At 40.7% G+C, this 1,153,433-nt stretch overlaps 22 protein-coding genes, 1 long non-coding RNA gene, 5 other non-coding genes and 2 pseudogenes across 44 annotated transcripts; 15 read left to right on the forward strand and 15 right to left on the reverse strand.

The window, feature by feature from the left end:
• Positions 1-27,796: 27,796 nt before the first annotated feature.
• On the forward strand, positions 27,797-111,364 carry gpd2 (glycerol-3-phosphate dehydrogenase 2 (mitochondrial)). 3 transcript variants are annotated; one of them, XM_049570314.1, is made up of 18 exons: positions 27,797-27,974; positions 36,232-36,387; positions 61,862-61,968; positions 67,394-67,565; positions 76,778-76,902; positions 76,990-77,087; positions 77,240-77,403; positions 83,582-83,746; positions 86,206-86,350; positions 86,947-87,140; positions 93,351-93,485; positions 93,561-93,736; positions 99,078-99,209; positions 99,286-99,444; positions 100,889-101,001; positions 101,397-101,475; positions 101,594-101,692; positions 108,672-111,364. In XM_049570314.1, the coding sequence occupies exons 2-18, from the start codon at positions 36,360-36,362 to the stop codon at positions 108,795-108,797; spliced, it is 2,217 nt and encodes a 738-aa protein (XP_049426271.1). In that variant the 5' UTR covers positions 27,797-27,974; positions 36,232-36,359; the 3' UTR covers positions 108,798-111,364. The 3 variants fall into 3 exon arrangements, with proteins under 3 accessions (XP_049426271.1, XP_049426272.1, XP_049426273.1); XM_049570315.1 differs by lacking the exons at positions 27,797-27,974; positions 36,232-36,387 and adding an exon at positions 50,323-50,442; XM_049570316.1 differs by lacking the exons at positions 27,797-27,974; positions 36,232-36,387 and adding an exon at positions 56,234-56,718.
• On the reverse strand, positions 40,679-47,205 carry LOC125884981 (nuclear receptor subfamily 4 group A member 2-like). The gene is made up of 8 exons (XM_049570323.1): positions 47,072-47,205; positions 46,919-46,971; positions 45,847-46,667; positions 44,357-44,486; positions 44,101-44,258; positions 43,781-43,980; positions 43,326-43,504; positions 40,679-41,341 (listed from the first exon to the last, which is right to left on the reverse strand). The coding sequence occupies exons 3-8, from the start codon at positions 46,660-46,662 to the stop codon at positions 41,091-41,093; spliced, it is 1,734 nt and encodes a 577-aa protein (XP_049426280.1). The 5' UTR covers positions 46,663-46,667; positions 46,919-46,971; positions 47,072-47,205; the 3' UTR covers positions 40,679-41,090.
• A 4,163-nt stretch (positions 111,365-115,527) lies between the features above and the next one.
• LOC125885000 (uncharacterized) lies at positions 115,528-500,973 on the forward strand. Its single transcript, XM_049570353.1, has 2 exons — positions 115,528-119,130; positions 500,897-500,973. Exon 1 carries the CDS (start codon positions 115,550-115,552, stop codon positions 116,681-116,683), a length of 1,134 nt encoding a protein of 377 aa, XP_049426310.1. The 5' UTR covers positions 115,528-115,549; the 3' UTR covers positions 116,684-119,130; positions 500,897-500,973.
• Positions 162,297-235,583, reverse strand: LOC125885018 (fibronectin type III domain-containing protein 4-like). The gene is made up of 7 exons (XM_049570381.1): positions 234,681-235,583; positions 189,162-189,277; positions 175,775-175,876; positions 173,498-173,600; positions 172,003-172,092; positions 171,482-171,648; positions 162,297-167,928 (listed from the first exon to the last, which is right to left on the reverse strand). The coding sequence occupies exons 1-7, from the start codon at positions 234,763-234,765 to the stop codon at positions 167,887-167,889; spliced, it is 705 nt and encodes a 234-aa protein (XP_049426338.1). The 5' UTR covers positions 234,766-235,583; the 3' UTR covers positions 162,297-167,886.
• On the forward strand, positions 287,454-309,560 carry LOC125885009 (poly(rC)-binding protein 3-like). Its single transcript, XM_049570369.1, has 12 exons — positions 287,454-287,566; positions 287,713-287,736; positions 287,831-287,863; positions 287,956-288,072; positions 292,261-292,392; positions 292,581-292,709; positions 294,403-294,477; positions 299,536-299,577; positions 303,879-303,957; positions 304,468-304,526; positions 307,991-308,160; positions 308,651-309,560. Exons 1-12 carry the CDS (start codon positions 287,492-287,494, stop codon positions 308,703-308,705), a joined length of 990 nt encoding a protein of 329 aa, XP_049426326.1. The 5' UTR covers positions 287,454-287,491; the 3' UTR covers positions 308,706-309,560.
• Positions 352,532-353,707, forward strand: LOC125885015 (leucine-rich repeat-containing protein 3-like). The gene has a single exon (XM_049570377.1). It carries the CDS (start codon positions 352,904-352,906, stop codon positions 353,690-353,692), a length of 789 nt encoding a protein of 262 aa, XP_049426334.1. The 5' UTR covers positions 352,532-352,903; the 3' UTR covers positions 353,693-353,707.
• Positions 382,269-433,162, reverse strand: atp7b (ATPase copper transporting beta). Of its 3 annotated transcripts, none has more exons than XM_049570288.1 (21): positions 432,702-433,161; positions 417,134-417,896; positions 412,551-412,781; positions 412,310-412,473; positions 412,043-412,204; positions 411,881-411,954; positions 408,702-408,885; positions 408,092-408,325; positions 406,778-406,869; positions 406,570-406,697; positions 404,496-404,650; positions 401,727-401,861; positions 401,425-401,619; positions 398,236-398,418; positions 397,942-398,125; positions 393,077-393,217; positions 392,842-392,984; positions 392,554-392,757; positions 392,358-392,475; positions 386,640-386,742; positions 382,269-386,320 (listed from the first exon to the last, which is right to left on the reverse strand). In XM_049570288.1, the coding sequence occupies exons 1-21, from the start codon at positions 432,861-432,863 to the stop codon at positions 386,110-386,112; spliced, it is 3,966 nt and encodes a 1,321-aa protein (XP_049426245.1). In that variant the 5' UTR covers positions 432,864-433,161; the 3' UTR covers positions 382,269-386,109. The 3 variants fall into 3 exon arrangements, with proteins under 3 accessions (XP_049426245.1, XP_049426244.1, XP_049426246.1); XM_049570287.1 differs by having other exon boundaries at positions 393,077-393,220; XM_049570289.1 differs by lacking the exons at positions 382,269-386,320; positions 386,640-386,742; positions 392,358-392,475 and having other exon boundaries at positions 392,676-392,984; positions 393,077-393,220; positions 432,702-433,162.
• Positions 409,538-409,610, forward strand: trnar-ccu (transfer RNA arginine (anticodon CCU)). The gene has a single exon. It is a non-coding gene; the product is annotated as a tRNA-Arg (tRNA).
• eed (embryonic ectoderm development) lies at positions 433,228-453,218 on the reverse strand. Of its 2 annotated transcripts, XM_049570338.1 has the most exons (13): positions 453,066-453,197; positions 451,407-451,559; positions 451,046-451,138; positions 447,212-447,277; positions 446,692-446,817; positions 444,354-444,435; positions 439,888-439,979; positions 439,594-439,727; positions 439,351-439,456; positions 438,153-438,311; positions 437,887-437,960; positions 436,644-436,682; positions 433,228-434,386 (listed from the first exon to the last, which is right to left on the reverse strand). In XM_049570338.1, the coding sequence occupies exons 1-13, from the start codon at positions 453,183-453,185 to the stop codon at positions 434,260-434,262; spliced, it is 1,371 nt and encodes a 456-aa protein (XP_049426295.1). In that variant the 5' UTR covers positions 453,186-453,197; the 3' UTR covers positions 433,228-434,259. The 2 variants fall into 2 exon arrangements, with proteins under 2 accessions (XP_049426295.1, XP_049426297.1); XM_049570340.1 differs by lacking the exon at positions 436,644-436,682 and having other exon boundaries at positions 453,066-453,218.
• pwp2h (PWP2 small subunit processome component) lies at positions 454,604-467,859 on the reverse strand. Its single transcript, XM_049570305.1, has 21 exons — positions 467,692-467,859; positions 467,059-467,171; positions 466,737-466,831; positions 466,515-466,614; positions 464,208-464,351; positions 463,992-464,127; positions 463,649-463,887; positions 462,832-462,975; positions 462,567-462,637; positions 462,342-462,478; positions 462,088-462,236; positions 461,811-461,958; positions 461,573-461,723; positions 459,492-459,672; positions 459,225-459,372; positions 458,717-458,825; positions 458,414-458,479; positions 457,043-457,261; positions 456,805-456,955; positions 456,625-456,699; positions 454,604-454,910 (listed from the first exon to the last, which is right to left on the reverse strand). The coding sequence occupies exons 1-21, from the start codon at positions 467,707-467,709 to the stop codon at positions 454,745-454,747; spliced, it is 2,760 nt and encodes a 919-aa protein (XP_049426262.1). The 5' UTR covers positions 467,710-467,859; the 3' UTR covers positions 454,604-454,744.
• pjvk (pejvakin) lies at positions 468,997-477,046 on the reverse strand. Of its 2 annotated transcripts, XM_049570357.1 has the most exons (6): positions 476,836-477,046; positions 475,429-475,624; positions 474,844-474,985; positions 473,243-473,360; positions 469,385-469,528; positions 468,997-469,298 (listed from the first exon to the last, which is right to left on the reverse strand). In XM_049570357.1, the coding sequence occupies exons 1-6, from the start codon at positions 477,044-477,046 to the stop codon at positions 468,997-468,999; spliced, it is 1,113 nt and encodes a 370-aa protein (XP_049426314.1). The 2 variants fall into 2 exon arrangements, with proteins under 2 accessions (XP_049426314.1, XP_049426315.1); XM_049570358.1 differs by lacking the exon at positions 469,385-469,528.
• trnar-ucg (transfer RNA arginine (anticodon UCG)) lies at positions 470,291-470,363 on the forward strand. Its single transcript has one exon. It is a non-coding gene; the product is annotated as a tRNA-Arg (tRNA).
• Positions 474,034-474,107, reverse strand: trnai-aau (transfer RNA isoleucine (anticodon AAU)). Its single transcript has one exon. It is a non-coding gene; the product is annotated as a tRNA-Ile (tRNA).
• On the reverse strand, positions 474,477-474,550 carry trnai-aau (transfer RNA isoleucine (anticodon AAU)). Its single transcript has one exon. It is a non-coding gene; the product is annotated as a tRNA-Ile (tRNA).
• col5a2b (collagen, type V, alpha 2b) lies at positions 482,418-526,199 on the forward strand. The gene is made up of 55 exons (XM_049570283.1): positions 482,418-482,666; positions 502,606-502,824; positions 502,897-503,121; positions 503,594-503,610; positions 503,715-503,747; positions 503,911-503,943; positions 505,188-505,241; positions 505,663-505,755; positions 505,853-505,927; positions 506,039-506,083; positions 506,215-506,268; positions 506,349-506,402; positions 506,498-506,551; positions 506,770-506,823; positions 507,436-507,489; positions 508,120-508,164; positions 508,244-508,297; positions 508,389-508,433; positions 508,563-508,616; positions 510,049-510,147; positions 510,266-510,310; positions 510,399-510,497; positions 510,620-510,673; positions 510,773-510,880; positions 510,983-511,036; positions 511,147-511,245; positions 513,109-513,162; positions 513,272-513,370; positions 513,451-513,504; positions 513,607-513,660; positions 513,751-513,804; positions 513,910-513,963; positions 514,087-514,131; positions 514,239-514,337; positions 514,454-514,561; positions 514,710-514,763; positions 514,928-514,981; positions 516,337-516,390; positions 516,540-516,593; positions 516,699-516,806; positions 516,894-516,947; positions 517,092-517,145; positions 519,042-519,203; positions 519,298-519,405; positions 519,514-519,621; positions 521,385-521,438; positions 521,555-521,662; positions 521,780-521,833; positions 521,966-522,073; positions 522,217-522,270; positions 522,363-522,470; positions 524,214-524,568; positions 524,656-524,846; positions 524,972-525,214; positions 525,299-526,199. The coding sequence occupies exons 1-55, from the start codon at positions 482,573-482,575 to the stop codon at positions 525,443-525,445; spliced, it is 4,767 nt and encodes a 1,588-aa protein (XP_049426240.1). The 5' UTR covers positions 482,418-482,572; the 3' UTR covers positions 525,446-526,199.
• Positions 526,200-534,490: 8,291 nt separating this feature from the next.
• Positions 534,491-534,563, reverse strand: trnat-ugu (transfer RNA threonine (anticodon UGU)). Its single transcript has one exon. It is a non-coding gene; the product is annotated as a tRNA-Thr (tRNA).
• A 9,490-nt stretch (positions 534,564-544,053) lies between these two features.
• On the reverse strand, positions 544,054-574,244 carry LOC125884988 (calcitonin gene-related peptide type 1 receptor-like). The gene is made up of 13 exons (XM_049570333.1): positions 573,953-574,244; positions 570,454-570,540; positions 566,859-567,009; positions 566,652-566,759; positions 564,819-564,931; positions 564,650-564,741; positions 559,213-559,339; positions 558,973-559,126; positions 558,834-558,894; positions 558,673-558,739; positions 558,283-558,501; positions 552,048-552,089; positions 544,054-548,460 (listed from the first exon to the last, which is right to left on the reverse strand). The coding sequence occupies exons 2-13, from the start codon at positions 570,520-570,522 to the stop codon at positions 548,254-548,256; spliced, it is 1,410 nt and encodes a 469-aa protein (XP_049426290.1). The 5' UTR covers positions 570,523-570,540; positions 573,953-574,244; the 3' UTR covers positions 544,054-548,253.
• A 1,561-nt stretch (positions 574,245-575,805) lies between these two features.
• zswim2 (zinc finger, SWIM-type containing 2) lies at positions 575,806-585,475 on the forward strand. 2 transcript variants are annotated; one of them, XM_049570321.1, is made up of 10 exons: positions 575,806-575,839; positions 577,460-577,616; positions 577,716-577,792; positions 580,165-580,205; positions 580,464-580,698; positions 581,052-581,303; positions 582,744-582,828; positions 583,075-583,157; positions 583,402-583,570; positions 584,493-585,475. In XM_049570321.1, the coding sequence occupies exons 2-10, from the start codon at positions 577,467-577,469 to the stop codon at positions 585,204-585,206; spliced, it is 1,806 nt and encodes a 601-aa protein (XP_049426278.1). In that variant the 5' UTR covers positions 575,806-575,839; positions 577,460-577,466; the 3' UTR covers positions 585,207-585,475. The 2 variants fall into 2 exon arrangements, with proteins under 2 accessions (XP_049426278.1, XP_049426279.1); XM_049570322.1 differs by lacking the exon at positions 575,806-575,839 and adding an exon at positions 576,070-576,077.
• Positions 585,476-587,820: 2,345 nt separating this feature from the next.
• Positions 587,821-606,673, reverse strand: LOC125884971 (protein FAM171B). The gene is made up of 8 exons (XM_049570307.1): positions 602,174-606,673; positions 600,268-600,501; positions 597,857-597,949; positions 596,004-596,162; positions 595,424-595,594; positions 595,149-595,265; positions 594,927-595,050; positions 587,821-593,463 (listed from the first exon to the last, which is right to left on the reverse strand). The coding sequence occupies exons 1-8, from the start codon at positions 602,406-602,408 to the stop codon at positions 592,164-592,166; spliced, it is 2,433 nt and encodes an 810-aa protein (XP_049426264.1). The 5' UTR covers positions 602,409-606,673; the 3' UTR covers positions 587,821-592,163.
• Positions 595,603-602,266, forward strand: LOC125885031 (uncharacterized). The gene is made up of 3 exons (XR_007448782.1): positions 595,603-595,656; positions 597,860-597,969; positions 602,184-602,266. It is a non-coding gene; the product is annotated as an uncharacterized LOC125885031 (long non-coding RNA).
• A 183-nt stretch (positions 606,674-606,856) lies between the features above and the next one.
• LOC125885022 (methyltransferase N6AMT1-like) lies at positions 606,857-612,375 on the reverse strand (annotated as a pseudogene).
• Positions 612,376-618,152: 5,777 nt separating this feature from the next.
• Positions 618,153-626,243, forward strand: LOC125884984 (high-affinity choline transporter 1-like). Its single transcript, XM_049570327.1, has 8 exons — positions 618,153-618,825; positions 618,974-619,087; positions 619,174-619,329; positions 620,130-620,278; positions 620,370-620,513; positions 620,639-620,792; positions 621,532-621,746; positions 621,834-626,243. Exons 1-8 carry the CDS (start codon positions 618,642-618,644, stop codon positions 622,362-622,364), a joined length of 1,647 nt encoding a protein of 548 aa, XP_049426284.1. The 5' UTR covers positions 618,153-618,641; the 3' UTR covers positions 622,365-626,243.
• A 9,918-nt stretch (positions 626,244-636,161) lies between these two features.
• LOC125884985 (high-affinity choline transporter 1-like) lies at positions 636,162-652,684 on the reverse strand. Of its 4 annotated transcripts, none has more exons than XM_049570331.1 (10): positions 652,532-652,684; positions 651,724-651,771; positions 651,144-651,354; positions 650,867-650,980; positions 647,094-647,249; positions 645,546-645,635; positions 645,250-645,335; positions 644,683-644,836; positions 639,686-639,900; positions 636,163-637,662 (listed from the first exon to the last, which is right to left on the reverse strand). In XM_049570331.1, the coding sequence occupies exons 3-10, from the start codon at positions 651,325-651,327 to the stop codon at positions 637,147-637,149; spliced, it is 1,515 nt and encodes a 504-aa protein (XP_049426288.1). In that variant the 5' UTR covers positions 651,328-651,354; positions 651,724-651,771; positions 652,532-652,684; the 3' UTR covers positions 636,163-637,146. The 4 variants fall into 4 exon arrangements, with proteins under 4 accessions (XP_049426287.1, XP_049426288.1, XP_049426285.1 ...); XM_049570328.1 differs by having other exon boundaries at positions 636,166-637,662; positions 645,250-645,393; positions 645,487-645,635; XM_049570330.1 differs by lacking the exon at positions 650,867-650,980 and having other exon boundaries at positions 636,162-637,662; positions 645,250-645,393; positions 645,487-645,635.
• Positions 652,685-684,261: 31,577 nt separating this feature from the next.
• LOC125884986 (high-affinity choline transporter 1-like) lies at positions 684,262-694,138 on the reverse strand (annotated as a pseudogene).
• Positions 694,139-700,283: 6,145 nt separating this feature from the next.
• Positions 700,284-726,380, reverse strand: LOC125884976 (oxysterol-binding protein-related protein 11-like). Its single transcript, XM_049570317.1, has 13 exons — positions 725,623-726,380; positions 725,196-725,264; positions 724,821-724,996; positions 724,460-724,539; positions 721,940-722,128; positions 719,734-719,932; positions 717,973-718,118; positions 717,619-717,759; positions 711,021-711,471; positions 707,787-707,973; positions 707,443-707,625; positions 701,802-701,955; positions 700,284-701,230 (listed from the first exon to the last, which is right to left on the reverse strand). The coding sequence occupies exons 1-13, from the start codon at positions 725,736-725,738 to the stop codon at positions 701,174-701,176; spliced, it is 2,148 nt and encodes a 715-aa protein (XP_049426274.1). The 5' UTR covers positions 725,739-726,380; the 3' UTR covers positions 700,284-701,173.
• Positions 726,381-727,185: 805 nt separating this feature from the next.
• On the forward strand, positions 727,186-736,633 carry LOC125885001 (glycerol-3-phosphate dehydrogenase [NAD(+)], cytoplasmic-like). Its single transcript, XM_049570354.1, has 8 exons — positions 727,186-727,549; positions 728,153-728,330; positions 729,927-730,067; positions 730,319-730,457; positions 730,640-730,752; positions 731,739-731,972; positions 732,784-732,890; positions 736,100-736,633. The coding sequence occupies exons 1-8, from the start codon at positions 727,473-727,475 to the stop codon at positions 736,194-736,196; spliced, it is 1,086 nt and encodes a 361-aa protein (XP_049426311.1). The 5' UTR covers positions 727,186-727,472; the 3' UTR covers positions 736,197-736,633.
• Positions 736,634-753,431: 16,798 nt separating this feature from the next.
• LOC125884955 (nck-associated protein 5-like) lies at positions 753,432-994,852 on the forward strand. 5 transcript variants are annotated; one of them, XM_049570270.1, is made up of 20 exons: positions 753,432-753,667; positions 778,067-778,169; positions 838,678-838,751; positions 882,981-883,044; positions 899,915-900,048; positions 922,383-922,473; positions 930,197-930,358; positions 935,261-935,329; positions 938,785-938,823; positions 939,689-939,808; positions 949,105-949,209; positions 950,158-950,346; positions 951,812-955,377; positions 956,749-956,854; positions 958,898-958,985; positions 968,212-968,523; positions 969,869-969,984; positions 971,028-971,148; positions 971,264-971,439; positions 992,091-994,852. In XM_049570270.1, exons 1-20 carry the CDS (start codon positions 753,537-753,539, stop codon positions 992,379-992,381), a joined length of 6,057 nt encoding a protein of 2,018 aa, XP_049426227.1. In that variant the 5' UTR covers positions 753,432-753,536; the 3' UTR covers positions 992,382-994,852. The 5 variants fall into 5 exon arrangements, with proteins under 5 accessions (XP_049426227.1, XP_049426231.1, XP_049426228.1 ...); XM_049570271.1 differs by lacking the exons at positions 753,432-753,667; positions 778,067-778,169 and adding an exon at positions 783,874-783,944; XM_049570272.1 differs by lacking the exons at positions 753,432-753,667; positions 778,067-778,169; positions 838,678-838,751 and adding an exon at positions 863,943-864,478.
• Positions 994,853-999,215: 4,363 nt separating this feature from the next.
• LOC125885029 (ly6/PLAUR domain-containing protein 1-like) lies at positions 999,216-1,012,193 on the forward strand. 2 transcript variants are annotated; one of them, XM_049570392.1, is made up of 4 exons: positions 999,216-999,458; positions 1,004,229-1,004,363; positions 1,008,423-1,008,690; positions 1,010,680-1,012,193. In XM_049570392.1, the coding sequence occupies exons 1-3, from the start codon at positions 999,410-999,412 to the stop codon at positions 1,008,662-1,008,664; spliced, it is 426 nt and encodes a 141-aa protein (XP_049426349.1). In that variant the 5' UTR covers positions 999,216-999,409; the 3' UTR covers positions 1,008,665-1,008,690; positions 1,010,680-1,012,193. The 2 variants fall into 2 exon arrangements, with proteins under 2 accessions (XP_049426349.1, XP_049426351.1); XM_049570394.1 differs by lacking the exon at positions 1,010,680-1,012,193 and having other exon boundaries at positions 1,008,423-1,010,662.
• Positions 1,012,194-1,023,899: 11,706 nt separating this feature from the next.
• On the forward strand, positions 1,023,900-1,032,145 carry LOC125884994 (actin-related protein 3). Its single transcript, XM_049570345.1, has 12 exons — positions 1,023,900-1,024,083; positions 1,024,504-1,024,559; positions 1,025,548-1,025,672; positions 1,025,769-1,025,879; positions 1,026,108-1,026,203; positions 1,027,352-1,027,459; positions 1,027,533-1,027,676; positions 1,028,824-1,028,997; positions 1,029,187-1,029,279; positions 1,029,375-1,029,500; positions 1,029,672-1,029,755; positions 1,031,139-1,032,145. The coding sequence occupies exons 1-12, from the start codon at positions 1,024,040-1,024,042 to the stop codon at positions 1,031,232-1,031,234; spliced, it is 1,257 nt and encodes a 418-aa protein (XP_049426302.1). The 5' UTR covers positions 1,023,900-1,024,039; the 3' UTR covers positions 1,031,235-1,032,145.
• Positions 1,032,146-1,032,329: 184 nt separating this feature from the next.
• On the forward strand, positions 1,032,330-1,047,589 carry LOC125885010 (transmembrane protein 182-like). 2 transcript variants are annotated; one of them, XM_049570371.1, is made up of 5 exons: positions 1,032,330-1,032,717; positions 1,034,219-1,034,315; positions 1,034,388-1,034,516; positions 1,034,608-1,034,745; positions 1,046,933-1,047,589. In XM_049570371.1, exons 1-5 carry the CDS (start codon positions 1,032,535-1,032,537, stop codon positions 1,047,238-1,047,240), a joined length of 855 nt encoding a protein of 284 aa, XP_049426328.1. In that variant the 5' UTR covers positions 1,032,330-1,032,534; the 3' UTR covers positions 1,047,241-1,047,589. The 2 variants fall into 2 exon arrangements, with proteins under 2 accessions (XP_049426328.1, XP_049426327.1); XM_049570370.1 differs by having other exon boundaries at positions 1,034,219-1,034,516.
• Positions 1,047,590-1,153,433: the final 105,844 nt, after the last annotated feature.

A 1,153,433-nucleotide genomic window follows, 5' to 3' on the forward strand; every position in this document is an offset into this window, starting at 1 on the left:
CGCCTGCCTTCCGCGCGCCGTCCCCCCCCCGGACCACACCACCACAAATAGATCCTTGATCTGTGGGAAACACTGTTTTTGCACATCATCCTCTAACCACCAGAGTCTGTGACACACAAGTGGTAAGAAGTGCACTTGCTTTCTGAAATAATCATCTTCTGAATATATATATATATATATATATATATATATATATATATATATATATATATATATATATATATATATATATATATATATATCTATATCTGAGGATAAACAAGCGTCTTCTACAGCACTTCGATACAAATCAAATCCTGCGTGAGTTTAACATGTCAAATTTATTTCTTCACATCCACAAATAACTAAACTTAACAAAAAATTACAGTCTGAAAACAGATTTCATGTTTGTTTGTTTTTTTCAGTAATTAGTCATTGCTTTCTTCCTTATCTAGGACAGTGTTTTAAGGGCATTTTAGGTTAAAAAGATTTTTTTTTTTTTTTTAAATACAAAGCCTTGGGAGAGGGTAGTATTCCAATTAGAAATTTCTGAGATTTAAGTCGTGAATTTACAAGAAAAAAATAAAAAAATAAAAAAATAAAAAATCTGAGATTATTAAATCATAGATTTGAAAAACTCAAAATTTCTCAGAAATTAAAGTCACAAATTTACATTTTACATTTTTTTGGATGAACCTCGTCACACCACAGATGCTTTTTTTTTTTTTTTTTTTTTTATGCCTCCACGCCAGCGATAGCCGCGGACAGAGGTATTATGTTGTCAGGTTGTCTGTCCATCAGCTTGTCCCATCGGCGTGAATGCGATTTGAGGGAATTGCTTCCAATTTGGCAAAGGTCAAGGTCACTGTGATTGTCGCAGTAATGTTGTTTATTTTTAATATTTTATGGGCGGGGGGGTTGCCTCTTTTCTTTCCACTGTACTTCAGTTGAATCAAACACTGTTAAATCTGATCGCCCCATTTTCACGACTCTGACATTAAATTCAGTAACATTTAATGTAAATATGATGCTGCAGACTAACAGGCTGGCAGATAAATATAGTGGGTCAAACACTGTAATATTTTAAATTAGAATCTAGTGCAAGAAAGTAGAACATATCCCAAAATGGATCCTCAAACTGCTGGAGAACATGCACTCTGGTATTTCCTGCATGTAAATAATGAAGAAAACAGTGAATGTGAGGCAGTGAAAAGTAAATGGGAGGATAAATTTTAAATCAATTTTCATCGGAGGTCAATTTAAATAATTGAACTTAATGATTTATTAATGTATTGAGAAAAAAAAAAAAAAAGGGGGGAAGATGGCAGTCTGACGGGGAGGATGGCAGTCTGACGTATCGCGAGACCTGCACGGAAGCGAGATTCAACATGGCGACACCTTGTCACTAGAAGCAACAGTTGTAAACGCCGTAAAGTATCCTTCTTTAAAAGACTCTCAACAAACATCGGATATAAATACACACAAAAACCAGTAACTACAATAATCACGGATTAGATACACATCAAAGTGGAAGAAATAACGGATCTAGAAGCATTCATCGACCAGTACTACAACAGACACACCATGGAAGACGACACCAGTAACGTTACCACACAACACAACAACCCAAACAAACGAAAGAAAACTGACTCATCTACTGATACAGACGACCTGGGAACAACGGACATTGAGATCAGTGTCCTCGCTAGCATCAACAAAAAGTTAGACCTTCTCATTTCACTACACGAAGAAATCAGAGACTTACGCTCCAGTTTGGATTTTGCACACAATCACATCACATCACTTCTGAAATCAAACCAGGAATTACAGACAACAGTCAAATCACTCAACGAACAAATGCAAACAGTCACTAAAGAAAACAAACAGCTAAAAGAAACTGGACATTCAGGCTCGCAGCATGCGCGACAACCTCATCTTCTCAGGCATTCCCGAAAAAACACCGGACAAACCAGATTCACTTATCAGAGACTTCATGACAACTCACCTTAAAATACTGCCGGACATTGCCAAAGACATCACTTTTCACAGAGTTCACCGTCTCGGCACACACACAGCCAAAGGACCGCGTCCCATCATAGCCAAATTCGAACACTTTCAACACAAACTACTGATCAAAAGCAAAGGCAAAGAATTGAAAGGCACAACATTTGGACTGAATGATCAATATCCGCGGGAGATTAACGAGCGACGGAAAGTACTGTACCCTATTCTAAAGGAGAACAGGAGAAACAACAAACGCGCAGTCCTTGTTGTTGACAAACTGTATATTGACGGTCAGTTATTTCGCAACCCCAAAACAACACCATGGCTCTTTTGAACGCACCACTGTGACATGACTTGGTAAAAAAAAAAGAAAGAAAAACGCTCCTCCCTAAACAGTGTACCACTAAAGTATTAGCTAATGACACTGCTAACGCTCCTTTTCCACCAACCTATGTGTTTTTTGTTAAGTGTTTATTGTTTTCACTATCACGCCCTATGTGTTCACTGTGTGTATGTGTGTCTATATCTATTCTCTACATCTTACTCTCATTCAGGCCTCTCTCGCCCTCTCTCTCTCTCTCTCTCTCGCACGCACGCACGCACGCACGCACGCACGCACGCACACACACACACACACACACACACACACACACACACACACACACACACACACCTCCCTCTCTTTCTCTTTCTTTCTCCAGCCATATTGCTCTCAAAATCAGACAGATCCTTTCTAATTAGATCAAACTAACACACAACAATACAAACTCTAAATCTGGTGACATGGAATGTGCATGGCTTTCGTAATCAGACTAAAAGAATAAAAATCATAAATCACTAATCAAATTAAAGGCCGATATATGCTTTTTACAGGAAACACATCTCTCAAATTCAGAACTACAATATTTCCAACCTAAACAATTCAACCAAATATTCTCTTCAACATACAATAGTAGACAGAGAGGTGTCTCAATTTTAATAAATAAAAACTTACCCTTAATTCATAATTCATCTATTGTTGATCCAGATGGAAGATATATCATCATTACTGCATCTATAAATAACAAAATATTCACATTTGCTAATATCTATGGACCCAATAATGACGATCCATCCTTTTTCCGTCATTTTTTTTCTCTATTGAGTGAATCAACCAATATCATAATTGCAGGAGATCTAAATACTGTCATAAACCCCATAATTGACCGCTCAAGCACTTCTGGTAACGCAAGAAATTGGCACTCCACTGAAATAATCAAACAATACATGCATGACTTCGGACTTGGCGATGGTTGGAGAATGAGAAACCCTTTAACACGAGAATATACCTACTTCTCACCCTTTCACCAGTCCTCCTCTCGAATCGACCTATTTCTGATCAGTAAATCACTCGCCTCAAACATCCATGAATCCATAATTGATCCCATTACCATAAGTGATCACGCTCCTGTCTCTCTTTCCATACATATTCAATTATATGTTAGACCCACCACAAGATGGCGTTTCAACACATCATTACTCCAAGACCCTGATTTCAATATTTTGATAGCTGAAGAGTGGGCATCCTTTCTGGAGATGAACGACTCTCCAGACATATCACCATCACTACTATGGGAAACAAGCAAATCAGTAATTAGAGGAAAAATAATATCATATTCATCATATAAGAAAAAACAACAACAAAAACTGGAAAACAGTCTAGAACAAAGAATCAAACAACTTACAAACCTTCTCTCCAGCAATCCCACAGAACAGATAAAAAAGGAACTCAGCAACCTAAAAGCCCAACTTGAAAATATCATACACCAAAAAACACAATTCCTAATCCAACAACTTAAATATAATAATTTCCAATATAGTAACAAAGCAGGAAAATATTTAGCAAATCAACTCCAACACAAGAAAGAAAAATCAATCATTCCATCAATAATGACCTCTAGCGGTAACATCACTCAGGACCCACAGGAAATAAATGAAACTTTTCAATCCTTTTATAGCAATTTATACTCCTCCAGCTATGAACCTTCTCAATCAGAAATAGAATCATTCCTAAATAACATGGATCTACCCACACTACCCAAAGACCTAGCCAATATTTTAGATTCACCAATCAACCAGGAAGAACTAACAAAAGCCCTAAATCAGATGCCAAATAACAAGTCACCCGGCCCAGATGGATTCCCAGCAGAATACTATAAACATTTCTGGCACATACAGTACAGGCCAAAAGTTTGGACACACCTTCTCATTCAATGCGTTTTCTTTATTTTCATGACTATTTACATTGTAGATTCTCACTGAAGGCATCAAAACTATGAATGAACACATGTGGAGTTATGTACTTAACAAAAAAAGGTGAAATAACTGAAAACATGTTTTATATTCTAGTTTCTTCAAAATAGCCACCCTTTGCTCTGATTACTGCTTTGCACACTCTTGGTATTCTCTCCATGAGCTTCAAGAGGTAGTCACCTGAAATGGTTTCCACTTCACAGGTGTGCCTTATCAGGGTTAATTAGTGGAATTTCTTGCTTTATCAATGGGGTTGGGACCATCAGTTGTGTTGTGCAGAAGTCAGGTTAATACACAGCCGACAGCCCTATTGGACAACTGTTAAAATTCATATTATGGCAAGAACCAATCAGCTAACTAAAGAAAAACGAGTGGCCATCATTACTTTAAGAAATGAAGGTCAGTCAGTCCGGAAAATTGCAAAAACTTTAAATGTGTCCCCAAGTGGAGTCACAAAAACCATCAAGCGCTACAACGAAACTGGCACACATGAGGACCGACCCAGGAAAGGAAGACCAAGAGTCACCTCTGCTTCTGAGGATAAGTTCATCCGAGTCACCAGCCTCAGAAATCGCAAGTTAACAGCAGCTCAGATCAGAGACCAGATGAATGCCACACAGAGTTCTAGCAGCAGACCCATCTCTAGAACAACTGTTAAGAGGAGACTGCGAATCAGGCCTTCATGGTCAAATAGCTGCTAGGAAACCACTGCTAAGGAGAGGCAACAAGCAGAAGAGATTTGTTTGGGCCAAGAAACACAAGGAATGGACATTAGACCAGTGGAAATCTGTGCTTTGGTCTGATGAGTCCAAATTTGAGATCTTTGGTTCCAACTGCCGTGTCTTTGTGAGGCAGAAAAGGTGACCGGATGGATTCCACATGCCTGGTTCCCACTGTGAAGCATGGAGGAGGAGGTGTGATGGTGTGGGGGTGTTTTGCTGGTGACACTGTTGGGGATTTATTCAAAATTGAAGGCACACTGAACCAGCATGGCTACCACAGCATCCTGCAGCGACATGCCATCCCATCCGGTTTGCGTTTAGTTGGACGATCATTTATTTTTCAACAGGACAATGACCCCAAACACACCTCCAGGCTGTGTAAGGGCTATTTGACCAAGAAGGAGAGTGATGGAGTGCTGCGGCAGATGACCTGGCCTCCACAGTCACCGGACCTGAACCCAATGGAGATGGTTTGGGGTGAGCTGGACCGCAGAGTGAAGGCAAAGGGGCCAACAAGTGCTAAACACCTCTGGGAACTCCTTCAAGACTGTTGGAAAACCATTTCAGGTGACTACCTCTTGAAGCTCATGGAGAGAATGCCAAGAGTGTCCAAAGCAGTAATCAGAGCACAGGGTGGCTATTTTGAAGAAACTAGAATATAAAACATGTTTTCAGTTATTTCACCTTTTTTTGTTAAGTACATAACTCCACATGTGTTCATTCATAGTTTTGATGCCTTCAGTGAGAATCTACAATGTAAATAGTCATGAAAATAAAGAAAACGCATTGAATGAGAAGGTGTGTCCAAACTTTTGGCCTGTACTGTATTTTCACCATTATTTCATGGAGTAACCTCAGAAATAAGAACCACATCCATAATCCCCACACACATGAATACTGCCAATATGTCACTCATACTAAAACCTAACAAAGATCCAACCCAACCCTCTAGCTACCGCCCTATCTCTTTAATTAATACGGATTTAAAAATCATCACCAAAGCATTAGCCACCCGACTTGAAACAGCCACTCCCATTTTAATCCACCCAGACCAAACAGGCTTCATCAAAAACAGACATGCTTCCGATAACACTCACAGACTATTCAATCTGATTAATCTAGCACAGCAAACAAATACCAAATCTATAATTGTATCATTAGATGCAGAAAAGGCCTTTGATAAAGTAAACTGGTCATTTTTATTCAATACACTTAAGAAATTCGGTTTTGGAGAGTCGTTCATCCAATGGATCAAAATTCTTTACACTTCACCTAGGGCCACAATAAGCACAAATGGTATCACTTCACGGGGATTCACACTTCACAGAGGAACCAGACAAGGATGCCCACTCTCACCTTCATTATTTGCCATCTTCATCGAACCCCTCGCCGCAGCAATACGACAAAATAACACCATTAAGGGAATTCAGAATAACCATTTACAACATAAAATTAGTCTTTATGCAGATGATTTATTATTGTATTTACAAGAACCCCACACTTCATTAAAAGAAACCTTCAATCTAATCAATAACTTCTCTCAGATCTCCAACTATACAATTAACTGGAACAAATCGACCATACTCCCTCTGTCCGAAAACGCATGGGATTCTGCAACTCAAGACCCACTGCTCCCCTTTCACATCGGAAACATTAAATATTTGGGTATTAATATTTCCTCCAGGCTGTCAGAGTTATTCAACCTTAACTACATTCCACTACTAAAAAAAATACAGGACGATCTCAAACGATGGACAAACCTCCCACTCTCTCTAATTGGACGAATTGCAACAGTGAAAATGAAAACCCTACCTCAAATCAACTATCTCTTCTCTATGCTCCCCACTACCCCAACAGACCAATGGTTCAAATCTCTCAACTCCTCCATCAATCAGTTCTACTGGAAAAATAAAAAACCAAAAATATCACTATCAACTTTACAGAAGAAAAAATCCCAAGGAGGCCTTGAAGCACCAAACTTTTCACTATACTTTTTAGCCAATCAATTACAATATCTAGCCAAATGGACTCATCAACCCAAACACGGTAACTCATGGATAGACTTAGAACAATCACAATGTAAAAACATCTCCATCACAGACCTACTATTTTTGCCCCAATCGATTAAAAATTTTAACCTTTTCAAAAATACTGTAATCTCTACAACTCTGACAGCCTGGTGGAAAGCCATCAAAATCTCAGGATCATCACTTTCACCCTGTAGGCACACTCCAATTTGGCACAACCCCGATTTTCTCTTAGGCAACACTCCGATTCACTTTTCCACATGGCAAAACAAAGGAATCACTCACCTACATCATCTGTTTGAAAATAATCAGTTCATAACATTCGATACATTAGTCCAGAAGTACGGGGTTGGGAGACATCAGATTTTCCAATATCAACAGCTCAAACTCATTATTAAAACTAAAATTAACATAACCAATAACCCACTCAAGCCCCCCCAACTAGGTGAAGAAATTAAGAAAATTACAGATTTAAAAAAAATAATTTCCAAGCTCTATAAACTTTTATCCAACTCAGACGAATCTCTAACAGTTCCAATATCAAAATGGGAAAATGATTTATCCATCTCTCCCAACCCCGACTTCTGGACACAAATCTGCACACATCTGCAATACCTTTTCTATGACGAAGAACACAAATTTACAACTTATACAGTATAAGACACTACATAGAACTCACATCACTCAACACAAAATGCTAAAAATGGGCTTAACAGACACAGACACCTGTTCACAGTGCACTTTAGGTAGCACAGATGATTACTTTCACGCAACCTGGACATGCCAACCAGTTCACACTTTTTGGGTATCAGTCACAAATAAACTTTCCTCTATACTGAGTTGCAGAATCCCACCATCTCCATCTCTCTGCCTGCTCGGAGATATCACACAAATCAATCTTCCAAACAAATACAAAAACCCATTGCTCATATCTCTAACCATCGCCAAGAAAACAGTTCTGTTAAATTGGAAATCAAAACAGTCATTACATATTAACCACTGGACAAACCTTCTTAAAGAATTCATTTCAATAGAGAAAATGGCAGCTTCAAACAAAAATAACATATCGGCCTTTAATGAAACCTGGAACCCATTTCTAATTTTTCTCAACCACATTATATCAGAACAGCCTACGCACATCTCCATTAACCAATAAATAATATAAAACATTGACATATATTGTTTTTTGGGTTTTGTTTTGTTTTGTTTTTTTTTTTCTTTTTTTTTGTCTCTCACTTTTTCGCTTTTTACTTATTGTTTTCTCCTCTTGTCTACCTACTTCACACACACAATTTAAATCGGCCACGGGCCAGCAACCAACTTTGGGTCTGGGGGCGGCCCGAGGCAAGATCGCCTTAAAACTGAAATAAAATAAAAACGATGTAAAATTAAATTTAAATTAATTAAAAGAAACAAACAAATAAATAAATAAAAAAAGGAGGGAGATGAGGGGGGTTCCCTTCACTGCCCGCTCCGCCTGTCTGCTGCTGGGGCCACCGGTCGCACTGCTCTGGGCCCGGTGGGGGGCCGCTCACTCGCCTCCCCGATGCCCAGGTCCAACCTCATCCCCCAGTACCATGGCCATTGCCATGGCTATCCCTATATAAATTGATATAAAGTTATAAACTATTAATTATCATTAAAGGGGTCATTATCATAATTACTATGATATAGTTGTACTGTGTTGTCACGCATTGTATGATATATATGGGGTTTTGTAATATATTACCTTATATTATGTTATACCTTTTCCTTATATTACATTATATTATATTATATTATATTATATTGTATTGTATTATCTTGTATTGTATTATACTATGATACATTATGTTACATTATATTATACTATATTATATTATTTATTTTATTTCTAATTGTTAATACTCCTTTTTTCCCCTCTCTCTCTCTCTCTCTCTCTCTACAATATCATGTTACATTATTTATGATATATTTAACTAATTATATGATATGTGATATTATTAGAGCATTATGGAATTTTTTAGTACACACACACACACACACACACACACACACACACTTATACTTCTATAATCATGTGAAAGTACTATGTTGCTGTCAGTTTGTATGTTTTTTTGTTGTTATCAGTTTGTACGTTTATCCACAGTGTGTAATGTATTTGTTCCTTTTGTTACCTTGTATCTGTCACTTATGTCACCTTGTCTGAAGTCTAATTTCACTAATAATAAAAAAAAAAATCATCTTCCGAATAATATCACGTAACGTTTAGCCATCATCTCAATTGCCTTCACTGATCAGAGTCGCTATGCTCTCTACGCTGCCGCCACAACGGGTTTCCATGGCAACGCCTGTGGACTAAAGAGATTAAATAGTCCGCTCAGCTGTGGCTTGTGAAAAACTCATGATTTTAACTGTAAAACACATTCATTCGTGCATTAATTCCTGATAATGGACACCCCTTTAGGCATTAACCCTTACATAACCACTACAACATTTGCATTTTAGCCTTATTTACCATGCTTGGGTTGTAGGATAATGTTACTCAACATGGAGGTAACATTACAGCTGAGCAAAATACACAATGATCACTTACCACGTCTGTTCGTTTTGTGATGCCGACGGATGGTATAGCAGTATCTTTCAAGAAAAGCGTTTGAACCATTCCTGAGCTTCTGCGCTCGATCCTTTCACTGTAGTCCTCCGGTAAAAAATTGGTTGGAGCTTACAAACATTTTCCGGACCATTTCCACAGGCGTGTTGGGGTCGATGTCCAGCACAAATAGCCATTGTTTCATCCTGTCCGTATTACTGGTTGGTACTACGTGAAAGTAGGGGTGTGTGATATGGACAAAAAATAATAGGCTATATCGATATTTTGGGGAATTTTGACGATAACGATAATTAGACGATATTCTTTTAGATATGTGTTTTTAACAGCCTGAGTTATAGCTCATTAATTGTTTCTCATGGGTGATATTAATGGACACAATGTTTTAAAGGAAAAATGTTCTTAACATTTCTTGCTGCTTTTTTACCTGCGCCCTCGTTTGACTCTGGTGACGGCCTTTTGTAGCGTCAATTCCGGGTCAATTTGCAACTGTTCAGAGAGGTGTTTGTCCCGCAGACTCACCATCTCATCACGTAGAGCCCCGTAACTGCAGTGCTCCGCCAGGCAGGCAGTGCAGCGCCGTAATTTAACTGTCGGCCGTCTCGCCCGTTTCTTGATGCCGCTGATTAAACTTTGCTCTCTCAATCCTGCCATTCTCTTCTGCTTGCGTCTCCAATCCAGAAGCAGTGCGGAATCTGTCGAAGCGTTTAATCCATTTAGGCCAGTCTTCAGCCTTGAAGGTGAACTTTTCCGGCGGGGAGACTTGAAACTGTGCCATGGTGCCGCTTCGTTTAGCTAACTGTGGCTAGGCTAGGTAGCTCCATATATGGTCTTCGGTACTGCGAACTTTCCCGACCTACAACTAGACACTTTTGCGTGTCGCTATATGCGAACTAAGTCACTAGTACTGTCGCTCGCGTATGACTTTACTTCTGACACCATGTTCAGTTATTTAATGGTATAACCGCAAACCACTCATGAACCACGCAGGCTTCAGGTACTTGAGCAACCCCGTTAATTGTTCCCCTGCAACACAATACAGCATGAGTTCCCACCTTACAGGCTGGGGCCTATCACTACAGTTGACTCTCGTGTTCCGAAGCTGCTGGAGCATCCGTGGGCTGTGTTGCCATGTTGTCTAGGCTCGTTGGAGATGAACTGCGCTTCGCCTGGAAAGTAGACGAGAGCAGGCGGCGCAGTGGGGCGGTGACAAAAAGCCGCGGTGAAGTCGGACAGTTTCCCGACAGTTTCCAGCAGCCTTCAGTCCGTACAGGAAGTTACAGACACACTAACATCCTGTCTGGAATGATGTCAATTCATTAAAAAAGTGATCAGACCCATATATCAGTTTGTTCTCAGTCTCCAGTTGTTTTAATTATGATAGATTAATTTATTAAAATGCTTTACACGTGATCTGTTGTTTATGTTATTGTTTTATCCTCTATTTGACATGAATTCTCCTGTAAATCAGCATCATATCAGTTTGACCTGTCCTCTCAACTACACAGGCTGAATAAACAGTGCTTGACTATAAGGTTCATATTTTCAGAGGGAAAAAAATACAAGAAGATTAAAGATCAGTCAGATACAGTCAGGGCTTCACATCTGATGTTATTTTAAGAATCCTCACATCCCACTGACCACAAGTCTCTGCGTTGCTAAATACTTCAATAATTAGCCTAAAAAAAAAGTCCAATATTAATATACAGTAGATTCTGTATAGTTTATGATTAATGTATTCAGTCTCTGACAACCAAACTTCACCATCAGTCACACAGCATGTTTTCTGTTCACAGAATAAACCTTCAAATCAGACAAATACAATCTTAATCTCTAAAATTCAACAAAAATGAAAAGTTTATCTAAAGCATCATCTTGTTGAGTCGACATCTAAACCAATCAGTTGTTAGATCAGGTGAGAGCGAGGCGGTGCAGTCGGTGGAGAGCAACTGCAGCGCCTGGCTCTAAAAACTGCGGCCGCCTCGCTCTCGTGGTTTTATCACCGTCCACTTTTGTAATACGTCAGAACAAGTCGGGATGAAGTCGGACACAAAACTAACCAGCATGCATTGTGCGGCGATCGCCAGTGATCGAATCTGCGCAGGCCTGGCTCATCTTGAACGTACCTAATGTTTGTGTAGCAGCTGGCTAACCTGCCGGGAAGGTGCCAGCGAGAGATCATGTGACCACCTAGGCGTACTGCCGCGTGCTGCTGCACGCAAGTTACCTAACTCTTGTTTGTTTAATGTGTGGGGTTTCAACCTGGTTTCAACGCGTGTTTTCAGTTGTTTTTGTGAAGTCATTTGCATACTCGATAACGTAAATTTGCACATCATTAAAACAACGATGACGATATTATCATTAACATATATACTGCCCAACCCTACGTGAAACTTCACTCTGTTCCATGTCTTCGGCTTGTTACTGCAACCTTTTACAATACATGTGTAAACCATGATTTACAGCAACACTCTGTAAACTTTTCTCAAACTTTCTGGTGCGTCCAGCTGACGATACCGCAAATGCAAGGCTGCAAGCAATAACTACGGCAATGTCTCAGGTGCGCACTGTCACTCCACCCACTGGTTTACTCAAGAAAGTAGTTCTGAGTAGCCTATTTGCTTCATGTGTCGTAATGTTATTTAATTATACATTATTATTTCATAGAGTGGGGAATGCACAAGCCATTGATGATAATTGAAACGCTGGTTGTATCTTGGTTAAAATGTTATAATAAAGGAAAGATAGAAAATATTGCAATATCTTGTGTGCTGTAAAGTGGTTTGAAAAAAATGAAATTGGAATCAGCCAAAATCTGAATCATCCATCCAAACACCCTGCAAATCGGAAATCGGTATCGGCCCAAAAAATTGTGCAAGTGCAATTGTGCAAATCGGTGCAAGTCTAATTTTAATTGATGAAACATGAATTAATTTGATGCATAGTATAACTCCCCTCCAATTGAAATGACAAGCGAAGTAATGAGTCAAAAGTAATACAAAGCATTCTCATAGAGAAAAATGATTAAAACAAATAGATATAGAAGATATAGCTTGCATATACATTCAATGAAAACATGAGCTATCACGTAGCTATCACGTGAACTTCTTTAGCATATCTAATTAACATAATTAAAACATAAAATAACTCTGCATACCTCATTGGCCACGTTAACTCAAGGGAAGTAAGAAAGGAAACTTCCAGCTTAACAAGTCTTCACGTGGTCCAAATTTTCATAAAACTCACACAGCCCCTAAAAGTCCCTAAAGAAGCATTACAGGTGCTCTCTGTCGAGCCTGACAGGTGCTCTGCTCCTCCTGGCCCCGCATGTATACAGAGTGTAAAAGCAATAAACTGCCCCTACCCAACAGCAATATATATTTTGCCAATATATCCCTCTAAATCCTACACACTGGACCTTTAAATTAATTTTCTTATATATTTTGATATATATTTTAATTTGCTTGTTTTTCTGATACTATTCAAATCTCAAGTGCAATCCTACTTTATATTTACTGACAATATATTTTATGTATAATCTTCTTTGGCTCAATAAAAATATTTGACAAGATACTTAACATTATAACCCTAACTTCTTGAAATCAACTGTGTAAAATCTGCCACTTGGATGAACTGGCAAGGAGACAAGTGGTTGCGTAAATGACAGCAGACTCACTTTAATAGTATTTAAAAAGATAGATAAAAATTGCATTTTTCCTGTTTTTTTCTGTGCCAGTCACTTTTCTATCACAATTAATGATTCAATACTTCATATATTTGTTCTCAGGAGCCCTTCTATGTCTAAATGTCACCCCCAATTGGGGGACTTTGAGAGTAACTTTGCAAACACAGTGTGAAACAATGCACTGATCACGAAGAATATAGTGATGTTGCATATCAAATTAAACAGCAGAACCTGGGCTACAAAGCAGTAAAACCCATTTTACATGCCCTAAACAACAACTAAATAAACAACAACAAATTAAACTCCATACAACACTGATATGCCGACCCACTCGGTATATTTCGGGCTCTAACTCGACGCGCAGTTTGAGTGCGAGGAGAAAAGCCAAAGCTCAAGCAGGAAATCTGTGCAAGCAACATGGTATCTGAGTGCGAGCACACAGTTTGAGCAGAAACAGAGTAACGTTAGATCCAAGTGCAAGCAGAGGCTATTTGAGTGCGAGGGCAGGGTTTTTGGTCCGTGTATATTTTGATAGTTTGATGTTTCGTTTTCAAAATAAAACGGATTTACGGAAATACGGCCGTTTTTCCGTTTTTCGTTTTCGCTCAAAACGAAAAAACGGAAAAACCAAATCGACAAAACGGCCCAATTTTGATTTCTGCAAATTATTATTTTTTTCTTTTTTCTTTCTTTTTTTTTTTTATACCGGTGACAACGACCCACGGGAAGCGGAAGTTAAGTGTAAGAACTTCGAAATAAAACTTTAGCGTGCTAACCGCTAACTTCTTATATTACAGGCTACCGCTCTCTTTCTAAACCATATGGTTCATATTTATTTTACTACTGTGAAAGTATAAGAGCTGGTTGTTTGGAAGAATGCGATAGGCATATAATTGTCATTTAAGCTTGAGTGCGTGAATGCATTTTGTGGAAAAACCTTACGTTCCCTGAGCATCTATAATGTTAAGTCACAGAGGTCCCGGTCAATAGGCTAGTGGCCTGTTAGTATTGCGATTATTATCAGCAGCAGGCATTATTGGAGGCATTATTTACAGGCTAATCATTAGAAAATGAGAACTTGTTATGGCTTTAGTGTACTTGGTGTTTAGCCACAGGGTGGCGCAGTGTTTACACAAATAGTAGACATGCTTTGAGGTTCAAAACAGCAGGCTCTGTGTCTCATCAATCATTGCATTTCAACCGAGAGGTGTGTGGAGGTCGATTCAATGGGGAGCTGCAAGGAATACAAATTGTGTTTTACTAGTCCTTTGGCGATCATTTTATCCGACTGCTAGTCATTTCTCCCGGCTTTGCACCGGGCGTCATCGGTTGCTATAACAACGGCGACAGAGACTCCTTTCCCGAGTCAAAATCCTTGAGGCCAACTGGCCGTGATGACTTCTGTATTTTAACTGCTACACTACTCAGCCGTTATAAGCAATGTAAACTGTAATGTGACCTCAATTTAACAGGCCACTAGCCTATTGACCGGGACCTCTGTGACTTAACGTTATAGATGCTCAGGGAACGTAAGGTTTTTCCACAAAATGCATTCACGCACTCAAACTTAAATGACAATTATATACCTATCGCATTCTTCCAAACAACCAGCTCTTATACTTTCACAGTAGTAAAATAAATATGAACCATATGGTTTAGAAAGAGAGCGGTAGCCTGTAATATAAGAAGTTAGCAGTTAGCACGCTAAAGTTTTATTTTGAAGTTCTTACACTTAACTTCCGCTTCCCGTGGGTCGTTGTCACCGGTAAAAAAAAAAAAAAAAAAAGAAAAAAATAATAATTTGCAGAAATCAAAATTGGGCCGTTTTGTCGATTTGGTTTTTCCGTTTTTTCGTTTTTCCGTTTCGTTTTCCGTTTAAACGGAAAAACGGCCGTATTTCCGTAAATCCGTTTTATTTTGAAAACGAAACATCAAACTATCAAAATATACACGGACCATTTTGGTTTTTTGCAGATTCATTTTTTCATTTATTGTTTTGGACAAAAAGTAGAACTGCGGTGACATCAGAGGCAGAAGTAACTTCAAAATAAAAGACAGGAAGATAAGCTTGCTTAAAACTTATAAATATCCTATAAAACTTTCCCATGTATCTTTTATTTCCACTTACACCTGATGTTTTGCGCATTTTGAAAAGCTGCCTGCCATTGCTGTGAGGAACTTTTTATTCATAAAAATAGAAATAAAATGTTATGATAGCAAATTTTATGGCTACAGTAAAACTTGTTGTTCAGCCATAATGTTGCTGTTCAGAGACTAATAAGGGAAATCGTCATGCATATTGTTCCCATGAAGGACGTATAGGGATTCCCTCAAAGGTTGTGTTTTAATATTCATTCGCCGAATTGTTTGCAATAAAGTAATCGAGGATATAATAAATTATTGTGTGTGCCGCGTTGTTACTGTTAACACGGGTTCTCTCATAACGCATCGTTGTGTCAGTCAAGTGTCAAGCTGATGTTTGTCCTTTTTACCAGCAGATGGCAGTAGGCCTATGGATTTATTTGCGGTCATTGAATGCCTGGTTTCCTCTTCAGACTAGTTTCTGTTGGATTATACAGATCTGCAATTCTTCAGGTTATTGATATGGACAATTCAAATTATATGCAGCATATATTTATTTGTATTCTTTTATATTGTTGTATCACATAGGCCTATGCATTGTTGGCAGAGATGGGCAGCATTTTAATTACATGTATTTAAAATGTTTTATCACCTACTGTGACAATAGAAATGTCACACAAAAATACACCCTGTGCCTTTTTTCAAAATCTGATTAATCGAATAAAATAATCAGTGATTACTCCATTATTTTTTTAAAATATATAAGTTAGTGGCAGCCCTAACTGTATGCAGCACATCTGATTCATATTATTTTAACCTGTTAGTGTTTCTTGCAATGTCCCTCACAAATAAACGAATAAATACATGAATACAAACACCTTAACTACTGTTGAACATTAGAATGTGATGAGGAACCTTTAATGTTCATATGAAGGCAAGTGAAGGAGCTGCTATATCACGTTCTAATAACCTTTCCTATTTTAATTTTTTGTGTCAACCTCCCAATGAGGTGCAGTTTCCTCATCGCTGCCCTTTGCATTGAGGCCCTCCAGACTGGACCGCTATGGACGGAGTGTAGGGTGGTCCTCCTTACTGCTGGACCTGACCTGTACTGGGATAACATAGTCTTGCAACAGTGAGCCTCGACAAATATCCACTTCATGAAAACTGGGATTAAACAGTACAACTATGTTATCATTTATGACCTGGATGTGATTGCAAGTCCATAAAACCAAGCAAGTGTATTGATGTCTGTGTTGTATTTGTTTAAATAGTCCTATAGAATGATGCTAGCAGCATTGTCACCCTTACACTCCTCAGTTTGTTTATACTTTGAATATAACTAATCTAATGATCCAGACTGAATAATATTGAAGTGGCACAGTAATGACAGATCCAAAATGTAGTGTGTACCAGTTAAAGTTACTGGAATTAAGGCCAGGCTTGTGTTGACCACAACATGCGTAAAGTGGGGACCACAAGCAGTTTGATAACAAATCTTTAACAAATCTTTACTTTTCAGTGATCACAAGAAAAAAAACTCCCGTTTTGTCCTGGCTGGAAATAAAAATGAAATGGTCAGGAGACTCTCGCTGTGCTCAGCGTTGCTGGGGACGTGTCCGCCGGGAGGTTTGGACCGGTGATTCTCAGGAGCAGCACACACTGCGCGGAGGCCCCATCTTCATCCTGCCTGAGCCATGATGACTAGGGATGTGAATCTTTGGGTACCTCGCGATTTCATTTTGATTCTTGGGGTCACGATTTGATTCAAAATCGATTCTTGATTCGAAATGATTCCCGGTTCAAAAATTGATTCTTGATTCAGTACATAGGGGTGTTTAATTTCTACTCCAGTCTGCTGTGCACGAAGAGAGACAGTGTGGAAAATTATGGCATGAAAGCAGAGTAAAGTATAAAGAGTAGGGTTTAAACTGTTGTTTGGATTATAGGAGGATAAGTGAAGGTATATTTACATTTTGAGTATTGCTCCAATTTATTTTTTTTATTACTATTCATCTAATTTACATAAATACACTACATGCTTAATGTATTTGTGGATACCCTCAAGTACAGATGTAGATATGGCATGTATTGTCAGTACTGTATTTTTCAGTTGTAGTGTTTCCTCCATGATGAAAACAAAAAGAAAAAAACAATAAAAAATTTGGTCACAAAAAATAAATTAAAAGTGCTGCTTAGGGTTGGGCATCGAGAATCGAATTGAACCTGTTCTCACATTTCACTTTCATCAGAATCATTAAGAAGTTTTAATTTCAATTCCCCTAAACAGTTTGTAAACAATTTTCATCCGTGCTTTGTCTTTGGTTTGCAGTCCGTTGACCGCCAGTAAAACAAGGAAGAAGCAGCCACTGAAAAACCATAAAGAAGCCGCAGAAATACAACTCACCTCATATAGACAATGCAAACATTTTGAACCCACCTCTTAAAAGAATCAGAACAGGAATCGTTAAAATTCAAACGATGCCCGATCCTAGTGCTTTTTTTGTTTAAAAAAACCCCCCTGATTCTTTGGATTAATGAATCGATTCGGAATCATCGAAGAAAAGAATCGTGATTTTCATGTGGATCGATTTTTTTTTTTTTCAAAAAAGTTTTGCATTGTCTAAATCAGGTCAGTTGTTTTTCGGCAGCGTCTTTGTTGTTTTTCGGCAGCTTCTTCGTTGTGTTTCGGTGGCTGCTTCTTCCTTGTTTTACTGGCGGTCGACGGACAAAGCGGTCCATAGGGGTCCAGTCTGGAGGGCCTCAATGCAAAGGGCAGCAATGAGGCCCTCCAGACTGGACCCCTATGGACCGCTTCGTCCATAGGGGTCTATAGGGGTCCAGTCTGGAGGGCCCCAATGCAAAGGGCAGCGATGAGGAAACTGCACCTCATTGGGAGGTTGACATAAAAACGTTTATATTAAAATAGGAAAGGTTATTAGAACGTGACATAGCAGCTCCTTCACTTGCCTTCATATGAACATTAAAGGTTCCTCATCACATTCTAATGTTCAACAGTAGCTAAGGTGTTTGTATTCATGTATTTATTCATTTATTTGTGAGGGACATTGCAAGAAACACTAACAGGTTAAAATAATATGAATCAGATGTGCTGCATACAGTTAGGGCTGCCACTAACTTATATATTTTTAAAAAATAATGGATTAATCACTGATTATTTTATTCGATTAATCAGATTTTGAAAAAAGGCACAGGGTGTATTTTTGTGTGACATTTCTATTGTCATAGTAGGTGATAAAACATTTTAAATACATGTAATTAAAATGCTGCCCATCTCTGCCAACAATGCATAGGCCTATGTGATACAACAATATAAAAGAATACAAATAAATATATGCTGCATATAATTTGAATTGTCCATATCAATAACCTGAAGAATTGCAGGTCTGTATAATCCAACAGAAACTAGTCTGAAGAGAAAACCAGGCATTCAATGACAGCAAATAAATCCATAGGCCTACTGCCATCTGCTGGTAAAAAGGACAAACATCAGCTTGACACTTGACTGACACAACGATGCGTTATGGAGAGAACCCGTGTTAACAGTAACAACGCGGCACACACAATAATTTATTATATCCTCGATTACTTTATTGCAAACAATTTGGCGAATGAATATTAAAACACAACCTTTGAGGGAATCCCTATACGTCCTTCATGGGAACAATATGCATGACGATTTCCCTTATTAGTCTCTGAACAGCAACGTTATGGTTGAACAACAAGTTTTACTGTAGCCATAAAATTTGCTATCATAACATTTTATTTCTATTTTTATGAATAAAAAGTTCCTCACAGCAATGGCGGGCAGCTTTTCAAAATGCGCAAAACATCAGGTGTAAGTGGAAATAAAAGATACATGGGAAAGTTTTATAGGATATTTATAAGTTTTAAGCAAGCTTATCTTCCTGTCTTTTATTTTGAAGTTACTTCCGCCTCTGATGTCACCGCAGTTCTACTTTTTGTCCAAAACAATAAATGAAAAAAATGAATCTGCAAAAAAACCAAAATCGGGCTGTTATTTGAATTTGGTTTTGTTGTTTTTCGTTTTTTGATTCTGACAACAAAAACGGAAAAACGGCTCCGTTTTGTCGTTTTTTCGTTTTAAACCAAAAAGGAAAAAGCGGGAAAACCATGGTATTTCCGTTTTTTCGTTTTTGGTTTAAAACAAAAAAAAGGAACTGCCTGAAGGTACCCTGACCCGTTAGCCGCAGCATGACCGGAGGGAAGCACAGCCAATTAGCCTCCACTAGCTTCCCAGCTAGCCCCAGCGCTCCGTTTGGATCCAACTGGAGCTAGTGATGTTACGTCGATACTGCAGGCCCGAGGCCTGGGACCCGTTGCACAAAAGTAGGATTCAGACATCCAGGATAAATGACTGAGATGGGTTCAATGAATCCAAAACAAGAGCGTCCAGGCTTAATTGGTTGCACAAAGACCAAGCCAGGATGAGCAGACACGGATTCATCAGGCTAGGTGAAACCAATCCTGTGTGTGTGTGTGTGTGTGTGTGTGTGTGTGTGTGTGTGTGTTGGTCATAAGAATATATATATAATGTTAATGTTCAGGTGAACATGACTTTTTGGTATTGTCGATTAATTAATGCTGTGCATTGCTTGTGATGTGCATTGATTGGTTTAATAGTCTTCATCTTATAATTTCAGATGGGCTGCAATGCTGACTATCTGATCAGCAATGTTGTGGCAAAGTGGCCTGGCTCAGTCCATGACTCCCGAGTCTTTCGGACCTCTGGAATCTATCAGCGCCTATCACAAGGTGAGCCACAAACCTCTATTAATAACCATTTTTTACATTATGGCTGTGTCAAGAATGTTTAAATTTATGAGGTTGTGATGATGAGATTTTGTATTGACAGGTGAATTCTCTGGTGTGTTGCTGGAGGACAGGGGGTATGCCTGCCAGCCTTTTCTCCTCACACCATACACAGACCCTCACAAAGCACAGCAGGCCTATAATCATGCCCATGCCAGGACAAGGGCCAGGATCGAAATGACCTTTGGCCTCCTGAAGGCACGCTTTCACGATCTTAACCACTTAAGGGTTAGCCCTTTGAGGGCATGTGACATCACTGTGGCCTGTGTTGTCCTCCACAATGTGGCCTGCCTGAGGAAGGAGAGGGTCCCCAGAGTGCCATCACACATGGACTGGGACAATCCTGCCATCTTCCCTGATGACGACAGTGGTCAGCTGGTCAGGGACCGATATGTGTTAAATTATTTTAGTTAACACGTATGCTTTAAATTGAAGTTAAATATGTCCTGTAGTGGCAGAGACGCATGTTGTGAATTTCAGTTAAATATGGCCTGCATTGGCAGAGGAATTTGTGTTTTATTTATTCAGTTTAAATTGATTTGGCCTCTTATGTTGTTTGTGCTGTATTGTGTGTGTATACAAGCTTGCAGGGAGGCTACTACATCCATTCATTTGTCTGTTCATTTGTTGTGTATGGATTTGTCCTGCATTTATTTCAGTGTGCAGACATGTGGGGTGTATCATATACAGACCTTTGAATGTGTATTTATTCTTGTGTTGTACAATGTGCTTTGATTCCGTGCTTTCTATCTTGTAGAGTCACTGTGTAACTTCAGTTTTGAAAGGAGCTGATGGTTTACTTGCTTTGATTTATCTTTATTCAAAAAATTGTAAACAAGCAACTTAAAGAGGCAACAGATAGGATTCGGGGTTTTGTTAGCTCGGCGCCACCTAGCATCAGCAGTGTTGCTCGCACTGTCGCAAAGACCAAATTGACTGTGGGGATCAGAGATAATCAATAAATTGTAGGCTGTAAAGCCACCAGTATACCTCTATGTATATGTAGAATGATAAGGTGTGTGGACACTATGCTAAATAAATGAGTAAAGAGACCGAGCAACAGTTATCAGATTTATCTTAAGAAAAAACAAATAGTAATGCAAATAATTATACCAGAATGCGCAGTACCAGTACAAACAACAGCATCAGTAAACAACAGTAGACACGTAAGGGATAATGTATGGTGAGCCGGCAGTGGCGGTTCTAGGCCAGTTTCAATGGGTGGGCCAAGCTAGGGCCAGTCCTTTTGATACAGGGGCACATACAAGTACGGTCAAATACACTTAAAATACGGCCAAGTATTAGTGGTTAAACATTTCAGTAATCAAAAGAAAAATGACTGACGTACTGATCTGCCTCTGGAGGGCTATTTTAATATTTAAAATCATGTGCAGACAAAATATTCTTTTAAAATTCTCACACTCACAAGTACAGTTCCAGATACGCAAAACAATACAAAATACACAAAACGAAAGGAAAACAAAAGGTGAGATTCAAATAAATTACACACAAACAGGCACAAATTACTGCTTTCCTCCCTCCCTCTCAATTTGCAAGTACAGCACCCTGAATCAGAGCATTTCAAAAGCCCTCTGGTAGTTGAATGCCTCTGGGACAGGCCCATTTATAGCAACCCACTGGATCCGTGGCGTGCGCGATCCGGCCGAGGCGCGGGTGCTGGAGCTAATAGCAGCCATTCAAGAAGCTGCTCCACCAGCCGCGGCCTAGAAGCGGCTCGGCGCTCCGCTCCGCTAAAATTACGCGCCGGGTCTATTTCTGACGGCACGTCAATTTGCACAGACCAAATGAGTCAAACAGGAAGTCAGGCGCAGAAAAGACGAGAGTATCCAGTCGATTTTCAAAATAAAAGACCCATGAAAACCCCGGATCGTATTTCACATCACTACATAAACATGATGTGACAGGCATGAGTCAAATGAAAAGGAAAAGGTTTTCAGAGCTTACCTCAATGGTGCTGTATGTTGCCGTGCAGGCTCAGAGTTGTCTTAAATACAGTCACACAATTCTCTACTGATGTGTTCTGGGTGTTTTCAAGAATGCTCACGAAGTGGATGTCAGTATTCCTCAATATTCCGCTTAGAAATGCGGTCTGCTCTATCAACTCAGGCTCACATTAGCGCTAGGAGAGCGATGTCTGTGGTGAGGCCGGGGAGGGGGAGGGGGAGGGGGGAACCGAAGAATTCCCAGTTGGAGCTCCAGCCGGTGCGCTACAGAGTGACGTTCATTTACCGGAGGCATTTTATATCTGGCCATTTTTTGGAGACTGTGGCAGGGCAAATTAGTCAATGTATGGGAAACACTAAACACTAGAAAACTCAGGCCCTTTTCCTTCTTGTGTGGTGTATTCTGCATGATTCACTGGGTGCGCCTCTTTAAGTGGTCCGACCGGCAACCTGTTGAGACGATTTAGTTCCGCGTTCCCCCTCCGACTCCTCGGCGAGGGGGCCACAGGGGGGGCCGGACTCGGAGTTACGGGGGCACTGGCCCCTGCTGGCCCCCGCCTAAAACCGCCATTGGAAGTGCTTTGTGACTTTAATCCTACTCGAAAGAATAAATGAAAAATATAAAGGATGAGTTGGCTGATAACTGCCAACTGAAGAAGCAGCCAAGCCACCGCTTTAGAGAACTGAACGTTGCCCACAAGCATGGTCGTGCCTTTGATACTCAAACAGAAATGTATACAAAAGTGTGTGCCAGATAATATACATACAACAAATCAACACACACTAATACTCACCTTTGACATTAACATAAAACAATGAATGCACGTTACTTATTGCCAATTATTTTAAAAAGAAAAGAAAAAAAAAAACATCACATAGAAAGACTGCATGCTCTTACTTTGACATGCGGACATGACGTCATCAGCTGGGTGATCATGTGCTATCCGAAGATGGCCGAGTGATACGAGTGCATTTTCGTTCAGACCGGCGGAAAGTTTGTTTCAAAACTCCATGTGTGTAAAAAGCAAATCCACACACCTAGAACTGAGATTCACAAACGTTTTTTCGATTCACAAATAAAAACTGAGTTCACAAATGCCTGTTCGAAAGTTAGGTTAGGAAGATATTCACAAATGCTTTTCATTTATTTGCAAATTAATTTAATGTATTCACAGATATTTTTTTTATTTGTGGAATGTGTTTGTGTATTTGCAGATCCGTTTTATACTGAGTGAGTTTACAAATCTTTTTTGTATTTGTGGAAGGGGTTTTATATTTACAGATTACACCTTTACACACAGATTGTTGATCTGTTCACACACATAGTTATGGAACAAATCTATCTCCATACAATCGGCCTGAAAGATTTGACACATTCACAGGGCTTCATCACACCATCACTAACCGGAGCACCGAGCCCTGATTTGTTATTCAGGTTAAAGTGGGAAGAAGCAGCGGGTTTATCAGGCAACTGAGTGAAGTGGAGCCTGTGGAGGAAATACTGGGGCCGTCTGGGTTTAATAGTCCATAGAAGTGCTGCGGTTCTCTTCAGCACAGATGGGAAACCCCTCGGCTGACAGGATGTTCCGCTCTCTTCTTTTTCTTCTTCTTTAGAGTTTTGTGGCTCTTGGCAAACAACGTTATGGTGCATTACCGCCACCAACTGGTATGGAATGTGGATTGGGATATCTAGTAACTACTCTTTGTCTGAACGTTAAATAAAAATAAATCAATAAATAAAGTACAAAAAAATGAATTAAAAAAAATAATATGAATAAATTAAATTTTTTTCCATCAATTTCACTCTTCTAAGGTACTGAAACAAAAATAAATAGCATTTCTCTCCAGAGCTTTGTAAGATATCATGCAAATCCAACCTTACTTTTAATTCTTCCAATTTCAGTCTCAGTTCCCTTCTCCCTCTTTCATATTTTGGACAGTACTTCATGACATGTTCTATTGTTTCTTGTTGTCCACAAAATTCACAGCTTCCTGTATTATGTTTTCCTATTTTAAATAAAGTGCTGTTTAACCCTGTGTGACCAAAACATAGCCTGGATATTTATTCTTCTCTTTGGTTTCTAACCGTATTTCTCATCACATCTACTTTCCTTTGAATTCCATAAAACCAGATTCTTGTTCTTTCTTCTTCCCACTGTTTTTGCCACATTCCTTTCAACTTCTGCTTAATTGTAGTCTTCATCTCTGTTTTACTGAAAGGTACTGTGATGTCAGTCTGATTTGTTCTTGTGGCTTCCTTTGCATATTTGTCAGCTATTTCATTTCCTTTGATTCCTGCTGTATGTGTGCTGGTTTCCAAGCAAGTGTCACAGTCAGTCCCATCCTTTGAATCCTGTGTAGTGTTTGTTGTATCTCTATTAAAACATCTGGTCTGCTGTCTGAATGGCTGTTCTTCAAGCTGGTTAATGATGAACTAGAGTCAGAACATATTACAGCTCTCAGTGGTCTTGTGTGGTCTTCCACCCACTGCATAGCTAACAAAATTGCCAGCATCTCCCCAGTGTATACTGAGAGTCCATCGCTGACTCTTTTCCAAACTGAACTCTGGAACTACTATTCTTTGAGGCATCTGTGTAAATAAGAACAAAACTGTAATATTTCTTTCCTATGTAGTTCTGTATTACTTGTGAATGTAACATGACATTTTTATCATTGTTCTTTTTGTTAAGCAACGTAAGGTCTAATTCAGCATCAGAAAGTATCCATGAATGGATTACTGAGAGTGGAACTGTAAGTTAAGTTAAGTTTTAAGTTTATTCACTTTATTAATCCCCCTGAGGGGAAATTCAGTGTTTTCACTCTTGCTTGTCAATTACACACAGGTCTGAAAGACACACACATGCACAAACAGGACCTATACATGCACAAATTGGAGAGATCTCAGAGTGAAGGGGCTGCCCTTTGGTCAGGCGCCTCGAGCGGTTGGGGGGTTCGGTGCCTTGCTCAAGGGCACCTCGGCAGTGCCCAGGAGGTGAACTGGCACCTCTCCAGCCACCAGTCCACGCTCCATATTTTGGTCCGGACGGGGACTTGAACAGACAACCCTCCGGTTCCCAACCCAAGTCCCTATGGACTAAGCTACTGCCGCCCCCCTGTAGGACTAATGTTTAATTCTGTTATTTCTAGTTCTTTTGCTTTCTGCTCAACTGTCCATTCCTATGCCCTTTTAGATTAGCCCAGTAACTTAGAGACATCTGTCCTCGTCTTAACTCGAGTGGCATTTCTCCCATTTCCACTTGTAATGCTGATGTTGGGGTTGTTCTGAAGGCACCTGAACATAGTCTTAAAGCTTGATATTGAATACTGTGTAACTTTTTGAGGGATGTATTTGCTGAAGAACCAAATGCTACACACCCATAATCTAAAACAGATCGTATTAGTCCGATGTAAATCGTTTTCAGTGCTGTCCTCTCTGCTCCCCATTCACAACCAAACATCTCATTATATTTAACACTTTCTTACATTTGTCGATTATTTTCTGAATGTATGCTGCCCATGTCATTCGTCTAACCACAATCCTTAAAACTTAAATTGTTTCACTCTCTCTAATTCTTTATTATATAATTTCAATTTTACATTGCTATCAATTTGTTTTCTCGTAAAGAACATTGTCTTTATTTATCAACAGAAAACTTAAATCCCCAGTTAAATGACCATTTTTCTATTTTAACAATAGCCTCTTGTAGTTGTAGAATCCCATTCCTTTCTCTAAACTTAAAAAAAAACATCATTTATCATAATAGAAAATAACAAAGGATTCACTATACTACCTTGAGCAGTGGCGGCTCCTGCCAAATTTCTCAGGGGGGGGCAATTGTTGTGATGATGGCTGAGGTGACCCGTTCAATGAGTAAATTTGAATTAATTTGGCTCTACAATGACTGAACAATCCACTGTGATCATCAACAGACTATTTTTCATCAGTTTGCCCACATAAATACCTTTGAATGTAAACAGAGACCTGTTTTACCATTAATCAAATAAAACTGAGTAAGGTATTCACGGAGTCACTGTCATTCTTAATCAGAAAACATTTTATTATAGCTAAGTGGAAATTCATTTTGTGTTCTGATTAAATGCAGGCATACCCTACAACTTAATACAGTGCACATCACATAGTATCACTGCTCTTTGACCTGACCTGAACAGGTTTTTTGTTGTTGTTTTTCAGTTTCAGTTATATACTGGGGGCATTTTGGGCATTGGGGCACGTGTCCCCCTCAATGTATATGGTGACTACGGCCCTGTCAGCATGCATAATTAGGCCTCAGTTGTCTGGGTGCGCAAAGTTGAAGTGGCTGGTCTTGTCATACAAAGTTTGATGGAGTGTCAACTGGACAATATGGAGATATTTGCATCCTGAAAGCCGGACTACAAATGTGGATAAACAGGGAGAAACACACGCAAGCCTAAGACGTGGTAAGATACGATATTCCTCACTATATGAAGTGACTGATAACAAGATCTGTATAATGGATTGTAAAGAAATTCGTCAGGTTTTTATCTTGTAGACACTTGATCTGGATTTATAGCATGATGGGATGACAGCACAATGATGTGTGTGATCACTGGAAAGCCCCGTCCTGCGCTCCGGTTCCGCTGTTTCACGTGATGTGTGACTTCTCGCTAATGGTCGCGGAGAATATCCATAGAGAAGAACGGGTGTGAATTTGGACGCACTATGCGCTGTTACTTTATAACCTATATGGTTAAAAACCCTCATGGATCAGCTGGAAACGTTAGCCATGTTGATCTTGGATGTGACCCCTGCGCTGTGGCGCTGCCTCACGTGATGTCGGAATAATCGGAAAAATGAGTTTCCGACCGTAAAGCAATATTTCAGTGGAAACGGTTGACGACGTGTTTTTTTTAAACATTTTGAGTGATAAAATACAACACATCTTATTTGCAATGTCCATGATGTCTCCACATTAGGACTTAAACACTCATGAACACACAATGAAGTAAGAACGACTTCCCGTCATGGGAAATCGGACCATCCGAGGAGCACAGGAATGATACTTGGTGGTTTACGTATAACGAAAACACGTTGGGGCAAGCCCTCCCGGAACCCATAGAGATTGCATTGGAGTGCCTGCATTTAGAAAAAAAAGCATTTTACATGGAAGTCTATGAGAGTGAGTCGGGGCGATTTCCAGCCAGGCTGATATCGCCCCAGACAATGACAGTTTTAGGCGGGGGCCAGCAGGGGCCAGTGCCCCCGTAGCTCCGAGTCCGGCCCCCCCTGTGCCCCCCCCCCGCCGAGGAGTCGGAGGGGGAACGCGGAACTAAATCGTCTCAACAGGTTGCCGGTCGGACCACTTAAAGAGGCGCACCCAGTGAATCATGCAGAATACACCACACAAGAAGGAAAAGGGCCTGAGTTTTCTAGTGTTTAGTGTTTCCCATACATTGACTAATTTGCCCTGCCACAATCTCCAAAAAATGGCCCGATATAAAATGCCTCCGGTAAATGAACGTCACTCTGTAGCGCACCGGCTGGAGCTCCTACTGGGAATTCTTCGGCTGCCCCCTCCCCCTCACCCTCCCCGGCCTCACCACAGACGTCGCTCTCCTAGCGCTAATGTGAGCCTGAGTTGATAGAGCAGACCGCATTTCTAAGCGGAATATTGAAGAATACTGACAGCCACTTCGTGAGCATTCTTGAAAACACCCAGAAAACATCAGTAGAGAATTGTGTGGCTGTATTTAAGACAACTCTGAGCCTGCACGGCAACACACAGCACCACTGAGGTAAGCTCTGAAAACTTTTTCCTTTTCATTTGACTCATGCCTGTCACATCATGTTTGTGTAGTGATGTGAAATACGATCCGGAGTTTTCATGGGTCTTTTATTTTGAAAATCGACTGGATACTCTCGTCTTTTCTGCGCCTGACTTCCTGTTTGACTCATTTGGTCTGTGCAAATTGACGTGCCGTCAGAAATAGACCCGGCGCGTAATTTTAGCGGAGCGGAGTGCCGAGCCGCTTCTAGGCCGCGGCTGGTGGAGCAGCTTCTTGAATGGCTGCTATTAGCTCCAGCACCCGCGCCTCGGCCGGATCTCGCACGCCACGGATCCAGTGGGTTGCTATAAATGGGCCTGTCCCAGAGGCATTCAACTACCTGAGGGCTTTTGAAATGCTCTGATTCAGGGTGCTGTACTTGCAAATCGAGAGGGAGGGAGGAAAGCAGTAATTTGTGCCTGTTTGTGTGTAATTTATTTGAATCTCACCTTTTGTTTTCCTTTCGTTTTGCGTATTTTGTATTGTTTTGCGTATCTGGACCTGTACTTGTGAGTGTGAGAATTTTAAAAGAATATTTTGTCTGCACATGATTTTAAATATTAAAATAGCCCTCCAGAGGCAGATCAGTACGTCAGTCATTTTTCTTTTGATTACTGAAATGTTTAACCACTAATACTTGGCCGTATTTTAAGTGTAACCCTTCACCATAACATAGTACAACTAGTGTTTTTATCAGTAAAAATGGAACATTTTTCACACATAAAAAGCACAAAGATGTTGAAATCTAGGCATATTCTGCCATCATAACTTTGCTCTCAGAATTCACCAGATTGATGCCTTTAAATCAAATACAAAATTTTCTCCCGGGGGAGCATGCCCCCGGACCCCCTTACACATATATATATCTTACTGTTCAGACTTAGATATTTGACCATACTTGTATGTGCCCCTGTATCAAAAGGACTGGCCCTAGCTTGGCCCCCCCATTGAAACTGGCCTAGAACCGCCACTGGCCCCAGAGGGCCGGAACGTGACTTAACACTGCATCTGACTGGATATTCAGAGGCAGGACGAGCTGTTTCAAGTGAAAATGATCAGAATAATTAATATGTTGTGTGTATATATGACAATAATCATGATGATAATCATACATTTATTATCATCATCTTTCTTTTCTTTTGTGGCTCAAGGAGGGGCGGCGCCCTATCGCCCTCTATTGGCCAGCCGCCTCTGACCTTGAGGTGTTCCATTTTCAACAACAAAATTTCCAGAGTAGTGCCTTCCTACTCTCAGTCTTCCACACAGGAAATCCTTGATCCATCGGTACAGTGGTCCTTTAATCCCCAATTTATTTAATTTAATTAATAATCATTCCCTCCACATCATATCATATGCCTTTTCTACATTGAAGAAAATGCCCTACCACACTTTCCCTATTAATCTGTGCTTTTCTTATTTCATGTTCTAAACATAAAACTGGGTCCATAGTATTTCTGCCTCTTCTGAATCCACTTTGATACTTTGATAAACAACCTTTGCTTTCTACATAATATGTTAATTTTTCATTTACCATTCTCTCCATAATTTTTCATACATTGGATGATAATAATAATAATAAACATAATAATAATAACAATAAATGTATTTGGGGCGGCACTGTGGTGTGGTGGTTAGCACTGTTGCCTCACAGCAAGAGGGTTCCTGGTTTGATCCCGGGTGTGGGAGCCCTTCTGTGTGGAGTTTGCATGTTATCCCCGTGTCAGCGTGGGTTCTCTCCGGGCACTCCGGCTTCCTCCCACAGTCCAAAGACATGCAGATTGGGGACTAGGTTAATTGATAACTCTAAATTGTCCGTAGGTGTGAATGTGAGCGTGAATGGTTGTCTGTCTCTATGTGTCAGTCTGGCGATAGTCTGGCGACCTGTCCAGGGTGTACCCTGCCTCTCGCCCGATGTCAGCTGGGATAGTCTCCAGCTCCCCGTGCAGTTAGAAGACGAATGAATGATGAACTGTCAATACCTGAATGCATAGCATTAGTTAATAAATTACCTCCAGATTAGAGTTAAACTCTGAAGTGGGATATTTCAGGTCCTCTGTGTGTATCCTGCCCTTTGTCTCAGGGCTGAAATAATCCCATCCACTGATTCAAGTGACGACTGTTACCTGTTAGGAGAGAATGCTAATTCCAGTTGTAAGTCAGAGACTCCCCGAAGGATTTATTCTCAGAAATAAGGAACTGTAATCCTTTCCAATTATTATCTGTTGTTTGGATGACAGGAAGGTTTAGAAACAGAGTTGCTAAGTGACTCTTCATCCTGACTAAATTTAATATAAAATTCTGATTGCTTTCCGAAACAAATGAAGCTCTCAGACAGTTTGAAGTAAATTCTAAACAGACATAATTGACTAGTTTAATACATTAATCTTTAATTGATCTTTAATTAATTGAGACAGCAGCAGAGACCGATGATAAATCGAGACGGCCCACTTTAGATTCATTTCCTGTATGTGTCACGTGGGTCTTGCCACTGCCTCACCTTTAGGAGACTAGCCATGGCCCTGAGACCATTCATTATATTGAAAAAAGTGAACATGAGTACAGATTTGGACCCAAACCTTCCGACACTGAAATGGCATTTTCTCAGACACACAAATCAGGAGAACATTAAATTTGTTCGAGACATGTCTCTGTTTAAGCAACATACTCCCAAGTGATCTGGCAACAACTGATGTGCTCTTACAGTGGGTTGATATCAGATAAGAATAAGAAGAATAAGAACAACATTATTCATCCCCAAGGGGAAATTCAGTTATCTGTCAGCTCATCTATTATATGTCAAAGAATTCTGAAGCCTGATGGCTGTTGGTATATAGGATCTTCTGTATCTCTCTGTCCTGCATCGAAGAGAGAGGAGCCGTCCACCACAGTTTTTTTGGTCCATCAAGGTGTTGTGGAGTGGATGATCTGAGTTGTTCATGATGGCCTCGAACATCTTCAGTGTGCATCTCTCCACCACCTCCTCCAGTGTGTCCAACCTGACTCCAATCACAGAGCCAGCTCTTTTGACTAGTTTGTCCAGCCGCCTTGCATCTTTGTGTCTGATGCTTCCTCCCCAGCAGACTGCAGCATAAAACAACACACTTGCCACCACAGACTGATAAAACATCTGCAGCATCTTAATACAGATGTCGAGAGATCTGAGCTTCCTCAAGAATAAGAGGCGGCTCTGCCCCTTTTTGTAGAGAGCATCTGTGTTTAGGGACCAGTCCAACTTATTATCCAGGTGTACACCTAGATACTTATAGCTTGGCACCACCTCGATGTCCACCCCACAGTTATTCACTCGCTGAAGAGGGGGCTTGGACCTGCAGAAATCTATGATCATTTCCTTGGTCTTTGAGGTGTTCAGAAGGAGACAGTTCTTGTGACTCCAGTCACTGAAGGCTTTTATCAGGTCCCTATATTCAGACTCCTGCCCATTCCTGATACATGCCACAATAGCAGTGTCGTCCGAATATTTCTGGACGTGGCAGGACTCAGAGCTGTATTTGAAGTCCACCGTGTACAGTGTGAACAGGAATGGAGCCAGGACAGTCCCTTGTGGAGCCCCCATACTGCTCATTAATGTCCCAGAAACACAGTTCCCCAACCTGACATACTCAATCAATCAATCAATCAATTTTATTTATAAAGCCCAATATCACAAATCACAATTTGCCTCACAGGGCTTTACAGCATACGACATCCCTCTGTCCTTAAGACCCTCACAGCGGATAAGGAAAAACTCCCCAAAAAAACCCCTTTAACGGGGAAAAAAAACGGTAGAAACCTCAGGAACTGAGGAGGGATCCCTCTTCCAGGACGGACAGACGTGCAATAGATGTCGTACTGTGGCCTTCCTGTCAGGTGGAGGAGTTTGAGTGTCCCTGTGAACTGGGAGCTGTGTTGTCTGGGGCCAATAGCCCCTGGTAGGGTCTCCCAAGGCAAAGTGGTCCCGGGGGAGGGACCAGACTAAGAGCGATTCAGAGACCTTCGATGAAGCGGACCACTCGGGAAAAGAGTACCTCGCCCGGTATGGGGAAACCGGGGCCTCCTCCTGGAGCCAGACCTGGGGGGAGAGCTCGCCAGCGAGCGTCTGGTGGCCGGGCCTTAGACCATGGGGCACGGTCAGGCTCAACCCGAATTGATAACGTGGAGCTGTCGCCCTGTGTGCCCACCAACCTCAGAATTGTATTCCTGCTTTTTGCAGATGATGTTGTTCTGTTGGCTGCATCACACCGTGACCTCCAGCATGCACTGGAGCGTTTTTCACCCGAGTGTGAAGCAGTTGGGATGAGAGTCAGTACCTCCAAGTATGAGGCCATGGTCCTCTGTCGGAAACCGGTGGTTTGCCCTATCCGGGTTGGGGGAGAGCTACTGCCTCAAGCGAGGGAGTTCAAGTATCTTGGGTGTCTTGTTCACGAGTGAGGGTAGAATGGAGTGTGAGATGGATCGGTGCGGCTTCTGCAGTGATGCGGGTGCTGCGCCAGTCCGTCCTGGTGAAGAGGGAGCTGAGCCGGAAAGCAAAGCTTTCAATTTACTGGTACAGCTATGTCCCAACCCTCACCTATGGTCATGAACTCTGGGTAGTGACCGAAAGAATGAGATCGCGGATACAAGCGGTGGAAATGAGTTTTCTTCATGGGGTGGCAGGGCTCAGCCTTAGAGATAGTGTGAGGAGCTCGGACATCCGGAGGGAGCACGGAGTAGAGCCGCTGCTCCTTCACGTCGAAAGGGGTCAGTTGAGGTGGCTCGGGCATCTGATCAGGATGCCTCCTGGGCGCCTCCCAAGTCAAGTTCGTGACATGCAATAGAGCCGAATTAGCAAGATGCAGTAACAGGACATGAGTGTTAGCAAAGGAGAGAGAGAGAGAAGGAGAGAAGGTGCTCGGTGTATTATTATATTTTAGTGTGGCAGAAGCTCAGTCCATAGGGACTTGGGTTGGGAACCGGAGGGTCGCTTGTTCAAGTCCCCGTCCTGACCAAAATATGGAGCGTGGACTGGTAGCTGGAGAGGTGCCAGTTCACCTCCTGGGCACTGCTGAGGTGCCCTTGAGCAAGGCACCGAACCCCCCCACCGCTCGGAGCGCCTGTCATGGGCAGCCCCACTCTGACATCTCTCCACTTTGTTCATGTATAGGTCCTGTTTGTGCATGTGCGTGTGTTCAGACCTGTGTGTACTTTATTAATCGGGGATTAATAAAGTATATAAAATTAATTTTAAAAAAAAAGTATTGTAGGGGGTCCTCCGGCAGACTAGGCTTAAGTCAGCCTAACTAGGGGCTGGTCCAAAACAAGCCTGAGCCAGCCCTAACTATAAGCTTTATCAAAAAGGAGAGTCTTAAGTCTAGTCTTAAATGTGGAGACAGTGTCTGCCTCCTGCACTGCAACAGGAAGATGATTCCACAGGAGAGGAGTCTGATAGCTGAAGGCTCTGGCTCCTGATCTACTTTTGGAGACTTTAGGGACCACGAGTAACCCTGCATTCTCAGAGTGCAGTGTTCTGGTGGGATAATAGGGCACTAGGAGCACTCTAAGATGTGACAGAGCCTGACCATTTAAAGATTTGTAAATTAAAAGTAGGATTTTAAATTCAATTCTGCATTTTACAGGGAGCCAGTGCAGAGAAGGTAAAACAGGAGAAATATGATCTCGTTTCTTAGTTCCTGTTAGTACACGTGCCGCTGCATTCTGAATTAGCTGTCAGCTGTTTCCTGTTTATCCAGTGCCAGTGGGTTGCATGTGTGGTGTCATCAACAGCTCCTCCCACAAGTCTTCAACAGCCCCTCCCGTTGCGGAAGGTCACCTTGGTCTTTTTAAACTAAAAGGGCTCTGCCAATATGACTACCCTACCAGGCGGAAAATTGGGCACCTCGGATCAACTCGCCAATCCGGCTCTGTGTGTCTAAATGCTCGCAGCTTGCCGGCAAAACGGCCCAACATTTGTGGAAAATCTGGCAGTGTAAAAGACACTGTGTAAAACAGCACTTCAAAGAATAATCTCTTTGCTGGAAATTCACTGTACTGTAATAAAGTGTGTTTTATTTTATTTTATTTTTTACAAACTTGACACTTTTGTGAGTCACTTGTGATCCATTAAGAATGGATCCGCGGTTGCTAATAAGTGGTTAATGACTCTTTTGGACCGTGAGCCACCAGCCGGGAACTACTCTTGTATAGTTTATTTAGCCTTAGCTAGCGGGAGTGCCATCATTGGCAGTTTGTTGGTTTTTTATCTCCGTTTATAGTTTTCATGATTTAATTAAACTATTTCATTAGAAGTGAAGTAACATGTTTTGTAGTAGCCTAATTCCTAGGGGTGGGGGAAAAATTGATGCAGGATAATATTGCAATATCTTTGTGTGGCAATATCGTATCGTCACACAGTGCCAAGTAACTTTTTTTTTATCATATACATATTAATATGAAAAATACAAATTAAACTTTAGGTAGCCCACTAGAATAATATATTCAGTTGCTTTTCAGTCCACTAGATATATTTTGCTGCTGTAAAAAAGGCTGATGTGAGATGAACTGACAGAAAACTTTATTTTATTAGATAAAGCAGATGTTGACAAATTTTCCTTCAGCGACTTAATTTACATTTTAAAAAAGGTAATAAATCGCAATATATTTTATCGCAATATTCAGCATATTGTGATAATATTGTATCATGTCTCAAGTATCATGATAATGCCATATTGTGGGTCTTCTGGTAATTCCCACCCCTACTAATTCCATAGAGTGCTTCAGGGATGACCTTATTCTATAGGCCCATGTGGAAGTTAGTGCTCCTTAGTTCCCATGGGATTTTTCCATTGGATTTTGGATTTTTTTTTTGTAAGTTCAATGGCAAACAAATGGTTATGATACCTTTACATTTTGTTTAGCAAGATCACAAATGAGCACCACTTGTATGATTTTTGAAGCCTAAATGCAATCACCAGAAGAAAAAAGTTGATGTTAGGCTATAAATTAACTACACCATGGTTGCATAAGTAGCGTCATGCCAGAGTAATGTCAAAACAAGGCTGCAAAGCCGTGTCTACTACCATGACTTTCTGTAGTGTCATTAACTGCTTATTAGCCTTTCTAAGGACACATGAAAGCTTCAAAATTCATTAATGAGGCATTTACTGAGATATTTAATGTAGAAGAAAACGTAAAAGTCTCTAAAGCTTGTGCTAACCACAGACCTTATTTCAGGCATCTAACCAAAACTGCATAAACCCAAGTTCAAGTGCCTGTATTGACCAAACATGGAATGTGGACTGGTAGCTGGACAGGTGTCAGTTCACCTCCTGGGCACAGCCGAGATGCCCGTGAGAAAGGCATCAAACCCCCAACTGCTTGGGGCTCCTCGCTATGGGCAGTCCCCTCGCTCTGACATCTCTTCATTAGTACATGTGTATAGGTGCTGTCTGTGCATGTGTCTGTATTCTGGGAGTGTGTGTAATAGGAGAAGAACAGAGAATTTTTTTTTTTAGGGAAATCAATGCTTTCTTCTTCTGTCTTATAACAATACTCCTAATTGATTGACAGTCATTTCAATATATATGTATATATATATAAAAAAATGCCTTTAATTTGCCTAAAACCACATTGTACGAGATGAGTATTGATGACTGAAAAAGTAGTCTCAAATGATGATAAAGACTGAATCAACATAGCTGCAAGTGGCTTCATTGGTTACTGAAATTTAAGCAATTTATTATCTCACATTCTTAAAGCATATTCTGAAGCATTTGATCAGTAATCTGTAATAATCTGTAATGGATTACATGTTGAAAGTAACCAGGGGTCCCTGCCTGTAAATCTGTCTTGATGCTGGCGGTCTCTGGGCTGGCGGTGATAAGGGTTTAAGCTGTATTGAAGCTGGATGGATGCAGAGATCAAAGTCGGTGGTAAGAGCCTCAGAAAAATCTCACAAATCGTGCTCTCCAGATAAAAATACTTGATGCTCCTGTATGGCCACAACCAGCCTGAGGGGCCGGGAGGCTTCAGGATCTCCCCAAAAAACAACCTGTTCCTGGGACAAGTTATTGATTCTTTGGGGACCTCATATTGGTGCTTTGATCAATAACAGTGTCCTTTTTGTACTTAATTTAATAGAGTATAGGGAGCCAACATGTACATTAATATAATAACTTGACATACACTACATGGCCAAAAAAATGTGAAGCCTTACTTCCTGCTGCTCTAACAGTTTCCACTCTTCTGCTCTCAGGTTTTCCACCTGATTTTTGAGACCTGCCTGTCAGGATTGGCTACAGTTCAGCTGCAGGATCATCAGTGAGGTCCAACACTGATGTTGGGTGATAAGGTCTGGCTCACACTTCATCCCAAAGGCACTGGATGGGGTTGAGGTTGGAGCTCTATGCAGGTCAGTCAAGTTTTTTACACCAAACTGGGATAACTATTTCTTCTTGTGGCTTTGAGACAAGTCAAAGTTGCACTACCAAAGCGTACAAATCCTTTGTTTCAAGTAAAATCCAAATATTAAGTAAAATGTCGAAAACATTAGCATCAAAATACACTTAAAGTACCAGAAGTACTCATTTTGCAGAATGGCCCATTTCAGAATCGTGTGTATTATTTACACTGTTTACACTTAATGATTGTTATCGTTAATGTATTCATGTGTTCATCACTTTAATGTTGCAGCCAGTAAAGGTGCTATCTTAAACCACTTTATATACTGTTGGGTAGCTCAACCTATAATAATACATAATTAATTATTTAATTAATTAATCATATTTTACATTATTAATCTGAATCTGGAGAGTGACTAAAATTATTGAATAAATGTATTGGAGTATAAGTTTAAAGAAGCATAAAATATAAATACTCTAGTGTAGTACAAGTATGTCAAAATTATATCCGGCACAGTGCTTGAATAAATATAGGGGAGACCGGGGATAATTGGCGTGCAGCTACTTTCTCATCCTTTGATGGTCACAGAAACAAAAATGTAACATTAGAATGTTTGCTTTCTTGACCTGCACTCATCCTCATTCATTGGTCTTATGACATGCTATGAATAAGCGCCCCACAAATGACATTACATCCTCAATGTAAAGTTATGTAAATAACGTTAAGTGGTGGAGGTTATGTTTAGCCAGGTAAAGTTACTGTGGTTAGGAGAAACTTGCTAATGATGTGCCTTTAAAGGACTCATTGGTCACATGGTACTGAACCCCAGAAAATCCTCATGTTTTATGACCCATCCACCTCCTCAACCTTAAATGGACCACTTAGGGGCACTTTCTTCTTTAGTCGTGTGAGCGCATTGGTCACGTGGTTGCAGCCTTTCAAATTGTTTGGGTTGAGCACAAATTACTGGCTCATCATTCCGTGGAATATGTACGAATTTTGGTGCATTACTTTTCGTAGGAAAACTCTATCTATCATCTACCATGGTAGAACATCTAAATGTAACTTTTTGGTAAACATTTCAATTTTATGGCATCAAAAGTAAAAAAGTGGGCTGTAAAGAGAGATACTGGAAATGCGATACTTCTTGTTAATAAACATTAGCAGTGGGAATCACCAGAGGATCCACGATATGATATTATCATAATACTTAAGTCACGATACAACACTATTGCGATTTTAAATATGATGTGATAAGCTGAGTATTGCAATAAAATATATTGTGATATATTGCCTTTTTCAACAGTAAATTATGTTGCTAAAGGAAAACGTCAACATCTGTTTAATCTAAGAAGAAAAAGTTTTCAGTCTGTTCATCTCACCTCAGCAAAATGTATAGTGGACTGAAAAAGCAACTGATTATATTATTCTAGTAGGCTACCTAAAGTTTAATTTGTTTTTTCATATTAATAATTTATATAATATAAAAAATCAATACTTGGCACTGTGTGACAATACGATATTGCCACACAAAAATATCGCAATACTATGCTGTATCAATTTTTCCCCCACCCCTAATAAACATATGAATTAGCTACATTTTGATGTGGGAGTTGAAAGTCTGTGATAAGTGATGGCAGCTGGCTGACATGATTTTATTACAAAGTTGGGTCAAATGTGAGCAGGGTTGGTTGGCACATTTGCATATCAATTGTAATAGTAACATTTGTATCTGTAGCTGTATTTTGAGAGATTAAAACTACCTTGAAAGATTAAAAACAATGTTTATATTGCTTGTTATTTATTCATTCATTTATTGGCCATCGCTGCTTATCCTGGTGGGGGTCACAGGGGGCTGGAGCCTATCCCAGCTGACACACTATGGACAATTTAGAGTCACCAATTAACATAGCCTGCATGTCTTTGGACTGTGGGAGCATTCAAACTCCATACAGAAGGGTTCCCCCACCCCTGGTCCAAACTAGGAACCCTCTTGCTGTGGGGTGACAATGCTAACCACTGCACCACCATGCCACCTAGTTATGTATTATTACTTTCAACTGACAATGTCAAAAGTATACCTACTAATGAATTAAGCACATAATTGCTTAACATGTTTGTTTGTTTTAAAATGGGCAGATATTGTATTAAATGTTCAGGTTTTCTTGTTTTTGTTTGAATTAAATGTTCAAATTGTTTCTATTGATTGTTTCAGTTTTTCGTAACTATTGAATTTTAACATTGTGTTAGCTAACCCCAAAACAAAATGCACAACATGTCTTAAATCACTTTAATCTTTAATTTTAGAAAATATTTATGTACATTAAAACATTGCTTATTTATAGCTGAGGGCTGAACCTTTCCTTTGCGGCTGGTTATAATATTCAACATAAATTATGCCAGAGAAATAAGTATGCCAACCAACCCCAGTCTTCCCTACTTAGTGACTTTTAATCAGTGGTTATTTATCTCTTCTCTATATCACATTGTAGTACTCTGTTGTGACTTTACTGCACTTTTAATAGCCATATAAAACTGTAGTTGTGCTGCGAAATATCTGATATTGTATTATACTCTCTCCACCTGTCAGTCACCATCATAACCAGAATAAATTGGATGTTTCTCTGATAGTGCCATCGATTCATTTCTATCTCAGCCCACCACGCTGCAGCATTGAACAGCCTCCACTATTGATCTGCAGGCCTGTTAAAACCTCCTTGGGAACATCATCTGATTTTTTTTATATATATATAGATATGTAAAACACCTTTTTTCAAACCATAAAATCTTTGTACCAGATAGAACATGTCACATTGTTGCAGACAAGGATGAGGCTGTGTACAAATCAGCTAGGATGATTGATAATGATTTAATTTTTCCCCAGGTGATCTGATTATAATTTAACACATATCTGACTCATGTGTTAAGGCACCTGTTTTTAGGATTTGGTTGTTTTCCCAAAGTGGGTTTTAATGTAAACCACAGGCTTTTTGACACATAAAGACTTCTTTAATGCCAGACGTAACCAAGGGGCTGCAGAAATGTCAGGCAGCCAGCGGCCATAAACCCCCCACCCCCCACCCCCGCACACACACACACACACACACACACACACACACACACACACTTACTTCCCATCCTCATGTCTTGCAATACATTGATGTATGAAACATTATTGATATGCTGATATTTTGTTTGTTTGGTGCCTGATTCTGGAGTATCTGGGGCACTCCTTGACCTTTTGATACGTTTGATACTCTTGATACTTCTGATGCGGATGCATGATTGAATATATGTTCAGAGGAACACTACCTATGGTAATATCGGACTGATCTAGTGTCTGGGGATTGTTTGTTTGTATGTTTCTTCTTTTGTGTATTATGTCTAATGTTCTATTTGTGTTTTATGTTGGGCCCCCTCCTAAAAGCTTTGGGTAGCTTACTTGGGGTGTCCCCTTCACACATCCAAATTTGTGATGCATTTATTAAATGGTATCGGTATTATTTTGATGTGTGAATAAAAATCAAATCAAATCAAATCAAATCAAATCTGTCACCTGTTCTGCCCTGTTGTAAACCCAAGATATTGAGGGTTGACCTTTGACCTTGCGACATGCGAATATGGCCCATGTTACCCTCCAAAATAAGCCTTTCTCATATCTTTTAATGGTGAAGAAAATACAAAATACACCATAATAGCCAAATACCTCACAGTACATAATCTATATTGATAAAATATCTCCTGTTTGAATTTAGAAAACATTCACTGTGTATATTAGCCTGAGTATTTAACTATAAATCTTAACATAATGATAATAAGGGGATTTATTATAAGGAGGTGTGTCCGTAAACTTCACCAGCACTGTTTCAGACCACCATTAGAGGATTTTTCAAACACATGGCTGCAGCAGATGCATCAAAGGTCATGCTTACAAACCACAACCTGCATGCAAAGCCACCAATATTTCATTTCACTGTATATAATGAAATAGGCATTTTGTGACAGGAAATAAATGTTACAGAAGTATAAAGAAATTAAGTTAAAAAAAATAATGATTGTATTGATATTTATGAGCAATAACGTAATTTTTGAGTCGTAATAGTCCCTGAATTTACTTTCTCAAAAAAAGAAAGAAAAACAAAGAAAATAAATTAGGTTAAAAAAAAAACAGTCCAGCAGCAGTATTGGTCATTTATTTATTAAAACATGAACAATGACAGTTTACTCTGATAACAACAACAGTCTACTGAATATTATTATTATATTAATCACTATATGACTAATATATGTTATGAAAAACCTAAATGTGATGGGAAACACTCGTCTTGTATCAAAACTGCCTCTTTATAAGAGTGTAAAATGGTATATTTCACTTACAGCCAATCATTTTGGCCTGACAGGCTGTTAAAATTGCATTGCAAAAATTAAACAAAAATTAAAAGGTAAATTGGGCTATGAATTAATTTCTCCTGTTTTGCAGATAGTAATTACATTGGTCCAAATTTTGCAAAGCAGGTCACTAAATCTTATAAGAACAAAATTATTTTGTGTTGGAAATTGTTCTCATTTTCACTTGTTTTTGAGGAAAATGCAATTTATCAACAAATATTAGATTTTAAAGTTCACAGATGTCAAACTATCAGAAACGACTGTTGGGATTAAATCAGAAGGAGTGTAGAGGAAAAACGTCCCCATGTGTATTCTCTAATGTCTCTAAAATGGCAACGTGTCAAGGAATAACTTATCTATTATTGCAGGCGGCGGCACCAAATCCTCCAGCTTCAAATAAAAAATCCTCTGCAGGCCTTGGATGCACAGAGTGCGAAGTTCACGCAGTTTTTCCAAAAGTCTGGACAAATGGCTGGACCAATAGTCTGAGCCTCCGTCGGCGTCCTTCAAGCACTTAACAATGTTGTTCTGCAGCTCCTCCACTTTCTTCGGCTCCTTAAGTCCGTGCCGCTCTGCTGGTCCATATATCACATTACAAACATATTAGATAACAAATAATGACACATAATGAGCACTGTAAAATCTGAAAAGTTGATCTTACTTTAAAAAAAAAAAGTAGTAAACCCGACTGTCTTGAGGAAGTGAGTAAATATAACTGCTAATATTAAGTTATGTTTGCTTTATATCTTATTAAGTTTATGTTAAATTTAGTTGTACTAACTTAATTTAATAAAGTTGTTGCAATTAAAAAAAAGACAGGCGAAATCAGCTTGTTCTTTGTAAGTGTTAGTAACTTAAATAAACCAAGTTGATCATAACAGAGGATTTTGCATATGATGGAGTTAGGATATCTATATGTTCTGTGTTATTAACATGTTTTCAGAATATAAAAATATGATTGACTAGTTTGCTAAAAATCTAGGAAACTGATTGCCTTTAGAAAGGTAAATAAATATAACTATTAATCCTAAATTATGCTTACTTCAAATTGTTAAGTTTACTTGAAATTTAGTTGTACTTATTTAATTTAGTGAAGGTTTTGCAACTTAAAAAAGACCAATGGAATTAACCTGTTCTTTGTAGTCTTAGCAACTTAACTTGACATGACAAAGGGGTTTTTTTATATGCTGTACCTGGGATATCTACATGTTCGGTTTTGTTAACATGTGTAAGAATTTACAGATTTGATTGACTAGTATGTAAAAAATCTACCCCATGATAGCACTACTCAGAGTAATACCGGACTTTATTGAAGGATGGGCACATACTTACCTTCTTCAGATTCTATTTACTGCAGCTATTACACTATTCACTGGCTACTCATGCAATCTGGTTACAAAAACTACAGGAATTGTACTGTCTGGAAAATATCATCCATTACTTACACTTGCAGGAAGTCAAGAGTGTTAAGAGTGTAATTATGCCAGATCCTACATAATTATTGAACTGTATTCCCTGTTTGTTTTTTCTGTAATTTCATTTATTATTATTATTATTATTAATATTATTCTCCTCTATTTTTTATGTTATTTTATTTTTTCAACCATGAAGTGCAAGTAGATTTATGTGAGCAGAATGTGGATGTGGGGAGTGGGAGGATGTAAGAGGTGGAGTGTTGGTATGTTGAAGATGACATTGTATATTTCTATGTTTTAATGTGTGGTCCTGAAATTCAAAATGAATATAACCATTGCTCTTGACTTACTTTTATTTCTAATTATGTTTACTTAAAATTTGTATTTAATACATTTTGTGAGGTTCTTACAACTTAACAAGGATCAATAGGTGTTCTTTGTATGTGTTAGCAACTTAAGTAAACCAAGTTAGTCACACTTAACTTTATCATAACAAGGAGGATTTTACATATGATGTAATAAGGATACCTGCAAGATTTGTTTTCTTGTGTAAGAATATACAGATATGATTGAATAGTTTGCACTCAGAATACAGATACATAGTTCAGTAAACCTGGTTTACTGAACTTGCTAACACTTAGAAAGATTATGATTTCACTTGTCATTTCTAAGTTGCAACAACTTAGCAAAATTAAGTAACTTTAGCTAAATTCTAAGAAAACTTAACAATTAGATATAAAAAAAGACAAAACTAAAGATTAATAGCTATACTTACTTACCTTTTTCAAGGCAATCTGTTTACTAGATTTTTCTAAAGAAAATTCCACTTGTCAGATTTTACATTGAACCAAAAAGCATTTAAATAATTGTATTTAATTTGGAAAGAAATTAGCCATAAATAAGCATTTATCCATACTAATTGGTTGATTTTACATTGAGCAGTTAGCCTTAGCAGCCCCCAAATGTTACATGTGGTTTACAGCCAAGAAAAGGTACTTCTAATAATTTAAAGCTGTGTCTGTTTGGATAATCTGATTTTACACATATGTGTTTGGGCTTATTTTGTTACCACGTCCATTTAATCAATTATTTTATATTTCAAAAGACTTTAAATATGCATAAGCGGGCAAACAAACGTGCTCACCTGTGACCAGGGCAAGAGTGCATATGCAGGAGAAGGTGGACACATCCAGGTTCATCCTCTGCAGATTAGCAGAGAACTCAACAATGCTGTCAATCCACTCCCCAAAGCCCCGCAAGCACTGGAGCCGGTGCCACACTGAGCCGTCGCAGAAGATCAGCTTTCCTTCCTCTGGGTTGGATCTGAAACAGTACAACAGCTTGTGCTCAAATTTTAGAACCCTATCATGACAATGACAAATCCTCCTCCCATAAATTCCCACATCCTTTTGGGGCCTCTCCAGCTGTTAACCCATCTCTTATTAGTGTCAAAAGCACTGGAAAACAAATCCATTCCCCAGTTTGGTTGTGTTTATTGGCAGAGCCATCGACAAACATATTTACATGCTGTGGACTGATTGCTAATTCAGGGGCCAAACCTGCTGAGGAAAAGGAAAAGTCATGTCAGAAGTCACTTACCTGTATGACAAACGTAAAACAAAGAGCTCCAGGAAAGCTGAGTAGAAAAGGAGTTCTTGGTCGTGTTTGGGCAGGGAAGTGAAGCCTGGGATCCTCTGCGCCCAACCTCGAATCACCTCCATCGATCTGGTCAGGAGGTCATAAAACTGCCGCACGTGCTGAGCGTCATCTCCTGATGGGCTTTCTGAATTCTCCTTGAACTAGTGAAAGATCACCAGTGAAGGAATGAAGGAGAAAATATCACTGACAACTCTAACATGCCCTTTTGTTGTGTTACACCTAATTTATTGGTAAAGCAATGAAACGCCCACACTGCTTACTTTAAAGTAGTCAAGGCGAGAAGGGGGAGAGTTCGATTCCACATGCGCCCTGATGAGGGCGCTCAGTAGGGTGCTAACAGGTGAAGACGAGTCTGGAAGGGTTTTAGGTTTGGATGGCAGGCGACCTCTTCGACCTTTCAGACCATCTGTCCTCACCACTGCAGAGCACGAGGAGAAACAGAACACTTAGATTGGAATGACCATTCTCTGACCCTGAAGGTCAGACATGATGAAACGTGTTTCTTTTTTGGTTTACCTTCTTTGACCATTCCCACTGCAAGGCACTTCTGGAAGCGACAGTATTGGCATCGGTTCCTCCTGCGTTTGTCCACAGGGCAGCTTTTGGCAGCCAAACACACATACTTGGCATTTTTTTGTACTGTGCGCTGCATTGAAAAAGAAAAAGATTAATTTAATACGTGCGCTCCGGACACTAAATACAAAATTGAGCTTCAGGCTGAGGTGATGCACAAAGATCACTTTGAGTGACATTGGTTTAAATTTAGCTCTAAACCCAAAGGTGTAGGTTTTGTGTGTGTGTGTGTGTGTGTGTGTGTGTGTATGTATATATATATATGTATATATTTGTTTTTTTTCCAAAATGACAGTCCTCTGCTACTTTCATGTTTTTAGTGGGGGTGGGACAAATGCGCACATTCAGAATAATGAGGGGGACATTTTCCCTGTGTTTCCCCTGAAATCTACACCTCTGTCTGAACTTCTTTCCCAGCCGTTCCTGTTGTCTGTTTAATACCATAAAAAACCTGTTTGGTTGCACTGTCTTCACATTTCTTTGATTCTGAAAGTGTTGTAAATGCTCTGAAATGTTTCCAAATCAGTGCCCCTTTGAGACAAATAAATGACACCAATAAAATCATAAAACTACACACAGAAACATCTGCATGTACCTTTTTTGGACATGAGCATTTAAACACCATGCTGGTATTTGTAGAATCAATATGAAGGAGCTGCTTTCGAAGGTTCTCTATATGGAAGCTAAGTGGGCTTTCCACATGCACATGAGAGATGAACTCATCTGGTAGCAGCGACACCTTTTTGGAAAGGTCTCTAGGAAATGGTTTCACATAAGGAACCATTTTTGATAGCTTAGGCTAAGACGTAAGTAAAGTACAAAGCCTGAAATGGTCCTTTGAAAATTAACAGCAGCACTCGTGCTCCTGTGGGCCATCTGAGGCGGTATAAGGCATTCAGCAGGCGGACAGGGCAGTCTGGGTAAATACAGCGTCGTGGCCTTTCATAATTTGGAGAATCGCCCCCGGGAATCTCCTTCAGAGAGGGGAAGGGGGAGGATTTTATTCATGGCACGTTGGTGGCCATTTTCATACACGACATTTGCCCCGGAAACGCGCGTGTCAAGAGATCAAAACGTGCATCTGAAGCACAATGTGCAATTTAGGATCCCGGTCAGGGGTCCCTGTGGGATGTTTATTATACTCGGAGTAGGGGTCTCATTAGGCGACAGTGTGGCCGTGTAGTGAATATATCCATTTTAAGTTTTGTATTTTTAAATTTCATGAAAGCATGAAACTGTTCCTAGCAAACTAGGAACGGGGATCGCATCCTTTCACCTGTGACATGCACTTCCTGCGCAGCCTGAAAACGATTAATTTAGATTTTTCATGATTATAAAGATGCATGCGTCTTGTAAAACCATAGGCTGCCTGCAAATATCCAAGTTGAAGTCATAGTTGTGCAGCTTTAAAATAAGTTGCACTGAGAACAAACCTTGAAGAACCCTTTGCAGCCCTCGCAGGTGCGCACTCCGTAGTGCTGGCAGGCTGCGTTGTCGCCGCACACCGCGCACAGCCCCTCCGTGCTCAGCGGTCCTCGGCTGGGAGCACAAGAAGTCTGGTAGTCCATAAAGTGGTGGCCGTGGGCGAACTGGAGCGGGTGAGGAAATCCCACCCCGGGGCTGTCCAACTGCTGGTGTGCCCCGGTTGCGTCCAGGTTCATGGACACTTGGAGAGATCCGTCAAATTTCATCTGGCAGGTGGACAAACTCTGCCCGCCGTGTTGCGCATGTTTGAGGGAAAACAATGAGAATCTGGAAAGTGTGTTTTTCCTGTGTGTCGCCGCAAAATAGTCTTGTCGAAAACTGTACAGAGAGCCGGAGTCCTCCCATATGTGTCCAGGTGGAGTTTGGAAGTTGGATGTGAGCGCCGTGTGCGGAGAGGGAGAGCGGTAATAATAAACGGAGCCCGGGGAGGAGAGCAGCTCCTCGGACTGGTTTGGGTGATGCTGATTAGGCTGATAGCGCGGACACCCGTGCGCATTCTCCACCTTGACGCAGGGAATCTCCCCCTGCGCCGGCATTTGGAAGAGACACGGGGGCTTAGCGTCGTATCCGGCGCCATAAGTGTCACCCAAAGGGCCAAAACTGTGGCTCGACGTTGCAGCTGAGATTTCACTGTTAGTAAGGTCCATGCTGAACTTGACAAACTCCGGGGTGAGGAAGTCGCAGCCGCGCTCTCCGCTGGCGCTCTGAGAGGCCGGGCTGGCTCCCTGTGGAGAGGAGCCGCACTGGGTCTGGACACATGGCATGTTCCCTGAAAACATGGGCGTAATGCTGTCAGTCCAATGTGAACAAAGTAGGCAATTACTGAGCTTGTATATGGTATTACACATTGCTTTCAAACGTTTTTGCAATTTTCCTCAGGGTCATTTTTTAACATTCAATGGAAACAAATTGCGCGCACGCTAAGCAGAATTTTCCACTGGCTGAAAGGCAGCTATCAGACTATTTAAAACCATATTTTGCATTATACAGATGGAATGCATAAAGAACAGACTTCATTACCTTAAGGCTTTAGTTGTATTTTCCAGAGGATGTTATGACCCGCTATACATTGCCTGGTATGAAACAATAAAGAGAGCATCACTTGCAAGCTTCACCCTCATGCATCATTGATACCTTCATAAAGTAGTGAAGGAAAAAGTATATGCAACATACCTCAGACCTCTATCTAGCGCAGGAGGACAGTGACAACTAATCGCATCTCTGCTGTAGTGTTGCTTGTGAATCTATTAAAGCTTTAGCTGCGACCAGAGACGCTGTCTGAAGTGCAAAAGAAAATGACTGCTCACTTCTCCCACTCTCGGCTTGCAGACTAGCTGCCAGTGTCACGACAATGTGCTTTTGTTTACGTGTGCCAAACCCTTATTACGCACGAGCCACAGAGGGGTGGGGTGGTGTGTGAGGCTCATTGATTGGTGTGGGCACAGAGAGTGGTTTCGTGTAATTCGGAAATAATGCTTGTGGCCCACTTTCTTGCAGTTTGCATCATTTTATTGCGATGTTTTTAAAGAAACTATCAAACCTGGGGCTGCTACACAAAGTAGACATGTTGTGGCATTCATGTGCCGTAAGAGTAAAAGTCTGTAGGGACTGTTCGTTATTTATGAGGAGGGTGGGGTGGTGCAAAACGGGGGAGGCATGTCAAATAATTTTTTTAAGCACTGTGGAGGGACTTGTGTTTTTTATTTTGGCTAAGGGGAGGGACATACAACTTTAAATGGTTGTTTTTAGTATTAATTTTAAATACCCTCTGCCAACACATTCTTCCTCTGACCTTGTCACATATTGACATTTGGTCATGGACTTTCCATGTCCAGAGATGACGTGCAAGGTACCCTGGGTGCATTGGTTGCTGACATTCAGGGACGCTGTATCAAACTCAGCCTCTTACATGCATTGCCTTCTTTCAAAATACATTTCTGTTTTCATGGGAAATTTGCCATTTAGCCTACATACAGTCTGTATTTTTTCCTCCAACAACAAAAGCATGTGGTTGGGTTTTGTAAGAAAAAACAGGGTTTGGCTTTATAATCTTACCTGATGCAAGCACCGCTGTCCCGGATGCAGGTCGGTGTTTGCTGGACCCGCTCACAGGGGCCTGTTAAACTACAGTATAACGGTGACCAGCTGTGTGTCATGCCAACGTTAAAGGATGGCTTTTTTCGTTGTGTCTGATGCCACAAATCACTGCCCAAGCATCAGATTTTGATGACATTGGAGTGAGACCGGGTTGCTCTCTAAACTCCAAATCCCAGGCCAGTTTGAAAGCATGGTTTATTTAAAAATCACCAAAATTACATCTTTTATCACAACCAGAAACTGTAAATTACCGTTGTATTTTCAAATTTCCGCTGGTCCATGAACACATTTTGTGTGATAAGGCTTCCCTCAAGGGGCAAGTACACAAACCATCACTTCAGGCATACATTCATCTGCATCTAATCAGGGGTTAAATGACAGATAAGCCGTATCACCTGTTGAGAAGTCATCATGTCACTTGTCCTCAACCTCAGGCAGCAACCACCTCTTCTAGCCCCTGGCCTGTGACATTACTCGGCTGGTATCAGCCTACAGCTGCTTATCTGTCCATGTTACTCTTTCATTTGGTGCCACCAGCAGACTGTTGTTATTTTTTTTTTTATCACCACTGCTAACAGTAGAAACACTTTTCAGCATCAGCCTAGAGTACTTTTTTGTTTTTGTCTCTGACTTAATCTGTTCCACCTTTTCATTTTTTGCTCCTTTATCTATCAAATTTGTATTTTTATTCCACTTAGTCTTTCTGTCTTGATTTCATTTATTTTCTGCTTGACCTCTGACACTGCATGACTTCACTTGAAGAGGTGGGGGGGGGGGGGTAACAACAACTACAGCTGCCTTATGTGGGATTGATACTTGTGTATTAGCTCCATCAAGAGCCTTTGCTGTACTCTATGCATGTGACCTATGCCGTTGTGAGCGTTTATACTTGTGCGGTGGTGGGTCTGTGTCACTCTGCAGTTACACCTATAAAACACTGGTCCACGTCGGAGTCTCTGTAAAGTGCTGGTAAGTTTAGTTGATTAAAAACACACATTAAACACACATTAAACATGGCTTAATAGAGACAATTTCAAACACAAAGTACACAAATCAGCTTCACTATAACTCGCAGCATTCACAGACAACGCACTTGTCTTTATCTGGACACATTTTCCCCACAAATACAACATGCTAATGTTTTTAGCACAAGCCTATGACATTTTATATTGTATAAATTAGCCTAGTGGCTAGTGAACCTTTCCTCTACTCATATGAAGCCAGGGACAACAGCAACATTCAATAACGTTACAAAAATTGGCTCCATTACAAGTCACAAGGTTCACGGACAAAACAACTGTCTTATACTAAACACATTTTCCAAACAAATACAGTATAACATGCTAACGTTATTGGCACAAGCCTATGGCATTTTATATTGTATGAATTAGCCTAGTGAATAGCTGAGATTTCCTCCACTCATATGAAGCCAGGTAAAAGACTTAAAATTCTATTACGTGGGGGCTTTATTGTCTCTGCAATTCTTTGTCTCATTTGTGAAATTAAAATAAATAAACACTTCGTTTCCACTGAGGGAAATAGTTTTCAGCTAACAAAAACAGACAGGAGGTCTACATCGCTGTTGTGCGTAGTTACATTTCTGGGGAGGTGCATCTCAGGCTGGCATAGGGTATGTAGGTGTAGGGTATGGTTATTCTGCTGTCAATTTTGGGACCGTGTAATCCCTAACCAGGCTGTTCCAACATCTAGTGGACAGCAGCTGGTTAGGCTTTCTTTTTTTCTCTCTACTTTTTTCCAACATTGTAGGTGGTGGCCTCACAGTCCACAAGGTGCACGACCCATCTGACATTTGCCAGAATTGCCCGATGGCCAGTCTGAGCCTGGCCGGGTGTGAATGCTGATTATAACCTTTCCCATTACAAACAAAAGTCAGATGATAATAGCTATTAGTGGGTTTTTTGTGCATTGGGAAAGGGGCACCTCATCCACCCTGCTCTTCTGATGAGTAAAGTACAGTCCCTCAAACATAGGGATCATTTTCAACAGCTGTACTGTGGTTGATTGAGGAGCATTATTTTGCAGCTTAAAACCGACGCTTAGCATCAGTGTTTTTAAATATTATCAGCTTTATTTTTTCTCCATGCCTTCCGTGCTGAAAGACAGATCAAACGACAGCTGGGCGCACTTCCCTCTGTCTTTATCATTATCCTGAAGAAGGATACGGGGGACACCAGCGTTGTGCAATCCTACCCTCACTCTACGTCACGACCGCGGCACCGCCCCACCCCCCTCTCGAACGCCATTGGACTAGCGCAGCGGAGCGCCGCGCTCCGATTGGCTCTCCGCGACGCCGCTCGCGGCTAGCGCTGCTTCCTGGTTGTAGCCGTCAAACACAAGCTGCAGTTTGGATAACAACCGATGTCCTCACTGTCGCCTCCCTGAATCGCCCTGAGCGAGTTTTAATCAGCCTCAAAACAAGAAATCCTGTAAGTGGGAATGTCTGTTGTATCACTGACTGTTTTTCGGGCATTTTAAAATATGTCTAACGGATATTTTTGGCGTAGAGCCAAAAAGCACAGCAATATCAACGAGTTCCTTTGCTAGTCGAGTGTGACCATACACCTCTTCTCCTCGGTTCTTCTAGCGAAGGGTATGCCAGATTAATGTGTGTAATTTGGTTATTTTAAATCGTAAAAAACGGCTACATTTCCTTCTCTTCCTGTAGAGGTGTACAACAGGCATTTTTATAACGTAAAATTATCATTGGTGCCTGCTGAGACGAAGCCTGTTGTTGGTTTTCCCTTTAAGACCAAACTGAGCTGACATTATAATCCACTGTAAGATCTCAAATGACACCGACTTCCTCTTGTGTGATAGATAACAGAACAATACCTAGCATCACAAATTAATTTACCACCACCTGCTGTTGAACCTGCAGGGTGGAATTTGTCAGATTTCCCAGGTATCCACAGGAAACACACAGTAAAATTGTAAATGGACCTCGCCATGTATGTCTTCACAAACCAGCCCCACATTACAGCCAGGAAGCCCTCCTTCTGCTGTGTCATTATGAATCTGCAGGCTGATGAAAGTGAATGAGGTAGTGAACATCACGAGGAGGGATAGTTAATTTTTCTGGTTATGTCACTCACTTATTAGGGCTTCAGTTTCAACAGTTTGGTGGTTCAGCTGCTTAAACTATACCCATCAGCATGTTCCTGTCAAAATGGCTCTTTGGGGCTAATTGTTGTCATATTTGGCCTTTAGCCTATAGTGTTCAGTAATGAGCAGCATGTGGGAGGGTGTAAAAGCCTGTGGCATGCCACACTGTAGGGTTTGATTATATAGGGTTTTAAGGCCAGTAGACTGAATGGAAATTGATAATACCTGGTTTTAAAAAAGATAAAGCTATATGATCTGTGCCTAAATAAATGGAGTTAGGGATGCACAATAATATCGGCCTGTCATCAGTATTGGCCGACATTTAAAATGAACTATCAGAAACCCAACATACATTTTCTTAATTTGCACAATGAGTGAATATTACATACACTGAAAAGCATTGTATTTCATGTCTCCATGTGCTGGTGGGCCATCATCATAAGAGCATGCATGTATAATAGGCTATGATAATTCCACTCCAGAAGAGACTTGATGATCACTAAAATTAGGTGGGGGAAAAAGTGGATGTATCGATCTTGGTATCGGTTATCAGCCAAATGAAGACAGAAGCGGAGACATTTGAAATATGAAATTAACAAAATATTTTGGGGGCAGTTTTGGCCCCCACGGTCTAAAAAATGGGGGCATTTTCGAAATGTTTGGGGGCCATCAAAAAATTGTAATTATGTTCTCACAATAAGCACATGAAAAGCAAAACCAACTAAGGTAGTGTCTTCACTCTTCAGTAGAAACCGCTATAAATGAAATAAATAATGGGTTACATAAAGTTATGGTTGCAAAATATCACTCAGATTTCCTATAATTCAACCAGTATAAATGTGATGATTTAACCATTAATCTACTGATAGCAGTACTAATGTTTACTTTAGTACTTTAATGTCAGATTGTAATACTGTTAAAAATATAAATACATATAGTTGTTTCAAAAACTTGGGGGCAATTTTGGCCCCCGGAAAATGGCTTTTGGGGGCATTCTTGGATAAACTGCGGGCCGAATGGCCCGTGGCCCTTGCTAATTTCTGACACTGAACTGAGCTGATTGTATAGGCCTAGATCTGTGTGCTGTGTGTGAAGCATCCATGTTTTCACAGACGTGGATGTAAACTGTAAGTAACTTGACTGGTTAGGGGAGGTATACAACTGCAAGGCAGTAATTCTAGTTTTTGACAGTGTAGAAAAGCCATTTAAACAATGTCACAACTGTCACAGGACATTAAAATTCCCTCTGTCACAATTACACCAAGTGAGAGCTATAAGTAGCCTCTATATTTAAGTCATATATTGTAGCTCACAGCTTTAGCATATAACGTATGAAGTTGTGGTTTGACAGATTGCAGTGTGCAGCTTCAGTTCTGTGGAGAAGCTTTCATATGCTGTCTTCATAACAGGTTTTAAAAGGAGCACTTTTGTAATCAGGGATGCACAGACATCCCATGATCCAGATGTACATCTCTTGAGGTCTTTGCTTATTTTGTAGTAATTCTTCCAGTAAATCATGTTGTTGTTTAACAGTTCTTGCAGTTAAAAAGTTGTATCAAATGACGAAGGCAGTGGCTGTAAAATTGTGGTGCTAATATTGACGGACACAATAGTAATAGGTCACTTGTTGCACCAAACTCATTACGGACATTTGAGCCATCTGTAGCTGTGTTTTATTAAAATGCATTAGAATCTGCTTCAGCATTTGCCACTCCCTGGAAACCTTTATTCAAAGTACGTTACAGTGGGAATGCAAATACTTTTTTGGGCTGCCCCTGGTGGGATTTGAGGCCCTCGTCCTGCTGGAGCTGGTATCATGTTCTCCTCGTTAAAATGTAGAAACAGTGTCCAAACAGTTGCTTAATACCTAATGAGTGTTACTCAATTTAAGATAATCCTGCAGAGTTTTTCTTGCTGGTCATTTTCAGTTTTTTCCCCTGATGTATATTAACCTGTCTTCAGTCATTTTATCATCATGAGTGATTTGCCTCATTTTGCCCTTTAAACATTCTTTAATATGTAAATATTTGCTTCAGATAGACTTTTACCAATTAGTAGACAAATTATACACAAAACACTCAATACGTTAAGTCATGATTTTCGGCAAATATGCCAAATATTCTCTAGTTCTACCTTCTTAAATGTGTAGACTTGCTGCTATTCATTGTCCTATATGAGAGTAAATGGAATATTTTTAGTTTTTAGAGGGTTGATTGGATAAAGCAAACATTTTCAAGATGTCACCTTGAATAATTTTCGCTATTTTCTAGCATTTTAGATGAAGAGATTGATCAAGAGAATAATTGTCAGATTAATCAGTAATTAAACAGCTTTGTTAGTGAGTTGGTCAGTTGCAGTCCTAGTTTCAAACAAGTTGATTAGACTACATGGTCGAAAGTATTCGGATGCTTAAATTAATATTGTGGAGAACTGGATGATGCACTCATATGCCATAATTCAAACAGGAAATCTGTGGAGCTGCAACTATAATTCGATTAAATGATTGAAAAAAATAGCTAACTATTTTGATAATCGATTCAGTGTTTCAGTAATTTTTTAATTAATTTGCTAGTTCCAGCTTTTAAAATGTGAGAGAATTTGCTGTTTTTCTTTGTCATTTATGGAGAGTCTATGAGTTTTGGACTTTAGGTTGGACAAAGAAGCAAAACGAAGAAGTCAATTTGGGTTCTGGGTAACAGAGACAAGCATTTTTCACTGTTTTTCCCAACATTTGAATTGACTAAATGATCAGGGTTCAACGCTAAGGTTTTTTTTCACTTGCCCGGTCGGACAAGTTGGTCAGAGATCTACTTGCCCGAAGTCAGTTTTTACTTGCCCTATAAAAATTGTTTAATTTAAGCGGCTATCAATTAACAAAGACTGCAGTTATTTTTATGTTATGTAATCTTTATTCATACTGTATTTATTAATTAAAACAACATATGTCATGTATTGTAGCTTAATTCCTACACAGAAATGACAGTGTCAGGGCTTAAAGTGAAAAATTTGTCAATCGTTCTCCGTCTATAATTTTGCGCCCTTCTTGAGCCATGCCCACCTCTATTTATTTTTCACCCCTCTCTCCAGTTCTGCTGCATTAACACTGGGTTTAATATATTTTGCTTCCATCTCTCTACCCTGCTCTACTCTACTTCAACGCTACTTAGCTCTCTCTCTACTCTACCAGTAGACTACCACATCCACCTGTTGCACAAAACACACACAGCAGTGTTTCCCCTAGGATGGAGTTGTAGCAGCGGAGGTGAAGCACACGCATGAAAAATAATTTTCACATGCGTGAAACTTTTTTGTATGCTTGCAAAGCACAGCCTGCTGGGATGTTTTTATGTATCTACTGGCACCAGAAGGGCTCTTTAGGACTAAGTACATACAGTACATGTGGGCACAGTATGAGCAGGTGAAATGTCTGTCTAGCTTACATATGAGGTGTCTCAAGATTTAGGAACATACAATTTTATTGAATATAATAAAAGTTAAAGGTCACATGACATGCTGCTGTTTTGTGCTATGACCTATTTAAGTGCTGGAAGTTGTTATTTACGTGACAACGCCTGAACGCAACACAAGCTCAGCACGAGTGCCATGCTGAGCTGCTGTGCGAGCAGCGTGTTTGTCTGTGCGTAACAGCAGTCTGTTGGTTATTTACACACTGTCTAATTCAATAACTTTGTCAGCTGACAAACTGCACCGGGCTTGGGGTCAGGTTTGGTCAGGAAAATGCGGCCCAAGCCACTCTAGCGTGCTCACCTGTGTGTGGTGGAACTCCGCCGTGCGCAATACAGAGAGCAGAGCAGAATTGTTAACGCGTGACCATGTAGAGACAGAAATGACATGATAGCATAACACCATAAATAGTATGTTGTTATGTTATTATATGAAGCGTCCATCGCGCAAAATAATATCAGTGAGGGCTGTGGGCAGGACATTGTTACACAGCTTTGCCTGTGACTTCAGGCAGAGAGACCACTGCATCAGAGCAGAAGAGCACGTTTTAAAATACATTTATTTTATCAATTAGTTATTAACTTTTACTATTTTTAGCAACTTGCCCGATTGGGCAAGTGAGTTGTTAGTTTACATGCCCGACCATGAGTTTTACTTGCCCCGGGCAATCGGGCAATCCTTATTGTTGAGCCCTGATGATGAATCAATTAATCGTGAAAATAATTGGTGGATTAGTTGACAATAAAAATACAATTACAATTATAGCTGCTGCGAAGCAGTGGTCGGGGCCGGGCAATTTTAGGCAAAATTAGGCAATTCTGAGCAACACACACACTAAAACAAAGCATATCACAACATAGAAGTTACATCATATAATTATGGCATGCCCTTCAAATTGTGGATGAGTGGCTGAAGTGATCAGACTCATAATATACTAAGGAAAGAAAAAACTCAAGAACAAGAAAGTAAGAATAACATTAACTGCTAGCAATTATGAACAAACTGGCCCAATCTAGCTTAAAGCTAAACATTATCCATGGTGACAAAGATGAAAACATTTTTTAAAATGTAAAAGTAGCTCTTGGATAGACTCTGCATATTGACTGATAGCTAAGCCAAATAAACAGGGAAAAGAGACAAGGGATAACAGGGAAAAGTGTTGATAAAGAGTATTTGTCTCTCTGCAAAACTGCCTAGATCATAAATTATTTTAACCTTCGTAGTCTCTGTTCGACATAGCATGATGCCTGAACATAGGACTTTCACATTAGAATGTCTGTTCTGCCTTAGCTGAGGCTTGAACTCTCAACTTCTGAGACTGAGGTCCGTCTTCTATCTCACTGAGCTAATAGACAAGTGACAGTTGTTGTGCCGTACAAGGATTTCTAACAAAGGCCTACACTTTATCCATAAACTTTTGGGCCTACATGTTACAATCAAAGCCTGAGACCACATGTTGGCGCCCAAAAGAACAAAGGAATCAGTCAACCCCCTTTCTCTGTGTGAATCAGCTGATTCAACCCCCAACACAGCACCCCAGCTGACCAGCAGAGGTCCCTTGAAATACACAGCTCCCATTGGGTGAAATCCGCCATGGCCAACCCCGCACCGATGACGTCACGCCGGGGTATATCATCACAAAGCTTACCTGAGGGAAACGCTTCTGGCTGTGATCCTCATAGCCAATAGAAGTACCCACAACTGTTCCTAAAGCTTAGCAACTTGTCCCACGTGGCGAACGCTTTAGAAAGAGTTATTACTGTGCACAGTTAGACGCGTTTTAGGCCTACGGATTTCCCTCGCTGGTCGAGCTGATCTCCTCTCCTCTCCCTCACTCTGTGCGCCGAGGAACACAGAGTAGCCCGGTACAAGACCACGGATTGACCCTCTCACCTGGATGCCCGCGGATGCGAAGTTTGGTAGATAACAAGGACTGCCTGCTTCAAGAAAAAGGACAAGGACCCCCTTCTTTCCCTGAGTGATTCCCCGCTACGAGCCGGAATTAACTCGCCTCGCCAGAGACTTGCCCCCTCGCTGAGGACCCGTTAGCCGCTGTGAGCCGCTAACCACTTCACCTCTGCCGCAACAAAGGACGCACAAGGAACGACTGACACATCACTCCACCTTCTGCAACAGTAAGAGGCTTTAGCTCTGGGCAGATATTAGTTAGTGTGTGTTTTCTTTTTAAGTTTTGTAAGGGCTTGTTGATACGGACCGCCGCATCCGATTTTGGCTGCATTGATATTGTAAAAATATTGCCTGTGTTGCTGCTGTCTGTTATTCTCCTGCCCGTTTGTGTCTGCTTGTAATACGTAGTGATCCGACCTCATCGGACCGCTATTGTGTCGCCCCGCACGCAGGATTGATCAGTACTTCGGCTGTGTTGGTTCAGTGTCCAGATTCACGCCGCTCACCAGCTGAGCCGAGCGCATCTCTGTGTAACACAGACGGGTTACTGCATCTCAATACCGCCTGCGTGACCACACTTCTGAGTGCTTCCCTTTCTCTCTTCCTCTCTTCCACTAACCTACACTTGGAGCCGAGCAATTTGAACTTCCCTCTCTACCGGCTCCCCTCCTTTTTTTTTGAGTCACGTGCTTTCTTGGCAAGCCGCCATTGCGTGACGTTGCTTGCAGCGTCGCAGCCGCCATCTTGCTACGCTCACACGCCTCTCTCTCTCTCACACACCCACTCGCTCAGACACACACACACACACACACACACTCACACATTCTCGCTCACTCACCCACTTTCTTCCACACCCTCTCACACACACACACACATACATACACATACACACACACACACATTCTCGCTCACTCACCCACTTTCTCCCACACCCTCATACACACCCACACACACACACACACACACCCCCTTCTTGATGCTTGCTGGTTGATTCGGTAATGTTTTATAGTTGATAGGGTTTATAGAGCAATGTTGATGTTGGTTGTAAATTAATGTCATCAGTGTGAATAAACCCTGTTATACTGCAAAGAGAGGTTGCTCTGGTTTTTCATTGTATACTGTGATGAAGCTGGTTGACAAAGTCAGTGCCTGAGCTCCACTCCTTCCTGTTCATCTTATAGTTGCTGATATCTCCCTAGAATTAGCTTCCTAAGTGAACACTCTTGAGACTGAATTTACGTCTGATCATTGGTCCGGGTTTTCCCGGTGGTGCCCCGCTGTAAGCTAATTTGATTATTATGCTTATGCAATAATTAATTAATTATTAATTAATTAATCAAATATTTAATAATCCATAATTAATATTAATAATTATGAATTATTGCCAATGATCATATTTAGCTCCTCCTCTTCCCAACACAGTTCATGTGTGGCTTCACAAATTGACTAAGCCAAGCATCAGGGTGCCAGACAGTAGCCATCCATGCCATGGAAAAGCAAATTTCAAAGTGAAAGTTCCAAAGCTGTAGCGTATATGGTTGATTTGTTATGAATTTTCAAAGTTTTGAAATTTAGAGGCTTGCTGTAGCGTCACCATCTTGTGTTTCCAGTTGAGGACATCTGGCATGGGACTGGACCTTTATGAAAAGTTTGGGTAGATTTCTCATATGGAAATGTTGCACAAGCTGAGGCTTGAACTCACAATCTTCAACACCAAGAACCATCCTCTATCTCACTGAGCTAATTGGCAAACAGAAATGTCATATGTAGCTTCACAAGTTGACTAAGCCCGTCACCTGTGTGCATGACAGCAGCTGTTAGTGTGTAAAGGCAGATTTCAAACGGCTGTCAAAAATTCAGTTATTAAGACAAAAATCCGAAAATACACAAATTGCATCTAGACAGCATGGAGATGTTGGTAATTTGTTTTTAACAATGATTTATTGGCTCCATAAGTGAAACACTGATGTTTAAAAATGACATTTTTGCATTGACTCCCCTTGGTTTCTCGTAGTGATATACAGGGCACCCTTGAGGGTCTTTTTGTGACGCACAGCTGAAACACATTGTAACACGATTTATATTGTCAAATGGTTGCCGTTTGTATTAGGCAACAAAACCACTTGGTTAGGTTCGGAAAAAGGATCATGTTTTGGGTTAAAATAAGTATATTTGGTACGTAATACCACATACATAATGCCTGCAGACTTTCTGGCTTTTTAGACAACATCAGTTGTTTTCAGCATCAACTCTTGCCACAGTTGGGTTTACATTGGAGCCTGGTGCATCTCATAAAGATGCTAATGGGTGACTTTGGTGTCAATATCACATGAAGAGGGCTGTGACAAACCTATGACAAAGTGTCAGTATTTGGGAGCGAGAACGGGTTATTTTGACAGTCAAAAAAAAGGTCACAAATTTTTCAGCAAACATGACAAAAAAAGCAGCAAATGATTACATTTAGCTGGAACAAGGGAGTGTTTGGTATTTTTTAATTGAGACATCAAATAATCATCAAAATAATTGCCAATAACAGTTAATCTGAATATGATATCACCTGAAGGTGTGACTCTTATTCAGGTTTATACAACAGTTAGTTCCGGCCCTGCAATCTGATTGGTCAAGAGACAGTAAAACCGTGACGATATTTGAGTACACCATCACGGTTATTTCACTGTGTATGTATCACTCCGCCTCACAGCTGATTGCAATCAACAATCAAATCAAAACTGACGGTTAGTGTCAGTTAGGTCAGCAGTTGCGTTGCATCCCTGGAAAAGTATTTAAACAAACTTCCACCAGATGCAAATGCCCTTTATCTGAAGCCCAGGATGACAGCAGCTCACACAGACAGTATCTGGTACACTAAAGCTCCGCTGGGAATAAACTCACTCGCACAGATGCTGCCGAAGATGTGTAAAGAGGCGGGGACAACAGCTATCTACACCAATCACAGCCTCAGGGCGACTGCCATACAGAAGCTGTCAGATGTGGGTCTTGAAGCTAGGGAGATCATGACAGTGTGTGGGCACAGGTATGATGTTGTTTTAATGCAGCCTATGTGTAAAGTTAGTCTTCTAATTAGGAGTAAAATATACCTTTTGTCTTGCCGGTCTGAGAGCTTGTTAAAAAGCTACTGGAAGCCATCCATGGAGAGCAGAAAACGATGGAGCAACATACTGTCAGATCAGAAGGCAGTTGGCTGTGCCTGTGAAGCGAAAGTCCACCATGCAGTCACCAGAAACTTATTTCACTGGCTGCACAATTAATGGAAACGTGCAGATAAATGTGTATAAAGAGTAAGTGCCTGGCGCACCATGTCTGCGTTACATAGCAACAGTGACAGCGGAGTCCTGAGGGAACTATTTTTGTTGGCGGAAGACAAATAAAATGCTTAAATTATCTATTTTGTCCTCATTTTTCAACATGTCTTAATCAGCCTTGCTTATTTAACTGTTGAACTGTTATATAAAAGCAATATCACACTCGAGCTCGTGATGTTATACTCGTATATCGTCACGGCTGTGATTGTCTCTGGCACTCGGCCTGCGGCCTCGTGTCTATGACCAATATGCAAGTATAACATCACTCCCTCTCGTGTGATATTGCTTAATTAGAAAGTAGTATTTTATGTTACTAACAATTAGCATTGTACAGCTCAGTCACTTATCAAACTGTAGAGTGAATGAAATGTGTTCCTGCTGCATAGTTGGACCAGTTGAACATAATGATTTTGCATGAGGTGACACTAACAATCATTTTCATTACTGATCCATCTCTCAATTACTTCATTATTTATTTATTCTTTTTTTTTTTTTTTAAACAAATCAATTTGTCTGATCATGTGGAGTTTTAAATATCAAAAATATTCACAAACACCCATCACAGAGTGAATGTGGTGTCCTCAAAGTGCTTACATAGCACAATTGAAGGGAACAATGGGGTTAGGACCTAAAAAAAAAAATCATTATTGATTAGTAATGAACAATTATCTTTCAAAGAACAAAAAAAAGTCATTTTTCAAAGCAAAAATGTTGAATGATTCTTAAATGAGAGAATTTCCTGCTTTTTCTCTATTTTATGTCCGCGAGTACCGCAGCACGGACTATCACATCCAGACGGTCCCGGTGTTTCTTCCACAGGCTCAACTTCACTCAGCTGCCTGATATACCTGCTGCTTCTTCCCACATTAACCTGAATAACAAACCAGGCCTCAGTGCTCCGGTTGGATCCAAACGGAGGTTAACTGGCTGTGTTAGCAGCTGAGTGAGCATGAGGAGGAAGCACCGGTTAGCCCCCACTTTCACTGCAGGCAGATTCACTCGCCACAGGGGCGAGAAAATAAAACTTAAACAGCCAACTTAGTTTAGCAGTTAGAAATGCCTTTCACTCACTCTCGGTCTCTGCTGTGTTTAGCTATTTCCCTGCTTTCCTGTTAGTGTTAGCACTACTCGTCTGCCACGCTAACGCTCCAACTCCAACTGAGCCAGGAGCCGGGCTCCCGGTCTCACGGAGAAGAGTTGGAACGTTAGCATGGCAGCCCATTAGTGCTAACGTCCTCACGCTTCTCCGCCAGGCTCAGTGAGTCGGAGCTGAGAAGTGTGGGGACGGTAGCGTTAGCACTAGTCGGCTGCCATGCTAATGTTCTGGAAGCCTGCTTCTCGGCTCCGGCGAGCTCTAGCGTGGGGACGTTAGCGTTAGCACTAGTCGGCTGCCATGCTGACGTTCCAACTCTTCTCCGTGAGCCAGAGAAGAGAGGAATGTTAGTGTTAGCTCCCAGAGTTTGCACTAGAGCAACTACGGCTACTGGAGTAGCTTGCAGCTATGGAGCGCTTCTACCAGCTCTTCTAGTCACTGAGCCTCGCCTCCATCTCAGCAAATATATTACATTTATTACAGGTACCATCATCATTGAAGTAGGCAGGGGAATAGCTAAACACAGCCGCCAGACTGCCCGCCGGGCTGCATGGGGGAATTCACATGAACGTACATGAACACGCTGCCGGACTGGCTTGTTAACAATCGGCTGGAGATCAGCACAGAGAGAGGGTGTGTGAGGTCATGCTATACTCCAGATGAAATTACGCCTCTAGTTCTTTACGTAGCAATTTTTTTAATTCCTTCAATCTAGAAATGATGAATTTCACTTATTGCTCCTTTTAATTGGTGCAACAGTGACATAAACACAGCATTCCTGTTCTACACACCTCTCTTTTATGACCATTCGACCTGACTTGCAGCTTTTTGGATCCTCCCACCCTCCATACTTTCTTACATACCTCCCTCACATGATCACCTGTCATGTCAGAGCCCTATAACCTGTGTGTCTCTGCTCTATCTCCTCACTGCACTTTACTTTTACTCCTACAGGGACCATGGCGTTCAGGAGGGCTCTGAAACGGACGGCAATCATAGGCGGAGGGGCGGTAGCCACGGTGTTTGGCCTGTCACAGCTGATTGAATACAAGAAGACGCAGGTAAGCTGATGAAAGATGTCTCAGTTTGTACTCTATCTGTTTTCTTGTCTTTCCTGTTGCATGATTACTCTTTGTTGCATGAATTCCAGTTTTGCAGGATTTGTCAGAAGGCAAATGTTGTTTATGTTGCGATGCATGCTTTTTTCATCCTGACAGGTATAAAAATTTAAACTCAGACTTAAACATTTTGTGCACGACAACAGCAGAGTTTTAAGAATAGCATTTGTTTTGGTCTGAAACAAGTCAACCAAGCAGGGAGGGACTGCCTTCAAGGGCATGTCCGAGCTCGATGTTGGAATGTGCTGTCGTCTGTAGGGCGTGTTTTCTCTTTCTGTTCTTTTTTTTGTTGGGCACCTTTCAGCTGCTGTGCAGGAGACTTCAGTTCCCTTGCAGCATGCTGGCACTGGACCCTGAACTGCTTAGAAATGATGATAAATAATCAGAGGTTCTTCACCAGCAAGTTTTTACTTTGTTGAATAACTCTTATGGAGCTTTCCCAACTCAAATTTCCTTTCTTCTACTTCCTGGTCCAATAAAATATACCTTGTTCACAGTTTGTAATTGAGGGTTTTACGGTCAACTTGTTCTCTGAGTTTTAGGGTTTAGGGGTGTGGCTGTTTTACTACCTGGCTTTTCAAAATAAAGTAATAAAATCAAACGTAAGTAAAGTAAAATTTTGTTTAAACAGAGCCAGGCTAGCTGTTTCCTTCTGTTGTCAGTCTTTGCGCTAAGCTAAGTTAGCCAGCTGTAACTTCATACTTTATTTACAGATATGAGCGTGATATCAAACCACTCATCTAACTCTCAGCAAGAAGACGAATAAGTGTTCCAGAAGAAGAAACACCTAAAATAATAATCTGAGCCTGTCAGTGGTGAAAACAAGCACTTTAAGTGGACCTAAGTTGACAGTGCGCACATGCCTAGAGTGGTTACATTTCGGCCTGTTTTGTTGCTGCCAGCTGCAGCACTTTTGCTTATTATTGGACCAATTAAAAAAAACATAGCTGTCTCCATTACTCACTTAGACACAAAAAAGATGGGAAAACAGGGTCCGGGTTGAAAAATGCCAAACTCACCCTTGAATCCATTTAACAAATTGTATGTTTTGACCCTGTTTCTTGACTAGCCAGTTTGCTGCTTGACACTGTCGAAGGACAGCAGCATAAATTCAAGGAATGAAGAAAATGCAGCTTCTCAGAGAACAGGCAAACATTCACCCTCATGACTGGTGACCCTGGGAGCATTGCTGTCCTTGGAAGACACTACTTCATGTCCTAGTGTTAAGCCTAGAAACTCAGCCACTGATTGTCTTCATGAACACATAACTGTATATAACCACAGGGCTTCATTTGAGATTGACAAGCAGCTGTGCTTCCCCTGACCCCTGACCTGGCGTAGACCTATTTTTGGCACACCACACAACTACATACCAGACTTTATATGACTGTGCAACCTAATGTGAACTTTTGTTTTGTGTCCTGGCGTGATAATGTCTTCTCTTGCCCATCGTCGTCCTCTCAACCAAGCATGGATTGGTAAGCAAGAAGTCGACCCTGATGAAATATAATTATTTTTACAATAGTTTGTAATCATGCATGCCTCTAATCCCAGTAATTGCAATGCTGATGAGATGAATGTCCATCTTGTCTCCTTTAGCAAGGGCATATGGCTTGGTGAAGTTTTCAAGACAGCGGCCGATTGGCTATTAGCGTGGGCCTTGCTCTGCCATTCACTGACTTAACTTGATTACAGGGGGCACGCTGGCACTTAATTCTGTGGAGGTGTTTGTCTGTATGCATCATCAAAAATAGACAATGATTATATCATCGTCTCGTTTGCGGTTGCAGACCTAAATTACAAACGCCTGCTACTATTTGCAAGTCAAATGCCACGTTTGCTTCAAAGCAGCTTGATGCAATCATTTAGCTTCAACTGCTAAATAGAAAAATGAATGAATATTTCATTAGAAGTGAAAACCCACATCCTTGTGTCAGAGGGGAGCTGTGTTTTTTTTCTTTATCGTTGTTGTGAATATTTCTTTCAATTAATTATTTTTGCTAATCAAACAATGGATATAAATGATGTTGAAAAGACTCTGGTTTTATTTTATGGGTTTTGCAAAGTTGAGCAGCATGTTGCAGCAGATAGTAACCCTCAGCAAACTTTCCTTCGCTACTAATCACATAAAGAATGTATATATAATGTTTTTTAGCAACACTTCACTTGAAAACTAAAGGTGAAAGTGACATCATAAGCACATTATAATATAACCTTCACAACCAAGAATAGCTTGATTAAAAGGATATTCTTGGATTTGTTAAAAAGGCATTCCAACTACACTTTTGCTACATTTGGTAGAAGTATTCAGACTGTTACTTAAGTAAAAGTAGCAATACTATGAAGTAAAAATACTCTGTTACAAATAAAAGTCCTGCATCCAAACTCTAAAAGTATTTCACTGCTTGAAAGATGGTGTTTTCATAAAGCTGGTGTTTCTATGCAGTACAAAGATGCAAATATGACCAGATAAAAAAGAAAAAGAAGTCTGTTGCACTTGCTTTTGCTCAAGAGTTAGAAAACCTACAACTACCAAAATTCACTGCGCCAAAACGGACCAATAAATGATCCTGCTGGTTGTGACATTATTGTTTTGACACAGGAAACAATAAGGCTCACTGCAGATTTTACGCTGGCAAATCTGGGCGCTTGCAAAATGTACTGTAGTATAACCCAGTTATTTTACACATTATGATACAAAGCCGGTCAACAATAGGCGAGTATACCTATATGTAACCACTACTTGAAATATATACTTAAAGGAGCAGTGTGTAGGACTTAGTTCACATTACACGATTTTCACCATGATTTTGACGTGGCAGAGGATCTTGAGAGCCACCTTGGGTTGGAGGTGAGTCGGCAGATAGTCTGCCACGACGAGCCCTCGTGTGAACAAGCCTACGAGCAAGTCGCCCCCATGTCTGTGACTGGGACTGGATATCTGGCATGCCAAAAAACTGGAGAGGTCTGACACGACTGACAACAAACATCAGCCAATGAGAGGTGGAATATGTCCCACATCAGCATGCAGGAGGACGGAAGAAATGTGAGGAGGACAAGCTGCAGGGTTGCCACTTGCCAGGTCCGCTTATTAGCCGCGACTTTGGGTTTTTTTTCTGAAGTGGAGTTGCTTATTTGGGCTTGCTTTCTAAATGTCACCTTTCTCTATATATATCCGTCTAATAAGTTATTTAAACACATGATAGTCACTTCTTTTCGGCATGTTTCCATTGCCCTGGTTGCTTGTTTCTCTCCCAAGATCTAGCAACACTGACAAGCCGGCAAGCAACAACAACAATGGCGTCGTCCACAGGATCACGGGGAGCGTGTTGTGTTTGGACCCAGGCCCCGGAGGCAGATCTGATTCAACACTGGAAAGAATATCCATGCCTTTACGATGTGTCGTTTGGTGACATCACCGTGTTAGCTGGGGCTCTGTTGGCGAAGGCTCGGTGGAGAAATCTTGTGGTGTGCACACACAGGTTGTAACGCGGTTGCCGAGACTCCCAATGACAGAAATACACTTTGCCAGGTGTGAACACTCAAAAGATTACGATAGTCTCCGCGACGCAAAATCAGGATGAAAATTGTGTGATGTGAACTAGGCTTTAGTGGCATTGAACAGTGAGGTTTGTAACCAGCTGGAATGTCTCCCTTGCACTGAGCTTGAACTCCTGGTTGTAATTCCTTCAGTGTTCATTGGTCAGTAGGTTCTTATTGGAAGCAGAATTATCCGCAAAGGTCTCTTCATCTTCAAAACAAATAAACCAGGTGATTTAAACCGATAAAACAATTAATAAAGCAGTTTCACTTTGAAAATGTGGTATTTTTCTGATGCTGTTTGGATCAACACAGAGAGGCTGCTAACTTCGACGGCCGACACAAAAACACGGATGGCCCCATCACGAGCCAGTGTTCGGTTTGTCCGTTCTGGGCTACTGTAGAAACATGGCAGTGCAACATGGCGATATCTGTAGATGAGGACTTGCTTGCTATTTATAGAAATCATTCTAAGGTAACAAAAACACAACAACTACTATTTTTAAGTTATTATACACTAAAGAAAACACATGCATTATATTTAATTTCCAATACTGCCAATATATCCTTCTAAATCCGACACACGGGACCTTAAAAGTATCATAAGTATTAATTTTGCAGAAGTGTATTATACGTTAACCGCTTCATATACTGTTGGGTAGTTTGATGTATACCAAGGCATCATATTTTCTGAACGAATCACATTTTTTTTGAAGAATCTGAATCTTAGCTGTCAGCTAAATATAGTGCAGTCAAAGCACAACATTTCTCAGCATAAAATGGAAATACTTAATTAAACTGACTCAATAGGAATAGTAACATTTTCATTAATGTTAATTACAAACTTTTTTTAAAATAAAAAAAATCCTAAAACTGGAAACTAGGGCTTGTCTTACATGTAGGTGTAACATTTATGTAATTGAAAAATGGTTACGTTTTTCTACCACTGTATATATTAATGTATAGTGTATAATTACTTATTTCTAGAGCTAGATTAATAAATTAGCTTGTAGCACATACAGTATTAAGGAATCACCAAATATTTAGGTTGTTAAGTAACAGTACCTCAACAGTATCCAATAAAGGTTAATTAAAAAAAAAATCCTCTACATTTGTGTTAAGATTTTCTTTGAAACACAAATATTTGTTTTTTGTCATCAATTAATGTAAAATAACCAATACCTTTTTTTGTCTCTTGTGTTTTTAAATCTGTATTGTTATCATCTTCAGAAACTCAGCAGCAGTTGGGCTTTATTAAACTTTTTAATGATATCAGTGCTAGGGGATTAAAAAAAAACAAAACAAGATGAATTAAAGAATTAAAATAACAAAAAAAATTGTGCAACTAACTGAGAAAGCTTTTAGCACCAGTTCACCAAATGGAAAGTTAGTCTGGAGCCCTAAATAATAATCACAGTAATAAATGCACTTCTAGGCTTCCGTACATACATTATATTCCATCCCTTACAACAAAACAATGCATATTATCAGCAGCATTTGACTGTATGTCTTACAGTAATCTCATTACACAGTCAAATCCATAATGTATGAAAATGATTGCAGGTGATTATGCATTATATCACATGTAATTTTATGAGCTGATTATAATGTATGAATACATTGTACAGGGAATGCTTGCACTGTGCTTATAGTGTTTCAAAATGCACCTCAAGGAAAGTGTTGCTATACTTTCAAATATTTAACATAGACTCTAAATGGAAATTAACATAGAAACTTGTAGTTTTGCACAATTAAGGGAATCTTTAATTCTTGAAATTTACTGTACTTGTTGTGTTTGTGTTGTTGTATCTATCTGTGTCACACCCAGGCTCGGTTAGCCCACGTGGCAGCAGAAGCAGAGCTGAAGGTTCCCTATGCGGATGAGCTTCCCTCTCGGCAGGCCCAGCTCGCGAGGCTCCAAAACACAGAGGAGTTTGATGTTCTAATTGTAGGAGGAGGTGCCACTGGTGCAGGATGTGCCTTAGACGCTGTCACACGCAGTGAGTGATCTGTCTGCTTTACATCACTTTGCTGGGACCACCATGTGGTAAATGATTATAAACACTCATCCACAATTTCCACATACTCTGTCTGCGCAGTGCACTGCGTAGCAGATGCGCTCCCATTCTAGTGGATAGCTGCAATTCAACAGTGCGTGCTGCACAGCTTCTCTGGAACATCCCAGAAGTGCCACGGCACTCCACCTTGCTTCGTTGGAGATACACGCCAGGTCTTTTTTTCAATGACTGCGCATCCATAGTATGTCAAGCCACGTAGCTCAGATCTCACCAAACCAGGAATGGAACACACGCAGCATCCAGTAAATTTCAAAATACAACACAATGCATTTACAGATTGTAAACTCTCAGTATTTTTAAAAATCATGTCACATCCTGTCACACAAGTTGTCATTCACTGCGAGGGTCCGAGGAAAGATGGATGAGGAGAAACTCATAGTTGAAGTGGAAAACCATAGTATTTTGTATTTTGACTATTGTTTTGGTCTGGCTCACACTTATCAATTGCTTTTTATCGCATGATTTCGCAGTTCCCATGTGAGCTTGCGGCTCTGCTACGCAGCGTGGTGCTCCAGAAACGCATCCAGTAGGCGAGGGTACGCGCCATTGGTCGCTCCAGATCCACAGCACAGACAGAGTATGTGGAAATTGCGGGTCATTTAGACCTATTAGTTATGCTCATGGGCAAACATAGAATTTGTGCTACCTTCACTAATTCAATTCAATTTCAATTCAATTTTATTTATAAAGCCCAATATCACAAATCACAATTTGCGCCAGAGGGCTTTACAGTATATGACATCCCTCTGTCCTTAGGACCCTCACAGCGGATCAGGAAAAACTCCCCAAAAAAACCTTTTAAAGGGGGAAAAAATTGTAGAAACCTCAGGAAGAGCAACTGAGGAGGAATCCCTCCTCCAGGATGGACAGAGGTGCAATAGATGTTGTGCAGAACAGATCAGCTTAATAAATTTACAGTATTCCATATGACAAAATGAGACATAAAGGGAGACAGAGACAGAGAGACAGAGAGAGATGCAGGACAGACAGTAATGACAGTAGCTTACAACAACATTAATTAAAGTAATAATATTGTAATGATAATTACGGCTATTGTGGTACAAAATATTGTAAGTATATGTTAATATATGATAGTATATATATGTGACAATAATAATCACATGTGTATAATAACAGTAGAAGTATGACTAATAATAGCAGCAGTAGGAGGCAACAGGCAGGACCGCGGCAGCAGCACAACCACGCCACACGATCCAGGCACAGCTGCGAGCACAAAGGCTTTGGAGAAGAAGCCGAGTTAGTGACATGCAGTACAGCGGAGTTAGCGAGATGCAGTAACAGGACATGAGTGTTAAGCAAAGGAGAGAGAGAGAGAGAGAAGGAGAGAAGGTGCCCGGTGTATTATAGGGGGTCCTCCGGCAGACTAGGCCTAAGTCAGCCTAACAAAACAACAAAAGCATGGACTAATTTTTCTGCATCTTTTTTTTGGACAGGATAGGCCTAATTTTTGCAGATGACAAAACGCGTTAAAAGTTAAAAGACAAATGTTGATCAAATATTACTCAGAGGTTTTTTACAATAGAGCTATTCAATTCAATTTCAATTCAATTTTATTTATACAGCCCAATATCACAAATCACAATTTGCCTCACAGGGCTTTACAGCATACCCCTTTAACGGGGAAAAAAAAACGGTAGAAACCTCAGGAAGAGCAACTGAGGAGGGATCCCTCTTCCAGGACGGACAGACGTGCAATAGATGTCGTACAGAACAGATCAGCATAACAAATTAACAGTAATCCACATGACACAATGAGACAGAGAGAGAGAGAGAGATGCAGGTAATGACAGTAGCTTACAACAACATTATTGAAAGTAATAATATTATAGTTATAGTTCTGGCTACTGTGGTACAATATGTTGAAAGTATGTATTAATATCTGGCAGTATACATGTGTGACAATAGTCGTGTATAATAACAGTAGAAGTATGACTAATGACTAATGATGGCAGCAGCAACAGCAGGAGGCATCTGGCAGGACCACGCCAGCAGCACAACCACACACGTCACGCTGTCCAGGCACCGCTGCGATATGAGTTAATCTGAGAGACAGTGGAGCACAGAGGCTCCGGAGAAGAAGCCGAGTTAGTGACATCCAGAATGGCCGAGTTAGCAAGATGCAGTAATAGAATACGAGAGAGAGAGAGAAGAAGAAGAGAAGGTGCCCGGTGTATTATAGGGGGGTCCTCCGGCAGACTAGGCCTAAGTCAGCCTAACTAGGGGCTGGTACGGGCAAGCCTGAGCCAGCCCTAACTATAAGCTTTATCAAAGAGGAAAGTCTTAAGTCTAGTCTTAAATGTGAAGACGGTGTCTGCCTCCCGGACCGTAACAGGAAGATGATTCCACAGGAGAGGAGCCTGATAGCTAAAGGCTCTGGCTCCTGATCTACTTTTGGAGACTTTAGGTACCACGAGTAACCCTGCGTTCTCAGAGCGCAGTGTTCTGGTGGGATAATAAGGCACTATGAGCTCTCTAAGATATGACGGAGCTTGACCATTTAGAGCTTTATAAGTTAACAGTAGGATTTTAAATTCAATTCTGGATTTTACAGGAGCCAGTGCAGAGAAGCTAAAACAGGAGAAATATGATCTCGTTTCTTAGTTCCTGTTAGTACACGTGCTGCTGCATTCTGAATTAGCTGGAGAGTTTTTAAGGACTTACTAGAGCTACCTGATAACAGAGAGTTACAGTAATCCAGCCTAGAGGTAACAAAAGCGTGGACCAATTTTTCTGCATCTTTTCGGGTCAGGATAGGCCTAATTTTCGCAATATTACGTAGATGAAAAAATGCAGTCCGTGAGGTTTGTTTTAAATGAGAATTAAAAGACAAATCTTGATCAAATATTACTCCGAGGTTTCTTACGGTAGTGCTAGAGGCCAGAGCAATGCCATCAAGAGAAACTATGTCATCAGATAAAGAGTCTCTGAGTTGTTTGGGGCCAAGAACAATAACTTCAGTTTTGTCTGAATTTAACATCAGGAAATTGGTGCTCATCCAAGTTTTTATGTCCTTAAGGCAATTATGGAGTTTAGTTAATTGATTACTTTCTTCTGGCTTCATCGATAAATACAACTGAGTATCATCCATAACAATGGAAATTTATAGAGTGATTTCTAATGATGTTACCTAAAGGAAGCATATATAGAGTAAATAGGATTGGTCCGAGCACAGAACTTCATGAACTCCAAAACAAACTTTGATGTAATGACGATTCATTATGAACGTGAACAAACTGAAAACGATCAGATAAATAAGATTTAAACCAGCTTAGTGCAGAACCTTTTAGGCCAATTAAGTGATCCAGTCTCTGCAGTAGAATTTGATGGTCAATTGTGTCAAACGCCACTAAGATCTAATAAAACAAGTACAGAGACAAGTCCTTTGTCCGAAGCAATCAGAAGGTCATTTGTAATTTTAACTAGTGCTGTCTCAGTGCTATGATGCACTCTAAATCCTGACTGAAATTCCTCAAATAAATTATTATCATGGAGAAAATCACACAGCTGGTCTGCGACTACTTTCTCAAGGATCTTTGACATAAAGGGAAGATTAGATATTGGTCTATAGTTGGCTAACACCTCTGGATCCAAGGTGGGCTTTTTTAGTAGAGGTTTAATTACAGCTACCTTAAAAGACTGTGGTACATAGCCTGTTAATAAGGATATATTGATCATATCTAATATATGAGTGTTAACTAAAGGAAAGACCTCCTTAAGTAGCCTTGTTGGGATGGGGTCTAAGAGACACGTTGATGATTTGGATGAAGAAATCACTACAGTCAATTCTTGAAGAGAAATTGGGGAGAAGCAATCTAAATATATATTAGGTTTTACAGCTGTGTTTGAGGTTAGATAGGTACTATCTGAGGACAGGAGGTCATGAATTTTGCCTCTAATAGTTAGAATTTTGTCATTAAAAAAGCTCATAAAATCATTACTGCTAAGGGCTAAAGGAATACAAGGCTCAATAGAGCTTTGACTTTCAGTCAGCCTGGCTACAGTGCTGAAAAGAAACCTGGGGTTGTTCTTATTGTCTTCTATTAATGCTGAGTAATAGTTTGCTCTGGCATTGAGGCCCTCTTATAAGTTTTGAGACTGTCTGTCCAGATTAAACGAGATTCTTCCAGTTTGGTTAATCGCCAATTCCTTTCAAACCTTCGCGATATTTGTTTTAACTTACGGGTTTGAGAGTTATACCAAGGAGCGAATTTTCTTTGTTTTTTTAACTTCTTTTTAAGAGGAGCTACAGAGTCGAGCGTTGTTCGCAGCGAGCCTACAGTGCTATCGACAAAATGATCAAAGTCGGTACGGGAAACCTCTGTTACTGAGGGACTTGGTATTGAATTTAATGACGGAGTAATCTTTTCCTTAAATTTTGCGACAGCACTATCTGATAAACATCTAGTATAGTAACTGTTGCTGAGTGGCGTGTGATCGAGTAAAAGAAATCAAAAGTAATCAGATAATGATCCGATAGCGAGGATTCTGTGGAAAGACTTTTAGGTTATCAATTTCAATTCCATACGTCAGAACTAGATCGAGGGTATGGTTAAAACAGTGAGTGGGTTCATGTACACCCTGACTGAAGCCAATGGAGTCTAATAATGAGATAAACGCTGTAGCCAGGGAGTCATTATCAACGTCGACATGAATGTTAAAATCGCCTACAATAATCACTTTATCTGATTTAAGAACTAAACTGGATAAAAACTCTGAGAATTCAGATACAAATTCAGAATACGGGCCAGGAGCACGGTACACTATAACAAATAAAAGTGACTGCGAGGTTTTCCAGGTCGGATGTAAAAGACTAAGAACGAGGCTTTCAAATGAATTATAATCTAGTTTAGGTTTAGGGCTGATTAACAGACTAGAGTTAAAAATGGCTGCAACTCCCCCTCCTCGGCCACTGCCTCGAGGAATGTGGGTATTATTATGACTGGGAGGAGTGGACTCATTTAGACCGACATATTCATCTGGACACAGCCAGGTTTCAGTGAGACTGAGTAAATCAATATGATTATCTGATATTAATTCGTTTACTAACACTGCTTTAGACGATAGAGACCTGATATTTAACAGTCAGCTAGAGGCCAGAGCAATGCTTCCAGAGAAACTACATCAGATAAAGAGTTTCTGAGTTGTTTGGGGCCAAGAACAATAACTTTTATGTCTTTAAGGCATTTTTAAAGTTTAGTTTAGTTATTGTGTATCATCCGCATAACAATGGAGATTTAGAGTGATTTCTAATGATGTTGCCTAAGGGAAGCATATTTAAAGTGAACAGATTTGCACAGAACCTTGTGGAACTCCAAAACAAACTTTAGTATGTGAAGATGATTCATCGTGAACGTGAATGAACTGAAAACGATCAGATAAATAAGAATTAAACCAGCTTAGTGCAGAACCTTTTAGGCCAATTAAATGTTCCAGTCTCTGCAGTAGAATTTGATGGTCAGTAGTGTCAAACGCCACACTTAGATCTAATAAAACAAATACAGAGACAAGTCCTGTCTGAAGCAATCAGAAGGTCATTTGTAATTTTAACTAGTGCTGTCTCAGTGCTATGATGCACTAGCCTGAGTGTCAGACTGAAGCTCCCAGAACCTTCAGTCTGACATGGCTTCCATTGAAGGCTTTACAAAGGGGGGGGGGGGGGGGGGGGATTTTATTTTTCCCTAACCAATCAGTAGAAATCAACAACTCACCCAGAATCTGACGTCATTAGTATCCATGCCTTGGGGGTGCCGAAATCAAGTGAGCATTGCCCGTTTAAAATGTCTCCGTCGACGTGCATGCCCAGCTGCATCGCCGTTAAATCCAGTTTAGCAGCTTCCTTAATTTGGTCCTCCATTAATGCAAGTAGTGGCGAAATACCTCGATAGCATCGTTATTGTGGTCTGTAAGATCTGTTGCGGTCGCCATTGTTGCTATCCTCACCAGTCACCCACCGGTGTACAGCTTGACATCAGCGTGGCGCTGATTGGCTAATCGCTAGACCCCCGGCGTTCATTGGTCCGTCCATCGTTTGGACGAGATAAATCGCAAATTCATTGCAGTATGCCAGACCAGAGATGCAAGCGTACTCAGTTGAGTGGGCAGGGTCTATGGTCTGGAACCAGGCTAATGATGCACTCTAAATCCTGACTGAAATTCCTCAAATAAATTATTATCATGGAGAAAATCACACAGCTGGTCTGCGACTACTTTTTCCAAGGATCTTTGACATAAAGGGAAGATTAGATATTGGTCTATAGTTGGCTAACACCTCTGGATCCAGGGTGGGCTTTTTTAGGAGAGAGCTACCTTAAACGACTGTGGTACATAGCCTGTTAATAGAGATATTTTGATCATGTCTAATAGTGCTGCCACGATTTAATAAAAATGTGCGATTGCGATTTGAGTGGACAATATCGCGATTTGCGATTGCAGTTACATTATAATACATAAATGGTATCATTAGTCTTCTTGCTTGATTCAGTGTTTCCCCTACATAATATTAGGGGGGCACTGACCTGACCTAACATAGTTATTGTTACGGACAGTGTCTAAAAGACCATCAACAGACTGAGCACAGTCAAACACATTGCTCACACAGCAGCGCAGCACGGCACTGTACCTACAGTGGAGCAAAGCCTGTGTTGTGTTCAGGCGTTGTCACGTAAATGACAAATTCCAGCACCTGAACAGGCCATTGCACAACACAGCAGCATATCAAGTGGGCTGAACCCGAGCAAAATTGCTCAGTTTTTAATTTGTTATTATATAGATTGTTATGGAGTCTGTGATTTCCCCTTGACACTTACACATGTATGTGTAATTGTGCTTGGATGTTGTTTTGTGAGGCTCTGGCAGCTTTTAGTTTTCCCTTTGTCTTTAACGTTACACGGCTTGGCTTACGCTCGTATGCATTCTTCCTACTATTCTCTGTGCTGTCAGTGTTGATATAGACTGGTCGTGTTCCCGTGGGACGTGGCGACTTTAACTTTTAAACTTTTACACAGCATGTCTTTCTGTTCAACGTCGCCGTACCTGAATCCAAAGTATTGCCATTTAATAGATGTTGCGTTTTTTTCGCCACCAACTCAGCCTGTTCATGGTCGTGTTCATGCTCTTCTTCAGCGTCTATGTTGGTCACTGCTGCAGGCCGGGTGGTCACCTGACCATACATGCTGTACACACCAGGATAGCTTGTGGGCGTAATGTCAACAAACTCCAGATACTACAGCAGAGCAGAGGCAGTCACGTTCACAGGCACACACGTTAACATTTATTTACATTAAATCGCAAATCACAGCCTTTTATGCGGTTATGTAATTGCATAGCCTGACATCGCGATTGCGCACTAATAATTTGTAAGTGTTAACTAAAGGTAAGACTTCCTTAGCCTAGTTGGGATGGGGTCTAAAAGACACATTGATGACTTGGATGAAGAAATCATTAAGGGTCAGTTGTTAAAGAGTAATGTGGGAGAAGCAATCTAAATATATATCAGGTCGTACAGCTGTGTTTGAGGGCAGATATGTACTGTCTGAGGACAAGAGGTCATGAATTTTGCCTCTAATAGTTAGAATTTTGTCATTAAAAAAGCTCATAAAATCATTACTGCTAAGGGCTAAAGGAATACAAGGCTCAGTAGAGCTCTGACTCTCAGTCAGCCTAGCTACAATGCTGAAAAGAAACCTGGGGTTGTTCTTATTGTCTTCTATTAAAGCTGAGTAATAGTTTGCTCTGGCATTGCGGAGGCCCCTCTTATAAGTTTTGAGACTGTCCTCCCAGACCAAACAAGATTCTTCCAGTTTGGTTAATCACCAGTTCCTTTCAAATGTTCGCGATATTTGTTTTAATTTTTGGGTTTGGGAGCGAACTTTCTTTGCTTCGTTAACTTATTTTTAAGATGTGCAACCGAGTCGAGTGTTGTTTGCAGCGAGCCTGCAGTGCTATCAACAAGAGTATTAAAGTATTAAATTTAAAGCCGATGGAATCATTGCCTTAAATTTTGCTACAGCACTATCTGACAAACACATAATATAGTAACTGTTGCTGAGTGGCATGTAATCATATAGAAAGAAAGCAATAGTTATAAAGTAGTGATCTGATAGAGAGGGAAAGACTAGTAAGTTTTCAATTTCAATTCCATACGTCAGGACTAGATCGAGGGTGTGGTTAAAACAGTGAGTGGGTTTATGTACACCCTGACTGAAGCCAGTGGAGTCTAATAATGAGATAAACGCGGTGGCCAGGGAGTCATTATCAACGTCAACATGAATATTGAAATCACAGACAATAATAACTTTATCTGATTTAAGAACTAAACTGGATAAAACTGAGACTTCAGATACAACTTTGTTTCAACAACACTGTAGTTAAAGTGTGTTTATGTTTAGTCACAAAAAAACACCTCAAAACAACCGCTTTCCGGCCAGTATTACAGCAGGGAACACAGCGATATCTCTGTAAAAAACAACTGCTTCTCGTGCCGCTATCTCAGCAAGAAACGTAGTGATGTCTCAGGAAAAACAGTTGTTTATCATCCTGGCCAGAAAGAGCAGCGATGACTCAGTAGAAACAACCACTTTTTTTTGCTACTATCCCTGCAAGAAATGCAACCATGGCTTTTGTTGCACTATTCCTGCTGGAAAAACAACGACAAGTTCCTACAAAACACCTAGATTTGGAGCCTAAAAAGCAGCTGGAAACACAGCAATGACTTGCTAAATCCAAACTGTTGTGTTGCCAGTTTCTCTTGAAACATAGTCTGCAGTTTGGCAGGCGTCTTGCTGTCCACAACCCCCTTCACCTCCAGATGATTAAGTCAGCTCATATATTAGACTACTTTAGAAACATCGATATGAAACATTCAAATGTAACATATTCATGGTTTGCTGAAACATCCACTGCTAAGATTTCCTCTGGCAACTGGGCTGACTTGTAGTCTAAAAGCATGCCATTTTTTCTATATTTCTATTTATGGTGTTTTGGGTTAAATGAAATAAAAAGAGTCACTTTTCTCTCAGTGAAACTAAATGTAATCATCAGTCTCTACTGCAGCATTTTCCCAACATATAGTACTCTACAGGTATATTTATTTATCCTTTGTCTTTTCTTCCCAGACCTCAAGACTGCTGTCGTAGAGAGAAGCGATTTCTCTTCAGGTACAAGCAGTCGGAGTACCAAGCTAATCCATGGTGGGGTGCGATACCTCCAAAAGGCCATCATGCAGTTAGACTACGAACAGGTTCTCCTTCATCCTCTTATATTTTATTTTCATGTTGATTCGTTGCCCTTTTTTGTCATTAACTTCCTCTTTCTTTTACCTTAACAGTACATGATGGTGAAAGAGGCCCTGCACGAGCGAGCCAACCTCCTGGAGATTGCACCTCATCTATCTGCGCCGCTACCCATCATGCTTCCTGTTTACAAGTGAGTGTCAGGATTCTTACATGACAAAAAATGCATAAGACATGTAGTAATTAACATCAGCATCTGAATGTTTGCTGTGGCATATGATGATGTAAAATGAACGGAAAAAATGTAGTTCCCATCTAACTTTAATCACTATGTTAATGTCCAAGATGGTGGCAGTTGCCTTACTACTGGGCAGGGATCAAGATGTACGACCTGGTGGCTGGGATCGAGAATCTGAAGAGCAGCTATGTCCTCAGTAAGACCAAGGCTTTGGAGCTTTTCCCCATGCTGAAAAAGGACAAGCTGGTAGGGGCCATCGTCTACTATGACGGTGAGTCAGAACTCCACAGTACTTCGTCTCAGGCCAGCAGAGACTTTATGTATTATATTTTCACATCGACACTGGTGTTTGTGGACAGTAACCTAAAAACATGCTCCGTTTGTTGATTCATTTCTCAGGTTTTTATTTTCTGTAAACACAAACAAAGCAGCTGAGTCAGTCTTGTTGCTTTTGCCCTTTTACACAGTTTTTCTTGTTCTTTTCCAGTGGTGATAAATTGGATCAGTTAGCTGATGAAAAATAGTATGAAATAACACCATAATTTAGGTACAGCTGGTTCTTAAACACCTGACAGTATGCAGACTTCTGTGTCGGACTCTTTGTTTGCTTTGTTTTAACCCTTAGGGCCTGTTTGACTTTTCCTCTCAGAGTCGTAAATCAGTCAATCTGAACACACAGAAATGATACACACATTTTAATTCACTGTTACTTTCCAAGAATATAATCTGTCTGATGGATTAACTCCATAAATCCACTCCTAAATGTCAGATTTTCCCCAAGAATCATCATGTTCCTAGGTTTTCTTTAGTGTCAAAGTAATCCAGTGATAATTGTCTGTACATCAGCAGTAAAATTTCAAACAGAAACTACTAATAGCTAATCCAGCACACTTTAAAAAGGTGCCCGAATATAAATGGCTAAAAAACAATGTGCCCATGTTGTATCTGTGAATCTGTGGAAACATTATACTCACTGCTGGCTTTCCTGAAATCATTTTGGGTGCTGTAGTTCCAAATCATGATTACCCTCCAAATATAAATCATAAAAAAGGTAATGATATAAGTGACAAAAACATTTATGTTGGCTTACATTTTTATGTCTCAGCATCCAGTCTGTCTGCTCACGCTCAGGAACGAGATATCTCAACAAGATCTTGAGGAAATTTCTATAAATTTGGCACAAGCGTTCACATAGACTTGGACAATGACCTGATTAGAATTTGTGGTCATAGGTCAAAGCAAAACATGTTTTTGGCCATAACTTCATACACTAATTATGACATAATTTCATACAAATGTCTCAAAGTGAGTGATGACATTTTATAACCAAAAGGTCAAAGTTTAACTTTACTGTGACATCATAATTTTCGGTAAAAACACTTTTCTGGCCATGATTCAACATTGTATCTACAAAAAGGGAGATATGTGGTCAGATATTTAATTGGGGACTCTAGTCTTGGGTGTCCACCTTGAAACTGTGCTGGGTTGAAGATGTGTGTGAAGCATCAACATTTTAGAATTTGTAGCTTCTTTGCAGCAGCATCCATATTTAAAGCATTGTTTACTGTCTTTGCTACATATAAGTCTGGACAGACATGGAAATATACTGTGACTTCACTGGTTGGCAGGGGCATACAACTGCGGGTTTAACAATTCTAAGCTCTAACCCTAACCCTAATGACAATTTTGTCATAAAAAACAAAACAAAAAAACAACAGCATTCTGAGTTGTCAAATAGGATACCGCATAGATGGTTAAGGTTTACAGCAACTCTGCCGAAGAAATGAAAACTGTGCAAAAAAAACAAACAAGGATTCAAAGATTATAGTATTGATTTATGACATATTCATAAAAATCATTTCCTGTTTTATGAAACCAGTACCCAGTTTATTAAAGCTTTTAGTATAGTCTCCCCTGACATTCAGTCTCACTTACAACTGCAGCATCAACACCAATGAGCACAATATGCAATATTTAAAAAAAGGAAAGAATTTTAACTTGTTTAAGGAAATTCTGCCTCTGAATGGATTGTAATATTAAGGAAATAGTGTAGAATTTATATGATTAAGCCAAACAGGAGATGAAAAAGGGCCTCAGATGTAAATCTTTCCCTGTGGCCTTCATCTCTACTGGTGCCGAACAAAAAGTGTTGACACGCTGGTCAGATGCCCTCACTTCCCTGTGACAGTGAAGGCATTTTGAAGAACATTTTAAGTATTGGCTTGTCATTTCTGATGACAACAGGCTGCTAATCTTTATTTTTTAAATTTCTCATGCGGTATCAACTTGGCGTAAATATGAAAAGCTACATAACTGGGACATTAAGTGGCACGCCCAAACTCCTTTATTTCATAATCCCACATTACGTAAGGGTGCTTCCTGTTTTGTATCTTACCAGTGGTCCAACTCAGGTTTACATACTTTAGGGGATGTCATGGATACTAATGGTCTCAGACCCTTTTTTCCAGATCTGAAAGATTATTATAATTTGCCTGGCTCCTCTTTCTTTTTACACTTACAACTTTGCTCAGCTATGCGGGCCTATGGCGTTCCCTGGTCTCAACCACCCAACCATACTTTATTTATTTTTGTTAAAAAGATATCTAGTTTTCCTAAAAGATATGTTTCTGTAATATATAAAGATATGTCAAATAGAACAGCATCTTCACCACCTGCCATCCAAGCTTGGAATTTCGATCCAAAAAATCCCATAGAATGAAATTATTACAACACCAAATTGTTTACTTTGCCCTTTAAATGTAACCGGTACTTTCTTACATATGATGTGGGAGTGTCCCATGGTTAAATCTTTTTGGGAGCAAGTTTCTAACTATCTTTCTACAGTATTACAAATAAATATACATTGCTCCCTGAAAATTATGCTCCTTAATGATAACGATGTATTAATGCTAAATTCATTTCAAAGACGTTTTTGGCTAACAGGAAGCACAGCAGCAAAAAAAATGTTAGCACTCAGATGGCAACCTCCTCATACTCCGTCCCTTAACCAATGGAAACAATCACTTGCAGACATTGTTTTATTAGAATTATCCACAGCAAGATTAAAAGGTGCTAGTCAGCAAACAATAGAGAGTTGGAATTCCATTTTAGATCAAGAAGAAGTTAAGACCTCTATCTCATAAAGTTAGATTCTTTGCTATGTAAACAAGACGCCCAATTTACTGTACTTTACTTCTCGTTATAGGTCCATATATTTAAGTTTTTTTTATTATTATTATTATTTTATTTATTTGTTTTCATTATTATAATTAGTATTATTATTTTTTTCCCCCTAAATTATTTATTAATTTTCCTGTGTTTTTTTTATTTTTTATTTTTTATTTATACATTGGTGGTTGGCTGTGGGAGGGAAAGGATGGGAGGTTGGGGATTTCAATGTGGTGAGTTTTTTCGGGGTGATCTTGATCTTTACCTTGACATAATCATCTTGTTGAGCTGGTTGTATATGCAATATGTATGTTGGTACTGTTTGCATATTAAGAGAGGCAGGATTGTTTTGTCTGCTCTGTCTTTGTTTCCTAATTGGATGTTATCAATTTTCTTTTCTTTTTTTTCTTTAGTTTAAGAATACCAGTGAACATTTCTTCCAGTGTGACAAATGTATAGAATGTGAATGCTCTGAGTGTAAAATATGGTATTGTTTTGTTCTTTTCTTTCATTATTGTTTATCTACCTCCCTGGGGAAAAAAAACAACTAAAAAATAATAAAAAGTAAAAAAAAAAAAAATTCCGATGCCGCTTAAAGAGGCTTTTAACGTCTCTTATTTATGGTATTCAACAGTTAGACACAAAGATACCCTTCAAAATCTGTGTCATTAATAGCAAAAAAATACGTATGCTGCTTTTTAAAGATTGTAACAAAATGAACCATGGAAATGTGGCTTTTGTTGATTTTATGAAAGAAAAAAAATCCACCAAATTCCATGTTTTGGAAGCAATTAGCAAACTTTAGAATTAATTAACATGTTATTATTTATACTTGCACACTAAATATTGAGTTTGATTTTTAAAATCAAAACAAACAGCCTTTGTACTCTCTAAATATAAAATATAAGAGGCCAGATATGACTGGATTGACTGCAGGCTGGAAAAAGTAAGAGCATTTTCTTGGTGCAAAGCAGCATATGTTTGATTTCCTCCCCCAACCCCCACCCGCCGCCATCATCTGCTCTGAGGGGGGACAGGGCCGAGATGGTGATGGTGGAGGGGTGGGGTGTCTTTTCTCCAATTATGCCGTCTGGAACAATCACGCCGGTGACATTTCGAAATCTGACCTTCTCTCCCGGCGGTGTAGAGCGCAGAGGAGCGTCGTAGACGGTCAGACCGGCTGAGCAACAGCTATTTCCTCCGCTGTCTTGGTTACTGCAGCTCCTGCTGCCACCAACTACAGCAGAAGCTTTTTTATTCTGCAGCAAATGTGTAGGCCTAATGCTCCTGTTTTCATTTGGCTGGGTGGTATATTTGTTTAAATGGCCCGAATGCTCTGGAAAATTAAACTACAGTGTGTTAATGCTGCTGTAGGTACAACAGACATGTCTCTTCTTACAGGGACCAGTACTGTGAGTGTTCACTGGTGAAAATATTGATATTGCAACCCATTTTTGTTAAAAACCAGACATAAAAGATCACATCCTCTTGAAATTTGAAACATTTTCATGCAACTGAATCTCTGTTTCTACAATAAAATGAGCTGTAGAGACAAAGAATAAAAAAGAAATTATATTTTTGTATGTATAATAACAGGATAAAATGGCTAATGAGCCTCTGTAGCAAATGTTTTGACAGTAGCAGATGTTGGTATGGTGACTTGCATTAGCTGTGGTAACCTGTGCACTGGGGAGTACACTGGAAACAGTCAGTGATGATACAAAGAGAAACAGGGGAGCCATCAAATGCAGAAACATGAGTAAAAGTATGCTAACATAATACAAAACAATAACGATCTGCTTACGCTATTTATAAAGAGTACTGAACATATGATCTTCTCATGTAATGACATATTTAAAAGACCAACAATATTTGCAAGGGTGGACATGTTGAGACATGATAATCTGGAGGTAGACCACTAAATGGGGTTGCAACAATATATTTTCACAGTACAATAACCGTCTCGTATCATGGTTTCACGGTATAACAGTGTTACACAATTATTATTATCAGTTTCAATGACTGGTAAATTTCCAGTAGGATTCCTGGAAAATGTCCTTGAAAATTTCTTAACGAGAAAAATAGATTTTTATTTTATTTTATTTTATTTTATTATTTTATCTTATATTTCCTGGAAATTTACATAAATTTCCTGGAAATTGACATGAATTTCTGGAAGATTTCTAGAAAATTTCAAAGGGCAGTTCAGATCAGGAATTTGGGATTTTATTTTATTTTTATTTTTTTGTTTGCAAAATTTCAATTTAGAAAGTATAGTGAACTTATTTTCAAACTTATTCCTGAAAAATTTCCAGTAAATTTCCCAGAATTATTCTGTAAACTTGGTTGAAAATATTCCATAAGTTTTCAGCATTTTTTCCCCCATTTTTCAAGAAATTCACAGTACATATCCTTGAAATTTCCTGAAAGATAAACTAGAAAAAATTTACCTGGAATTTCCAGAAAATTCTCAAGGAAGGTTCAACTCAGGAATTTTATTCATTTTTTTCTCTGCAAAATTTCAATTAAAAAAGCATACCTTTTAATAGTGAAGTTATTTTTAAGATTATTACTGGAAAATTTCCAGTTAATTTCCCAGATTTTTTCTGTAACCCTTGTTAACAATGTCCTGTAAATGTTTCAGCAAATTTTCTGTGACGTTTTTCTGAAAATTCCCAGTACACTTCCTTGAATTTTCCTAAAAGATATCCTAGAAGTTTAGCTTGGAAATTTAGGAGTTTTTGAGCAGTTTCAATTAAAAAAGTGTGTCTTTTAATAGTGAACTTATTTTGGGGGAACATACACATAAAAAACAAGTCAGATGTTCTTATGCTTTGGTTGTGGTATGCCCATTTAATTGAATTGCACTAAATAATCAAATGATTAAGCATCAATATCAAATGAAAATGTACAACATACAAAAATAAATGTCTTACAAGTGAGGTTTGCATTAAACTTTTTTTGTACTTTGTAGTCATCCAGAAGTGCGCAATGGTTTTATTGAAGTAATATAGTAAAATCCGGGCTGGATTATGAGTTTGATATAATTTCATCATTACTGGGACATCTTGATGTACATTTGTCTTTCTTTGTTGCAGGTACATTGCCAGCTAGTCAGCGTCCTGTAGCTTGCCTTTTGTCACTGCCAGTTTTCACACCAAAAGCCTTAAATGTCAAGTAAATACAGTACACATGAAATAGTGTGTAATTACTTCCTGTGTGAATCAGTCTGGGTAAATCTTCCTGGACCCCTCCATCTTTCTCCCTCTCTGTTATTTCAGGGCAGCACAATGACGCACGCATGAACCTGGCCATCACCCTGACTTCTGCCCGCTACGGCGCCACCGTCGCCAACTACACCGAAGTGGTCCACCTGCTGAAGACAAAGGACCCACAGACCGACAAGGAGAAGGTTTGTGGCGCCCGCTGCAGGGACATCCTCACAGGTGAGGCATGCAGGGATTGTATGGTTTTAAAGGGCTGCCAAACCAGTTAGATAATGTCGTGTGTTACGCTGAAAGCATGAACAGAATTCATTTTGAGTCTCACTGGAGCTACCTGCAAGTGTTTAGGGGCTATTCTTCTGTCTTTATAATGTTTAACAAATTATACTGCAAATAAAATGTCAGTTGATTTAAAAGTGATGGACTTATTATCCACTTAAAGTGATAAAAAGTAGACTCCGCAAACTGATTGTGCCCCTGTTTCGATCAGGACTGCAACCCTGGGACCACCAGTGATCTCATGCAAAATGACTGCCCTTCAGAGGCTGTAGCAGGCATAGTTTTGAAGCAAGTGAAGATACTGATGTCATATGAAACTATATCACCTAAGGCATCCATTGGTACCAACCATGTCATGCTAGCTTGTAGGGAAATGGGCTAAATAACGCTCCAAATGTAGGCTAAATTTAATTTTTTTTTATGGGTACCCACTAGGGTTGGGATCCAGATCCGGTTCTTTTTTGGAACCGGGTCCAAAGTTCCGGTTCTGGAACCGGTTCCATCACATTTGGCGTAACGGTTCCTGCAAATGATTCCTAGATTGTAAAAAACAAAACAAAACAAAAAAAAAGGTCACATGCATTTCCATTAGAGTGCAACACGGGTCGCATATTTCTGTCTGAACCCGACCGAGCCCGACAAAAAAACAAAAAACGTCACGTGTATTTCTGTCCGAACCCGACCGAGCCCGACATTATCTAATCACTAAAGGCTATTTAACAGGCCAGGCGTGCGCCGGGTGCTCAGTGGAGAGGGAGACCTCTGTGTTTGAGATGGGAGCGGGCGGTGGGAGGTCCGACGCTTCCAGCGCGGGGAGCGGTAGAAATATAACAAAATAAGATAAAATATGAGACACCTGTCTCCCTCTTTTATTTAATTTTCAGCGTTTAATAAAGGCGGAGACTGGCGGCGGGAGGTTCGCTTCCAGCGAAGGGAGAGATAGAAACAAACAGCCAATGTGTCTGTGTGTGTGTTATGTTCAGGTGTTGTTACATAAATAACAGTGCCCAAGCGTGAATGCATTTCAGTATTTTTTATTACATTGTTGTGGTTAATTTTAATAGTGTAGAAATCAGAGAATCACTTTTTGTTGTTATATATTCTCAGGGAGATGATACAAGCTCTAAATCTGAAATACACACCACACACAAATGTGTATTTTCATCTAATTGTACTGTGCAACAGTTAGAATAAAGTTTTTGTATTTGTATGATTGCATTTGTGTTTAGTATATACTTGTTTAAGTATAGCCAGTATAATGAACATAATGTAGGACTGTTAAGGAATCGGTATGTCTTCCTGGTCTTTGCAGTGCTTCCTGTACTGTCGACCCCTATGAGCTTTTTTGTCCCCCAATTCAGCATTTTGAATCGGCGTCAGAGAAGGCGGAGTCCACTAGTGAATGAAATCACTCTGATTGGCAGTTCAGCTCAGTCTATAAGAAGAGAAACAAAAACAAACAGCTTAAGTCAAGAGGGAGTGAGACCAAAACAATCTTGTTATATAAAGTGAGATTGTTTTTCTTTATCCATTGAGCTTTTAAGCAGAAACATTTTGTGATGGTTTATGTTATTGTTTATTGGTGCACGGTAAATTTGCTTTGTTCATTCAATGTTGGATTGGATTGTCAACTACCGTCGAGACAGTTTTCCGGTTCCCCTTTTTAAATGACGAACACAGACTATCACCGCCTGCTGGTATGGAGAGTTATTCCCTCTTACACAGGAGCAGAACGTATGGTACTCATGTGCAACTTTTTGGCCGAGACACAGTCAACATGAGGCAACACAACAGTCAGCTTTCAATGGCGCTAGTTCTCTGAGGGTTTGGTTTTGGTGTGTTTGGGCCTTTGATGTGGTATTTTATTCCTGACCAGTCATAAATTTTAAATTTAGCACAAAATCTGCGTAACAAATGGTATCAATCCTGATGAGACACAGTTAAGCATGGGAATGGCCATCATATATGTTCATCATAATGTTCTAAGCACTTATGCACTCTAAACTTTCCAGGTTTGAAGAGGCACCTAACCAAACACAGTGTTTATTACATATTTATGGCTAGAAGAATATGACACAATGCTGAGCTGCATCTTAAATTATTCATCAGGCTCTCAGCTTTCAGATGATGTATACCACTTCTGTGTGACATATACAGTTGATGTGTTATGTCCCCTATAAGATCCCCTGTCCCCAACTAAAAAACACAAAATGGCTCTAAATTATGTGATCAGAGAAAGGTGTGCACATTCTACTTTTTACAATAATACATACCTTTGTGTGAGATGCATTCAAGTTTAAGTCATGCCTGTTACTTTTACATTCTTTTCTTACATGAATAAAAAACAGAAGCTATTGACTTTTCTTTGTCTTTTGAATGCCATGGGTATTTTCTCCTCACAGGACAGGAATTTGATGTGAAGGCCAAGTGTGTGATCAACGCCACTGGACCGTTCACAGACTCACTAAGGAAGATGGACAACCAGGAAACCCAAAACATCTGCCAACCCAGCGCTGGTGTTCACATCGTCATCCCTGGTTACTACAGGTGTGACATATCACACTCTCAGTATATCCTTTAAGATGATTTTTATTTCAGTTGTGGAGATGTTTGATGTTTTTTTTGGTATTTCAGATGCTTAAACTCGTACATATTTCATTCTCAGTGTTTTCTCATTCTTATGTGTAAATACTAAACTACTATCTGACCTATACTTACATGCGTAGGACAGTCTTCTTTGGTTAAGATACAGCGGAGCAATAGAGTGGTTTTGTTGAAGTCGGGGGTTTTAAAGTTCAGCAAAGCTTATTGAGCGAAACCCAAGGGAGCGCGAGCCCTTTGAACAGCGCCAGAAATGCCAACCACCTAATTCTCCTCCTCCTGCTGCTATCTGCGCCCTCCCCTCCTCCTCTTTCTCCCCGATAACTGTGTTTTTCCATTTGTGTGCTACTCAATTTGTCCCTCTCTTCTTCTTACTCCCACATATTTGTACCTTTTCTTTTCTCTGTCTTTTCCTCTAAATACTTAAACTTTTCCACAAACTTGAGACAGTAAAGGTAACAAATTCGATGTAATACAATGCTCTTACTTCAGCTACCTCGCGTGATAATAATAATCCTTTTCCTATATTTTCTGTCCCACAGTCCTGACAACATGGGTCTGCTCGACCCGGCGACAAGTGACGGACGTGTCATCTTCTTCCTGCCCTGGGAAAAGATGACCATCGCTGGGACAACCGACTCACCCACCAGCGTGACGGCCCACCCAATCCCAGGGGAGGACGACATCAACTTCATCCTGAGGGAGGTCCGCAACTACCTCAGTCCTGATGTAGAAGGTATGGGTAGTCTGCAGGGAGTCTTTTCTTGTCAATTCTGAGGAGCATACAGTCAGATTATGTTTTTGGGTTGTCTGTCCATCCATCTGTTTGATGTTTGGTGGTCAAAGGTGACCTCACAAGAAAGTTTTTGGCCATGACTCAAGAATTCATACGCTAATTTTCACACAAATGTATAATAGGAGGTGGCACAGTGGTGCAGTGGTTAGCATTGTCACTTCACAGCAAGAGGGTTCCTGCGTGGGTTTTCTCCAGGTACTCCGGCTTCCTCCGCAGTCCAGAGACATGCAGGTTGGGCTAAATGGTGACTCTAAATTGTCCATAGGTGTGAATGTGTGTTTGAATGGTTGACTGTCTCTATGTGTCAGCCCTGTGTAGGGAATATAAATTCGGCATCACACTGAGGCACCAATTATGTAGGGATCAACATTTCTAGCCAACACACGGAGGCACCAATTATGTTGTGAACAAGGGGACACCATTAATGTTGTAAATTGGCTATCAGAAATAATTGATAATTATTAACAATAATTAATAATTATGTTAAATAATATGACTTAATTAACATTAAATCACCTCGTGGGGCACCATTCCCGGAAAGGGAAAATGATAGCTAGTTTTATCCACTGTGCGAGAGGCTCTGCATAAAGTGCAAGAAGCAATGGTGAAATTTGGCACCCCTTCCTCGATCCACATTCTAATACGATTGTATCTGAGAGGTTTCCGTTTATTTTTTATCCAGGCTGATAGCTTACTGTATAATGTACGTATGTCCTTAACAAAATGTTCATGCCTGCCAAATCTCTGGAGGACCATATATAAGAAAGGCCAGCTCACTGAATCAAAGGGCTTCTCGGCATCTAGACTGACCAAGGAGGCTTCAAGATTGCTCTGCTGAATATGGTTTGATATGTGTAATGTTCGCCTGATATTATCATGAGTTTGTCTTTATGGGGACAAAGCCAGTCTGGTCGTTATGTATAAGCTGGGGAAGGATATTTTAATCAACATTGAACCCAGAAATTGGCCTATATGATCCACATTCTAATTTGTGTTTTCCTTCTTAAGAGATCACTGCCTCACTCCATGATGGGGGCATTTTAGAATCTGTTAAGGCTGTATTGCACACTTTAAGAGGGCTTGGCATAAACTCAAAAGTATTATATGGGCTGGGTGATTTGTTCGCTTTAAGCCTAGAGATGGCACTGTTAAGCCCTTTCTCAGTTACCATAGCTGTTAATTTTTCAATTTTTTTCTTCTGTTATGACAGGTAAGTTGAGAGAATTGAGACCCTCTAAGTGTGGTTGTGTATTCAAAAGCTTGTAGTAGTTTGTAAATGTTCTTAGTATTTCATCTTGTTTATACTGTGTAGTTAGTGTTATCTGCTCTTTGTTTTTGTTGCTTTTGGGCTAGAGGTTTTATTGATTTTGAGCGTGACTTGTAGCATTTCCGCTTTGTAAACCGTTTTTTTTTTTTTTTTTTTACTGTTTCCTGTAAATATAACATATTTATTTATTTTCTGATATTTATTTTTGTCAAGAAGTCGGGTTTCTGTTCCCTTTTATGCTGCGACTCAAGATCTTTCAATTCTCTATTGAGGTCTGTTAGTCTTAATTGTTTTTCTTTCTTCTGATGGGCACAGAAAGATATAATTCTGCCCCTGATGACTGCTTTTAAGGTAGCCCATACTATAGCTGAATCAACCTCCTTCTCACAATTTTCTTCGAGAAATGTTTTTATTTCTTTTCTTATCTTAGTCTTAAATTGTGGGTTGTTTAAGATATTTGTATAAAGCCTCCACAATGTTCTTCCCAGTTGCCGTTAATATGTACAGTGCAAGAGACAGGTGCATGGTCAGATAAATCAATAGATCCAATATCACAGACCGAAATCTATGGCGCTCTCTCTTTAACACAAAGAAATAATATGTTCTTAAATATGTATCATTGGGAGGATGAATAAAAAATATAATAATGGCCAGAAGTGTAGAAGTCTCTTCAGAGCTCTGTCATTAAAACATTAATTTTCCTATGCAGTGGTGTAACAGTTTAATTTTTTTGATGAGTCTAATTTTGGATCAAGACGGATATTCCAATCTCCCCCACATATGACAGTTCCTGTGTTCCCTATCATAAAATCAAACATTTTTCTATAAAAGGCTAATCACTTCCAGGAGGAGCTGTGACAGCTGTGACAAAATTGCTATGCCTCTTCTCCGGCCTGATTTATACGATGAATAATATATTCTTGAAAACCCCATTCTCTGAAGTTTTTCGTGTTCTGATGGAGTAAGGTGTGTCTCTTGCAAGAATACAATCTGTGCATTTTCCCTTTTCATTTTTGACAGTATTTGGCTTCTCTTTGCTGTTTGAGATCTCTTTCACATTGAAAGAAGTAACTTTAAGTGCTTGCTTATTCATAAGCAGATCGTGGCCAAACCGGTTTAGAACAATTTCCAAGGCAGAGGCTCATTTCAAAAGAGCCTTTTGAGTCTTCGTAAGGTCATGGTCCTTGGAAGGGAAAAACCCACATTGCATCAGTGGTGGGGCCCTAAAATGTGGTTGCATATGGGTGTAAGTCCAAATAAAATTAAGATAAAACAAAACTGTGGATAACTTGCCAATTAACAAGTCCCGACTCATTTAACTGGATAGACATAACTGTACGAAACCTACGTACCAGTGTGTGAGAGCTCCATGTTGGTCTTTAAGACAAGAAAAATAAAGAAGAGGTGAGTCACTCAGGAATCATAACTTATCTGCATTTATAATACCACTATACACCATCAGTCTTTTATTGTGGGGATCGCCTTTTAAATTCCTGTAGTTTTTCCTTGTACTGAGAGCGATGGTTTTTCTTGGGTTGTGTGTAGTCACCCATTACGCCTGGTTCCTGATCTTCACCCCAGTTGCGCCATCTCCCGTCACCTGCCAGGTGGACAGGAGTCGGATCTCCTCTTCGTCTGGAGAAATGGAGGACCTCACCACCGTGACTGGGAATCCTCTGGAAGCCATATCCCTCATTGCCTCTGCAGCGTCTTGGAACTGTCGGGTGCCATCATTATAGGCCAAGATGACCCGCAGCCTTGCAGGATGCGGCGTTTGAAACTTTGTTTTTCTTTCAGCAATTTCTTGGCTTCGGTGTATCCACCGCTTGGTAATCATGGTCAACACAAAAGCGCACTTTATCACAGAACACCTCTTTTTTCTGCCGTGCTCTCCCGAGGACCTCTTCCTTCATCCGGTAACTCCCAAACTTGACCGTTATAGACCGGGGCTTTGCTTGCTTCTTCCTTTGTCCGGTAACTCCTGAACTTGACCATTATAGACTGGGGCTTTGCTTGCAGGCCGCTCGGCTTCGGTGCAAGTACTTGGTGTGCTCGCTCAATTCCGAGCTCCTTTTCATGAGGGAGGTCGAGCGCGGTTTGGAACAAGTTACCCAGAAATCCAACCATGTCGGTGCCCTCTTTTTCCTCAGGTATTACGTAAATCCTTAACTTTTCTCTCTGCGCTCGACCCTCCTGATCTTAGCCTGGCATCTAGATTAGTGTGGCACTGCGTTAGCCGCTTGATTAATGTTGATGCTGCTTGAAGCACGGTCTCCGTCTCATCAATTCTCCCCTCTGCCTCGTCCAGTCTTTCGTTTGCTCTCCTCAGCTCTCGTTTGATATCTGAGAGTTGTACTCTGTTATCTCCTCTAAACTCCCAAAGTTCATTGAGAATGTTCTACAGACTAGTTTCGGGGCCTTCCTCATCTTGTAGGTAGTGGTCTGGAGAGCTGCTTCAGCTAATATCTCCTTGCCTCTGTTCAGGATTGTTGTGCATCATGTTTATGGTTGTCCTACTCCTGGTAGTAACCCCTCTGTCCATTATTAAGCAGAATATACACTTTATAAGCAAACTCACCGGCCAATTTATAAGGTACACCTTGCTTGTAGCTGGTTGGACCCCCATTTCCCTTCAGAACTGCCTTAATTCATCATGTCTTTTTGTCATCTTGAACCAGTCTGGCCATTCTCCCCTGACCGCTGGCATCAACAAGGTATTTTCACCCAGAGAACTGCCGCTCACTGGGTATTTCCTCTTTTTCGGACCAGCTTCTGCAAACCCTAGAGATGGTTGTGTGTGAAAATCCCAGTAGATCAGCAGTTTCTGAAATACTCAGACCAGCCCATCTGGCACCAACAACCATACCACATTCAAAGTCACTTAAATCACCTTTCTTCCCCATTCTTATGCTCGGTTTGAACTTCAGGGGGTCGTCTTCACCGTGTCTACATGCCTAAATGCCCTGAGTTGCTGCCACATGATTGGCTGATTAGTTATTTGCCTTGACGAGCAGTTGAACAGGTGTACCTAATAAAGTGGCCGGTGAGTGTATATATCTTAATATATAATGATGAAAACTCTGTGTGTGTGTGTGTGTGTGTGTGTGTGTGTGTGTGTGTGTGTGTGTGTCTGTTCCATGTTTTTCTCCTCACTGACTTGGTCAATCCATGTGAAATTTGGCACAGTGGTAGAGGGTCATGGGAGGATACGAATGAAGCAATATTACATCAATTGGCCAAAGGAGGCGCTATAGCAACTGATTGAAATTGCAAACTTTGAATGGGCATATCTCATGCCCCATATGTCGTAGAGACATATGGGGCATGAGACATATGCACAGAGATGCCTCTTCTCATGAAGAACAAATTTGCCTCAAGAACCCATAACTTCCACTTATATAGATTTTCTGCCATTTTGAATTTTTTGAAAAACACTTCAAATGGATCTTTTCCTAGGAAGTTTGAGCGATCTGCATGAAACTGGTTGAACATAATCTAGGGACCAATATCTAAAGTTCCCTCTTGGCAAAAGTTGGAAAACTTACTAAAACTGAGCTTCTATAAGGCAATGAATATTGCAGAGGGTGTGGCTCATCACACCAAAGTGTATAACATCTCAAGGGTTTCACTGATCACCACACAACTTTGTAGGCATATGACCACACGTAATCTGAGGGGACCCCTCCATTATTGACCCTATCAAACAAAATGGGGGCGCTAGAGAGCTAATTTCTTATCTAGGCCTAACTGCCATATAAATTTTTACTAAACTTGGTTGATATGTAGAACAGGACACCTCAAGGTGACTGGAGAAATTTCAATCAATCAATCTGTTTTATTTATAAAGCCCAATATCACAAATCACAATTTGCCTAACAGAGCTTTACAGCATGCGACATCCCTCTGTCTGTCCCTCGCAGCGGATAAGGAAAAACTCCCCAGCAGAAAAATGCTTAAAAATGGCTAAAATGCGACCAATCCCTCTGGCTCCCCCTGTGGCCGAATGTGTTTTTTTTTTTTTCTTAATTTTTGGCTAAGTCATGGTATGGTATGCTGTACATAATCACGGAAACTGTCAATGTGTCATACTGTCAGTCATTCTACCAGTGCACCCCACTTTTAAGTCAATACACTTTAACTATCTGCCTTTCAACGTACTACCTCAACTACTAATATACAGTTTTAGCCCACTAACTATCCCACTATTGGCAATGGTACTATTGTACTTTCAGTAAAGCAATCATACTATCAAATTCACAAAAACTCTGTCTGAATACATTGCTATTCTTAATGGGTTCAATTTACTATTTAATCTGCAATTTCCTATGACCTGTATCCCAAACACACACCATGTCAAACTGTACGTGGGCAACTGGGCACTCAATGGGTATGGACTAGTATTGTTTTATTATGACTAATAAAACCAAAACCCTCACTACACACCAATAGGAGTGTAGGAATTGGGGGGGAGCAATTACAGTAAATGAATTAAAAGTTTTAACAATTAAAAACATATTATAAATCAATGAGTTTAGCCAGAAATATGGAGTTTCAGTAGGCTCACTGCTTATGATGTGTTCACATCGAATGTGATAGGAGTGTTTTGCGTGTCAAGATTACACATAAAGTCAAGATGTCAGATTATGCCTTGCAGTTGGTGTGAACACATCATTATGTATTCAAATTCAAGATACCAAAAAACACCATTGTTGTGGTTAAGTATAAATATATAGGTGTTAAAAGGGTCTACAGAGGTCCGTGGATATACGTAGACAGTTCAGTCCTGATCTTATTTTCTTATCTTATTAATGCCGCTCTCAGTCTCACATTTATCTGGTGTTCAAAGTTAAGTATCTTGGTTAAAACGTGACTGTATTCTGCAGTGCGCCGAGGAGATGTGCTGGCGGCATGGAGTGGCATCCGTCCCCTGGTGACTGACCCCACTTCCAAAGACACTCAGTCCATCTGCAGAAACCACATCGTCAGCATCAGTGACAGCGGACTGGTCACCATCGCTGGTCAGTTTTTGGATTATCTTGTAGAAATGCTCCACCAAAGCTTCTGCATATTAAGGTGAATATTTTGTGCGTCAGGTGGGAAGTGGACAACCTACAGGGCCATGGCTGAAGAGACTCTGGACGCAGCAGTCAAATCCCACGGCCTTTTAGCCGAGCCCTGCAAGACTGTGGGTCTGATGCTGGAGGGAGGCAAGGGCTGGACGCCTACCCTCTACATCCGCCTGGTGCAGGACTATGGACTGGAGAATGAGGTAAAACACATTTGTACATTACAAACCACTTAAGGTTGCTTTAGCACACTCACTGGGGTTTTATTATTATTATTATTATTAGTTATTTTAATTTGTACAGATATTTCTCACAGTTCCTATAAAGTCACAGTTTTCCTGGTTAAGTAACATTGAGATTATCAAAGTAGTAAAAACGGTTCAGTCAGTTTTTGGTGAGTTTCAGGCCTTTATAGCAACATGAATTTGTTTTTGTTTTTTGTGTCTGGATTTCATTAAAATCTCAATATTCACTGTTTATTTTTTCATATCAAACCTTACCAGATTTTTAAAACCCACACATATCTCGTCCCTGCTTACAATAATATCAAAGTTTTGCAGCTCCAACCTTCTATTTAGTGGGCAACAAATAAGTTCTAAGTTTACAGTATGTTTCTATTTTTAGCATCAAGTTCCTTTTTTGTTTTCAAGTTGGCCCTTTGCTAAGCCCTGCCCCTTTGTGATGGTCCGTCAAGCTGTCGGAGTAAGCATGGAGCCCACACCATAACTAACTGCACTCCCTGAAGAAATATTATCATATTTTTGGGAAAATGAAACAGTGATTCCAGAGAGAAGCAGACAGAGGAGTCTACAGTCTGTGTTTGAAGGATATATCCAGGAGGTCAAACTGACTCAGCAGCAACAACAGGTTAAAAAGACAAAGATAGTTAGAAGCAAAAGCCAAACTATAGGCTACAGATCACAGTGTAAAAGTGAACCACCACATCACTGATGATTGCGACAGAAGACAATGAATATAAAAGGAAACATCGCCGATATTGAACCAGTTGTGTGGCATTGCAGTGTGTGCAGATGAACAGTGTTTGGCTCCGTCCCCATGCTGCTGTCAGCACTGCTGGACGGGCAAGGATCTCTGGGGGAAGTCAAACAATGTTTATCTACGCACAGTGTGATGACACACAGCTGGTTGAATATCAGCAAAGTTTCTCTGCTTCCCTTCACTGGTTCGTGTACAGCAGGATCAGTGTTTTTTCACTGTTATAATCATTAAAGAGCAAAAGCAGCATGTGTATACATTCAGTAGGCTATGTCTTCAGTAGCTAGCTAGCTAACCCTACACTTTTCAGGGTTTGATTTTGGTTTTGGAACAGGGAAGAAACGTATATCTTTTTCCAACCTCAGGTAACGAGTATCATTACTACACAACATGCCCCAGGAACTGGGGCAGATCAATATTGTTAAAGTGAAAAACATCAGTTTATGATTTTGGTACGATCTCTGAGCAACTGCTGCAGAGCTGGAGAGTAACTAAGTATATTTACTGAAGTACTGTACTTTAGTATTTCCATTTGATGCTACTTTGTACTTCTGCTTTACATGTCAGAGAGGAAGTTTCATTTAAACATTTATTTCAGCGTAATAGTCACTTTTCAAATCAAGATTTTAAAAACAAAACATGATAAGTTTCTGAAATATGCCTTTCTGCAAATAAGGTGAAATTCACCAATGGCAGTGACAAATGTTTTTCTGGTGTGTCATGTCTATTTCAGTGCAGGCTAAAAAGCAGGTTCTGAGACTAGTGTCTTCCTGTCATCCCAGGGACAATAGAAAACATGTTCGGGATAAAGAGAGCTCTTCCCTTTGACACCTTCAGGACACAAGGACGCAGTAAAGTCAATATTGATGCATCAGAGGACACACCTTATTGTTTCCCTGATAATAATTCCCTGATGAGTTCAGGCCCATTTTCCACACAGGTCACCGTTGTAAAAGAGATGTCTGTAAAACTGTTGACAGGATACCTCAAACTGCAAACAAGGTCAATCATGACTATATCCATGGAGGTTTTATATCTCTAAAACGTTCCTTAAGCCAAGAAAAATTATTTTAAACTCTGTGACATCATCTCAGTAAAAAGATGTGATTCAAGTGGGAACTAGCAGTCAGGGCCAGTGGGAGAAACATTACTGTGCATATTCAGTGGGCTGCATACTGTGGAAGTAATCCTGGAAGCTAGAAACTTTTTGGCATATGCACCAGGCGATTTCAGGGTATTTTTGCAACAACAAAAATTTATTATTAATTTAAGAACATAGAATTGCAACAAAATAAGTGATTTAGTTTTACATGTCAATCTAACAGTTTGCCTTGATATATTTAGTAAAACTAAACAAAAATGATCTCTCATTTCTTTGGTTTGTGAACGACAGTAACTGATAGTGACATTTAGATCTGTGTACAATATTGATTTTCTTTTCACAACTCATATTAGAGGGAATTACGAAGTATACAATAGAAAGGCTTTTAAAGCAGTTTTTTAAAGTAGATGTTTTCTATGTGAAAGGACTGAATAAACATAAGACATTTCAGTCATTTTTGTTTCCCTACTTGTAATGGATTATTTTTGTACTGTTTTTAGTGAGGTAAATTATTTAATTTCTTCCTCCACCATTGCAAGTATACCAAACCCAGTGTGGCATTCAAGCTCACAGGTTGTAATTTTTATTTATTCATATACAGTATATTTTCTGTTAAATATATGATGTGTGAACTTTCGAGGTGCTTTTTTTTTTTTTTTTAGCTATGGGCAGAAGTGAAATGTATCTCCCAAAATGCTCTTTAACAGCAGCTCTGCCTCTAGAAACAATTTGACTTACTAAAACATTTTCAGCATGGCGAGGCGTAGAAGAAGAAAGTAGACCTTTAACTACCTGCAGATACAAACAAAGCTGTAAAAGCTCACACAGACACATTCACTGTCCTCTCCACCAGAAGCAGTGGAGCTGACATTAAAGCCGCTGCTGTAACAATGCTGACATTTCTGCTACACAAAAGACTGGACACGTGTTGAAATGCACTGTATGCTGTACGATTTATCAATGGCATTAAGTAAGGGCACATTGATTTACATCTGCTACATGCCATCTTTCCAATAATTAGGCTGTGCATTTTCATTAAACACAATAGAACGGTGTTTCATGAAGAAAAAGTACTCCTGAACTCTGCGCCTACAGTACACTTCCTCCTCATTAGAGGCATTGTGCAGCGGCCCCGGTCTTCTCTGGAATATTCCTTAAAGGTCACTGTTGATATTTGGACAGCGTTTGCCCTTTCACACGATTGGCAAGCCAACGATCTGAATAGCAAATAGCCCTCTTGTGTTCTGTAAACGTATGACACCTCATTGACAAAGTGGCGCTAACACTTATCGCTTAACTCCGAAGAGGTGAAATCAATCATGTGGATACCAGGAGCTGCCACAACCATCTGTATTGTTTAACCTGCAATTTTTATATTGTGAAAGCAGGAAAGTGAAACAATAACCCACATGGCGTGCTCAAGACCAAACACTAAAGCTCTTTCTTTCTTTATTTTTAATACATGATTAATAAAAAAAATTACACTGCTACTAATGTTACATTTGTTTATAATTTATCATTCAGGGAATGCAAGTACAGCAATCCAGTTTGAGAGTCAGTAAAAGTCCCACTAAGTTGATTAACTGATTAGTCAATTGATAGAAAATTATTTGTAAAGTAAAAATTGTAAACATTTTTTAGTTCCAGCTTCTCAAAATGTGTGGATTTGTGGAATTGAAGTTAAACAGGGTTTGGTTTTTGACTTTTGGCCAGACAAAAGATGCAATTTGAGGATGTCACAAAACTGTGAGAGACATTTTTCACTCTTTACTGACATTTTATATACCAAATGACTGATTATCGCTAGTTGCAGCTCTAGCTTACTCATGTTTGCACTGTAAATGTACATCCACATACTTGTTTTTGCCACGGTCTCAGATTATTATTCAAAGTGTCTGACAATTTAATGGAAAATCACCTACAGAGTTATACTTTTTTGTTAAAGAGTAAAATCCTTTTTGTTTAACCGGGAACAGCCCCAAAATCAGCATCACCCAACCCACCAGACTCCATTTAAATAAACAGTAATTTTAGCATGTATAGCGCCAGCATATTTTCACATCTAACTGGGTGAATTAAGGGTTAATTTCAACCAAACCAAAGTTGATGACTGTTGGAGCAGTGGAGAGATGAACCAAGACAGTTTTTGTGAGTTTTATTTTGTTTCTGTCAACCCTGAATAAAGTGTGCCTGTCAGTGACAAAAACAAATAGTTTTAGTGGACGTGTATTAACAGTGAAGCCCCTGATGTTGCAGCCTGTTTTGTGCTCTCGCTCAATTTGAACCAATTTCAAAACTTGTTCTTCCCATTGGTCACACATGAAAAAATAGTGTCCAGATCAAAAAATACCAAACTTACCCTTTAAGCACTGTCTAATCTCTTAAAACATGAAAAAATAACAACTACCTATTGAATCCTCAATCCACACACTGTGTGTGTCCAAAACAAATAACCTCCATTTCATCTTCAGTGATATGACTGGGGCTATTTTAACTTTAGCTGTCCTGCAGTTGCTGTCATGTGTGTAGGTGTGTAGCTGAATATAAAAATTATTTACAGCTATGCGTATCGGTTAAAATAGCGAGAAGTGTGTTGCCCAGTGTGAGAGTAGTAAACATATTTTATCACAGATGTTCTTGAGTAAGAGTAAAAAGTATTCTGCAGAATGACTACTCTTAGAAGTAAAATTTATTTTTAAAATACTCAAGTATATGTACAGTAATTAAGTAAATGTAGTGGGTTACTACCCATGGCTGATGGAAGACAATATGCATGGATCTTCATGCATCTTGTCTTATAATTATAGATGACACTGTAAACAGTAGTCATACTCACTAAAAATATGGGCTGTGTTATGTTAAATAGTGCCTCTACTATTTCTAAAGGTAAAAGATTTGTTTCATAAAAGTGTGTTTAATGTTATTGATATTAGCATAAAGAAGGTAGACTAGAAACCCTGTAAATACTGTGTTAAAATTTGTTGTTGTGTATTGAATAATGAAGATTCAACCTGTTTTTTACACATTGGTAGATGAGGAAAAGAGATTATATTTTAGAAAAAACTTGACAGTATAATTTAAGTTTTTCTTGTAAACCTTATTTTTCCACTATGAATTAATATTTTGTAAGATCAGAACTATTTTAGAAAAGATTATTTAGATCTTGTTTTGTGTCACTTGTATTGATGATTAATTTATATTTCTCTTGTAAGGTCATGTAACCATTTGAGCAAAGAACCTGAAACAACCTCAGATCACTTTTCAAAACAAAAGTTACACAATTTTCAAGTATTTTCCAACAGTAAATTTTGCTGTAGTACTGTCAACTACTTTACTGTACCTGACAATAAAAAAACATCCAAACAGCTGCTTGAAACTTTGCATACAGGGTTTTCTTGTCTTTCTCTTTCTTATTTTGTATATGGAATCTTTTTCTCTGCGCAAAGGTCGCTCAGCACCTGGCCTCGACGTATGGAGGAAAGGCTTACGATGTGGCCAAGATGGCCCAGGTCACTGGGCAAAGATGGCCAATAGTGGGGAAAAGATTGGTGTCTGAGTTTCCTTACATCGAGAGTGAGGTAAAGCGTGATTTCATGCTTAGTTTTGCCAGAACAGGCTCAAATACTCCAGCCTCATGCATGTCTTCTTTTTCAGGTGCTGTATGCGATCAAGGAATACGCCTGCACGGCCACTGACGTTATTGCCCGACGAACACGCCTGGGTTTCTTGAACGTGCAGGCGGCTGATGAAGCCCTCCCACGCATTGTAGAAATCATGGGGAAAGAGCTAGGCTGGAGTGAGGAGCACAAGACGGTATGATTTTACAACAAATTTTATAAAATGAGTTAAATATATGCCCTACCAAAGCAAGTATTTTGTAAAGTTTCACCTGATTGTTTCATTGGTTTGTGTAACAATGTTCCCTACCCCAGAAAGCCTGCTCTGTTTTACATAACGCTTTAAGCCCTGTTGGGCTATTTGAAGTTCTGGTTTCTTCTTCGATCTGTACACAATAGAAAAGGTCCACACCCTTCATCCCTTCAGAGGAAAAGCTCTGTGTGTCTATGAAAGAGATGAAAACTGAACTCTCAACTATTTTAAGCCCTTATTGTTACAGCACAGGGAAGCCACATGTAACGTAAACAGTGACAAACATTGTATGCAGGGGGACAGGTTAAGTAGCGGTGTTTTGTCAGGCTGTAACTCATGTGTTATATTACCTGTTTATTTTCCTTTTAAGAAGTGTGTTTACAACCATATATGTTTAAAGGAATACTTCAGCCCCCAAATGACCATTTGTATATCATTTACTAAACCTGTGTTACACTGAATTTGTAAAGAAAACTTTGTATTTCTTTCATGCCTCCATGGTGAATGAAGAATCCAAACGCTGAGAAAATTTTTGATGAGTTGAAGTCATAGGGGTCACCATTTAACAACAGCAAAAATATATCAAAACATCTGTTTACAGACTCTCACATTACATAATCCAAGTCTTATTTATCCAGTTGTATGCTCAGTACTTCCCAAACAAACAGGCTCTTTCTGAGAACAGAATGAAAAGTAAAACTTGACAAAGTTCTCCTCAGAGCCAGACTACATTGACAAAAACAGAAATTTTACATAGCTAAACAGGAAGCTGCTGGTCTGCCACTGCCTCAGTTAGTTAGTTTGTTAGTGTTATTGTTTGACTTTGGTGTTCTACAGGGTTATTTCAGATTCACCAAAGTCACACAATAACACTAACAATCAAACCAATCGAGGCAGTGGGAGACCAGCAGCTACTACGTTCAAGCAAGTTAACTGTATTTGTCAATCAAGTCTGGCTTTGAGGGGAGCATAGATAAGTTTCACTTTTAGTTCAGTTCCCCATTACAAAGCCTGTTTTTTGGGAAGTCCTAAGCATACGACTGGATAAATGAGACTTGGATTATATAGCACGAGTCATGTGAGAGTTTAGAAACGGATGTTTTGATATAGTTTTGCTATTGTTCAACGTGATTTCAATTCATCAAGAATTTTCTCTGTTTATGGGTTTCGTTCACCGTGGAGGCATGCAAGTAAAACAAAGTTTTCTTTACAAATTCGACATTACATGGGTTGAGTAATTGATATACAAATCAGGGCATGAAGTATTCCTTTAAGTATTTAAGTGCTCATTTAAGTATTCCTTTAGTGTTCTAGCAGATGAAGTGTAGCAGTATCACTACAAGCTGATTTCTGACTCCTTTTTTCTCTCTACTAATGTGAAATCCAGGCAGAGCTTGAAGCAGCCAGGAAGTTTCTGTACCATGAGATGGGCTACAGGTCACGCTCTGAACAGCTGACCAAGACATCTGAGATCAACCTGGACAACCAGGAGATAGCCAGGTCACTATTTTTTTAAATATTTTTTTTTTACTAAAACCTTTACCTAAAAGTTCTTTGAGGAGTGTCCTCTGTCTGTCCAGCCACCTTACAACAGATAAGATAACAATATCATCTGAGTCACCTTCAAGTGGTCCTGTGCACTCAGAGCAAAAGGCTTAATGCGCAGGAAGTGATGCTAAGGGTGCTGTGTGGGCATTTTTTGTGATTTTTGGGTTCAGTAATTACTGTTGTACATGAGTTAGCAACAATAAGGCACAAAATCGCATTCTTTTTTTAAAGACACAACAAAAACAAATTTAAAACCCTGTAACAAGCCAAGCATGATGGACTTTTCTAATTCTACAGAATCAAATGTAAAGAAGCGTCGAAATAAAGCTCTGAAATCTGTGTGACAGGTACAAGAAACGTTTCCACAACTTTGACAAAGAAAGCAAAGGATTCATCACCACTGTCGATGTCCAGCAAGTTTTAGAAGTGAGTCTCCTTTTATCCCTCCTTTCCCTTCCTTTTTCTTCTTGTCTGTCTCTCATTGTTACACACTTGTTTTCATTACCTGTTATCGATCCCTCGTCTTGTTTTTTTCTCTCTGCAGAGCATCAATGTCCAAATTGATGAAAATGCGCTCCATGAAATCCTTAATGAGGTGGATCTCAACAAGAATGGACAAGTGGAAATTGATGAATTCATGCAGGTACGTAACACATAGACAGTGAGGAGAGAGGGGGCATCTGATAGCCCATCATTTCCTGTATTTGTTTCAGCAGATATTTCACTATCTACTGCAATGCTGCTGTTACCATTCTTTGCTTTAACTATTAAACTGTGATGCTTGGTACAGAAGTGAAGGAAGCAGTCAGTATTTTTGAAATATCTGCAATATCTGATTTTACATTTTCTGTTAAAGCCACCTGTGAAATAAGTGTCACATTGTTACCTCAGGTTTTTGTCAATGCCACAGTGGTGAAATAGGCTTCCTGTAATCAAGGCTCATTAATGCATAAATGCATAGTAAAATAGAATTTCATATGTAAATATAAAAGAAGCAGTTTTAACATTTAATGCCCTCTAATGAAGAACCACATACAACAAAATAAAATGAGCTCAAAAGTGGAGTGATATTACACAATAAATAATACTGCCTCATTCCCAGTGTGTCTGCAGGTCTTTAAAAAGTCTTAAAATGTCTGAAATGTAATAAATATTGCATCTTAAAAGTCATTAAATTTGAATATGTGATGTCTTTATTGCCTCAATCATCTAATTTAATTTATCAATTTTTCAGTGTCTTTTTGTCAAAATGGGTTAAAGGGTAAGTTTAGTATTTTTCAGCCTGGAATCTATTTTCCCATTCTTTTGTGTCTAAGTGACTAATGGGAACAACGATTTTTGAAATTGGTCTAGTAATGAGCAAGAAGACTGCAGTCAACAGCAGCGAAACAGGCTGCAACGTAACCACTCAGGGCAATTGTGCAATGTTAATTTACATCCTCTAGTGTTTGTTTTAGACACTAACTTATGGAAAGGATCCCGACAGAGATAGAACTTTTTGTGAAAGAGTTAGAATCTTTTTTGTGTAACCAGAAACAGCCCCAAAATCGCCTTTGCCAAACCCACCAGACTCCATTTAGATAAACGGTAATTTTAACATGTATAGAGCCAACATATTGTCACATCTAAATGGGTGAATTCAAATCAATTCAATAAAACTTTATTTATCCCAAAGGAAATTCTTGTGCCAGAGAATGCCTCAAATTACAGTAACACTAAGTACAGTAACCACAATGTAATAATTCACAACCAGTACCAACCAGACAACCAGTTGGTTCCCACGGTCAGGGTCAATCACTGGGCCCAGTTGTATAATAATAGAGTATTAAATATCTGGCAAAATATACAAATATACAATGTAGAAGTGTTTTCAAAGAGCGGAAGCAAAAATTAGTGCCTAATAGAGAAACAACAGGAGTACGATAAGTACAAGAGCTACTGAGAATGAACAAAAATGGTGAAAAAAAAACAGACTGCTCCTGATAGTCAATGTTAAATTGAATTCTGTATAACAATGAGAAGTAGTATCGCCCATGACTGAGAAAAGGATATTGCACTACACTGACAAGTGATCATAATACTGAATAGAAATAATGCACATGATGTTGTGAAAAAATATTGCACAAGATATAAGTAGTAATGTGGATCATATGAAGTAATAGTGCACCTAATGTAGGTGAATATTGCTGTCAGTGTCCTTCGTTTTATTAAATTAAAGTTTATTTCAACCAAACCCGAGTTGGTAATTGTTAGAACAGTGGAAAGATGAACCAATATGGTCTTTGTGAGTTTTATTTCTGTCAGCTTTAAATGAAGTGTGTTTTGGGATGATAAAATTACTGTTTATTTAAATGGAGTCTGGTGGGTTTGACGATAGCAATTTTGAGACTGTTTCAAGCTAAACAAAAAGGATCTTACTCTTTCACAAAAAGGTCTGTCTCTGTAGGGATTCTTTCCATAATGTTTTCAGACAGAATAACATTCTGAACCTGTCAGTTTAAAAAACAAACACTTTTGGAGGACAGAAAGTGACAGTGCACAATTGCCCCTTAACTTTACATTGCTGCCTGTTTTGCTGCTGCCGGCTGCAGCTTTCTTGCTCAGTACTGGACCAGTTCCAGAAATTGCTGTTCCCATTAGTCACTTATGAACAAAAACACGAGGTTTGAAAAATACCAGACTTAATAGTCGTGATTTAAACGTATTGGCTATATTTAGCTCCTATTTAGTCTAGCTACATGTAACCCAAATCTAGCTAATTTAATTTTTAATTGATTAAATGTAATTTTCGCCATTGCAGATGGCGTGCGGTATGATATTCAGTCACGTATGGAGAGTCAACAGTAATATGTTTATCTCCATTTTTTGGACATGGTCTCTACATAGCCGTATAATTGATGACGTCTACACTTTGGCTATGGTTAGACGTCTACCAAATTTTCACTGACAGCCCAAATTCAGCTGTGATTTAGCCTAGACGTCAGGTCTTCATGTAGACGGCTATTAGATGTTTTTTAAACCAAAAAATGATTGCTGTGAACCTTTAAGCTCTCTAGCAAAACATTAATCCTTCCACTGAACCCAGTATTTAACTTCATGCACTTACCTGTTGACAAAATATGGATTTACCTTATTTACTCCAATAACTATCTTCCTACATAAAACCTACCTCTGCTCATGACTTCATATACTTTACTTACCTTTACATGTAGCTGCAAGAAAAAGAAGATTCATCCAAAAATCTTTCCTAAATTTGGTTAAAAAATTATCTTGAAAAGTTCTTAAAAAGCATTAAATTCAAGAGTCTGATACCTGCAGACACCATGTCTCCATCCTATACCACTGCATAAAATATATGTGTATAAGTGAACGTCACTTAGTTTGGAATTTAATCTCTGTTATCCTCTCTGAAAAAATCTCCTCAACAAATATTTTTTTGTCTTTAATTAAGCCCTAAAACCTTATTTTCCTCAAACAATTGGAAAATCTGCCTGTTTCAACCTGTTTGAAATATGAATAACTAAAGCAGTTTGCTGCATAGAATCAAAACGAAATTTTTATCAAAGCTTGAAATGAATGAATGTTAATTTGCACTGGAAACAAACAAATATTCTCACTGCACTGGCAAATTCTTTCACGTTTATAAGATAATTGGACTTTGGGGGTATTTATGTATCAAATGGAGATTTCTGCAGAAAGACTGAATCTAAAACCACCTGGAAATAAAGTTAAAAGTCATCTGAGTGCCTGTAAGCACTGTGGTGTGATAAACCATTAAAGCCTAACACCTCTGTCAGTTACAACAGAACAAACAGGACTGAGGAGATGGAGGCTGGATAATATAAGCCCAGGGGAACGCAATCCGTTACACACTTTTGTTTCCTTTATTTTACTGCTTTTTTACCTCTGAGATTATTATGCGTGCTGCCATATTGCTGCCTCATCATGCTTCAGAAATAGTGACAATCTTGACACATTTTGTCCTGAATTCATAACAGTGCATCACATTTTAAACAGTGGTTTATAGGTCTGTGTTTTCTTATTGTAGATACTCATTTACAATCTCAGGAAATCGTAGCAGTGAAAGCAGTTTCCTCCTGTCTGTAGTTTTCAGTGTTATCACCCAGATAAATACAGTGTATTCCTCCTCATATATGCTATAATATCACTAGTGCTGCAACACAAATTACCCCATCGTTAACAAAAGGCCATTGTCCACCTGAGATGTACGAGCGACGAACATTCGCTCCTGCAAACAGAAGGTGTGAAGTCCGACTACCTGGAGCTAATTAGAAAGGAGAATCTCTGTCAGTGACTTGTGTAATGAGGCCTGAAGTGTGTCCGGGCCTTCCGTGTCCGTCCATGGCTAAATAAATTACTTTCTCACTTGACAACGAAGTCCAGAAAAGAGTCATTATGGGGGAGCTTGATGACAGTTGAGGATTTAGTCTTCATTAGTGTGCCAGTTTCTCTTTCTGGCCGAGGAGACGAGATGATAAATCAGTAAGAGAAGCCTTTTTTTTGTTGTCCCTTCTGTGACAAGTAAACATAATGGAGTTAAGTATTTAATCATACATGTCATGTATATTTTTCATTCTGAATGTCTGTTTCTGCTTGTGTGTATGCTCGACCTGCACATGGATGACCTTAGGGGCAACATACAGGTAGTGTATATGCGCAGCACTGATGGGAAAACTGTAACCCCTGTGTCCTTCAAGGCTGACTTCAGTTCTCACATTAACAATTAAGTCACATAAAACTTTATGAAGTCTTCTGGTGGCTAAAGGGACAAAAAACACACTTAAAACATTCAAGATGTGTTAAAGCTACACTAGGAAACTTAATTTTCTCATTGTCACCAAATCCCATGAAAAGACCAAAACCAATAATGAATTTATCCTGCTAATCCTACTAGTGTTGGTCTGGTCTTAATGATATTTGTTGACAATAAAGAAAATATAGAACAATACCTTCCTTGTCCTTATAAATGTTGCAATATAAATATGCAGAAATTCTTCAATATGTTGTCTTAGGCTGCGTTCAGACTGCAGGCAAAACAAAAGATTTGTTTCTCAAATTAAAGACAGACTGTTTGTACTTTAATTTGTCAGCCCAGTCTCCAGAAGAAATGTTAGAATTGTACATTTCTGCAAACCATGAATACGTCATGTTTCATACATATCATATCAGAGTTTCTATAGTGGCATAGTGTATGAGTTAACTTTGTTTATGGGAGGTTGAGGGGATGGTGGCTAGGGCTGAGAGATATAATGACTATGTACGATATATTGACATATTTTCAAGTAAGATATAAATTTAGACAACACTGTCTAAATCAGTCTGCGAGATGAATGAAATGACCACAGCGCATGTGCAGTCCAGCACTGCCTCGCTAGTTTGTGTGTGAGGTGGATCATAGCACATCGCCGTGCTTCTTGGTAGTTGTAGTCTGTTGTGTGACACTAAGACAGCTCCTGGACGCAGGCAACAGAGCTGTGTAAAAAATGCAGCAACGACACAGATGTTTCATATAAAACACGTACATGACACAGACAGTGTCTCTCGCTCCTTCCCCCCCTTTGCCTCTCTGCTGATGCTATGTGCAGTAATACAATTAACAGCCTAATAAATAATACATATTTAAATAATTTTGCAGCACTAGATTCATTTCAAAAGCCATGGAAAACAACTTTTTAACTCCTCCCACAAAGATTTTTAATTGTTTCAAACCTACTTGACTCCATGTCTCTGCATTTTGTTTTGACCACAGTCTGTTTTTATAGAAGTGATTGTGATCTCTAATGTGGCTTTGACTTGCAGCTGTAAACATGTAACCCATGTCATAGAAAACACCGAGATATATTATGTATCGCCATTCAGCCTGAAAATACTGAGATATGAAGTTTTGTCCATATTGTCCAGCCCTAATGATGGATGGCATAACACCTAGGCGAGACACCTGCTGCACCACTGTTTGAGACCAACAGACAACAAAACCAGCTGTGTTTTAGCAAGTCAGTGCTGTGTCCATCAACTCTTTAGGCTCCAAACATGGGTGTTTTTCATCAACACAACGTTGTTTTCTAACTGAGGATAGTGCCACAAAAAGCATTTGTTTTTATTAAGCTATTTAAAGCCAAAACATGATCCTATCCTAACCATAACCAAGTAGTTTTTGTACATTAACCAAACCACACATTAACCACAACACTGCTGACACATAAAGTTTCAAAGTATCTGTTGCGTAACTTAGAGATGTTATGTATCCATGGTTTGCTGAAATTTACAATGCTAATATTGTTTCTGCCAATTAGGTTGTATTTTTAACTAATCTGATAAGATTTCTGTGTCCAGACAGAACCAACCTATCTGGGTTGGTAGCATTGTTACTGACACATATGTCAGTAAAAACAGTACCAACCCATACACTTGAGACAAAAGCCCCTCTCTTCTATGCTGCGAGATATCTCTTGATAAATGGTCTTGTCCAGGTAGGTTCCTGTCAGCTTTGCCTGTACAGATGCTTCCACCCAAAGTGCCAGCAGACAATTTGTTTCAGTATCTGTCAACAGACTGTTGTTCTTCATGTTGTTCTCCATAGTGCTCTTCTAGAGGCAGCATTGGTTCTGCTCAGCACTTCCGTCAGTCTGGTTTTAACATCATCATTGTGAGTCACATTCAACAACACTTGGAAATTTGTGTCCAGACTGAGACACATCTGTAGAAATCCAATTGGCATTTCAAATCACCTCAGATTTGCAAAAATTGAATTTCCCATTAATGTAATTTGCAAAGTCAGATTGGATGTGTGTGTCTAACTATCAGCAACCTATCTGCATTGGTTGCTGGTGTCACAACTTAGGCATCAGTAACAACGTAGATACCATGGTGACTACACTTTCAACGGAAGCATGAGAAATGGACATCTACATTTTGCCCTCCAAACAGTTGCCCTGTAGAGTCATGGTTATAAATTTGAATGTATTTTGGCATATGTCTGTGGACTGCTGTTGTCCTCTTTAGCGCCAAGCTAGCAGCAGCATGGATTCTGCTCTGCACTTCTTTCACTATGGATTTGACAGTGTCATCATGTGTTGCATTCAAAGATACGCTGAACTAATTTGAGCATACAGAGCATCAGAACTGAGAAGCATCTGTAAAAATTCAATTGGAATCGGATTTCAAATCACTTCCAATTTCCAAAATCACATTTTATGTGATGTATTTTTGATGTCCAGACTTTTCAAAGTCAATCTGGATATGTCCAAAAAAAAAAAAAAAAAAAAAAGGGATTTGGGTTGGCAGTGTGAACAAGGCCTTAGATGCTTTGTAATAAACTGGAGACAAGTATCTTGTGGTTCCAGGCTTCATTGAATCAGGCATATAAAGAATCTGTCTTTAAAAGGAAGGAAGGGATGCAGCTCTTTTAAAACTCCAGTCGCCCCTAAAACAGCTTCATTTCCCACCTGGTGCAGCTTTAATACAAAAAGAAGACAGTTGGTGTTTGGTGTCCAGGATGTGTGTAGGTGATCGGGCACACAACAGGATATTGTCGTTGTCATAGCAATAATTGTTAAAGCAGCTCTGCTTGACAAATTAACTTTTCCCGCTGTTCTCTGCAGCTGATGAGCGCGGTAAAGAAGGGACAAGTGTCGGACAGCCGCCTGGCCATACTGATGAAAACGGCAGAGGAGACTCTGAATAAAAGAGGGCCAGTGACGGTGGACCGGAGTGGGGGTGGAGTCTGAGCCCGAGGGTGCCAAGAAAAAAATCAGCTACTGGTCCTTTTTAAAGGTGGTGATGACAAAAGGGTTCTCATGCAAATGGTGTTATTTGAATGACAATAATGCAATCAAGCACACGGCAGGGTGAATTTGGCCAAATCAAGCCTCACTCCTGAGTGTGTTTTGAGGGAAATAGTATCTAATGAATGAGGCTGAGGTTTGTTTTCCATGAGGGTAGATCTGTCTGTTTTCTGAACATCTGGTGCCTCTGATATTACACAGCACATCTGTTTTATACTGTCTTTTAAACTTTGATATTTTAATCATGAACATTATCTTTGTACTTCTCCAACACTCCTTTTTAAACTCAATTTTTTTAATAGTATGGACACTGATTGTTGGTTAAGCACTGTCTTCAGTGCAATGCAGCTTTTTCATGTGGCAACTGAGCATTTGTTTATGCTTTATTTTATGGGTCTGCTATCATTTATAAATAATAATGCCCTGGAAATAATTTGTAACCTGGTGCCAATTATAGGAAAAATAGAGATGGTGTTCATAAATGTTTACAGGCATGCAACTTAATATAAATGAAGAATAAAGCTTCCATAAATTAATGATAAATAAGTATTACCATGACTGAACTTGACCCTATTTTACCTGTAATAAGTAACAAGTAACTAGTTATTTCCAGGAAACCTCCAAAAAAGTAACAGTGGACCCCTAATACAAAGTCGCACTGAGCATGTAAATGTGATCAAAGCACGTTACAAGCACTGGTCAGTTAATATTCAATGGGTTTTAAAGCACTCTGAGATGTTTCCGAAGTACTTCTACTCCTGCTGACCTGAAATAAGTGTGGGAGGAATCTTACATGTTCATGCCTACTGTGTTTTTCCATTTAGTGCACTACCAGCAAACAGCTACACTATGGAAGCCCATTTCTGCCAGTGTGATGACAAAAAAAGAGTTATTATAACAAAAAAATCTGAAAGTTTCTCAGAGTAATGAGTTAGTATAAATTAATTAATATTTCAAGCAGGTGGAGTTAGTATCTCATGTAATTGAGAAAGTTTCTACAAATCATGACTCAGAATCTTAAAATAATGAAAAACTTTTGCAAGATAGTGAGAGACTTTCTCAAATAATGAAATAATACCTTGAAATAATGAGAAACGTTATGAAAATAATGATTAGATATTTTTTATAAAACAGAAATTTCTCAAAATAAAGAGTTAGTATCTCAAAAATAAGAAACCTTCTCTGAATAATCTGAAAGTTTCTGAAAGTAGTGTATTAGTAGCTCAGAGTAATGGGTTACTGTCTGAAAATAATCACAAACTTTCTAAAAATAATGACCTAGTATCTCCAAATGAGAAACTTTTTTCAAGTTAGAATCAGAAACTTTCTGAAAATAATGACTTAGTACCTCAAAATGAGAAATGTTCTCAAGTTAGCATCACAAATTAATGAGAAACTGTCTCAAAATAATGAGAAACTTTCTGTAAATGATGACCTAGTATCTTGAAATGAAAGTTAGTCAAGTTATTATGTCACGTAAATGAGATAATGAGACAAATAATGACTTAGTATGTCAAAATAATGAGAATCTTACTTAAGAAGAATGAATATCTCAAAATGGAAATGGATTTTCCAAAATCATGACTTTATATCTCAAAATGAGCTTGTACCGCAAAATGATAAGAAACTGTCTGAAAATCATGACTTTATATTTCATAATAAGAAATTGAAATTACTTTTTTTATCTCAAAATAATGATTTATTATATTTTGAGATATTAAATGATTATTTTGAGAAAATTGAAATACTAAGCCATTACTTGAGAAATCTGTCATTATTTTTAAGAAACGTAAGATCTCAAAAATAATATGAAACAACGCTTATTTTGAAGAAGTTTCTCATAATTACTTACAGATTTTATTTATTTAATTTTATTTTTTGTCACATGCGGAAATGAGCTTCCATAACTACCAGAACTGAAGTTTACATTGCAAGGTTTTGAGCTTTAGTGTTTTTCTGAGACAGATGCTTTTTAATCTTTTCTTTCCATTCATATTTTTTATTATTTATTTCTTATGTCACTTCAGCAGTTTATAGACACTTACATTTACAGAGATTTAAATGAATTGCATGAGAAATCAGGATTTCAAATACATTTATTTTTTTGCATGCTACATGTTAACCATTTCTCTCAAATAATGTAAAGCCTAATCTTTATTTTTACAATGTATTTGAAGTTCTTTTATTTTTTTGTGCTTGTGGTCGAGAGCAGAGAGGAAGTATATATATATAATACTGCATGCGTGTTAGCTGATGTTGTAATTGTTTATGTGACAAAAATAGGACATTTTTAATCCAACAAGGACGTCATGTCGGAGCATATTGTACGTTTTTGTGATTTTGGGGAAAGGAAAAGGCAGCACACTGTGTGAATGTATATGTGCCTTGATGTGCCTAAGATATGACCCTCTTTTTCACAATGCCAGACTCCATGTTTAAGAAACACAGGAAATTATGGTAAAGAATGTAAAGATATTTAATAAGTTGTTACATAAAGAATAGTATATAAATTGTATTGTATGTTTTATTTTAGAATAGAGGTTTTGTTGGGAGGGGTGCCATGTTGGAGGGGTTAACAACCAGAATGTAACCCCGGTGATAATTTAGTAATTTGACCTGTGTAAGTCAAAAGCTACTTGTATTTTATTGGGCTGGATGTTGTTTATTTATTTTATGATGAGATAGTTCCTGTTTAAAATCCAAATGTTTTGAGTTTAATAGAATTTTATTCAGGTAAAGATCATATGCAGCTGCTTTTGTTTTGATATTTACCATTCAAACCCACGCCCTGAAAACGTATATAGAACTAAATGTTTTTGTTTTCACAGATTTAAAGTTACAGTATCTCACATAAGTGAGTACACCCCTCCCATTTTTGCAAATATTTCATTATATCTTGTCATGGGACAACACTATAGAAATGACGCTTTGATATAACTTAAAGTAGTCAGTGTACAGCTTGTATAGTAGTATAGATTTACCTTCCTCTGAACATTACTCAAAACACAGCCATCAACATCTAAACAGCTGGCAACATAAGTGAGTACATCCCACAGTGAACATGTCCAAATTGTGCCTAAAGTGTCAATAATTTGTGTGCCAACCATTATTATCTAGCACTGCCTTAACCCTTTTGGGCATGGAATTCACCAGAGCTCACAGGTTGCTTCAGGAATCCTCTCCCACTCCTCCATGATGACATCATGGAGCAGATGGATGTGAAGACATCTTGCGCTACCCCACCTTCAGCTTGAGGATGCCCCACAGGTGCACAGATGAGTTTAGGGCTGGATACATACTTGGCCAGTCCATCACCTTCACCTTCAGCTTCCTCAGCAAGGCAGTTGTCATCTACTAGGTGTGTTTTGGGTCATTATCATGTTGGAAAACTGCATTGCAGCTCAGTTTGAACCGAGCTCCCCAGAGCCGGCAGCACTCATGCAGCCCCAAACCATGATGCTGCCACCACTATACTTGACTGTAGGCAAGGCATTGGTTCATTTAGGGAAACATGAATTCCAAGCAGAGCATGATCACCCCTCTTCAGAAACTGAGCCGCAATGCAGTTTTCCAACATGATAATGACCCAAAACACACCTAGTAGATGAGGTGATGGACTGGCCAAGTATGTATCCAGCCCTAAACTCACCTGTGCACCTGTGAGCCATCCTCAAGCTGAAGGTGGGGTAGCGCAAGGTGTCTTCACATCCATCTGCTCCATGATGTCATCATGGAGGAGTGGGAGAGGATTCCTGAAGCAACCTGTGAGCTCTGGTGAATTCCATGCCCAAAAGGGTTAAGGCAGTGCTAGATAATAATGGTTGGCACACAAAATATTGACACTTTAGGCACAATTTGGACATGTTCACTGTGGGGTGTACTCACTTACGTTGCCAGCTGTTTAGATGTTGATGGCTGTGTTTTCAGTCATTTTCAGAGGAAGGTAAATCTATACTACTATACAAGATGTACACTGACTACTTTAAGTTATATCAAAGTGTCATTTCTATAGTGTTGTCCCATGACAAGATATAATGAAATATTTGCAAAAATGGGAGGGGTGTACTCACTTATGTGAGATACTGTAGGTGGGACTCATTTGGAAAAAAAGGTGATGTCATGTACTTCTCATCACTAATCAGGATTGAGGGCTTTAAAGGGTAACTTTTTCAACCTGGCTCCTTTTGTCCGACATTTTTGTGTGTAAGTGACTGATGGAGACAACAGTTGTTGACACTGGTCCAGCATTGAGTGAGAGCACTGCAGCTGGCAGCTGTGAAACAGGCTTCAGTGCACACACTTAGGGCATTTGTGCACCCTCAAAGTGCGTCCACAAAAAGTTTTTTTTTTTTTTGCCACTGACGGGTTCAGATTGTTACTTTAAGTGTCTGACAACATTACAGAAAGGATCCCTACAGAGATAGACCTTTTTTTTTTTTTTTTTTTTTTTTTTTTAAAGATTAAGATTTTTTTTTTTAAATAAACATTGATTTTAGCGTGGACAGAGGCAGCATATTTTCACATCCAAGTGGGTGAATTAAGGTTTCATTTAAACTAAACCAGAGTTGGGAAATGTTGGAACAGTGGACAAAGTGAACCAAGACAACTTTTGTGAGTTTTACTTTGTGTCTGTTGACTTCGAATGAAGTGTGTTATACGAGTATAAAATTACTGTTTATTTAAATGGAATCTGATGAGTTTGGTGATGGCAATTTGGGGCTGTTTTTGGTTAAACAAAAAGGATCTTTCTCTTTAACCAAAAGGTCTATCTCTGTAGGGATCCTTTAGATAATTTTGTCAGACACTAATAAAAGCCTGTCAGTGGCAAAAACAAACATTTTTAGTGGATGTACAGTACAGGCCAAAAGTTTGGACACACCTTCTCATTCAATGTGTTTTCTTTATTTTCATGACTATTTACATTGTAGATTCTCACTGAAGGCATCAAAACTATGAATGAACACATGTGGAGTTATGTACTTAACAAAAAAAGGTGAAATAACTGAAAACATGTTTTATATTCTAGTTTCTTCAAAATAGCCACCCTTTGCTCTGTTTACTGCTTTGCACACTCTTGGCATTCTCTCGATGAACTTCAAGAGGTAGTCACCTGAAATGGTTTTCCAACAGTCTTGAAGGAGTTCCCAGAGGTGTTTAGCACTTGTTGGCCCCTTTGCCTTCACTCTGCGGTCCAGCTCACCCCAAACCATCTCGATTGGGTTCAGGTCCGGTGACTGTGGAGGCCAGGTCATCTGCCGCAGCACTCCATCACTCTCCTTCTTGGTCAAATAGCCCTTACACAGCCTGGAGGTGTGTTTGGGGTCATTGTCCTGTTGAAAAATAAATGATCGTCCAACTAAACGCAAACCGGATGGGATGGCATGTCGCTGCAGGATGCTGTGGTAGCCATGCTGGTTCAGTGTGCCTTCAATTTTGAATAAATCCCCAACAGTGTCACCAGCAAAACACCCCCACACCATCACACCTCCTCCTCCTCCATGCTTCACAGTGGGAAAGCTCTATTCTGAGAAACGTGAAGTTAGCAACACCAGCGACCATAGTCAAATGTATCCCTGGGGCCAGAGCGGGCGACATTGAATCTAATTTAAAACTGCTGGCTAAAGCTAAACGTAGATTCAGTAAGATTGTTATTCACGTTGGCGTCAATGACACCCGGTTACGCCAATCGGAGGTCACTAAAATTAATATTGCCTCGGTGTGTGAATATGCAAAAACTATGTCGGACTCCGTAGTTTTCTCTGGACCCCTCCCAAATCTGACCAGTGATGACATGTTTAACCGCATGTCATCATTTAATCGCTGGCTGTCCAGGTGGTGTCCAGCAAACGATGTGGGTTTCGTTAATAATTGGCAAACTTTCTGGGGAAAACCTGGTCTTATTAGGAGAGACGGCATTCATCCCACTTTGGATGGAGCTGCTCTCATTTCTAGGAACCTGGCAAACTTTATTAGTAATTTAAATCCGTGACAACCCAGAGTTGAGACCAGGATTCAGAGTCGCAGTCCTATACGCCTCTCTGAGCTTCTAGTTCAGTTACCCAGCCATAGTTTTCATAGTTTTAGGCTATACAAACGGTGTCTGTCCCCCGACCACCTAAATTATTTAAATCTAAAATTAAACAAAGAGGAGTTGTGCATAACAACCTCATAAAAATTAAAACATCTTCTGTGACAGAAAGACAAAACAGGAGAATTAAATGCGGACTGTTAAATATCAGGTCTCTATTGTCTAAAGCAGTGTTAGTAAACGAATTAATATCAGATAATCATATTGATTTACTCAGTCTCACTGAAACCTGGCTGTGTCCAGATGAATATGTTGTCTAAATGAGTCCACTCCTCCCAGTCATAATAATACCCACATTCCTCGAGGCAGCGGCCGAGGAGGGGGAGTTGCAGCCATTTTTAACTCTAGTCTGTTAATCAGCCCTAAACCTAAACTAGATTATAATTCATTTGAAAGCCTCGTTCTTAGTCTTTTACATCCGACCTGGAAAACCTCGCAGCCACTTTTATTTGTTATAGTGTACCGTGCTCCTGGCCCGTATTCTGAATTTGTATCTGAATTCTCAGAGTTTTTATCCAGTTTAGTTCTTAAATCAGATAAAGTTATTATTGTAGGCGATTTTAACATTCATGTCAACGCTGATAATGACTCCCTGGCTACTGCGTTTATGTCATTATTAGACTCCATTGGCTTCAGTCAGGGTGTACATGAACCCACTCACTGTTTTAACCATACCCTCGATCTAGTTCTGACGTATGGAATTGAAATTGATAATCTAAAAGTCTTCCCACAGAATCCCTCGCTATCGGATCATTATCTGATTACTTTTGATTTCTTTTTACTGGATTACACGCCACTCAGCAACAGTTACTATACTAGATGTTTATCAGATAGTGCTGTCGCAAAATTTAAGGAAAAGATTACTCCGTCATTAAATTCAATACCAAGTCCCTCAGTAACAGAGGTTTCCTGTACCGACTTTGATCATTTTGTCGATAGCGCTGTAGGCTCGCTGCGAACAACACTTGACTCTGTAGCTCCTCTTAAAAAGAAGTTAAAAAAGCAAAGGAAGTTCGCTCCTTGGTATAACTCTCAAACCCGTAAGTTAAAACAAATATCGCAAAAATTTGAAAGGGATTGGCGATTAACCAAACTGGAAGAATCTCGTTTAATCTGGACAGACAGTCTCAAAACTTATAAGAGGGGCCTCCACAATGCCAGAGCAAACTATTACTCAGAATTAATAGAAGACAATAAGAACAACCCCAGGTTTCTTTTCAGCACTGTAGCCAGGCTGACTGAGAGTCAAAGCTCTATTGAGCCTTGTATTCCTTTAGCCCTTAGCAGTAATGATTTTATGAGCTTTTTTAATGACAAAATTCTAACTATTAGAGGCAAAATTCATGACCTCCTGTCCTCAGATAGTACCTATCTAACCTCAAACACAGCTGTAAAACCTAATATATATTTAGACTGCTTCTCCCCAATTTCTCTTCAAGAATTGACTGTAGTGATTTCTTCATCCAAATCATCAACGTGTCTCTTAGACCCCATCCCAACTAGGCTACTTAAGGAGGTCTTTCCTTTAGTTAACACTCATATATTAGATATGATCAATATATCCGTATTAACAGGCTATGTACCACAGTCTTTTAAGGTAGCTGTAATTAAACCTCTACTAAAAAAGCCCACCCTGGATCCAGAGGTGTTAGCCAACTATAGACCAATATCTAATCTTCCCTTTATGTCAAAGATCCTTGAGAAAGTAGTCGCAGACCAGCTGTGTGATTTTTTTCCATGATAATAATCTATTTGAGGAATTTCAGTCAGGATTTAGAGTGCATCATAGCACTGAGACAGCACTAGTTAAAATTACAAATGACCTTCTGATTGCTTCAGACAGGACTTGTCTCTGTACTTGTTTTATTAGATCTTAGTGCGGCGTTTGACACAATTGACCATCAAATTCTACTGCAGAGACTGGATCACTTAATTGGCCTAAAAGGTTCTGCACTGAGCTGGTTTAAATCTTATTTATCTGATCGTTTTCAGTTTGTTCACGTTCATAATGAATCGTCCTTACATACCAAAGTTTGTTTTGGAGTTCCGCAAGGTCCTGTGCTCGGACCAATCCTATTTACTCTATATATGCTTCCTTTAGGTAACATCATTAGAAATCACTCTATAAATTTCCATTGTTATGCGGATGATACACAGTTGTATTTATCGATGAAGCCAGAAGAAAGTAATCAATTAACTAAACTCCATAACTGCCTTAAAGACATAAAAACCTGGATGAGCACCAATTTCCTGATGTTAAATTCAGACAAAACTGAAGTTATTGTTCTTGGCCCCAAACAACTCAGAGACTCTTTATCTGATGACATAGTTTCTCTAGATGGCATTGCTCTGGCCTCTAGCACTACCGTAAGAAACCTCGGAGTAATATTTGATCAAGATTTGTCTTTTAATTCTCATTTAAAACAAACCTCACGGACTGCATTTTTTCATCTGCGTAATATTGCGAAAATTAGGCCTATCCTGACCCGAAAAGATGCAGAAAAATTGGTCCACGCTTTTGTTACCTCAAGGCTGGATTACTGTAACTCTCTGTTATCAGGTAGCTCTAGTAAGTCCTTAAAAACTCTCCAGCTAATTCAGAATGCAGCAGTACGTGTACTAACAGGAACTAAGAAACGAGATCATATTTCTCCTGTTTTAGCTTCTCTGCACTGGCTCCCTGTAAAATCCAGAATTAAATTTAAAATCCTACTGTTAACTTAGGTCTAAATGGTCAAGCTCCATCATATCTTAGAGAGCTCATCGTGCCTTATTATCCCACCAGAACTCTGCGCTCTGAGAACGCAGGGTTACTCGTGGTCCCTAAAGTCTCCAAAAGTAGATCAGGAGCCAGAGCCTTCAGCTATCAGGCTCCTCTCCTGTGGAATCATCTTCCTGTTACGGTCCGGGAGGCAGACACCGTCTCCACACTTAAGACTAGACTTAAGACTTTCCTCTTTGATAAAGCTTATAGTTAGGGCTGGCTCAGGCTTGCCCTGTACCAGCCCCTAGTTAGGCTGACTTAGGCCTAGTCTGCCGGAGGACCCCCCTATAATACACCGGGCACCTTCTCTCCTCTCTCTCGCTCTCGCTCTCGTATTCTATTACTGCATCTTGCTAACTCGGCCATTCTGGATGTCACTAACTCGGCTTCTTCTCCGGAGCCTTTGTGCTCCACTGTCTCTCAGATTAACTCATATCGCAGCGGTGCCTGGACAGCGTGACGTGTGTGGTTGTGCTGCTGTTGTAGTCCTGCCAGATGCCTCCTGCTGCTGCTGCTGCCGTTATTAGTCATTAGTCATACTTCTACTGTTATTATACACATATGACTATTGTCACACTTGTATACTGCCAGATATTAATACATACTTTCAACATATTGTACCGCAGTAGCCAGAACTATAACTATAATATTATTACTTTCAATAATGTTGTTGTAAACTACTGTCATTACCTGCATCTCTCTCTCTCTCTCTCTCTCTCTCTCTCTCTCTCTCTCTCTCTCTCTCTCTCTCTCTCTCTCTCTCTATTTCTCTGTCTCATTGTGTCATGAGGATTACTGTTAATTTGTTATGCTGATCTGTTCTGTACGACATCTATTGCACGTCTGTCCGTCCTGGAAGAGGGATCCCTCCTCAGTTGCTCTTCCTGAGGTTTCTACCGTTTTTTTTCCCCGTTAAAGGGTTTTTTTTGGGGAGTTTTTCCTTATCCGCTGCGAGGGTCATAAGGACAGAGGGATGTCATATGCTGTAAAGCCCTGTGAGGCAAATTGTGATTTGTGATATTGGGCTTTATAAATAAAATTGAATTGAAAAAGTGGAGTCGCAAAAACCATCAAGCGCTACAACGAAACTGGCACACATGAGGACCGACCCAGGAAAGGAAGACCAAGAGTCACCTCTGCTTCTGAGGATAAGTTCAGAGACCAGATGAATGCCACACAGAGTTCTAGCAGCAGACCCATCTCTAGAACAACTGTTAAAAGGAGACTGCGCGAATCAGGCCTTCATGGTCAAATAGCTGCTAGGAAACCACTGCTAAGGAGAGGCAACAAGCAGAAGAGATTTGTTTGGGCCAAGAAACACAAGGAATGGACATTAGACCAGTGGAAATCTGTGCTTTGGTCTGATGAGTCCAAATTTGAGATCTTTGGTTCCAACCACCGTGTCTTTGTGAGACGCAGAAAAGGTGAACGGATGGATTCCACATGCCTGGTTCCCACTGTGAAGCATGGAGGAGGAGGAGGTGTGATGGTGTGGGGGTGTTTTGCTGGTGACACTGTTGGGGATTTATTCAAAATTGAAGGCACACTGAACCAGCATGGCTACCACAGCATCCTGCAGCGACGTGCCATCCCATCCGGTTTGCGTTTAGTTGGACGATCATTTATTTTTCAACAGGACAATGACCCCAAACACACCTCCAGGCTGTGTAAGGGCTATTTGACCAAGAAGGAGAGTGATGGAGTGCTGCGGCAGATGACCTGGCCTCCACAGTCACCGGACCTGAACCCAATCGAGATGGTTTGGGGTGAGCTGGACCGCAGAGTGAAGGCAAAGGGGCCAACAAGTGCTAAACACCTCTGGGAACTCCTTCAAGACTGTTGGAAAACCATTTCAGGTGACTACCTCTTGAAGTTCATCGAGAGAATGCCAAGAGTGTGCAAAGCAGTAATCAGAGCAAAGGGTGGCTATTTTGAAGAAACTAGAATATAAAACATGTTTTCAGTTATTTCACCTTTTTTTGTTAAGTACATAACTCCACATGTGTTCATTCATAGTTTTGATGCCTTCAGTGAGAATCTACAATGTAAATAGTCATGAAAATAAAGAAAACGCATTGAATGAGAAGGTGTGTCCAAACTTTTGGCCTGTACTGTAAATTGACAGTGCACAACTGCCCTGAATTGTTACATCACAGGCTGTTTCACAGCTGCCAGCTGCAACGCTCTCGCTTAATAGTGGACCAATTTCAAAAGTCCTTGCATCCCTTATTCACTTAAACATAGAGTCAAGGACAAATTTCTCAAAGACCGTGTTCAAATGGATTCAAATTAATGATGCAAAACAATATCGGCATGTCATCAGAATCGGCCAACATGCTTTTTCTTATTTTGCACAATAAATGAATATTACATACATTGAAAACCATTATATGTCACGTCTCCATCTGCTGGTGGGCCATCACAAGAAAAGTATGCATGCATAATGTGATGTTAATTCCGCTACAGAAGAGACTTGATCATCACTAAAATTAGGTAGGGAAAAAAGTTGATATATTGTTATCAGTATCGGTTATTGGTTAAATGAGTTGTTATATATCGGCATATCGGATATTGGCAAAAAATTCAGTATCATGCATCCGTAATTTTAACCCTTTGGCAAAAACATTAAACCGTAACCTGTGCAACAATTTGACCCCTCTGTGAGTATTTCTGTTCTTTGGAGAAAGATAAAATATTTCCTGTCTTAAAGTATTGAGCAGTGTTTGAGCATTTGAGAAGCTTTTAGACTGTTAGATCTGTTGCTCAAACTGGACTTCCTGGATTGCAGTTTATTTTGCTTAGTTCAAAGGCCATCAAAAAAGTGACAAAATTGTTGTGGTAGCCATACCAGAGTTTTTGGTAATTAAAATCAGACATCACAATCAATATCAATAAATGAGGAAAACAGGTAACCTAGCCACATTCAGACCATCATTTGACTCTAAAACTAGTCCCAGCGTTGCAATTAATAAAATTATTTTACTGTTAGGATCTCCTGTGTCTTTTCAAAATGGTAAATAAAAGTGAGGTGGTTTCATTCCTCCAACATGGCAGTAAGTCCATCCTCACACCTCCTTTTTATAAACCTTCTGTTGAAGGTTTTTTTTTATTGTAAAAGAAGTGTCTGTGTGCTTCTTTATTGCTTTCATATTATGATTTATATAGATCACTAACTGAGATTTATCTATATGACCTTATTTTAATGCAGTAAACAGAATCATTCCATAATGTTTCCTCCCATGTACCATCACTGTAGCTGTTACTGAAGTGTATGTATGTATCAGTGTTTGGTCACATGGGAGGTTCAGCTACAATACCTCCACACTGAGGACCCTTCAAACTGCCAACAACCGCCCGTCAAGAATAGCTCATGGGCAGCACGACTTAAATCCACATCCCGATGTTTGATTGTCTTCTGTGGATGAAATTACAGCTTTATCCAGGCTCAAAGAGCATCATGTTCCATATACTGCAAGAATACTGTGAGCCAGTCTTCAGGTAAAAAATGCAATTATCTAATTAAATGTATCTGGTTGCTTGCAAAGCTTTGTTGGGTTTTTTGTGTTTCTTGTGTGAGCATCGTTTATAGCTGGCGTCATAACAGTGGAGAGAAGAGATGTGACAGCCTGTGAATGGGACAGAAAAGATGTGGACATGTTTTCTATAGGAAAATTTTAAGTTGTTTGAATTTGAGTTAAATGTTTTTTCTTGTCAAATTACTGAAAAATTAAGCTTTGAAATCAAGGGGAAAAAGGCGATGAGACTAAGTACAGTTTTTCTCTTAAACAACTTTACTTAAACATAAAATATGTAATCTCCTGCTGCAGAGTGTCTCTCAATCAGAACAAAAACAAAAGACGGAGCAAGTCCATCATTGCAGTCTTCCAGTTACTATTCCTTCAGTTTTCATTGTTAAGGAGGTTTTTACCGGGAGCCGTATTATCCACAAAGGGGTCTCGTCTCGTCTCGTCTCGTCTCGTCGTCCTCCTCCGCTTATCCGGGTCCGGGTCGCGGGGCCAGCAGCCTCAGCAAAGAAACCCAGACAGTCCTCTCCCCAGCCACCTCCGTCAGCTCTTCCGAGGGAACCCCGAGGCGTTCCCAGGCCAGCCGGGCGATGTAATCCCTCCAGCGTGTTCTGGGGCGGCCCCGAGGTCTCCTCCCGGTTGGACATGCCCGAAATACCTCCCAAGGGAGGTATCCTTACCAGATGTCCGAACGACTTCAACTGGCTCCTCTCGATGTGGAGGAGCAGCGGTTCTACTCTGAGTCCCTCCCGGATGTCCGAGCTCCTCACCCTATCTCTAAGGCTGAGCCCAGCCACCCTGCGGAGGAAACTCATTTCGGCCGCTTGTACTCGCGATCTCGTTCTTTCGGTCACTACCCTAAGCTTGTGATCATAGGTGAGGGTTGGAACGTAGATCGCCCGGTAAATCGAGAGCTTCGCTTTCTGGCTAAGCTCCCTTTTCACCACAACGGACCGGTTAAGCGTCCGCATCACTGCTGACGCCACCTGTCAATCTCGCGCTCCATCCTACCCTCACTCGTGAACAAGATCCCAAGATACTTAAACTCCTCCACCTGAGGCAGGACCTCCCCCCCGACCTGGAGTGGGCAATCCCTTTTCCGGCTGAGGACCATGGCCTCAGACTTGGAGGTGCTGATTCTCATCGCAGCCGCTTCACACTCGGCTGCGAACCGTCCCAGCGAGAGCTGGAGGTCACTGTTCGATGGAGCTAGGAGGACCACGTCATCCGCAAATAACAGGGACGAGATCCTCCCGTCACCGAACCTGACACCCTCCACCCCTCGGCTGCACCTAGAAATTCTGTCCATGAAAGTTATGAACAGAACTGGTGACAAAGGGCAGCCCTGGTGGAATCCAACCGTCACCGGGAACAGGTCCGACTTACTGCCAGCCACGCGAACCAGACTCGTGCTCCTTCGGTACAGGGACTGGATGGCCCTTAGCAGAGGGCCACCAACCCCATACTCCTGGAGCACCCCCCACAGGATGCCCCTGGGGACACGGTCGTAAGCCTTCTCCAAATCCACAAAACACATGTGGACTGGTTGGGCGAACTCCCATGCCCCCTCCAGCACTCTGGCGAGGGTAAAGAGCTGGTCCATGGTTCCGTGTCCGGGACGAAAACCACATTGCTCCTCCTCAATCCGAGGTTCAACTATCGACCGGACCCTCTTCTCCAGCACCCTGGCGTAGACCTTACCGGGTAGGCTGAGGAGTGTGATCCCCCTGTAGTTGTAACACACCCTCTGGTCCCCTTTCTTGAAAATGGGGACCACCACCCCGGTCTGCCACTCCAGAGGCACTGCCCCCGATGTCCACGCAATGTTGCAGAGGTGTGTCAGCCAGGACAGCCCTACAACATCCAGAGCGTTGAGATATCCAGGGCGAATCTCATCCGCCCCCGGGGCCCCGCCGCCGCATAGTTCCTTCAGTACCTCGGCAACTTCTGCCCCCGAAACTGGACAACCAGCCCCCGAGACCCCCGGCTCTGTTTCCTCACTGGAATACGTGTTGGTGGGATTGAGGAGCTCCTCAAAGTATTCCTTCCACCGCCCGACAATGTCCCCAGTTGACGTCACCAGCTCCCCGCCCCCACTGTAAACAGTGTGAGCAAGTTGCCGCCCCCCGAGGCACCGGACGGTTTGCCAGAACCTCTTTGAAGCCGATTGATAGTCTTTCTCCATGGCCTCACCGAACTCCTCCCACGCCCGAGTTTCTGCCTCTGCGACGCTCCGCTTGGCCCGCCAGTACCTGTTAGCTGCTTCTGGAGACCCACAGACCAACCATGCCCTGTAGGCCTCCTTCTTCAGCCTGATGGCTCACCTCACTTCTGGTGTCCACCAGCGGGTTTGGGGGTTACTGCCGCGACTGGCCCCCGTGGCCTTGCAGCCACAGCTTGCAACAGCCGCCTCGACAATGGCAGAGCGGAACAAGGCCCATTCGGACTCAATGTCCCCCTCCGCCCTCGGGACGCGGTCGACGCTCTCCCGGAGGTGGGAGTTGAAGATCATCTTGACAGGTTCTTCCGCCAGGCGTTCTCAGCAGACCCTCACTGCTCGTTTGGGCCTGCCAGGTCTGCGCGGCGTCCTCCCCTGCCACCTGATCCAACTCACCACCAGGCGGTGATCAGTTGACAGCTCTGCTCCTCTCTTCACCCGAGTGTCCAGAACATATGGTCGTAGGTCAAATGACATGACTACAAAGTCAATCATTGATCTGCGACCTAGGCTGTCCTGGTGCGACGTGCACCGATGGACATCCTCATGCTCGAACATGGTGTTAGTTATGGCCAAACTGCGACAGAGGGGTCTTCCTCTCTTAAACAAACGGACCAGGCAATTAAAACCGGTAAAAACACTCAATAAAGCAGTTTAACATTAAAAATAAGTGTTTCACTAATGCTGTGTAACACAGCAAGGGCTGAAGCTGGAACATTTGTTCACGTAGTCTTGAGATAAGTCTTAAGATCCAGATGTCCAATGACTAAATTTCTTCATCTGGTTAAAATATGTAGTTAAAAACAACCAAGACCGAAAAACTGCATGGTACAAAATGTGGTTTAAAGATATATTGGCAGAAACTGAATATGTTATATAAGTATGTTTTTTTTAATGTATAATCACCAGAAGATAAGATTCATTGTGTTTTCGTTATCTTAGAATCAACTGTTCATATCTACATAGGGAGCCTGTCTTCGTATTTGGAGATCTACAGTAGCCCAGAATGGACAAACCAAACACTGGTTCCAGATAGGGACATTTATGTTTTCATGTTGGCCACTGTAGTTAGCAGCCCATGCATGATGGAGTGTTGGAAAACACAGATTTTTAACATGAAACTGTTTGTACAATGTTCTTAGTGGTTTAAATAACTAAAGGCCTGTTTGTTTTGGAGAGGAGGAGACCTCTACGGATAATTCAGCTCCCAGTAAAAACCTCCTGAATGTCTGAATCTTAAGTTATCAGAGAAACAAGGTGAGTGCACATTAGCAGGTGCTGGGTTAGCAGCCCATCTCTGACAAGTGGAACAGCTTTGGAGAAACACAGAGTTTTAATGTGAAACTGCTTTAATTAGTGTTTGTACTGATTTAAATCACCTGATCCATTTGTTATACAGTATTGTTATATTTCAACCAGACGAAGAATTTTAGCCATTGGATATCTGGATGTTAAGTTATCAGAGAAACAAGCTGAGCAAATGTTTCAGCTTCAGCCCTTGCTGTGCCAAACAGCATCAGTAAAACATTGTTTGTTTCAGAGAGGAAGAGACCTCTGCGTATAATTCAGCTCCCAGTAAGCAATTGGTGGGCAAGCAGCCCCTTCACGATGGGCTGAACAGCCTCGGCCAAATGCTGGTTTTTAACATTAAACTGCTTTATTCTGTGTTTTTACCAGAGTAAATCACCTGGTCTGTTTGTTTTGGAAAGGTTTCGGCTCCCACTAAAAACCTCCTGAACAATGAATGCTGAAGGAAAGTTTCAGCTGGTTGCAATCTGCAATCATAGCCACTAGATGCCACTAAATCCCCCTAAATCTTAAACACTGCTCTAAGATCACCGTTTCAGGGGGCTTTTACCAGAAGCTGAATTATCAGCAGAGGTATCCTCCTCTCCAAAACAAACAGACCAGGTGAGTTAAACTGGCAAAAACACTGAATAAAGCAGTTTAATGTTACAAATCAGTGTTTCTCCTGTGCTGTTTGGCACAGCAGGGTCTGGAGCCAACCTGCCGACATTGTTTGCTCAGCTTATTTCTCTGATAACTTAAAATCCAGACGTCCAATGACTAAAATCGTATCTGGTTTAAACTTTATAGTTAAAAATGACCAAAATCTAAAAGGTGTATTTTAAACTGTGTAAAAAGTCCATTTATGACAGCTGTGGCAGACAATGCGAAGGGGATATGACTCCACTGACAGGCGACGGCAACCAAATGGCATGAACCAGGACCTTGATTCAAATGACATATTCTCTGGGTTTGTTGGAAACTTTTGGGATAATGTATGTACACAACGACAAAATAGAATACATTGGCTTTTTTTGGCATTCAGTGAGGAAAAGTTAGAAATTATATCTTGACGTTTAAACCTAGTGTTCTGCCCCTCTCCTGACCTCTTTTGTTTAGAGTGAAAAACAACTACTTACTTTACTTACTGTAAATTAAATTAGTGATGTAACAGTTTATTATCTGTAAAAAAGGATGCAGGTGGAGTTCAAAAGCATTTAGTGTCCTCTTAGGTGTTACCTATTGGCTCAAGTTGCACCTGGTAAAAAATATCCTCACTTACATTGGTTCTCACAAGGATAGAAGTACACACACACTCACACACTTTAGCTTTCTGCAAACTGGGTGAAAAACAGCCTTTTCTCCCGAAAGGTCACAATGAGATTTGAATGACAGCTTTAAGTCCTCCGCTCATATTACAATCTGCAGTGGAGGAGACGTCCGCAGTGCGCTGCCTTCCTGGGAAAGGCCGGGAGTACAGGGAAGCAATTAATTGTAATGAATAATGGGACAAATCTGGCTGGCATATGACCGCTAATGCTCCTTTTTTTTTTTCTCTGGAGGATTGAGGACGTTGAGGTGTCTGCCTGCACACTAATTGAAAACGGTGAGGATGATGGTACTGTCTTTCTCCAATGCTTATTTTTTCTTAATTCAAAGGGAGTTTCTGATTTTAGAATTGTGAGGCTCCAAATACCCCCAAAACATCTGTACGCCAAGAAGAAGACTTGACATTTGGTATTTATTAATTTCTACATATCATTATGATGCATTTCCTGTTATTACTTCTCCCTACATGATGCTGTCATGGTGACAAGTAAAAAAAACCAAACTTTTTTTTAGCTTATATTTAGAATATAAAGAATTTAGACTGAAAAAAATATGCGAATCAGCCTTAAAAGGTTAGTTTTAATTTCAATTTCAATTTTATTTATACAGCCCAATATCACAAATCACAATTTGCCTCACAGGGCTTTACAGCATATGACAAACCTCTGTCCTTATGACCCTCGCAGCGGATAAGGAAAAACTCCCCCCAAAAAAACCCCTTTAACGGGAAAAAAAAAAATGGTAGAAACCTCAGGAAGAGCAACTGAGGAGGGATCCCTCTTCCAGGATGGACAGACGTGCAATAGATGTCGTACAGAACAGATCAGCATAACAAATTAACAGTAATCCACATGACACAATGAGAGAGAGAGAGAGGCAGGTAATGACAGTAGCTTACAACAACATTATTGAAAGTAATAATATTATAGTTATAGTTCTGGCTACTGTGGTACAATATGTTGAAAGTATGTATTAATATCTGGCAGTATACATGTGTGACAATAGTCGTGTATAATAACAGTAGAAGTATGACTAATGACTAATGATGGCAGCAGCAGCAGCAGCAGGCATCTGGCAGGACCACGCCAGCAGCACAACCACACACGTCACGCTGTCCAGGCACCGCTGTGATATGAGTTAATCTGAGAGACAGTGGAGCACAAAGGCTCCGGAGAAGAAGCCGAGTTAGTGACATCCAGAATGGAGAGAGAGAGAGAGAGAGAGAGAAAGAAAGAAAGAAAGAAAGAAAGAAAGAAAGAAGAAGAAGGTGCCCGGTGTATTATAGGGGGGTCCTCCAGCAGACTAGGCCTAAGTCAGCCTAACTAGGGGCTGGTACAGGGCAAGCCTGAGCCAGCCCTAACTATAAGCTTTATCAAAGAGGAAAGTCTTAAGTCTAGTCTTAAATGTGAAGACGGTGTCTGCCTCCCGGACCGTAACAGGAAGATGATTCCACAGGAGAGGAGCCTGATAGCTAAAGGCTCTGGCTCCTGATCTACTTTTGGAGACTTTAGGGACCACGAGTAACCCTGCGTTCTCAGAGCGCAGTGTTCTGGTGGGATAATAAGGCACTATGAGCTCTCTAAGATATGACGGAGCTTGACCATTTAGAGCTTTATAAGTTAACAGTAGGATTTTAAATTCAATTCTGGATTTTACAGGGAGCCAGTGCAGAGAAGCTAAAACAGGAGAAATATGATCGTGTTTCTTAGTTCCTGTTAGTACACGTGCTGCTGCATTCTGAATTAGCTGGAGAGTTTTTAAGGACTTATTAGAGCTACCTGATAACAGAGAGTTACAGTAATCCAGCCTAGAGGTAACAAAAGCGTGGACCAATTTTTCTGCATCTTTTCGGGTCAGGATAGGCCTAATTTTCGCAATATTACGCAGATGAAAAAATGCAGTCCGTGAGGTTTGTTTTAAATGAGAATTAAAAGACAAATCTTGATCAAATATTACTCCGAGGTTTCTTACGGTAGTGCTAGAGGCCAGAGCAATGCCATCAAGAGAAACTATGTCATCAGATAAAGAGTCTCTGAGTTGTTTGGGGCCAAGAACAATAACTTCAGTTTTGTCTGAATTTAACATCAGGAAATTGGTGCTCATCCAAGTTTTTATGTCCTGGCAATTATGGAGTTTAGTTAATTGATTACTTTCTTCTGGCTTCATCGATAAATACAACTGAGTATCATCCGCATAACAATGGAAATTTATAGAGTGATTTCTAATGATGTTACCTAAAGGAAGTATATATAGAGTAAATAGGATTGGTCCGAGCACAGAACCTTGCGGAACTCCAAAACAAACTTTGGTACGTAATGACAATTCATTATGAACGTGAACAAACTGAAAACGATCAGATAAATAAGATTTAAACCAGCTTAGTGCAGAACCTTTTAGGCCAATTAAGAGATCCAGTCTCTGCAGTAGAATTTGATGGTCAATTGTGTCAAACGCCGCACTAAGATCTAATAAAACAAGTACAGAGACAAGTCCTTTGTCCGAAGCAATCAGAAGGTCATTTGTAATTTTAACTAGTGCTGTCTCAGTGCTATGATGCACTCTAAATCCTGACTGAAATTCCTCAAATAAATTATTATCATGGAGAAAATCACACAGCTGGTCTGTGACTACTTTCTCAAGGATCTTTGACATAAAGGGAAGATTAGATATTAGTCTATAGTTGGCTAACACCTCTGGATCCAGGGTGGGCTTTTTTAGTAGAGGTTTAATTACAGCTACCTTAAAAGACTGTGGTACATAGCCTGTTAATACGGATATATTGATCATATCTAATATATGAGTGTTAACTAAAGGAAAGACCTCCTTAAGTAGCCTAGTTGGGATGGGGTCTAAGAGACACGTTGATGATTTGGATGAAGAAATCACTACAGTTAATTCTTGAAGAGAAATTGGGGAGAAGCAATCTAAATATATATTAGGTTTTACAGCTGTGTTTGAGGTTAGATAGGTACTATCTGAGGACAGGAGGTCATGAATTTTGCCTCTAATAGTTAGAATTTTGTCATTAAAAAAGCTCATAAAATCATTACTGCTAAGGGCTAAAGGAATACAAGGCTCAATAGAGCTTTGACTCTCAGTCAGCCTGGCTACAGTGCTGAAAAGAAACCTGGGGTTGTTCTTATTGTCTTCTATTAATGCTGAGTAATAGTTTGCTCTGGCATTGCGGAGGCCCCTCTTATAAGTTTTGAGACTGTCTGTCCAGATTAAACGAGATTCTTCCAGTTTGGTTAATTGCCAATTCCTTTCAAATTTTCGCGATATTTGTTTTAACTTACGGGTTTGACAGTTATACCAAGGAGCGAACTTTCTTTGTTTTTTTAACTTCTTTTTAAGAGGAGCTACAGAGTTGAGCGTTGTTCGTAGCGAGCCTACGGCGCTATCGACAAAATGATCAAAGTCGGTACGGGAAACCTCTGTTACTGAGGGACTTGGTATTGAATTTAATGACGGAGTAATCTTTTCCTTAAATTTTGCGACAGCACTATCTGATAAACATCTAGTATAGTAACTGTTGCTGAGTGGCGTGTGATCGAGTAAAAGGAATCAAAAGTAATCAGATAATGATCCGATAGCGAGGATTCTGTGGAAAGACTTTTAGGTTATCAATTTCAATTCCATACGTCAGAACTAGATCGAGGGTATGGTTAAAACAGTGAGTGGGTTCATGTACACCCTGACTGAAGCCAATGGAGTCTAATAATGAGATAAACGCGGTAGCCAGGGAGTCATTATCAATGTCGACATGAATGTTAAAATCGCCTACAATAATCACTTTATCTGATTTAAGAACTAAACTGGATAAAAACTCTGAGAATTCAGATACAAATTCAGAATACGGGCCAGGAGCACGGTACACTATAACAAATAAAAGTGGCTGCAAGGTTTTCCAGGTCGGATGTAAAAGACTAAGAACGAGGCTTTCAAATGAATTATAATCTAGTTTAGGTTTAGGGCTGATTAACAGACTAGAGTTAAAAATGGCTGCAACTCCCCCTCCTTGGCCACTGCCTCGAGGAATGTGGGTATTATTATGACTGGGAGGAGTGGACTCATTTAGACTGACATATTCATCTGGACACAGCCAGGTTTCAGTGAGACTGAGTAAATCAATATGATTATCTGATATTAATTCGTTTACTAACACTGCTTTAGACGATAGAGACCTGATATTTAACAGTCCGCATTTAATTCTCCTGTTTTGTCTTTCTGTCACAGAAGAGGTTTTAATTTTTATGAGGTTGTTATGCACAGCTCCTCTTTGTTTAATTTTAGATTTAAATAATTTAGGTGGTCGGGGGACAGACACCGTTTGTATAAAACTATGAAAACTATGGCTGGGTAACTGAACTAGAAGCTCAGAGAGGCGTATAGGACTGCGACTCTGAGTCCTGGTCTCAACTCTGGGTTGTCAGGGATTTAAATTACTAATAAAGTTTGTCAGGTTTCTAGAAATGAGAGCAGCTCCATCCAAAGTGGGATGAATGCCGTCTCTCCTCATAAGACCAGGTTTTCCCCAGAAAGTTTGCCAATTATTAACGAAACCCACATCGTTTGCTGGACACCACCTGGACAGCCAGCGATTAAATGATGACATGCGGCTAAACATGTCATCACTGGTCAGATTTGGGAGGGGTCCAGAGAAAACTACGGAGTCCGACATAGTTTTTGCATATTCACACACCGAGGCAATATTAATTTTAGTGACCTCCGATTGGCGTAACCGGGTGTCATTGACGCCGACGTGAATAACAGTCTTACTGAATCTACATTTAGCTTTAGCCAGCAGTTTTAAATTAGATTCAATGTCGCCCGCTCTGGCCCCAGGGATACATTTGACTATGGTCGCTGGTGTTGCTAACTTCACGTTTCTCAGAATAGAGCTGTCAATAACCAGAGTTTTATCCTCAGCGGGTGTGTCGCTGAGTGGGGAAAAGCGGTTGGAAACGTGAACAGGGTGGTGAGCCGTGGGCTTCGGCTTGGAGCTGTGCTTCTGGCGAACCGTAACCCAACCTCCCGGCTGAACGGGAGTTACCGGAGGACAGTTAGCAGAGGCTAAGGCTATGCTATGTGGCTCCGCACCGGCTACAGGGGGCTGGCTAACTACCGCAGCTACTGAATGGTTTTCCATGGTGCGGAGCCGCGCTTCTAATTCACTAAGCCTCGCCTCCAACGCAGCAAATAAGCTACACTTATTACAATTACCACTGTCGCTAAAGGAGGCAGAGGCATAACTGAACATTTGGCACACCGAGCAACAGAGAGCAGAGGGAGAAGCCATCGCTAACTGTAAAGCTAATGTAGCTACCAAGGCTGGTAACGTGCAAACAACAGCTAAAAGATTAGCGAGAAAGTCGTAGAAAGGAGGAGAGCTATAAGTGCTTAAACAGAACCAGTGTGGGTTAAGACTTGAAGTAGACGTTAAAGCAACGTTAAAGCAACTGAAGTGAGAAAGCAGGCTAGTAGAATCCACTAGAGCAGTACAGAGACGCTGTCACAGAAACACCGGAAATGACACAACTCGCTTACCGCAATACGTCAGCACAGGGTAGTTCAGACTTTTTGAAGCGAGGCTGTATGAGGTACTTATCTGTAGTCAGTGTAGTAGATGATTAGTTTTGAGGCACAGAGGCTAAGCAATGTACTGCTGTGGGAGGGGTCAGCAGCAAAATGTCTTTAAGCCACCTAAAAAAAAAACAATATCAGTTTTAGTGTTTGCTACTTTGCCATCAGAGAGAGATTTCTGATGAGGCCATTACATCGCTGTTGTCAAAGCCACCAGACTCCATTGACAGAAACTGTAATTTTACCTTGCTGAACACAGGAGCTGCTGTTCCCCAGCCAACATTTGTATATGGGACCCATGTATGTAGTAAACAGGCTGGAAAATGGGCCATATTTGGGACTGTTCATGCACAACATATTGGCCCCATAGCATTAGCCCACATGGGTGGGTTTACCCAAGTGGGCCACAGATAAGACACTCATTTTTGGCTCATACCCACGTGGTACCTAGTAGCCCTAGCATTACTGTGTGGGGCCCACTTGGGTAAAGTCATTGATGAAGGCAGTCGGCATGGGGCCAATATGGAATCCATGGACAATCCCATATAGGGCCAGTTTTTCAACCCATTTACTACCCACAATAACACAATAACAGTTGCTGGCTGGTCTACTGCTGCCTCCATCAGTTAGTTAGTTTGCGTTATTGTGTAACTTTGGCATTGCACAGGGTTAGTCCGGATTCACCAAAGTTACACAATAACATGAGCTGCTATCATTTCATTTGAATACACTGACATCACTCTTTATCTGTCATACTGCACCTTTAAGCCTCCTACAGACTGTGAGATTTTAGCGATCTTATAAGTTTAGTGCAGCTACACTGTGCGACATGGATTTAATAAACGTAGGTACGCCATCGAGTTTGATTTATGCAGACTGTACAATGACAGCACCTACCAAATTGCAGGCCAAGATTTAGGATAGCTTCCCATACTGAGTGCTCAAGGATGCTGCACTGGTTATTACATCTCCAACTGTGAAGCACAACATGTTGTGGCTGGTGGTTAGCAGCTTGTCTCTGACCCATTATCTGCACACAGTGCATGTGGAAACCCTGCTTTCCTGCCCATGAGTGATCCTGTCAGTGCCCTATATCCAATGTGGTTAACCTGCTGCCATTTTGCCTTTCATTGTTTTGTCAACCAACTGGGTTGTCTGTTTGTAATTCTTTTTGAACAAGTTCTTTTCTTTCAGTGAAGCAGAGCTCCATCTTGTTGGGAGTCTACGCACCTAGGGTGAGGTCTCTGCACTGAATGCATGCGAGTGAAAGCACCAGACAAGTGTGTAAATTGCACAATTTTGAGTATTGCTGCTGCACTTGAGGGGAATAGGTGGTGGAATGCCTGGGCACCCAGCCTCTGCTCACTTCCCCTGGTTTTGTTTAGTTTAGTTTTGTGTTGGACTGGATATTTGAACTAAAGTATTTTAATCCCCTTATACTGGTATTTGTGTTGATTTGACTGTTAATGTTTTTTTCTTTTCTCCCAGCAGTTCCAGTCCCTGCTTATTTGCTCATTTTTTCTAAAGTCAATAAAATGTGGTTCATTTTGGCTTCATGTCTCTGTCCTTGTTTCAGTAATGAGCCTGTGTGCCCTATCCCTCATTTTTTAACTCAATTTAAGGTTCTTGGAAAATGTATTTCCTGGGGTGTAATTACACCAGGTGGTGTTGTCTGCCCTCTTCCTACTCTTTCTACTTATTTAAATTTAAACCATATATAAGGTGTGCAGGATTTGGTGGGGACCCAGGGTTCATTTTTGCCCTGTGAGCTTGAGTGCCATTGTCATTAATTAGAAACTTTGTAAGTGGAAATGATCAGCCAGTTCTCCTGGTTTCCACAAACAAGTTGCTGCAGAAATAATAATGTTTTGATGAGATTTAATTAGAAGTGTGAGTAAGAGCAAAGGGACCAGACACTCCCACAACAGCTCGACAAACCCTCACTTATTCAGCTAATAATTATGGTAAATAAGATGATAATTAACTGAGAAATTAATCACATCGACCTGTTGCAAGCAGAGGTTCAAATATTGATATGGGAGAGGGCAGGTAATTTAATAGATCATTATTCTGTGTCATTTGTGCATTCAAGACTAATTGCAAGTGGAAGTCATTAAATAAGGAGGTTGTTTTTGAGATGTGAAGCACTAACATGACTTCTTAAAGTGTAAAATGTATTCTCTGGGGCACTGTGTCAGACTTTGAGAGGGAAACAAGTAACAAAATGCTCAGTGAACCCTGAAAACTCTTCACTCTATGGGGTGAAATAATGGTTCACACCTCTCTGGACTTCCTCTGGTGGAACAAAAAGCCATTTTGCTAGGTGTCCTGACATTTACCTGGGTCACTCACAGCTTTTGTGTCTGTCCGAGTGGATAGGAAGCTCTTTCAGCAGCGTTTCAATGGACTCCCACCAATCAATGCAAACAAGGAGAAAATCTAAAGTCCTTCAATTAAAAAAGAGAAATATTAACTTTAATAATGCACAGATTCATCTTTTCCTGTAAAACAAGAAGCTGTTTGTCTTAAAATGTGTCAAGCTGGTGCCACGTCACCAATTTTGTTTTGTTTTGTTTGTTTTTTGTCAATGTTTCCATTGTGTATTTGACTCTTGACTTTGTAACAGTTGTTTCTTGTTTCTTTTCTTCTTCCATTATTAAGATTTCACTTTGCTGTGCATAATATAATTTAAAGATTAATTTTAAAACATAGCAAACAAACTAAGTCTACAGGAATACGTAACGCATCATAGACAAAAGTAACAAGGAAATCAGTTGGACCCTAAGCAAAACATACAAACAACTAAACTAAACATACAAAGGACATAAACCAACAGCACTCTGAACATCAAAGTAGCCACATACCACTGAGCTGATCACTCAATCACTAACCAGATGATTTAAAAACATTTAACCAAGCAAAATAGCCTGGAAATCCAGACTCAAATCTAGAAAGATTTTGAGTCTGGCCTCACCGATACACCCTTCCTACCCAAGGGGCGGCACTAACTGAAGCATTTCAAATGCCACCGCATGCATGTATGGGGTGCCATTTGTAAAGTGTCTCACCCTGAAAATAACATCAACATTTTGCCACATTTAGCTTCAAACAATATTTAAAAAAGTATTGTGAATTTTTTAACATCACCTTTTACCACATTAACCGCAATATTTGTTAACTTAGAAATATATTAAATAGTTAAATCTAAATATTAAATGTGGCACCTAAATGTTAAATGTTAAATCTAAATATTAAATCTAAATCTAAAGCTAAATGTTAAATCTAAATGTTTTGGGTGAAACTAAATATTTAGCTAATACACAAATTCACTCTGCCGGTCACTGGAAGTACCAAAATAAAAGCTCGAGATGGTCAGACTGTGTTTATAGAATCAAATAACGAATTAAAACCAACTTATCGGGGGAAATGAACACTTGAACATACATTAGCGTGATAATAACTACCTAAAACAACAAGAAACATGTTTGGAGAAATTTTATTTGACGTGTACTTTGAGTTGTTAGCGTCCCTTTGTAGGGATTAACAACCTAAGCTAAGCTAACAACCGTCAGCTCTTAGCCCCGTTAGCAGTGTCTGTAATGACTCATTAACTCTTAAACGGTCCGTGAAAAAAATATTTTTTCCAGCGGATGTCTTAGTTACAACATGATTGAGCTAGCAAAGCAGTTTTGTGTTGCGATGTGTGGTATTTATTCAGTTTTGGGAAATCGCGATGTCTAGAAAGCATCAGTGGCTGCAGCAGCAGCAAAGCTAACATCAGGACGTCATCTGTTAAAAGCCTCCCGTTTTCGGATACGACATGAAACTACTCCAGTTAGCTCAATCATGTTGTAACTAAGACATCCGCTGGAAAAATATTTTTTTTCACGGATCATTTAGAGTTAGTGAGTCATTACAGACACCGCTAACGGGGCTAACAGCGGTTAGCCCTGCTAATCTACGACAACCATGTTATTAATTTCAGAACGTGATAGTAATGTTTGTTCAATCATTGTGTTTATAGACTTTACAAACACCAGATTAGTCTAAACGGTCATATAGTGACGTGAAAAATGTGAGATATGCATATATCAATCAATCAATCAATCAATTTTATTTATAAAGCCCAATATCACAAATCACAATTTGCCTCACAGGGCTTTACAGCATACGACATCCCTCTGTCCTTAAGACCCTCACAGCGGATAAGGAAAAACTCCCCAAAAAAACCCTTTAACGGGGAAAAAAAACGGTAGAAACCTCAGGAAGAGCAACTGAGGAGGGATCCCTCTTCCAGGACGGACAGACGTGCAATAGATGTCGTACAGAACAGATCAACATGATAAATTAACAGTAATCCATATGACACAGAGAGAGAGAGAGAGAGAGAGAGATGCAGGTAATGACAGTATCTTACAACAACATTATTGAAAGTAATAATATTATAGTTATAGTTCTGGTTACTGCGGTACAATATGTTGAAAGTATGTATTAATACCTGGCAGTATACATGTGTGACAATAATCATATGTGTATAATAACAGAAGAAGTATGACTAATGACTAATGATGGCAGCAGCAGGAGGCATCTGGCGGGACCACGGCAGCAGCACAACCACACACGTCACACTGTCCAGGCACCGCTGTGATATGAGTTAATCTGAGAGACAGTGGAGCACTAAGGCTCCGGAGAAGAAGCCGAGTTAGTGACATCCAGAACGGCCGGGTTAGCTAGATGCAGTAATAGGATACGAGAGAGAGAGAGAGAGAGAGAGAGAGAGAGAGAGAGAGAGAAGGAGAGAAGGGGCCCGGTGTATTATAGAGGGGTCCTCCGGCAGACTAGGCCTAAGTCAGCCTAACTAAGGGCTGGTACAGGACAAGCCTGAGCCAGCCCTAACTATAAGCTTTATCAAAGAGGAAAGTCTTAAGTCTAGTCTTAAATGTGGAGACGGTGTCTGCCTCCCGGACCGTAACAGGAAGATGATTCCACAGGAGAGGAGCCTGATAGCTAAAGGTTCTGGCTCCTGATCTACTTTTGGAGACATATATGCAGCTAAACTCCGCTGGTTTTCTACTCGGAAGTATTTGTAAACAACAAGGTGATTCCCTCCGAAGGGACACTAACAACTCAAAGTACACGTCAAATAAAATTTCTCCAAACATGTTTCTTGTTATTTTAGGTAGTTATTATCACGCTAATGTATGTTCAAGTGTCCATTTCCCCCGATAAGTTGGTTTTAATTCGTTATTTGATTCTATAAACACAGTCTGACCATCTCGAGCTTTTATTTTGGTACTTCCGGTGACTGGCAGTGTGAATTTGCACATTAGCTAAATATTTAGTTTCACCCAGAACATTTAGATTTAACATTTAGCATTTAGATTTATATTTAGCATTTAGATTTAATATTTAGATTTAACATTTAGGGCGGCACGGTGGTGTGGTGGTTAGCACTCTCGCCTCACAGCAAGAGGGTTGCCGGTTCGATCCTGGGCGTGGGAGCCCTTCTGTGCGGAGTTTGCATGTTCTCCCCATGTCAGCGTGGGTTCTCTCCGGGCACTCCGGCTTCCTCCCACAGTCCAAAGACATGCAGATTGGGGACTAGGTTAATTGGTAACTCTAAATTGTCCATAGGTGTGAATGTGCGCGTGAATGGTTGTTTGTCTCTATGTGTCAGCCCTGCGATAGTCTGGCGACCTGTCCAGGGTGTACCCTGCCTCTCGCCCGATGTCAGCTGGGATAGGCTCCAGCCCCCCCGTGACCCTCAAGAGGATGAAGCGGTTAGAAGATGAAGAAGAAGAAGAAGATTTAACATTTATATTTATATTTATATTTAGCATTTAGATTTAACATTTAGATTTAGATTTAGCATTTAGATTTAACATTTAGATTTAGATTTAATATTTAGATTTAGATTTAACATTTAGATTTAGATTTAATATTTAGATTTAGATTTAGCATTTAGATTTAACATTTAGATTTAGATTTAATATTTAAATTTAACATTTAACATTTAGGTGCCACATTTATTATTTAGATTTAACATTTAACATTTAGGTGCCATATTCAATATTTAGATTTAACTATTTAATATATTTCTAAGTTAACAAATATTGCTGTAAATGTGGTAAAAGGTGACGTTAAAAAATTCACAATACTTTTTTAAACATTGTTTGAAGCTAAATGTGGCAAAATGTTGATGTTATTTTCAGCGTGAGACACACACTACAAACGGCACCCCATACATGCAATTGGATAGCACGATGGCCAATCAGAGCAAAAAACAAGGTGACGTATTCTTTGCGCTAAGCCCCATTTGTTTGCTGACCAGTGGGGCTAACTGATATATTATGCTTTTGCCGTATCCCGTCGGCAAAACTGCAAAAATTACTTTCTTGGAAACGAAGGCTTCTAGGGCAGTCTTCCGTTCCTCTCTCAAGGAAATAGATAAGTGCAGTTGGCTTAGTGTTTCTTCCAAAGCTAAATTGAATGGATGCGGTCCTTCGGCAGCTGCCATCTTGGCTGTTTACTTTTAGACTCTTACGGCGCAGCGCTGTCGTCATCATGTTACGACCGCCCAGAGCCCGCCTCTGTCAGATAGACTGATCTGATTGGTCCGATGGCGATTCAGCGGGCTCTGGTCGTTGGAGCCAGATTCCCATGCAGAACAAATTCGAATTTGCTAGGTGTGGTGCACCTGGATTTCCAGGTTACAAGCAAAACATAGAAACAACAAAGTAGTCAAATAAAGTACATAGACACAATTACAAAGAACATCAGAGGCAACCTGAACAGGGTCAGGATAATAAATCAATTACATAACAAAACAATTTCTCGGGTTTGGTTCGGCCCACTTGACATGCTGCTGTGTTGTGCTATGGCCTATTAAAGTGCTGGAATTTGTTATTTATGTGACAACGCCTGAATGCAACACAGGCTCCACTCCACTGAGTGTGTGTACAGTGCCGTGCTGCAGGTTCAGACCAAGCTTGGTCATAATTGTCTCGGACTCGGGTCATGTTCGGTCAGGAAAATGCCGTGAGTGATGCAGAGAGCAGAGGAGAATTGTAATCGCGCGTCCATGTAGAGACCATGTACCCACACAGATCTCCGTTTCACTGTGCCCAACTAACTATTTGCTGACAGCCTCTCAACCCCAACCAGAGCTACAGCAAGTACCCTCTCGCCTGAACATTTTAGGAACTAGATACTAATTACTGTGAAAATAAATAAATAAACAGTAGATTGATTTCACAGGAAGGTTAGGGTCCGTAGATGTTGCCGTGGTTGCCTGTGGTAAAACGCTTTCTGTGTGACTAGGGCCTAAGCACTCCCAGTTAATGTCACCACTTCTGCATGGTGGTTTGGTGGATGTGTTTGGTGGAAAGAAAAGAGTTCCTAAATGGAAATGCTTACAGCAAGGTCTGTGAATTATCTTAAGTAACCAGGGTCATGATTTCTGCTAAGGCTGTGCAATTAATGGTCTGGTGATCGCGATTACGATTTTGAGGTCAAAGGATTTCAAAATTAATGAAATCGAGGGTAAACGATTTTTGGTCACGGACACCTGGAGATGTTATTTTTGTCTTCTACGGGTTAGGGTTGAAGTCCTGTCCATATCAAAATAAGGAGACACACGCACAGCAATGTGTTGTGTGCATGCGTGATTAACATAGTAAATTTTGGTACGCGTGCGTGTGCATGTGCGTTGTTACGTGCAGGTTGTATTTCACACGTAACAAGAAGATGCGTACTGTACTTACAGCGTGTGCACGTCTGTCTGTCACTGTTGGGGAAATGTTAAGTGTCCACACACGCGCGTTCACATTTGTTTGATACTACGCAACCGAGAGTTTATCTGTATCACGCGCACCAGTCCGCGTGCATGAACGCCTCACGTAGTTTCCTTTTCCATTTCATTCTATTTCTGTCTTCCATTTTCATCCAGTAGATGGTGCCATCGAGCCAATAATACACTCTATATAGACATATATAATTATAGTTTTTTTTTTTTTTTTTTTAGTATTATTATTAGATGTAATTGGAAAAACACGGACACAAAGTTAGTAGCCTAGATACAGTTTTTTTTTTTTTAATTGTGGAAGAAAGCATTTGGATGACATTTATTGTACCATTACCACAGAGAGCAGAGTTAGCTCACTGGGTGGGGTGCTAGGATTACAGTCTAAACATTATGCAGTCTGATAGCTGGTCTCCCCACAATGCGATGATCCCCCGGGCAACTATAATTCAATGACTTTTCAATCATCTCTCCCGGTCAACTATAATTCAATGACTAAATAATAAAATGAAAAAGAAAACTACATGAGGCGTTCTTGCACATGGACTGGTGTGCGCGATGCAGATAAACTTCCGGTTGTGTAGAATCAACAAGTGTGAACGCGCGTGTGTGTGGACACTTAAAAACATTTTTCCAACGGTGACAGACGGATGTGCACCCACTGTAAGTACAGTACGCATCTTCTTGCTAGGCGTGATGTAGTTTGTGCACGTCATAGTACACGTGCATGTGCGCGCGTGACAAAAATGTTCTATTATCTTCATGTGTGCGTTTATGCACGCGTTCGCAAAAAATGCATAAATATTACGTGTAGTCACTCCGCGTCGTGTGATTGCGAGGCGTGCAGCGTTATAAGTCAATGGGGAAACTACATGACACGTCAGGCGTTGCTTTGCTGCACAGGCATCAAAGCATGCACGTGTGACACGTTCAGTCAATAGCTGCGCACGTATATTTAAATGTATGGTACTCCATAGTATGTGTGTGTGTGTGTGTGTGTGTGTGTGTGTGTGTGTGTGTGTGTGCGTGCGTGTGCGCGTATCGGGGCCGAACGCCACTGTGCGTGATACAGAGAGCAGAGGAGAATTGTAAACGTGCGACCATGTAGAGACAAAAATGACATGCCGTCGTGTAAACAATATTTCAATCAGGAGAGACTCGTTTTTATGGTAAAAGAATATTTATTAACATGTGAACGAATGAATAAGAATGTGGAAAGTCTTTGGCGATTAGACCCCGAGGGAGATGGTTTGATTTAAGGAGGGTGATGAATCCATAGTCGAATAGGGAACCCCCTCGGGGTCTCGACACTGGTGGTGGTAGAGGTGGTGAAGATGAGATGAGAGGAAGATGGAGAAGTGCAGATGTTCTGGATGAGTAGAGGAATGGGTCTTTGAGAGCTTGTCCTGGACTCTGCCTAAAATGATGGCTGACAGCAGCAGAGGAGAGAGCAGATTTAAAATCATCAATCAATCAATTTTATTTATAAAGCCCAATATCACAAATCACAATTTGCCTCACAGGGCTTTACAGCATACGACATCCCTCTGTCCTTAAGACCCTCACAGCGGATAAAATGTTGCAGTGGCATCCTGATTGGCTGAGAGATCGTGGCAAAGTGTGATTGGATAACTAGAGGAGTGAACACCCAAAGTCAGCTGATTAGAGGGAGTAGTGAGAGTGGGATGGAGAGAAATGTGAAAGGGTGAGCATGAGAAAGGTCCTCCTGATTGAACTTACGCTGAGCTTCATAAGTCATCATGTGCGCTGCAGAATCGTTTGCATAATCGCAATTATGTTTTTTTTCTCCATAATCAAGCAGCCCTAATTTCTGCAGAGACATTTTGGCATTTTGAGCACCACAAGCTGAATACTATCTAGCTATACTATATTTGAGAGAAGACAGACATCTCTATGGCCGACATCTCCAACACTCTGCAACTCATGCTGAAACAATCTAGACTGATAAATAGCACTACAGCTAAGGGGAAAAATATGTATTTTTGATTATGGGTTGAACTGTCCCTTTAAGTTTTTGTTTTTTGTGGATTTAAACCACAGCTTCATCCCCTTTTTATAGCCTCAGAGTGTTGGCCTTTGAGACAAATGGTAAATGGACCTGCATTTGTATAGCACCTTTCTAGTCATCCAACCACTCAAACTCTTTACACTACGAATCACATTCATCCATTCACACAGTCACAGTTCAAAAGGCTTAAGCTACATTAAATCATCAACATGGTCATCATGACGACGTTTTCCAAACTGAGAGGGTGTTGTCCTGAAGGGTGACATGAACACTGATATTAAATTTTATATGTCACATTACTGTGCAGTGCTTTGAGTAACAGTGTGCACCAAACTACAGTATTGCTGTACGTAACATTCAGACAAAAAGGACAGACACAATTTGCCACCCTGCTCTTTTTTAAAACCTCGTTTTCACCCATCACCACTTAATGACTTCTTTAAATGTCACCGCGGAAGGTGCTGCTGTTATATACGTCGGATTAAAATCTCATTAACTCTCAATGAGATACTCCACTGTTTCCCTACAGTCCCTTCAAAGGAAATCAGATGGTAAAGGCAGCATTAAAGAAGAGGATTTACCCACAGTCAATCGATCTGGTACCCCCAACTTGTCACAAACTCCTTCGCAGCATCAGAGACGATGACAAGCCCTGGGCATGCTGTGATATTTCAGTCTGTCAGTGTGGGTGACCTGCCCTTTCCATCACCTCCCTGTTAAGGATTCCTCCACTTCTCCATCCTGCCTTTTGTTTTTCCTGCTGAAAGAGGGAGCAGAGGAAAGGGACTGAGGCTGATGACAAAATACAGCAGGAACTTATTTTAAACTCTGAAGGTCAAGGAGCGCCTGCAGTGTTTGATCTGAGAGTCCTTCCTGTGACCTCTGAACCCTCAGGGCCCTAAAGCTGCATCTCATGTTCACTGTGGGGTGAACAGTGACATTTGCTTCTATTCAAATGAACCTGAAATTTATGCATTCATTTAAAAAATATGAATAACTCATCCACTGTTATGGAATTATTGCTCATCTGTTTTCAGGGGGAAGCTTGAGCTCTTTCATTGTGAACTATATAAAACAGTAAATCACTTAAAGATGATGGATATTATCCACAAAAGACTTATTTGGCTGAAAGTTTTATCTTTCTTTATCTTCTTCAATAGTATCCCTCAATTCGTACTTTTTTGTATTTAAAAAAATGGAATAGAAAAAATGTTTGATCAGAATTACCCTACAAAACCCTCAATGTTTAATTTGTGCAATTACTCTGGGCTGTAATTACGCAATGAGCAATAAAAGAAGAAATGACCCAAAAATTAGTTAGTAAGGAAAAAAAGAAGAAAGAAAATGTAAAACAAGAAAAAAGATGGTTAAAAAGAGGCAAAGAAATGCCCTGGAAAAAGTGCCTAAAAATTAAAATTATTGCGTATCATAATTTTAAAAATGCTTTTTTTCTTATTTATACTTGTGAAAGGCATATGAAAGCAGCACAAGAAAAGCAAAAGATATTACAGAAAAATACAAATATACATATATATACATATATATATATACATATATATATACATATATATATATATATATATACATATATATATACATATATATATATATATATACATATATATATACATATATATATATATATATATACATACATATATATATATATATATATATATATATACATACATATATATACACATATATATATGTGTGAAATAAATACGTCAACTTTATCAACAGGTAGGGCTAAAAGAATAAAAGCTCCTTAACATTGCACTGGCCCAGGAGATTATGCAATAAAAACTGTAGTATGAATAGTGCAAATAAAATACAGCAGCGCAAATTAAACTGTCGCAAATAAAAACTGAAGTGCGAGTTAAAGTAGTCAGTAGTAGTCAATAGTCACACACACACACACACACACACACACACACACACACACACACACACATATATATGCATGTATGTATATATGTATGCATATTTGATCAATAGTGAGAATAGCAGCCCTACTTGACTACTATTGACTACTTTAACTCACACTTCAGATTTATTTGCGACAGTTTAATTTGCACTACTGTATTTTATTTGCACTATTCATACTACTGTTTTTATTGCACATTTCATGATAATCTCCTGGGCCAGTGCAATGTTAAGGGGCTTTTATTCTTTTAGCCCTACCTGTTGATAAAGTTGACGTATTTATTTCATCCCGTAATCCTGATTGTACAATTATGTTATTCAAATCTGTGTCTTGCTGTACTACTTGGTTGTCTGCTGTGTGTTTTGTTTGTATATGATGGTTTATGCTATGCTGCTATGTTGCACTATGTGCCCAAAACAAATTTCCTGTTTGGGACAATGAAGTTAATTTTATCTTATCTTATCGAGATGAAAACCAAGAAAAGGAATATTCCTGACACAGAGATCAAGGTGCTTGTAGATAAGATGGAGGTTAGGAAGCACACAACAGATTGTTCAGTGGGCAGTGGGTTCACAAACTAAAGAAAAGGCAGAAAGTGGGAACATGTTGCTGCTTTTAATGCAGTGAGTTCATCAAACAAGACACTACCTGATTTTTCTCTCTTTTAAAGAAAAGGTCAGATCTAAAGGTGAATGTAAAAGAAAAATGTTGCTCATGTACACAATCCATATGTGCAGGTGGTGAAGATGTGCCAGTGAGATGCAGAATACAGTTTCCAGTTAAGCTCAATTCCTCATTTAGCTTTTCTTAATAAACCTGATTTATGGTTTGACAGTGGTGTACGCACATTTCAAGCAGTTTATCTGATACTAGCCTGCTACTCTTATTACTTATTTCTCTAATTTTACTGGGAGCCAAATTAGGGCTGTGCATTATGGACAAAAATTCATATCTCAGTTTTTTCAGGCTGACTGGCGATACACAATATATATCTCATTTTTTCTATGAAATGGGCTACATGTTCAGTTGCAAGTCAAACCACATTTGAGGTGCCACAAGCACTTTTATATAAACAGACTGTGATAAAAAGAAATGCAAAGACAAGGAATTTTCCCTGTTTGAAAATATACAGCTTCACAACATGGAAATGGAAACTGATATAAATACGTGATTGTTTTTGCACACAGCACTGGAGCTACAGAGGTTTAAAGGTTTTCAGCACAGGACACAAAACTATAACATGACTATAAAAGTATCAAGTAGGTCTAAATGCATCGGAGTTTAGAACAATTAAAAATCTTTGCAGGGGAATTAAAACGTTGTTTTCCATGGCCTTTCAAATCAATGTACTGCTGGAAAATGATTTAAATATTTTTATTTCTTTATTTCATTAGGCTATATGAACATTATTTATGCAGAGAGCATCAACACAGAGGCTGAGGGAGAGAAGGAGCCAGAGACACTTTGTCTGCATTATACATCTTGTATATGAAAGGTCTGTGTTGACGCTACATTTTTTAAAACACATCTGTCGCCTGCATCGAGGAGCTGTCTCAAAGTCACACAATAGACTACAACTACCAAGAAGAACAGCGACGCGCTGTGATCCACCTCTCACACAGACACAGACCGATGTAGCACTGTAGAATGACAGATACATTAAACAGAGGAGCAGCTCTGTCTCTCTTAGTGTTGCTGGAGATCTTGACAGTGAGTAAGTGGGTGGGACGGAGCTGTGCGTGTGAGAGAGGAGAGGTACACACTATTATGCTTTATATAACGCAACTTGATCCTATACCAATATAAATGGTCTTGTCTAAATGTATATCTTGCTTGAAAATATATAGATATATTGATTGTTATATCGGCCAGCCCTAAGCCGCGTTATTCTCGAAGATCTCTCCCTCTCCGCACCTAATGGACCAAGTGATTTAAACTGACAAAAACGCTGAATTAAACAGTTTCACATCCAAAAATGTGTTTTTTCACTGTCTTTAGAAATGTGTCATGAAAAATGTAATTAAACATTTTATGAAATGCCATGTTTATGGTTTCTCATTTAAAAATGTTATGAATTTAAAAAAAAAAAAAAGTCTAAGTGTGTGACTGGCTGACTCGTTGCCATGCAACATTACTTCCTGTTTAGAACCAAGGCTATTCAAGAGAAGGCTGGGACACGGGGTCAAACATGGGGGGATTGCACATGCGCAGTGTAACTTGAGCTACGATGCTGGAGGGTGACAGCAGGGGCGCTAGATAAAAAGCGCAGGATCCGCTCAGGCGATCAAGGAGTGGGCTTGGTGCGGTCTGCTTGGACTTTTGGACGGCGGCTGCCTGAAGTTGTCAGAATTGCATTTCTGTCATTCTCACCCACAACGCAGGCCATCAGTGACAGTGCAGTAATAAGCTGTGAAAATGACATGCATGCACATCCCCCTTATTCCACGGTCTCACGCCATCTACTGAGCCTTTGAGGAAGTGCAGACCAGATTTTACTGCGCATGTGCAATCCCCCCATGTTTGACCCTGTGTCTCAGCCTTCTCTTGAATAGCCTTGTTTAGAACCGCCCTGAATTATGGGAGTTGTAGTTTCGAGTCCTAGAAGCGCTATAATCAAGCCAGAAGGAAGTGTATTTTCCAAAATGCCAAAATATTCCCTCAAGATATGTGATATCCCTCCTAGAAGTTAACCACTTAAATCCTATTGATATTTTCATATTGTCTACAAAAGAAGAGCTGTAGCTTGACTGTACTTATAGGTGCACTTTTGTATTATTTTATTTTTAGTTTTCAAACCTGTTATTTCCTTTTACCCCTTTAGTCTCCATCAATCCAGTGTCTGACAGAGTGCAGGCGCCATCTATTGTCCAAACCACGTACTATCAAATGTCACATTAAGTTAAAAAATATCTGCATCTGTCCTTATAAATGTGTGGAAAATGATGGGGCATTCTACCGATTGTGTGCAAAGTGCTGTTCCTTAACAAAACAACAACAAAAATAATAAAACTGAGTATTCAGACATAGATATTTACAAAGATTATGTTATGACCTATTTAAACCCAGGACATTAAATGAAAAAGTGATAAGCTAAATATATACAAAATCACCATTTATAGGGTACTTTCTACTGGGAAGTAGCTGTCCCCAACCCTGACCTCTAAAATTCACTTCATGTAAATAACACTTAAAACATTTTTCATATTGTTTTCAAAAGTCTAATTTAAAACATCTTTGTGATTAAGTTTAAACAGAAGTTGAACGATTTAGATGTATTGCGGGATTAATTTTTAAATTAAGAAACTATGCTAAAAAAATAGTGTCCCTTGTTTTCATGTCACTACCGACACACGAGTTTTAATGCTCTGGTTGAGTCTGGATTTTAGCCACACCCCTGAATTTCTGAGACGGGGGGTAGTACTGCACCCCCGTCCCAGATGGCTGCATGGTAAGTCGCTGACTCCCATAATTTTTTAAATAAATGTCTTCCAAAGTCTGAAAATCAGTGTGTAACTTTTAAAACCGTCACTACCGAACACGTTCTCTTCAATTATGTATGTATTTGGGGGGTTTATGCAAAATATTATGTTTTTCTGCGTGAACAACTCTTCAAACGTGTGCTTGTTAGCCATGTGACTGCTAGCATTCTTTAGTTATCCTGAAAAATAGCTAGGAATGTCACTACCGAAACAGTCACTACCGAAACCTATGGTAAAGTTTCGGTAGTGACAAAATGGAATGGTCAGTAGTTCAACCCCATAATTTTGTGGTCCAAAGTCTTGCTCTTCTCTGCTCTACTGTGCTCTACTCTACCCTGGTCAACTCTACTCTGCTTTACTCTATACTCTGCTCTACTCTACTCTGTTCTGCTCTACTCTACTATACTCTGCTCTACTATACTCTACTTTGCTCTACTCTGCTCTATTCTGTTCTACTCTGCTCTGTTTACTCTACTATACTCTGCTCTACTATACTCTACTTTGCTCTGTTCTACTCTGCTCTATTCTAATTATACTCTGCTCTACTATTCTATTTTCTACTTTGCTCTACTCTACTATGCCCTGCTCTACTCTACTCTGCTCTGCTCTGCTCTGCTCTACTCTACTAAACTCTGCTCTACTCTGTACTCTGCCCTACTCTACTCTGGTCTACTCTATCATCTACTCTTCTGTACTCTACTCTTTATTCTACTCTACTATGCTCTGTTCTTCTCTACCCTGCTCTACTCTGCTCTGTTCTACTCTGCTCTACTATACTCTACTCTACTTTGCTCTACTCTATTCTGCTCTACTCTGTTCTATTCTGCTATACTCTGCTCTATTTTGCTCTACTCTACTATACTGTGCTCTACTATACTCTTCTCTACTCTGCTCTACTCTCCTATGCTCTGCTCTACTCTACTCTACTCCCCAGATAGCACACATACATCTGGCTGACGTCGGCCTGAGGACGCCACATTGGCTCTGAATTTATAACGTCTGACATGTGTTGGCCACATGGGCGGATATCTTTAAATTTAATACTCTTTTGTCCCAGCTCATCAAACGTCTCTGTTACGTCGGCTTTGGGTTGGCACAGTGCCGTAGAATGTCTGCCCACATACGGAAGTTGCCACAGAGGCGGAATTTCATCTCTGTGGTCTTTGTTTGGAACTGAGCTCGCAGGACACAGCATCTCATTGCAGTTGGTTTCAGGTAAGCAAACTGGAATAAATTGGCAGAAAATAGCTATGTTGTTTCTTCTGTGACCGTTAGGGTGACCATATTTTGATTTCCAAAAAAGGGGACACTCGGCCGGCCACGACATAGCCAACTTAAATGATACTCGCAGTTTACCCAAAGATGCCTTATAATTTTAATATATTTAAAATGTATATGTATGGATAGAAAATTCAGTTATATTACAAAATAATATCTCTCAAAGACAGAAATTTAGATAGGCCCCAATAGGGGACACATACACACACTAGAGTGTGGCCGGGTTTGGTCAAAAATGTAGCTATAAATTGTATTCGGGCTTGGGTCGGATTCGGTCAGCTTTCAGTGAAAATGTAGTGTAAAAATAAATAAAATCCTATTGTCTGTCCTGTTTATTGCTTGGGCATTGTTATTTACGTGACAACACCTGAACATAAGACACACAGACACATTGGCTGTTTGTTTCTACCTCTCCCCTCTCTGGAAGTCTCGGACCTCCAGCCGCCCGCCTCCATCTTGATTAAACGCTGAAAATAAAAAAAAAAAAGAGGGAGACAGGTTTTTCCTATTTTATCTTATTTTGTTTTATTTCTCCCTCTCCTCTCGCTAGAAGCTTCGGACCTCCTGCCTCCCGCTCCTGTCTCAAACATGGAGGTCTCCTTCTCCGCAGCTGAGCACCCACGGTGCACACCCGGCCTGTTAAATAGCCTGTAACCACTGTGTGACACAAACTCAGTGCTTTGGTCATTAAATAATTTCGGGCTCGGGTTCAGACAGAAATATGCTGCCCGTGCCGCACTCTAACACACACACATACAAACACACGGAAAACCGGACGTTATCATCAGTTTATAAAAACCCCCTGGACGCCCCGGACGGGACGTGAAAAGTGGACATGTACGGGCAAAAAAGGGTGTTTGGTCAGCCTAGTGACCGTTAAAAAAGGTTCCTGGTGAATGGTGAGGCACGACTGGGTGTATATAGCTATCAGCTAACGTTATCTTTCGTTAGCTGATAGCTAGTTAGCGGTTTAGGTCATGTTATGCTAACAGGCTACAACTGTGGTGTTTTCATTTTATTTTCCCTGGTTGACGTCATCTGCTCATCTGGTTATTGTGAGCACTTGTTTTGGGTTAAAGTGGAAGTGCCTGGAGCTGCCACCCGTGGTCCCATGGCCCCCTGGGCCCTGGACGTGTGCTCAAGTGTCTGGGAGAGGAGCGGAGAGGAGCGCGAAGGTAAGGCAGGGCAGGCCGACACTGTGTATCCCATAACAGGTGCTCAAGTGTTGGTGACAGGAGCGGAGTGGAGCGGAGAGGACAGAGGAGGTAAGGCGGGGCAGGCCAACACTGTGTATCCCAGAACGGGTGCTCAAGTTTGGGTGACAGGCGCAGAAAGGAGTGCGGAGGTCAAATAGTGAAGTTTAAGGATGCCTTTGGTATGTTGTTAATGTGATTTTATGGGCAATTTATCAGTCGAGGTCTCCTCCTCTGCAAAGCAAACTGACCTGGTGGCTACAGGAAATAGTGCAGTTTTGAAACCACTGTTTTTCCGAGATGAAGGACTGATTGTTGAGCTGCTGTTAACAGTTAATGGAGTTAATGCCAGATCCCGTTATTTAACAGTTTCAACACTAAATTAAGCAGAGTTATGCACCCAAAGCCTCGAATCTGGCTAAAAGACAGCTGAAATGCTAAAAAAAAATATAGTGGTTAAGTTGGGATTTGGTTGTTGAAGTTATGTGCTCATCATTTTTTCTGTGTCTGCCAGGAGAAGTGGACTGGCCATCAGATATTGTTTGTGGAAATTTGAAAATAAAGTTTCTCAAATTGACTTTTGTCTCTTCATTGTGCACACTTACACACACATTCTGCGCTCTGAGAACGCAGGGTTACTCGTGGTACCTAAAGTCTCCAAAAGTAGATCAGGAGCCAGAGCCTTTAGCTATCAGGCTCCTCTCCTGTGGAATCATCTTCCTGTTACGGTCCGGGAGGCAGACACCGTCTTCACATTTAAGACTAGACTTTCCTCTTTGATAAAGCTTATAGTTAGGGCTGGCTCAGGCTTGCCCTGTACCAGCCCCTAGTTAGGCTGACTTAGGCCTAGTCTGCCGGAGGACCCCCCTATAATACACCGGGCACCTTCTTCTTCTTCTTCTTCCTCTTCCTCTCTCTCTCTCTCTCTCTTTCTCTCTCTCTCTCTCTCTCTTCTGGATGTCACTAACACGGCTTCTTCTCCGGAGCGGTTGTGCTCCACTGTCTCTCAGATTAACTCATATCACAGCGGTGCCTGGACAGCGTGACGTGTGTGGTTGTGCTGCTGCCGTGGTCCTGCCAGATGCCTGCTGCTGCCATCATTAGTCATTAGTCATACTTCTGTTATTATACACATATGACTATTGTCACACTTGTATACTGCCAGATATTAATACATACTTTCAACATATTGTACCACAGTAGCCAGAACTATAACTATAATATTATTACTTTCAATAATGTTGTAAGCTACTGTCATTACCTGCATCTCTCTCTCTCTCTATTTCTCTGTCTCATTGTGTCATGAGGATTACTGTTAATTTGTTATGCTGATCTGTTCTGTACGACATCTATTGCATGTCTGTCCGTCCTGGAAGAGGGATCCCTCCTCAGTTGCTCTTCCTGAGGTTTCTACCATTTTTTCCCCGTTAAAGGGGTTTTTTTTGGGGAGTTTTTCCTTATCCGCTGCAAGGGTCATAAGGACAGAGGGATGTCGTATGCTGTAAAGCCCTGTGAGACAAATTGTGATTTGTGATATTGGGCTTTATAAATAAAATTGAATTGAATTGAATTACACATGAAATAGGGTAACAGTCAGCTATTTTTGAATGTTAGCATTAATTTCTCACATTGAATGGTGAAATATTTGTAGTTTGAAAGGTCCGACCTAAATGAATAAAGATCGTAGTTAACGAAGCATATAAATATTAATATAGAAGGAGCGCCTACTGAGCGCAGCTTTTTATTGATCGTTTGAATGTCGCGTGGTGGTCATTTTCGATTAAAGGCTGACGTCTCGGTGACGTCTTGACAATGAGCAAACGCTCTCCCTGCTACGTCTTAACGATCTAAACTTGATACATCGGGCCGACGTCGGCCAGATGTATGTGTGCTATCTGGGTCTACTCTGCTCTGCTCTACTGTACTCTGCTCTGCTCTACTCTAAAATCTGCTCTACTCTATTCTGCTCCGCTCTACTCAACTATACTCCGCTCTACTCAACTATGCTCTGCTCTACTCGATACTCTGGTCTACTCTGCTCTACTCTGCACTCTGGTCTACTCTGCTGTACTCTGCTCTACTCTATACTCTATTCTACTTTGCTCTTTTCTACTCTACTCTACCCTACTCTACGTTGCTCTACTCTATTCTGCTCTATTTTGCTCTACTCTACTCTATGTGGCAATGCTATGAGGGTTGGATTTATTTATTTCTGTTAATAAGTGTCCGACAACGCCACCAAGGGAATTTCACCCCCAGGAAATATATCAGAGGGGAAACGCCTCTCTAATACTGTAACCAAGGTCACACAGGTACGAGAGACACAGAGACTGACGGATTCCAAATAAAATATAAAAGAGAAAGTTTATTAACAATATTTCAAAGTTTAAAATGCTGACCAATCTCAGTGATGACGCAAGCAAGATTACAATAATAATAATAATAATAATAATAATAATAAGAGGCAAATTATTGCACAATCCTCTGGGGCCTCTTGACAGGTTGGTTAAGTTTGCCAAAAAAAATGCATGTGCTGTGTAAAGGGCTGAGGGCTCACCAGGCGGAGATGACTGAGGGGGAGGGAAGGGTCCTGATGAGGCACACCACACGTGAAGAAAAAAAGAAACCACACACCATCAACTGACACCCATGTGCACTACTGTACAGGGAGTGAGGGGACCGCCACCGCAGGGATCAGTCAGTCGCTCGCCACACCAGCCCAACAGCTCCTGTCCAACAAAAGAGGCAAGGGGCAAGAAAAAAAAACAGAACCAAGCCAGAAACTGCCCCAACACCACACTATGCTGGGCCCAGGAGGTCTCCACCAAGGTTGATTGTGCTTTTGTTGATATAACAAACAAATAATAAACGAAAAAAAATAGGAAACCAAAACCTATGCAAAAATAACTGGATAACTAAACACAAAAAAAAAAATCTACAGAAAACAACAACGGTCACAAAATCCACCAATGATCAAAATAATTATCTAATTACAATGCAAAGAAACAATAATCAACCAATACTTAATAGATTGCTGACGTGGATCAGTCCTCTTGGTGTAGCTTTAAGTCCTATGCTGCATTCATTTCCTCCACATGAGCAGCACTGCATACAGTTCAGCCAACACTTGAGTTTCATCCAGATTGACTTACTCCAGGCATGCGAAACTCGCGCACACACACAATGATGATGTCAAAAAAAAACCCAAAACAACGAAAAACAATAAACACAAATGTAAGAGAACAATAAGCTTGCTGAGGTGAACCCGAGACAGAACAGGTGGACAGAACAGGTGGACAGAACAGCAGCAGCGCAGCGGCCCACGTCAGAGGAGGAGCCACCTGCTGTGATACAGACTAAAATTAATACGTGACTTGCAATTAGATGGATTAAAACAATCACGCATACATACCCGTGAGTGAGGTCGCAGCGTCACAGGCAACAGGAGAGATAGCCACCAAACAACCACCTTTATAGCTGCTAACAGCAAACAGAGACCAGAGTCACATAATGTGCAGCCCGACAGAGCGCATGAGACACGCCAGACACAAACGAGCCAGCCTACCTGAGGGTTCCCAACGCGGTGCGCGGATTATTGCGCACGGCTCCGAGGCCACGCACTCCCAACCCCCGGCCAGAGTACAGGCCAACTCTGCCGGAGAGCAGAAAGCGCATCAGACACGGCACCAATACGAGCCAGAGACGCAATAATAGTGTCCGAGCCTACCTGGCAAAGTGAGCAGAGGAGACGCGCCGACCTGCGTCTCAAGACAGCCACGTGGATCAAACTCTGCCACGCCAAACCACACTGCCGACACACACGCTCAGGTTTCCGGATGAGGTGGGAGGACGCACATCTGAGAGGCGCAGCCCTCCCCCATATATAGGTTTGGCTGGCCTCGCCCAGTACGCTGGTGAAATTGGATAATTGCTCCCAGCCCAGTGTCACTCAATGGGCGGGGAGCAAAGGGGCGAGCCTACACAGCTATCCACCTGACCCAGCACACAACATGAGTGGAGATGGGCTGTGCCATCCTGCCACATCTACTCTACTCTACTCTGCTCTACTCTGCTCTGTTCTACTCTGCTCTATTTTGCTCTACTCTACTCTACTCTACTCTACTCTGCTCTACCCTGCTCTACTCTACTATACTCTACGTTGCTTTACTCTATTCTGCTCTACTCTGCTCTATTTTGCTCTACTCTACTCTGCTCTGCTCTGCTCCACTATACTCTTCTCAACTCTACTCTACTCTACTCTATGTTGCTCTACTCTATTCTGCTCTACTCTGCTCTGTTCTACTCTGCTCTATTTTGCTCTACTCTACTCTACTCTACTATGCTCTGCTCTATTCTGCTCTACTCTGCTCTATTCTGCTCTACTCTACTCTGCTCTACTCTGCTCTACTCTGCTCCACTATACTCTTCTCCATTCTACTCTACTCTACTCTGCTCCGCTCTACTCTACTGTACTCTGCTCTACTCTACTCTACTATTCTCTATTCTGCTCCGCTCTACTATACTCTGCTCTTCTCTGCTCTACTCTCTCAAAAATTACATTTTTTTTGCTGACCACATTTGTCTTTGTAATATTCCCACCATAAGGCATACATTTGAGGGAATGTGATGCAACCTTAAAAACAGTATAATGGTCACAGGACAGTCATTACTGAAACAGTGCAGTCACTACCGAAACACTGGGTGTTTTGTAAAAAATAAAGTATATTGAGTTATCAATTAAAGTATTATGATGCTAATCGGTTACATTTATGTTCTGTTTCATCAATTATTAACTCTGAAATCAATCTGATCAGCGTTATGCATTTTACAAAGAAAGATTGCATTTAGATTTTGAAGAATTCTATCATTTGAACTTCTAACTAACTTAATTTGTTAAAATATTAATTTTTATAGATTTAATTGTGAAAACCTTCAGTCAAAATTTGTAAAAATTTAAATCTTTAGACAAGGGAAGGAACAAGCATAACAGGTTGATTTTTTTTTTTTTTTGTATAATATAATATTATATGTTTCGGTAGTGACAAATTTTGGGAGAGGAAAAACGTTCCAAAATAGTCTGAAAATACAATATAAAAGTTTACAGTCATTTTACTAAATATGTGACCTTGACATATGGTACAATATATATAGGGACAAAGTTTTGGAAATAAAACATACAAAATTTCAAAATATTTCCAGCCTAACTTTGCACACATTTGGCACTGATTTTAAATTGGGAACATTCTTCTTTCATTTTTCCTCTGAATATATTCAAGATGGCAATGTGGAACACTTGCAAGGGTCTGCTCTCTCTATGGACCCCTTCTCCCCATGGGCCCCACTGCCTGCACTGTCTGTATTTACGTCCCTGATCACCTGTCTATACTTTTGCACTTTTTAATTTGTAAATCCCTGCTGTATTTTTTACCCTGTAAAGCAAATTAAACGTGGCATACAGCTAAAGTCGCCTTGCCTTTGTCCTCACTGAAATGTTAAAAAAGACTTCTCCTGTTGTATGTGTACGCAAATATTGACTCAAAACCAGTCAAGATTCATGCTATACACACAGATTGACTGTTTATCATCCTGCTGCACTGTTGCATGTGTGTGTGTGTGTAGTACTGCCACAGCATTTGTCATTTATTTTATATTTTTATTGAAACTGGAGAATAGAGAGTCAGAAATTATGGTCAGACATTTGATTTACAAACTAAATCCTTTTGCTTTGTTTTAGATTACAATCAAAACGGATTCAATATGACATTTAAGTATCTGACAAGTGAAAACAGAAACTGTATATTTTTTCAATATGTTGTATAATATTTTACACCAGAGAAATGAGACATTTTCTTCAGCATGAAAATTAACATAAATACACAAAATCATCTTTCAGCTGTTTCTAACCAAAGAACATCATTACAAATATCAGCTTTTTCCAATCACTTACTGTCATTAATTAGGTAGACTTTATATCTCATGTCTGTGCTGGCTTTCATTCTTGTGTGGTTTCACTGTGGTACATTCAATACAGAGCTGTCAGTAATAAATCCTGTCATCTATGTGAGCAAACTGCTCCCTCTTAAGGCCAACATTTTCTCTACATCCCATCCATTTACAGATAAAAGGGGGTGAGATGCTTCCTGTAGCAGGAGGAAGCTCGATGACCTCTGCACGACTGGAGTGAGGGGGTGGACATGACGTGTCATTCAGGAAGTATTGATTGTTGCAGTTTTAAGATTTCTTTAAAAATGTATGGTGAAAGGAGTCAGGCAGCGGAGAAGGAGAGATGCTTGTGTAGATGTCTCTTTCCAGCCAGGATTTAAAGGAAAATTCCGGGACCCAGTCGTTCAGAGACTGGATCAGAATTATGTTTTGCTTTTCAGGATAAAATAAACCATTGTACTTTTGTGCCGGTTTTTCAAAGCCGCATTGAACTGATCACCCTGATGCAGATACAAATTTTTCAAGATAACTAAATCTGGAAACCAGTGATTTAACTTAAATGTACGGACATATCACAAAAACAGCAACAGCTAGAATAGCCAGTAGTGGGTCTCTTTAAGTGATTTGAAGAGACAGAAAACAGCATTAGGAATGCATACAGTACAGGCCAAAAGTTTGGACACACCTTCTCATTCAATGCGTTTTCTTTATTTTCATGACTATTTACATTGTAGATTCTCACTGAAGGCATCAAAACTATGAATGAACACATGTGGAGTTATGTACTTAACAAAAAAAGGTGAAATAACTGAAAACATGTTTTATATTCTAGTTTCTTCAAAATAGCCACCCTTTGCTCTGATTACTGCTTTGCACACTCTTGGCATTCTTTCCATGAGCTTCAAGAGGTTGATGTGAGAATCTACAATGTAAATAGTCATGAAAATAAAGAAAACGCATTGAATGAGAAGGTGTGTCCAAACTTTGGCCTGTACTGTATGTTAGAAACTGCTTAAACTGTGTCATTGTAATTGTAATTTTGTTTGACATTGACAGCTATTTGGATGATTACTTTATGGGGACAAAATAGTTTTTTTTTTAAACTTTACTGTACTGACAGTCTGTTACGATGTGAGTCAAAATACAACTAGGCAGGTGGACCCAAAAGCAGACTTAACACAGCGGGGCAGAGTTCAAACGGTGATTTAATAACAAAATAAAAAGTAACAGGCACAGGCTTACTTCAAAGCACAAAAACAACAAGTCAAATCACAGGCACACAGCCTGGTGACAAGATAAAGCAGGCACCATAAGTCTGTTGACCCAGGGACGGGCAGAGGCCAGGTGGAAGCCTCAGGCAGACGGCCTAAGGGCAGACCAGGGGCTGAGGCAGATACCTCAGGCGGACAGCCTGAGGGTGGACCAGGGGCAGAGACGGAGACCTCAGGCGAACGGCCTGAGGGTGGACCAGGGGCAGAGGTGGAGACCTCAGGCGGACAACCAGGAGGCAGAGCAGAGGCGGAGCCGGAGACCTCGGGCGGACGGCCTGGAGGCAGAGCAGAGGCGGAGCCAGAGACCTCGGGCGGACGACCAGGAGGCCGGCGGCGCTGGCGAAGGCGGGACCCTTCTCTTGGCCGGCGGCACAGGCGAAGGAACAGGTGATGGCGGCGATGACCCCACCGGGACAGGTGATGGCGGTGGCAGCCCAGCCGGAACAGGTGATGGCGGTGGCAGCCCAGCCGGAACAGGTGATGGAAGTGGGAGCGGTGGCCCCACCGGGACAGGAAATGGCTGCGGCCCAGCCAGAACAGGAGACGATGGCGATGACCCAGCCAGAACAGGAGACGATGGCGGCGGCCCAGCTGGAACAGAAGGTAGCTGCGGCGGCCCCATCAGAACAGGGAATGGCTGCGGCCCAGCCGGAACAGATGATAGCTGCAGCCCAACCAGGACAGGAGATGGTGGCGGTGACCCAGCCGAAGAAGTGATGGCTGCGGCGACCCCACCAGGGCTGGAAATGATGGCGACGGCCCCACCGGAAGAGGAGATGGTGGCGACGGTCCCACTGGGACAGGAGAGACGAAGACTGGGTTGCTGGGCAGCAGAACCTCCGTGGCGCTGGGCAGCAGAATCTCCGTGGCGCTGGGCAGCTGAGGTTCGGGGACGCTGGGCAGCTGAGAGGCATGACGTCGGCGAGAGCCACATTTCCGTCTGGGAAGCTTCTCAGTCACTGGCGTAGGGGCAGGATCAGGCAGAGGACTGGTAGAAGCAGGCTGAGGAGAAGCAGGCTGAGCTGAGGCAGGTGGCTGGTGGGTTAGCAAGTCCTTGCTGAGCTCAGAATTGCAGGTAGAATCCAATTCAGCTTGTAATTCTCGCTTCAGGTCTGCGATCACTGTCAGGTTATGAGTTATTTGCGAAAAACACAAAATCTTGGGCCTTGATAAAAAAGTCTTTTCCATCAAGGAATAAACAAAAATCCTCCGCTTAAAATCTGTGCAACCTGTAATGGCTGAGTTAAGTTGGTCAAATTCTGAGCAGGCCTTTTTTAGCTCCTCAACAAGTGACAAGTCTGCTGGGTCCATAGTGGTCAGTTCGTACTGTTACGATGTGAGTCAAAATACAACTAGGCAGGTAGACCCAAAAGCAGACTTAACACAGCGGGGCAGAGTTCAAACGGTGATTTAATAACAAAATAAAAAGTAACAGGCACAGGCTTACTTCAAAGCACAAAAGGTCCAGAAAACAAGGTGGAAATCCAAACAGCAAACACGAAGGAGTCCAAAAACACTGGAAAGGCTCAGGAACTCACGAACTGACAAAGACACAGAGAAACACAGGGACTAAATAGACAAACTAATCAGACACAGGTGGGTCAGCAAACAGGTGAACAGAATCAGTGATCAAAAAAGAGCGGGAAAAAGACAAAGACAGGAAGTAAAGACAACAAAGACACACAAGAGGAAACAAGACTACAAAATAAAACAGGAAGTGCCCAACAGAAACTCAAACCATGACACAGTCTTTACATATAGCCTATCTACTTTTTCTGCTTTATCACTGTAACATCTAAACACACCAAATGCAAAATATAGAAAGTGTTTGTCTTATCATTACAAAACTTGCAGGATATGTTTCAAAGTTGAACATTTGTAGAATTATTTTGAAACTGCTCAATATGGGGCGCCACCACTTCCAATAAACTGCATTGGCCTTTTGCAAAATTCTGGCCATAAATCAACGCGTTTCAACGTTTGTACAAATATCACCAAACTTGGTAGATATTGTTAATGAAATTATTGAAGCATGATACCAAAATGTTCCTGCATTTGATCAGGAGGGGGCCATGGTATTGCCAAAGAAGAGCGAGGCCTGGAACAAATTTGGACTTAAATGATTGAGTGTCTGTCTGTTCATCATAACACCTGTTAGTCATCTTCATTGCAGGTATTATAAACTGTCTGAACCCTTCATCCTTCACAGTTTTCCAACACATTCTCACTTCGATCTTGTCACATATTGACGTTTGATCAGGGACTTTCCACGTCCAGATGTGACATGCAAAGTACCCTGGGTGTGTTGGTTTTAGATGTTCTGGGATACTGTGTCAACCTCAGCCTGTTACTTGCATTATCTTCTTTTAAAATACACTTCCATTTTCACAAGAAATTTACTATTTACATACTTACTTCCTGTAAGATTATAAAGCCAAAACCCTGTTCTTTTTTTCCTAAACCCAACCACATGCTTATGTTGTTGAAGAAAAAAAAAAACGTAAATTCACAGTGCTGTACCAACATATTGCGTTTATTTTGAAAGAGACTGTATGCAAACGGTACATTTCCTGTGAAAACTGAAGTGTATTTTGACAACAAACAATGCATGAAACAGACAGAAGTTGACACGGCGTCCAAGAACATTAACAACCAATGCACCCAGGGTACCTTGCACGTCATATCTTGACATGAAAAGTCCATGACTAAATGTCAATATGTGACGAGGTCAGAGTGAGACTGCTTTGCTTGTGTCTATATTTGCATTTTGTTCCTGCTTAAATCTTCTGCTGGGATCAGAATAATCCAGATTCTTTGGATGAAAAAGTTACTAAAAAGTTTTGAACAACACATGCTAAAGGCTGGATCCAGATTAAAAGTCTTTAAAAAGCCAGCAGCACTCAAGTGTCCATCAAACGTTTTCGTTTATTTTACTCACAGGCAGTTTGCAGGTAGCACAGACGCGTTTCGACACTAGGTCTTCATCAGTGTGTGAGGATGGAACAGGAAGTGACATGTATAAATACTCGACACAGGTGTATAGTAATTATTAATTAGCCTGACTGCTCACTTAACTGACAGATGATGAATATAGAATAAAACAAGCATTGTAAAAATACATAGACATTTTCACAGTGCTGGACATGAGGTTTGTACCCTCAGATTTCAGGGGATAGAAGAGATCAAACCTTTAAAACGCAGTGGCAACAGAGAAAGATTTTTATTACAACGTGAAGCATTCTGGATACACACACTTCAGACTGAGCATCCTAGAGGCATGAATGAGGAACTTTTATTGAGTTGTTTACTTTGATCTTTTGTGTACTTTTTGCATTTTTGTATATTCTGCTGCAGATGTGTTCTATATAAGATTTACTGTACCTCAGCAGCAGTAACATGGTACTTTATGTTTTTGACTGTGCCTGTTAGAGTTTTTCACACAGCCAATAGTATACTGAGCACTTTAGCACTTTATCTATTTTTACTGTGCTGACCCTCTTGTAATATTATGCGGTCTAGGTACTTTACTTATCCTTACTGTGCCTGTACGTCATTGTTGTGTCCAGTGTAATATTTATGTCTAGTACTAGACGACTAAGATTGTTGCGTGTTATAGGGGAATCAACTACTCATATGTGGCACATTCTATTCAGTGCCTCGATGGCTCCCTTTTTCGCCTATTATGCCTGTTCACAATTTCTATTTTTTCTATGTATTTTTACAATGCTTGTTTTATTCTATATTGACTATCTGTCAGTTAAGTGAGCAGTCAGGCTAATTAATAATTACTATACACCTGTGTCGAGTATTTATACATGTCACTTCCTGTTCCATCCTCACACACTGATGAAGACCTAGTGTCGAAACGCGTCTGTGCTACCTGCAAACTGCCTGTGAGTAAAATAAACGAAAACGTTTGATGGACACTTGAGTGCTGCTGGCTTTTTAAAGACTTGTATATCGTTAACTGAGCCGTGCACCTCCACAGTTCTGTATCTCTGAGAGTGCTTGTATTTTCCACTGTCTGGATCCAGATTAAAACTAAAACTGGAAAGAATGATCTAATCTGACTTCAGAATCTTTTTTATCTTTTGAAAAAAATATTATTTTTAGGGTCCGGGCAGCTAAGCTGTCAGGACACTATTGTAATCCTAGTTCTTCTTCTTTCTTCTTCTTACGAGGAATTCATACTTCCCATGGATGAAAACTCACCAAACTTTGTACAAAGGTCCAATCTCATGCCAGATATCCTCAGCTGTAAACTCAAGCCAATAGTCCTGATGGTGGTGCTACAGCAAGCGTCTAAAGTTCAAAACTTTGAAAATTCATAACAAATCAACCATACGTGCTACAACTTCACAACTTTCATCAACTGTAGCCCCAATACTGAAGAAACTTTAGTTCATTTAAACCTATTAAAAATTATGAAGTTCATCACTCTGTTTTTTTCAAAAACTGTAAAACTTCTTAAACCTATCTCCTCCCACAATTTTTGCTCAATTGACACCAAACTTGCTGCAGAGCATCTTCAGACTGCCCTACACAAACTATGTTTCTCAGATTTTTGATTTATCAAAAATTGAGCCTACAGTGCATCAAAATGTTTGACTGTAAACAGTACTGTAAACATATACATGCAAATTCTTGCTAAATAAATCTTCAATGTTCATGAAAAAATGACAAAATTCTCGAGTCATGGTAGATGATGTGTGGCAAATTTTGAGAATTTTATCTCAAAAACTGAATTTTTGACAGCATTTTGAATTTTGCTCTAATGTGAACAATTGGAGTCAATGTAAAAATGGTAATTTTAAACATCAGTTTTTCACTTCTGGAGCAAATCAATCATTGTTACAAACAAATTACCAACATCTCCATGCTGTCTAGATGCAATATATGTATTTTCAGATTTTTTTCTTAATAACTGAATTTTTTACAGTGGTTTCAAATCTGCCTTTCCATGCTGGCTGCTTTCCTACACAACAGTGACTGGCTTACTCAATTTGTGAAGCCACTGTTGAGTTGCTACTTGCCAATTAGCTCAGAGCGGTAGATGACTGTCTTAGGTTCCAGAGGTTGCGGGTTCAAGCCTTAACTGGTGCAGAATCCATACTATAATGTAATCATCTCCTTGTGCTCCAGTTTATTGCTTAAAATTGCCTGAGTGTGACTGATCACTGTGCAGCATCTTCAAGTCTTTTTTCTGCTAGAAAATCTGCCTTCTCATGCTTGAAAATAAACCACACTTTGAACAAAGATCCGGTGTCAATACTTCAGTGTGAAACCATCTGAGGCTTCTCACTTTGCACATAGCTCAACTAGTTAAACATCAGTTTTTCACTTATGAAGCAGATCAATCATTGTTAAAATAAATTACCAACATCTCCATGCTGTCTAGATGCGATATGTGTATTGTCAGATTTTTGTTTCGATAACTGAATTTTTTACAGTGGTTTGAAATCTGCTTTTCCATGCACGGACGACTGCTAAACCTGCACTTCTGGCTTAGTCAGTTTGTGAAGCTACACATGAATTGTCACTGACTAATTAGCTCAGTGAGACAGAAATTGATCCTTAGTCTCAGAGGTTGCCTCAGCTGATGCAAAAGGCAGATTGTCTTGCTGAATTCCTAAATGTCTTCCAATTCTTCTGCTTGTTGCTCAGAATTGCCTAAAAATGCCCGATTTGATCCAGTACAATGAAAGAAACATGATCAGAATAGGTCTGCACAACTGGGTCCAGTTTATTATTAGTTTTACAAACTTTATTTGTGTGGCCAGACATCCTGCAGCAACATTGCTAAAACTAAATGTGTCAGGACAAGAAACAATAAGTAGGCCTGAATATGTGGCATTTAAAATGGGTATGGGAGAAGAATGTTGCCTAGTGCAGCTTTAATTACTACAGTATGACATGGATTGTATCCGGATGTGACTCTTGTTAAAGGAATACTGTACACATGCAAAATTTGTATAGCACTTGTTCACCCTGAGTTACGTTGAATTCATCAAGTAAGCATTTTTTTTTCTCTCGCATGCCAGTGAACAAAGAATCCAAAATAAATGAACATTTTGATAACTTGAACAAAGGTTCTCCTTAAACTGCAAAACTGTTTCAAAAGATTAATTAATAAACTCTCACAGAACTTGTGCAGTGTACACTACTCCAAGTAGGAAGCCTGGGCACATGCTTGCATCTGTACTCTGCTCATACATAGGCACATGCTCAGGGCGTGCTTCTTGTAGGTGTTCATATGTTTAGGAAGTTCTGAGCATACGAATGGATAAATGAGAATTGGATTTCACTGCATGAGTTGTGTGAGAGTTTGTAAACAGATGTTTTGATATAGTTTTGCTGTTGTTAAATCTGGTCCCTGTTTACTTCAATTCATGAAGTAGGTTTGCCTTTTGTGGATTCTTCGTACACTGTGGAGGCACGTGATAAAAACAAAGCTTTCCTCACAATTTCCAGTTAACACTGGGTGAGTAATTAATATACAAATTGTCATTTTGCAGGTGAAGCATTCCTTTAAACTACATTTACACATGTATTCCATGTAATTTACAATCCAACAATACCAAAAATAAAAACATTTAATCAATAATCTCTATCACCAAAATAAGTTAAACAGGACTGATTTGCTGTTGCATTCTGGAAAGTTGTAACTTCAAAACAATGCAGGCTGGGAAGTATGCTAATGAGATGATTTGTTTCTAAACAACTTAATTTAATGAGTGAACAATCAGACTGACTTTTAGTCTTAATTTTAAGACGTGATAACAATATAGAGTGATTATCTGAACATTTAAATGATGAGATGATTTAATTAAACAGATTACGAAAGTTTACAGTGTAAATTCAGCATCCCATATATTCAAATATCTGTTTGAATTATACTTAGATTGCAACCCCATCTCATTCCCAGGTCATCAAATACTGACATTTTGTCATGCCCCTCAGCGTCTCATAGCAATGCACAGGACACACTTTATTGTCTCTATGTGACAGACAGTGATGCAACAAGTGGATAATGTTGTGAAAAGGTCACGGCTATGTTTAGGCCACAAAACTACTTCAGGGTTACTGCATCGTAAGGCAAGTGGGATTAAGACTGTAGTGACTTGTGGTCACTACAGTAGACAGTTATTTAAAAAACATTTCCTTTTATATGCATGGACACTGATGCTATAGTTGCATAAAAACTTCTACCATGGACCCCCATGCGTCTTGCCATACACTACCACCCACTGGCCAGGTGTTATAAGTGCAACACAAATCTCTGAAAACCAAGATGGCCCACTAAACTGAACGTCATGCAGCACTGGCTGTATTTCAACTACAGTTAACTTTGTATTTCATCTGCAGTGACTTTTGAGCTGTAAATAAATTAATTAATGTTATCAAAATGTAACATGCAATTTTTTTGACAAAAACAATTTTTTGACAAGATTTTGGTATTTTTTAGAAAACGTTCATTGAAAGAATATACATAGTTTTAAAAGGGAAGGTGTGTGGGGGGCTGGGGAGTCAAGAGGAAGGAGCTGAATGAGGGAAGATGGATCCAAGAGGGAGGTGAGAAAGAGAGGGGAGTGGGTGAGGAGACAGGAGCAAGGTTCAACGCTTTGAATAAAATTGGAGTATGTTAAAATATGTGAACACTCTAGTTTGACAGCATTAAAAATATATATTTTTATACTTTCACATTGTACATCAATTTGTTCCAAATTTTTGTTTTTCATGATCAAAGAAGGATATTAACACTTAGGAAAATAATCATGAATGAAGTAGTCATACTTCATGCCTGAAAGGCATGAAGACCAATTCAAGAAAAAAAAAAAAACATGAACTGACATCATTACCTGTAGGTGAGGGAGCAGTACCGGGCACAGACATTTTGCAGGGCACGGGCTCAAGTGGTAATAAAAAGGGCAAAAGGTGCAAAAAACCCAAAAAGCGCACTCTGCTGGGAGTTTTCTATCTGCCAGCACCAGAAGGTTTCTTGAGCTTGAGGCCTAAGTACACAAAGAACATTTGTGCAGAGAAACAAGCAGGGGAAATGTCTAAGTGCATTCTCCTCTCCTCTCCTCTCCTCTCCTCATTCTGTAGTCCTTTCCTTTGCTTTCTTTAGTTTGCTCTCTTCCTCCCCTCATTCTCTTCTCCTCCTTTCTTTTTGAAATAGTAATGCGCTAATTCTTATAATTATCTCCCAAATATTGTTCATGAATCCCAGAGAACAGATGCATGTTGTTTTGTGCCCCTACTATCCTCTGTGCTCTTTATGCGGCGCAGGCCCAAACTGCAGGTCATTTTTGTTTAAATTAATTAACAGAAATGTAACGTGGTTGACATAAACTTCAATTCAAATTGAGTTTTTGGTTTAAAAAGACATATTTGCAAAGCAATTTTGCGTTTGTCTCTGCTCACACCAGGCAGTCAGTGAACTGGTGAACCCGAATCTGGTGTGGTTTTACACCAGGTACCTTACTTGTTGTTATGCTTAATGGTGCGTTATTGCCGAAGTTTGACTGGTTGTATTGAGATGTTTTAATAGTTGTGTAATTTCACAACAGTGACAAACAATGTGGAGGCTTAGGACAAACACTGTTGTTACCTGGCTGTCAAGGAGACGTGTTCTGCAGGGTGCTCGTTTTTTTTTGCGGCAGAGTCTCAACTGAAATACAGTTGTTGAGCATACAACATACATTTAAAAACTAAAATAGAAAATTATTCAAAGAAATGGAGAAAAAAAACATGCCTTACAAAAAGGGTACTTAAAGCTACTCTTACCTTTCTTGCATTTTACACAGCAAAAAATTTGAACATCCACAACTCCCGCCTCCCTCTAAAGTCCCATCCCCCTCCTCCTGCAACTTCACCTCCCTCCAAAGACCTACTCCTCATTACATCTACGATAAACGTAGGCGTTGGCAAGATAACGTGAGATACACGGAAGAGGAGAGCGAGTGTAACACGCCAAGAGAAGAGTAGAAGAGAAGAGGAGTCATATATAACGTTATAGCCTATGTTACATTAGAGGCAAACTAAAAATACCTGTCCAGCAGAAAATCTGCGACCATCTCGTCCCTTTTTAGCTTAGGATGAAGCGGAGGCCTCCACGTGAGGAAGACAGGCAGGACGCTCAGCCAATCATTGCATTCGGTCCAAATGCAATGATTGGTCAGAGTTTTCTTTGAACCGTATGAGAATGGTACAATTATGAGTTTTTATCTCTGGCGGAATTCACTTACATTTTAGTGTGCCATCAGCTTATCAATAGCATTTTAACCTAAACAAAGAAAAGCATAAAATTTCCAGAAAGGTAAGTGTCGCTTTAAGTCAAAGGGCAAAGGGGCAGGTGCTTGAGCACCACCTGGGGTCTATATGTGCACGTGCCTGTGAGTAAGACTTTTGGCAAAATGTTTATTGTAATATACTCTCTTTGGTGATATTACAGGCATTGAGTAAATTATTATTATTACTTTTTTGTATGTCTTTTGAGAGATTGATTTAAGACATTTTAAAATCAAGGCTTTTTTTTTAGATAATGACTTCAATGCCTTTTAACATTTTTAAGGATGTACAGGAACCCTGTACTTGGTCAGGTTGAGTAAAAACATCATGTTGTGAGTTAAAATAAGTACATCTGTAACCTAATGTGATGTAATTTCCTCATGTGAGTGTTGTCAGTATGTGATGACCATTCTTAAATTACTTAACATTAAAACAAGATTTACTTTGGTTTGACACAGGACAAGTTCTGTGGTCTTCTGGGTGCAAGTTCATCCCCCCTGCCTTCCTCCCACCCTTTCTCGCTCTTTATAATACGTCAGTTTCTCTCAGCGTCAAGTATTGCAGCAGATGGGTTTACATTAGGGTTAGTTTAAAGACATATACCTTCAGTAATGAGCAGATTTCAAGTGTTTAACCCTTTAAAACCTGAACAAATTGGCTTGATTTCTTTTGAAAACACGGGAAGCGGACAATGCACAACAAACGAAAAATGACCTCAAAAATTTGCAAGAAATTAGTAAAATAGAAAATGAAACGCAGAAATACAAACAAGGAAATGACCTGGAAATAGTGCTTAAAAATAGTAATCATTCTGTAACATAATTTTGTGATAATAATAATAATAATAACAATAATAATAATAATAACTGTTAAGACAGTTTTCCCTAGCTTTTTTCTTTTTTCCCATTTTTGGGTTAAGAAAATATATTAAAGTCTTCCGGATTATGTGAATTGCATATATACCAATTCTCACTTGGAGATAAAAAAAAAATATATTACAGAGTGTTGTTCCTGTGGGCTCCTGCCACACTGAAACCAAGTGTTTGCCTGACAAGGACTAAATGCACAAACCTGCTATTTTAGAATATTACACGGAGAGAGACTCTCACTGCAGCCTGTTCTATTGTGTTTTTACACTCATTCTGTGGATGATGAACAAACCCGCCCACATTTAAGAGTACTGTTTGCGGTGGAAACGCTAAAGGAATCTAGGGTCTGGGTACCATGTCTGAAGGGTTACTTTTGGTTCCAAAGGTATAATAACGCAGTTGGTTGATGAAATGGGGCTGTAAGGGATGCTAAATGGTGGTATCGAAGGTGGCCATGCTGAGGGACGTGACAGAGCGTTGGTATTTCATGACCTGGGAATGAGAACATGTTGTAAATTACTCAACATTTTCAATTTGACCTATGTACATATTCTAATTACATATAATACACAGTTTCTGATGTTAGTACTGTACAACTAATTACTGATTAGGAGATGAAAAATACAGAAGAGGTAAAGTTAAATGTAGAAATGACAGAAAATAGTGAGAAACAAATGTACACACACTCTCTTTCACTCTTATTTTAAACCAAAACACTCAAACTTGACACACAGAGCTGTTCAATTAATCTGAGGCTGACATGCTGGCAAATATTCACAGTTAGTTTTTGAAATCAGAGAGAAGACGTAACAGAAATAAAACTTTTTTTTGTACAACAGGAAATGAGTTTGGCTGCAGGTCAGAATTTGTCCTCTTGCGCTGAAGTTCACCTGGAAAAGCTCCTAAAAAAGCTGCAGTGTGCATCCCAGTAATGCTGCAGTCTTCTGCCACTAGAGGGCAGTATTCCTCCATTTCCTCCCCAGTTTGATTTTCACAAAGTGTTTCTGACTTTCCCCATATTTTTCAACACATAAGACTCTAGTCAGGTCCGTAAATTCTCTATCTGTCATGATAATCCCACTGAAGTTCCTCAGGCAAATGTTGCACATGACTGAGTCCACCCGTCCTGCGCTGTACAGTAAGTCTCAGAACCAAAACTCAGACTCTAATGATGCTGATGGAGGAGGAGGCTCTGTGGAGCTGAGAGAAAGAGAGGAGTGAGAGGCAGCTGTATTCATAAACACATGAGTCATAAACAGAGATAGTCACATATATGAACATGACTCATAAATCTCAGGAAGGCTGTGTGTGGGCCACACTCACATGCACCGCCACGTGCCTTCATGCACTTTATATATGAAGTCTGTTAGAGATTTATAGCTAATCAATGACCTGTGTGAGCTTGACATTTCAGACAGTTTACTTAATTGCGCTCAGGTTTGGCTGAAAAATAAGAAATAATTCTGACTGTGGGGAGGATGAGGAGTTCCTTGTTATCGAGGCACCCAGACATAAAATGAATCACATTTGGCACATCTTGTTTTCAACTTATCTCTGCCCTGAGGCCACTTGTGCCAAGACAACAACTGTCATTGACATGCATCCTCAGCACACAGTTTAAACATTCATACCATTTCAAAGCCATTATAATTATTAATTATTAATCTAATTTAATTTTTAACCTCTTAAGTCATTATAAATTCATGCTGTGCTGCCAAATTATGTTCAGACATACAAAAGTGTATTTGGAATTCAAGTCAAGATGCCCAAGTTTAAAAAAAATACCAAATATTTCAGGTTGAATTTAGGGACAATGTGTGTAAAATCATCATGCACAAAACACTGAGAATCATCTATCTGATTTGAGTCACATAATGTAGCTGCAATGAAATGTTAGAACAAGCGTATATAGATAGCTGATGATAATTTATCCAATCTTAAAGCTGCTTCAGGAGAAACCAAGGACATTGAAGGGTTAATAATCAATGTCTTAATGACGCTGACTACATTACAGCTCAAGTGATTAGAGAAGTATTTGATTAGAGGATCGACCAGCAAAAGTTTGGATAATTGATGAATTCTGTATGTCATTTTTCCAAACAAAATCTTCAGCTCCTCAAATGTTAATATTTTCTTATTTTGGATGGATATTTTACAGCATTTTCTGACATTTCACGGACAAAAACAATGAATTGAATGACCAAGAAAACAATCCATAGATTCAGCTGACTGATAATAAAAATTAGCCTTAGTTGTTATGGCTGGCTATTAAGCTATGCTTTAAGTTTTACATTTTTCAGTGCAGGCTTTTCAAGATTGCAACCAAACACAATATAAGATGTAGACATCCACTATCAGTGCAAAAAAAAAAAAAAAAAAAAAATACATCTGCCTCATCAGCAAACATAACATCATGGAGAATAATACCTTCCTGAGGTTCTGTATGTAACTTTTAGAAAATCCTAGGAACCCACTAACGTTGCTCAGCCTTGCTTTAAATTTTTCCCAGTGGCTACTGGCAGCAATGCAGTGAAAAGATCCCATCCCATAGACCACCATAATAAAAGAGTCTTCTGTATAGTTGTTGAGAGGACTTGACTTGAACTTGAACTGCAAATAAGTTCAAGTATAGCTCTTTCTATTCTGATTGATATTTGTGAACTTTCCTCAAGTTGAGAAAAGCGATTTAAAAATCTCTGATGTCATCACAGTCCATGAGCTGAGCGAAAACTTGAGGGTGCAACACATTCTCAAATTCGACCTTGTCACATATTGACATTTGGTCATGGACTTGTCACGTCGAGATACAACCTGCAAGGTACCCTGGGTGAGTTGGTTGATGACATCCAGGGAGGCCGTGTTACTTCTGCCTTAAGCCTGTTACATGCATTGTTTTCTTTCAATTTCAATTCAATTTTCAATTTTATTTATAAAGCCCAATATCACAAATCACAATTTGCCTCACAGGGCTTTACAGCATACGACATCCCTCTGTCCTTAGGACCCTCGCAGCAGATAAAGAAAAACCCCCCAACAATACACAGTCTGTTTTCACAGGCAATGTACAGTTTACATTCAGTCTCTTTCAAAATAAATGCACTACACTGATACAACACCACATATAACCTCTGTGGACCAAGAATTCATAATAGAAAGAGTCATAACTGACCTTGTTTGCAGTTCGAGGAGTTCTGTCAACAGTTTTACAGACATCTCTTCTATAGTGGTAGTCTATGGGGAAAATGCCTTTCAGGCTGCAGCAACTTGGTGTCACTCCAAAAGTTGTCAAAATCTGGCGCTTGGGCAATAATTTCTGGCATCGGACACATCCATCCATCCTTTCTGTCATTTGCAGTGTTGTACCGACGTAGTGCAATTAAGAGTCTGTATGCAAACTTTACATTTCCTGTGAAACCAAAAGTGTATTTGAAAAAAGACAATGCATGTAACAGGCTGAAGTTGACATAGTGTCCCAGAACGTCAACAACCAATGCACTCGGGGTACCTTGCATGTTGTATCTGGGTGTAGAAAGTCCATGACTAAATGTCGATATGTGACAAGGTCGGAGTGTGAATGTGTTGGCTGCAGGGGATTTTTTTTCTTCAACACCATGAATGACCACTGGGAAAAATTTGCTACAAGGCTGAGCAGTGTCTGGGGGCCTGACTAGGAGTCCAGATCAGGCGCCCAGGCTTTTAAGTCAATTTCTGTAATGGCCAAACAGTAGAATAAAAACTCCCGAGCCAGTCACATGATGCCATACAGCCCAAAAAAACTTTCTTCCCATTGACTTACATTGGGAAAGTGATGTCTTTAAATCAGTGAATACATTTTTTTTTTTGAGTGTGACTTGACTTGTTTTACTATCAGGACTTAATCAGTTTGGTCTGATAACATTTAGAACATCTAGAAAGGCTGCAAGATTAAATCTTTGTTATCCCCATTCAAGGTACTGGAGTGCTAAACTGGAAGTAGCTGGCATGCTTGGTGAAAGTCTCTACTGCGCCTGCTCTTTGGGCCCAATGATGCTGAATCAGCACAGATCATCCAAGTAATTTCATACAGCGTAAATCAAGATTTTATGGCTATCTGTGCCACTAAGCACCTCTCATTGGAATGAACAGGGTCTGGCCTCTAATGCTGTATCCAGGTCTCTTAATACATCCACTTAACAGCTCCGGAGACAGACCCTCAGTTGGCTGTAGCAGCTTGAAATCAGCTTGCGCATGTCAAAAACTACATACAGAAATGTCCAGTGTGATTCTGGCCTTTGTTTTAAGTGTCGCATTATAGAACACATTCTGACACATCATTCATTCACCACCAATTGATCTTTCAAAATGACACCATGTCATCTTAAGAGAACTGAGTGATCACTTTGCAGTGACAGCCAGCGCTGACTGATCTGACTCGCCTCAAACTCCACTTTTTTGTCTTATATTTGGAAACAAATCCACCTCGTCAGACTGCTCACTTTTTCTGTCGCTGATTAGATCCACAGCAACAACCCAACAAGCTCTCTCTGTCTTCAGCCTGGTTGTTTTATATTTAGCCATGATGGCAGCAGCCTTGGTTGCTAGGAGATCTCTGATGCAACTACAAAGGCTCTTTAGAGAGGAAACAAAATACTCCTGGCAGCCAAGAATGATCATACATTATAGAGAGGTGCTGCAACAAAATGAAAGCGACGGAGGAGAAGTTTGAGAAGATGAAGTTTTCTTAATGAAGTTCGGGTAGCAGAAAATGAGTCACCCTGCTGCTGCGCACGGCTCCGTTGTGGTAAATGGGTGAGCTGCCGGCTGAAGCGTTGTAGTAGGAGGAAGTGGCGCGGACCAGCGGCCTCTTGGCTTTCTCTTTGCTGCCGTTGGAGTCATTGTCTTTGATGATGTCATACTGTCGGCAGAAGAGGGCGATGACAGCTGGGGAGGAAGGTGACAAAGTAAAACATCAAAAACAAGTGAAGAAGCAAACACATTCATTTTTAATAATACTGAGATTTAGACAAAACAAAGCATTGTGAAGGTGTCACTGTGGGTAACTGTGATGATATTCCAACAACTAATCAGCAGATTTATGCAGAATAATATTAATAATTAAAGCTGGGCTAGGCAGAAAAGAAAAAGAAAGACTTTCATAATGCACCCAGTAATGCCAGAATTACAGTGTCAAGCAACATTTTCAATACTTTCACTTGTACCAAAGTACTTTTACTAATGTAAAGGATGTGAATATTTCCTCCACCTCTGACAAACACCCACACACGTTGAGGCTACCTGCCCACAGCAGCAGTACAGTGGTGATAATGAGCAGCTCTCCTGTCTGTAAGTGAGGAGTCATGCCAAGACCTTCCATCGCCGGTTCGTCTGAGGACAAATAAAGACTCAGTGTTGGCAAACTTTATCAACAAGGACAAAAAAAACATCCTCAAAGAGGACAGTAGTATAGTTTCAGAGCTCCACTAGCTGCTAAATAAACTACTGTATTAACTACTAAAAAAGACATAAATACAAATGACAGTTAATAAGAGGTGCTGTAAGTAGTGCAAATAAAAACAGGCAATACATATGGGAAAATAAATAAATCATGTCAAAAATATCTGTGGATTTTGTACAGTTGGACAGGGCCAGGCTAGCTGTTTCTCCTTGTTTTTAGCTAAGCTAACTGGCTGTAGCTCCAACTTAAGCATACAGATATGAAAGTTGTATCTACAGAAGCTGAGAATGGCTGTGCTTCTGATTATTTCTTAAAAGCCGTTATCTTGAGAAATTAGTTAATTGATTTTGTTATCTGGAGAAAATGCATTCATTATCTTATTATCTCGAAACAAAAATTTTTGTTCCTTGAGATAACGAGTTAATAAATTCATTATCTCAAGAAAAACATTTGAGTTACCTGACAAAACAAGTTTATTATTTCATTAACATTTCATTTTAGATCTTAAAGATAATGAGTTAGTTATTTCACTACCTTAAGAAAAGAATTTGTGTTCCCTGAGATAACAAAATAATTATTTCATTATCTTGAGGAAAAGGGTTTTGTTTCTGAGATAATGAATTAAAAATTATTGCGTTATCTTAAGAAAAACCTTTTTATTCCCTGGGATAACTTGATAACTTGATGATTGTCTCATTATCTTGATAAAAAATGTTTTTGTAAAATAACCATTTAATTATTTTATTATCTGGAATAAAAGATTTTTATTTCCTGAGATAACAATTATTTCATAACCTTGAGAGAAAAATTTATGTTCTCTGAGATAAAAAGTCAATTATTTAATTATCTTGAGAAAAAGACTTTAATTCTTTGAGATTCTCTGACATAACTGTAATTTCATTATCTCAAGAACACAAGCTTTATTGTTTTGAGATACCAAGTTTATCATTTAATTATCTCTAGATAACGAAGCTTGTTTTCTCATGAGATAACAAAGTAATCAACTTGAGATTATGGCATAAGAAAACATAATTGGAAGCATGGCTGTTCCTGGCTTCTCACACTTTTACTTTAATAATTTGTTAACGTAATTAGCAAGGTCAAGAAGATGATTGCAGTAATATACAAAGTATTTTTTGGTTCAAATTCAGGTAGTATTGGATTGATGGAAGGAGGTTTTTGGTGGTTTAACTTGCACCCTACCCTTACCCTTGTTCTTACTCCTAAAAGTGTACATTTCTGAGTGAAAAACTGAGTCAAGGTGTTGGAAAATCTGCTTTTAAAAAAGTAATAAGTTAAATAAAATATATGTGTAATGTGCGTGTGTTTATTTACGGTGATCCAGGACTCCAGCTGGATAATGGTCACTCCTCTCCAAAGTCCTGAAGTGGATGGCACGGCTGGGCTGGCTGTCACCATGTGGCCCAACAGACTGCACCTAAACCCCCCCAGCAAAAAAAGAGATTTAAAGTTTATTTAAGTGAAACTATGAAGTACTCTTCATATGCTTAAGGAAGGTTGGACGCAGCCGTAGTTCTGCACAGCTGAATGCCCAGATGACATTAACGGAGGATGACATTATGTAACGATGACAAGAAACTGGCTGGCGAGGGTATATTTAGCGAGCAAATGGTGCTTTGGTTTTTGGCTGGGATCCTGAATGATTGTTGGAGGACGAGTGCGGTGCTATAGATGTAGAAGCAGCGTGAAAGCTTGGAAAACAAAGGAGGGAGTATAGATTTCGGCTAAAGACTCATCTGGGGACATTTTCAGCAAACAAGCAAAGAATCCAAAAATGAAGAGAGAAATAAACAAATTTGTTGTTGTGTTTCTCACTCAAATACAAGATGTTTCTCACAGCTACAGCGGATAGCAGAAAGTGTTAAGTTCAAGCATTATACAGGGAGAGAAATCCATCACCAGCACAATTAGATACAAGAGGTCTAGCTGTGCCTCCGCCTACACACTAAACCCCAAGGTTAAATGCAACGAGTTTTCTGCAGAGGTTGCTGCAAGTCATTCTAGGAAAATGACTGACTGAGGCAGAAGTGGGTACAAAACAAAAGTCAATTACAACACTTCACAAAATACTTTTACACAAAATACGTCCCTACATTAATGTGAAAGTATCCTAAAGTTTGAGCTCTGCAAATCCCTTCACCAAACTCCACAGACAAATTATCTTATTTTCCCATCCTTTGTTCTACAGGAAGGTCAGAGGTGAAAAGATCAAATCTCCACCCTCCGGGTGCTGGCGAGGCTTCAATGCATTGCTCAATGAGACTTCTGCAGGACACCCGCCTGCTGACAAGCATATTTAACCGGGTCTGCCAGCTGAAGGACAATCTATATCAGTCTATTAAGCTATAATGGATTATAAAAAGTTTAATAGAGTCATGATAATGAAGTCACATTAGACGTTCCTCCTTCAGAGGGAAGCTGGAGTTTGTGCTGGCATTTGATTTGAGACACTTTGAGCTGTAATAACATCATAAAAAAGTGTGTCCATTATATACTGAGAGGAAGCTAATAAGAATAAAAATGAATTTTCAAAATGAAGTTCATCATCAGTGAAGTTCCTCAATTAAAGCTGCACTTCATATCTTTTTCTCATCACCAAATCTCCAGAAAAAAAAATGTTGGTGTTGTATGTTAATGCAAACCACTGATACATTAAAACTTTACCTTTAAACAGAACACTGTGATTACTGTGCTTAGGTTAAGGCACAAAAACCACTTAGTTATGGTTCGGAAAAGATCATGTTTTTACTTTTTGGCTTTAAAGGGCACAATGCCCGCTGGAAACACAGTGATGTCTCTTTAAAAAAACAACTGCTTTTCGTGGTACTTTCCTTGGTGTAAAAATGTCTTGGTGTAAAAACAACCCTTTTTTGTGGCACTATCCCAACAGGAAATGCAGCAATGTCTTAACTTAAATATAAGCACTTTAGGTGGCACTACCCCGGCAGGAAATGCAGCGATGTCATGGTATAAAATAAGGATGCCGCCATCCTGGCAGGAAATGCAGTGATGTCTTGAGAAAAAAAACAATAACTTTTTGGGTCATTATCTGGCAGGAAATGCAATGATGTCTCTGTAAAACACAACCACTTTTCATGGCACTATCTTGGCAGGAAAGCAGCGATGTCTGGAGAAAGAACAACTGCTTTTCAGGTCATTTTTCCAGCAAAAAAACGCAGTGATGTCTCAGTAAAAAACAATGGCTTTTAGTGTCTAAAAAGCTGCCGGAGCAACAGCAATGACACACTAAATCACAACCAGTTTTATTGTTTGTTAGTTTCAAACAGTGGTATCAATGGTGTCCATGCCATCCAACATCCCCTCCACTTCCAGATGACAAACTCAGGTCATGTCAATTTAGAGGCGTTGCTATGATACGAATGAAATATACAAATGTAATGTAATGGTTTGCAGAGACTTACAATGCCAAAACTTTCTTCTGGAGACTGACCTGCTCACTGCAATGTTTTTACAAGTTCAACAAACAATTCTTACCTGAAGTGCCCCTGCTAGAAAGGTTTCATTGGCACCTCACAGTCATCCTCAGAGTGTGTGTGTGTGTGTGTTTGTGTGTGTGTGTGTGTGCCTCACCTGGACGCTGTAGTGTGTGTCCTCGTCCAGGTCCCACAGCACGCACCAGCGGCTGGACGTGTTCACTTCGCGGATGGAGCGCTGCATCAGGCCATCCTGCCTCTGGAGAGGAGACACATGCAAACACAGGACATATGTTATAAACCCGCTTCACCATCGTGGCTAATTTAACAATTTTATTTCACAATTTCAAGACAGACATTATGAATGCAAATAAAATCCCCCCTCTGTAATGAGCAGCTTCGCTCCACTCATATAAATTCAGCTCAAACACTGACTGTCCCACGGGGGGGAATAAGGTCTGCAGGCAAGGTAACACCAGCAATCATCCTGTGGAGGAAACAGAGCAAGAGATACTCTGCTCTGTGCAAAAAGCAGTCTTTATGACAGAATACATGACCATCACCTCCCCATAGTTCATGGATAAACTGACTTTGACCTGGTGAAAAAATGTCTTTAAACTTCTGGCAAAAGCATGAGCTTATTTTCTTATTTTGCAAACCGTACCATACACGGCAAATGGAAAAACAATGAGACAGATTCATTAAAATCCACTTACTATCACCTTTATCAGTAGAACTGGGGGAATGTCTTCTCGTAAATGCTCCAGCATGTTCACCAGCTTGTCTCTAACTGTGTCTGTCTGCTGTTTGATGCTGAGCAGGAAGTGAACAGTGGATTTTAAGAGCTTTTTCACTGATAACAGCTGCCTGCTGTGGCTGAAAAAGGGTGCTATGGGAGCAGTGAGAGTGAACCAAAACAGTAAAACCAAAGTAATGAGACAACAATGCTATAAAGCTTTGTGGAGCTGAGGATGATTTTCTCAGTGGGTTTGTCTCTAAGAGCGACACAATCACATACAAGTAGACATGTTTACATATAAAAATATTAATCATCGCTGCTTTAAGACTTATCTCTGGACAAAACAACTGAAATAATTTAGCTGTAATCTTATTTTAGAGATAATTCCAGTAGGTACTGTACAAGGGATTTACCTGAATCCCAATATTCAGAAAAGCACTAATAATGAGATGGAAACAGATATTTATTCTACCTGGAGGTTGTTGTTAATCAAGGAAAAAGTCATGAATGACATGTCTGTCTGAATCGATTCATATCAGCTGGAGTTATTATTATACATTATACATCAAAATAAATATGTACATATTCTCTTTATTAACAAAAAAATAAAATAAAATTTGACTTTGTATTTCAGTCAATTTTATCAGCCACAGGTTTCAAAGACTTTTGACTTAGCATCCACAAACACCCTACCAAGTACTCCATGGCGATAGATGGAAATCAAAAGAACTGGGACATAAATGTGGCATTAGGACAGAAAGAGTCCCCAGAAATAAATAAAAGTAGTCATTTGAAAAAAACATCCTTTAAAAAAAAAAAAACTATCTCTGTCTCTCTCTCTCTCTCTGTCTCTCTCTCTCTCTATTTTTCTATTCCATGAGCATATTTATTTATTATTTTTTAATGAACTATAATGCCATATTTATGCATTTCTATTTGTATTTATTAATGTGTTACATAGGCTTATTTAAGCATATTTATTTACTTTTTATTTATTCCATAGCCATACTTATGTATTCATATATTTATTGGACTAATGACTAATTTATATGTTCATATTAACATTTATATTTATTTCCTAAATTATTTATTTTAGGATTATTTCATAGCCATATTCATTTATCTATTTATTCCAAAGGCTTATTTATTTTATTTTATTTTTTATTTGTTACATAGGCATATTAATTGCTTTAATATTGACTCAAATGTCATTCCATAGTGGTGGAGTTTCAGACAGTTAGACAGTTAAACTAAGTTAAGTTAAAAATAAAAACTGAAAGATAAAGAGAGAGGTATGTGAATACTTCAGTAAGAGGGTGTACAAATATATTTCATTACAATTATATGCTGTTAATAAAACAATTTGATGCTTTGGAGGCACAATTTCATTGCAAATGAATATTTTCCTTGGAGATACAATATAATACAATACAATACATTTGCCTGATTTAACGTGATTTTGTGTATAAACCACACCCACTTCTGGTTGTCTGTCTGAAAACAGAGACAGATCATTTTGTTGGCTGAACAGATACAGATAATGACGTCTCTGTACTATGTACCTCTACTAGGTACTAAGGCTAAATGCTTTATTAAAACTTGCTTATTTCAAAGATTAAGATTCAATTATTCTAGACTAATTACACAATGGTATAATGATACATTCAGATAACATTTTGTTTTTTGTTTTGTTTTGTTTTGTTTTGTTTTGTTTTGTTTTGTTACTCTTGTTACCCACCAGCTTAGCATCAGAACAACTGCTGTAGGGAAGACTTTCTAAAAATCCAAATTATGGTAGGCAAAACATTTATCTGAACAACCTGTTGTGTTCCACTAGATAAAGGTCTTCGATCCAGCCAGTAGTGGGTGTTAAAGTCCAGTTCAGAATGAGACACAAGTTTCCCAGTAAGTAAAAGTGGCTGTAAAGTACTGAAAGCTGAGAAAGAGTCAATAAATAAGAAGTCTGGCAGAACGCTCGAGGCTCTCCAGATGTCTGAATCACCAGAGACTCAGCAGAGTCAGAGTGTCTCCAGCTCTTCTGGCAGATGGTTTTATTGTCCCTCAGCACTAAAAGACATTAATATATAATAAATCTTTATGGAGGCTAAAAGGATTGTTAATCAATAACTGTGACTCAGCTGCATCATTCTCTGATTTCAAACTAAAAATCCTTTAAATTAAAACTGCCAGAGCCTTAAAACTGTGTATCTGTCAGAGCTCCAACTGAAAAAAGTAAATGCTGCGTTATTGGTGTACTAAATCTACATGTATATTTTACCTTAAGTAGGCCTGATACTGGGCTTCACTGGTTTATCTTTGGCTGTTTCTAATGTATTTTTAGGAGTGTAATAACAGTAAGTATTAACATTAAATGTTTTTCAGCAGTGAGCAGTCCACAGTCTACAGGGAAGGACAACCTATATACATAAAAAGACTATTAAATCCTTGCTGCTGCTCTGTCAGCTTAATTTCTGCAGGCGCCTGGAAAAACAGAATTTTTACCTCAGTTTCATGAGTATTTTTGTTAATAAATTGCACATTTTTTGCATTTCCGCCAACCAAACTTGCTTCTTTAATGTTCCCCTTAAAGGGTAACTTTGGTATTTGTCTTAAAACATTATTGGAAGGATCCCTACAGGGATAGACCTTTTTATTAAAGAGTAAGATCATTTTTGTTTAACCAGAAACAGCCCCAATATTGCCATCACCATACCAACCAGACTCCATTTAAATATCAATAATTTTAGAGTGCAAAGAGGCAGCATATATATTTCACATCTAACTGGATGAATGAAGGGTTTATTTCAACCAAACCAGACTTAGTGATTGTTGGAACAGTGCAAAGACAATACGGTTTCTGTGAGTTTTATTTTGTTTCTGTCGACTTTGAATGAAGTGCGTTTTATAATGATAAAATTATTGTTTATTTAAATGGAGTTTGGTGGGTTTGGCAATGGCAATTTCAGGGCTGTTTCCAGTTGAACAAAAATTATGCTCAATTGCTTATAAAAGTTACATTGCAGCCTGTTTCGCCGCTGCCAGCTGTAGCACTCTCGCACAATACTGGACCTCTTTCAAAAATGGTTGTCCCCATTACTCAATTAGAACCAAAGCATGGGAATATAGGGTCAATGTTGAAAAATACCAAAGTTACCCTTTAAAATTTCCATTCCCAAACAACATCTGACCTTTATACACCAATTAGCCAAAACTTAAAACCACTGACAGTTAACGTGATCAATGATCATCTTGTTACAATGCAGTCCTGCTGGGAGACCTTGACCTTGTGGATGACACTTGGTAGCCTACACACCATCCACCTAAACACCATTTAAGACCAAGTACACCCCCTCGTGGCAACAGCTCTTCCTGATGGCAGTGCCCTCCGCAGCAGGACAATGCACCATGCCACATCGCAAAAAATGTCAAGGAATGGCCAGAGGAACATGACAAAGAGCTCAAGGCAAAGACCCGGCCTCCAAACTCCCCAGATCCCAGTCTAGCTAACATCCATCGGATGTGCTGGTACGTACTTGGATTGGACTTGGCTCTGACCCCTGGAGGAATGTACACAGGACCTCTAGGGTCGTCCCGTGGTGTCTGGAATCTGAGTGTTGGCGCCAGATCTTTTGAGTCCTGTTGGTTGTGAGGTGGGGTACTGGCACCGCTTTGTCACATTCCTCGAGCAATTCCTGAGCAGGTTTTGTGGCATGGCATGGTGCATTGTCCTGCTGGGAAGGGGGGCACTGGCATCAGGGAGTGCTGTTGCCATGAAGGGGTGGAGCATGCCAGGTGGCATCCATATGACTGCAGGACCTCAGGTTTCCCAGCAGAACATTGTATTGTAATGAGACGATCAATGTTATTCACCTGTCAGTGGTTTTAATGTTATGGCTGATTGGTGTAAGCCTTAGAAACAGTAAGACAAATACGTTATGTAATTGTCATCAAACTGAAAGTAGGGGAGGTGTGTCCTTATCATCTCTAGTGGAAACTATGCTATCTACATTTGCTGTCAGTACTAAAAAGTCTCCTAGAAAGATGAATTGTAATAAAACCAATAAAGTACTTTACTATTGTAGCTGGGTGAATTAGAGACTGTTTATAGGGTGTTTTTTAGCATGATATGATAAAAATTGAGGAATAAATAGTGTAGAAGTTGTTTGTTCCAACTAAGGTAACACTGTCCCTTTAAGAGCGGCGCAGGGCTAAATCCGCGAGAGCACGGAGTTCCGGGGAGACTTTAGACACACGAAACTGAAAGTAAACAAAACCGCCACGAAACATTGGACCACAAGGTGTGTATCTTCGTCTGTATAGAGGAAAATATCCCTGTAACCATTAATTTAACACAAAAATAGTCAATGGCACCAGCAGATGAGGTGATGATTAAGTTTTCTGAGCAAGGCTGATGAGTGATGATTCTGTATTCTTGATGATTTTTGTAGACTGTTAAAACGTGTTAAGTGTGTCATCTCTCCACCACGCTGAGGGAAAGACTGAACAGCGGAGCAGCGTAACTGGTGATTTATTACACTTACGGGTGAAAACAAAGTTTATGGTGCTTTATGCTAGTCGTTAAACTGAAATATCTGAGTTTTGTATGCTTTTGCCTAATTTTAGAGGGGAGATATGCCGTGTTGAGTTCCTGGTGTGTGCGTCCTCGTGTGCAGGCTACACACTGAAGTGAGAGTGAGTTTTTTTATTATTTTCCTGTGAACTTTAATTTTGACTTCTGTGAAAATGTTGGCAGTATTTTGTTCATAAATACACAGTACATTTCCACTAAGGTAATACACTATTGAAGTTACTGAAGTACTTGAACAATTTTGTGGCTTAAGAAAATGTATTTATTTGTACTGTGTTTTTTGTTTTGTTGCCAGGAAAGGGCCACTACTGTTGTCTATATTCTGTAGCAACCTGTTTATTGTTCTGTAGTCGGTGAACCTGGTGTATTTAGAGGGTAAACCAGAGATTACACTTTGGAGGTAAAGATGTATTAATGGGGTTTTTTTGGCATCAATGCTATCAGAGTACGAGAGTTAATAGTTAAAGTACCAGTTTTGTATACAGAAAAGCGAGGTAGCCATCCTTTACAGTTACCACTGTAATTATCTACGATCCTCACTCAACAGTATTAACGCTGTTCTTATGTTTTTGTAAGTTCAGTCGGGGAATAAAGACCCACATAAAATTTTATTCTGTGTCCGGTCCCATCATTTTATGACCAGGCCACACTATAGTGGCAAATGTTTTTCTCATTCTCTAAAAGAGAACATAAAACCAAACATGAAAGGATAAACTTGCTGGAACAAAGGTCTTTGATTCTTGTGGCTGTGCAGGTGGTGAGGACCCTGACCCTGAAATCTACAGGTGAAGACAAAGTTTGGTTACACAGCTATTTTTACGTGAATGAAGTAGCTTAACACCCTTTCACCAGTGAAAAGCCACAGATAAACAAACCTCTTCTTGTCACAGGCTGTCAGTTTCCTTCTTGTAGCAGGTTAAGAAACACGCCTACAGTCGAAAACAGACAGTATCTACAGGCGCAGCATGGATTTATTTGATCAACGTTCGCCCACACATACACATTAATCATCAATTGACCTTGTGATAGTTTGGGATTCATGAATCAGAATGAGGATTATTGTGCATCTCGCATATACAATCTGAAAGTGTGTTACTTCCTCCGAATGTTTGAAAGCGCTGTTCTGTTGCGTAATGTGTGAATCTCAGCAGCCGGGGCTTCTGGGATTTGGAACAACTTCAGATGAGTGAAACAACTCTTTGTCTGAGCAGATTCACTCGTCCTGCTTCTCCTTCACAAACAGAAGGCTCTGCTTGTTACTGAGAGATAGTGTATATGAAATAATCTACTGAAACAAGCCAGTGCACAGTATGTGGGTCCAAACGGAGCCCAAAGCTTGACATAGAATCAGTGTTGCTTGTTTTGTTTTTTACACCTTAAAAGGAGAAACGATGTCCAAGAAAAATGATTGACTGCAGCCTTTTACATAACTGCATTTCTTTCCCTTTTGTACTTGTTCACCCTCATCCAGAGCCACTTTTGATGACTAACAGCAGAAAAAAAGGAGCTCAGTAGATAAAACCTCCTGCATGGATACCCGCCACCTGCTCCCATCACCTCCCCTATTAATATTTGAGCAAGGTTTTTACATAAGAGCTTCCTGAGGTTATGGCAGGAGATGTTTTACATTCTCATCCTCTGTTTTCTTGAAAATGCCATGAGGTTGATGGATTCTAAGTCAGACATGAGGCAACTTTACAAAAAAAAACCAACAAAAAAAGAGCTATTTGGCATCACTGCTGCCGCTGCCGCTGCAGTGGATGTTCCTTCAGTGAGGCGAGTCCCAGCCAAATCATTTCCACTAATGGAGACAACTCCCACTCAGAGGTCAGCTAATGTCTGATTCTCCTATTGCCAAACTGTGGGTGGTAAAAACTGATTAGAATGAAGCACGCTGAGTTAGCAGCCCAAGCGTCAGAAGATGTGAGACGAAGAAAATGTGGTGATATATGAGGACTATAAATGTCGAGTGATTGCAAACCAGGTGTGTTTGTAACCCCAGGGGACGTCTTCTGGGGGGAGGGGAGGGCTACAAATCCCTCCTCCCCCAGCCAAAAGAGTTTAGCTGGCTCTCGGGCTGTTGAACAGGCTGGAGTGAGTCTCTCTCAATTGCATATTTAAAAATAGCGGGGTTAGTCCTTCTCAGGCAAGAGCAGAGGTTTGGTGCTGCCAGAATGCACCGGAGAAACCAATTTTTTTTCTTTAAGCAGGAATAGAAAACACTCATCGGCTGCTTTAGAAGGTACAACTCTTAAACTGCTCATTAATGTAAATAAGCTTATCAGCCAATCAAGTGGCAGCATCTCGATACATTAAGGCATGTAGACACTGTCAAGACGACCTGCTGAAGTTCAAACTGAGCATCAGAATGGGGAAGAAAGGTGATTTAAGTGACTTTGAATGTGGCATGGTTGTTGGTGCCAGACAGGCTGGTCTGAGTATTTTAGAAACTGCTGATCTACTGGGATTTTCACACAGAACCATCTCTAGGGTTTGCAGAGGATGCCTTGTTAATGCCAGAGGTCAGAGGAGAAAAATCAAGTGACAATGAGTTCACTGTACTCCAATGGCCTCCACAGTCACCAGATCTCGATCCAACAGAGCACCTTTGGGATGTGGTGGAACAGGAGATTCACATCATGGATGGGCAGCTGACAAATCTGCAGCAAGTGTGTGATGCTATCTTGTCAATATACACCAAAATCTCTGAGGAATGTTTCCAGCACCTTGTTGAATCTATGCCACCAATAATTAAGGCAGTTCTGAAGGCAAAAGGTGATCCAACCTGGTACTAGCAAGGTGTACCTAATAAAGCCCCAACCATGGCACTAAAATATCAGTAGCCAAAAGCCAGGTTTTCACCAAAAACTTTCAGCAGTACCTGTACAACCAAAAGTAACCCCTACAGATGTGCACCTGTACCTGTAATATCGAGTCTATATTTTTAAACGCTCATTACTAAGAGTATATGTCATCGAAGAGAGACAGTAAAAACTAAAGTAAATGGTCAAAGTTGTCATATTGAAATTTAAGGTGTGTTGATGTATTCACGTCATCAACTCATGTGTCAAGTAACATTACAAGTAAATGTTCCACCTTAAAAGTTGCAAGCAGTTGGCCCAGTGAATTAAATTATTTATTCTCAGACTACAGCTGCTGTGAGAGGCAGCAAAACATCTGTTCACTTTATAGTTATAGTTTACTAATAAATGTAAGCTTTGCCAAGGTATGAACAATGGTTACATGAGCTGCGTGACAGCTTTCTATTGACCAATCAGAGGATTGTGGTGTTTCTAGCGCCACCTTTAAGTACCAGATCTGTGTTCTAGGTAACTCAATAGAGGGGTGATGAAAGATGGAAACAGTAAGAAATGGTTCTATTAGTACCATCCACAACTTTTCACAATGGAAACTGAAAACGTGTAATGAACTGAACTGAACTGGGGAGCTGGTAGAAATGGGGCTTAAAGAAGTATTTCACAGTTTTTTCGGCCTCTGTTTTCACTTTGCAGGAAACAGCATGGTGCCCACTTGCTGTTCACAAAGTCTTGCTATTACAGCTAAACATGGCCCTACACTATATTTTAAAAACATTTTAGGCAAGAAATAAGTAATACAGTAACACAGTCTTGATATATATCTGTTTAAGAGTACTGTCCGTTAAAGGGGTTTTTTTGGGGGAGTTTTTCCTTATCCGCTGCAAGGGTCATAAGGACAGAGGGATGTCGTATGCTGTAAAGCCCTGTGAGGCAAATTGTGATTTGTGATATTGGGCTTTATAAATAAAATTGAAATTGAATTGAATTTAATTGAAATGCTAAACAGACCCAGGGTCTAGGTACATGTCTGTAGGGGTTACTTTTGGTTCTAAAGGTACTATACCAAAAGTTTGTGGTGGAAACGGGGCTTTAGGCTACTGATATTTCAGTGCCATGGTTGGGCCCACAGTTTCTAACTTGCACAAACTCCAGTCAGACAAATAATAAGTCAGGCAGACTAAACACCCTCTGCCCCTGTACTCTCTGTGCCACTAGGGGATAGAGAGCAGGTAGGGCAGGTTAACAAAGGAGGTGGCATCCACCCTTACCAACCCCTGAAATGAGACATGAGACATACTGGTTCTGAACAGCCTGTGGGAAGAATGAACATGTAATAGTGTGTCCATTCTTTTAAAGATATTTTTTGCCTTTAATGGACAAGACAGTTAAGTATGAAAGGGAGAGAGAGAGGGGATGACATGCAGCAAAGGGCCACAGGCTGGATTCGAACTCGGGCCACTGCGGTAACAGCCTTGTACATGGGGCGCCTGCTCTACCACTAAGCCACCAACGCCCCTAGTGTGTCCATTCTTGATTAAAAGCTCTGTCTTCATTGTCTGCTTTTCTTTCTCTTTAGAGCATGCCATGTTTCTTTCCTCTGACTCACTTATTTCTCAGACTGTTGTCTCTTGTCTTATCTCTCCCGTGTGTCTGTCACTCACCAGGTGCTTTTCATGATGCTAAGGTATGCCTCCTCACATCCTCTCTCCTACTGTGACCCAGATATCATTCCCCCTTCATGCATGTTCTTCCAGTTTCTCTAAATGCACCTTGAGGAGCAAGGAGGGAGGAGGGTTCTGGAGGAGCTTAGAGCAAGGAAACACAAGTGTATCCTACTGTACATGGAAGTCTTTTATCGAGTGGTATGAGGTATACATTTTGCACTTCCACATGCGGCACAGTAACTGATGTTACATAAAGGCCTTGGCACACCAATCTGACATGAGTGTTGACCAGGGCTGACTGTTGGGTATCTCACATTGCCTATTTCTTGGCCAAAAAGTTGCCCTTGAACACATCGCCACGGGCATCAAACTCGCACGTTCTGTGCCTATGTGAGAGAAAATAATTCTGTATCTGTCATTCAAAAAGGGAAGCTGGAAGACTGACAGGATGGACTCTAGATGCTAGTTAGCCAGTTAGCACATTAACAACACAACCCATTGTTGACAGAACAAAGGATATTTACTGTGTGCCAGTAAACAAAACCACGTTTCCGCTTAAGAGCTCAATGACTATTAAAAAATTGTACCTAATATAACAAGTTAGTTGACTTTTTTTGTCACATCCTCTGATTTACCTCTTGAATGGGCACTGCCATCTCTGACACCAATTCAAAATGCTGAATCGGCAGCTGACATTGTTTATATTGTAATTTCTACTACTCCAACCCAGTTTCACTCAGAAGCCGTCAAAATCTGGCGCTTGGTCAGTGACTTCTGGCATCAGTTACCGACAAAAAAAGCCGTCCTTTTACGTCGGCATGATAAGCAGCCAGTTGCTGTTACTCATTAATGGTGTGCAGCAGTGTCAGGGGGGACAGGTAGTGGTATAACAACAAAAGTTAAGAACTGCAGAAATCTGTACAGGGCTGGCGGGAGGGGCAGTGGATGGATCCAACAACCACCGACTTTCACCTCGGGAGGCTGGTGTTTGCCCCCTGAAAGATTGCAAAGCCAAACTGTGTTCTTTTTTTCCTAAACCCAACCACATGCATGTGTTGACTAAACATAACTACATGCAATTGTTGCTGAAGGAAAAAATGCCAATTTGTAATGTTGTGCTGACACAGTGTGTTTATTTTGAAAGAGACTGTTGGGAACAACATTTTGGATGTCATGCAGAGGCACCATTTATGTTGGGAACAACAATATTAGCCCTCACCAAGCGGCACCATTAACATAGGGAACAATGTTAAAAAGTTAATAATTATTAATAATAATTACTGATTATGTTAAATAATATGACTTAATTTACATTAAATCACCTCGTGGGACACCATTCCTGAAATGTTAAAATCATTTAAAGATACCAGTCTCATAAAATTCAGTAAAGGCTGTAGTATTTCAGAGTTCTTGACGTAGCAGAGGTTGGCTATTCATTCACCCTTGTGCAACATTAAACAGACATCAGATATGATTCCAAAAATTATATTTATTCATAAAGTGAGCAAAGCAAAACCAAAACACACAAATTCTAACTAACTAACTAACTAACTAACTAACTATATACAAGCTTGGTGAGTATATGTGTGTGTCTGTGTGTGTGTGTGTGTGTGTGTGTGTGTGCGTGTGCATGTGCGAGAGAGATAGAGAGAGAGAGAAAGACAAAGGCGGGTGTAGTAATCAAAGTGGTGTTTGGCCTACAAACCAAAATGGCAGGCAACAAAGAACTACAAGACGGCCGAATCAAAGCTGGCTTCCGATCAGGGGACATGATTGTCTGATGGTGTGGTGTGGTCAGGAAAAAGACAAAGGAAGAGAAGCTGGAACTTTGAGTTGCCTGTTTGAGTACAGCTCTGTTGAAAGCCTATTTGTAAATGAGTCTATGTGAAGGTGATATGTGTTGCAAAGGCTCTGGATTAGTACAGAGGATGTTTAGCTGCATGCAAAACGTTGTCTGTGAACAGCATTAGCAAACTTACGTCACCTAGCTTAACTAACCAATGACCTAACTGCAACCAATCACAACAATAACTCACTAACAGCGTTAAATCACAATCAACAAGTTAAAAGTCTTGTTTACCCTGTACAGCTGTGATAAAGCTATGCCCAGTTGTTACATTACCGATCCTTGAATGGATGGAAGAAAGAGTCACATGGTGGTGTGCTGCTTTTGTTAGCTGGCAGAGGAAGGCTGGAAAGAGCTGTGGTTCCAGATGCAGATCCGAGGAAGGTGGTCACTCGGGGTCTTTGCAGAGTTAGACGCTGGGGTTCTCCTTGTCGCTGGAAAGTTAGTTGCAAACCTTGTGCTTGCATACTAATTTCTCTGGTTCAGGTTTGAGAGTCCAGAAGGCTCTGTCTGGGCCGGCCAAAGGCCCTGGAGCCAGAGGTGGTGTGAGCTGGTCGACAGCTCACGAGCAAGACAAAGACTGTCTGAAGGGAGCAGACCTTCTACAGTTGGCTGGTGACATCACAGAGTCAGATGTCACTGTAAAAGTCCTGTCCAATGAAGTTTTAGACTTGTCTCTCAGAGAGGTGTGAGTTGGGGACCCCCTGTGGAGAAGGGTTTCAAATAACTGTCCTCTGTGAAGAACAAAGACCATCTCTCACCATATCAGATGGCAAGAGGAGAAACCTTCACAGGTCCAGTTAAGATGTTAACCTTTGACAAATCATCTGTGGTCCAGTGAATCCCAACAAGACTGTATGTAAACCTTACATTTCCTTTGAAAACAGAAGTGTATTTTGAAAACCAACAATGCGTGTAACAGGCAGAACTTGAAAGTCAACAACCAACACACCCAGGGTACCTTACATGTCATATCAACGTGAAAAGGTCCATGACCAAACATCAATATATGATGAGGCTGGAGTGAGAATGTGTTGTACAAATGCAGTCTTGACCAAACCAACCTAAATGAGGGTTCAAGTATGTGAAAACATTGTTTCATATAATTAAGTGTTCAATAACATCTAATGTAAAGTTGGAGCAGGGAAAAGTTGGAGACAACTGGTCTATTACCCCGTTTCTGCTTATTTTCTAAGAACTCCATATCTCATTTCCATTACCAAATATCTGTCAGCTCTTTCCTACTAATTGGATACTTAGAAAGTTCCAGATCTTCTTTTGGCTGCAAACTTTTCTAATCAGGAGATTTTTTTAAAAAAATCATTACTTTAAAAAGGACTTACGTTAACCAGCAGCCAGCCTTGACATTAACAAGCTTAATGTTTATGAGTGAATTCCCCTGACATTTCCAAACTTTTAAAGGAGACTATCTCTTGTGACTCAAAGCTTCTGGCCCCATGAATGACACAGCATTTTAAAAACCTCCTGTGAAAAGAAGCCGCTCCTCGCGAGATAAAGGCAATCAGAAAAAAAATGGATAATTCAACTTTGGGAATGCTGTTTTGTAGCCCCAAGCATGGCAGCCATCCAAGTTTTCTGGGCATTCAATCCATAATTTATATCCCTTCAATTTGTATCTCTGCAAAATTAATTGGCCACAAACCAAATGAGAGCACAGAGGGGGAAAGGGGTTAGATCAGGGTGAATTTGATGTGAGACAGATTGATTTATTATTTTCCAAGCTTTTTGAGGATTAAAGCAATTAAGAAAAATCAAAATTTGAGCTCCGTTGCCATGAACACTGGAGTAAACACACACACACACACACACACACACACACACACACACACACACACACACACACAGTGATGATAATGTGCTACTGTACCTGCTGTGAGATGGAGTATCCAATGACGGTGTCTCCCTGAGGGACGTTCCAGGTCACCATGGCCGAGTGCGCCCTCAGCTGGGTCACTGAGACATTCACCGGAGCTGCTGGCACAGCTGTAATCACAGTACAGACATTTGTATTCTTAGTTGTTAGGGATGGTCAGTAAGACACTTTGGAGTCTCGCATCTAGTTTGAGCACTCGTGTCATGGTGCAGCAAAAAATAATTAACTCAAACTCTACTACAGTTCATGGAAAATACACAATATGTGTAATTATTAAGTGCAAAAGTATGTGGACATGCCAACATTACACCCTAATAAGCATCTGCTGCTAAAACAGCTTCCACTATTCTGGTCCCAGGCTTTCCACCAGATGTTGGGACTGCTAACAGTTTTACATATATTCCTCTAATATAATGACTTTGTTTTGGATTAAAGGAAAAGTTTGACATTTTGGGGAGAGTAGCTGCCCCAACACATAACCCCCTCTGAAAACCGTAAACAATATTTTTTAACATTTCTGTTCTTGTGCAGATAAACAAACCCCTGATTCCAGTCTTTATGCTAAACTAAGCTAACCGGCTGCTAGCTCCAGCTATATATTTACCACCAGGGTTATGGAACAACGAAATACAAGAAATATCAGTACATATTTATAATACAACCTATTACTAACTTTATGTTGTTAAAGTTACAGTTTAAATTGGTGGTATTTTGAATACAGTTACTGTCTTTAAAAAATAGATTATGTGAAGGGATTACTTTTTTGTTTTTGTTTTATTTGCTCTAATGCTGTGTCCTATCTTAATTTGATGCACGTGAGCTGAACTTTTGTTGGACACCCTGTTTCTTTTCTTTTCTTTTTTTTTTGTAATATATTTTATTCAGGAACATTACTTGAGTACATACAGGTAAACTCTTCGACAAAATATAAATTAGCTATTAATGCTCCTTTTTTCATAAACAAGACAAACACAACCAACAACAACAAAGAAACACACATCAGACAAATACACAAAACAAAAAACAAATAAAAAAAGACCCAAACAAAACAAAAACATTCTTCCTGTTCCCCCAACCTGTCCCATCCATCAGGTCACCTCTCACAATATACACAACATCACTTCTGCACAGTATACATCAATTATACAATCAAAAGATAAGTTACAAAAAGACTATAAGTTTGGGTGAATTCATACTAAACATTAATACAATGGCCCTTTCAATTCATTCTATTTGAAGTTACAAAGAGAGAAAAAAGAAAATTAAACAAGAAAAGGGGAAAAAAAGAGTAAACAATTACTCACAGTTTGTCATCAGGCAGATAAATCCCCCCGTGAGAGGGTAACCAGATCATCTGGAAGGTAGCTAAATAGAGGTTTCCATAACTCATGGAAAATGTCTTGACTACCCTTGGCTCTAGCACAGAGTCTCTCCACTGGTAATACCCTAAATATTTCCCAGTACCACTGAGAAATTGTAGGAGGATAATCCATAATCCAATTAAAAAGTATACATTTTCTGGCCAAAAAACCCCCATTTTTTAAGAAGCAAATAATAAGAAGTATTAAGAGACAGATTCTTATCAGGCAGATTAAGGAGAAACAGACCAGGGGCCTCATTTATAAAAGAGTGCTTAGGATTCATACTAAAAGTTGACGTGTGCCCAAAAGCTGAAAATGGCGTGCGCCAAAAAAATAACCTGATTTATAAAACCGTGCGCATGCACACTTCTACGCAATGTTCTCTTTATAAATCACAGACCTCCTGGAGTTGTGCGCACCCAGATCTGCCTCATATTCTGCCCTCAAACACGCCCTAGTTCAACCATAAATGGTCATGCAAATCACCTCATGAATGCAATCTGCATATAAATAAGCCAGCATGCGAGTGTTCTCTTGTTGTGTGAGTCACGGCGACAGGTGTGAGAAACTAACCAAAAAACAGAATTTCTCCGAGACTGAGCTAGAGACCCTTTAACGGGATGTGGAGAACTGAAGAAAGATTTTATTTGGTGGCCACAGCAGCGGGATCACTAATAAAAGACAGCGAAAAAAAGTGGCAACACATCAACGCTGCTGATGCTGTCAGCTGTGTCTGTGGGACTGCATGGACAGTGACAGAAAAAAAAAGTGGTCTGATCTAAAGGTAGACCAAATATTTCTACTCCTTTACCAACATGTAGTTAATGTGTTGCTTTTAAATTTGAGGATGTTTGACATTGATGTGCGACATAAAGAATCACATTTATTAAAGGCGGAGGCAAAAAGGAGTATGTGCCAGTGCCATCTTGAGCAATTACGCACGAGGGTCACCGCAGTATTTATATGTATTTATAGTCTGATCAGACACCTGGCCTGAATTACAGCATGAACCAGTGGTATCCCTGTCCCAAAATACAACGTGTAATCTGAAATAAAATTCAAAGATGAAAGTGTAATAGGCGAACACGTTTCTTCATGCTGGTTTTGTCATGAACAGCACATGTCTAAGTAGGGCTGATGAAATGAGTGTAACGGTTGTGCTTAATGGCTGGATTTTGAGACATGATAAATGCACTGGAAATATTTAGCTAATTAAATAAATATATTCCACGCTGTCGCGCCATCCTCTCCCCCTCCTGTGCTCACAGAGTGGACAATGAGACATTAGAGGCAGTGCAGTGCAAATACGTATTTAGAAAGAATTTCAATTCAGGATTTGAGTTGGATTTTACAGCGTTTTTATGAAACAATTATCATTCACTCCAAGCGCAAAATAAGGCTGCTGGATTTAATTCCAATGATAACGTGGATCTAAGGTGGATATAGCATGACATTAAATTTGTGTGAGATATCAAAAAATTCTGACTCCACTTCTCCACCTCGCCGTCTGCGTCGCCACTTCCCAGTGTCTTCCAAAATGTGCTCATGCATGAATCAGAGTTTGCTTACAGGTGCGCACATTCTCCTGCCAAGTTTATTTTTATAAATCACAACCTTTGCGTGGTAAGTGGCGTACGCCACTTTCAAGCCCTGTTTTGTGCTTAAGCAAGCTTTATAAATGAGGCCCCTGGTGTTTTTTCAATCCTGGTTTCTAAAATCAAATTTAATTCTTTGGTCAGTGATGACCAGAATTCAGAAATAATGGGACATTGCCACAGACAGTGTATGTAAGTACCAGTCTCTATTTTGCATTTCTGACAAAAAGGGGAACGACTGGAATCAAATTTATTAAGAATGTAGGGTTTTCTATGTTGTCTATACAAAATTTTATATTGAGTTTCCTTAAATTTGTTGCAGCCATATGTATCATGACATGCAAGGATGCACTCAGTCCAGTCGTCTGCTTCATACTTAATCCCTAGATCTCTCTCCTAAACTGTCTGAATGTGAGTAATATTATGTTCATTCCAGGAATCAAGTGTGTGACAAAAATATGAAATGAACCCTTTAGTTTTAGTGAACTCTCTAAGACACTTATCAAGGAGACTGACCACTGGACCACCAGGAGGTAACAAAATATCTGTTTGAATAAAATGACGGATCTGTAAAAAAACAAAAAAGTGTGCATGGTATACCAAACTGAGCTTGAATCTGTGTAAAAGACATTAACGAGTTCTCAGAGTATAGGTCACCAATAACTCTAATGCCCTTACTGTGCCAAAGAGAAAAAATCTTGCTATTAATGCCTGGGGGAAAAGCTTTATTCCCAATTATAGGAGTTAGGGAAGATGAAAACCCCTTCCTACCTATATAAGCCACCATCTCTCTCCATACCCTTACAGTATTATATATAACTGGGTTATTTCTGAGGTTGGTTGTTATCTGCTTTTTTTCCACATGTTAACAAACTTTTACCATGCCAAATAAATTTACTGAGATCTTTCTGTATACTCTTGACTATATGTTTCGTGATCCATAAAGGTAGCATTTGCATTGGATGAAGTAGGAGTGGAAGAACGTTCATCTTGATTAAATTTACTCTTCCAATCACACGAAACAGGAAGATCCATCCACCTGTTAATATCACTCAATTAAGCTTGAACAGATCTTTCAGATTAGTTATTCCTAGATAAGTAAGTCCTGATGTAGACCATCTGAAAGGGAAGTTTATAATACAGGGTGGATCAGTAACACCCCCTAGTGGCATTGCAACTGACTTGTCTAAATTAACCTTATAACCTGACTCCAGCCCGAATGACTCAATTATCGACAAAATGGCAGGGATCAATCTTCCTGGATTCAAAACAAAAACTAAAACATCATCAGCATATAATGCTATTTTAAGACTATTCTGCCCCAACTTAATACCAGATATATCAGGGCTGTTTCTAATTGCCTCTGCAAACGGTTCAGTGGCTGCAAAAAATAGCAAAGGTGAGAGGGGATCCCCTTGGCGTATGGATCTACTCAACCAAAAAGATTGAGATAGGGTACCATTAACCATTACCTTAGCACTAGGGGAATAATATGTAAGTTTGATCCATTTAATAAAAACTTCACCCATACCAAGTTTTTCCAGGACTTTGTAAAGATAGGGCCATTCTATCCTGTCCGATGCCTTTTCGGCATCGAGTGAGATAACTAGTCCTTCACTCTGTGTTTCATTTGCATGCTGGATAACATTTAGTAATTTACGCATATTTGTATATGATAATCTATTTTTTATGAATCCGGTCTGATCTGTATTAATTATTTTAGGCAACAGCATCTCCAATCTTCTTGCTAGAAGTTTGGAGAGCAGTTTACTGTCCACATTTATTAAGCTGATCGGCCTGTATGAACCGCATTGATCAACGGGCCTATCTTTCTTAAGAATGAGGGTAATATTAGCTGTATATAAAGCTGGAGGGAGATATCCTCTTTCAAAAGATTCTGTATACATGCGTAGAAGTGGATCTGTTACCAGTTTAGCAAATTTCTTATAAAATTCTGGTCCATAGCCATCGGGTCCTGGAGCTTTATTATTTTGTAGGGATTGAATAGTTTCAAATAGTTCTTCTTTAGTTACTGGTCTACTTAACACATCTCTATCATCCTGTTTCAATGAAACCAAATTCACCTGTTCTAAAAAACTACCTACCTCTTCTGAAGTACTATCAAACGCTGATGTATATATTTTTTTTGTAGAATTCCAACATAATATTACATAATTTTTTGGTTTCAAATTGTTTACAGCCAGGACACCCTGTTTCTAGTTAATCCTGTCCCCTGCTTTAAAAGCTTGCAATGGACATTGGAATGGAACAGCAGAATGGCTGATTCACAAAGTTGAAATGTGGAGAGATCTATACAATGTCTCCTCATTTAATTACAAAAACGTAAAGTCAGTCAAGACCACTTCAGTCAATGAAAACTTTATTTACATTTGCAGTTTTATAAATGGCAGTATGTCCTGCGGCCTCTCTGCCTTTCCTTGGGCCTACACAGAAAGACTAAGGCGGAGAGAGCACACCTCTCTGCCCTTCCACATGCATACAAGGAATGCCCAAGGATCCGTACACATGCTATGTTTTTTGTGCCCTCAAATTCATTGTTTTCAATGTAGATGCACGGCAGGCATGCTCAAACACCAGAGTGATGCCGTCGCAGTACATATGTGTTCCCGAATGCCTACTTTTCAGGGCGTAATGGCTGCACTCAGAGATAAACTGAGTTCAACTTTTGGAACACTACAGCCCGCACTGCATATAATGTGACGAGGACCAGAAAAATCAAAGCCAATGTGTACAACCTTTGAAGCAGAGAGAGTAGCAGCAAAGACCCCACCCCAGGAAAAGAGCAGACTAAGCAAAAATGACAAACAGAAATGACATGATAAGTCAGACACAGCATGAAAAGGAGGAGCTGGGGTGGAGGTGAAAACAGAAATGACATTGATAAGTCAGACACAGCATGAAAAGGAGGAGCTGGGGTGGAGGTGAGTTGCAAAGTGACTTGAAGAGGAAGCAGCAACAGTAGGCTGGTCAAAGCATTTAAATAAGGTGCCCTGAATGAGATTCGCCAATTGGTTGCATGGAAAGGAATCATGTGATCTATCAGCTGCTCCATCAGTTGATTGGGCTGCTTAAGATCAGCTGATGTAGCTGGGATGTGAGCTGAGCTTGACTTGTGTCCTGCCTTGGTTAATGCTATGCTCAGTTAAGGTGGCAGCTGGCTGCGGGGAAATCACCAGGGAGCTGAAAGTTTCTGACTATCACTAATAACCTCCTTGCTGTTGGCTATACTGTCTGTCATTTCCACTATATATCACAATATAAAAATTGTGTTTTCTGTTTAAAAAGCACAAAAGTAGGAAGATAGAAAGTACTCGCCCATCTTTTAAGTGCTTAAGTCTCCAGTTGAGGACACAGCTCTTAGTTAGCATACAGGGTTTGTTTACATGGCATACCTGAAGTACATATTCATCAGATTCAGTATGAACAGACAGTGATGTTCACTTGCTGTTAGGACACGGTGTAAAATTCATATGAGGAATAGACAGAGTTTTCAAAAAAACATGTGCAGTGCACGAGACACACTGCCAGGACACTGGTGTTTTTGACAGAGGACCCAGACAAATGAGCTCAGCAAGCAGCAGACAATTTTAAAGTCTTCCAAAAGTAATCCTAAGTATTTACAATATGTAACTTAGATTGAGTAATCTAATAGAATACATTACAAATTACATTTCAGGGCATGCATTCAGTGATCTGTAATGTAATACATTTTAAGAATAACCTTCCCAACACTGTGTACGGTACAGACATGAGAATGGCATCCATCTTCTAATCTAACTCTATTACAAGAGAGTGAATAAATATATTTTCCCGAATGCCAACAGAAAAATCTGAAAAAGATTTAGGCTCCTGTGACCAGTGCGTTCACTCCCTGGCTAGCATAAAAGTCTTCCCCCAGTTCTTACAGTGTCCTGGTCTCGAGCTGGCCCTCATGAACACACACAGATAGCCATTCTGATCCTCCATCATGCCCACGTGCTTTTTTTTTGTCAGTGTTTCCATCAGTCCAAGTGTCCTTGAGCAAGACACTTGTGAGGATGACTTTCCTATCTCCTCTGTCACTGTGGATTAAAGTGTCCGCCCAATGGCTGAAATGTAAATGTATGATCATGTGCACACACACATACTGTACTTCCTCATATAAATGATTCTCTGGGGGCTGGTTAGAATTGATGGGGAATCTGCAGTGTTGGCTAAGAGAGTGTGAGAGATTTTTTTTATATCATTAAATCATCAGTAAAAGCTGTGACCTCCGCTGAGAGGGAGGGAGAGACGGTAAATAAGTATTAGATAGTTGTAAATTAATTCTCTTGTTTGTTTTTTTTTTGTTTTGTTTTTTCGTGAGGAAAACAGATTTTAACGATGAGCAAAGAAAAGACAAGTAAAGTGAAAAGGAGGAGGAATAAAGGGATATATATATGGAGAAAGAAATTGACTGTCTGAAAAAGATTAAAAAAAAACAGGACAGAAAAGAAAATTAGGCAAGAAAAAGGAAAAAGAAATAACAACCCGGCCTCCACATGGGGCAGGTGGGAGAAGGTCAAACAAACTCCAGACTTTCACCCATGAAAGTATTTTAATTACAGCGTAGTGTGCTAATATGTATGACATACTACACCAGTGATGTATGCGAGGTGATGTTACATTATGTTAGTAACAAATAAGCCAAAATATGTTTTCTTTTTCTGAACCTAACCCAGTGTACAATGTCAACTACCTTATAGTAGGTAGGACCATAGGTAGTTGACATTGTACAGTATAACACCAGCATACATATTACCCAGAAAAATCATTGCATAGATGTATATGACAAAAATAGAAGAAGAAAATTAGATTAGGAATTGTTCATTTAATTGAATAGTTTTTATAGCTTATTTATAGTTTTATGCAGAAGAAGCATATATTTATAACATATTTCCTACTGACTGTTTTATAGCCTTGAAAATGGAACTATTTTTTATTGAATGTGCTAGAAAAGAACCAAATTGTCATAGTTTGATGTGTAGGGTCACTAATTAAGCATCAGAATTGGACGAAGTAATAGAGTGGAGTAATCAACTCGAGGGCCAAGGAAGGAAGATGGCCGCTTGAGCTCAGAGCTCCACATTTCCTCAGTGCCTAAACTGAAGTTTTAGATCTTCACCCAGTAATTTATAGAGCTGATTTCTGTGACCCTGTGACTATAAACTATAAGGATCATGCCGGAGGAAGGAAAAAGCAGAAGAGACCTAAGGAGTGTTAAATCAAAGAACAAAGAAGAGGGTGAGCACCAAGACGGAGACAACGGGTATGACCTGGCTGATATTATGGCAGAATTAAAATCTCAGCGCCGTGATATAGTAAATCGGCTGGATGGTATTGACAGTCGTTTGGAAAATGTTACTTCTGAAGTGACAACAATGAAGAGTGCACTGTCTGAGACAAATGAGGCACTCAACAAACAATTTCAGCGTTTGGACGCAGCAGAACAAAGGATCTCAGACCTGGAGGACACTCTGCATACTACCAAACGGGACCTACACCGAGCCCAAAAGCTGATTAAAAATCTCGAAGCTAAGACGGACGACTTGGAAAACAGAGGAAGGGGGAAAAACTTGGTTTTGATGGGACTCCCTGAGCAATCTGAAGGCCAATACCTATTCAAGTACATCCAACAGAAGATACCGGAATGGCTTAATTTAATGTTGGATCAACCGCTCGAAATTGAACGAGCACATCGCTCCCTGCAACCTCGCCCAGAACCGGGTAAACCACCGAGGCCAATTCTGATCCGCTTTCTGCGGTTCAGAGACAGGGAAATGATATTCCAAGCTGCGAAAAAGAAGACTGCTCTTTGCGAGGGGGAGGCAAAACTCACCTTCCGCCAGGATCTATCTGCAGAAGTCCGCCGTAAACGCAAGGAATTCTCTGGGGTGATTGAATATTTCCTCGCGAGGGGTATGTTCAGAGGCTTCGCATACCCACATCGGCTCCGGGTACTCCATAAAGGTAATATTGAACTCTTTGATAACCCCTCCGAAGCGAAAGCTCTCATCAACAAGTTGGAAAGGCGTCTGACTGAAACAGACTCCGCGGAGTCTGATCATTAAAAGTCCATTAACTGAGCGGAGGTAAGACACGCTCTTTTCCCCACTTATGATGAGTGATGTCATACATGATCAAGAAGAGAGAGATTTTTCTTTTGACTATGTTGAGTGGTGAACCCTCTATTTTTGTTAGTTGCTAGTTTCATAAATCTCCGACGCTCATGCCGGTACCGGGTGCTTCCGGAAACAAAGTGTGATGTCACAGCGGACAGTACCACTTGCAGTAACCGGGGGGGTCTCCATGAGAGGAACTTAATAGACTGTTTTGGGAAGAATCCCCTAGGAAGTACTTGACTCCTCTTTTGTTTTCTATTAATAAGATCGATCATGACTCATTATTTAAAAGTAAAAACTCTTAAGACCTCTGGGGAATATTGTGCTCCTGCTTTTTTTGCATTAAACATAGGCCCAAATGGGTGAAAAACAGATGGATCATTCTACGAACACAAGTGTGTAGGTGTATGCGTGGGGGAACAGAAACATAAGACTATTTTTTTTCTCTTTATTCTGTCATGGCGCTCTCTCTTTTTTTAGAGCTACTAAAGGAATTTATTCCATTCCACCCTCACCTATCACCTATTACTTGCATTATATTTGAAGAAAACTTGATGAACACTTTTTTTCTCTCTCTTTTTTTTGGTCCCCTACTTACTGGAAAGCACTGAGGAAGGGTGCTCCAAGCTGCCAGAGCTATAGGGAGGACTCATGTTTATTTTTTCTTTTTTGTCTAGTCTAATTTTCATGGTTATGTTTTCATGTGATCTTTACTTTCTTAGGCCTATTAGGAAATTTTTGTTGTGGTTTTCACAACGTGGGGGGGGTTAGGGCATTTCTTATAATTGTTTTCTTTTTTTATAGTGTATCTTATGTTTGTTACTTTTGGGCAACAATCTATAATAAAAGCAGTAAAATAGTCATTGTTCAGCAGTATGCATTGACAGCTGCACTAGTGTTGATCTGTAGTTATGTATGATTTGAATATTATTTCATGGAATGTTAAAGGTTTAGGTAACCCCTCTAAAAGGAAGAAAATACTATCTGTTTTGAAGGAGGATAAAGCAGACGTCGTCTTCCTACAAGAAACTTATCTTTCTGACAATGAACACAATAAACTTAAAACAGAGTGGGTAGGTCAAGTTTATTTTTCCTCATATAAATCTCACAGTAGAGGAACATGTATTTTAATAAATAGGGAGGTACCTTTTATTTTAGGAAATTTAGCTACAGATCCAAATGGTAGGTTTGTTATGATTTCAGGCACCATTAACGGCACCTCAATTACTTTTTTAAACATTTATGCTCCTAATTCAGATGAGCTGACATTTATATCAGACATGGTACTAATGTTCAATGAAAACTGTAAAGGGCTGGGTGTCTTGGGGGGAGATTTCAACGTAACACTATGCTCAAACGATAAATCCAATCAAGCAAAGGCATCCAACCTTAAATCTGCTAAGGTTCTTTACAATTTATGTGCGGACTGTGGTCTTACTGATGTTTGGCGGGAGTTAAATCCAGGTGTTAGAGATTATACTTTTTTCTCAAACGTCCATAATTCCTACTCCCGATTAGATTACTTTTTCATTCCCTCTAATTACATGTACACAATATCTAAGTGTAGAATAAATCCAATCGTCCTTTCAGATCATTCCAGAGTCCATCTAACGATCCAAGTTGATCAGAAAAGTTTTATTTGTAAACGATGGAAATTCAACTCTTCTCTTCTTAAAGATAATGAATTTAAATCAAATATGCGTGTGTGGATAACAAACTATATTAAAGAAAATAATAATTCCTCCTTAGAGCCCAGCGTTATTTGGGAAGCAGCAAAAGCTACATTAAGAGGACTTCTTATCTCATATGCTTCTTTTAAAAATCATGAAAAATGTATCAAAAGAAAAGAACTAGAGAGAGAAGTAGCACATTGTGAAAACCTTCATAAAAATGCATCTACAGAGGACAACTGGAGACAACTAACTGCTGCCAGAGCAAAACTAAATATTATGATATCAGATGAAATCACCCAAAAAATGAATTATATTCGACAAAAGGAATACGAATTTGGAATTAAACCAGGTAAACTATTAGCTCACCAAATTAAGAAGGAGCAAGCTGAAAAGACTATTAAAGCAATTCACCTCAGGGAAAATAAGATTTCCTACCATCCAAAAGACATAAACCAAACCTTTTTCGACTTCTATAATAATCTTTATAAATCGCAAGGGGGATACTCACAGGAAGAATTGGATAATTACCTCAGTAACATCAAGTTACCTGAAGTTTCTGCTCAGGACCAACAATTTTAAATTCACCATTTACAGAAACAGAAATCTTGGCCACAATTAATTCAATGCCTTTAAATAAAAGTCCGGGACCAGACGGTTTCTCAGTTGAATTTTATAAAGAATTTTGGCCTGAGATTCAACCTATTTTCATGGTGAACAATTTTTGCAAGAAAAAACTACTTCCTCAGACAATGAACTTGGCTCATATTAGTGTTTTACATAAAAGTGGTAAAGACCCTTTGCAGTGCTCTTCATACAGGCCTATAAGTCTCTTGGATCATGACTATAAGATTATTACAAAACTGTTAGCAAGAAGGCTGGAGGCCATCCTACCTAAGCTGATCAATCCAGACCAGTCAGGTTTTATAAAGGGGAGATATGCAGCTGATAATATAAGGAGAGCCCTGAATGTAATAAATTGTATCAATAACCAGCTGAAGCCTTCTCTCTTGTTATCATTAGATGCAGAGAAAGCTTTTGACAGGGTTGAGTGGAGTTTTCTTTTTTCTGTTCTCCATAAATTTAACCTGGGTGGTAATTTTATTGATTGGATTAAAACTATATATAACAGCCCTAAAGCTGCAGTAATAACTAATGGCCATTGCTCTGAGTTTTTCTTTAACTAGAGGGACAAGGCAGGGATGCCCCTGTCACCATTACTTTTGCTATGGTGATCGAACCACTGGCAGCATGTGTAAGAGACAGCACTAACATCCAAGGCTTAAAACTTGATAACAATGAACACAAAATTTCCCTATATGCTGATGACATCCTTTATATATCACTGATCCTGAGAAATCTATATCTCACTTGCAAAATGCAATCAAACAATTTGGAAGCTATTCAGGATATAGGATAAATTTTAACAAGTCCAATGCTATCTTCTTACACATGACACCAACAGAAAAAATGCTTACATCTTGTGGTTTTAATTGTACACCAAAGGGATTTAAGTATTTGGGTATATTTATTACTCCAACTCTGGATAAATTGTTAACAGAAAATTATACCCCCCTCACATTTAAGATAAAATCAGACCTGTTAAAATGGTCTTCCCTGCCATTGTCACTTTTGGGGAGGATAAATGTAATTAAATTGAATGTTCTTCCTAGGTTTAATTTTTTTTTTCCAGATGCTTCCATGTTTTTTATCTGTGGAGTTTTTCAAATCAATAAACAGTTCCCTCTCAAGATTCATTTGGAATAATAAAAAACCTCGGATCGGTTTAAAGACTCTCATGAAGCCAGAATCTATGGGAGGTCTTGGTTTGCCTAACTTTCAATATTATTTTTGGGCAGCTCAATTAAGGAACTTGATATCATGGTCAATGGAACGATATGAGTCCCTGTGGGTTCAGATGGAAGCAAAACCATTTGAACCTCTGCCTCTCATCTCCCTACTATTTATTAACCGCTTCGAAAAGATAAAAAACATGGACAAATGCTTCTCTGTTTTTAATACCTTGCAAACTTGGAGAGACTGTAGAAAAAAAAGTGGAATCACATCATGTACCTCTATTTATTCTCCGATTTTTCAGAATCCAGACTTGAACACTCAAATTACAATGGTTAATATAGGTCAATGGATAAACTCGGGTGTAACACAATTCAAAGACTTGTTAAATTTGAACATGCAGTTGAAATCTTTCATTGATTTAAGATCAGAATATAACATTCCTAACAAGCACTTTTTTTTAAAATATTTACAAATTCGGACTATTACTCATTCACTTATTAAAGAAAAGAAATTACGGCTTGGATTATCTGAAGTTGAGGACAATCTGTTATCTTCAAACACAATTAAAGGAAAGATAAGCAATTTTTATAATATCTTATCAAGAGAAGGCCAATCCTCTTTCCTATTGTTAAAAAATATTTGGGAGAAGGAGTTGGGGAGAAATTTAGAAGACAATGCCTGGTTAAATATCTGTGAAAGAATACATTTTCCATTCACAAGTAATAAAATTAAGGAAGCTAATTTCAAATTCATCCATAAATACTACTTAACTCCAACAAAAATGCATAAAATATCAAAAGATATTTCACCAAAGTGTCACAGATGTAAAAATATGGAGGGATCATTCATGCACATGTTCTGGGAATGTGATCTTTTAAAAAGTTATTGGAACTCAATCCATTCCCTCACACAATCAGTTTTGAACATAAAATTTGAGTTAAACAGGAGTTTATATTTACTAAATGACACATATAATGACACATACAGTTAGATAACAAAAAATCCAGGATATTAATTCTGGTCACTTATTTTGCAAAGAAATGTATACTTTTATTTTGGAAGAATGATTCCCCTCCATCTTTTAAGATTTTCCTTGATCAATTGTCAGCATTCTTACCCTTAGAAAAACTAACCTTGGAAAAATACAATCGTGGTCATCTATTCCATGAATTTTGGTTCCCTCTGTTCTCTTGTTTGGAGAAATGCTGAAGGCTGCATGTTGCCCTACTGCTGTCATTTATTTATTCATTTATTTTTTTTTATGCATTTATTTGTCTTTGAGTTTTGTTGCCCCTATTTTTATTATTATTATTATTATTATTATTTTATTTTTATTTTTTTCTGTTTTGGTTTGTTTCCTGGTTTGTTCTTTTTCTTTGGGGGGGGGGGTTGCACAAAGGAAAACTGTAGGACTTACCATCAGATTGTATCTGGATTATTTTCTTTTGTGAAATAAAAAGACTTATAAAAAAAAAAAAAAGAATTGGACGAAGTAGGAGTGAGAAGATTTTGGAAATATAACAAGACAACAAAACAGAAACAGAGACAGAAACAAGAAAAAGAGACTAGAAAAAACACAAAAATTGATAGACATATTAAGAAAGAAAAAAGGAAGATTAAAAGAAAAAAATAGAATGGAACAAAAACACAAAATATAAAAAGGAAAACAGCAAGAAATAAAGGAAACATCAAAAAGAGCCAAACAATGACAAGACAAACAAAAAAGACAGAACTACACAGAAATTAGGAGACCGAAACAAAGACAAAATGAGACAGAAACACTATTTAAAATACAGAAAAAACAGAGACATGCAAAAAAGAGAAAACAGAGAGAAAAAAAAGAAAAACAATCAAGGAGTGAGAACAGAGAGGGAGGCAGAAAGAAAGACAAAAAATGAAGACAAAGTGAGACATAATACCAAGCGAAAAAGACAGAAATGAGCAGGAAAGAGATGAGCGGGCATCTGTCCATGTCTTCCCTCTTGGTGATGATATAACATCTAATGCATTCAATAACTGGATTTTTACTTCAAGTCAGGAGGTACTGATGACTTCACTTCATCCACTCCAAATTCTTCTTTTTATTTCTTTTAGTGCAGGACAAGAATAACAGCTCCATATTTCTCATCCATTTCTCTGGCTGCAGAAAGCAATTAATACATGCCCACTGGAGGAGCGTGTGTTTGTGTGTTTCCATGTCTGTGTGGTTTAACAACACACACACACACACACACACACACACACACACACCATTAGAAGGGAAAAGGCGCCGGCACAGCAGCCAATTAGGGCATCAAGGCTAAAAGAGGACATTATAATACTTAGGTTTTGCATTTTGTATTAACGTCAAACTGAAATCTGAATTCTTGTCACATTCTGCTAGAAAATAGAAACAATAATGAAACAGCAGCTGTTGTGCATGCACATTTTACAAAAGAGGACATAAGTACGGTGGCCCTGAGACCTTAATAGAATGCACATTAACAAAACATCTTCACTAATTAGACAACACAGCTGCAAACACAAGCAAGTACAGAAACAAGCCGCTCAGGGCTATAGAAACTGTTTCCAGGGGACACTAAGAAGTGATGCACATGGCTTGCACATACTTGTTGTTGCCATGGCTTTGGCTCATGAAGTTTATAACTCGGTTATCCATCAGTGGTGTTGCAAAAAAAATTATATCTTACACCCAGCACCTGGAACACAGCTGTCATGCGTTCAAATGGGGTTGTGTTTACCATGTTCACAAGCTTATGTTTGTGACTTCAAAACGTCAAATGTTTTTAATGTCATTGCTCTCATAATTGCATCTTTCATACTGGCATAGATACAGTCAATAGATGGCACCATAGAGGGCAGAGTCAAAATTTTCACACAACAAACAAGGCGACTGTGTAGGAGGTCAAAATATTGTGTGTTTAAATGGAGGCAGCACTGCAAACAGCGGTGGTCTGTGGGGCATTACATACGTACATTCTAACATGTTCACAGATTTTTTTTCAATATATTACCAATTTGATTATGTTCCAACATTTTTTAAAATTTCTTTATCATCTCCTATGGTCGTCATATCTCTCTAAAACCCCACTACACCGCCATGATCTCCAGTGGTACTGCTGTTTCATCTGTATCTGTAAGCGTTCAGAATACGAGCACAAACATGTACAAAATGAATGCAAAATACACAGAGAAGGCTCCATCTGTGTCCATATCGAACACTGTGGACCCTATAGATGCTCTTTATTCTACAAAAGACAGTGGGTAGAATATTCATACATTGGTAATGTTTGCTTTAAAGTTTTACAATACAGCAATTTTCTAAACATATAGACTCATACATAAGTAACTGCTCTCAATCATCACTTATGATCCACTCTCAGTGTGTGGCAATTTATTTTCCTGCAGACACTCTGCTCTCTGACTTTATTTACTTAAGCTGAAATCACACTGGTGCAGCAGCCGCGCAGTGCATCATGTGACACGGGTCAAGTGCTGCTCCTAGCACACACTGGACATGTCGCACTACAGCTCACCAACAGACAACAACACAAAGTTATTATTACTTTTTTATAAGCAGAGGAAATATTAATTTTATTCTGGGGGCAGCGAGGCTGGAATAGGACAGTGGTGTGAAGTGCCATGAGGCTGTGCGTCCAGAAGCACAGACACACATCAGCTGCTGGTGTGGGGTTGTACATCAAAAATAATAGGAGTATGTTTGGATGCACATTGTTCGCCGTCAGTGTGTGTCGGACATATTTGTCTTATTTTCTGTGTGTAGGACATTTAATAAAATACATAGAAATTTTTTTTTTTAAAAATCCAATGTCTTATTTTCTGTGTGTAGGACATTTAATAAAATACATAGAAATTTTTTTTTAAAAAAATCCAACACCCCTCCTTCCCTCCCTACTCAGACTTTCACCCCCTTAACTTACGTTGTTGTCCCGCTGCTTTTCCCCCGACAACACTGGGAGCCATTACACAGTAACAACTCCCATAACATGTGTCATGCTGACGTCAGAAGGATGGCTTAATTCGTCAGTGTCTGATGCCAGAAGTCACTGCCCAAGCGATGACCTCAGAGTGAGACTGGGTTGGCAGTACACTGTGCCAACAAAAAAGCAAATATACGCGAGGCGAAATGTTAAACAAGACTAAATATGGGTTTGGCTTTTAGTTTCACTTTTGCTTGTGAGCTTGTTTACAAACAATAACAATCGTGCATAGTATATCTACAGTTTTGGAGATTTGTAATTCCACTTCTGATGTCTGTCTTTGTGTTGCAAACAATAGATTACATTGCAAAGTCTGAAATTTTTTATGGTTAGCAGATTTTAGTTATGAGTAATGAGACATATTGCACCACCTCAGTACTATATTTTGACTTACAGATTTTTCTTCTCAAGCAATATCAAACAATGCTAACAAATGTTAAAAAAAAATCAAATAAGCTTCTCTGCAATCTTTCATTCAGTTTTCTGTCTTCTAATTTTGTCTTTTTATGTAATTATAACTGACAGGTTCATAGTATTGTTTTGGCTTTTGTTTTACTGACTGTCTCTGAAGTATTCCTAAATCCAGTAGCAACAGAAGCAGAAATGACAGCAACATCACCTCCCCTTTGCTGTAAAAAACAAAGAAAACTGCTCATTTCCAGGCTGCTGGAGGTGGCAGAACTGACACCAAGTCTCCAAACATTCGGTGACAGACAAGATGCTGTGATGGAGTGCATCAAGTTCCTTCAGTCTGATTTCCTACATTTCCCAGAATACCTTTTGACACTGCACATGGAAAGTTATTGAACCTGTTGCACCCAGAATGTGTAGGTGGAGTGAATGAAAGCACAGCAAGAGCAAGAAAGTGGGAGGTTTTTTCAGTTAAGAAGGAAAAGAAACAACATTGTGGTCTATTTCCTGGTTCTGTGGGCGTAGAAATTGGCCACTGTGCTGATAAATTCCTCTCTGTATAATTACTGAATGTGTGTGTTAAATGCAGGCTGCAGGAACATGCTCTTAATTTCTTCATTTATGGATCATTTCCTGAGATTTAACACTGCACTATATGGCCAAAAATATGTGGTCACTTACACACTACACTCATATGTGATTATTTATAAACACCATTTTCTAAAAGCATACATGATTTTGGAGGCTGGCTGCAGGGATTCGCTCCCATTCAGCTGTAGAAGCAATCGAGGTACATTAAGATGAAGCAAACAGTTGTTCATGGAAGATGGAAACAAAGCATGCTCAGTGTATTTGCAAACTTTCTGCTTATTCTGGGCTTCAGGGCTCAATTCCCAGCAAACACCTGTACAGTGTGTACATAGGCAAATAAACACAGACTGTGAATAGAGCTATGTTAGGACCGACTTTAGCTCTATGTTAAAAACGCAGTATTCCTACTCATTTGAATCTCAGGGTCGTCATGCAAAAACATATTAACCTTGCTCAACTTTTGCAGCAATTAAATGTGGTGTCACCTCACAAAATTTCGTAACCCTCGGTCCAGTCTGTTTACCACTTACGTCTGAACATGTACAAGGTCTTCATCTTACAGAATCCCAACCTTCAGACATCCTAGAGCCTCTTCACGTGTCTGCATGCAGACAATAAAGGACTCTGAGGCCTTTCAAATACCAAACCATGACCATGGATGAGTCATACATTCATAGTGTTATAATTTGTTATTCATGTTGACATTAACACACCTTAATATTTAATAAATGTTCCACAACACATACAAATGTAATTTCTGGGAAGCGGATATTTTTTAAACTGCTGTGCAGAGTTTTGCCTACTGATTCACAAATATGTAACTCAACAACCATCCTCTGTCCTTAAACCCTTGAGTCGTCGGATGAGGAACTAGAATTATTGCCTTGCAATTGTAAACCTCTGCCAACCAGTCAAACCGAAGTTGCAGTTTACATCCATGTCTGTCCAGACTCATATTAAATCATGATAGCTGACAATGCTTCAAATATTGCTAAAAAAGCTATGTAGTCTAAAACATGGATGCTTCACACACATAAGATTTATACAATCAACACAGTTTCAAGGTGGACACCCAAGTTTAGAGTCACCAATTCAGTATCTGACCAAATGTCTCCCCTTCTGTTCCTGAGATATGGCCAGAAAGTGTTTTTGCAGAACATTATGATGTCACAGTGAAGTTGACCTTTGAACTTTTGAGAAAAAAAAGTCATCATTTTATTTTATTTTTTTTGTGGAATTTTGACATAATTAAGTCTTGAGTTATAGTCACAGTGACCTTGACCTTTGACCACTAAAATCTAATCAGTTCATTTGTGAATATAAGTGGACATTTTTGCCAAATTCAAGGAAATTTCCTAAAGCCTTCTTGAGATATGGAGTTCGTGAGAATGAGATGAACAGAGGGTCACAGTGACCTTGACCTTTGACCACCAAAATCTAATCAGTTCACTGTTAAATCTAAGTCAATACTTGTGCCAAATTTGAAGAAATTCCCTCAAGGTGTAGGTTGTAGTGACCTTGACCCTTGACTACCAAAATCTAATCAGTCGTTTAGTCCAAGTGGATGTCTGTGCCAAATTAAAGGAAACTACCTCAAGGCCTTCTTGAAATTTTGTGTTCATGAAAATAAGAAGGATGCAGGGTCACAGTGACCTTTACCTCTGACCACCAAATCTAATTAGTTCACAGCTGAGTCCAAGTGAAAGTTTGTGCCAAGTTTGAAAGAGAATGAGATGGACACAAGGTTACAGTGACCTTGACTTATGACCACCAAACTCAGTTCATTAATAAGTTCAAATAGATGGTTGTGCCAACTTTGAGGAAATCCTGTCACCGCCTTCTTGACATATGGCATTCACCAGAATGAGTTCACAAAGACCTTGACCTTTGACCACCAAAATCTTCCCTCACTGATTTTTGAGATATCGCTTTTACAAGAACGGGATGGACTGACGGACTGAAAAATATAATGCTCTGGCCACTACTATACCTAGCGTGGAGGCATAAAACCCCTGATGGTATTCAGGTCATGTCAGGTCAGGTCAAGTTCTTCCACACCAAACTGAGAAACTATTAATCTCTGCATGAACATTAGTCAAGTTTAAAGAAGAAATGGTCTTCTCCAAACTGTTCCTACACAGCTGAAATATGCATATCCACATACTTTTGGCAATATAGTGCATCCAGTCACTGAAGGATTTTGTAGGAGGATTTCTCCTTTTTTGGAAAGAATAGAGGACATGAAAAAACAAATATTAAAACATAGAGAAAAATCCCATCCTCCACCTACACACACACTCCACAGAGACAAACACATTCAACACCATGTTCCCTTGTCTCTGCCAATGACAGCCAAGATCACCCCTCGAACTCCCATCACGCTATGGCTGCTAAATCCCAACCGCTTTCATCTGCCAGGGCTGCAATGGACTGCACACACACAGTGAATAGGCTTCTGCAATTACATTATACACACCAGGAGAGGAGATGAGAGGGGAGGCTTAGATGGAGTCAGGAAGACAGAGGGAAAAGAGATGGAGATGAGAGAGGAAAAACAGAGGAGGGAAAGACGACAGGAATATGACAGAGCAGCAGATGAATGAGTCAGAGGGAGAAGAAGGATGAAGAGAGAGCAATTATCTCGGGCAGATATCAAGAGATGGCGAGTGAATTTTCAATCTTTTGGTTTTGAGAGAAAAGACGGACGAAGGGCGAAGTGAGATGGATGGACGGAGCGGGAGGGATAAAAGATCAATGATGGAGGGAATGGTTGGAGATGGAGAGAGGGTGGAGGGAGAACAGGGAGTAGGAGGGAGGAGGAGAATGTGAGTATTGATTAAATGATGAAATATAGCAGTTCAGGTGGATGTAAGAGCACACATGCACGCACACACACCATCCTCCCATGTCCTTGTTTGTCTTTCATGTTTCTGGCTGGTTTGTCCAAATTAGTTATTTATGCCCATTCATCATTTTTTAAACATTTCAGGATGCATTTAGCCACTTTTCCACTCCGTGATTGTTCTATATTAAGATTAATTTGGGATTCTAGTGTTTCTCCTCATAGCTGAAATCCTCTTAAAGGATAACTTCGGTATTTTTCAACCTGGGCTCTATTTCCCCATGTGTATGTGTGCGTATGATTCATAGGTACAACTCGTTCTAAAATTGGTTCAGCATTGAGGGAGGCGGATGCAGCCGGCAGCCGCGAGGTAGATATGGGGGCAAATGTGCCCTGTATAAGTTTACGCATTAAGAGTGCTTTTTTTTTTGCCACTGACCGGTTCAGATCGCCAGTGCTATCTCTGTAAATAGCATAAGCGTTTCTCTGACCCTTCACCTCCTCCCGGCTGTGACGTCATCTCGCGAGAGCTTTGCTTGTTGCTAGAAGAAAACAGGGTACGATACGAGGGCCAAGTATGCAACAGTAAATGTGTGTCTCAGAGACAATTCTAGGTATCAGTATTACATGCATAAAGACATATTAGTTATAGTTACTTGATGGATAGTTGACTATTTGGTCCCTGTGGTTTTGGCCGCCTCCTCCAATTTATTTTGGGCACATGAATAAAGGTATCCAGCACTGCCCTGTTGATCAGAGGGGGGAAATCCTCCAACGTAGTTACACAGTGTTTGGTAGTTTCTGTATCATCCCAGGCCACATCGAGACCTTGAATATTGGGCAGCAGGTCCCACTCGTTGCAACACAGACATTCTTCCTCTGTGGGCATGGAGTCACAGCAACCACAGGAGCACCACCAGTCCTCAGAGATTCGCTTTCGTGCAGCCGCTGCTTCACCCTTGTCTGCTTGTTGGCCCTCTCTATCCTCTCTCTCTATCCTACAAATTGAAGAGCAGACGAGGATAGAGAGAGAGGGCCAACAAGCAGACAAGGGTGCAGCCACTGCTTCTGTGTGGACGGCATTGTCCCAGCAAGGACTGTGCGGTGTTACCCAAATAACAAGCCTTGGGTAACAAAGGACATCAAAGCCATACTCAACCTGAAGAAAAGGGCTTTCAGAGGTGGCAACAGGGAGGAGCTGAGGGACATTCAGAGGGAGCTGAGTGCAAAGATCAATGAGGCTAAGGACGGCTACAGGAGGAAGCTGGAGAGGAAACTCCAGCAGAATAACATAAGCGAGGTCTGGAGTGGTTTGAGGACCATCACTGGTTACAGACCAACTAGCAGTGGAGCTGATGGTAGTGTGGCTAGGGCCAATGAGTTAAATCTGTTCTTCAATAGGTTTGACACTGCAGCCCCGGCCCCTGTTGGCTCTCCTGCTGACTGTTTCCAGCCACCACCACTTCTGACCCCCCCTCTTCCTCCTCCTGATAGCACCTCATCCAACTTGGTGAGCCCCTCACACCCATCCCCCACTCCTCACACCTCCTCTGGCTCCCATGCTACCTGCCCTCCTCTCACTTTGGACTTCAACTCTCCCCCTCCTCAACCTGCACTCTTTACACCTCTATATGTTAGGAGACAGCTGAGCAAACTCCCCGCTGGTAAGGCTGCAGGCCCTGATGGTGTCAGCCCACGGGTTCTCAGAGCCTGCGCCGAACAACTCTGTGGAGTGCTTCATCGTGTCTTCAAAATGAGCCTGAGCCTCCAGAGGGTCCCTGTGATATGGAAGACGTCCTGCCTCGTTCCAGTGCCAAAGACGCCGCAGCCCAGCGGTCTCTCGGACTACCGACCGGTGGCACTGACGTCACATATCATGAAGACCCTGGAGAGACTCGTCCTGAGCAGCTCAGGCCTATGGTCAGGCTGCACCTGGATCCTCCAGTTCGCCTACCAGCCCCGGATTGGAGTTGAGGATGCCCTCATTTACCTGCTGAACCGCATCTACGCCCACCTGGACAAGCCGGGGAGCACTGTCAGGGTCACGTTCTTTGACTTCTCCAGTGCTTTCAATACCATCAGGCCTGCTCTACTGGGTGACAAGCTGACGGCGATGCTGGTGAATCCCCCCCTTGTGTCCTGGATTGTGGATTACCTCGCTGGCCGACCACAGTACGTGCGCTTACGGCACTGTGTGTCAGACACAGTGGTCAGCAATACTGGGGCTCCACAAGGTACTGTCCTCTCTCCTTTCCTCTTCACCCTTTACACCACGGACTTCAGCTACCAGACAGAGTCTTGCCATCTTCAGAAGTTTTCTGATGACTCTGCTATAGTTGGATGTATCAGCAAGGGTGAGGAGGCTGAATACAGGGCTGTGGTGAATAACTTTGTCTCATGGTGTGAGCTGAACCACCTGCAGCTCAACACAACAAAGACAAAAGAGCTGGTGGTGGATCTGAGGAGAACGAGGACACCAGTGACCCCAGTTTCCATCCTGGGGCATAACGTGGACATTGTAGAACACTACAAGTACCTGGGTGTGTTCATAGACAATAATCTGGACTGGACTAAGAACACTGAAGTCCTTTACAAGAAGGGACAAAGCCGCCTCTATTTTCTGAGGAGGCTCCGCTCCTTTAACATCTGCCGGACTATGCTGAGGATGTTTTATGAGTCTGTGGTGGCCAGTGCTATTCTGTTTGCTGTGGTGTGCTGGGGCAGCAGACTGAGAGTAGCCGATGCCAACAGACTCAACAAGCTGATCAGAAAGGCCAGTGACGTTGTGGGGGTGCAGCTGGACCCTTTGACAGCAGTGTCAGACAGGAGGATGCTGTCAAGGTGCGGGCGATACTTCAGCATGGCTCTCACCCTCTCCACAACGCTCTGGTCGAACTGAGGAGCACCTTCAGCCAGAGACTGATTGCTCCTAAATGCACCACTGAGCGCCACAGGAAGTCATTCTTACCTGTGGCCATTAAACTATACAACTCCTCCCTTTGATTATCGGACTCATTTGGCTATTTATAAAACAAAACACACAATATAATTACTCATTCTTATTTCATTTATAACGCTACAACCTTTTCATTGTATATTGTATATATTTCAGATTGTCTACTTTACTATTTTTATTATTTATTTCACTTTATTGTCTACTTTAATATTTTATTTTATGTTAATGTCTACTTTAATATTTTATCTTATTCTATTTTATTCTAATGTCTACTTTAATATTTTATTTTATGTTAATGTCTACTTTAATATTTATTTTATTTATTTCATTGGCTATTTTAGTATCTTATTTATATCTTCATCTTTATCTCTGGTTTCCTTTCATACTGTATTTCTATTTCTACTTTGCACGGAGCATTGGAACAAAAACAATTTCCCCCCGGGGATTAATAAAGTATTCTGAATCTGAATCTGAAATCTGAACTACTGCAACATTCTAAAAACTTGCCAGTTCACACCAGTGCAACTAGATGAGATGGTGCATCATCTCTATGCAACAACTCTCTCTACCTCTGTTCTGATTTGCAGCTTAATAGCAGCTTAATTTGTGGCTGGATATAATATGTAGCTTCTAAAAATATGAATGAGGACAGTGATAGTGAGATACTGGCTACAGCTGCATTTGTAGTAGTGATGAAACCATAAGGCATACGCACATACAGCAAGCAGCAGCAGCGTCCCACTGTCCAACACTGTGAGGATGGAAACAGAGGGCTCAGCAGGGACAGAGCACCTGCAGCAGCAAACGAACACGCCGCCTGCGGTCACTTTGACTTGACCAGCAGACTTGACTACAAGCTGATTGGCTATAGAAACAGGTCATGTGCTTTACATTCTAAAACCAGCTGCCGGCTATTTGACCAGAGGAACTGCAGGTGACACCATCAGCCGGCTTGAGTCAAGCTCAGAACGGCCAGTTCACTCTGCTGCAACTTTTCCCTGCAACGTTCTGAAACGGTTTAATCTCATCACAAATCTTTGGTCTGAACTGGGCTTTGTAGTCAATATGGTGAAGAAAATAGCAAAAATGTGGATGAATTCATCTTATAATCTGCCTTACTTTAGTGGACCATAACATAGTGGGTATGGAATTAATCTTAAAATGCTCTGGTTCAAAATTTGACCAAACTTTTCTATGGATGTCAGTTTTTGAGCTGTGACAAAGGCCAAAATGTGGCCAACAACCGATAGTAAGGCTTGTTGTTTTTTTAAGCTGAGATGACTTTCGAAAACTTGCAGCTCCTACCGGATTGTTAAGATGACTGAGGAGTCAGCATTCAGTGATGGTATATAACAGTCACTAAAACAGGTTTTCCAACAATTGCTGAACCTCAACCATGAGCAGTTCTAGATCATACAGTCATAAATGTGATCACAACATATTAGGTTGATTAGTCCAGTAGTTTGTGAGATTAGCTGTAGACAGATAGATATACAGAATCACTCATGCACACACACTGATCATCAAAAACATGAACCGGGTGAGCGGCTGAGGAAGGGGGCGGAAGAAGATGAAGATTGTCCCTTGCTGCGGGGAGAGAGGAAAGGGCTTCCCCGGAGGTTGGTCTCTTTACCCAGTCCCTCTCCTCCACACTTCGACTGGAGCTTGGCCTCTTTCCTCCTGTTCACCCTTCTCCCCATCTCTACACTTAGACTTTTTTTCACCCTGCCGACAGTGGAGCTTATATCCATTGTGCCAATGGTGGCTTGGAAAACCACCCCTAACTGTGTCACTCGGGCAGAAGGGAAGGCGGCCGGAGCTCAGCCGGTCCCCTTCTCCACACTTTGACTTATTTTATCCTACTTGGTTCCAGTGGCGATTGCTCTAAGACTGCAAGGGAAGCTCAGCTTCCCCTAAAATGTCAAAAAATAAGTGGTCAAATATGTACTGTTGTGTTTACATTTCATTGACTAAATATGTGCTAGAATGCGTTCAACTTTTGTTCAGAATCAGCTACTTATCACAGGTCACTGACGCGACTTTCTTCTCATTCATTCCCGTAGCGTCACAGTGCATTAAACAGTGGAAGCTCAGCGTCCAAAGACTTCAGTGGGGAAACATAGAGTGGGTTGTTCCACTTCAGCGAAACTAGACAGTCATTGGATAAATGTTCAGTTTTGTCCCGCTCATCGGACGTTCAGCGTCTCTGGGGGTCTATGGGGCAGTGGGCTGGCCTTGGCCGGCCTGGACGCTGGGCTTCTGCGTGATGATTGGATGATCTGTCTGAGAGGCCGTTTACACGTGGCCGGCTATTTTCATAAACGGACATTTCACCGTCTCCGTTTTCAAAAAGATCTTTGTTTACACTTACCCGTGTATATATACACAAGAGCATGCCAAACCTGTAGGTGGCAGTGTAACGAGAAGCTCAAACCTTCCATGTATCCATTGTCACCATAGCAACATAGGTCGCACTTTTGACACAGGCGCAAGTTCCGGTGCATACTGTGACGTCGGCTGCCTATAACTCCGTTTATCTCCGTTTATCTCAGTTTACATGCAAATGCACAACCGGAGTTTTCCAAAATCTCCACTCTGGCCAGAGTTTTTAGAAAGACTCGTTTTCAGAGGAGAAATCTCCGTTTACGTGTAAACGAAGGGCATAGACGAAACAAGATGTCTTCGTTTATCAAAATCACCGTGCACGTGTGAATAGCCTCTGAGGCTTAATCCCTTTTTGATTGACAGCGAAATGAGCGAATCAGCGATCTTGAAATATAAACCACCACCAGAGCGTTTTTCAAGTTTCATTCCGTTGTTCTGAGTTGATCTGGAGACTTTTCCAATCCTCTTAGTGACTTTTTCTTTGTTAAAAACGACTAGCGACAAATCTAGCATCTTTTCCTGGTGTTATTGGAGACTGTACTCGTGTTTGGAGACTCTGACTTCTGTCGCTCTGCAGTTACTGTCCCCAACGAGCAGTGGGTGCTGCTATGAGCCGCTCCACCGTCCCAAAGCACTCACAGGCGGTCACACTAGTCTCACGCAGCAGCCCCAGAGGGTAGAATTTACGTATAAATAAACGGACACATTTTATGATGTAGGCCGAAAATGAGCTTCCCCTCCTTGAAAGACCAGCAGCTGCCACTGCTTGGTTCTATTTCTCCCTCTCTGGGAGCCTGGGCTCACCGCACAGCAGCCCACCGTATCCATCCATCCATACACCCCTCCCTCCCTCCCTCACGGCCCCGCACATACACCCCCGAGGCTTGGCTCTCTCTCACCGCACAGCAGCCCTCCACATCCCTCCCTCGTGGCCCCGCACATATACCCCCGAGGCTCGGCTCTCTCTCACCGCACAGCAGCCCTCCACATCCCTCCCTCGCCGCCCCGCACACATACTCCCGAGGTTTGGCGCCTCTCCTCGACCAACTAACCTAAATACTATTAACACACTACTAACTGTAAACCTACACTAAAATACAATATGCTAACAATACAAATTGACAAATTACTAACTATTCTCTCTGTTCTACTATTCTCTCTGCTCTGATCCAACCTACTCGCTATCAGTTTGATAACTGCGGACAGAATGGTTTTATAGTAAGGGGAGGAGTAAAGGGAGGAGGGCAGGCCTTAGCGTGGACGGTTAGTGATGTCATTCGCCCCGAAAAAGAGTCATTGCCTCCAATGTAATGTAATATAAATTCAAATGTAGTAACCAGGTTTCAAGCTGTAGAGAGCACTCCATACCACATTTTTAAAATAAAATGTAGATTTTCAACAGTTTGCACTACACTGTTTTGAACAGGATCAGTCAGTAACACTACTATACAACCAGAAACAATGATTATCAGCTGAAAAAAATGGTTTTAGGGTTTAGTTACTCTTTAAGTTCAGTGACTGGCCACTTTGTTAGGTACACCTTGCTAGTACAGAGTTGGACCCCATTTTGCCTTCAGAACTGCATTAATTCTTCGTGGTATAGATTTAACAAGGTGTCAGAAACATTCCTCAGAGCTTTTGGTCCATATTGACATGATAGCATCACACAGTTGCTGCAGATCTGTCGGCTGCACATCCATGATGTAAATCTCCCGTTCCACCACATCCTAAAGGTGCTCTATTGATTGAGATCTGGTGACTATGGAGGCCATTGGAGTACAGTGAACTCCTTGTCATGTTCAAGAAACCAGTTTGAGATGATTTGAGCTTTGTGACATGGTGCGTTATCCTGTTGGAAGTAGCCATCAGAAGGTGGGTACACTGTGGTCATAAAGGGATGGACACGGTCAGCAACAATACTCAGGTAGGCTGTGGTGTTTAAACAATGCTCAGTTGGTACTAAGGGGCCCAAAGTGTGCCACCACTAGCCTGAACCGTTGATACAAGGCAGGATGGATCCATGCTTTCATGTTGTTTTCACCAGATTCTGACCCTACCATCTCAATTTTGCAGCAGAAATCCAGACTCATCAGACCAGGCAACCTTTTTCCAACCTTTATCTTCTGCATAGCTGGCAGCAAATAACAGTAAAGTGCAGTGGCATATACTGTATATATAAATTGCATATAGTGAATCAGGTGCTGGCAGCTTATAAAAATAAGAATAAGAGTGCAGGTCCATGTTAAAAAGTGCAGTTCAGGGGGGTAGGTGACATAGTCAGTGGCTTATTGCAGGTAGGGAGGATAGGGAGTTCAACAGCCTCACCACCTCGGGGAAGAAGCTGGATTTCAGGCTTGTAGTTTTTAATTCTAGGATTCTCAGCCTCCTGCCAGAGGGGAGGAGGGCAAACAATCCATTAGCAGGAATGGGTGGGGTCCGTCATAATGCTGGAGAGAGCCCTCCTGTCTGTAGCCTGAAGTTCCCGTTCTAGACTGTGATGCAGGATGTGAGGATGCTCGCCACTGCACATCTGTGTGATTGGTCCAGGTGAGGTTGTGTGAAATGTGCACTCCCAAGTATTTAAAACATGAGACCACTTCCACAGCTGCCCTTTGTTTTTGCCACATTGAGGAACAGGTCGTTTGCTCTGCACCTTTCCTCGAGCAGTACCACCTCCTGTCTGTACTCAGACTCACCATTGTGGGAGATTAGTCCCACCACGACCGTGTCGTCTGCAAACTTCACAATATGATTGCTGGCCGAGCAGTCATACATGAGGAGGGTGTACAGCAGGGGGCTCAGGACGCATCCCTGCGGGGAGCCGGTGTTGAGGATGATGGAGGCGGATGTTACATCATGGATCTTGGCGGGTCTGCGGGCTGTTGGTCAGAAAATCCAGTATCCAGTTACAGAGGGAGGGTTTGGTTCCGAGCAGCTGCAATTTGTTGATCAAGGTCTGCGGGATGATGGTATTAAATGCAGAACTGAAATCCAAAAAGAGCAGTCTGACGTAGGAACCCTTGGTCTCCAGATGTGTAAGGGCTGAGTGGAGGACAAATGAGATGGCATCAGAAGTGAACTGGTTCTCTCTGTTGGCATACTGGTGGAGGTCTGCGTTGATGTTAATACTGGCCTTTATGTGGACCATGACCAGACGCTCAAAGCACTTCATGATCACCGGAGTGAGAGCCACGGAACGATAATCATTCATGCCTGTCACTGTGGGTTTTTTTGGGACAGGTATGATGATTGCAGTCTTGAGGCATGTTGGTGCCAGGGCCTGGGAGAGGGAGGTATTAAAAATGTCTGTCAGGATGTCAGTGAGCTCATGTGCACAGTCCTTCAGAACCTGTCCCAGGATGTTGTCTGGGCCTGCCGCTTTACGAGGGTTTATTCTAAGCAGGGACTTCCTCACATCCTCTGCACCCACTCTAAGTGGCAGTTCCTCAGGTGGGAGAGTGAGCCTGAAACTGGGGGAGGTGTTGGAAGCCTCAGACCGCGCATAAAAGTTGTTCAGGGCATCAGGGAGAGATGGGTCCCGGGGGCACACTGCACCTTTCCTGCTGTACTCAGTGATGGTCTTAATGCCCTTCCACATACTGCGAGGGTCATTGTTGGAGAAGTGACCTTGAATTTTTTGAGCATAGTTGGCTTTCGCTCTTTTAATTCCAGCCCCCAGCTCCTTCCTTGCTGCTCTCAATGCAGGAGCATCTCCCAGCCTGTATGCAGAGTCCCGTGCCTTCAGAAGGGAACATACTTCACTGTTCAGCCAGGGCTTCTGATTGGGGTGGATGGTGATGGTCCTGGTGGTGGTGACATCATTGGTACACTTGCTAATGTAGACGGTGACATATGACACGTATTCCTCCAGGTCCACTGCGCCTCTGACTGTTGCTGTTTCCCTTAAAGACCTGCCAGCTGGTGCGTTCAAAACAGTCTTGTAGGATGGAGGCAGCATCAGTGGGCCACACAGTGATGGTTTTCCATGTGGGCTTGCAGTCTTTGAGCACGGGGTGGTGAGAAGGAACCAGCATGATGGAATCATGATCGGAGAAGCCGAGGTGGGGGTGGGGCGCCGCTCTGTATGAGTCCCTTCTATTGATGTACACCTGGTCAAGCATGTTGGTTTTTGGTTGATCGGGCTGGTACACAGAGTCCGGCACGTTGTCATGTAACCATGTCTCGGTTAGAATATGCACACAGCAGTTCCTCATGTCCGTGTAGGTGTTCATACGGAGTCGCAACAATCAATTTCAATTCAATTTCAATTTTATTTATACAGCCCAATATCACAAATCACAATTTGCCTCACAGGGCTTTACAGCATACGACATCCCTCTGTCCTTATGACCCTCGCAGCGGATAAGGAAAAACTCCCCAAAAAAACCCCCTTTAACGGGGAAAAAAAACCAAGTCCATCTTATTGTCCAGAGAGCGTACATTAGCCAAGAAGAGTGTGGGGAATGCAGGTCTGCTGTTAGCCCTTAGCCTAGCCTCGCTTACCCCTCTTCTGCCTCCGAGTGCACTGCTTCCTGCTTCCCCTCAGTCGGTATAATTTTCCATACAGATCGGTTGTCCTCAGAAGCCCCAATCTGCCCAGTGCAGCTTTCAGATCTTGATGGATCTCTGTCGCTGGGTCAGCAAGTTCCAGAATTTCACTTGCACTGTATTTCTCCGTGTTAGTAGATGAGAAAAGAGTAAAACACACACTTGTCACCGGGAGCTGAGAAGCCGCTGCACTGCTGCGCGCCGCTATCATAGCCATGAGCGGTCATGGAGCTTTTAATAAGAAATTAGAGCTGAAGTCCAACCAAAGTCTCCATTAAGACACCCAGTCTCCACTTCTTTTTCTGACTCTGGATACAGTCCAAGAACCCATAACTATGGTCACAGAGGCATTCATGACAAAAATGTTCAGTATGCTTATTACTTTGTATTTGTGTACCCTCCCTTTGTTATAATTGACTTAGGTTGCAGTGTGGCTCTGTCTATTTCCTGAAAAACCCCCATTTCAAATGCACGCTTGGATAAAAGTAATACTCAAAAATGCACACAAGATGCTTCTCTTAAAAAATGCTAATTATCAAATATCCCACAATGAACCTATAGACCGAGTTAACATTTACAAATTAAATAACAGACAAGATCACATGAGAATATTTTGCTATTGTTACTGGAACAGACTGACTAGTTTTGCTACAGCAGAATGAAAACATTAATCTCCTCAATCCTGGTTTTAGCACAAGAGTAAATAATTTCTTCAAAGAAGAAAGGAACAGCCGGGACATGTTTACTTTTAAGGATATCCCTCATCTCTCTGTCCTCATTTGGTCCCCAGAAGTTTAGAAAAACACATCTACAAACAACCAGTGCTGTGATCTTTCCACACAATGCTCAATTCATTTATTGTACTACGAGATGGACAAAGGCTTCCACCAAACATATATTTCCTTGTCAAATCCAACCTCTGCAGCCCCTAGCAACACAACAATGTCTGTGTCTCTACCGGCGACAAAAACAACAGCCCCATGACAGCCGTTGTTTACATCTTTGCTTCTGGAGTAGAGTAGTCTCTGACGTTTGACTTGGACTGTAAATCACAGCAAAGTAATAGTTTGCTGATAGACTCAGACAGTCTAATCTGGCTAATGGCTCCCCGCCCTCTCTGGGACAGATGGATGATAGTGTATATATTGTGTATACTGTGTGTGTGTGTGTGTGTGTGTGTGTGTGTGTGTGTGTGTGTGAGTGACTGTGAGAGCACTCCAGATACAGTACAGTTACAACCTGCGCATGCTGATTAAGATACAGTATGATCATGGGCAGATTTTGAGACTATGGGTGCCTGAGCACAGACATGGCAAAGGCCCCTGACTCCTTTGAAGACTCAACAGCTGAAAGAGACACAAAACACAAAACTTGTTTGAAAAATAATACTAATACTAATAATAAAATGATCCCTGTCTCTGTATGATCGATTTTGTTTATCTTTCGCATTTTGTGTCTGATGTAGTTGTTTTTTCTCTCTGTATGAACCTTTTTGCATTTTGTGGTTGTTTTGTGTCTCTGTATGGCTGTTTTCCATCTCTGATGTGTTGTGTTTCTTTGTGATTGTTTTCTCTGTCTTTTTTGTTATTTTGCATCCCTTTGTGCTCTTTTATTCATCTCTGTATCATTTTGTTGTCTCTTTATGGTTGATTTGTCTCTGCATAGTTATTTGCATGTCTGTTGTTTTGTGTCCCTTTGTTGTCATTTTGCATCTTTGTGTCATTGTTTTGTCATCCCTTTGTGGTTGCTTTCTTTCTTTGTGTCGTTTTGTTGTCTCTGTATTCTTTGTTGTTTTGTGTCCCTTTGTGGTTGCTTTGTCTGTGTGGTTGCTTGTTTGTTTTTTTGTCTCTCTGTATGGTCCACCTCTGATGTTTTGTGTCATTTTGTGGTTGCTTTCTCTGTCTTTGTTGTCATTTTGCATCCCTTTGTGGTTGCATTGTCTCTCTGTATGGCAGTTTTGCATCTTTGTTGTTTTGTGGTTGTTTTGTCTCTCTTGTTGTTTTTCTGTGTCGCTGTTTTGCCTCTTTGTGGTTGAGTTATGCTCTGCATAGTTGTTTTGCATGTCTGACATTTTGTCTCTCTTTGCGGTTGTTTTGTATCTTTGATACAGAAAGACAAAACAACCACAACAAGACGCAATGTGACAGACATCTAAAACTATTATACAGAGACAGATCAACCACAAAGAGAAGAAAAATGACACATTGTTTCTTTACTCCTCTAAATGTTTTGTGTTTGTGTTTTGTGTGTGATTTGGTCATTTTACATCTGTTTGTGGTGTGCTGTGTGTGTATAGTTGTTTTCCATCTCAGTTGTTTGTGTGTCTTTGTTGTTGTTTCCTCTCTCCTTGTTGTCATTTTGCATCCCTGTGTAGTTTGTGTTTCTTTGTAGTTGTTTTGTATTGCTGCATGATTGTTTTGCATCTCTTTCTGGTCATTCTATCTCAGTTTGTTGTAGTTTTGCATCTGTGTCATTGTTTTGCATCTCTTTTTGGTCTTTTTGTTTGTTTGCAGCTTATTTGTCTGTCTTCAAAGGTCACTTCGCATCTCTTAGTGATCATTGTATTGTATTGGTTTTTGTGTCTCTTTATGGTAGATTTGCATGTTTTTGTTGTGATATTGAATTTTTTTGTTGTTGTTGTTTTGTGTCTTTTGTTTGATTGACTTTCTAACAGAGATTCTGGGGTCCCCTCACCCCTTGGGTCCCTGCCTCGATAAGCCTGTTCAATATTCCCTCCATGACTATGATAATGTAAAGGTATGACATACCATGATAGGATTTCTAATTGTCGTTTACCTGTCTGTGAGTCAACTGAAAGTTGCTAATCATTTCCTGATTAATATCCACATTATGCAACAGTATTTTTGAACCGGAGCCAAGTGTCAGCATATACCTGAGAATTTTAATCAAAGTGACGCTGAAAAAGTGGAACAACCCAGGGAGAAGAAATCCCAGAAAAGGAGACACAGGGATCATTCAAATGTTCAGGTTTCCAGGGAAGATCAGAGTGAGCAAAGAGAATAAATAACGACAATCAACAATGAGAGACGCAGCGATGTGGAGCTGAGTGGAGCAGAACGAAAGCCCTCCCTGCATGAATAAAGAAGCTCTTTGCCCTTCTTCTTTCAATAAAAACCTGCCTGCGGTCGCAGCTGGTGCATTTTTATGCTCCCCTTCGTGATGCACATGTTCAGCCTTACTCTTTGAGTGCTGTTTCCAAAAACCATTGTAAAATTTTTGGTCTAAAAATGAACAGCTTTTCTTCTCAGTCCAAGGTTTTCAGCTGGGAAAAACCATGATATGATATTTACTGTTGTTTGGGTTGTCCTTATCTGAATATTTTTGACAGAAAAGAAAAGAAAAGAAAAGTAATGGTGGCATGGTGGAGCAGTGGTTAGCATTGTCACCTCACAGCAAGAAGGTTGCTGGTGGAAACTGAGGTTGGGGGGTTTGAACCCTGCTGTGCTATTGATATATATTTCATATTAGTTGATCAACAGTTCTTACTCATCTGTTCCTGCAGATGAGTAACCTTTTTTTGTGAATGAACAAAAATGTATTAGTACATCTATATAACAAGCTACACATGTTCCAAAACAAAAATGTTTGTAATGAGGACATGGCTATAAATCAATAAATTGGGCATTACTGACATTAGATCTTCTTCCTTAGTTTGCTGCTGTTGCTTTTATTTGTCATTTTTTCAAGCCTATTACACTGCACAGCCTGATAGACTGCAATAATAAAATGCATTTTCATTCCCTTTACAGCCTATACTTATACCTATACATGTCTCTGTATCATGATGTGATGATATAGCTGCTGCCTTTCTGCAGGGCTGTCTTTATCATAACAGTAACATTGCCTTTATTGCATCTCTGTCCTCTTTTCCTGTCGTGACAGTATAAAATGCCCTCTCAAATAATAATTTGTAATAATAATAATAATAATAATAATAATAATAATAATAATTGTATTTATTTAGCCTAAAAGCTGAAAGTGACAGTCCATTCCTGAGCTTGTACATGTTTGGCATCAGCACTTTAGAGATAAGTGGGCAAACTTGTGTGGTACAACCAAAAGATCCAAAATCATCTGCTAAATGGACCTCAGTGTCAATGACAGTACTGTTTTCACAGTCAAGAATTACTTCTCTATTCATTCATTCATTTTCCATAACCACTTATCTTTTTGGGATTCGTGGGGGGGCTGGAGCCTATCCCAGCTGACACTGGGTGAGACGTGGGGTACACCCTGGACAGGTTGCTAGACTATTGCAGGGCTGACGCATAGAGACAGACAACCATTCACACTCACATTCACACCTACGGACAATTCAGAGTGGGGGGGTTCACCCCAGGGTTCAAACCCCCCACCCCAGGTTCCACCAGCAATGGTCTTGCTGTGAGGTGACAATGCAAACCATTGCCCCACCATGCCACCATTACTTTTCTTTGTCAAAAATATTCAGATGAGTACAACTCAAACAACAGTAAACGTCATATCATGGATCATAATGCAGCTTGTTCATTATAGTTCCCCACATTCAGTAAATACTGTTATTATTAGGAGCTTGGAAAGGCTGAGCTTCAGTTTTGTCCTGCAATAATTTGAGTGGCAAAGCTTAGTGAGGCTGGCCAAAGTCCTTGTTGGAAAAGCAATATTTCTAGGTTAATAAAGATCTTTTAAAATCAGTCATGACTGCCTCCTGATATATTGTGTTAATAAATCTATTCATCCTGCCTTTGGAAGCATTTTTTAATCAAGAAAAAGCTTTTCCCCGCTGTTTTTCATAAATGAAAATCTACATTAAAAGAAAAAAAAAACTGTATTTCAATATTCATCCTGTGTTACTGTGAATTCAAGAAGACAAATCTGTTGACAGCCCTTTCTGACAAGGAACTGAACTAAAAGCCATTGCTAACTATGATCTCTTTAAACCCAGACAACCTTGACAAAAAAAGTAATTTTCCTCACCAAACAGAAGAGCTGCTGGTCTACTGCTACCTCCAACAGTAAGTTTGTTTGCACTATTGTGTGACTTTGGTAACTTCAAACTGATGCTTTCAAACACCAAGGTCACACAAAAACATTAACAAACTAATTGATCGAGGTAGCAGTAGACCAGCAACTCCTGTGTTCAACTAGGTAAAATTACAGTTTTTATCAATGGAGTCTGGCTTTGATGGGATCATAGTTAATGCCAGATTAACACTTCAGGATATCAGCCCGATTATAACCCGACACAGTGTCGTACAGTGTCAGCTGGGATCATGAACGACAATGAGTGTGATATGCGATTATCCATCGTTTCATCTTGTGTAATGTGTCACAGTAGACGACGAGTGACGCCATGTCTGGGACACCTCACGATGTCCCCAAAAAAGTCTGGTATATGTGATTTTCTTTTTGTCATGCACGACTTCTCTTGTCACAGCCGTCAATTTGACCAGTAGAAACACAGAGCAATCTGGTGCCGTGGACAACTGTATGACAACTTCGGTTGAGAGAATCCCTTCATTTTCTATAAAGGCTTTTATTGTGAAACATTTGCAGGAAATTGCGGAGGATTCAGTGACTTGCATAGCATGCATGTGGTGCTTCAAATGTAGCTGCAGACATCTGTTGGCACTTCTTACATCACTAATTGTAATGCAGAGCTCTCTGAAATTCCCACCAAACTCATTAACAAGCTTCAAATCATTCAAAACTCGGCTGCTGGATCAATTACAACAACCTTCTGCTCACCTTCAAAGCCCTCCACAGCTTAGCCCCTGTCTCTCTGACCTCCTGCTCCCTGCACTCTTCCTCGGCTGGTCCCCTGACCATCTCCACCTCACGCCTCAGCACCATGGGTGCCAGGGCCTTCAGCTGCAATGCCTCCAGGCTCTGGAACTCCCTACCTCCACACATTTGCCAGTCCGACAGCATAACGTCCTTCAAATCCCATCTCATAACCCACCTGTTCAAACTGACTTATGGACTTTAACACTGACTGTACCCTCTGCCAGCTGCCAATTCATGTACCTTGCTCTGTACAGTATGTTATTTTATGTACTGGGCGGTGACCTTGGGTGTTTTGAAAGGCGCCTCTTCAGATAAAATGTATTATTATCAAACATTTCAGCTGGGACATGAGCAACCACAGTGACTGAAATAATAGTAATAATAATAAGAATAGGACAAGAATAACCTGATGACAACATGCACGTTGATGAAAGATGAACTGCAATGATTGGTCATGGATCCCCATGTAGTCTTTCATGTCTGTTGGCCAAGTCTTATAGTTCAGTACCCTGTCAGAGGGAACTTTCTGTTTGGGAAGTACCAAGCATATGACTAGATACATGAGACTTGGATTATACTGCATGAGTTGTGTGAGAGGCAGCACGGTGGTGTGGTGGTTAGCACTCTCGCCTCACAGCAAGAGGGTTGCCGGTTCAATCCCGGGCGTGGGAGCCCTTCTGTGTGGAGTTTGCATGTTCTCCCCGTGTCAGCGTGGGTTCTCTCCGGGCACTCCGGCTTCCTCCCACAGTCCAAAGACATGCAGATTGGGGACTAGGTTAATTGGTGACTCTAAATTGTCCGTAGGTGTGAATGTGAGAGTGAATGGTTGTTTGTCTCTATGTGTCAGCCCTGCGATAGTCTGGCGACCTGTCCAGGGTGTACCCTGCCTCTCGCCCGATGTAGCTGGGATAGGCTCCAGCCCCCCCGCGACCCTCAAGAGGATGAAGCGGTTAGAAGATGAATGAATGAATGAATGAGTTGTGTGAGAGATTTTAAAGGGATGTTTTCATATCATTTTGCTGTTAAACGTGGACCTCCATGACTTCAATTCATCAAGAACTTTGGAGTCTTTCTTCACTGGAGGCAAGTGAGAAAAAAAATCTCTTCACAAATTCAAATAACACAGCGTGAGTTATTATTGATATTCAAATGGTTGTTTGGGGGCATAGTGTTCCTTTAAACCTGAGGCCAAGAGCAGCAGGATGATGAGCTCCTGTAAAGCTACGGTATTTATGTCATGAGCGGGAAGGTGAAGGCCATGTGGGGGAATATAAAAGGCACACTTCATTGAATAAATCAATACAGAGCCTCGTAAGCACAGATTAACCACCTCTTGGTAATCAGCCAAGGAGAAGCACGTTGATTCGGGTTCATTTGCCAAAGGTTGCTTTTCATAACACCTTGTATAAAGATAGAGAGCACAGGAATCTCGGCGGTGGTTTGGATGATTTAAGTGCATTCCTGCTACAGTTAATTAAACAGGCCAGAGAGTGAGAGGGAGATTGCTTTGAAATTCTAATCCCCTGATAGACATTCAATTAAGGTTTTGACAGTTTTACAACAGCTGTTTGTCTTGTTGAAATACACGCCGTAAATACGGTACAGCAAACCCCCTACTCATCTCAAATCACACAGATGAAGAGGAAGCAACACGTTCATGTAAAGGTGTGCATCGAGTTTGATCCCCTTTGGTTGCTTTAAGCTTGTTAAAATGATCTTATTCCACACTGTCTGACTTATTTATTCTGTATCAGTTTATTCCAACTCTTTACTGAAACTATATGGTGTTTACATTGAGTGAAATATGTTTTTACAGCTGTGTTTTTTATTGATTTCCCCCAAATTCAGACTGGAATATTTATCTCCCAGACTCTGGGATCTGCACCAGAATCTTAAATAAAGTGATTTTGGTTTGGACTGACTTTACCATCAACCGATTCAATCAATCAATCAATCAATCAATTTTATTTATAAAGCCCAATATCACAAATCACAATTTGCCTCACAGGGCTTTACAGCATACGACATCCCTCTGTCCTTAAGACCCTCACAGCGGATAAGGAAAAACTCCCCAAAAAAACCCCTTTGACGGGGAAAAAAAACGGTAGAAACCTCAGGAAGAGCAACTGAGGAGGGATCCCTCTTCCAGGACGGACAGACGTGCAATAGATGTCGTACAGAACAGATCAGCATAATAAATTAACAGTAATCCATATGACACAGAGAGAGAGAGAGAGAGAGAGAGAGAGAGAGAGAGAGAGAGAGAGAGATGCAGGTAATGACAGTAGCTTACAACAACATTAATGAAAGTAATAATATTATAGTTATGGTTCTGGTTACTGCGGTACAATATGTTGAAAGTATGTATTAATACCTGGCAGTATACATGTGTGACAATAATCATATGTGTATAATAACAGAAGAAGTATGACTAATGACTAATGATGGCAGCAGCAGCAGGAGGCATCTGGCAGGACCACGGCAGCAGCACAACCACACACGTCACGCTGTCCAGGCACCGCTGTGATATGAGTTAATCTGAGAGACAGTGGAGCACAAAGGCTCCGGAGAAGAAGCCGAGTTAGTGACATCCAGAATGGCCGAGTTAGCAAGATGCAGTAATAGAATACGAGAGAGAGAGTGAGAGAGACAGAGAGAGAGAGAGAGAGAGAGAGAGAGAGAGAGAGAGAAGGAGAGAAGGGGCCCGGTGTATTATAGGGGGGTCCTCCGGCAGACTAGGCCTAAGTCAGCCTAACTAGGGGCTGGTACAGGGCAAGCCAGAGCCAGCCCTAACTATAAGCTTTATCAAAGAGGAAAGTCTTAAGTCTAGTCTTAAATGTGGAGACGGTGTCTGCCTCCCGGACCGTAACAGGAAGATGATTCCACAGGAGTGGAGCCTGATAGCTAAAGGCTCTGGCTCCTGATCTACTTTTGGAGACTTTAGGGACCACGAGTAACCCTGCGTTCTCAGAGCGCAGTGTTCTGGTGGGATAATATGGCACTATGAGCTCTCTAAGATATGATGGAGCTTGACCATTTAGAGCTTTATAAGTTAATAGTAGGATTTTAAATTCAATTCTGGATTTTACAGGGAGCCAGTGCAGAGAAGCTAAAACAGGAGAGATATGATCGCTAATAATAGTTCCTGTTAGTACACGCGCTCATGCATTCTGAATTACCTTGAGAGTTATTAAGTAATTACTAGGGCTACCTGATAATAGAGAGTTACAGTAATCCAGCCTTGAGGTAACAAAAGCGTGGACCAATTTTTCTGCATCTTTCTGGGTCAGGATAGGCCTAATTTTCGCAATATTACGCAGATGAAAAAATGCAGTCCGTGAGGTTTGCTTTAAATGAGAATTAAAAGACAAATCTTGATCAAATATTACTCCGAGGTTTCTTACGGTAGTGGCAGGGGCCAGAGCAATGCCATCTAGAGAAACTATGTCATCAGATAAAGAGTCTCTGAGTTGTTTGGGGCCAAGAACAATAACTTCAGTTTTGTCTGAATTTAACATCAGGAAATTGGTGCTCATCCAAGTTTTTATGTCTTTAAGGCAATTATGGAGTTTAGTTAATTGATTGCTTTCTTCTGGCTTCATTGATAAATACAACTGAGTATCATCCGCATAACAATGGAAATTTATAGAGTGATTTCTAATGATGTTACCTAAAGGAAGCATATATAGAGTAAACAGGATTGGTCCGAGCACAGAACTCATGGAACTCCAAAACAAACTTTAGTACGTAAGGATGGTTCATTGCGAACGCCAACAAATTGAAAACGATCAGATAAATAAGATTTAAACCAGCTTAGTGCTGAACCTTTTAAGCCAATTAAGTGATCCAGTCTCTGCAGTAGAATTTGATGGTCAATTGTGTCAAACGCACTAAGATCTAATAAAACAAGTACAGAGACGAGTCCTTTGTCTGAAGCAATCAGAAGGTCATTTGTAATTTTAACTAGAGCTGTCTCAGTGCTATGATGCACTCTAAATCCTGACTGAAATTCCTCAAATAAATTATTATCCTGGAGAAAATCACACAGCTGGTCTGCGACTACTTTCTCAAGGATCTTTGACATAAAGGGAAGATTAGATATTGGTCTATAATTGGCTAACACCTCTGGATCCAGGGTGGGCTTTTTAGTAGAGGTTTAATTACAGCTACCTTAAAAGACTGTGGTACATAGCCTGTTAATAAGGATATATTGATCATATCTAATATATGAGTGTTAACTAAAGGAAAGACCTCCTTAAGTAGCCTAGTTGGGATGGGGTCTAAGAGACACGTTGATGATTTGGATGAAGAAATCACTGCAGTCAATTCTTGAAGAGAAATTGGAGAGAAGCAATCTAAATATATATTAGATTTTACAGCTGTGTTTGAGGTTAGATAGGTACTATCTGAGGGCAAGAGGTCATGAATTTTGCCTCTAATAGTTAGAATTTTGTCATTAAAAAAGCTCATAAAATCATTACTGCTAAGGGCTAAGGGAATACGAGGCTCAATAGAGCTTTGACTCTCAGTCAGCCTGGCTACAGTGCTGAAAAGAAACCTGGGGTTGTTCTTATTGTCTTCTATTAATGCTGAGTAATAGTTTTCTCTGGCATTGTGTAGGCCCCTCTTATAAGTTTTGAGACTGTCTGTCCAGATTAAACGAGATTCTTCCAGTTTGGTTAATCGCCAATTCCTTTCAAATTTTCGCGATATTTGTTTTAACTTACGGGTTTGACAGTTATACCAAGGAGCGAACTTTCTTTGTTTTTTTAACTTCTACAGCTACAGAGTTGAGCGTTGTTCGTAGCGAGCCTACGGTGCTATCAACAAAATGATCAATTCGGGAGAGGTTAAAGTCGGCACGGGAAACCTCTGTTACTGAAGGTATTGGTATTGAATTTAACGACGAAGTAATCTTTTCCTTAAGTTTTGCGACAGCACTATCTGATAAACATCTAGTATAGTAACTGTTGCTGAGTGGCGTGTAATCAAGTAAAAAGAAATCAAAAGTAATCAGATAATGATCCGATAGCGAGGGATTCTGTGGAAAGACTTTTAGGTTATCAATTTCAATTCCATACGTCAGAACTAGATCGAGGGTAGGGTTAAAACAGTGAGTGGGTTCATGTACACCCTGACTGAAGCCAATGGAGTCTAATAATGAGATAAACGCGTAGCCAGGAGTCATTATCAACGTCGACATGAATGTTAAAATCGCCTACAATAATAACTTTATCTGATTTAAGAACTAAACTGGATAAAAACTCTGAGAATTCAGATAAAAATTCAGAATACGGGCCAGGAGCACGGTACACTATAACAAATAATAGTGGCTGCGAGGTTTTCCAGGTCGGATGTAAAAGACTAAGAACGAGGCTTTCAAATGAATTATAATCTAGTTTAGGTTTAGGATTGATTAACAGGCTAGAGTTAAAAATGGCTGCAACTCCCCCTCCTCGGCCGCTGCCTCGAGGAATGTGGGTATTATTATGACTGGGAGGAGTGGACTCATTTAGACTGACATATTCATCTTGACACAGCCAGGTTTCAGTGAGACTGAGTAAATCAATATGATTATCTGATATTAATTTGTTTACTAACACTGCTTTAGACGATAGAGACCTGATATTCAACAGTCCGCATTTAATTCTCCTGTTTTGTCTTTCTGTCACAGAAGAGGTTTTAATTTTTATGAGGTTGTTATGCACAACTCCTCTTTGTTTAATTTTAGATTTAGATAATTTAGGCAGTCGGGGGACAGACACCGATTGTATAAAACTATTAAAACTATGGCTGGGTAACTGAACTAGAAGCTCAGAGAGGCGTTAGGACTGCAACTCTGAGTCCTGGTCTCAACTCTGGGTTGTCAGGATTTAAATTACTAATAAAGTTTGCTAGGTTCTAGAAATGAGAGCAGCTCCATCCAAAGTGGGATGAATGCCGTCTCTCCTAATAAGACCAGGTTTTCCCCAGAAAGTTTGCCAATTATTAACAAAACCCACATCGTTTGCTGGACACCACCTGGACAGCCAGCGGTTAAATGATGACATGCGGCTAAACATGTCATCACTGGTCAGATTTGGGAGGGGTCCAGAGAACACTACGGAGTCCGACATCCGTTTTTGCGTATTCACACACGAAGCAATATTAATTTTAGTGACCTCCGATTGGCGTAACCGGGTGTCATTGCGCCGGCGTGAATAACAATCTTACTGAATCTACGTTTAGCTTTAGCCAGCAGCTTTAAATTTGATTCAATGTCGCCTGCTCTGGCCCCAGGGATACATTTGACTATGGCCGCTGGTGTTGCTAACTTCACGTTTCTCAGAATAGAGCTGCCAATAACCAGAGTTTTATCCTCAGCGGGTGTGTCGCTGAGTGGGGAAAAGCGGTTGGAAACGTGAACAGGCTGGTGGTGAGCCGTGGGCTTCGGCTTGGAGCTGTGCTTCTGGCGGACCGTGACCCAACCTCCCGGCTGAACGGGAGTTACCGGAGGACAGTTAGCAGAGGCTAAGGCTATGCTATGTGGCTCCGCACCGGCTACAGGGGGCTGGCTAACTACCGCAGCTGCTGAATGGTTTTCCATGGTGCGGAGCCGCGCTACTAATTCACTAAGCCTCGCCTCCAACGCAGCAAATAAGCTACACTTGTTACAATTACCACTGTCGCTAAAGGAGGCAGAGGCATAACTGAACATTTGACACACCGAGCAAGAAAGAGCAGGAGAAGGAGAAGCCATGGCTAAGCTAATGTAGCTAACAAGGCTAAGAGCGTGCAAACAACAGCTAAGAGATTAGCGAGAAAGTCGTAGAAAGGAGGAGAGCTATAGGTGCTTAAACAGAACCAGTGTGGGTTATGACTTGAAGTAGACGTAAAAGCAGCGTTAAAGCAACTGAGGTGAGAAAGCAGGCAAGTGGAATTCACCAGAGCAGTACAGAGACGCTGTCACAGAAACACCGGAAATGACACAACTCGCTTACCGCAATACGTCAGCACGACCGAACGTCAGCACGATTGAAGGGTAAAATGAATCAGTGCAGAGAAAATGAAGCAGATAAGCAAGGGCGCAGATTTCAGGGGAACATATGAAACAGGGGAGACTGGGGGACCTCATCAGGGAATTTTGAGCATCAAACACTTAATGTCCTGTACTCTGGTGTACTTTTATGCACCATGTTGTGGCTTTCCTGCATCACTTTAAGTGGAAATGTCCTTAACTTTGCCAAAGTAAAAGTACTTTCATGTTTTTAGCGGGGGTGGGGCAAAGGTAAAATGGTAAATGGACAGCACTTGTATAGTGCTTTTATAGTCTTCTGACCACTCAAGGCGCTTTTTACACTACATGTCACATTCACCCATTCACACGCAGTCACACACTGGTGGCTGGGACTACCATACAAGGTGCCATCTGCTCCTTAGTAACCATTCACTTGCACTCACACACCAATAGAAAAGCCATCAGAAGCAGTTTGAGTTTCAGTTTCTTACTCAAGGATTCTTCGACATGCAGACTGGAGGAGCCAGGGATAAAACCACTGATTTTCTAAATTATATTTGTCTTTTCTATCAGTGAAAGTTGACAGTTGAGCTGTATCTGTTATCTGCATTTTCTGTGCTCGCCTCTTCAATTGCAAATGTTCCACCAAATCAAGTTTTCCCTCTAAGACACTAGTGTGCAAGGGCACAGCCTCCTCATCCAGAGCTCAACAAATAAACCAGAGCAGAAACCACAAGGAGTACAGCATCAGTAAGTTATACTTTCCTTGAGAAACACACAGTCAACATAAAAGTCCTCTGCTACTTTTATGTTTTTATTAGGGGTAGGGTAAATGGACTGCACTTGTATGGCACTTTTCTAGTTTTCCTACCAATCAAAGCGCTTTCTACACTACATGTCACATTCACCCATGGTAGCCGAGGCTACCATACAAGCTGCCATCTGCTACTCAGTAAGTATTTACACATACTCACACAGATGGAACAGCCATCAAGAGTAATTTGGGTCTCAGTATCTTACCCAAGGACACTTCCACATGCGGGCTGGAGGAGCCAGGGATCAAACATATGCACATGTTCTAAATTTTGACGGGGACATTTCCTCTGTGTCCCCCCAAAATCTTTACCATTGTCTGAACCTCATTCCCAGCCATTCCTGTTTGCTGAATACCATAACACACCTGTTTTTAAGGGTTCTTTGGTTACACTGTACATGAAACATTACCGACCCAAACGGATTGTGTTGTCATGTTATATTTTCACATTTCTGAAATTCTAAATTAGTTGTAAATGCTCTGTTATAAAACCTCTCTAGATATTCTCCCCTTTAAGACAAATTGAAATGACACCACAAATTACACACAAGAGCATGTGCATTTTCGGATACTTTCTTTAGTGCACTTTGACACCCGTTTCAAGGGCATCTTCAAGGAGCATTAAAGCACCCTATTTTCTATGTTGAATCGATATCATCATGTAGAACTGCACTCAAAAAGTTCACTATATGGCAGCAAAGTGGACTTTCACATGCATATGCGAGATGATCTAATCTGGTGGAGAACCTTTTTGGAACAGTCTTTTGGAAATGTTTCAACATATACAACCTTTTTGGTGGCTCCTTTTTTTGAGACTATGCCTGAAATCTATGCCTCTGCAGAAAAGACATGTTTGCACTGAGAACAGGGAAAACAATCAAAATGTTGTCCTGTTTTTGTCCAAAATATGGTGCTCATTTTGTTATTTTTCATCAAGGGCCGGATGAAAACCACAGAAAAAGTCTATGTGAAGAAGAAGACACAGCAGTTTGCACTGTGAACACTGAAAATGACATTAATGTCCTTGCTTTTTGGTCCAAAATCCAGCCTTAAGATTTGCATATTTTAATGTCCATTTTATTTACTGAAAAAATAACAACAAGCTGGACTACAGCAAGAAGAAAATGTTGAACAAAGAGCGAGCAGCTTGAAGTGGGTGACAGGGTCGCCTAAAAAACACCTGCAGGATTGATTCTACTCACACTTACTGCTTCTCCTACCAGCATAATGGCATTACAGCCTATTTATTGCTGTTAAACATAAAATGTCTGTTGAAATTATTATACAACCTTTTATGATATTTGGTCTTTGTTGAGAGAGGTGGTTGGAGAGGCAAACAAAAACAGATCTATGATGCATTTCAGTAAATTTGTAGGTCGATTTGTAGTAGTATGTTAGATAAATATTGTGTTTTTATAATGTATTATTGCACATGAACACCTTTGAAAAACACATGCATCACATCCTGCTGCAAAATTATCTGAATTCTGCCAGATGTTTGCAGCTGGCCACGCTGTTTTCCTGCACTTCACTTTGATGCAAGATCATTACATCGATATAGAAAACGAAAAACACACTGAAATGGAAAATGTCTCACTTGCTCCGACCATCCCCGGTGTTCGCCAGCAGGCCAGCAGCAGCAGCAGCAGCAGCCCGAGGTCCAGGTGGAGAGACGCGGTCATAACCTTCTCTGTCTCCGCGCACGCACCTCTGGCTCTTCTGCACGCCTTCTCCTCTTCCTCTCTCCCCTCTTTTTAACTCTCCTGCGTTTCACTAGAAGTTTCCCCACGGGGTCACCACTGTTCCCACATCACCTTCACCTCTTACAACAACAGTCCGCACTGCTTCTTCTTCCTCCCCTGCGTCGGTTTGATTCCCCCAACTTGCACAAAGTAGGTCAGTAGGTATGCAGCTGCGATTTCAAAGATGCAGAATGAATATGAAACGACACTTCTCAGTCCCGTCGCGCAGCAGAGGCACCATAATCCCCGAGCCCGGTGAAGCTAACAGGTAGTTCGACCCTTTCCGCCACTTGTCCTCGGTTCTGCATGTATCTAGCGGGCTTGGTTTTGCGTCAAATGTCAGCCAGAGACGCATCAAACCCGCCTTTTCTTCGCGGCAGGTGGAAGGTCGCGGGAGTTTCAGCACCGCGGACAGCGCTCAGGCAGATCGGCTGTCATTTTCAGCGAGGAAGAAGACATCGGTTTATTGGATTTATATAAATAACAGAGAAGAAGAAGAAGAAAATGGGGTGGTGTTTCGGCTCACAGGAGGATGATGGAGACGCAGGAGCGCAAAGGGGGTCCGTCTCATCCAGCGCTGGTTTAATCTGACAGATTATGGAAAGCCCGGAGGATGAGAAAATGTCTGTCTGCAGGAGCTTCGGTGGTAACTCCTCCAGCCAACCACACACACATCCGAAAACACACAAACACAAGAGGCATGCACGAGACTGACGTTACAAATCCTGTCACTACAGGATGGAGGAGAAGGAGGAGGAGGAATAAGAAGGAGGGAGGGAGAGAGTGGTGGTGGTGCGCATTTCATCTCTCTGAAGTACCTGCTTGTTCCTAGGTGGGAACTGTTGATTATGTAATCAGATTACATTTGACATTTCACTGTATTGGATTAAGATAATCCAGTGGTTCATTTACTCAAACACTACTTAACTTGAGGATATTTGTAATTCATGCTGCTATATACTTTCATTTTGACCACATTTCAGATGGAAATATTTCACTTTCTTTAGTTCGATAGTTACTTTATAGATTAAGGTTTTAAATTAAACATATTTATGACCAACCCAATATTGAAAATTAATGTTGGCATTGTACCTTTCTTCAAACCAAAGATATGTAACATTTGGAGGTAGCGGATATGTTGAAACTGTGTTTCTTTACCTTTCAACAGTGCTGTGGTTGTTATGTGGTTATGCTAAAACACAAAAAACACTTGGTTATGGTAAGAAAAAGTGTTGGAATGGAACACCTGGTTTCGGTGGCAAAATCAAGGCTGGAAATGCCACAGATGTCCCACTAAAAACATCTGATTTGGTCGTAATATCATGGCTCTCAATGCCGTCACTGTCTCACTACAATCACAGCTGGAAATGCTGCTGATGTCTTGCTAAAAGCACCCAGTTTGGTGGCAAAATTGTGGCTAGAAATGCCATCGATGTCTGCTAAAAACACTTAATTTTAGTGGCACAATCTTGCTGGAAATAGCAATAATGTCTTGCCAAAAAACACCCAGTTTTGGTGGCAAAAATCATCTGGAAATGCTGCCAATGTCTCAGTACAAATACCCCCCGCCCCGGACGTTTGTATATATATATATATTAGGGATGTAACGATATGGAAAATTTGATATCTCGATTATAGTGACCAAATTATTACGGTAAATGATAATGCGATATTTTTTTTAAGCGCTGTAAAATGTCCAAAAAATAAATATATTGAAATAACTTCACTAAATCTTGAAAGCTTATTTGTCTGGTGCATTTTAACAGTAAGGAAAATATGTAAACAATTTATATATTAATTATTTATTAGCACGAGAGGAAAAATAAATATAAAACCAAACAATGCAAGAGTAGAACAAAAAATCTACAACGTAGAATAGATATCACAAATGTGCAGGAGAAACCATAAAAACCCTAAGGGCAATGATCATCATTACACAGAATAATTCACACATTAGAAGTATGCATGTGAGTAAGAGGATTACCTGTATGAGAAAAGGAGTGCATGCTCTCGGTCAAAGGTTAACACGACAGCGTTTTATGTTGTTTCCTTGAGCTGATGTCGAGAAAGTATAACTGGCCGTCTATATCGATTCTAGCTCGCCATACAATAACCATAATCACAGTAATTCAATCATAGTTGATCTCAATTAGCGTTACGTTACGTCGGTTTATATTCTGTTGGCTCTGCTCAGTGTTTTCAGCTTCGTTTCGTTTTGAAACACTTAACTTTAGCAACATAGCTGCTAATACGGCTATTAGCTACTCAGCTAGTATTAGCTCCTAAGTGTCTTAAACGAAAACGGAAAACCTAGTCACTGTTTAGGAGGACAGATACGGCTCAAATATCCCGTATACGTCGAGAGTTACACATTATGACAATCTTAGTAAAACCGAAGTCCCTCACACAATAACTGATGTTTGCATAGCATAACTTGCATTGGCTGTAAAGCTGTGGATGATGGTCACGGAGATGAGCCAGCAGGTTTGTAGTGTTGCTACTGTTCGCAGCAACTTTCTTTCTGCATGTTTTGCACACAGGATACTTGTCCTCAACCAGCTGTCCCTCGGCATTCTTCAGAAACCCAAAGGACGCCCAGACCTCAGACTTTGTGCGTTTAGTTGGGGGGGAAATGTCCCGAGTGCCGCTATTACCACCTTCAGCCATGTTTTCATTCTTTACACATGGTACGCATTCACGCAGCGCCTGCATCGCGAGACTTGAATGAGGCTGTTATTACATATCCTGATAATCCACCGCGATAATGCAATTAATTTAAACATAAACGGTCATTCTTACCATGTAAAAATTAACCGAGATTTACCGTAATATCGGTAATCGTTACATCTCTAATATATATATATATATAAATATATATATTGTAGAAAAGTCCCAAACCTTACATTTATCTTGTGACCCTTTAAAAAAAAGCCCAACCTGTACTACAGCAGTGAGGTCGAGGTTGGAAACCACCATGTGGAATATTAAATTTAGTACAAGAAGATCATTGTAAACTTTTTATTGATGCCATTATTATAGCACCATAAATCCACGTAGCATTGTTGTGCTGAAGTTTTCAGAGCTTAAAACCGTTATTGGAGCAAAAGCAGCAGCAAAACGGTCTAAATTAATCCCCCATGGTAACATCACGAGGTTGGGTTATAGATTTTCATTATAAAACATATGAAAAAATCAAATTATTTTCAGTTTGTTATATTCTCATAATATTAACTTCAGCTAGAGAAACCATGCATCTACTGTATAGAATAGGAAAAAGAGCATACTGACCTTGCTTGTAAAACCAACTGTACAAACAGAGGACATGCTCCCAACCTTCTGCAAAGCCTTTTCTATGGCATTAACTGGCACTTGTCCCAGATATGGTGTCAAAAAAACAACCTGTTTAATAAAGTCCTTATTTAAAAGCTGTGGGGTGGCAGATACTCAGTGACACTCTTCACACATCATTAATCTACACGCTGGAGCTTTTTCTATTCAGCCTCTGATTTATTTCAGCTATATCACTGCAAAGTCGTAGTTTGCCATTTCTGACATTACATATTGATTCGAGATGAAGGCACGGCAAGTTATTTATTTATTTATTTTTTTTGCTCTGATTTTCTGGGATCAAAATGGCACAGAAATGTCTTAACAACCTTCAGAAGGGGGTGAATGAGAAAGTATAGTAGAAATTACACTTGTTTTATTTAGTGAAAACTGGATCTAGAATGACTTGTCCTTGTCAAATTAAAGTTGGATGTCTGTGCGGACTTTCTCAGGAAATACAGTGTTGAAATTTAGGTAGTCAATATTCTTGTCAGCTGCCAATTAGTGCTCCATCCAGAGAAAACAAGTTAAATGATTTGCAGTCCTTATAACATCTGAAAACATTTGAAAATTTGAGTATATTTCAACGTGCAAAGCTGTGTCTCTATTCCATACCACATACTTATTCAATTCAGCTTTTAAAGGGGACCTATTTTGTTCATTTTCAGGTTCATACTGGTATTTTGGGTTTCTGCTAGAGCATGTTTGCATGCTTTAATATTCCAATAACACTTTATTTTTCTCATACGGTCTGTGCTGGAAGACCTGAATTCACCCTCTGTCTGAAATGTTAGATATAGCAGCTGTTTCTTTAAGCCCCCCTCCTGAAAAAGACTGGTCTGCTCTGAATGGTCAGTATTTCCGGGTCTTTTGTATCTTCTTGTTTCTGCATTGTCATTGCAGCTGAGAAATGATTCTACATACATCTCTTTATACTTTATACTGTGGAAAAAATACCAATAAAAGCTTCTGAACCAAAATCTTCACTTCAAGACATCAGTAACCAAGATCACACGTTTCCATGATGTTACCATGTAGCTACATGTAGCAGTGTACGTAATGTAAACACAACATAGTATAGGGGCACTTTGCATTGAGGAAAAATCCCCAAAAAAGCTCCTAAACCAAAATCTTCACAACCATTACAGCAGAAATACAGGAAAGCAAAGCAGGAAAATTCAGCATCTGCAACTAATTTTACATGTTTCACTGATGTTAGCATGGACATGTAGCAGTGTACTTGCAGCTGGGGCACACACACACACACACACACACATATATATATATATATATATATATATATATATGTGTGTGTGTGTGCACACATATATATATATATATATATATATATATATATGTGTGTGTGTGTGTGTGTGTGTGTGTGTGTGTGTGTGTACACACACACATGGGTAGTATATCCAGGGTACATGGGTAGTATATCCAGGGGTAGTATATCCAGGGGTATAATAGGTTCCTTTAAGTGTATTCACGCTAGTAAAAGGACACAAATAGTCAGTAAGCACAATTTAAAAAACATTTGATTTTTGAGTGCAATGTTTGTACTGTTCTCCCACAATGGAGGACAATTGATCACAGCTGCAAAAAAGTAAAAAAAGAAAAGAGAGAGAAAGCTCCAGGCACTCAAAAAACTGCACTGCAATGCAGCTTGCATTAAACTCAAGTACTGCTTCATTTCCTGTCAGAATAAAACAACTTACTGTTCTGATTTCTTGTACACTACCTTATTAGTAGTAGTAGTACATTCATACATATAAGAGTACATGCAATTAGTACGTAGTATGGCAAACATGTAACCCTGCTGCCACCTGGGGTCACCAAAATGTGACTGTTTTAAGTGCAACTATAGTAAAACTCCATACTATCAGCGGTGGATTCCTTTACTTAAGGAGAGTAGTTACACCAGTCTGTGAAAATACTCCGTTAGAAGTAAAAGTGCTGCATTGAAAATATGACTTCATGTAATTATTAAAAAAAAGAAAACTAAACAATAACAACAACAAAGAAACAATGTATAGACTCATACAGAAGTAATCCCTCTCAGTCATCACTTGTGACCCACAAGAGGTGTGTGACGATGTATTTATCTGTGGAGACTCTGCCCTTTGCCTGGACTTTTCTGGTGTAGTGGGGGCAATACGGTATACCCACCTCTTTATCTGATCATTTACAGTATACCCACCCATCAGTCAAAAAGCCATTGGTAGGCTATATATATGAGAGCATACCCACCTCCTCTCTGGTAACCTACCCATGGACCTGGTAGTACACCCACCTCATCAGCTACCACTACACCACACGGTCCAGACTTCATAAAAAGGTAGCAACCAAGTATCAGACTGTGAGTAGCACACATACAAAAGGAAGCTATGAAAATCGTGAACACAACACCGAAACCAGAATCACCACTTTGTGGTTGTATGCCATTTAAAAGCAAGCGGTTGTTCAGCCACTTCTCAAAAAGCCCAATCTGGACCCCGATGTTCTTAGTAACTACCGGCCCATTTCCAAGTTGCCCTTTGTATCTAAGATTCTAGAAAAAGTAGTTGCAAACCAGTTAGTTACAGCGTTGAACAGTTACAATATCTTAGATAAATTTCGGTCCGGTTATCGTCAGTTACATTCCACAGAAACTGCTCTTCTCAGGGACTCCAATGACATCATGATGGCCTCCAATGCCAGTAAATCCATTATCCTGGTTCTGCTTGATCTCAGTGCAGCCTTTGACACTGTTGATCACCACATCCTTTTAGACAGGCTGAGGGACAGGGTAGGAATCTCAGGGGCCACTCTTCATTGGTTTAAATCCTATCTGTCTGATTGATCCTTTTCTGTGGCTGTTGGCCCTCATAAATCAGAGTTTGCCCCCCTTTCTTGCAGGGTGCCCCAAGGTTCAGTGCTTGGGCCTATCCTCTTTATGCTATACATGCTCCCTCTCAGATATGTCATCAGCAATTTTGAAGGTATCTCATACCATATGTATGCAGATGACCTTTAGTTATATTTTTCTTTTAACCCTGATAGGACCGATGGAATTGACTCACTGTACGATTGTATGAATGTAACTAAGGACTGGATGTCTTCTAACTCCCTTCAGTTGAACGCAGCTAAAACTGAGATTTTAATTATTGCACCTGATGCCTCAGCATCTAAAGTGGCCAGCTGCTTAGGGTCCCTCAGTGCAAATGTGCGCCCCAAGTTGAGAAACCTTGGGGTCACATTTGATCAGGCCATGCTCTTCGATGACCACATCAAAACTGTCACTCGCTCCTGCTTTTTCCACCTCAAAAACATTTCCAAACTCAGATCCATGTTAACTTATTCCGAGCTAGAAATGATCATCCATGCTTTTATTTCCTCACGTCTGGATTACTGTCATTCTCTTTTCACCTGTCTCAATAAAACTTCATTAGACCACCTCCAGCTGGTCCAGAACGCTGCTGCCAGGCTTCTGTCCAGATCTCATAAGTTCACTCACATCACTCCAGTCCTGGCATCCCTGCACTGGCTCCCTGTTAATTTCAGGATCCAGCACAAGATTTTAACCATCACTTACAGAGCCCTCCATGGTCAAGCACCTGCATAGTTGATGGATCTGGTGTCCTTTCACTGTCCTGTCAGGTCACTGCGGTCCGCTGAAGGCCACCTACTTACTGTCCCTCACACAAGATTAAAGACGAAAGGTGATAGAGCCTTTAAGGCTGTTGCACCGAAATGGTGGAATGCACTACCTCATGAGCTGAGAGCAGCCTCTTCCGTGGACATTTTTAAAAAGCAGTTAAAAACACATCTGTTTAGGCTTGCATTCCATTAATTGTCCATTGTATCATCTCTGTATTTTGCTGCACTTTACTTTTTATTTGTTTTTGTGTATTTTGCCTTGTTTCTGTTATTGTATTTTTTGTATTTTATCTTGTGAAGCACTTTGTGAGTCCTCTCTGTGAGAAGTGCTATATAAATAAAATTTACTTACTCTGTGCACCAGTGAAGTTGCAGTTACTTTTAACATCCATGTCTGTGAAAACAAGGATGCTTCATACACACAGATGATCTATACAGTCAACACAGTTTCAAGGTGGACACCAATAATTAGCATCACCAATTCAGTACCTGACCAGACGTCTCCCCCTCTGTTCCTGAGAATGAGACATTGAATAATGGCCTCGAGATATGTTTTGATCATTGACTCTTTGGATATAAAATGTCATTAGGATGTTCAGCTGGCTCCTGTGTGCAGCTTTGTGGGCCCTTAGTTGGGCCCTCACTCTGCCTGCACAAGCTAGACCCCGACGCACAGAGGATGGTCTGTTCTGAGCACTTTGACATCTGCATTGCCTCCTTGCAGAGGAGTGCCTCCTCGCGGAGGAGTGCCACTCGTGTGTTTAGCCATATATTTGGTTTCCTCCTTCCTCTGGTTGTCAGGATAACAGGCTACAGCATCACTTTTGCAAGGCTGTTGCACACAAGGTTCCCAGAACAACCACGCCATGAAGGTGATCATAGCTGTGGTGGTTGCATTTGTGCTATGTCATCACTTCATCATTTTATCCTGTTAGACAACCGTATGAAATTTTGTCATAATCATCGTGTGAATTCTTGAGTTAAGGCCAAACACGTCTTGTGAGGTCACAGTGACCTTATCCTTTGACCTTCAACCATCAAATTCTAGTCAGTTCTTTCTTCAGTCCAAGTGGATGCTTGTGCCAAATCTGAAGAAATTTCCTTAAGGCCTTTTTGAGATGTGCATTCACGAGAATGACACAGATGCAAACTCACAGTGACCTTGACCTTTGACAACCACATTTTAATCAGTTTATTCTTTAGTCCAAGTGAGCGTTTGTGGCAAGTTTAAAGAAATTCATTCAAGGTGTTTTGAGATATCACATTTACAAGAATGGAATGGACGGACGTATGGCAGACTGTTCTCACAACTTGTTTGCATGTTTTCCGACAAAAAGCAATGTACTCAAATTTGTACATATACCATATATTTTGAAAGGCTGCAATCACATGACCCATGCCCTGATGGCAGTTAACAAGGAAGCAGTCCCAAGCACTTGTAAAGAGGCAGGTTGGGGTGGTGAATGGCAACTTTCCCCATTCATTAGTAACTTTACTTGTGTAAACCTAATCTCCATAACTTTACATTAATTACATAATGTACATCAGGGATGTAACATCATTCGTGGGGCGCTAATTTGTAGGATATCATACAAACCGTTGAGAATACACTGACATACAGACAACATGAAAACATAATGACTCCAGCAACAGCAGAGGCATAAACATGCAAATATAGCAAACAAAATGTCAAGCAGACAAAGCTGGGGTTCTTTTTCACTTTCACTTTGCTGGCGAGCGTGTTTACAAACAGTAGCTGACAATTCCTGGTGGGTCACAGTCCAAAAGTGGGTCATGGGTCCATTCTTAATGGACCACAAGTGACTCACCAATGTGTCAAGTTTATAAAATAACACATTTTATTTTGAAATATAGTGAATTCCCAGCGCATAGAGCTTTCATGTTGAAGTGCTGTTTCCTGCTGTAAAGTGAGTGACCAATAGACAACTACTTGACAGAGACAGCAAACAAACTCAACAACATGGCCGAATGCAAGTATGATGCTGAATAGGTTAAACTGTGTGGACCTTGAACTAATGACTAAGGAGAAAACTGGACTCCGTGGCTGGACCAGCTGGGAACCACTGCCTTAAAGTAGTATGGCCCCTGTGGATGTTTAACCTGTTATATACTGGATTAATATCACTGACGCATTCATGCATAAGTAGCCTTTTACTGTTGTAGTTGGTCCAGGTGGAGCTGATGTTATACATTTTTGAACAGTTTCATTTATTTCAAGTGTAAAAACACATGATAAACTCATGAAACATGATTCTGACAGCTTTAGTTACTTTGCAGGCTGCAAAGTAACTAAAACTGTCAGATAAATATAGTGCAGTAAAAGTACAATATTTCCCTCTGAGATTAAGTGAAGTAGAAGTATAAAGTTGCATAAATGTGAAATACTCAAGTGCAGTACCTCATTGAGTACAGTACCTGAGTAAATGTCCATAGCTGCATTCCACTACTGCATAATAGATACTATCTGTGTGCAGTGTGCCAGATTTTATACTGCTCTTACAGTTAGTGTTTATAGTTAGTGTCCAAGAAATCAAACATACTTTACAATGGTGTACATCCAGAAAAAGTCGCAGAATGTCAAACTACAACTTTGGAGCATGATCGTCAATAAGACGTAATAAATACTGAATCTTTCTTTTGTTTGTTTTTCTGTTTTTGTTTTCCCTAATCTGCTGCTGTCTTTCTAACACCTATAATTAGTTTTGATTGTTTGCAGCTGTGAGCAGCTTCTCCTGTTCTATGTCACCATCGACAGCACACTCTAAAAATCAAGTGCTTGTTAGTGTGCGCACAGATGCAGATTGTTGAGCTGCTTTCATAATTTTGTCACTTTTACAGTGTTTTCCACACACTGTACTGTATGCTTTTAAACCTGCTCAGCTGTCTGTGCTGAGGAGTTATCATGCTTTAGTATAGTATTTAATGTGGCTTTCTGACACACCTTAAATCACCTTGACATTAAACTGATGTTAAAGAGCCTTATATATGTTACTGGTGTCAGAAAAGCCACATTAAATCTGCTTTTAATATATCAATACTAATAAGGCAGTTGAGAAACTTTTATAGCTTTGTTTGAAGGACTATGGGGTCACAGATCTGTGAGATAAATTATCCATCCTGAGTATTTTCTTTTGTTGACAGCTGACTTCAGACATCTGCTTAGGACGCCTCCCTGTGGCGGTTATTTTAAGCAACTGGGAGAAGAAACGGAAAGCAGGGAAGATCAAGAACATGCTGCAGGGTTTAAATATCCCATCTGGTCTGGGAACGCCTCGGGATCCCCCACAAAAAGCTGAATCATCCACAGGAGGAAAGGACTTTTGTGCTCCATAAAGGAAAGAAAGAGGCATCGATAGAAACAGTGAAGTTCAGAAAAGGAAGTTTAAAGTTTTCAAGCTTTCTAGCAACCTGCAAAACAGACACAAAGGTTGTAACACCTTCATTTTATGTCTTTATAGGCTGATTATTTTACCCCGAAAAATCACTGCTGCAAAACCTAAATTTATTTATGCTAGCACACAGTTTTATTTCCAACATATCACATCTGTTTTATTACTGTTTTTATCTTATATTATTGTTGGGTATTTCAATGAAGTCCTGAAATGTTTTATTCCTGCTTCAACCATGTAGAGCATTTTGTAACTTTGGTTTGGATAAATAAAGTTTATTATTATCTATACATGTTCTGTCAGCTATTTTGTCCATTTTAACCAAGCACGTTTAAGAGATTTTATGTATGTCTGTGTCGCTACAATAAAGATTTATATTTAAGTTAAAGGGTTAGAGACCCACGGGACCACTGGTGATTTCAGTTGACATTACTGTCTTTCAGAGGCTGTAGAGGGCTGAAGCTAAAGTGAAGACTGCCAAATTAAGTTAGATGATTTAAGGAATACATTTGTACTAGTCATCAACCACAACCACCATCTCATAGCTTGTCAGGAAGGAGCTAAAAGCCCTCCAGGGTTAGGCTAAATGTTGGTGAGGAAACAACTGGCCTGGCCAAAGATATCTGAATGAAAATGGGTTCTCCCCACATGTCTCCCTTTACAGATATGTCCCCTTTATGCCAATAGAGCCATGCAGTTTTTCTCATGCAGTCCAAATGTGGGATGTCTTTGTATTTGAATATTTCTTCATGCTGGGGTCCCTAAACAGACTTGGAATGGCATAAATCAGGTACGACTGGGAAGATGAGACTTGTAGATTCAATGAGCCCAGTTTTATTCATGTAAGATGGTGTTACCCCCATAGTAGCCATTTTACTGTCGTGAGATCATATTTTTAAACTTGGCTTCACTGTATAAAATAACTGAAAGTGACCTCAAGGACAGCAGTTCCCAACTGGTCTAGCCACAGGGTCCAGATTTCTCCTTCATCATTAACTCAAGGTCCACACAGTTTAATATATTTTGCATAACACTTGCATTTAGCCATGTTGTCAAGCTAGTTTGCTGTCTCTGTCAAGTAACTGTCCCTTAGTCACTCACTCTATGACGAGAAACAGCACTTCAAAATGAAAACTCTGTACTGGAAATTCACTGTACTTCAAAATAAAGTGTGTTTGTGAGTCACTTGCGGTCCATTCAGAATGAACCTGCGACCCACTTTTGGACCGCAGCCCACCAGCTGGGAACCAGTGCTCTAGGATAACCACAGCTTCATGACCACAGCCCACCAGCTGGAAACCACTGCTCTAAGATAACCACAGCTTCATGAAACTTTACAACCACAACCTGGAGACCTCAGGCACTCAGAGTGTGTTTGGCTTTTTTTTTAATTCAATTTAATTACGATTTTTAATTTCATATACTTTATTAATCCCCAAGGGGAAATTCAATCTTCTCACTCCATTGTCATATACATATACACACAGGCCCAAAATACACACACATGCAGAAACGGAGAGATGTCAGAGTGAGGGGGCTGCCCATGACAGGCGCCCCAAGCAGTTGGGGGGTTCGGTGCCTTGCTCAAGGGTACCTCACCAGTGCCCAAGAGGGGTTTCTTTTGCCACCTGTGCCTCTGAAAAATATATATTATAATAATACCCAAGATCAGGGGTCAGAAAAAATTATATGGTAATGAATGACCTTTTTCTTTTCTTTCTTTTTTTTTAACATTTTAATTTTCATTTATTGTTATAAGCCTAAAGTGATTCTTATATTCTTCAGCTGTAAAATTGTGTAGTCTATACACAGATTTTTAAAAAATGTTTTAACATTTTGTCAACAAAAATGAGAGTCATATGTCTGGCCTGGCGCCTTTTCCCCCCAAAAACATAACTAGAGATGCCCACAGTAGTCTTGGGTCTTCCTAGCTAGGCTAGCTGTGGTTTCCAAATCCAAAAAAAGGAAAATAGAGAATTTAATAATGTGTTGACAAATATGTTTTCTTTAAAGTACTAAATAATTAAAAATAGCCCACTGCAGAGTAGCCACCTTGTGCTAAAATATATTGACTGTTCTTTTAGATCTATTAGTAATGTTTATTCAACTTAAAAGGCTGTGTTACCTTGATAGTAGACGCTGCAGACGCCTGCCCTACATACTGAATGCAAAGATGGTGCCTATTCAGTTGAATGGAGGTGCTTGCTTGGCACATACACTAAAAAAAGTTTCCAGCTTCCAAGTTTACTACTGCAGTATACAGCCCACTGAGTATAGGCAGTAGTGTTTCTCCCACTGGCCCCGCCCAAAAGTTTCCACTCGGCTCATGGACTATTTGATGTCTGACATTTTTGAATAGTTTTTTCTAAAAGTCTCACAATTATACAACATCCATGAATCAAAAATTCATGATAAAAAGATTCATAGTTGACTTTGTTTGCACTTTAATGTGTTGTGTCAACAGTTTTACAGATGTCTCCTTTAAAATGGTGGACTGTGGGAAAAAGGATTGGGGGGGCCTGGGGGCCATGTAGCCCCCAACACTTCGTCCCACCCCTTTATCCTAACAGGACACCATACCCTAAGACGTGAATGTGCAAACTGGAGGGGTTTTAACGTCATCTGCTTACTACCATTTAAAAACATTGCTACCTTGACCTTGAAATGTTTACCCACGCCTATATTTCCAGTAGACTAGATTACTATTAACAAGCTGTTCAGCAAGTTCACCTTATTCAGAACTCTGCTGCCAGTTCTAAAATCCTTAACCTAGTTACCTCCCACTCAGAGAACTGATTTCAAAATCACTCTGTGGATCAGTGCCCAAAATATATCTCTGACATGCTTGTGACCTTGCCTTGCCTACTTGACCTGGGACTTGAATGCAAAGACTTGAGACTCACTTGACATGACATGCAAAGCAATAACTTGGTCCCACCTCTGGAGGTCAAACATTGTGCTCATGTTAAGTTTCTCACTCTCACCAAGATTAGAGAGCATTACTGTAGCTCTGAAACACCAGTTTATTACAGCTGTAGTTTGTTTATTGTTAAAGTTCCACTTTACTGCTTTCAGTCTCTGCGCTCCCAGGAGAGATCAACTTTTACTCCCTTGTTTATTGCAGTATGCTAATGTGTTTCTGTTGTTTAACACAGAAAAAAACCCTTAAGTCAAGATACGGACTAAGCTTAGCCTCTGCTTGAAATAAGGATAAAATATGATGGGAACTTTTTTGTTTCTGTCTGACATTTTGTCTTTGATGTTTAAGAGTTAATTTTGAGCTGATCATTTGCATGTTTTATTATCTGTAAATGTGATTAAATTCATGGTCCTGCTCAATGTCACATCTCTGTCTCCACCTCTGAATGAAGACATACACCACACACTGAACATGAATCCTGTTTTCTTCTAAATCTCTCCACCAAGGGGAGCTAGCAGCCTGCAAAACATTATTTGTCCTTTGGGCAATACCAAGATTATGAGTCAACCAACTTCAGCGCACGTCCTCCTCCAACAGAGCACACATATCCAGTACAGGCCCAATGAAACGAGGCCAAACCACATCACTGTGCAGATATACAGTATGATTGGTCTGTGAAATGTGAGCAATCAACATTCAGGGGTTGTGAAGCATCAGTGTGTTAAGGTTGAACTGATTGGACTCAAGAGCAGGACTCAACTCAGGTACAGTTCACAACAGAAGTCTTTAATGAAAAAGGCTGGTTCGGTACACAGGCAGGCAGTCAGACAAGGCAGAGGTATCCAAAAAACACTAAGGCAGAGGCAGGGTCCAAAAAACAGAACTAGATCATACACTCACAAGACTCACACTGGGAAAAAGGCTGGGACGCTTACAGGGAACTGAAAAGATGAACTGGCAGACAAAGGGAAGCACACAGACTAAATACACAAGGGAAGGTGGGATAATGAGACACAGGTGACACTAATCAGGGCGGGGCAGGTAATCACACAAGGCGGGAAACACAGGAGGACAGGAGGTGAGGATCTGGAATGACAGGAAAATACAAAAATAAAACAGGAAGTAATCAAAATGCACAAAGACAGAAAAAACATAACTATACTCAGGGACTAGATGTTACACAGTGGTGTTAACTGCATCCAGCTGGAGTCAAAATATTTAACACTGAAAGCAGAACTAGTATATATCACACAACATGATAGGAAATGAACAGCATTCATTCATAGGATAAATTTACTGCTCACAATCTCCTATCTCTCCCATGGTTTTTATGACCAGGTTTTACTATTCATTTTAATACATTATTTATTTTTAAAGGACCTATTGTCAAACAACATGGGGTTTTAAAGGCTAATACTGATGTCTATATTTTTCCTACATGCAGAGTATTTATCACATCCATGCCAACATCTAACACACCACAACATCTCACATGAATGTCTGTTTTATATGCATCAGCAGCTTCTTAACCGGAGTCCACCCCCTCAAAGCACAGGATGTATTCAATGAGAATGGAAAGTGGAGGACATTACAGACTCCACATCAAAACTCAAAAAAATACACATGATTTAAAGGTATACCGCATGCAGCATTTTCATAAAACAATATCTGGACTCATTCAAAGGTTATCTCTCTCAATCATCACTTATGGCCCACTAGAAGTGTGGCAGCTTTATTTACCTGCTGAGAGACTCTGCCCTCTGCCTGTATTCCTCATTTTTTCTTATTTTGCTGTATTTGGGACATTTATGGGCACGACTTTTACGCAGCAATGCCCGTGCAAGTGAAACCAGGACTTTAGGAAAAGGTAGCGACTAGGTGGCAGACCATAAGCCGCATGAATCCAAGGAGAGGATACAAAAATTGTAGATAGAACACTAAAAAAAAAAAAAAAAAAAAAAAAAAAAAAGCAAATATAGTGAGGTGTAACTCGAAGTGGACAAAGCTCCTTCCAGAACAAGAGTGAATCTGGAGTGGGTATTCACTTTCAATTCTGAGCACTAAACAAACAACACATTCTCAGTCACATATCGATGTCTGGTTGGTTGTTGATGTTCTGGGATGCTGTGTCAACTTCAACCTGTTACATGCATTGTCTGTTTTCAAAATACACTCCCGTTTTGACAGGAAATTTACTGTTTGCATACAGTCTCTTTCAAAATAAATGCACTATGTTGGTACAACACCACATATTAATAACGTTTTTTTTCCTTCAACAACAAATGCACGTGGTTGGGTTTAGGAAAAAAGAACAGGGTTTGGCTTTACAATCTTACGGGAAGCAAACACCTCTCTGGTGAGAGGCTGGTTGCTGGACCCATCCACCACCCCTCCTGCTCGCCCTACTTGGACTTCCTCCGCTGTAACCCTTGTTGTTGTCCTGCTGCGTTTCCCCCTTAAGCAGCCAAGAACCATTAAAAAAATGCCTGGGTATCAACATGAAAGGACAACTTTTTTCCCTTGTGTCTAATGCCGAAAGTCACTGACCAAGCACCGCTGTTTGATGACTTTGGAGTGAGACCGAGTTGGGGCAGGAGTAGAGGAAGACGGGTCCAACAAACCCCAGACTTCCACCCAAGAACCTGCTGTTCACTTCCCATTGGAGTTTTGATCCAAACCATGATGTTTTTTTCTAAACCAGGTGCTTTTGTTGCACAAGGACCAGCGACTGGCCGCATATAATGCAAATGTGAAAGGATGTTTTTTTCATCCGTGTCTGATACCTGACCAATCGTTGGTTTTTGACAACTACGGAGTGAGACAGGGTTGGGTGTACATGTAGTTGCTGACACTTAGAATGAAATACTGAAGTATTTGCTTTTCCATTACAATGAATGTAACGTTCCTTCTGTAGTAGCTTGCAGTGTATGTACAAGCAGTGAAGGGAGGAGGGGCCAAGTTTGAATGCTGTAATAATAATGTTACATATAGTAAATGACTATTCTTGTATAGTACTGTATATCCAGAGGCCATCAATAACGAGATGGCTCACTTTAAAAATCTCCTGGGTGGGTTTCACCACTGTCCCGCCATTTAGGAGACTGGAGGCCTTTAAGAAACCACCCCCCTGCACCCTTACCCTACCCAATATCACTCTGTTTCCTCTCTGCACACATAGAGGGTCCACCACATCAAGTGCTGTCCCAAATCAACTAACAAGGAGTGTCGTATTACTTTGTCATGCAAGGTGCCTTTGTGCATGGGTATGTGACGCCAAAATTATAGTAAATTACAGTATTTAACAAGTTTCAAAAAAAAAGAAAGAAAGAAAAGAAATGCAACCAAAGAAGATAAGGAGTGATTTTCATTTCTATTCATCAATTAATTTTTATTCATTTATTTAAATATTGATCATTTCATGAGGTTATATATGAAGTACATAAAATGAGTGTAAGTTTTATTTTTCTGATGGTTACGAAAATTATGACAGTTCCTTTTTTTGTCCCAAAGCTTGCCGCTGTATTTGCACCCTACACCTTAATAAAGGGTGCTTTGTTCAGCTGTGAAGCTGACTACAAACTGAGTTACCCACCGGAGTGGGAGTGGGTAGGGTCCAGTTTGGGAAAAGCCCTAGTGGAGATCCTGAGTCTTTTCATTCCAATGAGAGAAGTAAACATGTGTACAGATTATGTCTGATTCTTTTGCCACAAAGTCACTTCAGTAAATATTAGATGCATTTTTCACAAGCCACATAACTCCTGGACATTCTGCACCAAAATGGCATTTTTCAGGGAGACACATCAGGAGAAAATTAACTGTGTTAAAGACCTGTCTCTGTCTCTGTCTCTGTTGCGGAGACAGAGACAGAGACCTGTCTCTGTCTCCGCAACACACTCTCATAAGATCTGGCAACAATGGTACCCAGCAGCATCAGGGGGAAATGTGGTGGGACAAGAACAAAAGTTAAGGTGGCAAAAGTCTGAGTGGGGTGGATGACCTGGATTCACCTGGGAGGCCGGTGTTCATCTCCCATAAGATTATAAAGCCAAACCCTGTCCATGTGCGTGTGTTGTTAAAGTAAAAAAAGTCAATTCACGTTGTTGTACCAAATTAGTGCATTTGTTTCGAAAGAGACTGCATGCAAACTGTACATTTCCTGTAAAAACAGAAGTGTATTGTGAAAACAGACACTGCATGTAACAGGGTGAGGTTGACACGGTGTCCCAGAACATCAACAACCAACGCACCCAGGGTATCTTGCATGTCATATCTTGACGTGAAAAGTCCAGTCGATATGTGATGAGGTCAGAGTGAAAATGTGTTGCTGTTCTGGGTAGATTAAGTTAGCAGATAAAAAGCAAGTGACAAAATAAGGTACAAACATTACTTAACTGTACGGGGTGGGCTCCAGCCCGGCTGCTTGCACTGGGGTCGGGGGGGGTTTTACGCTAGGGGCACGCCTGCCTGTGGATGGGGCGGGCAGTTTCTGCTTTCATCCATCCACAGGACATTCACTATGCTTCAGAATAAGGTGGGGGTATGTGGGGGTGAGATGACTGTGGCCACAGAGGAGACCAGACATAAACACCATTTCATACCACTGGCATAGCTCCTGATGCATTTGGTGTAAAGCATCTTTTGTATACCTTTAAGAACAAATGTTGTGTTAAATGCTAATGATAGCATGTTCATTATGACAATGCTAACATGCTGATGTCAATCTTCACCATCTTAGGCATGCTAATTGGCACTAAACAAACCTCAAACCTTTTGGTCATGAATTTTTTTTTTTTTGGGACAAATACAGTTTTTAACCTGCAGAAAGCCTGAGAGGAACAGTTAAGGGATGGGCACAGTTATTACATGAAGTTCATGGCAATCCACTAAATAGACAAAGGTTCCACTTTCACAGGAAATGCACAGTTTGCATACAGTGTCTTTCAAAATAAATGCACTACGTCAGTACAACACCCCAAATTGACGTTTTTTTCCTTCAACAACAAAAGCACATAATTACGTTTTGCCAACACAGAAACGCGGTTAATGTTTAGGAGAAAAGACCAGGATTTGATCTTACAATCTTACAGGGAGGGAACACCAGCCTCCCGGGTGAAAATCAGTGGTTGCTGGACCCATCCACCACCCCTCCTATCCGCCCCACTTAAAATTCTACTTTTGTTGTTATCCCACTGCGTTTCCTTCTGACACCAGTTAAGGGATGGGCACAGTTATTACATGAAGTTCATGGCAATCCACTAAATAGACAAAGGTTCCTCACAATCACAAATGTCAATCTCATGGTGGCACAGAAGGAAGAGTCAAGGCATCACCAAAACCAGTAGGTTTTGTCCTCTGAGGAGCATGAATACAAAATAGCATACCAGATTTGATGGACATGCCTAAAGCCATGCTGCTTACATAAAAAAAAATCTCTCAAACACTATATTGACATGAGAGTTCTCAACTGTTCCTAAAATCCACCAAATCATCTTTATTCAACAAACTTTGTGAGTCATCTTGAAACAGTACTTTTAAAAACAAATTAATGAAAATATGTCCCTGATATAAAAAGCACTGAGCTGCAGGGTTCATTCCAATCTTCCACAGCTGACTGCTTTATGCTACCTTACAGTATCCCTCTAGAATGTGAATGCAAATTACAGCACACAATAATGATGATGGCAAGAATTATAAATCACAAACACTCCCTGCTGAGGCTGAACGGTTTAATTTATGATGTTTTAATTCAAAGACTGTCCTGACATGTCTTAAGTTTTTTGATTTGTGGGTTCCTTCTTTAATTTTTCTAGTATTTCACACATGCAGCCGTGAAAACCGCTGGATCTTTACTGGAGGGGAGGTGGGGAGGAAATGCTTGAAATTACGAGGCCTAATTAGATTTATTTTTTAAATTCTCTGCTAATGATGAAAGCCAGCCATGCATAGGCTAAGTGAGCAGCTCCACATATGGTGCTGCAGCCATGAGGAATGTCTGTGTGACCAAGTCCATTCTGCTGGACACATTAGGCTTTTACATAACGGGGTTGGTAGTTTGACACCTGACAAGAGGAAGAGACATTAATAAGAGTGTGCAGAACAGCATGTGCACAGATACAAACAAACGAGTCTTTTCATTAATGCATGGAGCAGCCCATTATAATTTCATACAGACATGAGCACTAAAAGGCTCAGCCTCATTCATAGAAACGTCTGGCTGCATCTCAGATACATCTTTATGTTTGTGATTAAGACACATTTCAGACATTTAGTGGGTGTGGTTCTTCAGCCTGTTACATGCATTATCTGTTGTGTTCAAAATACATTTCCATTTTCGCAGGAAATGCACAGTTTGCATACAGTCTCTTTCAAAATAAATGCACTACGTCAGTACAACACCCCAAATTGACGTTTTTTTCCTTCAACAGCAAAAGCACATAATTATGTTTTGTCACTCACTAAGTGGTGGTTTTCAGTGGTGGCGGTCAGAGTGAGAACAGGTTGCTCTACCAGCCTCTGTTGGTTAATTGAACTGTTTTAGTGGGAGGAGACTGTGGGAATGAGAAGCGAACCATTTAAAAAAAAAAAAAAGATTTCTCACTAAGATAAGTGGTGGTCGGTGCATCATATACACACCAAATCTAACAGACTCTTGTTCACTTGACAGCTCCACCAGTTTCTCCTCTTTTCCTACAGTACAAGAATCCCCTCCATGTTTACTTTCTACCCGGTTTGCTGCTGGACAGGGTGCAGCTATTGGTTGTTGATGTTTCGTCACTGAACTTCACTATTTGCATGAGCCGAGACTTAAAATTTACGATAATATTAAACATGTTTAATTTTGTCAGAACATCAAGATGAGAAAAAGACTGAGTTAAAACAGCTCAGACTGAGGGCTAAGGCTGCACCAGCTGAGGTAAAACTGTCAAGATTTTATTAGACACTGGAAATTTGTCTGCGACAGTGAAACCATCTGAAAAGTCAGCATAAAGTGTTGCTGCGAGAGTCTTGTGGAGAGGCACTGACAGAAGTACTGTAGTTAAAATAAATCCTTGACATCCTGAAATTTCAAAGCCATTCACATCATGATCCCACCACTCCTGGCTCTGACTCCACACACACCTCTGTACAGAGGTACAGAGGTGCAGCCATTCCACAAAAAGCCATAATTAATTAATATAATAAAAAAATTGTCTCTCTTTCACCTCAGCCTTGTCCTTGTTATCGTTTGCGAACAACTCACTGGTTTACGCTGCATATCAGCTTTTACCTGAAACTTTGATTTCAGTGGCTTGCACACACATTCTTTCATTAGTATTCCCAAATCTGTTTATATCTGTGTTTAATACCTCAATCCAAGATTTCCTCATTCTGTTTTGCTCATATAAATTTTGATTGAAAAACCCTTAAATCTGCCTGAACATGCTGTTAAAGTCCCAGCTGAACATGCGCATATGATTCCTTGTCTTACACTCATTTAACTGTACTGTAACCTGAAGCTCTGAACCCTAAATTTACCATTTATTCATGCCACTGCCTTTCTGTGCTTGTGAGCACATTTGGTCCTCACAAGTATAGACTAAGGAGATCTCACAGGCCCTTTGCATCCACTATGCAGACACTCAAACACGCAGCCACATGCAAACAGTGACACTTCCAGTATATTCAGGGCATCAAGGCTTCAGTCCTACTGACACCCAGGGGAACTTGTGTCCTTTGTCAAAGCAACTGGTTCTGCCACACTGGCAGCTTCAGCTAGGAGGCAGCCGGGGCTGTGTGTGTGTGTGTGTGTGTGTGTGAGAAAGACAGAGTATGAAAGCAAGAGAGAGAGAAATCACTGTAAATGAATGTTGTGTTTGATCATTAAGCACAGTGGGCGGCCAGGTGGCAGCAACACCGTAAAAAAACCCCATCTACATAAAATCTTAAAGTACTTACAGTCACACTCAAACGTTTGATTGACAGGTAATCGCTAGCAACAACACGGCAATGAGTGCTTAGCAACAAGGACGGAGATGAGATCTATCGGCTGTTAATCCATCATCTTGAAAAAAGGCATATTTTCCCAGCATGAGCTGCAGCCAAAAAACTACCCCTTTATGTTTGAAATATTCTCCCCTTTCCAGCTCATTAAAATTATCTTAACTATGCTTTTATTTATTTATTTTTACATTATTATCATATATTCATGAATTATATCCTTTAGATTTTAAGAGATCCTAGATAGAGATCATGGAAGGGGTACTGGAGGATGGGAATCATTCAGTGCTTAATTTGTAAAATTAGCAGTAGGGGAACACTTTGGGCCTCTGAGAGAGCAGTGTTCCCCCACTCCCAAAAGTGGGGGAACACTTTTTTAAGCGGCACCCGAGCAGCCTCACTGCGCGACCCCAAATGGAATGGTTGTGACATCTAGTGTTGTCACAGTACCAAAACTGGGACCCACGGTACGATACCAGTGAAAGTATCATGGTTCTGAGTAGTATCACGATACCACAGCAAAAATGAGGCAGATGTGCCTTTTGTCATTTATAAAAAGATAAATCACTTTTCTATAATACATCAATGATATTTCAATGGAATAAATTACTTACTGACTTATTCATACTTCAAAAACAGCATCAATAAGTGATTAACATAGGGGGGATCAAAATAAAATAAATTAATAAAATAAAAATCAACCAGCCACCCTCCTCCCCTGACAAGTAAAGAACAGTCCCTAAAGTGCGGTGAGGTTTGTGGAGCGTTACCTGCCACAAAGAGAGAAATATGAACGGCTCATTTCTCCTCTGACATGTCACATACCTGTGTGCCGCCACAGCTTGGTTGTCCAGGTACTACTCGGCAGTCATGACACGAATGAAAGAGGAAATTAGGCTACTGGACCTGGAGTCGGACTTCTCTGTCGCCAGTAAGCTGCAGGCTATTTGACCGCCGTATTCCTGTCTGTGACCCCCTGTTCAACCCACAACTGGCAGGAATCGCCTTTCGTTTCTGCTGCTGGTTGAAATCTGTACTCGCACAGCATGCTGAATGATTAATTTTGCTCGCAAAACTATTTTTAGTCGTAAATGCCGGTAAAATGCTGGCACGTAGAGCTCTGTGGAAAACAAATCACTGCCGACAAGTAAAAAGAAATAAATAATAACTTTGACTGCTCAAAGATACTCACATGTCTGGAAAACAAACCACTACAGCAGCATATTGAGTGCCAGGTGGCCAGCGCGCGCTGTTACTGACAAGCGCGCGCCGTTATTGGACGGCGCATGGACACTCACCCTCTTGTGATTGGATTTTGAGCTTATCCCACAGTAGTGGTATGTGAGGCACCGTAGTACTACGGTACTCCACCCTGCAACACTAGTGACATCAGCCAAAACTGTATGTAGGTTTTAGATGTGAAAAGTTCTAGACCCATACAAATTAGGTCCGGAACGCACCAGGGCCTTTACTGAAAAGATCCTGGTATGTGTTCCAGTACGTTCCGGCTCAAATTAAGGGGCAATTATTGTTGCTGGGATTTTTTGGTATACTTATGCAATACCTATTTTTTTCCTATAAAATGAAATTACTAAGAAGGCAGGACAAAACATTATAATATCTAAAGGTACTAAGAGAGCAGCAGGGAGGGGGAGGTACATGTGGCTGCAGAAGTCTCTATCAAAGTGTTTGAGAGAACCTGCTGATCTCTGCATGTTTAACAGATAATCATCTATTTATTGCAAACTAAGATGATTTACACTCTGCCCAGTTCATGATTATTCTTGCTGAGAGACAGACAGAAAATGGGCTGGTAGATAATGAGAATACAGTTTTATATCAGTGTTTGATAATGGACACAAAGCCAACCGAGTTCACACAAGAAACAATTTTAAAATGTATCCTGATTGTGATATCTATGGGCCTGATGCTTTACAGATAATACTGGAGACATGCTGATGACAGCAGACTGCAAACAGCTTCAACTTATGAATATGTTTGTGGACTCAAATCTCAACCATTTACTTCTGTCTGGCAGTAGTCTTGTCATCTAAACTAAATGACATTAGGCTACAGGTTAGGCTACAGTTTGGTTAAATTTAGGATCTAAAAGTACATGGTTATGGTTGGGGAAAAATCTTGGTGAAAATCAAACATTGTTGACTGATGATGAAAATGGAAATGGAAAATGACACATGAACAGCTGTTTCTCATGTCAGAACTCACACACTTTGTCTATTTTGGTTTGTTTTTTGAACACGGAAAGTAACTTTGAAGTCATTGGTAATCATTTATCTACTGTAGGACATATTGTCATTGTGCCAAACTAACTTTTGATAAACTTCATTAAAAATATACTAGGCAGGTGTATTTATCTGCAGAGACCCATCTGAAGTAAGTCACAAAGATTGTGGACACTGCACAGCATAAACGCAAATATAGAGAAGTCAAACTTCAAGCAGACAAAGCTGGTTTCAGGACAAGAGTGAAACTGGGATTTTCTTTAGCTTTCACTTTAGCTGGCAGTTCCATTTACAAACAGTAACAATCAACTTTTGCATAATATATAATTCAAGTAATTAATATTGGGGCTGAATTATTACTGGAACAGCAAAAAAACCTGCAGCAATGATGATAATTAATAAATAGTTTCAATTATTTAAGCTTCACAAATTTGAGTTGAATTCAGATAAATTGAAAATTGATAAATAAATATTTTGGGACTATTATGATTAAAAGACCAAACAATTGAGTGTGTACACAATCAGAGATGGGTAAGGGTTACTTTAAAAGTAATCAAAGTACTTTACTGCGTTACTTTTTTTTTTAAAGTAACCAGTTACTTTACTGCATTACTCCCTGAGTAAAGTAACTCAAGTACTCTTAAAGTACTTCCAACGTTACTCCCTGAGAAAAGTAACTCGCACTCGCACTTTTAAAGTACTTTTGAGTATTCTACATTTCCTACTGGGCAATGGACCACAGGGCGCAAAGCCTACATTTTTTTGTCTCCAAAATTAAAGTTATGGACCACTTGCCCTTCACTGAGATCCAATTCTCCCATCACAGCCGTCACTTTGACCAGTAGAAACACAGAACGATCTGCTGCCGTAGACAACTGTATGACAACAACACCCCAGCGTTTTTAATATTTCCTCTAGGGATGTTACCACACAGAGTAAAAGGGGGAAATGATGGTGTGAAACAGCAGAGGCACTTTGTCAAGCCGCTGAGTTAACGTTACTGTCATTAGCATCAAGCTAGCAAACAATGGTACATCCTCACGGCCGGACATAAAGTAATAACATTAACAAATAGCGGCGGGGCTTTTACTCACCACAACTGCACAGGCTCCCAGCTTCATTTGAAACAAACTACATTATAGACGGTCCGTTATTTATTAATCCCTCTGTGTGTTTATATATTTACTTTTTATCCGCTCCGTTGTCTTTGTAAAGTTAACATATCATGCCGTCATTTTAAACTCTTTTAAACTTTTAAAATACTTCCTGAATTTCTTTCAGATTAAAAGCCCTTTATAACCTCGGCTGAGAGAATCCCTCCATTTTCTAAATAGGCTTTTATTGTGAAACATTTCTAGGAACTTGGTTGTGGAGGATTCAGTAACTTGAATGTTTATGAATGGCACTTCAAATGTAGCTCCTGCCATCTGCTGACGCTTTTAGATGACTACATAATTGGTGAGTACCATCGTGTAGTATGTCATGTCTGTCGGCCAAGTCACGGCACGATTTTATGACTCCACAATCATGCTGTGACATACTGACTTTCAGAACGGGCAGAAAAGTCATGTAGTACTAGTGTGTACCAGGCATAATTCAAGTCCTGAGTCTGACCTGTCTATCAGCGAGTCCTCCTCCACCATTTTTTAGACTCCACCGTAGACAATAGCAGCATTTCTTCTGCCACAAGCTTCATGACCTCTTTCGGACTGATAGGTTTAAGGTTATCTCTGTTATTAGAACCAAAAGACAACCGTTGCTGTTTCGGAGCTGAAGGACCAGCATTCTAAAAGTAACAGAAGTAACTGATGGCTTGTTTGAAAATGTACTTAAGTATTTGATTACTCAGACAGCAAACTAACACGTTAGCTTACTCGTTACTGCAACAAGTAATCAAACTACTACCCAACTCTGTACACAATCAGCACAATGATAGATCATTAAAAAAACAAAAAAAAAAAAACAATGATTAGTTGCAGCCCAACCCCATCAGTGTGATAAATGCATGGTTAGATGTAGGCACAAAAAACACAGGAGAAGATCATTTTTTGGTTTAAAACACCCAAAAAAAGTAGGGACAGGTCACACATTTGGTGGCAAAGAAATTACTGTAAAAGCTGTTAAAAAAACTGTAAAAAACTACCCAGTTCAGTCGCTCAAATGCTGCTAAGAAATGCCACAATGTTTTGGTCAAAAATAACCAGATTCAAACGCCACTGGGAAACGCTGCGATGGGTTAGTGAGAAACACCCATGTTCTGTGGCTCAAACATCAATGGAAAATGCTGTCATGTCAGTGAAAAATACACAGCTTCTGTAGCTCAAATGCTTCTGGAAATGTTGAGATGTGTCAGTGAAAAACACCCAGGTTCAGAGGCTCAAATGCTGCTGGAAACACCTCAATGTGTCAGTCAAAAACACCCAGATTCTATGGCTCAAACATCAGTGGGAATTGCTGTGATGTGTCGCTAAAAAACACCCAGGTCTGGTGCGATAAAGACCACCAAGGGTCGACAAAAGTTATTGGTATTGGTATTGTTGTCTTGAACAGTGGTCTGCAGCGTGGCAGGTGTCTTGTCTCTGTGTCACACTAACCACCATCCCTTCACCTCCTAATGATAAAGTCAGCTTATATACTTCTAAAATTTACGAATGTCGGGAAAATCAATGCCAGCATTTTCTTGACTGGGCTTCTGGCTGGGCTTTGCAGCCCTAAAGCCTACATTTGTTAAACTGAAAAAATGTCTTATTATGCCCAACAAACTACCAATAATCCTTCATTCATTTCCTGCACTAAATTTTTCCTATTCATGTTCTGTAAAACCTGGTAAACTAACATCATTTCTTCCTTTCAGATCATCTATATGTCTAATGTATGAATTTATGTTATATCTGCAGCTTTAAACATGTAATAAACTCAGTCTGGCTGTTTCAGTCGACTCCACTTCGTACTTGAGGCCCCTGAGGTCATCTCAAGTGTTTGTGTGTTACGGGGCCCTCTAACTTTGCTAGCGTCAAACACTGTCCTTCTGAGGTTCAGCGCTGTTACTCCATGTGCGCACGAGTGTGTCTCGTCTCCAGCCTCTGGCATGGTCAGGTCTGATTTCTATCACTGCACTCTTTGGACGAGCTAAGAAAATGGTTTGCTCTGCCACTGCAATGCACCAGTCAGCCATGACTTTTTATATCCTCCCATTCTTTGGTTTACACATCCATCTGTCCTTTGATTTATCCATCATCAGACCTCTTTGTTTGAATCATCTCCATCCCAGATGTGTATTCTTGCACTGCCTGCCCTGCAGTTACCGTACCCATAATCCCCTGGCTCATATCACTGTAGTTCAGCACATGGTTGCCCTGCTCATCATCCTCATCTGATTTCACAGCTGTATGTGCCCGGCATCTTAACATGTCAGATCTCATCGGATAGTACGAGTCTAAATCCTATCGGGATTGTTCCAGGGGAGCCCACGTGTCGATGCATTGTGTTGATTAAAATAGATTTCAGTCTTACAGTATTTGTTATGACTCAATAGCAACGTTCTGTCCTGTATTACCACCAAGGTAATCCTGGGATTGAAGCAGACACTCTGAGAAAGACTGTCACTTTCAACACCTCTGAGCATCGATGTAGGGCCAAAACATACTGAAAATGTAATCCACAAAAACTTAGCTAGTGAACTGCAACATTTTTATCTACATAAATATTAAAGCAGGGCTGTGAATAAAAAGAAAAAAATCCACACCATTTTGCTTGATTTGTCAATTAGAAATGACCAATTTGAAACTATTGCCCTTTTTACGAAGAGATTCCACAATATTGCCGCAACAAAGATCCTACATTACACTGCCTTTGCTTTTGACAGTATTCCAGCAAAAGCAAAGGCAGGGTAATGAAGCAAAAGAGGCGTGACATGTAACAAAACAGTGTCTGCATAGGCATTGTCAGCACTTTATGAACAATAACAATGGCATAATATAATAATGACAATAATTTAAGGGGTGGTTGATCTTGTCCTCTGCTCGGAGGGTAAGGAGCTTCTGGACAACACATTCTCACTCCGACCTCACCACATATCAACATCTGGTCATGGACTTTCCATGTCGAGATATGACGTGCAAGGTACCCTGAGTACATAGTGACCTTGATTTCTGACCATCAAATACCTTAGTTCAGTTCATTGTTGAGTCCAATTTGACATTTGTGCCAAATATGAAGAAATCATCTTGAGGCGTTCTTGAGACATTGTGTTCACTAGGATGAGATGGACGGATGGACAGACAGACAACCCGAACACATAATACCTCTGGCCATGGCTGTCCCGGCAAGGAGGCATAAAAATAAACAAGGTAAATTGCAAGATATTCCTTTGAACTTTTTAGGTGCACTGAGGCATTTCAAGTACTGTGATTTAGAGTTGTCATATCTAATTTTAAGGGAGAATCAATAGCGATTAACAAAATCACTGCAGGAAGAGGCCAAAAAGATACATCAGCAACAACATCAGAATCAAGAAAGGACTGTTTTGAGGTACAAAAGGTGGAACTAATTACTAACTAATTCAGATATAAAAAAATATGTTTCTGTACAAGCCAGTGCTCATTTCCAAAATCTCTGCAGATAATCAAGGTTAATATTTCATTGATTCCCCCCTCAGACAACAGCTTGTTGGATTAATATGGGAATACAACATCCCTACATGACTCAGTGTTGTCTGCTCTTCAATGTTTATGTCATCCCTCGTGTGTGATGTGTTTTCTTTGGTGGCCCTGCACAAATTAAACTTCCTCACAAATAAATGTTGTATGTTGCATCTGCATGGTACAGTATCTTGTTTCTTTTGTACACCAACAAAGCAAGAACACAGTGTTTGAGCCCACAGGAGTCAGACACAGTCAAAGTTCCTCACCACACAAAAGTCTATTCATCATCGGTTTTTGCCTGGAGGCAATGTGTACCCATTACTGGCTGCATTGACCACATCAGGGGATAGGATCAGGCGATATTTTCCATTAGGAACATGGAGTTGCTTTGTGTAGAGGAGCTTTAGAGTTAAGGGCGAGGGCTTTTAGAGCACGGTGAACACTTACTGGAAGTTTATTGTTCCCACGACACAAGAGTGCTGCAGTTATGGCTATCGGGGATAAACTCTCAACATAAAAGAAGATGGTTAGACATTATCAAACGGAAAAGGGTTCAAAAGGGCTCCTATATTTCTTTTTAAATTACATTTATTGATGGTTAAGTACAGCTGCTTTTCTGTGTGTTTACTGCCTTTTACATCTATACTCCACAGTATATCTGAATTATCTTTAATGCACAGCCTTTCCACTTTCACATCTTCATAGTTTAGTTTAGCAAAGATCATGCACTTACAGACAAGTTCCTGGGTTTTTCAAAGACCTAAATAGTACCAACAAAGAGTGAAGAGTACTGAAAGGTTCACCCAAGAAATACTTATGAAATCATGGAATCACTATAAGGCATCTATAACTCTTTAAACCCATGTAGCATGTTTGTAGTACGCATGCAAGTGAGAAGTATTTCTGTCACTTTTATGACTGAGTGTAAAACTCAACCAAATCACTAATATTCACATTGTATGTTTTTGCAAACTACAGTTATAGTACATTGTCAACGTGTCCGGTCCGAAGAACAGTCTGCATGATATCTTATGAATTAGCACCCCACAAATGACATTACATCCTTAAGGTACAGTTATAGTTAACACAAAGTTACTCTGGTTAGGTTTAGGAAAAGAAACATAGTTGGGTGTCTTTAGGGTTAGACAAGTAGAGTTACCGATTAGGTTTAGGATAAGATTCATTATGATGATGAGGTACCTTGAAATTACTCAAAGTTCACACAGTTCCAAACATGCATTTCCAAGGGAAAGACCCGTGGAAAAGTCTACCTTTTAGTGACCACCCCAATCTACCTAACCAGACAGCCTGGGACTGCTTCCTTGTTTACTCCACTGAGCGCATTTGTCACGTGATCACAGCCTTTCAAAATATGTGGGATATGTACAAATTTGAGTGCCTCTCTATGATGGCCAGCTTTTCACTTTACCTTCAAGTGTGAAAGTTCATAACAGCTGTTAACACTTTTGTCTTCCAACATGGTTTGATGACCATGCCGTACACACTACTGGGTCTAAGTTAAGGTTGTTATGACCTTCTTCTTGGGATTTCCAAGTTTTCCCTTTGAGCTGCAGTATGCTGAGCCCATAGAGCTTGAGGGGGCCAATGTTGAATAGCAGCTTCCGAATGCATACCATGCTTTTCCAGATTTAAGCAGCAAGGCTACAGTAATAAATTCACCGGGGATACAAGATTAAACTTTCTGACATTTTAAACAAAAGAAACTTTAAAGCAGTCTTATCTTGTCTGTTACAGGTTTTACTTCTCTGCCTGCTCCTTCTAATCATTTATTTAATCACTTATCTGCTGAATATGGAATGACGAGTAGTGGCGGTGAGATAACAGAGGCAAGCTTGTGTGTCCAAGGCATTATGGGTTTGAATCTCAGAATTAACAATGGGGCAAAGAGACATAGACAAGATCAAAAGTCAAAATGATGGAAAACTACAACATAACTAATGTGATAAAGTCTACTGCTAAAACATGTTGATGTTCATGAAATCTTCATTGGGTAAAAGATCGAAAGGAAGTTCTAAACAAAATCTATTACTGTTGTTTTTAAGAGTAAGAAACCAATAACTCTCATCCTTTTTTTTTTTTTACGTATGTATCTACATATGCTAAGCGAAAGCATTTTTCAGTCTGAATGCCAATATCAAATGGTTAACTTTACTGTTTCTTTTCACACACAAAAAAAAATAGGTTATGATACAGCAGAGTGGGAAAAATGCTTAAATGTTTTATGTATTACAGTTCTTGGCATGGTGCTCATAAAGAGGACAGCTCTGCAAAGTAAGAATGATTGTTTTCTGTGGTCCAAGTCGAGTGTATTTAAACAGCCCTTAATCACATTTATAGCCTAAAAAGGCAAGGGAACATTAAATAATGATAGTGTAAAGAGGAACTAAAACATTAATTAAGGTCACCAATTTGATCAAAATGTTCATAAATACAGAAATGAGGGTGTGGGAATGATCACTCCCTTTATTAGAAATATATTGTTGAGTATCATCCACGCAGAAGTGATGTTTCATGCCACAACCCTGTCTCCTAGAAATTATGTTTATGTACAACCAATTTGAAACAGCAAATATGTTTTGAGGGAAACTTAATGCAGACCAAATTGTATTTTCTATTAACATAATGACGAAATGGTGCTTATTAATGTCCCTGGCAGAAATGTTGATACTGCATGTATCAGCAAAATGTTCACCAACAACATATTTCAGCTAAGATCAAAACATTTCCCCAACCTTAACCAAGTGCTTTTGTTGCTTAAACCTAGGAAAGTGTTTTATGACTTGAACAAAATGTATCTGAACACAATCCAGCTAGTGATCACATTGCTACTACAGCATAACTAAAAAGCAGTTTAGTCATTTCTAGGAGACAGGGCTGCATGCTAACAGATGGATATATAAAAGCAGCAAGCCTACAATAATGCCTTGTGGCACACCAAAGTTTAAATAAACACGACGAAAACACATTTGCAGACATCCTTAAATATTAGTCTAAACTTGTAGATGATAAAAGTTAAGCAGTTAAGTTAGGCAAGGATCCACATTTTCAAAAGCTCCAGGCTGATTTGTCAAATAGTAACCAGGATACTACTGAGCCATCTTTCATTTAAACAGAATGAAAAGGATCAGAAACCCAATAAAAGCAATTTATATTAATTGTTTTTTGGACTGATACCCACTTAGTTGGCTGGCCATTATCCAGTACTTTGACAGTCTGTGGCTGCATGTTGATGGTTACTCATGGAAAATCAATATTGATTGTAGAGGAAAGTCTGGCAGGAATAGCTCAAAACCAATACGACCCATCACCCAACACTCTCCTGTTCTCCTTCGCTGACTTTTTCCATATCAACAACTAGTTCTAATCTTACTTTTCTGTTGTTTTTTTTTTAACCCTTTGAAATCTGGATCTACATCAGTTTTCTCGTTCTGCAATCAGACGCCTTTCACAAGCATTTAAACCTTTAAAACCTAAACAAACTAGTTTTATTTCTTTGGAAAACACAGGAAAAAAGCAATGAGCATCTTAAATGAAATGTCGGGCAAATTGCAATAAATAAGTAAAAGGTGTTAAGAAAATATTGGATTACTAAGGGAGATTACTAGAATATTATCAAAAAAAGAGGGAAACTGTCAATAAAACTATGTAACTATTTAAATTACATATTTACAATAAACATACATAGCCTATTTTTTATTTTTGAGAAAGAAAAACATCATGTCATTTGCTTGTTTGAATGTTTTTTACTTTTTATTTTGGCTTATTTTCAAGTAATTTTCTTGCAATTTTTTACTAATTTCTTCTTATTTTGGGGAAATTTTCTGTTCAGTAATTTGCCTTCTTCCTTCTTCCTATGATTTCTTTAGTATAAAGAGAAAATTAATTATTTACAATAATTCTTTACCATAATATTAAATATGTAATACTGTTAATTATAAATGTAATTTTCCCCCAGCTTTTCTTTTTTTTTTTACTTTTTTCTCTACTTTAAAAAAAAACATGTTTTTTTTTTTTTTTAAATTCTATTAATTTTTGCAATCTGTGGAATATTTCTTACTAAGTTGCTCGTTGCCTTTTCTCCCATATTTTGAAAAAAATCGCACCAATTTGCTCAGAGTTCAAAGGTTTAAATACTTGTACAAAGGCGTCTGAAAGCAGTGCAAGAAAAGTGATGTTGCTCCAGGTTTCAAGGGGTTAAAGGGTAAAGACAAATGTAGGAAACAACTTCTTCCTGTAAAATGCCCCATTGGTATAATGTGTTGAAATTGCTTGACTTCCAAAAAGGTTATGAGAGTGTTGGTCAATGGAATACCAATAGTGCAAAAATCATTTTAAAAAGTGGGAATTATAAGACACTTTCACACTTCTTTCACACTACATTTGTACCAGTGGGGTCAACTCAGCCCTCTTTTGTCACCAGTCTTCTACAACCAACAATCAGTTGGACTGACTGTCACTATGATCTACCTCCCTCTCTCCTTCACGCTCTTCTGCCTCCATTAGGACCCTGGCACCCTGACAGGACACATGGATGCTTATGTGGACAAGCTCAGCACTGGTAGGGGTGGGGGGGTTCATCACCTTGCTGGAGGCCATGGGCGGGGGGTTAGTCAACTTATAGGGCCCTGGGAGCTGCCCCAGCCCTTAGTGTGCCCACAATCTGCCATCTTGGTCCTAAACTCCCAGACTGCACCTCCTTTCTCCTGATAAGGAGCTTCCCCACATCTTAACCGGTAAGCAGTTTGACCTTTGACCTAAAGAAGTGCTTCGTTTAAAAGGACTTTATGAAAATGCTTCAGACAAGATATAATTTTAGCCTTTAGCCTGAAAGATGAAGATAAAGATCTTTTGTTCTTTTCATTTTTAATTTAGATGGCTTATTATGGTGCTCTAATCCATTAATACTACTCCATCAAACAACTTTTGACAGATTATATGTAATTTCTCAAAGACTGAGGACAGAGCACATTTAGCACTAATAAGGATTAGACTTTACTCAATTATACAAGGATGTTATATAAAGTAGTCATTTTCCCAGTGCTGCCACCAGTCTTGGTTTTGGGTTTTGAAGGTGAGCCAACAGTGTCGTTCGAATATAAAGCAGATTTCCTCTGACGTGGTACTCCATTTTACTACTCTTTCTTTGCCTCTTACGATTCAATGTGGAGCAAATTTAATGCTCTATTTGTACTTTATCCCATGGGCCATTTTACAGTCGGGTGGGTAGGTAAGACATGGTTACCATTTTCTTTTGTATAGGTACAACAAATTAAGAGCACATGCATACTGGGAGCCTCATTACAGAGCTTTTGTTTGATATAGGACTAAGACTGGATCTTGCATGAAGAGCATATGTACTAAATGAAAACATTTGAGGGGTGAAATGTTCTCCATTGTCTGCATTGCCCCTAATCCAGACAGTATAACCCCACTGTTTGCTTTTCCCTGGCAGCTCCCTTAAACGTTCTGCTGCTGTCCAACCCTAATAATGTCAGATTAAGTTCTGCACACAACTGTCCATCTGACATGAGGGCTGGATTTGTGCTGGATTGAAAAATCTGGATGGGATGCCTCCAAAGCTCTGTAATTCTGCACATACACACTTGGAGATAGAAGCAGATTAAAAAGCAGAGGAACAGAGAGACTGGGTAGGATATGCATGCTACAGCGGTGTGTTTGTGCACTGTGTCTGAGCGTGTCTGCATTTGATTTGACCTCTACTTCTTTGAAGTGGTTGGGTGCATCGAAAAGTTCCTCAACTGTCCTGACCGAGACTGTAGTGATACCTCAGTGTTTCAAATGTAAGGTTATCTGAAAGTGTCGCAGGGTTATTTTTGTGTCGATTGTTATTAGCAATGACAACAAATAGCTTGGTGGATTTCAGGGGTGCTCGACCCTCCCCTGGGATAGACGAGCACCCCGGAGGCTACACTTCTGATTCAGACCCACTCATCCCCAGACGTGCCCCCTTGATGCCCACGTGCCTCACTGGGCATGCCCCGCTTTTGTTGCAGCTGAGGGAAGGGGGGTGGATGGGGGGGGGGTGGGTGATGGTCACCCAGATTACGCCTCATCATACGGCCTATTTACACTTGACACCAAACAGTATAGCAAACAGACTATCGCACCGCAGCAACCAAAACTGTGCTCATTGAGGATGCCAGTCGGTTTGGTTTCATCACATAATTTTGAGAACTGTCACGTGTTCCTGGTTGTTCATGTGACCCTGCGGTACGGACCAATAGGGTGGCAGAGTTTGTCCTGGGCAGAGCGAAAGAAAGAGGGGAAAAAAAATCATTTTCCCTTTGCGATTTTTAATCTTGCAACGCCGAAAGTGGTCGTCATCTACTGTATCCTGCACTACATAAAGGTAAACCCTCTTTTTATGGCTCTTATGAAGAATCATTTGGTAAATCTTTGGTCAAGATGTGCTTTGGCATTTTTCCTAGAATGCTACATGCATAATTAATTTTTTTAATTTTCAGAAAAGATGGTTTCTGGACTTTACAAGCATCAAACTGTTGAAAACTTGCATGAAATACAGGTCCATGCTGAGCCGGTTAAAGCTGTTCAATAATTAATTAACTTGGTAACCTACCACAGTCAGGAACAATCATTATCCTGATAATGAGCTGTGACACAGTGCGACTTATTGACTCGTTATCTGATCTAGTTATTTGAAGTAGATCGAGTTAACATTTTCTAAAGTTATCCTCAGTGTGCGATGCGGTGTGGAAATATTTTGGTTTTCCCAAGAGAATAGTGAATTATACGGCCAGTCGATTTTACTTTCAGGTGTCTGTTGATGATCATTGTTTGGATGTTCATTCTCTTGGCTTAGATTCAAGCATGAGCAATTTTATTGTCTAAGAATTAGTGCCGAATGAGGAACATGAATGATAACTGGAAGAACTGCTGTTTATCTACTGCTAACTATGAAGCTACATTGACCATTTTCATTGTAGGATTGATGGTCAGTGGAATTGGTACATCATTTCTTCTCCAAGATCATTATTCCAATTATCGTCACACTGATATTAGCACAGCTGATGGCCTTATTCTCGGCCAGTCATACACCAAAAATGTCATTCGTCATTACCTCATCGTCAGATCGAACACTGCGTTTGAATAACTCCTTTGTTTGGGTAAAAAGCAGTGAAAGTGGTGCGCTGACAAATGTTCCTGCTGGAGGTGACAATGCTAAAATAGAGCAACGGCTGAAAGGGGTTTGGTAGGAATAGCGATAAATCCAAGTAACGGGGACGTGCTTTGGACCCGTTCTGCATGACTGCTCGGCGAAAAGCTTGGCGTATGGAAGCCATGACTTTGTGACAAGCAGTGATCTCACATTACAAATTGTGCCAAATCTAAAATGGCCGACTTAACGCTCAGCTCTTAGCACCGCATTCACAGCACAACATGGTGTGCCTGCATTGTAAAGCCCTTTACACTGTGCTGCTGCCAGCGCTGACTCACTGGAACCCCCTCACCCTTGGACTGTTTCAAGCCAACACGTACTGTAGTACTCTGTGAGGTACTTTTAAAGCCACTTGACGATAGTTGATCCCCATGTCTTCTTTGCTCGTTGCGTTCTCTGATTTGACTGGCTGTAGTTAGGATGTGGTGGCCACAGTTTTGATTGTGATTTAGGTTGAGCTATCAGGATGCTGTGCTGCTGATGTGGGCTGACAGCTCTTGAGAGCACTGTCATAGTGGCGTATAGGAAGGCCGATAGGGTAGACGCCCCCCCCCCACTCCGCCGTACAACACCACACCACAAACAACAAAAGACTGCGCCAGACGAGACAAGAGCTGCTCATATACCAGTAAACTGAGGGCCAAATCCTCAGTGTAACTTGTCTGCTCGATCTGCCTACAGTTACTATATCTGACAGGAGTGAGCATCGCCACCAATTATTTATCATCCTTTTTTTTTTTTTTATCCCTGCTCCTCAGAGTCGTCATCCCTGTTGCTTTCCCTGTGACAAACTTTGTCTCCATGATGTTTTTGCTCTCTAAACGTGTTAAAAAATGCAATGAAAGTGAGAAGTTCCCTCATGCGGAACTGCTTTGAACAGATCTTGTGAAAACATATGGATCAACGAGGTCACCCTCTGTGCTCCCCCTCCGCTGCCCTACATGCACGCTAATTTTCCTTTTGTTCGCCTTTAATTGGAGCACAAACATGTGCGCTAGGACATTTCGCTGGTCGTGGGTTGAACATATTGACTACATTACAAGTAAAACTCCTCTTTTGGTCCAGTTCATTAACTGCCTGACTTGCAGCTGCATACATCTGCCTTTCATTTATGCTGTATTGCGTGCAATCTTCTGTTACACTGTTACACTTATGGTAACTCTTCTAGATATTCTAACACCATTATTTTCTTCCTGATACCAATACCAAAACTTGCGTATCGGCCAAAAGAAAGTTAGAAGCTGTTTACTACTATTCCAGTGTGGATGCAAAATGATTGCTATCATTGTTTTATGGTATGAATCAGGTTATATCCTTTACAAAACATAAACATACTTAGAGTAAATACCATACAGTAGAACATTCATCTATCCAGTGTGAAATGTTGCCAAATCGCTGAAATTCTGCTTACAGCTAATGTTCCAGTACTTAACAGAAATCAGATCTTCAGTAGTTGCCATTAGCCGCACAGTGCCTTGATGGAACAGCAAAGAAGAATTCCTTTCCATGAAAACTGCTGTTTTATCCAGGTGTGAAACTACTTAAATGTTTATCAGTAAATCATATGGTATTGGATCAGTGCATTGACTCACAAACTTGCCGATACCTGATCCAGAATTTTTAGTAATATAGGAGGCATGTCTGAAAGTGGTATTGGTATCAGAACAACCAAAAAGCTTGCATGGAAACTGACAACATGGTAGAATCTATTTATTACCATATGTAAGCTTTGAACAGCATGGATAAGATATGGTGCTTAGAGCCACCCAAATTTAACAGCATGCCATGCATACAGTATAAACAGCAAATATAACCTAACTATGTTTTCCATTGGTTAGAAAGATAGTGCCTGTATTCGCCAAGAAACTAATAAAGATTAAAAAAGTCTGGAATGACAAATATAAAGGGAAACACTCAGAAAAGTGAATTGTGAATTAGCTGATAGCTAAATTTGGTGCAATTTTGCTGATTGTGCGATGTCCCTGTCAAATAAACAATAAACTAAACTAAACTAAAAGCAGAACCACAAAGACAAGGGCATAACTTTGGTTTGAGAAGTCAAGAGGGACACAATAAAATGGGGAGTCCTCCCTGAGGAAAAAAAAAAAACAATTTGAATCCTATTTCCTGTATTTTTACTTTCATTTAGGGACTATGGATGCCAAAACAAAATCTGGGATATTATTAAATTAGTTGTCATGCTAAATTCTGCCAGAATGTAAATATGCTGAATATGCTTCTCCTCTGTGGCATTTTAGTGAGTATACCAGAGTAAAATCAGCCACTAAATTCACATTTTAAACCAGGATCTGATGGCTGGAAAAATAGGAGCGTATTTTGTGCAATTCTTTGATGAAAAAGATAATACGATTTGAAAGTGCACGGGTGACAAACAGGATTTTGAAAGTGGAAATTGCACCTCAGCATAGAGCTATCCTTGGTTTCTCTTTAAAAAGAAGTTATTTGATAGTTGCATACAGTTTACCTTTAAAATTACCTTGCCACGCTCTGCACTTAACTAAAACATGTCCTCCTAAACTTTCTGACTCACCATCCTTTACTGACAAACCACCATTTGCCCACCTGGACTTAAACTCTTAAAGAAATTACTGCTTACATAAAAATATAGATCAAATTTACAGTATGATGTTACATTAAATGATTGAGAATGCAGCTGTACATCTACAACACAAGGCAAGAATGAATCCTTAAAAAAAAAGTTGCCTGTAAAAAGGTCACAGAGCTCAGAGCTGGATGCCTTCTTTCATAGCATGTGAACAGAACACATAAACTGAGTTTGGGATTCATTAGGACTATTTTTAAGGGCAAGTCTGCTTAGCAGTGGCACGGACTGAATCTCTGTACTGGCTTTTCTCCAAATGCAAAACATCACACACAAGAACTTCGACCATAAACAGTGACAAATTGTTTCACTTAAAATACCACGTTCACAGGAAAGGAAAACTCCCTGATACTTTGCAATAAAATGCATTATGTCACAGCTTTTAATCAACGAGATAAAGAGGCATAAAACTCTTTTTTTTTGCTGTTTTTTTTTTCCTTTAAAAACAGTGTCATAGGCAGAGATTCCAGGAGGGATGATGGGGACACTAACCCCTAAGATATTTTACTTTTGTTTGCCTTCATATTGTGACAAAATTAAAAACAATTTTACCTTAAATTGACACAGAAAAAGTACTATTTGATGCATAAAAGTTCACCAGAATGCAGGACATTAAGTGTTTGATGCTCACAATTTCCTACCCCCTGTTCTGTATGTACTCACCCTCTCCTAATGTTGAAATGAAACCAACGCCCTTGCACTGCCCATATATTAATACCAAAGACAAGAGACTCTCATTTAAAATCTTTTGTTCAATATTGCTTCCAATGAAAGATTTTGCTCTTCAGCTGCAGATTCATTTTGTCAGCCCTGCAGCTTGGGCTCAGACTCTGCTATACAGTCATGGAGGGTTTTATATCAAAACATCATAATGACATATCTGTAGATATGTGGATTAGGATGGAACAGATGACAGCGGCTTTGGCCTAGATTAGACTGCCAGTCGTCCATTTAATGATTTTCCTTACAGGATTTCAGATGTCTCTCTCTTTCTCTCTGTCTGTCTGTCAGCTATTATATTGACTGTGGAACTGTGTGATGCATTTATGGGAGCGTAATGATGTGAAAACGTATTTTAAGATGATGTTGCATACTTTACTCTTCTCATATGACTAGAAAACATTTTCAAACATGCACAGGATTTTAAATTCATTACTGCCTTTTTTCACTTTAGATTTTCTATTTTTAAAGTAGTTTTTTGGGCTTTCAGTGGATAATTTTAGTGTCATATAATCGTCTAAATTTACCCTGATAAATCTGATGGAGTCACTAAATCTGAGTAAATTATAAGTAATGATCATCAGCAGAAAGTATCCCATATTTGCAGTCCAAAATCCCAAAACACTACACCTAGCTTGAGGACTAAATACCTTACAAATGTCCCAAAATGTGAACTTATAAATTAAGTGCACAGTTCATGCGCATAGTGGAGATTGGGACAGAGACTCCATCCAATTATCTATTTAAATGCAAACAACAACAACTTTTACTGAACTGATAAATCTACATTTTACCTTATAAAAGTTGTTTCCTGTCCACATAAACATCTAAAATCTGTAAAAATGGCTGAATCTCTCTATAAAATTCCCAACAAACAAAGAAGAAAATGTGTCTCAAGCTACAAGAGAGACAAGTCTTGAAAACATTTTCATATTCTTGATATTCTGGGATACATGCTGCAGTTTTAAAACACTTTCCGACAGAGTGAAGTGCATCATGTCAAAAGGGGCCAGAGCAAGTTGATAGTCACTTAGCTGTGCAGCAGCTCTCGGCCCGCAGTGCACTGCAGAGTGAGAGGGGTGTCTTGTTTTATATGTAGTGAGTGCTGTAATGAGACACCGCCATAACTGCAGAAATCCTTGCCTTCTCTCTTTGAAAGCCAGCACAACAAACAGGCAGATAATCTATATTTTAAATATCTCACATTTCTATGCCTTTAAATCACCAATAACTTTGAATAGCATCAGTGTCCTTCACCAAAGCACCTTAAAAATGCACTTCCACACACCAAATATCTCCCCTTAACTTTGCTTTGAGTGTTTTTGCATCATTTACACCCCAGTGGCTCTGCATAAGAGCAGCATCGTCTCATTGTTTGGAGTCCATAAAGAGATAAAAAAGAGACCTTGAATTCAAGTTCTTCAAGAGCCATGCACAAGTCTTTTCTGTGGCAAGCACAGAGCAGACGCAGGGAAGAGATGGGAGGCGAGGGGAGGAGGGTGGTGGTGGGGGAGGGGGAGGGGGGCATTTTGTGCACTGCGTTGTCCAGCCGAGCGTAAAGCGTGATTAATTCAATAGCCGCCATAGAGGAGGAGGCTAGCAGCGCTGCAACACCGAGCATGACCCACTTTCCCCATCAGATGTCATGAAAAATTCCCTGCCATCCCTCTCTGTGTTTCTCATTTCCCCCCTCCAACTTCCTGCCTGATTAACAAAGACACAGGGGAGTGAAATTACAAAATCAATCCATGCACAATGTGTTTGATCAGAAAAACAAGGGAGCATGAAATATGGTCAAAAACATGGGCTTTTGGGTGGACGTTTGGTAGCTTTAAAAATGCAGCAAAAATTCAGACCTTAAAATAAAAAAAAAACTGGTGAATTGCTGGAAGGTTTTAGCCCATTGGGGCAAATGATTCACAGGGCCTTGACCTAATTCTATTATGCTACAGGATGTATGAGCAAAATACAGTCTGGGAGGACAACTATTCAAACGTAGCTCTTAACGCTGACCTCGTTCATCTCCATGGTCCAACAGACTCGTTTTTGTTGACCTAAATCTACAGCAGAGTTTCAGTGTTTTAATCACAGTGAAGAAGGGTCTTTTAAGATTTTCATTGTTAAAAAGTGGGGAGAGGATGTAGGTACAGGCCTCAAGCATGTACAAATTCCAAAACCTCAATTTGTAGCTGAATACTGTGCCATCTATCATCAATGTTGAATCCTGTCGTCAATCTTGGATCCAACCCCCCCCCCCCACACACACACACACACACACACATCGCTGGCTTGGGTCTTAAACCCGGATTAAGGCTTTTTATGTAATCTGGTCTCCTCTGGGAGATTGGAGAGACAGCTGGCAACAGAATCCCTGTCCTTATCTCGCGAACCTCCCCTGGCCTCCAACCAACACATCTCTCAGCTCTCAGCTCTGCATGCAGTGTAGATTAGAGGAGGAATCATTTCAGGAGCCAGTGGCTGATGCTGCAACCATACTTGTACAAAAAAAGAATGTCATTTTAAACAACTGACAATGTGTTGTCATGACAAAGCAACTATTTGATTAACCAGGTTCATATTCCTGACTTTCATACTTGGTTCAACACCTTTTAAACTGTCCTGACCCCATAGGTATGGTGTCGGTCTGAATAATCCTTTTGCCAATTTAACAATCAGTAAAGTGACTGGAAACCCAAAATACAGCTCTAAAAATTAAAAAAATCTTAGGCTTAATTACTTAAAATATCATTGTAAAACACTACAAGGTCGTAAAATTATTATTTTTCTATTTCTGCACATATATACAGCAGAAAAATGTAACAAATTAAACTATAATACAAAGTATTCACATGTAAAGTGATTTTATGAAGGTTCTTTTAAATAATGAATAATTCAATGTTTCAGACATAAAAAAAACTGTCTGTGTGATATTGAAATGAAATTATGCTACTATAAATGGAAAATTGTTTTTTGTAACCAATAAATACATTATTTTAAGCAAAAGATGCCAAAATTTTGTGTTGTTAGCCTTGTAAATATGAATATCTGGTGTTTTATTAGTCCTATATGACATTGAACTGCATATCTTTGGGTTTTGGACTACTAGTCAGACAAAAGAAAGCATGTGAATGCCTCATCTTGGGCTTTAAGAATTTGTGATTAGTATTCTTTCCAATATTTTCTGATATTCTAAAGATGAAACAATCAATCAATTGATCATTAAATAACATTATCTCTTTTCAACTATATTTTAATTTCTTTGTGGAACCACTATTTCTTTTATCTTTTACCACCATGCGTTCATTGCCTGCTTCTATATGGTTGACAATACACATTCGTTTTCTCTAAACTTCTCAGGATATTAGAGTGCTCCTACTGTACTTACCAAAGGCCTGACAGAAAATTAATCAGCAATTATATGTGTAGGTTTCTATTGGGGAATGCAGGGGACACATCCCCCTCAATATTTAGAAAATGTGCACTTGTACCCCCTGATAAAAACAACTTGGCGCCGCCCCCCCCCCCCCCATGTTGAAACGACACCTACGCTCTTGTCAGCATTGAAACAAAACCACAACTCACCCTGTGCTTGCACCTTCTATATATAGACAAAACAACTAATCCATTACTGGAGAAAACAAATGATTAACTGGTAAGGCAGGTCATCGTTAGTTGAAGCTGCATATTTGTTAAACTAAAACTTAGTTTCCTGGTCAGCTTTCTATATTTCCTGTATGAGAAACAGACATGACTCCTTTGGTATAAAAAAGCAATATTCTTAAATTTGTTTCATATTTTGTCCTGGAGGTTAAAAGTATTGAATGACCTTCAGTGGCTCAACACGTCTGGCATCTTGTTTTATATATTACAAAAGCATTTAATGGATGTTTTTTCTGCCATGTAACAAAGAAGCATTGCTTTCAAAGTATCATCACCTGTTTTATAGTCCCCTGACAGACCAACACAGTGCTGAGCCACCAATCTATAGATGTGATAGGTGTGTGTTAAACAAGTGGCAACCTCTGGGGCTGAAAAATGAAACGTAAGTGCCCAAAACTGCAGTTCCTCTAATGGCCACTTGAGGCTGGTTCCAGAAGAAAGCCAATCCCAGCAGACCCCCATGTTAAAATGCCCAACTTTATAGCAGAAATAAACATGTTTACAGCTTGGTACAAATAATGGTATTTGGTCTCAAGGGCAAATATCCCCATATATGACAACTGTACAGGGGTTCATTTTCATATAACACACCTGTTTACATTTTATTACACATTAATTAAGGGTGGGTGAGATCCACCCTCTTGTCCAAATATGGTCACTTCTGGCTCCAAAACAACAAAAAAAATGTCAAACATAAGTCCCCAAACCAATAGGGGGATGTCACATTGGATACATCCATTATTTTTTACATAGTTTATGGTATCAATCCAATCGCCAGACAAAAATATTTATACTGTATGCTTTTGTAAACCAAAGGTAAATAACATTCATTTGTTATTATGTAGCGGACACGTTGAAACTTTACATTTCTTTATGTTTCAACAACTGTGTTAACATGAGGTTATGTTGAGGCACCAAAACCACTTGGTACGATCAGACCAAGTTTGGGCTTTAAAAACCTGCTTTTGGTGGCATAATCAAGGCTAAAAAAGCCATCAATGTCTCTGTAATAAGAAATGTTTTTGATGCAACCATACCAGCATGAAATGCAGTGATGTTTTAATAACAGATAGGGCAGTCAAAATAACACGTTTATTTTGACTTATCATTCACAGATAAAAATATCGTGTTAGGACAATTAACACTGATTAACAAAAAAACAACTCTTTTAGCTGGCTGCAAAATACATGATTTAGTGCTGCAGATGTTTTCCTTCATATGTTTTATCATTTTATTAGACTCACACTGTAGAAAACTGTAGCTGGAGTACTTAATGTGAAGGTCCCTGCCTGCATTTTTATTTTCTTGGTACGAAAAATATTCATTTTAATTTAACATTGTCTTACTCCCAACAGTTAATTTAATCTGCCTCGTATTCCATTAATTTATTAATTATTTACATTAATTTTTTATCATTAAGATGTAAAGCGCATCATCTACAATCATTATCATCGACTTAAAAGTTGAGTGCCTGCAATTTCACATTCTAAATGTGTTTCCTTTTCCAGAGAAAAGGATATCTATTCAAATTTAGTGACAAATTTCGGTATTTTTGCTATCATTTAGAGCCATTAACTAAAGCAGGGTGACCTTAAATTCTCTAAAACCTCACAATATGAATACCTGAAGACATTTTGGATTGATCTTGCAGCACAGAAGTTTCAAATGTGCACCATATGAAAACCAGCCAGCCCTGACTGCAGTGAATGATAGCTCCACTGTCAGGACTGCAGCACCCTCCTGTGGCCGCTTTGCTAACTGAAGACTTGCTTGAGTCGTTACATCACTTGTCAGCCAGAATTAGATGGGTTCCAGCTGAAATGGGCTTGATAAAAATAAATATGGCGCTTAGCGTTCGATGGCTCATCTCGTGACTAAAGAGACATATGCTGACCTATATTTCGATGGCTTTTTGTTGCAAATTGTTGTGTGCTGCAGACAGGGACATGGTAACTTGTTTGTAACCAGGATTGTTGGAGCATTTTTACACCCTACAATGAATTTTATCATCTTGGGATTTCACCGTGGAGGCAAAAATCAGACACTAGGCCTGAGTTAACCCATTTTTATCCCTCTTCCTGTGCAGTTCGTACTGTATTAAAATAAGTACCACCCAGCCTGATTAAAATGCATCATATAAGCACAAAACGTAAGTTCCTAAAACTAGATTTTAAGACCATCTTTAAGACAGGGCTTCCAAGTTCATAACACAATCTGAAGATAAAGGATAGGTTTGCTCGTATTCTGTATATGTCTTAATGCAAGACTAAACCAAAACTGAATGATCTACTAACAAGTGTCTTGTGCCTATCAGAGCCTGATATAGTTTATTCCTCTGTGTCATAAAGCTCCATTGTTGTCTGGAAAAACAGCAAGAGTCACACTGATGCACTGACATCTTCCTTCATCACCATGAACTAACACAGAATGACTCAACCCTACATCAGCTGTCCTGCTGTTAAAAACACCCATTGGACCACCAAGTATTTATCAATCCACAGCTGGAAATAGTCCCCCCAAAAAATCTGCTTTTTACTCCAATTTGAGTAGTGTTTGCTAAAAAGTAAAAAGTGACCAGCTGTTTTAGGAAATTAGAGTCTCTTTTATTAATGAAACTGAATAATTGTAGCCTATTTCTATAGTTTTACATCTACCATAGGAACCAATAGGGTTTGGGCGGAGTGCCGCAGGCAGAGAAGGGACAGCCTGTTCTTATATTCAGGTTGTCAAGTAGAGACACTTTGTGATATCAACGCCAAATGCACCCTTTAGTGTCTTTATAAGATGCACAAGGGATTCAGCTAACTCCAGTGTGGACCCATCCAAAGCAATACTTGACGCTTCGAGTCACTAACATTGTATAAAGAGCGAGACAGTCTGCAAAGGGAGGGAGGGCATGGAGATGGCTGGTTCAAACAAACCAGTATTTCACCCAGGAGATCGAAGTTCATGTCCTGTGTCAAAGCAAAAGTCATTGTTGTTTTAACGTAATGTTAACTTTATGTAATTTACATAAGGTCGCATTTAATTACTTATTTTAAACTAAAACATGATCTTTGTTCTTCACCTAACCACGTAGTGTGGTTGTCTTAACCTAACCACAACCATTTCTCAACATAAGCAATGTGTTACAATGTGTATCAGCTGTGCATCACATAGAGATGCTAAATGGCGCCCTGTGTCGCTATCAAACGCAGAGGGTAATGACAAAGCGTCTGTTTTTGATGACCTGGGAATGAGAAGGGGATGATAGGGAAGTCAGAGAGTACTGAGAGAAGGAATAACACATTGCTTTTTTGGGGATTTGTTGACAAGAAATTATAGAATATTAGCATAATTATCCTTTCTTAAATTTAAGTATATATTGTGCATTAGTTCAATTCAATTCAATTTTATTTATAAAGCCCAATATCACAAATCACAATTTGCCTCACAGGGCTTTACAGCATACGACATCCCTCTGTCCTTATGACCCTTGCAGCGGATAAGGAAAAACTCCCCAAAAAAAACCCTTTAACAGGGAAAAAAAAAGGGTAGAAACCTCAGGAAGAGCGACTGACGAGGGATCCCTCTTCCAGGACGGACAGACGTGCAATAGATGTCGTACAGAACAGATCAGCATAACAAATTAACAGTAATCCACATGACACAATGAGACAGAGAAAGAGAGAGAGAGAGAGAGAGAGAGAGAGAGAGAGAGAGATACAGGTAATGGCAGTAGCTTACAACAACATTATTGAAAGTAATAATATTATAGTTATAGTTCTGGCTATCAATCAATCAATCAATCAATCAATCAATTTTATTTATAAAGCCCAATATCACAAATCACAATTTGCCTCACAGGGCTTTACAGCATACGACATCCCTCTGTCCTTAAGACCCTCACAGCGGATAAGGAAAAACTCCCCAAAAAAACCCCTTTGACGGGAAAAAAAAACGGTAGAAACCTCAGGAAGAGCAACTGAGGAGGGATCCCTCTTCCAGGACGGACAGACGTGCAATAGATGTCGTACAGAACAGATCAGCATAATAAATTAACAGTAATCCATATGACACAGAGAGAGAGAGAGAGAGAGAGAGAGAGAGAGAGAGAGAGAGAGAGAGAGAGAGAGAGATGCAGGTAATGACAGTAGCTTACAACAACATTAATGAAAGTAATAATATTATAGTTATAGTTCTGGTTACTGCGGTACAATATGTTGAAAGTATGTATTAATACCTGGCAGTATACATGTGTGACAATAATCATATGTGTATAATAACAGAAGAAGTATGACTAATGACTAATGATGGCAGCAGCAGCAGGAGGCATCTGGCAGGACCACGGCAGCAGCACAACCACACACGTCACGCTGTCCAGGCACCGCTGTGATATGAGTTAATCTGAGAGACAGTGGAGCACAAAGGCTCCGGAGAAGAAGCCGAGTTAGTGACATCCAGAATGGCCGAGTTAGCAAGATGCAGTAATAGAATACGAGAGAGAGAGTGAGAGAGTGAGAGAGACAGAGAGAGAGAGAGAGAGAGAGAGAGAGAGAGAGAGAGAGAAGGGGCCCGGTGTATTATAGGGGGGTCCTCCGGCAGACTAGGCCTAAGTCAGCCTAACTAGGGGCTGGTACAGGGCAAGCCAGAGCCAGCCCTAACTATAAGCTTTATCAAAGAGGAAAGTCTTAAGTCTAGTCTTAAATGTGGAGACGGTGTCTGCCTCCCGGACCGTAACAGGAAGATGATTCCACAGGAGAGGAGCCTGATAGCTAAAGGCTCTGGCTCCTGATCTACTTTTGGAGACTTTAGGGACCACGAGTAACCCTGCATTCTCAGAGCGCAGTGTTCTGGTGGGATAATATGGCACTATGAACTCTCTAAGATATGACGGAGCTTGACCATTTAGAGCTTTATAAGTTAACAGTAGGATTTTAAATTCAATTCTGGATTTTACAGGGAGCCAGTGCAGAGAAGCTAAAACAGGAGAGATATGATCGCGTTTCTTAGTTCCTGTTAGTACACGTGCTGCTGCATTCTGAATTAGCTGGAGAGTTTTTAAGGACTTACTAGAGCTACCTGATAATAGAGAGTTACAGTAATCCAGCCTTGAGGTAACAAAAGCGTGGACCAATTTTTCTGCATCATTCGTGTCAGGATAGGCCTAATTTTCGCAATATTACGCAGATGAAAAATGCAGTCCGTGAGGTTTGCTTTAAATGAGAATTAAAAGACAAATCTTGATCAAATATTACTCCGAGGTTTCTTACGGTAGTGGCAGGGGCCAGAGCAATGCCATCTAGAGAAACTATGTCATCAGATAAAGAGTCTCTGAGTTGTTTGGGGCCAAGAACAATAACTTCAGTTTTGTCTGAATTTAACATCAGGAAATTGGTGCTCATCCAAGTTTTTATGTCTTTAAGGCAATTATGGAGTTTAGTTAATTGATTGCTTTCTTCTGGCTTCATTGATAAATACAACTGAGTATCATCCGCATAACAATGGAAATTTATAGAGTGATTTCTAATGATGTTACCTAAAGGAAGCATATATAGAGTAAACAGGATTGGTCCGAGCACAGAACTCGGAACTCCAAAACAAACTTTAGTACATAAGGATGGTTCATTGCGAACGTCAACAAATTGAAAACGATCAGATAAATAAGATTTAAACCAGCTTAGTGCTGAACCTTTTAAGCCAATTAAGTGATCCAGTCTCTAATAGATCTAAGATCTATTTTTTTTTTAGATCTAAGATCTAATAAAACAAGTACAGAGACGAGTCCTTTGTCTGAAGCAATCAGAAGGTCATTTGTAATTTTAACTAGAGCTGTCTCAGTGCTATGATGCACTCTAAATCCTGACTGAAATTCCTCAAATAAATTATTATCCTGGAGAAAATCACACAGCTGGTCTGCGACTACTTTCTCAAGGATCTTTGACATAAAGGGAAGATTAGATATTGGTCTATAATTGGCTAACACCTCTGGATCCAGGGTGGGCTTTTTTAGTAGAGGTTTAATTACAGCTACCTTAAAAGACTGTGGTACATAGCCTGTTAATAAGGATATATTGATCATATCTAATATATGAGTGTTAACTAAAGGAAAGACCTCCTTAAGTAGCCTAGTTGGGATGGGGTCTAAGAGACACGTTGATGATTTGGATGAAGAAATCACTGCAGTCAATTCTTGAAGAGAAATTGGAGAGAAGCAATCTAAATATATATTAGATTTTACAGCTGTGTTTGAGGTTAGATAGGTACTATCTGAGGGCAAGAGGTCATGAATTTTGCCTCTAATAGTTAGAATTTTGTCATTAAAAAAGCTCATAAAATCATTACTGCTAAGGGCTAAGGGAATACGAGGCTCAATAGAGCTTTGACTCTCAGTCAGCCTGGCTACAGTGCTGAAAAGAAACCTGGGGTTGTTCTTATTGTCTTCTATTAATGCTGAGTAATAGTTTGCTCTGGCATGGAGGCCCTCTTATAAGTTTTGAGACTGTCTGTCCAGATTAAACGAGATTCTTCCAGTTTGGTTAATCGCCAATTCCTTTCAAATTTTCGCGATATTTGTTTTAACTTACGGGTTTGACAGTTATACCAAGGAGCGAACTTTCTTTGTTTTTTTAACTTCTTTTAAGAGGAGCTACAGAGTCGAGCGTTGTTCGAGCGAGCCTACGGTGCTATCAACAAAATGATCAATTCGGGAGAGGTTAAAGTCGGCACGGGAAACCTCTGTTACTGAAGGTATTGGTATTGAATTTAACGAAAGTAATCTTTTCCTTAAGTTTTGCGACAGCACTATCTGATAAACATCTAGAATAGTAAATGTTGCTGGGTGGCTTGTAATCGAGTAAAAAGAAATCAAAAGTAATCACATAATGATCCGATAGCTAGGGATTCTGTGGAAAGACTGTAAGGATATCAATTTCAATTACATACGTCAGAACTAGATCGATGGTAAGGTTAAAACAGTGAGTGGGTTCATGTACACACTGACTGAAGCCAATGGAGTCTAATAATGAGATAAACGGTAGCCAGGAGTCATTATCAACGCCGACATGAATGTTAAAATCGCCTACAATAATAACTTTATCTGATTTAAGAACTAAACTGGATAAAAACTCTGAGAATTCAGATAAAAATTCAGAATACGGGCCAGGAGCACGGTACACTATAACAAATAATAGTGGCTGCGAGGTTTTCCAGGTCGGATGTAAAAGACTAAGAACGAGGCTTTCAAATGAATTATAATCTAGTTTAGGTTTAGGATTGATTAACAGGCTAGAGTTAAAAATGGCTGCAACTCTCCTCGGCCGCTGCCTCGAGGAATGTGGGTATTATTATGACTGGGAGGAGTGGACTCATTTAGACTGACATATTCATCTTGACACAGCCAGGTTTCAGTGAGACTGAGTAAATCAATATGATTATCTGATATTAATTCGTTTACTAACACTGCTTTAGACGATAGAGACCTGATATTCAACAGTCCGCATTTAATTCTCCTGTTTTGTCTTTCTGTCACAGAAGAGGTTTTAATTTTTATGAGGTTGTTATGCACAACTCCTCTTTGTTTAATTTTAGATTTAGATAATTTAGGCAGTCGGGGGACAGACACCGTTTGTATAAAACTATTAAAACTATGGCTGGGTAACTGAACTAGAAGCTCAGAGAGGCGTTTAGGACTGCGCCTCCGAGTCCTGGTCTCAACTCTGGGTTGTCAGGGATTTAAATTACTAATAAAGTTTGCCAGGTTCCTAGAAATGAGAGCAGCTCCATCCAAAGTGGGATGAATGCCGCTCTCCTAATAAGACCAGGTTTTCCTAGAAAGTTTGCCAATTATTAACAAAACCCACATCGCTTTGCTGGACACCACCTGGACAGCCAGCGGTTAAATGATGACATGCGGCTAAACATGTCATCACTGGTCAGATTTGGGAGGGGTCCAGAGAAAACTACGGAGTCCGACATCGCTTTTGCGTATTCACACACCAAGCAATATTAATTTTAGTGACCTCCGATTGGCGTAACGGGTGTCATTGCCGCTGACGTGAATAACAATTTTACTGAATCTACGTTTAGCTTTAGCCAGCAGCTTTAAATTTGATTCAATGTCGCCCGCTCTGGCCCCAGGGATACATTTGACTATGGCCGCTGGTGTTGCTAACTTCACGTTTCTCAGAATAGAGCTGCCAATAACCAGAGTTTTATCCTCAGCGGTGTGTCGCTGAGTGGGGAAAAGCAGTTGGAAACGTGAACAGGCTGGTGGTGAGCCGTGGGCTTCGGCTTGGAGCTGTGCTTCTGGCGGATCCGTGACCCAACCTCCCGGCTGAACGGGAGTTACCGGAGGACAGTTAGCAGAGGCTAAGGCTATGCTATGTGGCTCCGCACCGGCTACAGGGGGCTGGCTAACTACCGCAGCTGCTGAATGGTTTTCCATGGTGCGGAGCCGCGCTTCTAATTCACTAAGCCTCGCCTCCAACGCAGCAAATAAGCTACACTTGTTACAATTACCACCGTCGCTAAAGGAGGCAGAGGCATAACTGAACATTTGGCACACCGAGCAAGAAAGAGCAGGAGAAGGAGAAGCCATGGCTAAGCTAATGTAGCTAACAAGGCTAAGAGCGTGCAAACAACAGCTAAGAGATTAGCGAGAAAGTCGTAGAAAGGAGGAGAGCTATAGGTGCTTAAACAGAACCAGTGTGGGTTATGACTTGAAGTAGACGTAAAAGCAGCGTTAAAGCAACTGAGGTGAGAAAGCAGGCAAGTGGAATTCACCAGAGCAGTACAGAGACGCTGTCACAGAAACACCGGAAATGACACAACTCGCTTACCGCAATACGTCAGCACGTCAGCACGACCGATGCACGATACCACCATCACTCCTGCACATGTTGTGGTCCTGCCATGTTGCACAAAAATTCTGGCCTGCCGTGATATCCATATGGTTCCATATTGTACCGCTACTGCGGTACAATATGGAACAATATAGTTGTGAATATTTAGCCCAAACTACATAGTAAACCAGGAGCTTTCAGGACCTCAGTTTCCTGGTTGGTAATCTTCACATTGTAAAACAAGTACCTCTGCAGTCACACTGTATTCCAGTTGTCCTATGTGCTTAAAGGCATTTGGAATTTTTTGGAATGGGGTTGTATGAAGTAATTACCCTTGGGGTGGTTGGCATACTCCCAGTTTGGAGAAGCAGGCAGGAGTTCAACATAGAAGCTAAGCAATATACTGCTGGGCAGCAGCAAAATGTATTTTAGCCAACAAAAAAAAAATTCAGTTAAAGTGTATGATATATTAAGAATATTTTCACCACTTTACCTTGCTGTCAGACAGCCTTTTCCAACGGGGGGCCGAGGCTGTTATATCACTCTCTTCAAAGCCAGACTCCAATAAGAAAAAAAGTATTTCAACATCGCTGAAAACAGGAGCTGCTGGTCTACTGTTGCCTCGTTCAGTTTGTTTATTTTGTGTTTATTTTATTTGTGACTTCAGTGTTTAAAGTGGTTAGTTTGGATTCACCAAAGTCACACAATAACACAAACTAACTGACTGATTACGGCAGCGGTACACCAGCAGCTCCTGTGTTAAATTGTTGTTTTTCTCAATGGAATCTGGTGGCTTTGACAAGAGTAGAAGGGGAACTGAAGCTATTAACGGCTTCTGCATTGAAAATTGCTGTCTGATGGTAAGGTAAAGTTGTAAGAATATTCTAAATATACTGTATACTTACACTGATATAGGTTTTTTATGTGGCTTAAATGCATTTTGCTCCTGTAAACTCAAGCCTGCTTCTCCAACTGGGGGCATGGCAACCGCCATCTACTATAAGTGATACACTGACTTTGGATGAATAACAAATACAACCCCACTTCAAAAAATACCCACTATCCCCTTAAACTTCTAAACTTGCTATCCAGCAATAAGCTTTGAGTGAATTTAAGAAGTGTTAAACAGTAACAGTCGTGTTAGATTTGCATGGTTTGTATCCTGCTTTTTGTCATTTGATGGACGACAATCAACATAAAACTATCTGAATAATGTACCAGTTTATATTTTCATTTCTGATTTGCAAATTCACATTGACTTAACTAACTAGAGTACCTCGGTGTCCATACACATCCACAGCCAGGAGACACAGCAAGAAGAAAATTAAAACCAGTCTAATCTTAGCAGGTGTTTCTATATCTTTTTCAGGTGACCGGTTGGCTGACTCCACCATCACACTCGCGTTGGCCCTTGAACTCCTCTCTCACGTGACCACGCCCCTTCCTTCACATCCAATCCCAACATGGAGCCCATCAAGGTCCAGTCAGAAGGTGGACTGAATGTGACCCTCACCATCAGGCTGCTGATGCACGGCAAGGTATGAAAACAAAATAAAAACTTCTAAACTATTCTGTAACTTTTTTCTTGCACTGCCTTTATATCTAATTATCTGTCAGAAGAAAATAGATCATTTCAAGGCCCCCTGTGGCACAAATACACCTAACATTTTTTGTGTTTCTGCAGGAGGTTGGGAGCATCATAGGAAAGGTATTTATCACAGACAAAACAATCAGACCATGTAAAGCATCAGAACTCCTGGGAGAAATACATCTTAATAACGTCTCTTTTCCTTTACTTCCAGAAAGGAGAAACAGTGAAGAAAATGCGCGAAGATGTATGTAGAACTTTTCTGCAAATGATCAGTTGTTTTTAACACTCCCAGTATGAGGTTTTGTCCCATAATCGTGCATCTTTTTTACCTTATAGAGTGGTGCCCGCATCAACATCTCAGAGGGGAACTGCCCTGAAAGGATAGTCACCATCACCGGGCCAACAGATGCTATTTTCAAGGCCTTTGCCATGATAGCCTACAAGTTCGAGGAGGTATAACATCCATCATATAAACACCACAAGTCTCAGTCAATAACACTGGGTATGCTACAGTTGTGGAGGAAGTATTCATTCATTAACACCACACTGTAAAAATACAATTCCTGCACTGAAAATCTTGCTTCATACTTGTATTTGGTGTTTCTACTAGAACAGGGGATAGTTGGGTGAAGTGCAGTGGGGCGGCCCGTTCAGGAGCGCCAACACACATCTAGCAGCTGCTGGCGTGGGGCTGTACATTGAAATTAATAGGGGCGTGTTTTTTGGGGCACAGCATTTGCCGCCAGTGTTTTTGGGCCTTAAGTCTCTCTCCCAAAAAAGCCCAGTCTGCTCTGATTGGTCAGCATTTCCGTTCTTGCATATCTCGGCATCTTTTTGCCATTATTGCAGGCAGGGAATGAGTGTAACAGGGAATAGCAGCACTTTCTACCATAAAAAAGCTATAAATAAAAGCTTCTAAACAAAAGTCTTCACAATTGGACATGTTCTAGCAGGAATATGATTCAAAATTGGGGAGAAATGAGCAAGAGCAGCAACTAAGATTAGGCTACATGTTTCTCTGACACTAGCATGTAGCTACATGTAGCAGTGTACTTGCAGCTGAGGAATGACTATAATAAACTATCGCGGCACATTCAGACGTGAAAAGACATGAATAAAAGTTTCTAAATAAAAATTTTCACCACCAGACATGTTGCGGCAGGAATATGATTCAAAATCTGGCTGAAATTCAAAACATCAGCAACCAAGACTACTGTAGCAGTGTAGGCTACTAGCACTCACGGAATGACATTCTACTGTGAAAATTAGGCCTACCTGTAATAGCTTCTAAACCAAAATCTCCACAACATTTTTCCCTGATGTTAGCATGTAGCCTCAAGTAACATTGTAGCTACATAATGTAAACATCTGCAGCAGGGCATGGAGCTGGTGATTATACAGAAAAATCCCTAACGAGCTGATGTCATCTCGTCGCCAAAGTAGAAAAAAATTTGTAAACAGGGTATTCAGAAAAGTCTAAATCTATCTATCTATCTATGTATATAACAGAAAATAAGGATAAGCATTATATGTCCTCTTTAAGTGAAAGTGTGAAAGTATAATGAGGACATTGTACATAAAGAATTAAAAGTAAAAGTACTCATTGCAGAGAAATGTCCCATGTGACTGTATATTTACATGCACAGTTAAGTTGAGCTACAGTTGTGGCTCAACTAGGCCATTTAATTGGACTACTGTCCTTGTCCCAGTATACAAGCACAAGGAGAGAATCCATTTATTGACTGAAGTATGTCTGACTCTGCTACAACAGGTAGTGATATGCCCCCTTTCAGCTTGTCAGTATTGGACCTTTTTGTGGTTCACCTTCTACATCACTGACCAAACAATCGAGCATCGTCCAGCTGTTTCGCCACTTTTCTGAACAGGTCACCATTCCTCGTTTTCCTCCCATCCTTGTATTTCAAAATATTTAACTCTTTCAGCTTACAGACCATCAATCAATCAACCAATAATGTAGTTAGCTACAGAGAGCTAACGTTAGCCAGATAGCTCGCTAAGCTAATACAGCAATTCATAACGTTACGTTTCATATTACGTACCAGGTACTCCACCCAGCTCTGCGCTAATCGTGTCCCATATGTACACCTTCTTGGAAGCATCATGGTAGGCTTTTAAAGTTTGGTCATATAATTCTGGGTGCTGCTCATAGACTGTATAAAATAGGTGCTGCTGCACCAAAGGTACTAGCTTTTCGTTGTCAACTTCTGCCATGTTTTTTTTCTGTTTTGGAACTACGTCACATCCGGTTGAGTATTCCGTGGCCGGTGAACAGTAAAAGTTAAAATTTTTTTAACTTTGGACGGCATTGCCATCTACCGTTGCCGTAGACGGTATTCTCTGCCGTCTTCGACCAAGTTTTACCGTCCTTCTCTCGTCCACTAACATTACATCTGGTTTGCCATCTGCCATTTGCCTGATTCCATGTGAATGCAGCATAAGTCAGCCTAACAAGGGACTGGTACAAGGCAAGCCTGAACCAGCCCTAACTATAAGCTTTATCAAAGAGGAAAGTCTTAAGGCTAGTCGTAAATGTGGAGACAGTGTCTGCCTCCCGGACCGCAACAGGAAGATGATTCCACAGGAGAGGAGCCTGATAGCTGAAGGCTCTGGCTCCTTTGGACACTTTAGGGACCATGAACTGTGTCTCCTCGTCCGTCCAAAAATACACACCTCTGGATGTAGATTTCACTGAGTTGTTATCGGCTTCTTCGTCTGTTACGCATTTAATGCAACTCGACTTCTGGGTCAAAGCTTGGGGCAGACACTGTGGAGCTTGCACAGAGAGCCAAGGCCAGTTTGGGTCCGACTGACTATATACATGCAGGAGTAATTCAACTCCCAATCTAATTATCTGGGTGTTAGTCCAACTTTGAGAAATTTGATGTTGGACTTACAAGTTTACATGTATTTAAAATGTAGTCTGACTGATACAATAAATTGATTTTCTCTAACGTCATGTAAAGGCACTGATTGTTATAGTATTATCTATGATATTATTATACTTATGGATTCATGTAGAAGCAGGATGTTTTATAACTATTTTGTATAAGACTGCAACAAACTATTTTCCTTATTGATTAATCTCCTGATTATTTTCTCAATAAGAAAATTTCAGAAAACAGTGATGTCTTCACATTTGTTTTTTTCAACTAAAGTCCAACCTCAAAATTATTTAAAAGAATTAAAATCCTGACATATGAGGAGCTGGATCCATGAAATATTTGGCATTTATGCATTAAAGTATATTAAAGTATATAGAAAAATATAAAGTGGCATGAAAGAAAAATATATATTACAAGTACGTACAAGTACCTTAAATTTTTACTTAAGTACATCCCAACACTGTTATGCTTCAGTGTCTGTATACTGTCTGGTTTCCAAATGGAATGCAAAGCAGGCTTCACCGTGTTATGTAGGACAGAAATGTGCTGATCTAACCTTGCAGCACCCTTTGAAAGTGGGCCAGTACTGTGTTTTGATTTGGGCGCCGTATCATTACGCTTCCAGCCTGCTGGACCAAACCAAAGAGTCTCCAAAACACTACACATAAACCTCTGCTAGGAATAAAAGTGTACTTGCCAATTTGGAGAGGAGGGCAATACTAGTAATTTCCACATGCACACATTTAGATGAACCATACTTTAATCCCACTATTTATAATTTAGAAGCAGTTTATAAAGACATGATCAAGTGTATATATACTATAACACATTATATGTTTATCAAAGTCCAGTATGTGTTACTGTAAGACATTACTGTATGTTTGGATAATAAAACACTTGAATATTAAAGTCAGAATTATTATTACTCAAGTAAAAGTTATACCACAACACTGCACAAACACATATCCAAGAGAGAGTTTTCCACACTTTCTACTGCTGCAGGATAAGCGCATGAAGGTTGATTTCAATTCAATTCAATTCAATTTTTATTTATAAAGCCGAATATCACAAATCACAATTTGCCTCACAGGGCTTTACAGCATACGACATCCCTCTGTTCTTATGACCCTCGCAGCGGATAAGGAAAAATTCCCCCAAAAAAACCCTTTAACGGGGAAAAAAAAAACGGTAGAAACCTCAGGAAGAGCAACTGAGGAGGGATCCCTCTTCCAGGACGGACAGATGTGCAATAGATGTCGTACAGAACAGATCAGCATAACAAATTAACAGTAATCCACATGACACAATGAGACAGAGAAAGAGAGAGAGAGAGAGAGAGAGAGAGAGAGAGAGAGAGAGAGAGATGCAGGTAATGACAGTAGCTTACAACAACATTATTGAAAGTAATAATATTATAGTTATAGTTCTGGCTACTGCGTTACAATATGTTGAAAGTATGTATTAATATCTGGCAGTATACAAGTGTGACAATAGTCATATTTGTATAATAACAGTAGAAGTATGACTAATGACTAATGATGGCAGCAGCAGCAGGAGGCATCTGGCAGGGCCACGGCAGCAGCACAACCACACACGTCACGCTGTCCAGGCACCGCTGCGATATGAGTTAATCTGAGAGACAGTGGAGCACAAAGGCTCCGGATTTCTCCGAAGTCACCACTGCACATACAGTAACTGATGCATTTAACTGATAACACCTGGTCTTTCCTCCCCTCAGGATATCATCAACTCTATGAGCAACAGTCCAGCCACCAGTAAACCACCTGTAACCCTGAGGCTCGTTGTCCCGGCCAGCCAGTGTGGCTCTCTTATTGGCAAGGGAGGCTCTAAAATCAAAGAAATGAGAGAGGTAGAGTACAAAGAATATTTCCCTCTATATTAGTGTTCTCTACAAAGATCAGAGGATTTCATCAGCCATAAATCTCGTATTGGTTCATGTAGTTCCCATTTAAGCTTTAAATCCTGCATAATCCTCTATGTATTACGTACATTTCGTCATATAAATTCAGATTTAATAAATATTCTTCCTACCTTTAGTCCACAGGAGCTCAGGTCCAGGTTGCAGGTGACATGCTCCCCAACTCCACCGAGAGAGCAGTGACCATTTCAGGGGCCCCAGAAGCCATCATCCAGTGTGTCAAACAGATATGTGTGGTGATGCTTGAGGTACAGTATGGAGGGGAGGGGGAAAAAGAAATTTTATTTACATTTCAACAAACAGTATGTTGTTTCTAAAATGCCTGATATGAAAGATACAGTAGTTTACAGTTATAATCCTTAAGTTTACAGCCAGCTGGGCATCACTATCTGTGAATCTGAATGGTGGACTGCGCCACTAACGATGAGCATGCAACTACAAATACAAGCAAAACCTTAAAAATCTTAAAGGGTCGGTCCATCCCAAAATCAAAAATACATACTTTTCCTCTTACCTGTTGTTCTATTCATCAGGTAGATTGTTTTGGCGTGAGTTGCCGAATGTTGGAGATATAGGCTGCAGAGATGTCTGCCTTCTCTCCAATATTATCAAACTATGTGGCACTCAGTTTGTGGTGCTGCAAAAAAAAAAAAAAATCCATTTGAAAAACTCAACAGCAAAGTCTCTTTCCAGAAATCATGACCCCATTACTCAAGGTAATCCACAGATCTTGCTGAGAGCAGTTTCGTTTAAGAACTTTCTACTGAACTACACCCTGTAATGTCATGAGAGCTCATTGAGGCAGGCTGAAGTGGGGCACTTCAGTACAACAGGCAAAAATAGAAGGTTCAGAAGAAGAGGCAGCTTTAATTTCCTTTCAGCAGGTCATTGACAGTTAACTCAGGTCGTTTCTTTTCTCCAAAATCAAAGTACAGTCTTAAAGCATCCCAAAGGAGAAGGAGATCCTGTAAAACTCAACATAATTAAAATAAAGTTCATCATTAGGGTGGCAGCAGGGAGGATGGCATTAATGTTTACATCTCACAATGTCATGAGTATAAGCCTCATCCATGAATAGGTGCACATTTCCTCTACCCGTGTAGTTCAGTAGAAAGACCTGAAACTGCTCACAACAAGGTCTGTGGATTATCTTGAGTAACCAGGTTATGATTTCTGGAAAGGGACACTGCTGTTGAATTATTCAAATGATTTTTATGTTTTAATATACTGGAGAAGGCAGACATCTCTTCAGACAATATCTCAAACAGTCGAAGAGGAAAAATATTTCTCTGGGTCCAAACTTTTGAGTCCATCCACACAAATGTGATTTGACTGATTCTTCTGGCATTGTCACATGAAACAGCAGTTTCACAGTAAAAAAAAATAAAGCAGAAACTCACAGTTGCTTGTCAAAATTGGCCTAAAACCAGCTGTTTGCTGCTGACTCTTCTCTACACACAAGTCATAATGCTTTGGATCAAAGGACTACACTCTTTCTAGTTGTCTCTCTTTTTCTTGCACCATTAATTTGAACTATCTGCACAGCCAGTTCTCCATTGGGCCTTCATGATGGCACCAGCCATGGATGCTAGGAGATATGTGACATGACTGTAAGTCTTTAAAATGTGGACTTTAAACGTTATTTAAAACACAGTAATCATCATTATCCAGTTGAAAGTGTTCCAGGTAAATACAAGTTTAGTTGTGCACTGAACCATGATTTGGACATTTGATGTCAGCATGAACACACAGTGAAGAGCACTTTTGTGTGGGTGTCACAGGTTGTCTTCCCTAAGGCACTGTCCCTCTTGGTTTTCACTTTATGCAACTTCTTTTCTTTCTCTCTTTGTTTCTTTTCTCTCTGCTCTAACACTCTCTCCACCTCTCACCCCTCCTTCTTCTTCCTCCCCCAACTCTCTCCTCCTCCTTTGCTCTCCTCAGTCCCCACCGAAAGGTGCCACCATCCCCTACCGCCCCAAGCCTGCCTCCACCCCTGTCATTTTTTCAGGTGGCCAGGTAAGAGCAGACCCACTGGGGGCATCCACAGCCAACCTCAGCCTCTTACTGCAGCACCAGCCACTGCCTGTTAGTGTCGCACCAGGTTTTACTCACTTTTCCTCCCTTCCTCACTGACCCCACCCGCCCCTGACGAGCATGAAACCATCACTGCTGTTTACTGTGCCCTCACTGTCATCCATCACCTGCAGCCACTCAAACCAGAACTGGGCAAAAATGGCAACACAGGGAATATAAATAACAAGATTACCTGATAATCGATGAGAGCAGAGGTGGTGAAAACATCCTTGTGCTCCCCTTTGCTGGTACTCCATAATAATCCTGAATGGACAGAGGTAAAAACAATTTATTTTACTCACAAAATAGCAAATCTGAATGCTTCTGTCTCACTGGGACAGAAATAATTAGGCTAACAGAGTTGGGGTAAAATATCTTTAATTTTAAACTTGGATCCAAAAGTAGACTTAACATCCTGCTCATGTTGAGATAAATTGATTTATTCAGCAAGAATATGAAAACTGACCCAGGTAGGAGAGTAAAAGGTAAAGGTGTAGACAGAGGACTAAATCAGGTGATCTGCAGAGCAAGGAAAACTCAATAGGGGCTAGTGGACTGGATGTGAATGACAGGAGATGAGGGTGAACAAGACAAACTTCAAAGGTAATATTTAAGGGACATCAAGACAGGTATAAATGTAACTCTACCATTAACAGCATCTCACATCAGGCAGCAACAACTTATTGTTTTCATTATCAGTTAATATGATGATTACATTATTAATCAAGTAATCTTATTGTCCACACATAGGTGTAGATTTCAGGGGTGGGCACAGGGGACAGGATATTTAAAACACATGCATTTGTCTTTCCCAGTTAAAACATTAAAGTAACCTGTGACTTTTAATTTGGTGAAATCAATTCAATTTAATTTTATTGTCTATATTCTCTATAAACAGTGTATAGTATACAGTGAATGAAGTGTCATTACTCACAAATGTAGGTGCAGTAAAGAACATTTTTCAAGACATTCAACATGGACATGATGACATAAAGTGCACAAAAAGTAAGTGCAGAGGAATAAATATTGCATAGTAATGAACAGATAAAACAATAAAATGATTAAATCAAGACATTTACACCATAAATTGATTCAGAAAATGCCTGGATTGGTGCATAAAATTCACAAAAAATGCAGGAAAATTGATTTTTTAATGCTCCTGTTTCACCATTATTTTAAATTTCCTTGTGGAGGACCAAACTCCCCCTTTCATATGTGTTCCCCTTAGTGTTAAAACAAAACCTTTGCCCCTGTATCTCAAAAAAAGAACCAAAAGACAGTTAAGCCCATTACGGTTTTCTAATATTTGTTTGACCAACTGAACAAAACTCAACAGTTTCCTATCATATAAAAAACTAAGAAATTCAGCATAAAAAAATGACTAAGACACTGAGGGCTCTAGTTTTGCAGACCGGGCGCGGCAGAGGCACAGCGCACCTGCGCTTCACCAACTGGGTGTGGCCAGGCGGATTTTGTAAGTTTGGCACACCGTGCACCCTGGCGCAGCTACTCCTCTATCCACCTCCATCCCTCCTACCGGCGCGAGTCGGAAAGAGGGAGGAGAGAAGGCGTGGAGTGGGTTTTACACATGCGCCGCGCAAAGGTGTAATGAGAGTTTACTCAATTCGCCATGGCAGAAGAGAGCGTCAGACAGCCAAACTTCTCCCAGGAGGAAACTGATGTTTTGGTCCGGGAGGTCCAAGCTCGCAGTGTCCGAATATATGGAACTGCGATCAGACCTCCACGGACTGATGATGCAAAGGTAGCCTGGGAGGAGGTCACCACAATTGTAAATCAATGTTGCGTTACTCTCATGCGTGCGCGCTCTCTCTCTTTCTCTCTCGCAGTCTCACTCTGTTTCTTTTCTTTTGACTTTTCTAAGATGACAGATGCTGAATATATACTCCCTATCTGATGCTGTGGCTGTCTGTGGTTGGCTGAGAGGGATGTGAACTCATTAGTTTGCAGCTGTGTTAATCAAATCAGGTTGGGTTTCCATTACGCGTGCCAAACGTGCCAAACGGTGCCAATCCCCTTTGATCTGACATCAGATGTGACGAGACAGTCGATATAGAGATACATTTATGTGCTGATTGCAGATAGTTGCATTGAGTAGTGTTTTTGGGGTATTTATTGCATTGTTAATGTGCCTGACATTCTGGAAACCTGCCTGTGAGGTTATGGTGACGTGTGCGCACTGTCCGCCGGTCAGCCAAACTTCGGCTTACACTGGCTACGCTGCCCCTGCGCTGACAGTAGACGTGGTTTCAGTTGGCAAGCTTTTAGCGCACCTTTGGTAAAGCCTTTTGCCACGAAACTGTCACTGCGCCAAGCTGGATCTGTCGACACCTCCCCCTGCTGTGCTGCCACACCCATCTCAGCACACCTCGGTCTGCCAAACTACCAAACTGAGCACGCCTCGGGTTGCGCTGCTCGAAACTAGCTCTGCGTGGGGTTCACCACCCTGTGCCACCTGCGCTGCACCGGGAAACTAGAGCCCTGAATCTCTTATCACATCATATCTTATCTTGTAGGCCTAAACTCTGACATTCTTCTATTGTAAAAATACGTGCTGTACAGTAATTACAACAGGCCCCAGTGCACGTTATTATGATGGGCCATGAGGCATGCTAGTTACTTTTTATGCACCTAAACTAGCTACTGTATAATGTTATTGTCACATGATCAAATAGAGACTTGACATTCAACACCAACATACATATCAGTCAGAAATCATCATTGCATACCAAAGAAAACAAGGAATTATTCATTGAATTGAACATTTTCTTATACTTCATTTATAATCTATGTAGAGTAAGCATATATATTATAAATTGCTACTGGCTATTTGACAATAAAATAAATAAAATAAAAAAGACAACCCTGATAGAGATGGGTTTAAAGGCATATTTCTATGGTGGCAATCTAAATTACTCACAAGGGCCCGTAGTCTGCCTAACAGTTGGAGGGCCCACTCTATATGGGCCCTCTCACCCCATGGGCCCCAGAACAACTGCCCTGCCTGCACTGTCTATACTTACACCCCTAGCCTACACATAAAAAAAGTTTTAACATTTCATCAACTAAAATGTGCATCACATTTACAGCCTGGCACCTTTTCCTCTAACTTTTGCTGAACCTTTATAGGTATAGCTGGTCTTTCATCTCCCTAGCTTGGTGTGGCAGGAAAATTAAGAATTTAAAAGCGCGTTGACAGACTTGTTTGCTTTTACTGCCAACACTACAAAGTTAAAGTACCACATCATCATAATAGCGCCCTGCAGAGTAGCCACCTTGTGGTAAAACACAATAATGAATGAATACTCATTTAGACCTATTACTGATGTTGAGAAGCTTTGGGCTTAATAGGCTGTAACGTTTATGAGGAAGCTCAAATTTAATTTACAGCTCCAGACAGATGATCTTATGGACCAAAAATGGCTTTTTTGATAGGAAAGGTTTCCAATGCCTGGACCAACAGAACTTTTCAGAGTTTACTATGATATGAAACTAAGACATTGAGCTAATCTTAAGTGCTGTACCGTAGGCAGCTAGACTTACTTGAGTTTCTTGAAGACGTTTCACCTCTCATCTAAGAGGCTTCTTCAGTTCTGATCTTTCGTACTGTATTCCCGCACCATTAGAAGGGCATTCTTCCCAAACGTTAAGTAACATATTGGTGAAGATTCTTAGTCATCCAGGTCACGGTAATCTTAAGAGCTATATCGTAGGCAGCTGGGCTTGCTTTAGTTTCCTGAAGGCGTTCTATGTTTCAGTTCTTCAGAACTGAAGAAGAGGTGAAGGTGAGAGGACCTGACCCGGATGATTGAGACTCTTCACCAACACATTCAGCTAATATTTATATGTGGAAAAACTAGAACCAATTACTCTTTTTTAGCATTTTTGCTTAAAAATGACTTACACATGACATTAAAAGCCTTATCAAAATTACAGTTGATTACTGTTAATCGACAAGTCAGTTTGTATTTGTATTTATTAGGATCCCCATGATGACTGATGCAGACACATCAGCTACTCTTTCTGTGCTAATACATGTGAAAATGCAACTAATCACTTAATCTCTTGATACCAGAAATTCCTACCCCTTAATATCCAGTTTTCTTAACATTTCAGTTTTTCTCTTAAGTAGCTTTAAGATTGGGGAAAATCTTCTTTAAATAATCCAAAACTTTGAAATATTTGACAAAAGACAAAGAAAAATGGCAAACCCTCACCATTAAGAAGTTGCAGATAGCGTATTCTTGGCATTCTGGTTGATACATTACTTGATAATCAACTAATTTATCATAAAAATCATTGATTAATTACTTCAGCTCTGTATTTGACCACCATTGGCATGCTTCTTATTACCTTGTAGCGCTTGGAAGACTATATGCGCGATCATGAGCAAACTGGTATTCTCATCAATTAACAAGCAAACAGTTAGCCAATAAACATTCAACATATTTCTATTAAATTCTAGTTTCTTTAAAATTTCTACATAGGGCATTATGGAGAAGCAGCCTGGAAGAGCTGACATGATATATCTCCTGGTTACAGTCGTGCTGTGGTTGCCGTCTTGACTGATGAAATGAAATTTAGCTCAGTTCTGACCTGTGTGGCCCCTATAAACTACACATCCAATAGGCTGAGTCACATTACTCCCCTCGCGGCCGCTCCTCTGGTTTCTCCCCACACTCTTCGTTGCCACCACCCCACTGTCTGAGCTGTCCTTTATTGATTTAGTTCAACTGGATCTGATTGATGAACAGTCAGGGAACTATATTGCATGACTTTCTTGGAAGATAAGGTTAAAAATATGAGTCTGTGGAGAGAGCTTGTGTTGTTAATCATTTTTCTTCTATTACATTTTGTTCCAGTCTCCATTTGTTGTAGAGTTAACAGATTTAAACGGATTAAATACAGTATATGTATTGTTTTGGTCAGCTTGTTGTGATGATGTAATGTGATAACAATAAGCTCTTCTCCTCATGTTTGCAGGCTTATACCATTCAAGGACAGTACGCCATCCCACATCCAGATGTGAGTGCTAACTCCACCAGGCAGTCAACACTGCACTCTCCAAAATTCTGTCTCGCTGCAGTCGCAGGCTCTTTACTCTCTTTCCGCCCATATTAATATTAATTGCTAATATTAATACAGCTTTTTTTCTGATATGTAATTCCTATATCTTTCTAACTTTTCTGACTCTTGCCTCCCTGCCCTTTGTTTGGCATTAAACCTCATGGGGCTTGGCCTGGTGGCTGGTGGTTCCACTTTATGTCAGCACAAAATAACAGTCAACCTGAGACGTAAAACCTGCTTTAAGTAAGTCATCCATCAGAATGTTACAGCCTTATAGAAACGCAGTTGGGACCATATTTTTGAAAGCTTTTTTTGTTCTGATATTCAACACTTAAATGTCAGTTGACAAAAAGCATTAATTCAAAATCAGAAGCAGAAGACAAACCGGAATAAAACAATGACTGATGTAGCTGTAAAAGGCAGCGCTGGTGGCTGATTTCAGATGATGGAGATGCCCTTTAATGTAAACTTTTAAAACTCCAGGTTCCTGACTCCTTCATAATGTTACTTTCACGAAATTAAAAGACTACATGCTTAAAACAGAAACATTACTGTGATGAATTAGCTTTTAAAAGGAAGCTCAACACATTCTCACTCCAGACTCATCAAATACCGATGCTTGGTCAGTTCCCTCCAGCATCATGTTTTGGATGTTCGGGGACGGCATGTCAATTTAAGCTTATTAAATGCATTGTGTCTTTTTTGTTTTTGCAGGAAATTTACAGGTTCTTTCCTTGGGTTTAGGCAACGAAAGTACGAGGTTAGGCATAGTTTGGCTTTACAAAAAGTACTTTTGCTATACTACTGTAATGTAAAGTCATGTGATATACATCATGGTATGCTACACCGACCCAGTCTCATTCCAAAGTCATCAAATACTGGCGCTCCTCAGTGACCTCCATGTCAGACACAGATGAAAAAGCTGTACTTTCACATTGACAAAATACGTGGCCAAGCACTGTTGGTCTGTAACAGTGCCTGACAGTATCAGGTGGAAATGTGGCCGTACAACAATGTAAGTTAAGGCAGCAAAAAAATCACCAACTTTCACCCCTGAGAAAATTCAAAAGCCCACTAGTCTGAAAGAGGTCCCATTGGGTCGAAAGCCCATTGCTCCAACAGCTTGTTATGCCAAAAACAAACACCCTTTTCACCGAAGTCAGATTTTTTCCAAAACTATACACTCCCTGCAGTTGGTGTCAGCTTCCCAGTGGCTTTTGAGCCAAATATCCCAAGTGTTTTCATAACTGCATTCCTGCTTTTCCAGCAACTTTCGTGCCAACAAACGTGGATGCTTTAAGCCAAAACGTGATCTTATCCTAATCATAACCAAGTGGCTTTTGTTCCTAAACCTTACCACACATTCATCATACCATTGTTGACAAATGTAACATATCCATGGTTTACAGAAACGTACAATGCAAACATTTTTTTTTTCTGGTGACGGGGTTGTCTAACTGAAGGGAATGTGTATTTTTGGAGAAATGGCGATTCAGAGCACTGGGCATTTGTTTTTGGGATAGCGGGCTATGGAAGAAATGGGCTTCGGTCCTATGGGATATTTTTCAGACTAACAGGGCTGCAAAATTTTGGGCCTTCGAAACAACAGGCAGTCCCACATATATTCAGCTGTCAAGTGCATATTTAAGCTACTTGAACAGTGACAGTTCTGACAGCTCTTGGTGTTAACTGGGGAGGAACCAAAGGTGGACACTATGCTTCCACCACCTTTCTGATATCAGCGGTAACCTTCGTATGAGAGCAGGGCAAAGCTGTCTGCCGTAACAGACCAGAGAGAAGCTCGTATTACAACACACACAGAGGTAGCGTAACTTCATTCTTTGCTCAGGACGCCATTACTCTAGCCTAGTGAAACCATCCTAATCTTGCGAGCTCATATTCTATTTCCCTCTGCAGATCGGTCTGGCCATGCAATCATAAAGGCGCATTCTGGCATCGGTTAAAACTTACTGGGCCAATCACAACCGTTTATTACTTTGGGGCGGGAACATCATCAAAATAGGAGGGACAAGGAGCGGAGTGAATGCATCTGGTAAACAACTAACATGGCTACTGATTTTGAAACTGCGATGGTAAATGCATTGAACGAGCTAGAATGTATATTTTCTTTAAAAGCAGAACAAACGACTACACTGAAAGTTTTTACTGAAAAAAAGGATGTGTTTGCCATCCTTCTTACAGGGTTTGGTAAAAGTTTAATTTACCAACTGGCTCCGTTGATCGGGAAAAAGATGGGACTCAGTGAAAACCCAGTGGCTATTGTTGTTTCTCCGCTAGTTGCTGTCATGGAGGAGCAGGTCAGGGAAGCGACCAAGCTGGGAATCACAGCCATGCAACTCTGAGTCCACAGTGAGGAGGAAATCTGAAAAGACGGCAACACTCTTTCCCAGACATCACAGCTCATCTCTGCTGCAGCTTGCTGGTCTGTTTACAGTGATGTTGTGCTAGCCTACTTCAGACGTTTCATTTACTCTTGATTGGTTTTCCATCTTTCCAACTGCGTGAAGGGGCGCTTTGAGTGACAGCTGTTGATACCGCCCCTTGGGAATAGAGGAAACATACACTCCGTGTCCAGACCCATTTGCGTTTTGTGAATTGGGTCTGGCAATGCCAGGCTACCATTACCCCACTATATCAATGTTCTGAATTTTGCATAGAGCTCCCTCAAGCAACTCATGCAGCTAATTTTTGAAATCAAGAACCTATTGTCCAAAAATTGGATTGAAAAAATTTCGTGGTGCTAGGTAGTGCAATAGTGCAAATGGATGTACATGTAACTCCAGTATTAAGGAACTGTGTATGTGTCGATCCAGACTGGATTAAAAGACATACAGTCAGTATTTAAGAGAACAGCAACAAAACATCAACTTTTTTACACCAAGGGGAAAAAACAAAGCATTCACCACCACGTTGAAGAGTTATTCTGTGGCTTTCTGCAAATCAAATAAACTTAAAAATCCAATCCAATCCAATTCAACCTGGACCCTATATTCCTATGTTTTTGTGTCTAAGTGACTGATGGGAACAACAATTTTTTAAGCTGGACCAGTACTGAGTGAGAGTGGAGCATAAACACTCAAGGCATGTGCCATATTGACATTTGGTCATGGACTTTCCATGTCCACATATGATGGGAAAGGTACCCTGGATGTGTTGGTTGTTGATGTTCTGGGACACTGTGTCAAGTTCTGCCTGTTACATGCATTGTCTTCTTTCAAAATACACTTCCGTTTTGACAAGAAATTTACAGTTTGAATACAGTCTCTTTGAAAATAAGCGTTTTTTGCTTCAACAACAAAAGCACATGGTTGCGTTTAGGCAACAAAAACACAATTCGGTTTGGGAACAAAGAACGGTTTGGCTTTAGAATCTTACAGGACGCAAACACTGCTCTCTTGGGTGAAAGGCAGTGTTTGTTGGACACATCCACCACCCCGCCCATCCTAGTCTGACTTTTCCTGCCTTAACTTTCGTCCTTGTCCCGCCACATTTCCTCCTGACGCCACCGAGTGCAGTAAACTGTGATGGCAACCGGCCATGTATCATGCCGACTTTTTCGTTGGTTTCTGACACTGCAAGTCACTGCCCAAGCGCTGGATTTCAACAACTTCGGAGTGAGACTGGCCTCTCCAAGGTAACTTTAGTTCCATGGTCCCTGCATGATAATGTAACAGCACATTGTCAAAACATTGGTGAATGACACTGAGTAACACTGGCGCTGCTATACTGTCTTGAAACATTCAAGAAATTCACTCAAAAAACTAGTCTGTTACATCAGAGCATTAATAGCTGTAGGATACTGATATTATAGTAAGTTTAATTAATCATATATATCGCAAATGTATCCATTTCTCATATGTGAGTTTATAAACTGTGCTTTCCCAGCATTCACAGACTGACTTAGCCCTCACCATGCCCCCTAACAATGACCAGACACGGACTGTATCTATGCTTGACTGGTAAAACAACAGTAACTAAAAGGGACGGGGCTTAGCAAACATTCTATTTGTCAGCCTCACTCCATCATCCCAGTCTCAGGCCAAGTCCTCTATGAGCTTCTTTTCTTTCTCTCTTCTCTATCTCAGTCTTTGTCCTTCACCTGTCTGTGTTGTAACTTCTCCTCAGATCCTCTCTCTACTCTTGTGCGTGTGTGTGTGTGTGTATCTGTGTGCGTGTGTGTGAGTGTGTTTTTTAACGATGACCTCATAGCTCTGCTGTCCTCCTCCTCCCCCCCTCAGCAGTTGAGCAAGCTCCACCAGTTGGCTATGCAGCAAACCCCCTTTACCCCCCTCGGACAGACCACCCCTGCCTTCCCCGGTACGTACCCACCTACACGACAACCCTCTTTACCAAAGCTCCTTCTCTCGTTTTTACCTGTAGAGACAAACACATTCTCTACCTCCTTTTTTCTCTTTCTCTTCCTTTCCTGTCTCTGTCCTGACTCTCTCTTCTTCTCGTCCTTCTCCTCCTAATGGTCTCTGTGGTGCACTGCCATTGACATGGCCTGCTGGTGGTCTGCTCTTGTTGATGTTGAGGTTTTTTTTGTTCTTTGGTTTTCCCTGAATTTTATTTCTTTAATGATACAGTCGCCTCAGAGTGTTTTTCTTTCCCATTCAGAGAGAACAATCCAGCTTGTCAGGTGATAGGAGTTTTATATAGTGTATGTAGGCTCTGCTCATGGTTGAGCCAGACTTTCCAGTGACAAAGAAATGCTACTGGTGAATAGCCAGGACAACCCATCAATGCTGTTCACTCCCCCATTGTGCCAAACTCTATTTTATGTCCTCTTCCTTCCCTCCTCTCTTTCTGTCTGATTCCTGTATTCAGCAGCAGGTCTGGATGCCAGTAACCAGGCCAGTACTCATGAACTCACCATTCCCAATGATGTGAGTATATTTGTCATAACTTTGTCTTATTATGAGTGTTTTTTTGTCATTTGTTGAATTAATTGTGACATCCTAAATAAAACTGCAAATAAGACTTTTATCTAAAATGAAAGATCTGTCATCAAAATGTAAATGAGCTTACATTTTTAAATGATAACAGTCTTCATTTTGCCTCCTGCACCACATTTATTTAAAGCTGGAGTGCAGGGATTTTGTCTCCCCCTTCTGGAAGTAGGAGTAATTACACAAACACTTTGAATGCATGCTTTTAATGTCTACCAGTATGGAAGCAAATCGTGACTAATATTTAAATTAAAATGTATTTGCAGAAATGCTTTTTCATTTTAAGAATGTGGCTACATTATTTGATTCATAAATAAAATTAATCATCAATCATCCTATTTGCATTTTAATTTTCTTCTGCAATACTGCTCATTCTTTTACTTAATTAAAATGAAAAGAAAAAGACATCTGAGATTTAATTTTCAAAATATGCCCCAGCAAATAGATACCAAAATTCAATTTGAAATGTAAAATTTGAAAATTAAAATGCATTTGCTTTTTTCATTTTAAGAATGTGGCTGCATTATTTCACTCATAAATAAAGTTAATAATCAATCAACCTATTTGCATTTGCATTTTCTTCTTCAAGACTGCACATTTTATGCCATAATCAAAAAGAAAACAAAGAGGACATTGCTATTTCGTTTTCGTGGTCTGCCCTGAAAAATAGTGCCCATAATTCAAAAATGATTTGGCAATCTGAGCGGCGCAGGAGAGTGACGTCAGTAGCCGGGTGAAACACGTTGCAACATGTAATGTCAAACAGTTGCGGTTAGGTTTCGTACTTGGTCCGAAAAAATAATCACGTTTTGGGTTAAAATAAGTTTGTAACCTGTTGTTACTTAGGTAATGTTACATCTTGTTTGGTTTGACCCATCCACCGTCCCACCCTATGACAACTTTCAGGCTCTGTACACTAAGTCAGTTGCTCTCAAGGTCAAGTAGTGCCGTGGATGAGGGGGTCTGCCCATTATTCCAACAGCCCATTGGTCCGACATCCCATTGTTCCGACCATATTAAACCCATTGTTCCGAAGTCCCGTTTTTCCGAAATCATCATGATGCCCTGTGGTTAAGGTCTGGTTAGGTTTAGGCATAAAAACCACTTGGTTAGGGTCAGGAAAAGATCATGGTGTGGGTTGAAATGAAAAAGAAAGTGGCAAACACATAAGCCATGAGCCTGCTTCGCCTCAAGCCTTTCCCAGCTGACCAAGAGCCGGTCGCGGCGCACCATCAAGGCAGAAATACGCCCGCCGGGAGCCATTCAGCACCACGGAGAGCTCCCCACACAACCCGAACCCCAGAGTTAATAACAGAAGGTTATGGTGTTTCATTCTCTCCTCTCTATGACACTTGTATCTCGACCAGTAGCCTACTTTTGTTGCGTTGCTGATCCTCTATGGTACACAAATACAGTAATAATCACATATCGGAACAATGGGACGTCGGACTAATGAGAGGTCGGAACAATGAGAGGTCGGAACAATGCTACGGCACCGTGGATGGGTTTACGTTGGTGTTAGTTGTAAGCCCAGTGCATCTCATAGAGATGCCAAATGCTGCCTTTAGTATCTGCATAAGATGCTGAGGGGTGTGACAAAGTGTTAGTATTTGCATTCTGTTCAAATCAACTCTTCAAGTATTACTGTTTTGTCAGTGGTCCTAAACATCTAATATGACATGCTAAGTATCCTCCTGCATCGGTTTTGGACATGCACAAACAGCGTCTTAACTGATGCATGTTACGTGCATTGTGCATTTTCAAAATATATTTCCATTTCCACAGGAAATGTACAATTTCTGCCCTATAGGTACATAGTCTTTTTTTAAAATAAACATACTACGTATGTAAAACACTATGTTTTTACATGTATTTTCTTAAGTTTTGGCAACAAAAGCACCTGTTTTAGGTTTTGAAAAAAACATCATGGTTTGGCTTAAAATAAGTATGGCTCATAACATAATGTTATGTCACGTGTTACATGTCATGTGACATACGTTACTAGTGCAGCATGCTACACATACTAGCACATTACACTGCTATTAAAATAAAGCCACTGACATTTGGTTTCACACAGAAAACAAGCAGCCAGCTCCTGGGTGAAAGTCCAGTGTTTATTTGACTCTCCTGACTTTCTCGCTCTTTATACCACAGTAGTTTCTCGCAGTGACAAAAATTGCCGCCTCCTGGTGTATATCATACTGTCCTCAAGAGCATCTCAGTGCGTAGGTGACTGATGGCAACATCCACTGACAAAGCAGCGGTATTTGGCGAGTTTGATTGTAGCCGGTCCAGTGCATATCGTAACCCCATGACAGGTGCGTCTGTACATAGGTACCTGACGCTGAAATCACTGACAAAGCAGTGGTATTTGATGAGTTGGGAGTGTGAACAGGCTGGTATTTGACAACCTGGGAATGAGAATGGGCTGGCCATTCTTCTCGCTGCTGCTCTGTTGCCATGGTCCCTTCCCTTTTCCTTTCCCCTTTAGCTCTGGCTGGTTGACATTAATCGCATATTTCCAAAGCACCAGTGTGGGAAAGTTGCTACAGACACCACTACCCTGGTATACTGACAAATACAGAGAGCTTTCCCTGGTGGCCATAGTCTTAATCAGCATTGTGTTAACTTGTTTAGTGAAGGCTTGAATATAATTGCTGTTCATTTATATGTAAAATGCATGCTCTCCACCTTTAAAGACAACATTGTCCACACTATTGCATAAAACTGTAACACTTATTCAGCAGTTTTGATCATTTGTGGCCACTTTGTGCCAGTTTGTCTCCACTACTGCCAATATGCTGAACCTTAAAGTAGAACATCTTTATTTAAATATCATGGCAGCAAACTTTTCAGAAAATCCATAAAGGTCAATGTGACACTGTGATCATATCCACTGACTCCTTCCTGAATATTTAAGATTTTACAGAGAGATTAGGATGATGAATTCTTAATTGTTTGGCTGAATTATAAATTAATTTCCCAAAATAGCTGCATGAAAGAGAAACACTGGTCAGGGGCTAACTGCTATCCAAGCAAAAATTCACAAATGTTGTTGGACCACAACGTCAAAAATGCTGGTTTATTATTTTTAAACCTGGCTTCCTCTTGAAGCCTCCACTGACATAATCTGACAGCAGATCAGCTACAACTATTGAGAGCTCCTTCTCCACAGCAGAGATATAGTACAGCCAAAGGCAGTCATCTTTGTAAAGTGAATGTCCTTAATGGAAAAGACTTGTTGGACCAAAAGAAGAAAAGTTACGGTTGAAAGGCGGACAATGCCTGGCCCATACACTTGTGCATCATATCGAGTCTATCCGAATATTTCATAAGATAAAAATGTGTGAATCTTCCATGTGTTCTAGCCATCCTAAGACCAGTCCACATTTTCTTCCCAGCTAATAGGCTGCATAATCGGACGCCAGGGAACCAAAATCAACGAGATTCGTCAGATGTCTGGGGCACAGATCAAAATTGCTAATGCCATGGAAGGGTCATCGGAGCGCCAGATCACCATCACAGGGACCCCCGCCAACATCAGCCTGGCCCAGTACCTCATCAATGCAAGGTCAGAGTCAATAGCTCTCATACAAACCATGGACAATGTCCAGAGAATCAGTTCAGGACATTGTCAGTGGAGTGGTTGGATTCAGAGGTCCCATCTTCTTTACCCTCGGATGTTTGTTTTCTACTGTTTTTGTGCAAGCTGCATGATAGAAACTTCATCAACAAGCCCACCCACTTGCTGTGAATTCTTCAGACAATTACCTACTCAATCATACATTGACTCAATTGAACAATACACAAACTTTTCACGAGGGAGCCAGTAAGGTAAAGTCTATGAAATGTCCGATCCAACTAATTTGTTTATGCTCTCACATACAGCTCCTCTGGGTAATGTCTATAATTCAAGGTTTGTGGTGCATGTGTGAAATGGGCTAGTTGCTGCTAAAGTGGTCTGATGTGAAGTGATCACATGGAATCATCAATGGTAGTAGTCTTCTTGTACAGGTGTAGGAAAATTACTAATTTCTTACTTTCCAATTACCCTCCCTCAGGTTTAGAGACGTGGCGGCCATGTGGAATGACCCATCTTCCATGACCACATCCTGAGATCCCTGACTGACTCCTCCGTTTGGCCCTTTCCAATGACTGACTACCGCAGACAATCCTGATGAAGCCCTTCGGACTCTGGCTCTGGCTCTCCGAAAACCCTGACCGCCTTCCCGCTCTGATTCAAAGTTGTTTATACATCAGGGAGGGTTGGGTGCTCATTTTGATTTCAGAGAGCCAAATTAAATTAACAAAAAAGAAAAAAAGAAATACAAAAAAGAAATTCTCTGTTGATTAGGTTTTTTAGAGAACTGTTGAAGCATGTTGAATGTTTACTAGGAACAACTTGTGTTAATCTTTCTCTTCTTTTTCTCTCTATCTATTGCTTTCTCTTTCTCTCTGTCAGTGCTGCGTCATAGAACATCATTTAAAAGTATACACTTGTAAAAGATTGAGAATTTTTGTAGAACATAGTTATCTGCATATTACAGCTGCGCAGTGATGCTATCGGCAGAGTGTGTGGTGGGATGTAGCCAAATTATCAAATTTTGATAATATATTTCAAAAACAAAAAAAAATTGGACTGTTCTGCTTTTGTCCTAATTTGCATCTTTGTCTACTTACAAATCCAATCTCTACCCATGACTCTTTGCTGCATCACATGACCCTTTTAAGCCAATGGTATCACTCCTAGAGCCTCCCTTCTCATGTTAATTTCCTATATTTACATTATTGCTTATATTGCATGTGTTCAATGTCGTATCGTTGTGTATTTGAGTAAACCTGTTCAGTGTAGGTGTTCCTCAAATGTTATAATTATATCTTTGTGCTTCCTTTCTTTTCCGCAAACTTTTTCAGCATTTTTGGCCATTCACGTCTAGTCCTACTCCCTGCCCAAATGAAAAACTTTCCAACAGAGCCTCCTTCTATCAACACCAATTATTAGTATATAGATGCATGAATGGGAATTAGTGAAAAATCAGTGGCTAAAACACTAACTGAAAATTTAAATGATTGTTTACTTATTATTATACTGTATTTGTTTTGTACAAGGACTATTGTGATTTAGCACATTAGTTGACTATGCGGCGCTCATGCAATAGACTATTCAACACTTTACTCTGGACTGCCTCTGATGTGGGAGGAATTAGTTGGACTTAAAAGCCAAGTGTTGCGTCCAAACCTTTCGGCTTCCTTCCCTTGTCTCAGATGAATTACGGGTCCCTGTGAAAGCTTTTAAAAGAGAGCGAAAAACAAGGGAAAGAAACCGACTCTTCGCGGCAAAGAGGCCTAAACGTTTGGACGAAGCCGAATGGTATTTTTTGGGCCAAGGAATGTTCAGGGGTTCATTGGGGGGAACCCACGGGGCCTGGGCGGACGTGACCACTCAGTCTCTTTTTCAAGATTGTTCATCTTGTCTTTTTGTTGTCATACAGTTGATTTGACAATTTAGGTTTGAATGTCTTTTTACTGTCAGCAACTTAATTGTTTTTATTTGAAAAAGGACAGGTTGGATGACAATTAGTACTGCTTCACTGGTTTTCAGTAAAACCAGCATGTATTTATTTATGATGTGGTGATGCACATATGACTTTTTGTTTGTCGATCATGAAACTTAAGCTAAGTTAGTTTTGTTGTATTGTATTTAATTTGAGAGGGAGGTGTGGATGATATTTGGTATGGTTCAGTATTTCAACCATCCCTCACGTGTTCGACTCATGAAGATGCTCTAAATACTATTTGGGACAGCTTGAGTCATCCCATTTCCGAACAGCTGAGCTCAATTCAGTTTTGACATAATACAAACAGCTGTTGAATGTTATTGTTGAATCACATGATCTACTGTCCAACACAGCAGCATTCTGCATTTTCAGTGTCTCAATTTCTTCATACATACCACTACTCGTTTATTTTACAATAGCTTATGCTCAGCTTTAAGGAAAAGTTTGACATTTTGTGAAATATGCTTGTTCGCGTTCTTATCAAGAGTTAGATGAGAAGATTGATATCCCTATGTCTGTATGCTAAATATGATCTGCTTAGCTTAGTTTAGCTTAGCTTAGCTTAGCATAAAGGCTGGAAACAGAAGGGAGCATCTACCTGGCTCTGCAAAGCTAAATAAATGACTTTACCAGCAGCTAAAGCTTACTAAGTAGCATGTTAAATCTAGTGTGTTTAATCACAAGAGTCAGAGTAACAGTTTCCCCTTGTTGTAGGCTTCGTGTCAAGCTAAGTTAAGCTAACCGTTCCCTGGATGTATTATCCAGGGAACGGTTGGCCACCAACGGTTAGCAGGGAGCTAACTCTCTGCAAGAAAGCAAATTCAACTCTCAGAGTGCTTGAAATATTATGAAATAAATTAAAGTCATGATGTCAAAGACCTATTAACCTCAACCTATTAACCGCCCCAGGGGAGCACGTCAGGCTTTAATGCTAGTTTTCGTGGTGGCAAAATAGTGTAATAACAACTGCGAAGTCTGTCATATGATGCTCTGCAGTCAAAAAAGACTGTTTTCCATTGACTTGCATGGCAAAAGACACATTTGTAAATTAGTGGATACATTTTTTTGAGCGTCACAACCCCTACAAAGTGTCTCAGATCAGCCGTTTGGTCCATTAATATTGCAAAATCTAAAAGGGCTGCAAGATTAAACAATTTTATCCCCACTGAAGCTACCAGAGCTTTAAACTTAAAGTTAGCCATTTGGCCGGTGGCAGTTAGCTGCTTGGCAGCACTAGACTAGACTAGACTAGTTGCTGCTGTAAGTCTCCACTGTGCTTGCTGTATGAGCCAGACTGCGGAAGTAGTATCGATCATCCCTAGATCGTCTGGGTAATTTTATAAGTGGCAGCTCAACCATTTTGGCTTCATTCGCAACTTTCATAAGAATGAATGAGGCCCTGCATTCAACGCTGTATCCAGTTCTCTTCATACATCCATGGTATTAGGCTATTTCTATATCCGGACCAGTTGCCCAGCAACCATCAGAGACTCCAGTAAGATAATAGTCCTGACCATGAAACAGTCTGGTACATAACTGCCCATAAACAACACGATTGTTAATAACTGAGTTTTAGAAGTTCTGATAGGTGTATTTTGTTACCTTTCGATAGAGCTTGGCCAGCTGTTTACCTCTGTTTCCAGTCTTAATGCTAAGCTAAGCTAACCAGCTGCTAGCAGTAATTTCATATTAGGCATACAGACATGACAGTGGTATTGTATTTATCTAACTCTTGGCAGGAAAGTAAATGAGCATATTTGCTTAAGTGTTGAACTTTTTCTGTAACTTTGGGTCTTAAGCGCTTTGATGACATAAATGTGATTATGTAAATGGACAAATGCTGTATCACTATACTGAACCATGCATAGTCAATGATTATTCTGCAATAATTCTTACATTTTGATGTGAACTCAAGTAGTAGTGCTAGCATTGAAATTATGAATTTGTGTTTCTTTTTATTTTGAGTTGTCATAGCTTGTACTTTAATGGGAATGTTTGTCAAATGAACTAAATGAAATTATGTTTTTGATGGGCAAACGCTTTTTAGAACAGTTGGCTAATACCTAAGAGGGCATTCTTTCCCAACAGTATTGTACAAGTAAAGAACATCCTCAAGGGTATTATGGCTTTTATACAACTGTTATCAATGCATGTGTACCATTGAAATGTTTGCTTCAAATTAGTACACATATGTAAGAATTAAAAACAGAAAAACGAGGATTGCTAATGCTTATTAGCACGGTTGGCATGTGCATTTGACAAAGATCTTGTTGTGTTATTTGAATTTGATCGCTATGGCAGTGTGATTTCAATAACATCAATATTCATGTGTTACTCAGTGTTTGGAAACTGTATTTACATTTGTGTATATGCCTGAGTATACTACGACTTTCAAACAAACTGCAACTAATGCAATAATAGGGTGCAATGTGCAATTATTTATTCAGTTATTATTAGCTTAGATACAGGAGAGCTGTGTAGCTTGTTTAAAAATGCTTTTTTTATTTTAACCACATTTCATGTGGCAGCAACAACAGGAAAAGAAGAATGACTAGACATGTTTTTTTCAGCTTTTGTTTTGTGTATTGCAGTTGGAGGAAAAAAAAGTGATAGAACTTTGTAACTATTTTTGATTGATTTATTTGCTATGTGCAGATCTATATTAGTTGTGAGTAATTACATAGGTTTTAATTTCAAAGTGTTGGTAAGTATAAAAACAAATAAAGTTTCATTTTTTCTTTCTGTGACTTGTTTTACTCTGGCTTCTCTTTGCTGCCTCTTCAGGAAAATGAATGACTTTAGATCATTTCGACACGATCCCTGTGCACACATTAAGGCCTGATGACCCATGAGCTGACACTGGCTTATGCCGAACAAAAGTCTCCCTGGGGAGATTTTGATAGTTATTGAATACGGCTAATTATTGTATGGCAATGTGATTATGGTAATGAGATGATGAGGTTTAAATGGGAATCTCATCTATCCTTTAAAAAAAAAGAAAAAAGATAGCCACGCAATTTTACAGAAACAAACATTAAAATCAGGTAAAAAGGGCAATGAAATATTACCAGTGATACAATTTAGAGATACTTATCGTTTAAAGAATGGGTTGTCAAAGTAGGGTTCCTTGTGGTCTTTAAATTAGGAATAACTATAATTTCTTATAATTATAATCATTATCTCTAATTTAATTTTAATTTGTGCTAATTAGAGAATGACTAAGGATGACTATTCCAATCATAGATTGCTCTCTCACCACTTTATTTCATTCGCTACAGTACAGACAATTGGATGATTCAATAATAAATCAATGACAAAATAAATCCTCTCATATGAAGATCCCTTGGGATGAAATATTATCAAACAGGAGGCTATTTGCAATTAAAAAATGATCATTTATGCTGGGTTGCTTGACTTTGCCCCACCTTGCGCATGCAGCCACTGATTCATTGATTTCCACCTGTCTGAATCGACATGAGAGCAAAAAGAAAAGAGAGAGGAGTTTAGCATTTTGTCCACTTGCCTTCATTTAGGTTTGAGAGCTGGCTTTCACAGGTCCCTCTCGAGGATAGCTAAATGCTGTTTCTTCTTTTTGACAATAACGAGTGAAACATTTGAGAGGGGTGCCATATCTGTGTATTGCAGCTGTCTGTTTACGCACAGTGGAGGCATAGCAGCTTGCTCGAGTCTGACTTAGTCAGGGGGCAGCATGCTGCGTCCCTCTAGGAGGTAGTTGCTGGCTGAAACCCAAGCAGGTATGGGAGCAGCTTGCGACGTTCCTCGGGGGTTTGATTGCCTGCTCGAAACCCAACAGAGTCGGGGGGCAAACGTCCACCAGCTCCTTCTCAGAGCCTGCAGCCAGCTAAGCATTCTAAGTTGGCGGGTCCGGTAGTGTGGGATGGGGGCCCATCAGGGTGCTCCCCCACCTCCATTATTACTGTTTCAGTTGGGGGTGAGTGGACTGTGTCACATAGGAGCTTCCCTGCTCCTGGGCCATCGGCTGGGTTAGATAAGAACCCCAAGGAGATTCATTCTTGGCCATGGGCCCTAAGAGAATGATGAGTTCACCTCAGAGGAGCAGCAGGTTCTTTCTAAAAGCGCATGACTAGCAGTCACCTCTCCTTCCAGGAAATTATTGGCCGGGCTGCTTTGGCTCTGGGTCTTGACCTGCCAGCTGGTCAGGGCCCCGCCCCTTCCTGTTTCAATGATGAAACAGGGGGACGACCCACACTGTTTCATGTGCCTCTCCTTTCTGATTTCGAGGAGGTGGTCAGGAGTCGGTTTACAACATTGACGGCAGCGTATGGCTGCGGTTAACAATCGAGGGAGGATAGGCTATGGGCCATTGCCCCCCACGAGTCAGGCTTTGGTTGCCTTGGTGGCTCTGTCAAAGTCCCTCCTGGGCAAGGCAAACTGCCTAAGTAGAAACTGCAAGGTAATAGATGGCTTGTTGGGAAAAATGCATGGAGCCATGACAGTCCAGACACAGCTGGCAAACACGGGTGCCATACTGTCCCTGTACCAGCACCATCTGGTTGGCCAGCTAGAGGAGGAGTGTAGTACGGATCTAATAGCTGAACTACAATGTGTCTTGTCACTTCTCCCAAAGTTAACGAGAGAGCAGAGTGAAACAGCTGACAGTGCTATGGCAAGTTTTTGGGAGGCAAGGCGCCATCTCTGGCTGTCACAGTCCATGCTGCAGCCAGAGGATAGGGCATGTCTGCTCAAACTGCCTGTTGAGCCATCGGCCTTGTTTGGGCCTGATGCATCCATGATGATTCAGCAGGGCCAGGAAGCCTGTTGCTGTGCTGAGGAGGTGTCAGGCACCTTGAAGCAAGGTCAGGGCTAGCAGAGGCCTCAGCAGCCCAAGCCCGCTTGGGGGCAGGAAGATCTCCAGGGCCTGCTGGACACAGCATGATGAGGCAAGTTTAAATGGGGCAGAGGACATGGCAGTGGCCAAGGGCCACCCAAGCCCCTGCCTCAGTCCTGACGTGACATCACCCCCAGCCTTCCCTTGCCCTCAGACGCCATGGGAGGCTCTGGGGACAGACCCCTGGGTTGTTTCAACAATGATCCAGGGGTATCGTTTACAGTTCTGAAGTGCTCCATCTCTTATGAGGGTGGCTGCTTTTTCCATTATTGCAGACCACCAGCACAGGGAGGTCCTGTGCTTGGAAATCTTCACTGTCATCAGGCCCCTGAAATGCAAAATGTCCGGCGAAGGGGTTGCAACCCTCAACCTCAAGGACGCCTATTTTCAAATCCCAATCTGGGAGGGGCACAGGAGGTTTCTCAGGTTTTTCAGCTTCAAGGGAAAAACCTTTGAATTTTGTGTCCTCCCCTTCGGCGTCTCACTGGCACCCTACACCTTCACCAGGTGCATGGATGCAGTCCTGGGGCCTCTGCAGCAGCAGGGTCTCAGGATACTGAACTATTTAGACAACAGGCTAATATATGTACCGACAGAGGAGCTGCGCCACCATCATGTGTCTTTGCTATTGGATCACATTCAGGGTCTGGGGCTGCGCATCAATGAGAAGTTTCTAGGCATGTGGCTGGATGCCAGAGCTGGATTGGTGATGCTGCACAGAGAGGCAGGTTTCCATCAGGGCCTGCCTCTCTCATTTTCAGCTGGGTGCCAGTACCACAGTGCGGCTGTGGTTCCGCCTCTTGGGTCTTATGGCAGCCTCGGTACAAGTGGTGCCATTGACTCTTCTACACATGCGTCAAGTCCAGAGGCATCTCTTCAGCCTGGGGCTCTGTCCACAGAGACAGCTGCAGGCAGCAGTGCTCATCACCGTGCAGCTTTGTGCGGACCTCAGGTGGTGGCAGGACCCAGCCAACATCTTGAGGGGGCTATGCGTGGTTCAGTACTGCGTTGTCTGGTGCTCTCTACGGATGCATCCCTGGAGGGGTGGGACGCACTCCACGACGACAGGGGCACCAGTGGGGTCTGGAGCGCCCACTGGAAGGGCCAGCATATCAGTGCTCTAGAGCTCAGAGCCATTCACCTGGCCCTCCAGCATTTTCTCCCGAGTCTGCAAGGCTATCACGTACCAGTAAGAATCAACAGCACAGTGGCAGCAGCATATGTCAACAAGCAAGGGGGCCTGGGCTCCCCAAAACTCTGCAGAATAGCACACAGGCTGTGGACCTGGGCATGGACACGGTTCCTGTCCCTCAGGGCCATGCACATGCCCGGATTGGTGAACCAGGGGAAGCCCAAGTCTAGAAGATTGGAGGCTGCACCCGGAGATGGTCAGGGAGATCTGGCAATGCTTCGGCAGAGCAGCGGCTGACCTGCTCCATCCCTTTCCACAGGGGTCAAACTTTGGGCCTGGCCCCTGAGAGGGCCAGTCTGCTAGGCTTAGGACTTGCACAGTCAGTGGTTCAGACCATGCAGAGTGCTCAGGCACCATCTACGAGGGCTGCATACTCTTACCACTGGGAGCTCTTTGCATCATGGTGCACAACTAACCGGATTGATGCACCGACATGTGCAGCCCCAGAGGTGCTCCTGTACCTGCAGGGGCTGCTTGGGGCGGGAAAATCACCTTCAACCCTTAGAGGCATGGTGGCAGCTATCAAGGCTGCTCGTACAGGGGATTATTGGCTTGCAGATGGCGACTGCAGCCTTATCTCTCAGTTCCTGAAGGATGCGCAGAGGCTTGAGCAGAATTAAGTGACTGTCTCTTAAAACGGTTTTTCTCTTGGCAGTGACGTCAGCCAAAAGAGTGGGAGAACTGCATGCTCTGTAAGCATGTAATAAGAGCTGTTGTTGTTTCCTGCCTGATGATGCTGGTGTCATGTTGCATCCAAACTCTGCATTCCTGCCAAAGGTACTCAAAGACGTTAATTTATATCAGTTGGTGGAGTTACGAACCTACAACCCCTCCAAGGAGGGTAGTGAGGATCAAAAAGACTCAAATTTCTGTCCTGTTAAGAATGGATCACATGAAGGTCTATGTCCAGCACACTGCAGCGTTTAGAAAGACAGACCAACTCTTTGTCTGCTTTAAGGCCCAGTGCCAGGGCCAGCCAGTGTTAAAGGCTAGGCTGTCACACTGGGTCGTGGAGACAATTCAGCAGGCTTACAGAGGGGCTGGCATACCAGTACCGGTGGGTGCATGGGCTTACACTTAACATGAGGTGTACCTACCTCGCGGGCCTGGTGGCGAGGTGCCACCCTCTCGGGGGTCCATTCGGTTACATTGTAACCTCAGCTCTCTGAGTGAGGACATTATCTCCCCAGGCTCAAGGATGCTCGATACCCGCTCCAATCAGTGTTAATCTAGGCTAGGTTTAAGTAGCTAAAGTTACATAGGCTAGGTTTAGGTAGCTAAAGTTTCATGGGCTAGGTTTAGGTAAGTAAGGTTATGTACATTTGTAGTTCAGGTTTAAGTAAGTAAAGTAAGGTAGTTTGGGTTTAGGTAAGTAAATGAATGTAGGTAAGGTTTAAGAAAGTAAACTTAAGTAGGTTAGCCTAAGGCAGGGGTGTCAAACTCATTTCAGCTGGGGGGCCGCACACAGCCCAATTTGATGTCAAGAGGGCCAGACCAGTAAAACTACCACATATTTACCACCGTACTTCAGAGGGGTACAGCAGGCCATGGATAATGTGTTTATCAGTAAGAAGGCTGTCAAACTGACGATGGTTCAAAACTCTGGCTCGGATGAAATTAACAGTTCAGACAACCACTTCCATGATGTGATCCATTCTTAACAACTTGTAACACAATGCTTCCTGGTGCAAAATACAGTGAAAAGTCCAAAAGCTGTGCCCTCCATTTGCAGCCTGTACTTTTTCTCTGAATTTTGTCACAACACCTGTCTTTTTACCGATCATTGATGGCGCACCGTCTGTAGCCAGGCTGACAGCGCGGGCCAAGTTATTAGTAATTTAAATCCCTGACAACCCAGAGTTGAGACCAGGACTCAGAGTCACAGTCCTAAACGCCTCTCTGAGCTTCTAGTTCAGTTACCCAGCCATAGTTTTAATAGTTTTATACAAACGGTGTCTGTCCCCCGACCGCCTAAATTATCTAAATCTAAAATTAAACAAAGAGGAGTTGTGCATAACAACCTCATAAAAATTAAAACCTCTTCTGTGACAGAAAGACAAAACAGGAGAATTAAATGCGGACTGTTAAATATCAGGTCTCTATCGTCTAAAGCAGTGTTAGTAAACGAATTAATATCAGATAATCATATTGATTTACTCAGTCTCACTGAAACCTGGCTGTGTCAAGATGAATATGTCAGTCTAAATGAGTCCACTCCTCCCAGTCATAATAATACCCACATTCCTCGAGGCAGCGGCCGAGGAGGGGGAGTTGCAGCCATTTTTAACTCTAGTCTGTTAATCAGCCCTAAACCTAAACTAGATTATAATTCATTTGAAAGCCTCGTTCTTAGTCTTTTACATCCGACCTGGAAAACCTCGCAGCCACTTTTATTTGTTATAGTGTACCGTGCTCCTGGCCCGTATTCTGAATTTTTATCTGAATTCTCAGAGTTTTTATCCAGTCTAGTTCTTAAATCAGATAAAGTTATTATTGTAGGCGATTTTAACATTCATGTCGACGTTGATAATGACTCCTGGCTACAGCGTTTATCTCATTATTAGACTCCATTGGCTTCAGTCAGGGTGTACATGAACCTACTCATTGTTTTAACCATACCCTTGATCTAGTTCTGACGTATGGAATTGAAATTGATAACCTAAAAGTCTTTCCACAGAATCCCTCGCTATTGGATCATTATCTGATTACTTTTGATTTCTTTTACTCGATTACACGCCACTCAGCAACAGTTACTATACTAGATGTTTATCAGATAGTGCTGTCGCAAAACTTAAGGAAAAGATTACTTCGTCGTTAAATTCAATACCAATACCTTCAGTAACAGAGGTTTCCCGTGCCGACTTTAACCTCTCCCGAATTGATCATTTTGTTGATAGCACCGTAGGCTCGCTACGAACAACGCTCGACTCTGTAGCTCCTCTTAAAAAGAAGTTAAAAAGCAAAGAAAGTTCGCTCTTTGGTATAACTGTCAAACCCGTAAGTTAAAACAAATATCGCGAAAATTTGAAAGGAATTGGCGATTAACCAAACTGGAAGAATCTCGTTTAATCTGGACAGACAGTCTCAAAACTTATAAGAGGGGCCTCCGCAATGCCAGAGCAAACTATTACTCGGCATTAATAGAAGACAATAAGAACAACCCCAGGTTTCTTTTCAGCACTGTAGCCGGGCTGACTGAGAGTCAAAGCTCTATTGAGCCTTGTATTCCTTTAGCCCTTAGCAGTAATGATTTTATGAGATTTTTTAATGACAAAATTCTAACTATTAGAGGCAAAATTCATGACCTCCTGCCCTCAGATAGTACCTATCTAACCTCAAACACAGCTGTAAAATCTAATATATATTTAGATTGCTTCTCCCCAATTTCTCTTCAAGAATTGACTGCAGTGATTTCTTCATCCAAATCATCAACGTGTCTCTTAGACCCCATCCCAACTAGGCTACTTAAGGAGGTCTTTCCTTTAGTTAACACTCATATATTAGATATGATCAATATATCCTTATTAACAGGCTATGTACCACAGTCTTTTAAGGTAGCTGTAATTAAACCTCTACTAAAAAGCCCACCCTGGATCCAGAGGTGTTAGCCAACTATAGACCAATATCTAATCTTCCCTTTATGTCAAAGATCCTTGAGAAAGTAGTCGCAGACCAGCTGTGTGATTTTCTCCAGGATAATAATTTATTTGAGGAATTTCAGTCAGGATTTAGAGTGCATCATAGCACTGAGACAGCTCTAGTTAAAATTACAAATGACCTTCTGATTGCTTCAGACAAAGGACTCGTCTCTGTACTTGTTTTATTAGATCTTAGATCTAAAAAAAAATAGATCTTAGATCTATTAGAGACTGGATCACTTAATTGGCTTAAAAGGTTCAGCACTAAGCTGGTTTAAATCTTATTTATCTGATCGTTTTCAATTTGTTGACGTTTGCAATGAACCATCCTTACGTACTAAAGTTTGCTTTGGAGTTCCATGAGTTCTGTGTTCGGACCAATTCTGTTTACTCTATATATGCTTCCGTTAGGTAACATCATTAGAAATCACTCTATAAATTTCCATTGTTATGCGGATGATACTCAGTTGTATTTATCAATGAAGCCAGAAGAAAGCAATCAATTAACTAAACTCCATAATTGCCTTAAAGACATAAAAACTTGGATGAGCACCAATTTCCTGATGTTAAATTCAGACAAAACTGAAGTTATTGTTCTTGGCCCCAAACAACTCAGAGACTCTTTATCTGATGACATAGTTTCTCTAGATGGCATTGCTCTGGCCCCTGCCACTACCGTAAGAAACCTCGGAGTAACATTTGATCAAGATTTGTCTTTTAATTCTCATTTAAAGCAAACCTCACGGACTGCATTTTTCATCTGCGTAATATTGCGAAAATTAGGCCTATCCTGACCCAAAAGATGCAGAAAAATTGGTCCACGCTTTTGTTACCTCAAGGCTGGATTATTGTAACTCTCTATTATCAGGTAGCTCTAGTAAGTCCTTAAAACTCTCCAGCTAATTCAGAATGCAGCAGCACGTGTACTAACAGGAACTAAGAAATGCGATCATATCTCTCCTGTTTTAGCTTCTCTGCACTGGCTCCCTGTAAAATCCAGAATTGAATTTAAAATCCTACTGTTAACTTATAAAGCTCTAAATGGTCAAGCTCCATCATATCTTAGAGAGCTCATAGTGCCATATTATCCCACCAGAACACTGCGCTCTGAGAACGCAGGGTTACTCGTGGTCCCTAAAGTCTCCAAAAGTAGATCAGGAGCCAGAGCCTTTAGCTATCAGGCTCCTCTCCTGTGGAATCATCTTCCTGTTACGGTCCGGGAGGCAGACACCGTCTCCACATTTAAGACTAGACTTAAGACTTTCCTCTTTGATAAAGCTTATAGTTAGGGCTGGCTCAGGCTTGTCCTGTACCAGCCGTTAGTTAGGCTGACTTAGGCCTAGTCTGCCGGAGGACCCCTCTATAATACACCGGGCCCCTTCTCTCCTTCTCTCTCTCTCTCTCTCTCTCTCTCTCGTATCCTATTACTGCATCTAGCTAACCCGGCCATTCTGGATGTCACTAACTCGGCTTCTTCTCCGGAGCCTTTGTGCTCCACTGTCTCTCAGATTAACTCATATCACAGCGGTGCCTGGACAGCGTGACATGTGTGGTTGTGCTGCTGCCATGGTCCTGCCAGATGCCTCCTGCTGCTGCTGCCATCATTAGTCATTAGTCATACTTCTTCTGTTATTATACACATATGATTATTGTCACACATGTATACTGCCAGGTATTAATACATACTTTCAACATATTGTACCGCAGTAACCAGAACTATAACTATAATATTATTACTTCCATTAATGTTGTTGTAAGATACTGTCATTACCTGCATATCTCTCTCTCTCTCTCTCTCTCTCTCTCTCTCTCTCTCTCTCTCTCTCTCTCTCTCTCTCTCTCTCTCCCTGTGTCATATGGATTACTGTTAATTTATCATGTTGATCTGTTCTGTACGACATCTATTGCACGTCTGTCCGTCCTGGAAGAGGGATCCCTCCTCAGTTGCTCTTCCTGAGGTTTCTACTGTTTTTTTTCCTCCGTTAAAGGGGGTTTTTTTGGGGAGTTTTTCCTTATCCGCTGTGAGGGTCTTAAGGACAGAGGGATGTCGTATGCTGTAAAGCCCTGTGAGGCAAATTGTGATTTGTGATATTGGGCTTTATAAATAAAATTGATTGATTGATTGATTGAAGTTGATCTCGACCCTGTCCAGCTCTCCAACGAGAGAGTTAAAAATGTCATTCCCCGCTGTGGTGTCTGTCATTGGCACCAACTCAAGGAACTCCTCGGTGACAGTCAAACTCTCATCAACACCACAAACACCTCTGTGTACAAGCAGGAGGTAAACAACTTTGTACAGTGGTGTGAGGACCACCACCTCACTGTTAACACAAAAAAACAGAAGAAATGGTCTTTGACCCTGGTCATGTGGGGGACCATACTCCATTACTCATTCATAATGTCAATATTGCTCAGGTTGATTCATACAAATATTTGGGTGTGCATATTGACAGCAGTTTGTCCTGGAATGTCCATGTGAACAGTGTGTGTACTAGGATCCAGCAGCGACTTCACTTTCTACGTAGGCTTAGGGTGCTTGGTGTCCAACAGAAGGTGATGTTGCTTTTCTATTGTGTTGTGATTGAGAGTATATTTCGCTATGCAATTTCTGTTTGGTTTGGAAATTTAACTGTGAAATTAAAGTCCCGAATCAACAGACTAGCTCTCAGTGCACTGAAAGTGATGGGGGTGAGGGAGCACCCCACAATCCAAGCAATATTTGAAGACACTGTACTCAGACAAGCCAGGAAAATAATTGAGGACCCCTCTCATGTGTTAAATTCAGAATACGAACTGTTACCCTCTGGCAGACGTTACAGAATCCCAGTAAAAAATAAAAAAAGGTTTTTGAACAGGTATAAATTTTCATTCATTCCACTATCCATTACCCTGTTGAACACAGGCCGGTAATGTATGTATGTATGTATGTATGCATGCACTTAGGTATGCACTTTACGACCGCACTTTATGTCCTTATGTCTGCACTGTCAGCACTTGTGTTTCTTGTTTATGTTATGTGTTATGTCCTAGGTAGCAGCCTGTGTATGTCCAACACAAATTTCCTTCGGGACTAAATAAATGAACCTTGATCTTGAAATGAATATGGCCAGTTGAGCAAGATCAGTAACGTTTGGGCTCTTGTCAATTGCAACTGAGAATGCAACAAATTACTTAACTTTGTCTGTAATTTGACCATCCAAATCTCCAGCAAGATCCAAAATCCTTTCTGCCACTTAGATTCTTGTCAGACTGATGTTGACAAAAGCCTGGCGCTTGTCGGGACACACGATTTCTGCCACTTTGATGCCGATGCTATTTTGTTAGCAATAAGCAGTGTTTAATTTGAGCCGGAACGTACTGGAACGCATACCAGGATCTTTTCAGAAAAGGCCCTGGTGCGTTCCGGACCTAATTTGCATGGGTCTAGAACATTTCACATCTAAAAACTACATACACTATTGTCTAATGTCACTAATGTTGCAGGGTGGAGTACCGTAGTACTACGGTGCCTCACGTACCACTAATGTGGGATAAGTTCAAAGTCCAAGAGGGTGAGAGTCCATGCGCCGTCCAATAACGGCGTGCGATGGTCAATAACGGCACGCGCTGGCCACCTGGCACTCAATATGCTGCTGTAGTGGTTTGTTTTCCAGGCATGTGAGTATCTTTGAGCAGTCAAAGTTATTATTTATTTCTTTTTACTTGTCGGCAGTGATTTGTTTTCCACAGAGCTCTACGTGTGAGCAAAATAAATCATTCAGCACGATGTGCGAGTACAGATTTCGAACAGCAGCAGAAACGAAAGGCGAATCCTGCCGGTTGTGGGTTGACACAGAGCTCTACGTGTGAGCAAAATAAATCATTCAGCACGATGTGCGAGTACAGATTTCGAACAGCAGCAGAAACGAAAGGCGAATCCTGCCGGTTGTGGGTTGAACGGGGGTCACAGACAGGATAACTGCTTACCGGCAACAGAGAAGTCCGACTCCAGGTCCAGTAGCCTAATTTCCTCTTTCGTTGGCGTCATGACTGCCCAGTAGTACCTGGACAACTGAGCCGTGGTGGCACACAGGTATGTGACGTGTCAGAGGAGAAACAAGCCGTTCACATTTCTCTCTGTGGCAGGTAATGGTCCACAAACCTCACTGCACTTTAGGGACTGTTCTTTACTTATGAAGGGACTGTTCTTTACTTGTCAGGGGAGGAGGGTGGCTGGTTGATTTTTATTTTATTAATTTATTTTATTTTGATCCCCCCTATGTTAATCACTTATTGATGCTGTTTTTGAAGTATGAATAAGTCAATAAGTAATTTATTCTATTGAAATATCAATCAATCAATCAATCAATTTTATTTATAAAGCCCAATATCACAAATCACAATTTGCCTCACAGGGCTTTACAGCATACGACATCCCTCTGTCCTTATGACCCTCGCAGCGGATAAGGAAAAACTCCCCCAAAAAAACCCTTTAACGGGGAAAAAAAACGGTAGAAACCTCAGGAAGAGCAACTGAGGGATCCCTCTTCCAGGACGGACAGACGTGCAATAGATGTTGTACAGAACAGATCAGCATAACAAATTAACAGTAATCCACATGACACAATGAGACACAGAGAGAGAGAGAGAGAGAGAGAGAGAGATATGAGTTAATCTGAGAGACACCGGAGCACAAAGGCTCCGGAGAAGAAGCCGAGTTAGTGACATCCAGAATGGCCGAGTTAGCAAGATGCAGTAATAGAATACGAGAGAGAGAAGGAGAGAAGGTGTCCGGTGTATTATAGGGGGGTCCTCCGGCAGACTAGGCCTAAGTCAGCCTAACTAGGGGCTGGTACAGGGCAAGCCTGAGCCAGCCCTAACTACTAACTACTTTTGGTGACTTTAGGGACCACGAGTAACCCTGCGTTCTCAGAGCGCAGTGTTCTGGTGGGATAATATGACACTATGAGCTCTCTAAGATATGACGGAGCTTGACCATTTAGAGCTTTATAAGTTAACAGTAGGATTTTAAATTCAATTCTGGATTTTACAGGGAGCCAGTGCAGAGAAGCTAAAACAGGAGAAATATGATCACTTTTCTTAGTTCCTGTTAGTACACGTGCTGCTGCATTCTGAATTAGCTGGAGAGTTTTTAAGGACTTACTAGAGCTACCTGATAATAGAGAGTTACAGTAATCCAGCCTAGAGGTAACAAAAGTGTGGACCAATTTTTCTGTATCTTTTTGGGTCAGGATAGGCCTAATTTTCGCAATATTACGCAGATGAAAAAATGCAGTCCGTGAGGTTTGTTTTGAATGAGAATTAAAAGACAAATCTTGATCAAATATCACTCCGAGGTTTCTTATGGTAGTGCTAGAGGCCAGAGCAATGCCATCTAGAGAAACTATGTCATCAGATAAAGAGTCTCTGAGTTGTTTGGGGCCAAGAACAATAACTTCAGTTTTGTCTGAATTTAACATCAGGAAATTGGTGCTCATCCAAGTTTTTATGTCTTTAAGGCAGTTATGGAGTTTAGTTAATTGATTAAATTCTTCTGGCTTCATCGATAAATACAACTGAGTATCATCCGCATAACAATGGAAATTTATAGAGTGATTTCTAATTATGTTACCTCAAGGAAGCATATATAGAATAAATAGGATGGGTCCGAGCACAGAACCTTGCGGAACTCCAAAGCAAACTTTGGTACTTGAGGATGATTTATTATGAACGTCAACAAACTGAAAATGATCAGATAAATAAGATTTAAACCAGCTCAGTGCAGAACCTTTTAGGCCAATTAAGTGTTCCAGTCTCTGCAGTAGAATTTGATGGTCAATAGTGTCAAACGCTGCACTAAGATCTAATAAAACAAGTACAGAGACAAGTCCTTTGTCTGAAGCAATGAGAAGGTCATTTGTAATTTTGACTAGTGCTGTCCTAATCCTGACTGAAATTCCTCAAATAGATTATTATTATGGAGAAAATCACACAGCTGGTCTGCGACTACTTTCTCAAGGATCTTTGACATAAAGGGAAGATTAGATATTGGTCTATAGTTGGCTAACACCTCTGGATCCAGGGTGGGCTTTTTTAGGAGAGGTTTAATTACAGCTCACTTAAAAGACTGTGGTATGTAGCCTGTTAATAAGGATATATTGATCATATCTAATATATGAGTGTTAACTAAAGGAAAGACCTCCTTAAGTAGCCTAGTTGAGATGGGGTCTAAGAGACACGTTGATGATTTAGATGAAGAAATCACTGCAGTCAATTCTTGAAGAGAAATTGGGGAGAAGCAATCTAAATATATATTAGGTTTTACAGCTGTGTTTGAGGTTAGATAGGTACTATCTGAGGACAGGAGGTCATGAATTTTGCCTCTAATAGTTAGAATTTTGTCATTAAAAAGCTCATAAAATCATTACTGCTAAGGGCTAAGGAATACAAGGCTCAATAGAGCTTTGACTCTCAGTCAGCCTGGCTACAGTGCTGAAAAGAAACCTGGGGTTGTTCTTATTGTCTTCTATTAATGCTGAGTAATAGTTTGCTCTGGCATTGCGGAGGCCCCTCTTATAAGTTTTGAGACTGTCTGTCCAGATTAAATGAGATTCTTCCAGTTTGGTTAATTGCCACTTCCTTTCAAATTTTCGCGATATTTGTTTTAACTTACGGGTTTGAGAGTTATACCAAGGAGTGAACCTTCTTTGCTTTTTTAAATTCTTTTTAAGAGGAGCTACAGAGTCAAGTGTTGTTCGCAGCGAGCCTACGGCGCTATCGACAAAATGATCAAAGTCGGTACGGGAAGCCTCTGTTACTGAGGGACTTGGTACTGAATTTAACGACGGAGTAATCTTTTCCTTAAATTTTGCGACAGCACTATCTGATAAACATCTAGTATAGTAACTGTTGCTGAGTGGCGTGTAATCGAGTAAAAAGAAATCAAAAGTAATCACATAATGATCCGATAGCGAGGGATTCTGTGAAAAGACTTTTAGGTTATCAATTTCAATTCCATACGTGAGAACTAGATCGAGGGTATGGTTAAAACAATGAGTGGGTTCATGTACACCCTGACTGAAGCCAATGGAGTCTAATGATGAGATAAACGCGGTAGCCAGGGAGTCATTATCAACGTCGACATGAATGTTAAAATCGCCTACAATAATAACTTTATCTGATTTAAGAACTAAACTGGATAAAAACTCTGAGAATTCAGATACAAATTCAGAATACGGGCCAGGAGCACGGTACACTATAACAAATAAAAGTGGCTGTGAGGTTTTCCAGGTCGGATGTAAAAGACTAAGAACGAGGCTTTCAAATGAATTAAAATCTAGTTTAGGTTTAGGGCTGATTAACAGACTAGAGTTAAAAATGGCTGCAACTCCCCCTCCTCGGCCGCTGCCTCGAGGAATGTGGTATTACAATGACTGGGAGGAGTGGATTCATTTAGACTAACATATTCATCTGGACACAGCCAGGTTTCAGTGAGACTGAGTAAATCAATATGATTATCTGATATTAATTCGTTTACTAACACTGCTTTAGACGATAGAGACCTGATATTTAACAGTCCGCATTTAATTCTCCTGTTTTGTCTTTCTGTCACAGAAGAAGTTTTAATTTTTATGAGGTTGTTATGCACAACTCCTCTTTGTTTAATTTTAGATTTAAATAATTTAGGTGGTCGGGGGTCAGTTTTGTATAAAACTATGAAAACTATGGCTGGGTAACTGAACTAGAAGCTCAGAGAGGCGTATAGGACTGCGACTCTGAGTCCTGGGCTGCGTTCCAAAAACAGTTTGAGTCGCCCTCGCTCACTTGCCCTCAGCCCTTGCTATGACGTCACACGGAGGCCACTTGGAGGGCGGAGGGAAAGTGGGCGGAGGGGGAGTGAAAGAGGTAAATGGAACACACCTGCCCTCGTTCACTCACAGGCCAGACAATCATGGATCAACCACATGTTGTTGGAGTAGCGCTATACTGCCTATTCCAAATCACACAAAATATACGGAGACTCATGTCATTAAGACGGAGACGTATTCTGCGCTTGATGGCAATACGTCGGTACCTGGTAATTATCAGAATTATTAGTTTTGTATCAAATGTTATTTGGGCAATTCATTATTTATTTATTTATTTGTCTTTACCTTATAATTTGTAGACAGTTTTGTTGTTTAAATACATTTAACCTACTTTAAGTTTAGTTGACATTAGTTTTAGTTTTAGATTGTTTTTTCCTGATTATTAGGTCTGTTACCACCACCATCCTCCTCCTCCTCCGTGTCCGGAGCCCGGTCGGGACCAGAGCAGAGACCGAAGACGGGCCGACAGCGCAGCAAGAACGTGAGGAAGAGGAAGATGAGCTACTGAATGAGGAGGGATTTAGAAATAAAAGCCTCCCTTCCCTCTTGTGGTCATAACGTAGGCTATATTTTTGATATATAGTCGCTTTTGAATATAGGTCGCATGGTCAGCCAAACTAGGAAAAAACCGCGACTTATGGTCCGGAAAATACGGTACATTAAAACCTTTAAAATTAGCACACAACAAAGAAGCAAGTAACAGAAATACATTCATATGCAATGCCACAGTAAGTTGCAAACAAACTCACTCCCAGGCCAGCTTTGAGGCATTTCTTTTGCCAGTAAAGAGAGCTTCATTTCTCATTCTGAGCTTTATGAGGAGCTCCGTCTCCTCATCAGACCCTGTAACAATATGGAAACAATCCCTTAATCACACAGAATGCACAACAAGCACGTGACATCAGAAAAATAAAATGCTATTTAGATACAAGTATTTTGCTTTCTTTTTCTTTTGTCTGTGACAAATAGCTTATATACTTACACTTGTAAACGGTGGGTTCTGCCATAACTGCCACGGACAGTCTAATTGCACAATTAAATACCGACCCGTGCTGGCTCCTTAATTCATTTTCTTCTTCTTTGGTGGTAAATAGACAGCAGCCAACGGTGTTTGAGGTTCGTTATCGCCACCGCATGGACATATTTTTCGTGCACCACTGCAATGCATTGTGGGTGATATACAACTCTGGAGTGACCATCGTTGTTGACTCGATCACTCAGCCCTCAAGGGTCGATCTCACCAAGTTCACTTCAGCTGTTTAGAGAAATGGAACAGCCCTTATGATGGCGGCGGGGATTCCCCCGAGGGCAAGTGCTGAGGGCAAGTGAGCGAGGGCGACTCAGACTGTTTTTGGAACGCAGCCCAGGTCTCAACTCTGGGTTGTCAGGGATTTAAATTACTAATAAAGTTTGCCAGGTTCCTAGAAATGAGAGCAGCTCCATCCAAAGTGGGATGAATGCCATCTCTCCTAATAAGACCAGGTTTTCCCCAGAAAGTTTGCCAATTATTAACGAAACCCACATCGTTTGCTGGACACCACCTGGACAGCCAGCGATTAAATGATGACATGCGGCTAAACATGTCATCACTGGTCAGATTTGGGAGGGGTCCAGAGAAAACTACGGAGTCCGACATCGTTTTGGCATATTCACACCCCGAGGCAATATTAATTTTAGTGACCTCCGATTGGCGTAACCGGGTGTCATTGACGCCGACATGAATAACAATCTTACTGAATCTACGTTTAGCTTTAGCCAGCAGTTTTAAATTAGATTCAATGTCGCCCACTCTGGCCCCAGGGATACATTTGACTATGGCCGCTGGTGTTTTATCCTCAGCGGGTGTGTTGCTGAGTGGGGAAAAGCGGTTGGAAACGTGAACAGGCTGGTGGTGAGCCACAGGCTTCGGCTTGGAGCTGTGCTTCTGGCGAACCGTAACCCAACCTCCCGGCTGAACGGGAGTTACCGGAGGACAGTTAGCAAAGGCTAAGGCTATGCTATGTGGCTTCTAATTCACTAAGCCTTGCCTCCAACGCAGCAAATAAGCTACACTTATTACAATTACCACTGTCGCTAAAGGAGGCAGAGGCATAACTGAACATTTGGCACACCGAGCAAGAAAGAGCAGAGGGAGAAGCCATCGCTAGCTGTAAAGCTAATGTAGCTACCAAGGCTAGTCATGTGCAAACAACAGCTAAGAGCTTAGCGAGAAAGTCGTAGAAAGGAGGAGAGCTATAAGTGCTTAAACAGAACCAGTGTGGGTTAAGACTGGAAGTAGACGTTAAAGCAACTGAAGTGAGAAAACAGGCTACTAGAATTCACCAGAGCAGTACAGAGACGCTGTCACAGAAACACCGGAAATGACACAACTCGCTTATCATTGATGTATTATAGAAAAGTGATTTATCTTTTTATAAATGACAAAAGGCACATCTGCCTCATTTTTGCTGTGGTATTGTGATACTACTCAGAACAGTGATATTTTCACTGGTATCGTACCGTGGGTCCCAATTTTGGTACCGTGATAACACTAGATGTCACAACCATTTCATTTGGAGTCGCGCAGTGAGGCGGCTCGGGTGCCGCTTAAAAAAGTGTTCCCCCACTTTTGGGAGTGGGGGAACACTGATTTCTCGGCTATGACTAAAAACCAGAGCTGGGTAGTAACTACTTACATTTAGTCAGTTACATGTACTTGAGTAACTTTTTGGATAAATTGTACTTTTCAGAGTAGTTTTAATGCATGTTATATTGTTTTAAAGCAACAATACTCTTACTTGAGTACAATATTTGGCTACTCTACCCACCTCACACACACACCTTCTCATTCAATGCGTTTTCTTTATTTTCATGACTATTTACATTGTAGATTCTCACTGAAGGCATCAAAACTATGAATGAACACATGTGGAGTTATGTACTTAACAAAAAAAGGTGAAATAACTGAAAACATGTTTTATATTCTAGTTTCTCCTTTGCTCTGATTACTGCTTTGCACACTCTTGGCATTCTCTCGATGAGCTTCAAGAGGTAGTCACCTGAAATGGTTTTCCAACAGTCTTGAAGGAGTTCCCAGAGGTGTTTAGCACTTGTTGGCCCCTTTGCCTTCACTCTGTGGTCCAGCTCACCCCAAACCATCTCGATTGGGTTCAGGTCCGGTGACTGTGGAGGCCAGGTCATCTGCCGCAGCACTCCATCACTCTCCTTCTTGGTCAAATAGCCCTTACACAGCCTGGAGGTGTGTTTGGGGTCATTGTCCTGTTGAAAAATAAATGATCGTCCAACTAAACGCAAACCGGATGGGATGGCATGTTGCTGCAGGATGCTGTGGTAGCCATGCTGGTTCAGTGTGCCTTCAATTTTGAATAAATCCCCAACAGTGTCACCAGCAAAACACCCCCACACCATCACACCTCCTCCTCCATGCTTCACAGTGGGAACCAGGCATGTGGAATCCATCGTTCACCTTTTCAAGGCCTCACAAAGACACGGCGGTTGGAACTAAAGATCTCAAATTTGGACTCATCAGACCAAAGCACAGATTTCCACTGGTCTAATGTCCATTCCTTGTGTTTCTTGGCCCAAACAAATCTCTTCTGCTTGTTGCCTCTCCTTAGCAGTGGTTTCCTAGCAGCTATTTTACCATGAAGGCATGATTCGTGCAGTCTCCTCTTAACAGTTGTTCTCGAGATGGGTCTGCTGCTGGGAACTCTGTGTGGCATTCATCTGGTCTCTGATCTGAGCTGCTGTTAACTTGCGATTTCTGAGGCTGGTGACTCGGATGAACTTATCCTCAGAAGCAGAGGTGACTCTTGGTCTTCCTTTCCTGGAGTCGGTCCTCATGTGTGCCAGTTTCGTTGTAGCGCTTGATGGTTTTGCGACTCCACTTGGGGACACATTTAAAGTTTTTGCAATTTTCCGGACTGACTGACCTTCATTTCTTAAAGTAATGATGGCCACTCGTTTTTCTTTAGTTAGCTGATTGGTTCTTGCCATAATATGAATTTTAACAGTTGTCCAATAGGGCTGTCGGCTGTGTATTAACCTGACTTCTGCACAACACAACTGATGGTCCCAACCCCATTGATAAAGCAAGAAATTCCACTAATTAACCTGATAAGGCACACCTGTGAAGTGGAAACCATTTCAGGTGACTACCTCTTGAAGCTCATGGAGAGAATGCCAAGAGTGTGCAAAGCAGTAATCAGAGCAAAGGGTGGCTATTTTGAAGAAACTAGAATATAAAACATGTTTTCAGTTATTTCACCTTTTTTTGTTAAGTACATAACTCCACATGTGTTCATTCATAGTTTTGATGTCTTCAGTGAGAATCTACAATGTAAATAGTCATGAAAATAAAGAAAACGCATTGAATGAGAAGGTGTGTCCAAACTTTTGGCCTGTACTGTATTCACACATTATATATATATATATATATATATATATATATATATATATTTATATGAGAATATATTTGTGTTTCTTGTGCCTTGAGTTATGTTATGTTTGTAAAGTAAATTGTAAAAATTTATTTATGTTTTAGTTAAAGGGGTATCGTTTAAAATACGTGAATTTGCAGATTATTATTTTTGATTGATTGATTACGTTCATGTTCTTATTTTACAAATAAATCAGATGTTACTCAACATGTTACTCAGTACTTGAGTAGTTTTTTCACCAAATACTCTTTTACTCTTACTTTTACTTGAGCAATATTGTTCTAAAGTATCAGTACTCTTACATGAGTACAATATTTGGCTACTCTACCCACCTCTGCTAAAGACTGACTGACAGACTGCTGTTTCCTCACAACTGTCAGCAGTTCATTTATCTTCTGTGTTCTCAGTTGTCCTTGCAAGTTCTTGTATTTTTTCCTATGATTAGTCTGATAGTGTCGTCGAATATTATATTCCTTTAGCACTGAAAGGTGCAGCAAACACACCAAGCACACTGGCTTCCCATTTACCTATGTGAATAAATACGAACAGGTCCATTTTTCTTGGAAGATCTCACACTCCATGTCAACTTTTCTCCTTTTTGATAGACATTTTCCACTGGAGGCTCCTGCATGTAACGTTAGTCAGCGTTGACTGTGTTGTCACGTGACTCACAGATCCACAACAGATCCAGCTTGAGACTTACTACTTTTATTTGGACAGTGCGACGCCTAGTGGACAATTAAATAAATAAATAAAGGAATAGCAGTGCATTTTATTGAAAAAAAAAGGAATTTATGCAATTTTCACACTTTTCATCTCAGTCGTCCTGAGGACCGGATTGGACCTTTTGGCAGGCCGGTTCTGGCCCGCGGGCCATATGTTTGACACCCCATGGGCTAAGGTAAGTAAACTAAGGTAGATCAGGTTTTGGTAAGTAGAGTTACGTAATATAGTTTTAAGGAGGTAAAGTGAGGTAGGTTAGGTTAAGGTAAGTAAAGATACACAGGTTAGGGTTAGGGTTAAGGTAAATTAAACTAAGTCGGTTAGGTTTATGAAAGTAAAGTTATGAAGGTTACATTAAAAGAAACAGTTTAAATAGTTGGATGTCGTCACATTACCTTTTTAAAGTAAAGGTACGTTCTTAAAGTAATGTGACAAAGTAATGACATACCTTAAAATAACTCAAAGTTCACGTGGTTTCACACAGGACACAAATACTGGTCTGCTGGGGAAAAGTTCTGTTTGTTTGACCAATCCACCACCACAACCTGTCTCCTTATGTGGACTTTCATCATTTATACTACTGCCTTCTTGATGCCCATCAATGCCTTGATCATGTGATTGCAGTCTGCTCAGTTCTGTGCTGCATTACTTTGCATAAGTATACATACAAACAGTGCATGAGAGTCTGTGATTTTGCTCTTCTAAAACATTATCCAGATTTCCATCCAAATGTAGCTTAAATCTTTGTTGTAAATTTCCAGAAATGTGGTAAAAGAAAATGCAAATTAATGTGCATTTTCAAAACCAAAGAAAAACAAACAAACAAAAAAAAAAACTTAACCTTTAACTCGGATGACCTGAGCTCATTTCGCATTTCTTGCAAATATTTTTACTGATGATGCTCAGTTGAAGTTCATCCAGGAAGGCCACCTGGCTAGGGCACTCATAAAAAGCTTTGTATAATTTATCCATAACCTTTTGTCCAAAAAGTTTACTTCCCCCAATGCATTTACTTCTCTTTTTTAAGCTCGCTTCCAAAACCTTCAAGCAAACAGTGCAATACGCTCTCACCCATACTATGGTCACTCCTAAATTTGTTCCTTTCATCCCTTCTTCTAAGAAAAACAATCATATTTCTGACACTTTAAACCAGCTTACTGGTAACTTCCTTGTCAATTTCCACAGTTACACACAACTGTATAGACTTCACTTGTCACTCTAAAATTAGTGAGCAACAGACAGATCCAAAGGTTTCTCTCCTCTGCAGTGAAAGACTTGATATGAGCTGGCTCACCTTTGAACCTTTAAATTGCTTTCCTAGAGTAGATGTTGAACTTCCAGACCTCAGGCAGCTCCAGGGCAGCTCTCCAAGAGCATGTGATACACCGTCTTCTGCACTGTCAAATTATGCATCTATAGAACTTTGCTTGGATTAGGCAGAAGTACAACAGATAAATCCAAGGGGCAACTTTCCCTTTCTTTAGCTCTGCTAATACCGTTGTGAACCTGACAGTGTTTGCATTAAAGGAAAAAAAAACAACACAGGATTTTGAGAGGATTTCTTCATCTGAACCTCAGGACACATCCAGAAGGATATTTTGTTCTGTGTCTGGATTTGTTCGGAGGCTGAGAAGATCCTCAAGGGCAGAACGCTGGTCTTATTATACAATGTATGGTGGAGCAGAGAAATCATGCATGATGGCCAGAATACCACTGAGTTTATAACAGAACAGTGATGGCTTAAAAGAGGGAGGTTAGAGAGAAGTTTCATGCTTCTAAGAAGGGGATGCCCACAGTTTTAGAGTTTTAGCTAAACGAATTATGGTTCCTGGGTTCGGGGCTGGATTCAAGGGTAGATTAAGAACATTTTGAGCCAGGAAGCTGTCTGAGAGGTTGATAGGTAGGCAGGGAATACCACTGGCAGAGATCCAGCGCAGAGCTTGCAGAGAGTTTAATGGGCTGCCTCTGCAGCTGACCAAGAGCCTGACTGAGGAATCAGGTCCTGCCACACAGAAGTTATGACAAATTGTTTCACATTGTGCCACTGAATAATAGAAAGTCACAGGGTATTAACTTATATTAATATATACATATATATATATATATATATATATATATATATATATATACACGTCAGCACTACAGGATAGAATTTAAAGCTGGGGAAGGCAGAAATCTGGAAAGGAAAACAGAGCAGCAGAAATGGAAAATCCTCTTTCCTCCTGCACCTCTCTTCTCTCTGTCCTAAGCCCCTCCCACCAGATATATATGCACGCACTTTATAGGCAAATCCAGTGTTCCATTGATTGATTGACATTGGTTTATTTAATCTTATTCAGTTATAGTGTAGCTATAATATAGCATAGTGGCAGGCAGTGCTTTCACTCAACACCTCCTTGCCACGCTCTCTCTGTTTATCAAACCATTGTCACTACTAACCCCTTTACCGACCTGTGTGTGTATGGTAGGAAGCAACAATGATGATGACTCACCTTCTGGTGGTATACTTTTTGGTCCTTTTGACACTTTTTTGGCCCTTTTTGGGTGGACTCTGAGTACCAAGCACGTCTGCAGTATGGTCGGGAATTCCTCCTCCTCCTGCGGGACTCCGGTGTGGGCTCCATGGAACCCTCCACAGTTCTCCCCGGGAATAGGGACCTCCACGGCAAATGTCCAGTCACTCCGCAGCAAAATTGACGAGCTTCAGGCTAATGTCAGGTATCTGGCGGAGTATAAAAGTGTTTGTGTCCTTGCACTGACAGAAACCTGGTTGAAGGATTATAACCTGCAGTCTGACTTGGAGACTGAGGACTTTGAAGAGCCCATTCATTTGGAGAGAGTCTCCACGGGGACAGGCAAATCACTCAGTGGAGGCTTATATCTTTATGTGAATAAAAACTGGTGTAACTCTTTGGGCCGGATCTACTAAGATCCCAATTTGCATGTACTAACTTGCCTGCACAATCTAGAATTTTGCGTGTGGGGCTGAACCGCAGTTTACGGGTGATTTACTAAGAGTGATTGCGTAAATGACAAGAGGTGCAAACGTGCTGGAGACACCCTATTTAAATGAGGGTTTTGCGTGTTGTATGGTTTGCAGCATGGCGAGTTTGGAGAGAAAGCGCAAAGTGAAATTCGACCCTATGGAATTAGAGGTGTTGCTAGATGAGGCCAATAAACACTTAAATGAGCTAGAGCAAAGAAACCTGACTGTCTCACAAAGGAACGCTATATGGGAAGAAATCTGTGACCAACAGCCAGGGACCAGAGAGGGAGGAGAGGTGCGCACGGCGGGCAAGTTCCACCTGTGTAAAAGGAAACACAAATAATACACTCAACTGTTACGTTTAAGTTTTCTTATATTGGCTGTGAATATTCATTTTGTGTAAAATAGGCTATACAATAAAGAACTGTTTAGTTTAGTTTTTTGCCACAATAAATGTTAGAGCTATAGCCTAATATATTTTGTGACTGAAACAATGTGTCTTTGAAATGATGTTGCATGGCTTAACATAATTAGACGTTAATGAGACTGAGTATTTCGTTTGATAATAATGTTTGGAATCTAAAAAGTGATTTCAATCATATTTTTTCAATAAATGTTGATTTGCTTCTTTGCAATGCTCTGCAGTTTATTGGGTCACACTAGCACTTGTATTCTAATCTACAGCATACAGTCGGCATTCTCCTCCGGCATGGCATTATGCTCCAGCCCGTGTTGCTTGGGGATGTTATGTAGCATGCAGCAGGTCACTACAATCTGGGCCACTTTTTCTGGCCTGTATAGCAGTGCTCCCCCAGTGCAATCGAAATAACGGAACCTGCTCTTCAGGATTCCAAAGGTGCGCTCCACAGTATTCCGTGTCACCTTATCTCTCCGGCAGTGGACAGGTTGAGAACAGGTGTCAGGAGGAAGGGGTGTAGGGGGTATGCACTATCACCTTAAGAAACATATGAATCAATATGAAACACGCTCTTGTTTTTAATGTAATTATTTTACAGAGGATTTTACAAATTGACTCACCTTTGTAGAAGCGAAAATCGGTGCCTGGAAGTGGGCCAGATGGCACCCGACCTCGTCTCCTACTTCTCCTGCAGATCGTCCTCTGATGTTGATTTAGTACCTTAGGTTCAGTTGGCAAACACTTAGAGAAACACTGGAGTCAAGTGGAATCAGGTGCAATCGAGTTTAACGTGTTCTCAAGCAACAACACATACAACTCATTGAGTCAGGCTCCGGAGCACGACTGAAGTTTCGCTCTCTGCGTTCTCTCTTTTATGCTGGTGAAGATTCGAGAGAATCTCCACCCTTTTCCTTTAATCCTTCCCACCTAAACCCAAACCTATTGGTGGCAGATCCTTTTCTTTTTAGCCTTTTCCCATCTGTTCCAAATCTATTGGTAGTAGGCCCCTTGGGCCCTTGCCCAAACATGACCTAGGCCTGGAAATCCCCAAATTCTCCCACCATTAGATTTGAGCCCGGTTTCACTTTATTTTTTAAAAATATATAAAACTTGGGGACTTTCTCTATACAGTCCCCTGTGGGTTCATGCAATGTGAGCTTAGAATGTGTGTCATGCAATACAAACATTAAAGAGTGTGTGTGTGTTATTATTAAACAATACATGGTGTGGTGTATGTGTGCTCTTCAATGTGAATGCAAAACCCCATGTTATGAACACATAAACTTGTATAACCTTATTTTATCACACATAGATGCATAACAAACAATTTTATAGGAACTGGTAACATAAAACATGGTTATATGAACTTCACTCTTAATCAACTTATGCAGTTTAACACCTTTATCTGATTAAAGATTAAATCTTACACTACACCTTCAAGCCAGCCATCTCCAAACTCGCCATCTCACAACCTGGAAAACAGAAAACTGTTTCTCAGAATAAAAGAATCGTGTACTGACCCGGGACAGTTCCAAAATGGCAATGCTGGATAGGCGATATGTTTTAATGATTGTTTCCTCATTCATTCCAAAACACGAGGGTGAAAAATGCGCACTCTGCGTCTTCTTTCATCGTTTCGATGTCTCTTCTGTGCGCAATTATGCATACAAACCGTTTGCACTTCCGTTTGACACGTGTTAAATAAAGACACAGTTTCTGTTTGCAAAATTGCTTTCAGGTTTGACAAATCACTTTGCGTGTGCTAAATTAATATATTTACATTTTCTCCTCCCAGCATACGCACAATTGCGTGTAAACACCCCATATTGCATATTCATTGCAGCAAACGTACTAACTGGATGCAGACGCGCTATTTTGCACCTTTGAAAGACGCAACCCTTAGTGCGCACTGTTAGTAAATCAGTTTGTACATTTTTTTGCGTGTGCAATGAGTTTGCACACGTTTTTATACACGCAAACATTTAGTAGATCTGGCCCTTTGTGTACTCCCGACATTGAACCCCTGTCCGTGTCTCTGTGCCCTTTCTATCTGCCGAGGGAATTTCTGCAGCTTTTTATTACACTTGTTTAGATCCATCCCATTTATAAAGCCCAATATCACAAATCACAATTTGCCTCACAGGGCTTTACAGCATACAACATCCCTCTGTCCTTAGGACCCTCACAGCTGATCAGGAAAAACTCCCCAAAAAACCCTTTAACGGGGAAAAAAAATGGTATAAACCTCAGGAAGAGTAACTGAGGAGGGATCCCTCTTCCAGGACGGACAGACGTGCAATAGATGTCGTACAGAACAGATCAGCATAATAAATTAACAGTAATCCGTATGACACAATGAGACAGAAAAAGAGACAGAGACAGCGACAGAGAGAGAGAGATGCAGGACAGACGGTAATGACAGTAGCTTACAACAACATTAATGAAAACAATAATGTTATAGTTATAGTTCTGGCTACTGTGGTACAATATGTTGAAAGTATATATTAATATCTGATAGTATACATATGTGACAATAATCATATGTGTATAATAACAGTAGAAGTATGACTAATGATGACAGCAGCAGCAGGAGGCATCTGGCAGGACCACGGCAGCAGCACAACCACACACGTCACACTGTCCTGGCACCTCTGCAATACGAGTTAACCTGAGAGACAGTGGAGCACAAAGGATTGTGCAGCAGCTCCAGGGAATCTCTCCGGACGCTCCAAACTTGGTTATGGGGGATTTTAACCACTGCACATTCTGAAAGTCCCTCTGTAATTTCTACCAATATGTGACGCATTCCACAAGCCGGAGCAACACTTACACCAGACTTCCACTGGATGCGTGTCCATTGCGGAACGGCAGCGCCAGTTATCCACTGTGTGCTCCGCCGTCCGTCAATACCCACCGGCTGCGTTTGCTGTGCGGTGCGGTGCAGCTCCGCCAGAAGACATCTCGGTGCACTGCCATGATTAATATCTCCTCGTCCACGGTGTCAACGGAGTGAAATGATGTCTGAAAACCTCTGACCTGTTGACTTCAGGCCTGCCTCTGCCCATTATGTAGTTTTTAAGGTGTAGTGCAGGGAAACATGATCCGCTGTAAACACTGTGTATTTTGTTTTGAAAATTAACCGGATGTTTTATTTTGTTTCTGTGCATGACTTCCTGCCCCGCACGATCTGTTCTGTGCGGAATTGCTGCGTTGTGCTCCGGCGTCCGGCAAAAATAGAAGTCCTGCGTATCTGTTGCGGAGGGCTCCGGAGTGCCGGAGCTGAGACAGAGCCAGAACGCAGCACAGCCGCAGCCGGTGGAAACACACACATTGACTTGAATTGAATCCTATCGGCTCCGCTACCGCGCCGGAGCGGAGACGCAACCAACACGCATCTGGTGGAAATAGGCCGTTAGTTCCAGTTTGGCTGGAGGAATCTGTCCACCGCCTTCAGGACTGCTTCAGCTGCACTGACTGGGATATGTTTAAAAGTGCATGCACTGGCCTGGATGAACTCACAGACACTGTTTCTTCACATGTCACCTTTTGTGAGGAATCAGTGGTTCCCAGTGAATCTATCACTATATTTCCTTACAGTAAACCCTGGATTTCCAAATAAAGGAGATATGACTTGTTACCACGCACTTAAGAAACAAGTGAAGAAAGAACTGAAAATAGCCAGAGTAAATTATAAGGATAGGGTTGAGAACATGTTCAGGTCCAATAACTCTCAGCAGGCTTGAGTGGGGGTTATGTCCATGATGGGGATGCCGACCAAAAGGACTCTGTTGTCTAATGGTTTCAACCTTTTTTACAGTCGTTTTAACATTTATGATTTTACTGAGGAGCTTTCAGGTTATGAAAATGTGTCTTCAAATGTCACAGCGCACATTGATGGTGTAACTGTTTTTAATCTCTTTCGTAAGACCAAAGAGAGGAAAGGTTCAGGTTCTGATGGCATAAGAGACTGCATTCTGAAGAACTGTGCCCTGCAGCTGGCAGACATCTTTTGTTTTCTTTTTAAGTCTCTCCAGACTCAGTCATTGAATGACTTCAGGCCTGTTGGCCTTACCTCATTAGCAATGAAGACATTTGAAAAGATTGTCAAGGAGGTCCTTATATCCAAAGTTAAAGATCATTTGGACCCACTTCAGTTTGGCTATAGGTCAGGCAGGGAGTTGAGGATTGCAACAGGAACTCTTTTAAATATGATTTTAAGACAGGGTCCAAAAACTTTTGCAAAATTACTTTTTATTGATTTCTCATCTGCTTTTAACTGTATTCAACCCCATATTTTAGCTTAGAAATACAATGTTTGTTACAGTGTTTTTTTGGTATTGACTCTGGCCTCATATGTTGGCTGATGGACCTTTTAACAGGGTCAATGGGGTACTCACTGATGTCCTTTTCTCCTCCACTGGTTCTCCTCAGGGCTGTGTTCTTTCATCCATTTTATTTATTTTATACACCAAAGATTGTCACAGCCAGCATCCACAGCATCACATTTTGAAGTTTGCTGACAACTCAGTCTTCCTGTCCCTTCTCAGCAGTGACAACCCTGATCACGGGCCTGTAGTCAGGGATTTCACTGTCCTCCTTCTTACAGATAAATGTATCAAAGACGAAGGAGATGGCTACTGATTTTAGAAAGAACAGTACAATTACCTTAACTGTGGTCATTTCTGGTGTAAATGTTGAAATTGTAAACCAGTATAAATACCTGGGAACCAGTGGTGTGCATGGTGGGGGGGCCTCTTGGGAGCCAAAACGTGTGCTAAAGTGCCCTCCTGTGAGCCAAAACGCATGCTAAAGTGCCCTCTTGGCAGCCAAAGTGCCCTCTTGGGAGCCAAAACGCATGCTAAAGTGCCCTCCTGGGAGCCAAAACGTGCGCTAAAGTGCCCTCTTGGCAGCCAAAGTGCCCTCCTGGGAGCCACAACGTGCGCTAAAGTGCCCTCTTTGGAGCCAAAAAACACACTAAACTGCCCTCTTGGCTGGTTAAAACATGATAAACTGCCCTCTTGGGTTGTAAAAACATTACTGTTGCAATGACTTTTATATTGGGCCCTTTTTTGATCTATATTGAGCCAGAACTATATCTCACAGAACCAGTTTGGATTATCTGGTGCTAATATGGTGTTAAAATGCACTAGAATACAGGAAATGGCATCTACTTAACTGAAAATGAATGCGCTGTATGTAAAGCGTGTGTAAAAATGTGTAAAGTCTGTGCACGCCACTGCTGGGAACTGTTTTTGATGACAAGCTGACTTTTGAAGCCCATGTGGACTCACTTTGTAAGAAGGCTCATCAGCAGATGTATTTTTATTGGAAGCTCCATGGTTTTAATGTGATTGTACTTTTATGAGATTCTTGAGATTTATGAGATTTATTCTTGCTTTATCGAGTCTTTAATAACTTCTAACTAACTAACATGTAAGAACAGGAACAAACTGTTGGGAATTGTCAGGGTGTACAGTAAAATTGCTGGCACAGCCCTAAGCAACCTCATTGATCTGCACAAGGTGAGGTTGGTGAAAAAGGCCAGACTGATTCTGGCAGATCCGGACCACCCACTTCATGAAGAGTTTGGGTTGCCCTCGTCCAGACGCAGATATCTGCTGCCGAGATGCAGGACAAATAGACTGAGGGATTCATTTGTCCCCACAGCGATTAGACTTTTAAATGACTTGTCTTGACTCAATGTGTGTTGTCTCAACATATGTATTTGTTTCTATGTTGTTTTTGTTAACTGCTAGCTGTGGAACTAATTGCCCCTGGGGGATAATAAAGATTCTTGAACCTTGAACTTGAACCTGAGAGCTGGGGCTTGCGGTGGCTGGATTCGGGTTGCTGCGGCTACTGACTGGGGGTCCCTCTGCGGATGTGCTGCCTGCTCTTCTACCTGTGAGGTGGTTTGTAGCAGTGGGGAGTGAGGTGGGACACACCTTCCACTCTTGCTCTAGCTCTTGATCTGGCTAATGTTAGCTACAAAATGTGAACTTGAAGCCGCAGCCGCGAGCCTCTATTTTTGTGGGCTGGCAGTGTAGGCAGTTGTTGCCAATGTTGGAATAACAACTTTCTCTGTAGGATCTTCCGCCATTGTATCAGGCTTTCACCAAAGGGATGTGCATCTGCATTTGTACAACAGTCAGTCTGAGTACACCTGACTACAAGGTCCAGTCGGTTTAGTGTAAACATTGGGTATTAAACTCTGGCATGGTACGCTGACACACAACAAAATCAGGGTTGAAAACCAACTGTACCACAACACAGAAGTTGACTGCTATTTAACATCTCTCCATATCACAACACACAAGTTGACATCCAATTCATCAACATCTGGAGAGGCTCACAGTTCATCTGACAACACACGTAACCCAGCACTGAATGTTAGCCAATGATCAGATAATCTTAGCATTTAAGAAAAACCTTCATCCATCCTTTGTTGTGGCCATACATTTGAGCAAAGGAGTCATAATCTGTCACAAAGCCAGATGCTCAATTAAAAAATCATGTTTGTTACTGTTCTAAATATCAAAGCACTCTGAAGCTTGAGCTATAACAATAAAAGGACATCAGCAAATCAAGTGGCCAAAACACTGTGGAGTAGGCCGTGCTCCCCTCAGTTAATTTACCTCCAGTAACGGTTCAATAAGGGTTTATCCAACTGGGCCTTTCCAAAATGTAAAGGCATTCTCTGCCACTGTGCTGGCTAGGCCTTGCAGTTGGAATGGGTCCATGCTATCACTCAGCACTGCTGTAAGCTGCTTACAGACAACCTTCTCTATAATGCAAAGGACTGATGTCAAAGCAACGAGGTAGGTTGATGTGCAAATCTAAAAGTCTCTGCAGTGTGAGGGTATCCCCAGCTTTTTCCTTATGCACAGAGTTTGGAGGGTTGCTGCGTCCTCCCATTGTGAGTGAAATCAACTGCAAGCAGAGTGAAATCCAATGTCAGACAGTCTCTGCAGCAGGATAGCATTATCAAAAGTACTCAGTGTGGCTTTGGAGAGGTCAATATATACTGTAGGGCAGCTCAGTGTTGCTTTCAGAGAGTGACTTCACAATGTCATCACTAACAAAGCAGACAAGAAGTGCAGATGGGACAGAGTGATGTTTAAACTCTAGCTTTGTTCAGTCTGTAGATAATAAATATGTCTCAAGAACTGCATTATGACAGTCTATAATGCTTATCCGACAAAGATTCCCAAAGTTGGCCCTGCTCCATATCATTGTGATCCCGGGGAGGAGTGGGAATTTATTTAAGATGGGTTACCAGGCAGGAAGTGTGCCAGGAGCCCAACAAGATGAATAAGAGTGTTAAACAAATGGCCTGGCAGCTTTCAAGTATCTTAAACATCAGAGAATGTGGAGTGAATCTTTTACCAAGGAGCAAGAGGAGTACATTTACAAGCATGCTTTGTGATACTTAGATACTGTCTCAATAAAGCATGCATGCTAAGTAGTCAATATAATCAATGATTCTGCCTATCAGCAAAATTGACAGGGCTGAACTCTGCACATTTAATCGTGCAGATGCTTTGCAAAGCGCTAGCTGCATGCAGGTGGCTTTGCTGCACAGTGATACAGCTGGGAGTAACTTCAGAAGGTTTGTTGTCACCATGGGTGTGAAGGGCTCCGTATTGAAGTCCTCAATCGAAGCAGGACAATTGTAATCAGTGCTTATGAAGAATGACAGAGCGTGACACGAGGGGCAAACAATCAGTCACAGGCAGCGGGCAGTGGCGGTTCTAGGCCAATTTCAATGGGGGGGCCAAGCTAGGGCCAGTCCTTTTGATACAGGGGCACAAACAAGTACGGTCAAATATCTAAGTCTGAACAATAAGATATATATATGTGTAAGGGGGTCCGGGGGCATGCTCCCCCGGGAGAAAATTTTGTATTTGATTTAAAGGCATCAATCTGGTGAATTCTGAGAGCAAAGTTATGATGGCAGAATATGCCTAGATTTCAACATCTTTGTGCTTTTTATGTGTGAAAAATGTTCCATTTTTACTGATAAAAACACTAGTTGTATGTTATGGTGAAGGGTTACACTTAAAATACGGCTAAGTATTAGTGGTTAAACATTTCAGTAATCAAAAGAAAAATAACTGACGTACTGATCTGCCTCTGGAGGGCTATTTTAATATTTAAAATCATGTGCAGACAAAATATTCTTTTAAAATTCTTACACTCACAAGTACAGTTCCAGATACGCAAAACAATACAAAATACGCAAAACGAAAGGAAAACAAAAGGTGAGATTCAAATAAATTACACACAAACAGGCACAAATTACTGCTTTCCTCCCTCCCTCTCGATTTGCAAGTACAGCATCCTGAATCAGAGCATTTCAAAAGCCCTCTGGTAATTGAATGCCTCTGGGACAGGCCCATTTATAGCAACCCACTGGATCCGTGGCGTGCGCGATCCCGCCGAGGCGCGGGTGCTGGAGCTAATAGCAGCCATTTAAGAAGCTGCTCCACCAGCCGCGGCCTAGAAGCGGCTCGGCGCTCCGCTCCGCTCCGCTAAAATTACGCGCCGGGTCTATTTCTGACGGCACGTCAATTTGCACAGACCAAATGAGTCAAACAGGAAGTCAGGCGCAGAAAAGACGAGAGTAGCCAGTCGATTTTCAAAATAAATGACCCATGAAAACTCCGGATCGTATTTCACATCACTACATAAACATGATGTGACAGGCATGAGTCAAATGAAAAGGAAAAAGTTTTCAGAGCTTACCTCAATGGTGCTGTATGTTGCCGTGCAGGCTCAGAGTTGTCTTAAATACAGCCACACAATTCTCTACTGATGTGTTCTGGGTGTTTTCAATAATGCTCACGAAGTGGATGTCAGTATTCCTCAATATTCCGCTTAGAAATGCGGTCTGCTCTATCAACTCAGGCTCACATTAGCGCTAGGAGAGCGACGTCTGTGGTGAGGCCGGGGAGGGTGAGGGTGAGGGAGGGGGGAGCCGAAGAATTCCCAGTCGGAGCTCCAGCCGGTGCGCTACAGAGTGACGTTCATTTACCGGAGGCATTTTATATCTGGCCAATTTTTGGAGACTATGGCAGGGCAAATTAGTCAATGTATGGGAAACACTAAACACTAGAAAACTCGGGCCCTTTTCCTTCTTGTGTGGTGTATTCTGCATGATTCACTGAGTGCGCCTCTTTAAGTGGTCCGACCGGCAACCTGTTGAGACGATTTAGTTCCGTGTTCCCCCTCCGACTCCTCGGCGGGAGGGCCACAGCGGGGGCCGGACTCGGAGTTACGGGGGCAGTGGCCCCTGCTGGCCCCCGCCTAATACCGCCATTGCAGCGGGTGAGGAGGCAGTGCTAAGTTGCCAAAATGGGGTTCAGGGCCCTCAAATGGGTCCTTAGACGAGCTCCAGTGGGATTTGCACGCATGAATATAAAAAGGTACCTTACAATTTAGCACATCTATGCTTAAAAGGGTTATTTGCAACTTTGCTTTCCCCTTTAAAGCTGCACTAAGTGCTTATTAGTGTCATTTTTGCACCACACATTATAGTTAACTTTCTTTTAACTTTTGCATGAAAACAAGTACAGACAGGGATGAAATATAAATTATATGAAATGTGCAAAGCAAAGCAGGCAGAGGAGACTCCCAGACATAAAGAAGACATTCAGCTGTCATTCAAAGGTGCAAGTGAGCTTGAAATTCAAATTTGCTACATCAGTAGGTGCAGTGAAATGGGTAGATTCTATAGGTGATAGAGATCACTGTACAATAGGGCAGTGACAAAAAGTCATTTTCAATCCAATCAGATATTTTTGTCCAGAAATCATTTCATCTAGTAAATACCAGAAACCATGCTAAGTGTCCATCACAAGTTACTGAAACTTTTCTCACTTATCCTGTGCAGCAAAAATGTAATTTTGTAATGATATAAATGGCAAAAAAAAAAAATATATCTAATGTCAGCATTTTCAGACACTGTAACCAGAAATATTTTGTACTTTTACTTGACAACTTACCAAAAATATACATTGATTATAGTGGTGGACAGAGTAAAATCTTTTACTTGTGTTTATTCACTTTCTGGGGGAAATTTGATGAGTTAGCTTAGTTCAAAGACTGAAAACAGCGGGAACAGCTAGCCTGGCTCTGTCCAAAGGTAACAACATTAATCTACCAGCACCCCTACAGCTCACTAATTAACATCTTGTTTGTAAAAAAAACAAAACAAAAAACAATATTCCCTCTGAAATGTAGTGGAGTAAAAGTAGGAAGTAACTCAAATACACTTAAAGCTGAAGTAGGCAGTTTAATTTGGTGTCAGTGGGCAAAAATCCCACAATAAATTTTGAGCATATTGTGATTCAAGGCAACATGCATGTCCTTTTGGTGAAAGCCTCATTCAATGTTGGAGAATCCTGCAGAGAAAGTTACTATCTCAGCATTGGCAACAACTGCCTACACTGCAGAGCAACGCTAAAAAAGGAAGATGGACTCATCAAAAAGAGAGTCTGACAATAGTTGAAGCAAAACACATGTTAATATCAGCAAAGTGTTACAGAGATGGAGAGAAAATGTTGCTAATAGATCAGCTTTCTAAGGCTTAAAGTTCGTAGTAGCTAATGTTAGCTAGAGCTTTGATCAGTGTATCCTTGGCCTCACTGTCCACTACTACAGACCACCTCACCAAGCAGAGAGTGATCAGCAGCTCCCCCAGTCAGCAGCTGCAGCAATCCGAACCCAACCACCACCAAATCAGCAAACCTTCTGTTGCTGCTGTTACACAGGTTAGATCCATCACTGCTGCTGACCACTAGCCCACTGTGAGAGACTCCAGAGATGCTGTCTGCTCTCCTCCTACAACCCAGTCTTGTTTCGAAGTCGTTGAAAACTGGTGGTTGGGCAGTGACTTACGCATCAGACACTGACAAAAAAAGTCATCCCTTCAGATCAGCATGATACATGGTCAGACACCATCAGTGTGTAATGGTGCTTGACAACGACATAAGTTAAGGGGGCTAAAAGTACTAGTAGCGTGATTGGGTCCAGTAATCACTGACTTTCACCTGGGAGGCTGGTGTTCACTTACCATATGAAGGAAAAGCCAAACCCTGTTGTTTTTTTTTTCTAAACCTAACCACGTACTTTTGTTGTCTAAATACAAAACATCAATTCACGGTGTTGTACCAGTGTAGTACGTTTTATGAAAACACACAGTGTAGTATGTTTTATGAAAACACACAATGCGTGTAACAGGCTGAAGTTGGCATGCTGTCATCAACGGACGTACCCAGGCTACCTTGCACGTCAAATGTCAACATGGAAAGTCCCCAACTAAGAGGCAATATGTGACAAGGTCAGAGGGGGAATGTATTGCTCAGCAGTCCACAGCAGTGTGGAGTAAGGTGAAGGGATTGTAGGGTGGCTAGCCAGCTAATTCTTGTCTCATTTGCGGTCTAATAAACAAAGAGAGAGAGAGCTCTACAATGAAACAAGATTAAATCAGCCAATGTATGTAAATCAATATATGGAAAACACTGGGTTACCGTATGAAGTGCGTGCATACACTCGTGGTCGTCTAGTGGGAGGGGCTTAGGACGGAGAGGCGAGAGTTGCAGGAGGAGGGTGTTCTTCCAGCAGTTAATAATCAAAATTACATTAAAAAAAAATACTATTGCTGAACAGTATAATTATAATATAATGGAGAAAACAGTGGTGGAAAGTATCTACATACACTGACACAAATACTGTACTTGAGTACAGTTTGGAGGTACTTGTACTTTCCTAAGTATTTACATTTTCTGCTGCATTATACTTCTACTCTACTATATTTAGTAGAGTAGAAGTAGTAACCATAGTAGGCTACTTGTGCAATGACAATTAAGGTCTGTCTCTCCAAGTTACTTTGCAGTTTTGATTATTAATGCAAAATATAACTTAACTAATAAATGATGATGTATGATTATAAATTATAGGGATGCATGATCATATCGGTACATCATTGGTATTAGCCAATATCCACTTTGAAATGAACTATCAGAATCAGCCAACACAACACATTCTTACTCCGACCTCGTCACATATCGAGGTTTGGTCATGGCCTTTCCAGGTCCAGATTTGAAATGAAAGGTACCCTGAGTATGTTGGTTGTTGATGTTCTGGGACACTGTGTCAAGTTCTGCCTGTTACATGCATAGTCTTACAAAATACACAGGAAATTTATCGTTTACATACAGTCTCTTTCAAAATAAACACACTACGTCAGTACAACAACACAAATTAACTTTTTTTTTCTTCCAACAACTAATGCATATGTTTTGGTTTAGGCAACAAAAGCACGTGGTTAGGTTTAGGACAACGGAACAGGGTTTGGCTTAATAATCTTATGGGACACAAACACGGTTCAAACATGTGAAAGTTGGTGTTTGTTGGACCCATCCACCACCTCTCCCACCTGCCCCACTTAGACTTTCACCACCTCAACTTTAGTTCTTGTCCCGCCATGTTTCCCCCTGATGCACCAAGCACTGTTAAAATATAATGGCGACAGGCCATGTATCATACCAACGTTAAATGATGTCTGACACCACAAGTCACTGCCCAAGTGTCAGATTTTAAGGACTTCAGAGTGAGACTGGGTTAGCCACCATGCTTTTTCCTTATTTTGCACAATTAATGAAAATTACTTACAGTGAAATGTATTGTTTTTCATGTCTCCATCTGCATCATGATAATAGAATACATGCACAATATGATGTCACTACAGAAGAGACTTGATGGTCACTAAAATTAGGTAGGGAAAGAAGTGGCTATATATTATATCAGTATTGGTTATTGGCCAAATTAGTTGTTATATATCGGCAAATCGGGTATCGGCAAAAATCTAATGTTGTACATCCCTGATAGATAAAACTACTGACTGTATGAGGTAATTAAAATTAGCTCCAACTTTAACACCTACAACATTAAAGTGATAAATACGTTAATGCATCAATACAATCTAGTAATGTAATACATATGATTCTGAAATGGGCCATTCTGCAAAAATGAGTCAGTTTTTCTTTATATCTAAAGTATATTTTGATGCTAATAATTTATGTCAGGAACATTTTGAATGCAGGACTTTCACATGTAGGCTATCAGAGTATTTTTACACTGTGCTATTGCTTATTTTACTCAACTAGAGGATCAGACTACTTCTTCCACCACTGGGGGAAAAGATATTGCCATCATATTGATGGGTTCTGACAGAGTTGATGATAATCTGTGGATAGTGTCGTGTTGTCAGAAAGTTTGAGTGTGTGTAGGGGGGTGGGGTTAGTAACAGTAGTGCTCCCGGTGAGTCGCAGGTTCAGCACTGAATCAGCAGGGATCCCGTTTAACGGAGTAAGAGGATCACAGGGACCACAGTGGTACAACTGCTGCGCCGCTGCGCATACACACACACACACACACACACACCGACAGACACACAGCTGCTGCAAAGCTGCACTGACAGGAGGTTTGAAACTGCGATCAAACAGTTGGATACGGACTCTTTGACTGACTCTGTGATTCTCAGCGATAATCACCGCAAGCGTGCGTTTATTTGCAAAGATGGTTTCCTGCGGGTATCTATTTATTTCTGGATGTCTCATCATCAAAAGAGAGAAGCTCTCCCGGTGACTGCACGGTGATGTGAACCGGACAGAGTGGAGTTATCAGGTCAGGTAGGTGTCGACTCTAATTAAACTCACCTCTAAGTAACACTCATTTATTGCCGCGGTGCAGTTTTGGCAGTGATTGAATTATTATGCAAGTAGTAAAAACAGGTTTCTAGCAATGGTTGTTCATTTTAAGATCAGTTTATCAGCAATAGACGTCGTAATTTACATAATTATTGATCTGCCACTGTGAAAAATTCTCAGTAAGATATATTTTATAATAGACCTAGGCTATTCTTAAGTGAACTTTAGGAGGCTTTGTTTAGAGTGATTTTAGGGCTGCAACTATTTATTTTCATCATCGATTACTCTGCTGATTGTTTTCTAGATTGATGAATCAATTATTAATCCATTCCATTACATCCAAAGCACAACCACATTTATTTTCGCAGAAAGGCAGCACATATTCATATTTAGAAGCCGAATATAGCTGGAACTAGTTCATTTATGCTAAAATAAATAAATAAGTAAATAAATATCATAGAAAATTAGCTGATATTCATATTTTGAACCCGAGAGAAAGCTGGAACCAGTTATTATTTTGCTTAAATAGGCCTGAGTAAAGAAATATAATAGAAAATTAGCAAATATTCATATTTTGAACCCAAAGGAGAGCTGGACCCAGATATTTTTTGCTAAAATAAATAAATAAGAAAATAAATATCAAATTACATGAGCAAATATTCATATTTTGAGTCCAAAAGAAGGCTGGAACCAGATTTTTTTAAATTATTGTTATTATCTTTTTTCTTTTCTTTTTTTTTTTTTTTTGCCAAAATAGGTAAATAAGTAAATAAATACTATAGACACTTAGCAAATATTCATATTTTGAACCCAAAGGACAGCTGGAACCATTTTTTTTTTTGCTAAAATAAAGAATAAGTAAAAAAAAAAGAAAAAAAATCATAGCAAATTAGTAGCCTAAATATTCATATTTTGAACCCGAAAGAAAGCCGGAACCAGATATTTTTTGCTAAAATAAATAGATAAATGTAAAAAATATCATAGAGGACCAGCAAATATTCATATTTTGAACGCAAAGGAAGCTAGAAATGGGATATTCTTTCTAAAATAAATAAATAAATTTAATAGAGGTAAATAATAAATATGTTATTAAATATCATAGAAAATTAGCAAATATTCATATTTTGAACCTGAAAGAAAGCTGGAACCAGATATCTTTTCTCTATCTGTTTATCTATTTGTTGAACAACTTATCTATGCCGGAGCATTACGCAGCAATTCAGCACAGAGCAGATCGTGCGGGGCAGGAAGTCGTGCACAGAAACACGATAAAACATCCGGTTAATTTTCAAAACAAAATACACAGTGTTCACGGCGGATCATATTTCCCTGCACTACACCTTGAAAACTACATAATGGGCAGAGGCAGGACTGAAGTCAACATGTCAGAGGTTTGCAGACGTCATTTCACCCCGCTGACACCATTTGACGGACGGCGGAGCACGCAGCGGATAACCAGCGCTGCCGTTCCGCAACGGACACGCATCCAGTGGAAATCCAATTGTCTCACCATAATGGTTTCATCTCCCTTATTGAATAAGGAGGTTAATAACTGCAATATCATACTTTCATTGTATTTTACTCCTAGATTAGAGTACATCCTATATTATGCTGTCTGGTTATTGATTATCCTAATCTGTCTTTTGCACCTCCAATAACATTTCTATAAAACTCCTACAGTGATATAGTTTTACTGAGACTTTTTAGCTCATCAATATTTATATTACTCTACAACCCCTTGAGAAATCTGAAAATATTTCTAAACAACTTGTGTGACATTCATCATCTTGATCCAGGAGCTGTCTTGCTTATCTGTTGCTCTTTGCATTGTTATCTCCCATTGTGTCCTACAGTTGCTTTCATTTGCATTCTCACCTTCACTGCTCTCACATGCATCCCTGTTAATCTGATAGAGTACAGGTTTTTCTTTTTCTTTTTTTTAAATTTAATCACATATCACTGTTTCAAAGTTCATCTTTTGCATACTGATGAGCTCACACCTTGTTTAATGGCATTTCCTCAACGGGACCAATCCCAAACCCATTCTATAGAAACATGCTATTATTATGATAATGCTGAACTTTACTGGCTTCCCCTCGGAGGAGGAAGGTGTTTGAAAAGGGGAGATGGTGTGGAAAGTTCTCTGGATATGTGGTGGGAGATCACGGGACCAGAAAATTAACACAAAAGCATGTAAGAGTTGTCTTTAAATTCACATCATGGCAGGTTTTAACAGCTTTTTTAGCCGTAGCAGGCAAATAAAGACATAACTGAAGATGAGCTTTCATGAGATTTGACATTTCCTCTCTCGCACCTTTCATCGCTCCATCTTTTTCTCTTTTTCTCTCTTTTTCTAGCTTCCAATCAGCCAAGAAGACATGCCCCCTTCCACCCTGGATTCACAGCCATGACCTTCCCTTTCTCCTCGGCTGCACTGCACTCTGCCATCTTATTTAGATAGAATGCAAACCTTTGCCCATGTTCTCCTTTTTTGTTGGATCAGGGCTGGGAATTCCATAACTGTTGAGGTATATGATGAACAATAATGTCTGAGTGAATGCTGGAAAGTGCCCTGAGGATGAAACTTTAGCCATTAATACCCAGACGAAAGGTCGAGTTCAGATGGATTTAAGCTCTGCGTTAAGAAAAAAAAGTTTGAATGAGGCCAATGATGCAATGCCAACGCAGAAGGCTCCAGCAAAAATCTGCAGGGTTGTCTGGCAGGAAAGCTGAACTTGGCTCAACTTTTGTTTCTGCAAGACTGAGTTTTAAAACACTGCCTTTTGGCATCCGATAAGCCATTGAATTCATGGATTTATTACTCAAACCGGACTTCCTGGATTGTATTTCATATCTTACCAGTACCTAAAGAAACCCCCACAAACGCAAACCCCTTGAGTTGTTTTAACCAGGGCTGATTTCAGTCCGCTAATGGGGGCCTCTTACAGTTGTAGGTCATCTATAAAACCTCCTTCCTGTGGTTCTCTTTTTCTTGTGGGAACTTTGCTTCTGTCTCTGATTATGACTGCGTATGCTTGCCCTAATATCTGTCACTGCACGGACAGGAACGGCGTGGTGGTGCAGTGCACCTCACGCAACTTAGAGAACATTCCACCAAACTTGCCCAAGGACACTGTTGTTCTTTTGCTTTCATCTAACCGAATCAGACACATCCCAAAGGAGACCTTCACAGACCTCCACCGCCTCAGGGAACTAGACTTATCCCACAATGCCATTGAGAGCATGGAGGTCGGTGCCTTCCAAGGAATTTCCGACAGCCTGCGGACGTTGGATCTTTCAAACAACCACCTCAGCAGCCTCCCCAAGGACACCTTCGCTAAGCTCCATGCCCGTGTGCGATTATCCCACAACCCCTGGCACTGCGAGTGCTCTCTGCAGGAGGTGCTGAGGGAGCTGAGGCTCGACCCCGACACGGTGAACGATGTCAGCTGCTACACATCTGTGCAGGAGGAGTACGTGGGACAGCCGGTAATCCAAGTCCTGGACTCGGGCATCAACTTTTGCAACTTCCACCACAAGACAACAGATGTGGCCATGTTCGTGGCCATGTTCTGCTGGTTCTCCATGGTGACGGCTTATATCATTTACTACATCAGACACAACCAGGAGGATGCCAGGAGGCACATGGAGTACCTCAAGTCCCTGCCTAGCACTTCCCACATTAGCAAGGACTACGACACAGCCAGTAGTGTGTTTTAGCGTGCCTGAGAAAAGATGGACCAATGAATATAGATGAAAGCGCACCGGTGAATACAGATGCAAGTGTACCAATGAATATGTTTACAGCATATAAGGGAAGGAACATTGATAAGTGACAGCTTTGCTGTGATAAAACTCTCCTCAAGATACAAAGACATTACAAAAAAGGTCTAAAATCATCATTGTCCAGCTTAAAGTAGAATCTTTAAAGCTACAAAATAAAACTATGAGCAGGAAAAACAGTCTGGATGTGTTTTCCTTCCATGGTAACAAGAGGCGGCAGTTCATTATTTTTCACTCAAGTGTTATGTGTAATGCATAAAAGCATCTCCAAGGTAAACTTCACCCAAACCTCCAAACAGTTTTGCATATTATTACGTGGTTTTAGAGTTCACAGTGAATTCATCCACACAGTGAGGTGAATTTGAGAGTGTCAATCACAGTTCAGTGGAATTAGGTACCTGAAAAATAATCCCCACAGCTTCAGAGGGGGATACTTGCAGAGAAATATCACTTTTAAGTTGTTTTTGTGAAAGTGTTATGAAGACTTTGGGGGGAGTAGCAAAGAGGGAAAAAGTGAAAGAAGTATTATGTATTAAATTCCCTATGAGGCCCAGTGTAATGTACATTACATTTAAGGTGGAACCGCAACCAGGAATTAAATTTCACGCCTGAGCAATCTTCACCTCATTTAGTGTTTTTCTTCAAAATATAGCCTAATAACTTTGTCACTCTGGAGAGTGAAAATAATCGATTGCTGTCACAAAAAGCTCTGAGTAGATGTCTAACCTTTCAAACAAATACTGTTGAGATTTTGTCCCTGGAAATGATCACAAAGGTTTTTGTAAATTGCACTTACATGTAACATTTCTGAAGTTCAAGATAGAAGGAAGTAATTTGTGAAATTCCTGAATGCATTTTTAGGATATGAATACAACATAACAGCCAAAACTTTGGCACACTGGGAGATCTAAGTAAAAGTACTGATTGAATCATGCAGTCTATTTTCAGAATGTCAGTGTGCACTCTCATTGGATTTGGGTGGCTGGTTCAAGTGGAAATATATTGCAGCAGTTTTGGTTCATTTGGGCAAGTGAAGCCATTCAACAAGTCACGTTTTCATTTAAGAAACTGTACACATTTTTTACAGATTTCTCATAATTTGACAAAATAAAATATGAATGAATGTTCACCTCCAGCCACTACTGCAATATGGACAATAGAAGTTGGTGCTTTGAGATAAATGATGCACAATGGTGCAAATTCTCTAGTCCAGTGTTATTGAGCCATTGCAGAATAAGAGCAGCAAAACATCCAACAGCAAAAAACATAATGGAAATATGTTCTATATATTTATAATGTACTGGTATGAGGAACGACACAGCCTCCTCATCACTCCTTACTGATATGATGTTTTTGTCTGCCACCATCTTTCATGTCTTCATTGGAGAGCAAGCTTGTGAGTGTCTCAGGTTCAACATGATTTATCACTTTCCACTTTGTAGCATTTTGGTTCAGCCCAGTGGCCAGAAGAAAATGTTGGAAGGGTACATCTCTACAAACCACAAACATGTAACATTTGCAGGTTTCATTCTTATCATATCAAAGTTTTGAAAATGACTTTGTCATTATGAGGTGGAGGGGATGTTGGATGGTGTGACACCCAGCTGAGACATCTACCAAGCTGCAGAACACCTCTATAGACCAACAGCCAACAAAACTGGTTATTCATTGTATTTTTAGTCAAAACATATTAATCTTTTCTGAACCATAACTCAGTGGCTTTTTTGCCAAAGCCTAACTACACATTAACTACAGCACTCTTGGCAAAACATAACCACGTGCGCTGGTTGTTGAAGGAAAAAAAAAAGTGTGTTTATTTTGAAAGAGACTGTATGCAAACTGTATATGTCCTGTGAATACTGAAGTGTATTTTAAAGACAGACATTGCATGCAACAGGCAGAAGGAGCACAGCTTCCTAGAATGCCAAAAACCAACACACCCAGGGTACTTTGTACGTCATATCTGGATGTGGAAAGTCTGTGACCAAACGTCGATACTTGATGAGGTTGGAGGGAGAATATGTTGCCATGGTTTGCAGAAATGCTAATCTTTTTCATTTTTTTCTCTCAAGTTGTGTTTTTTTAATTCATACACCAACTTTTCAAACTTAGCTGAGCATTATTTGACGTTATTATTTGGTATTTCCACTTTTTGAGGAGGTGGCATGCTTTTATGCATCAATTGAAAATATGCATACATAATTAAAGAAGTCTTCCAAACTAACATAGAAAATACATTATTCATATCTTCTGTCAAGAAAGACACATTTTCTATTTATCTGGGGGATATCATTTGTCAGTGCCTTTCAAAAAAGTATTTACTGTTGCAAAACTAAAAACTTTTTCTGTACACCACAATCGTTGGGAGAAAAATGCCTTGGTCCATTCTTAGAAATATCATATTTAATACAAGGTTTAACAAGGTGAATTGCCCAATTAACTTGGGCAAGTAAAATGCCACATCGGACTAGTAAATGTAGAGACTTAATTGCTTGATGGAGAGCTGATGATGGACGTAGCTAAGGAATGAGCCATCTTGCTTTCTTCTCATCTTCATCATCTTCTCATCTCTGTTAAGAGTTGCACATGCAGTATCAATCAGGCACCTACAAGAAAATGGTGGCAGGAAAAAACAAAGTGAATGAGCTGAAGAACAACTGATCATTTCAATTATCCTGGAAACAGGAGTTTACTTTGGTGGTGTTGGAGGATGTGGGGCAAACTTTATGTATTGCGCAGTTTGTTGTAAGTTTAAGAGCAAGGCAAAAGAAAAGCGGTCATTTTTCTGAAAGGCTTGTCAAAATTCTGAAAAACAAATCTGAGGAGTTTACAGCATCTCACATGCATGGTAGTTTTAGTCTTTGTTGTTATTTGATAACCGCTATGTCCTCCTGAGACCCAGTCTTTTCTTTAGTATACATTTTTACTTTCTCCTAGGTATTTGGGATCAGTAGTATCTGGTAAGTATAAAAAAAACGAACATTGCCAATGACAATAGAGCCCAGCAGCAATTATGTCCCAGTGTCCTTAGAAAAAACAACAAGAAAATTCTAATGTCCTCAAACAAGACGATAATAAAGTCCCAATGTCCTTCAACGAGCTGATGAAAAATTCCCTATGTCTGCAGGATCGGCTACAGACTGACTTGGCAGAGATGGCTGCCATCTTGTTTTTACATGGATTAGTGTATTGGGCTCTTACTACCACTAGATGGCACAAAAAAAAGTGTCCATGAATTAGAACAACAGCTCTAAGTCAAGCAGAATGAAGTATAAGGTCAAGTAAACCCAAAATGTAATGTCTTCATATGAGCACACAGGGTCTCAGGGGGTTAAAACCATTTGTTTAGGGGCCAGTAAAAATTTACTTTGGGCAAGTAGATTTCTGAACCACTTAAAAAAAGCAACCACTTGGACTAGCTGAGGGAAAACAGAAAGGGAAACGCAAGCTCTTGTATCAAAGTGCATCATTTTCTTAGCCCGTCCATTCTTCACAACCTTTTTCCTTTGTGGATGTTATGGCTCGACAACAATGTCACACTGTTTCGTCCTCTGCTCCTTACAATCAAAAGTCATATCTCATAAAGTCACATAAACACGCACATTTGCTACTGAAGCTGTTGTTTTTCTTCAGTTACAGCCCAACTTTTTGATTTAGAATAATAAAACTGATGTATAATTAATGTCATGACTAGTGCAGCTTTATGTTAATTCAAGTTAATTTTCTAGAGGTCATATTTACTGAGGTGAGCCCCAGCCCTTTCATAGGTCTGTGAGTGTCCCAATAAGCTCATAGCTCAATAAGAAATAGAGCTGTGCCGCTACTTCTTATCGCAACACACTGTTGCATTTATTTCCTTTCTTCTTTGGACGATAAAATAAATCAAAACTTAACATTTATCAGAATCCTGCTCCTTCAGTGATATGATGAATATGTGTTTGTTTGATGGAGACAGAGATTTGAACACAGCAGTAAATCCTGTGATTTTTATGGTCGTTGTTGTCACAGCATAGAGCCAATAAATGTGCCACAAGTTCACATAACTTCTAAAACTCTCACACAATCTTCTATCAACTCATCCACAGCTGTAACACTCCTCACACTGAGATCCTGTTATTTATTCCTCCAGATTACTGTGAAAAATACCCACAGCTCCAAATATGGAAGTCATATATCTTCATCTGCATAGATCTGGATGAGGCAGAATATTAATACGTGTCTTGCAACCCAGAAATAGTTTCATCCCACTAACAGTTCAAATCCATAAATCTAATGAGCCTTTGAGGAAGGCACTTAGGATGTCACAGGATCCATTTATATCAGAGATGTCCAGTCTTTATTTAAAGGGGGCCAAAGTCGATAATGTGACCTGCACAATCTGTCATGCTTTTGCAAATGCATTGCACTATAACGATTTAATTTTCAGGAGAGTAACAGTTGTTTGTTTGTTCAAATCACTCTCAGGTGTGTACAGTTCAATCCTAAATGGCACTTTCCAGCAGCTTTTGAGCCACCAATCCTGAGTGTTTTTATTGACCCTTCATAGTGGTTCTCAGCAGTATTTGAGCAACTGATCTTTGAGTGTTTCCAACTACCCTTTGTGGCTTTTTTCAGTAGCATCTAAGCCACCGATCTTAGGTCTTTTTACCAACTCTTTTTGGTGTTTCTCACTCGCGTCTGAGCCACTGATCCTCCTATTTTTACTGACCCTATGTGGCATTTGAGCTACCAATCCTTGGTGATTTAAGCAACCCTTAGCATTTCTCAACAGCATTTGATCTATCAATTACCATTTTTTTACCGACCCTTGGCGGGATTTTTTAGCATTATTGGAGCTATCGATCCCGGGTGATTTTAGAGATCCTTAGCAGCATTTCTCAGCTGTATTTGAGCCACCCATCTTCAAGTGTTTTCACCCACCCTTCGTGGCTTTTTTCAGTAGCATTTGAGCAACCGATTCCAGGTGTTTTTAACAACCCCTTGTGGTGTTCTCAGTGGCATTTGAGCCACTGATCCTGGGTATTTTCATTGATCCTTCATGCTGTTTTTAGCATCGTTGGAGCTACCAATCCCAGGCGATTTTAGCAGGGGCAATCAATTAGAGTTTGAGCTAGCTATGCTGGATGTTTTCACTAACCTTTATCAGTGTTTCTCAGCTTCATTTGAGCCACCGATCCTAGGGTTTTTTATCAACCCTTAGAGGTGTTTGAGCCACTGATATCCGACTGTCCCTTAGCAGCATTTCTCAGCTTCATTTGAACCACTGATCCCAGGTATTTTTACGTACCATTCATGGCATTTTTCAGCAGCGTTGGTGCTATTGATCCCAGGTGATTTTAGAGACCCTTAGCAACAGTTCTCAGCAGCGTTTGAGCTACTGATCTCAGGTGTTTTTACTGACTGCCTGTGGTGTTTGTCAGCATAGTTTCAGCTACCAATCCTGCGTATTGTTACCAATCCTTCACGGTATTTCTCAGCTGCATTTTCTAGCAGCATTTGAGCCACCAAACTCAGATGTTTTTACTCACCCTTTGTTTTGTTTCTCAGCTGTGTTTGAACTACCAATCCTGGGTGTTTTTACTGACTCTTAGCGTTTCTCAGCAGCATTTGAGCCATCAAACCCTGGTGTTTTTCACTGAGCTGTCCCTGCTTTTGCCAAATTTTTTTATGCCAAAGCCAAAACATAATCTTTTCCAAACCACACCCTTTTTGTGTGCCTAAACCTAACCACACATTCACTACAGCGCCACAGAGTAGCCAGCTATACACTTGCTCAGGTCTTTGACAAACTATCATTTATCTTTTGTGTCACATCTGCAGGAAAATCCCAAAAACATAAGCCAAAGTGCACAGACTCTTAAGTATTATGAATCACAGATGTTACCATTGCATCATTATAACAATCAAAGGAGTTTTCCTTACTTGACCTGTTCTAAACATCTTCAGGTAATAAGATAAGTAAAATGTCACGTAGGTGAGGATCAGTTAGTTTCAACCTTAACCTCTTGTTCACAACAGAGAGTGTCTGTTCACACAAAAAATGCAAAGTCAAACAAGCTCAGCATTTTCTTTGCAAATGTTAGCATTTCTGTGAAAACTGCCTTTATCCTGCTGCTGGTAAAAGTTCACAGGAGAGAGCTGCTGATGTCGGCTGCAAAGCTCGCACTGCAGCTCAATGAGCTCCAGCTGTGGCTGATGCTGGACATCCTCAGGGTCAGGGAGAGGATGAGAGAAACATGTTCTTTTTGACAGCAGCACAATCTTACCTCAAGTAACTTAGGGAAACATGAGGTGCTTTATTGGGGCTTAAGAGAGAGAATGGAGTTTAACAGTGTTGCCTCCCTGTTTGCTGACATATCAAATATATTAAATTTATTATGTTGATCTGTTCTGTACGACATCTATTGCACGTCTGTCCGTCCTGGAAGAGGGATCCCTACTCAGTTGCTCTTCTTGAGGTTTCTACCGTTTACCTCCCTGTTAAAGGTTTTTTTGGGAAGTTTTTCCTTATCCGCTGTGAGGGTCCATAGGACAGAGGGATGTCGTATGCTGTAAAGCCCTCTGAGGCAAATTGTGATTTGTGACATTAGGCTTTATAAATAAGATTGATTGATTGATTTCAGTGTGGATGATCCACTTTGTTCACCAGCCATGGCAGTTTCATGTAATCAACAGCTGAGCAGACAGCTTGCCACTTCAAGCTTGTTTTGGTGCTGTTTTCATTTGACTCTCGGGCCTGTGTGATGAGCTACTGCTGGGAGGCAGAGACAGCTGCGAGCTGCTTCACTTTTTCTGGGCGGTCACTCCCTGACAACTTGTCATATGCATTAGCATGCTTTGTTTGATAGCGTCCCTTTACACTGAATTTATTTCTCTTGGCAAATAGGCAAACACCATCGTTTCAGCTTTCTGTGAAGAAATATTGTATTTTCCATCCTTGTGGAGGGAACCCTTCAACCCTTTTCTTTTCAGCTGCAGTAGCCATGACAAAAACCTAATCTACCAGCGCTGGAAGGGATCAATGCCAGGGATGCGCATGTTAAGCAGTATTGTGCAGTAACATGTTACAGTAATACTATTACTTTTCCCAGTCACAAGTAGTGTAACAAATTACTAATATAGTTTCAGTCGTAATCACATACCCAGATTCATTTTCGCAATCTTTGCACAAGCTTGTCACAAAGCAGCAAGTTAGCTTTGAGCCTTGATCCCCCAAGGTTCAATTTTAAGCCAACACTTTCTAATCTTTACATGCTGCCACTTGGGAACGTCATCAGGAGACACAGCATTAGTTTCCATAGTTATGCTGATGATGCACAGCTGTACATCGCTGTGTCTCCTGATAACTCAGGGCCAATTGATGCCCCTTTTAACTACATTTTAGATATCAAGTCCTGGATGGCAGAAAATTTTTTTCAACTCAACCAGGACAAAACCGAGATCTTAGTTATTGGTCCTGAAGCTCAGAGAGAAACTCAACAGAAAACTCCAAGAAATGGCACTGAAACCCTGTCAACAAGTGAAAAATCTTGGAGTTCTCTTTGATTCAAATCTTACTTTTGAAACATATATTAGAAGTATAGCCAAAACTGGATTTTATCATCTTAAGAACATTGTCAGAGTGCAACCGTTTCTCTCTCAAGCAAATACAGAGACACTAATGCATGCTTTCATCACCTGCAGAATTGACTACTGTAATGCTCTACTTTCTGGTCCTCCCAAGAAAAACATTGCTCAGTTACAGTTATTACAAAACTCAGCTGCCCGTGTGCTGACGAGGACCAGAAAGAGAGCACACATTACACCAATTTTAAAGTCTCTGCACTGGCTTCTTGTGAGCTTCAGAATTGATTTTAAAATCCTTTTATTGGTTTAAAAAAATTGGTTTAAGGCTTTGAATGGTCTTGGTTCTACCTATTTATTGGATACTCTGTTACAATAAAAAAATATATATATAAAATTTGCTCCACCCTAGTGTTCCCCTCCACACCCTTGTTTGTTAGCTAATCTCCATTTCACTCCTTTTGCCCATGTCTTCCTAATCCAGCTGTGTCTCCTGTCACAGCTGTCAATCATGTCAATCAGCTCATGAGCTGCGGTCATGCTATCAAACTAGGAAGCCCTGATCAAATGTGAAATAAGATCCTGGTCCTGTATTGCCTATTTCTCACCATAAATATTATCAGAAACATATTTTGGTGTACTGTTTACCTGTAAAATGAGAAAGTTTGCTCTGGTTGTTGGGCGCTGCTTGATTCTGATTCGACTGTTTCCAACATGGTGGCCAGGTCAAAATAAATGCTTCTTAAAACACTTGAGGCTGAAAATGGGCAATAATTCAACCTGATTTGTTGTTTTTGTTCAAGGCAGTTCAAAGCACTACAATGCAGCAAAGTGTTATGTCCCCGGTCTAGGGGAACCAAGACATAGTATGATGTGTGACTCCCCACTCTTCCCACTCCCAAGAAAGGCCAGTGGTGAGCAATGCCTAAAACAACAAACATAAATATACGAATGGTCCCTAAACTTACCTAACAATAAAGAAAGTGAAACAAAAGACAATTTCCTTACCTTAGCTTCTACCTTTCAAAAACAGGAGAAAAGAACATAGCAATGCCAAACAAAAACGGGCTTCTCACTCCACTCAAACTGCTTTAAGTGATCTATTTACAGTGCTCTAAAACAAAAGAGAAAAACCTACAAATAATACTAAACATTACACTGCTAAACAAACTCTATTCACCTACTTCACATCAACCAAATACCTTTTCTACTCAACCAAGTTATACACACTAACTTGCTATCAAAAGTTTTTGCCTGCAGGTACTCACAAGCAAAAGCACTAGCTTTGTCAGCAGTGGAAAGGTGAAAGGAGGGGAGAGCTGCAGTCTGTTGAAGGTTTAAAAACCCTTTGACTTCAAGTGGGCCAATCCGGTGTCAGCAATCTTCTTGTGCCAGTCCAATCACCACTCACCACCTGCCTTTCAGTAACCAGTCATGCTCCAACACATGCACACAGTGAGCACGTTTACATGTGCACAATAATCAGATAACTGGGAATAATCAGGTAATGGTAATAATCTGATTTGACGCGTGTACATGCACTTCAATAATCTGATAATCAGAAAAACCTGGTTTACAAGATTCAGTCCTTCAGTTGGATTTCTCCTCAAGAACATGACATAAAACTCAGACTTCCTGTTGCAGTAGGTACTCATATCCTTGAAAAACCTTGAAAAGTACGCAAGTCATATATTTGCAAAATAAAGCACTCATCATGCTGACAGCTTATATTCTTACAGTACTGTTTGTGTTTATCATTAACAAATACATGTGAGAGCATTCTAATGTGTAGTTTATCAATGTGGAACCAATTTTACATACTTTGGGTAGATTCGGAGTAAAAGTACTGCAAAGTGCAATATACAAGGCTGTTGTATATAAACTTGTCACACAAAGTGCATAACATGTAAGTAAGATAAAATAAAAGTGACAATTTAAACACTGAGAATATAAAAATATATTATTTTATGTAAAATCTTTATCTGAAAGGAAACAAAAGCTGTCAGATTAATGTAGTGGAGTAGAAAGTACAATATTTCCCTCTAAAATGTAGTGGAGTGGGAGTATAAAATAGCAAAACCTGAAAGAAACCAGATTAAAGGGTATACATGCACCGAGTAATCTGACTATTGGGAAAAAAGCTAGATGTGTTTATCTGATTTCTCATAATCAGATAATGGCTTTTATCTGATAAAGCCTATCGGATTATGCTGTTTACATGACCACTTGAATAATCAGGTAACTCCAGAAATCAGATAATGATCGGTTTATTAGTGTGCATATAAAAGCGCTCACTGACAGGAGGAGAGAGAACGCCTTAAAGATCACACAGATCAACACAAGGAAAATACTCAAAAATTAATAACCTGGGTCATAACAAAAGGAATATGATTTTTTTCACAGATTATCTGTCTCATTTCATGCTGTGTGACAAAAAGTTATGTTTTTATAAAAGTTACCAACTACAACTACTTTGTTTAATATCTAATGCTGACCTTATAGTCCCTAAAGCTCTCCTGTCAAACGGTCAAAACATTAATTAATTACAGTCCACATTACTTTGTCTTATAAGTCCCGAGGGCTGTGACATGCATCCTAATGAGTGGAATATTATTAATCAGCAGGGTACCGTTAAGGTCAGTGTGTCTCTCTAAGTTTAAGTTTGGAGAAAAGAGAGGCACTTCATTAGCATTACACAAGCTGTATAGCCGCCTTCATCAACACTTGCCCAAGTCCCAGTCCTGGTATTATGAGTGCGATAAGGAAAAATGTAGAGATCAGAGTTTTTTCATTCTAACATAAACCCTAAATCAACTTTCCCAAATCCAAGAGAGCAGCACAGATCTGCTAAAGGTAGCCTACACTCTCTCTCAACTCTAGTGTTTGAGTATTTCTCTTACTACCTGCAGTAAGATAGATGTTTTTAAGTTAAGTCCCAGCTTGCCCAATCAATCACTTCATCATCTTTCACTGATGTACTGACAATAAGTCAGTGCTCCAGTGCTCGCCATCCAATCACTGAATGATATGATTCTTCCAAGTATTTGATACCAAATCACAGCACAGATTTTTCGATGGTGTTCCTCATGGTCTTGGTGTCTTAATGTGGCATTTTGGAGGAATTTCTGATGATTTTTATTCATTCTACAGTGGTCAGAAATGTGTAAATTTTGCATGAAATTTGTGTAACAAATGGTACTACCTCCAAAATTGCTGCAGCAACATAGAGAGACAACTGAGCATTGGAAATGGCGAACATATACTTCCATCATAATGTTGTAAGTCCCTATATATTCTACACTTTCAGTTTGAATAGCACAAAGTTTGTTAGATATTTATGATTAGAAAAACGTGACATAGTAACAAGCTGCACTATGTGAAATATTTCTTCAGATTCCCAGCTTTCAGGTGATGTAGACAGTACCATTTCCATGTGGCATATACTGTTGACTGGCTATCTCCTCTGAAAGATCCCCTGTCCCTTCTAAAAAAAAAAAAGACAAATATGGGTCTATGGTGGGTCTCAAAACAAAATCCTCTCTGTGTTGTCTCTATGCTCCTAGTTTTTTACCAGCACTCATGAATGATCTTCAAAATCAAGGCGGAGAGGGAGTGCACTCATTGAAATCAATTTGCTCCCAAAATTGACCATAAATTATATTCCTCCCTGGCTGATAATATTACTGAACAAGCAAAACTGAAATCATTTACAAATACAAAAGTACACTAATGATTGTCAGAGTTGCCACATCATTTTTTTTTCTGGTTTGCTGTGAAGCCACAATAGCAAGAAATACTCCCTTATACTGTACTATGCCTCCTAATGTTGTTGTTTTTTAATGTTGTATTTTTCAGTGTTCTTATCAGCTCCATTGCAGTGTCATTGATTTATGATATAAATAACAGGGATCCTTTGTGGAGATTTACCACAATGTTTGCAGATTAGCTGAAGCGCAGAATGTCCTTCAGTAAAACAGAAAACATCAAGAGGCAAATGTGTTTGTAAAGAAGTTTTAGTTCCTCTCTTATCACTTTCTAAAGCCAGTCAGGATTAGGGAGCTTTTCAAGGTTGATTAATTATATGTGTTTCATATGGCTCTCTCCCACTTAACGGCTAAGCCACAAGCCTATGAAAACCAAGATCGGTGAAACCATGGGGCCTAATCGACAAGGCATCTGACTGCGGATCACAGGATTAAGAGTTCCCTTTGTGGTCGAAATCTCCAGGCTGGTGGAACCATATTTGCTGTTGAATTGAGAACAGTGCCAACCTATATGTCCACTAAAGATGTTTGTTTCTACTCTTTAATATGACCAGGAGGAGTGTGGGTCAAAATGGGTTTTTTTAAAGCCAAAAGCATCTATTAAAGAAGTTAAGGGTACCTTTGATATTGATATCACATGTAGAGGGGCATGACATAGCAGCAATATTCAACACCCTTGGGATTAGAACGGGTTGAGTTGAACAAACTGCTTACTGCTGTAACTTTCAATGGTAAGTTTTGGGCATTGATACAAAATTTGAGATAACGAGTATTATGCTCTGCAGAAACAAATAATATTATGTAGAATTTGTTTTTGTTCTTTCAGAGAACAAACTGAGAAAAGATCAGGTTTCACATGCCTAATGGACAAGGTGTCTGATTTTGGATCAGAAGATTGAGGATTCAAATTGAGCACCTTGTTTTGGGCCTGTTTCCATAGCCATGGTTGCTTGTTTCTCTCCCAATATCTGGCAACACTGCCAGGAAGAGTGAGTTTATGAGACAACAAATAGGCTAGTAACAGGGATGCTTGTGGATATAAACTTTTCTCTGTAACAATGGCAGACAAATGCGGACCACCGCTTCCACTTCCAGCTGCTCCAACAGGGAAATCAGTTAGCAAAAGAAAGAATATTGCAGAAAAAGCTAACACTAAGAGAGAACTCGATGCTGCAAGAGCCAAAACTCGGGTTAACATCAGCTCTGCTTTCGAACGATGGCAAAGACTGATGCAGCTTCATCCTGAGGCTATAATAGGCTATAACGTTATATATGACTCTTCTTCTCTTCGACTCTTCTCTTGGCATGTTACACTTGCTCTCCTCTTCTGTATATCTAACGTTACCTTGCCATAGACGTAATGAGGGTGTAATGGAGGAGGGGAGTAGGCCTTTGGATGGAGGTGGAGTTGCAGGAGGAGGGGGATGGGACTTCGGAGGGAGGCGGGAGTTGTGGATGTTCAAATTTTTTCTAAGTGCTGTGTGAAATGTAAGAAAGGTAAGAGTAGCTTTAACTGGGACTAGGCTTTTAATTAAACTTGTACAGTAAATTAATCAATCATCCCCATGTTTTATGATAGCGTGCTACTGAGCTATTGAGCTGTTCAGCAAGCAAAGACAAGACTTTAAATAAACATGTTGTCCCCCCAATGATCTGATGCAATATGACGCCATGACTTCTCTTTTTAACCTCATTGACATGGAGGTTGTTCACACCTGACCAGTCATCCAAAATTGATCCATTTTTTTAGTTCTGTCCCTGATCAATTCTGAGGGAGGGAGAGCAATACAGAAGAGATAAGTTAGTGAGGAGGCAAGGGTGTGGCTGCCTAGAAGGTGCTTGTGATTGGAAAATGCAAGTAGATTTAGGGGGAAAGCTTGTTGTTCCCCAGGAAATAGTTTGTACCAAGCAGAGGCCTGACATAGTGTTGTGGTCAGTGAGTCAAGGGATAGTTTATTTCCTTGAGCTGACAGTTCCTTGGGAAGACTCAGTGGAAGAAGCCTATGAAAGAAAAAAGCTTAGATATGCAGACTTAGGAGCAGAAGCTGAGCAGCGAGGATGAAAAACTAGGATTTGTCTAGTGGAAGTGGGGTGTGGGGGATTCATAGCAAGATCAGCTGTCTCGCTCCTGGGGGAACTCGGAGTGCAGGGACAGAGTATAAGGAAGACAGTGAAGGAATGTCAGATGAAGCAGTTAGATGTAGCCAATGGATCTGGAAGCTAAGAACTAATGTCAGTTGGGGGCCAGTGGGGGGAACTACTTAACAGGGTACATAACTCCTTGAGATCAGGTGGAGAGATCCACTTCCTCTCAGGAGGAAATCCAGGAAGAGGAAGGTTATTTAAATGTGGGAGTGGCCTATTTGAATCCCTTTTGTTTGAGACCATGCTGCAAGGTGAGTGTGTTTGCTGATCCTGTAAGTTTATTTATTTCCTTTAACTTTAGCTTATATTGTAGTTATGTAGCATGTGAAATAGAGTATGGTGAATGTGCTAGGAAAGGTAGTATCAGCCCTGCTTCTACCTGGAGCTCGCATGTACAGAGTCTGGGTTTGGTTGAAGGTGGCAGTGCTGTTTGGGCTGAGAAAGCCATGTGTAAGTAAGGTAAAGGAGGTTGTTGGGTTGGTGTGGGGAGCAGTGAGACCTGGCATTAGGGGAGTGTCTCTGGGATGCCAGAGATCACTGTCTAGCCTGCTGGAGGTGTCATGGGACCAACTAGATGAAACACTGGTGAAAGGAGGTTCCCACCTGATGACCCCAAAGACATGTTAGTTATCACTGCTCACTGGTCTGTATAGTTAAGCCTTGCCATAATAGCTTATCATAGGGCTTAGGAGGTTATTCACTGAGTGCTGATCCTTTCTCTAGAGCACAAACTTCTTGTGTTTATTTGAATTCTGGTACAAATTGTTTTATAAAAATCATAAAATGTGCAAATCCTTCTGTAGCTGGTAAATGTGGAGCAGAAGCAGTATTGTCTTTGCACAAGTAACTATGATAATGCAATTTCAATCTGTTTTTTTTTTGTTTTTGGTTTTTTTTTTTTTTACAAAATGCAAAACTAGTATTGCACATGCAGAGTCATATCTTTGAAAGAATTGTGCTGTAATCATGCTTTCTGCCTAATACCTCACAAAGAACACCTGCTACGCCGAGAGTGAGATGTGAAATTGCAAATAACTGTCTCTCACGTTTGAATGACTGTGTGATAACATCCAAAGCAGCTGTCACATCATTTAAACTTCATTTAGGAGCACATAGTGTAGCATATAATCAGTCAGCTGATTAAAATGCATTATTTTTACACCCTGAACATCTGTTCAGAAGCGACTGGACAGATGTCTAAAATATTATTTTTTATTTTGGACAATAAACATGAGGCAGACAGAGTCATGTTCAAACTAAAAATTATAAGTGAAAGCAGAAAGAAAATCTTTTTTCATCTCTATTTGTTTGCTCCCAGCTCTCAGTTTATAAAAACGCAAATGTGTCTCTGTCACACTGACTTCCTACAATCCTCATTCACACACGTACACACACACACGCCTCACCTTTATCGGTCAGAGCTGATGCGTGACGCAGCACCTTCACGGATCACTGTTCAGGTTTCAAACATCTGCAGAAGGGATGGACAACGATAAAGATATTTATACTGAGGCGCCCTTACAGCGTGACCTGTCTGTCTCTTTCACAATCTCTAAAACTTATTTGTATTACTTTCAAAACATTATTTAAAGCTGTTGAAAGTTGACACTAAAATAGCCGAATATATAGAATAAGAAGAGTTTTATAACTCTGAGACGACAGCGTGCTGACAGCACAGGCAGAATCTGTTTCCTCTCCAAGGAAGAATTTAATTTTCTCCTCTCTCTGCAGGGGGAATAAGGTAAATGTTTCCATGTATATTAATGTACTTGTGCTGATCTTTCATTTATTTTTTCAGTATGTACAGTATATGAAAAAAGCACCTCACCACCTACACATATAGGAGGATGGTCCTGGTTTGTGCCTTTTGTGTACATTTAAGTCACAAAGCTCAGCATTTGTTCTCTTCTCTTCTCCCCATGGTAGATACAAAGGTGTTCTTTGAGGGGGGTCTGTTTACTGTTTTGAACAACACTGGTGGCCAGAAATGACACCTACTCCCTCATTTTTAAAAAGGACTGAACTAAAATGATCATATTATATTCATTTATATTAATACACATGAACATGTTAGTTTCTCTTTTGTTGTAAAATATGGCAAAGGTTTGTCATTTCCAGGCAAAGTTTTTGGGAAGTCCAACAACAACAAGTATTTGGGAAATCAGTGTTGACAGATGGACAATAAGTAGGTAGGTACTTTAAGCCTCTCATACAATATACTGCTGCTTTGCCAGTGATTTTAGCCTCAGACACCAATGCACAAAGACACCTTTCACGGCAGTATGACGTGCCACTGGGTGGTGTCTGTTTGAAATTCCGCTGGTAGTGTAATATAAGGAGCTGCAAAGGCACTTTTAGGCAGATTCAACAAACACCAGACTTTCACCCAAAAAAACAATCTTGTTTTTCTGTTTTAAAACCAGAACAGAAAAATGGGAAAACAGAGCAACAGAAATCACACATTTTGTAGTTGTTTTTTTTTGTTTTAAAATTAAAACAGAAGAACTTGAAAATTAAGGTTTTAATTTCTTTGTTTTGTTATATTTGGATAAATTCGGGGAATGCTGGGAGATATGCGGAGGAATTTTTTAACTCCATAGAGGAGCGCTCCATTCTCAACTACTTGTAGCCTAGTTATGGCCGCACTCCAGCCTTATGCAGACCTGATCTGTGAACTTTTTGAGAGTAGCAAGACGCACGCAGAAATCAGCGACATTTTGCAGCGTGAAGGGGCCACGCAGTGTCCCAACAACAAATCATATGGTTTGTCTCTGGCTGTGGTGCTGTGTTATTTAGCTTAGTTAGCTGATGCTATGCTAGTTTTATGTGCATTGCGGGATACACGGGGATGCAGCTGGGCGTTGAAATGTGAAATGGGACTCCAACACTGATCAAAAGAATACATGACACATATGATGACATTGTTAAATAACTTCTTTTTTTTTTTTCTGCATTTGTGCTGAATACCAATATTGAACACGTTGGGAGCTTGATGTCTGTCCCTCACAACTTTTTTTCTCTCAAACATTTTACACTCTCATCGCACACACACACACACACACACACACACACACACACACACACACACAGACATTAATTTTAGCTTGAATTGTGAAGAGGGACAACAATGGGCCCAACACATGATGACGCATGATGACACACGGGTGGAGGAACAAAACCATGCAATGAATACAAACTCCTGTTGTTCTGATGTCCTCGAAGCACATTATGCCTGATGGTGACCATCTGTTCTCCTAAACTGCATGCTAATGAGACTTAGGATGCGTCCTCAGAGACCAAAATGTTGTCTGTCATCACATTTTTTCTCCTATCCATATATCTTTCTAGTCAGGATGCATTCTTGCAGCACATTTCAGTGTTTTTACCACATGAATCTGGCAATTAGGGAGCAAAAAGAGACACAAACAAAGAAAAGCAGTCACAACACATTGCAGCTGAAAAGGGTGAGGGATTCCTGGTGAGAGGGTCTTTCAGTTTGAGATGCTGTGTTGAAGGAAGATGCAGTGTTTGGGTTTAGGGAGGAGGAGAGAAGTGTTCACTAACATTGTGCTGCACAGGAGTTGGTGGATGAACATGCTGAGAGAGGGCTGCTCAGTTCAAGATGGATTCTCAAAGATATGAAAGTATTTGAAGTGTGTTTGTGAGTGAGAGGCAGAGTCCAATAAAAAAAAGAATGAATTCTGCAGTGTTGTGTATTTTTATTCAAACTGCATCCTCTGAGATGCAGTTTTAAAATGTGACAAGAGGGAGAAAAAAAAAGAGATACACTATGGCCAAAAGTATGTGGACAACCATATGTGATTTACAAACATCTTACTCCAGACCATTTAGCATTACTCTTACTATTATATGTGGTTTTGGGGGCATCTGCTGGAAAAGCAGTGATGTCTCTATAAACCAACCATTTGTCGTGCCACTATCTCAGCGGGAATCAGCAAAGCCACAGGTTCCTAAAAGCAAAAAACACATTTGGTGCTTAAAAGCCACTGGAAACACAGCAATCACTCAGTAATTGCTCTCCAACAGTGGTCTGCAACTTGGCAGTCATCTTGCCTTGGTGTCACTCTATTTACAATCCTCTCCACCTCCCAACACAAAGTCAGCTAATATCCTGCTATGTCACTTAATAAATGATACATATGAAACACGAAAACGTAACATATTCGTTAGTTGCAGAAACATACAATGCCACCATTTTCTCCTGGCGACAGGGGTGGGTTTTTTTTATCAATCTGAATTTGAAAGTATAGTGTGGTCTCAGTGGCCTAATGGAAAAGGCACTAGCCTCCTAAGCCAGGGATGTGGGTTGGAGTCCCATCTGGGTTGATAACCAGCTGAGAGGAATGGTGAGTTGACCATAGTCATTCTTTGCAAGTTATTCTCTGCAAAGGTCATAACTTTAATATCTTGGGGGACATGTCATCTTAGCGAGACTCCTGCCAAGCTGCAGACCACTTTGAGACCAACTAACAACAAAACTGAATGTGATTTTGCAAGTCATTGCTGTGTCTCCAACAGCTTTTTAATTGCCAAACCTGGGTATTTTTTAGTGACCTGTCGCTGTTTTTCCAGCAGGGATAGTGCTACGTAAAGCAGTTATTTTTAGCAACCTGTCACTGTTTTTCCAGCAGGGATAGTGCCCCTAAAAGCAATTATTTTTAGCAAGCCATCACTGCTTTTCCAGTTGAGATAGTGTCACAAAAAGCAGTTGTTTTTAGCGACTTGTTGCTGTTTTACCATTGGGGATGTGGCACTAAAAGCAATTATTTTTTAGCAAACCATCACTGCTTTTGCAGTGGGGATAGTGGCAAAAATTTAGGTTATTTTTGAGCAACCTGTCACTCTTTTTCCAACAAATAGTGCCACAGAAAATGAGAGGCTGCTCACTGCTGAGCCAATGGGCGGGGCTGGACCTGGACTAGATAAACAACCTAACCATAACCAAGTGGTTTTTGTACATTAACCTAACCACACGTTAACCACAGCATTGAAAGTTTCAGTGTATCCACTACATAACATGCAGATGTAACATATCTGTTCACAGAAATATATAATTCCAACATTTTTCTAGTGATTGGGTTGAAATATGAGATGATTTTGATCAAAAGTATGTGGACACCCAAACCTGACACCCATGTGTGATTTATCAACATTTCATTCCCAGATCATTTGACATGAATCTGTTGTAATAATAGTGGATTTATTATCTGAAGTGGGAGTCATTAAATATCCCTAGTGACCTAATGGATAAGGCACTGGCCTCCTAAGCAAGGGATTGTGGGTTCAAGTCCCATCTGAGGTGGTTATCTGTAAGCTAGTGGGTTATAAATCATATCATACTCTGCAAAAGTACCTTTTTTGAAATATTTGTATTAATATAATACTGGTTATGCATTATGGCCATCTAAAAAACATTAATCCTGAACAACTAAGTATTGTGGTTTTGAATTGTTTCAGAGGTTTGAAGCCTTCAGAGTTGAAAGTAAACAGTGTATTATAAAAGAAAAGAAAAAAGCTGAAGAAAAATCTAAAAAAAACTACAGAATTTTGAAGAACAGAAATATGTCTCTCATCTTATGATTTTATTTGGGGAAGTGTCCACTAGGTTTGGAACCACTGACATAATTAAAATTGTTTCACTGAGTCATTATTTGAGTTCATTCATTATTATGTAAAGCTATTAAATTTGAAACACTGGTCCCATCCAAGCATTAAACTCAAACTTAAATGACGGATTACCTCAGATTTATAACCAGCTGTTCATATGAAACACACATTCTCTAGTAAAACTGCAAAACCAATAAACTAACTCTGTTTGCTTCACAGAATTTGTTTCTCTTTAAGGTTACTGTTTTGGTTTGTGCAGCAAGGTTCGATTAACATTCAGCACAAATAAGATACAGCTGCAGAGACTTGAACCAGTCAGTGCCCTCAGCAACCCATTCTAACCAGTGGCTGGGGAGGTCATTTATCAGATGCTGCTGCAGCCCTTGAACTGGGGAGCAAACAACAAAGAGCTCGTTTATATCTGTAAAAGAAAAAAAAAACAACAACATCACAGCTAAGTGTACCTTTACAGAGGAAAAGTGTGAAATCTCTCGGGGGTTCTGTATGTACACTTAATCACTTCCTCCTCTACTGCTGTTGGGTCAGAGGCTTGTCTTTGCAAAACAGCCGAAAAATTTTCACTCAAGGGTTTCCGAGCGCCTGGCAGTGTGTCATGTGTGCAAATGTTTAAACGAACTGACATTACTGTGCCACTGCTGGGGTCTCGATGGCTTATAAAAAAACTTTTTCCACTGTATAAATCAGGGAAAAGAACTGCCCTTCTGTGGATAGTACCATGATGAGAATAAAAGTAAAATACAAATCTAAGAAAATGCACTCCTCTCTACGGAACTGTGATTGGACATTCTAACATCTGACATGGAAGCCAGACTTGATCTTTTTTGACTTGCCTGGTTGTCATAGGATTTGCATTCTCATGCCGACAAAGTCAAGGGCACGGACCACCAGATTTTTGACAATTGCATGTCTTTTCCCTTCTCTAAAATATGCTCCAAACTAAATAAATAAACAAGTGAAGCTAACACCTTCTTATTGTCTGTCAGAGGGCATTTTCAAATGTCTCTGACCATCGGACTGTGTCTGGGGGTATTTTTGCCAGCCCTTCAGATGCGCTCAGCTGCAGGCGGGATGAATGGATCAGCCTTAAACTTGGCACAATTACAGATGCATAGCTGAGCAAGCAAAGGACTCCCCAGGGTGCTGTGGGCACCCATATATAACAGTGCTGTTAAATGGATTTTGACACCTGATTAAGCTTGAGTTGAAATGTGTTTGCAGAGATGCACACAACATGCAAACGATTGTGATTTAACCGATAATTTGTGCAGATGAGATTAAATGTAAATGCATCAGTGGAATTTCTCCCTTTGGAATAAAACAAAGATTTGTTTGGCAAATCCAGAAAGATCATGCCTGCAATTTCTTTGCGATTTCGTTTTCTTTTGTTTTTTAATTGTACACCAAACTCTGTACATTTATACACATTATCTGTAAATTAACAACCCACTTGATATTTTAAGTTGGGGTTTTTTTGTACAGATAAAATACTACATTATTTATATCGGATTTTCTGCTTTCTTAAATTACAGGCAAATTTATGTAAAATTACAAACACTTTCTGTAATTAAATATGTAGCTCATTATATAAAACTTAATGTCCATACCAATAATTTAATATTTTCTTTGTAATTTTAAAGTTAAATCTTACTAGTTTTATATTCATGTGTACTTTTACTTTTAAAATATGTAACCAAATTTTATGGAAAATAACTGCATTTGAAAAAAAAAAAATGCATTCAAATCTCTGTAAAATCACAGACATTATTTATTAATTGACTGTTGTTTTAAGTATGATAGTGTATTATTTACACAGTATTGTTTCTGCTTGCTTAAATTACAGACAAATATATGTAAAAATACAGTAATTTTCTGTAATTAAATATGTATCTTATCTGTGAGGGTCTTAAGGACAGAGGGATGTCGTATGCTGTAAAGCCCTGTGAGGCAAATTGTGATTTGTGATATTGGGCTTTATAAATAAAATTGATTGATTGATTGATCGATTGATCTTATGATATAAATATTTATGTCCATACTAACTATTGAACATTTTCTTTGTAATTAAGGTAAATCTTATTATATTATATTATATTATTCATTCATTCATCTTCTAACCGCTTCAACCTCTTGAGGGTCGCGGGGGGGCTGGAGCCTATCCCAGCTGACATCGGGCGAGAGACAGGGTACACCCTGGACAGGTCGCCAGACTATCGCAGGGCTCACATATAGAGACAAACAACCATTCACGCTCACATTCACACCTACGGACAATTTAGAGTTATCAATTAACCTAGTCCCCAAGCTGCATGTTTTTGTGTGGGAGGAAGCCGGAGTGCCCGGAGAGAACCCACGCTGACACAGGGAGAACATGCAAACTCCGCACAGAAGGGCTCCCATGCCCGGGATTGAACCGGCAACCCTCTTGCTGTGAGGTGAGAGTGCTAACCACCACACCACCGTGCCGCCCATATTATATTATATTATATTATATTATATTATATTATATTATATTATATTATATTATATTATAGTATAGTATAGTATGATCCAACTGTTATTTAAGTATTATGCCAAAAATGACAAAGACAATGATTTTTGTACGGAAAGAAAATACTATATTATCTGTACAGTACTTTTTAAGATTTTCTTTAAAACACAGGCAGATTTGTGTAAAATTACAATTATCTGTAACTAAATATGAAGCACATTATATAAGTCTCTGACCATACTAATGGTTTAATGTTTTTATTGTAATTTTAAGGTAAATCATATCTGTTATATATATTAATGTGTACATTTACTTTCAAAAACTGTAACTAAATTTTTTTTTGTTTTATATTTATGTGTTGTTGGGTTTTTTGGGTTTTTTTTTTTGTAAATTAACAACCCGACTTTTATTTCAAATATCAGGCCAATGATAACAAATTACATTCTTCATTTCTGTACAAAATAAACAAAAAAACAAAAAACATATTATTTACACAGTATTGTTCCTGCCTTTTTCCATTCAAAATTTGTTACCAAATGTTATGGAAAATAACTTGTTTTTTTAAATGTATCTAAAACTCTGTCAAATTCATAGACTGTGTAAAAAGGTAAAATTACAGACATTATTAACCGTTATTTTAAGCAACCTTTTTTTAAGACATTAAGTACAATGAATGCATAGTCTTTTTTTAAAGAGCATGAAGCTAACTTGCCCTGGAGATAAAAACAATCAGGCATGTTGCGTCTCTTGCCACACTCACTCCTGATCTAACAGTAAATAAAAGCATGTACAAGCGCATAGATCTGACAGAACATAAATGAGTGATGGCAAAGTCAAACAACTCATTGCAATAGTCGAGACAGTAGGTAGTAGAAGCAAGAGTGATAAACTTTAAAAGTTTAAAAGTGCTACATCAAAGACAAGACTGGATTTGCTGTACCATCTTCACCCAAAAAGTAATATCTACCCTTTAAACCCCCATCGTTCATTATAGTACAAACAGGAAAGCTTTAAAACTTTGCCAAAAAAAAGTAACAAGATCCAGTAAGAACACCACAACAACAACAGAAGAAAAGAACAGACATTCAATACGTGACTCTGCATCCCTATGTTGTTTTAAAACCTAGCAAGAGACACTGAAACAGAATCTGAGAAGCGTAATATATGCAGTCCAGTGGATACAGGAGGAATGCAAAGACCTGAACAATGCAGAGACAAAGCAACTGCTGAACAAGTGCATGGCTGAACACAAAGGGGCTGCAGGGGTCAGTACACTTAAAACAAAGTGCTTTTCAGACATCTGAAACCCCCCCATATGACTTTCTGAGACAGAGGTGTGAATGTAGGAATGATTTCTTATCCCTCAACCCCGTTTTTAATTCTACACAATCACTTCCATCACCTTTTGTATGTGCAAAGGAGTACACACAATGAAAGCCTTTGAGGTGTGAGCATCATTACCCCCATTTGAGTGATTATCACATTTTGCATTGATGTCAGGCCTGAATACCCTGGCCTTTATCGACCACTTAATGCGCAGTACCAGAGCCCAGTCATAACTTTAATGTCTTAGGTGACATATCATCCTAGTGAGACTCCTGATAAGCTGCAGACCATTTTTCAGGACCAACAAACAACACAACTAAATGTGATTCGGTTAATTGCTGTGTCTCCAGCAGTTTTTTAATTGCCAAACCGTATTTTTTAGTAACTCGTCATTGCTTTTCTTACTTGTTGCTGTTTTTCCAGCAGGGGTAGTGCCACTAAAAGCAATTATTTTTTAGCAACCTATGACTGTCTTTCCAGCAGGGATAGTGCCACTTAAGCAATGGTGGAGGTGTGGGGTGGCAGGGGGTGGCCGTGGCCACTTCACGCTGAATCCTAGCCACCCTATTGGCCACCCTGGCCTGACCCCAACCACCATATCACAGCCGTCGCTAGTTTCCGGCGTGTGGAACCTTTCCTGCACTGCGACGGCACTACTGGACACTTTAGATGTGCGCACATCCTGTGTTTTGGATATTTGGTGCGAAGGTGCGACCAGACAAAGATGGTACCACCGTTAAACAAAAAGAAGAGAAGACAAAGACGGTGGATAACGTAATAATCCAGTTTCGGTGGACCAGAGCACACCCATAGGCCAGTCACCACTAAGTGCCAGTGGGGCTGTCCAAATGCGACCGAACAACAGATAATAACAGGTAAGCTATAATATCAGTGGGAAGATTTGCGTTTCGACGCTAGCAACTAACAGGAAAAGGCAGCAAAAAGTAAGCACTGGCTAACTTCTTTATGCATTGGTGAAGTCATCCTTAAACTGTTAAGTAAGATACAGGAGGCAAAAATCTCAATTTGTTCCTTGTTAGATCCTTATGTTGGCCCATTTTGCTGGCCATTATTCATATGTTTATGTGTGTGTATAAAGCTTGATTAGGCTATAATAAAAACAACTGTTTTTCAAATTATGTCTGTGTATTCCTGATGATACACCGAGAGAATGAGCTCATAGTGATCACTACAAGCTGAGCTGAACATCTCCAAGTCCTCTCAGCACAGTACGTACATTTGTATAGTGTAAGCATCTTTGATACTCTTTTTCTTGCAGGAATAATCTTTACTTGCAGGAATAAGAAAAAAAGTTAGATACACTGAATATTATTTGATCTTTTCCACCATTACCTGCATTCCAAATATTGTGGAGGTGTGTGGTTTAGGTGCCCTAAATACCCCTATATTTTCTAGTGAGACATTGCCACCCCAAAATGATCACATAACCATCCTGGCCACCCCACAGAAAATTTTCTGGCTCTGCCACTGCACTTAAGGCAATTAGTTTTTAGCAACCCATCATGGCTTTTCCAGTGGGGATAGTGCCACAAGAAGCGACGGTTTTCTAGCAACATTTTGCTGTGATAGTGCCATTAAAAGCAAATACTTTTTAGCGACTCATCGCTGCTTTTCCAGTGGGGCTATTGTCATGAAAGAATTATTTTTTAGCAACCTATAACTGTTTTTCCAGTGGGGATAGTGCCACTGCAAGCAATAATATTTTAGCAATCCATAACAGTTTTTCCAGCAGGGATCGTGTCACTAAAAGCAATCATGTTTTAGTGACATATAATTTTTTTTTCCTCCAGGGATAGTGCCACAAAAAGTGATTGTTTTCTAGCAAGTGTTGCTGTTTTTCCAGCAGGGATAGTGTCATGAAAAATGGTTATTTTTAAGCAACCTGTCACTGTTTTTCCAGCAGGGATGGTGCAACAAGCGATTATTTTTTCAGCAACCCTTAGCTACTTTTCCAGTGGGGATAGTGTCACGAAAGCAGCCCCAGGTGCCAGAGAAAAAGTTATATGTTTCTGCAAACTACAGATATGTTACATTTGCACAATATTAAGCAGCGGATAAGTTGGAGCTTTACGTTTCAACAACGCTGTGGTTAACATGTGGTTAGGTTTAGGCACAAAAGCCACTTGGTTATGGTTGGGAAAAGATAATGTTTTGGCTTAAAATACATAGTTTTGGGGGCACTCTCTCATCTGGAAAAGCAGCAATGTCTCAGTAATAAACATACCCTTTCATGCCACTATTCTATTAAGAAACACAGTGAGGGGTAGTTACAAAACACCTACATTTGGTGCCTATAAAGCTGCTGGAGAAACAGTGCAGATTTAAATCTTATGTGTGATGAGAATGAGACGCCAAAAGAATGTGGACACCAAAACTTGGCACCCATATGTAAATTATAAACATCTCATTTCACAATCACTTTGCATTAATCTGCTGTTATTACAGTTATAGCCACAGTGGCCTAATGGATAAGACACTGGTTTTCTAAACCAAGGATGGTGGGTTTGTTAATAACCAGTAAAGTGGTTGATTGATGATCCTCTACAAGGGGAAATACTTTTCACAATCTGTTTATACCTGGTATTAATATGCAGCTTGGGTGTTCCCATGACAAGTGGACAGTACCTTGTTAGTCATGAACACTGGTCTGCAGCTTGACAGGCCTTTTGTTCCTGGGTGACAGGCCATCCATCATTCCATCCACCTCATGATGACAAATTCAAATTCTACTTTACCTTAGAAATATTGATATGATTCATATGAAACATACAAATCTAAGTTATCCATGGTTTGCGGAAACATACAATGGCCACATTTTTCTTCTGGTGACTGGTCTGACATCACTTCTCAGGCAGTTTGACACAGATTCAAACCTGAACTCTAACTCTCACATAACAACCAGGTGGGCTGACGATCCACGAGACCTTAACGACTTTCAGTGTGTGAGCGTTTAACGCCCTGGATTTCCCACCAGTCAGTCTGAACTGAAGCTTTCAAAATGTCCACTGGAAGTCCAGTTGCCTTTAGCAAAATAACAAAAAACAGTACATTAAATATTAAAGATTATAGCAATTTATGTGCCTCTGTGATTTCTCAGAGTGCACTGATAAGCAGCAGTGTAACACAGAACAGAAGAGGTGAAATGATCCTGTAACACTCACCTGAATGTGTGTGAGAAGCAGTGTCTGATGTCTCCAGCCAATATTACAGGGGAAGAATGAGACCTTTTCGCCTGGCTTAGCAGGAAGAGCTCAGGTGTAATAATAACATTAACGATGGCCGTTCACATTGTTAGTTATTAATTGCGCCTGTGCCTTCTCTGCTCTCACGTCAAAATGTCTGCCGTGACAAAGGTCTATTATATGGGCTGAGAGCAAGACAATAGTTATATTTATAACCCTGAAGCCTGTTGTGAAATGGGTTCTTCTGGTTAACTATAGAGTCCATGAATCATTTGATTAATCCACTCCATTAATTAAGCTTGGCACAGCTCAAAATACATTTGAAAGAGAAGTCCAAAAAGTCTGCCCTCCACTTCTTCTTCTTCTTCTTCTTCTTTTCTGTCATGTCTCTATATAACAGCAGTCAACCCAATCCGCAGAATAAATGTTGGCATGGCACGTTTCTCGCAACCACAGATATGTGACATTTGTATGTTGTTATGTAGAGGACAACTTAACCATTCTTTACATTTCAAAAACGCTGTGTTTAATGTTTGGTTAGGTTTAGGCACAACTCCACTTGGTTATGGTAAGAAAAGATCATGTTTTGGCTGAAAATACCCAGTGGCAATGTGCTCTCCATCTGAGCTTCTCTGCCGGCACACTCCCTCCAACAGTCTTAGGTCTGTTGATGCAAACCACCTGTTATTATTATTATTATTATTATTATTATTATTAAAATCACCACTGGAATAGTCACAAATATCTCCCTAAAAACGACTGATTTTGGTGGCACAGTAATTCCTAGAGATGCTACCGATGTCTCGCTAAAGAACAACCAATTTTGGTGGAACAATAGCTGCTGGAAAACCACCAATGTCTCACTAAGAAAATACCTGGTTTGGTAGTACAGTCACAAAAAAATACAGTTGATGTCTCTAGAAAAAAAAACAAAAAAAAAAAAACAAAAACGCTTTTAGTGACAAAATTACAGATGGTAATGCTGCTTGCTTAAAAATACCCGTTTTGCTTAGAGGCGCTGTATGTAAGAATGTGGCCAAAACGGTTACTGCACTCAAATTCAAAATACTGCCGCCAGTCGTGTACGCCCCTCCTCCCCTACAGATTCGAGGTTGCTGGACAGCGGCACGCTGGAGACTGATTTGTTTGCCCACGGGCGGCTGCCGTGGCAGGGCTGCGTCGCCACGTCCTTGATCTTCGATTTTCCAGTGGACCGTTCGAGCAAGTCCGGCTTCTCTGCTGCTAATGCTGCTGCCAGGATACAGCTGAGGAGAAGCCGGCTGCTAATGCTATGTACCAGGACACTGCTAATGCTGCTGTCGGGATACAGCTAAGGAGAAGCCGGCTGCTCGTGCTCTTATACAGTCTATGCTCATGCTATGTATTGGGACACTGCTACTGCAGCTTGCCGTGCTGCTGTAACTCAGTCGTAACTGTAACTGATGCTGAGACTCTACTGACTGCGTGACTGGTAGATGGCGGTGGGTGGCGCAACAGGCCAAAACACAAATTCAAAACATAAACATGATTTGCGGACCGTAAAATCTTTTTTTAAATGCGAATATTCTGGCTGTACTATTGTTGTCGGTGAGATCAGTATGTTATAAGAATATTATTCCTTAGTCTCTGTGACATGTTAGGATGATTTTACGACTATTTGCTTTAGATTTCTTACATATAGCTCCTTTAAAGAACAACAAAGCTTTGGTGGCACAATAGCTGCTGGAATACAGCCAAATTGTCTTTATAGGAAAGTGCTGGTTGGATGGCAAAATCGCCACTGAAAATGCTATTGATATTTTGCTAAAAAACACTCATTATTGGTGGCATAGTCACAGCTGGAAATGCTGGCAAAGTCTAACTAAAAAATACCCACTTTTGGGTAAAATCATGGCTGAAAATGCCACCAATGTGTCTCTAAAAAACACGGCTTTGGTGGCAAAATCACAGCTGGAAATTACACAAATGTCACCCTAAAAAACAACCAGTTTTGGTGGAACAATAGCTGCTAGAATACCACCAATTTCTTGCTAAGAAAATACATGGTTTGGTGGCACAGTCGTCGCAGTAAAAATGCTGTTGTTGTTTTGCTAAAAAAACACTCTCTTTTGGTGGCATAATCATCACTAGAAATGCCACAAATATCTCACTAAAAAATATCCACTTTTGGTGGCAAATCATGGCTGCAAATGCTGCCAGTGTCTCACTTAGAAATACCAATGTTGCATTTAGAAAAGATCTGGTTCGGTGACACAATTGCTGCGGGAAATGGCCTTGTACAGTGGCCTGCAGCGTGGCAACCATCTTCCCTTGGTGTCACACCATCTACCATTCCCTCTACCTGCCAATACCAGAGTCAGCTTGTATACATGTAATCAGAAATATGCCACTTTTAGAAACGTGGATATGAAACCCACAATGGCAACATTTTCCTCTAGTGCCCGGACTGCAGCATCACTTTACACGTCAACCTTTGTCTCGGAATAATAATCTAAAACACAGCAACATGGAAACATATTTACATACTATAACATATTATTTCTCTTAGGTTCAGTGACAGTTTTCCAATCAAAGTACAGAATCAGAGCTGTTGGATGAAACAGGTACAAATATAAACACACATTCTCGAACTGTTGGTTTTTCTCTATGAACTTGTGCATTATTTATAACCTGACACTGTCACACTGAAAGTCTTATCCTAACAGTATAGCTTTACTTTGAGTTATGTACAGTGGTGGAAAAAAGTTTTCGGACACCCTTAAAATTTTACACAATCTCAAATATTGTCATGAATTATTTGTGGAAAAATCTTTTTTGTGTTTCAAAAGGTGTGGCTGCATTAGACAGACACAGACAAATACAAATTATATTGTTTTGTTTATTGTTTACAAGAAAAACTAACAAAACTAAATTCTTGACAGTTTCAATATGTAAATTCTCAACTTTGTCGGTATCAAAGTCAACAAATAACAGAGAATGTGTTCAAAACTGAACAAAAAATAAATAAACCATCACATCATCAAATTAATATTTAGTAGTCCTGCCACTGGCATGTAGTAGAGCTCTAATCCTGGCTGGCATGTTCCCCACGAGCCTTTCACACTGTTGAGGGGTAATCTTGTCCCATTCTTCTTGAATTACTGCTTTTAATTCTTCTAAATTCTTTGGTTTATGCTTTGAAACAGACCTTTTGATAATCCACCACAGATTTTCAATGGGGCTCATGTCCGGGGATTGAGCTGGCCACTCTAAGACCTGGATACTATGCTCCTGCAGCCAAGTTCTACTGGCCTTGGATGTGTGGCAAGGGGCATTATCTTGTTGAAACATCCAGTTTTTACCTCGACGGAAGAGTGCACGCGCAGAAGGGAGCATGTGGGTTTCGAGAATGGTACAATACTTGGTAGAGTTCAATGTGCCATCACAGACAGTGAGATGACCAACACCAGCAGCGCTCATGCATCCCCAAACCATGATACTGCCTCCACCATGCTTGACAGTAGGTACTGTACATGCTGGAGATAATGCTTTGCCTGGCCTTCTGCGTACCCTCACATTAGTAGGAGGAAGATAAAGCTGGAAACTGGACTCATTTGACTACAAAATCTTCTTCCAATTCCTGGCTGTCCAGTTCTTGTGTGCCTGGGCCCAACGACGCCGGGCTAACCTCTGTCTCTCATTGATAAGGGGCTTCTTGATAGCCTTGTAGCACCTTAAGCCATGATCTAAAAGACGGCCATGTACAGTGCAGGTGGAACACTGGACACCAGTTTGGTTTGACCACTGCTGCTGAAGCTCCTGTGATGTCATTCGGCGGTTTTGCCTGCACATGGGGATCAGGATGCGGTCATTTCTTGCTGAAGAAACCCTTGGACGCCCAGATCTTGGTTTGTCTTCCAAGCTGTTGGTTCATCTGTATTTCTGCAGAGTGTATCCAACTGCTGAAGGACTGCATCTGCACTTCCTGGCTATCTGGTGGCAGCTGTACCCTTCCTGGCTGAGAATCTTTATCTTCAGGCGTGTTTCCTGCGTTAGGTTCCTTGTTTTAGCCATTTTTGTGTCTGAAGAACTTTCAAATGTGCTGGCTTTATGTAGACACGAAGCTTGGCAACAAAAATTGTGTCTTTTGTGTCTGATGACATAGTTTCTCTTGATGGCATTGCTCTGGCCTCTAGCACTACCGTAAGAAACCTCGGAGTAATATTTGATCAAGATTTGTCTTTTAATTCTCATTTAAAACAAACCTCACGGACAGCATTTTTTCATCTGCGTAATATTGCAAAAATTAGGCCTATCCTCACCCGAAAAGATGCAGAAAAATTGGTCCACGCTTTTGTTACCTCTAGGCTGGATTACTGTAACTCTCTGTTATCAGGTAGCTCTAGTAAGTCCTTAAAAACTCTCCAGCTAATTCAGAATGCAGCAGCACATGTATTAACAGGAACTAAGAAACGAGATCATATTTCTCCTGTTTTAGCTTCTCTGCACTGGCTCCCTGTAAAATCCAGAATTGAATTTAAAATCCTACTGTTAACTTATAAAGCTCTAAATGGTCAAGCTCCGTCATATCTTAGAGAGCTCATAGTGCCTTATTATCCCACCAGAACACTGCGCTCTGAGAACGCAGGGTTACTCGTGGTCCCTAAAGTCTCCAAAAGTAGATCAGGAGCCAGAGCCTTTAGCTATCAGGCTCCTCTCCTGTGGAATCATCTTCCTGTTACGGTCCGGGAGGCAGACACCGTCTCCACACTTAAGACTAGACTTAAGACTTTCCTCTTTGATAAAGCTTATAGTTAGGGCTGGCTCAGGCTTGCCCTGTACCAGCCCCTAGTTAGGCTGACTTAGGCCTAGTCTGCTGGAGGACCCCCCTATAATACACCGGGCCCCTTCTCTCCTTCTCTCTCTCTCTCTCTGGTATTCTATTACTGCATCTTGCTAACTCGGCCATTCTGGATGTCACTAACTCGGCTTCTTCTCTGGAGCCTTTGTGCTCCACTGTCTCTCAGATTAACTCATATCGCAGCGGTGCCTGGACAGCGTGATGTGTGTGGTTGTGCTGCTGCCGTGGTCCTGCCAGATGCCTCCTGCTGCTGCTGCCATCATTAGTCATTAGTCATACTTCTACTGTTATTATACACGACTACTGTCACACATGTATACTGCCAGATATTAATACATACTTTCAATATATTGTACCACAGTAGCCAGAACTATAACTATAACATTATTACTTTCAATAATGATGTTGTGAGCAACTGTCATTACCTGCATCTCTCTCTCTCTCTCTCTCTCTCTCTCTCTCTGTCTCATTGTGTCATACGGATTACTGTTAATTTATTATGCTGATCTGTTCTGTACGACATCTATTGCACGTCTGTCCGTCCTGGAAGAGGGATCCCTCCTCAGTTGCTCTTCCTGAGGTTTCTACTGTTTTTTTTCCCCGTTAAAGGGTTTTTTTTGGGGAGTTTTTCCTTATCCGCTGCGAGGGTCATAAGGACAGAGGGATGTCGTATGCTGTAAAGCCCTGTGAGGCAAATTGTGATTTGTGATATTGGGCTGTATAAATAAAATTGAGTGAAAAATTGATTGATTGAAAAAGAACGACCTTCATCACTGGTACCAAAATGACCCAATACTCAAAATTTCTTATGTATTTTTATGTAACCAATCAATTTTAAGTTTTTAATGGCTTTTTTAGGATTTATTTAGTATTTTGGCTGTGACTGTACTAAAAGAAATTGCACTTGAAGACCTAAGAGTGATTCTTAATGCAATATTTCACAAATGCATGGGGTGTCCGAAACTTTTTTCCACCACTGTATATTATAGAGGTGCATTTGTACAGCAGTTACACACAAGCAACACTATTTCATGTTGCAAGCTTGATTTATGCGGCTCCTGTCACCTGCAGTGAAAATAGGCATAAAATGCATAAAATGACACAGTGCTTCAGTAATAGCTTCATTTTTAGCAACTTGATTTTTCAACATTTTTCTTACTAAAGTTACAGATTGATGTTGGCTTGGTGTCCACAGAGCCACCAATAACAACTTTATGAGATAAAGGTGAATGTGCCACGCCAAAATAAGAGCACTTTTTGAGTTTATGTGCACAATTAGCCTTGTCTATTTACATAAATACATAAAAATATCACACAATTCGTAAACATGAGGAGCAGAAACTGTATGATGTCTCAGTCCTTCCCCCCTTTTCCCTTTACAACACATGAAGGTCCTTTACAGAGTTAATGGACGGTCCCTGGCTTGGTAGGACGATGCCACTTTGGTTCAGCTGCTCCCGAGTGGGTGGAGCGGGGCTGCGCCGCTGGCTGTCCAGACCCAAATGTGTGCTGATCTGCGACAACTGAAGGCTCCTCGTTTGGCCCAGTGCTCGCACCTCATACAGCTCCACTGAGGTTTTCTTGTACCTGCAGAGAACATATGGTTATTCTATTCACCTCTGAATTCAAGACAAAATATGATGAAATATGATGAAACATTTTAAGAGGAGACCACAGCAAACAAAAGTCATAGGATACACCAGAAAAAATGGAAGAAAAACACTCTAAAGGAGGAAAATATGTCTAATAATTCACATATAATGAAATATTTACCAACAGTTCTTGCTTGTAGATGTTCTTTAGAGGCAGAAATTGTGGGGATTTCATTTATATATCGAGTAATATTAGCAAATAAGCAACATGTAATATTTGCTGAGTAGGATACTATTAACAGATAGCAACTCACATTCTCAGCAGGAGAGAAGACAGAACCACTGAAACAGACGAAGCAGCCATTGCAGCAGAGCCCATCCAGGGTTGGAGCACCAGGCCAACAGGCATGAACACACCTACAACCAGCAGAGGGGAGGGATGCACGGGCAACACTGATTTCAAACTGTATATACTAAACAAATGGGCAATTAAAGTTTAAAAAGTCTAAGCTTTATTTCATTTGTTTGTCTGCAAGTCATGTTATTTGCAATCTGATTTTGCCTTTAACAGTCTTGCTTGGCTTTGCTGCTGCCCACAAGGTGCCAGTATAAATAAATTGTGGTATTTCCTGTCAGTTTCTTTTGTTTTCATTATAAGCATCCTCCATATGACTGTCTTCTTTTGCATTTTGCGCAACCAATTTGATTTACAGAGTAGTTATCAGACCATGCATACCAATGAAAACAGTAATGTCATTTCTTCACTTTTCTGGGAATGTGGGATTTTTAACCAAAGCTGTATTAAAGCTGATTCCTTTTAATGAGTCATCTTTAAATGTGACTTTTAGGCAAATTAAGAGAAAAATATATTCCTACTGTAGAATTAGAGGTGCAGTCAGAGATTTTAATCCAATATCTCCTTACAGTCCACAAAAAGGGGTGTTCATACAAAGCCCTGGCTTTGTGAATGAGAAACAAACAAAGTTGCTTGCACCGAGCTGAACAACACTGTTCTACATTCTCTGAACTCTCATGCAGAGGACAGGAGAAAGGCTAAGGCTGGGTCTCAGTACTCAATACCTTTTAGGTACCTTTTAATCCTTTTTGTACCCATACCTTGAATTTTTTTTTTGATTTAATGTAACATGTGATTTGCCCACTACTGCAGAAGCTACATCCCATACTGTTCACAAACGTTCAAAAGTATGGCGGCATTGTACGCAACTGGATGATTCTATTCACATGATGAGTATTAAATGAAGTAGAAAACAAGAATTACTGCTTTGTTGTTGCATACTTCCACAAACTACTCAAGTTGTAGGTACAGTTTATTGTCATGTCTGTGAAAACATGGATGCTTCACTCACATCTTCCCCCTGGCAGCACAGAAGATCTATAAAATCAGCGCATTTTATAGGTGGACACCAAAGATTAGTGTCGACAATTTAGTATCTGACCAAAGGTTTCCCCAGGGCCACCCCTCCCTAAACGCAGAACACACGCTGTGTGTAGGGCCTCATCTTCCATGGGGGGCCACATTTTGCGCGAGGGGACGCATTTGCGCATATGCGCAATGGATGCGCACATGCGCTACCGTGAGGCGCGCATAGAATCAGCTCGAGGAAGGAGAGAAGAGACCTGACCGCCCATGCCATGCGAAAATTAGGCCTATCCTGACCCGAAAAGATGCAGAAAAATTGGTCCACGCTTTTGTTACCTCAAGGCTGGATTACTGTAACTCTCTATTATCAGGTAGCTCTAGTAAGTCCTTAAAAACTCTCCAGCTAATTCAGAATGCAGCAGCACGTGTACTAACAGGAACTAAGAAACGCGATCATATCTCTCCTGTTTTAGCTTCTCTGCACTGGCTCCCTGTAAAATCCAGAATTGAATTTAAAATCCTACTGTTAACTTATAAAGCTCTAAATGGTCAAGCTCCGTCATATCTTAGAGAGCTCATAGTGCCATATTATCCCACCAGAACACTGCGCTCTGAGAACGCAGGGTTACTCGTGGTCCCTAAAGTCTCCAAAAGTAGATCAGGAGCCAGAGCCTTTAGCTATCAGGCTCCTCTCCTGTGGAATCATCTTCCTGTTACGGTCCGGGAGGCAGACACCGTCTCCACATTTAAGACTAGACTTAAGACTTTCCTCTTTGATAAAGCTTATAGTTAGGGCTGGCTCAGGCTTGCCCTGTACCAGCCCCTAGTTAGGCTGACTTAGGCCTAGTCGACCGGAGGACCCCTCTATAATACACCGGGCCCCTTCTCTCTCTCTCTCTCTCTCTCTCTCTCGTATCCTATTACTGCATCTAGCTAACCCGGCCATTCTGGATGTCACTAACTCGGCTTCTTCTCCGGAGCCTTTGTGCTCCACTGTCTCTCAGATTAACTCATATCGCAGCGGTGCCTGGACAGCGTGACGTGTGTGGTTGTGCTGCTGCCATGGTCCCGCCAGATGCCTCCTGCTGCTGCTGCCATCATTCGTCATTAGTCATACTTCTTCTGTTATTATACACATATGATTATTGTCACACATGTATACTGCCAGGTATTAATACATACTTTCAACATATTGTACCGCAGTAGCCAGAACTATAACTATAATATTATTACTTTCAATAATGTTGTTGTAAGCTACTGTCATTACCTGCATCTCTCTCTCTCTCTCTCTCTCTCTCTCTGTCTCATTGTGTCATATGGATTACTGTTAATTTATTATGCTGATCTGTTCTGTACGACATCTATTGCACGTCTGTCCGTCCTGGAAGAGGGATCCCTCCTTAGTTGCTCTTCCTGAGGTTTCTACCGTTTTTTTTCCCCGTTAAAGGGGTTTTTTTGGGGAGTTTTTCCTTATCCGCTGTGAGGGTCTTAAGGACAGAGGGATGTCGTATGCTGTAAAGCCCTGTGAGGCAAATTGTGATTTGTGATATTGGGCTTTATAAATAAAATTGATTGATTGATTGATGCCTCGCTGCAATGATTGACAGCACTGGACATCTGAACAATAAGAGGGGTGCACTGGCAGGCACTTGCAGAGCTGCAGCAGGTGAAGAGTTGTCGACATGTCGTCCAAAAGAGCCTCAGGAGTATGTGCACGCAAGGGACGGCGGGCGGGCTCCACGGAGGGGGAGATCCGAGCCTCTGGGGTATGTGCGGGGCCGGGAGGTCGGATGCTCCCAGAGAGGGGAGAGGGAGAAATATAGCTAAATAAGATGAAAATAGAAAAGAATGTGTATTTTATTTCTGTTTTCAGTGTTTAATTAAGGTAGGAGAGGCGGAGGGCTGAGGGAGATCGTACGCCTCCAGAGAGGGCAGAGGGAGAAATATAACAAAATAAGATTAAATAGGAAAGACCTGTCTCCTCTTTTATTTTATTTTCAGTGTTTAATCAAGGGTGGGGGATTGAGGTGGTGGAAGTTACTTTCTTTTGATGAGTAATTGATGGCTATTTGTGACTCAGATTTGTTTATTTACAGTGGTGGAAAAAAGTTTTTGGACACCCTTAAAATTTTACACAATCTCAAATATTATCATGAAATATTTGTGGAAAAATCTTTTTTGTGTTTCAAAAGGTGTGGCTGCATTAGACAGATACAAACAAATACAAATTATATTTTTTTGTTTATTGTTTACAAGAAAAACTAACAAAACTAAATTCTTGACAGTTTCAATATGTCAGTTCTCAACATTGTCAGTATCAAAGTCAACAAATAACAGAGAATGTGTTCAAAACTGAACAAAAAATAAATAAACCATCACATCATCAAATTAATATTTAGTAGTCCTGCCACTGGCATGTAGTAGAGCTCTAATCCTGGCTGGCATGTTCCCCACGAGCCTTTCACACTGTTGAGGGGTAATCTTGTCCCATTCTTCTTGAATTACTGCTTTTAATTCTTCTAAATTCTTTGGTTTATGCTTTGAAACAGACCTTTTGATAATCCACCACAGATTTTCAATGGGGCTCATGTCCGGGGATTGAGCTGGCCACTCTAAGACCTGGATACTATGCTCCTGCAGCCAAGTTCTACTGGCCTTGGATGTGTGGCAAGGGGCATTATCTTGTTGAAACATCCAGTTTTTACCTCGACGAACAGTGCACGCGCAGAAGGGAGCATGTGGGTTCGAGAATGGTACAATACTTGGTAGAGTTCAATGTGCCATCACAGACAGTGAGATGACCAACACCAGCAGCGCTCATGCATCCCCAAACCATGATACTGCCTCCACCATGCTTGACAGTAGGTACTGTACATGCTGGAGATAATGCTTCGCCTGGCCTTCTGCGTACCCTTACATTAGTAGGAGGAAGATAAAGCTGGAAACTGGACTCATTTGACTACAAAATCTTCTTCCAATTCCTGGCTGTCCAGTTCTTGTCTGCCTGGGCCCAACGACGCCAGGCTAACCTCTTGATAGCCTTGTAGGACCTTAAGCCATGATCTAAAAGTCGGCCACGTATAGTGCAGGTGGAACACTGGACACCAGTTTGGTTTGACCACTGCTGCTGAAGCTCCTGTGATGTCATTCGGCGGTTTTGCCTGCAGATGCGGATCAGGATGCGGTCATTTCTTGCTGAAGAAACCCTTGGACGCCCAGATCTTGGTTTGTCTTCCAAGCTGTTGGTTCGTCTGTATTTCTGCAGAGTGTATCCAATTGCTGAAGGACTGCATCTGCACTTCCTGGCTATCTGGTGGCAGCTGTACCCTTCCTGGCTGAGAATCTTTATCTTCAGGCGTGTTTCCTGCGTTAGGTTCCTTGTTTTAGCCATTTTTGTGTCTGAAGAACTTTCAAATGTGCTGGCTTTATGTAGACACGAAGCTTGGCAACAAAAATCGTGTCTTTTAATAAAAAGAACGACCTTCATCACTGGTACCAAAATGACCCAATACTCAAAATTTCTTATGTATTTTTATGGAACCATTCAATTTTAAGTTTTTAATGGCTTTTTTAGGATTTATTTAGTATTTTGGCTGTGACTGTATTAAAAGAAATTGCACTTGAAGACGAAAGAGTGATTCTTAATGCAACATTTCACAAATGCATGGGGTGTCTGAAAACTTTTTTCCACCACTGTATTTATTTCAGTTTGAAGTTATTTTTATTTAATATTTATTTATTTATTTCAGGTTGAATTTCTTATTTTATTTGACTCATACTGCCAAACTACTGTATCTACAGTACATTTGTTATTGCCAGTAAAGGTTGTCAAGTTAAATGGCAAGTTGTTGTACGGTCATTTTGTACCTATGATACATTTGGGATGGGGGCCTCCAAATAAAATTTTGCTTAGGGCCCCAATTTGGTCAGGGGCAGCCCTGGGTTTCCCTTTCTGTTCCTAGGATATGACGTTCCAAAAAGTGTTCAATGCAGAACATTATGATGTCACAGTGAAGCTGAAGTTGAACTTTGACATTTTGGATATATAATGTCATCACTTAGACAGTTTTGTCATAATTAGCATATGAATTCTTGAGTAATGGCCAAAAACATGTATTGTGAGGTCACAGTGACCTTGACCTTTAACTTTCAACCACCAAATTCTAATCAATTCATTCTTGAGTCTCAATGAATGTTTGCACAAAATTTTGAGGAGACTCCCTCAAGTTGTTCTTGAGATATCACATTCACAAGAATGAGACAGACAAGGACATAGTGACCTTGATCTTTGACCTTTAACCACCAAAATATATTCACTTCATTGTTGATTTCAAGTGGCAAATTTGAAGAAATTCCGCCAAGGTTTTCTTGAGATATCACTTTCACGAGAAAGTTACGGACAGACCAACAACCCAAAAACATAATGCCTCTGGCCATGGCTTTCGCTGGCATGGAGGTATAAAAAGGTATCAAATGAAATACTGTACTGATATCAATTTAATGGCATTGGTATTGTAATCTTTTTTAAATGATACCCAGCCCTAGCAAAGGTCACAGATGTATTAATAGAAAGGCAGTATAAAAATAATTTTTAAAAAAGTCTCGCTGTCATAATTTGACAGAAGACTGCTGGTGTAATATCATTTCTCACCTGCAGCAATGGGTATTCCTAGAAGGTTATAGATGAGGGCAAAAACAAAGTTGGTCCGTATCCTCCGCACCGTCTTCTTTGACAGCTCAATACTGGCCACCACATCCAGCAGGTTGTTCTGCAGAGAGTAAAAACCTTCACTTTAAAGACGTCATGCTAACTTCACACAGACTGTCAGTCACAGGGTGTCACCTACTCGAATGAGGACAATGTCAGCCGCCTCAATAGCCACGTCGGTGCCCGTGCCGATGGCAATGCCAACGTCGGCCCGAGCCAGGGCGGGCGAGTCATTGACACCGTCCCCCACCATTGCCACTCGCTTGCCTTGTTCCTGAAGCTCTTGCACTTTTGCCACCTTATGTGAAGGCAACACCTCTGCAAACAACTTTCTGATCCCCACCTGAGCTCATACAAAAATTAATTTCATTTTATCTCATATAACTCTGCAGCCTTTTTAAAGACTCCTTTATAAATGTTTATTTACCTGTGCAGCTATGGCTTTAGCTGTGCACCTGTTATCTCCCGTTATCATAACCACGTCAATGCCCATGCTGTTGAGCGTATGCACTGCTAATGCTGCCTCTGCTTTCACCGTGTCTGCAATGGCTAACATGGCACACAGCACACCTACAGAGAACATACATACAACATGAGGTGAATGATAAAAGATAAAAGTAAATGTCAGTGTTGTTGTTTTTTTTTTAAGGTTTTATCCTCACCATCTATGGCCACCAGGATAGCAGTCTGCCCTTTCGTCTCGTGGCTGGACATGGCGGCATCAACGTCTGCTCCGATGTGATGACCATTCCTCCTCATCCACTCTCTGTTCCCAATCAGGACAGAGTACGATAAAGGTTCACCTGCTGACAGCAAAGAAATACTGGAAAAATCAAACTGAATGTCTATGAGTGAGGACAAGGTAATGGCAGATAGAGCTGTTTTGTGTGTTCTTCGGGTGTAAATTAAAGGGTTAAGTTAAATATTTCCCAACCTGGACCCTATTTTTCCATGTTTTTACGCCTAAGTGACTAATACCCAAACCCACCAGACTCCATTTTTTAAAAAAAGCATTATTTAAGCATGTATAGAGTAAGCATGTTTTCACATCTAATTGAGTAAAGTAAAAGTTTATTTCAACCAAACTAGAGTTGGTGATTGTTGGAACAGCAGTAAGACAAACCAACAACACTTTTGTGAGTTTTATTTTATTTTTATTGAGTTTGGATGAATTTTGTTTTACGATGATAAAATTTCTATTTATTTAAAGAATAACTTTGGTATTTTTCAACCTGGGCCCTATTTCCCCATGTGCATGTGTACGTATGATTCATAGGTACAACTCGTTCTAAAATTGGTTCAGTATTGAGAGAGGCGGATGCAGCTGGCAGCCGCGAAACGAGCTAAAACGGTAACGGGGGCAAATGCATCCCGTTTATGTTTGCGCATTAAAAGTGCTTTTTATCGCCACTGACTGGTTCAGATCGCCAGTGCTATCTCTGTAAATAGCATACTAAGCGTTTCCCTTACCCTTCACTTCCTCTGGGCTGTGACGTCATCTCGCGAGAGCTTTGCTTGTCGCCGGAAGAAAACAGAGGAGCCGTGCTGAGCGCCGCTCAGAGTGGTGCTGGTTGTCCCAGAGTACAGTTGAGAGTTTTACTGCATCGATTGAAAACAATGGTTCGTGTTTGTGCTTAGCTTAGCTTTCATAGGCTGCCTTTGTCAGATGGCGAGATGCTGAAGTTGTGGCTAGTTGTGCTACAAATGGATGCTAGCACTCCTCCCCAGAAACTGCACCTTGCAGACCACCAGGTCTGCAGTGCTCACTTCTCCCAAGATGACTACTGCCAGCTGAAGAAGAGAAGACATCCAATCCCGAAACACCTCTTCCTCAAGAATACGGCTGTCCCACGAGTAAAGAGAGCTACAGACACAGTGGAGGTAATGTTATATAAACAATGTTCGAAACCCTTAGTATGCTATTTACAGAGATAGCACTGGTGATCTGAACTGGTCAGTGGCGAAAAAAAGCACTTTTAATGCGCAAACTTATATGGGACGCATTTGCTCCCGTTACCGTTTTAGCTCGTTTTGCGGCTGCCAGCTGCATCCGCCTCCCTCCATACTGAACCAATTTTAGAACGAGTGGTACCTATGAATCATACGCACACATACACATGGGGAAATAGAACCCCGGTTGAAAAATACCGAAGTTATCCTTTAAATTGAGTCTGGTGGAATAGGCCAGGGGTCACCAACTACCAGAAGAGCCATTTTTGGTCCACAAAAAAGAAAGAAAATTAAATCTGCCTGGAGCCGAAAATATATTTGAGCCTTATGTTAAAGGTGACACAGCCTTAGTAAGTCTAAATCAGCTCATCAACATTACTAACAGGTCAAATCATTAATATGTTTTACTATAAGGTGGCTACTTTGTAAAAAGGTATTATGAATATTTGGTACTTTGTAGCGCTGGCGGTGAAAGTGAACAAATCTGTCTATGCACTATTGAGTTTATTATTTTCCTCCAGGACTTTTCCTTTCTGGATTTGGAATCCATAGCTAGCTTCGCTAAAACCCAGTTCAGAGCAAAGACTGGCGACAAGAAGAGTTCAAACAGGCAGCTATTTGCAATGCACCGATCGGCAACGTTCTAAAACGTTTTAAAACGTTCTGTTGAAACAGGGGACGTGCTTTATGTTCTAAAACCGGCCGCTGGTGATTTGACCAGCTGAGTTGCAGGTGACACCATCAGCCGGCTTGAGTCAAGTTCAGACAGCCAGTTCACACCACTGCAACTTTTCTGTGTAACCTTCTGAAACGGTTTTGTCTCATCTGGAATCTGAGGTCTGAACTGGGCTAAAAGATACTCAAGATGAGCCATTGCTCTTGTTGTTCGGCAAAGTTTAGAGAAAAGGCGCCTGGGGGATCCGATGGGTTAGTTTTGGTTCCAAAGGTACCATGATGAAAGTGGCTATAGGGGCTATAGTTCCTGAATGGGAATCTTGGCCAGTAAATGTTAAATACTGGCCAGTATTGGGATTGAACCCATGGCCTTAGCATTTTTAACACCACGCTCTAACCTTCTTAGCTAACCAGCCTACTTACTGTGGTGGTTTAGTTTAGGCTTATAAAAAGGGGAACTGTGCCCACACCTGGGATAGGTGATGGCAATTTTAGGGCTGTTTCCATGGACCGCGGAACGCTTCTGAACAAGGGGGGGCCATAATTTCAAGTCACGCGGAGGGGGTGGGGGGGGCATATGCATTGAAACAGATGATATTACTGACGTTGCGGAGCACTTTTTTTTATTCCGACGCCACACAGTCACATCTACAGTACACGCATGAACACGAACACATGCTTGCTCAGATTAACCCCTCTGATCCCACTCTAACATTCACATACAACAGGCCAAGCCTATTTATACATAAACGCACAGATGAGGTCACAGTGGAAGCTGGAGTAATTTGATCATTTTGTTTTTTCTGTTTACTTGAAGAAAATCAGATATCGACTTCTGTCTCTTCATTTTCCCAGATGCAGCCAGCGCAAGTGCCCGCCGTTAGTTCGCGACGCTCATGCATGACGTACTGATAAACAATGCACTTGATAGGCACACTAATATCAAATCAATATGCAGCAGTCAGTGGGAGTTTTTTTTTATCGGCAGCAGCTGGTGAGAGTGAGTGAAGGTGTGTGGTGACTTGGCTCGTAAAAACACAGATAGGCTACAATTTAGGATTTTATTCATATAAAATAGTTTGTCAGAGTAGAGCCCTGCGCGGGACTGTTTTCTTCATCACGCTCCTGCCCGCTCCGCTGAATTTCTGACCATTACCGCCCGCTCCCGCAACGTGTGTGTTACACTCCCACCCGCACCCGCAATGTGTATGTCCACTCCCGCCCGCTCCCGCAAATCTCTGAGAATTTATGCCCGCACAATAATAGAGATGCATTGATTTTGTGTCTTCTCCTGTCCCGCAGGAGAAAACACGTCATATTATAGACTATTAATAAAGAGATTCATGGGGTTGTTTGTTTCATTTCCCTGGCCTGCATGTCTTTTGACGCACTGGTCAGGAACAGAGCTCCTATTTCGTTGTTTTCATTTAGTTTTTAATGAAATAAAGGCTGTTTCATATTCTATTCTCCTCCTCTGTATTTTATTCATTTTTCTACCTTTATATAATCACGCAGTGATTGAGGTTAAGGCAAGCCCAGCGCCAGGATGAAGTTACTGACGGAGCGGTTAAAAATTACGAGGGGGCAAATCTTCATTAGCCTATGCAACATAGGTTCACACAGTGAGTTGTAAAGAGCGCGCAGACGTGCGTAATAGTCGCTCATAATGAGAGCTCGTCGCCGGTGAAACACAATAAACTGCACGTCTTCTTTCATGTTTGTCTCATGACAGATGGAGCTGACAGACAGGTGGAGGAAGCGGCAAATTGGTATTAAAGCTGGTTCAGAGCATATTCGTCCATTTATGAATAAATATGGAGTGGAAACGCCCATGCATGTGCACCAAGTTCCTGTGTTGACATCCCGTCGCTAGGCTAGATCTTCTTCTTCTTCTTATTTTTCTTCTTCTTCTTCTACTGTTTAATGGCAGTTGGCAAACAGCGAATTGGCCCATTACCGCCACCAACTGGTGGAGTGTGGATCAAAATGACTATTACTATTTGCGTTGGGTCCCGCCGGGTCCCAATGCAGCCCTTTATGTCAGAGTACAAAAGTTACCCGGACCATGGCCCCCCTGGCCCCCCCGGTTCCGCGGTCTATGGCTGTTTCTGATTAAAGAAAAAGGATATTACTCTTTAACTAAAAGGTCTATCTCTGTAGGGATCCTTTCCATAATGCTGTCAGACACAAAAACAAACTTTCAGTGGGCGTAAATTGACAATGCACAATTGCCCCAGGTGGTTACATTGCATTTCATTCACGCTGCCAGCTGCAACACTCTCACACAGAACTGGAACAATTTCAAAAAATGTTGTTCCCATTATCAATTACACAAAAAAAAGGAAAACAGGGTCAAGGCTGAAATACATCTAACCTACCCTTTAAGGATAATAAAGGTATATTTATTTTATAACATGATGTGGTTAACAAGAACTTGGTTTATCTTATTGTTTCCTTTCATTAAGAGCTTTATTACCAATACATCTTGGCTATGGTCACATTACAGGGACTGATTTGTGAGCCAGCACACATTGCTCCTGAATGGAAACAATGCCCAGTATGGAAATTCTAAATACTGACCAGTATGGGATTTGAACCCATGACCTTGGTATTATTAGCACCATGCTCTAAACATCTGAGCTTACAGACCTGGTTGTTCTGTTGGTTTAGGCTGATAAAAAGAGGGATGTTGACTACAACAACAACAAATGAATACCTTACATAATGTAGTTGTTTAAAGGCAGATGATTGTCTAGAGCCAGACAGCTCAGGCGACATTCAAATAAAGGGGAAAGCAGATAAATTAATGCCATGAATCTGAGCTGGAATACAATGAAAGCAGTCCTTTAAACATCAGGAGGCAGATGTATAATTCTGCGTGTAATCCCAGAAAAGCCATCACCTGCAGGCGTGGCCTCGGCAGCAGACAGCAGGCTGCTTTCGTCAGTGGTGGCTCCTGGCAGCAGGAAATGCTCGTCATTCTGCTGCTGCAGCAGATGTTCCACGTTGGAAACCCGGCAGCTGATCCCACACCCGGGCACTGCCTGGAAGTCCTGGCAGTAACCCAGCAAGTCACAGCCCAGCTCCTGTTAACATGCAAACACACAGTTGCTTCACTGAGCATAAAAACACAAACTTGTGGTTTTTAGGGAGACTTTGAAACACACATGCACACACACAGAAGCATCCCTCTTACCTCTTTGCAGTGTTTGGCAACTGCTGTGCCCAGGGGGTGCTCGCTGCTGGCCTCCGCTGTACCAACAACTGCCAGGATCTTCCTCAGAGGCATGCGGGCCATTTCCCACAATACCAACACACGGGTGACCTGCGGTACTCCATTTGTGATTGTACCCGTCTTATCAAACATCACCACGCTGATCTGAGGAAGCAGAAACACCAATCATGATTCCATCATCTATTTAATGTTTTCTTTTTGATCATCTTTGTGTAGTAAGTAGATTTTCGATGGTGTGATGGCAGCACTTTACAATGAATGTTACTTATTCACCTGTTATCCATCAGAAATGTTCACCACCATGTGTATTTTTGTGAAGTCATTGATGTGTGCAGTCTGCTCAGAATGATAAAAGATTTGTTTGAAGCAAAGCTAAAGTAAAAATCCAGTGTTTCCACGGCCTGTGCCGTTCTCACGGAAGTATGTTGGATTTAAACGTTGTTTTTGCCCCCAGGCAGTCATTTTATCATTCTGTGCAGATCATGAAAATACCTTTGAAGACCCGCGACCTGCAGCTGGATTACAGGTAAAATAAATAAATAATCCTCTGACTTTTTTCCCCCCCGAAGGAAGTAATTTTGGGAGTGCTGAGGTCAGGAACGAGGGGAAAAGTCACCAAAACCTAAAGGCGTCTTCCTCTTTGGGTCTTTGGGAAAATGTGCACAGGAAATGTCATGTAAAGACTACGAGGTGTTGAAGTAACAAAATTAACTGATAAAAAAAGAGGTGATGAAAATGCATGTGAGTTAAGAAATAGAGGATGGATGGATGTTAAAGGAAAATAAGTGATAAATCATCAAGTGATTTGATTAATTTAAAGCTGATTTCATCATCAACAGTTATGATTTCTTAGAGTCTCATTCCCAACCTGAAATTGCCATTTATTTTTTAATAAAGTGGCCTTAAGGGTGGAAGTGACAAAAAATATTGAAAATTAGACATTAGCCTCCACAAAGCAGTCAAGTTGCACTTACAGTTTACATCTATGTCTGTGAAAACATGGACACCCAAGATAAGTGTCACCAATTCAGTATCTGACCAAAGTGTCTCCCCTTCTTTTCCTGATAAATGATGTCAAGTGATAGCCTATAAAGTGTTTTTGCAGACCATTATGATGTCACAGTGAAGTTGACCTTTGATCTTTTGGATATAAAATGTCATCACTTCATCATATACTTTGACCTTCGACCACCAAATTTTAATCAGTTTATTCTGAACTCCGAGTGGACACTCAGTGGTCAAATTTGAGCTCAAGGTGTTCTTGAGGCATCACTTTCACGAGGATAAGTGGGTGCAAGGTCACAGTGGCCTTGACCTTTGACCACCATAATCCATTAGTTTATCATCGAGTGCAAGTGGATTTTTGTGCCAAATCTGAAGAAATTCCCTCTTTGCGTTCTTGAGATATTGCGTTCACAAGAATGGGATGGATGGACAAACCAGGAAACATAATGCCTCCAGTCACAGCTTTTGCTGGTACGGAGGCATAAAAATAAAAGTGATGAAAATGCTTAAGAATTAATAGTGTAAGTAATAAAAAGAATGTGACTTGAAAAATAGAGCTATAAATTATCAAGTAATTTCATTAATTTGTCTACCATTTATCATTCACAACACCCAACTGACATAATTTACATTGACACTTTTTGTTACCTCTGCCCAAAAGCATTTATCACTCTATTTTTCATTTCACGTGTATTTTTCATCACCTCCACATTTATGTTAATTTTTGTTACACCCACCCCTCATAAAAATATATCCACAACAGATGGAGGTGTTACAGTGTCAAAAAAAGAAAAAAAAAAGCCTGTAGTGCTTTTTATCAATCTTTATTTTTTTGGTGAGTTACCATTGCATGCTTCCTTCCGTGCAGTGATACAGTTGGGGGTTGTAGTTTGGTAGAAAGAAACACATGAAACTGTTGACAACAAGGTCTGTGGATTATCTTGAGTAACCAGGTCATGAATTCTGGAATGAGAAATTGCTGTCGAGTTTTTCAAGGGTATTTTTGGCCAAGTATTAGTGCGATTACTGGTGTATCTCATCGCTATTTCCCAGTGCCCAAGTGGGTAACCGAAATGCCAAATTGGCCAGTATAGGGAACGAACCTATGACCTTGGTATTATTAGCACCACACTCTAAGCAGCTGAGCTAAGTGGCCTACTTGTTTTGCTCCTCTATATGGTTAGCAGCTGTAGTTCGGTAGACAGACAATAGCTCCTATACGATACTGCTCAGAACGAGGTCTGTGGATTATCTTGCGTAACTGGGTCATGATTTCTGGAAAGAGACATTGATGTTGAGTTCATTCATTCATTCATCTTCTAACCGCTTCATCCTCTTGAGGGTCGCGGGGGGGCTGGAGCCTATCCCAGCTGACATCGGGCGAGAGGCAGGGTTCACCTTGGACAGGTTGCCAGACTATCGCAGGGCTGACACATAGAGACAAACAACCATTCACGCTCACATTCACACCTACGGACAATTTAGAGTTATCAATTAACCTAGTCCCCAATCTGCATGTCTTTGGACTGTGGGAGGAAGCCGGAGTGCCTGGAGAGAACCCATGCTGACACGGGGAGAACATGCAAACTCCGCACAGAAGGGCTCCCATGTCCGGGATCGAGCCGGCAACCCTCTTGCTGTGAGGCGAGAGTGCTAACCACCACACCACCGTGCTGCCCCGACTTTGGGGTTTTTAAAGAGTTAATCTGGATTCACCAAAGTCACACAATAACACAAACAAAGCAACTGATAAAGGTAGCGGTGGATCAGCAGCTCCTGTGTTCAGTGACGTAAAATTACAGTTTTTGTCAGTGGGGTCTGGCTTTGAGGGGAGGCAGACATCTCCACTGGAGAGAAGGCCGATATCTCCAAGACTTGGCAACTCACATCAAAACAATCTAAATTGATAAATAGCACTACAGGTAAGAGGTAACTACGTGCAAGGACTTCAATGTTATGCTTATTATATGAAGAGCTACAAATAATTGTCCTCCCTACTTTTCTATGATTGTGATGTGGATTAGATGAAGGCTGGGAACATTTTTGTACTCTTTGTTGTATTAAAGTAATAATAAAAACTAACAATAAATCTAATAACATACAAGTATCAAAATGCTAATAACAGCAGAAGCAGGATGTAAAGACCTTGTGTGCCATCTCCAGTGGCTCGCCTCCTTTAATGAGGATCCCGTTCTGAGCTCCGACTCCTGTGCCCACCATTACAGCTGTCGGGGTTGCCAGCCCCAGAGAGCAGGGGCAGGCAATGGACAGAACTGTGATGGATGCCTGAAAGGCAAAGCGGACGATGACCTCCGCCTTGGAGATGTTTTGGTTGTAACCCTGAGAGGAAGAGAAAGAGTTATTGCAGTGACATCATGAATACTTCCTTTTAAATCTCTCTGAAAGCAGCTTTTGTTTGCATATCAAAACATTTGTGACACACCTACCGGGAAATTCTCCTTCACAATGTCAAAGTTGACAAACCCAACTGCCAGCCAGGCCACCAGCGTCAGCACAGAGACAATGACTATGAAGGGCACAAAGTAACCACTGAGCCTGTCTGCAAACTGCTGGATGGGCGCCTGAACAAACACAAGAGAGAAGAGAGGAAATATTTCTATTGCATCTTTGCTCTTCATGCTCATTTATGTTTCTGACTTTGTGTGTTATTTTATACCTGTCTTACTCTATTATAGCTTGTTTTGCTTTCTATTCTCTTGGCTCTTTAAATACTGTTTTTGGGTCTATTTAAATGTTCTTTTATAATGTGTTTTCTTGCACTTTATCTCAATGTTTTTGATGTTTTATGTACAGCACTTTAAACTGCCTTAGTGCTGAAATGTCCTATACAAGTCCTATATAAATAAACTTGTCTTTTAGTGTTTCTGTTAATAATGAAAATATAAACAAAGGTGCATCTCTGTACATGTATTTGGATAACGCTAAATCCATCTTCACTAATTATGTACCCAGCTGGCACACGACCAACCTTCAAAGTTTAAAAGTGGTTGAAATTATGTCAGTTGCTGTTTCAACATTAAAACAACATTTAATTCTGATGGTCATAAAAAAGTTAACAAAATTCTCATTAATCAACATTGAAATCTGAGAAAGATCTGTTTCAACATTAAAACAATTTTGAAACAACATTTACAGCTTATAAAACAAAATTGCGAAATCAATGTTAATTCATGTCTCAAAATCAAAACATAATTCAACAGTGATTCAACCATGGTGTATGACGCTGATTTAACAGTGAATAAGAGAGAAGTAAAACCCAAATATAATTTAAAAAAAAAAGTATTAGGATGAGAAAACGTCAGCTTGCACCACAGCAAAGATAGATTCTTTCTTAAATCTTTTTTTATTATTAAAAATGAATTAGGGGCGTCGGTGGCTTAGTGGTAGAGCAGGCGCCCCATGTACAAGGCTGTTGCCGCAGTGGCCTGGGTTCGAATCCAGCCTGTGGCCCATTGCTGCATGTCATTCCCCCTTCTCTCTCCCCCTTTCACACTTACCTGTCCTGTCCATTTTCCTCTTTCCAGGACACTCATTTTTTAGAAAATCTGAAACGGCATGTTGAATTTTAAAGGGATAGATCAGATCTTTTGAAGTGGGGTTGTATGAGGTGCTTTTCCATAGTCAGTATAATACCTACAGTAGATAGCGATCAGAGCACTCAGAGTTTGGAGAAGCAGGCAGGAGTACCTGAAGCTGAGCAATGCACTGATGTAGTCAGGGGCAGCAGAAAAATGTATTAAGCCAAGTGAACAAATCAATATCAGCTTAGGTGTATGCTGTGTTTAGAATATTTTCACCACTTTACTTTGCAGTCAGACAGACTTTTCCAATGGGGAACTGAAGCTGTTATATTGATCTCTTCAACCCCAGACTCCATTAACAAAAATTGCAATTTTAGCTTGCTGCACACAGGAGCTACAGGTCTTCCACTGCCTCAATCAGTAAGTTTGTCTGTGTTAGTGTGTGACTTTTAGTGAATCTGTTTGTCACACAATGACAACTGATCGAAGCAGCAGTAGAAGATGGTTTTGAAGAGATCAATATAACAGCTTCAGTTCCCCCATTAAAAATCACCCTCTGACAACAAGGTGAAAATATTCTACATATAGCATACATTTAAACTGATATTGATTTTTTTAAATGGCAAAACAATTTTTTGCTGCTGCCCAAACTGGGGGCATGTCCACTGACACCTACTGTGGGTAATACACTGACTATGGATAGGTACCTTATACCAGAGTCCTGCACCGGGCTTGGTACCCGATGGGTAACCCACAAAAAGCTGTGTAACAGGTAAAAAATAAATAAAAATACATACATATATAAAAAATGTAAAATGTACATTGCAAAAATGTACTACATGCAGGTGTTTTTTATTTCTCAAAATAAAACAAAGTAAAAAGATGTGCAGTATATGTGTAATATTTTCACATCTAAATCACCATTATCAAGCCACAGTTCCTTTTATTTTGAAAGTCAGTGACACAAGTTGAAACTTTGGCACTGTTGTTACATTTGTCACCAATGTATGGGACTCAACTGATGAAACTTTGCAGCCTGAGGATGAGGTGGCAGCCTACATCGAGTTCAAGACACTCAAGGAGGATCCTTTTGAGGATTTATGGTGGTGGAGGAAGCATGCTAAAATGTTTCCTAACCTGGCAGTGATTTAATGTTTTCACCATCTCAGCATCGAGCACAGTCAGTGAAAGACACTGTTCCTCCACTGGATTTGTAATTAAAAAACAGAGAACCCAGGTTAATGCAAGTGACTGTAGCCTGTGTGTGTTTATTCACGGGTGTGGGCGGGTGCGGCTTTGACTTAGACATAATGATAGGTAACAGGTCGGTTCTGGGACTGAACTTTACAGGCGGGTGCAGGTTTTCAAAAACAAACCTGTGCAGGACTCTGCCTTATACATCCCTACTTAATTTTTTTTAAGTATTCCTTTAAGAACTGGCAGATTTTTTTCTTGTTTAACAACAACAACAACAACAACAGGTTTGAATGGTAATACATTTGATATTAAAGGACAAACGTGACCTTTTTTTTTCTTTTTGCAGTTCAAGCAGCATATTGTGTTTTCATTTGTGAAAACATCAACTCAGAAAGAAAAGAAGGAACCCCGCACACTGACCATCACTTTTTTTTATAAAGCTATAAATGAGAGGATCAAGCTCAAACTGCCTCTTACCTTCGAGGTCTGGGCCTCTTCCACCAGTTTAACTATTTGAGACAGAGTTGTGTCTGCACCAACGTGAGTGGCCTCCACCAGGAGGGCACCGTGAGCGTTGATAGAACCGGCGATCACCAAACTGCCCACCTTCTTACTGACAGGCATCGGCTCACCTGATGGAAGCAGAAAGGCAGACCAAAAAAGATGTTACCAAAGAAACTTCACCAATTATACAAATGGTTAATTCAGAAAGTCCTTCTGCAAACAGAATGAACAAAGCTCTTGAAATAATTTTTCTGTGATTGTTTTATCAAAACTTAATTTTAAGGCTGTAAAATTGGGTTTTATGTCCTTAATGGTTTGGAGGTAAATGGTGCCAGCTAATGAATCCATTAAAACACTACCAAATGGTAAGTATAACTATTCTAAATTGAAATCAAGCAGGATTGTTGCAAACTTACAAACATAAAAACAGCCAAAAACAAACTTGACTTAATTTAACTGCCTTGTTTCAGTCAGAGCTCACATTTATGGGCACATTTGTGAATCTGCTGCAGTGTTTGCTGCTTGTGTTGAACAACAGCCACCAGGAAGCTGATGTTAACACTTTTCTCAAAGGCTAATGGTTTGCAGAAATGCTTTGCTTTTATGATAATTAACTTGTTAGCTTCTCTACAAGAAACTCTTGAATTAATTCCCAAAAACTACAGTGCATCAAAGATGTGGCTGAATTTTGATTTCAAATGTGTGGGGGGTGGGTACAGGTAGTACAGCTACAGAGCCTCAAAAGGGATTTCGTTTTCCAGATACTCCTACCCAAGGTAGAACAGAACACAACATATTTTAGAGCAAAACACATCACACTAGACTTTTCTCTTACAGTTTACATCCATGTCTGTGAAAACATGGATGCTTCCCCCAGCAGCAGAGATGATCTATACAATTAGCACAGTTTCAAGGTGGACACCCAAGATTAGTGTTACACAATTCAGTATCTGACCAAATGTCTTTCCCCCTATTCCTGAGATATGATATTGAATAATGGCCAGAAAAGAACATTATGGTGTCACAGTGAAGCTGTTCTTTGATCTTTTGGATGTAAAATGTTATCACTTCATTATTTTATCCTATGAGACATTTGTGTGAAGTTTTGTCATAATTGGTGTATGAATTCTTGAGTTATGGCCAAAAACATATTTTGTGAGGTTACATTGACCTTGACCTTTGACCACAAAAATTCAAATCAGTTTATTCTTCAGTCCAAGTGGATGTGTGTGTCTCAGTTAGAGAAATTCCCTTAGAGCAGGATTTACCCTTCTGTGTCGAATCAACGGCGTACCTACAGCGTAGGCTCTGCGTCGACATAGAGGCTACGCTGTAACCTACACCGTAGCCTACGCCGTAGTCTACGCCATAGCCTGACGCCTAACGTGCACGTCCCAGAAACGTAACTACACATTGCGATGACAAATGAAGCTTTATTTACTTTTATTTTACAGATAGAAACAATAAATTGTGAAGACAGTAAAGCCTCCACAGAATTAGCATTTAAGTCTTATGTAGGATTTATCCTGGCTTCATATGAGAAGAGGAAATCTCTGCTAGTTGCTAGGCTAATTTAAACAATGGCAAATTTCATAGGCTTGTGCTAATAACATTAGCATTTTATATCTGTTTGGAAAATGTGTTTAGTATAAGACAATTGTTTTGTCAGTGAACCTTGTGACTTGTAATGGAGCCGTCTCTTTTATACTTTTATACTATAAACTAAAAATGTAACTCCATTAAACCCCATGGAGCTTCAGATTTTAAAATATATCTCCTCTAATAATGTTTAAACTAGACACTTTAAGACCCACCAAGATCTACTATAATACTGTCAACCACTTTTAAACACCAGTAAAATAGAAATAAAAAATTAATGAAAAATACAAAACTAATAAATCTGGGTCCAATAGTGTGGGGGACATGTCCCCTGTGTCCCCCCATAAATTATGTCCCAGCTTCAAACAGCCAGCAATCTGGAAGCATTAATTCATGTCGTCCATAACCAGCTGTCAGCAGGATATACATTCACCACACTTCCTCCTACCTGTGATCAAGGACTCGTCTGCCATGGAGCTTCCCTCAATCACCTTCCCATCAACGGGGAACTTTCCTCCTGGAACAACTTTCACGATGTCACCTCGCTGCACTAGCTCCACTACCACCTGCTCCTCACTGAAGTACACAAATGTACATACAGTTAAAAATCCAGCATATTAATCTGTAAACTGCTCAGAGTATTGTGTGCGTCTCACCTGATGATGGAGTGGTCAGGTCCCAAAGTGACCACAGTGGCATCAGTGGCTTGAAGTGACATCAATTTGGCCAAAGCCTCTGAGGTCTTACTCTAAAAATGCAGAAACAACAAACAAATTTTAAACAAGGTCTGGGCTCATGTTTATGGATTATTTTAAAGGTGCAGTGTGTCGTATGTAGGCCTTTAATAATAGATTACTAAAATGTAACATAAGTTTAATCACTGGAAACAAAGAACAGTGTCATCTATATTTAGTGACCCACTTCATAACAAACAACATGAAGAGGGAGCCGTTCTTCTCAAGCCTGTGTAAGATGGCAGAGAAAGGGCTTGTGGGAAATGTGGTTCAATAATACCACTGGCAAGACATAGAAGATCAACAGCTATGTTGTCCATGATCTCATTTGTTTCTGGTGATTAGTCCAAGGTGTTATAATAAATGAATGAAGTTTCAAAATGAAACACATTGCACCTTTAATTTAGCAACACACTCCAATGTAGCAGTCTTACCACTAACAAATTTATGAATGTGAAAAAGACAACTTTTAAAGTTTCAAGCAGCAACAAAATGACACTTCATTGACATTGCAAACCATGAATACATTTGTATGTTTTATGTTTTGTTTTTACAGCGGCAATTTAGGCTCCAAACTTGGGTGTTTTGTAACAACCTGTCTTTTTCTGATGGCATTTTAAGCTCCAAACGTGGGTGTTTTGAAGCAACCCATCAGTGTTTTTCCAGTGGATTTTTAGGCTGAAAACATGGAGATTTTGTAGCAATCTGTCTGTGTTTTTCTGGTGGCATTTTAGGGTCCCAATCTGGGAGTTTCACAGCGACATGTCTATGATTTTTCCAGTGGATTTTTAGGCTCCAAACATGAGTGTTTTGTGGCGACTTTTCTGTGTTTTTCCAGCTGCATTTTTAGGCTCCAAACATGGGGTAGCAGTCTGTGTTTTTTCAGCAGCTTTTTAGGTTTGAAACGGGTGTTTTGCAGCAACCTGTTTGTGTTTTTTTGGTGGCATTTTGGGCTCCAAACATGGGTGTTTTATTTAGCAACTCTTCTGTGTTTTTTTTGGGCATCTTTATAGGCTCCGAACAGGTGATTTGCTGATTTTGCCCCCAAAACGGGGTATTCTAAGTCAAAACATGATCTTTTACAACTTTTACTTAAACCTAACCATATGTTTCCATATGTATCCACCATACAATAACGTGCAACATATCCATGGTTTGCAGAAATGTATAATGTCAGCTTTGTTTTTGGCAACTGGGGTGAGAACTCCAAAACAAGTCTCATGTCTTTTTTTTTACTTTTGCAACATGCTCCAGCCATCGACCCAGCGCAATGAACACAAACAGCATAGGTGGAGTGTCAAAAAAGGTGACAGGGCTCTGGCTGGCTCGCTCCGCCATGGCTACAATGAGGACCACGCAGGAGTAGATGTAGGCAATAGAGGTGGCCAATACAATCAGCACGTCCATGTTGGCTGTGCAGTGTTTTAATGAGCGGTATGCCTGGATGTAGAAGTATCGGCCTCCAAAGATCTAAGGGAAAGAAAAACAGACAATGTTTGAATTAAAACCACAATCTCAGGACAAAATCTCTCTGATGAATGTCCCTGCTGCTAAAGGCCAAGCAAAGAAAGAATGGGTGGTATTTTCATTCATAAGAGTCCTTGCCAGTTATGAACCCCAGGTTGGTGAGGCAGTCTGCTGCCAAGAGCTCTAAGGCATGTGTTGAAATATAAATTTACTAAGTTGTAGGATCACAAGACACAAGACCCTTCAGAGGTAAGAAAGAAGAAAGCTCTAAATGAACTCTCTGCATTTATCCTACACTTGCATTCCCATGTACAGCTCACCTAAATATTAAGAAGATACTATGAAGGCCCCAGTACCAGATAATATTGTGCACCCTTACCTGCACAGGTGTACAGAGCAGGAAGAAGGCCAAGTTGAGGAGGGAGAGGCCAGGCAGTATGTTCTGCTCCTCAGGCATGGAGCCTCCGTGTTCCTGGTGCTGACTGTCCATCACCATCATGTAAATCATGAGACCCATGACAGGCAAGCCGAAAACAAGGCTGAGTAGAAAGGAGTTCTTCCACCTGCAAAGAAGTTATTTCATTCTCAATAATTAATATTTATTTTTTTAAAACATATTAGTTATCTCATATATATATATATATATATATATATATATATATATATATATATATATATATATATATATGTAGGCCAGGTCATCTGCCGCATACATTTCTCTTTAAGAAATGAAGGTCAGTCAGTCTGGAAAATTGCAAAAACTTTAAATGTGCAGATGACCTGGCCTCCACACCCCAAACACACCTCCAGGCTGTGTAAGGGCTATTTGACCAAGAAGGAGAGTGATGGAGTGCTGCGGCAGATGACCTGGCCTCCACAGTCACCGGACCTGAACCCAATCGAGATGGTTTGGGGTAAGCTGGACCGCAGAGTGAAGGCAAAGGGGCCAACAAGTGCTAAACACCTCTGGGAACTCCTTCAAGAAGTACGTAAGTCCACATGTGTTCATTTCATTCATAGTTTTGATGCCTTCAGTGAGAATCTACAATGTGAATAGTCATGAAAATAAAGAAAACGCATTGAATGAGAAGGTGTGTCCAAACTTTTGGCCTGTACTGTATATATATATATATATATATATATGTTTTTTAAAAACATATTAGTTATATTTGGTGAGATATATATATCTATATAGCTCCAACAAAGTCAAGTGTAGCCCCAGTGACCTAATGGATAAGGCACTGGCCTCCTAAGCCAGGGATTGTGGGTTCAAGTCCCATCTGGGGTGAGTTTCAGTTTAGTAGCCCAAGAGGAAGCGTGCTGGGCCAATAACTCAGATTAACATGGCTAAACCTGGTTCTTAGTATAAAAGAAGCACCTGAAAAACCTCAAAAAAAGGGGAAACAATGGATGTGTAATAATAGGCTCATTAGGGACGAACTGCGCCTCGCCTGGAAAGTAGACAAGACCAGGCGGCTGCAGCAGGAGGCAGTAACAAAAAGCTGCGGCCAAATCGGACAGTTTCCAGCAGCCTTCAGTCTGTACAGGAAAACACAGAAACACTCACATCCTGTCTGGAATGATGTCAATTTATAAAAATATTGTAAGACTTATATATGTATAAATTTGTTCTCAGTCTTTAATTGTTTTAATTATGATAGACTGATTTATTAAAATGCTTTACAGGTGATCTGTAATTTATGTTAATGGTTCACCCTCTATTTTATATGAATTCTCATGTAAATCAGCATTACGTTAGTTTGCTGCTGCAGAGCAGACCTGACGCCTCAACTACACAGGCTAAATAAATTGTGTTTGACTATATGTTAATATTTTCAGAGGAAAAAAATACAAGACAACAGCTTTCATTACAGATCAGTCAGATATAATCAGGGCTTCACATCTGTACAGATGTTATTATAAGAATCCTCACATCCCACTGACCACAAGTCTCTGTGCTGCTAAACAGGCTTGATTAATAATTAAAACAGTCTATGTTAATATACAGTAGACTCTGTAGAGCTTATGATGAATATATTTAGTCTCTGATGACTAAACTTCACCATCAGTCGCACAACATGTTTTCTGTTCACAGAATAAACCTTCAAATCAGACAAATAAAATTTAAATCTCTGAAATTCACCAAAAATTGAAAGTTCATCTAAAACGTCACACTGTTGAGTCAACATCTAAACCAATCAGCTGTTAGATCAGCTGAGTGCCAGTCAGCGCAATCGGTGGAAAGCAATCAACTGCAGTGCCTGGCTCTAAAAACTACGGCCGCCTCGCTCTTGCAATTTTATCATCCTCCACTTTTGTAATAACTCAGAGCAAGCCGGGATGAAGTTGGACACAAAACTAAGTGGCATGCATTGTGCGCCAATCGCTGGTGATCGAATCTGCGCAGGCCTGGCTCATCTTGAACGAGCCTAATGCTAACAGCCCTGTGTGCATATGTAAGCATCCTAAAAGCAACAGCACAAAGAGCTTCCACTTGCAGTGACTGTACATAATCACTTTATTCACATTATTCGCTGTATCTGTTTCTATTGCACTTAGTCGCATTAACTCTTTATTGATAGTCCAGCCTTTCCACCTTCTCCAAGGGTTAAAAATTTTGTAATATTTTAAGATTTTGTTTTTAATTTTTGGTGTTTCCTCTTAGGTTTTCTTTAAGCACATGGTGATATTGCGCATAAAAAGAAGTGGATTGAAACACACTTAGTGTCATTGCTGCTGTTGAATTTTACAACAAAATATAGAAATGAATTTAAGTTATTAATTTATTTATTCATATATGTCCTATTTGATTATCAAGATTTTTATTTATTCACTTATTCTTTTATGTATGCATGTATCTGTATATTTATTTCAGAATTTATTTTCTTTATTTACATCTTCATTTATTCCTGTATTTATTTATACATTCATTTATATTTTTAAAGTATATTACATGTATTTATTTGTGCATTTATTTATTCCATCATATTTCTTTTTATATATTGATTTGTTTATTCCTGTATTTATTCATATATTTATTGATTAATTCATCTATTCCTGTATTTACTTATCCATTTATTTATTTATTTCTCTATTTGTTTTTACTTTTATTCATTGATACTTAAGTCATGTTTTGTCCTCCACAGATCAGAAAGGTCTAGCAAAGTAACATTACACCACCAAGATAACATGATAATAGTGATTTCTATGATACGATGAGGACACGTTCATGTTTGTAAAGCCCCATATGTAATGGATAAGGCAGGGGCCTCCTAAGACAGGGATTGTGGGTTTGAATCCCATCTGGGGTGATACACAATCATTTAGTGCATCAAATCTAAAGTAATAGCAGTACAGTAATGGTAGTTACAGGTTGTTGCTGCCATGTGCTGGGCAGTTTTTTTTAATCTAATCTGCCCTTATCATCAAAGGTAACTGTGTTTGTGTTATGATGAAAATTAATAGGTATTTGTGATGCATGAAGGCCAGTGTTTCTTAAAAATGAAACAACAAGAGTGCACTCATTCTGATTAGAACAATTTTAAACCAGATACTTGCTGTCGAATTTCTTCCATGTGATCGAGGTTGTTTTTGAAGCGTTCCTTCACCAGACTGGCCTCGAAACCAAGGCTCTGGAATGAGAAATAGAAACTAAGATGCAGTGTAATGTCAGCAGGAGAGGAGGTTTAAAATACAATCTGAAGTATAGGAGATTATAACCTGAATGATCTTGATAATATCTCGAGGTCCGAGCACTTCTGGGTCAAACTGGATTTGGGCTTTTTTGGTTGCCAGGGCGACAGAGGCCCCTTGGATCCCTTTGGTTGAGGTGAGCTTGGATTCAATGTTGTGGACACATGATGCGCATGTCATGCCTGTTATCTACCAGGGAGAAATGGTGGAAAGACATGACTTTTTTGTGGTGTTTTGGGATGAAAATGTGTATCATCTATTGTAAATCTATTATATTCCTCACAGTTGACTCACAGTGAGGTCCAGTTTCCCATGTGTTACCGCATTTTCCTCTATCAGCTTGGCACCAAATCCTAAGTCTTCTATCAGCTGAGTTACAGCAGCAGCATTTATGACCTCTGAATCATATTTCACCTCTGCCTTCCCAGCCATCAGTGACACCAACACGGTGATGATTCCTATAAGTCACAGTAAAATACTGTCATTACATTTCTAAACTAAAACAAATATTATACAACACCTGAGCTTGATTCACCCTTGTGTTTGAGCAGGTTCCTCTCAATGTTGGCCACACAGGAGGCACAGGTCATTCCCATTACGCAAATGAAGCATTTCTGTACTTTAATCTCACTGGCCGAGGTTGCCTGTGATCCAGTGCCATTGCTGACTCCCGACTTATTGGGAAATTGCAAGTCAGAAAGGTCAGAAAGTCCAGAGTTAACAGGCCTGGACTTAACATGACCCTGGAGGGTCTTTGATGCAGGTTCTGTAGAGGAGGAGGAACAAAGTCAGTGGCAGTACGATACTTAGATGTACAGCTTAGTGCATCAGTATCCTTAAATATAATAACAAACTGCAGGATATATGCTGCAGTTGCTAACCTGTTTCAGTGGTGAAAAGTAACAATAACACAAGTACTGTATTTAAAGGAATACTTTACCCACCAAAATGATTATTTGTATATAAATTACTCACCCTGTGCTATACTGAAATCATGAAGAAAATATTGTTTTTCTGGCATGCCTCAATGGTGAATGACGAATCCAAAAATTGACAAAATTCTTGATGAATTGTCATCACAGGGCAAAATTATATTAAAACATCTGTTTACAAACTCTCACACAACTCCAACACAATCCACATCTCATTTATCCAGGTGTACGCTCACTACTCAATACATTCTCACTCCCAACTTATCAAACACTGACGCTTGGTAAGTGGCCCTACATGTCCAACTATGACACTCTAGGTACCCCTCCAGTAGGGCTGCTCTAATAGTCCTCTAATAGTGGACCAAATGTTAGTCAACCAACCAGAAAGTTCATTAGTTGGCAAGATTTCATTGGTCGCTTAGTCGCAGAAAAGAGAAAACAAAATCGTGAAACTCTATTAGGAGCTGCACCTTGTCAAAATAAATCAAAACCTATATGACTGGACCATGTGGGAATTTAATTTGAAAGTAGTCAGACAGGAGTCACATTACAAACCAATCTCAGCCGACAGATATCTTTCCCTTCCTCTGTAAAAGTTCAGTCTGATAAACACGAAAAAAGTTGATCATGTTAGTGCAGGACTACATGGTAGTGCAAGGCTACAGCTTTACATCTGCCCCACAGACAATGGGCCTACACACTTATAAACAGCGCCTGGAAGAAGATCAGCTCTGCACTCAGGGTTTCAGGTAGATAGGCTTTATGATGCTTGTTAAGGTTGCTTAGCAGCCTCAGATGCAACCTGCCGCCGCACTCTTGAAAGTTGGCACAGAAGAGGCACAAGAGTAGTGCACAGCGCCCGACCTCACATTTTCCAGGCGGTTAAAAACATGGCATGTCTATGGCCCCTAATTTACAGGGCTGGTACCTGTGGTTATTACACACGATAGTTGATAACATGTCGGGCAGGAAATCCAAAGTGTGGGATCATTTTGAGAAGGTGAAGGATGAACCCAAGGTGATATGTGAACTCTCATTTGTCGACTACAAACATGACGTATCATCTGAAACGTGGAAGTAGCTACATGCCCATTAGCCACTTAGCACAATCATTACTGCTTTGCCAACAGTGTCATTAACAGGCGGCTCATCCACCTCTGCACCTGCCTGGCTGATGTGGATTGTCTCACTCTTTATACTATAATAGTTCCACCGAATGTCAAAAAATGCCCCTGCCTGGTGCGTCTCATACTGCCTCTAAGGGGTGACTCATTTGCTCTAATGGCCATTGACTACAGGCATCGTCATTTGACAAGTTGGGAGTGAGACCAGGTTTCAGTACTTCCCAAACAGACAGCCCTTTCTGATGTGAAAAGTTAAACATATCAGTGCTGCCCTCAAAGCCAGACCCCACTGACAAAAACTGTAATTTTACGTCACTGAACACAGGAGCTGCTGATCCACCGCTACCTTTATCAGTTGCTTTGTTTGTGTTATTGTGTGACTTTGGTGAATCCAGATTAACTCTTTAAAAACCCCAAAGTCGGGGCAGCACGGTGGTGTGGTGGTTAGCACTCTCGCCTCACAGCAAGAGGGTTGCCGGTTCGATCCCGGACATGGGAGCCCTTCTGTGCGGAGTTTGCATGTTCTCCCCGTGTCAGCATGGGTTCTCTCCGGGCACTCCGGCTTCCTCCCACAGTCCAAAGACATGCAGACTGGGGACTATGTTAATTGATAACTCTAAATTGTCCGTAGGTGTGAATGTGAGCGTGAATGGTTGTTTGTCTCTATGTGTCAGCCCTGCGATAGTCTGGTGACCTGTCCAGGGTGTACCCTGCCTCTCGCCCGATGTCAGCTGGGATAGGCTCCAGCCCCCCCGCGACCCTCAAGAGGATGAAGCGGTTAGAAGATGAATGAATGAATGAATGAAAACCCCAAAGTCACACAATAACACAAACAAACTAACTGATCGAGGCAGTAGTAGACCAGCAGCTTCTGAGTTCAGTGGGGTAAAACTGGTGTTTTTGTCAATCTGGCTTTGAAGAGAGCATAGATAAGTGTCTGTCTGTTTGGGAAGTACTGAGCATATGACTGGAAAAATGAGACTTTGATTATACCGCACGGGTTGTGTGAGAGTCAGTAAACAGATGTTTTGATACAGTTTTGCTGTTGTCAAAAAAACATGGACCCCTATTACTCCAATTCATCAAGAATTTTCTATGTTTTTGGATTCTTCATTCATAGTGGAAGCATGTGAGAAAAAAATGTTTACTTCAAGATTTCAACATAACACAAGGTGAGTACACAAACGTTCATATTGGGTGTGAAGTTTTCCTTTAAGTAATGGGAGGATACTGTGCGTTATACTCCACTACAATTATTCAAAAGTTGTAGTCACCTTCCAGAGTCAAATGTTACATTAAAAAATATATAAACAATTTATAAAGTACAATGTATTGTCAAGATCAAACCCAACCCTGTTTGCCTGTGACCTCTTAGATTAGTCAGTGTGCAGTTTGGGCCCTTATCAAGTTTCACATGTCTATGAGTGTTTAGCAGTTTCACCAAAGAGAATGCAGACTGAGTACTTTTACTTCTACCTCAAAGCACTATGCAAAAAGCAAAGTACAGCCTGACAGAGCTGCGAGCATGGTTGTAGACTTGTTGACCTTAATTGAGTGCACATTCTTTTGCCCTGCTTCATTCCTTTTATTTATTCAACTAAATTTTTAAGTACAAAGTAGTACAAGCCAGCAGTGGCACAAAAAGCTGCTTTAAAGTCAAAAACAACCCAGCTACCAAAAATAAAGCCTGACCTTGACAGCTACAAATGAAAGAATCTGCTCATAATCAGCCCAAGTTAATTCCACGTCTTGGCAAGCTGTTTTCATCATTAAGTCCAACAAGAAAGGTCCAGCCGGCGTAAGAGCCCTCAACACTGAACTGGAGAGCAACTTGTCTGGTTTCCATGGTAACTGGTGGCAACTGAGTTGAGGTGAACGTGAGGTGTACTGAAAAGAATTTAATCAGAGTCTGTTTGCTCCTAACGTACAGGTGCTCCCACTGGTTGTCTTTGTACAGATACTAGGTAGGTTAGGTTAGGTTAAGTTCTTTGAGATTATATATGACAAGGTTCTCCTGAATGCATCTCACTGTATTATGCAAAAGACTTCATGGGTGGAATGAAATATGTAGCTTGAATGACAACAACACAAGTCATTCGAGGGCATCTAACAATAGATGCTTTTCTTCTTTAAGCAAAAAAGAACACTTCAGTGCTCCTTTTAGGAAAGATAAATGAGCTGGGGAGCTAAGGTATAACTTGGGGATATGGGTTTTATTATGACTGGATGATAAAAGGGTCACAAATTCACAAACTATTTGTGTTTACTTGTATTTTCCTTACACTTGATGTCCTCTTTATTACATACTGCAATCTTCTTACCTTACTAACAAATGTGTCTGCACTCCTCTTTCCATTTATTGCAATACCGTTCCATCCTGAAACTAAGATAACTCTCATGGCTGTGGCTTCATTTTCAAAGGGAAACTTCAGTATTTTTCCAACCTGTTCCTTATTTACTCATGTGTTTTTGTCCAAGTGACTGATGGGAACAACAATTTTTGAAATTGATCCATTACTGAGCAAGACCAGTGCAGCTGGCAGCTGTAAAACAGGTTGCAATTTAACCACCTTGAGCATGTTTGCACTGTCAATTTACATCCACTAAAAGTGTTTGTTTTTACCGCTGACAGGCTCAGAATGTTATTACTAAGTGTCTGACAACATTATGTAAAGGATCCCTACAGAAATCGGTCTTTTTTTTTAAAGAGTAAGATCCTTTTTATTAAACCAGAAACAGACGTGAAATCGCAATCGCCAAACCCGCAAGACTCCATTTTATTAATATGAAACACTATTTATTCAAAAGTCACAAAATCATCAATCACAAAGTCATCTTGGTTCATCTTTCCAATGTTACAACAATCACCAGCTTCCGTTTGTTTTCACCCTTAATTCACCTAGTTAGATGTGGAAATATGCTAAAATTACTGTATATAAATACTTACATTACTGGTCCAATATGTAAAAAATTATGTGTTTGTCCCTGTCTTAAATTATTCAGTTTTCACAGACTTTAAATTAATCAAAAATACTTTATAATAAGCAAAAATCTCTGCCTACCTTCAAGTGATGCGTCAAAGCCCATGTCCTCGATAGCTGCCCTGACCTGCTCCTGCTCCGTCAGACTGGGGTCAAAGGTTATTATTCCCTTTTCCTCCTTCAGTGACACTACTATGGACTGCACTCCAGTCATCTGAGAGATCCTCCCTTCTATGGACTGCGCACAAGAGTTGCAAGTCATCCCTACAATCCAAACGGTCACAGTGAAGCTCAATATGTCCCTCTGCCAGTAGCTTATATCACATTCAGATGGATCACCGGTTAATAAAGTAGCACCAAAACCCATGTCCTCTATGCTGTCTCTCAGCTCCTGTTGTGTTACTACAAGAGGTTTATATATAATAAGTGCTACAGCATCTTGAAGGGACACCTGAATATGTGAAACCCCAGGTAGAGGACCAATGTGCCCCTCAATGGACTGCACACAGGACTGGCAGTGCATACCATCCACCCTGATCTGCACCGCCGACTCTACATTGAATCCCACTCTCTGGAGCTCCAGGGCAATCTCTTTGGCTGTGATAACTGAGGTATGATAGTCCACTTTGGCCATGCTGCTGGGAAAAGACAAGTTGACAGCAAGAACTCCATTCAGACTGCAGATTCTGCTCTCGATGGCTTTGGCCTGGTGCTCGGAGGTGAGTCCCAGGAGTTTAAAAGTTGTTCTTGAGGCAGTTTTGGGGGGAGGGTAGAGCTCACTCTGACTCCCATACTCGTAAGCCAAGTTGTCAAAGCCTTGTTTCTCGATGTCAGGGCCATTCTCCTGGGAAGATGACAGAAAATTCAACATTTTTACTCTTATAATCTTCAGGACTGTATAAAAAAATTGTGACTCATATGTGCCCTGTTGTATCTCAAAATAGTATAATGGTAGTGACTTCCTGCTAGCTCCACAAGAAATTTATTGTGCAGCTAGCAGGGCGCCAGCATGTTTTCTATTGGCTGCATTTGCTCAGGACCACAGACCTCAAACACTTTTCATTTCCTGTTTCATCAAAGTAAGCATGCCAACCATGCTTTCTTTTTCTCCTTTTATCCTCAGGTAAAGACATACAGGTGGAAATGATTTAAGCCAACCATCATTTGACTACTCGACAAGCCCCTCTTGGTATCACATATATGTCTGCTGATACACCTGCTGTTTCCCCATCTATACTTGCACTGTTTTGCAATGTCCACTTACAAATGAGATGTCTAGAAATGATCAAATAGTATAACCAAAACACAACTGTTAAGTCATTTTTCAAAACCAAAACCAGATTATAAGACAAATTAAGAACACCGCTATGAGCCTGTTTACACCTGGCATTAACATGCGTCTCCACATGTCTCTAGTGACCACCTGTGATCACTTCCCTGCTGTATATGCAAATAAACAAGTGAATAATTTCTGTTTGCAAAGGCAAAATGTGTTGTTGTTTTAAGTGGCATGAGGTGTGTGTCATGTTATACACACATTTACAGTCATTAGTATTCAAAATGAGTAAATCTTAATTTTATTGTAGAGCTGGGTGCAGTGCATCAATTTGCTTAGCCCCTCCTTGTCCCGGCCTCTCTCTCCCAGTTTATTATGAGACAAGCACATACCGCCAGCCCTGCTCCTCCTCTGTCCTAGGAGACGACTGCTGCAGGAACGTTCAGTTATGCCCAGCATGGATGATCCCACAATGATAGGAAAGCATTTGGATCTTTGATACTCTGTACGGTTTCTCCTCACAGCAAACCAATATTCTCCCAAACTGTAGGGGGGCAGTGTATCGAAAACTCAGGTCTACAGCATGGTTTTCCACCTGTCTGTGTCCGTGTCCATGTCTGATAGTGTGATGTCACTTTGGCTGTGGGGACTCTCATGACCACAGAGTGTATAAAAAAGATGGGGCAACATGACAGCTCCCCAAAAGTGAAGTCAAAAAGACAAAAAGCCCCCTGGTGGCTGGCTGCAGATTAGGTCATAAACCCTGCCCCCTCCATGTTAGCAGAAGGGACATGGACCAATATAAAAACTCAAAGTACACATGATAGAAATTTTTCCCAAAGATGGTTTGTCATGTTTTAGGTAGTTCTTATCACACTGATGTGTGTTCAGGTGTTAATTTTTTTCTGATAAGTTTGGTTTTAATTAGTTATTTGATGCTATCAGAAGGAGGTTTGACGTCATGACTGATAGCTGTGTGGACCAGTAAGAATTCTGGTGATCAGTGGTGCTGCTCGCCATTGGTTGGACGGGTGAATGTGCGAGAACTTGATACCACACAGACTGCTCCTGTGCATACTCTGGCTCCAAATGAAGTCATTTGATGGCAACAGGTGTATCCAAAACATTTTGGCTTTATTTCTGTACTGTGAGAGGAAGTGGCAACGTGTCGTCTATGCTCATGACCATTGCAAATGCATCAAGCATATACCAGGCAGGAGTATGAGCTTCGTGCCAGGGACAGCTGGTTAGAGTCCCCTCATACACACACAGTGACTGGGCTAAGTGTTTGCATCACATGGCTAATGTTATGGTTATGAACAAGTTGAGCTGTTTTGGTGTCTGTGAGATTTTTGGGACCATTTCACAGCTGCTGCTGTGTTAGCCTACGCTAACAAGGCAGGTGTTGAACTGACTGCTCATCAGGAAGAGAGCAGCTCTGGGGACAGTCCTTCAGAGCTGTGTCTAACCTGTGTATTGGCAGCAACAGAAAGTTTGACTAGCATAAGCAAGATGTCAGCTGAGTAGCATAGACACTGCTGAAAGAATGTGGCCATATGGGGTACAAATCACCTCTGAATCTCGATATAGTGAGGACGCATTCACTTATGCACTGAGAGCTGTCCACTTATGATCCACCCCATGTTGAAATTTGGTGTAAACAGAGCCTATGAGCTTCAGATGTTATCATATAAATGGATAAAACAAAAGTTTGGTATACCAAGAGTTTATTCTCCCTGTGAATCAACATAGCAAAGTCACTTTTCATCCATACTGGCTAAACTGGTTTAAGTATCTAAGTATGTTACATACTGAAGATCACCACAGTTTTAACTGAGGAAGGAGGGGGCTGGATTAAGTGGTAATTTCAGTGTAAATAGTTTAAATACCACTTGACACATTCACTCCCATAATAGGTTATCATCTAATATAGGGCTATCCCTTTGACCTCAGCAGAAAAAAGTCCAGGATATTGGCAGTTTGGGGCCAAAAAACCACATGACTGGCCCTTCACATAAGCCTCCCAACGTGACTCTGCTTAAAGTCAGTCGCCACTGGCACCTCACAGAACTGAAACAAGAAGTCAATCCCATGTGAAGTGCTGCACTCCAAACAGTGAAGCATGTCGTTTGTAATATAGTAAAACCCTCTATGCATGTTATAATAGCATCTTTCAACAAATTGATTTGCTGAGCAGAGAATGGTTTCAATCCACACAGGACGCAAACCTGTAATCCCTGGTTTAGAAAGCCAGTGTGTTATCCTTTAGGCCAGTGGGACTACTACTATAGCCTGTCTCTGCCGTTTGCATGCCCACACCAAAAGTGAACTCTTTCAGTGTTTCTCCCCTATAGCTGTGAATGCTGCCAGGCCTCCTCTCCTGTGTGCTTTAATGGAGGAAAAAGTGCTGGGGCCCACTCTCCTTTAAAAAGCCAAATCAATATGTCCTCTGTGCAGCCTGCTGCCCTCTATGCATTACATCACCAATAAGCTTTCACAAGGGGCAGAAACCATCCTATCCTTTCACACATATAATTGGTATGAAGAGGATGGCTTTCATATTTGGTTTCAGCCCTCACCTCCACATTGCAGCCTCCATTACCATTTCTCTCGCCGCCATGGGCTGACAGGGAAATCTCAACCCAATTGCCAGAAAAAATGTTGGCATTGTACATTACTAGACATGCAACATTTACATGTAATAATATAGCAAATACTTAGAAACTTTACATTTCAGCAACTTTGTGGTAAACATGGTTATGTTTAGGGACAAAAACCACTTGATTATGTTCAGGATAAGATCATGTTTTGCCTTAAAACACACAGTTGTGGGAGCACAATCTCAGTTGGAAAAGCAGCAATGTCTTGGTAGAAAACAAACACTTTTCATGCCCCTATGCCTGCTGGAAAAACAACTCTAAAGACCTAATAACCCACATTTTAAAGATACGTAAAAAAATGCATGTGTTTGGGAAGTACTGAGCATACGACTGGATATGTGAGACTTGGATTATACCGCATGAGTTGTGTGAGGGTTTGTAAACTGATGTTTAGATAGTTTTGCTATTAAACATGGACCCCTATGACTTCAATTGATCAAGAATATTCTCAGTTTTTGGATTCTTCATTCACCTTGGAGGCTTGAGAAAAAAAACAAAGTTTACGACACAAATTCAACATAACACAGGGTGAGTAACTGACATACAGATGGTCTTTTGGGGGTGACATTTTCCTTTTAGTTAATGCTTCACTACACAGGGAGTTGGGATTTCAAAAAAATACAATAAAATCTAGAAGAGGTTGGTAGCAATTTACTTCCACTACATATACAGTTATACAGTTCTAAGAGACTGGCATCAATCCATGAACCTCTGCAAAGTGTTGTACACCTCCTCTGCAACCCAGATGAGACTGAAACCCACATTCCCAAGTTAGAAAGGCCGGTGCGTTATCCATTAGGCTACAAAAACTGAAACTAGTAATGACAAATCATCATAATATTCAATCTCAAAACATGAGACACACCATAGGCTAGTGACTACAGCTCTGTCCCCATGTGCTCCCCTTTGCATTACAGTGACTAAGGCAAACACTGATAGGTTGACGTTTGTATTGATGAGTGCTGTTCAACAGTTTAAAGTTCAATTAATCCAACACAGAAAGTGGATCAAAACAAACATTTCCCAGAAACACCAAACTCCACTATACATCTTTAGTGTCTCTGCAGCAATGGACAGTGATATCTTAATGACATCACAGTGTACTTATCACTTCCCACTGTAAACTGTGTCCCAGTGACCCCACTGGATTAAATGGTTTGTTTATCTTGTGTGGTTGGGACTCAAATGAACTCCTATAGAGCTCCAGGCCTCTGAGGCCTAACCCTGTGTTCAGAGTCGGCCAGGGGCACTAAAGGGGGACACAGGAGGTCCCAAAGACAATTAGGGACAGACAGGTCCACGCTCTATAGTGCAACAACCGATTCCAAAAAAGGTGGGACTCTGCATAAAATTAAAAATGATTTGATTTGATAAATATTCAAGATGTCAATTTTTGTCATTGCACATATTTCCATTGCAGCTATTCACATGAAATTGCGACCAGACATTAGTTTTAACTCACTAAAACTACACAGACAAATAAATCTTAACATTTCAAGCCATAAGAATTATGTGCAATGAAGTGGAAAAAAACAGGAAAAAAGTGTTGAACACACTAACTGAAATTTAGTGGTCACAACAGTGGACAGCTAATAAAAAGCCATTTTCTAGCAAATGCATGGGTTTTGTTGATATAGTTGCGCATTAGCTACCACAGTGGACGCTACTGTGTCATCTGATACACTGCCACAGTGCCACCCATTGGCCAGTCCTTCTAAGTGTATTTGTAACAAAATTCTCTCAAATCCAAGATGGCCGACAGAGAGTCAGGAATGTCAAGCAGCTCAGGAATATCTTGCTGATCCTTCTATAGTGGGAGACTCTTACAGGTAGAAAAATGTTTGACATTAAGTAATGTACTAATGAGTAATATGGATGTAAAAATGTCCAAATATTGATTATTTGTTGGGAGTAAATTACGATTTATCATTTGTCTAAATTATACATGCATCATCAACACATTCTCACTCCGAACTTTCCACATCCACATACGACGTGCAAGGTAACCTGCAACAATATTTTTGCATTATTAGCAACATTATGTATGTGACAATTAGTGCTCAAGTGCAGTGCGTGATAGATAGGCAGGATGGTGGTGCAACTAGCATCTGACTCAAGCGAAGATGATGCTAGTAGAAGTGATGATGAATGGCTGCCAGAAGAAGAGGTGTTAGCAAATGCTAGCAGTAATAACAGTGGAGCTGAGGATGCTCTGCTTGCTGAGGATGTGGAGAGAGCTGAGGATGTGCCACAAAGACATAGGAAAAGCAAAAATGCATGGAAAACCAAAGACAACCAGTTTGAGGCCTTTACAAAAGAATAAATGAAGGCATGGTGTAGTACAAGTCAGTGAAACTAAAATATGCTGAGAGTGTTTTTAGAGTCACTGACAATATTTTCTGTTATTTCTATAGAAAATATACATTGACAAAATATACAGTTCAACAGGGGTGGATTTTGTTTAATTTTCATTTGAGGATAGAAGCACCCTGTAATTTTGGGGGGTTGTGTTTATGGGGCTGAAGAGTGAAGAGCTGCCGGAAAAAGGATTAGCAAATGCTCACTGTAGTCAAGTCAACAGTCAAGAGCAAGGTATTAAACTGTATTTGAATATGTTACAATATATGAAATCATTAGTTTAACTGCATCACAAATATGTGTTTTACATTATTTTATTTCATCATTTTATTCATTTGTTTGTGAAATTCATATATCTTCAGTTAATAATGCAAACGCATGCTGTCTGCCTGAGTGGACATGTGAAGAACTGCTTGAAAAATTTGTGTCAGTGTGTGTCAGTTGTTCATGCCTAAAGTGAAATAAAAACACTTGAGAAAAAAATCCTGACTGGAGTTGTCATAATTTAGGTATGAAAAGACCATTCCTGTATGAAGAAACTGATCTCTCACATTGTTCAGATGGGATTTTGGCCCATTGTTCTACACAGACAGTCCTGCTTATGAATCTTGAGAAAGAATTTCACTTATAAAACTTCAGCAAAAAGCTTTTTATGTAAGGTTTGTATCCAGCCAATCACAACATTAGAAAAAGAAAGACATTTTATTTAGAAATGGGCCTGTTATTGGCTGAAAGAGTTATTGCTCTCTCATCAAAGAAAGTCGGTAAGCCGAGTATGGGTAAATGGATTTCTGAACTTCTTGGGTAATCAATCACTCTTTCACAACATCTGGGGTCCCTTCATGTGTTAACTAGAAAGGACAGCCTTAATACATACAGTACAGGCCAAAAGTTTGGACACACCTTCTCATTCAATGTGTTTTCTTTATTTTCATGACTATTTACATTGTAGATTCTCACTGAAGGCATCAAAACTATGAATGAACACATGTGGAGTTATGTACTTAACAAAAAAAGGTGAAATAACTGAAAACATGTTTTATATTCTAGTTTCTTAATAATAGCCACCCTTTGCTCTGATTACTGCTTTGCACACTCTTGGCATTCTCTCGAAGAGCTTCAAGAGGTAGTCACCTGAAATGGTTTTCCAACAGTCTTGAAGGAGTTCCCAGAGGTGTTTAGCACTTGTTGGCCCCTTTGCCTTCACTCTGCGGTCCAGCTCACCCCAAACCATCTCGTTTGGGTTCAGGTCCGGTGACTGTGGAGGCCAGGTCATCTGCCGCAGCACTCCATCACTCTCCTTCTTGGTCAAATAGCCCTTACACAGCCTGGAGGTGTGTTTGGGGTCATTGTCCTGTTGAAAAATAAATGATCGTCCAACTAAACGCAAACCGGATGGGATGGCATGTCGCTGCAGGATGCTGTGGTAGCCATGCTGGTTCAGTGTGCCTTCAATTTTGAATAAATCCCCAACAGTGTCACCAGCAAAACACCCCCACACCATCACACCTCCTCCTCCATGCTTCACAGTGGGAACCAGGCATGTGGAATCCATCCGTTCACCTTTTCTGCGTCTCACAAAGGCACGGCGGTTGGAACCAAAGATCTCAAATTTGGACTCATCAGACCAAAGCACAGATTTCCACTGGTCTAATGTCCATTCCTTGTGTTTCTTGGCCCAAACAAATCTCTTCTGTTTGCCTCTCCTTAGTGGCATTCATCTGGTCTCTGATCTGAGCTGCTGTTAACTTGCGATTTCTGAGGCTGGTGACTCGGATGAACTTATCTTCAGAAGCAGAGGTGACTCTCGGTCTTCCTTTCCTGGGTCGGTCCTCATGTGTGCCAGTTTCGTTGTAGTGCTTGATGGTTTTTGCGACTCCACTTGGGGACACATTTAAAGTTTTTGCAATTTTCCGGACTGACTGACCTTCATTTCTTAAAGTAATGATGGCCACTTGTTTTTCTTTAGTTAGCTGATTGGTTCTTGCCATAATATGAATTTTAACAGTTGTCCAATAGGGCTGTCGGCTGTGTATTAACCTGACTTCTGCACAACACAACTGATGGTCCCAACCCCATTGATAAAGCAAGAAATTCCACGAATTAACCCTGATAAGGCACACCTGTGAAGTGGAAACCATTTCAGGTGACTACCTCTTGAAGCTCATCGAGAGAATGCCAAGAGTGTGCAAAGCAGTAATCAGAGCAAAGGGTGGCTATTTTGAAGAAACTAGAATATAAAACATGTTTTCAGTTATTTCACTTTTTTTTGTTAAGTACATAACTCCACATGTGTTCATTCATAGTTTTGATGCCTTCAGTGAGAATCTACAATGTAAATAGTCATGAAAATAAAGAAAACGCATTGAATGAGAAGGTGTGTCCAAACTTTTGGCCTGTACTGTATGTTGGAAGTACCTGGGGATATGCTATGAGTGAGCCTTTGCAATGTCCATATCTGTCAATTTTTTTTTTCTTGTTAATTGTTGTCAAAATTTGTACATTAATATACCATGTACTTAAACTGAAGTGTGTTGTACTGCACTAGCATGATCCTCAATCTGTAATTTATGATTTTCTTTTCCCTCTTATGTTTATTTATTTATTTTCTGTCTCAACTTTTTCGATTTTTATCTTATTTTATTTATCTTTAAATTCATACTTTGCGAGTGGGGGTGGGGTTGGATTACACGTGATTTAAATACTCGGTTACACAGAGATTTTGTTTTGGTGTTCCTCTCTTTTGTGTGTTTGTGGATACATATATATATATATATATATATATATACATACATATAACGGCCGTGTGTATGTCCATGTTTATTGTTATCAAAATCAATAAAAATGTTGTTGAAATAAAAAATAAAAAAACCTTCAAACACTTATGAGTGCTGTTGAAGGAAAAGGTGCTGTAACACAGCAGTTAACAAGACCCTGTCTCAACTTTTTTTGGAACTGGTTGCAGCCATCAGATTCAGAAAACTTTTTCAAAACATCAAAACTTTTTTGGAATCAGGGTTGTAGTTTGGACATATGCAGTAATAGCATTTAAAATAATAGTAGGAACATCAGACATCGAGGTCATTTTTATAGAAAGACATAACATGCTCCCAAACTTCATATTTAAGTTAGAAAAGATTACATCACTTCAGTATGTTTTTTAAAATACTTTTTATCATTAGTGTAACTTAATGTGCAGTTAATAATGATGGTATTGTGCCTACCTTCATCATGAGAACCTGCTGTCACACCCCGCTGCCTGAACTTTTCTTTTGTCAGCTGCATATAAAAATGTTCTTGGGTGTGTGATGTTATCATTGATAAAACGGGTAGGCTATTGATGATTGGATAGCTGTTGCACCAATCAAATCCATTCACTGGAACAATCTACTTGTTGTCACTGAGCTCATCAGTGATGATAAGCCATTTAAACCATTTATTACAAATCTACAATCTGTGGTATTTACTCAGTGGAAGAAAATGTCAGGAAACACAGTAATTTTCAGTTTTATTGCAGGAACTTGAATGCAGCATTAGGAAAAGTGACTTTAATCTGAGGTTTTCCATTAATTCTAATAGAAAGGTTTCACTGTAAGCATGTCCGTCAGTTATTCAGTCCGTCATTTCAGTTTTTCAGAAAACTCACAATTTTCAGAACATTAACAACTGTTTTGCTTCGATTATGACACCAAAAAGTCAAAATTTGGACCCCAAAAAAATAGGCATTTTATGTGTTTTCACAATATTTTAGTGTCCTTAGTGTTATTATGGGTAAAAGTGGTTTTGAAAAGCTCCTTTTAATTATTAATAAATCTGCCACCAAACAGCTGGGGTGGTCCAATTTAAGTTTTAGTCATGTCTTTATTTCCGTTTATTGTCAATTTCCTTGTCTTATTTGGTAGATGACACAAGTCTTAATGTAAATAAACATTACAGGCTTATTAGATAACATTCATTCATTCATTCATTCATTCATTCATTCATCTTCTAACCGCTTCATCCTCTTGAGGGTCGCGGGGGGGGCTGGAGCCTATTATTAGATAACATAACTTTTAAAACTAAAGCTATAAAGAACATCTGAATAACTGAAACAAAGGTGTTAATGTAACTGCAGTGACAATCAGTGTGTGTTTGATTACACTTTTATTGTGTCATTCTGAACCCGTCTAGATTCAATGACTTGCATGACTACATTACATTTATGTGGCTTTTGTCCAAAGATCATACAATGAGTGCTTTCAGTCTGCAGAGCAACATGAGCTGGATGTTATAGATGATACATGAGCATAATCACTGTCTGCATTCACTTCCTGACAATAAGACGTTTGTCTGATGCAGAATGGCTGCAACAGAAATCAAATGATCTGACACGTATAATATGCGGCCTTGTAACTCCTTTAGATTTACGCAGCATCTAAGTGTTTGTGCACCTATGTCAGTATCTAACTTATTTATTACTGGTTATGTTTTTCTTTAAATGCCATCTGTTGTATTTTTGTGTCTCTCTGAGGTTGTTTTATGTCTCTTCATAGTAGTTTTGTGTCTCTTTGCTGTTGTTTTATGCCTCTGTTGTAGTTTTGTGTCTCTTTGCAGTAGTTTTGTTTCTCTTTATGGTTATTGTATGTCTCTCTGCAATAGTTTTGTGTCTCTTTGTGGTTGTTTTATGTCTCTTTGTAGTAGTTTTATGCCTGTTGTAGTGTTGTGTCTCTTTGTGGTTGTTTGTCTCTTAAAAGCAGTTTTGCGTCCCCATGTACAAGTCTGGTGCCTCTCTGTGGTTGTTTTAGGTCTCTTTGTAGTGGTCCTGTGTCTCTTTGTGGTTGTTTTATGTCTCTTTAAAGTAGTTTTGTGTCTCCTTGCTGTTGTTTTGTGTCTATGTTGTAGTGTTGTGTCTCTTTGTGGTTGTTTGTGTCTCTTTGGAGTAGTTTGTGTCTCTTTATGGCTGTTTCCTGTCTCTCTCCAATAGTTTTGTGTCTCTTTGTGGTTGTTTTATGTCTCTGTATAAAGTTGTGTGTCTCTTTGCTGTTTTATGTCTCCATTTTTGTTTTGTTTCTCTGCAATTGTTTTATGTCTCTGTGCTTTTTAATGTCTCTTTGTAGTAGTTTTAGTTTCTTTGTGGTTGTTTTGTGTCTCTTTGTAGTAATTTTGTGTCTCTTCGTGGTTGTTTTATGTCTTTGTAGTAGTTTTGCATCTCTTTGTGGTTGTTTTATGAGTCTCTTTGTGGTAGTTTTGTGTCTTTTTGTTGTAGTTTTTATCTTATTGCAGTGTTTTTTTTTGTCTCTTTGTGGTTGTTTTACAGTGGTGGAAAAAAGTTTTCGGACACCCCATGCATTTGTGAAATATTGCATTAAGAATCACTCTTAGGTCTTCAAGTGCAATTTCTTTTAGTACAGTCACAGCCAAAATACTAAATAAATCCTAAAAAAAGCCATTAAAAACTTAAAATTGATTGGTTCCATAAAAATACATAAGAAATTTTGAGTATTGGGTCATTTTGGTACCAGTGATGAAGGTCGTTCTTTTTATTAAAAGACACAATTTTTGTTGTCAAGCTTCGTGTCTACATAAAGCCAGCACATTTGAAAGTTCTTCAGACACAAAAATGGCTAAAACAAGGAACCTAACGCAGGAAACACGGCTGAAGATAAAGATTCTCAGCCAGGAAGGGTACAGCTGCCGCCAGATAGCCAGGAAGTGCAGATGCAGTCCTTCAGCAGTTGGATACACTCTGCAGAAATACAGACGAACCAACAGCTTGGAAGACAAACCAAGATCTGGGCGTCCAAGGGTTTCTTCAGCAAGAAATGAGGAGCTTCAGCAGCAGTGGTCAAACCAAACTGGTGTCCAGTGTTCCACCCGCACTGTACGTGGCCGACTTTTAGATCATGGCTTAAGGTCCTACAAGGCTATCAAGAAGCCCCTGATCAATGAGAGACAGAGGTTAGCCCGGCGTCGTTGGGCCCAGGCACACAAGAACTGGACAGCCAGGAATTGGAAGAAGATTTTGTGGTCAGATGAGTCCAGTTTCCAGCTTTATCTTCCTCCTACTAATGTGAGGGTACGCAGAAGGCCAGGCGAAGCATTATCTCCAGCATGTACAGTACCTACTGTCAAGCATGGTGGAGGCAGTATCATGGTTTGGGGATGCATGAGTGCTGCTGGTGTTGGTCATCTCACTGTCTGTGATGGCACATTGAACTCTACCAAGTATTGTACCATTCTCAAACCCACATGCTCCCTTCTGCGTGCACTCTTCCGTCGAGGTAAGAACTGGATGTTTCAACAAGATAATGCCCCTTGCCACACATCCAAGGCCAGTAGAACTTGGCTGCAGGAGCACAGTATCCAGGTCTTAGAGTGGCCAGCTCAATCCCCGGACATGAGCCCCATTGAAAATCTGTGGTGGATTATCAAAAGGTCTGTTTCAAAGCATAAACCAAAGAATTTAGAAGAATTAAAAGTAGTAATTCAAGAAGAATGGGACAAGATTACCCCTCAACAGTGTGAAAGGCTCGTGGGGAACATGCCAGCCAGGATTAGAGCTCTACTATGTGCCAGTGGCAGGACTACTAAATATTAATTTGATGATGTGATGGTTTATTTATTTTTTTGTTCGGTTTTGAACACATTCTCTGTTATTTGTTGACTTTGATACCGACAATGTTGAGAACTGACATATTGAAACTGTCAAGAATTTAGTTTTGTCAGTTTTTCTTGTAAACAATAAACAAAAAAATATAATTTGTATTTGTTTGTATCTGTCTAATGCAGCCACACCTTTTGAAACACAAAAAGATTTTCCACAAATATTTCATGATAATATTTGAGATTGTGTAAAATTTTAAGGGTGTCCGAAAACTTTTTTCCACCACTGTATATGTATATTTGTAGTAGTTTTGTAACTCCTGTACTTGTTTTGTCTCTTTGTAGCAGTTTTGTGTCTCTTGGCTATCGTTTTTTTATCTCTTTGTAGTAGTTTTGTATCTCCTGTGCTTGTTTGTCTCCTAATAGCAGTTTTGTGTCGCCTTGTAGAAGTTTTGTGTCTCTTTGTGGTTGTTTTATGTCTTTTTGCAGTGGCTCTGTGTCTCTTTGTGGTAGTTTTATGTCTCTTTGTAGTAATTTTGTGTCTCTTTGCTGTTGTTTTAGGTCTCTGTTGTAGTATTGTGTCTCTTTGTAGTAGTTGAGTGTCTCATTGCTGTTGTTCTATGTCTGTTGTAGTTTTGTGTCTCTGCAATAGTTTTGTGTCTCTTTGGGGTTGTTTTATGTCTCTGTTGTAGTTCTGTGTCTCTTTGGGGTTGTTTATGTCTCTGTTGTACTTGTATGTATTTTTGTAGTTAATGTGTCTGTCTGTTGTATTTTTGTGTCTATTTATCTTAGTTTTTGTCTCATTGCAGTTGTTTAATATCTCTGTTGTGTTTTTTTTGTCTCTTTGTGTTTGTTTTATATCTCTTTGTAGAAGTTTTTTATCTCCTGCACTTGTTTTGTCTCTTTGTAGCAGTTTTGTGTCTCTTGGTTGTTTTATATCTATTTGTAGTAGTTTTATATCTCCTGTGCTTGTTTGTCTCCCTGTAGAAGTTTTGTGTCTCTTTTGGGTTTTTTATGTCTCTTTGTAGTTCTTCTGCCCATTTTGTAGTTATTTTGTATTTCTGTGCAGTTCCTTGGACTCACTTTGAGGTCATTTTGAGTATCTTCCCGGTCGCAATGTGTTAATTTGACATTTGACATTTTGCAGGGGAGGGTCAGGGGTCAGGGACATTTTGGGCCCTTGTGCTTGTAGCTTTTGGGCCTGCTCAGTAATCCATTTGTGAGTATGTTCTATTATTATTACCGATGCATTCTTGCAGCACTTTTTTCCTAGTAATCCACTAGGGTTGAACTGAATATTTGGATAAAGATGAGTACTTTTTACGAGTACAACTGTTGTACAAGTAAAATGTGTCATAATCTGTACTTGTGATTAACTGTGATCAAATACAATCCTAAACTTAATTCTGAGGTTGTTCTGTGAATAGCTTTCTAAAAAATAATAACTGCAGCAACCTCTGATCAAAGCATATCAATATCAGGCTTAAAATAACAACTTGTGGTCAGGCCCCATTTACTTTTGATTTAGCCTCCACCCACTTCCAACTTAAAGCTTGCCCATTCTATATAAAGATGCAGATACAGATAATTTGGTTGGTTGAACAGATACAGATAATGATGTATAATCTACAAAAGTGCATCACATTTTATAAACTTAAATGTTGAATCCAGCCATGGAATGTAAGTAAGTACATTTACCCATGTCCCTGTAGTTTATGGTTATTGCTTCTCAAATATGATGAATTGTTGTTTTTCTTGTACATACTTGTACATATGTACATATATGTGAAAGTGAATATAAATGGAGATGATGACCTGTAGCATCTATATTTGCCTTCATGTCTCTGTATGCACTCTTCGATGTGTATTAGCACAACGAAGGATAATTAATAAATACATTTTCCTGGATTAAGTACTTTTATTTTTAATACTTTTATATATGTTTTCCGATTATACTGACATACTTTTACTTGACTAACATTTTCAGTGCAGGACATTTACTCATCAAGTCATTTTTATTTATATAGCACATTTCATATGACAAGCACAGTTTATTTAATGTCTGCTTTGAATCAGTGTCTAAAATCACACCCAAGTTTTTGACAGAAAGGGGATTTAACAAGGATCCCTCAAAGCCTCAGGTCATACTAACAGAACTAGTAGTAACATAGTATTTTACAGTGTGGTATGCTTACTTAAGTATAGGGTCTGAATACTTCCTCCACCACTTGTAAAATCTAAGTTTTCAAAATAATTTTGAGTTAAAGCCATGTCTCTGCTCCTTCTCTCTATATACATACTGTAGGTACTTATGGGTATTCTCTGGGTGAAATTCCCAGAGTGACATTGTTGGACCTCTGTATTCAGAGGCCATGTTGTGCCCTGCTTACATTAGTAATGTACTGTAGTATTTCAGTGTGGTACACTTACTTAAGTAAGGGTCTGAATACTTCTTCCACCACTTGTAAAATCTTAGTTTTCAATATAACTTGAGTTGAAAGCTGTCAGATGAATGACACTGAGTAAAAAGTATAATATTTTCCTATTAATTGTTGGAGAATACAGGTGAAAATACTTAACTATGACTTTGTGCTCACATACACCACTGTAATGAACTAATGGTTGCAGCTCTGAGCTTTTGTATGAGACTCATCAGTGAGTAAAGTCTTTGAATCAAACCTCAGTTATCTGGCCTGATATAACTTTTAGAGTCAGACTTTAACATCCAGTTGACCATCAGCTGCAGATGGACCGCAGCTCTGCATAGGCCTACCTTCACCTCGGGCGCGCAGTCTCTCCTGTCGCAGCTGCAGGCGGAGTGGACGACACAGGTGCAGTCCGGTTTACACTCAACCATACATATCTGCTCCTCCGCGCCGGGCAGCGACTTGAAGACAAACTTTGAGGCATTTTTTGGCGACTTAGGTGAAAACATGTTGGAGCTGCTCTTACACCGTTCCGCTTATCTTTGCCTACCAAAGTCGGAGGGCAAAAGTCCGCAGTGGGTACGCGCTCCGTGCTGTTCCTGGAGATAAGGGGAGCGCAGCGCAGCGCCGGTGAACGTCATTTTAGTGCTCAGCTTTGGGAGTTGGAGGGTTTTGATTTGAGGGGGTCCATGAGGAAAGGGCGGGCAAGGCCTCCAATCACATGACTTCTGAAAGTGTAGACTTAATACAAAACAACAGTACAGTACCATATTCACACACAGAGGCCTTAAAGATGATCTCCATTTAACTGGAGTTTGTGAAGACATCAGTATGTATTAAAGGGGAAAGTTGGTACAGAAATAATCCATGATATCTGTAGAAAAATAAGTTTATTAAAGTCCAAATACATTTAAGTACAAGCACCGCATAAAGGCAAAAGAAACCCCTTCCTCTCCCTTCAGCAAACTTTAATATTGGGGAATTAGGTCGTACTTTTCAAAATAAAAGCCATTTCCTCATCATTTTTGAGAGCAACAGAAATAAAAAAAAATCTGATTTTTATCCAAATAAGAGTGTCCATGTTAAATACTCAATAACCGCACAATCTGACTTTACGTATTTATTTACAAAATACATTGAGTGTACTCAAAGCCTCCAAAGTCAAACAGTATCACTGTAAATGATGCAACAACAGTCAGTGTGTGTGTGTGTGTGTGTGTGTGTGTGTGTGTGTGTGTGTGTGTGTGTGAAGGTGGGAGGAGGCAGGGTGCGTCAAAGCAAACAAAGAGGATTTAAAATAGCATTTAAAATAAAAAAGATTCAAAGTAATGCAAACAAAAAATCTTCATTTCTCTTGTTTCACTAATGAATATAAACGTGGCACACTGCAAGGTAAATCCATATTTGGTCATTTTATCTGTTGTGTCTTATTGTTCCTAAAACAGGTGACAGGGCTGATCGAGATGATTCCACTTGTCTTGGTGTTATTATCGACTATCAATGAATGAGACTGCATAGACATCTAGAAGGCACACACATTTAAAATATGATTAGGAACAGAGTCCATCTGCATTTCTTTACTGTCCTGGCTTAAAAATGTTCACTTAAAGGAATAATCCCCACATCACTGGTGTTATGTTGGATATAAAATGTTCCTTGATCTGACATCAAGCGTGTCTTTAAACATCCAGCCAACACACAAACAGGAAATCAAAACAAAAGGAATCATCTTATCTTCACTTGGCACAATTTCTTGCTTTTCTTTTTTAAAGGAAACGCTGTATTTTTAGACCACGTGTGAGATTAAATGTTCAAAAGGAAATTGCTTGCAGTGTAGATCTGTACAACAGGTTGGGAGGATGAGAAGCAACAGGAACCGAAAATTCTTCCTCAGGCGGAAACTGTTCAGCGCTGTCGATCCCAGCGCCAGATTGAGGCGTCGTCACACACAGCTATCAAAATGCTGCTGTCGCGGCTGAAGCTGGTTTGCCGGATGGCTGATGTGCATTTGGGGAGAGTCAGTGTGGTGCACCTGGAAACCAGAGAGGATAAGGTTTCAGGTTTGGTTGTTTTATAAAAAGACTTTTTTTTTTTTTTTTTTTTTTTTTAACAAATGCAGCCTGGAAACATCAATACGTGCTGATTGCAATCGATTAAACAGAGCAGGCATTTCACACTGAGCCTCAAACACAGATGTTTTACATTCGGTCTTCAGTACAGTTACAGGCTTACCTCGGTATTTTTCAACCTGGACCCTGTTTTCCCATGTTTTTCTGTCTCGGTGACAAATGGGAACAACATCTTATTTAAACTGGTCCAGGATTGAGAGAGAGGGCAGCCAGCAGCAGCAATGTATCGTTAATGAGCAATTAAGTACCATCAATTTACACACACTAAATGTAGGGCTGCCCCTTTAAAGTCAGAGGTTCAATCAGTCGGAGACCCTTCAGTTGAGGGGTACTGAGATCGCCTCAAGTCGAGCAGTCTTTCTTTGCTTGTCAGTAGGCTGTGCAGTGTACTTCTGGGGATGATTTAGTCCCCAGGTTTTGCTGCGGAGTGAGCGCTCTAGACCACTGTTTCTCAAATGGTGTGCCCTGATGCCAATCCAGGTGTGCCCTGCTGTGGGATTTTGTGATAACCACACATTATTATTGCAGTGTTCAGCTGGGCCTATAGAAAAGGTTATGAATTAATTTTTTATTGACTGTATCAGTATTTTGTGCAAACCTATTTCCTAATTGAGAGGCAAACTCTTACTAAAAATTACAATTAATTTAATTTTATAAACCTTAACAGGGAACCTATTTGACAGCATTTGTATGTGGGAATTATAGGTGTGTGACACATCAGAAGATTGGCAGCCAATGTGAGGGATTATAACATTTAAAAGGAGAAAGCCATGAGCGGGACAACGGATCACTTTATTGTACAGAGCAAATTACAACAAAGCACCAGTGAAGATGACCTACCACCACAAGAAAAGTAGACAGCATCACAAAAGCTACCTGTCTTTTTTTTTTTAATTGTCTTGTGTTGTGATAAGAGCAATAGCACACATTAAAGAAGCTATTGTGCACAGATATACACACAGGTGTGCCTTGAGATTTTGGCTTGCCCTTTGGTGTTCCACAAAAAGTTGGAAAACCACTGCTCTAGACTACCACACTTCTCATGGTAGGACAGAGAGGCAGCTGCCGTGATCAGTTTATTTCCTTATACTGTAGAACTGAAAGCTTCATGAGATCCTTTGTCCCCACAGCCATTAGACTCTATAACACCTCAGTCAGTGGTAGTGGCTCATGGCTCTTTGGCTTTTGTTTGAGATCTAGTGGTGGCAGAAAGTGTGGTTGCACATTTCCAATTTGTTGTTAGCTCGGTTAGCTTGGCTATTGTATAACATGAATGCCTCTGTCACACTCAACATCCCTCTGAGCCTCTTTCAGACTTTAAAAATTCTTACAGGTGCGATGCCACCCCCGACTGCTTTGGAAGACATTCTGACCAACATCATCAGGCAGCTGACTGACACGGGGGGGTCATTGCCTTGATGAAGCTCACCTGGCCTTGCAGGCTATAAAAGCTGCCTCATGTTTTCACCTGCTCTCTCCCTTCCTACAGCAGACATTCACCCTGCATCATTGCTTTATGGTTTAATCCTTCACGACCTCCACAGCACACCTGACACACATCCACGCATAGCTTTCATTACTGACTTTGCTGACCTACACACTCCATTGTTTATTGTTGAAGTTAATCTTAGTTTGAAAAAATATGCTTGTTTTAGCTAAATCTTTTGTGTGGAGTCCCTACTCATCACAATGGGAAAAAAGGTGAATATTTGTATTAAACCGCTGAATGTGATTCAACTGACATACTTCTGAGTCGGGTACAGCCCTTTTGCCACTTACGATTGCTATTGTAAGTTTCAGATAACATTAAGGAAAGGATCGCTACAGACAAATAAAATGTTATTCTGTTCTTTTCTTTTGTTAGTGTCTATTTTGTAACTACTCTCACTAAAGGAGAAAAGGTATCTTGTTGAAAGAACACATCAGTTGAAATGTGAGTGAGAGCTAAAGAGAGGATTTTACAGTAATAGTTTGTTGTGTTGAGAGTACAGACAGCAAATGTCACTTAGCTGTGCTACAATAAATTGGACCCTCCTCACACTGCCCATACACTGTGCCTTACAGAACATCAGGTCTGCAGAGACAATTTGGACCAGGCTGACTACTGCCAGCCAAAGAGGAGAAAAAAAAAAAATCAAATCAAATCACCAAAGTACTTACATCGAAAGAAAAATGCTGTTCCAAGAGTGGTGAGACCTGCTGCAGACACAGTGGAGGTAATGTTATTAGCTTAAGTCATTGTGTTTACCTGGCATGAGTACACACAAAAGCATGGCAGGGGACCCGCAAAAACACCTTTAATGGGCTTAAATTGACGGTGCTCAGAATGAGACTCCTCCTTGGACACAAACAGACCGAAACAAGCAAAAGATTCGACAAAACCTTTCATTCCTCTGTAGGATCCTTTCTGTTACGTTGCTAGACACTTAAAATAACAATCTAAGCCTGTCGGTGGCAAAAACAAGCACTTTTAGTGGAACACATGCCCCAAATGCGTTACGCTGCAGCCCATTTTGCCGATGCTGGCTGCGACGCTCTCTGTAAATACTGGACCACTTTCAAAATTGCTTCATTAAGTCACATAGACGGAAAATTATGGGAAGATAGGATGCAGGTTGAAAAACAGTGGAGTTTCTCTTTTTAACGGGATGATTCTCCACCCTGAGAGACACCTTACAGACCTGTATACCTGCAGTAAAAAATACATTTGTGAAGCTCTAAAAGATTTGCAATGTTGATTTACTGTGATTATTTTCATAGATTTCAAAGATTAATCTGTATTAACCTTAATTTTTTGTTTAGTCCATAAAGTGTGAGAGAAGAGTAAACCTCCCAGAGTCTAAGGCGACAGTCAAATAAAAGGAGGACTGTTAGTGTTTTTTTTTCCCCATTCAACATTTCTGAAATATTAACAGATGTGTTTGAGCCTCTATTTTCTTTCTTTTAAGTGTCTTTTGCTCTGCACTGTTGGGCTTCTCATTTCACCAGTGCGTCCGTCGCAAGCTGTGCAAAATGATGCAATGTGACATGGACATAAGGAAAACAACAAACCTCATAAATTACCATCTGACAGTCTATACAAACATATGAGCTTCAGTGAGATGACATTTCTGTGTTTGTTATTTTGTCCACACCCTGTATATTGACATAGAGTTGAAGTGACACCAAACTGTCACTCCACTGTTTACTTTACTGAGATTATGACACTGACAGGGTCACCACAGTGTTGTGTAACAATTATAGCTGTCTGACATCACACCTGTCTGGTATGAAACATGAACAACACTACATTCAGATTTTGTGTATTTAGCTGACAATCATTATCAGTGACAGGAGGAGTGTCCTTGCTGTAAAACAGGAATAAAACTGTCACTTATCTGTTTGGATAAAAACTGGCACTTACTTTGCTTTGTGTGGGTCTTCCACTTCAAGGTCCCACACATAAAGCTTCCCCACCTGGTTTCCCAGTGCGAGCATCTGGAAATCAGCATCACAGGAGACAAAACATCAGCAACAGACTAAAAAGCACTCTTAAGATCTCAGAAGCACTTTCAGTGCCATAATTATAGCTAAAAAACTTTATAAATGCAACAAAATATTAGTCATAAGAGGTATAAAATACAAAATGAGACAGATATGCAGCTACAAATGATAAATAAATGACCTCACCTTCTGCCAGAAGTCCATGGAGAAGCGCATGTACCAAATGTCACACTGGCTGTAATCAAAACGTCCCAGAATCGTCACGTTGGACTCATTTGGTTTAATGTGATCGATGTCGTCCTCCATCTTTCCTGGTTTCCAGCAGACGATGGCATTTTCACAGGACTGCAACCAGACAGGAAACATTAATAAAGAGCATGTTTAGACTTAAGTAAAGAAATAAAGGGCATGTAGCATTCACTACCATGCTGAAGAGTTGCTTTGTGATTTTCTGCATGTCAAACTTAATCCAGAGATAGGCAGGGTTTTTTTTTTTTCACCTCGACCCTGTTTTCCCATGTTTTTGTGGCCAAGTGACAAATGGGAACTTTTTATTTTTTATTGTTCCAGTATTGAGTGGGAGCAGCAGCCAGACTGCAATGTGATTACTCAGATTATGTTTGCACCATCAATGCATATCTACTAAAAGTGTTTGTTCTTGCCACAGACAGGATCAGATTATCATTCAAGTGTCTGACAGCATTATGGAAAGGACCCCTACAGAGAGACACCTTTTTGTTAAACAGTAGGAACCTTTTTGTTTAACCAGCCTGAAACCACCATTGCAAAACCAAACTTGCAACTTTTAAAACATAGCATTCTGTATTTGTAGTGAGCCATAATCAAATTAACAGTTTAATTCACTTGCATACCATCTGGTTGTGGCCCCTTTTCGGGATATAGAGATGTTGACACAGGGTCCAGTGTTTGCATACTGTAGTACTTCACAGGAAACAGTATGGAATTTACGTACTGTTGAATAAATTATGGTCTGCAGTCTTTTTATTCCAAAACGTTAACTGTATTAATGAATGAAATAATTACTTTGAAAGCACCTTATTGTGCCAGCAGCAGAGCTGCTTTCCATTGGTTTCAGGGAAAGCCAAGCAGGCTGGGTGTGGTGTTTTTAAGGTGAAACAGACTGAGCAGAGTTATTTTCTTCACCATAATGGTGTTTTCAGTTGGTTGCAGTGTGTGTTGGTCAGACAGTTTACGTGCTAATTCCTGCTCCGCTTGTTGAAGTTGGACTCTGGATGTCATGGAAACTTCGAAATAAAGGCGTATCTTAAGGTTGACAATATGCATTGATGTTTTCACTTTGCATTGATGATACTGGATCACTTAATCGATGTATCATTACACCGTATCTACTATAATAACTTGCCTTGGAAAGAATAAGATCCCCCAGCCACCTCACACAGTCCACGTAGTTTCTATGGATGTCTCGTGTTGAGAAGTCAGGGAAGTGAATTTTCTGTGAGACGAACGGCCTGAAGAAAACACATATTGATGAAAAAAAAAAAAAAAAAAAAAAAAGAAGCAAAATCATAACAGATTTTAAAAACTTAAGATTTGATAGCCAACAGGTCTACACAAATAAAAACTGACATGGTTTTTTTTTCTTTACCTGTTGGTCTTTGAGGGGTTGTACTCGTAAGACCCACGGATGGCTTTTTGCATTCTCTCTGAATTGATCCGCCAAAGTTTTAAGGAGTGGTCCATCCCACATGACATAATCTTTTCACCCAGAAGATCAAAATCCTGTAACAGGATTTTATATATATTTATATATATATATATATGTATATATATATATATATATATATATATATATATATATATATCTATATATATATATATAAAAAAAAGTTATCGTTTCAGTTTTTTTATTCACAGAGGAGCCTATTGACTAAATACTCACAGCACTCAGGACTTCATCACGATGACCCTCCACACCACCAAATATTGCCACCAATGTGTCCGTCTGTATGTTCCATAGACGAAGGGCATGATCTGAGGAAACAATAAAGACAAATTAAAAAAATCATACATGCTATTAACATTGAGTCTCGGTCATGAATGTTAGTAATTCTGTGAGTAGTTTTGCACATAAAAAACCATGGTACTACACGGAATTCATAAATGCTGCAGGCAGCAAGAAAACTGGGATTTGATCGTAGGCACGTGTGTATGTTCATGAATGCCAATCAATTGTAAACTGACAGCGCACAACCGCGAGTCAGCAATTAGTGTGCATCCCCGCCCTTGGACAGCCAGTGACCGCCATATAAAGAGGTGATAATTACTATGGATAGGTGCATCCTGTTGACCTGTGAACATGAAGACAACAAAGAAAAAAAACAAACAAACAAAAAAAAAAAAAAACAACTTTTCCAATGCAGAGACTGAAGTTATTTTAGGTGAAGTAGGGTTGAGAAAACCATTTTATATTCTTCAGTTAGTCGTGGTGTGAATATTTCTCTTTAATAATTTCTTATTTTAGTTTTAAAATTTGGCCCATGGCATCAATTCTCAATTAAAAGCGTGTTGTTTGCCCGATAACTGCATATGAGTCGAGCCCGTGCTCCTCCCTGTTCAGCTTTCCTTGTGGAAGCCGCATGCAAATCAATTATTTTATTCATTCAGAGAACGACATTTTCCAATTTTGTATTAAGTTGATTTAAATAACGTATTAATTTTAAGAACACTAACCTGAAGCTAAATAGCAACTAATTTAACTAAATGTGTTACATTTCTGATGTTTAACTGTATTGTGAACATAACAGAGCACAAAACAAATTAAAATTGTTATTTCTTATGACAAGCAACATTTATGTGCAATATCTTATTTACACAAACACTACGAGCAGTCAGAAGCAGGAGTAGATAGTAATTTCCCTCTATGAACAGTTTACACACAAATTCGTTCTGCTCACATTTCATGTATAAGACCCATTGTTTTTCTCCCAGGAGGTGGCAGAGATCAAAACAGAGCTAAAAGAGTGAATGATGATGATGATGATGATGATGATGATGATAATAATATTTCATTGTTGTGTTCAATCACAAGTGGCTAAAAACCCCAGTCATTGCAGGTTTAACAGGCTTATTCATGTCGCAGTCAAACGATTCACCAATCCTCAAATACCTAATAAATCTGGATGATGTAAGCTAAAATTGAACTACTGTTGCTGTTCCTCTTTACAGTCTTATTAATTCATCACTTGCAGTTGTTAGTGGTGATAGTGAGGCAGCGATAGCTGCTGAATCAAATGAGTGACACCTCCTTTACGCTAATGCAACAGTGAATATCATGCAGCCTGCTAAGCTTGATGAGTCGAGGAGGATGTTTGGGGTACCTAAGTGGTGTGAATGTAACAACTTCAACGCAGGCTGAAGGTGGAAAAACACTCACATGTACCCAGTCAACATTCACCTGATTAAATAAAAGATTAAACTCCACATGACCCTTGTCAAGTGAGCCCTGCTGTTACCTGGGCTGTGAGAGGCTCAGATTAAGGAACCACCTGACAATCACATGGTAATAAAAAACTACAGCTATCTTGCATCAACATAAACCTTTACACCGCGTTCCAAATTATTATGCAAATGATATTTTTCTCTGATTTTCCTAAATAGTCGATGCAAATGACAGTCAGCATAATTTTCAAGTCATCAACTGTTAAAGTTTAATTCAAATGTTATTGAACAAACCTCCCAATGAAAACAGTATTTTTTTCAAAAATAAAAAACTTAAAATGCACTGTTCCAAATTATTATGCACAACAGAGTTTCAAGACATTTTCTAGGTTGTAAAGAACTGAAAATAGTCATTTGTTGAATTTGCAGTATTAGGAGGTCATATTTACGGAAATCAAAAGCTATTTCCATCAAAAACATCTTAACAGGTCAAGTTACATTTTAACATAGGACCCCTTATTTGATAGCAGCCTCACAATTCTTGCATCCATTGAACTTGTGAGTTTTTGGAGAGTTTCTGCTTGAATTTCTTTGCAGGATGTCAGAATAGCCTCCCAGAGCTGCTGTTTGGATGTGAACTGCCTCCCACCCTCATAGATCTTTTGCTTGAGGATGCTCCAAAGGTTCTCAATAGGGTTGAGGTCAGGGGAGGATGGGGGCCACACCATGAGTTTCTCTCCTTTTATGCCCATAGCAGCCAATGATGCAGAGGTATTCCTTGCAGCATGAGATGGTGCATTGTCGTGCATGAAGATGATTTTGTTTCGGAAAGCACAGTTCTTCTTTTTGTACCATGGAAGAAGTGGTCAGTCAGAAACTCCACATACTTTGCAGAGGTCATTTTCACACCTTCAGGGACCCTAAAGGGGCCAACCAGCTCTCTCCCCATGATTCCGGCCCAAAACATGACTCTGCCACCTCCTTGCTGACGTCGCAGCCTTGTTGGGACATGGTGGCCATCCACCAACCATCCACTACTGCATCCATCTGGACCATCCAGGGTTGCATGGCACTCATCAGTGAACAAGACTGTTTGAAAATTAGTCTTCATGTATTTCTGGGCCCACTGCAGCCGTTTCTGCTTGTGAGCATTGGTTAGGGGTGGCCAAATAGAAGGTTTATGCATAACTGCAAGCCTCTGGAGGATCCTACACCTTGATGTTCGCGGGACTCCAGAGGCACCAGCAGCTTCATATACCTGTTTGCTGCTTTGTTATGGCATTTTAGCAGCTGCTCTCTTAAGCCGATGATTTGTCTGGCAGAAACCTTCCTCATTGTGCCTTTATCTGCACGAACCCATGTGTGCTCTGAATCAGCCACAAATCTCTTAATAGTACGATGATCACGCTTAAGTTTTCGTGAAATATCTAAGGTTTTCATACCTTGTCCAAGGCATTCAACTATTTCACGCTTTTCAGCAGCAGAGAGATCCTTTTTCTTTCCCATATTGCTTGAAAATGGTGGTCTGCTTAATAATGTGGAACATCCTTCTTCAGTAGTTTTTCCTTTAATTGGGCCCACCTGGCTAACTAATTATCACAGGTGTCTGAGATTGATTTCAGTGATCCAAAGTGCTCGGAGACACAATACCATCCATGAGTTTAATTGAAAAACAAAAAATTGAATCTTTATGACACTTAAATACAATTTGCATAATAATTTGGAACGCGGTGTACAGACCTGCTGGTGCCACAGAGAAGGTAGAAACAAAGAGTTTATAGTGTCAAGATGAGGTTTATAAAGCCATCAAAATGAATGTCATTACATCCAAAAATATGGCCTTCTCACATGTCACTGATGTTGTATTTACCTCACAAAGAAATTCGTGACAAACTGTCCTCTAACTGGCTTATCTGTAGGGATGCACCAAATATTCGGTAACCAAATATATTCGGCCGAATATTGCAAAAAAAACACACATTCGGTATTTGGTGGAATAAGTTAAAAGCAAGGCCGAATAATAGCAGCATGTTTTGATAACACAATCAAACAGCGTGCCGTGACGGGCGGAGTAAAATGTCGGCAGTGTGGCGATCCGCCCGTCACGGCACTCGCATTTGTGACTAAAAATAGTTTTGAGCGAGCAAAATAGGCTTAAATCATTTAGCACGCTGTGCGAGTAGCCTACAAGCCTACAGATTTCAACCAGCAGCAGAAACGAAAGGCGAATCCCACGGATTGTGGGTTGAACGGGGGTCACAGACACAGACAGTAATGTATTCCTGTCAAATACGGAGGCCGTCAGCTTACCGGGCGGCGGAGAAGTCGGCTCCAATAATATCCTCTTCTTGGCATCATGACTGCCCAGAAGTACCTGAACGGCCGAGCCAGCCGAACACAGGTATGTGATGTGTCTGAGGAGAAACAAGCCTTTCACGGCCCACAAACCTCACCGCACTTTAGGGACTGTTCTTTACTTATGAAGGGACTTGTCAGGGGAGGAGGGTGGCTGGTTCATTCTTTATTTTTTTTTTATTTTGATCCCCCCTATGTTCATCACTTATTGATGCTGTTTTTGAAGTATGAATAAGTCAATAAGTAATTTATTCCATAGAAATATCATTGATGTATTATAGAAAAGTGATTTATCTTTTTATAAATGACAAAAGGCACATCTGCCTCATTTTCGCTGTGGTATCGTGATACTACTCAGAACCATGATATTTTCACTGGTATCGTACAGTGGGTCCCAATTTTGGTACCGTGACAACACTAATCTGGAGGTGGTTCATCTGCAAAAACTAATGAAAAACTAAACAACAATATTCGGTATTCGGTACTCGGTATTCGGCCATGCGTTTAATATTATTCGGCTTCGGCCACAAATTTTCATTTCGGTGCATCCCTACTTATCTGAGTTATAATATAACTGTATCATTATTGTTGTTGTTTTTTTTTTTTTTTTACCTTTGCTTACAGACAAGAGGAGATTCGGATCCCTTGGATGAAACTTGAGCTCATTGATGGCGTTTCCATGACCTACATAATGCTAGAAATGAACAAAATTGTAATTGTAGACATCATCTAGTCATACTGAGCTATGAGAAGGGAATCTATCAGATTTGGCAGTGCATACAGTGCCTTGCAAAAGTATTCACCCCCCTTGGCGATTTTTTTTCTTTTTTGTTGCATGAGAACTTGTAATTTAAATCGATTTCATTTTATTTTCTATAATGAATCAACACAAAATAGTCAACTTTCTGTAACATTACCAAGTAACTGGCACCACAAAGACCAACGGGCTCTCCAGACAGGTCGGGGACAAAGTTCTGGTTAAGTACAGATCAGGGTTGGGTTTTAAAAAAAATAATAATACTTGAAACTCTGAACATCCTAGCATTGTGGAGCACTATTAAATCCATTATTATAAATGGGGGGAAAAAAACAGCACCACAATAAAACTGCCAAGAAAGGGCCTCCCACCAAACTCAAGGACAGACAATTAGAGGGGCAACAAAGAGATCAAAGAGATCCCTGAAAGAGCTGGAAAGCTCCACAGCGGAGACTGGAGTATCTGTCATAAGACCACTTTAAGGCCCCATTTATATGACAACGACTTCAACTGAAAACGGTAAACTTTAATTGCGTTTTGGCCGATCGTTTACACGACAGCTGCATTTTGGGCGCCTGAAAACACAACGTTTTGAAAACGGGTCCTAGAGTGCAACTTTTTGGAAATGCAGTTCCTTTGAAAGCGGACTTTTCGCACATATGCATTATGGTTCCAGTCACTAGGCATGCCAACCATCACAACAACAATGCGGAGCTCTGTTTGTGATGCTCACCCTGTTGATTTGAAGTGAAGTGTAGATCTGTTACTGTAGCAACTCCACCTCGTCATCCATCCAGACGAAGTTATCTGTGCATGCTTTCACCATTGTGTCTTCTTTGTTTTGGTTTGTAATCACCGCGTTGTAGAGGAAGGCGCTTCAGCGCAGGCGCATGGCATCATGCCATGGTGTTGCTTTGCAAATTTACACTGCCACCCATTGGCCTGGCGTGCATACTACAGCGTTTCCAGTCGATTTTGTGGCTCTGTGTGAACGGGGATCGTTTCAATAACGTTGTCATATAAACTTAAAGTTTTTTAAAACGCAAAGGACAGACCTTTACGTTTTTAGAGAAACCGTTGTCATCTAAACAGGACCTAAGATGTACACTCTACAAAGCTGGGTTTTATGGATTTCTCCAGAACTTTGTCCCTGAGCTGTTTGGACAGCTCCTTGGTCTCAGTGGTCCTGTTTGCTTAGTGGTGTTGCAAACTCTGGGGCCTTTCAGATCAGGTGTATCACGTGACACTTAGACTGTACACAGGTGGACTTCATTAAACTTATTATGTGACTTCTGAAGGTAACTGGTGGCACCAGGCCTTATTTTGGGGCTTCATAGCAAAGGGGGTGAATACTCACAAGTATTATTCATTCACAGTATAAAGTAATCACCACCCAACCTACCACATGTGAACATGACTTTAAAATTATTTTATTATTAATTACTATTATTATTATTATTATTATTTAGAATGGGGAAAATCTTATTTTACTGCCAAGCTGCAGTGAAGCTCAAGCTCACCATTTGCAGACGTTTAACTGACAGAGGAACAGAGTGTGTCACACACACATTCATTCATTTGTGGTGGCCGGCATGTTAGCAACATTTGCCACCACAAATATACAAATTATATATATATATATATATATATATATAACATATGGACTCTAAAAGACCTTTTCCCACAGCACACATTTTGTCTAGTCAAGGTAGGAAAAGCACAGGTGCAACTGACAGTTGCAATTAGTGTCCCAGTATGCTATTCCAGTGAGCCAGCATGCACAGTGTCAAAGCCTCCCATAAGTGGAATGCAGCCGTCACTTATGTTATTAAATATACCTGTGCTTTTCGTACTATGACAAGTCAAAATGTCTGCTGAGAAAATGGTCTGTTCTGTTGATGGTTTAATAGGGTAATTGAAGCCTGGTTGTTTAATACATGAATTTCAAAGTGCTTTCTGTTCTTGGCCTTTTTTTTTTTTTTTGGCAAGTACTCGAGTTCTCCATAATAATTTAATTTAAATAGTCGAATATGTTTGTTTTTTTCATTTCACTTCAGTAATTTTGACTTTTTTTGACTTTCAATTAAAAGTTGATTTAAATTACAGGTTATAATGCAATAAAATAGGAAAAATGCCGGGGGGGGGGATAATACTTTTGCGAGGCACTTCATGTGTTGAGAGAAGACATATTACCTTGATACACTGCATTGTGATGTGGTTGATCACCCGAATGATGCCACGGGACCCGGCGACAGCCAACAGAGGATGGCTTGTATTGGTGTCATAGGTCCAGGCGCATGTGTAGAAGTTCTCGTCTGCCTTGGCACATATTTAGTCAAGGAAATTAAAATGAAAAGCTCTCCCAGTGACCTTAAACTAAACGAGTACTTTCCTCTATGGTTGGGATTTATGCACTGGTATTGAAACTGTGACAGAATCTCACTGTAGCCTGATGGGATGATACAAAAGTGGCTGTGCTTCTCTATAAACAGTACACAAAACAAAACAGCATTTCAAGTATGACCTTATCTTAATCAAGACACTGTTTTGGGTTTAGCTCAGCTGACAAGTAATGAAATATGTCTGTCAGTTTTCTATCACCTGGGTCGTAAAATAGCCGTTTAAAACAACAGCAACTGGCTTCAAACTGTGTCTGCGTGACACAATGACAATGACAATGTTTATAAAGCATCTCAAACAAGTGAAAGGATACGTCTGCATCAACATAAGACTGCAACAGTCTTATTTCTCCCTGAGAGTGACATTCATACAGAGTTACCTGGTGAAGAAAGCACTAGTTAAGTATGGATCAAAATGACAAATGAAAATCAAAAGAACATAATATTAAAATATGTTTAGCTGACTAACTACAGTCATTTATTTAAGTCATTATACGCTAGCTGGGGGGGGGGGTAAGCATTGGAACATTTCTTCTTCACCATCTTCACCACCCTAAACACAGATATTTTTGTCTGCTTTTCAGGTGGTTGACACGACATATTTTCTGACGCACGCTCTCTGTCTGCTGGTGGGGCGTGTATGTTTTTGCGTGTGTGTGCGCGTACATGTCTGTGTGTGCACGCTAGGGCTGGGTATCACCACTGATTTCCTGAATCGATTCCATTTCGATTCTCAGAGAACTAATAGTGTAACATTTACAAGGAATTGCTTTTTTAAAAGAATAAATTCACAACAGGATAAGTAATAAGTAATACATAAACTTATTATTTTAAAAATACAGAGCAGCAACAGTAACATTAAAACAGCAGAGTCACAATATAAACTCAATATCTGACTGGAGATAAATTAAAATGTCTAATAACATAAATCATATTCCTGACATCACAATATTATTGAGTGAAGCTTAGAAAGAATAAAGAACTCAGACATCAGTCACTATCAGTCCTCCTGTCCTCTCTGTTCCTCCCTCTGCTGCTGAGGAGAATCACTGCCTGCAGGTCATATGACCACTTGTAAGTTTTAAGATACAAGACACACTGAGCTAAACCCTGAGACATAAACATAAACTGTTGTTTTAGCTTAACAATTTGCCATTAGATGGAAAGCCCTCTATGCTTGTTTATAACATAATACTGATGGTGGTGGATGAGAGACTGCAGACAGAGCAGATTGAAGTATCACTTCTCTACATGTTACATGTAGCTGATCAGGTGTATTGATAAAGTATTGGCCTTTTCCATGAAGAGGTTTTATTGCACTTACAGTTACAAGCGTAGCTGTCATCAGCTCACTTAATCTTCACCTCTCTGTCTCCACCTCAGCAGCTTTACTAGCTTCTCACCACTACGGTCGTTCGTAACTCATAAAGCTTCACACATCCGTGGGAAAAAGTGTATGTTTTAGTGCTGCACGATTAATCTAATCGCAATCGCAATTGCGATGTCAGGCTGTGCGATTACATAACCGCATAAAAGGCTGCGATTTGCGATTTAATGTGAATAAATGTTAACATGTGTGCCTTTGAACTTGACTACCTCTGCTGTAGTGTATGGAGTTTGTTGACATCACTACCGCAAGCTATCCTGGTGTGTGCAGCACGTATGGTCAGGTGACCAAGATAGACGCTGAAGAAGAGCATGAGCACGACCGAGAACAGGCTGAGTTGGTGGCGAAAAAACGTAACATCTATTAAATGGCAATACTTTGGATTCAGGTACGGCGACGTTGAACAGAAAGACGTGCTGTGTAAAAGTTTAAAAGTTAAAGTTGCCATGTCCCACAGAAACAACGAGCCGTGTAACGTTAAAGACAAAGGGACAACTGAAAGCCGCCAGAGCCTCATAAAACAACATCCAAGCACAGTTACGCAAACATTTGTAAGTGTCACAGGCTAATCATGGACTCCATAACAAACTATAATAACAAATCAAAAATTGAGCAAAATTTGGGTTCAGCCCACTTAACATGCTGCTGATGCTGTGCTGGAAATTGTCATTTACGTGACAACGCCTGAACGCAACACAGGCTTTGCTCCGCTGTGTGTCCAGTGTCATGCTGCGCTGCTGTGCGAGAGCTGTGTTTGACTGTGCTCACTCTGTTGATGGTCATTTACACACTGTCAATAACAATAACTTTGTCAGGTCAGGTCGCGAGGGAGGGATGGGGAGGGCTGCTGCACGGTGAGAGAGAGCCGAGGCTCCCAGAGAGGGAGAAATAGAACCAAGGCTAAATCCCAAGCTTTGTATAGACAAATAACCTTTTCTCTGGAAATCTTGGTACCAAAAGTGCATAGCAGTTCTCGGGGACTTATACCAGGAGGACACACTAAAATCCTTTGAAACACTTCAAAAAGAATTCAACCTACCACAGAATCAAAACTGGCATTATCTACAGTTAAGACACCTGCTAGGGAAAGTCTTTGGCTCCCCCTCATCAGCACCACCTACTGTCGAAACTCTAGAGAGGATTTTGAACATCTCTGGTCTGGGTCATGAAGCCTCCTCTTATTATGCAATGATTCTCAAGGCCTCTGATTCTAAAATATTTGCATTAAAATTATCTTGGGAAACTGATTTAAAGTTATCTTTTACGGAGGAGGAATGGTTGAAAATTCTCAGCAACTGGAAGAAATTATCAAGGGAATTACGAACAAGATTGATTCAATTCAAAATTTTAAATAGAACTTATTGGACACCAGCCAAGGTCCACAGAGCAGGTTTGGCTGATAGTCCTAAGTGTTGGAGGTGTCTTGACATGGATGGCGGGTTAGTACACATGCTCTGGAACTGTTCAAAAGTTCAGGAATATTGGTATGTAATTCACTACATTGGAAAACATCACTGGCGTCGATATTCCATTTTCTCCCAAGTTATGTATATTGGGAGATCCTTCCGTACTAAAAGATCTGAATCCTCCCTTAGCGGAGTGGATCCAAACTGCCTTTATGTTAGGGAGGAAACTGCTGGTTAAAGACTGGAAAGCATCTGCTGCACCTGCGCCATCCTTGTGGTATACATCTCTTGGGCAGTTGGCTTCTTTTGAGCGTCTATCATACAGATTTTTGGAGAAGGTGGGGAAATATGATTTGAAATGGGGAAAGTACCACACCTATACGTTGGGGTCTAAAGTGTGTCCAGCTCATAAATAATAAATTGTATATTGTATGGTGTAAACTTTTAAAATGTATACATGTATGATATTGCTGCGCACTAATTCACTATGTACTCTGCACAACTCAGCACTAACCTGTTTTTTTTTATATTTATTTATTTATTTATTTATTTAGTTTTGTTCTTATTGGTTGTAGTACATTTTTGTCACCTGTTCTCTTTTTTTTGTTTTTTTTTTAATTTAATTTCTCGGTTTTTGTATTATTTCAGTGGGTAGCAACATAACTGAAATTTATGCATTATTGCATTAAATGTAAAATGTATACCCTATATAAAGAAAACACAATAAAAATTTAAATCAGAAAAAAATAAATAAATAGAACCAAGTAGGATAAAATACTCGCGTGCTTGTCTGGTAGGAGGGGCTCAGGGTAGAGACAAAAGAAACATAACTCAGATGAGACTCAAACATCAACTGTTTTCAGGCTTTCTACCTACTGCAGCTTTAAGGAAGTGGAGGCGCCCCGAGCAGACAGCTAACGCAACAAAGTGAGCCGCATTAGCACAAGGAAAGAGGAGGAGGTCAGATGTCTTTATAAAGACCCATACTGAAAAAACTCAAATTTCGACACTTTTAAATCATTTTCGGAGAAGACAAGAGAACCCGTCAGCAAACAAATCAATGTCAAGTATCAAGACACACAGCACTCTTAGCTGACGACAGGACATAGGTATGTCATGTATAGTTCTTTGGTGCGCTCACTTAGTTGCAATGTGAAACCAACTAACTGGACTAAATGTATGCATTGGAGCAAAAACGCGAGCCTTGGTTCAGACTGTCAGGTGTGAAAAAGACCCTTAAAGACATACAAGCCCTACCAAACTCCTAAATGTTGTAGCCCAACAGAAGACAAATCAATATCAAGAAATGGTGCCACTTAAAAATACTGCATGAAACCCTTTTCACCATCACTTACCCTGTTACTCCCGACTGTGGCAAACACCAGCGGGTCTCCCTCCTTGCTGTGCCAGTTGAACTGGACGCCAAACAGCGGCTGGGCGTGGTCCTCCTGCGGAAATCATTTTACCATTATTAACTAAGTTAATAGGAAGAAATGAATACAAGTCACCTGACATATGCTGGCTGTTAGGCATGTGATATGACTGTATTGCTATACAACTCTACTTGGATGGTCCAATAGTTATGGAGCTGTATGTACTTAAAATACTCCTGTGGTAGCTGTGCTATGATAGAAAACCCAAGAGCTGATAAATAAGTTTTGTTGGAAAAATAAAACCTGGATTCAACATACTGTTCATGGTGGCGTCTGTACTCACCCTCAGGCTGTTGACACATTTAAAAGAATATCTGCACTTCTTGGACTTCCACTTGCCCTTGCCCCAGCTCTTTCTGCCCGGGGCATTGGCAGTGTTAGTGGGTGTGTCTGGGCGCTCTGCATTGGTCCCACTCTCAACACTGACAGCATCATCCTGCAGATGCAAAAGATACAGGTGATGTGTGTGCATGTTTCAGATTTATCTTGCAGAAATATCAGGTTTTGTTGATTACCACCTACACCGATCAGCCTTTGGTCATGCCGATCAGCCTTTGGTCGTGCCATTCACATGGATGCCAATTAACATGTACCACTCACCCACACATCATTAAAGACCAAGTACACCCCCTCATGGCAACAGCACTCGCCCCTCCAGCAAGACAATGCCCCATACCACAACGCAAAAACTGCTCAAGAATGGCCCCAGCAACATGACAAAGAGCTCAAGGCATCAACTTGACTTCCAAATTCCCCAGATCCCCATCTGATCAAACATTCATAGGATGTGGCGGTACCCCACAGGTCCTGTATCCATGTTGTCAGAGGCCCCACCTTAGAGCAGACTTGCCTCTTATCTATGGAGGCATGGACACATGAACTCTGGGTGTGTCCTGTGGTGTCTTGCACCAAGGTGTTGGTGGCGGATTCCTTGACTCCTGTGGGTTGCTAAGTGGGGTACCAGCATGTCCCACGATTGCTCAATCAGATTGGGATCTGGGAAATGTAGAGGCCAGGTTGACACCTTGAGCTCTTTGTCACTTTCCTCTGGCCATTCCTGAACAGTTTTTATGATGCAGCATGGCATGTTGTCCGGCTGGGGGGCAACTGCCATCACGGAGGCTACTTAGTTTGCATTGCACTGTAATGACATGACCAATGTTGTTTTCTTAACCTGTCAGTGGTTTTAATGTTTTGGCTGACCGGTGTAAGGATTTAAAGTAGAAATAGCCAACCCCAACATGTACCAACCAGCTAATCAATCATTTGTAATCAGTATCTGCAACTGTTTTCACACTCTCACAGACACGTTACAAAGTGACGAACAACAGTGCACGTTATTTTGTAAAATAAGGTGTAACGTCATATGGTTTACTTGAAGCCTAGGGTAACTTTCTTTGAAGCACTTTATTCTTGCACAACAGGTTCACTATAATATACATGTTGTGTACCTTTTATCTGTTGGCAAAGTAAATAGTGTTTACTGATATTATTTGTCCTCCATGTTGGTAGTAACAACATCCCCCATTGACGCAAGTTACTTTTTATCATCTCCCACACCTCAATACAAAAGCTATCTTAAGTTAATTCCGCCACATTGCACATTTCATTCACTTCTCTGCTTGATTAACTTATATTAGCTGCTAACGCTAATGCTAACCTTTGCTTGCACGTGAATGACTGAACTCTGGACACAAAGACACCGTATTTACACAAAATGACAAAATCAGTGAGCGTATAAATAACTCTGTGCACTGTACTTTGAACCAACTAACGAGGTTAACAGCCAATATCATCATACTTAAATTACATTTAGCCGGTATGGATGAACAAAGCTGCTAGCTAACCACTTTAGCCGGTCGGCTACTTTAGCACGATGCTAACTGTCTCGAAGCACCTTACGGGTCATTTTCGCTTAAGAAACAACGGTTTGATTGCTTACATTCTCGTCTCCTGATAAATCGGGGTTACTGTTCTCGTCACTGCTTAGTTTTTGTTTTTTCGCCGGTATTTCTTTTCCCGCTTGAGAAGGGGACTCGGACATGTTCTTATTTTCCCTCATTTTGGCTCGAACTCCGCCTCTTCCGCTCCGCCGCCGCAAGTGCTGCTGGGTATGGTAGTTCGATTCAGTCTGAGGTTACAGTTGATTTCATTCAAATTTAGAAGGAAAATAATGACCATTGGTGCTTTTCTCTGTTAGGTATGATTGTAACGTTGAGCCTTGGCACATTTATCAGCAATTTAAATTATTTGTTAACATTTTGTACAATAAAATGATGTTAAAACTACAATTACAACTTTACCATTGTATGCCTCTGCGAATCAGTCAAGTTGCACTTACAGTTTGCATCCATGTCTCAAAACATGGATTCTTCTCACACACACAGCAACATACACAGTCTATACAATCAGCACCTTTTTTCAAGGTAGACACTGGAGATTTGTGTCACCAAATGTCTCCCCTTCTGTTCCTGAGTTAATAAAGGCCCATGTTTTCGCAGAACATTACGACGTCGCAGTGAAGCTGACCTTCGACTTTTTGGATATAAAATGACATTACTTGATCATTATAATTTTTTTTTGAGATGTTTGTGTGAAATTTTGTTGAGTATATGAATTCTAGAGTTATACCCTAAAATATGTTTTGTGAGTTCACAATGACCTTGACATTCGACCACCAAATTTTCAGGTCATACTTGTGTCAAGTGGACGTTTGTGCCAAATATTTTAAGAAATTCCCTAATGGCGATCTTTAGATATTGCTTTCATGAGAATGGGATGGACGGACAACCCAAAAACATAATGCCTCTGGCCACAGCTGTTGCCGGCTCAGAGGCATTAAAACTACATACTGATTAATCTTTGTTGCTGCCCATTAAGTTATCATTTACGTCCACCTGGATATACAGTACAGGCCAAAAGTTTGGACACACCTTCTCATTCAATGCGTTTTCTTTATTTTCATGACTATTTACATTGCAGATTCTCACTGAAGGCATCAAAACTATGAATGAACACGTGGAGTTATGTACTTAACAAAAAAAGGTGAAATAACTGAAAACATGTTTTATATTCTAGTTTCTTCAAAATAGCCACCCTTTGCTCTGATTACTGCGTACATAACTCCACGTGTTCATTCATAGTTTTGATGCCTTTATTGAGAATCTACAATGTAAATAGTCATGAAAATAAAGAAAACGCATTGAATGAGGTGTGTCCAAACTTTTGGCCTGTACTGTACATAGTCGAGTGACACTTTGGCACCGAACACTGCAATCACCATTAAGTTCAGAGCTATTAACAAAGGCATTACAAGCACAGCCAGAACAGTTTCAGCCACTCTGTGTTAGGATGCACTGCTCCTCTGCAGGTGGTTCAGACACTAAGGATCCTGGGTCTGGTTGCCTACTAAGCATCTTCAACAACATCAAAAGTTTTTTTTTCTTTGAGACCATGCAGGCCAAAGAAAACATGCAGTCGTACACATTTACATGTCTTTAATAAAAAAAAGTTTACAAAATAACTTTTTCTGAAGTACACAAAAATCTGTTTGCTTTTATAGTCAAACATTCTCCATGTGCATCTGACATGTTGTTGGAATGAGGTGGATTGGCTTCTTGTCTACAGCATCAATTCTGCATCCTCCAAGGAGGCCACGCTCATCTCCTCAGACAACTCTTCATCATCATTTTCCTCCGCCCCCTTGTCCTCCTCAGCTGGTCTCTTTACGCCCCTCTGCTTCGACAAGGCCACCGCATAGCGAATGTTGTACATGTTAAAGTCACATCTGTGCAAAAGAAAAACAAAGATTTAGGTTTCAGGATTAACTGGAGCCATTTGTACAATAATATGTAATATAATATGACATTTAAGGCACAAAACAGGGAAATGGATGAAAAAATAACTTGTCTAACTTTTAAAAACTGCACTTAAGGACATTCTTGATATATATTATATATGATATATTTAATTGCATGATTTCAGTGCAGCATTAAATTAAAGGTAACCAGTATTTTTCAACCTGAACTATACTTTCCCTACTTTGTTTTTGTGCCCAAATGACTAGTGAGAACCGTTTTTGAAACTAGGCCAATGTTGACCACGAGGGCATCAATGTAACGTTCATGTGCATTTGTGCACCACCAATTTACAGCCACTAAAAGTGCTCTTTTTTGCCACTGACAGGCTCAGATTATTGTGTATTATCGTAGTGTCTGGCAACATTATGGAAAATATCCCTACAGATAGACCTTTTTGATTAAGATTAAAACCCTTTTTGTTTCACTCGAAACAGCCTTGAAATTGCCAACGCCAAATCCACCAGACTCATTTAAATTAACAGTAATTTTATCACAGTACAACACACTTCATTCCATGTCAATAGAAACTAATGGTGCTCTCACACCTGCCCTGTTTGGTTCCGTTCAATCGAACTCAAATTCAATCAAACTCAAACCTTAAGTGCGGTCATTTGGGCAGGTGTGAACACAGCAATCACACTGGACCGAGACCTTCATTAAGAGGTGGTCTCTGAGGTGTGGCGAGAACGTGTTCCAACCTCGATCCAAACCAACTGCAGTTGCATAACGTATTGTTTGGGTTAAACATGAGCATGTTACAGTCCCAGAGGATTATTAATGTGCGCCTCCTCCTATACTGCCTCACATCCAGTGCATCAAAACATTCTTTTCTAGTTGGAGCTGCACCTCATTTTCAAACTGTATGGTTTGCCTAAAATGAACAATGCAAGCAATATAGTCCACGATGACCAGCACCAAAATCAACCTGCGTAGTTGTCCCTCCATTGTGACATTAGAAAGGGGCGCATCTATCTAGCACGTGCACTCTTCTTCAACATTTTGTTTACTTTCTGGATTTTTTCCGCATGGAAATTCTGACCAATCAAGAGCAGCTTTCTCCCTGCAAGGCCTTTGATCTGGTCCACTTGTAAATGCTGCCATTGGCGATTTCAGGGCTGTTTCTGATTAAACAAAAAGGATCTTACTCTTTAACAAAAGGGTCTATCATAGTTTGGATCCTTTTAATATGCTCTCAGACACTTGTAATAAGAATCTGAACCTGTAAGTGGCTAAAAACAAACACTTTTATTGGGCATAAGTTGGTGCAAAATGCCCCAAATGCTCACATTACAGTCTTTTTTGCCAGTGCCCATGCACTCAACCCTGGATCAATTTCAGAAATTACTGTTCCCATTAGTCACTTGGACACAAAAACTCAGACAATCTCAGCCTGTCAGTGGCAAAATCAAGCACTTTTAGTGGAGGTAATCTTATGGTGCACAAACGCCTCCAGTTGGTTACATTCTCTTGTTTCGCTGCTGCCGTCTGCAGCCCTCTCGCTTAATACTGGACCAATTTTAAAAAATGTTGATCCCATTAGTAAAAACCTGGGAAAATAAGTTCCAGGTTGAAAATTTCTTAAGTTAACCTGCTCATTGTAAGACTTTGCAGGTTAATGTTGCCAAAGAGGTTGAGACTTACAATTTGGACAGGTTGTCAAAGTGTCTCTGGATGCTCTTCTGCAGCGCCTGGAGCGTGGGCAGTATGGTTCCTGACCTGCACACCAGATAAAAATCATTAGTTCCAGTCATTCACAATTATATCGAGACAGTCGTGGCAAAACAGGTAAATAACAACAGCACTAAATGACTGGAAGCAGACCTGTTCTTGAGTTTCTGTCCGTGCAGCATGAGCAGGCTCTGGGCCCATGTCATGTAGAACTGCAGGTGACCTGACTTCTCCAAACTCGCTGCCACGAAGCCCAGCAGCTTCTCAACGTAAATGTCAGGAAGAGAGCCACAAACTACTGGGACTGGAACAAAAACAATCCAAATCATTTATTAGTGTCAGAGGATGTAAATTCATAAGTAATAATTTAAAGCAGGATGGTTTCACTCACTTTGCTCATGTGGCACTGATTCCAGCACTTCCTGTTTGAGAGCTTTTTCATTGAGTCTGAACGCCAGGATGATGGCCGACACCCACTCCTTGAGCCGCAGCTGCTTACGTATGCTGGCCGGCGTCACATCCAGGTCAAGGTCATAGGGGTCAAAGACCAGAGAGCCATCAAGGGAGTAGACCAGAAGACCCTCTGTGGTGGTGGCTGCCCAGCTACGACCTGAGAAACAATGGAACCACTTCATAAACTACCTAACACCAGTTTCCCCCTCAACTGTCTTCTAAATTTGTAAATAAATTAAATTTAGGAGATGTAATGTGACCAATATGGGTTTACTCTCCTCCTACAGTTTTTCATTCATCATTTGAAGACCTTCCTCCATTTTTTTGCAAACTTTAAACGGTCATTTCCAAAACTGGATTTTTATAAGCAAACATTTTATCTCTTACATCAGACGTAGGGCTGGGCGATATGGAAAAAAAAAATTCATATCTCAGTATTTACAGGCTGACTGGTGATACACAATATATATCTAGGTATTTTCTAAAAAATGGGCTACATGTTCAGTTGCTAGTCAAATCACATTTGAGATGCCACAAGCACTTTTATAAAAAAAAACAAAGAAAGGGATTTTTTCTCTGTTTGAAAATATACAGCTGCACAACATGGAAATGGAAACTGATATAAAATAAAAAGCATTGTTTGATTGTTTTTGCACACAGCACTGGAGCTACAGAGGTTTAAAGGTTTTCAGCACAGGACACAAAACTATAACATGACTATAAAAGTATCAAGTAGGTCTAAATGCATTGGAGTTTAGAACAATTAAAAATCTTTGTTGGGGAGTTAAAAAGTTGTTTTCCATGGCCTTTCAAATGAATGTACTGCTGGAAAATGATCTCGTCTGTGTCGTCGCTACATTTTTTAATCACATCTGTTGCCTGCGTCCAGGAGCTGTCTCAGTGCCACACAATAGACTACAACTACTATGATCCATATCACTAGCGGCACAGTGTTGGACTGCACGTGTGCCAATGTGGTCATTTCATGCATCACAGACTGATTTAGCGTCGCAACCAATGTCACACTGGAGACTAATGAACAGACAGATTAAACAGAGGAGCATCACTCTGTCTCTCTTAGTGTTGCTGGAGAACTTGTGAGTGAGTGAGTGGGGTGGAGAGTGTCAGAGAGGTGAGAGATGCATGCTGATATGTTTATGTAATGCAACCTGACCCTATATTCGTATAAAAAGTGTTGTCTAAATTCATATCTTGCTTGAAAATATATTGATATATCCTACATAGTCATTATATCGCCCAGCCCTTGTCAGACATGTTACCAACTCACAATCTTGATAATGCTACCTACCAGTAGGGGAGAACCGCAGCGAGCTCACTTTGATCTCTGGCTTGAAGTGTCGAGAACTCATATCACCTGAAAAGACATACAGAAAAAATATATATACAAGATATACAGAGAATAAACAACAGTGAGAACATTAAGCCAAGTCGAGCAAAGACTTGAGGGAGGAAGGGAACAAGACATTAAGTCATCTTGAGTGACTATATTTGTCTCTATGTCTTCACGAAAAATTGCTTTACCTCTGTTTAGAGAAACAGGGACCTCTTAGACATTATAACAGTTGGTCAAGTGTTGAAGTGAGAGTCGTACCTCTCCTAACTCCAGGGAGGCTGATGTTGACCCCGTCTCCGTCTCCAGCTCCCTCGTCCACCAGAGCCAGGCTGCCAAACTCAGTCATCTTCCGTCGGTCCAGGAACTCCTGAAGGCAACACAGGACAACATTTGGTGAAGACCAAGAATAAAGTAAGCATGTTTATAAAGTCCGAATCACTGGTCTGAATCCTGCTGGTTTCCCATGAAACATCAAACAAGTACAAACTAGTGATTGACTGCTAGTAGGTTTTTAAAGGTCAATATCATCAGAATAGCTTGGAGCAGGAAAAAGCTGTTAGCTGATGAACTGGAGAAGATTTGTCAATAATTATAGTTTGTAAAATGTCCTATTGGAGCCGAATAATCCGTTCGACGTCTAGTACAAACTGTATTTCAGTCTGTATCCACAGTTTAAAGCTGTTGCACTTCCTTCCTACTGAAACAGTTTCTGATGTCATTATGCGTTGGTCTAAAAGCTGTGCCTGGGCTGAAGGTGAGACTGTACCTCCATGGCATCAAAGGACAGGTTGCAGGAGATCTCAAACTTCTTCATGAGCATCTGCTCCTTCACGTTGTAGATGCAGACAAACTTGGACTGACCTCCTGCCAAAATCGACTCCCCATCCGCAGAGTAGCACAGCGACGTGAAGGACCTGGACACACAAAAACCAGGACACACAACCTGAATCATAAAGTACACAAGAAGTTATCAAACTGAACTCTTCCTCTGGGCTTTGGATCAAAGGAAATAATTTAAAGTTCTCTCACTCACTTTCCCTTCGCAGACTGCTTGGCTGTGATTTTATCTGTCTCTTTACGGCCCATCTCCAGGTCATGGCATCCGGCCACGGAGCCGGTTTGTGTGGCTGTTTGAGGGTTCCAGAAAGAGATCTCACAGTTCAGAGTGGCCACAGCCAACTCCTGACCATCAGGGCGATACGTCACTGCCAAACCTGAGAGTAAAAACGCACAGTGAGTGTGGTCACATAAAGCAGAGGTACTCATCATCATCCATCATTCATCCATCAAAAAAGATGGCACATCTCAAAGACTTCTGCCAGCTGACTGGTTGAACTTTAAATGTGCCTTTTGGCAGCTGAATGATTTGGCTTTTCTGTAACTACATAACATTTAAAGTCTTGAAGTTCCACAAATAATTATATATAGTTTTTGAAGTTCTGTAGGTATGTACAAGAATGATCCTGAGAAATTAAACATTAAAACAGACTTTGAATATCCTGGTGGCATAATCTTAAATCAATTATAATATGTGAACCCAGGAACTCTGCCATTATTATTCCTTTATGACCAAAAGTTCCAGTAACTAATCTCAGCCATTAAAAGTCCCTTTTGTGTATTCCTGTTTGCATTTCCACCACATCTGAGGAACTGTGAAGATGAGGCTAATAAGACTCATGATTAACAACAAACAACAGCTGCATTTGAAACATGTGAGAAAAGACGTTTTTTTTTGTAACAAGCTGGGAAGCTGACAGTAAAGCCCAACTTTGTTTTTAACATAAGACAAGAAATGTCAAAACCTCATCCTACAATCGATACAAGAGAACATCTTTCTTCTGTTTTGGTTTTCACTTTTGTTTTTATCGAGTTTTAAGCCCAGTTCAGACAAAAGATTTGTGACGAGACAAGCTGAAACTTGCAACTACTTGGAACTACCTGAAAACCTGCCAGTTTAGACCAATGCCATTCCACAGTGTATCTTCTGCATAGCATCAACTCTCTGTACCTTCCGATTTGCAGCTTTTCAGGCTTAATTTGGAGCTGAATCTAATTTGTAGCTTCTTAAAATATGCTTCAGATGGACTGTATTCATAATAAATACAGCACTATAATTTCAATAACCAGCGCTGATTAATCAATGAGTAATAAGTCAATGAGTATATATGTGTGTGTGTGTGTGTGTGTGTGTGTGTGTGTGTCATAAGCAATCTGACACACTGTGAGGTCAGAGCCTGATATACAGTACGTGTCCACAGCTGCAGGGACAGTCTCGCAGGGTTGTTGTCAGAGAATGCCATAGCTAGTGACCACTCTGTCTGCTGATAATTAACCTGACCAGCAGATTTAACGATGATTTATCCATACAAAGCTACAAGAATAAAGTCAACTTTTTTTAGGGCTGCCCCGACTACGAATTTGCCTAGTCGACCAATAGTCGTCATTCAGGGCCACTGGTCGACTAGTCGCTGTTCTAGTCAAGAACTGAGTCTGGGTGAAATATTATTGAAATATATCACACTTACATGATCAATCTCGAGGCCAATTATTGATTTTATCTCTGCAACTACTCCCAGCAAGTAGAGCTGAATTACAGCACAGACCCAAAAGATATAAAAGTGATCAGTGATAAGTTCTCACACTTCCTCCAGTACTGACCACATCTCAGTCTGCCACTCTGAATTTATGTTCTCTTTGGGGTGATTGGATCCTGAATCCTGATAATATTTTTCCATATAAATCCCCTCCATTGACCTGAAATTGAATAAGTTATTGGAGTTTTACAAACATGAAGCCATTCCTCCTGTGTGAGAGTTATTCTGGAGTACTTCCTTGTTTTGTGAGTGAGGCAGTACACAAGTTGAGACATCTGTGGCAACTGTCAGCCCATCAAACTCCTGAACCATCAGAAAGTAAAACTGTTTATAGCACCTGGAACTATCATAAAATTAAATTTAGGCCCCAGATCCTCCAGTTAAAACATAGGTTTAGTTTCTTAGTTCCTTTGGGCAAAGCTCCTGCAGTGGAAACACCTTGTTTGAGAGCAGAATTCAAATCTTTCTAACTCTGGCGCCCCCTAGTAGCACCATCAAAAGACACCGTGACAATATTTACCATCAGACGTGAGGGCAAGTGTTTCTTTGACCTGCCAGCTGTCCAACATGTCCCACAGCCGGACGGTGCGATCCCATGAGGCGCTGGCCAGGATGGACTGCACTGGACTGAAACACAGACAGCTGACTGGGCCCTCGTGGCCCCCGAGGACCTGGTGAATCGCAGGGAAGATGCAGGTGGGGTGAATAAGAGCATATTTAAACATATAAACATTTAAAATATGTCATTATGCACCCACCTCCAGGAGTCTGCCCGTCTGCATGGACCACAGAAAGATCTCAAAGGAATCCTGAGCTCCTGCGCTCACCAGCTCTCCGCTGACATCTACAGCGAGGGAGGAGAACTGCGCAGGACGAGGTGATGTGAATGTCCTGAAGTTTCTGTACCTGTAATAAACAAATGTCACACAGTAAAAAAGTTTTAAAAGTCGTTTCTCGTTGGACACAAAGACATTTCTGTTTTTAGTCCTTGTCTCCATTAAATACTGGAAGTGAACCAGCTTCAGTGGAAGTCACCTGTGCAGGTCGAATGCTCTGACTGTCCCATCCAGAGAAGCGCTGACGATGACGAAGCCGCTAGAGGTGAAAGTGACGTTGGTGATGCTGCTGGTGTGCTCTGTGAAGGTGACGAAGCAAAGGCCGCTGTTGGTGTTCCACACTTTGACCTGTGGAGATGAAAACAGAGTCTCAACCTCTGAGACAGCCCCGTCTTCTCCCTCACTACATACAAATGGTGAAAAGCACCACAGTAGAAGGCGTGGAGCACTCACCTTGCCATCGTCCCCTCCTGTTGCGATATATTGTCCATCTGGTGAGTAAGCCAGCGAGGCCATGTTGTTAAAGTGTCCCTGCTGCTTGAAGACGTACGACTCGCTCTGCCACTCCCACACCAGCAGCTGACCCATCCCTGACACAACAACATGTAAATGTGTAAGAAGAATCAGATACTTATTGATACAAAAAAGAAAGATAAGAAAAGAGGAAAGACTTCTTACCTGAGCAGCCAAAGCCGATCCAGTCTCCAGAGCTGTTTATAGCCACTGAGGCAATTCTCTGGTCAGAAATACTGGAAGAAGACGCAACAATAGTGCTTTTTAAAATCAACCCTTTTAGTCAGTCCTGTCTCTTTTCCTTGTGTACACTCTACTAAAAACTTAAAGCATGCGTATTCTAGTCCCATCTTTACTTTTGCTTCCTAAATCCCCACTCCAGCACACTGATAAGTTCCCTTTATATACAAAAACTAAACTTTTCTCTCACCTTAGCGAGTGAATGAGGTTAAACTCTGGAAGTTCGTGCAGGTGAAAGATTCCAGAGGCAAAACCTGTGACCAAGATGTGAGTCGGCTTGTGGTAGGCAGCGGCTGTCAAGTTGTTAAAATCCCCCTCCTTGTTGAAGAAGTGTCTGCAAAAGTTGAGGTAACAGGAGAGAAAGAAGGTTACTTTTCATCCTCTGAGTACTTTGACATTTTGAGTCATCATCTGGTGCTGGTCTTCATCTTTTTAGGGTAGAATATTTTGCACTTTCTGAAGCTTTAAGCCCAGCTCAGACCTAAGATTCGCGACGAGACAAGTTGAAACAGACAACTACTTGAACGTGCCATTCTGCAGCTTTCTAAAAACCTGCCAGTTCACACCAATGCAACTAGATGAGATGGTATCATCTCAGTGCAATAACTGTGTGTACTTCTGTTTTGATTTCCAGCTTTTCAGGTATATTTTGTGGCTGAATATAATTTGTAGCTTCTTAAAATATGAATGAAGTGAAAGAATGTAGTGTTGAGATAGTGAGATACTGGCTACAGCTGCATTTGTAGTGATTAAATGGTGGAAAACATAAAACCAGCATCAGATTGACTGTATTCATAATAAATATGACACAATAATATCAATAACCAGTGCCAATTAATCAGTCAGTGAGAATGTGTGTGTGGATAACTGCCACTCAAAGTGTAAACGTATCAACATTACAGTGCTTTTTTGGAAGGATGTCTGCACTGAAGAACTGCTACGACTGAAATACTGGAATTAACTGCTGCGTTATTTTTTGACATAAAGAAAACTGAGATGTGTCTTACTTGCTGCTCTGCTTGAATCGAACATTTTTGGTCTTCTTCTCTTTAGGAGCTTCAGCTTTCCCTCTGATCACCTCTCCCTCTTCACCCTCTGTCCTGATCTCCTGCACATCCTCCTCCTCATCTTCGTCCCCCTGCCTCGGGGGCTTTGGTTTGTCCTGACTTTTTGTCAGGACGAGGCCATCCAGCTCGGTGTCGCTCTCCCAGACACACAGCGTCCCGTCTTGGCTCACTGTGTACAGCTGACAACGCAGGAACATCACACTCATCAAAATCTCAATACTGACATTTTATTTCTAATCTTTAGGCAAACCAACACTTGTTCTTTCAGCTTCAATAAACTCACATCTAAGCTGTCCTTTTCAAAGAAACAGCCCACGATGATGTCCTTGTGCCCACCCAGGGAGTAGTAGATGAGGTTGGCCCAGCGTTCTGCACCAAAAACCCACGTTGACATGTCTTTGCTGCCCACCACAAAACACCTGAAGGAAAATGTCACAACCATGATTCATCTTCTCTCAGGCTTCTCGTATGCTTTGATGTCTAACAAACTGTTACTCACTTGGAGTCGTCCGTCCAGTCGATGCAGGTGGTCTCATCGTAAGGACCGTAGTAGCTTTTATCCAACACAAAGGCATTAAACTCTCGCTGCTTTCCAGGAGCGTGGTACATCAGAGCTACGTTTTCCTTCGTGACGACAAACTTCCTGAAAGAGAACAAATGCATCAAAGCTCAGCATCATTTCTGTCTGACTTGCTGCACAAAATATTGGTTGCTTATAATGTATGAAACAGATGCATAGACTGGCAGATGAGGTACTGACAAAGAGGAACTTCCTGTTACATTTACTGAATGCGTTTCAAAAATCACAGACCTTAAGTCAAATGTAACAAACTGCAGTGTAGGTGAGTGAATGTGTGCTTTCATGATGCTCATATCTTGTATGTTTTGACAATTTTCTATTTCTACACATATCTAATGGTGTGTTGAAGTGCAGCAATTACTCCTGATTATTAATTACCAATAGTTTCAGTCGTTTTTAAAACAAAAACAGCAGACTATCACAGGTTCCAGCTCCGCAAATGTGAGGATTTGCAGCATTTTGTTGTCATATCAGATGATTTTTAATAGGGCTGGGTTAAAATAATCGATTCATCTGATTCAATCGATCTTCATTTGAATGACCCGATATCGATTCGGAAAATCCGCAACTGATCTTTTAATACACACTCTTTCCCCACAGATGTGTGAAGCTTTAATCCTGTCAATCTTGCCGGTAGTAAAAGTTATTAACGACCGAGAAGCTCTGATGTTACCAGCTCTTTTATCTGTAACTGTTAGGGTACTGTTTTATGTTTAGTAATTTACTGTCATGCTGCAGCAGCCTCTCCTCTTTCTCTCTGTGCGTCGGGGCTGTTGCATCACTTTTACGCACACACACACACAGACAAAAAAACACACAGAGTAAAGATGCTGCAGTGGAGACAGAGAAGTGAAGATAATTACGCTTGTTATTTTAAGTGCAATAAAACCTCCATGAGGAAAACATCAATACTTTATCTAATACAGCTGTTTAGCAACATGTAAACGTGGAAGAAAAGTGCTACTTTTCTAAGACCTTTTCAAGATGATTTTTAACCAAATTTAAGACTGACTTTTGGACAAATCATCTCTTTCTTGATTAAGCATTGCAGGTAACTATGTAGTTCTGTGCAGAGGCACGTTTTATGTAGGAATGTGTTTATTAGAGTGAGTTAGGTTGACCTACATTTTGCAATCAGGTAAGTTGAAGTATAAAATAAAGAGACAGTATTAGGCTTTCTCGCAGAAGCGTTTGACTCACTTTAACAAAAAGAAAAAACTGATAAATGAAATTAGATCAACTGTTTCAGGCAATTAAGACCTCATAAATTTAAGATTATTTAAGACTTCACATTTTGATGCTAAAACATACTTGCACGAAAATTTGAATGTTCGGATTTAAATACATGAGGGACACTAATGGGAAGCTACAGAATGATATAAAACCTAAAAAAAATAAATAGATAAATAATGAACCCATCCTTCAAACACTTGCCATTTTAAAAGATGACAGATACAAATATATTGTAGCAATTTATGCATACACATAAGGAACTAGAGATATTCTGATGCCATTGCTGCCTTCCCTGCCGATACCTGAGCTTGCATATTGGCTGATACAAAGTACTGATCTTATAGCGTTGCTTTAAAAATAATAATAATAATAATAATAATGATAATTTCAACAGCCCTGTGATAGTCTGACAACTTGTCCAGGGTGCACCCCGCCTCTCGTATTTATGCATGCAGCTCCTTATATGTGCAATCTTCTGCAGAAGGACTTGTTGAGTTGAACTCATTGGTTCCTCTTGGCCGTTTCAAAGCACTGTTGCAGGATATTTGTAAACAATCATCTGTATGACAATGTCAGGGTGTATTTTAGCTGGTCTTTGTAATCACGTAGGTGCCCATTTTGCGTTTTTATGGTTCACTTATAGCATATATTTATGTCCTTTTTTGCTTTTCTTTGTACTATTCTTACTTTGTTTTAAAGCTTTACATTTTTATTCAGTATTTTTGTTCTATGTTGTCTGTCTGATACGTTGCTGCCTGTTTTGGCCAGGACACTCTTGAAAAAGAGATTTTTAATCTCAAGTTTTTTCCTGGTCAAATTAAGGTTAAATAAAAAATTTAAAGTAAAATCATGACATGAGTCTGCTGAAAACTGAATGCGAACAGATGCGTATTACACCCCTCCTTTCAACATTTTGATACAGGTGATGATGCAGCATGAATATTTCCCTTGGCATCTTGGAAACTGTGAATTCAGCTCATCAGACATTCTTACCTGCCATCAGGTGAGAAGCGGATGCTGCTGACAGGCTTGTGAAAGTGGAAATGATGGAGGATGGCTCGGGTGATGAGACTGACCAACAACGCTGAGCCATCTGTGTGACACAAACACAGAAATACAGTTGGATTTTTGTTTTTGTTTGTATTTTTACAACAGGACACAAACTTCTGCTTATGTTTTTTTTATTTCACATACAAACAAGCAAGTTTATCTTACCTTCATCCACTATGATTGCTAAGTTCCCATCAGGAGAGAGACCAACACATGTTATGTTTTTAGTAGTGGAGATAGGTAACGTCTCAGATGTGTTGCTACAGGACAGAAATGAGAGAAGTCAATGTTGCTTTGGCTTTTAATGATGGTTAACTTTTATTTACTATAATGTCACGCCAGTTACTTCATGCATGCTTTACATTTCTGTTGCACTACAGTTGCAGGCAGGGCTTCTGCACAGCATCCATGTGTCATTTAAAGCAAAACAAGTCCCTACACATGACAGCAGTAGCATATTTTCATGTATTTAATAATCATGACTTACTTTTTCAGGTCAAACACAGAGACTCTGTTTCCAACCGGACTGATCACAGCGTTGCCATCTTTGGAGAAACTCAAATTTCCCTGACGATAGACTGCTCCGAGCAAATTGGAAAACTACAATGTAAAACACAGCGATTTTATTTTTCAAATCACGAATAAGCTCCTGTTAGCATTTAGGCAGAAAACCTGACTCAGAACTCCATTCAGATATTTGGGAATTTAACAATCTCTTGCTTGCATGCAACTGCAGATAAGTAAAATTACTTCAATATATTAACAAAACAGAAACATGTTCCGGTAAATTTAGGACTTCATTGCAGTGGTCCTTTAATTGTATAACGTTAACGTTAACATATAAGTTATTTTAGTGAAAGGCGGTAAAGAGTAACACAATATACTATCAAATAAATGCTGTTTGGTATCATAAACGTCAGCCGAACGTAAGTGTGAATGCTAACACTTAACAGTAAAACGTCTTAACTGTACTACAACATTTACATCTTTACCTATATGAAATTATAAACTAAATTCAACATTTTCCGAATGGAGTTTGGCGTGACAGTCTCTCCCAGTCACTAGCTGCAGATAGATGCTACCAAGGGGAGCGACAGTTAGCTAGCAGTGACGTACTTACCCTATAGGCAAACTTCATTTTACTCAGTATCCGTTAAAATTAACGCATTTATCTACTTTAGAATTCGTTGTATTAATTCATGGAAGTGTAAATGTATGGCTAATATTACATATGCTTCCTCCTCCACCGCTACACACGTGTTTGCATTTTGTTGACACTTGACACATCCGGTTTGAGGTGGGTTACATTTAAGATACTGCGCCCGCTGGCGGCAGGGAGGGTAAACTACTGAAAATAAAATATTTATATTTTATAATATTTCTATCTGTTAGAAAAGCTATTTGATTTATTAAACATACAGAATTTGTTTTTGAGACCCTTCCCAAATTCCCAACAAAATATTATAATTCTGGCATTATGGTTTAGATTGGCTAAAGTATCAAAGACAAAGACACAAATGCAAATTTACTGTGGTTTCCTTGTATTGAAGGACTAACTCTACTGTATTTTTCACGAGATTAAATTCGTAAGTAGCCTAGAAAATACTAGAATATTAAAGGGCTAATGCAGGGTCTGCAACTTCTGCTATCGAAGGAGCCATTTTTTGGCCAAAAAATAAAAATAAAATCTGTCTGGAACCACCAAACATATTTAAGCCTCATAATAAAAGTAACACAGCCTTTAAAGTCGAATATCGCCTATGAGCATTTTGAATAGATCCAAATGAGCATTCATTGATATGTTTTAGCACAAGGTGTTTACTCTGCAGCGGGCTATTTTTGATTATTTGGTACTTTAACTTTGCAGCATTGCCGATCAGAGCAAACAATTTGTCCACACACTATTAAATTTTGTATTTTCTCCTGAGACTTTTCCCTTTCTGGATTTGGAAACTCACAAGTTTAAATCAAAATGAATGAAGTGGGAAGAGCCAATAGTTCTGAAATACCGTATACACAAAGACACGAGACACAGTGAGAGCAAAAAGGTCCTGCTCGAAATAAATGACACACTTGGAACAGAACAAAACCAGGCCGACGCTGGCCTTCACACAATCCCTGCTGTCCATTTACACCCAATACCCCCACTGAATTATTTAGCATCTGGCAGCTACAGTACACACACAGCACACGTGTAGAAATGGGTCGGTGCCAAAGGTGCACTGAAAGTGATACTGTACATTTTATACTGCAAAGTGACAGAGTTTATATTCACATACTGAAATGAGGCATTGTGTTTCAGAACAAAGTCCATTCAAAGTCCAATTTTCATGGCTTTTATTTGAAATATTACAGGAACAAACATCTCAAAAACAGCATTGTAAACACTTCTCTTCCACCACCAAAAAAAACAACCTTTTCTTTTTTACCTCAGAGTTTTGTGCCACAGGTCGAAACAGGGCACCACATGCAGCCGGACATATTTCTGGCCCCCACTCGTGCACTCCAGACAGCCGTAAACAGTTTCCCGCCTCTGGTTGCCCATGCCGCAGAGTGCACAGGGCCCTTTGGGGATGTTGTGTTTGAGGAGGTTGACCCGTGTGTGGGAGCTCTCTCTCAGGTAGGCAGTGGACACGTCCGTCATGCTGGCGGCTTTCTCGTAGTAGTCTGTAACCATGTCGTCCATGTAGGTGTCAGAGTGGGTGAGCTCCTCGAATGTTTGATTATCTGCATGGTGGTTGGATTAAACAAAAAGGCAAATGTAATAGTGAAAGTAATGGTGTTTTTTTGTGTAGCAGAGGTCGTTTCTGTACCTGCTCTGAAGGGGTTTCCATAGATGATTCCTGACAGGAAGCGGCGCAGTCGACCCATGGAGAAGTGACCAATGAAACCACCAAGCTGCTCCCTGATCTGCTCCCGCTCAAATCCACCTTGAGACTCCGGGGCTACACAAATATCTGACACAGAGGAAGAAAAAGCCAGTTCAGAGATCAGGTTGACTTTAAGGCAACTACTAGAAGTTGAGCAATGAACATTTCAGCAGCTATGCAGGTGTCATTTCATTTAAGTATTTTCTCAATTGGTCTATAAGGTGTCAGCACAAGTGTCCAAGGGGATGTCTTAAAGCACCCAGTAATGCTAATATTTGGTCAGTATGTGGGTTGAACCCATGACCTTGGTGTTATCAGCACATGCTCTAACCAGCTGAGCTAACTAGCCTGTTGTTGAAATTGTTCTTACAGTATTTGTTCCAAGATGAATCAGGGACAGAAGAAAAAACAACAGCGCCCTATTTGACGTTTAGTCAGGGGCTGAGGACAACGCACATAATAACATGCTTTCATCATGTTTCCTTTTCCCTCAATCTTCTGATCCAAAGTCAGTGACTTATTAAATGGATGTGCCTGCAGCTACTCATGTGCAAAGATTATTTTTTTTCTTTCTATAAAGTGTGGAAAACTGTATCGGTTAGCCCAGCTGGTTAGAGCATGGTGCTTATAATGCCAAGGTCATGGGTTCAACCCCCTGCTGGCCATTAATTCACCCCGGTATCTGTAGTGACCCATATGCAAAGGGACACATTTACACTCTAGGCTGTTTACCTCCAACAAAAACTGGAAGGTGGTCACACCTGAATCAGAGGCCAAAACTAAACATTTATTCGATACCAGATAATTTCTGGCACAGTTTTTATTTTGCGTAACACCGCATATCTTTATGACCACGTGGCCTAATGGATAAGGCGTCTGACTTCGGATCAGAAGATTGAGGGTTCGAGTCCCTTCGTGGTTATTGAAGCATAATTAAGAAATTATGATGACTTATTCTCCATGCAGAAAGTGCTATGAAAAGTATGCTTTGGGAAGTTTGTAAATGTCCCAAATAGCAATAGGTAGAACAAGTTTTCTAAAGAAACTGTGTAAAACAGGCTGGTTAGCTCAGCTGGTTAGAGCGTGGTGCTGATTGTGCCGAGGTCATTACCTGACCCAAAATCCAGAACAAATATGAATCCTGTTTCCTGTCCCAGATTCATTCTGGAGCAAATTTTGTTTTGCATTAAGTCATGCTTTCTTCGGCCACATGGTCTAATGGACAACTTTGGATCAGGAGATTGAGGCTTCAAGTCTCTTTGTAGTTGAGAGCTGTGTCCTGTTTTGAGAAATCACAGTGAACCTTGAAGCATTATTGATGCTGAATTGATATCCATGCACACAATGCTTTGACACAGTTTTTAACATTCAAAATAGAAACATTGTTTTTGATTCTGGAACAAATTTGGGACAAAGTGTCTGACTTTGGACCGGAAAGCTGTCACACCTGACTAAATATCCAAATTCATCCATATTTTTTCTCTGTCTCTGGAACAAATTTTCTAAAAGAAACTGTGAAAAGCAGGTCAGTTAGCTCAACTTGTCACCTGAAACAAAGCTGAGTTAACAGGACTGGTTGTCTACATCTTTGACCAAAAAAAAAAAAAGTTCCAGAATCATATCGTATCGTATGAGAACAGAATAATGAAAATTAGACCTTGGTCTCACAATAAAACTGAACAAATTTTGGTCATTGAATCAGGTGGATCATCCCACTTTGCTGTCAATGGAGGACTACAATACATATATAAAAATCCCCTCTCAGGGTGGTATCTGCGTCATCCTTAAGCTCGAGTCCTCCACCAGGGGCCTGGGAGTTTAAGGGTTTGGCCAGCTAATGATCCCAGCTGGATATCTGATGACTCGCAGTGCATACATGTTGATGGTTTGGACCTTGTTCTGACCATTCAGGTGACTTCTCAGGAATTGCCTTACTGTCTGGAGGTATTTTGTTGTGGTCGACTTCCTTGCGGCCTCCTCATGATTTCCATTAGCCTGTGGGAGCCCAAGGTACTTGTAGCTGTCTAGGATATCTCCAATGTTGGTGTATCTCTTCAGCCGGGTGGCCAGAGCTGTTAGTCTTTGTTTGGCAGTTTCAAGTGCCTCAGGAATGGAGAGCTTGTTGTAATTCCTTGGTACCCCCTTATTTACCATGTTACCTCTGTGAAGGTCTTCTAGTTGACTTTATCTTTGCCTCTAACCGCCTCTTTCATGGAGGGTACTGGTTCTTACGCACCATGTCCATCTTGTATCCAAGCATCTCCAGGATTATTGTTGCTGTACTGTGAATCAGCTTGTTGGTCTCGGTGATGGTCTTTGTCGGGATGATACTTAGGGCAAAGCAGGACAGATTAAAGAATTTTACACCAGCTTTGGACAGCAAGTCAATTGCAGAAAGCTCCCTCTTTGCCATCTGTGGAGGAAAATGTGTATGACTTGCTCTGCGAGCCATACACGTTTACAAACAACCATTCACGCTCACAGGCACACCTACGGACAATTTAGAGTTATCAATTAACCTAGTCCCCAATCTGCATGTGTTTGGACTGTGGGAGGAAGCCAGAGTGCCCGGAGAGAACCCACGCTGAACATGCAAACTCCGCACAGAAGCGCTCCCACACCCAGGATCGAACAGGCAACCCTCTTGCTGTGAGGCAACAGTGCTTACCACCACACCACCGTGCTGCCCCTGAAGACTCATTGATTTGTTCAATTATATGCAGTGGCCAGTATGGATGGTGTGACACCCTTCAACTCCAAAGTTAGCTGCTTTCTCCATTAGGCCACGTGTTGTCACAAAACGTATCTTTTTACAAACAAAATTTGTACCAGAATGAAACCGGTTAAGACTAAATACATCAATTTTCAGTTGGATCAACATTCCAGTTTGGCAAAAGTGGAGGATGTGCAACATTATTGAGGTGTTGGCTCATTGCAGGCCAGTATGGGGGTTTGGCATCATTAGCACCGCGCTCTAACCAGCTGAGCTAACTGACCTGCTGTACATAAGTGTTATTTTAAAAACAATTATTTCAGAATTAATCAGGGTCAGAACGAAAAACACTGGATCCATTTTGGATGTTTTGTCAGGTGTGACCACCTTCCTGGTTAGCGTCTGTGGAGGGGAATAACTTTAAAAGGTAGATCTCTTGCTTTGCATGTGAAAGTTAGTGGAATTAATGTCCACATTTCAGTACTACTGGTATCTACAAAGCAATGTACTTTCTCTGATTTAAACCAATGAATACTGCTTGCATGGTAGCCTTATATTTTGTCATATCAGCCTCAAATAAAAACCTGTCTCTTATGATTCAGTATCTGCAATAATAAGTTGTGTATACATTGTCATTTCAGGTGCCACAGTTCTTTGGTCATGAGACATAATGACACCATAACTCCAGAGGAAGAACAGATCCTCTTCATGTTTAAAGGTGGAGAAATAGTTATAGTGAGATAAGAATGTATGGCATGAAGAGTGCTGAGGAGCTTCAGGTGTTAACCACAAATGATGCACCCACATGTGGGACACATACAGCTTTCAACCATCAAGGATTCAAGCCTTTAATTTTTTTCCCCAAACCACACACCTATCCTTTAAGTGCTCTACTGACTTTCATCTCAGCTCTGTTGATGAAAGAGAAAGAGTCAGCAAAACAGTGAAAAGCAGAACGAATGCATTCAGAGGTGTACTTTCTAATTTAAGCACTGTAGGCTCCTTTTGTAATGTTTGTGCTTGCGACAGAAGAGTCATTTAAATACAGACATGCCTCATAGGTGTGTGTGTATGTTAGTTGTTCTTACCAAGTCGCCCGTCCAGGCGAACAAAGAGCTCACAGATGCTGAAGGCAATGGTGGTGTGAGCTGGGATGACGATGGCCTTGTCTCGACCTTTGGGGTTCCTGCCGTCATCGATCTGAAACTGCAGCACACAACAGGAAGCTCAGTGTTGCACCTGTTTGTCAGACATATGATTGATGGCAAGATAATAGATGGGAAATAATCTGCAATTTGGGGCAAACTTTGGCGAGACACTCCATCTTAAAACCTTGTGGATATTTTTTGTCCAAGGATTTGCACAATTACTGGCCTGTAAACTGTCAACACAATGTCCCAGTGCCCAAGCAGATGTCTGAAGCATCCCATTCTGCCTCCTGATCTAAAGTCAGAATCGCTAAACACTGACCAGTATGGGGATCAACTCCATGACCTTGGCATTATTAGCATCACGCTCTAACCAACTGGGGCTGACCAGCCTATTTGCTCTGTGTGTCCACTGAAACTGCTCACAACAAGGTCTGGAGATTATCTTGAGTAACCGGTCCATCATTTCTGCAAAGAGACATTGCTGTTGAGTTTTTCAAATGGATTTCTTGGGGCTCTGACATCTGAAACAGACAGACAGAGAGCTCAGTGCAGAGATTACATCAACTCTAGGTGCTCTGAACATTTTTGCTGCAACATTGGTGTTTTTTTATCCAAATATTTGTGCGATTACTGGTCTATAAACTATCAGCACAATGTCCCAGTGCCAAAGTGGACGTCTGTAAATGTTCCACTCTGCCTTCTGAGCCAGAGTCAGAAATGCTAAATGCTGGCCAGTATGGGGGTTGAACCCATGACCTTGGCATTATTAGCACCATGGTCTAACCAACTGAGCTAACCGGCCCTCCACTTTTGGGCTTCCTAGACAATAATACATATAGGAAACTTCACACAACAAGGTCTGCAGATTATCTTGAGTAACTGGTCCATCATTTCTGCAAAGAGACATTGCTGTTAAGTTTTTCAAATGGATTTCTTGGGGCTCTGACATCAACATCTGCCAAACAGACAGAGAGGTCAGTGCAGAGATTACATCAACTCTAGGACCAATACTAGGTGCTCTGAACATTTTTGCTGCAACGTTGGTGTTTTTTATCCAAGTATTTGTGCGATTACTGGTCTATAAACTATCAGCACAATGTCTCAGTGCCCAAGTGGACATTTGAAAATGTTCCACTCTACCTTCTGAGCCAGAGTCAGAAATGCTAAATGCTGGCCAGTATGGGGGTTGAACCCATGACCTTGGTGTTATTAGCACCATGCTCTAACCAACTGAGCTAACCAGCCCTTTAGCTTTGGGTTTCCTAGACAATAGTTCATATAGGAAACTGCTCACAACAAGGTCTGTAGATTATCTTGAGTAACTGGGTCACGATTTCTGCAAGACACGTTGCTGTCGAGTTTTTCACCTAAATGTTTTTGGCACTTTGAGCACAAGCCGAGTACCAACTAGTTCCATTATAGTGGAGAGAAGGCAGACATCTCTACAGCTGGAATCTACAACACTCGGCAACTCACATCTAGACTGATAAACAGCACTACAGGTAACTGTCCCTTTAACACTGTTTCTGTGTGTTTACCCTCATGGTGGTCCCTCTCATCCCAGCGTGGACGGTCAGAGAGCACTGACGTGTGGTGCGGATGCTCTCCGCGACCACACAGAGAATGCTCCGACCACTCTCCTTGGACTGACGAACCAGGCAGTGATCCAGATCCACTTTCCTGAAAGAGCAGAAAAAAAACAGTACTTTCTTTGCTAAAAATCTTGTTTGACACCTGTTGATGTCAAACAAGAGTACTTCCTGTCCTGTATTGTCCTGATGTATGTAACCCCTGCCCTGTCCTGTATGTGTGCTAGTGTAGAATAACATGATCATTTATTCAACCTTACAGGAAAACCCTCCTCTCACATTCCTTCTCTCACAAGGAGGTCAGACATCAACTCATAGCTTTTGTTAAGGAAAAAGTAGATATCTAAACATCAGATCTGCATGACAGCTGAATCTGTATCTGAAGATACTTCTACCAACATCTCTCTTTTCAAAAAGATAAATAATTAATGAAAAAAAATAGATAATTTAACTTGGGCATGAATAAAACATCAGAGATGACACTTAATCTAATCAGTCTTAAGTGATACTATGATGATGACGTTGTCGTGTTACCTTGAGTTGAGCTCTCGCAGTAATGTGGGCACCTCAAGCTCATGTTTGGTCACAATGCCAAAGGAGGCTTTGACGGCCACAGAGTCTGACCCACTGATGTTGAACCCCACATCGTTGATGAGGTGGTTTCCTAATCGACCGTTGAGGGCGACGTCAGATTTGTCCTCGTAGTTGAGGAGCTGATATGATGACACTCCTGTTTCATAGAACAAAGAGGTTTTGGTTATGTTATGATAAGAAATATTGCAAGTATATTCATTTCCTGATTCGCTGTCCTTCAATTTAGGGTAAAATATTTTGCTTTATACTCCACTTTATTTGACAGCTAAATACAAACATAAAATGATGAAATACAATGTTTTTTAAACTCACACCAGTAAAATGCTCACATTCAACTTGGTTCAATGATATAATATTAACAGTACAACACTCAAAGGGTACATTTCTCTGCATTGAGTACTTTTACTTGTAGTACATTTTGCTAGTAACACTTGCATACTTTTACTTAAGTAAAATTTTCAGTGCAGGACTTTTACCTAATTACCTACAGCTTGTCTCATGGGCACTGCTGAGGTGCCCATGAGACAAACTGGCTCCTCTACAGCTACGAGTCCATGCTCCATATTTGTTCCGGATAAGGATTGACCCAGCTAACCTCAAAGGTCCCGATGGACTGAGCTTCTGTGACCCTACATAAGTCTATGGCCAGTATGGGGGTCTAACTCATAACACTGGCATTATTAGCACCACACTCTGACCAGCTGACCTAAACGGCCTGATAATTTCAGTTTGTCAAGAATTTTGTCCATCTTTGTATTCTTGGTTCACAGGAGAGGCATGTGAGAAAAATGTTTTCTTAATGAATTTAGTGTAACACTGGGGGGAGTAATTGATATACAAATGGTCATTTGGGGGTTGAAGTCGTCCTTAACTCTCCTCAGGAAAGCTAATTAGCTAACATGCTAATTAGGGACCTAATGACTGACTGACTGACTGACTTAAACATAAATGACAAAATTAGCCTAAGTTATTGTCAGGACTGAGTATATTTTCTAACCACATAGCTAAATGGGTTGGGGTTTAAAATCTTAACTAAACAAGGAAAATTTGGGAAATTGAGTTTATTGGCAACTCTTAAACCTCACTGACCCACTAGTCAATCATTGCAATCCCATGATATCCAGCTAAACATTAATATCAAGAGAATGATTCATAGATCTGGAATATACCAATACAGATAAAATAATGTGGAAGAACATGTTTTTTTTCCAACCTTGGAGTTACATGAAGGGAAAAAAATTGGAAAAATCATGTTTTAAAAAAAGTCAAATTCAATGCCTCTCACAACAGATACTCAAAAACACAAAGTTAAGCCTCATAATTCTAACGTCTGTGTCATCACTGTACCTGCTGTGATCTCTTTCTCCCCCACCAGGATATCTTTCAGTGAGAACGGGGTCGAGGCGTACTTGTTCTTCTTCCAGAAATGTCTCTTTCGCTTCCTGGTGACCAAGCTGAGCGGCTGATACCGATCAGCCTCGCTCAGGCTGGGGACGGGTATCAACCTCCCCGTGTCCCCAACCTGCTTCACAAAGTTCTTAGTGGCTGCTGCAAACATGTCAAGTGATGCATGAGTATCAAACCAGGTAAATAAAATCCTCTAAGACTGCAGTGTCACACACACTACTGGGTCCAAATGTTTGCTGAGCTCAGGTGTTCTTTTGGGCTTGTGAAATGTTAAATAATGCAGGTAGTGTGTAAGGGAATATGGGACAAGGTGTGTGTTAACTTGATAGGTCACTGTAGGCCTGCAGCTTCCTGTCACGTGACAAATGAGGCAGGAAAACAAATTATAGGAGCTTTTTTCCACTTTTTAGCAGCACATTATCTCTAACTGCTGACTAAAGCTTGAAATTAAAGTCCCGTCTTAAACAACATGTTCCCTTTGACTCTGCGATACATGAAACATCTGCTCTGGCCACAAGCCTTTCTCTAAAAGCTTCTTTTTTCTGAGGGATGTCTCTGTGGTTTTTCTAAGATCTAATGTTTTTTCATTGCAGCTTTTTTTTTAGCTTGGATAATGTCCACCTTTTCATGCCTTGACTCTCATGTGTGTGTGTGTGTTTGTGTGTCCTACATGCATGATCATGGGTTGATTTCTCTCCTGTGGTTCTGCTGCTGTCTAGTCTATACATCCAGAAATAGCCCGTACGTTTTTAGGCTCTAAATGCCACATGTAAAAAGCTTTCTTCTACCACAAGAGCTGAGGTCAGTATTAGTCTTCTATACATTACATTACCCTGTAATTCTTTCTGGCCAAGAGACATCGTGTAGCTTCTTGGAAGCTATAAAAGAAATCATCACACTGCAATTTACACTTCGGCGTGCAGCCAGGAATTTCAGGATTGAATGTGAATTTATCCAAACCTCATAAGGTTTCACAAAGTGGAGGATCAGTCAGTGCCCACAGCCTTCACCTTGAATCACCTGGTCAGACTGTTTCATGGAAAAAAGCAGAGAGAGCAGGTGATAGTATTTTTACTGGTGTAAAATAATAGCCCGGTTGCAGAAATAAATTCTGGCATTGTACGTTGCTGCAAACCATGGATATGTTATACTAGTCCATACCCATTGAGTGCACAGTTGCCCATGTACAGTTTCACATGGTGTGTGTTTAGGATACAGGTCATAGGAAACTGCAGATTAAATAGTCAACTGAACTCGTTAAGAAGAGCAATGTATTCAGACAGAATTTTTGTGGTCCACAGGGGGAGCCACAGCGATCGGTTGCATTTTAGCCATTTTGAAGCATTTTTCTGTTGTTATAGCGCCACCCAGTTGCCAATTAGAGTTACATTTCTCCAGTCACCTTGAGGTGTCCTGTTCTACATATCTACCAAGTTTAGTAAAAATCCATATGGCGGTTAGGCCTAAATAAGAAATTAGCTCTCTAGCGCCCCCATTTTGTTTGATGGGGTCAATAATGGAGGGGTCCCCTCAGATTATGTGTGGTCATATGCCTACAAAGTTGCGTGGTGATGGGTGAAACCCTTGAGATGTTATACACCTTTATGTGATGAGCCACGCCCTCCGCAATATTCATTGCCTTATAGAAGCTCAGTTTTAGTAAGTTTTCCAACTTCTGCCAAGAGGGAACTTTAGATATTGGTCCCTAGATTATGTTCACTGAGTTTCATGCAAATCGGTCAAATTTCCTAGGAAGAAATCGATTTTAAGTGTTTTTCAAAAAATTCAAAATGGCGGAAAATCTATCTAGCTGGAAGTTATAGGTTCTTGAGACAAATTTGTTCCTCATGAAGAGAGGCATCTCTGTGCAAAGTTTCATGTCTCTACGACATACGGGGCATGAGATATGCACATTCAAAGTTTGTAATTTCAATCGGTTGCTATAGCACCCCCCTTTGGCCAATTGATAGTGCTTCATTCGCATCCTCCCATGACCCTCTACCTCTGTGTCAAATTTCACATGGATTGACCAAGTCAGTGAGGAGAAGAAAGATGCAAGCCAAGCTGCAGACCACTGTTTGAGACCAACAAACAACAAAACTGGCTGTTTTTTTAGGGAGTCATGACTGTGTTTTCAACTTGAGGTTGACCCCATTGGCGTCAGATAGCCTACCAACACACTGAGGCAGGCAGGGAGGTAGATGGGTCAAACTGACTTTGACCTAATGGACTTTCACCCACGACACTGACATTCGTGTCTTGTGTGAAACCAAAATCTAGTTATTTTAATAACAGCATAGTGTGCTGGTATGTGTAGCATACACAGCAAGTGACGTCGCGTGACATTACTTAAGTAGCTGACACATTTACTTTAAGTCATACCATGATGTTTTTCTCTAAACCTAACAATGTGCTTTTGTTGCCTACACTGAAGGAAGTGAACCTAAAAACAAAGGTTTTACCTACATTGTAAGGTTATTTTGAGAAGAGACTGTATGTATTTGAGCAGAAACTGTACATTTCCTGTGAAAATGGAAGTTTATTATGAAAAGACACAATGCATGTTACAAGTATAAATTGTTACACCACCCCCGAGAGTCCAAACCTGACGCTGGAGGGGTACCCATAGTGTCATAGTTTGACATATAGGGCCACTGACCAAATGTCATTAATTGACAAGTTGGACGTGTTGTTTCAGTGGCCAATTAGCGACAAAACATGGCTGCCGAGATAGAGCCATGAAAAGTGCTTGCTTTTTACAGGCATTGCTGCATTTTCAGCTGGGATTGTGGCTAAACATAACCACACATTTACCACAGCACTGCAGAAATGTAAAGAAGTGTAAAATTTCACCATATCTGCTACATAATAACATGCAAATATAATAAAAAAAACTAAATGACAATAAATAATATAAAAAGTTAAAGTGCAAAGTCTGGGGCGCCCGGTGGATCAGTGGGCAGAGCAGACACCCCATGCAAAAGCAGGGCTGATATTGCAATTGCAATATGATTCTTTTTTTATGCTGATATCGGGGGTGTGATACTTTTTGCATCATTATTCTAATTTTTTCAAAAAAAATCAAGGATCATACCGAACAAAGATTTTTTTTAAGGGCGTAGAATATGATTTGCAGGGCCGGGACATTCTTGTAGCACAACACTTAATTGGTATAGGTATTTTTACACACATTTTACCTTTTACAAATACAATATTCCATATTGCAACATTGATGAAATTCTGATCGATCGTTCAGCCCTAATCAGAAGGCTATGTTTCCTAACCACCACTTTATCACACTGTACAGAACTGTAGCTCTCATCTGAGGGAGGGACTGTCTTCCCATCTGCTTTGGTTTCTGTCTCCAGTGGCTTTCTGGCTCTTTAATGGGAAACCAGTCTGTTCTTTAAGCACCTTAAACATTTCCTGACACAAGCTGTTGCAGCAGAGGAACCAAGTGTAATCCACCAGATCCACTGACAGAAATGCAACTTCAGGTGATACCTTGATTCGAGAGAAAATCGCTCTTTAAAAACACAGTATTGTGTGTACAAGATGACTACAAAGTCATGATATTTGTTTTTTTCACTACCTCTGGGACAACACCTCAGGGACCGCCAGTCTGCTTGACGCTCCGACTTGGCAGAGCTTTGCCCTGGAAAACACATCAGATGAACATAACATGCACATTGTAAACTACTCAAGCTGGAGTGCACAGATTTAGGTCAGCAGGAATTTCAGGTAGATGGCAAAACAAACTAAAAAAAAGTTATTTTTGTTTTGTCTGAACGTTGCCTTATTTTAACACATTGTGTCAGGTACAATTGATACAGTAAAAATACCAAAAATGCATTTATATTGGAGTTCATTCAGCTTTGGTTCTGCGCCAAAATGTGTAACTAAACATCACCATCATACTTCACATTCTAACTTTTTTTTCTCTGAGACATGGTTAAATGACAAATCTTAATCAAAAACCTTATTCAGGAGGTTATGGGTTCTGTATACAATACAGCGAGCTTTAATATGGCAGCAAACGACTATTTGCTATATAAAGACATAGTGGAATAGTGGCGCCCTGAGCAGAGAATGAAGTCACACGACCTCTGTGATATCCTACAAATTTGCCCCTCCAATGATGTTACACACTGAACGTAAAGTAACTTCTAACTAAGTAAGTAGTGAACTAACTTAAGTTCACAGAGGTTTGAACACTGGCCTCCTGGAGTGAAGTCCTGAGTGGTCCCAAATACATGGGTTATAGCTACGTGAATTACTGACTCATGATTACATAGGATAGACAAATTTCGGCGCAGTATTGTTTAAAGGAAAACATACTAACAGTGCATGAGAACAGCCTTAGCTCTGTCAGCACTGTTGCTGTTTCTTTTAGCTCTGTCTATTGAGTTAGCACTGTTAGCTACTAGCCGCTGGCTCAGCTACCTCCATGAGAACCATAACAACTTAGGTTATACCCTCTAAATTTCACAGAGAGCCCCTTTAAGATTGCATTAGTTTTATTTTTTGGCTACTTATGGGCAGTGCAGCAAGTTTATTACCATATACAGTTGTTTGTGAACATGTTAGCAAACAATTAGCATCAATTTAGGGTCATATGTATGTTTATTGTCATCTTTTTATTGCCTTTATTATATGTAGCCTATTTTCTATCTATTTAGAATTAATTGTGTTTTGCTTTAGTTTGGTCTGCAGTGTTTGGCTTCTCTTGCAGTTCTCTGAGTATCTTAGTTTTTGCTTTGTTTGTCAAAGCACTTCACAGCTTACACTCTGCTTTTAAAGGAACTATAAAGTTATTATTATGACCTGAAAAATGTCATTCCAATATTCATTTTTCTTTCAGCTGTGTTTTTGGTCTGCACCAACTCTTGAGTGAAATATCTGGCAACATGTGGCAGCTACCAGATGTGTGTTGTTGGTAAGTTGGTGCTGTGCTGTGGGTTTATTAGAGATTTGTCACCAAAACAACTCCTGGGAGGAGGATGAAATTGTCTTTTCCAGCAGCAGCAATAGAGGACTGGAATTAAAGATAATAATCTCTTTTAAATCTTGACAATTTCTCAATCCTTTTATATCCATAAATTGCTGATATTAAAACTTGAATCATCAGAACTTGAAACATTTGGTGGTTTAAGTCAGGCAGAGATTATTCTTGAACCACAAAGCAGGTGAAAGGTGAAAGGTCATGCAGTAAACTGCAGCCTACATTTGAAATTTGTTGCTTTTTTAAACTCTGAAAATGCCCTGGAAAAAAAAAAGACAAGCTCAACTTGAGCTTCCAAAAGCAATTTTTTTCCAACATCATCATCATCCAGCCCATCTTCTTTCATCATGTACAAATTTCATACAGCCTTTAATTAGCTGCATCTTTCACGGCAACTTGAGAGCCAAAGGAGGAGGCTGGCCTCGAAATAAAGCAAGAAAAACTGATGAGAGAGGAGGAGGAGGAGGAGAGTGAGAGAAGGGAGGGGGGTAAAGAGGGAGCTTGTTTCAGTTTGCAGTAATCGCTCATCCAGGAGCCTGTTCCACTCAGGGATATTTGGATTTTTCAGTCTGGATGCTGTAGCTCGGGGCTGGACTCTCTCTTTCTCTCTCCCTGACTTCCTCGTGCATCTAGCAGCGGCTGTGTGTGAGGACGCTGCATGTCTAGCACGCAGACATGGGCCCCTTGTTATGTTCTAGGATTACTGTGTGCCTGGTTGTCACCTTGGCTCAGGTGATCGCTGTGACCTGCCAAGAAGATACCAAGAAAGGTGAGTGACAGATGTGACCGCTCCTTCTGGCTTGTGATTGGTTTTCTGTGTTCAGGCCTGGTATGTGTCAGTTTCTGACAGGTTTATGGAGAAAATGGAACTCAAAAAGATCATTTTGCTGGAATAAATGTGCAAATATATAAACTTCAAGTTCATAAAATCACTCCAGAAAAGTCACTTCTGGTCTAACGCACCTATTTTTAATGCTACAAATGCTGAATATGAATATTTTTTCATGTTTCCTCCTGATTTCCTGTGTCCCAATGATTCATGACTGTGCAACCAAGCCCTGTGAAAACATTTACCTCTGTATTTCCTAAGTGACAGTTGTGTTTGTCTTTCTCATTATGCCCTTGGTTTATGATTTTATCTTTTCTTCAAAGTTTAGGAAGTTGTTTGTTTCCTGCAGATTTTTGTGTTTAACTTTCTGCCTTCCAGCGGACCATACTGGCCTTGCAGTTAGGAAACTAAAGGTTAAAATCACACCTACAACCTGCACCAGAAAGTCTTATTATACCTTAATGAGACACCATTTTCCTGTTTGAGAAGCCACTAAGTGATGATTAAGAGAGAGTTTCACGACACGAAATAGCTGGTGAAAGCTGCAAACCTTTCAGGAATTAATAAGAGATGGGGAAAGTGATAGTTTTCTTGGAAGAAAAATGACCTGATATTGAGGCTATATTGGCCTCACATTGCTGAGACAAAAATCTCCAAATCCAGATCTTAAAGATAGAGATGTGGCAAAAAAAAATAAATCTAAAATAAAATGTCCCAGTGGATGTGATCCTGGGTCAAAAATATCTCCCCCCTCTATAGGCTGCAGTGCTGGGCTATTTCAGTGCGAGGTCGACGCTGAATGATGGGGTTTCGAGTGCCACGGCTATAATGATGTGGCCTTGCAGATGGGATGGACAAAAGCAGGCCACTAATTTTGGTCAGACCTCGGGCCAGAGGCAGACAAGGCACACCCAGAGTGAGAGGATGCTGGATGTGAAATATGCCTCACTTGCTTCCATCCTCCACTGGAGCTGAAGAAAGATAAATAAAGACTTTAACTTAGCCTATATATACAGATATATATAGATGTCCACCTACAGCTGAGTTTATTCCTTAAGGTCATGACATGTGCAGTAGATATATCTGAGCCTGAATCTGTGGCCTGGCTGATTGTTTCCCCCTATTGCTAGTCTTAATGCTAAGCTAAGCTAACCAGCTGGTGGATTCACATTTCCCATATAGACATGACAGCAGTATCATTCTTTATATCTAGCTCTCAAAAGAGAATAAAGTTGTCTCTTAAAATTATTCCTTTAATATCAGTTCATTAGCTGTATAGTATTAGTCAAAAATGGGCCTTTTTGGCATGTTACCCCTCAAAATGGAGCGATCAGTACATGTCACTAGTTTATCGAAGCCAATTTCTGCCAGTGTGATGAAAAACAAAAAGATCCTCTAAGTCATTACAACAAAAACCCTTTCTCAAAATAATGATTTGATATCTCAAAAAATGAGATACATTCTTAAAATAATAAAAAACTTTTCAAAATATCCCAAATCAATAACTAAGCATCTTTAAATAATTACTTAATATCCCAAAATAATGACCTATCTCAAAATAATGACTAAGCATCTTTGAGTAATGACTTAGTATCTTGAAATAATGACTTAATATCTCAAAATAATGACCTAGCATCATTAAGTAATTACTTTATATCTCAAAATAATGAGCATTTCTTGAAAAATGACTTGGTACCTTAAGATAATGAGTTTAAAAAAAAAGCATTTTTAAGTAAAGACTTAATATAACCTAATATGACAAAATAATGACTTAGTATCTCAAAATTATAAGTCTCTTAAGAAATGACTTAGTATCTTAAAACAATTACTAAGCATCTTTAAGTAATGAGTTAGTATCACAAAATTATTGTGATACTACATTATTTTCAAACATCTTAAAAATATTGTCTTCTCTTGAAATAATGACTTAGTTTTAAAATGATGACATAATATCTTAATAACTGACTTAGTATCTCAAAATAATGACTCAGTATCTCAAAATAATGACTCAGTATCATCAAAATGATGACTAAATATCTCAACATAATGACTAAGCATCTAGAAAATAATGACTTGCTTAAAGTAATGAGTTGATATCTCAAAATAATGACTAAGCATCTTTAAAATAATGACTTAGTATATCAAAACAGTGACATAGTACAAGATACTAAGTCATTATTTTGATGTAAATAGACTAATGTTTGAGAAAATTTCTTGTTATTTTGAGAAACTTTCTTAATATAATGACTTACAGGACCTTGTTTCCTTTTGTAATCATACTGCTGAAAATGGTCCTCCATATGTGTATATTTGTCCTGAGGAAGTAAAAGTATCCATCAATCCACAAGAAAAAAATTAGATTAGAGGAAAGCCTGAGAAATAAGCATCACTTTTTGTAGAAAAAATACATTTTTTTGCTTTTCTGTCCTAAGAATCATCTCATAACCACTTGTGGGGATTCCAAGACCCAAGACGTAACATGGTTGGCACAAATGCATTAACTACAGTCAAGCCTTAACTGTTTGCCCTACCATAACCCTGCTGCTATTAGAGCATTGTTACTGTTTCACCTTCAAGAGCTCAGAAATTAAGAGTACTACAAATGTCGTTTTATGCTGAATTCAGATGTTGTGCTTGTGTCAGATCCAGGTACTGTATGTCAGCTGTTGCTGTTGTTGTGAGGAAACAGTTGAACAGTTTGAGATTTATGATGCTGGCAGTAGGCTTGTTAAGACATCGCCTGGCCATTTAACATTTTACTGTGTTGTTCTTGGCTCAGAGCATGTGAATGTGTGTGTTTGTTTGAGTGGGAAAAACGTAGAGAGGCTCGACTTTAAATGGGAGGAACCAACATCAACATCCTTTAGTTCATTTGTATCTCCCTCCATGAATCTCTTCTCACATTTTAACACCCAGTATTGAATTAAATGGGCTATTAATTAGAGAATAACTGCAGTAATTCCACCAAGGGGTAGTCAGGTGGCGCCTCAGCCACTCGAACATAATTGCTACCCCACAACCCCAACCCCACCCCTCGCATTAACTTAAGTAGTTTAATTTGAAAGATTAAGACAAGCGGAGGTGAAAGGATCAAGTATTTTACAAGAAAATAAAACATACCTCTAATTTTAGCTCACCACCCCCAGCTTGGGAACCACACGCCTAAGGTGCACTTTATGTGGGCTGAACATTGTTTAATAATAAACCTAAGCTGAGGAGGTGAAGGCGTCTGCAAACCACAAGGTCAGAGAGCTGCACAGACAGTTTCCACTTTAAAGAAGCCCACAGTTAGTCATGATAATTGCTCTCATGCTGTAATGCGAACAATTATCCCATTCAAATGGCATAGAAAGTACGTTTTTTGATCATAGGAGTGTCCAGGTTTGAACATTTCTGAGCATTCTGCAAAGCTCTAGTACAAAAACACAATTCTATCTGCAAAAGTCAATGAAATGAAGACCGTTTTCCTCCAAATATCCAAAGCAAGCTCTCTAAAACTTTCTCCTTGCAGTCTCATAAATGCTGCAGCCTGCGTCCTGCTCCTCAGGGTGCAGCAGGTTCTCGTAGAAGGAGGGTTCTCCGGGTGTGGCACTTCTGTGCTCTCCCAAATAAAGGCAAGCCACAAGTTCTACCCTAGCTGAACGTATAATACAGCCACTGTGGTTTCCCCTGAAATAACTGCAGCTTTTGAAAACCAGCCTCTCTCGCGGGGAGAGGCTCCACCACATAATTAGTACTTAGGACATCACTAAACTGGCTGGATTCAAATATGCACACGGAGCTTGTAGCAGGTGGCCGTATTTTTTTTCCCTCTTCTTCTTTACTTTTGTACTGTTCTTTCTTTATTTTAGGACAATAGAGGGTTCAGGATTGTGATTTTTGACCAGCAGGGTACATAGTGCAACAAAAGCCATTCCTACTGACACTGATTTTTTTTTTTTTGAATTTAGCTTTACTTGCCATTAAAACTTATGTCTCTCTGTCATGTTAACACAAGTTGAGAAAATGTCACTTTTTATAATAAAGTTCTTTTTTTTATTGTTTTATTTCCCTTTTTTATAGAAAAGTCTTAAAATAATTCACTTATCAGTTCAAAAAATCAGTTGAAACTGTTGGTATTTACTGAGCATCAAAGTCTTATTTTTCTTGAAAAACGCCCACGTTTTTCTTTTTTTCATTATATAATTGCATTCATATGAATAAACAAAACAAATGATAGGATTCCACAGACACATTTTACTTCTTACCTCTTCATTAAATGTCATGTAGATGGATGCTGTGATGTGCGTACATGAAACTATAGGTCTCGTCTTGTTTAATGTTCACAGTCAGAGACATTGCTGGTGGGAAGATGATTACATACTTGCATACAGACACATTTATAGGCACATATCCAGCCAGGAGCTGTCAGCTTCAACCACAGTCTAGTCACTGACTGCCTTGCTCAAGTGCAGCTCACTGGCAATTTGCCTGAATGTCTCAGAGGGATATAGCAAGGGTGTAGAAAGGGTTGTATAAAAAGATAAGGCCCCTCTTACCCCTTAAAGGTGCAAAATGGTTTAGTTCGCTCCAGCCAGAGTTGAGCAAGTGACTGCTTATGCTGTTGGAGCACAAATGCACACTGTCATGTCTTTCCCTAACAACTTTAAGGAAACCAGGGCTCCAAAAACTAAAAGAAATAAAGAAACCAGGTGAGAGTGGACTCAAATAGACAACTCTGGAGACAGTTCTGGTAAAACAACACAGTCTTTGCTGGTCTAAAGGTAGGTTTGGTACGCAGAAGTACTATCAGAGGCTGTTTACACATACATGGTGATTTTGATAAACGGAGACATCTTCCTTCATTTGTGCCCTTCGTTTACACGCAAACGGAGATTTCTCCTCTGAAAACGAGTCTTTCTAAAAACTCTGGCCAGAGTGGAGATTTTGGAAAACTCCGGTTGCGCATTTGCATGTAAACTGAGATAAATGGAGAGAAATGGAGTTATAGGCAGCTGACGTCACAGTATGTGCTGGAACTTGGGTAAGTGTAAATGAAGATCTTTTTGAAAATGGAGACGGTGAAATGTCCGTTTATGAAAATAGCCGGCCACGTGTAAACGGCCTCTTAATACTCCGGTGAGGGGAAGGATAACGAGACACAGGTGAGGCTAATTAGGGCGGGACAGACAATCAGACACAGGTGAAGTCATCAAAAGGGAGGGAAAACACACTGGGACAGGAAGTGAAGATGATCTGAAATGAGAGGAGATGTGAGTATCAAGATAAGACAGGAAACAACATGAAAAAAATATAACTAAATAATAAATAAATAAATAAATAATAAAAACATAACCTAAGAAACTTGGTGACAATGTATAGGGCCTAGAATTTAGGGCTACATTATTGTACAGGCTACATGTGTCTCAGTTTGGACAGCAGGTCTCACTTGAATACCAGTACTTGGTCAGTGACTTCCGGCGTCAGACACTGATGAAAAAAGCCATTCTTTCACATCAGCATGATTCGCAGCTGGCCGCTATTATTGTTTAATTGTGCCCAGCGGCATCAGCGGGAAATGTGGCGGGACAACAATGTAAGTTAAGGCAGCAACAGTCAGAGTAGGGCAGGTGGGAGGGGTGCTCGATGGGTCCAATCACCACCAACTTTCACCCAGGAGGCTGGTGTTTACTTCTTGTAATATCATAAAGCCAAACCCTGTTCTTTTTAAGTAAACCCAATCACATGTGTTTGTTGTTGAAGAAAAAAAAACCTGTCAGTTCACGCTGCATTTATTTTGAAAGAGACTGTATGCGAATAGTACATTTCTTGTGAAAATGGAAATGAATTTTGAAAATAGACAATGCATTGACAAGCAGAAACTGACATGGCGTCCCAGAACGCCACCAACCAACACACCCAGGGTGCCTTGCACATTGTATCTCAACGTGGAAGGTCCACGACCAAATGTTGATATGTGACAAGGTCGGAGTGAGAATACGTTGCGAGCACCAACTCCGGGTTCCAAAAAAAAAAAAAAGACAGAAAGAAAGGAAAGGAAAAGATAGCAACCTGACTTTGTAGAAATAAAAATCCAAAGGTGTGTTTGAGAGACAAAGATCAAGAGAGAACGCTTATGCACTGGGCCCAGGTGGTGTTACATTGCTGCATGGGCCACATGTCTCAGTTTGGAGCCACAGCCATACAAATGAAAAGGAACTATATGAAAATCTCATGTCCTGGTGTTAAAAATGGCAATGCACAATATTATCCCAAATCATCAACATCTGCTTAAACCTCTTAAAATGTCACTAAAAGTTGTTGGAATCACTTTAAATTACATTTTCTACAGAAACAGATATTCTGATAGCGTCACAGACACATCCTACTTTATGTGAAAATCTTTAGTGAAAAACAAACAATCCTTAAAAGCCCCAGGCCCTCTGCACAAAGCACCTCAAGTTAAGTTAGGATCTTCCTTTAAGTCTGAGTACAGGTTTCCTTTCGATAAAATCAGTTGGACAAAACATCCTCAAGTCTTCTTATGGTTTCCTTAAAATGTTTACTTAATGATTTAAGCCTTGGTCTTGTACTTAAGGAATTGCTTAAAGTTAGTTAAACTGTTAACCTTAGTAACCAAAATTAGGACAAAAGCATAAAGTACCTCTGACTCCACCTTAACTGCAACATGGCTGCGTTTATGGAGATAAATGAGAAAAAAAATCATCCTGCATCCTGAGTGTGTTCTGCAACCAGGAGAACCCAATGGACATGCTTAATAAGGAGCAAATTATTTTGTACTTTCAATTTGACCAGAAGTCAATTTATAATTGTGACCATCTGGTTTTGGGTCCCTCAGCTTTCCATAGCTGCTCTCTTCCATTCTTTTTACAATTAGTGATTGCTCTGCCATTTTATGCAATGCAATCTTTCCAGTCAGTTATTGGCAAAGTATTTCATTTAAGCCTTAATTAAGGCTTAAAGTGGTTTGCGCAACCAGCCCCTGGCTTTTCAACTACTTTAATGGCATCATATCTTTAGACAAGAAATATATTTTGTGGGTTTTTTGAGGTTGGTGCAGATGCAGCCTGTTTTTTTTGTCTCTTTTATTGTTGGTTGTCCAGCATTTTCTTTGGGTGCTGCTGGACACGTTATCTAGGAGTTTCCCTGATAATAGAAGTTCATCACAATCAACTTTATTATGCGTTTTTTTTTATTTTTTTTATCATAATCCACAATGAAACTGTATATTGTCCTACCCCTAAAGACCAATAAGCTGTAAATCCTTCCCTCATGCCAGGTTTTTATCAGACATTCACTTCACAGCTAGAATGTTTCAAATATGTAAAACAAAACCTCTTTATAAAGTTTTTGGTGCACATAAGAAATTGAAATGTGTTTTTCAGACTGCTGCACATGGCTGTAACCTTAAATTATATTATTTCTTGGAAAACCTGAAAGAAATTCAATGTTACATCCATTTCTATAAAGTTGAGTGACTTGCAAGAGACTGATAAAAAAAGAAGTGCTTGAGATACCATGACTGTTTCAGCCCCTAGTATGGGTCAGGCTCCAAAAAGAAATGGATACTACAGCTCCCATAATGTACATACCCACATCTTTTAAGCACCATATCCCCAGTTTAACACTGGTTTTCCATTGAATATATGTTGTCTGAGCCCTATAGATGATATGACCCTGATGACTTTGCTCAGATTATTTTTATCCTGCAGAGTCACATTATAAAACAGTTTTATTCACAGGCTGAGTACACCATGACTATAATCTGACTCTGCTGGGTATAATCTGTGGAATTTCCCTTATGGATCATAATTATTAGGCTTTATGTTGTACAGTAATAGAGTTTATAGGCCTCCGGTGTTCTTTCTTTTCTCTGCCTGCAGCATAAAGGATTCAATTCATACAAAGGTAGACAGTACAGTTACATTGTTGTATTTAGGTAGATTTTTCTGTTTAATTTTATTATATTAAATCAAGCAACACTGTAAAAATATATCCTTCTGCTGTGGTGTTTTATTTTCACTTATGTCCTCCACACAGAGAAAATGTTTCATGGACTACTTTAAAGAGGTGTAAATACACCTCCAGATGCTCACTGTTGCTCTGCTTGACTCAGACAGCTGCACAGAAAATGGAAAGGTCTACTCCAACAATCACATCTGGAGCCCAGAGTCATGTCGAGTCTGTCTATGTGACAAGGGGACTATAGTGTGTGAGGACGAGGTGTGTGAGGAGCTCAGTAACTGCCACACAGCTGTGACTCCAGAGGGCGAGTGTTGCCCCGTGTGCTCGACTGCAGCACCGACTCATGGTACAGACACTAAAGCAGGTAAATGGAAATGACTGCTTCACACAGGGCACACTGGTCATACTTAACACCTTCAGCTCCTTTTCTGTTGGTGGCAGATCATTATGGGGGTTTTACAATCATAATTCAACAACTCTGACAGTGAGAGTTTCAGATGTAAACTACATGGATGTATGTAGTTGCCAAAATACAGATGAGGATAAAAGTAGTTAAAGGGTAACCTTGGCATTTTTCAACCTGGACCCTGTTTTCTCATATTATTGTGTCTAAGTAACTAATGGGAACAACAGTATTTGAAATTGATCCTGTATTGAAAAGGAAGGCTGAAGCCAGCAGTGGAGAAACAGACTGCAATGTTATCCTTAGGGGCAACTGAGCAATGTACATCTGCTAAAAGTGTTTGTTTTTGCCACTGACAGGCTCAGATTATTATTCAAGTGTTATTTAAGTGTCTGACACTTGATGACGCTCTGAGACGCCGTGTCAAGTCCTGCCTGTTACATAGGTACATTGTCTTCTTTCAAAATACACTTCGGTACAACACTGCAAGTTGCCGTTTTTTTTCCCTTCAACAACAAAAGCACGTGGTTGTATTTAGGGTAAAATAACAGGGTTTGGCTTTTCAATGATACGGGAAGCAAACACCAGCCTCTCAGCTGAAAGTCGCTGATTCTTCGACCCATGTTGTTGTCCTGCCACATTTACCCCTGACGCCACTGGGGGCCGTTTAACAATAACAGCGACGAGCATGTATCATGCCGATGTGAAAGGATGGCATTTTTTGTCAGTGTCTAATGCCGGAAGTCACTGATCAAGCGTCGTATTTCAACAACTTTGGTGTCAGACCACATTGCTTAAAATAATAATCTGAGTGCTCTTTCTCCATCAGTTTCAAAAACTGTTGTTCCCATTAGCCACTCAGACATAAACATTTGAAAATAGGGGCTAGGTTGAAAAATACCAAACTTACCCTTTCATACCTGAAGGGACATATCATATCTCAGTGTGTGGATTAATTTTTTAATAAAAGAAATCAAAGGGTGAAATATTTTATTTCTAGTGACTGTCCAGTTGCTTCATGTTACTCTGAGCTGCAGTGATGGAATAAAAGTGGAAACGCATCAACACTGTAAGGAATCCTCTTGGGAATTAACTTAAGTTAAAATGCAATTATGCTCAAATGCAGCTAAAATCTCCATTATGCATTAAATATCATAAATTATCCCCCTTGATGTTAGATGCTCTTTTTTAAAACAAAATTGGGCACACCCAAAGCCTAGAAAACCCCAATCTATCACTGCTCTTTATTACACTGAACAAAAATGTAATTGCAACACCTTATTTATGCCTCCATTTTTCACGTTTAGATTAAAGATTATGCAAGAAAGAACAACACTTATTTCTCTCAAATTTTGGTCAGAAATTTGTTTTATATCCATGTTAGTGAGCACTTCTCCTTGTCCAAGATAATCCAGCCACCTGACAGGTGTGTGATATCAAGATGCTGATTAAACAGCATCGTTAGTACACAGGTGCCTGTGGATATTCCCATTCATCCAGGTCATAGTTATCTCAAGGCAATTGAATCGAACGCAACTGGACTTGGTTTTGTACACAGTACACAGGTGTGTTTTTGGCAGGTCACAGTAAAAGGCCACTCTAAAATGTGCAGTTCGACACACAACATGATACCACAGATCTTTAACTTAAACCTGTAAAAAATAGGAGCAAAAAAAAAAGTGCTGCATTAAAATTTGTGTTCAGTGTATTTGTCACTTTATTGTAAACTATTTTGTCCCTGTCAGGATCCTGTAGGAATGAAGTCTCAGTTTTCCAGTGCTCAGTGTTCAGGCTGTTGGTGCAGTGTTGATGCTGCAGTCATTTCATCTTTTCTGTGTTGAAGCATTGGCAGAGACATTAAGTCAAGCCGTGTTAAATATGTTTATACATATTTATACTAATTGTTTATACATGGTTGAAATTAAGTAGGAACAAAGACCAACTGCTGTAAGGGTATTGGGACGCACCCTATAACTTAGGTGAGGTTTACATAGGGCTGGCGGTATAGTCTAAAATCAATATCACGGTATTATTTTGGGGGGATGCGGTGACGGTATGATATCGCGCTATCGTCTTCTCTCTTTCATTTTTTTTTACACCTTAAATAAAACAATTTAAAAAGCCATAAAAGTCTAGGATGGAAACTATTTATCATCAGAAGTAAAATGGTTGCTAATCCATCTTTTATTGTGTATAAAACATTATATAACCCAGGCCACCTTCTCCCGCGGGCCTGGGTTTGGTGCGGTCCACCACCTCCATCACATAGTGAGGGAGATGCATGAGGCAGGCCGGCCGCCGCCCGCCCGCCACCTGGACACCCTTCTCCCGCGGGCCTGGGTTTGGGGCGGTCGGCCAGGCCACCTCCATCACGTAGCGAGGGGGGTGCATGAGGCAGGCATGCCGACCGGCCAACCACCGGGCCCAGTTCTGCCACCGTAGCCAGAGTACTGCGGTATGAAGGTAACCACAAAAGCAGTACCGTGGCTCATGTTTACTGGTAAGTTACTGTCACCGCAAATACCGCCCTAGGTTTACACCTAATTTCAACCTAATTAGCCACAATAAGTGAAAACCCCAGAGAGTTCACATGCACAACGAGACATCTAGATGTTGATGAGAGTTTCAACATAGAGTAAGTGTTCCTCTGGAGGGTAAAATAATGTAGTTTAAAGAAACAGGTCACCCCCAAATCAAAAACCCATATTTTCCCTCTTACCTGTGGTGCTATTCATTAGTCTAGATTGTTTTGGTGTGAGTTGCTGAGTGATAACGGCTGTAGAGAGGTCTGCCTTCTCAACCCGGTCTCACTTCAGTCATTAAATTCCAATGCTTGGTCAGTGACTTCTGGCGTCATATACTGACAAAAAGAAGCCATGCTTTCACATTGACATTGTGGTTGGTTGCTGTTATTTTTTTAACGGTGGCATCAGGAGGAAATGTGGCGGCACAACAATGAAAGTTAGGGTGGGTGGAAGGGGTGCTGCCTAAGGTAACGGTAAGGTAAACGGTAACGCAGGTGTCCTAAGGAGGCTGGTGCTCACTGCCCATATGATTTTAAAGCCAAACTCAGTTCTTTTTCCTAAACTCAACTGCATGCTTTTATTATCTAAACCCACCTACGTGCTTGTGTTGGCAAAAAACAATCACGGGTGTTGTTGAAGGAAAAAAACATAAATTTGCGGTGTTGTACCCACGTAGTGCATTTATTGTGTGCAAGACTGTGTGCAAATGGTAAATTTCCTGTGAAAACAGAAGTGTATTTTGAAAACAGACCTTGCATGTAGCAGGCAGAACATGGCACGACGTCCCAGAACATCAACAACCAACACACCCAGGGTACCTTGCATGTTGTATTTTGACGTAGAAAGTCCATGACCAAACGTTGATATGTGACGAGGTTGGAGCAAGAACGTGTTGTTCTTCTCTCAAACATAATGAAACTAGATAGCACTCGGCTTTTGGTCCTCAAAGTGCCAAAGGGGACAAAAACATAGCACTGCAGGTAGGAGGAAAAATATGTAATTTAGATTTTTGGGGTGGACTGTCCCTACAAATGAAAAACGTGACTCTTAAGCTTTGTCGATTGAGGTTTACTTGTCCTAGAAAGATCTTTCCTACTTTCAGAGATTTCTGCCTTCGGGTTTGTTAAACCTAACATTGTGTCTTTTAACAGGAAGCACAGCTGTAGCTGGAAACAGTGGGTGTTGAGGCCAAGGTGACACTGGTCTTCTGTGGTATAAGTGTTAGTGTTGCAGCTCGCCTTCACTGCAGGCTCCACAATTCAAACTGAGGAAACCAAGTTTTACCCTTATAGTGTTTACAGGGATTTTTGAGCAATTATAGGCCCACAAGGGTCATGATTGTTTTCTCTGGGTTTAAACTTCTGGTGGAGTGTGAATTAGCTTCACTGGAGCAGGAGTTTACACCAAGCTTAAATAGACCGGCTATTATTGTGACTAGACACTCTGTGTTATATTGAGAGAAGAGGAAAGGATAGTAGATCTGTGTGTGTTTTTGCAAAACTTTTAAACATTGTAGGGACTGGCCAGAGATTCAAAAACAGGGAAACTTTGGAAATTTTCTACCATGACTGTATTTCCCCATGTTTTGAATTGGTCCAGTATGTCCCAAGTACTGCAGCTAGCCATGGCAAACAGGCTTCAGTGTGCAGGGCAGTTACGCACCGTCAATTAACGTCCACTAAACTGCCTGTTTTTTAAGGGACAGGCTCAGATTGTGAGTTTTAAGTCTTAATACGAGTAGGTCTGGAGGAGAAGCAGGAAGGAGGAAGAGCAGGAAGGAGGGGATTGAGTTCAGGTGTGAGCCCTTTAGTGTGCTACTTCCAGCAGAACCCTGGGCTCTACTGGCATCAATATTTTGTCTGAGTGACAGTGTGAGCTCCTTTGGTCTTAATACTTTTAGGTTTGAAGTATGTTGATGCTTGAGTTAATGAACGTTAAGTCACAATGATTTTACATCTTACTATGACAAAAACTGTATGTGTATGTGTGTGTGTGTGTGTGTGTGTGTGTGTGTCTGTTCCACGTTTTTCTAATCACTGACTTGGTCAATCCATGTAAAATTTGGCACAGTGGTAGAGGGTCATGGGAGGATGCGAATGAAGCAATATTACATCATCATCATCAACTCTCTGTGTTCTTCTCCCATACGAGTGTAAAAGCACTCGTTTGTTACGTTTAATGCTTTTAAACTTTTAATCTATGTAAAGGAACTTTACATGTGTAATAATAGACTTACTTTCTGTCCAGAGTGACGTTCAGCAGTTACGAGCCATCATGTGTTTTTAGAATCCATCGAGGAGAGAAGTAATCCATCAGGGAAATACTTCAGAAACATTATAAAGTGATAGTTGTATGTTTTATCCACTTATTTCTCAAATACCTAAATAATTATTTACTGTTTTGGAAGCGGCGCTTGTTAGACAGTGGCAGCCATGTTGATTCTGTCGTCCAATCACAAATTGTGTTATTAGATGGTGAAATGCGTGTAAACAGCTGAACCAATGACCGTTGCGAAAGCCGATCCCCAGAGAGTAAATAATGACCAAGATAGTTATCTGTAGATTACCGAACTAATGACTGATGTGTTTATCTAAAACCTGCGATCCGACCCGCATGTTATTTTTTCCACCCAGATCCGAACCCGGGAAAAAATGCTTTTTTAAAAACCACCCGCAAATCAGCTGTTTTTGCGGGTACCCATCGGGTACCCATGGGTACCCAACCCAGTGCAGGACTCTGGTATGCTGTACATAATCACAGAAACTGTCAGTGTGTCATTCTGTCAGTCAGTCATTCTGTCTGTCCCACGTTTTTCTACTCACTGACGTGGTCAGTCTATGTGAAACTGCACATAGGCATTAAGGATTGGCATAGGTAGAAGGTGACAAAGCTACCAGTGGGTATGGACTAGTTGTTTTAATTCTTGATAGTTCCTAGGTAGCCATTTTTTGCTTCCTTTGTATTAGATTACATGTATGATGATAATAATGGTACACATTTTCTGCCTCGATACATCCAGCACTGATTAGTGCCAGACTCCCCTGCAATATCACCTGTCTACTGGTGCAGTAAATCATAACTGAAGTCTCATGTTTAACCAGAAAACAGCCCGACATAGCCATCACCAAACAAGCCAGACTCCATTTCAATAAACAGTCATTTTAGCATGTATAGAACCAGCAGGTTTTCACATCTAACTTGGTGAATTAAGAGTTAATTTCAACCAAAGCGGCATTGGTGATTGTTGGAATGGTAGGAGGACAAACCAAGACATTTTTTGTGAGTTTTATTTTGTTTCTGTCAACTTTGAATGAAGTGTGTTTTATGATGACAAAATTGGTGTTTATTTAAATGGAGTTTGGTGGATTTGGTGATGGTGATTCTGGGACCATCTGTGGTTAAACAAAAAGGATCTTACTCTTTAACAAAAAGGTATATCTCTGTAGGGATCCTTTCCATAATGACGTCAGAAAATTAAAATAACAATCTAACCCAGTCAGTGGTAAAAACACATGCGTTTAGTGGATGTAAATTGACAGTGCTCAATTGTCCCCAAGGATTACATTGCAGTCTGTTTCGTGGCTAACAGCTGTAGTGGTCTTGTTCAACACTGGACCAATTTCAAAAACTGTTGTTCTCAGTAGTTACACAAAAACATGGGAAAATGTGGTCCAGGTTGGAAAATACCATACTTACCCTTTAAAGTAACTGTAACAATATTCCATGACAGGTAGTTAGCTGGGTCAGAACATCACATTTTTTATGTTCTAGAAGGTTAGATACAATAAGTAGCACAATATAGCTGAGGAAAATTGCACACATACATTTTGCTGTCAGTCTCATGATTGAAAACCCCATAGTGATGCACAGACATCATCTTTACTGCCAACTGAAAGGGAATCAATCATGCTACTGATTACTGTTCTGTCTCATGAAGATACCTGCACAGAAAATGGAAAGATGTACTCCCACAATCAGATATGGAGCCCAGAGCCGTGTCGGATCTGTATTTGCGACACGGGGACTGTGGTGTGTGAGGAAGTGGTGTGCGAAGAGCTAAATCATTGCCAAACAACTGAGGCCCCAGGGGGCGAGTGTTGCCCTGTGTGCATGGACAATGAAACTGGTAATAAATATTTAAGAACCATTACAAACCTGAGCAGATTTAAATGTGGGTCTGTATATTCCATAAATATCCACATTGTATTTATATTGTATTTTGTGGATTTTTATGTGGTTGAAAAATAGAGACATTTATATTTTCTGGAATGATTACTGTAGAAGAGGTGATCATTTTTACTGTGAAATAAAGATGATGAATTCCAGGTACATCTCTTTTGGTATGAATGTTTTCACCTCTTTTGAATCCCTCTCTATCATTTGTCATAGTTTTTCTTGTTTGTCAAAAACCAACAGTGCCCAAAAGTCCATCCATTTCTTCATCATTTTTGTGTTTTTTTAATTTTTATGCGTTTATTTTCTTTTTGACTCTTACATTCCTTTGAATCTCTACTGTGGTGCTGGTTTAATAAGACTGACATGAGTATTTCCAATATTTTGCCGATATATTAAGCTGTTCTCACTGAAATCAAGTAATGAATACCCACTGTTAATAGACAAATTATTTAGCTGTAGGGCATTCTCACTCCCAGATCGTCTAATACCAGGCTTCAGATATAGACAAACCAAAGCGCCCTTTAGCGTCTATATGAGACGCACCAGGCTATGTTATTATTAGATGCCCTACATGGCCCTACGCATCAAACTACAATGCTTAATGGTACCTAAAGCATCATAGTTTGATGTGTAGGACCACTGACCAAGGGTCTGTATTTGACGAAATGGGAGTGTGTTGATGTTTGTTACTATTGCTTTCAGTGTTGGGAACTCTTGAAATGTAATCATTTACAGATCACTGGTTACCCTGTTAAAAATGTAATAAGCAATGGAACTATTTTAATGTATTCATCAAAGTAATGCAACTTTTTACATATGATTATTTTTCTAAGAAATGATTCATCATTTTTCTTTTACATATAAGCTTACTCAAAAGAATATATTTGGATGTAACCCCTTTGTAATCACCAACATTTTGATTAGTAACTGTAATTTAATTATATATTTTTTCTCAGTAACTGATTTGTTACATTAATTTTGTAATTCTATTACATGTAACATGTAAATTAGAGCTTATGACTTGACAGTTTAGTCATTAGTATGCTCAATTATCACCATTTGTTATTTACAGATGCTAATAAAAATAATATCTACGATAAAAAGCATAGCATAAAGATCATGCTAAAATCACCTCAGTGGTTTTGAGAAGCTAAACTAGCTTAGTGATGCATATAAGGTCAAGAAGTTTAGGTGTGCATTGCATGTAAGCTTATAAACTCTCAATGTATCATTCACTAAAGCTGGGTTAAGTCATGCTTCAACTTAGCATTGGGTTTTTCCAGAACAGGAACAGTTGAGAAAACCGAGACTGAAAACCTATAACTAGCATGCATGATGATGTACACCAACTAGCTGACAAACATCAACCCCGGGTACTGATGTCAGTTGCTGTTTTTATTTCACAAAGATTCCTGCACAGAGGACGACAGAGTCTACTTCAGCAATCAGATATGGAACCCCGAGCCATGTCAAATCTGTATATGTGATATGGGGATGGTGTTTTGTGAAGACGTGGTGTGTGAGGATGTAGGTGACTGCGAGACCAAAGAGACCCCAGAGGGCGAGTGCTGCCCTGTGTGTTTGGCTGCGGCAACACGGCCTGACACAGACACTGGTAAACTGGAATGTCACCTGCACATCTGTCTGTTCTGCAGATGAATCCTGGTTATGTTCCTGCAGTTTGTGTTGACTTCACGCAACTTCAGCAGTTGGATAATGTTCCCATCTGTGTCAGGACTGCTGCTGCTCTTTGTCTCCAAGCCTGAAGCCCTCCTCTTCAGGCTCCAGCCTGTGCACACAACCTCGAAATGTTCTTTTTAATTCTACATTATTGTGTTTGGAGTTTCCCTTTGATTGTACTGTCACTTTGCAAAAGGAATACATTGACTTTTTGCCAGATAAGATCACTTCTCAACCTACCTTTGTGCGGCAAAATGCTGGTGACAATCTACTGCTACACAAGAGGAAGTTGTGCAAGTAGCTTATTTACCAAATAAGGTGTATTCCTCTGGGAAATTACTGCCTCCCTTGCCATGATCCATGCCATGTTGTTGATTGCGCTTTGTATGCACTTTTGATGATGATAGTTGCCGCATTTATTAGTCTTTTTGCTTATTGTGAGTTGCTTTCTATCTAAGCACCAATTAAAGTGTAAAGTACAGTACAGGCCAAAAGTTTGGACACACCTTCTCATTCAATGTGTTTTCTTTATTTTCATGACTATTTACATTGTAGATTCTCACTGAAGGCATCAAAACTATGAATGAACACATGTGGAGTTATGTACTTAACAAAAAAAGGTGAAATAACTGAAAACATGTTTTATATTCTAGTTTCTTCAAAATAGCCACCCTTTGCTCTGATTACTGCTTTGCACACTCTTGGCATTCTCTCCATGAGCTTCAAGAGGTAGTCACCTGAAATGGTTTCCACTTCACAGGTGTGCCTTATCAGGGTTAATTAGTGGAATTTCTTGCTTTATCAATGGGGTTGGGACCATCAGTTGTGTTGTGCAGAAGTCAGGTTAATACACAGCCGACAGCCCTATTGGACAACTGTTAAAATTCATATTATGGCAAGAACCAATCAGCTAACTAAAGAAAAACAAGTGGCCATCATTACTTTAAGAAATGAAGGTCAGTCAGTCTGGAAAATTGCAAAAACTTTAAATGTGTCCCCAAGTGGAGTCGCAAAAACCATCAAGCGCTACAACGAAACTGGCACACATGAGGACCGACCCAGGAAAGGAAGACCAAGAGTCACCTCTGCTTCTGAGGATAAGTTCATCCGAGTCACCAGCCTCAGAAATCGCAAGTTAACAGCAACTCAGATCAGAGACCAGATGAATGCCACACAGAGTTCTAGCAGCAGACCCATCTCTAGAACAACTGTTAAGAGGAGACTGCGCGAATCAGGCCTTCATGGTCAAATAGCTGCCAGGAAACCACTGCTAAGGAGAGGCAACAAGCAGAAGAGATTTGTTTGGGCCAAGAAACACAAGGAATGGACATTAGACCAGTGGAAATCTGTGCTTTGGTCTGATGAGTCCAAATTTGAGATCTTTGGTTCCAACCGCCGTGCCTTTGTGAGACGCAGAAAAGGTGAACGGATGGATTCCACATGCCTGGTTCCCACTGTGAAGCATGGAGGAGGAGGTGTGATGGTGTGGGGGTGTTTTGCTGGTGACACTGTTGGGGATTTATTCAAAATTGAAGGCACACTGAACCAGCATGGCTACCACAGCATCCTGCAGTGACATGCCATCCCATCCGGTTTGCGTTTAGTTGGACGATCATTTATTTTTCAACAGGACAATGACCCCAAACACACCTCCAGGCTGTGTAAGGGCTATTTGACCAAGAAGGAGAGTGATGGAGTGCTGAGGCAGATGACCTGGCCTCCACAGTCACCGGACCTGAACCCAGTCGAGATGGTTTGGGGTGAGCTGGACCGCAGAGTGAAGGCAAAGGGGCCAACAAGTGCTAAACACCTCTGGGAACTCCTTCAAGACTGTTGGAAAACCATTTCAGGTGACTACCTCTTGAAGCTCATGGAGAGAATGCCAAGAGTGTGCAAAGCAGTAATCAGAGCAAAGGGTGGCTATTTTGAAGAAACTAGAATATAAAACATGTTTTCAGTTATTTCACCTTTTTTTGTTAAGTACATAACTCCACATGTGTTCATTCATAGTTTTGATGCCTTCAGTGAGAATCTACAATGTAAATAGTCATGAAAATAAAGAAAACGCATTGAATGAGAAGGTGTGTCCAAACTTTTGGCCTGTACTATATTTAAATGATTTTTTTTTTTTAAAGATGCAGTTTTTAAAGCCCCTATGAGTAGAATTTTACAATTTGTGACTTTGCAGACTCCTTGACACCCCTAGGGACAATAAGATGAGTAGGCTGTGCCAGGATTGTCTCAGTTTTCTTTAAGCAAAAACTTGTGCAGAATAATTTGGAGGATGCTTAAATAACAAATAAATCTACACATAGGGGCTTTGACAACAGGATTTTAGGGTAATTGTTAATGTGAAAATCAAGCATGTTAGAGTCAGAATTTAAGATTTGGTCTATGAAGAAAAAGTTTGACAGTTTGGCATATATGCTTACACACTTTTTTCCCAAGAATTAGATGAGAAAATAAATGCCACTCCAATGTCGTTATGCTAAATGTAGTGGGTCGCTTAGTTTAGCTTAGCTCAGCTTAGCTTAGTTTAGTTTAGTATTAAGATTGGAAGCAGGTGGAGACAGCTAGCCTGGCTCTAGCCAAAGATAACAAAATCTGCCTACCAGCACCTCTAAAGCTCAAGCTAACTGGCCTCCCTGGTAAGGCATGGCAATTTTTTTTATATAGCACATTTCGGCAACAAGGAAATTCAAACTGCTTTGCAAAAAACGCTTAAAGCTTTGAGACAACAGACATAGGCTATTACAAAAGGACATTAAGATAAAATTGAATACATCAATAATGAGCAATTTTATGACAATAGAAAATGAAAACGAGCTAAAATGTACTAAGACAGGTATAAAATACAAGAATAAAGCTTACAGCAAACAGAAAAGTCTTCAGCCTTAATTTATAAGATCTGAGAGTTGTAGCAGACCTGCTGTCAAAAACCAAACCCTGCTTCTTCATGTTTAGTCTTGACCCTGGTAACTTCATATCTAACATATAGACATAAGTGTGGCATCATTTTTCTCATAACTCTTGGCAAAGAAGTGAAAAAGCAAAAAATGTTGAGCTATCAGGTTGGACTTCAGGTTACATGGTCATTAATTTAACTCTTTTATGTTTCTGTTTCATGAAGATACCTGCACAGAAAATGGAATAGTCTACGCTCACAAAGACATGTGGAACCCTGAGCCGTGTCGGATCTGTGTGTGCGATAAGGGGACTGCTGTGTGTGAAAACATGGTTTGTGAGGACCTCGGCAACTGCAAGGACACTGTGACCCCAGAGGGCGAATGTTGCCCTGTATGCTTGAGTGCAGACTCAACATCACTTCCAAGTGCAGACCCCACAACCGGTAAATAATATTTCTTGTTACATTATTGAGAGGTTAGTATGCCGCTACTTTTAAAAAATATGTCTTTTGCAGCTGCAGATGAGAAGAAAGGAGACAGCTGCACGGTCGATGGGGAGGTTTACAAGCACAATGACATCTGGAAACCAGAGCCTTGTCGCGTGTGTGTTTGTGACAACGGTGTCTCCATCTGCGATGAGGTGCAGTGTGAGCTGCTGCCAAACTGCGAGAAGGTCGTCACACCTGAGGGGGAGTGCTGTCCTGTGTGCGACACCTTTGCCAGTGCCAGCAGGATGATAGGTGAGAAGAGTTAGCCTGTTATTACAGTAATTTACTGTAAAGCAGTGATGCCACTGTGTGCTGACGCCGCTTGGGGTACACTTTTACATCACTGCCGCAGGTTAGACCCATTGAAAGTCTGCAAGATTTTCAAGGGGCGTTACATTACCCTTAATCAAGAGTGCATTGGAAGATTGGTGTGGAATAACTTTGAAAACCTTTTAAGGATCCAAAAAGACAAATTCTATCAAATTTGGAATAAATGGATCAAGCTTTTAACAGTATGTGATGGGCATATGTAACATAGCTAAACACAAAGCTATGTAATTTGCATACATGTGGGGATGTGGGTAAATAAAGATGTATGTGTATAGATGTTAAGGATACACATAAATACATACATAAATCATTCAGGTTTAGGAAGGTATACCATGATGCAGATAAGTTGAAGTATATATGTCTTTAACTTTCATTTTTGTTTGTTTTCCTTCAGAAATTATGGGATTCAAGGTAAGTCATGATTCATTCTAACAAACAAGTATTAATATCTAAAACAAATATAGAAACATTAGTTCTTCAAATGAAAACAAATTGTTGATATGTTTCCTTTATAGGGACAGAAAGGTGAACCAGGTGATATCCCTTATGTAAGTAATTTCGCAACATAAACAATGTATTTGCAGTTTTATTTTTTTTAATTATATTTCAACTTCAGATGAATAAAAAAGTACTAAATTTTTTGTGTGTTTTGCCAACAAAGTCACTACAAAGACTGTTTTTTTTTTTTGTTTGTTTGTTTGTTTTTTCCAGGTGGTGGGGCTCCCTGGACCTTCAGGACCCCAGGTGAGTTTTTACTGCATTATCTATTACTGTATGTCAAAGTGTACAGTATATCTTGAGAATTTATATGTATGTGTGGAATATAGGGTAAAAGAAATTTGAGCAGTGATACACAGGGCCAAATCTGGCTGGCAATAGGGTGCCAGATGGCCTGCTGACCATTTCTAAATTCACAATATAAATTAAAAGATTCACACTGGGACATATTGTTTTGTACTTTGAATGTTAATAAGGTGCCAGAGTTCATAAAAAAGCATCAAGTACCGGGGAAGGATCCCCTCAGACCCCCTGACAGAGGTCCAGGTTAATTATTTATATTAATTATTTGTTTGTTTATTAACTGGACCCTGGCCTCCTGTCATTTTATCAAAGTGGCCCCCAGGCAACACAAGTGAGTATCCCTGAAATAGAGGTTTTTCAAAATGATCTCCCATATAATAATCTCCATGCACTAATTTTGACACTAGAGGGCACTAGAATGTCATAATAGTATTCATGACTGAAGAACAACCTGTGGAAAGCTGAGGGGTGTTGATAAAGTGCAATAAAATACAATATTATTAGTGAACATTCTTTTTATTATAATAATTAAATGTATTTATAGGAGCCTTTCAAAACACTCAAGGACACTTTACATGATGGTTAACAAAACAGAAAGCAATGTATCCAAAGATCATTAAAATCAAACAATTCAGTAACATGCATTAATAAGTTAATAAAATAGACACAATCATACTGTAGTTAAAAAAACTAGGCATAAAATCATCACAGAGTCAACAGTCATCATCATTTATAGTTGATAATGTTTGCCCAAGGAAAAACTGCACAACTCTTGCATTTTAATTCAGATACATAATACAATTTTATTGTATTGTATTGTATTTTTCAAACTTTTATAATAACTTCATAAACTTTATGCCTCTTGATTTTTGCTATATACATTTTTTCAATTATTTAATTTTCTCTGACTGTGTTAATGTTATGCACCAATTCATTAAAGCCAATTCCTTGTATATGAAAACTTACTTGGAAATAAACCTGATTCTGATTCTGACAACGGCAGGATGGTTTGCCAACCTGTTTTCTAGGAAGGACAAAGACAGAAACTGTGTATACAAAATTCTGACAATTGATATTTTTGAATGCTATTATCATGACTGTAATATAATGTTGTACACTTCTAAGAGACGTTTATAGTTGTATACAGCAATTCTCATTGATTAAAATCTCTTGTGTTTATGATTCAGGGTCCTCCAGGAGCTCAGGGACACACCGGACCAAGAGGCTTTAAAGGCAGACGGGTAAATCTGAATGAATATTTTAGATGCTGTAAATCCACAGGCTAATCTGCTCATGGCAACAGCCAACAATTTGCCTTTGCATGGCTCAAACTGTGGGTTTTATCTTTGTTGTGGTCTGTAAATTTCTGCTTATTGCATGCAACTTAAGATTGCTGTCAACACACAGAAAACCCTCTGTAAGTGTAGGAAGATGGTCTGTCAGTGCGGTTAACGTGTTTTATTTTATCGTAATAATAATAATAATAATACATTGAACTTCTATAGTGCTTTTCTAGGCACTCATTCTGTTTTTGTTTTGTTTTTTTGCTTTTCCACGGTGCATGTCCTGCACTTACTATATTCATGATGCTTAATACATACACTTCACTCCAATGGTTCATCTCTCCCTCTCATTAATCATATTTCACCACACACCCTGCAGGGATTCCCAGGGCCTCCAGGATTTGATGGGGAGCCCGGTGTGCCAGGAAATCCAGGAGAGCCTGGAGCCCCAGGACAACCCTCACACCCTGGGGTGAGTTTTTTCCCAGAATCTGCACATTGAACAGATAATGAAATGACTCCTCTGCAGCGGTTTGAACATTTCTTTTGAATAATTTACTTCTCAAAAGGGCAACCTGGTGTCACAGATGTCTGCAGGTTTTGGTGAGAAGTCTAGTATGGCTGGGATGGTATCAGGATCAAGGGTGAGTCCTGCACAGGGGAAAAAAACCCAGTAAATTAAAGTTTCATATATACAAAGTTAGTACGTTTGCCATAATGTTTAAATCACAGTGTATGAAATGTTGCTTTTTCAGGGTGAGGCAGGACCACGAGGACCTCCAGGACAGCCTGGGCCACAGGTGAGTTTTGGCCTCCTATCAAAGATTTAAAGACTTAATTTTGATTATATGTTGTCACAAGACTTGAGGTAGGAACATAGTAATGTTGTATCCTGGCATCAGAAGTGACTGTCATTACCTCCTCTCCTCAGGGCCCAAGTGGTGGTCAGGGAATTCCAGGAGAGGCTGGAGAAACAGGACAAATGGTAGGAACATTTCTGCTTTTTGATTTTTGATTTTTGTGAAATGTGTGTCAGTAATGACGGTTTCTTGTGTTTCTTTGCAGGGTGAGCCAGGCCACCGCGGACCAGACGGGCCACCAGGAAAAGCTGGACCTGATGTGAGTCAAACCTACACAACAGTTTATGATATATTGTTAATTATTTAAAAGCAATGATCATTTTTAAATACTGTTATTTTACTTTTACTGCACAGGGAGAACCTGGACCTGCAGGCGCTCCAGGAGAGCCAGGATTTCCAGGATCTGTGGTAACCTGCTCCCCTCAGCGTTCACACTAAAATTGCATGAATTACAATACCGTTTATCATGACCAAGTAGCACAATCAAGCCCAGAAGAATGTTAGGAGACGCACTTGATTCAGTATACACTTCATTTAAAATACAACCTATAAACGGTGATCACAATCTGTAGACATACACTTCTTCCTCTGCTTAGTGTGTTTGTTGATTCTTTCTTTAAATGCAGGGTGCAAGAGGATTCCCAGGACTTCCAGGTCATCCAGGAATGAAAGGTCACAAGGTAAGTCACACAAACATTGCCATTAGGGATGCAACGATTTAGTGGTGATGTCGGATATCAGGCCAATACTGACTCTAATAGCTGGATACAGTATTGGTGACAACGAGGCTGATCTATTCAGTTCATTTCTAAGTTTATGTCTGATTACACAAGTGCGTACTACGTCATGCTAACAACAAAAATGTTGGATGTTTGGAGGTATTTCGCACTTGCAATATGTGGTTGCTGGTGCATGGTTTGCTTTTTTAATAATAATAATAAAACTTCAGTAAATCTAAATCTATGTATTTGTTAGAATTTCTTTCTGCAAAGTTAGGACAGAAATGTTTTAAGTCTAGCTTTACACATAAAAGAATTTGCACTTTCACACTGTGAGGTACAGCTTATTAATTCAAAACAAGCACGGGATCTATACTCTGTATCGGCCGATACCCAAAGCTCAGGTATCAATATGGGGACTGAAAAAGTCACATGGGTGCATCCCTGCACTGCACAATCAAAAGTCATTCCATGCTATCATCACTCCTCACTTTTCGTGATTATTTTTCAGGCTTTTATGAAAGAAACATCAAGAACTTACCTCCTGTTTGTGACTTTAAATCTCTCCAACAGGGAATGCCCGGTCTTGTTGGGCCAAGAGGTGAGACTGGAGCGGTTGGAACCAAGGTGTGAATTTGCTTTGTCTCATCTTGTGGTTCTTATAGTGTACAACTGTATCATATTATTGACATATTTAGATCATTACAACTAACAATGCCAAGGTCACGGGTCTGACCCCCATACTCGCCACAGACATATTTAGGGTGGCAGTAGCTCAGTCCATAGGGTCTTTTGGGAACCAGAGGGTCACTGATAGCTAGAGAGGTGCCAGTTCACCTTCTGTTTCTGCATGTGTGTGTATTACGGGCCTATGTGTATATGACAACAGAGAGAAAATTTTGAATTTTCCTTTGGGGATTGATAAAGTATATCTTCTTCTTCATCCTCTTCTTTGAACCCTTTAAATACATTCTGTAACCCCTTTTCTGTAATGTTTTATGAAATGTCCCAAAATAAGTAATAAATAAATAATTTAACCAACATATGACCCTATATAGAACCACTAACTTTTTGTTCTTAAATACAGGCACATAATACACAACACATATGCGGCCACAGGCTCAATTTCAGCCTGCAGCCCTTTGCTGCATGTCATACTCACTCTGTCTCCCCCCTTCATGCTTCAACATCAAATATAACATCACACAGACACACATAATGCAGTTTTAACATGGGTTATGTCTTTGTACTCTGTAGGGTAAATCTGGTACTCCGGGTGGAATGGGTGCTCCAGGCCCACAGGTAGGAAACTCATCATCACAACATTTCACACAGAGTCAGGTGTTGGTGATAAAGATGCTGAGCAGGTGTTTTGTTTCAGGGACCAGCGGGCATGCAGGGAGAAAGAGGCAGAGCCGGACCAACTGGTCCTGTGGTAAGAGAAGCAAAATGTCTTTATCCAGTTGGAAAAAGTGTTAAAATATAAAATGGTGATGCATGATTGAGGTGTTTTCTTTCTGTTGTAGGGAAAACGGGGTGCAGCTGGCCATGTTGGCAAACCAGGTCCTCTGGTAAGGACCACATTTATCAACTTAAATGAGTCAGATCAAATGCAAATTGTGAACTTGAACCCTATAATAAACCCAAAATCCCTGTAAGCTTTGTTTTGAATATTTGACAATTTTTTTATTTAATCACAGGGTCCAATGGGAATCCTTGGAGTGGCAGGTTTTCCCGGTAACCCAGGAATGAAGGTGAGACTGAACAGTTTTATGTCATAATATTATAAATAAAGATTTGGGAAGTTTTCTACAACATTAATCCATTTTTATCTCCATTATCTTGCTGTGAAATTATTTATTGTCTTGTAGCAAATTGTCCATATTGGCAGACTGTTAGGTAACAAAAACACACATTGACCATAACCTCAGTTCATTTTATCTCACAATATAACACTGCTGGATGAAAGCTAAAACAGATAACTGTGTTGATAAAGGAACACACAGCTTTCCTGACTTGACAGGATAATTAGAGAAAATGACAGTGGTAGAATCTAAGTACATTTACTCAAGTACTGTACTAATGTACAGTTTTATACAACTTTCTACTTCTACACATTTCAGAGGCCAATATTGCACTTTTTATTCCACTACATTTACTGGATAGCTTTAGTAACTTGTTACTTTTAGCAGGTTTAGATTATTAATACAAAATGATAATAATAAGAATAGATCAACTAATAAGATATGATGTAATATTTTAGGATAACATACCCTGTGGTATATAAAGTAAGCTGAATTAGCTCCACCTTTAGCAGCTGCAATATTCGAGGGATGAACACAGAGTGCTGCAGGGATGACCTTTTTTCTGCAGGCTGATCCAGATGTTAATGTCATACTGATTTCTTCAGTGTAAATCACAAAAAGTGAAAGTCTCTTAAGTATGTGTTAACCACAGACCTTATTCCAGGCATCTAACCAAAAATCCACTCAAAAAAACTGATTGACTTTGAGACAAGGGAACCAAGAGTGCTAAAATGCTAACTCATTTCCAGCTTTTATTTTATTCTGAGATAGGCCATTCTACATAATGAGTACTTGTACTGGTGGTACTTCAGGTATATTTTGATGCTTATACGTTTGTATTTTCACTTAAGGGAAATTTTGAATGCGGGACTTTCACTTGTCACAAGGGTTGTAAGAAAATATCGATACACCTGAGTATTTCAATATTGAATTCGGTAATACTGTATCAATTCTCAGAAGCACTGTATTGATTTTTTTTATTTTCATAGTTTGTTTGCCTTAAGAATCCTGCAAGCGTTCTTATTCTATTTTTACTAATATTGGCAAAAGTTAACTTTTTATGCAGATGTTTATGTTCTTTACACTATGACAGATTTCCTAAAATAAGATTAAAAATTGGAATATGTCACCTTGCCTACAGTATCACAATATATTGTGATATATTGAATTGTAACCCCTGTATCGTGACGCATATCATATTGCTAACTTGGCAATACACAGCCCTACTTGTAATAGAGTAGTTTTACGCTGCAGTATTGATACTTGTACTTCAGTAAAAGATCTTAGCACTTCAACCACTGCCAAAATCTGACCCCAAAATTTTAATAAAAGAATTTTTAAAAAGTCCTCAAATTTGACCTAAGTCTGTCCTCTGGTGCAGGGTGAAGCAGGACCGACAGGCGTCAGAGGAAGTCCAGGACAACAGGGACCCAGAGGGGACGCCGGTCACGTAGGACCAGCTGGACCAACAGGAAAGCAGGTTTGTTACAGCTTCATCAATCTGATTTAGTTTTGGGTATTCCTGGGAAAGTGAACACATCCTGTTGGACTTTATTCACCTTTGGATTAACATAACAAGTAAAAAATGTTTTTAACAGGGTGCTGAAGGACCTGATGGATCTCCAGGTGCTCGTGGCCAAGCTGTAAGTATCTACAAACTGCAAACTCTGTGAACCATTTTTAGCACTTGTCCGTGAATCTTTTGTGATATCTGCTTCTTCTCCTCCTCAGGGTATTGCAGGTGTCCAGGGTCCATCAGGGCTGTTGGGTCCATCTGGTCCCCCTGGCCCTCAGGGAACTACAGGAGCACCAGGACCAAAGGGCCAACTGGTAACCTCCCTCGCCCTTTAGCATGACTCCATTTCCACCTCTGTAACTTTGTAGCTTATAAAACTGAATGCACTGGGAGCTTTAATGTCTTGATCTCCAGTTGATCTGATGGTGTTTTACAGGGTGAAGTTGGAGTGCCTGGATTCAAAGGAGAAGCTGGAGCCAAGGGAGAAAGAGTAAGCTAAAAGACCCTTTATCATCCAAAAAATAAAAGTTAAAAACGATGAAAGTTAATTGGAGGGGACTGTTTGACTGATTATTGATTGCTGGGTTAGGGAGACCATGGTATTCCAGGTCCACTGGGCCCAATGGGAGAGGATGGAAAGCGTGGACCCAGAGGTGATGGTGGCTCTATCGGGTCTCCAGGACCTCCAGGAGAGACAGTGAGTCAACTTTTACTTCATCTTTTAAAAACAAAACTTCTACAGAGAGTCCTTTTCATGACTTCAGGGCCTGAAATGTAATGGATACTCAATTTGTTTTAGGGAGCCCCTGGAAACAGAGGTTTCCCAGGTGCAGATGGTTTGCCAGGCCCTAAGGTGAGTTGACTTCACATCAAAATACACATAATGCCGGAGCATAACTGTCATTAATTGTGATTATTCTCAACCATGACATGTTTTTTTTTGTGTATCTTTGAACCAAACAGGGAGCCCAGGGTGAACGAGGACTGCCAGGGTCACCTGGTGCCAAAGGTTTAGATGGAGATATAGGACGTAATGGAGAGTCAGGTTTAACAGGAGCTCGGGTAAAGCACACACGGCACACATTATTACAGCATTTATTCATCACTTTACTCTTATATAGTAAAAAACTACCCACAAAAGGCAGTTAGAGCAACTTCACACGGGCAGAAAATCTTGTATTTGTTGACCTCAAGTGGTTTAACTTTTCACCCTGCTCCAGTGATGTAGAGGTGTACACCAGGATGTGTCAGTACGTTGTGATATCACTGTCAGGTGTGGTTACAGGTTCAAAGATTGCAAGCAGAAAGGGCGGTGAAATACTGCTTTTCAACTTGGTGTTAAGTTACTCTTTAGAGGGGACCTTGTGTTCACTGTCAGGACAAACTTGTAATTTTGGTTTTCTACTAGAACATGTTAACATGCTTTAATGTGAAAAGAAACACTTCATTTTCCTCTTACTGTCTTTGCTGAAACACCTGTATTCACCCTCTGCCTGAAAAACAAACAAAACAGCCCAGTCTGCTCTGATTGGTCAGCAGTTCTGGATCTTCCACAACTCTGTGTCTCTGCCCTGTCATTGCAACCGCAGCAATGACTTTAATAGACAATAGCAGCAGTGCGCTTCCCTAATGTTAGCATATGCCTACATGTACCAGGGCAGCTGGGAAGTGACTGTGTAAAGCGTCACTATCTCCCGTTAAAAATCACCAATAAAAACATATCAATACAATCGGACATGTTCCAGCAGGAATATTATCCAAAATCTGAGAGAAATTAACATCAACAACTAAAGATTACATGTCTCCATCACATTAGCATGTAGCTACATGTAGCAATACACTTTCTCCCAGTGAAAATCAGGGGGAGAAATTAACATTAGCAACCACGTTTTCACGTTTCTCTGATGTACGCATGTAGCATGTAGATTAGAAGCACTATCAGCTGTGTACCTAGAACAGATGACCACAAAGAAATCTCCCAAGAGTTGTGATCATTTTGTCTTGAAAGTAGAAAAAACACTTGGATACAGAATATTCAGAATGGTCTGAAGCATGAGGTTTTTGGTAACAAGGATTACTTTTACATACATTTACCTCACTATTTGAAACTTTGGCTACACTTTATTTTACATTTTTACATTTTTAACATGTGAAATCTGAAACGGTATTTTATATGATAGAAAATAAGGAGAAGCCTTTTAGGTTTTCCTGTGAAGACTGTCAACAGTTGAAAATGGCTATTCTTTCAATTAAAATGAGTTAACACCTATGACAAATTATAATGCACTACTTTGCACTTAAAGAAATTTTGTGTCACTCATAACTGGGTAAATTTTGGTAAGTAGGGACATACAATATTTTGTTTATTTCAAGATTCCCCAAAACTTTAAAGTAACCTGTCCAAACAGGCCCCAAACCACATAATACCAACTTGAAATTAAATGGTAAATGTCAGAAGTACCACTGTCTATATAGAGCAGGGGTATCAAACATACAGCCTGTGGGCCAGAACCGACACACCAAAGGGTCTAGCCAGCCAATCCTGTCAGTCAGCAGCTTCAGTTCAAAAGAAAATGTATCAGGAAATGCATGGATAGATGCACATGTAATGACAGTGAGAAGTAGACTGACTGAATGTGGAAAAACTTACTGTTGAAACTGCACTTACTTTTCTTAAGACATCTCAGGTTGTTTATCTATTTTGTAAAAGGATGAACGTCTACAGAATACAATTCTTTACTCAAAAAAAGGGTAGAAGATATTGGAGCTGGCCCATGGAATGAAATGAGTTTGACACCCCCGATCTAGAGATAGAGCATCTGTTAGTGTTCCTGTAAGATATTTAGAGAATATTTATTTTGAGAAGATGCAGCTCTAGAGACAGGTATTGAAGGTTGTTCTGTAACTGTGCATCTTATTTCACAGGGTCTGACAGGACTTATTGGTGCCCAGGGATCAGAGGGAAAGCAAGGACCACAAGTACACAAAACTTTTTTATTTTCATGACTCATTTTAATTTCCCTAAAACAACCATTAAGGAATCATTCTTGGTAGATTGCACGTAGTAATGTTCTTGCGGTCTTTCCAGGGCTCAGCAGGAGATGATGGTAAACCAGGCCCATCTGGTTCTACTGGAAACAGAGGTGCAGGTGGACCGATGGGTCTGCCAGGACCAAAAGGCTTTGCTGTCAGTATTTATGTATTTGAATCATTTTAATTATATATTCTGTGCAGCAACAGATGACTAATGTGGTTCCTGATTTTTAGGGTGATGCTGGAAAGATTGGAGAGGCTGGCAGCCCCGGGCCGCCAGGTCAAAGGGCAAGTCATTTTCTCTATTGATATCATTTATACATCATAAATGCACACATCCATACAAATATACCTGCAGCTATACTGATAGATACTGTGTCTGTCTTCTAGGGTGTCCATGGAAAAGACGGAGAGGAGGGCGCTGCTGGTCCAGCCGGCCCCGCTGTAAGCATCTAACTGTTGACACAATCTCATCATCAGTGATTTGATGACACAATGTTTAGATGAATTTATATTCTGTTTGCTTTTCTCCAGGGTCCTGCAGGAAAGAGAGGAGAGCAGGGACCACAGGGACTACATGGTTTCCAGGTACACTGCACCCCATAGTTATAAGAATGTATGTTTATTTCAGTGTATTGATGTCATTCTTGTTCATTATTGTTATTTGCATTAAATATAAATTGAATTCTTTAGGGTTTGCCCGGAACTCCAGGACCACCTGGAGAGCCAGGAAAACCAGGTGATGAGGTATGACAAATTTAATTATTTTTAATTCAGCCATAAGTTATATATTGTACAATAATAAGTCATCAACATACTAAGATGTTTTTCTTATCATACCACAACAAGCAGAATATGTTTTTTTTCCAGGGTCTTGCTGGAGAGGCTGGGGCTGGTGGAGCTACAGGTCCAAGGGTAAGTCCATTACTGTTCATATTTAAATCAGTCAGCCACAAGTCAATACATTTAATTATTTTTTGCAATTAAGAGGTGTTGCGTTTATCCTTTGTTTGTCCTTGCAGGGAGAAAGAGGGCCTCCAGGAGAGAGAGGTGAAATTGGGCCCAATGGGCTGCAGGGACCTAAAGGTAGTCCAGGTGGACCAGGACCAGATGGGCCAAAGGTACTGTAACCATGAAATCACTCATGCAGAGACACTAAGTACCAAAACCTCACATAATATTTTAATTTATTGCATGTAAATCTTGTTTACACTGAGCCTTACTGTGTCCCTTTTAGGGTAGCATTGGTCCAACGGGTTCTCTTGGAGAGCCAGGAGGTCCAGGACTTCAGGGAATGCCAGGAGAGAGAGGTACACCAGGACCTTCAGGCCCGAAGGGAGATGCAGTAAGTAAAAGATAGGATCATCTGCAAAGAGGCAGAGATACTAATTTCTCCTCTAACATTACCGTCAGTCAAACAAAATATCCGCTACTGATGTCAGCAGGTTGTTGAAGGAAATTAAGCCACTGATAAAGGTGATTTTTTCTAACAGGGTGCAGCTGGAGAAGCTGGACTCGAGGGCAAAGCTGGGGCTGACGGTGCACGGGTGAGTCGTGAACTATATGACGTTTGTGGCAAAATATTTTACCTGATGGCACAGAGACTAAACATATTCACTTTTCGGTCACCAGTTGCTGATAGTCATGTACAACTGAGTTTTATTTTGTCTAATATGATATTCTAATATTTTTTTGAAAATTCTATTAAAAGGGGCTTCCTGGTCCTGTTGGACCTACTGGTTCCAGTGGACCTAATGGAGAGAAGGTGAGCCCAAAACCACAATTTTAGCATGAATTTTTAAGCCTGGAAATGTTTATATAATTAGCCAAATTATTATGTTTCAGAAAAGAAAAAAAATGATCAACAATTACGCAAAAATGACAATGTTTGACTGAAGTTGAGTCATAGATACAGAATTAAGAAAGTTCTAAATAAGGGTAAAAGTAAACAATAATGAGAATCTTGGTGCAGAACAACAGGATGGAGGGAGTAACTGTTTTCAATTTTCAGTTCAAAATGACTGCTGTTTAAATAAGTCCACTTTTGAATTCAATTTAAAGGTACAGTAGGTCAGGTCAACTTTATTGACTTGACCTTGACTTGAATTGGACGGTGTGAAGAATTCCAGAGTTTCGGGGCAGCGATAGAGAAAGCCCTGTCCCCATAACACTTAGTCCTGGATCTCGGGACAGATTAGTCAAACAATCTCAGCTCTCTTACAGAGTGATATGAGGAGAGGAGCTCTATGATATAAGAGGGGTGAGGCCGTTTAACACTTTGTAGACAAACATCAGAATTTTAAAATGTATCCTGTAGTCAACAGGCAGCCAGTGTAGGAAGGTAAGAATGGGGGTAATGTGCTCCTTCTGTGTTGACCTTGTTAAACTCTTGCAACTGCATTTTGGACTAGTCTGTTGATGTTGTTTGGCTCTAAGGGGATGTAGGCCTGCATGTCATCTGCATAATTAAAGTAAATAAATGGAGAAGAGGATTGGATCAAGTATGAAACCTTGGGGTTCCCCATAGTAGATGGGAACTAAGGAAGAAAATGAGTTACTCATAGAGACAAAGAACGATCTGTTGGATAAATATGAAGAGAACCAGTTTAAAGACTCCCACCCATTCCATTAATCTGTGACTGAGAATGGCGTGATCTACAGCGTCAAAGGCTGCAGTTAGAGGAGGAACAAGAGGACGGAGCAGTTACTGAGTCAGCGGCTAGGAGGAGGCCATTTGTTATTCTTAATAGGGCTGATTCAGTATTGTGAAGGTAACTTTTATATATATATATATATATATATATATAAAACAACAACAAAAAAACATATTTTTTACTGAAATTGCCCCTATATCCTGACAGTAAACCATGATTTGTTTGTACGAACATGTCTCATGTACTATTGTCAGCATATAGTGACAGTTTCAGCAGACATGCCTTTTTTTTCTTTTACAATAGAAGATACCAACTGTAGACTTTAATGAGCACTGGATATGTGGCCTGCACATAAACCAGACGCTAACTTTGAAAACTTAAACCTGTAAAGTTCTGCATCATTCCAGGTTTAGATGAAATGAAAACCTAAAGGAATTCATTTGACTTGACCTTCCCTTTATTTCAGGGTGAACCCGGCCCACCAGGGCCTACAGGACGCAGAGGCACTAGAGGAACTCCTGTCAGTACAACATTTTATTTTACAACAGAAGTTAAATTAAAGTGACATTGCCCTTGAATGGCTATATGTCTACTCCTTCCTGATAAAGTGTGTGTGTGTGTGTGTGTGTGTGTGTGTGTGTGTGCATGTGTATGTGGTGATATTAACAGGGTTCAACAGGTGAGCATGGTCCAACTGGTGCTGTCGGCTTCCCTGGACCTGCTGTAAGTGGCTGCTAAAGTTAAAGTTAACGCAGGGCGGATATGTTCAATATATACCAACAATTAACTCATTAATGCTTAACGAAAAACATCCTGTTTGTTTCCCAGGGTCCCGATGGTCAGCCTGGAGTCAAAGGTGAAGTGGGTGAGACAGGTCTGAAGGGAGAGGGAGGAGCACCTGGACCACAGGGGATGGCTGGGAAACCAGGAGGACAGGTACACTCAGTTAACTACAGTGGGAAAAAATGTCAAACAAGTCACCTAACTACAATTAATCACTCCACTTACACTGTGTGTTTTTAGGGACCTGTTGGTGTGACTGGACTGAAAGGTGGCAGAGGAACACAGGGCGCAACGGTGAATTAGGCTCCGTATTTTTACATGTTCAAAGCCTTTGGTGTTTTGACAGTGTTGTTGTGCTTTCTACCATGCAATAAATACTCAAGTGTTATCATTTTTGTAATTAAAGTGCATCTTTCTTCCTCTGTTGTCTTCCCACAGGGTGCTCCTGGTTTCCCTGGGTTGCCAGGAGGAGTTGGAACAGCTGGAGCTCTTGTGAGTTTTTTGGTTACTAGAATTGTAACGATATATCAAAATTTTCAACCTCATGATAACAATGCCTCCATCATCATGGGACTGTGACAAAATATGCCATGAGATTGTGTGATTATTTTGCTTGTATAACTGCCTTCTAATATCTAAATTGTCAGGGCTCAACATTTAACGTTTGCCTGGGGTACGTTAACTCTGGGCTTGTGCCTTTGTGCAGTTGTCAGATCTGGCAAGTGTGAAATAAATGTGATGTATTTACTCCTGGGTCAACGATGTCATATATGACATAAAGTTACCAATGTTAAAGGGCCAGTGTGTAATATTTTGCATGGTTTATTGTCAAATCTGAATCTGAATATTCTACCCATTAACATGTTTATATAAGTGTGTAATCGCTATAAAATAAAATTCATTTGGTTTTCGTAGCCTTATAATTATGCTTTTATATATATATATATATATATATATATATATATAGCAAGGGCCTTGCTTTAGAGAGGTCGCCATCTTGCACCGCCATGTATGTAAGGCAGCCCGAGCGGATAATCCAGCCAGCCAGAGAACGCGTTTCGCGTGTATAAATAAACCAATGAAGACAGTGGAAGGAAGGAAGGAGGAGGAGGAAACAGCAGAGAGTGTTAGTAGTTCGTTGACAGAGAGTAGTGAAAAGTTTTTTAGTTATAAAGTTTGCGAATGGACCACACTTACCATGCAACAGGAGAGAATGAACCCGAACCGTCATCTGCAAGGAAAAGAAGACGCAACTTCACTCCTTGTGATGCACTCTCTGCGGCGCTTTTCCTCCTGATGATATATCTCCCCAACGATGGTAGCAGTAGAACCGAATCCCATTCTGTGCATTTAGCCTCCCTTCTCGCCCGCTCAGCATCAAACACATGGAGTTCCTCATCTGTATGCTCCGGCTCAAACAGGTATGGCTCTGGGTCTGTGTCCGCCACAAGAAACTCTTCAAAATTGCGTTCAAAGTTGTCCATTGCAGCTACTATAGTCCGGAGATATTGCTAGGCTAAATAAACAGCTGAGCTCTGTTTACAGGCTACGCTGTCAGTCAGTCTGCGGGCTCGAGATTGGTGGAGCAGAGGGGGGAGGGGGTCTCCGCTTGGTATTGTAAACAAGTATGTGTGTATGAAGTGTGTGTGTTATGCTAGAAGAGTCAGAGTTTGGGACGGAGTCTTTTACACCCTGGAGTGTTACCAGAGTTTCTGGAGTGCTCAAATAAACGGGCCTTTTTCCCGAATGCTCCTCTGGTCTCCTGCTCGTGAGGGATTCATTACAATATCGTAACATGGCTTGGATTTCTAAATAGACCTACTCCTGAAAAACTCATGCGCAAGGCTTTTTGTCCCTACGAGGCCACCGTCATTTACCCGACAGGAGGGGTGAGCGAGTGAGCCCTGCAATCTAGGATTTGACCACTGATGTCACTGTTTTCAACAGTTTTCAACCCATTTTACACAGTGGCCCTTTAAATATCTCTGGAGTCCTGCATGCAGAAGACTTACCTTTTTTTTGCTCAGAAGCTAACACTAACCGTCATGCTGCTCCAGCAAGGCCCCGGTAAATGGACTGCACTTGTATAACTCTTTCTAGTCTTGTGACCACTCAAAGTGCTTTTACATAATATGTCACATTCACCCATTCACACACAGTTACACACTGGTGGCCGAGACTACCATACATGGTGCCACCTGCTACTCAATAACCATTTACATTAGCGGTGTGTATTGGCAAGAATTTATGGATACGATACATATCACGATACAGAGGTGATGATTCGATATATTAGATTTGGTTAAGTGTTTCAATTTCATACTTGCTGTTAAGTCACATTTGTATTTCCAAAATCTGTACTGAGGGAAGACTACGTGTGTGTTTCAGGGTGCTGTTGGAGCAGACGGGCCAATAGGTCTTCCAGGAAAGCCAGGAACTCCTGGTATTGTTGGAGAGAATGGAGCTCCAGGACATCAAGGAGAGAGAGGACATGCAGGTGCACCAGGTACCCCTGGAGAGAAGGGAGACTCTGGAGAGGATGGTCCTCCGGTAAGGTGCAGGTTGGAGTTCACTGTAGCATTCATTTTAGGCTGCGCTGAACACAAATAAATCCCGAGGTGTTTGTCTTGTGTTTCTCCGTCAGGGACCTGATGGGCCTCCAGGACCTGCTGGCACAGCAGGACAGCGAGGAATCGTGGGTACACCTGGATCGAGAGGAGAGGCCGGCATGCTAGGACTGCCAGGTCCTGCTGTAAGTATTCCTTCTGACAATGTTTTTAGCATCACAAAGTGATATATCTTGCTCTAAGAATGTGGTGATGAAAAGTTTGATTATTTGAACTTCGTATTTATTCCTCAGGGTCCACCTGGAAAAGCTGGAGCTCCTGGAGTTCAGGGCGGCAAAGGGCCTGCTGGAGGAGTTGGATTACCAGGAGCCACTGGGCCAAGAGGTGACGCCGGCCCTGAGGTTTGTCAAGTCTATCTTAGTCACCAACAGCTTTCATTTGTCAGTCTTTAGCTGGTGGTTATATCTGGAGTTACTTTAGATCAGTGCTGCTTATTTCTTGAAAACACGAATATATGACTTTTGGAAATTAGTTTCAGATTTTAGCACCAAAAACAGACTCTCTTACTATTTGGTATTCACTCATTTATCTAAAGTTATTAGGAATATGACAGCAAAAATACCTCAAAAACTGCAATTATGTATTAGATTGTCATTAATAATATATGCAGTTTGGATAATTTTTTGTCTCTGCCCCCCTTGGCACACCCACGTCCAAACAAACCATTGCAAAAGTGCCTTCTTGCAGTGGAGAAAACTGATTTAGGTGTGGATGTTTTCAGTTGCCTCTTTGTCAGCTCCACTAAATAAGTGCTTAACTTATGCTCCTATGTCTATTTTGCAAGTGTTGGTGGTGCTTGTTGTGGTTGGCACTGAACGGTGGTGGCATTTGGCTGCAAGTCACACAAATGAAGGAATCAACTCACCAGTTTGTAAACTCTGCTCATGCGTCTCTGCTAGCTGGTTAGGATGAAGTTTTTTAATGTTAACTTCGGTAAACATCAAGGAAAAGATGGAGATGATAGGCATCAGCTACAATCCTGACCACACAAACAACTGAAACCACCTCTGCATCCATATCTACATGTGAGGCACCAAGGCAGCCGAGAAGGAATCTAACACTGGCTGCGATCCTGATGGCGTGGATCTTTCTGCCTAACTTGCATCCTGCTGGGATAATAAACTGTATGACATTGGTGCCTGCATCAGTTTCCAATGTGATATCAGAAACTATCAGAGGATTCTGTTGAGAAAAAGGGACAAGGCATGTGTTTTACAATGAATACGGACTGGCGTGACAGTGGAAATATGAGGTGCTGTCCCATTCCTGCCCTCCTCGTGCCACAGGGGACATAAACACTCTGGATCATCGCTGTACACCATTCAGAGGAGGCTGCAGAGCAAAGTCATTGCCTTTGTTTGAGGCGGGGACGACCATGCAGCCATCATGTCGAGATCAAAACATGCAAGCAAACTATGACACATGCACCCAGTGACATGAGAGACGGAGCCAATTAGAGTCTGGAGCCCATTCCAGGACACTGTTGATGTCACCAATAACTGTTGAGTCTGTGGTGGATTTAATTTGTGAAACAGAGGCAACTGTACCCAAAACTACAGTTAAATCACCCCACAGCCAGAAACCATGGATTACCAGAACCATCCAGAAACATAGTATAGAGTATAAAGCAGCAGCCATCAATGTAAGAATTACACAGCACAAGTTAAAGGAGCTGAAAGGATTGCATTTCACTGAGATGTGCCTTGTATGACTTCATGTGCCAAATAAATTACTGATAAAGTGTCTCCCAAGGTGGTCTTAAAATTAAGAAAACATGATGCGATGCCATAAAGGCTTCTCTGTATGCTTTCTACAAGCTGGTACCCTTGTTATTTTCTTCTCTGCCCCTCAGATAGCCTAAGTCCACCACTGGCTGTCCAAGTATTTAAAGTTTGGTATTGCTGTCATCAAATAATACTATGTATGAATCAGAGTCCAAAATATCTTTACGAGTTTCGTAGACTTTATACGGCAGCAACCTTTAAATGAGGTGAAAGTTTTCTTCAAAGCAAGCAAATATTTGTGAAAAGACAGGTAGGTCTAACTACGAACAAAAATGATTTTAATATTTTTTATTTTTATGCCATAATTTGTGTCTCCTCAGGGTATTGCTGGAGCAGAGGGACCTCCTGGGACAGATGGTCTTGTCGGAGAAAGGGTAAGATCCCATACATTGTGTTTTTGCTTTTATTTAAGCAGTGGACTGGATTTACTAATGGTACCATGCGAATGGCTATGTGTGCTAATCACTGGTGTGTGTTCATGTGTTTCCAGGGAGACAAGGGTAATACTGGTCCTGAGGGTCTGGCTGGAACTCCAGGGTCTCCAGGAACTGAGGGTCCTGTGGGACTGACGGGTGGTCCTGGACCAACAGGCGAAAACGTGAGCTTCACAAACAGAGATAGTGCTAATATATCATGTCAATTACATACTGATAGCACTCTCAATGCTAACTGCAAAGTCAGTTCTGTCATTTCTTCTTTCTTGTTTTGTGATTAGGGTGCCAGAGGCGCCCCTGGACCTCAGGGAGCACCTGGAGTACGGGGAAAAGTGGTCAGCATAAAACTGCTATTTTTCACCTCACTGATACACAAAACAAAAATTTAGTAATTAGAAAAGGTGCTTGTTTTTAGTGTGTTTTCCAATGACATGTTGAACTGTTACTGTGTGTTTAACTAACTTCAGGGCCCTCAAGGACCACAAGGAGATAAAGGAGCACCTGGAGAACAAGGAGAAAGGGGTCAGAAGGGACACAGAGGTTTCACCGGGCTCCACGGTCTGCCAGGAATAACTGTAAGCAATTGTTTTTAATTTTAACAACTTCAAATACTCATTTATATACTTCAGCCACTGTTCATAGTTACATCAGAGAAACATTAAAAACACAATAACATTGAAGGTATCAAATGTTGAAATGTCATTCTTTTCTATTTCAGGGTGCTACAGGTGAGCCAGGAGCGACAGGTATTGTTGGACCAGCTGGGCCAAGGGTAAGTTTATCATATCCAGTTAAACTATGATCAGCGTAAGTGCTGTTCTGCCTTATTTAATAGTGTATATTTCTCACTCTTTTACTGCACAGGGTCCTCCAGGAGTGGTGGGTCCCCCAGGAAAGGAAGGAAACATTGGTCAGCCCGGACCAATGGGTGCTCCTGGAAGCAGAGGTGCCATGGGTGACATTGGGGCCCAGGTGACACAAGATTCTTTTTATCTTCTTTATATTTCAAATAATCAACTTATTGGTATTATCCATACACTACATAAAACAATAATTGTAGCCACTGTGACGTCACCATTGGTTTGTGGACTAGTCTTGAGTTAGACTTTTTGACTGTTGCCGTCTTGGATTTTTGGAGCCAGAAGTGGCCATATTTTGGACAAGAGGATGGAGCTAACAGTAATGCTAGCTTGGTTAGCATGGTGCATTTACAACTTTGGTTAACTGTGATAATGCTAATGCTAATTTTGCAAAGAAGAAACAGGCTTAAAACTGTTAAAATAAAATTAACTTACCTGAAGAACATGTTACTCCTTAGAGCAGGCCTATTCAGTTAGCAGCCCGTGGGCCACATCCCTCGCAGAGGCAACCTCCAAGTGGCCCAGCTAGGAATGGGTACTGAGACCCAGTATTAAACGGGGCAAAATTAATCAAGACTGTAGTATTATAAGCTCTGCCGTTATCAGCTCTTGTCATTACTTTTTTAAAGTTTTGGTTTCATGTATCATCACGCTGCAGTCTCTCTCCTGCTGTCTGCATGTTGAGGCTGACCTCTTCCACACAAACACAGACACACTCAAACATGACAGAGTGAAGTCAGATGACAGCAGAGAGGCAGCAGAGCAGATGAAGGGAATATAACTACAAGATTACTCTAGTTGACAGCAAGTACGCTTGTTCCTATAAGTTAGTGCAATTAAACCTTCGCCTGTAGAAAGTCAGGACTTTATCAGTTTTTGTGTTCAGCATGTATAAAGCGATATTTCAGTCTGCTCTGTCCACAGTCTCTCATTCAGCACCATTGTGGTTTATAATTGCAGTTTACACAAGCACATCATGCTAGCGCGACCAATAACAAATTGTCAAAAAACAAACTAAAATGAAAACTGTCTGTATGTCACTTAGTTTGCTACCTATCTTAAATGTACCTGAGACAGCCGACCTGCAGATTGTGAGTGTCCTCAGTAGAGGGGGGACTGAGAGCAGGAGGAATGGCTGGTACTGATGTGCTTATATAATGTAACTCAATATTGTGATGTCAGGAGGAATATTTATTTTATTGACATGTTAGGTTGTTTCCAGTGAGATATTACTGAGTTTATATAGTGACTTTGTTGTTGTAAACGTGACTGTTGCTGTCATAGACTGTATAAAACTATATCCTGTGTATCTTCCTAAACATTTGACCCTAAAGGAGAACATCAGAAAATGAGGGAGAAGGGAGAGGGAATGAGAGAGATGCCGGTAGAGAGATAAAGTTTGTTATTAGTTACTGTTTATGTGACTTGTTATCCTTCTGTGCGTTGATAGCTAGCTAGTGTCTGCATTGCATACAACTTTGTGATGTTCCTTGGTCAGATGAGAGGCTAAAATTTTTTTTTTTACCAATTGCCAAATTATCGAATTACGATTACCAAAAGCTTGAAAAAGTTTTCAGTGGATTGCCTGCTGCTGAAAATGTCTGGCCCATCAACATTTTCTGGTTTTAAAGTATGTTGAAAATTCAATTTGTAATTGAATAGCCCTGTCTTAGAGGGTCTTTTATTACAACCAAATGCTGAACAGGACATTTTTTAGACAACCAAAATGTAAAGGTTATCTTTATTGAAGTGAAACACACTGAAAAAGTGACAGCTACTGCTACCCTTATACTCTGTAAACCACTTGCAAGACAAAAATCAAATAGAGAAAAAAAATGTATCTTGTCTTTCTCAGGGTCCACCTGGTGACGATGGCCCACCCGGCCCTCCAGGCCCCCCTGGACCTCCCACCGCAGCTGTGGAAGACCTCTTTGCCGCCCCTTATGATTACGATAAGGGCTTTGTGCCAGAAGCTGTGGAATTTGTTGAGGACGATGTAGCTGCTGATCCTCCACCACTTCCCGAGATCAACAAAGATGAAGCCCTTCCCAACAAAAACTCAGCTGGCCTCCGTGCAGACACCGGCGTCCATGCCACACTGAAGACCCTCAGCGGACATCTGCAAAACCTCCGCAGTCCTGATGGTAGCCAGATGAACCCTGCCAAATCCTGCCAGAACATCAAGGAGTGCTACCCTCACAAAAAGAGTGGTAAGGGGTCTGTTTGTCGTCTTTTCTGCTAATTATGTTTTTAGACCATTATGAAACCTATTGATGTCCCCTTGCACTTTTAAACAGGTGAGTACTGGATTGATCCAAATCAAGGAAGCACAAAGGATGCCATCAAGGTCTTCTGTAATATGGAAACTGGTGACACTTGCATCAATGCCAATCCAGCCACCATTCCTCGCAAAGCCTGGTGGACAAAATCCAGTCCCAGTGCTGACAAACTCATCTGGTTTGGAGCAGACATGAGCAGTGGAACTAAAGTAAGAAATTGAGAGACGTTTATTTAGTTTTTTCAATTTGTTTCATTCAAAATGTTATAAAAATGAGTGTCTAGAAGTCTGATATCGAGCATTCCCTGTGTGTAATCATGTCAATCTAATTTCAGTTCCGCTACGGAAATGCAGATGAGCAGCCCAACGCGGTGGCGGTTCAGCTGAAGCTGCTGCAGCTTTTGTCCAAAGAGGCACACCAGAACATCACCTACCACTGCAAGAACAGCGTGGCTTATAAAAATGAGAAGAGCACCAACCTGAAGAAAGCGCTGGTCCTCAAAGGCTTTAACGGCCAGGAGCTGAGAGCACTAGGCGTTAACCGCCTCCGATACACTGTCATCGATGATGGCTGCTCGGTAAGTCATTACCAGACACCTACATTTGACAAAAATCTGTTAGAAGGCACTTCTACTAAGGTATTTGTCTTTTTATCTCCTTAGAAATCAAACGGAGAGTGGGGCAAGACAGTGCTTGAGTACAGGACTCAAACTTCTGCCAGGCTGCCCGTCGTGGACGTGGCCCCCATGGACATTGGAAAGCCTGATCAGGAGTTCGGCCTGGACATCGGCCCTGTGTGCTTTTCATAAAACAACACAAGATGGACAGAAATCGCCCTTTTTTTAAGAGGAGTAACGTCATCACCAGAAATTATAGTAATAAATGGACTCCTCTTTCTCTGAGCATTGATGAATTCTTCTACACATGGCTGCATTTCCTGTAACCTGTTGAAGTACAGTGTACTTGCTGTGTGACCAGTAGGACGCTGACGTAATTTTTCACCTTGTCAATAAATATACAATCTGGAGCACCAGTACTCTACAGGGAAATGCATGTGAGTGGAAAATAAAGTCTGAGGTGCTAACATGAAATGTATGTATAAAAACAAAGAGTTTAGATGGATTGTAAACTTGCATAAACTGGAAAAACAGCCAATAATATTAAAGTTTAAAGAGAACTGAGAGCAGATTGCATAAGAACTAAAGCAAATAAAAGCATTTTCATTTGGCTTTTTTCCAGTAAATGCACATCCAGAGGCCAAAATAGGGCAAGAGTTAATATAGCAATGACTGTAGTTCTTAATTTTAATAAAATAAACAGTGAAAATCATGCTTGAACCTAAATTATTAAGTTCTGTGCAGGAACTCATTTACTCATTCAACAGAAAAACCGTTGTATCTCCTTTAAAACTTAAACTGTAAATGCAACATATGGCTGTAAATTGCAAATTGTTTGTTTGTTTGTTGACTATTGATGTGGAATAAATGTCTTTCTTTGGAATGGCTGTGCTCCTCCCACAAACCAAAGGCAGAAGAGTTGAATAAACACATGAAAATGACTTTAAAGGGGACCTATAATGCCTTTTCATATTTTGTGTCTTTATAGTGTTACAATGAATTATGTTCATATTAGAAGTACATATACATGTAGAAGTAATCCCTGTGAGCAGAAAGTGAGGGGTTCAGACTGTTCTGAAAACTTGTTGAATGAAATCCCTCTGATTGGCAATTCACCTCAGCACACAAGAAGACGACTGGAGTCAAGAGTGGGTGAGACCAAAAAAAAAAAAAAAAAAAATTGTTCCATAAGGTACAAGTGTTATTTAGCAGAAATATTTCATGATAATTTGTGTTATCGTTCACTGGTGCACAGTAAATTCGCTCTGTTCTTTCAACATTGGATTGTGTTGTTAATGTGCTAACTGGCAAACTAGCAGCAAGACGGTATACCGGTTTCCCTTTTTGAATGACAAATACAGACTACCACTGTCTACTGGTATAAAGAGTTATTTCCTTTAACGCAGGAGCAGAACGTACATTCTAGTTGGCCGTCAGCTGTTGTTTTTGTGTTGTGTTCATGTGCAACTGCTTGGCTGAGACATATTCAACATGAGATAACAGCAGGCTGTTGTTGCCTCTAGTTCTCTGAAGTCCATTTGGTGTTTCTGGGACTTTAGAGAGACAGGTGGTAAAATAACAGGTCAATTAAGATGTTCCAGCACAGACAATGGAGGGAAATAAAGTGGGTTTACATTAAAGCATGTAAACGTGTTGTAGTAGAGACCTTACATACAGGTGCTGGTCATATAATTAGAATATCGTGAAAAAGTTGATTTATTTCAGTAATTCCATTCAAAAAGTGAAACTTGTATAATGTATACATTCATTCCACACAGACTGATATATTTCAAGTGTTTATTTCTTTTAATTTTGATGATTATAACTGACAACTAATGAAAACCCCAAATTCAGTATCTCAGAAAATTAGAATATTACTGAAGACCAATACAAAAAAAGGATTTTTAGAAATGTTGGCCAACTGAAAAGTATGAACATGAAAAGTATGAGCATGTACAGCACTCAATACTTAGTTGGGGCTCCTTTTGCCTGAATTACTGCAGCAATGCGGCGTGGCATGGAGTCGATCAGTCTGTGGCACTGCTCAGGTGGTATGAGAGCCCAGGTTGCTCTGATAGTGGCCTTCAGCTCTTCTGCATTGTTGGGTCTGGCGTGTCGCATCTTCCTCTTCACAATACCCCATAGATTTTCTATGGGGTTAAGGTCAGGCGAGTTTGCTGGCCAATCAAGAACAGGGGTACCATGGTCCTTAAACCAGGTACTGGTAGCTTTGGCACTGTGTGCAGGTGCCAAGTCCTGTTGGAAAATGAAATCTGCATCTCCATAAAGTTGGTCAGCAGCAGGAAGCATGAAGTGCTCTAAAACTTCCTGGTAGACGGCTGCATTGACCTTGGACCTCAGAAAACACAGTGGACCAACACCAGCAGATGACATGGCACCCCAAACCATCACTGACTGTGGAAATTTTACACTTGACCTCAAGCAACGTGGATTCTGTGCCTCTCCTCTCTTCCTCCAGACTCTGGGACCTTGATTTCCAAAGGAAATGCAAAATTTACTTTCATCAGAGAACATAACTTTGGACCACTCAGCAGCAGTCCAGTCCTTTTTGTCTTTAGCCCAGACAAGACGCTTCTGACGCTGTCTCTTGTTCAAGAGTGGCTTGACACAAGGAACGCGACAGCTGAAACCCATGTCTTGTATACGTCGGTGCATGGTGGTTCTTGAAGCACTGACTCCAGTTGCAGTCCATTCTTTGTGAATGTCCCCCACCTTTTTGAATGGGTTTTGTTTCACAATCCTCTCCAGGGTGCGGTTATCCCCATTGCTTGTACACTTTTTTCTACCACATCTTTTCCTTCCCTTCGCCTCTCTATTAATGTGCTTGGACACAGAGCTCTGTGAACAGCCAGCTTCTTTAGCAATGACCTTTTGTGTCTTGCCCTCCTTGTGCAAGGTGTCAATGGTCGTCTTTTGGACAACTGTCAAGTCAGCAGTCTTCCCCATGATTGTGTAGCCTACAGAACTAGACTGAGAGACCATTTAAAGGCCTTTGCAGGTGTTTTGAGTTACTTAGCTGATTAGAGTGTGGCACCAGGTGTCTTCAATATTGCACCTTTTCACAATATTCTAATTTTCTGAGATACTGAATTTGGGGTTTTCATTAGTTGTCAGTTATAATCATCAAAATTAAAAGAAATAAACACTTGAAATATATCAGTCTGTGTGGAATGAATGTATACATTATACAAGTTTCACTTTTTGAATGGAATTACTGAAATAAATCAACTTTTTCATGATATTCTAATTATATGACCAGCACCTGTACATGTATGAGCCTGAAAATGAACATAATAGCTCCCCTTTAAATGAGCTCAGAAATACATGACAGTATCTCACCACTAGAGGGAGACAAAGCTCTTTCCTTAGAGCCATCAAATCACAGTTAACTGCTTTCACCTGGTGAAATAGTCTCAGCTGGACTGTGGGACTCTGGGTGTTGAAAACTAGTAAACCTGTGTCTTATGATAAATCAGTACAAATACGTAGCTTACAATTCAGACATGGGTTTATCCAGTTTACTGATTTAAAAAGCAACACGAAAGCCTAATTTCAGTTTGAAAAGGCATCCTGGCTGCATGCACATGGGTGTGTGATCAAATGAGATGAAAAAAAAAGGCAGAGAGAGGGAGAAGGAAGGCATCCTTACAGGAAGAAAAAGAGCCAAAGTTCAGGCAGCACATGTTTCTGGGTCGACCTCTCCTCTCTGCGCTCGGTGAAAGACGTGACACTCTCACTGTTTCCTGCAGCCCGAGCTCGCTCCACATCTGTCGAGGTGGTCATTTTTAGCCAGGGCTGCTATTTTCATTTTGAGCATGGAAAATCTGAACAGAGCAGAGCAGGTAGAAGTCTGGATGAAGGAATTTCAACTGTAGCCTACTTCTCTGAGAGCTCAGCAGTACAGTACTGACATCTAAAACTGTGTTTGAAATGCAAATCCAAAAATTTCCTGGTTCAGCTTTGCCACATTTTTTTCCTGACAGAAAGAAAAAAAAAGAAAAACCACAGAATCCCAGATGCTTACGGATCACATCACCAGGCACGACAAACATTAGAAAAGGTTAATCTAATCATTCACTCATCATATTAATTTTATGGCCCTGGCTACTTACCTCATATATTATTAAATTCAAATGAGGTTTGTGTTGTATAATAGAATTTGCTTCTTTTTTTTTTTTTTTTTTTAATAAAACACTTTATAGCCTGTTTTTTAACAAGACATGGGTCTATAGTGATGCAATCTTTAGCATGATAGCATGCTAACATTTGCTAAAAGACAAAGGGTGCATCGTATACTTTTTACTTTTAATATGTACTGCAGCTGCCCTTTAAAATTAAATAATGTTGCTTGCAGTATGCACACAATTGGGACATACTACTGTCTCATAACATTACACTCTGAACTTTGACCCTCTCCCCACATATTCTTTGGTTTGAAAACAAAACAAAATGCTGTTTACCGAGCTCACCAGAGATGGAGGTCAACCTGCAGAGCTCTGCTGTTGTTACTTTGCAATGTGTGTAGTTCAACTTGGAAGTTATAACTGCATATGAGGTAGATTCTAACATATTCATCAAAGTAAAATTACATATGCATTTATCATTTTTTTTTAAATTGTTTTGTTCATTTAAACAATTAATATTCCTTTTATTACTAACACTAATCACACACTTGAATTCGCTGTCAGTCGTCATTGCAGCTTCTGACAGCTGTCAACAAGCTGTCATCTGTTTGTAGCTCAGTTGATGTGACATATCGTCTGCTGTGCAGAGAATTGTGGATCAGAATAGCCAGAAAAGCATGCTGGCTTGCATACTGCAAAATTGGACCGGATGTAGTAGAACATCCTGGTATTTTTGGCATACTGTGTGACATACTAAATCTTTTTCAGGCATACTATATAGTATGGTAGTATGGGTATTGGAATGCACAGAAACTATAGGTATAGATGTTTTAGTCGCCTCTCCATAAGCTCTGCTGAATTTGGTGCTCTTCTGTCTATGATGCAAGGGCTGGTGGTGCTTTTTGTGGTTGGCATTGGACAGTGGTGGCGTGGGGCTGCAAGTCACTCAACGAGATGAAGAAATCAGCTCACCAGTCTGTAAACTCTCCTCCTGCAACTCTGCTAGCTGGCCAGGTCAAGGTTTTAAAATGTAAACATTGAGGAAACAATGGAGAAGCGGGGCACAAGCTGGACTAGCACCTTGGTTGCCCATGTACTACAGGCGTTAGATATTATTATATATCATTATCATTAATTAGACAATATCCGTGCCACATAAGTTTCCAATGTGATATCAGGAACTGCTTTGTTTCAATAAAGCCTGGAGGATGGCATTCAACCAGGTGACTCTTTTTCTGTGTGGATGTGACAGAGCAGAAGACTCCGACAAGAGAAGGAGAGGAGGCTTGTACTTTATACTGCATAAGGACTGGTGTGACGGTGGGAATGTGCTGTGCTGCATTCAGAGCCAGCTGCAAAGTGTGTTCAGGGGCAGAGACCATGCAGCCATTTTGTTGAGGTTGAGATATGTAATCAAACTATGACACATGCCCTCAGTGGCATGACATATGGAACCAGTCAGAGTCTGGAGCATCTTCCAGGACACCACCATCAATGTCACAATAAAATCAATGAATTCACAACAACAGCAGCAGCTGTACCCAAAACTACAGTTAAACCATTCCACAACCAGAAATCATGGATTACCAGAGCCATCCAGTAACATGGGCAATCATAAAGCAGTAGCCTACAATGTAAGAAGACACACACAAAAAAAGAGACTATTTTACAATGCACAAATTGAGTGACCTGATGGAATTACATTTCACTGGAGTTGTACTTTGCACTATTGACAAATACACTGACCGGGAACTTTATTAGGTACACCTGTTCAACTGCTTGTTAACGCAAATGGCTGATCAGCCAATCACTTGGCAGCAACTCAGTGCATTAAGGCATGTAGACATGGTTTTTGCACATTTAATATTCACTTGCACTAAATATGTTCACTTTAATCCATTGCTCACTTTTTATCCACTGCTCATCATTATTATTATTAGTTTTTTTAAAGTTTTTTTAAATATTGAAATCTTTAATTTGACTCTTTACCCTTGACTGCTGTAACACTGGAATTTCTCAATTGTGGGATCAATAAAAGTGTATCTTATCTTATCTTATCTTATCTTATGGTCAAAACGACCTGCTGAAGTGACATGGCATGGTTGTCTGTCTCTATGTGTCAGCCCTGTGATAGTCTGGCAATCTGTCCGAGGTGTACCCCACCTCTCGTCCAATGTCAGCTGGGATAGGCTCCAGCCCCCCCACGACCACAAACAGGGATAAGCGGTTACAGGAAATGAATGAATGAATGAATGGTTGTTGGTGCCAGACAGGCTGGTCTGAGTATTTCAGAAACTGCTGATCTACTGGGATTTTCACACACAACCATTTCTAGGGGGGCGGCACGGTGGTGTGGTGGTTAGCACTGTCGCCTCACAGCAAAAGGGTTGCCGATTCGATCCCGGGTGTGGGAGCCCCTCTGTGTGGAGTTTGCATGTTCTCCCCATGTCAGCGTGGGTTCTCTCCGGGCACTCCGGCTTCCTCCCACAGTCCAAAGACATGCAGATTGGGGATTAGGTTAATTGATAACTCTAAATTGTCCATAGGTGTGAATGTGAGCGTGAATGGTTGTTTGTCTTTATGTGTCAGCCCTGCGATAGTCTGGCAACCTGTCCAGGGTGTACCCTGCCTCTCGCCCGATGTCAGCTGGGATAGGCTCCAGACCCCCCCGCGACCCTCAAGAGGATGAAGTGGTTAGAAGATGAATGAATGAATGAACCATCTCTAGGGTTTACAGAGGATAGCCCGAAAAAGAGAAAATATTCAGTGAGCAGCAGTTTTCTGGATGAAAATGCCTTGTTGATGCCAGAGGTCAGAGGACAATGGCCAGACTGGTTCAAGATGATAGAAAGGCAACAGTAACTCAAATAACCACTCGTTACAACCAAGGTATGCAAAAGACCATCTCTGGCCCAACAACATGTCAGACCTTGAAGCAGATGGGCTACAGCAGCAGAAGACCACACCAGGTGCCACTCCTGTCAGCTAAGGACAGGAAACTGAGGCTACAATTCACATGGACTCACCAAAACTGGACAACAGAAGATCGGAAAAACGTTGCCTGGTCTGATGAGTCTTGATGTGTACTGCAACATTCAGATGGTAGGGTCAGAATTTGGTGTAAACAACATGAAAGCATGGATCCATCCTGCCTTGTATCAGCGATTCAGGCTGGTGGTGGTGGTGTAATGGTGTGGGAGATATTTTCTTGGCACCCTTTGGGCCCCTTAGTACCAACTGAGCATCGTTTAAACACTACAGCCTACCTGAGTATTGTTGCTGACCGTGTCCATCCCTTTATGACTACAGTGTACCCATCCTCTGATGGCTACTTCCAACAGGATAATGCACCATGTCACAAAGCTCAAATCATCTCAAACTGGTTTCTTGAACATGACAATGAGTTCACTGTACTCCAATGGCCTCCACAGTCACCAGATCTCAATCCAGTAGAGCACCTTTTGGATGTGGTGGAACAGGAGATTCACACCATGGATGTGCAGCTGACAAATCTGCTATCATGCTAATAAGGACCAAAATCTCATGGCTATGTGATGATATATGAATGTTGTTATTGTTATTATTACAAAAGGACATGTGGGGGTGCTGGTTTACAGAAAAAGGCTGCTCAGCTTTATTTAGCCTCCTGCTCATTTCAGAGAGGAAGAAGTCATTTCTCATTTCCTGAGGAAATATATGAGCCCAGAGGCTAATTTCTCCTCTTTCTCTTCTTTTCACCTCCTCCTGCTTGCTTTTACACTTTAAAGTTTTACTCTAACCCTGATGTAGTTTGTGTAAATGTCTGTAAAAGTTAGAATGTGTTCCACATGATGTGTTTGTGCCCCCTTCACCCAAATGTGAAGAGCTGGAGTCTGCGACCCTGAGATGACTTGGCAGCAACGCCCAGATCCTGACTGGGGTGTCTCTTGTTCAGCCGAGGAGCCTCGATGAGATTTCCCAGCTACTCCTTTTCCTTCCTGTGCACCCTCCAACCCCACCTCACTGACGCCCCTCCAAAACACTTAAAGAACACTGGGAAAGGATCATGGGAAAGGACCAAACTATTGGCCTAAATTATTCTCTGTGGCATGAAAACACTGGGCTGAAAACAAATCACACAATTAAGGGAAAGTATTAAGTTTACTCTGTCATCATAAGATAAAGTTTGCTGGTTACAGTGGAAGTAGAGCTCATATTATTACCATTAATCACAGTCTTTGCATGTAAAATTAAGCAGTGATTAGTTTATTGTGCATTTCTGAAATATTTTGCACATTTTCTCAATTTGCACATAAAATTAACATTTTTACTCCCCATTTTCCATGAACATCCTGTTCAGCAGTCACTTGAGCATTACCTGTCTGCACACCTGACCCTCATTCCCCCTAATCATGCAGCCCTCACAAGTTTGTTGTGAGTCAGTCACAACAGCTCCCTGAGTTTCTTTCTGTTCTCTCTGACCTGGGCAGTTTGTTCTTAGGATTAAAAACCAAATTAATTCAATAAAGAGTTATTAAAGGGGGATAAAAGCTTTCAGAGGTAGCTTGTTAGCTTGGTACAATAAATTTACACAGTTTATTTTTATTTTTATTTTCCATACAGTTTTGTGTCCACATTTCTAAATCGTATTCAGAGTACAACCAAAGTGTGTTTTTTTTATGGGTAGATAAAAACACCATCACATAAATGGCAGAAAAGTTCATTTTAAGCTTTTTTTTTTTTTTTTTTTCTTCGCTGTCCAATTGTAGTACAGTAGGATGACACTAGGACCCAGGCAAAATTTGGCCAGTCAAGGTGAGAGCACCTGAGCTGTTAAGAGGCTTATGGAGCATCCTTCATCTGTGATCACTCCTGTCAACATGCCGAACATACCTATTGTTAAGGTACCAAACGCACCCTGAGTTATTGGTTGTTGTTTTTTTTTTTAAATTTTATGTACTTTATTAGCCCATCTGCTTTTTGTCATTAACACACAGGTCTGAAAGACACACACATGCACAAACAGGACACATACATGCACAAAGTGGAGAGATGAGCAAGTGAGCAACTCCCTAAGGATCGAGCTATTGAGCTATGGCATTAAATGTTCACTAGGCCCCTGCGAGATTTGAACTCGCGACCCCTGGTTTACAAGACCAGTGCTCTAACCCCTGAGCTAAGGAGCCTGTGATAATGTCATTGTAAAGGTAGTGTAGGGGTGCAAACACACACAATATTGTTTGTGTAAGTGTTAATATTGACGTTTTTGTATTTTTAATTGCAAAAAATGCCAATTACAAAATATGGGTCTGCTAACAACTTGTTTCTTTTTGTAAAGGGTCCTTACAGTCCAGGGGAAGTGGCAGAGGAAAGGCATGAGTGTTTTTTAATATTAAACAATGTTTGCCTGTGGTTGGACGAAGATTAACATGAGTTGTGTTCAATTCACAGTACTGACTGCTGTTTATTTTACATTGTATTTTATGTTATTCATTTTAAATTGTTTTATCTGTATTTTAGTAAATTGAACTCCAGTCTCGGGGCGGCTGGTGCAGTGGGAGTTTAACTGGTGAGTTGTGGTGATAGAATTTAAGGTTCGGTGTGTCACTGCTAAAAGTCTGAGTGTTTTTCTGTTGAAAAAGGGGTTTATTTTGTGTGTAATTTTTGTTATCCACAGAAAGTATATTTCCAGAGCGCTGGTCTGTAGATTGATGCACCACACCCCCTGCAGCAAGACGCTCTAACTTTTACAGTAAGTGCTTTTATTATAGTGTTGTTAGAGATCCAGAATTTAATATAAGCCTGTTATATGCATTTTGACCCACACTGACTGTCGGCTTTGTTATTGAAGTTTGCCTGTGGTTATATGAAAGTGAACTTGGATATTACAACATGGATGTTAATGTATAGTGACAGTAAGTGAGGACGTTGTTAAAGTGTGTATCCAGTTATGTGTTACATAGCAAGCAGGCTGCCAGTGTTAGCTTGCAAAACATGCTCCAAAATCTGCCACAAAAGTTAATTTTTTTGACAGAGCCTACTTGAGGCAAACTAAAAAAAGAAAAGAAAAAAAAAACAGAAAAAAACAACTCAAGGTGGAGTTTTGCAAACACATTAAAGATCCTGGAGGTTCTCACAGGAATGAACAGACTTCTGCTTTGAGTACATATACAGAGCTATGTAGAAGTGAGGCACACTACTGCTTGTCCGAGTGCTTCTTTAAAATCTGGACAGCAGAGGCAAATAAGTAAGCAAATAAGAATTGAAATTTTAATGGCAATCGGTGGATGATCCACACCAACAAAACTCTGAAAGACTTGAAAGCTGCACCTCACATGGGTGCTGCCACACATGCACTCTTACACAAACACCCCTCCTCCACCGGCTGAGGTCGAAGCTGATCGAAAAGGAAATGGGCCGCTTTAACATCCCACCTTTTCCCAGATCCTGGGAGGAGCGTGTGGTCGGTGGCAGGGGAGAGAACAATGGCAGGAAACTGGGAGAGGAGCGAGGGAGTTCCTGTTGGCAAGACGATGGCTGAAGACGAGAGTTGCGGCGCGCCTCGTACAAGTGGATACTGGCCTGCCGCCCTGGGCTGTAGGAACTGGGCTCTTTAAAACTGTAATAAGCTTATTGTTTGAGATGTTTTGAGAAGTTTAATTTCCAAACGTCTGACGGTAGAAGGGTGGGATGTCTTAGATGGTCTGCTGCTAGAAAAATGAATATCAGAAGAAAATTGCTTACTAAGCAGATTACCGTCATCATTGTTACCTGTGGCTGATGGATGTTGAAAGAAGTTTGCCTTGAGGTCTTTCTGACAGAAAGGAAATTTCATGGTTTTGGTTTGGGAAAAAAAATTATGATTTGGATTGACTTGAATAGAAAAGGCTTTCTGGAAGAAACTTCTGTCATGTGCTGGTTGATGCAAGCAGTAGGACACTATCTTACCTGTAGTTCATATTGTTGGTTGTCTGGTCCAATCTGTGCTGGCTTTTACAAATCAGCACTCTAACTAATAATTATTTTCATTTTTGATTAATCTGCAGATTATGATTATGATTTATCAATTAATTATTTAGTTTTAAAAAAAAAAAAGTACACGTCACAATTTCCAAGAGCTTCAAGTGACATCTTTTAATTGCTTCTTTTGTCCAAAAACCAAAGACTTTTGTACATTTATTATATAATACATCTTTTACTATCATAAATGACAAAGAAAAACACCAGATTTTCATATTTAAGAAGATGGAATTGGCAAATGTTTGAAGTCTTTGCTTAAAAAATGACTGAAACAAATTATCAATTATCACAATAGCTGGCAATTCATCTTCATTTGACTGACTTTCAATTATTGACCAATCATTGCAGCTTTATAGAAGAGGAACCATCTTTTCAGGTGCTTCCAGTTTGTTTGTCCTCACCAGAGCAACACCAAACAGGTTCAATGTATTCTCATAGAACGGTTCATATTATAACAGACTGGTTGACGTGATGTTAACTGTATGCATTCTGTCACTGGTAAGAATGTGTTCAGCTAGTTCAACTACAGTAAAAAGGTCTGTTATGGCAGTTACTGAGTTTTCCATAATGTCAGTGTACATGAGGACGCTGCCAAGCCTGTCAGTCAATACTAGCACCCATGACAGTGATCTGTGTGAGGTACCACCTGTGACTGGCAGAGGTAGTTTGTTATTCCTGCTGGTTCGTATGTGTGAGCCTTGGAGTGGGAGTTGTTGAAGTAGCCGCCAATGCAGAGAACACCTTGTAAAGCAAATAGGTTTGTTGTTTTGACGTTGACTGTGGCCCACAATAGCCTGTGTTAAAGTTAAGGAATAAAAAGCCAGTAAAACCAGTTCATGCTTTGTAGTCTCATTGTTGAGGGATGCTACAGTAGCCTATGATATTTTGTGCAAAATGAATACACAACAGTTCGTATGATTTCCTACGAATTAGCGCCCCACAAATGATGTTACATCCTTAACATAAAACACGAAAAGTTATGAAAGGTTAGGTTTAAGCAGTAAAAGTTACTAGGGTTAGGTTTAGGAAAAAAACTTAGCAAGGACATACCTTAAAATGACTTAAAGTTCACACTGTTCCAAACACGTAACTCAAACGTCAGTTTTCTTGTGACCCATCCACCACCTCAACCTGTGTCCTTATAAGGTCTGATCCTTGTTGACTGCTGTCAGCACATTGGTTACGTGATCGTAGCCTTTTAAAATACATGGAATATAAATTTGGGTGCATTAGTTTTTATTGGAAAACATACAAAAATTTTGTGACAACAGCCTGACAGTTTAGGCATTAAAGCACTCTGGGAATATGTACCAAGTCTTGGATTTAACTAGTTAGAAGAAAACTTCGCCCCACCAAATGATTACTCAGCCCATATTACGTCCAGCCATTTAGCATCTGTGTGAGATGCACGAGATTTCCACCAACTCCACCTATTATGCTTTCAGCAATAGAATTAGTTTAAAGAGCAGGAAAGTCTGGTCAGGGTAGGCGGGAGAAGAGATGGATGGGTCCAACAACCAGCGGACTTTGACACCAACAAGTAACAACACTGGTTGCAGCATTCATGCTGCTCAAAGCCAGGTGTTTATTAACAAGATCCACAATCTTCTCCTAATCATAACCAAGTAGTTTTGTTGCCTAAACCAACCCAGTCTCACTCTGAAGTCATTGAAATCCAATGCTTGAGTGGTGAGTTCCAGTGTCAGACACAAACAAAAAAAAGCCATCCTTTCACATCAGCATGTAGTTTAGCAATGCCCAACGGCGTCATGGGAAAATGTGGCAAAAGCCCGAGTGGGGTGGGCATGAAGGGTGGTGGATGAGTCAAACAACCATAGAGTAAATAATCGTTGTTTCTAAAATCAACCAACCTAAACCTAACCACACGTGTGTGTTGGCAAAATGTAACCACATGCAGTGAAGGAACAAAAACGTCAGTTTGTGGTGGTATACCAACGTAGTGCATTTATTTTAAAAGAGACTGTATGCAAACACTACATTACCTGTAAAACGGCGTTCCAGACCGTCAGCAAGACTTGGATTATACTGCGTGAGTTGTTAAGAGTGTGTAAATAGATGTTTTGATATAGTTTTACTGATGATAAATGTGGACCCCAATGACTTTAATTAAAGGTGAATTTTCTTTGTTCACTGTGGAAACATGCAAGAAATACAAAATTTTCTTCTCAAATTCAGCATATTCAACACAAAGTAAGTTAAATACAAATGGTCATGGGGGGGGGGGAGCATTCTTTTAATTACTGAGATCTGGAAACAGTCAGGGTTCTAACAAAATGTTGTAAGTTTTAAATAAGTTTTAAATTTCTGATGTAATATAAATGAGACAGCTTTTGATTCTGTTGCAGCTGGGGTGAAAGGTGATAAAATTTGTGGAGGCCCACAGCTGCAAAGGACAAAAAAAAAAAAGCACTCATATTACGCCCCTGGCTAGGACTCTGGAAATGAACTCTCCACATGATGTATTCACACTTTTGATCATGACGTCCCTCCAGAAACACCAAAGCCGTTAGGCTACCACACAACCAAGTGTTGACATCACTCCGTGATGAGCTGAGTAGATAATTCATGACCCTGCAGCAGCGGTCTGAAAGGGCCGTACAGCAAGCGGCAGACTTCCTGTGGTCCCACCCAGGCCCGGGTCACATCCATACAGCCGGGCCACATTGCTCACCCTAACCCCTTTACTATACGCCCTCCACACCCTCAAGCACAGCCAAGAACTCATTCCATTGTTCTCAAGAGTGAGACATCCCCATGCACAAGTGGTCAGATCGCGCTACAAGCCAGATGTGTGTATGGTATGCATGTGTGTGTGTGTGTGTGTGTGTGTGTGACAGTGTATGGCAGAGTGGTTAAACCAGATAATTCTGTAGACAGCATGAGTTTGTAATGAAGTGTAATTACTGGAAACGGCTACAGCTTATTGTTTCAAGTTTGAGTCATTCTTCCTTCTAGAGAACATGCTTAACAGTATCTTCAGCTATGTTTCCAATCAATGACGTGTTTGGTGCTTTAATGCAAAAGATGCTATGTTTATGATAAGTGTGATGATTCTTCACTTAGCAGTAAATCAGACCATGTCACAAGTTATAATGTGTTCTTGCTTTAATTTTCTGTATCTAATGGTGGTGTTTGGCCCCACTTTTTTTTAACCTTTGCATTCCTAACATTCCACTTTCGCCGTTGCTGGGATGATATCATATCTTGAATATGAAAGGGTTTTTCCAAGGATGCACTCACTAATGGCAAATGGAAATTTTCCTTCACAAAGGAAGGACCAACCAAACTTTCACAAGCTCCAGTGGCTCCAGCATAATTTGTGGTGTTACACAAATATGTACGAATTGAGCTATAGGTATGAATAAATGATAACAGCCCATTCTCTACTGTAGAAGAAGAAAATGGTGACATTGTATGTTTCTGCAAACCACAGATAGATCAATATTTCTACAATGACATGGTTCAAGCTCCATTTGCATGAGATGACTTTGTCATCTGGAGCTGGAGGAGATAGTGGATGGCATGAATCCTAGGTGAGATGGCTGACATGTTGCAGACCACTTTTGGAGACCAATAAACAACAAATCTGGGTGTTTTTAAGCAAGACATCTGGGCATTCACAGCCAGACTTGTGGCACTGAAAGCATTTTTCTTTTAGTTTGACATTGCCTTGATTGTGGCACCAAAATAGAGTGCTTTTTTAAGGCAGACTTCACTGCATTTTTAGCTGCGATTGTGCCACAAAAAACTGTTTTTATTTAGCAAAACATTGTGGCATTGATTGTGGCACCCAAAATTTGTTTTGGTGAAGACATCACTGTATTTCTAGTCCCGATTGTGGCACCAGTACTGTGTGTTTTTAAGTGAGACGGTGGCCATTTTTAGTCAGGACTGTGGCACCAAAACTGTTTTTTAGTGAGACAGTGGCCATTTCTAGCTGCGATTGTGGCCCCAAAACTGTTTTTTTGTGAGACATCGGGCATTTCTAGTTGTGACTGTGACACCAAAACTAGATGATATGAGAGTATGATATGAGAGTATTTCTCACCACATATTTGCCACTACAACTGTGTTTTTTTAGATGGACATCAGGGCATTTCTCACACCCATTGTGGCACCCAAAAAGTGTGTTTTTTAGTGAGACATTGCAGCATTTTAGTTGTGATTGTGGCACCAAAACTGTGTGTTTTTAATAAGACATCAGACATTTCTAGCTGTGATTGTGGCACCAAAGCTAAGTGTTTTTGAGCAAGATATTAGGGCAATTCTTGCCTCATTTATGGCATCACAACTCTGTTTTTTAGATGGACATCGGTGCATTTCTAGGCATGACACTGGGCATTACTAGTGGCAATTGTGGCACCAAAACTGTGTGGGGTTTTTTTGCAAGATGTTGTGGGATTTCTAGCGGCAATGGTGGTACCAGAACTGGGTGTCTCCTAGCAAGATATTGGGGTATTTCTAGCTGTGTTTGTGGCACCACAACTGTGTGGGATTTTTTTAGGTGAACACTGGGCCATTTCTAGCTGTGATAAAACTGGATGTGTTTTAGTAAGACAATGGGTTCCAAAGGTGGTTGTGCAAAAAAAAAAAAAAACTATCTAAGCCAAAACATGATCTTTTTCTAACCATAATTAAGTGTTTTTTTGCCTAAACATAACTCCAAGTTAAAGGCGCTGTATGTAAGAATGTGGCCAAAATCGTTACTGCACTCAAATTCAAAATACTGCCACGAGTCGTGTCTGCCCCCCCCACCCTACAGATTTGAGGTTGTTGCTCTGTGCTGAAATGCTGCGTAGTGCTCCGGCGTCCGGCAAAAATAGAACTCCTGCGTATGCGGAGGGCTCCGGAGTGCTGCAGCTGAGATGGAGCCGGAACGCAGCACAGCCGCAGCTGGTGGAAACACACACATTGACTACAATTGAATCCTATTGGCTCCGCTGCCGTGCCGGAGCGCAGACGCAACTAACACGCATCTGGTGGAAACTGGGGATGATTTGTTTGCCCATGGGCGGCTGCCATGGCAGTCTTGGCATTTTTGGGAATCATAACAAGGTCGTTTGGGTTTAGTTGCACCGTCAGCCATTGTAGCTCAGTCGTAACTGTAACTGATGCTGAGACTCTACTGACTGTGTGACTGGTAGATGGTGGTGGGTGGCGCAACAGGCCAAAACACAAATTCAAAACATAAACATGATTTGCAGACTGTAAAAAAATGTTTTAAATGCGAATATTCTGGCTGTACTATTGTTGTCGGTGAGATCAGTATGTTATATGAACATTATTCCTTAGTCTCTGTGACATATTAGGATGATTTTACGACTATTTGCTTTAGATTTCTTACATATTGCTCCTTTAACCACAGCATTGTTGAAACATAAAAAAAAACAAAAACATACATCATAGGTTATATGTTACAATACTTTCTAGTCACAATTGTGGCATCAATATTTTGCGTGTTTTTTTCGCAAGACATTGGACATTTGTGTGTTTTTTAGTTAGACTTCATGGCTCTTCTATTGTGGCACCCAAAATGTGTGTTTTTCAGCAAGACATTGGGAATACCTCCAGCTGTCGTTGTGTCACCAAAACCAGAGTTTTTTATTCGGGCATTGGTAGTCGTGAGTGTGGCACAAAAGGTGTTTCAGCAAGACATTGAGGCATTTCTATAGCACAGACTGTAGCATCTAAAATGTGTTTTTTTTAGCGGGACATTGGCAGCACCTCCAGCTCTGATTGTGGCCCCAAAATCAGAAGTTAGCAAGACATCGCGGCATGACTGTGGCAACAAAACTAGATGTTTTTTAGCAAGACACTGGGTATTTCTACTCGCAATGGTAATACCTAAACTGTGTGTTTTCTAGAAAGATACGGATGTATTTTTAGCCACGTGTCTGGCACCACCACAACTGTGTTTTTTTAGATGCACATTAGGGCAATGTTAGCTGTGATTGTGGCACCAAAACTGGGTGTTATTTTAGTGAGACAACAGGGCATTTCCAGTGATGGCTGTGCAACAAATCCAAGTATTTTAAGCCAAACATGATCTTTTCCTAACCCTAGTCTAGAGGTTGTGTTGCCTAAACATAACCAAAAGTTAATGACAGCATTGTTTGAACATATCCTCAACGTATGTAACATAATGTTACACATCAGTGGGTGGAGAAATGCACTATGAGAACTTATTCTCATAGTGCATTATTTGTTAGTCTGGCAATTGGATTGATGATAAAGCAAGCTAGTAGCATATTTGGGCTTTTCTGTAGTTTTTAGTTATATGCAGAAGGTGAAGAGGAAGTTGTTTTAGGTAAGATTATAAAAAAAACACAATATTCCCTTTGCCTCCTCTGTCAGTATTATTTTGTTCCTTCATTATTGCCATTGGTATTTTGAGACCTTGGCATACTGCCTCTTAAAAATCTGTCTTTAATCTGTCCCCCAGCAGAAATTCCCTTTACAAATGCAAATGTTTAACACTGGCCCTGAAGTGTATTTGCTCCTGCTTTTAGGAGAATCTGAGGTCCTCATAATTGTCCGTTTCTCACTGAGGGAATATTACACCAGTCAAATTAAAGCTTAACGTGGTCACGACAATATGAAGCAGATTTACATGATTGTTGTCTGCAACATCTAAAACATGCAGCTACATGTGTATGGTTGTCACCGTGCAAGTGAGTCACATTATGTCTCCATTCAGTCATGTCCTGTGGAAACGTCCCTGACAAATACCCAGAACTGCTACCAACTAGAAATACACACAAAACATCAGCTAAATGCTTTAAGTTTCAGTGGAAGCGTACGGAAGTAAAGGCAGTAAACAAGTGTTAGTCATGAGACTGAGGAAGTGTTTGCTACCAGCACACAAGAGCCGACAGATCAAGAGTTCAATGGCAATGTATTCTTAGAAACAGGAAGCCTGCAATACATCCACTGGTCTGATTTCCACTGAGGTAAATAAAGGGAGGTAGGTCTGGTGTTGTGATCGGTAAACAACAAAAACATCTTCACCCTCACATGTGCATGCTTCAAGTTCCCTTTTTTTGTTTAATTTCTGTTTTAAAGGAAATGTGTGCCATCAGAAACCACACAGGATACTATCTCTCTTGATGTGGCAGGATGCAGTCGTGCTGTACAAACGCCAGATGTTTAGTGTTGTACACAAAATAAAATGGGAGAGGACGGCCTCATGATGCCCCATGCACTGTCCAAAAACCACAGTCCTTTGTGCATTGAGGTCATGACTACACAAGGCGTGCAAGTAGCTCGTAAATATTACTCGCAATGATAAACGGCCACACATGCTTCTCATCACCATGTGTTTGCAGACGGATTTAAAGAAAAGTTAAGTGCTTTTGCAGCATCTGTGTTCTGAGTTTGATGAATGATGCACTGCATGGATATAGCACTTTTCCTCTGGGATTTCCTAATTGCACCTGGTCGCATATACATTTCTGGACGAGGAACAGACAACAACACGCCCTGCTTTGTCTGGAAACTATTCATTTCAGCGGGAAACGTTTTCTAAGGACAGACGAGGAAATCCCACCCTTAATTAAATATGTGGGAGAGAAAATACACTATACAGATATTTACAGTAGAAGAGACACTGAGGAAAGAAGGACTCTTTTTTGAGTCTCAGTTTAAAACAGCTTGTTTTTATTTACAGCATTTCTTCAGTATAAACAAGCATTTATTGACAAAACTATGTTACAAAAATTAAAATGAGAAAATCTTTTGTAACACCTCCAACATGGGAAAACACACATCTGTGTTTATAGTATACAAGTTTCTTTTAACATTAAGGCTCATTCTGGACATTGGGAAAACATATCTGTAGTAAAAATTTTCTAAACTCAAGGTCCCCTTACTAGCTTTTACGAGGGCTTTCAATCATATCCCATAACCACAGAATATGGTTGAAAGCTCCAGAGAAAGCTGAACCTTGAGTTTAGAATATTAAAATACACTGATCATTTTTTTCCTTCTCTATTATAGCTCAATGTATTAGCAATACTATTATTACTGATACAATGTGTATTGCAAAAATGCACAGATGTCTGCAAAGCAAAGCTAGACTCATCTTTGTGAAGAGGTTTTGTTTTAAAAGCGCTGTATAGTGTACAATATTATAACATTAATATAGCAGCAAACATCTATTTGTTATGTACAGATATAGTGGAGTAAAGCAACACATTCTCACTGCAACCTCGTGACTATAGACATTTGGTCATAGACCTTCACGTCCAGATAAGACATGGAAGGTACCCTAGGTGCACTGGCCATTGATGTTCTGGGAAGCCATTTCACAAGAAATGTGAAGCACATAGGAACATGGTTAGGTTAGGTTTAGGCAAAAAGAACAGAGTTTGGCTTTACAATCATATGAGAAGTGAACACCACTCTCCCGGGTGAAAGTTGGTGTTTGTTGGACCCATCCAGCACCCCTCCCACCCACTCGGACTTTCAGTGCCTTAACTTTCGTTCTTCTCCCACCACATTTCCCCCGATGCTGCCAAGTGTATATTTGTAGTAGATGGTCCCTGTGTGTATAGACTAGCTAACTGCTGTTGCCCTGCACTGGAGAGGGTACCACTGATAACACTGTCCTGATCTACAGCGTAGTCAGGAATGTATGGTACCCACCCACAAGTTCCCCCTTACGTTAACTCTGTTAGCTCTAACTGCTAGTTCTGTCAGCACTGTTACTGTTAGCATTGGTATCTTTGAGTGAACTCAGCCACCTCCATGTTGAGAACCATGTGTAGACAACCTGAATAAGACTCTGAATCAAGCACCCAAGAACAGCAGCAGGCTTTGGAGCCAGTTTTACATGGTGACCAAGAGTGGAACAACAACAACCATGTGATGCCAATCGGCCCAGAAATTTTTTTTCCTACAGACCTACGTTGTAAAAGAGATGTAAATTAGTGGATGGGCCTACATTTTTTAATTGTCACAAGCCCCCGTGAAATGACTTACTATCGGGATCTAATCAGTTCTGTCCAATGACAATTCAACAATCTAGACGAGTGACTACCTCATATTTTTATCCCCATTCAAGTTTGCCTAGTCGAGCACTAAATGGGAAGTTAGCTGCTTGCCCAGCAGAAGTAAGCCACTCGACCAGTGGAAGTCTCTTGTACCCTTACTATATGGGCCCCTTAATGTGCGCGATGTGTGTAATTTTACAGCACAGAAATCAAGGTTTTTTTGGCTTCATGGACCACTGACCAACTTTTTCTATATACATCCATGCTCTGAATGTTGTATACTGCTCCTTTAAAAAAATAGTTTGACATTTCAGATATTAGATGAGAAGACTAATACCACTCTCAGACATGAGAGTGACATAAGTTTGTTTTTCAAAACTGTCTCAAGAAATGAATGCCACTTATCAGACAATAACGCCTCAACAATGTAGCCTAACACATATATGTCCAGTGTAATATCTAATAAATATCTGTGTCCACTATCGAGCACATTCAGATATATTTAGGTTTCTTTAATAGCTCAATACCTGTGGCAGAGAGATAGTCTTTTCTTCTAAAAATCAGTTCAGAAATCACAGTAGAAATCATGTCTTGTAAATTGTTATAGTACACATTCAGTATAATGAAAAACAGAAATAGTATGCCTATGTATTTGGATTAGATTTACATTTAGATTGGATTTAGAAGAATGGTTCAACATTTGGGGAAATAATTCTTGCAGAAAGTTATCCAGCAAGCTTTATAGAAGCTAAGCTTTATAGCTTCAATCTACCCATCATACTCTCAGCAAGAAAATGAATAAGTGTACTTCCTGTTTTGGAAGGCTGAAACCTGCAGCTCTTCATGCATCAGGAAAGATATTTTTTATCTCTAACTGGAGGTGACAAACTTTATCTTATCAGTGAACATACGTCAGTTCCTGCTGAATCTGTTTCCTGAACACTGAAACATTGACCTTTTCGTTATCTAAAAACATCTTACTCTTATCAATATACTACTATGAATTAAAGTGTAACATGAGTAATGTACAATAATGTGTTAGCTGACTGGAAAAATATACAGAGTACACAAAAGGCTATGTATTTTGTGCCTTGATATATGTCATATTCAAATATATGTACAAACATGCATTTTTCAGTCGTATTTGTCTCTGTGATAATCTCACAGTCAAATCTCCAGCATTTTGGAATAATCAGACATGAAGCAAGAAAATGAAAACAGTAAGTCTAACGGAGCATTAACTTAAAAGATACTGTAAGACAATGTAAGCTTATGTTTCTAACAACAAGTCCTCCAACCCATACAAACACAAAGGCTGTTTGTTCCTATCCTCTAATACAACCCACAGGAGCATATCCTAAATTAGCATCCATACTGGTAGCAGGCGATCAACACATGTCCTCATACCAAAACAAAAAAAAAGTTTGTTTATGATGCATATGCCATGTATACATTCATGAAAGTTCAATTTTGTTCAATTTGTGACATTGTAAACTTGAAATAAAAGAGGTCTTTGTAATTTCTGTTAGTTGTTCATTTATCACCAAAGCATTTATCAGTAAAACAGTTAAAATGGCCAAAAGTTTGACTAATTGCGTCACAGGACATTTTAAGTGTGCCCCTAAATTTTCTGCTTGTGCTCCTAAAATTTTCATTTAGGGGCTACAGTGCTCCAACTAAAAGAAAGTCAGTGGAGCCCTAGTTATGTGGGTTATGTTAGATTGTTAAGTACGTTAGGTAAGTTAACTTATGTACCTAATTACAATAAGTCAACACAGGGCATGAACAGCAGTCTCCTGGGTCAAAGTCCTGTGTTAGTTTGACCAATCTATCCACCCCGACATCCTTCCTATGTGAATTTTGTTGCTCTTGATATCACATCAACTTCTGCCTTTGCTCCTGTCATAATTACAACAGCCACTAGAGGTCTAACAATAAACGTAAATATGGGTTGCAGTAAGCTGCTTGTACAAATGACGTGGGGTGTGACAACATTTTTAGTTTTTTGTCTTTTTTTTTTTTTTTTTACTCAACTAAAGAAAGTAATACATACACAGAAAACTCTGAGTTGCATGCCTTGAATTCATAAGTGGTAAAGCAGGAATGATGTGTGTGTGTGTTTGTACTTTTTTATATTTTAAATGTGTAGTTCTGTGTGGTACTATCAACAGAAATAATAATACTTTGTTCTGTTATGTTCTTAAACACATAAAGTCTGCCATCTTTGCTCTTCATGCTTGCCAGTAGGTTAACTCCTAGAAACTATAGCTCCGGCTGTGCCCACTGATCTTTGCATTAACCAAAGAGATTATTGTATGTGCTTATAACTAAAACCTGAAATGATTTTTCAGATTTTGCAAGTCTTTCAAGAGGGTTCTCATGCACTTCCTTCCCACACTCACTGTTTAAATTTTAAATTCAGCAATACCCTTAAAAAATGCCCAAAAAACACAACTCTCTGCAAGATTCTAAGAGTCAGCTCAACAGCATGGCTTCTTCTCACCGATGCCTCTTCAAGTTAATTCCACATGATGCAAAAAAGCATTAATTCCTCATGTTAATGCTTGAGGGTCTTCCTTTTGTCCAGTAACAGCCCCTTTGAATATTCACTGGAAGTAACTAATGAAGAAGAACCAGAATCTTAGGTGTCAAGCTCCTTCTGTTTTAGTAATATTCATGAGAAAAAGTTTTTTAAAAAGTGAAATATCTGAGTTTTAGTGGCTGGAAGTCGGGAAAAAAATCAAATCAAAAAAGAGAAAAGTTTGCACTCAGGTGCCATGAACAGTAGTAAAACTCCAACAAAAAAAAGTAACATCTTGGGAAAAGTCAAAGAAACAATGATCCCTCACACGAAAGGACTGTCCGATCTGAATATGTCAGAGTAGCTCTTGCCGTTCATGTGCTCAGTGTGGCTTTCGATGCTATAGCAGCGGTGGACCTCTGTGAGCGACGACGCCACGGAAGACGCCGAGCGGAAGAAGTCGGCATTGGCGAAGGTGCCAGCGAACTGCATCCGCTGCTGGTTCCAGTGTCTCCGCAGAACACTCTGCACCTGCAAAATGAGACATAAAGATTAGGGCTGTAGTCAACCAAAGAAAATCTTGGTCAACTAAAGTCACACATAATCTTCAACTAATCGATAAGTCGCGGGGAAAAAAATCTTCATGTTATTTTTACTTCAGCAGTGGTGTGTCTGTGTCACTCTGCAGTTACATCTCCACAACACTAGTTGGCGGTGGAGGACTGTGTTAAGTGCCGTAAAGTTTAGTTCAAATCAATCTTTATTTATACAACCTTGGTTGATTCAAAACACACATTAAATATGGCTTAATAGAGACAATTTCAAACACAAGTATGCAAATTGGCTTCACTATAAATCGCAGAACTGACAGACAAACACTTGTCTTCATCTGGACACTTTTCCCCACCAATACAGCATGCTAATGTTATTAGCACAAGTCTATGGCATTTTACATTGTATAAATTAGCCTAGCGTCTAGCGATCTTTTCCTCTTCTCATATTAAACCAGGGACAACAGAGACATTTAACAAAGGTAACGGCACACAGTTTGGCTCCATTACAACTCACAACATTCACTGACAAAACAACTGTCTTATACTAAACACGTTTTCCAAGCAAATACAACATGCTAATGTTATTAGCGCCAGCCTATGGCATTTTATATTGTATAAATTAGCCTAGCAACGAGCAGAGATTTCCTCTGTTCATATAAAGCCAGGATAAATCCCTAAGAATAAATCCCTGAAGGATAAATCACACACAAGACTTAAAATGCTATTTTAGAGGAGACTTTACTGTCTTCACAATTTATTACTTGTATTTATATATATACACAAGTAAATACAAGCTTCATTTCCACTGAGTGAAGGAGGTCTGCGTCACCGCGACGCCACTGTTGCCAACTCCTCAGTAAGAAAAGTAGCTATTGGCTGTCCTAAAAGTCGCTAGAAGTCGCTAAATGACATAATCGCCTAATTTGCATAATTGTCCATATGCATGTAATTGTAATGGCTGCTGTAGGAGAGAGGAATAACGTCGTGGGAGAGACAAAAACTGAGTTAAAAAACACCCTGAATATGTTTAGAACTACAAATGAACCTTCTTTCAGTGATTTATATTAGACAAAGAAAATTTTACATTTACATTTACATTTGGGAGGACTGGGCCGTCTGTGAGTGCTTTGGGGCGAGGGAAGGGCCCACGGCAGCATCCGCTGCTCGTTGAGAAGAATAAGAATGATGCGTGCTCTCACAACAGAGTCTCCAGAAGTCTTCAATAACATCAGAAAAAGTTGCTAGATTTGTCGCTAGTCGCTTTTTTGAAAAAGAGTCGCTAGAGGGGTCTGAAAAGTCGCTAAATATAGCGGCAAAGTCGCTAAGTTGGCAACACTGTGCGACGTTGAGCGTGAGAGTGGGCGAGTTCAACTTTCTGTCAACAACGGAGGTGTTTTGAAAACACCCCCATTTTCACAGGTTACTTAGCCTGTCCCTCCCGCCCAGGAAATAATGGATTAATCCTGGAAAGCTGTTGATGTAGCACTTTTCTCCTTATGAAAGTAACACAGCGATTATTCAGCTAATGAGAATTTGGTCGGATGAGAGCATAAGGACCAAAAATCAACTAGTCGACCAGGAGACTACAGCCCTAATAAAGATTATGTAAGAAGGATGGCAGAGATTGCACCATTCACATTCACCCTCTTCTAAAGTTATTAGCTCATGGAATGGCTATTGTCACCTGTTGGTGAAGATTCATAGTCATCCAGGTCATGGTAATCCTAAGTGCTATATGGTAGGCAAGGTTAGAACTGAAGAAGCCTCTTGAATGAGAGGTGAAACGTCAAGAAAGTCCAGATGCCTACAATATAGCACTGACGACCATTATCACTTGTTGTTACGACCATTATAATGATTCAGAGGGGGCAAACTGCACAGTTAGGCCAGAAGGTGCATATCCAATGTTGTGAAATGGCTGCAGTTTTGTTAGTTCAGGTGCAAAAACTACATGGTTGAGGTGGGTTATGGATTGAGTTATGCAGGATTTACACCTCCGCGTCAAATCGATGCCGTACCTATGGTGTAGAATAATGTGCACCTCCCCAGAAATGTAACTACATGACGCAGTGACGCAGACCTACTGTCTGTTTTAGTAAGCTGAAACCATTTCCCTCAGTGGAAACAAAGCTGTTATTTATTTTTATTTCACAGATAAGAAACAATAAATTGTGAAAACAATAAAGGCTCCACAAAATATCATTTTAAGTCTTGTGTGTGATTTATCCTTGAGGGATTTTTTACATCAGGATTTATTCTGGCTTCATATGAGCAGAGTAAATCTCGACTCGTCCCTAGGCTAATTTATAGCCTACAATGTTAAATGTCATAGACTTGTGCTAATAACATTAGCATGATGTATTTGTCTGGAAAATGTGTTTAGAATAAGACAATTGTTTTGTTGGTGAACCTTGTGAGTTGTAATGGAGCCGAATTTTGTAACGTGACCTTTGTTAAATGTTGCTGTTGTCCCTGGCTTCATGTGAGTAGAGGAAAAGTCTGCTAGCCGCTAGGCTAATTTATACAATGTAAAATGCCATAGGTTGGTGCTAAAACATTAGCATGTTCTAATTTCTTTGTCCGTGAATGCTGTAAACTATAATGAAGCTGATATGTGTACTTGAGTTTGAAATTGTCGCTATTAAGCCATGTTTAATGCGTGTTTTGGGTGTTTTTTGAATCAACTTAACTTTACAGCACTTCACAGAAATCCCACCGCCAACTAGTGTTTTGGAGGTGTAACTACAGAGTGACACAGACACACTTCTTCACAAGTATAAATGCTTACAGTGGCATAGGCCACGTGTGTCGGCTACGTAGGCTACAGCTTAGGGTCTGCATAGAGCTGACACACAAATAGTTCCACTTTAGGGTTAGGGTTACATTTAAAGCAGGTGTCACATTTCATCTTATTTTTTGGAAGACTGAAATCAAAAAAGATTTTAAATGCATTTATATCCATATTTAAAGCTCTCCATCAAGATCTGTAGCTGCCACTGTGGTAAATTAGGTCATATAATATTTTTTCTGAATGTGAATGCTTTGAAATTGAAAATTGAAATGACTTATAGTGGATTTTTGGGTTATAGAGTTATAGGACCACCTCTGAAACGAGATGCTACAGGTATATCTCAAATGGCTACCCTTTCAATAATTTCAAATTCAATAATTTAAATGTATTCCTACCAGCATGGAATGGGACTTTTGAACAACAGTCAAGATGATACATTAGCTGAATAAAAAATATATGAAAAATCCAGCAAATGGGGAAAGTCATAACTTAAGTATCTCTAATGTCCTGGCCCCATGTCAATCTGTGATTCATGCTGCATTTTAGTGCCAAGCGTGAACACGTCAATGTTACTATTAAAAGCCATGTCTCAAAGCATCAAAAATGTGACTGAGAATTCAAGAATGATGTTTTCATAAACTACTCCTAAATTGATCCAGAGCTTAATAACCCCTTAAAGTGAGAATTAAGTGGGTAGCAAATTCAAAATGTAACCTTGAAATGTGAGATGCTGTGTTGCAGTCATAATATGCTAAACCAAGCTTATTACTCACCTCCCCATTGAAGAAGCAGAATATTGTAGAGACCAAGAGACCCTGCATGAGAAAAAAAGTTTCTTGAGAAAATACACAACTTAGGAATTCCCTTAAGCTCAGACAGCTGCTCACAGTGTCACATGTTCATGCTCTTATTCTACAAATATTTGTAATTTTAAACCACAAAATTATTGAGGATTTTGCCATTGGGTAGTTCTGCAACAAGTCTGCACCCACAGTAGAGCTCTTAATATCATGTATTAGTGATTTTTATTGGGTAAAAGCAAAGTTGTATTTGTTGGATAATGCAACTTAAAATCATGGGTGGATAATGAAAGAGTGGGCCATTGGCGACAGGCCCCAGCACTTGTTCTACCTAGGAGAAAGGTACACAGACTTTGTGACAGTTTTGTGTCTCTTTAATCATTTTTGTCTCTTTGAGATCATTTGTGTGTCTTTTTTGTCATTTTGTGTCTCTTTGAGATGATTTTGTGTTCTTTGTAGTCATTCTACGTCTCTTCAAAGTCATTTTTTTTGTCAGTTTTTTTTAATGTCTCTTTGTAGTGATTTTCATTTTGTACGTCTTTGTAGTCATTTTGTGTCTCTTTCGGTCCTTTGTTATCTCTTTGTAGTCATTTTACATCTCTTTAAAGTGTTTTATGTATTTTTGAGATCATTTTGTGTTATTTTTGGTCAGTTTGTGTCTTCTTTGGTTATTTTTGTGTGTCTTTGTAGTAATGGTGCTTCTCTTTGAGTTCATTTTGTGTGTCTTTGTAGTGTTTTTGTTTGTCTTTGTAGTCATTTTGCATCTCTTTGGAGCCATTTTGCATCTCTGTAGTCATTTTCACAGTCATTTTGTGTTTCTTTGTGGTGATTTTGTGTTTGTTTAAAGTCATTTTGAGATTTTTGTGTCTTTTTGTAGCCATTTTGTGTCTTCTTTGGTTATTTTTATGTCTCTTTGTAGTGTTTTTGTATCTCTTTGTAGTCATTCTGCATCTCTTTTAAGTCATTTTGTGTCTTTTTGAGATCATTTTGTGTCATTTTTGGTCATTTTTGTCGTGTTCTTAAAGCAATATTTAAGAAAAGTAATAAGTTCGTCTGGCCACTGTGCAGTACACAACCTGTTTATTCTTTTCTTGCTCGGCAGTCACCCCGACAATACAATACAGTCTGACGCCACAGCGCCCCCCACATGGTAACATGACTCAAGAACTCCCATAGCAATAAACCATACTATGAATCAACATACAATAACACATCTCCCCTTTCTAGAGAACAAAGGGTAGACTACCTTTGTCTCGTCAGACCTTAGAGGATTATTCTGCCTCCTTTGAAGAAAGGTCTGTTCCTATCTAAATCCTGAACAGAAGAACACTGTAAACATAGACTCTTTAGTGGTTATTCAGTCTAATGTAATCAAACAATTACCATTTCTTAAATTCTCAAGTATTTAACTTAAAAGTGCTCAAAACTACCCCAAATAGCAATAACATAAAATGTCCATACATAAAATAAAATAGGGGTTTCTATTCTTTTTCTCAATATTTCCTTATTTCAGGTTTCATATTGTCCTCTTTGGTGCATGTCAGTTTATAAGTTAAGCCTAACAGGTTTAACGATGGCTCTCCCAGACCTGGTTCTGGGAGCTGGAGTCTCTGCAGGTGAGACAGTACCACAGCAGGTGACCAGGATGCCTGTGTTGGAGATGGCTCTGGCGTCTGCTGCGGTGGTGGCGAACATCTGTTTTGTGCAGGTGTGTGTAGAGGTATTAGATGCTGACGGTTTCGTCTCACCACCCCCTGAGGTAAACCCACCAAGTATGACCTCGGAGTGGTGTGGTGCTGGATTACAGTTCCAAATACCTTCGCGTTGGTTTCCCATACCTGCTGTCCTGGTGACAAGTCACTGAGAGCTTGGGCACAGTGACGCCTGTTGTAGTTCCCAGCATCTGCCAACTCCTTCTCCTTTTCTTTCCTGGTGAACGTGACACTGTCAGGCAGTGCAGGGTCCAGCTGAGAGGGAAGAGTCGGCACCGTAGTGCGAAGACGTCGGCCCATGAGGAGCTTAGCCGGACTGTATCCACTCTGGAGAGGTGTGGCCCTATAGGAGAGTAGAGCCAGGTAGGGGTCTGCTGCCTTTTTCAGGAGGTTTTTTACAGTCTGGACTGCCCGTTCTGCTTCACCATTACTCCGGAAATCCCGGGCTGCTTGTGATGTGCCTGAACCCATATGTAGCTGCAAAGGAAGTGAAGACTTGTCCAGAAAACTGTGGCCCATTATCCGACATCAGGACCTCCGGGATGCCATGGCGAGCGAAGATTGACTTCAAATGAACAATGATGTCCGTGGACCTGGTGTGAGATAAGTGTGCAATCTCAACATACCTGGAGAAGTAATCGACAACAAGCAAGTATGTTTTACTCCCCAGGACAAACAGGTCTGTCCCCAACTTTTGCCATGGTCTTTCAGGGCGCTCTGATGGCATAAGTGGCTCTTTGGGATTGTGTCGCTCCTGTATGCATGTCCTGCAATTGAGCACCATTTCGTTCACTTGCTGGCTGAGTCCCGGCCACCACACAGACTGACGTGCACGTGCTTTACACTTCACTACACCAAGGTGTCCTTCGTGGTTTAGTGAGAACGCCATTCCGCATTGCTGAAGGTATTACGAGCCGTGTGTCTTTCAGCAGTAAGCCGTCTTCACTGTGAGTGTAGCTCGCTCTGGCCAGTAGTTTTTCAGCACTGGTTCCTGTTTTGCATACGCGGCCATCCTTCTGTGCACAGTGTCATGATGCGTGAGCAGACACTGTCGGCTTTCAGCTGCTCTTTCAGATTTTCCATGTATGATGAGCTGACAGGTAGACTTTCAATGACACAGTCCACGTAAATGTTGGTGCTCTCCATCAGCTCCTGCTCATCAGTGGACATGCATGATTTCACAGGTGAGCGTGACAGTGTGTCCGCTGTCCACAGTGACTTTCCTGGTACATGCTCGATGGAGTATGAGTAGCGCATCAGCCTCATCCTGAAGCGCTGTATTCTTGGTGGCAAAAGATCCAATGCTTGAGCTCCAAGCAGGCTGAGAAGGGGTTTATGGTCGGTCTCCAGGCAAAAATGCTTTCCTATGAGAAAATCCCGGAACCGTTCGCAGGCCCATGTGAGGCCCAGGGCCTCTCTACCTGTGCGTATCGTTGTTCGGTTGGGGTGAGCGACCGGGAAGCATAAGCCACAGGCTTCCATTCTTCCTCCCACCTCTGGAGAAGAACGCCCCCCAAGCCATATGATGATGCATCAGCAGATACTTTGGTGTCTCTGCCTGGGTCGTACATGGCGAGCACAGGAGGAGAGGATAGAGCTTTCTTTAGCGCTGCAAACGCTGCTGCCTGGTCCACATCCCAGACCCAGCAGTTTTTCTTCGAGAGAAGGTCACGGAGCGGTTTATCTTTTTCCGCTAGCTGGGGAATAAACTTTCCCAGCTGGTTGACCATACCGAGAAAACTCCTTAACTCACTCACATTTGTGGGCTCTGTCATGTCTGTGATAGCCTCTGTCTTTCTTGGGTCAGGGCGGACGCCTGCAGTTGTGATGATATGGCCCAGGAAGGCTACCTCACTCCTGGAGAGTTCACACTTGTCCACATTCAGTGTGATGCCTGCTTTCTCCAGTCTTTGAAGCACAGCATGAAGTCGAGCGTCATGCTCTTCCTGGTCCCGCCCCCACACCAACAGATCATCGATGTGGCAGACCACACCTTCGAGCCCCTCTGTGATCTCCGCCATCCTGCACTGAAAATGTTCGGGCGCAGAGGCGATGCCAAACGGAAGACGGTTAAAGTGGAACCGCCCGAAGGGTGTTATGAATGTAGTGTACTTGGCTGATTCCTCTGTTAGTGGAATCTGCCAGAACCCCATGTTGGCATCCAACTTGCTGAACACTTTTGCTCCAGTAAGCGTTCCCAGGCTCTGATCCACTGACGGCAGGATGTATTTTTCACGGCACACATACTCGTTCAAGCCGGTCAGATCCACACACAGCCGCACCTTTTTCCTGTCCTTTTTAGGCACGACCACCATGCCTGCACACCAGTCTGTCGGCTCCTCCACCCGGCTGATAACGCCCAGAGCTTCCATGCGCTGGAGCTCTTTTTTTACTTCGCCCACCAGAGGTAGTGGAATCCTCCTGGGGGTTTTGACAGAATATGGCACAGCACCAGGCTTGAGCTTGATGGTGTAAGGTTGCTGTAGCATGCCTAGCCCGCTGCACAGCTTAGGGTAACTTGTCTTGAGGGTCTCCATGTCTATGCTATCGACACGGATGAGCAAGCCGAGAGCTTTAATGGCTGGCAACCCAAGCAAAGGCATACGCAGGTTTTTGACCACATAGACTTTCTCCATGGTCTGCTTGGCCCCTTTCCTTAGCACCAGTCTGATGAACCCCGACACCTCCAGAGGAATCCGTCCTGGGCCAAACAATGGTTTTTCTGGCCTTCGGAGAACCGGCTGCTGTGTGTTGAAAAAGATGTTGTTAAACTCTGTCTGTGACACAGCGGTGACATCTGCCCCAGTGTCGAGTTTGAAGGTGATATTTTTGTCCATTATGTCTATATCAGCAGTCCACGTACTGACATCTGATGTCACAGAGCCCAGAAAGAAACTTTCCTCCTCTTCCTCTATACCATGCACAGCTTTTCCAGCACGGCACACACGCTGGTAGTGACCCTTTTTCCCACAGGAATGGCACTTGGCATCATTAGCAGGGCACTCATGTTTTGGGTGAGGTGTGCCACCACATTTGTAGCACTGGGAGCCTTTTTGGTTTTTGCTCTGACTGCTGCGTGGCTTTGCTCCGTTACTTTTGAACTTGTTGAATTTTGGCTTTTCCTTTTGCTGTTTGCCTTTAAATACTCTATCCACAGAGCATACATCCATCTGTTTTACACCACTGGCTTCCTCAGTGTGTTTTGCTGCTTTTTGATTTCCTCCGATTGCCTTGCAATATTAATGGCTTTTTCCAAGTCTAAGTCTTTTTCCATCTGCATGCGTTCTGAGAGTCGTGTGTCAGCCAGTCCAACAACTATCCTGTCCCTGATTAGCTCATCATGCAATATCCCATAATTGCAGTGCTCTGCTAATGTATACAGAGCAGTGACGAATGCATCGACAGTCTCATTTGGCTCCTGTTTGCGCATATTAAAGCGTGCACGTTCATACACAATGTTCTTTTTCACTATGAAGAATGACTGGAAGCCATCTCTTACTTTAGTGTACTGGCACTGGTCTGCATCACTGAGCTTCAAACCTCTCAAAACATCATCCGCTTCGTCTCCCATGCAGTAAATCAAGGTATTCACCTGGTTTTCTTCAGAGCTTGCTGATAAGTTGCTTGCTTGACGAAATCTTTCAAATCTTCTTATCCATTTTGTCCACTCGTGCGGCTTGGAAAAGTCGAAGGGCTCCGGTGGCTGAATGCTAAACGTAGCACTGGGTGTGTTAGCCATCCTGCTAGCTCCTTCCCCACTGTGCTCGTCTTCTCTGTCACTCATTTGTCTTGCTCACCAAAACTCCTCTTTTTCCTCCCAGATGGACCTTTTCCCGTTCGGGTTACAGTTTCACAGCACTTCTGACACCATGTCGTGTTCTTAAAGCAATATTTAAGAAAAGTAATAAGTTCGTCTGGCCACTGTGCAGTACACAACCTGTTTATTCTTTTCTTGCTCGGCAGTCACCCCGACAATACAATACAGTCTGACGCCACAGCACCCCCCACATGGTAACATGACTCAAGAACTCCCATAGCAATAAACCATACTATGAATCAACATACAATAACACCACAATTTTGTGTCTTCTTTGGTTATTTTTATGTCTCTTTGTAGATGTTTCGTATATCTTTGTAGTGATTTGTGTCTCTTTGTAGTCATTTTTGTTCTTTTTAAGTTCATTTTGTGTCATTTTGGTCGTTTGGTGTCTGTAGTCATTTTATGTCTCTTTCAAGTAATTTTGTGTCTTTTTGGTCGTTAGGTGTCTCTTTGATGCCTTTTGTTTTTGTCTCTTTAAAGTAATTTTGTGTCTTTTTTAGTCAATTGGTGTCTCTTTGCACTTGTTTTGTGTCTCTTTGTAGTCATTTGCCTCTCTTTAAAGTCATTTTGTGTCTCTTTGAAGTAATTTTTTTTTTTTTTTTGAAAGCCAGGGGCCCCCTGACACTTTAGGCCCCTGGGCCTGTGCCTCATAGGTTTCTCAAACCTTTACACTGACCTGGTAGTGCATAAGAATCTCCATGACATACAGGTAGATCTCAGAGACCCAGTCATCCTGAGGCTTGTAGGGGAGCAAGACAAACTGGATGCCAAGCAGAGGGATGAGGATGAGGGTTGCTCTCACGGCCCTCATGTAGAGGCTGGACTCGGCCTGGTGCGTCACTCTCAGCTTGGTGATGAGAACCCGAACGATGTTGAGCAGGAAGAAAAGATTCACCTGGAATCAAAGAGCCAAAAAAAAGGTGTAAGACTATAATTTGACACAGTGGCAGCCATTTTCATCACTTTTATGATGACAAAACAAGCAAGAAGTGAAGATGGCTACATAACAGGCCTGCAGAGCATCGCCAGAGTCATTAAGTAATTCCCATGTGGGCTCAGTGCTTACCACCAATGCTGCACAGATGGGGCCGTGGATAATGTACAACAATGACGTATCTGAGCTGACCCAACATCTGTGGATGCATGAGTCAGATCACCACATCATGTACTACAGAAACGTGTGACTTAGATGCTGTGATATCTCACATGTCAAGACTAAAGACTCACTTGTCGTTGTAGTAGCAGTGGCGTGCTATTGAATGTATCACCGCTGGCACAAGTGGAAAACCTGAAAAATCAAATTAGAATTTTGATGACGTTTGAGGATATTATTGTGTGAAAATGGTGAGATATTATCTTTACTTACCCCAGCCCAGTAGATGATACCACATGAGATACTGTTTTTCTGCAAACACTGCCACAACAATCAGAGTGTGCAGGTAGATGCCCTCGCAGAGCATCCAGAAGTAGTTACAGCTCAATAGATACAGGTGGATGAACATGAGCAGCTTACAGCTCGCCTGGAAGGATAAAAGCAACATGAGCTCTACTGTTTTTACTGGAATAGAATACCAAGCAATGTCTGCACAGAAAGTCGATCACTCACTGAATCATTGTAGGTGTGTCCCTGTTTCTTTACCACTGTTGTAAGCCAGACAACGGTGATGATGGAGTTTAGCACGAATGAGAGGAAGAGGTTTTTGTGAAGCGTTATCCTCTGGCAGCTCAGACTCCTGAGGGCAGCAGAAAAGGAGACAAACCTTTGACACATTTTCATTAGCTTGATCCAGGTCTTAATTTTTGTCCTTTTACACCGAACCGCAGCATTTGATACAACTGACCATGACATCTCAATCAATAATCTTGAAAAGTTGGTTTGTCTTTCTCACTGTGTGTTAAACTGGTTCAAAACATTCATTGAAGGGTTGGAGATCATGTGTCTGAGAAACATGACCTCTGTTTTGGAGTTACACAAGGGAGCTGCTTTGGTCCATTATTATTCTCACTGTACTGCACTGCTGCCACTTGGTAACATCATTAGAGAGCATGTTTCCATAGTTACATGAATGACACGCAACTGTACATCTCTGCTGAACCAAACAATGCTGCAGCCATAATCTCCATTACTACCTGTCTTTTGGCAGTAAATAAATGGATGAGCAATAATTTCTTAAAGTTAAATTAAGACAAAACTGAAATCCTGCTTGTCGGCCCCTTAACAAAACGAGAAATGCTGCTTAATAATTTGGGGAATTTAACTCCCTTGATTAAATCAGAGGTTACAAGTTTGGGTGGAATTGATTTTAAGCTCTACCTGGGCTGGAACTGAGCCACATCGCCAACTCCCTTGTTAACTATTTGCCATGGACGTTGTTAGACCTGGCCATTCCAGGCTATAGCCCTAGATCTTTTGGGCTCAGCCTCAGTTTTTTGTTTTTTTGGGGTTTTTTTACTAATAAAGCACATCATTTCCAGCAACGCAGACAGCACAGCAGCACACTACACACTCCCTGTCACACCAGCTTACATGGCATATGACTATATGTTTGATTTTTTGTTTCTGTAAATCCCTAATGATTTTTCGTATATACACATACAACTGTCCGTTTCCTTTTTTTCATGTATTTCCCACTCCAAACTGACTACATGCACACACACATCTAAATTTAGAACATGGCACTCTTAAATAGTTGATTCTGATTGGTCAATCAACAAAATTCTGCGGTGTTTATTTCGCCACTGCTCTGTTGCTCCGTTGCTAGTGACGCCATAGCAACAGCCTTAGACTGAGGAGCATCAAAATCAGTTAACGTTAGTCCGCACAGGCCAAACAGGATCGGAGTGGAAACGGAAACTTACCAACTGAATGTATACACATGCTGCTTTTGTTTTTTAATGATTATAACAGTGAAACAAAGACTGACTGTGCTGTACAGGAACCAGTGAAGGGAAGCAGGGAAACTTTGCTCATATTCAACCAGCTGTGTGTCAACGCATTGTGTGCATTGTGTGAAGTGGAGGTGGAGGTGTGTGGAGGTGAAGCTAAACACTGTTCATCTGCACACACTGTGTTACCTTGATTTCATTGCTGTGTCAGTCTCATATCCTGAATATATCCTTCAAATGCATATTGTAGAAATTTGAGAGTAATTTTCCAGGGATTGCAGTTAGCAACAGTGGGTGCGCCATGCCAGTCTAGCTCCGAAACCGAAAGTTTGTCGGACTTAGCAACAGTAGACTAACTAAGGGGGGCGGACCTTAGCAAAGGGTGAATTCAATATTAATTAGTATCATTAGGCTGCCGTTGGCATGGATACAGAGTATAGACACATTTCTATTTGCGAATTTTGAATCAATAAAATGTGCTTTAATCATTATTTTGTGTCACATCACTGAATGTTTTAGTAGTAAGCCATGTTCTAAGCGGGATAATGTATAGTGGTATAGTGGTACCGAATGGAACCCCGCCTCTGGGTTTATTTTTCAACTGTCACTGGTTCACTATACATTATTCCGCTTAGAACATGGCTTACTACTTATTTCTTCTAGTTGTTTGTGCTGGTTTGCTCCTGACAGCCCTGCGATTTTTTTTTTTTTTTGCTTGGGACATGTCATTTCTTAGCCAAACATCAAGCGGTTTGTCCTCTACAAAAATGTTAAAAATGATGTCCTGAAAACACTCCGATCCTATTTGGCCTGTGTGGACTAACATTAACTGATTTTGATGCTCCTCAGTCTAAGGCCGTTGCTATGGCGTCCCTAGCAACGGAGCAGCAGAGTAGTGGCGACACCTCAAGAAATAAACACCGCAAAATTTTGTTGATTGACCAATCAGAATCAAGTATTTAAGAGTGCCATGTTCTAACAGGTTTTAAACAACAATCTGGGCAACCCAATAATAGAAGACGAGTGCTCGTTCTTTGTCAAAATACGTTAAAATCACATGGAATTATTCAAAATTTTCCTGGGGGAGAAACCCCCGAACCCTTGGGTAAAGAATTGTTCCCACTTCAGGGCTAAAGCCCCAGATGTTTTCAACTCCTAGCAACGCCCCTGGCCTCCATGAACACTGCGATCATCTGCTGCTGGTTTATGCAACAGCCGGAAGAAGATCTGGAATGCAGCCTTTGTCAATAATGCCCCAAAGCTATGGAACACACTACCTATCAGGGAAGCTAGCTCGCTAAATATTTTTAAATGAAAGCTATGTATCTGTTTACTCTTTTCAAATCTTACTTGATTTTATGATTTATAGTTTTACAGATCTATGATTTTATGACTCAGTTCTGTTTGATTGTGTTCTGTTCATTCGGGTCCATGTCATTGGTTCGACATCCCATTAGTCTGACTGTCCGCGGTGCTGAACGGCTCGCGGCGGGTGTATGGTGCGACGCCGCGACCAGCTTGAGGCGAAGCAGGCTCACGGCTTATGTGTTTGCCACTTTCTTTTTCATTTTAACCCACACCATGATCTTTTCCTGACCCTAACCAAGTGGTTTTTGTGCCTAAACCTAACCAGACCTTAACCACAGGGCATCATGATGATTTCGGAACAACGGGACTTCGGAACAATGAGTTTAATGTGGTCGGAACAATGGGATGTCGAACCAATGGGCTGTCGAACCAATGGGCAGTTCCCGTTCATTCTGTCTGTTCTCATAAAAAGCACCAAGTGCTTATACTGCCCTTGTTGTAAAGCACTGTGTGCGGCATGTCTTGTCTAAAATGTGCTATGTAAATAAATTGTCTTATTGTTGTTGTTGTTGTTATTATTATTATTACTATTATTATTATTCAATTTGTCATGAAAATCAACAATTAACATTAAAATTCATTTTTAATCTTGACAACTGTCCTCATAAATCAAGTGCAGCTATGCAAGAAATAAAGAAAATTGTAAATAAAATAACAAAAAAAAAAAGAAATGATTTCATAAAAACTCATAACATAACATACAGTAAGTACAAGCTTTATTGGGCACAAGACACACAGTCATGAATGGAAATAAATTATTCACCAAAAGTCATATAGATTTCTTATTCTCATTATGTATTGAGTGATAAATGTCAGTTTTTGATTTTCAGTATCGGATAAGCAGGGGCATTTAAAGTTGACTTTAAAGCTAATACACATTTGATGTTTCCTGCTTTTAATCAAAAAGTTTTGTCCCAGTACGCATTTTGTATTTGCCAACTAGGATGTGGGATGGGCAGTGCCGGAACTCTCTTAGAGCTGGAACTCTCTTAGAGCTCATTTATGCTCCCTTTACGTACGAAAACGATGTTACCGTCACTGCCCACATACTTCCACGCGCCCTTTACGTTGGCATGGATGTTAACTAATATATCCACCAGGAAGCAGCCCAGAGTCAAAACTTTATGACAACAACAAACGACTGTGGAGGAGATATTGATAATGTACCTCTTGCATCAAAGACAAAAACAGAGGCAGCGTTGTAGGAGGCAGTGGTCAGTGACGCCGTTAAATACATCGCGAATGGAGGATGGAGAATTCTTTTCTCTAGTACTGCCGATGACAGAAATTGAATTGTCATTTCTTCTTCGTGTCTCACTAGAGCTACGTATCGGGTAGTGACAGCAACACTGCCCCCATGCTTCCTGGTGGTACTGCTCTGTTTGGCCCGTATCCGTAAGCTTTATGGAAACGTGCAGAAATACGGACGAAATGAACGCGGAGCACGAACAGAAGGCTCCGTCCGTATCCGGATCTATATTTAACGTTGAGCACAAATGAGCCCTTACGGCCGGGCTCCACCGGCTGCAAACATAAGTGTCATGTCAGCGTAGCGTCACGGCTCATTCATTTGGGCTCCACTGACTGCGTACGGAAGCGACACGTAGAGAAGCCAGCAGGGTTGTTTACCGTTTGCTGAACCGAGAGGCTGCATGTAGGCTGCATGAAATGTTAAAGCATTTTCCACCTAAGTTATTACATATATTTGAGTAATCTACAAGTTAACTGTGCTGTTTGTCATCTACTCGCTTTCAAATGTCCGCCACGGACATTTACACAATGTCACGGATAAACATGGGTAAATGCATGAAAAAAAATCATCATATATCACCTCTGATAATGGTTTATTCATTTAAAAACACATTGTGCTCGTTTAGCACACTATTTCATATAGTTTTTATCTGCTGGAGGGTCGCGTAGGGGAGCGTAGCACGACAAAAATAGAAGAGCCACCTAAAATAGAGAGTTGTCACGCGGCAGACAGGGGTTGTCGCACCGCTCCCGTTGCCGGTCGAGCTGCTGTAATTGATTAACAGGGGGGCGAGCTGCTACGGGACTCGCGCTGCAGACATGTCGCGCCGCTGACGTGCCTGGTGGACCCCGGCCGTAGGAGCAGCACCCAGTCCAGCTCTCCAATCTGCAATCCAGGGGACCGGAAATATAAGTTCTTGGCTAGTTTGCCAGTCAGGGAAGCTGGGAGTTCGAGTGAACAGCTCACCACTGTGTTGCTTGTTATTGTGTTCAGCCTAATGCATGAGTCACTAACCCATCAACTGTGATCAACATATTGATCAACATTAAGGCTCTTGACTACCCCAGCCGGCCACAGTCTTGTTACATGATTGATTTTGTGATGTGACATCCGCTGACCAAAATTCAGTAGACAATGTCTAATCTACATCAATTGATGCTGGCCTTGACGTAGAACACCAACATTTAATCATAAGGTATGGAGTGCAAAACCTAACATCTCCAAAACTCCATAATGTTAACATCCAAAATGAATTGTGGTTAGACATTTAAAATATCGTCAGCCCGATTTTCATTCCAACTAAACTTTACCATCTGTCTGACATATGAGTCCAACATTTTTCTGAAGTCATTTTGATGTCCAGCAGGGATGTGGAAATTGGCTTTGAGTTTGGCTCACACACTAACTGGCATGAGCAAATTTTTGTGGAGTGAACAACTGACCAACCAACCAACCAACCAAATGACTGACAGAGTGGACAGGAGTGGATAATAACAGAGTGGATAAAAGGAGATAAAGAAACTCATGCCCCACTTACTTAAAATGGAAGAATATTCCTAATGATATGAGCAGTGACACCAGCGACAGGCCGTGACCAATCATGACCAAGTAGAAGTGAGTCATTGCTGCCTGCAAGAAAGCAAAATGAGTACAACTTCACAGTCAAAGCTGCTTCATATTTTTATATTGTCTTTATTCCTACTTACTGTCCCATGATGTGTCGTGTTGGCATGGCAGTTTGTGAAGTTTGTCCATGTCCTCTTGCTCTCGGGGTGGCGCCCCCACTCTCCCGTCTCTGTGCACACTTTGGATGCCATTGCTGGAAACAAATTTGCAACCACAGTTTTACATTTCTGTTTGTACATTTACATAATTTTATATTTTCTTTTTTTTTCTTGTATAATTGAAAATGAGATACAGCAGGTAATATAGCATGCTAATTGCTAATACAGCAAAGCTAATTAGAGGAGACGTAAACTTTGGAAACAGACAGGCCAGTTGTTTCTCCCTGCCTCTAGTTTTTATGCTGGTCTCTATGCTAAGCTAACATAAGCCCACAGACATCCCCCTTTTGGGAAGAAAGTTCACACTTTCTTCTAGAACATGTTTACATGCTCTAATGGTTAAAAAACACTTTATTTTCCTCATACTATCTGTGCTGGAACACCTGTATTCACCCTCTGTCTGAAATGCTTTGGTTTAGGTCCTGTCTCTTAAAGACCTCCTCCCGAAAAGCCCAGTTTGTTCTGATTGTTCACCATCTTCAGGTCTTCCATGTCTCCGTGTCTCTGCACCACCATTGCAGCATGACTCCAAGGGAGAATAGCGGCACTTTTTACTGTGAAAAATCACCGCTGAAAGCTTTTTAACATGACCAGAAATGTTCCAGCAGGAATCTGATCTTAAATCTATGAGAAATTAACATCAGCAATCAAGTTTACATCTTTCCCTGATGGTATCATGTAGCTACATGTAGCGATGTAAAAAAAACAAAACATGGATAAGAACTTAAAAACACAGCCAGACACATTCCAGCAGGAGTATGATCCAAAATCGGGGCAATATTAATAACATTGTCAGCCAAGATTCATCTACAGGTTTCCCTGACATTAGCATGTAGCTACATGTAGCAGTGTACTTGCAGCCAGAGAATAACTGTTTATAGCTGCAATTTCTCTCATTAGAAATCACCAATAAAAGCTACAAAACACAACCAGACATTTTCTAGCAGTGAAAGTGGAAGCAGGAAGAAATGAACAACATGAGCAACCAAGATTATATGTTTTACTGATGTTAGCATGAAGCTACGTGCAACAGTGCACTTGTAGCCGGGGAAAGAATGTGTATACTATATTACGTGAAAAAACACCAACAAAGCTTCTTAGTACAACCAGACATGTTCCAGCAGGAACATGATCCAAAAGATATTAACAACGTTGGCAACCAACCAAGATTAGCCTACATGTTTCCCTGACTTTAGCATGTAGCTACATGTAGTATTGTACTTGCAGACATAAAATATTTGTGTATAGCGGCAATAAAAGCTTTAAAACACAACCAGACATTTTCTAACAGGGATATGATCTGAAATCATGAAGAAATTAACAACATCAGCAGCCAAGATTATACATTTCCCCGACTTTAGCATGTAGCTACGTGTAGCAGTGTACACTAAGTAATGTAAACACTTGCAGTAGCGTGCCTGGAGCAGATGACCATATAAAGAAATCTGTAAAGATCTGAAGTCAGCTTTTAGCCAATGTGTAAAGAACAATCAGAAACAGAGTATTCAAAATGGACGGAGGTTATTACTCACAGAGATTACTTTTACATACATTTACCTCGTTAATGAAAACTTCAGCCACGTTTAATTGGAACATCCTACACTGTAATATTGTATATGACAGAAAATAAGGGAAAAGGTTAATAGGTCCCCTTTAAATATCATCTAAAGACTGGGAATTTAGCTTTAAACACAGGGAAACGGCACTCAAGTTGCTTTAAGTTGGTAAATTTGACATTGAATTTTAGAAATTTACCTTGAGGATCAAAATCATGATAGTAGTCTGGACAGCTCTGCTCTGTTTGTCCAGGTTCAGTTTCATCCCAGCACAGCCACCCATCCCACGTTGCGTTGCAAACTGGCCCTGCAGACAACAAAGGACACACAGTGATATGCTGAAGTGATTTCATATGGTTAGTAGTGACATCAAGTCACCAAAGGCTTTTTGAGATCAGCTCCTCACCTATTGTTTTTGTTTTGTGGTGTGATTCTTTTATAATCCTTTGGAAACATTCGTACTGGGCTGTGGCGATTTGGTTCCCTGTCGACTGATGTTCACTCCGATGGTTTAGATGCTCCTGGTAACCCTCCTCAGAGTTTGCCACCACCAGCAGCTTTAAAGAGATTATTGGGATTTAGCATGCAAACCCACACAGGTGTACAGAAAAATAGTGTTAAGCAAAAGCTTACAAATGAAACATTAAGATAAAATATATGATATAGATCAATTGTAATGCAATAAAAAAAAGTCACAAGCTGTACTGGTTTGTCTTCTGTGGCTCTGTGGGGGCTAAAATCACTCTCAGGTTGCATTATGGGAAGTATAAGATCAAGATCGACCCATATCTGCACCTAGTTAGTATATCTCAGCGTCTGCTGCTTCAATTTTGGCCATTCTTTTTTAATCTGTCTCTCACAACACCCACAACTTTATGGAAGTGCAATACTAAATCACTTCTGTAGTGCCCCTTTAAGGAGCGCCCCAAGAGCATGGGCGGATTATGAGACAATGGGCCTGTGGGTACATATGCAAAGGGTCCCACCACTCAGCAAAACACACAGGTGGTTTTGGTTGTTTTGTGTTTCTTTGTAGTCATTTTGCATCTTTTTGTGGTTTTGTGTATCTTTACAGTCATTCTGTGGTGTCCATGTAGTTGTTTATGTCATTTTATGGTCATTTGGGTCTCTCTGTGGTAATTTAGTGTGTCTTTAAGGTAATTTTATGTCGTTTTTGGTCATTTTGTGTCTCTTTGTAGGTGTTTTGTGTCTCTTTGCGGTTGGTTTGCCTGTTTTTTGTAGTTCTATTGTACACTGGCTCCCCCCTCTACTGGAATTTTTGGGTAATTAATACTCCTCTAATCACAAGTACGTATTCACAGCTGAGAAAAACGTAAACATAGCTGGCCAATCAGGACATGCCTAACTGAATATGTGTGGATCCCACAGTATATAAGGAGGCAGATTCCTGCCATCAGAAATCCTTTTTCTCTTTAATGAATTGCACACTAACCTCCAGCCAGTCAGGATCAATGTGGCTGTGTCAATGTTATGTTGCAACAGAGTGTTCATGCATCAGACTCCACCCACTGTATCTATAGAGTCCAGTAGAGGGCAGAGCCTGTGTAAGATAGAACGAAGGCACAATATTGTAACCCTAGTCCTATTAGCACATGCAGTGACCACTATCTTGGGTCCCTGTTACTCCTATGTTGCTTGCTGTAGAGGGTTTAGGATGTCTGATGGCAGCCTCCTTATATGCTGTGGGGTCTGCACATGTTCAGATAGGCACGTCATGATTGTCTGGCCATGTGTATGCTTTTCTCAGTGTGAATGTGTGCTCATGATTGAAGGAAAATTACCCTGAGTCCAGTAGATGGCTCTGCCTGTGCTAACAGAATTAGGGTTACAATATCGTAACCTTTGTTATCATGTGTCTCTTTTTAGTTTTGCATCTCTTTGTGGACTTTTTTATGTCTCTTTGTCTCTTCCTGTTTATTGTGTGTCAGTTTTGGTGACATTTTGCAGATAAAGGTCGGGGGGGGGCCCTGGCACTATGGGCCCCTGAGCCTGTGTCCAGTAGCGTGTTGAGTCATCCATCTATGATTAGGAGGATTAAAGTACTCAGTCAATCACAGAGTTTTAAATGACAGGAAGTGACTGGGTGCTGCTTTTTAGAAACAAAGAACTTCAGTTATGCTGAAAAATATTCTAAAAACTGGAGATTACACAGAGCTTTAGTTCTGGGGTTATATTTTATCAAATGTGCATGGCCAAAAAAAACCCCAGAACCAAATAGAATTATAGCTGCTGCGCAGCGACGGGTCGGGTCCGGACATTTTTAGGCAATTCTGAGCAACAAGCAGAAGAATTGGAAGACATTGAGTAACACAATCTGCCTTTTGCATCAGCTGAGGCTTGAACTCATAACCTCTGAGACTAAGGATCAATTTCTATCTCACTGAGCTAATTAGTCAGAGACAACTCATGTGTAGCTTCACAAATTGACTAAGCCAGACGTGCAGGTTTCGCAGTCGTCCATGCATGGAAAAGCAGATTTCAAACCACTGTAAAAAATTCAGTTATCGAAACAAAAATCTGAAAATGCACATATTGCATCTAGACAGCATGGAGATGTTGGTAATTTATTTTAACAATGATTGATTTGCTTCATAAGTGAAAAACTGATGTTTAACTAGTTGAGCTATGTGCAAAGTGAGAAGCCTCAGATGGTTTCACACTGAAGTATTGACACTGGATCTTTGTGCAAAGTTTGGTTTATTTTCAAGCATGAGAAGGCAGATTTTCTAGCAGGATTAAGACTTGTAGATGCTGAACATCGATGAGTCAGGCTCAGGCAATTTTAAGCAATAAGCTGGAGCACAGGAAGATGGTTACATTACAATGTGGATTCTGCACTAGGCTCGAATCCATAACCTCTGGAACCTAAGACAGTCATCTACCACTCTGAGCTAATTGGCAAGTAGCAACTCAACAGTGGCTTCACAAACTGAGTAAGCCATTCACTGTTGTGTAGGAAAGCAGCCATCCGTGCATGGAAAGGCAGATTTGAAACCACTGTAAAAAAATTCAGTTATTAAGACAAAAATCTGAAAATACACATATTGCATCTAGACAGCATGGAGATGTTGGTAATTTGTTTGTAACAATGATTGATTTGCTCCAGAAGTGAAAAACTGATGTTTAAAATCACCATTTTTACACTGACTCCAATTGTTCACATTAGAGCAAAATTCAAAATGCTGTCAAAAATTCAGTTTTTGAGATAAAATTCTGAAATTTGCCACACATCAATTACCATGACTGTAGAATTTTGTCTTTTTTTCATGAACATTGAAGATTTATTTAGCAAGAATTTGCATGTATATGTTTACAGTACTGTTTACAGTCAAACATTTTGATGCGTTGTAGGCTCAATTTTTGATAAATCAAAAATCTGAGAAACGTAGTTTGTGTAGGACAGTCTGAAGATGCTCTGTAGCAAGTTTGGTGTCAATTGAGCAAAAATTGCAGAAGGAGATAGGTTTAAGAAGTTTTACAGTTTTTGAAAAAAAACAGAGTGATGAACTTCATAATTTTTAATAGGTTTAAATGAACTAAAGTTTCTTCAGTATTGGAGCTACAGTTTGATGAAAGTTGTGAAGTTGTAGCATGTATGGTTGATTTGTTATGAATTTTCAAAGTTTTGAACTTTAGACACTTGCTGTAGCGCCACCATCAGGACTATTGGCTTGAGTTTACAGCTGAGGATATCTGGCATGAGACTGGACCTTTGTGCAAAGTTTGGTGAGTTTTCACCCATGGGAAGTATGATTTCCTCGGAAGAAGAAGAAGAAGAATACCTAGGATTACAATAGTGTCCTGGCGGCTTAGCTGCCCGGACCCTAATAACTCTAACAACTTGCTTCAAATTTGAATGGATGATCTAAAATGCAATGGTTAAGTTATAAAAACAGACAAGACAAACACGAGAGGGTGACAAATTTGCCAAAATAGTATATTTCAGGCTAAAGTCCACACAGGTCAGATAAAACATCTACCTTATTGAAGGCACACAGGACCAGGAGATACACTAAGCCGTTTCCATCCATCTGTGCTCTGATCACCATGGACTTTGCAATCAGTTTCTGCACAAGAAAACAATATAAGTGTTGCAATTATTTTAAACAATGTGACATTTTCAGTTATCCAAAGCCATGTAAACAAGCAAAACTATATCTCCAAACTCATGTTTTTAATTTGGAAAGGCAGGTCTCCTCAATTTGGACATTAAGGTGACAGATGTGACCCTCTGCTTCCTCTGTTCCCCACAGCTTCCTTCCTGCATGCTTATTATGCATGTTGAGCAAGTTTAACTAAGGTTTTGCCAAAAGACATTAATGTGGCAAATGAAGTACGAGCATGTGGCATTTACTGCACATACAGTATACTAAATGCTGGATTTGCTGTATGTGGGTACGATACTTGTAGAGGATACAGATACAGCTGGAAGAGGAGAATCTCATTTTATCATATCATCTAAGCCAGAACAGATGAGCAGAACATGTCTGAGTGTATCTTTTTCAGACTATATATATAGGTAATGACTAAATTCTCATGTTTAATATTCCTTCAGCTGCAGCAGATAGATTGTGCTTCAGTAGAAGAGATGTGACTATCACTGTGACAGCACTGGATATGATGACTGAAATAATGGAGGTAAAAATAGTTAAAGCAGTGACAGTTAGTAGTGATAGAGGTTTTGTTTTCACCAATATTTTCAGTGATGTTGTTTGAATTGAACTGTATTTGAGTACTTTCTAACCAGAGACAAAAATGCCCTGTGACTCTTTCTCTCATGTAGTTGCTGCACAGAATATAGAGTCACAATTAATGTTTTATTTTGGGAAAAAGACTGATTCATAATAAGCTCAACCCTTGTCAGTAACTGTTATTAATAAGTGCAGTCACCTGTGATGATCTATAATTCCAAAAACAATGAGCCTTACTGGAAAGTTTCATGATACAGATCAGACTGGCGAGCTACTTATCCTCTTTTAACACACATAATACATTTTTAAAATTGAGTTTGTGGTCTGAAATCATCTCTATCTCTAAAAAGAATCCACTGGCTCAACTTTTTCTAACCTTTCTAACAACACCAACAATAATAATAATAATAATAATAATAATAATAATAATAATAATAATAATAATAATAATAATAATAATGACTTTATAAAGGACACAGAGGAAGGTCCATGGCATACCACATAAAAACAATCATCTATGTACAAAAAAATATATAATAAATACAATACACACACACACACACACACACACACACATATATATATACACATATATATATATATATATATATATATATATATATATATATATGAAATCAAGAAATACCGAACACTACACTATGCAAGTTCATATAAAAAAGACAAAATTCTATAAACTACACCCACACTGGAGAGCCAGTGGCCCCACAGTCTAGATGAAAACCTGACTGAGCTCAGCTCGGGGATGGCCAAGGCATGGAAGATACCATTTTCTGAGATAGAGAGCCAGCACATTAATCAACATATAAGATTTTATATTAGAGCAGAAGCAGTCTCATGCCATCGTTATAGGCCAGATTAACTCTTTGTGTGCTGCTCTTCTGAAAGGAGCGCCACATGTGGGCAGTATACAGTGGTGTACAAAATTCTCTATAAAGAGTGATTGTCACATTAACTGAACACATGCTAAAGCAAGCTTGTGACACTGACTGTGGATATCTTTATCATCAAATATATTGACATTGACAATATATTAAGAGCAATACCAGAAAAGAAGAATTCAGGAATTACTAATTTGCTGTCTTCTTTACTTCTAACAATCATAATCTTCAACAGCTGTTGTAGGCTGGCACTATATGAGCAGAAGATTAACTCAATCAGTTTAATACACCAACATGATTTGACCTTGTAAGTTAAACCAACTTAATATTTATCCAAAAGCTGTGGTGACACTTAATGGTCAAAATATTTCATTTACAACTTTTTTACAAAATTCCAACTTATTTATTTTAATGCCATCCTACTCAAAAATTTTTTTTTTGATTTTACCAGCTTCTTAAAATAATAACAGACTAAAACATGCTAATATAACAAACATATTTCTAATGCTGAAAAACATCTTTATTTTAAGCGTTCCACAAAGTGTAGGCACTCTCACAACTTTTATTTTATTATTTTTTATTTTATTTCATTTTGTTTTATTTTGCTTATTTGACTCATTCTCATGTGTAGCTCCTTTTGGCCCAATATTGTATACCTTTTAAACTGTTTTTAAATTGTTTTGATCCTTTTTACTATTGTAAAGCACTTATAATGTTGTTTTTTAAATGTGCTATATAAATAAAGTTTGTTATTATTATTATTTGTATTATTAAAACAGTCAGTATAGAAAATAGCATCTATCATGATACTGTTAAAGTGAGTAAATATGTTAGATAGTTAACTGGATGTTTTAAATGTTTTGAAAGGTTAAATGTTATTATAATTTAATATTTAATGAAAGTTTTCTATAGATGCAGGTAAATATCATGGACCTCTGTCCGCAGTCTTTATAGCCTAAGCTAGTTTGCAACATCCGCCCCTTTAGGCCTTTATACAAATACACACTAGCTCCAAAAGAGGTTCTGACGAAGTGGTAGGCATTTATGGACACATTTAATATTTGCAAATTGGTTTAACATATTTAACCTACTTAGTTCCACAATAATATGGCAGTGCCTTATCTGCTTCACAGTCTCTGATAAGAGTATGATGAGCATTTCATTCCTGGTACATCATCATCATATTTCAAATCTACAATTTCCTGTCAATCACAACATCTTTCCATCTTTGTCCTCTCAGTCCTGCTACAAAATGAGAGCAACCAATCTCTAAAATCCTGGGCTACACATCTGGAGTAACAAAGAGCTTATGATATATTGACATAGACAGACTTTATTAATTTCCAACTCCCATGACTGCTAATTCAGGGAATATTTGACACTTTATAAGATTAATATATTCTTGAACACACCCAAAAGACTCTCTAATGGCCTAATAACCATTAGACACCTAATAACTCAAAGTGAAGTTACTCCCTTGTTGCGTGGGATGTCTATGCCAGAACACTGATCCATGTGAAGTAGTCTTTATTAGCTCCATTTCACCACTTTATATAACCTTGATATAATGTGTTTAAATAATCCAGCTACACACTGGGTCAGCTCCTATCATCTCTGTTTATGTGTTTTGTGGTAAACATGGATTTGCTCTCTGTTTAATACTAATTTAGGGCAATAAACTGATTTTTGTTTTGTCTTTCTACGACTTAAACCTTCACCACAATCCCCGCTTTCCATACATGCAGCATATAGCCTCAAGTATAACATTTCTAGTTCAATTTGACATTTAATAAATTAACTTTTGACCTGTTCCCAGCAGTGTAACCACAGTGCCTGAACAGTGATAACAATCAACATGCAGAAAAACTGTAACTATTAAAGAAACTTACCTTTTCAGGTGCAGAAAAAAATTAAAAACACAGTGTTTGCTACTTCTTGAAGAGGAATCCTTCAGTTTTAGAGTTTACCTTTGCAGAGAAAGAAAATTTCTACAAGAGTAGTCCTTCAGCGTGTGTGTTTCGCAGCAGAGTCAGAAGCAACACTGAGCTGTCCTGATAAGAACTGACTGGGGCTGTGGATGACATCACATGCTTGCCTTTTGTGGAGGCAGCTAGAGGGACATCCCTAGTAAAACATGAATAGGCCTAGTAATGAAAAAAAGCCCTGGATCTACTAATGTGTCTTTTAATTCATGTATTAAAACCCTGGTGGAGGTGGAGCTTATTGTAAACACTTTATAAACTACTTGGTGGTTAAATCTATAATTATACAGCATCATTGTTTAGTTAGTTATATTTTGTATTAATAATCTAAGTCTTCAAAATCAGTTAGGTCAGACTGGCATACTGTGCATATACAGGCACATGCATTGGATGCGCAAAGATGCAGAATCACAGTAGCAATATACTGGTATTGTATGCTGCACAGTGTAATTTGTAAAACTGAGACAGATGCTAAAATTTATCCAGTCACAGTCAACAGTCTTTTGCCAGCTTTATGTTCTGTAATGGAATAAAATGGACACCTGATTGTTACACATTTCTGTCAAATTTGTCCATGCATTTGCTGCCACCCACTGGTGGAAATAAGAAAATGCACAGGGGATGCTGATGCTGTTGTACTTTCTTTCTTTTTTTTTTTTTAAACTCAAAGTGCTTTACATAATAAAATGAGAAAACACAGATAAAAGATGGTATAAATGGAGTAGGATTCAAATATGCAATCACTCTCACACACACACACACACACACACACACACACACACACACACACACACACACACACACACAAATACGAATTAAGTTTGATACCAATTAAGTACAAAAAAAATACACAAATGTAAGCCAAAAAAGAAGGATTATTTTTTTAAAAAGAAGGTTTTAAGATTTAGTTTGAAGCTATCTACTGAATCAGAGTCTAAGTTTAAATTAAAAGCAACATTTTAAAATGAATTCTAAAATGAACAGTCAGCCAATGAAGAGCCTTTAAAACCGAAGTCATGTGTTCTCAATGTTTAGTCTTGGTGAGTAGACGTGCTGCTACATTTTGGATCATCTGAAGTTTATCTAAAGATTTCTTTGAGAGGCCTGAGAGCAAGTATTCAAGTCTACTTGAGATAAAAGCACGAACAAGCTTTTTGGTGACTTTTTTAGATCAAATTAAAAGGTTGCACATAGCAATATTTCTAAGATGGAAAATTGCTTTTGTGGTGATGTTTCTTACTTGGGGATGAAAAAACAGGTTACATAGGTCAATGCTGATAAGCCAGCAAAAAGTAATTTTCAGTTGTTATACTTTTAGGATATTCAGATACACCTAATAAAGGTACTGAAAATAATTTGGTAAACAGACTATCTAAAATTAGATTACATTAGAAAATCACATGTTTTACAGTCCAGGATCAAATAATCCATTTTACTTTTGTGCTGGTTTTACAAAGTAACATCAATAATGATTTAAATAACAATACGTTGTTGTTGTTTTTTTTTGTTTTGTTTTGTTTTTTTTTTACAATAATATTAATATAATACACGATATAATAAATAGAATATTTAGTGTAGCTGCTGAAGAATCCACACTAAATAATTTATCACTATGTCACTGCTGTCAATCTGAAAGTACATAACTGACCAATCACGAAGAGCTTCTATCGTTTAGCAATGGCGCCCTCTGCCGGTCAAAAGCCCCTTAGCAACAGCCAGGTTACCATGGACACCGCAGCGTCCTTGGTACCCTGCTGTTATATCCGGTCTTCGGGAGTTTATCGACAAAGACAGGTACTTTTTATACCCTTTTAAGATGTGTACACCTCCTTAGACGAGTTTATTAGTTAAACTTGAAGTGTTGACGTTTGTTTTAACGTATCCCAATATATATCGAGTTCTCAATCCGCTGTATCAACCGGAAGTACTGAAAAATGTTTAGCCAGCAAGGCAATGTTCAATCACCCGTCGTTTAACATAGCTGTCTTACACTGGGATAACTGAGGAGATGGTGAAACAGTTTAAATACATAGTGAGTTTTGAGCTACTTCCAGGTGCAGTAATATTCTGTAACGTTATGGCATTAGTCATAGCCTATTTGTCGTGAAAACTAATTAGCTACATGTTCAAAATAATTTATTTTCTGCTTTTTATTTGTTAGCTAGCGTACAAAGCGAAATGCAAAGTGTTTTCTGGCTACAGTTTATGAACCTGGAAGTATTTGTTTACAAGTGTATTTTTGCATGTAAACAGCTGACAAAAGGTAAAAACTGTAATTAGCATTTTTTCTGTGAATGTTTTGTTAATAACTGTCAGGCTGGGATAAAGATAACAAGAGAAAACAATTCGTGGAACATATGATATCACACTGATTTGCTTTGCAATCTCCTGGCAGTTTTCTATTTACTCTGTAGGCCAAGGCAATTTTATTTATATTGAACATTTTATGAACAAGACAATTCAAAGTGCTTTACATAAACTCTTAAAAATAAAAATAAGGAAGTGCAGAGGAATAAATATTATATAGTAGTGACCTAATAAAACAGCAACATGATGATCTGAATGACAATTAAAATCCAAAGTATATTAAAATGATATGTACAGGATAATAAATAGTGAAAAGCAGTGGACAGGTTTTTCAGTCTCAGTTCAGTGCAGCGTCAGTGAGCGGTTGTAATGTAAAAGCTGTATGTGGATGGCAGAGGAGTGTTTAGAAGTCTAACAGCTGGGGGGAAAAAGCTGTAGCAGAACCTTGTGGAATGGGTTCTGATGCTGCAAAACCTTTTGCCTGATGGCAAGGTGGGAGAACTGACTGTGTGAGGGGTGGGAGGGGTCTTTAGAAAAAATGCAGAGGCTCTGCGTGTGAACCGCTTTCAAATATGTCTTGGATGGTGGGAAGATGATTCTCAAAAACAAATATACTAAGACAGGTATAAAATACAAGACTTAAAGTTACAGTGCAGTGTAAGAAATCAGTAAATATTTGATTTAATAAAGGTAGCATGAGGTCTCCAACAGACCTGCAGTTTTCTGGGAGTATGTTCCAGATATGTGGTGCATAAAATCTTAAAACTGCTTCCCCACTTTTAGTCTCAAAGCAGACCTGCCCCAGAAGACCTGAGAGGTCTTGATGGTTCATAGTGTAACACATTGTCAGAAATATATTTGGACCCTAAACCATTTAGTGCTTTAAAAACCAACAGTAGTATTTTGAAATTGATTATCTGTTAGAAAGGAAGCCAGTTTTTTTAGGGAAGACCTGTAAAGTTGTTACAGTAGATGAGTCTACTGAAAATAAATACACAGACACATTTTTCCAAATCCTACTGAGACATAAGCCCCTTCATCCTTGATGTGTACCCTCATTTTTATTACCAGAGGGTCAGATGATTGATACATCTCTCTATTCTGCAGTAACAGAATGTTCAGGAAAACCACCTGGAGGAACATAGTCAGCAGTGCAGTGAGTTTCCACCAGGACCAAGCCCTCACCACAACTATATTCTTCCTGAGGTCTTTCGGCCCGACAGGATTCCTGCTCAGAGAGGAGGGAGAGGCCAGGAACTTTAAGGTAAATCTTAAATTCTTTGATTCAGGATGGATTTCTCAGACTCCACAAACCATGTTTTGTATTCTTACTCAAGCATGTTCTCTTGTTCATGTTGTTCAGGTGTTCTTGGGTGACCCACATACGTGCACTTGTCCTGTGTTCACCAGGGAGCAGGAGCTGTGCAAACACATCTGCTGGTATCAGTAATACACACACAAAAGATTCACACACCCGAAGGTTTTTCAGGGTGTCTGCAGGCCTTAAAACGTCATAAAATGTCTTAAACTAGGCCTTAAAAGTAATTAAATGGTCTTAAATGTGAATTTCCAAGGTCTTCATTGCCACAAACATTTGATGTAATCTCATCGTTATTTTAATTTATTTTTGTCAAAATGAGTTCACATTTCTGATGTTACAAATCTTTAAACCTAGTGCTGTCTATTTACTTTATACTTACACTTACCTGGCCAGTTGTAGATGAACCTAAGTCACTCCAGTAATCATATTCCTACATAAAATCTACAACTACACAGGACATATACTTCTTACCTTTATGCTGACCTGCAATGGTTAAAACATTATTGAACATTAAAATCAGTTTTTAATTTGGTTAAAAATTATTTTTGAAAAGGTCTTAAAAGGCATCAAATTTTGTGTCTGACACCTGTAGACTCCCTGTTTCTGCAAATAATATTCCATATGGTCCCTTTTTTAATTGTATATGTACTACATGTGCAACATTGTGAGGTGAACACAGGCATTGTATTTATCCATAAGACTGGATAGTTTGTAGTATAGTTCAGGTGGGAAACTTTTCAGTGAAGTTTGTTGCAGTTGATCTGAAAAACAAGTACACAATGTGACATAATGTGGTAGACCCCTAGAGCAGTGGCTCTCAACCTGTGGAGTGGCCCCCCTGTGGGAACATAGAGCCACTGCAGGTGGGGCATGGATGACCAGGGGAAAAATATGGAGTGAAACAAAGATAAATGAATATGATTTATGGAGCCAAAATAAATAAACAAGAGTTGGTGGCTGATATTGGCATGCTGAGAGAGAATAAGTACTCCATACGACACAAGGTAAATGAAAATGTTTTGATTCTACTCAGATCTTCGTCAGGTCAAAATGTTTGGACAGTTGAAATCACACCTATAGTTACACATACTGCACACCAATAGGCTAATGACAAGATCTATGGTGGCAGGTGAGGGTAACCATCTAAACCACAATTGACAATCAACAGTTCAATAAATCACATAATAGTAATGCAAATGCCATTCTACAAAATATCATGATTCTGTTTTACTGATCTTTATTTCACTAAAATTGGTTGCTTTCCCAGTTATTGTTAATGATTGATAGAAAATTGTGGGGTGAGAGGCATGAACTTTTGTTGACTTTTGAACTGGGGCATGACAGAAAACGTTTGAGAGTCACTGCCCTAAGGGTACTTTGGGGTACTGCAAGGGTTGCATGAGGTCTTTTAACATTAATCTAAAAAAAATTAGTCTTGCATAACTAGTAAAATAATTACACAATAATAAGTTAAATAAAAAAATATATAAATGTAAGTTTCTGACCAAATGTAAGTTTGATAAAATTTTATATTCAGTATTCCTAATTTCTTTGTTTTTATTAATTGTTTTTTTTTTCAACAGCAGCTTATGTAACAAAACATAAATCCTGATAAACAGAATAATTTTACCTGCTGTTAAGATTTCTTCAAAATTTAAGAAATTTATAAGTAATATATAAGTGCCATGAAATATATGTCAGAGGAGACTTAAGAAAAAAAAACAGGATAGCAGTCAATGAGGTTTGCTAAAAAAAAAAAAAAAAAAACATCACTGGGTCTTCTTTAAGACACCTCACCAAAATCAGGTCGTAAGGATCTTGCGTATTTCACCCAGCTGGCCCAGGGTTTAATAAACATGTTTTTCTGGAGATGAAGAGAAAAAGTAGTCTTTTCCATAAGATGAATATCATTGAAAATATATGCTTTATGAAATTCTGTCCAGAAAGTCCTAATAACTGGACTCTCCCAGAAAGTATTCCCATGTTCAATGAGATTGTTAACTAAACTGTAGTAGTAAACTGTGGCAATAAAGCAATTATATTCACATTGTTCACTGTTTGTTTCTACCAAAAATGTTTTGCATTGGTGAAGGTGCACTAAGCACCGAACAAATTGGGTCCGTAGTAGAAAGTATGACTTGTAAATAAGTTGGATTTACAGTGTTGTTTACTTTTTTGATCAGCTCTTACCTAATTTAAATTGAATTTTGTTACTTTTTTTTTTAGTGTATTTCATTGAGGTAAAATTCTGACATGGCTGTTTTGCTATGACAACTTTGAATACTAATTCATTTTGACGTGTGGCAAAACTAAAACTAAAAACTTTACTCGTACTTGAACAAAGTAAACCAAACTCAACTAAAATATATTTTAAAAACTCAGCTGATATCAAGGCCTACTAATGACAGATTTGTGTGTATGTATCATTAGTATTCACTTTTATATGAGCAATACTAACTCCAGAATAAACTTTTAATCTTTATCTTTATAGGGTTTTACTGCGGAAGTTCAGACTACCCAGAGAACATGAATGTAAGCTGCTTTGAAATGTTTGTGTGTGTGTGTGTGTGTGTGTGTGTGTGTGTGTGTGTGTGTGTCTGTGAGGTTTCTAAGCCTGTCTTACATGGACATCACAATGCTGATTTAATAGACTAGATTAAAAGACTTCACAAATTTCAGATTCTACACTGGCTGACACTTTGTAAAGTTTGTAGGCATTTTGAAAGTCCTGACCCACCCTTGTGCATGTGCTGCTGCTGACATACAATGTTAAAAATAACTCTGCTCCAGATTCATTTCAGCATGGACTCGTGGAGAGACAGATCTTGGAGGTGCTCCATGGTTTACACCAAACCAAAGACAACCGGACGGAAAATGATCCCTCAGCTGCTTCTGAGACCCCGAGCCAAGCTGTCACTGACCCCGAGACTGGAAGTGTCTGCCGGAAAGCGATCCAAGTCCAGGATGTGTGTCCCATCTGTCAAGAGGAGCTGCTGGAGAAAAAACAGCCCGTGTCTTACTGCAGGTGTGTGGGCAGCTGAGTTTGGTCTGGGGTCGTGGTATCATGCTGTCATTGTTCCAGTACAGTTATGTTTCAGTATGATGTAAGATGTTCTAGTCAACTTTTGTTGAACTACTGGCCAGAACATGACCCCGTAAAGGATTATCCACCCCAGTGCAGCACATCCAGCTGTTGACATACAGAATGTTTAGCGGAAACCACCAGCACAGATTTTCGGATGTTGTAAAATTAGGTTCAGATCTCCTGATATTCACAGAGGAGGACATTTCATTCAAACAGAAAGATATGTGGTTTATTTGCAGCATTGTGCAGATAGATTTCCTGCTCTCTCATGTGCTGTCCTTGTCTGTTTCCAGGTTTGGTTGTGGCAATAATGTCCACATCTCTTGCATGAAGGTGTGGGCGGATCACCAGAGACTGTCAGACAGGGAAGAAACAGTTAAGTGCCCTCTGTGCAGAGAGGACTTCAGCTCTTTGAAGTTTATTCAGGAACAGATGAAAAACGCAGCAAAGCTCTTCACTGCTGCCGAGAGAAAGAAGCCAGACAGACACCTGGGAGTTTCCTGTCATAGCTGCAGGGTCTGCCCTGTCATCGGCAAATGTTTCAAGTAAGCAAGAGGCAGTCTAATGCATATACCATAAGTAATCTGAGTACTGAACATTGAGCATTGTGCAGTTTCAATCACAGTATTCACATTGTAGTGTATTTTAAAGGAATAGTTCACATCCCAAATGATCATTTGTATATCAGTTACTCCCGTGTTGCTTTGAATTCATAAAGAAAACTTCTCACATGCCTCCACGGTAAGCCGAAAAGCCCAAAAACAGGGAAATTTCTTCATGAATTGAAGTCATAGGAGTCCATGTTTAACAACAGCAAAACTATATCAAAACATCTTTTTACACGCTCTCTCTTGTGCAGTATAATCCAAGTCTCATTTATCCAGTCTTATGCTCAGTACTTCCAAACAGACAAGTTGAGTTCCCCTTTACAAAGGGGAACTCAACTAAAAGTGAAGCTTACCTTTGCTCTCTTCAAAGCCAGATTCCATTGACAAAAACAGTAATTTTAGCTCTCTGAACATGGGGCTGCTACCGCTGCCTCCATCCGTTAGTGTTCTTGTGTTATTGTGTGACATTGGTGTTTTAAAGGGTTAGATGGATTCACCAAAGTCACACAATCACACAAACAAACTTAGTGTTTGAGGCAGTGGTAGACCTACTGTGCTACTGTGTTCAGGTAGGTAAAATTATTGTTTTTGTCAATGGAGTCTGGCTTTGAAGAGAGCATAGATAAGTTTCGCCGTTAGCTCAGTTTCCTGTCCGAAACGGGCTGTCTGTTTGGGAAGTATTGAGTATTCAACTAGATAAATGAGACTTGCATCATACTGCACGAGTTGTGTGAGAGTTTGTCAACAGATATTGTCAACAATTATTTTCATTATCGATTAAACTGCTGATTATTTTCACCATTAATTGATTAATCATATAGTCATTAAAATGTCTAAAAATTGTGAAAAGTACTCATTACAAATTTTCCAGAATGCCTCTTTTGTCCAACCAACAGTTGAAAACCTAAAGACTCTTCATTTACTATCATAAATGATACAGATAAGCAGCAAATTCTTATATTTAAGAAGCTGGGAACAACAAATGTTTGACATTTTTGCTTTAAAAATGTATGAAATGATTAGTCTATTATCAAAATAGTTGGCAATTGATTTTCTTTCAATCAAGTTATTAGTTAATTGACTAATTGTTGCACCTCTAGTATCAGTATAGTTTTGCATCTGTTTAACATTTTCTCAGTTTACTTTAGAGGCACGTGAGAAAAACAGTTTTCCGTACAAATTCAGTGTAACGAGAGGTGAGTTACTGATATACAAATGCCATTTGGAGGGTCAAATATTCCTGTAAGTACATGTGTATATTATTTGTAATTTAAACTGAAATTTAGACTTAATGATGGTGAATAATCCAGTATACTGTAATTTCCTTGTCATGCTATGGTCCAATGTCATCTTATATCCCTGTTATTGTCTTTTCAGATGCACAGTCTGCAGATATTTCTATCTATGTGAGGACTGCTCAAAGAAGGGCCAGCACCCACAGCATCCGTTTGCTTCACGGACAGTAAGCTATTCAGATCAGCTTTAAAATAATGCTTCTACTGCATCAGCTAAACTCCCACTTCAGGCAATAATGCCACATATTGTTTTAATATACTGTAAATACTTAATGAAACTGGCCATTGTCAAGTGAAGTATCATAATTCTGTTGGTTGTAGTGATCAAGCTTTTCTGACAATATAACTGTAGATATAAGGGGTTAAATAAACCCACCTGATGAAAACAAAAACTCTGACTACACTTCAAACAGAAAAGGAGAGAAAAGTGGCACCTCGTGGCTGAGGAGCTGAGTGATGAACAAAGAGGTGTGACCTCACAGCCAGGAAATGGCAGGTGAGTTATTAAAGATATCCAGAAAACAAATTTATCTTTAGTATAAGATGGATGAATTCACTCTGAACACTGATGCTTTTCTGATGTAAAATACCTGAGACCTATCTAAGAATAATACTTCTTAGAATAATACTGCTGACACCGAAAATGGGACTCACACAGGCAGTACAAAATGTCTCTTGGTTTTAAGGAGAACTACTGCTTTTTATTGGTAATATGCTCATTTTCATGTCTTGCTTCTCAGCATCATCCCTGTAGCTGCAGACCCTCTACCTGAAAGTGTGTTGGAGTGTCTACCTACGGTCAGGGTGAGATCAGGGTCTCGGCTTCTGGATGAGGGACAGCAGTGTCGGATCTGTCTGCAGAACTTCAGCCTGGGCCAGCACGTCCGAACTCTGCCCTGCCTTCACAAGGTAAAACATTTCAAGTGTGCGTGCTCTCATTATTGTAACGTTTCTATAATGCAAAATATTAAAAATCACATAATTAACAGCTCAGATCACACCACATAATTACAGGTTGTGTTTTAGTATGCCACAATATTAAAGGGACAGTTCACTCCAAAATGCATATTTTTCTTCCACTCCTCTGTTGTGAGCAGTTTCATGTAGTAACTTTTTTCTCTCTTTCAGAAGTACACCCATAACTGTGTCACTGCACAGAAAGAAGCGTGCATCTACTGATAGCTAGCTAACGTGAGTGATGTCATTAATGTTTACATCTCACACTGTCACAAGCATGAGCCTCTCATCCATAAGTAGATGCACTCTTTCTTCTGCGCTGTGATACGGTTGGTGGGTATGGTTCAATAGAGGGAAAGTAGTTCCTACATGGAACTGCTCCCAGCAAGGTCTGTGGATTATTAGCAAAAAGGGTCATGATTTCTGGAAAGAGACATTGCTGTTGAGTTTTTCAAATGTATTTTTGGTGTTTGAGCTCCACAAGCCAAGTACCATCTAGTTCCATGGAGACATCTCTCCAGCTGATATCTACAACACTCGATAACTCAAAAATTCTAGATTAAAAAATGTTATCACAGGTAAGAGGAAACATATGTATGTTTGATTTTGGGGTGAACTGTTCCTTTAAAATGTAAAAACAGTGGACAGAGCATGCAAGGAAATTGAAATTCACTTTATCTTAACCCCAGTAGTAAAAAAGTATTGCATCTACTTACATTTAATCCAAATCCAACAGTCTATTTTTATTCTGAATCTGTGAAGTGCATCAGAAACCAAACTGCAAAAAAAAAATCATAATGGTTTTACCAGATGTAATACAAGAAAACCCCTCCTCTCACTCCCTTCTCCCCTCACATTTTCACACACACTTCAGTTTCACACTGACTGTGTGGACAGGATCCTACGGAAGTCCAATTCCTGCCCCTTGGATGGATATGTCATTTATGACTCCTTGACTTGGAGCTCCACAGAAAGGAAGACCTCCCCTCAGTCGGCCTCCTGCCTTTCCAGTGACTGTGCCAAACAACCAGAAAAAACCTTAAAGGACTTGTTTATTCCAGGAGTGGCACTGCAGGACAGGAACACTAAAGTTACTTCTTCACACACTTTTCTTAACTTAGAGGTGCTAACAGACTCTTCAGTAACTTTTAACACACCACAAAAGTTAATAACTGACAGCTTTCAAGGCCTGTGCATAGCTACAGACTCTATGGTGAAGGAAGGAAGAAGAGAGTTGCAGAGAACTCTTATTCCTGAAAGCAGCTCTGCTTGTGATCAGCTCAGTAAATCTGACTCAAGTGCACATTCCTCAAAAAAGACAACAGTGAAACACAGCCCTGCTTCACCTAACAGGTGTGCTATGGCGGTAAAAATCAGGGAGCAACCACAGCTGGACCTTTTTGTCGGTTTACGGAGACCTGAGTCCAACCACAAAGCGACTGTGGCCTTTCCTGCCAGGCGAACTAGAGTGCAACTCAAAAGGACAGGCACAGTAACCATGACGGATACAAACAACACACTCATTTCAGAGCTAAAAATGACTGGAGTCCTGATAAACACACAGCAACAGAGGAAGAAAAAGACTTAAATGCTCCTGTTAAAGGGTTACAGGTTTTATTCAACCTGGACCCTATTTCACATGTTTTCTGTCAAGAGCCCCATTCCCACTGAGCAGTCCAGTATGGTACATTTCAGATTGGTTCACTTTTTTCCATTTCCACTGTGAAAAGTTGTGAATGGTACCGATGGAACCGATCTGTACAGATCTGGTACTAAAAGGTGGAGCTGTGAACACTGCAGTCTGTTGATTGGTCAATAGCGGATGGTCATTGTGCTCATGGCTGAGTTGTGGCTGGTTTTGAGGTTTATGTAACCACTGTTAATACTGTGGAGAGTTTTGCATATGTTAGTAAACTGTAACTATAAAATAAAAGGATGTTTTGCTGCCTCTTGCATTGGCTTGGGTCGGAGAAAAAATAATTTTTTGTTGTGTTTATGTCAATTAATTTCAACCAGATCATGTGAACTGCATATATTCCAGTCCTCACTTCTAGAAAAAAATCCATTGGGGAGCATCGTTCCTGTGGGCTACAGCAACACCAAACACCTGCTCTTGCCTTAGAAGGACTAAATGCACAAACCCACTATTTTTAAACATCCCATAGAGAGAGACTGTCACTGTAGCCCGTTTTTTTTTTTTTTCTGAAAAGTTCGGCCTGCATCCTCATTCTGTGGACGATAATTGAGGTGGAGACTTTCCTCTGTGTCACCTCTGATGAGAAAATATAGCAGGTGCGGACGGAGCAGTGAGTGACAATGACCCTGCCCACATTTAAGGGTAGTGTTTACAGTGAAAACGCTGAGGTCTAGGTACCATGTCTGAAGGGTGACTTTTGGTTCCAAAGGTACAATACTGAAAGTGTTTGTATTGAGAGAAGGGGCTGCAAAAAAAAAAAAAACAGGCTGCAATGTAATCCTTGGGGGCAACTGAGCATTGTCAATATACATCCACTAAAACTGTTTTTGTCACTGACAGGCTCAGATTGTTATTCTAAGTGTCTGACAACATGATGTAAAAGATCCCTACACAGATAGACCTTTTATTAAAGAGTATGATCATTGTTGTTTAACCAGAAACAGCCCTGAGATTGCCATCGCCAAATCCACCAGACTTCATTTAAATAAACAGTAATTTTATCAGCGTAAAACACATTTTATTCAAAGTCGACAGAAACAAAATCAAACTCACGAAAGTCAGTTTGGTTCATCTTTCCACTGTTCCAACAATCAGCAACTCTGGTTTGAGTCAAATAAACCCTTAATTCACCCAGTTAGATGTGAAAATATGCTGGCTCTTTACACACTAAAATTAGTCTTTTTTTAAATGGAGTCTGGTGGATTTGGTGATGGCGACTTTAGATCTATCTCTGGTTAAACTAAAGGGTTCTTACTCTTTAACAAAAAGGTCTAAATCTGAAGGGATCATTTTCATAATGTTATCAGACACTTAAGCCCAGTTCTAACTAAAGATTTGCGACGAGAGGAAACTGTTCTAGAACATTGAAGAGAAAAGTTGCAGTTGTGAACTGGCTGGTCTGATCTTAACTCAAGCCAGCTGATGGTGTCACCTGCAATTCAGCTGGTCAAATCTCCAGCAGCTTGTCTTAGAACGTAAAGCTCATCACCTGTTTCAACAACCAATGGGCTTGTGGTGAAGTCCGCTGGTCAAGTCAAAATGACCACAAAATTGGAAAATCTACAAAATAAAATATTTTAAAAAGTCAAAATGACCGCAGGTGGCATGTTCACTTGCTGCAGTAGGTGCTCCATCCCCACAGAACCCTGTTTCTGTCCTCACGGTGTGCCAGTGTTGGATGGTGGGTAGCTGCTGCTGCTCACTGTGTGTGCTTATGCCTCCCTCCCTCACATACACACACACATTCTCAGTAACTGATTAATTGGTGCTGGTTATTTATATTATTATGGCGTATTTTTTATGAATACAGTCAATCTGATGCTTGTTTCATTTCTGTTTTTTGGTGTTCCATCACTACTACAAATGCAACTGTAGCGTGTATGTCACTATCACTATCCTCATTCATATTTTCAGCAGCTACAAATTATATTCAGCCACAAAATAAACCTGAAAAGCTGCAAATCAGAACAGAAGTAGAGAGAGTTGTTGCATGGAGATGATACACAGTCTCATCTAATTGCACTGGTGTGAACTGGCAGAATATTTTAGAGTGTTGCAGAATGGCGCATTGCTAGTTGCCTGTGTCAACTCATCTCATCACAAACAGGTCTTTAGAAAAACAACCTGAGCCTGTCAGTGGCAACAACACTTTTAGTGGACTTACTTTGACGTTGACGTTACAATTCAGCCAGTTTCATGGCTGCCAGCAGCTGCCAGAAAAAAAAAAAAAAAGGTTGTCTCCATTATTTACTACTACTATTTACTATTTACTCAAAAACATAAGAAAGTGGGGTCCAGTTTGGAAAATGCTTAAGTTACCCTTTAATACAGCAGAAGAAATCAATAAAGCATGTATGTGTCACACTTTATTCAAAAAGATGTCAATCTGAAATATTATTTTTTGTCATTTTATCAACATTAAATATCTACATAATCAAATATTTAAAAAAAAAAAAAAGTTGAAAAAGAAAAGAAAAAAAGCTTCTGAACAATAATTGGTATCAAGTTAAGTTTATTAATTTAGTGCACAAAAAGGCAAGACTAGTATTACTACCATCATTACAGAGGTAAACACAAACGGTGGAACAAACAAGAAACAAAAGCCCATGAGGTTCAATGACTAGACACAAAAGGAGCACACTATCAAACACATTAAAATCAATACAGATACATTCAGCAAAATCACTCTGAAACGGGAGTGGTATTGGGCTTGATTTGCTTGTCAGGAATTATCAGCACAAAGTGTTCACAAACTACTTCTCAAGTTGCTGTCTAAGCTGGGGTGTACTGTGTCTTCAAGCTGATGACGAGCGGGAGAAAGTAGTTTCATTTGTAAGCATACCGAAAGGTTAAGTGCTGAACTTGTTGCTACATTTAAAATTACAAAGCTCGGGCTTGTTGTGCACTCCCTTTAAAAGACACAGGCTAACCTAAAAAAAAATATTAATATATCTCGTATGACTCTGGTTCAAAAACCGTGTCATTCGACCATTACACTGACACACCTCTCAGACTTTTAGATGAAAGAAAAACAGCACAAAATAAGTTAAATCACAGCCACACGATACATAAAATGTTGCTTTGCTATATACAGACAAAGAAGATATGAATGGAGCTGCAGAATGGAGCTTTCTACATACAAAGTGACCTCATCAGGGAAAAAATTTACAGTATGACGGAAGACTAAATATGGCAAAACTGTTGCTGCAAAGCTTCCATTTCAATTTATGGTAAATACTGCTAGTAAAACTGTGTTGTGGTATTCTTGGTGAAGGTTTTGCCAGACTTTATCTTGGATGGGCAATGATGTCAGTATTGGTATTGTTGCCATTGCTGTTGTGGTATTTACACTCTCAAGATTTGGTAGGTTTGTGGGAATGCTGTGTAACAATTGGGGACATATAAAGTTATGTTTTATTTGACTTAAGACAAAAGCTGATGTCAATAAGTAGAGGACAGATGTGAAAGGTTAGATATATACTACTTAAAACCAAAGTTAAACCAAAGTGTAGAAAATTTTGACCTGATGATGGAAATATTGAGGGATCATGATGAAAATTGTTGTTGAAACATTTGACAAAAACCACAAATGTTGACGTCATGGTGGCATTTGTGGAAAAAGGATCACCATAATTGGAACAATTTATTTTCTGGGCACCCTGAATGTCTACAAAATTTAATTTTAAAACTTTCAGTTGAAAAATTAGTAGAACACCATCCTTCTTTCTTAAATAATAGCAAAACAACAACATATAGAAAGTAATTTTTATGGTGAGGAAGCAAATATATTTTAAGGCTATTTCAAATCTGTTTTTTGACATTCAGAGTTTGTACTGAGGTTTTCCAGAAGCTTTGAATGTCTGTTGTCATATTTTATAATGTCATCACCCTAAGAAAAATCCTTTTACAAAATCCTTCATTTGTACAAAGTGATTCATCTCATTTGATGGGTAAGTTTTTTTTTTAAATTTATGGTACAGTTAGCTTGTTGCTAGACCACCCTGTTAATACAGGTGCGTGCCTCCAGCAGCGGAAGCCAGTAAAAATGTTGTTTTTGAAAGGCTAAATGCTAGCAAATATGGACTGAAGTAGAATATTTTGTCAGATAAAAACATATTTGGAATTTTCAAAATGATCACATCTTCCTTTTGTAAAAAAAAAAAAAAAAAAAAAAAAGCCATTTGGACTTAACGCAGGGTGGCCGCGGATCCTTTACAGTCTTATTTACTTTACTAACTTTACCTTAACCTCTATTAAATTAAATTCAGATTGACTGGGTCTTAATTTTTTTTTGTCACATCACTGATATAATTTTTGGTGTTGCTGCTATAGGAAACATAATTTTAACAAGAGGGAAATACTATTAGATGGGGCACCAGACTTACACAACACCTGTATGTGTGCAACACCCCTACTTTTGCCCCCTCAATGCACTTATGTAATGAGTCTGCATCATTAAACTACGACCTTTCAAGCAATGGGAAAATGCAAGTAAAAGGGCAAAAAGCTCAAAAGAATACTCATGATTAAATCCAGTGCCCTGAAATGTTTACAAGGTAAACTATACCGTATGTCAAAGGTGTTTCAAATGTAAAATGGGAATCAGGGTGGTGGAAATTGCACATGCAGAGCTGTAAGCACAGAAAGTATCATCAGGTCTGATTCTGAACTGCTATCAATGTGTTTACATGGACAGTATATTTTTGCTTTTAGTGTGTATTTACATCGCAAGTTTAGTCTTAAATTTCATTTTAAGTGGCATTAAAAAGGTCTTAAAAGTCTTAAATTTAACTTGTTTATACCTGTAGACACCCTGTAACAAGTTTAAAATGACTCGGAAACAATCGTACGCAGCCACCACTGGAATTTAATTTGACAAATAGTACAACACTAATAGTACAACACTAATAGTACAAGTGTAGCCTAATCTTTATCAGCAACTGTGCTGAAATACTGGGTGTAAACAAAATGATTGGACATACAAACAGAAAGAAGCTGCACAGTATTCAAATGTAGATGTGGAATTGTAACGTCAATGTTATGAATGAACAGCCTTATATGTTTTTGTCAAGGTACTAAGAGGCTTGGTAATACAGGTTGTGAAAGGCACCAAATTAATGTTGTAAAGAAAATAATTACAAGGTAATTCACTGTATGTGATTAAAAGAAAATAATGCATTTTGGGGCTAAAGACAAGGTTTTGGCCTCCTTAATATTGCAAATATATATCAAATAGTTCGCTCACACCTGTACACTTACAATATTTTAAACAGCATTCCTCCAACCAATCAGCATTTACTCCTTTTTAATGCTGTGTTCACATGAAATCAGACAGACGGTAGACAGCAGGTGGACAACATGTTCTAGGCGGCACAGGAAAAACAAGGAGTCTCACAGAATGGCAGGATGGTAAAACCAAACATGTTAACTTGTAGGTTGGGATGGTAAAACTGTATTGTTTACAGAGAACGGAATAAAATATATTGATAATATTTTTTATGTAATTATTCTAATATTTTGTTTGTGTTTTCTCCTTGTGTGAAGGAGCTACGTAACATCCTGTAAATGCCCTTGCTGAGGACATCAAAAAGTTGAAATATTTAAACTTTGAACAGCAATGACGGCTACCATTACCAGCATTCTTTGTTGGCCTCATCTAATTTTACTGTCCTTATCTCCCTCACTAAAATGAGTTTGCTGTCTATGTGATCCATATGAATGTCGCATCAGGCTGTTGTATCTGATTGCTTCAGACAGGCAGTCTGAATCATCCCACACTTTATGGGATGTGGTTTAAAATTGGATTTACTGGGCTTCTGCATATTTGGAGGATGGTTCTTACAATGTAATACCCACACTGTAGGAGTCTTCGTCTATTATTGTTGTAAAAGTTCCTTCCCGTAGTTACAGTCGGCAGCACAACACTGAGTTTCCCTCCAAGACTAGACAATGAAACAAACCATTCAGTAAGTAATCAAACAGCTACGATAATGTAATGTTAGCTCTACAGTAAAATCATTTTCATACACACAAGGAGACATTCATTTTCATGCATTCTAAAATAATTGTAGGCTTCAAATCTTGAACATCAGGTGTCATAGCTTCAAAATGGCAGCTTAGTTTTACAATGTACATCACTCCAAAATTCACTGGAGTCAGATTAGTTGTCAACAAATCCAATATAATTATGTCATGAGTTAAAAACGTGAATTTTTCTGACAGAGCTGATTCTAATAATGACATAACTGAGTCGTTCATGAACCCCAGAGTCTGTTTAAGTAAAATGAGGCTGGATGATCAAATCAAGATGTCAGCACTGCAAACCGGGAAAGCTTCAATATCTTATTTAATTTACAGCAGGCATTTACGGTGAGGATAAGTGCACTACACATAGACCTGTATCTGTGTCCATCCTGCAAACTCACCGGCTCTGACTCAATATAGACAAATACTGTGATCATATTTAATGATTACAGGCAGTAAGAAGGCACCCTCTATAATGCCAGTACTGGGGATTATGGGATATCGTGTTCACACGGACGTTTTGCTGTGAAGAATCTCGCTGGTGATCTTCAGAGAATGAGGGGACATGGTGCACAGATTTGTCTAACAGCAGCTACATGATGCTTCAACGTGACACAGATCCTGCTTTGTTTCTCGAGCATAGCATTCTTTGGCAAAGTTGTACAATCACAAAACTCAACAACAACAATGCCAGCGTGAGCACAAATGGTAAAAACTAATTTGGATCACTCAGCACTAATGACACCATAGCATAATGTGTCTTAAACGGTTGATGGGACATTTAAATTAAGCACTGATGAAAAAATGCTTGCAATGAGCCGTGCTCTAACTCCGCTTGGTCAGAGGTCGCCCTTCGCGGACATGCTTGGCACTCCTCTTTTCTGTCTTCCCCTTCTCCCTCACCTTCCTCAGGCGCCGTGGAGGCGGCGTACCTCTTGACTCGCTGTCCTCCTGAGCGCTGGATGTATCCATTCCGTCTCGCTCTTCGGGAATATTGGGGATAGCCCCGCTGCTCCCGTCTAAAATGTTCCTCAGGGAAGGGTCCTCTGGCGTACAGGTGGCTGTTGTGCCACTCTCGCTGCTGCTCAGGTCCTGCTCTTCGCCGTAACGCCCCCCTCGGCTGTGATGCGGCAGGGAGGAGGCCCTGATCGAGGGCCTGTCGCGCTCTGTCTCGCGAATATTCTGCTGGGGCTCGTTCATGTCCACCCCTGAGTCCAGGCTAGTGTCGTTGCTGCTCGGTGGGCGGTGGCGAGTCTGGAGCTCAATTATGGAGTGGCGAACCTGGGCAGCGGGCTTCCCGTCTAAGGAGACAAACCAGGCTCTGGGGTGAGACTTGCCCCGGGTCAGCTCCAGCAAGGTGCGCTCTGAAATCCCCTGCAGCTCGCTGGGTACACCATGCCCGCCGCTGAAGGCCTCCATACCAGCTGCCTCATTAAGAGTCCCAGGCACGGAGACGGAAGATTCCAGGAGGTTACTGTAGCGTCCCCACACGACAGCGTTAGGGCCTTGGCCTGGAGGAGGAGTCTCCAGAGGCTGGGGCTCATCTTGGTTGCTCTGCCGTGGGCTGCCTCCACCTTGGGAGTGATGGTGAGGAGCTTTGGGTAGTGTCTGGGTGTAGCTGTCTTTACTTGGAGGCTCTGAGTGAGCATCATACTCCACCCCGTTGCGGGGGAAAGTGGCAGACTTATGCTGCTCTTGAGCACCGAAAAGCTCCGGTGCCTGAATAATGGCCACCGGCTGGTTGTAGATATGAACCAGCTTATCTTGAAAGAAATTGTCAGAGTTCATGTTGGCTTGCTCTGACTTCTCCCGAAGCCGAGCCACTTCCTCACTGTTGATGTAGTGAGACGGCGGCTGGGAACCTTTGATCCGATCCAGAGCGATGTTCTCATAAAGAGGAGCTGCGGGGCGACTCCCTGGATCCTCCACATAGATGTTGTAGTTGGCTTTGTGCCTTGGCGTGGACGAGGGTTCACACTGGACGCTGCAGGAAGCGAGGCTGTTCTCGCCAGAACGGAACAGCAAACCCTCTTCCATGTGGGTGGAGGTGGTTTGGTCTTTTTTCACCACCGTGAGTTTGGAAAAGCGTGCTCTCCTCCGCCTGGGCTCTCGATGAGAACCTCTCCTATATGAAAGAAACAGAATATGATCAGGGTGGACCACACAGTGTTGCTTTACAAACAAGTCAGCCAAGTTAGGAGAAGTTAAAGGAGCACTTTTAATTTTTATGACACACATGGGGCTTTTAGCCAAATCCAGTGTAAACCCATTCCCGTCATTAATAGACCTTCAGAGCAATGGATGTAGTATAAAGAACGAGAAAGTCTGCTGAGAGAAGGTGGGTGGGGAGGTGGATCCCAACAAGCACAGGACTTTAACCCAGGAGACCAGTGTTGACGTCATGTGAAACTTTTGCTTTCTTCACATTACGAGCAAATGTGGCCCCAATCTGATTTTTTTAGCTGTTATGTGACACAGATCTTCTTTTTTTTCACAGCACTTTGGACACAAAAATGTGTTTTTCCAATCAGATCTGGGCCACTTTTGTGTGCTTTTAAATCTGATACATATCTTTGTTGTATCAGAAATTACATGTTTTTTTCCATACAGCTGTGATTTTTCCATGTCATGCTTCACTGTGCAGGCACAGATCACTCACCATACATTGTCAAAATGGTCTGTTGAAACAGAGGGCTATCGTAGCCGTACTGCAAACTGATAGACACGTTCTGACAGGACAGTTTGCCTACATGCCATGACAGCGTTGTCTTATGGCACCAGCAACGTTAGAATGTAGCCCTGCATACTAATCACACCACTACTAACTCCTCTCCTGACTGTACCAACACCTCTGTTTCATCAGAACTACAAGCAATACCTGCTAACAGAGCTAGTGGACTGAAAGCCCAAATGCCATTGCTCCAAAATGCACAACTCACTCTCCCAAACAGTAGCATGTGGCTAATTATTTAGCAGAATGATTTCACTGGACCCTCTCCGGTATGTTTGCAAATTCCAACGGGCATGTGTTTGACGTTATTGGTTGCACGTGAGACGTTTCAGGGCAGAGATGTGTTCACACTGATGTCAGATATGGGTGACTTCATAAATGTGAACAGTCTCTGCAGAAAGATCAGGTGTGGGTAAAACATTTGTCACATCAGTTGTTAGTCACGTCTTCCACAGTCTTTCCTAACCCTAACCAAGTACTTTTGTTACCGAAACCTAACTGCCTACCTAATGAGTAGGGATGAGATCATGTTAACTATTCAGTCTCTTCTTTAAGAGAAATCTCAAATGTCAAAGATTTTGCTATACGTTTAAATATTTCGTAACAATCAGTGTACCTTAAATAAATATTAAACCTTGGTATTTTTTTTTTTTTAGAGTTAAAAAAGAAGTTAATCTGCTTCACCTGGATTGTGTCTGTGTTCACGTCTCAATCATTTCAAGGGAAATTAATTCAAATGACTCAATAAATTCTTACTACACAGAAAAGAAACAATTTAGGAAGCAGAAAAAAATGTCTATACTGTACAAACTGTAAATTGAACCTTAACAAATAACATTTGTGAGCAGCTTTCTTACCCGCAGTGACACAGCAGCAAGGAAAGAAATCCAATCACTATTGCCAGCGTTGCTCCCAGTATTCCCATCAACAGGTAGGTGTGGTATGATATGAAATCAATGGAGTTTCCATGTGCCAGGTAATCTAGGTGGTTACATTTATAGGTAGTCTTTAAACGCTTACCAATACACATTTCACAAGCAGCATTTACATGAGTTAATGTAGGTGGATGAGTTAAGTACCATTTGATGAGGGAAGGGGGGCAGCGATCCAGTAGCCCAGATGGGAAGCGGTGTATGTCCAAACCAGCTCGTTGCCAACTCTTTTCACTATTCCCAGTCCCTGATTCTCCCAGGCACCTGTTGTCATTGTACATCACAATATCAAATCACATTTCTGAGCTGACAGCAGTGACAGAAACTAAGTTGTTCTTCCAAATGCTATATCTCTGCAATGATGTATTAACCTTACTTTGCATGTGTTTTTTTGCCTCACAGATGTCTGTCTTTATCCTTACCAGTCTTCAGGTTAAAGGCCCAGGCTGGCACGGTGTCAGAGGCCCTGAGGTGCGTGCTGTGTCCCAGGGGCAGGCTGATTTGAATAGGCCCACGAACCTGGAGCTCCTCACCACCAGAGTACAGCAGGACACTGACAGCTGCCACCGCCTTCAGCTCGATACTTCTGAGCACTGCAGACATTAGGAAGAGAAATCCAGTAAGAGGAGCCAATCCCAGACATTTAAATGGTAAAGTAAGTAAGTATATTCTTAAGTTTTAAAATGAGTACTTTAAACCATGCCATTCATATATTTTCTAAATAATTATCAATCAATCAATTTTATTTATAAAGCCCAATATCACAAATCACAATTTGCCTCACAGGGCTTTACAGCATACAACATCCCTCTGTCCTTTGGACCCTCACAGCGGATAAGGAAAAACTCCATCATTAAACAATAAATAATAAAAGCTACTGACCCTTGTCCAACAAATTCTTAACACTCAAAGACTAGTATTAATGACCAAACCATAACAATAAACACTCGAAACCAAAAAAAGCCTGCTGTAAACATTAATGAGGATTTAGTAAACGCTTACATGATTTTTTACTGATGATGCCTGGAGTGCAGTTGGCACAGTCCTTCGCTAGGTGGTGCTGTGGCACAGTCAAGTATGCTGTCACCGAGGAGATGTTGCTCTTATCAGACATTGTGAGGAGGTTCTTGGGGAACTTCACCTTGGGTTGGGATGAGCTGTCTGTAAAAACAAGATGGCATGTGATTAGTGGAAATATGGACACACAGTGCAGTATGTTTTAAGGCATACTTCACCCCCAAATTATTATTTTATTATCAATATTTCACCCTGTGTTATGTTGAATTAATGAAGAAAACTCTTAGAAAATTCTTGAGTTGAAGTCATATGGGTCCACGTTAAACAACAGCAAAACTATATCAAAGCCTCTATTTACAAACTCTCACACAACTCGTGCAGTATAATCCAAGCCTTATTTATCCAATCATATGCTCAGTACTTCCCAAACAGACAGCTCTTTCTGACGGCGATTTGAACTAAAAATGAAAAATGAAAATGCTCTCTTCAAAGCCAGACTCTATTGACAAAAACAATAATTTTATCTCACTGAACACAGGAGCTGCTGGTCTACTGCTGCGTTGATAAGTTGGTTTGTTTGTGTTATTGTGTGACTTTTCTGTTTTAAAGGTTTAGTTTGGATTCAACAAAGTCACACAATAACACAGACAAACTTACTGATTGAGACAATGGTTGACCAGCAGCTCTTGTGTTCATTTTAGCTTGCTTTATATGAGAGCTGCTGGTGTACTGCTGCCTCAATCAGTACTTTGTATAATTGTGTGAATCTGAACTAAACCTCTAAAACACCAATGTTTTGATATAGTTTTGCTGTTGTTAAATGTGGACCCCCATGTCTTCAATTCATCAAAAAATTTTCTGTGTTTTTTGAATTCTTCGTTTACCGGTGGCATGTGAGAAAAACAAAGTTTTCTTCACAAATTCGACAAAACACAGGGTGAGTAATTAATATACAAATGATCATATATTTCATGCAGCTTCAAGTGATGAGACAGAAAAGATGAAAGAAGAGTTGTAAAAAGGCTCTCTTAATAAAAACAGACAGATTTTGTTTTAAGCAGTGGGTTCACAATGACACTGTGTTGGAGGCAAACTGATCTGAAAACAGCAAAACTAGTATCATAATTTACCTCTACACTTATATCTGTGATGACTTAAGTCCTGTTCACATTTTAATATTGCAAATACAGTCTACAGTCCAACTTAAAAACTACCAATTTAAACTAGTCAAAGGCATCATGTTTAGCTCTGCTAATTCATGGAAAATGTTAATAAATGTAAAAGAATGTTTTCAAAACAAGGCCTGAAATGCAAAATGCATCAAAACTATAAAACTATAACTATAATATTATTACTTTCAATAATGTTGTTGTAAGCTACTGTCATTACCTGCATCTCTCTCTCTCTCTCTCTCTCTCTCTCTCTCTCTGTCTCATTGTGTCATACGGATTACTGTTAATTTATTATGCTGATCTGTTCTGTACGACATCTATTGCACGTCTGTCCGTCCTGGAAGAGGGATCTCTCCTCAGTTGCTCTTCCTGAGGTTTCTACCGTTTTTTTTCCCCGTTAAAGGGTTTTTTTGGGGGAGTTTTTCCTTATCCGCTGCGAGGGTCATAAGGACAGAGGGATGTCGTATGCTGTAAAGCCCTGTGAGGCAAATTGTGATTTGTGATATTGGGCTGTATAAATAAAATTGATTGATTGATTGATTGATTGATTGATCAAAAGAAGAAAGCACTGTGAGTGAAAGGTGTGTTTATCTATGAATTAAAGTTCTTATTTGCTCTCTGAGGTGATGATAAATTGTTTGCCTCTAAAAAAGTGTGTAAACTCACCAGGTAACTTCCTGGTGATGAGCACTGAGTCTTCAAACAGCCAGATGTTCCCCTGACTGTGAGGGAGCAGCAGCAATGTGACAGCAGAGAAAACTGCAAGAAAGGTACAAAAGGTAAAAAATAAAACACAATCTCCAATTTTTTCCAAGTGAAAAAAGCCACAATTATAGAACTGACATTTATCTTTAAATTTATCTTTAAATAATCCTTTGAGAAAAGGAAAAAATACTACTTATATTTAGTTTAAAATATTATATACACTTTTACAGGGATTTAAGTAGTGAGAGGAGAAGTCAAAGCTGTTTATGGTGACTTGTAGGACTATAATGCTACCAGCAGGTGGCAATACTACCTCAATCCCCGTTTTAGGGTTCAGCTGTCTGGCTCAGCTGCACAAAAGGGAGGCGCCTCTGATAATGCAGAGCAAAGCAGGTCTCGACAGATGACACTCTTTCATCATCCCTCTGATTTTATCCATCACAACACCTGCTTCATCTTTGCTGTAAAACACATCCTTTTGTCCAATTCAGACCAGTAACAGAAGTGGGAGCACAAACAAAAGAGTCAGACCCAGGCTCGGTTGTGGCTAAAGAGCCCCCACCCCCTCTGCATGTGATTGGGCGCGGGACAAAGACAGTGTGCTGAGGCAGGCATATGTTACCCCCACGCTTGAGTCAGACTCCTCGACTCTACATGCTGCTGTAGAGACAATCAATAAAATGACAGCGATCAGTTACACTTGACTGTGCACTAGGAATACAAATTGCCTCACCATGAACAAACCTCGGTGACAAGTTGTATGTTGTCGCAGACACTTCATTAATCTGTAATGACCATGAATAATGCAGCTGTGTGAATACAAGGGCTGGCATTACAGAAAATATGTGCTCACAAATGGCTGTACAAGGCTGATTTTTCAACCTTTTAACAGACTCCCACACCATAAAATTTACACAGCAAAATAGTGTACATTAGAGAAGTGCATTCTTGACTAAAGAACTACCTTTTCAATTCAAAAAGTTGCCTTGATTGTGTTTTTTCTTTATGATCCGATTGATCCTTGTTGGAAAATCCTCTTTTCTTGCCTCCCTTCAAAGGGACCCTGGAGCTAGTTGGGATGCAGTGTTCAGCATTTCAGCAGGTCATGTTAACAGTCTTTGGCTGTGCCCTTATCTCAGAAAAGCCAGGCTTTTGACTCATAGGTAGACGGAAGAGATTTGGGCCACATGAGTGAATGCTTCTCTCAGAAACTACCTAGACCTGCCACACAGTTTGTGCCCCTGAGTAAACAATTATTGTGTGAATGTGTGGACATAAAAAGATGACAATTAGTCAGTAGGGATGCACAGATTGTGATATTCTCAGCTAATACAATACTGATGGTTGAAATAACATTTTGGCCACTTGCCAATGCCGGCACTGATGTTTTTGTTGTTGATATTATCGTGCATCCCTAAAAACTGAACTGTTTTAAAGTCATTCAGTCCTTCATTGCACTGCCTTTGAATGAGCACAAATTTAATCAAACACATTTATGAAATAACTTTTAAAATAAACTTCTTTCACAGAAAATGATCGAAAATATATATCATATATCCTAATTCCCTCTCTAAAATGTATTGCTGTGAAGACATCAAGCTGTATTTATTTTAGTTTCTTGCCAAAAACGAAATCTTTCAAGATTACATTTTGGCATTTCATGAGAATATTATAATTTACCTTCGCTCAACAGTCATTTTTACTGAATAGAGCTTGAACGCCTCATAATGTAACTCAATGCAATCCCTGTTAGCTGTTGTATCTGACTACCTGCTATTAACAGCTAACAGCAAACATTAATTAGATCTCCTCCTGCTGATGGCAACACAAATTTGTTGTTCACAAAGTAGCATCAACAGGGAAAGAATAAGGTGTGTCCCTGACGCGTTGATATTGAATTTACTGCATTCTTTTGTCCTGATGACAAAGATCTCTGTTCATCCTACACGTTTTTGTTTTTTTTTAATTGTTCCTGGGATGACAGGACACCATTAGTCTTAACACTGATGAACACATCCTGATATATTATAATTTACCCTCACCCAATATTCATTTTTACTGAAAACAGCTTGAACGGCTCATAATGTAGGCTAACTCAGTGTCCCTTGACATGTCGATTGTGAGCGTACTGCACCCCCCTATAACACAGACATCTTGGGGAAGACCTCTGTTCATCCCTAACACATTGTCTATTGTCCCTGGGACGATGGGACACCACGAGTCTCAGGACCCTGCATTTGAGCTTGGACAACATTTGGACATTGAACTTGGACACCCATGTTCAGCTGATAATCATTCATAATCGTTCACCCCTAGAGTCAGCCTGTCTTGACTAGTTAAATGTTTAAAAAGTTGTAATGGGTGTTACTCACTCGGTCTCTTGGCAGTGGTCCAGGGCAGGGGGCTGGGGACGTAGCCCTCCTTGGTGCCCAGCAGAGTCAGACTGAGGCCTGGGCTGTATGCGACCCAGAGCAGAACCTCACCTCTCTCCCCTGCCCTGTCAGAGCTCCTCAGAGTGTGGTTCACATAGACGTCCACCACAGCACCCAGCAGAGGCTGACGGGTCACGAGATCCCTCACCAGGACCTTCAGGGCAAACTGGGGCTCTAGAAAGAAAATGCCAAAAATTATTTTGATTTACACTTTGAAAATGTCCCTTTGTCTAAGACGAGATATCGTCTTTCATAACATGATACTGATATTTTGCCCAGCCCTAGTGTGTCTGTGCATGTGCCATATCTGTATGCAGACCAGCCTCCACCACTTCCTCTCAGCAGTACTCAGTAACCTTTCTCTCATGAAAAAGTGATGAGGCAGGCACAGCAGAGTCGGTGGGAGAATGAAAAATACATCAAAACCAAGTGCCATGTTCGACGTTTGTTCCCTTCCAACACTGTCGCATGCATATGAACTCAGGAGCATGTATTTGATATGTAGCAGGTTCCTAATTTTTTAATATTACGCTGTTAAATGAAAAGATGAAAACAAGATTAAAACTGTCATGAGAATGGTTTCTCCTTAAGTCCTCACTCAGGTTGTTTTCATCATCTTTTTGTTGTAATCTTCAGCAGTATAGTTCATTGATGTATTGAGCTTAATCACCACTCATATACAGAATGTTTTGGTCTGTAAATCTGACGCTAACATGGCAGCTGGAGTTCCAAGAAAGCCCTGAAATGTGCTTTGGTTTTACAGTATGTAAACCCACCATCCCTGCCCAGACTGGTTGTAAACATAGGCCATGAGTGAACCCAGGCTCAGGTACTGTATCAGCAGAGCAGTACAGGATTACCATGCTCCCCATTAATACATCACCTGCTCAGGCCAAAGAGATAAAACCCTAATCCCCCAAACCTCCATATTACACATCTTAATCCTATTAGCCTGTTGGCCAGGATGCCTGTGAATTATGACCAATAGCTTATCAATAGAAATGTCTTTTCATCCATGTTTACTTACCTGTAGCCTTTACTTAAATAACATGTAACAAGAGCACCATATGTTCCTCTAATAGAGCTGTGGGTTGCTACTTATCTTACTGCTAAAATCAGGTCTAATTCAGAATACAGTATGTTTGCATGCACAGATTATTGAATGGGCCTACTGGACACGGGCCTATATGCCCAAATTGGGGCCCACCTGGTGTTCACCTGAAAAATGTCACCCAACTGAACATGTACCGACCACAAAGAGACTCAAATTGACCACAAAGAGATGCAAAGGAACTGCAAAGTGACGAAAGGACCAAAAAAGACACAAAATTACCCCAGTAAGACACTAAATTAACTCAGTCTGTATGGGACCTGGTGCTCCTTTTAATGTAACTGCTATTGTGTATTGTGTTATGTAAATATATTTTCACGTGTCCTGTCTGGATGTACCTGTCTCTGATGTGTTGATAACATATCTTTCTGCCTTTTGAATGCATAAGTAGACAATAACGTGTTTTCTATTTTATTCTTTTGCCACTCAAGTAAATGCAAAGCTTCATTCTGTGCATATTAAAATGTATTTGTAGACACACTTACAGCATTTAACAGTAATCACAGGTAACTGCATAAAACGTAATTTTAAAGTATATGTCCTAAATAATGTATCAATGCTCTAATTTAATTCAAAGTTATTAATGTTATTAGGCCACTTATTGGCTTCAATTTCACATTAACACCATGTGATGCCCAGCACTGCTAACTGATCCAGTTATGAGTCACACTATCTCATTTCCATTTTCTCTAACAATGCCTGGCTAATGGAGAGCGCCTTTTTGTTGTTGTTTACCTTCTATCAGAGCGGAGGGGCCCAGGGATGGCCCCGGGGCTGTCGGTTCGGTGGCAGACGAGTCTCCGACCGCGGTGCTGAGGCCATTGTCCCCGGGAGAGGAAGAGGAGGGCAGGACGCCGCCCTCCTCCGCTGCTCCCACCGCCTCATCCAGGCACGAAATCAAAAGCAACGACGGCAGAAGGAGCAGCAGCAGCTGCGGCGGCGGTGGCAGGGAGCGATCAGCGGCGGGCATGGCGAGAGGGGAAGCAGGCTCAAAGACATAACGGACCGCGACAAACGAGCTCCGGAGAAGAAGAACGAGGTCCGGTGGTGTTTGTCCTACTCATGAAGGCCTCATCCCTCTCATGCTTCGTGGTAATGTTAGTCCAGGCAGAGGGGGGAGAACCCCGTGGAGTGGGGATGCGCTGGTGCTGAGGCTGGGCGTGTGGCCAAAGATCGTTTACAACAGTAAGATGTGTCACTCAGTTACAGAAAGACAGCCCAGATTCATCGCCACGACTTTAGCCTTCAATGGTACTTATCTTGTATGTGATTTGACCCATGCACTGCAAATTAATTCCAGAAAGTTACAATATGTAACTGTAATATTTCACAATAAATTACATTATTTTCAATTCAATTCAATAGAACTCTATTTATCCGAAAGAAAATTCTTATGCCAGAGATTGCTTCAAATTACAGTAATATTAAGTATAGTACAACAATTTAACTTTCACAACCAGTACCAACCAGACAACCAGTGGGTTCCCAGGGTCAGGGTCACTCGCTCACTCAGTTTTATCACAACAGAGTATATGTGCAGTCAATTACAATGCTAAAAAAATAAGGGAACACTTAAATCACACGTAAGATCTTGATGAACGAGAGTAAGGTCTGACAATCACTCTGAGGATTTCAACTCGGTACCTACCAGCTGTAAGGGTACCATTGGCTATAATATGGAAGTCTGTGCAACCCTCCAAGGATATGGTATCTCCTCCATGCTCTTGAGACTGTGCTGGGGGACACAGCAACCCTTCTTGCGACCGCACATATGGATGTGCCATCCTGGAGGAGCTGGACTACCTGTGCAACCTAATTGGACTTCAGGTACCACCTCATGCTACCAGTAGTGACAAGGACACTAGCAGAACACAAAACTAGAGAAGAATCAGTCAGGAAGGATGAGGAGAGAGCAACTGTCTGTGGCCACCGCGTGCACCAAAGCAAATGAAACTGATTCACAATCACTTGTGCTTCCTAAATGGAAAGATTGATATCCCTGAAGATTAACTGACTTGGTGTTACACTGTGACCATTAAGTGTTCCCTTAATATTTTTGAGTAGTGTATTTTACAGTGTGCTGAAACAATTGTGTCGTTTAAAGACTGGTACAAGAGAAAATTAATTTTGATGATCAGTGACAATGTCAAACTGACTATCTCTATTTTTGTAACATTTTACATTTAACTGTAATCTGCCTGAGACTGTGAGGACCATTGCTGTAACAAGAAAAAGCTACAGGGTGAGACGTCTTCCTTTCTCAACCATCTGTGGTAAGACGGGAGATGCTGTTACATCATTGGGGTGTGCTTGGCCCTCTGTCGGTAACCTGACTTCCCTGGTTTCCTATTTTTATCTCCACTACCCTCTTACAAAAATGCGAAAATCCACCATTCAAGTCACATAAACAGCTCAGAATTTAGGCCAGACAGTGTGAAGAAGAGGCAAAAAAGCTGTGATTCGTTTTTAAACCTGCTGATAAATATACAGTAAAAATAAATGGTTGGCCCTCAAACAAAAATATTAGGCCCCCTGGTGAAAGCTAAGCTTTTTCATTTCGTTGTTCACATCAAACATTTACATGACTTTAATATATTTACAATGCAAATACAAGGCTTGTGCAAATGCCAGTAATATTGATCTTGCAACATCCAATACTGCCCCCATGTGAGGAGAGGCAGGCAAACACCCCCTGTTTATTAGAATAGATAAGCCCTCTTTAATCCTTTAATTATTAAGAGCACGTCTTGATAACTGGTTGAAAAATTAATTGTACTCATCTAAAAAGAACACCTCTTTTACGCACATATAGCCACCCGCCACTTTATTAGGTCCACCTCTTCAACTGCTCGTTAAGGGAAAATAGCGAATCATGTGGCAGCAACTCAATGCATTTAGGCATGTAGAAATGGTCAAGATGACCTGCTGAAGTTCAAACCAAGCATCAGAATGGGGAAGAAAGGTGATTGAAGTGACTTTGAACATGACACGCGTCACTGCTTGTGAACTGTAGTCAAACTGTCAACCCAGGCGACAGTGTTGGGGAGGACTGATGATAATACTATGACTTTTTTCAACATACTGTACCAAGACATTTTATGAGGGTTTTTTTGGACCACCCACCACATCTGCAGTTCTTCAGGGATTAAATTTTAACATACTGTACCGAGTTATTTACTTTTTTTTTTTTTTACATATACTATGAATTTTTCTTTGAGATAAGTTATTGAAGGAGGCTGAGTGTCTCCAGCTCATTAGCTCGGGGAGATAGAGGACTGGTTTGAAGGTTAGAGCTCTACTGCATGTCACTAACTCGACTTCTTCTCCAGAGCCTTTGTGCTCCACTGTCTCTCAGGTTAACTCATATTGCAGCGGTGCCTGGATGATGTGACGTGTGTGGTTGTGCCGCTGCCGTGGTCCTGCCAGATGCCCCCCACCGCTGCTGTTATCATTAGTCATACTTCTACTGTCATATACACGATTATTGTCACATACATATACTGTCATTTATTAATATATAAATATATACCTACAACATATTGTACCACAGTAACCAGAACTATAATTATAATATTATTACTTAAATTAATGTTGTTGTAAGCTACTGTCATTACTGTCTGTCCTGCATCTCTTTCGGTCTCTCTCTGTCTCTCCTTCTGTCTCACTGTGTCATACGGATTACTGTTAATTTATCACGTTGATCTGTTCTGTACAACATTTATTGCACGTCTGTCAGTCCTGGAAGAGGGATCCCTCCTCAGTTGCTCTTCCTGAGGTTTCTACCATTTTTTTCCCCGTTAAAGGGTTTTTTGGGGGGAGTTTTTCCTTATCCTCTGTGGTCCTAAGGACAGAGGAATGTCTAATGCTGTAAAGCCCTTTGAGGCAAATTGTAATTTGTGAGGACTTTATAAATAAAACTGATTGATTGATTGGAAGTCCCAAGGTTCTAACTTTAATCCTTGTCAAGGTTCAGTGAATTTAAAGGCTGCTGTCCAGGGGAGAGAGCGAAAGGCTTCATGAAAAACAGTGGAAGTGTGAGGTCAAACCAGATTACAGCTAAAGATGCACTGTACTCTGGATGAGATTTATGTTCCAGTATGTGTAGCAGTAAGGTAGCTCAGTGTGATAGACAGACCCTTGTAATACCTGAAGTTCCATGTTCAGGTCTGAATCCTAAACTGAAAAGTCATCATTTTGTACCTGTTTATAAGGAACGTATTCTTGTTGAGGGAGTTGTTGTCAGGCAGGTTGGGGCTTCAATCCTTAACAAGGCTCAGTGAATTTTAAAGGCCAATGTCCAGAGGAGAGAGTGAAAGGCTTTGTGAAACACAGTGGAGGTGTGAACTCCAATAGCTCACAATGCTACATGCCTGTTTGGATGTCCTGAGATACTTGGTTTGATCCTTATCCAAGTCAAATGAATTTTAAAGTCCAATTCCGAAATGAAAAGGTTAAATGTGCCTAGAGAAAGGATACCAGTGCAAAGGGTTCTCAGTGGCATGGTGGGATTGACCGTGGCAATAAGGTGTGGGTCTTTTCTCAACTTTTTCAGGTCAGGTTCTGCAACAAAGAACCACAGCCAGCTGATATTTAATTGAAAGGCATAAAGAATGCAGAAACTTGCAACTAAGGGCACAAGAGTGAAAAACCTTCGGTACAGTATGGAAAGTAGAATTAAACTGAAAGGATGCAATAACTAAAGAGACTGGAGATGAATTGAGAGTAGGCTAAAGTGGTTCAACTTTCTTCAGTAAAAGTGTATTTGCTTCAGCTCTTTTGTTTTTGCACCCTTTTAGTTATTTTCTACCTTTCGTCCATGTTGTTTGTGGGCCCTCTGACTTAGTTGCAAGTCTCCAGATTCTTCTTGTTTAGGGATTTACTCTCACTTTTAGATTATTCAGTTAAATCAGCTGGTTCTGACTTTTTTGTTGCATAACCCCTTGTTTGTGCCTCTGAGAAATGGAGACACTCTCCCCTCCTGGCCCCAGTACTCCGGGACTGTTTGGACCGCTCCAGGTACTGACAACGGGGAGGATTGAAAAAAGTCATGGTATGATATGTAAATAAAACTCAAAAAGGCATAGTAAAGAATGTTGAAAAAACCGTAGTATGTCATGTACCGAGTTTTAGTAAAAAGTTAAAAAAAAAAAAAACATTCATAGTAAGTATGTTTCAAAAACAGAAAAGTCATACCATCGTATATTTAAAAAAAAGTCATAGTATATTATGTCAACAATAGCAGGTTGAAAAAAGTCAGTAAAGTATGTCAAAAAAGTACTGTATATTTTTTGTAAAATAGAATATGGAATATTATGCCAAAAAATGCTCATAGTATAGTATGTTGAAAAGATGTTGAAAAAATAAATGTTATAGTTGAAGTTCATTGAAAAAAGTCTGTATATTTAAAAAAAAAAAAAACAGTATCTATGTTTGAAAAACTGTGAAGAAAAATCATAGTATTGTATATTTAAAAAAAGTCAGCATAGCATGTAGAAAAAAGTCATAGTTTAGTATGTTAAAAAGAGGTCATATTATGGTATTTTTTTAAAAAAAAAAACAACAGCTCAAAGTCGCCTTGAAAGTATGGGGTGAAAAAGTCATAGTGTAGCAGGTACAAAAAAAATCATGGTGTAGTATGTCAAAAAATGTTTTTAAAAAGTCATACTATAGTATGGTGAACAAAAGTTACATTATAGCATGTATCTTCTTAAATGGATATTGATGTGCATATTCAACATGTAGTGTCAATATAATAATAATGCATCCATTTAAGAAGAAGAAAGTTTAACAACTTTATTCTGGCAGGTGGTCACAACAGCACTTACTGACCTGCCCAAAGCTTAGCCAAGTAGTGTCATCTCAAAATTCTTTTGAAATTTTGAGCGTGTTTTGGTATTTTGTTGCATAACCCCTCATTTGTACCTCTGCACAAACACTGCCCCCTCCCGCCCCCACTACTGCAGGACTATCTGGTTTGCTCCAGGTACTGACAACAGACAGGATTCGAACCCAAATCTTTGGGCAGCTGGCAGACTGATTGTTCACCTGAGAATTGAACCCTGATCCTCCAACCTTCAAACCGGTCCGCTATCTCCCTGAGCTAATGAGCTGGAGACACTTGAAGGCACCTCTTTGAAGGTTTTCTCTTGCTCCTTTAGACAGCACATTAAAAAAATAAATAAATGAAGTCCTTGTATAACTAATTTAAAAAATCGTAGTATATGTCGAAAAAACCTAAATAACTTGGTACGGTATGTTAAAACCAAAGTCAGGTGACGTGGTATAAATAACCATCAAGTCCCTGAAAAACTGCAGATGTGGTGGATGGTCAGTGCTTGGAACTTTCACACTGTATGTTTGACAGTTAATGTTAATTGCAGTATAATCCAAGTCTCAATTATCCAGTCCCAAACCCACAGCCTTCATCAAACCAGACTCCACTGACAAAAACACTTACTTTACCTCGCTGTACATGGGAGCTGTTGGTCTCCCACTGCCTTGATGGGTTACTTTGTTTGTGTTATTGTTGGACTTCAGAAAATCCGAACCAACCCTTTAACCTCCCATTTTTAGCTTGATAAAATTACTATTTTTGTCGATGGAGTCCAGCCTTGAGGAGAGCAGTTTAAAATATTTAGGTTTGTTTAGGAAATACTGAGCATACGTCTGGATAAACGAGACCACACGAGTTGTGTGAGTGTTTGTAAAGAGATGTTTTGATGTAGTTTCGCTGTTGTTCAATACGGACACCTTTAACTTCAGTTCATCAAGAATTTTCTCAGTTTTTGGATTCTTCGTTCACTGTTGAGTCATGTAAGAAAAACAAAGTGTTCTTCACTAATTCAGCATAACATGGGGTAAATCATTGATATACAAGTGGTCATTTGAGGTCATGTACTTTTACCAGGACATCAGAGGCACTTTAGTTCTGTCACGCAAAACAAAATAGTTTATTACTCAAGCTGTGTTTTTTTGTGCATCACTATAATCAGAAAATGTTCTTTACACCAACTATCTGGTGATTCTCTTGCAGTTTTCTTTCTTGTAGGAAATACTGTCCTGTTTCCCAGTCAGTTCAAAGGTCCTGTAATCCTGTCAGGAGCGGTCCATGTTTGTCACGTCCTTTGGAAGCACAGGACGGACAGCCTCTCATTTCCAGCTCTCGTCGACAAGCATGACTCTCCCCTCAAGCCACATTTAGCCAGTAAACAGATGATCTCCTCTGCTGATTAAAGGAAAATGACAAGACTGTTTCCTGCACTGAAAATATTTTAAGAGACATAGGTAAACTCACCTGGATCATTCTCAGCGATGGTAATGAGGTAGAATAATCCTTTACTAGAGAGTAATTGCGCCACCACAGGCAGCAATCTGTCAGTCACCTCTCGTCCTCGCTTCCCGCCGGCCCTATACCTGTGCTGCCAACCTAGAAGAAAAGCGCACATTGATCAAATGCTCCTCATCTGTGAAGTGAAGAATAGCTGCAGTACAGAGCTGAACCACCTCTTCTGAAGGTGTGACCACATAGGGAGGGTTGAAGAGAAGAACATCCACTTTCCCACTTAAGCGAGGCAGAAGACTCTCCACCTAAAAGGAAAGCAGCATTTAGGAATCTAACCCTTACATTAAAAGCATGCAAATACCTAAAATGTGAATTCACAAGTCTCACCAGGGATGTGATGATGGGCTGCAGTGAAACATTGTTACAGGAAGCTGTCTTCGCTGTGCACTGTGCTGCTGCAGGATTCACATCAGTGCAACTGAAACACAAACATATATTCAAGATTGTATTTTATATATTTTCTCACAGCATTTGCAACAAGTAAGCCCATTTTTATTGGCTGGATATGGAGGAAAAAAATATTTATTTAACTCACACATACAGAGCTGAAGGTCCAACCACTGATGCCAGAAAAGCTGACACCACTCCTGAGCCACTGCCCACCTCCAAACACACACACGGGCTAGAACAAGCAGAAAAATTCATAGTCATGGTCATCCAGTGTTGATTTTCAGTCTTGGCCCTTGGGTGCAGATATTGCTCAAGATTATCTGAATCTTTTACTGATGTTACAGACTGTAGATGGTAAAATCTTTTTTTTTTTAAAATTCCTTGCAACTGTGCATTGACAAAAGTTGTTGTTAAACTGCTGGACTGCTTGCCCACACAGTTTTTCACACAGTGGTGAACCTCTAGATCAAAATGATTTGCAAATCACTGCATTCTGTTTTTATTTCCATTTTACACAGCGTCTAAATTTGGGGGGGGGGGGGGGGTTGTGATTGTATGTGATGCGTTCAGGAGCACCAGGTGAGTGAGCTGTGTCTAACCTCATCAGCTGCAGCCTGTCTGCGTCTTTCTCCAGGGCGTCTATCAGGAGAAAAGAGTCCTCCGCCGGCTCGTAAACGTCTCTGAAGTCTCCTCGTCCAGCATGAGAGAAAACAGGTGTGGGATAACCTGTAGACATGTTCACAACCCGCCTGCACGTGCTCCTTTAGTAAGTATTGATTTTACACAGTGTTGTTGTCTAACGCTTCAGTCAGGGAAACTCAAAGTGTTGCTAATGTTCTTCATACAAGCTGCAAATTAAAGCTATGTGGCTGCTTGAATGTGTTAGCGACATGTTACGCTCACAACCCACTTCCTTGTGTACAATGTACGTCACGATGACGTCTATTAGCCCCTTCTTTGGGGTCAACTTCTGTGTGTTTAATGGCGGATCGCGAATCAACTTTACAGGTGCATACTGCCACCCACTGTGTGGGAGTGTGTAGGATCATGGCAATGCTTTACAGGTGATCTGTAGTTTATGTTCATGGTTCAACCTCCATTTTACATTAATTTTCATGGGAATCAGCATCATATCAGTTTGCTGCTGCAGAGCAGACACAGGCTAAATAAATCGTGTTTGACAATAAGGCTCATATTTTCAGAGGGGAAAAAAACAAGACAATAGCTTTCATTACAGATCAGTTAGATATAGTCAGGGCTTCACATCTGTACATAGGTTATTTTAAGAATCCTGTGTTTGTGATGTTAAATAGTTAAATAGTTACTACTTAAATAACTAAAACAGTCCAATGTTAATATACAATAGACTCTGTATAGTTTATGATGAATGTATTTAGTCTCTTACAACTAAACTTCACCATCAGTCACACAACATGTTTTCTGTTCACAGAATAAACATTCAAATCAGACAAATAAAATTGAAATATCTGTAATTCAACAAAAATTGAGAGTTTATCTAAAATGTCATATTGTTGAGTCAATAATGACTCAACAATAGTTGCCGATTTCCTTGAAAAATCAAAGTGGTGACAAGACTGACAAGGGCAAGTTCTTCCTCGGAGAAGGTGGGGTCCCATTGTCCAACCCTGCATCGGATTTGCAACGTTTGAAGTCCAGGTGAGTGATCAGCATAACTACATCCGGTCTGGGCTTTGGCCAAAACTTGTCTCCAATATAGCTACCAATCCACTCCAAATGGCCTGAAACATGCTCCTAACCACTTTCTAGAAGACATTTTTTGGATGTGACACTTTGTCACATTTCCACTACTCCCATGGACTTATATGGCAATTCTCATTTTGGCCATAACTCGGGAACTGTAACTCGGAGACACTTGGGAGTGGATGGCGTCACACCTAATTCCAGGGCGCTGAACACGCCAGTCTTGGTCCCGTGTCGCTATGACTTACTGTTCCAGAGATACGGCAAAAATAAAGTTTTTGGGGGCATGGCTCCGGAACCCCAAGTCATACGATGATGAGGGTGGGACCGTTGGAAAGCCCGTGCTCAACTTGGGGGGGGGGGGGGGGGTACATCTTGGCTAAGAGGGTGCATGATCACCGAGTGCTGCTGCATGGGCTGAAACTTTGCAGAGGGCATCGGAACATCCACAGGTAAGATGCTGCTCCATCAGCTCTTCAAAAACTCAACATTTTTAGCATATTTTGTGTGTCTTGATGCATTTTTATGTGAAATTAGACTGATTCTATTGCATTTCTGCCTTGAGGTTGGTTAAGATTGATTGAGATACTGGTTACGACTATGTTTTAGATTGCGTGAGAGAGTCAGTTATCCCTTGTCTCTTTTCCCTGTTTATTTGACTTAGCTATCAGTCAATATGCAGAGTCTATCCAATAGGTACTTTTACATTTTAAAAAATGTTTTCATCTTTGTCACCATGGATAATGTTTAGCTTCGAGCCAGATCAGGCCAGTTTGTTCATAATTGCAAGCAGTTAATGTTATCCTTACCTTCTTGTTCTTGATTTTTCTCTTTCCTTTGTATATTACGAGTCTCTGATCACTTCAGCCACAATTCGAAGGGCATGCCGTAATTATATGACGTAACTTCCATGTTGCGATATGCTTTGTATTACTGTGTGTGCATACACACAGACAGAACAACAATGTAACGTAACGTACGTGCCCTTTATCCTCTGTCATAGGTCAGCATGGAGAGAAACTGTGTGTACTGCCCACTGTGCAAGAAGCCCCAAAAGACCATTTCCTACACATCTGAAGAGGGTGTGCATGAAAACCAACACTCAAGAGGAAAGGGACCAAGAAGCATCCAGGGCAATTGCCTCCCAGAATGTGTTTGCCAGAGAGGGCAGGGTTTGGGACTTCTCAGAGCTGGAGGAATTTTGCAAGGATGCAGCATCCTGTGTCGCCCTGTGCCTCCGCCTTCAGAGTCGGGGATTCATAGTGACCAACACTCCTCGAATCTGCCCGACAATTCCACCAACTCAGAGGTACGATTATGTTATTACCACCACACTGTGAGTTGCACTGATGTAGTGACTAATACACCTTTTCTACACTGTCTTACCTCGGTGACTTTTGCAACAGGTCTCAAAAGAAGGATGTCCTCACCGTTGCAAAGACGGACATAGATTACATCCAGCAAAGACTACTCAGCAGCAAAAATAAAGTTTTTGGGGGCGTGGCTCCGGAACCCCAAGTCGTATGATGATGAGGGTGGGACCGTTGGAAAGCCCGTGCTCGACTTGGGGGGGGGGGGGGGTACATCTTGGTTTCAAGTCTCTAGCACCTTCCTGTCAAAGGTTATTCACAAATGAAATCTTGACCCGTGTCATTGGTGGCAAACTGCCCTTAACCTAACCCCATTGGGTTAATTGGTTGGCCACTCTGATTGGCTACAGTACAGGCCAAAAGTTTGGACACACCTTCTCATTCAATACGTTTTCTTTATTTTCATGACTATTTACATTGTAGATTCTCACTGAAGGCATCAAAACTATGAATGAACACATGTGGAGTTATGTACTTAACAAAAAAGGTGAAATAACTGAAAACATGTTTTATATTCTAGTTTCTTCAAAATAGCCACCCTTTGCTCTGATTACTGCTTTGCACACTCTTGGCATTCTCTCCATGAGCTTCAAGAGGTAGTCACCTGAAATGGTTTCCACTTCACAGGTGTGCCTTATCAGGGTTAATTAGTGGAATTTCTTGCTTTATCAATGGGGTTGGGACCATCAGTTGTGTTGTGCAGAAGTCAGGTTAATACACAGCCCACAGCCCTATTGGACAACTGTTAAAATTCATATTATGGCAAGAACCAATCAGCTAACTAAAGAAAAACGAGTGGCCATCATTTCTTAAAGTAAGGAGTGCTCCTTACTTTAAGAAATGAAGGTCAGTCAGTCCGGAAAATTGCAAAAACTTTAAATGTGTCCCCAAGTGGAGTCGCAAAAACCATCAAGCGCTACAACGAAACTGGCACACATGAGGACCGACCCAGGAAAGGAAGACCAGAGTCACCTCTGCTTCTGAGGATAAGTTCATCCGAGTCACCAGCCTCAGAAATCGCAAGTTAACAGCAGCTCAGATCAGAGACCAGATGAATGGCACACAGAGTTCTAGCAGCAGACCCATCTCTAGAACAACTGTTAAGAGGAGACTGCGAATCAGGCCTTCATGGTCAAATAGCTGCTAGGAAACCACTGCTAAGGAGGCAACAAGCAGAAGAGATTTGTTTGGGCCAAGAAACACAAGGAATGGACATTAGACCAGTGGAAATCTGTGCTTTGGTCTGATGAGTCCAAATTTGAGATCTTTGGTTCCAACCGCCGTGTCTTTGTGAGGCGCAGAAAAGGTGAGCGGATGGATTCCACATGCCTGGTTCCCACTGTGAAGCATGGAGGAGGAGGTGTGATGGTGTGGGGGTGTTTTGCTGGTGACACTGTTGGGGATTTATTCAAAATTGAAGGCACACTGAACCAGCATGGCTATCACAGCATCCTGCAGCGACATGCCATCCCATCCGGTTTGCGTTTAGTTGGACCATCATTTATTTTTCAACAGGACAATGACCCCCAAACACACCTCCAGGCTGTGTAAGGGCTATTTGACCAAGAAGGAGAGTGATGGAGTGCTGCGGCAGATGACCTGGCCTCCACAGTCACCGGACCTGAACCCAATCGAGATGGTTTGGGGTGAGCTGGACCGCAGAGTGAAGGCAAAGGGGCCAACAAGTGCTAAACACCTCTGGGAACTCCTTCAAGACTGTTGGAAAACCATTTCAGGTGACTACCTCTTGAAGCTCATCGAGAGAATGCCAAGAGTGTGCAAAGCAGTAATCAGAGCAAAGGGTGGCTATTTTGAAGAAACTAGAATATAAAACATGTTTTCAGTTATTTCACCTTTTTTTGTTAAGTACATAACTCCACATGTGTTCATTCATAGTTTTGATGCCTTCAGTGAGAATCTACAATGTAAATAGTCATGAAAATAAAGAAAACGCATTGAATGAGAAGGTGTGTCCAAACTTTTGGCCTGTACTGTATATATAGCGGCACGGTGGTGTGGTGGTTAGCACTCACAGCAAGAGGGTTGCCGGTTCGATCCCGGGCGTGGGAGCCCTTCTGTGTGGAGTTTGCATGTTCTCCCCGTGTCAGCGTGGGTTCTCTCCGGGCACTCCGGCTTCCTCCCACAGTCCAAAGACATGCAGATTGGGGACTAGGTTAATTGGTAACTCTAAATTGTCCGTAGGTGTGAATGTGAGCGTGAATGGTTGTTTGTCTCTATGTGTCAGCCCTGCGATAGTCTGGCGACCTGTCCAGGGTGTACCCTGCCTCTCGCCCGATGTCAGCTGGGATAGGCTCCAGCCCCCCCGCGACCCTCAAGAGGATGAAGCGGTTAGAAGATGAATGAATGAATGAACATATATATATATATATATATATATGTATACATATACACACACGTATCACACGTCCATAACACGACCCGTTGTTGCTTCGAGTTGACACTTTTGACCCCTGCGATCACATGACGTGTCTACGCATGCACGTCTAATAACCACACATCTAGGCGTGTGCAAGCATTGCACGCCCATTGCATGTGTAACAAGTACACAGTGAATGCACGCGCAGTGGACACGAAGCAAGTACACGGTGATGGTTGCACATGTAATGTACACGTATCAAGTACGCAGTGAATGCAGTGTGTGCGTGTTCTCTGATACGTTTCACCCCTCATAGTGTGTGTGTGTGTGTGTGTGTGTGTGTGTGTGTGTGTGTGTGTGCGCGTGCGCGCGCGTGCGTGTGTCTTTATGTAGGACTGTGGATGTGTGGGTGACATTGGGATGATGAATATTTTTAGGCAGTGAGTGAGTTTGGATGTTTTGTTTTTGTTGTTTTTTGTTGTTTTTTAAAAATACGTATACATTAACCACATGTCTGTCTTGTATATCTACCTATAGGATCTCAGAGGAAAAAGTAAATAAGTAAATAACAAAAAAATTAAATTAAGGGGATTTTATTATTTTTTAAGTCATTTATTTATTAATTTATTTTCTATTTATTAATCAAATCCGTTGCGCAGCACCGCCCCTGCAACAATGCCACTCCCATGCTTGGCAAGGCCCCGGGCCAGCACTACTAACACAACAACAGTTTTCGGGGCAAGACCAGAGAGCAAATAAATTAAAACATTTAACAAATGAATATAATAGTAACAAAAGGGGTAGGTTTCTATGTATTTGTTGGGTGTATGTTTGCAATGTCTGTGTGTGGTGTGTCTGAATGATGGTTCACATGTGTATTGTGGGTGGTGCACAGGCAATAAAGCTGGTAAGTGGGAAGGTGGCATTGGGGTGGGAGTATTATGGATTGAGGATATTGATGAATGGGTTCCAGGTTATGTCAAAATCTGAAGCTTGTTTTTTGATAGAAGCAGATCATTTTTCCATTGATATGTATTCGTTTAGTAGATTTTACCAGTGTGTGATGGAGATTTTGTTCCTTGTTTTCCAGTTCATGAGGGTAGTTTTCTTGGTGATGGTCAGGGCAATGGAGAGTATTCTGCTGGATGTATTGTTGAGGTTTATAGTGGATATGTTGCCAAGTAAGCAGAGAGAGGGAGAGAGTGGGATGTGGCAGCCCAGAAAAAGAGAGGGGTTGTCAGTGATGTCCTGCCAGAATTGTTTGATAGGTGTGCAGTTCCATGTGGCATGCATGGTCTGTGGTGTTTTGTGAGCAGTGTGGGCAGATATCTGTGTCTACAAAACCCATTTTAAACATTCTTTCTCCTGTGTAGTGTACTCTATGAATAATTTTGAATTGAATGAGTTGTGTGTTTGTATTAGTGGACATGGAAAATATGTTTTTGCATATTTGGGTTCAGAAGTTGGCACCGGGGGTGATCTGCAGGTCATATTCCCATTTTTCTGAGGGGATGGCTATTGAATGATTGGGTGTGGATATTATGTTATAAATTTTGGACAGTAGTTTTTTTCTGGTAGAGATGTTGATCAGGTCCAATGTTAGTTGGGGGAGATCTAAGGATGAGGTAATGTTGATTTTTTTCTTTAACTGAGGATTTAATCTGGAGAAATTCTAGAAAGTGATTCTCCCTGATGCCGTACTTCTGAACCAAATGAGGAAATGAGACCAAAGTGTTGTTATGGAAAATACTTAAAACACTTGCTGCTGCAAGTGATTCGATAAATATTGCGAACAAAGATGGAGAGAGTGGGCGTCCTTGCTTAGTGCCCCTGTGCAAAGTGAAGCGTTGTGATATTATTCCGTTAGTGGTGATAGAGGCTATTGGTGATGTATACTAGGGCATTAACGACTTTGATTTTTTTCAGGTCGACTTATCTGTCAATAATGTCGAAGTCGAGTCGACAAGTCATTTGATGACGTCATCATATTGACACGGCGGAGGAAAGTGAAGTATCTCCACAAATGTGATGTGTATCTGTCAAGTCCCGAACATAATCGGGCGGAACGTACGCGGAACGGACTCTGCAGAGGTCTGTGTGGACTCAAAGCGGACGTCCGCAAGCCCTGTGCGCGCAAAGCTCAGATTTTACGACCGCGCAGACTCCGCTCCGCACACCAGTGACTGCTCGGCATGTATTTTTCACATCGCGGGGATTTTTCACGGACATTTTTACAGGAAACTACAACGCGGAAGTGCGCTCGACTATGAAAGCCCGAATGACTGCAGACATTCCTCGCGGAGTCTGCTCCGCTTAAGTATCAGTGTAAGCCAATCAGAGGCAGCGATTGCATTCCGTACACAAGCACACAGAGAGAGAGAGAGAGGGAAAAAACACACGACTTGTCGACTCCTCCTGGGGGGTGTCGACTTGTGCCACTGACGTCGACACGTCAACAAATCGACTTTCCTCTTAATGCCCTAATGTATACTGAACAATATCCTTACCCAGAGGATAAATGATTCAACCAAACCAAATTGTTTTAGTGTAGAAAATAAAAATTCCCAGTTTACCTTATCAAATGCCTTTTCTGCGTCAAGTGATAATATGGCTGTTAATGGGTTTGTGTGTGATGAGTAATGGATAAGGTTAATGAGTCTGTGTAGGTTATTTGATGAGTCTCTTCCTTTCATAAACCCAGTTTGGTCTGAGTAGATGATAGATGGAGTGACTGTTTCAATTCGTAATGCTAGGGCTTTGCTGATGATTTTGATATCGGTGCTGAGGAGAGACAGGGGGCGATAGCTTGAGGGGGAGGTGGGGTCTTTGTCTGGTTTTAGTAAGAAAGTGATTGTAGCACTATTCATGTCTGTGGTAAGTTTGGATTGTTGTTTAATTTCAGTTGTTAATCTATTACATATATGGGCTAAAATATTCCAAAAGTGTTTATAGAACTCAGCAGGGAAGCTTTCAGGTCCTGGTGATTTATTGTTGGGCATGAGTTTGAGTGCTTGGTGGAGTTCTGTAATTGTAAATGGTTGATCCAGAGTATTAGCTTGGTCTTCTGTGAGCTGAGGCAGATGAATATTGCGTAGGAAGGTGTCTATGTCTTTTTGGTTTGGTTTGTGTGTTGATGAGTATAAACTGGTGTAAATACTTCTTATTTATTTCTTCAGGTGTATGTACAAGCGTCCGTGCTGAGTTCATAATCGTTGTAATTGTTGTTTTTTCTTTGTTTCGTTTGATTTGGTTGGCCAGGCATTTTCCAGATTTATTACTGTATGCAAAGTTTTCGTGTCTGAGTCTTTCTTGGAGGGATTTTTGTTTTTTTGTTCAAGTGTTTATTCAGTTGTAGTCTGTATTTCCATAGATTTTGTACTTATACTGTGGAATTTATTGCGTTGATGTTCTAGTTCATTAATCTTTTGTTCTAAGTATGTTTCCTGTTGGCTGTCTCTTTTTCTTGTGTGTGGAGTATGATATGATTTTACCTCTTAACACTGCTTTCCCTGTTTCCCAAAATAGTGATGGTGCTATTTCAAGTCAATCATTTATTTTTTAGGAAGGATGTCCACTCTCTTTTGTTAAAATTGTAAAATTCAGGGTCCTCAAGTAAGTTGCCTGCCTTGACGTTGTACCTGAAGTTTTTGTTTGAAGTGTTCCAATTTTGCCACAATGGGAAGGGGGTGTTTGTTTGCGGGGTTTTTGTTCAATGTTCCATTTATGCCTTTTGGTTGGACATTTCACCTAAAATAACCTTCCTGTTCTTACCTTATCAAGGTCATAAAAAAGCATTCAACTTCACTGGAGTAATACAAATGCAAAATTTTGATTTCCATATGTTCTGGTGTGTCCCCTTGCATCCATTTCCATATTCTCATTATTTCCATAACTGTTAATTTGCCCACAAGCCAAACTATCTGCATTTGATGCAAAAAGCTAAAAGGCTGGGGCTCACTCAGGCTGAGTAATTAGTTAACCTGAGAGTGTTCATGATCCACAATGGCTCTCAATATACCAGGGATGATAATGATGGTAGCTTTCTATGTGCTGGTGTTGGGAACCGGCATCTGGGCATCCATGAAATCTAAAATGATCGAGAAAAGCACACTCAGTAGTCGTGTAGAAGTTTCCTTTTTGGCTAACCGCAGGGTCAGCTTGCTACTGGGAGTATTTACAATGACAGGTGAGTTGAGGTAAACTACACTGATTGTACTATGTACTACTTTCTTCACAACAGTCCATGATACTTTGATATTTTAGGTCTGTTTCCTTTAAAGAGCATTTACAGCATTAGTTATTGCTTCTTTGTGTATGTTTATCTCCTGCCACAGCTACTTGGGTTGGAGGTGCCTTTATCATCGGTGTTGCAGAGTCTGTGTATGATCCTACCAAAGGTCTAATCTGGGCTCTTGTTCCTCTGCAGGTCTCTCTTTCCTTTATTATTGGTAAGACTCTCAGTATTTTTTTACAAGAAAAATTTAATATCCAAACTTTTTCCTCAAGTTGTCTTTTTTTTTTAATTTTATTAAAGGTGGATTGTTCTTTGCAAAGCCAATGAGGGAGAACAATTACATAAGTATGATGGATCCCTTTCAGAGGAAGTATGGAAAACCACTGACTGCGGTTCTCGCCATTGTTCCAGTCATAGCTGAAATCATCTGGGTTCCTGGATTACTGATTTCTCTGGGTAAAATTATGCTAACACACTGAAATACACAATTTCAGTGTTGTTCTCAGTGTTCTTTTCAAGGATATATTAGTGTAGCCCTACTACACAAAAACCACATTCACAGAAATTAGAAAGACATAAATGTAAACTATAAATTTGTAACATATTTAGTAACAAGCCAAAGGATCAATACCAAATAAATAAAAACAAAACAGTGAAATAGAGTAAGAATTCTTACATTTTGCGACAAACCTTGACATTAGTGGCAGAAACTGAAAAATATAAGATATGTATGACAAGGACACAAAACAATGTGTGTGAATGGACAACAAACTCATAATGTGTATAAAATTGATTTTTTTATGAAGTGTATCACTCGTGATAACTTATTGACAATAGGGCATAAAGATAAACCTAAACATTATATTATAACAAGTTTGTTTCCATTTTTATTTATTTGGCATTGAACCATTTTTTCTTTTTCTTTTTAAATATGTTAATTATTTAATTCTTAATGAATGTTTAATTTTTTATTTATTTTTTATTTTAATTTTATTTTATTTCATTATTTATTTTGTGCACATGCAATTCAGTGATAACCCTGTAGTTGTGATGTTGACTGGTCTTGAAATAAAGAGTCCTCTTTGTCTGAGACCAAGACAAGACTAAGTAAAAATGGAGCTGAGTCCAAGATGAGACCAAAACCTTAAAAAAGTGGTCTCAATACCAAGACTGATCTCAAGTACTACAACACTGATTTCACTGCCTGAGTTATACATCCAATGTATCCTTCATATTTGTTCATATGTTTGTTACAGCGGCGACCATGACTGTCATCTTGGATCTGCCCTTTAGTGTTTGCGTCTGGATCTCTGCTGCAGTGGCGATCATCTACACCGTTCTTGGAGGTCTCTACTCAGTTGCATACACTGATGTCATCCAGCTGTTACTTGTGCTTTTTAGCTTGGTGAGTTCTACACAATGAAAACAGATTTCTCATGCAATGAATGGGCTGTTTGGAAATTTTCTAAAATAAGAACAAGCTCATCTTCTCACAGTGGCTGTGTGTCCCCTTCGCTATGACAAGTGACGTTTATACTGACATCACTAAAACAGCGTTGAACCACACATATCAGGCCGCCTGGCTTGGCCACCTTGAGTCTCATGACGTCGGTAGATGGATTGATGATTTCCTATTGATGGTAAGATGAATAACAGTATATTGGATTGTGCCTTCTCAACCATATTAGTTTGTGGGGAAAAAAGTGCATCATCCTCTTATTTTAAAGAACATTTTTTGATTTGTTTATAATCTTCGTTTGTCCAGACTGTGGGCAATATGGCCGTTCAGGATTTCCATCAAAGGATTCTCTCCTCCAGCTCCACGTCCACAGCCAGAATCATCTGTTTCATAGCAGCAGGTGGAGTCATCATTGCAGGACTTCCATCAGTGTTGATCGCTGCTGTCGCAGCTTCAACTGGTAAATTTATGAGTTCATGGTATCTTTAACTTTCCATATTGGTAAATGCAGCCTGTTGCTGAGAGAACTTAACACGTCCAATTCCTGTATTACCTTTAAAACAGAATTATAAATTAACAAGCTTCTCTCTGCGTGTTCGTTTGATGAAGAATTACAGGAGAGTAGATGACTTCAACTTAACTCTTCTTTATTTTTCAGCTCACGATGTACAGAGCTCTGGGTCTATTTCTTCTTGCCCTAACCAACAATACCAGCGAGTCAGGGCACGAAGTCTGACAACCTATCTCTCCCTGACCCAGTCTTTTTAAGCGTATACAGTTATTTGTGACGCAAGCATTGCCAGTGGTGTTGCTAGGGAGACCTCGTTCCTTTCTGCTGACTCCAGCAGTTCTTATCTGCTGCTCCAGCTCCTCTTCTCTCTGAAACACATATCAGAACAGGAAACACAGCTGCCCACAAGGCCGCTGTGAGTGAGTCGCTTCTGCTACACACATTTCATGAGACGCTCTCCTCTCACCTGCACATTGTCTAAAGGTCATGTCTAGTTCATCTACTGATATTTTCCACTCAAGCAGTCACGTTCCTCTGCACTTGTCTTCTTATTATGCAAACTAGTAATTTATGCAACTGATAGTAGGAACGGGTGTGCATTCAATAAATGTACTATTTACATTTTCCTTAACCTTATCAAATGTCCAGTATCCAACAAGCCATAACTCTTGTTTGTTTTTGTTTCAAGACTGGAACTCCACCACATATGGTTCTCCCTCTCCATATGAGCGAGGAGAGGCAGCCATGGTGTTGCCCATCATCCTTCAGCATTTGATCCCAAGCTACATATCTGCTTTTGGCGTTGGAGCTGTTGCGGCTGCAGTGATGTCATCCGCTGACTCTTTTCTCTTATCTGCAACCACCATCTTCACCACCAGCATCTACCAGACCATCAGGAGTCAGGTAGCAGGAACAGGAGGGTGGAAATACCAATTTTTAATGTAACATTTGAGTTGTAAATATCTGCTTATGTATTATTTTTCTCTGCAGGCATCAGATAAAGAGCTGCAGTGGGTGATTTGTCTCTCCATAGTGGTTGCAGGACTTGTTGGAACATCCCTCACATACCTGGACGGCGGCATCTTAGTGTTCTGGATCCTGGGCTCAGACTTGACCTACACGATTATATTCCCCCAACTGATCTGCGTCCTCTTCACGGAGGTATCCAACGGTTACGGGGCGATCGCAGGCTACCTTATTGCAGTGGTAATGAGACTGTTGTGTGGAGAGCCGTTGTTAGGCCTTCCGGTGTTCCTGCAGTTCCCGGGTTGCGCTTTAGAGGATGGTGTTTACATTCAGCGCTCTCCTGTCAAGACCATTTGCATGCTGTGTGCTCTGGTTTCCATTCTCTTGTTTTCATATGTGGCCTCACTCCTGTTTAACAAGGGGATTCTTCCTGGGAGGTGGGATGTGTTCAAAGTGAAGTCCCAGGGAGCACCAGCAGGTGGTGCCAAAGAGGTTGACTTTGAAAATGAAGAGGACACAGTGGCCTCTGCACCGATGCTTGATACAGGATGCTAGATATTGCATGCCTTTGTAAAAGAAAAAGTTTTTGTGTGTTTCTGATAAGATTGCTAATTTAGGGTGATGGCAAAGGATTTATTGCAATGACTGTTTTACTGATTGAAAAATTTATGTAAATCTCATAATTAAAAAGCTCCCCTCTTCCAAAGTTCCTCAAATCTGTCATTTAAATCTAACAATTACAAAATGATGCTCTTAACACTGGAAACTGAAGACTGGCTGCAGGTATTATGCACATTTTCACTTTCGAAAAAACTCCCATTGCAAGTGTCTTATTTCATATGGAGAATTTAATGTTCTATCTTATTACTCTTAAATGTCTCCATTAATTTTTGACAATGCTTTGATAACGGTTGCATAACTGTCACTGTATGCTGGTTGTTTTCTTTGTTCTCAAGTCTCTCTCAAAAGACAGAGTACTAGGGCCACATTAAGCACAGAAAAATCTGAGATTTCAAGAATGAATTCACAATGTTAAAAAAAAAAAAAAAGGTCATACTAATATTATGTAAATTAAGTTGTAATTAAGAGAATCAAGTTAAACTCTTTCAAGAGAAAAAGTTGTAATATTGTGTACATAAAGTCATAATTTAAAGAGAGTAAAGTAATACTTTTTCAAGAGTAAAAGTCATATTTTTATGAGAAAAAAGTTGTAATATCCCAAGAATGAACTGGCATAAAAAATAATTAACGCACTATTTCAACCATTTCTCGTAAAATGACTTTATTTGTGTAATAATAAAACTTTTACCTCTCAATAGTATGACTTTATTGCCATGAAATTATGACTTTTTTGATTTTTTTTTCTTAAAATCAAAACTTAGTACTTGTAATATTATTATTCTTGATCAATATCTTTATGTGTTAAATAAATGATTGTCACGAACCAGCTCTTTGGAAGAAAGGGAAGCAAAGTAAAACCAGATGAAACTGGTAAAAAAAAATAAAGTTTTTTTTGTTCTTTTCCTTTTTTTTCCCTTTGTACTTTCTTCAAGAAGTTTTCAGTCACTTATACAAAAACAACCAAAGTGGTGAATTACAAATGAAAAGGGCCTGTGGGTGCTGTTCAGATTAATCCTTGAGTAACAAAGAAGAAATGAAGAAAATTAAAAACAAGAAATTTTGTTTAAAAAAATAAAATCACATCAATGACATGATCATCATGTGTTAGCACAGTGCTGCAGGCTCCGCCACTTATCTTTTTAAAATAACCATTTTGCAATGATGAACAAGGTCTGGGTTACAAACTAAGAAACCATAAAGCCTTCTTGGTTAAGCTGAGTAAAAGTAAGGAGGTAAAACTTGACTTGACTTGAATGGTGATTACTTTACAAACATTTCAACCACGTGGATGGCGACCAGCTGACAGAGACTACACAGAAATGGCATCTGACCAGATAACCCTCGCACAACTGTGGGGTGCGATCAAAGAAAGTAATGCGGACATCTCCCGACACATCGACTCAAAAATAGGCGAGGTACAAAGCCAACTAACAAACGTCCAAGTCTCCTTCTGAACGCTGGGTGACCAACTTGAGGAGATCCAACACAGGGTCGGTGCAAACGAAGACAACATTCAAAGTGTCACAGTCAACGTTGCAGCATTAGACAAAGAAGTTACTGTAGCCTACTTAAACGTAAAAACCAAGAAAGAGAGGATGAAATGAGAAGGGCAAACTTAAGGTTGGTGGGGCTTCCTCAGGGAGCGGAGAAGCGGGACCTGGCTACACCTTTACCTATCGAGAGGGCTTACAGGACTGAGGTCAAACCAGCCCTCACTTTGAAACATTTGGTCAAGCCAGCCTTCACTTTGGGGTGCGCGCATATACTACACATTACGGCAAGAGCGAGAAAGGACTGATTTCAAAGTAAAAGCAAGCTTCCAAAACGACCTCAGGCCAAAGAGCATGGATACCAAGAGGCGAAGCTCAATAGAACCAGAGACGCCCCATAGCAACAGACTCGCCCATGGTTTCGTCCTACCGCCGCCATTTTGGACTGTCAGCAGACCGCAGCAGACCCGCTTGCATACAAAAACACACAGACAAACTGAAGTATATCGCTATTAATTGTGCTTACAATGCTACTCACCTCGTGATGGCTTGGTCACAGCTGCTTTTTCACATTTTTGTAAAGCAAAATAGGCTACAGACTTTATAAAACACACAACAAAAAAAACGGCCTAGATGGCATCTCTACATAGGCCTATTACATCCACTTATGAGAAGATTAACTTAAGTACTCCAAACAAAATCGCCCCATAAGCCAATCTACCAAAAAAACACAGGACAGGCGAGCGGCTGAGGAAGGGGTCGCAGTTAAGATTGTCCGTCGCTGCGGGGAGAGAGGTCCCTCGGTGGTAATTTTGGGCTGGGCCTTTTTTTTTTTTTTTTAGTCATGTCATGATATGAGGGCCGATGCCCCCTCCCACTTGGGCCTCGGCTGCCAGTCAATCAATCATACAGGGAGAGAGGAGATTGACAAAATTGAGAAGAAACTCAAAGGAGGTGCGGAAAAAATAAGAGAGAAAAAGAGACAAGCCCTTTACGAAGATGCTGCCAAATGTGTTAAAATAACACAGATGTTTGCTGGCTATGGCGGAGCTTCTTCAGCGGCAGCATCAGTGACCGCACCCGCACTGGCATCCAAAGCAGCCGCAGCAGGTAAGGATGGCGGTGGTGGCCGTCAGCAGGTGGATGAGACGAAGGGGAGGCAGGAGGAGGAGACCCGCGGCCGCCGCATTATATGACGACGGCACAGTCGGTGAGACTGGAGGGGAATTTGAACTTCAGGTAAGAAGTGATGAACTGCAGTCTACCTGGGTCAGATATGAATCAAGTTTGGTTGATAGTTTATTTTCGTTGTGCTTGCTAACTAACACAGCATAGTTATGAGTAGGCCATTTAACAATTTAGCTGGCTGTTGAGCAGCATGATGGGGTTTCTCTACTGCTGGGCTGTTTCTGTGATGTTATACTAGTGATGGTGATCTTTGTGCTTCAGTAACTTTATTTTATTCATTTAGTTAGTTAAGTATAGTCTTTATTAGTTAGGTAGTAAAATATTTCAATGTCTATTAATTGATATAGGTGCACTATGCAGTAATTCTTTACTCTGAAACAGCTAAAGCTCAACAGAGCAATTTTGTTCATGTAAAACCAAATGATTAGGCTAGTATTCATCATAAACCCACTTGCAAATATAATTTAGACTGAATCAAATTAGGATTTGCCAGGAGATGTGATGCTGCTCATTAACATAAAAGTGGCTTGGAGTTAAAAGTAACTACTTAAATGTATTTGTCTTTTATACATAAATATCCTCTTTATTCTAGATATGTTGTTCTTTTATCTTATTGTTTTTTTTACTGACATGTAACAGCAAACTCTTGTGGACAATAATTACCTGTATTTTGTTTTTATTGCGGGCATGTTTCCATTCAATTTAAAATATCCCTTCACTTTTTAAAGGTTGCCATGTTTGAGGAAGTATTATGTGTTGCTGTGCTGTTTATTGATGTGGTGAGTACATGAAAATATTACTAAATCTATCATTTATTCATTTTAATATTCATCAATAATCATGTCTCACCTCTGTTCCTCACTGTCCAATTTTCAGGATCCCATCATACGTTCATTTTTCAGGAGGTTGACTAGACCAAGCAGCCTTTTGGGTTCCTCTAAGTAAATACTGTATAGAATAATGGGACTGGAAGGATGGTGTAGGTTTAAATTTATTAGACAAGTACATATACACCAACAAGACAGTGTACAAGCGGTGTCACAAGAAAGTTTGTTTTCATTCATAGGCTTCATTGTCTTTCCATCAATACCTGGTGGGCCAGACTAGGCTCAAAATGCCCGGGCCGATTTTTTGTCCCAGTCCCGCCCTGCCATCCATCCACCCCTCCCTCCCTCATGGCCCGGCCGCACATACACCCCCGACGCTCGGCTCTCTTCTTCTTCTTCTTCTTCTTCTTCAGATTTTACGGCGGTTGGCATCCATCACTTTGGTGCATTACCACCCCCTATCATTACGGATTTTTGGCTCTGCTCAACCCATATACAAGCATACACACCTGCACAACAAACCTACTTCACTGACTCTCACTCCTTCTTTTGTGCTGTTATTTCCACCCATTTTAATGCCATCAACACCGCCACCATCTCTGCTGTGTACACGCCTAGTCCATCACCTGTCCTTCTATAAATACCTACTCCTTTTCCTAGTACCGCCACCCCAAATCCTGTTACTCCTGTGTCTGGATTTTTCGCCCCATCCATGTACACCTGCACAAAGTCTTGATATTCTTGATTTATCAAGTGGCTAAATGCACTCAGTAAATCAACTGTTTTCTTCCCTGTCCAGCAGAGACATGTCAACTCTCAGACACACTAGTCTCCATGGAGCCTCTACTGGAAAGACCACTGGTGGGCTTATCTGTAGTCCTTCAATAGACAGTTCTTTCGCTATTTTATTACCAACTTTTGCAAAATGCTCCCTAGTGCTCTTCTCATTCTCCCAGCTGTCCTGTAGTACCCCTCTTGTTGGGTGATTAGCTCTATGCCCTTTCAAATTCACCCAGTAATTGGCCATCAGCTGTTTTCTCCTTAACTCCAGAGGTACTTCACCCATCTCGACTTGTATGGCAGGAATTGGTGATGTCTTAAAAGCTCCGCAACAGATGCGTAAAGCTTGTGCCTGTATGACATCTAGCTTTTTCAAATGGCTCTTAGCTGCTGACCCATATGCCACACAACCATAATCCAGCACGGATCGTATTAATGCAACATACAGCCTGTGGAGTGCTCTGCAACTTGCTCCCCATTCTCTTCCAGCCACACAACGCATCACATTTATGACTTTTTTACACTTTTCCTCTATCCTGGTGACATGGCCTGACCATGTCAGGCGTTCATCAAACACTACACCAAGGAATTTAAATTGTGGCACCCTTTCCAACTCTTCCCCATACATTTTTAACCTGACATCCTCTCTGATTCTCTTCCTGGTAAAGAACACAGTTTGTTTTTTTTCAGTTGAAACTTTGCATCCCCAGTCATATCCCCAATCAGTCACTTGATTGATTGCTCCTTGAAGTTTTCCAATGACATGCTCAATATTTCTGCCTCTTTTCCAAAGAGCTCCATCATCGGCAAACAGAGACCTGCCTATGTCTACAGGAAGTTTTGAGAACACATCATTAATGCTTAAACTGAACAGTAATGGACTGATCACACTCCCCTGAGGCGTTCCATTCCCCACCACATACTGTGTTGACATGACTCTCCCGATTCTCACTTGAATTTTCCTTCCAAACAGGAAATCTTTAATCCAGTTAAAGGCTCTCCCTCCAACTCCAATCTTAGATAGTTTTATCAGCAGGCCTTCCTTCCACATCATATCATATGCCTTTTCAATATCGAAAAACACTGCAATAACTGATTCTTTGTTTGCTTGGGCCTTTCTTATTTCTGTTTCTAGTCTTATCACTGGATCCATAGTATTCCTCCCTCTTCTAAAGCCACTTTGATAGTTGGCTATCTTACCTGCCTTCTCCAGCTGGTAAGTTAACCTTTCTGTAATCATTCTCTCCATTACTTTGCATATATTTGAAGTCAGAGCTATTGGCCTGTAGCTAGATGGTTTTATTGGGCCTTTCCCTGGTTTCCTTATTGGGATTACCACTGCTTCCTTCCACACTGCTGGTAGCCGGCCCTTTTTCCACACTTTGTTATAGAGCTTTAACAGTTCCTTGAGCATTTTCTTTCCTAAGTGCTTCAGCATACTATAGCTTACTTGGTCTTTCCCTGGAGAAGTTGGTTTAGATTTGTTTATTGCCCTCAGCATCTCTTCCAGTGTAAATGGTTCATCCAAACTGCTATTGGCTTCTTCCCTCCTGTCCAATATTTCTGGATGTTGGCTTAATGTCTTTCTTCTTCTTCTGTTACCTTCTTCTGACAAGTTTTCTGAGCTGTGTACTTTTGCAAATGCCTTAACCATTATTTCTGCTTTTTCTTTATCTGTCACTGCTGTTTTTCCATCATCTATCATGACTGGATACTCCCACTCTCTCCTGTCCCCTCCCATTCTCCTTATCATTCCCCACACCTCACCTACTGGTGTTGTTCTTCCAGTTGAGCTGCAAAAGTTCCTCCAGCTTTCTCTCTTAGCTTGCCTCACCGTTCTCCTCACCACTGCCTGCGCCTTTTTATACTGAATTAGGTCTTGCATGTTATGGGTTCTTTTGAACAATCTTAATGCCCTGTTCCTTTGCCTTACAGCCTGACGGCATTCCTCTGTCCACCATGGTACCAGCTTCCTCTCACTCCTTCCTTTACTTTTGGGTATGGCTTTTTCTGCTGCAGCAATAATTATAGATGTTATCTGATTATTAAGCTCATCCACATCATCTGACCTGCCAGTTATCAGTATTTTCTCCTCACTCAGTCTTTGAAACTCACTCCAGTTAGCCTTTTCAAATCTCCATTTTTTAACTCCACTAGCTTGTCTTCCTTCCACTTTCTCTCCCACATAACAGGCCACTGGATAATGATCACTGCCCAGTGTTGTTTTCAAAACTTTCCAGGAGCTGACTCCAGCTAAAGAGTTAGATACAAGTGTGATATCTAATGCTGACACTGCACCTGTTGCTGTGTTGATCCTAGTGCCTTTTCCGTCATTCATACAAACTAGATCGTTATTATCCATCAGTTCTTCAATTATTCTGCCATTTAAGTCTGTCTGTAACGCTCCCCAAGTGGTGCTATGGGCATTAAAATCTGCACACCAGACATTTCTAGCTTTGTTCTGACTTTGTATTTCCAGCAACTTATCCAAGTTTAACTTTTTACATGGGTTGTAGTAATTGATTACCACTAGTGCTTCTCCTTTATTCCAAATTTCCATGGCTATATACTCCAACTCATCTCCTTTCTCTAGCACTCGACAAGGTATTCCATGTTTTACAAGCGTTACACTTCCTCCTCCTCCCCCAAGGCTTCAATCTTGTCGATGTGTTACATAGCCATGCACAACAAAATCCAAACTAGGTTTTAACCATGATTCCTGGATGCACACAATGTCAGGTTTTTCTTTCAATTCTTGCATGAAATGCTTAAACTCTTGGCCATTAGCCAGCAGGCTCCGTGCATTCCACTGCAGAAGAAAGACCATAAGCACTATTAACCAATACATGGTGTTTCCTGGCTCGACTGATTAGTGAGGTTTTCCCTCACCTCTTCCCATGTCAGTCCTACAAGACCCAAATGATTCACCGCTGCTTTGACTATCAGCTGAATTTTTACATTTTTTGACTGAACTTCAGCAGTGTTGTTTATCACTCCTGCTATGAAAGTTACAAGTGCTTTTTTGTCAACATACAGCTCATGGTTGGCTTTCTTTTGTGGCACTCTGCTCCCTGCTCCTTCTTCTCTCTTTTCACTCGTTACTCATGCTGCCCCAGCATAAGAGAGCTTCCTCTCCACCCTTACTTTCTGAATTTCATTTTCTCTTTTCATGAATTGACATCCTCCATAAGCCACACTATGAGCCCCACCACAGTTACAGCACCTTGGATGCACTCCATCTCCACACTTCCCATACTCATGGTCTCCCCCACAGCGAGCACATCTCCTCTGCTCTTTACAAACCTTAGCTGTGTGTCCAAATCGTTGACATTTAAAGCACCTTAGTGGCTTCAGCACATACACCCTTACTGGATAACTCATGAAGCCCGGGAACACTTTATTTGGCACAAGATTACCTTCAAACTCAATCAGTACTGTTTCACTATCCTTCTTTGTACCATCCCTTGTTGTTTTCATTCTCAACACACTTTTCACTTTAGCTCCCTTGATATTTTCCCCCATATTTACTGCCAACGGCACACCTGTTATTACCCCTTTGCACCCTCCTTCTCTTTGTGCTCCAACCCTCCTTGTGCTCTCTACCTTAGCTTTTCCTATCTCCTTTAAACTAAGAGCTTTCTCAAGCTGCTCTTCATCCACACATCTTACCAGAAGATTTCCATCATTAAGGACTTTGGCGTACAATATCTCTCCAATCTTGTTAGCCAGGGTTGTAGTTAGCATGAATGGATTGATTTTCTTCATCATTTCCTGTCTCTTTTCATTGAATCTTATAATGACACATTTATCTGACTTATTCTTCTGCCGTTCATAGCCCTCTTCCTCACTGTCAGATCGGTCACTGTTGGCTTTTCTGATCCTTTTTGTCCCCTTTCCTTGGTGTTCAACAACCCAGCTCTGCACTCCGCTCTCACATGCTTCTCCTTTTCCCTCTTCTAAGTCCATGTCTAGCAAACTTTGTACATCTGATCCCAAAGAATCCTCATAACCCACCTCCTCTCCTAACTCTGGCAATTCTGCTCGGGTAGACCTTCCTGGTTTCCCCTGTTTTAATTGCCCTGATGATGTTTCCGCCATCTTCTCTCCACCTCCCAACAGCTGTTTGGCTAGCTATAAGGCGCAGCGCACAAATCTCGTTTTACCGGGGCTATACAGGCCGTCGGCCGAAACCTATGCAAACCACTCCTTACAACCTACCTTTTACCAAAACCAAAGTCCGTAATCCTAGATCAGAGCCAAATAAACCGTAAATTGTTCCTACCAGATGTGCCGATACCAATTCAAATTTTTCCGCCAATGACAAACTCCACTTCCTTCCACCAACCCTGTACTTCCGTCCTAGTGGAATGGTAGTGCCCGCTTGACTCTCTCTGCGGACAGAATGGTTTTATAGTAAGGGGAGAAGTAAAGGGAGGAGGGCAGGCTTAGCGTGGACGGTTAGTGACGTCATTCACCTCGAAAAAAAAAAAAATCATTCGCCTCCAATGTGATGTAATGTAAATTCAAATGTAGTAACCAGGTTTCAAGCTGTAGAGAGCACTCCATACCACATTTTTAAAATAAAATGTAGATTTTCAACAGTTTGCACTACACTGTCAAGATTTTGAGCAGGATCAGTTAGTAACACTACTATACAACCAGAAACAATGATTATCAGCTGGAGAAAAAAAAAATGATTTTAGGGTTTAGTTACTCTTTAATGGCGACGTCACATAATCAGGAATAAAGATGTATTTACAGTTTGTACAATAAGGGGACAGTAATAAAATAATAATATATAGGCTATTTTAATCCAAGAGGCCATATATATATATATACAGTACAGGCCAAAAGTTTGGACACACCTTCTCATTCAATGCGTTTTCTTTATTTTCATGACTATTTACATTGTAGATTCTCACTGAAGGCATCAAAACTATGAATGAACACATGTGGAGTTATGTACTTAACAAAAAAAGGTGAAATAACTGAAAACATGTTTTATATTCTAGTTTCTTCAAAATAGCCACCCTTTGCTCTGATTACTGCTTTGCACACTCTTGGCATTCTCTCCATGAGCTTCAAGAGGTAGTCACCTGAAATGGTTTCCACTTCACAGGTGTGCCTTATCAGGGTTAATTAGTGGAATTTCTTGCTTTATCAATGGGGTTGGGACCATCAGTTGTGTTGTGCAGAAGTCAGGTTAATACACAGCCGACAGCCCTATTGGACAACTGTTAAAATTCATATTATGGCAAGAACCAATCAGCTAACTAAAGAAAAACGAGTGGCCATCATTACTTTAAGAAATGAAGGTCAGTCAGTCCGGAAAATTGCACAAACTTAAAATGTGTCCCCAAGTGGAGTCGCAAAAACCATCAAGCGCTACAACGAAACTGGCACACATGAGGACCGACCAAGGAAAGGAAGACCAAGAGTCACCTCTGCTTCTGAGGATAAGTTCATCCGAGTCACCAGCCTCAGAAATCGCAAGTTAACAGCAGCTCAGATCAGAGACCAGATGAATGCCACACAGAGTTCTAGCAGCAGACCCATCTCTAGAACAACTGTTAAGAGGAGACTGCGCGAATCAGGCCTTCATGGTCAAATAGCTGCTAGGAAACCACTGCTAAGGAGAGGCAACAAGCAGAAGAGATTTGTTTGGGCCAAGAAACACAAGGAATGGACATTAGACCAGTGGAAATCTGTGCTTTGGTCTGATGAGTCCAAATTTGAGATCTTTGGTTCCAACCGCCGTGTCTTTGTGAGACGCAAAAAGGTGAACGGATGGATTCCACATGCCTGGTTCCCACTGTGAAGCATGGAGGAGGAGGTGTGATGGTGTGGGGGTGTTTTGCTGGTGACACTGTTGGGGATTTATTCAAAATTGAAGGCACACTGAACCAGCATGGCTACCACAGCATCCTGCAGCGACATGCCATCCCATCCGGTTTGCGTTTAGTTGGACGATCATTTATTTTTCAACAGGACAATGACCCCAAACACACCTCCAGGCTGTGTAAGGGCTATTTGACCAAGAAGGAGAGTGATGAAGTGCTGCGGCAGATGACCTGGCCTCCACAGTCACCGGACCTGAACCCAATCGAGATGGTTTGGGGTGAGCTGGACCGCAGAGTGAAGGCAAAGGGGCCAACAAGTGCTAAACACCTCTGGGAACTCCTTCAAGACTGTTGGAAAACCATTTCAGGTGACTACCTCCTGAAGCTCATGGAGAGAATGCCAAGAGTGTGCAAAGCAGTAATCAGAGCAAAGGGTGGCTATTTTGAAGAAACTAGAATATAAAACATGTTTTCAGTTATTTCACCTTTTTTTGTTAAGTACATAACTCCACATGTGTTCATTCATAGTTTTGATGCCTTCAGTGAGAATCTACAATGTAAATAGTCATGAAAATAAAGAAAACGCATTGAATGAGAAGGTGTGTCCAAACTTTTGGCCTGTACTGTATATTTATTTATATATATATATATATATATATATATATATATATATATATATATATATATGTTGAAAGCAAAGGTACAAAAGGGATTAATATCAAGATTGTATAATACTATAAACAATGGAATGAACCATAATTCAGCACGGCATAAATACAAGTGGGAAAAAGATGTGGGACACGAATACGTGCTGAAGGAATGGGAAGATCTATTGGAGAAGTCACAAAAAAGTTTGATTAACACCAAACATAGACTTATGCAGTTTAACATATCTCATGATGTGTATTATACTTCCCACAGGCTACAGCAGTTTAGCCCTAATACACCATCTAAATGCCAAGATGTAATGCAGATAATGGTGATATGATACACATGTTTTGGAGGTGCACACACTTGGAAGGATTTTGGAATAAAGTTTATAAATATACATCTGAAATATAACAGAAAAGAATTATCCTGGACCCCAGAATATCAATTTTGGGTGATGTAGAAATGTGTAAAGAAGTTAATAAAATGCAATTTTAAAAAAAAAAGTAAAATCAAACAAAAAAGGAGATGACCTGGAAAAAGTGCTTAAAAGTTAAAAGTCTGTAACATCATTTTAAAATGTAATAATAAGTATTATTATATAGCTATTCCCTAGCTGTTTTCTTTTTTCCCTAGTTATTTTCTAAAGCTATTGATTTTTTGCAATTATTATTTCCCCCATATTTCTGAAAGAAACTGCACCAATTTGCTTCAGTTCAAGGTTAAAATACTTTCAAAAGGTGTCTGAAAGCAGCACATGAAAAATGATGTTGCTCCAGGTTTCAAAGGGTTAAATAAAAAAAAGAGGACTCTCAAAAATAAGAACTGGTAGGCCTAGTGCTTTACCTTAAAGCAAAAAAAAAAAAAAGAATCTATGGAACAAAGTGGCAACGAAAGTGGTTATTATTTTTTAACAAGACATCACAGCTCTTTTTTTGGGAAGATAGTGGCACAGTATTTCAAGCCAAAATATTATCTTTTCCTATCCATAACCATAGTTTTTTTTAAAGCCTTAAAGTAATACTCAGACGATTTGGGAGTCATGCCCTTTCTCTATCATTTTCATATTGAGACAACATGATCGATATCTTTTTTGTGTCTGTACGTCCAGTGGATGGGACTCAGCGGTTAGCATTGCGGCTTAGTTTAGCGAATACAATTGAAGTCTATAGGGGGTCAGTAGCCTACTCATAAAAGTGAACAAATAAACGTTACAGAAACCCTGAAGCTGGCATTTCTGCATGTGCATTTAAAATAAACATGTTTAAACATTAGTTCGAAAAACAAAAGTCCTTTTTAGTCATTTTAGAAGAAGTTTGATACACGGAACTATAGTGTGTTTACGTCCTGGGATACACCGGTGAGCAACAGCTGCAGCTGGCTCTGGGACAGGTACGCTAGGTCACTCGGTAAAAGCAAACAAAGAGACGACACGGACGATATTACTCACTCACTCGACTGAAAGCTGTCCATCAGCTCCTGCAGGCCTGGGGCGTTTTTTCCAGTTTATCTTAGGAACATGAAAAAATGTTTCAATCACGCCAGGATTAGTAATTGCTGCAAAGTTTTCACTCCTTGTGATGCACTCTCTGCAGCAGTTTTCCTCCTGATGATATATCTCCCCAACGATGGTAGCACCGAATCCCATTCTGTGCAGCAAAATGATTCCACCTCCATAGGCACAGGTTGGCAAGCCCCGCAGCTACACCACCAATCCTCCCCTGACCTCCGTCTCCCCTCAGTACCTTGCTGTTCCGCTGCCTTGGAGGATTCAGCCTCTCTTCTCGACCGCTCAGCATTCATCACCTGGAGTTCCTCATCTGTGTACTCCGGCTCAAACAGGTATGGCTCTGGATCTGTGTCCGCTACAAGAAACTCTTCAAAATCGCGTTCAAAATCGTCCATTGCAGCTACTATAGTCCGGAGACATCGCTAGGCTAAATAAACAATTGAGTTTTGTTTACAGGCTACGTCTGTGCCTGTGCCTGCTCACCGGTGTATCCCTCCGCGGATCACAGCGTAGGGCGTAAATACACTGTAGTTCCGTGTATCAAACTTCTTCTAAAACGACTAAAAAGGACTCTCGTTTTTCGAATTAATGTTTAAACATGTTTATTTTAAATGCACATGCAGAAATGCCAGGTTCATGGTTTCTGTAACGTTTATTTGTTCACTTTTACTGAGTAGGGTACTGAGCCCCTATAGACTTCAATTGTATTTGCTAAGCTAAGCCGCAATGCTAACCGCTGAGACCCAGCCACTGGACATACAGACACAATAAAGATATCGATCATGTTGTCTCACTATGATAGAGAAAGAGCATAACTCCCAAATCGTCGGAGTATTCTTTTAACTTTACCTCAAAGTTTCAACCTATAAACTTCATAATAGTGTGCAAACGTTCAGGTTCCATAAACGTACAATGCCACTGTTAATCCTGGACACCGGGTTGACACACAACAGTCATTAATTATAATAAAATCATAGTATCATTGTAAATTGTTAATGTTTTTTGCTGTTTTGTATGCATTTTGTTGTTTAGTTGTAGAGTTTAAAGATCCAATTGTAGAGGCGGGCATTGCCTTACCTTTGTGTGTGCTTATAAAATAAACAAAATATAAAAGATAGTTTGGCATAGCCAATTATTATTAGTATTATTCTGAATCTCTTGTTATTATAGAAAGTTGTATCACAACACAAATATAAAGTGGTTAAATATGAAAGACAATTCAGCTTTTTTAATGACGTCATTTTCTCAGAGCTGATATACATCTGTCACATTTCACTAATAGGGAACTCTATCTCCCAAAGGATTCTTTGGTTTGTGGGATATGTGACATATGGTGCACAGGCTGTTGTCAATTATTTTAGAACACACCCACAGCTGATTAATTCCCCCACACCTGTGCACACCTGTGAAATGGGTGGGGCAGTTTCTATTTAAACTCAGTGTTGGAAATAATGGTGTTGAACACTCTTGACAAAGGTCCAGGATGACCGAAACTTTAGTGTTACTCATGAGTTGTGAAGCTAAGCAAGAGCAGTGTGCAGGATTTTCTGTTCAAAGATTCAGGTGATATTTTTCAATGCACCTGCATCTCAGATGGTTAAATGTGCGAATACCTTTCTTCAAGCCACACGGGGAATAAAAATAGGACATTATTTGTGAAATTATATTCATAAAGGACAAAATAAAACAAGGAAACATTTGGATTGCTCTTCATCTTTTTATGCAGTATTTTGCAAACATGGGTGTTCTATTTCATGATTAAGGCACATTTTGTGACACTGCAATGTTTCTTAAAAACAAGTGAAGAAATCTGACATTTTTGTATTTCATTGAAAACATACAATAAAAATAATTTGCAAATCAAATGCACTGGCATTACTGATGTGTATCAGAATCATTATGCTTATATTATGTGTGTCATTGTTAATCGTGTGTGGAAGCAGAGGTGCTGAAGGGATAGAAATAGAGTAAAAGACACCAGTCTTTGAAGAGTAACTTGTTTCTATAAGTTCTTCAGATTCTTTGGCAACCCGGTCAACATTTGTATGTGGACCCCATACTTAAAAAATGGGCCCTATGTGGGATTGTCCATGGGTTCCATAATGGCCCAATACCAGTTGCCCACAGGGGTGGGTTTAACATGGGTTATGCTACAGGTAGTGAGCACCAAGTGGGTATGGGCCCAAAATGGGCATCTTATCTTTGGCCCACTTGAGTAAACCCACCCATCTAGGCAATTGGCATGGTTCCATTATGGAACCCTTGGACAATCCCATTTAGGGCCCATTTTTCAGCTCGTTTACTACCCCCATGGGCCCTGCATACAAAGGTTGGATGAGTAGCAATGTGTCCCCACAGAAGCCCTGGAACATCATTGGCACCAACAACCATGTTACAAAAATGAAATCAAACATAAATTCAACAGAAGCTGAATTAGCAAGCTGTTTCAAGCATTGGTTCATCAACCTTTTCACCTTCACCTTCTCTGGCACCATCTGCTGGTGCTCCCTGGGATTTCACCTCAAACATGTCCCACCTCTTGGGAAGGATCCCCTTGTTAAACAGGAGTGAGGCCACATATGAAACCATGAGAATGGAAACCAGAGCAGACAGCATGCAAATGGTCTTGATGGGAGAGCGCTGAATGTAAACACCATCCTCTAAAGTGCAACCTGGGAATTGCAGGATCACAGGAAGATTGAACATGGGCTCTCCACACAAAACTCTCATCACAAAAGCAACAACATAGCCTGCAACAGCCCCATAGCCATTGGACACCCTGACGAAGAGGACACAGATCAGTTGTGGGAGCATTATGGTGTAAGTCAAGTCTGAGCTCAGGATCCAGAATGCTAAGATGCTGCTGTCCAGGTAGGTCAGAGATGTTCCCACAATCCCTACAACTACTATGGAGAAGCGAATCACCCACTGAAGCTCTTTATCTGATGCCTGGAGAAAACGGCAAAAATGGTTTCAGTTAAAATATCAAAGTCAGCATACTTTCCTTCCCATCTTTCTGTCTTGACACAATTGACCATGGACTATAAATGAGCAAACTGAAAAGATATGAGATTAGAGGAGCAGCTCACAAATGGCTGAGTAACTACCTTGAAAATAGACATCAATATGCACAAATGAACAATAATAAGTGTGACTTGTTGAGGGTTATATGTCGGGTTCCACAAGGGTCAGTGCTAGGTCCAACATTGTTTATATTGTACATAAATGATATTTGTAATGTGTCCAAGTTTTTAAGTTTTATTATGTTTGCTGATGATATAAATTTGTTTTGTTCTGGTAAAAACCTTGAGCAGCTTCTGGATACCGTGGAAACAAAATTAGATATTTTAAAACAATGATTCAACATTAACAAGTTATCACTTAATGTAATTAAAACTAAATATCCTCCTGAGACTCCAACTTTTGTTTGGCATGCATTTTTAATTTCTCTGAGCTATTTGGAATTAGTAAGACTTGATAAGTATAAAAACCTAATAATTGTCTTTGAACAGAAAGTGTTTTTTGTCCTCCTTTTTGTCCTCATATGAGGACAGCGGGTTTATTTTTAATGATCAAAAGTGTGTAATGAAGTATAAAACAGTTTGTTTCAATGCCGTTATGTTTTCTGCAATAACAAAACTTAAAAACAATGCTACATCTTGTAACGCTATGGCTGAGGGGTCACTGTGCAAGTCTAAAACTGTTCAAAACAGTTTATATCAATACCTGAATATGGCCATGCAAAACAAAATTGCAAAAATTTCTATTCATATATATTCTTACAGACATTTCTAAAAGTCTTGTGATTGTCATTTCGTAGCTTTGTGTGAATTTTCCTTGCTCTACACCAAGCATGGAATGTCCTTTTTTAATGAAGGTAGTTTTTAATTAACAGTGTCTTAGCTTATTACGGTTGCTTAAATTGGTCAAATGCGTGTGCAGTTTTAAACTACAGATGTTATTAAGCACAACCCTGTCCACATTTGTGTCGGGATTGGCTGTAGACCAAGTTAAGCAGAATTAAGTATGAGGTACAGCAAACCAAAAATGTCATGTCCCCATATGAGGATGCAGGATCTCAGGAGGAAAGATAATATTTGAATATCAGAAAAACAATAACCAAGTACAATTATGATAATACTGAAATAAAAGATTATATGAGAACAAATATTTGGGAGTTGTCACAGATCACAAATTATACAGTTTGCATGTTAATCATATTAAAAACAAAATATCAAAGTCCATTACAATATTAGATAAAACAAAAAACATTCTTAACTCAATTTCATTACATATACTATATCGTTCTTTCATATTTCCATTCATTACTTACTGGGTGGAGGTTTGGGGAAAAATGATCACAAATCCGATTTATTTGCTTTAGAAGAGAGCCATCAGAATCATAAACAGAGCGGATTATCATGAACCGACAAATACATTATTCATAAATTCACAGGCACTCAAATGTGGCAAACTTGTAGATTTTAAAATAGCATCACTGACATACAAAGCATACAAAAGTATGTTACCAAACTGTATCCAGAGGCTGTTTCAAATAAGGGAATATCAGTATGAACTGAGAGGAAACTGTGTTCAAAGATGTGTTTCAGTTTGTGGAGTGAATTTATGGAATAGGTTAGAAACAAACATGAAATGTGTGTGGGATATTTGGACGGACAATAGGCCGATGTGTATACTTAGTTGCTGTCAATTTCTTATTGCTCTGTATAATTTGAAGGGTGTTAACAAACATAATGATTGTTAAATGGGGAGGTGTAATAAGCTAAGACTTCAGCATACACCATTTTGGTCCTGTTTTTTCCTGTTTATTTATTTTTAATTAATTAATTATTTTTCATATATGTATTTTTTAATGCTAAAAAAGCACAAACTTAATGATTATTTATTGTCTATCTACCAGTGTATTTGAACGTTTATAAGTTGGAAAATAACTGAAATAAACTAAACTTACTTGATGTCGAATGATCTTGTAAATGTTGGTGGTGAAGATGGAGGTTGCTGCCAGGAGGCAAGAGTCAGTAGATGACATTGCAGCACCAGCAATAGCTCCCATGCCAACAATAAAAATGGCAGTAGGAGTAAGATGCAGAAGGATGATGGGCAATACCATAGCTGCTTCCCCTCGCTCATATGGAGAAGGAGAACCATATGAGGTCAAATTCCAGTCTGAAACATGAAAGGATGCTGTTGGATGCTATTCAGCTAACATGCACCTGAGATAGTTCAGTTTCGGTCAGTTTCATCATGATTTAGTGTTTAAATAAAGTGATTAAAACATCAGTATAGTTAGAAATTTGTGAAATACCTGTCTGGAAAAAGCTTACAAAAAAAAAAGAAGAATAATTTAGCAAATTACATGTTAAGGAAAAGATTTCAACTGTGTTACTGTTGATCATTTCTAACTAATGTAAAATGTCTTGGAGTATTATGAAATGCGCCCTATAAATAAAATGTATTATCATTATTGTTACTTCAAAATTACTTCATAAAACAGACTAGAATTTTGAAATTAAAGACATGGCATGAATGCTAACTCTGGAACGAGGTCCTTAACATGCCAAGGCTATATATTGGTTTTTCTACATGCCTCCAGTAAATGAAGTATCCAAAAAAAGAAAAACAAATCCCAAATTAAAGGGGAACAGTGAAACTACAACCCCGATTCTAAAAAAGTTGGGGCTCTGTGTAAAACATAAATAAAAGCAGAGTGTAATAATCTTAGAATCTTGTTTGACCTATTAGATATATAGACATTCCAAAAGAGTCTTAAGGGGGGATCCAAAAGACTAGAGAAGTTTATTATTAACAGGTGATAGGTTCATTATTGGATATTATGGGGCATCCTTGAAAGACTCAGCTGTTCACAAGCGAGGATGGAGTAAGGTTCACCACTTTGTGTAAAACTGCAAAGGTGAATACTCCAACTGTTTATGAATGTTTCTTAATGTACAGTTATAAGAAATTTGAGATTTCACCATCTACAATCCTTGTAGAAAAGAATAACTTGCAAAAATAATGATTTAATGCTGCAACGTTTCAGTAAGGAGATCTTCATCAGGCAAACATTTTTGAAAAACACTCTTAAGTAGAAGTGGCTGCGAGTTTGCAGTGTGACAGTCTACAATATCATATACAGAGATGGAGAAATACATAATCAAAAATGAAAAACTGCAAAGTGACAATCATAATCATACCCCCGAATGTTTACATTAAATAGGTAAGTTCTAAAAAATAAATGTTTAATTCCTTATTCTTAAATTGCATTCTCCAAAAATATGCATTTCCAAATCTTGCAGGTTACATTAATGAACCTGTAGGGATATGTTTTACATGGGAAGCATCAATAAACAAATAGGAAACTTCTTAGTAAATACAGAAAGGCCTCCAAAATGCTACAGGGTAAAAATGACATCAAAATATATAAGACAAAAATCAAAATTACCCTCTGCCCTATCAATATAATAATAATAATAATAATAATGATAATGATGATGATGATGATGATAACAATCATAATGAATATATATATATATATATATATATACACACACAGTACAGGCCAAAAGTTTGGACACACCTTCTCATTCAATGCGTTTTCTTTATTTTCATGACTATTTACATTGTAGATTCTCACTGAAGGCATCAAAACTATGAATGAACACATGTGGAGTTATGTACTTAACAAAAAAGGTGAAATAACTGAAAACATGTTTTATATTCTAGTTTCTTCAAAATAGCCACCCTTTGCTCTGATTACTGCTTTGCACACTCTTGGCATTCTCTCCATGAGCTTCAAGAGGTAGTCACCTGAAATGGTTTCCACTTCACAGGTGTGCCTTATCAGGGTTAATTAGTGGAATTTCTTGCTTTATCAATGGGGTTGGGACCATCAGTTGTGTTGTGCAGAAGTCAGGTTAATACACAGCCGACAGCCCTATTGGACAACTGTTAAAATTCATATTATGGCAAGAACCAATCAGCTAACTAAAGGAAAACGAGTGGCCATCATTACTTTAAGAAATGAAGGTCAGTCAGTCCGGAAAATTGCAAAAACTTTAAATGTGTCCCCAAGTGGAGTCGCAAAAACCATCAAGCGCTACAACGAAACTGGCACACATGAGGACCGACCCAGGAAAGGAAGACCAAGAGTCACCTCTGCTTCTGAGGATAAGTTCATCCAAGTCACCAGCCTCAGAAATAGCAAGTTAACAGCAGCTCAGATCAGAGACCAGATGAATGCCACACAGAGTTCTAGCAGCAGACCCATCTCTAGAACAACTGTTAAGAGGAGACTGCGCGAATCAGGCCTTCATGGTCAAATAGCTGCTAGGAAACCACTGCTAAGGAGAGGCAACAAGCAGAAGAGATTTGTTTGGGCCAAGAAACACAAGGAATGGACATTAGACCAGTGGAAATCTGTGCTTTGGTCTGATGAGTCCAAATTTGAGATCTTTGGTTCCAACTGCCGTGTCTTTGTGAGACGCAGAAAAGGTGAACGGATGGATTCCACATGCCTGGTTCCCACTGTGAAGCATGGAGGAGGAGGTGTGATGGTGTGGGGTGTTTTGCTGGTGACACTGTTGGGGATTTATTCAAAATTGAAGGCACACTGAACCAGCATGGCTACCACAGCATCCTGCAGCGACATGCCATCCCATCCGGTTTGCGTTTAGTTGGACGATCATTTATTTTTCAACAGGACAATGACCCCAAACACACCTCCAGGCTGTGTAAGGGCTATTTGACCAAGAAGGAGAGTGATGGAGTGCTGCGGCAGATAACCTGGCCTCCACAGTCACCGGACCTGAACCCAATCGAGATGGTTTGGGGTGAGCTGGACCGCAGAGTGAAGGCAAAGGGGCCAACAAGTGCTAAACACCTCTGGGAACTCCTTCAAGACCTTTCCTTGTTGGAAAACCATTTCAGGTGACTACCTCTTGAAGCTCATGGAGAGAATGCCAAGAGTGTGCAAAGCAGTAATCAGAGCAAAGGGTGGCTATTTTGAAGAAACTAGAATATAAAACATGTTTTCAGTTACTTCACCTTTTTTTGTTAAGTACATAACTCCACATGTGTTCATTCATAGTTTTGATGCCTTCAGTGAGAATCTACAATGTAAATAGTCATGAAAATAAAGAAAACGCATTGAATGAGAAGGTGTGTCCAAACTTTTGGCCTGTACTGAACATATATATATATATATGTGTGTATGTATATATATATATATACACATATATATACAGTACAGGCCAAAAGTTCGCTGCAGGATGCTGTGGTAGCCATGCTGGTTCAGTGTGCCTTCAATTTTGAATAAATCCCCAACAGTGTCACCAGCAAAACACCCCCACACCATCACACCTCCTCCTCCATGCTTCACAGTGGGAACCAGGCATGTGGAATCCATCCGTTCACCTTTTCTGCGTCTCACAAAGACACAGCAGTTGGAACCAAAGATCTCAAATTTGGACTCATCAGACCAAAGCACAGATTTCCACTGGTCTAATGTCCATTCCTTGTGTTTCTTGGCCCAAACAAATCTCTTCTGCTTGTTGCCTCTCCTTAGCAGTGGTTTCCTAGCAGCTATTTGACTATGAAGGCCTGATTCGCGCAGTCTCCTCTTAACAGTTGTTCTAGAGATGGGTCTGCTGCTAGAACTCTGTGTGGCATTCATCTGGTCTCTGATCTGAGCTGCTGTTAACTTGCGATTTCTGAGGCTGGTGACTCAGATGAACTTATCCTCAGAAGCAGAGGTGACTCTTGGTCTTCCTTTCCTGGGTCGGTCCTCATGTGTGCCAGTTTCGTTGTAGCGCTTGATGGTTTTTGCGACTCCACTTGGGGACACATTTAAAGTTTTTGCAATTTTCCGGACTGACTGACCTTCATTTCTTAAAGTAATGATGGCCACTCGTTTTTCTTTAGTTAGCTGATTGGTTCTTGCCATAATATGAATTTTAACAGTTGTCCAATAGGGCTGTCGGCTGTGTATTAACCTGACTTCTGCACAACACAACTGATGGTCCCAACCCCATTGATAAAGCAAGAAATTCCACTAATTAACCCTGATAAGGCACACCTGTGAAGTGGAAACCATTTCAGGTGACTACCTCTTGAAGCTCATCGAGAGAATGCCAAGAGTGTGCAAAGCAGTAATCAGAGCAAAGGGTGGCTATTTTGAAGAAACTAGAATATAAAACATGTTTTCAGTTATTTCACCTTTTTTTGTTAAGTACATAACTCCACATGTGTTCATTCATAGTTTTGATGCCTTCAGTGAGAACCTACAATGTAAATAGTCATGAAAATAAAGAAAACGCATTGAATGAGAAGGTGTGTCCAAACTTTTGGCCTGTACTGTACATTTATACATATATGTATATATATATATATATATACATATATGTACACACATATATTCAACATGTCTCTCTGGGGGTGTACTAGGAACCCCATGGAGTAAATCTTTGTTTTAAAAAAAGAAGAGTGTCCAAGAAACAATTTACAGAAATAAAAATCAGAAATGTTCTACATCTACCATAAGAAATATCAACAGATTCAAGCAATCTGGAGAAATCTCTGCCTGTAACGGACAAGGCTGAAAACCAACACTGAATGCCCAACTTTTTTGGATTATGCTGCACAAGTTGTGTGAGAGGTTGTAACCAAAAGTTAAGATATAAAATTACTATTCAATTCATTAAGAACTCTCAGTTTTTTGATTCTTTGTTCACCATAAATGCATGTGAGAAAAACAATATTTTCTTGATGAATTAAACATAACTCGGGATTAGTATTTAATATACATATGGGAATTTGATGGGTTGAAGTATTCCTTTAAGGGACCATCACTTATGGAGGCCATTGTCTGCCAGGTAAAGAAAAAATAACAAAATCTAAGTCATGACAAAACACACTGTACAGCCCTGCTGCGGCCCAGTCTGTCAAATATACCTGTTGAGGCGGCGACAGCACCAATCAGCACTGGTGGAATTCCAAGAACAAGGACGAGCCCTGCAGCTATAAAGCAGATCATTCTGGCTGTAGATGTGGAGTTGGAAGACAGAGTTCTTTGATGGAAGTCTTGAAATGCCAAGTTGCCAACACTCTGTGAAAACACAATAAACCATATGTCCAATTTTTTGTTTCACATTTGAAAGAGTGCTCGACAAATTTAGTATTGCACTTAATAAAGGGCCAAAAACAATGTGATCAATGTGTTATGTTTTGTTCGGGAAAGGGTTTGGTCAAAATTCTGAGGTTTAGTTTTTTAACTCAAAGTGACATCACTGCAGCATCTGTGAATTTATCAGACTTTACATGGCTCCCTCTGGAGCCACAAAAAGTTTTATACAACTTTTCACACAAGTTTTGAAATAACAAATAAAACGTATAGTTTAGCTTCAGCTGAGTAGATATAAGTGAGATCATAAAGATCCCTGCCGGCTTAATGTTTTAGGACATTAAAAAGTGCTCTTCTTTGAATATTAATTTCAAAAGTTTTACACAACGTCAGCTTACCAATGCTAGGAAATTATCAATCCATCTCCACACTTCATCAGACTCAAGATGGCCAAGCCAGGGGGCCTGATATGTACGGTTGAATGCTGTTTGAGTGATGTCAGTATAAACGTCACTGACCAACACAAAGGGAGCACAGAGCCACTATAAACAGAGGAATTCTTACATTAAAGTCTGTAAGAAAAAAACAGAACTAAATATATGTTGGAAAAACTGCCTTATTAGTGTTAAACTTACCAAGCTACAAAACACCAATGATAGCTGGATGACATCAGTGAAAGCAACGGAATAGATACCTCCAAGAACAGTGTAGGTGATCGCAACAGCAGCAGAGATCCAGACGCAAAGACTTAAGGGCAGATCGGCAAAGACACTAACAGTGACCCCTGTTGGAAGTAAAACACACCACGTTTATCATTATAAACAAATTATATCAAATCAAGTTTATCTATATAGCACATTTAAAAACAACCGCAGCTGAACAAAGTGCTGTGCAAGATAAAAGAATGACACACAAATATATAGCAATATAAAAATGTACACAAATATAGAACAGAATAAAACAAGTAAGAACAGTTACAAACATAAAAAGATAAGATGAAATGCTAAAATATTAAAATCACCTCAGACAACCAAAGGCCATTGAAAACATGTACATTTTAAGATTTAAGGTAATATGCCAAGGATCTAAGAGGTCAGGAGTTGGAGTAGGGGTAGAGGAGCTCAGTGATATACTGGGGTACCAGTCTATGTATGTCTTTAAAAACAAATACAAGAGCCTTAAAATCAATCCTGAATTTGATGGGGAGCCAGTGCAGGGATGCTAGCACTGGTGTAATGTTGTCTCTTTTCCTGGTACCAGTGAGAAGTCTTGCTGCAGCGATCTGCACCAGCTACAAACGAGACAAAGATAACTGGCAGACACCCTTAGTATAGGGAGTTACAGTAGTCCAGCCTTGAGGAGATGAATGCAGTGGTTAGGTCATTGTGTGAGATTATCGGCTTGAGTTTTGCGTTGTTTCGTAGTTGGAAATAACAGCCCTTCACCACAGTGTTGATTTGTTTGTCAAATTTAAAGGCAGAGTCACACACACACATATACATATATATATATATATATATATATATATATATATATATATATACATGTATGTATAAAACCTCTTTTTTGTTTTTGTTTAATTGAAGACAGTTTGTTGCCATCCAGGATTTCACATCAAACCATACCATTTGAGGGCAGTTCCCCGGATGCCGACCAATTCTTGAAGACGGTTCAATAATATAGAATGATCAACAGTGCCAAAGGCTGCACTGAGGTGTAATATTATTAAAATGGCACATTTAGCTCTATCTAAAGACAGCAGTAAGTCATTTGACACTTTAAGAAGGGCAGATTCTGTGCTGTGTCAAACACTAAAACCTGACTGAAAAGTCTCCATGATGTTGTTGTTAGCTAGATGAGACACAAGCTGTGAAAAGACAGTTTTCTCCAGTACTTTGGACAGGAATGGGAGCTTGGAGATTGGACGAAAAATGTTTAATATAGAGGTGTAAATAGTCAAGCCAAGTGTAAATACTAAGTCCAGGGTATGGCCATGGTTATGAGTTGGACCGGAAACATGCTGAATAAAGTTAAAGGAGTCTATTGTTCCAAGAAATGCTGGCATTGGTTTGAGTGTCCACATGAAAATTGAAGTTTAAAACTGATGAAAAAAACTCAGGGAACTCATTCAGGAAGATGGCATTGTGTTTGGGTGGGCGATACACAGTTACACATAATACGGGATCTGAGAAACAGTACCTCTGGAGACAGATGTGACAAAGTGTTTGTGTTTTTATATTACCCAGAGAAATCAGTGTGACAGGAACCCACATCAGTTCACCGATGAATGGAACAATGGCAAGAAGCCCCGTCAGTGTCTTCCCATACTTTCTCTGAAATGGATCCATCATCGTGATGTAGTTTTGGTCCCGCATTGGCTTTGCAAAGAACAGTCCGCCTTTAAAAAGAGACAGCAAGCATAGCAGTGTGTAACTTTACAATTCAGCTGTACAGTTGTACAGCTCTGTTGTGTCGTCCTCTCACTGTTCTTGTTTTCTTTGTGTTGCCTTTTTGGAGGCAGGCCAACATTATGTCATGTAACATTTCTTGGATTAACCGTAGACAGAGAAAGCAGGCAGGCAAGAACAGGCCCAGGTGAGCATAACGTAGTACCCCCCAGGTATGTAGTGCACCCAGCTATTATCAGTCGCCCAGAGAACCTATCCCATTCTTATTTCTAGGGTCTCAAGTACCTACACTTTGTCCAACCCCGTCTCACTCCAAAGTCATTGAAATCTGGAGCTTGGGCAGTGACTTGTGGTGTCAGACACTGACGAAAATGCTGCCCTTAAACATCAGCATGATACAGGGGCGGACTGGCCATCTGGAGGTTCTGGAGAATCACAGAACGGCCGGGACTCCAGGACGGCCGGCGGCCGCCACGCAGTCAACACCTTTATTTTATTTTTTTTCCTATTTCTCCCTGATAATCTACTGTTCCACGTCCAGTCCGTTAGGTGGCAGCCTTTAACCCTATGGGCCCGAACGACGCATAGTGCGTCCAAATTCACACCTGTTCTTCTCTATTGATTTTCCCCGCAACCATGCATCATAGCGAGAAGCCACGCATATCACGTGAAATAGCGCAATTGTGGCTTTCCGACAAGACCAAGCACTTGTCGGTAGTCCAATGTTTTCACAGCGAAAAAGAATGATAAATTTACACTAAAACTATGTATAACAGAGCTTTCATACAGCTTTGCACACACATTACTCTTGGATGGATCACTCGCGAATGCAGGCTCACACAGAAATGCCACGCGTATCACATGAAAGGAGCAGAGCTTTCCAATGATACCACACACATCATTTTGCTGTCATCCCATCATGCTATAAATCCAGATTAATTGTCTACAAAATAAAAACCTGACGAATTTCTTTACAATCCATTATACAGATCTTGTTATCAGTCACTTCATATAGTGAGGAATATCATATCTTTCCGCATCTTAGGCTTGCATGTGTTTCTCCCTGTCTTTCCACATTTGTAGTCCGGCTTTCAAGATGCAAATATCTCCATATTGTCCAGTTGACACTCCATCAGATTTTGTATGACAAGACCAGCCACTTCACCTTTGCGCACCCAGACAACTGCAGCCTAATTATGCATGCTGACAGGGCCGTAGTCACCATATACATTGAGGGGGACATGTGTCCCCCCCAATGCCCAAAATGCCCCCCCAATATATAACTGAAACTGAAAAACAACAACAAACTTTGTTTACTGCAAACAAAGTGGCAAATATTATCTTGGAGGACATCATTGCACTTGGTTGACTATTTTTCTATGCTTAGATGTAAATATTGCATATTTCTTTCAGATAAAACACACTTTTGCCCACGTTGTCCTGAAAAAACAAGATATAGCATGTGTATGTAGCCTTTATAATGACTGTGCTATGAGCTTAAAAGTAAAGGCAGTAAAAATACCCCAAAAACGCCTAGGGCCCATAGGGTTAAATTGGATGCCAGCCGGCCCATAGATGTTGGGCCTGTTTCAGGCAGTCACCTGCATCGTATTGTTCAGCAGAGAGACATCTGGACTGTGTCATTTATTTCTCAGTGAGTATTCTACACTATGCTCTTAACACAACATCTAGTCAACGTCGGTGCTATTGCTATAATTTGGAAGGTATAGTATCATGTGTTATGATTTAAGTATTTTGACACCCGTGTCTGGGGCTGATGAGTTTCCGCACACCAGTTGTTGTGGGCTGGGCCGAGTCAAAGTCCAGGGCTGTTTTTTAGTCCCAGTCCGCCCCTGGCATGATATGTTGTTTGTGGCAATACTTGATGCTAAGAGCAACTGATGTAGTGTAAAGAATGAGGAAGTCTACGTACGGTGGAAGGAAGGTGAGGTGGATGGGACAAACAAAACTGGAACACAGTTTGTGTCCGGTGCTGTTTTAACGTAACGTTACATAATTTATGTACAGTTGTCGAACCTTGATGTCACTTACTTAGATGACACAACAAATGTACTTCTTTCAACCCCAGACATGATCGTATTTTTCTAAGCCCGATCAAGTAGCTGTGTTGCCCAAACCAACACATTCTTACTCCAACCTCGTCCCATAAACGTTTGGTCATGGACTTGTCATGTCCAGATACAATGTGAAAGGTCCCCTGGGTGCGCTGGTTGTTGACGTTCTGGGACGCCATGTCAAATATCTTCTTTCAAAGTACACTTCTGTTTTCACAGGAAATTTAACATTACCATACAGTATTTTTCAAGATAAACACACTACATTGGTACAACACAACGAACTGACATTTTGTTTTGTTTTGTTTTCTTCAACAAACACAGATGGTTGGGTTTAGGCAACAAAAACGCATGGTTGGGTTTAGGAAAGAAGAACATGGTTTGACTTTATAATCTTACAGGACGTGAACACTACTCTCCCTGGTAAAAGTCGGTGATGTCGGACCTATTTACCACCCTTCCCACTACTCCACTTGGACTTTCAGCACCCTAACTTCTGTTATTGTCCTGCCGCATTTAAAATGTTGCATGTTAAATTATAACAACGACCGGCCATGTATCATGCTAACTTTGTCATTAGTCATACTTCTACTGTTATTATACACATATGACTATTGTCACACTTGTATACTGCCAGATATTAATACATACTTTCAACATATTGTACCGCAGTAGCCAGAACTATAACTATAATATTATTACTTTCAATAATGTTGTTGTAAGCTACTGTCATTACCTGCATCTCTCTCTCTCTCTCTCTCTCTCTCTCTCTCTCTCTCTCTCTCTCTCTCTTTCTCTGTCTCATTGTGTCATGTGGATTACTGTTAATTTGTTATGCTGATCTGTTCTGTACGACATCTATTGCACGTCTGTCCGTCATGGAAGAGGGATCCCTCCTCAGTTGCTCTTCCTGAGGTTTCTACCGTTTTTTTTCCCCATTAAAGGTTTTTTTGGGGGGGAGTTTTTCCTTATCCGCTGCGAGGGTCATAAGGACAGAGGGATGTCGTATGCTGTAAAGCCCTGTGAGGCAAATTGTGATTTGTGATATTGGGCTTTATAAATAAAATTGAATTGAATTGAATTGAATTGAACTTACAGGATGGCTTTTTTCATCGGTGTCTGATGCTGCAAGTCACCCAAGTCTGCCCAAGCACCGGATTTCAATGACAGAGTCAAAGTGAGACCGGGTTGCCTAAATGCAACTGAACTTGTTTCACAACATTGGATGTGTTATAATGTGTTACTTGTCACATAGATATGCTAAAGGTTGCCTTATGTGTTGTTGTGACACACTGAATGGTGTGAAAATTTGTTGGTATTTGAAGATCTAGGAATGAGGACAGGTTGGAGAACCTGATATGGAAAGGGCAGAAAAGAGAACCAGCAGCTTGTGAGAAATGCTGATGTACAAGAAAAATTCAAGGTACACTTAAAAATAAAATGTAGACATACTGGTGCTATGTACTAGCCCACTTCAAGCACTGCTTCATATGATTTTTTTGGATGTGATTACCTTCTTAAGAGGATCTTACCAATAATAAATGAAATTGACATTTGCAGAGGAATAAGAGCCCAGATTAGTCCCTTTGTGGGGTCATAAACTGTCTCTGCCAATCCAATGATAAAAGCACCTCCGACCCAGGTGGCTACAGCAGGAAATAAATGTACAAAGAAAACACAGTCATATCTTTCAGGTCAAGAATCACTATTAATAATACAATGAGTAATGTTTATGATTATAGTTGTAAACACTAAATAACTCTTTATCCAAAGCCAGTTCAATGTTGTTTCTGCTTGACTAAAACTCACCCGTCATTGTGAAGACTCCCACTACCAAATTGACCCTGCGGTTAGCCAAAAAAGACACTTCAATCCATCCATTGAGTGTGTTTTTCTCCATCTTCTTCGATTTTACAGATGCCCAGATGCCAGTTCCCAACACAAGCAGGTAGAAGATGACCATCATTATCAGACCCGGTATATGGATAGCCATTGTGGAGTATGTTCTAGTGGTGATAAGCTTGGAAAAAGCACATGCAAGTTACCAAGACACACAGAGCTAACAACAAGGAATGGGTGGGTAAATGCAGAGTCAATGAAACATAGAAATGCAATGTGATATGAAGCATCCAAAATGTAACAGGCAGCTGCAGTCAAGGTCATGGTTGCTGTTTGGATGCAGTGAAGCCAGATTTAAAAAAAGACTGGGACCAGAAAAACAAACATAACTTAAAAACTACAGACGCTAACAATCTGGACTTTTGGAAATCTGTTTTTCTCTCAATATTCAGACAAATGAGTCACAGGTGTTACACTGACAAGTCTGGGCATTACTTACTGGCATATCACACAAACAAAAGTGTCCTTGACATATTCCTGTTGTCGTTACCTTGTCTTCATTTATATCAGGATAGAGGTACTGCTAAAATGTCCTTCCCTGAGAAAGCACACACACACACACACACACACACACACACACATATATATATATATATATATATATATATATATATATTTCATTTTTCATGGAGAGAAAATCTGCTTTTTCTCTCTGAACTAACAAGATCATTTTTTCAAAAATCTGAGAAATGTTTTAATTGTTAATTCAGAAAAACAGAAATGAATGTATATTTTCTCTCTCTCTCTCTCTCTCTCTCTCTCTCTCCACACACACACACACACACACACACACACACACACATATATATATATATATATATATATAAATTATATATATAAAATGTCCTTCCCTGAGAAAGCACACTATGCTTTGATCCAAACATTATTTTTTTAACAAAAGCCATATATATATATATATATATATATATATATATATATATATATGTACCTGTATACCTGTTCTTATCTATGGATTTTTTCTGCAACCGTTCGTCATAGCGAGAAGCGAGAACCGCAGCTTTCCGACAAGACCAAGCACTTGTGGTAATACAATGTTTTTACAAGGAAAAAAATTGTAAAGTTACTCTAAAATTGTGTGCGAATACAGGGTCGCACAGAAATGCCACGCATATCACATGAAAGGGCAGATGATACAAACACACCATTGTACTGTCATCCCATCACCTATAAATACAGATCAATTGTCTACAAAATAAAAACCTGACGAATTTCTTTACAATCCATTATACAGATCTTGTTATCAGTCACTTCATATAGTGAGGAATATCATATCTTACCACGTCGTAGGCTTGCGTGTGTTTCTCCCTGGCTATCCACGTTTGTAGTCCGGCTTTCAAGATTCAAACTTTGTATGACAAAGTAGTCCTGCAATGTGCCTTTTGTTCCAGTGATTGAAGCATTCGTAAGAAGACCAGCGCATTTCACTTCACCTTTGCCAGCCCAGACAACTGTAGCCTAATTATGCATGCGTGACGTAACCTGAGGTCACGTTCGGAGCAGGTCAGTTCAGGTCAGGTCAAAGAGCAGCACAGAGAATGGAGAAGTACGTCAAGATCATGTCGAAAAGAAAACGTCCAGAATTTTTTTTTTTCCACTGCAAACGAAGTGGTAAATATTATGTTGGATGACATCATTGCACTTGGTTGACTATTTTTCTATGATCTTACATGTAAATATTGCATGTTTCTTTCAGGTAAAACACATTTTTGACCTGTGAATGAGTCAATGGAATTTCTTGCAATAATGAAAAAGCACAAACGCGATGCAAATACAGAAACGCACTGCATATAAGAAAACAAATGCTGTTGGAGCCATAATGTAGGCTACTTTTTGTTTATTTTTTATGTTTATATCACAGGTGACCATTTGCATTGTTGTATGTAGTTTTCTGTTTGAACACTGGGTGGAGCATTAGCTCAGAAAAGGCATATAGGTAAGCCGCAGGTGATGAGCAGCAGGTGTGAAAGGGGGAAGCATACAATTTTTGACCGTGTCAGTATCAGGGTGGCGGCGTCTCAACAAATTAACTGATGAATGAAACTTACCTGTGTTTAAAGTTAATTTAATGACGGAAAACTTACCTGTAGATTTACCTGTGCTAAGGTGAGCATAAAAAGAGGGCAAATAAATGGGTCACCGCACTCAAAGACAACTCAGTATTGGACATTGGTTTATTATTTTTGCCCAGAACACGCGTCCAAAAAAGTTCTCCCCATTCGCCCCTCAGTGACTCATAAATGTAGGCCTATTCGTTTTTATTGGAAAGACTCTACAAATGCAAAGGGAAAATGCTGCAAATACAGAAACGTGCTTGTAGCAGCCAAAATAATATATATTTTCTTTTGCTTACTTATAATGGACTTTAAGTTTAAGTTATGGATAAGTTTAAATTATAGAAATTATGCCTATGTTGCGTCATCATCTTGGGGCTTATGGGTGTGGCTTTTTGGTTTATTAGTGGGTTGTGTGGTGGCGGGAGTAGGACAAAGAAAAGCGTTCCTATAGTAGGCTGATACCTTTTTTGTTGACCGTCACCGTTTCCCTTTTGTATTAGCCACACAAGTACTTATTGTTTGTTATTTTATTTTTGCATTATAATAATTGATTGCTGTTTTTTTTTATCCTTTTGTTGCAATAAACCTGGATCACTTTCAAGACAAATTCAACGTCATTTTCTTTTTTCTTTTCCTTGGAGTGACGTATCAGCAAGCGGCCTCAGCGGCCTTTTTTTTTGGTCCTACAGTGCTGCATATACAGAAATGCACTGCAAATAGAGAAACGCACTGCATATAAGAAAACAAATGCAATGGGGAAACGCTGCATATACAGAAACTTGCTGCATATGCTGAAACGCACTGCAAATAAGAAAACAAATGCAAAGGGAAAATGCTGCAAATACAGAAACGTGCTGCATATACAGAAAAGCACTGCAAATAGAGAAACGCACTGCATATGAGAAAACAAATGCAATGGGGAAACGGTGCCGTAGCATTGTTTCGACCTCTCATTAGTCCGACGTCCCGTTGTTCCGATATGTGATTAGCCTATTACTGTATTTGTGTACCATAGAGGATCAGCAACGCAACAAAAGTAGGCTACTGGTCGAGATACAAGTGTCATAGAGAGGAGAGAGTGAAACACCATAACCTCCTGTTATTAACTCTGGGGTCCGGGTTGTGTGGGGCGCTCTCCGCAGTGCTGAATGGCTCCCGGCGGGCGTATTTCTGCCTTGATGGTGCACCGCGACCGGCTCTGGGTCAGCTGGGAAAGGCTTGAGGCGAAGCAGGCTCACGGCTTATGTGTTTGCCACTTTCTTTTTCATTTTAACCCACACCATGATCTTTTCCTAACCCTAACCAAGTGGTTTTTGTGCCTAAACCTAACCAGACCTTAACCTCAGGGCATCATGATGATTTCGACATTTTTTAATGTAGCCTATAATACAGAGGTTATGATTATATTGCAGACTTATTCGTAGAGTTAGACTTTTAACAGCTCATATCATAAATAATTTTATACTAGTTTTTGGGTTATAAAATTGAATATTATCTATTAGTGTTTAGCGCTGAAGCGCTGTGAAACAATCATGAAATAATGTTTTCTCTGATTTGCCTGCTGTCTATCAGCACTGAGCGCCGCCTCCTCCCATTCAGTCTGTACCGCAGACACAACGCTGCACTGCCCGAGCCCGAGGAGGACAGAAAAAACACTTTTGCTACTCATAATAAAAACACCATGGGCTGCAATAATCCCAAGATCAGAGGCTCAACGCAATTATAGGAAATATGCACGAGTGGGATAAAAAAAAATGAAGGTGAAAGTGATTACACCCAGCAAGGACTTTAACCCAACGATGATTATGATGATAATGATAAATAATCTAACACAATACATTAATAAAAATGAAACAAAAGAGCCTAACATATGAAACAGATTATCATGACATTTATATTAAAATTCTAAAAACAAGGAAAATCAAATCAAATAAATCCACATAAAAAAACTTCTATTAAAGTTTTTTTAATGAACGTGGTTTTGATATGCTTTACATTTAGTTAAAAGGCAAGTTTCAATATTTTGTAAAACAGCCAGGCTGTCATAATTTGTGCATACACATGGTCTGAGGAAGTTCTGAATTTGTATGCGGAATGAGGCCCAATGTGTGCAGGTCCACAAGAGACAGCAGATTGCAGCTGAAGGTCTTCTCTGCAGACTGGATAATGTGCTGCAGCCTGTTCTTGCTGAAAAATGCTGTCTCTTTATCTTTTTCTCCCTTTGTTTGTCAGGGTCAGCATCGGACAGGCCCACAGAAGAGGATCTGATTCGGAAGAAAGAGAAGAAAGAGAAGAAAATGGAAATCAATAAAATGTAACACATCTATATAATCTGTCATTTGACTTTATATGAATCTACATGGTCACTGGTGTGTGAGCATACCTTCACTATTTTCTGTTCCTTCTTAGATTTAAGACATGTCTTTGAAAAGAATGTCTTTCTCTCCCTCTCTTTTACTTCCCTAAATTTAAGAAAGGACTCTACACCAGACCTTGCTGCTACAATGAAAATAAGAAGACAGGAATGAGACATTAATTACTCTTTTATTTATTCATTACTCCTTTATTACCTCTTTTTAAAGGGGACTTACCATGCATTGCATTGCATGCATTTTTCCTCATCACATATATATATAATATACATGTGTGTATATAATGTTAAAATATCAGCGGCTCGTATTATACATGGCCAAAGTTTCAAATAATGGGGTAAAATACGTAGAAGTAATCCCTGTGAGTAGAAAGCACAAGCCTCAGACTGCTCTGAATGCCAGCTGATGTCATCTCGCGAGTCGACATATTCCATATTTCATATGCTCACAAGCACGTGGTTTCTATAGTTTGTTTCCGTTACTCCAGAAGCAAAGGAGCAGGACAGAGTGGGCTCAGGGGGATCTAAATAGCTTTTGTGGCTTAAACAGTCTCAGAAAAAGGCTGAACTGAGGGGCTGCATAAAGGTACAGTACAAGACAAAAAAGTTTTTTTAAGACTAAGTTTCATGCAAAGCTCTCGTGGAGTCTGAGGATAAAACTGGAAAATGAGCAGATCCCCTTTAAGCTCACTAAAGGTCTCATCACTGATCTTTGCAAGTCATTTTGAAACACATTTAACATGCTTGTAACTGAATTAGGCAGCAAGATAGTACCGAGATCCATTTGAGTACAAGAACACAATTTGAATTCTTAAACAGTCTTCTAACTGCTTATTTTTTCTGCACTACAACTACAGATCTATGTACCTGCACAAGTGCTTGGCTGTGCATTAGGATGTGCACTGGTGGGCATCTTCTCTGGTGGGTTGTTTGCCACATCTTTTAGAAATTTAATGTTTTTGCCGCACACACAACAAAAGTCTAGGGAAGCTGTCACAGCAGAGCCACAGAACGGACAGTAACATCTGTGGGGAAAAAAGAGGAGAGTTTGCAAGGTCAGCGAGGTTATGTCAGAGACAGTGGATAGTCGGTTTTCCTAAATATTTAAACAATATTATTATCTGATTACCATCATCTCCGTGTGCTCTCACCATTATTTACCTGCAATCGAGTTGTCATCTCTTCACAGCTTAACTTCTTTTTGCCCTCTGCACCTCTGCCTGGTACATTTCTTTTTACACACCTCTGCTCTCTCTTTGGGGTCATCCCTATGTTTCCTGGGTTCTATGTTTCCCGGGTTCTGTGTTCCCCGCTGACCACCCAAAAAGGTTCTATGTTTCCCAGGTTCTATGTTCCCCGCTCAACCAAAAAGGGTTCTATGTTTCCCGCTTGGTTGAGCAAGGAACATAGAACCCAGGAAACATAGAACCTTTTTTGTGTAAGCGGGGAACATAGAACCTTTTTTGCAGGGTTAAGTGGGGAACATAGAACCTGGGAAACATAGATACACTCCCCTCCCTTTCACCTCTCTCCACCTTCCTCTTATTCAAAAGCCCATCACTGATCAATAAAGTATCCAATCATATGTGGAGACGAGGTCGAAAATAAACTAACGTTAAATGCAATCAAATCCCTGGGATGTCCCGGAAAGTAACTTTAGTTACAGTAACGTTAGCTAACATTACTACTACGGATACACTAATCGTGTAGAACTCGAAGTCTCTAGCACGCTAACGTCAGCTGTGTAAATCAGCTTCACTTTCTTTATACAGTAGGCTAAAAAAAGAGGGCCACATGTGAAAAATAAGAAAGAAAGAAAAATAAAAAAGAATACATGCCTTTCTGTGTTGCCTGTCCCGGCTCCAACTTTCCTCCAAACATGACTTTCTTCTTCTCGCTCACTCCTCTGCTGTCTGTCTCTCAGTTGGAAGCTCAGCACTGCCCCTACAGGTCTGGAGCACGTTTCTGTATCTGCAGCACGTTTCTGTATATGCAGCGTTTCCCAAAGGACGAGACAAAGGACTCGTCTCTGTACTTGTTTTATTAGATCTTAGTGCGGCGTTTGACACTATTGACCATCAAATTCTGCTACAGAGACTGGAACACTTAATTGGCCTAAAAGGTTCTGCACTAAGCTGGTTTAAATCTTATTTATCTGATTGTTTTCAGTTTGTTCAAGTTCATAATGAATCATCCTTACATACTAAAGTTTGTTTTGGAGTTCCGCAAGGTTCTGTGCTCGGACCAATCCTATTTACTCTATATTTGCTTACCTTAGGTAACATCATTAGATATCACTCTGTAAATTTCCATTGTTATGTGGATGATATACAGTTGTATTTATCTATGAAGCCAGAAGAAAGTAATCAATTAACTAAACTCCATAACTGCCTGAAAGACATAAAAACCTGGATGAGCACCAATTTCCTGATGTTAAATTCAGACAAAACTGAAGTTATTGTTCTTGGCCCCAAACAACTCAGAGACTCTTTATCTGATGACATAGTTTCTCTAGATGGCATTGCTCTGGCCTCTAGCACTACCGTAAGAAACCTTGGAGTGACATTTGATCAAGATTTGTCTTTTAATTCTCATTTAAAACAAACCTCACAGACTGCATTTTTTCATCTGCGTAATATTGCGAAAATTAGGCCTATCCTGACCCGAAAAGATGTAGAAAAATTGGTCCACACTTTTGTTACCTCAAGGCTTGATTACTGTAACTCTCTATTATCAGGTAGCTCTTGTAAGTCCTTAAAAACTCTCCAGCTAATTCAGAATGCAGCAGCACGTGTACTAACAGGAACTAAGAAACGCGATCATATTTCTCCTGTTTTAGCTTCTCTGCACTGGCTCCCTGTAAAATCCAGAATTGAATTTAAAATCCTACTGTTAACTTATAAAGCTCTAAATGGTCAAGCTCCGTCATATCTTAGAGAACTCATACTGCCATATTATCCCACCAGAACACTGCGCTCTGAGAATGCAGGGTTACTCGTGGTCCCTAAAGTCTCCAAAAGTAGATCAGGAGCCAGCACCTTCAGCTATCAGGCTCCTCTCCTGTGGAATCATCTTCCTGTTTCGGTCCGGGAGGCAGACACCATCTCCACATTTGACACTAGACTTAAGACTTTCCTCTTTGATAAAGCTTATAGTTAGGGCTGGCTCAGGCTTGCCTTGTACCAGCCCCTGGTTAGGCTGACTTAGGCCTAGTCTGCCAGAGGACCCCCATAATACACCAGGCACCTTCTCTCCTTCTCTCTCTTTCTCTCGTGTCCTATTACTGCATCTTGTTAACCATTCTGGATGCATTCTGGATGTCACTAACTCGGCTTCTTCTCCGGAGCCTTCGTGCTCCACTGTCTTGCAGGTTAACTCATATTGCAGTGGTGCCTGGATAGTGTGACACGTGTGGTTGTGCTGCTGCCGTAATCCTGCCAGATGCCTCCTGCTGCTGCTGTTATCATTAGTCATACTTCTACTGTTATTATACACATATGATTATTGTCACATATGTATACTATCAGATATTAGTATATACTTTCAACATATTGTACCACAACAACTAGAATTATAATTGTAATATTATTATTTTCATTAATGTTGTTGTAAGCTACTGTGATTACCATCTGTCCTGCATCTCTCTCTGTCTCTGTCTCTGTCTCTGTCTCTCTCTCTCTCTCTCTCTCTCTCTTTCTGTCTCATTGTGTCATACGGATTACTGTTAATTTATTATGCTGATCTGTTCTGTACAACATCTATTGCACGTCTGTCCTTCTGGAAGAGGGATCCCTCCTCAGTTGCTCTTCCTGAGGTTTCTACCATTTTTTTACCCCGTTAAAGGTTTTTTTGGGGGGAGTTTTTCCTTATCCGCTGTGAGGGTCCTAAGGACAGATGGATGTTGTATGCTGTAAAGGCAAATTGTGATTTGTGATATTGGGCTTTATAAATAAAATTGATTGATTGAAATTGATTGAAAACTTACATACAAACACACAAACACATACTTATGAGGCAATAATCTTGTTAATTCAGAAAAGAGTTTTGTTTATTTCCATGAAAATTTAATAAATCTCATTAACTGAAAATTTAAGAATATCATAAGTGTTCCTCAACCTGTTCAGTTGAGCCTGTGTGAAGGCAACAGTTGATATTCTGAAACTAAAGTGTGAGAGGGATCAGATGTAATATTACTTGTCAAAGACAATATTCTTTTAGCAAACGCAGATTGAAAACTTGACCCAGGTGTGTGACCCTCAGTCACTGGGGAGATATGAAAGGAGTCTGTACTTCATTAGGTTCACTGTGTGTACAATTGCCAAAGAAACATAAGTTCATCAGGTTCAGTCATGCTTGTTGTTTGTTTGGTGTCATGCACCTGGAACACTTGGAGGTCAAAGTTTCACAGATAACAGGCACTCCCGCTCTTGTCAAGCCGATAACAAGTGAGCTACAAAAACCTTAATCTCGCCTTGATTCCATCAGAAAATTGTAACTTGTCCTTGAATCCAAACACTGATGCCTTGACTTATCTGTGTCATGAGAGGACCAATTACCAGTTAGCACACCTGAGGTTTTATAGTTCAAAACACATTCACACACACTTCTCAAGAATGACATGAAATATGCTCATTTTAAAATGTTTTTTTACATATATATTTTGCATAAAACAGTTGAAATGACTAGGTAGCAACCACCACCCAAGCAACAGTGAGAGTTATACTGAACAAAATTTCAAATGCAACACTTGTTTTTGCTCCCATTTTTTACAGGCTGATGTTAAAGATCTAAGATTTTTCATACACTCAATAGATATACAGTGGCATGTAAAAAGCTGAGGCACCCCTGGTCAAAATTTTGTTTACTGCAAGTAGTTAAAAAAGTAGAAGATGAACTCATCACCAAAAGGCATGAATGTAAAGCTGAAACATTTCTTCAATATTTTAAGTAGGATTTCTTTTTAATTTCAATCTTGCTATGCTGGCCTGGTCTTAAATTATAACCTTGGCCACTGCAGTGGAGAAATAGGGGCCTCAGCCAACCCCGGTGGTGAGCAACCAAACTGGATGGATCTTTGGCGTAACCTTGTAAGGGGTCAAGGTACAAGCAATAAATGCAAACCACATTTCCTAGAAACATGCTGGTGTATCATGCCCAGACGGGAGTCAGATGCAACACATCCAACATGCACCCAACCCTTTTCACCAGTCCCGTGGCTTTCCAGCAAGCACAGAACCCGAAAAGGAGCACACCATGTCCAAGAGATCTGACCATACAGATGGGCAAGGTGTAGACCAGGACACAACTGAACAAGACTGCCAACAGTGCCGCACCATTTGTAAAGTTTGCATGGCCCACAGTGGGAGGGTCCCTGCCCATCCACCTGTCGCCTTCCAGGATGCATCTTGCAAAACATCTCTTGGAAAAAGCCTAACTGTCCACACCATCACCAAAGTACAAAAACATCTCATCAGTGCATCTGTGGTGAATTTAATAGCTACGGCTCACTGTCATTGCAGTGGAACATCACGTCAAAGTGTCTGAAGTGATCCCATTGCAGCTGGTATCTAACCTTAGGCAGTTCTTGGCAGGCTTTGCAAGGAGGTGACTGCTGGCGCTTGAAGCAATAGTGATAAAGGTTTGCACTGGCATTGAGGCCAGGACATGAAGGGCATTGATGAGATTGTAGAAGTGGTAACACCATCTGTGGAGAAAGCTGGTCAGTGGTCAAATCACTGATCACTGACGAATGGAAGATGCTGAGAATATCATTTATGTCACATACTGTGGGCTCCACACATATTTGGGTAGGCACATCCTAATTAGCTGGCTATGTTTATGCAAATTTCAGTGGGTGAGTGTGTGCTTGTCATTGGAGTAGAGTATTGTTCATAGAATCCACTGAAGGGTGAAACATGTTTGAGGTAGAACCCTGTATACCATTCTGATGTAGTCAGTGTTAATGGTACAGCCAGGGCATTTCTTTTAATGTGGGTAAATTCTCATTCTTATCAGCTCATCTGGGATGCCTCAAGAATCTATGTTGGGTCCTGTATTTTCTTACCCCATGCAATCTTTATCTTGGTCAAATTTTTTAGGCTTTCTTTCACTGCTTTGCTGACAACACTTTACAATTTATGTACCAAAAAAAAAAGTCCTATTCCCATAGAATTACTTTTAAGCTCTCATTGTTTGATCGTAATGTTACACATCATTTATAACGCGTTCCCAAGCATGTTTACAGTATTATTTTTTTTAATGTGCTTTAAAAAATAACAGGACTTGATTTGACTTATTTAGTCCAAATGATGTGAACAACATTTTGAGTAAATTTCCTCTTAATTTTGAAAAGTTTTGGTTTTTTTTATACAAATGAAATGTTTATGGTCTGATTTTATTGGATTTGAGTCATTTTTGTTGACTCACTTAACAGTTTTGTACAGGACTTGTATTACAGAGATGGCAGCCTCTGGGGCTGAAAAATGAAGCCAACATGCAGGTACCACACACTGCAGTTCCTCAAATGGCCACTTAATGCTGGCTCCTTGAGCAAGTCAGTCCCCCTTAAAACACTCAACTTTACAGCAGAAATAAACATGTTAGCAGCCTGGTACTCAAAATGGTTTTGGTTTCTAGGCTTGGGTGCTATTGTGGTATTACCTTATACAAGGTTATTTAGAAATCCCAACAGTATAATTTTCAATACTGTCAAAAATACATACGTCCATCTAACTATTTCACTTGTACTGAGAAGCTTAAATGATCAATTATTTTACCTGGCAGATACCGCAGGGAAAACAACACATTTGCAAAATGTAGTAAATTCACATTGTGGTGTTGGGGGGTTGGGGAGTAGTGCCGCACACTAGTACCATCATACCATCAAAGTTATTAGGGTTTCAAAAAATAGATACTGCCCAAGCCTATTTGTCTCTTAAGCTAATTTTGGCATTATACAGGGGGTGAATTTAATAGGGCTCACATTTTTCAATGTAAATAAGGCTGAAAGTCATGCATAGCTAAGAGCGTGACTAATTTAATTGACAGCTCAGTGCTGTTCATTGACAAGTCACTATCACAGCGACATCGCCGGTTGGGAAACCATCCCAGCCAACTTTTGTATGTGGGGCCCATGTGGGTAGAAAATGAGCTGAAAATGGGCCCTATATGGAACTGTCCACTGGTTACATATTGGCCCCATGACATTTAACCACATGGGTAGGTGTTTACCCAAGTGGGCCCCAGATAAGATGCTCATTTCAGACCCATACCCACTTTGTAGTCAGGTAGCCCCAACATGACCCATGTGGACAATTGGCCAATACCAATACGAAACACATGGACATTCCCAACTATGGCCCATTTTTCAGCCCATGTACTACCCACATAGGCCCTATATATAAATGTTGGCTGGGTGTAGCATCACCCTGCATTCGCAGAGTATAGCCTTAAAGGCCCAAATATACTCGGGTGGAATGTACGCGGAGCGGACTCCGCGGAGGTCCGCCTGGACTAAAAACGGACGTCCACAAGCCCTGTGCACGCAAAACTCAGATTTTACGACTGCGCGGACTCCGCTCCACGCACCACTGTCATACAAAAGACTGCTTGGCATGTATTTTTCACATTGCAGGGATTTTTCACATTCACATTTTACAGGAAACTACAACGCGGAAGTGCGCTCGACTATGGAAGCCCGAATGACTGCGGACATTCCTCGCGGAGTCCGCTCTGCTTATAGTACTCAGGCGTCATCTGTTGATCCAAATTAGCTAACGAAATGAACAATATTTCTCTGAATAATCAGTTACTGGGGAGTGATCTTAACAGAAATAATAACTGTTAAGTGCAAATTTGTAATATGCACTCTATTGAGGTAAATTGTAATTTTCATTGCTTTTAGCTCCATGTAAGAGTCTTCAGATAACTGACATTTGTTTAAATAGGCGCTGGGTTATAAAATATGGAAGCATATTGCTGCCATGTTAGATAAACTCTGATCAGTATCAGGTATCAATCAATCAATCAATCAATCAATTTTATTTATAAAGCCCAATATCACAAATCACAATTTGCCTCACAGGGCTTTACACACAACATCCCTCTGTCCTTAGGACCCTCGCAGTTGATAAGGAAAAACTCCCCCCAAAAAAACCCTTTAACGGGGGAAAAAATGGTAGAAACCTCAGGAAGAGCAACTGAGGAGGGATCCCTCTTCCAGGACGGACAGACGTGCAATAGATGTCGCACAGAACAGATCAGCATAATAAATTAACAGTAATCCATATGATGCAATGAGACAGAAAGAAAGACAGAGACAGAGAGAGATGCAGGACAGACGATAATGATAATAGCTTACAACAACATTCATTAAAGTAATAATATTACAATAATAATTACGGCTATTGTGGTACAATATGATGAAAGTATATATTAATATCTGATAGTATACATAGGTGACAATGATCATATGTGTTTAATAACATAAGTATGACTAATGATAACAGCAGCAGCAGGAGGCATCTGGCAGGACCACGGCAGCAGCACAACCACTCACATCACACTATCCAGGCACCGCTGCGATATAAGTTAACCTGCAAGACAGTGTAGCACAAAGGCTCCGGAGAAGAAGCCGAGTTAGTGACATGCAGTCAGGGCTGTCCCTCCCTAAATGCAGAACACGCGCTGTGCGTAGGGCCTCATCTTCAATGGGGGGCCACATTTTGCGCGAGGGGACGCATTTGCGCATATGCGCAATGAATGCACACAAGCGCTACCGTGAGGCTTGTGTAGAATCAGCTCGAGGAAGGAGAGATGAGACCTGACCGCCCATGCGTTGCTGCAATGATTGACAGCACTCGACATCTGAACAATAAGAGGGGTACGCTGGCAGGCACTTGTAGAGCTGCAGCAGGTGAAGAGTTGTCAACATGTCGTCCAAAAGAGCCTCAGGAGTATGTGCGGGGACGGGAGGGCGTGGGGGCTCCACGGAGGGGGAGACCCGAGCCTCGGGGGTATGTGCGGGGCCGGGAGGTTGGATGCTCCCAGAGAGGGGAGAGGGAGAAATATAGCTAAATAAGATGAAAATAGAAAAGAATGTCTCTGTATTTTATTTCTGTTTTCAGTGTTTAATTAAGGTGGGAGAGGCGGAGGGCTGAGGGAGATCGGACGCCTCCAGAGAGGGGAGAGGGAGAAATATAACAAAATAAGATTAAAAAGGAAAAACCTGTCTCCCTCTTTTATTATATTATCAGTGTTTAATCAAAGGTGGGGGATTGAGGTGGTGGAAGTTACTTTCTTTTGACGAGTAATTGATGGCTATTTGTGACTCAGATTTGTTGATTTATTTATTTCAGTTTGAAGTTATTTTTATTTAATATTTATTTATTTATTTCAGGTTGAATTTTTTATTTTATTTGACTCATACAGCCAAACTACTGTATCTACAGTACATTTGTTATTGCCAGTAAAGGTTGTCAAGTTAAATGGCAAGTTGTTGTACAGTCATTTTGTACCTATGATACATTTGGGATGGGGGCCTCCAAATAAAACTTCGCTTAGGGTCCCAATTTGGTCAGGGGCAGCCCTGCATGCAGTACAGCTGAGTTAGCGAGATGCAGTAACAGGACATGAGTGTTAGCAAAGGAGAGAGAGAGAGAGAGAGAGAGAGAGAGAGAAGGAGAGAAGGTGCCTGGTGTATTATAGGGGGTCCTCCGGCAGACTAGGCCTAAGTCAGCCTAACTAGAGGCTGGTACAAGGCAAGCCTGAGCCAGCCCTAACTATAAGCTTTATCAAAGAGGAAAGTCTTAAGTCTAGTCTTAAATGTGGAGACGGTGTCTGCCTCCCAGACCGCAACAGGAAGATGATTCCACAGGAGAGGAGCCTGATAGCTGAAGGCTCTGGCTCCTGATCTACTTTCGAAGACTTTAGGGCCCAAGTAACCCTGCATTCTCAGAGCACAGTGTTCTGGTGAGATAATATGGCACTATGAGCTCTCAATTCTGGATTTTACAAGGAGCCAGTGCAGGGAAGCTAAAACAGGAGAAATATGATCTCATTTCTTAGTTCCTGTTAGTATACATGCTGCTGCATTCTGAATTAGCTGGAGAGTTTTTAAAGACTTATTAGAGCTACCTGATGATAGGGAGTTACAGTAATCAAGCCTTACGGGAACAAAAGCGTGGACCAATTTTTCTGCATCTTTTCGGGTCAAGATAGGCCTAATTTTAGCAATATTATGTCAGATGAAAAAACGCAGTATATGAGGTTTGTTTTAAATGAGAATTAAAAGACAAATCTTGGTCAAATATTACTCCAAGGTTTCTTACGGTAGTGCTAGAGGCCAGAGCAATGCAATCCAGGGAAACTGTATTATCAGATAAAGAGTCTCTGAGTTGTTTGGGGTCAAGAACAATAACTTTAGTTTTGTCTAAATTTAACATCAGGAAATTGGTGCTCATCAATCAATCAATCAATCAATCAATCAATCAATTTTATTTATAAAGCCCAATATTACAAATCACAATTTGCCTCACAGGGCTTTACAGCATACAACATCCCTCTGTCCTTATGACCCTCACAGCGGATAAGGAAAAACTCCCCAAAAAAACCCCTTTAACGGGGGAAAAAAACGGTAGAAACCTCAGGAAGAGCAACTGAGGAGGGATCCCTCTTCCAGGACGGACAGACGTGCAATAGATGTCGTACAGAACAGATCAGCATAATAAATTAACAGTAATCCATAAACAGTCATCCAGGTTTTTATGTCTTTAAGGCATTTTTGAAGTTTAGTTAATTGATCAGTTTCTTCTGGCTTTATCGATAAATACAACTGTGTATCATCCGCATAACAATGGAAATTTACAGAGTGATTTCTAATGATGTTACCTAAGGGAAGCATCTATAGAATGAATAGGATTGGTCCGAGCACAGAACCTTGTGGAGCTCCAAAACAAACTTAGTACGTAGAGATGAGTCATCATTAACATGAACGAACTGAAAACAGTCAGATAATTAAGATTTAAACCAGCTTAGTGCAGAAGCTTTCAGGCCAATTAAATGTTCCAGACTCTGTAGCAGAACTTGATGGTAATAACATAAAAGGTTTTGTGTTGTATGTTGTTTACATTATTACAGTAAAACTTCAATTATACTCCCAGTCCCTTTTACTAGCCCTGTGTGGCTACACATTTTGACAAATAAAGGCCTGTCTCAATTAGACACCTGGTCTGGTTGCCAAGCAGTTCATTCGCATGTATAAAACTGGATTGTTGGCTACCTCAAATTATGTGTCCATTCCTCTATTACCCTGTAAGTTATTCATATTCCTTCAGTCCATAAGGTTCCTCAGATCAGAAGAGTTGAAAGGGTTTTAATGAAAATTAAACCAAGTTGTGAATTTTGTTCTGAGAGGATAAAGTGGTGCTCTGTTGGTATGCCGGGTGCTGTAATGCTCGAGTGTCATAACTCACTCTCTCTCTGATACGCTGTCTGTTGGAGCTAGATCAGATGAATAATTCATAATTGATATGTTATTCTATACCTATTTTTTATAGAAGTAATATTCATACTGGTTTAAGTAAACAATTTGATTGTATTTCCCATCTTTGCTAAGCAACAGTTTTGTGTGGAAGGAATTAAAGGCCTGTCCCAAATTGAGGCCTGTTGATTTCAGTGATTTAAGCAAATAATAGCCGGGACTAATAACTGATGTTTTATGGTATGTCATACAAATTTATCATATTACAGTAAAACTTCAATTAATAGCCCGGGCTATTTTCTGCTTAAATCACTGAATTCAATGCACTTATATTTAGGACAGACCTTTAATTCCTTTTACACAAAACTATTGCACAGCAAAGATGAGATAAAAATTAGGCTTCAAATTACATCAGTTATGTATTATGTTATGACACTTGTTTCACGGCACTTGCGGATTATGGCACCGAGCATACTGACACAACACCACCTTATCCTGTTAAAACAATATTAGTTACTTGGATTCATTTATTAGAAAAACATTTTTGATTATTTTGATTATCGGATCCTTATGGACTACAGGAATATGGATAATGTACAGGTTAATCAAAAAATGGACACATATTCTGACTTTATTACAGAATATGACAGAGAACTACTTGTTTTTCATTGTGCTTGTAAATCTGAATGAATTTCAGTGTTCTCTGGTGCTCATGGTGTCAGTAAAATGAAATGAGCTAACATTTAAACAGTTATATTTGTACATGCGATCGAAGCAGCTAACTAACGTTAACTCAAGTGGGTAGCAAACAACCCCGTTTTATACATCAAAAGAACTATTATAAAAATGAAAAAGCTTGGTAACCAGACCAGGCGCGAGACAGGCCTTCATATAGTTTTATTATGAGAAGAAACTTTTCTTGTTATAAGAATGTACCATTTTTCTTGTGATGTGAAATGTTTAACATTTCACATCACATTTTCACATTTCATGTTCTAACGTGATCATTTATCACGTTAGAACATGAAATGTGTCATGTTACAACGTGATAACTTGACGTATTATTATAATATAAAACTTTAAATGAGGAAACTGTGTTGGAGAACAGCTGTTTGTAGATCAAATATCCAACAGCCAGTTACAACAGCTGACCATTAATTAATTATTATCAGACCAACACGTGGTTGGCACAGTGACAAATTGTGCCAGCTCATCCATTACAGAGCAAATTACAGGCTGTCTTTAAAGTTATCCAAATTCAGCTTTCACAACTAAAGCTAGTTTAAAATGCTGATAAAACAAAGTTAATGCATTTCTCAAATGCTAGGAAGAAGCCTGTGAACCCTCCTGATGTTATTACCGCTCAGGGGAAGAAGCTAGAGGTTGTCACTTGTTACAAATATCTCGGTATTTGACTGGATGACTCTCTGTCTTTTAAACCTCAGATTGATAATTTTCTTAAAAAGCTGAGGCTAAAGTTTGGGTTTTATTTCAGAAACAGGTCATGTTTCTCCTTTGAGGCCTTCACTTATTACTGTGCACTTTATTCCAGAGCTGGTTGGCCATCTTTGACCTTTTGAAGGCTCAGTCACTGGCATTTGTTTATTTATAAAGCCATACTGGGTAAAGTCCATTCGTACATTTGTACTTTGATTAAACAGGCATACCACAGACTGTGGTTATAGTCTGAGATCTCAAGACTTAAGTTTGTTGTCGGTTTCTAGTGCTCAGACTGAGCTGGGAAAGAAAGCTTTTATTTGCTCTCACCTGGAACAACCTAACTCTGCGTGTTACTGTGTATCTTTTATGCTTTTATTGTGTGGTTGTTTGGCTGTAACTTTTTGTGTGCTGCTGTGTTGGCCAGATCTCCCTTGTGAAAGAGATTGCTGGATCTCATCGGGACTTGCATGGTTAAATATGGGTTAAGTATAAAAAAGATAAAAAGGAAGCTAGGCTGTCTCTTATCCTTACTCCTCCACAGATTAAAATCTATTTATAAAGCTCAATATCACAACTCACAATATGTGTCAGAAGGCTTTACAACATAGCTTGCGACATCCCTCTGTCCTTGGACCTTCACAGTAGAAAAGGAATATGCCTCAGAGTAGATTTATTTAATCAGAATTATGGTTTGACCCTGATTAATGGTCAGCAGTTGGAACTGGCTGTTGGAAATTTGATCTCTGAGTCTTTTTAACTGGTTGGAGTTATGGAGCATTTAATGCAAAGGTATGAATGCGATGACAGTGAGGCTTAAGAACAAGACTTTTTCTTCATGGATGAAAAATACATGGTTGTTTTTTGTTTTGAAGGCAATCTGAGGTGAGGTGAAGCAGAGAGGTGTCATCAGGCGTAGGCTAGTTTCCAAGCATCAGTTCCGACAGTTATGGCTACTCCCAAACAGCTGCAAACAGCTTTTTCTACACACCTATCCCAACTGATTTTGACAGAGAATCACTTAAATCCTTTTTAGTTTAGGCCAACAATACACATCTTTATCACAATATCATCCACTGCGTTAAATAACAGCAAAATCTTGCCATGTCTCAAGCATGAAGCAGAACTTAATCAAGTTTCGCCCATTTACTACCCACATGGGCCGCAAATGCAAATGTTGGCTGGGTAATAAGAAGATAAATAGTTTATTGTTAGAACAAGAAAAGCTTTTTGTTTTGTTTTGTTTTTTTGTTTTTGTTTTTTACAAGACGAGCTATTGTTATAACATGAAAATGTCTTAAAATTTGTAAAAACTTGAAAAAAGATCTTGTTGTACCAACAAACTTATCTTGACATCAATACACGTCCATAATAAAAAACAACAACAGTAAAAGTAATAATAATAATAACCTCCTGAGACCCAAACTTTTGTTTGGTATGCAATTTTAAATTCTCCTAGTTATTCGGGATTATTAAGACCCAATAAGTATAAAAACCTTAACACTGTCAATGATTATAATAATAATGATGAAGTCCCAATGTCCTCAAAGGAGACAATAATAAAAGTCCCAGCGTCTTCAAACTAGTACTTCCTAATTAACAGTGTCTTAGCTTGTTACTGTTGCTAAAATTGGTCAGATGTGTTGCCATATCAACCATCAATCATCTACAAACATGATTAATCATAAATACACAAGTTTCAACCATAACATTAAGTTTTGGACCTTGTTGGACCTTTTGTGTTGGGATTGGCTGCAGACTGACTTGGCAGAGATGGCTACCATCTTGTTTTTACATAGATTAGTGTATTGTGCTCTTACTACCACTAGATGGCACAAAAAAGTGTCCATGAATGAGGACAACAGATCTAAGTCAAGTAGAATGAAGTAGGTCTATAAGGTCAAGTAAACCCAAAATATGATGTCCTCATATGAGGACACAGGATCTCAGAAAGATGATAAAGCCTATTGTATTACATGGAAGTCCTTATAACAACAATTTTATATGGCATATGAAAACAGAAAAGCTGTATTTTACACCTATATAATGTTCTTTGATTCATCTTACCAACACCAGAAAATCATCAATCCATCTCCCGATTTGATCAGACTCAAGGTGGCCAAGCCAGGACACCTGATACGTGTGGTTCCACGCTGTTTTAGTGATGTCAGTATAAACGTCACTTGCCAGAACGAAGGGGACACACAGCCACTGTGAAAAGAGGAACTCCCTCAGCAAAATCTAATTGAAAGTTGCAGTGTTTCGGATTTAGTGGCATCTAGTGGTGAAGTTGCAGAACTTGGACTTCTCACATGTTTTAAGTGTAGAGAAGAACTCTGGCACCCAAATCAGGAAAGGAAACAGTCCTATCTAGAGCCAGTGGTTGATTTGTCCTTTCTCGGCTACTGTAGAAAGAACAATTTTTATTTTCAGGTGATGAAAACAAAGTTGGACCACTTTCTGCCAATAGATACCTCTAAAACCTTCACACTGGACATTAAAGAAGCAGACATTGAAACACATTATCTCTAACCTTCATAGTGTAAAACTCACCAAGCCGAGAAGCACCAGTGATATTTGGATTATATCAGTGGAAGCAACTGAGTAGAGACCTCCAAGACTAGTGTAGATGATCGCCACTGCAGCAGAGATCCAGACACAAACACTGAAGGGCAGAAAAATTAGACTGAATGGGACGGAAAGTGAATGTGTCAGTTTGCATGTACTTGTATGTGTGTACCCACATACAAGATACTTGTCCAGGGCCCCTTCTCTCCTTCTCTCTCTCTCTCTCTCTCTCTCTCTCTCTCGTATCCTATTACTGCATCTAGCTAACCCAGCCATTCTGGATGTCACTAACTCGGCTTCTTCTCCGGAGCCTTTGTGCTCCACTGTCTCTCAGATTAACTCATACCGCAGCGGTGCCTGGACAGCGTGACGTGTGTGGTTGTGCTGCTGCCGTGGTCCCGCCAGATGCCTCCTGCTGCTGCTGCCATCATTAGTCATTAGTCATACTTCTTCTGTTATTATACACATATGATTATTGTCACACATGTATACTGCCAGGTATTAATACATACTTTCAACATATTGTACCGCAGTACACTCTCTCTCTCTCTCTCTCTCTCTGTCTCATTGTGTCATATGGATTACTGTTAATTTATTATGCTGATCTGTTCTGTACGACATCTATTGCACGTCTGTCCGTCCTGGAAGAGGGATCCCTCCTCAGTTGCTCTTCCTGAGGTTTCTACCGTTTTTTTTTTTCCCGTTAAAGGGGTTTTTTTGGGGAGTTTTTCCTTATCCGCTGTGAGGGTCTTAAGGACAGAGGGATGTCGTATGCTGTAAAGCCCTGTGAGGCAAATTGTGATTTGTAATATTGGGCTTTATAAATAAAATTGATTGATTGATTGATTGATTGATTGAAACTTCAGCAATGACTGGTATAATGGCAAGAGCCACAGTCAATGCTTTTCCATACTTTCCATACCACCTTTAAATGGATGAAAAAGAGAGAGAATAACACTGTTAGAATGGTCGGCCTCTCAGGATTAATTTGAGGTATTTTTTTATGTGCACAGTGTGGAATACAAGCTATATGGGATGTTTTGTGTTATCATAGGAAGGCGGGGTAAACAAAAAAAATATCTTAGATTTTGAGAATAAAGTCATAGATCTACAAGAATAAAGTCAGAGACCTACGAGAATAAAGTCAGAGATCTACAAGAAAAAAAATCACATATCTATGCAAATAAAGTTGGAAATCTAGGAGAATTAAGTGAAATATTCCAAGATTAAACTCGTAATTTTAGCAGAAAAAAAGTCACAGATTAGGAACATAAAGTCAGGCAACATGGTATAAAAAGCGACAAAGCATGTACAAACAGTGTTGGGGGTGACACTCATATATATGTTTTAGTAGTACCCTAGTAATATAATGTGTTACCAACAAGATTTCAGGTAATATTATTATATTTACAATGTCACATAATAATCTAATAATAATAAGTAATTTCGTAATATTTTGACTTTATTCTCGTAGGCATATGACTTTATTCTCTAAAACTAAGATTTTTTTTTCTTTAACATGGCCCTAATCCTTCTTTGTACGACTGAGTACAATTTTGGAGAATACTTGTTGGATGCCCGCTTACGAAGTTTGGAACAGCTGCAGTTTGGTCAAGGTGGAAGCCAGTTGAGCTTCTCTGGGTTAAGTCGTTATACAGCATGACCACATCCTCATGTGTTGCCCTGTGATGCGTATTCAAACGAGGGAGCTCCCATGAGCGGGTGATCACAGGAAGAACAGTTTTTTTAAAAAAAATCTGGGTGGGTAAATTTTCATTTTTATCAGCTTTTTTGAGAAGGCTCCAGAATCCATAGTGAATCCTGTGATTTACCCCATACTCTCTGTTTGCAGTGTAATATCTGTTTACAGAACTTCATGTCTGTTTACTTCTTGTCAACTTTAATGTTACCTCTGCCTTGTTGAAGAAAAAAATTATTTCTGCACATTGGAGACAAAATATCACAACAAGAGAATTCTATTGGAAGATCCATTCAGATCAAAGGCTAGCCAGTAATTAGAGTGCAGCTCTGTTAAACAGGGTTTTCTTATTTATTGAACACTACTGAAATGATGTAAAGGTTCACTAATGTGCCGTCTTGACACATATGTGTCTGGAGACACGCCTCATGAAAAGATAAAATTCCAAAGCATTACATCGAGACTCTGACTTATTGAAGAGACTTACCGATGACAAAGGAAACAAATACTTACAGAGGCAGAAGAGCCCAGATTAGACCCCTGGTGGGGTCATAAACTGACTCTGCAATTCCAATGATAAAGGCACCTCCGACCCAGGTGGCTGCAAGAGAAAAAATATATGCCCACAGGGCTGTACGTTAACTTTTTTAGCCCATAGCACTGGTGCTACAGAGGGTGATAATTTTGTAGCACAGGCCAGAAAGTTTGTAGCACCTGTCACGATAACAAATTTTGCTGAGTGATTAATTGAGTCAGAAATTATTGTGCTTTTAAGACCATTTTTATTATTGCTGTAATTTTGCTGTTTTTAGACCATTTTTTTAAAATTATGTAATGATAATAAAGGCATGAGGACGCAAGTACACCATTTTAAAGAGAAATAAACATTTATTTAACAAGAATATTTACGAATGCAAAAAAGAAAATTTAAATATTCGAAATAAATAAAGAAAGACCTTATAAATACAAAACAATAGACTGTCAGTCTCTCACTCTCATGTGTGCAGTTAAGTTGGTCATATTTGCTCTTTTTGTTGAAATGGTTGTAGAACAAACCTGGCACACCGGTCGTCCAAATTACTGGGCTCCCCTCTGTCATTGGTTTAAATCCAAAACACTCCCACACAGGGGACATGGTATTTGGTTTAGGAACAAGTTGCATGTGTTTCTCTTACACTCAACTCTCTGTTTTCTTCTCCGCCTCATCTCCCCCTCACGAAGATCGCACTGTGTGTGTGTGTGTGTGTGTGCGTGTGTGTGTGTCGCCCATAGCCCCGCCTCCCCCACAGATAAAGACACTCAATGACAAGAACTTTCCCTCCGTTCATTACGATAATAAACCAACTCACCTGGCTGCCAGACGATGCACGGCAGTGAACACTCTCGTCGTCTTGTGAAAGAACGAGAAAAAAACAGACCATACACACACAAGTGGCTCGCAAGCAGTCTGTTGCACGCGTGCTACTAGGCAAATAAATTCATTGCACGAACTTTTTTTTTTCATCGCACATGCGACATATATGTCGCACTGTACAGCCTGGCACATAAATGCAAGTAAAAACAGCCAGCGGACCGGCAGACCCTGCGCAGACATGCCCCAATAAAACTTCCATCCAGATTCTATCAGCCTCAATGACTACCCACTACCCAAACCCACTCCTGACCCCCCACCCACCCTTGCCTTGCTGAACATTTCCTGGAAGTTGTGGAATTCAGGGGGCATTTTTTTTACCTTCTTTTTATTTTGCTGTTCCTAAAACAGAGCACTCCAACAGATGTTTAGTATCAGTTTCATCTCATCTCATATGATAATCTGAATATGCAGACAAACTAGAGTCACAAGTGTTATGCGACATTTGGCTTTTAAATGTTAAAAACAATTTCATCTAACCTATCTTTCTCTGTGCATCACCAATCCGCTCCCTCCGCCAAGGACAAGAGACAAGAAGAACCAAAATGAACGGGAGATAAAACTCAACATGAAGGACAGCCAGCACAGCCCCCAGTTGAAGTGAGCTTGAATGAAGAGAGACGTCAGAGCGAACAGGAAGAGGATACTATATCCCCAACACCAAAAAGTGCCTGCGAGGATCCACTTTCTTCAACCAAACCCCCCGCCCCCACCCAGGTCTCCATCCACCGTGGGTATGTTGTCCCCCTCCTCCCTTCTCTTAGATTTCACTGACCAGATCAACAAGCTTGTCACCGCTGGGACTCAACTTACCCCCGCCCTACCCTATTTTTCTCTCCCCTCATTTCCCCGCGACCCCCATGGCCATCTCTAAAATCAAAACGACCACCACCCCCACCCCTTCCACATCATCATCAGACTCATTTTCAGCCTCCTCAAGCTGATAAAAGCTCAGCACACTCAATTGTTTCTGTCCCCAACTGATGTGTTCTGGGTCCAGGCTCCAAAGATGTCACTCCTGACTGTTCCCAGGAAAAGTCAGGGCCCAATGTACTGGAAGCCTCTTCAGTTCATGTCATGATGAGTAATAGAAAAAGAATGTCTAAATTACCAAGAAACAGGGTCATGTCAAATTTAACATTCATTCCATGTCAGCTGCAGTCAGTTCACAGTTGTAAAGATAATGCTTTTAACACATCAAATCTAGCATTGTTAAATGTCAAATCATTAGCAGGGAAACAGTTTTTAATCAATGATTTTATTATCAAGCATAACCATGATTTTATGTATTTAACTGAAACTTGGTTAGGCCAAGATAACAGTGCAACAGTTCTTATTGAATCAACACCTCCCAACTTTAGTTTCATGAGTGAAGCTAGAGTGGATAAGAAAGGAGGTGGAGTCGCCATTTTGTTTAATGAAACGTTCCAATGCAAGAAAACATTGTATGGAAATTTTGACTCTTTTGAATATGTTCCTGCTCAGTTTAGATCCTCCTGCTGAGCAATAATATTAACTATCTACAGGCCTCCAAAATATAACACACAGTTTTTTGATGAGTTTTCCAAACTACTCTGTATTATCTGCATTGATTTTGACTGGTTTGTTTTAGTGAGTGATTTTAATATTCACATTGATAATGTGAAAGGTGAATGTGCAAAAGAACTCTATTCTTGATAACTCTGGACTCTCTCAACATGTAACAGATTCAACACATACTGTAACAAGGGGCATATATTAGATCTAATTATTTCCAAAGGTCTAAACATTACTGATGTTGTGGTGAGTGATGTTGCTCTCTCTGATCACTACTGTGTTCTGTTTAAAATGACTATCCCTGCTAGCATTAGCAAAGGTGAGACAGACGTGATCTGTCTGCTGAAAACATTGTTTACTACAGCTTTCCTGTGAAGCTTCTTTTAATCACTATAACTTTTAGCTCTTCCATCTGCTTATTTCATTGTTTTTTAAATTGCACTTTAACTGTTTATTAATATGATGCTTTTCTATTTAATTCCAATGTTTTTAATGTAATGTTTAAATTTCAGTGTTTGTTTTGTAATGTATTTCTCTGCTTCTGTAAAGCACTCTGAATTGCCTTGTGTACAAATGGTGCTATTCAAATAAATTTGCCTTGCCTTGCATATTAAATTAAAAATAAAGAAAGGTTCTTCTGTAAGCTGCTAAAAGCATGACAGAAACCCTTTATAATGTATTTAAACCATCTATGCTGCACTGATTTATGTAGATTTTGATTAGTGGTGAGACTACACTTTGATTCCATCGCTGCAGCTCAGAATAACATGAGAACCTGTGCGATGGTAACTGGATATACAAACGAGGTTTGTCTTTTAATGTATGTAATAAAATAATTAATTCAATTTAAATGCTTTGTAAATTGATTTTTTGGGATAAAGGGGCAGATTAAATAAGATTATTCTTCTTTCTGCTCCCTTTCATTCAGATTAGGGAATGTTGTGTTTATATTGTATTGTTTTTTTTTTCTTTTTTTCAATTAATGAAATAATAATAATAATAATAATAATAAAATAATCAACACACTGTTAATTGGCTCCTGTGATGAGACATGCAACATTTCAGTCAGATAGACCTCATTAATCATTTAACTACTTATTTCACTCTACCTCAGTAGCAGAAACAGTCTGACATCACTTTTAAGTTTTGTTTTGCAAAATATTCAGAGTAGTTCCTTCATTTTCCAACTATATTTAAGCAATATCACACAAGAGGGAGTGATGTTATACTCGTATATTGTCATGGCTGTGATTTGGTCATAGGCACTAGGCTGCAGGCGGCCGCAGGCCGTTAAAGACGTGGCAAGTGTACAGTCCATAAATGTGCCAGAGGTTGCATCTGATTGCTAAGCAACCATAACAAGTACTCTAAATTGCAGTTACAATTTACATCCATGTGTGTGAAAACACGGATGCAGCACAGAAGATCTACACAGTCAGCACAGTTTTAAGATTAGTAATACCAATTCAGTATCTGACCAAATGTCTCCCCTTCTGTTCCCGAGTTATGAAGTTGAATAATGGCCAGAAATGTATACAGAACATTATGTCGAAGTGAAGCTGAAACCTTTGACCCTTTGACCATTTGAGTTATGGCAAAAAACATGTTTTATGAGATTACCATGACCTTGACTTTTGACTGTCAATGTTTAATTAGTTCACCTTTGAGTTCAAATGGATTTTTGTGCCAAATGTGAGGAAAATCCCTCAAGGCATTGTTGAGATATCATAATTACGAGCATGACACAGATGACAAGGTCACAGTGACCTCTGACTTTTGAATACCAAAATCTAATCTGTTCAGCATTGAGTCCAAGGGAACTTTTGTCCCACATTTGAAGAAACTCCCTCAAGGCATTCTTAAGATATAGCTTTCATGAGAATGACTTTTCACTTTTGACCAGGATCACAGGATCAAAGATTGCTCTATCACAGTTGGTATGATGCCACTGCAAGATAGTCTCGGGTTGGTGGTGTCATCTCCAGTCACTCCACGACTTTATTGGTTTAAAGGCTTTTTTGTTTTAAATTCACTCAACAGTTTCCTGTCTAACAGGGTGTGTATGAGAGTGTGAACAGAATGTTATTTTGAGATAAAGCCAACTTTGCACTATGAATCTCAACAACCATCACCACAAGCTGCTTACATGGTCAGAAAAGTGCACCTCAGGCACACAGGTTTTCTTATTCATTTAAACAGCATAAAGGCTCAATAATGTCCCTGACCTGATGCATATGCATCTGACATTGTAAATTTTAAAGAGAATGTGACATTTTACAGACACATCTCTTGAAAAACAAGATTAAAGTTCAAAGCATTATAATGAGATTCTGATTTATATTGAAGAGAGACTTACTGATGACAAAGCAAACAGATAGTTGCAGAGGCAGATGAGTCTAGATCAGACCCCTGGTGGGGTCACAAACTGACAACCCAAGTAGCTGCATTAGGGTTTTGTGATGAATGTGGGGTGTTGAGGAAAATGTACAGTACATGCACTTAAAAGGTTATGATTTTAAAAATGCCCCAACAATTTGGAAAAGTAAGATTATTTTTGACATGAATATGGATACATCAACTTGTTTCTGAACAGTTAACCAAAACCTCTTTACTATAATATATAAATATGTTTACATCAACTGTATTGCAAAAAAAGAGGAGAGATTATATAGCAGGGGTGTCAAACTCATTTTCACCAAGGGCCACATCAGCATAATGGCTGCCCTCAAAGGGCCAGATGTAACTTATAAATGTAACTAAATGTAACCAAATGTAATGTAAAATAAATGTAACTACTCCTTAATGTTAAATAACTCTGAATTTATTACTTATTCAAGTTACAAATATTACAGTTGCATAGAAAAAAATATGTTTGCTTGTTGCTCTGTTATAACATAAATCCTTTTAATTTGTCAGCTTATGAAACCCACATAACTCCATCAATCAAGGATCAAACTATCCAAGTGAATAAACTTTATTCACTTGGATAGTTTGATCCTTGATTGAACACAAAAGACATACCGGCCATTCTCCTTGAAGCTCAAACATGTATTCGCCTTCCCATCTTTCTTGAAACAGCCTTCCATCTGCATCAACTTTTCTCTTCCTGGACATTTTGGGATCATTATTTGTATTTCTCAATTCCACTTGTTGGATAAATCGCATTGATGTGGAAACACTGCCGTCTAGTGGCGGGAAGCCGGCACTTCGCGGGTAATATAATCGACATGCATTGTGGGAAATGTAGTTTTTGGTCAAACCACGCTTTTGACCTATTTATTTTTAGACAATCAGACCTTTTAAGCTCTCGCGGGCCACATAAAATGACGTGGCGGGCCACATTTGGCCCGCGGGCCTTGAGTTTGACACATATGTTTTAACAGGATAAAGTGGTGTTGTGTTGGTGCCATAAAATAACGTAACTCACTCACTCTGAGGTGGTCTGTCAGAGCTAGATCAAATGAATGATTCATTATTGTTATTCAAACCTAATTTTTAAACAAGTAATATTCACACTGGTTTAAATAAAAAAATAAAAAAAAAAGATTTCCCATCTTCGTTGAGAAACAGTTTTGTGTGAAAGGAATTAAAAGCCTGTCCCAAATACAGGCCTGTTGAGTTCAGTGGTTTAAGCTTATAACAGCCTGAACTATTTAATAATAAGTTTTACAGTAACTAAAGCTGTCAGATAAATGTAGTGTTGAGTAGAATTAGACAGTGTCATGTGAAGAAAAGACTCCGATCTGTATTTACAGTGACATTACACCACTGCTAATGCTAATGCTAATGCTATATAACATATGTGTCAAATTCAAGGCCCACGGGCCAAATGTGGCCCGCCACGTCATTTTATGTGGCCTGCGAGAGCTTAAAAGGTCTGATTGTCTAAAAATAAATAGGTCAAAAGCGTGGTTTGACCAAAAACTACATTTCCCACAATGCATGTCGATTATATTACCCGCGAAGTGCCGGCTTCCCGCCACTAGACGGCAGTGTTTCCACATCAATGCGATTTATCCAACAAGTGGAATTGAGAAATACAAATAATGATCCCAAAATGTCCAGGAAGAGAAAAGTTGATGCAGATGGAAGGCTGTTTCAAGAAAGATGGGAAGGCGAATACATGTTTGAGCTTCAAGGAGAATGGCCGGTATGTCTTTTGTGTTCAATCAAGGATCAAACTATCCAAGTGAATAAAGTTTATTCACTTGGATAGTTTGATCCTTGATTGATGGAGTTATGTGGGTTTCATAAGCTGACAAATTAAAAGGATTTATGTTATAACAGAGCAACAAGCAAACATATTTTTTTCTATGCAACTGTAATATTTGTAACTTGAATAAGTAATAAATTCAGAGTTATTTAACATTAAGGAGTAGTTACATTTATAAGTTACATCTGGCCCTTTGAGGGCAGCCATTATGCTGATGTGGCCCTTGGTGAAAATGAGTTTGACACCCCTGTGTTAAAACAACACTCACAACTTGGATTGAATATTATGAAAACCTCTTCTGATACTTTATGGCCACTTCAGCTGTTGGGAATCACCACTTTTTTTCCCATCTGTCTTCTTTACCAAGTCGGTAAATCTCAATGAATTACTGTCTTCTTCGGTGCGCATATTGTAGTTTCAGTGAAATGAACTGAACGATTAAATTGTGGAGAATCTAACCAAGCTAACAATGTGAAGCATCTCTATACTGACGAAAGTTTAAACACTTATATCTATGTGCCGTCAAAGCAGCTGACTAACCTTAGTTAAAGTGGGTAGCAAAAAACCTGTTTTATACATCCAAACAACTTCTATAAAAATCAACTGCTTGGCAACCAGACCAGGCTTCTAATTGAGACAGGGGTTTATTTGTCAAAATGTGTAGCCACACCAGGCTAGTAAGAGGTACTGGGCGTTTTATTGGGTTGGTTAAGTTTTACAGTACTTAACAATTTAAGATTTTTACACACTAAACATGTACAGTATAGCTGTGGACGAAACAAACGATGTAAATGTGTTTCTTTGGACTCTGATGACACCATTTTTCACTCTTTTCAATATTTTTACAAACCTAATTATCAATTGAGGAAATATTGAGCACATTAAATACATAATGAAGATAGTCATTAGTTAATAGTTAAAAATGAGCTCCATCTTCAAACGACAACACTCAAATATTATATTTTCCACAACATCATGTGCAATATTATTCTTCAATATCATGTTCACTTGTTAATGTAGAGCAATATTATTTTCTCAGTCATAGGCAATACTACTACTACTCGTTGTTATGTCATATTCAATATAGCATTCAGGGCCAGCTCTAGCTCATTGGCTGCCCTAGGCGATACTGAGAAAGACCTATATTTGGGACCCAACCCAAACCCGATTCTGATTAAAACTTAAATATCAAAGATGACAGGGAATGCATACCTCTATACTTGGCTTTCTTCTCCCCTACTCCTCTTTCCTCCGTTTTCGCCCCTGTACACCTGATGGTTTGGACCTTTTCATTTTCAGAATTGACCTGTGACCTGGATAGCTGCTTGATCGCAAACAGCCTCCCAAGTTGCAACATCGCAACATCAACGTGAGTCAACATATCAACATGTGGCTGCAGCCTGGAGCCTCTTATACCATGACCTCTCCTATTGTATTTTAGGAATACTGGTAGAAAAGTTGTTTTAAACATAGTATTGAATCCTCTTTGATGTACTGTTGCTTTGTGTTGTCTTTACATGTTGTCCTTTCTTAAAATCATTTTATTTTCTTTTTTATGTAAAGCTCATTTTGTCTGAAATATGCTATACAAATAAACTTGCCTTGCCTTGCCTCAGTGTTATTGTGTGTCTCAGCTTGCAGGCTCTGTGGATATCTGCCTGGCACTGCTGCTTGTCTTCTGTATATGTGTTAGTTGACACACATGTATGCACACGTACATGCATGCACAGTCACACTACAGGATAAGCAATTGTAACAATTTCCCCGTGATGAGTGACCCTGACTGTGGGAAACCACTGGTTGTTCTGTTGTTACTGGTTGTGAATTGTTAAATTGTTGTTACTGTACTTAGTGTTACCGTAATTTGAAGCATTCTCTGGCACAATAATTTCCTTTGGGATAAACAAAGTTATATTGAATTGAATTGAAACCCAGCTTTTACATTAATGTGTGAGTAATAATAATCTAATGATGCAGTGGTACAGTGAAAGTGGACATTTTTCCAGTGCAGTACTTTTACTTTTAATACTTTAAGTGCATTTACATACTTTTAATTGAGGAAAATCTTCATTGCAGGACTTTAACTTGTAACAGAGCATTCTTACAGTGTAGTATTCTTACTTTTACTGGAGTAGGGATATAAATTTTCTCCTGCTCCAAGCCCTGTCTGAACTGTGACGCTGAAACACTCACCTGACATACTTGTTGTGGGAGAGCAGTCAGCGATGATTAAAGTATGTAAAAGCCAAAAAACACAAGCACAGTAGAGAAGGTAGGTGCTTCTCAAAGTCAAGGAAGGATCCTTAAATAGCTGAATTTCAAGGAGGCTATGTCATCAAATCCTGCCGAAGGACTGTTCCAATATCAAGGATCCTTCAAATTCTACTGAGGACAGAGTCCTTCTTTCAAAGATGCATGTGGGTTACTCAAATTTAAAACATGAATTTTCCTTACATTGGACAAACAATTTGTGGACTGTGAAAATTAGATGTTTTTCTCCTATCTTGGTAAGAGTTGGACAACTCGTAATTTTTCTGTAAAAGAAGAGCAACAACTGGAATACACTGGTGAATCCCAGTGACAACAACAGAGTTGCAGGACTTTAACTTGTAACAGAGCATTCTTACAGTGTAGTATTCTTACTTTTACTGGAGTAGGGATATAAATTTTCTCCTGCTCCAAGCCCTGTCTGAACTGTGACGCTGAAACACTCACCTGACATACTTGTTGTGGGAGAGCAGTCAGCGATGATTAAAGTATGTAAAAGCCAAAAAACACAAGCACAGTAGAGACCAAGGGGGTAAAACCACCCAACGAGTCAGTGTAAGTGGTATGAGATGAATATATCATGGCGCGTCGGTGTACACAGCATTACACAAACAGTGAACTTATTTTAGGAGAGCAGGCCGGGACCTTGTAAAATCTTGTGCAAATATTAAATCAGAAGAGAGTTTGCAGCGCATGCATCAGCTCTCTGGAGTGATGAAGGTAGGTGCTTCTCAAAGTCAAGGAAGGATCCTTAAATAGCTGAATTTCAAGGAGGCTATGTCATCAAATCCTGCCGAAGGACTGTTCCAATATCAAGGATCCTTCAAATTCTACTGAGGACAGAGTCCTTCTTTCAAAGATGCATGTGGGTTACTCAAATTTAAAACATGAATTTTCCTTACATTGGACAAACAATTTGTGGACTGTGAAAATTAGATGTTTTTCTCCTATCTTGGTAAGAGTTGGACAACTCGTAATTTTTCTGTAAAAGAAGAGCAACAACTGGAATACACTGGTGAATCCCAGTGACAACAACAGAGTTACACAGAGGCAAGGACTCAAAAATGCAGGCTCTCATCAGAGCAGATCAGTAAAAACAAGTCTTTATTACAGTCCGGATCGGTAACATTACAAGTAAACGTTCCACCATAAAAGTTGCTGGCATTTGGCCCAGTGAATTAAGTTATTTTTTCTCAGTCTGCAGCTGCTGCAAGAGGCAGCAAAACATCCTTTCATTTTATAGTTACAGTTTACTAATATATGTAAAACTCTCCATGGTATAAACAGTGGTTACACAAGCCTCAAAACCAGCCACAGCTCAGCCCTGAGCAGAGTGACCGTCCACTATTGACCAATCAATAGACTGCAGTGTTCACAGCTCCACCTTTTAGTACTAGATCTGTGTGCTAGGTACCCCAACAGGGGGGTGATCAAAACTGGGGACAATACGGAACGGTTCCATTGGTACCATCCACAACTTTTCACAGTGCAGAAAAAAAGCATACCGAACTGGACTGTACCACATTATACTGTTCGGTGGAAACGGAAATCCCATTGTTGAGACCAGTGGTGTAGTGGAAGGTATACCCATCTCTTTTTCTGGCTGTTTACAGTAAATCCACCTCTCAGTCAAAAAGCTATTTGAATACATGGGAGACTATACCCACCACCTCCTCGGCAACCATCCACCTATTAGTACACCCACCACCTTATAAACTACCACTACACCACTGGTAGAGACACTAACTTTTCAGTTGGATACATAGCTATTTTTTGCATAACCAAAATCATTAAGCAGTGTAAATACAGTATAGCAGTTATTTTTACATAATTATTTGCTTCCCTAATAAGTGTGAGATAAGCAATGATGACAACTCTGTCACTGATGTGTGAATATGGACTGTATGAATATGGAAAAAAATAATAGTGTTTTGTATCCAAAGACAAATTTATTATGTTCAAGTGCAAAATCTAGCATCCTGTATCGAGCATCGGTGCAGAGGCCACTGTGTCCTCTTCATTTTTAAAGTCAACCTCTTTGGCACCATCTGCTGGTGCTCCCTGGGACTTTACTTTGAACACATCCCACCTCCCAGGAAGAATCCCCTTGTTAAACAGGAGTAAGGCCACATATGAAAACATGAGAATGGAGACCAGCGCACACAGCATGCTTGACAGGAGAGCGCTGAATGTAAACACCATCCTCTGAAGTGCAACCTGGGAATTTAAGGATCACAGGAAGACCGAACATTGGCTCTCCACACAACAGTCTCATTACCACTGCAACAAGGTAGCCTGCAATCCCCCCGTAACCGTTGGATACCTCCGTGAAGAGGACGCAGATCAGTTGGGGAAATATAATGGTGTAAACCAGGTCTGTGCTCAGGATCCAAAACACCATCATGCTGTTGCCGAGGGAGGTGAGGGATGTTCCCACAATCCCTGCAACCACTATGGAGAGACGAATCACCCACTCTTTATCCGATGCCTAAAACAGAGCATATAAAACCTGAGTATATAATCCTCAATGAAATATCTGTAATGCTATCTACAGAAGAAAAAGTTGCAAAGTAGTTTCTATGTAAATCCCAGCATAAAATTATTATTATTTTTTTTTAAGATATTTTTGGGGAGCATTTTTGCCTTTAATTGATAGTAACACACTCTGGCCACATGAGGTCGCACATTGTCCTGCACCAGGAGGAACCCAGGGCCCAGTACACCAGTGTAAGGTCTAACAATTGCTCTGAGGATTTCATCCTGGTACCTGACAGCAGTCAGGGTGCGATTGGCTTTGATTTGGAAGTCTGTGTGACCCTCCAAGGATATGCCTCACCACACCACCACACCACACCACCACACCAGTTTGATGGTGAGTCAGTGATGGTGTAGTGAGGCATATCCTTGGAAGTCTGTGTGACCCTCCAAGGATATGCCTCACCACACCATCACTGACTCACCATCAAACTGGTCATGCTGGATGATGTTACAGGCAGCATACCACTGCACCATGGTATCTCCAAACACCTTCACGCCTGTCACATGTGCTCAGTGTGAACCTGTTCTCATCTGTGAAGAAAACAGGGTGTGGGCAGACCTGCCAATTCTGGTGTTCTGTGGCGAGTGCCAATCGAGCTGCACAGTGCTAGGTTGTGAGCACAGGTCCCACTAGAGGCCCTCATGCCACCCTCATGGAGTCTGTTTCTGACAGTTTGGTCAGAAACATGTACACCATTGGCCTGCTGGAGGTCATTTTGTAGGGCTCTGGCAGTTGTCTTGCTTTTGCCTCTCCATTGCATCTATTGTCACTTTCATTTGCACCCAAGCAGGTGAAACTAAAACTGATTCATTTGTGCTTTCAAAATGAACAGATTGATATTACTCCTGAAGATTAACTGGTGTTAAACCGTGACCATTAAGTGTTCCCTTAATTTGAGGCTGTGTAATAAAACTCCTCCTTGCTGCTGGTCATTGTACTGAACCTGACTCCTGATGGTCTGGTAGATGTTGGTGGTGAAGAGAGAGGGACCCAACTGCAGTCAAGATGGCCGACTAGGGCGCCGCCATATATCTAGTCTATACCGGAAAGTTGGAAAGTCCCAAGCGGAAGTTTCTTCTTCGTGTAATTTTTTGCTTATTCGGCGGCCATACTGATTAGCGGGTTGTGTTCAGAGAACGAGAGAAAGGTAAGAAAAATAGTCTTTTAATTATCATCCAACGAGTGTGGTATGATTTCTAAGATGTAATTCATGCTATTTACAAATGCGATGCATCGAAGAATTAGAGTGTCATGTCTCGTGAAGGCTGTTTCTCCACTTGACTCGATGGTCTGGGCTAACGTTAGCTTAGCCAAAGAAAGTACGCTAATGGATTTGGCAAAGTTGTATGTCAATTTTTTCAGCGTTTTTGGTGTGTGTATTACCCTATACACACACACACGCGCATATTTATTTCTTACATATATATGTATGTGTGTGTGTGTGTGTATAAATAGATATATATATATATATATATATATATATATATATATATATATATATATAACGGTAAGATATATAACGGTATATATATATATATATATATATATATATAGTTCGTGTGATCCTGGTCACATTATTATTACCATCAAGGAACATATCTGTTGCCCGGACATAGAACTGTTGGCTGTTGGACTCAGGCCGTGTTATTTGCCAAAGGAGTTTTCACATGCCATTATTATGACTGTGTACATCTCTCCTCATCCTCATCCATCCTTCAATCATGTCACCATGGAAACGACACTTTGGGGGTTTTTTTTTACACTAGTATGTGTGCCACTGCTGTATATATTGTTGCATATATTCTATTGTATTGTATATATTGTTGTACATTTTATAGCTTTAGCTTGCTTGGGAAATGGAAGGACATTATTGGATGGTCAATTTTATTCCTTTGGAAAGCATAAAAACAAGAGTGCAGCCTTTACAGCATCACAAGCTATGATTGGATCATGTAACTATTTTTCAGATATTGATCAAAATCCTTCAAGAAGAAGGCATGACGAGGCTGAAGGCAGAGATCACGATGGCCAGTGGCAGCCTCTTTTAAGCCCCTCCACCACCACCCGCTACCACCCACCCCCAAGAGATCACGATGGCCAGTGGGAGCCTCTTTTAAACCCCTCCACCACCACCTGCTACCACCAACCCCAAGAGATCACGATGGCCAGTGGAAGCCTGGGGACCCCCATTCATTGTTTTTTCATTGTTGTATGTTCATGTATTTGTTTGCCTGTTCTGTTTTATGCTTTTCCCTTGTTTTTGATTTGTGATTGAACTCAGTAAAGACGTTGTTTACAAAAAAGAGAACTCCAAGTGATGTTATTATTGCCAGTTTGATAGTGTAATATTGTGTTTTATTGGATTCCAGAAATAAAATAGAATTAAAAGAAGACTGACAATAGGAAAATATAATTATTGCATTCATTTAATAGCTAAACTGGATAATGAACACATCTCTCGACCCAGGAAATGCCTGTTCTGTTGCAGTAACAAATGTCTGGTGCCATTGTGTTGCCCATGATGTCCCCACTCATCCCTGAAGATCCCTGGTGGATGAAAATACAACCAGCAGGATTGAAGTCATTTCTCTAAGCTGCTCTTCTGTGCCTTTGAACAAACGGGGTGTGGGGAGCTGTGTCTGCACAGTGTTTGAATGATATTTGTAGCAGAGGCAGATTAATACACCATGAATCTACAACAATTTTCCTTCCTCCCAGCAGACTGCAGCATAACACAACACACTTGCCACCACAGACTGATAAAACATCTGCAGCATCTTACTACAGATGTCAAGAGATCTGAGCTTCCTTAAGAAAAAGAGGCGGCTCTGCCCCTTTTTGTAGAGAGCGTCTATGTGTAGGGACCAGTCCAAATTATTATCCAGGTGTACACCTAGATACTTATGACTTGGCACCACCTTGATGTCCATCCCACAGGTATTCACTGGCTGAAGAGGGGGCTTGGACCCACAGAAATCTATAATCATTTCCTTGGTCTTTGAGGTGTTCAGTAGGAGACAGTTCTTGTGACTCCAGTCACTGAAGGCTTTTATCAGTTCCCTGTATTCAGATTCCTGCCCATTCCTGCCCATGCCACAATAACAGTGTCGTCCGAGTATTTCTGGATGTGGCAGGACTCAGAGTTGTATTTGAAGTCTGCTGTGTACAGTGTGAACAGGAATGGAGCCAGGACAGTCTCCTGTGGAGCCCCCGTGCTGCTCATTAATGTCCCAGAAGCACAGTTCTCCAACCTGACATACTGTGCGCTTCCTCTCAGGTAATCTGTGATCCAGGAGATAAAGGAAGGATCATATGATTAATGCGTAATGTCTGGGCAGTAGAACCCTTAAACTGTACCACCAATGATTTACAGTGCCTTCTTTTTTACTGTTAACATAAATTAATATTAACCATATGCTAATGTGAAAGTAAGTATGACATTTGTTGTGACCATGTGTGCGTGTTGTAACTGCAGCCTACTCTGAAAGTGCTGTTTATTTGGTTGTGTAAATTCTCATTTTTTATTAATTCTCAGTTTATTTAATCTGAGAATTCAGTTTATTTAACTTTAGTTATTCTTCAGTCCTATTGTGAATGTGTGTGTGTGTATGTGTGTGTGTGTGTGTGGCCACCACCACACAAACATAATATTTACATTTGTATTCATAACGTTGATATTAAAGTTAAATCCATGAAACGTTAGCATTATAACTTAGTGATATTATTGTAGGCTTTTAACTAACTTCTGAGTTTTACAGTAGCCTATAAAGTCGTGGCGAGACAATTAACTAGTCACTTATACCGTTACGATAAACATGTAACTGCACAAAATGCATAAAATTATGTTATGTGTAAATGTACGTGTTTTTTAAGCTTTTATTTTTGTTTTAGCTCGGTCATATTTCCGGGATCGAGTGGCGATTAACCAACTTCCGGTTGTGACTTCCGGCATGGATTGGATGTATGGCGGCGCCTTGTCGGCCATCTTGACTGCAGCAAGGTACTCTTGGGTGAAGATGGTGGTTGCAGACAAAATGTTAGAGTCAGCAGATGACATCACTGCGGCAACAATAACTCCGATGCCAAAAGCAGAAATGTAGCTTGGGGTTAAATTCTGAAGGATGATGGGCAACACCATGGCCGCCTCTCCTCGCTCATATGGAGATGGAGAACCATATGAGGTGGAGTTCCAGTCTGAAATATAGGAGCCAGAACAGACAACAATAAATGCTGATTTCCCAATGTGGAATGTTGGAGACAGGCTCCCAACAATAACTTTTAACAACATGGCCGCCACAACTACCCTGATATGACAGATTCCTAACAGTCACAATCACCTGTTGAAGCTGCAACAGCTCCGATCAGCACAGATGGGATTCCAGCAATGATCACGGCTACTGCCGCCATAAAACAAATGATTCTGGCTGTGGATGTGGAGCTGGAGGAGAGAGTCCTTTGATGGAAATCCTGAATGGCCATATTGCCCATAATATTGCCGATCATTTGTTCCAGAACCGCGGTCGGACGGTCGGATGAATTTCTGACATGTCAGAAATTTTGGTCGGCCGGTGTGCCGGATTAACTGGTGTTGAATCAACTGGTGAAACAGATGTGTGGTAGGCGTGGCCTTTGTGAACCCGTTGTCAGCTAACCAGGAAATAAACATTGCGATCACTTCGCATCTGTATTTCATTTCATTCATTTCATTTCATGATACAGTATACTGGTCTGGACATTATTCACATTAATGAATCTCCATTTCCACTGATATCCTCCAAAGATGCGTTGAGCCACAGAGATGTCAAGCCAAGACGAGAGCCAGGAGAGCATGATTCCCTGTGACATTCAGCAAACACTTCACAATAACGTAATAAAAACCTGAATGCATCAAAAATGTGAGCGGGTTGATATGTTAAAGTCACACGATTTAAGGCTACAATACTAACGTTAGTCCGTGCCTCTGATGATTAGCGTTTCCTACATCTGTGCACACCTGTGCATCCAAATCGCTTTTCTTTTTGGACGTTTCAGCACACAGTATAGCGCAAATCATCAAAGCAAACCACTTTTCCTGCTTCGGCGACATCGGCACTTCCGGAACAAATCGGAGCTTTCAAATGTATCTTTATTGACAGCTGTCAACAGGCAGGACAGTCAGCAGGGGGCCGACGAGCCGTTTTCACCCATACAGTGTGAGCTCTCTGATCGTGCTTGACGATCGGAACGTACAGTGTGAGCACATAAATCGTGAGCTTTGGCCGCACATCGCAGGCGATTCACTCGTACAGTGTGAGCTGGTATTAATAACAAGATTTTAAAAATCGTACAGTGTATGCTGGCCTTAGAAAAAGTAATAACTTCCATCCTTAAAACGTCACATGTCATGTCACTCCAATCAACCACTGTTGGTACTGAGGGCTTTAGCCACCTTCTGCTTTCCTGCCAGCAGCACTTATAATCCAAAACAGGTATCTCTCATAAGAAGTAACATTGTCCAATGGCAAGGTGCCCAAATATAGCTTCTCTAGTTTAAATGGAATGTCCACCTGGAGTACTTTTTGCAAAACTGTGTGAACCTCCCTCCAGCAAGGAATTAACAATCCACAAGACCAGAATACGTGATAGTGGCTGGCATCGGAGCACCCATAATGTCTCCAGCAGTTTGAACATTTGATATAGTGACTCTGTTGGAGTAATGAAGAATCTAATGAGGTTTCTCCAACAAAAGTCTGCATGATGCTGTTTTCAATTGTAGTTCACATAGCTCCTCTCATTCCTCTTCTGTTATACCTAGGTTTCCTTCCTTAGTCTTAAGTCTTAAGATGTTTTTTTTTTTAATTTGAGTTCAAAACGTAAGCCTCTGTGAAGACTTTTAGTATCTTATTGTCCACATACTTTTGAACTTGAAGAAATCTATAAAAAATTACTATCATTCAAGCCATGCTGCATCTTCAGATTTTGTATAATCATTTTTTTTGCTGCCTACTGCAAGACATTGATTTCTGTAACAGCAACAATTTTATATGGCATATAAAGTACAAAAGCATAAGTACCTGCAGTCAAAAGCTACATTTTACACATATATAATGTACTCTTATTCATCTTACCAGCACTAAAAAAATCATCAATCCATCTCCCGATTTCATCAGACTCAAGGTGGCCAAGCCAGGGGGCCTGATATGTGTGGTTCCATGCTGTTGTAGTGATGTCAGTATAAACGCCACTTGTCAGAACAAAGGGGACCCACAGCCAATGTGAAAAGATAAAATCATTCAGCAAAATCTGATTTAAAAGTCCAGAGTGTAGGATCTAGTGGTGTCCAGCAGTGAAGTCGTGGAACTCAAACTTTTCATGTGTGTTAAGTGTATAGAAGAACTACAGCAGGCAACTTGAAAACGGGAATGGCCCTATCTCAAGCCTGTGTTTGATTTGTCCCTGCGACTGTAGAAACAACATGGCGGACCCTTCTCCTGGAAGAGGACCTGCTCTCTATATAGATATATACAGCTCACTCTAAGTTAATGAAACTAATTTTGATTTTCACGTTATTATAGATTAATGAAAACAAAGTTGGACAACTTTTTGCCAATAAATGACCCTAATTCCTACACAATTCACCTTTAAGAAGAAAGAAGACATTTGAAACCCATCATCTTTAAGTTTCATTGAATAAAACTCACCAAGCTGAGAAGCACCAGTGATATCTGGATAACATCAGTGTAAGCAACTGAGTAGAGACCTCCAAGACTAGTGTAGATGATCGCCACTGCAGCAGAGATCCAGACACAAACACTGAAGGGCAGATCTAAAACCACACTCATGGTTGCTCCTGTGGCAGAAAAACAGTACAAAGAATGAAGAAGTAGTTTGATTGAGAAAATAGGTCAGGGGTAAGAAAGTGAATGTGTCAGTTTGATACTCGTATGTGTGTACCCAAGGACAAAAGAGTTGTAGTAATGCAGACAACTTCAATTATGACTGGAACGACAGCAAGAGCTGCAGTCAGTGCTTTTCCATACCTCCTCTGAAATGGATCCATCATACTGATGTAATTGTTCTCCCTCACTGGCTTTGCAAAAAACAGTCCACCTTTAAATGGATGAAAAAGAGAAAAAGACAATTCTTTTCATATTGATGAATCTTGTATACCATGTTTGATGGGTGCCGTAGCATTGTTCCGACCTCTCATTAGTCCGACGTCCCGTTATCCGATATGTGATTATACTAGGCTATACTGTATTTGTGTACCATAGAGTATCAGCAACACAACAAAAGTAGGCTACTGGTCGAGATACAAGTGTCATAGAGAGGAGAGAATGAAACACCATAACCTCCTGTTATTAACTCTGGGGTCCGGGTTGTGTGGGGAGCTTTCCGCGGTGCTGAATGGCTCCCGGTGGGCGTATTTCTGCCTTGATGGTGCACCGCAACCGGCTCTGGGTCAGCTGGGAAAGGCTTGAGGCGAAGCAGACTCACAGCTTATGTGTTTGTCACTTTCTTTTTCATTTTAACCCACACCATGATCTTTTCCTAACCCTAACCAAGTGTTTTTTGTGCCTAAACCTAACCAGACCTTAACCACAGGACATCATGATGATTTCGGAACAATGTGATTTACCCTGGCTTCATATGAATAGAGGAAAAGTCCGTTAGCTGCTAGGCTAATTTATACAATGTAAAATGCCACAGGCTTGTGCTAAAAATATTAGGATGTTGTATTTGTGGGGAAGATGTATCCAGCAAAAGACAAGTGCTTTTTCTGTGAATGCTGCCAGTTATAGTGAAGCTGATTTTGTGTACTTGTGTTTGAAATTGTCGCTATTAAGCCATGTTTAATGTGTGTTTAATGTGTGTTTTTAATCAACTAAATCAACAACTAAAGCCAACTAGTGATTTGGAGATGTAACTGCAGAGTGATACAGACATACTACTGCACAAGTATAAATGCTCACAAAGGCGTAGGCCACTTGTGTAGGCATTGGCGTAGGCTCTGCATAGAGCTGACGCACAAGTATAAATCCTGCTTTAGAGTTAAGTGTAATTAAGGGCGTGGCTGCTTTGATTAACAGGTGGTGCTGCTGACTGACAAATTGCTACCACAGTGTCAACACTGAGCACATGGGGCACAGGCTAAGTTGTGGCGATCACTATTTCAGTGTGTTTTCATTGCATGAAAGCTAATTGTAATGTTTTGTTCACCTAAAAAAGTCTTGTTCAGTGTTTGGTTGTACTAGAAGACCCTCTAAGGAGTCAGATGTTTTTTTGTTTTTGTTTTTTGCATTAATTGGGTTACATTTTGTTTCATTAGTTTCAAGCTTGTTTTTCTCCAGTGAAAAATTAGCATTAGCATTATCACAGTTAACTTAAGCTGTGAATAAACTGTGAGAACCAAACAAGCAGCTAGTGTTAGGTTTGGCTCCATCTCTCGGCCAAATAGGATCACATCTGGCTTCAAAAATCAAAGGTGGCGATGGCCAAAATGCCAAACTCAAGGCTTCAAAACAGGAGTCCAAAAAACAATGTGTGAGGTCTCAGTAGCTACATCCATAATTTTATACAGTCCATGGTATCAAAGCTCTAACAGAATGTTGTTTTCATATGAAGCCAACTTTACACTATATGCACCTGAACAAATATCACAACTAGTTGCTTACATACTAATTAGAGGGCACCTCCGTTATGATGTGTTGACACATGTATCTGGAGACACACCTCATGTAAAGATAAAATTCCAAAGCATTGCAGTGTGACTCAGATTTATATTGAAGAGAGACTTGCCGATGACAAAGGAAACAGATAGTTGCAGAGGCAGAAGAGCCCAGACTAGACCCCTGGTGGGGTCATAAACTGACTCTGCAGTTCCAATGATAAAGCCACCTCCGACCCAAGTAGCTGCAAGAGAAAAAGTACATACGCATTAATGCATGGTTGTATCATTAATTTGGGGGTGTGGTGGAAAAAGAAATGTGCAGTGTATTCATTGAAAGGGTTGTGATGACAGATAGAATATGCCCCAACAATTTTTCAGAAAATACACAAATTTGTATCTGACTAGAAACCTCTTTACCATATCATCACAAATGTTTACATCAACCGTACTGCATGAAGAAAGACTGGAGATTCACCTGTCATTGTAAAGACTCCCATAACCAAGCTGACACTCCGGTTAGCCAAAAAAGAAATCTCTACCTGTCCACCTTGTGTGTTTTGCTCCAACCTCTTAGATTTTACAGATGCCCAGATGCCGATTCCCAACACAAGCAGGTAGAACGCCACCATCATTACCAGACCTGGTACACTGAGAGCCATTGCTGCTTAAAGCAAAGGTGAACCCACACTCTACTTCTCCAGGTGAGTTTTGAGTTTTGTGATGCCTTTCTTCCAGACACACCCTGTGCGTGAACTAGATAAACCGGGTTTCAAATCCATGCAGAGTGTGACACTGAGGGAGACAGTAACTGTAGCTGAGTTCAGTGTTGAGACTCATTCATATCAACAACAGGCTCTGCAAGCAAGGCCACTATTGCTCTTGCACTGCACCCAAAACTGAATGCCATCCAACTCATTTGTCACTGATAACCCTTTGAAATATATATATTTTTTTTTTCATGGAAAAGTAGGTGAAAATGTGTGTTTTATGGTTGGTCACAATTGTGCCTGGTGGGATAATGTGTTGAATCTACCATTTATTGCCCAAATGAACATAATCTCCTATGCAGTCATCAAAATACTGATATATCTCAGCTCAGTTATTAAAAAATGTAAAACTCTGTCACTGGCAGTCCTCCTCAACGTTCCAGGATGCGCTATCAACACCAGAACATCAACAAAAGCACATGGTTGGGTTTGGGAAGGAAACATTCGGCTCCTGGGTGAAAGTCCAAGGTTTGTTGAACCCATCCACCAGACCTCCTACCCACCCTATACAGACTTTCTTGATCCTTAGAATTACGTTGTTACCAGCAGTGTTTGAACCTGACGCCATCCAGCAGCATTTCATACCGCCCTAATAGATGCTGTACGTCTGGCCATATTAGTGACGCTGCCCAGCCGTATTACATACTTTTTTTTTTTTTTTTTTTACTTATTCATTCATTCATTCATTCAAACCTTTATTTACTCGGGAAATCAACTGAGGGAAACCCTCATTTTCAGTAATGCAGAGCTTGAACAAAGACATTAAAAACAATCGCTAAGCAAACAAGAACCATCATGCATATCAATTAAAACAGAAATGACATCATGTAAAACAACAAAAACAATGACAATAAATGAGCTCTAAAAGTAGAAATACAGAGTGACAGACATGCTAAGGTGCAGATGAATAGTTAAAAGCATGTACACTCAATTAAAACAAGATCAGAAATAAGGCATTTAAACAGCCATAAGGGTGGCAGAGTGTCCAAGTTTGAGGTCTTTTGCAGATTATTTCATGTATAAGGTATGTATACATGGAATAAGGTATGGAGTAAGGTATGCATTGTCGGGCCATGACCTAGATGAACCTAAAAAAAGAAGAGTAGAAGCTTTGGTAGAAAGAGAACTTTGTGTATGCAGAGGTACATTTATATACACTGTGTTATCCCACCGGTCACTATTGTTGCTGTGGACATGTTCACTAATTCTGTGACCCCACTGAACAAAGCTGAGTAATTTCAAATCCACATATCAATACTAGACACCTTGAAGATAATGTGTGCCACAAATCTCTGTCCTATCTTTATGGTAACAAAGTTTACTAACCTTTATTTGGGAGCTTAGATGTAGCCCACCTTGCATCATGGTGCAACCAGGAAGTAAACAGCTCTGGTCATGTGACAATTTTACACTAAACATGCTACACTGCACATTTTACATTGAAACACTTTGTTATTTCAATATTTGCTGGAGATGCATTGATACATCATTCAATACCATTTTTAGAGCCTTATAACTGAAAACTTAGAACTTATTGAAAACATGTCCAGAATATGTTGAAATATATGCCAAGGATTTTGGACATGGTAAGAAGACAGGGAAATCTGAGTTAGTGCATGGACACTGGGGGTGGAACAGTTCACAAAATTCGTGGTTTGGTTTGATATACACTCCCGACACTGTTAAATTTGTTTTCGATAGCACTCAACAGAGGATGGCCCAAAGGGACGCTGCTGTCAAGTTAAATCATGATTCCATATGGTACTTCCAGTTCTGTCCTTCACTTAGATTAACAAAAGGAATGACTCATTAGCAAAACAATATGTATAACCCTTGCATGAGACTATTTACCATGGGAGTGGGGGACACCTTCAAGTTCTTCATGTTGTCTTAACCCTTCCATGTACCAGAGCCTCCTCACAGAAAGCATGCAAAGTGTAAAGCACTCTGTGACCTCAAAATAACTGAAGTCAGTGTAAAAAACAGTATTAACGCTGATAAAGTCCCATTGTCCTCAAACGTGGTGATAATAAAGTCCCAGTGTCTTCAAAAGAGTATTTCTTAATTAACAGCATCTTAGCTTCTTGCTGTTGCTAAAATTGGTCAAATTTGTTGCCTTATATGATGTCAATGCGTAGAGGAACCAGTAAGCAAGTGGGTTAAGAACAAAACTTGTAACACAGTATACAATTGATACGCAATTTATTTGATTATTTTCCACACATGACCATTTTTCTACAACATCAGGTTTCCTTCAACGTCAGTGCATTTCATAGGTCAGCAAGACAACCAGTAGAATCCAAAAACAAGAAAATGTCAAAACCTAGAATAAAAGTGCTTTGTCGACTTCTATGAACATCAAGCACTGAATCTTAAAAAGAACAACACACACAAACGCAGAAATAATACATATGCCATTGCTTCAATCAGGTAAATAACTGACGAGAATGCTGTGCTCCTTGGCTGGAAGACACACACAGAAAGAGTTTGCATAAGGCACCAAGACGTGGAGGGAGTAGCTTATCAATGGCAGGGTGGATTTCCTCTTTCTGTAGAGAATAGGAGCATCCTACTTGATATTGGGCTGCTTTGAGAATGTGAGGCTAGGTGGGTGGGTGGGGGTGGGAGGGACACAGTAAGGTTTATCACGTGCATCACAGTATAGATTGGAATTACTTCCAAAGGAAAAAAAGACGACAAAAACACTGATGGAACAAGAAATTTTAACATCTCTATACAAAAAGTGGCTCTAAAAATAAGAGCAATTAAAGCGCAAAGATGGTGGATAAATACGCATTCGAAGAAAATAATATTTATTTGCATTACAAAACAAGCAAATTTGGTTAAAAGCTTTTACAACAGACATTTATAAATCAAAGTAATGCAGACACGGGAGTAATATACTTACTGCAATCAATGTGAACAGAGAGACTTTGCCTTCATGCATGTAGGAGTTCTTTCATCCACTGCAAAACCAATTAAAAAGGAGAAAGACACAAATAGTGGGGGTAGATGCATTCACAAGTGACTCAATCATCATTTAAAATTTAGTTGTTTGTCAGCTAATCTACGACATTCCATTCCAGCAGTGTCTTTGTCAATACACCAATATCAATACTGCATCAAATATTTTCATAAATGAGAATTCAGAGATAAACTGCTGTTAATGTGTATCTAAATGGATACAATTTACCTGATATCAACCAAATTAAAGCAATACCATCACTTCTGACTTTGAGAGAAAGGGTCATTCCACCAATTTTACAAGCGGAGATCAGTTTACTCATCACAGGAAGTACCTAAAGCCCCATTTCCACCAAGCAGTACGGTACTGTTCAGTTCAATCAGTGCGCTTTTGTTTTCCATTATCTCCGTGAAAAGTTGTGGATGGTACCAATGGGACATTTCCATACCGTCCCTATATTTGGTCACCCCTCTGTTGGGGTACCAAGCACACAGATCTGGTACTAAAAGGTGGAGCTGTGAACACTGCAGTCTGTTGATTGGTCAATAGTGGATGGTCACTCTGCTCAGGGCTGAGTTGTGGCTGGTTTTGAAGCTCATGTAACCACTGTTCATACCGAGTTTTATTAATAGACTAACTATAAAATGAAAGGATGATTTGCAGCCTCTCACAGCAGCTGGAGTCAGAGAAAAAAATAATTCACTGGGCTGACTGCCGGCGACTCTTAAGGTGGAACATAACTAGTAATGTTACTCAATGTATGAGCTGCAAATTTAAATCCATCAACACCTTAAATTTCATTGTGACAACTTTGACCATCACTTTAGTTTTTATATGACAAGTGTTTTATATATATATATATATATATATATATATATATATATATATATATATATATCTATATATATATATATATATACATACATATATATGAATTTCAACCAGATTATGTGAACTGCATATACTGCATATATTATAATCCTCACTCGGAGTAAAAAAAAAAAAAAAAAAGCATTTTGGAGCATTGTTCCTGTGGGCTCCAGCAGCACTATACCCCTGAGTTTGCCTGAGAGGAACTAAATGCCCACACCTGACTCTGAAAGACTCTCACTGCAGCCTGTTCTATTTTGCTCTGAAAAATGTCACCATGCAACCTCGTTCTGTGTACAATAAACGTGGAGACTTCCCTCTGTGTCACCAGTAATGAGGACATACAGTGAGCGACAACAACCTCGCAAACATTTAAGAGTATTGTTTGTGGTGGAAACATTAGGGTCTGGGTACCATGTCTGAAGGGTTACTTTTGGTTCAAAACGTACTATACTGAAAGTGTTTGGTGGAGCCGGGGCTTTAGTCTGTGAAAAAAGTTGTGCAATGTTTTCTGTGGCTCTGGAGGAGCTTTGTTAAGTCTGAAACATAACCCTGACGATGTCATCAGGGTGCTCTCCTAAGCCTACGTTACGTTTGAAAAAGGTAAGTCCACCAAGGTTATGATTGGGGATGTCAGTTTTAGTGAATTTAGCTTTTGATGATAGTGATATAAATGTTTGTCTTTGATTTTATGTTCTGTTGGCTTTGCTGACATACAGTCAGCTAGCTGCATTAGCATTTAACGTGGAAACACAGCACCCACTGCCCCCCCTTTGGTCTCCACCAGTTTCAGTCTATTAGGGTAGTTTTCAGACTATTATTCTGCCAAACTGTTTTGCTTACTTTACATTTTTATGTTTCAGTTTTTCTCCTTTCTTTGTGCTCCCCTCACAGGGTTTGAAGTGGGCGTGACTCATTTACAGAAAAGGTGAAGTCGCATCCTTCTATGCACCAGTCAAGATTAAAGGGTTAAGGGTAACCAATGTTTTTGTGTCTAAGTGACTAATGGGAATAAGTTTTAAAACTGGTCCTGCATTGAGCAAGAGTGCTGCAGCCAACAGCGGCTAAACAGGCTGTAGTGTAACCACTCAGGGCATGTTCACACTGCCAATTTGAATCTATTAAAAGTGCTTGTTTTTGCCGCTGATTAGTTCAGATAGTTACTATAAGTGGAAATTATGGAAAGGATCCTTACAGATTTAGACCTTATGATCCTTTTTGTTTGACCAGAAACAGACCAAAAATCACTCTTATAAAATCCACCAGACTCCATTTAAATAAACAGTAATTTCATCATCGTAAAATACAATTCATTCAAAGTCGACAGAAACAAAATAAAACCCAAAAATGCTGTCTTGGTTTGACTTTCCACTGTTCTAACAATCAACAGCTCTGGTTTGGTTGAAATAAAACCTCAATTCACTCAGTTAGATGTGAAAATATGCTGAGTTTATGCACACTAAAATGACTGTTTATTTAAATGTAGTCTAGTGGGTTTGCTGATAGCAATTTCAGGACTGCTCCTGGTCAATTTACATCCATTAAAAGTGCTCATTTTTGCCTCTGACTGGCTCAGATTGTTATCTGACGACATTATGGAAAGGATCCCTACAGAGACAGGCCTTTTTGTTAAAGAGTAAGATCCATTTTGTTTTACCTGAAACAGCCCCGAAATCCCTATCGCCAAACCCACCAGACTCTATTTAAATAAACAATAATATTATCATTGTAAAACACACTTTAATCACTGTTGACTGAAACAAAATAAAAACCCACAAAAGCCTTCTTGGCTCGACTTTTCACTCTTTCAATAATCACCAACTCTGGTTTGGTTGAAATAAAACCTCAATTCACCCAGTTAGATGTGAAAATATGCTGACTATACACACTCAAATTACTGTTTATTTAAATTGAGTCTGGTGGGTTTGGTGACGGTGATTTCAAGGCTGTTTCAGCTCAAACAAATGGTCTCTGGAGGGATCCTTTCCATAATGATGTCAGGAGAGTTGCAACAGTATGAGATTTTCACGGTGCGATAACCGTCTCAGAAAATAGTTTCATGGTATCACGGTGTTAAATTAAATTATATTATTATCAGTCAGAATGGCTCTTAAAGAAAGAAAACGGATGGGCTATTGTTGGTTTAACAAACATTAATAAGTGTAATTGAAACCTGAAACCATTTTGTTAATGGAAGTGTGTAAAAAAAAAAAGTCTCCCCTTGGCAAATAACTAAGATATAGGGGAGATGGGCAAATCTACATGGTATGATAACCATCAAAAAAAAATTTTTCACAGTATACCTTGAAACAACAAGCAACAATATGAACTTGTCAGTGGCAAAAACAAGCACTTTTAGTGGACGTACACTGTTCAAATTATAAAAAGTCCCACTTATCACTTAATCACAAAAACATGGGAAAATAGGTTCTCAGAAGCTAGTTCCTAGATTTTTGTTAAACTTTGATTGCTTATCTTGATGTTTAATGTGGGAATTACTTTGATTTGAAGCAAAGCTTTCAGGCACTCCAAGACAGATGAAGATCATATACAGCAACTTTGCATTTAAGTACATTACATCCAATTAACAACATTTTCACAGCATTATATTTATCAGGCAGTATTCCAATTTTTTGTTATGTTGGATATCTTACTTTCAGAATGTACTCCTCAAAAGTTATTGACCTTAGTGTGAAGAAGAAGAAATGAACCGTATCCAGGTTGATCAGCGTATCCCCAAACGTTGATCAGACTATCTTAAGGCTGTGTAAATATAGTACCATTACCTGCACAAGAATATGTTTTCAATGACATTGGATTATTAAAAAAAAAAAAAAAAAAAAAAAAAAAAAAAAAGATCAGCAGTACAAAAGCTTGTACTTGGAGGCTTTGTGAAAATCATGAGAATCATTTGAGAACACCTTCAGTCATGCTGTCTCTCTGTCCTTCTCCCCTATGTTGCATTCATCTGTACGTCAGTGCGGGTCATGCTCTCATTTCATAACCGTGTGTGTGTGCTCACACAGACACACACTCTCACACACACATTCCTGAATCTACAATATCAACATCCAAGATACAGACGGTGGGAACTAGGATTTGAATGCAGAGTTTTTCCAAAGTGGTTTGTGATAGACCCAGCCTTCACCCTGGAGGAGAAGAAGAGACCACTGTCAAAATATCATTTATGATTTACTGTTTTTTGCAGCCAGTTAGCATGATTGTTTAATCTGTTTAGAGTTGGAAATGATCTGATGTTAAAACAAGAAAACGCTGAGCATCTTTTGGCAATTAGGACACAATTTAGAGATTTAAAAACTAAAATACGTAGATGACAGACAAGGAAAAAAAATGCTGGTAGACAAATATATGAATAATCATAGTAATCCTGTACCAAGTGTTGTTTATTTAAGTGACCCAGATTCTTGGGGAATTTAAAATAGCGGAGTGCAAGGTGAGAACACTCTGAAATAGAGAAGCTCCAGCAGGAGACAGAAATCATGCTCAAGGTGATTTAAAATTTATTTAGAGTCAGCACAGGTGGCTTTTCATAGGCTGTGCTCTGCTTGTCCTTGTTAGTGTCTTCTGCTGCAGCATCCTGTTAGGATTGTACCTCGACCGCAATTTTTTTTGCAGTAATAAATAAATAAATGCTATGTCATTAAACCATCATGATTGTAAAATAAATAAAGGAGCATTTTTTGTGGTCGTCTTTCTCACCTCTCTGTCAAAATATCTGGTCCTCCAAGCAGTTTCAGTCTCAGCCCGGTGCCTCTCCTCTGTCCTCTGCCTTTCCTCCAGAATCCTCTTGTGCTCCGTGGCTTTTTCGATGTCCTTCTGCCGTAAGGACTCCGTCACATGCTGCCACAGGCGCCTGAAATTCGGAGAAATAATTGAGCAAGTAAGCAGTTGAGTAAAGCATCAATAGAGGCATGCAACTGATTGGCTTCTTGTTCTATGAGAACACAAACTTCAGGGCTGGATTTGGATTTGTATTCCTTCCTGCTTATATATTTCACTTATATTACTAAAAGTTTGTATAATATACAACCATTTTTAGGATAGCAGGGCTTGAAATAACGTGCATATGCACAATAGTGCACCTAATTCTCAGCTCTACATGCACCGGTGCAAGTAACATGGTACAGCTGCCAGCTCAGTCAAAAAAAAAAAAAAAAGCTGCTTACAAAGTCACGCTAATTCTATGTGATAAACACATTTAATTTCCTTTAAGTTCTTCACAATAAAAGTCCCCTTTTTGTTTCTGATTTCAGATGTCTTTGTCGCAGAAAGAAAAAAAAAAAGAAAAACATGAAACATCATTGGCAGCTATGCCTTGTCAAATAAATCAAAATCTACAGTATATGACTGGACCATTTGGGAATTTAATTTGGAAGGACAGACACAGGAGGAGGCCACACTGAGCAGTTAGAAGAATATCAGCTTTGCATTAAGGATTTTTGGTGAACAGGCCATACAGTACTTGTTAAGGTTGATTAGCAACCTCAGACGCAACCTGCCACTGCGCTCTTGAAAGCTGGCACAAAAAAGGCACAAGAGTAGCGCCCAGCACCGGACCTCGTGTTTTCCAGGTGGTTAAAGATGCAGCGTGTGTAAGGTCTCTAGTTTACAGGGCTTACAGTTATTACACAGGCTAGTTAATAACATATCGGGCAGGTGAAGGACGAACCCAAGGTGATATGTAAACTCATCTTCATTTGTCAACCACAAACATGACATATTATCTGAAACATGCAAGTAGCTACATGCCCATTAGCCACTTAGCACAGTCATTACTGCTTTGCCAACAGCGTCTGCATAACAGGCGGCTCACTCAGTGTGTGACGTGCACTTGTAGATAAAATATAGGCCTATATTAATTATAATAGTACGGTTTTGTATTTCTCTGTGTTGTTCTCTGTGATGTTGCTGATACTATTCTTTCTCAGACCTTGAACTCAAACCATTGTGTTGCCCCACCCAAAATATATAATCTAATAATTACATAAATATTGTAAACGTGGGCGACTAATCGACTAATGGCCCTGAATGACGACTATTGGTTGGCTAGGAAAATTCTTAGTTGAAAGAAGAAATGACCCAAAAAATTTGCAAGAAATTAGGAAATTTGTTAAAAAAGAAAAAAAAAGGAAAAACAACAAGTTAAAAACATCCAAACAAGGAAATGACCTGGACAGAGTGCTTAAAATTATAATAGTTCTATAACATGATTTTAAATATAGTTTTTCCCTAGCATTTTTTCCCTAGTATTTTTTTTTAAATATTTTTTTAAAGTCTATATTTTTTTGTAATTTGTTGGACATTTCTTATGAAGCTGCTCAATGCCCTTTTTCCCCCCATGTTTTTGAAAGAAATCACACCAACCTGCTCAAGGTTCAAAGGTTAAAATTAGGGCTGTCAAGCCATTAAAAATTACTTTAAATCTAAAAATGTACTTAATTAATTACATGCTCTGTGATAAATTCATCAAAATCAATCGCATACATCAATTGTTGCTTCAGACCTCTGGGTTTGCTGCTAAATGCTTTGTGTTGAGGTGATATTTCAGGCTTGAAGTACTCCGATACATAAATTGGATGGTGCTCCTATCAACAGTTCAAGCTGGGCATTTTTTAAATGTAAATGTTCCATTCACAAGGCCAAGCAGCATCATCTCATCTGCCTCCATCATGTGACAAAGCTGCTGTGGACTTAAATGATGCACTGGGTCAAAGGGCACCACAGACTGCGATTCATCTACGTTCATAGAAGGTACGTGCGTCAGTCCCGTGTCAAAAAAAAAATCATCTAAGTCATCTAAATCAACTATGTTGTCATGGCTACCCATCAGTTTGGATTTAAAGTGATGTTTGATTTAGGTGGATATGCTGGTCTCTAGTAATTGGTTTGGGAAAAATCAAACCCCACTAGGGTTGGGCGATGTGTTAAATATTTCCAACCGGCCACCGTCAACCCATCAACTGGTGGTTGCCGATAAGAGGGGGGATGTTGCATTCATGTGATGTCGGAAAAAAAATCAAAAAATGACTTTCAGAATGGGATAATTCACATGAACGCCACCTTATATAAGAAAAACAACTCGGCAACTCGGATCTTCCGACACCACGTGAATGCAGCAAAAAAATGCAGCGTGCTTTGCGAGCCCACTCACGTCCAACATGGCACTGAAATATCTGTGCATACCGGCAACAAGCACACCGTCAGAGAGGGTGTTTAGCACAGCTGGTAACATTGTTAACCATATACACACTTTGCTTAAGCCAGATAAGGTTAACATGCTCATTTTCCTCTCCAAAAACATGTAAAACATTGTGTTTTTGAGTTAAAGACAACGCAAAGGGACTTTATTATTTTATGTGATTTTTGCACTTTATTTTTCCACTGTTCTTCGTTTAGCCTATATTTATTATTTTTATTTATCTATTCAAGCAATAAGCCTACAAGAGGCCTTTAGAACAGCTATAACAGCTTAAGTTTTTTTTTTGCCACGTCAGCAACGGCATTATTATAGACAGCGCAAAGGAGTGGACACTATTATTTTTATGTGATTGTGTGATTTTTGCACTTTATTTTTCCAATATCCTTTGTTTATATTTACTTATTTGTTATTATAGGCTACTGTTAATGTGTAACTTTTGTGGACTGACCAACTGTTTATTCTGTTTGAATAAATTTACCTGCGCCTTATAGTCTTTAATGTCAAAATTAATGAATTGAAATTTTACTGAAACAGACAGCCTATAGGCTATACTCTTATTCTAATCACCTTGAGATCTTTGCTGAGTAATAAGCTGTAAAGACGGGCCGAAGACAACTGTCCGAAACCATTTTAAAAAGAGTCTGACGGCTGCAGAAGGATGCATTTGCTCACAGCCTCTAAATGAGCAAACAGGTGGGAGATAGGGATAACATACCTCTCCTACTATAAGATCGGGGTGCACAACTGCACATCTTTTTTGATGTAGTTCTCAAATATGGTTTATGAATTAACGTTACTTTCAGCTCCGCCATCACTGACGTGTTTTGTGAAAGACTCGTCGGAAATCAGTGTGAAGCTGCCAGTTCCAATACGCGCACACTTTGAATTGTGCTCTACATAGTAATTATGAACTATATGTACTGAGTTGAATTCTGTGGAGACAGACCATTAATTTAGCAAAATAAAATGACAAAAATCGCCCAAAAAAATCACCAAAAATGAAACCAACCGTGATGGACTCAGCCGATGGGCGATTGGCGATATATTCGTCCAATCGCCCAAGCCTAAACCCCACCTCCACAGACATCTGTAAGAGTGGGTGCAATTTCAGACAGAACATGACAATGGCATGTAACAAGTTGACAATTCTGTCTGATATCACACAACCATAGACAGTGAATGATAAAAGATGTTCTAGATCATTGGTTCTTAAGTGGTCCAGCAATGGGGTCCAGATTTCTCCAAAGTCTATAGGCCCGTTTCCACCGCAGGAACTTCGGGGTAAATTTACGGGGCCGGGGCCGTTGGTGCGTGTCTCCACTGCAGGAACCAACCCCGAAGGACAGAGTTCTGGAAATTTTACAGGGGCTAAACAAGTCCCTGCCTCGGAGTAGGTACTCAGAATGACCCCGAAAAACTCCTGGCTGGGGCTTGGGGGTTACTTGGTGCTGATTGGATATACTCAAGTCGGAATGTGACGTCAACAGAAAGCAACAAAATAGCCGGCATTTTTAAAACTCAGCACATGAGGGTTAGCTTGTTCATAGCTTCTACCGCCCTGTAAACAAACTCAATAACCGGTCCGTGAAAAACATTTTTTCCGGCGGATATCTTAGTTACAACATGATTGAGCTAACAAAGCAGTTTAAACATTTAAACAAGCAAGATAAACATTCTGTGGGTCCAAAAAATCTGTCTCCCATCCATTGTCTATGGAGCATCTCCAAACTTATACCCTATGACATCACATGTTTGAGACATTACTGGTTTCTGGCATTGACAGAAAGTAGCACATGTTCACAAATAGTGATTAAACTTTGATTGGCCATGGAAATAACATATTGGAATTCTTAATTTGGGTGGTGTTCCCCTTTAAGAAGAGCTGTTTCAGTACTATGGTGTTTTTTAAAACAAGATTGAAATTTCTCATAGATTTTGTTTGCATTAATAAAATCCCGCTGTTGATCCGAGACAATCTTTTTTCTAAAACCTTAGGTAAAAACAAGAGCTTAGAAATAGAAATAGGACTAAAATTGTTAAGATCAGAGGAATCGAAAGATGGCCTTTTTAAAAGTGGTGGAACAAGAGCAGTTTTACATTAGTCAGCACACTTATTTTTGTAAATATTTTAATAAAAAAATAAAAGCCTTTTTTAAAACAAACCCTGCAATGTTATGTGTCCAAGTGACTCAAAGTTATTATTAAAATGCATCACTACACAGGACACAACTCTTTATATGGGATTTTGGTGCTTTTTCTATTTTTTAATGAAAAATCATTATTTTTTAAATAACATGTCACATTTGGTGTCACTGATTTTCACAAAAAGCACTGAAAGCTGCTTTTATCATGAGAACTTGGTAATGACGTCCATATTCCATCAACCACATATATTTATCGATTATGTAATATGAAAAAAAAATCATATTTAATAGAGGAAAAGAAGTAACCAAAGAAGTCCTAATAAGATTTAAAAGAAAAACTTAAAAAAACCCAAAAGTAGTAGTTTCAATGTACATTACTGTAATTTTGAGTGTAATTTCATGAGTTAAATGCAAAAAAAGTAGGGTGGTCAAAGTTAACGCGTTAATATACCAAGTTTACGCAAATTCCTTTTAATGCCACAATTTTTTTTTTGACACGGGACTGACGCACATACCTTCTATAATTATGACCCTTGACCAATCCCTTTGAGAAATCTGGAAGCAACGCAGCAGTAATGTTACAGATAGAAAGTAGAAACAAATCACCGTGAGCAGAAATGGATAAAGAAAAGGGTCTTCTGAATGGCAAGTTCAGCTTCAGCCCTGCCATGTGGCTCTCTCGACAACACCAAATTATTTGCTGTCAATGTGAATTGGGTTACCGACAGAGGAAGTGGAGCTGCTTAAAAAAAAGGGGGCCGTTTAGTTAACCTTTACAAGTGTAAAGTTGGACACTACATTGTGTTAAAGCACATTTGTCCACTCCCACCTTTAAGATACATTCAGAACAGATAAAAAATGTGCAATTAATTTGTGATTAATTGCAATTACCTATTCTAATCGATTGACAGCCTTAATAAAAGTATTTTGAGCCCTAGAGGGACTAAAACAATGACAAAATAAAAATGCAACAATTATACCCCACCACTATTCTGACCTGGATTCAGTCGGTCCCTGCTTCTCAATCGGCCGAACGCACTTCCTTGTAACAGGCAGCTTGGTGACGTCGACCACCCTTGTCTCTCCGCTGGTGTAGCTGAACTCCAGGACACCGTTCCACTCGCCCTGCACACGACACACCACTGCGTTGGTGGTGTTGTGCTTCACCTCCGCTGTTACCCTACGTATCAACAGAGCAATAAAATAAATACAAGGACACCATTTCATACTGTTCAAAAGTATGAAAAAATATGTCTGTTTCTCATATGTCGCTGTTACTTTAGAGATATTCACAACATGACGATGCTGTTAATATTGACTTGTACCCTGGGAGGAACTCACTTGTGTAATTTGCCACCATAAAATGGTTTCGTCTGGAAGGTGATGACCGCCGAGTAGCCCGACTTGGCGCAGTTGATAGTGACTTTGCCGCCCAGTTCCACCCAGGGAACAGTGAGGATGGAGCGTGCGTATGCACAAGGCAGCGTGAAAGTGTACTCTTCATCATGCTCCAGCAAATATAAACAACCTAGAGAGATAAACAGATGAAGACAGAAACAAGTTCAAGTTTAAAATGTCTCATTTATTTCTTCTTTACCAGACCGTTCTGTCAGATTGTCTGCCCTAATTAAGGCATTCATTAGTGCTGAGCCTGAGTCCTGTCTGGAAGGAGATACTTTGTCCTTGGTAGTGATTCAGGCTATTAAGATCATTAATTACTCTGAGTAGGACATTCATTTAAAATTCTAAAAATATAACGCTCTTCTTGGTTGCAAGAAGTAAGAATGAGATTAATGCTCTTTCTCCCCCCCAAAGGTTTTTTCGGGGAGGGGGGGGGGTGGGGGGGGGGGGGTCTCTCTCCTTATATGCTGTGAGGGTCCTAAGGACAGAGGGATGTCGTATGCTGTAAAGCCCTGTGAGGCAAATTGTGATTTGTGATATTGGGCTTTATAAATAAAATTGACTGATTGATGATTGATTAATGTCATAATCTCTCATCACTTTCCCATCCTTCTTTCAAAGGAAGTCTCTCAAAACCCCTCAACCACTTCTATCCAGATAAATCCCTCCGAAAAAGAGGTTATGTTTCTGGTTTGATTTGTTTGTCTGTCAACAGGATTACAGAAAAACTACAGGTCTGATTTTAAAACTTGGGGGACGGGTGTAGCATCGATCAAGGAAGAACCTATTAAATTTTGCAGTGGATCCAATCACAGAGCGGATACACAAGATATTTTCCAATTTCGTTAATATTGCTAGGGATTTGGTCTTGGAGTTCTCCGCTCTCTGAATGCCCTTTTAGTTTTACGAGTGAGAAGGAATCAAAAAAGCACATGAGTAAGATTCCAGCTGTTGATGTCAATGCACAAAAAATAAAGAGAGTAAACTAGTGCTCAATACCTTTAAGGTACCAAAGGAAATAACAAACTACCAAGTAATATTTATTTCAGAGCAGGTTGGCAGATCCGCATGCTGAGATACCACCAAAACATTTAGATATATGGCTATGCTTTCACTGTGTTTTATTTTATTTTATGTTCTTTGTATTTTCTTCTTAAGGTGCTTTCAGACCCAGAGTTTACTTGCTTTGACATCTGACGTCCACTTGCACTTGATGAGTTCAAAGGCCTTGTGTGAGAAAGCTGCTCTTGATTGGTCAGAATTTCAATGTGGGAAAAATTCAGGAAGTAAACAAAATGTTGTTACCGTAACTTTCTAAATAATACCTCACCCTAATGTGAACGATGTGCGACTTAAAATCTTTGATAAACATTTTACAGACACGGATATTCCTTAAACTTGTAAGCTAAGCTGCCTTTAAATGGGGGTCGTGTTTGCTGTGCTCATAAGAGGAGACCATGTGAACACCCCCTTCGTATGTATTGTATTCACAACCTTGAAATTTTCTGAAAGCTTTGACTTCATGAGTTGTGACATGTTTACTGATGCTTTCACAAATGGCCAAGGCCATGGAAGATCATTTTTCAGGGATGGTTGGTTAATATGTTGTTATTCTACTCAATTTTCTTCCTAATTTTACATCTGAGGAAAATGTTGATATCCCTAACAGCCTCATTGCTTTATTCTGTCTTTCTGCCTTTGAATTTCCTGTGTTACATTGCCTGTTTGGTTGATGGCTAAAATGCAGTAGTGGAATATAACTAATTACATTTACTCAAGTACTGTACATTAAGTACAAATTTGAGGTACTTTTACTTTACTTAAATCTGTTCTTTTCATGACACTTTATACTTCTATTCTACTACATTTTAGAGAGTAATATTGTCCTTTACACTTCACTACATTAAGCTACTTTATAAAGATTTTTGCATTAAAAACATAAGAATAAAATATATATATTTTTCAATAAATTAAACTACCCAACAGTTTATACAATTATAGCTGAAATGATTAGTCGACTGACAGAAAACTAACTGGCAACTATTTTGATAAATATATGTAATTTTCTGGGTGGCACGGTGGTGTGGTGGTTAGCACTCTTGCCTCACAGCAAGAGGGTTGCCGGTTCGATCCCGGGCATGGGAGCCCTTCTGTGCGGAATTTGCATGTTCTCCCCGTGTCAGCGTGGGTTCTCTCCGGGTACTCCGGCTTCCTCCCACAGTCCAAAGACATGCAGATTGGGGACTAGGTTAATTGATAACTCTAAATTGTCCGTAGGTGTGAATGTGAGCGTGAATGGTTGTTTGTCTCTATGTGTCAGCCCTGCGATAGTCTGGCGACCTGTCCAGGGTGTACCCTGCCTCTCGCCCGATGTCAGCTGGGATAGGCTCCAGCCCCCCCTGCGACCCTCAAGAGGATGAAGCGGTTAGAAGATGAATGAATGAATGTAATTTTCTTTTTGATTTCTGATATTTATTTCTAATAATTCTAATATATTCATTTCTAATATCTTCCGAGTTCCTTCTAATGAGTTTTTTTTCCTGCATTGGATACTTTTAAAATCAGAATGCCTTTTATTGTCATTGTATCATTAAAAACACAATGCATGGAAGTGCTACTCCTGCAAGGTGCTGATAATTAAAACCACATCCTCCATCTATTCAACCATCCAATCCTCACACTAAAAAATAATAGACAATAAATAAGTGTACTAGGTAAAAAACTACACATAGTACGCCTATTTGGATTTAGTTCTAATATTTTAAGTACATTTTTCCTGATTATTCTTATGATCTTTTACTAAAGTAACACTTTCAATGCAGGACTTTTACTTGGAACAGAGTATTTTCACAATGTGGCATTAGTACTTTCCTCTGAGTATCTGAATATTTCCTCCACCACTACTAAAATGTTAGCCTCCGTGGCTTCTGGACCCAGACACCAACAGAAGCGTCCATGTTGCCGTTTCCTAGCGGCAGTGTTCTCACATGTAACCACTTGAACACCAAGCACACTGTGTATACAACTTCTCAAGGATGCACATGATGCACCTTTAACTGGGACGGAGCTGAGAGGAGTGGAGGACACCTTACACTTTTGTTTTTGATGTATCAAATGAACTTCTTGAGATTCATGATTACACAACACACCAGTACAAAACCCATGCTAGCTTACCTTCCCCTATCATGGATACACCAATGGACATTCCCATGAACTTGCTCTTGGTCCACACATGTGTGTTCACACACATCCGCCTTTCCTGGCATTCAGCATAGAAGCCAGACACGGGAGGGTGGTGGGACACCTGCTCTGCCACAAAGCGCACTTGGTAGGGGTCCTGGGAGGCGGCCGGCTCGGGGCTTCCCTGTGAGGGCTCCTCTGCTTTCCTGGGTACCTTCCAGGAGCAGTGGAAGGTCTCACCGATGATGGGGTTATAGGGCTTCTTGGCGAAGGCGCCCTTGCGGCCCTCATGGAAGGAGGTGAGGTAGTACTCCACAAACCGGACCATGCGGTCCTCTGGGCTGCTGCCGTCGGTGATGGTCACAAAGAGGTCCGGGTGTGACATGAAGTCGGCATACATCTCCAGCAGAGAACGTTTCTCGAGGATAAAGGTGGGGAGAACAACCTGGAAAGAAAATCCAAGGACATATGGTCACAATTGATCTATTTTTTAATCGGAATGACACAGGATGACTTTCTAAAACATCATCACATTATTAAGCATCAGTAAATGGAGCAAGTGACAGTGTGATGAACACTGGACGTGACCCTGGAGTCACAGCGTCTACTAGATCTCCATCTGAGGTAAGCCAATGGATCCACCTGATAACCGCGATAAATCAGAAACCCAAGAGGAGGCTATCCAAATGCTAGAACAAACTGGACACTGGAAGATAGAATGTCCATCCAGGATTCAACTCTCTGTGTTATTAAAAGTGTGTGTGTCCAGGAGTAGTAATTACAAGGCAAGAAGTGCTTACTTCAGCCTGTAAGGTCATTGCAAATCAGACTTTTGAAAAACAAAACTAACAACCTGGTTCACTTATTCAGTGTCACTATAAACTTGTTCCAAGACTTAAGACTGACTTTGGTTGAAAGTAGGGATGCACCGAATATTATAATATATTCAGCCGAATATTGCAAAAAACACACATTCGGTATTCAGTGGAATAAGTTAAAAGCAAGGCCGAATAATAGCGGCATTTTGATAAGGCAATCAAACAGCGTGCCGTGACGGGCAGAATAAAATAACGGTAGTGTGGCGATCCGTCCGGCACTCGCATTTGCGACTAAAAATAGTTTTGAGCGAGCAAAATAGGCTTAAATCATTCAGCACGCTGTGCGAGCAGCCTACAGATTTCAACCTGCAGCAGAAAAGAAAGGCGAATCCCACCGATTGTGGGTTGAACGGGGGTCACAGACACAGACAGTAACGTTAATGTATTCCTGTCAAATACGGCGGCCATCGGCTTACCGGCGACGGGGAAGTCGGCTCCAATAATATCCTCTTCTTGGCGTCATGACTGCCCAGAAGTAGCCTACCTGAACAGCCGAGCCAGACGAACACAGGTACGTGATGTGTCAGAGGAGAAACGAGCCTTTCACATTTCTCTCTTTCCGGCAGTAACGGCCCACAAACCTCACCGCACTTTAGGGACTGTTCATTACTTATGAAGGGACTGTCAGGGGAGGAGGGTGGCTGGTTGATTTTTATTTTATTTATTTATTTTATTTTGATCCCCCCTATGTTAATCACTTATTGATGCTGTTTTTGAAGTATGAATAAGTCAATAAGTAATTTATTCCACTGAAATATCATTGATGTATTAGCATAGCAAAGTGATTTATCTTTTCATAAATGACAAAAGGCACATCTGCCTCATTTTCGCTGTGGTATCGTGATACTACTCAGAACCATGATATTTTCATTGGTATCGCACAGTGGGTCCCAATTTTGATACCGTGACAACACTAATCTGGAGGGGGTTCATCTGCAAAAACTAATGAACAACTAAACAATGATATTCGGTATTCGGTACTCGGTATTCGGCCAAGCGTTTAATAATATTCGGCTTTGGCTTCGGCCACAAATTTTCATTTCGGTGCATCCCTACACTAAACAATATCAGCCCGATTATAGCCCGATGCAGTAGCCTGGTTCCAGACCATAGACCCCGCCCACTCAACTGAGTAGGCTTGTATTACTGGTCTGGCATACTTCAATGAATTTGCGATTTATCTCGTCCAAACGCTGGACGGACCAATGAATGCCGGGGGTCTAGCGATTAGCCAATCAGCGCCACGCTGAAGTCAAGCTGTGCGCCGGTGGGTAACTGGTGAGGATAGCAACAATGGCGACCGCTACAGATCCTACAGACCACATTAACGATGCTATCGAGGTATTTCGCCACTACTCGCGTTAATGGAGGACCAAATTAAGGAAGCTGCTAAACTGGATTTAACGGCAATGCAGCTGGGCGTGCACGACGACGGAGACATTTTAAACGGGCAATGCTCGCTTGTTTTCGGCACCCCCGATGCATGGATACTAATGACGTCAGATTCTGGGTGAGTCGTTGATCTCTACTGATTGGTTAGTGAAAAATCAAATTCCCTCCCCCTTGTAAATCGCCTTCAATGGAAGCCATGTCAGACTGAAGGTTCTGGGAGCTTCAGTCTGACACTCAGGCTACCAATGCAGCGTCTTACGGTGTCGGCTTGGATCGTGAACGAGTGTCCTATGCGAAAAGCTATTGTTTTATCCTGCGCAGTGTGTCACATTAGACGACAACTGACGCCATGTCTGGGAAGACTCACGACGTCCCGACAGAGAGTCTAGCATGTTTGATTTTCTTTTTGTCGTTCATGACTTCTCCCACAGCCATCACTTTGACCAATGGAAACATAGAGTGATCTGCTGCCGTAGACAACTGTACGTCAACAACACCCCAGCCTTTTTGATATTTCCTCTTCGGATGTTACCACACAGAGTAAAAAGGGAAAAATGATGGTGTGAAACAGCTGGGCACTTTAGCAACCCACCCAATGCTGCCATTAGCATCAAGCTCACTTCAAACTCAACACTTCCTGTATTCAATTAAAATTAAAAGCCCCGTATAATTACGTTTGAGAGAATCTCTTAATTTTCAGAACAGGCTTTTATTGTGAAACATTTGCATAAACTTGTTGTGGAGGATTCAGTGACTTGCATAATTTGCATGCTGTACTTCAAATGTAGCTCATGTCATCTGGTGGCGCTTTTTACGTTACTACAACAACATTTCAGCTGGAACATGAACAGACAGTGACTGAAATATTATTTAAAATAATTAAAATAGGACAATAATAACCCGATGACATCACACATGTTGTGAAAGATAACCAGGGATGATTGGTCGTAGACCATCGTGTAGTCTGTCATGTCCGTCGGCCAAGTCACAGCACGATTTTATGACTCCACTATCACCTAATCTGACATAGTGACTGTTGGAACAGATAAAAATGTTGTGTAGTGTGAACTCGGATTTTCAGTGTCGTGGATGATTATTTAGCTGATTTCAATGATGTGGATGAGGCTTTTGAATTTGACTGTCACCCATATTTATGTGAGCGGAGTATACGGATGAAGAGCAGACGAGGAGAAAGACAGGGAAAACAGGCAGCGGAGGGTGAGCCATGAAGCTGTGAGACTGCTGGTGGAAAAATACCTTTGTTATAAAGAGTGGTTTGTGTTTGCACATTTCCAAACTGTGCCGAAAAAATGAGGAGCTACATTTCGAGTAGCTGTCATAGATATCATTTTCAGCTATGGATGCATATCAGTTTTGGCTAGTTGTGCTACAAATGGATCCTAAGACTGCTGTCCTACACTGTGCATGTGATTTTGACCACGATCGCTATTATGTGTCAAAGAAGAGAAGAAATCTAGAGCTTATTTTCCTAACAAAAGAGTTCCAAGAGTGGATTTACCTGCTGCAGACGAGTGGAGGTAGGCAAATGCTATTAGCTAAAGTTATTATGTTGACACTGCATAGCAATACCCATAAAAGCATGCAGGATAACAGCAAAAACAATCAATCAATAAACGATTAGGAGGTGAAAAATATCATGTGATTAAGCACTGATTATAAAAAAAATCTATATGGATTCATCACCCATTTTCATCAGCTGACATTCATCAGCCACATAGTCAACATCAGGTGAATAATCATCCATGGTGTTAAAAATCTTTTAGACAACATTAAATTACATTTTCTAGAAACTACTCCAGTTATTATACTCTCTCCAAATCTTAGTCATGTTTCTACTGTTGTCTGACAACTGACATCTTCTGATATTTCAGAGAGAGACTTCTGCTTAATGAAGCAATAGCAAACAGACCAAATCAAGTGAAACACTTCAGCCACTTCTAATAATGTGAGCCTATCTGTGGTGAAATAACCACTTTTAATGGACATACAATGGCAGTATTTAATTGCCCCATGTGCTTCCATTGCTGTCCATTACAGACCATCCCGCTGGCAACAATTTAAAAAATTGTTGTTCACATAAGTCTCTCTGACCAATTTACACTGGGAAATAGGGTCCAGGTTGGAAAGTCCCTTAGTTATCCTTTAAAGAGAAGTCTTCAACATGGTAAGTAACAGTATGGGAAATGGAGCTGGCTCTACAGACACAGATATGCATTCATTTTTAGACCCTTTTCAAAAAACAGGGCACACTTTTACATGTGTGACATCACTGCTCATTCATTGCTTGCACTTTTCCATCTTTGCACTTGTTTTAGGTCTGTGTTTTGGTGTTTTGCTGAAAAATGTTGTGATAATTCCACCCAACATCTTCAGGGTGTCTGCAGATATCTGACACTTATATCTAATGCTTTTAACCAAATTTAAGATTTTTGGACAAATCTTCATCTTTTTCTTATTCAAGCATTGCAGGTTGGTATAACGGTAAGTAGCATACATGTAGCCCCATGACGAAGCAAGTTTTATGTTGGAATATGTCTCTAGCTATTAACTATTAACTATGGATGCACCAATTGTGAAATTCTGGGCTGAAAACTATGTTTAAAATAACAATTTAGCCAATAGCCAATACTCATACTGCCAGAGAAACAAAGAAATCTTCACTAAAAAAATATCTATTTCAAAGTCATTCAGCTTTGAATGAGCACAATCATGCAAATATAAAAACTAACCTCCATCAGCTGTTAGCTCAGGCCACCGTCTGCTATCAGCTAAAGCTAACTTCAACACAGATTTGCTGTTCACAAAGTAGCAATATCAGGTAAACAACAGGATGCATCCCCTAAAAACGACATGTTTTCATTTATGCTTATATTGCTTTAGCTTAGAGTTGTTGTTTTTTTGTCCTCATCATGTAGAGGTTTTTTCCCTTATCAGGTAGTGTAGTTAGACGAACAAGTCTTTTACCCTCTCCTTCACCATATAGTGAGGGGGATGTTTGGCTTGCCTGTGTTTGTGGCCTGTGACTTCTGCCATGTTCATCTCCCATGCTGGAGGCTGGTGATATTGGTGTTTGGCTGGTACAGATGGAACTCGTAGGAAATAAGGTAGTAAGATAATTTTCCATGCTTATGGTTTAGCATGACAATGCTAAAAAGAGTGGAATGTGATGGAAAATTCTGGTATTTGGTATTGCTATTATGTATGATGTGTGGTGCTCATTTCACTCCTACTGTGACAGCAGTGAGAGACACCAAGGTCACGAGCCAGGGAGGCTCAGACACCAAGATTATGAGCCAGGGAGGACACATCTCTTGTTAGTCTCAAGAGATGATGTGTTTTAGGAATGTCAAGGCGCCACATATTTTGACTGTTGATGTGCATGTGTTATGGGAACTATAAAGATAGCAGGGCGAGAGGACTTGCTAGGCATTCACTGACTGACTGTTCATGTGGTTGTATGTTTGAGTGTCTCCATTCATGAATGCTTATTAAAACTCAAGAAAGACAGCTGACGTGTGAAGACTTTTTCTTTAAACTGTTACTTGTACCACAATAGTGAGTTTACTGCGTCATTTTGTCCAAACAGCATCCCAGGGAAGATTGCTGTTCATACCAAACACATTTTCTGTTCTAACAAGAACGACGGGACACCGTAAGCATTGAGCCCTGCTTTTTAGCCTGTGCAAAATTGATGTGACACAACAGAAAAACTTCAGCCACCGCCATCTGTGAATATTATCGTATTTGCTGATAGACAGTCAACGAGGTGAATATCAGCCAATACCAATGTTTGGCTCACCAATTGGTGCATCCCTAATCTGAAGTTATCATTACAGACAAAACCGTTAAGTGAAATGTCTCCAGGGAGATGCATCTGCAACATAACACAACTCGCCATGTGAGCAACATGAAAGGCAATGTAAAGTGACTTTTTTCTGTTATTAATACACCATTTCTGTCGAGCGCCCTGCTATAAATCAGGATTTAGTGTTTCACAGAGTGCTTGAAATGACACAAGTCCTGTGAGCAGTGAATGTGGATAACAATTTTATGCCTCAGGGTTACAGATCATAGCATTTAGTGCAGTACTTTATGCTCTAAATAGCTAATCTAAGCACCAACATCTGGAAATACCTCTTGCTGTGGGACTTTTGAGCGGATGTTACCAACGTGATCCTCTCATAATGTTCTGGTAATAACACTGAAAACTGAATCAAACACATAGAAACACAGAGTGTGGGGAGAGCTGGTGGCGGAGGTGGGTTGTTTTGTTGCTTGGTGGTACATGGAACTCGACCTACCCGTGTGAGGTCCATGCCCAGCTTTAGTTGGGACAGCAGGTGTAGGATGACGCTGCGCTCCTCCTCAACAGCACCCAGGTCCTCCTCCTTGTCGGTAAAGGAGTCCTCTGCCTCATCCTCTGCATCAATGTCTTCTTGTTCCTAGGAGGGAGAGAAGGGAGGGGAGTGTGATTTATTTAACAGCCTGCTTAAGTGACTCTGCAGAGGTTGACAGTAAGTTTTTTTGTTGTGTTTATGTTGTGGGAGATGGCATAGCTGCTCAACTTTACAACAAAAATTAAGTCAAATCAACTTCCTGAACTTTCCACTTAGCTACTTCCTGGGGGAGAGTTGGAATCATGTCCTTGGTCTTACCCCAGAGAAGCTGCAGGACTCGGGGCTGCTGAGCTCCAGACGGCTCCCCTCCAGCGGGCCCTCCCCTGTTGTGAAGCTGCCCAGGGAGCTGCTGCCGTTCTTCAGGATGTCGGGCAGCTTGGGCTCCAGCCACTCGATGGTGGGTCCTGCCGTGGATGGGGAATGCACAGCGGCAGGTTCAGAGGTACTCATGGTACAATCCCCCCCTCCCTCCCGAGTCCTCCTGACGCTCACAGCTGCACACACACAAGGCGTAGCTCTACACTCAACCTAGCATTCACCACACAACCGCCTGGCTGATAACTGGACAGATGGCGATTCCTTAGACGGCTGCTTTAGACCAAGAGAGTGTAACCCAACCCCCGACGAGCCAGGTATCAGGATACTTTGGCCCCGCCGACAGGAAACATCCTCATCCCTTGATTGGCTGAACCCTCCTGTGATGGTGTGGGCATTTTTTATGCATGTTTAGAGGTGGGCAGATCTCATTCAAATTCACCTTGTGCGTCGTGGGACAACTTAATCTGATTGGCTGCTCTGGCCTAATGAAATATACATTGAGTAATGAGATCTGCTGTGAAAAAGTGGGGCATTAGCTGCTCGTTTTCTCCTTTTCAAACAGTCCTGAATAGAAAGTGTCGACATATCAGCAAGTTAGACACTTCACTTTGGATTCTCTCTAAATCTAGGACATGTGTTTTTTAATATGAAGCCATTTCAGAAGTGAATTCTGTCCTCAAAGCATTGGCGATGGATATTTAACCATCTGAGATCTCATTACCTTCGAGACAGGTGGTAAGAATAGGTACGGTTCCCTATCAATAATGCAAAATAATTCCACTGTCCAACCAAAGCAAACTGTTAGATTGGGTGCAGGCCTGCATGCACAAGACTACGATTTGTCTAAGTGCTGCATAAAGGACACTGCTGAGCCTGATAGCAGAAACAGTCACTTCTGAAAAGCAAAGCATAGCATACACTTAACTTTTTCTCCCTGTTAAATGAACTCACAAGTACAAATTGACCTTGACCACCAAAATCTAATCAATTCCGATTTGAGACCAGACTGATGTTTGTGCCAAATTTGAAGAAATTCCCTCAAGGTATTCTTGAGATATTGGGTTCATGTGAAAGAGATGGATGCAAGGTCACAGCGATCTTGACCTTTGACTACCAAATCTCATCAGTTCATTCTTAAGTCCAAAGGAACATTTGTGCCAAACTTGAAGATATTTCCTCAAGGTGTTCTTAAGATATAGCATTCACAAGAGTAAGACAAAAAAGGTTATAGTGATCTTGACCCTGCAGAACCAAAATCTAATCAGTTCATTGTTAAGACCAAGGGAACGTTTGTGCCAAATTTGAAGAAATTTCCTCTAGGTATTCTGGAGATATCAGCTTCATGAGAAAGAGATGGATGCAAGGTCACAGTGAACTTGACCTTTGACTACCAAATCTAATCAGTTCATTCTTGAGTCGAAAGGAACGTTTGTGCCAAAGAGACCTTGACCTTTGAGCACCAAATTCTAATCAGTTAATTGTTGAGTCCAAGGGGACGTTTGTGCCAAATCTCCAGAAATTACCCGAGGTGTTCTTAAGATACTGTGTTCATGTGAATGCCACGAACGGATGACAAACAGACAGGCAGATAAACAACCATAAAACCTAATTCCTCCTGCCACAACTATCGCCATCGCAGAGGCATAACAAACCTAGAGAAGGCAGGAAACAACCATCACCATATTCAGAGACAATACTGACCTCCCAGGGAACCTCTCTGCCTGGCCACCTGCTGCAGGTGCAGGATGTGCAGGCACTCGTTGAGGCAGTTCATGGTGGCCATGGACGTGGCCTTAAGCATCAGCAGATCCTGGTCCAGAGGGGAGAGGCCGGGGGCTGCAGGCAGGCCCTCGATGCTCTGGATCAGGTCTCTGTGTTGGCCCTGGGCCTGGGTCATCATCTGGAGGGGGATCATGAGGATTGTTGGGTTATTTGGGGCGAAAATTATGTCCGTTATGAACATTATCCGTGCAGGTACTGTTGTTTATTTTGTTTAAATTAATTGATTTTTTTTTTTTTTTTTTTTATTAAGGCTTTCTTTTTTTTCTATGCACAACATCCATTTTTTAGACAATAACAACAATAAAAATATGCCTTACAATACTGCTCTACTTTATCCATCGTATAAAAACAAAACAAAAAATGTGATCAATTAATTGTCAACTACTAAATTAATAGCCAACCAATTTGATAATTAATAGGATTAAGTAATTGTTTAAGAAAAAAAGTCAAAAGACTCTCATTTCATCTTCTTAAATGTGAATATTTTCTGGTTTCTTTACTCCTCTGTGACAGAAAACTGAATGTCTTTGTGTTGTGGGAAAAGCAAGACATTTGAGGACAACATCTTGAGCTTTGAGAAACACTGACAGACATTTTTTTTTACCATTTTTTTCAAACAACTAATCTATGAATCAAGAAAATAATCGACAGATTAATAAACAATGAAAATAACTGTTAGCTGCAGGCCTATACAACCCTTTACATTAGCTTTTCAACCAGCCCAACCCAAATTTTGAGAAAGATCAAAAGTTGAAAATCATATCTCTTTCACTAACTGCATGTTCTGATTAGTACATGAGACATAAACATTGTTTTAAGGGAGCAGAGAAGACCAAAAATCCAAAGACAACAAAATGCATGGTTGATCCAAACTGTGCTGCTGCTGTAGTCTAGTGATCTTAAGGGAAAGACAACAGCACCATCTTGTGATCAATCTGAATCACACCAATGGGTCAAAGTGAAGATGAGACTTCACGGTTCAAATCTTACTGTTAGGTGAGTCTTACAGTGGGAGCGCAGGGCTTTTACATATAAATGAACTTCTGTTACATTCAAGGTTCATATGGACATTTCAACCGTTTCATCCAGTTGCATTGGTGTGAACTGGCATGTTTTTAAAACGTCACAGAATGGTGCATTGCAAGTAGTTGTATATTTCAACTTGTCTCATCGTGAATCTTTGCTCTGAACTGCACACGGTACAAGAGTAGGGCAAAGGACCCCACCATGCTTGCCTGATAACGAACAGAACTGTCAACTCGTTAGAAAAAGGAGTACATGTTATGAAGAAAGCAAATATTATCTTTAACACAGAACCATCTCAAAGCAGTGCAAGGAAAACGATGCCAGCTGAAACTTTCGTTTCACTTCAAGTTTTCAGCGGAATGATTATTATATTGCTCCATATTTGAAGAGAAAAGAAAATGAATCAGTGTGAAAAGCCGGCTCATAAAATGAAGTCATATTAAGTTTTGCAATGCCAACACAGGGCCTACTAGTTTTGTCACGGCTTTTAAGAGTGGAACATCATCGGCTGAGGAAATGGGGGAGGGATAGTGTACCGTGGAGTGGAGCAAGACAATGATGCCTCAAAATTAATAAAAAAAAAAAAAAGAAAAAAAGTTGAATGATTTCTGATCCTGTGCATTTGAACTGTCATAGTATGATGAACAAAACTTTGGTCAAAATAGAAGACAGGTTCATTTCAAATAGGCACTTCGTTAAAGGAGGACTGATTTTCAAGGTTTTCCTCTCAGAATTCAAGCACCTCAGGCACCCTGTACAAACCCTGCATTCAAGCCCTCGTCAAACAAATTCATACAAGCCTGATTAAGCCTATCGCCACCGGGGAAAGTTGTCTGTGTTTCACAGCGTACCAGAGTTGTCATGTCTGGTGCCTGTGGTGACTTTCCCAACCAAGTGTGCAGAAAGTAATGCATTAATGTCAACTAGCCAGAGCTAAAGGGGCCAGAAAGCTTCCCAAATCTAACAGCATTTTGATTGGATCAGATGCATGTTTTTATCAATTTTACTTGTAACCCACATTTCTAGGCATAATGGCCTTTTATGTGACTTCTACTTGTGTCTATTACAGGAGGTGTGATGCCGTGTTGTCTTGCTGTACCTCTCTGGCGTCCATCAGGTGGTCTGGCAGCAGGGACCTCTTACTGGAGTAGAGTGACGAGCCCTTGTTGACCTGCGACCAGCCGAATAAGGAGGCAGGGTTTTGGCTGGGCCGGTGCAGGGACATGGGTGAGCTGCCGCTGCCTTGAGACGCCATGGAGTAGCTCCGGGACTTGGGTGGGGGGTTACTCTGTGCAATGCAAAATGTTCATCTCGTCAATTCTAAATAAAATTCCAAACTTTCATATAGAGCTCCTGACTATTTCCAAGCACTGCTAAAAAGAGAGCCTCGGGGCGCCGGTGGCTTAGCGGTAGAGCAGGCGCCCCATGTACAAGGCTGTTGCCGCAGCGGCCTGGGTTCGACTCCGGCCTGTGGCCCTTTGCTGCATGTCACTCCCTCTCTCCCCCCTTCATGCTTGTCTGTACATTAAAGGCTAAAAAGCCCCCCAAAAAATCTTCAGGGCCTCAGGGAATTCTGTGTTTTTTGTTTTGGTGTATCTCAAGACTAAAATAGAATGTGAGCAACATAGTATTCTGTGGATCAATATCCAGATCAATACCAGTGATTACTGTGCTTAGACACAGGGTGAAACCTAATACAGGTTACATGTTTATATAAACATTAATATTTTACAGCTTTCCAGATTTTTCCACTGCTACATGCTTTGCTCCACTGCCTCTTTGGCATATGAGGAAGAAAAAAAGGAAACTAGAGACAGTCTGGCTCAAATACACAGATTCACATTTTATGTTTGATTAAAACGTAAGCTCTATGGTGCAGCAGACCTTTAAGGGATATTACACACTGATGACTGAAATGTTTGCATTGACTGACATTCATGATATGTTTACACAGGGCCGTTTTTGGACGCAAGGGCTCCTGCTGCTTCGTTCATTTTATGCTTTACAGTAGAATGTCTGTCCGACTCAGTAACTCCACACTGCAGAAATTTCGGTCATTTTTTATCAAACCCTCAGTCTAAACAAATATGTAAATTCAGTTGTTCACTCCAGCTTCCACCATCTCAGAAATATCTCCAGGATCAGATCATTCCTTTCCAACAAACATCTGGAAACTGTTATTCATGCATTTATAACTAGTCATTTAGATTATTGCAATTCTTTGCTCCCTGGCATCAGTAAAAAATCCCTGCCGCGCCTCCAGCTCATCTAACTCTGCTACCAGAATCTTAACTCAGACTAGAAAACAAGACCACATCAAGCAAATACTGGCTTCCCTACACTAGTTACCTGTTGCTTTTAGAATTGATTTTCAGAGGTTATTGATTACTTACAAAGCCCTGAGAGGTCTTGCTCCAAGTTATATAACAGATGTTTTATTGCCCTATGTTCCCTCTCGCACCCTGAGTTCCTCAGATGTATCTTTGCTTGTTGTTCCGAGGTCTAGATTAATTCACAAAGGTGACAGAGCCTTTGCAGTCAGAGCTCCATTACTATAGAATGACCTGCATGACGAGATCAGGGCTGCAAACTTTTAAATCGCTGTGATTTACTCTATGATGTGCATTCTGTTTTTATTGCTTTTATCTTGTTTTATTTGCTTTGTCTTTTATTCTGTTTTGTAAAGCACTTTGTAAATGTGTTTTGAAGGGTGCTATATAAATAAAGTATGTTGTTATTATTATTATTACAGTAAAAAACAACGCTAAATAAAATACTGTTAAAATAAAGTAAAGAAAATACAGTTATATAAAGTTAATAAAGTACTGTTATAATAAAGTTAAACAAAGTGCTGTTATAGCAAAGTTAAATTAAGTACTGCTACAATGAAATAAATCAAAGCCACTGGTGCTTTTATTTTGAAGCACACAGGTCCTCTTGAAGTGTTGGTGTTTTTGTGAACTTGAAGATTCCGTTCAATGTAAGCTGTTAGCAGAAAGTTAAACCATTACAGCGGCACCATTAATCATGAGGATTTATCCACTGTGAGCAGGAAACAAACAGACAGCTCTTCAGTTCATATATTAATAATATTTGCAAGTCATATGGTTACTCCATGGTTGCAGTATACGTCTAAATGGTCGTGGTCTGGAGCCTTGCAGACACAAAAACACACCCCTTGCCTGTTCCCACATACTGTCGCCCACGAGAGTGTGGTCTGGGTTGGAGGGGAGTGTGTTTTTGTGAGTTCGTGAGAGGGAGAGAGACAAAATGCCAAAGCAAGTCTCATGCCAGTGGATAAAAAAAGAAAAGAAAAAAAAAAAAGATGGTTTGTACTCAACGTTCGCGATAGTCATTTTATACATCCCACTCTGAACCAACCATGATACATCGAGTATAATCATTATATCGCTACCCCCTACTTGACAGGCACTCTACTAGTCACATGGGGTGTCTGCTTCTGGACTTCAAAGTGGACCAACATGGCGACATGTGCCATGTGGACATGTACCAATCGTCTAAATACCGTACATAATTGATTTTCCCCAAATATGTATATGTAATCATGGCATATTTGTATGCAGGCTCTATACGTCTGATATCAAGCACACCATCTTACCTTCCCCATGGCCTCTGTGTGGTGCTGTGTGCAGATCTGCAGTCGGCTCACCCAGTGCTGCCTCTCTTTGGCATCGGTGGCTGAGAGGCACACAGAAGAAAAACAAGAGCAGTTACTCTACGATGATCTTACTCAGCATCGATTCCTGTGTGCTTCTGCTTCACCAGCAGCACATAATAGAAAACATCCAGATCAATATTGTATGAACCTGATGGATGGTGATGACTGTATGCCTGGAGGTATAAATGGAGCTGATAACGACAAGGTGAACAGCACAGAGAGGAACGCACAACTGAACTGTAAAGGGCTGACACACAAGCTAGACATGTCAAGAAGTAAGTGTGTGCGTTTCGGTACCCACCCCTAAGCTTGTACTGCTCCCCGCTGATGGCATTGACAGTGAAGGTATGCGAGTCCTCATCGCTGGGGGAGATGACAGCCCCTGCCAGGGGAAGCATGCCACGGGGCTTCTGGGGCCGCGACTGCTCATTGACAAAGTACTCCAACAAGCCCGCCTCATTGTTTAAGACAAAGAACCTGAAAACAACAGCCACCATGACAATGTCAGCCTCCTGTACAAACCAGCATGGCATTACTCAGATTGGATTAGACTGGATTACAATAATGAACTTGGCTCAAAGTGGCTGGTGATTTCTCATAAGACAGTTCGTTGTTCTTAACCTCGATTGGGACAGCATACATTAAAGGTTATAATAATCACAGGTATGACACTCACCTGTACTGCCACCCTGTTACAAGGTTGGTGTATTTCATCAAGTAGCCATCAATATTCTCCATGTGGTCACTGGAATGAGAGTTGATCAAGCAAACAGAGGCAAAGAACAATTGATAACAGACTTTAACTGAGTACACACCCATGAACACCCAAAGGTGAACGCACAGATTAATCATAGAGCATTGCCTAATAACAGATTTGCCCAAAGGGAAATATGATGTCGCTTTTACCTGTCTGAGTAGACAACAGACTTGATCATACACGTAAGAGAAAATTGGTTAATTATTGGGCAGCCCAAACACATGATAAAATCCTATTTAGCAGAGTTATGCCACAAATATGCTCATTAGCTGTGGAAACAAACTACGCCTTAAATTAGTAAATTATCTTAAATGTATGAGCGTTAGCCGAGTAAACAGCCACCCACCTGTACTGCCAGCTTTTGGCACTTGCTCTCCCCGAGCTTGGGGTCCTGTTCTGGGGCAATACATCCAGCTTGCCTTCGTTTTCCGTGATCCGTATCGCCGTGGTTTCCCCTTGCATAGTCACTGACAACGAAGCCTCCTTCAGACGCTAACTCAGCCTGCTAGCGTTAGGCTAACCTATGAAGCTAGCTGAGCTAAGTCACCACAGATTTGATTTAGTGGACGAGCCTCCTTTATAACACTGTATAAAACTGTCGGTTCATCGCTTATCGATACGCAGCAAACACCCAACCCACGCTGGACTGTCAACCGGCTAAGTTAAATAACGACTGGTAAAACATTGTCTATTCTGCTGATACAGGGAGTAGCCTATTAGCCTGTAGCTGCTAGCTCGCCTGATATTTACTGCTCTGGCAGGAAACCAGTCATGTGACGAGCTCACAGGCGCAGGCTTCCGTGTATCCATTCATAGTACAAATTACAATAGAAAACAAAATATTTCCCCCCTAATTCCGACGCACAAAAAGAAAGTGTATAGACATAAAATTACAGAGAAAAAAGGGGAATTATTTAGGAGAAGGCTTAATACAACTGAACCGGAAGTTGAGTAATTTTTTAAATGAAATTTTCATTGTAACAGTATGAGTTACTAGTGTTTTAGTTGATAAATAAACACGACACACCTAAATGTAATTCTATTTATGTGTAATCCTGTCTTCCTGACAATAATAATTAAAACTGAAAACATAGAATAAAAGTTAAATGTTTGTTTTTCTTTTTTATTATTATACTTACAATATAAGCCAAGGAAAAAAAACTTTTTTAAAAAAAATTTGGAGTTTTCGCATGTTTTGGACATAAGTATTTATAAATATTATAGTCTTGACTATAACTTTCATGGAGCAAACACAAGTAATAGTACTTAAAGGTTTTTTTTATCATTAATCTGACAATATTTACGATAAATAAAAAACATAGATAAATAATAAAAGCACGCTTTTAAAAAATATGTATACTTACAATATTTATAATGATATTTTTGGGGCTTTTTAGCCTTTAATGACAGACAAGCGTGGGGCCACAGGCTGGAGTCGAGCGTAATAAATCCCCCCCCCCCCCCCCCCCCAATAAATAGGAGTTGACATATCACCCTGACTAAATTAAAAATACAAAAAATAAAAATAAAATAAAGTCTTGGCTCTTAACTGTCAATGACCAAGCACAATCTTTTTTGTTTAAATATATATATATATATATATATATATATATATACATATATTGCATATTTACTATTTAAAATGATCATAAAACATGATAAATAAAATAGAAAAATAAATAAGCAAATTTATTAACAATTGTATAACTTATGTACCGGTATATATTTTGCGTTATTTATTAATTTCTATGAGTATATTTGTTTAGGCAGTATGTAGTGGGCAAGAGCGGATACAGTTTACTCCATACCGGAAGTGTCATGTTGTCTGAGTTGGCGTCGGTTGGCTAGGAAGAGCCAGGCTGGGCGGGTTCCTTTATTTCCACTCAGTACTTAATAATATATAACCGTTAAAACGTTAATGGAGTGTATGTCATGTTTCCCTTTCTTCCTCTTGACTGCATCCATTCAGCTTTACAAAATAAATCCAGCTGTTAAGTATAAAACCGTATTAACACGTGTGAAAATGGAAAAAGCCAGTGTTAAGATGGCTGTGGTACTTGTTGCACCGCGTTATCATGTTATTTCCACTTTAGAGAAAGGAGTGGCGACAGAGGGGAGGGGTGAAGCAGTGGGAGAAATTCATAGGGCGTATGAGGAAGTTATAATAGACGTGGGAAAAAAGAACAACAGGATTTTATGTTCAGCCGGATAGCGAGCTTTACCACTTTGAAAATGCCTGCAAAGAAAGTCTGCATCGTCGGATCTGGAAACTGGTAACTTTGCATCCGTCTTTTACATGCATCACAAACAGTACCGCTGTTTTTAGACTATAGTTGCAGTGCACTCGCTTAACTGAATGCGGAATGTGTAATTCAGCAGATTTATATCTGTAAAGCTAAGAGAGCAATAGATTTACGCCTTTATATTCCACATAAATAATGGAAGTAAACTGTTCAACGGCTGAGGATCGAGCCCGCCTCCTCCCTTCTGTATCCTACACCATCCTGAAGGCGATAAGCTGCAACGTGAACATCCTGTAGCTTAGAGAAAAAGGCAAATAGAAGTCTGATTGTTCCTTTGAGTAAAAGCGCCCTTTGGATACTCAACGGAAGTTTTGCCTCCCAATGCACCAACATTACATCGTCATGAGTCTTTTTGCAGCGTGCATATGTCTCCATAGGGAGGTCGTTTTGTTCCCCTGCAAATCAAACCTTTATTTCACCTGATTATAAAGTAAAATTCAAACCAGTGCAAGCTCTTGAGATCTATTTTAGCTTACCATGATCCACTCTGACTCATTAGAGTCTGCATCTGAAATGTTCTGTTGAATTTTAACACAATGCTGACTGTCTTCTCATGTCCTTTCTTCCCTCCAGGGGCTCCTCCATTGCCAAAATCATAGGGCACAATGTCAGAGCGTCCAACCGATTCGACCCAATGGTGAATATGTGGGTTTATGAAGAAATGATCAATGGGAGGAAGCTCACAGAGATCATTAATACCGAGCACCAAAATATCAAATATCTGCCAGGCCACAAGCTCCCCAAGAATGTGGTAAGTGCTCTAATGTAGGGTTTTTTTAGACACACTAAGCCCATCCTGTCTCAACATGTTATGCAATTCACTGTTATCTTGAAACATACTTTCCTTGTACAGTAAGACATTACACTGATAAGATAACTTAACCTTGACCCATACATGTCATCAAGTTCATCTACCTTTGATATGTAATTCTGGGAGTCTCATTGAGGCTCACATAAATTGTATTCATGCAAGAGTCTGCTCACCTCAACAACATAACGCTTAAGTGCAAAACAAAAGAAGCATTCAGTGGCAGCAAATACATACTGTCAGAGCGGACACGTTGTCTCAGAAAAGAAAGTGTCTTTCATAATAGCTACTGGTTAATTTATAGTGATTTATTTACGTTATTTCTCCTCTTTTTTCATATTGAGATATTTTTCATGGGACTATAATTAGGTTTTAGTTTGTTGTGTAATTTCCCACCTGTGACTTTAAGGGATAACTTTGGTATTTTTCAACCTGGACCCTATTTTTCATGTTTTTGTGTCTAAGAGACTGATTGGAAAACAGTTTTTGAAACTGGTCCAGTATTGAGCGAGACTGCTGCAGCAGGCAGCTGCAAAAAAGGCTGCAATGTAACCACTTTGGGCAATCTTTCATTGTCAATTTATGTCCACTAAGAGTGTTTGTTTTTGGCTCTGACAGGCTCAGGTTGATATCATAAGTGTCTGAAGACATTATGGAAAGGATCCCTACAAAGATAATCCTTGAGATCCTTTTTGCTTAACCAGAAACAGCCTTGAAATCACTATTACAAAACCCACCAGACTCCATTTTTAAAAAGAGCAATTTTATCGTATATATATATATATATCGTTTATAGTAAAACACACTTCATTCAAAGTCAACAGAAACAAAATAGAACTCACAAAAGCCGTTTTGGTTTGTCTTTTGCTGTTCCAACAATCACCAATTCTGGTTTGGTTGAAAAAAACTCTTCATTCACCCAGTTAGATGTGAAAATATGCTGTCTCTATAGACGCTAAAATTACTATTAATTTAAATGGAGTCTGGTGGGTTTGATGATGATGATTTCAGGGCTGTCTCGGGTTAAACAAAAATGATCTTACACTTCAACAAAAAGGTTTATCTCTGTGGGGATCCAATGTTGTCAGACACTTAAACTAATAATCTGAGCCTATCAGTAGCAAAAACAAACACTTTTAGTGGACATAAATTGACTCTGCACAAGTGCTCCGAGTGGTGACACTGCAGCCTGACTAGTTTAGTTTTTTGCTTTATTTTACTTTTCTTTTAATTGTATTGACTGACATAATATTTCTTTGTGCAATTAGTTTTTTGTTATTGTTATGGAGGTTTATTACCTGTTTGTGCTCTGTCTTTGCTCCTGTCATGCTTTAATGAATATTGATTATTATTATTAGTAATAGTAGTAGTAGTATTTTTGTTATTATTAAAAAGTAAAAATCATATGGGAGCTGAGATGGTTTAATCTGAAACATAATAAATGTAAAGACAAAAAGCAGCCCTGTTTGTAGACATGTCCTGTGCCACGTTGGTACTCTGTGATGCAACACTCTTAAAGGACTAACTTTGCCACACCAGGTCGCCATTCCCGACATCACAGAAGCTGTCAAAGGAGCAAAGATCCTTGTCTTTGTAATCCCACATCAGTTCATCAGCAACATCTGTGATCAGATGAAACCTCACATCACGGAGGGCACCATCGGGATATCGCTCATCAAAGTAAGATCCTGTCATTGCTCTCCATGTCACATTTCATCACAGCCAAAAGGGGAAGCAGGGGATTATTGTCACCTGACTTTGCTTCATATTGTCCGGTGGCCACGACATCACGGGACGTTGGAGTTGAGCAACACAGACAGTTATCACAGTGAAACCTAAAGTGTCTGTTATTATTACCTCATGGCCATCACACTCTCCAGGCAAGAGGTTATGGGTACAGAATCTGTGTCTTATTGGTTATCATTGTTCAGGGTATCGATGAGGGACCAGATGGACTGAAGCTCATCTCAGATATAATCAGGGAGAAACTAGAGATTGAGGTCAGCGTTCTGATGGGGGCCAACATCGCCAGTGAGGTGGCAGATGAGAAGTTCTGTGAAACCACCATCGGTTAGTCACTGTTTTTCGTTCTTCATTCAGCTGCATCAAATTTTACTAATGTGGCTCACATGCACATGATTTAACATTGAGAAACCGATACTGTGTGGTGGTCAGAGAGTGACAAAAACACAGTGGTACTTTCCTGTTTTACGAATATTAAGTGTCTTCTTCATAAACTGGTTTAAATACAGGGGCAAAAAATGAGGCAAATGGCCAAATCCTCAAAGAACTGCTTCAGACTCCCAACTTCCGCATCACTGTCGTAGAGGAGAGTGACACAGTGGAGCTGTGTGGAGCTCTAAAGGTAAAAACAACCACACGTAGTGAATATCAAGTGTTATTCCTCATTAATGGAATACTTCACCCCCCAGATGACTGTTTGTATATCAATTACTCACCTGTTACGTTGAATTCTTAAAGAAAATTTTGTTTTTCTCACATGCCTTCCCAGTCAACAAAGAATCCAGAAATGGAGAAAATTATTAATGAATTGAGGTCACAGGGGTCCAAGTTTAACAACATCTAAACTTTCTGAAAACATCCATTTACACTCTCACACAGCTCGTGCAGTGTAATCCAAGTCTCATTTACACCCCAAACAGATGGTAAACCAAACTAAAGTGAAACATAGCTATGCTCTCTTCAAAGACTCCATTAAAAAAAAGAGTAATTTTACTTTGCTGAACACAGGAGCTGCTGGTGTACTGCTGCCTCAATTAGTTAGTTTGTTTGTTTGTTTGTGTTATTGTGTGACTTTAGTGGATCCAAACTTACCCTTGAAAGCACCAAAGTCGCACAATAACTCAAACAAAGTAACTGTTTGAGGCAGTGGTAGACCTGCAGCTCCTGTGTTCAGTGAGGTAGAATTACTCTTTTTGTCAATGGAGTCTGGCTTTGAAGAGAGCATGGGTAAGTTTTATTTTCTTTTTGGTTTTAAATAGTTAAGTGAGTAATAATAAGGTTTTAGCAAAAATGCATGAGCATATGACTGGATAAATGAGACTTTATGAGGCATATCATTTTAGTTGTGTGAGTTTGTAAACAGATGTTTTGATATAGTTTTGCTGTTGTTAAACGTGGACCCTTATGACTTTATTAACAAAGATTTTCTCCATTTTTGGAGTCCTTGTTCATCGGAGAAAAACCTTTTCTACACGAATTCAGTGTAATTTGGGGTTAGTAATTGATATACAAATCGTAATTTGGGGGGTGAAATATTGCTTTAATAGAAGTTCCAAATTTAAACTCTTCCCTCAATGTGTTAATCAAGAGTAAAATGTTGCCTGTCAGAATATCGTGGCAGTAGGTGCTGGCTTCTGCGACGGCCTCGGTTTTGGTGACAACACTAAGGCGGCGGTGATCAGGCTGGGTCTGATGGAAATGGTTGCCTTCGCCAAGTTGTTCTGCAAAGGCCCAGTGAGCTCCGACACCTTCCTGGAAAGCTGTGGCGTTGCTGATCTCATCACCACTTGCTACGGGGGACGAAACCGCAAAGTCGCCGAGGCCTTTGTCAGAACGTCTAAGGTAGGTCCCATTACATCATGAGTCTGAGTAACTTGGACATCATTGGTGGCCTCAGGGTTAACTCTACCCACCTCTACTTAACTAATTCAGATTAACTTTTATAGTTATGATAACTTGTCAGTTACAGCAATTTGTCACATGATTTGAATTTAGAAGACTTAAAGGGATAGTTACCTATAGGGCTATTTATTAATCTAGATTGTTTTGGTGTGAGTTGCTGAGATATCAGCCGTAGAGATGTCTGTCTTCTCTTTCTCTCTCCACACCTTCTCGTGTTATATTGCTTAGAGAAAGCTCTACAGGCAAGAGGAATAATGTGTTATGATTTTGGGGTGAACTGTCCCTTTAATCTTAAAATACAATGTCACCTCTTTTAAGGAGTGCATGGCATTACTTTGATCTTTGGATCACTAGTCAGTTGCTAAACCAGTACTTGTTAAACCAGTGCGTCACTGCATATTTAAAACAGCATATGTCATTGCCAATAATCACTATGTGTTTCATGTTCTTTAAAAGCTAACCAAGAAACATGAACAATGTGTGATGCATTTTTGATTTTGGGGTGAACTGTCCCTTTAAAATAGTTGCAAAACTATATAAGTTATTTTGAATATATAATGTAGAGGCCATGCATTTCAAGATGATATGATGATAGTATTATGGTAGTTGTCTACTTTTTACTGTACAGACATGTTCAAGGGCTAAATCTGAGCTCTGGAGAAAGATGTATCGCTCAAAAACCACCTTAGAAGATATCTAGAATATGTCAACAAAACAACATTAAAACTGTTTCTGTATTTCTTTTCTGCAGTCTGTTGCTGAGCTGGAGGTAGAAATGCTCAACGGGCAGAAGCTGCAGGGTCCACAGACCTCAGCTGAGGTCTACAAGCTCCTACAAAAGAGGGACATGGTCAGCATGTGAGTCCACATGCTTCTGTAAACTGTTACTGGGTCTTTTTGGGTATCAAATGTTACATAAAGGCCCATTACCTTAAAAAAAACACGAGTCAAACTGGACTACAGCTGCAAAGATTAAAGGCGGATTCAGGGATTACCGAGAATTCATTTTTTAACTGAACACACACCAAAACACCGCTCCCGTCAGTGCTCCTTCAGAAGTTCCAGTAATATATGGTTTGTTCCCATTTACAGAGTTAGAGTTATACATGAACTAGACTTTAAATTTTTTTAATGCACATACTTAATGGACAACTAGCGGACTGTAAGGAGATATTCTCTGAATCTGACAAAAGTTGTATTGGATTAGTTTCGTTGATTGCACCATAAATCAATTAGTCGATCAACAGAAAACAAATTGGCAACTATTGAGCGCTGAATTATCATTGTAGTCATTTTTTCTAAGTCAAAAAGCCAAATATTTGCTGGTTTCCTGCAACTTGAGTGTGAGAATTTGATTTTTTTTTCACTGTCATACATGATAATAATCTGAATATTTTTGGAGTTTTGGATTGTTGGTCAGATAACATTCAGTTTGAAGACGATACCTTGGGCTCTAGGAAATCGCACAGGGTATTTTTTAATAGCTTCTAGAGTTGTTCTGATATAGATACCAGTACCAGACATGCCTCTAACACTGCCTAAAATACTGGAGCAGGTATTGGCAAGTACTCAGTTTTCCCATTTGTCAACTCTTCTTCGTTGCTTGTAAACAGTAGCCTACACAGCAGGTTGTGCTACTACTGTTTTTTAAAGTTATGAAAAATACTTGATTTTTCCCAGTTTTGACTCCAACCAACGACTCTTTGCTTCATGTCATACCCCCTCTCCCCCCCACATTTCTTTTGTTTTTATTTTATTTGATAGGGACGATACAACACAACAAAGTTCCAATAGAGAGTATGAGACTGATGTGTTGCACAGAGTCTATAGCTATTGCTAATTTTCAACTCTTGTCCTTAGTTGGGGTTTTACATATAGACATTCAGTGTTGGTAAAAGCACAATAAAATACATATCCCACAATCAGCATACTACAGTACACACACACACCTAAGTACATACACAGATCAGCCAAAACATTAAAACTACTGACAGGTGACCTGAACAACATTGATCATCTTGTTACAATGCAATGTTCTGTTTGGAAACAGTGGGTTCTGACATTCATGTGGTTTCCACCTAACATGCTCCACCCACCTAAACACCAGTGCACACTGTGGCCCAATCCCAAACCACTCCCTACCCACTACCACTTCACTACCGAGTGTCCCTCCAAATCAAGTTAAACTCGCAACTGCGGAGGGCACTCCTGATTAAGGGGAAGTGTATGAAAGAGAAGCCAAACCATGGGGCAGCCTCGCTACTCTACCGGAAGAAGGAAGCAGATGTAACCATGGATACCGACAGACGCATTGTGAAAGCAAAATAGAGCAACAGGCTATAAAAAAAACATTTAAATATTAATTAAAATTAGTTATATTAAAAATAAACTTGGATAAGTTAGATAAGAGATACAGTGCAGTGTAATCAAAGTCATTAACTTGTTCATATTTTCTAGACACAGTTTACACATTTACAGATTAATTCATCTGGGCAATTTTACCTCCATCTCTGCTTTGCAGCATTCCTCTTTTTTAGTGAAGAGACACTCATTTTTAATCCGTAGATCGATTAACTGCTTTGTTTTTTCTTCTGTCCCTGTGAACACGGAATTATATATATATTTTTTAAATCGTGAGAATGGGATGAGGAATTTTTAGACAGTTTTAAATAGTTTATTTAAGCATATGGACGTGTAGGTTTTCATCTTTTGACACCAAACATTCTGTGAGTTTGTTTGAGACTGTAGTGTCTAATTATGGGTGACACACACATAAAATATGGATCCCATACTGTTTTATTATAAAATAAATAAATAATTATAAATTTAATAATAAATAAATTTTATGATTTAATGATTAACTTTTTCAGCTGCTATCTTTACTTACTTTTACTTACTCTTAAGTATGATCCAGAAATATATTCTCCCTAAAAGTCACATGATTCTGACAATACTGATTCATTTGTTTATAACTGTACAACAACATTAGAGAGTGCCAAAATGATCACAGTAGTACCCTGAAACCCCCTCAGTCTGCTGAAGGTTACTGATGATCACGTGGGGACACTCGTTAGTCTGTTCCAATGTGCGTTCACTGAATGCCAGGGAGGACTCTTGCCTTGCCTCTGCAGGATCCTTGGATCTTTGACTTTGATCTTTGACTTTTAGAAACACCCATCCACTGACAGTTCACACAGGTGTTTTCAGTTCTGTGCCAGATTCTTCTCAGGACTGAGAGGCCGTTTACACGTTGCGGGCTATTTTCATAAACGGACATTTCACCGTCTCCGTTTTCAAAAAGATCTTCGTTTACACTTACCCGTGTATATATACACAACAGCATGCCAAACCTGTAGGTGGCAGTGTAACGAGAAGCTCAAACCTTCCATGTATCCATTGTCACCATAGCAACATAGGTCGCACTTTTGACACAGGCGCAAGTTACGGCGCATACTGTGACGTCGGCTGCCTGTAACTCCGTTTATCTCCATTTATCTCAGTTTACATGCAAACGCGCAACCGGAGTTTTCCAAAATCTCCACTCTGACCGGAGTTTTTAGAAAGACTCGTTTTCAGAGGAGAAATCTCCGTTTGCGTGTAAACGAAGGGCACAAACGAAGGAAGATGTCTCCGTTTATCAAAATCACCGTGTACGTGTAAACGGCCTCTGCGTGGAGATGACTGCTTGACAAACATTTCCATCACTCACTCCCTTGTGGGGTTTGTTGCATCTGTGTCTTACATGGGTTTTTATAATTAGGGCTGAACTACAGCCCAATAAAGCCCAGGACAAGGAGACAGTAAAGCTTGTTAGAATCAGAATCCGTAAGGGTGAAAAAAACTTGTTCTTACAGCTATGTAGAGTTTGATGTCATTATGTGATTGCGCACTGCTTTAACCATCTTCACCTTGAGCAGAGATCTAATCAGCCACATGTGAAACACCTGGGACATCGTTTAGTCAGTCTCATTTGATAAGCTGGCATGTAAAAACCTTTGTGTCCTCTATCTGTGTCCTCTACCAAACATCCTTTAAAATTAACCCTGAGTGTCTGCTTCCTTCTCCAGGTTTCCATTGTTTTCTTCCGTCTACCAGATCTGCTTCGAGGGCAAAGAGGTGAAAGAGTTCATCACCTGTCTGCAGAACCACCCAGAGCACATGTAATGTCCACTGCTGCACCTTCAGTAGCAACTTACTGCCACTAGAGGGCGGAAGAGATTCATCAGACAGAAACGCACAATTCAACAAAGCAGATACAACCAAGCGCACTTTTACTTACTGTTTTTATTGGTGATAGTTCATAATGGAGTTCTCTTGACTTTAAAAGGATTTATTATTGATTTTGCTCTCATTTTGTTTAATATTCTTTTAGCTGGTAGCTGCAGGTGTTACAATACAGAGCTCCTATTAAAGCAGATCACTCCGCTTCTGTTATTGTCAAATATATGAATTTTGTATGGGAGTACAGAAACACAACCATGTTTGTCTGATTTACTTTTTACTACATGACAGTGAGATTACAGTCTCAAAATTTTTAAAGGATCGTGTTTATTTGTCAAAATGTGGGGTCTTTTTCTCAATAAAAATAATCTCAGAGGAAATTGAACACTGTCTTTTAATTTCTAAGGAGCCAAAATATGTCCAGTAAGTTGTGGCACTTGAAAAGGGTCCTTAAATGGGAACTTGAAGCTGATATTGACCCCTGTGTTTGCAGCTCTGATAGAGTTTTGTGTTAGATCTCACAGTCGGGCTGTAATGGGCTGAGGCTGCTTCCCACGGGAGCCGCAGTAACTTGGTATGAGAAGGCAGATTAAAGAACAAACAGAGTCCTTGTCCCTCCATCTCAACCATGTTAGAGATCAGACTGGTGAGGCCTTTGATAGTCTACCACTGTCTGCCTCTGTCTGTCTCCCATCACTGTTTCTACGAAGTATGTCTATTTCTGTGTCTATTTATGTCTGACTCCTTCTTATATATGTGTGTGTGTGTGTGTGTGTACACACAAGAGGACTTCATCTCAGCATGTCATTCATTTCTGTGAAAGAAACAAAATGAAACTGTTATTTTTAGTTCCAATAATTATTCAAGATATAATCTTGATCTCAAATGATAAGGGCACAATGAAAACCTGGACACAAGCATTGCTTTCAGTCTCTGCTAAAGAGGCTCATACTGCGTTAGGGGCCATGCACATGACGCATTTTTTGCGCTCTCAAATAAATTGTTTTCAATGTTGACGCGTGGCAGGCACACTCAAATGCCAGAACGACGCCGTCGTGACGGCTATGACAGTTTGTGGTAACGAAGAATGTATGAAGAAGATCATTATAGTGTAGAGCTGACTGAACTTTCCATCTGTCCCACGGACAATAGGCCTACACACTTATAAACAGTGTCTGGATGTCTAGCTCTGCACTCAGGATTTCAGGTAAATATAAGGTACTTGTTGCAAAAGTCGATATCCATGTTTGTGTATAATGTACTTTGATTTGAAATTAAAGGAAGATCTCATCCCCCAAATGAACATTTGTATATCAGTTACTTGTCCCTTGTTGGGCTTGATATGTGAAGATGACTTTTTTTGCTTGCATGCTTCCATGGTGAACGAAGAATCCAAAAATGTAGAGAATTCTTGTTGAATTGAAGTCATAGGGGTCCACATTTAACAACAGCAGAACTATATCAAAACATCCTTTTACAAACTCTCACAACTCCTGCAGTATAAGTCTCATTTATCCTGTCATATGCTCAGTACTTCCCAAGCACGAATCCTGGGGGGACAGGGCGTTCTCCATCGCTTCTCCTACCCTCTGGAACTCACTCCACAAACCCATCCGAGACTCCTCCTCACTCTCCATATTCAAAAAATCACTCAAGACTCAGCTGTTCAACACTGCTTTCAATCACTGACAGTTTCTTCTCCTCATCCCGTATTTGTTCTCTTGCTTGTCTGTTTTTTTGTTTTGTCCCTAAAAGTAAAACATCTAAGCTCTCTTCAAAGTTGACAAAACAGTGATTTTACCTTGCTGAACGCACGAGCTGCTGGTCTACCACTAAATCCAAACTAACCCTTCACAACAGTGGTTCCCAACCTTTTTCCTTAAGGGACCCCTTTTCTTTCATTGAGTAAACTGACAACCTCTGACCAAGTGACAGTTTATGGATAAGAAATACCTACAATGCATAACAATAACAGTGCACAACAACTGTTAAACTGTACAATTAACCTAAATTGTGAACCCAACAACTGCAGGACATTTATGTAAAACAAGCGATATGGATGAATCTTGAGTAGATTATTTTCTGTGAATTTTACATCAGAGATTTCCTGATATTATCATCAACATTTAATATGATTCTCTGTCTGTATTATGTATTTTATTTTATTATTGATAGGAATCTTTTTTGACAAATTCAGTGTTTCCTTCTCTCTGACACTCGGCCATTGTTCTGAATCAGAATCAGAATCAGAAATACTTTATTGATCCCCGAGGGGAAATTATTTATGTTACAGGTGCTCCTTGCAAGAGAGGAAAGATACGTGAAAATATAAGAAATTTAAACAATAGTATTAACAAATATATAGTTAAATAAACAGGAATTATTAACAAACATAAATGGAAATAAATATATATATGTACATATATATATTGTAAACTGAACAACTAGCTCTTTAGAATTTTTTTACTGCGTACTTTTCTGAGGGACCGTATACATGCCGTGTCTTTAACCACCTGGAAAACGTGAAGTCAGGTGCTGGGTGCTGCTCTCATGTCTTTTTTGTGCCAGCTTGCAAGAATGTGGGGGCAGGTTGGGTTTTTTTAAGTTTTGTAGGACCTCTTAGAAGAAGGCTTCATGACCTCCTACGAAGCTTTGGTGACTCCTAGTGGGGGTCAGGACCCCAGGCTGAGGGTTTTAAAATACGATTAAACATCGATTAAGGCAGTGGTAGACCAACAGCACCGGCGTTCATCAAAATAAAATTACAGTTTTGTTAAGCGGAGTCTGGTTTTAAAGAAAGTGTAAAGTTTCACTTTTATTTCAGTTCCCCTTCTGACAGGGCTATCTGTTTGCGAAGTACTGAGCATATGACTGGATAAGACTTGGATAATACTGCATGAGCTGTGTGAGAGTTTGTAAACAGATGTTTTGATATAGTTTTGCTATTTTTAAACATGGACCCCTATGACTTCAATTCATCAAGAATTTTCTCAGTTTTTGCATTCTTTGTTCACCTTGCAAACGTGAGAAAAACAAAGTTTTGTTCACAAGTAAAGCCTAACAAGGGTTGAGTAACGGATAAACAAATGGTCATTTGGGGGGTGAAGTATTTCTTTAATTTCAAATTAAAAGTACATTATACACAGACATGGACATCAAGTCTGTTTTTGCCCATTGGTTGGTAACTTTCCAAGCTATCTCCCCCCGCAGGCTGACAGGCCTCTATGTCCACGGCTGCCCAGATCTCAGGACATCAAAGGGCTCACTGGAAAGCTCGGGGTGGGTGATGGAAGAGGCACCAGTTTCAGGGGGGGCCCACAAGGAGCTTCCACAGGTTCCCATGGGAGAGCTGGGTCCTGCAGGTCGATGTCCTCTGCAGTGGGGATGGCTCTTCTCATCTCCTAACAGCAGCTGTCATCGGTGGGTTTTTGAGCGAGTGCTGAGACTCTTGTGGTGGTTTGACACAAACCCAGGTCCTCTGTTTCAAAGTGAAGGCCCACCTTCAGATGAGACCCAACTTTGAAAGAGGAGCTTAATCACCACGGTAACTAGTATGTTGGTACCTCTGACCTCACGCACACACACACATATGCACTGTCCTCCAGTGAGAGGCCCTTTGGACGGCGGAGGATAATAGCATAGCAGCCCGGATTGAGGTCAGTGTTGTTTTTGATTCACATGTACCTACCTGCTTCATTACCTTTAAAGCTGCACTGAGAGGAATCTATAGCTCCATTCATACTTAAAGGAACATTGTAAGAAATGCATGTTTCCTTTCTTTCCAAGAGTGAGATGAGAGGATGGATTTAAAGACTGAGAGCGAGCCTGGCTCTGTCTAAAGCGAAAAAAAATTACACCTTTCAACACCTCCGAAGCTCACTGATTAACACGTTGTATCTCTTTTGTTTAACTTGTATGGAAAGAGAGATGTGAAAACAACAATTTGTGGGTTTAGGGAGAGTTATGTGTTGGAGTTAAATTACAAAGCAACTGCTTTCTACAGAAGAAACAGTCACTATAAAAGCTGTTGACAGGAAAGTCTTCCAAACTGAAATGCTCCTCTCTGGAAAGCCACAGTATGTTGAAATGTTATATGAAATTTTAAAATTTTGTGAGCACCATAAACAGTATCCTATTCCTCTCCACTCTAATCCATATTTTATATTAATATTGGACCAAATGAGTGTGTGTATATAAAAGGGGACACTTGTCATGACAAACCTGCACAGAATATCACATGAACCTGCAGTTATACTTGGTTTTATGTAGGTTTTGTAGCACCTTTGTTTTGTTTTGCATCTCACAATTTAAAGGAACACTGTGTAAGATTTAGGGGGATTTAGTGGCATCTAGCAGTGAAGATTGTATATTGCTGAAACAACAGGTAAACCAGGTGAGAGTGGACTCAAACACACGACTCTGGAAACAGTTAAGATAAAATAACAGTCTTTACTGGTCAAAAGGTAGGTTTGGTAACCAGGAGGACAATCAGTGGAGGCAAACAAATCCAATAGGGATGAGGCAGAGTCAATCAATGGGCTAATTCCAAAAAAAAAACAAGAAAAGGACACAGGGAAACAAAAGACTGAAACGCTAGACACACAAGGAGCTAAGATGAACTGGCACTGAGAGAAAACAAGACACACACTTAATACTCTGGTGAGGGGAGGGATAATGAGAGACACAGGTGAGGCTAATCAGGGCAGGACAGACAATCAGGCAGGTGAAGTGATCAAAAGGGAGGGAAAACAAAGGGGCAGGAAGTCAAGTGATGTGAAAGAGGAGATGTGAGTTTCAAAGTAAAGCAGGAAACAACATGAATGAATGAAATAGGTCAAGGTCAAGGTCAAATTTATTTATATAGCACATTTAAAACAACCAAGGTTTGCCAAAGTGCTGTATAATCTAGAAAGCACTAAAGTATTAAAATACAACTATCAAAATAGAAAAATACAGTATTAGAGCACACGGTACATAGAAATACTAAGAGTAACAATAGAAAACAAAATAAAGTGCACAATAGGCACAAAATTCAATAACTGTCCATACATCGGCAATGTTCGGCTCAACATGCGTCAAATGCTAACGAGAAGAGATGGGTCTTCAGCAACGACTTAAATATCTCGAGTCTGGGCAGATCTAATATACAATGGTAAGCTGTTCCACAATTTTGGGACAGCCACCGCGAATCATAACCTGAGAAACTTGAGTTGTGACATCTGCAATCAGCTGAAACTTCTCCTGGTTAGAATAGCTTCAGTGTTACTTGTCTGGGAGGTTTCTACCCGGAGCCGAATTATCTGTTGAGGTCTCTTCCTCTCCAAAACAAACAGACTGAGTGATTTAAACCAGTGAAAACATCAAATAAAGCAGTTTCACGTTACAAATCAGTGTTTGTCTAATGCTGTTTGGCAAGTTGGAGACAGGCTGCTAGCTCAGCCCCTACTAATGTGCACTCACCTTTTCTCTGATAACTTTAGATGTAGACTTTCTGGAGGTTCTCACCTGGAGCTCAGTTATTCACAGAGGTGTCCTCCTTTCCAAAGCAAACATACCCAGTGATCTAAACCGCTAAAAACACAGAATAAAGCAGCTTCACCTTAAAAAAAAAAATCTGTTTTTCTGATGCTGCTCATCAAGAAGGGGCTGCCAACTAGAGTGGCTGACGTGAAAACATGAATGGCCCTATCTAGAGTCAGTGTTTGGTTTGTCTGTTCTGGGCTACTGTAGAAACATGGCCGTGCAACATGGTGATCTCTGTAAATGAGGACCTGTCCTTATGTAGATATAAACGGCTCATTCTAAGGTGCAAAAACAGTGTTCTCTCTATACATCGATGTGAGGAGAAGAGTTGAGAGAGCTGCTACGGGAGCTGGTATGTACAAGCAAAGAGAGAGTGGGGGAAAATGCATATAAATCCAGGGGCAGTGAGGCTCGAAATAGGACAGTAGTGTGAAGTGCCACTAGGTGGCGCATCCAGGAGCTCTGACACATGTCAAGCCGCTGCCGGTGTGGGGTTGTGCACTGAAAATAATAGGGGTGTATTTTTTGATGTGTAGCATTTGCCACCGGTGTGTTATAGCCCCTACATTGACTAAAACCAAATTAGCTGCCTAGCTTGATACCTTTGACCCTTCTACCCCGAAGTTAAATTTGACTGTTACAATTGGATAAAATAATACATTTGATGCCATTGTTAAGACTATGTTAAAGGAACACTTCACCCCCCAAATTACCATTTTTCTATTAAATACTCACCCCATGTTAAATTGAATTCATGAATAAAACTTTGTTTTTTCTCGTTTAGTTAATTTGTTTGTGTTATTGTGTCACTTTGATTAATCTGAACTCACCCTTTAAAACACCAAAATCACTATAACACTAATTATCTAACTAACTGAGGCAACAGTAGACCAGAAGCTCCTGTATTCAACGAGGTAAATTTACTGTTTTTGTCAGTACAGTCTGGCTGGGAAGAGAGCATTGATAAGTTTCACTTTCCATTAAGTTCTCTGTTGGAAAGAGCTGTCTGTTTGGGATTTGTAATGATTCCTGCTGTGTGCCATCACGTATGAAGTTTAAGAAGACAACAACCCGCCTGTTCTGCTAACAAGAACATACCTAAATTGTGTTAATGTGGATTTAATTTTCACTACAGCCCTGATTTTTCTGGATGATATCAACCCGAAAAATATATTAAGACACTCTTCTGCACATTCCACATTCAGCATGGACATGATTTATGAGGTGTGATGAGACCGAGCCATTATTCACAGTCGGTTTATCACACCTGTGTCTCCCGTGGATGAATGTCTCAGTTGTGCATCCAAACTTCTCCCCCGAGTACACCAGGGTTTTATTTTTATTTTTTTTTTCTGTTTTAAATATGTGGGACACCCCTGGGCCAGACCACATGGTTCACGCCTTTAGATTTATAGCACCCAGAGAGGCTGTGCGTCAGTGTGAAACCTCACACATAGGCTAATAGATAACTCATAATATTACCTACAGGCAAACAAGTCTTGGCAGTTTGTGCATCTACTACATATTTTTGTCTTTTATATCTTTATATGTGGATGCATTTATGGATGTGTGTGTGTTTGACACGGAGGGGTGGGAGTCTATCCTACATCCTCAGCTAATTACAGGCCACTGATCTCGTCAGCTGTCACCGCCACACTCTTTTTACATGTCAATGCAGCCAAATGGGACCTCATATCCTTCCTCCAGCTCATACAATGCTCTCATTGAAAGCATAAGAGACGGGGAGAAAACCAAAAGAGAGAAAGATGCCACTCCTCGTCCCAGCTGGCGTTGACTCAGTGGCAGAGGGCATGGAGTCTTGTCCGTGAAATAACAACCACTCCTACCCCTCTCCTCAAATCCTCCCCTTCATCCTTCACCTCTGCCCAGCCGTCTTCATCATCGCCTCAGCCTAATCTGAGCACGTTCACGGGGGACACGCACTCTGCCTCTCTGCCTTCCTTTTGTGTTTGCCAGCGCTCTGATGACAGAGAAAGGGAAACAGGAGGGTGCAAGAAGGGGGAGGTGGAGGTGAAGGCAGTGGTGGCGGTGGTTGCTCGGGTTTGTCTTTTGCTTTTGCAGTTTGGGAGGACGAGGAGGAGAACTTGGCAGGAAGCCTGGCCGTGGCACTGCATACAAACACAGGGTGAAAACACAGGGCCTATTTGTTTGACTCTCCCATCTTCTTACCTCAGGGAGAGTGGAAAGAATTGCATGAGACAGCCATAAGATACGGTCTGGTCCTCGCCTCCTCCGGACAGCCATCGATTCTGCAAAACAGCCAGGGGAATGGACAGAGACGAGACGAATGGAAAGTAGTCCACGCCAGGGAATTATTGACCATAATTCAATGAAATTAAGTCAATTTGTGCAGCAAAGACTTGGCAGGATTCCCAGCCTTGTTTGCTGCTTAAAAACAACACTTTGATTAAACATAAAATACCATCAGACATTACGTGAATCTACAAAACAGCATCAGGGGAGTAACCGCAGTTTATCACCACAATATATCACTGTCTAGACAAAGGGCTGACAAAGTTAAAGCTGGATAACGTCTCCGCCGTTTTTGCTCTTCTACATTACATCTCGGTTCTTAGCTTGATCTCCTGTGAACTCAAAGTGGCTGACGTCGGCGCAAACTCCACATTTCTTTCTGATTTGTGGAAGATGAAATCTTTACCGTATGTACTGTGCTCAACTCTCTCGAGTCCACGCTTAGATGCACATAAAGATGTTTTCTGGGGCCGCTGATGTGAAAGGGGACATTGGCGGGTTCCCAGTGCAGCTGCAAATAACATTGATGTGGCATTCCAACATGTCAGTGTGGCGTGGGCCATGCACAAAGCCACTTCCTGCTCTCGGAGCAGATATTCGCGAGGGAGACTCGTACCTGTGCACCAAAAAAATTATTTTACAAGTCTGATCAGATTCAATATGTTTTCCAGCATTTGGGTATGTAAATTAGCCCTGGGCCTTATTATTATTAGTTCAAGCTACTTCATGCACAAAACTGTATCAGCAGACTCTAAAGGGGACCTATAGTGCTCATTTCCAAGTTGATACTTGTATTTTTGGTTCTATTAGAACACGTTTACATACTTAAATCATCCAAGGCAGAAAAAAGGTGCATGAACTGTGCAGCTCCATCTGAGTCCGCTGTCTGATGGTGTTTAAGTTTCGAGACAAGCCACAGCTACTCCACTCTGTGCTGAGAACTGTCTGCAACAGCGATGGTTAAGTTCTGAGTTGTATGAATCTACCTAGTGTCCATACTGAGCCCGCTGTTTGACAGTGCGCTGTCTGCAGCCAGGCCATATCCTGTGTGCATGCCTGAAATGAGTGAGACAGAATGGCAGATCTGCCTTGGAGCCCACTGCTTTCTGGGCTTATACTGTCTGTGTTGGAACACCTGTATTCACCCTCTTTCTGAAACGTTTTAGCGTCTGCCTCTTTAACCCCCCCTCCCAAAAACGCCCAGTCTGCTCTGATTGGTCAGTGTTTCCGGATCTTCCATATCCGAGGAATAACTGTAACTGTGATGGGGCCGTACACATGATGTGTTTTTTGTGTCCTCAAATTTACTGTTTTCAATGCAGATGCATGGCAGGCGCGCTTAACTGCCAGAGCAACGCAGATGCATTCCTGAACGCCTGTTTTTCAGGGGGAGACAGCTATGTCCTAAGATAAACAGAGTTCAAGTTTTGGAACGCAGCAGCGAACACCACATGTCATGTAACAAGAACCAACTAGTCACAGCTGGCAGATATCTTTCTCTTCTTCCATAAATATCAGTCTGTGATAAATATGAAGAAGAAGTTGATCATTTTAGTGCAGGGCTGCCAGAGCTTTACATCTGTCCCACAGACACTATTTTTGGCTGAATATACACTTACAAAACAACACCTGGAAGAAGATCAGCTGGTAAGTAGGTTATGATACGGTGCTATGGTCGCATAACAACCGGCGACACAATCTGCCTTTGCACCCTTGAAAGTTGGCACAGAGTAGGTACAAGAGTAGCACCCTGCGTCCAACCTTGTGTTTTCCAGGCGGTAAAGGCGTAGCATGTACACAGCCCCTATAGCGGCAAACGACCAGTTGAAGCTTCTAAACACAACTGGACATGTTCCAGCAGGGATATGATCCAAAATCAGGAGAACTTAATGACACCGGCAACAAAGATTACGTGTCCTTGATGTTAGCACGTCGTTACATGTAGCGGTGTACTTGCAGCGTGGGAATAATAAAGTATAGCAACAATCAACAAAATCAACAAAAAAAGCTTCTAAACACAACTGGACATGTTCTAGCAGGGATAGGATACGAAATAAGGGAACATAAGGGCACTGGCAACCAAGACTATGTGTCCTCGATGTTAGCATGTAGCTACATGTAGCAATGTACTTGCAGCCAGCTAATGACTGTTATGTAGTATAGCGACACCTTCTACCATGTAAAATTACCAATTAGACCTTCTAAACACAACCGGACATGTTCCAGCTGGGATAGGCTATGATCTGCAATCAGGGATGAAATTAACAACATAGGCAACCAAGATGTTTCCCTGATGCTAACATGTAGCTACATGTAGCAGTGTACTTGCAGCTGGGAAATGACAGTGTATAGCGGTGCTTTCTCCCATTAAAAATCACCAATTCAGGGGCGTCTGTGGTTCAATGGATAGAACAGGCGCCCCATGTAAAGTAAAGGTTTAATCAGCAATTTATATCATGGCATCACGTCACTGAACAAGGACACCACAGACTATGTGAAATGACGATGGGAAAAAGTGCTGGACACCTAAGTAACTGGGGACATGTGGCTGAATACCTGGGGAACACAGTCAACTTCCACTAACTCCAGGACCTGAAGAGACTATTGCTTGAGAAACCTGATCCACAACTGGCATCCAGCTGTGCTGTTGGAGGGAATGTGGAGAAATCATGGTCGACCATGCCCATGTTTTTTGGTCTTGTCCTTCTGTTCAGATTTTTTGGAAGGAAGAAGCAACAATCATTTCAAAAACTTTGGGTTTTAGTATAAGTACAATGTTCACATCTCTTTATCTTGGACTAATCCCTGACGGACTAAGTAAAGATGATACCTGTCTACTAAAGATCTTGCTGGCAGCAATTAAAATGACCATTACAAAATACTGGCTCCAGAAAAACTGCCCCACTGCTGGCCTTTTTGTTAATACTGGTACACACTTATATCTTTTGGAACAGATGACCTATTCCATACAGTATGATTCCAAAAACAACTGGGACAAAAACAGTGGAGAATTGTGTGTTTATTTAGCCAGTGAGATGGATCCCACACGATTATTGTGTTTACCATATATGACACCCTACTTTAAATTATTTCTAAACATCCCATGACCTCATATTTGTCTTTTTTCCTGTGTACTGCTTTCCTTGATTTTTTTTTGCTCCTGTACCTACTGGATGTAAAAAAAAATGTTCATAAATAAAAACTCTAAAAAAAAAAAAAAAAAAGATAAATCACCAAGTAAAGCTTCTAAACACAACTGGACATGTTCCAGCCAGAATCTGATCCTAAATCTGTGAGAAATTTACATAATCAGTGACCAAGTTTACATGTTTCCTTGACACTAGCATGTAGCTACATGTAGCATTGTAGGCTACATTAGGTAAAAACCTGCAGTATTGTGCCTGGAGCAAATGACCATATAAAGACATCTGTCATGAGTTGACATCATATGGTAGACAAAACAGAAAAAAAAATGATGTTGATAGAGTATTTAGAATGGGTTAAGCCTGAAGTTTTGGTCACAGGGATAAGCTCACCGTACGTTTAACTAATTATTTGAAATGTCCATGCTTAATATGAATATCTGTCATTGTAATATATGACAGAAATGACACTGGCAACCATGATTATGTGTCCTCAATATTAGCACTACATTGCTACTACATGTAGCAGTGTACTTGCAGCCAGGTAATGACACCGCATAGTAACACTTTCTCCTGTTAAAAATCACTAATAAAAGCTTTTAAACACAACCGGACATGTTCCAGCAGGAATCTGATTTTAAATCTGTGAGAAATTTACATTATCAATGTAATATAACAATATAAGTTTACATGTTTCCCTGACATTAGCATGTAGCAGTGGAGGCAACATAATGTAAACACTTGCAGTAGCATTCCTGGAGCAAATGACTATAAATCTGTCATGAGCTGGCATCATCTGGTAGATAAAGTAGAAATAAAATGAGTATTTAGAACAGTTTAAGCCTGAGGGATTAGTTCTACATATGTTTACCTGATTATTTACAATTTTGGCCACATGCAATATGAATATCCAACATTGTTATATATGATAGAAAACAAGAAAAAGCAGAGTTTCATGTCAAAAGTGAGGCACAGATTTGTTTTCCTCATGAGTTTCTGTCTATGTTCTCTCTGTCTTGACAGCATTGCTGCACATGTAGACCTTTGGGATCGTCTGGTGTTTCGATTACACATGTTTGTAGTAGTCTCGTTCAAAATGTCCCATTGATAGTAGACAATGCTTTCCATAAAACAGGTACACCGAAGGAGCTGTAAGTATTGCAGCAAGCCGCAGAGCAGACTGCTTTATGACCACTCTGGTCTTAACCACAATTGCAGCAAGCAATCCTAAAGGGAGGCAGTGTGTTGGAATGATAAAGCAGCCTAACACGTCTGGGAGAAGATGGGGTGATACTGGAGCGGGTGTTTATCTGTTTATGCATCTGTTTGCATTTAAGTGATTCCTCGTGTGTTGTCTCCAAAGTCTTGCCATATTTGACCCATTCACCTCCATGTCTATAAGATAGTCCCAAGCTGCAGCATGTCTGAGCTTGTTAAAATAAATGTTTTACCTGCACAACGTCAGCAGTATGAAGATTTGTCCTTGAGGGAGTGACAGTTTCCTCCACTGGTCGCAATGTAAAGAACTGCAACTCCTCGTTTGTTGCATACATACTTAATGCTTTGACCCTTGCATCCTCTCCGAAGTGCTGCAGAATATATATGACTTTCCTCTCCAGCAATCGTTTCCTCAGTGCTCCTGCAGGGCTCTGACCTGTGCCATCAAAGAGTTGCACTTCATTGCTGGAATGGATCCGGATGTGCCGCAGGTCAAGACGTAAGTTCAAGAATCATTAGCTGCTGCACTCTGAGGACACAAACATATGTGCACATCAATGTATGTGCAAGGTTTGGGCCAAAACTGCAGCTGTCATATGGGTAAGAGTTTGTGCAAACTCATATAACATTAATACTTACACCCTAAAACTTTTCCAATGATCCCAAAATGATGAGTGAAGTTTCCTCACAATAATAATTAAAAAAAAAACAGTGAAGGAGAGGAGAAGTGTTTTTCTTTCCTCACTTTGAGATAAGAGCATATCAGAGTGAGTGGGGGAGGAAGATATGGAAGGCAGGCATGTGATTTAGGAAGCATTGAGATTTAAGCCATCATAAAAATTAGATGAGCGCACAAAACACACACATACAGTGCTTCAGATTGCAAACCCACAGGACACTTCCCTCTCAATATTTGGAACATATGCATTTGTCCCACCCAATAAAAGTATAAAAGTAGCAGAGAATTTTAGTTTTGACTAAAATAAAGACATTTACACCACAAACTGATGCAGATAAAGCTCAAATTTGTGCATTAATCTTCTTTAGAATGCAGGATATTAAATGTTTGATGCTCAAAATCTTTTGGTGGAGGACCCCCAAAACTCCCATTTCATATCCCCCAATGTTGAAACAAAACCTACATCCTTCAGTGCACCTCAGGGTGACCTCAGGGTCAGGCCTTCAGGTTTATGACAAACTTGTAAAAATGTTACACTAAGAGCGCTGACAGTGAAGACATTTACGGTGTCAGTGGCAGAGGTTTGAATGAGTCACATATGTACAAGTCATAAGCAAGTCTCAGGTCATAACCTTCAAGTCACAAGCAAGTCCCAAGTCACTGTGGTGAAGATCAAGCAAGTCGAGTCAAGTCATACCCACAAACTCATAAAGATAACATAACATAAACTGCACCCAGTGGTGGAATGTAACTAAATACATTTACTCAGGTAATTTAAGGACAAGTCTGAGTCTCATGCCAGTGTCAACCTTCACTCCACTATATTTACTGGATAGCTTTAGTTACTTGTTAACAAATTGCACACGAAAAAAATATGAAAATGTTCAAGTACAGCTGGAGTGCTGCCCGTAGCTGGGCCATATCCTGTGTGTATGCCCGAAATGAGTGAGACAGTATGGTGGATTTGCCAATGCCCTGGAGTCTACTGCTTTCTGGGCTTATACTGTCTGTGGTGGAACACCTGTATTCACCCCTTTCTCAAACGCTTCATTTTAGTGCCTGTCTCTTTAAGCCCCCCTCCCAAAAACGCCCAGTTGAACCACATGGACTGAATGATGAGCTTAACCTCTCTTGCTTCCTGTAATGCAATGCAAATATTGTATATATTGTACATATTGGATGAGATTGTTTTTACTGCACTGGTGGTGTATTCTGGTATTGACTAGCTGTGTGAGTGCTGTCACAGTACTATTGGTTAATTGTTTGGTTACCTCCCACTCTCTGTAAACCAATGAGAAGAGTCTCTATGTGACTTGGAGGATATTTAACCTTCTTACCTGGTACCTGTACTGTTTGACTCTGATGAAGACGCAGTTGGCGTCAAAACGTTAGTCATTAATAAATTCATCACAAGTGATGTGAGTGCTCCAGTGCTTTTCTTGTGGATTCCGCCACTGGGTTATTTTGATGTCTAAAGTGCCCTCGAAAACACGCGGAACTTAGTGCCCTCTTCAGTGGCGAGAACGCGCTGTATGTGCCCTTTTTTTTCTTTTCACCCCTGCCCTTCAAAAAGTATGTGCACGCCACTGCACAGCGGCACTTTCTACTGTGAAAAAAATGACCAATTAAAGCTTCTAAACATAACTGGACATGTTCCAGCAGGGATATGATCCGAAATACCCTATAGGGACTTTCCAGCTCTTTATATTACGTTGTTCCTGGCCAGTGCATTTTATAATGCCGTGAAAGGTGCCTTTGTGCATCAGTATCTTACGTGAATGTCCACTGACATAATGCAAGTATTTGACAACTTTGGTTGGTGGCCATTGTGTCAACAACTGCCGCCACCCAGCTTCTGCTAATTTCAACCGCTGCATGATAAATTGTGGGTTTTTATGTACATTTTAATCTGGCGTGCCATTGATTCATGACATTTCCTTTTTTTTATTACATGGACTGAGTCACAATGTTTATTTATAATAAATTTAAGGTAGAAAATCCTCCTGTCATGTACAAAAGAAAAATCAAACTGCGCTGACCAAACACTGCCTCGGATAGTTTTTAACCACTTAAGGCCCAACAAAAAAAGTCAATATCAGTTTAAGTGTATGCCCTATTTAAAATATTTTCACCACTTTACCTCGCCACCAGACAGCCTTTTTTGACAGTTAATTGAAGCTGTATACACACACACTCTTTATTTTTTAAAATTATAGTCTCATACAGCTGTTGGATTACTTCTCATAGACACAAAAGAAAACAGAAAGCGTCAGACATTACAACAGTTACTGTTATTACTACTCTTTTTCCCTTATTTACTTTTGTCCCTTCCCTCTTCCTTCTCCCTTCTTTTCCCCTGCCTTATTACTTTCAAATAATACCCATTTTCTGAATTATTTTCCAACTTGCATCAAATAATTTAGCTAGATCCCTAATGCTGTGGTTTATCATCTCCATTTTATAGATCTCATTAATTGTATCCTTCCATTTGCTTAGTTGTGGTGTCTCCACTTCCAACCTGTTTTTTATGTTTGAGTGCAGCTACTCCTAAAGGTCTAAAAAGATACTCATCATTTTGTTGAGAGAGTAGCTGTGGTTATTACTTACTTACTTATTTACTTACTTACTTACTTACTTACTTACTTACTTACTTACTGATATTGTTTTTTAGGTGGCTACAATACGTTTTGCTGCAGCCCCAACCAGTAGCTGTGGCTTGGCTTTCATGCAAGTATAATGGGTTTATCAAAGATGATAGCAAAGCAACACAGTACATAAAGTAAACACAGCAGAGACATCAGATGGGTTGGACTACAGTGTTTAACTCCACACCTTTAAACCTCAGTTATTTCTGCAAATGACAGTAGAAATCAACAAGTTTGTTGTCAGTTGTCTAACCTGATAGTGAGATTTGTTGTTGGTTGCTTGGTCTATTAGATTTAAAGAATATATCACAAGCTTCAAATCAAGAAATCTAAGATTTCCATTATCAGATACTAACTGCTCATTTACCTCATATGATTTCCCTTTTCCTTCATAACATTCAATGCCAATCACTATAATACAATGCTGCTTTTTATCTGATTAGCTCCTGACATTTTGGTTTAATTGAATGCCCACTGTTTGCTTGGTTTGGCTGCTTGCCTCCCTTCAAAACAAAAATAAAATGTTTTCTCAACTCGATTTATGCCTTCTTTTATCTTTCAGCCCTTTACCACCCAAAGTCTTGCAATGTCGTCAGCCCACTCAGCCTCACTCCGTCTCTGTGAGCGAAAAATGTTGCAATGTAGTGAGCTTAGAGGGGAAGAATGCGACAACAGAATGGAATTTCGGGAGAAATTATTGCATTTGAGACCACAAGGAATGCACCAGAGATGGGCTGAAACGGAGCATTTGTTCACAGCGGGTTAGGGATGACAAACAGTGGGCAGCTGATGCTATAGCTGAAGGGCTCTGACACCCATGCAGCCGGGTATAAACAAGTTTATTTTAAGTAAACAAGCTATAAAAAGAAAATGCAAAACAAACTAAATGACATCTGGGATGAGGTTGTTTCGACATCTTGTGGGACACAAGGATTGGTGGCAGCTAGAAATGCAGTGCGCTACGGAGTGCCCTGCAGAGAAGCCAATGGAAAGCAGAGTGCTGGTGGCTCCCGGCCGGCATAAAGAAGTCTACTTGGCAGTAAAGCTGGGAGTCATGTGCCTCCATTTAAATGAGAAGGCAAGAAAGGAAAGAGAGACAGAGAAGGGGAGGGAGAGAAATACAGGCTGAGCTAAGAGGCTGGGGACTCTGCCAAGCCAAGACACTTGAGGAATGCATCAGCAGCGGCAGCTCTCGCTTTGCAGTAATACCATTACTGCTATCTGAGTCAGGAAAACAGCTCTTCTAGTCTAGTCAGCAAGTCTTGAAGCCAGTGTAAACAGATGACAGGTTATACCATCGGACCAAACTGGGAGAAACTAAATCCTGAGAAAGAAACTTGAGATATCAAGCACAGAAATAGTTTTATTTTTGTGTGTTTACCAAGAAAAAAACATGCATCCACGTGTCTCTGCTGCATGTCTCTCATCCAAGTGTTTCAGGCGCACTCTGTCTTGTCTTGTCAATGTTTGTAGAGGTGTGTGTGTGAGGCATGTGGTGTGTGACTCCTCCAGTCACAGTCCTGGCAGTTAGTTAATAAACACAGGCCTGTCAGCAGCTGCTGGTGATGTAATGTGGAACTTCTTCTCACTCTCCTTATCCTCCCGCCCCACCCCGCCTCCCTCCCTCCACCACCACCACCCTCCCTTCTATTTACAAGTCTTACTGGGTGTTGCTGCAGACTTCCAGCACCGGCAGCACAGATAGTGTGTTTAAAGTGTGTGTGTGTGTGTGTGTGTGTATGTGTGTGTGTTTGTGCGTGGCTCCCCCCCTCTCTGCAACACTTCCAGGGGAATTTACAGCATGTTTTCAGCTGCCATCAAAGGAAATTCCACATCATCAGGTTGTCTTCCTACCCAAAACACCTCTGTGAGTCTGGGAACTACAGAGCTGGCTACAGACCTGTTGAGTGGAGAGGATCCGACCGGCGCAGAGTAAGTTTGGATTCTTGCTTGTTTGTCTTCTTTCATTATGGGAGACTGAACTGCGTCACCTTCATTCAAAGCCCGTGAGAAGTGTTCAAAAAGAGCATGAAGGGATAGGTGGCAGTTAATGTTAATTGCCTGCAATGTGCGAAGTAAAGCTCACGTGCAAAATGTGTGACAGTTTAATTTGTTTGAGTATTTTGAGTTTATAGTGACAAAGGACATTTTTATCAGGTAAAGCAACATGTCTGGGCACCGCTGGTCAAAATTTCGGTAGAGGATGAACTGATCTCCAAGAGGCAGTAAAAGACATGCTTTTCAACATTTCAAGCAAGATTGCTGTACTAGTTTTTTTTTGGTACAATTTTAGAATGAAAAAGGAAAAGGAACACCATGCAAAAGTTTGGGCACCCTAAGACAATTGAGCTTGTTCACAGTCATCCTTTGAAAAGGCCAGGTAATGCAAATATAGTATTCTGACTCCTGAAACCTTGCCCCAACAATCAGCAGCTCCTCTAAACAGCTGCCTAGCACTCTGAAAACTAAAATAACTGATGCTCACAGAGCAGGAGAAGACTATAAGAAAATAGCAAAGTGTTTTCAGGTCGCTGTTTCCTCAGTGTGTAATGTCATTAAGAAATGGCAATTAACAGGAACTGTGGAGGTCAAGTCGAGGTCTGGAAGACCAAGAAAACCTTCTGACACAGCTGCTCGTGGGATTGTTGAAAGGCAAATCAAAACCCCTGTGTGAATGCAAAAGACCTGCAGAAAGATTTAGCAGACTCTGGAGTATATACATATACACACTCACCAGCTACTTTATTAGGTACACCTTGGTAGGACCCCCTTTTGACTTCAGAACTGCCTTAACTCTTCGTGGCATAGATTCAACAAGGTGCTGGAAACATTTCTCTGAGATTTTGGTCCATATTGACATGATAGCATCACGCAGTTGCTGCAGATTTGTCATCTGCACATCCATGATGTGAATCTCCTGTTCCACCACATCCCAAAGGTGCTCTATTGGATTGAGATCTGGTGACTGTGGAGGCCATTGGAATACAGTGAACTCATTGTCATGTTCAAGAAACCAGTTTGAGATGATCTGAGCTTTGTGACATGGTGCGTTATCCTGTTGGAATATGCCATCAGAAGGTGGGTACACTGTGGTCATAAAGGGATGGACACAGTCTGCAACAATACTCAGGTAGGCTGTAGTGTTTAAACAATGCTCAGTTGGTACTAAGGGGCCCAAAGTGTGCCAAGAAAATATTCCCCACACCATTACACCACCACCACCAGCCTGAATCGCTGATACAAGGCAGGATGGATCCATGCTTTTGTTTGCACCAGATTCTGACCCTACCATCTGAATGCTGCAGCTGAAATCAAGACTCATCAGACCAGGCAAGGTTTTTCCAATCTTCTATTGTCCAGTTTTGGTAAGTCCATGTGAATTGTAGCCTCAGTTTCCTGTTGTTAGCTGACAGGAGTGGCACATGATGTGGTCGTCTGCTGCTGTAGCCCATCTGCTTCAAGGTTCAACGTGTTGTTGGTTCAGAGATGGTCTTCTGCATACCTTGGTTGTAACGAGTGGTTATTTGAGTTACTGTTGCCTTTCTATCATCTTGAACCAGTCTGGCCATTGTCCTCTGACCTCTGGCATCAACAAGGCATTTTCATCCAGAAAACTGCTGCTTACTGAATATTTTCTCTTTTTCGGACTGTGGCGTGAGGGAGAAGGAATCTACAAGGTTGCGACTATGCCACATGGGGGAATTTCACCCCCAGGAAATCCTAAACTAACTTCTGATGATGAAGGTCACACAGGTTTTTTAAAAAAAATACAAAATAAATAAATAAATAAATACCATGGGGCAAAAGGCTGTTTTCAATTTAAAAAGGAGGAAAACTTTACATTATCAAAAAGAAGAAAAATCAAATGTCACACACCATTACTAGATCAAATTAGCACCAGGCAGGGAAGGGGTATGAAGACAGGGCTGGGGCTTACCAGGTGGCAGGGGCAAACCAAGGAGGGTCCTTAAATTAAACACCCGTGACACAGCACTCACACACACACAACCAAAGAAAATTAGGAACTGAACTGTTACCGCAGACCCACAGCACCTGACCAAAGACAAGAACAAAAACATGCCAAAAGTGCTATACTGGAGAGGACAAACACAGGTAATTAAGTTAAATAAACAGAAATGCAAAGAACTATGTCCTTTATCTACGGGCCCAGGCAGCTATAAGCCGCTTCAAATGAGGACATTCTGGAGAGCTACATCGGCGAGACAATCCAGCAAATTAAGACTGCATATTACTCAAAAACACCAAAACGCTGGAAGTCAAATGAAAGGGAGCCAAAACAGCAGTGTGGATTCCGGGAGAGGTGGCTAAATACTGGCCATACATTTCACCCAGTTCTCTTCAAGAGAATGCACACACTACAATTTAGTAGATTAATTATAATAATTAAAACTAACATTTTAGGAAAATAAACTTAAATTAACACTCTGCAAAGCCAGGAGAGCCAGAGGATGAAAGGGTCAGCGCCGCAGGTCAATCACCCAGCTGCACCAAAAACGCACAGAGAAATAATCAGCTGGGAAGTGGGTGACAGAGCCGCTGGATGGCAGACAATCGTGGACTTACCGAAAAGGACAGGCAAGCGCACCCAGAGAAGGCTTCTGGTGGAGTGATGCGTCCCCAGACAGCCCCAGCAGCCGGCTGTGCTACAATGATCGGAGATCACATCACCAAAACGCCCGTTTTACACACACATGAACAAAGGAAGACTGGCAGAGCGCATTACCTGAATGGAGAGGATTGTGTGCCGCGACGGCCACACCAGACAGGCCACATCCACCAGGACGGAAGTGGAGGAAAAGAGAGAGACAGATGTAGCCACTCCTCTATATATAAAGGCCCACTGTGCCGCCCCACAATCTGAATGCACAGCAAGTTGCTGCAGCACCATATAGTGGCAGGGAGGGAGACGACCTGTCACAGGACCATCCTCTGTAAACCCTAGAGATAGTTGTGTGGGATATACTGAAATACTGAAATACTCAGACCAGCCCGCCTGGCACCAACAACCATGCCACGTTCAAAGTGTACTTCAGTAGGTCTTCTTGACCATGTCTACATGCCTAAATACACTAAGTTGCTGCCACATAATAAGCTGATTCCCTATTTGCGCAGTTGAACAGGTGGCCGGTGAGCACAAAAGCATGATTTCAAGATTCAAGTGGTTGTAGTTATGTTTTGTTTAAGCATAATAAGGTTTTAACATACATTATAAGATTATTTAACTGGTGAAAATACCTTTAAATATTTATTTTTAGTGGTGACAAGTAATAATTTCTTCCTGGTATTAAAATGCCATTAATGCTGAACAGTGGCAGCTGATGTTTGCAGAACTTTTCTGTGAGAAAAAGCATGCAGAAAAACCCACAGAGATATAAACACACACAAACACACTGTTGTTTCTCAAGCTGTCAGCAGCCTGCTGATGAAATGTGTGTGTTCACTTATTTAGCAAGCTGCCCATTGCATGATGCTCACATACCAAAGTGAGGGGGGGGGCACAGTTGTGTATTTTGATAATGGTTGGAAAATTCCTCTGCCCTCTCTTGGGTTGCTGCATCACCCCTAGGCCTTTGGAGTATATTTTTTCTGGCTTTTTTTCTACCTGTGGCGCTATCATGAGAGAGTTCAGCAGAGAGTCACGCTGTCGGACGGAGCACGCTGAGTTGCAGCGGAGGGTCCCTCGACAGGAAACTCAGTTGATTTTTTTTCCCAGGATGTATATTAAAGCATCCTACGCATCTGGTGGGATATGCACAGGGAATTGCAGGGACTCCCCTCATGAACAGGATGATGACGTTGTATTCATTGTTTCTCTTTTTTTCCACCAGACCTTCAACCCCTCCTGCCTTTTTAAACCCCCACATTTAATTGCCTGCTAAGTATTGCTGACTAAACAAGATTTAAAGCCGCTCAGACAAGTCCCGACAAGAATCTTTAGCATTAAAGGTGTTTGAGAAACACATTTTCTTGTAAGCAGATTGTTTCCTTTTATCTTGTTTGACGTGATCTTGGTTCGGAAGTAATTCAAGTGTTTGCATAACATTGGAGAACCAGTCTTTTCAGTCCTCTCTGAGTGCTGATTGGATGGAGCATCAGTCATGCCTGACAAGCTTTATCAAACAAGTTGGCTAAGTCAAATATTGATAATACATTTTGTCAACTGTATCACCTACCAAAAAATATTTAAATCTCAATGTGGAGAGGACAGGACTAGAGCATCTGGTGTGAATAAAAGCACAGCTTAAAATATGCAGAACTAGGTGTCACATATTTGTGTGCTTATTGCGAACACGCAACAGATAATTTACAAATGCCTCACAGTCCTCCTGCATGTCTCACGGATTTGTGACTGTCATAACATAGAACATAATGAGGAGCTCCATTTGTTCCTGATTAAATATACAGGATCAAACTTCACTCCGTCAGACGTGTTGTCCCTGGCTTTTAGTGTTTAGCAGAGGTATGGTGGTCTTGTTGCCACAGTGAGTAATGGTAAATTGAATACCTTTGGATTCTGGACAGTGGGTTGGACAAAACAAGCAATCTAAAGACTTTGAGACTTGAGTACTTGAAAAAATGAAATAATAATTTTCCATATACATAATGACAGTATCCCTGTTTGTCTACACACATTTCTAAGCCGCCCTCAACAGCTGTACTTATTCTCATTGTGTTCAAAGACATAGGTTGTTTAGTCAGCAATCTAAAGGCTGTCCTTTGGAAAGTAAAGACATGAGCAAATAACCATGTGTGTGGACAACCAGTTCTGCAGACAAAGCTTCTATTCTTACCTGTGAACTTTATCAGTTGTGGAGGAAATATTCAGATCCTTTACTTAAGTGAAAGTTGTGATACTACCATGTAAAAATGCTTTGTTACAAGGACAAGTCCTGCATTGAAAATAGTACTTAAGGCTGGGATAAGCAGAAATCTGGAAAGATTAAAAAAAAAAAAAAAAAAAAACAGCAGAATTTGAAGCTACCCCCTCTTTGTCCTAAGCCCCTCTACCAGATGACCACGGGAATAAGCACACACTTCATAGAGAAACCCAGTGTTTCCCATATATATTTATTCAGCCTATTTTATAGGCCTCTGCTCGAAAATTGCATACCCATAATGAAACCACAAGGTCTATTTGAATACTTTTGGTGTCATAGTAAAGGGAACACTTTACTTCTGTGAATCCCTAATGATGTTTAGGATACACATACAACTGTCCATTTCGTATTTTTTCAAGCATTTCCCACTCCAAACTGACCAATACACACCTACTACATTTGAAACTGATTTTCTCTTCTGTGCTTTGGAGACTCATATCTCCGCGACGGATTGGTCGATTTGAGTGATTGACACCAAGTTTGATTCGTTAGAGCCAATAGAATGACGCTATACCCACCAAAACAAGATTGACAGTACTGTAAGCCAATCAGAGTCAGCAGAACGCATTGTGGGGGAGATGTCGGCGGTGACGAAAAGCCGCGGTGAAGTCAGACAGTTTCCCAACAGTTTCCAGCAGCCTTCAGTCCGTACAGGAAGTCACAGACACACTAACATCCTGTCTGGAATGATGTCAATTCATTAAAAAAGTGATCAGACCCATATATCAGTTTGTTTTCAGTCTCCAGTTGTTTTAATTATGATAGATTAATTTATTAAAATGCTTTACAGGTGATCTGTAGTTTATGTTCATGGTTTATCCTCTATTTGATATGAATTCTCCTGTAAATTCAGTGGGGTCTGCCCATTGGTCCGACATCCCATTGTTCCGACCATATTAAACCCATTGTTCCGAAGTCCCGTTGTTCCGAAATCATCATGATGCCCTGTGGTTAAAGGACAACTTCGGTATTTTTCAACCTGGGCTCTATTTCCCCATGTGTATGTGTGCGTATGATTCATGGGTACCACTCGTTCTAAAATTGGTTTAGTATTGAGGCGCGAAACGAGCTAAAACGGTAACGGGGGCAAATGCGTCTCGTATAAAAGTGCTTTTTTTCGCCACTTTGGAACAGAGTCTTTTACGTGTTACCCCCTGGAGTGTTACCGGAGTTTTTGGAGTGCTCAGATAAACGGGCCTTTTTCCCGAACGCAAGAACTGGATGTCGCGCAACACCCAGTACAGCTTTCATAGGCTGCCTTTGTCGGACGGCGAGATGCTGAAGTTGTGGCTAGTTGTGCTAGAAATGGATGCTAGCACTCCTCTCCAGACACTGCACCTTGCAGACCATCGGGTCTGGAGTGCTCACTTCTCCCAAGATGACTACTGCCAGCCGAAGAAGAGAAGACATCCAATCCCGAAACACCTCTTCCTCAAGAAAACGGCTGTCCCACAAGTAGAGAGAGCTACAGACACAGTGGAGCAAAGCTCATGACATCACACAGCCCAGAGGTAAGGGAAAGGCTAATATGCTATTTACAGAGATAGCACTGGCAATCTGAACCGGTCAGTGGCGAAAAAACACACACTTCATAGACATACATACTCACTTACAGTACCTAGCGGGGCAGCCCTCCCCCTCTCTGCTCCAACACTGACTGACAGCTGACTCCACTCATAGTACTCATAGCACTGGCGATCTGAACCGGTCAGTGGCGAAAAATAGCAATTTTTATGGGCAAACTTATACGGGGCGCATTTGCCCTCGTTACCGTTTTAGCTCGCTTCGCGGATCCGGTTGCATCCGCCTCCCTCAATACTGAGCCAATTTTAGAACGAGTTGTACCCATGAATCATACGCACACATACACATGGGGAAATAGGGCCCAGGTTGAAAAATACTGAAGTTGTCCTTTAAGGTCCGGTTAGGTTTAGGCACAAAAACCACTTGGTTAGGGTTAGGAAAAGATCATGGTGTGGGTTAAAATGAAAAATAAAGTGGCAAACACATAAGCCGTGAGCCTGCTTCGCCTCAAACCTTTCCCAGCTGACCCAGAGCCGGTCGCGGCGCACCATCAAGGCAGAAATACGCCCGCCGGGAGCCATTCAGCACCGCGGAAAGCTCCCCACACAACCCGGACCCCAGAGTTAATAACAGGAGGTTATGGTGTTTCATTCTCTCCTCTCTATGACACTTGTATCTCGACCAGTAGCCTACTTTTGTTGTGTTGCTGATACTCTATGGTACACAAATACAGTATAGCCTAGTATAATCACATATCGGAACAACGGGACGTCGGACTCATGAGAAGTCGGAACAATGAGAGGTCGGAACAATGCTACGGCAAATCAGCATCATATCAGTTTGACCTGTCCCCTCAACTACACAGGCTAAATAAACAGTACTTGACCATAAGGTTAATACTTTAAGAGGAAAAAAAAATGCAAAACAACAGCTTTCATTAAGGCTCAGTCAGATACAGTCAGGGCTTCACATCTGATGTTATTTTAAGAATCCTCACATCCCACTGACCACAAGTCTCTGTGTTGCTAAATACTTCAATAATTAAAAAATCCAGTGTTAATATACAGTAGACTCTATATCTAAAACGTCATCTCGTTGAGTTAACATCTAAACCAATCAGCTGTTAGATCAGGTGAGAGCCAGGCGGTGCAGTCGGTGGAGAGCAACTGCAGCGCCTGGCTCTAAAAACTGCAGCCGCCTCGCTCTCGTGGTTTTATCGCCATCCACTTTTGTAATACGTCAGAGCAAGTCGGGATGAAGTCGGACACAAAACTAACCGGCATGCACTGTGCGCCGATCGCTGGTGATCGAATCTGCGCAGGCCTGGCTCATCTCGAACGAACCTATTGTTATGCTTATCCCCGGAACCTGAAGCCCGTCATGTTCGCCCGGATTCATTTGAATGCAGGACAACATGTTGGTCTACCGGAATGTAGCGTGATTTAACGGCAGAATGAGCTTTTCACGGCAAAAACAAGGTAAGAGAAATATTACAACTTTCGCTCGGCGAAACAATTTCTGTTGTTGTTCTTTGGCCTCTATCTCTCTGGTGCTTTGGTTTAGCATGCTTTGGTGCATATGTGTGGAAACAGCAGAGTCTCTGCTTTCATTTGAGATGAATGGCTTGTGTTTTGCATAACGTGGCGTCGAGTTAGAGCCCGAAATATACCGAGTGGGTCGGGATATGGGTGCTGTAAGGAGTTGGATTTGTTGTGGTTTATTTAGTTGTTGTTTAAGCTGTGTTTGAGCCATGTAAAACGGGTTTTACAGCCTTGTAGCCCAGGTTCTGCTGTTTAATTTGATTTGCAACATCACTATTCTTCATGATCAGTGCATTGTTTCACACTGTGCTTGCAAAGTCGCTCTCAAAGTCCGCCCATTGGGGGACTTTCAGTTTTAACAGGAATGTGATTTAGTGTCAGAAGCAGAGCCAGGAGCCAGTAGTGAGGAGGGGATAGCTGCTATCAGTATGGAAGGAACAGGTGAGCTGTTGTAACAGAGTGTGTGAGCATTAGTGAGCAAGCATTAGTTCCAATATAACCACTTTCTATGCCCAAATGATAGTAGTGACCCAATATACGTTTTTATCATTAAAAGTAAGATAGTAGCCTAAATATACAAAGCCCACAACTGAAAGGGAATGGGATGAAAGTAATATGAAATAAGCCTGCATATTTTGCCCTTGAAAAAATCTTAATTGCACTCATGTCGAAATAAATCTACGCTGTGAAGCAACCCTTACTTGCATTGTATTGGAAATACTTTAGAAAAATACACTTAAGTACAAGGCTTTAGAGAACAGTGTGTAGACTTAACATGTAAGGTTATAATAGGTTGTGACCTAAAGTGGGCCGGTCTGTGGCATGAAACTCCAGGACTGCAAATGAGTTCCATTCCGGCCCTGCTTGACGGGACTTGTAAAATATCTAAAATAAGTGTCTCTCCGTTAGTTTGATGCTACAGTATTTACAATGAATCATTCAGCATAACGTTTGCCAACCTTTGTTATCTATGCGATTACAGATAAATTAATGAAGCTAAGCTCCAGAAGAAACTAGAACAACATAGGCTAATGAACTCCCAGCAAACAAGGTGACATGATGAACAACGCAGCTAGGAGCTAACGTTAGGCTAAGTTTAGCTAACGTTAGTTAGAGATGTTAAAGATAACTTCATATTTCTTTCTAGCGAAGTGACAATATGTTGCCACAAACACGATATTGACTTACCTTAGAACAGATGTAGACATCATTGTTAATCTTATTCACGTTGAGTTGATGTTGTGGTCTAACATTACCACACAACTTTATCCAAAGGAGACACTTTTCTCGGCTGAGATGTATTTAGGAAAGGGTAAAAAATACACCCCGTCACCCAGCCTCTCAGGATAACTTGTGTTGGAGTTGCATGTACCCCATGCACACCGTTTGACCATTTTTAAACTTCAAATCTCAGAAAAAGCTCATAAAACTGAACTAAATAAACTAATGCATTTCAATGAAAGTCCACGCAGAGAATGTCCAAGTGTATGGGAATGGCTATACACACTAGGGTTAGGGGGGAAAAAAAAAAAAATCGATTTTTAGATGCATCGAGATTCTGTCTTGAACAATGCGAGCATCGATGTGGAAAACTCATAATTACTTTTATATTTATTTTTTTATTTTTATTTTTTTATATATATATTACCGTAACTCCTCGACCATTCACGCTATCAACGTAATTCCAGAGCTTTCCAGTGATATATAATACATAACGGTATGGTACATCACGTAATGACGTCACGGTACATGACGTCATTACCTGTGAAGGAGGGGAGGGAAGTGAGCACAGCAGGAGGAGTGTGACAGCTGACGAGGAGAGTGCAAGTTGGAGTGATGTAGCGGCGTTTTAGCGGAGTTTGGGTGGCGTTTTCTTTGTAAATAATATTTAGTGTTGTAAATAAAAGTATTTGTGGTTTTTTGAGAGCTTTTGAGTTTTTTTATGCCGTGTTTTTTTGAGTGTTTTTTGCCGTGTTTTCGTCCTGTTTTCACCATAGTTAGTTTTGCCATCGCACGTCTTTTTTGCTATAGTTCGTGTTTTTATAGTTCATAGATAGTTATAGTCGGTTATAGTTTTGTAAATACTGGAGGAGAAATGTCAAGGAGGTCGACGAGGGACAGGAGAGTCCCGTTGAGATTTGTGGATGAGGAGGATGGACCGGAGGAGACTGGTGGAGTGTAGTCATCTCAACCACAGTGAGTAATACAGTTTATATGCACTGGATATGTATTCCCAGTTTTATTACAATAATGTCTTTCAAGATCTAGTGTAACTTTTCTTATTGGCTTATTTTAGAACCAAGAATCGTTTTATAATCGAAATCGTTGCCCTCAGAATCGGAACTGAATCGAATCATGAGGTGCCTAGAGAGTCCCACCCCTAATACACACTGTGATTGGCTCATCGCGTTTGAGGGTGGGGCTTAGCCACAGGGCAATTGCTGCCTCCTTGCCTCTCAGAGAGGTGGTCATAGTGGCGAAGAATGAGGCACAGGACACACCGTGATAGCTACATAAACATGAACTTGAAGCTGCGGCAGTGAGTCTGTAGCTCCAGTTAACAGAAGGCTAAACTGCTATAAACATTTTCTCTTCATCTGTTGAATGCTTTGCCAATGCTGACACGTTTTATTCCGTTCATGGTCAGACTCTCTTTTGGATGAGTTCATCTCTGTTCTTGGGTTGCACTGCAGTGTAGACAGTTGTTGCTACTGTGAAAATAGCAATTTTCTCTGGAGGATTCTACACCATTTAATCAGGCTCTCACCTAAGAGACATACACCTATCAGCCAAAACATTAAAACCGCTAACAGGTGAAGTTAAAGCCACTACAAGGAACTTTTAACTGGATATGCAAAAGTCTCTCGTTTCTGCTGATGTCTGTGCGTGACCTATAACAGCAAATGAGACCATCGGTGTGAAGATAAGCTATTTCCTTTAGGAAACTGTCTCGGGCTCCGCCCCAGGTCGCTTCCAGGATGAAACGATTTACGGCACTCAGATGGCACACGTTATCTTACCTAGCTGCTTACATTTATAGTGACTCTTCTAAATAGTCGCTATTCCTCCTCCTCGACCCGACAGTTAAAATAGCAGCAATCATCGGGTAAAAGTTCTGTGAAAGCACTGGACTCACCAACAGTCAGCCATGTCTCAGTCACACAGAGAAAATCCAATCCTCGGGAAGTCATGAAATCCTTCAGGATAAACGTTTTGTTTGCTAGTGATCTAGCATTTACCAGCCCAATCCTGGCAGGAGCCAGCAGGTCCACGGCATTAGCTGTCTGGGGAGCCACACACAGAGGCCACAGGTTGCACAGATTCACTCCGTGCCAGCAGGGACGAGGAACGCAGGGGCCGCGGGGCTGGAACACCTCATCCGGGCCGACAGCAGGTACCAGCCAGGCGTCGACAGGGTCCAGCAAGTGCCGAGAAATAAAGAGGTGAGGCACCGCTCCATACTCAGTCCAAGAAGCTGTGGAAGTGCTCGCAAAACAGGCCTTCAGCCTTACCAGCCGACCGCTGTGTTTACCCCGGCGGCGGTGGCGATTACGCCGGAGAGGTGGAGCTGGGGCACAGCAGAGGTGAGCTGGGATCCCCGATAGGAGCGGGGCCAAAGTTTTCCCGTCTTGTTGTTTCATTCACCCCCAAAACAAACACATGCACGAGCCAGGTAAGTGTCTTTACGACAATAAGCGCTAGAGCTCATGGAAAATGTAGGCTTCATTCTGGCGAAACACTACCGCTTTTGTCCACAGGGTTGCCAAAATCAACTCAAAATGAAAGTTCCTTGTAGAGGCTTTAATAATTCATTTATTTTGTGCCAACAGTCTGCAATGGTGTTTGAGTGGGTGGAACATGTCAGGTGGTATCCACATGAATGCCAAAATCAAAGGTTTCCCAGCAAAACAATGCATTGGAACAAAGTTATTCACTTCACCTGTCAGGGGTTTTATGTTTTAGCTGAATGGTGAACGTCTGCATTTGTAGAACAACCAATAGTAATGCTCTCTCTCTGAAATGACCTGTGATTGGCCCAAGTCTCCTGTCACAGACTAGATTTTCTAAAGCTTGAAAACAGAACAAAGAAGAGGTTCAGAAGTTATCTCTCAGTCCACATAAATTGCAGTTGCTCAAAGTTTATTGTGGGATTTTTGCCCAATGCCAGCAGGAGGCAGACCTGAGAGTATGGGAGGGGATGCGCTGGTGGAAGAACTCAGACAGGTTGGGGGGAGCCAGGTTGTGGAGGGCTTTATAGATGATGATGAAGAGTTTGAAGTGGATACACTGGAGGATGGGGAGCCAGTTGAGGTCATGAAGGACGGGGATGAGGAGAGTGTGTGAGAAGACGAGTTGTTGAATTCTGGATATATTGTAGTTTCTTGAGAGTTTTAGTATCTGTCCCTTTATGATCCGCCTGCGCGAAACCAGCGGTATTTTCTGAGAAGCTTACCATATTACAAGAAGAAATAGTTAATTCAATTTAATAAATCAAAAATAATAAAAAAAACAATTAAAAGGAAAGGCAGTAAACAGGGCTTGACGCTAACTTTTTTCCCAAGGAGCACCTGTGCTCCTAAGTTGAAAAAGTAAGGAGCGCACAAAGAACTTTAGGGGCACAATGTAAATTGATCAAATATTGTGTTTTCCGTAATAAACGTGATGCAAATAGACATTTACAAGCAAAATTATGTAATGAATTTGTATACAAAATGTACAGAAAGGTAAAATCATCAAGTTTTGAAAAAGTATTGCAATTTAATTTTGTCTTTAATGTTATTATCTTATATATATTATCTTTGCAATATGATTATCTTATATAATTATTAATTATAGTTATTACTATCCTAAAACATTCTCCAGGTCCTCTGAAACTCTGCAGGACTTAAGCCTCATTCACACACAGCTTTCGCGGCGCACACTGCGGGGTAGGGCGCAGAGGACAGGATTTGGGGGAGTACAGGCTCGTTCAGGAGCTACAGCTCCACGGTGACCGCTTCCGGGTCTACTTCAGGCTCTTCTCTGCTATTGGACATGCGGCACCGAGGTATCGTCATAGCGCGTTGCGGTGAAATTAAAAATAATTTCACTTCGAGCGCAGGCTGGCGGTGCGCAGACGCCTCGACATGCGCCCCCCTCGCTCCGCTCAGCTCAGCGGCAGAGCGGTGTGCTCTTGTGCCGCGGTAGCATGTACACAATGAATGGGTTCGTCGGCAGAGGTCTGCACTTTGCGCGCTCTGTGTGAAAAAGGCTTTATTTCTACCCTGCCCAGCAGCAGTACCATGGCGAACGGTCCCTAAAGGCCTCTACACATGATCAGCTGTAAAACCGCTTTGCGCTGGCTGTCCCATTGTTTGTCTATGGAGAGGGCAGCAATGCCTGACAAAGCGGCACCGCTACCCTTGGCATCGAGCACCGCTCTGATTTTCCGCTCGAGCGCTTCGCTCAGAGTTGAAATTATTTGAACTACGGGGAGAGCGGAGCAGGCTTCCCCGGAGATCCACCTGGTCCATGTCCTCCACACTTTGACTTAGGCTATTTCCATGCTGCTGACAGTGGGACTTATATTCATTGTGCCGACAGTGGCTTGGAAAACCGCCCATAACCGTGTCACACGGGGAAGAGAGGGAAGAGTGAAGGCGGCTGGAGTTCCTCCAACATTTGCGGTTAGATTATCATATTTTTTTATTGACAAAAATATAGGCTGCTTCGGCTGATTTTTTCATGCGCACATGTGCCCCTAAATATTTTTTACAGTTCGCACACACCTATTTTTAGCTGCAAATGCGAGTGAAACACTCGCCCTGTCGAGCCCTGGTAAATCATGATATTTGATATTTGATATTTAAATGTTTTTGCCTGTAAAATCACTTATCGGTATACTTGCCAAATAATTATGTAATTGTTTTATAATTATAATTATAATTATAATCTTATTTTGTAAAGTTACAAAAGTTATCAAATAACTTTAGCAGAGCAAAATCTTAAAATTTTAAGTGTAGTGGAGTGCAAGTAGAAAACAGCCTAAGTTACTTAACTAAAGTAAAAGTACCTCAAATTTGGGCCTCAATACAGTACTTGAGTTAATACACTTAGTTGCATTCCAGCACTGGACAATAATGTGGCTATTACAAGTCCACACATCCCCTAACAATCTGGTTTTAAAGGCCTGAAAGACACAGAAAGATAAGTTGCACATGGTCTTGATTAATGTGACAAAAATAAAAAACACACTCCCTTATTACGTCATCAACATTAATTTTAAAAGGAGTATTAAATTGACCTATAAGCCTTGACAATAAGCCTCTTATTTTCACACCCATGTGATAAATACATGAAAGTTGTTATGAATACCAGCACAGTTTGAACACTGAGACACTCAGCCACGAGTGAGCACACACTGAAAAAATTCCGAAAAAGACATTCAGCTTAATGGTTGGTTTGCTGACAGTAGAAAAACAACAACAGACCAGTGTAAAATATGGCTTATTGTTCGAGGCTCCCAGACACTGTAATTCCACATTAGGCCGTGCCAGGCTACAGTTGGTCATGCCAACTGTACCGGGACACATGCAGAGGCAGGATCAGACAGGCTGGCCAGCAGAGGGACTCAAAACATCCGATCAGCGTGGACCATCTGTGCTGCTAGAATACAGATGGACCTCTCTCTCCGTGCATTAAACCCCACATCAGACACTTGCATGCTTTAATTTTCTCCTCAATGAATGGAAAGTAATGGCACCCCCCAACATCCCCTCCCACTTCCCCCTGCTCATAGCGGGCGAATTAAAAAGCGAGACTCAAACGTATAATCTTCCCAGTCATTCATTCTTCTCCCTGGACATGGCAATCTGGATGAATCATTCAGAAGAAAAATAAAGAGAGAGCTGGGCTCCGTACTGTGGGGGGATGCCTCTGTGCTGACCCCGTTTCAGTCCCCCCCCTCATTCAAAGCAGGCACAGGGCATGGAGACAAAATGAATTGGTTCCTGGGGCAAAAGGGGGTGCACCAATCAATGTCCAATCCCATCCATTTTCAGGCCCTGGCGCTTCCTGGCATTGCTTTTTTTTGGGGGGGCGTATTGATCATAGAGTTTGGCCAAGAGGCTTTTCTTTCTGAGACCTTTGTGTTTTCAGCAGGTTTATAATAGATCAAAGCGCTAATTGAAAACTCCTGCATGCCTGGAATCCCCTTCTCCTCTCTCTTTTCCTCCAGATGGCCATTTAAATATTTACTTAAATTTATTTGCTTCACCATTAATGGTATAGTTTAATGTATAACCCGTGACTAAATCATGTCACAGCAAAAAAAGCAAATGTAGGACATTGTTTTATTGCAAATGCCACTGCAATGGGAGGTTCTGCATCATGAGAAAAGGGTACAAAGTTCGAGCCACACACTTCACCCACTTGATATCTGTGTTTGAACGCACCATGACAAAGATTTCTCACTTGTGGTGACTCTTTGCACAGTGTGAAATGAGAATATGCGTGGGTGAATGCTCGACTGTGTTAGGTACAAAGGGCAGTATTGTCACTTGTGGCAGAGTGTGGCCTCTGTAACACTACGAAGCCAAAAGCCAAAGGGTGGAGCAACAGTGTTTCTTCAGCAGATCTTTTCACTGTATGTGTAGGATTAGTTAAGACGAGAGTGCCGGTAAAAGGTTGGTGATTGCAGTAAGTGCACAGCTGTCTAATTCTTCCCAGCTTACAAAGGAACAGTTTCAAATGTGAGCCATGACGATCCATATTCATGGACAATCTGGGCTTATTATAGGCGTTTATCCACAAGGCTCACAGTCTGTTTTCTGTACAGCGATCTCTCAATGGGTTTAAGTGTTATCATTAAGCTGTTATCCCCTCACATTATCCCTGTTGTAGTTTGGAGCTGTCTGGGGCTGTGTGACCTCAGCTGGGTCCTCCCTTGTTCCTGGAGCAGATGTTAAAAAAGGGACTCCTCCTCCCCACCCCTAATACCTCAAACAACCTCCCCATTCTGGTTGCACACACACACACACACACACACACACACACACACACACACACACACACACACAAACACTGTCCCACCGCACCTCCTCCCTTCACCCTGGCATCTAATTAGGCCTACAGCACAAAGACTCCCAGATGTCAGCGTCCTCCTGGCCTCCTTTGATTATATCCTTTCCACCCCACTGGCTGGCTTGCCGACTGGCTGGATGGCCGGCTGGGGGCCATGTGGACTATAGGCGTTGACGCGTGTCACTCCACGTAGGTCAACACCAAACCGGTTTAACATATTTGTAATTGCTTTTGGTGTAAATCACATGGAATCTGGAGGAAGGGAGGACAGTCCTGAGTGGGCTGCAGTTGCAGTGACGCCCTTAGATTGTCAAAGGCAAAGGAGCATTTAAATCTGTCAGCACTTTCGAATGTGGTCTAGCTTAAAGGGACAGTTCACCCCAAAATCAAAAGTACATATTTTTCCTTTTACCTGTAGTGCTATTTATCAGTCTAGACTGTTTTGCTGTGGGTGGCAGGGTGTTGGAGATATTGACCGTAGAGATGTCTGTCTTCAATCCAATACTAGATGACACTTGGCTTGTGGTGCTCAAAGTGCCAAAAAACTACGTTTGGAAATTCCACAAAAAATGTCTCTTTACAACAGTCAAGACCTGGTTACTCCTGCCAACTGCATCACCTTGCAGAAGGAAGAGTGCATCTACTGCTAGCTCATCTAGCACCACTAAGCTAGCTAACATTACCATGGAAGTCATAAAGAGAACTGGATATAGTGTTGAAGGTGGGGCACCAGTCATTCCCATAAAAGTTACTCAGTGGCGCATGAAGCTTTAAAGGTTTGATTTCCTTGTTGTGGGCAGTTTCCTTCAGGAACTATTTTCTTTATACTGAACTACAACAGCCAAGTGTATCACTGCTCAGATGGAAGTGTGCACCTACTCATATGCAAGAGGCTCGCACTTGTGACAGCATGAGATATAAATGGTGACCTCCTCAGCTGAGCTGTAATATTCAGGCCCCCAGGAAATGTGCCGGGCTTTGAAGCCAATTTTCATAGTGGCTGAACAGTGGAAGCGTGCATCAACTCATGGACGTGAGCCTCGCATGACAGCGCGAGATGTAAAGATTAATGACATCCTTGCCTGAGCGTGCATCTACTCCTAGCTCACCTAGCACCACTGAGCTAGCTACCATTACCATGGATGTACAAAGAGAACTGGATATAGTGTTGGAGACGGGGCCCCAGTCATTCCCATAATAGTTGCTCAGTGGCGTATGAAGCCAAATAAGTTTGACATCCTGGGTATAAAATTACCTGTATCATCTGCTTCATCTGGCCCATACAGCAGTGGGAAAGAGGGGTAAAATACGGTAGTTTCCCGGCCAAAACGGGAAACTTGACAGCTATGATCTGTGCATATGGCTGCCAAAGAGCATCAGAAACACTGATTTGCAACGTGAAACTGCTTTATTTAGGATTTTACCAGTTTTAATCAGTGGGTCTGTTTGTTTTGGAGAGGAAGAGATTCCTGCCGATAATTAAGCTCCTGGTAAAAATCTCCTGAACAGTGAACACTGAAGGAATTTTTACTGGGGGAAGTCTCAGTGGGTTGCAATATGCAGTCCTCACATCTAATTGAAACTACACACTGCTCCTTTAAACTTACAGAAAATACTCCAGCACCAGTGAGCAGTGCAGTCCAAACAAACCAAAGCTATGACACCACCAGCCGTGACAGTTTTACCCATTTGTGTAATGCTCTTTAAATGTCTCAGCTGAATGCATCGACTAACAAGACACAGATTGTCTCTGGCTGTGACTGGCTGGGTGTTTTATGGTTTCAGCACAGAGTAACTGGTAACAACTTCCCTTTTTAATGAAATCAGTGTCTTAACTGCCAACTATTGCAGCTTTATTCATTTTGTGATCTCACATGCTTAAGCTTTTTGGAGCTTAAGGGCAACTGACAGCAAAAAGACTAAGCATCATTGGTTTCATTTAACTATCAGAAGCGGGAGTTTGCTTGGCTTTTATCTGAATATCCCTGATATCTGGCTTATAATGTGTTTGCTTAATCTTTATCACATTCGATCCATCCACTACCTCATGCCTCACACTTTCAATACCCTAAGGAAAAGGGTGTCTGTGTTTTCTACATCGGGTCTGGGCAATCAGGCACACAGCTATAATCCATTCTAATCATTTACTCTCAATTTCCTATAACCCCCCCTCTATCTCTGCATCCAAGGGAGGCCACAGGCTCTACTTCCTCTTCTAATCTCCAGCGGAAAGGGACCAAACTGAAATGCAATCTAAACATAGACCAGAGAATTTCATCTGATGCAATACACTTGCACAATTAGTCATTACAAAGGCAGACTGGGAGACAGGCAGGAGTCTGATGTTTCTGTGTCATTAAAGACGGAGCATTTCACATCCTCTTCGCTGATTAGGCCACTTCCTTACACACTGCATAACCCAGGGGGATTCAGAAGTGGGGCGTAAGGAGACAGTGTCATGTTAAGGAATCTAACATCAGTTCTGGATGAAAACGTAGTGGCTGAACCGACGTTTGCGCTGGCCTCGTGTCGATACGTTTTGACTCCCCAGATTGGCAGTGGATGGAGCACGTCATGTTGATGTGTGGGGATGTTTGACAAGTGCAGTCACGCTGCTGAAGCTTCAGACAGGGTGTAACAGATATAGCCTGCAGCAGATGCAAAAAGCACTTTGGGACACTGTTTGAGAGTGTGGTTGCATAAGTAGGTTTGTGAGGCAAGTAAACACAACTGACCTGAAAAAAATGGGATGGAATACAATTCAGCCTCATTCTGAACCTAGTGGCCAACAGTGACACTGAGCAGGCATGTGGTTATCGCACCAGTGGATCTTATACTGAGGATGATTTTTGGGTGGTATTTGTTTATAACCACAGTGTTTACTGTGGAAAATACCTGAAAATACCTCATCTTAAAATAATAACTGTCCTTTCAAGGTTCACTGTCCTTTGCCAACCAGTGTTGAGGTAGTTACTTAGACAAAGGAATAAATTAAACTGTTAAAAACTGGAATCTAATTACTTAAATAAACATCCATCCATCCATCCATCCATTCATCTTCTAACCGCTTCATCCTCTTGAGGGTCGCGGGGGGGCTGGAGCCTATCCCAGCTGACATTGGGCGAGAGGCAGGGTACACCCTGGACAGGTGGCCAGACTATTGCAGGGCTGACATGTAGAGCCAGACAACCATTTATACTCACATTCACACCTACGGACAATTTAGAGTCACCAATTAACCTAGACCCCAACCTGCATGTCTTTGGACTGTGGGAGGAAGCCGGAGTACCCGGAGAAAACCCACGCTGACACGGGGAGAACATGCAGACTTACTTATATAAACATATAAATGGCAAGAGCTAACAGCAATATATGTTAAAGTTAATGAAGGAGTACAACACTGTCAAGTATTTGGATTAACTTCCTGGACTTTGCTTGATTCATATCATGTACTTTTTAGGTGAAATGTATAGTATAATGCCTGGCAGCATGCTCCAAAGAAATAGGGGTCACATTTCAGCGATTGACTACTAGGTCCAGTGTTAAAGCCGACTACTATCCAGGGGTGTCTCTAGGATTTGAGGACACTTGGGGGTCTGAGGGGAATTTTCTTTTTATGAACAAGCTCCATTTTTATTTATTATTTATTTTTAAACTTTCAAGATAAATTAAGAATTGTTATGTTAAAAATATTAGTAGTTGTTAATATTTACTATTGAGTAGAAACAGAAAACTTTACAACTGCTATCATTAAAAAAATATTGACTAGAGTTGGAAAAACAGTTAAATGTATATATTTATGTTAACAGTGGTGGAATATAATTAAGTACATTATTCAAGAAAGCCCAGTTCAGTCCAAAGATCTCCAATGAGATGAAATAGTTTTAGAACATTGCAGAGAAAGGTTGGACCGGTGTGAACTGGCCGGTCTGAGCTCGACTCAAGCTTGCTGATGGTGTCACCTGCAATTAGCTGGTCAGATCTGCAGGAGCTGGTTTTAGAACATAAAGCACATCACCTGTTTCTATAGCCAAAGGGCTTCTAGTGAAATCCCTTGGTCAAGTCAAAATGAGCCCAGACAGTGTGTTCTCTTACTGAGGCAGGTGCTCTATACCCACTGAGCTCTCTGTTTCCATCCTCATGGTGTGCTGGTGTCAAAAGGTGGGTCGCTGTACGTGCTCACGCCCAACCCACACACACATTCTCATTGGCTGATTAGTTGGCGCTGGTTATTTATATTGTGGTGTATTTATTATGAATACAGTCCGTCTGATGCTCATTTTGTGTTTTTCACTGTTTCATCACTACTACAAATGCAGCTGTAGCCAGTATCTCACTATCACTGTCCTTATTCATTATTTAAGAAGCTACACATTATATTCAGCCACAAAATAATCTTGAAAAGCTGCAAATCAGAAAGGAAGTACAGAGAGTTGTTGCATAGAGATGATACACTGTCTCATCTTGTTACATTGGTGTGAACCCACAGGTTTTTAGAACATTGCAGAATGGCGCATTGCAAGAACTTGCCTGTTTCAGCTCAGCTCATCATGAATCTTTGGTCTGAACTGGGCGTAAAAGCTGACTGACAGATTAGATCAGGGCGTTTTTTTCTATTATCAGGCCTATTCTTATTTTTGAAAACATTAATATAGCTTATATATTTAGATCTCGGGCAATTTATTTCATATTTGTGGCTGAAGCCTCGACCAGGCCTAGCAATGCCACTGCGGCCGACAAACAGCAGGGCAAGAACAAGCAAAATTCAAAATGATACTGCTATTTTATAATCTTGACCTGTGGTGTCCACCTAAAGTGTAAGTTCAGCTTGATTATAGTGATTACAGTTTTAGCAAGACCATAGTAGCAAGAAAACAGCCACATCAAAATTATATCGATGCCATTTAGAATGTTTTTCGGTACGATTTGTGTTGTCATATTGTCAATAACCAACATTAGATGTTATTTTAACCGTCTAAAGAAGTTCAGCATTAAGCCTCATCTCTAATTGCAAGGAGCTGTCTAGAGCGGTTGAAAGCCACGCCAGTGTTTACTCTTGCTTCTTTTTATATCACTTCCTTTTTTATTGCTGCTGAACATGTTTTTTTTTACCAGGAGCTGTTGGTTGGGATGGTGATAAAGGTCACCAGCAAAGAGCCTCAGCTCTCTTTTCTATGATAAAAAGTTATGTGTTTTAAAGCTTATTAGTGCGGGCCTTTGTGTTGACTGTGCCACTAACTGGGGCTCGTGGCTCTACTTTTTCGTCCTCTCATGTTGGACTGAGGGCATACTGGACCCTACAGTGACTCACTATAGCCTCTTGAGGCACAAGTGGTATTAGAAGACAGGACAAGACAGCCCCGGACAGCAGTGCAGAATTTTTTACCATTTATAAAACTGTCCCTAGTTTGTATCACCCCCCCCTTGAAGATCCGCATATTTATTTGAACCCAACAGCGACAAAAAAGCCTTTCTCTATATGGCTATTTAGCGTAGCCTTGGTCAGGCTGGACACAGTGGAAGTCAGCAAACCAGAATACGGCACCGGGAGGCGGAAGTAAGCCTGCACGCCTGCAGCGGCCCGCAGCCATTAAACCACAGAAGAAGAAGGAGTCGTGTTTACGAGTAGGATTTATGAAACAGGCTAAATGACATGTAGTAGGGAGTAGTGATGACAAATTGCACACTCTTGTACAGTAGGTGGTGGTATGCACCTGGAAGTTGTTTGCGATCCGCCAATAAATTGAGAGAAGAAGAAGAGCCGTGTTTACAAAGAGTGTGTTCGAGTAAGCGGTACGCAATGAGCATTGCTGAACACATAACAGTTTTACCAGATGTATCTATAAGGACTTGGTTGTACTTTCGATGTCATGGCAGATAAAGAAGAAGCACCACCTTAAAGAAAAAGAACAGAAGAACAGAAGAAGGCTAAACGGGACAGTGATAGGGCTCGAGCCCAAACGAGTGTAAACGTCGGTCGGACATTCACCAAGTGGAGAGAGCTGAGAGATTTGAAAGGGTTTAAAACTGATCCCGAGTTGGCCCTTTTCCTATTTGACAGGTATGTAATTTTTGTTTTTATTTAGAGAATATACCGCAACTTGTTAGACGTCGTTTAACTTCAGTATATGACGACATGGAAGTTATAAGCAAGCTAAATGTAACGTTAGCTGATGTGAACCGCTTTTGTCTAGTAACGTGATCTGTGACTGTGACCATGAGCAAAAATATACAGCAGGCAGTTGTCCTCAGTTTATAAGAAATTCAGAGCTACACCAGAACATTTATGATTTTCCTCTCGCTCTCCAAAACAAATGCATGCAGTAATTGCCATTGCAGTTGAGATTTTACGAATGAAGCCGAAGGCTGCAGTCAGAATTTTACGACACCAGGCTGTGGGTGTCATACCGCTTCGACCAAAAGGGGGGCTATAATCAACGAAAACGAAAAGTTCCACACAGCTGCTTTAAGTGGCATTTCTACTTTTGTGTTGAAACAACGCCATGGCTCTGCATACGCCGTAACCTATGCCTTAGCTTGACATGTACCTCTCCAGAAATGTAACTACACATTGCGCACATTTTTTTAAGATGAATTTTTTTCCCCTCTTTATACGGATGAGAAACAAGAAATTGTAGACACAAAAAAGCCTCCACAAAATCACATTTGAAGTCTTGTGTGTGATTTATCCTGGCTTCATTTGAATAGGGGAGCTCTGCGCTAGTTGCTAGGCTAATTTATACAATGTGAAATGCCATAGGCTTGTGCTAATAACGTTAGCATGTTGGAAAACGTATTTAGTATAACACAGTTGTTTTGTTGGTGAACCTTGTGAGCTGTAATGGAGCCGAATTTTGTAACGTTACCTTTTGTTAAATGTTGCTGTTGTCCCTGGCTTCATAGTAGAGGAAAATTATACAATGTAAAATGCCACAGGCTTGTGCTAAAAACATTAGCATGTTGTATTTGTGGGGAAAATGTGTCCAGATAAAGACAAGTGCTTTGTCTGAATTCTGCGACGTGAAGCTGATTTGTGTACTTGTGTTTGAAATTGTCTCTATTAAGCCATGTTTAATTTGTGTGTAATGTGTGTTTTGAATCAACTAAACTTTACAGCACTTCACAGAAACCCCACCGCCAACCAGTGAATCTAACTGCAGAGTGACACAGACACACCATCCCACATGTATAAATGCTCACAATGGCGTAGGCCACATGTGTAGGCTACAGCATAGGCTCTGCATCAAGCTGATGCATGAGTATAAATCCTCCTTTACTCTTCACTTAGATAAAAATAAATCTTGCCCCTGGCAAATGCTCCACATATTGTAACAAAAAAAATCTAAAACTAAAATTAAAACTAATAAATATTAATATAAAATGAGCAAACCCACTGTGGAAACTAACTGAAACTAAACTGGACTAGAAAAAAAACCCCTTAAAATATACCTAAATAAAAGTGACACTAGCATTAGCTCGTTAGCATGCTCATTTCAGTAGATATCTCTGCAATGCAATACATGCATCTTTGACATAATGTAATTAAAATATTTGACAATGTTAGTTAATTTTTTCAATGTTCTAAATTAGAACTCTGGCCTTATCTTACACATTGTACCTTTAACATATAGGTGGAATCTTTATCTTATTTATGTAGGACACATCTTGGATTTATCCACGCATAACTGCACTCAGTACTACAGGTTGTGCTTTACAGACAGGGTCTGTGACCCTAAAGCATCCATCAGCTGACCTTTGACCCCATCCTCACCACTGAGGAAATGGTGTGCTTACTCTGTGCACCACCGCAGTGACTCTAAAGCCCAGGCTCTTTGTAAAGGAGTAGTATGCGTGAAGTGAAGTGTTTATCTTCTGCTGCGGCCTCAGTCAGACCAGGTCGGACTGGTTCCCAGCACTGTTTGGAGAGGCCTAGAAAAACAAAAGGGCTGAAGCTTGGGGTTTGGGGTTGGGTTGGAGGGCGGGATGCATGGTTGACGCCGAGAGCAAGCAGTAAGATCCAGCTGGAGCCTTGTGATCCCAGAGTCCTGTCAGGCCCAAGGAGAGGTTTGCACTTCTGCTGCTGTAAGGCTTGAATTTATAGAGATGGCAATAGCAGTTAGTTCAAAGAGAAAGACTGTAACTGTGTCTGAAAGTGCTGCCTCTGCTGCTTTTCACTTGGACTCTGATCTTCCTTGAAAGGTGAAAGCCCCTCTCTAACAGCTGAAACGTGACCCACCGGACGTGAGGTGTTCCTTGTTGACTTTCTCCCTCTGTCCTCTCACTCCTCCCCTTTTCCCTCCCTCCAGGGCTTCCCAGGTGTGTGGATCGCTGCGGGGCCGAGGGAACATGAACAGACACCTGGAGAGGAGAGAGCAGTTAAAGAGATTGTCTCTTGACAGCGGCCTGCCGGTGAGTCAATCCTCACACACACCTAACACACGCTCTGTCAGAATGGTCACTTAGTCAGGAAGCAGACATTGTGGAATGACCTCATTTTGTCTTGATGATCTGTTGCTGCACTTAGGACGTCATCCCCAGAAGGAAATTCTTGCTTATACTTAACTTATACTTAGCTTGGCAGAGAATTTCAGGTAAACACACATTTCTTTAGATTTAACCAGTGGCCACAACTGTAGAACCTGTCACTATTTTTGTTTATGATGTTGTCTTTGGGACCATGCTGTCATTGCTGTTGATTGTTTGGACTGCACTTCCCACTAAGCATTTGTTTGGTGCTCTTTATTCTCTTTATACAGTGGGAAGATGCTTTACTTTCTTTTTTCTGGCAAATGAGATCCACTTAAATCAAGTGTTTAGAATTGAGAGACAATAATGAGTCAGAGATGATCAGAATGTAGTAGATTTCTTTTGTATTCTATCAGTCAGACAAGAAAATTAACATTTATGAAAACCAGCACAGTGTCCAGAATAGACAGAGTGCTTGGCCTCAGGGATAGCTGCTTGCAACTTTTCTCAAGAACTGCCCATCCAAACAATTTCACACTTGAAACTTTGCTACCTTGGGACTGGGAACAAAGCGTTTATTATTAAAGTTACAATGTAATATATCCGGTCTCTCTTTCTTCATCTATTCCTGAAAGCAACAGAGAGCAACAGAGAGTGAGAGATCCCCTCTCAATACACCTCACAGTGTGTATTTCTCGTGGTGGTAATGTACTGCTAATTAGGGAAGTCATGTGAACTAATATGTTGGTACCAGGTTGATGCCAAAGTTTTGAAAGCATGACAGTATTTGTTTTTGTTTTCTCCAGTATGGTATTCTTCTGTACTTGACAGGACAGCATATGTGCATACAAGTGTTCTGGTCTGCCATTAAGTTTTTTTCCAGAAGCCTGTGTAGTTTATGAATTCTTTGTAATGGGAGTGCTGCGTATTTACGCTATGCTTCGAATGCCAGCAGCATGGTGAGGTGCTGAGTGTCCCCAGTGATGGCAGAGTCCGCAGCCAAAATTGGGCCAGCTGATTTGGCCCGAATCATTTATGCCGTGTCGCAGCTGAATCGGGCAACCAGACACATTGGTTTCATGTACACATGGCCTATATCACAGATTTGTTATGTTCCACCATTTTTAAAATGTCTTTGTTGTCTGCAACAGTCATCTTAAACTAAGCTACAATATCTACAGTGGTACTACTTTGTTTTGTGCACAAATATGGACAAAAGTACTCAGAGCCTCCGCCCATGTCCATATACAAATCTATGTTGAGCATAAATTAGCCATTACATGTACAAGTGCCGAACAATAACAGCAGTGGAGCAAAAATATGCTTCCTCGCCTCCCCAAAAATCTCATGAACCCACCCATTTTGTGTTGGAGGGGGATCATCAGGGATTAATAATACAATTTATATTACATTTAAGAGTGTATGTTTAAGTACATGAGATGTATTGTTTTTGGTTTTTTTTTTCTTACCATGGTATCAACTTTGGTATCAAGATTCATGAAATGTATCTGGTATTGTTATCAACTACCAAATTTATGGTTTTGTGATATGCTTACTACAAGTGAATATGTGCCTTTGATATTGAGATCTTGCACTTGGCACTGCACTTCCCTGGGTCCTCAGCAATACACTCGGCAAGCGTGAAGTTGATAGGATGAACGGATGTCAAGAAAATTTAAGGACAGACAGACAGACAGACAGAGACTCCTTCCATTTTAGTTTAGAGATCAATCAATCAATCAGTCAATCAATTTTATTTATACAGCCCAATATCACAAATCACAATTTGCCTCACAGGGCTTTACAGCATACGACATCCCTCTGTCATTATGACCCTCGCAGCGGATAAGGAAAAACTCCCCAAAAAAACCCCTTTAACGGGGAAAAAAACGGTAGAAACCTCAGGAAGAGCAACTGAGGAGGGATCCCTCTTCCAGGACGGACAGACGTGCAATAGATGTCGTACAGAACAGATCAGCATAACAAATTAACAGTAATCCACATGACACAATGAGACAGAGAGAGAGAGAGAGAGAGAGATGCAGGTAATGACAGTAGCTTACAACAACATTATTGAAAGTAATAATATTATAGTTATAGTTCTGGCTACTGTGGTACAATATGTTGAAAGTATGTATTAATATCTGGCAGTATACATGTGTGACAATAGTCGTGTATAATAACAGTAGAAGTATGACTAATGACTAATAATGGCAGCAGCAGCAGCAGGAGGCATCTGGCAGGACCACGGCAGCAGCACAACCACACACGTCACGCTGTCCAGGCACCGCTGCGATATGAGTTAATCTGAGAGACAGTGGAGCACAAAGGCTCCAGAGAAGAAGCCGAGTTAGTGACATCCAGAATGGCCGAGTTAGCAAGATGCAGTAATAGAATAAGAGAGAGAGAGAGAGAGAGAGAGGGGAAGAAGAAGAGAAGGTGCCTGGTGTATTATAGGGGGGTCCTCCGGCAGACTAGGCCTAAGTCAGCCTAACTAGGGGCTGGTAAGCTTTATCAAAGCATTAACAAGCATTAACACTAAAACAAAAGTGCACACAAACACACACACTCCCCCACACGTCCACGTGTCAAGCAGCAGCAGAGAGAAAAAACAACCTCCCATGACTGTTTGTGAAACACGCTGTGGCCACTGGTGACTGACAAGCTTATCTCTCTACGCCGCGCCGCTCTCACGAATCACAGGAGTGGAAACTTGTTTTGGTTCAGGGTTAACTGAAGGTGAATCTGCTCACAAGTAGCCTCTTTGGAATGTCAAGTGCGGACATACAGTGGCTGCTGTGATGTGTCTGCATGATGGTGCAGGAGCTTAATTCCCCCTCAGTGCATACAGTGTGCAGTCACTGCACAGGAAATAATACATCAAGAGTCTTAAAATAGAATTCTGGTATTGGAAATGCTGAAGCCATTTAGGACACATTTGTTGCAGATGAAATAGCTAACACACTTCGAGTGCAGTCTCTCAGTGTAACTAATCAGAAAAAACGACTGTACACTGTTTACACTATAAACCATGAGGTAAAAAACAGTTATATGCTGCATTTTGTTGTTTATGGTACAATTTATTGTGAATGTTACTGACTGTGGGGCTTTAATGAAGCTGAAAGATGTCAACAGACTTTATTGACTTGACCTGACTTTATGACCTGTTAACCCACTGCTGACAGGCAACTGACCCTCAGTGATTAAAGGAAACCCTGCACTGCCCTAATGAACAGATTTCATATAGATCCTTTTAGATATCTGTTTATCTCTCAAAATGCATTCTAGGAAATGTAGGAAAACCTTGACTAGATTGATGTAACATAGGCTATGTTCATATTACAAGCAAATGTGGCTCAACTCTGACTTTTTTGCTCTCATGTGACATAGATCTGATTTTTTCAGAGTAGTGTCAACACAGAATTTTCTTTATTCTATGCAATAGTGGCCAAATTGATGTTTGGTCCTAAATCTAAAACAAATCTGATCACGGTAACCTGGTCTCACTCCAAAGACTTCGAAATCCAGCACTTGGTCAGTGATTTCTGACACCAGACACTGTCTTAAAAAGCCGTCCTTTCACGTCAGCATGATACGCAGCCAGTCAGCATTATTGTTTAACGGTGCCTGGTGGCATCAGGGGGAAACGTGGCAGGACAACTACTAAAGTTAAGTCCATGACCAAACGTCGATATGTGACGAGGTCGGAGTGAGAATTTGTTGATCACTGGCCATGCAACCGCTGTAAGAACAGTCATATTGTAACTCATGAGTGTTCTTCCCGTACATCCATGGTATTTACCAGAATTCCCATGGTCGTGGAAAGCCTGGAAAAGCCAAAAGCCAGGCCTTGAAAGATCATGGAATTAGTAAAATCATTGAAAGTTTTGAAAAAGTCATGGAATTTTGTTTTGTGTAATGAAATTATTATAGTAATCTGCCATTGGAAACCTTCCACATAATGTAACCTAACAGCACATTTATTTTCTGTAGCTGTAGATCTTAAGGAGCATTTAATCATATGTTTTAGCAGACGGCTATTCTGCAGAGGGCTATTTTTGATTATTTGGTACTTTAACTTTGCAGCATTGCCAATAAAAGCAAACATATTTGTCCATGCACTATTAAATTCTCTATTGTCCCCTGAGACTTTTCCCTTTTTGGATTTGCAATCCACAACTAACTAGCTAGGAAGACTCTGGTTGATGAAATGAAATGAAACATTATGTTATGTGTGTAGGCTATGCATTTTTACAGTTGGAGACTGTAAGAATCACTTCAGGCCTACAACAAGAAATGAACATTAAAATGTAAAAAAAAAAAAAAAGGTTATTCATTTCTATATAATTTTCTGTCGAAGAGAGCCGCGTGTGACTCTGGAGCCACAGGTTGCCAACCCTTGCCGTGGACTTACATTGCGACTGAGACGTCTGTAAATTAGTGTCACAACCCCCCTCGAAATGACTCTACACTCTCAGGATTTGATCCATTCAGTCTGGAAGAGATACACAACTAAATCATTTTAACCTCATTCAAGTTAGCAGATGGCTAAACCGGAGGTTAGCTGGATGGCTGCACTCGGACACCACAGCAAAGGTCTCTATACATCCATGGACTTCAGCGGCACATTATTTGGTAGAGGGGAGCTTGCATTGCTATGTCTTTAATTTTTTCCCCCAAACGCTTGCTCACAAATGTGATGTTTTTTTGTTGTTGTTCCAACACACATTTGTGTGATGTTATTGGTTGCATTTGAGGCATTTCACAGCAGAGACACTGATGTCGGATGTTGGTCATTTCAGACATGATTGTGAACAGTCTAGGCAGAAAGATCGGATCTGGAAAAAGAAATCCGATTTGAGCATTGAGCCCAGTAATGTGAACGTAGCCATAGATACACCAAGAAACTACATTTTTAATATCAAAAAACACAAAATAACTTCTGTGATCCAGAGAACATCAAAAATTGATTTTCTTGATGTTGACAAACCTCTGACTGTCAATCATTTCCTAAAAACTGTGAGAGTGAATCTAGAAAAAACACCAGTGCAGTTGAGGCGAGACACTGCCTAATTTATAATTTATCCACAGTGGTTTGTGAATGTGTAATTTCCTGTTACACAGTGGACCATTGCTTTTGTGCAGTTTCTTATCCAACAACTGTGTGATTCATAAAGACTTTACCGAACGCTATCACTGTCATTACTGGTTGTTAGTTGATATGGGATTTACTGTGGCTTTAATTGCCTTAATTGGATACACGGCGACCTGATTTACTGTGAGGGAAATGAAAGTAGGTCATATTTGTGATATGGGTTTATGATTCAACATGCTCACATTTGTCCACTCGACTATCCATGCATGCATTTTTTCCCTTTTTTCCCTTCTTTTCGCCTTCCTCCTCTCTTGTGCACTCATTTGACTTTCTCATGTTTGTCCTCCTTTAACTCTCACTCTCTCTCCTCTTGCGACCTTACTCAAGTCTGTCTCTTTGTCTTACTTTATCGTTTTCTTCTTTTTGTCTCCACTCTTTCCTCCCTCAATGACTTATTCTCACTCGGGGCAGCGGGAGCATAAGGGTGCCGGGTTGTTTTAATAGTGGGACATGAGGAAGCCTGGAGCATTTTGGTAAAGGTCCAGCATAGATCTGGTGGCAGTTTGCAGATTTGATTCCATGGCATGAGCAACCATGAAGAGTCCATGCTGCTTTTGTGATTGGTAAGAGCAAATTTAAAGTTGAAGAAGAAGTTTGTTACCAGTGTTTTTCAACCTAGACCCTATTTTCTGATGTTTTTGTGTCTTCGTGACAAATGGGAACAACAATTTTGTGAAGCTAGCTTAAGTGAGATGGCTGCAGTCCGCAGCCGCAAAACAGGCCGCAATGTAGACACTTGGCGGATGTACATCCACTAAAGGTGCTTGTTTTTGCCACCGAAAGGCTCTGATTGTGTCTGACAACATTATGTAAAGGATCCCTACAGAGATAGACCTTTTTGTTAAAGAGTAAGATCCTTTTTGTTTAACCAAAAACAGCCCTGAAATTGCCACCTTCAAACCCACCAGAATTTAAATAAAAAAATATTTTTGACATTGTTAAACAGACTTAATTCGAAGTCAACAGAAACAAAATAAAACTTGCAAAAGCCATCTTGGTTCGTTTTTCCACTGTTCCAACAATCACTCTGGTTTGCTTGAAATAAACCCTTAATTCACCCAATTAGATGTGAAAATATCCTGGCTCAATACACGCTAAAATTATTGTTTATTTAAATGGAGTCTGGTGGGTTTGGTGATGACAATTTTGGGGCTGTTTCTTGTTAAACAAAAAGGAACTAATTCTTTATAGAAAAGTGTCTCTGTAGGGATCCTTTCTCTGAAATCACCATCACCAGTGCACCCCCCTTTCCATGCATATCCAAAGCCAGGTCACATGGCCAGCAGGCTGAGCTCCAGACGTCTCTGTCCCTAGTGATGCTTTCCAGCTTTCCAGGGTCTGCCCTCAGGCCCCTTACCATTGGGATGTGCCCAGAACACCTCTAACAGTAGACACCTAGGAGGCATCCTGATCAGATGCCCGAACCACCTCAACTGATCCTTTTTGATGCAAAGGAGCTACTCCGAGCTCCCTCCGGATGTCCGAACTCCTTACCCTATCTCTAAGGCTGAGCCCAGCCACCCTTCAGAATAAACTCATTTTGGCCGTATGTATTCACGACCTCATTCTTCGGTCACTACCCAAAGCTCATGACCATAGGTGAGGGTTGGAACGTAGATGGACCATTAAGTCGAAAGCTTTGCCTTCTAGCTCAGCTCCCTCCTTACCACGACAATCCATCTCACACTCCATTCTACCCTCACTCGTGAACAAGTCCCCGAGATACTTGATTTCCCTTGCTTGAGGCAGTAACTCTCTTTCATTGGTAAACCCACCAGACTCCATTTAAATAAACAGTAGTTTTATTATAGTAAAACACACTTTACTCAAAGGATGTTTATTCAATTAAAATTCACAAAAAACATCTTGGTTCATCATTTCACTGTTCCAACAATCACCAACTCTGGTTTGGTTCAAATAAACCCTTAATTTATCCAGTTAGATGTGAAAATATGCTGGCTCTATACATGCTGGTGGGTTTGGCGATGGCGATTTTGAGGCTGTTTTTGATTGAACAAAAAGGAACTTACTCTTTAACAAAAAGGTCTGTCTCTGTAGGGATCCGTTACATAATGTTGTCAGACACTTATAATTACAATCAGAGCCTTTCAGTGGCAAAAACAAGCACTTTTAATCGATGTAAAGTGACAGTGCAAACATGCCCTGAGTGGTTACATTGCAGCCTGTATAGCTGTTTCACTGTTATTCCCATTAGCCCCTTAAACACAAAAATATGGAGAAATGGGGTCCAGGTTGAAAAATATCAAACTTGCCCTATATACATATATGTAAAGACATATGTCTTTCTTGGTGTTAGTAAAGGCATGAAATATCACTTCTAATGGTAATGGTAGATTCTCTACACATCATAAAAGAGAGATTTCCTGTCATAACATTTTAATTGAAACCATTTTGTTTGATTTAAAGAAGCATTTATTCGTGCTGAATCAATGACACAGAAATTATCATCTCACTCAGTGTGGATGTGATTTATTTACTGTGGATGCTTTGAAGTTACTTATATCTAAAGACATGAAAACTGTGTATTTACTGGTTATTGTCAGCACTATATGAGCCTTTGTTCAGCGAGTAGTTTGGGACCATGGAGTTTGTCTCTAAACTCAAACCTGGGTATTTATTCTTCCAGTGCTGATAGGGGACTTGATGTCTCTGGCCCTCGTGGTCCTGCTGGCCCTGTTAGCCCTGGCACAGATAAACCTACTAAGTCCTGTAAACACTCCTTTTCCTGGGAGGATATGAGCCGCTGATACATTTATTTTTTCAGGCATCTGAGAAAACACAAGAGACTGTCTCTGACATTCCGTCAGACTCCAGGCATGTTCAGCCCCCCATCCCCCCTCACCCCTGTGTCACCTGTGAACCAGTTTTGGCCAGTCCCCCAAAATTAACATAACGCAGAGGCTCATCTGCTAACACTGCACTTTACATAACTGGAGTGTACGACCTAGGCAGATGACCCAATGTTTTGACAGAGTGCCGCTCACTCTGTTTTGTCACAAGCTTGTGGTAGATTACACTCATGTTTCACACAGAAAATGTTTGGCTTTGCTGCTTTCACAAGGCATTCCACATGTTTCATGGGCTGTTAGGATGATGAACAAGAGAAATTGTCCACCGGGGACGCCCCTGACAGATTTTCACTTCACACTAGCACACAAAGCTCAAGACAAAATACCATATGTCAGCCGAGGAGCAGGTAAAATATTTATGTCTGCTCTTCTTTGGATGGGTTTCATAGACTGGCTTCATGCAAAGCTTCTATCAATCGTCTATGGGTAATTTGGTGAACATAGGGCTTGAATGTCAGTCAGGACCGCTACCTCACACATGCATAATGCATTGAGTCAGCATATGTTTCCTAAATGTATGCAGGCGAGGTTTGGGGGAATTTTCCTGAGTGCATTTGCGCCAAAGCTGCTCAAAGCTCCAGGCTTCATTCAAATAAGTAATTGAATTGGTGTCTGTGTATAGGTTTGTGTGTTCGATGTGTGGCCTTACACATTTGTAAATGAATTGGACCCTTAGTCAGCGTTCTCAGCATCTTATTGATGTGTTTTATTACCATACTCAGCTCCCATCTAATCTGTATCAGGTTATATAGCTCAGGGATGGCCCAGAATTGCAGCACATACAGCAGCACTTGGGAGTAACTGGGGCAGCATTTGCATTACATAACAGCCGTGTTGCTGGGTTGATTCTGTGCCTCTATTTATTTTTATCATTTGATGTCCGCCTGCGGATGAGACTCTCTTCGTCATGCAGGGACGCGCACGGTGAGCCCGATGGCCGTGGATGGTTTGTGAGCTGTTGCTAGCTGCTGCCAGCCAGCTTTAACTAGGTCACGGCAGAAGCTCTGTCAGAGGTCTATACTATACAGTAGAGGCTATTACAGAGGTTTGATGCAACATTTCTACTGAGGTAAACATTTAAATCATCAGGACTGAGGAGGGTAATCTGCCAAAGCAGGGACAGAGGCTCATAGTTTTTGCCTTTTTGGCTACCAAACTTCTAAATTTGGTGTTGAAAGTACATTTTAGTTGGCTGAGTTGCCAAAAGATAGGCACAAACTTATGTAAAATCAATACTGAAAAGGCAACCTGACACAGCCTCCCTTAACTGCGACACTTTAATAAATGAAAGGACATAAACAGAATGAAAACTAATAACTATTTTATTTGAATTTAAAAGTTTTTCACCCCTTTTCATGTCTCTCCCTTCCCTGCCTCTGCCTCACTTCTCTTCCTATCCTTCCCAGCCTTGTGCCTGAGTCAGTCATGTCTGCAATAAAAAAATTACAAGAAGCAGTAGAAAACCTATAATACACACTTCCAAATTTTTCAGTCTCATTCCCAACTTTTTAAAAACCACTGCTTTGTCAGTGATTTCAGCGTCAGACAGACACAGATGCAAAAAGCCACCTTCTAGTGTGGTACGTAACAACAATGTGGGAGATCGACGTGACAGAAGGGGTGGTGGTTGGGTCCAACAATCCCTGGACTTTTGCTCAGGAGCCCACTCTTATCTTCTCGTGTGAATGTAAATATGCCCACAGCCCTCATTTATAAATTCAAACTGATGTGAGAAAATGAAAAAAAAAAAATGTAAACGTGAAATTGATTTTATACTTGAAAATTACAGTCTTTGACAAAAATGTTTTTCTGAGCTTTATGTCCCCACCATCCTGACCCTGATGCCATATCCAACATGTTGACAGTTGAGTGCCTGGGGCATTTTAAACTCGATATAATCAAATTCTCACAAGTGACTTAAGAAAACTTAGTAGCCATATGGGGCCCCTGACAGAGAATATTTGGTGGCCACTTGCCTGGTCAGGCAAGTGAGTTGCTAGATTTAGCTTGACCTGATTTAACTTGCCCTAAAAGAATCTGATGGTTTCACTTATTCAACTGAAAAATACTTTTAGCCTACATGTAGCCAACATCTTTTAGCAAGTGCTTTGATTAGTAGGAATGCAGAGAAAAGAACATGCTTGAAGCTCTGCCCATTTTTACACCTATATGCAGCTGGCCTGACTGACAGATTGCTGTTATTGAAAAGTTTGGCGCAACACAGATGTCCTTAATCCAACCTGAGATGAAAGGCTTTTCTAAACTGGCTAATCAGCATGTCTGAAGTAGTGCGTAATCACCTTTGAGGGAGAGTTTGAATCTTTTGAGGTGGGGTTGTACAGTATGAAGCATCCATAGTCAGTGTATTCCCTACAGTAGATGGTGGTTGGTGCGACCCCAGTTTGAAGAAGCAGACAGGAGTACCAACATAGAAGCTAAATAAAGAACTGCTGTGGACAGGGACATCAACAACTGAAAAAATTCAACAAAAAAATCAATATCAATTAAAGTTTGTGTTACATTTGGAATATTTTTTAATGCTTTACCTTGCCGCAGACAGCCCTTTCTTCTTCTGGTGGCATCCTGCCAAAGCCACCAAACTCCACTGGGAATAACAGTAATTTAAGCTTGCTGAACACAGGAGCTGCAGGTCTACCGTTGCCTTGAACAGTTAGGTTGTTAATGATATTGTGTGACTGTGGTGAATCCAAACTGACCCCTTAAAACATCAAATTCACACAATAACACTAACAAACTAAGTGAGTGAGGCAACGGTAGACCAGCGGCTCCTGTGTTCAGCGACGTTAAATCGCTGTTTTTCTTGATAGAGTCTGGCTCAGAGGAGAGTGATACAACAGCATCATTTGAGGTGGTTCACTCATCGGAAATCGCTGCCTCCATCCACAGCAGTACATTGCTTAGCTTTCATGGCCGTACTACTGTCTGCTTCTCCAAACTGGGGGTGTGCTGACTGCCATCTACTGTAGGTAATACACTGACTGTGGATAAATACCTCATAAAACCCCACTTTAAAAACTGAAACTATTCCTTTAATGCACTTAAACATTCAGGCTTGCTTGTTGGAATGGATATGATGTCCCGTCATGTACTCAGATCATACTGGATGCTCATCGTTGCCAGAAATGCACCTCTCCTTACCCTCTTGTCTTCTTAGTTTTGTCTTGGTCTGTCTGTAGCTAATGTCTCTTTTCCATTTACTAAAGTGCTTCCATCCAAGATGTGGTGTTTCAAGCATTTCCTCAAGCCGTGAAGTAATACTCATCAACCCAAGGATGCCTAAATTGCTGAATGCATGTCCTTGTTTTCCCTTCCACACCCTTATCCCCGCCGACATTTATAATGTGTGCAGCCGTGCAATCATGCTCAGAGATAATTGATAACAAAAGGCCAAATTGAAAACACTCTGCAGGGGAGGGTTAATAATCAAGTGCTCCACATTACTGATTAAACGCTTGCTGCATAGTTGTGAGCTGTATTGAATAAACAGCATGTGGTAGTGCTTTCCTGTTTATCTCCGAAGCATTTGGGTTTAGCAAAATCCCCCTGGCTTTTGTCAAGCCTCCTCCTCGTATAAAGTCTTTTACATGCTGATTTGCTGCCATGCTGTTGTATCAGGCTGCAACTTGTTTCCCGGGCCCATTCGCCACTGGCGAAAGTAAGACAATAAAATTGTCCCAGAAACAAGCTCCACAACAGACAAATTAGTTTGGTTTATGCAAAATTTAAGTGCAAATGAATTAGATGGTAAGCCAGCATGGAGTCCGCTTGGCAAGGCTGGATTTCCTCCTTCTTCTCCCCCCACAGCCCATTACAGCTGGTTGTTACAATACAGAATGGAGACATAAAACTTAGCAGGGGAGCAGGCTCTGTAGCTGGATGGGAAGAAATGCTCAGTCTAATCTGATTGGCTGCCACATCGTCAGGCAGACAAACGGCGAGGTTTGATATTATTACTGAGCAGCTCAAACTAATTGAGTGTAATTATACAGTAGAAATCCACTGACAATGTCGTCCTCGGCGTGGGCCCCGTTCTCACGCCATGTGTGTTACAGGATGCCAAGCTCAGGGGACGAGTGCTCACTCTGTGTCTTCTCAGTGTGTCAGCCTGATTCCTGAGGAGCTGGTGTAAAGTGTTGTTCTGAAACCAAAGCTCATTGGACAATTTGGATGGGAGCTGGTTACATAAAAAAGCTTTAGACTCTTCTTGGAGCAGCCAGAGTGCTCTTTCTCTCACACTTCATCTAGAGTGTTTAAATCAAGTTTCTCAGCAGGGGTGTACCAGCCTCCGGCCGGGTCTCTGACAGCTCCCTCAGTGTGCAGGTGACATACCACGCATACCTGGGCTCACCGCGTGTGTAGCCACGGGGCCCGCAGGGTGTGGGAACCCAGCAAACTCTGGGGCACTTGCTGAGGTTTTTCCTCCTCTTGTCTCATGGGAACTCTCTCATGAGCCCAACAAGGAGCGATTACAGCGTTGGCTTTTCCCTAGACTCCAATATGAAACCAAACGGCTTCCCCCATATTCAACCACACACTGTGGATGAGACTAAGCGGCCTCCATCTGCTTGTAAAATTGGTTTAATAATTGTTGAGGCTGTTTTGATATGAGCCACTCGTCTGTTTTTCCAGCCTCCACGTAATGAGATTTGGTAGTCCCCTGTTAATACCTAGCCCGTGTTTTTATGAGGGCAGTTAAATAATATTTTATGGATCTCGGCATCACGTGGAGTGAAGTTAAATGCCTCTTTCATTTTCTTGATTGAAACATTTTGGCCAAAAGAAGGTGAAGACTTAAAGTCATTTGAACATGTCAGAAATATACTTTACTGGCATTTGCAGGGATTTGATTGGAGGTTTGAAATTTATTTCAGGTGCATGCATGGATGGATTACTAAATGGTCCAAGTGTCAGGGGGCCCTCTAGCCTTCACCTGCAGAATGTTAATCAAATTAACATGAACCGACAAGGAGGAGACTAAAAATGACCTGAAATGATGAAAAGGAATGACAAAGAGACAAAAAAACTACAAAAAGGCTCAAAACAACCAAAAAGCGACACAAAATAACCCCAGAAAAACACAAAACAACTAAAAAAGACACAAAATTACCCCAACAAGATGCAAAATGACCAAAGAAGACACAAACATACCTTAGAGAGACACAAAATTACCTCAAAGACACATAAACAACAACAAAAAATTAGGAAAAAACATCACAAAGTCTAAGTCTTGCTTCTGTGTAGGAGAGGTGCTGGGGCCTTTTGCATATCTTTGCCCAGGGGCCCACTGTCTCATAAAACGCCCATGGGTGAGGAAAGTAAATGATCACCACATTTTGCTTTGGGTGATATTGAAGCTAAATATTGACCTGCTTATTCTCAGCTTAGCATGAACCATCTTCTCTTCCTGCCAATGACATACTTACTTGTGCTAATGTGCGCTGAAGGCTCTCACCTTGGTCACAAGTTGCGTGTGCGTTACATGCCTCAGGGATGATAATGCATAAATTGCATTCTCGCCTGCTGAGCACAGGTTGATGTTGTTATCTTTGAGGGTTTATCGCTCGCCACTCAAAGACACCTAAATAGTCAGTGGGATAATAAAAGAGGAAGCTTTTGGGTCTGTTCCAAACAGGGAGGAGGCATTTTACTTTGTAGTGAGTTTCTGCTTTCTGTGTGTCCCCTCTTGCTGAGGGCATTGTGCCAGCTCTTTATAATTGGACGTGCATTTTCCCTCGTCCAGTGAGACCGTCCTTTGTGCCCTTTGAGTTGAGGGGCCAATTGCAAACTCTCTCCTCGCAATCATGATGGAGATCAAAGTTGAATCTGTTACTGTGTGCGGTGGGAGTCACATGCGTTGCTTCCCAAACATTAGCGTTTATATTCACCCTGTAGTGTCCCTCAAAAGAGCTCTGTGCCAGGAACACAGAGGCCTTCTGAGAGGCCTGAAGTCTGCAGGGACAAAGAGAAGACAGTCCTCTCTGTCTGCTGGTGGTATCTCCAGACAGGATCAAACACCATGGTGTGTGAGAGTGAGAGTTTATCAAGATAAACGAGTCACACAGTTGAAGAGTAAATCTGTTGTTGTTCAGCTCAATTAGAAGATTAAAAAAACATGAGGTGTTTATATTTCACTGGGAATAAGGCTTTGATTATGCCAGTTCTGATCACTTCACACTAAGAAGCGTGATCAGATCAGATGTCCTGACTTGTCCTGATGAAGTAATACATTCACTTTTCTTGTGACTGTAAGTCATAATTGTTACCCCACTCTACGTTAATTAAAAGAAGCAACTGTATGCTTTTGTAGGTATCAATAAGGTTAGGTTTTAAATCTGGAAATCAAAGTTTTTTCAGGTCAATTCTTTGATGCAATAATGCAAACCCAAGGAACCGAAAGAACTTAGGTTTGAAAAACTGGGGGACTAAAAAAATGATGGGTCTGGTGGTCCTACCCTGAAAAAAAATGTGATTTGAATCTAATTTCCTGCATTTCTTCAAACATTTTGGGACTTTGGTAACCAAAACAAAAGCTGGGATATACTTGAGCTTGTCATCATGCTAAAATCTGCAAGAATATCACTGAATATGCTAAATATGCTGCTCCTGTGTGGCATTTTTTGGAGTATACCAGAGTAGTCAACATCTCAGTTCACATTCTCAGCCAGGATCAGACATGTGGCCAAACAGTAGTGTATTAACAATTATTTGGTTAAAAACAAGACTTTGAAAGTAGAGGGGATGCAAAAGGGACTTTTAAAATTGAGACATGTCATGAAGGCTTCAACTTCACCACAGTTTTTAACAAAGTTGAACTCCATGTGATGCACCAGTGTGAATTTGCTTTGCCACTAGAAGTAAATGTTTTATTTAGAAGAAGAAGAAAATATACTGTATTAATCCCCAAGGTTGTCTGTTGTCATATACATATAGTCCTTAAATACACACGCATGCACAAACAGGACCTATGCATGTAATATATGGAGAGATGTCAGAGCGAGGGGGCTGCCCATGGACAAGTGCTCCAAGTGGGTAGGGATTCAGTGTCTTGCTCAGGGGCACCTCAACGGTGCCCAGGAGGTGAACTGGCACCTCTCCCTCTACCAGTCCACGCTCCATATTTGGTATAGGACTTGAGCTGGCGACCCTCCAGTTCCCAACCCAACTCCCTATGGACCGCCCCTATAAGTTTGTGAGAGTTTGAGACAGTACGGCTACATCGCCTCCTCAGTGACGACTCTTTTTTTTTTTTTCCATTTGATGTCCATTTCCCTTTCATGTTAGTATCGCACATGTGTGACGATGGCCTTCGACGTGATCTCATCCCTACTCATCAGAGGCCCAAAGTGTTACTAAAATGATGGCAGGGGCAGCCTTTTGCATTGTATCTTGACGCAAGAGGGATTGGTGGTAAGAAGGGGTCGGTGATTAGGCTTAGCCTCTTGAGACCGGAGCTTTTGTTTGGTACATACTAGTAGGATCTGATAAGTATTAGGCAGTGTCTTTTAACAGTAAGACGTTTTTTTTTTCTTTAATGATATCCTCATATGGGAACAATCAACGCGGTCTCACTCTGAAGTTGTTGAAAACTGGCTCTTAGGCAGTGACTTCCGGTGTCAGACACTGAGGGAAAAAGCTGCCTTTCATGTCGGCATGATAGGTGGTTAGTCACCATTATTGTTAAACAGTGCCTGGGGCATCAGGGGGAAACGTGGTGAGACAAAAACTAAAGTTAAGGTGGCAAAAGTCTGACCGCATCTTAACCACTTGATGGCAGAGTTTATGGTGATAAATTAGGAAAATAAAGGCATCCTGAGATGAGTTCTCCGTGACCAGGAAAACCCGACAGACATCCTTAATGATAAGCAACTGATTTTGCACTATAACTTTGACCAGTTATCAATTTATAATTTGTGCCAACGCTTAAGTTGGGTCACTTTAGAATGTGGCTTTGAGTGTTACAATGCAGCCAGAAAGGCAGTTGCGTGTCGATTATAAAACACCCAGCTTTGAGCGCCAGAAATGCTGCAACCGTTGCTGTTGTTGTTTGTTGGTCTTGAACGCTTGTTGGACCCATCCATCTCCCCTCCTGCCCACCTGCAGTGGACTTTCTTGCTCTGTAAACCATATGTGTTGCTCTGAGAATTGAGCACTGCAACACAAAAAAAAAAAAAAAAAAAAAAAATTACCAAGCATTCAATTCATCCATCCAGTCAACAAATCACTGCATCTTTATTCAGATCATCCTCCACTGTCAAGTTTCCATCTGAATTTAGAGCAAATTTTCACCAAAAACTGATGAGCCATTAAGCTTGTTGTGTTACTATGACAACGAGCAAACCTCCAACATAAAATGTGGTTACTTAATGTCGTCTTGGTTTTATTAATGTGGTGATAAATGATTAAAACTGTGGAACAAAAATATGGAAATGAACAAGCCTTTGACCAAAACAATTTGTTTTTAAATTTAATTGACAGAGGTAACAACACATTTCTCCCACAGTGTTATGTTTTGGGTTCACTGTGTTGAAATAGAGGCTCGTCTCAGCAGAGAAACCTGAAACACAACCAAAACACAGCAGTCAGTAGAGCCTATGTCAGGGTGTTAACCCTGTCCACCTGGCATGGAAGCTCAGTGTCAGGAGATGTTTGTTTATCACATACAGATGAGGCACCATCTTTGGATCCAATGTTGGCACGGCAGGTTTGGGTTTGAAGCAGGAGAAACTGGCAGAGGGCAGCTAACAGGATTGGACGTGCAGATTAAGACCCCAGGGTGGAGGAGAGGCAGATAGAGGAGTCAGAGGAGGGGCTGCATCTGTCAGCAGCACAGGGAAGCCCACCTCCTCACCTCGCAGCTGGGGCGGGACAGGCTCCCTATATGGCCTCCTGGCAGATCGGGCGTGGGTGTAAGAGGCAGAAGGTGGTGAGATGGCGCGTCCTGTCTATTCTTCTGCACAGTGGCCGCCCTGTGATCACATCCTCCTCATCAGGCGCAGAGCCAAACCCTCAGCTGAGATCTGAGAGGGCTCTTTCATGCTCAGTTTTCTGAGTCCACGGCTAAAAATGTGGAGGAACCAGGCTTGTAGATGTTTTTTTAAAAAAAAAAAAAAAAGCGGTGACACACATTCTGTTGAGCTGTGGGGCAAAACAATGGATTACATGACTACTTGCATGTGAAAGGGGTCGCTTACACAAACCACAGAGAATTATCACTGGATTTTGCAGTTGGATGTTGCGTTTCATTCTCTTCCCGGGACTCTGTGTTGGTTGGTGGTCTGGGAAGTGCCACACTGACCCTCCCTACCCAGTCCGGGGAAATATTTACATGTCTCCGCATTAGCTTTGACCGCTGAGTAAATACATACAGAAACCACTTTAAAACTAACATATGATATATGGCTCCACATAAGTGCTCAAAGCCTCAGTTGTTTGTTTTGATACGAGTTGATTGATGACGACTGAGCGTGTGTTTGTGTGCCAACATGCGCTTGAATATGTTTACGAGCAATGCAATTTATGCCTACCATACACGAGAAGACTTTGAAAAGACTTTTCAAAGGCAAGAGTGTGACACCCTCTGACATCTGAAGACAATGTGAGTTTTTAGTCACACACTTTAAGGTTTTGCAAAGACTGGGGATCTTACAGGGTCACTATTTGGACTACAACTAGATTTTTTTTGAGATTATTTCCCATCCTGCTTCTGGTATAAAATATGGCGGACACCATTTAAGAAATACAACATATTAACAATTCTTTATGTGTGCAAAAACACATAACTCGGCATTTCGGCAATTCTTGTTAATTCGGCACCAGTATTATCTGTAAAGATAAACTATATTTGTGTACAAATGTTACATTTTAGATTTTGTCTTGCTGCCAGCCTCGGTTGGTTAGCTGCATTATTTTAGTTGGAGGAGATGTTGAGAGGAGAGCTGTTTCAGAAAATATGATTTCTCACTAAAAAAAGTGCTGATTGGTGGATCAGAGACATGCCAAATGTAACTCTGACTCTTGTTCACTCCACAACTCCACCACTTTCTCCTCTTCTCCACAGAATTTGCAGGAATGTAGCGCAAGGTTAAAGTGGAAGCAATGCTCTGTTGGTTTCATTTTAGATTTTATTTATATTTTGCTTCCAGGAGATGCACTGTGAATGAGGACTAGTCTAATTTTGATGCAAAAATGAGTACATTAGGAGGAATTTAGCACTACACAGAAGTGATAGCAGGACTCTGTTTATTTAAATGTGCAATAAAAAATATTTTGTTTTCATAAACAATGAATTATCATAATAAATAAAAGTAACCCCTGTATTGATCAAAATAATAATATTCCTTGGTCATAAAATAGTGTAGCTAACCAACGGAGGTTTACGTTTATAAATTATAGTGATACCAAATTAACAAGAATACTGTCAACAGATGACACATTTTATCTTGTGTTTTTAGAGTGAGGTGTTTTTGCAGACACATAAGAAATTGTAAATATTTTATATTTCTTAAAGGGAGTTTGGTGTAATATTTTCCACCAGAAGCAGGATGGTAAATAATCTCAAAAGGAACTGAGTCTAAATAGTTACCCTGCAAGATCCCCAGTCTTTGCAAAATCTTAAAGTGCGTTACTAACATTGGAAATTTGTCTGCAAAAAGTCATTATGTGCATTTATGTGAGTCATAAATGGTGTTATTTCCACACGTGTTCATGCCTGAGGACACTAAGAGTCTTTGTAAAGGCAAAATAGATGCCTTCCAGGGTAATTGTCTCACCCGGAGGAGGCTATACTGGTTGGGCTTGTATGGTGAGTTCCTACCAGGTGTTCACACAGAGGAGTGGTGCTTCCTCACACCTGGTGACCTCTTTGTTTTTAAAGGGTTAGAGGTTAAAACTAAAAGGGTTAGGGGGTCGGAACTTGGTTTTATTTTTGCTCAGCACATTCTTACCTCCATTGACGCCATTGCTTTGGAATTTCAGCACCTTGTAATTTGCAAATAGTTTCTAACTTGACAAATGATAGAAATTATTTAGTCATTTCTACCTCAGTCTTATGGCCGTTCCAAACCAGAATAATTGCCCTTAATTTGTTATATTATATTTATATTATTTCACCATTAATCTAATTGAGGTTTTGACAAATGGACCTTCTCATTTGCTAAAGATGGATTACCGAAATAGTCAGTCATTCCAACCCAGATTCAATTTTCTGGCCATCGCAGTCTGAAATCATTATATGGATATTAGCGTCATGATGCCTTCTCACTGATAAATGAAGCATCCATAAATCACCAAAGGACGCATTATTAAAACCCCAGTCTTTGTTATATAGACATAGTTGCTAATTTAGAATGTTCATTACGTCTTTTACATAGACTGGTTGACTGCTGTTATATAATGGTTTACACTGGTTTCATGCACAGATGACTGGTGGCGTTAGCTTCAATCAAACCATTCACCTTCAAACCAATGGTGAAAGCACAAAGGAAATTTTCTATTGAATCCCATGACGAGGCGGAACCTGCTTTGATGGAAAACAATTAGTCACTTACAGGAATGTTTTTCAGGGCAGGGTGCTGATTTTTACACCTGTATTACCTCAGCTTGCTTCTCGCAACCTGGCTGCTGTTAAGTGTCATAAATTCCTCTGTGTGGCTTGCCCAGGCGCCTGCTGACTGACGAGTTAGTAATCTGTGTTTGCGCAGTAGCACCACCTGTCACTCAACTGCCATCGATCACAGTGATAGCCACAGGTCACAGGCTCAATTCTCAGCGGGAGAAAACACAGCTTATGTAGGTCAGCGGGAGCAGAATATTCATAGTCAAGGTCTGGAAGATGTAGATGGGTGATTTGGTGATTTATCAACATGTAATTTGGGAAATGGCACTGTAACACCTCTTAATAACACGCAGCAAGTGGGTGAACTCTAGCAAATGGAGTGAGAAAAATTGTCCGGATATACTGTACTACGAGCAACAATGACATTCAGGGTGCCTATCGAGCCCTGAGCGAGCCCAAGCAATAAGTTGGAGGTGCGTGACACTTCACCAAAAGAGAGCCAGGGTGAGCAGTTTTTTAAGCAGTTGCCACAATCTGATGTTCTTTCACACTCTTGTTTGCATTGGGTCCAGTAAGGAGGAAGTGTAAGGACCCAGACACACTAGGCTGACTGACGGCCGTCGGTCAATCAGTACATTTACACACACAGTTAAGTCGAGCTTGACTAGGCAGTTTAATTGGACTACTGTCCCTGTCCAAGTATAAAAGCAAGGGAGGGGAATCGATTTATTGGCTGAAGTACGTATGTCCACCTCCACTATGACAGGTGGCGATATGTGCCCTTTCAGTTTGTTAGTCTTGGACCTTTTTTCTGGTTGACCTTTTACGTCACAGACCAAACAATCAATAATCAAGTTAGCTACGTTAGCTAGCGGCAAACTGGTACCATGGTTCGACATCTTTAGATCTCTGAACATTGCGTCCCTTCAAAAAATGCACGGCTCTGGATGCAGCTTTCACCATGTTGTTACTGCCTTCTTCTGTTGCGCATTTAATGCTTTCCACTTCTGGGTCAAAGCCCAGGGCGGACACTGTGGAGCATGCCCAGAGTGCCACGGCCAGTTTGGGTTGATTAACTGTATAGATGCAGGAGTAATTCTGCATTATCTGGGTGTGTTAATCCGACTTTGAGAAATTCGTTTTAGTATGATTTCAGTCAGACGAAGATGTTAACATGTATTTGAAAGTCTAGTTTTGTCAGGCTGTCGGTGAGTGTCTGTCGCCCTAGTTTTTGAGGTTTGTCCCACACTGTTGGTGCTAGTCTGCCCTTTTTACGGCATCGCTCTGATTTGCAGTTAAGCTTATGCACACTAGAAGCAAATCTGAAGTGAGGAGAGTAAAGCAACTAATGAAACTTGTTATATTAGGATTATTTTTTGCCATTGAGCTCTTTAGCAGAAATAGTTCATATTGGTTTGTGTTATTGTTCACTGGCATTGGTCAATTAAGCAATATCACACGAGACGGAGTGATGTTGTACTGTGATATCGGCATAGTACAGGCCTGCGGCCTTGTGCCTACGACTGAATCACAGCTGTGACGATATCACAGTACAACATCACAAGCTCGAGTGTGATATTGCTTTTATACAACAGTTCATCAGTTAAATAAGCAAGGCTGATTAAGAAATGTTGAAAAATGAGGACAAAATAGATAATTTAAGCATTTTATTTGTCTTCCGCCAACAAAAATAGTTCCCTCAGGACTCCGCTGTCATTGTTGCTATGTAACGCAGACATGGTGCGCCAGGCACTTACTCTTTATACACATTTATCTGCACGTTTCCATTAATTGTGCAGCCGGAGAAATAAGTTTCTGGTGACTGCATGGTGGACTGTCGCTTCACAGGCACAGCCGACTCTGCCTTCTGATCTGACAGTATGTTGCTTTTCTCCAAGTCATTGAGCTCCGCTGATGAAACACTGACAAACCTGGATGTGTGCTCAGATGGATTCAGCTTCTCCTCTCCCTCATCTTCCTCTGATGACCATTCATAGTTCAATTCAAAACTTATTTTAGGAAATAAATCCATATTTTTGGCTGTTTGACAGTGGATGAATTAATTAGCCTACAACGCAACTGCTGACCTAATTGACACTAACCGTCAGTTTTGATTTGATTGTTGATTGCAATCAGCTGTGAGGCGGAGTGATACATACACAGTGAAATAACCGTGATGTTGTACTCCAATATCATCACGGTTTTACTGTCTCTCAACCAATCAGATTGCAGGGCCGGAACTAACTGTTGTATAATATCCGTAAATCTCTGCAGATTGACTTGTATTGTACATGTGTTAACTAGCGTCTTGAATCCGTCCTGTCAGTTATCTGGTTTCCCTTTGTGAATGACGAATGCAAAGTACTTTCACATCAATGGTATGGAGAGTCATTTCCATTTTAGAGCCCCCAAAAAATCAGGCATGACCCCAGGCCATGAACCCTCACAGTTTCTGTCTAAGCCTGAACCGAGCCCAGTGGCAATCACAGACTCTAGGGGGGCCCCGGGCAAAGAAGCCTATCAAGACCCCCCAACACCCCCGTTGTTGTTTTTTGTCCTCTTATTGTGTTTTTCTTTTGTTTCTGGTGCTTATTTTATTTTACTGGCAATTACATCTAATTATGTAACAGTTACAGGTAGCTTGTTGACCATCCTACCGAAAGGCATTCAATTGTCATATGGGACCTAGAAGGGGCCCCAGTTAAGGTTTTTTGGCGCAGTGGCAGTGCACTGTATAGTGCCTTTATGGGATGTTTGAGGTTATAGTTGTTGCAAAATTTGCCAATTTCAGGTGCTATTGGGCTATCCATATTTGAGTGCACATGGTGGTCCATGGTGATATGGTGTGCAGATGATGATCACTGCTCTCTGCTGCATGTTAAACATATCTCTCCCACTGCTGGGGAGGCAGAAGCAAACACTACCAACCAGGTTTCCTTTAGCCCCCCCTTTTTTTCTCTTGTTGACCATCCCTCTCGTGTGCACTCTTTATCTTTTTCCCCTGGTTCTCCACTATTGCTCCGTTGCTCCTGCCATTTACACACGAGAACTGCCAGTTTCATTAAAAAAATAAATAAATAAATAAAAATAAAAAATGATGGGCAAAAACTCAACCTGATTCAAGCCCAGAGGGAATATTAGGAAAATATAGCCTGGTCCAGGCCAGAACCTGGCGGGACGGGTTGGCCCCAGTTGGACTGGAGCAGAAAATCAAAGCTCTGTCCTCTCACACAGATGCAGAATGTATATGGTCATTGGCTGTTGGCTGTAGTCTTTGTGGTGTGTTCAAGGACGACTTATTGGCCAAGACGTGAGGCAATTCGTTGCTACTTTGATGTCGGTTTGGTGTGTCTGGGCCTTAAATCTCTCCCAGTAGCTCATTGGACTGCAGATAAAGAGGCTCAGACTGCTTTGTGTGCTGAGTGTCATCATGTAAGTCTGTACTTGCTTCTTTATTGTAAGTTCCTGGATAAAACCACTAAGACAAGGACTGCTCTCCCACTGTTATCTCCCACTGACCTACAAGTCTTCCAGTGAAAAGTGTATTGACCACTACAAAGTAGTTGGATCAAGCTCGTCTCCTTTCCTGCCAGAGCTCACAACTCATACAGCATATTTGATGCTGCGCTCACAGTGAGACAGGGGAAAATACTCCTGAGGCAAATGTCAAGGAGCCCTTTCATTGGCTGTTTGATACTCCTGTCGCTCTGCCAGTCAGCTGCATGAACACACACACACATTTTCTCTCACTTTTTTGCTGCCAAGTCAGTCTTTGCGATGCCTCAGATCTCCCCGAGTGGCAGCAGCAGTGGTGTTGGAGAAGCAGCCAGTGTTCAGAAGCCACATCATGCCTGAGTGTGAGTTTTGGACCAAAGCTGGAGTCGCAGAAAGAGGAGACACAGCCAACCCTGAGTTTGAATAAGACCCCTCTCTTGACATGTGTCAATGTTTTATGTCTTTACATGCGTGCACAAATACCGGTTCACACTCAAACACATGAAAATACACACACTCCTGGGCAGCAGACCACGGTTGGTCTCGCCCAGGTGATTTAATACAACCCGACTTGCTGGTTAAATATTGACAAGAGCTGATGTGGCCTTGCTGAGGAGAATCCAGACGAGGCTTTTCCCTGCCAAGGCTGCACGACTGTGTGCTGCATCATCATTCCAACACACATACACACACACCGTCGAATGCAAACACACGCATACACACAGTGGCAGGCAGCAGCTGAGACTCAGCAAGGCAGTTAGGGCAGAAGAGGGGAACGAAGCGGAAGACAGAAGAGGAAGGAGTGCAGAACGCGGAGGCAGGATGAGCCAGTTTGCGGACCACGGCATCATGTCGGTGTGCGGGAGGATCCGAAACGTCCCCCTGCTGGAGCTGCTGGCGGTGAGTTCTTGGTCCATACGGTTCCCATCCGGTCCCTCCATCCCTTCAAGCGCTCCATCCGTCTAGGAGGTATCTGGGGCAGGAGGCAGGCTGTCTGGAAGTGGAAGTAGGTCTGACTGGGGTGATAATCAGGCTAACATCCTGCCCTCCAGTCTGCCCAAATCTGCAACCACCTACATCAGTTTAGTGCCCCAGACAGGAGACAGGAATTGCCCAGGGTGAGAGGTGCAGGGCATGGGGGAGGGAAAGTTAAAATTCATCAGGAGGAAGTTTGTATTTGGTGCGTGCATGCAGGATTTAAGGGTTAGGGTTTTTCATGTATTTGTTATGCTAAAATGAATGGCTGACAATTTTGAATGATTTATTGTACAAGTCAAAGCAAAAAAAAAAAAAAAGACAAACATTTGCTGCGTCCAGCTTCTGAAACGTGAGTATTTGCTGCTGTGCTTTGGTTTTTGACTATTGGTTGGATAAAACTGCTGCATTTCACAGACTAAATGGTGATCAAAAAAATAAATCTATACATGTATTTATAGGAAAAATTACAATTATTTGGAGCCTTTTTGCATTTTGCTCTGACACCAAATTCCTCCTTGCTTGTAAAGTGCACAGGAATGTAGGAATCCTTGACTGTGTGCGGTGCATCTCACCATGTTCCACATGTAGGTCACTAGCCGACAAGCTGCGACTACCACTAATTACATGCAAGAATCGAGCTTGTTTCACATTTTCCGATGCATCCCCAGAATCAGGGGACCCGTCTGCCATCTGCACATATGGCTGAGATCATGACATTTGACAGTAGGGTTGTGCCAATGGGCGATCGGATCGCCCATCGGCGATAGAAGGGTTGTTTCATGATGTCTTTTTTAAATGACGGTGCAATCGCGAGATGTGGGGGGGAGACAGCGCGTGTGTGGAGCATGCTGACGAGATCGAGGCTGAACGAGGCTGAGTGAGAGGAGACAGAGGGAGGCTGCTTAGTGAGAGAGCGGGGTGGGGGGGGGGGTGGGGGGGATCAATGCCTCTGCCCACTCGACACAAGCATACTCAGGCATACTATAAGCGGAGCGGACTCTGCGAGGAATGTCCGCAGTCATTCGGGCTTTCATAGTCGAGCACACTTCCGCGTTGTAGTTTCCTGTAAAAATGTCCGTGAAAAATCCCCGCGATGTGAAAAATACATGCAGAGCAGTCACTGGTGCGCGGAGTGGAGTCCACGTGGTCGTAAAATCTGAGCTTTGTGCACAGGGCTTGCGGACGTCCGCTTTCAGTCCGCGCGGACCTCCACGGAATCCGTTCTGCGTATGTTCCGCCCGAGTATGTTCGGGCCTTAATGCGCATGTCACGAAGCGGTGAACAAACCAAACAACACAATGTCAGGAGAAATTGAAAAGATATGCCGTCTATGTAAAGTCAACTTGCTAATTAAGGAGCCATTACATGTTCAAGAGGTTTATAAAGCTGCTCAAACGCCAAAGAGAGGCTATAAGTGAATGTTTCCTAATGAACCCCCCCCGGCGATGACATCGTTCATCGGGGATTTTACTAGATGGCGATAGGACGATAGGATATGGACAAGATTGCCCAACTCTGCCTAATGAGTGTATGAGTGAATGTGTGTATGAGTTACGTGTGGACTCGAGGGGAGCCAGATCTAAAAATATCACCTAGGTCTGAGGGTGTTGTTTTTAGGACTTTGATTTTTGACTTTCTTTCAGTTTTTATGCCTCCGTGCCAACAAAAACTGAGGCCAGAGGCATTATGTTTTCGGGTTGTCCATCTGTCCGTCTGTCTCATTCTTGTTGATGTGATATCTCAAGAATGCTGAGAGGCAGTTTCCTCAAATTTGCCACAAATGGCCACTTGGACGAAACGCTGAACTGATTAGAATGGGTTGGTCGAAGGTCAGAGGATCACTGTGACCTTGTGTCCATCTCGTCCTCATGAATTTAACATCTCAAGAATGCCCTGAGGCAGTTTCCCCAAATTTGCCACAAATCTCTACTTGGACTCAACAATTAAGTAATTAGAATGAGGTAATCGAATTATAGAATAATAGAATTTGGTTGTCAAATGACAAATGTCACCGTGGTCTTCTGTCCATCTTATTCTCGTGAACTTTACATCTCAGGAATGTCTTGAGGAAATTTACTCAAATCTGGCTCAAACGTCTACTTGGGCTAAACAATTAAGTAATTAGAATGAGGTAGTCGAAGGTCAAAGGTCACTGTGAGTTTGCGTCCATCTCATTCTTTTAGACTTGACATCTCAAAACAGCCACTTAGACTCAGCAATGAAGTGATTAGAATTTGGTTGTCAAAGGTCACTGGGATCTTGTGTCCATCTCATTCATATAAACGTGATATCTAAAGAACACCTTGAGGGAGTTTCCTCAAATTTGGCACAAACAGTCACTTGGACTCAGTGATGAACTGATTAGAATTAGGTGGTCAAAGGTCACTGTGACCTTGTGTCTGTCTCATATATGTGAATACGATATCTCAAGAACACTTAAAGGGAGTTTCCTCAAATTTGGCACAAGTGTCCATTTGGGCTCAAGTATAAACTGACTACAGTTTGGTAGTAGCAGGTCAAAGGTCAAGGTCACTGTGACCTCACAAACATGTATTTGGCCATAACTCAAGAATTCATATACTAATTTTGACAAAATTTCACATAAATGTCTAATAGCATAAGATGATAAAGTGACAACATTTTATAGTAAAGGGGTCAAAGGTCAACTTCACTGTGACATCATAATGTTTCTGCAAAAACATATTTCTGGTCAATACATCATTTATATTAGGAACATAGGGGAGACATTTGGTCACATACTGAAATGATGACTCTAATATTGGGTGCCCACCTTAAAACTGAGCTGATTGTGTAGATCCTCTGTGCTGTTGGGGGTAAGATGTGAGTGAAGCATCCATGTTGTCATAGACATGGATGTAAACTGTAAGTGCAACATGACAGGGTTATGGAGGCATACGACCATGAGGCGGTAATTCTAGTTTGGTTTGATTTTTTGGAGTGGGATAGTAACTGTTTCTACAAACTGATATGTGTTCTTCTGGAAACAGGGCAAGATAAAAAAAAAAGACAGAAAATGAATTATTTTAGGGGATCTTGCTCCTCTCTATCTTTTATTTTCCCTCCGTCCTTCTTTCCCTCCACTTCTGAGTTATTGAGCCAGAGGTGTTTTGTGGAAATCCAGGGGTTCTTAGCCTCTGCCACCGCATGGACGCAATTATGCAGACAAATGTCTCCGCCGAGCTCCGAGGCTCCATATATCCTTTATCTAATTACATTAACAGGAGCTGGATAGTGACTAATGGCTCGTGGAGGAGAGGGGGAGGAGGAAGAGGGTGCACGACGAGGAGCTGGAGAGGCCCGGGATGCATGATTGCATTTTTCCATCTTATTTCACTCTCTCGCTTCTCCTCGTGCCCAGATCGCTCCCTATGCTCCGTTTAGAAATCCCCCCCAACAACCCCAAACCTACACTCGCACACACACACACACACACACACATTGACCCACTGAGCCTTTTTCCAGCCTGAAAGACTTCCATGTAGCAAGACTTCAAGAATGATTTCTTTCTTTTTGTCTTTCTTTTTGGCTGTATAGCTTTGTGGCATGAATGTTGGCATTATGGCTGATGTTCTGCACTGTCCGTCATATTTCTGTGTCGCATGAGACGACACTCAAAGCCTCAAACAAAATAAAGCTTTGTCAGGGCCACAAGAAACCCTCTCCTGTTTAGATTGCTTTTACTGGGAATTGAATGAAAGTGCACCGAGGCCGCGAGTGACTTTTTTTTTTTAGGTCTGTGTGGCTTGCAACCACCTTAAAAGTCCAGGAGTGCTATTTCTTTGGCCTTTGTTGCCGAAAAAAAGGCCTTATCAACCTGCCTGTGGCAAAAAGAGGATGGAACGCACCACTCCTCATGACTTAGTCATCTGTTTTAGTCATCGCAATCTCTTTTTAGGAGGAGCATACGGGTGTTTTGCATGCTCTAACCCATTAGCTAATAAGTACATAATCCAAAGCATACCATTCGATTTTAGACTGATTAAATTCCCTCAGGGCAGCAATTGTTTTGCATGTATTCTAATATTAACTTGCTAAAACTTGTTCAAGACAACTCGTGTTTCACATTTGGTGAAAGTGATTTTATCTCATTGTGGTAACAGAGTGGCAAACAGCTACTGTTTTCAAAATGTGTAAATCAGCAGCACAAAAAGAGCTGTATCCTTAATCCAGATCATAATCCTGACGAGGGATATTCTGAGTATGTAGTGTGTTCATACTGTCACAGAGCAACATGCACTTTGAAATAGTTTATTGTTTGCTGTGATCATTCCTCCTGAAGAGATCCCTTCTTGCAATGGAAACCCAAAACCTTTCAACTTTTTTTGCGGAGGTAGGGCCAAGCCATTGATTCGCAAGTTGCAAGTAAATCTCAAGTCTTTGCACTTTGAGTTTTGACTTCCAAACAAGTCATAATGCACTTTTCATTAAATGTAGAGCATAGTCTCACTCCAAAGTCGTCAAAATCCGGTCAGTGAATAGGAAGCCATGTTTAAATGGACCACCTTGTGTGGGACTGGGCTGTGATTGTTGGGTGTCAGCTGACTACAGCTGGGGCGTATGACTTTCATGTCCTGCATGAACATGTGCAAAATTTAATAGTTTTTTATCCTTGGGCTTGGGGAAAGGTATCAAAAAGCTCATGTCCAAGTGAAGTCACAAGTCTTTGATGTTAGAGTCCAGGTTGAATTGCATCTTTTTTACCACATCAGTTGCTCTCAGCTTCAAGTATTGCCAAGGACGGGTTTAAATGGGTGTGGATCAAAGTTACACTCTTTATAGTACTAAATTCCTTCTCTTTATCACTGTCTCTCCATCCTTGCCTCCACCGTGGGAACAAAAGAGGCACAAGACATCGAAATCGTGTGAAGGGATATCTTGATGGCCAAAACAGACAGGTGGAATGATTACTAATGAGCCCACGTGTGTTACATTAGATAGACGGGACTGCTATGCGACAGTACACCTGGCACTGATGACGGAAAATAGTGTTGACTCATAAGTGACTGAAATGTCAGCAGGCTAAGTGTCTGTTAAAGGGAACAATTAATGAGTGACACACTCTTGTTTTGTTGTTTGTGCTATCGTGCCACATTGCGATGCACAAAAACAAAAAGATGAGCAGCTGACAGCTGCAATACATTAACACTAATTACCGATGGTGGCGAGACGGCTGGGAGGAAGATTTTGGAAAACAAAATTATTAAATCTTTGGAAAAACATTTTGCTGTTTTCTTTGTGAAGTGTAATTGGCAGTGGCATCCGAAGTCACAGTTAGATTGATGTGTGTCTGCGTCTGCAGTCATCATTTCATGTTTGTACAAAACAAATCCGTATGTGAAGCTTCCTTACTAACTGTCTCAGCAGTTGTGTAAATTATATATAAATTATATTATATACTGTATATATATTTGATCAGTGGATTTTCACATCTACATATGATTTGCGAGGTATCCTGGGTGTGTTTGTTGTTGACGCTCTGGGACGCTATGTTAATTTACGCCTGTTATATGCACTGTGTCTTTTCAAAATACACCCATGTTTCCAGAGGAGATGTACAGTTTCTGCTAGTTAGATGCATAGTCTCTTTAAGAATACACTTATCTCCATAAAAAAATGGGTTGATTTTCCTCGTGCAACAGAAGTGTGCAGTTAGGTTTAGAAAAAGAAAAAAAAAAGATCATGGTTTGACTCAACATTCATACAAGGAGCAAACAGCAGGCCCGTGGGTAAAAGTCCAGTGTTTGTTGGACCCATTCCACTCCTGCCTGCCCTATAAAGGACTTTCCAGCTCCGTAAATTACGTTGTTGTCCGCCAGCTTTTCAAAGTGACAATACTGATTTATCATACAGCCGTGAAAGGATACCTCTTTCCTCAGTGTCTGACGCCGAAATCACTGACTGAGTGATGGTATTTGACGACTTTGGGGCAGCACGGTGGTGCGTGCAGTGGTGAGCATTGTCACCTCATAGCAAGAGTTCCTATGGGTGAGCCTCCAAGTTTGCACGTTCTCCCCGTGTTAGCGTGGGTTTTCTCCAGGTACTTTGGCTTCCTCCCACAGTCCAAAGACGTGCAGGCTAGGTTAAGGCTAGGTTGTCCATAGGTGTGAATGTGAGCATAAATGGTTGTCTGTCTCTATGTGTCAGCCTTGTGATAGTCTGGCGACCTGTCCAAGGTGTACCTTGCCTCTTGCCCAGTGTTAGCTGGGATAGGCTCCTAAAATTCTGCTGTTTTTATTTTTTGCCTTTCCAGATTTCTGCCTACCTCAGCTTTAAAACGTTGTTAAAAGGATAGTTTTTGTTATTGTTTTTAATCAGTGTGACATCAGCAACTAATGTAGCAGTCAATGAATAAAGCAGGTGTCAGTAGTTTCCTGTTTTTTCCTAAGAGGTTTGCACCAGGGCCTACAGAAGCTCAGCAGTCTGCTGGCTCACATTACTTTATGCTAATATCCCCCAGCTGCAACCTGCACCACCCTCCTGCTTCCCTGCTTAGCTTTCTCTGTCTCTCTCTCTCTCACACACACACACACACACACACACACACACACACACACACACGTACGCACACAAAAAACACAGTCACATAAGCCCCCGGGACAGTCATGGGAGGGCCGTGAAAAGGAAGCCGAGATGATTAATTAACTCTGCCCTCATTTTGATACCGCCTTATTGGCTTTCAACAGCCGAAATTCAGATTCAGAGCTTTGCATGGATTATCTTCCCACCACCACCACCACCACCACCACCACCACCGCCGCCACTGCCACAGCTACCACCCAAAACACACGCACACAAACACACTTCCGAAATATTGAGGTCATGCTGTTACTCATGCTACGGTGAATTTGCAACATTGGTTTCTGAGCAGGTTGTGTTGCTCAGCAGAGAGCGAGGTGTCAGCTGTGTTGAATGCTGGTTTTCCACTAATGAGAAAGAAGCCGCACTTACGGGAAACTGACAACAGACACTGACAGATTTACTGAGCAAAGAGCGGTTGTAATTATAATTGTTAAGGTTTATTTTAATGATGTGCAGGTGAATGAGCTTGCTCAAGACTCATCACTTTCCGACAACTATGAATCAATCACACCTGTTTATATGACGGGCTGATAATGTGCTCTTCCATAGAAATGAGATTTCGCAAAAACACTGTTGCACAATTCCTCTAACAGAGCAGTGCGGGTGGGGTCAGTCTGTAAAATCGTAAGTGATACCTAGTCATTCTGTTTGGAGATGATGTCAACTGACTACAGTGACTACAAAACTACAGGCAAATAGATTATGGTAATTTTTTTTTGCAGTTTTACTCAGAAGTTGAGAGTTTAAGTTGTGCTCAAAACTCAAATTATGTGAAGTAAGTTGCTTTGAAGTTTGGGTTTTCTCATTTAAAGCTGTAACTTTCATACTTTCTCCAGGCTGGGTGAGTGTGTGCTTCCATGTGGTCACCTCACATGTAGTTGTGTTCGTGCGTGTATTGTGTTTCTCTGTGTGTGGACGTGTAGACCAGGTGCTCCAGCTGGTCGTGTCCCCGCAGTGGCCCGGCCCTGACTGACCGTCCTCTGGTCCCCTGTGCTTTTTTCTATTGATGACAGCCTCTGAGTACAGACAGCTCCACGGCTTTAAAGGGCCTGTCAGCTCCCTGCAGCAGAGCTAGACACAACACAATAGTGCTCCTGTATATTGTCTATACACTGGGGACAAGCCTGCAGCACAGCTGTCTTTCATTTTTTTGTTTTAAACTCTGTTTGCTATCCCTTCTGCTTTTCTCTGTCCTGTCTCTGTCTCACATTGTGCACACACTGGGAGTCATCATGTCTCTCCTCAACAAAGGATCACCTGCCCGGCTGTGTGATGTGTCACAGGGTGGGAGCCCTGAGGGAAAGCCTGCAGCCTCATATGGAAGTTTGTTAATACTGTGTCATAATGGGCTCCTATTATCTTCCACAATGCACTACAGGCACTTGCTGTGTTGGAAGTGTTTGAACTAGCGTGTCACACTTTTTTGTGTTATGTTGCTGGGTTTGTGTAGCCTTAGTACTTTCTGGTTTGTGCTGCTTGTCGTGAGGAAAAAAAAAATTAATTCTGTGTGACATGTTTTAAAGAAAACGGCCAGTGGTTATTTTCATAGCATGAGCCATTCCCTGCAATGTTCCTCCACAATATCCTGCACTGGAACTTGCTCGTATGCAAACAGAGGACGCAACAAAAGCTAAGAGATCTGCCTTGCTTCAAACCGCTGCAGTGTGTTGCATTATAATAAGGTGTTGTCTGCAGGGAACCTGATTTTGTCTGACGTGGCTAATGCGCTCTGTCAGAAGCGTTTGCGGCTGATGCTAGCCTTGTCTCCACTCTGTGAAAAGTCAGCGAGAGGGAGTCCAGCTCACTGCATCCGCCTGCCGGCTACACTCACACCACAGCCTCCGCAGTCAGGAGGCAGTGACCTTCATGCCACTTCCACTGTTTGAGGAGTCGGGTGCTGTCAGGGCCGATAGGTAGACTCTGTTGATCTTTTGCCTGCCTGCTAATGCATTAGAGTTTCCTAATCATGCTGTAGGTTAGACATCAAGCCAGCAATTTGCATGTCCACATGATATTCATTTGTATTATCTCAGGGCTTTAAAGCGCTCTTCATAACACAGCCACCGTTGACACATTATCTCAAATGCCAAGTATCAATATGAGGTGCAGAGCAGAGCCATTATTATGATTAGAAGGAAATTCATGCAGAAGCTGTTTGATGGTGCACCATTATGAAGAGTCAGCAGCCGGAAGATTGGCCATTTCTGTAGATCCAATTATACACTGCAAAAAGTCCTTTGGTTTCGTCCTCAAGAGGATTCAAGAGAAAATTTGCTATAATTTAAAATGAGTGAAATGTGTGAAATTATAGTTGCTTATAAGTTTCAAAACTCCAGTTAACATGACTTAATGTGCATTTGTTTCCCATAATGATATTTGGTCAGTAGGGAGGAACAGGGGTGAAAGTATCAGGTGAATGGCTGCAACACAGGCCTTTTCTCGTGTAATGCAAAAGTCAGGAACTTGGCACTAAGTCCACAGAAGGCACATCTAATTATCAGATCCACAGCTGATCAGTTGTGCCAGAGTTACAGTAGAAAAACTGATTTCTCACTCATTAAGGAAAAAAATAGATAACCAAAATGTTGTCTATTTTTAAGGTAATGCTTATTTGTTAAAGACTGATCACTATATCATCTATAAGAGTCACTGCAGGTTTAATTTATCATGCTAGCCTATCTTTGGTGCTAGCCAGGGTAAAGTTGACAGAGACAAGAGAGACAAAAGCAACACAATGTTGCTGATTGGTTTTCTGTTCTTGCTGTTAATAAAAAAAAGACAGGAACATGCATGATTTGCAGATTTGAGTGCAAGGATTTACAGCGGTTTAATCATTTTATTCCAGTCCAGTGTTAATCTGTAAGAGAAAATAGTGATTATACACTAAAATGAGTTTGACACATTGGACTTATTTCATACAACTGCGACATTAAATTGAGCATAGCGTTAGTTCAGGCAGGACACAATGTCAAGCTCAGCTCACATCCCAGCTACATCAGCTGATCTCAAGCAGCCCAATCAACTGATAGAGCAGCTGATTTATGGAAGAGAGTCAGCTGATAGATCACTTGATTCCTTTCTATGCAACCAATTGGTGAATCTCATTCAGGGCGCCCTATTTAAACTGCTCTGGCCTGCCTTCTGTTGCTGCTTCCTCTACAAGTGAAAAGGGGCTCCCACATCTCCCTCTTTGTTATGCACCTAATTCTTTTCACTTTGACTAAATTAAGGACTTCCTTCATCCACATAGTGTGTGAAGGAGGTATTGGAGACTTCCACTCGAGCTTGCTGTCTATTTCCAGCCTTTACTCTCATTCATTGATTCTTTAGATGAAGTGCTTTGGATGCTCAGCTCTTTGTCATTAAAAGGCAGCCTATATGTACACAAAGATCCATGAGAACAATCAATATCATGTGCATGGAGCAACATTTGGCCTTGTGAGTCATCCGGCTAGCTGGAGCCATTCACATTATAGAGTCTCAGTCACTTTCTAAAGAGATAATATGATCTGCATGCCTTTCATGAGTCCATAACTCAACTTTATGGTGATGTGCTTGTGGCGCTCAATGATTTTCCGGGATCCTCTCTTGGCGGCCAGACATCAGAGGAGTGATTGGGGTTTTATGAGGTGTGTTGAGCCTCAGGTGAGCAGAATTGAATGAGGGATGCTCTGCACAGGACCATTTGACCCTCGGGCCTGATTGTCTGCGGTGTCAGTGGTCAAAGATTGCCTTTGTGTGTGGTCACGGCGGTCACTGAGGGGCTCTTGTGGGAGGCCATAGCAGCCAGGGGGCCATCGAGCTGTAGCCCTACATCCATCTGGCACAGCAGCTGGAGGAGCTGGAAAAATCCACACAGGAAATTATGCAAAGCAAACAAGATTCCTATGATTATTTAATTACATTCATTTCTTTGGGGATTATCATCATTTTGCAGGAAATGGGTCAGAAGTGCTAACAGCTTGACAAAGTGCTCTGTATTTACTCTTTGTTAAATATTGCAGCACAACCCTGCCCCCCAATTCATTCACATACAAACAAGCTTTATTTTGGAGGCATGTCCTGGTTGGATTTTCTGTCTTCCCCGCCCATCCTCTGTCTTGTTTCTGCCTTGAGGAGGGGGGTTATGAGTCTCAAACCAGCTGAATTAGTGCATTATTAAGCCTTTCTCCCCTGACTGCTCGCATGGCCTGACTCCAGCATGGGGTCTGTGTACACTGGGAACATGGAGAGCATTTGAATGGTCTCAGGATACGTTTCACTGTAAATGGACCTCTTATGTGCAGCGGAGAGGATGCTGGAATAAGGCAATGCTGAAAGCTCTTCATTTTCTCATCAGGCTTCCATTCAGACTTACTCAGTCCCTTTCAGACCTTGTTGCACTAACAATGCGATCAGGTATCAACTTCTTATATGCAACACAACAATACAGAAAATAGCAATTTCTCATGAGAACATGGTGAAAGATCCATGCCACTTATTTACAGTTGAATACTCCTATAATTGAATCTCACAGGAGTTGTATGTGACAGCATTAATATGGCAGCAAGCAGCTGTTTGCTATGTAAAGATATAGTGGCGTAATGGAATCCTGAGCAGAGAGTGAAGTCCCGCTACCTCTGTGTGTATCATTATCAGAGCTTCTCTGTCTGTTGTTGTGGCAGGTGTGTGCATGTTAGTGTATGTGAGTTCCCAGGCTGTTCTCATGCAGTGTTTGTATGTATACCTACGAAAAGTAATGCACCAGAATTTGTGTATAACCTACATAATTGGGAATGCTGTGATCATGTGACCAATGCTCTGATGGGAGTAAAGGAGGACATGTATAAAGAGTGAAAGTCCACATATAGAGGCAAGTTGGGGTGGTGGATGGTTTAAACAAACACATGACTTTCTCCCAGGAGACTAGTGCTTGTGTCCCATGCAAACCAAGTGAACTTTGAGTTATTTAAAATTACATCATGTTTCTTTTTTTAAACCATATCTATATAACTTTACATTAAATATGTAACTTTATGTTAAGTACATAGCATGACGATGCCATTTGTTGGAAGCTAATGTGATAGATTTCGCATGAACTGCTGTATCAGGATATGATGGAGTCCCTGTGTGTGTGTATCCCACTGGCTAGCTCAGGGGTAGGCAACTAGACTCACAAGTCAGTCTTTAGACGCTTTGCTTAACTAAAGACTGATGACTTTCTCCCTGATTTTGTGTTTAGATGGGTGGATACAATTTCAGAGTTTAAAAAAACTCCCTACGTTGCAGAACCAATGGTAATGATTGGTTCTGATGATTTTTCACATCACTGTATCACCGTTTAGACTAATCCGATTTTTGTAAAGTCTATAAACACAATGATTGAACAAACATTACTATTTCTTAGCCGTTAGCGGTGTCTGTAATAGGTAATAACTCATTAAACGGTCCGTGAAAAAAGTATTTTTTCCAGCGGACATCTTAGTTACAACATGATTGAGCTAGCAAAGCAGTTTTGTGTTGCTATGTGTGGTATTTATTCAGTTTTGGGAAATCACAATGTCTAGAAAGCATCGGTGACTGCAGCTGACAGGGACAGCTAGCAGCAGCAGCAAAGCTAACATCTGGACGTCATCTGTTAAAAGCCTCCCGTTGTCGGATATGACATGAAACTACTCCAGTTAGCTCAATCATGTTGTAACTAAGACATCTGCTGGAAAAAATATTTTCTTCAAGGATGAACACACGTTTGATAAAACGGAGTTTAATCTCTCGGCATCCATTTTCAAGCTCTCTGTGTGTTTGTTTCCTTGCGGACGAGAAAAGGGGGAGCGCACATTTCCGAGAAGGCGTGTCCTTTTCAAAAATGCAAGAGGCATTGCTTTGTTGCCGGCTGTTTTCACTGGTGTGTTAAACACACTTAGAAAGGAGTGTCCCCAGACTATCAGAAGGTGGAGATCTCTGATCGTCTTTTGGCGAGACTAGTAGGCAATATGCTGCTCTTTAGCCCCTCTCCAGTGGCTCCCTCTGGCTTTGACAGAAAATTATATGGAAATGAATAGCCGTGATTTTTTTAAAACATTTTCTATTATTGCTGTAGGCCTGAATTGATTCTTACATTCTTCAACTGTAAATATGTGCAGCCTATACACTGATTAAAATGAGTTTTTTTTTAACATTTCATCAGTTAAAATATGTGTCATATGTCTGGCCTGGTGGCTTTTCCTTGAAAAAGATCACTAGCGATATCTACAGTAGTCTTGAGTCCTCCTAGGTAGGCTAGCTGTGGATTCCAAATCCAAAAAGGGAAAAGTCTCAGGGGAAAATAGAAAAGTTAATCACGTCTGGACACATTTTTTTTGCTTTTATTGGCAATGCTGCAGTTGCAAGTTAAAGTACCAAATAGCCCACTGCAGAATAGCCACCTTATGCTTAAACATATTAATGAATGCTCATTTAGATCTAATAGTAATTTTTATAGGCCAGATTCGACTTTAAAGACTATGTTACGTTTACTATGAGGCTCAAATATGTTTTGCGGCTCTAGACAGATTTTTGTTTTCTTTTTTGGCCAAAAATGGATCTTTTGTTGGTAATGGCTCTTCTGATGTAATGGTTACACTGTGCTCATATGGTGGCTACTGCTCATATCACCTTCCTGACCCACAGTGGGGGACAAAAGCATAACGGCAACCGTGGATCCGACACCTTTCCACATTAACACAGTTAGCTCTGTCAGCACTGTTGTTAGCACTAGTCAAGCTGTTAACTGCTAGCTGCCATCTTAGCCACCTCCGTGTTGAGAGCTGTGTGCAGACAATCCCGGCTCGGACTCTGAATCATATGCTGAGTTCCATTTACCTCGGCAGTCGCAGGTCAGCGCTGGAATTGACATCACACTCAAACTGACCATGTTTCAGGACAACAAGCTGAACAACGAAGATGTTAGCAATACCAGTTCTAGCCAGTGTTGCTAATGTTAGCAACACCAATTGATAACAGCGCACTACACGGCATTTTGCGGATACAGTCACCATAGCAATGTTGTATATGACTTATTTAATGAGACACAAGTTAGACAGATGTACTAATAAACAGTATATTGCTACAGCTGTTACAACTGTTGATGCATGGAGCAGCCATCTTGGTTTTTGAGGTCAGCGTTAGCAAGGTCTCTCCAACTTTCTGAGTTGTAAATTCCAGTTGTAAGCTCCAGTTAAAAGTACCAACTGGGAACTTGGAAATTAAGATTTCCCAGTGCAGTTGGAGTGCACTAAAGATTATGCGCTCAGTGTTGCATACAGCTCCTTTAATTTTCAGTATTAAGTTAGCTTAGGATGCAGCTAACTTTTATTTTTAATAATGGGCTGATTTTTTTTTCTATTAAGTAGATTATTTAGTCAATGATAAAGTGAAAAATGCCCCTAAGGTTCCCAGAGCACAAGGTTGCATCTTTAAATTGTTGCTTTTATTTTACCAAGAGTCCAAACCCCAAAAATATTAGATTAACACTGACATATTCTCTCATTTGAAAACCTGTAACCAGTAAATGTTTTTTTATTTGTCATTGATAAATGACAGATAATCACTGATTAAATGTTTCTTAAATCTGATCAGGTAGAAATCTGGAAAAATGACCCCTTACAAAATGAAAAAAATCCTAACTGTGTGGACTGAAATTCAGTGTTGTCTCCACATATCATTTATTCCTATAAGATATGTAACAGTCGTATATTTTTTTGCCTACCATGCCTCCATAAATAATACAACCAATGTGGTCAGTCCAACTTCTGACCTACAAGGGGTACAAAGCAGAACGCTCTGGAACAATGCCGTAGTTTTATACAGGACATGTATAATGCCATGACTCATGGTGAAGGTAACGCTTTCAGGGGCAGGGGGCATCTGATGGGTGAGCCATTGTAACCCCTCAGAATGAAGCCGCTCCTCACTTCAATCAGCCTATTGGAGGGAGAGATGGCTTCCAGAGGGTTCAGAGAATGTGAGAGCGTTGGCTAAAAGGGGGGCTGCCCCAGATAAAGAGGGTTAGCTGTGTAAACAAATAATAATGATAGAACAGTGTTGTTATTGTAAGAGCAAATAGCTGGCCTAAGCAGAGGAAATTCAGGCCCTTGCACTGCGACATTTTCCCACAGTAGCCGAATTATCACATTCTGATCCTAAAATATCTCAAAGAGTCTCAGGATATGAAATCTGCAAAGTTTCAATACAAACAAATACTGGAATTGAGGTTCCTGTTAGGACTGTCAGTTATGATAATAATGGGAATTTAATTTATGTATCAGATAGACCTTTGACACTCTGTTTTATATTTCTCAAAAGTTCTCTATGCAGAGAAATCCAATATGTTTCAGTTCCGTGACAAGAGAGTATTCAAGTCCACTGATGTCACCCCGTCTGAGAGGGTTAAACAGAAACTGATGTCAAATTCTTCCCCGGCTCCCATCTGGAAGAAATAAAACAAATATGGCTGCTAAAAATAAGACTCCACTTGAGATGATAACAAGGATTTAGTGCCATTAACTGTGTAAATACAGTGTGCGGTTGGCCCTGGATTCATATTAAAATTCCTTCCCAACCTGGATGAGCCCTGACTGTAAAAAGCCCCCTGAAATAGGCTGCCATAATGCCTTTGAAAAGTCAGTGATGGTCGATTTAAATATTTTATGCTGCTGAATTACTGGACTCTCAGTCCTCTCTCAGATCACTTGACGGAGTGTACCGCACTAAGAGGTCTTTGTTCACATTAACCCATGAAATGGACGCAGCCAAAGTAGGGTGGAGATGATCTCTTCAACTGAAATGCAAGAACAGAAAACTTCATGTAGGCTTAGTGGTCTGCCTGATGTACAGGAGCCTGTTTTACATGCAAATAGTGGCAGCATCACGTTTCACAAATGATTGATGTCGCTCGCAAAATGTACATACAAACCCTGCAGGGCTGTTGTTTTGATAAGTTAAATTTGGAAAAAATTAACACAAGTCAAAGAATATATCGTCTTCACTACAGGTAGATAGGAGAAGGGTAAGTAGGACAAAATTTGAAGACAAACTCCCCCACCTCCATATTAGTATTATTTTTTTTAATTTGTCATCTGATATATATCATAAAGCACGGAAACTTTGCACACTGAGTCCAGGGGCCCAAGGTCAGTTCATTTACATGCACAGTTAAGTGCAGCTATAGTAACAGCTATGGTAATAGCTCCACTAGGCCAATTCAATTGGACTACTGTCCTTGTCCCAGTATATAAGCATGGGAGGGGAGTCAATTTATTTACCAAAGTATGTCTGACTCTGCTACGATAGGTGGCAATATCCCCCCTTTCAGCTTGTTAGTATTGGACCTTTTTCCATTTGCCCTATTTCGTCACAGACCAAAAGATCGACAAACAAGTTAGCTACGGTTAGATCGCAGCAAACTGGTACCATGGTTGACAACTTTACAGCTCTGTACATTTCATCCTACCAAAAATGCACAGCTCTGTATGCCATGTTGTTACTGGCTTCTTCTTCTGTTAACGTATTTAATACTTTTGACTTCTGGGTCAAAGCCTGGGGCAAACACTGTGGAGCACGCATCGAGTGCTTCGGCCAGTTTGGGTCAGATTGACAGTATACATGCAGGAGTAATTCGGCTCCCAAACACATTATCTGGGTGTGTTGGTCTGATTTGTTTTAGTACTATATCAGTCAGACTAACATGTTTACATGTATCTTAAAAGACCTGTTTTAGTCGGACCAACACAATAAAGTGATTTTCTCAAATGTCGTGTAAACGTAAAAAGAGTGTCAGGGGCCCTCTTGGCCTTCGCCTTCACTGAAATGAACACATAGTGACCAGGAAGAGACTCAAAAACACCACAAAGACATGCAAAGGAAATGCATAAAGAGACAAAATAACTACAAAAGTGGCAACATGACTTTAAAGTGACATAAACATTAAATGACTTCAGTGACCTCATTTGGCACTGCAGCTCCCTGATTGGATTGAACTTTCCTCCATCTCTGTCTCCACACTGTCACTTGATCTCTGTCTGTGTACAGTCCTCATCCTCTACTACAAATTCCTCCTTGTTATAATCATCCACCTGGATATTATAATCTTCACCTCATGAAAATAGGCTATCTAAGTGAAATGATCAATTTTTTGCGGATGTAGGTGTCCTGCTGGCTACGTCACACATTTTCTTTACTGATTTTGGTCAAACAACTCTCAAGATGTCAAGTTACCTACAGTTAGCTAGCGGCAAACTGGTACCATGGTGGACAACTTTACAGCTCTGCACACACCATCCAAAAATGCATGGCTCTGGATGTAGATTTCTCCATGTTGTTACCAGCTTCTTCTTCTGTTACACATACTTAATGCCTGGTACACACTACATGACATTTCTGTCCATTCTGACATTCTCTATGTCACATTATGCGATCATGGAGCCATAAGATCGAGCCATGACTTGGCCGACAGACACGACACACTACACAATGGTCCACACCAATCATCCCTGGTTGTCTTTCAGGATGTGTGAGATGTCATCGGGTTATTCTTGTCCTATTTTTATTACTTTTACTATTACTTCAGTCACTGTGTCTGTTCATGTTCCAGCCGACATGTTTTTGTAGTAATGTAAAAAAGTGCCAGCAGATGGCAGGAGCTACATTTTGAGTACCATACGCAACATACAAGTCACTGAATCCTCTGCAACAAGTTCCTGCAAATGTTTCACAATAAAAGCCTATTTAGAAAATGAAGGGATTCTCCCAACTGAAGTTATAAGGGGCTTTTAATTTGAAACAGATACAGGAAGTGTTGAGTTTGCGCTTTGTTACTCCAAAAAATGATGATGATGACGGCTGAAATTCAAACTCAAGGCTTCAAAACTGTAGCAAACAAACCAGTGAGTCATGTCGTGGAAGCTTTGTCAGGCTATGGAGAAAACCCTTTCTGAAAACTTGAATGACAGAGGAAAGTTGGTCAACGTGAACGACACAATATGACAGAATTTATTTTTAAGCATCTGCCAATTTCTGGAAAAAAAAAATCAGATTTGGGGTGCAAAGGCCTTAAATGGACAGTTCACCTCTAAATCAAAAATACACAATTATTTGGCGTGAGTCGCTGAGTGTTGGAGATATCAGCTGTAGAGATGTATGCCTTCTTTCCAATATAATGGAACAAGGTGGCACTTGGCTTGTGGTGCCAAAAACGTACCAGAAATCCTGACCTGGTTACTCAAGATAATCCACAAACCTTGTTGCGAGTAGTTTAATGTAGTAACATCTGTCTCAGTGTGCAGAAGGAAGCATGCATCTACTCATGAGAAAGAGAGACAAGATGTGACATCAGCTAGCTCAGTGTCGTGGTGATCTAGTTGGTGGGTGTAGTTCGGTAGAAAGAGAACATGAAAATGCTCACAACGAGACTGTACCTAGAAGCATGGCTACAGCTAAAAAATATTTGTTTTCCGAATTTGGTCAGTCAGACCTTTTAAAAATAAAGTACAGTCCCTGTGATCCTCAGATGTTCACTTTGTTGTCTCTATCTAAAGCACAGCAATTTTAAGTTGAAGCTTGGCTGAACATGCACAAAAGATAGCATTGTCTAACATGTATTATTTAACAGTGCCAGTTCACTGAGGACACTCTTGTTTACTGCACAGCCTTAGGGTGGGGGTTACCTAGATTTACACCACCTACTACTGCAGTGCTGTGTGTAATGTAGGCTACTGGGTAACTCCATTAGGTTTACTGTGTTGCACAAATCTGTTTAGGGAAGTGTGTGCATTACTCATTCACTTCCCCCCACGCAAATTTGGTAGTTTGCCCTCAGATTCAAACAGGCAACCTCTTGGCCACAATCTGTTTTGTTAACCCCGAGGCTACTGCCACCCCCACAGCCTGTCTGGGAAGATGTGCTGAGCAAAAATATGGCGATCACCGCCTCTGCAGAAATAATTCATGACCAGGGGAATAATCATTGAACTGACTCCTGCAGTAGAGGTCAAAAGTCACCACAACCTATCTCTTTCCACCTTTCTCATTATCATTCTTCTACCTCCCTCATTTTGAAAAAGAAATCACCTCCCTGTATCTTGATCCGCTTTCCGTCACTGTCAGGTCAGATAGGAAATGTGGATCTGATAAGCATGAGTGGCACAGGTGGGTTCAGGGATGACAGGAGCGCAAACAAACAGCGTCTCCTTGTCACATTACCATTTCCTCGGTTATGGTTCCTTGCATGCCTGCAGGCGCTATCTCAACTCCCCATCCTGAGCAGAGGAGAAAATCAGAAGCTGACATTAATGCTGTCTCTAGCAGGAATGCAACGCCTTTGCCTCCACGCTTGCCTCGACATCTGTCCGGCACCTGGGTCGGCAGACTCTGTGCACAGACAGGCCCCGTCAATAAATCAGCCTCTGGATTAAACAGAGGAGAAGCTGTGATAAAGCTGAAGCCTGGAGCTAATGCACGTGAAATGTCAGGGAATCTGACAAAGTGTCCCGGGCAAGAAATATCTCAGTAAAAACACACGCTCTGAGGTCACGAGATTGTTGCTGTATAGAGTCTGTTGTGTTTGTGGTTTTATCCTCTAGTGTCCTCACAGATGAACTTTAGTAAGAAGAGTGCTGTTGATTTTTTGATCAGTTAAGGCCAAAACACACTGGAGTGTGCAATAGAAATCCAGTTGATGCCCCGCAGCGCGATGCTTTTTGTGTGTGTTGGGGGCGCACTTGACTCGCGTCAATGACGCTGCCGTGCCGCCGGTGTGTTTTGGCCTTTAGGGTTACAGGGTTCTCTTTGTGGTAATTTACAATCTTTTTGGGTTGTTTTGTGTTTCTTTGAGGTAATTTTGGGTCTCATTGAGGTCAATTTATGCATCTCTTCAAGGTGATTTTGTGTCTCTGAGGTTATTTTGTGTCATTTTTTGGTCTCTTTGAGGTCCTTTTGAGTCTTTGTGAGATAATTTTGTATTTTTTGGTTGTTTTGTGTCTTTTTGGTCATTTGGCATCTCTTTGGGGTAATTTTTTGTCTTTTTCAGTCATTTTTGTGGTAATTGTGCGTTTCTTTGAGGAACTTTTGTCTCTGTCAGGTCAATTTGTGTTTCTTAGGTTGTTTTATGTCTCTTTAAGATAATGTTGTGTTACTTTGATTTAATTTTGTGTTTTTTTTAAGGTAGTTTTGTCTCTGATGGAGGTCATTTTAGTTCTGTTTTTGCTTGTTTGTGTTTCTTTGAGGTGATTTTGTGTGTTGTTGAGGTGATATTGAGGGTTTTGTTAGGTAATTTAGTGTCTGTTAGATGTTAGGCCTACATTTTGGTTATTTATTTATTTATCTGGTTGTTTTTGTGTCTTTGAGGTCATTGTGTGTCTCTTGATGGTTGTTTTGTTGGTCTCTTTGCCAATCCTTTGCATATCTATGTAGTCATCTGAGTCCCTTCCTAGTTGCTGCGGGATAATTTAAGAGACAATTTGCAGGTGAAGGCCAGAAGGGCCCCTTACACTTTCGGCCCCTGGACCTGTGCCTGGTAGGCCCATTCAAGTAATCTATTTAGCTCTTTGATACTGGCTTCTCACCATTTGTTTAGTTGAGAACTTAAATTTATACAGTATCAGAGTATAATTCTGGACCAGTAGAAAGCACCATTGACAAACCATTGAGCTGGAACAAAACTACTAATGCGTAATGTGAAGTAAGCACCAGCCAACATGATGACACAAAGCATACCATCAACTGTAATGAGAAGAGGTGAGAAATGCTGGAGAGGCGAGCTGGAGAGTGCAGATAATGCTGAATGGATCCTCTTGAGGGCTTTTTCCTCAATCTATAATGTGCCTAATTTCCCGTGAAGGAACACTGCTACTTGATCAGCCCTCTCTCTGCTGCTCAGTGCTACAGTGTTGCTCGGTTAGGTGGGGCGCCTGTCCGTCAAGGCCTGCATAAACAGAAGCCCAACTTCCCCCTGTGAACCAACCAACATCTGTTTAGTATCAGCCCTCTGCTCTGATCTGCCCCTTCCCATGTCATTTTCCAAACTCTCATTCTCCCATGACTTTTTTCAAAGTGTTTCCTTTGATCCAGGGGTCACTAATGTTTGGATTAAATCGCTGACATCATTGACAAAGTGTCACAGATATTGTTGATGTGTGAGACATATGTGATTGTGTCATCATGTTTGAACATGGTTCTGCTTCTGGTCTACTTTGCTGATCAGTTAAAGGGGGGTGGGTTCTCGGAGCAGGATTGGAAAACAATGATTTGAGAACAGTTATTCTAGTGCTGCAATTTCAACATGAAACTGGCTATGATGATTTTGTCAAGAGGTCATTGGCCTGTGTTTGCTGACACCCTACTTTGGCTGTCCTCTTTCTTTTTGACCAGTCACCCCTGACAGTCTATGGGTTATTTTTAATTAATTAATTTATTTTTTTGATACTCTTAAGTTTAGTAGTGGTACTAGCACTATGCTGTACCACAGTAAGAATAAAGCTAATAAAGTCATGCTACCCTAGTAAGCTGGCTTTGGCCACTGCACTGCGCACCAACTGGGCAGTGGCCGGGTAGGAGCTAGCAAGCCTATTCATTCAATTGCTGCTGGTAACGCCGTGCCGACCCATCGTGGTAAGACAGTGCTACTGCTGATTGTGCCCACCCTCCAGTCCCCCCTCTGATAACCCAGTACCAAGTAGTATTGAAACTTCTTCAGTCAAACAATTCCTGTATTTAATCCCTTTTGTATCGGGGCTCCAATCCTGGACCGTCTCAGCTCCCTGCCAGATCAGCAAACATTCTGTTGCTGCCGTTGCTAATGGTCAGTTCAACGTCTGCCTGGTTAGCATGAGCTAACACAGCAGCAGTGGCTAACATCCAACACCAGTCAACTGTCACTTGGTAACGTTAGCTCTGCAACGCTCTCACTAATAATCCCTGGCACAAAGCTCACACTCACAAGCTCACCACAACCACTACAGTCTGTGGTGTGTTGAAGTTGTGCATGTATTTGACGCAGTTGACAGTTCAGCATGTAGAGATGCCACCACATTTTTGAAATTATGGCTATACACTACACGGCAGTCCATCAACATTATGGGCATCGAATGTTGGAGTCTATTGGTATATGTATCACCTAAAAGGTGCTGGTATTGGTACTGGTATCTTAATTTTTTAAAATGATACCCTATCTTCTGCCCTTCCCTCTTTGTTGCTCTCTCTCTAACCTCTCTGATCCTCTCTGTCTCTTCTACAGCAGCCTCTCTATGTCCCCTGTGCTCCTGTGGGTTGCCAGGTCCATGTTTCCTTTTCATTTCTGTCATCGCCGCTCTCCCTCCCTTTTCCTAGTACACCTGGCTGAATATTGGCCCCCAGATGATAATAAAACCCACAAACCCCCAGGCTTGTAAAAATCTGGGCAGGGGCGCACCGCAGTCTCCTACCCCCTGTATGCTCCCTGTTTCCTCGATTCCCATCCTGTCTGGAAACATCAGTACCAGCGTGGACACACTGTGTGTTTGTTTTTGTTCCTAAAAGCTGCATTCTTCGAGTGCTACACCCTGATGGGTGTTTTTGCAGATTTAGGCTGAGAGTGAAAGAGGAGGGAGGAGATAAAAGAGACAAAGGGAACAGAGAGAGGGATGGATGTCTAAAATGTAAAAAGAAGTATTTGTGTCCATGAAACATATTAAAACAAAGTTTAATCGAATTGCATACATTGCGTTCGCATTTTGGAATATGTTATCAGGACCAATCAAAAGTTAGACAAAATGAAACAACAACGTGTCCATATTCTCTTCTGTTGATTGTGTAATTTGTTGGGGCTTTTATTTTGAAACATAAGCAACTGCCAACCAAATTGGGCTGCTCGGGATAAAAATGAACATGACTTGTCTTGATATAAAGACTCAAAACTACACATTCATGCACTCCCGTAGGTCTGCGACTTCTTCTACACAGGTAGCTCTGTGGAATAGTGATGCCAGCTCCGATGTTTTTCATTCCTCAGCTACTTTTTCAGCTCTCCCCTGTGAGATTTGCAAGGCAAACAGCTTTGCCACTGTTCCCAGCAGGCATGAATGGTCCACTCTGTCAAAACCCAAAGAGCAGAGGAGGAGCCCAAACAGATGGGGGGTTATTTGAGCATTGGACGTATCTTAATGTTTGGAAAGATAATCTGTGGGGATTTGGATTCCTTACGGTGGCGAGGTGTTGATGTTTGGGCTGGGCCGGGCTGTAGGTGCTGCTGGAGGAAGAACATCAGATAACCCAAACTGCTGAAACTCTCCCTAGATGATGAACAGGCTCTCTTTTGTACCTGAAGTAATCCATATTCCCCGACACTCCTCCATTTGGGGCAGGTAGGCAGATGAAGAATATCCTGCTCACTGGAGGCATTTGTTAGGCGAATGTCCTCGACTCAATAAGGCTACTGTGTGAGCCATTGCTGTACAGGCATTGAGGTTTTGGGAACAATTAAGCAGTATAGTGCTCGGCTCAGTTTCAGCATCATTCATTGAATGATGGTTCATTGATTGTGATTTATATTTAATCTTTAAGATAGATTGATAGATTAAGAGATGATAGGTGATGCAGATGATGATTATGTCCCATGCCAAATTTATAAAAATTCATCCTTCCCATAATATCTGCAGTAAAAAAGTGGTTATGACAAGTAGACTACAGTTGAAGGAATGATTAGGGTTTGTCAATTTAAAGACCTTGCTGAAGTTATACACCTTAAGATTTTCAGACATCAGACCCATTTTTGATACTGTCTATGGCCATCATATGTAATTTAGTCAGGACCGCTTTAGTCAAAGAAAATTTGCATTAACAGTGTTATATTTGGCAGTACGGGTCTGCTCTGGGGCCTCTCTGCCTTTCCTAGGCCTGCACAGAAAGTCTAAGGCAGTGAGAGTGCACGTATCTGCCCTTCCACGTGCCTACGTGGAAAGCCTTAATGGAGAGAGAGCACACCTTTCTGCCCCTCCATGCGCAAACGAGGAAAGCCTTAAGGCAGAGAGAGCAAATCTCCCTGCCCTTCCACGCGCCTAAGGCCTAAGGCAGGAAGAGCAGCAGCAAAGACCCCTGGGAACAGAACAGAGCCAGCATCACTGACAAACAGAAATTACATTGATAAGTCAGACACAGCATGAAAAGGACAGGCCAGAGCCGTTTAAATAGGTCGCCATGAATGAGATTTGCCAATTGGTTGCATAGAAAGGAATCATGTGATCTATCAGCTGACTCCCTTCCATCAATCAGCTGCTCCATCAGTTGATTGAGCTGTTTGAGATCAGCTGATGTAGCTGGGATGTGAGCTGAGCTGGACATTGTGTCCTTCCCGAACTAACACTATGCTCAATTAGTTTTTATTGTTTATGGCACAGTCTGCCATTCCCGTACTATATTTAAATTGCACCCATGCACAAGTGATTTACAGGAAATGATGCATATATGTCACAATAACCACAGTATTGCAGTACTGCTCTATTGACAAGCCAGCTATGGGGGGTGGCAAGCAACTGCTTCACCTGCTATGTTCATGTATTTTCTTTCTTATAGGGGAGCACCGTGCATTTACACTATGCTACAAGTGCAAGCGGCTTGACTAGGCGCTGAGCATCTATTCTGCTCTGAGTGCATCATGTTTGCCGTTTTACTCTGATCGCAGGATTGAAGGAGGGGTGGTACAAATACCACAGAGACTAACCATACATCACTGAACAACAACAACAACAATGGAATAGAAATTAATACTGAACCCACATAAACTGGCAGGTCTGTCTTCCCTTCCAATGTGCTCCAGCGCTCCCTTTTTCCAGAGCAAGCACTCTACCTTGTGCCGACATTTTTACATCCGTGGATATTCTGTATCATAGCAACCAGACACAACCAAAAGCAACAAGAAACCTAATAATAGCCAAAAGATAAAGCTTATTTATAAAGCACTACAATCAGGGTAAATTATTTAATTTGCAAAAACAGACACAAATGGCAGTAATACCACATATCATGCTGTTGAGAGGGGAAATTCCTTCGCCCCGACAGCCGTACAGAAAGATTGTGGTTATTGCAAATAGACTACGGTGAAGGAATGTTTGGGGTTAGGCAACTATAATTCTTGAGATTTTTGTGAAATCTCACCCCGTCTATGGATGGCATCGTTGTGCAATTACCTCTTAAGTTTTTATTGTTTGTGTTAGAGTCGGACATTCTCCTTGCTGGATTTTTTTTGCCTTCATCAGCATGACTGTGTGGAATTTTATCTCATCAACATCAGCTTCATTGTTTACTTCGATGACTTTATGCTGTGGACCTCCTACTGCAGCTGCTTCACACTAAAAGCATTCGGCTGGTGAAACAAAAGATGGCTTTTATTGTCAGGCAGCTGCAGAGGAGGCAATGTATTTATCATTGCAATTACAAAACAAGTATCTACAAAACAAGACATGGTCAGCTGATCAGTTTTAATGAGTGGCTCTGTGGTATTGCCAGATTAACTAGAACTGAAAACGTAAGGACTGTAGCTTTAAAGGTGTATTATGCAGGAGCTCCTGGTTACTGTTTGCTCACAGTTTCAGCAGTGAAAGTAAAAGCAAAAGCCAACACTAGGATTGACTCCACTTGGCGTGTCGCCTTGCTACATTTTTATTTTTCTGCACTATGTCCTTGATTTTCATAGCTCTGCATGCTGCTTGTGGTCTGGCACCTGGTCCCGACCTCACCTGAGCGGTTTGCCCAGAAACGTCCTTAACACAGCATCATGAGAAGAAAATAAGAAAATACAGGCAGAGGGGAGTTTTTGCAGATGAATACACCGCCACACAGAGTCATAAGTGAAGACTGAGAGGGATTTCTTCTGTATAAGTCTATACATTGGGTCTCATTCATGAAACATGAGCAGAAGGAATTTGTGTGTAAACTGTTCGCAGAAGGAAATTCAAATCAATATCTTAGTAGCTCCGATCTTTTTTGTGGGTACTAACAAAATCTACACCTGCCTCTGACTGCTCGTAGTGATTTGTAAATAAGATATTGCACAGAAATATTGCTTGTCTCTTGTCACAATACACAAATGCCTATGAAACATGTAAGTTAAACATGACATGAGATTAGCAATGTAACACATTTAGTGATTTAGATGATTTAGATTTAAACTTCAGATTAGGGTTCTTCGAAACATGAATTAGTTATTTAATTCAACTTAATACAAAATTTTCTTTGTTCTCTCCATGTTCACAATGGGATGCACCTATCCATAGTAATTTTCACCTCTATATATATGGTGGTCGCTGACTGTTCAAGGACAGAGATGTACGCTAATGCCTGACTGGCGGGAGTGCACTATCAATTTACGATTGATTGGCATTCATGAACATACACCTGTGCGTACAAATACAAGTTTTCTGCAGTGTTCATGAATCTGGCGTAGGTTTTTAGTCACAAGATTTTTATGTGCAAATCTACTTACAGATTTACTACCATGTAATGAATGAGACCCATTGTTTGTTTTAATTAAAATCCTGCATAGTATTAAATAGCAAGTGAGGCAGCTATTGTGATTACTGTTAGGTAAACTTGAATCAAATTTCCTTCAATTCATCAAATTATTGCAATACAGGAAACAGTTGTTCTCCTTTGTGTGTCTGCAGCATGATAAAAACATCCAGGATTACCTCCATCCCTGACACAAAGCTGACAGCGCACAGATCTCAGTATCTTTTCCCCAATTGAAAAATCACACGTATTAACCCGAGTGGCTGCCCCCTCCGCTGATAAAAAGCAGGGCTATCGGCTGAGTTATCAGGCTCGGAGGATATGAGAGCTCGATGGCTGGCCTGATACTATGACACCAGGTCTTTGGGATGTAAGTAACGACCCCACGAGTGAAGGATCATCAGCACAGAGCCTCAAAACATGCTGATAAGACTAATGAATTTAACTGGTTGATATGCAGGGACCTGCTACAAGCAGAGACAGGTCTGACCATTACTCATACTGATTAGTTCATTACCGCACTGCGATAGGGTCATTTTTAATTATATTGGCATACGGGAATACATTTTCATTGATGCTGATTAAATTTGCTAACAACATACACATAAACTTTGGAGTAGTGGATGGCAGGAGCGTTTGGCTACAAACCCAGTTGTATCTTTGGCAGGAAGCCAAGACTAACAGCCGCATCAGATGTGATATCGCCTTGAAAAGTCACTGTCATAATTTATTCTCAAGTGTGCCATAAAAATACACCCAGAAAGAAATCTTACATTCTACTGGCATAACCTTTGACTCTCAGGAGCCCACGTGGGAGCTCCACTTTCTATCAAATCTGCAGCTCAGTTGGTTTTATAGTCTCTGTGGCCACACTAGCATGTCATCAGAGTGTTTGTGGTGAGCAGAGGTAGGTTGGAGATAGTCTGGGTAGAGGCTGTGACCTTGTCTTTGGCAGGGTCTTATCCCCTGAGCTCACTGCAGGCTTCTGCAAGGTGTCTTATCTGCAATGCTGGCCTCTGATCTATAGACACATCAAGGTGGTGGAGGGAACCCATCATGGCGAGGACTTCAAGGAACGCACTCTGACCTCAGCTGCAACTAGGTCAGAGTTTTATCTAGCTTAAGGTTTATTTGTTTTTCTCCAGTTGACTCCAAAGAGGCCTATATGAGAACCAGACGCTTTTTTAGGATGTGAATCCATCCCTGTTAATCTTCAAGAATGTGTGAAAGTGTGCAAGCGAGCCTCAAATGGATGAATAATGCATCTGATGTTTTATTACTGAAAAATCTGGACCATTAAGCTTAACCAGATTGCGTTTGGTTTGTGTGTCAGTCTGTCTGTTTGTGAGGCTTTTAACAGAAGTGTGTGTGTGTTTTTTTTCCCTCCCTTGCGCCTCAGTGCCAAAGCAGTGGGGGACGGCGCTCATATTTTAAAATTTCATAAAGGCACATGAGCAGTTGGAGGGGTCTGGATGTGGGACTCAAGCCACACAGGAGGGAGGGAAGGAGGAAAGAAGGGAAGGAGGGAGGGAGGCCTCTTCCCTCAGCAGCTACCGAGTGCCTCCTTATCAAATGCTCTCACACAGATGAGTAAACATGGACGGATAAACATCAGGGAGAAGCTGCGGTCACAGCGCAGGAACATCAGCAAACACATTACCTGCCAGGTTAACCCTAGCTTAGCCCCTGCTCACATCATAACAGCAGAAATCTATATGGTATCAGATGCTGGTATTTATTGAATTACTGCGTTTCATCTTCAACCAAATAGCCACCATGGGTAACCTTTCCTTAAACCTAACATAAAAAAAGTCTTTATGCTGTTTCAGAGGCAAAATGTAAATTTACTCCACGAAACTGAGAATTTTTTTAGGGAGCTGGTCAAGTGCAGGACAAATAAAATAAAGATAAAAAAATTTAGAGTAATTGAAAATCTGAAACCCTGAAAAAATGGCTCACAGCTACATCAGCTCACATCCCAGCTGCATCAGCTGATCTCAAACAGCCCAAACAACTGATGGAGTAGCTGAATGATGGAAGAGAGTCAGCTGATAGATAACAAGATTCCTTTCTACGCAACCAATTGGCGAATCTCATTCAGGACGCCTATTTAAACTGTTCTGGCCTGCCTACTGTTGCTGCTTCCTCTGCAAACCGCTTTGCGACCTGCCTCCACCCCAGCTCCTCCTTTTCATGTTGTGTCTGAATTCAATGTCATTTCTGTTTGTCATTGATGCTGGCTCAGGGAGGTTTGTTCTCTTTGCCTCAAGCTGCAAAACAGACTGCTGTAATTTTAACGTGTATAGAGCCAGCATATTGTCACATCTGATTGTGAGTTTATTTAAGAGTTTATTTCAACTAATTTCAACTAAACCAGAGTTGGTAATTGTTGAGACAGTGAAAAGAAAAAACAAGACTTTTTTTGTGAATTTTATTTTGTTTCTGTTGACTTTGAATGAAGTGTGTTTTACAATGATAGAACAGTTTATTAAATTGGAGTCTGGTGGGCTTGGCAATGGCAATTTGGGGCTGTTTCTGGTTTAACAAAGAGTATCTTACTCTTTAACAAAAAGGTCTATCTCTGTAGGGATCCTTTCCATAATGTTGTCAGACAGTTGCAATATTAATCTGAACCTGTCAGTGGCAAAAACAAGCACTTTTGGTTTTGCAGCAGCTGGCTGTCTTGCTTAATACTGGACCAATGTCAAAAATTGTTGTCCCCATTAGAGACTTAGACACAAAAACATGAGACAACAGGGCCCAGGTTATCTGGAGATAGAAAAAAGAGAAAAAAGATACTCTTTTATATAGAGATTACATGTCGATTAGAAACCCACCTAATTCAGCTTCATTCACCTCAGAGTATCCTGAAGGTCCTTTTGTTGCAATCTAGTAAAGTGTATAGGATTTTTAAAAACCTCGTTATGATTTAGTTTGCTTTGGAGGTGATTATGCACTCCTTATGAGCTTACAGCTCTCAGGACGTTTTAACTACTGTAAGGAATTGTTTGGCTGTAGTGCACCAATCCTGAGAAATATGCCCCCGATACAGTCTCCAGTCAATAAATTCAGTATTTTTTTCAGTCTACACGTGAGCACCTGGGCCTCGTGGGAACACTGCAGCTTTCACTCGCGCTGTAAAACCGTCAAAAATAATGCTTGGCTGAAGATATAACATGCGGCATTACATACGTGAGTCATGCTTTAAATCTCTGCTTTAAATACCCTGCCATTTCACATGACAACAAGCATGCCGCGTTCCCTGCATTCCTCATGTGCACCGAGGATTATTTCAGTGCCCTGTCATTAGGAGAGGTCTGTGCGATGACAACACAGACTTAGGCAGCTTTACTTCACGTTTGATGTGGCCTGTAAATATTTCCCCTGACATGGGGCTTTCACGAAGAAGGTTCCCCTTTGTGAGGCAGCTGTAATCATTATGGGATTGTGTTGCTAATGGTCCTTCGGAGACAGACATTTTACCCCAGACAGTCTGAGAGAAAAAAGTCACACATTTTTCTTGATGAGACGGCAGAGTGAGAATGAAGGTTGTGACTGTGTTCTGTAATTAATAATGCATGAGGCCTTGCTGTTAGTGCTGAACACAAGTCTCTGATATTTGGAAGACATTCTGCACAACACATTTCAGAGCCACAACCACCACTGTTCGTTCCATCCACCCACTAAGTTAGGACAAATTCAAAAGAGCAACATGAGTGTGATCATTTGTCGTGGTTTTAACGCCTCCGCGGCGGCAACAGTTATGGGAGGAGGCATGATGTTTTCAGATTGTCCATCCGTCTGTGTGTACGTCCATTCCAAACTTGTGAAAGCTTTATCTTAAGAACACCTTCAAATTTGGCACAAACGTCCACTTGGACTCAACAATGAATTATTTAGAATTTGGTGGTCCAAGGATAATGTCATTGTAACCTTGCGTCCATCTCATTCTCATGAACATGATATCCTAAGATTGCAGAATGCATTAAGGAAATTTTTTCAGATCTGGCATAAATGCCAAACTTAGATGCAACAATGAACTGATTACAATTTAGTGGTCAAAGGTCAAGGTCATTGTGACCTCTGAATTAATACAATTTCTTAAAAAAGACATTGAGAAAATTTCTTTTAATTAAGCACAAATGTCCATTTGGACTGAAGGATGAACTGATTCAAATTTGACAGTCAAAGGTGAAAGTTGCTCTAACCTTGCGTCCGTCTAATTCTTATGAGTGTGATATCCCAAAATAAAACTTTGAGGAAATTTCCTCAAATTTGGCACAAATCCACTTGGACTTCATAATGAACTAGTTAAAATTTGGTGGTCAAAGGTCAAGGTCATATTGTGACCTTGCGTCTGTCTCATTCTCATTAACATGATATCTTAAGAATGCCCTAAGGAAATTTCTCAAATTTGGCACAAGCATCCACTTGGACTCAAGGATTAGCTGATTATATTTTCATGGTCGAAGGTCATGGTCACTGTGACCTCAAGTCCATCTGATTCTTGTGAATCCAGTATCTCAAAAAACCTTGAAGGCTTTTTTTCAAATTTGGCACAAACATCTACTTGGACTCAACAATAAAGTGATTACAATTTGGTTGTCAAAGGTCAAGGTCATTGTAACCTTGTGTCTTTCTGCTTCTCATGGACATGATATCTTAAACGGGCACTGTGTAGGAATTTCTCCCATCTAGTGCTGAGATTGTATATTGCATTCAAACGGATAGCGCACTCTAGCGCCTCACTGTTTCAGATGCGTATTGCAGCAACGGTAGCTGCTGTGTACCAAAAAGTTATGATAACATTGATAAAACCATGTCATCTGATACTTAATGGAGTATTCATTTAGGCTCATACACAGACGCACGCAACGTGAGTTGACAAACCCCCTCCTTACCGTGCTGGCTGTGTTTACAGTGGGACTGTTGGGCATCCATGTTTTAGAATTTTTAACTTCTTTGCAGCAACATTTGAAGGATTGTCAACTATCATGGCTACATGTGAGTCAGGACAGACATGGATGTAAACTGTAACTGAGGCATACGACTGCAAAGTGGTAATTCTAGTTCACTATTGATTAGCTGCTCTTGGAGCCAACAGCAAATTTAACTTTGGGAACTTAGCTGAGCACTAATGGCCTTCCAGCTTGGTGTGAGCGGCATTCTGGCTGCGTGCTGTGGCACTGTGAGACTAGCAGATGGCTCTGGGGCACTGTTGTTCAACACTGCATTTGGTTGCTTTCCAAACACAAAAGATTTGTCACACTGGTTAAGTCAAATTTAATGATGATGGAAGAGATGATGAAAAGATTATTTTGTTGTCATTTTCTTTTAATAATGGAAAGTTTGACAGGAATTGGAAAATGTGGCATCACGCTGTGAAGCATTGATCTGTTGTTGTGCTTTGGCGTTGGCCCCTATTTGCCTAATGGTCACCCAGAGTGCCCTTGACTGGCGACTCGGCAGGATGCCTGGGCCTTTGCCATGTTCTGCTGGCATCAAGGGGCAAGCTGGTGGTGATGGGTGTCTTTGAGTCGAGTGGCTGTCTCAGATGTGAGATTAAGTGTGATAATTGCTCAAGAAGCAGCAACAGGGGAGCGGCACCCCAAGAAGAGGGGGAAGACAAAACAACTGCACTTACTGTATTAAGACAAGCAGCTCATGCTTCTGAACATCTGGCCTAATGTAAGTTTACTCTCAAGGCCACAGGTTAAAAAAAGCCCATGCAGTGATAGCAAGGGTACTTAAAGTCTGGTCTGGCTCCAAAGACGGGTCATAGGGAGGTCAGAATCAATTCTAAGGCAAATATTAAAAGTTCTTGGGCTGTGTTAAAGGCTTGAAGATACACCCTTACTTGACCACATGACAGTACAGGTGTAAATGCACCTAAAATGCATTGAGGATAGATTGTGATCAGATCGGCCAAAGCACCCTTAGAGATTGGTCAGGGATGCATCGTGACCACATCTAACACAAGTGCAAATGTGTTTCCAATTCACAAACAACTACATGGGTGAAAATACCTAATTGGGTGCAAGGGTGTAGGCATTTTTTCAACATTTGTGGGGACACATAGTAAGCAGAAGGTTTGGGGTACCCCTCAAAAAATTCTGAGCTTGAAACACTTCATTTCCTGCACTCTGGTGAATTTTTTATAAACTAGTTTATGACTTTTCTGCAACAATTTATGGTGGAAATATGGTACTTCCTGCTTCAACGGTCCATAACCGCGTCTCTTCTTCTTTCCGTTGTGTGGCAAATTATTGCAAAGCAACTGTTGCTTTTGAGGCTACATGTTGCCAACACCAGCTTTCACTAAAGGCATTGTTGCGTCTGTGAGTCACATTCTAGAAGTCCATTGAAATAAAAGGACAAATGCACATATTCTATTGAGTAGGACGTGTCCTATACATCCCTGTCCTAGCCCCCATATACATCTACATCATTACCCAGTTAGAGAACTAAGCTCCTAGCCGAAAAGCAGCAAGAAAGCTTATTTAGGTTTGACACCCAGTCTCCATCTGTAAAGGTCACCATCACTATCCTCTCCCACCAGTTTTGATTGTGTTCCTACATCCAGACTGTCCTCTGGACAGTGGTAGCACCCACCACAGTTGAAATGAAAGCAGCTGCATAATAAAACAGCATTCTACTCGGACTTCCTCTTCAAAATTTCAGTTGTTGAAGATGGCTTGTTTACTGCTTTAAAAGCAAGCAAAAGTTCATGCAATGGTGAAGCTTCACTTTTTTTCTTCTTCTTCTTTTGGACACACATGAATGAGAATAGTAACGTTCCATTGTTTGAGGTGGACAGAGTGATTGGATCTCAGTCAGATCAGTCAGTGCTTCCAGTGTCCTGACTGACACTGGAAGCACATTAATACCAGGTTTAAATGTAATCAGGGTAATTTTAGGTGGCAACCTTTGGGGCTGTAAACGAAGCCAGTGCTGTGGTGCCAAAAACTGCAGTTCCTCTAATGGCCACTTGAGGCTGGCTCCAAGAAGTAGTCAGTTTCTACAGACCAACTTTTGCTATCTCAGTGTTTTTTTTTTTTTTTTTTTTTTTTTTTTTTTCAGTTCATGAAAGTGAGTTGTTAAATTTTAGTTGCCAAAAAAGTCTTCTTCAGTGTTTGGTTGTACTCCACTAAAGCTCCGATCACACAAGTGTTTTAGCAGCTGGAGGCAGCTTTTGTAATTTTTGTGTTGTGTTGTGGCCCACCTTGCATTTCTTTGCTCTAGACGCCTGGTGTTTATACACTCTAACTCTGAACTCCTCGAGTTGAAAAAACTGAAACGCAGTGCACCGTATGTCATCTCTTTTTCATCATCTTTTTTCCCATTGTCATGGTCTTCTGTGGTGGTCACGACAACAAGTTTACAGTTGGTAAACAAATGAGGAGAAACTGGTGGTAGCAGTGGCTGGATACCAAGAGCTATACAGCCTTACAATAGCCAGCAGGTTGTCAAACTGCCCGAGCTCCTGGACCAACTGGTGGTACTCCCTGTGATCCATTCTCTTTTTTAGGGTCTCATGTACCCACACAAATCTCTTTCCCTGTGCCCAACAAACTATTTGCGCACTGCCTCAACCAGCGCTACAGCATGTACTATCTGCTTGTCCATTTTGATAACTAGATAATAATTACTGTGGAAAAAAAACAAAGACAAAAAAACGGGAGTGACTGACGTGATGGATTAGTTGCCTGGCAACAATAAAAGGTAAGTATTTTGTTTTCATGGTTTTAAGTCTACTTACTCTGCCTCTCATCCAAATATGGTCACTTCTGCCTCCAAAAAACATAAGGTTCCAAAGTTGAGACTTCAAAACGGGAGTCCACAAACCAGTGGGTGACATCACAGTAAAACTGGCTATGTCCTTTATTTTACACAGTCAGTGGTTAAATTATACTAAGATACAATCCGGATCTGAGATGCATTTTAATGTGAGGTGTAAAGGGGGTTATAAACATATTTCAGGCGATCTCTGAGGCTGTTGTTTGTTGTGTTGTTGTTTGTGGCTGCATTTTAAATTCACACTGCAGTTCCCCGGAAATGTGCATTGTTTTGACATGTCTGTTTTGATGTTGTTGTTCCAAAAGTCACATTTCCATATAGACCTAACTGCTTTTTGTGCACATGCTTCATTCTCATGGTGTAACAACGGGGGGTCCTCTGAAAAAGTTGTTGCAGGCACAGTGTTTGTTTTTCGATTTCCTGTGGTTTCAAATGTTATTTTTCAAAAGAATGTGTTTGTGTTTCACAGATGGGCTTTATTTTTGCCAGCGACTAATTAGAGAAGTGAGATTACAGCAGCAGCAAAGAAAAATAGATGCTCAGGGGCAGGCAACAGAATATGTGAGCTAAACAGAGGGCACATAAATAAATGGCTCACAGATACTACTTTTTCCTCTTAGAGTGAAATTCCTGGCCTAGTGACCTCTTCATGGGAATCCCCGTTCTTCAATTACACCCTGCCAGCACATGACCAGAGTGTCTAGAAATCAATGGAGAGCATCTGTCCCACTGAGATAACGGTGTACCCAGGAGATGTGTCATGAGCTGTCAAGCTAACATCTAATTAATTAGTCTGAAACTTCAGTCTGACCGCACTGATCTGACAACGTCAAGTCACAACCGGCCGTGTTATGTACTGTAGGTAGACCTCAAATATTTGAAAACCCAGATGGTTGAAGTATGATGCCTATGTGGCCTATTTCATACAGTCGCACTTCCCCCTTCCCCCTGCTTTATGTAGTCAGAGCACTAAGAGGCAAATCATTAGGCCATAGCCAAGAAATCCTGACATCTGTTTTTTCCATTCTGCTCTCAGCCTTAGCTCATTTCGTCCGTGCTGTAACTCAGTAGCACACGTTTTGTGAGTGTGGGCTATTCCCAGCTGACATTGCACAGCTGGGCTCGCTTCTGGGCCAGCCGTTAGAAGTTACCCAGAGGTGCTTCTGGAGTTACACGCAGAGGGAAGAGAGAGAGAAAGAGAGACTAAACTGATTAATCACACCTTTTTTTCAAAAGTTCTTCTGTTCTGTGTTGCTTGTTCTTCACACTCGTGTGGAAACATAGTGGTAGAAATGCACAGTCCGTTCATGATTTTGCAGCATCTCATGCATCAGGCTCTGTTGATAATGTTTAGGATTGGTAGGATCTGCTCATGTTTCCACTTAAAGAAGTATTTCACTGCAGGAAAGATGGTCTTTTCATCAACCTGGTCTATCTATGAAGTACAAAGATGCAAATACTTTTAAAGCTGGTGCTACATGACCAGAGAAAACAGAAAAAGGGATATGGCATTTGCTTTTGCTCAAGAGGCAGAAAACTATGAGAAGGCACTGTGCTGAACCTGACCTCTCTTGATCTGTTTCTGTAATCTTTGTGTCCCTGGTGGTGGGCACATGAAAATGCAGACAATGTATAGTTTTAGCAAAAGCCCTAAAGCCAGCTTAAGTTCGCAGGGTTATGTGAAAGTACGAAGTAGGAAGTACAATCTATAGCTTTAGCAACAGCCATAAAGCCACCTCAGATCCGCTGGATCATGTTAAACACGTCATCTGGGGCATCTCTCTCTCTCTTCTTTACTCTTTGTGTCCGTGGTGCAGACAATCTATAGTTTTAGCAACAGCCATAAAATCAGCTGTGTGATGTGAAATGCATCATCCACAGCAGCTCTCTCTTGATTCACTTCTGTACTCTTTGTGTCCATGGTGGCAGGCATATGAGAGTATGATCTGTAGTTTGAGCAACAGCCCAAAAGCCAGTTCAAATCCACCAGATGACGTGAAATGCGCTATCTGGCGGATTTGAGCTGGGAGTTGAGCAGGGACATCTGAGTGCTGACAAGATGGTGGAAAATTTATCACGGTTCATTTACCCACATTGTTATGATACAAAGCTGGTTGAGAATCAGCAAAGTATCCTTTTTAAGTGAACTGAAATATGTTTAAAACATTTGGCCAAGAAATAGGCAATGAAGTAGCAGAATCTTAGTTTAAATTTGATCAGCATTGCTTAGTTTTACAGTGTGATCTGAGTTTTGTCTGCCTTTGAGGGAAACTGCGCAAGAGACAGAGAAAGGCGTCTCTCTCAATCCGCTTCTGTACTCTATGTTGGTGGTGGCAAGCATACAAAAATGCTTTAATCTGTGCTTAGTTTTTAGTTTAAACAACAGCACAAGAGCCAAACACATCATCTGGTGGCCTGTACTCTGTATGATCATTTGCACAATGACGCCATTATTTACTTTTGGCTTTTCTCATCTCTTCCTGACAGGAATACATGGATGCCAACAAATGCATCGATGAACTTCTCAAACAGCTTGAGGAGGAGCGCCGAAATGTCCGAAGGTAAGAGCTTCTTAAGATTTCTCGGCAGATGTTTAGTTGCCGAGAGGACATCAGCAGCTGCCTGCAATCCATTCCCGACCACAGGCAGCAGAACAATGTTGGTTGGTTTTGAGCTCGAGACAAGCTTTGTACGCTGTTCTTGAGAAATGCTTTTTGTGTTGGAAGCACACTAAAAAAGTGGCAGACAAAGGGTAGACTCTGGTCTTAGTGTGGGGTTGACTGGGGGCATTTCTCATGGAGGTCCTTTGGAGCAGATTTTGCCCAGACAATGGGAATGAAGAGCTTATGGAGATGCCAATCTAATGACCTTGTCCCCTCCATGCTGCTATCGTCCTAGCCCTTCCAGCGATGCACTGCCCCCATAGAAAAAAAGAGACAATTTTTTAAACTTCAGCCTCTTTTGTACAGCCCTCTCTCCATCTCAATGGAGCTGTATTCCCCTGGCTCAAAGTAATTTTCCCCCTGAGTGAGCAGAGAGGGGCAGGGGCTTGGACACAAGGGTTTAGGGGTCTCAGGGTGGGTGGCTGGGGGGATGGATGACCACTGACCAACCCCTTTACTAGGCCAGGGCAGCCCCTTAATAAAGGAAGTGATGTGTAAAGGAATGACCCTCTCGTCTATGTCATCTCCACCCCTCTTTATAAGACAGGGGAGTCATCTTTGGTGAGTGACCTAATGGCCACTCAATGTCTGTGTTGGGACTGATCTGTGTTTGGGCCAGAGGAGCAAGTGGTTTCAAAGCCATGACCTTGTAGTGACTCCATTTGATTAGAGTGACTGTCGTACCCACAATCACCAATACTTACCTTTACTTTTCTGTTAATATTACAGACATTAATTCAACAGTTTGATGTGCAGTTTTAGGTGTGAGTTTATGGGCCTCTGCTTTGTAAATCTGAGAGTATTTTACTGTCACAATAAAGCTGGATTTACTGCCACCCAGGCAGATGCTGTTTGGTTTAAACTTAGCTCAAACTTGAAGTAGGATCTGACATATGAAGTGCATCTTTTTAATCTGCCAAACTGCAGACCACTGTTGGAGACCAACAAACAGCAAAACCAGTTGTGTTTTAGTGAGTCATTGCTATGTTTCAAGCACCTTTTTAGTCACCAAACGTGGGTGTTTTATAGCGATCCATCGCTGTTTTTACACTATGATGCTTTTGGAGCCAGTATCATAGTGTTTTTACACTATGATACTGGCTCCAAAAGCATTTGTTTTTTTACTGAGAAGTCACTGCATTTCCTGTGGCTGCTTTTTACTGATACATTGCTGCATTTTCTGCTGGAAAAGTGGCACGAAAAACAGTTGTTTTTTACAGAGACATCCCTGTGTTTCCTGTCATGGTAGTGGTATGAAAACTGGCTGTTTTTTACTGAGACATTCCTGCATTTCCTGTGGTGATAGTGCAGTGAAAAGCAGCTGTTTCTTACTAGGACAAAAAGTGGCACAAAAAAACAGTCATTTTTTACAGAGACATCGCTGAATTTCAAAGAAGTTGTTTCTTATGAGACGTTGCTGCATTTTCTGCTGGAAAAGTGGCACAAAAAACAGCTGTTTTTTTACAGACAACACTGTGTTTCCTGCTGGGATAGTGCCATTAAAAGCAGTTGTTTCTTACTGAGATGTTGCTGCATTTTCTGCTGGAAAAGTGGCACAAAAAGCAGCTATTTTTTACAGACATCGCTGCCTTTCCAGTCGGGATAGTGGCATGAAAAGCGATTGTTTTTTTATGGACATCACAGCGATCCCTTCTCGAAAAGTGGTGCAAAAAGCCGTTGGTTTTTACAGAGACATCGCTGCATTTCCTGCCAGGATAGTGCCACAAAAAAGCAGTTGTTTACTATTTACTGTAGGTGTTGTTGCATTTTCTGCTGGAAAAGTGGCAGAATCATTTGTTTTTTATCAAGACGTTGCTGTGTTTCTAGGATTTTGCCCCCAGAACTGGGTATTTTAAGCCAAAACATGATCTTTTCCTAACCATAACCAAGTGTTTTTGTGTGCCGAAGAAGCATTGTTTAAACATTAATTATCAATGTATCAGCCACATATTTGCCAAGGTGCAAATGTAATGTATGGGTCTTTGGTTTGCAACATACAACGCCAACATGTTTTCTGGCAATTGTGTTGGCTGAGGGCAGGTGCTGAATATGGAGACAATGGCAGCTTCCATTAAGCACCAATGCTTCCTTCTGTCCTCCACAGGATACAGTGACAAGTGTGACTTCTGCACAGTTAAGATGCAATAGCCATTATAAAGACACCCTCGCAATTTCAGCTAGTGCTTTGAAAAGCCCTTTAAAGCACACATTTTTTAGAAACAACGTACCACCAGGCAGGATTTGTACTCGTTTCTTTTCCAGTGTTGGTCAATTCAGAGTGGCGACAGTGATAAACGACTTCACAAAGGCTTTTGTTCAGCTAAAACATAGACTACAATTCAAAAAACCCGCCTCTTCTCCCTTATTAAGCAGCATCTCACGATGCTACGGATGTCTCCCTCCACCCCCTGGAATATGGGGCCTATCAATCTGTCAGTAGGAGAAAGAGAGGCCCTCACATTCCTCTAGTTCTCTGCATCCTTACTTCATGACCCACTGACCCACTACATTTATGTCTCTCATTGTATCATATTATGGGGTAGTTTCACACTAGTGAAGTACGCAGGTTTGACAATCATGACTTCTTTTTAAACTGGGCTACTTTTTTGAGTTTTAGGGATGTAAGTATATCAAATACCCTTGTAGTTGTGTCAAAGGAACAGGCGGGGCTGTCTTCTTTATTTTCCTTTTTGTTGTGGTTTATATATATGTGTGTATATATATATATATATATATATTTATATACATACATGCATGTATATATATAAATATATACCCCCCCCCCCCCCCCGAGGAACATTTAATCTTGGCCACCAATTCCATAACTCTCAGATTTTGGATTGTATTCCTGCTGAAACATGTGGGTTTTAAGATTTTGGTTTATTGGTGATCTTTTGTTTTTTTTATAGTAGCAAGTACCGCTATACTCTGTTACAGTAAAATCCACGGCTGCAATAATGGTGTTTTTTTTTTTTTTTTGTTCCCAAGCATGCTCCACCTAGCTAGTGCTAGGCCTAGTGCGAACCCTCCATGTAAAAAGTATTCGCCAATCGCAGTACAGTAGGGCAGGACCAGGGGAAACACACTTGGCAAAAAAATGTGCGAAGCGCTAATCAATCAGAGCAGACTGGGCTTTTTCGGAGAGGGCGGCTTAAAGACTCAGCCGCTTTAACAGAGCACTTCAGACAGAGGGAGAATACAGGTGTTCCAGCACAGATAGTATGAGGAAGATAAAGTGGTTTTTGACCATTAAAGCATGAAAAAATGTTCTAGAAGAAACCCAGAATACAAACATGAATGAGCATGATAAGTCCCATTAAAAAGCAATATTCTGAGCCTTATACCTTCCCTTCCATCAATTCTTCTATCTCAAGCCCACAGGTGGTGAGCATATAAAAATGGAAAGGTATCGATTTTAATGAATACACAAATTAAAGCATGTTTTTCACTGTATGCCAAAAACATCTGCTTCATCCTCAACATCCTGAAGCCCCGTGCACACACAAACACTCTCACACAGTCCCTTGCGCTCAGTCGCAGCATCATTGCTTGATGAAGCACAAAACCTCAGTGGGATGCTGGCCGGGCTTTCCTGCTCCCTCTATTCAATGTGACCACGTCCTTGACAGACGGAAACAAAAGCACTGCGGCACAGTGTCAACATCAGATGGAGCAGATCCAAATTTGGCAACAGTAGAAGCACCGTACAGTAGGACACTGACCCAGGGTTTCCAGTTATTCAGCGTTTGTTTGCAGTCATTAAATATGATCAAATGTCTTTTTAAAGCTTCATTAGTGGTGGCAGTGAAATGCTGGTGACACAAAGTTGTAAGTTAGACGGGAAATGGAGATTATTAAAGACATCTGCTGATTGACAGACACGTGGGAGGGACATATGGATGTTCTGCAGTGTTAAAAAGCGTGACGGGTGGGGAATGAGTTTGCATGACCTCTTTCTGACAAGCTGCTGCGTCAAGGCACCGTGACTGTGTAATCTTCCTTGTGGATTAAAACAATGTAGATTAGATTTTTTTTCAGCTTTCGCCCATTTTCCCACTCTTGATGAGCTGGTGTTTACTTTTCCCCTTTCTCTGACCTTGTTTTTAGTGGGTTGAGCGTGGCCAGTATCAGGTCACATGGCCCTGAAGCTGGCCTCACCTGCCATTTTCAGCCTGCCGGAGCAGATGGCGTTTGTGTGTGACCCCTTCCACACCTTGGAGGACAGGGAGGGGAGAAGGAGGGATGAGGAGGGTGGCCAGCAGGCAGGGGGCCCTGCTTAGAGGGACTGGGAGGTGTGGAAGGGGAGGCAGGGGACTCAGCTGGAGATCCACTGGGTTTAGGACAGGTTGTGTGGAGCAGGCGGCTGCAGCTGCAGCCCAACCGAAAGGACATTAGCGACAACATCTGCTGATCAATAAGCTATTTGTCATGTTCATAGAGCAACGGCGCTTTCGAAGATGGTAGAAAGTGGAGGTCAGATAAAATGAGCGCTTCGCTGAGGGATTAAAGTTAATATGGCTTGCTTGCTTCGCAGCCACTTTTATTTGTCATAGTGTACCGTGCTCCTGGCCCGTATTCTGAATTTGTATCTGAATTCTCAGAGTTTTTATCCAGTTTAGTTCTTAAATCAGATAAAGTTATTATTGTAGGCGATTTTAACATTCATGTCGACGTTGATAATGAATCCCTGGCTACCGCGTTTATCTCATTATTAGACTCCATTGGCTTCAGTCAGGGTGTACATGAACCCACTCACTGTTTTAACCATACCCTCGATCTAGTTCTGACGTATGGAATTGAAATTGATAACCTAAAAGTCTTTCCACAGAATCCCTCGCTATCGGATCATTATCTGATTACTTTTGATTTCTTTTTACTCGATCACACGCCACTCAGCAACAGTTACTATACTAGATGTTTATCAGATAGTGCTGTCGCAAAATTTAAGGAAAAGATTACTCCGTCATTAAATTCAATACCAAGTCCCTCAATAACAGAGGTTTCCCGTACCGACTTTGATCATTTTGTCGATAGCGCCGTAGGCTCACTGCGAACAACACTTGACTCTGTAGCTCCTCTTAAAAAGAAGTTAAAAAAGCAAAGAAAATTCGCTCCTTAGTATAACTGTCAAACCCGTAAGTTAAAACAAATATCGCGAAAGTTTGAAAGGAATTGGCGATTAACCAAACTGGAAGAATCTCGTTTAATCTGGACAGACAGTCTCAAAACTTATAAGAGGGGCCTCCACAATGCCAGAGCAAACTATTACTCAGCATTAATAGAAGAGAATAAGAACAACCCAAGGTTTCTTTTCAGCACTGTAGCCAGGCTGACTGAGAGTCAAAGCTCTATTGAGCCTTGTATTCCTTTAGCCCTTAGCAGTAATGATTTTATGAGCTTTTTTAATGACAAAATTCTAACTATTAGAGGCAAAATTCATGACCTCCTGTCCTCAGATAGTACCTATCTAACCTCAAACACAGCTGTAAAACCTAATATATATTTAGATTGCTTCTCCCCAATTTCTCTTCAAGAATTGACCACATTGATTTCTTCATCCAAATCATCAACGTGTCTCTTAGACCCCATCCCAACTAGGCTACTTAAGGAGGTCTTTCCTTTAGTTAACACTCAGATATGATCAATATATCCTTATTAACAGGCTATGTACCACAGTCTTTTAAGTTAGCTGTAATTAAACCTCTACTAAAAAAGCCCACCCTGGATCCAGAGGTGTTAGCCAACTATAGACCAATATCTAATCTTCCCTTTATGTCAAAGATCCTTGAGAAAGTAGTCGCAGACCAGCTGTGTGATTTTCTCCATGATAGTAATTTATTTGAGGAATTTCAGTCAGGATTTAGAGTGCATCATAGCACTGAGACAGCACTAGTTAAAATTACAAATGACCTTCTGATTGCTTCGGACAAAGGACTTGTCTCTGTACTTGTTTTATTAGATCTTAGTGCGGCGTTTGACACAATTGACCATCAAATTCTACTGCAGAGACTGGATCACTTAATTGGCCTAAAAGGTTCTGCACTAAGCTGGTTTAAATCTTATGTATCTGATCGTTTTCAGTTTGTTCACGTTCATAATGAATCGTCCTTACGTACCAAAGTTTGTTTTGGAGTTCCGCAAGGTTCTGTGCTCAGACCAATCCTATTTACTCTATATATGCTTCCTTTAGGTAACATCATTAGAAATCACTCTATAAATTTCCATTGTTATGCGGATGATACTCAGTTGTATTTATCGATGAAGCCAGAAGAAAGTAATCAATTAACTAAACTCCATAACTGCCTTAAGGACATAAAAACTTGGATGAGCACCAATTTCCTGATGTTAAATTCAGACAAAACTGAAGTTATTGTTCTTGGCCCCAAACAACTCAGAGACTCTTTATCTGATGACATAGTTTCTCTTGATGGCATTGCTCTGGCCTCTAGCACTACCGTAAGAAACGTCGGAGTGATATTTGATCAAGATTTGTCTTTTAATTCTCATTTAAAACATACCTCACGGACTGCATTTTTTCATCTGCATAATATTGCGAAAATTAGGCCTATCCTGACCCAAAAAGATGCAGAAAAATTGGTCCACGATTTTGTTACCTCTAGGCTGGATTACTGTAACTCTCTGTTATCAGGTAGCTCTAGTAAGTCCTTAAAAACTCTCCAGCTAATTCAGAATGCAGCAGCACGTGTACTAACAGGAACTAAGAAACAAGATCATATTTCTCCTGTTTTAGCTTCTCTGCACTGGCTCCCTGTAAAATCCAGAATTGAATTTAAAATCCTACTGTTAACTTACAAAGCTCTAAATGGTCAAGCTCCGTCATATCTTAGAGAGCTCATAGTGCCTTATTATCCCACCAGAACACTGCGCTCTGAGAACGCAGGGTTACTCGTGGTCCCTAAAGTCTCCAAAAGTAGATCAGGAGCCAGAGCCTTCAGCTATCAGGCTCCTCTCCTGTGGAATCATCTTCCTGTTACGGTCCGGGAGGCAGACACCGTCTCCACATTTAAGACTAGACTTAAGACTTTCCTCTTTGATAAAGCTTATAGTTAGGGCTGGCTCAGGCTTGCCCTGTACCAGCCCTTAGTTAGGCTGACTTAGGCCTAGTCTGCCGGAGGACCCCCCTATAATACACCGGGCACCTTCTCTTCTTCTTCTTCTCCTCTCTCTCTCTCTCTCTCTCTCTCTCTCTCTCTCTCTCTCTCTCTGGTATTCTATTACTGCATCTTGCTAACTTGGCCATTCTGGATGTCACTAACTCGGCTTCTTCTCCGGAGCCTTTGTGCTCCACTGTCTCTCAGATTAACTCATATCACAGTGGTGCCTGGACAGCGTGACGTGTGTGGTTGTGCTGCTGCCATGGTCCTGCCAGATGCCTCCTGCTGCTGCTGCCGTTATTAGTCATTAGTCATACTTCTACTGTTATTATACACGACTATTGTCACACATGTATACTGCCAGATATTAATACATACTTTCAACATATTGTACCACAGTAGCCAGAACTATAACTATAATATTATTACTTTCAATAATGTTGTTGTAAGCTACTGTCATTACCTGCATCTCTCTCTCTCTCTCTCTCTCTCTCTCTCTCTCTCTCTCTCTCTGTCTCATTGTGTCATATGGATTACTGTTAATTTATTATGCTGATCTGTTCTGTACGACATCTATTGCACGTCTGTCCGTCCTGGAAGAGGGATCCCTCCTCAGTTGCTCTTCCTGAGGTTTCTACCGTTTTTTTTTCCCGTTAAAGGGTTTTTTTGGGGGAGTTTTTCCTTATCCGCTGCGAGGGTCATAAGGACAGAGGGATGTCGTATGCTGTAAAGCCCTGTGAGGCAAATTGTGATTTGTGATATTGGGCTGTATAAATAAAATTGATTGATTGATGAAGTGAATTTGCTTATGGGATGAATTGAAAATTGACCAGTTTTGATTGTCACTGCTCAGCATTTCTGCCCATTTGCCCTTGCCTTCTTGAACAACCTCTGATGGGATTTTGGATTGTAGAATTTTCAAGCTACTATCTAAAGCCCTATTTCCACCAAACACTTTTGGTATAGTACCTTTGGAACCAAAAGTAACCCTTCAGACATGGTATCTAGACCCTAATGTTTCCACCGCAAACAGTAATGTGAGTGCAGTTGTTGTCACTCACTGCTTCATCCAGCATTCACTGTACTTCCACATTAGCAGTGACACAGACGAAAGTCTGCACCTTGTTTATCATCCACAGAACAGGGTTGCACCCCAATATTTTGCGGCTGCAGTAAGAGTCTCTCAATGGGATATTTAAAAATAGCAGGTTTGTGCATTTAGTCCTTCTCAGGCAAGGTCAGGGGGTTTCGTGTTGCCAGATCCCACAGGAACGATGATCAGCGACACTTTTCTATTCTCCAAGTGAGGATTAGAATGTATGCAGTTCACATATCCCAGCTGGAATTAATACATATAAACACTTGAAGATCCACTCATTATTAAAAGTGTATGTCATATAAAAACTAAAGTAATGGTCAAAGTTGTCACAGTGAAATTTGAGGTGTGCTGATGGATTCACGTTGTCGACTCATGTATTGAGTAACATTACAAGTTAACATTCCATCTTCAAAGTCGCCGGCAGTTAGCACAGTGAATTATTTTTTCTAAGACTCCAGTTGCTGTGAGAGGCTGCAAAATATTGTTTCATTTTATAGTTACAGTCTATTAATAAAACTCTCGATGGTATGAACAGTGGTTACATTAAAAATTAGCCACAACTCAGCCCTGAGCAGAATGACTGTCCTCTACTGACCAATTAATGGACTGCAGTGTTCACAGCTCCACCTTTTAGTACCAGATCTGTGTGCTAGGTACCCCAACAGAGATGTGACCAAAAATGGGGACGGAACGGTTCCACTGGTACCATCTACAATTTTTCACAGCAGAAACAGAAAAAAAAGCATACCAAACTGAACTGATCCGTGTTGTACCCCAGCAATCATTTTTTGGTTTAAAAAACGTCTAATAGCCGTCTACATGAAGACCTGACGTCTAGGCTAAATCACGGCTGAATTTGGGCTGTCAGTGAAAATTTGGTAGACGTCTAACCATAGCCAAAGTGTAGATGTCATTAATTATACGGCTATGTAGAGACCATGTCCAAAAAATGGAGATAAACATATTTTAATTATTGTTGACTCTCCATACGTGACTGAAAGTCATACCGCACGCCATCTGCAATGGCAAAAATTACATTTAATCAATTTCAAAATTAAATCGGCTAGATTTGGGTTACATGTAGCTAGACTAAATCGGAGCTAAATATAGCCAATACGTTTAAATCACAACTATTGCTTGCTGGGGCTGCTCAGTGGAAATGGGGCTAAACAAATTAGCGCTCCTCTCGGTTAAGTAAGATTAAGTAAAGGAATGATGGTCGAGCATCTGTACATTACATACTTAATGCAAAGTTACATAGGTTAGGTTCAGGAAAAGAAACATGACTGAGCGTTGTTTTGTAACGTACTTAATGTGAAGTTATGTAGGTTAGATTTAGCAAAAGAATTACGGTTTGGCATCTTCAAATTACATACTTAACTTAAAGTTCCGTAGGTTAGGTTTTGGAAAAAAATCATTGTTGGGCATTGTCATGCTACATACTTAAGAAAGAGTAAATTAGGTAAGGTTTGGGAAAATTAAATGATATAGGTTGCCAAGTTATGTCCTTAACATAACATATCTTGAAACACTAACTTTATCCTACTTCCTTCTTTTTTCTTGTCAGCACATTTGTCATGTGATTGCAGCCTTAAGGTAAGGTAAGGTAAAAATTTTAATGTCCCTGAGAAGCAATTTGGGATAAAGACAATAATCATTTGTACAACAAAACAGACAGTACAATATATAACACACAGATGGACATGGACATTAGTGGTCACTGCTGGTTACGATAAGCGATAGCAGAAGGGACAAAGGATGATCTGCAACGCTCAGTGCTACATTTAGGGAGGCAAAACCTCTGCCCTGATGGAAGCATCTGAAACTCAACATGGAGGGGATGTTGAGAGCCTGAGACAATAGACCGAGCTTTAGAGGTGACCCTCTCTTCATACAGATACTGGAGGTGATGCAAAGTAACAAAAGTGATCCTACAGCACAACTTGACCCCTTTTTCCAACTTGTTCTTGTTTTTAAGGTGAGGATTACCAAACCAACAGACAATGTTAAAAGAAAGAACGGACTTAATCATGATTGTCCTATTTACATCAAAACTCATCGGCTTCCTTGAAAAGAACAGGCGTTGGTTTGCCTCCTTACAGATGCTGTCAGTACTGCTGCACTGTTGCCACCAGCTCTGTCTTGATCACACAAGAAACAGGAAGGCAGGGCCTCTTCTGAAAATCAATAAACATCTCATTGGTCTTAGACACATTACTGTGCAGGAAAGACAGGTCACACCAGTCAACAAAGTCATCCAGTACTGGGCCATGATGATATTCTGATCCACAAAGACTTGCAATAACAGTCGTCTGCATACTTAAAGACAAATCTTGATGCGTGATTACTCCGACATTCATTTGTGCATAAACAAAATACAGGAAAAAGAACACATCCCTGAGGGGATCCAGTCAAAGAAACACGGGTGCTGGACAGTGTCCTGTTAACCTGGACCCTCTGAGACCTGTTTGTTAAAACTACAATGTGCCAACACACAATGCTAAAGTCCAAATTGAAATTAGATAGATGTCTGTCCGCTAAAACATGGGGCTGAATACAATTAAATATAATTATATTTTATATCTAACTATGATTACTCATATATGATTTCTGGTGCATTACTTTTTGTAGGTATAGATATAAACAGTGCAGTAGAACAGGCTGTGTAGTTTTATTTTGAAATGTCTGTCCTTCATCAGTATAACTGTTTTTGTATGATTTGGATTAGCTTATTTCAAATGTTCCTAATTGTTTAAGATGTTAAAATTACAGAGCCACTTGCAACTTTAGTCCACACAAATAAACTGAAGTTTAAGACTTCAAAAATGTCTCTGAAAGCCCTTTAAGTGACTTTGAGTGTTCCCTAAATTGGTCAATTAGGGGACACTGATGGAAGAAAATGTCCTTGCACTGCTCTGAGGACGGCAAGGTTAAGTGAGAGAGAGAGAGAAAAAAAATGTGTGAGTGTACACACATGAGAAAAAAAGACCGCAGGAGCTTGGAGCTGGGAAACAGCTTTACAAATCTGGACCTTGCTGATGTTACTACAAGGCATATCTGGCCTCAAAGACGCTTGTGTGCTGCCGGCGGTCTGAGCAAGATGAAAGGCTGTAATCCTCAGCTGAAGTATGTGGCGAGGCCTGTTCTGTCGATGAGGAGGTGGATAGGGTTCAGCCTCCCGCAAACCCTCCAACGCCCCAAGGATCTGCCGTCTCGCTTGGGCAAGAGCCATGCATTTTACAACTTTAATTGGATAAGTTGACCTGTCTAATGCAATAATTTGATCATGCTAAGCTCCAAAGAGATCCAATACACTCCAAAGTATGTTTGTGTGCCCTCTGAAGTGAATGACTTAGCCTAATCCCTCCATTAGAGGTCACTTTACGGCCCGGGAGTCTAGACTCTAAAATATCTCAAAGGAGTCGTCAGTGGGTGAATAAATCAATCTGTGAAACCTTTATTACAAACCTTCAGGGACTGGTGGAATTTGGTAAACAAAGCTTTTGAAAATATCAGTGGGTGTTTTTCTTTGAGATTGCCCCCAATGAGAAATAAGAAAATAAGAAATTAATTGAAATCAAGCGACCTCTGGAGCTGAAAAATGAAGCCAACTGCAGTTCATCAAATGGTCACTTGAGGCTGGCTCTGAAAGCAAGTCAATTCTCATAGACCCTCATGCTGTTTTGAGTTACAGGTGGATGCTGTTCGTTGAGAAGTTACTACCACGGCCAGAACAAGACATTCTCATACCAATCTATGCTTTAGTCATGGACTTTCTACGTTTAGATACAACATGCAAAGTACCCTGGGTGCGTTGGTTGTTGACGTTCTTGGATGTCCTGTCAAGATCTGCCTGTTACATATATTGTCTGTTTTCACTGGAAATGTACAATTTGCGTAATGTCTCTTTCTAAATAAAGGACCTACGTTGGTACAACATCGCATATTGTTTGTTTTTTTCTCCTTCAACACATACAGGTGGTTGAGTTTACGAAAAAAGAGCAGGCTTTACAAGCTTACGGGAAGCAAACACTGGCCTCCTGAGTGAAAGTCAGTGGTTGATGTACCCATCCACTACCCCTCCTGACGCCTTAACTTTTGTTGCTTTCCTGCAGCATTTCCCCCTGACGCCACCGGGTGCTGCTAAACAGGAATGCCGACCGTCTACGTATAATGCTGACGTGTGACATGAAAAGACGCCTTTTTCATCAGTGTCTGACACTAGTCTGACAGTGCCGGATTTCGACCATGAGAGATTGGCAAAAATGTTGGTGAGGAAACATAACCACAGATAGTCTGTATTCATGGGAACACCGAGAAAATATCACATCCTTTTAAGCCAAGAGAGAAAACAAAGTGGCTGCTACCATGCTAAAGAGTTGCTGTGTGGCTTTCTGCATGTCAAACATACAAAAGGGTAAAGGGTACTTATAACCTGGACTGTTCTGTATCTAAGTGACCAATGGTAGCACTATTTTTTTTAAATTAGCATATTGAACGAGAGCAGTAACCAGGCTGCAGTGCTGCAAGGATCCTTACAAAGACAGACCTTTTTGTTAAAGAGTTGGATCTTTTTTGTTTAACTAGAAACAGCCCCACATTACCTGTCGCCAAACCCACCAGGTTCCATTAAAATAAACAATAATTGTATCCTTTTTAAAGTCATTTCATTCAAAGCTGACAGAAACTAAAAAAACTCACTGAAACCATCCTAGTTGGTCTTTTCACTCTGCCAACAATCAACAACTCTGATTTGGTTGAAATAAACGCTTAATTCACCCACTTAGATTTGAAAATATGGTGGCTCTATACACATTAAAATTACTGTTTATTTAAATAAAGTCTGGTGGGTTTGGCAATGGCAATTTTGAGGCTGGCTGTTGCTTGTTTTTCTGGAAAGTACATTTTGTTTCAGTTGTTTTAAGCCTTTACTTTGCTGGTGAAAATTAGCATCAGTGTTATAACCTAAATCAAGTCCCTGGGAACAGTGCCAGGCTTTAAAGCCAATTTGACATAGTGATCAAACTGTTGAATCACAACTCTCAGGTCCATCACCTGTTGCCACTGGGCCCCAAAAACACCTTTTCTCCATAGATGTTTCACATAAATGAGAGGATTTTTTTTTTTTCTTTAGCGTCACAACCCAGCAGAATTATTTGTTTAACGATCTGGATTTGATTCATTTGGTCCAATAACATTTGGAAAGTCTAGAGGAGCTTCACAATTGAATCGTTTTATTCCCATTTAAGTTAGCAGAAGGCTAAATCATTAGTTAGCTGCTTGGCTGACAAAAGTCTCTAGTGCGCCTGCTCTATGGGCCCAGTGATGCAGAAGATAATTATGTAGCTGGATGTGGAACTTTTTTGGCTTCATGCACCACTGAGCAGCTTTGATCAGAATAAATGCAGCCCCATGTCTGATACTGTGTCCAGTTTTCTTTATACATTCAGGACCTACATGCATGCTAGCACTAGCATTAGGGTTAACTCCTCTTTCTCGTCCAAATATGGTCACTTCTGGCTCCAAAATTCCAAGATGGCAACGGTCAAAATGCCAAACATTTGGCTTCAAACCAGTTGGTGGTGTCACACTAGCTACATTCATTATTTTTGTACAGTGATTAAAATTGAACCTAGCTTCATTGTTAGCATTGATTGGCATACCTGTCCATCACTGAGAATGTAATATGATGATGAACTCCCTGAGGCAATTCGTTAAGGAGGTGACACTGCTACTGCCCTGTGACACAAGTCAACAGTTTATCTCAGGAAAGATTCACCACGTCTGTCTGGCTTTGGACAAACCTGTCTCCCGAGTCCTGTTAACGCCAGACATTCCAGCCCCTGATTCATGTGCAGAGTCCAGGCCTGGCTAAAATACATGCATCAGTTTTATGGAGCTTATGAGAGGAAGAGGTTAATCGAATGGGTTAATGAAGCTTTTTACTGATGCTCCCTCAAGGTCGTTTTTAGCTGCATTCCTATGCACGCTGAACATGAGTGCTTAAGCAGTGATATGCAATGCCTGTCCCCCCCTGCACTGCCTCCGTCTCCACATATCATTCGCCATAAGCCCTCATGTTTTTTTTTTCTGGTGCATTCAAGGTTAAAGCTAAGCAGCTGTCTACTGCACTTATTCTGAAAAAAAGATCTATACTTAGCATAATGGACCTTTCCCTGCAGATATAGTGTCGTAATAAACAGTTTTTGTTAGTGGTTTCACAACATGGATATGCAGTGTTTTATAGGACTTGTGACACGTATTCTTGGCATTTGGATTGAACAAGGTATTATCTGCATTCCTAGAAGCAATTAGCTGCGTTTAAGAGCTGAGTCTTACATAATGGCTAATTAGCACTGTTGTTTGTCTAAGTGAGTTCTCAGACACTAATTTGAATGCATTGTGCTGTAAGGAAAAGCACTTCTATTATGCATTGTTTCAGAATATTACATTTTTTATCTGATTTTCAGTCACTCTGCCATTGGCAGCTGCAGTGAAACACTCAGGTGTATTAACTTCCGTTGAGATCCTCTTTCCTTTGTGCAGTGAATTTCTGTTATCAAGATCAGCTTTGGGAGAATGTGCTATGACTCCTTTTGTGCTCCTGAGAGCGTGCAGTTATTTTGACTAATGTGTGCACTGCAAAGAGTCTTTGGAAAACACAGTCACATCAAGATAAGACGAGCAATAGATCCTGTGCAGTTTTTATTGTTGATAGATCATGTGTGTTTTTTTTTTTGTTTTTTTGTTTTTTTATTGTTGATAGATCCTGTGTGGTTTTGGCTGGTGGAAGTCACAGTGGTTGCATCCACGCTATTTACCTCCAGCTCGGGGCTCTGGAAACATCTTCTCATCTCTCTGAGGAAACAGGAAGGAGTGGAAATGTGTGAAATTCATAACATTTCAGTCATAAGAGAGTTTTTCCTATGAGTCTGTGGATGAGGTGATGATTTATAAAATCTGATGTTTCTTTAAAACCACTGGAGTAAGATAACTTCATGGAGTGCCAGAATCACTGGATTGCATTAGGAATCCCACTGGGTGGTAGATTGCAGTTGTTTGATAAGATTTAGGACTGTATTGTTAGAAGTAGTGTGGTTAAACATATAAAAACTATCACCACAGTGAGTCTGAGACATTACTGGTATATAGGCACGTGTTTTGGTATAATTGCGGGGGGGTGGGGGTCAGCTTGGTTGCTTTATGGCACAAAACAAGGTTTCAGTAGCTGTCTTGATATTGCATTTAAAACTTTAATAAACTACTTACGCATTGAGTTTTAACACAACTCAGGCTGTTCTCATGCACCAGTTAAGGGGGCAAAAAGTCCCAGTAGGGTGGGGGGAAGGGTGGTGGATGGATCCAACAATCCCAGACTTTCATCCAGGAGAATGGTGTTTGATTATAAAGCCAAACCCAATTCTTAAACCCAATCACGTATTTTTGTTGCCTAAACCCAACCACATGCATGTGTTGGCTAAACATAACCATGTGCATTTGTTGTTGAAGGAAAAAAAAACTCAATTATTTTGAAAGAGACTATATGCAAATGGTACATTTCCTGCGAAAACGGAAGTGTATTTTTAAAACACACAATGCGTGTAAGAGGCTGAACTTAACATGACGTCCCTGAACATCAACAACCAATGCATCTAGGGTACCTTGCACGTCATATCTCAATGTGGAAAGTCTATGACCAAATGTTGATATGTGACGAGGTTAGAGTGAGAATGTGACGGGGTGGCGGATTGGTCAAACAACACAGGACTGTACCCCAACAGATCAGTATTCATGTCCCGTGTGAAACAAGATAACAGTTATTTTGAGGTACATCATCAAGTTGTCAATTTGTCAGTAGTTGTCAGTATTTAAGTATGTAACTTCACATTAAGTATGTGCATGTTGATTAGTCAAACAAACACAGGACTCTCGGAGACAAGTGTTTGTGTCCTGTGTGAAACCAAGTGAACTTTTAGTTATTTTTAGGTATGTAGTCGCCATGTTTCTTTTCCCTATTCTAAGCTACGTAACTTTACTTTCTTGAACCTAACACAAGTAATTCTACTTTTCTAAACCTAACCTGCATAAGTTTACATAAAGTACGTAATGTGACAATGCCCACTTTTCCTAAACCTAACCTATGTAACTTTACGTCAAGCACATACTGATAATGGCATTTGTAGGGCCCTAATTCATCAGATATCATACAAGCTGTTATATAAAGATATGTTGCATAACTTTTATAAACCAATATCAGTCTCTGTTGGTCAGTCCACAAGGGGTAGGAATCTGTAGGCACCTCGCGATTCAAATTCAAAGGGCTATGATGCAATTATAAACTGATTGTCGATGCATCTTGATGGATCAAATATTTCGATTTTTATACAGTTATTTTTCTCTCACTGTGTGACTACTTGCTACATTCTTATTCAATTTTTTTTCTGTTTGGCAGCAACTACAACCAGCTGTTTTTCTTCCAACTCTGGGTGGAAATATGGTTTCTCATGTTTGTAATGTTCCCAAAATATTTTAGTTTAATCACACAACTTGCATACAGTGTGACTCTCGTCCAGGTCCCTTTTCCCTTTAACTTTGTAGAAGCCAAAATGCTTCCATAGATTTTAAGCCAGAAGGTGCAAATTGTATCTATTTGTGGATGCTCTTACTCAGCCATCCTTGCCAAATCTCTAGGTAGCTTTGCTTAGAAAGTAAACACAATGCACGTATTTATCTGTTATATTCATCTGTTTTAGCCCTTCGAATTGAGGTAGCTAGGAATGTACAGCTGGGTCTGTCACAAAATTTACATCATTGACTTATTGTACGATACATGGACAGGACTTTGATCATTTTTCTGACCTTGATATTGCCAATTGTGTCCACATGCGTGTTTGTTTGCATAAAAATATCAACAACATTTCAGCCAGGCAACTTGATACCATCGTAAAAAGCAGGGTTTTCCGGACCATTATAAGACTTATATTATATTGCACAGCAATCCCCCTTCTTTTTTTCCTCTGCAAACCTACTTGCATGAGACTGAAGAAAAATAAAACAGCACTTCAAAGATGACATAGTGTAGCTTTTGGCATGGATGAGGCACAATCCTGATGGTTGTTAGCTTGCCAACCCCTGGCAACAACCAGGAGCTCTGTTGTTTGTAGTTTGACTCTCCAACAACTTTATTCTCCACTCTACAAATCCACCAGCAAACATCTCGGCTCCCAGGCCATCCATCCCTGAGAGCCGCTGGATTATGGAGGTGTCTGCGGTGTTCTCAGAGCTTTACTAAGCTTGTCTATTTTTCTGATCATTGACTTTCCTGCAACGGAGACATAATGTTTCAAGAGAGAATCACAATGCATCTAAGAATCAATATTTTCCTGTGCCACAACTGCACTGTGCTTTACATTTTGTACTACCAATTCTGCTTGGTTGCTTTACGGCACTAAATACGAGGATGGAACTATTTCTTCTGTTAACATTTAGATAAGTAAATTCTATTGGGGAAAAAAGCAAGTACCTCCTTGTGACAGGAAACAACAGGCTTTTGTGTCTGTAAAAATGTGGTGTTAATTTGACTACAAATAACACTACCACTGGTGTGAGATAGAGGATGCCACTGAAATTAGTCATGGTATAATGGCCCCATTTGTTTACCATAATCACACAAGGAATGCTGAAGTATTTTATAAGATTTACTGAAGATTAATTAAAGATTAACTCCAGCAGCGTTAATCCTGCTCATTCCAGTCTCCATGCCTGTAAGCTGTTCCTGAGTTCCACAAGGAGGAAAATCTTGCCTGCTGATGGTGTCTCGCTGGACCACCATCCAGACTATCGTTCCGCCCCCATCCCCCTGCTTAATGAAACATGACGGAGGTGCATTATCTCGTTCATTGTATTACACTCCTCATCTTGCCACACAGAAGTTAAATGACTAAAACATACACATAGTCTCTTGAGGGGCTCTTGCAGCATGACCCATCATGTGATTTGCATCTGTCTGGGCGTTGTGAGCTGTGTAGATCCTGAGCGGGCCTGTGTTGGGTAAACAAACACGCTGCCTGTCTACAGCTTGGCATTTCCTTTGCTCGTCTTGATGCAGAAAACACCCCACCCCTGACACCACTTCCCCAAAAGAGTCTATCCATGTTGACAGCTAAATATCTCCTGGATGGATTGTGAAGTACCTCTGATGTGTTTCCAAATGACTGTACACCCTTTACTTTTCCTCAATTGTATCAGACATTAAATAGCTGTTACCAGAAGCATGTCTCAGCTTAAACACAGCATACATGCTAATAGTCGTCAGGGTGCTGGAGAGACGGGAAGTTTTTCTCCCTCTCGTCCTGTGTGATTATGTCTGTCTCGGAACACACACTTAGACTGGTCGAGTAATGAGCTCAAGTGACACATCCTGGCCTCCCCTGGCCGCTTCTGGTCGCTCATATGTAACTGCAGGGGATTAATGTCATGGAGGGAAAGTGTGGCTGTTGGCTGGAGCCCTGGACAGGATGTTTGTACATTCATATAGACCCATTTAAACTTGTCAACATAAACATTCTAAATGGTTCCCTTTGTATTTCCTGTTGGGATAAAAACCCTACTTACATACATACAATTTAATGGGGCTGACCAAAATGGCTGAGATATCAAGATAAAATGGTTATGTCTTACAGTATGTTTGAGGGTGCTGGGTAACAATAAAGAGTGGAGAAGGGTTTAGATTTTTCTTATTCATCTGTTGGACCGCAAATTAAAGATAACAGCTTCATTTACCCCAAACTAGCAGCTGGTCTGTTCTGTGTCCATGATGTGTGGCTAAAATACCACCCATTTAGGTGGCACTAGCAATGCCACAATGTGTGGCTAAAAAAGCTCTTGTTTAGGAGGTACAAATGTCACTGAAAATACCATGACGAGTGGCTAAAAATCACCCTGTTCCGGTGTCACAAACATTACAGGAAATGCTGCGACGTGTGGCTAAAGAACACCCCGTTTTGGTGGCACAAATGTCACTGTGAACACTGCAGTGTGTGGCTAAAGAACACTCTGTTTTGGTGGCACAAAAGTCACTGGAGCCGCGATGATGTGTGGCTAAAAATACCCAGTTTTATTGACAGAAACATCACTGGACACGCAGCAATGAGTGGATAAAAAATACTCTGTTTTAGTGGTACATATATTTTAGCCCATTTTGAAGGCACAAACATCACTTGAACCGCCATGATGTGTGGATATAAAAATACCCTGTTATGGTGGTACAAACATCACTGAAATCAGAGCTGTATGGCCAAAAAAAATCAGACCCCATTAAAGTGGCACAAATGTCACTGGAAAGGCCAAGATGTGTGACTAAAGACGTCTTTAGAAGGCACAAATGTCACTGAAAACCACCAAGAAGTGTGGCTAAAAAAGCACCCTGTTTTGATGGTACAAACATCACTGGAGATGCTGCGATATGTGGATAATAACACAATTTCATGGCACAAGTGTTACTGGAAACACTAATGTGTAGCCAAAAAGTACAGCAGAAATGTCCAATATCTCAGACCACTGGTGTCTGACTATCTTTCAACACCACAATTGCGGCTGAAAATGACAACAGAGCTAAATAAGTTTGCTGATTCCACATATGACTGCAATACAAAACAATATGCAGTTGGACATTACATTCACAATAATTGCTACAATACACAATGCATTCCACCTGAAATGTGCACTAGCCCAGATTTGATTGGCAAACTTTTTTACCCAGTCAGTCTTTTAATTTGTCTTTTTTAAAGACATAAAAAAAGATAAATAAATAAATGTGTTCAAACCTGCCACATAAGCTCCCAAAACTACAATGTATATAAAGTATCAGGATCCATACTTGTAATTGTTGAATTGCTATTTGCACTTTAGTAAAGGATCTAAATACTTCTCCCACCACTGAACACATACTACCACAACCACTAGCATCCCTTTAACCCAGGCCACTCCACACCGCAGTTCAAAGGTGCTTACACTCACACATCTCCTAGTGTGCGCATGAAAATACACAAACACACAACCACAACCACGAGCATCCCCCTTCCCTCAGACCACCCTGCACCCCCATTACAAATCCATATCAACCCGCTGTCCCTCCAGCCACTGTCCCAGCACTGTCCAGACTCCCCCTCCTCCCTGAGGAATGCTAACATAGCCTGAGTGTGTGTGTGTGTGTGTGTGTGTGTGTGTGTGTGTGTGTGTGTGTGTGTGTGTGTGTGTGTGCGTGTGTGTGTGTGTGTGTGTGACAGTGGTGGAGCCAGGCTGGCTGTGTGGGCGGCCGAGTGTTTCCAAACAGTGGAATCTGTCACTGACACCCCTGGCAGAGCAATAAGCAGCGCCTTAATGAGCTCAGCAGATCACTCAGCAAACTCAGCCGACACACACACTCACACACACACTCGTGCACACGCTTATAGGCGCATGAATATTACAAATAAAGACACTATACAATGTAATAAATGGATATAATTATGGTTGTTAGAACCTATATACACCCTTTGAACACACACAAATACACACTAATGCACACACATTTATTGTTGCATGCATGCATAAACCCATACTTTATGTATGCTTGTAAACCCACGCATACACACACTGTGGATACACAATTAGACACACACTTACAGCACTCTACAAACACCCCAAGACTCTCATTATGCAGTTAAAATGGGAGAAAGTGAAGCTAAACAAACAAACATGGGCCGATCAAGGCAAAGAAGGGGGTGCGACTTTACTGACACAAACACCACTGCTACCCAACTTTGTTGTCTGTATGACTACATTCAGACTGCAAGCAGAGCCATTTCCTAAATCAGATCTTGAAGACAGACTGTTAGTTGCAAATAATCAGATTGGATTTGTATGTCCAGACATCACCAACCTATCTGCAGGGGTTGCTGTTGTAACGATGTGAGCGCTAGTAACTATGTAGCTGGTAGTCTCACGAAGCCAGACCTATCTCTACAACACTGTGTCAGTGCTTGAGAGAGGTCTGGAATCACCATATTACCATTCTGCTTTGGTTTGTTTTTATTTCTCTAAACCAATCACAATCATCTTGGGAGTCCAGTTGTCAAGCATGACTTATTGCACGATCCAAATCTTCAGTGTGTAAGTTGTTAGCTATGAGGTTGTTGTTTCCCATAGTGAAGGGGATTTTGAAAACGTAACATTCAGAAAGCTGAAGGAAGATGGAGAATGCTAGCCTACATAACTGGCCAATAGCAGGCTTATAGCCACAGTGTACATCTGGTGAGTCAGGCTATGTAGCTGGTGACATGGGTACATGTGAACAGAAGGTCTATCATTTCGCCCTCCAAACTTTTTTTTTTTGGTGTTCACAGACTGTTTTTCCTCCCCCTAGCGCACTGCTGGTAGCAGCATGAATCTGCTCAGCACTTCCATCACTCTGGATTTGACGTCATCATTGTGTTCAAAGACACTTTGAAATCCAATTTTAGTGGCCAGAGCATCCAGACAGAGACACATCTATAGAAATAAAATGGGAAACCACATTTGGAGTTTGCATTTAAAACCAGCTCCAAATTTAGTTTGTATCAGATTTGCAAAAAACATATTTGTTGTTTAATTTTTTGCTATTCAAACTTCCTAAAATCAGTCTGGATATGCCTGATTTGTGCTGGCAATCTGAACAAGGCCTCAGTGGCCCTGCAGATGGAAGCCATCGCTCAATAATCACTGATCAAATTAGAATGGAACACTGCCTTCAATATTTCTCGATTACGCCGTATATGTATGGGTTACCGCTGACTCAGCCGCACATTTGTCTTTTTTACCCAAACGGCACAATAGTGTCTAATTGGCGACCACCTGCTCTAAGAATCAAATCACACTCGCTCTGTATTCAGATTTTTCCGTGAGACAGCTGCACTTATGATAAACACAATTACCTCCTCTGCATGACATTTCAGTCACATAGTCAATAATCAGGCATCATGAATCTTTCCCGAGTTTTATGATGACAAATGGGGAATGTGGCAGCCAGCTTTATGAGACGTCTGATGACGAGAACGTGACAGGACGTGTCAATTTTTTATGATCTCTGCTGGGTGATGCCAGATTTCCCAGCGTGAAATAACCCAACTCCAAACTCGACAGACAACTCATCCCTGCATGTTTACGCCTTCCTCAACTGCAGCCCCCCTCCTTTCACTCTCCTGCAAACTAATTTTCTCACATGGTTAGCGTCATTGTTCATTTAGGACATTAGTGACAGTGAATGTGGGGCAAAGTGGCAGTGATGGCCCCGGCTCTAAGTCAGCCCCGTCCTTTCTTTCCCCTCTTTAACTGAGCACTCCTGTCACTGGGACCCTTTTAATTCCCCCTTTCACCCCTCCGGTGCCCGCCCCCTCTCGCACTGGTCCTATTGGGGAGCAGACAATAGAGAGTGCTCCCCCCCTCCTATTCTGCCTCTTCATCCCCCCTCTTCTCATCTCCCTTGGCCCTTGCAGGCGTCCTGCCTGGTTGAGGCTGTGGGCTCCAGGCTGCTGTTTGTCACAGCCATTCAGCTGAGACTGATTGTGATTGCGGCAGATGGGCTGGAGCCTGTGCCGTCACTCGGCTCAGGCAGACCCAAGCACTTCACTCTCAGCTTTTTTTTTTTTCTCTTAGCTGGCTTTCAGATTCTGTCCTTCGCTCTCTTGATCTCTTCCTTGGTTGTCTCTATCTGTCTTTTGTCAGCGTCTTCTCTTTCTTTCTCTGCGTTGTTTTGCAAAAGCTCTGTGCCCCTTGACCAGACTAAAATGTGTGGCCAGTGTTTTCAGGTTCAGATTGTTATTTGGGTTTCAAAACATTGGCTTTGTGAGGATGAAGGGCCAAAGGTCCATTTCTAAATTAGAGCCACCATATTCTTCTAGCAAAGTGCACAAAACAGGAGAACACTTCACACTACTATTTCAAAAACAGGAGCACAAAAGAGAAACGAATGGGACACAATTTGCAGGAAAGACTCCTGCACACTGTCTAACTTGCAAAATAAATAAATCCATTGCAACGTTAAAGTACTAGACCCTTGGGGTGCTGAGTCTGAACATCTGCACCGTTCTGAAATCACTTTACGCGGTGATTGGACAGGTGGTGCAAGATCTCAACTTTTGTTCAAATAATGACTTCTATCAATTTATGTGTGGACAACCTCAAGGACATACTGTACAAACAATGTTATGCCAACTTCACTCCGAAGTCCTCAAAATGAGGCACTTCGTCAGTGACATCTGGTGTCAGACACTGACAAAAAAAGTCGTCCTTTCTCAATGGCATGATGTGTGGCCAGTAGACATTATTGTTTAACAGTGCCCAGCAGTGTTAGGAGGAAGCGTGGTGGGACATCAACTAAAGTTAAGATGGTGAAAGTCTGAGTCAGGCGGGGAGGCAGTGGTGGTGGTGGATGGGTCCAACATCCACTGAGTTTCTCCCATGAGGCTAGTGTTCACTTCCTGTAAGACTATCAACCCAAACCCTGTTCTTTTTTCCTAAACCCAACCACGTGCATTTGTTGAAAAGAAAAGAAAAGAAAAGAAAACAAAAAAACCAATGCAGCCAGGGTACCTTGCACATCATATCACGACGTGAAAAGTCCATGACCAAACGTCCATATGTGATGAAGTCGGAATGAAAAAGTGTTGGTTTTGCGTCACTGGAAAGCTGCAGACTTGTAACAGTCACATAATTGTGTGCACTGTTTCACTGCACAATTTAGTGTTCAAATGCACATTTCCCAATCCACACCCTATTCCACTGCATCATTGTTTGCCAACTGCCATAAAAATCAAGATGATATAAGGCAGCCATAGTCCCAAAAGGTGATATTTTTTATTTTGTCAGAACAAGTTGTCATCTTGTGGGAAGAAAAAAGAAATCACCTTTTGGGGCTTTAGGGGCTCTGTAAGAAGAATCAAGTGTATTAGGAAAGAAAATGGTGACCTCACGACAGCTAGAAGAGCTTCTGTGTTTGTTTTTGGCTGACCATCAAGGAAACCGCAAAAGAGAAAATAAAATGTATGACCGCTTGATGAGAATATGCCCAGGGACAAGGAATATGGTACATGAGATGTACAGATGACGGGTGGATGACATTTACGTCACGTGGACCCTTGTGGACCCTCTTAGACAAGTGGACATGGAAGGTGTGACTTGATGTTCAACCACAAAGGCTTTTGCGCCTCTATGACGGCAGAATTTGAGGATTGCTTTTTGAAGCAGGTATAAGCACTTTTACCTTCAAGCGTGGCCCATCCGGCTCCAGTTAAAAAGATTTTAATGCTGTGTAACATTTTGAGCCAGCTGGGTTGAAACATTGAACAGCATTAAACTCCTTCTAACAGGAGCTACTTGGTGTGCAGATTTGTTTCTGCTCTGCCAAGCATTTCTTTGATCCAGCACCCATTCAATTGAACATTAGGAGATGTGTGTCTTATTTTACTGTTGTTTTATGGACAACACACCATACCTTGTTTGTTTTAAACCGACTTAGACCTTCATTTTGGATGTCAGTCTTTCTTTTTGTTTTTTGGATCCTCTGATCTTCTGTCCGATTTGTCACCTTTTCTGCCTCTGTACTAAAACAGCCCATTTAGTGGGACATCATAAACCGGCTGCCTCCTCACGTCCCCTTGTTGGAGTTAAACCCCCCTCATCACTGTTGTCACCCCAAAAAAACTCCTCCTCCTCCTCCTCCTCTCTACAAACCCCCACCCCAACCTCGCCTCCCCTGAGGAAAGAGCCACCTTCAGAGAGGCAGCAGAACAGCCGTCTCCCCGAACACATGTTAAACGTCCCGCAAACCCCGAGGAGGAGGGACGCAGTCAGAAACACAGTGACAGACAGAGAGAAAGAGATAGAAGCAGAGGCAGACTGAGGAGGAGAGAGAGATATTCGGAGGAGAGATAAAGGCAGGAGGCGGGTTGGGCTGGGGGGGAGGCACACACAGCGCTGTGAGTGTGAAGAGGAGCCTCAGAGCCTGTGCGTGTGTTAGTTAGAGAAAGCATAGTGCAGAGGGAGAACGTATGCAGCGTGAAGGAGGAGAAGAGCAGCGCCGGGAGAGTCAACGCATGTTGCCAGATTGAGAGAGACAGAAGCAACGAGGACTAGGAGGAGGAGAGGGAAGCAAGGATTTCAAGTGCTTGAGGGAACGTAGAAAAGAGGAGAGAGAAGGGGAGGAGAGGCAGTTTGGTCTCAGTCAAGTAGAGAGGCAGACAGGGAGCAGTGTAGAGCCAGCAGTACTGCATTGTGGATGTAAACTTTATCATCTGCGGGATCAGTGGGTAGCAGCTGCAGAGCAGGAGGAGAGCGTGCCGGTGGATTACCATGTGTGTCCTCTGAATGCACCAGGATGCTGCATCTCCACCAGGGTAAGAAGCGGACAGTCGTCAGCATACATGACATGATAAGGTTGCATTATTTCTTCTGCAGCTGCAAACATTTTCTTGTCTTGTTAGGTGATTGTCCTTGTTTATCTATTCATATGTGGCAGAATACATGCACACTCAGCTTTTACTTATACGAGAAGGCTTTATGATTTCTCTCCCTGTGGCTGCACCTCCTGTAGATGCCTTACTTTGACCCAAGCTGCAATTTTCTTGATAATCCCCAGAGGAGGGACCATATTTCATATAGCAGCATTGTACACATGTGCAGGGGATGATCTCTGATTTGCACTGAGCCCGATTAGCCCGTTGCAGGGGTGTGTGTGGGGGGGTGATTGCGTGTCCTGTTGCTAGTGGCAACAGCATGGGGCCGGGGCACTGCGTAAAGCACTTTGATACTGATTGATAACAGAAGGAAACAGATATCCGTCGTTTAAGCAGAGGTAAAACAATCAGACGTTGCAAGGGATTTGTATGTGCAGGAATGCATGTTTTTCTTCCCACTGCTCCTTTTCTTTCCTCTCTCAGGCAGATTAAGATTTTCTCCCCACTAATCCCACACTGGAATGACTGGTGTTGAACTGGATACAGCAAAGTGGTGGGGAATATAGATTACAGGGCCTCTCTGTTATGATCAGCTTCTCCACAGCTCTTTATTAATGTGGCGTGAAGTGCTGCAGCGCTAGTGTCCATATGTCAAAGTCACAGCAGGTCAGAGGTCTTTCCTCATTGTCAGCCATATTTACAGGACAAGGCTAGGATGCTGGCAACCAACGCACCAAGGATGCCAAATGCAGGATTCAGGACACTGGCTTTGTATTTTTAGCTGGGTTTGTTATCTCTAAAAACAGAACTGCAAGGGAACATGAAAATGAGAGCATGGGAGAGCAAGGGAGGGTATCATCATTCTCTGGCTGGTGTTGTCAAAGTGCCAGAGAGAAATGCCATTCCCTGTCTCTTTTTTTTTTTTTTTGAGTTTTTCTTTTTGCCCTGGGAACTGGTGCTTCCCAACTCAAGAGCAAAAAATAGCATCTGCAATGCTTGGATGCTTTGTGACAGGAATGGATTTTGGCAGGAGTATAACTTCTTTAATTACTTTACAACAGCCCAGTCGCCAGCAGAAAATGTTGGCTTTGTACTTTTCTGAATATGTTACATTTGCATATCAACATCTTTAAAGTGATGTAAAATATGAGCTGATTGAGTAATCTAGAGGTGGAGGGGATGGTGGATGGTGTGTCACCTTGGCCAGACAGCTGCCAAAATGCAGAACACTATTCGAGGCCAACAAACAAACACTGCAGTTGTTTTTGGCGCTGAACCTTGTTTTGTTTTTTTTGAGGAGGAGGGTGGGGGATGGGTTTCGGCACATCGCGATGTTTCCCAGCAGTGTTTGTCGCACTGGCACTGGGTGTTTTTCACTGACACGTTGAGGTGTTTCTCTACCTGTACCTGGGTGTTTTTGTCTTTTAGCAAACCTAGGTGTTTTAAGCGGTACACTGCAGAGTTTCCCAATGGCGGTTGTGCCACAAAACCTGGGTGTTTTTCTGGGTGTTTTTCACTGACTTCTACCTGCTTTTATCATTCCTTTTATAGTACCAAACACGATCACGAACATGATGGTGTTGTTTCTTTCTTTGACGAACCTAGGTGTTGTTCACAGAAACACTGCAGCGTTTCACAGCAGCATTTGAGCCCCGAAACTTGGTTGTTTTTCGCTGACTTGTCCCTGCTTTTCCAGTGGCTTTCATCGAACCGAACTTGGGTGTTTTTTTTTAACCAAACCTGGGTGTTTTTGGCGGCACATCGCCTTGTAAGAGCCACGAAACCTGGTTGTTTTCCACTAACACATTGGGGCATTCCCAGCGGTGTTTGAGCCACGAAACCTGGTTGTTTTTCACAAACACATCGGGGTGTTTGAGCCACCAAACCTGGGTGTTTTTCCCCTACACATCACAGGGTTTGCCAGCACCATTTGAGCTAGCAAACCTGGGTGTTTTTCATTAAGGTAATGTACAAATGTAACATATCCGTAGTTTACAGAAACATACAATGCCAACATTGATTCTGGCAAGAGAGTTGTTTGCAAATCTGACATTGCTTAATAGCGAAAGCTAATATTAGACTGACCTTTAACTAGAAATGCTTTACAGTGGTACTATTGAAAGTCAAATTCACAATATTGCCATTGTAAGGGCCTTAAACTCTGGCCTGACGTTACACACAAAGTGCCACCAACAATAAGCATGTGACCTATCATCCTTTAAGTGTTTTGGTCAGTGATCGGAGGGAAATTCCTCACTTCCATGACTGCACGACATGCACCACATGATTCACTATTTGTGTGCAATTTTGAATCTGTATGAACTGTAATGCCTTCAATAGCACCATTACTGTACTTCCCAAAGGCTACAGCTTAAGCATTTCATCCAGTTTCTGTTGGTCTGTTCAAAGCCTTTATTGGGAGCAGAGCAGCAGCCACTGATATCATCTCGTCGGCAGGGCAGATGTGTCGCTGTGCTGGGCAGTTTGAGCCCCCTGCCCTCTGAAAGCTACCTGGGGATTACTGCGTAAGAGGATTGCCAAGTGGAGGGATTTGATTTTATAGAATTAAAACTGTAATTCTCTCCATCCCGACCACGCTGCAGTGCAACCATTTCTTCACATTATTATTTTCCCCCTGCTGCCATGTTCGACGGACACGTTCCATTACTGCATCATTTGTCCTACATTTAAGCACTTTTAATTTAACCGTCACAAGACAGGCACATTTGCAGTAATTCATTCAGAAAAGATGGATGTTAAAAGTTCATCAGCAGAGAGCGGGTACTGGGGCATTTTGGATGCCAGTTGCTGTGCCAGTTGGCTTCCTAAAGTGATAATAATTGCTCTAAACACCAAATTAGGACCACTCCACTTGAACCTACTGATACGTATGCTATTGTATTGCCTTCCATCCCTCCAACTCTTATCCGTCACTTTACCTCTCACTCCTCTACATCCAATTTCCCTTTTCGTCTTCTGCCCATATGTAGTCCTCTGTATTCGGTGACCCTCAGCCAGCGTATTGGGTCCAGGTCAAACTGAATTACTGAGGAATGTTCCCTGGTTCAATGGCTGGCCCAGTGGGCCTCAGCATGGGAGCACTTCCCCTTCATTGACAGGGGACTTTCATTTTCAAGAAGGGGGGGGTCCTTCCAGACAACTTTCCCATATAATTCCCACTGTCTCCGCAGCCTTCATTGGTACCGTGGAGCCGTGAGCCAAAGCAGCCGGTTTAATGATGTGTACGTGTGAGGCACATCTCGGGATCTCGCCAGCCTGAGCCTTGTTGAGACGCTCTGCCTCTGTGACTGCAGGCCATCCAGCTCAATTAAGGGTGCTGTGAATGCATTCCTCCCCTCAGCCTGCTCTACATTTATCTTCCCCCACGAACAGCACGTGGGAACTCTAAAAAAGAGTCCTGCAGAGCTCTCTGAGGCTGGTATGAACCTGTTTTTGCAAATACAACATCTGGAAAAAACAAAATAGTTCAATAAAGGATTTTGACATTTTGCCAGGCTGCGCATTTTTGATGCAAAGAGCCAGAACATTCAAGCTGAAGCCTCATGCTTTCACTGAACGCTAACAAGTTCTGAAAAGAATGGGATTATCAGATGTCTTTTCTCTGTGTCTCCTGTTGGCTAAACTTGGAGTAATGTCACTCAGGAATAACATAAAGTTTAATGGTCCAACACAATTTATAACCAATAAAAGGCTTTTATTTGTGAGCTATCAATGGCTTATTGCATGCACTGACTGTTTTGCCTGGAGACAAAGCTCTGCCCAGACACCCTTGCTGACTGCTAAGTGATGTCATTAGAGACGGAGCATTTTTGTGGTTTCTAAATGGGTGAACTTGCTCCATGTGAGTTCACCAAGGTGCGAAGTCTCGTGGGCTGTTTTTGCAGTTACTGCTTTTAAACTGCCTGTTTTCCATTTGGAACTGGCTCAGCCCTTTAAAAGCAGACGTCCTATGGACGGCCACAGGAGATGGTTGGTTGTATGATGTTGTTTAAATCAATCTAAAATCAGAACCATAATGGCTAGAGCATTAATTCTCATTGCAGCAGAAAGCAATGGCCTCTGTCTTCCCTTATCATGTCGTGACTTATACTTTTTGTGTAGGGCAAATGTAGCATTTTGCTGTAGTTAAACTGGTATTTCCGCATAATGCAGAAGATTGTTGTTTATGTTATTAGATCCAACAAAAACAAAAACCATATGAGCTCGAGCAGTTATTCTTCTTGCAGTGGAAAGCAAAGGCTTCTGTCTTCCCCGTCATCACGTTTTTACCTTACCTTACCTTACCTTACCTTACCTTATTTACCATAATTCCTTTCATTCATCCATTTTCCAACCACCTGTCCAAAGCCTGGTCGCAGGGGCACCATGCTGAGCAAAGTATTCCAGACATACCTCTCCCCAGCAACACTTTCCAGCCCGACCCCAAGGCATTCCCAGGCCAGGCAAGATCTGCAATCCCTCCAGCGTGTTCTGGGTCTGCCCCCTGCCTGGGAGATCGTTGTTTGCATAATGATGTGTGTATCGATCTAAAATATGATGAAAAAGCATGATTCTTATGACACAATTTAAAATATTTTTATCAATTATTATGGTTTATTAACTTACGTAACCTTGCAACTTAGGTTGTACAGAATTTAGGGATGTGAAGCTTTTGATGATACTCCAAAAAATGACATCACAATAAGCAAAAATACCAGTGTAGACACTAGCGGACCATTTCAAAGGGTTAAAATATTATTTCTCTTTGTTTAGCAGCAGACATAAACTTTCCCTTCATAAAAGCTTCTGTTTATATCTCTCATATTTGTGCATTAAAAACCCACAAGTATTTCAGTTCTTGGAAAAAAAGAAAAAAAAAGAAATGGGGTTTGTTTTTTAGGTCATCATCCTGCATGCCAACAGTTTACAAGATAATATGGTGTTGTCCTTGTTTACTATACACAGCCTTCCTGCTGACACACTTTCACAGTTGCATGCATCTCGCAACTTTTTAGATCAAAGCAGCCTTCACGAGCATTCCCTCTTGTTTCATATTTCTCTCCCTTTCACAGCGATGCTTTCAGCGGAGCGGGCCGTTTATGAGGTCGTGAAGGGGGTCAGTGTCGTATTTGAGGTTGCGCAGGGCGGGGAATGTCAACAAACTTCAGCTCCCTGCTATCTTGGCTGTAAATCATGGGATAATAGCTGGAGAAACATGTCGTCCAGTGGTGGGAGGTGTTGGCGGAAAGGAAATGGATGGAGGCTGCTGGAGAAGCTCACCTGCAGTAAAACTCTTTTCCAAACACCCCTCGTGTTGTATTTAAGCTTCTCTGGTGCAACTCTTTGCTCTGAGTGAATTACAATGAGCACTGTAGCTGTTAATGGCTTTATTACCAGCATGCCAGAGATCCAGGGTGGGAATGCTATGGCAATATTCCTGTGACAGACATGCAGGATATTTTCCTTTTATCTCTACCTGTATATCTCGCAATTTGCACCCATCAGTGAGTAGAATAGTGGGACTGGAAGTTATGAGCTGAATCTAAATCTAGTGATGCAACAAATTAAATTCAATGCTTGACTTCTGAGAGAGAACTCTGCCGATAAATTTCTGACTTCTGCAACAGCTGCCACAAACACACACATGCACCGAGGGGTGTGTAGCAGCAGAGACGGTAGCCCCGTGGTTTCGAGTGCTCCTATTTACTGTACCTTTGTTTCCATTGTGTGTGAAGCGGCCATTTGTCTGCCTCTGTAAAGGACTACTGTTTGCCCGCCTCTCTGAAAACGATGTGTTGACAGCCGGTGTAAAACACCCTATAGCCTGTGTGCAGTCTCCATGAGTCAGCAGAACCTTCTAGTGTTACGGTACAGTAGTAAATGTTGAGTCCCTGTTCCCCAATTACTTTAACCCAGGCCAGCCAGGGTGTAAAATACAGAACAATGGATGAAATGTGTGACTGATGTGAAGTATGTGTGTGCGTTTTTAGCACTGAACATGCCAATGCCACTGAACACCTTACATGAAGCTTCGTAATACAGTAAAAGTACATTTTTGGCATCTTTGGGTTTAATTGTGAAGTGGAAATAAACAACTGTTTTGCTTTAAATTATCATTATGAAGTAAAAGTTGATTACACAGTGTAATATAGAATAATGATATCATCAGCATTTAGATTGGTACCTTATAAACCTTGCTTTCACAATGAAATTCTGTCTGCAACCAGGTACAATTTCCTGGGAAAATGAGGGCTTGAATTACGGTGCAAAACAACAGCAAAACAAAGTGGCAATGTCTGTGCACCAAACATTGTTTAAATTCATGCAAAGTCGTGCCGGCCAGCATTAATGTCAGGTGTGCATGGTGCAGCCTGCTAGTTCCACGGCAGCATCGGAAAAAATTGTGGTTCACCCACATTTTGGTCAAAAGCAGAATGGAACTGTTCTTTGCTGTGTTCAAACTAAAAGCAACCTGCTACAAGTCATTTTCAGTGGAAGCCTGTGACATGAAGCTCCAAACGTCCAAGAGTTGTTGCTGTGGACAGCAGTGACCCGCTACAATTCAAATTTGAGCTGGCCTCAACTTTTTCAGTGCTCTGATGACGCGTCCAAGCCTCAACCAATCAAATGTATTGTTTCTAGCTTTGGTGTTAGTTATTTAGCTAAGTTAGCTGATGCTATGCTACCTTTATGTGCATTGTGGTTCACACAGGTGTTACCGGCTCACCCTTTTTCTCCTTTAAAGGTGGTGCCCTTGTGGGTAACCTGTGAGGGTGTGACATGTACTTCATTGTTTGTGTGGAGGGAAGCAGCTCTCTTAGGGTGTCATGGTGAAGGCGGCAGGCAGCAAAGAGTGGTGGTAGTCAGCAGGATTAAGTGTCTAGATAAGCTCAGGGCTACTGTTAAGCCTCATGAGAAGGTCATGTGTATTGTTTTGTGATGAAGACTGTAATAAAACCATTGTCAGTGAACGCCACCCAAACGCCTCGCCATCCTTGCTTCTGCAGAGTGGTCCAGACTGCTAGATGGTAGTTACCAGCTAATAATGAGTCAGGCTAGAGTAATGTTAATAAGCCAGCGTGTTTCCAACTGTGGTTCGGAGCAGGTAAGCTGTCAGAGAGAGAGGTAACATGGGGATACAATCAGTTAAATGGGGCTCGGGGTAAAAAGTTTGTCGGTTTGCCCTTTAAGCGGTGCCCTTGACACACCAAGCTGACAGTTGTTGGTCAGTATTGGGCCGTCAGCAGCACTAGTCGGCCCTTGTCAGCTTATTTGTACATAATATAGTTGACCACTGGCTCTCGTCTTTGCAGTGTGTTCAGTGCAACTTCCTGACCAAGATACAGGTAATTTGAGGTGAAGCAACAATCAGCCTTTGTCACTACTACTTCTTTGATTTTAGTTTGGTGTGTCTGGGCTTTAACATGCTCAGTTCAGTTCAGTTCAACTGTCTGTTTGCAGCTCTTCTCCTGGCAGGAAGTTGGAACTAATCAACTTGTTGGACACACATCATATAGTTGAGATTTGAAAGGTGTATGCCTCACTCTGCAATATGCAAGCGCCTGTAAGGAGCATCAGTATGCTTCATTCAAAGTTTCCAATATCAGAATTGAGGAGGCTGTGTCAGACAGTTCCCAAAATGGAGAACCCAACAGTCTTGATGCCACGTCTGCAGGTGAAAGAGAATATGACCTTCCTTCTCAGACAACATGTTGTACAAACAACTTAATTTCAAGCATCCTTCAGTGCATTGATCTGCTGAGACATTTAAGTGTATCTTGGCAGTTGTGTTTCGTGTCTGAATACACCTAACAAAATGCAGGTAAACTCATAACTCATGAGGTAATTGTAGTCCGGTGTGAAGGGAGCTTTACTTAAACTCAATTATGTGTCAGGGTGTGTGATTCAAACGAGACAGCCATCAGTGGAAAAACTTAAACACAGGCATAGGATTATTACCTGTTGGAATGTGAGCATGTAGCTGGGAATGTCTTTTGATAAATTCCATTTCAAAACAAGCTATGTCTGAAGGTTTGTGCTCTGTGTCAACATATCTGACTTTATCATACCTGTGGTTGTTCTGGTCAAGCAGCAGTGCATCCTCTCAGTTTAGTCTCTCTTTTATGATCTGGACATAAGAGATTAACAATCGTGTGAGTGTGTATGCACATCTCTGCGTATCTTTGCCAGTGTATTTGCACGTGTGTTCATGCATGTGTTCAGGAGTGCTCCTCGTGTGTTCGCGTCTAGCTCATTCTTGCTGAGCAAACCCTCCCGGCAGACAGACGGGTGCTGCGGACATTTTTAAAGCACATCTGCTTGTCCGCAATGTTTCATTTTGTTTGGACAGGAATGCGTCTGTGGCTCGGGAAACAATTGAGGTCAGGCCGCAGCTCACAGGATGAGAAAACATTTAGGGAGACAGACAGTCAGAGCAGGGGTAATCCACACATTCCTCAGAGTTGCAGCAGCAGGAGTCTCGGAGGATTCCTCATGTCTGATTTCTGCTGCTTCAGAAGTTTGGAGCGTGCATTTGATCTGATTTCAGCCTACAAAACGATATATTTAAATCATTGCCCTCGCTCTGGTTTTGCTGATAAGTCGTTTAAGAATAATTTTCTCACACATTCATCAATCATGCAGTCTGAGATCATCTAAGTCCCTCCTGTTGAAAAACTACAATAATGTTGCAGCAGTGTAATTAACATTTCCAGGACTGAGACTCCCCTGAAGCACTGATGTTATCACAGAAGGAAAGCATAAACAACTCAGAGCATTCAACATGTTGTTGACTTTGGATAAATCTTGCTAATCATCTCAACTCGTTCGACTGCATTACTCAGAGTGGTGCACACGTGTCCAAACAAAGTCTAACTCCATACATTAGAAGGAAGTATGAATCAGGGTAAAGTTATGTCAGGGTGCTTAGATGACCCACATTGTCACGAGGCATTCTGGTGCAAAACAGCTTTTTATGTGTCATAGGAGTGTTTTAGTCTTTGCATCACAGATGTGTGAGCCCCACCGCTCAGATGCTTGAAGCAGTGTTTACAATTAGAGCTGATTTGATGCCATCTTTGTTTTCTGTGTTTGACTGCAGAAAGGCTCATTAAGTCTTAAAGAAGCAATAATTTGATGGTGTTTAGGGTTGGATACCTTTCACATTTGAACTGATACCTCAAATTCTGTAACGATACCCAACGGTACCTCTTTACAGATCTTTATTTTCTTTGTAGGTTAATAACAAAAACAAACAAGATTTTGAACAAGCTGCAACAGCCACAACTTTCACCTGGGAGGCCGGTGTTTGCTTTCTGTGTGATTGTAAAGCCAAACCCTGTTATTTGTTTCCTAAACCCAAGCACGTGTGTTGGCAAAATGTAACCATGTGCGTTTGTTGTTGAAGGAAAAAAAAAAAAGTCAGTTAGCGGTGTTGTACCGATGTAGTGTGTTCATTTTGAAAGACACTGTATGTAAACTGTACATTTCCTGTGAAAACGTACGTGTATTTTGAAAACAGAATGCATTTAACAGGGTGAAGTTGACACGGTGTCCCAGAACATCAACAGACAAATATGTGGAGTACACAGTCTTGAACAGCAACGATAGTTTTTGCTTGTTGGACAGCTGACTGAGCTCAGTGGCTGGCTTCCCAGCTTCAGGGCACTTCACAGGACCTCCACCTCTTTTCTGAAGCTGGCGGCTTTACCGAGCTCCATTGTTTCTGGCGCCAACTGCCCCTAAGATGAGAAGCCAGCAACGGAGTTCCATACAAGGCTTTCCAGGTGAACACTGTGTTTTCATCCAGGTGCACCCTTAGGCACTGGCGTTGATTGATTTAATATGAATTGGTACTCAGTAGTCCTGACTTAACACAGTCTGTAAACTCAACCCTTTAAAAACCTGGACCGACATTACTTTTCTCATACTGCGTTTAGATGCCTTTGACAATTCACCCATTCACACGCACATTACACACTGGTGGCTGAGGCAATAATACACGGTGCCACCTGCTATTCGGTGAACATTCACATGCACTCATACGCTGATGGGACATCCACTGGGAGCAATTTGGGGCTCAGTATCTTGTCCAAGGATACCTTGACATGGGGGCTGGAGGAGCTGGGGAGTGAGCCGCCAGTCTTTTGACTGGCCTACCTATGAGCTTTTTAGCCACCCAAAATTAGGAATTCCAATATGTTATTTCCATGTCTTAAGAAAGTTCAACCTCCTTCAGACCTCCTCTCCCTCAAAGCCAAAAACCAGAGAAGTAAGTCTCAAACTTGTGATGTCATTAAGTATGAAGTCTGGAGCTGCTCATGTTGTTCATGTTTAATTATATTTTTGGCCTGTCTGAGACCAAATGAATAACATGTATGAATTTAGGGCTGAATCCATGTGGGAATGGCCGCAGAACTTTTGGGGAATTGGAGTCAAATGCTCAGCTTTGATCTAAAAATATAAACTCGGACATTTTTAGAGCCTCAAGCTGACAATGCAATTTCTCATCCCATCTCGACTTCACCCTCCTGGCTGTTGTAATTCTGTTTTCCTGTCAGGCTGGGTTGGATGTTATAACTTATCAAACGCCTCGGTAAGCTCATTGTCCTGCACCGGGGACTGGAGTGAAATTTTGGATCGGTGCTGAAGGTTACATAACACAGCCGTAGGAGGATTAAGGATGGGAATGACCGGTCCGGAGTCAGAGCCAAAATGTAGTCCCTCTGAACAGGATGCCCTACAGTATGTGGGCCACGGGGATTGCGTGCACATCAGGGCTCTTAACCCAGCAGGAGTGCAGACGCTAATACATAAATGCATGGCAGCTCTGCTCTCATCCAAACATTTATGCATCCCTTTCGACCACTCTGTGTACGTTTGTGGTTTGGAACGATTGAAATGTTTAGCTCCCTGTAAGCCTCCATGACAATACTGGAAAGATATTTATGCATCTTTTATACATCCTGATGCATGCTTTTATGTCAGTATGAGTAACTGCTGCGGGGAAAAGGCTGAAGCATTATGGGGTGTTTTACATCTTTCTATACAGAGAAGAGATTAACCACACTTGATATTAAGATGGTGTACAGTACTGGAGGGAAATAGGAAACCAACAGACAGCGCTTTTCCCCTCTTTCATTATGTGCTTAACAGCAAACAATGTACAATGGATTAAACCACCTGTATGCTGATAACAGTGATGAAAACAGCTAAACGTCTGCCTCCCACAATGCAGTTCAAAGCACACGGGTCCAACGTGTCAGCTCAGGTTGGCAAATACTCTCGTTGCGATTGATCCTCCCTCAGCCCCGACAGATCGTGTCTTTGCATGCCGCCATGAAACAAACAGTCGGCGCGTTGTCTCAACGTGAGCATGAGAGGGGTTTGCACAGCATCTGAGTGGGGAGAATGTGCGGAGGAAACAGGGTTGATTTGCCGCGAATGCAACAAGGCTGGTGTCATGATCACTCTGTGCTGTGCTGTCTGCCTTATCTCAAAGGAAGGGATGTAGAGCTTTTGATGCTGCTGGATTTGCATTTGAAAAGAAGGGAAATTATTTTTGAGGCGCGTGTGGGTGGACAGCAGATGGTGTCAACTAAAAATATGAGAAGAAAACTTGTATTTGTGTGCAAGCAGGGGTAAAAACTTACTGTGTGTTCATGGATAACTGCTGAACATCTGCCAAACCTTAGCTTGAATCCCCAAAGTGTCAATATTTAAAGAAGTAAGGAAATCACCCTTGTCTACGGTCCAATTAGTAATTTGATATATTTATTTACCATTTAAATGGCCAGAATAAATGTTATACCACCAATACCACCAAAGTCTCGCTAAAAATCACCAGCTCTTGGTGGCACATCGCTGCTGGAAGTGCCACTGATGTCTCACATAAAAACACCCCTTTGGTCCTTACAACCACTGCCAGAAATGCTGCCGATATCTTGCTAAGAAATACCTGTTTTTAGTGGCACAATTACTGCTGAAAATACAGTTGATGTCTAGCTAAAAATCACCAGCTTTTGGTGTATAATCGCTGCTGGAAATGCCACTGATGTCTTGCATAAAAACATCCCTTGGGCTCTCAAAGACTTTGCAAGAAATGCTGCAATTGACTTGCTAAAAAACACCATTTTTTGGTGGCACAGTCACCGCTGGAAATGTTGCCAATGTTTCATCATCCTTATGACCAAGGTCTTTGTGCTTCTTACCACATTAACTTCTGATGCATAGAAACAGTAACACCAGAGAAAATGTGTGTGTGGAAGGGGGGGTGTTGCATTCGAGGTAGTCAGCTGATTTGGCCTGCTCCACTGACGCTCTGCAGGGGTAAGGCCTCTGGTGCTATCAGGTGATTCCAGGTCACTGAGAACTGTTGGAGGTCCACGTCGACACTGCTCATGATTGGCTGCTGGAACTTACTCAGCCAAGCTTTTACATTGGAGGCTCATAGAGGAAGAAAAACAGCAGAAGAGAAGGAGGAGGAGGAGGAGGAGGAGGAGGAGGAGGAATGTATACACGGTCAACTGTCAGCTTGTGCTTTCATCACATGCTCGGATGTACAGCATAAAGGCATGGACTGTGGCCTGAAATAATTCCCATTTGGTCACAGTCAAGTGTAAAATATACACAGTGTGCAGAGTACAAATAGATACACTGCTAGAGCTTCCAGTTTTCCTTCACAGTGAGGGATTATTACAGACATCACGGGTGTGCTTACCTCTGATTTTACCTCGAAAATATAGTTTATATAATATGGAAAAACTGTTGGATAAGATTTCTAACTGCTCATGTTTCTTGGGGGGGGGTGTAGGGTAGTCTGTTCGACCATCCTGATGACGTGAGCTCCACATTCTGTTTAGCGCTCTGTATCAGTCTGGACTTGTTGCTGCCACAAACTGTTTCAGTGCATGTGAGTTCTCACCTTAACAGACAAACCCCTTTGGCCAATTAGTGTAGCAAAACACTGGGGAACATCTTCATCACAAAATGAAGCCAGTTGATAAATCACGCTTTTGCCAAATCCCGGTGTTCTTGAATTGCTGTGACTGACTCTATTTCTGCAATTACTTCACTTATTGTTGTGTTTACTCCACTAACGTTAGAGTTGGCACTTCTTACTTCAGGAGCCGTCATTAATACACTTCTGGGGCCAGGATTCTTCATCATCAACTACAACGCAGTCCCTAATTGGCTGCTTATGTTGTCAACTACAGTGCAGATCCCTGATTGGCCCTGATTGGAATTAAATTTCTGGATACAAAGCTTTGTGACACAGAGTCAAGTCTGATACAGAGAGTGAAACAAGATGTTGATCTCACATCATCAGGATGGTCTTACCAGGCTAGGAGTGGGGGGATCCAAGTCTGGATCAGGGGCATTATACCTCCCCTGTTCTGTCCCATAACTTGAACTATGTTAATTAGCTTACCTTTTTTCAACTGCAGATTATGTCCCCAAAGAAAAACTTTGTCAACATCTGTCTTTATTGCAGTAAAATGTATCTAGTAGACTGAAAAAGCAACTGATTTAATTTTTGCAGTGGGCTACCAAAAGCTTAATTTATCAGTTATTTGTATTTGCAGTATAAATAATCAATACCTGGCGTTCATGTATTGATACAGTATTGCCACAGAAAGTATCACGTTCCTACCATGGGTCTTTTCATGTTCAACACCGGCCTTCTGCGTACAAGAGATGGCTTGAGATCTTGACACAAGAGCCTTTGAGTTGGACTCTGACTATTTGGATTGGCCAGTTGATACAGCTGTTAAAAGTTTACGAGTGATTGGTGAAACATCTCGATGCAAATCACAAACTCAGAGCAGAAATGTCCAACATCCAACACAGAATCTAACGGATCACAGATGACTTTTATGTGTGCTCGACTGCAGTTCAAATATCACATAATTCCACGTCAGCACCGTTGGGATGCAAATGTCACCGGTGAGCATTCTGCATGATGTTACTGTTTTGACTACCGCTTGTGCCAGTTCCTATAATTATGTTTAACACAGAATGTCAAATTGCTCTATATTTGGCGATGATTTTTCTCCAGGCACAGTTGGCTCATGCTCCGCTGCTCCTGGAACATGCCTGTGCATAAGTGGCTTGAAACTTAACCCCTTACAGGGCTGACGCTCAGCCATAACACAGACTGGAGGAATGCCAGGGCCAGGCCTGTTTAACAAAACAATAACTGCAGTGAGAAGTTCCAGAGACCTTTTTTTCCCTCAACATAGTGTAATGGTTTGGAACACAGAGTATGTTGTAATAGGAAGAGACACATTGTGTAACTAGAACATGAGTGTGTTAGTCAGTCTCAGGTGTGCAGCATGCCATCACACACTCTCACATAACTTTATGAGTGGTCACACACGTAAACAACACCTTCACTTTATGGAAGCATGTTCCCACACCCAAATTTATGAATGCACAAACTTTCCAAACACCAATACACACACTAATACACACCCAAACCACACACCCCTTGCCTCGCAGCCTTGCTTGCCTTCCTCCTGGATTTGTCACCAGTTCTTTCACAATCAGTGTGCCAGGCAGGCTCGGCTTTGCCTAATTCAGCCTGGTCCCATTAGAGCGGCAGTAGGAATGACTTCCACCAGCACTTAGCTTATAGCTCAGTGCACACACTCTTGTTTCAGTCCAGACAGGCGATTCATCCATCAACTATACATCCCCAGCTGCCTCTTAATCACACAGGGTTTTTTCTCCCGACAGGTAAGCCACTCAGAAACAATGATGTCTTGTCAAAGGCGACGAGACGATGTTAGTCATGAGTTATTTTGGGGGTTTTGGGGGAGGTTGGCGAGAAGTTTGTGTGTCTGCTTGGCTGAAGAAATGTGAAAAATGTGCAGGTGACTGTGATTATGCTGCTGTATACACTCCTTTATTAGGTCCTGTGGTCCCATATTAGGTGGCTTTGAGAGTGTATGATGTATTCTTGTGAGCACAGAGTCTATAACAATACTTTGACAAAAACTTTCCTCTTCTACACAGTAGATATCCGAATGTTATTCTGGATGCTTTAACCCTTGTTTTTAGTCTCTTTTTTTTCCACTGTGTTTTATGGTTGATTTTTGTACTCGTAATATTTGTAGCTTATATTCTTATTTTTTGGAAACAGTACAGCCCAGTCTTATTGAAATGGACAGAAAGTCTTAACAACCCATTACTAACATACAGTGAGCAGCGAATTCTGGCAGATGGAGTACAAATAGTGACCAGATATACAACCGACAACATTATTTAGGGAGCTTAGCAAGACTAGAGCCAGAATGAGCGGTTTTTCAAACAAGCGACATATCACTTTGCCAATTTTCCGATGCACAGAGCAAGTTAGGAAATCTTTGTTGGAGATTACTGAAGCAATCTGATATTGGCTTGCTGGCTTGTAAAAATCCCGTACAGTTGCGAAGATGCTTCACGTGGTAGTGGGCATGGAATTTGTTAAAATTGCTTGCTGGCAACATGAAAACAATGTCAATGCAAATATTTTACAAACACTTGCCGTTTCATTGTGAAATGATTACGTCTGGTTTGGTTAGGAGACCAAAAAATACTTGGTTATGTTTAGGAAAAGAATAGAATGCCAAAACAAAGTCAAAGAGGATCTTTTGTTGTGGTGGCCATGTATAACGAATGACGTGGGTGGATGGGTCAAACAAATTTGGACTTTAACTATGACACTGCTGTTTCTGTTTGTGAAACCAAAAGTCAGCGTAGTTACGTGATTTAATAGACTTTACACAAGTACGCAAAGTTCTTAACATATATCAGGATACAATAGAAAACATTGTTCAATTGTCTGGGACAAGAATTCTATCTCTGTTGAGAGTTGCGTTATATTGATCAGGCACTCCCGAAAAAATGGCAGCAGATAAAGCAAAGTTTCTGAGCTGAAGTGAGTATTTAAATAATCCTGGAAACAGCTGGGGGGCGGCACGGTGGTGTGGTGGTTAGCACTCTCGCCTCACAGCAAGAGGGTTGCCGATTCGATCCTGGGCGTGGGAGCCCTTCTGTGTGGAGTTTGCATGTTCTCCCCGTGTCAGCGTGGGTTCTCTCCAGGCACTCCAGCTTCCTCCCACAGTCCAAAAACATGCAGATTGGGGACTAGGTTAATTGGCAACTCTAAATTTTCCGTAGGTGTGAATGTGAGCGAGAATGGTTGTTTGTCTCTATGTGTCAGCCCTGCGATAGTCTGGCGACCTGTCCAGGGTGAACCCTGCCTCTCGCCCGATGTAGCTGGGATAGGCTCCAGCCCCCCCACGACCCTCAAGAGGATGAAGCGGTTAGAAGATGAATGAAGATGGAAACAGCTGGGTGGCGTTAGAGGTTGTGGGAGAAAGAAAGCTTAAACATGACAAGCAAATTATTTGATGACAGCTAATAAAGCAATATGTATTGGGGCAAGTAAAAACTGGCTTATGGCAAGAAGATTTCTGACTCACTTGTCTGATGTATGTAACTATGCCAAGTAAATATAAGTCACGTACTGTACATGTTACTTTAATTACAACAACAATATTTTCCTAAACTTCATCAAGAACTTTTTTGTTCTCAAGTGTTTCCTTTTCCTAAACTTAACCCATCTCTAACTTTTTAACAATGAAATTGTGACCGTTCGTAATAGACTTTGCATTGGCATTGTTTTTGTGTTGCCAGCATGTAATTTTAACACATTTCATGCATTGTTAAAGGGATACTTTGCCAATTTTTAACCAGCTTTGTGCCCAAACAGTGTGGTTAGTACATAGAAATGGACTGAGGAAAACTTTATTCCATCTCAACAGCACCAAAATCTCCCTGCTCACTTCCTAGCATAAAAAAAACATCCGTCATCTGGCAGATTTTCTCTGGCTCACAGGCTGTTGCTTGAAGTATAGGTTGTACTTTTGCATTTTTGTATTCCTGCCACCATGGAAACAAAGAGTATAGAAGCAGATGATGAAAGAGTGAGACAGCTTTCTGTCTTCTTCTCAAACTCACACTAAACTCCAATCAAAACTAAGCAGTGCTGGTCAAGTACAAACCGTTACTCCATTGCCTATTTGTCATTTTATATGTTTTCAGAAACATATTTTAGCTCACCATTTAACTGTATTGTAATTTGTGATTGTTTGTTACCAGCTGGTTGCTATATTGTTTTCAGACAAGCAACTTGTATTACATTACCCACCAGCGGGAGCATTTATTGGTTTAGTGTGGTGCAGGGCATTCTGGAGTTGTAGGCTTTCTACCTCCAGAGCCAAAGCACATGCCTGTTCTATGTTTTCTCTGCTCATGTAGCACTAATTTCAAAAGTATTTACTGCATAGACAGCCTAGATCTATGAAAAGACCATCTTTCCAGGCAGTAAAATGCTTCTTTCAGAGGTTGTGTCCATTCCACGTGTATCTTTGAGACTGTGTACGTCAGCAACACCTGATTCCAAGACAAAGTTCGTTTGGGAGAGCAAACTGTGTCTCATCCTATCTTAAATATTTGCCAATTCATGCATTCATTATCTTAATTAGTGACTTGATTAGCATACCTAATGCCATGTATGTTAGGGTGATAATTGGTGGACATCAGGCAGCTCATGTGCCTCTTGTGTCAACACACTGTGTTGACATTTAGAGCACCGCATTTCCATCTTTATGAATGCAGCATTTGACATTACAATTAATGATTCTTGGCCTGAACCAGCAGATTGTGAAGCTTCAAACACATGTTATACTGCCAGAGGAGGTGTTTTCTTCCCCGACACATTCGTTGTACTTCCAGACACTTGAAAACACTCGCAGAATGACGAGCTTTCAACAAACTGTCAGATGCAGGCGGGGTTGTCCCAGAGCAGTGTTTCAGTTGTTGTGATACCTCGGGAGAGGCCATAAAACAGGCTTCTTTATTATCCCAGCTAGTGTGCCAAGATTTATCCCATTAAAGTCTGGAATGCCCTCACGTGGGAAACGGATTGGACGCGCACAGTCAATTTCTTTGTTTAGCCTGGTTCACGTGTGTGTGTTTGTGTGTATGTAAAGGAGAGTGAGTGTGTTATGAGTGTGTGTCTGTGTGTAAGGTCTGGCGGGAGGATGCCCTGCTTTTTGTTTCCTCTGAGCTATTTTCGTCTGGACAGAACTGCAAGCTTTCTGTTTTGTGTGGTTAGTGGACGACCCTGTCTCCTTGCTGTGTGTGTGTGTGTGTGTGTGTGTGTGTGTGTGTGTGTGTGTGTGCGCGTGCTGATTTGCTGGCAGGCCTGTGAGGCAAAAACAGACAAAGATGAGTCTTTTTCTCAACAATAAAAACATTGATTTGGTGCAAAAATAGAAAATCCAAAAATACTGTTGTCAGTTTCGGGGCTCTTACTTGACCGCCCATGTCACCCACTAAACAGCAATCCCATGTTGACTCACTCTTATTTTCTCTCTTCCTTCCTCCCCTTTAGGGAAAAGCTGGCCGTGGCTCGCCTGCAGAGGGAGGTCGCACGGAGCAAGAGCGAAGGAACAATGGTAAAGTACAGTCCAACAGCCCGTCCCCTATAATCTACACAAAGCCAAAAGAGCCACCGTGTGCTCACTTCACAGACATGCACACACCCACACACACAAGCTGTGCCAAGCCGTCCCATCAGCCAAAGTCAATTTTTATTGTCTCAACACTTCATCAGTTGATCTTGAAGAAGATAATTCTGGGGAAATGTGTGCATCAGCAGGTATTTTTCAGCAACTACGCACAATAATAAACAATACCAACCGTATGGGCGACAGTCTCAAATGATTCAATTAACACTTGAAATTAGGAAATACTCGATCAAAAAGCATGTAAAACAAGAATCCAAGCATTTGTCTGTATTTGTCAGTTTTTAAAAATCAGTGTTACAAGAAATATTTGGACCTTAAAAAATCCCATGTCTTATTTTTATCCCTACATTTTTGAGTGCCACTTTGCCCCTCATAACAGAGTAACAAGGGGTAGTGGTTGAACTTAACTGCTGGACTTAAGTTAAATTTCAGGCATCATATGCCATCAAACGAGGCAAAGACTTGATGTTGCCAAATTTTATCAACCTGCAAAGGTATCCTGTTACAGAAAGATTAGCAAGATATTCCTGAGCTACATGTCTTGCTTTCTGTCCACCATCTTGCTTTTTTGTTGCAATTACAACACCTGGCCAGTGGGTGGCAGTGTATGCCCTGATGCAGTAGGGTCCACTGTAGTGTCTTATATGCAACTACAGCATCAAAACTCAAGCACATACAAAAAATGGCTTTTAAATAGCTTTCCACTGTGGTGACCACCATGCGTGAAATTGCTTATTGCAATTTTGTTATAAAGAAAAGAAACACAGGCTAATACATTACATCACAACACAATAAGCTAGTTAGCCACCAAGACATCAGCATACCAGCAATTTCCTTTATTATGCTTATTATAAAGGACAATAATGCATTGAAGCAACATTAAACTGAGATAGTACAACTTTTAAATCTGTTTTTTAATTAATTTATTTATTTTTTTTTTTTTAAATTTGTGGGTTTCTTTTGTTGCTCACTCAGCCATCTTGTAGATGGTTTCTCATAACACTCAGTTTGAAGTGTGACTCCGAAAAACCTCCGTTTAGAGGGACGTGTAGCCCTTACACTTTGCCCTACCCCTACCCAAAGGTTCAATCCCAATACACCCCTTGCTTCTATGGCTTAGCCTTTAGCTCTCCATTTTGAGCATTTACATCTAGGGGAAGGGTATCCCAATTCTTTTTGAGATAGAGGTGAGGTGTAAGGGCTACAACAGAGGATTTTCAGAGGCATACATCAAACCATGTGCTCAACCAAGAGGGCAAACGCTCTGTCTCCTCCCACACAGTCAACGGCAGCACATTAAAGCTTCATTCCTCCCTTTCTTGCCTTTTACAGTTAATACCAGAGACATATACTACACAAATGTGTTCTAGTCTCTTAAAAATAGCTATACCAGTTTAAAGGGATAGTGCACCCAGAAATGAAAATTCAGCCATTATCTACTCACCCATATGCCAGTGGAGGCCCTGGTGAAGTTTTTGAGTGCTCACATCACTTGCGGAGATTGGCGGGGGGAGTGGCTAGCACACCTAATGGCAGATGGCACCCCAGACTAACGTCCAAGAACACAAAACTGAATCCACAAAGTATCTCCAACATGCTCATCCGTAGTGATCCAAGTGTGCTGCAGCCCCGACATAAAAAGTTGTTTCGAAAAACATCACGTGTGCGCACTTGCGCGAGACCAGCAAAAGCATGAGCTTTGCTCACCCGTGTTTACATCACGCGATACATGCACCGCAGGGGGAAACAACAGTAACCACAGTAGCTAAAAGATAATTTGCACTACGGTCTTTTAGCAAAGGACAGCCCAACATGTCTGAAGGCTTTGAAACTGAGGAGGAACAGCATTTCTTTGTTGAGCCGTATTTGTTTGAGCCCGAGTACACGGACACGCAGAGCACAGAGAATCAGTCAGAGCCACAGGCTACAGTGAGGCTAAAAACAGAGTTCAAATGACGTTTTTTGAAACAACTTTTTATGTCGGTGCTGCAACACACTTGGATCACTATGGATGAGCAGTATGGAGATATTTTGTGGTTTCAATTTTGTGTTCTTGGACGTTAGTCTGGGGCGCCGTCTGCCATTAGGTGTGCTAGCTGCTCCCCCCGCCGATCTCTTCACCAGGGCCTCCCTCGACATATGGGTGAGTAGATGGCTGAATTTTCATTTTTGGGTGCACTATCCCTTTAAATGTGAGCTATGTTCAGAGTATTTTCACAGCTTTACCATCCCATTCAGACAGCCCATTCATTATTTTAAGTTTTTTTTTTTCCCCCCCATTTGCCCTCAAGCATCAACAAGTATGAGCAACAAACACTCAACTGTTTTCTTCTTTGTTACTAAAGATTTAAAAAATTACAATGACAATCATATTATCTTAGTTTAATGTTGCTTCAGGGCGTCGGTGGCTTAGTGGTAGAGCAGGCGAATCCAGTCTGTGGCCCTTTGCTGCATGTCATCCCCTCCCTCTCTCTCCCCCCTTCACACCTACCTGTCCTGTCCATTAAAGGCAAAATAGCCCAAAAAATATCTTTAAAAAAAAAAAAGTTTAATGTTGCTTCAATGTGTCATTTTCGTGCCTGAAGCCCAAGCAAGAAAAATCATTACTCCAGAGGACAACATATTTGTAAGGTCCAGCAAAACTTGTAGTGTCTGTTTACATAAAGGCCAGCATTGATAGCTACTGATGACCTATCAGGGTCTTGGTTGATTTCAACCTTAACCCCTTGTAACTCTGTCCTAAGGGGCAAGGTGGCACTCAAAAACAAGGGGTGGGACTAAATATACGACCTGATTGGGCCTTGATGTGCTGTGTTCACAGTAGGTTGGACATATTCCATCCACTCTGCAGGAACAACAGGTACTCAGATGCGTGGTCAGGTTGTGTAACATTATACAGCTACAGCTGGGGCTTAACCTGTCACTGAATCGTGCTAAGCTTTACGGGAAATTGCTGATTTTGTGTTTTCACTTCTTTTCCAAGAGGCCTTGTGTTAGCTGGGGAGAGAATTCAGGAGGTGGAGATCTACAGATATATGTGTAAACATGAGTGCATATCTGCATTTCTCTTTGTCTCTGAGCGAGTGCATACTGTACAGTATGTGTTTCTGAGGGAGGTCAGAAAGTTGAACCACGTGACGCGGCGGAGCTCAGCTGATTGCAGCCTCCGAGCAGAGGCTCTAACCACAGGCCCAGCTGTTCCACTGCACCCCAGTGACGCCTCTGATTCTCTTTATGGCAGCGGGCCTAAAGCAACAGCACACAAGGGCTGATGCACTACAAGATTTTCATACTATTTTGTGTGTGTCTCTATTGATCCCTGAAGGAAAAATGCTTTTTTTTCTCGTCTCGCCTTTTCCCCACAGTCGAGCAGGTCAGATCATGGGGTCAGATACAGATCAGCACCCGCTGGAGTTAAGCAAGGGTTTGTGTATTGCTAGAGACCACTTCGAGACAGAAGACTTTTACTGTCATGGTGGCTTGAATTTATTTTAGACACAGTGCCAGATGATTGTGTAAAGTGAGAGGGGAATCTACCATGTGAGTGGTTCTTCTTTCAGTCCAGTCGTCAGAAGAAAATGTTGGCATTGTATTGTGTGTTTCTGCAAACTACAAATATGTTATATTTGCACATTTCATATATATATCAATGTTTCAAAGTATGAATGAGTAAATTTGAGCTGACTCTGTCATCAGGAGGTGGAGGGGCCTGTGGATGGAGTGTAACCTCAGCGAGATACCTGCGAAGCATCAGACCCCTATTTAAGACTGACAAACTACTAAACTGGTTGTGATTTAATGAGTCATCCCTGTGTGGGTGTTTTGCAGTGCACTGTTGCTGCTTTTTCCAGCAGCTTTTTAGGTACTTACACAGGTGTTGTGTAGCAACCAATCGCTGTTTTTCCAACTGCTTATGAGGCACCAGACTGCAGCACTTTGTAGTAATCCATCGCTGTACTTCCAGCATTTGTTTAGGCACCAAACATGGGTGTTTTGTAGCGATCCATAATCGTTTTTCCAGCTGCTTTTGAGGCACCAAACATGGGTGTTTTGAGGCAACTCATCATTAGTGTTGTGACGTTCACGAACGAACTGATTCTATTGAACGGCTCGTTAAGATGAACGATGGGAACCGAGTCGCAGCTGGGAACCATTCTTTTTTTTTTTTTTTTTAATATCACTGTGTGCTCCTCCTTTGCTCCTCCCCTGAGCAAAATTCATTGTAGCCTGCTTTGTTTTTAATGTTTATTTGTAAGTGTTAAGGTCATGGTGTTGCATGAATAACAAGTCATGGTAGCTTTACACACATACAAACAATTTGTATAAAGGGTCAATCCAAAATAGTGATGTTACTGTCAAAGCAGAGTGATATGGTGCAACCTTGTGGAATATTTACAATGAATCCAGATCAGACCTTAAAATCTAGTCCACACATGTCAAATGAGGTTATAATCAATATTTCAGAATAATTCAAACTCAGATATTGGTGGGATATCTAATTTTGTATTATTTTGTTCCAAATCTCACCCCATCATACCTCCCAGTGATTATTTCCAAGATAAAATGAGTTACCACCAGGCTGGCTTCTTAAAACTTAATAAATATAAAAATCAGTCAAATGAGCCAGTTTTTTGAATGGCTCTTTGAAAGGAACGGCTCGCCAAGATCCGGCTCCCCTCAAAGAGCCATAAATCCCATCTCTACTCGTCATTGTATTTCCAGCCACTTTTGAGGCACTAAATGTGAGTGTTTTGTAGCAACTGGTCGCAATTTTGCATTTATTTTCGTGTTGCATCAGTTCGTAAATGTAAGAAGTGAGAAGGAGAAAAGTGCAGACAACAAACTCCTTTTCACCCACTTTCACCAGCTCTCTGCCTCCCTGACCTCTCTGTGACTCCTTCACCACTGTCATAGTTATGCTTGTGTATGTGAAACAGGAAGGTTTAGTATTGATTTCCTTGGTAGGCAGACATACTGTCAATGAGTGGAATGCGTGCGTCCACCATGTGACCATCAGAGTCATGTGTGTGTGTGTGTGTGTGTGTGTGTGTGTGTGTGTGTGTGTGTGATTGTAGGAATAAACAGAAACTGTTGAACTGATCAGTTAAGGTCACTTTCATACCTTTTAAGTTCACTTGATCCAGACCCAACAAACAAAAATAGTTGTTGTCTATTTCATGTTGACAGTGACTTATAATAAATGAAGAGGTGTAAATGTAAAGTTAAATGGGCTGACAGAGAAGACATCCTTTAGACAATTTTGGTGCATCCTGCATCATCAGCGCCACATGGCCCCACACAGAGAAATAAAATCAGTTTATCCTGGTGACTGACAGCAAGTTTATGGCTTTATTTGTCTTTTCTGCTGTTCGCAAAAGAGGCCACAAAGACAAGCGCTGCCTGCAGCTAGACCTCGTCTCATAAATGATGGCGGACAGCTAGAAAGGGAATAGTAACTGTCAAACAGAAATTTTGACAAATTAAAAGAAGCAGTACTGAAGCCCAAAACATGTGGCCTATTTTTCAACCTCTTTTCACCATCAACTTGCATTTGTGTTTCCATGGTTGCCACTTCCTTGACATTTCCTACAATTAGCTGATTGGTGGAAGGTGATTTAATAGTAGCTTAGTTTCCCCTTTTCTTCTCTTTGGTACCTACAGTACTGAGTGGCAAATTAAAGGAAAAGGAAAATTGTTGAACACTTTTTGGCACACGCAAGTTAGCTTTTGTCCGCATGTACATTTTTAGTCTGGATCCTATGGATTGTTTTATAAATAAGACCCCTGATCTCAACCTAATGTGACACCTTTGAAAGATTTTGGACCAATATGTTTGACAGGGGCATCTACCACCATCACTGAAACACCAAATAAGGGAATATCCTCTGGAAGAAAGGTGTTCATCCCTCCAGTCAAGTTCAGAGACTTGTGGAATCAATGCCAAGGAGCATTGTAGCTGTTGTGGCAGCATGTGGTGGCCCAACACCACTCTATGACACTTGATGTTTTCCTTTAATTTGTCCCCAGTTTGTATGTGGGTATGTGTGTGTCAGTACCACCTACTGTAACACTAACCTTGCATCGCCTGACCTCAACATAGCCCAAGAAAAATATTTAATTCGCCACGCTTTAAGGCTCCACTACAGGCCCGGCTCTCCAACTCACGCGAGTGGATGACATGCTAATTATTACTTTAGAGGGGTGTGTGAATTGCTGTCTGCGCATGCACGGGGCTAAGGGAGAAAGAGAGGGATGAGTTATCTGTGCCAGACAGGAGGAGGGTGAGGTGGTGTTGGGGGGAGTATGGAGGAAGAAAGGGAGGAGGGGGGATATCACTAAGCTCCATTTGAAATTGGGATTATCCCTGTCAGAGTCCCCTTGCACTCTCTCTCTCTCTCTCTCTCTGGCATTCCTGGGAGGCTTCGGAGCTCAGGCACGGTTCTTCAATAGAAATGAAAAAGAGACTGCTGCATCAAGGAGATAATTGTCAAAGTGCTGGCGGTGTGCAGTGGGAACTGCTCACCAGCCACAGCCTGTGCCCCACAGACCCCCAAACCCTGACGCCCACTCGTATGCCCACTCCCCCCCAACCCCCATCTTCGCCTGCCAAGGGACTAACCCAGAGAGACAGATTAAAACAGCCACAGACTTTTGAAGTGGCTCTCCCCCTCCTCTGTATCTGATGCCTCTCTTTAACAGCCACTGTTCCCTGCCTTGGTCTTTTCCTCTCTACATCCATTAGTGTCTTCTGTGTAACGCGATCAGAGACACAGAAAGCGGCAGTGCCACCCATTGCAGCCTTGCTGAGTAGCTCTGCAGGGACGTGTAACACCGCACCATTACTACTACTTTGTGTTGCAAAAGAATGCAGGAGGCATCTTTATGATTGTGCAAGGCGCTTGCACACACTGCTACAATTGTAAGCCTCAGGTCTCACTCGCACATTTATACAGCGGTGAGTGTAAATGAAACAGCATTAACAACAGTTTACTGAGGAGCGTGTGTTTTTAATTGGGTCTCCTGTTGTGAAACACACAGCTACTGGCAGTGCAGAAGTACAACACTCTTTTGTTATGGATCATTTGGGGGAATCGCATGCAACTTTTTGAGTAATTTGCAGGCTGAAATATGGCCACACAAGATGCATTTGTTATTAGTTTGGAGTGATATGGTCTAACAAGCACCAGATCTGTGTCTCTTAGACCACCGTTTGTTTCTTAAACTTTATATTAGACATGGTGCTTTTGGCGTGCGGTCTTTGAAACTCTCACAAGAAAAACAGTGGATTTCCCGTGAGGTGTTTGATGGAACACAGGTCACGATTTACTCTGTGAGGTTTCTTTCCAACAAGCCTGCCCTGTCTGTGTTGAGTGAAACCGCTCATTCACAGCCGCATCGCTGCTGTAGGTTTTCTCTGGAATTCTTCACACCCCAGCCCAGAGGCGTGGTGCAGGGCAGGGCTGCTGTCTGTCTCCCACTTTCTTTTTGATGCCACTCTGAAGTGCAATCTAAGTCCGTCAGGAGCAGGATGCCGGGTTTCCTGTTGAGGAAGAAAACAGAAGTGCTCATGGAGGCTCGTAAAGGCAACAGTGCCTGCACTGCTAAGGGGGGCTAGGCTCTCCATTTAAAAGGCATTTAAATCTGTTAGGTAGGATTATGAGCACTGGAAACGGCTGTGTAAACAACGTGAAAATAAACTATCTCGCTTTGAGGGATTTTTCTTTGGGTTTTTGCGGACACTCTCTGATATCTGAGCTTAAACAGATATGAGTCTCATACACACAGCAGTTTGACACAGTTATTTCCTGCGATGTTAACAATAAAGGGAAATGTTTCAGCTTGAACTTAATTGTGTGACTTGCTTATTTAAAAAGATTTCAGATTTCTCATGTGTTTCATGTAGAAGTTAAGATAAGAATGGAGCTGCTGCATCTGTGAATATAAAGTGGGAGCGGGCGGCACAGTATGGTGGAATAGGCCCTGGAGCCAAGATAGGAATCAGCTGAAAACAGCTTTCTCATGTGCTGCAGTCTGCAAGATTCATGCGACATAGTTTGTAACACTGCAACAAGGAAAATGTACTTATTGAAAGATTGGATGCCCCTCTTAAAGGAACACTGTACCCCCCAAATTATCCTTTTTGTATCAGTTACTCACCCAATGTTATGTTGAATTTGTGAGGAAAACTTTGTTTTTCTCACAAGCCTCCATGGTGAATGAAGAATCCAAAAAATGAGAAAATTCTTATTGCACTGAAGTCCATCGGGGTCCAGGTTTAACAACAGCAAAACTATATCAAAACATCCATTTACAAACTTTGTTGTTTTTTGACTTTGATGTTTTAATAAGGGTTAGTTTAGATTCACCAAAGTCTCACCAGAACACAAACAAACTAACTGAGCGAGGCAGCGATAGACCAGCAACTCCTGTGTTCTGGCTTTGAAGAGATCATAGATAAATTTCACTTTCAGTTCAGTTCCCCATCAGAAAGGGCTGTCTGTTTGGAGAGTAATGAGCATTTACAAACTCTCACACAACTCATGCAGTATAATCCAAGTCTCATTTACAGTATCCTTATCTCTATAAACAGATATCTGCATGTATTTGCAGATAACTATAGGCAACGGGACAAGATTTTCGTATCTGAAGTGTTCTAGTTTCAGTTTTTAGTCCCTGTAGTCCAAGTAGTATTGACCAATCTTGTTTGAGTGGCGTGCAGAAGAGGAAGTCTTGGCCCAAATATCTGCCTAGATCATCAGATAACCCCAAAATATTGGCCCTGGCCCCAAGATGATTATCGCCCTTAGCCTGATAGCTGATTGGTCCCAAGATTGTATTTGTCTAGTTGTATGCTTAGCACTTCCCAAACAGACAGCCCTCTCTGACAGGGAACTGAATTGAAAGCAAAACGTATCTATGCTCTCTCCAGCACCTGACTAAATTGACAAAAATAGTAATTGTTACTTTGCTGAACACAGGAGCTTCTGGTCAGTCAGTTAGTTTGTGTTATTGTGTGACTTTGGCTTTTTAAAAGGTTAGGTTGGCTTCACCAAATAACACAATAACACAAACAAACTGCCAGTCAAGGCAGCGGTAGACCAGCAGCTCCTGTGTTCAGTGAGGTAAAATTAATTTTTTGTCAGTGGAGTCATTGATAAGTTTCACTTTCAGTTCAGTTTTAAATATGCTTTTAGCAAATAGCATGTGTTTGGGCAGTACTGAGACTTGTGTGAGAGTAAATGTAAATGGATGTTTTGATATAGTTTTGCTGTTGTTAAACATGGACTTATATGACTTCACTTTATGACTTTCACATTAAGAATTTTCTCAGTTTTTGGATTCTTCGTTCACCATGGAGGCATGCGAGAATAACAACATTTTCTTCATTAATTCAACATAACATCGGGTGAGTAAATGATACACAATTGGTCATTTGGGTGCTGAAGTGTTGCTTTAAAAAAACAACAACTGAGAACTGGCATCCTCTGCATTGCATATTTTCCCTAACTGGGTCACATTCTTATAAAAAAAAAATCTCCTGAATTGATGTACAGCATATCACACAAACACAACAGATGTTCTTGTTGTGCAAACTGAAGCAAAGCTTTCCAAGTTGGACGGCAGTTGATTGGCAGTGATCATTTTGAGCACAGGCCCCATGGTATTGTTTGAGTTTGGGTTTCCACTTGGCATACCGGTAAGCACGGTTTAATTAGTTTGTGGTAATTAGACCTTATCTTGGTTTATTTGACAATGATTTATTAAAACTACCATAAAAAGCACCTTCAGGATGGAAATCTTTTGTAGTGTGCCTTCAGCAGATAAAGAAAGGTTTTCGAGGGGCTCCCAGCTTTAAAAGACTCCGCTCCTCCCGGAGATCCAGCGCTGAGGGACCTTCATAGAATGTTTCTGACAGCTGTTTGGAGACTGTTTGACAGCGTGGAGGTTTGGGGACTCAGGTGCTGTCTCCGCAGATTGGCCTTATCAGCCACGGACAGCGGCGAGGGCCCGAGATGGGGTTCCCCCCAGTGCTCGGCACATTCACCGGGTGACGAGCTCTGACAGCCAGGCCCAAATCGCATCTCCACACCATCCCTTTCACCCACTCTGTGACTGAATGACTCGGGAGTGCGTGGGCTGGTGTTGGGGGGCGGGGGGGGTGGGGGCTCCCTTGGCAATGATAAATGGGCCACTCGTATGATTTAGCATATTCCTGGGGTGTGTGTATTATTTGCTATAGTGCCTGCGGCGGTCGAAGTGAGAAGTGGTACACTCTGATGTAGTGGCTCTCCATGATAATTGAATTGATGGAGCCCTGGGGGACACTGATTTTCAGTGAATAAAACTGTTTTATTCCTATAACAAGTCACCTCTGACAACACATGCTCCAGTAGACCATAACTGATAAAATACCCTGGTATTTAAACACACTTTTTTAAACATAAATACCTTGTTTGTCTGTATCCGACCCGGTGTTTCACATGTGCACCATGCAGCCAAATCCTCCTCATGTTACACTTTCATTTGAATTGCTGACGAGTACACACAAACAGCCAAGTGGCATGTTTTATTTATGAATGAAGAACCTGCGCAGTGTATTGTGTCCCTGATGTTTGCTTTAGCAGCGAGCCAGAGATCCGCTCCCGGCCCTTTGATTAGGCAAAGAGCTCCAACCGACGGGGGGGAGTTTGTGTGTAATGAAGAGATTATTGAGCCCCCTGAACTGTACCCCAAACCCTGCATGAACACAGTTGCACATGGGCAACGTATAGAATCAGATCCACAGTATGCATGCACTTAACCTGATAACATTGCAGCTCTTCTTTTATAGGAGACAGCATTGCAGGCACAACAAGGAGAGGCAGAGGTCTCTAATTAATTTAGAGTCCTCTGTGGATGTTGGAGGGTATCAGGGGGGTTTGAGTCTGCTAGTAATTCAGCTCGGATGAATACCATTACCATCTAATGCTGTCCAATTACAGAGGCATGGTTCATTCTGGGTTCCGCTGCAACTAATACAATTTTAGTCGATATAGAAGTAGAGGAGGGGAGTGTATGTAGGATATAACACATATCTCTTTTATCCTGTTTTTTTATCTAGCGTCTTGAAATCAGTGGCAGCCCATTCAATCTCAGCTTTACATGCTGGTGATAAATTCTGCCATATCTAGATGGATACATTTTTTTATCAAGCAGGAAATGAAAGCAGCCCAGCCTGCGACTGAGGTCAAATTTGTTTCAGATATATGGATCAGTAGATCAGTATAAAATCCTGCCTGGGCCATTTTATAGATTACTCTGCCTATTCCATTTGATAAATATATATATATATATATATATTTTTTTTTTTTTTTTTTTTTTAAACTCCAACCTGTATTGTTTGTTAGAGCTTTGGTCAAGGTGGAGTTTTATTCCAGGAAAATGTTGCCCTCCACAGGACAAACAAGGTAGTGCATCTAATTCAATGGGGGTCAGTTAAGAGAGGGGATTATCTCCTCACTCATTGGATTAACTGGAGTAAATGTTCTCACTGAAAGTTGCCAAGCATGTTTTCATCACATCCCATCTCAGCGCTGACTTTGAGATATCTTCCCAGGGCACTGCGTAAGCTTATTAAAGAATATGCTTTCAATTACCACAAAAAGAAGTTGACAATAAACATTTCAACCCAGAAGAAGTGTAATGTATTGCTGGGGATTTCTGGCCACATAAAGATATGGTAATGTTTGATTTAATGGCCTCAGGCCTTGTTAAATCACCGAAATTATATATTCAACAAAAGCAATGGAGGGCTTTTTTACTACAATGTGAGTCATAAATCCTGAGTTGTTATTGAGGTTGTTGGCAAGACTGTGTCAGCAGACACACAGTGGTCGGTGGTTTATGCCGGGGGGCATTAGTAAGGCCAGGGCAACAAAAAAATCAGGACTAAAGCTACTGTGCTTTTGTGAGAATCCAGGCCAACTTGAACAATACTGTACACATTAATACATGTGGTGCTGCACAGAAAAGCCCTTTGTGCTTGTTTGCATTGAGGTGAAAATCAGCTAAACTGGTGGATGCCGGAGGGTGCTCTTGTAATTAGCAGCTTTTTGTTGCCTCTATGTTTGTATTATTGAGAACACATTTCCACCCGTAAGGAAAACATCTTTGCCATCTAAGTAAATATTGTTAGTATGCATTCAGAGTGCTGTAGGAATGAAATCCTTTATGTTTCTTCATCTCTTTGCCCATTTTTTCCTCAAAGGTACAGTTCATCACAGAATCAAAAGTACATATTTTTCCTCTTAGCTGTGATACTATTTATCAGTCTAGATTGTTTTGGTGTGAGTATCAGTGTGTTGGAGATATCAACTGTAGAGATATCTGTCATCTCTCCAATGTAATGGAACTATATGGCACTCAGCTTGTGGTGCTCAAAGTGCAAAATAAATACGTTAAAAAAAACTCAACAGCAATGTATCTTTCTAGAAATTATGACGCAGTTACTCAAATCTTTTGTATTCATTTTGTGTCTTCTTATGGTTGTTTTGAGTCTCTTTGTGGTTGTTTTGCTCATCCTATTTTGTACTTATTTTGTGTATTCTTATGGTTATTTTGAGTGTTTTTGTGGTTGTTTTGCCCGTTTTTGTAGTCATTTCATGTCTTCTTATGGTTGTTTGAGTCTCTTTGTAGTGATTTTGTGTCTTCTTGTAGTTGTTCTGAGTTTCTTTGTGATTGTTTTGCCCATTTTTGTAGTGATTTTGTCTCTTCTTATGGTTGTTTGAGTCTCTTTGTAGTGATTTTGTGTCTTCTTGTAGTTGTTTTGAGTTTCTTTGTGGTTGTTTTGCCCATTTTTGTAGTCATTTTGTCCCTTCTTGTGGTTGTTTGAGTCTGTTTGCAGTTATTTTGTGTCTTTTTGCAGTTCCTTTTCATCTCTTAGTGGTCTCTTTGTGTCTCTTTGTGGTCATTTTGAGTTTATAACATGTTAATTTTGGATGAGATTTTGCAGATGAAGGCAAGGGGCCCCAAAGGCTTTTTGGGTTTAGGGGGGGTCTGGTGTTAATTTTAGACCCTGGTTTATGAGTGTAGAATAGCTCCTAGAATGAAACTGCTCACAACAAGGTCTGTGGATTATCTTAAGTAGCAAGGTCATGATTTCTGGAAAGAGACACTGCTGTTAAATGTTTCTGGTGTATATTGGGGAAAAGGCAGACATCTCTATCCCTCTTCAACTCACATTAAAACATCTAGATAGATAAATAGCACTTCAGGTAAGGGAAAAATACTTGATTTTGGGGTGGACTGTCCCTTTAAATAGAAATGATGAAGAGCCAGAAAATCATTGGTTTTGCTCCAGATATATAGGCTCAGCTCTTGGCAGGGGGATGCACTACTTTATGCCTCTGTACGGCTGGATTTACAGCCGCTATTACTCTTGACAGGGATAGCCTCCCTGTTGTGTAAAGAGCCGCTCAGCATAGTAGCCATGAATTTATGGCCACAGTGAGGGGCAGAACTGGTTTTAATGGTGACTCGGGTTTAATATTCTCTCTCCCTGACCGATCTCACCCAGTTGCAATCTGCTTTTGTGACAGAATCCCTGCCAAGGAGCAGTTAACTGTAATGGAATATGATTGTTCCTTGGTTGCATTCGAGACAGTTTGGTTACAGTATAAATGGCAGTGTTCTTCCTACTTGTTTTGACATTTTTCTTAGAAGTTTGATTTTATTTTCTAGCTTTAAATCATAGTTCACATGTTGATAAGCAAAAAAAGACATCTTGAGGATTTTTCAGTCAGTATTCCTTCCCTCCACTAGATGTCCTCATAATGCTTGTGTGTGGGAAGCACTTCTCTGTAGGCTAACGCTGAATATTGACACCATGATTGGTGCATTACATGGAGAGGAGGACTTAAAGACAAGCCCTTGAGTCAGAAGAATCATATGGATTCTGTATTGTCTGCTGAAGAGGCATCACAGAGTTTTTCACAGTCTGGAGAGACATATTCATTTTCTGTGAGTCACAGATCTCACCTTTCAAGGCAGATGATGATACATAATCTTTTACCAAGGGCTGACAGGATAATCCTCAGCTAAATTTATAGCCAGAGAATGACATTACAATGACTTAGATGAAAATATCTACTCTTTGTGAAGCCAAACAAATGAGATGAAGTGCAAATTCAAATGTCTTACTCAGCAATAACTGCATCATGGTTTGCAAAAGAGGCACACCAGTTGCTCTCTTTTACCTTCAACCAGTTATTTTACATCTTCAGCTGACATCCCTGACAAGACAGTGACAGATGGATGATCACTTAAACCTTCAGCCAAGGAAAATGGAGCCAATTGCTTTGTCATAAATTGTCAGCAGCAGAGGATGCCAGGCTTTGTGTAGAGACTGTGAGACTAAGAGAATGTCAGCTGAAAATCCTCAGCCCTCGCTGCTAGCGGTTGCTCAAAGCTCCTCCGCACTCAAAAACCTCACTCGCGGTGCCAAATTTTTCCTCTCCTCGAGAAGGGAGTGTGCCAGCACAGGGCCACAGTCTTTGAAGTTGGGTTTGAGGCGAGGACGATTCTCTCTTTTGGGAGCAGGTGGCTGAGGCCATCAGACTGAGAAGAATCCAATTAAAAAGTGGGGGAAAAAAGAGCTTTCATTTTGGAATTGTCTCTGGTGAGGAAGGGGACAGATAAAAATGGTTATGTGATCTGTGGAGACCTTGCACATCACACACTTTGAAAGTTTGTCATGAGGATGATAGGGCTGATTCACACTTAACCAAGAGTCAGAGAAAATGTCCACAAAATTTAAAGGTTCTGTATTTTAACGTTTTACCAATATTAATCTTTTTTATTGCCAATGGGTGAACAGGTTGTGATGTAACTTAAAAACTGAAACTTTCCCCAACCTACCCGGTTGCCTCTAGCACCCTGTGGACTGAATTCTATGTCTCGGGCTAAATTTTCAACACATTCTCACCCCGACCTCGTCACATATTGACATTTGGACATTGACTTTCAACATTCACATACGCCGTATCAAGTTCTGCCTGTTACATGCATTGTGTTCTTTTAAAATACACTTTGCTTTTCACAGGGAATCTCTTTCAAAAAAGAGACTTCATTCAAACTTTCACCACTGTAACACTTGTTCTCGTCCTGCCGCGTTTTCCCCTGATGCCGCCAGCTGTCATTAAACTATAATAGCAACCAGCGATCAGCACCGTCTGACGTCACTGCCCAAGCGCCAGATTTTGATGACTTCAGAGTGAGACCGGGTTGAAATATTTCCTGGAAAATCCAAAGGATGTAGTATTGCCCTTTTTACCTCTGCTACAGCACTAACAGCAGTGTTGCGGAGTATACCCAGACGTGCATGGTATACCCATCTCTTTTTTGGTCGTTTATAGTTACCCACCTATCAGCCAAAAAGAGATGGGTATACCCTGCATGTCTGGGTATGACACGGTGTCCCAGAACATCAACAACCAAGGCACCCAGGGTACCTTTAACGTTGCAACTAGACATGGAAGGTCCATGGCCAAATGTCAATATGTGACGAAGTCGGAGTGAAAATGTGTTGGCTTGCTTTAAAGGGACTTTCCTGCTCCTTATATTTTGTTGTTACTGGCGGTATTTCAAAATGACGCAGTCTGGCAACGTTATGACCTTAGGCTGCTCCAGTGGTGTATAATATTGCCACGAAAGGTACCTTTGTGCTTTGGTGTCTGACGCCAAAATCACTGACCAAGCAGCGATATTTGACGAGTGGGAATGAGATGGGACTGGATTGAAATCTATTTTCCAGCATCCTCAGTCTATCATGGTCAGTCTTGTGTTTGTCACTGTATTGGCCTATTCGTACGAGCCTAAGCAACAGGATGCTGACTGCACTTAATTTAACAGCCTCAAAGAGAGGCGTCACTTATCACAAGGATTTTCACAAAGTTCCACACAGAACCTTTAAAAAACAGCACTTAAATGAGGTGAAAAAGTATGTAAGAAGAAATGAAAAGCAAGACGGTATTTTATGTTATTGAACTTTAATTTTGCACCTTTGTTGAACCTCTTCAGTTCTGTCTGCCTCTCACTGATGAGCTCAAGCTTCTGAATTCAAAATACATCAAATCTTAAGTCAAGTGAGGTCATATTTACTCATAAAAAAACAACTTTTTTTGCAAAGTTACCAAGCAACAACATTGTAAAAAAAGAAATTAAACATGCAAAAGCAAAGGAAGTTTGTGTGTGGGGGAAGATAAGAGGGACAGCTGCTGTTGTGGTAAGCTATTCATAGTCATTGTACCGTTGGTGCGCATCTTGTGAGTAGGGAAAGTGTGAAGGCACGGGACCTTGATGCCGTTTAATTTGGCAGCACTGAAATGAAATGAGAAGTAAGAGAAAGATTGAGGTGTGCGAAAGCAGGCTGTTGCTTGACATTTAGTGTGAACTTTCTGTCACAGCAAGAGAAGGAAGGGGAGGTTCATTAAGAACATTTCAAAGTAACAACAAACTGTGGAAGTAATGCTGCTTAAATGTCATCATGCCCTTATTATCCTATTTTCTTTGTTGGATATTAGACAAAAGGATGTTTGTTGACTTTCTATCATCATGATGTTGAAACATTCTGCTTTCACTTTTTTTTCTCCAAGGACAGTCAGGAGCAAAAATGGCATCCCTTGAGCTGTTTAGGATTCAGGGACTTACACTCAAGGACCATAAATATAGCACATATGACTTTAGGATGATGAGGGATGATCTTTTGAGCCTTTAGACCACACACCATTGGGAGATAACAGTTCTTATTTTGTGTCCACAGCGAGAAAAGCTGATCCACGAGCTAGAGGAAGAGCGACGCCTGCGACTGGAGAGTGAGAAGCGTCTCCGGGAAGTGACGGAGGAGTCAGAGCTGGGACGGGCACAGATGGTTTCACTGCAGCAGCAATTCACCAGGTAAAAGAGCCTGAAAATAGAATGTGTTTGACATTACTGAAGGCCAGCAGCAAGCCTTAAATCTTGTTTTCCACTTGTAGGAGACTCGTTGCTTAGTTGTTTTTCATATGACATTGCGAATCATCTTATCCAGTATATGCAGGGATCAGGGTGTCATGGAAAACCTGATGAAGTCACAGAGTTTCACAATCATATTGTCCAGGCCTAAAAAAGTTATGGTATTAGTAAAATAAATCATTGAAAGTTTTGGAACAGTAATGGAATTTTGTTGTATGTGATGAAATTGTTACAGTAACCTTCCTTGGATAACCTTCCCTGTAATATAACATGATGGCAAATTTATTTTCTGTTGCTGTAGCTAAAATATCCATCAGTGTGTGGAAACGTTTTGTTTAGCTTCACGTACATGTATTCATTTTCTCCCCATGTTCCTTCTCTCCCTTCATGTATGCCTGCCCGCTGAAATAATGTTTGAATGGAGTTCGAATCTGATATTATGATACCATACAATATGATATACTTTATTATCCCTGAGGAGAAATTTGTCTTGGACTCAGGAGCTGCACAAGTGTTGCTGCCTTACAGTAATAGTGCAGAAGAAATGAAGACGAAGCACACACCACAAAAAAAAATACACATACTACACGTAACAGTATTGCACATCAGCCATTCATGTTCTGCACATAACACCAGCACACAACAGAGCACCATAAGCAAAACACAACACAACCCCTACGCATCAAGCAACATTATTTAAAATCTTAATTGAGGTTGACGATGTGGCATTATGCTTGCTCCTGATGCCTTGTCTCTCTTTAGCGCAGCTACAGTACTAACACTGTGCAATACTAGCTAACGTTAGCTTAAAAATGGATTCCCCTAACATGAACAAAAGACCGGACACCTTAGTGCTGGGGTTTGAGCTGGCTGAATTCAGACTGACGCTGACTGAAAATCCACTAATTTATCTAGACTCTCAGGGTTGGTTTGCAAATTACTTTATCAGTAATTGTTATAAAGCAACCAATGCCAGATCAATGCAGTGTAACAAAGTTACAGCTAGCTGGCTGGCTAACATGCTAAGGCCCCAATCACACACCGCACTGCCCTTTTCTTTTTTTTTTAACCCTTCTCCTCATTTTAACCTAATCAATCTACTTTTTTTTTCTTTTTTTAAAATTTCACAGTAATTAGTGGCTAGGTATGAACAAGAAGAGGGTACTTGCAAATAGTCTGGTGGGCACAGGGACATGAGACCCTTAAAACAGAGGGTGGATTATGGGGAGTATCACCAGTTGGTCCAGGAGCTTCGCCTCGATGATATCCCTTTCCAGGCATGTTTTACAACCTGCTGTCAATTATAAGGCCTAGCATAATAAAAATGTTGTTTACCACCAGTAAACTTGTTGTCGTGACCACCACAGAAGGCCCGCCTCTCAAATCATCAATCATCGATAATGGGCAAAAAGCTGAAATGACGTAGGGTGCTTTTCACTCTGAGTTTTTTCAACTAGAGGAGTTCAGAGAGCTCTGGCAAAAATGCCAGGCACCTAGAGCACAGAAACGCAAGGCACATAGCAACACAAAAACAGCGAGCAAAAAGCTTAATTCTCATTCTCACAATTACAAAAAGCTGCCTCCAGCTGCTAAAACACTTCCTGTGATCGGGGCCTAACTGTAACCTTAGCTATGGTTAGTCAGCTAGTGTAAAGCTAGGCAGCATGCAAACTGTTTCTGCCAAAGCCCATGTGCTTGCTTGCACCAAGGAGTGGACACCTAAGAAGTGCAAGCGCAAGCAAGAGGATGCTAACTGCAGTTAATGACCTCCGAGAGAGGTGTTACAAAAACAAGAATTTTCTGAAAGTTACATACAGAACATTTAAAAGAATTTTCCAGAAAATAAGAATCACTCACACTCACTTTGGGCCATGGTATGAGTGATAAAAATGGACATTACAAGCTAGAAGGTAGATAAAAGCTACGTTTCATTATTCCCCATTGCTCTCTCCTCACATTCATTGTTATCTTTCTACTTTCAGCTAACCAATAAAGGAATAAAAATGTCCTAAATGGCAGAAAACAGATCTAATAAACAATATTAAAAGGTGGAGCAGACAAATCAAAAACAAAAGTTTCTTGGATTCAACTTCCATCTCTTCTCAATAAAAGTTATTGACTTTTGGCAGTGATTTCCTGCAATCAGCACTTTCTCTTTATAACCTTAAGAATCAATATGGTGTTCTGGCACTCGCCATTTTTTTTATTTCTTTGTTCTTGCCATTTTGTCTGAGTACTTCAGTGGTATTTCTCCCAGTCACTTGACCTTGTCATCAGCAAAAGATGGGTTGATGCATTGCTTTCGCTTGGAAACGGAGAACTTCTAAAGCGTGAAGTGCTCAAACAATGCTCTTGTCATAACTTCAGTATAACCTCTAATTCATGAGCTGTTCCTCCGTCTCACAGCCGCCGAGGTGTGACAGAGTGGGATGGCAAATCAGGAGTTGGAGCTGAGTTGATGCCTTAATTAGGCGATAGGCACTCAGTGCTTTACTTATGCAAAAACAGAAAAAAAAAGAAAGAGTCCAGAGGATTTCACATTAACTGCTTATCTTCTCATTAAGTTGGTGGAGAAAATCCTGTACATTTTAATGGTCCCAGTGCTATAGAGCAGACGAGGGCAGAGTCACCGCCAGGGGTGGAATAAAATATTTAAGAGCCATTCCAAAGATTTTAAATGTTCCATTGATGCCTCTGAATTTAACTCTCAGCTTCATTTTAGAAAAGCAGCTCTTTCTGCATCCCATTCATGCAATACAGCTACAACAACAGGCTTTAGAGCTTTTAGCACAGGGGTTTATTTTGGGCATTTTTACTCTTCAATTAGGCTGGAAAAATATAGTTAAAAAGATCAAACTCTTGACAATTAAACCTTGTAATGGGCTAACCTCCCACTGATTTAAATATTACCTAACATACATGATCGATAAGGTAAGATTTGATGGAGTTGACGTCTTATGGAGTTGACAACCCAGTCAACATTTGTATTTGGGGCCATAGTAGGTAGAAAATGGGCTGAAAAATTGGCCCTATATGGGACTGTTCATAGGCCCCATGCCGATTATCCACATGGGTTTGATACAAGATTACTCTGGATGTTAGGTATGTCCCAACCAAGCAAAATATGCAATATCCATCATGGTCCCAGCTTCAAATTCTATGTCAGGACTACACTGGCTGAAATATGGGCTGCAGGTAGGTTTGTCCAATGGTTCCATGTTGGCCCCATGCCACTAGCCTACATAGGTTTCATGCCGGGTTACATTGCTTATTAGGTGGGCCCCAACTAGGCAACATACTTCTAGCTTTGAATTCTATGTGAGTGCTACATGGGGACCACATGGGCTGACACTTGGGCTGTAGGTGGGAAAAGTTATAAATGTATTAATCTCACAGCAGTTGTAGGAAGAAGCTATTTTGTTTTTCAATGTTGTTAAATTCTCTTAATTCTAATCTAGTATTCATTTTAGTTTTAATTTAGAAGGGCTACAGAGCTCTCCTGCAGCAGCCCGGTCTCATTCCGAACTCGTCAAATGCTGCTGCTGATTTTGGCATCAGACACTGACACAAAAATGTACCTTTTGCAGCAGTAAGATACACCACCGGGCGCCTACAGTTTTTAACGTTGCCACATGAAAGGTGTGTCAGATTAAAACGCTGCAGGTAATAACATTATATAGGGAGCTGGAAAGTCCTCATAGGGCAGGAAGGGAGGGAGGTGGGTTTGTCCAACAAACCCCGGACCTTCACCCAAGAGTTAGCGGTTCACTTCCTTTGTAAATGTTAAGTCACACTATGATGTTTTTCTTCTAAACCTAACCACATGCTTTTTATTGCACAATGAAATAAATGTAAATATGCTCTGTTTTATCAACGCTGTAAGCTTATTTTGAAACAGACTGTATGCAACCAGTGTGAAGAAACTGTACATTTCCTGTGAAAACAGAAGTATATTTTGAAAAGACTCAATGCATAATACATAAATGAATATGTATATTTTAAAACAAAGATGAGTATATCAGTACATTTTTGCCTGGATGTTATCAGTACTCAAGGCTATTTTCTGACATAGGGCAAATTTAAAGTTAAAAAAAATGAAAGCAGATCAAAATGTTTTATAAATCATATTTCTTTTATATCTATAAATCCTTTAAAAATAATGTTGCACTCCAAAAAAATTAGTATGGCGAAGGGTGGGGGGAATGGGTGACTTATATGAATCCTAAAGAATAAATCTGTCAGCACCAATTGTGTATCTCCAAAATAGCTGCACCTGTCGATGTCTCCAGGGATTTTTACTGTTATACATGTATCTCCCTGTCTGACCTGTGTTGACTCCTTGCCAGGAAAAAACAATGATAATATTTTCAGAGTGCATGTCCCTCCTTGGGTTAGACTCTTAAAAGGGGGCGGATGTACTGTAGTGGTGAATTAGTAGATAGTGGAGCAGCAATATGAGAGTCCATGTCTTGCAGCGAGAGGATGCACTGCAGTTCTATTAGAAATATATAAAGCTTATCCCTGATTGGGTCCTGCACAAGTCCCTACAGAGACAGCTGAATTTGTCGCCATGGCAGGGGTCACCCAGATGGATGATTCTCATTGGATGCCTTGCGAGACTCTGACTCTGCAATATAGACAAAGATTCCATTATGTCCTCAAAAAAGCGCTTATCGAAGCAGAGGACATTCACCCAACCTCGCCACCTCACTCAGCCGTTGTCATTCCGGTGAAGTTGCTTATGGTCATCATGCTAGATTGTTGTAATTTTGCCGTGTTGTGAATGGTTTTTTTTTGACTCCTGGGGGGACCTGAGGTTCAGCTGCTTCCCTTCTGCAACTTACAAAGATATCTCCCCTCCACCTCAACACAAACACGCTAACAAGATTTCAGTCTCACTGTCAAAGTCTTAATCTTTGTTTAAGCATTGCTGAGCGCTTATCTGAATGTGAATGAGGGAAGCGAGCATCTGCGCATGCCGCCGACGTGTGTGAGTGTGGAGTGTGTTTACCTGGCCCTTCAGTAGTGGATTAACATGCTTACATGGCAGCCAATAATAGGTGGCTCTGTGCTGTGGTAGCAGATGGGACACCAGTGAGGTCACTTTAATTAGCGACTTACAAGCCAGAGAAAAAAAAGAAAAAAGAAAAAGATAACTCGGTCACCAGGCTACTAACAAGTGTGAACCTTTGCTCCTCTTGCATCTGCTGTTTTAGCGACAGGCTTCTGGATATACACCCCACACACATGCACTGCTTCACATGCATACACACTCACCGTCAACAGTGACAGCAGCTCAGCGAGACCTTCATCCATATCTCCTGATTGATTTCACATTGTATTTGTGGCGCATTAGGGGAATAGAAACCTCAGTTCATCAATGTGTCTTTTGAGATAACACCCACAAATCATGTTAAGTGGACATCCAATCTTTTAAATAGACTGCAATCTGTTTGACCCCAGGCAACAATTGATTTGCTTATTGCTAATTAATTGAGGTTGTGCTTTGAATCATGAGGATGGAAGTCAAATCCGGCTCGTACCAATTTGAATGATGAAAGCCAGCCAAAGCAAAGATATCAAACGTGATGCAAATGAGTGCATTCAATGGATTTTTCAAACCTTGCCAAAAATAGTCAGATTCAACTAAATAGTGTTTTTTTTTAGCTTGCACTGGGAGACAGAGGTGTTCTGTGATGATATGAGACAAAAGGTAACGAGCTGCTTGTTAGAGCTGCACTTTACGGTATCACACACATGAACAAACGGGCATACACAACAAAAAGGAAGAGATCAGACAGATGAACTCTGGGGAATCTCGGCTTCTTACAGCCTTTGTTTGTGCGTATTTGCCTCTGTAACATTTATTTTTTGGCAGGGGTTGAATGTAAGGCAAGAATTGCCAAAACAGGAACACCAGCTTTTCTTTTAAAAAAAACAAAAAAAAAAAAACAACTTTTTTCACCCACTAAAAAAAAAGCTCAGTTTGCATTTTCACAGCAGTCTGCATTCCTCAAGTGACTAGTGGCCATTTAGCTCCAGACATAGGTGTACACACCCTCCCCCAACCAGTTGAGCCTGGTGTGGGTCACATGCCCAGCCCCTCCTGACTTGGGTCAACCCCCCCAGGGCTTCACCACCACTAGCATGGCCTGCCGTCATTAAACTCCCAGCGGATTAGAGGGAGACTCAAGCCCACAACCCCATAGCAGCCTCCTTAGCCCACCCTGGATGTCCCACAGCTCCATCTGGGCGTTTAAAGAGCCAGGGCAAGACAGAGGAGGTGAGAAAAGATGGGGACATGACCGGGAGCAGCACTTAAAATTCTTGTCCTTCAACAAACGAGAAAGTGAAATTAATTGCAGAGACAGAAATATAATCCATCGAGTGCATTTGGACGCCTATCCAGCAAGGACACTCTGAAGCCTTGTCCCCTTCCTGTCAGACAGGACAGGATGACCGGTGAGCAGACAGGAACATGGGGGCCACTGGGAGCCCTACATGGCCTGAAGATGAGGGAGGCAGTTGTAAGGTAATGAACAGAACAACAAATTCAGGACCATGGGTGCACCCAGAAAGTTTTCAGAGGGGTGGGTAGAAAATCTTGGTGTGGCACAGCAAAACGCAGAATTTGGTGATAGAGTTGGGTCGCCCTTAAGCTGGCAGCAGAGGTTGTACCAGCACTGAATCAACATCTGTGTAAAGGGATGGCCAACAGGATGGGACGGTATGACATTTTGATGATTAGTTATGTGTTTGACCCAACACTGAGAGATTTAAAATGCAGCCAGAAACAGTTAGAAACATTTTCCACTGAGCAGCACAGTACAGTTCAGTTCAGCTCGGCACGCATTTTTTCCGTTTCCACTGTGAAAAGTTGTGGATGGTATCAATGGAACAGTTCCATTTTGGTCACCCCTCTGTTGGGGTACCTACCACACAGATCTGGTACTAAAAGGTGGAGATGTGAACACTGCAGTCCATTGATTGGTCAAAAGTGGACAGTCACTCTGCCTGGTTTTGAAGCTTATGTGACCACTGTTCATTTTGTGGAGAGTTTTATTAGTAAACTGTAACTATAAAATGAAAGGATGTTTTTCTGCCTCTTGCAGCAGCTGTAGTTGATAACTCAATTCATTGGGCCGACTGCCGATGACCATGTGTGAAGGATTACTTTTGGTTTCAAAGGTACTATACCAAGAGTGTTCGGTGGAAATGGGGGTTAGAAGGACAGCCAGCAGGATGGGATGGTGTGACATTGTGATGATGTGTTTGTAGTTAGTAGCTAACTCAAAGAGAATGAACAGCAGCTGACAATGTCTGCAAACTGGGGAGAGACTGGTGTTCAGGAGCTCCTTACCTTCAGAATAGGGACAAAATTAGCCGCCATATAACAGAGACGGTAAATTATTGTTATTACCATGTGATGCCATTGTTAGTGTTTCGAAATCGCTGCCGACTCATATGTTGTATGTCACAATAGACACTGTTGTGTCATACGCCGCCACGCCTCTTTTGCTTCCGGAACGCCAGCATACTCCCTAAAATCACACACTGTAGTGGCATTATGCTGACGTTGTTTGATTCTGTGAAAAAATGTAAAGGTTGCTTACAGAGGAAACTTTGTAGCAGCCTCATAGCACCAATTCTGTGTAAAAGGGGCTGTTCAGGTGTCTTGAGTTGAGAGTTCAAGTGATACGCTAGTTTTTCCCTCGCAAAATTAAGCCTGATTTTGTAGCGTTACTTAGCCCCCCTCACGACAAGCTATTATTGGTACCAATGGATGCCATAGGATGTCTAGTTTCACAAGATACTAGCTTAAAGACAGCAATATCAGCCCAGAAATATTTGAGGGGCCAGCAATTGTATCAGGGTGGTCATTGCCCCGCTGGTGGCCCCCCTGTGGGTCGCCACTGCTTGAGACAACTTTTTTAAGTAAGTTGTTTGGTTTCACTCCGCTGCATTTTCTTTTGCTTACACACTCATCCTGTTAAAGACTTTATTGTAGTCATTCCTCTGCCTGTTATGGAGATTAGACACTTCCAGAAAAGAAAAAGGAGAGACCTTTTGTTGGCTGCTGCTCATAAGTCTGCTCACACACCATACACAGAAGCTCAGGTTCGATATCTTGACGTTTGCACCGCTCGCTTATTCTTGGATTTATCTGTCTTGTTTTTTTTGTTGCTTTTGTTCTCTGTAAGGCATTCGAGGTAAAGGTAGTTTGGAAATAAATTCCTCTTGACTTCATTGTGATGGCAGTCATTGTCACCCAGCACACACGTGCACTCATCAGCAAAACTGGGGCGTTTACAGCCGACCCGGTCCACTTGACTTTGAATCATTGCTGTCTTGAAGTGCCCTCTTCGTAGCAGGATATGGGAGACTTACAGCTAGACTAACAACAACAGCAGATGATGACTGGTGCCTGTAGATTTATGGCTCGGGAGCGTATTCTTTCTGCACATTACTCAGTGCGTGAGAACGTGTGTGTATGTGCGTTGAGGGCCGATGATGCAAACAGGGAGGAATGGCAGCGTTTTTCAAGTCTAGATGTGTTGTTTGGACAGTCACGCTCAGGTTGAGATCCTTCCACGGTCCACAGAGTAAAGTTGCAGCGCTGTATGCATTCATGTGCTACTCTCATTACGGCTCTGGACTGCACAGCTGGAGCACTCAGAGAGAGAGCTGAGTGATTGCACTCTGTTTGCAGATCAATGCCCTCTCTTCTAATCATCCAAGCATCCAGCCACGCCTGGACCAAGTGTTTTAATTTGGCGCATTCGAAATGGCCCCCCTACATGCCTTTGGCTGCTGCAGGATTTAGCCGGATGAATCAGGGCCCTGTTCAAGACGACACATCTGGGGTCATTAATGGGAAGGAGGGGGGTCAGTCTTTTTGAAGTCACTTCCTTACTCCTGCCCAATGGGGACGAGGGCTGTTAAATAGATAATAGGTGTCTGGACTATTTTGGGAGCACCTCATATTTAGCGGATTTATTGGTCCATTTCTGCCCCTCTCTTTAACTTCCAAATTTGAACAGGGAATTATGTCTGATTGAACTTAATTTGGGTTGTTCTACTCTATCACTTGCACTAAATTACCAGCCCACAAGAGAGCTTTGGTATCAATCTTCCTTTTGGAAAAAAAAAAAGAGAGAGAGAGAGAGAGAACAAAGTCTGTTCATTCACTGACTAAGCACCATGCTGGGTTTGTGGGTCAAAGTGCGACCTCGTAACTATGTCAGACAATCACAAACACTTGTATACACACACACACTCCACCCCTGCGAGCTTCCGCCTTGGATTAAACATGCTGGTTATGATGTTTATAGACATGCTGAAAGAGGTCAGATTACAAGCTTTTGGGGAAGTAGGGCATCCATGCTCACATCATGATAGTTCGCCTGTTCTCTCTCCCGGCTTGTGAAGCTGGTGCTCGCAGATTCTAGCCTAAAGCCAAACAGCATGTAATTCAAACTGACCTCATGGTTGCGGTATAGATTTGGTTGTCTGGCAGCTGCTCTGGTTGACACATATATACAGCAGCTGCTTTTATGCTTCATGTATTGTAGGTAATTCTTTATCTGTGTGTCAAGCAAGCAACAAAAAGGACATTTAAAGAGAATATGCTTATCTTAAAATTCTTAAAAGGTTCAGTTTACTCGCCTGCCTCTGTGATTTCTTGACACATTTGCTTTAAAATCATTTGATGAAAATAGTTGATCAATACTTAAAGGAATACTTTACCCCCCAAAAAAAACATTAGTATATCTGCTACGCACCTTGTGTTACGCTGAATTTGTGAAGAAAACTGTTTTCTCGCATGCCTCCATGGTAAACGAAAAAACAGGGTTTGGCTTTATAATCCCGTTGGGACGCAAACACCGCTCTCCCGGGTGAAGGTCAGTGTTTGTTGGACACATCCACCACCAGTCCTGCCCTCCCCACTCGGACTTTCGCTGCCCTATTTTCATTCTTGTCCTGCCGTGTTTCCCCAAAGTCACACAATAATACAAAAAAAGTAACTGATGGAGGCAGTAGCAGACCAGCAGTAAATTTACTGTTTTTATCAATGGATTCCCGCATTTGAGGAGAGCATGGATACATTTCAGTTTCCTGTCGGAGAGGGCTGTGTGTTTAAGAAGAACTGAGCATATGACTGGATAAATGAGATGTGGATTATGATGCACAAGATGTGTGAGAGTCTGTAAACACATATATATATGGATATAGTTTTGCTGTCGTTAAATGCAGACCCCTTTTACTTGAAATCATCAAGAATTTTCTCAGTTTTGGATTCTTCATTCCCCTTGGACACATGCAAAAGTTTTCTACAGGAATTCAACCTAACACAGGGAGACAAATTAACTTCAAAATGGTCATTTGGCAGATGAATTATTCCTTCAGCTCTACATACAACTTGACTTAGGTTTCATCTATATATCATCCACTCCTACTCTCTATCTTCACCCTCCTCCTACTCCATCTTCCCAGCTCCCGGTGTAAGTAATGGACTCCATGCTGTCATCATGACTAAGGCTTCCCACAGGGATGTCTTCCTCAGCCTCTGCATCACATGTGGAACACATATGCCTGTAATCCATTGGGGAGACACAAGCAAAGGCTCCAGCGAGAGGCTCTTGAGGACCAATGGCTTCCTCATTGCTAACTGCTTCCTTTGGCCAGAGGTGAACATGTGGAACGATCATCATGAATTTGCACTCTAAATCCTTCCAAATGTACTGGGACTGCTGGAGGGATGAATGAGGAAGAGCTTAAATCTGTTTCTCTCCATATGTTTATGGATAATTTACACTCTTTACACGTAGTCCTCAATTGCACCCAGTTGGAACATTACATTTTAAGATGTTGCAGTGGGAAACTAAATGGTATTTAACCCATTTAATCCCAATTTTTTCCCATAAACACAAAAGTATCCAAATCATCTGTCACTGACCCAACTTTCATGATAAAGAAGGTTAAAAAAAAGTGTTTTATGGTTGGTCACAATTGTGACCAGTGGGATAACATGTTGTATCTACCGTTTATTGACAAAATTAACATAATGTCCTTTGTAGTCATCATTATACTTTGCCACTAGAATGCTCTATCATATTCTAGAGTGACTACTTTACATATCAAAATCCCTTATACAGTACATACATATATCACCACTTTGTCAGTGGTCTTTTACATTTACATAGGTTGTGCTAGGTATCCTTCTGCATCTGCTGTTGGCGTTCCAGATGCACGACCAATACCATGACATCAACAAAAGCATAGGCTTGGGTTTAGAAAAAAACATCTCAGTTTGCATTTGGGAAGGGAGCACTCAGCTCCTGGGTGAAAGTCTAGGGTTTGTTGGACCCATCCTCCAATCCTCTTACCCACCCTATACAGACTTTCCTGCTGGTCTGCCAGCACCCCAAGCCCAACCTTTGCCTGTCTGGCTGCGTTACATACTGGTGCAAAAAGTAGGTTTTGGCATCAGGTGTCTGACACCGAAATCACTGTCAAAGTGGCAATATTCAATGACTTTGGAATGAAAATGGGCTCGAGGTCATAATCACTGATAAAGTTGTTCCTGTCATGATCTATTTCAGTCTGGCTGGCAAAAGGCCTGTCTCCCACTCACAGTCTATATCTGACCCATTGCTATCACAATCACTGAAGACAACATCTTTTTGATTTTGAGGGACCACTGTAAGGTTGTATGCATTGTCTGGGCCATCACCTTGATCCCACATATCCAAAACGTCACTCAGAGTGAACCTAAAAAAAGAAGAGTAGAAGGTTAGGTAGAAAGAGAACTATGTGTGTGCAGAGGTACATTTAGATACACTGTGTTATCCCACCAGTCACTATTGTTGCCGTCAGCATGTTCACTCATTCCGTGACCCCACTGAACAAAGCTGAGTAATTTCAAATCCACATATCAATACTAGACACCTTGAAGATAATGTGTACCAAAAATCTCTGTCCTATCTTTATGGTAACAAAGTTTACTAACCTTTTGCTTGGGAGCTTAGATGCAGCCCACCTCGCATCATGGTGCAACCAGGAAGTAAACAGCTCTGGTCATGTGACAATTTTGCACTAAACATGTGACACTACACGTATTTAATTGAGACACTTTATTATTCCAGTATTTGCTGGAGATGCATTGATACATCATTCGGTAACAATGTTACAGCCTTATAACTGAAAACTTACTTTGCGGTCACTGTTGTTACCCTTGGGATTAAATGGGTTCAGATAAAAGAGGTCAACAAACTAATATTTATGCGCATCATTTAATTGTGAGGGTGTTCTGATAAAGCTGTAAAAGAAAACCCAAAAAAGCTCTTCAAAATGAAATATGACTGTCAGGGAATACTAAATACTTTGGACTCTTGATCTCTTTTTTCTGCGGCATGTGTGTCTTGTTGTGAAGGTTAAAGGTCATGAGGGGCGAGGACCTTTGTAATGCTACCCCGCCGTAACACGCATGACTGATGTGCTTGACTTTTACAGCTCTGAACTGTCCTCAAGGCTCAGACCAAGCCCTCTACCCAAAAACATGTAGTTCAATTGGCTCTGTCTTCATTTAGGTCACGTCTAACAAAGGGTCTCCTTTGCATGTTTTCTGCAAAACAGCTCTAAGAGGATAAGAGTGGCTTAATGTTGGGTTTAAGCTAGGCAATCACCCGGTGGGTGTACATAAGTGGTTTGCTGGAAAGGAGTACGAGAAGAAGAATGGAATATTCTTGTGCCAAAACGGACAGTTTGCAGGGCCTCAGCGCGGTCAGATAAGGCGATTGTAGCCACCGATGCAGCAGTCACGCAAGGGCCCCCAATGGCCTCGATTCAGCCGCACAACCAGGTGATTGTTCTCCCTATCATTTCAGAAGCTTAAGGATTTTACAATTGTTCACCGGTCAAATCTGATTAGAGGGTCTCGGCCGACCTGAGCCGCTGACAGTGCTGATAAAGTGAGAGTCAGACACAGCAAAGCTGTTGCATCTCCACTTATCTCTGGTACTTTCCATCATTTGAAGCTCTTGTTAAGGTGAAATGTTAAGAGGTATGCGTCTGTTAATTCCGTGACTGAAGCTTAAAAAAGTTACCATGTTATTTTTATCAAATATTGAGTCTTATTTCCAAGTTTTCTGTGATAAATGCCAGGCTCTTATTATATTATTATATTTAATTCAGAATATAGACATGCTGTAGCTGATGTGCTGCTGCCAAGGAATGCTGGCAGCCCAAATATCCAACCATAGCAGGGGGCAGATCAGCAGCTCCTGCCTGGTCCGAGCTGTGAAACATGCAAAGATGCAAGTAGTCATTGGCAGGGAAACGACGGTTAAAATAAACAAGCGAGCATCTAAAAACTGTGTTAATGAAAAGAGAGAAGATCGTCTCCAGAAATCTGAGATCTCATGCAGAGATCTCTGGCATGCAGCCTCTGTGTTAGCTTCTTCTTGTACGAAATGTGTTGATTTTAGTGAAGCCAAAGCCTCTTAATCACCAGTGAAGACCCACACGAGTGCGTGCACACACTTGTACACACACTGGCTGACAAAACAGGGGGATCCCTGTCCTTAGCTGTGCTTCATCCCTGCAAGCCCGTGCTTGATTCCTGTCTGATCCAAGACTACCGGCCTGCTTGCCTCCCAGCAGGGGCCCTTCTCCTTCAGAGAGAGGGCTTAACGTGGGACATATGGGAAAGTCTTTGCCTGCCAGATCACTGTCTTTGCACAGAGCCAGTGTCGGATAATGACACACTGGAGACACGGCAAGTAGAAAATGAGAACAGGAGATCTGCTGTCAGGCTGACTCGGTGACCCGGCCACGGGACAAACCATGCTGTCTGTCGATTGAGCGAAAAGCACTCAGGCTTATATGATGACTGCATGGCCTATTTTAGCCTAGAGACCCACATTTCAGCAACAGCGTCTGGGTCACTTTATAGCAGCGTGAGAGCAGAGTGCTGGGTGTGCATACGGATGCCTCTTCGTATGGAGCTCAGGGACGTCTGCACTGTGTTTCTGGCTTTTTTCCGTAAAAGCAACGGCATTAAAAATGGAGAGAAACTCAAGATGGGGTAAGTTTTGAGCTAAGATTGTCAGCTTTTCATAGAGGTTTGGAGCGCTTTGATCATATTCAAGTCTGTGAAGGAATTTGTCATTGAAGGCTGGAGCTGTGAAAAGCCACTGCAGTTTCAATGAATAGAAACACTTTTGAATAAAGCGCTTCTTCGTTTGAAGTCATTGTGACTTTGGACAGCTAAACGGTGAGGAAGAAGAGAGGAAGTTTTTCATATGTTAACCGCAGCAGGTTTGTGCGCTCCAGATGACACACAGTGTTTCACCTCTAATTGTCCCGCTGTGTTCTGATGATGCATCACTCCGTCACATCAAAGTTGTAGCCTGTACGAGGTGGAGAGGGGGTGTGTTGGCCTGAAGCTCGTCAGACCTCAGGCTGAAAATTGATTGGACCCTTAATTGTATTTCCTGGACTGCTGACGAACGTTTGAAATTCAGTTTGTGCAGAGAGGGTCAGGGGAGTCAGAATTTGCTTTCGCCTCCACATGTGTCCCTTCAAAACACACACATTCGTCCGTCCTTTCTTCTCTCCTTCCCTGAATGATGCTTTCAATAGGTCATTGGCGAGCACTTTGAGATTAATCACACCCAGCAAGACTGTGTTTTTTATGTATAGTAATGCTCTGTCATCTGGGAGTTATAGTCCATCCATCATAAGCATTTAACAGACTCTCTCTCACATATAAATAGGTTTTTACAGTAATGACAAATTACAGCGTTTATTTTATGGGATGTTTTGCTGGACAGGTGTCTCATTCTGTTGTTGTCAGGATTTACTGCTTGAATTTTATTATTTTATTGTACTTTTTTATGGCTTTGGAATTGCCTCTTAATTACCTCTCTCGTATGTACTGATGAATTATTAGTGCTTTGTTGGTGCTGATAAATAGCAGTTTGTTGGTATTTGTAATCAGTGCAACATCGATAATGATTACTGGGAGGTAATTGTGCAAAGCATTCTTATTTGTGTTGCTGCACTGCATGAGTTGCTGAGGAGAATGTAAGGCAGGATCCTCACTTCGCTTCACTGCAGAGCTAGAAACATTAAGTTGAGAGTAGATGGATAACTACAGGTATGAAAATATTGATGTCAAAGCAGCAGAGACTTTTATAGGAGTTAGTGCTCAAAGGTAAAAAAGTGAACAATATTTTGAAAGGACAACATAATTTACAGCGTAACCTGTTGAATTATAGGAACCCATTAAAGGAACCCAAAACATGTAACATGGAACCTTACAGCAAACCCCAAATTTGATAAAACCATATGTATGACAGATAAATATAAGGAAATAATCAATGTTAAAATGTCATTTTTAAAAGACTTTCCCTTTAAATGTATCACCTTTTAGTAACATCTCGTAAAATTTGACATCGTGAGCAGGAATCCTTTTAAAATATCATATAATGATTTTTTTAATGTAATTTTTTAAGATGAGGAAGTTATAAATGTGTAGTAGCAACATAATTTGAGGTGACTTTACTTTTATATTTACCAAAAGCTGTAACCATATGAACTTTTGTGTGGTCACAGTCAGGGTTGTCCTTTTAGCAAAACCATGAAGGAAAGGTTGTTGTGATTTTACGACAGGTCAAAGATGATATTTTATGTTGTGACGTCATGTGACTAAAATTCAATGTCAGGACGACGTCTGATGCCAACATCAGTTTTTTTGCTGATTTAAGTTTTATTTAGTTTCTTTGCAAGGTATTTATAATAAATCTTATCCATATGTGTCCATATGTTTTACCAATTCCGCAGCTGAAACGGACAGAAAAATTGACCTATTGTCTAACCCTTCCCTCCGCTCCGCACCCCGGCTATCTTAGAATGACCTTGTGATGGTGACAAGAGAAGGAAAATTAATAGATAAATAAATGAATGTGGGGATAAGAAAGAAAAGAAAAAAATGAAAAACTACAAAAAACTAAAAAAAAAATATCAATTTAATGTATAATTCTAATGTTGTTGGACATTTAAAATTGTGTCCACCCAATTTTCATTTCAATGAAAGTTTAGTATGTGTCCAATGTCAATGCCCAACGTCTTTTTGACATCAAACTGACACCCAGTGTGAGCTGTGACAGTATGTAAAGTGTGAGAAATTATTGCTGATAAGGATCTGTCTTTGCTTTTTGGCCGCTCCAAGCACCCATACAGTGACAGACAAGCATCAAAATCCAAATGACAGCGCACTTGGTCACAGTAAGGACCAGCTGTCAGGACCACTGTTTAACTTATGTTGCATAACTGATGCATGATTTGAAGGTGATGCTGTGTAATGCTCATACTGTAAATTTACTGTGATAATCAATTGCACAAACTTGCCATCTAAACGTTGCCAATGAATGTCTGTCTGTGGCATCCTGTGTCTCAACAGAGGGCAAGTGAGAGGTCATAATGTGATGGAAACTGACTGATGGCAGCAGCCTCATTTTATTTATAGCTTGAATTAATATTAAGTTGTAAACACTCCTTGATAGAGGCTACTCATGCCTTGCCTTCTTAAAAAAAAACAAAAGGGCAGTTTGGACATCAAGAGGCAAAGGGCCAGGTGCTCGAACACCCTCACCCTCCCCATCTGCACATGGGAGAGTACAGTGAAGTTTTATTTAATTTTTTTTCTCATTTTTGGCTCAGAATAGAATAAATCTTCCTTTCAACCAAGTCTTTCTGTCTCCAGTCCCTCAGTGCCTTCGCTCAACTTCAAAGTCTTTCAGTAGTCTTTCGCTGCTGTCAAAGTCTGTCCAGTGAGATGCAACACATCTGTGCTCTGTGTGACTTTGAAATAGTAAGCGCTATGGTAAGCGAGGCAGCTCCAGAGCTTCTGTTTAGAAACACAAAGAGTCTCTTTCAGGTGTGCCAGAATGCCACAGACTTCTCAAAATTGCCTCCGTTGAAGCACTACACCCCCTCTTCCAACCATAACATGAAGCAGACATGCCAATGCATCAAAGTATTTCTTACCCTCCTGCCACTCTGTTATGTGAAGGTCGCTGAGGTCACAGTTACACAGGTAAGTGTATGAGTGTGAGTGTGAGTGTATGACCACATCACACAGAGTGTCACACAGAGTGTGAGTGTATGACCACATCAGCTCCAAAAGCAAACCATGGTATCCATTTGATTTTACATTTATTGCGTCCACGGCTCATTTGGCACATGTTTTCATTCATTAGAATAATCCTGACTCCATCTGTCGCCTTGTTTAATGATATTTCCACCATTTCTCACTTCAGGTTTCATTTTTAAAGTCCCACATTTACATATTTGTCTGGCATGTATCTCACATTTCTTCTGCTGCCATCTTGTTAGTAGTTTTTAGTGGACCAGTTCAACATAACAGTTAACAAGAGGGCAATAAAATATATAATATACAGTGTGTCCTGTACAATAATAGCTATATCTGTAGTAGCAGGTTGGTACGTCACATGTATCTTGAGACTTTTGGCTGTGTTTTAAAAATTGGGACTTGGGGGATTTTTATTATTGTGCTGCAGAAAGTGGAAATACTTTCTGAGTACTCGAGGTCTCTGGAAACACCTTCAAACCAGAGTGAAGGACTTTTAAAGAACCTTCCAGGTTTCTGCAAGATCACCAGGGATTTATCTCTCAGAAAAACAGATGCTCACCTCTGTGACCTGAACGTCACCATAATACACAAGAGGCTCAAACTGTGGCTATATCTGTAGGTGGTCACCTGCCCAAATCCCCCTCAGTCCGAGAACCACCCCTACTTGCCATGCTGATCATGCATGTCGGCTAGTCCTTGACCCGCTGTCAGCATCTCCGGACTCTAAAGCCGTCCGCGTCACATCCTCTTTGCTCCATAGGTTGTGCTGATTAAGGGCGGCGTTTAAAGCAGGAACTGGAGCAATCTGCCACCAGCTCTGCCTGCCCTGCCCGCCCGCCTGCCTGCTTGCCTCTTCGACTGTTCAGTCAGCAACCAGCGGCCTGATTATAGCCGCCGGCTTTATGGCTCAGCCTGGACAGATGGTGTGGCTAGCACCGTCCACCCCTACCCCTGCCTGTCTGTGCTCATTCTCACCCGCTGTCGCACAACTGGACCGTTCAGTGCAGGACTACCAGGGAATTATCATACAAAACACATGCATACCACAGTCAGTGTGAATATACTGAAAAATATGTTGTGAATCAGCACGCTCAGTGTTTTCTTAAAGGGATAGTTCATAGTTTTAAGCGAGTTGTATGGAGCACTTATCAGTGTAGTGCCTACAGTAGATGGTGGTCGGTACGCCTCCAGTTTGGAGAAGCAGGCAGGTCTACGGACATGGAAGCTAAGCGAGTGGACGGTGCTACAGCAAAACATATTTTAGTCACATAGAAAAATTATTATGTGTTTAAGTGTACACTATTTATAGTTATTTTTAAAATTCAGATTAAAGAAAAGAAGATATTACATTTTAATTAGTGAGCTTTGGTGCTTGTAGGCAGATTTTGTTACCCTTGGACAGAGCCAGGCTAGCTGTGTCCCCCTATTTCCAGTCTTTATGCTAAGCTAAGCTAAGCAGCTGCTGGCCACATTTCCATATTTCACAGATGGACACAAGAGTGGTTTCAGTTATCTCATCTAGCTATAATAAATGAAATTTCCCAAATGTTTAACTATTCCTTTAATGATTCATCTTAGATTAATACAAATGACTTTTTGTGTACAGATGCAAGTAGCGCTGCCCCTGACAACGTGTATTCCTAGATGATTGTGTCATCATTTAGAGCCATTAGTCGACAAGTCACCCGCATGTTTATGATATAAATTTAATTATTAAATTCTATATTTCGGGCGGGGCAACACAACAGTTTGAGTTCAAGGTTTGAGAAAGAATAGTATCAGTAACATTGTTAACACTGTGCTTCGTTACAGAGAAATACGAAACTGTACTAATGAACCTTCATTAATATAGGCCTATATTTTATCTACAAGTGCATGTCACACACTGAGCGAGCCGCCTGTTAATGACGCTGTCGGCAAAGCAGTAATGATTGTGCTAATGGGCATGTAGCTACTTACATGTTTCAGATGATATGTCATGTTTGTAGTCGATGAATGAAGATGAGTTTACATATCACCTTGGGTTTGTTCTTCACCTTCTCAAAATGATCCCACATTTTGGATTTCCTGCCCGACATGTTATTAACTAGCCTGTGGAATAACCGCAGGTACCAGCCCTGGAAATTAGGGGCCATACACATGCCACGTCAAATGCCTACTCTTGTGCCTTCTTTGTGCCAGCTTCCAAGAGCGCAGCAACAGGTTGCTTCATTCATTCACTCATTCATCTTCTAACCGCTTCATCCTCTTGAGGGTCGCGGGGGGGCTGGAGCCTATCCCAGCTACATCGGGCGAGAGGCAGGGTACACCCTGGACAGGTCGCAGGACTGACACATAGAGACAAACAACCATTCACGCTCATATTCACACCTACGGACAATTTAGAGTTACCAATTAACCTAGTCCCCAGTCTGCATGTCTTTGGACTGTGGGAGGAAGCCAGAGTGCCCGGAGAGAACCCACGCTGACACGGGGAGAACATGCAAGCTCCGCACAGAAGGGCTCCCACGCCCGGGATCGAACCGGCAACCCTCTTGCTGTGAGGGTGCTAACCACCACACCACCGTGCCGCCCCAGGTTGCTTCTGAGGTTGCTAAATAACCTTAACAAGCGTGTGTAGGCCTGTCGTCCGTGGGACAGATGTAAAGCTGTGGGTAGCCCTGCACTAACATGATCAACTTTTCTGTGTTTATCAGACTGAATATTTACAGAAGGGAAAGATATCTGTCGGCTGTGATTGGTTTGTAGCATGTAGCATGAGTGTGGCCTCTTCCTGTGTCTGTCCTTTCACATTAAATTCCCACATGGTCCAGTCATATAGGTTTTGATTTATTTTGACAAGGTGCAGCTCCTGATAGAGCTTCACTTTTTTTTCCTACAATTAAGTGGCCAATGAAATCTTGCCGACGAATGAACTTTCTAGTCGACCAACGTTTGATCGACGATTAGGGGGCTCTCTTTCTGTGTGATTTTATGCACTTGTCATACACTTCTGGTTTGGTAAGTAGCATGAGGCCCATGACAGTCATGGGGTTTGAGACTGCAGAGAAGACGAAGTGATTGTCCTTGCTAATGCAATGATATGTGACAGACTGGGTGAATCCCTCTCTAAAATTAGCATATTTTGAACCATGATTTCAAGTGAAGCCTTTCCTTTGTCTTCTTTAACTTCACTGTGAATCAGCCCAGCAAAAGAAAACCGTGTCATGAAATTCAGATGATTCCCACCTGACTCAGTCAAAGCCCTTTTTTTGTCAAGATGTTGCCTTCCAACAATGCCTGGCTGTCACTCCTCATCCTCCGCTGCTCCTGAATGTCACTTTTATCTGATCATTTACGTTTACATGATCCCAGCTGGGTCCAAGATCATTTTAGGTACCTGGTGCTGCTGTAGCTTCTTTTCACAGAATCAGAAAGTGAGTGCACGCAGGGTTAAAGTTCACCCTGCAGCTGCGGGGATAAAGAAGGCATGTGGCACTTATTCAGATGCAAATAGGCCGACGCATTTTTCACATGCACTGTTAACCACCTGTTTTGCATGCATCTTGCAGTGTTAGCAGCACAAAATAGAAGCTCAGATTGGTTTGAGCAGACCCAGGACTTCAAGGTCAAGGTCACTCGCTCAGTGTTGGCTGCTGTGATTGCACTTAATTCAAGTCATCAGCACACACACACACACACACACACACACACACACACACACACAAAAACATATGGCTACAAAATCACACACAATAAGTCTGTAAGTGTTGTTTTTTTGCACATTTTGTACTCAATCTAGTCATTGGGACAAAGTGTTCCCAGAATTGTGATCTTAGCAGAAGTTGGGACTCATTCCAGAAAAAAATCATCCATCTTGTGTCTCTGGCACCGATTCAGTCCCTTTTTATTATCACTTTGTGTGTGTGTGTGTGTGTGTGTGTGTGTGTGCTTATGGAAAGTGTAGAGAAAAAAAAAGACAATCACAATTGAAGGATGCAATGATCCATTTCAAACAACAAACCATCCAATAAAAGTGTAAAACAGCTTGAAAATAGATCCCATTTTAGATGTTTATAGGTTCATTTTGAAGCAGCTGGTGGCTCGTGCATCACATCATTGCAGACATTTTAACCCAGTATAACCCTGTGGTCCTTGGGCAGGTTTGCACCGGCAGCTCTGCAGTTGACATTAAAAACAAGACACGTTTGGACCTTTGGTATCACTGTTACACCTTGGAGCAGCTTGCCTGAGGAGCTCTGGCTGCCTAAAAATTGCCGCTGGCTAAACAGCAGAATCTTACAAAAGACAATGTCCTGGTGATCTGGGACATTACTTTTTGTTTTATTATGTGAAGTCTTGTGTGAAACCAACAAATCCTCCAAATTAAAGGAACACCTCACCCCTCAAATGACCATTTGTTTATCATGACTCACCCTGTGTTACATTGAAATTGCTACTGGTCTACCACTGCCTCCATCAGTTAGTTTTTTTGTGTTATTGTCTAACTTATTTATCCTTTCATATGCTCAGTAATTCCCAAACACACCCCTTTCCAACAGTGAACTGAACTGAAAGTGAAACTTATCGAGGCTCTCTTCAAAGCCAGAGTCCATTGACAAAAACAGTAATTATACCTCACTGAACACAGGAGCTGCTGGTCTACCACTGCCTCGATCAGTTAGTTAGTTTCTGTTATTGTGCGACTTTGGTGTTTTAAAGGGTTAGTTAGGATTTGCAGTAGTCACGCAACAACACAAACAAACTTAACAATCGAGGCAGTGGTAGACCAGCAGCTCCTGTGTTGAGTGAGGTAAAATTACTGTGTTTGTCAATGAAGTCTCAAAGCGAGCTTAAAACACCAAAGTCACACAATAACACACACAAACTAACTGATGGAGGTAGTGGTAGACAGCAGCTCCTGTGTTCATAGAGGTAAAATTACTGTTTTTGTCAATGGTGTCTGGCTTTGAAGAGAGCATAGATAGGTTGGATTATACTGACTGAGATGTGTGGGAGTTTATTAAAGAATGTTTTTATATTGTTTTGATATACAAATATTCATTTTGGGGGTGCAGTCTTCCTTTAAATGATGAAATGCATTGTTTGTCCATAACAATGGTATGTGTTTTGTGTGCAGGATGGAAGAGACGGTGCGGTCGCTGCTGCAGAATCAGGGCGTTGTGGAGCACACTGCTGTGGACACAGTGGACATCATGAAGGCCTACAAGGTACACTTCAACCTCCTGTGGTCATTCAGTGAGACTAAATTGACCGTGTAGAGAGAGTCTAAATAAGGAGGCATTGAGGTCACTGATGATACGTACTCATTTTCTGTATTTACTCTCCAATGTGGCAGTAGTCATTTTGTAGGTATCTTCAGTTGTATCTCCCTCCTCGTATTCTTCATCTCAGACAGTGTTGAAAAAAGCTAGACTGAGCCAAGGTAAGAGCGTTCATCGCTGACCCTGTTACATAAGAGAAATAGCTGCTGGGATTGAGCAGAGAGGCAGAAAGAATACCACATATTTCTGAAGCACGGGGTCACCTCTGGGGTCGCGCTTCACAATTTGGAGCTTGACGTGTTTACACGGCATTGCAGCGCTGAAATGCTGTTGCCTCAGTCTGTTTATCATCACTGTTGTTATTCACTTGTGTTTCTGAGAGCCTAAGTTTGCTTCAAATTCTGTGTGATGCATTCATTTGTAGACTTAAAAATACCTCTTTAAGTATTTATCCAGAATCAGCACCACACAAATATTTCTTTTATGCCACATTCGAAGCATATGACGACTTTAGTGTCCATAAAGCAGCAACCAAATTAGTGGGTTTTTTTAACATCCAGCAGCAAAATGCCTCCAAGGAATAGAAGAAGGGCATCACTAGTTCAGCAAGCATGCAATAAAAAGAGTGTTTTTATAAATGACTACATGTGTTCATCACTGTGAATAAAAGATGGAAATATACGCAGAAAATCTTTGAATGATGAGCGGAAATAAAAGTGTGCAGAATAAAAAATGAGCACTATAAGATTAAATGTCAGTTGCTTTACGACAGGAATGTGAAATGCGGGATTAGCAGCAGTGATAATAGATTGATGCGCTGTAAGTTGTCCTGAGGTGCAAAAGCTTTATAATGAAAATATGACTCTAAAGTGCAGTCTGAAATTTATGTGACAAGAATACAATGTGTAAATATGCAAATAATGCTGTCTGTGCACACAGAGTAATCCTTTGCATGGTTCCCCACCACAAAGGGATTATGTGAGAAAGAGAGTGACAAAGGTGATAGGAAGTGGAGTTTGAAGTGGTGTGGAGGCACAGAATAAATATTTTCAACCCAAAATCCTCACTGCAACTGTTTTCTTGGTTTATAAATTAATTATAAAGTCTATAAAATGCCAAGTACATTTAATTTACAGTGATATGAAACAGAGAAAAGCAGCACATTTTCACATTTGAGAAGCTGGAACCAAAGAATGTTTGGCCGTCTTTGTAGTTAAAGGATTTAGATGTCTTCATTTTTCTTCATTAATTTGCCATTGATTGAATCTTTGATTGATTAATTGACAAATCATTTTAGCACTACAGCTTTTGTTGATACTGTTCAAGAGAGTTGTTTCAGATGAAATAATGTAATGATTGGAGTAGAAATTGAAACAGATTAAATTCTAATTCCAAATGTATGACCCAGTCTCCAGAAATAATTTTGGCATTGTACATTTCTGGAAATGTTTTGTAAAGCAGTGTCTAATTGGGCAATAATCAGGGAGGCTGATATCAGTTAGATAAACCTGCAGTGGATTAAATGCCTGAATCCCTCATGTTTAGGTAGGCAATCTGAATCCAGCATGGTAATGGCAGACTCTGCCACCACCGATAAAATATACTAAAAATAGACAGGTAATTACTAAATGTAAATACACAAAATTAAATTGATTAAATTAATTAAATGCATTTCAACATTGGACTTTTCTGCAAACCACAGATATGTAACATTTGTAAGTTATTATTTGGCAGATATGTTGAAACTGTATGATTCTGATTTGGACACAAAAAAACACTTAAATATGGTCAGGAAAACATCATGTCATTGGCTTAAAATACCCATTTTTGTCCCCACAAATATGTTTTGGTCCCCTGATGAAAAACATGCAGTTTTGGTGCCACAATTGGGCCTATGAATTCCCAGATGTCTCATTCAAAAACACCCAGTTTTGGTGCTACATTTGCAGCTGGAAGTGCCCTGATGTTTTGCCAAAAAATACCTTTTATTATGCCTCAATCATGGCTGGAGATGCCCAGATGTTTTGCCAAAAAATACCTTTTATTATGCCTCAATCATGGCTGGAGATGCCCAGATGTTTTGCTAAAAAATACTTGATTTTGGTGCCACAAACAGCCAGATATAACCAGATGTCTTGCTAAAAAACCACCTGGTTTTGGTACCACAATTGCAGCTGGAAATGCCAAGATGTATTGCTAAAAAATATTTGGTTTTGGTGCCACAATCATGGCTGGAAATGCCCCAGTGTCTTGCTAAAGAACACTTTGTTTTGGTGCCACAAACACGGCTTGAAATTCCCAAATGTCTGGCTTAAAAAAACATCTGCTTTTGGTGCCACAGTCATAGCTGGAAATGCCCCAGTGTCTTGCTAAAAACACCTGGTTTTGGTGCCACAGTCACAGCAGGACATGTCCCAGTGTCTCGCTAAGAAAAACTCTGTTTTGTTTTTCTGTCACAGCTGGGAATGTCTCAATATCTCACAAGAAATACCCAGTTTTGGTGCCACAATTGCAGCTGGAAAGGCCCCAATGTCTCACTAAAGAAACACCTGGTTTTTGGTGCCACAATTGCAGCTGAATATTCCCAGATTTCCTGCTAAAAAATACCCAGTTTTGGTGCCACAATGACAGCTGGAAATTCCCAAATGTCTTGCTTAAAAATACCTGGTCTTATTGCCACGGTTGTTGGAATGCCCAGATGTCTTACTAAAAAAATAACTTGTTTTTTGGTGGTCTCAAACAATGGTCTGCTGTTTGGTAGCTGTCCCGCTGAGACATCCCCTCCAGCTCTTAATCACATAGTCATCTCGTATACAGAACAGAACTAAATTACTGTAGAAATGTTGATTTGCTACTTATGAAATGTACAAATATTACATCTCAGTAGTTTGCAAAAATGTAAAATGCCAGCGTTTTCTCTGATAAACGGGCTGGATTGTCAGTTGCTGTCACCTTAACTTTAACTCCAATCTTTCTAAAGTGCTCTTCAATCAATTAACCTTCACTCTGATATCAACTGTAAGCTATTTTTTTTTTAGCCATGCCAGCAGCTTGACTCCACAGAGACGGCAATGCCGGTCTCTTCTTTATGACCATATTCCTACAAAGTAATGACATTAACATCAGCCTCAGCTGCACTTTATGTTAAGAGCTAATTGCCATTGTATCAGATTGTAAACAATATTGTGAACATGCTGATGTTAGCATTTAGCTCAAAACAGGTTTTTGCCACTAGTATCCTCTTTCATTCTGACACATGCAGAAATACGGTGTTGATTTAGTGATGTAACTCTTTATGAAAAAACATATCAGTCAAATCTAAGTCCTCAAAATTGTGTTCCAGAAGATTCTCAGCTATTGGACTTAAATATTTAAAGAGATTATTTTCCACTCTGATATACAGTATTTACTGTACTGCATGTAGACATACTTTGCTCTTCTGTTCAGCAGTCAAAGAGGATAAACTTGGAGGGTTATTATAGTATTCCCAGTAGCTGTATAACAGAACACCACATCTATTCCTCCGCAGCAACGTGCTCCTGCTGCAGCTGTATTCTGTGTGTTCAGCAGACAAACTCAATAACTTGAAAGGGCAGCGTGAGGGACAAGGTTTCCTCCCCTCTCCCACTCCAGACTCTCTCTACGGAGATTATTACCGAGCCCTTTAACGCCGTCTGATGAGCAGTCTCTCAAAGCAAACCGCAGACTCCACAGGCAAGCCCCGGCAAACAAAAGCAAACTTATAAAGCGTGACTTTAAAGAATTGCCTCGAACTCAATTGTCTGATGGAATCAAGCAAGATTGAAAACCTAATATATGTTTAGAGGAGATTGGATCAAGCTGAAAACAAAGTGCTCTGAAGGACATTATTTCCAATTCCTATTAGAAAGAAGTATCTTGTTCTGTGCTGCATTTGGATATATAAAAGACGAGCTGCAGCCATCCATTAGAGCTGCTAACCTCAGCTGTGTCCGGCACATTAACCATAGGTATCTTCAGGTTTGACAATTATCTGTCAAAGCTCAGCTCAGGGATGAAAAATGTAGTGGGTGTGCACAGTGATATATCACTCTCTAAGAACTGAATAACTCATTTGCAGAAAAGATAGCACTACTTCATTCACAGCACATGTCAAAGCTGTTTTGTTACTTAGGTTTAGATCCTCTCTTTCTGACTTTTATGTCATCTTTCTTTGTACTTTTCAGGCCTCAAAGAGGTATTCTAATGAAACAATCTGAGAGGTTTAGAAGAAGAAAATAAATCTCTTTTTGGTATAATTCATAGCCAGCCAAACTGAATTATAAAATGCCTTACAGGGACGTTCATCCCAAAATCAGAAATACATACTTTTCATCTTACCTGTAGTGTTGTTTATAAGATAAGATTGTTTTGGTGTGAGCTGCTGAGTGTTGGAGGTATCGGCCCAAGAGATGTCTGCTTTCTCACTAAGATAATGGAACTAGATGGCACTCAGTTTGTGGTGCTCAAAGCGCCCAAAACTTAAATTTGAGAAACTCAACAGCAATTTCGCTTTCCAGAAATCATGACCTGGTTACTCAAAATAATCCAAAGACCTTGTTGTGAACAGTTTCATGTAGGAAAGTATTTTCTTTCAACTGAACCACACCCAGGAAGCACAGTGGTGGGTTTTCTCTGGGTACTCCGGCTTGCTCCCACAGTCCAATAATATGCAGGTTAGGTTAATGGGTGTGTCTTAATTGGCTGTAGGTGTGAATGTGAGTGTGAATGGATGTCTGTCTCTATGTGTCAGCCCTGTGATAGTCTGGTAACCTATCCAGGGTGTTCCCCGCCTCTCTGAGAGGCCCCAACCCTGTTTACTGACCCAGTGTCAGCTGGAATAGGCTGATTGAAGTTTTACCTCTTCAGACCTCTAAACAGTTATTCAAATGAAACAATCTGTGAGTTAAAGCGCAGAAAATCACTCTCATATATACACATGAGGCATACTCAACCCATGATGAGTGGTCATGGCCACTAGTTTAGGGTATAAAATGCAGAAAATAGTGTAGAATGCCCTGTATGGTTTCTCAAGAGCCTGAGGTCATGGTTTGAAATTGCTTGTTTTCTCCTTCCAACAGCCCATAAACCAAAGATATGCAATTTACAGTGATGTAAACAGGGTTGGGGAAGATACTTGTGTTAGATAAGAGAAAAAATACCAATAATAATAATAATAATAATAATAATAATAATAATAACCAATAATATCATTTCTAATACCACAGAGATAAATTGACATTAAGGGCATAGTATTTAATTTTTTTTATTAAAAGATAAATATAGTAAGGCCATAAAATGAAAACAATGCCATATCTGGTTAGGAGCAGAGAACAGCAGAATGACTGCCGTGAACACTGATAAAAAAGAAATGGTGAGAAAGTGTAGCTGGTATTGATACTGTGGAAAATGCAAATTGAAAGTCTTTCTACTATATTAGAATCAATTTGGATTGATAAACTGATGTTTTTGACAACTTTACAAGCTACTTGAAACCTATGCAAGCTACCAATTGCTTCACACTGAAAGAAGCTCAACTGCAGTAAAGCTATCCTTAGAAATCTGATTAACTAAAACTACTTTGTAAAAAATGATCAAATTGACAATGTACATGTGGTACAAAATTTTAACAAAATAAATTAAATTAAATGAATAAAGGAGTCACATGCAAGCAAAATAAAGAAATAGATAAATTAATAAATAAAAATAATGAAAATAAAAAAATAAATGAATGAATAAATCAATAAATACATGAGTAAATAAATAAATAAAATATGAATGAAAGACAACTTTTGTTAACAACAAGCATTTATCAATACTTCTGACTAATTGTGGTCGAAGGGAATTCGATTATACGAGAGAAAAAATACAAATTAAAAAAATCAATAATTTCCTTCAAAGGCCCAGAATTGTTTGGAATTTCTGCCGTCAAGGGTGAAAGATTCATTTCAGCATTTGTGGGGATATCTCTTATTTTACTGACTTGATTTCTTGGATTCTGGCAAATGTTTCTGCACCAGTTTGTTCCTTTTCTATTTCATTTATGCTAGAAAAAATAATGTAAATGAATGTAGTTGAACTACCAGCAAGCTACTGTGAATAGTTGTAAAACTACTAGCTCACTTGACCCTTTGCTAAGCCCCGCCCCTTTGTGATGGCCCATCAAGTTGTGGGAGCTAGCACGGAGCCCACATTGTCACTAACTGCACTCCCTGGAGAAATATTATCAAATTTCTCAAAAGATGAAAAGGTGATTTGAGAGAAAAGCAGACAGAGGAGTCTATAATATGTGTCTGAAGAATATATCAGAATGCCAAACTCACATAGCAGCAAAAACAAGATAAAAGTGAAAATGTTGTTGATATTCAACCAGATGTATGTCATGGCAGTGTGTGCAGATGAACGGTATTTCGTTTTCCCCTGCTGCACTGCCAGACACCAGAACTCCGCTGGCGGATGGGCAGAGATCTCCAGGGGAAGCCAGTGTCTGCACACACAGTTGGTTGAATATTGCAAAAGTTCACCAGTGAAAAAAGTGGGCCTTTATTCAGTGTTATGATCATTAAAAAATGAACAGCATGTGCGTATATTAAGTAGGCTATACCTTCAGTAACCTACTTAGTTACCAAACCCTACCTCAGGCAAGATACTGAACTCCAAATTGCTCCTGATAGCTGTTCCATTGCTGTGTGAGAGCATACCATTTACAATTACATCCATTTACCATTACACTTATCAGGGTTTGATTTTGGTTTCGGAACAGAGAACAAATGGCTATTTCCCTTTGTCAGAGCTGGCTGATGCCACACGATTTGGCCAGTCTGCATTTGAGGGGCAGGACTTAGTGAAGGGTCATTTAAAAGGAGTTAAAAAATTACCCAACATTGGTTATAAAATTGAGAAAAATGGCAAATCCTCACATTTTAGAAGCTGGAACAAGTAAATATCTGCTTTATACTTAAAATGAATTACTAAAAAACATAAATTATCATTGTTACAGCTCAGAGGAATTAGTTTTGTCCACCACATATTGTTCTGGTGAATAGATGTTCAGTGAACAAGTACATACTTTCAGGCTCCAAGGCGTCCTTGAAAAAAAAGAAAGATGAATAATCTCTCAAGTGTGACAGAGAGCTCATTGTGTTTTCTTTTTGCAGTTTGGTGCTAGCCAGACATTGCCTAATTAGTAGCTAATTATTACCAGTAGTTAATTATCTCAGATGCCAGGAAGCCAAAAAAAAAAAAAAGAAAGAAAGAAAAGAAAAGAGACAGAGCTGGCAAAGCGACGGATAGAAGAGAGAGGGATCCCCGTAACACAGACGAGACGAAAGCCCTCAAGGTCACTGCCACTCTTTGGAAAACAAGTGAAACATGATTAGGGATTAGGGGATGTTTTGGAGCTCTGTTGTCGAAGCTGCCTCCCTGTTGTCCCGTCTGCCCATCTGATCCTCTCCTCTTTCTTCTCTGGCTTTCTCCTTCTCTCTGATATCTGTCTTTCACGGCTCGTTTTTGCATCCTGCCCTGAAACATTTGCCATACCTCACTTCTGAACGCTTTCTTCCCATCTGCTCAAGGTTTTGACTTGCCAAATTTCCCTCCTTTTCTTCTCCTTTCTCTCCCTCTAACCCTCGTCTCGTTTTCTGTGCGTCAGGATAAACTCTCAGAGGAAGTGCAGAAACAGCATGATGGCCCCGAAGAGAATGGCTCCCTGCCGCAAACGGAGCCAGACCCAGGGCTTGATCCTGATGCCAGCCAAGCAGAAGAGGACAAAGACAAAACCAAACTCCTTCTGGATCGCCTCAAGGCCCTGGAGGTAACTACCTCGCCACCTTTACCACTTTCTCTTTTTTTCCTTTGTCTCTACATACCGTCTTTGTTCTTCTGCCGCTTCCTTCCTCTTCATCCACACTTCCAGCCACCCCTGGCTATCCTTTGTGGCCAGTCTGTCTGCCAGTTGTCAGAGTCCCTGCTCAGTTGTGTCTGAAAGCATGACAGCTCATCACATTCTCCAGTCTTCTTCGTTCGGAGAGCAAAGTCATCCTGTGAGAGTCGCCGCAGGGGCCTTGGGCTGTGCTCCAGCTTTGGTTTGTTTTCGTCCGTGCTCAGGGGATTTGAGCTGCACTCCGACACGAGCCCCCGAGCAACAGCCGAGGCAGGAGCGCAGCCACAGTGACCCACGCTGATTCTTTTTTCTTTTCTGAAGCCACCGGACACATCCTCTCAGATCTCTTCAATTAAAGGACTCAGACTTAATTAAATTAGGCCACAAGCCTTACCTTCTCATTTCTAAGTGGCTCCACATGGCCTGTGGATGTTGGTATGTGACATAACGTCTTTACATCATCTCAAATCATGTATTTTTAGAAGGACAGTAAAGTATTCAAGAAGCTGACACCCCCTTCTAACAAGCTGCTTAAGTATTCTTTCAGTGCACACACATCAAGAAAGAAAAAAAGTCTAACATCTTTTTTCCTCAACACTACACTAATGCCTCCCTGATAGAAAATAGACCCTAATTAGAGCAAAGTGGCAGGTAATTGTCTCTTGCTCCTCAGCTGTAAGTTATCTTCCAAAACTGGCAGGAAGTATGGTCAGCCTGTCCCACCGATCCACCTGATGAAGCGCATTACCTAAACATTACATTTTAAACGGCTTTATCAAAAGTTATCTGCCATTTTTATTCCATTGTGCCGTGCCGGTGATGGATGCACCGCCGGCTAAAGCAGCAGGAGCAAAGCAGAGGCAATACATCACTGCCCTGCGTTGTGCATAAACTCCACTGACGCTAAGTAAGCACTGCCCAGCTCTTATTTCTCCTGCTCAACTGATAGTGTTCATTAACTTGGCAGGCATGCACTGTGGTCTATAACTGGGGCTTAAATGAAAACACTCAGACTTTGGGAGAAATGCCTGCTGGTCATCTTACTTGTTAAATGATGAGAACATAAGTGCTAAAATTACCCATGTGGCCCCAGAGGACTACTTACAAAGTGCTTCATGGTAAATCTTTGGCTTAGAATACATTGCATCATATAGAGACTTATACTGTAGTTTTATAGTACAATTTGTGTTTGTATTTCCTTATCAATACCAAGAAAGGCCTTTTTAATGTTTATGTCAATTGCTAAAGATCATATTTTCACAAGTTTTTGTGTCTTAGTGACTAATGGGAACAACAATTTTTGAAATTGGTCCGCAACAGGAGGGACTGTTGAAGACTTGGGGGAGGAGCGAGCCACTTCCGGTGGATAAACAGGAAACAGCCGATAGCAGGAATTAGCGAGCAGCTAGTAGCAAGAGGGAAACACAAACCTGACAGACACTGTAAAGATGAGCAACTGGGGAGACAAGGAATAGCGCGCCCTCCTTGCACTCGGAAACAAAGAGGCCATTAACTGTCAGATGACGTGGACGGTGAAGAACGGGCCGTTTTACGAGAGAATCGCCATCTGACTACTGCCGCCTGACTAGCCGTGGCTTCCCTCCCACGTCACTGTTGACGTCACACACTGAGCTACATGTTTTGTTACTTGCTCATGCCCCCCATTGCCCCGAAAAAGGCGCATTCTGTATAAACAAAAGTAGGTAGGCGGTATTTTGCCGCACTCCCTGATTTTGTTTTTATACTGCCAATGCTGAAAAAAGACTGATTGGGCTTTTCTGCAAATTTGCACAACTGTCTAAAAAGGGCTATAGAGACAACCACTGACGCTCACATTCACACCTAGGTCCTCAAATCTTACAACAAAGGAAGCTACAGTCTAATTTAACTTCTGGGCACAGCTAAAAAACAACAACCTTAAACTGGGTTTGGGGTTCTATCCCCATAGATAGAATATAAGTATAAACAGATTTTTTTTTACCTGATCTCTTTTGTCTTCCTCCAAAACACTGATCTCTGTAGGGATCCTTTCTATACTGTCAGACACTTAGAGTAACAATCTGAGCCTCTCAGTGGCAAAAAGCACTTTCAGTCTTCATAAATTAGCGATGCCCTGAGTGGTTACATTGCATTGTTGTTCCCATTTTTCACTTACATGTAGACATGCAAACATGGAAAAATAGGATCCAGGTTGAAAAATACCTTCTTACCTGTTAACAATTTAACCAAGTGTTTGAGACATCAAGGATTCCCTTGCTTTCACCTTCAAATCACTGTCATTCATTCATGCACGTTATGTTAACAAGTTCCACAAGCCTGAGAGCTGCCATGAAAACATAATCCATCACAGTAAACATGGTTATTGCTCTGCATTTATCTCTTTGTTCTTGAAGTGACTGCTCACATGTCAGTGTGTGCATTGTGCTGTGCTTGTAGACAATCTCCTGAAGCAGCAGCAGAAAGAAATGGAAATAATCCCTAAAAACTGTGTCACCTCTCAAATGTTATTGTCACATACATGTCTGTCTGTACAGTATGTGTAAGCCAAGAGAGGTTTTCCATTGAATCAACTATAGGATTCTATCAAGGAAACAATGATAAAGGAAAATGTTACAATACTCTCTTTGATAAATCTAAATGACATTGAGATTCTCATTTCAACCTTTTAAAGGCTTTTGTATCATTGACCAATAAAGCTGCAATAACTTTCATGTCAGGTATCAGGTAACATAATACCACTTAAGTTGCATTTTGTTACTTTGGCCCAGAGAGTCAGATAACACTTCAAATAACAGCTACTTCAGCTGCAAAAAGAGTTCTCGTGTAGGTGTAGTACTGACCGAATGGGTGGATTATGAGAAAATGGGCACAGATATGCAGAAACAACCTCTCCTACAAAGGAGGAAGAAAACACTTTTTGTAGAGGTTTTGCTCTTGTTTTTTTTTGTTTTTTTTTGTTTTTTTTTGTTGTGTGTTTCTTATGGTATTTTTGTGTGTGGTCATTTTGTGGGTTCTTGTGGTGATTTTGTGTATTCAGTAAATTTATGTCACTTTGCAGTAACTTTTCATCTCTTTGTAGTCATTTTGTTTCTTTTATAGTCATTTTGTGTTTTCTTGTGGACAATTTGTATAGTCTGTGATTGTTTTGTGTCTTTGCAGTCATTTTGTGTCCTTTTGTGGTTGTTTTGTGTCTCTTGGTACTCATTTTGTGTGTCTTTGTCATCATTTTGTGGTTGTTTTGCTCCATAAATTGGTGTCTCTTTGCAGTTACTTTTCATACCTTTGTGCCATTTTGTGTTTTCTTGTGGTCATTTTGTGGTCATTTTGTATCTTTTTAGCAGTCACATAATAATAATAATAACAACACATTTTATTTATAGAGCGCTTTTCAAGGTACTCAAAGACACTTTACATTGGTTAAAAATGTCTCTTTGTAGTGATTTTGTGTCACTTAGAGGGCAGTTTGTGTCACTTTTTGTTATTATGTGTGTCTTTGTAGTCATTTCGTGTCTCTTTGTGGTTGTTTTGTGTCTTTGTGTGGTCGCGTTGTCCCTTTTTGTTGTAAATGTGTGTCTCTTTGCAGTTACTTTTCATCTCTTTGTTGTCATTTTGCGTCCCTTTGTAGCCATTTTGTGTCTTCTGGTCCTCATTTTGTGTCTCTTTTTAGTCATGTTGTATTTCTTTGTGGTCATTTTGTGTCTGTCGGTATTAATTTCGCGTCTCTGTGTAGTCATTTTGTGTGTTTTTGCGGTCATTTTTTGTCTTCTTGTGGTTGTTTTGTGTCTCTTTGCAGTTACTTTCCATCTTTTTGTAGTAATTTTGTGTTTCATGTAGTTGTTCTTTGTTTCCTGGTACTTGTTTTGTGTCAATTTGCGTCCTCTTGTGGTTGTTTTGCGTCTCTTTAAGGTCCTTTTTTGTAACTTTGTAGCACATTTGCGTCTCTATGGAGTTATTTTTCATCTCCTTGTGGTGATTTTGAGTCTTGTTCTGGTTAGTACTGTACATGTTCGTTTGAGTGTCATTTTGCAGGTGAAGGCCAGGGGGGGCCCTGAAACTTTGGGCCTCTGGGTTTATGCCCAGCAGGCCCATTCATTCATGCCGTTGAGTTGACAAAAAAAAAAAAAAAGGGATTTTATCATGATTTTTTTTAATAGTTTATGACAGGAATATGCCTCATGCGTAAGTTTTTAATTATAGATTAATTAATAAACTGAGATAAATGAAAAATATCTCTAGTTGAAGATATCCCCTAAAAATAGAAATTCCATTCACAAAGACACACAAGATTTCTCTAATTATCATTCATTTCATTTGTATTGCCCATCACCAGGCTTCAAGGCTTTAATTAGTCAGTGTTTCTCCCCAGCATAATTAGAATGTTTTGGGTTGTAATTATGTTTCCCATGTTTTCATCATGGGAATTGGTAGTTTCTACTAAAGGGCAGAGGGCGAGAGAAGCATGGCTGGCTGACAGCTCCTAATATGCTGCCTGCCACTGACAAATTGGAAACTCCTAGAGATCAATAGGGCGCCGCCTCATCGCTTGGCAAGTGGAGGAGATATTCTTATTAGGTCCAAACTCCAAATGGCTCGCTGCTGCCCCAAAGTTCAGCATCATAACTTCCATCCCCTTGACCTTTCTCTCTGCGGTGCTTTGTAAATTTTTTATTGGCCATCCTGATTCAGCCCTGACATATGACCTTTGTAAAGTAACTCTCCCCTTAGCTGCAGCTCTGCTTGATTGCTACATTGCTGTTGTTTTGTTGCATCACATGTAGTCACTGTGAGGTCCGTGCTGCATTGACCCTGAATGTATCTGTGTGTTCTTTGCAGGAAAAGAATTCTGCTTTGGCCTTGGAAAATGAGAGCCAGAGGGAACAGTATGAACGCTGTCTAGATGAGGTGAGTGTTGTTTATCTCGTCTCACTCTGAGACACATTCAAGGACACCATCTGACTCGCCAGATGTTTTACTTGCCTTCGAAAGTTCACAATTGTTTGCTGAATTAGTTAAGACTTCATGTGAACGGAAAGAGCAGTATTATTGAGGTTTTAATGAGGTCCTGCAAAGCACACTGGGTCTCCCACAGGTTGGCAATTTACTCCAACCACAGCTTGAGGGAGGCAGAGGTTAATTTTTGTTATTAAAAATTAATTTAGAAAACACTATCAATTTTTGGGCACTAAAATATCTCATTTTCATGAAAAGGCTAGCATGTTTTAGCTGCACTAAGCTAAACCAAGCTTCAGCATGAGCTGCCTGAAGTCTGATTTATGTTAAAGGTCCAGTGAGTTGGATTTAGGGGGATGTATTGGTAGAAATTGAATATAATATAATAAGTATGTTTTATTTAGTTTATAAAGAAAATAATTATCATCACCTTAGAATGGGGTGGGTATATCTACATAAGTGGATCCTCATCCACGGAGTTTGCCATATTGCATCGCCATGTTTCTACAGTAGCCTAGAGTGGACAAACCAAACTCTGTCTCTAGATAGGGCGATTCATTTTTTCGTATCAACCACCATAGTTAGCCTGTTAGCGACGAGCAGCATCAGAAAAACACTGATTTGTAACAAGACTGCTTTATGGTTTTAAATCACCTGGTCCATTTTTTTTTGGAGAGGAAGAGACCTCTGCCAATAATTCGACTACCAGTACAATCCTCCTGAACAATGAGCACTGAAGGAATTCTATCAGGGAGAAGTTTCAGCTGGTTGTAATTTGCAATTCTCGCCACTAGACACCACTAAATCCCACCAAATCTTTCATACTGTTCCTTTAAAGAGCAGTGAATAAGACTTTAGAGGTAAAAGGTAATAAATCGCAGTATATTGCAACATATTTAAAATTCTCACCCCTATCAATTATGATTCTTTTATTATGAATTTTTAATCCATGGTGGTTTTAGTAAACAGGGAGCTGAGCTGGTAGGTGAAGCGTTCAATATACTGGTCCATCTACGTCCCAACTCTCACCTATGGTCATGAGCTCTGGGTAGTGACCAAAAGAATGAGATCGCAGATACAAGCGGCCAAAATGAGTTTTCTTCATGGGATGGCTGGGCTCAACTTAGAGACAAGGTAAGGAGCTCAGACATTCGGAGGGAGCTCGGAGTAGAGCCACTGCTCCTTCCCATCAATAGGGGTCAGTTGAGGTGACTCGTGCATCTGATCAGGATGCTTCCTGCTGCCTCCTGGTGGAGGTGTTTTGTGTACATCCCACTGGTAGGAGGCCCTGGGGCAGACCCAGAACATGCTGCAGGGATTACACATCTCATCTAGCCTGGGAACACCTGGAAAGCGTTGCTGGGCAGAGGGATGTCTGAGGTGCTTTGCTTGGCCTGATGCCCCTTCTGTGACCCAGCCCCAGATAAGCAGATGAAAATGGGAAAAAAAATGAATGGATGGATGGTGGCTTTATATGTGCACCACTTTCCTCAAGAAAAGCAATTTAAAAATCTGTGACGTCATCACATTGTTAAGTCTATGAGCCAAGCAGGAACTAGGACAAACATTACTGCACATATCCAGTAGGCGTGGAAGAGCGTGGAAGTAAACCTGGAAACTAGAAACTTTTTGGGTGTATGCACCAGGCTAGTAACTGCAGTGGACTGAATAGGCACCATCTTGGCATTTGGTATCTAGTTATCATTATGTATCTGTGGTGAAGACCCACTCCCTATGTAGATATAAACAGCTCATTCTGAGGTAATGTAAACACAATGATTCTTGTTTTCAGGTGATTATACACTAAAGAAAACATAGTTATTATATTACATGCCATTTTCCTCAATATAACCCCCTAAATCCTGCACACTGGACCTTTAAAAACCTTAAAGGCAACCAGAATACTTGTTATTTTTCATGTTTTTTAAAGCACAATTTAATTTTTAATGTCAAAAGGCCTTTTTTGATGCTCATATAACAGCAGAAATGCCAGAGAGGATCTTTTTGCTGGTTAAATCCTCTGCATGTAGCTGTATAGTATACAAATGCATCACCATCATACCTATATTCAATGGTCACAACAGGTTATTGTTGTTATTATTCGTAGTGTGTATTAAAGTCTAAAATTGGGCTGTTAAATAACCTTAACCCAATGTGAACTGGTATTAAAGCAACGGTTTACGTAACAATGGCACTCGTGTGCCCTCTGGTTATTTGTGAGAGCTTGATAAGTGCTGTTTAGGGAGCCACAAGAGGGAAATAAACCAGCCCGGCTCTCGGCGGTGCCTGCTTGCTGAATCACTCCAGGAGGGAGGGAGGGGAGCACCACTAAAGGGAAGTATGTCCAGCAGAGACAAGTTGCCCAATTTGTCCTGGAACCAACGGGCTCAGCAGACTGAGCAGAGCTGCTGGAGGGTGGGAAAGACGGGTGAGAGACAAGGGGGGAATGGAGGACGAACAGAAGATGGGGGGGGGGGGTTCGTGATGCAGCTGTGTTTCCTCCATGGATTGTATATGGGCTGAATTCAGTCCTCGTCTCCTTTCTGCTTCCCTGCCCTCATTAGGATGGCTCAACTCAGCTTTGCTGTGTTTACTTGTCAACTGTTTTCCTATGTGGTTGACTTTTGTGGAAGGAGGGCTTGGTAATGATCCTGTTCTGATGATGGAGGCTGTGTGTTTCTCTCTTAACGACTGCACAGAACAACAGTGGAAAACATTTGCTTTGTAACAGAAGGGACAATTGTTTTTTTATGTCACACCAGCTGCTTGTCTAAATTTTAGCACGTGTACAAGCTCATTTGTAGTTTAATTACTTGTGTCAAAGTCATACAACATTCAAATCCTCTGTCCGACACCATTGTGTGGGGGTTTATTTGATCACTCTGCTATTTTAGACGATGTGTATCTTGCGGTCCCAGCAGCAGGGCTCATTTCACCATATTTACTCTCATTTCTCCTCATTCAATAAACGAGAGCGAGGGCACTCAGAGGAGCCGATGTGGCTTCACACGGTATTAATGAGCAATCAATGGGCAGTAATCGGAGCTGCTTCTGCATCGGCACTGTGGTCTGAAAGTGCGGGCGGGTGTTAGCCGCTGTGAGACCCAGACGCCTCTGCTTCTACATCAGCCTGTCGATACCACCATTAGGAAGTGAGAGTTAAACATTGTAAAAGACGTGTGTGTGTAAAAGAGACACACACCAGATCAGGGCCTGTAATACAATGTGCCATCCCTTAAGCTTATGATAATTCATCTTATGTGTAAATTGGCCGAGGACGTCCTGAGGAAGTGCAGCGTTTAGCAGTGCAAAGTCAGCCTACAGAGGCCTGTAAGGGTCATACAAGGTCATGAACAACTTGTATAATGTTCAATAATGCTTTGTCTTTCTTTCTTTGTGTGTTTTAGGTTGCCAATCAAGTTGTGCAGGCACTTCTCACCCAGAAGGTGTGTGTCTTATTTCCATTTTGCTCCTCATATCAGATCCTTTAAAGGCCCTGTCTATACAAACACAGGTATTTTTCAAACAGATATTTTACCACTGTCCACATAACCTTTGTTTTACAAAATATCTCCATATACACTAGAACTTGCCTGATATCAGACAGATTTGTCAGCTCGTTACACTTCATCTCCATCTTCAGTCTGACAGTGAGTTCTGTGGGGAAGGGCGATTGGATTTTCACTTACTTTTTACGAGAAACCAACTTAGCCATATGAAGCTAACATCATTTTAAGGCCACACTGGTGTGTAACCATGCCAACATACCTGTTTTGTAAGGGTTTGTAAGAGTGGAGTGACGCAAACTAAAACAAACTTATTATTGTGAAGACATGTCTACTTACAACAGCCTCGATAGCAGCGTCTCTCCTGTCTATAGTGCTTGCCATTGTTGTTACATTGTAAGTCACTGGTTCCAGTGCACCACTTGACAATGCTTGACAGTGGCGTTAGTCCCACCTGGGCTCTGAATGGCCAATTCTTTGTCAAAATTAAAGTCATCTGCTACTTTGATGTTTTAATTGTGGGGTACAAATGTACATGTTCTAAATATGAAGGGGGTTGTGTCCTCTGTGTCCCTCCAGAGATCTACGCCTGTGGACAAGAAGCCAAAACCTAAAGGGATATATCAGTTGTCAGAAATATCTGTATTTGTGTAGACAGGGTCTAAATAACCCATTAAGATCTCACATTATAAGAGTAATGACGTATGTGATTAGCAGTGTTTTTATACCTCATACAAATACAAAGACTGAACATAACATGCTCAGAACAAACATTTTCACTGATGCCCTCTGTGTTCTCACTCAGGATCTGAGAGAGGAATGCATGAAGCTGCGAACTCGAGTTTTTGACCTCGAGCAGCAGAATCGGGCGCTGGGTATTCTGTTCCAGCAACGGATCAAGCCTGCCTCGGACCTGCTTCTCCAGGTATGTTGCCCACACAGAGCCCAGCGCTTTGCAACCATTATCGCTCCAGTTAGCATATAGCATATACTCTCTCTCTCCCGGCCTCTGAGTGAAGGTGCAGCTCCTCCAGTAAACAAACCCGAGCGCTCATTCCCATGCATTTGAAGTTGTTTTTCATTTGGGTTGTTATTAGACAGCTCTGGGGTCTCAGCTGGAGACAGAGGCTGCAAAGACGACTGTAAATACTTTGATTTGGAATACAAAAAAACCTCTCTTTTACATCAATCTTTATCAATCTCTCACTTCATCAGAAGCTGTTATTCTGTTTTGAGGCAAAGATAAAGGCCTTAAAGCAGAGATCCGTTGTGTGGGTTTGTTTATCATGCATCACAGTTCAGTCTGGGGTTGCGTGTGTACAGTTTTTTATTTTTATGGTTTCACCAAAGACTCGCTAGTGTACCAAGATGTACATTAAACTTCTGCTAAGTATTCAGAACAGCTTCTAAAAAGGCAAACTTAAATTTCCTCCCTGGTGCCCCCTTAATAACTTCAGTAATAGCACCCTGAAAATCAGAATAAAATATGCAGCTTTATACCGATTCTGACTCTGAGTAATGTTTTTGCTACATGGAGAGATGATTTGTCTCCTTTTCATCTGACAAAAAAAAAAAACAAAGATATGAACCAGCAACCATCTAGTCCCTCTTCTGAAACCATTGCACACCAACCACTGTATTTATATTCTCCACAAACCCCACATTCTCCTATTTGGAGTGGCTGAAAATTGCCTCAGTTCATCTTTTCGGTCCCTTGGAAAACACCAATTTACTGAAAAAATGCCTGTGTGTGCATTCCAGCGAGATTTTAAAGGTGTAATTGTGAGACAGACAGACCTGCCACTTTCTGCTACCCATCTATTGTAAACAGTGATATAGCATTGCGAGGTCAGTTTGGATAGTAGGGTTTCACATAATTGTGTAAATTGTGTCTCCATGCTGTCGATATGAAAATGTAGAAAAGAAAATAGAGTAGAAGCTGTCAATCCGGCCAGACTAGAGGAGAAAAGGATGAAAAGAGAGGAGGCAAGCAAGGGTAGATAAGAAGGGAAGGACGGGAGGGTGAAAATGGAGAGAGATGAGATAGCAGAGAAGCATGGGCGCCTGAGACGACAAGGAGGTAGAAGTGAAAAACTAAGGGCAAAATAAGAAGGGGCAGAAATGGTAGATAAATTGAGTAAAAAAAAAAAAAAGGAAAGAGGAAAGAGAATAATACGGTTTGGGGTGTGTCGGAAAGCTCTCTGACAGTTCCTGCTACTTTCAAGACCATTATTGGACAGACAGGAACATTGTCAAGCCAAACTGCAATATAAAAAGCTTGAGGAGGGATATTGATGATATCACTGTGGGGACCAAGAGGCGCAATCGAGCTGGAGACGAGAATTAAGGCCCAACCTCTGTGTAATGTGTTTTCCCCTTTTTTCCTTCCATATGATTCAGCTGAGATGACACGCCGCTGTGATGATTTGGTGTTGACGTTTGTGTGTCCACGTTGACACATCTTTAAACATGTAGGTTTTCCCACCAGAGAGTCATTTGCCTGGCTGCTCATTACTTGATAAAGACATTGTCACCATCAGCTAACTGGTGATTCAGTGTGAGAATTAATCATAATGTGATCACGCTGCTCCGGATGTGCTGTACGTCCATTATGAGCTCTGCAGTCATGTGTGGGAGAGCTGTTAATACATCTATATTTATCACAGGGGACTGGAACTTCCAACAGTATGTAAATCAGAATTGTTCGTCATGTTATCTGTCATCTCTAAACCAGTAGCACACATTATAAAACCACCAAATATATGTATAAAAAAAGAAAGATGGCATATTTTAAAAGTAGTAGTAAAATAAAAATTATTTCCACTCTCGTGTCTGTATGCTGAATAGAAAGCTCTGTGGAGGGCATGCAGTGTTACCAACTCTTTTTCCAATGAAAGTAGCTCGCACTCCAAATGTTGCTTAGAGTTGCCGGATAAAGTCATATGCTCATTTGCATATTGGTGACATCAGCACACATTAGGAGCAGCCAGGAAACAAAACGTGCATTAGATGGACTGTATTCATAATAAATATACCACAATAATATAAATCACAAGCACCAATTAATCAGTCGGTGAGAATGAGCACATACTTTGAGCAGCAACAGTGACCCACCATCCGACGCCGGCACACCATGAGGATGGAAACAGAGGGTTCGGCTGGGTAGGAGCACCTGTTGCAGCAATCAAACACACCTTCTGTGGTCATTTTGACTTGACCAGCAGACTTCACTACAAGCCAACTGGCTGTACACGTGATGTGCTTTACGTTCTAAAACTAGCTGCCAGTGATTTGATAAGCTAAGTTGCAGGTAGCACCATGAGCGGCTTGAGTCGAGCTTAGACTGGCCAGTTCACACTGCTGCAACTTTTCTCTGCAATGTTCTAAAATGGTTTTGTCTTGTTGCGAATGTTTGGTCTGAACTGGGGTTTATATATTAGAGACAGGAGATATCAGCATGTGGGTGCTGCTACATGTGACAGGACGTAGGGAACAGTGGTGAGGCAAAATGGCAAAATGTTGGGTGACTTTCAGAACCGACCATACTGTGCTAGTTCCCTTGTCTGCTTTTCCAAACTTAAAGTGTAACATTGAAAACACACAATCCTGATTGTAGGCTCAGTCAGGATGCTCAGCGGCTGATGTTAGCTGCATGTTTTCAACTGTAGTCCACAATGCTGATTTCAGCTGAGATGCTAATTGAGATGAATTGGGGGAGGGCTGTGATGAGTAGGAGGGGCACCAGATATCGGCCTTAATCACACAGAAGGCGTTGCAAAAACGCCAGTGGTTAAGTGGTGCTGTTCCTTTTTATTGTTGCCAGGCAACCACCCCATCACCTCCTTACCTAACCTTCCTGTGTAATCAGTCTACCATTTAGTTTTTATTTACTTATTTATCTTTTTTATTTATTTTCACAATAATTAGTATGTAGTTCCGAAAATGTTCAGGCAGAGGGTACTTGCTGTGCCTCTGGTTGAGGGTGAGAGACTGTCAGTAAATAGTTTGTTGGGCACAGAGAAACGGAGATCTGTGTGGGTACATGAGACCCTAAAAAGGTGGATCACGGGGCAGTACCACTAGTTGGTCCATGATGGCCGTTTCAAGTACTGCACTTATATGCTTCCACGTCTGCTGTTTTCTATTGAGATCATGGTAACTGCAGTTTGTAAAGTCGTATAGCTCTGGGTATCCAGCAGCCGCTACCACCATTGTTTACCAACTGTAAACTTGTTGTCGTGACCACCACAGAAGACCCGCCTCTAAAATGATCCAATTGGACAATGGAGAAAAAGGGTGAGATGGCATAGGCGCTTTTCCGCTCTGAGTGGGAGTTTTGTCAACTTGAGGAGTTCAGAGAGCTACGGCAAAAATGCCAGGTGCCTAGAGTGCAGAAACAAGAGGCTCAAAGCAAAACAAAAATAGTGACAAAAATTACAAAAAGCCACTTCCAGCTGCTAAAATGCTTTCAGTGTGATAGGGGCCATAGCCTACTCAAGAGCCTGCTAACTTAGCTTAGCACAAAACTGGAAACAGCAGGAAACTTGGCTCTTTCCAATGCTGACAAATTCTGCCTACCACATTTAAAATACTTTTCCCCCCTGAATAACAAATAAGATATAATGTGTTTATTAGTGGGTTTTAGAGGTGCCCAGATTTTTCGACAGTTTCCAGTCTTTGGGCTAAGTTACGCTAACTTGCTTCTGGCAAGTGGCCAAATTATTCTTTTATGCTCTCTTTGTGATAAGACGAAGAAAAATTTGTGAAATCAACCTTAATGGCAGAGGTTGAAGAGGATTTTTATGGTTATTCTGAAACCAAACCGACACCCTTGTGTAATTACAAACAGTTTTCACATCTCACTCACTAAACTATCTAGACTTTCCAATAAAATATGAAAATAACTTTTTAATTTCTTCTTTCTCCTGGAGCCTCAAGCGGAGGGAGACTTAATCACCCCTATGAGTGTACTGTTTCCATCTAGCTCTGGACCTTTTGCTTATCAGTAATTAAACGTTCTCTAGTTTCCCCGTGGGCATCTTGAATTTCTCTGATAAAGAACCATAGCGCTTTAATGAAAGCTTTACCAGTTATGCACCTTCGCCACGTTCAGCTAAATTGTTTTGAGTCCAAAAATGCCACGTATTCATTTCAGAAAAATCTGACATTTGCCATTTCAAAATAACAATAACGGTTGTTTTCTCAAGCCATGCACTATTTGCAAGCCAAGGGAAAATAACTGGTGTGCAGTCCCATCCACTTATGCTGCTTATCAAATGTGACAGGCAAGTGGCAACTGAGTCGCCCATTACTGGGACAAATACTCAGTGTTTCTACCTCAGGGCCCCAAGGACACAGCATGAACTCCATGACCTCATTACTGTTTATGCAATTTTGTACAGCCAAACGTGTGTTGCTGCCACAGCTGTCAGCTGAAAGTTTCTGCCCTCCCCCCAGAAAAGTTTGAAATTTAAACAAATGATGCCACTTTTCAGTAATAGCGGTGAATTTATTTAAATTGTCATGAAGCTTTAGAGATATTGAATGACTTTTTTTCAATAGAACTCCATATATCTCACCTTCGTCTTGTCATATTACAGCTGAGCCTTTGTCTCATATCTTGGTGTAGTTTAATGGGCTGTGTGTAGCTGGAGCTTTAGGAAAATCCTTTGTGATGAGTCAGACATATAGATCGGGTCATGCAGGTGAGCATCGTGTGTGTATGAATTTATGTGTGCGTGGGCGTCTGTCTTTTCTCTCTGACTGCTCGTCGACCCGCTGTTGTGTGTATGTGTGGGTGTGTTGCGGTGGTTTTCGACAGCGGGTGCCAATACTGATGTATTTGTTTGGAAGCTGCCTATTGCTGCTATTCTGGGCTGTTATTCATTATCTTGAAATATGATCACTGTCAAGCCAAAAATGACAAAGAACAAAAACAGGAAGACTCTTACTTTTTCTTAAATGTGATACACGAAACTTCTCCATTGGCTTTGAGACTATAATGGATGTTAATTAATAGTTGAAGAGGACCTATTATGTTTTTCCTTATTTTCAGAAATACATATGATACTACAATGATAGATGTTTATTTAAAATGTGTCCAAAGTTTTAAATAATGAGGTAAATGTATGCAAAAGCAATCCCTGTGAGGGGTAAAATCAGGCTTCAAACCATTCTGAATACCCTGTTTCCTTTGGCTACAAGCTGACATCAGATCGTGATAGACTTCTTCATATGGTCATCTGCTATCAGCATGCTACTCCAAGTGTTTAAGCAGGATTTATACTTCTGCTTCGAATTGATGCTGTACCTACAGTGTATGCTCTGCTTAGAAGCATACCCTACGCTGTAGCCTGACATGCACCTCTCCAGTAACCTAAAAGTAGGCAAACCATTTCCCTCAGTGGAAACAAACCTTTTATTTACTTTTATTTCACAGATCAAAAAGAAACAATAAAGTGTGAAGACAATAAATCCCCCACAAAATGGCATTTTATTTTCTGTGTGTAATTTAAATGAGCAAAGAAAAACTCAGCTAGCCCCTAGCTTAATTTAACAATGTAAAATGCCATAAGCTTGTGCTAATAACGTTAGCATTTTGTATTTGTGAGGAAAATCTGTCCAGCAAAAGACAAGTTTTCTGTCTGTGAATCTTGGATGTTATACTAGGGCTGTTTTGGACACTTGTGTTTGAAATTTTTGCAATTAACCCATGTTTATGTGTGTTTTAGTTGTATATTGACTCAATCAAACTTTACAGCACTATAAAAAAAACAAAACACCGCCCACTAGCGTTTTGGAGGTGTAACTGTTGAGTGACACAAGCACGCCACCGCACAAGGAAAAAAAAAAAAGGTGTAGGCCAGCTATAAATCCGCCTTTATATTACGTACACTACACTGCTACATGTAGCAACGTGGTTATGTCAGGAAATGTAATCTTGGTTGTTTATGTTCTCCCCATTTACAGACCATATTAGTGCTAACGTACTGTAAAGCTTTAATTGGTGTTTTTTTACGATAGTTACAGTCATTCCCCGGCTGCAATTACAGTCCAGAGAGGCTGAGATACCAAAGACCTGAAAACACTGACCAATCAGAGCAGTGAGGGTTTTTTAGAAGGGGTGCTTAAAGAGACAGGCGCTAAAGGTGAATACAGGTGTTCCAGCACAAACAGAATAAGGAAAATGAAGTGTTTTTTGAACATTAAATTGTGTAAACATGTACTAGTAGAAACCCAAAATACAAGCATAATAGCTCCTCTTTAATGAAGAGCCAAGTTTGCAGAATATATTACAATCTTTAATATATTAATTTATGACTTTGATCTTGGCCTTGAACCTCAAAAAGTTCAAGAACTGTGCACGCTGCCTTGTCATCTATCATTTCCTTCGACAATCCCCCCCCCCCCCCCCCGCGACCCTGTGACACTATTGACTGAATGCTTGATGAGGATGCTGAGGAGGTGAAATCCTGCACCCTACGATAAGATCAGAGCCTCCCGTGACACCTCAGCCACTCCCATCTCTCTGTGGACAGCAGGGAGGCCTGTCGATGCGGCATCAGAGCTGCACAAATTTCATTTCATGATCTGGGATGAGAACAATGTGGCACTTTGAGTCCAAACTAGTAAGACAAAAATGACTGATACCGATTAATATAATGATAATTTTTAAAAGAGCAATGCCCATTAATCTTTACAGTTAAAAACAGCCCAAGTGTGACCTGGAAAAGGCAACAACTGAGAAATCCTGCACGGTCTAAATGCCTTTGAACTCAACTGAACCATATTGTAAAGATCATGCAGAGCTTGACGTTTTATGAATCCCAAAAATAGCATGAATACTTATCACTGTGCTGAAAAAGCACTGAAAGTGGGCATCGATCTGTTTCCATGGCACCATTACCACCTAGTCACTGAAGGTGAAAAGTCTTATTTACATGCACGCTCTAATACAAAAGAAGCTTTTGGTTTGGATGTTCTGTGAAAGTTTAAGAGAAAAACGTGGGATGGTTGTGTTTTGGCCACAGGCGAAGTGATGCAGGTTGTTTGGTCTTAAGAGACAGAAGAAGCAGTTAAGTTTTGGTATCATTAGGAACTGTTTTCTTTCTTTTTTTCCCCCCGCACCAAAATGTTCAGAGGACGTCTTTCACAACAGAGAAAAAGTCAATACAAACTGTCAGCAAAGAGTTTTATAGAACACAATAAAATAGAAGATGAATCCACCGGCTTTTATTTTAAAATGTTTATGGCATTGATACAAAATTTGAGCTGTTGGTTTTCAAAGCTCAGTCTCCATTTGCTGAAGGTGACTTTCACTTTTATAACATGCAGTTTTCTTGATAAATATTTTTTTTCAGCTGCAGGTGCACAGCATGAGACGTGCATTTCATTTTAATGTTAGAAAGTGGGACTGAAATATATCACAGTGCAGAAATACACGTGTGTGTATACACATACTCCCTGAGTGAGCATTAGTTTTACCCTTGGCAGGAAACACAGCGTAAGATCAAGTGTTATGTTCCGGCATATTTCCAGTTTAAGTTAATTTGAGCACAGGGAACCCAGTGTAATTAAGTTCTGAGATTAATACACGGAAATGTATTTGGTTTTGTATTCTTCCCTCTTAAGCACAGGAGTTAAATAACAGACAAGACTGCAGACTAGCATATGAATTTAAAAAAAAATCAAAGGAATCCCTTACTCCCTGATGCAATTATTTCCGATTCACATTATTTTTTTTCCGGCCGATGACATTAATGACTTTGAGCGAGGGGTATGAATCAGGGCTCTGTGTGGCGCCAGTGGAGAGAATCTGATGGGCTGGCAAAATAATGCTCTGCCTCAACATCCTGTATGGCTTTTAGAGAGGTTGGAAAACAAATTCTGATTTTGTTTGATTTCATTTTGTTGACACTTTTATAACTTGGGAGATTTACTGTAAGGGATCACAAAGTGGTAAAAAATATATATTGCATGTTTTAAAGTTGATGAAATTATTGGACTTGGGAGGAAAAAGAATTCTCCCTACTTTTTTGCTGTTAGTCTCAATCATATACTGAGGCTCATTTTAAAGGGTAACTCCACCTGGACCTTATTTTTCCATGTTTTTCTGTCGCAGTGAAGAATGGGAACAACAATTTGTTTTGAATTGGACCAGTATTAAGTGAGAGTGCTGCAGCCAGCAGCCTCAAACAGGCTGCAAAATAACTACTCAGGGCATTTGTCACGTTAAGTTTACGTCCACTGAAAGTGTTTGTTTTTGCCACTGACAGGTTCAGATTGTTATTTTAAGTGTCTAACAACATTATGGAAAGGATCCCTACAGAGATAGACCTTTTTGTTAAAGAGTAAGATCCTTTTTGTTTAATCAGAAACACACCCAAAACCCGCAAGACTCTATTTAAATAAACAGTAATTTTATCATAGGGAAACACACTTCAGTTAAAGTCCACAGAAATAAACTGAAACTCGCAAAAAGCATTGTTTGTTTTTCTTTCCACTGTTCCAACAACACCAACTCAGGTGTGGTTGAAATTAACCCTTAATTAACACATTTAGATGTATGCTGGCTCTCTTAATGCTAAAATTACTGTTTATTTAAATGGAGTCTGGTGGGTTTGATGATGATGATTTCAGGGCTGTTTCTGATTAAACAAAAAAGGATCTTATTCTTTAACAAAAAGGTCTATCTCTGTGGGGATTCCTTCTCTGAAATCGCCATCACCTGACCTGCCAGACTCCATTTAGATTAATTTTAGCTAACTGGGTGACTGTTCCCATTGACTTTGAATGAAGACCATTTTCCTATGTTAATATTACTTAATTAAAAAAAAAAATTAAATGGAGTTTGGTGATTGCAACTTTGAGGCTGTTTCTGGTTAAACAAAAGGATCTTACTCTTTAACAAAAGGTCTGTATTTGTAGGGATCCTTTCCATAATGTCCAACATTTATAATGACAATCTGAGCCTGTTAGTGGCAAAAACACTTTTAGTGTACCTACATTGAAGGTGCAAACATGCCCCTAGTGGTTACATTGCACTCTGTTTTGATTTCCTCAACACTGGACCAATGTCGAAAATTGTTGTCCCCATTAGTCACTTAGATACCAAAACATGGAGAATTGGGGTATAGGTTGAAAAATACTGAACTTACCCATGAATATCTTGAAATCCCCCAAAGTCAAAATTCACTCTGGTGTGTCCTTTTTGCCTTTCAGAAACTCCACTCTCGGATCATGGATCTATCTGCGGCAGATTTACTTCTGGAGCCAGAGAGAAGCAAGGCCTTCTTGCTTTCCAGGAATACAGACTCTCCCTCCAGTGTAAGCTTAATGGAAAACAAGGATTTTTTTTTCCAGCCATATAATTCGTCCAGGTAGCATAACCGCATCCCCACACCCCTCAAGAAATCATTACAAGATATTAAAATACAGACCTAACTATCTAAAGCCGTGACCCCTCCTCTGCTCTCAGCAGGAAGAGCTGGCAGTATCACTTGGCACAAAGAGGAATAAATCCTTGTCATATTACCAGAAAACCATCGATTGAGACTTGCAGTCAGTAAATATGACTCCATAGGACACAGTGGTACATTAGTCATCTTATGTATTATGCATTAAGCCCTGAAAATGAGTTTGCTCCCCTCTTTTACCCTTTTACCCCTCTGAGAACGCCACCTGATAAACTCTAATGTGTGCTTTGAGAGCGGCAGAGGAGGAGGAGAATGAAATAATAATGGCCGAGATGTGAATTAACAATCATCTGGTTATCTAAATGTGTAAAAGTATCACATGTCCTTAAGTGAGCTGTTATTTGATACACACACTTAAATGAGATTGGTGAAATATTTCATATCTTATCTTGCATAAAATAACTTAGTAGTAGTCAAATTCAGATGGAGAAACATCTGCTGTGTTGCAATGACTGCATAGGGAAATTTGATTGATATTTTTAAATTAAGTTTGAAAAGTGCATTGCCTTGACATTTTGGGAAACTTTCCCAGAATGTTTGATTGGTCTGTCAAGTCTGTTAAATATCTCTCATCACAAAATTAACAGCAAGATAACCATTAGATACGCAACACTACCTGCCGACATACATCAAATACTCTTAAAGCAGGAAAAGCTTGATGACTTAGTTGTAACTTGGATGAGCGATCTTCATTATATGACAGTTACTTAACAATTTTAGGCCATGACTGTCTCATTTCCATATGATTTTCACACCTTATATCCAAACATAATGTCATGTCTCTTTCTTTATCTCATAGGAGGTTCAGTTGAACGGAAAGGCAGGTCTCCCTGTGGCCAAGTGTCTGAGCCAGCTGAGTCTGACAGTGCCGGCGCCTGTGTACCCACGCAGCAGCTGTAGCAGTAGTGAGTTGTCCCTGTCAAGTGCGTGTAGTGAATTCTCCAGCGGCTCCTACACCTGGAATGATGGACGCTCCTGTGGGAAAATGGTAAACCCTCTCACTCTATAAGAGAGACGGTAGCTATGGCAGTACAGTAGCACATCAAGATCACTGGTAGAGATACTTTTTGCTGGCTTTTTCAAAGAACCTAATTAATCCCTCATCTTACTGCCAGTGTGGTAAATATGACACCAAATGGAGGTAAAGATCAGCCCAGTCGCCAGAGGAACTTTTGGCATTGTACGTTTCTGCAAACCACAAATGTATGTTACATCTGCACATTTCATATCATGACATATAAATGTTTCTAAAGTGACAGTACATGAGCTGACTTTGTCATCAGGAGGTGGAAGGGATGTTTGATGGCTTGTCTCTTAGGCAAGACAGCTGCCATGTTACAGACCACTGTTCAAGACCAACTAACAAACAGATTGTTTTGAAGCAAGTCATTGTGGTGTTTCCATCTGCTTTTTAGGCCCCAAACATACATGTTTTGTAGTGACACATTGGTGTTTTCCAGCGGCTTCTTTGGTTACAAATGTGGGTGATTTGTTGTGACTTGTCTGTGTGTTTACAGTGTTTTTGTTTTTTTTAAGGTCTCAAATGTGGGTGTTTTGTAGTGATCCATTGATGTTTTTCCAACAGCTTTTTAGGCTTCAAATGTGGGCATTTTATAGCGACCAGTTGGTGTTTTTGTGGCTGCTTTCTTGGCTTTAAATGTGGGTGTTTTGTAGTGTATGGTCTGTGTTTTTCCAGTGGATTTTTAGACTTCCAATGTGGGTGTTATGTAGCGAATTGTCTGAAGCCGCTGGAAAAACACCAGTCACTGGTGTTTTTCCAGCAGCTTCTTAGGCTGTGTGTTTCCATAGTTATTTTTAGGCCCCAAACATGGGTGTGTGTAGGGACCAGTTGGTGTTTTTCCAGCAGCTTTTAGGCTTTAGATGTGGGCATTTTATAGCGACTCATTGGTGTTTTTCCAGCAGCTTGTTAGGCTTTAAACGTGAGCATTCTATAGTGACCTGTTGGTGTTTTTCCAGTGGTTTTTTGGCTTCAAATGCGGGTTTTTTGTAGCAAGTCATCTGTGTGTTTCCATCATTTTTTTAGGCTCCAAGAATGGGTGTTTTGTAGTGACCTTTGTTTCTCAAGCTGCCATTTAGGCTTCAAAGCTGGTAGTTCTGTCTTTCCAGCAGCGATAGTGGCTGAAAAGTGGTTGTTTTTTCTGGAGATGTTGTTTTTCCTGCCGGGATTTTGTCTCTAAAACTGGGTATTTAGATATTTTTCTAACCATAACTAAGTGGTTTTTGTGCCTAAACTTAATTCACATATTATCCACAGCAATGTTGAAATGAAGATTTGTAATGTATCTGCTGAATGATAATGTGCAAATTTCACATATTCATGGTTTGCAGAAATGTACCATGCCAACATTTATTGTGATGATCTGGTTGGTAATGATTTAGAAAAAAAAAAAGTTTTCATCCATGTTGACCCACTCTGTCTCTTTGCCTTGTAGTCATCTCTGACTTGGGAGAAGAGGCTGAGTTTGGGTTCATCAGCCCCAAGTAATATCTGTGCCGCCCTTGAGGAGCAGCTGCCCACAAGGCGCAAGGAGAGCAATATACTCGAGGGACTGAGAAAGCTCCAGAGGAGGAAACACAGGAGCTCCTCTGCTTCATCCAAGGTCTCAAAGTCAGACTGTATGAACTCCAACGAGGGCATCTATTCTCTGGGTATCAAGAGTGGCAGTAAAGGGGTGTCCAAGCCTACCCATGTGGGTAGAACTTCAGCTGCTGGGGGCAAAAAGTTCTCTTATGATTCTGATGATGCTGATGATGAATTGGCACTTTCCAGTCGAGGAGATAACATCCCCACTAAGGACAGCTGGTTTTACTGTAAGAGGCTCTCCCGCAGCATCTCAGACAGTTTGTGCAGCTGGGAAGGGATACAGGACAGTGGAGGTGGAGGTGATGGTAGCTCAGGTAACATGGCTACGAAACACCCTTCTGGGTGTGACTCAAAAGAGCGTCCTGACAAACTCATGAGTTTCATAGACAGTTTTCTCCCTGAGGGCGGGCGGATATCAGCTTTTACTAAACCATCCTTGCTGCACTTCAACCCCGCTGACCCAGAGGGTCCTAATCACCTCTCTGACGTGGATGATCCAGAGGACCTCAACTCTGAGTCTAATGACATCCGAATGTCCTTTAGCCAGCCACTGGAGCAAGCGGAGAGGGACTCCAAGAGAGTGTCAAGAGATGCTGCCAAGCTGCTCACACAACAGTGCTTGCGAAGAGAGCAGGGACGCACCCAGTCTGCAGATGGGAGGCCCAGGCCTTTCAGCTTAATTAAGGAGCCCAAAGGGGCCAAGTGTACTCAGTCTGAGGAGAGCATACTGGCAATATTTGATGCAGAAGGAGAGCCTATTGAACTTTCTGCTCATAAGCTCACAACAGGTGCTGGGCTTCGAAATGACATTCAAAATAGCAAGGTAGTTGCTGATTACACAGAGCTAGCACCCCAAGAGAGGCCAACAAGGCAAAAATCAGCAAATACAAGAAACTACACTGTTCTTGAGTCTCCAGAGAAACCATCTGAATGTCAAATTAGGTCTAGTAAAACAAGCAATAGCAGGGAGGGCAGTGCAGAGAGGGTGTCAATGCAGCTGACTCCACAAAGGAAACTTATCAAACCACCAAGCAGCCGACCTAATAAAGGCCATTCCATCCCTCCCATGAGCGATTCTACTGCTCCCAAGTCCAGTGGTTCAAAGATACCCGGTCGTAACAAACCTTCAGGGTCCCCACTGAGAGTGTCAAAGGGCTCTTCCACTGAACCAAGTAATAGTGGAAACTCAGGACTCTCTAGTCAGGAGAAATCCCCCTCCTCTCCTGCAGTTAAAATGTCCAGGTTCATAAAGACTTCAGGAACCTGTTCACAGAGCCCAAAGGCGGTGAACTCCAAGCTCCCCGGCAGGGCCGAGTGTAGTAAGGGTTCCTCCTCCAGTTCCCCACACCTCTCAAGGAGGCACCTGGAGTATGCTGACAATGGTGAACAGCCCACCAGAGACAAACACTGTGAAACCAGCAAAAATAAACTCAGGTCCCCGTCTCCTCCCCCTCCCCCGGGCCGCACCACCTCCTTACTAATCAGACCAAATTACGAAGGGTCGCCTCAAGCACATAAAACATGGGTGGCTCAAACATCCACATCAACCACTGTGAGGGGCCCTCCCCCAAGTTACCACAACTCACTTGTACCAAATATGCAAACAACGCTACCCATCAAGGATAAAGACTGTTTAGACTTGGATGCAGGCTACGGGACTGCACTTGCACCTCAGAAACTGGTCGAGAAAACCAGTCAGCACCTTCAAAAGTCCCCTGCCATGACTCAGACACCTACAAAAGGCACTTCCAAGAGGATGACTACAAAAGACTACCTCCCTTCTGCAAACTCAGGGTGTGCTCCAGAAACTGAACATGCACCTAAAAGCTCAAAGAATGTCCCTCCTCCCTACAGTGCCCTCAGAGGGTCCTCGCTTCAGAACTCATTTGCAAGTAAAAGAGGATCAACCCATGAAAATGTCTATCAGACAGTGCAGAAGACATCTATTAGTTTACCTTTATCGCTTCAGGATGCCCCTCAAGGTAAAGCAGAGCCACAAAAAGCTGTTGTCAGCCCACCAAGCTCGGTTATTACTTCCCCAAACACTGCAGATAAAGCCTCAAAGACTCGCATCCCAATGGGGTTTAAAGCTTTTTTAAAATCTCCCCCAAGCCATAAAAATAGTCCCTCTATACCAGGCAAGCAAGAGAAAGATCATATCAACTCAGTCTCCAAGGAAACTGTGACCTCAAATGCTTCTACCCAGTGTGACAGCTTGCAGCCAGCATTCAGTATTGATTCGCCATCCAAGATGTCAGAGGGGAAAGGTGACGTCCAGTGTAGGTTACTGGAAGAAGAAGAAGTACAAGCTACAGAGGAAGGGGAGGTTTGCGATAAAGGGAAAAGGAGTAGTCAGCTTTTCTCTAGATCCATATCTGTTTCCACCAAACCTCATCTAAAGCCGGCTCTGGGGATGAATGGGGCTAAAGCTCGTAGCCAGAGTTTCAGCACCAACTACATTGAAAAACCCAACATCAGTGCACTAGATGGGCTGGGAAAAGTCCGAACACAGATCATCACCAACTCAGGTGAAAGGGGGAACTCTTTGTCAAGACAGAGTTCGTTGGAGGTACCAAGTGTTGGGTTAACAGACAGCCCTCTCCATTCCCCCAGGACTCGGCTTAGCCACTATGGAGGCATGACAGGATCAAATAGTCACAACATCCTCCCTGAGAGAACTTCCAAATCAGGCTCCAAAGGTGAAGGGTCACAGGGCACAGCGAAAGGAGAGGCAATCACTTCGCCTTCTCAAAAAGAGGCACGTAGCTTACCCATAAGCGATCGAATTGGTGTGAACAACATCCGTAAGCCAGCAAAAGTTGCCTCTCATCCTCAGTTTCAACCTCCCTCCTCTTGTGTGTTTAGCTCAGAAAACCCGGTGCAAGAGACCCCTAATGAGCCAGACTTTAGGAGGGAAGTCAAAACCCAGACAGACTCTCCAGATACAGAGGATAAAAAAAACAGCCCAACAGTCTGCACCATTGAGGAGAAAGTCATGATGGGAATCGAAGAGAATCTGCAGAAATATCAAGAACAGGAGAAGGTCGCTGCCAGCGAGGCCAAACAGAAGACAGGCCCCTCTCTGGCAAACTGGTTCGGCCTCCGTAAGAGCAAGCTCCCATCTCTTAGTGGTAAGAAAGCAGACTCCCCCAAGGGGAAAGAGGAGAAGAAAGAGATGAAGATTGGATCAGTGCTTGGAGGCAAACAGATGAAGTCTGACAAGAAGAAGGATAAGAAGAAAAATGATAACCAGCAGAGAGACAGTCAGGAGGTGCAGAATCTGTCTGAGATGAACAACAAGCTGAGCTCCATCATGGACCACTGCAACAACCAGATGGGCCAGATTGCCAGCCAGATCCAGTGTACAACTGCCTTCATCGGCAAAGACCAGTTTGTGAAAGAGCTTCTTGGCAGGTGGGTGACCAAGCATGTGATTAGATTTTGTATAGAAGATAATGATAGTATTAAAACTTATCCGATGGCCTCATTGGCAGATACATTGACTACATCTACATGGTCAGCAAATTTGATTGATGGAAGTTGTAAGAACACTATACAACCCTTTATCTGATTTAGAATATAACTAAGTGACATCTGATAGAACACAGAGTGTATGCAGTTTGGAGAAGTGTGTGTGTAATTGCACATGACCCTTGGAGGGTCAACGAAGCAGCACCCCAAGTCACTAAGCTTTACAGTCTATGCTATAGCCACACAGTCCATAAATATCTGTAAGTTTTATTGACGAAAAGCAGACATGCAAGTTATATCTAGGCAGTTAAAAAATTTAACTCATGCTCCAAATGAGCTGCTGGACGCATTGGTGCTTTGGCGTTCCTTCCAGACCAGAATTAGCATGCATGATGTGAAAACTACGCTAACTGATTAAAAACAATGTAGATTTTAGCTCCACAATATACAAAAAACCCCACAACATTTTATTTGAAAAAAAAAAAACCCTGAATCTTAACTCTGATGTAGTTTGTGCTAAAGTGATTTTCCAACTGCCATCTGCTACAGAGTGGGTAAATCCGGTTGATATTTCTCAGGGATCTTCTACTGCACTACCGACATGATGACATAATGGTGACTTCTACATAGCAAGGGGAATTGTGTGTGTTACAGCTGTAATGCGTTAATTCAAGGCGACTCTCCCCTACTTGTTACTGCTGTGTCTGATCTGATAGTTTGTGTTATTGTGTGATATTCACGTGGCATTCACAGTGGTATGCTACACTGCTTAGCTTCAGTGCTGTAACCTACATCTCTGATGACAGCTAATTGGGAGTTTCAATTATAAAAACATGGAAAAGAACGCAGATAAGCCCGTCCTTTAAATTAAACATGAGACATTGCTGCGTTAAACTTGTGTGTTCAGAGAAAATGATAAATAAACGGCACCAACAGCAGCTGTCCGTTTGAGTTATGACTCCACTCCGGGGAGTATAAGCAGTTCTCGGACCAACATCCAGACACATAGTCAGCACACTCGAGAAAAGGCATCTCTAAGCCAGGAAAGCTGCACATCTCATACTCCTCACTTCATTGATTTGCCACTTCAAATCACAACTGACAGATTTTTATCCAGAGTAGCTGCAATCACTAGGAAGGGAACACTTCATAGAGGTTGTTAAACGTTTGACGGCATTTCTGTGCTTATATGTTTGTATCCAAAAGAGCAGGTCAATGCAATTTACCAGCAGGCTCACTTTCCACCTGGCAAGTTGATAAAGGAGGGGCTCGGCACGCAGACATAAAAACAGATCAAATCTTATTTCCTCGCAGGACTGCTGTGAAGGGCAACTGTGTGGCTGCGTCGCCGCCTGGGATCTCCACGCCCAAGAAACACAGTGAAATGAAGGGAGATATGGAGATCTGTCCAGATACTGCTGTAAGTGAGCAAACACCATAACAGAACCGAGCATGTGTCTGTGTCTTGTTTGTCTCTGACTGTGTTTTGACAGGTTGCTGGCACGTACACATACATGCAAATTCCTGCAGGTTTTTCACACTTGTACTGTACATGTACATGTTCACAAACACATCCACAGCAGCACCACCTCTTCAGCGCTATATCCCCTGAAGGCTCGCTATTGATTCACATTGTGCTTTGACTCAGCCTACAATTCATCGCCTACTTTTTCATTATCCTCCCAGGCCCGTGTTGTTGTTGTTCCCACAAAGCTGAAAGTTTTTTAAACCACATCTCACATCAGGCCATGCATTTAATACAAACTTAAATTAGGCCTCTCTCAGCAGCTTGATTCTTTAAATCACATCAGCGCACTTTGTAAGCAAAAGGCCAAAATTATGACCTTGCGGTTCTTCATTATCTGTCAGTCAAAAAATGATGGAGAGGCTGAGTGCTTGAGAGAGCGTGAAAAAAAGCAATAAAAAAAGAAGGTATGAGGAGCAAGCTGAATGGAGGAAGAGAGTGACACAAAGAGAGTCTCACTGCATAATGTAGGAAATTTAATCCAGATGATGTGGAATTTTGATAACATGGAGGAGCCTCTTATCGCAGGCACTCAATTTGACAAAGGGGCCATTTAATACCATCCTCCGAGCGTTCTCTCTATCTTCTCCCGCAGAAATACAACAAAAGAGGGACACTTTATGACCTACAAGCTCCTTCTCTTGCACCACCCCAAAATCACTTCTTTTTTGAATAACCCAATTAAAGTAAGGCAGGAAAGTATGACAACTGCCTTCTTTTTGAACAAAACTTTAAACATAAGGGAGATCGGTTATGGTTATAACGATGGGATGGTTGTAACAGCACCACTTTTGCCAAGAAAGGATGACTTGTGGGTCATGTAATACACGTATTGTATAACCATGTCTTTCTTGACCTTGCATGTGAAATTCAATAGCTGTGTAAGGAAGTATACTGATTTTCAGGTATCAAAGTCATTTTTTGGACCAAGTCTATATTTTGATTAGTCCTGCCGTAGTTAGAATTATGTAACTTGTATTAGATAAGACAGTAGTCTCTTGGGTACAATTAAAGGCATTTCATCTTTGCTCATTTCCAACCACCGTGCTGCTACAGTAGGGTGATCATTTTCATTGTAGATTAATTTGTTGATTATTTTCTTGATTGAATGTTTAGTTGTTTGGCCTATAAGATGTCAGAAAATTGTGAAAATTGTCAATCAGTTACCCAAAGCCCAAGATGACATCTTCAAATTCAAATTGTTTCAGATATTCTTCATTTTCAGCCTGGTTTAGTGAATTTCAAGCTAATCATGGTTAGTCGTTGTGTCCTCAATGTGCACCAAAAGGATCTCTTGACTGGTAACATACTTGAGGCAGCAGACTTGTATTTCTGACTCACTCCATGTGATGTACAAAACATCCAACAGGTTAAGGCCTTTGCACACTGAGTCAGTTTTTTTGGATGTGTTTTTTAAAATTCAGTAGGCACAGAAACCTTGCACACTGATTCTGATGCATTTTATTGCTCTGTGTGTTGTGGAAATTTGCAACAGAGAATCAAACCTGTTCTGAAATTTTTAATTTAATGTATTTAGCGATGTAGTTGGAAATATTGCTATTTGTAGTAGACAAATTGGGGTACTTTGTGTCAAAATTTGAGACCTCTAACACATAAGATTCAGCGAGTTAAAGGTGCTGAGACAAAAGGTTTTACAACTACACCCAGTCCCCCTTATTTTACTATGCCAGAGACTCATAGTCATAACATACATGAATCTGTAGGTACTATGACTAATCCTTTCCCACGTTTCTTCGCAATTTCCTCCAGATGAAGCATTATAAATGGATATGTTATATAATGCAATTTTCTAGACAAACCAAGGTACATTTGGAATCTGTCATACTGCATATTTTGGTGAATTTAATATATTATTGTATATTTTAGCTGCTTTTTGAAGTTTGCATCACCAACATGAAGTGTTTGTTATTATTCCAGACCCTTATAATGACTCAGAAGATCAACCTGAGGGCTGAAAATGAGGAGGGACGCATTCCAGACACAGTTTGTCAAGACCACATGATAGGTAAGCTCATGCATTACTGTTGGTGCTCAATGGACATTGCATTAAGAACTGCTAAAGTTAGTGATTATGTGCCAAAAACAAAACAAAAAAACCCACATAGCTCTTTGAATTGTACCACAAGCAAACCAAAGTAGAGGTCAAATCCAATCCTGTGTGATATATTCCGATTCATCGCCTTTGCTCTTGTTACTTCTGAAAGTTGTCATGACGTTGTCTGTTTTAAGCCACTGAGTTTCACATTTGCAAGTGTTTACCTCACTCAGTGCAGTTTTTTTCAAAGTAACTTACAAAAAGCTGTCACTAGCCATCAAGAATCAACCAGTGCAACGGAGCATTAACACATTTTACAGTTGTGATTTCCTGATGTGATTGACAATTCAATTCCTTCGCCAACTAATTCCCCTCGCTGCCAGACTTGCCATCACTGTGGGGGAAAAAGTAGCAGCTGCAAAAAAAAACATGTTGACAATTTAGTCAGGTGATTGATGTGCAACCGGGTGATTTTTTACAATGCCTAAGCAGCTAAGGAAGTGAAAAAATAGATGCATCAAACAATTTGTGAGACGGGGTGATGATTGTTATTACTGCATTGGGACAGAGGGTGGAGCCGCTGTTTTCTGGATGTAGGGTGCAGCTTGTTTGTCACTCAGTTTTCATTCAGTTGGATATTTAGAGATTGTCGCAGTGATCATCTCAAAGGTCGTAATGACTCTCTTGTAATATAGCACCATAGACTGTGGGAATAGAGATTAGCAGAAACAGATCCCCCTTTTTTTAGGAACTTGGCGCCAAATTCTGTGGAAAACAAAAAAGGTCTATCTTTTCATAGTTTTAGTCTTTTCAATTGGATATCCTGAAGCATAGTTTTAAAAATTGTACTTCATCCAATCCTTGTTACTCGTGAACTTTCTCTGAGGCCATTATGTGGAGCATCCCAGTCAACATCCTGTGGCTCGCATTTGTACACAGTTGGCACGTAGCCCCTGGGCTTTAGTCAAAACAGTAATGTGACATACACAAAACTGGATATCAACCAGCATCATGTTGATAGAATGCTGAAAAAAAATAGGTTACAATCATATTTAGAATAACTTTACTGTCTAAAATGTTTATGTATTTCATTTGACTCCATGCTACTAACTAGCTTGCCATTTTCAAATTACTTAATCATCGTCTAACATCATGAAGCAACCCATGACTAGCAACCTAGCTTGCTAATCTCAGTTTAGGAAACAGTTAACTCTTGGCTGCTGCATGGATTTGTTGCTTCGTAACATTAGCTTCTAAAGTAATTTGGGAGTCCGGTGCCTCCTTTGTTTTGTTTTTTTAGAAACCTAACCCTGAGCTTTTGTTGCACAAGGAAAAAAACAAGTGAAAGACAAGGTGCTTTTCTGACATTGGAAATTTATTTAAAAAATACTGTATGCATCTAACAAGCAGAAACTGTCCAGTTCCTGTGAAAATGGAAGTGTATTTTGAAAAGACAATGCATGTAACATGCATAAAATGGCAGGGTATCCTGGAACTCCAATAACAGACACACCCAGGATACCTAGCGTGTCATTTGTGGACATGAAAGTCCACTGACCAAACAGTATATGACAAGTTGCATACTGACGTTTGGTCATGGACTTTCCACGTTGAGGTATGATGTACCCTGGGTGCATTGGTTGTTAACATTCTGGGACGCCGTGTCAAGTTCAGCCTGTTACATGCATTGTTTGTTTTTAAAGTACACTTTTTTACAGGAAATGTACAGTTTGCCAGAGGTCACTGTCCAAGCGCCGTTTTTTTTGACGACTTCAAAGTGAGACCAGGTTGATGTTGAGCTGATTTTATCTACCCAATAAAGTATTTTGCTACATTAGCTAGCCAGTAATCCATCTGTGTCAGCAAGCAAGCTAGAATTGTTAACATTAGCCCACTCAGCATCAGGATTTTTTTTTTTTTTTTTGCATTAGGCCACAGAATGTCATAAATTTACTGCTTATCGCACCTTAGGTCTGTTGCTGTAGCAGCTCAAATTCAGCTAGCACAAACCCCAGCACTAAGCGAAGGTCCGACTCCACTGCTACTACAAAATGTATTACAGAAACGAGGCATGTGTGGATTCTGTTTTGGTGGCTGCCAGTGATTTGTTGGAATTAGCGGACTCCATTTCTAAGCTACAGTTAGGAATGTTGCCCACTGTTGGTACTCAGGAATGTGCATAATGCAAAGTCAAAGTCAAAGTGAACTTTCTTGTCAATCAAACCATACAATAAGCAATTGCACAGAATAACAAAATTACATTTCTGCACACTCCAATGTGCTGGTTTGTAACAAACAACATTTAACATAAAAAGAAGTGCACACAGACGGCAACAAGTTCACCTAAATACAACATAGATGGACAGTAGGGATTACTGCATACCCACAGACATGTAGATAGACACTGACAAGACAAAGTATTGCACAGGATTTTTCAAGTATTTGCAAGTTTTAAAAAGTGCAAAGTGCTGAACAGCAGCATAGCACTATGTTGTGAGTATAAAGTGCATAGTAGTGACATGAGTTTAAATGGTTTATAACCAGTCCAGTCAGTCGTTGTGGGGGTGTGTGGCACAGGAGTGACATGTCATGATATTTTCTTGAGTGAGTTGAGTAGCCTATTGGTTTTTACCTGGAAATTCATCAAGAGTCCTTTACATAGAAATCTATTTTTAGGTTACATTACAATCCGTCTAGCCACTGGAATTAAAAAACAATAAATACATGTAAAAGTACATACATACACACCCTTGAAGAACATGACTTTTATTCTCAAATTGGATGGATGTAAAACTATTGTCATTTATTCAAAGCTGCTGTAATCAATATTTTTTTTTATAATTTGTATTCCTAACTGGCTGTAAAATATAGGTATTGTATTTTGGGTCTGCTTTGCCATGGTTGGCACTGTTTATATCCAGAATATACAAACAGTAATGATTGTGTAAACATTTAATGGACTCCATCTTCACAATAGCCAGTTCTTATGTACAATTAAACTAGATATATTTTGGTAGGGCTGAGTGTTGGTCGAAATAATCTCTATGGAACCAGAAACCAATTCTCAGCTTCTCTTGTTTTTTTTATGTTTGAAGCTTTAGCTGAGAAGTAACTTATTAAAATATGTCAAGACATAGTTTTGGCTCAAGCAACTTTCCACAGAGTGTGAAAATCAGCTCATGATGGGGAACAGCCACCACAGCGCCAAAATGAAATGCTTAATTGTGTCTGTATTCTGATTAACATGCTGCCTTTTTTTATATTCCGCCAGCTATGCACTTCCAGACGGAATGAACTAAATATTTCATAAAGGTTTCGGCTGTGGGTGCTTAATGCTCCTCAGCGCTGCTTTAATGTCACGTATCTCCAAAGTGCAGCATGCACAGGCCCAACGCCAGACAAACACATCCATCACATAAATAGTTTACATCCAGCCAGTTTATGATGCAGGCAGCTTGAGCAAAATCCATGTTATGAATGTGGACTTTGAAGTTCACCCTACACTGGTCAGCTGCTGTATATTAGCAGAACTTCCCGTGAGGCAGCTTTTATTTTTTTCTTATACAAAGACAATAAATAACATTTTGACTGGCCCACAGCACAGGCTGACCCTAATATATCTGCAGGGGTTTGACAGCATTGTTGATCAATACCAATGATTCAGCAATTATTTCACTGGGTACTGGTGTTTCTGGCTTTCAGACTTTCTAGCCTGTAGTCTAAAGCATCATTCTTAAGCCAAATGATTGCAATATTCTGCAGCAGATCTTGCTGCTGGAGCTTTATGATTCAGGCACATGGATTTATAGAGACAGCTGGATACAGCATCTGAAGTGGAGCCCTGTTCATCCCTTTGAAAGTTGCCCAGTGGTGCATGAAACCAAAAAGTCTGACTTCAGTCTGTAAAAAAAATTTGGATCTTCCACTCTGCTTCTGCATTGTTGGACTTCCGCCATCCAAGCAGCTAACCTTTGTTTTAGCACTTAGCTAACTTAAATGGGGATAGAATGATTTTAACATGCGTAGAGCTGCAATAGTCAGTCAACTGATCGATTAGTCAGTTGACATAAACATAATTGACAACTTATATCAATTCTGGTTCAACTATGTTTTTATGCCAAAATGGCAGAAAATTCTATTTTCTGCTTTGTTTTTCCCTGTTTTACAACATTGGGCGACAGGCGGGGTACACCCTGGACAGGTCACCAGACTATCACAGGACTGACACATGGAGACAGACAACCATTCACTCTCGCATTCATCACCTACGGCCAATTTAGAGTGACCAATTAATTTGCATGTCTTTAGATTGTGGGAGGAAATCGGAGTACCCAGAGAAAACCCATACTGACATGGGGAGGACATGCAGACTCTAAAATTGGCCCTCCCACTTGGGGTTTGAACCAGGAACCCTGTTGCTGTGATGCGACAATGCTAAACACTGCATCCTCATGCTGTGTTTTACAACATATTAAACTGATTATCGCTGGGTTTTAGACTAACAAAGCAAGACATTTAAAGACATCACCTTGGACTTTTTGAGACGGGGATGGACTTTTTTCGCTACTTTCTGACATTTTATAGATCAAACGATTACTCAAGAAAGTAATCAGCAGATTCATCAATGACAATAGTAGTTACTTGCAACTCTAATTGTGCAGCACTTCTAGACTTTCAAAATGTCAATGGACCAAATGGATCAAATCCTGATAGTGACTCTAGTCCCCTGATTTACAGATGTCTCTTTTTTGCAATTTATGTCAAAGGGAAAAAGACTCCAATGGGATCATTGACTCATCATTGACTCCAGTGGGATCATGTGTTGGACCTGAAAGTTGAAATTTCATGATTTGATCACTATGTCAAATTAGATTCAAAATCCAGTGCTGTTCTTTAGGGCTTGCCCAGGTAGCGTTGTGCATAAAAATGCTAAATGAGCACATTCATTGAACGTATCCATTTGCAAATGAGCATTGTTCACCCTCACCACAGCGAACAGCACTCAAGCACAGGGATTTACGGCAGCCGTTTTTTCTGTCAGTACGTGTTTCCTCCTACCTGAATCTGAACCAAACCTTTTCCTTTACCTCAGCATGGAGGAGGGTCCTATGCATTTTAACAAGAGGGAGACACTATTCAATGGGGGAACAGGCTTCAACAAAAATCTGCATGGCTAGTAAAACCAGCAATTCCGACATTGCAGCTACTGGTACTGCTGAAGCCAGTTCATATGGTTTTATGAACAAATCAGGACAGATTCCAATGGAAATATATTATATTTTATGCAAATTAGACCTACGGAGTCTGAAAAAATGTCAGCCACATCTGCAACAAATTTAAAACGACACAAGTTGAAGCATCCGGTTAGTGTTGGGAAATATCTGTCAGTCAGTGATGGTATCGATTTTATTTAATTCAAAAGTGCTGTATATAACTCTGGAGAAAGATTGTTGATTGTTGAGTCTCATTCCTAGGTTGTCAAAGACCTATGCTTTGGTTTAAAAAACTGAAGAAATAGACACAAACTAGTTCATTTTATGAGACTGTGAAACCCATATTGCAAACTATGAATGTGAGCTAGTTAATTTTAATCCATGTAATGAACTTTAAGATGGCTCTTGTAAAGTCTGAGCGCACACAACAGTGGACCTATGGTTACTAATTTCTCCTGCCAAAATTTGACTTTACAATTAGTGTCAAATATCATTGCATTTTCATGTAATTGTTGACACGGAAATATCTCCTAGATAAGGTTATGGTTGTTAGCGATGACTCTTTCTCTTCCCTTTGACACCTCATTGCATGAAACCTATTTCACGCTGTGGAGGTATCAAAAAACCTGCTTTCTCTCCTCAAACCCGGGAGGTTGTATACAGAAGTGATAGGGAGCTCCTGAAAAAACACATTACGTCCAGTTGTTGTTGCCTCTGGGTAGAATTGCTGTGAACCTTGTTATAGTTTGGTTTTAGGGGGCATTTTGAACTGCCAGGCTTGGCATTCAATTATACAGCTGTGTAATCTACGGCTCTCCCCTTCTCTCTCTTTCTCACACATACAATACACACGTGTCTCTGCTTATATGTCAACTGCATCATGTATTCTTGAAAACTTGGGATCAGGATTTTTATTCTTTCGCAGCGACGGTCCTCAAGTGATGCACAGCAGATGTGTGTACAAGTAACAGGCCATCTGCCCAGTGAACACGGTGTATGTGTACATCCAGACACTGAGGACTCATTTTCACAGGTTCTCCATGTGCAGTATGGTGCTGACTGTCAGAGGCAAGTCAGATAAGAGTAGAAGTACACATCAACAACAACACTGACAACTCAAGTTTGTTTTTTTTACCAAGAACTCCTCACAACTATATAAATTCGCTCATCTGTGAATTTACTGATCATGCTTTGGCATCCAAAGAAGAATGCAGTTGTTACTTTAGTGCATCACCAATGACGCCCAGACATATATAAGAGAAATGGATCAGTAGTTTAAGCTCTAGATCCAAATGTAAATCCGATCCCTCCTTGCAAACTCTTGAAACTCAACTGTAATACCCAACAGTATTGAGAGAGAACTTTTATTCATAGAAGAAAATGCTCATGAGTGGACTGTGTTTGTGCTCCAGCATCCCATTGAGACAAAGCTATACAGTTGAGAAGCAGAGCCTGTCAGTATCGATCTACTAAAAAAATAAAAAAACATGCTGGTCTGCTCTCAGAGTTTTCACTCAACAGTATTTTGAGAGACAGAACAGATGGTTGCGGAGGATTCCTCATCCCCGAGGCAAACAGTGGAAGATATGATGCAAGCAACAAAGAGAAACTTGTTTAATTTGAACTAAGATAAAAACATTATGGGCCTTTTTCACTTTTACAAAATCTCAGCAAAAAGTCGCAAATAATTAGCCGATGTAACTGTTGGCCGTTAGCATTCACAGTTACAAGGACCTGGGCTGAGCTGAATGGCCGTCCATCTGTTCCAGCCTGAGTCAAGGCTCTGCAAACTGTGGCTTCCAAACGACGTCCATCTGTTGCCACTTGCTGTCATTTCTCCTGATTACAACCAAGCGTGTACTCTGATGGATCCGAGGAATGTGGCCTCGGGCTGTAGCTCAGTTGTGTGTTTTGTTCAGAATTGTTGGCAGCGGTTGCTTTATTGTGTCATATCTTGTTAGAATGTGCATCTGTTGTGATAGCTACAAATGCTTCTAACAAGTGCCTAATAGGAACATTATAATAAGGTGCATTAGGGTGGAGCTACCACCAGCAATTACTGCAATTAGGGATGTCAGCTTTGGTTAATTTTGCTCTCAATAGCCAGACACCCATTAACAGGTAACTAATCGGTTCATTTTCAAGAAAAAAAAAATGCAGTGAATCAGGGCTCTACAATAACTCTGAGCTGGGTTAGTGTAAAGTCTCACTGAGTTGTCAGCAAGCAAGTAAAAAATAAATGTGATGTGTACTGTACAGTTTTCTGGGTACAAAAATAAAACAAAAAACTTGCATCCTTTATCACTACAGCGGACTTTTCCTGATGAGTTGTTTGTATACTGGGGATGAACAGGGTTGTTGAGAAGAATCGGTCATAATGGATACATAAATGTTGGCACTGTACACTTCTGCAGACCACAGATATGTTACATTTGTACATTATTTTATAGTAGATACATCGAAACTTTACATTTCTCAGCAAAGGCACCAAAACCACTTGTTTAATGCTAGGAAGAAATCATGTTTTGGCTTAAAATAGATTGACTGATAGATTTTTATTTGTGTCTTGCACACTTACATGTGCCCAACCCTCATTGGTTTACAAGACACCATTACAAGTCAGTAAAATACACCCAAAAAAAAAAAACCACCCAGGTTCGGTGCACCAAACTCCGGTGGAAGCACTGTGAAGAACTTGGCATGCATTTCGCCTTTGTCGTACATTTACTGTTTCAGAACTGAGATTATTACAATAGAATAAAGCTCATTTGGGTATAAAAAAAAAAAGAAAACAAACTGTGGGTCCACAAAATCAGTCTCCCATTTATTGTCCATGGAGCCGATCAAGTTTAAGACTTTCTGGTTTCTGGATTTGAGAGAGTGTAGCTCATTTTACAAATATTGATTGAACTTTCCTAGGCCATGGAAATAACATAACAATATTCATAATTTAGGTGGTGCTCACTCAAAGTTTACATGGTTCAAAATACCAGTTTCCTAAGGGAGGGTCCTGGGGGAAGGTCTTGGGTTTTTTTTTTTGACCTAGCCACTGCCCCAACCTACCTCCTTACTGGACTGCTCGGGATTGCTTTTTTCTTTACTCCCATCAGCACATTATTCATGTGATTGCAGCCTTCCAAAATACATGGGCTATGCACACATTACTTCATATTATTCATATATCTTATTTCAGAGGAAAATGTATGAACAGTGCACAAGAACAGCTTCAGTCATGTCATATACTATGTCACTTTCTGGGTCAATGATGTCATATACGACATAATGTTACTATTGTGAAATATCCCTGGAACTTTGCTTGTGAAAGAATTACTTTTTCTTTGCCCTGAAGGGAACATTTGCATCCCCTTCAGCAGCTTTGTAATGCAGCCTTAAACTGCGGTGTCTGTATGGAGACACTGAATGTCTACTGTGAATATTTCTCCATCTTTCTGTGTTGGTATTATTGTTGTTAGCTGTCCACTCGCTGTCCACAGTTTCTTAGGTTGAGTCTGTCGACCGATCAGAGGATGTTTCTGACTGTGTGGCAGCTGTGATCTTAAACACACTTATTCATATTGTTTTTTATTCATTGTTTAATAGTGCTACATTTTCCATTTTGGACAAAAAAGTTTGGCTTTTGGGCAAGTCAACTCTCAGAAGTTGCATCATGGCATTGCCAGCAGCAGCAGGTCTCTCTCAAGCCATTAGCGGAGTGTGTAGGTAAATTAGGCTAAAGACCGACCAGTCAGAAAAAGCTTTGATACTCCTAACTGCAATCCCATTATTTCTTTTATTTACTATATCAAATTAAACTACTCTCTTTTCTCCTTTCTCCTACTGACCACGTGTTACTGAACCTGCTACAGACGCCCTCTTTACTCACAACCCTTTCCGTTGCATGTGAATCCAAGCCCTCCTTTCTTCTCCTTCGTTGTTGTCTCCTGCTTCTCCCAGAGGTCACACTCCTGTCCCTGTCACTCTAGGCTCCGGCTGTCAGATGAGAACCCTGGACAGCGGGATCGGCACCTTCCCTCTCCCCGATTCCGTCACACGGGCCAGCGGTCGCCACATCCCCAAATCTGAATCCAGCCCAGGTGGGGTGACCGCCAGCTCCTCTGACCTCAGTCGGGAGCCTCCCTCTTCTCACCCAGACCCCTCTCAACCTGATGTGAAAGTGCCTTCCCTCCTAAAATCCTGCCCGCATGCCCCGACTGGCATGGGACACTCCCTGTCCGACCCCAGTGTGTCCAGCAACAATGACACCCAGAGCCGCCTGCCCAAATTAGCAACCTCAGGTGAGTCAAGAGCTTCTTTATATTCAGGGTTTTTCCAGGTGTAGTGCAATTTTACTACAGAACAAAGAACAATGCCTTTGTTTTTTATTTGATTTCCTCAATCAAGGCCAAAGAGCAAAATAAATTGAAATGCATGTCTGTAAAAGCAACTATTATTGAGTGCAAAGCCTTGAAAGCCTCAGACAGCTTGTTTTACGTTTCAGAAGGTTAGTGAAATATTGAATGTCACTGTACTTTATGTTAACACATTTCCCTCCAGAGCGCTCAAGGCCACCAGACACGAGGAAGTACTTTGCTCTATTAGACCCTGATTAAAAGAAGAATCTTGTTTGTTCAGCTAATTTTGAAGCTCATGCATCAACACTGACGTCTGATACTCAGCTGGGATGACAAAAGCACTCCGTGTCCTTATAGAAACCCACACACTTCCCTGCCCTGAGGAAAACTAACAGATGCAATCAGATAAGCATGTCAACACAGCCATAGATCATAAAGCGCCTTCTGCCTCTGTGTTTGGCGTGACGTGTGGCAGAAAGGTGGTGGGTAGGAAGCAATCAGATGGCTGATTAAAGCTACAATAACACACAGGGATGAGCGATCACACACAGGGTTTTATGCTTACATTGCATCTATTTCACCTCGGCGCTGCGGTGGCACTGCAGAGGCAGCAATTTGAGTCACAACTGTCTGCGGCTCCTGTTGAGTCCTCTCTGTGGCACAAGTTGATTAAAAGAGTCTTAAATATAGTCAGTGTGTCTTTATCATATGTTTCCGTCATCATTAGTATTACAAGGCTTAAGGGTGGCAGAAAAGGAGCGGCGCCTGTCACATTGTTTGCCTCTTAATAGGCACAGGGAAGAAGGTGAACAGACTTTTATGATCCTAATGCAGAGTTTTCAGATGGCGACAGAGCACTGGCCAAAAGCGGGCTGTTATTGTAATGCGGCTGAATGTTAAAAGAGACAATTAAATTGGCGTCTGTCCGAGACAGCAGTAGGCAGCAGAGTGATAATAAGGCAGCGCTCCGTCATTCAGGGGCCGACAGCTGAAAGCTGTTATATCTGGGCTGCCAGGAGTCATGGCGGGGAACAATCGCAGTGTGGACACCGTTAATGTTTGATGGCTTGGATATTGTGCAGCTCCATTCACATGTGCAGAAAAATGGATGTGTAGGCAGTTGGATGGTTGAATGGATGTTCTCATTTTGTGTCTGCTGAAGGAAAGATTGTCACTTTAGAAGAAGAATGTTTTCACTCTTTCCGCTGTCTATATGGGTACCAAACAGTTCCTGTTATTTACTGCGTGCCTCATGACTCATTTCTCTTTTGTCTCCTTTTACTTATAGATGCAATCAGGACAAAGAGGTTGAGTCTTTGTGCTCCACAAAGCAACATCTCCACAGAGGATAAAGACAAGGAAACAGAGAGGAGGATGAAATCCCAGGAGCATGATATGCCCGGTGTAAGTCATTTACATTACAATGTGAACAAATCTGAGTGAAGGTATTACAAAATTACATAATTACATACCTTAGGGTGCTTTCAGACCCAGAGTTCACTTGCTTTGGTCCAAATCAGGGACTAATTTTGTTACAAAGTTGCACAATTGCCTAGAGTTGGTTCGTGTTCTCATGGCAGACAAGATCAAATGTCTTGCACGAGAAAGCTGCTCTTGATTGGTCAGAATTTCTATGCGGGAAAATCAAGAAAATAAAACGCTGAAAATAAGATGCGGCTCCAACTAGAAAACAATGTTTTGATGCAGTGGATGCACCAAATGTGTATATTAAGGCAACAGGAGGAGGCGCATATAATAATCCTCCAGGACTGTAACATGCTCGTGGTTAATCCAAACAATGCGTAATGCAACTGTAGTTGGTTTGGATCAAGGTCGGAACATGTTCTCACCACAAACAGTAACAGACAGCCCTTTCTGATGAGAAACTGAAGCTATTATTTTGCCCTTTTTAGAGTCACCAGAGTCCATTGACAGAAACAGTAATTTTACCTCACAGGACATAGGAGTGGCTGATCTGCCTCCAACTTGATCTTTTGGTTTATTTGTTATTGTGTGACTTTTGGAACCAAACTAATCCATCCACAGCCAAACCTGGGTTTAATGCAGAAACCTACGACAGGTCACATGGGAAAATGTTTTTGGAAGGGCTTGGGGAAACAGCTCTTTAAAGTTAAAACATACAAAATTAGACCAAATTTTGAATGCATAAGGAACACTACTGGAGAGCTACAAAATGATATAAAAACCTCAGCAAACAGAAAAATAATCAAGTTGCCCTTTAAAAAGTTTTTAAAAAATCACAATAAACACTTTGTATAACACTGTGATTTGCAATGGGTTGGCTGGGGAAAGATTTTTGTTGTTAGATTTGTTGTTGTTCACACCATTCTTCCGTGTTTATTCTCTTTACCACTGACAACATAATGTGTTGTTTTGAAAATGCTCCATTTCTGTATATCAAATTTCTATTTTTTAACTATGAACAGGAGAGAGCCCTGCAAGTGTGTACGTACCCGGGGAGCAGCAGTGACACCGAGACTGAACCAGAGGGAACCAGAAGCTCACCACAAAGGACCCTGATCAACAGATCTAAGAAGAGTGACTCAGGTCTGGTTTATGAAGTTCTTACAGTCATTTTCAGTCAACTATAAAGACAACAGCTGCACATTTTATTGAGCTTATTTACTTTGTTTTCTGTCATAACAAATTCCTTTGTCCACAGTCGACCAGAACGAGGAGACCCTGAAGAGAAGCAGTGTGGAGAAATCCTTGTCAATCATGGACTACTACCAGCACGACATGTACTCGCATCTGGAGAAGGACAGCAGGAGGATTTCTCAGTACAACTTGTTGCATAAGGAGTCATCCCTGGATGGCAAAGCAGGAGACAGGCTCAGCGTGAGTGTTAAAACAGCTCATTGTTCACAGCTAATTGGTTTTACTCATAATAGATGCTTTACAGGCATGCTGCTGATTCCTATCAAGCATGTTATTGGTCATTATAGCCTCTTATGATATCCAGGAAGCTGTGCAGGCAGTGATATTTGAAGACACTCATTCAGACATTTTAAGGTATATTATGCAGGAATTGTGGCTGCTGTTTGTTTGTGTCCTTTCAGTGTTGTGTCTACAGTTTTCGTAGCTTTCTCTTGGATGCATGCTGTTTACAGTTTGGCACCTGGTTGATCCCTTGTTATAAGTGTAGACAATTCAAGCAGATGCACCACATGGTTCCAGTAGCATCTCAAAAAATACATGATACATGATAAAAACTCCTGGAGATTACTAATCCCATCGAGCTCTGCTGGCGCAGGTTTCATTGAAGAGGCCCCGTCTTCACTTCCAACTAATTGTGTGCAAAGAGTTGTGGGTACTTCATACCTGCTGAGGATACACACCTGCATCCTTAAAAAGTCTCTGAAGGAAAGACTCTGTCCTTGGTAGAATTTGAAGGGTCCTTGACATTAGTACAGTCCTTGGGCAGGAGTTGAGGATGAAGCCTCTTTGGAATTCAGCCATTTAAGGATCCTTCCTTGACTTTGAGAAAGACCCTACATAACTGGCTGGTTAAGAGGAGTAAGAAGTCAGCAATCTATAATGATTTAAAATGGTCAATAAAACAGGTTTTTAAAAAAAAAAAAAAAAAAAAAAAAAAAGTAAATCACCACAACCACAATAGGTCCCAGAGTATACAGTTCTACATGTGTCACACAAAATATTAGGCTGAAAGGTTCAGTAGATGAGATGCGGATAGACATCTTATGCCTGTCATAGACAATAAGAAAATACAGGCAGAGGGTGTCAAAGATAAATACACTTCTAGTGACTGAGAGGGATTACCTCATTATTTTGAGGGAAAATCCTGCACAGTATATCTTTAACATGTGCTGCTAAAGTTCTTGTTTGCTGTAATAGGAACATTCAGGTTGTTGTTATTTTACTGACTCTTATTGATTGTTTTGCCTCAGTATACCACATGAAGGAGATAATGTGCTGAGCCCTGTGTTGATTAATCTGGAATAAATCAATTTCCTCATTTCACGGAGCCCGCTGGAGGCGGTTAAAGTGATAGAAAAAAAAAAAGGCAGCTTCCAGGGGTAGATGTATGCAACTTTATACAGTATGAGGAGAATGTGCGAGGTGTTGAGAGAGTCAGAAAAATAGCACCTGCCCTCAATGAAGTCTTCCCAGGATACAGGGACACACACTGTCACAGGGTTTGCATAATTTTTCTTTCCTCGCGGCAGAGGCATGAATAAATTGAATTTTTCTTTTTTTTGTTAACCATTCCTGTTTGTCACAGACTTCGGCAAGAAGACTTTTCAGATGGTCAGAGCCAGTCTTGTTGAGTTGCAATGTCAACTTTACCTTTGAAATAATTCCCGAGGCACGAACAAAGTCGCTAAACTCCGAGGTTTTCTTTGCTACCATTGGAACTGTTTGCAGATTTTTAGAGAAAAAGCTGCCTAATTGCTTTCGATCACCTCGCCCTCTTGTGTCAGCGGGTATTTGCCTATTAGTATTTAACACAGCGGAATGACAAATGAGGATCAGAGACCATGAAATGGCCTTCAGCCTGCATGGCCCGGCTCTATGGGGCAGCCAGGCTCTCCTCTCTCTTCCACTGCTGCCGCCCCAACACCCACCCTGACACAAAAATCCATATTCTGAGAAAAAGGATCTGACTCAATACAAGTTCAAAACACGATTGTGTATGAGAAGGCAGAGAAAAAAAATTGGAATTTATTCAGTGTGTTTTTTATTCTTGACCTTTGGTGTCACTCTGGAGCTAAACCAGGATCGGATATATGGCTGTAAAGCATTTACACCCATAAATTACAATAATTATTCAGAATTTGTAGGTGGAATATGCTTACTGCTTCAGCTTTCATTAGCACCATTATATATTAAAATGTTGTTTTATAGGTCTGTAGCAAGGTCAGTGTCCCTCTGAGCCACACTGCATGTGCAAAATGTTAGCATTTCACCATTAGTTTTCATTATCTGCAAGAAAATAACAAATTTGGGTGGATGTTTGGCAGCAGGGCAGTGTAATGAGTAGAAAGAGCAGTGAGTAACACTGCTAAAGTGTCCTTGACTCTCCCGTCTGACCTCCTCTTGCAAAGAGAGAATTTCAAACAGGTATTATATTATTGTCTGAGGCAGAGTCTCACTTTAACAAAGCAAAGTTGACCACTCACACTTGACTCGCGCCATACAGAGATTTTTGATTCTGATCTGAGTCCCAGCAGAGAGGCAGCAATATCGAACAGGACGTTCGGCGCAGTGCTGTGTGACCAAGCTGCAAGCACAACTGCATTAGCTGACATGCAAGAGACAACACACATCCTCAAACCTGTCTGTCTGTTAATTGGATGCGGTACAGTACGTTTCTGAGAGTGGTGAGGTAGCATATATAGTGCTCACAGGGACCAAGCTAAATATCAAGGTCAAGGGTTCAGCTCCCAAAACAACTCAGCATCAGGGCCCTGTTCTGTGAAAACATGAGCTCAGGCAAGCAGTGGTGGACAGTAATTATATATTTACTCAAGCACTTTACTAAAGAGCAGTTTTTGGGTATTTATACTTTGTTTTCATGATACATAAAGGGGTTGAAAGTAGCTCCAATTTGAACAGCAACACTAAAAATGTGCTTATATGGTCATGCATCAGTAACAAACTTTCCAATTATTTTCATGCCTTTACACTACACAGTGGCATGCAAAAGTTTGGGTACCCATGGTCAAAATTGTGTTTACTGTGAGTAGTTAAGTAAGAAGAAGATGAACTGAGGCATAATGATGACATTTATTTCAAGCAAGATTACTTTAGGATTTCAGTCTTTTACAGTTTCAAAATGACATAAAAGTAAACAAGCCTGAAGCAAAAGTTTGGTATCACAGCCTTTAAACGCTTTTTGTAACCAGCTAAGAGTCTTTCATTTCTTATTTGGAGGATTTTCACCCATTCTTCCTGCAAAAAGCTTCTAGCTCTGTGAGATTCTTGGACCATCTTGAATGCACTGCTCTTCCCTCTACCTGTAAAATGTTCCCGTGCCACTGGCTGCAACACAAGCCCAAAGCATGGTCGATCCACCTCTGCGTTTAACAGTTGGACAGGTGTTATTTTCTTTTCTCCAAACATACCTTTGCTCATTGCATCCAAAAAGTTCTATTTTAACATCACTCCACATGACTTGTTTCCAAAAAGCATCAGGCTTGTATAGACATTCCTTTGCAAATTTCAGACGCTGAATTTTGTGGTGTTGACCCCGGAAAGGTTTTCTTCTGATGACTCTTGCATGAAGACCGTATTTGTACAGGTGTAGCTGCACAGTAGAACAGTGCACCACCACTCCAGGGTCTTGATAAGTCTTTCTGCAGGTCTTTTGCAGTCAAACAATGGCTTGACTTGTCTTTCTAGCAATCGTAAGAGCAGCTCTCTTGAAAAGTTTTCTTGGTCTTCCAGACCTCATCTTGACCTTCACAGTTCCTGTTAACTGCCATTTCTTAATTACATTACCAACTGAGAAAACAGCTACCTTAAATGACTTTGCCATCTTCTTACAGTCTTCTCCTGCTTTGTGGGCATCAGTTATTTCAGTTTTTTAGAGTGCTAGGCAGCTGTTTAGAGGAGCCAATGGCTGCTGATTGTTGGGACAAGGTTTCAGGTTTCAGAGTATTTATAAAGCTTTGAAATTTGCAGCACCTGGCCTTTCCTAACTATGATTGTGACTAAGCCAGAGTCCCAACAAGCTAATTATGGTCTGGGACCCTGGTAAAAGTAGTCTAAGAGCTCAAACTTTTACATGGTGCTCCTTTCCTTTTTTCACTCTATAATTGCACAAAACAAACAACATCTCCTACTCACTAAACTATTCACAGTAAATGAAATTTTGATGAGCAGTGCCCAAACTTTTGCATGCCACTGTAAGAACAAAAATATGTCGGCGCTCGACCCAATTGCCACTTTCTTGCCAACATTCTGGCAGGAAAAGCAGCGTTGCATTGGTAAAAACCAACAGGTTTTGTTGTTTGTTGGTCTGCAGTGGTCTGCAGCTTGTCACCTTGGTCTCACTCAATGTCAAAGAAAGCTCGTGTACTACCTTACTTTAGAAATGTTGCTATGATACGTGTGAAACGTGAGAGTGTAGCACAACCATGGTTTGCAGAGACATACAGTGCCATTGAATATAGATAAATAGATGTCCCCACTCTCTGTGGAGACATTGTTTTGCAGTAATCACAAAGACATTTTATCACAACATCACCAATTCAGCATAGACATACAAATTGCAATTTCGAAAGTCACCAATACACATACAAAAAAATCATCCATATGCATATGGAGATATAACAGACGTATCCGTTCATATGCCCATGTGATGTATGCGTACATTAATCACTGCTACTTTGTCAAGCCCTCTCTGACTAAAACGGAGTCCTCCTTTTCTTAAAAGAAGTGAAGAAATCTGCCAGTGCAGTGAGAATATTTCAATCCATTTCCAAAGAAAATTGCTTCAAGAGTGTTCTTGAGATGAGTGTCTGTATCTTAAAACAAGTAAGAAGAGAGGCTATCAATCAATCAGTCAATCAATCAATTTTATTTATACAGCCCAATATCACAAATCACAATTTGCCTCACAGGGCTTTACAGCATACGACATCCCTCTGTCCTTATGACCCTCGCAGCGGATAAGGAAAAACTCCCCCCAAAAAAAACCTTTAACGGGGAAAAAAAACAGTAGAAACCTCAGGAAGAGCAACTGAGGAGGGATCCCTCTTCCAGGACGGACAGACGTGCAATAGATGTCGTACAGAACAGATCAGCATAATAAATTAACAGTAATCCGTATGACACAATGAGACAGAGAGAGAGAGAGAGAGAGAGAGAGATGCAGGTAATGACAGTAGCTTACAACAACATTATTGAAAGTAATAATATTATAGTTATAGTTCTGGCTACTGTGGTACAATATGTTGAAAGTATGTATTAATATCTGGCAGTATACATGTGTGACAATAGTCGTGTATAATAACAGTAGAAGTATGACTAATGACTAATGATGGCAGCAGCAGCAGCAGGAGGCATCTGGCAGGACCACGGCAGCAGCACAACCACACGTCACGCTGTCCAGGCACCGCTGCGATATGAGTTAATCTGAGAGACAGTGGAGCACAAAGGCTCCGGAGAAGAAGCCGAGTTAGTGACATCCAGAATGGCCGAGTTAGCAAGATGCAGTAATAGAATACCAGAGAGAGAGAGAGAGAGAGAGAGAGAAGAAGAAGAAAAGGTGCCTGGTGTATTATAGGGGGGTCCTCCGGCAGACTAGGCCTAAGTCAGCCTAACTAGGGGCTGGTACAGGGCAAGCCTGAGCCAGCCCTAACTATAAGCTTTATCAAAGAGGAAAGTCTTAAGTCTAGTCTTAAATGTGGAGACGGTGTCTGCCTCCCGGACCGTAACAGGAAGATGATTCCACAGGAGAGGAGCCTGATAGCTAAAGGCTCTGGCTCCTGATCTACTTTTAGAGACTTTAGGGACCACGAGTAACCCTGCATTCTCAGAGCGCAGTGTTCTGGTGGGATAATAAGGCACTATGAGCTCTCTAAGATATGACGGAGCTTGACCATTTAGAGCTTTATAAGTTAACAGTAGGATTTTAAATTCATTTCTGGATTTTACAGGGAGCCAGTGCAGAGAAGCTAAAACAGGAGAAATATGATCTCGTTTCTTAGTTCCTGTTAGTACACGTGCTGCTGCATTCTGAATTAGCTGGAGAGTTTTTAAGGACTTACTAGAGCTACCTGATAACAGAGAGTTACAGTAATCCAGCCTAGAGGTAACAAAAGCGTGGACCAATTTTTCTGCATCTTTTCGGGTCAGGATAGGCCTAATTTTCGCAATATTACGCAGATGAAAAAATGCAGTCCGTGAGGTTTGTTTTAAATGAGAATTAAAAGACAAATCTTGATTAAATATTATTCCGAGGTTTCTTACGGTAGTGCTAGAGGCCAGAGCAATGCCATCAAGAGAAACTATGTCATCAGATAAAGAGTCTCTGAGTTGTTTGGGGCCGAGAACAATAACTTCAGTTTTGTCTGAATTTAACATCAGGAAATTGGTGCTCATCCAAGTTTTTATGTCCTTAAGGCAATTATGGAGTTTAGTTAATTGATTACTTTCTTCTGGCTTCATCGATAAATACAACTGAGTATCATCCGCATAACAATGGAAATTTATAGAGTGATTTCTAATGATGTTACCTAAAGGAAGCATATATAGAGTAAATAGGATTGCACAGAACCTTGCGGAACTCCAAAACAAACTTTGGTACGTAAGGACGATTCATTATGAACGTGAACAAACTGAAAACGATCAGATAAATAAGATTTAAACCAGCTTAGTGCAGAACCTTTTAGGCCAATTAAGTGATCCAGTCTCTGCAGTAGAATTTGATGGTCAATTGTGTCAAACGCCGCACTAAGATCTAATAAAACAAGTACAGAGACAAGTCCTTTGTCCGAAGCAATCAGAAGGTCATTTGTAATTTTAACTAGTGCTGTCTCAGTGCTATGATGCACTCTAAATCGTGACTGAAATTCCTCAAATAAATTACTATCATGGAGAAAATCACACAGCTGGTCTGCGACTACTTTCTCAAGGATCTTTGACATAAAGGGAAGATTAGATATTGGTCTATAGTTGGCTAACACCTCTGGATCCAGGGTGGGCCTTTTTAGTAGAGGTTTAATTACAGCTACCTTAAAAGACTGTGGTACATAGCCTGTTAATAAGGATATATTGATCATATCTAATATATGAGTGTTAACTAAAGGAAAGACCTCCTTAAGTAGCCTAGTTGGGATGGGGTCTAAGAGACACGTTGATGATTTGGATGAAGAAATCAATGTGGTCAATTCTTGAAGAGAAATTGGGGAGAAGCAATCTAAATATATATTAGGTTTTACAGCTGTGTTTGAGGTTAGATAGGTACTATCTGAGGACAGGAGGTCATGAATTTTGCCTCTAATAGTTAGAATTTTGTCATTAAAAAAGCTCATAAAATCATTACTGCTAAGGGCTAAAGGAATACAAGGCTCAATAGAGCTTTGACTCTCAGTCAGCCTGGCTACAGTGCTGAAAAGAAACCTGGGGTCGTTCTTATTGTCTTCTATTAATGCTGAGTAATAGTTTGCTCTGGCATTGCGGAGGCCCCTCTTATAAGTTTTGAGACTGTCTGTCCAGATTAAATGAGATTCTTCCAGTTTGGTTAATCGCCAATTCCTTTCAAACTTTCGCAATATTTGTTTTAACTTACGGGCTTGAGAGTTATACCAAGGAGCGAATTTTCTTTGCTTTTTTAACTTCTTTTTAAGAGGAGCTACAGAGTCAAGTGTTGTTTGCAGCAAGCCTACGGCGCTATCGACAAAATGATCAAAGTCGGTACGGGAAACCTCTGTTTCTGAGGGACTTGGTACTGAATTTAATGACGGAGTAATCTTTTCCTTAAATTTTGCGACAGCACTATCTGATAAACATCTAGTATAGTAACTGTTGCTGAGTGGCGTGTGATCGAGTAAAAAGAAATCAAAAGTAATCAGATAATGATCCGATAGCGAGGGATTCTGTGGAAAGACTTTTAGGTTATCAATTTCAATTCCAAACGTCAGAACTAGATCGAGGGTATGGTTAAAACAATGAGTGGGTTCATGTACACCCTGACGGAAGCCAATAGAGTCTAATAATGAGATAAATGCGGTAGCCAGGGAGTCATTATCAACGTCGACATGAATGTTAAAATCGCCTACAATAATAACTTTATCTGATTTAAGAACTAAACTGGATAAAAACTCTGAGAATTCAGATACAAATTCAGAATACGGGCCAGGAGCACGGTACACTATAACAAATAAAAGTGGCTGCGAGGTTTACCAGGTCGGATGTAAAAGACTAAGAACAAGGCTTTCAAATGAATTATAATCTAGTTTAGGTTTAGGATTGATTAACAGGCTAGAGTTAAAAATGGCTGCAACTCCCCCTCCTCGGCCGCTGCCTCAAGGAATGTGGGTATTACTATGACTGGGAGGAGTGGATTCATTTAGACTGACATATTCATCTTGACACAGCCGGGTTTCAGTGAGACTGAGTAAATCAATATGATTATCTGATATTAATTCGTTTACTAACACTGCTTTAGACGATAGAGACCTGATATTTAACAGTCCGCATTTAATTCTCCTGTTTTGTCTTTCTGTCACAGAAGAGGTTTTAATTTTTATGAGGTTGTTATGCACAACTCCTCTTTGTTTAATTTTAGATTTAAATAATTTAGGTGGTCGGGGGACAGACACCGTTTGTATAAAACTATGAAAACTATGGCTGGGTAACTGAACTAGAAGCTCAGAGAAGCGTATAGGACTGCGTCTCCGAGTCCTGGTCTCAACTCTGGGTTGTCAGGGATTTAAATTACTAATAAAGTTTGCCAGGTTTCTAGAAATGAGAGCAGCTCCATCCAAAGTGGGATGAATGCCGTCTCTCCTCATAAGACCAGGTTTTCCCCAGAAAGTTTGCCAATTATTAACGAAACCCACATCATTTGCTGGACACCACCTGGACAGCCAGCGATTAAATGATGACATGCGGCTAAACATGTCATCACTGGTCAGATTTGGGAGGGGTCCAGAGAAAACTACGGAGTCCGACATCGTTTTTGCATATTCACACACCGAGGCAATATTAATTTTAGTGACCTCCGATTGGCGTAACCGGGTGTCATTGCCGTGACGTGAATAACAATCTTACTGAATCTACGTTTAGCTTTAGCCAGCAGTTTTAAATTTGATTCAATGTTGCCTGCTCTGGCCCCAGGGATACATTTGACTATGGTCGCTGGTGTTGCTAACTTCACGTTTCTCAGAATAGAGCTGCCAATAACCAGAGTTTTATCCTCAGCGGGTGTGTCGCTGAGTGGGGAAAAGCGGTTGGAAACGTGAACAGGCTGGTGGTGAGCCGTGGGCTTGGAGTTGTGCTTCTGGCGAACTGTAACCCAACCTCCCGGCTGAACGGGAGTTACCGGAGGACAGTTAGCAGAGGCTAAGGCTATGCTATGTGGCTCCGCACCGGCTACAGGGGGCTGGCTAACTACCGCAGCTACTGAATGGTTTTCCATGGTGCGGAGCCGCGCTTCTAATTCACTAAGCCTCACCTCCAATGCAGCAAATAAGCTACACTTATTACAATTACCACTGTCGCTAAAGGAGGCAGAGGCATAGCTGAACATTTGGCACACCGAGCAAGAGAGAGCAAAGGGAGAAGCCATCGCTAACTGTAAAGCTAATGTAGCTACCAAGGCTGGTAACGTGCAAACAACAGCTAAGAGATTAGCGAGAAAGTCGTAGAAAGGAGGAGAGCTATAACGTTAAGTGCTTAAACAGAACCAGTGTGGGTTAAGACTTGAAGTCAACGTTAAAGCAACGTTAAAGCAACTGAAGTGAGAAAGCAGGCTAGTAGAATCCACCAGAGCAGTACAGAGACGCTGTCACAGAAACACCGGAAATGACACAACTCGCTTACCGCAATACGTCAGCACGTCAACCAATCCTTCATTCTACTGCTGCAGAATCAAGAAAAATTGCTTTCGTGTTGGAAGGTCTATCCTCACTGTGCTGAAAAGCACATATTATACCCATGCTACAGGGGGAAAATGCTCTGGGTTGTTTATATTTTTTTAAACCAATCACAGCCCAGGATGCAGCAATGCAAAATAGTGTTGGAGGGAACTTGATGTACCCCAACTTAGGGTTGTCACGATACTAAAATTTCAAACTCGATATCGATACCCAGGAAAATATTCAATACCCAATACCATTTTCGATACAGCAGCAAAAAATTAAGAGGCATGTCATTTTTTAAATAAAGATCAGAACAGTAACATCAATGATAACAACAAAAAATCCCCCCAAAATAAATAACAACCAGAAACAAGATCTGTCCATACAAACGTATTTATCTACAGCCCTTTTTATTTTCTGTGCTTCTGGTGAATTGGCACCATATTTTCGTTGCTGATCAAATAGAGTTGGTAGTCTAGGCTCAGGATGCTCCTGTTTCTACCTCACTATGTGATCAGAAAACCAGGGGTTATGGGAGAAACCAAACGTTTTTTCAGCTTCAATCTGTGACTTTACAGTTAACATAACTTTTCAAACACACATAATTGTGTTGTCCTGTTAAACTAACATTGTCTTTTAATGTTACAGACGGGCATGACTGATAAAGTTTTCTGCTTAGCTCCCACATTAACGTTAGAAGTTATATTTTAGTTTGATGCTGGCGACACCAGCTGCTAGTGAGGGGAGCGGCTGTACCTGCCGTCTGCAGCGTGCTGTGTTCACTTCACTAAATATTTCCAAAGAGCGCTTTTAGCTTTATCATTTTTGACCAAAACTGGCTTCTCTGATACTCCTGTAGCCGCGCTGGCCATATTACAGCAACAGAAATATGTGCATGCATACATAGCGACGACAACAAGCCGGATTGCAGCGAGGGCTCTGTGCCTGCCAGACGCTGCCTGCACAGCGCGTGTCCGTCGGATCCATCGCGCGCACCCGACAGGCGCTGAGGTGGCATGCACTGTTAGTATCGATACTTTTGTAAATTAGTATTGTATCCGGATACAGCGTTTGGGTATCGATACTTTTCAGAGTATCGATACTTTTGACAACCCTAGCCCAACTATACTTAAGTTCTGGAGGAGCTCACTAGACCCATTACAACCACAGATGATTTGCTGGCTGTATGTGGCTCCTGCAGAACATTATAATGACAATATCACAGAAGCTTGTGGCACTGCCAGGGTTAAAAGATGTGACAAATCAACTTTGACCGACTGTGCCAGAAAATGGATCAATATTAAGTCCTGCAAGACAGAGTCTGGGCTCTGGTTGTTTTATTCGTTGTAGATCTGTACAACAATTCACCGAAGACCAAAACAGGCATGCCTTAGGCTATTGCAGGATCCAAAACTTTGTCAAAACTTTTCATTGCCAGCATGTAGTCTGTTAGCACAGAGGTTGTTGTTAATATTTTTGGTGGCAAAGGGGATTTTGGAAATGCTAACATGCAGATAGCAGGAGGGCTGGAGAATGCTGGGTATATGGCAGGTTTCTAGCCAAAGTCTACATCCTGTAAGTCAGACTAAGAAAAGATTAACATGACATGAGAAGTATACTTTACCTTTTCACCATTTCTAAGAGAAGAAGACTTTGAAGACTCAATATTCTTTCATTCTAAGACAGAGTTGACAGTCAATAACAATAACCTTATTCCTAAGCTGTGAAGCAGCCATAATGATGGATGACTGCTGTTGAACCCATTTACCCTACATTATTCCTTTGAAAAAGACAATTCATCTGCGTGTCATCACCTCCTCACCCCTCTCAGCACACATCCATACCTGCATGCCCACTTTCCTTTTGTCGTGGCTCTGGAGCTTTTGACTCGGGAGACGTTGTCATTCGCAGCATTTTGGGGAAGTTTGGTGGCTGGTAGCGGGCCCGTGTCAGAGCCCGGTGATTTAAGCGCCTTTAATAACCTTTCACAAACACTCAGGAGAGTGATGTAAAGCTCAGCGGCTCCCATCAGAGCCCTCACAGCCCGCGCTGGCCTCCCATTCATCATCCTGACAGCACCTGACAGCCCTGCTAACAGCGGCCCCCGCCCCCTTCTCCTTCTATCCTCTCCTTCCTCGGAGTCTCTCTTTCTCCCGCGTGTCTCTCCTCGTCTCCCTTTCAGTTTTGCCTCTCTCTATTTCTGTCTCTCCCATACAGCTCTCTCTCCGTCTGTTCTTCTCAGTTGACCTTTCTCGCTTTTGTTCTAAGCATTTTTTTTTAATTCCTTGATTTCACTCCCCGAACTAACTTTTCTCATTTTTTGTTTCCTGCTTACTCGCTCCATCCTTTGTCTGCATGAAGGAGAAAGAAATTGCTGCAGGAAAATAACATTAGAACTTGTGCCAAGGCGTAGCATCGGTGAAGTTAGGGAGATTCCTGGGGTTTATGTGACCCGGGTCCAAAACCAGCATACAAGAAATCAGCATGCACAGCATCTCCCCGAGCATGGAACAGCTTGTTACCTTGAGCAATGATTACATGGCAAGGGAGAGGGAACATTTCAGTTGACATATAATTTGAAACAGGGCCACTGGATAACCAAAACTATATCAGCGTACTAATAAATATCAGCAGCAGGAATATGCGTTCCCCATGAGTTGCTGTCAGATTGATAGCATTGCTAGCCAGCAGGAGTCAGGAATCAGAAATAGAATGCCTGCGATCAAATTATCATGGGGGCAAATTATGATGGGGGTAACGATGACGCATATTCTGAGACAATAAGCATCTTTAATTTGTTTTTTTAACCATTGTCCCCATTGTAAAGTAAATTCATAATCTGTCTTACACAATATCATGGATACAATGTTCAGATTCAGACTGTGTAACTTTATGTCAAATCTTTGCGAGCAGCAATAGTTTTACTGTTACGTTCCTTCCTCCTAACTTGATAGTGATCCAACCTCCAAGAGACAGAAGACATCTTGGTATCATCACAATGGGATGTGTTCCTTACTATCTTGCAATGAAATGTAACCGCTGCTGAAAAAATGCCAAAAATGACCAAGTCTTGTTTCAATGTATTCTCATACAACAGTATGTATGATTTCACAAAAATACACATACAATGGATTGTACGATATCTATCAAATTAGAGCCCTTCAAATGATGTTGTGTATTTAAAGTCACCTACTTAATGTAAAGTTACTTAGGTCGGTTTTGGCAAGTAAAGGTACGTAGGGTAGGTTTAGCAAAGTAAATTTAGGGTAGGTTTCGGCAAGCTGCACAGGTTAGGTTTAGGACAGGGGTCAGCGAACTTTACTATCAAAGGACCCAATTTTGCTGAATAATAATAATAATAAATCAAAGCTGCAAGGAGCGATGACCGGGCCCCACACCTCGCAGGTCAGGGATACACTGAGGACGCTGGCTGACATGGCTGTGGAAGTCAGACACAGCACACAGGAGTGAGATGGTATATCCTTTAAAGAGTGTGGGTTTTTGGAATGATCTATTTCACTTTACTTTTTCACCACTTCCTGTTTCCACTTTGTGGCACTGGAGAACACATTGATTATATATCATGTTGTTGTAAATGTATTGTAGACCACACCATGCAAATTTCAGGTAAATCAAAAGATAATTGTCTGACCAGTCATCCTTCCTGGTGCCATTAGGTGGCACAATCACCAAGACACGTACTGTGTATTTAATTGGCTTCAAGCCTGGAGCCTTATAAAACAGTTGAAGTTTGGGGCAGATTGGACCATGTATTCTGAAGTAACAAACTACTTCCTGTTTGGTGGCGAAAAACAGGAAGGTTTGACACCTCGCCAAAGTCACACTGTTTGACAAAAACTCAAGCTTTGAGCAGCTTTTGATGTCAAAGGTCTTGAGATGATACAGACAAAATTTGAAGTCAATTGGATAAAATCTGTAGGAGGAGTTCGTTAAAGTATGACCCCTGGAAATGGCCAACAGTAACAAGCTAAGACACTGTTAATTAGAAAGTACTCGTATAAAGACATTGGGAATTTATCATTAGCTTGTTGAAGGACATTGAGACTTTATTAGTGCCTCTTTTGAGGACATTGGGAATTTATTATTGTTGACAGTGTTTAGTTTTTTACTTATCAGGTCCTACTAATCCTGAATAGCTAGGAGAAATTAAAAATGCATACCAAACAAAAGTTTGGGTCTCAGGAGGATGTGTAATCTGTACTATGTCACTTGAGAAACGTATAATTTTCCTCTGGTGACTGGGCTGAAATGCAATATATGCAATAAAAAATCTAGACCATGAATAGTATCAAAGATGGAATTTGATTTCATATAAAATCGTAAGGATTTTCACTTTAAAGCACATTTTCCCATGTGTACATCAAGGTAGTGGGAGAAGAATACATAACAGCAGAGGAAAAGAAAAAAAATATGTCTTGCTCAAGTCACAATAAAAGACCCTTTCAATAAGCTTTTGTAGCAAGCAGGTCTGCTGAATTTGAGTTTAGACATCCCATTACAGACATGTGATGCAGAACCAATTGCTGATATGGCCTCTCGTGTTTTCAAGTGGGAAGCTCTCGCTGAGACGTCTGCCTGCAGCCTCAGTTATGTGTGGCAGCCATCATTTTGGCTGAACCCGCAGGTGGTACAGAGACCTGCACCAGGAAGGTTCGATCCGCTGGTAATTGTGTTCCTCCAAAATCCAATCCAATCAGCGATAAGACAGCCATTCCCTTTCTTTGTTCTTCTTTCCGACCAAATCGAGATACAGAGGGGAGACCTGAGGACTGTTCTTCACTGTCACACAGCTCTGCTAATCACTGATCCCCATCATGTCACGCACTCCTTCGTTTCCCAAGGCCATAAAACGACAATTTTCAAGGCTGACAGTGATGGGACATAAAAATAGTGTTGTGAACTGCAGTGTGTGGGTGTTGAAGTCAAATGCAACAAGTCCAATCTGCATTCAACATGTGTGCTTAATTTAAGCTCATTCGCTGCACCTGCAAAAACCTAATGAACATTTTATATCGGATGTCACCCACGGGCACATTTTCCTTTAACTGTTCTTTTGATTATGCCGTCTTTACAAATTTATTGTGATCGTGCCTGCTGAGAAAGGTCGCATCAGTGCACATTAGTGGGATTTTAGGGTGAAAAGTTGAATCATCAAAATAGGCCATCACAGTACGAGATGATTAGGTGCTTTTTTTCACAGTAAGCTTTTGAGTTTTACTTCAAATCTTTCTGCAAACCACCAGTGTGTTACATTTGCATGTTTCATACATATCATATCAATGATTTTAAAGTGACGTAGTATATGAGCTGACTTTGTCACTGGGAGGAGGAGGGGATGGTGCATGGCATGACACCTAGGAGAGACATCTGCTAATCTGCAGACCACCACTCAAGACCAACAAACAACAAAACTGGTTGGTTCAGCATGTCATTACTTTGTTTGCAGCTGCTTAGCTCCATGTAAAGCGGGTGATTTTTACCAAGACATTGCTGCATTTCCCGCCGAGATAGTTCCACGAAAGGTTTTTTTTTTTTTTTACCGAGACATCACTGCATTTCCCATCAGGATAATGCCCCAAAAAGTGGTTTACTTTTAAGACCTGGCTGCATTTCCTGCCAGGATAGTGTTATGAAAAGCTGTTGTTTTACCACTGCCGAGACAGTGCCACAAAAAAATTGTTTTTTACCAAGACATCAATACATTTTGTGCTGGGATACAGCCAGGAAATGTAGTTTTTTTAAGACATAGCTGCATTTTCTTCCAGGTAAGTGGCACAAAAGGTGATTGTTTTTTACCCAGACATCACTGCATTTCCTGTCCGGATAGTGGCACAAAAGCAGTTGGTCTTGACTGCAACATTGCTGCATATCCCACTGGGACAATGACACAAAAAGTGGTTTGCTTTTTAAGTAGATGTTGACACATTTTGTGCCAGGATAGGGCCCGGAAAAGTGATTGTTACTTACCGAAACATGGCTGCATTTCCTGCTGGGACAGTGGCACAAAAGACAGTTGTCGCTGCATGCCCATTCAAACATTTGAAAAGTTAATTGTAAGATGTGGCTGCATTTCCTACCAGGATAATGGCATAAATAGTGGTTGTTTTTAACCAAGACATCAATACATTTTGTGCTGGGATGGTGTCAGGAAAAGTGGTTATTTTATTAAGACATAGCTGCATTTTCTGATGGGATAGTGGCAAGAAAAGCAATGTTTTTAGGGTCTGGACAGCTGAGCTGCCAGGACACTATTGTAATCCTAGGTATTCTTCTTCTTTCTTCTTTCTTCTTGCAAGGAAATCATACTTCCCATGGATGTAAACTCACCAAACTTTGCACAAAGGTCCAGTCTCATGCCAGATATTCTCAGCTGTAAACTCAAGCCAATAGTCCTGATGGTGGCGCTACAGCAAGCGTCTAAAGTTCAAAACTTTGAAAATTCATAACATATCAACCATACGTGCTACAACTTTTGTACATTTAAACCTATTAAAAATTTCAGTTCATCAGTTTTTTTTCAAAAACTGTAAAACTTCTTAAACCTATCTCCTCCCACAATTTTTGCTCAATTGACACCAAACTTGCTACAGAGCATCTTCAGACTGTCCTACACAAACTATGTTTCTCAGATTTTTGATTTATCAAAAATTGAGCCTACAGTGCATCAAAATGTTTGACTGTAAATGGTACTGTAAACATATACATGCAAATTCTTGCTAAAATCTTCAATGTTCATGAAAAAAATGACAAAATTCTAGAGTCATGGTAGATGATGTATGGCAAATTTCAGAATTTTATCTCAAAAACTGAATTTTTGACAGCATTTTGAATTTTGCTCTAATGTGAACAATTGGAGTCAATGTAAAAATGCCAATTTTAAACATCAGTTTTTCACTTATGGAGCAAATCAATCATTGTTACAAACAAATTACCAACATCTCCATGCTGTCTAGATGCAATATGTGTATTTTCAGATTTTTGTCTTAATAACTGAATTTTTTACAGTGGTTTCAAATCTGCAGTTCCATGCACAGATGGCTGCTTTCCTACACAACAGTGAATGGCTTACTCAATTTGTGAAGCCACTTTTGAATTGCTACTTGCCAATCAGCTCAGAGCGGTAGATGACCATCTTAGGTTCCAGAGGTTGCGAGTTCAAGCCTCAACTGGTGCAGAATCCACACTGTAATGTAATCATCTTCTTGTGCTCCAGCTTATTGCTTAAAATTGCCTGAGCGTGACTGATCACTGTGCAGCATCTTCAAGTCTTTTTTCTGCTAGAAAATCTGCCTTCATAAAAATAAACCAAAGTTATGGAGCAAATCATTGTTAACATATTACCAACATCTTCAGGGTGTCTAGATGCAATATGTGTATTTTCAGATTTTTGTCTTGGTAAGTGAATTTTTTACAATGACTGGCTTAGTCGATTTGTGAAACCGCTGTTGCGTTGCTACTTGCCAATTAGCTCAGAGCAATAGAGGCTGCTCTTTGGTTCTAGAGGTTGCGAGTTCGAGCCTCAACTGGTGCAGAATCCACACTGTAATGTAATCATCTTCTTGTGCTCCAGCTTATTGCTTAAAATTGCCTGAGCGTGACTGATCACTGTGCAGCATCTTCAAGTCTTTTTTCTGCTAGAAAATCTGCCTTCATAAAAATAAACCAAAGTTATGGAGCAAATCATTGTTAACATATTACCAACATCTCCATGCTGTCTAGATGAAATATGTGTATTTTCAGATTTTTGTTTTGATAACTGAATTTTTTACAGTGGTTTGAAATCTGCTTTTCCATGCATGGATGGCTGCTAAACCTACACGTCTGGCTTAGTCAATTTGTGAAGCTACACATGACATGTCGCTGACTAATTAGCTCAGTCAGATAGAAATTGATCCTTAGTCTCAGAGGTTGTGTGTTCAAGCCTCAGCTGATGCAAAAGGCAGATTGTGTTGCTAAATTCCTTAAATGTATTCCAGTTCTTTTGCTTGTTGCTCAGAATTGCCTAAAAATGTCCGGACCCGACCCATCGCTGCGCAGCAGCTATAATTATTTGCTTTTGTTATTTATTTTTTACTGCCTTTTAAGCTAAAACATATGCTGTGTATTGACCCATGGGCTGGAATTGTGCCAAAAACAGTGGTTATTTTTTACTGAGACATTGGTGGGACTGTGACTCCCAACCCAGGTTTTTTAAGTCAAAACATGATCTTTTCCTGACCATAACCAAATAGTTTTTGTGCTTAAACCTAACCAAACTTTAACCACAGTGTTAATGAAACATAAAGTCTCAACATAACCGCTACATAATAATGTTCAAATGTAACCTATTCATGCTTTGCATACATAAATCACTCCTCATTTCAACAGGACTTTGCTTAAACCACAACAATTCCCACATTTTTTTTTAAAGTATAATTATTTTCTTTTCCTCTGACAGAATCCTCAACAAAGTCGAATTCTACTCACTTATTAGACATTTTGAGAAGGACACAATTTCCTTCCTCCTGCTCTTATTGTACAGTACCAATAGTTCTCGTCCTTGGCCCTCTGGGCTCAGAGTCCTGCTGGTTTCATTCCAGCTCCCCACTCACAGAATAGTTTGCACCTGAGTTGGCAGGTGAATGCAATTAACTAGCTGGTAGCAGGAGAAAGCAACAAGGCTTCAGGCCCATGAGGAACAGGACTGAGAACAACAATCAGTATTGTTTTTACTCTCTCCACCTATACAGGCCACCTAACGTACAGCTGAATGCAAAAATCTTCATGCTGCCTTTGTGGAACTTGTCAGATGGCATTATGGAAAATGGAGGAAAGTGGCTGGTTAGGGAAAAATAGATTACACTGCAATTTCTAGAAACAACCAAGCCAAAGTGAGAAAACTGAATCCCAAGGTTGGATTTTTTTAAATCATTTTTACAAACCTTACTATTGTGTAACCACAAGGAAATGGCTGCAGCTTTTCTGTGGTGCCCACTGACACTGTCAGCATGCCCTGGAAGAAGACGTGAAAAGCTGTTTCACACCAAACATGGATTTTTGTCTCAGAAATTTGCACAGAAATTTATATGGAGTAGAAGGAAAAAATAGGAAGTGCTGCACTGGATCAAGGAATTAGGTGTTGGCGATGATTAAAAATCAGGTGCTTTTTAAGGATAGAGCGAGTAATTGAATGAGAGAAAAAAAAGCAATGACTTATTTAATGTAGAAGTCCATGGTTTAGGTTGGAAGTCAAGAAAGCATTTTTTTGGCACTCTGATTTTAATTAAAAATCCTTTATACATTGAAGACCAATAGTCAGGTCAAGTTAAGTCTAAATACATTGGTCACCCATGTATTAAACCTACAGGAGACCTTATGCCACCTAACTGTAACTTCAAACAGAGACAACGGAGACTATTTATTTTTGTGATTTAGGAAGCCCAGGTGTGCCGCATTGCTTAACAAGGTGCAGCACACCTCTCATGGAAGAGGTGCTTAAGAGCTCCTGTGCCAGCAGCAGAAAAGAGAGGCCTCCAGTGTGGGCACTGCTGGCCTTGCTACCTCTCAGCCTGGGATTTGTGTTGTCTTGTCACCCTACTTGGACTTTCACAGCCGTAACTTTCATTCTTATCCCGCCACGTCGACGACTTTGGAGTGAGAGCGGGTTGGACCAAGTGTTGTAATTGACGAGTTGGAAGTGAGAAAGTTTTGTTTTCTGGGGATCCCCTGAAACTTCCTCAAGAACCCCTGAGGGTCCCCGGACCCCTGGTTGAGAGCAACTGTTCTATATTACATATGTTTATGTGTTCACGCTTCTTGTGTGGAGTCGTTCTGGGTTTAGGTCTGATGGGAGACGCTCCTCGCAGCTAAACTCTTAACGGTCCAGGTTTGCAGTGTCCTCAGTGGTTTCCTGAAGCCTTCAGCTATTCCTCTGCATACTTACCCCTGCAAAAATACCTATGTAGATAACTGCTCTCCAAGGCGGAAACTGCAAAATGCAGCTACCAGGAGAATTTTGTTTACAGGCTCTGAGGAGGGATTGTGATGCTGATTGCTACAGTAACAAGTCCCTGAAGTGCCTTTTGAGACATACATTAGAGATCATGTGGAATAGTCAAACAGTTGGCACGTCATAAACAACAACTATTTTTAGCTTTGTGTTTTCCTTTCGTTTTTATCTGTAGATGGGGTCATTAGCAGCGATGTGGCGTGGAGTCATATGACACAGAAGCATAAAGTACCAAAGAAGCAGATGGTTGCACTTTTTGTTGTTGAGTCTAATCGCTGCTGAGTTGCCTGAAGGCGTGTGCCCTTGAAAGGCCAACAAGACAGGATCCGGTCTGGTGATAGGACCTGCAATAATAACATTCTTCACTTCTATTACCTTCTTAGCTGTCACGACTGCAAGCACATGTAGTCACTCTAATCATTAGGATGAAACTGCTCCCACTAATTGAAGCAGTGTTAACAGATAGCAGCTTTATACGCAACATTTCCCCTGAGTAACATATTCCAGACTACACTAATCTGTAGAGCAGACTGCCACAGGCTGTACAAAAGAAATAATACATCACACAACGCAGTTAATATAACAGGGAGAGTGGGTGAGCCCAGATGCCCAGAGATGCTTGCCTGCCAACACCCAAGACATACATTTGGTCCTTGAGCGTGATAAAAATCTCAATATAGATTGCTGTCATGCTCTCAAGCGGCGTCAGTCTTATTGCTTTGCAGCACAACACTGCAAACGAGATGAGTTACATGGTGTAATGTTAGACTCTGTGCACTGTGTGTCTGTCAAAGCAACAGACAGGATCCGTGTGGACTTAGACAGGCAATTTGAGATATGCAACAATTTACAGTGCAGCATACATTTAACAATTATTTAAATTAATATGTTGAGCTCTTTATTGATCTATGGTTCTTTTTTCTCTGCAGAAAGAGATTCCCATGGAGAAGACACCCGTCAGCGCAAACCCGCCTCTCGACTTCTCTCTGGAGTCCCTGAACAAGCTGAATCACAGCAGCTCCAGCAGCACCAGCCTCGGCAGCCGCAGAGGTGACTGCAACGCCGACGCGGGGAAAAGCGGGGAGGACTGCTGCAAGGTGGACGAACCCTCCTCCTCCAGCTTCTCAAGCAAGCCCGGGGCGGATCCTGTGGGCTCCCTCAGCGACTCACTGTACGACAGCTTCTCCTCCTGCACCAGTCAGGGCTCCAACGAGGTGTAGGGGGCAACGAGTAAGAAGGCAGGGCTGTAGAGTCTCCTCTGACATCTTGGACATGTCAAGTTTATGTCCACTTTTTCTCTCCTTGTCCAATTTTTAAGCATGAATTTTGCAAGTAATAACATACTTCCATCACCAGAAAAAAAAAATGTTGGCATTGTACGTTTTTGCAAACCATGGATATAATACATTTGCACAGTGTTATGTAGTGGATATGTTTCAGCAACACTGATTATCATGTGGTTAGGTTTAGACATAAAAACCACTTGGTTGTGGTTAAAAAAAGGATGATATTTTGGCTTAAAATACTTGGTTTGGGAGTCACAATCACAGCAGGACAAGCAGCAATGTCTCAGTAAAAAACAACCACTATTTTTGGTACAATCCCTGCCTAGTTTGGTGCCTAAAAAGCAGCTTAAAAAACAGACTGGTTGCTACAAAATGCCTGCATTAGGTGCCTAAAATGCAGCTGGAAAAACACTGACTGGTTGCACCTGAACACCTGCGTTTGGTCCCTAAAAAGCCACTAGAAACACACCGACAGGTTGCTACAAAACACCCAGAGCTGGAGCCTAAAGCTGCTGGAAACACGGCAGTGACTCGTTAAATCCCACCAGTTCTGTTGTTTGTTAGTCTCGATTAGTGGTCTGCATCTTGCCTAGGTGACCGGTCACCAACCCCTCCATCTCCAGATGACAAATTCAGCACATATATGTCACATTAGAAACACTGATAAAATATCTCTAAAATGTTCAAATATAACATATTCATGGTTTGCGGAAAAATACAAGTTGGGGCGAGCTGGTGTGTTCTGGTGTTGCTCCCAAGCCTCTTTGGATCTGGTTTTGATCATGCTTTTCTTTCCCCTGAGTTTGGCATTGACGTGGTCTTGACTTTAGGTCTGCCACAACACACGGAGCCCTGCCCTCTCTACATACGACACAAAGCACTTAGTGGAGCTGGAGACACGAGGACAAGACCTCAACCCAAACACCAAACCAGGACTTTTAATAGTTTGACTCTGGGTGCGGTGGACTGGACAGCAATACCCAACGTTGTCTCATTGCAAATGTTTTTCTCCCCATGCCGGGGATCTTCTTATCATTGCACTGTAACAAATACTGTACAAAGTTTGTAAGGAGTGTAAAGTGAACGATTATTCAAGCAGCGATAAGCAGGGCGTCTTTTTGGGGCAACACTGGTTGGCGTACAACAAAATCGTTTGCATTCCTGTTTGCTAGGAAAGTAGATTTAAACCTAAGGTGTCATTTTATGTTTTGCTGCTAAGTACGTTGCCCGTTGAAGTTGCCCAAATATTGTGGAATCACAACCTGTAATAATCAACCTGCTTTATCTTCTCCTTTGAAGCAATACTTTTAAAACTAATAGGATTTAGCTTTTATTTCATTTCTGTTCATTTTAAATTGTGTTGTTTTGAGCAGTTATGCTGCCAATAACGCCAAGAAAACAGAAATTTGTGCAAAAATGATCACGATTCAGCTAACAATGCTTATTTTTAGCAGCAGTGATGTCAACTATTGTGTTTCCATGTGGTACATTAACCAATACAAATATTTTTCAGTGTCTGACCAGTACATATTTACAACAAACGATCAGCTTTTTTGGCTTGAACGCACCATTGCGTGTCATTGTGTCATTGTTGGTAGCTCAGGGAACATACTGGACTAATGTAGATTGTAAAATGTTGACAAATACAAACAGCAATCTTATGCTTTTTTTTGTTGTTGTTTTTCAGTTCCTGATGCAAACTCCAGAATCCAAACAGCTTAGTTTATCTCATGTAGCATAGTGTATACCTGAACTCTCCAAACCTCACTTTTCCTTTCATAGTTGTATATTATGTTGTATATAAAAATAAGTTAATATCAGAATGGGCATTGCTGATTGATATATGCAAATAAGTAAAAAAAAGATGTAAATTGTTTGCCAATCATTCAACCAAGGTTTTAAGTTTTGAAAATCTTTTTTTCTTATGGAATTCTTTAGGGGTTCTTCTTTAAAGCGAAATCTTTATTTTGATCGATAAGACTAAAATATTTTATCACTTTATTTTAAAGACATATTTGAGCTTTTAGGTGAGCCAAATTTCTCTCTGGACTTTGACCAGCTGGTGCTAATCAACAGAGCCGACTGTGTGTTTCAATTTTTCTATGAAACTGTTAATACTGTATGAAGAGAGTCTGAAGTGTGTATTTTTCTAGGTGTCCAGTATTTATACCCACATTTTGTACTGTCAGACTGTAGTGTGATTGTCATGCTTCACCTCTCTCCTTAAATGTTCCTTTGTAAAGAGAAATGGTTACCAGCAGTGTTACTTTGGTAATTATTATTAATGTTATTGTTATTATTATTATTATTACTGTGTGCAATTTTGTCTGTTACACCAGACTTTAATGCTATATTTTATGTAACTATTTCCTAAATAAATATGAGAAACTATTTCCTATTTCAAACTGAGCTGCAAGGCATGTTGAGTGTTTGTATTTCTATTTGTGCGTCACCAGGTGATTCATTCATTCTTTCAACTTGGAAATAAAAGGTTTGGAGGAAACCCGAAATCTTTCACCCCAGGGGCATCGCGTGTAATCACCGCTTCCCACTCACAATCTGTCAGCAGGAGCTGGAGCTGCAGAGCCGGCGACAGTTTGCTCCGAGACTGCGCTCCGCTTCGTGCGGAGGGATTTATAACCATTAGTCCCTTGATGGGTAATTACGTGCATATAAATAAATGCAATTAGTTTATGCACGCGCTGATGATTTCTCTTTCTGGCTGCCTCTCCACGCAGTAATAGGCTCAATGTGTACTGATCACTTTCAAACAGCAACAGAATCAAATTAGTGAATAAATATTGTGATTTGGTGTGTATATTCGATGTTCGAGGATGATGTAAGCAGAAAATAAAATTTCCTACAGGTAAAATAGTCCACAATGATAGCACAGTTTAGATGTGCACTAATCTATTATGTAAGGAAACACCCAATGGAGCTGGCTGCAGAGGAGTTGATATAATGTCATAAAAAGGACACTAAAGCAGGGGCCTAGATACAGACAGTGTGGAGTTTGGGGTTCCCACCTCAGAATTAAGCTCATGTTTAAACCTTTACTGCAATAACTGTGTTGTCATCTGCTATATATGTCCTTGAAAAGACTTACCTATCTCCCTCATCAACACACTCCCACTCCAACCTTGTCACATATCGACATTTGGTCATGGACCTTCCACATCCAAATACGGCAAGAAAGGTACCCTGGGTGAGTTGGTTGTTGATGTGCCTGTTACATGCATTTTCCTCTTTCAAAATAAACTTCCTTTTTTACAGGAAATCTTCCATTTACATACAGTCTCTTTCAAAATAAACACACTATGTCGGTACAACAACACGATTTCACGGTTTTTTTTCCTCCAACAACAAACTCACATGTTTGGGTTTAGGCAACAAAAACAAGAGGTTAGTTTAGGAAAAATTTGGCTTTATTCACACGAACACCACTCTCACGGGTGAAAGTCAGCCGCCTTAACTTTCAGTCTTGTTCTGCCACATTTTATATATAAATATCTATCTATATATATATAGATAGATAGATAGATAGATATAGATATCTATCTATCTATATATATATATAGATAGATAGATAGATAGACAGATATATATATATATATATACATATATAGATATATCACATGAAGTCATACTACTGAGCTCACTTTGCCACTGCTGCTGTCTTCTAGGTATCTTATCTCATGTCACTCTGTGTTTTTTCATTATAGTCTCTTTGCTTCTCCTGCCATGCCATTATATGGGTCATGTGATGGCCTCTGATTGGTTCCTGCCACTATATAGGTGGGGCATTACCTTTGTTGTATGTTTTGAAAGACCTGCAGTGTTCGAAACATGCTGGCTCTTTTCATGATTTGGCCACTAGAATAAAGTTTTTTTTATTATTATTTCCTTCCTTGTTTTTCCACAGGTTTTCTATATTTTTCCGAGTGCTTGGATTGCCCTCCTATCAATCACTTGCCACTTCTGTATAAACTGATTTTTTAGCCTCTTTTCTGTTTTCACTCTTGCCATTCACGCTTGTTAATTTAGTCCGTTCCCATTCCGAAGTCATCAGATACTGACACCAAAAGCCATCTGTCGCAGCGGTATGATATGCCACAGGATGCCGTCACTTTGAAACAATGTAATATAAGGACATGGAAAGGGGTAAGAGTGGTGGTGGATGCAGAGACTGTTTATACATAGTGCCCAGCGTTACGCACCTGGCCAGTTTACCCTAACATGTCACTTGGGTAAAGTTGGGGTTTTTTATGTGTTTGAAGGACCAAAGTTTTTAAAATATTTTACTTGACAACATGAAAATACAGCAGATACACATACGTATGTTACAGCTGTATGTGTTCTGTGCTGCCGTTTCTTTCCCCTCCATTGTAGGTCTGCCCAGGTGTGCCGCATTATTTAACAAGGTGCATTGCACCGGGCATGGAGGAGGCGCTTAAGAGCTCCTGTGCCAGCAGCAGAGAAGAGAGGCCTGTGGTGTTGGGACTGCTGGCCCTGCTGCCTCTCACCAAGGGATTTTTGTTGTCTTGTTTGTTTATTTTACTTGTGGTTTTGAGTGTTTTAAAGGTGTCTCATGTGATTATTTTGGGTGAGTGTTGGAGTTTTGCTCATCCCAAAGGTGGGGCGTAACAAAACAAGTTCTAAAAGTAATACTTAAGGTAGTCTTCAGAATTGTAGGTGTCTTTTGGAGGGATAATATATCAAAAAGTGTCTCAAATCACCTGACTTCACACTTTGGAAACACCCAAAGGAGTAGATGTTAAAATGTCATAAATAGGACACTAAAGTCAGTCCAGTGACCATCACTGCAGTATTACAGAAACGTATACATGTAGGAGTCATGAAATTGAAAATACATGGACACAGCACCAAAAATGAGACGTCAATGGTTAGAAATACCAAAAAGCCAAGTCATTCATAGGCTGCAAGTCCCAAAATATTACTAAAATGCTCTTTTGTCACCACATGATGACTTAAAGTATTATCATTTGTAAGACCCAAAGTACCCAACACTCTAGAAAAAATAGAAAATAAAAAGGTAATAATTTGCATGCATTTTTATAAGTAGTTCCAACGTTGGACTTTCTTAGTAAAGGCCTCTGCACACTGAGTCCGTTTTTTTGTTTGTTTGTTTGTTTGTTTGTTTGTTTTTAAATCCAATGAGTTCATCCAACAAACAATTCATTACGCACAGAAACCTTACACACTGATTCCAACGCGTTTTATGTCTTGAGCATTGCGAAAATTTGTAATACCTGACAAAATGAAAAGAAATAATTCCTCATTTGCCTATCTACCTATCTGGCTGTCACCACACCCTCCCTGTCTTGCATTTGATGCTGCAACTGCATGACAGGGCGGTGCTGTTCTCCTTCTCTTGTCTCCACATTCTGTGTGCAGTCCACATCCTCCTCCTCTTCATCATCATCCACCTGAATATAACTATCTGACCTGTTGAAAGTGAGCTGTCTGATTCATGGAATGATTCTATGCACCCTGTTCCTCTGTTTCGTTGTGTCTGTGTCCCACCACCACATTGTCTTCACTGATTCTTGGTCAAACGTCTCTAAAGGCTTCTCTTCCAAACATAATTGACACAACATGAGGTATTTATTTTTAGATGTGCAAAAATTTCAAACGAAAAAAAGAGAGTCAGTGTGCAAAGGCCTTAAATGCTATGAGTCTTTTACAGTCTGACAAACCCAATTAGTTCAGTACAACCAACATGATTTGCTTTGACCTTGAAAAGCTTAATTAAGTTGAACCAACTTAATATTTATCTTAAAGTTGTGGTGGAGTGTAGTGATCATGTCAATTAATTTAAGATATTCAGACTTATTTATTTAATTTCATCCTACTCAAAAAATGTCAAAGATGTTTTGGATTTTGACCAACTTCTTAAAAAACGTGTTAACTGATTAAAACACTTAAATGCAGGGGTATCAAACTCATTTTAGTTCATGGGCCACTTACAGCCCTATTTGATCTCAGATGGGCCAGACTAATAAAACCAGAGGAGCAATTTCAACAGTATGTCTCAGTTTGTCCACAATCAGTCAGTCTGCTTCTCACTTCCATGTGCATTTATCCATACATTTCCTCATTCTTTTGAGCTGAGGGTGCTGATTGATAATATTCATATTAATATTTTATTTATTTACTTTGGGTTAGGGTTAGGGTGTAGGTATAGTGTCAACATTGTGAGGGACACACACGAAATGGCGATTTGGGGGTCCCATTCCACCACAAAATTTTGAACCTCAGACACTTAATTTCCTGCATTCCAGTGAATTTTTATGTACCAATCTGTGCCTTTTCTGCGCCAATTTATGATGCAAATGTTTTTAATTTTGTAAAACTAAATGTCCTCTGCAAATGCACATGTTCTATTGAGGGGGACATGTCCCCTGCGTCCCCACTGAAATCTACACCTCTGGTAAACCATTGTGGAATTATGGATCATTTTTAAGGTTGTTGTTTTGCATATATATGGTATTAGAATAGAGGTCTCCTGTTAATATTTATATAAAATCATTCAACTTCTCCAGCAGCTGCATCGCAGAAATATCATCTAAATGTCAAAAAAACTACAAAATGCCAAATATCTAAACTCACTGCCCATTTAAGTCCTATCACCGCCATCTCTCTGTCATCAACACATGAAGACAAACTGCCCGAGATATGAAAATACCAACCGCGAACCCGCGTCACGTGGTGCGCTTTATGATTTCTGCGCTCCGGGTTTGTCTCCAGTTGCGCTGGAGAAGAGACGCTTCACACTTTGCGGAGCTTCTTTTTTTTCTGCCTCTGCCTATTTTCAGCCGAGCCGAGCCGAGAGGATGAGCGTATCTGGGCTTCTTCCTCAGCAGCACTTGGTCCTCCATGCCTCCGTCTGAACAAGTTCGTTTCGGTCTGATGTTTCCCCTCCGACCGTCATTTGGGAGAGAATGCGTCTTCTCGTTTTTGCGACTTTATTTGGAGTCCTTCTCGACGCAGGTAGGTACGAGTTGGAGAGACTGCGGGGACGTTTCTGTCAGTGTGTGAGGGGACAGTGTGAACGGAGTTCAGCTTGTATGCATCAAAAACAAGTGCTTATATTGTGACATGCTAATATATACCTTACAATAAAGGGTAAATACGAATATCATATATTTTAAACCATTTAATCCAGCGATATGCTCTTCCAAAATGACTTAATTGTAATGCTATTCAATTTAGAAAACAGAATTACCTTTTGGTAATTTCATCAACATGCGTAAAATCTGTGCGTAAAATCGGACTTCCCCATCTGCATTTACTGGCTGGTTTTATACTTTTGGGAAAACTTACAGAACATGGATGGATAAGGGCTGTGATCAACAATCATGTTGCGTTTTTTGGCGCTGGTTTTACGCGCTCAGGGAGCAGCGCTTTGCTGGACTCCTCTGCGCTTTTTTGACAGAGGGAAAAGCTAGAGGCAGATTTGAACCTGTGATCATCCGTCACCCATGAGCTGCTTGTTTCTGTTCCTCTGGTGGAGAGCTGAGTGCTGTGAATGAGGGTTTTTCTTCTTGCCAAAGCAAGTATTGGCAAATAATGTGAGGATGCTGCCTTTTTGTGCCATTTTGCTCTTTTTGGAGTGCAGTTTCCAGAGCTGTTCCTCCACTGGTGTCTGATTTTTGTTATATTATGTTGTTGTTTTCTTGAGCCTAAAGTAATAATGAGATTTAGATTAGAGGATATTGGCTTTGCACCCTCTAAATACAAGTGCAAATCTTCTATATCCTCTGTTTTCTGTTTTTGGAGAAAACAAATTTAGAGCAATTTTCCTGAAACTGATAAGCTGTGTTTGGGTGCTAAATCCATGCCATAGATATTCCGCCCAAAAAATAGGTTTCACAGTTTCCTTCCAGGTGATGGATGGAGCTTTCAGGCATTTGCTTGGTTTAGAGTAATTAAGCTGAGGCTGTGATGTTATATGTGGACCTTTATCTGATGCGTTTGATGGCGCTGTCGGAGCTGAGATTAATGTTTGCTGCCGTTTTAATAATTACATTGCTAATATGTCAGCGAGGGACGGATAGCCTGTGTGGGATATTTAGGAAAGAAAGGCAGGCATCAAAGTTTTTGATTGAGTGCCTCAGGTATCTTTAAGAAATGCTAATTGAACCTGGCAGGTATAAAGAACAACCCAGTGTGCCAATTATCAGTGACGGATGTAATTAGATGCCAAAAGTACTTTTTATTCTCTGTGAAAAAATGAAATGGATAGACTTCAACATTACCTCTGATGCAATGAGCTGCCAGTGAAAGTATGCTGTGCATTTTGCAGAGGGGTGCTGCAAAAAATGATCTTAACACTACAGACGGGTCACACTTTCCCCAGTTTAGGTCCAGTGGTTTGATTTCTGCATGCCTTTTCTCCAGGATGAAGATGGATGATGAAGTTTTCAGCTATAAGAAAAGCCCATCCAGGCAGCTTTAAAAGCATCAGATGAAATTTGCAAAAGCTGCAAGAAATGGCTGTATATTATCTTTACGAGAAGACAGTCAGACACTCACACTTTTACTACCTCCGGGGATGGCAATCTCTACTCCGGCAGAGTGCATCAAGTCTCTCTTACTGCTGGTTTGTATTGTAAATGGAGCTTTATCACCTATAAAAATCCAGGGGTTTAAAAAGAGAATTTAAAAGGACCACTCTGTGCTCTCCTGATGTGTTTTTTCTTCTTCCTTTACAGCTTTTTCTCACTTCAATGTGCGAACGTATAACCTTGCTGTTGACACTCATGAGACAGCCGATAAAAACACAGAGGATTCGAATAGGCGAAGGATTGCTTATGTGCTTTGTAAAGTCACAGCACCTTGGCGCTGCCCTTCTGAGAGCAGGCGTAATGTCACAGCACTGTGCGAAAGATAGAGAAGATGACATTGCACTCTCACTGGGGGCCATTAGTCTTGTTTGGAGTTGTGACACAGTCAAAGGGGCTCGCACAAAGCAAAATCCAAAAAAAGACTCCGCTGCTTGACTCCAAAGAAGTAAAAAAAAATAAAGCACAGGTTGGATTCACTAATGGTGTGGGATGAGGATATTGTGGATGGGTGTCAATGATACATTCTGCTCGCAAGGAAGCACAAAAATAAAATAGGAAACAGGAAATTAGTGCAGAAGTGAGCAAATATGTAGATAGAAGCTGGAGTAATGGATGATGATGTATATTCAGTTCAACCCCCACGTTCTCCACTGCAAATATATTATGTTTAAACATGCTTCTCAATGAGGAAATAGATGCATTTTTTTTTTTGTTTTAACTTACCATTACAACGTTAATGTTGATTGTACAATATGATGGCTTTAAAATATTGTTTCATTTAAAATATTGTTTCATATGTATTATAAGTGACGCAATATGTGAGCTGACTTTGTAATTGGAAAGTGGAGGGGATGTTGGCTGGCGTGACACCACGGCAAAACACCTGCCAGGCTTCAGACCACTGCCTGAGACCAACAAACAACAAAACTGGTTGTTTTTTATGGGATTTTTTGCTATTTTTCTACCGCAGATAGTGCCAGAAAAAGCAATTGTTTTTTACCAAGACATTGCTGCATTCCCTGCTGGAGTTGTGTCACCAAACTCGAACATGATCTCAAACCCACAGTCTTTTCCTAACCATGACCAAGTGTTTTTTGAGCATAAACCTAACCACACGCTGTTGAAATGTAAAGAAACGTAAAGTTTCAATGTATCTGCTACATAATAACATACTCATGTAGCATAAGAGGTTTGCAGAAATGTATAATGCCAACATTTTTTCTGCCGATTAGTCTAGTTTTAACATTGTAATTGTGTCTGCCACTAGGTACAATCTCCTAGGAAAATTAAGGCTCAATTTACAGCACAACGGAAGTGAGTCAACCACTGCACAATCAAAACAGGAAGGGGCAATGTGTTTACGTCTCAACTCATCAACTACAGTTGCTATGTCAGTAAACCTGCACGTCAAAATATGATGACCTAGGTAGCCTCCTGCATCGGTTTTGGACGCTCAGAGATGTCAATTGACACTTGTAACATACATTGTGTCTTTTCAAAATATACTTCCGTTTTTACACACTGCAAATTATTGCCAGGACTGTAACTATAACTGTAATATTTCACAATAAGTTAGATTTTTATCACTTTGACTGTGATATTTAACCAATTTCAGAATTTTATTGTGAAATTCATGCGGGTAAATACAGTTTAAATGTGAGATTACAGTGAAATACAGTAATTCCGTGGAAGCATTTGCTAAATCACATTAATCAAATGTCCATAAATTTAGTAATTTACAGAAACATACTGTTATAAAGTAATGTTATAGGCTTTAACTGTGAGATTACAGTTAATTGTAGTAATTTTACAGGAGCATACTGCTAAATCACAATAATATGCAGGCCTATAACGACTGTGAGATCACAGTATACAGCTGTCATTTCACAACAATTTACTGTAAAAACGACAGTAATTTACTGTAAGTGTACAGTCAAATACTACAGTGTAGGAAATTTACAGTTTCGGCTTGTTACATGCATCTCTTTCAAAGTAAAATTATAGTGTGCATAAAATACTTATATTTTAGGTTTATTTCTTTAAGTTTAAGCTAAAAAAAAACAAAAAAAACAAAACAAAACGTGGTTAGGTTCAGGAAAATCATCATGGCTTTGCTTAAAGAAATACAGTTGTTACTAGCGTCATGTAATGTCACATGACATACCTCACCGTAGCATGCTACACATACTAGCATTCCTATTAAAAAATAACTCAACTTGACTTTTGGTCTTACACGAGAAACAAACAGCAGCCTCCCAGGTGAAAGTCCAAAGTTTCTTTGCAGTTACTATCCCCAAAGGCAGGAATGGCGGACAATGGAACAACCGACTTGGCTATGGATAACAAAATGAAGTGTGTCTGGTGTTGTTGGTAGTATTAGTTTATGCACACATTATGCAAAAAATACATATAAATGCTAAAGCGGGACCTATTGGCAGCAACATTTATCTTTAAATAGGATTAAGTAAACACGGTATTTGCAGAGTACCCCCGAACCCTCTTAAGCTGACCTCATTGTTGATTCTTTTGTTGTTCATTAATTTTGTTTAACTTGTCATCTAATACAACTGCAAAATGTTATTTGTTTTCTGACCACAGAATCCTGTGTTTTTTTTGGGAGGGGGGCAGTAAATGAATGTTTCATGATTGATATATTATCCGAAGCCTAACTTTTTAACAAGTAATATTCATAGTGGTTTAAATAGACAGTTCGATCATGTTTCCTCATCTTTGCTGAGCAACAGTTTTGTGTGAAAGAAATTAAAGGCCTGTCCCAAATATAGGCCTGTTGATCTCAATTATTTCAGCAAATTACAGCCCGGGCTATTAATTCAAGTTTTACAGTATTTTGCCTGCCTAAATGGTTCATTTCACCTGTCTCTGAACATCGTTTTGTCACTATTTATTGGCAAAAATGGCAAGAAATGTTTTAGGATTTTATTTAGGAACTTCAATTTTTATTTCATTATTGTGTCTTGTTTCTTATAGAAAAAAAAGGTCTTTTCTAGGGGGCCCCCAGAGTCAAGGGGGCCCTAGGCAACTGCTGATGGGTAGGTCTGGCTCTGGACAAGAAAGCAAATAAGAGTATAGTTTAAACTATTCATTTAACCAAAATGTTACTGTGCCTTTGTTTGAGAACTCTAGCACCAATGCTTGAATACTTTCGCACTCTTGTTCGTGCTGCATGCTGCAGGAGATGCCCTTCAGATCCAGTGCTACCAGTGTGAGGAGATGAAGCACAATGACTGCTCCACGCCGGAGTACATTGTCAACTGCACCGTCAACGTCCAGGACATGTGCCAGAAAGAGGTGCTGGTCAAACCTGATGGTAAGGGACAGTTGCTGTAAATCTGTGTGCTCAAAGCTGGATATTTTCTATTATAAAATAATTTGGAAGCATAATGAATTCTTGGGGGAGGAAGGCTCTCTTCATTTCCCTTTATGTGATCCAGGCAGAGTCGGTTAAGATTGATGGGTGAGGATGTAAAAGCGCAGGCTGGGTCAGCCAAATGTATCCAAGTAGAAAGTAAAAGTTCCTATTTATCTGCAGAAGAAAGGTGACCGTCTGGAAACCGGAGACGGAGCTGCGCACAGCACTCAGAAGCTGTGTGACCTCTGAAGTTTTATTTCTTTGCCATTCAGATGAGGGTGTAGGAAACATTATTAGCTGCTAAGCACTTGCAATTTTGTTGATGTACAATAGAGCAGGCAATTAAGATAAATTCTGATGTCTCAGCCTGTATGAGATGAGACGCAGTCATAAACAAGGTTGTCTGGAAATCAGCAGGTCGGAAAAATATCACTTATAAGAAAGATTTTTTTCGTTGTACCATGACATTTATTTCAAGCCATGCAAGTGCAGCCTACACAAACAGCAAATTAAATCAGCTGTGATGTCTGCACTTGTTGGCATTTAGAAATACTCCTCATCAAGGATACCCAACTACCCCTTTTTCCTCCCTCTAAACAACTTTAAATCCCCATGTGTGTGACTTACTGACCCAGCAGAAGAGGCTGAGCGGGTCACAACAAATCTCCTGTGGTTTTCAGTGTAATAGACATTGTTATCTGTTATTTTGTTCCTTTGCTCAGCCCCAAAGATGGAGACAGAAGCATTGACTGATCTGTGGATAAACTCGTTGTGTTACAGAATGCACACAGCAGACAAAGCAGTGTGACACATCAGTTTTTTTTTCTCTGTGACGCATTATAAACCAACACAACCACATGTAAGGCCCTTCATTGTTTTTTATTTCCATTCTCACTTTTATATGAGGCATCTCGGTGATGTTGTGTCGCTCCAAACCCTGGCAAACACCATCTCACTGGGCCACTTTATTCGGCTCATTCGTCAAAGAGGAGAGACTTTCCTTCAGCTGCCTCTGACATGACATTAGATTAGTTTTGCTCTGCGTTACAGAAAATAAAATGGTTCAGCCTGTAGGGTGTGAACTGAATTGTTTTGGGAATTTGGAGGGTGTCCTTTTTTTAGCCTCTTCTAAACCAGAAACACAAAAGCAAGTGAATTTATGGAACTGTGTCTTTCTCTGTTGTGTCTAAATGGTAACCCCGGAACGAGATTTTGTGTTTCAAGTGATCATTTTAATCCAAACTATTATCTTTCCCAAACCGTAACCAAGAAGTTTTTGTGCCTAAACATATCCAGACCTTCACCACAGTGCTGTCACACCATAAAACAGCAAGACAAGAATATCTTGAAGTGGCACGCAAGACTTTTCTAGTTCTAGTGTTACCATCTACATAGCCACGACTATCTGACATAAGCTTTAGTTATTAGCATGTTTGGCTAACAAGCTTACTAACTACAGTTGTAATCGAGTTGGTGCTATGTCCATCCAAGAGCCCAAAACCCCCATTAGTTCCACATTGGACTGAAAGCAAAAACAAACCTATTGCTCCAAAGTCCAGTTTCTCCAAAGTGTTTTTACTGACCTTTCCTGGCATTTCTCAGTGGCGCTTCTCAGACGTAGAAGCCTCCGAACCCGAGTGTTTTTCACCGACCTGTCCCTGCTCAGTGACTTTTGTGCCACCAAACGTGGGTGTATTGGTCCAAAACATTATCTTTTCATAACCATAAGCAAAGTTTTTTGAGCCTAACTGAACCACACATTCACCACAGTGTTGCTAACAAATATAACATATCCGGGCCTTAGAGAAACGTACAGTGCTTCCTTTTTTTTTGTTCAGGCAATTGGTTTGTCAAACTGCAGGTAGTGTGTATTTTTGGAGAAACCAACCCAGTCTCACTCTGAATTCGTTGAAATATGGCACTTGGTCAGTGACTTTCGGCATCACACACTGACAAAAAAAGCCATCCTTTCACGTCGGTATGATAGCGGCATCAAGAGGAAATGTGGTGGGACACCAAGTGGAAGTCCAAATAGGGGTGGTAGGAAGGATGGTGGATGGGTCCAAAAACCACAGACTTTCACCCGGGAGGCCCGTGTTCACCTCCTGTGAGATTGCAAAGCCAAACCCTATTCTTTTGTTCCCTTAACTCAACCACCTGTGTGTGTTGGCAAAATGTAACCACATGTGTTTGTTGCTGAAGGAAAAATAAAACAAGTCAGTTCGCAGTGTATGGTTGTACTGGCATAGTCTGTTTATTTTGAGAGAAGCTGTATGCAAACTGTAATTTCCTGTGAAAACTGAAGTGTATTGTGAAAATATACAATGCACGTAATAGGCAGATCTTGACACGGCGTCCCAGAATGTCAACAATCAATGCACCCAGGGTAACCTGCACATCATATCTGGACGTGGAAAGTCCATGACCAAGCGTCGATATGTGATAAGGTCGGAGTGAGAATGTATTAGAGAAACAGGACTTCAGAGCAAATGCTGCTGAGAAACTGCTGCAAAGGATTGGTAAAAATGCTCGCAACCAGCCGTTGGAGATATTGGCTTTTGGTCCAATGGGACACTTTGTTTTCCAGTGTAAATGTATGGGAAAAAGTCTTCTTTGGCCCAGTAGTGTCACAGACTCTGCTGTTTGGCCAACACTTTCTTACTGCAACCTCGTCACATATCGACGTCTGGTCATGGATTTTCCACGTTGAGATATGATGTACTAGATACCCTGGGTGCGTTGGTTGTGGACGTTCTGGGACGCCATGTCAACTTCAGCCTGTTACATGCATTGTCTGTTTTCAAAATACACTTTAGTTTTCAAGGGAAATATACAGTTTAAATACAGTCTCTTTAGAAATAATTTGCCAAACACATTGTTTAGGTCTCATTGTCTTGTAAAGCGACACATTTTGTGGAAATAAGAACATATGAAGCTTTTTTAACATATTTATGGAACTAACGTTAGCTTAATTAGCAAAATCACTTGTTTCCGGATAGAAAATAGAAGCCTCGTTATTGCAGGCAGAGGTTGTTTCATTATAACTGGCCACAGATTACATGTTTTTTAAAGCATCTAAAACTTCCAGCAAGGCCACGTAAATGTACATTAAAGCAATTAAAGCATTCTGAAGGAAGAATACGGCTTAAAGTCAAGTAGGCAGGGTGACTACTTTATGTGTTGTGGAAGATACCAGACTTCATAGTTGTTGTAATTGAAGTTTGCAGGTTCAATTGCTGCAACAGTAGCTTTGTATGATGCCCTTAATCATTGAACTTGCAACACTTCAGATGTTAATTTAATGTTTTGCCTTGTCAAATACAGTAGCTGAGTGCTTAAGCTTTTTGTAGAAACATTTGTACACCAAACACAAAGAGTGGCATAGAGGATGCATGCTCAGTTATACATCTTTCTCCTCCTTCATCAATAAAAAAGCACTCCCAGATAATGGAACACTCTGCCTAGAGATTAAATGTATCTGAATTTGATTTAATCAAATATGTTTCTTGTCCTGTACAGTGAAATTTAATTTGCAGAAAATACAAGATAAACAACACAATAAGAACGCCACATAAATGATAAAATGTGGACTATAACATGCCATAGAATCACATAACAAATAACACCAATATATACCAGATGGAGAAACGTCACTTGATAAGGGAGCCGGTGGCTCTGGAGTGCAATAAAAAAGTTACAGCACTACAGAATATGAGTTTTTCTTCTTCATACAAGCATACAAATTGTTGTAACATATACCACACTGACAAACATCAGTTAATAAGAGCAGACAGGAAGTCAATAGCTCCATAGCCCTGTAGTGCAATAAAATGCTGCAGCATTGCAAGACTCTTATACATTATATCTTCAATCTAAGCAATCTAATTACAGCAGGGGGAAATGAATCACTGTTCCTTTCTGTCTGTTGTTATATTTTGCAACATGAATGACTGGCCCATAACTGTACTTTCTCAGTCTGGACACTCAAAATGTCTCTGTTTGATTGTGTTTTTGCAGGAATACATTATCGGAAGTCCTGTGCCTCCTCCGGGGCTTGCCTCATCGCCTCCTCCGGCTACCAACAGTTCTGCACTGGCAGGCTGAACTCAGTCTGCATCTCCTGCTGCAACACCCCGCTCTGCAATGGGCCCAGGAGGAAGCGTCCCGTCCCTTCTGCGGCAGTGACGTCCGGCAACCAGCTGCTTCTCCTCTTCCTAAACTCTTTTCTGCTGCTGCTGACGCTCCTCCCTGTGACGTAGACTGAGGATCCCATCTCGTCTCCACTGTACAGTTTGTTTTCCCAACTCGAAACCCACAGAAAAGAAAAGACACCTCGCCTTGTTGCTACTGTGTTCTTTTTCATTTAGGTTCACACTTCCCAGTTAGAATTAAATTAAGACTTGTAAACACAAGGCAGAATCTTGGCATGTGGTCCTGCAAGGTTATAGAGTTTGGCAGCAGGAGGGAGAGAGTCAGATCTAATCAGGTTGTCCTTGCAACTTCAGCTAAACAGGATTAACTTGTTCGCACTTTTTTGTTGTTCCGTTGTGACCTATACAGAAATAAATAGCTGTGAATAAACATCAGTTCAGACCACAGTTAAAGAAAAGTTTGACACATTGGGAAACACACTTAAAGGGACAGTTCCAAGTGGCCGATAACGGCCATAGAGATTTCTGCCTTCTCTTCAGTGTAATGGAACTAGATGGCACTCGGTCGTGGCTTGTGGTGCTCAAAGTGCCAAAAAAAAAAAAAAAATACATTTGAAAAACTCAACAGCAAAGTCTATTTCTAGAAATCATGACCCGGTTACCAAAGATAATCCACAGACCTTGTTGTGATCAGTTTCATGTAGGAAATACTTTCTGTCTACCCAATTACAAAGGCTTGTGCTCGTGACAGTATGAGGTATGAGATGTAAACATTAGCTTTCTTTACAAAGCCTGTTCAAGGCATGAATGTCACACCATTATTCCACCTCCCCATTCCTTATAAAGGTACATTTGCGGAATGGGTAGTTGCCTTTAAGCTGGCAGAGGAGGTAGTAACAGCACTGAATCAACCTCTGTGTGAAAGGGACTGTGGGGTGGGAATGTGATGTGCATGCGACCCACCCTTGGGAGATTTAAAAAGTGTCACGACTGAACAAAGGACCTGAACCCAAATGCACAACTCGGGACTCCAAGTTACCAGGCAACGGAGACACGTCTCCAGTTCCTGGTTGAGGCGCTCAGTCTGTCGAGGCAGACAATCAGACCAGCGGGAAAACACACAGGGGAAGGAGCAAGTTGCCTGAAACGAGAGGAGAGTTAGCTTCCAAAATAAAACAGGAAATCACGAGACAACATAGACACAAGACAAAACTGATTAAATTTACAGTGTTTGTGGAAGTCCAAGCCAGGTGATTCTTTATCTTTTCCTAATCATAAACAAGTAGTTTTGTTGCATAAACATATCTGCCGACCCCCTCTGCATCAAGATGCAATGCAAAAGGCTGCCCCTGGTATCTCTTTAGAAATGCCAGGGGCTGCTCAAGCTGCAAAATATTTCAAGAGGGGATGAATTCACATTGCAAGCTGAGTGCCATCTAGTTCCATAATATTGGATAGAGGGCAGGCATCTCTACGACCAATAGATCCAGCACTCGGCAGCTCACACCAATACAATCTAGACTGATTAATAGCACTACAGGTAATTTCCCTACAGGGAAAATTCTTTTTTGATTTGGGGGTGAGCTGTCTCTTAAATTGCTTTCTGGTGGAGAATTAGATGAGAAAAATCAACATCACTATTATGTATTTCTGTTGTATGTAAGGCTATGGTCTGTAACTGCTTAGCTTAGCTTAGCACAAAGACTGGAAACAGCTAGTCTAACTTCTTCTGAAGGCAACAGAATCCCAACTTAACATGTTATATCATTATACAAATGAAAAATAATGCAACAATATTGCATGTTTACAGGCAGTTTAGTGTCAGGCTATTTCTTGGCTGGCTACAGGCACCTAGTGAGACCTCCAGGAAGTGAATGGTCCTCGCCAAAAATATATTTGTAACCCCTATAAGTGGTGAACTTTTTATATAGATAACTAAATTAGGTAAAATATGTTCATTTATGAGCCAGGAGGTGGATTTTTATCCTCAGACAGAGCCAGACTGGTAGCTTCTAGCTTTATGCTAATAAGCTAACTGGCTGCTGTCAAATTATTTCTTTAAGGGAAATCTACAGCATGCAATGATAATTCGTGCACATTTTTATGCATACTTTTTGTCACAGGTTCACCTTGGAGCCTGTACCTGCAATCACTGTGGTGATACACTGAAGGAGCAGATTTGGACACCACACTGGCTTTGTATCCTCTCAGCGTTGAGTCAAACTGTTAATCTGATCAATATAAAACCGTAACCACTGAGAATGACACTGGAAAAGTGGAGAAGTGGAAGTATATCAAGCTTTCTGAATCATTTATCGCTTCTTGTTGCCGGTGGAGGACCATCCAGTCTGCAATCGAGGCAACTCTCAGTTTCTTTGCTTTTTGTGAAGTGTGGAGTGTTTTGTGAGGAAAGTTATTTTCTGGTTATTACATGCTGTAAGAGGTGCTGGTAGAAGTTATTGTCAGAAAATGATATCTTTGAGCTTTTATTTTGTGAGCTTTTGTTGATTTTTGGTTTCAAACAGCACTGTTTGTTTCTTTCATTGTTGATGCTGTTGCTGTTGTCGCTCAGAATACAGATTTTCACATTTTGAATTGATTATAACAGAACTAACATCATGAACCCAATATATAGTCTTCATATGTGACGATGAAGAAGGCACTTTGATTCAGGCAAACATGAATTTGAAGGGTTCTAACGGTATCTTGCATCACATTAATTATCATATATATGCATATTTTCCACTGCCAAATAATATTAATTGACATTTTACAACTTAAAAAATGAAGGATGCTGCAATGGTTTTTGGAGAGACTATTTATGTTATTGCTTATCCATCCTCGCTCATAAGATTTAAAGCAAAAATGTCACAAAAGAAGGCGGTTAAATGTATTAATTAAGCATTAATATCCCATATATTCCTTTGAAATGAAATACTAGAATTGTCTTGGAGCTGTACTTGGAGACACCTGGTACAATGGGTTATACATTACATAGACATAGTGCAGTATAAGATCAAGCTAAAAGCACAAATACATTCTCACTAGAGAAATGCTTCAGGGTGATATCACACTAATTTCCCTTTAAGTTAATATCCCTCAAAAAATCAAATCATAGCTCATATTGCATGTAGCCAATGCTGTAGACCAAATACTGTGTGAATACCAATGAGAATTAATTTGGCTTACATACTGTATGGATCTTATTTCCATGTCCAGATGGGCATTTTGTCAAAACTGATATATATTTCCCTCCAAATTATTTATTTGTTTTTATTTTACTGCTGTCATTTTATTGCCTTTTTTCTGCAGTGTACAGTATATTATATTTATATGTAGTGAATGTGCTGTTGTCAACAACAATGCAGACATTCTCCAATTGTATTTTAATGCCACACATGATGACAGTGTTAATGGTCTAAAGCAAAAGCCAAGAAAGAATGTTGTATATTATATTATAAGATGTATTTCAGAGCATTGCTTGACTGTTCTGGAGACAAGATACGTAGATTTCAGACAGTGATGGATCATCTGATTAATGTTCATGGCAGTTTTTTGACTGGTCTTCTGTGAAGAGTAACACTGTATTCTGCTGATATGTGATGTAAATAAATGTTGCAGAAAAATGGACTGTCAAGTCACAAAAGCTCGTACGTCAAGAGATTACACTGTAGTTTTGGAGGTGTAGAGGTTTTCAGCAAATAGCAATATCATTTAGTCCTGTTTAAAGGCAGTTGTTGATGTTCTGAGAAGTATACATTCATTAATTATTATTCAATTGTTATTGGAAACTTTATTCTTATGCTTTCCTGTAGGGAATTATCACATTTTTGTTCTTGTTCTTGTGCACAGCCCATACACCAGAAGAAAATGTTGGCATTTTACATGTCAGCAAACCACAAATGTGGTTTATTTGCACCTTTTATATGTATTATATCAACATTTCTGAATTGATGTAGAATAATCCATAAAACTGGTTGTTTTTTAGCAGGTCATTGCTCTGTTTCCAGCATCTTTTTAGTCCCCAAATAGGGACCTGTTCTGTTTTTTTGAGCGGAAATAATGGCACAAAAAGCTATGGTATTCTCCTGAGACATTGCTGCTTTTCCCGCTGGCAGGAAAAGTACTTTTTATGACTTATTGGCTTCCAAATGAGGGTGTTTTTTAGTGACCTGTGGCATTTAGCACCAGAATTAGATTCTTTTTAGTGCCCCATCGCTGTGTTTCCAACAGCTTTCTAGGCATCAAACATGAGTGTTTCTTAGGGACCTGTAATTTTTTTTTTGTTGTGTCTTGGCCCCCAAAATATTATTGTTTTTTAGCAACCTGTGGCTGTTTGAACTGCAGCTTCAAGCTCCCGAATGTCAGTTTTTTTAGTGGCCCATCCCTGTGTGTGGGTATCTCCTCTGCCATCCTTTCTTGGTTGTCCATTGTACCGATGCACCCAAGATAGACTTTTTGGTTGCCCTAAATATATGCAGTCTCACAGCAGCCCTAAGACTTATTACGTACCTGACATAGTTTTTTTCTGAGCTTTTTGGCCCCTAAATGTGGGTGCTTTTTAGCAGCTTGTGGCTGATTTTTTTTCTGTGGCCCAGATGTGAAGTTTTTAGCCTCCAAAGATGAGTGTTTCATAGGGAGCCACATGGCTATTTTTTTTTTTTTTTTTTTTACCGAAACATTGCTGCTTTTACTCCTGCAATTGAGTCCCCATAACTAGGTATTTTAAGCCAAAACATGAACTTTTCCTAGGCTTTTAGCCCCTGAATGTCAGATTTGTTTAGTGCCCCATAGCTGTTTTTCCAGCGGCTTTTTAGCCTCTAAACATGAGTGTTTTTTCAGGGAACTGCAGCCTTTTGGTCCCCAAATATGGATTTTTTTTTTGTTTTGCAAGTGGAGTTGGTGCCACCAAAAGCTATTGCTTTTTACCGAGATATTGCTGCTTTTCCTGCTGGGATAATGGCAGGAAAAGAGGTTGCTTTTTCCAAGACATCACCAGTTTCCTGCTGGGATAGTGGCACAAAAAGCTATTGTTTTTTACCGATACATTGCTGTTTTTCCTCCCGAGATTGTGTCCCCAAAACATGATCTTTTTCTAACCACAACCACGTGGTTTTTGTGCCTAAACCTGACCACACATTAACCACAGTGCTGCTGCAATGTGAAGGTTTAACATATCCTTTATATAATAACGTGCAACTATAATGTATCCATGGTTTGCATAAATGTACAATGCCAACCTTTGCTGGCGATTGGGTTACTGTGAGCTAACCAAAGGACTCCCTAAATTTGCCAGTAATTAATTGGAAGTAATTGATTTGAAGTATCCCCATGGACACTGTCTCCATTTTCCTCATATGGTAATTAATACCAAACTAGGTCCTTTCAAGGTAATCCTTCCTTTATAGGAAATTAAAGGTAAATATTGGAGCTGTAAAGTCTACAAAGAAGTCCAAATAATGGGCTCCCCTGTTGGTTAAGTGACAAAATATGGGATATTGCAATGTTAACACCTTTTCCTTCATGATAAAACCAAGAAAAAGCCGCATTTCCATCAGGTTGAACAATTTTTAAATTATAAACATGGTTTGAACTGGCAAAATGAGGAAGTTTCACTGCAACAGCCTCCTCATGCACTCTTTACAACACTACAGCTTAACATTAGAATTCACCTCAGATATAATGCATAAACTTTGGGGGGTTCGGAGGGAGGGGATGACTTTATTTGACTCTCTGGGAAATGAAATCCACCACTGCTGGTGGTCCCCAAGAGGTTATTTGGACCTTACTGTTCTCTCCGTGTCTTTAACCTTCACACAGCCAGGCTGAGGACATTGTGGAACCAGTGTTTTATTAAATTCGCTACATTTCAGCATGCTACCGTCACTCAATTACTCATCTATTGATTATTTTGTGTATTGTGCAGCCTCTGTGGTGTGTGGTATGCACCCACATTTTTACTGTTTTTTTGCAGACTTTCTTGTGCTTTGCTTTATGCATTATTGAGAAGAGAGTCTTTCGCCATTTTCTCCCTGTGCAAGCTTGAGTCTACCTGTGTGCATTTTGCAATTAGTAGAATAATATCATAGCCAGCCTGCACCGAAACTGATAAAAGCCTTACATGAAACAGAAGATTACAGTTTTTGTTAGACTGAGCAGTAAATACAGATAATCCACTCTGTATCACACTCATCTTACAATGGTTGTTTTTGTCTTGATTCCAGTAAAATCCAGGTAATTCAGCAGAGATGAGATATGAGAAATGTGCTTCAGTAATGTACTGTCATATTGAGCTAGTTTGGAAGAACACCCAGCATGTACAATACCAGTATTGAAAACTGGATTTTTTCAGCCCAGGCAGCAGAAAATGTTGGCATTATGTTTCTGCCACGCATATGTTACATTTGCACATATCATATGTATCATATCAACGCTTCTAATGTGACATCATATATGAGCTGACTTTGTCAGCGGGCAGTGGAGGGGATGGTGGATGATGTGTTACGGTGGCGAGACACCTGCCAAGCCGCAGACCACTGTTCAAGACCAACAAGCATCAAAACCGGTCATGTTTTGCTGTATTGCGCTGTTGTGCTGTGTTTCTAATGTCATTTTAGGCTCTAATTATGGGTGTTTTGTAGCAACTCATCAACGTTTTTCCAGCAGCTTTTTTATGCTTCAAATGTGGGGATTTTGTAGTGACCTGTTTTTTGGGTTTTTTTTTTAAGCATCTTTAAGCTCCAAACATGGGGGTTTTGTTGCAACCTGTTGGTGTTTTTCCAGCGGCTTTTGAAGCTCCAATCATGGATGTTTTGTGGGAACTCATCAATGTTTTTTCAGTAGCCTTTTAGGCCCAGATGTGGGTGTTTGGTGGTGACTCATCAGTTGTTTTTTTTTTCTGCAACTTTAAGCTCCAAACATGGGTGTTTTGTAGTGACCTGTTGGTGTTTTTCAGCAGCTTTTTAGGTTCAAAACATGATTGATTTGTAGTGACCTGTCAGTGCTTTTCCAATGGCTTTTTTGAAGCTCCAATCATGGGTGTTTTGTAGTGACACCAGTGGCTTTTTAGGCTCCAATATAGGGTGTTTTGTACCAACCTGTCAGTGTTTTTCCAGCAGCTTTTTAGGTTCAAAGCATGGGTGATTTGTAGTGACATGTCAGTTTTTTTCCAGCAGCTTTTGAAGCTCCAATCATGACTGTTTTGTAGCAACATTCGTGACTTTTTAGGCTCCAAACTAGAGTGTTTTGTAGCAACATGTCTGTGTTTTTCCAGCAGATTTTAGGCTCCAGTTGTGGGTGTTTGTAGCAACTCGTCAGTGTTTCTTCAACAGCTTTAAGACCCAAACATGTGTATTTTGTAGCAACCTGTTGGTGTTTTTCAGCAGCTTTTTAGGTTCCAAACACAGGTGTTTTGTGGTGACTCGTCATGCTTTGTCAGCGGATTTTGAAGCTCCAATCATGGGTGTTTTGTAGCACCTCATTAATGTTTATCCAGCAGCATTTTGGGTTACAAACATGGGTGTTATGGAGCAACCTGTCAGTGTTTTTCCAGCAGCCTCTAAAGCTACAAATGTAAATGTTTTGTGTGACCCTTTTGTGTTTCCCCAGTGGCTTTTTGGGCTTTGAACGTGGATGTTTTGTAACAACCTGTCTGTTTTTCCAGGAGCTTTTTTGTCTCCAGAAGGTGGGTATTAAGTAGTAACCCAACTGTGTGTTTCCAGCGGATTTTTAGGCTCAGAACGTGGGTGTTTTGTAGCAACCTGTCAGTGTGTTTCCAACAGCTTTTTAGCCACCAAACATTTGTGTTTTGTAACAGCCTGTGGGTGTGTTTCCTGCCAGGATAGTGGCAGTAAAGGTCATTGTGTGTCTGCTGCTTTTTCAGCAAGGATTGTGCCCCAAAACCAGGTATTTGAGGCCAAAACATGATATTTTCCTAATAATAACCAAGTGGGTTTTGTTCCTAAATACAAGTTAATCACAGCATTGTTGGAGCGTAAAGTTTCAACATATCTGCAACATATTCATGTGCAAATGTAACAATTGGTCCGTGGTTTGCAGAAACATTCAGTGCCAACATTTTTTCTTCCAATTGGGTTGAGTTATTCCGGTAAATTTAAAAAGGGAGACAGAAGTTGACAGTCCACTGTGGCTGTGATGAGCGTCAGTGATGCTCAACTTGTAAGTGCATAACAGTGTTTCCAAGTAACCATTTTTCAGTTATTTGCAGTTATTTGCCGAACAATGCAGCTGCACATTGTTAGAAACACAATAGAGTGGCTCCCACTAGATAAATCCTGCAGCCAGATTCACGATAACTTTGCAGGCGTATGAGAAATACATTTCAAACGCAGCAGATCAAATGAACTCTGCAGTGAAACCAGATGACTTTAGTGTATTTAAACGATGGAGCTGAACTTTGCAGCTTAAACTTTAAGGTCTATTAGCAAGCAGCAGCGTCCTGCAGTGTGAGGGCGCGGCAGTATGACAGAGCATCATTAAGCCTGAACGCAGAGGAGGAAGACGAGGAGGTGGACTGACGATCACAGAGGGGAAGTGCCGACTGCAGATCTCCCAGGATTAAGAAGCAGCAAAAACAGGAGATTATTAAAAATAATAAGGCCCACCTCTGCCTTGCACTAATGACGTGCGTGCAAACCACAGTCACATTAGGGCTCTGGCAGTGAAAATACTTCAGTTGATGAGGGACCTCAACTCATCTACTTTGTTTACTGTGTAGGCCAAGTGTATTGGAAATGAGGGGGGAAATGATCTATTCTGGTGTGGGCAGGCATTTTTTTTCACGTGCAGATTGTAGAACTAACAGGGGAAAACAAGATCAAAAACCTCCAGAGAGTCAATTACCCTTAGTCCACTGTACATTGTAAAATAAGGCATAGCCAGCGCACTAAAACACATCTGATCTTATTTATTTCCATTAGATGTTGTCCATGAATCAAATGTATCAAGCATCAACAGGCCCTTTTTGCCATTGATTAAATGGCTCAATTAAAATTATATCAAATTCCATCGAACATATTACATTGGATAAAGTAAGCTTGAGGAAAGCCTGTACGTATAGGCTTTAACAATTATCCTAAATCTGATGACTTAGCAACCTGATACAAGCCACTTCACCAGACTTTATTTTCACTCCAATCCACTTCAGTGCAGTAACACAAATCTTCATTCCAGTAAGTAGGGCCAATAAAGAAAAGTAAACACAATTAAACCCCCCTCCCAAAGTTACAGCGGTGCAAAGGGGAAATTAATCTGCAGCCGTGGGAAAGTTAACAAGCATCAGACTAGTGTTAAATACATTGCACCTCTGCAAGAAGCAGAGAAATAAAAGAGAACTGGCTGGAAGAATGGCTGTAAAAAATCCCCTGTTACTCTGATTATTCCACTCCAAGAGGGATGGTTTAATAGATGGAGTGGTCTGAGCAAGCAGAGGTGGGGTTGCGCTGAAACAAATGTTTTGTATACAATGATGGTTTCTTAAAAAATGAGAGCACTGGTGCCCTCTAGTATTCAAAACAGTGACACACAGGGATGTAAAGTGCTTGCAGAAACTGGAAGCAGATTATGTAATGGCAGAGAAAGAAGCTGTAAACGCAGTTTCATAGTCTCTTTTATATTATAGTTCTTTAACTTTACACAGCCTAAGATTTCTTTATCTTTGTCTCCCAATGTCATATTTTACTAGTTTTTATTCCTCCTAGCAAAGCACTTTGTAAACTAACAAAGATACTTGTAATATATATAAAGTTCATTGTTATTGTGACCAATTTTAGTGTTCTACCCATACAGACATGTCATATATGATGTATTTGCCCCTTTATCAAGAGTGATGTTGCCATCTATGTTATCTATGAGGTGAGATATTATTATCACATGCATAAAAAGTTACTTAGATAGTTTGCTAAATCAAAGTTTGTAATATAGATGAAATACCAATAGTAACATTTTTATATGTACATGTATTAAAAATATATTTAAGATGAATTTTTACACAGTATTATATGTTGTTAACAATATTTAATTAATATTAATTGATATATGCAAGTTTGTGGAAATGACATTTATACAAAAATTCTATGTACTTATATGCGTTCTCTTAGTAATTTCAATCACATGTCATTGTTTTATATTGACATATATAATATCAACATATATTAACAGGCTTTGAGATGGATGACATATTTCTACAATATAAGCACATATTTTATATGTAGATATACAGTATTATAAATATCTATATGACTAAATTTTACATGGTATTATGTTTGCTACCATATATATTAAGGATAAATATATTTACAAATATTCTGTATGCTTATATGTGTTTTCCTATTCATTTCTAACATGTCTTTTTTTATATTATATAAGTATATATAATATCAACATGTATTGATGGGCTTTGGGATGATATATATGTACATAACATGTATATCTACAATATAAGCATATTTTGTATGTACACACACAAGACAATATCTATATCACATTTTTATACAGTATTCTGGCCTCATATGGTGAATGTATATGCACACTTATGAAAACAACATATATACAAAAATTCTTATTAATTTTTAACAGGTATGTTTATCTTTTATCTTTAACTGTATAATATCAATTTATATTCTACATCAATTTATATGTAAGAGCATAGGCTTTGCTGTTTTTATATGGTATTGTGCTTGCTACCACATATATTTCGGATAAATATATTTAATCTGTATTTGTAAGAGTGTGTAAATGACATATACAAAAATTCTGTGTGGTTATATATGTACATGCATGTCTCTCTTTATAACTACATAATACGTAAAATATGAACATAGATTGATGGGCGCTGGGATATATAGATATGTAGCCTACATAACATATATATCTACAATATAAGGATATATATTTTACATACACACATTAAAAATGTATAAATGATTAATTTTTATACAGTAAAATATGTTCTGACCACATATGGTAACAATATATGTTTGTTTATATGTACATTTACGAAAACGTATATGTAAAAATTCTCTGTGTATCTTTCATATGTACATGTTAAACATCAATATATATTATGCGTCAATTAATATGTAAGAACAAGGCTTTGCCGCTGGGGACTGGGGTTCAAATCCTGTTTGCAATATGTCTTCAGTAAGAGTAAGTGCAGGGTGCATGCACACCATGTTTCTTATAAATGAAATGTATTTATGTGCAAATAAATATATGTTGTATTTATGAATAATTTTATCCGTGACATATATGGGAATAAATGTATTTTACATACATAAAAATACATATTCATATGGGTTAAACACATATGTCACCATATAAAATTGTTCCAATATCTAATCACTCATATACACGCATGTTTTTACCGCGTGGACATGTAGTGTATGTATATATATTTCATTTCTGTATGGGTCCTGTCATTATGAAATGATGTTTTCACTCAGTTCCACTGGAAAGAGAGGACAAAAGATTGGCTTCCACTTGTATTTTATACGATTCTTCTCAGTGGTGTAAAAGGAAAGTCGCTCTTTGATAGCATCCTCCTGGCCAATCTTTCGCCCCAGCACTGACGACGCCGAGACAAATTGTTTCACCCACAGTTCTTGATCGAGAGTTTCCATCAAGTGGCCTGGGTCCACAGCGAGGACTGTTTCTATCAGGAGCAGCAGAGCCGAGGGCTTTTCTCAGAGTGTCAGCACGGTGGAGAGACTCTTGTGTGAGTGATGAGTCTGCCTGAGGACAAAGGGCCAATGTTCTCAGGCCCTGGGATTGCTCTTAATGTGGTAAGGCGCTCTGAAGCCAGAATCAAACCCTGAAGCACCTTCTTGCTCATATATCGTCTTTATCAGTGGCCCTCCATGCAGTCACGGAGGGTGAGGACCATTTTGTCTGGCTTTTGATGGCACCTAAATCACTGATATCATCTGGTAGAGTCAGCAGGGCCAGATGATGTCGTTACTATTTTTAATTCAATGGAAAACTACTTTCTTTTTCTACTGTAAAAACAAACTATAATTACAGATCTGCTTGCAATGTCGTTCTGACTTTGTAAACTTAAAAATATATATTTTGTTTGTATTTTATGTGTACACAATAATAATAAAAATATAATGCTATATCAAAATAAGTTTAAAAGACTTGTTACAATCCCTAAGAGTAATCATTGGTGGCCTGGTGTCTTAAGTGGGAGAGGGGTAATCACCTCATTGGGGTCATCAGGTGAGCACCCTCTTTCATTGGTGTTTCATTGATAAGCCCATGACATCTCCAGAGGGCTCATTGGTGACACCAGGCATCCCAGGTGTGCCCCCCTCTGTTTTTACCCCTCATATTGGACATCATGCAGACCAGTTGGGGTCCTTCCTCTTCATCCAAAGCCAATTTCTGCTTCGCTCAGCAGCCTCTGATGGTGACTTGATGGTTTGTTGGAAGGCCTGTCCTTGAACCCCGATACCCTTCAGAAGCCTGGTCGATGATGTGGCTACAAATGCTCTACACCCGGCCTCTACAGGGAGCACCTTGGTATGTCAGCCATGTTGCTCTGCCTCAGCTGCTAGGTCTGTTCATAAGTTCATAAGCTTCCCAGACTGCAGCCTCCCATGGAACTGTTAGTTCCACAATGTACAAGGACTTCTGTGAGGTTGACCACAAGATCAGGTCCGGCCTGAGATAAGTTGTGTCTGGCTTCCTCCCACAGTCATTCCACACTCTAAATTGGCTGTAGGTGTGAATGTGAGTGTGAATGGTTGTCTGTCTGTATATGTCAGCCCTGCAATAGTCTGGCAACCTGTCCATGGTGTGCCCTGCCCTTGACCCAGTGTCAGCTGGGATAGGCTCCAGCCACCACGTGACCCCCAACAGGATAAGCGGTCGCAGAAAGTGAATGAATTAATTAAAAAAAAAAAATGAGTCCACCTTCCACCTAAACTCTAAATATAAATTATATGCAGTTTTTTGACTGAGCCTGATTTATAGAATGTGTAAAATGTGGTTAGTCTGTGGTGGTGTAAGTGGAGATAGTGATAAAACACAAACAATACAGTTCCAACAGAAACGTATGAAGAACTTTAAATCAGTTTTTGCTTAATCTCTTTGGAACAGTTGTTCCCAACTGGTCCAGCCACAAGGTCCAGATTTGTCCTGAGTTATTAGTGCCAGGTCCACACAGTTTAATATATTCAGTGTCATACTTGTGTTTGGCCATATTTTTGAGCGAGTTGGCTGTCTCTGTTAAGTAGCTGTCCAATATTCCCTCACCCTACAGCAGTGGTTCTCAAATGATGTGCTGTGATGCCAATCCAGGTGTGCCATGAGATTTTGTGATAACCACACATTATTATTGCAATATTCAACTGGGCCTATAGAAAAGGTTATGAATGAATTTGACTCTATCAGTATGTTGTGCACACCCATTTCTAATAGGGGAGGTATCTCCGTAAGCCATTTTTGGCTTCTAACCTCTCCTGCACAATGTTTTAACTTTTAATGTCTTTTTTCCTGTATTTTCTATACATGCATGTGCAAATAAACTAAACTATAGAGAATACGGTGTTTTCTGGGGTCATAGATTTGCTACTGTTCAAGCAATTCAGGGCTGGGTACCAAGCGTTACCTCTCGCAGTGACAGCTTACCAGCTCCGAACCGTAGTTGGGAACATGCTGGCTTATTAATATCAATTTAGTTTGGCTCGTTATTAGCTGGTAACTAGTTGGACTACTCTGCAGAAGGAAGGATGGTGAGGTGTTCGGTAGTCATCCATCAACAGTGGCTTTATTGCAGTCTTCACCACAAACAATAAATGTGGCCTTGTCATGAGGTCTAACAGTAGCCCTAAGCTTATCTAGACACTTAATTCTACTGCTATCATCACTATTTGCTGCATATGTCTTCACCATGACACCCTAAGAGAGCTGCTTCCCTCCATACACACAATGAAGTACACAGGTTACCCACAAGGGCAAATGGGTGAGCCAGTAACACAAGAGCAGTGCAACAGAAATGTGAAATGATTGTGGAACTGTCTAATCAAAATAGTAGAGGGCAGAATAAATAAGGTGTTAATGTGGAGTACATCACACACTTCTCCATGGGCAAAAGAGCTTTGCTCATTCTTTGAGGAGGTGGATATGGCGTATATTTAGCTCATCTAAACCTTGAGCAAAAGCTGGAATGGCTGTTTAATTTTGATGTGATTAAGTTTGCCAATTTTGTCACAAAAGCCTTGAAAAGATGGCAGGAAATTTTGTTTACTAAATACTTATTTTGATGTTTTTTCAGTGCTATGTGGTCTTTTATCACTCACCTTCAAGTATAAAATGGATCTCTTAACACCTTATGAGCCTGAACGTGCTCTGAGATCATCTAGTCAGCTACTTCTTTCTGTTTGCAGGACAAATTTTGTAACTAGAGGTCAGATCAGGCTTTTGCTGTCAAGGCTCCCAAACTCTGGAATACACATCCTGTTGAGATGCAATCCTCTACATCTCTATCCACTTAAAAAAAAAAAAACATTTAAAAACACATTTTTCTAGGATGGCATTTCTATAAAGTCCCAATGTTAAGTGTCCATATATGGATGTGTTTTTGTGCATATATGTGCTAAAGCTTGTGCACAGACTGTTTGTGTATGGGTATATTTATGTATGTCCCTATTTGTGTGCATGTACATACTTAAACACATTTATGTGTATTTATTGTTTTTGATGCCTTGTTTTACCACTTTACTATTTACAGATACCTTATTGTTTATAGTCTTGTTTGTTGTCTTGTGAAGCACTTTGTAACATCTGTTTTGAAAAATTACAATCTGAATATTATTATTGTTGTTATTATTATTATTACTATTAATGTATTATTTAATTATCTGTTTATTTGTTTATTATTACACCATGATGATTTGATTTTATTGGATGTTTTTGTCGCTTTGCTCCATTTTGGATTTTCTTTCTGAAAATATGTATTCTGGATTCTGATCCTGGTTGATATGGCTTGTTGTGACCTTATGGTGTCCTGCAAGCCCATGTGAGCTGGGCCAAACTGTTTGCATGACACAATAATTAAAATGAATAAATAATAATAATAATAATAATAATAATAATAATACAATGAAATAAGATAAAATAGATAATTCATTAATTCGCACATAATATGTATTTTAAGGCATTTTTATACTAACATTACATTTACCTTTTATTTAATTGATTTTTAACATTACATGTATAAAAATCATTTTAAATTAATTTTTGGTTGCAGTAACAGTCGCCGTCCACTGGGAGGCAGTATTGCCCCTCTGAAGCTGCTGACTCTGCACTAGAAGAAATTCCACCAAACCCGGAAGCGTTCCAGTATCGGCCGTGACTGCTGTTCATTCAGGCTGCTGCGGTCTAAACCCCTTACCGATAAGATATCCGTTCATACCGGGCGCCTAATATATTAACTTGTAGATAGATTAAAGGAGAGCAAGCATGGCTGGTCGGCTACCGGCTTGTGTTGTTGACTGTGGCACGGGGTAAGTGACAAAAACAGAATGCTAGTTAGCGTTAGCCACATAAGCGGCTGTCAAACTTCCAGCTAACGCCCCGTTTATGTTTAGCTGAATGTGCTAATGATACTCAACCACGCCTGTTTACTCGTTTATTCTTATGTTGTCTTTAAAGGTAAGGTTAATGCTGCAAATTAGCAGCCAAAGCACCCGGCTCCTTTATTTGAAATGCTTTTATTAATATTACTGCTTTATCATTGCAATTAGCAGCTGCTAGGTACCGAAGCTAATGTTACTTCCTGGACAATCTTCATAGCAGAACGCCCATTATCTCAGATTAATTTGGGTGTTACTAAATACATCTACCTGTTTATAGTTTCCAACACACACTTTAAACAAAATGAAACAACAATAACTCAATGTTTATCTTTGTTTTGTTCATTTTAGGTACACAAAGCTTGGTTATGCAGGAAATACAGAACCACAGTTCATCATACCTTCATGTAAGTAAATCAAAAAATGCCCCATACACAAAACATATGTTTTATATGTCGAGTATATAAATGTATGAAATAAATAATGTAATATCTATATAGATGTGTAATGCAATTATTCGGAGGTTATGAAACTTTTAAACATTGAAATTAGGTATTAAGGTTTTAAGGTTTTAGTTTTTGATGTTTTAAGCTATATTTTTATTTCTAAGTTTACAAAACAAAATCCAAAATTTAAGGAGGAAAATTCTTTTATGATTTGCCACAAGATGACAGTTTGAGGTCAACTTCCTTTTAACACAGCGTAGTGGGATAGACACCAGCTTAGCAAATCGCCATGAGATTTTCCTTACTGAAGAGTAAGGTTGGTGACTTATTATAAACGTATTGACTCATTGAAAACAACTACAGTGAAGCAAAAAGTAATCAAAAGTCAAAGATTTCTGTATGTACAGTTACATGCAGGTTTAATAGCATTAGCAAAAGAAAAGGAAGGCAAGGTTTAACGGTTTCCCTGAAGAGGAAGAAGCTTTGTTTTGTAATGGAAACTGTGTGACACTGAGCATGAATTCAACATATTTCACCTTTTGCAACTTTGTGAAGTGGAGTTTTCTCACTCAACTACATGAAAAGCCTGAAAAGTCACGACTGCAGCCTGAGGCTGATACGGCCTTCTGTCTGACAACCTGCATCTGCCCGCTATAATATGCAACACATTTTTATTCTGTATACATATCAGGAGGCCCCTGCTCCGTCTCTCTTTCAGTGAAGGGATGCTTGGTAGGGATGGGTGATATAACCCTAAAATAATATCACAATTTTTTTGGATACCGGAAGTGACACTAACCAAAACAACATGTGCAGCCTAAACAAATAAGAATAAACAACACAGGCTAAATACACATTCTGACTCATACACCAAGAAAAATCTAGAAGAAGGTCATCCTTATTCTTTAGGTTAATGGTATGTAATGCATGATGCCATATTTACCTCCAGGTATCGCAATCAAAGAATCAGCCAAGGTCGGAGACCAAGCTCAGCGCAGGATGATGAAGGGTGTAGATGACCTGGACTTCTTCATTGGGGATGAAGCCATTGACAAACCATCATATGCAACAAAGGTAGACAGGAGAACTGATCCAGATGGATCTTTGTGTTGTAAAGCACTATGATTTAGGCTTCAAGAAGAGACTGACATTTTCTCCCCCTCATACCAGTGGCCCATCCGTCACGGGATAGTGGAGGACTGGGACCTGATGGAGAGATTTATGGAGCAGATCATCTTCAAGTATCTGCGGGCAGAACCTGAAGATCATTACTTTCTTTTGGTAAGATCAGAGCCGTATGCGTTATCAAGAGTTACAGATCAGATGCATGTGTGATCCTCCATGTGTTTTTTGTGACTGTCTGTAAAAAAAAAAACAAAAAAAAAAAAAAAACAGGAAAAGCAGTTTTTTTTGTAGCATAATGGAAATTTCTTTTAGCTGCATTTCTTGACCTTTTTTTAGAAAAACAAACTTGAGAATAGTGGCTTAAAATCATTATATATTCTCCAGACAGAGCCTCCCCTCAACACACCAGAAAACAGAGAGTATACGGCAGAGATCATGTTTGAGTCGTTCAACGTCCCAGGTCTCTACATTGCTGTTCAGGTACGTTTCCAAAACATTCCAGCACCCAAAATTAACACTTGAATTAAACAAAAATGTTTTTTTTTTTTTGTTTTTTTTTATGTCTTAGCTTTAAGTCCCACATTAACAAGGTGAGAAAAACATTATTTGACCACCTCAGAAACATAGCTAAACTACTACCATTTCTAAATGAAAAAGATAACGAGAAATTGATTGATTCACTTCTGTAACATGCTTTTTACTGGCCTACCGAAAAACACCACTGAGAGACTTCAGCTGATTCAAAACTCTGCAGCTCGGGTATTAACCAGAATCGAGAGGAGAAAGCACATCAGGCCAGTCTTAGCTGCTCTGCACTGACTTCCTGTTACATTTAGAATTGGTTTTAAGCTCTTCCTCCCTGTATATAAAGCCCTACATGGTGTAGGACCGAGCTACATCGCCAACTCCCTTGTTAACTATGTGCCTCCAAGAACACTGCGATCACCTGCTGCTGGTTTACTGGAGGTTGCTGGCAACAGCCTGAAGAAGATCAGGGATGCAGTGTTTGGCAACACGCCCAAAAGCTATGGCACATATCTTGTCTGAAACGCTTTCTTTTTACCCTTCATGCTGCTGCAACTCGATTTATAGTTTTACAACTCTTTGATTTTATGAGTCAGTTCTGTTTCATATCCATTATGTCTATTTTCACATGAAGCACTTTGTGCTGCATTTCTTGTATGAAAGGTGCTATAGAAATGAAGTTTTTTATTATTATTATTACTATTATTATTATTTTAAAGTCTATCAGCCATACAGGCAAGTAGAGAAACCTTTTTGGGCAGGTTTGAAACCAGACTTGTGGGCTGATAAAAGATAAAATTAGACTCCTTCACTCAAAGCGTAATGTGATTCAGAGGTTCAGTGGGGAAATGCCAATTTTCACTTCTTCTTTTTAAGTATCACAGTTGCAGTTTTTAAATTTTCCACTTGGTTTAGATCCTGCACAATGTCGTCATTCAGTATTTATAAAATCTAGAGCATGAATAATGTGTAATTGTTGCCATGCTGATAACCGAGGCCTTAAATTATACTCATTAAATTTTAAGTGTCCTCACGAGCTTGCTCTTCAGGACAGTGTTATTGTTAAGTATTTCTTTGTATTAAAATTTGATTTTGTGCATCAGGCTGTCCTGGCGCTGGCTGCCTCCTGGACATCCCGACAGGTGGGAGAGCGGACGCTGACAGGAACTGTGATCGACAGCGGAGATGGTGTCACACACGTCATCCCAGTGGTGAGTGGCGCTTATTTGGGATTTTGCTCCTTCCTTGTTCTCAACCTGGAGCTCATGATCGTGTGTGTTCCAGGCTGAAGGCTACGTCATCGGTAGCTGCATTAAGCACATCCCCATTGCTGGTCGAGACATCACGTACTTCACCCAACAGCTGCTTAGGGAACGAGAGGTGGGGATTCCTCCGGAGCAGTCGCTGGAGACAGCTAAAGCTGTAAAGGTTAGTGCTCTTCTCTGCGTTTGAACGTCTTTCGAAAGCTCCTTAATTGCTAATATTTATCAACCCTGCAGGTATGTGATGTTTTCCAGGAGAGTGATAAAACAGGAGGAACTTGTTACTTTGCCAGGTGTTGCTCATTGTTTGTTTTAAACTCTTAAAGTGATACTCCTCCCAAAATTTTCTTAGGATCAGATACAGTGGAAAAAGGTGTCACATTAAACCCTCATTTGGTGCAGCTTTATGTAAAGGATCAAATATCAAACAGAGGTTGTGCTGTGGTCAGTTTAAGGACATTCTGTTCGGTCATTTTCAGTAATGCTCTGTTTCTCCACTGAAACCTGCAAAAAAACAAAAAACAAACTCATAACAGGAAGTGATACTCCCAACAGATGATAGTGGTTGTGTTAGTGCAGTGTTGTCCCTGCTGTGCATTTCTGAGCATGGCCACTAGAGGTCAGTGCAGCTACAAAAGCATAAACCCTAGTTCATTAATTACATTAAGACAGTAATTATTTGTATAATATGTTTCCTGACATTTGATGTTTAAATATTTAAATGAGGTACCATCTCATTAAATATGCACTAAGTTTCATACATTTCCAGAACAAAACACTGAACATTGGACAAAGCCAGGTTCAAAATGCTTGTTTCATTATTTTTAGCTTTGTAGCTTCTTGATGAGAGGTGGAACGTCTTCAAGAAACGCAAGCAAGACCAGTTGCCTACAATATAGCTCTTAGGGGATTACCATGGCCTGGATGACTGAGAATTCTCACTGACACAATGTGCTAGAATGTGTTAAGAAGCTGGAATCTAAGAATTTTGACTTTTGTTTTATTAAAAAAAACAAACTCAAACCAATTAATCAATTTTCAGATTACTTAGTGAATTTAATAGTTGACAACTAACTGATCAGTCGTGTTAACTGTTATAGGAGCAAAATAGACCAGTGCATGAAGAAACTGTTCTAACCCGCAGTGTCTCCCCTCAAATAGACAGATGTTCTTCTCAAGGTGAAAGAGTCACAACATATTAATCCAAAAGTGTTATATTAAATCTTGTTTGGTTGGTTTTTTTTTGGCCTTGCTCCATTCCTACAACAGTGTGAGCACTTTCCTCTAAAAGTTGTACTGTTGTGTGTTTTTAGGAGCGGTTTAGCTACGTCTGCCCTGACCTTGTTAAGGAGTTCAATAAGTACGACACAGACGGCTCCAAGTGGATCAAACAGTACACGGGCATCAACTCCGTCACCAAGAAGGAGTTCACCATTGATGTTGGCTACGAACGCTTCCTAGGGCCTGAGATCTTCTTCCACCCTGAGGTATAATCCATAGTTTTTAGAGACACATTGCTTCTGCTGCTGATGAGAGATGATGTCGCCTAAAATGTCAGCTTGTCAGAGTGAAAAATGGGATTTTTACCATGCAGAATTTCCAGCTATGCAAATCTATTTTCTAGACTATCTCTTAAATTGAGCCCTTTTAATGTTTGTTGCTTTCCATATTTCCAGTTTGCCAACCCAGACTTTACCCAGCCAATCTCAGAGGTGGTGGACGAGGTTATCCAAAACTGCCCCATTGATGTCAGACGTCCTCTGTACAAGGTACTGAGCATGTCTCTACAGCTGCTACAGTGAGTGTAACTGTCAGTCTGTGTGCCTGTTTTTTTATTGGCGTCTTCCTCCTCTTTGTGTGGCAGAACATTGTGCTCTCCGGAGGCTCCACCATGTTCAGGGACTTTGGCAGACGCCTGCAGAGGGACCTCAAGAGAACTGTGGACGCACGACTGAAAATGAGTGAGGAGCTGAGTGGCGGCAAGTTGAAGGTGAGGAGACAGGAAAGAAAGATTTTTAAAAACTTGGGGAAACGCATTAAAAGTAAAAAAACAGAAGAGGCATTTCAACGATACAAAAGTTTTCCCTTTTCCTCAGAAAGGTTTACAGGGAGTGGTTTTGTGTTTTTAATATCGACTAAGTTATCCCCTGTTTTTTTCCAGCCTAAGCCCATCGATGTGCAAGTCATCACTCATCACATGCAGAGGTACGCTGTCTGGTTTGGCGGATCAATGCTGGCGTCTACTGTGAGTATCAAAACAATATTTTCAGCTTCTCTAACAACACATAATCATTCCTCCTGCTGCTTTGTGTGTATATGTTTCTGATGTCAGACAAATAATTGAAAATAGAAACTTGTGAATGTTCCTTTGTTGAGAGTTTTCACTTGAACAAAACGGATCAGAAATGAACAGCAAAAAGCATTAGTTTCTCCACATGCACCAGACTTTGGTAAACTTTTGTCAGGTTTTGTTTTTAACTTTATATAAAGACAAGGTGTCACCATGCCACACTGCAAAAACTGCTCAGGAATGACCTGAGGAATGTGACAAAGAGTTCAATGCGTCAGACTGGCTTCTAAATCCCCCTATCCCAGTCTGATTGATGATCTTTTGGATGTGCTGGTGCCCCAGCTCGCATCCCACAGGACTGAAAGGACCTGCCGCCACTGCCCTGGTGCCAGACACCACAGGACACCCCTCAGAGGTCCTGTGTCTATGCCTTGACAGGTCAGACCTGATGGGCCTAACTTTTGGCCACACTGAGTCAAGCCATGCCGCTTGTTCTCAAGCGGGTAGCACTGATGTCTCACTTCTTCCCCTCAAACAAGCTGTGTGTTTTGCGAGAACCTACTCACCTCTGTCTACAGTAGACCGGAGAGAAAGGCGTCTTTAAAAAACTCTGTGTTCAGCTCTCAGTACTTTTGTAGCAACTTAATCTCTGTGGTTTGGAGTTTAGTTTCTCTTCTGCGTCCTATTTTTACTTTAGATATCTGCTTTATTTTACTGTTTCATGTTCGCTATCAGCTGTATTAGAAGTTGTGTGAAGTTGCTGCTTGAAAACTCATTTTTTTATTTTTTTAATTTGCTGCTTCACAATAAAAGTTTTTACATAACAAATAACAAGGGACTTTTAGTGGGAAAAATTGATAGAAAATGAAATGTGTTATTACTCAATTACTGTAACTTTGTTAGCTTTTACTTAAACAAAAGCAAGTCTAGTAATACAGCAGGGAGGAAGAGTGAAAGCAGAAACAGCCACAGTGAGATGTTGATCAAGAGCTGCAGACAACAGGCTCTTACTGCACCTCTGCAAACAGTTCACCTCCAACAGGTAAACTTCTTTTACCTGCCCTGCTGTGGAAAAACACATGCAGCAAAAATGACAGGTAGCCCTGTTGTACCAAATTAATAAAGGTAGCCTGATGAATGTATCCAAATATAAGAGTAGAGTAGTAGTAAGTAATTATTTTTTTCTAAAAATGTCCTCAAGTAAGAGCAAAAAGACGCTGCATTAAAAAAAGTACAGGTGCAACGTACTCAGAAAGTTCCATAAGTCCATGTAACAGAGTAAATGTAACCACCCTCCTCTTAAAATGACACTAACCACAACCATTTCTGTTTTGGCAGCCTGAGTTTTACCAAGTTTGCCACACCAAGAAAGACTACGAGGAGATCGGGCCGAGCATCTGCCGCCACAACCCTGTATTCGGGGTCATGTCTTAGGTGTCAGAGGAGCGCATTCCAGCGGAGGCCGAGGGAAACAGAGGAAGCGCCGCAGAAGACCTCACATGCTGTGGAAGTCCAACAAGCCTTTGCACGAATGCTCCAACGGGCCTGTTCATTCGGATCGAGCGACAGTGGACCAAACAAAACTGCCAAAACGGCGGCAATCTCCTCACAAATTAAGAGGAAAGAGGTGACTCAGCCCAAAGGATCCTCAAATAAAATGTTTACTGCAAGTAGGTTAATAATAGGTGATAAATCTTTAATTTCTGCGTGCCTCGTATATGTACTTATAATATCCTCACAGGGTTGTAATATGTAATTAATCAACATGAGTCCTGTATAAATGCACTTCTCTGTGTATATGGGTTGGGTTCTTGCTATATGTTATATACTCTAAAAAAAGAGGGTTTCAGGACATGCTTAGCTAGATAATTTTCCACCGTCATCATCGATTAAAACACCTTTTTGTCATCAAATGGGTGCAAACATAAAAAAATACCAAACAATCACCAGACTTTCTGACCATTCCTAGTTTTCTTTCCTGTGTCTCTTCTTTTGAAAATGTCCCTCAGTACCTGGAAGATATTTATTTGAATTTGGATTAAAACAATTCAGGCATTTAAAACACATCATTAATCTGTTCAAATAATTTTCTCCAGGTTTTACTGAAGTCTTCTTTTCTCCTGCAGCTTTTTTTTTTATTCGTATTAATCATCTCTTGATCAACCTGTCTTGACAAAAAAAAAAGGAAAAAAAAAGTCTTATTAATATATGAACATGCAGTTTGAATGACTGTTGTTGGACCGTCACTGTTGCCTAGATCTCAGTTATACTGGATAGCCTTGTACTGTACCAAATCTGGATTTCAATGCTGGCATTCCAATAAATGCCAAGGAGATATTTCTACATGTGTGATTTCTGTTTTTTTTAAGAATTGCATGATTGACACCATTGCCTTTTCTTTGTGTCTATTTTCAACATAACGCCGCTATATTTGTGTGAGTGTAAACCCCCTGTAACTGTATCCCTTCACACTGACCAACCCATGATGCAAGAGTTTATTTTCATTGAACCACTTGATGCACACCAGTGGTCAGTGTGGCGAGGGACGCTCTACCCAGAGGCTTGTTTTGTTTCTTGCAGCATTAGACACATGGATATAGCAGCCACTTAGTAACTAAGACGTCATTATTTTAACATGAAATGCTGTAGACAGCAAAGACAGGGTGAAACGTGGCCAAAAAAAGGGGAATGCTAATAGAGGAAAGTCTGGATCGAAGGACCAACAGACTGAGACATGTCTCCTGCTGAGAGGCTTAAGGTGCTCCTCTTCTTAGCGTTGTTCTTTGGAGCTATAGGATTTCTGTTCACGCTGCTCTCCTGTGGGACGGAGTACTGGCTGCTGGCCACTGAGTCCTGCAGCCAGCCAGAGGTCGGCTATGGAGGAAGAGGTCTGAGAGAGGGGAAGAGCAGCACCAAGGTATTAAAATGAACAGTGACAGAAATACAGGTCTATTTGTATAGATCCTTTAAGACGCGGAGGGTATTTAAATTAACGCATATGAACAATTAGGGATTCAACAGTCCAGTCGCCAGAAGACGATGTTGGCATTATATGTTTCTGCAAACCACAGATACGTTTCATATCGTTTCAAAAGTGCCATAATGTATGAGCCAACACCAAGGCAAAATGCCTGCCAAACAAACTCAGTCCTCTTTAAAGTGCACCAAAAAGTGGACCAACAGAAAAGCAATTCAGTTCTTTTTGTGTTCACATTGTCAGTTCATTTGAAAGAGGGGACAGTTCTCTGGTCAGCTTCATCTCTGATGGGGCCTCAGTCCTCTTTCTGTTGACACTGTAGCCTATATATAATTGATATTGACATAATTGGAAGAAAACCTTAGCGTTTCTGTTTGCTGTAGACTATTGCCATTTGATGTATTCTACATTCCACATCTGGAGACTGTATCCGCCATGGACCAAACTACTCCTCGGAAACTTGAGTCTGATGAGTCTGGGTTTCTGCTGCAACATTCAGATGGTAGGGTCAGAATTCCGAACAGTAACCAACATCCCTGTGCAGTACACCTTTAACCGAAAAAAAGTTTTCAGCGTATCTGCTACATAATAGCATAACAAATACTTATTTTTTACCCGGACTTAAGGTAAAACACCAGAGTACTTCTTCACTGCATCTGCCTTGCTTTTTATATGTGCATATTTTGGCATTTCCTAGAAGTCCACGAGTTACATACAGTTACTGTGACTATAAAAGACTTTCACCTTTTTCACAAGAGGTGTAAAGCTCAGGGGTCTCATTTATAAAACAGTGCGTAGGATCCATACCAAAAATGTACGTTGGGACAAAACCTGAAAACGGCATGTGCCAAACAATATTAGACAATTTCTACAATCAGGCTTCCACCTCACCATCTGCGTCGCCAATTTCCCTATCTCTAAAATGTTCGGAAGCATGGGTCAAAGTTTCTCCCATCAAATCTGTTTTTATAGATCACAACCTTTGCGTGGGAAGTGGTGTACGCCTCTTTCAGGCCTCGCTTTTTGTGTACACAATGTTTATAAATGAGACAGTTTCATGTGGGGACTATTCTCTTTCTACTGAACCACACTCGCCAACTGTATCACCACGCAGAATAAAATGTGCATTTAAATGTATGAAAGTCGAGTAAATTCTCGAATATCCAGCTGGCTGCAGTTCTCCGTCTTCACTTTACGCCATCAATCAAACACTGTGTATTTACAGAAAGCTGACAGCCACACATTCTCTGCAATCTGCTGTTGTAGTTGTGCAGCAGACTGTGGACGCTCCGACACCTGTTGAGTCTGGCTTTAATGTGCTGGGATATTTACATGCTTGTGTTTAGCATTATTTAGCAACTCCAGACTGTCTGCAGTCACATCATCATTATATTTATCACAAAAAAATATTACTAACACATTTGTTTTTCTGATTCTTCAGGCCATAGGCGGTGTGAGGATCTTCCATGAGGGTCTGTTTTGGCGGTGCTCTTTCACAGCTGTTTCAGATGAACACACTATATGGGACCTTTGGATCTGTAAGAACCCTCACTCTGCAGTTGTGTCCGACAAATTTGGCAGCAGCATCTTAACTTCCTTTTTCCCTTCAGCAAATCAGCCACCATCAAAAGTCTGCCATACTGCTTTCCTCTTCCCGTTTCCTGTTTATGAGCCGATGCAATCAAGGGGGGAGCCACATGGTTTTCCCGCAAATCCATATGAACATCACTCTGCCATTGGTTAGCATTATTTTCTCCTATAAAAATATGTTTACATGACTGCATTGTAATCTTTTATTATTTATGAGGCCTTATTTTTGTTGTCTCTCAGTTTTTAGGACCTTCTGGAGCATCTTCCTCGTCACAGGTTTGGCTGCTGTCATCATCGGTGGATTTGTTGTCATCTGTGCTGGCCCACTGACCAATCACAGGCTCTTTAAAGTGGGCGGGGCCCTTCTGTTTTGTGGCGGTAAGAATAAACCAGCCCAGTCGTTTCATATGTATCATAACGTTTCTGAAGCAACGTAGCATCTGAGCTGACTGACACTGGGAGGTGGAGGGGATGAGGGATGGCGTGTTACCTGGGCGATGCACCTGTCAAGCTGCAGACCACCTTTCAAGACCAACAAACAAAAACAATAAAAGTGCTTGTATTTCAGCAAGTCATTGCTGTGTTTCTTGCAGCTTTTTAGGCTCCAAATGTGGCTGTTTTGTAGCAACATGTCACTGTTTCTCCTGCCACGGTAGTGCCACAAAAAGCAGTTATTTTTTACAAATCAATCAATCAATCAATCAATTTTATTTATAAAGCCCAATATCACAAATCACAATTTGCCTCACAGGGCTTTAGAGCATACGACATCCCTCTGTCCTTAAGACCCTCACAGCGGATAAGGAAAAACTCCCCAAAAAAAACCCTTTAACGGGGAAAAAAAATGGTAGAAACCTCAGGAAGAGCAACTGAGGAGGGATCCCTCTTCCAGGACGGACAGACGTGCAATAGATGTCGTACAGAACAGATCAGAGAGAGAGAGAGAGAGAGAGAGATGCAGGTAATGACAGTAGCTTACAACAACATTAATGAAAGTAATAATATTATAGTTATAGTTCTGGTTACTGCGGTACAATATGTTGAAAGTATGTATTAATATCTGGCAGTATACATGTGTGACAATAATCATATGTGTATAATAACAGAAGAAGTATGACTAATGACTAATGATGGCAGCAGCAGCAGGAGGCATCTGGCAGGACCACGGCAGCAGCACAACCACACACGTCACGCTGTCCAGGCACCGCTGCGGTATGAGTTAATCTGAGAGACAGTGGAGCACAAAGGCTCCGGAGAAGAAGCCGAGTTAGTGACATCCAGACAAAGACATCACTATGTTTCCTGTCTGGATAGTGGCACAGAAATCAAGTCTTTTTTAGACACATATAACCATGTTTCCTGCTGGGATAGTGCCATGAAAAGCAGTTGTGTTTTTACTGAGTCATCGCTGCGTCTCCAACTTGAATAGTGCAACAAAAGTGGTTGTTTCGTTCTTGATGTGCCAGACCTGACATTGACATCATACCGGACAGGATGTGAGTGTGTCTGTGACTTCCTGTACAGACTGAAGGCTGCTGGAAACTGTCAGGAAACTGTCCAATTTGACAGCAGCTTTTTGTCACCGCCTCCTGCTGCAGCTGCCCGATCTCGTCCACTTTCCAAGCGAGACGCAGTTCATCTTGAACGAGGTTAATGCTATGTTTCCTACCAGGCTAGTGCAACCAACAGCCGTTGTTATTTACTGAGACATCACTGCGTTTCCTGCCAGGATAGTGCCATGAAAAGCAGTTGTTTTTTTACAGAGACAAGTGCTGCGTTTCCTTCTGCCCCCCAAACCAGGTATTTTAATCCAAAACAGGCTCTTTTCCTAACCATAACCAAGTGTTTTTTTGTGCCTGAATATAACCACAGTGCTGTTGAAATGTGAAGTGTCAACATTCTCGCTACATAATAAGGTGCAAGTGTATCATATCCATGGCTGACAGAAATGTACAATGCCATTATTGTTTTCTGGGAACTCAGTTACAACAAAACAGCAAAAGAATACCTTGAGCAGCTTCAGCTACAGTGGAAGCAGAACTAGATATTTTAAAACAATGGGTTAGCACTAATAAGCTATCATTGAATGTAGATAAAACTAAATAGATAATATTTGGACATCAGAAAACTATAACCAAGTACAAATTATGATCAGTAATACTGAAATAGAAAGAGTTATATGTGAACAAATATTTGGGATTACTTACTGGGTGGAGGTTTGGGGAAAAATGATCACATATCTGATTTACTTGCTTCAGACGAGAGCCATCAGAATCATAAACAGAGCTGATTATTGCTAACCTACAAATAAACTATTCATAAATTCACAGGCGCTCAAATTTAGTGAACTAGATCTTATAATAGCATCACTGATGTACAAATCATACAATAGTATGTTACCAGACTGTATCCAGAGGTTGTTTCTAATAAGGGAATGGTCTAGAAACAGAAATGAAAGTGTGAAATAAACATAACAGATTTAAAATAAAAAAAAAATTCAAACACATGATGATTAACAAATATGAAACTAAAGTACAAACACCAGAGTGTATGTGAAACGTGTTTGGGATATTTGGAGAGACAATAGGCCTGTATCTTACTATATAATGACGAAAACTCTGTCTGTGGGTGTGTGTGTGTGTGTGTCTGTTCCACGTTTTTCTCCTCACTGACTTTGTCAATCCATGTGAAATTTGGCACAGTGGTAGAGGGTCATGGGAGGATGCGAATGAAGCAATATTACATCAATTGGCCAAAGAGGGGCGCTGTAGCAACTTATTGAATTTGCAAACTTTGAATAGGCATATCTCATGCCCCGTATGTCTTAAAGACCTGAAACTTTGCACAGAGATGCCTCTCCTCATGAGGAACACATTTGCCTCAAGAACCCATAACTTCCGGTTACATAGATTTTCCGCTATTTTGATTTTTTTTTTTTTGAAAAACTCTTAAAATCGATCTCTTCCTAGGAAGTTTGAGCGATCTGCATGGAACTCGGTGAACATAATCTAGGGACCAATATCTAAAGTTCCCTCTTGGCAAAAGTTGGAAAACTTACTAAAACTGAGCTTCTATAAGGCAATGAATATTGCGGAGGGCGTGGCTCATCACATAAAGGTGTATAACATCTCAAGGGTTTCACCCATCACGCAACTTTGTAGGCATATGACCACACATAATCTGAGGGGACCCCTCCATTATTGACCCCATCAAACAAAATGGGGGTGCTAGAGAGCTAATTTCTTATCTAGGCCCAACCGCCATATGGATTTTTACTAAACTTGGTAGATATGTAGAACAGGACACCTCAAGGTGACTGTAGAAATGTAACTCTAATTGGCAACTGGGTGGCGCTATAACAACAGAAAAATGCTTAAAAATGGCTAAAATGCAACCAATTACTGTGGCTCCCCCTGTGGCCGAATGTTTTGTTGTTGTTTTTCTAATATTTGGTATGACATGGTATGGTATGCTGTACTCAATGGGTATGGTCTAGTACTGTATATATGCTTTGTTTCTCTCAGTTTCTTATTGCTCTATACATTTTAAAGGAAGCTGACAAAAATAATTAATGTTAAAAGTGTAAGTGAAGTTTTTATTTTCAAAGTCTGCAGTCTGGCAGAGTCCTCTCGTCAGGTGTCATTGCTCACAGCTGAGCCTAATAGTTTGCTCAAGCTCAGATGTGTCTGAAAGGAGACACATCAATCTTCCCCTCTGTATCAAGTTTTCTGAATAGGAAATATAAATTACTTGTGTGGGAAGATTTGAGCGCTTTTGAGATGCAGCTGATGAACAGAAATGAAAGTAGAAAATGACATGTTACATGTGGTAGATCTTTTTAGTGTGATTATGTGCATGGCTAAGTCTGGTGAATAGCATATGGAACTTGTTATTTTTAAGTACATTTTTGGGATAAGTTTGAGCGCATTTACATGCACACTAATAAACCGATCATTATCTGATTTCTGGAGTTACCTGATTATTCAAGTGGTCATGTAAACAGCATAATCCGATAGGCTTTATCAGATAAAAGCCATTATCTGATAATGAGAAATCAGATAAACACATCTAGCTTTTTCCCTTTTTGTGTATTTTGAGCTACTAAGGCTACTGTAGTAGTGTGAGCCTCAAGTTATTCTGGGTAATGCAGATTTGTCTTTTAATTCTCATTTAAAGCAAACCTCACGGACTGCATTTTTTCATCTGCGTAATATTGCGAAAATTAGGCCTATCCTGACCCGAAAAGATGCAGAAAAATTGGTCCACGCTTTTGTTACCTCAAGGCTGGATTACTGTAACTCTCTATTATCAGGTAGCTCTAGTAAGTCCTTAAAAACTCTCCAGCTAATTCAGAATGCAGCAGCACGTGTACTCACAGGAACTAAGAAACGCGATCATATCTCTCCTGTTTTAGCTTCTCTGCACTGGCTCCCTGAAAAATCCAGAATTGAATTTAAAATCCTACTGTTAACTTATAAAGCTCTAAATGGTCAAGCTCCATCATATCTTAGAGAGCTCATAGTGCCATATTATCCCACCAGAACACTGCGCTCTGAGAACGCAGGGTTACTCGTGGTCCCTAAAGTCTCCAAAAGTAGATCAGGAGCCAGAGCCTTTAGCTATCAGGCTCCTCTCCTGTGGAATCATCTTCCTGTTACGGTCCGGGAGGCAGACACCGTCTCCACATTTAAGACTAGACTTAAGACTTTCCTCTTTGATAAAGCTTATAGTTAGGGCTGGCTCAGGCTTGTCCTGTACCAGCCCTTAGTTAGGCTGACTTAGGCCTAGTCTGCCGGAGGACCCCTCTATAATACACCGGGCCCCTTCTCTCCGTCTCTCTCTCTCTCTCTCTCTCTCTCTCTCGTATCCTATTACTGCATCTAGCTAACCCGGCCATTCTGGATGTCACTAACTCGGCTTCTTCTCCGGAGCCTTTGTGCTCCACTGTCTCTCAGATTAACTCATATCACAGCGGTGCCTGGACAGCGTGACGTGTGTGGTTGTGCTGCTGCCGTGGTCCCGCCAGATGCCTCCTGCTGCTGCTGCCATCATTAGTCATTAGTCATACTTCTTCTGTTATTATACACATATGATTATTGTCACACATGTATACTGCCAGATATTAATACATACTTTCAACATATTGTACCGCAGTAACCAGAACTATAACTATAATATTATTACTTTCATTAATGTTGTTGTAAGCTACTGTCATTACCTGCATCTCTCTCTCTCTCTCTCTCTCTCTCTCTCTCTCTGTCATATGGATTACTGTTAATTTATTATGCTGATCTGTTCTGTACGACATCTATTGCACGTCTGTCCGTCCTGGAAGAGGGATCCCTCCTCAGTTGCTCTTCCTGAGGTTTCTACCATTTTTTTTCCCCGTTAAAGGGTTTTTTTTGGGGAGTTTTTCCTTATCCGCTGTGAGGGTCTTAAGGACAGAGGGATGTCGTATGCTGTAAAGCCCCGTGAGGCAAATTGTGATTTGTGATATTGGGCTCTATAAATAAAATTGATTGATTGATAATGTAGTAACCGTTGTTGTGCTACTGGAAACAATGAGAAGCAGCTGTGTACGTTCGGTGTAAGGAGGAATAAACAGTTAACAAGTCATCTGCTGAGTCCACATTATTATGTGAAAAGAATACTCCGACGATTTGGGAGTTATGCCCTTTCTCTATCATTTTCATATTGAGACAGCGGTTAGCATGGCACTTGTAGGGGGTCAGTGCATCTTGCGCGGAGGGATACACCGGTGAGCAACAGCTGCTCTGGGACAGGTACGCTAGGTCACTCGGTAAAAGCAAACATATCATCCTCCTGATGATATATCTCCCCAACGATGGTAGCACCGAGGGAGTGGAGGATTCAGCCTCTCTTCTCGCCTGCTCAGCATGCAACACATGGAGTTCCTCATCTGTATGCTCTGGCTCAAACAGGTATGGCTCTGGATCTGTGTCTGCTACAAGAAACTCTTCAAAATCGCATTTAAAGTCGTCCATTGCAGCTACTAAAATCCGGAGATATCGCTAGGCTAAATAAACAGCTGAGTTTTGTTTACAAGCTACGTCTGTGCCTGCTCACTGGTGTATCCCTCCGTGGATCACAGCGCAGGACGTACTGACCCCCTATAAGCGCAATGCTAAACGCTGAGACCCAGCCACTGGACGTACAGACACAAAAAAGATATCGATCATGTTGTCTCAACATGAAAATGATAGAGAAAGAGCATAACTCCCAAATCGTCGGAGTATTCTTTTATGTAAAGATACACAGTGAAGACATAACATAATCCTAACACAGCAAAGCTGTTACCTGCAGCCTTCGCTTGCAAAGCTAACGCTACTAACATTAGGTCAGTCCAAGTAATTAGTGGAAACATGCTAACATGCTAACGTTACACACAAATTAGTAGTAAAGTAAGACCTGTTCATAAATGTTCTGGTGCAGCTCTGAATTTCTTATAAACTGAGGACAACTGCCTGCTGTATATTTGTGTTCATGGTCACAGTCACAGATAATTTTACATGATGCTCCTTCGTTATCCACCATGACATCAAAAGTACAACCAAGTCTTCATAGATACATCTCTGGTAAAACTGTTAGGTGTTATGTGTTCAGCGATGCCCGTTGCGTACTGCTTACTCGAAGAAAACTGTAAACACGGCTCCTTCTTCTGTGGTTTAATCGCTGCGGCTGCTGCGGGCGAGCAGAATCGCTTCTGCCTCGGGTGCCTATTCTGGTTTGCTGACTTCCGCTGTGTGTCCGACCCGAGCGAGGCTATGCTAAATAGCCATATAGAGAAAGGCTTTTTTGTCGCTGTTGGGTTCAAATAAATATGTGGATCTTCAAGGGGGGTGATACGAACTAGGGACAGTTTTATTAATGGTAAAAAGTTCTGCACAGCTGCTTTAAATTTTTAAACTTTTATTTTATCTTACTTACACGTTATGCACTTTGTGTGACAAGTTTATATACAACACACTTGTATATTGCACTTTGCAGTACTTTTACTCTGAATCTACCCAAAGTATGTAAAATTGGCTCCACATTGATAAACTACACATTAGAATGCTTTCACATGTATTTGTTAATGATAAAAACAAACAGTACTGTAAGAATATAAGCTGTCAGCATGATGACTTTATTTTGCAAATATATGACTTGCGTACTTTTCGAGGTTTTTCAAGGATATGAGTACCTACTGTAACAGGAAGTTTGAGTTTTATGTCATGTACTTGGGGAGAAATCCAGTTGAAGGACTGAATCTTGTAAACCAGGTTTTTTTGATTATCAGATTATTGAAGTGCACGTAAACGCATCGAATCGGCTTATTACCATTACCTGATTATTCCCAGTTATCTGATTATTGTGCGCATGTAAATGTGCTCAATGAGCAGGCAGAGACCTACTGTACAAAATATGGGTTAAAAACACTTTTAGTGTAAGAGCTGCATCCATAAATGTCTCATAAAGGTCAACAAAGGCTGTTGTCACCGGTGATGAATCGATTTGAACACAAAAGTCATCACAGCAAACATTCTGTGGCACAGCTGCTGGTCAATTCACTGTATCTACTTGCTCTTAATGTGTCATGGACTGAAGAAATCAATAGGTTAGAAGAAGAAATACGACCTAAAGTGTTGCAAGCATTTGTGGTCACATGATCCACGGCCAAAAAATCTTACAATAACACATGGCATGCAGAGATAATGGAAATGAGGAGTCCTCAGGAGACTCTGCAGCAGCTTTCAGCCAAGAGTTCAGATTCTCATCAGACTTTCTTAACCCAAAATATTTTATTATTCAAATGAAAAAAGCTAAATTACTACCCACTTTTCCATGTATAAATCCTCTCAAATAGTTTTTATCTCATTTTGACAGTGTAACAGTATCATACTTTGCAATAGCTTGTTTGCAACTCTTCACCGAGGCTAAATTCTTGTCCTTCTTCTTTTAAAGGCTGCACAATTTAGACTCAGTCTTGTGCATCATTTTTTACTCATTTCCCCAAAATTAACCTCACATTTTTGGGGATCTCAACAAGAATTTAAATTTATATTTTAAAATAAAGTTATGTTTGATGTTGAAGAGCGTTTTCTGCATGTCAGCAGATTTAAAGCACAATATTTGTATTTTTTTTTTTTTTCAGAGAAGAGTGAGGCAAATCCAAAGTGACCAAATATGGTTCTTAATTGTGTGTGGAAATGCAGTTATGACAGCCATGATGGCTTTATGATGATGATTTTATACCTAATATTTATAATTCTGATTTTTATCTAGTCATTTTTTTAACTTTTATTTAACTTTTTTATTTTATAACTGTATCTATCTATCTATCTATCTATCTATCTATATATATATATATAACTTTTGAGCTATTTTTTATGTTTTCCCTTCAAATAATTTAACACATATTTACTTTTGCACATCCAGATTAATATTTTTGTAAAACTGGCACAAAACTGGCCTGCATTCAGCCCATTAAAAAAAAAAAAAAAAGTAAAGTAGCAAAGCATTAATTTAAACAGAAAAGGTGGTGCATTGAAAACCCTTTGGTGCACAGGCGCACTGCCTTTTAATACGGCAGAGTTTAATTCACTTCAGTTCAAAGAGGCTTTATTGTCATGGAAAATGCATGTTTAAAGCAAATGTGAAATTAAAACAAAAATTGTATGTACAGTTACTAAAGATCTGACACACCCACCAAATGACAGAAAATGTACCTCAAAGCCAGCTGTGCACTGTTTCAAACCATTTCTCACAATTTCAAGGAAACATGTCGTTCAACCTGGAAAATGTAGCAAAATTGTGCTGCCATTTTCAGACTGAACATGCCTCTGTGGAGCTTTCTTATTCTGGAACACATATATTGTAGATATTTGTTATGTTATAGTACCTTTTAAAAGTGCCTTTGTCATATTTTTATTGTAATTTCTCCTTGCTGTATTTATATTCTTAAGTGCTGCAGTACTTTGCCTTATTTTTATTTCCTCTTAATATTTTCAGAAAACCACTGGTAGCTGCTACGTTTTTACGAGATTTATTACAAATTGTAAAGTCCTCACTCACCACTGTATGCTTTACTCCAGGGCTGGTTGGCCATCTTTGATCTTTTATATTATGTAAAAAAATATAAACAGAAAATATATATATTTATATTCATAAAGCCATACTGGGTAAACATCCATCGTACATTTGTGCTTTGATTGAACAGAGATCTGATTGTACCTACAGTATGAGATCTCAAGACTTAGTTTTGCTGTTTATAGTTTATAGTTTAGGACAGAAAGATAAAGAATACATAAAATAATACAGGTGATAACAAAGTATGTTTGATTGCAACAACAAAAAAACAGCAATAATAGTATCCATTTAAAAGCAGAAAATGTGAGTATGTGATGTGTAAGTCGATGTTAGTGTCATAAGGCATGCGTGTGTGTGTGTGTGCATGTGCATGAGAGGGCTAATAGTTATACTGTGTTGACCCTTGAGCAGTTGTAAAAATGCATTACAATGAGTAAAACAAATGAAAACATGGACAATAATACAAGAGGAGGAAAATTACAAAACAGCAGTTAATTTTTTTTTTTCGGGCATCTTATGTAACACTTTATTGAGATACAGGTTTTTACCAGGTGGAAAAATATCATTCCATATTTTAGTTCCCCTAAATCTAATTGAAAAGTGACCTTTACAAGTCAGAAATTTAGGAAGATGAAGATCTGATGAGTTAAGTAAGTCCAGTTGTTTTAGTTTAGCTGTAAAATAAGTTGTGAACTGCTCAGGAATATTCCCTTCACTGAAAAGTATTTTGTAAATAAGAACACATACTCAAAAAATAAAAATGTCATAAAAAGTGAGAATCTGAAGTCTCTGAAATAAAGCAGCAGATGACATGTGTAACTCTGATCAGGTTGCAATCCTGACAAAACATTTCTGGAGGACCAACATTTTATGTAGAGTAGTTGGAAAAGTATTTTGCTTAAACTATATTACAATTGTACAATTGTCTCTTCGTAGTGCTCAGACTGAGCTGGGAAAAAAAAACTTTTATGTTCTCTGCTCCTCTCACTTGGAATAACCTTTGAAAAGATTTGAAATTGAGTTGAAAAGTGAATTGGTCTCTGACTGATTTTAAAGCTCTCATAAGGATGAATGAATGGGTTGGTTCTTGTCATTGTGCGTAGGTGTTCCAATATTTCTACATGAAACTGCATATAATTTATGTTTTTTTTATTGTGTGGTTGTTTGGCTGTAACTTTTTGGATGCTGCTGTCTGGGTAAATATGGGTAAAGTGAAGTGAAGTGAAGTGAAGAGAAGTGACGTGACGTGATGTGACGTGATTTAAAGTAAAGTGAAGTAGGCTAAAGTGAAGTGAAGTGAAGTGAAGTAAGTGGAGTGGAGTGGAGTGAAAAAAATTAAAAAACCTATTGGTAACAAATCGTATTCTGATTCTTTTTCTTAAAACAGGAAAAGTTACACTTAAATGCTAAAAAGAAGTCATAAATTTTGATTGTGCTTGATTTGCTTGATGATTGTGCTCATTAGGTCACATCACCTACTCAAAGCTGGGCAACATTTTAAAAACCTTCAGTTCGACTGTGCACTTTTGTTGGTTCTGTGTGTGTGGACAATCAGGGCTCTAGTTTCCCGGCGCAGCGCAGGTGGTGCAGGGTGGCGAACCCCGTGCAGAGCTAGTTTCGAGCAGCGCAACCCCAGGCGCGCTCAGTTTGGTAGTTTGGCAGACCGAGGTGCGCTGAGATGGATGTGGAGCAGGGGGAGCGCAGCCGGTGTAAGCTGAAGTTTGGCTGACCGGCAGACAGTGCGCACACATCACCAAAACCTCACAGGCAGGTTTCCAGAATATCAGGCACATTAACAATGCAATAAAAAGCCACAAAAACCACGATTCAATGCAACTATCTGCAATCAGCACATAAATGTATCTCTATATTGACTGTCCCGTCACATCTGATGTCAGATCAAAGGGGATTGGCACCGTTTGGCACGTTTGGCACGCGTAATGGAAACCCAACCTGATTTGATTAACACAGCTGCAAACTAATGAGTTCACATCCCTCTCAGCCAACCACAAACAGCCACAGCATCAGATAGGGAGTATATATTCAGCATCTGTCATCTTAGAAAAGTCAAAAGAAAAGAAACAGAGTGAGACTGCGAGAGAGAAAGAGAAAGCACGCGCACGCACAAGAGAAACGCAACATTGATTTACAATTGTGGTGACCTCCTCCCAGGCTACCTTTGCATCATCAGCCCGTGGAGGTCTGCTCGCAGCTCCGTATATTCAGACACTGTGAGCTTGGACCTTAACATAATTTCCTCCTGGGAGGAGTTTGGCTGTCTGACGCTGCTGCTCTCCTCTGCAATGGCGAATTGAGTAAACTCTCATTACGCCTTTGCGCGGCGCATTTAAGGGCGAGGAGAGGGGCTCATTTGATTGGTGTGATGTGTGTAAAACCCACTCCACGCCTTATCTCCTCCCTCTTTCCGACTTGCGCCGGTAGGAGGGACGGAGGTGGGAAGGAGGAGTAGCTGCACCAGGCGCAGGGTGTGCCAAACTTACAAAATCTGCCTGGCCACACCCAGCTGGCGAAGCGCAGGTGCACTGCGCCCCCGCCGCGCCTGGTCTGCAAAACTAGAGCCCTCAGTCTCTTCCTGTTTGTGTGCGTGAGGTGGTTCTGAGTGTGTTTTCGCTCCTATTTTTCTACATCAGGTTTAAAAGTCTCTTTGGTTTCATTAATGTGTTGCACAGGGAGGTGGTTGCTTTCAGTGCCCCTGTTGAAACTCTTGGCTGAGCCTTTTCCTCTGAGCTTTCCTTTCACTCAGGATCTCAGTTTGGAGATTGGGGAAGGGTGGGTAGATTTCCCAGAGTTTATACACCACAAGAGTGAAATTTTTCAACAAGGAGACCAAAGTTGACAGTAATCATTTTGGAACACATCACCATCAACCACATCCATAATCGATATCCTTGGTCTCAGCAGATCCAGACAGCTGCTGTGTCCCGGCTGCCAAACCATTAGAATGTGATCGCTGTCTCCCATCATAAATCACATGTATTGCTTAATACCCACACAGAGAAAACATTATTTGTGAGCCAACATTTGCCTCAAATTATACTCTGTGTAAGGGATGTTGCAAAATAAGCCCAGACGGATTAAGTCAAGGTCCAGGTGTGGGTTGTTAGGGCATTTACAGCTTCTGCAAAGATGGAGGTGAAGACTGACGTCCAACCACAGAGAAGTTTTGAGCACTGGAAATAAATTAGAGTCAGCCTGAACAGCACCAGCATTTTCATCTTGTGTACATCTTTCATAGTAGTACGGTGAATTTCTACATTTTTATCAAGTAAATAAACAGCAAAAGAAAGAAGTCCACTTCTGCAATAAGATGACAACAAAAAGATTGAAAAAGACTGGTTTGACAGGTGGATAAAAGCTTAAAATGTGCAGAATATTTAACAAAAAACAGCAAAATGACTTGCAGTAAGCTTGAATTTTAGCAATTACAGTGAGAACCTTTCTCTCTGTCTGTCAGGTCTGTGTCTGCTGGCAGTGGTGGTGATGTATGTGATGTGGATCCAGGTCTTGGACACTCTGGAGCAGTTTGCTCTTCATCAGAGAGTCTCCACTTGCCCCTCGTTTCACCTCAGTGTCCAGCACGGTCCATCTTTCCTTCTGGCTACGGTCGCTGTCTTCTTCTGTCTGCTGGCTGGCGTGCTCTTCATCCTGATTGGTCGGAGCATTCAGGGGATACAGATGGATAAAAGAGGCAAAATTCCTGATCTTCCAACATCTGATGTTTTACCTGTGACTCCCTCCGTAAATACAGAGGATTCAGTTTAAACAAGTGCCATGATGGGAATTATATGAGGCCACTAAAAAATGTACTGTAATGTAAATGTACTGATAAAAATGTACATGTTGTCCTAACTTGAGGTTTAGTCGGGCAGCATAAGTAGAAAAAACAGTGTTTTATATATTATGCGTGTGTAGAGTATGTAAAAGGAGTTTAGAGGAACTTGTTCTTTATTTGAATATTTCATTTTATGCAACTACTTTTCTACAGAACTGCATTTCATTTCATTGCATGTCAACCAGCTACAACATTGAAAGTTCATCAATAACAGTATTCCAATAGATGACATTCATAATGTGAACTTTATTACTTTTAATAAATTTAATCTTCCTTGTATTCTTCCTTTTGCTCATCTTTCTCTTCTTCTTACCATGGAATCTGCCTTTCCATGCATGAAAATAAACCAAACTTTGCACACAGGTCCAGTCCTATGCCAGAGTTCCTCGACTAAATTTTGGGGCTGATAGTCTTGGTTGTGGCGCTACAGCAACTGTCAGAAGATTAAAAGTGAGTGCAACTTTCACCATCAGTGTAGCTCCAATTGAGCCAGAAGATACTCTAACCTGCAGGAATTATTAAGTCCATCACACTGTTTTTCTCAAAAAATGCAAAACTATTTAAACCTAACTGCTCCCACATTTTTTTCTCAATTGACACCAAACTTGTGCATCAAAAACTTTTAGTGTGAACGGCTACTGCGAATTAAATAAATCTACAATGTGCATGAAAAAAGACATGACATGACATTCTCATGCTATGGTAGTGTGGTACATTTGAGAATTGACCTATGGCTAAGCCCCACCCTCAAACGTGATTAGCCAGTCACAGTGCGTATAGCCATTCCCACACACTCAGACATTCTCTGCATGGATGTCCATTGAAATGCATTACAGAAAGTCAGTTTTGTTTGGTTTTATGAGCTTTTTCTGAGATTTGAAGTTTAAAAATGGTCAAACGGTGTGTATGGGGTACATGCAACTCCGACACAAGGTATCCTGAGAGGCTGGGTGACGGGGTGTATTTTTTACACTTTAAACCACATCTCCACCGAGAAAAGTGTCTCCTTTGGATAAAGTTGTGCGGTAGACCACAACATCAACTCAACGTGAATAAGATTAACAATCTGTTTTAAGGTAAGTCAACATTGTGTTTGGGGCAAAATATTGTCACTTTGCTGGAAAGAAATATAATGTTATCTTTAACATCTCTAGCTAACGTTAGCTAAAGTTAGACAAACGTTAGCTCCTAGCTGCGTTGTTCATCATGTCACCTTGTTTGCTGGGAGTTTATTTAGCCTATTTTGTTCTAGTTTTGTACTTTGGTGATCGTTAGGGTTGGGATCCAGATCCGGTTCTTTTTTGGAAGTGGGTCCAAAGTTCTGGTTCCGCAAACGGTTCCACCACATTTGGAGTAATGGTTCCTGCAAACGGTTCCTAGATTGTCAAAAAAAAACCAAACATCACATGCATTTCCATTAGAGTGCGGCACGGGCCACATATTTCTGTCTGAACCTGACCGAGCCCAACATTATTTAATTATTAAAGCACTGAGTTTTTGTCACACAGTTGTTATGGTTACAGGCTATTTAACAGGCCAGGCGTGCGCTGTGGGTGCTCGGCGGAGAGGGAGACCTCCGTGTTTGAGATGGGTGCGGGCGGCGGGATGTCCGAGGCTTCCAGCAAGGGGAGCAGTAGAAACAAACAGCCAATGTGTGTGCCCAAGCATGAATGCATTTAAGTATTTTTTATGACATTGCTGTGGTTAATTTGAAGTAATAGTGTTACTGTAGAAATCAGAGAATCACTTTTTGTTACATATCCTCAGGGAGATGATACAAGCTCTAAATCTGAAATACACACCACACACATGTATTTTCATCTAATTGTACTGTGCAAGTTAGAATAAAGTTTTTGTATTTGTATGATTGCATTTGTGTTTATTATATACTTGTTTTTAGTATAGCAAGTATAATGAATATAATGTAGGAATCGGTAAGAGGAATCGGTAAGCAATCAGACCGTTAAGAAGGAATCGGTAAGGAATCAGAATCGTTAAAATCCTAAAGAGTCCCAACCCTAGTGATCGTACATCATTGTTAGCTGTTGTCCATAGGGCTCTAGTTAAGCTAACGTTAACTTCTGGAGCTTAGCTTCATTAACTTACCTGTAATCGCAGAGATAACAGAGGTTGGCAAACGTTATGCTGATTGATGCAGTGTAAATACTGTAGCACCAAACTAACGGAGAGACACTCTTGGTAAAGATGGTAAAAAGGCCGTTATCCTTTTCTCATATTCTGAGCCAAAAACCTTAACTTCATGGCGCTTTGATGCACCAAAATTTGATTGTTATGTCTCCAAAAATCATCAATTGCCTCCTGCGAAATGCCGTGTAATGTGACACCTGCCATAGCGCCGGTCACTGAATGTTGATATTTTGTCCGAGTGAATGGAGGGGGGTGGGGCTTAGCCATAGGTCAATTGTATCTCATAAACTGAATTTTTGACAATATTTTGAATTCTCTCCTCATGAACGTTATTGCAATCAGTGGAAATGGGGGCATCTTGAAACATGAAACATCACTTAGAGAGCAATCAATGTTTGTCAAAATAAAGTGCAGACATCTTCATGATGTCTAAATAAATTCTCAGAATTAATAATTAATTCCTTTTTTTTTTTGGTTTAGTTTAACAACACTTTGAAATCTGCCTTTACATGCAACTCAGGTGATTGTCTAATGCTGCGTTCCAGGCAAGTTTCTGAGCCCCTAAGTTACCACTTCAAGTCACAACTCACGACTTGATAGCATTCCAGGCAAGTCACGCCAAACTGTCAAACCAACATGGCAGACTGCGCAGGGTATATGTTTATTTATGATCACTTCTATCGCCAAAGGTGCCGGTTCCTTGCCCATTTGAGCGAAACGGAGGAGGAAAAACGCACATAAAGGTCACAAATGCTATTATACTTTTTATTTTACGTTATCTGTGTGTTTGGAAACATATTTTGTATTGACTTATTCTCACACTGGAAACTAGCTGTTAGAGCGGCTGCCAATAATGCGTTAACATTAGGGTTATTTTTTGTCAATTTCTCACCGAGTATCACCTGCATCAACACTGCATCCATGGGGCTGCCATTGTTGTTTAGAGGAGTAAGGTAATTGGTTTAGAGTGCTGTGTGACGTCAGAAAGCGTAAATGGGAGTACATCAATCTGGTATGAGTTCACGGGGGGTAAGTTATGGGTTTGACTACTGTTCCAGTGCACTTTCACGGGTAGAAGGTTGTAAAAACACAAGTTACAGGCAGAGTCCTGCACGGGTCCAGTTTTCAAGATCCGCCCCGACCCCACCCAGGGACGTACAAACCCGCACCCGAACCGTAAACCTGCTCATCAGGCCAATTAGTACCGCGACCCGGTTCGACCCATTGAAACACGACCCGCAGCCTGACCCGTAACCTGGATTTAAAGTAATCATTTTGGGTCATATTGGCTGAATATTGAACAGCATATCGCCACAGTTAAGGCGCCAGTAAGTAAACAACCACCTGAATGAAACAGCTCTCACAATAAAAACCTGACTTCAGCTCCATCATCAACCCTCTGTGTTCTTCTCCCATACGACTGTAAAAGCACTTGTTTGTTACGTTTAATGCTTTTAAACTTTTAATCTATGTAAAGGAACTTTACATGTGTAATAATAGACTTACTTTCTGTCTAGAGCGACGTTCAGCAGTTACGAGCCGTCACGTGTTTTTAGAATCCATCGAGGAGAGAAATAATCCATCAGGGAAACAATTCAGAAACATTATAAAGTGATAGTTGTACGTTTTATCCACTTATTTCTCAAATACCTAAATAATTATTTACTGTTTTGGAAGCGGCGCTTGTTAGACGGTGGCAGCCATGCTGATTCTGTCATCCAATCACAAATTGTGTTATTAGATGGTGAAACGCGTGTAAACAACTGAACCAATGACCGTTGCGAAATAGCGGAGGCGATCCTCAGAGAGTAGATAATGACTAAGATAGTTATCTGTAGTTTACTGAACTAATGACTGATGTGTTTATCTAAAACCTGTGATCCGACCCGCATGTTATTTTTTCCACCCAGGTCCGAACCCGGGAAATTTAAAAAAAAAAAAAAAAAAAAAAACACCCGCAAATCAGCTGTTTTTGCGGGTACCCGACCCAGTGCAGGACTCTGGTTACAGGTTGCCTGGAACGCAGCATAATAACACAGTGTGAAGCCAGTCTGTGGTTTCTTTCTTTCTTTTTTTTTTTTTTTTAATGCAAAGCACTTAACCTTTACTTGAAAGAAGGTACCGTATTTTCCTCAAATAATAGCCAGGGCTACTATTTGAAGGAGGCTTTTAATAAAAATAAAAAAAATAATAAAAATCACAGCCAAATTTGAAAATACAAATACTGTATTTTTTTATTTAAACAGCAGAAATATTGATGTAAACTTTTCTTTACAGTAAAAATCTATATTTTTAATATAGTATTATAAATAAAGTACTGTATTATTTACAGTAACAAACTTTAACAGTAAAAATATGTTTTTGTGTTTTTGTAAGTCACCACTATTTACTAGTAGTTTTTTGTGGTTCATATTCAACAGAATTCAACAGAATAATTGCCATAAAAATTGACATGAGCCATTAACAGAAGAAAAAACACCAGCTATTGTATAAACCACTGAGTGCCTTGACATCAGTGAACCATTCAGCAATCACAAGGCATCCTGATGCTTCATGCCTCAATTTAACATTCTCCTCACCACACCTTCTCCTCCTCTGTCACTACTCTGTCTGTTTCGTCAATGGCGATTATATCACACTCTTTAAGCTTCTTCTCTGCTATCTCGCGAGAAGAAAAGGTGACGAAGTTTACCAGCTTGTTGATGAAGTGCTCCGCATCCTTTTGTGCAAGTGAGGTCTGCTTTCTGATCGTCAAGTTGTTTCTTTGCATGAACCGCTCCAACCATCCCTGACTTGCATGAAAGTCGTCACCACGGCGGTCATTTGTTTCAGGAAAAACCGCCATCGCTTTCGCCTGGATCATCTTGCGAGTCACCCTTAAATGTTTGGCTCGTCGATCCAGTACCCAGCCCCGTAATGTAGCCTCCATGTCCTCACTAATGCGTCGCCTTCCTCCGCCTTGCAGTCTGGCCAGACGTCAACCTCCGCTTCGAGTTCTACCTTCTGCTTTTTCCAAGCTCTCGCTTGCCTGGCATCAATCTTAAAATGCCTTGCGGCATAATTCAACTGCAATACATACATTATAAATAAATGTAAGGGGAAGAGGAAAAAAAAATTCAAAAAAAGTTTAAATAGTACTACAAGCAATATTCCACAATTCCAGCATAGCTGAAATAATAAGTGGCCCTAAAGCCAAACCCTATAATTTGGAGTGTGACCACAGCTTTTACAAACCTCTAAGATACTGTAGATTCTTCAAGCTGGTGTGTCTGAAAGCCTGACTCATGCTTAACACTTCCGGATAAATCAAGTTAAAATTGCCCTTAAGATTTGTTCTGTGAGAGGATAAGTTGCCTATTGTCTTGACCTGTGAGGTGAGAAACAGTTTTTGAGAGGAGTAAGTGTAGCCGGGGTGATCTGCAGATCCCAGCTATGCTGCGTTGTGTTCTGGTGCTCAACGAGAGTCTGGACACACTAGCAAGTCTGGTGAACTCAGGTTTATTCCTGTTTTGAGTAAAGAGAGCAAAACGCTATCAACATGGGCTCTTTCTCCACCACAACACGGCTCTTGCAGTCAAGCTTAGTGCAGACTGACATACCGGTATATTTAAGTGTAACTTAAAATAGTTTGTGTTTAATAAAGGAAAATACAATAAAAATAAAAATGAATTACAAACATTGCCTTGTATCTGAAAGTGAATCTCATCTGTTCACAATGAATATATAAATTAGGCTTAGCCTACAGTGACACCCCTAAGGATACATAAATCATCACAGTGTGTGTGTGTGTCAACCAATCAATTAACACAAAAGAAAATACATATCTAAAAAAACAGTCCTGAAGCGGCTGTGGCTCTATGAAAGAAGTCATATTACGCCATCTTACAATACAATAAGTCTGAAATGAAAAACACATTTACAGAACACGGTAATGGGAATACAGTTCATATAAACATACCAGTTTTGAGTGTAAAGAGAGCAAAACGCTGTCAACATGGGCTCTTTCTCCACCACAACACGCCTAACATGAGTTAAAGACAAGCTTAACCGTGTATCTGGCAGGAAGATTACATGGCGAACGACAGCCCACACACAACAGACACGTGTTTTAGCTAGCTCTCTCAAACTCTCTGAAATCACTTCACAGGCAAAATATGTAAGAAAAAATACAGCATGGCTTATCTCTCTAACTGACATGAAAAATAACCGGAGTTCCATGCACCTAAATCAACATTAACCTTCACAGTTTCACTTTATGCATGAGCCGCATTAAATACATACCTCTCGCAGTCAAGCTCAGCGCAGACTGACGAGAGATCGCAATTGCTGCAATGCGTCCACTCGCAACCAGCAGAGGGCGCAATAACACAACTAATGCTGTATTCCTAATTCCAAAAACTAAGAAACATTAAGGCAATGAAGGGATTTTGGTGAAATTAGCTCATACACATAAAAAAACACAAATCAGAACCAAAAGTGTAAAGGGTACATTCTGTAAATTTTTCTGTTATATAAGAACTCAGCATGAGAAAAACACAAGACTGTATAGTTAATATATTGGTTTTTTTTCTAACTCCAAGCCATTAATGAAAAGAAAGCTTTTTTAGCTAAGCTAGGGGAGGTCAGTGGTAGCCTATTAATCACAGAACTCATCATTTGTGTTCTCTAGCTCACATGTGACATCTTGAGCCAAAATACTCCTTTCTGGCCTCCTCCCTATAACCATCACCCCACTTAGTTTCTCGTGTTGGTGGACGCTCCAGCTGTAGGCTACACGCTATGAACAGTTCTCTTTTCAATAAAAAGGAAAAGACACTACAGTAGCTGACAACTCAAAAATTATTATTGTGATGATGCGGTTTGGTAACAGTCTGTGGTTTCTGACTTGCCAGGTGGCTATTTTTACTTAAAGAGGCAACAGATAGGATTCAGGGTTTTTTTTAGCTTGACGCCACCTAGCGTCAGTGTTGTTGCGTCGCACTGTCGCAACAACCAAATTGACCGTAGGGATTGGAGATAATCAATAATATGACCCTATTAGACTCTCTAAATTAAATAAAATGTAGGCTGTAAAGCCACTGGTATACCTCTATGTATATGTAGAATGAGAAGGTGTGTGGACACTATACTAAATAAATGAGTAAAGAGACCGAGCAACAATTATCAGATTTATCTGAAGAAAAAACAAATAGTAATGCAAATAATTATACCAGAATGCACCAGTACAAACAACTCACAGTAAGTTATACCAATATGCACAGTATCAGTACAAACAACAGTAGACGCAATGGAATTATACCAATATGTAAGGGATAATGCATAGTGAGTCTGTGACTGTTGAAAAAAAGGCGTTCGCAGAGACAAACTACGGCTGTTTTCTGGAGCGGAGGAGAGGATTTTACTCCACTTCTCCTGGTCGGAGATGCTGGGTGCCCAGTAGCTGCAAAGGCTGCCCTCACATTTATGGCCAGTGACCGACATGATCTCCCTGCTCTCCAGGTCAGCTTGGGAGAGCTGTGTGGACTAATGTTAACTGATTTTGATGCTCCTCAGTCTAAGGCCGTCCCTAGCAATGGAGCAGCAGAGCAGCGTGATACCTCAAGAAATAAACACCGCAGAATTTTGTTGATTGACCAATCAAAATCAAGTATTTAAGAGTGCCATGTTCTAAGTACATGTAAACAGTCCCGAGTCTAGAATAAAGGGAACTGTATGGAAACGATGCGGCTGGTCAGAGCTCAAATTGAATGGGAAACAAAATTCAGTGTTCACTTAGCTGGGCGTAACTTAGCTGGGCGATGTACGTCGATAGCTGCCTCCGTGAGAAGAGAACAGATGGAAGGGAGAGGGGTATCACTGTCTGAGGGCTGCCATAGAATGGCAACGAGGATGTCAGTCGACCAACACTTGCTACCCGGTCCCTGGTTGTGGTGATTTGCGATGCTGGGCTAGGAATGAACTAGCAGCCAGTACAGTACAGTCCTCTTGTCTAGTTAACATTTAGCCATGTTACTTACTGATCCATTAGAAAGAAAGCTAGCTGGACACCAGTGTTGAAGCCTCTTTGTTCACGGAGCTCCCTCCATCTCTTGAACACCTGACTGAGGTTTACTCTTGTTTTTCCTCTTCTTTTATCACTCTCCTTTTTGCTCTTCTTTGCCTCCTCAGACAGAGGAGCTCCAAACTTTGTCCATCTGCCATTGTGCTTGTGACTCTACTATCTCATGCCCAACTCCTTATAAGGACCAGCTCCAGTCCCTGATTGGCTGACCGACCAATTTTGCAATACATGATGCGTTTCCTGCCGTAAAGCAGATTTTTCCGCGAAATTTTGGCACCGGTGGCAGAAGCTTATTGCAAAGATTGCAAAGCCACTAAGTCACCTATGTAAACGCTGGTAGTATGATTTTACTGTGGCTACTACCCTGTGCAACCCACATTATTTTCATAATGATATACTTAGGAATAGATGCTATCTGTTGTCTCTTTAAGTTAAAGGTGCTGCATGTAAGAATGTGGCCAAAATGGTTACTGCACTCAAATTCAAAATACTGCCGCGAGTCGTGTCCGCCCCTACAGATTCAAGGTTGCTGGACAGCGGCATGCTGGAGACTGATTTGTTTGCCCACGGGCGGCTGCCGTGGCAGGGCTGCATCGCCGCGTCCTTGATCTTCGGTTTTCCAGCGGACCGTTTGAGCAAGTCCGGCTTCTCTGCTGCTAACGCTGCTGCCAGGATACAGCTGAGGAGGAGCTGGCTGCTAATGCTATGTACCGGGACACTGCTAATGCTGCTGCCAGGATACAGCTGAGGAGGAGCCGGCTGCTAATGCTATGTACCGGGACACTGCTAATGCTGCTGCCAGGATACAGCTGAGGAGAAGCCAGCTGCTAATGCTATGTACTGGGACACTGCTAATGCTGCTTGCCATGCTGCTGTAGCTCAGTCGTAACTGTAACTGATGCTGAGACTCTACTGACTGTGTGACTGGTAGACGGCAGTGGGTGGCGCAACAGGCCAAAACACAAATTCAAAACATAAACATGATTTGCAGACTGTAAAAATGTTTTTTAAATGCGAATATTCTGGCTGTACTATTGTTGTCAGTGAGATCAGTATGTTATATTAACATTATTCCTTAGTCTCTGTGACATATTAAGATTATTTTACGACTATTTGCTTTAGATTTCTGACATATAGCTCCTTTAATGATTGGATACTTCCACCCATGGGTTAATTACTGAGTGGGCCTACAAGGACCGGAAGCTTCAGGGGGACCCCTGGCCTTCAGGGAACTGCAATGAGACAGAAAATAACAACAAAGAGACAAAACAACCAAAAAGAGACACAATTACCTCAAAGAGGCACAAAATAACTGCAAAAAGACACAAAGTCATCTTCTTCTTCTTCTTCCTAAAAGTGCCCACCCCTGCAAAGTAGCTACAATTACACCGTAGATTTACTACTTTTACTTTTTTTTTTTTTTAGTGACTGGATACTGACTCTACTGACGGGCCTATAGGGGCAGAAAGTCTTGGCGGGGGCCTGGCCTTCACCTGCAAAATGTCAAGCAAAATAACATGCACCGACCAGGAGATTCAAAATGACCAAAAATGACACAAAATAACCCCAAAAAGACAAACTTATCTCAAAGAGACACAAAACAGCTTCAGAGATTTACAAAATAACTCCAAAAAGATGCAAAACTACAGCAAGGAGACACAAAATAACCACACAGAAAATAATTACAAAGACACACAAAATTACCAAAAAAGACAGCAGTATGTCAAAGAGACCCAAAAAGGCACAAAATGAATGATCTCACAGAGACATAAAATAACTACAAAGAGACACGAAACAACCAAAAAAGTCCCAAAAATATCTCAGAGACATAAAGCAACCAAAACAAGACACAAAATTACCTCAAATAGACACAAAATAACTACAAAATAAACACCAAATGACCAGAATGGACAAAAAATGATCTCAAAGAGACACGAAACAACCAACAGAGACAAAACAACAACGAAGAGACACAAAATAACCAAAAAATACACAAAATGACTTCAAAGAGACACAAAATGATGAAAGAAGACACAAAATTACCCCAAAAAGACAAACTTATCTCAAAGAGACACAAAACAACTTCAGAGATCTAAAAAATAACTCCAAAAAGATGCAAAACTACAGCAAGGAGACACAAAATAACCACACACAAAAATTTCACAGAGACACACAAAACGTGATGCAAAAAAACAAACAAACTGTAAAGTCTGTGTGTCTTGCTCCATGTAAGAGAGGTGGGTTTTTTGCATATCTGTGCCCAGGGGCCCATCATCTCATAATCCAGGCCCTGGCTAGATGTACTCTGCATCTCATGTCTGTGTCAAATTGCTGCTGTCTTGCTGACATCATATAAAAAGTTTTAAAGATTTTTACATCAGTGTCAGTATGCTCTTTGTATAAAGTTACGTTATGTATTGGAAATTTACATCATAAGTAAAAACGCAAAGATCTGGGTAGTTGGCACCAACAGAAGTAGTAGGACAAAAAGAGTAGGACAAAAGTAGTAGTAGTAGGACAAAAAGACGGTGGTGGTCACACAGTATGACTGACAGGTGGTTGCTTGAACTGCACGGTGATAACCAAATACCAAAAGCACAAATGTGGATCTTTCCATCAGTGAGCATAATTGGAATCCTGAATTTGAAGTTGGTCATTATAAATGATTTTCTAATCTATTAAACAGATCCCAATGTGATTAATACTCCACTACTCTCTACTCTCTGCTTTTATTATAATTGATAAATCAATTTTGACAAAAGTGGAGAGAAGAAGGCTGCCCAGTGTGGACGCTGCAGGATGGAGGAGATTGAGTGTGACCGTGGCTGCCTGTCATCAGGACATCAGGTTGAAGCTCTGAGATATTGGGTCAGAGGGATGGAGATAATAATAAATTAGACTGTCATAATCCATTTTCTGACAGGAGAGCCACTTCAGGGACTCCTTGCAGGGTGTGTAAAACACATGACAGCCACTAGAGGACAGTGTTGACTCAGGATGGAGTGTTTCTAACCTCATTAAATCACTCAAGGCCTCACAATGATGTCCAACAGCATTACAGCAGAATGCGAAGTTGCAGCGTTTGCATCAGATTAGGCCTGCAGAGGATAGAACCAGGAGAGAAATTTGTAAGTGATAATTAATTCCTGTAATTTTCCCGACAAACAAAAGAAAATGATTTTTTTCTTTTCTCTTCAAGTTCAGTATAGTTAACATTATATTAGGAGGAGAAGGGGGGTTGTGGGAGCCCGCAGTCACACCTTGATAATTGGAAAAGGCAAACAGAAGTGAGACCTTGAGATGTAACAGTGACAAAAGGGAGAGAAAGGAAAGGGGAGGACAGGGAGGAAGAGAGTTGACACCACTCATCAGCGACTCTTTCAATATTCTTTCATGTCTGACGCTCCTGTGCCTCTCCATCCCTTCTCTTCTTAATCTCCGCTGTGAACTAGGTGAGTGTAATTACACCGGAGCATGTCACATTCACTTCCCCTGGCCATCACCGTGTTTAAACATCTGTCACCTCCTCCACCGACGGCCAACGCAGCCATGGGTTTCTAAAAAGGGTGATCTACGTTCTAATGAACGTGAGGAGATCCAGTCATATCGCTTGGTTTCAGTCAGAGCCGGATTGTGGCAGATTCATTACTTGTGGTTCAGGAGTGGATGTGTGTGGACTCACACACACCTTTTATGTATATATATATATATATATATATATATACACACTCATCTAGTCATCCTATACATCACATCATCACTGGGTCTTTGTCCTCAGTAGATAGAACTGTCCACAGCAATTACTCCAGGAGCAACAAAAACATCCGAAGAAGCAACTTAAGACAGCTCATCTCTTTGTTAGACATTTTGCTATAAAGTAAGGCGTTTCAAGCTAATCCAAAGGCAAAAGTGTTTTTCTGCTCTAAACTGCAACTAGCATGTTGTCTATTTATCTCCATGTCCTCCATATGGAGCTTTATCAATGCTGATTTTTGTGTAGGACACGTAGCTGTAGCCTTACCCATGACATCCTACAATCCAGTCGCTAGAAAAAATGTTGGCATTGATACAGGCATAACAACCACTTGGTTATGGTTAGTAAAAGATCCTGTTTTGGCTTAAAATACCTCATTTGGGAGGCACTGCCCCATCAGGAAAACCAGCTATGTCCTGGTGAATAACAAGCACTTTTTGGGCCGACGTGTCTTTTAATAACAACCACATCTGAGCCTAAAAAGCTGCTGGAGACACACCCACAGGTTGCTACAAAGCATCCACGATTATCACCTAAACATGTTTTGCTGTTAGTTGATTTCTATTTTTGGGATATGTAGCTTTTGCCTCAGTCCTTACCATGACATCCCACAACCCAATCACCACAAAAATGTCGGCATTGACTGTTTCTGCCATTAACACTGCAGCGTGGCTATGTTTAGGCACAAAAACCACTTGGTTATGGTTCGTATAACATCCTTATATACCTTTTTTGGGGGGCACTATCCCAGCAGGAAATGCAGCAATGTCTTGGTAAAAAACAAGCACTATGCCAGCCAAAGTGTCGTTCTGTAACACCCACATTTGAAGTCTAAAAAGCTGCTGGAAACACACCTACAGGTTGTTACAAAGCACCCATGATTGTAGCCTAAACTTGTTCTTCATACCTAACGACTGAATAGCATTATTCTAAGTCCAGATGATGTTGGCGTAAGATATTTGGAAGATGCTGGATTTTGGTCCACATCATCTGTCAGTATTCTATGTCAAATTGAAATTGGCATTAGATGTTGCCCTGACATTAAACTTTGGTCACCCAATGTCAAAACCTAAATTCAACCACATATCAGCGTTGAACGACATTGGTGGCCAGCTGGGTTGTGTTGGTTTTATGGTGCACAACTTTACTGTTCAGGCTCACTCTCACATGCTCTTATCATAGCCATTATTTTAGCGCTGACTGAATTATTGCAGCTTTAAGTCATCATATGTACAAAACGGGAAAAAATGGCTAATTTTTCACCTGCACTTAAATCACAGAGCTCATTATTTCTTTCTTAACATTTTAAAATCCGTCTATAATTAGAAAAAGTATATCTGAAGACTGATTTGGAAATCTGAACATGTCTCGGTTGCACCTTCTGTGCTCTCAGTAATGCTGCACACTATATGCTATTGATGTTGCTTGCATGTAACTATAATGAGCATATAGGCAGGTTAATGTATGCATATAATGTCACTGAATCAAGCACATGGTGTGGTGCAAAGCACAAATAATGATGCATATGGATGCTTCTGCATTCATAATATAAAAACAAATATAATGAGCATTCACTGAAAGCTGGACACAACATTTTCGTTGATCCCACCGCCTTCCCTGAATCTCCCCCGCTCTCTGCTCGTTGGTACACTCTGCTCTACCTCCACATTACCCAGAGGCCAACCCAGGGGGCGCAATTATTCAGGCCTTTGCTCAGCCAAGTAGAAGAAATTAGCCTCTTCTCCCGAACCAAGACCTTCTAACCTGCACCAGGACCTCGGGCTGCCTCTCTGACTAGCGTGACCCCCTGTGACTTCCCTCTCCAGACCTTGTTTTCCATACATATGAGCCCGAGCTGGCCGGAGCCACGCTTGGCTGCCATATGGGCTCTCCTTGCCCCGGCTGGCAGAGATGGGCTGGGGAGCTGCGGGCTATAAAATCCAACACCCCCACACCTCGGTGCACCCCTTCTGGAAGGATGCTGGTGTCCTCGGGCTGATGATGCGCTCTTACAACAATTCAACAAAAAAAAAAAAAAAAAGTCTAAGATGGTGAGCAGCTGGGCTGAGATGTGTCATTCTCTGTGGCCTTAAAAGCTGCAATTACAAAAGAAATTTAATTTAGGAATAAGACTATAAGTTGTGTAACCTATAGGCTATAGGTTTTCATATCTAAATGAGCAATTATGGAAATGAAAAAAGTTGAAAACTGATGAATTCTATTATCCAAGGGCACAGAATCAGAGCTCCTTTTATACTTCACTTGATCTTTTCTGTAATTTGCCCTCTTCTTTTTCTTCATTAAAATCATTTTGAGTCACAGGTGATTCCATTTCCCATGTCTGTGCTGACAGATCCTCCTCTCTTACCTCACCCTCTTCTCCCCCTGTCTGTCTTTGCCTACCCCCCCCCCCACACCTTCCATTTCATCTTTTCAGCCCAGTCAGTGGTGGATAATGAGGTCTGCGGCCTGGCGCTGTGCTCCCCGAGTACAGTAAGAGTTTGAAAATTGTCGAGGTTTTGCGGTTGCATCACAGTATCTTTCTGCAACCTTGGCTGCCGTTATAGGGTGTAAGCACACAAGGCGATGAAATGTTAGTGGGGGTTTTTTGTATTTGGTATTTTTATCGTATACAAATTTGTGCTGATGATTGCTGGGTAATATGTATGTTGATATTGTCCAATGTGAAGTCGTAGCTAGTTCAGATGCAACATCTGGGGCCACTGTGCAGGATATAGGAGTTTGCATTCCATCACAGACCTGTGATTATGTAATTAAATGAAAATGTTCCTGTATGCCATATCTGTTTGAAATTTGGGACTTCTGTCTCCCCCTTCTAGCAGTAAGAGTAATTACACAAACACTGTTTGGCCTGCTTATTGCATGTGCCTGCAGGTGAGCTCCCTGCCATCGATTGCTTTTTTGAAATGTATTTTAAGCCTTCCTCAGAACTGCAACTTTCTGTTTTTTTTCTGGAGCATCCTCTCTCTTTTTGGATTTTCCGCCACACTCCAAGATGCCGCTACATCCTTATGGTCTCTCCCCCATTCCTGCCCCCTTTTGCCACAGACAGAACAGCTCCAGCACTGTGAAATACATAGAGCTTTTCCTGGTGGTGATAGGCTGAGTCAGTCAAACAGGATGCATTTTAGCAGCATGAGTGACTCTTTGTAATTGTTTTCAATGAAAGTGAAGCATTTTATTTGCTGCTTTTCCATTGCTAAGCACCTTGCATTTATGTGCTCTATGTGCATCTCGTTTTTGCAGGAGCACCCTGAATGCCTCGAGTTTATAAAAAAACATAACTCAGAGCAGAAAAAGCGCCCAACTTGATTGGTGTTTTATACCATTGTCCAATCAGATGAATTGAAAGGTGGCCTTTGGTTTGGTGATGAGAACAAGTGGTTGTGTACATGGTTTGTGTTAACGTTAGCTGCAAGACATCTCTTTTCAACTTAACTACTTTCTAACGTTTTACCAACCAAGTTTGGCCGGAGTATTGACAGCAGATTGTCAGAATGTCCACACTCATCCTAAAATAAGCCTTGAACTGATGATCATCCAGGCGAAGCTCCTGGATCAGCTGGTGGTACTCCCTGTGATTTCTCCTCTTTCTGAAGGTCTCAAGTACCTAAAGAGGCTCAAAACACAGGATTGGACATTTAAGGATTTTCATTTGAGAGAAACTAAAGAATTAGTACATCATGACAATTTATAGTGTAACAAGCAGTATCAGCTGATACACCTACAAGCTTTCCAATACACATTAAAAGGTGTTTCGTGTCAGTTAAGCTGTTGTTTCCCGTTATTCCGATAACCAGTTCTGGGAACAATTGCTTCTCCTCACCTACCCAAATTTGGAGTCATGTCAGGTCATCTGCTTAAAGTCATGCCAGATCATCTAAACAATAAGAGTTTATGTGAGGTCATCAACACTATACCACACAGATCTCAGTTTATATGTCCAGTCCACAAGTGCCCTCTGCCTGTTTTGCAACCTACAAAATATTTTCTGTCTGACTGGGGCCTTAATCAGCATTGTGTGAACTTGTTGGGCAAGGGCTTGAAGCATAGACTGTAAAAATGAGGAATGTAGCTACCATGACATCACTCATTGGTCTGTGGACTCCTGTTTTGAAGCCTTTGACAATTTGGCCATTGCCATCTTGGCGTTTTAGAGCCAGAAGATATTAAGGTGAGAAGCTGGTGCTATGGAGGAGCATGGGGTGGAATTTACTAAGACACCAAGGACACTACAGACAGACACCCTGTCACACAATGTGGCCTGCCTTTGACTATGTGTAACTTTAAGCCTTAATGAAATTTAAATGGGTGAGTTATATAAATAATTGCTGCCCATACAGTTGTCATGCGTGTTGAAATTAGCTCTAGAGACCAAAACAGTTTTTTACCAGGCTGTAAACATGTCGATTTCTGCTGTGAAGTTGGACATTTTAACATGGGGGTCTTTGAGGATTGACTCACTCTTGGAGACAGCCTCAAGTGGCCATTAAAGGAACTGCAGTTTTTGGCACTTTCATATTGGCTTCATTTTTCAGCCACGGGGACTGCCCGTTTGCTTAAATGTAAGATAATGGATTTTCATTTATATGTAAAACTCCTGCACTCCAGCTTTAACAAAAACAAGGAAAAAACATTTTGATTCTTTAAATCTCATTTATTTCCTAAAAATGTATCATTAAGCAAAATGTGGAGACTGTTGCCAAATCTTTAGCTTCTCCAACAGAGCTTGGAGTCAAGTCCGCAAACTGTGTTGACTTATCAGTTCCTATGGTCAACAGATCATTATTCCAGCAGCTGTTCATAATTAATTCCAATATATTTGTGCAAATGTCTTTATTTCAGCCCTGATTACTGATTTAATTGGATAAACTGGGTGCATTTTTACACTAAAACATCGCCAACTGCAGTTATAATACATATGCATTACAAGGTTTCCCCGAGAAAAGTTGTGCAGCCCGGTGGCAAATGTCTTTTGTAGAGTGACATCAGGTGGATTCAATTTGAGCTCTTAATTCTGTCTTATTTCACATGATGAGTGAGTATCCCTCTTACAGCCCTGCATTCACTCCTCCTCTGTCCTCTCACAGTCCATTCTGTAGTCGCTCTATCTCTCCTTTATGACAGGCCTCTTACCTTGTGACTACAGATACCTGAGAGCTGAAGGCCTTATCGTGGCGGGGCCAAATGAGGCACAGGAGGAAACGATGGCTTTTCTTTATCTTTGGCCTCTTTCCTCTCCAGGCCACTATTTCATCAGGTCACCGTGTGTACATTCGGGAAGGGTAAACTGATTCTATTGAACCAGTCCACCACCTTGCCTCACCTGGGCCTTGTGGATCCAAATGGGCTTTACTTTACCCCCTGTTTCCATTTTCTCCCCCCTCATTCCCATCTCCCTCTGCCTCTTCCTCATTCCTCGCCCCCCTTTTTTTCTTTTCCCAAAGAAAACGATCAACACCGTGTACTGGAAGAGAGAGCGAAAGACGGCAAGAGAGATTAAATCCAAGTTTCTTTCATCCATGAACGCTTTCATCTCTCTCTCTTTTTTTTCAAACAGAAGGAATTATCAGCAGCCGCAACCGACACAGGGCTTTTGACGAGGGCGATGGCACAGGAGGGGAGGAGGGGGAGGAGCAGAAGATGAAGAGGAGGCGAGGGGCGGGGTGGGAAGTTAGGTGGTTGGAGAGGGGAATCCACTTCCCGTGCGTCCTCAGTTTGTTGGGTTTATCTACTGAAGGCCAGGGGTGCTCGTCTTTGTCTCACCTCACCATTTCCTCTACCTTGAAAGCATTTGATATTGAATTATTACAGTTAAAATACCATCAGGAAAGTCTGCACACTCCTCAATATCTCAATCCGACTCATGGATTGAGTGTAAAAGAGTCAAAACAAGCGAGTAACGTAGACAGTCAAAAAACACTGACTTACTATGCTGCTAATCCACCCTTCCAAAAATGTAACCAAAACTAAATAGATGATTTTTTTTTTCTCTCCTCCCTTCTGTGACACTTGGCATGACGTCTAATCTCCACTGTTCTGAGTGTTTTTTCATTAAATTTGTGTCAGGACTAATTTCGAGGGGAATGAATACAGATGTCAGGATGCCATCGAATCCCATCGCGGGGCCTTTAATGAGATAACAGGCTTTAGTCAAAGAATTAGCGCTATTGGGAAAAAAAATGAATGAGATTAGTTCAATGGGATGTGGATACAGAGTGGAACGGGGACTTTGGCTGTTCAGAGAGGGAGAGGGGAGACCAGAGTCATATCAGACCTGCCCTGCCAAATCACAAATCTATTTCCGACACTGGTATTAATTATCAAACTAAAGCTGCTGTTGCATATTGATTCATCGGGGTGCGCACTTGTATTATCTCCTATTAAGCAGGGAAAAAAAAGGAGAGATTATATGAAGCCTTCGGGGGCGTTTTATGGATCCTGTGAGACTGTTAAACCATGTCACAGACTCCAGAGCAACAAGCTCCCTGTGTTTGTGTGTGTGTGTGCCCTGCTTCTTATGTGGGCTCCAATGCATTCTTAAGCTTTAAATTTGATTATTTTGGTGAACATTTTTCAATTAGCCCTACAATCATGGCCTGGAATACATTTCTGTGCACGGAAATATGTCTGCGTGCAAACATGAGACACGAGTGCAGACAGTATTGTTTGAAGCTCAGTAAGGCAGCTGCTGCTTTTATGTTGACGGCTCCAAATGAGTGATAAGTTGCAACTTTAATATGACAACACATTCTCATCCCAACTCATCAAATACCGCCACTTTGTCAATGGACAAACACGTCAAAATATGACGTGCTAGCTAACAGCCTTTGTCTGTTTTGGATATTTGTGGACAGCGTGTGAATTCATGCTTGTTAAATCCATTGTGTCTTTTCATAATACACTTTCATTTTTAAAGGAAATGTTTAGTTTCTGCTTGTAACATTTTTTCAGAATGAACTTACAATGTAGGTAATACACCTTGAATTCCTGAAAATTCCCACAATTACTAAACAGCAGGCTCCTTGGTGAAAGTCCAGAGTTTGTTTGACCTTCCTATCTTCCATCCCACATGCTGTATACAGGCTTTTTTGCTCTTATTACAGTTGTTGCCAACAGTGTTACAAACCGCCATTGACCAAGGCATATCATACTGGTGTGAAGGGTGCCTCTCTGTGTCGGTGTTTGACGTCAACGTCCACTAACCAAGCGGCTGTGTTTAATGACCTGGGTTGTTGCCTGCAGCCTCTAAAACTGATGTACCCACTGTGTGTCATACCACTGCGACAGGTGCCTCTCTGCACCTATCTATAACACTGAAGTCGCTGAAAAAGCGGAGGTTTCACAAATTAGGAGTGAGAACATGCTGAATATGGAGTCGTTCATTTGATAAATGTGAACACTGTATCGTACTCAGGCAAGGTGTGCCGATCAATGCCTGAGTCCACTTGAAAATGTTGTCTCAATCATGGTTCATGTGTACTCTGGTACAGTACGCACCAGGTGTGATCATTACCTGTACCCAAACACACAACACACGCACATGGTTGGTTTAGGCAACAAAAACATGTGGTTGGATTGAGGAAAAAAGAACAGGGTTTGGCCTTACAGTCACACAGGAAGTAAAAACCAGCCTCTCAAGTAAAAGTTAGTGCTTGTTGGACCCATCCGCCACCCTTTCTGCCCACCCTACTTGGACTTTCGCCTCCTCAACTTTTGTTGTTGTCCGGCCATGTTTCCCCCTGCCGACACTGCCGGGTGCCATGACACGACCGAACGGCCAGGTATCATGCTGATATGAAAGGATGGCTCTTTTTGTAGGTGTCTGATGCGGGAAGTCACTGCCCAAGCGCTGGTATTCAACGACTTCGGAGTGAGACCGGGTTATTAAATGACATCCCTAATGCAAGAGAGCAGTACTGTATCCGGGATATTTTGGCTTCAATTTTGTACAGTGGGACAGAGTGGAGATACATCACCCATCTTTCTATACAATATATGGTCTGAATACACTGTAATGCTGGTATGTCCAGATCACATAAGTTGCTATTGTGCTTAAACGTCGCCTAAAAAATTTGTATTTACCACAACTCAAATTAAACACACCAACCCACACCAACCCACACCAAGATGTGTAGGGCTCTTTGGCTCTACTGTTACTTAAAACTTTAGCAAAGAAATGTCCATGCTTTACACCAACATTTCATTTGAACAAACTGGCAAAATTTACTACATTTTTATATGAAAAATCTTTGACTATGCAGTCTTAAATGGAAGTGGTCAAGCCTCAAGCAAGCCCGGTGTTGATCTTCCAGTGTCTCCTTGAAAATGGCAATGGTTGAGTCACAGAGTTTGAGAGCTTGGGAGTCTGCGTCCTTTGAGTCAGGCTACGACTCAAAGTGTGACTGCAGTGGGCAGCGAGGCAAGCTCTGTGTTATAACACCACAGCAATTGTCATTTATTTCTCACCAAAAGACGACCGAAGAGCATGAAAGGTGTGAAAAACAACCCCAATGAGCTCATCTACTGCTGTCCAGTGTAATGATAACTCCATCTACATTGACCAATGCGTTCCCCGAGGAAGGAAGGATTTGTTTCGCACCTCATGTCGAGCAAGGATTGTTGGAAATACAATTCCATGTACAGTACGCCCAGCGTGCAAAAGCCTTAGATTACCAGCAGAGGAGGTATATTACATAGTCACTGTGACCGGTGTGGGTGGTACAGCCAAAGTGATGAGACACACACACTTCACAAATAATGAGACCTCCAACGGTGTGACACCCATTTCACACATGGATGGCATCTGTGATTGGGAAACATATGTTTGTATTGATGTATAATTATGAGCATTGAGTTCCTCTACTTCCTCTAAGTTGGTGGAAATGACTCTGTGGTGTGTATGATTGAGTGTGTGTGATGGAGAGAAAGACAAAGAGAGCAAGTGTGATGCAGAAAGAGCATCAACACCCTGCTGACTGCACTCAATCACTTTCTTTAATTATACAGCGAGAACACAAGTCGCTGTCTGTCCGGAACCAAAGTCACAAATTCGTCGCGAGGTATCATCTTCTACATCACATCGTCACTTCCCACCGTCTACTGTTCAGGTGTTACACAGGTAGTGAAGCTAGAAATTATACAAGAGGCGAGAAGATAGACATTCGCCCTGCCGTTGTGATTGGGTGCGACTGTGGGTGTCCATCTTTTGCCAGGAGAAGAAGGTGCGAGAGAAACAGAAAAAAAAAAGGAGGAGCAGTGGAGGAAACCTGAAAGATTTACAAATTTGGGGGCGAAGTGGGATGGAAATGGGAAGAGAGACAGAGAGATTGGAAAGGGGGAAGGGTGGCGGTGGTTAGAAAAGGGGGAGGGGGGTGAGGGGAGGGGTTGCAAAGGGGGGGAGGTGTCGAGGAGGACGAAATGAGACCAAATTTTCTTTGGCAATCTCCGTGTTCCTGCTGCAGGTGCTGGGGCCATTTCACTAAAGCAGGGCCAGACGCGAATGTCATTAGTTCCTGAGCCCCAGGTGAATTTGCCACAGTTCCACATGATTAACCCAGATAATTGTGTGTTGATAGCGAGCATGGTCGATGGAATACAATTTTCGGGCCCAGATTCCTAAACAAACAGCTCAGCAGCAGCAGCCGCCGCGGTGAGCCAGGGAGACGGGATAACGGTGGCGGTGGTGGCAGCGGCAACACTTGTGATGCTTGCCGCGTTCACGTACAGAGGTTTACAAAGAGAGGGGAAAAGAAAGGGGGGCACAGAGGGAAGACGCTTCATGAAGAGGTGGGAGAAAAGTCAGGTCAGCCATGGGTGACACTGAAAGACAGTGGCTATCATTTCATTCGCAGTTTTAATTCATCACTGTTATTTCAGACTTTAAATGTATCATGACTCTGCAAAAATAAAGCAGGTCTGCAGGCTAGATTTTTGTGTCTATTACAGGCAGGGCCATAGAAATTAAATTGACTAATGATAAATCAGATGGGAAAATACTAAAAGTTTCCCTCCAGACATATTTTAAAGAGGACCTATTATGCTTTTCTGCATTTTGTTTCTTATATATAGTGTTACCATGTCGAATATTCATAATAAGTGTGTGGGCAGAGTTTCAAATAATCAGGTAAATGCATGTAAAAGTAATCCCTGTGAGCAAAAACCTCACGCCTCAGTCCGTTCTGAATACTCTGTTTCAAACAGATATTTCTACTCTGGCTACAGTATGATGTCATAGTGTGATTGATTCCTTTATATCGAGGGTGTCAAGCATACGGCCCATGGGTCAGAACAGGCTTGCCAAAAAGTCCAATCCGGCCCACTAGATGACTAGACTGAAGGTGCTTTCACACCTGCCCTGTTTGGTTTGGTCCAATCAAACTGAAGTTTGTATGCCCCCTAAGTGTGGTTCATTAGGGCAGGTGTGAACACAGCAATCCCACCAAAACAACCAGACGTAGACCTTCTTGAAGAGGTGGTCTCCATCCGGTCACAAACGAACTCTGGTGCAATTTGTTTCTGGTGAGAACGTGTTCCGACCTCGATTCGAACCAACTGCAGTCGCTGTTTACCTGTGTTATAAAGGGATGGATGTCTACAATATGTATTCTTGACACAAAAAAGGGAAGATATTGGAGCTGATGTTACTCACTATTCAATGGTTTTATTGGCCCAGCCCACTTGAGATCAAATTAGGCTGTATGTGGCCCATGAAATAAAACAAGTTTGACACCCCTGCTTTATATCGTCATCTGCTCCAGGCACGCTACTGCAAGTATTTACATTTCGTAGCCCACACTGCCACAGAAGCTACATGCTAACATCAGGGAAACATGTAAACTTGATTGGCAATGTTGTAAATTTCTCCCCTTTTGAAACTGTGATGTATTGAGTTGGTTGAGGTACGTTTAAATCTCAGATTTGAGGGAAGTGCATAGAAATCAGATTTTAGAAAACTTGATGAGGGAGTAAGACAGAATATACTTGATTTCTTCAAGATATGGACAAGAAACCAGCCATTTTGTAAAGCAAGGAGGGGAGGCAGATTTCTATTCTTGCAAATTAACCCTTTTTGCTATGACTACACCAAACATCAGAGCTTGTTGTAATGCAGGGTGAAGAATATTTAGAACCGTCCAGTTTCACAGTGAGGCAATCAGGGACTAACTGTCTACTATTTATGTTACTATACAATTAAGAAATATCTGCCCAGAAATTCCCGAGTTTGGAGCGAGAACAGAAACGATGACCTAAGGTCCCCATGCCTGACTTACACTTGTCACATGTAGCAGAGACATATTCTTTTCAATTTGGCCTTGGAGAAATGCAAACTATGGATGACTTTAAACTGGGTAGGTTGAAGTCTAGCATTAATGGAACATGTTTTTGGTTGAGGGGATCTTTAATTTTAGTCAAATTTACCTGCAACAACTGATTTATTTTGGCCACTCAGGGGCTGTAGTTTACCTGTTCTGTAGATACAGAGCAACATTAGCTTTTGGTAGCTGTAGCCTTGATTACAGTCGAAGTAATTACATAAAATGGAGAAAATAGATTAATAAAAAAAATGACATTCCCATAGGATTTGCGTGGATTGTCAAATGTCTGTTTTACTTTGCTGTCTGCATTCACCCTTGCAATTTGCTTTCAGACTTGCTGAGCAAGCATGAAAATTGTGACACCCACTGTATATTCTCGGGCTTATACGATTTATAGCTTGATGTACTGCACTATGGAATTCATCAGCGGGGTGTGAGAATTAGCTGGAGGTGAGATACTGAGCTGAGTAAACACACAGAGGATACAAACACATACATCTGAAAGGATATAGAAAGTTGGTGGTGTGAACATACAATATTGTCTATAGCCTATGCAGGAGGAGACTGACTTCCATGAAGCTTATATGCACTCATACATGCATCGATCGAGAAGTCTACATATGGCTGATGTTGGATGGATGGTGCTTTTCTGGTTTGGGGTTGATGGGACATGCAGTGCAATGTTTAGTTTGGTCGGTGACAATCAGTGTTCCTCTACTTTCTCCATAAGAGTGAGTGTGTTGCCTTCTGTACATACACACTACTGTCTGACCTCACTTCAGTAGAGGTATTTTTTTTCTTCTTTATGAAGTACATGTGCAAAGGAAACATGTTTTGCAATAGTGTTGCAGGTAAAATATTTTTTAACATTAAAAAAATGATAAAACTATTACTTGGAATTAAACAGCAGTCGCTAGAAAAAATGTTAGCATTGTACGTGTCTGCAAAACACGGCTATGTTACATTTAAGTATCATACGTATGATGTAGCTCATATTAGTAGTCCCAGTTTCTCAACAGGAGGAGAAGAGGATGGTGGATGGTGTGATGCCTAGGCAAGATGGCTACCAAGCAGCAGACAGCAACAGACCACTGTTTAAGACAAAAATTATTGATACTTTTACTGAGTTTGGGACATTTCCAGATGTATTTGTCGCAACAAAAGTGGGTATTTTGTTACAAAAGCAGGTATTTTGTAACAAGAGGTCGGGATATTTCCAGCTGTGTTTGTAGCGACAAAAGGGGGTATTTTCTGATGAGGGGTTAAGACATTTCCAGCTGTGTTTGCACTGAAAAAGCGATTCGTTTTTGAGGAGAGGTTGGGACATTTCCATCTGTATTTGCCCAAAAGTGGGTATTTGTAATGAAAAGTTAGAACATTTCCAGCTGTGTTTGTAGTGAAAAGCAATTATTTTTTAATGAGACTTTCAGCTGTATTTGTCATAACAAAAGCGGGTATTTTGTAACAAAAGCAGGTGTTTTGTAACGAGAGGTCGGGACAGTCCCATCCATGTTAGTAGTCACATTACCAGGTATTTTAGGCCAAAACATGATGTTTTCCTAACTAAATCTTTTAGTGTCCTAAACTTAACCACATGTTAACCACGGCATTTTTGACAACATAAAATTGAGAACTGAAATGTAAAGAAACATTTTTAAACATATCATCTACATACATGTATGAAATGTACAAACGTATCATTTCTGTAGTTTGCAGAAATGTACACTGCCAACATTTATTCTGGGTTGTGAAGGAAGTCAGACTAGTGCAGCTGATGCATCTTTAAAGGAATAAATGCCTCTGTGAACAAAACCCCCGCTCAGTCTCATTGCTGCTAAACACCAGTATCCACTGTCTTGTGAGGCATAAGATGAGGATTGAATCAGGTAAGAAAAAAGAGAATTCAACCTGTTAGATGCTGACAACACCTGTTTTACGAGAGGTATGCACCTTAATCTTGTTTTTAGGCACACGCGTGCAGTCTTGAGTCCCAGGAAGACGGTTGCTGTAGCCTGCCAAGTGAATTTGTAAAACATCATCAAAGAAGAGGATGAGGAGTAAGAATCACTGGGGTTTGTGTTCCCACCAGCAGAGAGATAAAACAAGTCAGGGAGACAGGTACGGAGGGGAGGGGAGAGTGAAGGAGCAAGAGAGACTGGCAACAAGGAGAGAGGAGAAAGAAAGAAAGAAAAGAAGCAGAGACAGCCAATCTCCCTGGTGCATTCTGGGAGTTGAACCTGGCAGGAGAAATTAGCGCCGTGTGCACTAAGTGAAAGGGATAATCCCTCTCTGACGGAGAGGAGAGGTGGGGAGTGCAGTGCAGTGCAGCAATGATCCCTCCTGTGTTCCTGTGATTTTTAGGTTCCAGGTTTATTTATTAAGAGGATAAGTCCTTCCTCTGTATGCAAACCTCATAGGCGAGAGGGGTTGCCGTCACTCTGGTGCCAAGACGGTGTTGATTTGAGGGTCTGTTACTTGCCATGATGCTGGCTACAGGCCCAGCCAAGGCAATCACTGGAGCTGAATGGGATCTAACTCCACCTGTAGGCACAAACAACATAAAACTTCATGAAAACTAAGGACAGACCTGAACAAAGACAATGGTCTCTTGGACACTTGATGATTGCTGTGGTGATGTATTGATACTTTAATAATCTCTGTGCTGGTATGCATGGCAGTGGGACAAGATTTTGGTATTAGAAGTGTTCTGGTTTCTGTTTGTAGTCCATTTGTATTCGAGGATTTGTCACATTTGAGCAGCTGAAATGCGACTGTAGAACCCATCGGCTATTATCCAACAATGATTTAGCTTTATATTAGATTTCTATAAAATTATCTGCACTCATATGCATACATTTGTTCATAAAGACTAGCCTGGATATCCGCTGGCTACCCTAGATTTCCCCTAGATATTGTCCGTTGCTCCCAGAGGTTTGTCATCATCAGACCAATAGCTGATAGGTTCTGAGATTGATACTTACGTGTCTTGTGTATAGGATTTAGTGGCTTGTAGTGGTGGGGTTGCAACCAACTGAATCTTCTCCCATGTGCCAAGCATGGAGGAGAGCTAAAGTGGCTGACATGAAAACACCAATGGTCCTGTCTATAGCCAGTGACTGCTCCATACATAGATGAAGCAGTCTGTTTCAGTTCAGTTCAGGTTGGCACTCATTTTCCCATTTCCATCGTAAAAACTTGTGGATGGTACCAATGGAACTGTTCCTTACTGTCCCCATTGTTGGTCACCCCTCTGTTGGGGTACCTAGCACACAGATCTGGTACTAAAAGGTGGAGCTGTGAACACTGCAGTCCATTCAATGGAGAACCGTCACTCTTGCCCTGGGTTGAGGTGTGGCTTGTTTTGAAGGTTGTGAAACCACTGTTCATACTGTCTTGCATACATTAATAAACTATAACTATAAAATGAAAGGATGTTTTGCTGCCTCTCACAGCAGCTATAAACTGAGAAAAATTAATTTCAGCGGATGCCACTGATTCACCTGCTCTCGGCTTCGGCATGTCATATTAAGCGCTTGGGAATAAACCTGTCTTCGAAGGCTCAAAGTCACAACATCATACCCATGACAGTAATGTTACTCAATGCATGAGTGGACGATATGAGTCCATCAACACACCCCAAATTTCAATATGACAACTTTGACCATTACTTTAGATTTTATTGTCTGTCTTGGATGACACACACTTTTAGTAATTAGTGGATTCTTCCCAGTTCAAGTAAAATTTAAGATACAAATATCCACCTTTAAAAATTATGTACAATAAAAATATAAAAACAAAATAAGACTCCTGGATGTGTCCGTTATTTTTTTTTTATCTTTTTTTTTTTTTTTTAAAGTATATATATATATGTGTGTGTGTGTACATAAATTTCGACCGTGTTATGTGAACTGCATATCTAATTCTCACTTGGTGAAAAAAGTTTGTTCTGGTTGGCTACAGAAACACTAAACCCCTACATTTGCCTAAGTAGGACTCAATGCAAAAACCTGCTGTTTTTAAATACCCCACTGCAAGAGACTCTCACTGCAGCCTGTTAAATAAAATGTAGATGTTACTCAATGTCAATAGTGATGAGAAATACAGTGAGTGCTGGACGGAGCAGTGAGTGAAAACAACCTTGCCCACATTTATTAGTACCGTCTGCGGTGGAAATTGAACAGATCTTGGGTCTGGGTACATGTCCGCAGGAATTACTTTAGGTTCTAAAGGTACTATACCAAAAGTTTCGGGTGGTTATACACCAATGAAAGCATAGTCATAAAAATTATTTTCGATTTCTGCCAATAGATCCCCCTAAATCCTACACACTGGACCTTTAAAAAGGACTATAAAATGAAACTTTGTTCTGAATTTTAAAGCTGCTACAGGAAAGATTAGTGCCCAAACCGAAGTACAGGTCCATAAAGAAATGGCTTTCCCAGCTTGGTGTGAAAGAACTTGACTGGCATGCATTGAGCCAAGAACTCAACCCCATCCAACACCTCTGGAAGGCTGATCCCAAGCCAGGCCTTATTGCCCAACACCAAAACTTTTGTGGAAAGTCTTCACAAAAGAGTGAAGGCTGTTAAAGCTGCATATTAAAGCTCATGGGTTTGGCATGAGATGTTTAGCAATTACAAATGGATGCAATGTTTGGGTGTCCACATACTTTTTATGCCTACAGGAAGTGAGGATATTGTGGCTTTTCATATTCATGTGGATGTGCCAGGTAGAGGATCTACGTATGGAGTAATCACTTGCTTTTGTCTTATAAATTAAAACGATGCCTCTCTTACTTTGGGTTGTTTTTCTTTTATATACAACAAGGTCAGTATTCACCAAATTAGGGTAGGAGTGCTAATCTTAAACTCCCACTCCAATATAATCTTGTTTTTGATATGTGAGGCCTGAAGTTGCCATATAGACACAAACAATATTCAAAAGGATTCTTACACACGGCCACCAGCTGTTGTGTACACCCAGAAATGTCAGATTTGGACAGACTTAAAAGATAGGGAACAAAAGAAAGCCCTTCTTTACATGTGCATCCCACTTACTCAGCGCTGATTGAATGATATCAAAGGCTAACACAAGATCAACCCTCCTACACACACCTCATAAATAGATCTCACTCTCCAAAAGTGTTTCTGTACAGTACACAAGATATGGCAAGCCACTGTATAAATTATGACAAGAGAGAAATGAAAAATGAATGCATTGCAAACACAATCTATTGAAACTGAAAGAGCGTATCAATTGCATAAATATGTTTACTTGCATTGTTTTTCATTCTGTGAGGAAAGTAATGACATCAGAGGCAGTGTAGTTTGTGTCTCAGGGTGTGTTACCACACTCGTGTCCATCTGTCCATGTCTGCTCTTGATCACTGCAGGAACACAGATCACTTCTGTACTTGCAGAAAGTTTGTTGATGTTATTATCTACCCAAATGGAAACATTATTCAGTGGAAATTGTGTTGAAATAACAAATGATCATATAAACACTTCCTTTTCCTCAACTTGAAATACATATTCATGCTCTGACAGCCTCTCGCGTCGTGCCCCCCCTCGTTGATGAAGCGATATTTAGTTTGTACGAGAGCCTGCAAGCCAGATCCACTCATGTGAAATGGCGAGTGAGTGAAAAAACATTATTTTAATGAAATGTGACAAAACTGCTTCATCACTAACCATCTTTTTTCACATTTTTCAGCAGGAAATTAGGACTGAAATCAGCCCAGTCGCCGGCAAACCATGGATATGTTGCATTGGTATGTTTCATAAGTATCATATAAATGTTTCTAAAGTGACATACGTAGTATTTAAGATGACTTTGCTTTGGGAGTTGGAGGAGACAGTGGATGGCATGTCACTGAGGCGGGATGCCTGTGAAACACTGACCACTGTTAGAGAAACAACAAAACCAGTTGTTTTGTGATGACCTGTTGCTGTTTCTCCAGAGGCTTTCTAATTTTTTCAATTTAATTTATTTACTTTATTAATCCCCCTGAGGGGAAATTCAATTTTTTCACTCTTTTGTCATTAACACATAAGTGCAAATGACACACACATGCACAAACAGGACCTATACATGCACAAAGTGGAGCAGTTAAAGGGTGCCTTGCTTAAGGGCAGTGCCCAGGAGGTGAGCTGGCAACTCTCTAGCCACCAGTCCACGCTCCATATTTGGTCCGGACGGGGACTTAAACAGACGACCCTCCGGTTCCCAACCCAAGTCCCTATGGACTGAGCTACTGCCACCCTAGTCACCAGACATGGTTGTTGCTGTGATTCCACCAAGGATAGTACCACAAAAAGCGATTGTTTTTTTTTACCAAGACATCACTGCATTTCCAGGTTGGATGGTGCCATGAAAAGTGGTTGTTGCGACTGTTTTTTACCAAGGGATGGCTGAGTTTCCAGCTGGGAGAGTGCCACTAAAAGCAATTAATGAGGATTGTTTTTCACCAAGACATTGCTGAGTTTCCAGCTGGGAGAGTGCCACAAAAAGCAATTAATGGGGATTGTTTTTCACCAAGACATTGCTGAGTTTCCAGCTGGAATAGTGCCATGACAAGCAGTTGTCGCAGCTGTTTTTTTATCAAGACATCACCAAGTTTCCAGCTGGGATAGTGCCACGAAAAGCAGTTGTTGTGTCTGTTTTTTTACCAAGCCTTTGCTGAGTTTCCAGCTGAGATAGGGCCATGAAAAAGTGGTTGTTGCGGCTGGTTTTTAAAAAGACATTGCTGAGTTTCCAGCTGAAATAGTGGCTCAAAAATCGGTTACCAAGACTTTGCTGAGTTTCCAGCTGCAATGGAGCCACATAAAGTGGTTGTTGTGGTGGTTTTCTACCAAGACATTACTGAGTTTCCACCTTGGATAGTGCCACAAAAAATGGTTTTTGCAGTTGTTTTTTGCTCAGGTGTAACTGCATTTCTAGCCAAGACAGTGTCACAAACAAGTGTTTTTATACTGAGATACAGCTGCATTTCCTGCCAGATAGGAGCACTAAAAGCAGTTGTTTTTTACTGAGACTTCACTGCTTTATCTTCCGGGATAGCGCCATAAAAAGCGGTTGTTTTTCACCAAGACATTGTTGCAATTCCAGTCGGGATAGTACAACAAAAGTGTTTTTTACTCAGACGTCACTGCATTTCCAGCTTAGCTGGTGCCATGAAAAGTGGTTGTTGTGGTTGTCTTTTACCAAGACAGTGCTGAGATTGCAGCTGTAATAGTGCCACAAAAAAGCATTTTTTTCCCAGACATCACTACATTTACAGCCAGGACAGATGAGAAGTGTTTGCTTTTTTAACTGAGACATCACTGCTTTACCTACTGGGATAGCATCATGAAAAGCGGTTGTTTGTTACCAAAACATTGCTGTGTTTCCAACTGGGTTAGTACAACAAAAAGCTACTTTTTAATGAGACATCACTGCATTTTCACCTTGGATGGTGCCATGAAAAGTGGTTGTTGTGGTTGTTTTCTACCAAAACATTGCTGAGTTTCAGCTGGGATAGTGCCATTAAAGTGGTTGTTGCAGTTGTTTTTTTTACCAAGACATCACTGCATTTCCAGCCGGGACAGTGTCATGAAAATTTTTTTTGTTGTTGTTTTTTTTACTGTTTGGGTAGTGGCACTAAAGGGGGTTGTTTTTTACTCATTGCTTTACCTGCTTGGAAAGCGTTTAGAAGAGTGACATTGCTGTGTTTCCAGTTGAGAAAGTCATTAAAAGTGGTTTTTTTTGTTTGTTTTTTCTACTAAGATAATACTGTGTCTCTAGGTACCATGAAAAAGTGGTTGCTGCAGCTGTTTTCTACCAAGACATTGCCCAATTTCCAGTCAGGATAGTGCCACAAAAAGCAGCTGTTGCTGTTGTTTTTTTACCCAGGCATCACTGCATTTTCAGCTGGGACAATGTCATGAAAAGTTTTTTTTTTTTCCCCCTGAGATATTGCTGCATTTCCTGCCAGGATAGTGCCATGAAGTGCAGTAGTTTATTAAGACATCTCTATGTTTCCAGCCAGGATAGTGCCATCAAAAGTGTTTGTTTTTTTTCCTGAAAGGACATCATTGTGTTTTCATTTCCTGCTTTTTAGCCACTAAATCTGGGTATTTTAAGCCAGAATATGATCTTTAACCAAGTGTTTTTTGTGCCTAAACCTAACCACACATCAACCACAGCGTTGTTGGAATGTGACGTTTATCTGCAACATGATAATATACACATTTAACATATCCGTGGCGTGCAGAAATGTACAATGTCAATATTTACTCTGGCAACTGGGTTGCTTAAAGAAAAACATCACAAAAAAACTAGGCTACTTCCATATTAGCATAACATGCTAAACTGATGGTGAACATGGAAACATTATACCTGATAATAAGCATTATAGGGTCCTCTGGAGACATTGTCCATGCTGGGCTACTGAATGCATTCAACTGCACAGTGCACCCCTGTTTGCCCCATCCACACACGCTTTTTTTTCTTCTTTCTTTTCAGTTCTAGGCCAATCTTTTCTCCGAGCAAGCGCTTGCCGATGAACATCCTTGGGCTAACGAGCACCTCATCGATTCGTTCAGGACAAGGAGAGATAAGAGAACAAACAGGTTGAGAGGCGAGGGAGGGGGATGGTGGGGTAAAGAGACAGGGAGAAGGAAAGAAGAAGAGCAGCAAGAACCAGGAATTCAGACAGCCATGTTTTAGAGCTAAAAGGTCTTGGGTTCGTTCGTCCTGTAAATTGCCTCTGAAGCAGATCAGGATGAAACACCTTATTATATGTTAAATGTCAGGGCCGTGTCATTAACAGGCTGCTCACTTGTATGACTGAACAATGATTCACCGGGCTGGAACTGTTCCTGGTGACACCTAAGTGTGGTGTTGGTGTCACATTACCACTGTACCTGTGAGGAGCATTCACGCTGCTGATAAGTTCTTAATGATGTCATCTCTCTTTTCATCTGCAGGGAAGCCTCTTGCTAACAGTGAGCTGACAGAGTCTGTCTTACTAAGTGACAAAATTTTTATTTCAACTTCAAGCAAGTTAAACTCTGGACTTGAATGGCAATGCAACTGTACAGTTATAATTTCAAAGGCATAACATGGGCCTGAAAGTGAAAGTAGTTAGATCAGGAGTCAAGAATTGGTCATCACTTGTAAACATTATTTTAGCACTCATGTCACAAAATCAGTGCAAATATTCACTTCTTCTTCGAAGCTTCGCTCAGTGTGGGGCAGTTTACTCAGACTGAAGGCCGATGTGACACTATGACAAATCTGACCTTTTGCTCTTACACATAAGTACAGTTATATATTTAAGGAAACTGATTCTTCTTACGCTCTGATAGTTAGTATATATGAGTTGTATGCATGAAGTAGTGTTGAAGCGCTGGACCACACCTAGGAATTGAGCACATGCATGCACAAGTATGGTTGTATGAATTTACATGTTATTCTGATTGTTTTTATCCGATGTTTCAGTCATGTGATATTCGGGGTGATACTTTACGCACTACCGGCGTTTGTACTACTACCTTTTTGTAAATGTATTGTATTCCTGTGGTGTCATTTTGTACTGGTTATGAAGTATGTTGTACTTAGTTTCTGTAAAATGTTTAAAATGAACCCTTGAATAATTTTGCTAATAAATATTTCATGAGTAATAGTTGGTTGCAACTGATATTAGTAAATAAAAACAAACTTTTATGTCGTGATAAGAGTGACAACACTTTACGAGGCTACTGTGCACAGCTATAAATAAAGGTGTGCCTTAGCCACAAAAAGTTTGAAAAACACTAGGCTAGACTATGAAAATGTTGCAATGTTTCATTTCCTGTAGACATTGTGGATGAGGCACAAGCTGGCCGAGATTAACAGGCTGGCTTTGTCTGTGTCTCAAATGCATCACAAATAAAAAAAAACAGTGAGGAGAGTGATACATATTTAGTATACAGTTGGCTGCAAAGGCTACTAGCAGCTTTTAAGGTTAAATATTTTCTTGCATATTACTCAATGCATGAGTTGACGTAGTGAAATAGTCAACATACCTCAAATGAAATATGACAACTTAGATGATTGGATTTGTTTTTATCGGCTCTCTTTCTTGACATATGCTTCAGTGATGATTGGATCATCAAGTGCTTAAAAAAAAGGTGCATAAATAGAGTGATGCAGGAATGAGTCGTAAAAACCCAGAAATGAGTTAGCATTTTACAACTCACGGTTCCTTCGTTTTGAAGTCAGTGGGTTTTTTGAATGGGTTTTTGGTTAGATGACTGAAATAAAGTCTGTGGTTAACACAAGCTTAAAGCCACAGTGTGTAGGAATTTCTCCCATCTAACGCTGAAATCATATTTTGCATTCAAACGGATAGCACACTCTAGCACCTCACTGTTTCAAACGTATTGCAACAAAAGTAGCCGCTGTGTACCAAAAAGCTATGGTAACATTGATGAAAGCATGTCATCTGATACTTAATGGAGTATTCATTCAGGCTCCTACACACACAACGCGAGAAATACCCTCCTCACCATGCTGGCTGTGTTTACAACGTAGGACTGTTGGGGCGGGTGTAAATCAAAACAAACCAATCACGTCTTGTCTTATGACAACTGACAAGTGGCTCAACCTCACACACCTCATCCCTCTTCTTGCATCAGCCACCAACATCAGCTAACAGCTGTTAGCAGTGTTGTCCGCTAACAGCTGTTAGCCGCTGTTAGCGGCCAGCGCCGTTGAAACAGCTAACGACTAACAGCTGTTAGCGGCCAGCGCCACTAACACTGGCTTACAGCGGTGCTGGCCTGTGATTGCATTACCTTTCTCCTTCAGCAGCTCTCTCCACCTGGGAAAGGCTACCCCGATGTTCGCTGGTCACGTTGCCTTTTTGATCCCTTTTACGCTTTCATGGTGACAGGGATTCCGTCTCCCGTGATGCTTCATATGCATGATCCTGCATTATGCTCAAAGAGTGGGACTTTGTTATGCTGCAGTAGTGCCGGGGTAGTAGCGAAGCGCCTCTGCTCCTCTCCCTCGGCTTCTCAGTCACGCAGCGCTGGCCTGGCTCTCAACGAAAACGCCGAAGGTGGGGCTGTATGTCTGGGAGCTACCCATTGGTTCGACAGCCCATTGGTTCGACATCCCATTGTTCCGACCATATTAAACTCATTGTTCCGAAAATTGTTCGGAACAATGTTTCGGAACAAACATTGCAATGAAAAATTGTTTCCGTTCCGAAATCATCATGACGCCCTGTGGTTAAGGTCTGGTTAGGTTTAGGCACAAAAACCACTTGGTTAGGGTCAGGAAAAGATCATGGTGTGGGTTAAAATGAAAAAGAAAGTGGCAAACACAATAAGCCGTGAGCCTGCTCCGCCTCGAGCCGGTCGCGGCGCACCATACGCCCGCTGTGAGCCGTTCAGCGCCGCGGACAGTCGGACTAATGGGATGTCGAACCAATGGGCTGTCGAACCAATGACATGGATCCGTATGTCCTTTGCTGGTGGATGTATTCTCAAGATGGCAAAACGTTATGGAACCCCCCAGACAACTTTCCCACACGATGTATAAACAAATCCGAAATTCTCCTTTTACGAGAATAAATCAGATTATTGGTGGAGGTGTTAGTACACCAATGATGACATATTTATGAATGCAGACATCGATTTTTGCCAATAAACAACTGAAAATGTTACACTATGTCCATTTAAGAGGCATAAGATATCTCAGTAAATGTCCCACTCATGAGTTTTGAAATTCTGTGTCTTAAAAAGGGCAGTTGCCAACATGTGTCTAAATGAGACTACAGAACAGCATCATGTCATCACAGCTTTACAGTCATGCGTCCGTAGTGTAGTTTGTTTATAGCCTGATGTTTGTTAGGGTTTTGGCTTTACCTCTCCCTTGTGTTTCCTGTGTCCCCCTCCAAGGGTGTTTTCACACTTGGTCCTTTTCAGCCCTCTTAGTGCACTCAGAGTGGTGAATCAACATTTTCTGGGCATATGTGAACACTCCAAGAGAACTCAGACCCCTCTGAAGGGCTCCATAACAACACTGCAGTGCCACATCAAAGTAAAAACAAAACAATGTCAATATATATTATATACAGGCTTTAGTGTGAACAGAAAGAGGACTGAGTCCCAATCAGAGCTGAAGTTGACCAGAGAGAGAACTGAGTCCTTTTTCTGTTGCTCCACTTTTTGGTGCACTTTAAGAGGACTGAGTTGGTTTGTTTAAAAAGGACTATATGTGAAAACACCCCTAGTGTCTCATGTCTGTTTTAAGTCTGTGGGGCTGTCCCATTTTTCCACACTTAGCTGAGTGCGCTTGGTTACGACAGACTTTGGTGACGTTTTGCCACGCGGAACGTACATTTGCCTATAGTATTCAAGCATGTATTAAGTGGCCAAGTATGCAGGGATATTTAAACAAAATTGGGACAGACTTGACAACGCCCCTTACATTGCGCATTGTTATTCTCCCGGAACAAAAACATTATCCAAACATGATCCAGTTTAGAAGAGGGTTTAAAGAAATAATTTTCATGTAGGGATGAAAAAAGGTGTGGATAATCAGCAGGGATCTGCAGCTGTGATTTATGTTGAGCTGATGTATGTATGTAGCCTATATGGATATATGAATATATTTTCATGTTGGTCCATGAACAATTCATGATATTTCTATGACATGCATTTAAGGAAGTCAGTTAATATGCTGGCATATAGCCTATAACACTACGTTGGATATCTAAAGTAACGTTAAAGATTATTAATTCGTGAATAAAAGGGGTAGGATTAAATAAGTTAACTACTGTTTTGTAATATTTGTCATGTTCGAAATAAAGACATCTATCAAAAGAAATGATGGAGCAAACTACTCACCTGTATCCATCAGCTACAGTATTTTTAGCCCCGGTAAACAGATAATCGTTTTCCGAACTGGAACGTTTGTTCCATGGTCCCTATTTCAGATCAATTCTGTCATTAGTAAATAATTCCAGGGCAAAGCTTGATGTGAATTTCCTCACCACAGACACATTAACAAAGCATGTACCATAAAGGTATGATATGAACGGGACTATGATATAAAGTTGAATTTATAAAACATTTTTCTTACATTGAAATTTCTTCGGCGGCATCTCAGTCGAGATCCCGATGATGGCAGACTAACTGAACTATAGTGGGCAGACTTTACCAGCTTCTCCTTCTTTAGTTTATTGGTGGAACTCATTGTGGAATGCATTGTGGGATTTATACTCGGCCAAATACCGCTCAGGTGCGGTCTTACCGTAAGTGTGGTTAAAGTACAAATCAAGCGTACTGCACTTTTGGTCGTCGTACAAATGGGATACTTTTATGCACTTACACTAAGCACATGGACGCGCACGTCAAGTGTCCAAGTGCATAAGTGTAATGGGACAGGCCCTGTCTCTGAGTGTTCGCTGGGCGTGGCCTCCTGGTTCCCTCCTCCTGCCAATCCTCCTGAGTGCCAGCAGCTGCTGAACCTGCACATATGAACCTTATCTATTATCAAGCCACTGCAGTAAAAAAAAAAAAAAAAACCATCTCAGACATCCAGTCTCTTCCAGAGCATTCAGTCTCCTCTGTGGTGCAAACATCTCTAAGGCCAACTTCTAGTTTTTGACACTTTGTATTTTTGTTCTTTTTGGACACTTAACACTTAGTAGTGTGTCTCAAATTCACTAATCCAGCCTAAACCATTCCCTGCCCACCTCAGCCATCATTTCATTCAAGCCTTCAGCTCCACTCCTTCAAACTACAATAAACTGCCTCAAACCATTCAGTTTCCAGGTTGTGTTTGCATTTGGGTCCTAAGTTGAACTTCCACAACAGTCAGCTTTTTACTTCTGGCAATAGCATTAAGGCTTCGATATTCATGAAACTGGTGTTCATTTGTTGAAGATGATCTTGCTAAACAAAGTGTCATAAACGTTTGTTTGCCACAGAGCTCATTTTCGGCAATAATCCAAAATCCAATGGAAAAATCCCGTTGGCTTTTTGATGAGGGAACCAGTGCGATGCTAATGTCAGAAAAGAAAGTGGTGGACTGTTGTTCCAGTGCACTCTGGCAGTGCTACATTTATGTGCATGACCTAATATAAATAATATTAATAATGCTTTTAAATTATTAAAACTTTCATTTTGTGTTGTCATTTTTAAGTACTGTACCGTATACAGTGTAATGTTGCATGTCGCATGCATTGAATCTAAGTCTTAATGTAAAAGATAAATAAGATGAGGTGTCGGTAGCATAGTGGATAATGCCGGCGCCCCAAGTACAGAGGCACTGCCTTGCTCGGTTGCCCAGCCTGCGGCCCTTTGCAGCATGTCAGTCCCCACTCACTCTCTGTCTCCCCATTTCTCTCATTGTCCTGTTAATTAAAAGGAAAAAACCCACAAAAATTATCTTTAAAAAAAAGATAAATAAGGTGTGACGATTGGTTTCTACTGGTTAAAGTAAAGAGTCACTGGCAGATAATTTTCGCAGTTCTTGATTAACTCATTGGGGAACTTAACAAAAATATTAAAGACATTTTTACACCAGACATTAATGGTACAGATTGCACACAGACAGCATATGGGCAGATAAAGAATATATACATAACAAATTTAAAAAATGAAAAGCATTGCCCTTTTATTAATTTCCAAATCTAACAATTAAACACAACCAACAAAATGAAAAATCAAAATTCTCCAATGGAATTGTTTCGTCCTTTTCTCATTCAGGTGGATGTAAATTAATTAGTACTACACCTTGTTGGAACATGTCGAACCTGATCCTTCTATTATGCCGCACACATCCACAAAAGGGAATAAAATCCTTTGTAAATATCAAACTAAGACCTCCCAGTCACAACAAGGACTTTCCTTGATAGCTGTCTCACAAGCATAAGCTATCAAATGAGGCGGGTTGCTTGTTTGGGGGTGGTGGAAGGAGGGACTAGGATGAGGGCCAATTCTTCTTAGTGTCAGCGATAAAAATCCATCTGATTGAAATTGCAGGCCATTATGATATGAGGAGTAGAGTGCTAGAGAGATGGGTAGAGACGGGGGAGAAAGAGAAGAGTGGCTGCACAATTGCTGAGGTGCTCCTTTCTTTTCATTTTCAGATGAAAGCTAATTACGCGGTGTGGCGAGAAGACGGGGCGGCGTGCACGATGCAGGAAACGGGGAGCCGAGGTGGTTAATTGGGGTATGTGATTACACAGGGCTGTAGTTAGAGGGAATTAGGCAACAACACACTCTGTAGCACAGCTCATCATGGGGAGAGTGAAAGGAGCAGGCGATAACGCTGATATCCTCTGCACTCAGCCGACCTTGCCTGCAGTAGACACTCAAAGAGGCCTAAAGACTGACTGACTTTTAAATTCAAAGTAAAACTACAAGGTCATAACGTTTAGTCTCCTTTTTTGGTTACCTCTTAGAGGTCACATGGCATTGAAAATCTGAGCCAACGCTTGAAGTGTTTTCTTTTTTCATCACCAGAACACAAGCATCCCTATAAGACATTTGCCAAAATAAAAATGACACTTTACACACTTTTGTTCTAGTACAGCTGAATCCTAAATGTCACAGATGCTGCTGTCTGAAGAAGAAGAAATGAAAGACGAAATAATAAATGCTAGTAAATACAAGGGCAAGCACAAACCTCTGACAATGCCAAATGCCGCCTCTTGCAATGTTAACAAAAGTGAAACATAATATGTGTATCCGGATCAAGATATGTGGATCTGTTCCAGAATTTAATGGGTTCTTCCTTGGCCCATGTTACACCTGTTTCATCAAAATCAGGCCAGTAGTTTTTCTGGAATCTTGCTAACAAACAAACACACAATTGAACCAAAAACAAACCAACAAACTAGAAGAGAACTCAAAGAGCACAGACCCACATGCCCTTTCTCACAATGTCAAAGATATACTATACAGGATGTTCCTAAAAAAAAAAACAAAACCATGTGTAGACTCATAGAGAAGTAATCCCTCTTCATCACCACTTATGTGTATTTTTCTGCAGAGAATCTGCCATCTGCCTTTATTTTCTTATTTTCTTCTTATTTTCTGTGTTCAGGACATTTGTGGGCGTGCGGTGCTCAGGTGAAGTATATAAAAAGGTAGCACCAGCTGCCAGACCGTAAGCAGCAGGCATCCAAGAGACCCAGCACCAAAAAGAGTAAATATAGCAAGGTGAAATGCCAAACAAGAGTCGATCTGAGGTTGACTTTTAGTTTCAGTTTCACTGGTGAGAGTGTTTTTTACAAACAGAATCAACAATCCTGCATAACATACCTTTAACAGAAGAAGTTTCATGGGATTTTCTTCAGCCCATGCTACACCCCTTCACCAAGTTTAATGAAAACTGGACCAGTAGTTTTCCTGTAATCCCGCTGGCAAATAGACAAAATAATAAGAAACCCTTAAACTAAGATTTATCAAAACTAACAAAGTAGGTGGTAGTTATCTATAATCCTACTACAAACCAACAAACAAACCAAATCAAAATGCCACGGCCAAATGCCCTTTCTTGAAATGTTAATGAAGTGAAAAATAATTTGTGTTACCCCCGGATCCACTCCCAAATTTGATGGCTTGTCTTTAGCCCATGCGACACCCTTCAAAGTTCATGAAAACTGGGCAAGAAAAACACACCAACAAACAACCAAACAAACTAGGGGGCACTCTAACAGTGCATGCCCTATCTTGCAATGTAAAAGGAAATGGGGAAAAAGAGAACTCCTGTGTGTGCCCCATGATTCAGACCGGTCCAAAATTTATTTAGTTTCATTCACCAAGTTTCATGAAAATTGAGCCAGTAGTTTTACCATTATCCTGCTGACAAACCGAGCCAAAAACATCCTTAGCAGAGGTCAAAAAATTACACATGCAACTTCAATTAACTTCCTTAATACTCAACATCATCCAGATTACTGTGAACTACTTTGACATTAACTTATCATAAGAGATTTGGTTGCGCATCTTCAGAGTTGCAACCTGGGTTAAGCACCTTCCTCAGGGTTCTAGTTTTTATATTTCCCACCAAATGTCTTCAAACCATCAACCTTCCATTTACAAGACAATTTGCTCATCTTGAAGTTCCTCCCGAGCTTTGAATGCCATCAAAGAGAACATTTGTATCACAGGCCTGACATAACTGCACCTTCACTCTTATGTGGTCAAATCAGCCGTGGTGTAGGATGACCCACAGCGTGAACCCTTTCTCACTATGAGCACTATCGATGACACTCCAACGACCCACACTCTAAATTACCCAACATAACCTCCATGCTTGATGGTCTTTATTGATCAGCATGTTATTCAAAGTGTCTCCCTGCCTCTCCATGTAGAGCCTTCCCCTTTTATGTTGAAGAACAAAAGGGCTGGCCATGAAAAGACGTTGGAAGGGTGAGTTAAGGGCTGTTACCCTTCTGCTACACAACTAAAGGGAGTGTTCGAGTGGGTGTCACTGGTTATAAGTTCTGCCAAAGACGTATTTATGAGGCGGAGGAGAAGGAATTGTAGCACTAGGAGCATCTATCTTCCTGCGTCCTTATCTCTCACCCTCAATAGGTTGCTGGCATCACTCAACTCAGGTCAATACAGATCACCTGTGAATGCCGGAGGAAATGGCTCCATACACACAACAGTGCCTTGAGTTTGGAGTGAAAGGCTACTGTGGAGCAAGGAATTCCTTCTTGTTTGATGCAAAACTTTAGGAAAAGTTATTATTGGAGGAAGGGGGGTGGTTGGTGACACGACACTGAAGCAAGACAGCTGCCAAGCTGCAGACCACTGTTGGAGACCAGCAATCACCAAACTGTTTTTAGTGAGATACTGTCAGCATTTGTAGTGTCAATTGTGCCACCAAATGTGTTTTTGTTTTAGCAAGATATTGGTGGCATTTCCAGTTGTAACTGTGACACTCAAAGCAAGGGATTTTAGTGAGACATTGGCGGCATTTCCAGCAGCTATTTGCCACCAAAAGTGGGTGTTTTTTAAGGCAGACATCGGGAGCATTTCCAGACGAAACTGTGCAACTATAACAGATATTTATTAGCAAGACATCAGTTGTATTTCTAGCGGCAACTGTGCCAGGAAGAGCAGGCACATTGGCGGCATTTCCAGCTTTAACTGGGCCACCAAAAGTGAGTGTTTTTTAGGTAGACATTGGCAGCATTTCCAGCCAAAATTGTGCCACCATAAACCAGTGTTTGTTAGCAAGACATCAGTTGCATTTCCAACAGTGATTGTGCCACTAAAAGGAGTATTTTTTAGCAAGACAATGGCAGCATTTCCAACCATGATGGTGCCAGCCAAAGCAGGGGATTTTTAGTGAGACATTGGTGGCATTTCCAGCAGAAATTGTGCCACCGTAACCAGTGTTTATTAGCAAGACATTAGTTGCATTTCTAGCAGCAACTGTGCCAGCAAGGGTAGGTTTTATTTTTTAGCAAGACATTAGCAGCATTTCCAGCCCAAATTGTGCCTCCATAGCCATTGTTTGTTAGCAAGACATCAGTTGCATTTCCAACAGCGATTGTGCTACTAAAAGCAGTATTTTTTAGCAAGACAATGGCAGCATTTCCAGCCATGGTGGTGCCACCCAAAGCAGGGGATTTTTAGTGAGACATTGGTGGCATTTCCAGCTGAAATTATGCCACCATAACCAGTGTTTATTAGCAAGACATCAGTTGCATTTCTAGCAGCAACTGAGCCACTATAAGCAAGTATTTTTCATCAAGACATCAGTGGCATTTACAGCTGTGGTAGTGGTACCATAACCAGCTTTGCATTTCCAGTGGCAGTTGTGTCACCAAAAGCAGGTATTTATGGCAAGACATCAGCAGCATTTCCTGCTGTGGTAGTTCCACCAAAAGCAGTTGTTTTTTAGCATCAAGTTGGCAGCATTTCCAGTTGTGATGTTGTCACCATAAGCGGGTGTTTTTTAGCGAGATATCACCTGTATTTCCAGCTGTGATCATGGCAGCAAAATGAGGTATTTTAAGCCCAAGCATATTTTTTTTAACCCCAACCAGGTGGTTTTTGTGTTAACCAGTGTTGTGGAAACATAAAGTATTATAAAGTTCCAACATATCTGCTGCATGTTGTTGTTCAACTTTGTAGCCTGTCTTGGAGAGTTGCATATTGTCTTCAGTCCTCCAACATGGCGACAAGAAAACGAGGCTGATTCACCTGAAAGTGCTCTACTGAGACAAGCTACTGTCACAGCTACATGTTGTGTGATCTCTGCATGAATATGAGTCTCTGCCACTTCAGCACTTTAGTGTCCGGTTCTTGCTTGTCTTACCGTTGTGACCCAGCCACTCCTTTCTCCAGAGGCCTGTTGTGTCCGGTGAGCCCTCTTGACCAGGAACGCTGACCTCTTGTATCAAAGCAGAAGGAGTAGGACACATCAAAGGCTAAAACAACACCGTGTGTTGTCCTTGGACAGCCCTTCGCCTTTGAAACCCCCCCTCGCCCAGATCTGTGTTACAAAGCTTCAATTAGCCACAAAATAGGACGCGGCATTTTCTCCTCCTTCCGTCTCTTGTTCTTGATTCACAGACGCTTTGTTTTTGGTGAATTATTCCTGCCTAGTCAGCTGCTGTTATTGTTAATCAATCTTAACCACCCACACAATGATGAAGGTAACTCACACATGAGAGCAAACATAGGCAGATTAGACTGAATGCATTAGAGGCGTTGGTGGACGTATTAAAGGGCGGTTAGCATGATGCTTATGTGCATGAGTTAAGGGTTGTTTTTAGAGATTTTAAAGGGTATTTTGTAGTATTCAAGGGGGACAGGAACTAATGGTAAGAAACAGATGCGTGATAAGTTCAAAATCTTGAAGTTGTGCTTTGCTGCATGAGAAAACTCTGCAGTTGTTTGAAGGAGCAAACAACAGGAAATGAATGAGTATGATAGTAGGAAATTGTTGCAGGTTACATCTTAAATTGTATTATTGTAGAATTGCTTAGGGAACTCATTGCTTTGTGTATTTTCCTCAAGAAACACACATTATGAAGCAGAAAATGGCAGAAAACTGGGACTTAGCTGAGAAAAGTAATTTAGAACACATTTTAAATGGGACTCTGGTGCACTATGTACTACATCTAGGATTGTGGTGTCATGAGACATACAGCCACTAGATGTCACTCTAAGATGTGATAAAAATCTAAAGCTCAGCCTGCTGTGAAAGTGTCGCCTGCATACATTGATTCTCTCATGAAATATCAGCAAGTTGTGGGTGCAAAATAATAATGAGAACTTATTAAGGATTTAACACTTTTGTTTGAAAATATCTTATACTTCTGATTCAAAAAGTACATCATAGTAAAAATGGTAAAAGGGGAAGAAAAATACATGAATTAAGCAAAAATGTTTTTCTTTTCCATGTTTTAATTAAATGTGGCTGTTATTAACACTTGAGATTGTGATTGATGTCACTTTTTTGGGTAAAATGTGACAAATCTTAAGCTTTCAAAATATGTTAAGAGCTGATATTCAAAATAAATGTTTGTTGTTATTATTTAACATCTAACATATTGAAAGGGAAGTAAACTGTAGCATTCCCAGATGCTTAATTACAGGTTTATTTAGCTGCTGGTCAAAAAAATAGAAATTAAAAAAAATAAAATAAAATAAAGTCAGTTTCTAAACAGTGGATATCTCATTTTGGAGCAGAACAGTCATTTTGTGTTGGCCACCCTAATAAATGGCTCTAAAACCAGATGCCTTTATTATCCATTTTTTACTCGCAACCACCTAGTACTCACAGTGAGCCACCTCTTCTCAACAGATTGCCATTCAACCTAATTTATGCAGGGTAACCTTTTGTAAAATGTCCATATGCTTGATATGCCTCCCTTCACACAGGCGTGTGCTAAGCAGCTCCACTGTTAACACAGATGGACCGAACTGCTGCAGAAATTGGGGTGAACATCTGTATGGAAGAGATCTAATGTACCCTATTGCTGTTATATTACTGTCCCATATGGAAACAATCCTCAGTGTGTGTGTATGAAATACAAGGCAGGCGGTGTGAGCTAATGCAAATGCATGGGACGGGAAAATGTGCATGCTGTCAGAAACTACATTCTTAAAAAAAAAAAGGGAAGAATTGTTTTATTTAATCTGATAATGAATGACATTTATGGTGTTTTTAATATCTAAACGGAGCATTTTAACAATGTTCTCACATTGAATGAGGTGTGTGTCTGCACAGACAGCCAGTGATGATTGAGTTCAAACATCTTCCCTTCAGAAAGCTGACTCAAGGCGCACAAAGGCCACTGATGAGGGAAACGAGTTTCCCTCTCCTCTACAATCTCCTTGTTTTGCTGCCATTCTGAAAAAAAGACATTTGAGGGGCTTTTCCCCTCTTCATTCACTACTGCATTCACACCTTTTTTACCTCGCTGAATCAGGATTCTTGTATTATAATTTGGCCTGAAAATTATTAGGCAATAGATTGCCGGCTATCAGGAGACACTGGGCTACTATGAATGGCAGAAATGGCATTATCTCAGCCCTTTCAAGGAGCTGCAGGTTTCAAACTGCCAGCTAATGAGTGAATTAATTTAACAAAAGCAAATGATGTTTCTCTCGGTCTCAATGGCAGCCTCGCTGGGAAAAAATTCAAAGAGCAATTCTTCAGGTGCCATGTCATCTTGGGGGAGAGAATGGTGGGTAAATAAAACAGAAAGGAAGCGTTTACAATTTAAATAGGCATTAGTAAGTCATAACCCTCGGAGCACGTCTCTCATCCGAGCTCCCGCAATCCATGTTTAGGATTCACCAAATTTAATATAATAAATGCACTGTTTATAAATTTAGATAAACCCATGTGACATTTAAGTGTAATTCTCATTTAAATGGGACACTTTGCCTCCAAGTAAGCAAACGTGTTAGAATAACATGAAATCTGCATTCTATTACACACACCGAGTGCCATTGAGAGCGTGTTTTACATAATTTCGCTGACTGTCTGAGAAAATGAATAAACAAAGAATTATGTAAAATGTTGTGATGTGAATTACTGAAATAATGCACATGATTAAGATGCGTGTAAGGGGGTGGTGTGCTGGCGCTGTGCAGAGTGTTGGTGGAAGTAGAAAAGCAGGGCAGATTCAACATCTACTGTACCAGTGGAGACTCATATTTATAGAGAAGAAATGAAAAGACCCATATTTCATTACTATTTTACACTAACTTCCAGCAGTCACCCGCAATTTATTACACTGTAAATTATACATTAAGGTGATAAAGACTCATGTCAGTTGTACAAAGTGCGCAGCCTTGTAAAATGTGTTGGGTTTAGTTAGTTCAACTCTTTACTGACATCTCAGTTATTTTTAACAAATTCTGCAACATAACACTTTAACCATATTTTAAAGTATAGGTGAAGATTTTGGGGAGAAGCATGGGACGTGTCCCCCTCAATATTTCAAACATGTGAATCTGAAAATAGCGTGTGACTTTTTAACAAAACTGAAGACATTTACACCATAACTTGATGCAAGTTGGTGCATGAAAATTCACCAGAATGCAGGAAATGAACACTTTGAGAACGTATGTCCCGTAGACATACAGGCCATTGTTGTTGGCATGATCCTGTTAATATCAACCTACAATAAGAACCATAATAGCTCGAGGATTCATTCTTCTGGCAGCAGAAAGTCTTCCTCGTCATGATGTCATTACCTTACCTTACCTTACCTTATGTGCATTGAAAACATTGTGTTTCTCCGTAATGGCCGCAGGAGATCGTTGTTTGCGTAATCCTAACTGTATTGATGTCAAATAAACTAGAACTATTTATTCTTTTTGCAGCACAAAGTGAAGGCTCTTCCTTGGCATCACATTGTACACTTGTGATGATGTCATTAGGTTGTGATGTTAACACCAGAGGAATGAACACTGAATCAATCACAATGCCTTTGCACTGTTAGAAATTAGCAATGTAGGCCCTGACAGACCATTTTTTATTTTCAGATCAAAGACCCCCTACTACTAACATTGTATAAAACTGAGTTACACTTGAAATAATTCTCCGAATATTTCCGCGCCTTTTCTTGTTTGCACTTGCCTGTGGTTTCTAAGTCAGCAGCAGTATCATGGCCAGGTGTGTTAGCTTCTGCACTTTCACAAGTGGTGCCTTGATGAGTCTCTTTCCCAAAAAGTTATTAAACAATCCACTATGACTCACAAGAATGTCCATACACTTGCAATAATAATACAGCTAACTGTTTCAATAGTACTTGCATGTTAGCTGTTAACTACTGTACGTCACTGTTATGGATAAGTGCCCCACAGTAATTCAGCATTAGCAAGCTCAGTTAGCCTACCATTAAGGAGCGGTGCACAAACGAGCCCTAAAACTTGGAAATGAGATAGCATGGTAGCACTCCTAGCTCTCGAAGTCAAAGAGTTTTTTGGATCAGTTTTTGATGGGATGCCTGAAATTAGCCAAAGAGACTTTCACATTTTCTTCTACAATGTGAAATACATCAGTAAATACCCATTTCATGAATTTTAAAGCTTTTATGTGATTTAAAAAGGGAGGTTGCTAACAATCAGCTAAATGAAATTACACAATGTCATCACGCCAAACGCGTCTTTACAGCCTCGTGGTGGCGACGTTTAAGTCATGTCAACGTGTTGAAGTTTGTTCATAGCATTAGCATTGGCAACATTAGCTTTTACTTCTGACAATTGCAGTTAGGCTTCAAAATCATGAAAGTGCTGAACAAAACATGCAAGTATCATGAATTTTAATTTGCTACAGAGTTTATTTTCTGCAATAATCCAAACTCCTAATAGATTTTTATCGATGGAACCAGGGTGACGCTAACTTCTGTGTCTACAAAAAATGGTCATCCCTGCAGCACTGTATGTTGTGTACTGTAAATCAATTAAATTATTTTTTTAAGGGCAATTTTTTTGCCAATATTATGTTGGAATCATTTTAATGTGTATTTTCAGATATATTTTAACTTTTAAAAAAAATTAAAAAATAATAAAAACAATGTTAAGACTTAAATTATGACACAATAATTTGGGCAAACCCCTTCAAAAACTTTAACTTCAATTTTAAAGGAACCCCTTGCAGTCATGGACCACTTTTGAAGACCCAGGATTTGAGGAATTATTCAAAAAAAAAAAAAAAAATTTTTTTTTACCTGAACATGTCATCAGAGAGATGTAGGGGTTTCTAAGTTTCTAAAATGTTTTAATTGCCAACATATTTTCTTTACAGAAATACAGAAAATATACGTAAGTTTTAAAAGGAATAGTTAAGGATTAAGGATAGGTGGTCAGAATTTTAGGTTTTCTCCTGCCAAAAAGTGCCCCAAATTACCGACTTCTCCCTACTTTCTGATTTCTCTGAGCAGTTTCTGATCCGAACGAACGTATGCAGATTGCTGCATCAGCTGTTTTTCTTTTGAAATTACCTGTGTTAAGTCTCTCTCCATGGCAGCTGGAGTCGAGCTGAACTTGTTGTACTACATCAAGGCGATATCCAAAACAAGATGATTGAACTTTGCCACTGGCCCCGCTGTTGTTTTAATGGCGATGCATGGATTTTCTTTAACGTGCTGCCAAGAGACTCACATTAGCATGCCATTTAGAACCTGCATCCTTGCCTGAAATAACACTTATTGCATAATATCCCGATGAACAAGCTCCGGTAATACACCACAATTAAGCCCGGAAAGCGTTTTGCATCTGCCAACCCTCCACTAGCCACAATTATTTGGCAGTAGGTACACAAAGGGTTATGGGCAGTCGTTTGATGGACACACAGGCCTTTTGATTTTTAATTGTAATTGTAATCCTCTCCACTTGAGGACTTGGAAATGCATCGTTTGAACCCCCCTCCCTCTCCACACACCCTCATCCCTCCGTCCCTCTACCCCCCAGCTCCTCCTCCTCCTGTGGTGGAGATGTGGAGTATTCAATGGCTGCCCACTTCTCGCCTGCATGTAGCATTAAAAGGTGTAATCCCACTGAAATGTAAATCACAGTTCTTGAAAACAAATTACGCGCAAAGATAACAGGGGCCGGCGCTCTATCAATAAGGCATCAGAAAGGGCCCTGAACTGTTTCTGTTTTTTTTTCTGCTTTAATATATATATTTTCTTTGGGGTCCAAATTGCAGCAGACCTGTTATCAGGGGTAATGGTGAGCTGTCAACCAAGCCAGGTTGATTACAAGGTTATAGTAAACAATCCCGTCTAACTGCTGTGGACAGACTGAAAAAGGGGGGGGACAGAGGAGGGGTGCACATCACATTCATCAAGCAGATTTAAACGAACGCTCAGGGGTTCGATGGGTGCCATCACCAGCTCCCTCGGTCTCTCTAACTCATGATAATTGCCCCTATTTCTGCGCCTCCTCTGGTGATTTTTCTCTGCAGACCTTCACTTAGTTATCCCATCTCTCCATCAAAGCTGGTTGGAATATTACGAGGGATGAAATTTGCGACTGTCAATTTGTCAGCTGCTTGGCCTCAAAAAGGATGAATATTGGAAAAGGCTCCATCGGAAAATGATGGTAAAACCTGATGAGACAGAAACGTGTAAACACATGATAGCTGGTAAAGTATGACATCTATTTGGAGACTGATTCATTTGACATCTCATTCCGCTCAGCATTTATTTCCCAGCAGTCATAGATGCTTATGATATACCTGTCTAAAACAACATTCATTTCCTTCTTTCATACATGTCTTCTCTTCAAATCCGTCTTCCACTAAGATGTGTGCTGTAATACAGAGAGAGTGTGTATTTAAAGGGAGAAGCAGCCCTGGCCTTCAGCGCTGCCATTATTGAGCTCAATCAGCTCCTTGTTAGCGCCAAAGTCATTCAATTAAAGGGAGCTGGAGAAACAAATTTGCGACAAATCGAGCTCGTTGATGTCGCAGAGGGAAAGGTGGCGAGGTGGAGGGTTCGGGGAGCAAGGATTCATTTCGTCAAGGTTGCCCCCTGTCCTGAGTCGGAGTCCTGATAGTGAAGATACGTGGGCTGCCAGGGGTAAGAGGCCAGGCTTTCTTGGGCCTTCTCCATTAAGGATTGGGTGGAACAATCGGCCCTGTTGTTCGGGTCGGGAAAGTGATGAGGTTGCAAATGGAATCCCGCAGAGGGAAACAAAAGATGAGGAGATCGTTTAGTGCAACCGGACTCTCAGGTAGGCGCCCCTCTTGGATACGTTAATTGATCTCATTTGTTACCTATACCTGCCCGATCAAGCTGCTATCATTGCCGGGTAGAAGGCGGGGGGGCTGCTGCACGGACTTGCAGTGTCACGGATACAGAGATGATAATGAAGACAAACTAAAAGAAAGGTAGAATGTGGAGAAAGTAAAGCAAATAAGCAAGAAAAGAGGTGAGGAGTAAAAGTGAGACACAAAGCGAGAGCAGGGGCGAGCGGGAGGGCAGTCTCTCCTGCCAGTCAGATGCTCTAGTCTTACAGGCTTCATTTCACCTCGGCTCCGATGGGCCCCGAAACCAGACACTCCCAAATATCCCAATTACACCTGCACTTCTTGTCCTTTTGTAATGGGAATTCTGCTTTTTTTCCCCCCTTCCCTCCCCGAATCTCTGCGAACACAAAGTGGACAATTGTCCAATGTGGAGCTGAGACGACCTGCTCAAACATCCATGTCTGTTTTATTGGAGGCAGGCGGATCGGATGTGCTTTTAATGGCCCTTATTGGACACTGTATTAGTCTGCTGTAATGTAAGTAATAAGTATTTAATTCACATTTTATACGAATTGAGAGGAAATTCCTGCCGGCTTTTGTGCTGTAGGTTTTTTTCATTAGACAGCAGAGAAATGTTCATGTCTCCTGTAAAAAGCTACAACAATCAGAGAGCTCGTAAGTCATATAAAGCTATAAACAATTAAATCCCCAACCAATCTGCGAGACCTTGCAATTATGTCCCCCAACTTTTTTGCAAATCATCATAGTTTCACCGATCATAGCAATCCACAGGATAATGTCACCAAAATCCTTGTTTCTGGTTGTGACGTGTGACGCTAACGTTTCACATTTACAGATGAAAATTACTGCTAAAGACCGAGCAAGGCATGCCCCTGATGTTCTGCATGAAGGCAGGGGTAAATTGTTTTGCGCCATGTGCAACATGGTGGAAGATTTACTGCACCTGCTGAAAGAATCATGGTGACCTGAGGCTCATTTACATTCCCCGTACATACAAAAAAGATACGTCCGTTTCAAATGTGATGGTATACATACAGCCAATAGATTGGACTAAAGGGCAGAGTCAAAAGTTGCACACAACAGCAAAGGTGACAGCGGAGGAGGCTATAGTATTGTACCTTTAAACAGGGGCAGCATTGCAGATGGTGAGGTCTGAGGCCATTATATACATCCCAACATGTGGTAGGAGAATTCTTTTCATTATTTTCACTATATATTTTCTTATATTATTATATATTATGGATCCATCCGTTCCACCATTATTTAAATTTTTTCATTGTCTCCTACAGTTGTATCTCACTTGAACTACGTTACACTGGCTCCACAATCTCTGGTGGCACAGCTCTGTTTTCGTATCCATATGCTTTCAAAAAACGTGCACAAATACAGATGCAATAAACCCAGAGTACAGACAGAGGCTTCCATCTGTCTCTGTCTCCTTATCTTACTTTGAGCATAAAAGAGCCTTTAGTAGTAACCATGGGCAGGTTATGAAGCAGTGGGTCCTTGGACGCAGATATGGAAAAGGCCCCACCATCTCTACTACAAAGGAACAAAACATGCAGCGCTTGTGATGGTTTTGCCCCTTTTTTGTTGTTTGTGTCTCTTTGTTGTCATTTTCTGTGTCTTTGAGGTCATTTTGTGTCTTTTTGAGGTCATTTTGTGTCACTTTGAGGTACTTTTGTGTCTCTTTGAGGTCATTTTGTTCTGCTTCAGGTCACTTTGTGATAAGCAAAAGGCCCTACCATCTCTCCTACAAAGGAGCAAAACACGCAGCATTTGTGATGGTTTTGCCCCTTTTTTGTTGTTGCGTCTCTTTGTTGTCATTTTCTGTCTCTTTGAGGTCATTTTGTGTCTTTTTCAGGTCATTTTGTTTCACTTGAGGTCATTTTGCCTTTTTGAGGACATTTTGTGTCTTTCTGAGGTCATTTTGTGTCTATTTGAGGTCATTTGGTATCTTTGTTGGTCGTTTTTGTCTCCTTGAGGTCATTTTGTGTCTCTTTCAGGTAATTTTATTTCTGCTTCAGGTCACTTTGTGATAAGCAAAAGGCCCCACCATCTCTCCTACAAAGGAGGAAAAACATGCAGCGTTTGTAATGTTTTGCCCCTTTTTTGTTGTTTGTGTCTCTTTGCTGTCATTTTCTGTCTCTTTGAGGTCATTTTGTGTCATTTTGAGGTCATTTAGTATCTTTGTTGGTTGTTTCGTGTCACTATGAGGTCATTTTGTGTCTCTTTGAAGTAATTGTGTGTCTTTTTTTAATCAATTTGTGTCTTTTTTTGGTTGTTATATGTCTCTTTGAGGTAATTCTGTGTTTGTTTGTTTTTATCATTTTGTGCCTCAGACGTGATTTTGTGTCTTTTTTTATTATTATTTTGTGTCTATTTGTGGCTTTTTTGCTGCTTTTTATAGTCTTCTGTGACTCTTTGTAGTTTCTTAACATCTCTTTGTGGTGATATGGAGTCTTTTCTTGATCAGAAGGGGCCCCTGACACCTTGGGTCCCTCTATGCATGGTGGTAATGTTAGTATAGTATAAATCACAAACTCAGAACACTGCAGTTTTATTCTCACTGGAACAAGGTGCCAATTATTTTTAACAAATTATCCACAAAAAAATTCACAAAAAAGCCCTTTAGAAAAGCTGCTGTGCAGTCAGGCATTTCAGGCCACGACAATCCAATAAAAAGTCCACAAAATCCTGGAGGGACTGAATGAAGCTCTAAAGGTCCAAAATAGTGAGGAATAATATCAGAATCTTATGTTAAAATGGAACTTTTTGCACACCAAGAGGTGTTACTGGCATTGTGAGGGTCATTGGTATTCTTTTCACATTCCTATTCATCTACATTGCTATTTGTGTGCAGTCCAACCTTTTTATTACCCATTGAAAGTGATGTACTGACTATGCGCAGGCCAAGGAGGCAGAGGAAGTCTCAGAGGACTTTACCCCCAGTGTTTTCCTGAGCTGATTTGCTACCTTCTGGTTGAGCAATGATGTGCATATCCTCTTGCCCTCAGCGAGACAAAGTGCAAGTTTGTTTGTTCAAGGTCCCCCGAAAAAGTGAGCGTGCGATCTCTGGCTGTGCTCTTTTATCTTGGCATGTCTTTTGCAACTTCGCCCCCCCTCCTGCCGGCATGTCTTCTGAGCTGGCATGGCAGGGTGAGAGCTCTCCAAGCTGCCCGCAGCTTCTCATGCATCCTGTGTGGCTGTCACAAGACGAGATGGGCAGCATTCAACCCAATTAGTGGAATCCACTCTGATGTTGTGAAGGAAAAAAAAAAAAAAGAGAAAGGAATCAAATTTTTATTTCGCCCCCTGTCCGTCATCTGCCAATTTCACTGGAAGTAAGAGAGTGGCACCAATTAATGACCGTGGGCCGGAGGCGGCACCAGCACTGGCACAAGAACAGCATGTTTCAAGCGTCGGGTGGCATCATGCAAGGCCTGCTTCTCTTCCGACGCTAAAGCAAATGAAATGAGACTAATAGGGAGCTCATTTCCAGCCGCTGATTAAAAGGCCTGGGAGCTCCTGAGGCATCGCCCATGTCCAGGTCTAGGCCCGGCATCTCGGGGCCTTCACATTGCTCCTGTAATGTCATTTTGGACATCAGCACGTCTGTCTCCCTGAGGTCATCCTTCTTCAGACTCTCTCATTTTGTTTGTTCTGCAGCAAAAGGCGGGCTCGGAAATCTACACTTTCCTTTGGGGTGTTAATTAAGGGGAGCATCCAAAATTAATCAGCAAATTCACTAGGGCGAAGGGCGATGTGTCTGAAGGCCTGGAAACAAAGTCCGTGAAGCGCCCGCGGAGAAAGGAGCCCTCGGCTATGGCCAGGCAGAAAAACAAGTGCACAGACGGCGATCTGACACAAAAATTCATGTAAGTATAAAATTTTACACTCATTTTCCCTGTCAGCTTGTCACAATGAATTATAAAGGTTGATTCGCTTATCTGGCTAAGGGAGATCACACACGCCCGGTCATCTGAACACCATCATATGGTCAATGTCTGCTGGTGAAGACCTGTGCTAACCACCAAGCTAAAGCTACATTGGTGGGACCACAGGAGGTCGGCCACTTGTATCGACGATTCTCAACCAAGACTGAGCATAAAATAATGAAGAACTCAACATGCTCCTTTTGTTGCAGGTTTGTACCGTCAGTGTTGGTTTTTCCTTTTGGAAGGTTCAGCCACTTCCTTTCTCCTTTCATTCACCTTATCCCCACTTTCATTACACCAGCATACTTAGATAACTCTCCATTTTTGTCTTTCAATTTATCTTTGGAGTTTTTTTTGCCACATTCTCTAATTAGCACAGTGCCTGCAGGCTATTTGTGACCTTTCCATATGTAAATAGATGGATGCTTCCCTCCCTCTCCCCTCTTTCTCTCCCCTCTTTCTCTCCCTGCCTCTGACTTGCAGTGACAGGATGAGTGCAGTCAGAGTGAGCCAGTGCTCATGTGTGGATGGATGACACCACTCAAGGCATGTTTGGCAGCGGCTCCGGCGATATCAGGGAGCGAGGTGTTTCGGGAGCGTGGTGATTGACAGCTGCCAGGTGTGACACTGCCAGCCTGACACAGTGCGTAGCAACTGTCTCCTGTCACTTCCCCTCTCCTCATCGCCCCTCTCGCGCCGAGGCGCCGCGTCACTCACGCCGTCCTCTAAGCCCTCTCGCCCAGGGTGCTTCAGCTACTGTGCAGCTGGAGTGCACTAACTGCCGAGTGCACTTCGGAGAGGCCTCGTCGCTCAACAGTTATAGTTTCTTGATCTAGGACAGGAGTTTGTTTAATACGCCAGAGTAGTTATTTTTGTCAAGTTGATATTGACTAGTGGTGGGGAGAGGCCACAGCTTGTGTTCTGTTTTAACTTTCTGTAAAGAAATAAGAGTCTCTTCTGGCTTCTAGAAAGAGCCAAAGTCCTCATAGTTTCTGTGACGTGTGCTAAAGACGTAGAGAACCTTTTTAAGCATCTGACACATCTCCCTTTTCCACCAAATTAGCTCTCCTTCATGAACCAGTTCTGGTCAGGATTCTTGGAACCGTGGTGCTATCTCACAAACCAGCCTGCATTTCCACTAGTTTTGAGTGAATCATTGTCATCAAGGATGTACAATGCACAACAGAAGTAAACAGCAGTGGCAAAAAGGTGGATTGCATTGATTACCTGCAAGCTTTTCTTCTGTCATTACAGATTTTTTATCCAATCAATAAGATTTCTCTTTTTTCCCTATGATTTACCACTTGATCTGTCCATGGTTGCCATCTCTGTCCTCTTTCTCCAACCTATAGAATGTGAAACACTCACTGATGTTATCATGGTTTGCACTTTTGGTTAATAAAAACCTGTTTTTTTTAATGACCCTGTTGACAACCAACTTTTGGGTTCCAAACTCATTTATTTTTTTGCAAAAATGCTCAGAATGGTTCAAAGTTAAGTGCAGGAACTGAAATGAAACCCACTCCATGTTGGTGTAAAAGTTAAGTCTCAAAGAAAACCGGCCAGGAAAGGTGCAGAAAAAAACCTGCAATAGTCAGCCACAGATGTCCAACAATGCCCCAAAGGTGGCCCAACGGCAGCCCTATTGTTTTAGGCCCCCTCCAGGAATGGTTGCGGCCTGAAGTGCTTGATTTCACAGCAGCGTTCCTAGAAAACTGCAATGTAGGGATGCACAATGACATCAGTCCAGCATCGGTATCAGAATCGGCCAACATGCTTTTTCTTATTCTAAACAATGAATGAATATTACATACACTGGAAAGTATTGTATTTCATGTGTCCATCTGCTGGTGGGCCATCACGATAAGAGTACGCATGTATCATATGATAATTCCACTACAGAGGAGACTTGATGATCACTAAAATTAGCAAGGCAAAAAAATGGATATATCAATATCTGTATCAGTTATCTGTCAAATGAGTTGTTACATATCGGCATATTGGATATCGGCAAAACAATCCAATATGGTACATCCCTACTGCATATCAAATTACAGGAAATGAAAATTTAAAAAAATGTAAAAGTGTTTTTTGTGCATACCTAATTAAATCATAAATCAAAGGCAGCTTGTTCCAGTGACAACACTCTGATCTAAATTTGTGATTCATGCTACCCTGGCATTATTAATCTCACATATTTAATCTAACTAACCTTGATTCTTTCAGTATGTGCAACAGATCTGGATGCACTCTGTCATAGTTGTTTGTCTGCCATTCATGTGTTTTAGCCATTCCCTTGGTGTGTGTGGTAAAAAAGTGTCACTCGACATCCTTTCTCAGTTTATCCCTGCTTTCATGCAGAACATCTGCAAACTGCCTTCCATGGTCTTCAGCAGTAATTCTTGTGTTGGTAAATGTCAGATGTTCGTGTTGCAACTTCACAACCATAAACAAGGAAGTGAGTTTGGTGATGTTATGTGGGGAAGTCCTGTGATAGAACTTTTTCACAACAGACATTTTACCAGGACTCTGATTTAGTTAAATGGAATTCAGCCATTATAATTTGATTATTTACTCCTGTTCTTTTCCTTGTGTGACATGGAAAAATGCAGATTGACAAACTCACGGCAAACTATGACAAGTTGGTGGTGACTGGACAAAATTTCAAGGTTGCACAGTATTCACAGGGATTGGTTGAATTTGACATTAGAACTTTCTGGAGGGGCTAAACCAACCCCCTGGTCTAACTCCAAAGTCGTTAAATACTGGGGCTTGGTCAGTTAGTTTAGGCAACAGGGGAAACACAGCAGGACAACAGCTAAAGTTAAGGGAACTGAAGTCTGACTAGGGTGGGTGGGAGGAGTCCAGCAACCACCAAGCCCTGTTATTTTTTCCTAAACCCAACCACATGCTTTCGTTGCTTAAACTCAACCACGTGTGTGTTGGCAACTGTGTTACCATATGCTGTATAAAGATGGATGATACATCTCTACTTCCTCCCACTATGGGAAAAGGAAGCCAAAATACTCCGGATACGGCTGCCGTCTTGCGCAGGTGATGTTATTTGGCAACCCAGTCTCACTCCGAAGTTGTCAAATACCGCCTCTTGGGCCGGGACATCAGACACTGACACTGGAAAAAGCCGTTCATTCACACTGGCATGATACGCAATCAGCTGCCTTTATTGTGGTATCCGGGATTGGCAGGGGAAAATGCGGCCTGACAACACATGGTGAAAGTCCGAGTAGGATTTGTCCAACAACCACAGCCTTTAACCCAAGAGGCCGCTGTTCATTCTTCTTACTAAACCCAACCACATGCATGTGTTGGCTAACTGTAACCACATCCATTTGAGAAGGAAAAATTGTCAATTGTGTTGTACCAACGTAGTGTGTTTATTTTGAAAGAAATTGTATGCAAACTGTACATTTCCTGTGGAAACGGAAGTATATTTTTACACAGGCAACGCATGTAACAGCCAGAAGTTGACACGGTGTCCCAGAACATCAACAACCAACATAACCATTGTACCTTGCATGTCATATGTCAACGTGGAAAGTCCTTGACCAAACATCGGAGCAAGAACGTGTTAGCTGAACCTCAGAAAAGTATGCTGAAGCAAAAAAGTACATTACTTTTAAATATGTTTAATGTCAAAAAGCAGCTTTAATGTTTCCCAGCAGTCTATTCATATGCACCTGTATGATTTTTTTCATCTTTTTTCTTTCTCTAACAGCTGATATCTTTATCATGCAACTGGTGCAGCTGGGTGAATGAATAAAGTTACATAGAAAAACATATTAAAGGACCCTGTGAGTAGCCAATGTCGGCAAAAGCCCCGCTGAGTTTGGGCTGAACATTAACAATTCCTCCTCACATCTGAAGTTGAGTTACATACCAGTTAATGCAATTCAGCCTATAAAACTGGTGTCAGGACCCCGGTTTGAATAATGGGCTCTCTGGCTACTCACCAGGCTCTCCGCTCGCAAAGACAACTTTGGGGAAACAATATGAAAAGAATACATATGAAGTTGGTGAGACACCCTGGCTGCTGAAGAACTTTTCTCAGCGCCAAAAAATGGAATACGCTGCTGGTATGAATCCCAATATGGATTCTTATTCCTCAGAGACAATCCAAAGTGTTTTTACTCACATTTGCATATATTACAGAAGAGGCGGCTAGACTGCCAAACCGGATCACTTTAAAAGACAAATGCATATAGCGGATATGAAAGTGAACCCAGTTATTATGGCATATTAATTGATGATAATCTTTTGTGCCAGTTCACCACTTAGAAATGGGTGATCTCTGACCTGTGCTGGTGATAAATATAGATACAGAGCAGGAGAGGCAGCTGATAAACACAAATGAGCGCACACACACGCAACAAATAACTTAGGAGAGTTGTCATCCTCTGTGCACACACTCCGCTCGGCAGACGAGACAAGACACAGCAAGTAAATAAAGCTGAAATATATGCGGCATAATTGTTTTACCCAGGCATTACATTTAATGCATGAATAATGTCTACAAATGGCAGGTCTCTTCCTTTCATTTTCCGGAGAGAAGTGTATTTACGGACTGCTGGTGGTCCCTGGAGGCCCCCTGTCCCCCCCTCAGCAGTATTTAATACCTCTAAAGTGCATAATTGCTGATCAGAGAGTCTGCGATGCTCTGTTTGGTGTGTAAAGGACTTCTTTCAACAAGGAGAGGAGAAGGGAAGGGGGAAGGAATGCTACACCTCTGGTATCATGTGCCATATTTGTTCACTGTGGCTGGTAGTAGTAGGGAGAAACACAACAGCAGAGTGGCTGTCTCAATAGCACGCTGGTATCTCTTTACCAGGGTCTTTTTGTGCGAGGGAACAGGCTTGGTTGTCGTGTAGCGCTGGCTAACCATCGGGTGCACAGAAAGCCACTTAATAAGTAAAGGCTCACAGTGTGATTCTGATCTGGCATGGTGACCTCTAGAGAGGCACACCCACAGGCTTTCTGTGTCCCTTGGTGTACATGTCCCCCCCAACCACAATGGACGGTGGGGACGTGACATCAACATTATTTCCTCCCTTAACCGAGCACCTGCTCAGCCGCCAACCACCACAACCCCTCCTCCTCCCTTCCAACCCCCAGAGTGGTGTCCCTGGCCATGGCCAGGGCCACGGCGCATTCCAGCCCGACACTGATGCGAGGTGACCGGACTGGCCGGTTCACACGGCCCCTCCAGTGGCACTGGGGCTGCAGCCAGAGTCGCACGCAGACAGCTGGAGGAGACAGAGAGGAGGAGGAGGATGCAGGGCACAAACAGCCATAAGAGAGAGAACAAGTAGAGTTAAAGTTGACAGGTTCAACAGAGCAGCTGAATGTCAGTAACAGCAGCCAAAGCAGCGCTTAAGACTGAACAAGCAATACTTGTTTAAGTGGCAATCCATGAAGGTTATGTATTTATTTTGGTGCTATCTTTGGTTGTAAGTTTGCAGTGTCTTTTCTTAGAGCTTTTATTGATAGCGTGTGTACTAAACAGGGGAGACCGGGGGCAATTGAAACAGTTTTTGGTTTTGATGTCATTACTCCAAAACCTCTTGAGATATTTGGAAACATTCTTTAAGCTGGTAAGTGTGCAATTTTAATGGTGTCGGGGTCAATTGTACCCCAGTGTACCACCCATTACACAAGCTATCCTACTGGCTAAACACAACAAAGCTAACATTTGACAAATATATCAAATGTTAGCTGACAGACTGGTCATCAAACTAGACAGATATAAAATCATAGACAAAAAGGTTAAGACAAATTGAGGAATTTTCATTTCAATTTTCATATCTCAAAAATGAGAGTTGGCCAAAAGCACTGACAAGTATGAGACATTAGTTTGTCCTGTGGCTGGCAGAGACGGATCATCACAGACCATGTGCACAATACATTTCATGGTTCTGATTTGTTTTTTAATGCAATCTGAGATGTCACGATTGCCCCCAGTCTCCCCTCAGCTCTGTTTAGACTTGACCATAAATGAGAGCTTAAAACATCGAATTTGTAAAAACATGAATATGAATATGCCATGAAGTGGATACATGTTGTTGTACATGTATGTACAATTAAGATTTACCAATATCTGAGTTTTAAAGCTGAAGTTAGCTTGTTTTTTTAAAGCTAAAAACCTGGTTGATGTAGGTCTAATCTTTATTTTGAGCTGGAATGTCCAACTTTCAGCTCTTTCTTTGTCATTGTTCTGTTTCCACACCGGAAAAAACAAGACTTAAAAAATATGGGCGATTCTCTTAACTCCAAGCTAATGTTTGTTTCTCTGTCTTACTGTTGAGTAGGGTCAGTTTTAAAGCTTAGTCCTATGTCAAGTTAAAACGTTCAACTTTCAGCACTTTTTTCTTGTTCTGTTTCCATTCCATATGAAACAGAACTTTTTTTTTTTTGTAATTTATTTATTTATTTTTCATTTCAAGAAAATGTTTGTTTTGCTTCTTTGTTGTTTAGTAAAGTCAGTTTCAAAGCTAAAAACTTAGCACAGCGTCAAGCTAAAATGTCAGACTCTCAGCTCCATCTTGGTCATTTTTCTGTTTCCACCTCAGAAAAAAACAAGACATGAGAAAACATCATAGATGAGCTTGTTTTTTTTTTTTTTTTTTACTTCAAACTAATATTTGTTTCTTTGCTTTACTGTTGAGCACCTAAAAACTTAGTATGCCAGAATGCTAAAATGTCCAACTTTGGGCTCTTTCTTTATCCTTCTTCAGTGTCCATTCCAGAAAATACAAGACTTAAAAACATACATACATACTCTTGAATTAAAGCAAAAATATTTGTTTTTCTGCTTTGCTGTTGTGTAAAGTCAGTTTTAAAGCTAAAAACTTAGCACAATGCCAGGCTAAATTGACTATAAAAACTATCATCACGGCCTTAAATTGGATACAGGACACTGTTTTAATGCATCAGTCGACAGTAGGAACACCAAAATGACCGTTTATAATCACTATAATTTCAAAGCTAAAGACGTAGCTTATCTGCTCAAGCTAAGATGGCAGACTTTAAACTCTCCTTGTGTCCTTGTTGTTTACACCTTGTTTGTTTCTCTGCTTTACCGTTGAGTAAAGTCAGCTTTAAAGCTAAAAACTTAGCACAGTGCCTAGCTAAAATGTCAAACTTTAGGCCCTTTCTTTGTCCTTTTTCTGTTATCACTCCACAGAATAAAATACTTAAGAAATACAGAAGATTCTCTTGGTTTTTTTTTCTTAAAATAAAGCAAATATTTGTTTTTCTGCTTTATTGTTGTGTAAACTTAGTTTTGAAGCCAAAAACATAGCATCATGCTAAAATGTCAAACTTTTAGCTCTTTCTTTCAACTCTTGACTGTAAAAACTATCATGAAGGCCATACACTGGCTACAGGACACTGTTTTAAATGTACCAGTCAACAGTAGAAATACCAAAATGACCATTTATAATTAATAATTTCAAAGTTAAAGACGTAGCTTATCTGCTCAAGCTAAGATGTCAAACTTTAAACTCTGCTTGTGTCCTTGTTCTTTGTCCACTCCAGAAAAAAAGCAGTTTTTATTGCAAGTAATTCACTTGAATCTTGAAAATATCATGCCCGTATTGTGAGTCTCTCCGCTTTCCTGTTGAGAGTTAAAGAGTTGTTGACTGGAGAGGATAATCTTGGGAAGAGGATAAAACATTGAGAAGGTGGCGCGCTAAAGTAGCGCTTTGCACAGACTCAATGGCACACTCAAATATTTTCAATCAGGGGGTCTATTAATTATTTATAGAAAACTCCTATGTGCACTCTTTGTCATTGTTGTAAGTTTCACAATAAAAGACTTAAAAATGGTAGCGAAATGTAGCAGAAATGTTGCTCGAATGCCAAAATGACCAATTTATTGTAATATTTGAATAATAAACAACTAATTAAAAATAACGGTGATACAAAAGAAATGCAGGCTCTGAGTCTTAATTAAATATAACTGCTCTCAGGCATATTCTGTCACCCTGACAAATATTTCACTCCTTCTCAAATGCGAAGATGGGTAGCTTGTGCTATCAGGAAAGTGTTAATTAATGAAATACAAACCTTCTTCAGCTTGGTGCACATATGCAGGCATAACCCCAGCTCTCGCCTTGTACTCAGGCAGCCACTTATACACTCTCACACACACACACAGACGCAACCTTATTAGCCGCCGTCCTTATGTGGGACCACTGTTTGTCGGTGAGCCGTTGCTCCACTTTTTTTTTTTTTTGGAGGAGAGAATGAAAGAGAGAGGCCTGAAATAATTTGTTTAATTTGGAGCAGCTCCCAACTCAGCAGGTGAGAGGGAAGGGGAGAAAGAGAGTGTGTGTTTTCTTTTTGTGTGCGGGGTCTTCTCATCATACGAGGAGGGAGGGGGGGAGTTCAGTGGCAGATCAGGGTCTCACTTCACTTGCCCCAGCTGCAGACCCTCGGTTTGTTGGTTTGGGTCATGATGACATGTAGAAAGCAACTCCCTCCACCCCTCCACCCACAGCCCGACCCTCCAGCTTCCCCCCTTCCTCCTCCCCGACCCCGACCCCGCCACCACAAACCCAACTCCTAATTATCTCTGAATAGCAATTTTATTGAACCCTAATTTGTAGTAATGAATTGTGATAGGTGGCGAGGCAGAGAGAAAGAAAAGAAAAACTTCACCCACCTCCCCCTCCACCCGACACATGCACACACACCTCCCTTTGTTAATTGTTAGGGCACTCGCTGTCACCCGGAGCTGTTGCAGATAATCAGTGTTATTCTCTGTGTTTGACCCTTGCTGACCAGATAAGATGTTCATACAATGTTCAATTCAGGTTTAGTTACATAAGAACAAATGTAAGGCATTAGATGCTTGAACAAAGAGGGTGTTAATGCAACATGAGCATTGAGAATACCCTTTGGTGGCTGGAATTTGCACCACAACCCCTGCACTTTTGATGACAACCTGCGCACAACAAATACCAAACAGCAAACACTGCTTCTGTTGCTCTTTCATCTGAGGGCACTCTGGACCCTGGATCTCTCTATCGGCACAGCTCGGCCTCTTGAAAAGCAGCGAGTGAAGAGGTTGGAGGGCACTCGAGCCGCGGCTGCAGCCCAGGACGAGGCGATGATTCAGCCGGCAGGGACCCACCGCAACAAGGCTCTCCGTCGTCAACAGAAACAAGAGTTCTCATCAGATGGGCCGGGGTCATGAGGTCAAACCAGACGCGGCCTCGGCACAGATGAGCCTCTCTGTCTATGTTTTCAGTCTTTCTCTCTGGGGGAGCAACGGAGAAGGGCGTATGAATATCCAAGAGAGAATGTGTTGATGTAGAGTCATTTTTAAGGCCCTGTTTTTAACATCTGAGCTCAGCCATGTCATGAATGTTTGAGGGTTTAAAGAAAGGACCTATAAAGCAGAGCTGAAATATTCTTACATGTGTATGATCTTTTAATTAAGACAGATTTTGTTTGAAAGATATGATTAAAAGTTGCTGAGTTGATGCGCGCTTGGTTTTTATTTGCTCACCTCACTGATATTCTTAAAATCCGTTGAATCATGTAAATTTACACTGACTGTGAATCACGCAAATTGATTTCTTGAACTGATTTCGAATTGTGCAAATTTGCAACTGATTGTAAAACGAGCAAATTTGCAAATTACAAACAAAGATTTGGATCTTTCTGTGAATTGTGCAAATTTTGCAGAATTGGAACTGATTTTGAATTGTGCAAATTTGAAAATCTGGAACCGATTGTGAATCATGAAAATCTGCATATTTGAAACTTTTTTGTTAACTCTGCAAACTTGCAGATTTGGAACGCTTTGTAAATTGTGCAAATTTTACATATTTGGAACTGACTGTGGGTCATGCAAATTTGCAAATTTGGAACTTATCGTGAAGTGTGCAAATTTGGACATTTGGAATTGATTGTGAATTGTGCAGATTTTCAGACTTGAAATTGATTGTGAATCATGCACATTTTTGGATTTGGAACTGATTAGGAGTTCAAGTCCAGGTTAGGACTGTCTGACATCCAAGATTTTTAGGATTTTTACCAAGTTGGCTGTACAAATAAATGATTTTTTTCTGCACATATGTTCATTTATCAATTTGTTTTGTAAAAACAAAGCAGATAACAAGATGAGCAAATGCTGAACAAGATCCAACCAAAAGCCCCCAAAGTGATTGCTTCTCTGCATGTCAACTGGTAATAATACTTGCAAATTTGTTAAGAAATAAAGTGCCGTATCACCTAAGGTCAATTTTTCCTCATTGTTTGGCCCTGTCTTATAAAGGGGCCCTGTGTCCAAGTTTAGTTTTAACACCCTTTTTATATGACTTTACATTTTGCTCACATGGTGCATGTTCTTTAAGTTGTGCTTATTGAAAGCCATTTGAAATGCCTACATTATGACTTCATTTTCAGTTAAATTTAACAGAAATATCCCTTCAGCTAAACTGCATTTATTTGCAAACCATATCCAAGAGTATTATCCCGAGCTTTGTAATATGTAAAAACTAAATAATAAAAACTGAGGCTTTACGAGGGCTAAAAATCCCGATAATTTAAACACTAGCTTTGTTTCCTTTTCTTTTCCTTACCTACCCAGAGTGAGCAAAGCCCCACCGTCGCCAACTTTCTCCTCATGATTGGAAGGGATCTCCAGCCTATATCTGGTCATACAAACACTGTTTGCTCTGGGCTTCCTGTCTGTGGACTTACATTACAATGTGTAGATTTAGAGATTGGGAAACTAAAGTCGCCAGGCTTTTCAGTTGGATAACGGCTTCCTCTCTGTCTCTCTCAGACCCCCCCTCTTCCCTCCTTCTCCAGCCCTCTGTCTGTCACACTGTCGTCCAATACCAGATGGTAGGCGTTCAACACGGAGACCAGCGCCGCTAAGCTAAAATACCTGATTACAATTCACCAATACAATTCAAATATCATGGGCAGGCTTAAGGATAATACCTCTGTAACAATATCATTTATTTTTCCCCCTGTTCCCTTTATCCTTGTTTTACTGGGAGAGGAGACTGCAAAGCCCTTTCTCAAACAGATAAAAGAAAAGATAACCCTTTTTTTCCTTTTCTGTCCTCTTCCTGTGTTCCTGAGGGGATTATTTATTTCTTTTCCCCCCTCTGTGCTGTGATGTTTTCTTTTTCATAAAGCGCCAATAAAAATAAAACTGATAAGAAAATATTTTAACTTTGACTCAATATTTTAAGGAAGGCAAATAATTGAGGTGAAAATATTTATAGGATGTAAATTGCGCCCTGGCTGACATTTTGGAGGCATGACAATAATGAATTAAAATGTTATGCCGAATTCATATTTATACTGTTTATTCATATTTGATGAATATATTCAAGTGCAGCAGCAGCACAGCAGTCATACATATACATTGTGTTGTTGTAAATGCATGAAGTACACTGGTAATTAAGCTTCACATTAGTGGTGACATATTAAATAAACCTAAGGGCAGTTTGACTTTATGTAAAAAAATAATAATAAATACAGCTGTAATATGATTTAACATTTTAATCATCATTTAGTATAATCTGACCTGGAATTAGACACAACTCAACCTGATGGAAATCAATATTATATATGTGTTTTATTTTATTTTTGCATGCCGTTGTAGACCTTTCCCTTAAAATTAATACATTTTTTTTTCTATTTTTATATTATTATGAATAGGGTGTTTTCTCTCTCTATTTGTTTCATGATCTTCTTTACTCAGGTAAGATTATTATTATTTTTTTGTTTTTTTTGTATCACATCCTCTTAAGAGGGTTGGATGGCTTTTAATTAACAACAAAATGATTACAATTCACACACTCAATACTGCTGTTTCTCCCTTGTGACGTATTCACTAACAAATATATACAATTTAATTTAAAAGGCAGTAAAATTTAGCAGATTTAATGCATCATTTGTAATGGCAGCATTATAATAAGCATGCCAAACAATCATATTCTGCAATGCAATTGTATTATAATACACGTTTTTACTTGCCATACTTGCACAGTCATCCACTAACTGTATCTGCTGTCTATATAACACATTGTCTGCAATAAACAAAGAAAAGTCATGCTAAAGATGGTGAAAAAGTTAATCATAATAGTGATACTTTCTTCCTTGAGGTCACCATTTATTGCCAGGCACAGGCACACACACACACACACACACACACACACACACACACACACACACACACACATATATATATATATATATATATATATATATATATATATATATATATACTTATAGCAGCAAATTAAAAGAGAAAAACAAAAAATATTTGCTTTTCAAGGTGCAGCATATCTGGATATGCGCCTTAAACTATGATTACTCTGCTATTGCTTTACATCGTAAGTTATTCTTACAGTAAGGACAGTGTTTTTTTTGTCTAAACTGCACAGATGGAATTAATAATTTTACATAAACCTGTATAGCTGTGAGCATAACCTCGCAGCAGACCTTATGCCCAAGCCTCAATTTAAATAGAACATTTTAAAAGTACACAAACTGAGATCCCAATCGATGTGACCCTCAACTTTTTGGCTACTTTTTGCTTCAAGGAAACTCAATCTCAACTGTGCGTGTGAAGTAGCTGCCTAATATGCATACACACTGTACTGCATGTGTCGCTGCTGTGCTGTGGAAACCTCGTATCTCCAAGGAGGAAAGACTCTTTTGACCCTGGCGTGCAGGTTTTTAAGTTTATCCAGCTGCTTTTGGAGAATGTTATAGGCGTTGTAATTTCCCATCACCCAGAGGAGCATGTAAGCCTTCAACCGAACCCCCCCACCACTACCACCACCCTTCAAACTGGAGTTGGGAGGTTTTTCAACTGACAGCAGCCAGAGAGAAAGCAGCGGTTGCTTGGTGTTTGGAGGCGAGCATGTTATTCTTCCATGGCCAGAGAGTGTTTTTCTCTGAGTGTGATCTCTGGTGTGGGCAGAGGTGCGTCTAGCCGCCCACACCACTGGCACTCCTGCCCATGTAGCACCCATAACACCGAACCATTAGTGGCATGACAGTCTACCCACATCTCAACCACCTTCATTAGTCATTCAGCTCCTTATTTTTGTTTGGTTTCCCCTCTGGCTCCTAATTAATGCTTAATCGAAACTGCTGAACTGAGCTGGTAGAAAATTCATGAATATTAAAATCGACCCTGACGTTTTTTCTCACTTTCTCCTCTTTTTTTCCTTTTTTTTCTTTTGGCTTGTCTGCAGTAGTAGCCAGGCGCCATTTATTTTTGTTGCTGTCAGAGATTTAAGGCGTCATGTTTCTTTCCCACTTCTCATTGTAACAGTAATGAAGGATAGTAAGCAAGAGCAGTATTTTGCCAATTTGAAGTGAACCGAGAGAGTTTTTGTGTCCTTTGATGCTTTTTTCAACACAGGGGGCCCTAAATGTAGCTCTACTTTGATAGAGGACTGAATAAGACATAGAAACCCAGTGGCAGATCGTCCTGTAGGCAACACAGGCAGCCATCCAGGGCACCACCCAGAAGGGGGGCACCACTGCCATTTTTATTCATTTATTTTTTGTTTTAGAAAAAGAAAAACATAAAAAGTGAAATGGTCTAAAGATCTAATAGTGACAGTCAGTGACTAGTAGGGGTACAGCCTCTCATCCTGGCAATGCAGTTCACCTTAGTGTGTTCATCTGTGAGCCAGGCCATAGTTAGAATATATACTAGGGCAGGACACATCCTGCCTCACCCAATAAATTAATAACAAATATATATATATATGTATATATATATATGAGAATATATATATATATATATATATATATATATATATATATATGAGAATAAAACAAAGTGCTATAACACAACATGCATCAATGCACCACCATCCCAAAAAAATATTTAGCAAATTAAGCAAATTATAAAATTAGCAATTGTTATCTTAAAAAGTAATAAATAAAAAGTAATAGTATAATATGACATATAAAAAGTCACAGTATAGTACTGTCATTAAAAATGTCACAGAATGTCATAAAATGTCATAAAAATACCATTAAAAGTCATAAAAAATGTCATACAAGTCATAAAAATGTCATAATATGTCCTAAAATGTCAAACAAATCTAATAAAAGGACATAAAATGTCATAAAAAATCATAAAGATGCCATAAAAATGTCATAAAAAGTCATAAAAATGTCACAAAGACGTCCTAAAAGTCATAAAGATGTCAAATAAGTCAGTAGTAGTCATAAAAAGTCATGCAAATTTAATAAAAAGTGATAAAAGGTCATTACAATCAACAGAGTAATCAAAAAATCCTTCAAATGTCATAAAAATGCCATAGCATATCCCAAAATGTCATAAAAATCTAATAAAAAGTCATAAAGATGTCATAAAAAGTCAAAAATTAATGCAGATGTTGTAAAAATGTCATGAAAAGTCTTACATTTGTAATAAAAAGTCGTGTTATAAAATTGTTATAGTATGTCATAAAAAGTCATTTAGAAAGTCAAAGTATAATATGTCATAGAAAAATGTCATGAATTGCTATTTTAGAAAATAATGCTAATCCCATGGAGGGTTGGGTTGCAGAAGGTGGAGGTTTAAGATGCCCCCACACCGTGAGTAATTGTTACGGACAGAACACGCTCGAGCATTGATGGGTACGGTGGAGTGGAGTGTATATGGAAAGTGTTGGGCTAGGAGATAATGAAAAGATAAAAGCCATCCAAGCAAAAAAGACAACAGGGGATGAAAAAGAAGACATCATTTGCAAATTTGCACATACCGTATTCTTTATAATATATGTATTATTGTTTGTTACCTACATTGTTTATTTATCTTAATTTCTCATTAGGTCTTGTTGTTGGTCGTAATAAATACGATAAATATATAAGATAAAAATTCAGTCGTGTTTTATGAGGAGGGGTGTCCAGGGGAAGCTCGCCCAGGGCCCCAATGTGCTCGATGTGGCACTGTAGAAACCACCTGGGTTGCTATGAACGTAACCAGATCAACACATAACGTAATAAAGTGAAATCCCTCGATGCCTTTTGGATGTTTCTTTAATTCACAGAGGAAACTTGTTACGGAAGTTTTGTTCCAAATCGCATCCCGTAAAACAGATTCCTATTGACCCGTGCTGACAGGGCTGTTTGCAGGCTGGGAGCTTTCACAACCTCCCACAGCCTTATATTTGTTTTTATAAGTTCTAAAGTGCAGGCTCAGCATTAGTTCTAATACGACCAAGGTTACCCTCCTTTTAAATCCCCTCTGATATTAGTTTCTGGATTGATCAAGTTGTGAGGACCACTCACAGACCATTTTTGTCTTGAAGATTAAAGGATTAAAGGCTTGAAACGACATTCAAAGAATTAATATTTCATATCATCATTCAAAAAGTTACAATGCAGTTTGTTCGGGAAACACTCAGAGTCCCTTGATTATTTTAAAGTTCAAAGTTCTGATTTTATTTATCAAGTCTTGATTTGCAGAGATGCATGCAAGGAGTCCTGGTTTTAAAGAAAACTTCCAAATTAGATCCATTAACAAATCTACAATTATCCAGTTATTCATGCAGCTTCCAGAAGATCACTGCTGAATGTGTTTTCTTGTTACCTCTAATGGAACATGATTATTAATGTCTCCTCGGAGGACGCCCTGTCAACTCTCTTCGTGGAGAGTTTGTGAGCAGAAAATAATTTAAAAATATACACTAACCACTGCTGTTTAACATATTTTATTAAAAAGTCTGAAATGAATTCATTCAACTGCTCCAACAACTTTTTGTTCTCTCAAACCCCCCTGCACAAGACGTACTTATATAATACTGTATGATTGTTAAAAATGCTTCCCACAACAACACAATCATGTTGCTCTTTGTAAAGAAACATGTCTATATTTGTTCTGACTAAATTGATGGTGGCATCGCAGGCGAGCCAAATTGAAATCTTGTGACAATTTCTCTGAAGTTACTCAAACACAATTTGACTTCTGACAAGGGGATGCAATTTATAAAACAGAGCATGCCATCAGTGGAGCCCAGCATTTGCATAATGAGGATACTTCCATTTCCGCCAGCAATGTTTTTGACAGCCTCTAACTAAAAGCTGCGGTGGAGAGGAGTGAGAAATGTCGATACAAATAATTCAGAAGAGGCAGAAAGAGGGGCGATCAGGGCAGCCACCGGATCCATCAAAGAGCTGGCGAACAAAACAAATGTAGTTTGGCGATAAAAAAAAACAAGCGCGCTGAAGCTGCAGTGATGCTAGGTGACCCTGGCAGAAAAGGGACGGAGGGGCCTTCTGCCCTGAGCTACAGCCTTGACTTTGAACGCACCGGAGAGGAGTTGGACCGCAGGAAAAACTACTCCAGAGGTTGCTCTGATAGGTTGACAAATATGGCTGAACTGACGCTAATGCCATGTAGCTCTTTTGCTCTAATTGTTGATTCAATTTGCTAATGACTAATTTGATTTAAGTGGCAGGCACATCTCCATGTGTGCAGGACATGGAGAGGAGGAACAAAAAAAAAAAAAAATGGACTGGAGGTGGCGTGATGGCTTGTCACGCAAAGGCTGCTCGCCTATGAATATTCCATGAGAGTTCACACTTAATTGTTTCTGATTTGTTTATTTTTTTCAATACAGTGCTTTAGCGCACACTCCATCAGTCCCTGTGTTGACACCCCGTGCACCCCCTCCCACCCATCCCGTCTCCCCCCTCCCGCTCATGCCACCCTCTCCTCACCATCCCCCACACTTTCACAAGTGGTGCTCAGATGTCCATCAAACACAGCAATGAAGGATCACTATAAGTTGTTGGAGCCTGTCAACAAAAGCACTCTACCACTTTGTCCCCCCTGTTCTCTCCTTGTTGAGCCCACTGGAGATCTCTGATGTGAAGGAGCAGATGAATTTCTAACCAGACATTTTCGGGGGGCCCCCATTGAGCGCCGCTACCTGTTGCCAATGCAAATGCACTCCGAAAAGATCCAAAAAGGAAGCGTATTGTTTCCACCGCTGAGTGTGTTGTTTGCCTCTTGGTGTTGCTTCGGCTAGATCAAGAATAAAGGTCGACCCCGTGGTTGCACTGTAGCGAGCAGGCGGCAGCACATGGCAGTTCAAAGTGGCTGTCTTTCCACTTTCCAACGGTGCAGACACAAATTACCAAAGCCGGTGTAGAGGTTTCAATGGTGAAAACTGTTTGTGCAAACGTTGATATAAATGTGTTCCATTATGGAAACTGTAACATAAGCACAGAGCAAAGACAAGAGTACTTACCCAGATGAAAGCCACGAGGGACCTGAGCTTACTGGAAGTGCTGGCGTCCATCCGTTTGTTTGTAACCGCTCCAAGCCTGTTGAGTGTTCTCCTAGGTTGCTCTCCTAATTTTTTTTTTTTTTTTTTTTTTTTTTTTTTGAAATCCCTCTCTGCCCCGGCTATACCTTTGTACTCGCCTTGTTCTGGCTGGACTTCCAAAGAGGCGAATCTCTTTCCTTTTTGCCTTTTATCCTCTCCCTTGATGGGTCTTCGGAGCTGCATGACTTGCAAATCACGCCGTGATATTGAATGGGATTGACATTTTCAGATGTAAATACATAGAATATTTCATATTTAGTAATAGGCAATGGAAAGTGGATGGAAGTCTAATTATTGTATAATGATATTTCTCCCTCTCAGATCTGCCGGGGCCGGCGAATGTGTTGCTATGGAGATTATGAATAAATGTATTTATGTATTAATTCATCTGCGTGTGTATATTTATTTGCTCATGTATTCATTTATTAATTTATACATTTGGGTCTGGACAAACGAGGCCGCTGCGATATGAAGAGCTTCCCTCTGATTTTGTGTTTGAATCACCGGAAGTTGAAGAGAAGCGGCCAATCAGATGAGACACGTGTTTTAGGACTTCCCAGAAAAAAAAACACTGACAGAAGGAAAGAAACTTCACTAATTTCTGTAAGTTTCTTCGTCTTCTTCCAACAGTCTGATGTGACTTACTGATGCAAAGCCTGGAGAAATCTGAGGCAGGTCACAGGAGAGCGACAGTTTAGGGCAGTTTATATTAGTATCGATAAATAAACATTATTTAAAACATCTGTCAGGCCCGGTTAAATATCCTCCGTGTGGTTCAGTAGCTTCACCAACCCAGGGCATCGAATATTTAATTATTGTACTAACTGAATAATGAAAAAGTCAATTTCCAGACTGACGCCCCGTATGCAGGAGACAATTGCATTTCTAATATCTGCATGTGAAATCTTCTTCACACACCCTCCCCTCCCCGGTGTCCCGTCTTGATGCCTCACAGGGCTGCGGAGTCTCCTGCATTACCATAGCTCTCTTCCTGACTAAGTCTGTTCCTCATATTCACTTGTCGTGGCTAATTACGTGTTTAACCCTGTGCTGGTGAGCTTGTTTTACATTCAAATTTATGGGGACCTCGCTGATCTGAAGAAGCAGGAATGAGCGGGGACACGACGGTGGAGATCAGTCTTCTGGTAATTGATTATCCTCTTAGAAAAAGGGACAGCTTCCAGGGGGCTGCCGGCTTGGAGTTGTTGACCTTTGACCTCTGACTGGGTTGGAAATATAAAATACAAAGGTCACAAACTGGATGGTGTGAAGGTGGAGGAGTGCACATTCATATTCTCAAAATTTACTGTATTTATTTTTTGAAATTTTGACTTTTTTCTGATATTGTATGCTTTATTATTTTTATTATCATTATTATTATTATTTGTTCTGTAATGTGATTTGCATTTTTATTACCAGCAAATGCAAATATTTCTGTTTTCATATTAACATGATGCTGTAGCAATAATTTTCTGATCTTGTTGCTCGTGGAATAAATAATTATGCATATGTTGTCAATATTTACATTTCCACTGTTTAATTTAATTCTAATGGAAGTCCCTGGGCGATACGAGCAGCAGCTAATAGAAGAGAAATGATTAAAGCTTTCTCCATAATAACCCTGCTGAAACACAACTTGCTGTACCGTAATCTAATGTTGCATTCCAGTGTTTATAGACTACGGCAACTTTGATCACTTCTATTGTTGATTTAATTTCCCGATGTAATTTTGCAAACCCTCTTTAAAGGACATCTTCTCTCATAGGTTTTATTAGTTTGGGAGCAAAATAAAAACAATTGTTTGTGTGTGTTCCTGCATTGTAAATACACTCCTTGGGTGTGTGTGTTAAAGCTTGGCTTTATCATTACCATGCACCCTCTACTCTGTACAGTGGTTCCATTGTGCTGTAAGCACTGTGTATTGAGTGTGTTTGTGTTGTGTGTGTGTGTGTGTGTGTGTGTGTGTTTGGCATGCAGTACCAGGCCGGGTCAAAGCAGCTTAGTTCCGATCTGTTGGGTGACCTGCCCGAGCCTTGCCGGCCTCAGTGACCCGCATGATTTCATTATAGAGAGGTGAGGCACATGGCCTCTGCACACACATGCACACACTCCACAATCACATATACACACACAGACAGACACACGCACACACACACACACACACACACACACACACACACACATGCATGAGGTATAGCTGAACATGTGCATAAATACAGTTAAGGCATATATACGTACACTCGGCCGAACATTCACAATACAGGCATCTAACATATGCAAAAAAACATTTTGAACAAAAATCACTGACATTCTCCTCACAACAATCCTTCCACTGTTGCTGTTGGAAGAAGTCGATTTCTGGTTATTTTCGAGGACAACATTTCAAATTAATCAAATGATCCATTCATATCTTCACTGACAAAAACACAAACACACAAAAGAATAATAGGCTTTAACGGAATGAAACATTCAAAAGTGAAGTGACAAAATTTTTTGTCAATTCCAGACAGTAAGGACATGATGCAAGACAAAAAACAAGCTACAGTATCTGATACAGTCAAAACTGCATTGACAAAAAGCCAAAAATAAGCTTGTACTTAAAACTTTTTATAGATACAGGACATGATAAAAGACCTAAAACAAGTTACATTAATAGATGCATTCAAAACTGCATTGACAAAAAGCCAAACATTTCTGAGATTATACAGTGCAAGATAGTGACATAATGATACAAAAACAAGCTACAGTATCTGGTCTGTTCAAACCTGCATTGACAAAAAGCCAAAACTAAGCTTGTCTTGAAGTTAGGAAATGATACAGTAGCAAATACAAACTGCAGTGTCTGGTCCGTTCAAAATGTCATAGAGAAAATGCTAAAAGAAGTTATTTCAAGCAAAATGATTATAAGTAATTATAAATCCTTTGCAGATACGAGACAGTGACATAATACTAAAACATCAAAAACAAGCTAAAATATGTGGTTGATTAAAATTGCATTGATAAAATTCCAAAACCAAGGTTGTATTTCTTAAATCTTGAGAATTTTGCAGATACAGTACAAGACAACAAGCTACAGTTTCTGGTCTGTTTGAAATCACACTGATAAAAAGCCAAAAATGCCCCTCTTTCTGAAATCTTAAATATTTTACAGACACAAGACAGTAAGGACATGATGCAAAAACCAATAACAAGCTACAGTAGCCGGTATGTGAAACCCTAAATCATTTAGAGATACAGTACAGACAGTGATGACATGATACAACAGCATGCTGCAGTATCTGATCTGTGCAAAATTGCATTGATAAAACAACTAAAGAAAGAGTGAATTTCTGAAATTTCAAACAACAAAAAGCCCAAATATGCTTGTATTTCTAAAATCTTGAGCATTAAATAGATATTAGACAACAAAGGTGCAATACATGTCCAAAAACAAGCCACAGTATTTGAGACATTCAAAATTGTATTGATAAAAGCCAAAAATAAGACTTTTTTAAAAAAATGTTTTAAATATTTTGCAGATACAGGAAAGCAAGGACACGTTACATGATACATGATACATGATACATGCCATGGTATCTGGTAGATGCAAAAATTGATCATCTGAAATCTTAACATTTTGCATATACAAGACAGTAAGGACATGATACAAGACCAAAAACATGCTGGTACATTCAAAAGTGCATCAACAAAAAGCCATAATAAGCTTGTATTTCTGAAATCTTAAACATTGTATAGATACAAGACAATAGGGGCACAATTCACAACCAAAAACAAGCTGCAGTATTTGGGACTTTCAAAATTGCACGTTTACTAAAGATTTTATTTCTGACATCTTAACATTTGCATAAACGAGACTGCAAGGCTATGATGCAAGACCAAAGACAAGCTACAGTTTCTGGTACAGTCAAAATTACACTGACAAAAAAACAAAAATAAGACTGTATTTCTTATTCTTAAACATTTTACAGACACAAGCAGTAAGGGCATGATACAAGACCCAAAATGGGCTACAATGGCTGGGACATTCAGAATTGCATTGACAAAAAGCCAAATATAAGCTTGTATTTCAGAATCTTCGGCACTGAACAGATACAAGACAGCAAGGACATGATACATGATACATGCCACAGTATCTGCTCGATGCAAAATTGCATTGATAACAAGGCAAAAATATTGTTTTATTTTGGAAATCTTAACATTTGGCATATACAAGACAGCGAGGACACTGAAAACAAGATGCTGCCCATAGTACATTCAAATTTGCATTGACAAAAAGCCAAAAATAAGACTGTGTTTCTGAAATCGGAAACACTTTGCATATACAAGACAGAAAGGACATTATGCAAGACCAAAAACGAGCTGCAGTATCTGGTACAGTCAAAACTACATTGACAAAAGGCCCAAAATAAGCTTGTATTTCTGAAACCTTAAACTTCTTACAGATACAGGCAGACCTAAAGACCTAAAACAAGCTACAATATGAAATAAATTCAACATTTCAGTGACAAAAATGCCAAAAATAAGGTTATAAAATCTTAAACAACAACACAGAAAGCAGTACTGACATGACAACATCAACATTTTACTGATACAAGCAATAAGAGCATGATTCAAGACCAAAAACAAGCCTAAGTATCAAGTACAGTCAAAATTGCATTGACAAAATGCCCAAAATAAGACTGTATCTCTGAATATTCAACATTTTACAGATATCAGACAACAAGGACATGATGCAAGACTAAAAACAAGATGCAGTACGTACGTAGTACATGCAAATTTGCATTGACAAAGAGCCAAAACTAAGACCGTGTTTCTGAAATCTCAAACTCTTTCCATATACAAGACAGTAAGGACATGGTACAGGACCAAAAACAAAGTATAGTATCTGGTACAGTCAAAACTGCTTTGACAAAAAGCCTTCCAAGTCTTAAATATTTTTCAGATAAAGGCAGTAAGAGTATGATAGATGATGTAAATTAAGTTCCAGTGTCTGAGACATTCAAAATTGCACTGATAAAAAGCTCAAAATAAACTTGTATTTTTGAATCTTCAACATTTTAAGGATGCAAGACAACAAGGACATGATGCAAGACTACAAACAAGATACAGTACAATTTGCATTGACAAAAAGCCAAAAATAAGACTGTGTCTAAACACTTTGCAGACACAAGGAAGAGACAACAATGATAAATAAGCTACAGTATCTGGTACATTCAAAACTGCATTGACAAAAAATGCCAGAATATGCTTGTATTTATAAAATCTGCTGGAGACAAAAAGCTGTAATGACATGACAACATCAGGAAGCACAAACATCACACTGTCACATGCAAGTTGCAACTAATGCATCCATTGTTCATTTCCTGAAAAACCATTTCTGGAAATTAGTAATTTAACTGTCACCAGAAGCAATAAGAACCTATCGATCCTCAGTCCAGTGAGGACAACAGCGAGTCACCTTTCCTGATGAGATGACCACATAAATACACCTTTTGGGAAACTGATTTTATTTGTTCCTGATTATACACAAAGAAACACTCTGCAATTAAGCAACCCACACCTTACCATAAAATATCTTAAGTCGTGCATAGACATCCTGCTGATAGAAACATTTCTATAATCTGCTTCAACACACATGAAAGTGTGTGTTGAGGTTGATGTTAGTGTCAGAGGAGTCGTGCTGAACATGATCACTAGATGGCGATCCAGGTTAAAGCAGTGTGCCGCTGTCAGGCCTTGAATGGCAGCGAACACAAGGCTTGTCAGCAGTCTACTGTTCTGTGGCAAGTGATCCTCCTTATTGAAGAGTACACACTCATAGCATGTAGAGCTGTGGAATATGGAATAGGATTTGGTTTCACTTTTTGCTGGGATTGAAGATTTTCTAACATGCTTTGCGAGGGGTCGGGGTGGTGGGTTGGGGGGAGTTGCATGTTCTGAGCCCAAGAGCGCAAAAAAAACAACACCGCTCTGAGATTCAGAACAAATTTATCACCCGGGTGAGATCACACCACAGCTAGTATCTGATTCTTAATTAGGTAAGATTGTTTTTTTGACCCCAGCCAGCCCAATTAGGCTTAAGCAAGATCAGGGTGACGATTTCATGTCGACGTTTTAGATCAATTTGTTGATTTGTGGTAAAAAAACATAAAGAGAAGCAGTGATTTTAACATGATGAAACACATGAAATAAAAATGATATTGTGTTGGAAAGATGGGGAATGATAATAAATCTCAAGATATAAGGGTGAAAAAGTCCTGGTAATCCCAAAGATATCAAGTGTTTTTGCAGACATGACATGTTGTTCCCACTGCCATTCTTTGATGGTCAAACTGTGGCTCTTTTTCTTTAATTGAATTTTTAAGTTGGAAATCAATACATGGGACTTAAAGACAGAAGTGTCACTGTTTAGACATAAAACAGCAAGAGGTTTATCCAAGTTCTGTAGTTGAGAGGGAAACATAGTTTCAGGCCAAATCTACTGCCAACACACAGAAGAAATACAAACTTCCTGTGGGTGGAGATCTCATTGGTCAAGCCAGACCTCATGATGTGGCTACAGGTGTTGCTAATGGAGGTGAAGAGCCCAATTCAAATGCTCTGCAGCAATGTTTTTGTCCACTGAATTCATTTGTTGCTTGGATGCGAATCTCAACAAAGACAGCAAGTATGGGATGACAAAATACAGCTTGAAGATCTCCTCAGTGTTTCAGTATGAGAGTGTGTTTTCAATACAGTTAGGTGCATTTATACTTTACCAACAGTGGCTCAGAGGAAAACAAAAATATAAGCCTCAACGAAGTGCATCACTATGGATGAGAAAGATCTCAAAGACATCAGCATTTGAAGGTAAGCAGGATACCTTACTAATCTACCTACATAGGGTGTGCTCTGAATTGCATACTTTTTTTACTTTTAGTAGGTACTGCAGCTGCCCTTAAAAAGTTCATTCTGTTGCATGCAATAGCCACATAATCAGGACATACTACTTTCTCATAACATTACACCCTGAACTTTGACCCTCCTGCTTTTATACCTGTTACCTTGGAGATAAAACAAACACCACTTATCGAGTTCGCCAGAGGCGGAGATCAACCTTGAGAGCTCTGCTTTTGTTACTTTGCAATGTGTGTAGCTTAACTTTAAAGTTATAACTGCACAGATTGTAGATTGTAATATATTTGCGACAGTTTATTTACATCTGCAGTTCTTTGTCATTGTTATATAGTTATGTCCTTTTGTTATTTGTAATATTTGTGATTATTTTATTCATTCAATCAATCAATATTCCTATTATTACTATTTGGTCATCAGTTACTTCAATGCGCTGTCATCCATCATTGCAACTTCAATCAGTCGTCAAGCTGTCATATGTTTGCAGCTCAGTTGATGTGACGTATTGTCCACTGCACAGAGGATTGTGGGTCAGAATAGCCAGAAAAGCATGCTGGCTTGCATACTGCAAAATCGGACTGGATGTAGTAGAACATCCTGACATACTGCCTTTGACATACTATGTACTGGGACATACTAAGTCTTTTTCTGGCATACTATATATTATGGTAGTATCCCAGGTAGCCAAAATGACCTGGCCTGGAATGGGCTTGAACTCGGCATGCCGGACCCCAGTTGCCCGACTCAGCTGAGACTCTGTATGAATGACGCCCCAGAATCCGCCCTGATTGTGGCTGCTGACACTGCCATGATCATCATCAGATAACGGTGTATGTGGCTATGAGGGTTGAGTCGAATACTCGGATGAAACAAGTATCTGGTACAGATAATGTGTTTTTTATGAGTACGAGTGTCATACCAGTAAAATGTGTTATCTGTACTTGTGATAAAGGAAAATCCTCATTTTGGTAGCTATGTTTAATCTGTTACTCTTGTGATGAAAAAATAATCTGAAACTCAATTCTGAGGCCTTTGTGTAAAAATACTTTTCTCACAGGTAATAAATATTGCAACTTCTGATCAGTTCATATAAATTTCAGACTTAAAATAACAACTTCTGTTTAGGCCCAACCCACTTTTGATTTAAAATCCGCCCACTTCTGACATAAACCCCGCCTGTTCAGAGTTCAGATACAGATAATTTAGTTGGTCCAACAGATAGAGATAATGGTGTACTCGTTCATTCTTAGTATAGTGACTACTTTGAAGATTAAGCTAACTAGCTGATGTGGACAACCTGTCCACCTCCTGTCTTTCCTCTTTGTGTTTTCAAATATTTATTTTTTCTTGATTTATTTATTACATTACATTTCTGTCCGTTCTGACAGTCACTATGCCACATTCCACAATTGTCATAAAATCGTGCTGTGACTTGGCCGACAGACATGACACACTGCTCCATGGTTCACACCAATCATCCCCAGTCATTTTTCATGATGTGTGTGATGTCATCGGGTCATTCTTGTCCTATTTTAATTACTTTCACTATTATTTCAGTCACTGCCCAGATAGCACACATACATCTGTCCAACGTCGGCCCGATGTATCAGGTTTAGATTGTAAAGATGTAGCAGGGAGAGCGTTTGCTCATTCGAAAATGACCATCATACAGTACGACGTTCAAACGGATCTGTGCTCAGTAGGCGCTCCTTCTATATTAATATTCATATGCTTTGTTAAATACGACCTTTATTCATTTAGATCGGACTTTTCAAACTACAAATATTTCACCAGCCAATGTGAGAAATCAATGCTAACATTCAAAAATAGCTAACTGTTACCCTATTTCGTGTGTAAGTGTGCACAATTAAGAGACAAAAGTCAGTTTCAGAACCTTTATTTTCAAATTTCCAAAAACAATATCTGATGGCCAATCCGATGTCTCCTGGCAGCCTGCAAGAGACAGAAAGACGATAAGCACATAACTTCAACAAACAAATCCCAACTTCACCACTGTATTTATTTATTTATTTATTTATTTATTTTTAGCATTTTAGCTGTCTTTTAGCCAGATTGAAGGGTTTGGGTCCGTCACTTTGTTAAATTTAGTTTTGAAATGGTTTAATAACGGGATCCATTTGTTTTGGAGAGGAGGAAATGTGCGGATTATCCAACTGTATACAAAAACTATGAATATTGGTCTCAAAGATCAGAAACAAACTGAGCTGACATTAACTGTTAACAGCAGCTCAACAATCAGTCCTTCATCTCGGAAAAGCAGTGGTTTCAAAACTGCGCTATTACCTGTAGCCACCGAGTCAGTTTGCTTTGCAGAGGAGACATCGACTGATAAATTGCCCATAAAATCACATTAACAACATACCAAAGGCATCCTTAAACTTCACTAGGAGTGGATCCCAAGTCTCGAGCCCTGCCCAGGACCATGGGTGGGAGCTCCAGGCACTTCCACTTTTAACCAAAACGAGTGTTCATGATAACCAGATAAGCAGATAACGTCAACTAGGGAAAATAAAATCAAAACACCACAGTTGTAGTGTGTTAGCCAACATGAGCTAAACTAGCTAACAGTTAACGAAAGATAACATTAGCTGGTGGGGACCTGTGCTATATACACCCAGTCGTGCCTCATCACTCACCAGGAACCTCTTTTAACGGTCACAGAATAAACAACATAGTTATTTTTTGCCAATTTATTCCAATTAGCCTGCCTGAAACCAACTGCGATGAGATGCTGTGACCTGCAAGCTCAGTTCCAAACAAAGACAGCGGAGATGAAATTCCGCCTTCCGTGGCGACTTCCATATGTGGGCAGGTATGGGCCTGTTCTGAACTTGACCGGAAGCCAGAGTAGAAATGCCAGGACGGGTGTAATGCTTTCTCTCTTTTTTGTGCCAGTTATTAGTCTGGCAGCGGCATTCTGCACCAGCTGCATATGGGACAGAGAAGACTGGTTGATGCTGAAATAAAGTGAGTTGCAATAATTGAGACGAGAAGAAATTAGGGCGTCACTGATGGTTTTCAGATTGCTAAGTGAGAGGAATGGTTTGACTTTGGTAATATTTCTGAGATGGAAAAACCAACCTTTGACCACGGCGTTGATTTGTTTTTTTAAATTTGAGTGATGAATCAAATATGACACCAACAATTCTGGCATGGGAATGAAGGTTGGGCGCCAGGGACCCTAGATGGTGAGCAATGTCCCGGGTGGTGTTTGAGGGACCGAATAGGACCACTTCGGTTTTACTGTTGTTTAACTGGAGACAGTTTGTCGACAGCCAGAGTTTCACCTCCTGGAGACAGTCAAGTAGGGACTGACCTGAGCTATAGTTGTTGTCACCAGATTCAAGTGAGATATATAACTGGGTGTCATCAGCGTAGCAGTGGTATGAAATGTTGTGCTTTTGAAAGATTGGGCCTATCATGTATAAAGCAAAGAGTATTGGACCTAGAATGGAACCTTGGGGCGCTCCACATATAATGGGAACAGAGGAGGAAACCCGGTTCCCAGTGCTGACAGAGAAGGATCTATCTGTTATATGTGAGTCAAACCACTGGAGGGCGCTACCTTGGATGTCGACTTGATGCTTGAGACGGTGTAGGAGAATGGAGTGATCAACTGTGTCGAATGCGGAGCTGAGGTCAAGTAGGATTAGTATTGCTGATTTACCAGAGTCGAGAGCCAGGAGGAGATCGTTAGTGACTTTGAGTAATGCTGATTCAGTACTGTGACGTGCTCTGAAACCTGCCTGAAATTTGTCCATAATATTGTTGTTTTCTAGGAATGGCAGGAGCTGGGCGTAGACTATTTTTTCCATTACTTTAGATAGGACTGGTAACTTGGAGATGGGCCGGAATTATTGAGGATGGTTGCATCAAGGTTTGTCTTTTTAATAATGGGATGTACTATGGCATGTTTAAGGCAGGAGGGAACAGAGCCGTTAGCCAGGCTACTGTTCAGGATGAGTGACACTGTAGGACCTACAGTGTTGAACACTTCCTTCAGCAGGCGTGTAGGAACAGTGTCCAGGGGAAAAGAACTAGGCTTTGTGTGTGAGACTACGTCTTTGATGTGAGCAAGAGACACAGGCTTGAATTTATCTAGGACAGCAGAGCATTGTGAGGGAGTGGACAGGGCCAAGGACAGGAGGTGAAATGGCAGATCTGATGTTGTCAGTTTTGCTTGTGCAGAAAGTCTTCACAAGTGGCTGTGGTTTGTACATGGCAGGCAGTGGCAACTGGGTTAAGGGCTGAGTTTATTGTGTCAAATAGTATTTTTGGAGAGTGAGAATTTCTGGAAATGATATCGGCAAAGTATTTTGCTCTCGCTGCTTTGACAGACTGCTGGTAGTTGGCAAGAGAGGTTCTCATGAGATCAAAGGACACTTGGAGCCTGTCTTTTCTCCACCTCTGCTCTGCTCTCCTACATAATTGCCTAAACGAACGGGTATCATCATTGAGCCAGGGTTGAGTTTTAGTTTTCAGTTTTCTTATGTTGAGTGGAGCAACTGAGTCCAAGATGTCTGCACAGGTTGAGTTGAACAGGGTGATCAGCTCATCCATGCTCAGGTGGGAGGAACGGGCCTCAAGCTCACAGGATATAGAAGAGGCAATGTAGGCATCAGAGAATTTGGTGGCTGTGGAGGGGTTTATGGAGCGAGAGTGGGAAAGAAGTAGCTGAGGTTTGGGTACAGTCTGCAACAAGGAGGAGAACCTGACACACAGGTGATCTGATATCCTCACCTCTTCCAGGGCCAGAGAATGGACATTCAGGCCGAGTCCGAAGACCAAGTCTAGTGTGTGGCCACGGTTGTGGGTTGGGCCAGAAACATGCTGTGTAATGTTAAAAGAGTCCATGATGCCAAAAAATTCTGTGGCTTTGGTGTTAGCTGATAGGTCGACATGGAAGTTGAAATCACCAGAAATAAGGATTTTGTCATGATTCACAACAGCAGTGGATAAAAACTCTGAAAATTCATTGAGGAAGGTGGCATCCATTCTAGGCAGGTGGTACACAGCTGCGCAGAGGACTGGACTTGAACCACCGGTTTTAAGCATCAGGACTTCAAAGCTAGAAAATACAGTGGTACATTGTGTGCATTTATGAGAATTTTTGAAAATGACAACCAGGCCTCCCCAATGGCCACTGGGTTGAGGGGAGCTATAGAATTCATAATCTGGTGGACAAGCTTCAAAGAGCTGGCTGTGTTCGCCAGGTTTCAGCCAGGTATCTGTCAAAAATAGAAAATCTATATGGGCAGAAGAGATAAAATCATTTAGAATAAATGATTTTTTTGAGAGAGACCTCACATTTAGGAGGGCCAAATTACACAAGGTGGCAGGTGATAAGGAAACATGGATATTGTGTTTTAGGTACGAGAGGTTATTTATGTTTACAGCTTTGAATCTGCCCTGAGTGGGGAAACCTGGCTCTAACAATGGTCTAAATAGGGAGACCTGTCGGGGGTGTTAATGACAGATGGGGCCAGCAGGGGGAGCTCTCACTGGGGACAGCAGTCAGAGACGGCACCATAGAGGAAGAGGGAGGTGCCGGTGAGCTGGGGGTAAACAGTCAATCATGTGGATGTGGGCGTGAACGGTGTGTGCACTTTAGCCACTAGCATTATCCCAACCGAAGTTATAAGGGGCTTTTAATTTGAAACAGATACCGGAAGTGTTGACTTTGAAATGACGGCGCAATGTATTAACTTTATCATGGCAAACAGGAGCAGATGAAAAGTAAATATATAAACACACAGAGGGAATAATAAAATAACGGCCTGTTAATAATATAGTCTGTTTCAAATGAAGCTGGTAGCCTCTGCAGTTGTGGTGAGTCAAAGCCCCGCCACTGTTTTTAATTTTATTACTTTATGTCCCTCTAGATTATAAAGAAGTAACATTGTTTGCTAGCTTGATGCTAATGACAATACTCACCAGGCTGATAAAGTGCCTCAGCTGTTTCACACCATCATTTTTCCCTTTTTACTCAGTGACAAAAAGAAAATCAAACATGCTAGGCTTTCTGTCGGGATGTCAAACTTTCTTTTCTTTTCTTTTCTTTTCTTTTCTTTTCAAGCCTCTCTCACTTCTGAGCTACTCAGGGGACCTGGAAGGTCTTGTCCCCTCCTTTCAGCCACCTGCTGTTTACACTGGTGAGTTTTATCTTTCCATAATGATTGGGTCATTTTTTATATCCTTAAAATAGAATAATTTGTTATATATCTGCTGAAAGCTAATTTTCCTCTTTCTATTCTCTGTTCTGTCCCAGGGGAACTAATAAGTATAGATTACCAGTAGGACCTAAACAACAACTGGTAAGAACTTTGGTGGCTAAGCATGAAGGAGTGTTATTTTCTTGCTTGTAATAATATGATATTGATACTAATTTTATTATATTTAACAGACTGTGTATGAATACCCTGCCATGCTGACTGGCCTATCAGCTGTCACCACCAGCTCAGCCTCGCCTTCCTTACCACACCACGATTCCAGCCACTGCTGGTCCCTCTTGGTGGCATGCAGCTATCAGCCGCTCCACACAGGTGGAGGTGCCGCTTCCTCATTAATTTGACCAGTAGGGTTTTGAGTTTTTATAACCATTGACAGCCAGTTCACAGACTCAATGTTCACGTTTCATCATTTAGTCAGGCTGTCATCAATTTGTCAGGTAGGCTGAAGTTAGCCTCTCTGTTTAATAGTTTAATGAGGTGTACATTTGTTAATTAACTGTTAAATAAACTCTTCGTTCAGGTTTTTCATAGGCTACAGTTTAAAATGAGATAAACCTGTTTTCTATTTTTGCATTTTTCTTTCTTTTCTTGTTTTTTTTTATTATTACTGAATAGGCCTGTTTATTTGCATATTATTTATTTTTTTTATTTTATTTTGTTCTATGTAATTCTTGGAGCTACTATGCAACAGGTGGTGACACAGAAGCACTGATCAGTTTCCTTATTCTATTGTGAATGTTTACTTGATGTAAAATACACTATACTGTTAAAATTACTCAGGGAACTGTTCTCACAACCTGAGTAAGATTTATCAGTCTCTCACCATGATGAGTGGTGGAAGAAGTACTCAGATCTTCTTGAAATAGGCTACTCTCTTGAAAGTCGTGCATTAAAAAAACGACTTATGTAAAAGTATAAAATTATTAGCATCAAAGTAAAGTAAAACTACCCATCATGCAAATTTTGGAATAGCGTACCTGTATTTTATTGTTGGATTATAATTAATTAACCGATTTGTCTGACATAAGTTTGAATGAGAAATCTCGCCACAAACATCAGTCTTTACTGCTTGTCTGTAGCACTACCCTTCTACCTACCATGCTAGCTGGTTCTAGCTCTGGTGCAACCAATTTAGATGTTCGGGTAGCAAACGACTTGTCATTCATGTGAACACATCATATTCACTCAAAATAACCCAAATTGTGATCGTATTCATTCATATGCTGTCCATTAAACTGTCCAGAGTACTTTTAGAGAGAAAAGCATGTTGGATCTGTAGGCTTTCTTTTACATTTAGCTAGGTCTATCTAGCGACAAGAGACACCCTCCACAGTCGTGAAAAAATTCATCCTATGTAGGCTTTGAAACTGTGACTCAGTAAACTATTGCATAATGAAAGCCTATGCTCAATCCATTGAGCTATAGGTGACTTAAAATAGTAGGGGACAGGGTAAGTCTTGATCAACTAAAGCAGTATGTTGTGTATCAGGGAACTGCCCATTGGTCCGACATCCCATTGTTCTGACCATATTAAACCCTGGTTAGGTTTAGGCACAAAAACCACTTGGTTAGGGTTAGGAAAAGATCATGGTGTGGGTTAAAATGAAAAAGAAAGTGACAAACACATAAGTTGTGAGCCTGCCTCAAGCCTTTCCCAGCTGACCCAGAGCCGGTCGCGGCGCACAATCAGGTAGAAATACGCCTGCCAGGAACCGTTCAGCACCGCGGACCGTCGGACTAATGGGATGTCGGATCAATGGGCTGTCGGACCAATGACATGGACCCGTTTTATAATATTTGTTTGTTTATTTTTGTTTATTTATTCCCAGAAAAGCATTGTTTTTGCTAACGTGACAAACAGGTTAAAAGAAACAATGTAAAAGCAGTCTGATGTTACTGCTTGACTTAAGCTTCCACTTTTAAGCTAATGAGCAAACACAGAAACAGTGACAAAAGCAGATACATTGGTCATTGTAATATGAACAATAATAATAATATGTCATAATATATCGAACCAAAATTTAAAAAACAACATAATAAAAAACAAACAAGACAAACATAGCAGTGTCTGAAAAGGAGTAGGTAGAAGTAAAACTTACATGTCCCTACCCCTTTCTTACATGTATTCCTTTTGACTCATGTATTATTTCAGCAAATTCACAAAATTTAATTACAACTAATATACAACTACCTCCAGTCTATTTACCACCCAATGATATAACTCATAAATCCTGTTTGTTTACAGTCCGAGTACCACCCAGTGTTACAAAATAAATACGCACTCTCCTAACACAACCTTTCCTCTTCCATATTTCTGCCAAAATATATTTTTCCCCCCTCCCTTTCACAAAACATTTTTTGAATGTTGTCCAGAAGTAGATTATTTCTCACTTTAAACATGATTTTTGCAGTTTTTGTTGCCCCAAACTTCCACAAAGAGAGTCGAATATGGTAGTACAAGTGATGAATACAGAATGTGCAATGATTTACGGTCCAGTATGTGTTTTGTCTTCGTCTTTGCTATAATTGTCCTACATAATTGATCTGAGGTTTTCATCTTCATAGACTCCTTCCACATTAACATTATCAATCGTCATCTGTACTTGTGTGTCTGTGCTGCGGTTTCCAAACAACATATATTTAGTTTGCTCAAATTTAAAGACAATTTACATATGCTAAACCATTGTTTTCAATTTACTAATTTCTGTCAAGATGTCCTCCAAAGAACAAAGAGCACTGGTGTCATCTACAAATACAGCAAAGATAAGAAAAATATCACATACTAGACATGTTTACTTGTACTTGAAGCTGTCAGATTCCTCATCAAACCTCAAATAAAACCCAGTTAATGGGGTTTTCTCAGAAAGTTTTGCAACATTTGAAAGCTCCACGGATGCAGACCATCGTATTTTATTATGAACAAGTTTAGCTGAAACACTTGCCTGCATGTTTCATGAAAATAAAACTGAAGGAACAAAACCAGGAGGGAGAGTTACAGGAAAGAAAAGAATAAGAAGGAGACTATGTGTAAGGCCGGAGAATCAAAGCACTTTTATTTGCATAACCTGCATGCAAGCATTTACAATACACACACGAATACATCCCATCACTGTAGTATCTCATCACTTCTATCTCCGCCTCTTTCCAATCTTCCTCGCCTTCTTTACATCAACTCTTTTTTTCATCCTTTTCTTGTATTTCCTCCTGCTCTCTACCTATGCAAGTTGTCATTCTCTCACCATAATAGCGCTTCTGTGCCTTCATGTTGCTGGTTGTTTGCTTGAAACGTAATCTGCAGATGTAACAGAGGAAGAAATTGAGTCTAACAAATGGCTTGAAAGGCTCACTCGGCATATCAAGCCCAAACCAACAAAGGCAGACAAAACGCCCGTCTTTTTTCCTCCCCTCAACATCTGAAGTTGATATTTTCAACAGAATAGCGCGCGGCTGACGTTCCCTGAATAAAGAACGCCGCGTTCGCTGCTGTTGTGTTGTGTTACGCTGTCATTCTGACTTGAATGGGAAAGTTGAGGCCCGTTTGTTTGGTTTAGCTGTTGAGGAGAAATGGGTTTGTTTGATTAACATTTTGCTCGCGCATGTCAGTTTCAGCGGCATCATTTCTATGGGGAAATGAAAAGAGCTGAGACTGAGGCTCAGTAAAGTGTACACTTAGATCTATCTATCTATCTATCTATCTGGCTTTTTGGTTGCAATGTGCACATATAATCTAGCTGAAATTAGCCTAACATCAACTGTGATTATGGCTATTACTGCACACCATGACCCACACATTACTAGACATTACCTTAATCTGTGTGTGCGAGTGCCGAGACCATGGCTCTATTGCAGCAGGAGTAATCTCCTGCTTTCACTAATGTGCAGTGATAACATTGTTTTTACCTCCCCAGTTCACAAAAATCCCATTACACATCCACGGAGTAGTGGAGAGCCGTATACTGCTGGCTTACAGCTGAGGCAGGCGCTACCTGGAATCTCTTGTCATAGACGTTAATGTTTTGTGGCAAAAATTATCCCACAGAAAACCAAATTACAGCATCTCCTTCCCTCTGCCTTACAGCTTGCTTCTCACTGTCTGCTGTACATTAAATGCCACCTGCCAAGTGAGTCTAACTCTTTCCTGTTTCTCAACACTTGTTAACTGTCGTCATCTATACATACACCCATCCCCTCGTCTGTCACGTCTCTGATGTTGAATCTACACTGGCACCTCTTCCCTTCTCCCTTAACTGATTAATTAGCTGCATTGTTGATAGCAAGCGGCGTTACATGTTTGCACATGTTGCGAGGCAATCCGCCATTGTTGTCGAGGTTTTGGAATTCTTTTGTTAATGAACTGATTCTAGCTTGTTTACCATCTTATCTCTGATTGCCTTTCTCTTGTCTTTTTCTTTTGGGGGTGTGAGGTTTTAGAAGCCCTTTGGGATCTCCTCCTCTCACCTGTTTGCCTGTTTGTGACTACAATGATTAAAACTGAAAATAAGTCATCTGGAAAAGTAGAAAAATTGGAGTGATTGTCTTTATTAGCACTGGAGAGAAAAGGTTGGATCTTGGGCTGTATTCTAGTTATTAATCCATCAAATAATTAATTGATTATTGTCACATATGTATACTATCAGATATTAATATATACTTTCAACATATTGTACCACAATAGCCGTAATTATTATTATAATATTATAACTTTAATTAATATTGTTGTAAGCTATTATCTTTACCGTCTGTCCTGCATCTCTCTCTGTCTCTGTCTCTCTCTCTTTCTGTCTCATTGCATCATATGGATTACTGTTAATTTATCATGTTGATCTGTTCTGTATGACATCTATTGCACATCTGTCCGTCCTGGAAGAGGGACCCCTCCTCAGTTGCTCTTCCTGAGGTTTCTACCATTTTTTTTCCCTGTGAAAGGGGAAAATCCACTTTGAGGGTCCTAAGGACAGAGGGATATCGTATGCTGTAAAGCCCTCTGAGACAAATTGTTATTTGTGATATTGGGCTTTATAAATAAAATTGATTGATTGATACAAACTGACTTCAGTATTTTATTTTCTGTGCTTATGTCCTAACTAAGCAAATGTTTTCTCAAGCAAATAAAAGAAAGAAAAATGCTGTCAATTTGTGAAAGTCTAACCAGCTACCATATTTATTTACATTCTTATTCACTAACATGAACAAAGACCACATCATTAGAGTTATAGATTGCAATTAGTTAATTATGTTTGATGGATGACAGGGATGAGGGTCGTAGGGAAAAAGATCGAGGGATGTGGGATGAAGGAAGTGGATGAGATAGTGGCGTGGTCTTTGTTCCCGAACTTACTTACAATACTTCATCAAGGGAAACTGTCAATTTCAAAGAGCTTTGTGTCACCAGAGTGTGGGCAGCTTGTGTAGAGTGTTGGGCTTCCCTCTGTGCTGCCTGGAGCTCCCTGCTCATCTGCCGGCAGGGGTCCCCGAGTTTTGGGTTGTTAGCAAGGCTAACGTTAAAGCTAACATTAATGCTACCTCCTGTCGTGTCCACTTCTTGGATGTTTTATGTTGAGATGCTGAGGAACTGATGTACACTGTACAGAGTTGTGTTTCAGGTTGAAATGATCCCAAACTTTGAACTCTTTCTGTCATTGTCCCTGGCCTGTCTTCTCCTTGCCCCTGGCTATATTCTCTCTCTTCCTTCATTTGGCGATCCATGCCATCAAATCATGTCTTCTAATTTGAGTATGGGTGTCTGATTTTGAGGTGTCGTACCACAGTACTAATCATTCCTGCAAAACACAGTGGGTATTTATAGTTGTATGGATTAAACAACATTTGCAGACAATTTATATACTGCAATATAAGTGTTAAAGTATTAGAATATTACTTTGTTGTGGCAGCTGGCAAAGGTGGGGCTTATATTGACTACTTGTTGCAGTGCTCGACTACATTTTAACTTGCTGTGCGTTCCAATCCCCATACTACCAAACTATATATATGTAGTAAGCCAGAAAAAAGATTTATTATGTCCCAATACATAGTATGTCCAATGCAGCGTGCCAAAAATACCGGGAACTGCCCATTGGTCCGACAGCCCATTGGTCCAACATCCCATTGTTCCGACCATATTAAACCCATTGTTCCGAAGTCGGTTCCGAAATCATTATGATGCCTTGTGGTTAAGGTCTGGTTAGGTTTAGGCACAAAAACCACTTGGTTAGGGTCAGGAAAAGATCATGGTGTGGGTTAAAATGAAAAAGAAAGTGACAAACACATAAGCCGTGAGCCTGCTTCGCCTCAAGCCTTTCCCAGCTGACCCAGAGCCGGTCGCGGCACACCGTCAAGGTAGAAATACGCCCGCTGGGAGCCCATTCGGGTTGGACTAATGGGATGTCGGACCAATGGGCTGTCGGACCAATGACATGGACCCAGAATACCAGGATGTTCTACTACATCCATTCCAATTTTGCAGCAAGCCAGCATGCTTTTCTGCCTGTTCTGACGTACAGTCCTCTGCGCAGCAGACAATAAGTCACATCGACTGAGCCACAAACAGGTAACAGTTTGACATAATGTTATGAGAAAGTACTTTGTCCCGATTGTGTGCAGCTGCAATACCTTCTAAAAGTAAAAAGAAAAAGTATGTGATTCAGATGACAAAACAATGGGTGCGTACCCATTGTCTTGTCTCGGTCTCACACAATGAGTATTGCAGATTTTATTTCATGCCGAGTCACGACCACAACTGTGGGGATATCTCTAAATTGCCTGTGCTAAAAATGACTGTTGAATAAAGGGGGACTGACTTGATTTCAGCTCCTTCGTGTTTGCTTATAGAAAACAAAGGAACATTTGCACGCATTAATTACTGCAATCCCTCCTTATTAGTTTATCAAGATGTTTCTTATGGTTTATACATACACGCACATACTGTATGTCTGGCAGTAAAAAAGCTAATTTCTTTTCTGAGGGTGTTTTTATGGGAATTTGGATCTTTTAGAGCAGTGTGCCTATTGTTTGCATGTTCCGTATTTCATTGTCATGCAGTTTTGGACTTGCAGTGGTCTGGTCGTGGTCATGACTTGGCCTCAAATTCTTGGTCTTGTCTTGGTCTCTACACTCTGGCCTCGGTCATGACTTGTTCTCGGTTTTGGTGGTCTTGACTACAACATTGTTTTGAATACTACTGGCAGATTAATAATGCATGATAATTTATTTGTTGACTTATGTTTTGAAGTACAATATTTGCCTCTGAAATGTAATGGAGCAGCAGTAGAAACTGTCATAAAATACTCAAATAATGTACAAGCACCTTGAATACTTTCCAGTACCTACAGCTATGAGTGCAGGATGAAGGATGATAAGAGAAGGGCAATTAAAACATCTTAAAAATAGCACTTTATGTTTATTTGTTCTTCAGTGAACCAAAAATAATCCCACAAATTACTGATTACTGATTACCTGATTTTATATCAAGAGCACGTATCGGCTTGAAAAGTGCATGTATTGTGATTTTTTATTGTTTCATAGCCCCCACATACTGTACAGCATGTTAGCCATCATTTAAACAAAGAAATGAAAAAAAAAAACTAGTTTCTGGTCCATTTCGTAGCCATCCATTTTTTCCATTGGATAACATTTTGGTGAGCTGCTCCTTTGACCCATGAATTTCAATAGCCAGTGGGATGGAGGATGCAGAATGCAGCCTTTAATGACTGACTGACTGTGCAACAAGCCAAGTCTTAAAGGGTTCACTTAAAGGTACAGTGCAGCTAGAACCGTGGGCTGGCTGTCTCACTGCAAGGGAGCATTATCCTTTGGAAAATGACTAAAAATACAGTGGTAGGATTGCGGGAGGTTTTGTGTGATGCTTGGCTTCACTCTGGAGCCCATTTTTTTGAGATGCAAAGTGATTGCTGCAGCTTTTAAAGAAGCAAACCTGCTAATATTTGCTCTTTAAAGGTCTCTGCTATCCTGTATGATTCAGTCACGCTTGGAAACTTGTTGTAAGACAACATAAATAATTTCTCCTCTTGCATTTATTTTAGATTTTCCTAATATTTCATTCTAACTTTAAAATGTGTTAGCATCACAGTGGAGTTCTGACTTAAATCAAGGTAATAAAAATACTTTATCAATCCTGTACCACCGCTCTTCCTTCAGGGATCAATAAAGTCTTCCAGTCTGATTTAGATGAAGTGCACCCCCTCCCTTCCCACACAGGAGCATGTTTAGCCCCAACACTGTACCTTGTTTCCTTATCAAATACGCAATAATGTGTAAAACGGCTACGAGGTGACCCTCCCCTCACGCCCCCAGGGCCCCTTGACCACCTCCCCCGCCCATGACACAGCATGCACGGTGGGGATCCGCTGCGGCCCTCCTCTCCTCATTAACCTCGTCTAATTAGATGGCAGGGAAGTCCATTGTTCGCCCTAATGAAGCCTCAATGGAAAGACAGGGCCTCGGCTGGCTCTTCTGACACTGCTGTGAAATTACAATCCCCTTTCCTCGCCGCCAACCCCCCCCCACCCAAAACCAGCTCGATTTCTGCTTCTCCCTTATTTCTCGTTTCTGTCGGGGTTCTTGGAGAGCCACTGCATGTCTATCAGAAAGATCCAGAGACGGGCAGAAACAGAGGAGCGAGCAGGGCAGATAATCCGTGTGATAGCTCCACACATTCCCATACAGCTAATTTTGCTCCAGCAGCAGAGCCCAGGGTAGCATTAGCTCTGCTTAGTGCCCCCAGTATGGATCCCATCCACTAATTACTTGAGCTGCCGTGGTTCGTTGAGATTTAAGTACCACCTCAATTCCATTATCTTCCATCCCTACAGCTAGCCCCTGTCGCCCGGGCCTTTGTAGTGGAGAAGCGGGGGCTGCAGGGTTATTGATACAGGCCTCCCTTGCAGATAAGATCCACGGCAGTCTGAAGGAGGAGTGCTACTGTACCATATGGATGTTAAGGGAGGTGAATGGACTTGGATCAGTGCCGGAAGGGAAAACAAAGAACGCTGAAGGGCTGAGGGAGTGCGTGCATGCACCTATGTGAGAAAATCAAAGGTGCGACAGGAGCACAAGGTGGTGATTGGGGGTTAAAATTGGATGTATTATTTGCCCTCTGGCGTTTTTTTTTTCTCCTCCTTTTTTTGGGTTCTTTCTCTTTTTATTTTTTGGGAGTTGGGGGTTTTGCTCTCTGCTCACCCCAGAGCGACTAATTACAATTCACATGTCACACACTCCACACATAATAAGAGTTAGGAAACAGAATTAGAATATTCCAAAGGCCTGCAGGGGGTGTCATCTCGGGAGAAAGAGGGGAAAGTGTGTCTCTTTTTGCGAGGTGGGGAGAGACTGTGCATGTGTTTATGTGCCAGTGCATGTGGCATGTGGTGGTGTTTGTAAGGGAGAGGTGGGTGAGTGGGTGGCTTGGGAGCAGAGGGGGAGGCGACGGAGGGAGTGCGAAAAATCGACAACGCTCTCACGCTGTGCATTCCTGCCTGATGCCTACCCCCCCTCCCTTCTTCCTCGTCCCGTCGATATGCCCGCCACCCTTCTCTTCACACGTCGGGTGTCACCCGCTTGGCACGCCAGCGCGGCTGCCTGTTAGGGTGGCGGCGGGGTGGTTGTGGTGGTTTTCAGGGGAGGTGGAGGGCATTTGAGTGACATCTGCTCTGCCGAGACGAGGGGCAGGCGGGCTCTTGGCATTGGCTGCTGCGGTGTCGGAGGCGTTGGCACGAGGCTGGCTGGGTACAGCAGGGGTGGCGACGCCGGCAGCAGGCGGTGGATGGCCTTAACGGAGAACCGTTTGCTCAAACAGCATGACATCTCCTGGAATGAAAGCACACACACATAAATACACACTTTTGGCAACACACGCCCGTCTATGGTTCCATGCACACAAACTGGCACTCCACCCTCCTCCTCTTGCTCTGTCACTTCCCTCTACTTGACTATTTCTCACCTCACACTTCAGGTTTTCTCAAAGCCGCCATGTCCGGCACAGAATTGCCGTTCAAAGGCGTTTTCATCTGCAGTCTACGAATGTGGACAGTGTCAGGGCGACACCAGGGTTCATTTATGTTGCCAATTACTTTCCCCCGCCACCTAGTCCCTTCCATCTCTACCTGTCTTTTCCTCTTTTATCCTCTTTCTCTTTTGGTTTCTCTAAACCAAACACCGTTAATGAACCATGAAGCTGACATCTGCAAGAAAGCAACAACTACATTAATGTGAGCGGCGGCAACATCCCAAATCTCTGCCTTGTCACCTGCCACCTCCCAAAGAGAATACATAAGTAAACGGGACAAGAAGAGGGAAGGGAAAGTGAAAGCACGTTGAAGGAATGAGGTTTAGTAACTTTCAGTGGGATGAGGATAAACATGTTGATAACTAGCTCGCGCTGTACTTGGGTTGCTATTAAAGCTTCAAAATATATATAAAAGTTATTAGCAAATTTCCAGTGGAGGACAATGGATTCAGGTAACCTGGGGGTGACGGGAGAGAAAAAAAAAACAAGATGAGTGACGTTTATTAGATTGTATCTAAACGAATCTACCACTCTCCTCTGTCTTTCTCTCAGAAGTTGTTTCCCTCCTCTTTCATATCACCGCTGTTGTCGAGGCACTGTGACGCTGATGCGGTGTAAATTGATTTCCCGGAAGATGTGATGGATGAATAGAGAATGAACATCTTCATCGCTGACCCCAGCGCCGATTGCTTCTCCCCCTGCCCGAGCAGATGATTGACAAGGCTGCTAACGAGTGCCGTCGCCGGTCGTGTTATAATTTCACTGTGTTGAAAACAGCCGAGACTCGGTCCCAAGGTAATGAGCTTCTGGAAGAGAGGGAAGAGAGGGAGGAGAGAGGAGAGGAGAGGCTCACCCCGGGAGAGGTGAAATAAAAGAGTGGGAGTAAATAAAAAAGGGAGACAAAGCACATGAAAGTAGATTAGAAAGAAGTTGAGGTTATCATCGACTTGAGAGGGGCCGTTTCATTGTTTATCTGCTGTCTTGATGGATGTCTTTCAAGCTGGGGTTTCTTAGCTGGAATGTATTCATTTCTCAATCGCTGAGAGGCAAGAAATTTCAAAAGCCACCATAAAACGTGGTATTTGCATTAAAAGTATTTGATGTAAAAGTGCTGCGTGCTGCAGATTGCGTATCTGAGCGTGTAGATATTCGAGCTTCAGCGTGTGTTTTTAAGCAAATTCTGTGTGTATGTGTGGGCAGGTATGCATTTATGTGAGTGTCATTGTTTGCATATGCATGTAGGCATGTGTAAGATTCATGTGTTGATGTAATTTATTCCTCCACGTTGGGGCTGAGGGCAGGTCTCTGTTTATTTGGATGATTAGGAGGTGACAATATGTTGCTGATGATCAGGTTTATAATCAGCTACCATCACAGATTATTCTAACCTTGATTAAAGACCTGCAGTCTCCCTATCATCTCCCAGCTCAGCCTAACAAGATAGGACGACGCTCTGATTAATGCCAGAGAGCGACTAGTCATGACACAAAGGACAGGCCTGCATCACCGCAGGAGGACTCGTGGAAACTGTCACGCATCATACTTTGTTGTCTTTCTGATTTGTCTGCTTGATACAGGACCTTTGTCTTAATTATTTTTCTTTTACAAATTAATCCGTGTGAGACTGATTCAGTTTTCATTACCGCAATAATAAGGACGCCGTTGTTGACGTCTGCCGTGATTAGATATCAGAAGGAACGTTGCGCCAGAATGCTACTGCTGTGCATCCATCTGCTAATACAACCAACGTCTCACCCCTTTCAGAATAAGTCATAAACTCGTCAGCAAACTTTCTTTTGTCTTCGCTGGCAATCATTAGTGTGACGTGCGCACATGTGTGTGTGTTTATGCGGGGGTTTGTGTTTTCCTGGCAGAGTGTTTGATTCATTATGCTGTGAGGTGTTGTTGAGGTCCCGGAGGTGTGTAGGAGAGGACTGAATGAATGAGTCGCTCTCACAGGTTGTCAGATGATGAAGGCACTGATCCAGGGTCTCTGGCAATCAACCGGCTGGAGGCAGACGCAGCAGCCTCTGGCCTTTGATTCAGTTTAGCACTGAGCAGTGTGGCCCGGCCTCTCTCTTTCTTTCCAGCCCTCCTCCGCCAGAGTGGGATCATCATGTACTGTTGGCGAAAACAAACCTCCAGTTTAGCAGCAGTGTCATGCTGAGGAGGAGGTTCAGTGATCCACTATTATTACTAAGCAAAAGTTGCTTACTGTTTTCTTCCCTGAATTACAATAAAGGTCAGATTTTTCTTCTCACTGTTTGACTTTGGGAAGGAGAAATGAATATTTTTGTTGACTGGGTAAATCATAAGTTGTACTTTCAAACTTTCTCAAGATTAATTCCAGTTCATGCTTCAAAACTGGATTTAACTGATGACTTCAGCTTTTCTGCATTATTTTCATTAAAGTACCTGCTGCCATCAGTCATTCAGGTAGCATGGTTAACCTTAATGCTCAGGAAAAATCCACACATACACAGGTATTTTTGAAAACCTTTTTTTTCCCCAGGGACTGCAAATTGTTCCAACCCAAATTTCTGAAGCCCTGTTAATCTGATACATGTCCCAATGGACTGAAAGCCCATTTCTCTAAAAACAAGCAAACATTGCACTCAAGTCTTGTTTCTCTGAAAATACATGCTCCCTGCAGTTACACAACCAAACCACCAGCAAAAATGTTTGCACTGTACGTATCTATAAACCAGGATATGTAATGTTTCACTAACACTGAAGTGAGTGTGTTTAGGCACAATTAGGCACAAAAACAACTTGATTGTGGTCAAGAAAGGCCAAGTTTTGGCTTATAACACCCATGTCTGCTCGCACAGAAGTTGCTGGAAAAGCAGGGATAGGTGGGTGGAAAAACACCTGGGTTCGGCTGCTCAAATGATACTGGGAAACACAGCAAAGGGTTGGAAAATGCTTGGGTTAGGAGGCTCAAATTTCTGCACCCCATATAACTGGTAATTGCATATCTTCCCAAAATTCAGATTTGTGTCTATGGGCTCTAGTTTCCCGGTGCAGCGCAGGGTGGTGCAGGGTGGCGAACCCCGCGCAGAGCTAGTTTCGAGCAGTGCAACCCGAGGCGTGCTCAGTTTGGTAGTTTGGCAGACCGAGGTGCACTGAGATGGGTGTGGCGGCGCACCAGGGGGAGGTGTTGACAGATGCAGTGACAGTTTCGTGCCAAAAGGCTTCGCAGGAGGTGCACTACAAGCTCGCCAGCTGAAACCAGGTCTACTGTCAGCGCAGGCGGAGCGCAGCCGGTGTAAGCCAAAGTATGGCTGATTGGCGGACAGTGCGCAGTGATCCAATAAATATCCAAAAAAACAACTATCTGCAGTCAGCACATAAATGTATCTCTATATCGACTGTCCCGTCACATCTGATGTCAGACCAAAGGGGATTGGCACCGTTTGGCACGTTTGGCACATTTGGCACACTTAATGGAAACCCAACCTGATTTGATTAACAAAACTAATGAGTTCACATCCCTCTCAGCCAACCACAAACAGCCACAGCATCAGATAGGGAGTATATATTCAGCATCTGTCATCTTAGAAAAGCCAAAAGAAAAGAAACACAGTGAGACTGTGAGAGAGAAAGAGAGAGCGCGCCGCACGAGTGAAATGCAACAGTGATTTACAATTGTGGTGACCTCCTCCCAGGCTACCTTTGCATCATCAGCCCGTGGAGGTCTGCTCGCAGTTCCGTATATTCGGACACTGCGAGCTTGGACCTCCCGGACCAAAACATCAGTTTCCTCCTGGGAGAAGTTTGGCCGTCTGACGCTGCTGCTCTGCCATGGTGAATTGAGTAAACTCTCATTACGCCTTCGCGCGGCACATTTAAGGGCGAGGAGAGGGGCTCATTTGATTGGTGTGATGTGTGAAAAACCCACTCCACGCCTTCTCTCCTCCCTATTTCCGACTTGCGCAGGTAGGAGGGACGGAGGTGGGAAAGAGGAGTAGCTGCGCCAGGTGCTCGGTGTGCCAAACTTACAAAATCTGCCTGGCCACACCCACTTGGCGAAGTGCAGGTGCGCTGCGCCCCCACCTCGCCCGGTCTGCAAAACTAGAGCCCACAGTGTAAATATCAGGGTAATCGCCAGTAACTGTAGCTACGGCTAGATAATGTGTGCAAATTCTTTTTTGCTTGGGAATCTTCAGTTGCCTGTGACCAGTATTTTCCCAAAGATCTGCCTGAAAGACAAAGAGTAACTTGTGGCACAACATTTCATACATGTATCCAGCCACAAGCTTCATCACTTCTTTGTAGCCTACTGTCCACAATTAAATTTAAAATTTTGGCTGTTTAGCCAGTGAAGGGCTACAGCTGACCTCCACAGCCAAGAAGGTTGTATTTTGGTTGTTAGTTGATCATAGTAGATGGGATGTTTTAGACAGGAGGTTTTAGGATGTGTTTTTCGTAGTGGAAAGAGTTTTTATACAAATACCTGCATAACAGTGTTCTTGTTAACTTTCCTCACAACAAAATCAAGTAATGGGAATATTTCTTGCCCCTAAGGTAAGCGTTTTCATTTTCAAAACTAACTTGCTGATTTGTGACGTGCCTGCGCAGATATGGAAGTCTGCTGATGTGATTGTTGTTATTTCAAGTCAGTAGAGATGTGATAACAAAAATAACATTGTACCAACTTATTTGGTTTTGGGGTAACTGTAATATTATCACTAAATTTTATTAGTAGTTAGTTAGTAATTAATTAGTAATGCATCACTGCCCAATGCTGGTTTTTGGGATAATGGGCTGACAAAAAAATGGGCTTTTGGTGTGATGGGACAAATTTTGGAATAATGGAGCTTTGGAATTATGAGCCACTGGAACAGTGGCATGGCACCTTTTTCCCTTCATTTAAAAAAAGAAACAAAACAAAACACAAGCACTGTTGTTGTAAAAAAATTCCAAAATAGATAAAAATGCAAAAGCACAATTGAAGTAGTATCAAGAGCATATTCAATCACCAGGCAATGACAGAACTGTAATCCTAAAGCCACACAAAGAAAAAGAATAAGTTTGCCAATCAGAAGCCTGAAAAAATGCTTTTATTGTAGGGATACCCGAAGCGGTGATCTCAGACACCTCTGTTCGATACATTTATTCATGCCTCAGAGACTCCAGACATAAAACAGTTACGGTAGTTTTTACAGTCGTCTACTTTATTTGTCCGAAGTGTTCTTGTGTCCAGGTGCTCTTTGGACAAGGTGCCTTATGTGGCGCCACACTGAGCAGTGGGACAGTCTAAATGGAGGAGGTCCAGCCACTGATTGTCTCCTTCCTCTTTGATATTAAAAGCATTCTAGTGAGAATAATTTGTGTTTAGTGCCCTGCTGCGGGTAGAGCTGTCCTGTTTGACCACCGAGGCTGACCTAATTCATCCTCTCCAAGTGTGCATAGTGTGTGTGTACTTGTATTTGTGCTAAATGCAGAATAGCTGTTGTGACTAGCTGGCCGCATACAGAGCCTTGTTGTTGTTGCTGAGAGAGCCTGTGTGTGCGTTTGAGGGCCACTGAGTATGTGACCTCTCCTCCAGCATCCCCAAAGCAGTGGCTCAGCGGGCGGGTAATTCATGCCAAAGCCCGGCCGCCCCGCTGCTCGGAGCACGTGCCCTCCCCAGGCGCCCCTCCCCCTTCATGCCCCCTGACCCGTGTATCCGTGGCGATGGGGTGTCCCGTCACAGGGAGCACCTGGCACCTGGCCACCCCCCCTCTTCTCTCCTTTCTCTCTTCATCTCCCCCTTGCAGGCCTCATTGGGGGGTCCATAATGAAGTTTCACATCTTCATTCAGGGAGCAACAGGAAGTGGTCCAAACCTGGAGCGCGGTCAAGCTGCAGCAGTGATGCAGTTTGAAGGATATTTCAGTTCTGGGATTCGACCCTGGGAGGCAAATACTGTACTTGTTCCTGCACGACAGCTCTTATTTTTATGTCTCCTCCTTGTTCAGGCTTTTAGGTCCTACATATGCCAAAGCTTTAGTTTTAGTTTAGTAGTGTTTTTCTACATCTAAATGTAAAATTTTATAAAAGCAATAGCTTGACATTGTGCTGTCTTGCTGAGAGTTGGATGAGAAGATGGACACAAGGGCTGCACAATTAAATGAATATTAATCTCGATCAGGATTTTGGCCTCCCACAATTCAATGAACTTGATCAATTGCAAGACTCACGTTTAAAATACATGCTCCACTCATCGAAAACTCCTAATTTAACAGCCAGCCTCAATTTTCGGGGAGCTGACACGCTGCTGAGGCACTGCAGTCCAGAGTACAAGAGTCATATATATACAAAAAGAGCTAGTTAGGAGTTTTCGATGAGTGGTTCGCAGTTCCTACATGTCCACAGTACAGACACCACCCCGCGAGCGAAAGCCAGGAGACTCACAAGCTCAGAGGCAGTATCCGCCTGTGTTCCACACAACCCACAGGGCTCCAGATTGGGCAGACGAACCACATACGACGCATCGCCAGAACTACCTGGGTCCCCCATTTCGCGCACAAGGCTGGCGGGAGACATCTGGAACGACACCTTGCTTCCACTGATCTTGGGCACGACAGCTGGCTTCCACTGATCTTGGGATTTATCTCATCAAGTCCCATAGGCCAGTGTTCCTGCATGGCGAGCTCACCGTCCGATGGCTGAGCTGTATGCGTATAAGAACCTAGAACAGGCCCCTGGCTTGGGGACGCATGAGTCTCCTTGGCCAACAAGTGGCTAGGGTAAGGACAATTGGGTGTGTCGAGTGGTTACGCTAGGGCCGGGAGAGGGAGCCACTGCACTCTCCCGGTCCTTACTCTCCTCCCAAGGAGGGGAAGGTGAGCGTTTGCCTTGGGCATGGACCCAGTCTCTCAGGCAACAGCCGCCGCCACCATGCAGGGGTTACTGGCTCTAACATTCGAGGAAGGCGAGGGGGTGCTTAAGGGGGAGTCCCCTGGTCCCCTGTCCCCTGGTACGGCCACTGGAGAGCCGCCTTTGGACAGGGGAAAACGAATTAAGGAGCCAGGCCAGGGAGGGTGATAGGCCTTCCTGTCCGGAGGAGGGGTGGCGCGACGCACCAAGTAAAGGTGACAGCCGACACGGCATCGGAATGGCCGGGGGGTCAGCCCAGGGTCCCAGTAGCCAGCCGATGCCACCAAAGTTCGATGAGAGTCAGGTGTTAGGGGGGAACGCCCCGCGAAGTGCCCCCTACGGCTCCGCAGCTGGTACCGCCTGTGACCGGCAGACAACCATTTAAGGCACCAGGCCAGAGAGGGTGGAAGCCCCTTATGACCAACACCCCTTGCACTCCTTGGCCCCAGATCAGCACCACGACCAACCACGACTCTCAGTCCAAAGCTTCATCCCGATTCTCAGGGAGGGTACCAAGTCTTGCACTCTGTCCTACCAAAGTTTCTCCAGTACCACAGATAGTAATTAAACAGTCGGATTCCCCTGGTCCACACCAGTTCTAAGTCAACTGCTAGGGACCCCCGTGCAAACGGGCAGGAAATAATGGATTAATCCTGGAAAGCTATTGATGTAGCACTTTTCTCCTTATGAAAGTAACACAGCGATTATTCGACCAATGAGAATTTGGTCGGACGACAGCATATCGACCAAATAATCAACCAGTTGACCAGGAGACTACAGCCCTAATAGAAATGGATTACCATGTTTGGAAATATTTGGGATTTTGTGCAAGTGATATTAAGCAAGAACAAACTATATGCAAAGAGTGCATGAGACTTGTGTCTGTACTGCAAAGCAACACAGTCAACTTGTTCAACCACCTGAAAAAAAAACCCACCACAAACTACATTATGATGCATAAAGGCCAAGACGAACAACATTGCTAAAATGACCTTACTGAATCCCCATCCTTGTTCAGCATCAATCAGACACCCATCCTGCTCGCAAAGACAGAATTTTGGGTACAATTGTATTTATGTTTTGCTTGTAGGCGATGCACTGAATTCAGGATGCAAAGATTAATTAGTAGTCCCAGCCATGTTCGTTTGATTAAATTTTGGGTGAAATACAGTGTCATACTTCAATCAATCAATCAATTTCATTTATAAAGCCCAATATCACAAATCACAATTTGCCTCACAGGGCTTTACAGCGTATGAAATCCCTCTGTCCTTATGACCCTCACAGCGGATAAGGAAAAACTCCCCAAAAAAAACCCTTTAACGGGGATGGTAGAAACCTCAGGAAGAGTAACTGAGGAGGGATCCCTCTTCCAGGATGGACAGACGTGCAAAAGATGTCGTACAGAACAGATCAACATGGTAAATTAACAGTAATCCATATGACACAGTGAGACAGAAAGAGAGACTAGGGATGCATCGAAATGAAAATTTGTGGCCGAAGCCGAATAAAATTAAACGCTTGGCCAAATACCGAGTACCAAATACCGTTGTTTAGTTTTTCAGTAGTTTTGCAAGCGAACCCCCTCCAGATTAGTGTTGTCACGGTACCAAAATTGGGACCCACGGTACGATACCAGTGAAAATATCATGGTTCTGAGTAGTATCACAATACTACAGTGAAAATGAGGCAGATGAGATGTGCCTTTTGTCATTTATAAAAAGATAAATCACTTTTCTATAATACATCAATGGAATAAATTAGTTATTGACTTATTCATACTTCAAAAACAGCATCAAGAAGTGATTAACATAGGGGGGATTGAAATAAAATAAATAAATAAAATAAAAATCAACCAGCCACCCTCCGCCTCTGTCAACTAAAGAACAGTCCCTAAAGTGCGGTGAGGTTTGTGGACCTGCCACAAAGAGTAATGTGAACAGCTCATTCACGCAAGCTGTTTGATTGCATTATCAAAACACGCCGCTATTATTCAGCCTTGCTTTTCACTTATTCCACCAAATACCGAATGTGTGGTTTTTTGCAATATTCAGCCGAATATATTCGGTTACTGAATATTCGGTGGATCCCTAAGAGAGACAGACAGAGAGAGATGCAGGATAGATGGTAACAGAGGGCTAAGCCCTGCCTATCTTTTACAATAAAGACGAGAAAATTATTAAATTACAGAAAATATTAAAATATTAGTTATTGAACATACGAACTGATTGTTTTTGGTGGAACCTATAGCAGCAACAGCACTAAAATAGTCACAAAAATGCAGGATTTATCTAAATGGGCTGATTTTTTACAGCCCATACATACAGCTTCCAATCATTGTTGTCACGTCGTGAGTGACAGGTGCTTTCCTTTCTTTACCCTTCCTATCTGTGTGTACAGCAGAAAATACTCAGTGTGTGTGTGTGTGTGTGTGTGTGTGTGTGTGTGTGTGTGTGCGCGCGCACGCGTGCGTGCAAGCGTGCATGCAAGTGAGCGAGCCAGAGAGAGAGAGAGAGAGAGAGAGAGAGAGAGAGCTTTTGGCATCAGAACATTTTTGTAGTTAGCCTAATTCTCTAGTTTTGTTGTAGTGCATTGTTGCTGTAACCTGGTACTGTATCTATGGAGATAGATTTGTTTCATAATTATGTGTGTGAACAGATCGACAATCTGTGTATAAATGTGTAATCTGTAAATATAAAACACATTCCACAAATACAAAAAAAAGATTTGTAAACTCACAAAAAAAATTTGCAAGTATAAAACCGATCTGCAAATACACAAACACATTCCACAAATAAAAAAAAATATCTGGGAATATATTAAATTAACTTGCAAATAAATGATAAGCATTTGTGAATATCTTCCTAACATTTACAACTTTCGAACAGGCATTTGTGAACTTGTTTTTATTTGTGAATTGAAAAAACATTTGCAGATCTCAGTTGTACGCGTGTGGATTTGCTTTTTACACACACAACTTTCCACTGGTCCGAACGAAAATGCATTCGTATCACTCGGCCATCTTCAGATAGCACGTCATCACCCAGCTGATGACGTCATGTCCACGTGTCAAAGTAAGAGCACGCAGTCTGTCTAAGAGCCGTTTATTCTTTCGAGTAGGATTAAAGTCACAAAGCACTTCACATCTTATAATTAGTGTACGTTTACTAATGTAGTTGCAATGTCCGTGCTGACTGCACCGGGGTTAGTTAGGTTACATCATTTCAGTGAGGTTACGTTAACTGTTGTAAGATATGACAAGTGGCAACACCCTGGTTAAGGTTTTTGATAGAACAGCTGTTGGAGTTGGTAGCTCTTTTTGTTCAGAAATGTAGTACTGTATTTTTATTGTTCATTGTTGATATATAGATTGTGTTAAGTTAACGTTGGCTACTGAAACGGCATCTGTTGCCATGGCAACAGATAAAATAAAAAATACAAGACTACTGATACATAAATGGGTGTTGAAAGATTAAAACATTTAGGAAGTATTTGGAAATGGTTATGGCATTTTGAAAGAACCTTGTACAGTTGACAGTTACAGATTAATGCCACACGAATTTTTTTTATCCTCTTAAAAGGAGCAACAGTCTCCATTCCTCCTCCTGTCACCACTTCTTTACAGTTTTTATTCTTCTCATCTTCCCTCTTTCCCTCCACCTCCAGCCATGACATCACACGACCACTGACTCAGCGAATCACTCGGCTCCTGTCTCTTCTCTCTCCTTATTACATGCCGATTAGCCACACAAAGTGGTATAAAAAGGTGTCTAATGCAATTACCCTAGTTAGGACGTTTTAATAGTGTGCCGTGCCTCAGAGATGTATGTGCCAGCCAGCCGCTGACATTAAATCAATAATCAGCCTGTCACGCCTGCTTGTTAATTCAGCGCTTTGCATTTTATTCCCCAACATGGTAAGGTTGATTATTGGTAGCAGGGGTTTTGAAGTGGGGCAGGGGTTTTTAATGATATGTGTAATGGAGTATGGGCTGCGTTGTTTTAATTTGCATGGTAGGTACTAACTGAGATTTCATCTGTGGGATACTTGCAGCCTCTAATTTGTTCAGATAAATTGCTGTATGAAAGAAGAGTAGTTTTATTGAGTGTGTGAACGTCTCCTCGTGCATAAATGTGAGTGTGTGTGTGTGTGTGTGTGTGTGTGTGCAGGAGAAAGAAAATGACTAAGTGAGAGCACTTCCTTTGTTTCGGTGTCTTTATTTTTAAAGTCCCCTCCGCAGTCAGAATGCATTACTCAGCATTCATTTGGAAATGATCTTACTTATTGCTCCCTAAAAGCAGGCATTCATAATTAATTATATCTATTTTCTACTTCATCCTCTAAATTGGTGACTGCACTTTTTTTCTTTTTCAAAATGGGGGGTAAAAGTCAATTGCAGCTCCTTACCTTTGGGTAACCGCATTGATTAGCAGAGTTCCTGTAACCATTTAACTTGATAAAATCAAAATAGTGCAAATATCTCCATCTCTAAGCTGTAATAGCACTTGAAATCTAGATTAAGAAACCCACAGCTATTTTTTTCCAAAAATATGAACAGGAAATAGTAAATTGGATAATTCTGTTTCAATTTTCCAGTTGGCAGCGGTGAAGGAGCTGGTGGAGGTACTTTACCTAAAGCATTAAAGGGTAACTTCAGTATTTTTCCAAAGTGGGCCCTATTTTCCCATATTATTTTGTCTAAGTGACTAATGGAAACAACAGTTTTTGAAATTGGTCCAGTATTGAGTGAGACTGCTGCAGCTGGCAGCTGCAGAACAGGCTGCAATGTCACCACTTGGGGCATTTGTGCACCGTCAGTATATGTCCATTAAAAGTGTTTTTGCTACTGACAGGCTCAGATTTTTTTTTTTTTTTTGTCTAACAACATTATGGAAAGGACCCCTACAGACATTTATATGTTTTATTTAACTTTCTTAAAATTGCAATCACCAAACCCACCAAACTCAAAATAAGAAACACCAGAAACAAAATAAATCTCAAAAAAGCTGCCTTGGTTCATCTTTCCACTGTTCTAACAATCACTTACTTTGGTTTGGTTGAAATAAACTGTTAATTCACTCAGTTAAATGTGAAAATATGCTGGCTGTAGTCTCCTGGTCCACTGGTCGATTATTTGGTCACTATGCTCTCGTCTGACCAGATTCTCATTGGTTGGATCGCCATGTTACTTTCATAAGGAGAAAAGTGCTACATCACATACATCATATACTGACAACATTTCCCTTAGTGGAAATGAAGCTT

The sequence above is a fragment of the Epinephelus fuscoguttatus genome, linkage group LG24 (assembly GCF_011397635.1).
Source record: "Epinephelus fuscoguttatus linkage group LG24, E.fuscoguttatus.final_Chr_v1".
Lineage (NCBI taxonomy): Eukaryota > Metazoa > Chordata > Actinopteri > Perciformes > Serranidae > Epinephelus > Epinephelus fuscoguttatus.

Coding starts and splice junctions, on each gene's coding strand:
- gpd2 (XM_049570314.1), top strand. CDS start 36,360: ATGGGGTTGAGGTTGGAGCTCTATGCAG. Junction 76,903..76,989: donor TGCAGTTAGACTACGAACAG/GTTCTCCTTCAT, acceptor TTACCTTAACAG/TACATGATGGTGAAAGAGGC. Junction 99,210..99,285: donor TTCCTTACATCGAGAGTGAG/GTAAAGCGTGAT, acceptor CTTCTTTTTCAG/GTGCTGTATGCGATCAAGGA.
- LOC125884981 (XM_049570323.1), bottom strand. CDS start 46,662: ATGCCATGTGTCCAGACCCAGTGCGGCTCCTCTCCACAGGGAGCCAGC. Junction 44,259..44,356: donor AGTGGGAATGGTCAAAGAAG/GTAAACCAAAAA, acceptor CGTGCTCTGCAG/TGGTGAGGACAGATGGTCTG. Junction 41,342..43,325: donor CACTCTTGCCCTGGTCACAG/GTGAGCACGTTT, acceptor TATATGGACCAG/CAGAGCGGCACGGACTTAAG.
- LOC125885000 (XM_049570353.1), top strand. CDS start 115,550: ATGTCATTATTAGACTCCATTGGCTTCAGTCAGGGTGTACATGAACCC.
- LOC125885018 (XM_049570381.1), bottom strand. CDS start 234,765: ATGACCGCGTCTCTCCACCTGGACCTCGGGCTGCTGCTGCTGCTGCTG. Junction 189,278..234,680: donor ACCGGGGATGGTCGGAGCAA/GTGAGACATTTT, acceptor CTGTGATTACAG/CTGTGCCAGCAGCTCCGGTG. Junction 173,601..175,774: donor ACACACACTACAGCGTCCAG/GTGAGGCACACA, acceptor GGGGGGGTTTAG/GTGCAGTCTGTTGGGCCACA.
- LOC125885009 (XM_049570369.1), top strand. CDS start 287,492: ATGGAGCCCATCAAGGTCCAGTCAGAAGGTGGACTGAATGTGACCCTC. Junction 287,567..287,712: donor GGCTGCTGATGCACGGCAAG/GTATGAAAACAA, acceptor GTGTTTCTGCAG/GAGGTTGGGAGCATCATAGG. Junction 303,958..304,467: donor GACCACCCCTGCCTTCCCCG/GTACGTACCCAC, acceptor TCCTGTATTCAG/CAGCAGGTCTGGATGCCAGT.
- LOC125885015 (XM_049570377.1), top strand. CDS start 352,904: ATGGGGGCCTCTTACAGTTGTAGGTCATCTATAAAACCTCCTTCCTGT.
- atp7b (XM_049570287.1), bottom strand. CDS start 432,863: ATGTTTTCACCTAAGTCGCCAAAAAATGCCTCAAAGTTTGTCTTCAAG. Junction 417,897..432,701: donor ACTGCGCGCCCGAGGTGAAG/GTAGGCCTATGC, acceptor TCATCTTCCCAG/GAGAATGGCCCTGACATCGA. Junction 408,326..408,701: donor TGCTCTGTACACCTGTGCAG/GTAAGGGTGCAC, acceptor TCTTTCCCTTAG/ATCTTTGGAGGCCGATACTT.
- eed (XM_049570338.1), bottom strand. CDS start 453,185: ATGAGGGAAAATAAGAACATGTCCGAGTCCCCTTCTCAAGCGGGAAAA. Junction 451,560..453,065: donor ATTTATCAGGAGACGAGAAT/GTAAGCAATCAA, acceptor TTGCATCTGCAG/GATGATGCTGTCAGTGTTGA. Junction 436,683..437,886: donor GAAGACCCACACAAAGCAAA/GTAAGTGCCAGT, acceptor CTGTGTCTGCAG/CAGGTCTCACCACTCTTGGA.
- pwp2h (XM_049570305.1), bottom strand. Junction 461,724..461,810: donor AGACGGGCAGACTCCTGGAG/GTGGGTGCATAA, acceptor GCGATTCACCAG/GTCCTCGGGGGCCACGAGGG. Junction 459,673..461,572: donor ACTTGCCCTCACGTCTGATG/GTAAATATTGTC, acceptor TTTTACTCTCAG/GTTTGGCAGTGACGTATCGC.
- pjvk (XM_049570357.1), bottom strand. CDS start 477,046: ATGTTTGCAGCAGCCACTAAGAACTTTGTGAAGCAGGTTGGGGACACG. Junction 474,986..475,428: donor CTGCGAGAGCTCAACTCAAG/GTAACACGACAA, acceptor CTGCTCTTTCAG/GAAAGTGGATCTGGATCACT. Junction 469,299..469,384: donor TGGAAACCCCTTCAGAGCAG/GTACAGAAACGA, acceptor ACCACCATGCAG/ATAATCAAACATTCGAGGAG.
- col5a2b (XM_049570283.1), top strand. CDS start 482,573: ATGGGCCCCTTGTTATGTTCTAGGATTACTGTGTGCCTGGTTGTCACC. Junction 510,498..510,619: donor CAGGACCAAAGGGCCAACTG/GTAACCTCCCTC, acceptor GGTGTTTTACAG/GGTGAAGTTGGAGTGCCTGG. Junction 513,805..513,909: donor AGGGACTACATGGTTTCCAG/GTACACTGCACC, acceptor TGAATTCTTTAG/GGTTTGCCCGGAACTCCAGG.
- LOC125884988 (XM_049570333.1), bottom strand. CDS start 570,522: ATGGTGATCAGAGCACAGATGGATGGAAACGGCTTAGTGTATCTCCTG. Junction 564,932..566,651: donor TCATGATTTTGATCCTCAAG/GTAAATTTCTAA, acceptor ATTTGTTTCCAG/CAATGGCATCCAAAGTGTGC. Junction 558,740..558,833: donor CACTGCTACTACAACGACAA/GTGAGTCTTTAG, acceptor ATGCATCCACAG/ATGTTGGGTCAGCTCAGATA.
- zswim2 (XM_049570321.1), top strand. CDS start 577,467: ATGTTCAGGAAAACCACCTGGAGGAACATAGTCAGCAGTGCAGTGAGT. Junction 577,617..577,715: donor GAGAGGCCAGGAACTTTAAG/GTAAATCTTAAA, acceptor CATGTTGTTCAG/GTGTTCTTGGGTGACCCACA. Junction 581,304..582,743: donor GTCATCGGCAAATGTTTCAA/GTAAGCAAGAGG, acceptor TTGTCTTTTCAG/ATGCACAGTCTGCAGATATT.
- LOC125884971 (XM_049570307.1), bottom strand. CDS start 602,408: ATGCCCGCCGCTGATCGCTCCCTGCCACCGCCGCCGCAGCTGCTGCTG. Junction 597,950..600,267: donor GACCACTGCCAAGAGACCGA/GTGAGTAACACC, acceptor CCTTTCTTGCAG/TTTTCTCTGCTGTCACATTG. Junction 595,266..595,423: donor GGCCTTTAACCTGAAGACTG/GTAAGGATAAAG, acceptor CAATGACAACAG/GTGCCTGGGAGAATCAGGGA.
- LOC125884984 (XM_049570327.1), top strand. CDS start 618,642: ATGGCTCTCAATATACCAGGGATGATAATGATGGTAGCTTTCTATGTG. Junction 620,514..620,638: donor TTGATGATTTCCTATTGATG/GTAAGATGAATA, acceptor TCGTTTGTCCAG/ACTGTGGGCAATATGGCCGT. Junction 620,793..621,531: donor TGCTGTCGCAGCTTCAACTG/GTAAATTTATGA, acceptor TTTTGTTTCAAG/ACTGGAACTCCACCACATAT.
- LOC125884985 (XM_049570329.1), bottom strand. CDS start 651,327: ATGGCTATCCATATACCGGGTCTGATAATGATGGTCATCTTCTACCTG. Junction 639,901..644,682: donor TGCTGTCGCCGCCTCAACAG/GTATATTTGACA, acceptor TTCATGTTTCAG/ACTGGAATTTGACCTCATAT. Junction 637,663..639,685: donor ACAAGATCATTCGACATCAA/GTAAGTTTAGTT, acceptor CGTTTTCTCCAG/GCATCAGATAAAGAGCTTCA.
- LOC125884976 (XM_049570317.1), bottom strand. CDS start 725,738: ATGCAAGGGGAAACCACGGCGATACGGATCACGGAAAACGAAGGCAAG. Junction 724,540..724,820: donor GGAGCAGTACAAGCTTAGGG/GTGGGTACCGAA, acceptor TGTGCCTCTCAG/CCACCGATGCCAAAGAGAGG. Junction 718,119..719,733: donor GCAGAGAGGTTCCCTGGGAG/GTCAGTATTGTC, acceptor CATCCACGGCAG/GACCCACCATCGAGTGGCTG.
- LOC125885001 (XM_049570354.1), top strand. CDS start 727,473: ATGTTCAGCCGGATAGCGAGCTTTACCACTTTGAAAATGCCTGCAAAG. Junction 730,068..730,318: donor TCGGGATATCGCTCATCAAA/GTAAGATCCTGT, acceptor ATCATTGTTCAG/GGTATCGATGAGGGACCAGA. Junction 730,753..731,738: donor AGCTGTGTGGAGCTCTAAAG/GTAAAAACAACC, acceptor GTTGCCTGTCAG/AATATCGTGGCAGTAGGTGC.
- LOC125884955 (XM_049570270.1), top strand. CDS start 753,537: ATGTTTTCAGCTGCCATCAAAGGAAATTCCACATCATCAGGTTGTCTT. Junction 956,855..958,897: donor AGATCTGTCCAGATACTGCT/GTAAGTGAGCAA, acceptor TTATTATTCCAG/ACCCTTATAATGACTCAGAA. Junction 958,986..968,211: donor TTGTCAAGACCACATGATAG/GTAAGCTCATGC, acceptor CTGTCACTCTAG/GCTCCGGCTGTCAGATGAGA.
- LOC125885029 (XM_049570392.1), top strand. CDS start 999,410: ATGCGTCTTCTCGTTTTTGCGACTTTATTTGGAGTCCTTCTCGACGCA. Junction 999,459..1,004,228: donor TGGAGTCCTTCTCGACGCAG/GTAGGTACGAGT, acceptor TGCATGCTGCAG/GAGATGCCCTTCAGATCCAG. Junction 1,004,364..1,008,422: donor GGTGCTGGTCAAACCTGATG/GTAAGGGACAGT, acceptor GTGTTTTTGCAG/GAATACATTATCGGAAGTCC.
- LOC125884994 (XM_049570345.1), top strand. CDS start 1,024,040: ATGGCTGGTCGGCTACCGGCTTGTGTTGTTGACTGTGGCACGGG. Junction 1,024,560..1,025,547: donor ACAGTTCATCATACCTTCAT/GTAAGTAAATCA, acceptor ATTTACCTCCAG/GTATCGCAATCAAAGAATCA. Junction 1,029,280..1,029,374: donor TCAGACGTCCTCTGTACAAG/GTACTGAGCATG, acceptor TTTGTGTGGCAG/AACATTGTGCTCTCCGGAGG.
- LOC125885010 (XM_049570370.1), top strand. CDS start 1,032,535: ATGTCTCCTGCTGAGAGGCTTAAGGTGCTCCTCTTCTTAGCGTTGTTC. Junction 1,032,718..1,034,218: donor AGGGGAAGAGCAGCACCAAG/GTATTAAAATGA, acceptor CTGATTCTTCAG/GCCATAGGCGGTGTGAGGAT. Junction 1,034,746..1,046,932: donor GGCCCTTCTGTTTTGTGGCG/GTAAGAATAAAC, acceptor TCTGTCTGTCAG/GTCTGTGTCTGCTGGCAGTG.